This window comes from Apiospora marii, assembly GCF_038362585.1.
Source record: "Apiospora marii strain CBS 49790 chromosome Unknown utg000011l_segment0_segment0, whole genome shotgun sequence".
NCBI classification, from domain to species: domain Eukaryota; kingdom Fungi; phylum Ascomycota; class Sordariomycetes; order Amphisphaeriales; family Apiosporaceae; genus Apiospora; species Apiospora marii.
The window spans coordinates 2,432,620-3,404,443 of record NW_027117382.1 but is presented as its reverse complement, the minus strand read 5'-3'; the positions used below and the strand labels follow the sequence as shown (position 1 = coordinate 3,404,443).

The 971,824-nt window shown below is 52.6% G+C and overlaps 343 protein-coding genes across 343 annotated transcripts; 182 read left to right on the top strand and 161 right to left on the bottom strand.

Annotated features, from left to right (window-relative positions):
* Positions 1-8,831: 8,831 nt before the first annotated feature.
* PG985_014183 (uncharacterized protein) lies at positions 8,832-10,974 on the bottom strand (the record flags this gene model as incomplete). Its single annotated transcript, XM_066833949.1, has 3 exons — positions 8,832-8,838; positions 8,900-10,438; positions 10,550-10,974. 3 exons carry the CDS (start codon positions 10,972-10,974, stop codon positions 8,832-8,834), a joined length of 1,971 nt encoding a protein of 656 aa, XP_066678689.1.
* A 283-nt stretch (positions 10,975-11,257) lies between these two features.
* PG985_014182 (uncharacterized protein) lies at positions 11,258-12,859 on the bottom strand (the record flags this gene model as incomplete). Its single annotated transcript, XM_066833948.1, has 5 exons — positions 11,258-11,711; positions 11,796-11,891; positions 11,953-12,332; positions 12,439-12,566; positions 12,661-12,859. The coding sequence occupies 5 exons, from the start codon at positions 12,857-12,859 to the stop codon at positions 11,258-11,260; spliced, it is 1,257 nt and encodes a 418-aa protein (XP_066678688.1).
* A 1,909-nt stretch (positions 12,860-14,768) lies between these two features.
* Positions 14,769-15,087, top strand: PG985_014181 (uncharacterized protein; the record flags this gene model as incomplete). The annotated part of the gene is made up of 2 exons (XM_066833947.1): positions 14,769-14,858; positions 14,944-15,087. The coding sequence occupies 2 exons, from the start codon at positions 14,769-14,771 to the stop codon at positions 15,085-15,087; spliced, it is 234 nt and encodes a 77-aa protein (XP_066678687.1).
* Positions 15,088-16,829: 1,742 nt separating this feature from the next.
* On the bottom strand, positions 16,830-18,774 carry PG985_014180 (uncharacterized protein; the record flags this gene model as incomplete). Its single annotated transcript, XM_066833946.1, has 4 exons — positions 16,830-17,474; positions 17,525-17,903; positions 17,986-18,404; positions 18,478-18,774. 4 exons carry the CDS (start codon positions 18,772-18,774, stop codon positions 16,830-16,832), a joined length of 1,740 nt encoding a protein of 579 aa, XP_066678686.1.
* Positions 18,775-27,161: 8,387 nt separating this feature from the next.
* PG985_014179 (acetyl-CoA synthetase-like protein) lies at positions 27,162-29,136 on the bottom strand (the record flags this gene model as incomplete). Its single annotated transcript, XM_066833945.1, has 3 exons — positions 27,162-27,615; positions 27,700-28,841; positions 28,909-29,136. The coding sequence occupies 3 exons, from the start codon at positions 29,134-29,136 to the stop codon at positions 27,162-27,164; spliced, it is 1,824 nt and encodes a 607-aa protein (XP_066678685.1).
* A 788-nt stretch (positions 29,137-29,924) lies between these two features.
* On the top strand, positions 29,925-31,115 carry PG985_014178 (uncharacterized protein; the record flags this gene model as incomplete). The annotated part of the gene is made up of 1 exon (XM_066833944.1): positions 29,925-31,115. The coding sequence occupies one exon, from the start codon at positions 29,925-29,927 to the stop codon at positions 31,113-31,115; it is 1,191 nt and encodes a 396-aa protein (XP_066678684.1).
* Positions 31,116-31,826: 711 nt separating this feature from the next.
* PG985_014177 (uncharacterized protein) lies at positions 31,827-32,957 on the top strand (the record flags this gene model as incomplete). The annotated part of the gene is made up of 1 exon (XM_066833943.1): positions 31,827-32,957. One exon carries the CDS (start codon positions 31,827-31,829, stop codon positions 32,955-32,957), a length of 1,131 nt encoding a protein of 376 aa, XP_066678683.1.
* Positions 32,958-33,104: 147 nt separating this feature from the next.
* Positions 33,105-33,944, bottom strand: PG985_014176 (uncharacterized protein; the record flags this gene model as incomplete). The annotated part of the gene is made up of 1 exon (XM_066833942.1): positions 33,105-33,944. One exon carries the CDS (start codon positions 33,942-33,944, stop codon positions 33,105-33,107), a length of 840 nt encoding a protein of 279 aa, XP_066678682.1.
* Positions 33,945-38,196: 4,252 nt separating this feature from the next.
* On the top strand, positions 38,197-40,327 carry PG985_014175 (Hco3- transporter family protein; the record flags this gene model as incomplete). Its single annotated transcript, XM_066833941.1, has 6 exons — positions 38,197-38,441; positions 38,523-38,878; positions 38,935-39,110; positions 39,170-39,373; positions 39,430-39,813; positions 39,899-40,327. 6 exons carry the CDS (start codon positions 38,197-38,199, stop codon positions 40,325-40,327), a joined length of 1,794 nt encoding a protein of 597 aa, XP_066678681.1.
* Positions 40,328-41,305: 978 nt separating this feature from the next.
* PG985_014174 (uncharacterized protein) lies at positions 41,306-43,589 on the top strand (the record flags this gene model as incomplete). The annotated part of the gene is made up of 6 exons (XM_066833940.1): positions 41,306-41,589; positions 41,652-41,737; positions 41,802-41,881; positions 41,943-42,049; positions 42,131-42,480; positions 42,541-43,589. The coding sequence occupies 6 exons, from the start codon at positions 41,306-41,308 to the stop codon at positions 43,587-43,589; spliced, it is 1,956 nt and encodes a 651-aa protein (XP_066678680.1).
* Positions 43,590-43,858: 269 nt separating this feature from the next.
* Positions 43,859-45,388, bottom strand: PG985_014173 (uncharacterized protein; the record flags this gene model as incomplete). The annotated part of the gene is made up of 2 exons (XM_066833939.1): positions 43,859-44,973; positions 45,034-45,388. 2 exons carry the CDS (start codon positions 45,386-45,388, stop codon positions 43,859-43,861), a joined length of 1,470 nt encoding a protein of 489 aa, XP_066678679.1.
* A 1,652-nt stretch (positions 45,389-47,040) lies between these two features.
* On the bottom strand, positions 47,041-49,007 carry PG985_014172 (uncharacterized protein; the record flags this gene model as incomplete). The annotated part of the gene is made up of 4 exons (XM_066833938.1): positions 47,041-47,927; positions 47,988-48,607; positions 48,664-48,691; positions 48,755-49,007. The coding sequence occupies 4 exons, from the start codon at positions 49,005-49,007 to the stop codon at positions 47,041-47,043; spliced, it is 1,788 nt and encodes a 595-aa protein (XP_066678678.1).
* An 845-nt stretch (positions 49,008-49,852) lies between these two features.
* On the top strand, positions 49,853-51,255 carry PG985_014171 (uncharacterized protein; the record flags this gene model as incomplete). Its single annotated transcript, XM_066833937.1, has 5 exons — positions 49,853-49,981; positions 50,040-50,487; positions 50,551-50,668; positions 50,745-50,812; positions 50,909-51,255. 5 exons carry the CDS (start codon positions 49,853-49,855, stop codon positions 51,253-51,255), a joined length of 1,110 nt encoding a protein of 369 aa, XP_066678677.1.
* A 569-nt stretch (positions 51,256-51,824) lies between these two features.
* Positions 51,825-53,350, bottom strand: PG985_014170 (uncharacterized protein; the record flags this gene model as incomplete). The annotated part of the gene is made up of 3 exons (XM_066833936.1): positions 51,825-52,031; positions 52,119-52,424; positions 52,508-53,350. 3 exons carry the CDS (start codon positions 53,348-53,350, stop codon positions 51,825-51,827), a joined length of 1,356 nt encoding a protein of 451 aa, XP_066678676.1.
* A 1,096-nt stretch (positions 53,351-54,446) lies between these two features.
* On the bottom strand, positions 54,447-55,548 carry PG985_014169 (15-hydroxyprostaglandin dehydrogenase; the record flags this gene model as incomplete). The annotated part of the gene is made up of 4 exons (XM_066833935.1): positions 54,447-54,596; positions 54,628-54,756; positions 54,836-55,428; positions 55,494-55,548. The coding sequence occupies 4 exons, from the start codon at positions 55,546-55,548 to the stop codon at positions 54,447-54,449; spliced, it is 927 nt and encodes a 308-aa protein (XP_066678675.1).
* Positions 55,549-56,252: 704 nt separating this feature from the next.
* Positions 56,253-57,926, bottom strand: PG985_014168 (uncharacterized protein; the record flags this gene model as incomplete). The annotated part of the gene is made up of 1 exon (XM_066833934.1): positions 56,253-57,926. One exon carries the CDS (start codon positions 57,924-57,926, stop codon positions 56,253-56,255), a length of 1,674 nt encoding a protein of 557 aa, XP_066678674.1.
* Positions 57,927-58,789: 863 nt separating this feature from the next.
* Positions 58,790-61,023, bottom strand: PG985_014167 (catalase A; the record flags this gene model as incomplete). The annotated part of the gene is made up of 2 exons (XM_066833933.1): positions 58,790-60,784; positions 60,844-61,023. The coding sequence occupies 2 exons, from the start codon at positions 61,021-61,023 to the stop codon at positions 58,790-58,792; spliced, it is 2,175 nt and encodes a 724-aa protein (XP_066678673.1).
* A 1,505-nt stretch (positions 61,024-62,528) lies between these two features.
* Positions 62,529-63,106, bottom strand: PG985_014166 (ubiquitin-conjugating enzyme/RWD-like protein; the record flags this gene model as incomplete). The annotated part of the gene is made up of 2 exons (XM_066833932.1): positions 62,529-62,782; positions 62,863-63,106. The coding sequence occupies 2 exons, from the start codon at positions 63,104-63,106 to the stop codon at positions 62,529-62,531; spliced, it is 498 nt and encodes a 165-aa protein (XP_066678672.1).
* Positions 63,107-63,901: 795 nt separating this feature from the next.
* Positions 63,902-65,947, top strand: PG985_014165 (uncharacterized protein; the record flags this gene model as incomplete). Its single annotated transcript, XM_066833931.1, has 1 exon — positions 63,902-65,947. The coding sequence occupies one exon, from the start codon at positions 63,902-63,904 to the stop codon at positions 65,945-65,947; it is 2,046 nt and encodes a 681-aa protein (XP_066678671.1).
* Positions 65,948-66,666: 719 nt separating this feature from the next.
* On the bottom strand, positions 66,667-71,238 carry PG985_014164 (uncharacterized protein; the record flags this gene model as incomplete). Its single annotated transcript, XM_066833930.1, has 1 exon — positions 66,667-71,238. The coding sequence occupies one exon, from the start codon at positions 71,236-71,238 to the stop codon at positions 66,667-66,669; it is 4,572 nt and encodes a 1,523-aa protein (XP_066678670.1).
* Positions 71,239-71,561: 323 nt separating this feature from the next.
* On the bottom strand, positions 71,562-77,118 carry PG985_014163 (Magnesium transport protein CorA- transmembrane region; the record flags this gene model as incomplete). The annotated part of the gene is made up of 11 exons (XM_066833929.1): positions 71,562-71,855; positions 72,535-73,043; positions 73,120-73,348; positions 73,415-73,885; positions 73,951-74,463; positions 74,548-75,177; positions 75,231-75,277; positions 75,326-75,521; positions 75,577-75,585; positions 75,651-76,585; positions 77,028-77,118. 11 exons carry the CDS (start codon positions 77,116-77,118, stop codon positions 71,562-71,564), a joined length of 3,924 nt encoding a protein of 1,307 aa, XP_066678669.1.
* Positions 77,119-77,674: 556 nt separating this feature from the next.
* On the bottom strand, positions 77,675-80,163 carry PG985_014162 (uncharacterized protein; the record flags this gene model as incomplete). Its single annotated transcript, XM_066833928.1, has 4 exons — positions 77,675-78,641; positions 78,701-79,333; positions 79,379-79,414; positions 79,481-80,163. The coding sequence occupies 4 exons, from the start codon at positions 80,161-80,163 to the stop codon at positions 77,675-77,677; spliced, it is 2,319 nt and encodes a 772-aa protein (XP_066678668.1).
* Positions 80,164-80,965: 802 nt separating this feature from the next.
* Positions 80,966-82,182, top strand: PG985_014161 (uncharacterized protein; the record flags this gene model as incomplete). Its single annotated transcript, XM_066833927.1, has 2 exons — positions 80,966-81,079; positions 81,373-82,182. The coding sequence occupies 2 exons, from the start codon at positions 80,966-80,968 to the stop codon at positions 82,180-82,182; spliced, it is 924 nt and encodes a 307-aa protein (XP_066678667.1).
* Positions 82,183-83,730: 1,548 nt separating this feature from the next.
* Positions 83,731-85,433, top strand: PG985_014160 (aminopeptidase I zinc metalloprotease-domain-containing protein; the record flags this gene model as incomplete). Its single annotated transcript, XM_066833926.1, has 3 exons — positions 83,731-84,009; positions 84,075-84,414; positions 84,472-85,433. 3 exons carry the CDS (start codon positions 83,731-83,733, stop codon positions 85,431-85,433), a joined length of 1,581 nt encoding a protein of 526 aa, XP_066678666.1.
* A 780-nt stretch (positions 85,434-86,213) lies between these two features.
* PG985_014159 (26S protease regulatory subunit 4) lies at positions 86,214-87,781 on the top strand (the record flags this gene model as incomplete). The annotated part of the gene is made up of 3 exons (XM_066833925.1): positions 86,214-86,216; positions 86,282-86,344; positions 86,459-87,781. The coding sequence occupies 3 exons, from the start codon at positions 86,214-86,216 to the stop codon at positions 87,779-87,781; spliced, it is 1,389 nt and encodes a 462-aa protein (XP_066678665.1).
* A 928-nt stretch (positions 87,782-88,709) lies between these two features.
* Positions 88,710-91,685, top strand: PG985_014158 (uncharacterized protein; the record flags this gene model as incomplete). The annotated part of the gene is made up of 1 exon (XM_066833924.1): positions 88,710-91,685. The coding sequence occupies one exon, from the start codon at positions 88,710-88,712 to the stop codon at positions 91,683-91,685; it is 2,976 nt and encodes a 991-aa protein (XP_066678664.1).
* A 247-nt stretch (positions 91,686-91,932) lies between these two features.
* PG985_014157 (uncharacterized protein) lies at positions 91,933-92,814 on the top strand (the record flags this gene model as incomplete). The annotated part of the gene is made up of 2 exons (XM_066833923.1): positions 91,933-91,942; positions 92,480-92,814. 2 exons carry the CDS (start codon positions 91,933-91,935, stop codon positions 92,812-92,814), a joined length of 345 nt encoding a protein of 114 aa, XP_066678663.1.
* A 2,210-nt stretch (positions 92,815-95,024) lies between these two features.
* PG985_014156 (uncharacterized protein) lies at positions 95,025-97,344 on the bottom strand (the record flags this gene model as incomplete). The annotated part of the gene is made up of 3 exons (XM_066833922.1): positions 95,025-96,426; positions 96,488-97,240; positions 97,322-97,344. 3 exons carry the CDS (start codon positions 97,342-97,344, stop codon positions 95,025-95,027), a joined length of 2,178 nt encoding a protein of 725 aa, XP_066678662.1.
* A 5,596-nt stretch (positions 97,345-102,940) lies between these two features.
* On the bottom strand, positions 102,941-104,135 carry PG985_014155 (uncharacterized protein; the record flags this gene model as incomplete). Its single annotated transcript, XM_066833921.1, has 4 exons — positions 102,941-103,373; positions 103,515-103,649; positions 103,766-103,897; positions 103,948-104,135. The coding sequence occupies 4 exons, from the start codon at positions 104,133-104,135 to the stop codon at positions 102,941-102,943; spliced, it is 888 nt and encodes a 295-aa protein (XP_066678661.1).
* Positions 104,136-105,861: 1,726 nt separating this feature from the next.
* On the top strand, positions 105,862-108,367 carry PG985_014154 (metal-nicotianamine transporter YSL2; the record flags this gene model as incomplete). The annotated part of the gene is made up of 4 exons (XM_066833920.1): positions 105,862-106,135; positions 106,227-106,589; positions 106,662-108,194; positions 108,279-108,367. The coding sequence occupies 4 exons, from the start codon at positions 105,862-105,864 to the stop codon at positions 108,365-108,367; spliced, it is 2,259 nt and encodes a 752-aa protein (XP_066678660.1).
* Positions 108,368-109,403: 1,036 nt separating this feature from the next.
* PG985_014153 (uncharacterized protein) lies at positions 109,404-110,526 on the top strand (the record flags this gene model as incomplete). The annotated part of the gene is made up of 3 exons (XM_066833919.1): positions 109,404-109,633; positions 109,738-110,332; positions 110,446-110,526. The coding sequence occupies 3 exons, from the start codon at positions 109,404-109,406 to the stop codon at positions 110,524-110,526; spliced, it is 906 nt and encodes a 301-aa protein (XP_066678659.1).
* A 167-nt stretch (positions 110,527-110,693) lies between these two features.
* On the bottom strand, positions 110,694-112,100 carry PG985_014152 (uncharacterized protein; the record flags this gene model as incomplete). The annotated part of the gene is made up of 1 exon (XM_066833918.1): positions 110,694-112,100. One exon carries the CDS (start codon positions 112,098-112,100, stop codon positions 110,694-110,696), a length of 1,407 nt encoding a protein of 468 aa, XP_066678658.1.
* Positions 112,101-113,566: 1,466 nt separating this feature from the next.
* On the bottom strand, positions 113,567-115,037 carry PG985_014151 (uncharacterized protein; the record flags this gene model as incomplete). Its single annotated transcript, XM_066833917.1, has 2 exons — positions 113,567-113,979; positions 114,329-115,037. The coding sequence occupies 2 exons, from the start codon at positions 115,035-115,037 to the stop codon at positions 113,567-113,569; spliced, it is 1,122 nt and encodes a 373-aa protein (XP_066678657.1).
* A 2,113-nt stretch (positions 115,038-117,150) lies between these two features.
* On the bottom strand, positions 117,151-118,170 carry PG985_014150 (uncharacterized protein; the record flags this gene model as incomplete). Its single annotated transcript, XM_066833916.1, has 1 exon — positions 117,151-118,170. One exon carries the CDS (start codon positions 118,168-118,170, stop codon positions 117,151-117,153), a length of 1,020 nt encoding a protein of 339 aa, XP_066678656.1.
* A 751-nt stretch (positions 118,171-118,921) lies between these two features.
* On the bottom strand, positions 118,922-119,234 carry PG985_014149 (uncharacterized protein; the record flags this gene model as incomplete). The annotated part of the gene is made up of 2 exons (XM_066833915.1): positions 118,922-119,076; positions 119,126-119,234. 2 exons carry the CDS (start codon positions 119,232-119,234, stop codon positions 118,922-118,924), a joined length of 264 nt encoding a protein of 87 aa, XP_066678655.1.
* A 1,660-nt stretch (positions 119,235-120,894) lies between these two features.
* On the top strand, positions 120,895-122,140 carry PG985_014148 (uncharacterized protein; the record flags this gene model as incomplete). The annotated part of the gene is made up of 4 exons (XM_066833914.1): positions 120,895-121,184; positions 121,290-121,376; positions 121,550-121,703; positions 121,778-122,140. The coding sequence occupies 4 exons, from the start codon at positions 120,895-120,897 to the stop codon at positions 122,138-122,140; spliced, it is 894 nt and encodes a 297-aa protein (XP_066678654.1).
* A 328-nt stretch (positions 122,141-122,468) lies between these two features.
* Positions 122,469-122,852, bottom strand: PG985_014147 (uncharacterized protein; the record flags this gene model as incomplete). The annotated part of the gene is made up of 1 exon (XM_066833913.1): positions 122,469-122,852. One exon carries the CDS (start codon positions 122,850-122,852, stop codon positions 122,469-122,471), a length of 384 nt encoding a protein of 127 aa, XP_066678653.1.
* A 1,137-nt stretch (positions 122,853-123,989) lies between these two features.
* On the top strand, positions 123,990-125,207 carry PG985_014146 (uncharacterized protein; the record flags this gene model as incomplete). The annotated part of the gene is made up of 2 exons (XM_066833912.1): positions 123,990-124,206; positions 124,306-125,207. The coding sequence occupies 2 exons, from the start codon at positions 123,990-123,992 to the stop codon at positions 125,205-125,207; spliced, it is 1,119 nt and encodes a 372-aa protein (XP_066678652.1).
* A 1,166-nt stretch (positions 125,208-126,373) lies between these two features.
* PG985_014145 (uncharacterized protein) lies at positions 126,374-127,183 on the top strand (the record flags this gene model as incomplete). Its single annotated transcript, XM_066833911.1, has 5 exons — positions 126,374-126,455; positions 126,530-126,704; positions 126,835-126,940; positions 127,023-127,123; positions 127,162-127,183. The coding sequence occupies 5 exons, from the start codon at positions 126,374-126,376 to the stop codon at positions 127,181-127,183; spliced, it is 486 nt and encodes a 161-aa protein (XP_066678651.1).
* Positions 127,184-127,487: 304 nt separating this feature from the next.
* On the top strand, positions 127,488-128,225 carry PG985_014144 (uncharacterized protein; the record flags this gene model as incomplete). Its single annotated transcript, XM_066833910.1, has 2 exons — positions 127,488-127,765; positions 128,018-128,225. 2 exons carry the CDS (start codon positions 127,488-127,490, stop codon positions 128,223-128,225), a joined length of 486 nt encoding a protein of 161 aa, XP_066678650.1.
* Positions 128,226-129,889: 1,664 nt separating this feature from the next.
* On the top strand, positions 129,890-130,861 carry PG985_014143 (HC-toxin efflux carrier TOXA; the record flags this gene model as incomplete). Its single annotated transcript, XM_066833909.1, has 3 exons — positions 129,890-129,914; positions 130,136-130,287; positions 130,352-130,861. 3 exons carry the CDS (start codon positions 129,890-129,892, stop codon positions 130,859-130,861), a joined length of 687 nt encoding a protein of 228 aa, XP_066678649.1.
* Positions 130,862-131,843: 982 nt separating this feature from the next.
* Positions 131,844-132,312, top strand: PG985_014142 (uncharacterized protein; the record flags this gene model as incomplete). Its single annotated transcript, XM_066833908.1, has 2 exons — positions 131,844-131,862; positions 131,939-132,312. The coding sequence occupies 2 exons, from the start codon at positions 131,844-131,846 to the stop codon at positions 132,310-132,312; spliced, it is 393 nt and encodes a 130-aa protein (XP_066678648.1).
* A 153-nt stretch (positions 132,313-132,465) lies between these two features.
* On the bottom strand, positions 132,466-133,934 carry PG985_014141 (uncharacterized protein; the record flags this gene model as incomplete). Its single annotated transcript, XM_066833907.1, has 3 exons — positions 132,466-133,268; positions 133,367-133,815; positions 133,876-133,934. 3 exons carry the CDS (start codon positions 133,932-133,934, stop codon positions 132,466-132,468), a joined length of 1,311 nt encoding a protein of 436 aa, XP_066678647.1.
* A 744-nt stretch (positions 133,935-134,678) lies between these two features.
* Positions 134,679-135,939, top strand: PG985_014140 (alpha/beta-hydrolase; the record flags this gene model as incomplete). Its single annotated transcript, XM_066833906.1, has 2 exons — positions 134,679-134,957; positions 135,028-135,939. 2 exons carry the CDS (start codon positions 134,679-134,681, stop codon positions 135,937-135,939), a joined length of 1,191 nt encoding a protein of 396 aa, XP_066678646.1.
* Positions 135,940-136,495: 556 nt separating this feature from the next.
* PG985_014139 (uncharacterized protein) lies at positions 136,496-137,092 on the top strand (the record flags this gene model as incomplete). The annotated part of the gene is made up of 1 exon (XM_066833905.1): positions 136,496-137,092. One exon carries the CDS (start codon positions 136,496-136,498, stop codon positions 137,090-137,092), a length of 597 nt encoding a protein of 198 aa, XP_066678645.1.
* Positions 137,093-137,909: 817 nt separating this feature from the next.
* On the top strand, positions 137,910-138,491 carry PG985_014138 (uncharacterized protein; the record flags this gene model as incomplete). Its single annotated transcript, XM_066833904.1, has 1 exon — positions 137,910-138,491. One exon carries the CDS (start codon positions 137,910-137,912, stop codon positions 138,489-138,491), a length of 582 nt encoding a protein of 193 aa, XP_066678644.1.
* Positions 138,492-138,748: 257 nt separating this feature from the next.
* PG985_014137 (uncharacterized protein) lies at positions 138,749-139,732 on the top strand (the record flags this gene model as incomplete). The annotated part of the gene is made up of 2 exons (XM_066833903.1): positions 138,749-138,898; positions 138,947-139,732. The coding sequence occupies 2 exons, from the start codon at positions 138,749-138,751 to the stop codon at positions 139,730-139,732; spliced, it is 936 nt and encodes a 311-aa protein (XP_066678643.1).
* A 385-nt stretch (positions 139,733-140,117) lies between these two features.
* PG985_014136 (uncharacterized protein) lies at positions 140,118-141,394 on the bottom strand (the record flags this gene model as incomplete). The annotated part of the gene is made up of 3 exons (XM_066833902.1): positions 140,118-140,263; positions 140,467-141,205; positions 141,281-141,394. The coding sequence occupies 3 exons, from the start codon at positions 141,392-141,394 to the stop codon at positions 140,118-140,120; spliced, it is 999 nt and encodes a 332-aa protein (XP_066678642.1).
* A 723-nt stretch (positions 141,395-142,117) lies between these two features.
* Positions 142,118-143,210, top strand: PG985_014135 (uncharacterized protein; the record flags this gene model as incomplete). Its single annotated transcript, XM_066833901.1, has 4 exons — positions 142,118-142,231; positions 142,292-142,848; positions 142,902-143,115; positions 143,196-143,210. The coding sequence occupies 4 exons, from the start codon at positions 142,118-142,120 to the stop codon at positions 143,208-143,210; spliced, it is 900 nt and encodes a 299-aa protein (XP_066678641.1).
* A 375-nt stretch (positions 143,211-143,585) lies between these two features.
* On the top strand, positions 143,586-144,685 carry PG985_014134 (uncharacterized protein; the record flags this gene model as incomplete). Its single annotated transcript, XM_066833900.1, has 2 exons — positions 143,586-143,705; positions 143,807-144,685. 2 exons carry the CDS (start codon positions 143,586-143,588, stop codon positions 144,683-144,685), a joined length of 999 nt encoding a protein of 332 aa, XP_066678640.1.
* A 796-nt stretch (positions 144,686-145,481) lies between these two features.
* On the top strand, positions 145,482-146,561 carry PG985_014133 (uncharacterized protein; the record flags this gene model as incomplete). The annotated part of the gene is made up of 2 exons (XM_066833899.1): positions 145,482-145,610; positions 145,758-146,561. 2 exons carry the CDS (start codon positions 145,482-145,484, stop codon positions 146,559-146,561), a joined length of 933 nt encoding a protein of 310 aa, XP_066678639.1.
* A 990-nt stretch (positions 146,562-147,551) lies between these two features.
* PG985_014132 (uncharacterized protein) lies at positions 147,552-147,941 on the top strand (the record flags this gene model as incomplete). Its single annotated transcript, XM_066833898.1, has 2 exons — positions 147,552-147,683; positions 147,816-147,941. The coding sequence occupies 2 exons, from the start codon at positions 147,552-147,554 to the stop codon at positions 147,939-147,941; spliced, it is 258 nt and encodes an 85-aa protein (XP_066678638.1).
* PG985_014131 (uncharacterized protein) lies at positions 147,933-148,496 on the bottom strand (the record flags this gene model as incomplete). Its single annotated transcript, XM_066833897.1, has 2 exons — positions 147,933-148,290; positions 148,405-148,496. 2 exons carry the CDS (start codon positions 148,494-148,496, stop codon positions 147,933-147,935), a joined length of 450 nt encoding a protein of 149 aa, XP_066678637.1.
* Positions 148,497-149,880: 1,384 nt separating this feature from the next.
* Positions 149,881-150,831, top strand: PG985_014130 (uncharacterized protein; the record flags this gene model as incomplete). Its single annotated transcript, XM_066833896.1, has 1 exon — positions 149,881-150,831. The coding sequence occupies one exon, from the start codon at positions 149,881-149,883 to the stop codon at positions 150,829-150,831; it is 951 nt and encodes a 316-aa protein (XP_066678636.1).
* Positions 150,832-151,123: 292 nt separating this feature from the next.
* PG985_014129 (uncharacterized protein) lies at positions 151,124-153,128 on the bottom strand (the record flags this gene model as incomplete). The annotated part of the gene is made up of 3 exons (XM_066833895.1): positions 151,124-151,900; positions 151,969-152,576; positions 152,738-153,128. The coding sequence occupies 3 exons, from the start codon at positions 153,126-153,128 to the stop codon at positions 151,124-151,126; spliced, it is 1,776 nt and encodes a 591-aa protein (XP_066678635.1).
* A 2,376-nt stretch (positions 153,129-155,504) lies between these two features.
* On the top strand, positions 155,505-156,787 carry PG985_014128 (uncharacterized protein; the record flags this gene model as incomplete). Its single annotated transcript, XM_066833894.1, has 6 exons — positions 155,505-155,780; positions 155,838-155,888; positions 155,943-156,047; positions 156,504-156,519; positions 156,588-156,647; positions 156,741-156,787. The coding sequence occupies 6 exons, from the start codon at positions 155,505-155,507 to the stop codon at positions 156,785-156,787; spliced, it is 555 nt and encodes a 184-aa protein (XP_066678634.1).
* A 126-nt stretch (positions 156,788-156,913) lies between these two features.
* On the top strand, positions 156,914-158,750 carry PG985_014127 (uncharacterized protein; the record flags this gene model as incomplete). Its single annotated transcript, XM_066833893.1, has 5 exons — positions 156,914-157,251; positions 157,314-157,863; positions 157,917-158,228; positions 158,299-158,442; positions 158,502-158,750. The coding sequence occupies 5 exons, from the start codon at positions 156,914-156,916 to the stop codon at positions 158,748-158,750; spliced, it is 1,593 nt and encodes a 530-aa protein (XP_066678633.1).
* Positions 158,751-160,058: 1,308 nt separating this feature from the next.
* On the top strand, positions 160,059-163,129 carry PG985_014126 (Protein kinase domain-containing protein; the record flags this gene model as incomplete). Its single annotated transcript, XM_066833892.1, has 5 exons — positions 160,059-161,143; positions 161,197-161,437; positions 161,461-162,309; positions 162,357-162,883; positions 162,949-163,129. 5 exons carry the CDS (start codon positions 160,059-160,061, stop codon positions 163,127-163,129), a joined length of 2,883 nt encoding a protein of 960 aa, XP_066678632.1.
* Positions 163,130-165,794: 2,665 nt separating this feature from the next.
* Positions 165,795-167,015, top strand: PG985_014125 (uncharacterized protein; the record flags this gene model as incomplete). Its single annotated transcript, XM_066833891.1, has 5 exons — positions 165,795-165,838; positions 165,897-165,958; positions 166,056-166,228; positions 166,284-166,315; positions 166,361-167,015. The coding sequence occupies 5 exons, from the start codon at positions 165,795-165,797 to the stop codon at positions 167,013-167,015; spliced, it is 966 nt and encodes a 321-aa protein (XP_066678631.1).
* Positions 167,016-168,545: 1,530 nt separating this feature from the next.
* On the top strand, positions 168,546-170,836 carry PG985_014124 (P-loop containing nucleoside triphosphate hydrolase protein; the record flags this gene model as incomplete). Its single annotated transcript, XM_066833890.1, has 4 exons — positions 168,546-168,743; positions 168,821-170,458; positions 170,516-170,770; positions 170,834-170,836. 4 exons carry the CDS (start codon positions 168,546-168,548, stop codon positions 170,834-170,836), a joined length of 2,094 nt encoding a protein of 697 aa, XP_066678630.1.
* A 955-nt stretch (positions 170,837-171,791) lies between these two features.
* PG985_014123 (uncharacterized protein) lies at positions 171,792-172,964 on the bottom strand (the record flags this gene model as incomplete). Its single annotated transcript, XM_066833889.1, has 2 exons — positions 171,792-172,047; positions 172,801-172,964. 2 exons carry the CDS (start codon positions 172,962-172,964, stop codon positions 171,792-171,794), a joined length of 420 nt encoding a protein of 139 aa, XP_066678629.1.
* A 1,290-nt stretch (positions 172,965-174,254) lies between these two features.
* PG985_014122 (Bccyc3) lies at positions 174,255-175,407 on the bottom strand (the record flags this gene model as incomplete). Its single annotated transcript, XM_066833888.1, has 3 exons — positions 174,255-174,522; positions 174,603-175,246; positions 175,306-175,407. 3 exons carry the CDS (start codon positions 175,405-175,407, stop codon positions 174,255-174,257), a joined length of 1,014 nt encoding a protein of 337 aa, XP_066678628.1.
* A 559-nt stretch (positions 175,408-175,966) lies between these two features.
* PG985_014121 (uncharacterized protein) lies at positions 175,967-178,187 on the top strand (the record flags this gene model as incomplete). The annotated part of the gene is made up of 3 exons (XM_066833887.1): positions 175,967-176,536; positions 176,594-178,066; positions 178,143-178,187. The coding sequence occupies 3 exons, from the start codon at positions 175,967-175,969 to the stop codon at positions 178,185-178,187; spliced, it is 2,088 nt and encodes a 695-aa protein (XP_066678627.1).
* A 413-nt stretch (positions 178,188-178,600) lies between these two features.
* On the bottom strand, positions 178,601-179,332 carry PG985_014120 (uncharacterized protein; the record flags this gene model as incomplete). Its single annotated transcript, XM_066833886.1, has 1 exon — positions 178,601-179,332. One exon carries the CDS (start codon positions 179,330-179,332, stop codon positions 178,601-178,603), a length of 732 nt encoding a protein of 243 aa, XP_066678626.1.
* Positions 179,333-180,746: 1,414 nt separating this feature from the next.
* PG985_014119 (uncharacterized protein) lies at positions 180,747-182,445 on the bottom strand (the record flags this gene model as incomplete). Its single annotated transcript, XM_066833885.1, has 5 exons — positions 180,747-181,441; positions 181,507-181,571; positions 181,646-181,763; positions 181,833-182,199; positions 182,305-182,445. The coding sequence occupies 5 exons, from the start codon at positions 182,443-182,445 to the stop codon at positions 180,747-180,749; spliced, it is 1,386 nt and encodes a 461-aa protein (XP_066678625.1).
* A 2,447-nt stretch (positions 182,446-184,892) lies between these two features.
* Positions 184,893-185,174, top strand: PG985_014118 (uncharacterized protein; the record flags this gene model as incomplete). The annotated part of the gene is made up of 1 exon (XM_066833884.1): positions 184,893-185,174. The coding sequence occupies one exon, from the start codon at positions 184,893-184,895 to the stop codon at positions 185,172-185,174; it is 282 nt and encodes a 93-aa protein (XP_066678624.1).
* Positions 185,175-185,583: 409 nt separating this feature from the next.
* On the top strand, positions 185,584-186,505 carry PG985_014117 (uncharacterized protein; the record flags this gene model as incomplete). Its single annotated transcript, XM_066833883.1, has 2 exons — positions 185,584-185,637; positions 185,711-186,505. 2 exons carry the CDS (start codon positions 185,584-185,586, stop codon positions 186,503-186,505), a joined length of 849 nt encoding a protein of 282 aa, XP_066678623.1.
* A 734-nt stretch (positions 186,506-187,239) lies between these two features.
* Positions 187,240-188,327, top strand: PG985_014116 (uncharacterized protein; the record flags this gene model as incomplete). The annotated part of the gene is made up of 2 exons (XM_066833882.1): positions 187,240-187,290; positions 187,407-188,327. The coding sequence occupies 2 exons, from the start codon at positions 187,240-187,242 to the stop codon at positions 188,325-188,327; spliced, it is 972 nt and encodes a 323-aa protein (XP_066678622.1).
* Positions 188,328-188,988: 661 nt separating this feature from the next.
* Positions 188,989-190,728, top strand: PG985_014115 (fungal-specific transcription factor domain-containing protein; the record flags this gene model as incomplete). The annotated part of the gene is made up of 4 exons (XM_066833881.1): positions 188,989-189,364; positions 189,415-189,740; positions 189,821-189,930; positions 189,993-190,728. The coding sequence occupies 4 exons, from the start codon at positions 188,989-188,991 to the stop codon at positions 190,726-190,728; spliced, it is 1,548 nt and encodes a 515-aa protein (XP_066678621.1).
* Positions 190,729-191,055: 327 nt separating this feature from the next.
* On the bottom strand, positions 191,056-191,610 carry PG985_014114 (uncharacterized protein; the record flags this gene model as incomplete). The annotated part of the gene is made up of 1 exon (XM_066833880.1): positions 191,056-191,610. One exon carries the CDS (start codon positions 191,608-191,610, stop codon positions 191,056-191,058), a length of 555 nt encoding a protein of 184 aa, XP_066678620.1.
* Positions 191,611-193,154: 1,544 nt separating this feature from the next.
* PG985_014113 (uncharacterized protein) lies at positions 193,155-194,736 on the top strand (the record flags this gene model as incomplete). The annotated part of the gene is made up of 4 exons (XM_066833879.1): positions 193,155-193,173; positions 193,230-193,329; positions 193,408-193,581; positions 193,704-194,736. 4 exons carry the CDS (start codon positions 193,155-193,157, stop codon positions 194,734-194,736), a joined length of 1,326 nt encoding a protein of 441 aa, XP_066678619.1.
* An 864-nt stretch (positions 194,737-195,600) lies between these two features.
* Positions 195,601-197,394, top strand: PG985_014112 (uncharacterized protein; the record flags this gene model as incomplete). Its single annotated transcript, XM_066833878.1, has 3 exons — positions 195,601-195,886; positions 195,955-197,137; positions 197,208-197,394. 3 exons carry the CDS (start codon positions 195,601-195,603, stop codon positions 197,392-197,394), a joined length of 1,656 nt encoding a protein of 551 aa, XP_066678618.1.
* A 307-nt stretch (positions 197,395-197,701) lies between these two features.
* On the bottom strand, positions 197,702-199,466 carry PG985_014111 (terpenoid synthase; the record flags this gene model as incomplete). Its single annotated transcript, XM_066833877.1, has 9 exons — positions 197,702-197,973; positions 198,031-198,064; positions 198,235-198,256; positions 198,317-198,473; positions 198,535-198,729; positions 198,812-198,830; positions 198,884-199,016; positions 199,085-199,332; positions 199,458-199,466. The coding sequence occupies 9 exons, from the start codon at positions 199,464-199,466 to the stop codon at positions 197,702-197,704; spliced, it is 1,089 nt and encodes a 362-aa protein (XP_066678617.1).
* A 2,222-nt stretch (positions 199,467-201,688) lies between these two features.
* On the top strand, positions 201,689-202,840 carry PG985_014110 (uncharacterized protein; the record flags this gene model as incomplete). The annotated part of the gene is made up of 2 exons (XM_066833876.1): positions 201,689-201,775; positions 202,268-202,840. The coding sequence occupies 2 exons, from the start codon at positions 201,689-201,691 to the stop codon at positions 202,838-202,840; spliced, it is 660 nt and encodes a 219-aa protein (XP_066678616.1).
* Positions 202,841-204,434: 1,594 nt separating this feature from the next.
* On the top strand, positions 204,435-206,062 carry PG985_014109 (uncharacterized protein; the record flags this gene model as incomplete). Its single annotated transcript, XM_066833875.1, has 6 exons — positions 204,435-204,617; positions 204,679-204,819; positions 204,872-204,995; positions 205,067-205,349; positions 205,424-205,798; positions 205,855-206,062. The coding sequence occupies 6 exons, from the start codon at positions 204,435-204,437 to the stop codon at positions 206,060-206,062; spliced, it is 1,314 nt and encodes a 437-aa protein (XP_066678615.1).
* Positions 206,063-207,717: 1,655 nt separating this feature from the next.
* PG985_014108 (DNA polymerase sigma subunit) lies at positions 207,718-210,328 on the top strand (the record flags this gene model as incomplete). The annotated part of the gene is made up of 3 exons (XM_066833874.1): positions 207,718-209,141; positions 209,200-209,902; positions 209,960-210,328. The coding sequence occupies 3 exons, from the start codon at positions 207,718-207,720 to the stop codon at positions 210,326-210,328; spliced, it is 2,496 nt and encodes an 831-aa protein (XP_066678614.1).
* Positions 210,329-213,133: 2,805 nt separating this feature from the next.
* On the top strand, positions 213,134-215,197 carry PG985_014107 (MFS glucose transporter mfs1; the record flags this gene model as incomplete). The annotated part of the gene is made up of 6 exons (XM_066833873.1): positions 213,134-213,191; positions 213,261-213,402; positions 213,450-213,560; positions 213,651-214,210; positions 214,274-214,471; positions 214,548-215,197. 6 exons carry the CDS (start codon positions 213,134-213,136, stop codon positions 215,195-215,197), a joined length of 1,719 nt encoding a protein of 572 aa, XP_066678613.1.
* A 395-nt stretch (positions 215,198-215,592) lies between these two features.
* PG985_014106 (uncharacterized protein) lies at positions 215,593-216,369 on the bottom strand (the record flags this gene model as incomplete). Its single annotated transcript, XM_066833872.1, has 1 exon — positions 215,593-216,369. The coding sequence occupies one exon, from the start codon at positions 216,367-216,369 to the stop codon at positions 215,593-215,595; it is 777 nt and encodes a 258-aa protein (XP_066678612.1).
* Positions 216,370-216,818: 449 nt separating this feature from the next.
* PG985_014105 (uncharacterized protein) lies at positions 216,819-217,067 on the top strand (the record flags this gene model as incomplete). The annotated part of the gene is made up of 1 exon (XM_066833871.1): positions 216,819-217,067. One exon carries the CDS (start codon positions 216,819-216,821, stop codon positions 217,065-217,067), a length of 249 nt encoding a protein of 82 aa, XP_066678611.1.
* Positions 217,068-217,706: 639 nt separating this feature from the next.
* PG985_014104 (uncharacterized protein) lies at positions 217,707-218,888 on the top strand (the record flags this gene model as incomplete). Its single annotated transcript, XM_066833870.1, has 1 exon — positions 217,707-218,888. The coding sequence occupies one exon, from the start codon at positions 217,707-217,709 to the stop codon at positions 218,886-218,888; it is 1,182 nt and encodes a 393-aa protein (XP_066678610.1).
* Positions 218,889-219,421: 533 nt separating this feature from the next.
* PG985_014103 (uncharacterized protein) lies at positions 219,422-220,240 on the bottom strand (the record flags this gene model as incomplete). The annotated part of the gene is made up of 4 exons (XM_066833869.1): positions 219,422-219,631; positions 219,707-219,914; positions 220,000-220,051; positions 220,114-220,240. 4 exons carry the CDS (start codon positions 220,238-220,240, stop codon positions 219,422-219,424), a joined length of 597 nt encoding a protein of 198 aa, XP_066678609.1.
* Positions 220,241-222,196: 1,956 nt separating this feature from the next.
* PG985_014102 (uncharacterized protein) lies at positions 222,197-223,518 on the bottom strand (the record flags this gene model as incomplete). The annotated part of the gene is made up of 5 exons (XM_066833868.1): positions 222,197-222,579; positions 222,644-222,754; positions 222,779-222,877; positions 222,942-223,308; positions 223,372-223,518. 5 exons carry the CDS (start codon positions 223,516-223,518, stop codon positions 222,197-222,199), a joined length of 1,107 nt encoding a protein of 368 aa, XP_066678608.1.
* A 1,023-nt stretch (positions 223,519-224,541) lies between these two features.
* On the top strand, positions 224,542-226,334 carry PG985_014101 (cytochrome P450; the record flags this gene model as incomplete). The annotated part of the gene is made up of 4 exons (XM_066833867.1): positions 224,542-224,704; positions 224,764-224,936; positions 225,001-225,250; positions 225,298-226,334. 4 exons carry the CDS (start codon positions 224,542-224,544, stop codon positions 226,332-226,334), a joined length of 1,623 nt encoding a protein of 540 aa, XP_066678607.1.
* Positions 226,335-226,599: 265 nt separating this feature from the next.
* PG985_014100 (uncharacterized protein) lies at positions 226,600-226,830 on the top strand (the record flags this gene model as incomplete). The annotated part of the gene is made up of 1 exon (XM_066833866.1): positions 226,600-226,830. The coding sequence occupies one exon, from the start codon at positions 226,600-226,602 to the stop codon at positions 226,828-226,830; it is 231 nt and encodes a 76-aa protein (XP_066678606.1).
* Positions 226,831-227,852: 1,022 nt separating this feature from the next.
* Positions 227,853-229,163, top strand: PG985_014099 (FAD/NAD(P)-binding domain-containing protein; the record flags this gene model as incomplete). The annotated part of the gene is made up of 1 exon (XM_066833865.1): positions 227,853-229,163. One exon carries the CDS (start codon positions 227,853-227,855, stop codon positions 229,161-229,163), a length of 1,311 nt encoding a protein of 436 aa, XP_066678605.1.
* Positions 229,164-229,320: 157 nt separating this feature from the next.
* On the bottom strand, positions 229,321-230,777 carry PG985_014098 (uncharacterized protein; the record flags this gene model as incomplete). The annotated part of the gene is made up of 2 exons (XM_066833864.1): positions 229,321-230,653; positions 230,710-230,777. 2 exons carry the CDS (start codon positions 230,775-230,777, stop codon positions 229,321-229,323), a joined length of 1,401 nt encoding a protein of 466 aa, XP_066678604.1.
* Positions 230,778-231,445: 668 nt separating this feature from the next.
* PG985_014097 (uncharacterized protein) lies at positions 231,446-234,418 on the bottom strand (the record flags this gene model as incomplete). Its single annotated transcript, XM_066833863.1, has 2 exons — positions 231,446-234,172; positions 234,371-234,418. The coding sequence occupies 2 exons, from the start codon at positions 234,416-234,418 to the stop codon at positions 231,446-231,448; spliced, it is 2,775 nt and encodes a 924-aa protein (XP_066678603.1).
* A 251-nt stretch (positions 234,419-234,669) lies between these two features.
* PG985_014096 (uncharacterized protein) lies at positions 234,670-235,542 on the top strand (the record flags this gene model as incomplete). Its single annotated transcript, XM_066833862.1, has 1 exon — positions 234,670-235,542. The coding sequence occupies one exon, from the start codon at positions 234,670-234,672 to the stop codon at positions 235,540-235,542; it is 873 nt and encodes a 290-aa protein (XP_066678602.1).
* Positions 235,543-236,265: 723 nt separating this feature from the next.
* PG985_014095 (uncharacterized protein) lies at positions 236,266-238,235 on the bottom strand (the record flags this gene model as incomplete). The annotated part of the gene is made up of 4 exons (XM_066833861.1): positions 236,266-237,751; positions 237,811-237,912; positions 237,975-238,123; positions 238,194-238,235. 4 exons carry the CDS (start codon positions 238,233-238,235, stop codon positions 236,266-236,268), a joined length of 1,779 nt encoding a protein of 592 aa, XP_066678601.1.
* Positions 238,236-239,191: 956 nt separating this feature from the next.
* PG985_014094 (uncharacterized protein) lies at positions 239,192-242,926 on the bottom strand (the record flags this gene model as incomplete). Its single annotated transcript, XM_066833860.1, has 1 exon — positions 239,192-242,926. One exon carries the CDS (start codon positions 242,924-242,926, stop codon positions 239,192-239,194), a length of 3,735 nt encoding a protein of 1,244 aa, XP_066678600.1.
* Positions 242,927-245,494: 2,568 nt separating this feature from the next.
* On the bottom strand, positions 245,495-249,323 carry PG985_014093 (uncharacterized protein; the record flags this gene model as incomplete). The annotated part of the gene is made up of 2 exons (XM_066833859.1): positions 245,495-246,154; positions 246,219-249,323. The coding sequence occupies 2 exons, from the start codon at positions 249,321-249,323 to the stop codon at positions 245,495-245,497; spliced, it is 3,765 nt and encodes a 1,254-aa protein (XP_066678599.1).
* A 3,057-nt stretch (positions 249,324-252,380) lies between these two features.
* Positions 252,381-253,535, bottom strand: PG985_014092 (uncharacterized protein; the record flags this gene model as incomplete). The annotated part of the gene is made up of 1 exon (XM_066833858.1): positions 252,381-253,535. One exon carries the CDS (start codon positions 253,533-253,535, stop codon positions 252,381-252,383), a length of 1,155 nt encoding a protein of 384 aa, XP_066678598.1.
* A 787-nt stretch (positions 253,536-254,322) lies between these two features.
* On the top strand, positions 254,323-255,034 carry PG985_014091 (uncharacterized protein; the record flags this gene model as incomplete). Its single annotated transcript, XM_066833857.1, has 2 exons — positions 254,323-254,517; positions 254,606-255,034. The coding sequence occupies 2 exons, from the start codon at positions 254,323-254,325 to the stop codon at positions 255,032-255,034; spliced, it is 624 nt and encodes a 207-aa protein (XP_066678597.1).
* A 994-nt stretch (positions 255,035-256,028) lies between these two features.
* Positions 256,029-256,469, top strand: PG985_014090 (uncharacterized protein; the record flags this gene model as incomplete). The annotated part of the gene is made up of 1 exon (XM_066833856.1): positions 256,029-256,469. The coding sequence occupies one exon, from the start codon at positions 256,029-256,031 to the stop codon at positions 256,467-256,469; it is 441 nt and encodes a 146-aa protein (XP_066678596.1).
* Positions 256,470-260,650: 4,181 nt separating this feature from the next.
* Positions 260,651-260,956, top strand: PG985_014089 (uncharacterized protein; the record flags this gene model as incomplete). Its single annotated transcript, XM_066833855.1, has 1 exon — positions 260,651-260,956. The coding sequence occupies one exon, from the start codon at positions 260,651-260,653 to the stop codon at positions 260,954-260,956; it is 306 nt and encodes a 101-aa protein (XP_066678595.1).
* Positions 260,957-261,669: 713 nt separating this feature from the next.
* Positions 261,670-262,176, top strand: PG985_014088 (uncharacterized protein; the record flags this gene model as incomplete). The annotated part of the gene is made up of 2 exons (XM_066833854.1): positions 261,670-261,700; positions 261,836-262,176. 2 exons carry the CDS (start codon positions 261,670-261,672, stop codon positions 262,174-262,176), a joined length of 372 nt encoding a protein of 123 aa, XP_066678594.1.
* Positions 262,177-263,239: 1,063 nt separating this feature from the next.
* PG985_014087 (uncharacterized protein) lies at positions 263,240-263,485 on the top strand (the record flags this gene model as incomplete). Its single annotated transcript, XM_066833853.1, has 1 exon — positions 263,240-263,485. One exon carries the CDS (start codon positions 263,240-263,242, stop codon positions 263,483-263,485), a length of 246 nt encoding a protein of 81 aa, XP_066678593.1.
* A 561-nt stretch (positions 263,486-264,046) lies between these two features.
* Positions 264,047-266,106, bottom strand: PG985_014086 (Cupredoxin; the record flags this gene model as incomplete). Its single annotated transcript, XM_066833852.1, has 5 exons — positions 264,047-264,586; positions 264,653-264,818; positions 264,880-265,114; positions 265,201-265,708; positions 265,780-266,106. The coding sequence occupies 5 exons, from the start codon at positions 266,104-266,106 to the stop codon at positions 264,047-264,049; spliced, it is 1,776 nt and encodes a 591-aa protein (XP_066678592.1).
* An 853-nt stretch (positions 266,107-266,959) lies between these two features.
* PG985_014085 (uncharacterized protein) lies at positions 266,960-268,303 on the bottom strand (the record flags this gene model as incomplete). The annotated part of the gene is made up of 2 exons (XM_066833851.1): positions 266,960-267,150; positions 267,205-268,303. The coding sequence occupies 2 exons, from the start codon at positions 268,301-268,303 to the stop codon at positions 266,960-266,962; spliced, it is 1,290 nt and encodes a 429-aa protein (XP_066678591.1).
* Positions 268,304-270,096: 1,793 nt separating this feature from the next.
* PG985_014084 (uncharacterized protein) lies at positions 270,097-270,627 on the top strand (the record flags this gene model as incomplete). The annotated part of the gene is made up of 1 exon (XM_066833850.1): positions 270,097-270,627. One exon carries the CDS (start codon positions 270,097-270,099, stop codon positions 270,625-270,627), a length of 531 nt encoding a protein of 176 aa, XP_066678590.1.
* An 836-nt stretch (positions 270,628-271,463) lies between these two features.
* PG985_014083 (uncharacterized protein) lies at positions 271,464-272,861 on the top strand (the record flags this gene model as incomplete). Its single annotated transcript, XM_066833849.1, has 1 exon — positions 271,464-272,861. One exon carries the CDS (start codon positions 271,464-271,466, stop codon positions 272,859-272,861), a length of 1,398 nt encoding a protein of 465 aa, XP_066678589.1.
* Positions 272,862-275,251: 2,390 nt separating this feature from the next.
* PG985_014082 (uncharacterized protein) lies at positions 275,252-276,004 on the top strand (the record flags this gene model as incomplete). The annotated part of the gene is made up of 1 exon (XM_066833848.1): positions 275,252-276,004. The coding sequence occupies one exon, from the start codon at positions 275,252-275,254 to the stop codon at positions 276,002-276,004; it is 753 nt and encodes a 250-aa protein (XP_066678588.1).
* A 2,778-nt stretch (positions 276,005-278,782) lies between these two features.
* On the top strand, positions 278,783-280,273 carry PG985_014081 (uncharacterized protein; the record flags this gene model as incomplete). Its single annotated transcript, XM_066833847.1, has 7 exons — positions 278,783-278,889; positions 278,947-278,980; positions 279,052-279,063; positions 279,142-279,381; positions 279,486-279,688; positions 279,781-280,172; positions 280,236-280,273. 7 exons carry the CDS (start codon positions 278,783-278,785, stop codon positions 280,271-280,273), a joined length of 1,026 nt encoding a protein of 341 aa, XP_066678587.1.
* Positions 280,274-280,598: 325 nt separating this feature from the next.
* On the bottom strand, positions 280,599-283,375 carry PG985_014080 (fungal-specific transcription factor domain-containing protein; the record flags this gene model as incomplete). The annotated part of the gene is made up of 3 exons (XM_066833846.1): positions 280,599-281,621; positions 281,685-282,831; positions 283,038-283,375. 3 exons carry the CDS (start codon positions 283,373-283,375, stop codon positions 280,599-280,601), a joined length of 2,508 nt encoding a protein of 835 aa, XP_066678586.1.
* Positions 283,376-285,199: 1,824 nt separating this feature from the next.
* PG985_014079 (uncharacterized protein) lies at positions 285,200-285,766 on the top strand (the record flags this gene model as incomplete). The annotated part of the gene is made up of 1 exon (XM_066833845.1): positions 285,200-285,766. The coding sequence occupies one exon, from the start codon at positions 285,200-285,202 to the stop codon at positions 285,764-285,766; it is 567 nt and encodes a 188-aa protein (XP_066678585.1).
* Positions 285,767-286,036: 270 nt separating this feature from the next.
* On the bottom strand, positions 286,037-287,440 carry PG985_014078 (uncharacterized protein; the record flags this gene model as incomplete). The annotated part of the gene is made up of 3 exons (XM_066833844.1): positions 286,037-286,377; positions 286,485-286,962; positions 287,003-287,440. The coding sequence occupies 3 exons, from the start codon at positions 287,438-287,440 to the stop codon at positions 286,037-286,039; spliced, it is 1,257 nt and encodes a 418-aa protein (XP_066678584.1).
* Positions 287,441-288,355: 915 nt separating this feature from the next.
* PG985_014077 (TPR-like protein) lies at positions 288,356-290,377 on the top strand (the record flags this gene model as incomplete). The annotated part of the gene is made up of 3 exons (XM_066833843.1): positions 288,356-289,728; positions 289,779-289,906; positions 289,965-290,377. The coding sequence occupies 3 exons, from the start codon at positions 288,356-288,358 to the stop codon at positions 290,375-290,377; spliced, it is 1,914 nt and encodes a 637-aa protein (XP_066678583.1).
* A 2,447-nt stretch (positions 290,378-292,824) lies between these two features.
* On the top strand, positions 292,825-293,313 carry PG985_014076 (uncharacterized protein; the record flags this gene model as incomplete). Its single annotated transcript, XM_066833842.1, has 1 exon — positions 292,825-293,313. One exon carries the CDS (start codon positions 292,825-292,827, stop codon positions 293,311-293,313), a length of 489 nt encoding a protein of 162 aa, XP_066678582.1.
* Positions 293,314-293,843: 530 nt separating this feature from the next.
* PG985_014075 (uncharacterized protein) lies at positions 293,844-294,629 on the bottom strand (the record flags this gene model as incomplete). The annotated part of the gene is made up of 1 exon (XM_066833841.1): positions 293,844-294,629. The coding sequence occupies one exon, from the start codon at positions 294,627-294,629 to the stop codon at positions 293,844-293,846; it is 786 nt and encodes a 261-aa protein (XP_066678581.1).
* A 2,536-nt stretch (positions 294,630-297,165) lies between these two features.
* PG985_014074 (uncharacterized protein) lies at positions 297,166-298,512 on the bottom strand (the record flags this gene model as incomplete). The annotated part of the gene is made up of 1 exon (XM_066833840.1): positions 297,166-298,512. The coding sequence occupies one exon, from the start codon at positions 298,510-298,512 to the stop codon at positions 297,166-297,168; it is 1,347 nt and encodes a 448-aa protein (XP_066678580.1).
* Positions 298,513-299,591: 1,079 nt separating this feature from the next.
* On the top strand, positions 299,592-301,218 carry PG985_014073 (heterokaryon incompatibility protein-domain-containing protein; the record flags this gene model as incomplete). The annotated part of the gene is made up of 2 exons (XM_066833839.1): positions 299,592-301,092; positions 301,160-301,218. 2 exons carry the CDS (start codon positions 299,592-299,594, stop codon positions 301,216-301,218), a joined length of 1,560 nt encoding a protein of 519 aa, XP_066678579.1.
* Positions 301,219-301,911: 693 nt separating this feature from the next.
* On the bottom strand, positions 301,912-302,403 carry PG985_014072 (uncharacterized protein; the record flags this gene model as incomplete). Its single annotated transcript, XM_066833838.1, has 1 exon — positions 301,912-302,403. The coding sequence occupies one exon, from the start codon at positions 302,401-302,403 to the stop codon at positions 301,912-301,914; it is 492 nt and encodes a 163-aa protein (XP_066678578.1).
* Positions 302,404-303,328: 925 nt separating this feature from the next.
* Positions 303,329-303,694, top strand: PG985_014071 (uncharacterized protein; the record flags this gene model as incomplete). Its single annotated transcript, XM_066833837.1, has 1 exon — positions 303,329-303,694. The coding sequence occupies one exon, from the start codon at positions 303,329-303,331 to the stop codon at positions 303,692-303,694; it is 366 nt and encodes a 121-aa protein (XP_066678577.1).
* A 1,079-nt stretch (positions 303,695-304,773) lies between these two features.
* On the bottom strand, positions 304,774-306,384 carry PG985_014070 (uncharacterized protein; the record flags this gene model as incomplete). Its single annotated transcript, XM_066833836.1, has 4 exons — positions 304,774-304,857; positions 305,000-306,081; positions 306,154-306,210; positions 306,270-306,384. The coding sequence occupies 4 exons, from the start codon at positions 306,382-306,384 to the stop codon at positions 304,774-304,776; spliced, it is 1,338 nt and encodes a 445-aa protein (XP_066678576.1).
* Positions 306,385-306,832: 448 nt separating this feature from the next.
* Positions 306,833-308,122, top strand: PG985_014069 (Pfs domain-containing protein; the record flags this gene model as incomplete). The annotated part of the gene is made up of 2 exons (XM_066833835.1): positions 306,833-306,957; positions 307,024-308,122. The coding sequence occupies 2 exons, from the start codon at positions 306,833-306,835 to the stop codon at positions 308,120-308,122; spliced, it is 1,224 nt and encodes a 407-aa protein (XP_066678575.1).
* A 391-nt stretch (positions 308,123-308,513) lies between these two features.
* PG985_014068 (uncharacterized protein) lies at positions 308,514-310,120 on the bottom strand (the record flags this gene model as incomplete). The annotated part of the gene is made up of 4 exons (XM_066833834.1): positions 308,514-309,075; positions 309,179-309,474; positions 309,559-310,048; positions 310,104-310,120. The coding sequence occupies 4 exons, from the start codon at positions 310,118-310,120 to the stop codon at positions 308,514-308,516; spliced, it is 1,365 nt and encodes a 454-aa protein (XP_066678574.1).
* A 1,021-nt stretch (positions 310,121-311,141) lies between these two features.
* PG985_014067 (PAF acetylhydrolase family protein) lies at positions 311,142-312,375 on the top strand (the record flags this gene model as incomplete). The annotated part of the gene is made up of 2 exons (XM_066833833.1): positions 311,142-311,732; positions 311,797-312,375. 2 exons carry the CDS (start codon positions 311,142-311,144, stop codon positions 312,373-312,375), a joined length of 1,170 nt encoding a protein of 389 aa, XP_066678573.1.
* Positions 312,376-313,347: 972 nt separating this feature from the next.
* PG985_014066 (uncharacterized protein) lies at positions 313,348-314,289 on the top strand (the record flags this gene model as incomplete). Its single annotated transcript, XM_066833832.1, has 1 exon — positions 313,348-314,289. The coding sequence occupies one exon, from the start codon at positions 313,348-313,350 to the stop codon at positions 314,287-314,289; it is 942 nt and encodes a 313-aa protein (XP_066678572.1).
* Positions 314,290-314,837: 548 nt separating this feature from the next.
* On the bottom strand, positions 314,838-315,448 carry PG985_014065 (uncharacterized protein; the record flags this gene model as incomplete). The annotated part of the gene is made up of 3 exons (XM_066833831.1): positions 314,838-315,005; positions 315,028-315,071; positions 315,124-315,448. 3 exons carry the CDS (start codon positions 315,446-315,448, stop codon positions 314,838-314,840), a joined length of 537 nt encoding a protein of 178 aa, XP_066678571.1.
* Positions 315,449-316,313: 865 nt separating this feature from the next.
* PG985_014064 (uncharacterized protein) lies at positions 316,314-317,978 on the top strand (the record flags this gene model as incomplete). The annotated part of the gene is made up of 2 exons (XM_066833830.1): positions 316,314-317,680; positions 317,753-317,978. The coding sequence occupies 2 exons, from the start codon at positions 316,314-316,316 to the stop codon at positions 317,976-317,978; spliced, it is 1,593 nt and encodes a 530-aa protein (XP_066678570.1).
* Positions 317,979-318,451: 473 nt separating this feature from the next.
* Positions 318,452-319,635, top strand: PG985_014063 (uncharacterized protein; the record flags this gene model as incomplete). Its single annotated transcript, XM_066833829.1, has 2 exons — positions 318,452-319,410; positions 319,527-319,635. The coding sequence occupies 2 exons, from the start codon at positions 318,452-318,454 to the stop codon at positions 319,633-319,635; spliced, it is 1,068 nt and encodes a 355-aa protein (XP_066678569.1).
* A 335-nt stretch (positions 319,636-319,970) lies between these two features.
* PG985_014062 (FAD-binding domain-containing protein) lies at positions 319,971-320,758 on the top strand (the record flags this gene model as incomplete). Its single annotated transcript, XM_066833828.1, has 2 exons — positions 319,971-320,528; positions 320,714-320,758. 2 exons carry the CDS (start codon positions 319,971-319,973, stop codon positions 320,756-320,758), a joined length of 603 nt encoding a protein of 200 aa, XP_066678568.1.
* A 17-nt stretch (positions 320,759-320,775) lies between these two features.
* On the bottom strand, positions 320,776-322,530 carry PG985_014061 (uncharacterized protein; the record flags this gene model as incomplete). The annotated part of the gene is made up of 3 exons (XM_066833827.1): positions 320,776-321,703; positions 321,871-322,377; positions 322,466-322,530. The coding sequence occupies 3 exons, from the start codon at positions 322,528-322,530 to the stop codon at positions 320,776-320,778; spliced, it is 1,500 nt and encodes a 499-aa protein (XP_066678567.1).
* A 1,776-nt stretch (positions 322,531-324,306) lies between these two features.
* PG985_014060 (uncharacterized protein) lies at positions 324,307-327,105 on the bottom strand (the record flags this gene model as incomplete). The annotated part of the gene is made up of 1 exon (XM_066833826.1): positions 324,307-327,105. The coding sequence occupies one exon, from the start codon at positions 327,103-327,105 to the stop codon at positions 324,307-324,309; it is 2,799 nt and encodes a 932-aa protein (XP_066678566.1).
* Positions 327,106-333,616: 6,511 nt separating this feature from the next.
* On the top strand, positions 333,617-335,290 carry PG985_014059 (uncharacterized protein; the record flags this gene model as incomplete). Its single annotated transcript, XM_066833825.1, has 3 exons — positions 333,617-333,811; positions 333,983-334,475; positions 334,641-335,290. 3 exons carry the CDS (start codon positions 333,617-333,619, stop codon positions 335,288-335,290), a joined length of 1,338 nt encoding a protein of 445 aa, XP_066678565.1.
* Positions 335,291-335,469: 179 nt separating this feature from the next.
* Positions 335,470-336,957, bottom strand: PG985_014058 (uncharacterized protein; the record flags this gene model as incomplete). The annotated part of the gene is made up of 1 exon (XM_066833824.1): positions 335,470-336,957. The coding sequence occupies one exon, from the start codon at positions 336,955-336,957 to the stop codon at positions 335,470-335,472; it is 1,488 nt and encodes a 495-aa protein (XP_066678564.1).
* Positions 336,958-337,845: 888 nt separating this feature from the next.
* Positions 337,846-338,256, top strand: PG985_014057 (uncharacterized protein; the record flags this gene model as incomplete). Its single annotated transcript, XM_066833823.1, has 1 exon — positions 337,846-338,256. One exon carries the CDS (start codon positions 337,846-337,848, stop codon positions 338,254-338,256), a length of 411 nt encoding a protein of 136 aa, XP_066678563.1.
* A 150-nt stretch (positions 338,257-338,406) lies between these two features.
* PG985_014056 (glycoside hydrolase family 32 protein) lies at positions 338,407-340,299 on the bottom strand (the record flags this gene model as incomplete). The annotated part of the gene is made up of 2 exons (XM_066833822.1): positions 338,407-340,191; positions 340,243-340,299. 2 exons carry the CDS (start codon positions 340,297-340,299, stop codon positions 338,407-338,409), a joined length of 1,842 nt encoding a protein of 613 aa, XP_066678562.1.
* Positions 340,300-340,940: 641 nt separating this feature from the next.
* PG985_014055 (uncharacterized protein) lies at positions 340,941-343,073 on the bottom strand (the record flags this gene model as incomplete). The annotated part of the gene is made up of 3 exons (XM_066833821.1): positions 340,941-342,486; positions 342,533-342,933; positions 343,065-343,073. The coding sequence occupies 3 exons, from the start codon at positions 343,071-343,073 to the stop codon at positions 340,941-340,943; spliced, it is 1,956 nt and encodes a 651-aa protein (XP_066678561.1).
* Positions 343,074-344,225: 1,152 nt separating this feature from the next.
* Positions 344,226-345,492, bottom strand: PG985_014054 (uncharacterized protein; the record flags this gene model as incomplete). The annotated part of the gene is made up of 3 exons (XM_066833820.1): positions 344,226-344,640; positions 344,729-345,219; positions 345,292-345,492. The coding sequence occupies 3 exons, from the start codon at positions 345,490-345,492 to the stop codon at positions 344,226-344,228; spliced, it is 1,107 nt and encodes a 368-aa protein (XP_066678560.1).
* Positions 345,493-346,699: 1,207 nt separating this feature from the next.
* Positions 346,700-349,049, bottom strand: PG985_014053 (uncharacterized protein; the record flags this gene model as incomplete). The annotated part of the gene is made up of 4 exons (XM_066833819.1): positions 346,700-347,809; positions 347,938-348,077; positions 348,133-348,391; positions 348,465-349,049. 4 exons carry the CDS (start codon positions 349,047-349,049, stop codon positions 346,700-346,702), a joined length of 2,094 nt encoding a protein of 697 aa, XP_066678559.1.
* Positions 349,050-351,865: 2,816 nt separating this feature from the next.
* Positions 351,866-352,703, bottom strand: PG985_014052 (uncharacterized protein; the record flags this gene model as incomplete). The annotated part of the gene is made up of 3 exons (XM_066833818.1): positions 351,866-352,031; positions 352,133-352,316; positions 352,466-352,703. 3 exons carry the CDS (start codon positions 352,701-352,703, stop codon positions 351,866-351,868), a joined length of 588 nt encoding a protein of 195 aa, XP_066678558.1.
* Positions 352,704-353,464: 761 nt separating this feature from the next.
* PG985_014051 (uncharacterized protein) lies at positions 353,465-354,067 on the top strand (the record flags this gene model as incomplete). Its single annotated transcript, XM_066833817.1, has 1 exon — positions 353,465-354,067. One exon carries the CDS (start codon positions 353,465-353,467, stop codon positions 354,065-354,067), a length of 603 nt encoding a protein of 200 aa, XP_066678557.1.
* A 2,167-nt stretch (positions 354,068-356,234) lies between these two features.
* On the bottom strand, positions 356,235-357,767 carry PG985_014050 (Proteasome subunit alpha type-2; the record flags this gene model as incomplete). The annotated part of the gene is made up of 4 exons (XM_066833816.1): positions 356,235-356,261; positions 356,317-357,483; positions 357,561-357,617; positions 357,699-357,767. The coding sequence occupies 4 exons, from the start codon at positions 357,765-357,767 to the stop codon at positions 356,235-356,237; spliced, it is 1,320 nt and encodes a 439-aa protein (XP_066678556.1).
* A 1,646-nt stretch (positions 357,768-359,413) lies between these two features.
* Positions 359,414-360,842, top strand: PG985_014049 (glycoside hydrolase family 6 protein; the record flags this gene model as incomplete). Its single annotated transcript, XM_066833815.1, has 5 exons — positions 359,414-359,661; positions 359,735-359,910; positions 359,967-360,291; positions 360,349-360,489; positions 360,563-360,842. 5 exons carry the CDS (start codon positions 359,414-359,416, stop codon positions 360,840-360,842), a joined length of 1,170 nt encoding a protein of 389 aa, XP_066678555.1.
* Positions 360,843-361,419: 577 nt separating this feature from the next.
* On the bottom strand, positions 361,420-362,651 carry PG985_014048 (uncharacterized protein; the record flags this gene model as incomplete). Its single annotated transcript, XM_066833814.1, has 2 exons — positions 361,420-361,874; positions 361,949-362,651. The coding sequence occupies 2 exons, from the start codon at positions 362,649-362,651 to the stop codon at positions 361,420-361,422; spliced, it is 1,158 nt and encodes a 385-aa protein (XP_066678554.1).
* A 741-nt stretch (positions 362,652-363,392) lies between these two features.
* PG985_014047 (uncharacterized protein) lies at positions 363,393-365,355 on the bottom strand (the record flags this gene model as incomplete). The annotated part of the gene is made up of 3 exons (XM_066833813.1): positions 363,393-364,268; positions 364,321-365,081; positions 365,307-365,355. 3 exons carry the CDS (start codon positions 365,353-365,355, stop codon positions 363,393-363,395), a joined length of 1,686 nt encoding a protein of 561 aa, XP_066678553.1.
* Positions 365,356-366,884: 1,529 nt separating this feature from the next.
* Positions 366,885-367,524, bottom strand: PG985_014046 (uncharacterized protein; the record flags this gene model as incomplete). The annotated part of the gene is made up of 2 exons (XM_066833812.1): positions 366,885-367,063; positions 367,233-367,524. 2 exons carry the CDS (start codon positions 367,522-367,524, stop codon positions 366,885-366,887), a joined length of 471 nt encoding a protein of 156 aa, XP_066678552.1.
* Positions 367,525-368,550: 1,026 nt separating this feature from the next.
* PG985_014045 (uncharacterized protein) lies at positions 368,551-369,906 on the bottom strand (the record flags this gene model as incomplete). The annotated part of the gene is made up of 1 exon (XM_066833811.1): positions 368,551-369,906. The coding sequence occupies one exon, from the start codon at positions 369,904-369,906 to the stop codon at positions 368,551-368,553; it is 1,356 nt and encodes a 451-aa protein (XP_066678551.1).
* Positions 369,907-370,664: 758 nt separating this feature from the next.
* Positions 370,665-370,940, bottom strand: PG985_014044 (uncharacterized protein; the record flags this gene model as incomplete). Its single annotated transcript, XM_066833810.1, has 1 exon — positions 370,665-370,940. The coding sequence occupies one exon, from the start codon at positions 370,938-370,940 to the stop codon at positions 370,665-370,667; it is 276 nt and encodes a 91-aa protein (XP_066678550.1).
* A 1,922-nt stretch (positions 370,941-372,862) lies between these two features.
* PG985_014043 (uncharacterized protein) lies at positions 372,863-373,715 on the bottom strand (the record flags this gene model as incomplete). The annotated part of the gene is made up of 3 exons (XM_066833809.1): positions 372,863-373,252; positions 373,312-373,624; positions 373,681-373,715. The coding sequence occupies 3 exons, from the start codon at positions 373,713-373,715 to the stop codon at positions 372,863-372,865; spliced, it is 738 nt and encodes a 245-aa protein (XP_066678549.1).
* Positions 373,716-374,434: 719 nt separating this feature from the next.
* On the bottom strand, positions 374,435-376,413 carry PG985_014042 (JmjC domain-containing protein; the record flags this gene model as incomplete). Its single annotated transcript, XM_066833808.1, has 3 exons — positions 374,435-374,791; positions 374,851-374,928; positions 375,451-376,413. 3 exons carry the CDS (start codon positions 376,411-376,413, stop codon positions 374,435-374,437), a joined length of 1,398 nt encoding a protein of 465 aa, XP_066678548.1.
* A 777-nt stretch (positions 376,414-377,190) lies between these two features.
* On the top strand, positions 377,191-378,262 carry PG985_014041 (uncharacterized protein; the record flags this gene model as incomplete). Its single annotated transcript, XM_066833807.1, has 2 exons — positions 377,191-377,349; positions 377,411-378,262. The coding sequence occupies 2 exons, from the start codon at positions 377,191-377,193 to the stop codon at positions 378,260-378,262; spliced, it is 1,011 nt and encodes a 336-aa protein (XP_066678547.1).
* Positions 378,263-381,838: 3,576 nt separating this feature from the next.
* On the top strand, positions 381,839-386,863 carry PG985_014040 (bmr1-like protein; the record flags this gene model as incomplete). The annotated part of the gene is made up of 4 exons (XM_066833806.1): positions 381,839-382,865; positions 382,964-383,972; positions 384,494-386,765; positions 386,834-386,863. The coding sequence occupies 4 exons, from the start codon at positions 381,839-381,841 to the stop codon at positions 386,861-386,863; spliced, it is 4,338 nt and encodes a 1,445-aa protein (XP_066678546.1).
* A 447-nt stretch (positions 386,864-387,310) lies between these two features.
* PG985_014039 (dopa -dioxygenase) lies at positions 387,311-388,061 on the bottom strand (the record flags this gene model as incomplete). Its single annotated transcript, XM_066833805.1, has 3 exons — positions 387,311-387,639; positions 387,724-387,806; positions 387,889-388,061. 3 exons carry the CDS (start codon positions 388,059-388,061, stop codon positions 387,311-387,313), a joined length of 585 nt encoding a protein of 194 aa, XP_066678545.1.
* Positions 388,062-388,404: 343 nt separating this feature from the next.
* Positions 388,405-390,138, top strand: PG985_014038 (uncharacterized protein; the record flags this gene model as incomplete). The annotated part of the gene is made up of 1 exon (XM_066833804.1): positions 388,405-390,138. The coding sequence occupies one exon, from the start codon at positions 388,405-388,407 to the stop codon at positions 390,136-390,138; it is 1,734 nt and encodes a 577-aa protein (XP_066678544.1).
* Positions 390,139-390,883: 745 nt separating this feature from the next.
* PG985_014037 (uncharacterized protein) lies at positions 390,884-391,543 on the top strand (the record flags this gene model as incomplete). Its single annotated transcript, XM_066833803.1, has 1 exon — positions 390,884-391,543. The coding sequence occupies one exon, from the start codon at positions 390,884-390,886 to the stop codon at positions 391,541-391,543; it is 660 nt and encodes a 219-aa protein (XP_066678543.1).
* Positions 391,544-391,690: 147 nt separating this feature from the next.
* Positions 391,691-393,157, bottom strand: PG985_014036 (uncharacterized protein; the record flags this gene model as incomplete). The annotated part of the gene is made up of 4 exons (XM_066833802.1): positions 391,691-392,004; positions 392,155-392,373; positions 392,460-393,000; positions 393,083-393,157. The coding sequence occupies 4 exons, from the start codon at positions 393,155-393,157 to the stop codon at positions 391,691-391,693; spliced, it is 1,149 nt and encodes a 382-aa protein (XP_066678542.1).
* A 684-nt stretch (positions 393,158-393,841) lies between these two features.
* PG985_014035 (uncharacterized protein) lies at positions 393,842-395,742 on the top strand (the record flags this gene model as incomplete). Its single annotated transcript, XM_066833801.1, has 4 exons — positions 393,842-393,974; positions 394,016-394,571; positions 394,628-395,542; positions 395,628-395,742. 4 exons carry the CDS (start codon positions 393,842-393,844, stop codon positions 395,740-395,742), a joined length of 1,719 nt encoding a protein of 572 aa, XP_066678541.1.
* Positions 395,743-396,445: 703 nt separating this feature from the next.
* PG985_014034 (dehydrogenase reductase SDR member 13) lies at positions 396,446-397,534 on the top strand (the record flags this gene model as incomplete). Its single annotated transcript, XM_066833800.1, has 2 exons — positions 396,446-397,093; positions 397,154-397,534. 2 exons carry the CDS (start codon positions 396,446-396,448, stop codon positions 397,532-397,534), a joined length of 1,029 nt encoding a protein of 342 aa, XP_066678540.1.
* A 1,334-nt stretch (positions 397,535-398,868) lies between these two features.
* PG985_014033 (uncharacterized protein) lies at positions 398,869-399,487 on the top strand (the record flags this gene model as incomplete). The annotated part of the gene is made up of 4 exons (XM_066833799.1): positions 398,869-399,076; positions 399,176-399,251; positions 399,316-399,401; positions 399,465-399,487. 4 exons carry the CDS (start codon positions 398,869-398,871, stop codon positions 399,485-399,487), a joined length of 393 nt encoding a protein of 130 aa, XP_066678539.1.
* Positions 399,488-406,841: 7,354 nt separating this feature from the next.
* PG985_014032 (uncharacterized protein) lies at positions 406,842-408,517 on the top strand (the record flags this gene model as incomplete). The annotated part of the gene is made up of 4 exons (XM_066833798.1): positions 406,842-407,034; positions 407,128-407,471; positions 407,555-408,263; positions 408,320-408,517. The coding sequence occupies exons 1-4, from the start codon at positions 406,981-406,983 to the stop codon at positions 408,515-408,517; spliced, it is 1,305 nt and encodes a 434-aa protein (XP_066678538.1). The 5' UTR covers positions 406,842-406,980.
* Positions 408,518-409,943: 1,426 nt separating this feature from the next.
* Positions 409,944-411,781, top strand: PG985_014031 (uncharacterized protein; the record flags this gene model as incomplete). The annotated part of the gene is made up of 4 exons (XM_066833797.1): positions 409,944-410,141; positions 410,209-410,245; positions 410,306-410,792; positions 410,845-411,781. The coding sequence occupies 4 exons, from the start codon at positions 409,944-409,946 to the stop codon at positions 411,779-411,781; spliced, it is 1,659 nt and encodes a 552-aa protein (XP_066678537.1).
* Positions 411,782-412,687: 906 nt separating this feature from the next.
* On the top strand, positions 412,688-413,830 carry PG985_014030 (uncharacterized protein; the record flags this gene model as incomplete). Its single annotated transcript, XM_066833796.1, has 1 exon — positions 412,688-413,830. The coding sequence occupies one exon, from the start codon at positions 412,688-412,690 to the stop codon at positions 413,828-413,830; it is 1,143 nt and encodes a 380-aa protein (XP_066678536.1).
* A 492-nt stretch (positions 413,831-414,322) lies between these two features.
* PG985_014029 (uncharacterized protein) lies at positions 414,323-415,500 on the bottom strand (the record flags this gene model as incomplete). The annotated part of the gene is made up of 4 exons (XM_066833795.1): positions 414,323-415,053; positions 415,128-415,212; positions 415,272-415,395; positions 415,463-415,500. 4 exons carry the CDS (start codon positions 415,498-415,500, stop codon positions 414,323-414,325), a joined length of 978 nt encoding a protein of 325 aa, XP_066678535.1.
* Positions 415,501-416,382: 882 nt separating this feature from the next.
* PG985_014028 (gnat family n- protein) lies at positions 416,383-416,997 on the top strand (the record flags this gene model as incomplete). Its single annotated transcript, XM_066833794.1, has 2 exons — positions 416,383-416,596; positions 416,693-416,997. The coding sequence occupies 2 exons, from the start codon at positions 416,383-416,385 to the stop codon at positions 416,995-416,997; spliced, it is 519 nt and encodes a 172-aa protein (XP_066678534.1).
* A 38-nt stretch (positions 416,998-417,035) lies between these two features.
* PG985_014027 (FtsJ-like methyltransferase) lies at positions 417,036-418,293 on the bottom strand (the record flags this gene model as incomplete). The annotated part of the gene is made up of 2 exons (XM_066833793.1): positions 417,036-418,129; positions 418,191-418,293. 2 exons carry the CDS (start codon positions 418,291-418,293, stop codon positions 417,036-417,038), a joined length of 1,197 nt encoding a protein of 398 aa, XP_066678533.1.
* Positions 418,294-418,649: 356 nt separating this feature from the next.
* Positions 418,650-421,108, top strand: PG985_014026 (DEAD-domain-containing protein; the record flags this gene model as incomplete). The annotated part of the gene is made up of 2 exons (XM_066833792.1): positions 418,650-420,242; positions 420,389-421,108. The coding sequence occupies 2 exons, from the start codon at positions 418,650-418,652 to the stop codon at positions 421,106-421,108; spliced, it is 2,313 nt and encodes a 770-aa protein (XP_066678532.1).
* Positions 421,109-422,188: 1,080 nt separating this feature from the next.
* Positions 422,189-423,398, top strand: PG985_014025 (uncharacterized protein; the record flags this gene model as incomplete). The annotated part of the gene is made up of 2 exons (XM_066833791.1): positions 422,189-422,274; positions 422,387-423,398. 2 exons carry the CDS (start codon positions 422,189-422,191, stop codon positions 423,396-423,398), a joined length of 1,098 nt encoding a protein of 365 aa, XP_066678531.1.
* Positions 423,399-425,292: 1,894 nt separating this feature from the next.
* Positions 425,293-425,853, top strand: PG985_014024 (uncharacterized protein; the record flags this gene model as incomplete). The annotated part of the gene is made up of 2 exons (XM_066833790.1): positions 425,293-425,493; positions 425,743-425,853. 2 exons carry the CDS (start codon positions 425,293-425,295, stop codon positions 425,851-425,853), a joined length of 312 nt encoding a protein of 103 aa, XP_066678530.1.
* A 1,113-nt stretch (positions 425,854-426,966) lies between these two features.
* On the bottom strand, positions 426,967-428,690 carry PG985_014023 (uncharacterized protein; the record flags this gene model as incomplete). The annotated part of the gene is made up of 2 exons (XM_066833789.1): positions 426,967-427,040; positions 427,121-428,690. The coding sequence occupies 2 exons, from the start codon at positions 428,688-428,690 to the stop codon at positions 426,967-426,969; spliced, it is 1,644 nt and encodes a 547-aa protein (XP_066678529.1).
* A 3,510-nt stretch (positions 428,691-432,200) lies between these two features.
* On the top strand, positions 432,201-433,719 carry PG985_014022 (chitinase 1; the record flags this gene model as incomplete). The annotated part of the gene is made up of 4 exons (XM_066833788.1): positions 432,201-432,337; positions 432,414-432,512; positions 432,568-432,617; positions 432,728-433,719. The coding sequence occupies 4 exons, from the start codon at positions 432,201-432,203 to the stop codon at positions 433,717-433,719; spliced, it is 1,278 nt and encodes a 425-aa protein (XP_066678528.1).
* Positions 433,720-435,618: 1,899 nt separating this feature from the next.
* PG985_014021 (uncharacterized protein) lies at positions 435,619-436,298 on the top strand (the record flags this gene model as incomplete). Its single annotated transcript, XM_066833787.1, has 2 exons — positions 435,619-435,971; positions 436,124-436,298. 2 exons carry the CDS (start codon positions 435,619-435,621, stop codon positions 436,296-436,298), a joined length of 528 nt encoding a protein of 175 aa, XP_066678527.1.
* A 936-nt stretch (positions 436,299-437,234) lies between these two features.
* On the top strand, positions 437,235-439,087 carry PG985_014020 (glucosidase 2 subunit beta; the record flags this gene model as incomplete). The annotated part of the gene is made up of 3 exons (XM_066833786.1): positions 437,235-437,331; positions 437,442-438,383; positions 438,438-439,087. The coding sequence occupies 3 exons, from the start codon at positions 437,235-437,237 to the stop codon at positions 439,085-439,087; spliced, it is 1,689 nt and encodes a 562-aa protein (XP_066678526.1).
* A 244-nt stretch (positions 439,088-439,331) lies between these two features.
* Positions 439,332-440,231, bottom strand: PG985_014019 (uncharacterized protein; the record flags this gene model as incomplete). The annotated part of the gene is made up of 1 exon (XM_066833785.1): positions 439,332-440,231. The coding sequence occupies one exon, from the start codon at positions 440,229-440,231 to the stop codon at positions 439,332-439,334; it is 900 nt and encodes a 299-aa protein (XP_066678525.1).
* Positions 440,232-442,034: 1,803 nt separating this feature from the next.
* PG985_014018 (FKBP12-rapamycin complex-associated protein) lies at positions 442,035-449,992 on the top strand (the record flags this gene model as incomplete). The annotated part of the gene is made up of 4 exons (XM_066833784.1): positions 442,035-442,056; positions 442,488-443,816; positions 443,884-449,483; positions 449,540-449,992. 4 exons carry the CDS (start codon positions 442,035-442,037, stop codon positions 449,990-449,992), a joined length of 7,404 nt encoding a protein of 2,467 aa, XP_066678524.1.
* A 2,926-nt stretch (positions 449,993-452,918) lies between these two features.
* On the top strand, positions 452,919-453,260 carry PG985_014017 (uncharacterized protein; the record flags this gene model as incomplete). The annotated part of the gene is made up of 1 exon (XM_066833783.1): positions 452,919-453,260. The coding sequence occupies one exon, from the start codon at positions 452,919-452,921 to the stop codon at positions 453,258-453,260; it is 342 nt and encodes a 113-aa protein (XP_066678523.1).
* Positions 453,261-455,117: 1,857 nt separating this feature from the next.
* PG985_014016 (uncharacterized protein) lies at positions 455,118-457,541 on the top strand (the record flags this gene model as incomplete). The annotated part of the gene is made up of 1 exon (XM_066833782.1): positions 455,118-457,541. One exon carries the CDS (start codon positions 455,118-455,120, stop codon positions 457,539-457,541), a length of 2,424 nt encoding a protein of 807 aa, XP_066678522.1.
* A 1,581-nt stretch (positions 457,542-459,122) lies between these two features.
* On the top strand, positions 459,123-461,156 carry PG985_014015 (uncharacterized protein; the record flags this gene model as incomplete). The annotated part of the gene is made up of 1 exon (XM_066833781.1): positions 459,123-461,156. One exon carries the CDS (start codon positions 459,123-459,125, stop codon positions 461,154-461,156), a length of 2,034 nt encoding a protein of 677 aa, XP_066678521.1.
* Positions 461,157-464,746: 3,590 nt separating this feature from the next.
* On the top strand, positions 464,747-467,175 carry PG985_014014 (uncharacterized protein; the record flags this gene model as incomplete). Its single annotated transcript, XM_066833780.1, has 2 exons — positions 464,747-466,618; positions 466,675-467,175. 2 exons carry the CDS (start codon positions 464,747-464,749, stop codon positions 467,173-467,175), a joined length of 2,373 nt encoding a protein of 790 aa, XP_066678520.1.
* Positions 467,176-476,826: 9,651 nt separating this feature from the next.
* On the bottom strand, positions 476,827-481,101 carry PG985_014013 (uncharacterized protein; the record flags this gene model as incomplete). The annotated part of the gene is made up of 7 exons (XM_066833779.1): positions 476,827-476,850; positions 479,332-479,463; positions 479,518-479,676; positions 479,734-480,430; positions 480,485-480,568; positions 480,629-480,952; positions 481,025-481,101. The coding sequence occupies 7 exons, from the start codon at positions 481,099-481,101 to the stop codon at positions 476,827-476,829; spliced, it is 1,497 nt and encodes a 498-aa protein (XP_066678519.1).
* A 768-nt stretch (positions 481,102-481,869) lies between these two features.
* On the top strand, positions 481,870-483,657 carry PG985_014012 (MFS general substrate transporter; the record flags this gene model as incomplete). The annotated part of the gene is made up of 2 exons (XM_066833778.1): positions 481,870-481,879; positions 481,967-483,657. 2 exons carry the CDS (start codon positions 481,870-481,872, stop codon positions 483,655-483,657), a joined length of 1,701 nt encoding a protein of 566 aa, XP_066678518.1.
* A 2,706-nt stretch (positions 483,658-486,363) lies between these two features.
* PG985_014011 (uncharacterized protein) lies at positions 486,364-488,037 on the top strand (the record flags this gene model as incomplete). The annotated part of the gene is made up of 1 exon (XM_066833777.1): positions 486,364-488,037. One exon carries the CDS (start codon positions 486,364-486,366, stop codon positions 488,035-488,037), a length of 1,674 nt encoding a protein of 557 aa, XP_066678517.1.
* A 281-nt stretch (positions 488,038-488,318) lies between these two features.
* Positions 488,319-490,422, bottom strand: PG985_014010 (uncharacterized protein; the record flags this gene model as incomplete). The annotated part of the gene is made up of 6 exons (XM_066833776.1): positions 488,319-489,339; positions 489,400-489,625; positions 489,684-489,871; positions 489,946-489,988; positions 490,044-490,232; positions 490,296-490,422. 6 exons carry the CDS (start codon positions 490,420-490,422, stop codon positions 488,319-488,321), a joined length of 1,794 nt encoding a protein of 597 aa, XP_066678516.1.
* A 2,765-nt stretch (positions 490,423-493,187) lies between these two features.
* Positions 493,188-495,369, bottom strand: PG985_014009 (rhamnogalacturonase; the record flags this gene model as incomplete). Its single annotated transcript, XM_066833775.1, has 4 exons — positions 493,188-493,207; positions 493,272-493,308; positions 493,381-493,578; positions 493,801-495,369. The coding sequence occupies 4 exons, from the start codon at positions 495,367-495,369 to the stop codon at positions 493,188-493,190; spliced, it is 1,824 nt and encodes a 607-aa protein (XP_066678515.1).
* Positions 495,370-496,249: 880 nt separating this feature from the next.
* PG985_014008 (uncharacterized protein) lies at positions 496,250-497,413 on the bottom strand (the record flags this gene model as incomplete). The annotated part of the gene is made up of 1 exon (XM_066833774.1): positions 496,250-497,413. The coding sequence occupies one exon, from the start codon at positions 497,411-497,413 to the stop codon at positions 496,250-496,252; it is 1,164 nt and encodes a 387-aa protein (XP_066678514.1).
* A 1,141-nt stretch (positions 497,414-498,554) lies between these two features.
* PG985_014007 (nuclear pore protein-like protein) lies at positions 498,555-499,745 on the bottom strand (the record flags this gene model as incomplete). Its single annotated transcript, XM_066833773.1, has 2 exons — positions 498,555-499,027; positions 499,130-499,745. 2 exons carry the CDS (start codon positions 499,743-499,745, stop codon positions 498,555-498,557), a joined length of 1,089 nt encoding a protein of 362 aa, XP_066678513.1.
* A 1,665-nt stretch (positions 499,746-501,410) lies between these two features.
* PG985_014006 (uncharacterized protein) lies at positions 501,411-502,984 on the top strand (the record flags this gene model as incomplete). Its single annotated transcript, XM_066833772.1, has 6 exons — positions 501,411-501,433; positions 501,488-501,547; positions 501,682-501,827; positions 501,876-501,929; positions 502,230-502,601; positions 502,668-502,984. The coding sequence occupies 6 exons, from the start codon at positions 501,411-501,413 to the stop codon at positions 502,982-502,984; spliced, it is 972 nt and encodes a 323-aa protein (XP_066678512.1).
* A 300-nt stretch (positions 502,985-503,284) lies between these two features.
* Positions 503,285-503,932, top strand: PG985_014005 (uncharacterized protein; the record flags this gene model as incomplete). The annotated part of the gene is made up of 2 exons (XM_066833771.1): positions 503,285-503,494; positions 503,582-503,932. The coding sequence occupies 2 exons, from the start codon at positions 503,285-503,287 to the stop codon at positions 503,930-503,932; spliced, it is 561 nt and encodes a 186-aa protein (XP_066678511.1).
* Positions 503,933-505,423: 1,491 nt separating this feature from the next.
* On the top strand, positions 505,424-506,593 carry PG985_014004 (uncharacterized protein; the record flags this gene model as incomplete). Its single annotated transcript, XM_066833770.1, has 2 exons — positions 505,424-505,723; positions 505,913-506,593. The coding sequence occupies 2 exons, from the start codon at positions 505,424-505,426 to the stop codon at positions 506,591-506,593; spliced, it is 981 nt and encodes a 326-aa protein (XP_066678510.1).
* An 892-nt stretch (positions 506,594-507,485) lies between these two features.
* Positions 507,486-508,109, top strand: PG985_014003 (uncharacterized protein; the record flags this gene model as incomplete). The annotated part of the gene is made up of 1 exon (XM_066833769.1): positions 507,486-508,109. One exon carries the CDS (start codon positions 507,486-507,488, stop codon positions 508,107-508,109), a length of 624 nt encoding a protein of 207 aa, XP_066678509.1.
* Positions 508,110-508,422: 313 nt separating this feature from the next.
* On the bottom strand, positions 508,423-509,025 carry PG985_014002 (uncharacterized protein; the record flags this gene model as incomplete). Its single annotated transcript, XM_066833768.1, has 1 exon — positions 508,423-509,025. The coding sequence occupies one exon, from the start codon at positions 509,023-509,025 to the stop codon at positions 508,423-508,425; it is 603 nt and encodes a 200-aa protein (XP_066678508.1).
* A 1,113-nt stretch (positions 509,026-510,138) lies between these two features.
* PG985_014001 (Alpha/Beta hydrolase protein) lies at positions 510,139-512,342 on the top strand (the record flags this gene model as incomplete). Its single annotated transcript, XM_066833767.1, has 7 exons — positions 510,139-510,270; positions 510,335-510,852; positions 510,907-511,345; positions 511,420-511,561; positions 511,633-511,749; positions 511,807-511,971; positions 512,035-512,342. The coding sequence occupies 7 exons, from the start codon at positions 510,139-510,141 to the stop codon at positions 512,340-512,342; spliced, it is 1,821 nt and encodes a 606-aa protein (XP_066678507.1).
* Positions 512,343-512,975: 633 nt separating this feature from the next.
* Positions 512,976-513,648, top strand: PG985_014000 (uncharacterized protein; the record flags this gene model as incomplete). The annotated part of the gene is made up of 2 exons (XM_066833766.1): positions 512,976-512,978; positions 513,085-513,648. 2 exons carry the CDS (start codon positions 512,976-512,978, stop codon positions 513,646-513,648), a joined length of 567 nt encoding a protein of 188 aa, XP_066678506.1.
* Positions 513,649-514,186: 538 nt separating this feature from the next.
* PG985_013999 (uncharacterized protein) lies at positions 514,187-514,649 on the bottom strand (the record flags this gene model as incomplete). Its single annotated transcript, XM_066833765.1, has 2 exons — positions 514,187-514,406; positions 514,504-514,649. 2 exons carry the CDS (start codon positions 514,647-514,649, stop codon positions 514,187-514,189), a joined length of 366 nt encoding a protein of 121 aa, XP_066678505.1.
* Positions 514,650-515,762: 1,113 nt separating this feature from the next.
* PG985_013998 (uncharacterized protein) lies at positions 515,763-517,356 on the bottom strand (the record flags this gene model as incomplete). Its single annotated transcript, XM_066833764.1, has 3 exons — positions 515,763-515,814; positions 515,888-517,051; positions 517,148-517,356. The coding sequence occupies 3 exons, from the start codon at positions 517,354-517,356 to the stop codon at positions 515,763-515,765; spliced, it is 1,425 nt and encodes a 474-aa protein (XP_066678504.1).
* Positions 517,357-518,228: 872 nt separating this feature from the next.
* PG985_013997 (uncharacterized protein) lies at positions 518,229-519,163 on the top strand (the record flags this gene model as incomplete). Its single annotated transcript, XM_066833763.1, has 2 exons — positions 518,229-518,352; positions 518,433-519,163. The coding sequence occupies 2 exons, from the start codon at positions 518,229-518,231 to the stop codon at positions 519,161-519,163; spliced, it is 855 nt and encodes a 284-aa protein (XP_066678503.1).
* Positions 519,164-519,746: 583 nt separating this feature from the next.
* On the bottom strand, positions 519,747-520,690 carry PG985_013996 (tagatose 1-6-diphosphate aldolase; the record flags this gene model as incomplete). Its single annotated transcript, XM_066833762.1, has 2 exons — positions 519,747-520,536; positions 520,608-520,690. 2 exons carry the CDS (start codon positions 520,688-520,690, stop codon positions 519,747-519,749), a joined length of 873 nt encoding a protein of 290 aa, XP_066678502.1.
* Positions 520,691-521,309: 619 nt separating this feature from the next.
* On the top strand, positions 521,310-521,863 carry PG985_013995 (uncharacterized protein; the record flags this gene model as incomplete). The annotated part of the gene is made up of 2 exons (XM_066833761.1): positions 521,310-521,710; positions 521,773-521,863. Coding segments are annotated over 2 exons (492 nt in total), but the record flags the coding sequence as incomplete, so codon positions are not given.
* Positions 521,864-521,891: 28 nt separating this feature from the next.
* Positions 521,892-524,193, bottom strand: PG985_013994 (uncharacterized protein; the record flags this gene model as incomplete). The annotated part of the gene is made up of 6 exons (XM_066833760.1): positions 521,892-522,082; positions 522,147-523,131; positions 523,190-523,210; positions 523,278-523,939; positions 523,977-524,017; positions 524,081-524,193. The coding sequence occupies 6 exons, from the start codon at positions 524,191-524,193 to the stop codon at positions 521,892-521,894; spliced, it is 2,013 nt and encodes a 670-aa protein (XP_066678500.1).
* An 872-nt stretch (positions 524,194-525,065) lies between these two features.
* On the top strand, positions 525,066-527,127 carry PG985_013993 (uncharacterized protein; the record flags this gene model as incomplete). The annotated part of the gene is made up of 4 exons (XM_066833759.1): positions 525,066-525,088; positions 525,156-526,351; positions 526,431-526,565; positions 526,634-527,127. 4 exons carry the CDS (start codon positions 525,066-525,068, stop codon positions 527,125-527,127), a joined length of 1,848 nt encoding a protein of 615 aa, XP_066678499.1.
* Positions 527,128-527,361: 234 nt separating this feature from the next.
* On the bottom strand, positions 527,362-528,333 carry PG985_013992 (esterase/lipase; the record flags this gene model as incomplete). The annotated part of the gene is made up of 1 exon (XM_066833758.1): positions 527,362-528,333. One exon carries the CDS (start codon positions 528,331-528,333, stop codon positions 527,362-527,364), a length of 972 nt encoding a protein of 323 aa, XP_066678498.1.
* A 1,590-nt stretch (positions 528,334-529,923) lies between these two features.
* On the top strand, positions 529,924-531,021 carry PG985_013991 (uncharacterized protein; the record flags this gene model as incomplete). Its single annotated transcript, XM_066833757.1, has 3 exons — positions 529,924-530,104; positions 530,158-530,300; positions 530,497-531,021. The coding sequence occupies 3 exons, from the start codon at positions 529,924-529,926 to the stop codon at positions 531,019-531,021; spliced, it is 849 nt and encodes a 282-aa protein (XP_066678497.1).
* Positions 531,022-531,927: 906 nt separating this feature from the next.
* On the top strand, positions 531,928-533,015 carry PG985_013990 (uncharacterized protein; the record flags this gene model as incomplete). The annotated part of the gene is made up of 2 exons (XM_066833756.1): positions 531,928-532,047; positions 532,188-533,015. The coding sequence occupies 2 exons, from the start codon at positions 531,928-531,930 to the stop codon at positions 533,013-533,015; spliced, it is 948 nt and encodes a 315-aa protein (XP_066678496.1).
* A 1,564-nt stretch (positions 533,016-534,579) lies between these two features.
* Positions 534,580-535,700, top strand: PG985_013989 (uncharacterized protein; the record flags this gene model as incomplete). Its single annotated transcript, XM_066833755.1, has 4 exons — positions 534,580-534,626; positions 534,694-534,817; positions 534,879-534,957; positions 535,039-535,700. 4 exons carry the CDS (start codon positions 534,580-534,582, stop codon positions 535,698-535,700), a joined length of 912 nt encoding a protein of 303 aa, XP_066678495.1.
* Positions 535,701-536,795: 1,095 nt separating this feature from the next.
* Positions 536,796-537,968, top strand: PG985_013988 (uncharacterized protein; the record flags this gene model as incomplete). The annotated part of the gene is made up of 1 exon (XM_066833754.1): positions 536,796-537,968. One exon carries the CDS (start codon positions 536,796-536,798, stop codon positions 537,966-537,968), a length of 1,173 nt encoding a protein of 390 aa, XP_066678494.1.
* Positions 537,969-538,542: 574 nt separating this feature from the next.
* Positions 538,543-539,050, bottom strand: PG985_013987 (uncharacterized protein; the record flags this gene model as incomplete). The annotated part of the gene is made up of 2 exons (XM_066833753.1): positions 538,543-538,741; positions 538,974-539,050. The coding sequence occupies 2 exons, from the start codon at positions 539,048-539,050 to the stop codon at positions 538,543-538,545; spliced, it is 276 nt and encodes a 91-aa protein (XP_066678493.1).
* Positions 539,051-539,263: 213 nt separating this feature from the next.
* On the top strand, positions 539,264-539,605 carry PG985_013986 (uncharacterized protein; the record flags this gene model as incomplete). Its single annotated transcript, XM_066833752.1, has 1 exon — positions 539,264-539,605. One exon carries the CDS (start codon positions 539,264-539,266, stop codon positions 539,603-539,605), a length of 342 nt encoding a protein of 113 aa, XP_066678492.1.
* Positions 539,606-540,235: 630 nt separating this feature from the next.
* PG985_013985 (uncharacterized protein) lies at positions 540,236-541,288 on the bottom strand (the record flags this gene model as incomplete). The annotated part of the gene is made up of 1 exon (XM_066833751.1): positions 540,236-541,288. One exon carries the CDS (start codon positions 541,286-541,288, stop codon positions 540,236-540,238), a length of 1,053 nt encoding a protein of 350 aa, XP_066678491.1.
* Positions 541,289-542,216: 928 nt separating this feature from the next.
* On the bottom strand, positions 542,217-544,447 carry PG985_013984 (uncharacterized protein; the record flags this gene model as incomplete). The annotated part of the gene is made up of 4 exons (XM_066833750.1): positions 542,217-542,606; positions 542,663-543,455; positions 543,751-544,227; positions 544,278-544,447. 4 exons carry the CDS (start codon positions 544,445-544,447, stop codon positions 542,217-542,219), a joined length of 1,830 nt encoding a protein of 609 aa, XP_066678490.1.
* A 9,135-nt stretch (positions 544,448-553,582) lies between these two features.
* On the top strand, positions 553,583-554,581 carry PG985_013983 (uncharacterized protein; the record flags this gene model as incomplete). The annotated part of the gene is made up of 4 exons (XM_066833749.1): positions 553,583-553,629; positions 553,684-553,807; positions 553,868-553,946; positions 554,013-554,581. 4 exons carry the CDS (start codon positions 553,583-553,585, stop codon positions 554,579-554,581), a joined length of 819 nt encoding a protein of 272 aa, XP_066678489.1.
* Positions 554,582-555,803: 1,222 nt separating this feature from the next.
* PG985_013982 (uncharacterized protein) lies at positions 555,804-556,628 on the top strand (the record flags this gene model as incomplete). Its single annotated transcript, XM_066833748.1, has 4 exons — positions 555,804-555,850; positions 555,902-556,028; positions 556,089-556,170; positions 556,234-556,628. 4 exons carry the CDS (start codon positions 555,804-555,806, stop codon positions 556,626-556,628), a joined length of 651 nt encoding a protein of 216 aa, XP_066678488.1.
* A 1,340-nt stretch (positions 556,629-557,968) lies between these two features.
* PG985_013981 (uncharacterized protein) lies at positions 557,969-558,926 on the top strand (the record flags this gene model as incomplete). The annotated part of the gene is made up of 3 exons (XM_066833747.1): positions 557,969-558,035; positions 558,133-558,588; positions 558,685-558,926. The coding sequence occupies 3 exons, from the start codon at positions 557,969-557,971 to the stop codon at positions 558,924-558,926; spliced, it is 765 nt and encodes a 254-aa protein (XP_066678487.1).
* A 426-nt stretch (positions 558,927-559,352) lies between these two features.
* On the bottom strand, positions 559,353-560,163 carry PG985_013980 (uncharacterized protein; the record flags this gene model as incomplete). The annotated part of the gene is made up of 2 exons (XM_066833746.1): positions 559,353-559,832; positions 559,954-560,163. The coding sequence occupies 2 exons, from the start codon at positions 560,161-560,163 to the stop codon at positions 559,353-559,355; spliced, it is 690 nt and encodes a 229-aa protein (XP_066678486.1).
* A 1,520-nt stretch (positions 560,164-561,683) lies between these two features.
* Positions 561,684-562,052, top strand: PG985_013979 (uncharacterized protein; the record flags this gene model as incomplete). Its single annotated transcript, XM_066833745.1, has 1 exon — positions 561,684-562,052. One exon carries the CDS (start codon positions 561,684-561,686, stop codon positions 562,050-562,052), a length of 369 nt encoding a protein of 122 aa, XP_066678485.1.
* A 468-nt stretch (positions 562,053-562,520) lies between these two features.
* PG985_013978 (uncharacterized protein) lies at positions 562,521-563,230 on the bottom strand (the record flags this gene model as incomplete). Its single annotated transcript, XM_066833744.1, has 2 exons — positions 562,521-562,982; positions 563,069-563,230. The coding sequence occupies 2 exons, from the start codon at positions 563,228-563,230 to the stop codon at positions 562,521-562,523; spliced, it is 624 nt and encodes a 207-aa protein (XP_066678484.1).
* A 1,950-nt stretch (positions 563,231-565,180) lies between these two features.
* Positions 565,181-565,933, top strand: PG985_013977 (uncharacterized protein; the record flags this gene model as incomplete). The annotated part of the gene is made up of 1 exon (XM_066833743.1): positions 565,181-565,933. One exon carries the CDS (start codon positions 565,181-565,183, stop codon positions 565,931-565,933), a length of 753 nt encoding a protein of 250 aa, XP_066678483.1.
* A 1,462-nt stretch (positions 565,934-567,395) lies between these two features.
* Positions 567,396-568,853, bottom strand: PG985_013976 (family 32 glycosyltransferase; the record flags this gene model as incomplete). The annotated part of the gene is made up of 1 exon (XM_066833742.1): positions 567,396-568,853. The coding sequence occupies one exon, from the start codon at positions 568,851-568,853 to the stop codon at positions 567,396-567,398; it is 1,458 nt and encodes a 485-aa protein (XP_066678482.1).
* A 1,359-nt stretch (positions 568,854-570,212) lies between these two features.
* On the top strand, positions 570,213-571,742 carry PG985_013975 (uncharacterized protein; the record flags this gene model as incomplete). Its single annotated transcript, XM_066833741.1, has 1 exon — positions 570,213-571,742. One exon carries the CDS (start codon positions 570,213-570,215, stop codon positions 571,740-571,742), a length of 1,530 nt encoding a protein of 509 aa, XP_066678481.1.
* Positions 571,743-572,806: 1,064 nt separating this feature from the next.
* PG985_013974 (uncharacterized protein) lies at positions 572,807-574,213 on the top strand (the record flags this gene model as incomplete). Its single annotated transcript, XM_066833740.1, has 1 exon — positions 572,807-574,213. The coding sequence occupies one exon, from the start codon at positions 572,807-572,809 to the stop codon at positions 574,211-574,213; it is 1,407 nt and encodes a 468-aa protein (XP_066678480.1).
* Positions 574,214-574,579: 366 nt separating this feature from the next.
* PG985_013973 (uncharacterized protein) lies at positions 574,580-575,494 on the bottom strand (the record flags this gene model as incomplete). The annotated part of the gene is made up of 1 exon (XM_066833739.1): positions 574,580-575,494. The coding sequence occupies one exon, from the start codon at positions 575,492-575,494 to the stop codon at positions 574,580-574,582; it is 915 nt and encodes a 304-aa protein (XP_066678479.1).
* A 262-nt stretch (positions 575,495-575,756) lies between these two features.
* On the bottom strand, positions 575,757-576,569 carry PG985_013972 (uncharacterized protein; the record flags this gene model as incomplete). The annotated part of the gene is made up of 1 exon (XM_066833738.1): positions 575,757-576,569. One exon carries the CDS (start codon positions 576,567-576,569, stop codon positions 575,757-575,759), a length of 813 nt encoding a protein of 270 aa, XP_066678478.1.
* Positions 576,570-577,278: 709 nt separating this feature from the next.
* PG985_013971 (uncharacterized protein) lies at positions 577,279-578,154 on the bottom strand (the record flags this gene model as incomplete). Its single annotated transcript, XM_066833737.1, has 1 exon — positions 577,279-578,154. One exon carries the CDS (start codon positions 578,152-578,154, stop codon positions 577,279-577,281), a length of 876 nt encoding a protein of 291 aa, XP_066678477.1.
* Positions 578,155-578,719: 565 nt separating this feature from the next.
* On the bottom strand, positions 578,720-579,586 carry PG985_013970 (uncharacterized protein; the record flags this gene model as incomplete). Its single annotated transcript, XM_066833736.1, has 1 exon — positions 578,720-579,586. One exon carries the CDS (start codon positions 579,584-579,586, stop codon positions 578,720-578,722), a length of 867 nt encoding a protein of 288 aa, XP_066678476.1.
* A 478-nt stretch (positions 579,587-580,064) lies between these two features.
* PG985_013969 (uncharacterized protein) lies at positions 580,065-581,101 on the bottom strand (the record flags this gene model as incomplete). The annotated part of the gene is made up of 2 exons (XM_066833735.1): positions 580,065-580,623; positions 580,710-581,101. The coding sequence occupies 2 exons, from the start codon at positions 581,099-581,101 to the stop codon at positions 580,065-580,067; spliced, it is 951 nt and encodes a 316-aa protein (XP_066678475.1).
* Positions 581,102-581,772: 671 nt separating this feature from the next.
* PG985_013968 (uncharacterized protein) lies at positions 581,773-582,624 on the bottom strand (the record flags this gene model as incomplete). Its single annotated transcript, XM_066833734.1, has 1 exon — positions 581,773-582,624. One exon carries the CDS (start codon positions 582,622-582,624, stop codon positions 581,773-581,775), a length of 852 nt encoding a protein of 283 aa, XP_066678474.1.
* Positions 582,625-585,072: 2,448 nt separating this feature from the next.
* PG985_013967 (nucleoside phosphorylase) lies at positions 585,073-589,717 on the bottom strand (the record flags this gene model as incomplete). Its single annotated transcript, XM_066833733.1, has 6 exons — positions 585,073-585,839; positions 586,292-586,704; positions 586,770-587,739; positions 587,789-588,454; positions 588,508-589,124; positions 589,182-589,717. Coding segments are annotated over 6 exons (3,969 nt in total), but the record flags the coding sequence as incomplete, so codon positions are not given.
* A 1,020-nt stretch (positions 589,718-590,737) lies between these two features.
* On the bottom strand, positions 590,738-591,884 carry PG985_013966 (uncharacterized protein; the record flags this gene model as incomplete). The annotated part of the gene is made up of 3 exons (XM_066833732.1): positions 590,738-590,904; positions 591,036-591,218; positions 591,299-591,884. The coding sequence occupies 3 exons, from the start codon at positions 591,882-591,884 to the stop codon at positions 590,738-590,740; spliced, it is 936 nt and encodes a 311-aa protein (XP_066678472.1).
* Positions 591,885-592,582: 698 nt separating this feature from the next.
* On the top strand, positions 592,583-593,688 carry PG985_013965 (bZIP transcription factor domain-containing protein; the record flags this gene model as incomplete). The annotated part of the gene is made up of 2 exons (XM_066833731.1): positions 592,583-592,606; positions 592,675-593,688. The coding sequence occupies 2 exons, from the start codon at positions 592,583-592,585 to the stop codon at positions 593,686-593,688; spliced, it is 1,038 nt and encodes a 345-aa protein (XP_066678471.1).
* A 114-nt stretch (positions 593,689-593,802) lies between these two features.
* On the bottom strand, positions 593,803-595,527 carry PG985_013964 (Elongator subunit ELP3; the record flags this gene model as incomplete). The annotated part of the gene is made up of 1 exon (XM_066833730.1): positions 593,803-595,527. One exon carries the CDS (start codon positions 595,525-595,527, stop codon positions 593,803-593,805), a length of 1,725 nt encoding a protein of 574 aa, XP_066678470.1.
* Positions 595,528-596,581: 1,054 nt separating this feature from the next.
* PG985_013963 (ubiquitin conjugating enzyme (UbcA)) lies at positions 596,582-597,364 on the top strand (the record flags this gene model as incomplete). The annotated part of the gene is made up of 2 exons (XM_066833729.1): positions 596,582-596,842; positions 596,918-597,364. 2 exons carry the CDS (start codon positions 596,582-596,584, stop codon positions 597,362-597,364), a joined length of 708 nt encoding a protein of 235 aa, XP_066678469.1.
* Positions 597,365-600,221: 2,857 nt separating this feature from the next.
* Positions 600,222-601,782, top strand: PG985_013962 (uncharacterized protein; the record flags this gene model as incomplete). Its single annotated transcript, XM_066833728.1, has 3 exons — positions 600,222-600,673; positions 600,778-601,188; positions 601,248-601,782. The coding sequence occupies 3 exons, from the start codon at positions 600,222-600,224 to the stop codon at positions 601,780-601,782; spliced, it is 1,398 nt and encodes a 465-aa protein (XP_066678468.1).
* A 685-nt stretch (positions 601,783-602,467) lies between these two features.
* On the bottom strand, positions 602,468-605,287 carry PG985_013961 (fungal-specific transcription factor domain-containing protein; the record flags this gene model as incomplete). The annotated part of the gene is made up of 3 exons (XM_066833727.1): positions 602,468-604,147; positions 604,234-604,614; positions 604,685-605,287. The coding sequence occupies 3 exons, from the start codon at positions 605,285-605,287 to the stop codon at positions 602,468-602,470; spliced, it is 2,664 nt and encodes an 887-aa protein (XP_066678467.1).
* Positions 605,288-605,975: 688 nt separating this feature from the next.
* Positions 605,976-606,713, top strand: PG985_013960 (uncharacterized protein; the record flags this gene model as incomplete). The annotated part of the gene is made up of 1 exon (XM_066833726.1): positions 605,976-606,713. The coding sequence occupies one exon, from the start codon at positions 605,976-605,978 to the stop codon at positions 606,711-606,713; it is 738 nt and encodes a 245-aa protein (XP_066678466.1).
* A 973-nt stretch (positions 606,714-607,686) lies between these two features.
* PG985_013959 (uncharacterized protein) lies at positions 607,687-611,647 on the top strand (the record flags this gene model as incomplete). The annotated part of the gene is made up of 15 exons (XM_066833725.1): positions 607,687-607,701; positions 607,749-608,562; positions 608,622-608,674; positions 608,731-609,182; positions 609,228-609,283; positions 609,331-609,512; positions 609,579-609,784; positions 609,841-609,867; positions 609,946-610,324; positions 610,564-610,584; positions 610,651-610,660; positions 610,716-610,934; positions 610,990-611,110; positions 611,176-611,267; positions 611,319-611,647. The coding sequence occupies 15 exons, from the start codon at positions 607,687-607,689 to the stop codon at positions 611,645-611,647; spliced, it is 2,976 nt and encodes a 991-aa protein (XP_066678465.1).
* A 962-nt stretch (positions 611,648-612,609) lies between these two features.
* On the top strand, positions 612,610-613,242 carry PG985_013958 (uncharacterized protein; the record flags this gene model as incomplete). The annotated part of the gene is made up of 1 exon (XM_066833724.1): positions 612,610-613,242. One exon carries the CDS (start codon positions 612,610-612,612, stop codon positions 613,240-613,242), a length of 633 nt encoding a protein of 210 aa, XP_066678464.1.
* Positions 613,243-613,871: 629 nt separating this feature from the next.
* Positions 613,872-615,152, bottom strand: PG985_013957 (uncharacterized protein; the record flags this gene model as incomplete). The annotated part of the gene is made up of 1 exon (XM_066833723.1): positions 613,872-615,152. One exon carries the CDS (start codon positions 615,150-615,152, stop codon positions 613,872-613,874), a length of 1,281 nt encoding a protein of 426 aa, XP_066678463.1.
* A 528-nt stretch (positions 615,153-615,680) lies between these two features.
* PG985_013956 (C6 zinc finger domain protein) lies at positions 615,681-617,867 on the top strand (the record flags this gene model as incomplete). Its single annotated transcript, XM_066833722.1, has 3 exons — positions 615,681-616,697; positions 616,793-617,082; positions 617,159-617,867. The coding sequence occupies 3 exons, from the start codon at positions 615,681-615,683 to the stop codon at positions 617,865-617,867; spliced, it is 2,016 nt and encodes a 671-aa protein (XP_066678462.1).
* A 2,011-nt stretch (positions 617,868-619,878) lies between these two features.
* On the top strand, positions 619,879-621,764 carry PG985_013955 (guanine nucleotide-binding protein alpha subunit; the record flags this gene model as incomplete). The annotated part of the gene is made up of 2 exons (XM_066833721.1): positions 619,879-620,315; positions 620,381-621,764. The coding sequence occupies 2 exons, from the start codon at positions 619,879-619,881 to the stop codon at positions 621,762-621,764; spliced, it is 1,821 nt and encodes a 606-aa protein (XP_066678461.1).
* Positions 621,765-623,989: 2,225 nt separating this feature from the next.
* On the top strand, positions 623,990-625,389 carry PG985_013954 (glycoside hydrolase family 71 protein; the record flags this gene model as incomplete). The annotated part of the gene is made up of 2 exons (XM_066833720.1): positions 623,990-624,070; positions 624,136-625,389. The coding sequence occupies 2 exons, from the start codon at positions 623,990-623,992 to the stop codon at positions 625,387-625,389; spliced, it is 1,335 nt and encodes a 444-aa protein (XP_066678460.1).
* A 2,004-nt stretch (positions 625,390-627,393) lies between these two features.
* PG985_013953 (alcohol oxidase) lies at positions 627,394-630,181 on the top strand (the record flags this gene model as incomplete). The annotated part of the gene is made up of 13 exons (XM_066833719.1): positions 627,394-627,467; positions 627,518-627,743; positions 627,797-627,915; positions 627,971-628,018; positions 628,075-628,201; positions 628,263-628,399; positions 628,453-628,571; positions 628,626-628,790; positions 628,849-629,071; positions 629,127-629,148; positions 629,289-629,756; positions 629,823-629,959; positions 630,043-630,181. The coding sequence occupies 13 exons, from the start codon at positions 627,394-627,396 to the stop codon at positions 630,179-630,181; spliced, it is 2,004 nt and encodes a 667-aa protein (XP_066678459.1).
* Positions 630,182-632,537: 2,356 nt separating this feature from the next.
* PG985_013952 (o-methyltransferase domain-containing protein) lies at positions 632,538-634,303 on the top strand (the record flags this gene model as incomplete). Its single annotated transcript, XM_066833718.1, has 3 exons — positions 632,538-632,783; positions 632,896-633,764; positions 633,832-634,303. The coding sequence occupies 3 exons, from the start codon at positions 632,538-632,540 to the stop codon at positions 634,301-634,303; spliced, it is 1,587 nt and encodes a 528-aa protein (XP_066678458.1).
* Positions 634,304-635,443: 1,140 nt separating this feature from the next.
* Positions 635,444-636,403, top strand: PG985_013951 (uncharacterized protein; the record flags this gene model as incomplete). The annotated part of the gene is made up of 1 exon (XM_066833717.1): positions 635,444-636,403. One exon carries the CDS (start codon positions 635,444-635,446, stop codon positions 636,401-636,403), a length of 960 nt encoding a protein of 319 aa, XP_066678457.1.
* A 1,037-nt stretch (positions 636,404-637,440) lies between these two features.
* Positions 637,441-639,027, top strand: PG985_013950 (uncharacterized protein; the record flags this gene model as incomplete). The annotated part of the gene is made up of 4 exons (XM_066833716.1): positions 637,441-637,699; positions 637,806-638,366; positions 638,411-638,451; positions 638,506-639,027. 4 exons carry the CDS (start codon positions 637,441-637,443, stop codon positions 639,025-639,027), a joined length of 1,383 nt encoding a protein of 460 aa, XP_066678456.1.
* Positions 639,028-639,691: 664 nt separating this feature from the next.
* PG985_013949 (uncharacterized protein) lies at positions 639,692-640,899 on the bottom strand (the record flags this gene model as incomplete). The annotated part of the gene is made up of 4 exons (XM_066833715.1): positions 639,692-640,011; positions 640,068-640,280; positions 640,347-640,416; positions 640,477-640,899. The coding sequence occupies 4 exons, from the start codon at positions 640,897-640,899 to the stop codon at positions 639,692-639,694; spliced, it is 1,026 nt and encodes a 341-aa protein (XP_066678455.1).
* Positions 640,900-643,303: 2,404 nt separating this feature from the next.
* On the top strand, positions 643,304-644,229 carry PG985_013948 (cytochrome c oxidase subunit Va; the record flags this gene model as incomplete). The annotated part of the gene is made up of 3 exons (XM_066833714.1): positions 643,304-643,500; positions 643,741-643,786; positions 643,990-644,229. The coding sequence occupies 3 exons, from the start codon at positions 643,304-643,306 to the stop codon at positions 644,227-644,229; spliced, it is 483 nt and encodes a 160-aa protein (XP_066678454.1).
* A 1,886-nt stretch (positions 644,230-646,115) lies between these two features.
* PG985_013947 (uncharacterized protein) lies at positions 646,116-650,643 on the bottom strand (the record flags this gene model as incomplete). Its single annotated transcript, XM_066833713.1, has 4 exons — positions 646,116-647,015; positions 647,077-647,253; positions 647,307-650,309; positions 650,392-650,643. The coding sequence occupies 4 exons, from the start codon at positions 650,641-650,643 to the stop codon at positions 646,116-646,118; spliced, it is 4,332 nt and encodes a 1,443-aa protein (XP_066678453.1).
* A 1,600-nt stretch (positions 650,644-652,243) lies between these two features.
* Positions 652,244-653,206, bottom strand: PG985_013946 (fungal cellulose binding domain protein; the record flags this gene model as incomplete). Its single annotated transcript, XM_066833712.1, has 1 exon — positions 652,244-653,206. The coding sequence occupies one exon, from the start codon at positions 653,204-653,206 to the stop codon at positions 652,244-652,246; it is 963 nt and encodes a 320-aa protein (XP_066678452.1).
* Positions 653,207-657,337: 4,131 nt separating this feature from the next.
* PG985_013945 (glycoside hydrolase family 92 protein) lies at positions 657,338-660,173 on the top strand (the record flags this gene model as incomplete). The annotated part of the gene is made up of 5 exons (XM_066833711.1): positions 657,338-657,473; positions 657,526-658,615; positions 658,722-659,457; positions 659,531-659,601; positions 659,678-660,173. 5 exons carry the CDS (start codon positions 657,338-657,340, stop codon positions 660,171-660,173), a joined length of 2,529 nt encoding a protein of 842 aa, XP_066678451.1.
* Positions 660,174-660,874: 701 nt separating this feature from the next.
* PG985_013944 (uncharacterized protein) lies at positions 660,875-666,335 on the bottom strand (the record flags this gene model as incomplete). Its single annotated transcript, XM_066833710.1, has 2 exons — positions 660,875-662,580; positions 662,648-666,335. 2 exons carry the CDS (start codon positions 666,333-666,335, stop codon positions 660,875-660,877), a joined length of 5,394 nt encoding a protein of 1,797 aa, XP_066678450.1.
* Positions 666,336-668,980: 2,645 nt separating this feature from the next.
* Positions 668,981-669,600, top strand: PG985_013943 (checkpoint protein hus1 protein; the record flags this gene model as incomplete). Its single annotated transcript, XM_066833709.1, has 3 exons — positions 668,981-669,007; positions 669,097-669,464; positions 669,537-669,600. The coding sequence occupies 3 exons, from the start codon at positions 668,981-668,983 to the stop codon at positions 669,598-669,600; spliced, it is 459 nt and encodes a 152-aa protein (XP_066678449.1).
* Positions 669,601-671,822: 2,222 nt separating this feature from the next.
* PG985_013942 (uncharacterized protein) lies at positions 671,823-672,790 on the top strand (the record flags this gene model as incomplete). Its single annotated transcript, XM_066833708.1, has 2 exons — positions 671,823-672,359; positions 672,401-672,790. The coding sequence occupies 2 exons, from the start codon at positions 671,823-671,825 to the stop codon at positions 672,788-672,790; spliced, it is 927 nt and encodes a 308-aa protein (XP_066678448.1).
* Positions 672,791-673,678: 888 nt separating this feature from the next.
* On the top strand, positions 673,679-674,999 carry PG985_013941 (uncharacterized protein; the record flags this gene model as incomplete). The annotated part of the gene is made up of 4 exons (XM_066833707.1): positions 673,679-673,721; positions 673,798-673,903; positions 673,996-674,899; positions 674,973-674,999. The coding sequence occupies 4 exons, from the start codon at positions 673,679-673,681 to the stop codon at positions 674,997-674,999; spliced, it is 1,080 nt and encodes a 359-aa protein (XP_066678447.1).
* A 1,718-nt stretch (positions 675,000-676,717) lies between these two features.
* PG985_013940 (uncharacterized protein) lies at positions 676,718-677,812 on the bottom strand (the record flags this gene model as incomplete). The annotated part of the gene is made up of 2 exons (XM_066833706.1): positions 676,718-677,389; positions 677,471-677,812. 2 exons carry the CDS (start codon positions 677,810-677,812, stop codon positions 676,718-676,720), a joined length of 1,014 nt encoding a protein of 337 aa, XP_066678446.1.
* Positions 677,813-677,878: 66 nt separating this feature from the next.
* On the bottom strand, positions 677,879-679,471 carry PG985_013939 (uncharacterized protein; the record flags this gene model as incomplete). The annotated part of the gene is made up of 4 exons (XM_066833705.1): positions 677,879-678,483; positions 678,535-678,856; positions 678,941-679,242; positions 679,348-679,471. 4 exons carry the CDS (start codon positions 679,469-679,471, stop codon positions 677,879-677,881), a joined length of 1,353 nt encoding a protein of 450 aa, XP_066678445.1.
* A 1,672-nt stretch (positions 679,472-681,143) lies between these two features.
* PG985_013938 (uncharacterized protein) lies at positions 681,144-681,860 on the top strand (the record flags this gene model as incomplete). The annotated part of the gene is made up of 1 exon (XM_066833704.1): positions 681,144-681,860. One exon carries the CDS (start codon positions 681,144-681,146, stop codon positions 681,858-681,860), a length of 717 nt encoding a protein of 238 aa, XP_066678444.1.
* Positions 681,861-682,453: 593 nt separating this feature from the next.
* PG985_013937 (COPII coat assembly protein SEC16) lies at positions 682,454-688,365 on the bottom strand (the record flags this gene model as incomplete). Its single annotated transcript, XM_066833703.1, has 2 exons — positions 682,454-683,061; positions 683,127-688,365. The coding sequence occupies 2 exons, from the start codon at positions 688,363-688,365 to the stop codon at positions 682,454-682,456; spliced, it is 5,847 nt and encodes a 1,948-aa protein (XP_066678443.1).
* Positions 688,366-690,748: 2,383 nt separating this feature from the next.
* Positions 690,749-692,565, top strand: PG985_013936 (uncharacterized protein; the record flags this gene model as incomplete). The annotated part of the gene is made up of 5 exons (XM_066833702.1): positions 690,749-691,515; positions 691,575-691,638; positions 691,707-691,940; positions 692,019-692,348; positions 692,452-692,565. The coding sequence occupies 5 exons, from the start codon at positions 690,749-690,751 to the stop codon at positions 692,563-692,565; spliced, it is 1,509 nt and encodes a 502-aa protein (XP_066678442.1).
* Positions 692,566-694,805: 2,240 nt separating this feature from the next.
* PG985_013935 (uncharacterized protein) lies at positions 694,806-695,165 on the bottom strand (the record flags this gene model as incomplete). Its single annotated transcript, XM_066833701.1, has 1 exon — positions 694,806-695,165. One exon carries the CDS (start codon positions 695,163-695,165, stop codon positions 694,806-694,808), a length of 360 nt encoding a protein of 119 aa, XP_066678441.1.
* A 3,191-nt stretch (positions 695,166-698,356) lies between these two features.
* PG985_013934 (HSP90-domain-containing protein) lies at positions 698,357-700,534 on the bottom strand (the record flags this gene model as incomplete). Its single annotated transcript, XM_066833700.1, has 2 exons — positions 698,357-700,210; positions 700,277-700,534. 2 exons carry the CDS (start codon positions 700,532-700,534, stop codon positions 698,357-698,359), a joined length of 2,112 nt encoding a protein of 703 aa, XP_066678440.1.
* A 3,863-nt stretch (positions 700,535-704,397) lies between these two features.
* On the top strand, positions 704,398-704,865 carry PG985_013933 (uncharacterized protein; the record flags this gene model as incomplete). Its single annotated transcript, XM_066833699.1, has 1 exon — positions 704,398-704,865. One exon carries the CDS (start codon positions 704,398-704,400, stop codon positions 704,863-704,865), a length of 468 nt encoding a protein of 155 aa, XP_066678439.1.
* Positions 704,866-705,626: 761 nt separating this feature from the next.
* Positions 705,627-706,886, bottom strand: PG985_013932 (esterase-like protein; the record flags this gene model as incomplete). Its single annotated transcript, XM_066833698.1, has 1 exon — positions 705,627-706,886. The coding sequence occupies one exon, from the start codon at positions 706,884-706,886 to the stop codon at positions 705,627-705,629; it is 1,260 nt and encodes a 419-aa protein (XP_066678438.1).
* A 545-nt stretch (positions 706,887-707,431) lies between these two features.
* Positions 707,432-708,401, top strand: PG985_013931 (uncharacterized protein; the record flags this gene model as incomplete). The annotated part of the gene is made up of 2 exons (XM_066833697.1): positions 707,432-707,569; positions 707,820-708,401. The coding sequence occupies 2 exons, from the start codon at positions 707,432-707,434 to the stop codon at positions 708,399-708,401; spliced, it is 720 nt and encodes a 239-aa protein (XP_066678437.1).
* A 359-nt stretch (positions 708,402-708,760) lies between these two features.
* PG985_013930 (uncharacterized protein) lies at positions 708,761-710,344 on the bottom strand (the record flags this gene model as incomplete). The annotated part of the gene is made up of 1 exon (XM_066833696.1): positions 708,761-710,344. The coding sequence occupies one exon, from the start codon at positions 710,342-710,344 to the stop codon at positions 708,761-708,763; it is 1,584 nt and encodes a 527-aa protein (XP_066678436.1).
* Positions 710,345-711,709: 1,365 nt separating this feature from the next.
* On the bottom strand, positions 711,710-713,683 carry PG985_013929 (uncharacterized protein; the record flags this gene model as incomplete). The annotated part of the gene is made up of 1 exon (XM_066833695.1): positions 711,710-713,683. The coding sequence occupies one exon, from the start codon at positions 713,681-713,683 to the stop codon at positions 711,710-711,712; it is 1,974 nt and encodes a 657-aa protein (XP_066678435.1).
* Positions 713,684-715,440: 1,757 nt separating this feature from the next.
* Positions 715,441-720,021, top strand: PG985_013928 (uncharacterized protein; the record flags this gene model as incomplete). Its single annotated transcript, XM_066833694.1, has 1 exon — positions 715,441-720,021. The coding sequence occupies one exon, from the start codon at positions 715,441-715,443 to the stop codon at positions 720,019-720,021; it is 4,581 nt and encodes a 1,526-aa protein (XP_066678434.1).
* Positions 720,022-720,161: 140 nt separating this feature from the next.
* On the bottom strand, positions 720,162-722,034 carry PG985_013927 (uncharacterized protein; the record flags this gene model as incomplete). Its single annotated transcript, XM_066833693.1, has 3 exons — positions 720,162-721,740; positions 721,830-721,853; positions 721,955-722,034. The coding sequence occupies 3 exons, from the start codon at positions 722,032-722,034 to the stop codon at positions 720,162-720,164; spliced, it is 1,683 nt and encodes a 560-aa protein (XP_066678433.1).
* A 1,916-nt stretch (positions 722,035-723,950) lies between these two features.
* PG985_013926 (uncharacterized protein) lies at positions 723,951-725,394 on the top strand (the record flags this gene model as incomplete). The annotated part of the gene is made up of 2 exons (XM_066833692.1): positions 723,951-724,234; positions 724,266-725,394. The coding sequence occupies 2 exons, from the start codon at positions 723,951-723,953 to the stop codon at positions 725,392-725,394; spliced, it is 1,413 nt and encodes a 470-aa protein (XP_066678432.1).
* An 892-nt stretch (positions 725,395-726,286) lies between these two features.
* Positions 726,287-727,178, bottom strand: PG985_013925 (succinate dehydrogenase cytochrome b560 subunit; the record flags this gene model as incomplete). Its single annotated transcript, XM_066833691.1, has 3 exons — positions 726,287-726,731; positions 726,839-726,920; positions 727,139-727,178. 3 exons carry the CDS (start codon positions 727,176-727,178, stop codon positions 726,287-726,289), a joined length of 567 nt encoding a protein of 188 aa, XP_066678431.1.
* Positions 727,179-728,513: 1,335 nt separating this feature from the next.
* Positions 728,514-728,940, bottom strand: PG985_013924 (uncharacterized protein; the record flags this gene model as incomplete). Its single annotated transcript, XM_066833690.1, has 2 exons — positions 728,514-728,676; positions 728,771-728,940. The coding sequence occupies 2 exons, from the start codon at positions 728,938-728,940 to the stop codon at positions 728,514-728,516; spliced, it is 333 nt and encodes a 110-aa protein (XP_066678430.1).
* A 1,465-nt stretch (positions 728,941-730,405) lies between these two features.
* PG985_013923 (uncharacterized protein) lies at positions 730,406-731,647 on the bottom strand (the record flags this gene model as incomplete). The annotated part of the gene is made up of 4 exons (XM_066833689.1): positions 730,406-731,006; positions 731,061-731,326; positions 731,410-731,534; positions 731,593-731,647. The coding sequence occupies 4 exons, from the start codon at positions 731,645-731,647 to the stop codon at positions 730,406-730,408; spliced, it is 1,047 nt and encodes a 348-aa protein (XP_066678429.1).
* A 2,983-nt stretch (positions 731,648-734,630) lies between these two features.
* PG985_013922 (uncharacterized protein) lies at positions 734,631-735,981 on the top strand (the record flags this gene model as incomplete). The annotated part of the gene is made up of 4 exons (XM_066833688.1): positions 734,631-734,633; positions 734,676-734,830; positions 735,538-735,793; positions 735,868-735,981. 4 exons carry the CDS (start codon positions 734,631-734,633, stop codon positions 735,979-735,981), a joined length of 528 nt encoding a protein of 175 aa, XP_066678428.1.
* Positions 735,982-736,609: 628 nt separating this feature from the next.
* On the bottom strand, positions 736,610-737,133 carry PG985_013921 (uncharacterized protein; the record flags this gene model as incomplete). The annotated part of the gene is made up of 3 exons (XM_066833687.1): positions 736,610-736,721; positions 736,808-736,922; positions 736,968-737,133. 3 exons carry the CDS (start codon positions 737,131-737,133, stop codon positions 736,610-736,612), a joined length of 393 nt encoding a protein of 130 aa, XP_066678427.1.
* Positions 737,134-739,028: 1,895 nt separating this feature from the next.
* On the bottom strand, positions 739,029-739,979 carry PG985_013920 (uncharacterized protein; the record flags this gene model as incomplete). The annotated part of the gene is made up of 1 exon (XM_066833686.1): positions 739,029-739,979. The coding sequence occupies one exon, from the start codon at positions 739,977-739,979 to the stop codon at positions 739,029-739,031; it is 951 nt and encodes a 316-aa protein (XP_066678426.1).
* A 2,354-nt stretch (positions 739,980-742,333) lies between these two features.
* On the bottom strand, positions 742,334-745,132 carry PG985_013919 (beta-1-3-exoglucanase; the record flags this gene model as incomplete). Its single annotated transcript, XM_066833685.1, has 3 exons — positions 742,334-742,554; positions 742,652-744,658; positions 744,745-745,132. The coding sequence occupies 3 exons, from the start codon at positions 745,130-745,132 to the stop codon at positions 742,334-742,336; spliced, it is 2,616 nt and encodes an 871-aa protein (XP_066678425.1).
* A 3,096-nt stretch (positions 745,133-748,228) lies between these two features.
* Positions 748,229-748,810, top strand: PG985_013918 (uncharacterized protein; the record flags this gene model as incomplete). The annotated part of the gene is made up of 1 exon (XM_066833684.1): positions 748,229-748,810. The coding sequence occupies one exon, from the start codon at positions 748,229-748,231 to the stop codon at positions 748,808-748,810; it is 582 nt and encodes a 193-aa protein (XP_066678424.1).
* Positions 748,811-748,996: 186 nt separating this feature from the next.
* Positions 748,997-751,357, bottom strand: PG985_013917 (Acetoacetate-CoA ligase; the record flags this gene model as incomplete). Its single annotated transcript, XM_066833683.1, has 5 exons — positions 748,997-749,155; positions 749,208-749,807; positions 749,873-750,586; positions 750,666-751,181; positions 751,250-751,357. The coding sequence occupies 5 exons, from the start codon at positions 751,355-751,357 to the stop codon at positions 748,997-748,999; spliced, it is 2,097 nt and encodes a 698-aa protein (XP_066678423.1).
* PG985_013916 (uncharacterized protein) lies at positions 751,356-751,796 on the top strand (the record flags this gene model as incomplete). Its single annotated transcript, XM_066833682.1, has 1 exon — positions 751,356-751,796. The coding sequence occupies one exon, from the start codon at positions 751,356-751,358 to the stop codon at positions 751,794-751,796; it is 441 nt and encodes a 146-aa protein (XP_066678422.1).
* Positions 751,797-754,122: 2,326 nt separating this feature from the next.
* On the bottom strand, positions 754,123-754,377 carry PG985_013915 (uncharacterized protein; the record flags this gene model as incomplete). The annotated part of the gene is made up of 1 exon (XM_066833681.1): positions 754,123-754,377. One exon carries the CDS (start codon positions 754,375-754,377, stop codon positions 754,123-754,125), a length of 255 nt encoding a protein of 84 aa, XP_066678421.1.
* Positions 754,378-755,784: 1,407 nt separating this feature from the next.
* Positions 755,785-758,391, bottom strand: PG985_013914 (uncharacterized protein; the record flags this gene model as incomplete). The annotated part of the gene is made up of 1 exon (XM_066833680.1): positions 755,785-758,391. The coding sequence occupies one exon, from the start codon at positions 758,389-758,391 to the stop codon at positions 755,785-755,787; it is 2,607 nt and encodes an 868-aa protein (XP_066678420.1).
* Positions 758,392-759,055: 664 nt separating this feature from the next.
* PG985_013913 (uncharacterized protein) lies at positions 759,056-759,399 on the top strand (the record flags this gene model as incomplete). The annotated part of the gene is made up of 3 exons (XM_066833679.1): positions 759,056-759,139; positions 759,222-759,282; positions 759,338-759,399. The coding sequence occupies 3 exons, from the start codon at positions 759,056-759,058 to the stop codon at positions 759,397-759,399; spliced, it is 207 nt and encodes a 68-aa protein (XP_066678419.1).
* Positions 759,400-759,781: 382 nt separating this feature from the next.
* On the bottom strand, positions 759,782-760,627 carry PG985_013912 (clathrin light chain; the record flags this gene model as incomplete). The annotated part of the gene is made up of 3 exons (XM_066833678.1): positions 759,782-760,234; positions 760,304-760,518; positions 760,585-760,627. The coding sequence occupies 3 exons, from the start codon at positions 760,625-760,627 to the stop codon at positions 759,782-759,784; spliced, it is 711 nt and encodes a 236-aa protein (XP_066678418.1).
* A 1,176-nt stretch (positions 760,628-761,803) lies between these two features.
* Positions 761,804-763,272, top strand: PG985_013911 (uncharacterized protein; the record flags this gene model as incomplete). The annotated part of the gene is made up of 4 exons (XM_066833677.1): positions 761,804-761,901; positions 761,975-762,066; positions 762,175-762,375; positions 762,440-763,272. The coding sequence occupies 4 exons, from the start codon at positions 761,804-761,806 to the stop codon at positions 763,270-763,272; spliced, it is 1,224 nt and encodes a 407-aa protein (XP_066678417.1).
* Positions 763,273-764,483: 1,211 nt separating this feature from the next.
* Positions 764,484-766,835, bottom strand: PG985_013910 (calcium spray protein; the record flags this gene model as incomplete). Its single annotated transcript, XM_066833676.1, has 3 exons — positions 764,484-764,517; positions 764,578-766,029; positions 766,120-766,835. The coding sequence occupies 3 exons, from the start codon at positions 766,833-766,835 to the stop codon at positions 764,484-764,486; spliced, it is 2,202 nt and encodes a 733-aa protein (XP_066678416.1).
* Positions 766,836-769,938: 3,103 nt separating this feature from the next.
* On the top strand, positions 769,939-772,350 carry PG985_013909 (ATP-dependent permease MDL2- mitochondrial; the record flags this gene model as incomplete). Its single annotated transcript, XM_066833675.1, has 1 exon — positions 769,939-772,350. The coding sequence occupies one exon, from the start codon at positions 769,939-769,941 to the stop codon at positions 772,348-772,350; it is 2,412 nt and encodes an 803-aa protein (XP_066678415.1).
* A 780-nt stretch (positions 772,351-773,130) lies between these two features.
* On the top strand, positions 773,131-774,212 carry PG985_013908 (alpha beta protein; the record flags this gene model as incomplete). Its single annotated transcript, XM_066833674.1, has 2 exons — positions 773,131-773,214; positions 773,298-774,212. The coding sequence occupies 2 exons, from the start codon at positions 773,131-773,133 to the stop codon at positions 774,210-774,212; spliced, it is 999 nt and encodes a 332-aa protein (XP_066678414.1).
* A 596-nt stretch (positions 774,213-774,808) lies between these two features.
* PG985_013907 (uncharacterized protein) lies at positions 774,809-777,584 on the top strand (the record flags this gene model as incomplete). The annotated part of the gene is made up of 4 exons (XM_066833673.1): positions 774,809-774,818; positions 774,918-775,041; positions 775,146-777,420; positions 777,498-777,584. The coding sequence occupies 4 exons, from the start codon at positions 774,809-774,811 to the stop codon at positions 777,582-777,584; spliced, it is 2,496 nt and encodes an 831-aa protein (XP_066678413.1).
* A 752-nt stretch (positions 777,585-778,336) lies between these two features.
* Positions 778,337-780,247, bottom strand: PG985_013906 (uncharacterized protein; the record flags this gene model as incomplete). Its single annotated transcript, XM_066833672.1, has 1 exon — positions 778,337-780,247. One exon carries the CDS (start codon positions 780,245-780,247, stop codon positions 778,337-778,339), a length of 1,911 nt encoding a protein of 636 aa, XP_066678412.1.
* Positions 780,248-781,115: 868 nt separating this feature from the next.
* Positions 781,116-782,364, bottom strand: PG985_013905 (uncharacterized protein; the record flags this gene model as incomplete). Its single annotated transcript, XM_066833671.1, has 3 exons — positions 781,116-782,003; positions 782,144-782,239; positions 782,296-782,364. 3 exons carry the CDS (start codon positions 782,362-782,364, stop codon positions 781,116-781,118), a joined length of 1,053 nt encoding a protein of 350 aa, XP_066678411.1.
* A 546-nt stretch (positions 782,365-782,910) lies between these two features.
* PG985_013904 (uncharacterized protein) lies at positions 782,911-784,929 on the bottom strand (the record flags this gene model as incomplete). The annotated part of the gene is made up of 3 exons (XM_066833670.1): positions 782,911-784,228; positions 784,299-784,689; positions 784,761-784,929. 3 exons carry the CDS (start codon positions 784,927-784,929, stop codon positions 782,911-782,913), a joined length of 1,878 nt encoding a protein of 625 aa, XP_066678410.1.
* Positions 784,930-785,518: 589 nt separating this feature from the next.
* PG985_013903 (uncharacterized protein) lies at positions 785,519-785,961 on the bottom strand (the record flags this gene model as incomplete). The annotated part of the gene is made up of 3 exons (XM_066833669.1): positions 785,519-785,668; positions 785,736-785,875; positions 785,934-785,961. 3 exons carry the CDS (start codon positions 785,959-785,961, stop codon positions 785,519-785,521), a joined length of 318 nt encoding a protein of 105 aa, XP_066678409.1.
* A 401-nt stretch (positions 785,962-786,362) lies between these two features.
* PG985_013902 (uncharacterized protein) lies at positions 786,363-789,237 on the top strand (the record flags this gene model as incomplete). The annotated part of the gene is made up of 3 exons (XM_066833668.1): positions 786,363-787,869; positions 787,922-788,078; positions 788,130-789,237. 3 exons carry the CDS (start codon positions 786,363-786,365, stop codon positions 789,235-789,237), a joined length of 2,772 nt encoding a protein of 923 aa, XP_066678408.1.
* Positions 789,238-789,608: 371 nt separating this feature from the next.
* On the top strand, positions 789,609-789,797 carry PG985_013901 (uncharacterized protein; the record flags this gene model as incomplete). Its single annotated transcript, XM_066833667.1, has 1 exon — positions 789,609-789,797. The coding sequence occupies one exon, from the start codon at positions 789,609-789,611 to the stop codon at positions 789,795-789,797; it is 189 nt and encodes a 62-aa protein (XP_066678407.1).
* Positions 789,798-789,978: 181 nt separating this feature from the next.
* Positions 789,979-792,864, top strand: PG985_013900 (uncharacterized protein; the record flags this gene model as incomplete). Its single annotated transcript, XM_066833666.1, has 3 exons — positions 789,979-790,521; positions 791,611-792,092; positions 792,390-792,864. 3 exons carry the CDS (start codon positions 789,979-789,981, stop codon positions 792,862-792,864), a joined length of 1,500 nt encoding a protein of 499 aa, XP_066678406.1.
* A 93-nt stretch (positions 792,865-792,957) lies between these two features.
* Positions 792,958-793,437, top strand: PG985_013899 (uncharacterized protein; the record flags this gene model as incomplete). The annotated part of the gene is made up of 1 exon (XM_066833665.1): positions 792,958-793,437. One exon carries the CDS (start codon positions 792,958-792,960, stop codon positions 793,435-793,437), a length of 480 nt encoding a protein of 159 aa, XP_066678405.1.
* Positions 793,438-795,508: 2,071 nt separating this feature from the next.
* PG985_013898 (uncharacterized protein) lies at positions 795,509-796,786 on the bottom strand (the record flags this gene model as incomplete). Its single annotated transcript, XM_066833664.1, has 3 exons — positions 795,509-796,424; positions 796,489-796,600; positions 796,735-796,786. 3 exons carry the CDS (start codon positions 796,784-796,786, stop codon positions 795,509-795,511), a joined length of 1,080 nt encoding a protein of 359 aa, XP_066678404.1.
* Positions 796,787-798,488: 1,702 nt separating this feature from the next.
* Positions 798,489-801,072, bottom strand: PG985_013897 (uncharacterized protein; the record flags this gene model as incomplete). Its single annotated transcript, XM_066833663.1, has 3 exons — positions 798,489-798,718; positions 798,858-800,749; positions 800,804-801,072. 3 exons carry the CDS (start codon positions 801,070-801,072, stop codon positions 798,489-798,491), a joined length of 2,391 nt encoding a protein of 796 aa, XP_066678403.1.
* Positions 801,073-801,297: 225 nt separating this feature from the next.
* On the bottom strand, positions 801,298-801,594 carry PG985_013896 (uncharacterized protein; the record flags this gene model as incomplete). The annotated part of the gene is made up of 1 exon (XM_066833662.1): positions 801,298-801,594. The coding sequence occupies one exon, from the start codon at positions 801,592-801,594 to the stop codon at positions 801,298-801,300; it is 297 nt and encodes a 98-aa protein (XP_066678402.1).
* A 1,685-nt stretch (positions 801,595-803,279) lies between these two features.
* PG985_013895 (short-chain dehydrogenase) lies at positions 803,280-804,095 on the top strand (the record flags this gene model as incomplete). The annotated part of the gene is made up of 1 exon (XM_066833661.1): positions 803,280-804,095. The coding sequence occupies one exon, from the start codon at positions 803,280-803,282 to the stop codon at positions 804,093-804,095; it is 816 nt and encodes a 271-aa protein (XP_066678401.1).
* A 98-nt stretch (positions 804,096-804,193) lies between these two features.
* Positions 804,194-804,833, bottom strand: PG985_013894 (N-alpha-acetyltransferase 20; the record flags this gene model as incomplete). Its single annotated transcript, XM_066833660.1, has 2 exons — positions 804,194-804,597; positions 804,665-804,833. 2 exons carry the CDS (start codon positions 804,831-804,833, stop codon positions 804,194-804,196), a joined length of 573 nt encoding a protein of 190 aa, XP_066678400.1.
* A 1,033-nt stretch (positions 804,834-805,866) lies between these two features.
* Positions 805,867-807,081, top strand: PG985_013893 (uncharacterized protein; the record flags this gene model as incomplete). The annotated part of the gene is made up of 1 exon (XM_066833659.1): positions 805,867-807,081. The coding sequence occupies one exon, from the start codon at positions 805,867-805,869 to the stop codon at positions 807,079-807,081; it is 1,215 nt and encodes a 404-aa protein (XP_066678399.1).
* A 719-nt stretch (positions 807,082-807,800) lies between these two features.
* PG985_013892 (uncharacterized protein) lies at positions 807,801-810,749 on the bottom strand (the record flags this gene model as incomplete). Its single annotated transcript, XM_066833658.1, has 4 exons — positions 807,801-808,076; positions 808,142-809,277; positions 809,385-810,340; positions 810,412-810,749. The coding sequence occupies 4 exons, from the start codon at positions 810,747-810,749 to the stop codon at positions 807,801-807,803; spliced, it is 2,706 nt and encodes a 901-aa protein (XP_066678398.1).
* A 2,521-nt stretch (positions 810,750-813,270) lies between these two features.
* Positions 813,271-814,739, bottom strand: PG985_013891 (aspartic-type endopeptidase; the record flags this gene model as incomplete). The annotated part of the gene is made up of 3 exons (XM_066833657.1): positions 813,271-813,747; positions 813,825-814,146; positions 814,216-814,739. Coding segments are annotated over 3 exons (1,323 nt in total), but the record flags the coding sequence as incomplete, so codon positions are not given.
* An 888-nt stretch (positions 814,740-815,627) lies between these two features.
* PG985_013890 (Elongator complex protein 5) lies at positions 815,628-816,902 on the top strand (the record flags this gene model as incomplete). The annotated part of the gene is made up of 3 exons (XM_066833656.1): positions 815,628-815,783; positions 815,836-816,057; positions 816,111-816,902. The coding sequence occupies 3 exons, from the start codon at positions 815,628-815,630 to the stop codon at positions 816,900-816,902; spliced, it is 1,170 nt and encodes a 389-aa protein (XP_066678396.1).
* A 363-nt stretch (positions 816,903-817,265) lies between these two features.
* Positions 817,266-818,247, bottom strand: PG985_013889 (N-terminal nucleophile aminohydrolase; the record flags this gene model as incomplete). The annotated part of the gene is made up of 3 exons (XM_066833655.1): positions 817,266-817,907; positions 818,026-818,137; positions 818,210-818,247. The coding sequence occupies 3 exons, from the start codon at positions 818,245-818,247 to the stop codon at positions 817,266-817,268; spliced, it is 792 nt and encodes a 263-aa protein (XP_066678395.1).
* Positions 818,248-818,863: 616 nt separating this feature from the next.
* On the top strand, positions 818,864-819,327 carry PG985_013888 (VPS55-involved in late endosome to vacuole trafficking; the record flags this gene model as incomplete). Its single annotated transcript, XM_066833654.1, has 2 exons — positions 818,864-819,119; positions 819,194-819,327. The coding sequence occupies 2 exons, from the start codon at positions 818,864-818,866 to the stop codon at positions 819,325-819,327; spliced, it is 390 nt and encodes a 129-aa protein (XP_066678394.1).
* A 277-nt stretch (positions 819,328-819,604) lies between these two features.
* Positions 819,605-820,408, bottom strand: PG985_013887 (uncharacterized protein; the record flags this gene model as incomplete). Its single annotated transcript, XM_066833653.1, has 2 exons — positions 819,605-820,149; positions 820,207-820,408. 2 exons carry the CDS (start codon positions 820,406-820,408, stop codon positions 819,605-819,607), a joined length of 747 nt encoding a protein of 248 aa, XP_066678393.1.
* Positions 820,409-821,518: 1,110 nt separating this feature from the next.
* On the top strand, positions 821,519-823,546 carry PG985_013886 (uncharacterized protein; the record flags this gene model as incomplete). The annotated part of the gene is made up of 2 exons (XM_066833652.1): positions 821,519-821,569; positions 821,633-823,546. 2 exons carry the CDS (start codon positions 821,519-821,521, stop codon positions 823,544-823,546), a joined length of 1,965 nt encoding a protein of 654 aa, XP_066678392.1.
* Positions 823,547-825,561: 2,015 nt separating this feature from the next.
* On the top strand, positions 825,562-826,704 carry PG985_013885 (uncharacterized protein; the record flags this gene model as incomplete). Its single annotated transcript, XM_066833651.1, has 2 exons — positions 825,562-825,778; positions 825,872-826,704. The coding sequence occupies 2 exons, from the start codon at positions 825,562-825,564 to the stop codon at positions 826,702-826,704; spliced, it is 1,050 nt and encodes a 349-aa protein (XP_066678391.1).
* An 874-nt stretch (positions 826,705-827,578) lies between these two features.
* Positions 827,579-828,326, bottom strand: PG985_013884 (uncharacterized protein; the record flags this gene model as incomplete). Its single annotated transcript, XM_066833650.1, has 2 exons — positions 827,579-828,192; positions 828,290-828,326. The coding sequence occupies 2 exons, from the start codon at positions 828,324-828,326 to the stop codon at positions 827,579-827,581; spliced, it is 651 nt and encodes a 216-aa protein (XP_066678390.1).
* A 2,181-nt stretch (positions 828,327-830,507) lies between these two features.
* On the top strand, positions 830,508-831,562 carry PG985_013883 (uncharacterized protein; the record flags this gene model as incomplete). Its single annotated transcript, XM_066833649.1, has 3 exons — positions 830,508-830,630; positions 830,760-830,816; positions 830,870-831,562. The coding sequence occupies 3 exons, from the start codon at positions 830,508-830,510 to the stop codon at positions 831,560-831,562; spliced, it is 873 nt and encodes a 290-aa protein (XP_066678389.1).
* A 406-nt stretch (positions 831,563-831,968) lies between these two features.
* Positions 831,969-833,871, bottom strand: PG985_013882 (uncharacterized protein; the record flags this gene model as incomplete). Its single annotated transcript, XM_066833648.1, has 3 exons — positions 831,969-832,802; positions 832,874-833,260; positions 833,344-833,871. 3 exons carry the CDS (start codon positions 833,869-833,871, stop codon positions 831,969-831,971), a joined length of 1,749 nt encoding a protein of 582 aa, XP_066678388.1.
* Positions 833,872-834,526: 655 nt separating this feature from the next.
* Positions 834,527-838,925, bottom strand: PG985_013881 (uncharacterized protein; the record flags this gene model as incomplete). Its single annotated transcript, XM_066833647.1, has 3 exons — positions 834,527-838,458; positions 838,518-838,691; positions 838,760-838,925. The coding sequence occupies 3 exons, from the start codon at positions 838,923-838,925 to the stop codon at positions 834,527-834,529; spliced, it is 4,272 nt and encodes a 1,423-aa protein (XP_066678387.1).
* A 1,291-nt stretch (positions 838,926-840,216) lies between these two features.
* On the bottom strand, positions 840,217-841,735 carry PG985_013880 (uncharacterized protein; the record flags this gene model as incomplete). Its single annotated transcript, XM_066833646.1, has 3 exons — positions 840,217-840,962; positions 841,030-841,353; positions 841,663-841,735. 3 exons carry the CDS (start codon positions 841,733-841,735, stop codon positions 840,217-840,219), a joined length of 1,143 nt encoding a protein of 380 aa, XP_066678386.1.
* A 2,015-nt stretch (positions 841,736-843,750) lies between these two features.
* Positions 843,751-845,266, top strand: PG985_013879 (uncharacterized protein; the record flags this gene model as incomplete). The annotated part of the gene is made up of 4 exons (XM_066833645.1): positions 843,751-843,850; positions 843,926-844,920; positions 844,980-845,109; positions 845,220-845,266. 4 exons carry the CDS (start codon positions 843,751-843,753, stop codon positions 845,264-845,266), a joined length of 1,272 nt encoding a protein of 423 aa, XP_066678385.1.
* A 154-nt stretch (positions 845,267-845,420) lies between these two features.
* Positions 845,421-846,743, bottom strand: PG985_013878 (uncharacterized protein; the record flags this gene model as incomplete). Its single annotated transcript, XM_066833644.1, has 1 exon — positions 845,421-846,743. The coding sequence occupies one exon, from the start codon at positions 846,741-846,743 to the stop codon at positions 845,421-845,423; it is 1,323 nt and encodes a 440-aa protein (XP_066678384.1).
* A 1,772-nt stretch (positions 846,744-848,515) lies between these two features.
* On the top strand, positions 848,516-848,785 carry PG985_013877 (uncharacterized protein; the record flags this gene model as incomplete). Its single annotated transcript, XM_066833643.1, has 2 exons — positions 848,516-848,569; positions 848,618-848,785. 2 exons carry the CDS (start codon positions 848,516-848,518, stop codon positions 848,783-848,785), a joined length of 222 nt encoding a protein of 73 aa, XP_066678383.1.
* Positions 848,786-849,951: 1,166 nt separating this feature from the next.
* PG985_013876 (uncharacterized protein) lies at positions 849,952-850,529 on the bottom strand (the record flags this gene model as incomplete). The annotated part of the gene is made up of 2 exons (XM_066833642.1): positions 849,952-850,191; positions 850,281-850,529. 2 exons carry the CDS (start codon positions 850,527-850,529, stop codon positions 849,952-849,954), a joined length of 489 nt encoding a protein of 162 aa, XP_066678382.1.
* Positions 850,530-851,950: 1,421 nt separating this feature from the next.
* PG985_013875 (uncharacterized protein) lies at positions 851,951-854,434 on the bottom strand (the record flags this gene model as incomplete). The annotated part of the gene is made up of 9 exons (XM_066833641.1): positions 851,951-852,815; positions 852,879-853,009; positions 853,062-853,094; positions 853,161-853,378; positions 853,437-853,589; positions 853,660-853,835; positions 853,893-853,992; positions 854,058-854,247; positions 854,294-854,434. 9 exons carry the CDS (start codon positions 854,432-854,434, stop codon positions 851,951-851,953), a joined length of 2,007 nt encoding a protein of 668 aa, XP_066678381.1.
* Positions 854,435-855,359: 925 nt separating this feature from the next.
* Positions 855,360-856,438, top strand: PG985_013874 (uncharacterized protein; the record flags this gene model as incomplete). The annotated part of the gene is made up of 2 exons (XM_066833640.1): positions 855,360-855,376; positions 855,457-856,438. 2 exons carry the CDS (start codon positions 855,360-855,362, stop codon positions 856,436-856,438), a joined length of 999 nt encoding a protein of 332 aa, XP_066678380.1.
* Positions 856,439-856,819: 381 nt separating this feature from the next.
* Positions 856,820-858,697, top strand: PG985_013873 (uncharacterized protein; the record flags this gene model as incomplete). The annotated part of the gene is made up of 1 exon (XM_066833639.1): positions 856,820-858,697. One exon carries the CDS (start codon positions 856,820-856,822, stop codon positions 858,695-858,697), a length of 1,878 nt encoding a protein of 625 aa, XP_066678379.1.
* A 650-nt stretch (positions 858,698-859,347) lies between these two features.
* On the bottom strand, positions 859,348-859,931 carry PG985_013872 (Calcineurin subunit B; the record flags this gene model as incomplete). The annotated part of the gene is made up of 3 exons (XM_066833638.1): positions 859,348-859,358; positions 859,426-859,834; positions 859,917-859,931. The coding sequence occupies 3 exons, from the start codon at positions 859,929-859,931 to the stop codon at positions 859,348-859,350; spliced, it is 435 nt and encodes a 144-aa protein (XP_066678378.1).
* Positions 859,932-861,088: 1,157 nt separating this feature from the next.
* On the top strand, positions 861,089-862,941 carry PG985_013871 (Enhancer of polycomb-like protein 1; the record flags this gene model as incomplete). The annotated part of the gene is made up of 2 exons (XM_066833637.1): positions 861,089-861,238; positions 861,331-862,941. The coding sequence occupies 2 exons, from the start codon at positions 861,089-861,091 to the stop codon at positions 862,939-862,941; spliced, it is 1,761 nt and encodes a 586-aa protein (XP_066678377.1).
* Positions 862,942-863,310: 369 nt separating this feature from the next.
* Positions 863,311-863,991, bottom strand: PG985_013870 (uncharacterized protein; the record flags this gene model as incomplete). The annotated part of the gene is made up of 2 exons (XM_066833636.1): positions 863,311-863,631; positions 863,902-863,991. 2 exons carry the CDS (start codon positions 863,989-863,991, stop codon positions 863,311-863,313), a joined length of 411 nt encoding a protein of 136 aa, XP_066678376.1.
* A 1,700-nt stretch (positions 863,992-865,691) lies between these two features.
* Positions 865,692-866,804, top strand: PG985_013869 (uncharacterized protein; the record flags this gene model as incomplete). The annotated part of the gene is made up of 1 exon (XM_066833635.1): positions 865,692-866,804. The coding sequence occupies one exon, from the start codon at positions 865,692-865,694 to the stop codon at positions 866,802-866,804; it is 1,113 nt and encodes a 370-aa protein (XP_066678375.1).
* Positions 866,805-867,193: 389 nt separating this feature from the next.
* On the bottom strand, positions 867,194-868,839 carry PG985_013868 (5'-AMP-activated protein kinase; the record flags this gene model as incomplete). Its single annotated transcript, XM_066833634.1, has 2 exons — positions 867,194-867,845; positions 867,983-868,839. The coding sequence occupies 2 exons, from the start codon at positions 868,837-868,839 to the stop codon at positions 867,194-867,196; spliced, it is 1,509 nt and encodes a 502-aa protein (XP_066678374.1).
* Positions 868,840-870,638: 1,799 nt separating this feature from the next.
* PG985_013867 (uncharacterized protein) lies at positions 870,639-871,684 on the top strand (the record flags this gene model as incomplete). The annotated part of the gene is made up of 3 exons (XM_066833633.1): positions 870,639-870,902; positions 870,970-870,984; positions 871,085-871,684. 3 exons carry the CDS (start codon positions 870,639-870,641, stop codon positions 871,682-871,684), a joined length of 879 nt encoding a protein of 292 aa, XP_066678373.1.
* Positions 871,685-872,570: 886 nt separating this feature from the next.
* Positions 872,571-874,514, bottom strand: PG985_013866 (uncharacterized protein; the record flags this gene model as incomplete). Its single annotated transcript, XM_066833632.1, has 5 exons — positions 872,571-873,528; positions 873,580-873,976; positions 874,036-874,138; positions 874,204-874,285; positions 874,372-874,514. 5 exons carry the CDS (start codon positions 874,512-874,514, stop codon positions 872,571-872,573), a joined length of 1,683 nt encoding a protein of 560 aa, XP_066678372.1.
* An 825-nt stretch (positions 874,515-875,339) lies between these two features.
* Positions 875,340-875,563, top strand: PG985_013865 (uncharacterized protein; the record flags this gene model as incomplete). Its single annotated transcript, XM_066833631.1, has 2 exons — positions 875,340-875,432; positions 875,498-875,563. 2 exons carry the CDS (start codon positions 875,340-875,342, stop codon positions 875,561-875,563), a joined length of 159 nt encoding a protein of 52 aa, XP_066678371.1.
* A 248-nt stretch (positions 875,564-875,811) lies between these two features.
* PG985_013864 ((S)-coclaurine N-methyltransferase) lies at positions 875,812-877,258 on the bottom strand (the record flags this gene model as incomplete). Its single annotated transcript, XM_066833630.1, has 6 exons — positions 875,812-876,006; positions 876,073-876,327; positions 876,392-876,593; positions 876,706-876,751; positions 876,858-877,187; positions 877,255-877,258. The coding sequence occupies 6 exons, from the start codon at positions 877,256-877,258 to the stop codon at positions 875,812-875,814; spliced, it is 1,032 nt and encodes a 343-aa protein (XP_066678370.1).
* A 613-nt stretch (positions 877,259-877,871) lies between these two features.
* On the bottom strand, positions 877,872-879,476 carry PG985_013863 (mRNA splicing protein SAD1; the record flags this gene model as incomplete). Its single annotated transcript, XM_066833629.1, has 1 exon — positions 877,872-879,476. One exon carries the CDS (start codon positions 879,474-879,476, stop codon positions 877,872-877,874), a length of 1,605 nt encoding a protein of 534 aa, XP_066678369.1.
* A 444-nt stretch (positions 879,477-879,920) lies between these two features.
* Positions 879,921-881,300, bottom strand: PG985_013862 (uncharacterized protein; the record flags this gene model as incomplete). The annotated part of the gene is made up of 1 exon (XM_066833628.1): positions 879,921-881,300. One exon carries the CDS (start codon positions 881,298-881,300, stop codon positions 879,921-879,923), a length of 1,380 nt encoding a protein of 459 aa, XP_066678368.1.
* A 575-nt stretch (positions 881,301-881,875) lies between these two features.
* On the bottom strand, positions 881,876-884,581 carry PG985_013861 (uncharacterized protein; the record flags this gene model as incomplete). Its single annotated transcript, XM_066833627.1, has 1 exon — positions 881,876-884,581. One exon carries the CDS (start codon positions 884,579-884,581, stop codon positions 881,876-881,878), a length of 2,706 nt encoding a protein of 901 aa, XP_066678367.1.
* A 461-nt stretch (positions 884,582-885,042) lies between these two features.
* PG985_013860 (uncharacterized protein) lies at positions 885,043-887,178 on the top strand (the record flags this gene model as incomplete). Its single annotated transcript, XM_066833626.1, has 4 exons — positions 885,043-885,078; positions 885,142-885,483; positions 885,544-885,710; positions 885,768-887,178. The coding sequence occupies 4 exons, from the start codon at positions 885,043-885,045 to the stop codon at positions 887,176-887,178; spliced, it is 1,956 nt and encodes a 651-aa protein (XP_066678366.1).
* Positions 887,179-888,277: 1,099 nt separating this feature from the next.
* On the bottom strand, positions 888,278-891,121 carry PG985_013859 (GAS2 domain-containing protein; the record flags this gene model as incomplete). Its single annotated transcript, XM_066833625.1, has 1 exon — positions 888,278-891,121. One exon carries the CDS (start codon positions 891,119-891,121, stop codon positions 888,278-888,280), a length of 2,844 nt encoding a protein of 947 aa, XP_066678365.1.
* Positions 891,122-894,197: 3,076 nt separating this feature from the next.
* PG985_013858 (fungal-specific transcription factor domain-containing protein) lies at positions 894,198-897,477 on the bottom strand (the record flags this gene model as incomplete). The annotated part of the gene is made up of 4 exons (XM_066833624.1): positions 894,198-895,841; positions 895,908-896,419; positions 896,598-896,878; positions 897,101-897,477. The coding sequence occupies 4 exons, from the start codon at positions 897,475-897,477 to the stop codon at positions 894,198-894,200; spliced, it is 2,814 nt and encodes a 937-aa protein (XP_066678364.1).
* Positions 897,478-911,048: 13,571 nt separating this feature from the next.
* Positions 911,049-913,488, top strand: PG985_013857 (malic enzyme; the record flags this gene model as incomplete). The annotated part of the gene is made up of 4 exons (XM_066833623.1): positions 911,049-911,547; positions 911,602-912,032; positions 912,223-912,548; positions 912,612-913,488. Coding segments are annotated over 4 exons (2,133 nt in total), but the record flags the coding sequence as incomplete, so codon positions are not given.
* A 1,264-nt stretch (positions 913,489-914,752) lies between these two features.
* Positions 914,753-916,592, top strand: PG985_013856 (MFS multidrug resistance transporter; the record flags this gene model as incomplete). Its single annotated transcript, XM_066833622.1, has 2 exons — positions 914,753-915,194; positions 915,283-916,592. The coding sequence occupies 2 exons, from the start codon at positions 914,753-914,755 to the stop codon at positions 916,590-916,592; spliced, it is 1,752 nt and encodes a 583-aa protein (XP_066678362.1).
* Positions 916,593-918,056: 1,464 nt separating this feature from the next.
* PG985_013855 (Fusaridione A cluster transcription factor fsdR) lies at positions 918,057-921,065 on the bottom strand (the record flags this gene model as incomplete). Its single annotated transcript, XM_066833621.1, has 5 exons — positions 918,057-918,771; positions 918,826-920,401; positions 920,524-920,588; positions 920,653-920,780; positions 920,865-921,065. The coding sequence occupies 5 exons, from the start codon at positions 921,063-921,065 to the stop codon at positions 918,057-918,059; spliced, it is 2,685 nt and encodes an 894-aa protein (XP_066678361.1).
* A 3,364-nt stretch (positions 921,066-924,429) lies between these two features.
* Positions 924,430-926,270, bottom strand: PG985_013854 (uncharacterized protein; the record flags this gene model as incomplete). Its single annotated transcript, XM_066833620.1, has 2 exons — positions 924,430-925,589; positions 925,667-926,270. The coding sequence occupies 2 exons, from the start codon at positions 926,268-926,270 to the stop codon at positions 924,430-924,432; spliced, it is 1,764 nt and encodes a 587-aa protein (XP_066678360.1).
* Positions 926,271-929,291: 3,021 nt separating this feature from the next.
* PG985_013853 (uncharacterized protein) lies at positions 929,292-929,934 on the bottom strand (the record flags this gene model as incomplete). The annotated part of the gene is made up of 2 exons (XM_066833619.1): positions 929,292-929,582; positions 929,638-929,934. 2 exons carry the CDS (start codon positions 929,932-929,934, stop codon positions 929,292-929,294), a joined length of 588 nt encoding a protein of 195 aa, XP_066678359.1.
* A 413-nt stretch (positions 929,935-930,347) lies between these two features.
* Positions 930,348-931,109, top strand: PG985_013852 (IGPD-domain-containing protein; the record flags this gene model as incomplete). The annotated part of the gene is made up of 2 exons (XM_066833618.1): positions 930,348-930,621; positions 930,697-931,109. 2 exons carry the CDS (start codon positions 930,348-930,350, stop codon positions 931,107-931,109), a joined length of 687 nt encoding a protein of 228 aa, XP_066678358.1.
* A 945-nt stretch (positions 931,110-932,054) lies between these two features.
* PG985_013851 (uncharacterized protein) lies at positions 932,055-933,009 on the bottom strand (the record flags this gene model as incomplete). Its single annotated transcript, XM_066833617.1, has 2 exons — positions 932,055-932,483; positions 932,542-933,009. The coding sequence occupies 2 exons, from the start codon at positions 933,007-933,009 to the stop codon at positions 932,055-932,057; spliced, it is 897 nt and encodes a 298-aa protein (XP_066678357.1).
* Positions 933,010-935,109: 2,100 nt separating this feature from the next.
* On the bottom strand, positions 935,110-935,569 carry PG985_013850 (uncharacterized protein; the record flags this gene model as incomplete). The annotated part of the gene is made up of 3 exons (XM_066833616.1): positions 935,110-935,279; positions 935,355-935,478; positions 935,546-935,569. 3 exons carry the CDS (start codon positions 935,567-935,569, stop codon positions 935,110-935,112), a joined length of 318 nt encoding a protein of 105 aa, XP_066678356.1.
* Positions 935,570-936,061: 492 nt separating this feature from the next.
* PG985_013849 (uncharacterized protein) lies at positions 936,062-936,687 on the top strand (the record flags this gene model as incomplete). Its single annotated transcript, XM_066833615.1, has 2 exons — positions 936,062-936,173; positions 936,320-936,687. 2 exons carry the CDS (start codon positions 936,062-936,064, stop codon positions 936,685-936,687), a joined length of 480 nt encoding a protein of 159 aa, XP_066678355.1.
* A 2,098-nt stretch (positions 936,688-938,785) lies between these two features.
* On the bottom strand, positions 938,786-939,017 carry PG985_013848 (uncharacterized protein; the record flags this gene model as incomplete). The annotated part of the gene is made up of 2 exons (XM_066833614.1): positions 938,786-938,959; positions 939,009-939,017. 2 exons carry the CDS (start codon positions 939,015-939,017, stop codon positions 938,786-938,788), a joined length of 183 nt encoding a protein of 60 aa, XP_066678354.1.
* A 2,308-nt stretch (positions 939,018-941,325) lies between these two features.
* PG985_013847 (uncharacterized protein) lies at positions 941,326-944,309 on the top strand (the record flags this gene model as incomplete). Its single annotated transcript, XM_066833613.1, has 2 exons — positions 941,326-941,408; positions 941,492-944,309. 2 exons carry the CDS (start codon positions 941,326-941,328, stop codon positions 944,307-944,309), a joined length of 2,901 nt encoding a protein of 966 aa, XP_066678353.1.
* Positions 944,310-945,216: 907 nt separating this feature from the next.
* On the top strand, positions 945,217-946,299 carry PG985_013846 (AFG3 family protein; the record flags this gene model as incomplete). Its single annotated transcript, XM_066833612.1, has 1 exon — positions 945,217-946,299. One exon carries the CDS (start codon positions 945,217-945,219, stop codon positions 946,297-946,299), a length of 1,083 nt encoding a protein of 360 aa, XP_066678352.1.
* Positions 946,300-946,333: 34 nt separating this feature from the next.
* On the top strand, positions 946,334-948,032 carry PG985_013845 (ATP-dependent metallopeptidase HflB; the record flags this gene model as incomplete). The annotated part of the gene is made up of 2 exons (XM_066833611.1): positions 946,334-947,171; positions 947,227-948,032. The coding sequence occupies 2 exons, from the start codon at positions 946,334-946,336 to the stop codon at positions 948,030-948,032; spliced, it is 1,644 nt and encodes a 547-aa protein (XP_066678351.1).
* A 2,206-nt stretch (positions 948,033-950,238) lies between these two features.
* On the top strand, positions 950,239-954,480 carry PG985_013844 (uncharacterized protein; the record flags this gene model as incomplete). Its single annotated transcript, XM_066833610.1, has 1 exon — positions 950,239-954,480. One exon carries the CDS (start codon positions 950,239-950,241, stop codon positions 954,478-954,480), a length of 4,242 nt encoding a protein of 1,413 aa, XP_066678350.1.
* Positions 954,481-956,305: 1,825 nt separating this feature from the next.
* PG985_013843 (HCO3 transporter family-domain-containing protein) lies at positions 956,306-958,805 on the top strand (the record flags this gene model as incomplete). Its single annotated transcript, XM_066833609.1, has 4 exons — positions 956,306-956,727; positions 957,058-957,228; positions 957,298-957,851; positions 957,913-958,805. The coding sequence occupies 4 exons, from the start codon at positions 956,306-956,308 to the stop codon at positions 958,803-958,805; spliced, it is 2,040 nt and encodes a 679-aa protein (XP_066678349.1).
* A 3,338-nt stretch (positions 958,806-962,143) lies between these two features.
* On the top strand, positions 962,144-963,164 carry PG985_013842 (Protein rds1; the record flags this gene model as incomplete). Its single annotated transcript, XM_066833608.1, has 2 exons — positions 962,144-962,316; positions 962,375-963,164. 2 exons carry the CDS (start codon positions 962,144-962,146, stop codon positions 963,162-963,164), a joined length of 963 nt encoding a protein of 320 aa, XP_066678348.1.
* A 5,957-nt stretch (positions 963,165-969,121) lies between these two features.
* On the bottom strand, positions 969,122-971,336 carry PG985_013841 (Ctd kinase subunit alpha; the record flags this gene model as incomplete). The annotated part of the gene is made up of 2 exons (XM_066833607.1): positions 969,122-969,335; positions 969,403-971,336. The coding sequence occupies 2 exons, from the start codon at positions 971,334-971,336 to the stop codon at positions 969,122-969,124; spliced, it is 2,148 nt and encodes a 715-aa protein (XP_066678347.1).
* Between the last annotated feature and the right edge of the window lie 488 nt (positions 971,337-971,824).

Genomic DNA, 971,824 nt, shown 5'->3' with positions numbered 1-971,824 from the left:
ATATTAATTATTATATAATATATTTAAAATTAAAAACGAAATATTATTAATTATATAACGAATTAATATCATTATTATAATTATTTCGCTTTAATAAAAAATAGGTTATAAATTTTATTACCGAATTATCGGAAATTGTTTCGAGTTATAATTTAATAAATATTATATTAATAATTATAAATAAATTTTTTAAATTATTATTTTTTTTTCCATTTTTATAAATATTAATATTATAAAATTAATAAAATTATTTTATATAAAAATTAAATATTAATTCGAAGTTTTAAAAAGGATTATTTTTAATAAAAGCTTTATATTTATTAATAAATTTTAATTAAAATTATATTATTATAATTAAATTAAATAGAAATATTTAACAATATTTTATTTTTAAATTAATAAATAAATAAAATAAATAAATTAAATTTTAAAAATATATTTATATTATTATATTATAAAATAATTAAAACTTTAATTTAATTTTTTATATATAGCTTTTTTTATAATTAATTTAATAATTAATATTATTATAAATTTTTTTTTTTAAATAATATATAAATATTAATTAGATTTTTATATATTTATTAAAAATAATTTTTAAGAAAAAAGAATATTAATAATAAAAAATAAACTTTCGAAATTTTAAAAATTATAAAACGATATAAAAAAACGTTAACGAAAAATTATAAAAATATAAACGAAATATTATAATAATTATTATTAATTTATAACGTTTAAAATAAATTAAATAATAAGTTTATTAATAAAAAATTTTAAAATTAAAAATTAAAAATTTACTTTAAAATTTATAAGGTTTTTTAAAGTTTTAAAATATATTAATTTATTAATATATTAAATAATATTATTAAAAAATTATTTTAAATTTTATAACGTTTTTTTTATATAATTTTTAAAGTTATAATAAATAATAATTATAAATTTATTATTTATATCGAAATTAAAATAAAATAAGGAATAAAAAATTAAAGAAATAAAAAATAAAATAATATATAACAAATAAATATATTATTTTATAAAATAAAAGGGTTAATTTATAAAATATAATTAATAAAAATCGATAAATAATTTAATTAATATATTTAAGAAAATTTTATAATTTAAAAAGAAATATTTAAAAAAATTATATATAAAAAAAAAAAAAGGGTAAATTTTAAAAAAAATAACGAAAAAAAAAACGAAAATCGGTTTAATTTTTATATATTTAATAAAATTAAAACCTATATATTTAAATAATAATTATATTTACGTTTATACTTTTTAATTATAAATAAAATATAAATTTATTTAAAATAAAGTAAAAAATAATTAAAAAACTTTAAAAAAATTTAAAAAAATAAAAATAAAAACCGTTTATTTATTATTAATAAAAATTATTTATTAAAATAAATTATTATTATTATTAAATTAATTAATTAACTCATTATTATAATTATATTAAAATAATAATACTTTATTAAAATTTATATAAATAATAAATTCGTTATTAATATCGTATTATATTAAAAAACGATTTTAAATATTATAAATAAACTTAAAGTCCGGCGTAAATAAAAATATAAAAAAAATATATAATTAAAACGATTAATTTTTATTTATATAACTTAAATATAAAAATTTATATTATAAAATATTAAAAACCTTTTAATTTTATTTCGAAAACCCTTTTATTTACTATCGTTAAAATAATAAATTTTAATTATATTAAAAACGATTTTAATTTAATAATAAACGATATTTTAAATAACTTAATTATTATTACTTTAATAAATATAAATTATAATAACTCTTTTATAATTTATATATTATTTTAAAATTTATAAACAAATTAACGAAAACGATTAAAAATAAAAAATAATTTATAAAAATTTTAAAAAAAAAAAACTATTTATTACATTAATAAGAAAATAAATAATATTTATTTTTAAATTAACTTTATAAATTAAAACTTTATTATAATAAATAAAAATATTAATTTATAAAATTAAAGAGATATTAATAAATACCTTTAATAAACTTATAAAAAATATTATAAACCTTAATATTCTTTTTAATATTAAAAAAATTAAATTTTAAACGATAATTTTTTATAAAACGATAATAAAAAATAATTAAATATAAAACAATATTAATAATTTATTTACGGTTTTTAAAAAGTATATTATATTTATTATTAACGTTAACGGTTTAAAAATAAAAATAAATTTATTTAAAAACTTTATTAAAAAAAATATAATTATTTATAAATATAATAGAAACTTAAATTATAACGTTAATAAATTAATATCGAAATTATATTAAATAAATAACGTAAAAAATATATTTTATTTTAATATAAATTTTATTATTATTATAATAATTAAATATAAATATAAAATTATTTTTAAAAATATCGTAACGTAACGAATTAAATAAATATTAAAAATAATTAAAAAATAACTTTTTATTAAAATTAAATTTATATTTATACGTTTAAATATTAATATAAAAATAATAAGTATTTTCGTATTTTATTATAATTATATTCGGATATTTTTTACGTAATTTTTAAATTTATTTTTTAATAATATAAATTATTATAATATAGCGACGAATAAAATTAAATATAATAATAATTTTATTATTATAAAAAAAGGAATTAATAATAATTTAAAGGTAAAAAAAATAAAATCGAAAAAATTATAAAATTTAAAAAAAATAACGATAAAAATAAAGCGTTTTATAAAAATTTATATTATTATATAAAAAATTAAAATAAATTATAAATAAATCGTTTTAATTCTTTTATAAAAAAATTAAAACGAAGTTTTTTAATAAAATATTTTTATAATAATATACTTTACGATTTTTATAAACTTAAAATTAATACTATTTAAAATTATAAAAGTCCGCTATTTATAAAAAAAAAAAAAAATTATTATAATATTAAAATAAGCCTAAATTTAAAAGGTTTTTAAAGCCTTTTTAAAACTATATAATACTTATAACTTACCCTTTTTAATTAAAAAAAAAATAAATATAAGCTTTATTTTATATAATTATTTAATAATAAACTTAATATTTAAATTATATTAAATAACCTTTATATATATATTAAATTTAATAATTAAAGTTTTATTAAACCCTAATTAGTTAATAAATAAAGATATTTATAAATTTAACGATTTTAATATTTTATTAAAAATTAATTATAAAAATTAACGTTATTAAAGGTTAATTAATAAGCTTTATATTATTATAATTATTATTAATTAAAATAATTATATTAATAACCTATTTTTATCGATTTAAAAGATTAATTATATTAATTTTATTCTTTAAAAAAAGCCTTTAAAATTTATTAAAAATAATTAAATACGTTAATTAAATATTTATTATATAATTATATAAACCTTTTAATTATATTAATATATTAAAATAATATATATTAAATACTTTTATAAATAAATTATTTAATATATATTTCTTATTATTAATATCTTTTAACTTTTTATAGAAAATAATACCTTTATTTTCCTTTAAATAGCTAATTAATTAATTAATATCGATTAATTTATTTGTTCTAGAATTATATTAATATTAAAGGATTTTAAGGACTGCTTTATTTAATTAAAGGGTAATAATTAGATAAAGTAACGATTTAATAATTTTAAAAGGTTTTATAATAATATATATTATTATTTATTAAGCTTTAAATTTATATTATAAAGGTTAGAATAATATAAGGAAGATTTTATTAATTATTTAAATCTAGTAAAATATAACATCGATATTAATATCGCTTAAATTAAAGTTAATAATTATTATATTAATATTTATTTAATATTAATATATTATGTTATTTATATATTCTATTTAGCTTATCGATAACTCTTCTTTAAACGCCTTTAAATAATAAACGACGATTAGGTATATAATATTAAATAAATAATTAAAGGTATATAAAAAGCTAAATATTAAGATTTAAATAAATTAAACTTTAAGTTAATAATATTAATAATCCCTTTACCCTTCTTATTTATAAATAACTTTATTTCCTTCTTATAATAATAATGTAATTAATCGATTAGTTAAATTTATAATAATAAATGTAATAATAAATATATATAATAGTATTTAAACGACGTTAAATTTAGAAATATTAATATATAAAACCTTATTAAATATTAATATAATTATTATAATATATACTTTAAATTATTATAAATAGTTTTAGATTTCTTTATTATTTAATCGATATTTATTAAATATAAAAAGTTATTCTTTTTAATTAATTAATTATAAATTTACTTTTATTTTAAATTTAATATTAATATTATAGAAATATTTTTAATATTAAAATCTTAATATAAAGCCGGTATTATTAACGATATTAATCCTTTATTCCTTTTAATTATAAAGGAATTAAAATGATAAGTTATAAAGGATTTTATAATAAATAAAGTTAAAAGGAAAGTTATTAATTAATTATATTTAAGGAATTTAAAGTAATAGTAATAATAATATTAAACTATCGATTAAACTATTAATCGAGTTATTAATCGAGCTATCGATTAAATTATTAATTAAGCTATCGATCGAACCTTTAATTAATTATAATAATATTATATTATATTATATATATAATAATAATATTATTTCTCTATATCCTTTAATTAAAACCTATTAAAAGTTTTATAATATATTAATAATATTCTTTATTTATTTAAAGTAAAGGGGTATAAGTTTAAACCTTATTAAAGCTATTTTTTTATTTATTAACGAACCTTTTTAATATTATTAGCCTTTATTAATAGTAATAAATACCCCCCCCCCCCCTATTAATATTAAAAAGGGCTTATTATTTTATATATAATAATTATATAATAATTTATATATTATCTTTTAAAATATATATAAGAGTTTTATAATATAATAATAATATATTTAATTTATTTAAAGAGGTATAAATTTAAACTTTATTAAAGTTATTTTTTTATTAATAACGAACTTTTTTAATATTATTAACCTTTATTAATAATAGATTTTATTATTTAATTTAAAGTAATTATTTTAATATATAATTAATTTAAATATTTTAATAAAATAAATCCTATTATTATATAATATTGTTTTATTTTTAAATTATATAATATAATAATAATATATTTCTTTTTAATTATTTATTTAAATTTTTTTTTAATATATATTATATATAATTAATATAAATAATAAGGAATAAATAAATAGTAATATAAATTAATAATAACTCTATATTAAAATAAATAAGTATTTTAAATAATAAAATTAAAAAAATTAAGTTTTTAATAATAATAAATAATAAATATTAAGCTTCTTTTTTATTATAATCCTTAATTATAATTATTTATTATTTCTTATAATATAAAATTTAAAATAAACCCAGGGCTCGTAATAATATTATATTTAATTATTAAAAAAAGAATTATTTATTTATATTATATAAACTTAAAATTTATTAAAGATTATTTATATTAAATAATAAAGTTTTTAAAATTAATATATATAAATATTAATTTTATATAAGTTTTCGGAAAAAGTTTTTAAAAATAAATATAAATTTTTACGATATACATTTTTTAAAATTTATAATTTTTTTTTTTTTATTATATATATATATATATATATTATTATTTTTTATTTTAATGTTTTTTTATATTATTATATATTTATAATATTATTTATATTTTAATATTTATTTATATATATTATAATAATTATTAATAATAATAATAACGTTATATTATATATACTTATAAAAAACGCCTTTAATAATTTCAATAAAACCGGCACCGTTATATCGATAATTAAATTTTAATTTTTTAAAAAGCTTTATTTTTATAATTATTATATCACTTTTAATAAATTCGATTTTAAAGTATTTAAAACCGTATTTAATAATATATTTTTTAAATTATTATAATATATAGTTTTTTATATATATAATTTATATATTATATATAAGGTATATAATAACAAAAACCATTATTAAAATTATTAAACGATAGAAAGTATATTTATATATATATAAAACGGGAATAAAATTCCGGAAACCGTAAAGCTTTTAAATAAATTTAACGAAGGCCGATATAATAAAATTATAAATTAACTTAATTAATTAAAAAGAAAAAGTTATTATTAATAAACGGGAAATAAATTAAAATTAATAAATAATTTTTAAATAAATATATTATTATTAATTTATTATTAATCGATTATTATATAATTAATTAACTTATATATTTATTTAATTTAATTTATTATATAAAAAGTAATAAGTTTTATATAAATTTTTTTTTAATATAAATGGTAAATTAATATCCTCCGTAGAACGGTTTTTTTAATTATTAAAAGCTTATTATATTTATTTTAAAGAAATTAAAGGGAAAAAAAGATTTAAATTTAAATTTTAATGTAATTATTTTTTTTTATTTCTTTTTATTATTTATTTAATTATTTAAATTATATTATATATTTTTATTATATAATTTAATTAGAATTAATATATATATTATATTATAATATAATAATATAATAATAAATATAATAATATTTTTTAATATTAAACCTTTTTAACGTTTAAAATATTAAAAAAATATTATAAAATATTAATTAATTATTAATTAATTAATTAAAATGTATTATATTAATTATTTAATTAATTAATTAATATCGAATTTATTATAAGGATAATATTAATTAACTAGCGGTAGCTAGTTTAATTAATTAGTTAATTAATAATATTAATCCTAATTAACCTAGCCTATAAAGTAAAATCGACACCTTCCCTACGTACCACCCTAGCTACGCACCCGTTAACACTATTAAAAATACTCGATTTTAATTATATATATCTTAATAATTTTATATTAAAATTATATACTTAAAAATTTAATAAAATTAAGAAAAATCGGGAAAATATAATAGTAATTTTTAAAAAAATTTAAAAAAATCAGGATCCACTTTAAATATTAATTTTAAATTTATCCCGTAAAATTCGACATCTTCTATTCTATTAAATATAAATATGTTTAGAAATTAAAAATTATATAAAAATAAAGAAAAAATAAAGGAATATTATATTTAAATCCTAAGTTTAAAAAATAAAGGGAATATTTTTATTTTTACGTTTAAAATATTCCCTATAAAAAAATATTTTCTACTTTTCGTTTTCTTAATATAATTTAATAGTAATTTCTTTATAAAAAAATAGATATATAATTTAAATCCATCTTTAAAAAAGGAGTATTACAGATATAAAGTTTATTTAAAACTATTATTATTTCGTATTATTTCTAAAGATTTATTTTTATTAATATTTCCGATATATTTTAAAATTCTCGATTTTAATTTAAAATTTAACCGGAAAAACAATTTTTCTAATTTTTTAAAATAATATTCCTTTAATAAAATTAAAAACCATTTTTAAAACTATTGACTGTTTATTTTTACGATTTTTCCTCGATTTAATATAGAAGGGCTGAAATCGGTGTTTTTAGTGGTGATGGGTGGTGCGTTGCAGGGGTGGTGCGTAGGGGGGGTGCCGATCTTACTCTTAGTAGGTGGATTCTTTTTCCATGCCATGTCAGTGTTTGTGTAAGTCTGGCCTGGTTTATGTATTAGGTGATTGCCGGCGCTACTCCCTATAACATCTTTGTGCATTATCAAAGATCTCAAGAAAGCCCTGTATTTCCACCCAACTAAGCTTGGGATACGGGGCATACTCAATCCCTTCATCTGGCTAGCCTCTAGACGGACACCCATGAACTCAAAAAGATCCGTTGGAGGGACTACACCTCCCTTTTCCTTTGCTGCTATAGCAAGCATGGAGTCTGTCGCCAGAAGAAAGGCTGAAATCGGTCCATGATCCGGGCCGTCATCGACAGTATTCCCAAAACAGGATTCAGAGACCTTCTCAACAGGCCTCGTCCAGAGTTCTGCCACCACATACTGCGTCTTCCCGTCGTCATACGGATAACAATTTTCCCCCAACTCTTGTAGGTGCTCTTTCGCGAGCTCGTGATGGACCTCGAGACAGAACTGAGTGTCAATGCCCGTGATAAGCAGCTTTTCCACGATTGGGTTCCAATCCTTGGTTAAGATGCCATAGCCTTGCCCCAGCAGCCGTTTGCATACGAGAACTTGCCAAAGAGTCCAGCGGTACCCTAGCTCTATCTCGCCTCCGCACCAGCAATCGTATGGCATATGGTCAATCCGGAGGCCGAAGTCTAGTACCATTTGGAACATGTTCGCACGCCTAATGCTGGTTTCCCTGGTGATAGTGCTATGTGGGGGAGGAAACACTATAGATCGAATCAACCCAGCCGGATCAGGAATACCTTTCCGTTGCAACCCAGTGTTAGACAAGAGGGTTTCAAGGAACTCCGGAACTGCCAAACATCCACATAAGTGAAAAAGTGAGATGTGGTTTCCCTTACATGTTTCCCCACAGAGCAAGGTAGGGACTTCATGCTTCCAGGGAATCATGCGAAGATCATGGAGCGAAGCACGGCTAAGATCGAATGGGCCAGTCTGACACCGCAGCCCGAGGCTTTGCTCCTGTGTACTATCTTGTTCCACCAAAGCAAGAATGTCATGAAGAAATTTAAGGACATAAGCCGGTGTGGATCCGGTTGTCTCTTGATCGGACAACATGATCACGGAGGCAACCTCGCCAGCGAACCGCACACCAAAGGTTCTTGTTGCACAGTCGCCTTTGATTTGGCATTTGCGGTGAAATCTCATTAATAGATCATCCTGATTGGGCCAGCCAATAAACAGTTGTCCAGATTCCATTAGAAACTGAAGATGCGCCGTCAAACTTCGACGATTCTCGGCTCGCCATTGACCTCCATCGGTAAACTTCTTCAACAGTGCCATGGCCCTTTCGCCCTCGACGTATCCTATAACCTTCCTGTGGGCGAGATGAACACTCTTGCCAAAGAATGGCGTATACTCGCAGGGCGTCTCCTGGGAATATAATCGCCTGTTAACGATGGGTCGGATTTCCAAAAGGCACTTGGATCGACCAATAATCCGCTTAGAAAGGGTGGAAAGCTTATTTTTCAAATGTTCCTCTGCTTCTGGTCGCGAGAGACCTCGGAACTCTGATGCCAATAGACCAATAGGATCGCTTGGATGGGGTGAGTCGTATAAATGGTCCAGAAACAGCATCCATAGGAGCAGTGGGGGCCAGCCAGCAGCTGTCGATTCAGAGACAAAGTGTAGCATCTTCATGGCATAACCCTGATTTTCCGGACTGATCGACGTGAGCATGTGCTCGAAGAGATTTTCCATATCTCTTGGCAGCACGTCCAGCTTGCTCTGAAGGTGTCGGAACTCGTCGCCATCTGACAGACCGTCCTCTATCAGTCTAAGGGCCAAGCTCGTCCACAAGAAGACACCTTCGGCCTTCTCTGCTAAAGTTTCAACGAAACGTTCCAGGTCATACTCGGGAACATCAAGACGTCTGAAATCGTTGTTCTTGGCTAATGTGTCGCTAGCTGTCCAAACCATATCTTTGTGTGTCAACGTCTGTAACTTGAAGCTCTCGCAATCCGAGAATCCACTGATGAAGACGTTCCACTCTCTGCTGGCGACGCAAATCTTGAGATTATCGCCCCCGGTGATTGACCATGACCTGATGCGCTCCACCATGTATCGATGGTCGCCATCGAGTTCGTCTAAACCGTCGATGAGGAAGACGAGTTGGCGGTTACGATACAGTAGCTCTGAGCACAGCAGCTGCTCAAAGGCATTGCTAATAGTCTTGTTGTCGTGATGGGCTGTCCAGGACTGGCCAGAGAACAGTTCCGTTTCTTTCCATTCTTTTGGGAAAACCGCCGGTATCAGGTCGGGTGCCTGAGATAGAATCGAATGGAGGAGGCCTCGGACGAGGCCTCCAAAAGACTTCTGGTTCTCGCTTCCAGCGTTCCAGAAGAAGAACCTGGCTATAATCAGTTGCGACCCATCCGATGTTCTGCTCAGTAGGCGGTGAAAGTCCTCATGACTGCTGAGCATCTTCATCAGGACCGACTTGCCGGCTCCCGGCTTGCCCATGATGAAGAAGATGCCGCCATTCTTCTGCAGCCAAGCCTGGAACTGCCTGCTTGCTTGAAACTGAGGAGATGACCTAAGAAATCGCCGTGGTCCTCCGGGCTCTCCAGGCTCTAGTATCCACTCGTAGGTTGCCTCGTGTGCTTCGACGATCGCTTCCTCGCGAGCGTCCATCAGGTCAAAACGAAGACTTTCCAGAATCTGGTGCTGTCGCACCACAGACAATGACTGGCTGTGCTTTTCCAGTATCTTGAGGAGCTCGTTGATGACTGCCGTATTGTGCGAAGCCTTGGTGCGGTCTTCCTCTAGCCTGGCATTGATGGATTGAAGCTGAGTTCGCTGCATGCTATGCCATTCAAACGACTTGTCAATATGAGTGACAAGGTCTGATCTGTCCGACGTGGTCAGCTCTCTATTTGAGAAACAAAAGTGGAGAATTAATCATGAAAAGTAGTACCTCGTTAGTAGGTGTAGTTGAGTGTTGAGGCCATTCAGGGCGTGGTCCAGCCTATTGATCAAGTCCTCTTTCTCGTTGCTTTTCGACCAACTGCTGAAAGTAGCCTTGATGGCCTTGTACGTGGAGCGCGGACCTTTTACACGGGTCTTCTCAAGAAGCTGGCATAATTGATCGGCGATATCTGCGCATTCAAAGGCAGTGCTGTATATCGCCACTTCCCGTTCGCTGGTGGACGCGTCTTTGGGCGCCGATAGCTTGCCGAACGAGGCCTTTAGAGCCTTCGCCATCCGCAGTTGACCATCGTCCTCTTTGGTGCTTCCAAAGCTGGATTTGTGGATTTCTTTGGCCGTGCCCACAAGCTTGAATCCAAGCTCGACGAATCCTATGACGTTGCTCGCCAGTCCAATTGCCGCAAGGGCCTCCATGGTGACGGTGGTGGTCAGAAGCGTCCTCAAGGACTTATGGCTGTTAAAACATTTCCTCTCAAGAAGGACAACTTATCACTCCCCACCCCAATGCGGCGCAGTATCATCCACAAATCCACTGAGCATGGCCCACTCAGGGGTACGCTGCCAGTTGTCAGCAGTTGTCATTGAATATCGTTCTCGTTGCCCCAGCCATTGGGATTTAGAATTATTGGCCCCGAGTGAGTCCGATTTGAAGTATCAGAACGAAACAACCACGCTAAATGTACAAGTGCCCCCATATTTAGAGGCGAGTGCTCTCCACCCTAACAGTCCTCGACGTAAGAATATTCTTATCGCTCTCGAAGTCCCCCCGGAACTCGGCGCCGCCGTCCTCGAGCGACTGGGCGTCGTCGTCGGCCCGGCCGCCCCGGATGTCCGTCGTGGCGCCGAAGCGGGCGTCCTGCCGCCAGCCGGCCCCGTCCAGGCTGGGCTTGTCGTGGCTGTGGCCGTCGCCGTCGTCGAGGCGGGTACCCTGCGTGCGCATGAGGGTGTCGAGCTGCGACTTGGAGCGCGGCGTGGTCCGGGCCGGCCCGCTCCCGCCGAACGTCCGCAGCGCGTAGGCCTTGAGCCGGCCCGTGGAGTCCGCCGACGAGGCCCCCTTGCTTTCGCCGATCCAGCTCGGGGCTACGTGTCGGAAGAACTGGCGCAGGGTCGGGAGGCAGCAGCACATGACTAACAGGTTGGACTCGATGCAGCTATATGTGGGAACAAGTATTGCGTTAGTGGGCGAGTGATGGTAACAGGTGACTGGGGAGTTATTTTGAAAGCCTTTTACGTACATCCACAGTGTACCACTCCTCAAGGCAAAGGTCTGATCGACGCTTGTTAGGCTTGGGAGCAGAATGATGAGCCGAACGATCGACGTAATCATGGTTCTGTCTGAGTGTCAGTATCACTGGCCTAAAAGGAACAACAAGGACAAAAGTAACTGCGTACATGGAACCAAGCACGAAGAGACCGACGAGGGCGACCTTTTGTCTCAGCTTAATCTTCAGCCCGAGGATGGTGGGTATGGGGAAGGACAGCAGCATGACGTCGGTGAAGACGCCGATGGCCGCCGTGGCGACGTAGATGGCGGGCCGGTCGAGGCAGGTCGCCGTGCCCGCGAGCAGCGGGTCCCAGCTGGCCGAGATGGGTCGGCACGCGAACAAGAGACTGAAGCAGACGGCGGCCGAGGAGCCGACGCAGACGAACATTAGGAACCACACCCCGATCTGGAAGCTGCGGGCCGGGTTGATGCGGCGGTAGAACAGGCATAGGGTCGCCTTGGCCGCGCCGACGGTGACGGTGTAGATGAGGGGCGCGGAGAAGATGATCTGTGTGGATAAGGGCTCGGTCAGTGTGGGACTCGATACCCAAGAAGGCCTTTTGTTGGATCAGACCCAACTTTGTGATGGCCGCGAGGAGAAGGTGCGTGCATACCTTAGAAAAGACGATGTACCTATCCAGCGGCATCTCGAAAGCGTGCACGCCCACGGCTTTGATGTAGTACAGATGCAGCAGATGGGCCTGTGTCGCCACCGAGGTTAGCCAGGCGATGAGAACGGTTACTAAAAGAAACACGTGTCAGCAGGTTGGACTTTGTCTGCGGCCCCAAAATGTAGTATTCGTCCATTGGCAAGAGAATCGCAGAGCTGTATTTACCATCTTCGGCCTGGAACTTTTGTACAATCACTATCTTGGTGTAGAATCGTTGGGCAAGAAACAGCACCGCCAGGATGTTCTCGACGATGCAGACGGTCCACATCACAGTGACCCCCTCCTGGGGTGGATCGGCGAAGTTGACGACATACCCCGGCGGCGGAGGTATGATGGTGATGGTGCCATTGACGTCGAACGGCATCTTGCCGGAGAGAGCGAGAGATGGCGAAAGGTGTGATATGGCAAAGACAGAATTCCACGAGCAGTTTGCCAGTCTCCGGCGAGACGCCAGGCGCCATCAGGTCTATATATCGCCGCATTTCCAGAAAGCATAATCGGGCAGCGTCGCAGTCTCTAATCTGAGCCTCTATGCAAACCTAAAGTTAATAGCGACATCGATAGCCTGCGCTTTGTCGCATACCACCTGCACCTCGGTGACTGACTAGTCGACCCCCGGCTCGCCGCGTTTGGGAGGGATTTTCTGTTTCCGCCCGTTTGAAGTTTTCCCTACTACGACATATTCAGACGTAGTATGCGCAGGGGGGGACCGGAGGCGGCGAACCTCTCCCCGATATTCCTGCTATGCATTGCTGCCCCCAGGGTGCCGTGCGGCCGACAAGCCGATCAGCTCATCAAACTTCTGAGGCTAGGCGTTTCCCTTTTTTTTTTTTTTTTTTTCCTTCTGCGGCCGGCACAACCTGATCCCCTGGAGTCAGCAGTTCAGCCGACGTTAGACCCCTTTCGACCAACAAGCGGCACTCTGATCGGTCTCTACCTATGATTAGATATTCTGATGCACCCAAAGACCTTCACGAGGGCGTTTATCGATGCGAGTATTCGTAGTGATGATCTATCAGTTGCCGATGATCGCCTTGCGTCAGCACCTTATGTTGTTGTCCGTCTCCCGTCGCATCGAACCAATCTTGTCGAGAGGTTGATCGTTCATACGAGCAGTTACGAATCGGAGTGGCTGTAACGCTAGAACAAGTTTCTCATTGCATTTGCCTCGCATCAAATATAGGGCAGTGGTACTCAGAGTTAACCTCAACAGGGGGGATTAGGTTACATTGGAGGTCAGTAAGCGAGAAGAAGAGGGCGGGAATGCGGAAGAGTCCCTGGCCCTACGGCGCAGCACGGGCAGTACACGGGGCACCGGCGGGCATTCCTATTTTCGACTTAGGGTTGCTAGGGGCTATAATTTGCATTTTCTCTTGGCAGCTGGGGCACGCTAACCATTCAGGGTCCGGGCCGCTCAATGCGGAGATCGCACAGACAGATGCATGAGTCGTAACTCTATACCCCGGCAGGCCCTGATTGTCCGTATCGGGGAATTATGCGTGAACATCGCTGCCGAGACCCTGTCTTCGCGATGGCTGACCCCATGCCGTATTGCTGTCAATCTCGTCCACCACCGATGCACTTTTATTCCAACTCCGCATGTCAGTCACCCATCAGCTTGGCGGGCCGCCTGGGCTGTCTTCCGCTTTCGACTCTTCTCGCCGGTGCAATATTAAGCTGGAAGAACTGCATTCTAGTTGATCGTCGAAATTCAAGGGCCCACTGAGGCGAATAGGTTAAGTAAATAGTTATACGAAGCTGACATAATGTGTCTCGACTTATTGGGTCGGTTATCGCGTGTTACGTATAGTCTACGTCGATAAGCTGACATGGTTGCCTCCAGAGTGGTGTGCAGTAGTGCTGACACGGCAGACGCTGTGCCACACGAGAGTCTTCCCGATTGGTGGCGGGTATGGAGATTGGGCGCACACGTGGAGCTGGATACTACCGGCCGGGGAGATCAACGTGCCAACCCTCGGTATGCGCTGGACTGAGCATAATACCTAGTCCAGATTGCATTTCAATAATGTGGTGGAGTGGGGGCGCAATCTGGGAATCTTGACCGCAGTTTGGCTGCAATGCCTGCAATGCCTGTAGATGGCTCCTGGAAACTGATGAGGAGATTGCCGGGGGTGGCATGCCGAGGCCTGCACGGAAACCAGTAGAAAAGGCAGTCTGCTCCCAGGCAAGAGGCCCAAACTCAGTCTGTTTCACCTCCACGCCCGTCCGTCCTCTTTTCTCGGCATTCCCACTCTCCGCCAAGCCAAGCCAACATGAAGTTTTCGCAAGCCGCCTCCGCCGCGGCCCTCGCGGCGGCTCTCGCCACCCCCGCGTCCGGCTTGCCAAACTGTGCGGGCGACTGCGTAAGTCCCCCAGCTTCGTCGCACTTGTTTGCCGCGAACGCCCTCCTCCTCCTCCCCTACCTGCCCTGCTGACCCCCTCGATCAGTGCGCTGCCCTGCAGAAGGCCGGCCTCACCCACGTCCTCACGCCGGGATCCGAGGCCTACAAGGAACGGACTTTGACCTACTGGTCCATCACGTCACAGCTGGCCCCTTGGTGCATCGTGAGTCCGCCCATAATGCAAATATAGATATTGATATAGTCTAACCACTTGGCTCAAATAATAGGTGCAACCCACGACACCTGAGGAGGTTGCCCTAGCCGCGACTACTCTGGTGCAACAGACCTCGTGCGAGTTTGCTGTCCGCAGTGGTGGGCATTTCATCTGGCCGGCAAACAACAGTATGGCCACTAACCCAAAATCCATGTGAGATCGAGCCTGCTAACAAAGACATGACAGTTCAGGATGGTGTGACCATCGACTTGGGGTTGATGGACGGCACCGTCTACGACGCAGACAACAAGGTGGCCCGCATCTCCCCAGGATCTCGATGGGGTGGAGTCTACGGGGCGCTCGAGCCTCATGGCATGACGGTGCCTGGCGGCCGAGCCTCCACGGTCGGCGTCGCTGGCTTCCTCAACGGCGGCGGTAACTCCTTCTACTCGGCCCGAAAGGGGTTCGCCTGCGACAACGTGGTCAACTTCGAGGTCGTCCTCGCCAACGGGTGAGTGCATCCCTCCAATGAAACAAACGAACCTAGAGTTCCAATATTGGAGAAGACTGACTGACTTGACAAATAATTAGCACCATTGTCAACGCCAATGCCTCCGAGAACTCGGACCTGTACCAGGCTATGAAGGGCGGCCAGTCCAACTTCGGCATCGTCACCCGCTTCGACATGCAAGCCTTTGAATCGCCCCCTCTCTGGGGCGGCGTGGTGCAGTGGAACAAGACGGCCACGCCCGAGGCCATCGACGCCCACGTCGCCTGGGTGGACAGCCACAACGCCAACACCGACGACTCGGCCATCATCTTCTGGACCTACCAGCCCGCGCTCAAGGACACCGTCATCATCACCAGCCTGGTCGACACCGTGGGCCACGCGGCCCCGCCCGCCTTCGACAAGTTCCTCGGCATGGCGGCCGGCGGCCACAACCTGTCCAGCACCCTGCGCACCGCGACCCACAAGGAGCTGACGGACGAGCTGGAGCAGCCGGCCGGCTACCGCGACATCTGGTGGACGGGCACCATCAAGAACGACCGCCGCGTCTACGAGAAGGTGCTGTCGCTGCACGACGAGCTCTGCGCCTCCATGGCCGCGCAGTCGCCCGACGGCGACTTCATCACGCAGGCCATGTTCCAGTCGATCCCCACCGTCTTCAGCCAGCACAGCAAGGAGCGGGGCGGCAACGTGCTGGGCCTGGACCGCGAGTCCGACAACGTCATCATGCTGCTCTTCACGCTGGCCGTCAACGGCGAGGCCCAGGAGCGCGTCGCCCGCGAGCAGATGCGCAAGTGGGGCGACGGCACCATGGAGTTTGCGAGGAGCGTCGGCGCCAACGTCGAGTGGCAGTACATCAACTACGCCTACGACTACCAGGACCCCCTCGGCAGCTACGGCGAGGCCAACGTGGCCAAGATTGCGGAGGCGGCCGCCAAGTACGACCCGGCTGGTGTCTTCCAGATGCGGTCCCCCCGCGGCTTCAAGATCAGCAACCGGAGTGGTTACAGCTGGAGATAAGGCAGGGGTATTCGAATGATGTTATCAGACATTTAGCGGCAAAGATACCCATTTAATAGAAGTCAAATAGACACACTCATTAGTAAACATAATCATTCGAGTGCATGCGGAAGTAGTCATGTGATGCAAATGTCATGCGAGCCCCACTCCGCCCCCCCTTTTTCCACGTTAGTAGCAGCAGCCAAAGCTGGGCGACTTTTCTTCTTCTCTCCATGCTCGTCCCTGACGGCACCCAATCAGACTTTGATCCTCACAAATCCACCACATCTTCCCCGACAGCCTTCCTAAACAGCAACCTCATCCCACCCTCCGCCTTGGCCGTAATGACGCCCGATATCCTCGGCTCCTCCTGATTCTCCCGGAGCTTGACCTCGAACCCGCCCACCAAGCCCGCGACGGCGCACCGCAGCTCCGCCTTGGCAAAGTCCTGGCCGATGCAGGCGCGGGGCCCGTGGAGGAACGTCAAACTGGCAAAGTTGCTCGTGGTGCCCCCGGTCTTGTTGGGCCTAGAGACCCCCGTGTTCGGGTCCATGTCGATCCAGCGCTCGGGGACGATCCGGTCGGCGTCGTCGCCCCAGGCGCGCGGGTTCCGGTTCGTCGCGTAGGGGACGAGCACGAACAGGGTGCCTTTGGGGGCCCGGTGCCCCGCCACCGTGGTCTCGCGCTGCGCTTCCCGGACCGTCACGGGGACCGTCGGGTACAGACGTAGGACTTCCTCGCAGAAGCCGTTTAGGTACGGCATCGACTCGAGCACGTCCCAGCTGATGCCCTCGGGGGGTTGGCCGCCGATGTACTCGAGGCGGGTGTGTATCTCGGCGCGTAGCTTACGCTGGACGACGGGGTTTGTGGCGCAGAGGTAGCAGGCCCAGGTCAGGGCGCCGGCCGTGGTTTCGTGCTGTCCTCAAATCAGCGATCACTGCTACGTAAGTTCCATGGGCTACTTACCCCGGCAGCCAAGAAAGTCAGCATCTGGTCCTTGGTCTCATCGTCCGTCAGCTCGCCCGTCTCGATGATCCGCTTGAGGATGCTGTAGTCCGGAAGGGAGTTTTTTCCCTCGGCGATTTCGCGCTTCTTGTCTTCGAGGATTTCACCGCACGTCTGTTTTAGGAAGCTGCTGATCTCGTCCAAGATCCGGTTAGAGCTGAGCGGCAGCAACTTTACAATCCACTGGGGCAACATGAAGTTTAGGCCGCCAAAAATCATCCGCCCAAACGTGGGTCTGAGGAGCTCCTGGTATGCGTCCGAGATGTTGCTCTCGTTGCTGGTCAGCGACTGGAAGTCTCGTCCCATGGCCGCTGGTCCGATGATGTCGAGTGTGAGGCGGCTAGAGGAAGAACCACAAGATCAGTATTGTGTCTGTGATAAGATTTGGACCACTGCAGCATTTCCTTTAGGGATATTCGTACCTGGCCAATTCAGCTATCTCCACCTCCGCCCATCCATCCTCAGTCTGTTTCGGAGCCTCATGGATGACCTCTTCCAGCTTCTGCCCAAAGATCAAGACCTTGGCCCACATCAACCGATACAGCATCCGGATCTTGCCGACGTGAAAAGCGGGGTTCAAGATCCGGCGCTGGCGGTGGTGCAGCGGGCCCTCGTTGACGATGACGCCCCAGCCCAGCGGCCGGGCCAGGAAGGAGCGGATCGGCCACGGCTTCTCGAAGTCGGAAGCGTGGGTACTGAGGACGTCGCGCAGGGCGTCGTGGCCGGCGCAGAGGACCGCGTACCGGCCCTCGAGGCGGATCAGCGAGGCGCCCGGGTAGTCCTTCATGGCGGCTAGGGCGGACTTGCCGCGGGGGGACTCGACTAGCATAGTGGAGCATCTCTAAAGTAAAGTTGGAGAGGGAGAAGGTAAGCCGATGAGGGATTGGGATAGCAGTTCTGACTCAGGTACTTACCCAGCTATTGGGCAGGGAACGAAGCGGATCTCGCATTCTCGGGTAGATGACCAGGGCATCGAATGCCAGGACGAGGAACACCAGGGTGACCGACCAAAGATAGGGATGAGTGGATAGCTCACGGAGCCATTTGTTTGCATTCGCAGGGAAAGTGATGTGTGAGATGAGCCATCCGGAAAACATGCCGATTATCAACGCCTTGGGAACGACTCTCCCTACATTGACCAAGGTGTCGCCAGCCTTGAAACTGAACCTCATCACTGAGTTCAGCCATCTTCTTTTCTCTTTGTATTGCATTTTGTCGAACTTGAATTCGAAAAGGGAGCCCTGGTACCCATTCCCGTCCAACATTAGTTTGGGCCCTTATTTATGTCAGCAATTCAATCGCAGCACAGATCCCACCCCCATCATGAACCCAACGAACCCAGAGTGTGCCGCGGCGCCACATGTCGCGAAAAAAAAGAAGAGGTCTGATAATTAACTCCAAAAATGCAGGGGTAAACCTTGTTGATACTCGAGTTAGCTGTTTTCCGACATCAGACGGCGTCGTGTCACCCACAACCCCGGACCGTGCCCCGGCGAAGAAGCTCCACGCTGTTGCGACGCGGGGCGTAAATAGTCTAAACCGACATCCATGCACGCCATGCCTCGGTTTCGTTTAGGGGCAACCCCTGCGTCCCATGATTAAGTAAGAAACAGCACGTATTCGGAAAGAGAGAGACCGAGGTCCAGCACAGTCTGGCCTTGAATGCAAGATGAGAATGGTCATGTCAATATGGTCTCAGCATCACCAGTAAGTTGACCAAACAACTTGTGTTACGAATGCCTCTTGCCACTGAGATCTGGCATTGAGTTCTGAAAGCTTCAGAGCCGCTCTGCTTCCCAACACGTAATAACCAAATTATGGCTTTAATAGGTACAGTTGTATTGCAATAAGACTCTTGATTCGTCGACGTATTATATGGGGCAATTCTTTATAAAAAGTATTATACGAAAGAGAACGTGCAATAATATATAAAGTGCTATTTAAAAGAAAAGAATTTATAAAAAAGAATAATAATATTATATTACTTATATATATATAAAGGAAATATCTAGTTAAACGTGCTAACCTATATAAAGCTTATATCTTTATTATTATAATATACCCTTTTAATTACCTTACTTATAAATTAATTAAATTTTATAATAATATATTTATAAAATTATTATAAATTACAACGATTATATTATAAATAATAATTAATAATTAATTAATTATTTATTAATTAAAGGTTTAATTAAATAATTAAATTATTAATTAACCCTATTATAATAATCGCTTTAATAACCGTAAAATTATATCCTATAATTTATTATAAAATCTTCTATATATAATAAATATAATTTTCCTTCTTTTATATTCTTATTATTTTATATATATAATTTTATAATTTACTTTACTTTTAAATATTTATTAATTATAATTTAATATAATAATTACCGCTTTCCTTTATTTGTAAACGTTCTTATTAAATTTATTAACCCTTTTCGTATTTAAAACGCTTTTTTTTATAATTAAATTCCTATATAAATTAACTCTTTAAACGTTTCCTATTATATTACTCGCCTTTATAATAATTATTAATAAATAATATTACGCTTTATTAAATAATTATTATATTAATTATTAACTTTACCTTTAATTTAACCGTTTTTAATTCCTTTAATAATAAAGGCGGCGGTATTAATAAACCCTTTAAATATCTTAATAAACTCTCCTATAATTATAAAAATAACGATAATTCGAATTCCGACTTTATTTATAAACGAACCGTTCGCTATATCGTTTAGGATATTAAATATATTAAATTTAAAAAGGAATATCGTTATTAAATTAAAAAAATTAAAAAAATTAAAGATCGCGCTTTTTTTTTTATATATCGAAATTATTATTATATTTTATCGCGGTATTAACTTTATATCTAATCCGTTTATTATTCCCGTTAAGGAACGTAAATCCCTTATTACGGCTACCTCCCTTATTAAATAAAATAGCGAAAATAATAAACTTACCGTTACCTTTACTTTAATTTACTATATTATTTTTAATAATAAATTTAATATTACTTAACTTATTAATTTCTTTAATATTTTAAATACCTTTAATTATCTTTTTATTATTTTATTTATTATTAACTTTACCGAGTTAAAGGGTATACTTTACCGTACTCTTTATATAAATTACTACCGCTTAGTATTATTGAAAACGGTCGGGGTAAAACTTTATTATAATTCTCGTTATAATAACGATAAATATTATTTATATATTAAAGGTAATTATTTATAAATAATTTAATTTTATTAAATTCTTTATATATTTAATTTATTAATATTTTTTAATTATAATAGAATTCCTTTATTAATTTATTATATTACTTATTATTTAATTAATATTATTATTAAATATAATAAATATAATAATATTAAGAATATAAATAATTTCGTATTTAATTTTTATAACCTATATATTATTTATTATATTATATTTTTAATTAAATAATTTAATTAAAGCTATTATTTTTATAATAATCTTAACGAATTTAACGTTTTATTTATTTTACGCTTTAACGGTATCCTCGTTAAATTAATTAAAAACGGTAACTTTATTATATCTCTTTCGTTCGATAAAAATAAAAGTAAACGTATTCGTTCGAATTTAACCTTATAAAATATTATTAAATAAAAGAACGATTTTAACGACCCTTTTATTATTAAAAACTCCTCGAAATTTAAATAAAAGGAAAATATTAAAAATTAACCTTTAAAATAATAATTAATAATATTAATTATCTTATCCCTTTTAATATATTATTTTTTAATAATTTAATAATATTATTTTTTTATACCGATATATATTTAAAATCGATATATTTTTTATAATTTAATTTTTATAAAGTTTAACTTTTAAATATATAATGTTTTTTCGCGAAATAATTCTTTTACGATATTTTTTTAAATTCGATTCCTATAAATAAATAAATAAATTTTTTTTAATATTATATTTATTTAAATATTTATTATTTATAAAATATCTTACTTTATTAAATAATATAATTATTTAATATTTTATAAATTAAAAAAGTTTTTTTAATATTTAAATTTTATATATAAAAGGTTTTTAATTAAACTATTAATAAATATTTTTAACGTAAATATATAAACTATATTAAATAATTTTTTTTTATATTTTTATTATAATTAAAAATTTTAAATATTTATATATTTTAATTTCGTAAATATCTTTTTTTTTTAACCGATTATTAATTTAATAATTTATTAATTATTATAATATATTAAAAAAAAGATATTAAAAAATAATTTTAAATTCTTAAAGAATTTTTTTAAAGTTATAAATTCCTTAATTATTTATTAAAGCGTTAATAATTTTACCTTTATTATTAATATTATTATAATATCTTATTATATAACTTTTTAAACTATAAAGCTTTTAAATAATATAATAATATACTTATAAAATAATTTCTTTATCTTTAAATTATTAATATATAAAATATCGCTCGTTATTATTAATACTTTAATACCTTTTTTTATTTTTTATAAGATATCTTTATAAACTTAATATTATATATATAATAAATATATTAATTTACCGTTTTTATATATTCCTTATTAAAATTAATAAAAAATTTAAAAAATTAAAAATATATAAAAACGATATTAAAACGAATTATAATAAAATTATATAAGAACGATTTAATATATTTTTAATAAACTTTAATTTATAACTTTAAAATTTTTTTTATAAACTTAAAAAGTTTATTAAAAAATAATAAAATAACCGTTTCCTACGTTTTATTTAAACCGTATTAATATATTACTTTTTTTAAATATATATTATAAAAAAATTAAAGTTATTTATTATTTTAATTTTTAACGATTTATACTTTAAAGTAATAAATAATATCCTTTTAATCTTTAATTTTATAAACTTATTTAATACCTTTAATTAATTTAAAAATTTCTTTTTATATTAATTTTATATAATAAATTAAAAAATTATCGATATAAAAAATTATAAATATAATATATTTCGCGTTAAAAAATAAATAAAATTCTTTTTTTAAATTAATAAACTTAAATTTTTTAAAGATATTTAAAAAATCGTTAAATTAAAAGAAAAGGGATTTTCTTAATTTATAAAAAGCTTTATAAAACTTAATATATATTTTTATTTTTTTATATTTATAAAATAACTTATAATAAATTAAAAATATTCCTTTTATAAAAATAATATATAAAAAGGCGTTAATTATATTAAATTATTTTATTTTTAAATTATATTTTATAATAAATATTATTATAATTTAAAAGAATTTAATAATAAACGTTATAATATATATATTTATAAAAAAATTTATATTTTATTTATTACCTTTTATATAAATTTAAGCTTTATATAATATATAAATATTATTTATATTAAATTTATTAATAAATACTTATTTTAATAATAATAAGATATTATTATAAAAATATTAAATAATTTCCTAAATTTCTATTTTTATTAAATTATTAATCTTTTATTTAATAATAATAATAAATAATTTTCCTTTAAAATAAATAATTAATTCCTTTTAATATATTAAAAGGAGTTTAAAAATAACCTTTAAAACCTATTAACGAACGTTTACTTTTAATAAATATACCTTTAAAATAATAATATATATTATATAATATTCCTTATTTTTTAATAATATAACCTTGTTAATATTTAAAAAATAAATAATAAAAAATATATAAATATTCCTTTTTAAAACTATTTTTATTATTATTTTTTTATAATATAATAATTTATAAAAGCTTTATATTTCTTTTTTATTAAAATCGACGAAAAAAGATTAATTATTATTACCGTTTTTTTATTTATATAATTATAAATTACTTATTTTTTTTAAATTTAACGCTTATTTTATTTTTATTTATTTTTAAAAATATCTTTATAATTTAAATTATAAAATAAATATTTTTAAATCTGTTATTAACCTTATTATAATAATTTTATCCCTTACTTTTTTTTAAAAGTTATTAAAATATTTTAAAAAGTTTTTTATCCTTTTTTTTTATTAAACTATATATCTTTTAACCTTTTAAAAATTTTTAATATTTTAAAAGTTTTTATATTAAACTTTTTTATAAACTTTTAATATTTTTTAAAAAAAAATATCGAAAGCTTTTTTAATATCTCTTACTTTTTTTAAACTTATTTCTCTTTTCTTTATTTTAAAACTCTTTTCCGATTTAAATATATAACTTAACGATAAAAATTCTATACTACTTATATTTATATACTTAACTTTATAACTTTTTAAATATATTTTAAATATTAACTTTACCTTTAAAACTTTATTAATAAACTAATTAAAGATAAAAATACCCCTTATATTTAAAAGAATTAATCCTTTAAATTTTTTAAAATAAAAACTAAATTCGATAATAATATTTAATTCCTTTTAAAACGATAAAGTTTATAATATAAATAATATATTAAAAAAGAAATCGACGTTAAAAAGAAATTTTAATTCCTCTATTAACTCTTTTATTAATTCTTACTCCTTTTCTTTATCCGTTCTATAAAATCGATTTTTATTAAATCTTATATCTTATATAATAATAATTTTACCCTATTTAAATATTTATATTTAATATATATTTATAATTTCGTAACCTATTAAATACTTAATATAACCCCTTAAAATTATTTTATATATCTTATATAACCTGCTTTTAACTTTATTATAATTAAAGATATAAATTTAATATTTAAATATTTAAATTAAATTTTAATTAAACTTTAAATCGGTTTAAAAGGCTTTAATATATATAAAATTATATTATTTAAAATAACTTATAAACTATAAATTTAATACCTTATTAAAACTTCGCTATTTTTAAAATTAAATAAAGTTTATATTAAATAATTTAATAATTATTTATATTACTTTTAATTATAATTCTTTAAATAAATTAATTATTATTTTAATCTTAAAAATAACATTAATAACCATTTATTCTATTTACTCCTATCCTTTTATTAATTCTTTAATATTAACTAGCCTTTATTTAATAATAATATCTTCCTCTTTATATTAAAAACTATATTAAATTTACCTTTAAATTCTAAATATATCGATTTCTTTATTATATTTAAAAAAATAAATAAAACAATTATATCTTCGTTATATATATTTTTTAAACCCCTTTATTATTTTAAATAATTCTATATATAACTTTATTTTTATAAGAAATATTTATACCTTATTATTATAATCGTCTTTAAATAATAATATATATTCTATATTATTATATCTTTTTAAATAATTAAATAAATTTTAAAATATTTAATAAAATAAACGAAATACTTTTTTAATAAACTTTTATAAAATAACTTATTTTATAAATAATATTATATATATTTTATATTTAAATTATATAAATTCTTTAATCGATATACCTTTAATTACTTTTATAAACCTTATTAAAACTTCCGAACTTAAATATCCTATTTTAATATATTATTTCTCTCTTAAATCTTCTCTTTTAATAATCCTTTCTTTTAATTTTTTATTTATTATTAATCGTTTTATTATTATATAAAAACTTATTATATTAATTAAATCAATTTATAAATATTAAAAAACTTAATAAAAAATAAAAAATAATTTATATTTAATAAAAATTAAATTACTTATTTTAATAAAGCTTTATAATATAACGTTATTCTTAAATTTATTATTTTATAATATATAATCTTTATTATAATATTAAATATTTATATTTATTAATAAAAATTCCAAAATAATATTAATATAAAAACCTTCGATTAAAATTATAAATTTAAATTCTAAAATAATTAATAAACCCTTTAAATTATTAAAAGTTCGTTTTATAAATTTTATATTATACCTTTTAATAAAAAATAAATTAATATTAACTTTAACAAATTATTTAATTATAATTAACTTTAAAAACTTTTCAATTAATATCTTTATATTATTAACGATATAATAAAAATTATAATTATTAATTAAAATTAATTATAAAAAGTTATATAAACTAATATTTTATTATATCGATATATTAAATTTCTTTTTAATATTAAAAAAGGTATTATTAATTATTATATAAAAAATTATCGCTTAACCTTTAATTCTTTATTTAATTTAACCTATTTCTATAAATTAATTATAAAGTTTTACCTACTTTAATTTATTATTTAAACGAATTTAAATTTCTTTATATTAATCCTTTAAAAAATTCTTCGGATATAATATAGTATTACCTTTAAATTTTTTAATAAACGCGAATTTTAATTTCTAATATTTAACGGGGGGTTAAAAATATTTTTAAAAATCGGCGTAAAATATATAAAAACAATTTTAATTTATTAAACCTTTAACCTTTAATAATTTATTATTATTAATTAATTTACGCCCTTTAAATTTATTATTAAACGTTATATAAAAGGAATATTTTAAATAATATAATAATTTTTATTTAATTTATTTTTTTAAAAACGAATTTAATATCGTTAAGTTAATAAACTTTTTTCCCTTTAACTCTATTTATTAAAAATCTTTAAATCGACGCTAACCTTATCTTAATATAATTTATTTATTAATTATTTAAAATTATAACTTTATTATTACCCTTTTTATAACCTTAAGGATTTTCTTAATTAATATATTAATATAAATTTCGCTTTATTTTATTAATTAAAGTCAAGGATTTTCGTTTTTTAATTTTACCTTTATTAATACTTTAATATATTAATTATATATTATTATAATATATAAAGATATTAAAGGTCGAAATTATAATCGTAACTTATAAAGGATACTTTAATATAATTCTTTCTTACCTTTTAAAATAATTTTATTATATATTATATTAAAATAGGTTAACGAAACTATAAATTTAAACTATTTTCTAATCATTATATATATATTATATCGAAATATATAACGTATTATTTTATCGTTATAATCGCCTCGTTATTTAATAATTAATATATCGACTTCTTTATTATTTATATTAATAATATTTTAAGAAACGAAGTAATATTTATATATTATAAACGTTAAAGGTTAAGGTTCGTTTCTAATATAAATATTATTAACCCTATTAAAATCGATATATTCTTAAATACTTTAATTATAAACGCTTTTTAAAAGTATATTATATTAATTAATTTGATCTTACTTAATCTTAAACTTAATAATAACGATTTTAATTAAAGGTTTAAATATTATAAAAAATAAAGATAAAAAAATAGATTTAAAAGTACTCTTTTTTATATAGGATTTAATAAATTAAACTTCTTAAATAACTTAATATATTTATAATATTAAAAACGTTAAATTTATAACTATTATATAAAAGAGAATATATAATAATATATAAAATACTATTTAAAAGAAAAGAATTTATAAAAGAAAGTAATAATATTATATTATTTATATATATATAAAGGAGATATCTAATTAAGCGCGCTAACCTGTATAAGGCTCGTACCCTTGTTACTGCAACAAAAAGGGAATATTAGGATAGAATCAACGGCCAGGTTGATCTGAAAACCATTTCATATCTCATCCTTGAGTCAGGATCTCTCTACTACGATCCAATCAAGCAAAAGCCTTCTTCAGCGACGACTTGACCACCGCATAGCACTCCTGAGCCCAAACTACCGGAGCTGACGACGACCTCCCCGCCATTTGGGCGGTTTCTCTGCCTTCCAACTCTTCTACGTGCCCCACCAACTTGAACCGCTGCGTCTTGCCGCTGGCCGTCCGCGGGATGGCGTCGACAAACACCACACCCCCCTCGAGGCGCTTGTAGCTTGCCAACCGGTCGGCCACCAGCCCGTAGACCTCGTACCCCAGCGCGGACTTCTTCTTCCTCCAGTACAGGGAAGAGAAGGAGGCCAGCCAGCCGCCATCTCCTCTCTCCTTTCGCACAATGTAGGCGCGCGGCACTTCGGTCGTGCCGTCGTCGGACCGCACGCCCACGACGGCGCAGTCGCGGACGTCGGGGTGCTGCAGAATCATGGCTTCGATCTCGGCTGGTGCGACCTGCCATCTGGAGGTTTTGGGTAGAACTTGTATTAGTGACGCCGTCATCAGAGTAGACGATGTGGTTCCGCCCCAAGGACTAGGCACTTACCCCTTGGTCTTGATTAGCTCCTTGGTCCGGCCCACCACATACACCTTGCCGTCCACAACCCGTACCAAGTCGCCTGTAGGGAACCACTCCCCACCCGCGTCCTGTGGAGACGCCGTGCCCTTGTACCCCATCATCACGTTAGGCGACCGCACGAACAGCTCCGCGGGCACCTGATCCCCGACCCCCACTTCGATCCCGCTATCGCGACCCACAAGCTTGATCTCGTAATTCTCCAGCATCCGCCCCACGGCAGCCGGATCCGCGTCCGCATCCCCGTACCGAAAGAAGCACGCGGCGCCGACCTCGGTCATGCCCCAGACCTGGGACAGCGTCGCGGCAGGGTGCAGGGCCGCCCCCTGAAACCGGCGCAGCGCGTCGGCGTCAATGGGCGCACCGCCGACCCCGGCCCAGCGCACCGTTTCGAACAGCTCCCGCACGGGCAGCGAGGCGGGGGCCTTGTTCAGCATGTGCACGATGGGCGGGGTCAGGTAGGCCTCGGTGGCGCCGTAGCGGGCGAGGTTGCGGACGTAGGCCTCCAGGCGGAAGCGCGGCATGACGTAGGCGGGCTCGCCGTAGCGCAGCGGGAAGCCGATCAGCCAGGCGGCGCCGAAGACGTGGAAGCAGGGCAGGCAGAGGACGCGGACGACGGGGTGGTAGGGGACCTGCTGGTAGAGGGAGAGGTGCTGCATGATGAGGTTGTGGTGCGACAGGACGGCCAGCTTGGGGAGGCCGCTGGTGCCCGAGGTGGGGTAGTAGATGGCCGGGGTCTCCTTGGGCGCCTGCTCCGAGTCTAGGGTGAGCCAGTCGGACTCGCCATGGCGGAGCAGGTCGGTGAAGCGGCTTGAGGCTTGGGTACTGCCCGATTGGAGGCCACCGTCGACGACATCAACCTGAGAGGGCATGTTGGTGATGAAGTCCAGTGGTGCGTCTAGATCGTCCAGGAGAAAGATACGGTCGGTCGAAATCTCATTCGCGTTGGCCACTCTCAACACCGTGGGCAACGAGTCCGGAGTGGCGACGATCAACGTGGCTTCCGACTGGCGCAAGACGTGGTCCAGCTCTTCGTCCTTCCAGGCGGGATTCACGCCGCATGCTACGCCTCCAGCGCCAATGATTCCGTACAGGAGCGCTGCATACAGATACTACGACCCATCAAAGATATCCTGTCAAGAAGAAATTGAAGAACAACGGAGGAGATGCGAGACGTACGTTATTAGCGACTGAGAGCAAAACCCGGTCGCCTTTTTCCAACCCCGAGGCCTTGAGTCCGCTAGCCAATTTCCGCACCAGCGACCGGGTCTGGGCGTAGTTGAGGGATCGCCCGGGGTCTTGGGCGTCGATGAAGAGGGGCTTGTCTGGTGGGTAGTCCCTCTGAGCCTCAAAGGCAAACGACACGAAGTCGACCGCGCCAAGTCTATCAAACTTGGAGTTCGCCATCTTCACGGCGAAGTCTATGTGTCTTTCGGAAACAAGTGACAAGGTAGCGCATCAAAAAAAGGAATATGAGTTCGTTTCCATGGATCATTACTGTTTACTTCTTTATGTGTGGGCCTCTCTGTCTCACCCATCCCGACAAGCTGTTCTTGCTTGCAATCACTAGATGGCTCAATAGTAGTATTGAAATGCCTTTGCCGAACTTTACGAGTTCCGGTATATGGTATTTGGAATAGATTCTGAATCATGTATGACTTACGGGTCCAATATGATTGCTGGACCCGACAACAACGTTTCGTTCTGGGTGGGCTCATGATCAACGTACAACCCAATACGAAGAGACCGTAGGCCACGAGACTGGCACTGATTTGTTGTCTGCACAAGTAACCGGGCGCGTGGGTGGCATGATGGACACGTCTTAGTGGTGGCCATGAGACTTGGTCGGGATCTGTCTCACTCGTTGTCCTTCAGCCGTGAGCTTAATCTTCGTGCCCCGAGTGCCGACCCCTATTTTCAATCCTGGCAAAATGACAAGGCCTCTTTGTTTCCATCATGGTTTCTTCTTTTCCCCTTCTATCCCATATTTTGACCACAGTTGCGAGTCGGCCCAAATGACAGTTGCTGCCCATGCCGATTCGGCCATGTCTCTGGCTAGACCACCTTCACCAGGCCATGTAAAAGCTTGGACTGTCGAGTCTGTGGGAGACTGCCCAGCCCCAGACTCTACCGGATTCAAAGCACCGCCTTCGTCGTTGGCTTCGAGTTTCTCCTGGAGTTTCATTCGGTACCGAATGCTGAACACCTACCGGCGGCTCTTCTCGCTCGTGTTCATCGCAAATGTCGCCGTTTTCGTCGCCGTGGCCGTGCGCGGCCCCAGCCCCTCGACTCTTATCGATGCTGTGGCAGCCAACCTTCTCGCCTCCGGCCTCGCCCGCCAACCACTCGTGGTCAACCTGCTATTCCGCACGTTGTGCATGATCCCCCAATCAGCACCGCTCCGCCTCCGCCGCCTCGCCTGCAAGATCTTCCACCTGGGCGGGGTCCACAGCGGCTGCGGCGTCGCTGCCTTTGTGTGGTACATCGGCTTCGTCGCCTACTACACCAGGGACGACTTCGTGCCCTCCTCCCCGACGTCCGTCGCCGTCCTGGTCATCGCCTACGCGGTGCTGGTCCTGCTCGCGTGCATGATCGCCGTGGCCTACCCGCAGTTCCGCATCGTGCGGCACGACTGGTTCGAGCTCACGCACCGTTTCTCATCCTGGGCAACGATGCTGCTCGTCTGGGCCCTGGTGCTGACCATGGCCGCGGCGGACGAGGAGACGCAGCCCATGGGCATGTTCCTGGCGATCTCGCCCGCCTTCTGGATGCTGCTGGTAACGACGGCGGCCATCATCCACCCCTGGCTCCTCCTGCGCCGCATCGAAGTGGTCCCGGAACCCCTATCGAAACACGCCATCCGCCTCCACTTCACCCACACCTCCGTCGCCTTCGGCCAGGGCCTGTCCGTCTCGCAGCACCCTTTGCGGGACTGGCACAGCTTCGCCGCCTTCCCCAACCGCCACGACAGCCCGGCCACCCGATTCTCCCTGCTCGTGTCGCGGGCCGGCGACTGGACCGCCGCCGCCATCGCGCAGCCCCCGCGCCGGCTCTGGACGCGCGGCGTGCCCCTCCACGGCTTCGGCTACGTCCTGCGGCTGTTCCCGCGCGTCGTGCTCGTGACGACGGGCTCGGGCATCGGGCCCTGCCTGTCGTTCCTCGCGGACGAGCAGCGGCGGCCCGCCATGCGCGTGCTGTGGCAGACGCGGGACCCGGCCGCCACGTACGGGGCGCGCGTCCTCGGGCTGGTCAGGAGGATGGACCCGGAGCCCGTGGTGATCGATACGTCGGACGGTGGGGGAGGCGGGACTTGCTGCCCATTGCGGTGCGGCTGTATCGCGAGTTCGAGGCCGAGGCGGTGGGGGTTATCAGCAACGGGACGCTGACTAAGAAGTTGGTCTACGAGCTGGAGAGTCAGGGGATACCTGCGTACGGACCCATTTTCGACAGTTGAGCCGTTATTGCCCTTTTGGTCTTGTTTGTTGTCTGTCGCGATGCACGTCGGATACCGGATCATGGATATTATTAGAAGTTATCCACCCTCTTCTCCTTTGTGGGTTTGCTAGGTGCAGTCTCTCTAGGTACTAGCTCGCTTTATTTGGTCCCATGGGGTTCGGCGTTTAGAGGAGGGAGGCAGGAGGCACTGTCTGCATTACACCGTCACTTGCTGAGGCGCATGTATTTTCTGGTCAACAATCCCGCATTCGCTTGATGAATAGCATGTGATAGCCTGCGCCTCGAGGGTTTCGTAATGTCGTCCTGATTGAGTTTCCTCGTCAATAACGCCCGTCAGCCCGTCTGAATTGCTTGGTTATTCTTAGGTGACAATGACGATGACGCGCAGGGGTCCGATCTATGACGGCACCACTAGCCCGGTAGCCAATCAGTGCTACGGGTACGCTGCCATGCCTACCCCCTGGGGCCGATCCGCGCGGCGCTAGCATCGTCACCCAAAGGGTCTTAAAACCGCTGTCGTGGTACAGCAATCCGGAAACCAAGAGCTGGGGGGGTTGCATAACCCATAACCAGCGAGCAACAACTAGATTCATCCGACAAAATAAAAAGAAAAGTCCGACGACAACGCGCCCCTGAATGAAATGCAGCAGTGCGAGTCAACCACCCTGAACGGACCGTCCGGGCGCCTGGAAGTGCTGTACAGCTTGCCCAGCGACGTGTTAGAGTCAAATGCGGCGGGCCTGAAACCGCCCCTGCTGTTCATCCACGGTACCTTCTGCTCGGCGCACGATTTCGCAAACTTCCTCCCCTACCTGGCGCAACACGGCTACCCGGCCTACGCCCTGTCGCTGCGCGGCCATGGCGCGTCGCAAAAGCAGAGGTGGCTGCGCAAGATGTTCTTCACCAACCTGCACAGCTGGGCCGCCGACGTGCGCTGCGTCCTGGCGCACATGACGAGAGAGGCCGCCGCCTCGCGCATGTCGGTTTCCTCGTCGTCTCCAACAGCCTCCTCGGCTTCCTCCGCATCATCAGCATCCATGGACTCGGCGCCCGCATCAATCAACTCCTCCACATCCACGTGCAATCGGTCGCCGCGGCCACCGCCCGTCCTCGTCGGCCACTCCCTCGGCGGCGGCGTCCTGCAATGGATGCTGTCCTCGGGCGCCATCGGCCGCCACCACGACCAAGTGCCGACCGAGATCTCGGGCCTCGTGCTGCTGGGGTCCATGCCCCTGAGCGGCAGCGGGCGCGAGGTCCTGGCCAACTGGGAGCGGGCCGAGGCATCGCGCGGGGCCTTGCGCCGGCCCTTTATGCTCAGCGAGCGGTGCCTCGTCCGGACTCGCACGCAGGCGCGCGCCGCCTTCTTCAGCGACGAGACCGAGGACGCCGTGGTCGAGCACTGGCTCCGGACTTGCAAGACGAAGCACGAGAGCGCGATGGCGGGCATGTCGGTGCTGTGGCCGTTTGGGGAGGCGGCCAAGGTTTTGGGGAGTTTGTCTGGGATCGGCTCGCGCGGGGATGGGAGTGCCGGGTACGGGAGGAAGGTCCTCTGCGTTGCTGGCTCGGCGGATAGGCTGATCCCTCCCGCCATGGTCTTGTCCAATGCCTACGCGTACGCCGCTGCGGTCAAGGAGGCAGGTGAGGGCCTGGAGACGTGTCGCATGTGGACTGTTCGGGGTGCGGGTCATCATCTCATGATGGACGCGCATTGGCAGGAGTGCGCGGATGGCGTTCTGAGGTGGCTCGAAGGGGAGGAACTTCCCATGCCGTGATGATGATGTGGGAAATGGGAAGCATTTATGATGTTGACAATTAAGCGTATGCTTAGCGTGGGTATTGGTGTTTTGGAGTTATTACATTAGGTTTTACACATGGTCATATATCTTGGGTAGACCATAGAGTGTTTAGGTGCCTCAATCTCAACACGATGATACCAGCGGCCGGCTTCCTCCCATCCACCACCCGAGCACCATGAACGCCAACGGTGATGTCATCTTCGCCAGTTTTGTTAACGCCATCCCGATTTTCCTCCGCCTCTCACCCCTTCCCTGTGCAATTATCCAAGCCGTCTCGTTGACATGCGGGAATTGCCCTGCCGGGATGTCCTTGCCCAAAAACTTGGCCAAAGGCTCCCACCCGTCGCCCATGCGGTACTCAAGGAGCCTTTCAGGCGGAACCATCCGTCGCACCAGCTCGTGGTGCTCGTCGTACCGCCTCCTCGCATTCCGCCGCGCATCGCGGTGGTTGTCCGCCTCGAGCCAGCCCTCGAACACGGCCTTCAAGCCGCCCGCCATATGGCCCCCGCAGAGGGGGTCTAAGATGTACCGGCGCAGGGGGTAGTCCCACGCGTAGGTGAATTTGAGCAGCGTGTCCTCGACGCTCTTGATCCAGGGGTCGAAGGGCCGGACGATGAGGATGACCTTGGCGTTGGGGTAGGTGGAGATGAGCTGGGGCGCGAAGACCCCCGCGAAGTCGGTCACGGCCTGGAACTGGCCCATCCAGGCGTCCCACTCGGCCTTGGACCACGGGAGCGCGTCGGCGTCGTGGCCAAAGTGCGCGTCGGCCGCGGCCCGCCAGCGCGCCCACTCCTCGTCGGCCGGGTACTTGAGGCCGTGGTGGACGTGGCGGTAGCCCAGCTGCTCGAGGGCTAGCGCCATGGAGAGGGTGCCCGTCCGGGGCAGCCCGACGCAGAGGAGGCCGTGGCCCGAGGCCAGGCTGCCTTGCAGCAGCTCCGGAGGCGGAACAGGAGCATGTTCCATGGTACGTGTCGGTAGAGAGAGGACGGCGGGCTTGGCATCGGAACCGAAGCGGCCAGGTATTAAAAAGGAAGGATTAAAGAACGGTATAGAAAGAAAGCATCGAAGGAGAGGATAGATAGACTGAGTCGGAGAAGGAGCATAAAGGGGGTTTTCCCCATGGTCTATTATAGCAGGCATCATATTGGTTTACTAATCTTCTTCATCGTTATTAGTTCTCCATATCGCGATGTATCGACTTGTATGGTACCTCCTCCTCTTAGTGTTGTCGTTCGTTGGTCTTTCCCTGCCGTGTCTCATAGACGAACGGATCTCAAAGTACATCCCCTATACAAAGCGTCAGAACTCAAAAGCCCTGGAGACATGTATCTCTTCAACAGATTGCAAAGTCCACTTTCACGTGGCTACATGCAAGTCCAGGATCGTTCTATCGATCAATGTCGTAGATAGACACGAACTAGCAGGCGTTGTCACTCGGACGGGCAATCAGACTGAGATATGGGTGATCACACCGGTTGTGGCGAGGTCCGACCTGTTCGCAATGTGGTACCAGAATGTTTGATACTTGGTCTGCTTGGACCAGTGACAATCTAACTTGTGTTATGTACTGGCGCCATGTTTCTATGTCCTGGTTCAGAGCGGCCGCATCCGCACCAACTGTGCACAATGCGATGATCAAGGGGGGCAGCTAAACAGGTTTTGCTTAGGTCTCACTGGCTCTCATCATACTCTTACGATATCACCGAATCATCATGTATAAATGATTTTCCATAAGAGACCAAACCGAATTTACCCGATTGTGCGTGGGTGGGTGGTTGCTTGGCTTCACGCGTGGGCTGCATATGCACAATGAAGCGTAACCAGGTACGTGGAAGAGCAATCTTGAGCATATCGTACCTTTGCATGCATAACGATAACAAGAACTCGTGATTGGCTGGGTTTGGTACTCCGGACAGAGGTCCGATCTTCCCAACCATGGCATTGTGGAATTGCATGCAATAGGATAGGCATTAGCCATCCACTAATCCACTAATTCACCTGCAGTCCAAAGTCTTCTCCTACATATGAGACAGCCACTACAGGCAGATCGCGAGACATGATGGGGGAGATATTCACGAACGCGTTTATCGAGGTCCGTGATGGAAGCCTCGAAAGCGGACACACAGACTACCGAGACGAGGTACTTCTCAAGCGATAGCCATTAAAACGTGTTGATAGAAGCCTAGGCCGCTGCCAAATGAACATGACGCATCTTCGGCTATCGCAATTAGCCTCCCCCGGACTTTTACCTCCCTGCAACGCATCCACCCGTGATATCTACTCGTCGACATTGTTTCCTACAGGCGGACCGACCCGGATTGATCATCAAATGATGCAATATCATCTGTGCAGTGAAGAATAATGAAGTAGAGCTCCACAGCTACGGATATCGGGAAGTTGCGCTTTGTCCCCTTTTCCAACCCCCTTTCTGCCTCCCACCACATCATCGCGGCACAGCGCCAACCTCACCAACCATCTTCGGCAATTCTGGTTCCGCGCCAACTTTTTAACCTTTTATGATGCTTGAAAAAATCCATGGTTTGCTTAGTATTCAGCAAAGCCACATGGCTTGCCTGGCTTTGCCCCCAGACAGCTTGGATATATATCGGTCTTGGCGCACCCGTTTTTCGCACTCAATTCAAGGCGATTCGCATCTGTCCTACTACGATGATCTTATCGAAAGAAATTGCTTTGTTCCATGGGCGTGTAGCTAATGTTTTCCTCTTCCGGGAAATACCTCTCTCTTCGTCCTACTGCCCCCAAAGCACCCAATCCACAGTAACACGTACCGAAATTCATTTTATTGCCCAACGTATCTGTCGAGACGCGTATATATCAAAGTACAGTCTGTCCTCTTGTCGATCCTAGTGGTCCCGCTATTTTGTACTCTGATGTATTCCCTTTCGTATACATATCTCTCTTCTACTTGTTGATGCCTTATTCAACCACTTTCACTGAACTCCTTTGAGCTCTGACCATATCTTACGAGATGAGGTGGCGCCCTGTGCCGTGTAGATCTAGACCAAACTCTTTTCTTGGACTGGATCGGACTTTTAGTGGCACATGGTTGATGAGCGTCCTCAATATCATCAAACCTGCCAAGGTGCCCTCTACCTTCTGCCCGGATTCGTAGGACAGTTGAAGAGCCCATATCTACATGACTTGGTTGAAGAGATGAGCATAACGGTTTGAGGATATAGACTAGCACCCGAAGAGGCCTTTCTTGCTGCACAGTGGTTCAAGGCAAATATGTTCATGCGACTCTCGAACCTCGTTTGTTTCGCTTCCATGCCCGGATGTTGTACCTTACCTCAGGTATCAGTGGGTTGATTCTCACGATCGAATCTTGCCCGTGCCACCATCCAAGTACCTTCAGTACATGTGTGAGTAGGTAGGGTCCACCTAACCATAGCTGCATCTATCTTGCAACCTCTGGCAACTGGAGAGACGTTGATGCATCCGGGGCCACTCGAAAACCCTCGCATTGGGCGATTTGCTCATCCCCTAACAGGAACGCATGAGTACATTCAGCCGGTCAATTCTCATTATCCTTCAACTAAAACTAAAGTGTATGTCAGTACTACGAATCAGTAAGTGACTCGTCGGTGGATTTGTCTAAATCAGATTTGGACTAACCCAGATTTCCGAACTTTGTGGTTTCGAACCAGCAACGTGGGGCCGCCGAAGTCAGGCAATGGGCCGGGCCCGGTCCAACACTTTCTGTTGACCGAAATCTGATATTGGAAATTGATACATATCCAAAACGATGGTAGGTTACAATGCTGACTTTGGGGTTGGGCAACAGATCGGATACCAGAATACTGTGTGACAATATGGCGTCTTTCTTGTTTCTCGAGATTCTTTTTAATTATCCGCCAGAGAGTTAACAGCGTGCTTCTCAATTGTCTCATAGTGTTTTATTTTTCGCTCTTTTTGTTCGTATTGGGCTTATCATTGAGTCTCTATCAACGTTCATATGATCTGACGTTTTCTTTGCAGTGGAGTTTGGCTCCGCTGGGTAATGAATACCTAGGAACGACCTTTACGGCGCGTCCGTATCTGTTGCTAACCAACGAGAAGCTGGGGACCCTGGTACGGAAACGGGGCTAGGGCTGCAACTACACTTCGCATTTTAGCACCAAGAAAGTCCGTTCTGAAAGTAGGGAAACACATTTCCAGACTTGGCAGGGTTCCGTCGCCCCGATCTGGGCTGGCCTTTTCCCCTTCTGTCATCAGAATACCGGTGAAAGCCTTGGGATGGGGGAGTGGATTCTTCTCGGGGGGAGCTGAGGCGAGGCCCCCCTGTTTTCCGGCGAGAAGACCAATCGGTGTCTACTAGAGGGGCGTCACTTGCTGCGATAGGCCGCAGTGCTTAAGTGGCCATGTAAGAAAACGCACTATCTTCTCGGCATCTTTGGATAGGTTGTAAAATTAGCAAAACCCACTCACGATTGCTGGCATCCACTAATAGCAGCCGGGATGCAAGCCATGATGCAAGCCTAAACCCAACCACCTGTTTGGAACAGTTTGGAGATGTTATGGCTCGCCCTCTAAACGATACCAGACACACCCGAATTGTGCTGTTCGATTAGCGATGTTTTGAGTTGGCGTCCTGCAGCAGATACAGTTCAGCGTACCGGGTCTCTCCGCACCTGGGTAGGTGTGCCGTCGCAGTAGCAGCCTCGCCCTGCGTCTTTGGCAGAGTTTCCGGGGCTAGTGGCAGCGGATATTCGGACGACCTGAGCCGCTGTGCTTGCCTACGACTCGAATCAGAGCATTGAGGTCGGCACCTGTGGTTCATAGAATCTTTCTAGTCATCACCTGGCGTTTGGGGCTGGCGAAGGGCCTCCACGCTCAAAATATGACTAGCGTGCGCCGACTCGCACTAGCCACGCCGACTTTTCGTTTTTTTCTGCCCGAGCAGATTTTCCAACCGGCGCGCACGTCCGAACCGGGACGCAAAGCCGCGACGGGCCCCACCATGCCAAGCGTTCCACACATGTTAGTGGTGACGGCATACGTTGATTGGTGGCGCTATTGAAAAGGGGGGACGAATCAATAGGTCGTGGCCTACATGGATCTTTGCAGCAATGAGTCTTCAATCTGGCAGGTATAAGTACGGCCCGCTGTTGTTCGTTTTGGGATGACTGAATTGCAAGAAGATTCAACGAAGCCAAATCTTTCGAACATGATATTTTCACCTGTCGATTGCAACATGGCAAAACCACCCACCGACCCAAACCTCGCCCCCGAGCCTCCCGAGTGGCCGCTGCAACGCGAGGCCTCGGCAAAGTCGTATACGTACGAAAATGAGCGAGGATGGAGGCGATACCGCATGCTGAGGCCTTGCCGCGGCATGTACCACGATGTCCGCCGACGGCTGCCGTACTACTGGAGTGACATTGTGGATGCCTTCACCTATCGCACCATCGCCAGCACGATCCGCATGTACTTCGTCAAGTAAGTCCCATCCATACAAATGTCCCCAGTGTTGCACCGCTCAAACTAGCCCTTGCCTTGCATGCTGACACCCCAGTGCAGTCTACTCCCAGCTGTCGCGTATACTTTGGATATGTACCGGAGGACAGGCGAGTTCTTTGGCATCACCGAAGCCCTTTTCTCCTCGGCCTTGGCTGCTATGGTCTTCAGCATCCTCGGCGTCCAGCCATTGACCATTGTCGGGATTACGGGGTTAATCTCCCTCTTCAACTACACCATTTATGACATCATCTCACTGTACGACGTGTCTCTCTACCCGAGCTTCATGGCTTGGACCGGCATATGGGCTGCTGTCTTTCATTGGGCCATCGCCGTCTTCAACCTCTGTGATTACATGCGTTATGTTACAGACTTCTCCAGCGAAAGCTTTGGGATGTACGTGGGCATCATCTACATGAGTAAGTGATAGACTGGATCATGTCTCAGACTTGCGACAACTGACAGTGCCTTCCAGTCAAGGGAGTGGAAGAACTCGTCTACGAGTTCGAGCAACATGGAGCCACCGCGGGTTACTTGAGCTGCATCATTGCTATCCTCTATTTCGCTTCCATTTACTCGCTAGAAAAGCTGGGCCAAAGCACTGTTTGGAAACCATGGTTCCGTGGCATTCTGGCAGATTATGCCTACGTGGTAAGTGTCCAAGATGTCATACTGTTCCAGGCTTCGTACTTATATATCTACCTATCTAGTTCGCTACGCTATTTTGGGTCGGATTTTCGCATATTCCCGGAAGACTCAAAGACGCCGACATCTCCAAGGTGCCCGTCACAGAGGCCTTTCGCCCGACCCAACCACGCGGCTGGTTACTCGACTTTTGGACACTTCCGGTTAAGTGGGTGTTTGTGGCGCTGCCTTTTGGATTATTGCTCATGCTTTTATTTTACTACGATCATGTCAGTTCCTCTTGCCCCCTCCCTCTGGAATCCATGGCTGACTTCTCAATATGCAGAACGTCAGCAGCATCACAGCCCAAGCCCGCCAATTCCCGCTCAAGAAGCCCGGCGGCTTCCACTGGGACTTCTTCCTGCTGGGGTGCACGACCTTCGTGGCCGGGATCCTGGGCCTGCCGATGCCCAACGGCCTGGTGCCCCAGGCGCCCGTGCACACTGACTCCCTCACGCAGTACGAGACGGAGCTGAAGATCATCTCCACCGCCGAGGGGGCGGGGACCGAGATACGCCGCCCGGTCGTGAAGGCGACCGCGGTGGTGGAGCAGCGGGTCTCCCACTTCCTGATGGGCCTCGCGCTGATCGGGACCATGACCGGGCCGCTGCTCACGGTGCTGCATACCATGCCGTCCGCATTGTTCGCGGGTGTTTTCTTCGTCGTTGGTGTAAGTGCCATGCTCAATCTCCCAATTCTTCCTATCGGTGGCTTCGTTCAGGGGGTCCACAGAGTGCTGATTGTCAAACACATAGTGGGGCTCCATCGAGTCCAACAGCATCGTCCACCGGCTCGTCTTCCTCATGTCGGAGCACCGCTTCATCCAGCGCGACGAGCCGCTGCTCCGCGTGCGCCCGCGCGCCATCGGGCTCTTCATCGGCCTGCAGGCCGCCGGCGTCGCGGCCACGGTCGCCATCTCGCAGACCATCGCGGCCGTCGGGTTCCCGGTGCTCATCATCCTGCTGATCCCGCTGCGGACGCACGTCATGCCCCGGTGGTTCCTCCTGTCGGAGCTGGAGGTGCTCGACGACTTCACCTGCACCAACAGGCAGGTCCTGGCCAGCCTGGGCGGCGCGCCGGCGCTGCCCGAGCACTCCAAGGAGGAGGATTGGGGTCTCGAGCGCCGGAGGTCGGAACAGAGGTTTGGGTTGCACCGGCAGAGAGCTGGGAGTCTTAAGCGGTAAAGAACTGGGAGGTTAGGGCTACCAGTACGGGGATGGCAATGCCTGTTCATGATCATGGCTTATGTATGCCCGTTATGCCTTATTAGCGAAGCCCAAAACCCGAGGTTACGGGAGGGATTCTAGAGTGGGTCGCGCGCCCACTTCAACCCCAGATCAGGGCGTCTGGCACATACACAGGGGAGGATGGAAATGCTGTGGAAACCAGCGAATAAGTGAAAAGGGGTTGTATCTAATGGAACTCAGAGTAAATCAGGTCATCTAATGATGCGAAAGCAGAAGACATGCGATAATACGTGTAGCGGTCAGACGACTCCTTCAAACTGAGTGACACCCTTCAAGTTCCTCTTCGTGGTCGTGGGGTTGATATGCATGCTTGAATCAGGCACTTGCGATGTTGCATCCCTAACCGTTGGTCTTTTTAGCCGGATGGAGCCGATGGTAGGTCGGTCTTGGCGCTATTCTATTCTGGGCTGCGGGTAAAAGCCCACCTACCGCTCGCTGCCCCTTGGTTTCTGCCTTGGTGTCGGCACCAGCCCGCCTTTTATTACCGTTTCGGAAAAGACCAAAGCTCTCGACTGCGCGCCGGGTTACTCAACTTCAGATCGGCATTGGCGACCCCACTGGAGGATGGGCGGAGGGCAACGTCACCCCGACACCAGAGTTCTGACCAGAGATGGGACGGGTCCCACGATAACGCTGATCGACCTGCTGGCACGTTGTCGGCCGGTCCCAGCGGTCCCTTCCGTAAGCCAATCAAAGGAGGATCGCCCTTGTGTCGAATAAATGAGGAGATCCCACGTGCATTCTGCGTCTTACTACGCCGGCCCGCAACTCTTTTCCTGGAGAGGAGAGAGGGCAGGAGCGGGGCGTTCCGGCCGGCTATAAAGCTGGGCTTCCTCGTCCTGGTCTTGGCATCAATGTTCCTCCTCTGACCCAGCTCCGTCCCGCCCGATCACCACCAACAACAACCTCTAAGACATGCGGTTCTCTCGGTCCATCTGCGGCCTGTCCCTGGCCGGTGCGGTCTCGGCGGCCGCCGGCGATGTCACCAGGCCGAGCATCATCCTGATCATGTCGGATGACCAGGACCGGCGGTTGGGGTCGACCGACTTCCAGTCCGTGCTGCATCGCGAGATCTTCTCCCAGGGCGTCGAGTTTGTCAACCACTTCGCCACCACGGCGCAGTGCTGCCCCAGCCGCGCCTCGTTGCTGAGAGGCCAGGCGGCGCACAACACTAACGTCACCAACGTGCATGCTCCAGGGTAGGACTTCCTTGATTGGCCCCATCTCTCAACTTGAACCGGAAAGCTGACGATGTCGGTAGAGGCAACTACGACAAGTGGCACATGGCCGGCCTCGATGAGGATTACCTGCCGCATTGGCTGAAGAAGGCTGGCTATAAAGCTGAGTGTAAGCGACGAGGTCCCCTCCATTAAGTGAACTTGGTATGACGGCTCACTAACTGCTATTCTAGACGTGGGAAAGTTCTTGAATGGGTACAATGTCGTCAACGCCAATATTGCCCCCAAGGGGTGGGACCATGTAGATGCTTTGGTAAGTACCCCTCGACGTCTTTCTCTCAGATGTTTGACACTCGGCTCACATGCCGGACCAGCTTGACCCCTACACAACGTACTACAACGTACCAGTCATGTCCCAGAACGGGGAACGCCCAGTGTACTACAAGGGCTTCCATTCCACCGACGTTGTCCGCACCAAAGCGTGAGTTTCCCCCTCAAAATGAGAGCCAATGCTACCATAGCTTGATTTTCGGCTCGCTGACACCATCTCCCCTCTTCCCAGGCTGGAACGTCTACAGAATCTCGTGACACAAGACCAGCCGTACTACCTGCAGATCGCGCCGTACGCGCCCCACGTCCAGAACGACGTGCACCACACGGTGCCGCTGGCCCGCCACATGGACCTCTTCCCCGACGCCAAGGCCCCGCGCACGCCCAACTACAACCCGGACGACGCCCACCACGTCGGCAAGGGCGGCTGGCCCGGCACCCTGCCCCGCATGAATGAGTCCACGGAGGCGACGGCGGACGGCGCCTTCCGCTTCCGCGCCCAGGCCTTGCAGGGGCTGGACGAGATCATTGAGGATGTCATCGCCATGTTGGACGCCAATGGGAAGTTGGACAACACCTACGGTTAGTAGCGACGCCCCGTCATTTATGATGCGGAACTAATGCATGTAAACTTGTGTCTAGTGATCTACACGTCGGACAATGGGTACCACATCGGCCAGCACCGACTGCCCGGCGGCAAGGCCCTCTTCTACGGCGAGGACACCAACCTGCCCTTCGGCGTGCGCGGACCGGGCGTGCCCAAGAACATCACATCTAAGATCCCCGGCGTGCACCTTGACCTAGTCCCGACCTTCCTGGACATCGCGGGACTGCCCGAGTCGGAATGGCCGACGTTCCTGGACGGGCGCAGCCTGCTGCCGCAGTGGAAGGACCCCGCGGGCAGCAGCGCCGGCCCGGACGCGGGCGACGGCAACAGCAAGGAGACGCTCAACGTCGAGTTCTGGGGCTCCTGCACCATCGAGGCCCCCAACGGCGCCGAGCTCGGCGCCCCCTTCAAGAACACCACCTACAAGACCCTGCGCATGCTGGGCGACCGCCAGTCCTGGCTGTTTTCGGTCTGGTGCACGGGGCAGATGGAGCTGTACGACACCGCGGCCGACCCCTACGAGCTGACGAACCTCGTTGGGGACCCGCGGCACGAGGCCGCCCTGAACCGGCTCAATGCCCTGCTGCTCGTCACCAAGTCGTGCGCCGAGGGCACGTGCCGCGACCCCTGGGCCGTCTTCACGGTCGACGGCGACGATGGCGGCACCAAGATCGCCACGATGCGGCAGGCCATGGATCCCAAGTACGACGCCTACTTCGCCTCGTTCCCCCGCGTCCACTTCGCCGACTGCATGCAGTACCAGGACATCGCCAACGAGCAGCCCTTCTACCCGGCCGACGCCGGGGGCCCCAAGGGCCTCGGGCTGGCCGCCCGCCGCCCGACCGACAACTTCGTCACTACGGAGGCCGGCGTCGCCATCGCGGACGCCAACTTCTACGGGACGCCGGAGCAGCGGCATGCGACGCTGGAGCAGGTCTACGCTCAGGCGCGCAACTTGACGGATGAGGAGCTGGCGGCGCCGGCGGCGCCGAAGAAGGGGAAGAGGGGTGGTGGGGATGGGGCGGTTGAGAAGAGGTGGGGGGTGCAGGAGGTGCCTGAGTGGATCAGGCTTGGTCATGATTAATATGCGATGACCTTAGTCAAGAGTTCCGCACAAGTGGGTGATTTAAGATTGTTCTGATATTCCCACTTAATCAAGATCGAGATTTCACATCGAGGCTCGCGTACCAATTTCTAAAGTGTCTTGGCTTTCAGGATGCATCATGAAAGGCGGCCGAAGCTGTAGAATTTGGCGCCTTTCCCTTAAGCAAGCAATGGTAAAATGCTTTCGGTCTAGCAACAACAGCAAAAGCGCAATCTAATTGTTCTATAGAATTCGTACGACAAGATGTATCAGCAGCAGCACCTTGGTAGTCCATAGGCCTCAACACAGCTGTGCCCTTCAGTATCATCTTCAATTGGCGTGTCCCTCTTCTGCCACCATTTCTTCGCCTCCTGCTTTGTCTCTTGCCCCAGTATGCACTTCGGTCCGCACATGCGCTGCCTACAACATTCATGGTCTGAAGAAGTAAACATCTCGCGAACCAAGGCCCAAAGGATTGCGTGTGGTTGGCCCTCCCTTCTCACTCGACGGGGTCCTTCGCCCCCGTTTCGCAAAAGGCCCTGCTCCTCGTCTCCATTGCCCAGTTGGGTCTGCTCTATTTGCATCACTGTGCGCTCCAACGCAATTGATGGGCTCTGTTCACCCCTAATAGTGTGTATGAAATCATGTCCGTGCAGCATTCTCCAGTTCCGCATAAGTGCCAAGGTCAACCTCGCGTTCTGTCGGTAGATCGATAATCGTCCCTTGCGGAGAGGATGAAAGCGATCGAGTATGAATATGATGACATTATCAATGATGATCTTCATGAGGGTGAATTTTAGGAAGAGCAGTATAGATGAGCCGATAGTCAACGGATATGACTCTCTGTAAATGTAGAACAACAGCGGAAGACCCCAAAACCACAAGTCCGCTCCAAATCTGTTGGTGTCCTGCGGCCGATAGAAGACATTCTGGGTCGGTCTGACCCTAGACTGGAGCTTGCGGAATTGCCGACAGAGATAAGAAGAACGCTGGTCTATGTCATAGAAGTGAAGAGCTTGTAGGCGTTCTTCACGATCGGTGATGCGAAAGAGGTCTTGGATGAGTATAGTCCTGAACAGAATGAAGTAACACACTAAACAGGTGTAGGAGAGAGCTTTCGTCCACTTTGTTTCCGCAGCAAAGGCAAGTGTGGTAAGCATCAGCCCTATCAGTGACACAATGGGATTTAGGATCTTTCTGACTATGGTCGTCCCACGCCAGACTTCTGCCAACCCATGTTCATCGAACTCGACTTGAAGGCAGAAGCCCAAGTCGAGCACAAAGTGTTGGCAATTTGAGTTGAGGAGGGAGTAGTGTCGAGGCTTGAGAAGGGAATTGTAGTATTTGAGGCATGGGGTAGTAAGGTTCTGCTCGTGCTCTTTAACTAGTGCCGCGGGTTAGTCCTGCGTCCTGGTAAAGTAAGGTCGGCATCATTTTGTCTTACTTCTTTCATCGATCCCATGGCGTGTAAGTATTGTCGCTCCAAGAAGAATGTCATCCTCCGCCCACTTCTGTCGATTTTCGAACTCCCGGTTGCTGTCAGCGGTGGGCAGTTTGAATTGGGCGGTGCCCATGAATGGAGCCGATACGGACACGTCGCGACATAGCTCGTAGTAATCGCCATGAATCTTCAATGCGTGATGCGACATCCATACCATGGGGTTGGTGATGTCTAACTTCTGGAGCCAGCTGACAAAAGGGCCTCCGAGCCACGAGTGATATGAGCCAGCGGACTTGGACAGCATGAGTCGAACCAGATATACCTCCACCTTCTCTCCTGACAGTGCTGGCTCCTCCATGTTCGAAGAACCGAGTATGCAATTGAAGTTACGGGGCTGTGATTTGGAGGTAGGTTGGCTAAAAAGGGGCTTTGTGCTATTACTTTGTCCTCGTACCACAAGAGTAATGGATAAGAACACGCGTTGTAAGGGGAAACGGGAGGGAGGAGTAGACTACATATTTCATAAATGCTTCTTTTTGGAGGCATCCAACGCTGAAGATGCGGGCGTTCTGCACTGCCCACATTACTAACCAGATCCGGCCCGCATGATGGCGCCTCCAGAAAGCCTCTGGTGGCAGGATTGGTCAGTTAGTTTCTGTTGTGTTCCACGCCGTTCGAGGAGGGTATGCCCCCGCCCCTCTTTCAGATGCCTAGGTTGTTGGAGGCTGAGCCTGTTTACATGCCAGCACGGTTTGCTGCCTACCACCTACATCAATACAGCATCCACCATCGCTTCATATCAACGGTGACTCATCAGAAATTAAAGTCGACATTAACTAAATGAAGAACACAATATACCATCATGATTCACTTTGATAGCTATACTAAACAATGGCTTGCCAGTCGATAGTCAAGATAATCTCTTCTTGGACGCACGATATAGCCACGGTTATACTATTTTTACTTCGGCAAACTTTCCCATTTCATGCAGCGGCTTGGTCCGCTTCCTCCGAGCCAATCCGCCGTTTTCTGGAAGAGATCGACGTGAAGTCAAAAGACGAGCTGACAGCAAGATGGAGGGATACAACACTTGCCAAGATGAATGCAATCGGAATCACAGTACGTCCATCACAATCTATTGCTCATCTAGCACTAAAAAGCCGGATCCAGAGTGCCCTTTTTGGTAGCGTGATATCGGCCTCTTTTTCCTGGCCGTTCATTGACAGCGTCACTGCATCAATGAAAACCACTGTTTATGCAATCTGGTTCTCCGCATTAGTGTTGGCGCTCTCATCCATCGCGACCTCAACGCAGCTTTCTCTTGCACTGCATCGGTTGAAAAGCCATGCTGAAGGACTTCAAAAGCTCCGGTGCATCCTGGGAAGACAATTGGATGCAAACAGGTGGCAGCCGAAAAGACTACAGCTATTCATCTGGCAAGCACCGACATCTCTTCTCAACTCCAGCATTGTTATGTATGTGGTCGGCCTAGGGGTTTTGGTCTTCGCATCGGTCTCCTCGTCCTGGGAATGGGACGACCTGAAGGTACTTCAACCTGCCTGCCATTCATCACTCGAAGTTCCGCGAAGACTTAGTAAGAAGACATCTAACAGGATATTCAGGTTGTTATACTGTTTTCGATCACGGTCACCTACGGCGGTGGCCTTTACATCCTTTCAAACTATGGCTTATATGCGTAATCGGGGAATTTATTGAGTAAGATTAACGATGATATTTTGAAGCACATGTTAAGCGTTTGAAAAAACAAAAATACATGGCAAACATTTACACGGTATGAGGGAAGAGACGCTACCCCTATTTTTTACCTCGCAGATATCGAGTTTAGTACGACATGTGATCTATTCAGCAACTGCTTACGTATATTCGTGAACAGACGGCTATACGACGGCCCCATTGCATTCTATATGTTTCTTTTAATTGTCTGATAGGCACCCAAGCAACACAACATCGATACGGTAATACGAGTCATAGATCTTTAGGTTCAAAGAGCTAGACCCGGCACATCCTTCCATCATCCGCGACATCCCAACGATCGCTACCGACTGTCATCCTCGCGTAGAAGACGCCCTCAGGGTCGTACTTGTCCTTGATAGAAAGAAGCTTGCTATAGTTAGGACCGAAATAGGCCTCCTTCCAGTCCTTCTGAAAGGGGTCGGCCTCGTTCATGTACGACCCGCTGTCCGGTGTCACCCTCTCCACCTCGGGCAGCAAGACGTGGGTTAGCCGCTGCTGCATAGCCAGATTATCTTCCCATGCCGACGGCTCGTTGTCCCAGGTCCGCAGCATGGAAAGCAGCACCGTGGCATCGCGCCAGGCCGGGTGCACGGCGTTGTCGACACCAAGCCGATTCTGGGGAGACATGGCCGACACGCCGACGAGGACACCGTCGTCGTACACTGCGCGCAGAACCTTAATCAGGTCGTCGAACGCTTCTGGCGCGGTCTCGTCGTCGCCTGCGAGGACGCGGCGTGGGATCAGGCGCCCGCTCGACTGCCACCAGAGCACGGCGGCCTGCACGTCGCTGTACTCGTGGGAGTGCTCGAGGTAGCTCTGCGAGTCCGTGAACCATATCTTGTGTTGGATCTGCAGCTCGTTGATTACTTCGAGGAAGGGGCCCATGGTTGTCTTGACCGCGGAGGAGGACTGGTTGTATGCCGTTACCCCGGTCATGATGAAGAGGGTGGTATTGTAGGAGAACGTTACGTGCATGTTGTCGTCGGTCACGGCCGGAAGGGTGGAATACAGCTTCTCCAAAGCGGTCCAAAACTTGTCAGGGGTCGTGTCGCTGGGATTGAAGTAGATGCCCATCCCACCCACGGGCAAGTCCTCATAGGCCCGGATGGTCACGGCGGTCAGCACCCCATATATGCCCGGACCTTTGGCGTGTAAGTCAGTCATGGAGCCACGCTTTCGGCAATACAGGCAGATGGGCTTACCTCCTCCACTGAGTGCCCAGTAAAGGTCCGAGTTCTCCGTCTTGGATGCTTTGACAATATTGCCATCAGCTGTGACGACTTCGAATTCGAGAGTTTGGTCTGCCCCGAGACCAAAGTTGGTCGTCAGTGGCGAGTGACCGGCCCCTTGAGTCCAGCCACCGGCTAGGCCGACAGTGGGACAGTACCCAGCCACCACCACGAGGTTTTCCTTTTCGGCGGCAGTGATGATCTCTATGCCCTGAACGCCGGCTCCGAGCTTGAACGCGGGGCCTTCGTAGGAGTCGTCGCTCCATTGCGACTTGGAAATATCCTTGAGGTTGTGTGTCCAGGCTGCAAGAGCGCCAGCACCCGTAGATCGACCGAAGAAACTGGTGATATCAGTGCTTGTGCCGAAAGATGACGATATGAAGTAGACGTACTCGTGGCCAGTATTGCGGACCAGGAATCTGACGTTGCGCTCTTTGGCGAACTTGATAGTGGCAGCCACATCCTCGGCAGACCGGACGTCGACAGCGTAGCTGACATAATTGCCAAGGGAGCAGGGGGTAGACTGAGGAGTCCAGGGGTCGCAGCTTGCATTGGCCCAGTAGGCAACCATGACCGAGGAAGACGAATCATAGCTTTGTTGATCAGCGCATGTAACGCTTGCTTAGGAAGACTGGACAGATGAACTTACTGTGTGGCGGGTTCACTCCACTTGTTCTCTGTATAAACCCGTCAGTCGCAATGAGTGAAGACCACCAGGTCATTCAATGGGTCCAACTTACGGAGCTCTTGGCAGGCAACCTCGTTGTATCCAGGGCTGTGACAGACGGTGCCAATCGGGACCGTTTTGATCAGCTTGCCCCCAATAGTGGTATTCAGCGTGTCCCATGCAGGTGTGGAAGGCCAATCTTGGTCTCCAGGCAAAACATGGCAATGTGAAACATTATCAGAACGAGACTTGACGGGCGCCTTGTAGGCATGGATTGCGACTGCAGCCACTGCAAGGACGACCTTTGAACAAAAAAATAGCATCATCTCGGCTGGAGGGTAAGAGTAGTTAGCGAGTAAGAGAGATAGTTGTCGAGCCTATGAGAGTATGCTGCCCAGCTCTTATCATAAGGTCAAGTCTACGTTGCTTTATGCAAGTATGGCCCGATTGACCTGTGGCAAACGGGCACCAGCATAAATGTTTGCATGAAATATTACATTGCACGTTGCACCAACGAATCGGAGACTTCCCAGGGGTATATGCAAGGAGTTCGGGCCCCTTGCATTTCAAATTATGCTCTCATCGAAAATATTTACCGACGGCTCACCGATCGCTCCAGACCATTAGCCGACTATCAAAACGGCAGCACGGCAGTGGCGAGAAATTTGAGGGCCAACTCAAAATCAACCACAAACGACCCAAGGGGGTTTCGGGAATTCCGATTGTCTCTCATGGTCCTATCACTTACCCTGAGCTAAACCTTCCCAACACGAGCTCTCCGCGATGATGCGACCTCGTGGATGCCCAACTTACCCAGACCTTCCTCCTTGGGCTGGGACATCGTCTTGGGTTGGACCTCCCCGTGCGACCAAGCAAACAACATTGCATTGCGATGTAATTCTCCTTGCATCGAACGAAAGTGACTGAACGGTCTCTCCATCGGCAGATCATGAGGCCCCCTTTAATTGTGTATAAACCGAGATGGAATCTGAAAAATGGAATATTGGGTCCGTCTCTCTCGTAATTCTTTCTCCATTGCAGATCCGTCACGGTGAGTGAAGACGATAGACTTGGAGCGACTGTAGTACTCACTGTCAGGAGTAGCATCCATCTCTACTCAATATCCAATTGTTGGGAACCTCCCAAAACTGACTTCGTCAAGCAGATCATCATGCCGAACTCGACAGAATCTCCACCGATAGACCCAACGGCGAAAGATCCGTCACTTACAGTCAACGGCTCCCTCTGGACAATGACATTTGTTGCGATGATTTTCCTGTTTATCCGTCTCTGGATCAAAGTAACTCGAAGGTGTGCGTTATGGTGGGATGATGCAATTCTGGCTCTCTCATGGGTAGGTTGTCATGATCGGCCCTGTAAAATTCTTTGCGGTCCTTCTCCCTCTGAACAGGCCATGCTCACGATACCACGACGTTCAGGCAACCTTGGCCGCGAACAGCTCCATCTGGGGTGTCCTGCTGAGTATGGGGTTCGGTACCAACCTCACGTTCACCGGCCGCATGACGACGTTGTCGGCCGTCTCCGGGATCACGACCTCCTTCGCGCGCGTGTGGAGCAAGACCTCTTTCGCGTTGACGCTCCTTCGTGTATTTGAGGAGAAGTACCGACTACAGCGCATCATCATTTGGTTCATCGTCGTCTCGATGCACGTCTTTTCCCTGACGCAGGCCGTCATCACCTGGAAACGTCCCTGTGAGCGCGCGAGTACCGACGAGCGAGAGGCGGTGCTTCCTGGTGCCTGCATGTCGATAGTGACCATCGGAGCTCTTCAAGTCAGCGTCGTCGGTACGTTATATTTCCCTCCTATTCAATCCGTCGGATGAATACTGATTATGGGGATCTGCACAGCGTATTCTGGCTTCATGGACTTTGTTCTTGCTTTGTTCCCATGGTGGATTGTCTGGAAACTCCACATGAGACTGCAAGAAAAGATAGGCATGGGAGTTGCGATGAGTCTGGGCATCTTGTGAGTCCATAAATACTACTAAACAACACGCCGGTATACTTGTCATAAGTATGTATTTAACCAAAGTCGACTACAGGGCCGGAGTTTTCGCCATCTTGAATATCACTAGCACATTGGCTTTATCGGGTCCCGAATTCTCCACGTGTAAGTCTTCCTACTGGGCTGCTTCCTCTCATCTTCGTAGCTCAGCGCCAAACCTCGGCTCGTACGCTTTGCTAAGCTTTAGTTCTTGTTCTACAGACAAGCTCGCCATGCTCTCCATTGTAGCGAGCGCCGAGCCCACAGTCACAATCATCGCCGCCTCGATCCCCGTCTTGCGCATCCTGTTGCGTGACATGTACCACAAGCCGACGCTGATTGAGGTGTCGACGAAAGGCACTTCGAGGGCCGAATTGCGGCGAACCTCGACCAAGCTGGACCGAAACACCGTCGCCGACGAATCACACGGGATCGTGCAGAAAACGGAGGTGGAGATTGAGTACACTCGCAAAAGCAGCCATGGCGCGCGGGACGCAAGGGCAGCAGGGTACGAGTTGGAAGATTGGGACTTGGGATTGAGACCGATTCAGTCTGGCAGGGCTAGATGAAGGATATCAGATACATATGTATTTATGCTAGCGATAGGGGCATCTCTGCGAGTTGACTGCATTCCCTTTAATTCTTGAGAGAAGCGCTGCTGTTGAAAACCAATGCTCCAGTCAGATTCAACATAACCATTTTGAAGGCGCAGAGCTACCTGGCTACGTAATGGAGGGGTTCAGGTGGCCTGTGCACCCAGGTGCGAAGAGCACCAAGCAGAATGTCGCGCACTCTTTTCTCTTACTTAAGGTTGTATAAACGCAACAGTCTTCAACAACCAACACCCGACCAGTCGTCTCAACGATTGGATCCAAAGCTCGGTTAGCTCAGTTGGTTAGAGCGTCGTACTAATATTCTTTCACCAGAATACTTAAGTAATGCGAAGGCCATGAGTTCAAGCCTCATACTGAGCATCTTCTTTTTGCTTTTTCGGCATCTGGACCAACACTCTTTTTTTTTTTCTTTTGGGTGCTTCGCATAATGTCGCTCGCTTGTGAAAAGTCAATAGCTGAAATTCTATGAAACCGCTGTCTACTTGTAAAAGGTACTGTTACATCCCGGAAGACTCGATCAGGCTCTATTTCCCCTTGCTGTACAGCATGATCTCCCTCTCAATAATTGCATGACAGTCGAGGTCCCGGTTTTCCTTCATCAGACGCACGGCCTTCTCTTTGTAATTGGGATTAGCGAGCACCCTGTCAACTGCCGCCGCGATTTGCTCGCTGCTTGGTGTTTGCGTCTTGAGATTGACTGCGATCCCAGCATACTCTGCTCGCGCAGTGACCTGTAAACAAAAGTTAATCCCGACTTCTTCGACATCTTCAATTGAATAGATGCTGTTCCGCATGCTTTAAGACGATGATGTACTTACCTCTACTTTATCCTCCGTAATGCCCGCCACCACCATCGGCACCGCATTAATGACGCCGTGGCACATGCTCCCGTACCCGCCATTGGACACGAACAAATCCGCGTGCTCGAGCGCCACGTCATACGGCAGGTAGTCCACGACCCTGGCGCTCGAGGGGATCTCGAAGTCCGCTGGCAGCGACGCGCCCCGGACGCCCAGCACAGCGATCACGATCACATCGTCGCGGCCTGCAAACGCCCGGATGGTCGGCATGATGAGCTCGCCGTAGCCGACGGCAACGGTCCCCTGCGCGACGGGGATGACGGCCTTTTTCCCCGGGCGCCCGCGGGCAGCGCCGCATTGGCGCGGATCTCGGACCACCACTCGGGGTAGACGAAGTCCGGGCTGACGCCCTTCTTGGGCAGCACGCCGGCGTAGCGGATCGAGGGGTGCAGGTCCGACCGCGGGTACTCGAGGCTGGGGCTGCACATCTGGAACGCGGTGTCGAAGCACTCGAGCCAGTCGTCGAACAGCTTGCTCCCGGCCCCGGAGCGGCAGCCCAGTTCCCCCAGGATCTTCTCGTGCAGGTCGACCAGGTGCTTAAAGGGCCCCTGCATGAGCCCCCCGTGGAGGGCCTGGTTGCGCATCCGGCCGGACTCGGTCGCGTCCGGGGGCAGGCCCATGCCGAAGGGCGCCGTGTCGACGCTGGACACGACGAGCGGGACCACGTTGAGGCCGATGGTCTTGGGGAAGGCGGCGTAGCCCTGGGGCAGCGGGGCGCCGTGGTGGAAGGCCACGGTGGCCAGGGACAGGGACTCGGTCACGATCAGGACCTCGCGGGCCGGGTCGCGCTCGCGCAGCATTTCGAGCAGGGCCCGCATGCGCGGGGTGCGGGCCGCGATGGCCGGCAGGAAGCGCTCCTCGATGTCGAACAGGAACCGGACCGCCACGGGGATCTGCTGGCGCCGCTCTTCCCCGCCCGGGGGGAACAGCGGCGGCATCTCGTACCATTCGGCGCCGACGTCCTCCACGTGGGGGCGGAACTCGGCCGAGGTCATGAAGATGACCTCGAAGCCCTTCCGGATCAGCACCCGCGCCACGTGCAGCGTGGGCAGCATGTGGCCGTCCAGCGGGCAGGCCGACATCACCAGAAGGGGAAGCTGGCGCCTGGCTCCTCTGATGGCGACATTGTTGGTCGCCCCGGCCTCCTCCCGGTGGGATCTGCCGCCATGGTTTCCTTCGTCGATGGTCATTTTGGTGATTGAGTGCTACTCGTACACGAGGTAAGGATCAGGATAAGAAATGTTCCAATGTTCGGTTTATGTATCAGAGCACAGAGTTCTCGTACACCAGACCGCTACACGGTAGAAAACTGGAACGAAACAAAAAGCAATCTATTTGACAGGTCAGCTCGTGGCCGTTTAAACGCATTCACTTGGTCTGCCCTGTATACATCAAAAAAGGAATAAGCTAGCGTAAAGCAGCCTATCGGGAAGAAGCGCGCGTTAAAGAGCACTAATTCTAGCCCATCGTATTGGTGATCAGCACTCAACATCGGGTAGCGACAGGGAGACGTGGCCATAGTGCAACGCCAGTCGCATCCTTAGATATCATTACGATGCTTCCCGACACACATCGTCTCTCCAGTGAACGCGGAGGCCCGGGCTAAGGGATGATATCCGATCAGGGCTTGTGTCTCCGGCGAAGTCTAATGCGCATATAGGGACAGACGGCGAACGACCGATGGCCAACGGTGGCAATGGTAGGGCAGAAAAGGGGACCAGGGGGACCATAGGGCTTATCGTCTTCTCCATGAACAGCTAGTCGATGGCGGGTCTGGCGCTGAGCTAGCGGTGCGCCGTCGCGCCCTACCCCTGAATGGGCACAACCGTTCAGGCGGGAATCAGATATGATATGTCGAGATTTATAAGCGAAACTTTTTAGCGGCCAGGTTTCTAGTGACGCAGCTTTCGGTAGTGGCTTCCGGTTGACATATGCCCCTCTATATTTGCTTTTAGTTTTCAGCCCCGTGGAGCATGAGAGCCGTTCTTCCTCAATGCGTGCTTTCTACTTAATATCAGATATTCATCTTACATGCTGGCTGGTCAAGGTGTTGCTCTAGCGTTATGCAGTGTAAATTCGAGGCAAGCATTGTATTAATCCGGCGTAGAACGGGTCTGAATCATTTGTGCCTTGCGTGGAAAACAAAGGTGTATGAACCGAAATCACCTTTACTATCATATGACGTTAGATGTAGACGCAAGCCACGCGGTCAACTCAGCCTTCATGGTAACGCACTTAGGGGGTGAAGGCGTTACCCCTCGACTACCCAACCACTCTTGCGCCTCCCTATCCCAACAGATCCCGCATCCCGGTCTGCTGCAGCTTGCGCCTGAAGTTTGTCTCCGACTCAGCTATGAAGCTGCTGATGTTGCTGCCGTCGAGCACGGGGTACAACATCTCCATCGGCACGTCCCGTGTCCGGATGGACTGTCCCCCCTTGTGCGTTGTATGCCATGAAGCACTCGACTATGTTGCCGTCGCCATACTGTGGCTCTTGCAGGATCCGCATAGCGATCTCGGCGCACTCCTTGGGTGTCATGCCGATGTCGTCGGGGCGGATGTTGATGTGCTTTTGATCTACGTCGATCATGGGAGACTGCATGATTTTCAGTCCTTGAGGTTAGAAGATGGTATACATAGAGTCAGGGGGTATGGTGTAGGTGATAAGAACGTACGTGAACAGTCCCCGGGCAGATGCTCGAGTTCCGAATACCAGTATTCTCACGCAGGGCCCCGAGCGACTTGCACATGCTGACAATGGCAGCCTTGCTCGAGTAGTAGAGCGGCGTGACTATGCCGTGCAGGTACCCCGCGACGCTAGCGAACCAGAGCAGATTACCGCCCACCTCGCGGTGCTCCAGCCAGTACTGCACGGCGATCTGGGCCAACCGGATGGGCCCCGTGGTGTTGATGGCAAAGGTCTTGTACTGGCCCAAGGCGGCGTCGGCGTCGTCCTCTGGGGCGGCGACCCCCGGGCTCAGCGGAGCACCGTGGCCGGGCGGATTCCAGAAGGCGCTCGAGGGCGGCTCGTAGACGCCCGCGCCGTTGACCACGATGTGGACGCGGCCGTAGGTCTGCAGGGCGAAGTCCCAGAGGGCCCGGATCTGGGCCCAGTTGCTCATGTCGGTGGACTTGAAGACGGCCGAGGGCTCTTGGGCGAGCGGGTGCTCGTCGACCGTCTGCTGGGCTGCGGGACGCAGGCGCACGTCGGCCATGACCACGGAGCACCCGGCCTCAAGCAACATCTCGGACAGAGCATGGTTGATGCCTAGAGATGGTTAGTCTGGAGCTGTGACAGAATACGCAGAACAGAAAGAGGAAGAGCCGACGTACCGGATCCTGCTCCCGTCACGATGGCGACTTTGCCCTTCAGATCGTACGCGGACATATTGCGTTTGTTTTTTCGGCCTCTTTATTTAGATATCTAATTCTTAGGTCTGCAGATCTCGGGATCTCGGGATCGACGTGTCCTATAGATGGGATGAACTAAACACTGAGTAGCCAAAGTCTAGCATGAAACTTGAGGTTGGGATGAGCAACTACTAATAATAACTCCGGCCACCATTTCGTACATGCAAACAAACCTACTCCGCATCAAGATGGCGAGACAATGCACAAGGCGACACGGCGTATCATGCAGAGTCGCTATCACCGTCACAATACAAGATAGCTTATAGGGTGGCGTTGCAACAGCCTATCACAAACGAATCGACCCCACCATCTACATGCGTCAAGCAGGTGGACGGGCTGTATGCCCGACGCCCCGTCACAGACAGGAGCTCCAAGACTGGTCGCCGCACTCGGCATAAGTGGACAATGGGGACCGAGTAAGGAATTTCGTCATATTGGCCGAGGCAGGTGATCTAGTCTGACATGGTGTGTAGATAGGACGTTTGTGCTCAAGGCCAAGACGGGAAGCAAACAATCACAACCCCAACTAAGTAGGTATGTAAGTAGCTAACCCCCTCCTAAAAGGAACGAGGGGCCGAAATCTGTCACACAAAAGCAAGTTTCACCCAATAGAAACACCGGCCACGCACCAGCCTTATATAATGGCAGAGGTCCGTTAACAAATGCCATCTCCTCGGTGTTTCACAGCAGCCAGAGTATCAGGAAGACGCCGAGCGAGGAGCAGACGCTGCATGATGTCTCAAGGAGTTGGGGTGGTCCGGTCGCGGGAACAGGAGTCGAAGAAGCCGGCGGAGTTGCTGAAGGGATTGCAGAAGATGCCGAGGCGCTGGATCCTCCCCCTCCACCACCACCCCGCGTTGATGTCGGTCCGGGTGGAGTCGATGAAAACGGCCCATCCCCGACAGGCGTGAACGGCAGCGATTCCGTGCCACCACCCACTGTGGAAGGCGGGGTCGCCTCCAACTCCCCAGCAGAAGAGGGCTGGGCGCTGCTCCCACTCCCAGGCATCGCAACAGCAGTCGCCACCGGCGTCATCGTCGTCCTGGCCCAACAAGCTCCCCCTTTCCTCCCCGCCGCCCCTATCCGTACATACCCATTACTCCCCGCAATCTTGCGCACGAACCCGCGCCCGCCCTCGACGTACTGCCCGTAGTTGGTCGCGCGCCCCGCGTCCTCGACCGCCTCGGTGCCCGAGAAGAGCGCGCACTTGTAGTTGGTCACGCCGCGCGGCCGGTCGCACGAGCAGCGCCACGGGTTCCAGGCGGGGTCGCGCTCGACGTACAGGTTGAAGGCAGCGCAGGCGCCCGAGGGGTCGCTTTCGCAGAGGGCGGCGCAGGCGGCGGGGTCGTAGGCGGGGAGGAGGTGGTAGCCCATGTAGCAAGGCGGCGGTTCTGCCGAGGCCGAGAGGTTTCGGTACTTGGCGTCGTACGCGGGTGGGGCGTTGGCGGCGGCGTAGAGGTCGACGAAGGTTAGGCGATACCCCGGTGGGGTCGCGGTTCGCAGGGCGGCGTCGTGGAAGGGGGCGTGGGCGAGGAAGGCTTCGGGGGTGTCGGGGTCCACTCGGGGACCGTCGCCTGGATTTCCCAAAGAAGAACAGGGGTGAGTTAGTCTGCTCCGAGGATGATAGGATATGTCTAAGCCAAGCATCTTCATCGTCTGGATGAGTTCGGAATGGAACGTACCTCCTGGCTGCTTTGCACAAGGATCCTCCGGGTTGACGAACCCGCAATACGTGCCGTTTTCGTAGGGGGCAGGACAGGCAGCATCGGTCGTGAAGGCGTTGGTGTTCGTCCAGCTAATGGGCGTACAGATCGTGGTAGCCGCTTCAGCAGCAAACAAAGTGATATTGGTGGCATTAACGGTCGCGGGGGTCGCCATCATGATTACCTTGGAAGTCGACGCCGGAGACAGTGAAGGAGATAACCGGAGCATCTGTTGCGTTGCTAAGGGGGTGGTATTGTTGCTGCTGCAAGGCTGCGTGATGGTAGTAACAGGAACAGAATCCCGAGGGTGTATGAGATGGGTGACAGCAACAGCAGCAGCAGCAGCCGTCCCAATGCTTTTGGCATGCACTGAAGCATCATGGAATCCCGCTTTCTTCACTTCGTCTAAGGCAGAAGTGGCATGTTTGAGGGCACCAGTCGTAACATATTTCTCGTCGTGCTCCACGAGGCGCATCACCACTACCTCGTCGACGGCCCCACGGAATGGTGGCTCGTCATGACGGACGGAGCCATCGCCATCCCCGCCATCACCCGTCCCCGAAGAAGAAACGGCGATGTCAGTCCCGATGACGACACGGGTCATAAAGATACTGGCCGAAGCCGCGAAGCTTGTAAATCTCGTAACTCGCATAGTGGGCAGCCGCCAGAGGCATCCTGAACCCACAAACCACAGACAGGAAGATGACGACCAAATGAGTCCATCGAGGTTCTTCCTCTACGAGGCGCCCGGCGGGCTACCTGTTCCTATCTATATCTATACCTATATCTGTCTGCATGCATTGCTCGATGCCTTCGGTCCGCCACCGCGGCACCTGTCTGTCCTATATTTTTGGCTTGGGGAAGCCACTCAGCAGCCTCCCCCTCGGCGACTTTGGCAAAATTAGCATAAATCACACCACGTACACTTTCGATGCCCCAAAGAGCTATAGACCCCATCTGGATCGTAGTCACAGATCGGGCCCGGTTCGCAGCTCCCCAGCCGTTCCCCCAAACTTCCTACCAGCCTCCCTTCATTCGAAGGATGGCCATGGCCCGAAAGGTTCACGAAGTTTCCCGCATTAGATTCCTGAGCTAAAATCAAATGGAAAACCCCGCGCTTCTGGCTCCCTAAGTCAAAGGCCTTTCCCCCGGTCAAACTTGGCTCGTGGCCGGTTCAAGTCAGTCGGCCCGGCAAGTTAACAGCGGCGGCATCATTAGAACCCCATTGAGTTCCCACGTCAGCATCCAGAGCAGCTAGGACGGACGCCTCACTAAACTCAATTGCAGACGACAAGACATCTAACTATAGTGGTTGCAGTAGCACGTCAATCTTATCCAAGAGCTGGCACAAGGATGCATCGCAGTAAGAGGACATGGAGCTGATCGAAAAAGAACTTTGATTTGATATCATGAATAACAGAAGCTAGCTACCTAAGATGTGACATTCCCAACCCGAAAACACCGATGCAAATTGAACAATCAAGTATGCAATGACCTGAAGACATGCAATGCAGTCTAGTAAGCGACTTGGGCATTCAGACCCTCAGTCTCGCGGTCGAAGTTGCGGTGCAGCGAGATCTCGTAGAAGAACTTCTGCACGAAGCTGGCACCCTCCTTGGCGATGGTGGCGGCCTCGCCAAGACCCTCGGGGCTAACCTTGGCCATGGTGACGACACCATACGACGACTGAGTTGTGCTATCCTCCGACAGAGTGAGGGCAGGGAGTGCGAAGGCGAGCTTGAGCAGTGCGGTCGCCTCGCCGGTACCACCAATCGCCTTGAGATGGCCGAAAGCCTCACGAACCCAGTGGATGGCACGGCCACTCTTGGACAAAGTGTTGATGGCCTCGGCGCCACCGGGAACGAAGACGGCGTCGAACATGGTTGAGCGCATGCCCTCGAGATGGTGGTCAGGCACGACGCCGCTACCAGGCTTCTTGTCGGAGCCAGCGGGGTAGATCTCGCTGCGGCGGGGAGCGATGGTGAAAGCCAGAGCGCTAGCGGCGTTAATGGCGGCCTTGACACTATTGTAGGCAGTGGCGTCATAGCCATCGGCAATGATGATGGCGATACGTCGGCTTTCGATGGTAGGCTTCTTGGGCGTGAACTCGGTCTGGCTGAGGCCCTTGGCCTGCTTGCCATGGTTGGGTCTCGACTCCTTCTGCGGAACGGGACCTCCGACCATGGTGGCAACCTGCTGTGCGAGATCGAGGTCGATATCGGCCAGACGGAGGGACATGCGCTCGTACACGACAGGGTCATCGCAATGGTCAAGCTCGAACGAGAAGGCGGCGATCAAATGATTTCGCTCAGGAGGGGTCAGACTGTTGAGGAAAAGCTGGGCTTGGTTGAAGTGCTCCTTGAACTTGGGGCTGCGTGCGCGCTGCTTGACGCCCTCGACCTTTTGAGGATATTCGACGTACCCACCCTCGGAGTGAGAAGCAGGAGGTTGGACGCCGAAACGGTTGGGCCAGTAGTTTACGGTACCTTTGGTAATCTTGTGCCGACCCTGGCCATCCCGGTTGAAGTTCATAACGGGACACACAGGCTTGTTGATGGGAAGCTCCTCCCAGTTGATGCCGAGACGAGAAAGTTGGGTATCCTGGTAAGAGAAACTGCGACCTTGGAGAAGAGGGTCATCCGAGTGTCCGATACCCGGCACCATGTGTGAAGTGCAGAAAGCGACCTGCTCGGTCTGTGTGAAGTACTCGTCAATGTTGCGGTTAAGCTCCAACTCGCCGATGTTTCGGACGGGCACGAGCTCCTCCGGCCAGACCTTTGTGGCATCGAGAATATCGAACTCGAACTTGTGCTCATCGGCCTCGGGAATGACCTGGATGCCGAAGTCCCACTTGGGGAACGCCTTGTTGTCAATCGCCTCCGCCAGGTCCTTGCGATGGAAATCGGGGTCTTGGCCGGCAATCTTGAGCGCTTCGTCCCAGACGAGGGAGTGAACACCAAGATGAGGAGTGAAGTGGAACTTGACGAAGTGGCGCTCGCCAGCCTTGTTGATCAGGGTGAAGGTGTTGACACCAAATCCTTGCATCATGCGGTACGACCGAGGAATGGTTCGGTCCGACATTTGCCACATTTGCATATGTGTGGACTCGGTGTGCAGGTTGGCAAAGTCCCAGAAGTTGTTGTGGGCGCTTTGAGCTTGGGGGACTCCGTTGTGAGGCTCCGGCTTGACGGAGTGGACGAAGTCGGGGAACTTCATGGCCTCCTGGATGAAGAAGACGGGGATGTTGTTTCCGACGATGTCCCAGTTGCCCTCCTCAGTGTAGAACTTGACGGCGAAACCGCGGACATCACGAACGGTATCTGCGGAACCACTGCTGCCGGCAACAGTAGAGAATCGCAGGAAGACGGGAGTCTCACGCGACGTGTCGGTCAGAATGTTGGCGAAGGAGACATCCTCAGCGCTCTCCTTGAGGCGGAAAGTACCGAACGCACCGGCACCACGAGCGTGGACTACACGCTCGGGAATACGCTCATGGTCGAAGCGGTGGATCTGGTGATGGTGGTCAGAAACGAGGTTGATATGAAAATCATCCGGGGGTGGGTACTCACCTTTTCGCGGCCAGCTGAGTCCTCAAGCAAATGGGGGCCGGTGTGGTCGTTGCTCACAACCTTCAGCCATTCATCTGTGTTCTCCTGCTTGACACCGAAGTCGGTTGTGATGCGCGAGTTCTTGGTAGGCTCTTGGATATCGGGCTGCAACTGGGCAGCCTTGGCGTCTTGTACACCCATGGCGGTCTTTGCCTTGTTGTAAGTGTCTGATACGAGACTGGACGCCATATGAACGTGATGACACAAATCTAGTTGACTCGGTTTCTGCACGAAAGTAGGTGTTGAGATCAAATGATTAGAATACCACTTTAGAATAACAACATAAGATCAGGCACAAGTCTGGGACGCGAAATCACGAGGCGGTCGGCTTTTGTATGCACTCGCCGCGGCTGTTTTCCATCACGATCGCCTTTGGCTTTGAGGGAGTTGACTCCATTGTAACGCATCGATGATGTCAGGGAAACGGCATGGACGTTATGGCCGGCATTTGCATGAGGGTCGACGGAGCTATGGGCAAGGTGCTGGAGCAGCCAGCCTGGCATTTACTGGGGGCAATTGGGAACATCATGAATGGTAAGTGGTATGCACCTTCCGTGCCGGGAGGAAACGACTCTGATAGGCAAATCTTTTGTTGAGCGATGATGCGGACATCTTGAGATTGAATGTCTTGATTAGATCTCGCCGGGTTGTGATTGGCCACTGCGGAGCAAAAGTTCCATCGCCCATCTATCGCCCCAGTCTGCCAGGTGCTTGCAGCAAGCCAGGCAGGCACAAGCAGCATGAGTTACCCCACAAGGTGGATTGTTGCCCATCGCTGCCAATGGTGAATGATTGATTGGAAGCTGGCTGACCGATACTGGAGGTACTGTATGTATTGCCGTGGAGGACTAAGTACCTACAAGATTCGATTGCCGACAAATCTTGAGATGGGAATTCGGTATTCGAGGGGTGAAACATCCCTGTTCCAAAACCAGTTGTAGTTTACCATCGCTGGGATCTGGCGGGGTCATCCGACCTACGCCTGAAAGATCCCGAGAGTATTGCGACACGAAAATACACCGCTTTGCTCGTTCGAGTCTCAGAAACGTGTTACTGCAAATCTAAGTACTGGTAGTGTAATATACTGTAATCGAATTACCTGGCAGGGGTTATCTGCATAATACCAAGCACCAAGTCCCTCACTCCATACAACAGGGCAGACTTGGGCCCGGAAAAGTCAACACTGGAAATAAGTAGTACATGTTCCAACCCCGTACCGCTCATTGCCAAGTTTATTAGAAATCGATGATTCCTTCTCCGAGCGGGCAGCCCACTCCGCAGGTAGGCCGCACCCGATGGCCACGGACCTGTTCTTTGCGAAACATCCCGACTCGGCGCGCGCCAATCAGTGTTCATGTCGCCTGGAGACAAATCCCCGGCGGCATAGGATACATAGCTCAACATCACGGAAATCCTAGGCAAGTACCAAAAAGTCAAATACGTAGGAGAGGCAGGCGACGCGGACAGCATGTAGAGTTGTGTAATCATTATTGTGTCGTAAAAACCATAAACACCGTGCTATGCATGCTTTGTATCATCAATACTGCCGAGAAGAGAAGCCCGGCCACAAGCACCACTCCGTCCCGTAGTCAACTATTCTCGTAGACGAAAGACGCCACCCCTTCTCCTTCCGCCTTTTGCAAGACTCAGAGGCCGAGCATCCGCCGGACGCCGTCCCTGACCTTCTGTTCGTACTCGGCCCGGCGATCGCGCCACATCTTGGCAGCTTCCACGTTGGCGGGGCTCTCGTCGTTGGGCTCGGCCAGCATGCTCATAACGCTGATCAAGATCTTCTCGACGGACTGGATGGGACTCCAGCGCTCCGACGCATGCTCGTAGTGGTTCGGGTCGTCACCCGGGGGGTGCAGGATGGAGATGCAGACGAGACCACTGGGGTATACTGCAAGCGGCCGAGATTAGTTAACCGAGGAGGTATAAAGTGAGGCATCGAAGAGGGATGCGCATCATCACGCCACGTACCATTGGGGTGGAATATCTCGCCCAGAAACTTCATCGTCGGGGGTGCCAGCGGGTAGTCCTTGGGGAACTTGAGCTCGGCAGGGAAGATGCCGCCTTCGAAGGGGGTGCCCTCGGGCCCTTGAATCAGCGCCTCCCACTGCAGGAGGTCATCTTCGCTCACGGGGCCGGCGGTGATGCCATCCGGTGGGTTATTCGTCAGGGCACGGTACTCCTGGAGGAGTCGGCGATGTGCTGTAGATGCCATGTTGCTGGCGTGCGTTGCAGATGGTCGGAATCTAGGTCGGCTGGGCAGCTCAGGAGTTCAGTTGCGACGCGATTATGGCCGACCGCCGACCCCGCTGGCCTCTACTGTACGCCCTACATCATACGGCCGATGCGATGCTTATCGATTAGATAGCGGGATCAGATAACGAAATATAATAGTTTGCTCTTGTCACAATCAATTGCTCCATGAAGCAATCCATTTACTCTCTCAAATTGTTGAAATTGTTTACTATAGGTCGCATTGTGAGTTTTTACTGAATTAATTGCGCAGCATTTTGTTTCAGATGTTCTGAAGATCCTGCCAAAGTTGGAAGATTTGGGCAACTTCAAGGTCACGTCACTGCTGGCCGATCACTTACATGATCTAGCGCGTCTCGGTTCAAAGACCTACAGCAATTGTTCTGTTGTTTGCGCGCGCTCTCTTCCCCGTAGCAAATACGTCGCTGTGTCAAATAAAGAAAAAAAGAATAACTTGAAGTAAGATTGGATGGAAAAACATATTTCGCATGATGTGAAACCAGAAAGTAGGCACAAGTGTTTTACTGCGCTCATGACTCTTCAAGGCTTGCTGCCATCTTCCCAGCCCGCCTAACTCTGGCCCAACCCGCTTGTCCAGAAGTGGTAATCCTAGCTTTGCCCCGGTCTTGGCATCCCGTCAAGCTTTGACTCGGATTGGGACAGAGCTGAGCGCTGAGCTCGAACTGGCGACAGAGCTCCCAAAAAGCTCCAACCCGCCCGCCCACACAATCCCTCGTCAATCGCCAAACAAAAAGCCATGCCACCACGTCTGCCATTGCAGCCCGCAAAGGCCGCAAAAGACGGCGCGAGCCTGCTTAGCCGATCCGCAGGCTCCGAAAGCCAGGCTGTCTGTTTCTTTTGTTCCCTGTCCCGTCGTGCCGCCCGACCGGCAACAGGACCATCCCCCGCGCGACAACCGAGGCGGAAACCTCTCAGCAGCACCACTGCGCGCCGGTTCCAGTCCACGGCCACAGCTACTACCGCCGCACCTCCGACCCAGTTCGCCTCTGCCACGAGTTCCGCTCCAGAACTAGACCCTCGGCAGGAGCTGGAGCAGGTCCTGCTTGATCTACAGAAGCATGCGGCCAACTACGTCAACCTCTCGCGGCTGCAGCTGGCCATCTCCGGCTTGCGCCAGCAGCCCGGCCACGAGTCAATACGAGTAGCTATACTGGGCCTGACGAACGGCTCGGACGCCAGCAAGACGGCAAAGGAGCTCCTGAAGCTTCTTCTCGCGGATCCGCTGAAGACAGAGGAAGAATGGGAACAAGAGATTGACCGGCATAACCTGGCCCAGCCGATGATCATTCGGGTGGGAGCCGAAGAACACCAGGAGCTCGGCACCATGTCCCTGACCAGGGGAAGTCTGCTCCACGAGGTCAATGTCTCCTCGATAGCGCTGAACGGCCACAAGCTGGAGCTGCTTCTCATGGAGACGAACCCGTACGCCGCGGCGCAGGACGAGGGCCTGGGCGCCTTCGAGGACGCCGTTCTGGTACCCACCGTGGACATTCCCACGTCCAACACGGGCCGGTATACCCCCATCACCACGCCCGTGCACAAAGCGCTCATGGTCGCCGACGGCATCATGGGCGCGGGATCCGTCACGACGCTCCCACTTCTAGAAAGCGAGAGCATCATCGCGGCCGCCGTCAACCTGCCAAACTACAAGCCGGCGGATGCTGCGGAGCTCCCCTTCACGGTGGTGGATGTGGGGACCGCGGGAGCTGGCCTCCGTCTGATTCGCAACGATATAGGCAACGCCATGCAGTACGAGCATAAGTGGTACGAGAGCAACGTGCCGAAGCTCGTGGAGTGGCTCAAACAGGACGTGATCTCGACCTCGGACGGCAATGCCGCCACCAAGCAGCCGGTGCGCCGGCTCATCGCTTCCCTGCTGCAAAATGCATCGGCTTCCATACAGCGCGAAGAGGCGAAGCAACTCTCCTCTAGGCTGTCGTCGACATCAAAATCTACCGTCTCTCCTTCCAGCACCGCCCACCTCCAGCGAGGTCTTTCGGACTGGGCCGAGACGGCGCACACCGAGCTGCAAGAACAGCTAGACCTCGCTTTCTCCAGCCAGCGCTGGCGGAAACTGGGCTGGTGGAAGCTGTTTTGGCGGGTCGACGATGTGGGCATGCTCACTACCGACATCCTCAGCCAACGGTTCCTCCCCGGCGCCGAGCGAAACGCCATCTTCCTCGCCGGCCGCATCGAAGAGGCCGGCGTCCCAACCACCAACTTCCCTGTCACTTACACCAGCCCTATTGCCTCCCTGTCGTCATCGCCTGAAGTACAACCATTGAAACCGGCTACTCCGGTCAAAACCACCAAGGCAACAAGCCCCAATATCGCCCGCTGGCCGACCAGCATCCCCACCGCGCGGTCCTACCTCCAGAACGAGACCATCCCGGCCCTACAGGCCCTAGCCCAGAAGCTGGTCCTGCAAACCCTGAGCACCTCGGGCCTCACCACGTCAATCGGCGCCCTTGCCTACTTCGGCACCCTGACCACGGGTCTCTACGAGGCGGGTGCCGTCGCGGCCTTGGGCATCGTCTGGAGCATGCGCCGCATGCAGCAGCGGTGGGAGGCGGCCCGCGACTTCTGGGAAGGCGAGGTGCGCGAGGAGGGCCGCAAGGCCGTCCGCGGCGTCGAGGTTTCCGTCGCCCACGTCCTGGATAACGACACGGCGGCCCGCGGCGGAAACGATATCAGCCGTTCCGAACGAGATGCCGAGGCGGAGCTGGGTAGGGCGCGGGAGTTGGTTGACAAGGCTACGTTGGCACTGGAGAAGCTCAAGTGAACAGGAGATAGGACGATTTCTGAAAGAAACCAAACACTTCCCCAGAGTAGGTAATGACTGATTAAGCGGTGCAATCGGCGCTACATTATGGGAAGATACGGAGGCCGTAACCATCCCCTGTACTACAAATGTACGATATCATGTTAGTCTGTCAACGGGGGCGAGTCTCGTGTACAATATATAGTTATGATCTCTACATTAACCTTCAAATCAATCGCATTATTGAAATCGCCAACGTCGACCGCTAATGCGGGCATAGAGTTGCGTCCCCATCAGGTCATACAAAGCCTGCCCGCCGGACGATATAATACAAACAGATCTTACGCTACGTAGCGAGCATTCTAATGCACAACAAGGTAATTCGAATCTTTATGGATTTCCAGTCAATATCAAGGTTACCCACCAATTGAAAAAGGGAAATATGCAGTTCCAAAACTCAACTACGAGAATCAACTCAAACGTGATAAGCGCCCGCTGCCAGCCGACTGAACTATAACCCACCCTCTGAAATCAACCTGAAAGCTCTATCATGACACTCCCTTCCCTGGCTCTGAAAGTGGTCAGGGTTGTAAACTAGGGAAGCGATCGTCAAGAAGCGACTGATGCTGCAGCGTAGGCAGGAGCCGTACTGGTGGTGGCAGCAATTCCCCTTCACCCAAATTGTTGACCGCAATGCAGGCCGGGCAACAGACCGAAATGGCAGCAGTCACTCCATTTGACTACCAATCATCACCCCAATCCCCTCCCGAGTAGTCAACGGTGACCGATGCTGCCGCAGCCCACCCGTCAGTCGCCACGGCTGCACTCGCATCCACACTTTCGGCGATGTACATGGTCGAGACGTCATCTGTTGCCATGTACATAGTTCCCATTTGGCAGTCCACGTTCGTAGCCGCCACGTTGTTATAATCGGCCGCCGCCGCGCTGTACTCTGCTGTTGCAGTCGCGCTGTAGTCCGTCACTGCCGCGCTGTTGATGACACCGAACACATCCGACGTCGCCGTCGTAGTCGCTGTCGCTGTTGAATTGTCATAGTAGGTGGCCGATGAGTCAAGATACGTGTATTGCGTATTGTTCGCATTGGCCTCGATGTTTATGTTGGTGATGTTGATGTCGTTGCTGGCCAGGGGTGTCGCCGCGGGCGGTTGTGCGAAGTATGTGCCAGATGCTGCCGAGTTGTCAACGATGACTTGGTTATTCTGTACCACTGCTGGCTGTTGGGAATACGCTGCCACCGATCCATTGCCTGCGCTGACATTGTTGCTCTCCGTATTCATTGTAAAGGTCTGGTTGATGGTCTGCTGCTGGTTGATGATGGTCTGTTCTGGGGGTGGAGAGTACAATGACGGCTGGCTGGCAATGTACTGTCCTTGTGTCTGTGGTGGTGGCTGGCTGACAGCATACTGCCCTTGCTGCCCCTGAGCAGGTGGGTTCATCATGGGGGCTTGACCTGGCGGGCGCTGTTGCATCTGCATCGGCACACTTTGGATAGTAGGATTCTGAACCGCATATGGCCGACCGGGCATCTGCATACCTCCTGGCTGGACATTCGACACGGGCTGATGGACTTGCTGTATGCTTGGATGGGGACCGGGTGGTCTTTGGATCTGCGGGGGAGCTGTTTGCGCATGTACATGTGGCGGCCGCTGTGGGCGCGGAGGCTGCTGACCCTGTTGCAGACCCTGAGGTTGACCCTGCTGTTGAACCTGCTGCTGGGTTTGTGAGGTATTGTAAATCTGGTTTGCCGCCATTGCACCGGCGACACCGTCACCACCCATCGACTCCGCCAACAGGGCGCCCCCAATAGCAGTTGTCGTCTGCTGAAACGCTGGGCTTTTCCACATCTTCTTTGCCCACTTCTTCACATCTTGTCCCACGTTGCTCAGAGATGCTGCAGGGTTCCCGTTGGATGGAACCTGGGGTTGTTGACTTGGTAGACCATTCACGGGAGAGCTGGCACTCTGAGGTGCTGCCGTTGGAGACTGATGGCCGTAGCCTAGCTGCTGGGGACGCAATGGATGAGTGCTGGTCGGCGATGGCATTGCTTGCCCTTGTGGTGTGTGAGTATGGGCATGACCTTGGCCTTGGATGTTACCCAACTGCTGGACGATTGGTTGAGCAGATTGCTGTTGGGGTGGCTGTTGGTATTGTTGATGCTGCTGCTGCTGCTGCTGAACAGGTTGAGATGTGGGCATTTGGGCGGTTGTCTGTCCTGCAACGCCAGTACCGGGAATCTGTTGGGGCTTTGTAGGCATCGGGTATGAGCCACCGGAAGGCATAAGCGCGGGAGGTGTTTGAATGGCCTGCGGGGGTCTATGCATCATTTGCTGTGTTTGCGAAGGAAGACTCGAATTTCCGCCGGGTCCAGTCGAAACGCCAATACTCTGATTATGCGGTATACCACCCATCTGATGACCGCCAGGAGGGCGATGTGCGGTCGTTGGTTGTTGAGGCGAGAATAAGGGCGCCGGCGGGGCAATCTGGGCGTGAGTGACTGGAGGCCTTGCCGGAGAACTAGTATGCTGGGAATGCATTGGCGTCTGCGCAGGGGTCCCCGGGGACGTATGTCCTGGACTAAATATCGAATGAAAGGAGCTGTAATTTAGGGCAGAAGACAATGGCGGCGGTTGGGAGAGGGATGCGATTGACGCTGCTGGGGATGAGACCTGACTGTGTGCCAGAGATGCCGGCGATGTCATGGGCGACGGGTATTGCGAGTATTCCGAAGTGGGTCGCATTGGTAGGTTGTTTGGGATACCAACAGCTGGCTGCTGTACGGGAGATGGGTGTTGTCCCTGATGTGGCAGACCGTTGAGATTGCCCGCCACATCTGGCTTCTGGGGACTATGAGGTGGTCTCTGTACCTGTTGCGTCGAATAATACTGGGGCGGCTTCCCCTGATTTAATGTTGGTGGCCTTTCCGTGTTCATTGTTGATGATGCTTGCGCGTGTGCATGCTGCGGCTTGGCTGGTAAGGGAGGGATGGGTGGAGGCGTAGTACTATGTAGCCCCTGAATCGTACCATGATCCTGAGGTGCCGAAAGGATCGGCAAAGGGACTTCAAATTGACACCCAGGCCCATCTACTGGTGCAGACAGAGGATGATTCGCAGTATTAGATGGTTGAGAACTTGGCATTGCAGGCTTCTGCTGTGGAGTCGCGAAATCAGGTATCAAACCAGCTGCAGCAAAGCCTGATGGAGCCCCATTGCTGGCCGAGTCTGCGTGACAAGTCGTGGCTATATGATTGCTCTGAGACGATTGGTTTGGCTTGACGACACTCCCACTGGTTGAGTCTGATGAGTACGAATCCTGGTTCGCTGGAACCGTTGTTTGTTCTTGGCTCGTAGTGGCGGCAACTGGTTCGGGAGGGTTCGAAGCGGCAGATTGGGTGGTGAAGTGGTCTGTTTCATTGTTATGGGAAAATGGAGAGGATTGGGGCTGATTTGATGTGGCGTCATTACTGCTCGTTTGACCATGAACATCATGTGCCGTCGTATTCCCTAACGAATTCCCATATTCAGACGTTACTTGGTCTTGCTGATCGTGTCCTGGGGCATTTTGCGCCACGCTGCCGTTGGTCGAAACCACTGGATCCGACGATAACTCGACTGGACGCTCTGTGGCCGATAGCTCTTGGGCCTCCGTAACCTGAGTGGCATCTGACTCTAGCGGATCTTTGCCCGGCTTGATCTCATGGAAGACGTAAAAGCCCGGTCCGAGTCCAGCTATCTTGGGCGAGGGGCCTTGGGACTGAGATGGCAATTGGTCTGGCATGGTGTTGACACGGTGGGGCAGCGGGCGGTCGTCGTAATCCGGAAAGTCTGGCATCCGAAGGGGTGGTTCATCTTTATCATGATGCTCTTGTGTGGGCGTATGATGCAAGTCACCAGACTTCCCCAGCGGGGATGATTGCGCAGCTGGCTTAAGACCAGGTGCGGTAGTAATATTTCCTGAAATGGTCGACGCATGAGGACGACTGTAGCGCGACTTTGCGGGCTTGAGTACCGAAGGGCAGTGAGTGAGATCCGTGTCTCCTAAAGGAGTCGTGTCTGGGTTTGAACTGGGTGGTGTGTTCTCCTGATGACTCTGGCTCAACGGACTTTCAGAGCGAGTCGCAGGTCGAAGAACCGTTGGGATAGGGGAATGAGGTAATTCAGTGGTGGAATAAGGTCTGTCACGAGAAGAACTCCTTGGAGCCGCCGATGGTGTCAAAATTGTTGGGTGTCTGTTGATCGCCGAATTCGGGACTTTTGCTGGGAAGGAGTACCTCCTTTGGTCAAGATGGCTGAGTTCACTATTCTGGAACTCCATCAGGGAGCTTCCTGAAGGCGCCAGTGAAGACCGCTTGGGCTTCGAGGCTTCACCTGTGTCGGGCTTAGTCCCGGGTCTCCACGCTTGAAACGGTGTGCTTTCTTGGGAAGATGGTGTAATGGAGCTGTGCTGCGTATTCCCTACGTTCGTGTCCGACCAGTCGTTCGGCGACTGGTCCGAGGCCTGGTCTTTATCCAATGGCCGAAAGGAGAAAGAGGCATACATTTGCGGATGAGCATCTATCGGCTGCACGGGAGCTGGTGGCGAGGAATGGTTATTGCTAGCGCGTATTGAACTTTTTTCTGTGTGTGAACCACTTGGGCCTTCTGAAGACAGCTCAGCCAAGATAGTCCTGGTAGAAGACTCTGCTGCGTCGAGCTCAATTGGTGCTAACTCATCAGCGCACTTCTGGGTATCGTGAGTCGCCAGCTCTGCGAAGAACTGGTTAGGCGCTACATGTGTCGAGACGGCAGAGCCTGGGGTAGGGACATCGCTGAGTCCGCCCGAGGGTTGGGACACTAAAGGAAGGGGTTCTTGGCCTTTGGCTTGCGTCGCATTCGAATGCCGTTGCTTGTCCACTGATGTATTCTCCATCTCCATCGGCCCATCTCGTTCCTCTTCTTCGTGACTCGTATCGCCATAGCCTCCTGGCCCCAAGTACATAAACCCCTCTGGATCGAAGTAGCCTGTTGCGCCAATCTCGTCGATCTCAGCCGTTTGCTTCTTTTTACGCTGGCTCGAGCTGGACACGGCGCCGTCCTGGGTTCCGCTCTGAGTATCCCGTCGCTTCATTTGCATGTCGCTGGCCAGGCGTTCCTCCGGTTCCAGGTCGAAAGAGCCAATTCCGAAGCCGACATACTCAGGAAACTCGTCACCAGGCTTGGGAAAATGGTACTGTACGAGCCCCGTAGGCTTGTATCGGTATAGCCATCGTGTGCCATCGTAATCCCATTCCCAGCCTTCAGGAAGGGCCGACATCACGTATATCCCGATATCAAAGAGGAGTGAATCAAGGGGGCTGGCCTTCTCTTTCAATTTGCGGGGGGCCGACGGTACGGTCCTCGGTCAAGCGTTGTGGTACGAGAAGCAAGCGCCGCGCTATTCAGGACCCGGCAGAGCGGCCGCGGAGAATGGATATCGCACCAGTATTGTCGCCGTATCTTGAGACTTGGAAATAAATGAGGGAACGATGTATTTGGAATCGCTGAAGAATCTCCAGGTGGCAGCCAGATCAACTAGGTAGGTTCGGGGGTACTCCTTCACGAGCAAACAGCAAATGAGAAGCGCAGGGAATGATGCCGCTAAGAAAGCCACAAGATACCGTCGGGAACCATGGAGCTTGAGCGCATGAGATCAACCATAGCCGACAGTTGGCGAGAAATAACGGTAAAGGAGAAATCCTGAAGCCTAAGGTTTCTTGGTAGCACTTCAAGTCGCTTGACCGAGTCGCCAATTGCGGCTGATGTCTCTCCAGCCATGGGAAGGCACTCAGGCAAGAAAATACCCTGGTTTTCCTTTTCTTTCCATTGAGCAGCAGGCGGGAACGTTCGGGCTAGCCTGTCGCGACTGGCAAGCCCCCGATTTGCGCGAAGCCTCTTTGGATGTGTTCAGCTGCCGGTGGCTTGCAGGAGCTGAACTTTAGGGTCCAAATAGATCTTCCCCCCATCTTGAAGAGCTGCATCCTGCATCTGGCCAGGGCGACCGGGGCAGACGGTTCGGAATGAATGCGCATTCATGTTCCACAATGCTGAACGTGCTCCGTTCAATGATATCGCCAAATGAGAACCATAGAAGTTCGATGGTTTAACGCCAGGTAGGAGGTGAGTGAAGAGAGTTTTGGTCCGTACATAGTGGTTTGTGTGGTCCGTGCACGGACTGAGCCAGCAACCAACAACCCCGAAAGGGGCTGGAGGCAATGGTCGAGCTATGATCTCACTAGGGATTGATACCGCTATCGTTTCTGAAAGTTACGCAAGAAGTATACTGTGCATGTATCAAGGCGATTGGGGTTTTTGCGATTAGTTTAAACGATTGGTTACCGAGGAAAACAGAGAGGAAAACAGAAAATAATTCATCCCTCAAAGCCCGCATCTCTTGCCCGTGTTACCTGATTGCTGATACCGGCCCCTTCTCACATAACCCTGTCTATACTGGCTTTCCTATACTTCCCTATAGATGGACTTCTACAGCGCTAGGGCTGTACTCTCACACTGACGACTGTGACTCTTCTTCTTTCGTTCCCCTAAACCAGTGCCAACCCGTTCTCTGTCGCACGCTCTCGTGACTCTCCGTGACCTGTGTCTCTTTCCCAGCGTCTTCGTTGTGGTATGTCTCGTTTGCCGCAGCAGTCGAGGAGACTGCTCCCCCGTTGTTCGTCGCCGAGCCACTCACGTTGCGTTGCTGCTGGCCGTTGTTGCCCGGAGGGATCGGCGCGGCACTACCACCACTACCTTGGCCATCTGACCCGCCACTGCTGTTCTGCCGCTGTTCTTCGTCGCTCTGCGCACCACCGTTTGCCTGGGAGCTCTTCTCCCGGCGTTCTTTCAAGACTTCGTCCCGGGCCGCCTTCTTCTTCTTGTGCGCGTAGGTGTGGGCTTTGTCGATCTGCTCCTCGCCTCGCCAGCTGTTGTTCGAGTACCAGACTTTGTACATGGAGTGGCCCCATGCTTGCTTCGTCAGAAGCTGGGCGCTGACGCGGTAGTACGCTGCTTTCACGAGAGCTCGCACATACGGGTTGAAGGCGAGGAACAGCACAAGAAGGATAGTGGCAGCAGATACCGGTACTGTCCAAGGTCAACCATTAGCAACTTGCCATGTGATAGTAATACTCAAAAAGGGGGTAGCTTAAGGAGGTCTTACATATGTACTTGAGCTCGTCCAGTATCCTCCAACTGTTCTCGGAGCTAAACTCCATTGCGTTCATGCCGAAAACGCTAGTCATGAAGGACAGAGGCGCGAATACAATAGTCACGACCGTGAACATCATGATGGATCTCCCCTGGGCCACTGTCTCTTCAGTTTGCTGGGCAGCTTGCCAGGCTTGAACGACGCTGGCCTGCTGTTGTTTGAGAGCAAGAAGATCTTTGATCTGTTATATGGTCAGATATTGGCACATTCGTGTATGTCAGCAGAGGCCGGAGGAACGTGATCTTACACTGTCCGAGGTGGATTGGGCACTCCGCCTTAACTCCTCCAACTCTTCAATTCTCGACGTCACCTTGTTCAGGAGCTCATTTGCCTTAGTTTCGAACCGATCGTAGTCTGCTTCGTTTACTATCCCGCTGCCTTTACGGCTTGCCTGGCTGGGTTGGGGGTTCGGCACTGTTGCTTCGGCGTGATCCTTATCGAACTTATGCAGGGAGACCCGGTGTTTCAGTCGTCCGTTTGGATCCATAATATGAATCACCTGATGGATGAAGCCATTGAGGATTGTCCTATGGGTGCGGTTGATATGAATCATGATCTCCAGTTCCTCGATGATATCTTTGATCTCGCGTTGCAGCTTTCCCTCGGGGTTGATGTCCAGTAGGGATACATGCAATTGGGTCGTCCGGGACTTGCTCTTCCTCGAGCTGTTTGCTTTCCACTGCTCTGTCCAAGCCCAGAGTCTGTCGAAAGCAATTGTCTGCTTGTTTGTCTTCGGATCGTCAGCTGACAAGGTAGCCCCCTCTTGGATTCGTTCATACTCACCACATTCCCAATGGCCTCCGAAAAGTCGTCGATTATCTGGGGTTGACGATCAGGCGTTTTGGTACGGTCGAAAAATGTGTTTGTGCACTCATCGAATATGATAAGAGCAAGATCCCACACGGATCCCATCTGCTGCTCCGGGTGTCGGCTTTTGGCAACATTGTCTAATCTCATGCGAATAGACTTGTGTACCCCTGTGACATCATTTTTGTTTGTGCCGTATCGACGAGGAAAGAATGTCAATATGGTATGCTCATCGAGAACCCACAGCCAGAGCTGATCGACCATGATCAACCTCGAAATCTTCCGTATGTTTGCTTGGCATTCCTGACAAGGGCCATCGTCATCGTGTCTGAACATCCACGACGCTTTCTGCTCTTCGTGTCTTGGCCAGATCTGTTTATCAATATCAAATTGGTGTAGATTCTCGACAGCCGCTCTTGTTCCGCGGTAAACGACTTGATCACGATCACGGCTCTGAGTTGTATTGAGACTCCAATAGTAGGCTTGATCCTGTATTCGCTCGTATTAGAATGCCTGAACCTCAGGAGTGGAAAGGTGACAGATTTTGCACGTAAAGATATATATTTGACTTACTAGTGTTCTTCGTGGATGGATAGGGGGGTCGACGTGAAGGTATTTGTGTAGAAGCTTCTTGTCTCGATAATTGGCGATACCTTCGTAGAGTCGTGCCGCGTCTATCAAATACTGTCCGAGTCGGTTCTGGTTGTTTTCCTGGTCGTTCTTAACATCCGCTTTCCGGTATTTGAATCGCGCCGCATTCCACAGGGACTGCCCGAACCCATTCTGGTTCTTCTTCTGGCAATCCTCGTTCCCTGGTACTCGAGCTTTGACTCGGCGGTGCTCATCGATTTCCAACCGGTGCCCCCTGAGGTTCAACGTATCAACGAAAGAGTTCAAACTCGTGACTGGAGGTTTGACCTCTCCTTGCTCACCCTCAGGTAGCTCGAGTTTTTGTCCGTGACCCAAGTTCATCTTCAGTAAACTTAGAATGTCCTCCCAAGGTGACTGGGAAGATTCCATTTGGTCCGTCACCTTTTCCCTGAAACGGGCGGGCTTCTTCAGACCTTCTCTATCGCTAATCGCTTTGGCTCTGCTCTTTCTCTTGAACTCATCAATCTTAGCTTTGTGATTTGTTGTCACTGTGTCAATGAACTTGGCGAAGGTATGTCGCTTTCTGTCAGTCTCCCAATGTAGAAACGGCATCTGAAAGATTGATATCAGTGGCTAAAAAAATGAATTATGTTGCTCATACTTACAAATAAGACAACGTCTTTAGGGCGCAACACTGTGTCATCGTCGGTGGCTTGAAACGACATTAGTAAGCTAACATGATTTTCTGTGTCATACGTACTCAATGATATGGTCTCACACAAAGGCCGCATGTGACGCGCATGTACAGGGGCGCCTCTATCGCCTTGCTGTTGCTCACGCCAATACTCTGGTCGTAGCAAAGTTCGGATCTTGGATTGCCGTGCGGCGTTCAAGTTCGTCTTTTGCCCCGGAGAAGTTGGGATTTCATCATCTTCGAAATACAGTGCAATAGCTCGCTGACTTATGTTCAGCCAATGAACTCCCTGCAACACAACGTGGAAGGAAACTTACCTCGGCCCACTAAAAGCGACGATCAGTTAGCACGACATTTATGTAGTCTTGAATAGTGAACTATATTCACTCACCACCATGTTGTTTGCTGGGAAATGGAAGTACCTGATCTTGTTCGCGGCCGGATCAGGATCTTTGAGGAGGTTACCAGCGGACAAGGTCTGGTCGTTACGACGGCTCACAGTGGCCCGATGGTGATCCTCGTCCGGTTGTTTAATATCGATCTCGCCCAGAAGATGTCTAATGGGCATGCGTTGATCGGGAAAGCTTCCAGTGATCGTGGTATTGGGCTTCAGGGAGGTCACCTGCGATGACACGAACGTATCGCTCGGCTTCTCATATTGAATGAGATATGCATTAAAGTCTTCGTCGGCATCATAATCAATCTCAATTGGGTCTGGTGAGTCTATTGTCTTATTCGCCTCATTCGTTTTGGGTAACCGGGTTGGACTCTTTTGTTGCTGCGAAACTCGGGTCGCTGATGGTCGTCTGCGGTATAGCCCAGGAAGCTCAAGGGAGCGTTCCGGGGAGGCGTGCGTGAAACCAAATTCAGAAGTAGACTCGTTCTGGGTGGTCTTTTGAAGACTGATACGTACTTCCTTCAGGACCGCAAGATCTGGGTTTGTCTCGTGCTTCTCCCTCTCGCTCCATCTGTTCACCAACCCTTCTCGGATCCCTTCGTTGTACTCCGCGGAGTCCTTCCAGGCTTGACGACTTTCCTTCAAACGATTCACCAGATGGCTCTCACTGGGCTCTTTGGCAATCGCTGATCGAATTCGCTGGACTCGCTCGAGTTCTTTGATGATCTTGTTGAGGACTCGAAGCCGGTCATCCGCAGTGGTCTGTTGAGCATGTTGCTTGGGGGTACTCCAGCGTGGGTTAGATTCCTCGAAGTATGAGCTTCTATCATTGAATTCGGTGGCTCCAAGGAAGTGAGCCAACTCGTCTTCCACCTGTGTCGCATTCAAGTCTCCGAGAGTAGCCATGAGGAGGATGAAGTTGGTGTTTACTGTTGCAACGCTTGCAATCGAAGTTACATACTCTCATATAAAGTTAGGGGTCGAGGCTGTAAGGAGAAAATGTCAAGAGCCCTCCTGATCATCCATTTATAATTATTTGCCCAGCAGATCCATCTGACGGTAGTATGGACGCTCAAGCGCCATCGGATTATCAGCCGCATGCCACATGCTGAGCCAACCCCAGGTACGACGTTACAATGCAGTACCCGTCCATTTGGAACTTTTCGGGGGATGACAAATCAGACGATATCCCGCCTTCATGTCCGCAATCCCAGCTGCATCGGAGAAGGTGAGAAATGGCTTACTTCAGCCCTTGCAAGGTGTGGTAGGAGAAATACACACCATGGCAATCTGGCCTATTAGAACAGTGGTATTACAGTGAACCATTGCTTTTCTCAGCCGCATCAATTGATGGGGGTGCCATTGTCTTACATGGTAATTTCCAATCCGGTTGGGGGCCAAGAGCCTCGTTTGACTTTGCCATGAACTGTGGTGGGCGATCGCCAGCCGGGTAATCGAACATCGCTCCCTGTACCATTGGTCCAGTGCGAGATACTTGATTTGCTGGTTCTACGACGGAGGTCCCGGCATGGACAATGATAGAGAAGGAATCTGTGGTGGTGGTGGTGGTCACCCCGTAAGGATTTGAGTCGAGGGTAGACGTCCTAGAATTGGAGGGTCGCTAAAAACATGTACATACTCTGAAGTCGTAATGCTGAAGGGGAAGGTAATACCCAAGATACATGTCTGCATTCGGTTTCTCTAAGTACGCCATCGTAAAACACTTCAGCGTGATTAGGAAAATGTTACAAAAAAAATCGAGATATTGCAAATTTTACACATAGACAACGGGGACTTACAAGTTCATTCATCATTCAATGCTTCACAGTGGCTAAATCCACGCTCCATACGCCAAGAGCCCCTAAGTCCGGCTGCTGTAATCCCCGCTGTTAGGGCTGTATTGTCCACTACCGCCGGCTGCTAGCATTGGCCAAACGTCCAATCTCAACATGGATAGTAGTTTCCAGAGCCAGGTACTCATCGCCTCGGCCATTCAAGCGAACACACAAGAAAACTCCCTACAGTAGAAACTCGGGGATTTCGTCATAAAATGTCTCGTTCTCACCGACCAACATGCTGTAGGCGGTGGCGGCGTACTCGCGAGCCTTGTGCGCCAGGTCCGGGACCGTAGCCTCGTACGCTCGAAACAGTGTGAGGAATGCGGGAACCACGTAATCGACTATCATCCCCCACGATTCGACCACGAGCTGGCCTGCGCCAGAGACAGAGTCCGAGGTGCTGTTGCCAGCCTTCTTCTTGTTTGATTTTCCACCCACACCACCTGACGGCGGGGTCGCCGTGATGACGAACCCCAACGCTTCCAAGCCCTTGCATGTCACTCTGACAGCTTCAGCCTTCTTGCCCATGTTCAGCAGATGGCTCCCAAGCCCGAAATAGGGGTCCCACAGCTCGAGACGCGGGGTAATAATCTGAGCTGGCGGCGTGCCGGCGCTGCCTGGGTCAACAGTGGACGGTGCCATTCTCACGGGTGTCTCGTAGGTTGACTCGATCTTCTCCAAAACTGCCAAGGCGCGCTGGGTGTCGATTGATCTGGGGTCAACCGATCGTCGCACGATATACTTCAGCTGGGACAGTAGCTCTTTACGTCGCTTCAAGGTGCCGTCCGACGTCGCCATCTTCGCGAGGCAGAGCGCACAGTCGCACTGAAAGCCCCAGTTCTTGAATATCCTCTGCGTCTCGGCATGCGAGGTCGAGGCTTCGCCCTGACGATAGTTGAAGAATAGCTCGGTGCCAGGTGGAATGTCCCGCGTTGCACGTATGATGTGCATGTCACCAATAAAGCTGCGGCGACAGTTTCCTACGCAGGAATGGTTCAGGTAAGAGGCCATGATCCAGATGCCACTTGTCCCGTGGCTGATTCGATCCTTTATTTCGCCAATTTGCAGTGCGACGGCTCGAAAATTGGCGCGTGCAGTTCTGGGGGCGCTGAAAGAGTTGACCAAGACGGTCTTGGTCACGAAGAACCTAGAATCGATGTCAGTGTTTCGCTGTTTCATATGACAATTTTTGCAGCCGAGTCTTACGAATCAACGACTGGTCGGCCATCCACCTCATCAGCAGACACAGCTTGATATTCTCCATGGTTCAGCTCCAGAAACTTCTTTGAGGCTTTCGGGTTGTGAAGTAACTCTTGTATGGTCTGCGAAATGAGTTGGGCCTGTCCACCAACGGTCATGGTCTTGGATCCCAAATCCATCAGTATTGTTTCCTTGCGAATGCTTTCCGGGTTATCATCTCCCACATAACAATATGAGAATGCTTTCTCGCAGAGTAGCAGATCGCCTGCTGCAACTGCACTCGTCGTGAACAGCCCGCGGCCCCGACCAGGCGATGTTCGTATCTCCACAGGGCCAATGTAGGTTGCGCAGTCGATGAGAGGGATACCGGCCTCGGCCTCCTTATACATACGGCGGAATGGGAAAACCCCAGTCAGCTGCTCACGTAGTCGGGCTTGAGCGCGATCCAGCTCAGGTTTCACGGCTTGGTTATCTGGAAACTCCTTGGCCAAAACGACAAGTTTTTCCATGCACCCCCGGTAGTTTCCTATGGCGTAAAGCGCTTTTGCTTCCCGGAACAGCGCCTTCTCGGAACTCTGAGATTTATCATCCAGGGACGCCTTCACCGCATCAGCTAATGCATTTTCGAAACGGCCGAGCCTGAAGTTAACTAGAGAGCGGTTGAGGTGGGCCAGCCTGGCTTACTCGAGGGTTGCGGCGGTGTTGATGGCGAGTGAATAACTGTATGAGTACGCAGTCAGTCCACCAAATGATGCCGCATGGAGTTTTGAGGATACAATAGCTTACAGAATATCAGCCTTTGCCCAGTCACCTTTCTGGACAGCGTTGTTTCCTTGCATGCGTGTGTCGAGACTTGCTTTTGGGCCGGACGGTCGTTTCCGTCGCCATTTTGCTGGGATATGCTCGTCATCGGGGGCCAACCAAACGAGATCGTTGACATGGTCTACCCGGAGGCTGTAGCTTCCATAGGTCGTGGTCTTGAAGTAGGGTTCCTTCAAAATACAGACGCGGTCCTCGTACAAGATGTATTCGGTAGGTACTACCGACAGCTCGGGCAAGTGGTACAGTTGGAGCAGCACTGCAGTGCCTTCTTGGTCTTCGACAATAACCATCGCCGCATTCATTCTATCGGGAGGCGTCATGACTCGGAGCAGGGGCTTTGTACCGCGGTGATGTGTCTCGAGTTTCATTGCAGATATCATCGTTGGCTTTAGGTCACGCAGTGAGCGAGTGCAAGGTGGATAGGGTGCCGGAACCTGTGTTGTAGCCATTAGACAATGACTGCTAGGGTCTGAACGCTCCGCCCTGTTCATCTGCAAATTCCACAGGAAAGATGCGACCGTCTCCTGAGCAGGTGGGTGGTCCGTCACAGACTCCCCTTTTCGGTGGGAAGCACGCTCTGCCGCTGCAAGCAGTTGGTTGAAGTGCTCGACATACTGGCTGTCGTCAGGGATGTGAACGGCATCCATCTTGTCAGTCAGTCATTCGAGCTAAAGATCGGACTGAAGATGTTGTCGTATTCCTGATGACGTAAAGTGATAGTAGAAACAGAGCCAGGCTTATCCCGATAGAAGAGAACTGTGCACTGCACGGGGTGATTAAGACTTAAAGGTCGCAGGCATAAATGTTTCCCTAGTTCTCAGGCACCGCGCAAGCAGCCAGTGGTCAGGAAACGGGTTCAGATGTCCGTTTGATCAGACTGGGCAAGGGAATCCTCCCAAAAATCTTGGTCCTTTAGTATCTCAGAAACACGATTACACATGATCAGTGGCTGTTTGATACCCAAGGGCAACAAGAGCCAGAGAGTGTGGCAATGCCTGATGTTCTGCTGAGCAAACGAAATCGGGGGCACAACGTGTCGATGCAGGAGGCCGACCTGACAACTTTCAACCCCCGTTTGATTCGAGAGAATCCAGGTACTTTGCACCTCGCTGCAGCACCTGCATGTCAGGCCACAGCTGTGGTGTCACCCAGGGCATCACTGCCATGGGTAAATTCTAGATTTTGGCAAACGGACTCGGTTTACTTTGTTTGGCGATACTGTCAACCAAGCTTTGAACTCCAAATGGAATGTTCGATCAGCTCGTTAAAGATGCTGTTGGCGGATTGCTACAATTACCCCGCCCGTCAAAAACGACATGGTGACAACCCAAGACAGGAGAGTATGAACTTCTGGTGATTAGGCACTCTTTTGATTACTTTATTTCTGCATCAGTGTCGGAGCTATATTGATTTGTACTCTGCCACGGGCTCGAGACGGAGGTGGCTACCATGCCAGAACCAGAACACACTGTGCCAAGAGGTGGAGTTGAGGTAACCGAAGATGCTCATATTGAAACCTCGATCTGTATCGAACAGCATCAGGGGGCCACCACAAAAACTGTTGTAAGTCGTTTGCCTCGGTCTGTTCTAGAAGGTAATTCGAGCCCCAATTCAAGACTGCGATGGCGTACTTGCGCATTCTGATCATTGACTCCAGCACTCGAGAAGGGGGACGAAGTCATCGGAGTGAATCAATATGGCACCTCACTATGGGCAGATACCAAAAGGATTGATGTTGAAACGGTTGATGGATTAATTCGGTCTTACTTTCTCAAGGCAAGTATCTTAACCTGCTGCATATTGCTTACTGAGCTCGAGATCGATGTCATTCTAATCATGTGGCTCTATTCATCCAGACAATGAATGTCTCGGATGCTACCGCGCGAGTCTATGGGGAATATGAGGCGATGTCAGCCATTCACCAGATCGCGCCCAGCATAGTCCCGAGACCCCGTGGCTACGGGTCGTGTGACAGTGAGAAGGGAACTTCCTTCTTTCTCTGTGATTATCTCGACATCACGCATGAGCTCCCCAACGCTGTCAAGCTTGGAAAGGAGCTTGCCAATTTCCATCTCAAGAGCAAGTCGCCGACTGGCAAGTTCGGGTTCCACTGCACTACCTTCGATGGCAAGAATCCTCTGAACACTTCCTGGGAAAGCAGCTGGACGTCATACTTCAGGCGGCTCATGCACGACATCTACGAGCTCGAGAAAGCAGCAAATGGGTATTCGAAGGGATTCGACGACGTGATCCAACTCACCCTGGACAGACTCATCCCGCGACTCCTGGATGCCCTCGTGGCCGAGGGCCGGACCATCAAGCCGACCCTGATCCACGGCGACCTGTGGGAGTCCAACATCGGCACCGAGCGCGCGACGGGCGAGATCTTCATCTTTGACGCGTGCGCGTACTACGCCCACCACGAGAAGGAGGTCGGCATCTGGCGGTGCGCGCACCACCGGATGACGGACGAGAAGTACCGCCGGGAGTACTTTAGGCACTACCCACCGAGCGAGCCGCGCGAGGAGGCCGACGACCGCAATCGTCTCTACGCAGCGCAGGCCATGATCGTCACCTCGCTGGACTTTCCGGGTCGGGGGATGAGGGAGCTCATCATGGCGGACTTGAACTTTTTGATTGAAAAGTACGGGCTCAGATATTTGTGATGAAATAGGTTAGGTGATGGCCGCGATCTAAGAGCTGCCCCCAAGTTTAGAGCCTCATGAGAAAGGAAATAGGGGTAGCTCGTACATTACCTCGACCTTTCCATACGAACAAGCATGCTTAAGTCATGTGTAATCTTACCTCATTCCATATGATAAGTAGCTTTCTGGCTAGCGATGTTCTACGGTTCGCTATGTCACTGATCTGAAAGTTTCAAATGCGCTTGGATATCCAATGATCTTTATGTTTTCGATAGCTATGTTGCCGTACTTACCGTTGTGGAAATCAACAAGATGTGTCGCCGTCCTGGTACTGGATGCCTCGTAAACCTAAACAATTAACTCTCTCAAGCTATGGCCATCTGGGCAGATACAAATGCAGCACTGTTGGGCGCATTCTGTACTTTTTTCCTTTCTTTCTTTCCTCATCATCTCGAGATGTCTTAAGGAAAAGGTAAGAGGTTGTACCTGCAACACAACCGTCCCCGTGCAAGTTGCAAAGGAGGGTACTTGGGGGAATGAAGACATCAGAAGTTGAAAATTGTATCTGTTACTTTTATCATGATGTCTGTGATGAACCCTACGGGGAAGCTGAGACCTCTCAAGACACTGTTTATATGTAAAATATTCTTCTTTCAGTCGAGCGTGGAGGCCGTTTCTTGATATATCCAAGTGGGCAGCGAGTTCAAATTGTCTAGTTGCATTGACTGAGAAAAGTCCTTTGGTAGCCATATCTATGCAGTTATCAAATTGTATTATATTGTTTGTTGTTTGCCTGGACTTGACTATGAGAACTTAACTTGAAAAGATGGTCATTGTAAATAGCTTTTGGTGGACATATGGAAATGACAAGTCGTCGTTCAGTTCACCAGGCATTACAGCTGTGATAACATGTGCATCTATGCCCATTATACACACCCCGACTGTGCTGAACCGACATCCTGATGGACCAGGCTGTGGGTATTCAACGCTGATTATAACCTGGTTCGCAAATAGGGGAAGCTGTGCTGGGACGCATTTGATTCAATGCTCGAATGGCAAGGCGGGCGGGCAAGCAGGCAGGTTCCGAGTGGAATGTAAGACAGGCAACAGGTGCACTACAGCACCTAAATTACGTAAACCACATGTGTTCCAGGGGATTAATCCCAACTTTATCGGAAGCTCTTCCAACCCAAATGCAACTTATCAATTGCGCCTAATTCCAAAGATCAATCGAATCTTCAAATAACACATTGGAATATGGTAATCCGATTTCTGACATGCACATTGCCGTCCGCGACGTCGCAACCTCACGGAATGAACCGAACTGCCTAAGTCGGTTGGTCCAGAGCGATGGCGGCCATTGCTGGTGGCCGATAAGGCCTTATCTCGCTCGAGCTGACCCGAGGTCATAGCTGTGTCGATAGTAACAGTGAACCACGTGGTGAACCAAACAAGTCATTCATTCCCTCCCTAGCATTACTCGAACCTCTCCTATTCTGTATTTAGCTGCTCTGCCATTCTGTGAATTGATTGATCTGCCAAATACCTGCGATCTTCCCGGTACCTAACATGACGCGACACACTCCCGATTTCTTGCGACAGCGAAGCTCGAACATGTCGCTTCGCATGGCGGCCGCCGAGAACGCAGCGAGCATGTCGCAATCCACCAGCAGCGCGGCAGACCGCGAAACCCGCCGAGAAGTGCCTGCGCCCAAGAATGTTAAGGCAGCAGACATCAAGCCCGAGAACTATACCACACCTTTCTGCGAGTTCCTGCAAGAGAACCCAACCATTTTCCACACAGTCGACCACTTCAAGAGCCAGCTGGGCAAGCGTGGGTTCAAGGAGGTTAGCAGCTTACCCTCTCCTAGACGATTCAATGTGCCGAGCTCGGCTGATACGTAGTATTGTAGCTTCCGGCAAGAGACGACTGGACAAGCAAGGTCGAAGCTGGCGGCAAGTACTACACCACGCGCAACGGAAGCTCCTTGATCGCCTTCACCGTCGGAAAGGCGTACAAGCCTGGCAATGGAGTCGCCATGATCGCCGGTCACATCGATGCCTTGACGGCCAAGCTTAAGCCTGTGAGCAACAAGCCCAACAAAGCAGGCTACCTCCAGCTGGGCGTTGCGCCCTACGCTGGCGGGCTGAACGAGACCTGGTGGGACCGCGACCTGAGCATTGGTGGTCGGGTCATCGTCCGCGATGAGTCGGGCAAGACGACAGCCAAGCTCGTGAAGCTCGGCTGGCCAAGTACGTTTCTCTGTGTTGCAGACCTAACAAAATGTGGATGCTGACCCGATGATGTAGTTGCCAAAATTCCTACCCTTGCTCCTCACTTTGGTGTGGGTATGATGGGCACGAACAACAAGGAGACTCAGGCGGTGCCGATTATTGGACTCGACAACTCCGACCTGTACCCCTCGTCAACCTCTACTACCCAGGAGTCTCTTGGCCCTGCGGGCTCTTTCGTTGCAACGCAGCCCCCTAAGCTGGTGAAGCTGATTGGTTCCGAGCTTGGTATCAAGGACTACTCCCAGATTGTCAACTGGGAGCTGGAGTTATTCGATTTCCAACCCGCCACAGTCGCTGGTATTGACAAGGAGTTCATCACTGCTGGCCGCATCGATGACAAGCTGTGCAGCTGGGCCGCTTTGGAGGGTCTCCTCGCTGCCGAGTCTGGCGAAGATGAAGGCATAATTAAGATGGTGGCACTGTTTGACGACGAGGAGATCGGCTCCCTCCTGCGCCAGGGTGCCAAGGGCAACTTCCTGCCCCTGGTTATCGAGCGCGCGGTCGAGGCCCTCTGCGAGAAGACCTCTACCTCGTATGGCCCCAGCGTCATCGGTCGCACCTACGCGCAGTCGTTCCTGGTGTCGGCCGACGTGACGCACGCCATCAACCCCAACTTCGTCGGCAAGTACCTCGACGACCACGCGCCGCGCCTCAACGTGGGCATCGTGATCTGCGCCGACTCCAACGGCCACATGACGACGGACGCGGTCTCGACGGCCATCCTGACCCGAGTCTGCGAGCTGTCGGCCTGCACGCCGCAGGTCTTCATGATCCGCAACGACTCGCGCTCCGGCGGCACCGTGGGCCCCACGCTCAGCAGCGTCATGGGCGTCAAGGCCGCGGACGCCGGCATGCCGCAGCTGTCGATGCACTCAGTCCGCGCGACGACGGGCAGCTTGGACCCCGGCCTGGGCGTCAAGTTCTTCAAGGGCTTCTTGGACCAATTTGAGAAGGTCGATGGCGAGTGGTCTCATTAAGTTGATTTAGAAGACTACAGGGAGGTGGCAGTACACAATAATCAGTGTCGGTCTATTGGCCTTGTTATAGGCCTCAGATAGAATAATTACACAATTAGAACAATGTCAAATCTTCGATGGTAGACACTTGCCCTTGTACTGGTTGAAATGTAGACAGGATACCATATTCAAGCTGGGGGCGCATTGCAACTACAGCTTCCAGCAAGGTCGAAGCAGCAGTATTCATGATGATCTAAAACAATCTCAGAATCTCAGAAGAGTACACAACCTTGACCACCGTGATATTATCTTGTTACGTGACGAACATCATTGCCAGCATCGTGCATCGGACTCTCGTAATCTCCACGGTTGAGTGCTGCACATGGGTGCTTTCCCTGCCCGTATCTGGAAGCGCAAACCAGCACTGAGTCCAGCCCACACCGGTGGAGACAACATGAACGTCAAGCCATGTATCCTTGTACCCCGCCTAAGCCCGCCAGCTCGAGCTCGGGCCAAGTGCTTAGGTCAGCCAGGTTGCTAGCACCAAAGCACTCGCGCGTCCCTCTGACGCCTGATGACAACGCAGCGCACCTCCGAAAGGGAAGGAAGCTGAGGGTCTGAGGTCGGAACAGAGAGCCCTAGCCTTGCCTCGTCCGCATCCATCAAACAACATCAACATCCACATCACCACCACCAGACATCACCTGGTTTGCGCCAACATCAAGCGCATTTATTCGTCTATTGCTCCAATCGAACACAGCAGTACAGTACATTTCTTGATTGGGACATCGCAAATACAAGATGGTAAGCTCCGAGCCCCGTACCTGCCAGTCGGTTTCGTCATTCATCCACTGACACTCTCATCACAGGGTCAAAACCAGTCGGGCATGGGAGGCGGTGGCCCCGATGGAAATCAAGACAAGGACAAGAAGGTACGTTTCTTACACATTCCCGCTGCGCCATCCACGATACCGTTCTGGTCCGCCGTTCACCAGATTCGTGGTATCCTCTCGTGACATTTACTGATACGCCCTTGCTACCAACAGAAGGATAAGCCCAAGTACGAGCCTCCGCCACGACCCACCACCCGCGTCGGCCGCAAGAAGAGAAAGCAAGCTGGTGCCTCGGCATCTGCGAAACTGCCTGCCATCTACCCGACGAGTCGATGCAAGTTGCGCTTACTACGCATGCAACGTATCCACGATCACCTACTGCTCGAAGAGGAATATGTCGAGAACCAGGAGCGTCTACGCAAGGCAAAGGCCGCCAAGGACAACTCGGGCCCTCCTGTCTCTGATCTCGATGCCGGCACCGACCGCAACGCCGATGAGCGTGGCCGCGTAGACGACATGCGTGGCAGCCCCATGGGCGTCGGCACCCTGGAGGAGATGATTGACGATGACCACGCTATCGTTTCTAGCACCACCGGTCCCGAGTACTACGTCAGCATCATGAGCTTCGTCGACAAAGACCTGCTGGAGCCTGGTGCTTCCGTGCTGCTGCATCACAAGAGCGTCTCTATCGTCGGCGTTCTTACTGATGACACAGACCCGGCCGTCAACGTCATGAAGCTCGACAAGGCGCCGACCGAGTCGTACGCTGATATTGGTGGTTTGGAGAACCAGATCCAGGAGGTTCGAGAGTCGGTGGAGCTGCCATTGATGCATCCCGAGCTGTACGAGGAGATGGGTATCAAGCCTCCCAAGGGTGTCATCCTGTACGGTGCTCCCGGTACCGGAAAGACGCTGCTGGCCAAGGCCGTTGCCAACCAGACATCTGCGACTTTCTTGCGTATCGTCGGTTCCGAGCTGATCCAAAAGTATCTTGGTGATGGTCCGAGACTTGTGCGACAGCTCTTCCAGGTCGCTGGTGAGAACGCGCCCTCCATTGTCTTCATCGATGAGATCGACGCCATCGGTACAAAACGTTACGACTCGACATCAGGTGGTGAGCGCGAGGTACAACGAACCATGTTGGAACTGTTGAACCAGCTGGATGGTTTCGATGACCGTGGTGACGTCAAGGTTATCATGGCCACCAACAAGATCGACACGCTTGACCCGGCCCTGATCCGACCTGGACGTATCGATCGTAAGATTCTCTTTGAGAACCCCGACCAGAACACGAAGCGCAAGATCTTCACCCTACACACGTCGAAGATGAGCTTGAACGACGATGTGGATCTGGACGAGTTCATCTCACAAAAGGATGACTTGTCTGGTGCCGATATCAAGGCGATCTGCTCGGAAGCCGGTCTCTTGGCGCTGAGAGAGCGACGCATGCGGGTGCAGATGGCGGATTTCAGAGCTGCCCGCGAGCGTGTGCTGCGGACCAAGCAGGAGGGAGAGCCCGAAGGCTTGTACTTGTAATCGGCTTTCCACCTGCCCACTCACCTTATGTACCATAGCCTCAAGAGTTGGCGACCAAGTAGCTGTTGTTGCGGGAGTTGGTGAATAGAACAGTGGTTTCTGATGTCACCAAACATGTTTTCTACTTGACTTGCTGAATAGTGACTGTGCGGGTATGTAAAGTGAAATGAGAATAGACTTCATTGGCATCTGGATATGTTTCAAAGCATTGATTGGGAGAACGATCTTGTCCCGGCTATCACGATCATGAGCCGGTAGACCTTAGCGCCATGACTGAATAGGAGTAGCAGAATACTCGTGGGTAGCAGACCACTTAGCTCTTAAACGTGCTACTACCTACCTCCTAGCCTCAAAAGTTTGAGCTGTTGCTGTTGCTGTTGCTGGGTTTTACCACGTGGCAGCAACTTGAAAGTCCAATTTGATATCTTCTGAGTGCATCAGACAAAAGAAAGATCTAGGTTAACTGCTGAAGATCTGGCTATATCGGATGCACTAACACTGGTATACTAACGTTGGCGAAGGCGTTAGTATTTGTGATCTGACAGTGAGCCAATGCAGGGGTTTCGGTGTACCTACAGTACAGTACATGCAACGATGACGCTGGGGCAGAGTGCGGGGACCTGGGCCGGACCCCTGTCTTGATTGGTAGCTCCTGGGAATCGGCCAGCTAAGCTGTTGCGAAGTTGGAGTTAGCTGTTCGCTATTGCTTGCTTGCCAGCTTGCCATTTGGTGTTCCCTCCATCATCAACAAGGACCTGCGATCCCGCATGCCTTTTTACGACGGGATCAATTGGCTGGTGTCCATATAGACGAAACCCAGTCCTGAATTGCATGAGGACTCCCGTTCCCCTTAGCTCAAGAAAGCAAACAACTCAATTGACTGCATCCCCACGTTGGGGTCCAAGTCCAACCGTTCATCCCACCCAGAATGAAGAGCTCCGGTCCGCTGTCCACGAGCTGGACGGCCTACCTCTGTCTCCTTTCCGTTTTCTGCTCCCTCTTTACGCCGGTCGTTTTGGTGAAAGAGCACGATTTCAAAAAATGCTCCCAGTCCGGCTTCTGCAAGCGCAACCGCGCCTACGCCGACCATGTCGTTGCCCAATCTACGTGGCAAGCCCCCTACAAGATTGCTTCCGCCGAAGGCTCCTCCTCTTCTCTGAAAGACGGCCTGTTCGAAGCCACCATCTTCAAGACCATCGACGAGCAGGGCTCCACCGTGAACCTGCCCCTCACTGTCTCCTTCCTCAAGTCGGGCACCGCCCGCGTCACCGTCGACGAGGAGAAGCGCAAGACCCAGAGCATCGACCTCCGACACGACAGCAAGGCCCGCAAGGAGCGGTACAATGAGGCCGATAAGTGGGCTATTGTCGGCGGCCTCACGCTGGACCCCGAGGCCAAGATCACGCACGAGGACAAGACGGGCGTCACCATCAAGTACGGTCCCGACGCTGCCTTCGAGGCCGTTATCAAGTTCGAGCCCTTTGCCATCGACTTCAGGCGCGATGGCGCCACACAAATCAAGTTTAACGACCGCGGTATGATGAACATAGAACACTGGAGACCCAAGGTCGACAAGCCCGTGGTCGAGAAGAAGGGAGAATCCGAAAACAAGGAGGGCGAGGAAGGCGAAGAGACGAAGGAAGAGGAAGAGCAAAAGAAAGAAGAAGTTCCAGCTCACTTGGACGAAAGCACATGGTGGGAGGAAAGCTTTGGCGGCAACACCGACACCAAGCCTCGCGGTCCCGAAAGTGTTGCTCTTGACATCACCTTTTCCGGATACGAACACGTCTATGGTATTCCTGAACACGCTGGCCCCCTGTCACTCAAGGAGACCCGGGGTGGAGAGGGCAACTACGAGGAGCCTTACCGCTTGTACAATGCTGATGTCTTCGAGTACGTCCTGGACAGCCCCATGACGCTGTACGGAGCGATTCCGTTGATGCAGGCTCAGCGAAAGGACTCCACCGTTGGCGTCTTCTGGCTGAACGGTGCCGAGACCTGGGTTGATATCACCAAGTCCAAGCCATCCAAGAACCCTCTGAACAAGTTCGGTGGCGGCTCCAAGGCTGACACAAACACCCACTGGATCTCCGAGTCCGGCATCATGGACATCTTCGTCTTCCTCGGCCCCACTCCCAAGGACATCACCAAGAACTATGGCGAGCTGACTGGTACCACTGCCATGCCGGCCGAGTTCGCGCTTGGCTACCACCAGTGCCGCTGGAACTATGTCTCGGACGACGACGTCAAGGAGGTCGATCGCAAGATGGACAAGTTCAACATCCCCTATGATGTCATCTGGCTGGACATTGAGTACACCCACGAGAAGAAGTATTTCACTTGGGACCCTGACATGTTCAAGGACCCTATTTCCATGGGCCAGCAGTTGGATGACCACGGCCGTAAGCTGGTGACCATCATTGACCCCCACATCAAGAACGTCGACAACTACCCGGTCATCTCCGAGATGAAGTCCAAGGGTTTGGCTGTCAAGAACAAGGATGCAAACGACTTCGACGGATGGTGCTGGCCTGGTTCATCCATGTGGATCGACGCGTTCAACCCCGCCGCCATCAAGTGGTGGACCTCGCTCTTCAAGTACGACTCCTTCAAGGGGACCATGGAGAACACCTACATCTGGAACGACATGAACGAGCCTTCGGTTTTCAACGGCCCTGAAGTCACGATGCCCAAGGACAACCTGCATCACGACAACTGGGAGCATCGCGATGTCCACAACATCAACGGTATGACTTTCCACAACGCCACTTGGGAAGCGCTGGTGACCCGCAAGAAGGGCGAGATGCGACGACCGTTCGTCCTGACCCGTTCCTTCTTTGCTGGTTCTCAGCGACTGGGTGCCATGTGGACAGGAGACAACCAGGCCAACTGGGACCATCTTGGTGCGGCCGTACCCATGATCCTCGCCCAGGGTATTTCCGGCTTCCCCTTCTCTGGTGCTGATGTCGGTGGTTTCTTCGGCAACCCCGAGATCGAGCTGCAGACCAGATGGTACCAGGCCGGTGCCTTCTATCCTTTCTTCCGTGGCCACGCTCACATTGACGCCCGCCGCCGCGAGCCTTACATGGCTGAAGAGCCCTACCGCTCCATCATCACGGCGGCCCTGCGTCTCCGCTACAGCCTTATGCCCTCTTGGTACACGGCCTTCTTCCACGCCAACCAGGACGGCAGCCCCATCATTCGCCCTATGTACTGGACCCACCCCAACGAGGAGGCTGGCTTCGATGTGGATGACCAGTTCTTTGTTGGCACCACCGGTCTGCTCGTTAAGCCCGTTGTCGAGAAGGACAAGGTTGATGCCGAAGTCTACATCCCCGATGACGAGCACTACTACGACTACTTCACCTACAACAAGGTCGCGACCCACAAGGGCAAGTCCGTGTCCGTGTCGGCGCCGCTCGAGACCATCCCCGTCCTCATGCGCGGCGGCCACATCTTCCCCCGCCGCGACATCCCCCGTCGCTCCACGCAGCTGATGAAGTTTGACGACTACACCCTGGTCGTGGTGGTCGGCAAGGACGGCTCCGCCAAGGGCGAGCTGTACGTCGACGACGGCGACAGCTTCGAGCACGAGAAGGGCCAGTTCATCCACCGGGCGTTCGAGTACAAGCAGCTGCTGCTCACCTCGGCGGCGGCCTCCAAGTCTGAAGCGAAGGAGGGCACCTGGATGAAGCAGTTCCGCGACGTCAGCTTCGACAAGATCGTCCTGGTCGGCGCGCCGTCGTCGTGGGAGGGCAAGACGGAGGTACCCGTCACGTCCGAGGGCAAGACGCACAACGTCAAGCTCGACTTTCACAAGGCCGAGGGCGGGCGGGCGGCGTTTGCCGTGCTGGGCCGCCTTGGCGTTCGTGTTGGGGCGGATTGGGAGGTGGACTTTGCTTAGAAGGTTTTGCTTCCATACTTGCTGGCAGATAGGACAGTGAGTTGTGAGCAGGGCAGAGTCGCGATAGAAGGGTGAGAGGATGACAGATACAATAAAAGGAGAGCGAAGAAGGTGAGGATCTCGTATACAGCGTGTTCGGGAGATATGAATATAGATGAATAAACGTTGCTGAGAAAGAAACATCGGTCCGGAACGTCGATATTGTCTCGTTCGAAATGATGGGATGGAATGTGACAAGATTCTCGTCATGGAGATTGGTAAGGCTTTTGCACTTTACATCAAGTACTTGGCTATTTTCGAGTTCAATGCTTGCCTGTGCTTCCTCTAATATGATTCTGTCGTCGCTATCAAACAGGCAGGTGGTCTCGCTGCGATCCCCAATCTCGGACGAGACTGGAAGAAAACAGCTTCCTGGGTTATGTTTCGATCACATCGTGACTTGTCTGTCTCAACGTACTGCACCACAAGTATTTTCGAATACAGTATGCCTTTCTCGTATGACATTTGTTCGTAGGGGATTAGACACATCGCGCGGCATCAATGCATTGTCAGGAGAATGCGCTTGACACGTTATCAGCAAACTGACGGGCAAGATAGTAGAATGGCCGGTAACCATTGGAGTTTCCCGATGGACTGGACTCGAACTGTAATCACCGAACTCTCCAGCTGTTTCTCTATTTCTTCCCCTTTGCCAGTTTGTAGCTTCCTACTTGGTTGCCGTGGGTCCTTCCTCGTGGACTTGGTGGTTTCTTATGTGCTATGCTTCCGCAAGGGCTTCTGCTTGAACACCATAGGCCGCAAGGGCGGCCAAGCCACGGAAAGCCGTGTACATGCGACCACGTTCGATACGGGCGAGGAGTTCGTTGAAGCGTTGGGGGGCAAGCCAGGAAAGGTGGCGGAGCTGCTGGAAGAGTTCAGCCACGAACTGGTCACTGAACCCTCAGCGTGCCGGCTGCCCACGCCGCGCGGCATGGGCTGCCCGGAGCTTATGGACCCGGACGGCGGAGAAGAACCGGCCGAAGGCCCGGAAGATTCACACCGTTTCCGCCCACCCTTCGAGCTTTGGGTGCAGTCACTCAATCAACTTAGGTACATAAGCCCAATTGAGCAGCTTTTCCATCGCCAATAGGTGGCCGGGTGGTAAAACAGACGGTTCTGCACCGAGCTGGACGTCTTTGATACACTTCATTGACCAATCCACCTCGGGTTCGAGCCGCGGTCGTGGCTGAGGTCTTTGATACACTTCGTTGACTTATCACCATCGTTAAATCCGCACCGTGGGGGCGTCCTCGGACTCAAACTCCGTACCGGACTTACCCTCACACCATCGCATGCGTTAATAACTTACAGGCGTTGCAGACCGTCGACAAGCTCACCACCTATCTCGGCGTCTTCTTTTTTTTCTTTTTTGCCTTATCTTTTTGGCCTCTCGACCCAGATGTATGGAAACGGACCCCTTCCCTGCCTCCCATCTCTTCCTGGGTCAGATGACAGGCTGGTCGTGACGGTGCCCATGCCTGGCGGGACTCAACTTCATGGTGGTGATAAGCAGGCCACCGGTTGGGTTCAACACATGGATCGAGCATATTTCCCAAGGAGAAGCGCGTGTCGAAGCACACGGCGGAGGCATCTTGGATCTCCCTCGCGGTCCTCTACATCAGGCGCAAATGCTTGGAGCAGGTAGAGATTTGCTGTTTTTCATGTTCGTGAAAAATACGGCAAAATTAAGAGACCACAGCTATTAAAGAGAAGAGCAGCAAGATGCTGGGACAGTTGCCTTGCCTGCCTTTCGCCGTATGCTGGCTGAACGGCGCTATTCGGGTACCTGGTCAAGTAGGTCTGTTTCTATGATGCCGTTGTTGTGTGGTGGCTCTCGTTCGTACGTAGTGTTAAATATAGCATGTTGCCCTGGCACCTGGAGGTCCAAGATGACCCAAAGGTCATTGCTACTTCCGGGTTCTTCGTTGGAGGTAAACATGCAGCAGTGACGACAGTGTCCATGATATGACAGAGGCACGACGCCGTCCCTTTAATACGTTATGAGAAGAACAGTCACTCTGGAGTATGCATTTTGAATTGTCACAGAGGATGTGTTCAGAGCAAAAACTTCGTCAAAGTCCAAAACCGTAGCGAGTAGAATATTCCTCGAGATTACAGCCGTGTAACTAGCAGCTCGGTCACAGGCTCTGTGGTGACTGACACCCCCAGTGCCGAAGCAGGCGGACCTCACGTATTACATCCCCGATGGCACAGCATCACCCACGTTCTCATCCGGGGCCCCGAAGATGCAACAAACAATACCAGGAAATGCTAAGGGAAGAAGAAACGTGTACATTCATGTACCACTATGTGGCATCAAACCTCTGTAGACTCGATGGGAATAGATTATATCCAAACCGTACATGGAGGTATACCGATAGGGATATTTTACAAATCACGAACGTGCTCGTGTTGATCAACTTGATACCACCAACAATTTTCAACAAACAACTGACAACCCAAGTTAGAAATAAGTAGGGTCTTGTTCATTTGGCGGCCAGAATCTGCTTGAATTGGGAGCGACTCGATCTGAGTCGTCTTCGATGGCCATCTTTTACTGGATTAGGTAAAGCAACCAATATTTTACATTGGCTGGCTTCGGAAAGCAATATGGCCAAGTTACACTTACACGAGGCCGCCTGTAGCACCTTACCATACCTCCGGCCCACCTCACATACACAACATACGAGCTTAGTACACGTTCCAAAAACTGGACAGAAGCAGGCAGAAGAGAATCATGACATAGATTGTGAAGATTGTTCTAATAAGCTATGGTGTTGAGGCATTTCTAGATAGGGCTAAATCATACAACAGAACGCTCTCAAATCCTGCGAGACCCTTTTTCTCGGTCGCCTTTATCCTACTCTTGGTATGTCGTAAAAATGAAAGGGGCGCGAGACTTTGCGGTGTCCGCGGTTAAAAGTCTCTTTCTGATCGCCAAAACACCGCCGCCCAAGAAACTCCATTCGCCACCTGATACCCATAACAAAAATATACTTACCCAGAATACCAGAGACCCCTCTTTAGAGTCCATGCTTTGTATCATTATTCGAGAAAATCCTGTTTTGCTTTGCTGTGCCCCCCAATCTTTTTCCAGCTCTTTTTTGAAGTAAACGTAAAGTGATTTTGGTTTCCGACTGCTTGTCGAAATTAATAGTCTTTTTGGCGTAATATGGTTTCCAATGCAACGAGCCCAGCCAGTAGGACAGAATGGCCATGTCTAATATATATACAAGAGTAAATCGAAGCAAGGTGAGAGTAGATGGCGGAGGGAGATGAACAGTCTGGCTGTTAGGTGCGCTACCTCAAGCCACTGAAATCCATGTCGCCTCCCATTTGGTTCATGCTCATGCCAGTCATCGTGACATTGTCGGAATTGGTTCTTTGTAACGCATGAAAGTCGGCCACGGTCCTGGGCACCTGCGGTGTTTGCGGGTGCATCGAGAAACTGTTCGTCCTCTGCGGCGGCTGTCGGTTGAGGATGCTACTCATCATCATGTGGTTGTATGATGGGTTATGGCTCGAGCCTTGTGGCCGATGACCGATCCCACCAATGCCTTGCGATTGGCTCATGTTCTGATTCATATGAGGCATCTGGCCATGCATGTTGTGATTTGGCGTGATACCCTGCGATTGGTAACCATTATGTTGCTGTTCCGCCTGGGTAGTTGCCGGGGCTGCCTGGTTGATGGAAGCCTGTTGACCCTGCCCCATTGGATTCATCACCATATCCTGCATGGAGTTGAAACCGTTCATGTGAACTTGTTGGTTTTGGTTGTGGGGATATTCCATGCTGGGAGACACGACGGCTGGCGAGTTGGCCATGGGGAAGGGCGAGCTCATCTCAGTGCCAGCAGGTGCGCCAGTCGAGCTTCCCGAGTCGGTGCCGATGTCGTCGATCCTGGGGACCGGGGCAGGCGTGTACGGTTCTGACTTGAACTGCTCGGCCTTGAAGTCGTTCATGACGGGCGGCTGGGCCATGCCGGCATTGCCAAATCCATCGAAGATGTCGATATTGCAGATGTTCTCAGGTACCCGCTGCAACATGGGGTTGGCGAGCCTGGGCAGAATGTCGTGCACTTTGCTGAGAAGCAGAGGCATGAAGTGGTGCTGGCCTCCTCGGAGAATCGAGACGAGCTGCAGCAGGGCCTGGAGGTGCTGCTGGGGCCCGATGCTGAACGGATCTCCAGATGATGGCTGCATGGCCAGCACGTCGGTCAACGCGCAAGCAATCTCCATCAGCTTCGCCACCAACGGAACGCCGAGGACATCGGTGCTCTGGGTAGAGAATTGCGAGGTGATGGACATCAAGTCTCGGGAGACATCCAGGGGATACTGGTACGACATATCCTCGCTGTTCGGCGGCACGCATCCGCTTTGCATGCTGAGATGCCAGTTGACCGTCTTCATCCATTGCTGGTTGGTACGCATGTCGCCAATTTGTGAGTCGCCTCCGTTCATATAAGGCGAGTTCATTTCCGAGGCCTGCTTCTGAAGCGCACCCAGGTAAGACGGTGAGCACTCGTTGCGTGTCTTGTTCCAGAACAGCATAAACGCGTCGTCAAACGGCCGGAAGAGGTTGACCATCATGATAAATCCGTTCAACTGGTGAGCTAAAGGATCTGAGGGATCGTCATTCATAGTCGGTGGATTTATCGTCGTCGGGAGCGACAAAGGTCGGTTGTATTTGAGTGCGTACGCCCTGAAGACGATGGTCAGCCAACGCGATGTATAGTAAGCAAGGCTAGGAACGATCAACAAACCTTTCAGCGACAAAAACGAGCCAGTAGAGGCGCCGCCTCCTGGAAGACTCAATGCCATCAAACTGCATGAACTTCTCTTCTTGGGTCATGCCGCCCATGTGTGCAAGCGTGGCGGCTTCGCGCAGGTGGTACCAAGCCTTCTCGTGCATCTCCAGAGCGTAATAACATCCGAAGATGAAATAGCTTGTGCAGAGGGTGTTGAGCGTCGGGGATTCCGTATAGTCGTATCCTTTGCGAACACGCATCGCTTCTTCCAGGAGCAGGTGACTCGATGTGATGTTGGCGCCTGGGTGTTCGAAAAGTGGATCATTGCCGGGCATGACCATGCCAGGCTGCAGAAGGACGAAGGCGCATAATGAGGTGAGTAGCGTGTAGGTGTCCAGACTTTGGTCCATGTAGAGCGACTGCTGCTCCAACCTTTGGCGGTTCAGGATTGGCATGGTCGGATACATGTGTGCGAAGAAGAATTCGATGCTCTCCTTGATCAGCTCGTTCGACAGTAGCCCAGTGTTGGGCTGCAGCGACGGCGTGCATGGCGGGCTGTTGATGCCGTTGAGGCGGCTCTGGACCTTTGCTGAGAGACTGGTGGCGCGTTGTGTTTCGCGTAACTCGCTGATGACCTTGGCCCTGGATCCCTTGGGCCCCTTCTTCTGAGGAATGGCGTTGTACGTGCAGGTCAATTGGGCTGACGAGCAGTTGCGGCACGGGTTAATGCCGTCACATTTGACTTTGCGACGATGACAAGCATCGCACCTAATCGGGAGTGTCAGGTTAGCCATCCGACCATGCCGCCTACGAGAAGCAACAAGCGCGCGCGGGCCATTCTCTACTTACGCTCTCTTCACAGCGGTCGACATGTTGCCGACAGCTGAGGATGACGCCGGTCTAGATAGTTGAAATCTAGAGACGGCGGGTGTTGGTTCGAAATCGACTCGATTGGCGACGGTGGGAGTTGTTGATGATGTCTTTCGCACGGATGGGTTGCAGGGCACGATAATAGGCTTTGTGGAGGAAACAGCGCCGGGCACACTCCACGACCGGATTTTGCGGAGTGGACGTTGGGAAAATGGATGGATTTGGGAAGGAGAGATTGTCACGCTTCGTTAATCGGCCCGTCGTGGTGAGAAAGGCGGAGGAGCGAGAAATCGATTAGGAAACGCGGGGGATTCGAGTCCGGGGGGTCGGTTGGGTGAGCCGACACCAAATTGGAGAGCAAATAAAACCAAAGGGGTGGTCTTGGTTATCCCTTCTTCAATACTGTCGAGTTTCGTATTACAGGCTCGAAAAAACAGAGCGCTTTTGCAGCAGCCTGTTCTTTTTTTGGGAGGGGAGAAATGAGCGACTATCGTGACAAGGTCAGAATCTGGCACGACAACCACGCAACAAGGCAAGACAAGAAGTGGATGAAGGGGGAGGGAGAGAGAAGGAGGTGGACAGGGGGAGGAGAATGGAGAAGATGAACTACCTCGGGCTGGTCTGGTCCTAGCTGCTAGTGGCAGTCGTGTGGTGTCACTTGCTTAGGGTGGTAGGTTGTATCTGCGGCGTGGTGGTGGTGTGTGTGTTTGTGTGTGTGTGTGCGTGCGAGGACCCAGCTGCCCAGGGCGAAATGAGGAAGGAAAAGGAAAAGCGCGGCGTTCGCATCCACAGCGCCCACACGAACTTCACGCACTGGGGACGCTAGCTCTGACTTCGTCCTAGCACCGGGCAGGGGAGGGACGGTCAGCGAATGGGAGCCCCGAGGTGGCAGTGGGCTGAGAGAGGGTGTGGTGGTGGATTACTCTTGGAGGGAGGCAGGCAATGGCAAATGCAAGAAGTACCTACTAGTATGTAGAAATGCAGGGAGCGAGAAGGAGAGAGAGGAAAAACCGGCAGACAGACGATGAATAACAATAATAAAATGGGCACCCGCTGCAGCAACCTAGACGCCAACTGTTTCCGCGCTACTGTACAGAAGTACAGCAGCCAAGAGAGAGGAGGGCAAGCCACTCTCCCACTGCGACTTCACTACTTTAGACCAAGATGCTAGCCGAGAAACTTGTTTGTGCCCGCCTCAGGATTTCCCTCCTCTCCATACAAAATGCTCGGGGAGAGTTGGGAGTTGGGTGATGAGTGTGAAAGAGGAGGGGCGATCGTACGTTGCAACTTGCGGAACTCCTTGCTCATGCCATCGGGAGCCGTTGGTGAGATAGGCTTTGTACGGAGTATACTGGGGGAGAGACAGGCTTGCGATCCAGTTGCTACTTGTAGTAGGTTGGAATGACTGTGGCTTGGGGGGAGCTGAGATTACCCGTGCCATGGACGTAATACCTCGTTTATTACATGGCTGTATGTGTGTGAGATGTGCCAGCCGCAACGTTGTATGTGGTGGTATTGCATCAAGTTTGACAGGCCAAGGCAGGCAGGTCAGCCAGCCCAATCCAATAGGACCTTGAATTGCGAGCCAGGAGCTATGTGCAGGTATTCGGAATAGGAACGTCTCTGTGCCTCTGTGTTTCCCAGGCTCCGTGCTGGGAGCCGGGCCCGCTACTGTGCTGGCAGGTCTGACTCTGACTGACAGGGGGTTTTAGCAGCCATCATCCAGTCTTCGGCCACATGGATTTGCACACACCTCTTTTATGCGGAGGTCGGAGGTCGGAGTTCTAACGGTGTGACAGGCTGCCGTCGAGGTCAGCAGTCGAGATACAGCAGTTAATCTTGCCTTCAACCGGCTACTGTTTTTGTTTTGGTTGCAACGGCAGTCGGCATGTGGTGAATTCTTGTCGGACATCATGATATCTCTGTCTATGCCTTACTTCGATAGTCCCTCATTTGGCAGGAAGATTGGGGAGACCCTGTGTTTGGATTTCCGTGCCGCTCACCGTATGTAGAGCGGCGGCCTGGCTTGCTGGCGCGCTATAATATGCAGAACATTAGGAGCCAAGCCCGCCATGTCTTGCCAGCGCCAGGGACTGTCTTGTCAGACATTTGCAAGCCTGCCAAAAAGTCCCCTGGAATTGTGTAGTATTGGAGCAGCCACTGTCCACGAGAAACGCTCATCAGGCATGCTCGTTTCCATTCATTGTTACTTTTTTCTACACCGAGCATCCCGGTAAACGGGCATGAAACCAGGCAATCTGCAGGTATCAGAAGGTGAGCTCTGGCGAGGACTTCCTAGCGACAGCCGAAACTGCTCTCTCTGTTCTAGCCACACACACACCACAGGGCTGGGCCACGGTGGGATGCCGTATGCCCGTGCTGGGTCAACGCTCTTCCCCCAAATGATCAAATTATTGACGCTGCTGAGCTAACATTAGATGGCTTGACACTAGTCGCCGACATTTTGATAGTCTGCCGTCTAATAATGGCATGGCAAAGTCGTGGTTTCAGACTCCAGCCAACGAGACCTGGCAGATTGGGATTGAGTATCTGGTAGGTGCACGCCTGTAAGAAGTATACGGTATTGTGCATACTGTATAGACTATGCCTGCCGACGAATGACGAGCGCTGTGCGGCAGGGAGAGGATTCAATTCCGCGCCGCTGGAAAAACAAGCTTAACTAAAAGTGGCAGCTCGGGCGTAGGTATCGATTGGGGAACGATCTCTCATCGCGCCCGTTGGGGGACTGTATGGTACTCAGGCAGAACTCAGGGTATGCAGTTAGACTGTACCGTCTGGCCGTACGCAGCGCTGCAGAGTTTGTGCGACTACGTAGTGCATTACTTAATGTGGCATATAAAGTGACCAACGCGAACGAATAGCGATCGTCCAGAACGGTGTGACGGGAGAAGCGTGGAAAGAAGTCCTGTCCAGATTCCAAGTGTTAATGAATTCCTTCCATTGCATGAAGCTAGCCCGGTTGTGCGTTAGGATGCGTTAGGCTGTGCATCGCCAAATGAACGGAGCGTGTGTTTTGGTGTGCGATGTGCTGGACTGTATTTACTATTGGGAGGGGACTGTGTTCTTGATTGGCTGGCAATTCAGACGACGGATATTTTGCTGTTAGCAGTTAGCCAGGCCGCCAGGCTGGGGAGAGATGGCCGACTAGTCCAAGGCGCGACTCCAGTCATGCCTCCATTTCCGCAGTGGGGTTCTTGCCGTGCCTTCCGAGCACAGCGAGTCCCGATACCTGAGAGCCAAGATGATGCACGCATCGTTCGTTTTTTTCTGGCCGGCCGGTTCCTCTTGTGCCTCTCGCTGGGCTCTGGTTCTGTTCTCTTACACGGCGGCCCACTGTATGGACCATGGAATTGCTGCAATCATGGATCTTGGTTGCAGAATCCCACCTATTCTTCCGAGGGTCAAGCTTTAGCTTTAGCCACCTATCTCATACCACGTTTGCATATCGTACGAATCTAATCGGTATATATCGCAAACTCCGGGCGCTCCCATCCATAGCTGCATCGAGCTGCATCGAGACGTCGCAGCGCGAGTGGCCCTCGCGAAGTCTAGAAGGCAAGGTGGTGAAGCGTGAGTGGTGAGAAGGACAGGATGCGGCATGCCCAAATGCTGATCCAGCGCCCATCGAATTTTAGGGACCTTGGCTATGCTGCTTGGAACGCCGGATTTGTGCGAGCTGAGCTGAACCCGAATCGAATTGAAACTGAACCAGTCGCCAGCCCGTCGTTACACGGACCCCAAGGATAGCAACCCTCTTGCTCTTGGTGTACCTGCTAGTTCGGGTAGGCGATCGACGGCCGGCGAGCCATCATGCGTCCAATTGACTCGCCCGCAGGGCCTATCCTTCGGTCTGCCCGTTTATTTTCTTCACCCCAAAGTCTTAGGATAGCTTAGATCAGCACAGCCTTTCTTCTCCAAACTCCCGTCGCCTACCGAAAGGGGGGCGAGGGGACGACAGGAACAGGCCGAGTCTTCTTCTGCAATGGAGAACTTCCAGTTTTTTGACTTTCGAAACGTTCCGGCAAAGGCTGAGCTACTTGCCTACCTGCAGCCCATTTCGTCATACCAAGCAAAACATTTTGCCTGACTGACAACGTCTACCCCTACTTGGCAAGTATGTAATGGAAATGGTTCGCATCGTCTTTCCAGTCACGGCAGTCGATACTATTCTGTCACAGCCCGACTGGAGCCCTGTGACACGTCGACATAAGTAAGACCTGCCTAGGTGGACACTTGTACCTGCAACCTGCTGGCTCTGCAGCGTGGAAGCGACGAAGAAGGAAAAACGCTCTCGCGTGGCGTGGTAGGTAGAGAAGACAGAAAGAACTGCATTCAATGCAAGCGTGCGTGTCCTCTGCCGAACCGAATGACAAGCGCCAAGGGGATGCCAAGGGAGCCAAGCAACTCCGACTTCTCCTACACTCGTAGATATGTCGGTATACTATCGAGCGTCCTAGACGATGAAGATTTTTTCTTCGGTTTGCCATTGACCCTGGATCGATCGTTCGGTTTGCGTGGGAATGGTTGGAACTTGGAAGCCTGCACCAGGCCATAATCACCAGACATTGCAGCGCTATTCAGCGAAACGAGACCACATAATGCGGAGCCCTCCCCGCGCGCGCGCCTGTTGAAGGGCAGAAACCGTTGAACCCGATTCTCCTCTCTCCTCCTCCTCCTCCCTGAGCCTCCCCCGTAACTTGTAGGGCGCTCGTCGACTCTCTCTGTCCAATTCTCGGCCCGAATGCACTGTTTCCCGTGTTTCTAGTAGTACGCAACTGGAGCAGAGGCGGGCGGGAAGCGGGTTTCTACAATACGGAACTTGCCTTTACCGATTCCCATTGGCGATGCGATCGGTATAGTCATATTACCGCAGCCATCATGACAGCCAAGCCGGCACTCGAGAGCCAGCCTCGGGACAGCACCTTCAAATCCCGGAATGAATAGTCCTTCCTCAATCCATCAACTACTTACGCATGCATGCCAGCAGACAAGATGAAACACAGAACAAACTACGATGGTTCAGGCAATCCTCTCCGACTGCCAGCCAAGCTTCAATTTAAACAAGAAGCCGCCAGCTGCGCGCGCTTTATATAGGTAGATAGGTATCCCTATAGCAAGGGTGCCTAGACCTTTGCCTACTGCGGGCCGTGCGGTAGCACCTGCATTCATCATCAGCCTCACAGCCTTGATCGATGTAGTAAGCACCACAGCACCACAGCTCCACCCGTACTCTCGTGGCACACAAGCACGAGACGGACACGAGACTACATATGCCAGTCATGAGCTGAATCTAAAACATGAGCACACCGAGACTCACAACATTTGTCCCGGCCGGAACGCACCGACGAGTGTCATATGAAGTGAAGGAACCGATTCTGTTACCCAATGCGGGATCGGATCTGGTGTCAATACGTGTATTCCAATCTAGTGCCGCCATATCCGTGATTCACCGCCCTGAACATGCTCCCAATTATTCCCACAAACTCCGTGACGTGCAGGCCACCATTTACAATCTAACTACATAGTTCTCGTACACTCACTCTATATCACTCTCTCCATACTCGGACATGAGAAGCTCTAGTACTTCTTGCGCTTGGGCAGATACTTGACCCGCTTGGCACAGTTGCCCTGGTCGCCCTTGAAGCTGTCGCTGGCGGGGACGAACTCGCCGCTCTGCAGGCTGCCCTTGACGAAATACACATACCAGGCCTCGTGCAGGCGGTCGTGGCGGCGCCCGCCGCACTTGAGGATGACGCGCCCGCCGCTGAACCGCTCGAGGACGGTCTGGATGATTTCGAGATCGAACGTCTTGCTGCTGGAGGGCACGATGCCGGACTGTTCCAGCGCGTAGTACGTGTCGAGCTGCTGGAACAGTCCGAACGCCCGCTGGAAGTAGTCCACCACCTCCAAGCCCGGCTTGTAGTCGTCGCCGTAGCAGGCCGGCGCCAGCGTGTTGATGCAGGTTGCGTGCTTGTTGTACTCGTGGCCCCAGAGGTGCTCGTTCGTGCCGCTGGAAGGGAGAGGAAGAAGACGCGTCAGTTCGCTCGATTGAAATACCCCCGTGATACCAAATGGTATCGGAAAGCCCGGTTGTCACATCTCCTTCTTTGCCTGAAGAGAATCGAGGTTGTGGGGATAGGGGTGAACCTACTATTTGGCAACCCAGTAACGGCTCATGTTGTCGAGCAGCTCATTTTGCTCGTATTGCTTCAGGATGGCAGTGATGTTGTTGAAGCGGGGAGTCATGCCGCAGAACTGGTCGTACGAACCATCGCACAGATCCGGCCTATATCCATTGAAGCAATGAAGCGTTAGATAAGAGAGAAACCGAGGGCGCGAACGAGTATCAACTGAACAACTCCCGTGTGATGTCACTGCTGTTTCCTGACCGGAAGTACGTACCAAAGGCCGTGTGCGGTCCAATCCGTCTCCAACCCTCCTACATGTGTCTGCTCATCCCAGAACTGGGTCAGCAGCAGGCGGCCGCCGGGGTGGACGAAGCAGCACGAGTCGGCCGCGGTCTGGTTGTTGCAGCTCGTCGGTCCGTCGATCGGGCAAGTAGGAGCTCCGCTCAGGGGATGTACGGCGTGTAGGGAGCAGCATTGCCGGTGCCGACGGCGACGGCAGCTGTGGTAGTACTGGTGCTGGTAGGATCGGTGGGGCCGAGGAAGGGGGCCAGTGGGTTCGGCACGTCGGACAGCTGTAGCGGCACCTGCGTGATCAGGTTGCCCGCATAGGCGAGGATGGAACGTAACGATGCAGAAGGCGCCATGATGATGATGATGGCGATGGAAGTAATGCGGCTTCTTCTTGTTGGAAGAAGGTGCTTAGGGTTTATTGGATGATTTAGGGATAAGGAGAAGGTAGGCAGTAGGTTCGGTTGAGGAAGCTGTGACGTTTCCGGACTCACCTGGAGGGGCAGACGTCAGCTGCTGAGCTTAGCTCCCTTCAGGGTCTTTTGAGGCTTAAAAGGGTCAGTTGATCGCCATGTGATTGTGGCTGGTGGGTTCAATAGTCTCTGCAATCGGTTCAAGTTGCTTTTTATCTAAGGCGACCACTTTACGCATGATGATCTTTGAAAAATTCTAGAAGCATGATTATCTACTTCCATCTGTGGTCCTATTTCGATGCCGTGCTGAAGTGGTTGAGTTCACCGAGGGACTTATGGTAGTTCGTCCGCCTGGTCGGTTCTCCGATCCAAATCTAACCCACAAGTTTGTTCCTGGCCTAACACGGAGCTTACAACATGGAGCTTACCTGAAGTTTAGGTCACATATAAGTAGAATGCACCCAAGTACGGACTATATTTGGTCTAATCATTGGATGCCTATGGGTTATTCATGCCGCAACGCTCAATTCAACGTCATAAGGAGGCGCGGTGCAGTTTCTTGCCGAGAACAAGTGGTCTGCAGCGCCAAGAATCAATAGCTGTGTGGTTCGGCAACCTCAGCCACGATTGCTACCCCAGCCTGCAGCCGGCTGTTGTTAGGTCCTTTGCTGCAGGGGACTGGAAGCGAATCTACGAGTCTACCTATCATCGATCGCATCAGTCTTTCTACCGTGCTTCTCTTGCATACAGGCAAATCATACGGAACAGTCTGTTTCGCTGCCTTTTCAAATGAACTGGTTTTCTATCTATCATATCTTGGCCAGTTGGGGGCCAAACGCCCAGAACAAGGTGGATCGCTCAGAACGATCGCTTACGACGACTCAACGTCTTGGCAGTCAGCACGGCTGCCCGAATGACTTATCCTGTTAGAATCAGGTCTCAGCTGCAATGCCGTTTGCAAAACAGCATCTCGTCGCCTCAAGCATTTGACTGCGAGGCTTGACTATTGAAGAGTTATTCACCACCAATGTATGGCAATGGGGAACGCCAGGTGCGGTGGCCTTGGGTCCTGGGCTGTGCAAGGGCAGGCTGTACAAACCGTACCGGCGGGCCAACCAAAGATGCAGAAACTGTATGCAGCCGGTGTCTCGGCGCCCGATAAGCCACACACCCTTTATCACGAGAACTCTGGGAAAGAGACAACCGTGCCGTTTTAGCCGGATCTCTCCCAGACTCCCAGATCTCCGTCGACTGGCAGGGGACTATAATGACAGCAGTGGGGTTTCGGTGGGGAGGCTGGTGTGCCGAGCCGTAGCAGAGACCGCCCTTCACTGCGGTTGTGCGCTGCAGAACGAGAGAACCACTGCAGAACCAGAGCGAAGGGTGTGACTTCCTTGATGTTGAGCCACCTTTCGCGCCTATCAAGACGTATGAATTGGGGGACTAGGAATTCTTGGACGTGGTTGAGGCTTGAAATCTGGAGCCGGGCTCGAAAGATTACCCCGGGTCTTCTTATAAACGACTGGATCCCCCCCGTACCAGCAAACAGCCCAGTGGCTGCTCCGACTCCCGACTCCCTTATAAAGTGCCCGGGCCTGTAGATTGCATATCTTTTTGTTAAGCCGCATCACGGGATCCTGCCACCGACATACGTGAAGAATCTACCTAGATGACGACGAGAATCTCCAACGATACATCGGCCACCACCGTGGTCGCCAACGATGCCCGTGATGCCGAGCTAGGAACGACCCCATCACTACGTGATGAGAAGCTACCGGATCCCCAAGAAGATGAAGACGACGCCGCTCCTATCATTGTCGACCTTTACAAACCGCTTCCGCGACTAGCCGGCGTACCAGACGAAGACAACCCCTTGACTGTGCGAGCTGTCGTCGTTGGAATCATCCTGGGCTCACTCGTGAATGCCTCCAATGTCTACTTGGGTATGTGGCCGGTCGACTCGTCCAATGAAATGCTATCGCTATAGGCGCAGTAGTGAATATGAACTGACATTTTCTTGACTCGAACTTACAGGTCTCAAGACGGGCTTCCTCTTTGGTGCTTCCATGTTTGGAGCCATCTTTGGCTTCGGCATCATCAAGCTGCTCACCAAGCTGTTCCCGAAGGTCCCCTTTCTCGGAGGCCCCTTTGGACCTCAGGAAAACTCGATCGTTCAGGCGACCACGGCCGGTGCTGGCGGGCTCGGAGGGCTCTTCACTGCTGCTCTCCCCGCCATGTACCAACTTGGCCTCATGTCGGAAAACCCGAAAGATGATCTGGGCAGAATATTGACGTTGACTCTCATTTGCTCCTTTTTCGGACTCTGCTTCACGATCCCATTGCGCAAGTTTTTCATTGTGAACATGGCTCGCGACCTGAACCTGATCTTCCCTACGCGTGAGTTTTCTGTTGATCTTTTGTTGGTATTTCAGCGTATTTAGACAATCTGCTAATGCTTCGACCGTATAGCGACCGCAACCGCCCTGACGATCCACTCGATGCACATGGTCGCGGGCACTGAAGCCGTCAACGCCATGAAGCGGATGAAGGTCCTCGCGGTGACCTTCTTCGCCGCCATCTCGCAACGCGTCGCCTCGTACTACGCCATCGGCCTCCTCTACGACTGGCACATCTTCACCTGGTTCTTCATCTGGGGCAACTACCATAACGCGGCCATCCACGTCGAGAGCTGGGGCTGGATGATCGAGTGGACGCCGGCCTTCATCGGCAGCGGCATGCTCGTCGGGCTCAACACGGCCCTGTCCCTCTTCGGCGGCACCCTCTTCGCCTGGGGCATCCTGGGCCCCATCCTCGTCCGGTACGGCATCTGCAACGGCCACGCCCTCGCCCCCGACAGCGAGCGCTGGGGCCAGTACTACACCTACGCCTCCCTCAGCAACGGCACCGGCCCCGACGGCATCACCTCGCCCCGCTACTGGTTTCTCTGGCCCGGCGTCTGCGTCCTGGTCTGCACCTCGCTCGCCGAGCTGCTCGTCCACTGGCGCATCTTCGCCCTCGCGACCCGCTACGCGTGGGAGAACACCAAGACCATGGACTTTATGCGCACGAAGGGCGGCCGCAGCCGCGCCGTGTTCGAGACCCAGTCGCGGCGCTCGCCGAACCGCAGCCAGAGCGTCTTCCGCGAGGAGGACTTCGCGTCCGAGAAGGACCAGGTGCCTCTCTGGGTATGGGGCTCTGGTACCATCGCCATGGTCATTGTAGCTTGCATCATCTCCGAGCTCCAGTTCAACGTCAACGCGGGTCTTGCCATCCTGGCCTCGATCCTGGCCATCTTCTTCGCCTTCCTTGGTATCCACGGAGCGGGTGTCACTGACGTCGCGCCCCTGACCGCCAGTGCCAATGCTAGTCAGCTCGTCTTCGGTGGCATCACGTCGGGCCAGGGATACAGCACGAGCCAGGCGCAGATGATCAACCTTGTCGCCGGTAGCATCGCGTCGGGCGCCGCCGAGATGTCGCAGGAGCTGACGTCGGACCTGCGCACAGGCTTCCTGCTGCGCACGCCCCCGAAGAAGCAGTTCTACGCCCAGGCCATCGGCGCCGTGGCCGCCATGTTCCTGGCCCCCGGCGTCTTCGTGCTGTTCGTGACGGCCTACCCCTGCATCATCCACGCGAACGCGTCCGACACGTGCGCCTTCTCGGCGCCGACGGTGGCGGCCTGGCGCGCCGTGGCCCAGGCCGTGACGGAGCCGGGCATCACGATCCCGCTGTCGTCGGGCATCTTCGCGCTCGTTCTGGGCGGGCTGGCCATCCTCCAGGTCCTCGTCAAGCGCACGATGCTGTTGGGCGAGCGTGAAAAGTACCGCGCCTACTTGCCCAACTGGATGGCCATCGGCGTCGCCTTCGTCCTGCCCCAGACCGTCTACAGCTCCGCTTCCCTGATGGGCGCCACCATCGGCCACTTCTGGATGAAGAAGCGCCGCGCCAACTACGACCTCTACTGCTACGCCGTCGCGGCTGGTTTGATTGCTGGCGAGGGACTTGGTAAGTTTTGTCTTCGCGTGTTTCCCACGACCCCCATATGAATGTCTCTTTGAACGCTCTTGTGCTGACTTTTATTCCCTGTAGGCGGCGTGGTCGGAGCTGCGTTACAGCTTGGTGGTGTAAGCGGCGACTTGTACGGCACCCATGTGGCCTGTCCCCTTGATAGGTGTTAAGTGGGGCGAAGAAGTCTGGTTTTAGCGTTATAGCATAGCCATCATGAATATAATTTTGACGTTTTTATTGCTTGATTCGACTCTCAATGGATTGCAAAGGAGCTCTGTGTAGCCTGGTCTTCTAACCTCGTAGCCATGAGACCTGTAACCTGGTCCTCCCATGTGTTTGACCTGCTGGACAATGCGCCCTCGAGTCTTTGATAATAACGAGAGACGCCATCGTTTGCTAAAGGCCCAGCCGAGGAAGGAAACAGGTGTAGATCATGTATGTGGGGATGGTCCTCTGGAACTATAGGTTGGAACGGCCATAACAAAGTGTTGAAGCCACTAAAATGCAGTCTGCCATATAGGGCGACGAATCAATCACATTACATATATACAATATACCAAAGTATTACGGGGAAACTAGCTGGCTGGCTGGGGCAAGTGTTGCGTGGGCTTATGGACGAGTGGCATCCCAACTTACATAGACAGAAACACGGGGCCCCGGTCTGGGGTAGAAAGGGAGTGTTGCCGATCAACGAAGCGTCCCTGCACCGCGCTTGTATTGCCATGTTGAGCACGCTGAGGGAACTGTATCGGGTTAAACGAACTGACGCCTTACTTGGTTCGGAAGTGGTAACAGTCCCAAGGATTGGATCACGATTCCCCGCATATGTTATTGTCAGTGTGTAGGTGGGTCTAGAGCAGGCGGTTACAGGCGAGTCGGAGATGCACAACCCAAATAAGCAACATTCACGATTTGTCCGCCCCCTACTCCCCCAAAGAACGAGAGGCAAGCAGAGAGAGACTCGCATGAAACAACTAGGATCATATGCTGGATATATTCATATGTCAGATCCTACAGCTGTTCCAGTTTCCTAAATAAGAATTGAGTGGCTACTTGGTAGCAATATCTGCTTATCAAATCTCTCCAGACGAAACGTCAGATCTCCCGCTTTCGGTATTACATGTTGAGACACATTCATACGCCGAGATATTTCTTCCCGCTCTCACTTCTAATCTTTTGCCCGTTTCATCATCGTAAGTCGTTACAATGGCTGCAGCATCTCTTCAAACGCCACCTCGGCCCCAGGCTACCCAGATCGAACTTACACCCAACGAGCTGGCCTCCCAAAGGATGGGGTCACACCATCTCCAAGCCGCTGTCGAGGCACTGCACCGGGACGGCATGGTCGTGCTGAGCAACGCTGTCGACCCAGCGCACCTCGACAAGTTGAACGAGCGCATGGTCCCCGAGGCCAAAGAGTTGTTCTCTCGACCAACGTGAGTGACTGCCCAACATAAAGACTACTTCCCTTTCATCCTTTTGTTCTTTCACATTGTGTATTACTATCTATGGATTAATAAACTTGACTGACTATACACAGCACCCACCGCAACTTCGGCAACGAGACCGGCAACATCCAGCAAGAACCCGTCCTCGAAGCCGGCTACGTCTTCACCGACGTCCTAGCCAACCCCTGGGCGACCGAGGTGATCCAGTGCATGTTCGGCCCCCGACCCTCACTGCGCTTCTACAGCGCCAACACGGCCTTCCGGGCCACGGGCCGCCAACCACCCCACATCGACATCGACTTCGACTTCCCCCAAGTGCCGTTCGGCTACTGCGTCAACATCAACCTCGTGGCGACGTCGCCCGAGAACGGCGCGACCGAGGTCTGGCTCGGCTCGCACACGGACACCACCCGGCACGTGCTCGAGACGGACCCCGCCACGGGGCACGAGCAGATCCGCGCCGACCTGCAAGAGGCAAGACGCAGGATCAGTCCGCCTATCCAGCCGAGCCTGCCCCAGGGCGCGCTCGTCATCCGCGACTTCCGGCTCTGGCACGCGGGCATGCCCAACCGGACCGACGAGCCGCGCGTCATGCTTGTCTCGGTCCAGTTTCCCCGCTGGTATCGAAGTGAGCTCAAGATGAAGCTCCCTGCGTCGATCAAGGACAAGGTGCAATGGGGTGATGTCGTAAGTGTACCCGCCCGCCCGCTCGCTCGTCGGGCTTTCCCGTCGCTTTTCTGCTCTCGGGGAGATTCCGACGAGAGATATCGAGATTGGTCTAACTATTGTTGGCGCGGCAGGTTCCGTGTGCTGAGTGGATGCCCGACGGATACGACTATTTGAAGGGCGCGCACGATCACGACTTCACCTTGCTGCCGTAGGAAACGCGCTGCAAGAGGTCATCAACAGCCTTTGGGCGTACCAGCTGACTGGAGTGCGAAGAGAGCCATAACAATGAAGCTTGCCCAACCATCAACCCGCTAGAACGGCAGTACTGGATCCGGGTAATATGCAGCTATTAACTGGGCATTCGAAAACGAAGGATGGCCTAGGCAAGGTCGGCCTCTCTCTGGCGCTGCTGTAGGATGACCTTGATGCAGTCAACGCTATCGACCCCGCTCAGCTCCCGCTGCGCGTCCTTGGCCAGCCAGACGTCCTGGATATCGCTCTTGGTGCGCACGAGCGACGGGAAATGGCGCGCCTCGTACATCTGGTCGAAGCGCTCGAGCACGAACCGGCGCAGGTGCGGCGCCATGGCCTCGCAGCCCGCCGTCCAGGTCGGCCAGACGTGGACCGAGATGATGGGCGCGCTGCTGGGCACGCAGCCGAGGTGGTGCAGCGTCCGCTCGATGTGCCCCTTGGTCAGTGGGTGCGGCGCGCCGATGTTGCGCCACGCCCGGTACAGGTAGATGTAGGCGGCGTGCTTGTAGGCGAGCGTGGTGTGCGCGACGGCGTCCATGTGCACCTCGTCCTCGGCGGGCGGGTCCACAGCCGAGACCTGGCCGAGGGCCGCCTCGATCTGCCGGCCCCGCGCGTCGAGCGCCTCGGGGTCCAGGCCGACCATGGCGCTGATCTGCGACACGAGCCGGAGCACCTGGGTCAGCTCGAGCATGCAGCTCAGGCCCTCGACGGGCAGGGAGTCATCGAAGTCGAAGAGGGGGCTGGTGCCGCGCGAGATGGAGGACAGCACGTCGTGGTAGTAGCAGAGGCTCAGGAGGAACTGGGCGCGTGAGCCGGTCCAGTCGGCGAACTTGCCCTTTTTGGTGACGACGGCCTTGGCGCCCGCGAGGTGGTCGATACGGGTGTCGGTCGCGAACAGCCTGTCCGACACCTGCAGCATCAGGATCGCGGCCAGCGTCGGCTCCGCGTCGGAGAACTCGATGGTCTGGCGCAGCTTGGAGGCGGCCAGCAGTCGCTGTTGCAGGGCCACGGTTTGGAACGAGTGGTCGTCCCGGAGCACGGCCAAGTGGCTGGCAGCCATCGAGCACACGACGGCGCGCAGGGCCTCGGATTGCATGATCATGGGGGTGAGATGCACCAGGAACGGGTTCTCGCCGCCGGTGCCCATGGATATGACGGAAGCCAGACTAGTCCAGTGATTCAGCAGCTGAACATCTTCGGGCCTTATGTCCGACGGTATGTAAGAGGGGCTCTTGATAACCAGTAAAGACTGGGGGCTCTTGAGCCCAATGGGACTTGACGAAGATCTGGAAGAGCTGCCATCCGTCGTCGTGCTGGCGGCGCCGGGCGACTTGCGGCTCTTTCTCGATGTTGACTTGGTGGTCTTGGCCGTGGCGGGCGTCTCGAGGGTGTGCCACTTGAGGCGGACGCCATAACCCTTGCAGGCCTTGCCCAGACGCAGGCAGCGGCCGCAGTGTGGCTTCTGCTCATCGCACTTGTAGCCGTCCTCCCGGCAGGTAAAACAGCCCGTCCTTGTCCTGGTATATGGCGGCATGGCTCCCGATGGAAATGAGATTTGAGGTAATAGAGTTGAGGTAACACAAGGTCTGTTTTTTATTATTGCATATCCAGTTTTTACGTAGTTGGTTTGGCCAGGACTTGGTGTTCGTATTATTTAATAAATGGTATTGGATGTTAGGAAGTAAGTAAGAGAAGACAAGCGGAGAAGGTTTGGTGGAGAACGGGCTTAACGGCCGAAAGACTAGATGCGGGTAGCGAGCTAGCATCAATCGTCAGTCTAGATCAGCGGGTTCTCACAAGGCTCTCTTTTTCTCCAGAGCGCCTTTTCTGTTGCATTCCCCTCCTCTCGTTTCTGTGCGATAGGCTTCACGGCCTTCTGAAATAATGGATGTAGTTGTCGCCTTTTCAGTGGCTCGCGGCCCAGGGGAACCTGACTCCGCACCACCACCCTGGTCCCCCGAGCCTGGTCTCTTTCGCTGACCCCCAACCAAAAACGCCCGAACCAAGCATTGAAGTCGCGTGATGAGTGAGAGCTAGGAGAGGCACAGGAAAACGCATGAAACAAAACGTACGGCAAACACCAAGGGTCCTCGTCACCCCCTCGGCCAATCTATGCATATCAGCACTCAGATAAACGGAAGAAACTTGCTTCGACTTGCCTAGAACATTGTAATGACCTGACCATGGACATAGAAGCAGATTGGCTTCCAAAAGATACATACTTGGTTACTTGCTTGGACTCACGGCCTTGCCGTTGTGGCTTCAGGGAATGTCATGGATGGATTACGTGAGCTCTGTCTGAATGTTTGTTCCAACCCCCACCTCCAACAACTCCAACAGGTCGCCTAGAATGGCTTACAACTTCTGGTTCAAGTAATGTATGTCACCATCGCCATCGCTATCACCATCGCCACACCCTTCTGTGGGTGATACATCGGGTGACTGATCGGACCAGTAGATGCAAACCTCGGTGATAATCGTGCTGCATCTCGCTTTCCTCTTTGGAGTCATTCGGGCATGGCGATACTCCACACTAGACGGACGACAGATGGACCAGTGCTGTGCCTGTATGCACGTTAGTAGTGCCATTTTCCCCCTGGGATATAGGTGGGGGTCCAACCCAGGCAGTCATCCGCCTTATTGAGCAACGCCACAGTCACAGTGGTTGCCTCTACGTTCAAAGATTAAACACCAGCTTGGTCTGACAGTCTTGGTAGGCACTCTTGGATGTGTCAACAATAGGTATGTTTAAGTAGGTAGTCGGTAGTTGTCCAATAGTCGTTAAGAATCTCCGTACAAATGAAAGTTTCCCAAATTGATAGGCGTGTCATGGAACGGACAATCCGCCTTCCAAGCCGGCTGTCGGCCCCCTAATAAGCAAACAATGGCGCTGCCTCGGCCCAGAGTGCTTATTCCAGGCGGCACCCCCACTAATCTTCAGAGGGAGCCACCACTCCAGAAACTCTCCAGGCTGACCCAGTCTATGTATCCTGCTACCTCTTAGCAGAACAACACGAACGAAAGCGCCACCGTCAACAGCGCCAGGCCCGTCAATGTCGATGTCGCCGACTCCATCGCCACCCCACCCGCGGACTCGGGCACCGTCGTGGGGGTCGCCGTGGGCGTGGGCGCCGGTCTCTTGTTGCCGACGGCCTTGATGCAAGAAAGCTGCGCCAGCGGTTTGGTGGCCGCCATGACGGTGGCGGCGGCGCCCTCGCCATGCTCGACCTCCCCAACAACGTTAATGTCGTTGTTCATGCTGGCGCGGTGGTTCCACCCCCAGACTACGAGGACGGGCCACAATTTGGCCGAGGCGGCGGCGTCGTTCCACGCCGTCAGGTTCCCCGGGGCGGCGTGCGCGTCCGAGGCGGTCACGTAGAGCTCCGTGCCATTGACGGCATCGATGGGGTACTCTGTATAATTTGTGAAGATTCACCTCAAGATCAGCCAGCTGTTCGGGTTCGAGTCTTGGATTTTTGAAAACAACTCTCAAGTTTTAGATCAAACTTTTCGCATGCCCAATACGACGATACAATGAGAAAGACAGGAGGCGAGACCCCATAAAGGCCGGCAGGTAGGTGGGTACATCAGCACGCATCCACTCACACAGCCAAGTGTGTAAGGGGTGGTGGCATGTAAGTGTTTCGCTTGCCCTCTTCTAATCTCCGTATGCGCAGATTGACAATGGCCAAACTGGGAAGCAGACATAGCAAGAAGGACCCAGAGAAAAAATGAGACCGAAAATTTCGAAATAGAACTTACGTATCGTGCGCAGAGACGCCGCATCCAGCGCCCCACCGCAGCTCGCCGGCGTCGGCGGCGGGTGCCCGGCACAGTCCTCGGTCTCAGCAAAGTGCTCAGCGTACGCCTGCTCAAAGTCGGCGACGCACTGCGCGGGGAGGCGGTCGCAGTCGCCGCTGCCGCCGCCGCTACCGGCGCCCTCGTTCCCGCCGTTGTCGGTCGCGATCGTGACGCAGACCTTCCACGTCGTCGAGCGCAGCTCCAGCGCGATGATCTCGTCCACTTCACCCCCCTCTTCGCCGAGGATGCTGTGGATGACGTTCTCGGGCGCCTTGAGCGAGATGCTGGTCCCCATGAACGAAGAGGAGTTGGTCGTAGGAGATGACGGCGGCAACCCCGTCGCTACAGCCACAGCTGCCGTGCCGCTCTGGTTCTTGTTCTGGACCTCGGAGGCGGGGATGCGGCTGCTGACGTTGACGGCGAGCCGCCAGCCGTCGACCTCTTGCACGGCCGGCCACTGCTGCGAGATGTCGTAGCCCCGAACGGGATACTCGCCCTTGGCGTCCGGGTGCCGCAGGTGCTGGCGCCACGTCTGCTGCGAGAAGCGGACGGCCTCGCCGTCGACGAGGGTGTTGCTGCCCGGCCAGCCCTGGTAGGCCTGCGTGTTTCCGAGGAAGAAGGCCGTGGCGAGCAGGGCGGCCTCGCGCCAAGAGTAGGGGGATCGAGTCATTGCCTTGGAAAGGAGCAACACAACCTGTCAATATATGATATTGTATATGTACTGGGTAGGTAAAATGATGCCTGTCGCAATCACATACTGTCTCTATCGGTCCCCTCAGAAAAGATTCATGGCGGACTGGCTTATATTATCATCGCCATATATCTACCACAACCGAAGCCCTCTTTCCCAGATGCACCTGATGAATAGCCGTATAGCGCTGTCGCTCTGGAGGGTTCGTAATCAATATGACGTTGCGCCCGCACGCATGACCGTCCAGCCAGACGAACACGCAATCGCCTGTCTTAGACCCGTGGGTGGAGATCTTCCCGGAGAGGGCAGCAGAGGTCGGTCGGTCGGCACCTTCCGCGCAACAAGGCCAACAATACATACAGGCTAGTATGGGCAAGTGTATATATCCTTTCTACTGCCGTGCAGGTCTTACGAGTCCTATCCGGCCTGGCGGTTGGTGATTGACAGTTGGGGCATCGTCGGCGAACTGCCGAAAACTTTCTGGCTAGTCATGCGGCACATAACGTTGACTCGGGCAAGTGAGCACACAAGCACAAGAGTGTAATCGTTTAAAATCGAGAGCATGTCTCTTTTTGTGAGAGTTGGCTGTGCTGGCTTCCATGGCTTTTTCTATCCGCCTGATTGCTGTATTGCCTTTCTAGGGGACCAAGTGGGTGAAGCTGAAGTTTCATAATCTGGATCAGTCCTCGCGGGGTGGTTGTCCAGTTTACATCCCACCTGATATCGAATTTCACACACTCGATATAACAGCAACTGTTTACGTAAATGTGTATATACCGATTTGCAAGGATCCTTCCTACCTGCTGTTGACAAGTCGAGGGTTAGAACCCGCGCTTCCCGAGGACGGTCGCCACAACCTGTTAGCATTGGACTTGTTGGTGAATGAACCAGTTCATTTGATGCTCTGCCAAAGACACATGACTTCTCCCCTTTAGGGTCAACGGAAGGACCAGGCAAGAAAGGATTCAACAGCGATGGGCCGAGCCCCTGAAAAAGAACACCGTTGGGGAAATTTTGACGTGCTCCCGAGCCCTCGGGGCCTGCAGAAGAAACATCAGCAACGGACATAAAGCCTTTGATTGAATGCTTATTACTATCTCTTCTACACCTATGGGAATGGTCGAAAACGAAGACCATAAAGCGCTAAACTAGCATGCCGCATCCCGCACATGGTCTCGTCTAAGATGAAAAGTGCCCCGTGATCGTAGCACACAACTATCATTGCTTGGAGACCGCCTTCGATGCGAGGCTTTTCATTGAACTCGATCTCAAAGCAATGAAAGAGGTTTGCCACCAACACGGCGCACTGTTCATCTTAGGCGAAGCCATATGCGGAATTGGCTGGATAGGAAGCAGTTTCTGGGTTGCCAAACGGCACCATTAGATTCGGAGCACCGCCCACTAAAATATCTGGTCCCCAAGGACACGGACTAGCCAGTAGGTTTAAGTGTTGACCAGTGTCGGCATGGAATGGGGACCTCAGCATCTCGGATTGGAAATAATGAATATGCATTCCTAAACTACGCACCAGGCAAAGACGCCATTCGTTTGACTGCCAAGTTGCGGTATGCATATGGTAGGTCTCGTATTGCAGTGGCTCCAGGAGGGTACAGGTAAGTGTGCTTGCATGTGACAAAAAAGATCTGATAGCCAGACCTGGGGCTATCAGCCTTTCATAACAAGCTATCTCAGTATCGCACGGCAAGTTCTCCTAGAATATGAAAGAGCAGACTGCACCGTGGTGGCGATGGGTCGAGCAAGATGGGCATTATCATCCCCACAGCGGGAGATCCCTTCCGCCTCATCTTTTTCCCCAAGGGTCGTTTGGGGCCTTGGGAATGAAACAGACCCGTGAGGGTACCATGGCAGCATCGCATCGCCCCAACATGGTCGAGGTCGAGCCTTTTGGCAGTATACTCCGCGATGACTTATCACACGGTGACCTTCGCATATTCAAGGGAGACTGGCTGCTGGGATCCTGCAAGATGCCGAACGCTGTACGAAGCACAGTGGACGAAGAATAGATTGGTAGCGTATTGATATCACTCAGGCCGTATGGTGTTGCGGATTGCGTCGGCCCATGCGGCCTGCATTATTCCTCGGTTTCCGTCTTTCGTCTCTTGGATTCTCGCCCATCGGCGATCGACCCTCCGAACACGGCGCCATCTTCTTTGACAGGAACCTTGGGCTTCTTGACCATGGCCTGTTCTCGTCGTGCTTTCTGAAGCGCCACGAGGTCGACTCGGTCCGGGTCGCGGCACTTTTTCAGCTTGCGGTTCAAGGGCTTGATGATGGCCTTCCGCTCCTCGTTGTCGTTCATCTTCTCCGGGGGCTCCTTCTCGAGCATAGCCCGGCACGCCTGGATCAGGTCCCAGCATTTTTCCTTGGCCGACTCGCCTTCCGCGGCGAACGCTTCCCTCAGCATGCGCTCCACCAGCCCCTCGTCGGCCATGGCCAGGGCGGCCATCATGATCTGACTCGGTGTGTAGTGGAAGTAGGCGTCGGTCACCAAAGGACTGAACTTGAGGATTTCTCTCGCCTTGCCGTGGGCACGATCAATCCTCTTGTTCTCGAAGTCGCCCAGCCTTCTCAGCTCCATGACGGCACCCTCGAGGGCACGGAATGGGTGTCGGACGTCGAAGGCGAACCGTATGCCTTGAGATAGGACGTATTCGGCCGCCAAGACCTCTTCGCCGGTGGTGTTGGGGAACTTGTCGGCGAACTTGGACAGGCGCATGTAGTGGCCCTCGGCTTTGCAACCAAAGAAGAGACATGTCTTAAGCAGCTCGGTCGGCGGGTAGGTCATGATACTGTTTGTGACATAGAAACGGCGCAGGAAGATGGCGGCGGTGGCGCGAATCTCGGTGGGCAGCTCGATGAAGGCAGCGGCGCGAAGGAGTTCGACGGTGTAGTGCGTCACGAGGGAGAGCTCCTCGGCCGGGGTGAGAAACTCGGGCAGAGCGTCATTGGGGTTTGCCGACTGCAAGCGCGCAGATATGGCCTTTTGCGCGAGGGAATTGCATTCGGTGCGGAGTGAGGCGAGATGACTTGGGGTAAAAGACCACAGGCGGAACTGGGAGGACTGTCGGTATCGGGCATCTTCTGTTGCCATTTTGGCTGTAATGGCGTCGCCAAGAGCGTGGGATAAGTACAGGGTCTCGCTTGCAAGAGCAAGTGAAATGGTTGCCAAGTGGACGAGATGACCCGGTGTGGAATAGAAGAACGAGAGAATGACGTTGGCAGTATCACCAAATGAAATCCTCTATTAATAATTAATCTCGTGGTTTGGAAGGGATTAGATTAATGGTCGCGCGCAGACGAGAGAAGGGATCATCGGCGGGTATGGAATGTTGGAAATTGAGGGTCGTTTGTCAGGCGGCGGCTTGAAGCTCCCCAGCCCGCAGCTTGGGTCACTGATAAGATAAGAGAAAGCTCCCCTAAACAATTGGAACTCTCGCAGTTAACCAAAGCCTCGCCATGCCATGCGCAAGTAACCATTTGCGTATAATATGACATAGACATTCGAGTATTACATTCGGACAACAAATGACTTCACTCGTTGGCAAATTGCTCTAAAGCCCTGGAGCAAAAGTCATTACATGACTTTATTTCTTGTTTGCTCCAGGATGACCGATTTTCCATCTGGTATGAAAGGCTGGGGAAGTCCCTCAACTCCCGATATGTCGACAGCCCAACTTCTGCAAGCATTATTCTACAGAGGTCATTTGATTCAGTTGCAAGTGCAGGCGCGGGCCAGCACTCTCCTGGGCCCCTACGGTTCCTGCTCTTCTCCATTCAATGTGTTGCAGCAACATCAAGAGCCACATGATATCTTCCCACAGTCATCCAAATGTGGATAAGTTCTACGCAACCATGAATCCAGCAGCCTGTCTTCCGGTACCTTCGGCTAGGAAGTAGTACTGTAGATCGTCGATCACGCGAACCTCTGGATGGTGAAAGACGATTACTGGGGCGATCTTGCACCACTCACCTTTCCAGTGCGTCGGGTCTGGTGCATCTGCATCCAACAGCATGGTAACTATCTAGCGGCCGGGTCCTGTCCGCACAAAGGACAGGATCAAGGTACCGGAAGCGAGGTATGCCAACATTCCAATCTCCGCCATCCTTGTAGTCTTCTCCGCAGGTACTGTACTTGCCCCTCCGGGCATCGTTCATTAAGGTTGTCCGATTGACTTGGACTCCCGAATACATGTTACCGGCCCGTTCTAGCCCGCCCAAAGGCTACCACTACAGTATTTCGGAACCCATGACGATACTGCAAGTCTTGGTGGGTGGCTAAATGAAGCGCTCTCGGGGCCGAGAGTACTGCAGTACGAGAATCCCAAGTACCAGATCCAGGCCCGCGGTCATGGCAAGTTGTGCCGGGCCGGGGTCAGATAGACAAGCTATGAAACCCGCAAAGGATTGCCCAACAGGCAGCGTCGCTCTTGCATTGCAGGTTTGACACTGACTTCAAGACGCCCTACCTGAAATACATGCTGATCATGACGCGAGTGCTCCTGTCATGATGAACTTGTTCATGATGCCAGGAACAAGTGGATTCGACTTACTATCGTATCATACGCACCCCTCCTGTAGCATTGTGACAGGAGGAGGCCTCCTTTGTTGGCACACCGAGACCAAGCAGTGTTAGTTCTCCCGGGAGATATTCCCAGCTCTGTGGCACGCTACTGCAAATGTCCTCCACTAATATCCCATCGACCTGGACTTGTACCGTAGAAAATCGCTGAGCCAGACTCCCGGCTATGGAGCGTGAAAGCAGGAATTCTGCTCGGGAAAGGCATACTACTACAGCTTGTTTGGCCTCCACAAGAGTCCGCCGTAGAGGCTATATTGTCAAAACCGCCCTGTTAGGGTTGCAGTAGTTGACGGAGAGAAATATGCAGGCCTTCATGAGTGAGAGCGTGTGTGTGGGATTTGGGCAATGTGTTGAGCACTGCATGACTAATACCTTGCCGAATGGATAATTCTGAAGGTGTCACATATTGGATGGGCCCAAGTGACAATCTTCTTAAATGATGCACTGACAGCCTGTCATCTTGATTTGAAGTTTTAATAGATGCCAATTGCAGCGCATTGCTCTTACATAACTCAGCAATAACACATCCGTGGCTTGTACCACTAGTGTGTGGACAAGTCTTCCATAGCAGCAAAGTATCCAAATCATTGATACAAGCAAACCTTGGAAGAATTGGCGGGCGGAGGAGAATTGGTTTCTTGTTGGTAGACGAATGGTGGTGCATGTCTGACGATATCATGATGAAGCAACCCCTACAGACTGTGGTAGATGAAGCATATGTGCTAGCGGGTATGCGGGGCAGCTTAAGCTCGGCAGTTCCGCAGTTCTGGGACGATCTAGCCCCAGAAGCCACTAAGAGCCCAGGCATGTCATTGGTTGGAGTAGATGGTATAGAGTTGAGAGCTCCAGTATACTCTGTGGGACAACCTGTTAGTGTAACCTTAGCATAGCCAAAAGCCAATCCCCGGAACAATGATCCTCGATTGGTCCAGTTCCGTGTCTTTACTCAATACTATAGTAATACCGGGCATATTATCGCGTGATAACTCTATTGCCGTCGGTAACCAATGAGAAAAGGAAGTGACCAAGAGGTGGGATGTCAAATCATACATTTCTTGGGCCCAAACTTAGACGAGACGTCGTGTGATGGGGTGCTCGGGTATCTGGCCAATAACCTCGCTCCCGGATGTAGGGCCGTCTCTACTTAAGCCCACGGGACTTCCGATGCTCGATGTCAGTACCTTCAGGAAGCTCAGGCTGAATCACTTGAACCCTTTACTACAATACATTACTATCATGAAGTGCAACCTGTCACTACTCTTGGCTGCCCTCGCAACCGGCGTCACCAGGGCAGCAGATGCAGCCAAGGCCACAGCTGCGGCTCAGGAGGCAGACGTGGCCCAGGCAACCGACGCAGCTCAGGCGACAGACGCAGCCCAGGCGACCGATGCGGCCTGGCGCCGTTGTAATCAAGACAACTGCCTGCGGCGTATCCGCGGAAACTATGGGGGTTGGCCCCCGCCGAACGTTTGCCAGACGGACTGCTCCAGCTATGTGGTGACGACGGTCACCCCTACACCTCCCGTGTATGTCCTTCTTCTCTCTTCCCCCAATCACCAAACATGTATCCTACACCCCCTGGAATACTTGAAAGACGCTATCTTTTTCGAATTCTGACACCGACGATACAGAACCACCACGGTCACAGTCACCATCACCCCGGGCCCCTACATGAAACGTGACGACGCGGCAGCTCAGACTGCCGATGCCAGGCGCAAGTACGTCCCCGCCTATTGCACCGATCAGTGCGGCAGCGACGGATGGAGGTACCGCAGTGCGTGCTCTTGCATTGGGTGAGTCTACCTACCTATCCCACCAGATCTACACCACCGTCCCTACATCACTGTTCCATCAACACAAACTGACTTTTGCCTAATCTCTCCCCTGACAGTATTACTACGAGCACCGTCTATGCGCCAACCCCAACCTCCACGGTCACGGCCACGGTTACTGCCAGATCCTGCTCGGGCGGCAAGACCTGGTGCGGCGGACAATGCAAGGATTGCAACACCGACCACGACAACTGCGGCAAGTGCGGCAACTCGGTAAGCACCACCCCACTCTTCTTCCTCAACTTCCCTCCCCCTTTTTCCCGCCGTGTCCCTAACCCCTTCTCCAGTGCAAATGGGGCGAAATCTGCAACAAAGGCCGGTGCCACAACTACGGCACCTGCCAGGGCCCCCAAGTGTGCCCGCCGTGGGGCCAGCGGATGCCGTCCTGCGGCGGCGGCTGGGGCAACCCGCGGTCCAACTGCCAGGGGGGCGAGTGCCGGATGTGCGCCGACGGCGTCGGGCGGTGCGCGCCCCGGAGCGCCACCCCGCCCTGCTGGCAGCAGCAGCGGTCCGGCCAGCGCTGCAACCAGAACGGGGACTGCCCCGGCGGCTTCTGCGTGCAGAACTGCTGCGGCAAGTTCTGCTACTACCCCGACAAGGGCGACATCTGCGACCTCAACTCGTCGCCGTACAAGCTGTTCCGGAAATAGGGGGGCTCAGGGGTTGGGGTCAGGGACTTGTGGAGACTGGACTGGGGACATATGGGATATCAAAAGTTTGTTAAAAACAGGAAGGGGAGGCTAAAGAGGGCAACATGAACGGCGTGTTTGAATTTGACAAGGGAGAAATTTGGACCAAAACCAACCATGGACCAAGTCAGTTGTACGGATGAATAACACTCGTTTGTACATAATCAATAACATGTTTCAAATCTATCATTTCCATATATTAGATTGTGCATTTATATACACACAATTACCCACCCTGATTGTCATACGACAGATCCCCATCCACCTACCTCGAACCCCCTATCACACCCTAATACGCCCGCGGAGGCATCTCCAAAACCACCTCCCCGCCCGCATCCCGCCACCGCTCCCCCGTCACCACGGAGCTCCCCTCGGACGCCTGAAACAGCAGCCACCAGACGTGCTCGACCATAGTCCCAAAGCAAAAGACCCGCAGCTGGGACCCGTCCCCCTCGCGCCGCACGCTGACGCCCCAGCCCGCGCTCCCCCCACCCACGAACTCCGTCAGGTGCGCCCACGTCGCAAGCCACTGCGGCGGCGTCCAGTTGGACGTGTGGACGACCCAGTAGCCGCGCTCGTCGACCCGCAGGTTCCGGCTCTGCACGGGCTGGAAGGGGCGGCGGTCGTGGTTGAGGTGGGCTTGCAGGTCGCGGAGGGCGGGCGGGATGAGCATGTTCGGCGCCGACAGGGGGGCGTTGGGGGCGGGGCTGTGGATCTCGAGGTTCGGGTTGTACGGGGGTTGGGAATGGGAGGAGGATGGGGCGGGGAACTGGGACGGGTTGAAGGGGCTCGGCTCGGGAACGAAGAGGCCGGAGGAGTAGGGGAGCGGTGGCGCCGGTTGGTTGCTTCCGCTGGCCTGGCTCGACGTGTTGGGGACGGGGGTTGCGGCAGGATTGGTTTGTTGGCTTGAGGAAGGGAAATCTCCGTCGTATGGCGGAGACGAGGGGAATCCAGGTTGCCAATTGCGCTACTACCGAAAGAGACGGATGAGATTGACGACGGCGCAAACTGGCTAGACTGCGGATTGGGTTGCTGACCCAGCGGCATCTCTGGTATGATGCTGGAGCCGTGTTGCGACTAGGAGATATGCGTGGCCTGGGTTGAGGCTTGGTTATCCCGGTTCCCAGAAGGCGCCGGCGTCACGTTACTGTTACTTGAAGACCCAGGCAGTCGAGTGTATCAAAGGGGGCAACCTGACCACCTTCGACAGAAGGACACCGCAAGTCCCTAGAGCGCGTAAACTGGCCAGTAGGTAATTAATATGAACAGCCTCCTGTAATTGTGACGGAACATCCAACATGCGGTCGGTTGCTTCAGGCAGATCAATTTCCTGCGTTTTGATTCGTCGTGGCGGCTTCCGCGCAGCATCTGAGATTACCAGGACGGCCAAGGGGTGCAGATATGAAACCCCTGCATAACTAAATGGCATAGTAATACGCGCCTGTCCCATTAATATGGTGCAAAGCGAATTCCACGTGGCGGGTGCTCCCGTGCTGGGGGCCGGGCCTCCGCCCCTTTTGGTGGAGATGTCAGGCGGCCCCCGAAACGGCATAAATAGATTTAAGGTAATGCTGGCGCCTTGCTGGCGTATTGATTCCATTCCATTCGTATAACTGTTTTCTTTTCCGTTGGACGCAGTGAATCCTTTCCCCCCAAGGCACCGATTTAGAAGGCGTGTTGGCGCATAGTCCTTCTTCCTAACATATCGGGGCTCAAGCGAAAAGATCCTCCTAGGCTTCTACCAACGAGACGGATACCTGGGATCCCTTCAGGGAGAACTGCAATTCACGATTTGGCGGGCGTCAGCACCATGGGACAACTTGTCCTTGCGTTACTGCTGAAAATAGTTTTCATATTGACGGCCATCCGCGGCGGCAGTTCCGACATCGTTTTGATTCACCCAGGCCTGGGGGAAGTTCTGTGGATTGACACCCAGTACAGAGTGGAGTGGGAAGGAATGGGAGCCGATGATATTCCTGTGTCCATCAAATTGTTTGCGAAGAACGGACAAGTGACGAATGTCGCATGTAAGCCTTGTGTTTTATTTTCTTCGACTATTGCCTTGGATTCTTGCTTGCACCTAAGATGTTACATGTTTGTGACTAATATACTCTCTGCACTCATAGCGAACGTCACCATCCATAACGGGGCATACGAGTGGAACATCAACAATACCATACCGCCACAGGATGGTTATTGCATGTACCTCAAGAACGAAAGGACCGGCCAGAATATGAATGATATGAAGCCATTCCAGATCAATGCATCCAAAGGAGGTAGACAAAACAACATCGCCTTGAACACTACTTCGTCAGCAGCCAGTTCCACTCCTTCTGATTCTTCTACCATAACGCCCAATGATCAACCCTCTTCATCATCACTCGCAAGCCAGATCCCCTCAAGCCAGAATGACCCGACATCAGGCGATTATCTGTCTACAACAAGCGTTATCACGACATCATCATCATCGTCTTCATCATATTCGTCTCTACTGTACTCGTCCACGTTCATGTCCTCCTCCACGTTCGTATCCGCGTCCGCGTTCATATCGTCGTCATCGCCCGCACCGACGCCGCGTACACAGTCTCCATCGTCACCGGAGCCCGCGGCTACCCCAAGTACTCAATACATAGTAGCAATGGTGTTAGGCAGTACCGCGTTAATTGCCATTGCATTGAATGTCGGATGGTTCGTAGTTCTCCATCGTCGCCGGAAACGAGAGGAGGCCGACAAAGAAGACAAGGACAGCGCAGCAGCCCTGAAAGACAGAAGCAGCAATAGCAGAAGAAAGCCAGACGACAGGGGAAAAGCAGTTGCGTTTTATAGTAAGCCGCAGCTGGAAGACACAGGGATTCTCGAGCTAGAAGCGGCCTTGGCGCCGGCTGTGGCTGCCGTCAGGCCAGGGTCGTGTTATGAGCTAGAAGCGCACGAAAAGCCGTTGGAGCTGAGGGCCAGCGTCGCCACGTGGCTTTCGCGAAGGACGGGAGGAAGGTCAAGGTCTTGGGGGCGGCATGCCAGCATGAACTAACTCACGATACCCGCATTTAGAATAATTCTAACCTATCTAGGTCGGTGCTTCCCGGAGGCTCGGGACCGATCTGCCCTCCCAAGTAATGTTGCTTTGCATAGAACCTCACATGTTGACGATGCAGTCGAGTAGATGTTTGATTGATTAGAGCGGTGTGAAAATTGGAGGAGGTTTGCTGTGGGACGTGACACAAAGCGAAAGCAGTACTCTTTGCGATTGGCTGGTACACAGCCAGAAAAAAGGAAGGAAACTAAAATTAGGTAAGCTGAGTTACCGTCAAAATCCGTATGTATAAGTATAGAAACGGCCCCCGCCTGCAATCCCAGAAATCAGCACGACACCCCACCATGTCAGCCGGACCGGAGTATGCACCGCCCTCCATACAATGGATATTGCGGGGATCATTTGCCATGTCAGGAGGATGGATGCTACAAACAGTACCAAGGCGACGGATTCAGCGGCCGTATCCACGTATCTATCCTGGTCGATGGACACTTAACCCTACCCGAAAGTCCCTTGCGCTCCAAGTGCCGTTGTATGGCGGCCAAGGAAGAGGAAGGTGTGGCTTTTCTCAGCTTATCTTGATAGCTTTAGCGTCCCGTGGAATGCCGTTGAGAAGTTCCCTTTTTGGGCGGGCATCCCTGAGCCTTCGTCCTCTGGTTCTCGGTTTCTCGACCCGACATGCAGGTGCAAGCTGATGACATGTTATGAAACACCGTGTCTTGGTCAGACAGAGAATAAGGCTACCTGTTTGTTATTAAGGTTACCTAGCAGTAGCAGCGGCTGTCATCAGCTACCACAAAAAGATATGCGAATCTGGTCTGGACAACAAATGGAACACCCCTGTCATCCCATGCCCCTATTTCGCTCCTAATCTCTCTCCTGCATCCCGTCAGCCTTATTTTGAACGGCTTGCTTGGGGGCTGCTCCCATGAAAATCTCTGCTTGGTTACAGCGTCCCAGTAAGGCCCTATCAGAGGATGCGGATTGGTGTTCCAGGGCGCAGCCAGAATGCCACGTCCGGAGAGCCAGACTATCGGGATTGTCTCAACTCTAGGCAGAGAGATAATACTTAAGGCTTGCGGGTATCCCAGAACCATGTCCAAAATGTAGATCGAAGTCCCATCATCACAGTTCATCAGAGATATGCTCATAGTATCTTCGCCATGGCTTCCTCAGGCCGCAAGTCACCGAAGAGGTGGACCGAGGAGGAAGACGCGCTGCTGTACCACGAGTTCACAAGGCTATGTAAGTCCAAGGCCACTACACATGCCCCTCTATGTTTGTGTCCCCCCATTGCTCACGTCGCACGACGGAATCAGCCGACCCGAACGAGATTACGGATTGGAGTCGTATTGCCGAAGGCGTCCCCGGCAGAAGCAACAAAGACTGCCGGAAACGATGGGTCAACAAAGTATGCGGAGGGCTCAATAAGGGGCCCTGGAGTCGAGAGGAGGACCAACGCTTACGGAAGGCGATGGAGGTTCACGGGTCCAAGTACGTCCATCCGGAAAAGTCCCTAATGGGCTGGGGGAAAATGAGGCATCTGACGTGTGAAACAGGTGGACTAGAGTGTCGGAAGAGGTGGCTTCCCGCTCAGCTGACCGTAAGAACTAAAACAGCATAGCAACTCGGCACGGATCGGAAAGCTGACGGCGAAAGTAGAGTGCGCCAAACGATGGCAGCAAAGTCTTGATCCCAACATAAAACATGGAAACTGGACCGAGGAAGAGGTATGAAAACCACAGTGCGCTGGATTGTCGGACAAGTCACGTTCTGTTGTGATTTAGAAAGACTTTACTTACTAAAAGACAGGACGACCGACTATTACGCGCAGTCGAGAAGCATGGCAGACAGTGGAAGCAAATACAGGAGAACTACTACAAGTCTCGATCGAGAAACGATCTAAAGAATAGGTACAATGGCTCCAGACATTCCCTATACATACCTTAAGGGCTATAGCTCACAAGGACTAGATATACCATTATCACAAGGAGAGCCAGTAACTCGGACAATGGGGGTTCACATTCCAGTACTACTTTCGTGGATACTGGAGAGACAGTGACGCCACGACCGACATCCTCGAACTCAGGGGCGGCTCACTTGGGCCAGGACGAGTACGCAGTCGATTACAGCCATCCGAGATCGTTTTCGATTCGGCCGTCCCAATCAAATACCGGTTCGACCGACTACTGGCAACCTGCCCCCCAAGACGCCTTGACAAGCTGGTCTTCGTCCTACGCGGCGCCGATGACGAGCACGTTCTCCGACCCACCCGCCATGATGCCGTGGAGCCAGCAAGTCCCACCGAACCTCCAAGGGGTTCTGGACGGGCAGTACTACCCTGCCGACGACGCAGCTCCTCCCGTACACGACCCCTACTACCAAAACCCGATGGATAACATCTCAGGGGGCGGCATGGCTGTCAATGGCGGAAACAATGGCTACGGCGGCGGCGTCCCTACCATTCCCGTGGCCAATACCGGAGATCTAGATAACGGAGATACTACAGACTATGATAGAGACATGGTTTACAACCCATTCATGTACAACACCCAGTGAGCAAGGAAATAACGAATAGACGGACGACTACGATTGCATGGGACACGGCTGCTTAAACAACAATTACCCCTATAGAATAACGCATCAATACCAATTTGCTTTTCGCTTTTCCTTATGAAGATATTCGATGTTCCCCTATCTTAGCCACGGGAACCTGGATCATCTTGAACGGTCTGCGTTTCAGCAGGAGCTGTTGATTTGGTGGCCTTGAATATGGTATGATAACGGCTTTACTTCTCAGCGCCCAGCCACGGTTTCCTTGTTTCTACTTGGCGCGCAATGGCGCGTTGGGGTGCTGCTGGCGTTTGTTCTCATGTCCTCGAAACCTACCAAGCTTTGGATTCTGGGACTTGCCTGCCCGAGAAGGCACCCGGTGTATCCGATTCAGGTGTTTCATTGCCTTCGGATATCCAGTCTTCCGATGCTTACACTTGGCGCCCCTATCCCGATAGGTAGATGCTGGCAGTCGAAATGGCAATACCAGAGACCTTCTAGGCTCTATTTGGCTCAGTGGCTCTGTAATCCTGGTGCATGTATAATGCCCTTTGATAAGATATAAGATATCCTGCAACATAACATCTTGCTGATAGGGCTGAGCCGGCAGTGCTTCGTGCCAGTGGCCGCTTTGGGAAAACAAGATTGCTCACCGGATGTGCATTGAAAGTCTACCTGGGTGTGTTCCCTGACCGACTTGGAGGGAAAACTGTTTTACGATAAGTGCATATGACCAAAACGGGAAAATACAGTGCATAATGCGGGTACAGGGGGGACGTTTATCCTTGCGGCCAACGGTTATTTGCATCCTGTGTAACCTCGCGGCAGTTGGTGTAATATACAACCGCGGTAGGGAGATAGCTGTGTAACCCCAACGAAGCGCCAGCCGTATAAATGCAGCAAACATACTCCGGTCTTGCTATGTAGCTCAGATTTTATAGCCTTTTGTTATTGACTCACCATGGAATCATACGTAAGCGACGGGTTCGCGAAAGGACACAACTAAGCCCCAACAGCAGGAACAGGGGAGAGGCTCTGCTATCGAAATGCCATTGCAGATTCCCTGGCTAGCTAAAGTTCACTGAGGCTTGTCGATCGTGTCCTAGTAGAGCCTGGTACAGGTCCTTCACCGCGATACAGGTTTGACGAAACCTACGTACCGGTTTTATTTCGGTATTGGGAACAACTTGCAATTGTAGCAAGGTAATGAAACGGCAATATGAAATGGGATCTGACGGGCTCTGACCGCACTGACACATCCTTAAACGCCAATATCATTCCCATTAGGTTGGTGTCATCTCTTCGAAACCACTGGCAAAGCTCGTGTTACGTCGAGTAAAACTGCCCCTGTTATGTCTCAACGTCCACACATCCTTAACGCCTGTTATTGTTACCTGTAGAATGGTAAAAGAGTCACGTGTAACACGGCTACTTTCATTGGCCGGCTTGTATTTTGTAAACCTGCAAGCGCTACTGGCCAGCCTCGCGAGGGGCATCGCATTCGGATCTTTGGGAGGCTTTGTCTCGTCAGCCTAGGCCAAAATCTGACAGATCCAGCCTGATACGAAGGCTGCATGATCTGATCATAATCCAACTTCATTCCCCGTGTTACAGCCGACATTCACCCGCCTTTGGGTGATATCATTACGACACCATATTTGTTATTCTGCCTGCTTGTCAAAGTGGGATGCCCAAAGTAGGTGACCATGGGGGTCACCAGTCAAGACGAAACGGTTCCCCTCAGCCCTGAATTCGAGCCTGAGATCGACCCAATCAGTGACCGGCCACCAGGACCATCCATCCACGAACTACCTGCTCGAGCTGGCCCAGAGACCATGATCCACACCGCACCAACAAAGGTATCCTACCTTCGTCCCAGATCACTGTCGGATCGTTCGAAGATCGTATTTGATTGGTATAACTGGCTCCTCATGCTTTCGTGGCCCCGAATACAGCCCGGGATTGTAAGAACATCATGGCTCTGCGTCAGTTGACCCCCCTTCCCCTGAGTCTCGCCCCTGTTTGAAGTTGTCCATGTTGCTGAGCGACGTCTGACGATAATCAGAGATGTGGGAAGCCCCTGTACATTGATGTGCCATCTGGCGAAGAGAAGGACGTACTTAGCTATGTACACCAAGTCTCGCGGCCAGGGTCGGTGTCCGTCTCTTCTGCGACATCACCGAGCTCGTCAGTCACGGCAAATACGAGCGGGCGACCTTCACCGGAACAGTCCGACCGCCATAGAGCAAATGATGGAGGGAGCAACAGCCCCTCTAGGGACAACCCAACCAACACAGGGTACAATCGTAGTAACGGCGCGCCACCAATCCAGCCGGGGAATAAACTGTTCCTGCTGCTGTGTGTCAACACAGGCCCGTTCCAGATCAAGCTGGATCAGGTCGAGCTCACCCACGTCGGGCAAGACGAGGTCTTGTTCCGCCACATACGGGAGGCCTATAGGAAAACGAGGGGGTCCCTGACGAGGAACCCGTTCGTGGTGCCGAAGGCGGTTGAGTACGTCAAGGTAGGCTACGAACCTTTGACTTGCATACACAGAGAGGGACGATGCTGACTGCTATCTAATCCAGTTTGATCTAATCCGGCGATACAAGAGTGGCGAGTGTGTCGGTAACTACGAGACCAACTCCATCCCGTCACAGAAGGAAGTGAGGGGAGGAGAGTATGCCTTCTTTCCCTGCCCGCCCCGTATCGGACCTTTGCCGATTCAGTCCCATCTGTTCATGCATTCGTTGCTCAACCCCGGCGACCACAGCGGAAACCTGGCCGTGCAGCAGCTGCCGAAGAAAGTTGGGACCAAACTGGCGTGCACCAGTGGGCATATGAATGGCCACACCGCCTCCACTCCATCGAGCTGCGGTTGGGGCATCTACATCGTAGAAGGACCCAACATAGCCCTGGTGGTTTGGCTACTGGGTGCTGGTCTCCTCTCGGTATTCTTGTTGACGACCGTGTGGGCCGCGGTCTACAAGGATGTCCAGGCGGGTATGGGCATCGGTCAGTTTGGGCTTGCGCTCCTGGCCTTGCTACTTACCACGGCAGTCGTCAAAGAGAGCAACACATTGCCGACGATCGGGTAATAAAGAGTCGCGCTTTCTTGACTTGGCCTCGACTCAGCTTATGGATGGCTGTTGCAACTTCATGCCTCTGTTCAGATTCGCTGTCGCCTGCAACACCCTCAATGATGCGACAGATGATACTCACCCAGAAGAAAGTTGTCGGGACTCTCTACCTCTTCAATTATTCCGTACTCTCCTTTTGGCATCGACGCGGCTGAGTAAGGCGACCGCTGGAGGACGCTGCACCTCGGGCGCTATGGGAAGCAAGGGCGCACAGAGCGAACCTTTGGGATTGCTGCGCGCAATGAGATGACCTGACGCGGCATCAGAGTATGCATCTCCAGCACATGGGAACCACTTTAATCTGCCACTGAGGCAAACCCAGGCCCTGAAGGTTGTCATGTGCATCACATTGCTGTTGGCTGAGGTCGCAACGGTTTTGGTGGACCTCCGCCAATTGGATGGCGGGGTCGAACCACCTGGGCGACGCCTTCAGCTACATCTACAATGTGCTCGACCGCGACTTCACAGATGCCAAAACCGGCGGAATGTAAGCTGTATGGGCCTAATGTGATAAGTCTATGTCCGTAACACCCCCATTGACATTTCAATAGATATTGTTAGTTGGAGTCCGATATATTGCCTAGTCATGATGGTATGAACTCTGCCATGGGCCACCCCTGCAGAGTGCATTGCCTAACATGGCAATGGAAGCAGAATAGAACCCAAAGATTGCCATCCGAGGCATTGATTGGTTGGCCTTTCTGCTGCCAATGTTCTTTGTTTCGACGTCATGCTGAGCGCTACTCACAAAGTCCACCATCCCTATCCATGACATCATGTCTCAGTCCAACCCTAACCTCCAACCTTAATCTCGAATCGAGAGTTCTCAAGACCTTCACCAACAATGTTTCGTCATATATTCACTGCCATAGCCCTACTGCTACTCTCCTCCGTAATAGCCAACTCCCATCATCACGACTCACTTCATCACCGAGACACCATGTCGTCCGCTCTCAACGGTAAGTCGCGCCCCAACCGCCCCTTCTTGAGTGACGAAGAGCGAGAGCGACGCCCAAGCTAACGAACCACCCACAGTCTTCAAGAAGCCCCTGAAGCTCTTCTCCACGCAGCCCATGACAGGCTTCTACCGCGACGGCTACTGCCGCACCGGCCCCGACGACGGGGGCCACCACGGCGTCGCGGGCATCGTGACGGACGAGTTCCTGGACTACTCGGCCCAGAAGGGCAACGACCTGCGCGCGGGCGCGGGGCTCACGGGCGGCTGCCGCTGGTGCCTCTGCACCGCCCGCTGGTTCCAGGCCTTCGAGGCCTACCAGAACAGCGAGCTGGGCCCCAACGGCGTGCCCAAGGTCGACCTGGACGCGACCGAGGACAGCGTGCTCGGCAAGATCCCGCTCGAGACGCTGAAGGGGTTTGCGGTGAGGTCGGACGGCGTGAATGGGAAATAGTATTTATTTTGTCTATTCCGGCATTTGCCTCTGTACAGCTAGCTAGCTCCGAATAAAATACGGTCTTTTGGGATGTAACGATATGTCTTGCAACCGATTACCTCAAGACTTCATCCACATCACCACCGGAATCTAACATCCCAACATGCCGCATCACTTCTTTTCAGGGCACTGGGGGCACTGTTTGAATCCCAGAGACTCGGGTGTGGGGTAAGTCCGGCGCAGACAAGCTTTCTCCGTGTAATATTTTCTTCTCAGCGCTTGACGGTTTTTCATGACCCAATCGATTCTCTTCGTCCATCGAAACGGCTCGTTTCCGGGTGTGATAGGATGACCATTAAACGCAGCAGCGTCCTTCTCGCACCGGTCCTGTAAGGTGTCGACATAGTCCTTGCTCCATTCCCCTCTCAGATTGTGTGCCTTTTCCTCGATGTTGAGGTCTAATTTTACTCGTTCCGCCAGGTCCTTGCGCAACTCATTTCTCATGACGCGTGTGAGCGGGATGACCGAGATGCCAGCTAGAATTCTGGCGGCATAGGCAGCCTGGGCCTGGGCGATGAGGAAAGTTGGGCTGTCCTTGGTGATGCCGATGAAGACCAGGGATGGCTCCTCGATCCAGAACATCTGTTCCCACAGGTCATCCATGCGGAGACCGTTGCTGTAGAGCGGCTCCTTGGCCCTGACACCTCGGCGGAGGTAGGAGTGGCTGTAGTGGTAGCCGGTACAGTAAATGATCTTGTCGACGTCGGTGAGGACTTTACCATCCTGCAGCTCCACCGATCCACACTTATGGTTCAGCTTCTTGATGGGCCCAACGGGCTTGATCCGGGGGTTCCTGATCCTCTTTATATCGCCTCTGGTTGATTGCCAGAGGGTCTTCGCCACTTTTGACAATTTGCCTGCGATATCGCTGCCCGAGGGTCCAACACCAACGACAAGGACGTTCTGTAGGCTTGCTGTCAGCTTCTAGCCATGAACTGTGGATGACGGCTTGAGATACTTGCCTTTGAGCGGTAGCTTTCTACGTTTCTGAACGCCTTTGAATGTAGCACACTGTCTGGGTAGGCCTTTTCCCACTCGGCTAGGCCGTCGTGCTCGGGCATGACCGGCTTGTCGAAGGTTCCGATGCAACTCACAACAGCATCAAAGTCCAAGGAGATCCTCTCCTCGGAGTCCCGTTTCCGGATGGTTACCCTCCATCGTTGCGGCCACTTGGGGGTCCGTTTACAGACATCCACGACCTCCGTACCGTATTCCACTTCGACTCCTTCGCTGTAGTCTCTGATGTAACCCAGCACCTGTTGATGCGACGGGTAGAGCGGGGTATCTTCTGGCCAAGGCTGATCCGCAAACTCCATGAGATCTCGCGGCAAGTTGGTTTCCAATGGGTCGTACATAGGGGTCGCGAAGAGGGCTTTGGCATCGGAGTTATAGGACCAGACACCCCCGGGACCCAGTGCTCGTTCGAAAACGCGGACGGAGAGACCTTCAGCTCTCAAGCGCCTAGCCATATACAGCGATGGATGGTTAATCTAGTGTTCTATATCGGGGTGCTTGACGTACTTGGCCGCAATGATTCCCGAGACCCCTGCACCGATCACGGCTACTGCCTTTCCACCCATTGTCAAGAACGAGGCGGCTGATAACTTGTTGTTCTTCCTTGTTGAGTTTACTGCCTTGTTACTGATTTGGAGGATAAGTCCTTGCAACAAGCGGCGAGAGCATCATCCATTATGTACTAATGACACTGATCGTTGGCATCTAGCCTAGACAAGAGGTTCACGAGTACCAGCATAGTCTCATATGCTCTGTTCTTTTCTACTGATCTCGTCACAAGACGAACATATGATTCAAGTCCCAAAATGTCGAAACATACAAAGATGCTCTACAAAGGAACGGCAGAGGTGAACTCTTGAAGTCGCAAGTAGTCGCTTCGTCAAAGGTCGTCAAACTTCTTATACCCCCCCTGCATAGAATGTCTCGTAACAAAAGACAGTGAACCGAGTCCGCTCCTATTGAGTCAGCTATTGAAAGGAATACGTCTGAAGTAACAATTTGTTTGGGTAGAGAAGCCTGCTCTTGCGGAGTTGTAATTACTGATTTTGCCATCCCTCCTTTCGTGTTGGCAGGGGTTCCCCCTGGTACGTGCCAAGCCACTAGGTCTTGTATACTAGGATCAGGGACACCACCTTCGATCTTACTGCTTACTGTAGAGCATCGTTCGCCAATCTCTCCTGCCCCACCCTTTCATGCGCCCCCGCTGCAGCAGTCTGCCGCGGTTGAGGAATTTGCAGCGTGGCTACAATGCGGTCAGAGACTAGATTTTGACACAAACATCTTCGAAAAAGAGCGGTACCAACGCCAGCATGTCTTCCTTCCTCAAGGCCGTTGGTCTATTCGCCTTGGCAGCAAGTGTTGCCGCCATAGACTGCACTGGAATCAACGCGCTCAGCCCGAAGTGCAAGTCATCGGAGGCGGCCTACACTCGCGACTTCTTCTATGTCGGCGGTGACTATGTGCCTTCCACCATCCCTGGACAGAGCATATTCACCGGGCAGATGTATGTCGAGAAGTTGACGCCTCTCGCTGGAGTCAACCAGACATACCCCCTCGTATTTGTATCTGCCGGCGTGCCTTCTGGGACGGTAAGCAACCACTCGTGGCAAAGCTCTCATTTCCTCCCGCCTGAAAGATACTAAACGTGCGAGTCGACAGGTTTGGCTGAACACGCCCGACAACAGGAAGGGCTGGGCATCGTACTTCGTAGAGGCCGGGTACCAGGTGTACATCGTCGACATCACCGGCAACGGCCGCAGCGGCCAGAACGACGTGGCCGCGTTCCCGCAGCGGTTCGGCTCCACCGACAACGTCACCCAAGACGGCTTCACGGCGCCGGAGCTGGCGGCCCACCCGTACCCCCAAGCCGTCGGGCACGACAAGTGGCCCGGCCGCGGCGTGCGCGGCGACCCGATCTTCGAGGCCTTCCAGGCCTCCATCGTGCCGCTGACCGGCAACAGCACCAACCAGGAGCTGACGATGCGGGCCGCCGGCTGCGCGCTGCTGTCCGTCGTCGGCGAGTCGGTCACGTTCTGCCACTCGGGTTCGTGCCAGTACACGGTGCTCCTGGCGGACGCGTGCCCGGAGCTGATCCGCGCGGGCGTCAACCTCGAGCCGACCTGCCTGCCCTTCCAGTCCATGCTGGGCGACCCCGCGGGGCCCGACAAGGGGCGCCTGCCGTCGCGGCCCTACGGGTTCACCAACACGCCCCTGACGTACGACCCGCCTATTTTGTCCGCCGCGGAGCTGCGGCCCGTCGAGGTCGGCGTCGATACGCCTGAGCTGCGGTCGTGTTTCTTGCAGTCTACCGCGACGAACGGGACGGTGGCGCCGGTCCTGCATACGCTGCCGCAGGTCGCCAAGGTGCCCTTCGTCATGTATACGGCGAGCGCGAGCCCGCACATCACATACGACCACTGCGTCGCGCTGTATCTCAACCAGACGGGCGTGCCGTACTCGTGGACCAAGCTGAGCGATGTTGGCATCACCGGCAACGGGCACTTTTTCTTCCTCGAGACGAACAATCTGGACATTGCTGCAGTAGTGGAAGCTGATCTCCAAAAGCTTTGAGAGACTAGAGTCTAATTTATCAGGTCGACTTCCGTTTGGCTGTTGGAACAGCGCGTTTATATAGATGTAACCCTTGCACCAAACCCTTTGTCCAGACAGGAAGCAATTGCATATCAACGAGCTGTATCTGAACAATTAAAGTTGATGAGGCGTTTTTGCCAAGTATTCTCAGCCCTACATCATCTCATATCTAATATGGATCTGTTGATTTGATTGGTTACCTCATCACGCCATTCGTGGCGCTCCGACAGTTATCTAACTCAGTAGCCCCTGTTTATTTTCTTTTCCCTTTCTTTTCGGCCGCCACCCATCACCCCCTGCATAATCAACTGTGTCAGCTGCCTGCCCGGCAAAGCAGTTTAATCTCACCAAAGTAAGCACTAGGCAAGGAAGGATTTCTTCCCGCTTCTGTGTGCCACCTAAATATACGGGTGTTGCCGGCAGCGGCCAGTCTCGAAAGACTCTCAAACTTCCCAGATTTCTAGCTTGCTCTGTTCCGTTTCCATACATATTGCATAACCCGCCTTTGACATCAGCCTAACTGAGACACGCCTCAATGATGACAAGCCATACCGGCATTTTCACAAGTGCCGTGTCTGTAGAGTCCTCTCTCGTCACAACTACGGACATCAACGGATTCGAGTCGACCATCACAACGAAGAGTGTGGCAGCCGCGATCTTGTCATGGCTACCGGATGGGAACTACACCTACCTGACTTACACGTACTTGCCATTCCGTACCGATTCAGCCGATAGCCCGGCAGCCACTTCGACAGATCATATCCCTCAAGAGACACCTTCTGCATCTGCCGCGCCGAGTACGAGCTCTGGCCTTGGTGGTGGCGCCATCGCCGGCATCGTAGTCGGGGCCCTAGCCGGGGTTGCCCTTGTGGCCGCGTTATGCTGGCTCGTTCTCCGCCACCGCCGTAAGGCGCTGGGTCGTATGTCGATGGCCCCCCAGTCGCAAGGGACCACGAGCCAGCGCAGCCCCGAAGACTTGCCGGGTTCCGAGAGGCATCTGCACGAACAGAACCAGTACGAAAAGGAGAATCGGTATGAGCTGGGGGAACCTGATAGAATACCGCAGCAGACACAGCAGCAATACCAGAAACCAGAGCTGGACGCGTCAACTTCCGAGGTGTCACGGTGGTAAGACAGGGAACTCCTGGGGTACCAGATCTTGTACCGTTTGGTAATGACAATCCGGATGGCTGAGATAGATTTATAAGCGGCAATCACAAGACACCCGCAGGTGTTTTGTCAAGAATATTCCTTAGGGACCAAATCAGAAGGAATATATCCGTTGGGCGCTTTGAGAGTGGTACCATAGGGCTGTGCAGTTGCTATTATATTGACATATTCAAATCAAAGCCATGAAACTTGGCGATTGCAATGCTGTAGTCTACGTGGCTAACATTACGTTGATGATGAACCTGCTTTGATATATGTATTTCGTACTTTTAGGCAACATTGCTTGGCATCTCCAGATGTTACTAATCTTTGCGGGGAGACTATTTTGATCTTGCCGCGCCTGCCGGCCACTCCCTCTCTTCGAAGGTATCATTCTGGGCTTGATTTTGAATTGGATCACACTCCAAACACATTCACCCTCAAAATGGACAGTTTTATTGGGTTACCCTGGGATCTATCAAGGTTCCGAGGAGACGTCAGTCAAGCCGCCGAGTTCACCCCGTTTCCGCGATTCCCAGTCGAGATTCGTTGCAAGATTGTGAGTTGCCCCGGGATCATTTCTCAGTGTCAAGAGCTGATGGTGTTCCCTCCAGTGGAAAGCGGCATACACTCCTCGCATCTTCCCGTCGTCATCATTCGATGCGTCCAGGAAGTGGAACGGCAGGGGCTATAATCGCCTGGTTGCACCCCTCCCAGCCACGGCCCGAGTCAACCGAGAGGCCCGCGCAGAGACACTGCGAGCCTATTCCAAAATATCCACCATGCCGTCATGGCACATCATGGGGTTCATCAACTATGAAGTAGACACTGTGCGCTTCAGTTGTTTCCATTCGGCTTGCAACGCTTCCAAATTCCCCGCAACGCTTCTGCAGAACCTCCAGCGGATCACCATCGTTCCAAGATGCTGGACACGCGGCTGCTATCCTGAATGGGCGGACTTCATGACGATCGACAACTTCCTACAGTACGTCGTCGCGAAGTATATCCCAAGGCTACGCGAGCTTGATATAGAGATTGCGTCCGAGATGGACATCGGACGGCAGTCGTTCTTGTCCGCCCCATGTCGCACCGATCGGGCCATGGGTTGCCCTGTTCGATTCTTCCGGACGGCAGATGGACATGGCTTGCAGTTCTTGCCGACCATCAATGACAGGGGCGGCTGGGATGCGGTCAGGATTCTCATCGTGAAGGAGCACGAGGCCGCGCGGTTTGGCGGCGATGAAGACCATTCCGAGAATCGGGTCTTCTTGGAATTCATGGGCCGATGCATTTGGCATGTGTTCAAGCCCGAGTTCTTTTCGAAAGACGATGTTGATGCCGACCAGTTGATTGGAAGTCATCGGTTTACTGCATCTTGGTGAAAGACAACTAGCCTGTAGAAGCTATTATGTCACTTGACACATTGAACGTTAGGAAAAGAAAATGCGATAGCATTTAAGTAAGGAATAAGTGAGCCGTAAGTGATTGTCTTAATCTTATCGATATGCTATAAAGATTGAATGCAAGGAAGCTACCTCACCACGGCTGTGGCAGATAAACAACTACCAGTCCCTCTGCTGAGCTGCCTGATTCTTTTCTTTCCTTTTCACTCATCCCCGAGCAAATTCCAGTCGTCAAAATGGAGGATCTGTCTGATCCAGACTGGGGTGCGCCATGGGAGGCACTGGATATGATGACTTTGAACCAAGCCGATGAGCCTGTCACTGCAACCGAAAGTCGCACATTCCACCCCTTCCCCAGGCTGCCTGCTGAGCTCCGGTGTCAGATAGTAAGTGTTCCAGCAGCCTCATCTTGGAGCAAAAGTTAACGTTCGAAGTGGCACAACACATGGGTCCCTGATACCATTGGTCTATGGGAATCGGGAAGACCCGTTTACCGCGATTGGAATTATGGCCGAGTACGCCCTCTACCCACCTCGGCCCACGTCAACCAAGAGTCGCGCTCAGAGACGCTGAGGAAGTACTACATCATTCCGAACACGCCCGAATACGAATTCCGAGCCTGCGTCAATTTCGAGCTAGACACGCTGTTTATCTATAGCTACACGGGACGCGCCAGTGAATTTCCGGAAAACATCTTCCAGAAGTTTGAACGGATGGAGATTAGGATGTCCCTCATGCACAAGTTCCACGACTGGCACCACCCGACTCCGACCAGCGTACCCAACCTCTGGATTACCGAGGCGTACTTCCCTACCGACCGGCCTGACCACGAGACATTCGACAACTTCCTACGCTACGTTGTACGGAGATACTTCTCGAACCTCCAGGAGATTGAGTTTCGACTGGATGACAGCCCGCAGGTGCCTCGCCTTGACTTCATGGATCCGGATATCGCTCTTTCCCTGCGCCCTCTCTTCATTCGCACCTCCGACGGACAGGGAGTCGAATTCTTGCCCTCCATCAAGATCAACCGATGGCATTCGACGAAGATTCGATTCGTGGGAAAGCGCGAGGCGGCCGGTCGGGAGGATGCTGAAAGCGCTGAAGATCACCAGGTGTTCCTGAAGTATCTGAGCTTGTGCCTCTGGCACGTTTTCGCGCCCGACGACTTCTTGAAGGGAGACCGGGAGATTGAGCAACTGGTCAATGGACCTGAGTGAATACACACCGACGTCTACTCAGTGTGAGGTCTCTATTACAGTTGTGTCTTGGAACTACGCGCCAACCGAACAGTGCTATAGCTAGACAGCTCCTTTCGGAGCCCCAGATGATTGGACCATCCTTCTCTTCTCTCATCTTCTGACCAAAAAGTCTGACAATTGGCCTGAACGCCTGATTGTCAGCATGATTGAGCGATTGAGCAATTCAACACAAACTTCTCGCGAAGCAGTCTGCTAACACTTTGACATGTGAGTCGCAACCTACGTTTTTCGCACATGATACTGTAACAATAGAGGGCCAAGTTGAACACATGCGGGAATGGAGGGGACTGGGATTGCCTCGAACAGTGCACGTAGCTTGAATTATATATCCTGCTGGTGTCTTCTAAAATAGGTAGCTAGCCCGCGGGTCGGTACGGAAACTGGTGACACCGTCTGCGTCCAACAGGCGTTCCGGTTTGAGCGCGTGCCAGAGGTAGATGCTCACAAAATCTAACCAGACTTGATGATTGGCAGCCGGCTCAGCTTTATCTATGGACTCGCGGTGTCAGTTTTTTACTCTTTTAGAATAAACAAGGTGTCCCAGTGTCAAAATGGAATAATCGCAATATATAGAATATGAGGTACGCCTTTTACCCAAAGGCATAGGGATAGCATGAAATGACCAGTAGGGCTAATGGGAAAATCACTGGAGTAATGAACAAGAAAAAAACCACGGGAAGTCGCAGACTTACCCTGGATGCAAGCAGCCTCGCGCGGTCCCAGAAAGAAGATTTCGAAGCCAGTCAGAATGATCGGGTCGGCTGCCCCGCAGACTTTCTTGAACCATTTTTTTGTATGCGATTTCCCGGTATGCAATCTCTCAATCGTTCTCTCCCTATATGCGATGGGCACGATCTGTATGCCTCCTTTGCCACCTCTGTAGCGGAAGAACAGCGGGCGTATTGAGTTGCGCATGTCCTCGCGAAATTCGTTGGTTTGGAGACCGCGGTTGCCATCAAATTTTAGATGAACAAGACTTGACAGATATCGTGGCTTAACATAATGCAAGAGGGTCCCGATTGTCTGGTACTCGGGCTGTACATGGTCAACGTAAGGTGTATTGAACCAGAAAGCGTCCCATCCTTCCTTGAAATGGTGAGCCCAGTCAAAGTAGTAGAGGCCCGCAGAGATCGTTAGTCTCTGGACCCCAAGAAGGTGTACAGGGTCGAATGAGCGGAAGAGGGACCTCGCGCAAACGTCCAGCTTCAGGGAATCCATCTTCGCGTTGAAGTAGGAGTCAAAGGTATAGTATTCCGAGTCCGGAATCGTGCGGTAGAGTCGCAAAGTTTCCTTCCGGGATTCCTGATTAACCCAAGCGGTGACTGGCAGATTTGCATCTGGCAGAGGGTAGGGATGCTTGAATTCTTCGTCGAAGCATTTGAACAACGCCTTTTTTACCCATATCTCCTTGGGTGTCCAGGTTGAACGCCACTGAGAATTTGCATGTTAGATAGATATGTTTTCATGTGATTGTTAAGGTAGAAATAGCTTCGGCAGTTGACTTACAATCTTCAGGCGAAGCTCGATGGGTAGGCGTGAGAATGGCTTGAATTCGGTGCCATTGTCAGGCGGTTCGAAGTACAACTTCAAAGAGTCCATGAATTCCATGATTTCATCCATTTTGAAATATTACCAAGGCGGTGTCTGGATCTTGTTGGTGAGAGGAATAAGAATGAATGGTGCGGTTCAGGCTGTGACGACCTTAGTTAAATATCATCAATGCTGTGAAAGAGCAGGCCAGTGAATCATTATGATTGTATCTCCTAACAGTAGTCACTTCGCTGCAAGTAGGGAAGGTACCTAGGATTAGACAAAGCTTATTCTTGAGATGTCAATATCTCTTTTTGTTCCAGACTGGGAAAGTGAGAATCTGGAGTCAACAGGGCTTGAGAGTTTCGAAGGTATCGGGTATGATACCTTGTTTTTGAGTTTATCATTTTTGAGGTAACTTACTCTTTGTGAGTCTTTTGTTTCTGCCGGGAAACCTTAGTACGAATCGAAAAAAAAAAAAAAAAAAAAAAAAAAAAAAAAAAGAAAGAAGAGTCAACAGGGCAAGAGTAAAACTCAAGATGGCATAAAAGGTGATTCCTCGGTTATACCAAAGCTTAATGGTCGGTACACCTCATGTATTATTCTAGCTGGCTGTCTGTTGTTGAAATAATTGTTGCATGAAAATAATTTACCGCGACGTATTTCCGAAAACTCAGGCTTCTTCCTCTACTACACGTAGCTATCCGGCTTACCTGTCCAGAACGTATGCACCTAATACCAAGTTTGATAATCGGCCTCCAACGCCACTAGCACGCAAAGAACTTACAATAAGAATACCTATCAAATCTCTCGATGTCATATCTTGCAGATACTCCATGGGATCAGCCACGATCTCTTATGACATCGAGCCAAGATGCAGAATTCCATCAGTTTGCACGACTACCCCCCGAGATTCGATGTCAGATTGTAAGTCATTCCGATTAAACCTACCCTTAGCTAGCAGAAACTGATCCTGAACGTCACAAGTGGCGGTCCTCGTGGACCCCTCGAGAGTTCTCACCATACAACTTCGGAATCTCTCGAATGAGTCACGGCCGGAACGGCGTCCCCAGGCTTCTGAAAGCGCCCCTCCCCGGTACGGCCTGCGTCAACCACGAGTCGCGCCAGGAAACGCTTCGCAAATACAGCAAGGTTCCTACATCATCTCCGTTCTTTTCCTTTATGTCTATCCAGGGCTCGATCTGTGATGTTAGCGACGTCATGAACTATGAGATCGACTCGGTCCGTCTCGACTGCTGCCCTCTCCGGCGCATTACCGTCAGGCAGTTCCCGCCCGTCGTCCTCCAGCGGCTCCGAAGGATAGAAGCGACGTTGCCGTGCCGGAGGGTGACCTACACCGTCGGGGGCGGGGGGCACAAGTCCTTCGACAACTTCCTGCGCTACGTTGTGGCGGCCTTTTTCCCCAGCCTGCGCGAGCTCACGGTCGAGCTGGACTTAGATCTCCACCTGGGAGAAAACGTTTCATTCAAAATCGTCGGTGCCAGCTGCCTGGGAGTGGCTCGGAGCATTGGCGAGAAGCCTCTGTTCCTTCGGACGGTTGGGGGGGGGGTGTCCACATTTCTATGTCGGCCAACAGTGATCGCGGCGGGAACTGGAAGACGATCAATGTTCTCTTCATGAGGGAGAAGGAAGCTGTGCGGTACGCCAATAGAGTGAGCGCCGACCCGAAGATGTACCGCAACTTTCTGGATCGTTTAGGCATCTATCTCTGGCACATTTTTACGATTGAGGGCTTCTTGTGGGGTGATCAGACAGTCCAGGATCTACTGCGGCATCATCGTCGGGATTTCGTATGTCGATAGACGATGGTGTACTCACGCTTGTACGTAGCGCAAGAGTGAGCTTAGACAACATACTGGTATTGAAATAGCTGGCAGAGATGTAGTTGTATCTGGACATATCTAATGGTAACCCCCAAGGTTGAATCGATTCTCAGACTTTGCCCTGGATGCCATAGCCTGCTTGTCGTAGCATGCAACAATGGTGAAATATGCGTGAAACGTGGGTAAAGTGCTAATGGATGTTTTCCGTCTTCCAAACATCAGACCTGATGAGTCATAATTGGCATTGTTGATACGATTTCAAGGCCCTTCGTCTTGAATTTGTATCCCCACAGGTATTTGCCCTTGGTCGTTAAAGCCTGGACCGCTTCATCCTTTCCACCTGCCCAAAAACAAGTTGGCCGAATTACTTAACACCATTCGGGAGTCAATTCTCGAACCAACACAGCTTCTGCAGGACTTGATATCCGATTCGCAAAATGGACCGGTTCATGGATCTCATGGAATCTTTCAAGTTGTTCTTCGATCCCGAGGTGGATGAATACGGCACTGAGTTCCAGCCATTCTCGCGCCTACCTACTGAGCTGCGGCTCAAGATTGTAAGTTGACTGAAATCACGAGATTCAAACCCCAATCCCCACGATCGTGTAGCTGTCCATACCGCCATCGCACAATCAAATGCTGACTTTGGAACGTCCAGTGGCGTGCGAACTGGGAACCCAAGGCCATCTGGCCACAGAATGCTTTATACGCTCCTGGCGATCCTGGCTATCCTCCACCCCAAGCCAATTTGCCCGTCACTGCGCGAATCAACCAAGAGTCTCGTGATGAAACATTACGAATGTACCGAAAGATTTCCCACATGGGTTTACACATCTTCCGGTCCTACTTTAACATAAAGATTGACACTCTCCACCTCGACGCTGAACCCTTTCACTTCGAGGAGCTCGACCCTCACAACCGTTACCTCGAGGCTTGTCCAGCGCCCATCTGTTCTGCCTTGGATTACATAAACCTCCTTAAGATCGAGAGACTGGACCTATCTTCTTCTGACTACATCCCTGAGACAATTTACTTGAACTACGATATTGTTAACCAGGATTTCCACATGGCAGACACTTTCTCCTCTGAGCTCTACAGCAGTTCTGAGATGTCTGAGATCAATGGGTATAAGACCATGGGAAACTTCCTTCATTATGTCAAAAAACAATACCTGCCGAGTATTCGATATCTGAAGATCGTATGGCGTGCCGAACCCATCTTTATGGATGCGGCTCTAGACGATTTGAGAGGCTTAATGCGTCCTATTTTCTTTCGCTACAGTGAAGAGGGCACAGGCGGGTTGCAAATTGTACCCCTGCCAGAGAGTCTGGGCTTTCTCATGGGTTTTGAGATCCTCTTCCTGGGACCACGGGAGGCTACTTGCCTCCTTGGCAAAGAGGAGCCGGCTGCAAAGCATGCGGGCTGGCTCGAATTTGTGGGCCTGGCCCTCTGGAACGCGCTCTCCCCGGAGTGCTTCCTTGGCAGAGACGGTATCAACGGATACATTGAGGAGAAGCAGGCTATATGCTTGCTCTAGATACCCATGGATGATAGACTGAAAGACATTTCGATCCGCACGCACGTTTGACGACACCAAGACAGTCGTATCACTATCGTATTGCCCAAATGTGGGCGGCTCTCTGCCAGCACGGTCTGTTTACCAAACTTCACCGGGCACAGTCGGATCGCCAGTCTTACAAAAACGCATCAGTACAGTACGAGTGCCATAGCAGTAAGGGACGGGCGAGAAACGGTCAGATGTTCAATGGTGTTTTCATTCATTAGATAGGTTGCATTCAATTCTGAGTTCCGTTCATGACCAAATCTCTTCCATTCAATGCTTCCTAAGACCACCTCGTGCACGATCTTTCCTCATTACTTCAGCGCCTTCTGGATCCTCTGGCCTCTAATGGGCAATTACTACATCAGTCATCTTTAGGCCAAGTTGCTTTCCGGTCAGCACTGTTCACGCTCAATTTCTTTTCAGATCTGCTCTGCTAAGATCGACTGTCTTAGGACCGGCTCTCTTCGATTTATTCTCATTGCATTGCACAACTCCGGCTCTACCTATTTCTGACCATTTCCCGTCAGTGAAACTCTTGCTGGACCAACATCCTACACAATTTTACCGTTACTAGAGTATCAGCCTCTCCACGGACACTTGCTTTCTCTCGCTACCAAATCTTCGATAGCTGGTGCCCTGTGGTGGACGACTCGGGTTGGTCAGCGACTCTTGCTTCCGCCACAGCATTTCCTAGCACTGATCGTGCTGCCTCCTGAGCTACTCCCGAAAACATCGAAAGGCGAAATACGAACCCGAAACATACGTCAAGATGTGGAGCATGGAGTATGGCAGGTTCTATCCCACGGACGCATCAAAACGCCTCCGCCTAATCGAAGCAGCGAAGGACGCACAGTTCATGCCGTTCCCTCGGCTCCCGGTTGAGCTTCGCTGCAAAGTCGTAAGTAAACACAACAGGAACTACCCTGACGTTCGGTGACATGTACGCGGGGCTGTTCCTCCTTGCGGATATGTTCCCATGGCCCTCACGGTGGCGCAGCTCGATATTCACTATTTCAGGACCTGTAACTGACATCGAATTGGGTAGTGGCGCGCGACCTGGGAACCTCAGGTGATCTGGCCCAATGGCCTCATTACAAGTCCACGCAGAGATGAGATGGAACTACGTGTCGGGGGAATCACCGCGTTACCTATCTCGGCACGAGTAAACCATGAATCCCGAGAAGAGACGCTGCGACACTACAACCGAGTGCCCAACTCCCCAGTGTTCGTCTTCCGCGCTTACATCAACCCCAAGATCGACGAGATTCACCTGAACTGTAGCTACAAGCCTCTCTGTCCCACCATGAGCCGCGCGCACTTCGATCGGCTCGAGCACCTTACCATGACTACTAGATTCGAGAATGGACCTATCAACGACCTGGCGAACTTCCGCGTGCCCGAATACGCGTTCACCAACCCGAGCCCGGATCCCGAATGGGTCAAACACCGAACTCTTGGTAACTTTCTGTTTTACGTACAGAACCGATACTTCCCCAAGCTGAGAACCCTAACCGTCATCTGGCGAAAGTACCAGCTGTATCTGGAAGAGATCCCCGCCAACTGGGGCGACTCGCTCAACGCCGCCAGGCTATTCCGCAGCAAGGACAACGGACGTGGCCTGTACGTCGTACCGCTCTTTCGGGGCGACACGTTCGGAGGATTCCGAGTTCATTTCCTGAAGAAGAACGAAGTCGCCCGCTATGGTGACTGGGAGCCTGCCGCGAAGCGCAGCGCTTGGCTGGAGGCGGTGGGTGTGGCTCTCTGGGCCATCATGAGACCCGAGAGCTTCTTGGACGAGGATGGGGTGACTGACTACCGCACACAGCAGCAGCATCACCAGTTGCTGTAATCAGGGAGCTCCAGCAACACGTTTCGGGCGAATATGCAGCCAAGTCGTCACACCCGTGTGACATAGATAAGCATCACTAGCTTCGCAATTGCTCTGCAGGGATTGACATGGTTACCGGAGCTGCACTACATGCTGATGGGTTGAATATGCAAGACGCCGGAGTATCCTCCGTCGGAGAATTTCTGTCTGCATAGAATCTGGCTTGGGAGCGAGGAAACCAATTGAGGCTCAGACGGATGGCTTAGGATTCAGATAGTTGCTAATAACCTGCTGGGCTTGATAAGAACTTGCTCCCTCAATGCTAGACAAACTCGTTCTCATTCCCTGTGAATCATACCCAATGCCGTGCTAGAACATACATAGGATCCATTCGAAAATGTTCAGAAACACTGGCTCCGTCGCTCTGATCATATTGGTCGGTTTCGCTGCGGTACTGTTCCAGCTCAGTCGTAAGCTTCCCATAGCCTCGGAACCGGTACAAAGCCGGAACAACACGGCACTCTTCATCGTCAATGTGCTCGGTGGTTTCCACAATGTGCAAATGTCCACCATCTAATCGTTACGGGAGAAGCACCCGCAAATCGAGGTCCACGTGATGTCATGGGCGACCATCGAGCCCTAAGTAAAGCGCCTCCTCGTCCGAGGCGACGAGAACAGCAGCAATAGCGCCGCCACCGCCGTGCGGTTCCCCCGCGCTGGCAGGCCATAATTACCTTGAAGCAATTTTTGGGTCGGCCATAACCGACATCACCGACCTGACCGCCCCTCCGACAGTGGCTGAGTGGTTCAGGATCGGCCACTACTTACAGATCTTGATGAGCCTCTGGTCCGGGCCGGCTTACCTCGACCTGGTGCGCGAGATGGCCGGGGCGATGGGCCGCATGGAGCCGGCCGTCGTCGTTATCGACACATTCAATCAACACATTCATATGGCTTGGGATCGACGCGGCACTCCAGCGGAATCGGCTTCAGGTCTTCATCACGCCCAACATGGTCGCGGACAGCTTCGCCTTTCAGCAGCTACGACTGGACGGCTACTGGAAGTTCGTGACCGCGGGCTCGGGCTTGCCCTTCCATGTGCCATGTTCGGCGGCTCCGCGCAATCTCCTGCACGCTTTGGTGGTGCGGTATATGTATTCGTGGACGTCGGACCTGTGTGTCACCACGGCCTATCTCCGTAAGCACGCCTCGATTGCCCTCTTGATTGATCTCTACGATATCCACCGCCCTGATAGCACAACATGGATCACGTAGACGCTGCCCGGCGCCAGTATCCCCCTCGACTACATCCCGTCTATTGTAACGTGCCCCGGGCCCCTCATCCTGTCGTCCCCGCCCGCGGTCGAGCAGGACCCCGAGCTGGCGGCGTGGCTACAATAAGACAACACCAGTACTGTTCTGGTGAATCTGGTCGCGAGCGTGAGCTACGACGGGCAGCGCGCCGAAGCTTTCACCGAAGGGCTGATCTCGCTCCTGGATGATCGCCCGGACTTTCAGGTGCTCTGGAAGTTTCAGAAGGCGCGCATTGCCGACTATGCGGAAGACGATACATTCTAAAGAATCGGGCAGAGGCGTATCGAGAGCGGCAAGCTCCGTGTAGTGACTTGGCTCAACGTCGATCCCATCGCATTGATGGAGACGGGACGTATCGCGACATTTGTGCACCACGGGGGTATTGCGTCGTTCCTGTTTTCTGCTATGGCCCGCAATTCTCCTTAGGGGGGCTAGCCTGCAGGTCCAGTGCCTAATTCTAACGCTAAGCCCTACAGTGCCGGTGTCCCACATGTTGTGCTCCCCCTGTGGGCAGACCATTACAACATCGCCTCCCTGGTCGGGCACTTACAGGTCGGTGTCTATGGCTGCAAAGCCAGCAATCTGGACTGGAACTCGGGATGACTCGCCGAAGCTATAGGCAAAGTGATTGATGATATTCATGCTTGCTGTAGCTCGTGAATTCCCATGTTAAGCAGTATGCACAACTGACAAGACAGCACGAGCCGTAGCAGAGATGGCAGGCTAATAACAGTTCGTGTCCCTGATACGGGATCTCCATCGATCCCTGCACATAAATGACATATGTACCTCTCTTCTCAACTACAGAACATTATCGTTTACTATTTTTTTTTTAGAATGCTCAATGTTCTCCTTCTGTCCTCCGTACACTCGTGCGGGTCTTTGAACCCAGGCAGCTGGTTTTGACGTGGGGGTTCCAAGTGAACGGCTCGAGCCATATTGCCATACAACCAACCCTATGCGCTGTCCGCTGTAAATCATTGATGCCCCCAAACCAGCGGCTCGGTTCTGCCCAACTCTTTGTTCCTTCTCCGATCTCGATGTTTCGACTGCTTTTTCAACACCACACTCATCGACAGTCGCCTTTGAGAGGACAAACAATGGAATTATCGAAGCTCCACCACCTGCCCCGCGAACTCCGCGATGAAATATACGCAATGTGCCTGGTGTCCCCGAAACCGCTGAACCCTTGGAGCGAAGAGCCACCTGGACTCGCCATCGAGCTCTTGCGTGTGTCCAAGGCGATCCATGCCGAAGCCTGCCTGGTACTTTATGCCCATAACATATTCGGCCTCCATTCTTACCGTCGCCATCCCAAGCAGCCAATGAAGCGGTTCCTCAAGTCAATCGGCCACAATGCGAGCTACATCCGACATATTATCATCCGCTACCCTCAAGAGATTCGTCTTCAGCTTCACTCCTCGAGTACCTTTGATTGCGAGGCGGCCGACGCCGTTAAGATTATTCAACGCCGGTGCCCCAACTTAGTCACGTTGAGTGCGCACTTTTGGTTTAGCGGGGGCGTGTACAAAATCTGTCCCTGGGCGACGCAGAAGTTGTTGCTCGAGGGCTGGACAAATCCGCTTCCCTCTTCCCAACACTCCTCCCAGTACTCCTCCCTCTGGTCCTACTACAGACCGCGTCCCTGCAGTATATCACCATGCAGCTGCTCGTGGCTTTTCCCCGTACAACTTTAGGAAGTAAGTAGGTTGACGAAATAATCAAGTGAGCGCTACAGCGTACTCGACGTGCGGGGTTGAGCGAACGGTTGTTCCAGGCCCCCACGCAGCCTTGGCTGTTAGTGCTTCAAACAGCCGTAGGGCGCTCCAAAATAGTGGTTCGATATTACTCCCTATATGTTTCATATGGACCGCGTACATAAGAGGTAGTCTCGGACTTCTACAAATGCGCTTCCTGCCTACAAAAGACGGTCGCCCCCATGTCCTTGTAATTTCGGCAACCTGCCCAAATTTCAACTCAGCAAAGATATCTCTACCGCAATTGGTCACTACCTCTGCCAACAAACATGAAACGAAAAACACCAAAGTATTTGGAAAGAACACCATTCTTCACCTTGCCCCGCGAAATTCGGGATCACATATATAAGCTATGTCTTTTCCCCACGGAAGCTCTGAAGACCTCGGAGGAGCCCAGGCTAGCGAACAGCGGGTTCGCCGTCGGTCTTCTTCGCGCGAGCAAGACGATGCACGCTGAAGCCTGCGCCGTTTTCTACGGCCAGAACCGCCTCGAGATTCACGAGTACATCCTCTCCGGGAAAGTGGGGAAGTTTCTCCAGAGGATCGGCAGCAGCGCCGCGTACATCAGACACGTTCTCATCCCCTTTCCGCGGTTGGGGCTCCTGAAGCGGGGCGAGATGAGCGTGTACTATGTTCACCTCGACATCGCCCAGAGCCTGCGCCGCTACTGCCCCAACCTGCAGACCATCTCAACGGACTACTCGAGCACGTACGACATTCTAGAGCTGCGAGTCATGCAGAAGAAGCCCTCAATCAGGCGGGAGGCGTTGGCGTTGGCCGATGAGCACTTCCGGTCTTTCCCGTCCCTGAAGCAGATCATTATCCAGTTGCAGCCGGAATCGCCCCTCCTGAGTGCGGAGGGAAGAGAGGAAATAGAGGGTAAGGGGTGGGCCATGTGTACGGATGACTGTAGGAGGGAGCGGGAGGCGCAAGAGGGAATGAGTGAGCCGGATGGAATTGAAATTGAAGACCTTCTCAACGAGAAGGACGGTGGTGGTAGAGCCCATACTGTCGACCCCTTTCCTGAAGATGTCGAGTCCACCGGGGAGACCCCTGCTGAAGACGACGATGATTCTTGGTATGACAGTGTTTCGAATTCGGATTCGGACCTCGATTCTACGGCGAGTGATTCATTTGAAAGCGGTTATTACGGAGATGATTGGGAACATAACTTAATGGCATTTGACCATGGAGCGTTATTTGATTCTCCTCCTGATTAGTTCTGGGAATCGGCTGAGCCACCCAATGTGCTAAGCAAAGCTAGATTACACCGCATTATTCGGTTCTTCGTGGCCCTACACCTACAGCTACGTGTGTTCTACCCACGTCTCCGCCACACCCAGTGTCGCTGCTGCGCATTTTTGACCTTGGAGGGAAGAGCACATATACCCTTTGTATCACATCCTGTTCGATTTGAAGCTAGCCTATTATCCAACCTGATGACCTCGTGTTCTATCATTGCTCTATGCCGTGTATGCTCCGCCGCCTCGTGTGCTTGTACTCGTCCGTTTCTTAATTGCGGCTGAACATCTTCTTGGTCCGCTGCCGGATGGTGCCGGGCATCTTGTAGTTGACGGGCGACTCGGACCCGACGAAGATGAATAGGTCGTAGATGAGGCAGCCCGCGATGGAGCCCACCATGGCGCCGCCCCAGGGCCCGTAGATCCACCAGGCGTTGGTGAAGGCCTTGGGGGTGCGGTAGCCGACGGCCCAGGCGACGAGGCGGGGGCCAAAGTCCGAGGCCGGGTTCAGGGCCGAGCCCGTGTTGTAGCCCAGCGAGAACTTGAGCGTCGTCTGCAGCATGCCCAGGATGAAGGCGTGCATGCCCATGCCCGGCGGGTTGTTCTGGTCGTCGCCCAGCGCGAAGACGGCGATCATCATGACGGCGCCCGCGACCACCTGGCTGCAGAAGGCCGTCTCGTTGGAGACCCACTCCTGCGGGTAGCTGAAGAAGCTCTGCCAGCCCGTCTCCATGGCCGGGTCGACGTAGTGCAGGGCGTCGTAGTAGATGCCGTAGGCGAGGGCGGCGGCGCACAGGCTCGCGGCGAACTGGACGACGATGTAGAGGGCGCACTGGCGCCAGGGGAAGCCGCGGAACAGGGACAGGCTGATGGAGATGGCGGGGCTCATGTGCGCGCCCGACACGCCGCCGCCGATGTAGATGCCGAACATGAAGGCGAAGCCCCACGCCCAACACGACGTCTCGTAGGTGCCGTACTGGCTCTCTTGGTTCTTGGACAGGTTCACCGTCAGGGTAGCACTAATACCCAGGAAGATGGACATGCCCGTCTGGGGTGGCGGTGTTAGCTGCCGGGTCGTAGTCTAGGCCGAAAGAAGGGATGGGGGAAGATACTTACAGCAAGGAATTCAGCGAGTGGCTCGGGGTACTTGGCACGAAAACGCGCCCACCAGTTTCGCAGGTCGTTGGGGTCCTTCTTGCCCTCTCTCGCCAACTTGTCCTCCGTGTCGCCCACCGGTTCCCCGTCGACCTTGTACTTGTCGCCAGGCTCGAGTCCGCCACGGTCCTCTCGGTTCTGATGATTATCCTTTTCATTATTCTGCTGATCATTGGCGTCATCGGCGTCGTGCCCGCTGCTCTGCTGCTGGTTCTTGTTCTGGGGCTGCCGCTGGCCAGCCTGGCCCTCCTCAGCCGCGGACGCATCGTCCATACTCCTCTTACTCTTCTTCTGCTTCTTGTCCCTCTTCTTGCCGGCCGAGCCGCGCATCCGGTGCGGGAGCGGCTTGCCCAGGCTGTAGACGGGCTTGTCGCGCGGCTGCCCGTACCACGGGTTGCCCTCGTAGTAGTCGTCGTCAACCCACCCTTGCTTCTCGTGGCCGGCGGCCTGCCTCTCGGGCTCCTCGGGCCGGTCCATGTCGTCGTTGTGGTAGTCCCGGTACTTGCTTCCCTGCGTGCGGATGCTCTTGCCGCGGCCAGGGGGTGCGTCGTAGGAGGGGGAGAGCAGGGCTATTGACATCGTGTTAGTGTTGGGTTCCAGAAGTGACAATAGAGCTATGAAGCGAAGGGGGGAGAAGGAGTAATGCCTTCAGAGGAACGCTTCGGTTAATTTTGCCTTTATGGGGCGCTTGGTGACATGAGATTGACGGGTAATGCGGTGGTACACGTACGCTGGCTCGGGTTACTCGAGCTCTTGAGCATCTCCTGGGTGGACGAGATATCCGCGGCGGCGCTCTGCACGGCGCTGTAGGCCTCGGTGAGCGCCCGGATCTGCTGCTTGTTGGCCTTCATCTCGTTGCGGAGCTCGGCGAGCCGCGCCGCCGTGTTGGAGTTGGGTGGCAGCGAGTCTATCGAGGGCCGGGACGGGCGCGGGGAGGAGCTGCCGCCGTGGTTGTAGACCGGGCCCTCCAGGGGAATCTCGTGCAGGGTCTCCGGATTGGAGATGTCACCCTCCCGGGACTGGAATGGGAAGGTCACGGATGGTGGTGGTGGGAGGTCGGGGTGCCGGGGTGGGAAGCGGTTCCGATCCCCGCCGCCGTGGGTGAAGGTGTTGGGTGCCATGTTGGGGTGATTTGCCGATTAAGGGGTAATAATTAGAATAGTAAAGGTAAAAAGGGAGGAGATCTGGAACTTTCTGGCATCGAACCAGGGCTAGAAAAGCATAGCTAAGGAAAACAGCTGCTCAACGTATACTAAGCGGGAGGGTATAGACATGTTTTATAACACGGGGACATTGGACCTTCGTGTCCGCACCGCTGGGTAAGGTTCCAGTGACATCTCGCCAGCGTCATTTCTTCCGCCATGCATGCAGTGGCCAAACATAACTGTCGTCACGATCGCAAATTGTCTAGCTTTTCATGTTGCAATAACGGCGAATACAGATCGGGCATTATGATTTGGCCGTCATTCTCGCTAAGGCTGCCCTGGCATTCGGTCAAACTGTCAGGATCAGATCTCGATGTGAACAAAAAGGGGCCAAGATCATCACTTCGCTTCTCAAGACCTGCGCTTAAACTAGGGACATATAGAAGTTTTAGGAGCTTCGCGATTGCATTATAACCAGGGTATAGGGCGTTATATATGATTAATTGGCGTTGAGGTGTTTGGCTACATTCGAAACATCGCTTCTTAGCTCAACGACGCGACTTCGCCAACGTGCTGTCGCCAATGCATCAGCTGTAGTCAGCCAACAGTCAGTGAAGGGCTAACATACGCGATTGGGGGCCTGGCGTCATTGCTATTGAGCATATCTCCATCTCCGGCGAAATGATTGCCACCATGAGCATAGCTTGTTACATTTCATTCTAGAAAGAGCAACTCATTCATCTTGCGGAGCTCAGAAGGGCAACCACAGCATGCACAAAAGGTGGGCATAGAAGAGATTCGCATTTGGATTTAGTCAATGAACCGACATTGCTTCTGGATGACAAGCATGCCGGCACTGCCTAAACCGTGTCGGAGTCTGCTCACTGACACTTGGGCACAGCATCCCGGCCGTCAAATGTTACTGTATTTATAGAAAGATATCCAATTGCATTGAATGTTCGGGGAGACGTCCCACGGAGATTTGAGTCTGGTGGAGCCGCAGCCTTAACGGCATTCAGATCGGCGTCGCTTGCTGGGGGGTCCTCTGTGGGGATATAACCCGCGATTGGTTGCGACCCCTAGTGCTGGTGGGACATGACGTCGATCTGGTTACGTCTGGGGATTTCGAAATGCTACATGGCAGACGTACATGGGTCGATTAGACACATGCAGTCTTAGCGATTCGCTCCCTCGGTAGAGATTGTCATGCAACGCCGGGGCTTATTCTCCGGCGTTCGCGCACTCCCGTTCCAACGTTTTGCACACCCTAAGCTCATCCTGGGACTGCGCATGCATTCGTATCTAAGAGTAACTGCTGATTGATCATTTACGCGGAGCTTTGGTCTGGATGTCACCGCTACCGGTCGCGAAGCTTCGCGTGCCCATACACAGTACCACAGTACCATATTACCAACGGTCAGTAAGGGTTGATGAACTGAATGAGTTCAGACTGTTACGGGGAGGCAATGCCTGGTTATGCGCAATGACAAGTGCCAGAGAGAAGGCATTGGACCGATCATTGATTGCGAAAGTCATGATCGCTTACAGCTTGAGAGCTTCGCTCCCCTTGTCCCAATCTGGGTCACTGAGCCTGTTCTCCATTTTGTGCGGCTGATGCTCTGCCAAGAAGTGGCCTTGGTGGGCAGAGGGTGCTACGTGAAGTCTTCCATGTCAAATACTTAGAAGCTCTCTCAGAGAGCAACCCCTGGGGATTGCCTGGCTCATCGAGTACCCCGCCGGGTCAGTTCGAAAATCTTCATGACGTAGCGTATTGACTGACACATCTCGGTCATTCAGAGAAGACGGAATATGTTTTGCTACATAATCACTGCAATGAACGTTGGTGGGCGGGACAGGAGCCCTTGATGTTTCGCAGTCTTTCGAGTCCTTGACTATCTCGATGATGCTGCAGGGTACTAATCAAAGCATGTTGCTTTCCACATCTCCAGTCTCCCTACGGTCTGATGCAGGTGACAAGAGCGATCGTACGGTAAGTCGTACAGGCTTCTAGCAGGCAGCCATCGAGACGAGCAGCTCGGCCATTGTTTCCTGAGTGATCTCCTCCAATCAGATCGCGCCTCATCGGCACCCCTCCTCTCCGTCATTCAGCTCAATACTTTCCCTCCAGCTTTCCCATAGTCAATCCTTTAATCTTTTGCTCCATCATCGTTCGCATCTCGTTTGTGTTGTTCCTCGAAGATTTCGCCACCGGGCCGTTCGTTGCCTCCTCAACATCATCTATCCAGTGAGACGCCCTTTTCGCCGTCGATCGCCTTCGGCCATTGATTGGCTTTTGAGCAACGTATCGCGAGCAAGCTTTTCCATCTCTTGTTTCGTACACTTCCAAGCGCGATGCAGACGACGCAAACACCCAGCCAACTAACTTCCAGCTTCCGGTGGAGACCCAGCAGAGTGTCGACTATTTCCCATGCACCGCTCGCGGGTACCATTACGCCTCAGGTTCAACGAAGCAAAACTATACAGATTGCCTCGGCATACCGCTCCCCGGACTACGTGGAACAGGCAGTGAGCGCATACAACCTGGAGTGGGCAAAGCTGAGGAAATGGCTCGTCGAAGAGCGCTTCGCTAACGAGCCTGAACTGGCTAAATCTCTTGTGGAGGACCTCGTGAGTAAAGTCCTGGTCGCTGCCACTGCGCTTCAATGCTCATGCTTACTTCCATAGGGTTACGCAGATGACTTCTTTCGTTTCTACATACCGAATAGTTTGACTCCGGTATGAATTGCCCCAGGTTTACATTCGATTCACCGCCTAACACTAGGTCTGCAGTCTGACGGCACAGCGATCAACCGCCTTAGGGACGTCACCTCTAAGGCCAAAGCGCGAACCTCCCGCTCCGTTTCACCTGATCCCGATCCAGATAGTGACGAGGGCGTATGTTAGAGAATGATTATGATCATTGCTCGGGAGCTGCCTGAGAGCGCCATATATACTATAGGGAATATTCCCAATTTTGACGCACAGTTGTGATACGTCTGGGAGATGAAGTACGTGCACATGGGATTGGACAAAAGTTCATTATGAGATCAGCGCCAGGAAAAGTCGGGTTTTATGGAAAGGTTCAGGGGCTACGCGTTATACCACTTGTTTTTCTTTCTTGTTATTCACGACAGTCAAGGCGGCGGCGTTGCGGATGGATTGTACGTTTTGGTTGCGAGGCATACCTACAGTTTTCTGTGGATTCAGTCGCAGACATTGATCTTGAGCCGCATCATGTTCCTGTCACCTTTGTGGGTATTCTAATAGGTCTCTCGCCTAGTATATTCAAAGTATAATTAAGCCAAATCTCTATGACTTCAATTCTTCGTAAGTTAGCCAAACATGTGCTAGGCCTCGCCAGATATTGGTAGGCATACCATTCACGCCCTAGTAATTGCGGCCAGGCTCTTCGGGGTACTTGCTGACAATTACCAGCTGAGTCAAACCGAGGCAAAGCGCTTAGCCTTACCGAGTACTCATGCGCGGCCATTACCTGTAAGTGTAAAATGAATTCTGAAACGGGGAGGGAGCTGCAAGGCAGCAAGGCAGATTGCTGCGGACCATGCATGTAACGTGATACAATGTCAGCAAAGCCACCAGCGCCTAGGGGCGACCAGGCGGTTCAGCGAGGCTGACCCAGAGGCCCCCTTCGGGTGTGATCATACGCTGGCCAGTATCGTCATCGTTGGATGATATAAAACGATGATCCAGAAGCCCATCAATTGTGTTGTTTATCATCGATCACTATCATGTGATCAAACATGGCACACACCATTATCCCCAGCGCATTCGCCGAATCCTATTATGCATTCGAGAAATACCCGTTGAAGCTCGTCCTGAGAGAGAGCTACGGTGCTTTGGAGTCAAGGACAATCCGCAGGCGACTCCTCGAACGGGCTCCCGATCTATTCGTCGCTGACCCGGATACCCTGATACGGGTCAAGGACGTTACGGATGACGGCAAGGCAGCAAAGACCAACTTATGCTCGGATGACGACTTAAAACGATGGCTAGGAGATAATTCATTCCCGGATCCATTGAATCCAGCAGCCCGATGTGGTGAAATCGCGACGAAGAAAGATCCGCGGTGTCGTTTCATGTGAGTGCAAGCAGCCTTTTCCCGCGAAGGTCGTAGATTGAAGTCACTAAATCATGGTTCAGATCCCTCGTCAATGATAGCGTCACGTTTCCGCTGAAAATAACTTTAAAAAGTCTACAGAGGTTACTTTCGTACCATCAAGTGTCACCAGTGTTTCTAGATTTTCTGGACGTTTACGGGTCGCCATCGGCCGTCGACCGCGAGCTTCGCTTCAGCAGCTTCAGGACGGAAACATGCCTGGTCGACGCCGAAGCGGGCAGCATCGTTGACGGACTTAGAAGGAGCGGCCGTAGGTATCAGATGTGTTACAATTTGAAGTCCGTGGTTGAGAAACGTTCGACTGAACAGACGTGGAAGATTCGTCAGTCAGCTTTTCACCATCAGTTCGACGTTGGGACCGGGACGCAGCTTTGGATTTTCGGCGACCCCCATGAGGCTATCAAGGAAAGAATCGCAAACTCGATTTCCGATCAAAGAAACCACCTTTCGAAGTTTGATTCAGTATCAAGCTCGTTCAAGACGAGCCTTGATGTGCATTTGGATATTGGCCGCTGGTCGATGACAGGATGGCGTAAGCATATCGCGTCTCTGGAAGAGAGAGTAGAAAAGCTCGTAAGCTCACGTTCATACCCTTTCCAACCCGCGAAATACTCATCTAGGTACAGAAATCCGATTTTTTCTTCATGGATCAACAGTCGCCAGTCGACACGGATCCTCTTCTCGTGGTGCAGGAGTACGAGGACAAGACGAACGAGACCATCATGGCCCTGGAGTCAAATGCGGACAATCTAGAATCCCTTAGTCGGTTCTATGCAGATCTCGTCCATGACGAAAACTTCCCAACTATCGAGCGGGGAGCATGCACCAAGGCTGTCAAGAAAGCCTGCTCGCAGATACGCGAGCTTGTGTATGAGACACGGATGCAAGTCCGTCGGGCTAACATACTGGTCAAAACCATAGCAGACCGGAAGACTATTGTACGAATAGCCCCTATCTTGTGCATGGCATTGGGTTTTACAGAACGCTGACAAATCGCAGTTTATACAGCTCATACAGTCCAAAGCCGCCTCAAGAGCGGAGGGTCTGTCGGCCTCAATGTGGCGGCAGGCAGAGAGCTCAGCGTACGAGACAATCGCAATGAGAGCCATTACTGTCGTCACGCTGCTATATCTGCCCCCTACCTTCGTGTCGGTAAGCTCAAAACTTGCTATATGAATTGGAGATGCGAGTAATCACTAATGCATCCTCAGACATTATTCAGTACAGATATCGTCAAGTACCAGGGTGACGATGGGCCATTCGGCGCTGAAATGTTCTCGGGAATGGCGCTCCAACGCTGGCTGCAGGTCTCGCTTCCTCTCATGCTTATCACATTCGTGGCTACCTTTGGTTGGGTCTGGTTCGACGGTCTGAAGATCAAAGCGAAGGCCAAAAGTCTGGAAGAAGTGTTTCCGGACGTGTTCCGAAATGTAAAGAGCTCTGGTTTGACCAGACTGTGATATTTAAATAAGGTGGCAATCTCGCACATATGTAGTTACTAGATAAGTACATAGATTGATAAACTGTCGCATTCTGTCTTTGAAGCTGCGTGGCCGCTGAGGCTCTTTGCCGAAAAGTACCAAACTGGGAAGCCGTCGAATGTTTGGCCAGGCGCGCTCCCACTGTCCTGATAAATCGCGGAATGCCAAATGCGAACCAGAACCGAGAAAAGTATGCACCGCCACCAGTAGTTTTACGCCCAGATCACTAGGAATTTTTGGGCTTTTTACATATTTGATGAGGCTGACTCGAGAACGAAGATCCATGAACTGTAAGCAATTGCGTTGGCTTCCTCTGCATGCGAACTCTGCGTGCGAACCATCCATCCAACGCTATGGGATGCATCAATGATGGTTCGGGACGCCTACCTTCTGGCCTACCCGCCTGAACGCCTGCCAGCCTGCCGCTGCCGCCGTAGCTGCTGGCTGCTTCGCCCAAAAATGCGGGGGCAATCGGCTGCGCTCTTGCTTCAACAGTCAATGCACTCTTAGCCAGGTACTTCTCACTACTAGCTGCTAGCTTCATGTTGTGAGCTTGTGTTCCCTTTACTATTTCTTTTCATCCCAGCGCTTGCTTCTTGATCGACGGCCCTATGTGCTGCACCGAGGCGAGTAACCACAAGAATCTCAATTGACCAGATGCGAAACGTTAAACTCGTTTTTCTGATGGGTTGCAGGATGAAGTTCGTTTCAAACTGCCGCTGTATTTTCCCTACCTCCTCTCACCACAAGTCCACCCAACGATGGCGGTCACATCAGCCGCCAGCGCCTCAGTCCCAATCTTGGGCACCGCCCTGGGTTCAATGAAGAGGCCGCAGGAAATTATCTCTGGTGAAGCAGGCTGTCGGCGGAGTGCCGCCATGCAAGTAAGATACGGACGGCTGGAGCCATTGTTGGTGTGACTGCTGACTGCAGCCATTGGTCACACCAGTCTGGTTGCATCTACATCACAGGTGCGCGAATGCACTGCCCCGGCCTCTGCGACTCGAGGCTGAACATGTGTAGAAACACAACATCCATACTGATGATAAAGGGTCTGCCCATACATGGGGCGTCGGCACCCTTCTTGGCTGGCTGAGGAATGGTCTTCTTCATTTCAGTTGCTGTGTCATGCTGCGTGCTGTAGGTATATACTGATATATATTCATAAACGATAACCTCTCCAAAGGCTTTGCGACGATATCAATGATGAATGCGTTGAGATATCAACAACACCCATTGCATGCGGATGCGACGCCCACACTAAACCACCTACAGCCTCGTCCAGCCATGGCATTGCCCCTACACAACGCGCAGTACCCGGAACATGCGAGGCGCTACGAAGCTGCCTCCCAAGAGTTTCGTATCCTCCGCGACCTCTGCACAAGAACAACGCATGACCACCGCAAGTTTGTGCTCGTGGACAACCTGACAAGCCGTCTCCGGGAGAAGCCAGGGAACGGATACGACTCCCACCTCCAATGCTTGTTGCTCCATTCGGCATTATCTTGTGGCACAAAGCCTCCGGTGTTAAACCTGGAACAGCTCGAGAAGTACATCCGGATCTTCTACATCCTCATCGACCTTGGTTATCCGCAATTGATCACCCTCTTCAGCGAGAAAGGACTGAACGATAGCCGGCTGCCCTTGAATCTGGCCAGTATCCGAGAAATAGAACTCGGCGACAATGCCAATATCGAAGGCAACTTCCACAGCCAATTCCTTGAGAAACAGTATTTCTGGTGTCCCATGGTTTTCGATTCGGATGAAGGACAGATTCGTGGCGATCAGATAATACCTATCTGCACCAGAGAGAAGATCGATACACAGCGAGGTCCCAATGCGCTCTCCCACTCAGGCGCGAGTCTTTGGAGAATCGAAGTTCCTGAGGAGTGCGTGGCTTCACGTGTTCAAGAAAACATACAGGAAGCCAAAGTGGAGCGTCGCATCAACCTCGATGATGGCTCAGACATAAACGTCAGAGTATGTGTCCATTTTTTGCCTCTTCTATCCATCGTCGTAATCGGTTCTAATACTCAATTCCAGTATTATCAATTTGCTCTGAAGCAATTCTCCAAGGATGACAGCGACAAGTTCTCCAAAGAGAAGAACATAGCGAATTGCCTCAAGAATGTTGATGGCATCGTTCGGTACTTTACTTGGTACCAGGAAGGCGATGAGGAAACCAGCTCTTCCCGAGTCTCCCTCAATCTTGTCCTCGAGCTTTGCGAGATGGATCTGTATACTGCGATCCGCAAACGGTCACCCCCTGTTCTACCAAGCGAGATCAAAGGGGTTTGGGAGTCAATGCTCGACATTGCTTGCGGTCTAAAATCATTTCATCAGCTGGAGATCATGAACACCCAGTTCAATGCGTAAGCGTCTTCCCTGTCTGCTTCTCCTCACGTCATGACTCTGACAGTGACAGGTGCCATGGGGACATCAAGCCGGAGAATATCCTTTTCGTCAACGACCGCTTCAAGCTAAGTGACTCGGGGGAAGCGAGAATCGATGTTTCCACAGCATCTGACAGGCCATTCACTCGACCAGGGGGGACAAAAACATATGGTACGAGTATTAGTTCATTTGTGTCTGGTTCAAAGCATATTTTGAGCGCTGTCGCTGACTCGACCTTGCAGCTTCTCCCGAGAAGAACCGTCCAAGGCGTGGTTCCAGTCAAGATCCGGCACAGCGAGGACATGCCGAAGAGGACATCTGGTCCCTTGGATGTGTCTTCTCTGTTGTAGCGACCTGGGTCGTTCTGGGCGCAGACGGTGTCACCCAGTACGGCAAAGTCCGCCAGAAAGCCCAAAAGCGGCGAACAGGTATCGCCAACGACAACTTCCATGATGATCAACAGGTCCTCCCCGAGGTCAAAGCATGGCACAGGTATCTCCGGGTAGCCGCGCGGCGGACGGACACAATCACTTCCAAAGTTCTGGACCTGGTCGACAACTATATGCTCGTGGGTGCGGATATACGGCGTACTGCAGCGTTCATTGTCAAGGGCTTCGCTGAACATTTGTCACCCGAGACTGGTTCGGATACTGGGTTTCCAGAAGAAATCAGAACTATTCTATTGGAAATTGAGCAGGAGGAGGTTAACCGAGAGCGACAGGGATCGTTCTCCGAAGATCTCCTTACCGGGTACGACATTGCAGCGAATGGCGGGGCAGTTGGCTACGCCGACAGCGATTCCGCGAGCGCACGCGAACTCCTGTTGCGACACACCATGCCGACTGTCCAACGTCTACCGCAACGGAACCTTCGATCTTTGGAAACAGACTGTGGGTCTGCGAGGAGCGAAGGCGTGGGGCCCGACGAGGAATTATCTATAACACCAATGCCCACGCTGCAATTGGATTATTCGTTTTCTAGCGAATGCGACGCTCCAGTGAGCATTTTCACAATGGAGCAAGAGATCGACAATCTCCAGGGAGGGCTCTGGTCTCGGCTTACGAGAAGAACTAAGTCAATCAGAGAACGAAAACAAGCAGCTAACAACGACGAGCTCAAGAACTTCTTCGACAACAGAGACATCGTAAGCTTCCAGCCTCATCTGCGAAAACAGTCCTAACAGTCGTACAGATATTCCTGGTCGACAATGCCCCTTCCATGGCACAGCACTGGAAGCAAGTCATGTACTGGGCCACGGTCTTACTCAAACGTGTCATGGACTACGACGACGACGGCGTTGAAATGTATTTCAGCCAAGGTGATCGCAAGAATCAAGTCAAGCAAAAACGGCGGCAAAAGATTGCCGAGTTCGAGAAGGCTATGAGATCAGCTACGCCGGACCCCAACTCGAACCCATTAGGGTATTCTCTACCGTTCGCCTTGCAGTATATCTTTATGGAGAGTTCTCAGAAGTCGGATACAAAGCATCAAACGATATTCGTATTCACCGATGGAATCTGGGAAGGCGGCAATGAGGCTGGGGTGGAATCAGTCATCAAGTCCCATATGAAGAAGATGGGTTGGTTCAACTCAGAAGTGGTTGAGCAGGTTCAAGAGCAAAAGCCGCTTTCCATCGAGTTCATCCGCTTCGGCCACGATCCCAACGGAATTGAACGCCTGCGTCGCCTCGACGACGACTTGGTACAAGAGGGCTATCCGTACGTTCCCCCCGTATCCGCTCATGTGCGGACCTGGATGGATCCTTGCTGACCATGGCGACTAGCGATCTGATTGACACTGAGCCCGCAGCAGGCGATGCTAACAAGATGCTGCTGGGAAGCTTAGACAAGAACATTGACGAGAGTTTGAACATAATGAACAGACCCTCGCCTTCGATCACAACGCCAACTTCGCCAATTTCTCCGCGACCTGGTTCATTCGGCCCATACGGTGCGGGGCCCTGACTGTCTATTGTGTAGCAGGGGGGTGTGTAACTGATCAAGGACAGTTGAGTGCGAAGGACATCGACGTTTTCGACAACAATAATCAAAAGGATCAGTTTGGTGAGTCTGGTGGATATCAACAGGTTCTGGTACCATGCTACGATCAGCGACTGCTTCCATGGACAAATGGTATTTTTCTTCGCATTGTAAATTGTGTATGGGCGGGAAATAGGCAGGTATTTAGTAAGCGGCTTGGGTTGGTGTTTGAGCTGCGTTTGATTGAACGCCCTGCAGAGCAGCACTAGGTGCTGAGGAGTTTGGGATGCACCTGCAATCGATTCCAGAAGCGTACAAACATGTATACCACATTTCCTTCGACAACAGCGTTTCCTTATAGCTATTTCCTAGGCATATGGCGATGTCGTACAATTGACGACATGGTTCATTCTCAGCCTGCTAGTGAAATCGACGAGGGATTGAGGATGCAAGCAGCAAGGATCTAGTGTAGTGGTCCTGATGCCTGTGACGTTCCATATTTGCGAAGTCATCAGAGCGTGGGTGTGGGTCCCGGTATGTACAAGGCGCGTTAATACGGCTGCTCCAGTGATTTTGTTGTTCTCGTCACTATTTCGCATCTTACACTTTACATAACATTAACATATGACCTTCCAGTACACAAATTGAACCCGAGCATTGAAATGAAATGCTTACCTCTTGAGATATGGCATCTCATAGCCTCTCTTCTCAGCATCGACGATGCATGCAACGTGCGTCTCGTCAACAAAGCCTGGGCCGCGGTTGCAGGAGCCCACATCCTCCCTGAGGTCACATTCCAATATCACGAAAAAGACCTGGCGCGCCTACGATCTATCGCGGCGCACCCTCTTCTCTCGCGCCATGTGAAAAGCCTCGGTTACATCGCGAAGCGTTATGAGACTACACCCATCTCTTACTCAGAGTTCGTCTCCGATGTCAAGTCTAACAATATGATCAAAAAATTGGACTCCAAAGCCTTCGCGCATTTACCTCCTATTGTCCCGACTAAGGACCTCCCACAACACTATGAGCTGTACAAGCAAACGGTCGCAGCGCAGAAGGTGTTAGAGGAAAGCCAAGCGGATGCCTTGTGTCTTGAATTGGTCTTGCCGAGGCTGACCAACCTCCAGCAAATCACCATGTCCACAGGTTCCCAGTACTACCAAGGATTTACAAAGAACAAGGATATCTGCGATAGTGGTTGCATTCGACAACCCCATTTTGAAGGGGATCCCGTGGGAATTGGTCCGTTAGAGGTCTTGCTCAACGCAGTGGCAGGCCATGACCTGTCTGTACCGGGGCTACGTGCCGGCCTGGTCCACTGGCGATTCTTTGAGAAAAGCCCAGAAGAGCTGTCGAGACTTTTCAAGCCATTCAAGGATGGCGCATATATCGATCTCTCTCTCTGCATCGATACGGATGATAATTTCAACGATGTCACTGGAGATATGGAGAAGTGTCGGGCGAGCCTCCAATCCGGGGCTGTTGCTGATGTGCTACAATCAATGCCTAGGTCGGAGTATCTCTCATTTTCGATCTTCCCATCCGGGCGCGACAAGCGAGCAGTAAGCTTGGGCCAGATCATCACCCCGAATCATCACTGGTCCAGCTTGACTACTGTTGATCTTGACAGCGTGGACTGTGAGCAGTCTGAGCTCTGGGGCTTCTTGCTGCTGCACAAAGACACTTTAAGGAGTCTCTGTCTGAAGGAGATACTTCTTACCAGGGGGTCTTGGAAAACGCTGTTACCTGATATTCGGAAGTTTCTGTTCATTGAAGAACCTTGCATATGCGGCAACATCCAGGATTATACGGAAAACGCTGATGGATCGCCTGGTCCGCTTGAGGAATTCGACTTGACCACACCGGACTGTGCGCCATGCGATATGAGAAGCTCCATCAATTGCTACATCTGCCGGGGCGGAGAGCTTTATCCCGACGAGCTCCCTCTCACCGAAGAGGTTGTAGACAAGTATTTCGAGAGCCATGTGCGTCAACCGGGAATGGAGTCGGAAGAAGAAGATGCGGCCGCGATGAGGGAAATAGCGATCAAGTCGTATCGGCGACGAGAGTTGCTGGACCGCACAGAACCAGGCTGGGACAGGCTTAGCGATAGCAGCGATGATGGCAATTATGCAGACATATATGCAAGGGAAACATGGTTTGGGGGCCACTATGACTGAATGCAATGGAAAACGCGTCGAACGCATCAAGCCATAGCGAGGAAGGGGACGGACAACCTTAGGATGTAGAATAGGAAAGTGATGAAGGACTTCAAGAAATCCTGGAAATCGGAGGAATGCCAGCATAATCCCTTATAAGCATGCAGTACACCTTTACACACCTAATAATCACGGCGTATCTTATATCTCATACTTCAGGCAGCCAACGGACAGTGTGTAGATTTCACGGATATTACCCCGCCGTGATCCCTCTTACTGTAGCTGCCAGGGAACTTGCCGATAGCCCGGGACCCGTGGCGCCCGCAGGGGATGAATTAAAATAACACAGTCGCTATTGTTTTTTCAAGAGATAACATAACCTTGGCCGTGATACGAACAAATCGCTGATGCAGAATCGCGTCTCCGAATTCGAATATCTGAAGAGTATAGTGGCCAATTGCGCAGTTTACCTGCTGCTTTAGAGAAACATGGCAGGACCGAAGCCAGAACAGAAAACGGTGCTGATTACGGGGTAAGTGAAACTAGGCGCACTCAATTGCCTGTTTCGGGGCCTATCAACCAACTAACAGCAATCTCAGCTGCACCCCAGGCGGCATTGGCCATGCGCTGTGTGTGGAATACCATCACAGAGGTAAGGCAAAAGTGATGAAAAATATATATCCAGGGAAATGTCTATCTTTAATTCATGTTAGTAAGATGCCATGATACTGAAGATTTTAGGAATGTAGGCCTCTACGTTATTGCAACTGCGCGAAGGCCCGAAGTCCTGGCCGGCCTGGCAGAGATGGGCATTACTGCACTGCAGCTCGATGTCACCGACCAAGACAGCATTGAAGCATGCGAAAAGGAGGTCGCCGCCATCACCGGCGGAAAGCTGGATATCCTGGTTAACAACGCGCAAGTCTTCCTTTTTCTACTCAATGCCGTCCCCAGAAACATGACAGCACAGAAAGCAGAAGCATCCCAACGCAATGGCATGGCTCTATAAGTAAGACCACCTGGCTAACACAAGACCCTGGGGGCCAAACTACAGCGGCCTCGCGCAAATCATGCCCGCCACGGACATCGCCCTGCCCAACGTGCGCCGCCTCTTCGAAACCAACGTCCTCGGCCTCATGGCCACGGTACAGGCGTTCGCGGGCCAGCTGGTCGCGGCGAGGGGACTCATCGTCAACTTCGCATCGCTGGCAGCCGTGTTGCCCTACGTGTTCGGTTCCGCCTTCAGCGCGTCCAAGGGCGCCGTGGTCAGCTACTCGCGCACGCTGCGCCAGGAGCTCGCGCCCTTCGGGGTACGCGTGACCGTCGTCATGGCGGGCACCGTCCGCACCACGATTGACGACGGGAGGCGATCGCAAACGCTTCCGCCGGGGAGTATTTACTCGGGCCCGGCGCGCGATTTGTTTGAATGGCGGCTGGGGTATAGTCAGGGGTCCAGTGCCATGGATGCGAGGGTGTTCGCGAGGCGTCTGGTGCAGGATACGCTCAAGCCTGAGTACAATGTTGTGCTACGTGGGCTGCTGGGCTGGGGTCGCCCGGATTGGTTCTGGTATGGCGGCAATACGCTCCTGGTGAGGGCGGGCCTCTGGTTCGGGGAGTGGCTGGGCGACATTATTACCAGATACTCGTTCCGCATGAACGAGCTGGAAACTAGGCTGAAGGAAGGTGAGAGACAGAGGAAGCTCAACTGAAGGGAGTCTATTGAGGGACGGCGACATTTTCTTGCCGTTGAGCCAGAAATACTGCCAAAGCACTACAATCCCACATCTTTTCTTCATCGACCATTGCCGCGGAATCGTCAGAGGTTCGCTGCCTCAGCGCTTAAGAGGCTGTTATGTTCTTTAGTACAGGTACGTATGACGCCATGCAATCGCTCAAGCAATTGGCAATTTGATTAAGACACTTTGCGCAAACCAATGCATGCAAGTCATTGGGCCAAACCGCTGTGAGTGCAGAAGCCACCCAAGCAAGCAAGCATGCAATCTGCAAGCACTCCCAGATCCAAGCTGTAGAGTTCATTACATACTATGTACAGAAAACTGAGCATACCAATTGGACAATCTTCATACCTTGCAGATGTGATATCCATACCCACCCTCTATATCACGATTGACTTCTAACAAAACACAACGAAGGATACCGACACAGCTGGTCAATCATTTAAGCCCTAGGTTCTGCCCTGCGAACCCCGCAGACCGGCGCCGAGCGCCTCAACGGCAATAGGTCGGCCTCACACTGATAGGGTATATGGTCTAGGGGTATGATACTTCCTTCGCATCGCTCAAAAGGACATAATATGAAATACCTGGGAGGTCAAGTCAGATGGGTGTGAACTGGTCAACTAGCTGAAATAAAGGGGATCGATTCCCAGTCCCACCTCTAGACCAATGCCATCATTCTCAAGGACTACCGGTAGTTCTACCCCTCGCACTCCGTAAACAGACATGGTTTTGGTGCTTCAAGAGCTTGAACGCGGCTCGTTCCAGCGTCGAGTAGCTCATGTGGAAAGAGCCCCCACCTCCACATGCTACCGTTGCCAACCACACATCAAACGTCGCTTCCGTTTTCACTCTGAAGGCATACCACTTACTGCCTGCTTGTGGTAGCCGTTTTGGGAATGAGAAATTAGACCACCATCTCCCAGATATCTGATATATTCAAATGCAGTGTTCTTATCGCTGTAGGCAATGCGGGTTTTCCGGTATTCAGACAGTGGTTCACTCGATCCATCGGCCTGATTGTTTCAAGCCCGGTATCTGGAGCTGAACTCACCTTGTATTCTCAACCTCCAAAATTCTTTTGCCTGTTTTGATTTGACCAGGGGACAGCGATGACTTCACATTCTATATAGATGCGTGATAGAATATCAGAAACATATTGCATGTAGTTGCTACAAGATCTCTTCGGTGTGACTTCCTCGACCACATCCTTTCCGTGGACGGAGTGTCATGTGGGTGTATATAACGTTCGTTAGAGTCCCTGAGGCAGCTCAATTTGGTATCTGCCTTGTCAGTTATCTCAACCATAATACGTTCCCACAGTCTACAACAGGCGACCCTCAAAATATCAAGTCATTGGGAGTTGTCCAGTAGACAAATTATTGCAATGGAGGCAATCCGCTTCCTGCCTCCCCAATGAACTAAACATCTTCCAACTTTTCTTTCCTCGTTTGGCATCTTCCTGCCGAAACAACTGCCCACAACAACACAACATAGCCCACCATGGACTCTACACCAGCAGCCACTGGTGCTTTGTTGCAGTCCCAAGACCATAGGGACTTGCTGGACGTCATTGACACACTGCGATCCCAGGGCCTCAGTCGCTTCGTGGATTTGCCACAGATCATTGTCTGCGGTGACCAGTCCTCGGGGAAGAGTTCTGTTCTGGAGGCCATCTCTGGAATGTCATTTCCTACCAAGGTGAGTTACCAACAATCACCAGTCTTTATTGTCACGTATGGACGTCTCTTACTGAATTTTCCAATTACCTTTCACAGGATACGCTCTGTACTCGGTTTGCCACAGAACTCATATTGCGACGCAACCCCTCTGTCGGCATCCATGTCAGCATTCACCCTGGTCCTGATCGATCTCCCAAGGACAAGCAGATACTCGAGGCGTTCAAGTACACGCATGATGATCTAGATATTGGCGAAGCCATTGATCAAGCCAAAAATGCGATGGGACTGGACGGAGGTGACGCTGTTTTCAGTGCCGACGTCCTTCGAATTGAAGTCTCTGGGCCAACTCAGCCGCACCTCACCATCGTTGATCTCCCAGGCCTTTTTTTGGCCGGTAATAAGGATCAGTCTGAAGCAGACGCCAAGCTTGTTGAGTCTCTTGTGCTTTCTTACATGAAGAAGCCTCGCAGCATTATTTTGGCGGTTGTTTCTGCAAAGAGCGACTTCGCCCTTCAACAGGTTACTCGCCATGCTCGCGTATTGGATCCTCAAGGTATGCGCACCCTAGGGCTTATTACAAAGCCTGACACGTTGGATCATGGATCCGATAGTGAGCGATTTTATTTGGAACTCGCCCAGAACAAGGACGTCCGATTTCGTTTGGGGTGGCATGTGCTCCGCAACAGAACCTACACAGAGCGCGAGGCGTCCACAGTCAAACGTGCCAGAATTGAGACAGATTTCTTCTCTCAAGGCGTTTGGATTGCGCTCAATACATCACAGCTCGGCGTCGCAGCGTTGAAGACACGACTGAGCCATGTTTTACGGGATCAAATCCTGCAGCAACTTCCCAGTGTCCTTGGTGATGTCAGCGCTGGAATCCAGCAGTGCAAGGATAAAATCGCCAGGCTGGGTACATCAAGGGAAAAGCCACCGGAGCAGCGAAGATACCTCCTGATAGCAAGCACCGAGTTCCTAAACTTGATGAGAGCTGCGGTCGACGGCGTATACACCCACGCCTTCTTTGCCAGTTCCGAAGATCCGACCTCTCGTGCAAGGCGTCTTAGAGCCGTCGTGCAAAACACACTCTACGACTTTGCGCAACAAATGCTCACCAAGGGTCACGCCTGTACGATCCAAGATGGTCAAGTTGGCAAAGATAGTCGTTGTATCTCACGCTCTGACTACATTGGCGAAGTGAAAGTCCTCATGGAGGGCAGCCGTGGACGCGAGTTGCCCGGCACCTACCAACCCCTTATCGTCGCTGAGCTTTTCAGTAAGCAATGCAGACCTTGGAAGGGGCTGGTGGTAGATCTGTCCGACCGTATCCTCAAGTCTAGCCTCGCAACTGTCAGTGCGACTTTTCGCTACATCGTTGATGAGAATACGGCCGAGTCGCTACTGAGAGAGATCGTTGAGCCATCATTGGGAAAGCTACGAGATAGCTTGAGCACGAAAGTTGAAGAGATCTTGGAGCCGCACCTATCAGGACACCCAATCACGTACAACCACTACCTGACCGAAAACGTGCAGAAGGCGCAAGCAGCTAGACACCGCCGTGAGCTTGAGAGCCAGCTGAGGGCCTTCTTCGGCGAGAGTAACTTCCGTAACAGTAACATCAAAATGGACGTCAATCCAATGCTTTTGCTGAGAACTCTCTCGTCGACCTCTGAGCCAGATATGGACACTGTCTCTTGCTCTATGGCGACCGATATGATGGAAGCATACTACAAGGTTCGGGGGAGCTGTCCCAATACTGATTCTCGAGGTCCACCAGCTGACAGGTCACAGGTTGCTTTGAAGAAGATCATTGATGATGTCAGCGTCCTTGCCATTGAGCAGTGCCTCATACAGAAGCTTCCATACCTTCTAACTCCGGAGATCGTCTATGATTTCAAGGATGAGACTGTGAAGCGTCTTGCAGGGGAGAGCCAAGAGAATTCGTCCGAGAGAACTCGCACAATGGACAAGCTGCGAGTATTGGAGAGTGGCATGACTGAGTTGAAACGATTGAAGAGACATGAGCCTGTGACGGTCAAAACCGAGGTATGTACACGGACTGATGGTGGCTGTCCGATCTGAGAGCTAACCATGAGATCGCATTCGAAGTAATGCGCCGTCCTGGTGGATGAGTAGCCGCAACCCCGGATTGGCGATGGCGAACCAGAGGAGAAGGGAAAATAGAGTGCGGCGCACGACCATCAGATGCCCCCTGCTCTAGACTCTCCCACACCGACTACGACTACCCTAAGGCGTGGATCCCAGTCTGTGCATGGAAATGAGTAGGGATTCTCGGATATGGCAAATGCAGAAGAAAGGCGAAAAGCCCATATTTTGATTCAATTGGTAGCTGATGTGGCACCGGGCGGGCGTGCAGTTGCTTGCCAAGCGAAGCTCAGTGTTGTTCGTAGCTGCTTCGTAGCCACTTCCGTACATGCAATTCCTGGTTGTCCGGGATGCGGACAGTAGACATCGCATATTTTCCCATGCGCCTGGCCAGTATTTCTCACCCGCCATATATCCTATTCGTGGGTGATATTCGTGGCCCGTCTGTTTATCATCACAACGAGTAGAAACTACATTTCTAATCAAAGAACCAAAACAATTGTTTGTATTGGAGTAGGAGCTGGCTACTCACACTATCCCAGGATCGTGTGTTCCCCCGCCAGTGGAGTTTGAACGGACCAGGTTGTACGGAGTAGTCGGTCTGTGATCCGTACATTGTAAAATGCCAAAAAAGCACATGCCTCGCTCAAATGCAATGCTGTCTGTTCTCAACAAAAGAGATAAGATGTGATATCGTTCCCTCTCTCTCAAACCTCTCAAAGGCTCCAATTGAATGCCAGATTTCCAATGCCCCCCAAATGACTCCCGAAACTCCATCAAAAGTGCCAAACATTTTTTAATCCAAGATCCCAAGCATGCCCGCTTTCCCGTCATCTTCCCGCGATGTAGTGTCCCCGTCCTATCCAAGGACATCCCGTCATTCCGTAAATCGTAGAGCCGTCAATCCAAAAAGCCCAAAGTGGACATGTTCTTGTTTTTGTTGTTGTATTTTCCCCTTCTCTCAGAGCTCTTTGAGCTTGTAACCCGGCGAAGCCTTGTTGAATAGTTGTGTGACTTGGAGGCCCAGGACGAATACGATCATGAGGGCCTCGAGGCTGAGGAGGCCGATCCAGGCCCCGTCGAGGGCGGCGGCGGCGACTTCGAACCCGCCGATGCTCAGCAGCGGCTGCATAGATTCCATCTTGTAATAGAGTGGTCGGTAGGAGATCTGAACCAGCAGGAAGGCTAGGTAGACGTAGTAGGTATACCAGTAGGGTCTGTGATGTTACCCCTCACCACGAGCGGTGTAAGTTGTTAGTGGTATGGCTAATATGATGTAGTAGTCTCTTTCACAAGTGAGGCGGGATAGATCATGGGTTTTATATATATTGGAAACCGAATTGAAAGAAAGAATTTGCCGTGCTCGACGGCTTCTTCTTGTTCGTCTCCTCTCTCTTGCGTTACCGCTATACCCCAAGGAAAAAAAAAATCAAAACCGGTATGTAGGGGCAAGGGTCGGTTCGCGTTACCGCTGGTATGATGGGGGATGCTATTGTTGCGGTGAAGGGGCGAAGGGGAGCACCAACCACCAATTACTTGTAGTAGCGTAGCTCATGTATTGCTGCCCTATGAGTGGAGGAATGCGGATCTTGGAGCGATAACCATATTCTGGTATGGGTTCAGGTGGGCTTACAACATGCGAACATGAGCATAAAAATGAGTGAAAGAGGAGTTCACACAAAGAAGAGATGAAGAGGCACACTGATTGACAAGATTGAAGGAAAGAGGCAAGCACGCGACAGCGCCCCTCTCAACAATTGGTCTGCTCTTGTATGCACACAGTTTTCATACGCACAAAGGCAGATGGCAGATGGTGGGGGTGGTAAGAGACACAACAAAGTCAGGCGACTCGACAGGACTTAAAATAGCCGCTGTAGGATCAAGGAAAAGAAGAAGAAGGAATGGCAAGGTATATGTATATGCAAGTAGGTATGTATAAAGAAACAGGTTAGCGAGAAAGAAAGACTCACTTAGATCGCTCGTTAATGACAGTCCATCGCGGCCGGGGCTCCATCCACGACTGCGAAACCTGGAAGACGACGACGAAGGCGGAGCCGATGAAAAGCCAGATGAGGAGCATGCGATCCAGCAGGCTCAACTCGTAATGAGGGAGGTAGGCTTCTAATACCTGCATGCTGTATATTTTTTGCCTTTCCTTCGCTTTAATATTACTTGCCTAAGGTTTCGTATATTCAAATTGGCGTTGCGTCTTGCTTTGTTTCCCGAGGGGCCCTGCTTTGATCGTTCTCGTTAATGCTTAAAGCGTTCAAAAACTCGCTGGCTTCCGGCCTTCCGCGCGTAGTGCTGGCGTCCCGCTTGACTTTAGGTGTTCAATCTAAAACGGACGGATCGTCTCTAGATCATGGAGAAGCAGTAAATAGTGTATGAGATGCGGAATGCAACTATGCTTTCGAAATGGCAAAATGCGGACGAGTCAAGCAGGACCGGGTCTGGATCAAAGGAAGGATGCGAGGATTGTGTTGAAGAAAACAAAGACACGCTGTCCTTCGGCAAATGGTGCATACGGAATACTCAAGGATCGATTGGCTTTTTCTATTCTCGGCTTCGGCGTAGCAATGCACTCTGGCACTGTAGATGTGGTGGTGGTGTGTGGTATTCGGCCCGCGGCAACGGCTGAGTCTGGGGGAACAAGTACCAAGGATTCGGAGGATGGCCAGGCCAGGCGCACAGTCACTAGGATGGGTCGAGTTTGATGGAAGTTTTGGTGGAGATTGAAAACCAGAGAGCATCAGCCATGTGCTACTCAATACCACAAAAGACCCGACAGTGGCAGCTTGCAATATAAATGTCCCGGTCCCGATTGACTTGTTCAGATGCTGCTCATATGGCTGTTAATGACAGCTATTCTCTTTTGGAATTTACCCGGCCAAAAGGATCGCTGCAGGGACCTGTTTCCCCCGCATGAAACGCTGTCAGCCATCTTCCAGGGGTGGATGGATTTGTACCAAGACTGCTCGACAGGGTGGATGTGTCAGAAGATGTGTTGGGCTTCAAGAGCGTTCGTTGACAATGAGGAGACCTGGTCTACGATATGGGTCGAGGATCGTGCACAAGCATCCGACCGCAAGGGGTCTACGTGTAAGTAAACACTTGATTGGGTTTGCGTTGGTCATTATGGGTAGTATACAGATGTTTATGTAAGTTGTCTATGTGCGAGTGCCAGTATTGCGCAAGTGCCATTGCGAAGTGGATGAGAGTCGTTGAAACATAAAAACGCCTAGCAGCTCCAGTGGGCTTTCGCGTCCCTTTTATGTACACACCGGGAGGCAGTCCATACCTAGCTTCCTCGCCAAATGCAACCCGAACTCCGTGGAGCAGAAAAGTGGTGATGGTATTGTTGTTGTTGTTGTTGTTGTTGCTGTCGTCGAACGTCCGAACCCCTCTATTTTGGATGGGTGGGGATTTATCGATTCTTCCGCAAATTTTCGAGCCTCTCCTGCTCCCGTACATCACCGCCGGATGCCTTCCACCACACATCACCTCCCCAGCGGACCGCCCGCTCGATTGTGGATGTAGGCGTAACGGCCGGTCGGACGTCGAGGTAGAAGACAGGCTCGCCGTTCTCCTCCTCTCCGCCGGAATAGTAATCGATGACGTAGCGGATCTCCTTCTTGCGACCGTTGGTCTCGCGCGAAACATACCAATCGTGACGGTCGAATGGTGGTTCAGTCCTAGGTTCTTGTGTTAGCACACACTGTCCCTTCATCTCATGGTCATATGGGAAGAGGAATCATGACGAGGCAAGACTTACTGGAACATGGCGGGGTATAGCCATCCCATGACCTGGAACATAGCCGCCTTAGGCGTCATATCCTTGGGGCGCCCCTGGAACCTCACCAGACTGGGCGAGAGCTCCTCCACCTCCTTGTCGTAACCGTACTTCCTGGCCATGCGGTCGAAGTTCTGCTCGCCCTGGCTGCACATCTGAATGCCCTTGAAGAGACCGCCGGCGAAGCGCTTCTCCCACTCCATGATCTCGGCCCACGCGCCCTCGTTCAGGAAGTTGTGTACGCTCACCATACTCTCCACCGCCGTGACGTCGGTATCCGAATAGCCCTTGCGCAGTAGCGCATTGTACATCTGTTGTGGCGAGGGGTACTCCCAGTTGCCGGTGCCGTCACCCCGGGGTATCGTCGATGGCTCGCGCTCGGTGGGCAGGGCCTGGGTCTGGGATGGCGCCTTCTCCTGCGAAAGGTCGGGGAACATGTAGTTTAAGGGGTTGAGCTTCGAGAGTGTCGACTTCGGCTCGGGCGCCGACGACCTGGCGGCGTGGGGGACGGGGCAGGACGAGGGTGGCGTCATCGCGGCAGCGGCCGCATCGTGTTTTACGGGGCAGGCGGCGGGAGGCGTCATGGCATCTGCAGCCTTTTGGTGCTTGTGCATGGGACACTCCGGCTGTGAGACATTAGTACCCCGGAAGTTTGGCCGGATGAACAGCGGCGTCGACGGCTTACCGGTGGTGATCTGCCATCAGTAGGGAATTTGTGAGGGGGCATAGGCTTGGTCGGAGCACCAGCCAGTGTGGTCTGCGGACCGTCTGCCCAGAACCAACCCATGTTTGCGAATGAAGAAGTGAAGAGATGCGAAGAGACCAGAGGGTATAGTGAAATCAAGCAAGTGTTGGTACAGCAATTGAAAATGGCCGTTGATGTTAGGTAGGCAACTCAATCAATGGTTCGAGAAGGGCAATGATAGTCAAGATTGTGATAAGAATGCATGCTATGCTGGCCTGGCATGCGAGCAACTTTTGGCAGTTGCACTTAAAAGTTTTAGCGGGTCGCGGCGAAAGACGGGAAGCAGAAAAAGTCGCTGTTCCTCTCCACTCATAAGCCGCGAAAAGCACATGCGCCAGCCTAAAGGCGCGGGTGATGTACGTCACCGCAAATGTCCATTACGGAATGTGGCCATCGAGGTACCTGCGCGTCCAGTTCTACGATCTGGCGGCATTGTCTACCGATCTGACAGTCCACCATTCTCCAGGGCAGAAAGCTTATATTCTCCTGATCCAAATCTCGACAACTTGTGGGCGACGCCAAATGAACAAGCTGGCAGACATTCTGTTGCCATAATGCCCACGAATACAGCCCGGAAACAACCCCCAGCGACTTGACGAGAATGAGGACCGCCCTCCTCTTCGGCCGCCTGTGCGCACGCCGAGGTACAGCCCAGATAGCCCCCAGACTGCCGAGATGTTTCTCCCCTCCATCGCAACACTCGACATTGTCCGCATTTAAGCGGTTCTCCTCTTCCTCGGGATCACGGTCGCGACCGGCGCAATCTACAGTTCTCCTGGCCGCTGCGCAGGGCACGCTCTTAGGTACGGCCGCCTTCGTCAAGCTATCGGAAAAGGACAATGAGCCCGGCGACGAAGATCAGACCTCCGAGGGGCGCATGCTCGAGGTCTCGAGAGACGAGATTGAGAAAAAGAAAGACGACACCAGCCATGGTTTTACCAAGCTCCGGCATAATATTGTATATTATCTAGATGTATATCTCTGGGAACCCCTTTGTACCGGCGTTCGGTTTCTGCAACTGGTTACCATTTTCGTCCCTGTAATATTAGCCGTCCCTGCCATATGGGTAGGTGCGCGACAACCAGATCACGACAATGAGCGAAGCGGGACGCTCTGGTGGTATGGCTTTTTGGTCCAGTCCATGGAATGGTCTGGCCCAGCATTTATCAAGGTATGTCATCAACTGCTGTCGACCTTTGAGCGGCGAGACGCTTACATGTGAAAATAGCTCGGCCAATGGGCGGCATCTCGAACCGATATCTTCCCCGACGAAATGTGTGAAATCATGTCCAAGCTACACTCCAACGCACCCGCCCACCCCATGCGCGAAACGAGGCGCACTATTGAGGCTGCTTTCAACGGTCGAGCTTTCGAGGACATATTCGAGGAATTCGACGAGAAGCCCCTTGGCGTGGGTGCTATCGCCCAGGTGTACAAGGCGAAGCTGAAGGCCAATTTGGCCGCGCCTGCCGACACCGATGTCGTGGACAAGGAGGCCAAGATACGCCAGAAGGTTCGCAAGAACGTGGACACAGTTTTGAAGAGTACACCACAGCGTGTGCCCTCCAGTTCCGTTGCGATAAAGGTCCTGCATCCTCGGGTGGAAAGGACGGTGCGGCGCGATCTGCGGATCATGGGCTTCTTTGCCAACGCGCTCAACATGATTCCAACCATTGAGTGGTTGTCGCTCCCCGACGAGGTCGTGCAGTTCGGCGAGATGATGAAGCTGCAGCTGGACCTGCGTATTGAGGCAGCCAACCTAGCCAAGTTTCGTAAGAACTTCAAGGACCGAAGCACGGCGTGGTTTCCCTACCCCTATCTTGACTTCACGACTCGCAACGTCCTGATCGAGGAGTTCGCGCAAGGCATCCCCTTGGCGGACTTCTTGGAGAATGGTGGCGGCACCTTCCAGAAGGACATAGCGCAAGAAGGCCTCGATGCCTTCTTGCGTATGCTGCTCCTCGACAACTTTGTCCACGCTGACTTGCACCCGGGCAACATCATGGTGCGCTTCTACAAAGCCCAGCAGCCGGACTTGCCCAAGTTGCAGCGCCACGATGAGGGACATTCCAAGGATCAGCACGACGTCACTGAAGAGGTTTTGGCACGGCTGCGCCCCTACCGCAAGCGCAAGGACACAACCGCATGGAACGCCGAGTTGAAGAAGATCGATGCCGAAGGGTTCCGCCCGCAGCTGATCTTCATCGACACGGGTCTAGTCACAGAACTGAACGCCACGAACCGCCGCAACTTTCTAGACCTTTTCAAGGCCGTGGCTGAGTTCGACGGGTACAAGGCCGGTCATCTGATGTGCGAGCGCTGCCGACAGCCCGACGCCGTTATCAACAAGGAGATCTTCGCTCTGAAGATGCAGCACCTTGTCCTGAACGTCAAGAGCAACACGCTGGCGCTGGGCAATGTCAAGATTGGCGACATTCTTCAAGAAGTGCTGGGCATGGTACGGGGCCATCACGTCCGTCTCGAGGGCGACTTCGTCAACGTCGTCATCAGCATCTTGTTGTTGGAAGGTATTGGTCGCAACTTGGACCCTGACACCGATATCCTCAGCAGCAGTTTGCCCATCTTGCGGCAGCTCGGTGCCCGTGGCGGCGCGGACATGGTGAAGGGAGGCGATTTCTCCATGCTGATGGTTTGGGTTGGCTTGGAGGCGCGCCGCTTCATGCAGGCCAGCATTGAAGATGTACGTTTTTATTTCCCCTATCCCCCCCTTTCGGCTTCGTTGTAGTATGTCCTTCTACTAATCGTCTTCTTTCTAGGTTGAGAAATGTGTCAAGTATGACTTACTGTCGCCAAACATCTAATATGGTAATATTGTAAGGACGGCATTGGCGCTTTGTTTCTGGCAAGCATATTCTGGGCGTTTCAACTCGGGGTGACTGGGGGTTGGTGCATGGCATATAAACGATATTCTAGACTTGAAACGGGAAAACAAAGTCACGCAGCTCACAAATCAACTCTTAATCGTCATGAAGGTATTATTGTGTGTATTACTTGTCCTACAGAGCTCGCTCGCTTTACCTGGAAATGGCCATCACTGTTTTACAATACCACAGGGTCGACAGCCTGCAGGCAATACAAGACGCGGATTGCGAAAGCGACGAACAGCATCACCAGTAACGCCCGCCTGCCTTACCAAATGGGATTCTGCGTCGCCTTGCCTATTGGGCCATCCGCCCGTTCGTCCACATTCTTTTGGTTGGGCATCCTGGTACTACTACTTGGTCTGCGTAGCCAGCTGGACGACCTGGTCGACTAGCGCCTTGCTCTCCTTGGGCGCGTTCTTGGTGACCTTGTCGCGCAGGTGGTCGACCTGCTGCCCGGCGGCCTTGGGCGGGTTCCCCTGCGCCGTCTGGATGCGGCTGACCTGCATGGCCAGGAAGAACTTGGGGATCTTGAGGGCCGCCACGTTGCCGCCCACGCTGCGGATCCCGGCCTCGGTCGCCGTGTAGACGTCCAGCATGGCCTGGAACTGCTTCAGGTCCGTCTTGGCCAGCGACGTCGGGTCCGTGGCGAACTTGTCGAGCGCGAAGGCCAGGGGCGTCTGCGTCTTGGACTGCGAGAAGTCGACGGAGCTGAAGGTCACGCCCGAGGCGGTCGAGACGTCCGGGACGCCGGACAGGGTCTTGACTTTGGCGTTGCAGGTGATGCTGCCCGCCAGCGTGGCGGCGACATCGGAGACTTCTTTGGGGAGCGTCTCGGTTCCGACTATGAAGCAGGCTTTTTGTTGCCGCGCCTGGACGGAGGCGGAGGTGGCGGGGCTGCTGCCGATGACGGTCTTGGTTTTGGAGGACGGGTGCGTGATCGGGACGGGCTCGTTCGCGAGCTCGATCACGGGCTTGCCCGTTACGAAGGGGACCTTGGCCTCCGGCGCAGGGGCGGGCGTGGGGGCTGCTAGGGAAAGCGAGGCGGCCAGGATGGCGGTGCTGAAGATTGTGGTGGTGCGCATTTTCGCGGCGGTTCCGGGTGGCTGCGGGGATGTGTATATACAAAAGTCTCTTGGCTCTCTCTCGTATGGATCGGATCCTTTGGTGGTATATGGGTAATGTCTAGACTGGCGAGTAACTTGTCTACAGACAGAAGACGTATAGCGTAACAGCAACACACTAATACAGCTTCAAACAAATGGGGGAAAAAAGACACAGTCTATGTTGATAAGAATAATTAATTAAACGAAGCGAAAGTAGTAGACCCTAACCAGAGGGGAGGGAGCGAAACAAGTCGAGGGCCCAAACGATCACGAACTAAACATAAAAGCCGTTGTGATGCGGAGGGAAAGGAAAGAAAGGAGCAGGCCAGGGAAACGGGAGGCCCGACGACATCTTATCTCGTTTTTTTCCCGTTTCTCTCTCTCTCTTGTTTCGGCGCCTGGGCAAGCAACATGTTTAAGGTCGGTGCCCACTCACGATGCTTGCCGGTTGGGGTTGCATGGGTGCCAACTGTCGTCGTCTCATGTTTCCTGAACCACGTTTGATGTGCGGCATGGCTTGAACAGAACGATCGGCCAGTCTCTCGCGCAATGGACTTCACACTGAACTATAATTCGGATTGACTTTACTAGACAGGCTTTCTATATAAATTTTGATTCTTTTCCTGTGAATCATTTGATGAAATCCGTATTATATTCAGACTTGCACATGTAGAGTGGACGAGTTGGAGCCGAAGCCTTCAGAGAGCCTCAATGCGGGTTTCCCCGGGCGTCTGAGACAATGCGGGGCCTAAACATTAGTGAGGCTCCTCTAGCCTACCTCCCCACTGAATTGGGTTTCAAGGGGGTTCGAGGCTCGAATCGCCCAGCTGTCTGCACTCATGGTTACCAAGCCATTTTGGGCCAGAAATAGGACGGGAACCAGTTCGCACCTCTTCCCCTCCTTGGTGCAATGAACAAATCCTCTAAGTAGTTGTATATCGGTATCCTGTCGTGGTTTCAAGACTCGGGTAGCAACCTCACGCGGGTTGGCGGGGTACCAAGAGATCTCCCCAGTGATCTTAGCCATTGATCGCTTCCTGATTTTCACCTCGAACTTAACTTTACCCAATTGGCACCGCTTGTCCCGATCATCCGCCCCGGGTTCACTTCAATTGGCATCTCGCGGCGTGTGTATAGTGGTATAATGGGTATAGTAATTAACTAATGGAAATGCTAAAAGACATTGGCGCTGTTTGTAAACCTCGACTTGCGTCGGAAACCCTAGTAATGAGAGTCTAGTTGTTGTCGTTAAAAGGAAAAAGGAAAGGAAAAGTTGTTGGTAGTTAGTTTTGCAGCCGTGTCGTCGTGCCCCTCATCCCGCCTCGTCTTCATTTCAATTCATTTTGTCTTCTTTTTCTCTTCTTTTTCACTTTCTCTTTTCTTCCTCCCTTCATCAGTGCTTCAGCGGCCAGTTGTCCGCATAGCTCCGTTCGATCTGCACGTCGTTCTGAATCCAGATCACGCCTTGCCGTCTGCCCTCCTCCTCGTCGGTGTCCACCACCTCCGGCCATGCTCCCAGCGCAGTCGACCCGGTCCTGCTGTGGTGATATCCCTTCTCCAGATCCGGCCCGTCGGCTTGCTGCAGCTGCGCCTCCTCCTCGATAAACGTAGTGTTTGTGGCGTGCGAGTCGCGCATATATGCCCGCTGCGGCCGCGACACCGGCCTGGGCGTCACCGCCGCCATCTGCATCGGGATCGACACCGACCGCGTCGTCCTCAGCGAGTCCGTCCGCATCGTCGATGAGTTCGACGCCGGCCGCGCCGCGGCGGCGGCGGCATGCTGGAGTAGGCCCTGCCCGCTGTCGCGCACCGACGACGCGAACTTGGAGTCGTCGTCCAGCAGCACCGCCGACTTGTGGTCGCCCCCCTCTGCTATGGGAGGGCCCTCCACCATGTCGAATTGTGGCAGCTGCTGGCTATGCCGCGAAGGGTGGCGTCCGTGCTGCCGGTTGCGCTGCGATCGGGCGTACGCACTCGCGACGTCGCGCTGGGTCTTTAGGTACAGTGGCCGCAGTGTCGGGATGCCGATGCAGATCATGGCGACGGCGATCTCGGCGCCGGCCCAGGCGAAGTAGGGGACGAAGTTTACTACGGGGTAGGGTCAGCGACATGACACAAGTAGGTCTGCGATTGCAAGGTTATTAGGTGCTTACGTGTGTAGTTATATACGTCTAGCCGGGAGAGAACTACGGTTCTGACGATGCCGCAAGCTCCGGCACTGTTCAGGGGTTCTTGTCAGCGTTTTGTTCGTGGGTGGGTGGGGCAATGTCCGGTTCGTAGACTGCGACTTACATAACTCCCAGACTCATGCCGCCAGCCAACATGACTTTCTCGCGCTGCGGCATGCGCAGCTCCTTGATGAATAACCAAGGAAATATCGCGAATAAGAAATCGCAGGCACTAGACCAAACTGGATAACGAAGTCAGCAACATGTTCTACCCCGCTTCCACTCCCCCTTCCTCGTGCTGTTGAACTTACCACCGAGCATAACGCTCATGGGCTGGATCTCAATGTTCCACTTGCCCGGGGTGCGCAAGGGATCCCAGCTGGTGCGAATGGGCGTGGTTTGGTTCCATAGCATGACGACGAGGGCAATGGAGGTGCCGCAGGTGACGATAATGGCGGCCCATAGTGCAATCTGCTGCCAGCGAGCCTGGACTACCCTCAAAAGAAACAGGCCCATGGATAATTTGGCCATGGCGTTGCCCGTGATGGCGAAGCTGTTGGCTACGTACGTCCAGAAGATGGCATCGCTCGACTCGGCGATACTCAGGCCCCAGAAGCTCTTCCCGAGGCCGTGGTGCACGGCGACCTGGATGAAGACGGTGAAGCAAAGTAGGAATATCTGTGGAAAGAGAGGTTAGCATGTTTCTATCGCCTCTGCGACTCGTCCCAGCAGAGTGGATGAGTGTAGCATTTGACTTGAGTCAGTCAATCAAGGTTTACTTACACCAGTCCATGCGTACATGTGGTCCTCGATGCCGACGAACTTGACGATATGCCGCCGCGTGTAAAGGCGAGCCACGACCAATGTGAGCGAGAAGGCCGTCAACGCCCACATGGCTATGGCTAGCTCGAGGCCGGTATTCATCTTGGTATCGCGAGCCCACCCAGGCGGCGTATCAGATGCGCAAGCGCATGAGGGTGAGGCCGCGATGTGATGCTAAGATGGTAGTGTAAACTTGTTCTCACGGTCACATGCGGACGAAACCTTGGAACGGCAACAGACGACGCCTTGGAAACCTTGGCCACAGAGTTTAGAGATGTAACAAGTATAAAAGAAGTAACTTGAAAAGAGGGCGAGGGAAGGTGTCGTGAGCGGCACGGAGGGTTGCACATGGACTAAGTAAGAGCGCACAACCATGCCCGGGCACCCACTTCTCCCGCGAACTAACAGAGCTAACAAGCGAACGCAATATCTCCGCAGCCAGTCAGGTCCCCAGCGGTCAAGATAACTGGCCGCAGGTTGCCTGAATTAGATAAACGGGCCGGAGTGGGAAAGTGGGATGGTAGCGACACTAGATCGCGTGATGGATATAAGGTTGGCTCAGGCCCGGGCGATATGGTCGAACGGATAGAGCATTCGATGGAGTTTTCTCCAACAAATGCCACCCGTGTCGAAGAATCGTTGGTTGCTGGAAAAAGAAAAGAGAAAAGCAGGCCATGGCCCCTCGACCCCTCCTCCGGGGTAGTATTGACTTTTTCTCTTTTCTTTTCCCTCGCCTGCTGCAACGATCAATACATGTCATATAACATGATGGATAACCGCCAACATCCACCGTACGCGTGGAGCTGAACAGAGAGAAGGGTCAGGAAAATAACGCCACCGAACGAATTGCAGTCCGTAGCGACCGCAGGCGACGAAAGACTCATTCATACATAACCCACAGCCTGGATTCGCCCAATGCAAGTGGATATGGATCTACGTTGGCTGGCAGGCTGGCTCATTGACTCGCAGGTAGCGCGCAGCGTGCAGAACTTCAGGGGGGTTATTCGCCTTTGCGGATTGGCTGCCAGGCAATCGTTTTGCGCCAATCACGGCTCGCATTGCCACTAGACGGCCGCCAAGCCTGCGACTCTGCACTCCCATAGGCCGTGCCCAGGGTTGGGGAATAAGCGCCGCCCACCCACTTGGTTTGCCCCGGTAGTGGAGCACACACACACAAGCCAGCCACTACAGAGAGTCCCCTGGCACTAACCTGCTTGTGCTACTACTAATTCGATCTCCGAACGACCAACAGGAAGGGCACATAACCAGGTTACAGCACGAATGGCGTACAGATCAAGGAATGGCGTCTCCTCTTTCCCTTGCGCAACGAGGGCTTTATGCTCTGGACGTCACTCTGTCCTGAGCAACCCCTGTCCATGCCCCTCCGATAGGCCAATGCATCACATTACTCATCTTGCGGCTTCGGTCATGTGATGCTCAGACGGCTTCTGGAATGGGCCTCTCAGACGGCCGGGCTGGGGTCTATGTCTGTCTCGCTCGCCCTGCCGGCGCCGAAGAAGCATGGGCGCGCGCACGGGTTGCCGTTTATGGCCTGGCGCGTATTGCTTCGATGCTGGTTGGGCCTTTCTGTCCATTATTTACATACATACCTACAGTAGGTGCATCCTTAGTGGTGAGGCGACCGGCCATGCTGTGCAGTCGGTTGCGACACCCCGGGGACCTAACGTCATCTGGTGCTGGTCCCGGAGAGAAAAATTGTACTAGGCCTCGACAATGGGTCGGTCTTTGCAGGACCTGCAACTGCTATTTTCGTCGTGGGAATTAGAAGTGGAGGAGAAAGGGACACACCAAGACAAGCTCCGCAGGGTAGGAAAAAGGATCCGATTGCCGAGCCTGCATCAAGTGGGCAGCCTCGATATTGATAAAGGGGTCCTCTCCAGTGTTGTGTCATTTCCGAGAGAACCCTCTTTGTCGTTTTACTTGGCATCGTATACTATGGAATAGCGTAAAAGATATTCCCACGTTGAAATGGTTATCGGAAATTTCGTTTACTTTTTTTCCTCTTTGCTTTGATACTCATGTTATCTGGAATCTAGCAGGCTCGGCTCTAGGGATAACACCAAGGTTATTTCAATGGTTTGGCTACTCAGGGGATACCACTGTGGCCTCGTTCTTCTGATTAAGGCTTTGCTGCATAGATCTATAGGATGTGGTCAGAACAAGTCATCCACAAGTCGGTGACTTTGTATGACAAGACCAATAAGAGATGCCTTAGAATAGGTGTTTTGTCAGATGGGCCCATGATATCTTATTACCACAATGCGGGATACTTGTTTGAAGAACAGAAAATGATGAATCTGCTTTATCATAGACAGTAATCATATCTTTTACATAGTTAGTGACTAGCAGATCACTAAGTTATCGAGTTTGGCAAACTCCTGCGCGACAACCTCAGCTGGGCAGCATGCACTATGCCACAGCACCAGGACGATGGCCTTCCGGTCCCCAACTCCCGCGCCACTCCCGAACCGGCCCATGATATGCTGCTGCCTGTCGGTTGCCTGGTGGGGGACGGCGTGTAAAACGGCATGCAACAGGTGGACTCCATTGTCAGCTGTGGCAAGTGCCGGCGGGCCCTCCGCACGCAGCTCAGGAGCTCCCCACTACGGCGAGCGACCCCTCCCCGTTTTGACGACATGGGCCTTCTTGGGGCCTCCTACGCGCGGGTCCAGACGGCCCTGCACACGCCCGGGGAGAATACGGCCCCGAAGGCGGCTGGCAGATTTACGCAGCTGCCCGGCTTGTTGCAGCTGGACCAGGCGCACTTTGAGTCTACCGCGCAAGTTCAATTCGCAATACATGCCAACTAAACTACCTTCACTTTCTATTCAATTGTACAAAGCAAGAACAATCATCTTATCCAACCACCTCAAGCTCAACCTTCCGACTACAAGGTCCAGGCAGGTCCTTTCCGTTCCTTTCATATCATCCACACCCACTTGACTTGCACAACAATTTTTCAGGTCTAGAGGAGAGCGCCTGTGTCTGCCGATATCCACCTGATTGCGCCTTCAACTGTCATTCATCAAGCCAGTATCGTCCAACAGCCACGGCTCACTGACTGACTACCCAACACCCATTATTCCATTGGCTCTGTCCAATCCGTTATTCCATTTCTCCCGTAACACCCAAACAACCAACCGAATTCCTCGGCAGTACCTACTTCCCCAGTACTTTGGAATAATACAACACCCATCATCGTGTTATTCCCAGGGCATCATGTCGACATTTCCCAAGTTCTCTAGCCTGGCTCCCGAGCTGCGCCACATGATTGTAAGTACTATCTTCATTTTTACACACCTATCATCTCAAAGGTAACTCGAAGTAGGCTAACCTGTGTTTGTAGTGGGATATGGCACTGGAGAACGAAGCCGATAACCGCATCGTCCTTGTGCACCGCCTCACATTGCGCGTTCTGCCCTCCAAAAGCCTAATCAGCCCAATCATGGCGGTCGACAAAGAGTCTCGAGAGCGAGCCCTCACACACTACAACGTCAAACTGAGCATCAGCACTTTCCCTGCGCCTTCGGTAACTCGGCCAGGCCCTGTGGAGAAATGGGATCATATTTATTCACGATCACGCGCCGAACGATTATTGAATGATCTGAGCGACGACGCTTCCAAGGGTTGCATCTACGTGAACTTGGCAAGAGACAAGTTCTTGCTTTCCTTTACATATTCCACGGCAAAACCACCTGGCATTGCCACGGATGATTGCGTTTCGGACCTGTTCAGTTATGCCAAGGTAGTCGAGACCCTGGGCCCAGGTTCTACGCGCGCATACAAAATGCATCAGCCTTGCGTCGGCCCCAAGCTTTCGCCTGAACAGTGCAACAAGATCACCAACGTCGTTCATCGACGTGGCCTTCACGAAGGTTACGTCAAGCCCTGGCCAGGCAAGATTTACTACCCAAGTGGTACAGCTTCGGTCTTATGGATGGCACAACGTTTCACAAAATTGAGTAACCCTACTACAGATGCCAAGTTCTTGGTCTTGGAAAGCCGGGATTACTGTGTGCTCATCCACAAAGTAATCCATGAGGGAGCGAAGTCATTGGAAATCGAGGAGTGGCAGACAGAGGATGATAAAAGACATGGATGGAGGGTTTGGAAGTCCATGAGTCCTCCTAAGTCGGCCTAATGATGAGATGATGGAATAATCATCAGTCCTCCGCCGGGACAATGACGATGGAATAAGCACGCAGACGATGGGAGTGTTCACACGTGGCATCGCAGGGGCGACAACAGGTATCTCTAGACACTGCATGGCACGAGATAGTACAATACAGACGAACGTTAGAGAAATCCCCATAAGCCTTGGTGGTGTGAAGAATGTTTTTGAGTTTATTGTTTTTGAGGTAACCTGCTCTTTGTGAGTCTTTTGTTTCTACCGGGGAGCCTTGGTATGAATCGAAGAAAGAAAATAAAAAAAACAAGTGGTGTGAAGAATTGCGCTCTTGTCGTCACTCACCTTCGAAACGCGTAGACGCGTAAAATCCCCGTGAATAGTTCGTAGATATCTTCAGTGCAGCGCAGCATGACAGTTGACTTGGAAAGCGGTAAGTAGCATTAAATTCTAGGCGCTATAAGAGCCTACAGAGGATTTCAATAGTTCGGCGGCAGTTGCTATAGCGCTGTAACCTACCTATCCACAAACCTCATCCCTCTGGCCTTTTTTAAAAAGCTCTTCGCACCTCACGTTTCTCTTGCAGCTGAAATTTTCAGGCATTTCTCATTCACAATTGCAGACAGGCTTGGGACATTACTGCTCGTCTCGTTCTCAACGAATAATAGATACACCACGCCTGGCCTCTCATTCATCTGCTTCTCGAGTAACCTTGCTGCATCGGCTCAGCCCATGGTCAGTCGCGAATCATGTCGACGTTCCCTCTTGCTCGTCTTATTCCCGAGCTGCAAGACATGGTAGTAAGCAATTGATGCTCTACCAGTGGAAAACTCATCAGCTCCAATGAGATAACCACGCCACTCCACGGCTTTACTATCAATATGCGAGGCGTTCACTAACCTAGATGAATCTACAGTGGAAGGAAGTTTTCAACAACGAAGCTCAAGACCGTATTGCTCTTGTTCACCGAGACAGCCTACGCGTCATTCCCTCCAAGTTCCTGATCAGCCCCCTCAAGGCAGTCAGTCGTGCGGTACGCGAAGTGGCCCTCAAGCACTACAATATTCGACTCGACATCATCGAGCCCACTCTAAGGATGACCATACTGGACTCCGAGACGTGGTACTCGAGAGACGATCATTACTATGTCCGAGCCGGACACATCACATCCATGCCGCGAGATTGGCAGAACTATGTGCGCCAAACTACTCACCAAGCCATGTGGGAGGCATTGCAAGCTGGTCGGGACGACGTTCGTGATACCCCCAAGGGCTGCATTTACTTGAGCTCGAGCAGCGATGAGTTCTTGCTTTCCTTTACGCGTCATGCTGGCGGCAAAGCGTCCTCGTCCTCGACCTTCTCCGACGCAGTAGTAATGTCAGGTCCAGATGACTGCTGCGTCATGGCGCTGGCTAACGCCAGAATTGCCGAGATCCTGGGCCCTGCGGCCTTGAAGAAACCACTGACGTCGCAACGGTACGTGAGTGCCAAGCTTCCGCCTTCGGCCTTGCCCCTCGTTGCCAACGTCGTCTACGCCTCGCCTCCGTACGACAACAACCTCAAGCCTTGGCCTCGCAAGCTGTACTACCCAAGCACGACAGTCGAGATTCTCTGGATGGCGCGTACCTTCCTTCGAATGCGCAGTCCTGCCTCGGCTGTCACATATCGAACCCTTGAAGACTTGAAGCATACTGATTGCGACGATGACAAGGTCGACGCCTTGGTGCATTGGATCTTGAAAGAGGGCCCAAAGTCACTTACCTTCAGGGAGTGGCAGATCGAAGCTCACCCTAGGGACCCGAACGGATGGAGGATCTGGAAGTCAGTTGGTACTTGAGTTGGATTCATGTCGCGGCCTATCGGATGTTAGCCTCCGCTAGCCCATGTTGAATCAACACAGGCGCATTGGGTCGGCAGTTTGACGTGTGCGACAGGATACCAAATGGGCTCTTGCTTTCACGTCAGCTACCTTCTGCTTGGACAACTGGTGTGGGAGAGTTAGGCAATGGAGGTGCAAGCCATATCACTGGCACAAGAGAATAATGTGCTCCTTTGATAGTGCCTTTCGTACTTCGATAAGGCGTCATTGTCGATGGTTGATTAGCTAGTCTCAGATAGAAGCTTATATGTGCTCACTACACTGGAGCAATATTGGCGGATGCTGTAATCAACCACATTGAGATAATCACGAGCTAAAGTCGTCACCCTGCATGAAGACCCCTGTTGTCAGACCCTGCGCCCCCCTAACCAACAGCCCAGGAGCCACTAACCTCTGCTGCCTGCAGCCCTGCATCCTTATGGCTGGGTCGATCAATGCACGGGCCAAATTGGTTCATTTGTAACGGTCGGCGATGTCAAACCCGACCGCAGTTCATGTAAGATCAGGTCCTTTCGCTCTCCTTCGGGCCTCGTTCATTATTAGATCTAAATGCAAGCAATCTCTTGCCAAGTCGTGCCTATGACGCGCACTATATTGCATTGATTTTATTCCCTTCCAGATGGCAGACTCATCGGATTCCTCACCCAAGCGGCACTGCTGGGAATGCCGTAGACGGTACCTGGTCTGCGACTTCACCCAGCCGGCATGCAAGAGGTGCATTGCATCCGGCGTCGACTGCCCCGGCTACAGCAAAGTAAAACCGGTGAGGATCCAGTGGCTCCCGCCGGGTCGAGTCAAGTCGCGGCGACACAAAGCCGATGCTGCCGTGCCTGCCGTGCCTGCCGTGCCTGCCGTGCCTGCCGTGCCTGCCGAAGCCGGCATCAAGAAGGGCGATGCGCGCCTGATTGCTGCGAGGCCGATGGCTTTACCGCCGGAACCACCACGTTTGGCACAGGACTCCAATCTGCGTATCCTGATAGAATGTGTCGAATACTGTGAGTGATCATCCTCTGGTCCATGCTTCATGACAGCATCACCCTGACAGCATTTGACAAAGTCAATGCCTGCATACTACAGGATCTCCTACCATTGCAGCAACTGGGCCCGAATCCGCATCTGTATCGAGTCACAGAGAGGCACATACAGGAGGCCGCATCGAAACCGGACCATATCCGATACGGGATCTTCTGCACGGTACTGAGTCACCGGATAAACAGGTCACGCGGGGCGACCCAGATGCCGGACTTGGAAGAACGCTACTTTCACTACAGGGGCATAGCCATCCGCTCTCTCAGCGAGCATCTCTCCGAGGAGAACAACCCACGAGGCGACGCCACACTTGCCGGAATCATGACGGTTCTGCTCCTTGAAGTAAGTGACTTGCTCTCTTTCGGGGTATTGAGATGACTAAGATAGGAAACGTTTTCAAGCTTCACCATGGCGTATCACAGAACTGGCGGATGCACCTTGAAGTGATGCACCAGCTCGTAGCCCTCCGCGGCGGGTTCGAGAAACTGGCCGCCTCGGAGCATCTGGAACAATTTGCTCATTGTCTCTGGCAGTACGTGGCTATCAGCTAACACCACCACCACCACCATGATGGCAGATGCTGACTTAAGATAGCCTCGCGGCCATGGGCAATACGACTTGTCCTGCAACGAGCATGGATAACACTGAAACCCACCTTGAGACACTCCAATTCGTCATGGAAAGGTACTCTAGCAACATCACGTCCTTTGGCTTTTGTGCGGCTCCTTTGATTGCAGCAATGGTTCGCATCAACCACCTCCGCTGGAGGACGGTTACCTCGGAGACGATATCAAGTCTGGACCTTTGGCGAGATGCACAAGAGATACTCGGCCGTGTATACGACTTCTCCCCCGAGCAGTGGGCCGAGTCCAGGCCCCTATCCCAAGAGAAGTGGACCCTGGTGGGCAACATCTTCTGGGCCTCGGTGGCCCTCTACTGCATCTCGTCCCTGCAGAGCATATGCGTGCCGCCCATCGAGATCGCGACGCCGGCCCAGCGCGCCACCCACGTCCAGTTCCTGCACCTGTGCCTGGCGGAGGCGGCCGAGACCCCGAGCCTGAGGAATTGCATGCTGTGGCCGCTCATCGTGCTCGGCGTCGAAGCCGCCGGCTGCTGCGACAATGGCGCCGAGGTGCGGGCCTTCGTGGCCGAGAAGCTGGAGATGCTGAGCCGGCACGCCGGGACCTTTGTGCCCTTGACGGCCAAGCGGGTGTTGGAGGCGTTCTGGCGGTCGGGGGAGACGGCGTGGGATGCGTGCTTTGATCGGCCGTATGCTTTCACGCTGCTTATTTCGATTGATGTGCATAAGATGATATCGCCTGGTGGCTAGCGAAACCGTTGTAGATGGACTTAGGTGTGGTATTAAGGTAGTGATTATATATACAGTAATGATGAGAGGTCGTACCTCATTCCACTAACCTTCCTTCAGACTAGTAGATCAAGTCGGATTTACAGACATGGCGCATTTGGGATGGTGATGATGTTTATATTGTGCAATAAGTATATATCATAATGATTCATCTCAATAGGTTCATACAGAGGTGACCCCTGAAGCACCCCACGTTCTCAATTTGCATTTTGATATGTCAGTCAACGTGGTGTGGCGAGAGCCACAATAGACATAGGAACAGGTCATCGACATCACTCACACCCTCGTTCATCGATGCCTAAGGTCGCCATACTTGCCCCGCGCCGGCGGTGGGTACCTCCAAGGATCCCCCGAAGTACGGTACGTCCTCACATTGCGACGATGCGACAGCTGCACCTGAGGCCGCGACGGTCCCGCCCCCCTCGCCTCCTCTCGAACCGGCGGCGGTGGGGCAGCAGACCCCATCCGGACGTACTCAGGCACCACGGCGCGGCCACTAAGGGTCCGCTTCGCCTGCTGGATCTGCTCGGCCTGCATCTGTTGGCGGAGGTCGGCGGCCTCCTTGGCCTGCCACGGCTGCTGGCGGAGCGGGTACTTGCCCCGGCCGTTGCGGGCCTGGTGGCTGTACTCGAGCTTCTGCTGGGGGGAAAGCTCGTTGTGGAAGCGCTTGGTCGCGCTGCAGGCCTCGCGCTTGGAGGTGTTGATGGAGGGGCGCCGGCGGTGGGTTTCGAGGGAGCGGTTCCGGGCGTGGTCTTCGCGGCGCTTGGTGCGCTTGGAGGGGCTGCTGGGCTTGGAGGGGCCGCTGGGCTTGAAGCAGGAGAAGAGGGCGCGGAGGCAACCCATTGTGATGATGAGACTTGGTGGGTGTATTGGGGAAAAGAGATAGTTGAGGCTCAGATTGGATATGTTGGAAGATGATATTACAAAAAGGATGCGAAATAAGACTAAGGAATTGGACTGGTAGATATAGTGCATGGGGAACTCTTTCTCCGGTTACTTTCCTGTTGATGTTGTAGGCTATAGGTCAACGAAAACCTTAAAAAGGGAAACGAACCCTAGTAGACAACGGTTCTATCTCCAGAACCAACCACCCGGCAAATGCTTAATTCACAACAAACCAATGAGGTTTGTACAAACTTGTAAACGTGCATTACATCATACTAGATGTGGTAAAGCTTTGGACTATACGCGTCTCGTATATTCAACCTGCTCAGCCAACACTACAGCTCCTGGGATGACTAGAAACACGAGATACGACGCGATCTTTTCCCCTCTCACCTGATTTGAGGACCCGCTGGTTGACGAAGATGAGGTGGTAGTGGTAGAGGTGGTGGTGCTGCTGCCGGAGCTGCTGCTGTCGTCCTTGGAACAGCAGCTTCCTTGGTTCACCGGCGCTGACATATTGATGTTTTGCTTTCGTGGGTGTTTGGTTAAACTCTCAATAGCCTAACAAGCTTTGATTTGTGTGGTGTTTTCTGGATACCTTTGAGTGAGACAAGGGCAGTTTCAACCTGTGGTGCCTTTTATAGGGAAATCTTGGGAAAAGGTGACCCGAACCAATAGACCATGATGCATACTTGTAGCCGCTTAAATCTCAGACACGAATATCTTAATGACACCAAAACGGTCTTTACAGATACACCAACCATGCATGTGACCCGTATCGATTCCCGAAGGCCGGGAAGTTGAAGGCAAAAATCAATATGACAGTGTGCATCATATCGACGTGGCTTGGCTCGCATATCCCCCGTAAAGGGCAAAAAACAAGCCAAGACTCAGAAAGCTTACGTGCACGCAGGCAGTCAGCGCCAATATCCCCTTTCTCTTTTCTGGCCCTTGCCTAGGTTGGGTTACGTAGGCAAAAGGAATAGCTTGGCGGTTTTTATCGACGGAGAGGGTTTAGATGAAGGCGGGCTGTCAAAAATGCCCCAGACAGGGGGGGAAAGCGGCTAGGATCTCGCTAGTGGCTTGGCGAACGCATATTCCTAATCGGGTCAAGCTGTTCTGCAAAAGCTGCAGGGGCTGACCCAACCCGACGCGTGGGCTGAAGCAATACCATAGGAGAGGTTGTTGCCAATGGGTGCAATCAACTGCGTGTATGTTGTCAATAAGCTGAGAAGATGTCCAGTAATAAGACTGGAAGGGCAAGCAGTCCTTGGAACATATTTCGTTCCGTCCATCTCCCCTCTTCGACAAACGACTTGAGAGACGGCAAGACGCCAAACAGTTTCTTCGAAGACGACATTGTTTGCTTTCTTTTCCTTCTACTCCACTTCAGTTTATCTAGCATTGCTCTACTCTTGCGTGTCAAAATAGCATTGCCAGTATCATTTCACATACTTACTCCGTGGCCGCAACACCCCGAAAGATTCATTGCTCAGCTCGACATGGCATACGGCGATCCTGGTAGGACCTCCTGAGTTTGGACTTCCGACCAACAGTTACTGACATGGCGTATACAGTCCCTTGGAGTTTGTATATCTACAAACCCAATGAGATCTTGCCCATTATCTTTGCAGTTCTCTACGCAATCTCAGCCATCTTCCACCTTTGGCAATGCCAGTACGTCCAAATCCGAGAGCGAACTCAGGCATATTAGCCCTTTCAAAGTGCCCCAGACTGACATCTGATGGGTTATAGCCGGTACAAGGCATGGAGAGTGGTGGGGTTACACCCTCTTTGCGGCATAATATTTGTTGTCGGATACGCCACTCGAGCCTGGGCCGCCACCGGTACGAATTTCCTTTACAACAAAGACAACCCTGCGTCTCTGGGCATATTCATCGTTAGCCAAGTCCTCATCTACTGCGCTCCGTAAGTATGATATGCATTTCAAAGGAGAAGAAGGGGCAGACACCACTCACAGACTGGGGGTCGATCTCGGTTAAATCATCGCGGCTGCTGACTTTGGTCTCTTTTCTCCAACCCACCAATAGCCCGCTTCTCGAACTTGCAAACTACCACATCCTGGCCCGTCTGTTCTACTACGTTCCATACCTTGCCATCATCCCCGGCCGCCAGGTCATGGGCATCTTCGGCGGCATTATGCTGGTGGTGGAAGGCCTTAATGGCACCGGCGCGGCGCTGGGCACCAACCCCAAGATCACCAATACGTCGATCGGCACCGGTATCATGCTAGCAGCCAATGCGGTGCAGGTGCTCGTGATCGTGACTTTCCTGATGCTGGCCGGGATGTTCCACTATCGATGCGAGACACGGGGGGCGAAGACGGGCATGGTGCCGCTGCGTGACCGCCGCGGCATCCGCAAGATGCTGCTGACGCTCTACGTCAGTATGGTCGTGATCTTGGTGCGCTGCGTCTACCGCCTCGTCGAGCACACGGGCGACAACCACATCGAGTACGACAACCCCGAGGCCATGAAGAAGGTGCACCCCTTCCTGCGCTACGAGTACTACTTCTACATCTTCGAGGCCGGGCTCATGCTCGTCAACTCGGCCCTCTGGAACGTCTTCCACCCGGGCCGCTTCCTCCCCCGCACCGTCCAGATCTTCCTCGCGCGCGACGGCGGCCGGGTCGAGGTCGCGCAGCCCTACGACTACCGCGAGCCTTGGCAGAAGGTCATCCACGTCCTGACCATGTGCGTTGCCTTCCGCAAGGACGACGGCAGCCCCCACCCTTCGCGCAAGGAGCGGGCCGGAATGGTCGTCTCGCCGTCGGAGGGGGGCTACGACTCGACCCGCCAACCGCCCATGGCGTACGAAACCACCGGCGCCGACCATGACAAGTACTACGGCAACAACAGTAGCGGCGGCGGCAGGAGGGACCCGCCGCCTTCCTCCTCGCCTATCGAGATCGTGCTCAATGTCCTTACTTTTGGACTGTACGGCGCGCTGTCATCGCTGGGGCACAAGAATCGGCGCTCGCGGAGCTTCCAGGAACTCGGTGAGTACCCACTTGCTGACCGCCACGGATCGCATGAGCGGCTGCGTGTGCCTGACCATCACTGAGTATGCGTGGTGTATGATGCTTACACTTGCACTGTACCTGCATAGATTGAACCCTCTTCCTTCTCTGCTCATCTACTCACCGTCTCATGTAATTATAGTTGGTCCTAATCATGTGTGTATTCCAACAGAAAGGAGGGAACCGGAGGGGACGACAAGGCATGGTGTAGAGATTACTTCTTCCGGGGAACAGACAGGATAAATGTTTCTGTGGTCTTTCCTTGTGCTAACTCGTTTCCCCTTTTCTGTATTCTGCGATCACCCGTTTTGCTTGTATTTGATGCTAGCTAGTGGTTGGAAAGTTTAAACACAATAGGGTAGATTTATGTACGAATAATTGATATTAAATTTGGCATAGAGGTATATTAAGAGACTGCATCTGTTATCTGTCCGAGATTTTGTCCGATTCGACGTTGGAGTTAATGAAGCACGAAAATGGGATCTTCTTGCGACATGGAAGGCGAGAGATGAATCAATGTGCGGCTCATCGGCGCCAACTAGCCAGCATGTCATCTCACGGCGCATCGAAGAAACTCGCCTAGACTAGGCGCTCGAAAAGGCTCACGATCAAGATGATCATCAGGAGATAGTCCACATAATATGCGGAGACCAGCCAACGACATATTCCCTCCGCGGGGGAACCCGCCCGGAGCCTTCGGGTCACATCCCTCGTTGCATCCCTTGCTTCAGGCTCCATCGTGTCGGTCTTACCGGAACCAACAACCAACATCAATACTCTTCCTTAACTTCTCTTCAAAACCACCGCAACTACATCTAATTACTTTTTGCAACTTCCATCTTCTATACTTCCTCAATCTCTAACATTTTGAGGCCCATCGTTGTTACATACATCCAATTATTCAAAAAATGGTGGCCTCCGAAGGCTGGGACCACATTGTGGTCGGCGGTGGCTTGGCGGGGTGTGTGGTGGCGAGTCGCCTGAAGGAGTACCAACCATCTGCCCGCATCTTGGTCATCGAGGCCGGGCCAGACGTTAGCCAGGACAAAACGAAGCTACAGTTCCATTCCCTCGAATTCATTGGGGGTGATTATGATTGGGCCTACAAGACCCTGCCGCAGAAGCACTTCGACGGTCGCGAGGTTGACATCCCCGCCGGACGCGCGCTCGGCGGAGGATCGATCATCAACGGATGTAAGCGTTTCCCAAACCTCTCTCCTTCTTCTCAAGCCATTGACCGGGGCAATGTTCGTGTCATGTAGGCGGATGGTTTCGAGGCTCTCGCGTAGACTTCGACAGCTGGGCCGATCTGGTCCACGACCAGCGCTGGAGCTACGACGGCCAGCTGCCTTACTTTAAGAAGACGGAGAAGTGGTACAACGACGAGCTGGCGGACCAACACGGCCATGATGGCAAGTTCCACATCGAGTCGCCACTCTCGACGGGCCGCGTGTACCCGCTAGCCGGCATGACAGAGCAGGCCTGGCGCCAGATGGGCTGCGAGCCCCTTCCTGGGAACGACATGAACGCCGGTACCAACCTAGGCGTTGGCCAGCTGAACGAGAATCGGCACAAAGGCGCCCGTCAGGTCGCGCCACTGGTCTACTCCTTGGAGGGCGTCACCGTCTTGACCGACACCAAGGTTGCGTCTGTCCTGTTGAGTGATGGAGAGAGCGGAGAGCCCAAAGCCATTGGCGTCCGTCTGGAGAACGATGGGACCGAGATCCGCGGCAATCAGGTCATCCTATCCGCTGGGGCATATCGGACCCCGCAGATCCTGATGCTCTCGGGCTTGGGTCCCAAGGAGGTCCTCGAGAAGCACGGTATCAGGACCGTCCTCGATGCCCCCGATGTGGGCAGGAACTTCACCGACCATGTCATGGTGCGCATGAACTGGAAGCTGAAGGATCCCTCCAAGGGCTACGCAATCGGCTCCCCAAACCCGCTCTTCGCCGAGTCCCAGTTCGCCACGGGCACGCCGGTCAGCTACGTCGCGTCCACCGCCGTGCCCCGCGAGGGACTCGAGGCGGCCCTGGCCAGGGACGACGAAGACGGCAGGGCAGACCCGGACCACTACCTGCTGAAGCGGGAGTTCGCCATGATGGAGACCATGGTCATGTACCTGGCCGTGCCTCCCCTGGGCATCGACGGCGTCCACATCAGCAATTTCATGATGGCGATGAAGCCCACGTCCCGGGGAACGGTGAGCATTTCGTCCAACAAAATCTCCGACAAGCCCCTGCTGGACCCGAACTACTACGCCACCGAGGTCGACAAGTACGTGTGGCGGCACTCGCTCCGTAAGGTCGCGGCTTTGATGACGGGCGATACTACGGTTCTGGGTCGGGATATTGTTGAGGCGGAGACGCCTTATCCCGGGATCGAGCCGTTGACTACTGACACGAGTGACGAGGATCTGGACAAGAGGGTCCGGGCTCAGGGCATGTAAGTGAAACTCTCGTTCACACACCTCTGATTGAGATACGATGAAAGAAGCTGACGTTTTGTGTCCTAGATCAACCTATCATGGAGCCGGCAGCTGTTCTATGGGTTCGGTTGTGGACAGCGACTTGAAGTTTAAGGGGGTTCAGGGACTGAGAATTGTCGATGCTTCTGTCATCCCCATCGCTATTGGCGCCCACATCCAAGCTGCTGTCTATGCACTGGCTGAGCAGGCTGCTGTTATCATCGCTCAGGGCTGAGTGTACAAGGGTCAGAGTATATATCCTTTTATAGAAGCACCTATGTATTGTTTGAGGCATGATTCGTCGATATTGCTTTGTAGGGAAGAACGAAAAGCCACTCTTTTACAGGATATTAAAGTCTTCCTAAATCTGAGAAACGGCAACTAGGAGAAAATAAATGGAAAAAAAGATTGGACGATCTTCTTCTAACAACTTGGATCTGATGGTCACTGGTGGAGTGGATCAGAGAATGACCTCTGGCCATGTACTGGCATCAAGCTTGTACCTTCCGGATACTAGGCTGCTTCAGTGGTTAGTCGAACTGTCATCTAAATCGAATACGGGGTACATGTACTTGCCTCCAGTTCAGATTTGCCGTGCATGCGTATTTGCACCCATCGATATAGTCCTTCAGTGCCCGGCCCGAGTTTGGCCTATCCGAGTACCTGGCCAGGAGGTTTTCCTCAGCAGCTTCAAATCGTCCAATCGAAGCTTTCACCATCTCGGCACCGTGGTCGATTGCTGCCTGAATGGACCCCAACTCCAGAAATAGCAGCGGTATCAACGTATCGACCTGGGACTGAGCCTGTTTTCGCTCTGTTGATGATAGAGCGTCATGCAAGACCCAGCTATTTTGGGACACAGATAACTTACTATCTCTTTTTTCAAGGACAATATGTCGTTCACTCTGCGTGTGACGTCAGGTTAGATACACAAAAGGCTAAGCATTGGGTAGTTCTTGGTGTGTACTGACATGGACACTATCATATTCGTTTCATGCCATATAATCTCCATGGATTTGTCGTGGAGTATGTCTTTCGGTAGTGTAGCACCCACTGAGTATCTAGATTGGGTTACCGGCCAGTCATTCCCCAGATCGCTGCAGAGACATAGGAGGGCGAGTAGTATAAAAGAAAGAAAGCATGGGATTTCGACTTACTCCATGATCGCCAAGAAGACTCTGACTGCGCTTGTGCCCATACGCTGTTTCATATAGTCGTCAACGGTGGGCAGGTGTGGCGTGGCCAGCGCTCTTTGCTCCACTTCAACCATCTGAATGAAGAAGACAAGTTCGTCCAGGAACATTTCGACTTGGTCTGTGTCACACATGTTAGTGCAGGATTCGGGATAAAGCTTTGTTGGGGAATTGAGATTTACCCCTATCACCCCAACTGGCTATGCTCCGGCCCACTGGTCCAAAACCGGTGATGATGGGATTGGTGCTTATAGTCGAGCAACCAGGTTCCCCGCCATCCGAGAGGGACTCTTTCAAGTAGGAAAGTGTTTCCTGTCTGAATTCTGCCGCCTGAGAGAAGCTGTTGATCATGTATGAGAACTGCCCCGAGTCGGTTTCTAATCATAGAAGGCACCGGTGTCAGCCCAGACTCGCGGCAAACATGTAGACTTTTCAACTGAAGCCTGTTTATTCACTTACCGTCATCCCATACAAACAGCTAAGAGTTCTATTAGTCCATATCCGCGTTCGCCACAGGAAACGATGTCTCACCCAGATACAAAGAGTCAGGAGTGTTCTCAAAGCTTCATAGGAGCTGTAGGCCCACCATGATGCGGCGAAGAGTCCTAGCTTGGCTGCTTTTGTCCGCTGTAGTCTACCAACATCTTCGGTGTTGGGAAAGATGCTTCGGTGTTTCAGTCAGCGAGTATTGTGGGGAGGATAAAGAAGTTATGCAAGACTACTTGTATTCACCTCTTCAGTATCCCGTGAACGTCTTGCTCAAGTCGGTCTATGTCAGGGTGGACGCCTTGCGGCCAGTGAGCCAGGAAAGTCTGGAAGTCGGGGAATCTGACCCGAGAGCCTTGGACCTGAGTCATTATGTACTCGCGCAAGTCCTTGGGAGGGAGTTCCGATGTGCTAGTTGCTTGTGGCACTGCGGCCTCGTTGGAAAAGTCACCCATGCCTGCTTCGGCCTCGATGAGGAGGTGTGTGGAAGAATACTATGATGAGAATCCGGTAGTCTTTTAGAAATTTAAAAGCAAAGGTACGGAAATTATATGTGACTGCCCTCGAAGATAAACCCTCTTTCGGCGTTCGATATTGTACAGACATGCCAGGGTCTGACCTTGCTCATGACGGTGTGCACCACCCACACGGTAGCTCGATGGCGCTACGAAGCACCACGAGTGCACTAATGCGTGATTCAGAAGATTACTTGCTAGGATTAATAAAGATCTAAACGCAGGGATTGTGATGATTACGTGAGCTCGTAACACAGGCATTATCGCATAGGCGTGGTGATAGCAGTACACGTGCCACCATAATCTCATACTAATGAACAGTCCATGCTGAAAACCGTCCTCCTGGGTTCTAACCAGTGACTGGAAATTGTGGGCCGGTGATTCATGTATCCATTTGAGTCCACAAGAGGCTGAGGTGAGAAACGGGTTTTGAGATTGCACCAATACTACGATGCCCGTAGCCGAGGCTCTAAAGGGGCTGAAAAACAAGCGATGCGTGAGCCTCACCGTGGTCCCTGTTAAAAAGAGCCAGGGTGTTTCTCTCAGCTGGTTGGAAGTTTCCTGTATCTTCTTCTGCTTCGACCCTGGTTTGGGAGACAATGCTGGTGATCACTGTGAAAGTCCGTCGTCATTGAAGAGGTTCCAATAATCATTGTCCGTCTAACCACTAGGCTTCTTTTCGTGTCCCGTCAGCGGGTGCTGAGATATGAAACATGAAACATAGGTAGCTACAAGTCCCATTCTGAAATCAGCAGCCATTGACTATGATATGCGTGTACTAAGCCGCTCCCGAGGCCTGTCAGCTTGGTGATTCGTGGCGACCCCTGAACACATGACATAAACGGAACTTCTCTTCAGTTCCACCCCGTGCGCTCTTTCTCTAGAAATCAGTAGCTCGGCCGTATGTGCCTTGGAATCAGGCAAGTTTGGTTTCGGCCGACGCTGGAACCATCTCTAGGTTACTGTAGCGTTTTTACTTCTTTTATACTTAGGCCCCCGTATGGTAAACGACATACCATCCTTGTATGTAATATCATCAACGTCAGCTGATTCTACACCATGCGTGTCATGACATGGCCTACACCTAGAGTGTTACTCTTCAGAGCATGGTTGGCTGACACCATCCTCTGAATTCTATGACAGGCGTTATGATGTTGTATATAAAAGCAATAGCCCCATTCTTTTCTTGAACCAAGGCCGAGACCCAACTGACGTAACAGGAAGAAGCCGATACTTTCTGTGACCAGGAAGACACTATCGCCGAGCTCATCAACTTCTGACAAGCACGTGTGGATAGGGTGGGTTGTAGAGTGCCTTTTACATGTCTGTTCAGCATTATTCCAGACACATCTTAAGTCTGCTTGCCAGTCTGTTACACATGGATAATGCTCAGGCATGTTAAAGAAGCCTGCCTCAAGAGACAGTTCGAGCCCTAGAAGAACATACTTCTTTTTCCAGCAGGGAAAGAGAGGGGATATGGGTCAATCCAGATATGGATTGTCAAATCAACCATGCAATTAGGTGTTCATCGCATTTTAGAGCCGGTGCTTCTACGTACTCGTATGAGCCAGTGCAAATAGCAGAACACCGTGCCCGATACGATATCAAGGAGCTTGCTTTAGATTGGGGATACGTGCTGGCCATACTTTTCCACTATAACCAAGTAGCTCCTCTCATAGCATGGGATGTTCCAGCGGTAAGTGTACCAGGCCATGGTGTTGTGATATATCGCGAGCTCTCAAAAAATAATGGTGGGAATGGCGATAAGAACGATCAAGACCCTCCCTCCTATTCCTCAGGCGACAGGATCTCAGCACAACAAGTTTGACTCATACAGTGATCTCACGGGTACTTTAAGTCGCGTAGTGGAAGTCACGCGTAGTGGATGTCACGCGGTGAAGTATTCGTGAACAGGCCCATGCAATATCAGATATCTCCCCCATTCCCTGCCCAAAGCTCTCCCAAACTGACCACCTACATATTTTGCCCAACCTGAATTCACCCACCTCAAGACCGTAAACAATCAAATTGTTTACAGTTCTTTCCTTCCTTAGCACACCTTCTATCTTGCACCTGTGTCTGCACTCACAGTCGATTGGCAAGCCGACATCCCACCTTCACACATCCCAACTCGACCTTGCACCCACCATCTCAACAACACCCACGACCTCAGGTCAAGACCCCCGCTCCTTTCACCCAAGACAAGTAAACAGTACCTTGTCCACCTTCTTTAATTCATCCCACCATTGACATCTATCCTTCAATTACCACTACCTCTTCACCCTCGACAGATCAACCAAAATTGCATCTCACACTTGAATCATCAACCGCAACCATGGCTGAGACCAAGACACCCCAGTTCACCCAGCGCGACATGGAGATCAGCGCCAAGGCTTGGGCCTGCCTCACTGGCGATGCCAAGGTACGTATTGGATGGGATACATCACTCCTTTGCTTTAATTTACCCATTTCCTACTGCGTCATCCCATGGGACGTATTTTCTTTGTCAATCTGGTAATGGGCGCGTTAGGGCCTGCCTCTTAGGTCTGACCAAACCACCGTTCTCATGACTCACTCACATTTCATCTTGTCCCTACCATTCTCTTTCATATGCTATCACCTTCAATCCGCTATCCTCCTTCCAATTCCCCGACAAATAGGCATGAACATAACCATGCCTTTTGCTCTAACAAAACCCTCTTCCTGCCTGGATACTGCTTCACGCAGAGTCGACCGTGAAAGCTCCAGAAACATCCTGAGTGAGATGCCGTACTCCAAAGAATGTGCAGTCACTCGTGCTGTGTTTTCATACTATCGCGTCACCCACTCCGCTTTTAGTACTTTCAGAAGATTGGCTTCCTCAATTGATGTCTGGCTACGGAGAGAAGGGAAGAGAAGAAACACAGCTAACCAGGCCTACTTCAACACTCAGATCGATTTCGACAAGCTCGCCACTCTTGGCGGCTACAAGAACTCGGCCAGCGCCCGAGAGTGCTGGCGTACCACCAAAATCCGCCTCATGGCCGCAGCCGGCGTCGATAAGGACGGCAAGAGCAAGGGCCAGCAGGATCAGCCCGAGACGCCCGCCGGCAAGACCGGCAAGGCAGGCAAGGCGGCCGCTTCCAGCAAGCGCAAGCGAACCACCACCAAGAAGGTCGCCCCTGCCCCTGCCCCTACCGCTGCCGCCGACAGCAACGACGACTACGAGGATGAGGATGCTGCCAGCGGCTCGCCCACCCCCGCCCCGCCCAAGAAGGCCCGACGCGGAGCCGCCGCCACCACCCCCGGCGGAGGTCGCAGCAAGAAGACGGTCAAGACCGAGGAGATCGTCATGGAGCCCATCTTCGACGAGGAAGAGGAGCAGCGCATGCAGCAGCTGCAGCTGTCCGACCCCAACGGCGCCGGCTTTGAGGACGACGCTGTCGGCGTGGATGCCATGATCAAGGCCGAGGAGCAGCGTGACGGCATGACTTTCGACGAGATTTGACTACGCTCTGTGTACGCCTACGATCTCCGAGTTAAATGGCATTCGTTGAAAAGGGAGTTAGGGGACACATGAGGAGGGCAAGCATGCACGCGTTTTGATTTACTATTTGGGGGATGGTTATGGTTTACGCTTCGACAATTTGATACCGAAGCATCACGATATGCATGAAGCCCTGGGTAGTAGGCAGATCCAACATGAATACGAAGCTATGAATCAACCTAATGACAAGTCGGCGACAGAAATGTCGAGTGATCGTGGGAGCAAAGGATGATATTGTATTGACTGACAGTGCTGTGGCCAAATGCGTGGGTGGCGCCCGAATCTGGAGTGAGCGAGATGCATGTAGATAAGCGACATGCTGACCAAAAATGCATTTGACAGATTGCAACCCACGCTCCCTCGAAATCTTGGGGCTTCTCAAGTTGAGTAGGTCCTTCGATTTGATGCAAGCTACGCTCGGTCTCGACGCGCCCGATCCGAGTCAAGGGCCCTTCTTGTCCGTCTGCGGCGCCCATCCAACGCTCGGTTTTGACAGCCCGCGAGCGTGAAGTCATCGCTGCGTGATAAGACGGGCTTAGTATCTCTGAGAAGGTTGGGAAACCATGGGGACACTAAGTGCTGTTACCGCTGATCTTCTCACTACTGGCTTGCTCCTTCAAGCGCTCCTGAAAGGACATGGAGAGGCCAAAACATGGATGACACCGATCGGGTCGACGAGATGACACTGAATCTGTATGTGTGTATTTGGGCTCCTCATCTGTAGGCGATATCTGAAAGGTGGGTTACAGTCGCGTGATCATACTGGGAACTGTCTTCTTCGCGACGTTCGAATTCGGCTGGGCTGTTTTAATGGGCCTCGTCCCGATATTGTAGGTACACACATGGCACGAAGAATGGCTGAGCAGCCAAGCACCATTCAAACAGCTATCACGGGGGGGCAACACATTGGAAAAATTGACAGTAGATATATGATGCAATAGTACGAGTGTCCACTCAATGCAAGGAATTGCTAGAGATGTCTCGAGGTATGAACGAAAGCCGGTAGTTGGTAAAGTTATCAATTGAATTCAAGCAATGGTGGTGGGATTTTAAAGGCATGTTCCATCCCACGGGGACTGGCTGTCTGGGGCCACTTGGAGTCCGCTTGCGGCTGTGTTTTGGGGCTTCTCAGCTGAAGCATGGAAGCGGGGTACTGAGCTTGTAGGTTAAGCTTGAATGGGCGAGACCATTCTTCTCAAAACGAGAACTTGAGCTTTTCATAGACTCAGGACGCTACATCTATCGGCAAAAAACGTATTTGAAATTAAGAGTATAGAAAATCAGTTTGTTGTAATAATCGAAGCAAATGGACGAACAAGGGTAACACAAATGCATCTGGCAAAATATTGAGGAATTGTTTTGCTTACACAGATTTGGGCTTGGCTGACCAGGAGGCGGCCCCCTAATACCCCAGGGGGAAGGGGCATCCAGCTAGGCCCACCGGATCTTGAAACCGACTCAGTCGTCGCGTCGCATGCGTTCCTCAGCTCAGATCTGGCCATTTGACGTTGAAGCCAACCAGCAGCATCATCATTCAATACCACCCGTAGAAACAATGCAGCAGCCTGGGAATTGGGTCGGCACTGCGACCCTCTATATCTCATTCGCGCTTGCTTTGTTTTGGACTCTGAGTACTCTCAGCCAGGTGGAAAATCTCGTCCCTGATCACGAAGTCGTATATGCATCGCAGCTATTGGTGCATATCCCGCCCAACAGCACTGACGATGCATATCACGTTGTAAGTTTCCACCACCCACTTCTCCCAACACCTGCGGTGTATACTGACCATACGGATACAGTTGAGCGTCAAGTTGGACGGTCAGTCAGTACCGTTGAACATAGATACGTCGACGGGCGACTCGTTTGTCGCTTCTGGGCAATGCGATGTTTCGGATCCGAAGAGTGGATGCTACGCGCTGGACGCGGAATTCAAGATTGATGTGAATTGAGCCTATACCCTTTTCACAGGCGACTACTTACGTATTCGTTCAGGAAAACACCATGGTCCATCATGACCAAAAGTTTGAGGTAGATCACGGTACTGGTCGTGCGACTGGTCAATTGGCCACCCTGAGAGCCAACATCTCCGGCTTGGAAGTAGGAAATGTTTCAACGGGTATGCAAAGATTGAACCCATGATTGGACTTGTATTGAGTTTCCAAACATCAAGCTTACCGCGTTGCATAGCACTCATCGACAACGCCATGCCAGGCACATTCCATAACGGCTCCTTTGCGGGCATCCTAGGGCTCGGGATGCGAACAGCTTCTTCGCAATGGCTCAAATTCCAGAAGTTGCCGCTCGTGGACATTTTGATTACCCAGGGGAAGCTAGCCAAGCCTCTCTTCTCATTGCGTTTTCCTCGCCTGGGCGATCCGAACGCCATAGCTGGAGTCCTGTCACTAGGCGAAATCGAAGAGGAATTCATGGTGAAACCGATCAAATATAGCGATGTCGTGCAGTTTTCTTCGTGGGTGTCCCTCCTCCATACAGGTTATATCTCCTCAGTTCCTTTTAAAGGCGCATACTGATGACTCGCAAAAGGTCGCCTGATAACGTTGATAGCCTCTCTACGGCATCATGGGCTGTCAGTCTGGAAGGCCTCCGAATGAATGGAGTCGAGGTGCCAGTCAGCCCAGGCCGCCTTCGTCCAGATGCGAAACACGTGTCCGTGATCGACTCGGGGGCATCTCATGTCTATCTACCTACGTCAGACTTTAAAGCAGTCGTCGAGAAGTTTGAAGGCAAGACAGAAGTTCGGCAAAGTACTGGCCAAGGGTCCACCGGCGACGAGGTTTACTTTGAATGTTCAGTACCTCAATCACTTGAGCTGAAGGTGAATGGGCATTGGTATCTCGTCGACCCCCTGGATATGCTTGTCAGCTATTCGAGCTACTTGGCTGAGGATGGCACAATGATGTAAGTTGAATATTTTGTTGAATGACCCTAACGATGTATTGACTAACTGCGAGTAGGTGCCGGGGTGGAATCGGAAGTAGGGAGAGCCCCAGGATCGGCGACAGCGTATTGGGTATGCCCTTCTTGAGATCAGTGTTTACAATCTATGATTACATGTCTACGGACATGTTTTTGAAGCCTCCCCGCTTGGGTCTGCTGAGCTTGGTGGATAAAAGGTTAGCGAAGAGCCGATACGCAGACCTGTACACGAATCGACTCCCATAAGTTTGCCGGCCCCTATGAAATCTTCCAATCCTGTACAAGATCCTCCTCCGACCAAAGCAGCGCCAAGATGGCTCCCACACAAGCTTCAGAAAGGTAGCGGACTGGGTTTTAATCCAGCCTGTTGTGGCCTTGCTGATCTTCGTACAATGACACCGGCGAAGGGAGGGGAAAGTTGACCATGGATCATTCGCGCAATACCTAGAAATGCTGTTTCTCCTCACATCTAACGAACGGAACAAGAACAGCGGCATGATTTAGGGTGCTGACTGAGGCAATATCACCGCCTTCAATTCACTTCCCCTGTGAAGGCAGTCTTGGTATGGCCATGAAGCCAGTCCCTGCCCTTTGCATAAAGTCGGCTGTTGCCCGCTTTCTTCCTTCTGGGTCGGAAGTGCTTAGGAGTTTTAAGATAGCGCAAAGTGCTGGGAACGACAGCAGTAGATCACGTAAGATGAACAGTGTGAGGAGAGAATGCATTAGAGCGGCTAGAGCAACTATAGATAATGATCGAATTACTGCATCTGTCGCATGCATTTATGAACCTGTTGATCGTGGGCACCGTTGCTTGATATGTTCTATCAACTGTTCGTGGTGTCAGAAATGCATTGCAGCACATACGACAAGAGTCCCCGAGCATATACTGCAACGTTGGCGCTGTAATATATACACATCTGCCCGATATGCCGCAGGCAGAACATTGCATCAATGAGATATAGCATGATCGTAGGAATCGCGTGTGCCATGCATCTCATCTCGTATCCCCTGCCTCTAATGGCTTGATAAGATGGACTGTGGAAACCGATCGTCGGTGCCAGATGAGCTATGATAACAACTATGTGTACGGCAAGCACCCCCTTTTGTTCTGTGAAAAGGGAACGTTACTTCACTTTGGTTACTAAGACATTCGACACGAAGTGCGGCTGGTATAGCAGCGAGGTTTAAGTAGACTGCGATCTGTACAATGTATAATTGCCCTTTTGAATTTGAGTGCAATGCAGTCTATACTTGTTTCACCAGTCAGCCAGCAACGAGGCAGTTGGAAGTGTGCGTTGAGGCTTGCGACGACGCTGCACTTATCTACTACTCTCTACAGGAGCTCATGCACAGTCACAAACAGAATCTTGCACCATAATGGTAGGTAGGCTCCAGTGGAGTTTCACTATAAATGTTTGTCTCCAAACATGCAGCATGAACAGGCGGGATTGTGCTCGGTTCGTTGTCTCAGTTCACGCTGCAGGTTCGCGACTTCCCAGACTCGAGAACAGATGGTTCAGATTCCATGGTAGCAGTGACTGCAATGGGTCTGTCTTGCGACACGCTAGACTTAATGTAGCCTAATCGGATCTATCAAGCTTCGCGATAAGGCTTTGCTGCTCCTTATCTTCCGTCATAGGTCCATCGGAGATACCTCGGCCTGCAAGCTGCGCAAAAAAAAAGTAGGCAAGTGCAGTGAGGAAGTCGCGCCTTCGCTTTCGCCAGAACCCCAAACCACATTGGTTTTAATTTCGCGTCATGAATGAGAGTGGCACCCATCCATCAACCCAATCCCCCATCTCTCACAACAATCACACTCCCACCACGCGATACCACAACGACCCCCAGTATGTCTCGTTATAGACCATCGTCAGGTCAACCGCCTCCTCCTCCTGATGGCCATGGCTATGGAGGAGCTGGTGGTTATGGCTCATCGTCGCAGCACTCGTACCGTCAACCTCCCCCTCCCCCTCCCTTCCAACGGAGGCGACCGTTATGCCCCTTCGCACAATTCTGATCCTCGCGTCTTTCGTGGAGGCTTCTCTGATTTGCGACGCGACACACGAAGTCGAGATCCCCGGGATGACTACCGTCGCGATCAGCGCGACGATTATCGTCCCCCGCAGGGAGACTTCGACTTCCGCGTCGACCGTCCTTCAGGCGTCCAGGACACCTTTGAATCCTACAGACCCTCGTACGACTCTGGTCGCAATGGAGGGCGTCCGGACCGCAGCGATCGCCGATACCCATCCGACGGCTACAGATCTCAGCGCAATGGGATCAGCAATGGAGGTAGACCTCCTGCTCCTCGAGGTGGCACCCGGTACGACCGAGGTGGCCGTGGTGGCAATTTTAGAGGTCGCGGCGGCTACCAACCTCGGGCGGTGAAGAAGGCAGCTGACCGGGAGCTATTGAACCAGAGACATGACCAGAATGTGGAAGAAATGCTTGGCGATGCTAGTGGTAGGGCCACTTATCGCGATGTCGATGAGCTGTCGGATAGTGACGAGGCTGCCATGGAGATCTCAGATGATTCGGATGCAGAACCACAAGAACCTGTCGCAAAACGCGCCCGTGTGTCCTCGGGCCCCGCGAGCGCTGCCGAAGACGCCGCACCTCGATGGTCAAACCCAGATCCCTACACGGCACTTCCACCGCCGGACGAGACAACCCGCAAGAAGAAGGATGTTGTTCAGCTCATCCGTAAAGCACGTGTCGAGGCTGATTCCAAGAAGTCAACCGATCCGTCCGAGGCTGCTGATTTCATATCCTGCGATTTCTCTGACGCCGAGGATGAAAAACCAAACACTAGCAAGAACCTCCCCGCACAGCCGCGTCGTCGCGCCGACAACCATGCGAATGCATCCTCCTCCTCCGGCCCCACCAATGTGGCTGAACCTGAAAATATGGCTTCCTCTGCTAACTTGGCTATGTCTTCAATCCCAACGCACTTGCACAGTCATCCTGGAATTGCTCAATTGCCCCAACACTTGCGCAACAACCCCCAGGCAGTAGCCGCTGCCGTCGGCTACGTTGACCACAACGCACCCAAGCACGACGCAATTGCAGCTGCCGCCCAAGTCGGCCAAGCCCTGCCCAGACGCAGCGCACAAGCCAAGCCCGTCGATCTCACTCCTTCCACTGCTTTGGGTAGCCGCAAACGCACATTCGATGACCAAATCAAGCGTCCACATGCACCTTTGAAAAAGGTAACAAAGATGAAGACGACCGGCAATATCATAAGCGAGTATTACCCCGTTCTCGGCCAGGATGCCTGCCCGTGGGCCGGGGTAGATCACTCTCAGACTGCGTCCATGTCTGTCAGGTACGTAACTCCATGCACTCACTGTGCCGTTGGGAAGGCATGTTCTAACTATTTTCAGACTACACAAGGAGCTGGTCGACTTCCATGAATACGTCAAGCCACGTGATTTCGAGCAGCGCGTTCGTGAGGAAGTGGTGAACCGCCTGGACAAGCTTGTGAAGTACAAGTGGGGTGACGCAAGCATCAAAGCCTTTGGTTCCTTCATGTCGGGCCTGTATCTGCCCACAGCCGATATGGATCTCGTCATCTGCTCCCAGAGCTTCCTGAAGAATGGACTCGCCAAGTACAATTCTAAGAACAAGTTGTGGCAGATGTCTCACTTCTTAGAGGGACGCAGAGTGGCTTACATGAACGAGATCGAGGTTATTGCCAGCGCCAAGGTTCCACTCTTGAAGTACTGCGACAGCTGGAGTGGTCTGAAGATTGATGTCTCAATGGAGAAGTATGATGGCATTCGAGCTATCAAGACATTCACAGATTGGAAGGAGAAGTACCCGGCAATGCCCATCTTGGTTGCTGTGCTCAAACAGTTCCTCTGCATGAGAGGTTTGAACGAGCCAGTGAATGGTGGCATTGGTGGATTCTCTGTCATCTGCATGGTCGTTCACCTTCTCAACCAGATGCCGCAGGTGCAAAGCGGTTCCATGATCCCTGAGCATCACTTGGGCGAGTGTCTGATGGAGTTTCTTGATTACTACGGTAACAGATTCAACTACGAGGTCACGGCTATCTGCATGAACCCACCTCGGGAAGTTCCGAAGGTACGATTTTCCTACCTAGTGTCTTGGTCGAAGTTTCAATGCTAACAGGTCTTGCAGAACGAGGTCTCTAATCTTGTGTACCGAAACATGGATCGGCTGTCGATTATTGATCCCAACAACCCAGCGAACGATATCTCTGGTGGTTCCTCCAACTTCGCCGTGATTCGACGTCATTTCAAGGATGCTTATGAGGTTCTCCAAGACCGAATGGATGAACTGTCGGGCTCGAAGGATGATCTCAAGACTGAAGTTCAAGGGTACAGCACCATTCTGGCTCCCATCTTTGCCGGAAACTACTCGTCCTTCAAGAGACAACGCGATTTCCTGCAGCTTCTTGACGAGGAGATGAATGCTCCACCTCCTCCTCCGTCAAACCGACGACCGAACATTGGTCCCCACGGCATCGACTATAACAAGGTTGAATAGTAGAGGCCGTTTGTCACAGTCGCATGCGAATCTCTCTGGAGTTGTTCCCCTCTTCGGACTCGAGGCTTGAAGGGGAACCGGCGTTACGGAACCGAATGCATTTGATACGATAGAAGGAGGGCGGACAGTATGACCTTTACGACTCACGGCGTTTACTGGTTTGCGGCTGTTCTTTGCTTTGCAGATACCCCCAGCATTTCCCGGCCCTGGCCATGACCAAAGGCTTACCTCTCTCGAGCTAAACGTTTCTGTCCAGGTTCCGGCATCACATGTAATATAGGGGCGGACGATCTGAGCTGTGTTTTCATCCTCACGGCCTACCAACGGCATTCTTTCATTGCGTTGAGTTACCATAAAGATGGTCCGCCAAGTGGCAAGAGCGATTAATGAACACGATTACTGAGATACCGTTTCTGGCAAAGGGTTTCCCCAGTGGGGTGACCTTGATGTGAACTTGTTGTTATGCTAACGTGCCCATGCCACAGGATCCATACCTACTCGGCTCAGTGGACCTGACCCGATGGGATGAACGAGCTAATCTGTGGTAGGAAGGCGAACCTTGCTGATATTGTGATATCTGGAGCAAGTTCGGCCCTGGCTTCGAAACCTCGCAACTTCCGGGTTGAATGTTTAATGGCCTCCATTTTCTCACTGCAGTCTAGGACTCGTTCCTGGATGTGGAGAGGAGATCGAACACGAAGTGTGTGAGTGAAGCCTGTGATGCGTTCCATCCTTGCGGGCCCTTGCTTTCCTTTCAGCTGGTACAAAGTTCTGGGTATTGCCACGCGTTACTCCAAATGCGGTGACCCAACTGTCCTACACCAATAAAAAGGGTTCTGCAGCGTTTGATTCTTATGCTCAGGGGCTTTCGTTGGACAGATGTTGAGCTGCCACGATACGCATGTCGATATTCACTAATCATAATTCCTCAGTCCAATTCAAGAACCCATCTTTTGATCACCTACTGTGGTAGAAACAAGCATTCTTACAATGCACCTAGCTGTCCAGCGGCTCGCAGTCCAACTTGGATTGGCACTCTCTCTTGGTCTGCCCCCTTGCAGTTATGATGCTGGGTGCCCCGCTTCCCCGCAAAGCAAGCAGCAAGCTCGTTCCCTCCCTTCCGGTATCCTACCCACCTTCTATCATCCTGGCGGTTCCCAGTCGCCCTTACATAAACCCCTGCAACTACCAACGACTCGGAGTGTCATGTTCAATGATGCCGAGGTCTTACTTGGGTGAACATATTTCTCCAGCATTCGGTGCTTTTCCGGCCATTTTCCCTGTGTAGTGTTCCCCTCTTCTTTTGACCAGCTGCAGCCGTGGCAGGCAGCCTTCATGCAACGAAAATACAACACGGCAACCTTGTGCAACCGACCAGAAAAGTTCCCCTCAGCTTTTGGCCCGGTGGATGGATTGCTCCTCTGCCGAATCCCAAATCAAAGGTCGCGTCTGGTCGCGGGTCGCTTCTGGTTCTTCTTCCACGGCTCTGTTTGCTGTTGCCGGCCACGTGTGGGCCAAGTGACAGTAATACAGCATCTCCAGCATCGGATGGGCCTTCGACGCTTAGTCTCACCCAGACTTCAGCTTATGAAGTGTTTCAGCTGCTGCAGAGTCGACTTGTTTGCGCCAGTGTCTAAGACGTAAGATGTGGTTTGCGATCGAGACACCCTCTTACCATTGCAGACCGGACCTCTGATTTGACTGACTGCACCGACCAAGGCCAGCAGCACACCTATTCATCCATTCGTTCGATGGGATGTAGAAAACGAATAACATTCTTGTTTTTGTGGCATTGCTCTCTTATGGGCACCAGGCTAACTTGACGGTCGCATGATTAAGGAAACGCCATGTTTGCAACTCCCTCCCCCTCAAGCCACTGGCGGTAGTAGACGGAACAGTTGTTGGTTTGAAGTAGTGATCTCAGACTTCCCGATTGGTTGTTTTGGCCAGCCACTCTATAGAATGTGCCCGACCTGGGGGTAAGGTAGCTACCAATGCGCGTGTGTGTTAAGTAATTCAGCCGGGTCTTCCTGCATGTATGTACTTACATACCATATTGTTCTTTGCCTCCACCCGACCGAACTGTCATCAAGGTAGACGAGATGTATCTTGAAAAGCATCTACGGCAGCCCTTACCCATCAAGCCCGGCCAGTCTTCTAACTTGTCCAGGCACATCGGAATCGAACCTCGTCCACATCACTCCGGTGGATCGGTTTGGTTGGGTAAACCGATTTCCCCTCGGGCTAGGTCCGGACAGTTGACAGGGATGGGAGATTTTTCTTCGTTAAACAGTCGTCAGTCTTCCCGTCCATCAATCAATCAATGGGGATCGGCAAACGACAGTGACCGCAAAACAGGCCTGGGCTGCATTAGGAATTCTGCATGCATTCTGCGGCCTCCCTGGAGACGGTGACAGAACCGGCCTGAGTGCTGGCCCGAGAGGGGCTCCTTGTCCCCCTTCCAAGCTCAAGATAGGGCTTTTGATTCTGGCTATATCCTTGCCCTTGCCAGATGAACATCATCCTTGCCCGTTTTCAAGGGGCGAGCCTCGACTCCGACTCCCTGCTATCCCATACCCACCACCCTGACGTTGTGACACCATCCGGAACCATCATGCTAAGTTCAGCTGTCGATGGATAGTATATACTGGTCGCCTCCCACTCACTTGTTGAGTCTAACGGTTTTACCACTTCCCCACACGTTTGAATGTGGCAGGGCCGGATCCATACCATCCTTTGCCGTCTTGGACCTTCGCGACCCCTCAAAACCCCAACTCATGCCATGAGACAGCGCAGTCTAACAAGATGAGCAAGAAAACTTCAGCTGCAAATGTCTACTTCATCTGCTCGTTCGCCGCCATTGGTAGGTGGCCCAGGCGATAGCTAACACCCTCACCAGTGATGTTCGGTCGGTCGCTTACACGAGTATTAGGCGGTGGATTGTTCGGCTTTGATATTAGCTCCATGAGCGGTGTCCTAGGTACCAAGGCCTACACGCGCTACTTCAACTACCCGGTGTCCTATGCTCAGGGCGGGATCACGGCTTCTATGCCAGCTGGCTCGCTTGTCGGTGCGTATGATGCTCTCGTAGTTCACAGCTCCTTTCCTTACCAACATGCAGGCTGACTTCCTACACCATCAAAGGTTCCCTATGCAGCTCGTTCTTGGCCGACAAGCTTTCTCGGAAGATAGCCCTGCAGATTTCGTGCGTGCTGTGGATAATAGGGTCCATGTAGGTCATACCTTTCGACATCCATCCTGGACTCAACCAATCTGTTCAGCGGCGGATATGAAATGCTAACTCACGCATGTTGCTGTTCAGTATCCAATGCGCATCCCAGAATGTCGGCATGCTGTGTGCTGGGCGTGTCATTGCAGGCCTCTGCGTGGGTATCGCCTCGTCGGTCGTTCCCGTGTACCAGGCCGAGATCGCACCCAAGGAGATTCGGGGTCGTGTTGTGTCGCTGCAGCAGTGGGCCATTACCTGGGGCATCCTGATCCAATACTTCATCCAGTACGGCGCGGCTCAGGTGGGCGGCGGGCCCGAGGACCCGGACCAGCCCGAGGCCGCGTTCCGCATCCCCTGGGGCGTCCAGATGGTGCCCGCCTTCGTCCTGCTGATCGGCCTCTTCTTCTTCCCCTACAGCCCCCGCTGGCTCGCCACCAAGGACCGCTGGGAGGAGGCCATCCAGGTCCTGGCCCGCCTGCACGGCGACGGGGCCCCGAACCACCCCAAGGTCCTCGCCGAGTACCAGGAGATCGAGGATGCGCTGCGATTCGAGCGCGAGGAGGCTACCTCGAGTTTCCGGGCGTTGGTCAGGCCGAGGATCTTCAAGCGCGTGTTGCTTGGGATGAGCGTGCAGATGTGGTCGCAGCTCTGCGGTACGATCAGTTGACTTCCTACATACCCAGTCCTTCGCCCTTCCGTTCTGACTTGAATTATAGGAATGAACATCATGATGTACTACATCGTATACATCATGAAAGGTGCACAGATTGCTTCGCCCTTGGCAACTGCTTCCATCCAATACGTCATCAATGTCGCTATGACTCTACCGGCGATCTTGTATCTGGATAAGATCGGTCGCAGGCCGGCGCTCATCGTTGGCGCATTCTTGATGATGACTTTCCTGTTCATTGAAGGTAAGCAGCGGATTTCTGCTGTTATGTAGATGCTTCCGAGAGATTGAATTAGCTAACCAATAATGCGTATTTAAAGGGGCTCTGCAAGCCGTCTACGGCCAAGCGAACACGGACGAGACCCGGACCGACGACAACAAAGACATCACGTGGCTGATCAAGGACAACAAGCCCGTCTCGTCGGGCATCGTCGCCATGTCGTACCTCTTCGTGGCGACGTTTGCGACGACCTGGGGCCCGACGTCGTGGACGTACCCGGCCGAGATCTTCCCGTCCAAGGTGCGGGCCAAGGCCGTGTCGCTCTCGACGGCGGCCAACTGGTTCTGGAACATGATCCTCGCCTTCGCCGTCCCGCCCCTGCTCTGGAACATCAACTGGAAGATGTACATGATCTTCGCCGCCTTCAACGGCGCCGCCTTCGTCCACATGAGCCTCCTGGCGCCCGAGACCAAGGGATTCACGCTCGAGGAGATGGACGAGGTCTTCGATAGTGGGCGCCCGGCTTGGAGGTCGTACAAGAAGGTCTCGCGGCTCGATCAGTTGACCAAGGATATTGAGGCGGGGCATGTCAAGATCACGGCGCCGGTGGGTGGGGATGGCGTTGCTGGCGATACTGGCGCTGGCGCTCACGATCACGCTCACGCTGGCACTGGTGCCGGGGAAGGGAAAGGCGCGGCCTCGATGGCGAGGGCCGAAGAGAATGAGGTTCGGGCCGTGGAAAAGGCTTGAGTCTCTGATTTGCAGGGTGCTTAACTGATCGGGGATTGGGAAGAGTTATCTTGTCGGTGTGTTTGGATACTGGCGATACCGCGAAGTGGCGCGTTGCGATACCATTTGTGGCGACTTTTGATTGGATGATATCTTTGATTATTTATGACTCTATTGCTACTAAGTGAAATTCATGCTATTTTCTTGAATCATGTCTCGTGTATTGACCCCTTGCTAACCCACCGTCAAGTACTTATCATCATCCAGTTCTCCTATTGATGCCCAACTATCCCCGACTGTCCCTCCTTGTAAAACTTCCCTCCTCAAGTGGCTAAATGAGTTCGTCCCTGTACATGAAATTTGGCTTCGCCCCGAACTCCTGAGGCTGGGAGAGTAGAATAGGCCTCCTATTACCCCTAAAGCCGCGCCTCCATCCGCGCCCCCAGCCCGGCCTCCCAAGTTTGGCGGACGACGCGCCAGTAGCGATCCGCATGCTTCCTTGCATGCGCCACATGCCCCGACCCCTCAAAGACCTCGCGCCGCACACGAAAGCCGCGTGCCTCGGCCTCGTCAGCGTGACGCTCCACGGCCGCAGCCGGTGTGATGCGGTCGGCGGGACCGTAGATGTAGACGCGGAGGGCCTCGCTCACGCGGGTCGGGTCGTTGTGCGCACGCGGGCCCAGGTCACCGATGTGATCGGGTACGCGTAAGACTGTTACCACGACCCACACGAGGGCGACGTAGAGATACGCAATGGGCATAACGACGACGCGGGCGGCTGCCGAAGGGACGCCGTCGAGGATGCCCTGTAGGAGGGTCTGGTAGGTGAAGGGTGCGGGCGTAGAGTCGAAGATGGTAGTATGCAAGGGGAGTATGGCATTTCCAGGCGTATCAAAAGAGCTGGTGGCCGCGAAGGCCGTGTAGAGGTGGTACAGCATGGTCGAGCCGGCATTGGAGAAGGCGTGGATTAGCAGGCGCGGGTGCTCGTCGATGTCGTTGTGACGACGTTCCTGGCCCCGATCCTGCTCGAGGATGGCCCGGGCGCTGGTGGCGGCAATACGGGCTTCTCGTAAGCCCAGCCACAGGAGGGTCATACCGGCGAAGGTGCAGCCGACAAGGAGGAGGGCCGCGGTTGGGAAGAGGGCTTGGTACTGGCGGACGTATTTGGCGAGTGGCCCGCCGCCAGCATTCATCCAGCCAAAGATTATGATCAGCGCAGGGTCATCGGTTTTGGGAGCGGTCCTCGCCTTGTCGGGCGTTGATGGGCGCAAGAGGTAGACACGGGGGACAGCTTCTTCATAAAGCTCAATCCGCCACCGGCGCGAGGTTGGCCATCAGTGGTAGCCATAGTTGACGAGTTTGATGATGGAGGATTTCCTGAGAGAAAGGTCAGCCAGTGTTGGGAATAAATATGTAGGTCTGAGTGAGTAAGGACGCAAGGGGGCAACATGCAGTAGAGTTTTGTTCGTGTAACATTTGCATTTGCTGTTGGATCGATCCCCCTCTCGCGCTCTGCTGGTGCTAAAATACCCAAGGCCCAGGACCTCGTTTCCGAACTTCGTGATCAGCGTCTAAGACTTAAACCGCAGTTTGTGATGTCAGCTGTTCCGAAGATGTCGCTTCTCCCTTTGCATATCCCGGCATGCCCGTCATCGAAGGGAGCATTCAAGCGTCCATGGTCTTGCGTGACACCGACTGGCGCGAATCTGTCCGAAGCAATGTGGGCGGGACGTGGAACCTGCACGGAGCGATGCCGCGCGGGACCCTCGGTCAGGCCAACTACGTCGTCGGCAACGCCTTCCGAAATGCAGCCGCCTACCACCGTGTCGTTGCCGGCGCACGCGCCATGGTCCTCACCCTCGGCCTCTCCTTTTCGACATTGGTGTCATAGCTAATGACGACTTCCTGTCAGACCATTGCCACGGGGCCAGCGGAGTGACTGAGGCCGGGCTGTTTGCCTTGCTCGACTACGACTGCAGTCACACGAGAGCAGCCGATCCGGGCGACTGCGAGCCGACGGCAATCCACTTCGCGCCGGGGGTGGAGAGCAGCAAGCTTGCCTGTGTTGTGCGCAAACCCATGTTCCGCGGTATCAAAGCGGCGGTGCTGGGGGGCGATGCATCTGCGACAGCAGACAATGACCAGTCCCCAAACGCCAATAAAGCGGCCAGTCGCTCCACTCCAAATCTTCGGGGTATATTATCTGGTCGTCGTGGAATCCAGAACTGACCCAGCAAGGAGGTTCGATCTGACATGTCGATATAAGTATACAGCAAGTGTTTGCAACTGACGCCCGTCAAGATGAAGTCGAGTGGGGAGGGCATACAGGCGTTAAGCTAGCCTAAACTCCGAAGATGACTTGGCGTCAGATAGTGTACCTAAGGTGAGCAAGTTAGATCTTCCCCACAGGCAGGCAGCCGCCTGAAATCTTTCTTTGTCTGTGGCAATTCAACACCCATGTGATCAAATAAGCTTTTTCAGACCGAGCATTGGAAAATTTCCCCTTTGCGAGTAATTCGCAACAATTGAAATGCCGCATTCACAACCTCGCAGGGCCGAACCGCCTCCATCTGACGGGGAGGCCGAGCTGGAGCCGCTGGAGGACAAGACGGAGGCTCTGACACTCAGGTCCAAGAAGACGGAGCGCGCGCAAAAGAAGCAGCAGCTCCTGGCGGCCAAGCAAAAGGCCAAACCTGCCCCGCGCGGCCTGCTGGATCTCCCGTACGAACTCCTGCTGGAGATTCTGTACCTGTTGCGGCCCAGCGACCTGTTCAACCTGCGGCGCGCGGGCAAAGGGTACAATGCCTTCATTACGTCAGAGGAACTCCGAATTGCCCAGCACGTCGTGTCTTGGCGCTACAGCTGCCTGGCCCAATGTTTCCGGTTGCCCGTGCTCATCAGCGACATGCAGCTGCAGCAGTGGCAACAACGGCAGCAGCGAAAAGACGGTAACATAAATAATGGCGAAAATGAAGAGGCAGAAGCAGACGATATCGACATCCTCCCCATCCTGCAGAGCGCCGAGCGCCAGGACCGGCTGGGCATCCACAAGCGGCCCTACAGCCACGTCCCCCCGCCCGACCCGGCCGAGGTGTGCACGTGCCTGACATGCGTGCTGCGCTGGTCGGCCCTGTGCCTGATCGTGGACTTTGCGCACTGGCAGACGGACCTGGACCAGGGCGAACCCCTCCCCACCTGGTCGCGAAGCGAGCCCGTCCCGGAATGGAACCGGCGGCTGGTCGCGCGCAACGCCGCCGTGGTGCGGAAAGCTCTATCGGTAGACCGCTCCCATCTCGGCGAAAGAGAAGGGGGAGTGAGTGAAGCCGTAGGGGGCCTATGGCACGCCCGCCTCCTCGAGGCGCACCTCGACTCCATCACGCGGGCCAACCGCCGCCAGGCCGCCAACAAGGGCAACAAGCGGCGGCGGTTCCAGATGACGGCGGCCGACGTCGCGACGGGCACCGACGCCTTCCTCGAGCGCAACGGCCCGCCCACCATCGACTTCCCGTACCATCGCGACAACTACTACATGATGGAGGCATTTATGCCGACCCGCACCTGGATCGCCGGCAAGAAGAAGTGGGTGTACGTGGACGCCTCGCAGCACGACAGGGATATCGAGCAGGTCAAGCGGTGGGCGGTTGACATGCATGGGAAGAGAGGCAAGCCAGTTGTGGCATCTTCTACCGAGGCACAGTTGAGTGGCAATTAGGAAAGGCAGTTTGGCCGCAGATGGGCCAGGCAGAACGGTTGAGGCTGAGTTGATAAGAAGAGATATTCCGGATCTCGAGTGTTATCTATTACGCTTACGAAAATACAAGGATTTAACTCAGGTGAACCTCAGCGCCATAATTCCTAAAATTGGCAATCGACCGTGTCAAGGAAATTTGGTTTGTCCTTGCACAGTTTACCCCTTAAGATGATACGAGGCTTGGTCGGAGCCTCTATCAGTGATCTCATCTACTAGGGATTGACCATTTGGATTCGGTTTCGACTCGTCCTCGAACCTGGAGTACAGACGTCACGTATACGGCCGAGTATGAAACACCTGCCAATTCACATGGAATAATGGTCTTTGATCGGACTGAACTGTGAGACTGGCAGTGCAGACACCTGCACAGACAGCGACACGTTATTCACTGCCACACGTTTGAATAATGAACCCTACACACTGACCCAGGTTCCAATATCTTCGAGCCTCACTGATGCGCAGTGATGCGATCGCACCGGATGCAAGTTTGACATCTATGCGTCATCCTTGTTCTTGTTCTTCTTCTTCTTGCCGCCGCCACTGGAGCTGGATGCGGTCGGCGTGGATTGCAGACGGATGTGCAGAACAGTCCACTCGTCATCCTTGTACTTCTCGATGTCTTCTTCCTTGGTCAAGTACGCCGGGGGGTGGTCTGCGGCCCACTCGAAGCCTTCTAGGTAGGGCTTCTCAAGCTCGTCATCGCTCTGTAGAGAAACCAATTAGCTAACCCATGAAACCCAAGACCTCATGCAATCAAAGATGTTATGAGATATGCTTACCCTCTTCTTGTTTGCCTTGTGGATCGCATCCAGGGCGTCCTTGATCGTGACGCCCTTCATGCTCCGTGCGGTGATCTTCATTCCCAGAGACGTCATAAGATCAATTCTCTTGACCGGTGGCTCGGTAAGATGCTTCGTCAGAATCTCCTTCTCCTCCACCGTAGAAGAAGAGGTGTTGATCTTCCTAATGTGTCGATCGCTGTTAGCCCTGTGCGGGGTAATTGAACAGAGTATATGGGAATGGTACGGTGGTGATAAGGAGAGCGGCAATGGCCGGCCAAAACAGAACTTACCATCCTGTCCGCTGGGTTTCAATGGCAACCTCGATAGGAGTACGGCTCGCCTCTGGTTTGGGGGTCAGTCATTTTCAGCTACCTCCCAATTGTTTAGTGACGAAAAGCACTTACTGAGCTCCTCAATGTTCATAACCCCTTCAGCATAGGAGCTCGCTCTACGCTTCTCCTTGGCTGGGGAGGTGATCTTGTTCTCCAGGCCTTGGACGGCGGAGTCGACCTTGGTGAGCGGTTCCGTCATGATGACTGGTTGTTGTCTGGAGAGGAACTGTGGGAGGGGAAGTGGTTTCTTCTACGCGGGGTAGAAGAGGATAGCTGGGGATATATCTGGTTGACACAGAGAGTTTGTATTTGTTGTAAAGAGCTAGGCAATGACCCGTAGCTGTTTACTGGCTGGGGAGCTTGTCTGATTCAACTGATTGGTGTTTGCGACGCAGTACCAACGAGACACTTGGTGTTGGTGATGATGAAAGGTGTTGAACAACAGGGTGGTGATGGGGATTAAGAGGGGAAGATCGAGGAACAAACGGGGAAGGACGGGGTTATCATTATTGCGATGAGGGGAAAAAAGGGACGGAGTGCAAGGGAGGAGAATGGTACCTTTGACACAGATGGGATGACAAAGGGAAGCTACGAAATCCCGCGATGCAGAGCTGCAATACCTCGCGTGCCCATGGTTCGCAGGTATCGACGCTCGCCGGGCGTATGGGGAGGGTACTTGGGCCGGATGTAAGTGGTGGGCTGCGGGATCAACAGCGATGGAGGGCAGCTGACCATCAATCAGCTTTAGCGTTTGGAGCTTCGATTGGCCGTGGTGGTCTCATCAGCACAGTTTCGTCAGGCGGGGTAGGACGAGGAAGGCACAGAAAGTAGAATGCTAACAGAGGGAACGGCGTTGGAATGGGCAATGGCGGTGGTGCGATCGCGTGACATTTGCTAACTTCAGGTACATGCGCGGCCTCTCAGCTGTTGGACATCGTTTGACCTCGTTCGACAACATCCTCACATCATACTTGCCCCATCCGGTTTGGCCCAGTCCTGCACTGCGCCAATGCCCAGCCAGAAAACATGCCGGCCGGGTAGGCTGGCAACTTCCCCAGATTCCCTATTTTCTGGGGTATCCCCACCTTCAGTGCCCGGCTAAAGAGGGGTCCCACCATCCGCTGCGTCAGGACTGGTCCAGTGCCCGCCAGCTACGAGCTAACCAGCTGCCCTCCTGCAGCAGGAGCTTTCTCCCACTCTCCGTCCCGTCCGGTGTAGCCCCTTTCGAGACCGCTGAAGGTTGCAATTGATTGTACCTTATTTTGGATCTGAGATACAGTAATTGACAGGATAGAAGTGGTGCTGAGTGATCGGGATGCTCGTGAAGACGTTTGGAATGGCGCATTACCTGCCTCTTACAGGTGGATCGACGTCGGGCAATCTCGGATGTCAACTTGCTACTGGGCTCGGATGCCGTGGGAATTGATTTTCCCATCCATCAAGGCCCTTCGTCGGGGTCGACAGCAGCACAATTGGACTGCACCTAACCAATTGACCCCTATCTCCAGACTTACTGTACCTACATATGTATGAATCTGCCTAATCTCAATGATGAAAGACCTTACCTGGTTTCGCAGGCCATCATTCCCTGGAATACCCGGGACACACCTGGAGCGCAAACACCTTTAGCTTGCAGCTCGCTCTGGGCAGAACTCTGGGGGATGATAGGTGGATAGCAGCTGCCCCAGGCTCCACTCGAGCTTCAACATTGCCGTTTGAAGACGGTGGCCCGCAAAACACTGCTCAAGCTATCAGGCCGTCGCATCTTGGTCGTGTGGTATTGTCCCGTACACGGATACTCGCACTGAACCTACGTAATCAGGGGCTCGATCAAATAATCATTCCCTGCCAATGATATCTAAATTGGCTCTGAAATCAACCACAATCACACTGGGTGCTCCCAATAGAATCACCCCAGTTGCTGTTTGTCGGCAGATGGGAGCTGCTGCTCACTGTTCTAGCGACCCCGCAGCCCCGCCAAACAAATGGTCACGCGGGCTTTCGCACGTCTGACTGAGCCTTGTCGTAATGTGAGATTACCTGAATCTCCATGCAAGTAACAGCCCATCAACGTAACACACCACAGGCGAGTCAATCTCGGCATATCAGTAACGTATGTGAGGTGGGGACAATAGCTGGTTCTTCATTACGTCTGTCATTCACGTGAGACGGAAACCTCGTCCGTGATTCTGACACTATTTCGATACTCCTCTCCAAGAATCTCCTCCTGACTGCCCTGGGTGCTAACGACCTGCGTGACGGAGAGGGTCCGGAGACCAAGCTTCATATCCCGCTTCAGCAAGTCGCTCGGCGTCAGATATTCACCGCCGTCCACCGAACTGCCGCCAATGGTACGAAGTTGGATCGAGGAACTTCGCTGAGATGAATCACTACCTGTGCCATGCTTCTGGTAGGAAGACAATGACCTGGTGGATTCGCAAATCCTTCTGCATAAAGGTCGGATCACGGGGATGACGATGCAGACCATGGTGACCGCTATCTCGACGGCGGACCAGATGATCAACGGCACCGTCTCGTCTGTTCCGGCATGGTTGTTACTCTCCAAGTCCAGTAATGGTTCAGCGCAACTGGGGCAACTCACAAGTGAAGTTCGAGCCATCAAGTCCGCCGATTTCCACCGTCCTCACTATTCCCGCAACCCCAGCACTGTCGGTGTCAGTGGGGTAATAGATGGAATTGAGTTTGACATGAACTCACAATATCCCAAGACTCATACTCCCAGCGATCGTGATCTTTTCACCCCTTGGCATGTTCAAATTCCAAATGAAGAGCCAGGGGAAGAGGGCCAGGAAGAAGTCGACCACTACGCACCAAGCTATACGGAGTTCAGCTACATGTTGTGTCTGGTGCCATCTCCACGAGGTAAATGTTGAACTCACAACCAAGTGTCGTTGCCACTGGAGTTAAAGGGACGTCGCAAATCCCGTCGACCCTTTCTCTATCCCAGATTTTGTTGACTGGTCGGCATTGTGTCCACAACACCACAGACGCCGAAATTGAGATGGTGGCTAGGGTGATTATCGATGCCCATATGGCTACCTTGTGCCATGTAACCACCACAATGCGCAGGAGGAAGAGGGCAAGAGAGATCTTGGCCAGCGCCATGCTTATTACTGCCGCCGCTTGACACATCATTTCCCAAAAGACAGCCGAGGCCGCGTCGTCTGGACTCAGAATCCATATGTTCTGACCGAACCCATAAAGCGCCGAGATATGTGTGAATACGGTGTACAGTACCAAGAATAGCTTTTTCCGAAAGTCAGCAATTGATGGTTAACCTCCTATCATCGTTGATTCCGTGCAACTTACACCAGCTGTGGCATACACATAGTCGTCAGCACTGACAGATCGAACAATAACAGCACGGGTATAGAGCCGAAGAAGTACCATGATCAGTGAGATGCCAGAAAGCGTCCACATCACAGTCAACGTCTCGCCTCCCCGCCCGCCTATCATCTTGTCGTTAAGTCGATCAACAGCAACACGAGTGGTTCCCATTGATCCGCTTATTGCCGTGTTTAGTCAAGCAGAGAAGAACCACTGAACCACGACGGCAACGTGAAAAGCCGGAGAATTGGACCCCGGTCCTCTGGTATGAGTGTGCTAACTTTAAAAGTCCTTTCAGGTTTGATCTGCCATTCTCCATCGAGTCTACACACCCAATGAGGCTCCAATCCGACTACAGGAAGAGGCTGATGGCTGAAAAGAACCGGGGGTAACCCGAGCGAATTGAAAACTCGTTCATTATCAGGACTGAGCCCTTGTCAAGTGTGGGTGGCATCGAGATTGTATGCATGTTTGCTGTACGGTGGGCCCTCAAGTGTGGCCGAGCCTCGCTAGTTTTTGGCTGATCTTGACCCAACACTAGTCACCATCGACGGCACACATCGTGAACAAGACTGCGCTCGACTCGAACAGTTCCCGACCCGCCGCAGAATACATACCTTGGGACGCTATAGTCGAGCCAAAACCGCAAATCTTTCGAATAGAAACAACTTTTTTTTTTTTTTTCTTATCTTCGAATTCTACGCTCGCTCAATCAACTCAGTTGATGCGACTACCAGCGGTGTGATTGTTTGCTCCCACCTGGCTGGTGGCTTGCAGCGAAACGCATGGTTTATACCAAGGTGGCGAAGAGTCCCCGGTGGTAACTAGAGTACTGTTTCACTAGATGGCACAGCGCATAACCTGGTAACGGCATCATATGCTCCCTTGATATTTCGCTACCAACGCCCTGACAGCGAAGAAACCACCAATGCTAGATGGTGGAAATCAACGAATACGGCCATCTGCATGAGATGTCATGTCACATGCATTAGCCTACGGCCTGGGCTTCTGCGCCGCAGCAGTGGTCTCCGCTGAATACAACCTCATGTTCAGACCTCTGGGATCTACAAGTACACTCATGTTCCATCGCATAGCCATGACGACATCTGGAGTTCTGCTGTATTGAACTTGTTCAATGCGCATCGATTCAGCATGGAATCCGCTACCACACTTATCAATTACTCCGGGAGAGCAACATTAGACCTTGGCTGTGGTCTCCTGTGGATAGTGTTGCCAGTAATTGCCCTCCTGTCATTTGGTGTCTTCCTTCATCAGCGAGATCCATTGAGGCATTATCCGGGTCCGTTTCTTGCGAGTAATTCTGGCTTCCCCTTCTCTAATCCGACTCGCGAACTGACAGCTAGTTCCGCCTAGGATTTACTAATCTGTGGCGCCTGTACATCACCTGGCGAGGCCAATCTCATGTTGTGATCCATGAGCTCCACAAGAAGTTTGGACCTGTCGTTCGGTTGGGGCCGAGCATGTTGGATCTAGACATTCTCGATTTCATCAAGGTAGTATACAGCACGAAAGCACAATGGAAAAAGGTCCGTGTACAGCATCCACCTGTTGTTATGAGCCCTGACCTCATTGATTGAACATCGTGGGCAGACCGAATTTTACCACGGCTCAAGCTCAATCGTGGACGGGAAGATTGTGTATAACATCTTCAGCCAGACAGACCAGGAAACACACGCACAGTGGAGGAAGCCGATATCGAAACACTACTCCACGAACGGTGTCCTGCCTTTCGAGTCTCACATTGACAACGTTCTCTCTGAGTTATGCACAGCGCTAGAATCACGTTACATCAACGGCTCTAATGGCTCAGCATGCTGCTTGGATAAGTGGCTACTTTACTGTAGGTCGTCTACCTCTCATGTCGCAATATAAGCCTGATTCTGCTAGTCGCATGGGATGTCGTGGGGACTGTGACCTTCAGCCAACCGATAGGGTTCCTAGAGAAGGGATGCGACTTCAATGGGGTACTTCACGCCGCTGCGAAATCGACCGACTACTTCGCCGTCGTGGGACAGATGCCTTTCTTGGACCATTGGCTGGATAAGAACCCAATCCATCGGATTGGACCCCCATCGTTTGGAGCGGCTATCAGCATGGCCGTACAACACCTTGTCGACCGCTACCAGGGTACAGATGGTGCCTACTATGACCCAGCTCGGCCAGACTACCTGGACAAGTTCATCGAAGTGAAAGAGTTGAACCCAGAAACCGTTGATAGCTCGATGATTATCTCATACCTGATGATCAATCTGATCGCAGGATCCGACACTACCGCCATTACGCTTCGTTCCGTATTCTACTACACCCTGCGAAACCACGCCGCATGGTCTCGACTGCAGAAGGAACTGGACATCGCCGTCAAAGACAAGAGCAAGCCCGTCAGTTGGGCCGAAACCCGATCATGCCCGTATCTCGAAGCCGTCATGCGCGAAGCAATACGTATGCTGCCGGGTGTGGCAATGAACCTCGAGCGGTATGTGCCCCAAGGTGGGCTAACGGTCCCGCCAACCACGAGCAACAAGAACAATGGCAAGGATCAAAATAACAGGTTCATCCCCGGCGGCACCATCGTGGGCCTGAACCCGTACGTGCTGGCACGTAACCTCTCCGTATACGGCGAAGACGCCGACGAGTTCCGGCCCGCACGTTGGCTGCAGGGAAAGGAAGAGCCGGGAGCGGCGTACAAGGCGCGGCTGGCGGTCATGAACGCGGCAGACCTGTCTTTCGGTGCGGGCTCGCGTGTCTGCATCGGCAAGAACCTGGCACTGCTGGAGGCGTACAAGGCGGTCGCCACGCTGGTCGTCCGCTACGATATCGAGCTGGTGGAGCCGGCGTCGCAGTGGCGCATCACTAACAGCTGGTTTCCTAGGCAGGAGGGCGGGTTGGATGTCCGGCTCAAGATGCGAACAGCAGCTAGCTCGTGATTCGCGGAACCGATCGACATACGTGAAGCCGATGCCAAATGGATCTATATTGCTAGCTCTAGTGCTTATATCCCGTTAACGCGGGGTTACACAACCAGTCTCCTGATTCTTGCTTACTTTCGTCCAGCACATTGCGGTTCTGACCAGTACTCCTGTTAGCAATGCGTCGTCGACGGTCTCTTTCAAGTCCTCGCCCAAGTACTCGCCATGTCTGATGTAGAAGTCGTGGCTGCCGGCTCGAAAGCAAGGCCCCCGAGAACTTAGTATGTGGCAGCTCGTAGTGGCGACAGACCTGCCCCCGGCCCTCTCAGGGCTTGCGCAGCGGCGTGCGTCGCCCGAGATGGACAAGTACCTGGTCAGCGTATGGGCTTCGCAGCTCCCGGACGCCCTGTTGAGGTGTACCTTTGGGCGCCCACCAGCGGACAAGTACCGCGCGTCCTCTATCAGTATTGTGAAAGCACGAGGTATGGTGCCCGAGCGAGCGAGTCGCCGATAGACCGCCAGCACAGAAAGAGGCGCCCCAGACGCGAAGTCCTCGGTGCCGAGTGCCCTCTGGCGGGCGAGGATCCGTATGGCGCGGTTTCTGACGAATACAGCGCGAAAGGCGAGTTTAGACCTCACCTTGATTTAGATGGTCTGCTCTGACGGACCTAGATTTTCAAGGTGCGAGAAACCCGATTTCTAATACTGAAGTGATCACAAAGCAACGACGGGGCGTGGCAGGTGGTCGATCTACCGAAGGGGGACGTCTACGAGGTACGTAATTGACACGACTGTCAGTCGCGACCATCGTTCATGTAATAATTCAACGTCGAACGACTGACCAGTCACATTTTGATATCAAACTGAACGTTGGACAGAAAGAGAGATCGGACTTGTCTGAACAGCGAGCCCCGAGAGTCCACAATCACCATCGGCCGAAGAGAGGGTCGTTGCAATTGCCGAACTGAGCTTGGATTGACCGAGTTGCGAGTGCGATTCACGAGCCCCAGGTCCAATCATTGTGCCCCATCCTGATCAAGGGCCGAGCCGACTAGGCGCAGATGGGTGCAAGCCCCTAGCTTCAGGCTAAGTATGTAGATACCTACTGGAACAGGCGAAGCGCCCCATTATCTCGTCGCCTTTGGGTGAGTGACGTCGTAGATTGTTCACTGCGGACACCCTGACTCGTGCCTCAACCCAGCACATCGGCACCGAGTTCAATATGGAATTCGGGCAACACCGAGTCCGTTACGAAAATTACTGTATCGCTCGGTCATTTGGTAGGACAGGTGACAGAGATCATATATAACTCGATTTACATGGACACGATCTATCATCCTTTTTCCCTTGAACGAATTGAGTCACATGTATGCATGCGCGAACAGATCCACGGACTAGTACTTGAAATCTCGGCAACCACTATCAGACAACGTTCTGCGTAACAAGGTACATCAGCAAGCCCGTCTGTATTTGACCCAACTCATACATAAGAAAGCCATTGTGCACCCCCAACCTCAAGCAACCTCAACGCCCGCCATGCCCCTGGACATCCTCATCGTCGGCGCCGGCATCTGCGGCCCCGCCCTGGCCTTGCTGCTCCTGCGCGCCGAGGGGGGCGCAAAGGCCTACCGCATCACGGTGGTGGAGCGCTGCGAGTCCCTGCGCACGGGCGGGCAGCAGATCGACCTGCGCGCGCAGGGCATCCCCGTGATGCGCAAGCTGGGCCTCATGGGCGCGGTGCGCGACATCGTCGTGCACGAGCGCGGCATGGCCTTTGTCGACAAGCACGGCACGCCCCAGTTCCAGTTCGGCGTCAACGACACGGGCAAGGGCCAGCAGGGCATGACGAGCGAGTACGAGCTGATGCGTGGGGACCTCGTGCGCGTGCTGTACGACGCCAGCCTCGAGGCCTCGGACGCGGCCAAGAAGCAGGGCGGCGCCGGCGTCGTCTACGAGTTCGGGGTGTCGGTCGAGACCATCTCGCAAAAGGACGACGGCGAGGGCGGCGTCGACGTGAAGCTAAGCGACGGCCGCCACCAGCACTTCGACCTGGTCGTCGGCGCCGACGGCCAGGGCTCCCGCACCCGGCGCCAGGCCTGGGGCGAAGAGGCCGGCCGGGCCGCGTTCCACACCCTGCACAGCTACGGCGCCTACTTCACGATTCCGCGCGTCGAGGCCGAGGACAGCGACATCGCCGTCGTGCACCACCTGTCGGGCCGGCGCATGATCGCCTTCCGCTCCAACGGCCGGCCCGAAACCCAATGCTACATGTTCTGCAACGAGCCCTCGCAGGCCCCGCGGCTGCGGGACGCGACGGGCTACAACCCGGACAAGAGCGTGGACGACCAGAAGCAGATCTGGCGCGACTTCTTCGACGACAGCGACGCCTGGTGCCGCGAGCGCGTGTTCGACGGCCTGAAGAACACCAAGGACTTCTACGCCCACGAGGCCGGGCAGGTGAAGCTGGACTCGTGGTCCCGCGGGCGCGTGGCGCTGCTGGGCGACGCGGGCTACTGCCCCAGCCCCCTCACGGGCTGCGGCACGACGGCGTCGCTGGTGGGCGCGTACGTCCTGGCGGGCGAGCTGGCGCGACACCCGGGCGACGTCGCCGCGGCGCTCGAGGGCTACGACCGGGTTCTGCGGCCGTTCATCGACGAGGTCCAGAAATTGCCGCCGGGGGGACCGACCCTGGCCGCGCCGCAGACGGATTGGGGGATCTGGTTCATGCACTCGCTGGGCAAGTTCGTCACGACGCTCAAGATTGACAAAATCGCTCTTAGTTTGATGCCGTCGGACAAGGGCGGCATACCCCTACCCGAATACCCCGAACTCAAGCTGACAGAATGAGATGGCGCTGGATGGTGGTCATGTAATGTAATGTACGAGTTCATGTTGCAACTGCTTAATGATAGATACCCTGCGATTTCCCCTCATACCAATATCAATTTGTTACATGTATGTGTATAAATAACACACTTGCTCGAAACGCACGTTGCGCTCAATATCATTTCAGGAGATGCCCCTCTGTGCTCGCCCCCTCTGGCATCTTCCAGTGAACCTTGACCCCGCCCCAGCTGTGGTCGTTGTAAGCATCCTGCACCTTCTGGCACGTCTTGAGCCCCCACTCCGTGACGCCGACCATCAGACAGCTCTCGAACATGAACGCGCAGCTGCCCTTGCCGAAATGCAGCGGTTTCAGCTCCGCGTTGCGCGCGCCCTCGTAGCTCTCGGCGTCGGGCCCGTGGCCGCTCATGACGTTGTGCAGGCTGGCGCCGCCGGGCATGAAGCCGCCCTGGCCGCCCTTCTTGGCATCGTAGACGCCGGTGATCAGGCCCATGAACTCGGACATGGTGTTGCGGTGGTACCAGGGCGGCCGGAACGTGTCGTCGGCCACCATCCAGCGGGGCGGGAAGATGACAAAGTCGGCGACGGCGGTGCCGGCGTGGTCCGACTGCGCCGTCAGCACCGTGAAGATGGACGGGTCCGGGTGGTCGAAGGAGACGGACCCGATCGTGTTGAACCGGCCCAGGTCGTACTTGTAGGGGTAGTAGTTGCCGTGCCACGCCACCACGTCGAACGGCGTGTGCGCCTGCTGCGTCCGGAAGAGCCCGTTGTTGAACTTGGCCGTGATGGTGTACGTGTTGGGGCCCGAGGCCGCGGTGGCGCCGCTGTCCTCGCTGAAGCACGCGACGGGCGCCTGGAAGTCGCGGGCGTTGGCCAGGCCGTTGGAGCCGATGGGGCCTAGTTCGGGCAGAGTGAAGTGGCCCTGGTATAGTTCGAGGGCGTATCCGCGAACTGGTCCGCTCGGGAGGTGAACCTGGTACTTGATGCCACGAGGAATGACGCAAATTTCCATAGGCCGCACTAGTAGCCAGCCGAGCTCGGTGCGGATGTCCAGCACGCCATCTTGAGTGACGATCAACAAGTCGCCGTCCGCCGAGTAGAATGCAGTCCGCTCATCCATGGACTTTCCAGCCGCATAGATGTACATGCCAATGCCCTGCTTGAGCGTCGGATCCCCGGCCCCAGCGACGAGCCTCAAGCCGGACACGAAGTCCGTCTGGTCGTCGTGGTCGAACGGGTCCCACCGCAATTGGTTGGGGATGTACTGGAGTTTGGAGGCGCTGTAGGGCTTATCTGATGTGAATGGTCCTGTGGTATCCTCCTGGAAAGGAGGGTGTGCGCACGAGGGGAGGATGCGGTACAGCCATGACTGCTTGTTCTCGTGCCGAGGCGCCGTGAAGGCCGTGCCGGACAGCTTCTCGGCGTACAGGCCATGGGGCGGCTTTTGTGGGGAGTTCTGGCCGATGGGCAGGGCACCGTTCACAGATTCCGTCCTGGGATGCGGCAATGAGCATGTAAATATCAATAGCTCAATGGTGGTCACACTTACTCCATATACGAATCAAATCCATTCTGATATCGGTACTTCTCGTTGCAATCAAAGCTGGTGACAGGCATAATTGTCTTTGGGGAGCAGGTATTAGACGGCCAAAATGAGGTGATGGTGATGGTGGTGATGGTTGTCAGGCCAGCAAGAACCTGAGATCAATGGAGTTGAGGCTGTTATTACATTGGATTTCAAAGACATTCGGAGCTTGTCGTTGCTCCATGTGATGAGAGGAATGCCTTGTACGCTGCAGGGGTAGCTCAGACGCGGGGCCGAAGATAGCCAGTATTAGCCGACCAGATGAGTGCGGAATAGGGACGTGGGGTAATTGAAGCTCGGTCTGGGGGTGCCAGCCGTCCGCGGGGAAGGACAGACAGACATCCGACGGCTGGTATTGACTTATATGGACCTTGGTTCACCATTTGTTTCACCTCGACGTAGTACCCAATTTACTGGCAAGTGATCGTAAATAAGTAGCGTATATCCATTATATAACAATGAGGATTAGAAGTCAGTGCGTTAAAATGAGTGTAAAGCATCGTTTCGTACGATAGCAACTGGACATGACGATCAGGCATGATTGTTCCACTAGAAGTCCAAGCAGCAAGATTGAACGCCAACCCCTCCAATCCGACTCAAACTCCTCTAACACCATCCGTCCTGGTTCCCCAGCAAAACAGAGACGACTGCAACCCGCGTAGCCCACTTACTTACTTACCTTACAGGTGCATCAGGCACCTCAGACCATGAGTGAGGAAGAAGACGAAGAAGGCCGGAACATGATGGAAGAAGAAGATGAGGAAGGCCGGAGTGCCGGCGACAGCGCCCGTGGTCTACTCCATCGCTGCTGGCTTCGATCATGCAGCATCCTTGCTACATCACCATAACCATTTGTAGCGGCGATTCTCGCAGCATCACTGCCCATGACATTTTGGGGGTCGGTAGAAGCCCCGCGGTCCAGCAGCAGCTCCACAATCTCGATATGTCCTTCCCCGGCAGCACGCATAAGGGCTGTGCCGAATTTACTCGCGCAGTTGACGTCGGCCCCTAGGTCTAGGAGCAGTCTGGCGATCGCGACATGGCCCTTTTCTGAAGCCATTATCAAGGCAGAGTCGCGAACGAGATTATTTCTGTTCACGTTTGCCCCTCGGTCCAGGAGCAGCCTCACTGTGGGGACGTGTCCTAGTCTCGAGGCCTCCAGTAAAGCCGTGTTGCCTTTATAATCCGGGGCGTTGATACGAGCTCCTCGATCCAAAAGCAGCTTGACCACAGCAATGTGGCCCTTGGATGCAGCAGACACCAAGGCGTTACGCTCTTGAGGTCCCAGAAACTCCGGATCGGATCCTCGATCTAGTAGCAGTCGTGCAGTGGTGTCGTATCCTTCGGCCGAAGCCATGATCAAAGCCGTCTCCCTATTGGTCGTTGTAGCTTCGATTTTAGCACCTCGGTCAAGAAGCTGGATGACTACATTATCGTAGCCAGATACTGCTGCCCATATCAAGGCCGTTGCGCCCAGGTCGCATCGGGCGTCGACCTTAGCGCCTCGATCGAGAAGCATCTTCGTGGCAATTTCATCCCCATGCTTGGCAGCTTCCAACAGAGGAGTGCGGCCGCCGCGGCCCTTCGTCTCCAGATGGCTACCTTTAGAATCATTTTCTGCGCCATGATCAAGCAGAAGCTGCGCAACGCCGCTATGGCCGTGGTAGACCGCCCAAGACAATGGCGTCAATTCGTACACGTCTCGAATGTCAACTTTCGCGCCTTTCTTGAGCAACAGCTGCACAATCTCTTCATATCCACTCGCTGCAGCATACGAAAGTGGCGTTCTTTTGTAACGATCCTCTCGATTGATGCTGGTGCTGACTTTGGACCAGTCTCTGAAGATCACCTTGAAAGACGACACTTGGTCTAGGAGCGGCTCGACTATTGAGATGAATCCCCTCTCGCTGGCCAACGACAAAGCGGTTCGCTCAGTATAGCGTCCGCGCACAGTGAGGCTTGCTTTGTTTTCTCGGAGGACCGGATTGATCAGCTTGTCTAACCCAAAGTATGCTACGATAAGCAAGGACGTGGAGACTTCGCCAGCAAACTCTGGGCCATCCCATCGCTTTCGCCCGTACACTCCCAACCAGTTCAAGCAGGCAGGAGAACGGGCTTCGCAGAGTTGCAAAGCCAACCGTTCCAGTTCAGAGTCAGGCTTATTATGTGCCTGTCGGTAATGATACGTCCAATTGCATGCGGCATACTCCAAAAGGGAAAATTGGCCACGGTTTTCCATCCCACCTGTTGTTTTGAAATCGGGAAGGAGCAAGTACTTGATGCATATGTCCGACAGTATATGGTGTGATTCTGCTGGATCAAGGGAATGTTTCCATTCCAAAGATGACTGAATCCTCGGCGATGACGATGCAGGTCGCGACCGAATCAGAAACTCCCTTGCTGTCTGGTGGATGAGAAATATCTCCGAACCTTGAACGACGACGAAAAGCCCACAGGCATCCCGAATTGCAGCCTGAAGGCGATCTGGAGGCGGCAAGTCTCTTGCAAGTTCCGCATGGTCCTTATGACGATCTGCTTGAAACGCCAATGCTTCAGCCATCTCGGCGAGTCGCAAAGGCCTATCTGCGGCAACAATAATGTGGAGGATCTTCTTGGCCCTTTTGGGGTCGCTACTCCGGCGGAGGATACCGTCGTAGGCCTCCTCAACCGTGTGAGGCAGTTCGTGGATCTTGGCACGCATATCAGCCTTGGAGAAGAAGATGGCGTCTTCCATGGCTGCGAACACTAGGTGGCACCATAGGTATGTACGCTGCTTGACAGAGGTGATTTCACCTTCCAACATCTGTACGTCTTCGGGTTGAAGCTTGTGCCTTTTTCCTAGTTCGCTCACCCGTCGCTTGATGACAATATTGATCTCCCGAGAAATGCTGTTCGCCAATTCTGGGTTCTCTCCACCCAGGTGGATGCCAGGCTGCGATTCTCTGAGGTGTTGAAACTCCCGCCCGATTGTGAGGTATGGTCGACTGGTGGCAATGAATTTGAGAGTGGAGGCCCCTCTTCCCTTGTCATAGAGCTGTGTCAAGGCCGCAGTCAAACGTTTATAGTCCATGCATTCATCCAAGGCATCAAGGATGATGACAATCTCGCCATCGTCGTGCTGAGTAGCTGCCTCGATAAGCATGTGCCACAACTCACTGAACGATGAGAAGAGCTGATCATCGTGGTCAGAAACCTTTTCGAGGAATTTTTCCAGGAGTAGAGCAGGTCTCTGAACGAAAAGCTGATGCAGGATACAGCAGACGGCAGTCTCTAGTGACTTCTGGTCATCGAAGTCGTCCTTGAAGAAGAAATAGCATGTTGTTCTGGTAGCGCTTGAAGCAAGGACTTCGTCTACCAAGTATCTTGCGCGAACCGAGTTACCACATCCGGGGTCTGCAGAGACCCAAAGGATCGTGGAGGTCTCCTTCTGCCAATTCAGAAACAGATCATGGGTTGTAAACCATTCTCAAGTGCCACGTATTCTTGTGGGGTTCCTGTTCTTTCGGCCCTTGTATGGCGAGGATTGAAGTCGTTGGAGGAAATTGGCGCGTGCTCGAGAGGCCAAAAGCTTTGGGTTTGACTCTTGGTGGTTGTGGACGATCGAATAATTGTGTCCAATTTGCACCTTCGCACTACCGTCGGCCCTGACGACGCCCGCCGAGTTGTTCAGCATCTTGTCCATAGGCTGATCTCTCATCATCGTCAATGTCGTGGTCGAGCAGCGTTCTCTCAAGGGGGGGTGCGGGGAAGGGAAGTCTGTTGGTTGTGTCCAGCTGCAGGTCGCTCGGGGGCCAATGATTTCTCATCAATATGCGCCCCCCTGCATATATCTTCAACGTATGCTCCTCTGTATCTTTAGAACTCGTTTTGTTCTCAAACAGTCATATTCATACCCAACTCTATAGATTGTCTTGCTTCGAAACTATGGCGGAAGTCTTCGGTACCGTTGCTGGCGCTTTGAGCGTGGCCGCTCTCTTCGCCGACTGCGTGGACTGCTTTGAGTACGTACAGTTGGGCCGCCATTTCGGTCAAGATTTCGAGCGTTGCCGGCTCAAGGTCGACATTGCCCAGACACGTCTGAGCCGCTGGGGCGAAGCGGTCGCAATCCACGAGGATCCTCGTTTCGCCACGACCAAGCCGGCCGACGCTCCCACACGACAAGTCCAATCTATCCTCGAAGAGATTGACCTACTGTTTCAATCAGTCCAAAAGAAGTCACAGCGATACGAGCTGGGCGCCAAACCCGACGACTTAGTGCTGTGGCAGGACAAAGACATGAGACCCGTCGGACGACAGCTTCATCAACAGCTCGGAAAGACCGTGCTTCAGAGGCAGAAGCGGACAAGCCTGGCCAAGAAAGCGGCGTGGGCGCTGTACGACGGGAAGCAGTTTGACAAAATGATTGAACAGATAGCAGGCTTCGTGGACGACCTCGAGGCGATATGGCCCGTCGAGGCGCCACGGCGTCAATTGGTGCAAGTCGAGATCGAGGAAGTCGATGACGAGCCGGCTCTCGAGGTCATCCAAGATGCTGCCACCAGTGTTGACAGTATCCTTGCCGAGGCGGCGGAACGCAAGGCCGCGGTGATAGCGGCGAAGAACCACGCGGGCCAAGTTGGCACCCAAGACCAGGCGCGCGTGCGGATTGGCAACGAGTTCGCCTTTGCCAAGAACTTCACTGGCCTGGCGGGATTTGCAGACCAGAGCTCAAACACCGCCGACACAGTGGACGCCCGCGGGGTGTCCAGGGTGCATATCGGGACCAGTTATGGAGGGCGTGGCATATTCGATGACTGACTGATTGCCGTGAGGATCAAGTCGCTGATGGGAGAGCGAGGTCCGCCCAAGTCCCAAGCACACAAGATGGCAAGAAATGTCGGAACATCAGTGGTATACTTCTCATAACCCTAGATGCTGATTTCCAATGTCCACACCTTACTTGGACCATAGCACAATCCAAATTGCTTTCCTTTTTGCCGTCTCACCTCATCGGGTGTTCGTTGGTGGTGGCTCGAAGACGCAACAAATAACAAGGATGCCAACAGTCGTCATGCAGAAAATGGTGATTTCAACAGCATCACCACATCGTAGCCATAGGCTACATTAGCAAAGTGCGTAGAACTCGTATATGATACCACCATGGACAGAAGGAACATGGGCTATTGAACTAAAAGAGAGGAAAACGGTAGATTGATCGCCCAGTGGGGTGGTGCGGTAACGTACTACTAACGCCAACCAAAGCGGGGCTTTGGGATCCAATCCTCTTTCACCTCTGTACTTGGGGCAGAATGCCATATGACAGCATCTGGAATCCGTGATGCAACTAACGTCGTTCATAAAGGTATCCGAATTCCTAATTTAGGAGATAATATAAACAGCGAATGTAAGTGACCCGGCCCTGTAGGTATGAACTCATGCCATTGTCCCACCCTTACGTACAAAACCAAACCTCGTGTAACCAACGCAATTCATTAAGTGTCGTCGAGCGCGTTCTTGAGTATCTAACCTGATAATATTCGTTTACTTGGTCGCCTCCGACTCCACCGCAGCAGCAGGAGCAGCAGGAGTAACAGCTGGCGTCTCTTCCGAACCCTCCGTCTCGGCAGCAGTCTCCTGCGACACATCGGCCGACTGCGGCTGCTGCTTCTTGCCCCACACGTTCACCGAGGGCATGCTGGGCATCTGAGTGGGGATGAACGACTTGAAGCTCGGACCGGCTGGCATCTGGGGCATATCCGGCATCTGCCTCGGCACCCGCGGCACGTACGACGCCAGGCCCGTTCCCGCCGACTGCGCGACGCCAAATAGGTAGCGCATGTAGGTCCGCTTCTGCTCGTCCTCATCTCCGCCCTCCGTCTGCAGCGTGTCCGGCGCCGTATCATCGTCATCCGGCAGGGGTACCATAGACGCCGCCGCGGCGATGTCCAAAGGCGACGGCAGGTCGCTGTGGACTTCTTCGTCTTTGTCTTCGCTGGTCTGGTGCTCAGACTCTTCGTCCTGTGCCGCCTCCTTTTCCGCCTTGGCGATCTCCTCCGTCTTGGGGATCTGCGTGCCGTCCGCGTCCGTCTCGACGGGCTGCTCAATGGGCTCCGGCGGCGGCGGGGTCGCGAACTTGGGGTCGTCCTCGATCGGGGAGTCGTCGTTGAACCATCTCACAACGTAATTACTGGCCTCCTCGGTCATCGATTGATACTTCTCGTTTTTCTCGGGGTGGAACATGCTCATGTGCGCCTGGATCTCGTCGTCGACCTCCTTGATGACCTGGCGCGTGAACAGCGGGTTGGCCAAGTGGTCCTTGTCGGGCACCGCGCAGAACGTGCGCTCGGGCACGAAGTAGCCACCCGTCCACACGCCGTTCTCGCCGAGCGAGCAGTAGAAGTTGTGGATGCCGACGCCCTTCAGCTCGCCCATGCGCTCCAGGCGGCGGTTGAGCTCTTGCTGCTTCATGAGCGAGCCCACGAAGGTAAAGTGCTCCGACAGGTACTCAAACGACTTGCCGACATTGCCGCGATTGATGTACGCCAGCCCCTGGCTGAGCGCATCGACGCTGCTCTGGTACCCCTCCTTTACGCCTTCTTTCATCGACGCCTTGTTGAGCTTGCGCATGTTGCGCACACCCTCCATGATCTTCTCGCGGTGAATGTAGGCCGTCACTCCACCGGCCGCGATAGCGCCCACAGTACCGGTACGCAGCGCGATGAGCTGCCAGCCCTTCCATGACGATCGCGTCGTGCGCGCTGCGGGCAATACGGCAGCTGACCGTTTCATGGCCATCTTGCTGAGTCCGGCTGGCGCTGCCGACAGTGCGGTCATGACGTTGAACACACTGCTGACCTTTTGGTAGTTGGAGAAGGCGCCATACACGAACATGGATCTCGCCAGCCCGTTGAATGGTGTGTCAAAGGTCAAGATCCCCTGGATCGGGGGATAGATGTGGTCATCATGTTTCTCGTCGGCAAGACGATCGTTCAATACCGAGAACAGCGCGTCTGCCGCAACGAAACCTCTGAATAATACGGTCAGCAACTATATCGCAATTATCGGTTTTTATGGGAGAGATCTTACCCCATTGAATGGGCAACGAGTATCACACCCACGCTGCGATCGTTCGGCGGCCATGACTTTTCACTGTGTTCTTTTCGCACATCCATCACCCTCTCCTTCAACCTGACGATAATGCTGTCAGCACTCTCACGAGCCATGCATCTTAGACGATCGGGTCTACTCACCAGTCCAGGAACAGCTCGGTAGACTGCTTCAGCTCCCCTCTTGTCTCATACTTGGGGAACACGACATATTCCACATTGTGATCTGGCAGCTTGTTGGACACTTCCTTCTTCAGATCCAACGGGAAGTTCTGGAAGGTATCATCGTCTCCCTGTTCACCCACGTTAGCCGCCATTCGACTTCCATTCATCACGGTATGACACAAAACACAGGCGACATACCTTGAACCCGTGAATGAAGCAAAGCAGCAATGTTCGCGACATGCTGGTGAACCTTGCGGCGGGAAGGCAGGATATTGCGACCGGCTCACACACACACAATCTGATAGCGACTAGAGAGCTTAGGGAATAGTAACACCGATTAAATATGCGTAAGTTATTTGGGGGTCTGTACTAGGATAGCGAGATAATTGATATTATGAAATGTCGCAGATCAGAACTGATCCAGATGCCCTTGGACTCTTGGGGACTTAAGTCTTTCTGCCCAGTACTCTTGTCAATGTGTCAGCGCCACTAGCCACAAGAACGGGGTTTATCAAAACAAGGAAGTTGCGATATTGGGCAACGATGGCTTGGGAGTTGTGGCTTCCGGCAGGTATGATAGTCTTGCATATTCCAAAACGTCGGGCGCAGAGCTTAAGGCCTTCGAGAGCGGACACCCCCCTCTAGAAGCCGCCACCACGTCATTCATCACGTCATGCCCTCGAAGCTACTATCATGCAAGATCGGGAAAGCTTGGTCGTGCCAGCTAAAAGGCTTAGAGCCGGTACGCTAGAAGTAGCAACTACCGGGGAACCAATTAATGGTCTTCCCAGCGTCGCGTGGTCGCTATCAGGCAGCTCGGCGGCTTATTGGCGACTGAAGCTATCCGCAGCCCCCCACTAGACCATCAATCAATCTGTCTGCGATGGAGGAGTCAACTTCAGAAGTTCACCGTGTTCACAGATTCACATTTCGGAGGTACAGAGATGTTGATGTGAGATATCAAAAACTTGTAATTAAACTAGAACACTAATAGTACAGAAAGCCAACTTTTGTGACAAAACGCTCAAAGCAAAAATAGTAAAAAAAAAACGAAGCCCAATATTTCCATCCGTGACAAATTATGAATTCCCCATCATTAGGAAGCCGTAATTGAAGTAGTCATGCAATCATCGCCCGTCGTGACAATAGAAAAGACCAGAGATCATGACTGAAGATAATAGTAAGAAGAAAGCATCTTACAAGATGCCGAGGAAACCACCACCCTTCTTGCCGCCACCCTTCTTCTTGTCCTGGCCAGTGACGGCGCCAACGACACCGCCCAGACCGAGGCCGTCGAGGACCTTGTTGAGACCCAGGCCGCCGAGCAGGTTGTTGACCAGTCCGCCGAGGCCGAGACCGTTCAGCAGCTTGCCGACGAGTCCCAGGACACCGGAGAGCAGCAGACCGACAGCGGCGATGATCTGGAACAGAGGCTCGGCCAGGAGTCCCCAGAGAGGGTTCAGCTCCTTCTTGGCGTAGTTCATGTCCTCGAGCTTCCGCTTGGCGTTTTCAATGGTCTCAGTGACAGTGCCGGTGAGTTCCTTGAGCAGGTCCGCGAGGTGGTACTCCTCGGGGCTGGCCTCGTGGGCAGCAGCGCGGCCCTTGGCGTTGCCGGCGATGCGACCATCGGGGTCGAGGCCGCGGATGACACCGTTGGCCTCGGTGAGGATCTTGCCGCCCTCCTCGATCAGAGGCTTGACGGTCTTGACGAGTTCCTCCTCGTTGCGCTCCTCTTCGGGCTGGCGCTCGGCACGGTCGATGTTCTCGGTGATCATCTTGCAGATGGGGCGGATCTTGTCGAGCGAATGCTCGATGCAGACGCAGATACGCTTGGCGATCTCGCGGTCTTGCTCCATGCGGAGGCGCTTCTGCTTGTCCTCCTCGGACTCCTCCTCGGTCTCGGGCTCAGGCTCGGGCTCGGGGATGTCCTCGAGCAGGGAGACGTGACCCAGGATGCTGCCCTTCTGGTCGACGACATCGCCATCGTCGTCAATCTTCTTGCCGGCGCACTTGGACAGGTCGCCGGAAGTCAGCTTGCCGATGAGGTCGCCGTTCTCGTCAACAACGTTGCCCTCCTTGTTGACCTTGCGGCCAGCCATGGGGCTAACGTCCTTCTGCACCTCCTCGGGGGTCCAGCGCTCGGCGTGGCCCAGGGGGTTGCCGTTCTTGTCGAGAATGTCACCATCGTCATCAACAGCGCGGCCGAAGAGAACCGTCGCATCGCCTGACGTGAGACGGCCGACAATGTCACCGCCGGGGGTGACGACGTGACTCTCCTTGTTGACGGTGCAGCCGGGCAGGTCGCTGAAGGGGCCCTCCTTCATACCGTCACGCTCAGCCTCGGGAATGAGCTCAGCGCGGCCGATAACGTCACCGCCCTCGTTGCGGATGGCACCGGTCTTGTCACACATCTTGCCGATGAGGCGCTTGATGTCACCCTCGACCACGCGACCGTAGATGTCGCCGTGGCTGTCGACAGCGTTGCCGGCCTTGTTGATGCGCTTGCCTGCGAGGGCCGAGTTGTCGACCTCTGGCTCTGGCTCGGGTTCCGCCTCCTCCCAGCGCTCGGCACGGCCAAGCTGGTTGCCGTTCTTGTCGAGGATGTCGCCATCGGCGTCAACGGTCTTGCCCTTGAGCTTCTTCTCGTCACCCTCGACAAGGGTACCGATGCGCTCGCCCTGGTACATGATTGCACCCTTGTCGCCAACAACGGCGTCGGGGAAGTCGGCGAAAGGACCGTCCTCCTTGGCGTCCTCACGCTCCTCATCAGGGATGGGCTCGGCCTTGCCGATGACCTTGCCAGCGTCGTTGAAGATCTCGCCGTTCTCGCTGATCTTCTTGCCGACAAGGTGCTTCAGGATACCCTGGACGACATGGCCCCAGACGGCGCCCTTGTCATCAACCACGTTGCCGAACTTGTTGACCTTCTTGTCCTTCAGGGAAGAGTAGTCAATCTGCTCGGGCTCGGGCTCGGGCTCAGCCTCAGGCTCCTCCTCCTCCTTGCGCTCGGCCTTGCCGATGACATTTCCGTTCTTGTCGACAATGTCACCATCAGCATCGACCTTCTTGCCAATGAGGTCCTGGAAATCGTCGCCGACGACAACACCGACCTGGCGGCCATCGAAGATGACCTTGCCGTTCTTGTCGACGGTGGCATCGGGGAAGTCCTCGAAAGGACCCGAGACGTTCTCGATGGCGTCGGGCAGGACCTCAACCTCACCGAGAACGTTGCCGCGGGAGTCCCAGACCTTGCCCTCGGCGTCGGGCTGCTTGCCGATCATCTTCTTGAGCTCACCAGACTTGACGCGACCCAGAGGGTTGCCCTTCTCGTCGACGACGTTGCCCATCTTGTTGATGGACAGACCCTCGAGGATGGAGATGTTGGGGAGCTTCTGCTGGGCTTCCTCCTCAAGAGCGTCGAGGCGCTCACCGGCCTCGGGAACCTCTTCCCGGATACGGTCGACGACAGTGCCCTCAGGCACAAGGTCGACCTGGCCAAGGACATCATCGTCCTCTCCGAGAAGCTCGCCCTTCTCGTTGATGGCCTTGATCTCCTTGCCTACGAGGTCTTGCAGGTCTTGGTCCTTGGCCAGCTTGCCGAGGATGTTGCCGTTCTGATCCTTGACTTGACCATCGTCAGAAACGGTGAAGGGGCCTTGGAACATGTCGACGACCTTGGCCGCGACGGAGGGAGCAAACTCGGGAATCTCGATGGGTGCCTTCTCGCCAAGCTCTCCGGCCTGTTCCTCGGCACCTTCAACGGCGCCTTCAGCGCCCTCCTTGACATCCTCAGCACCCTCAGGCACCTCGACACCTTCGGCAGTCTCGTCAACCTTGTCAGTGACGTCGCCAGTCTTCTCACCAGCCTCGTTTGTGACACCCTCGGCAGTCTCGCCGACGCCATCGGCAGTCTCGCCGGCCTTCTCGCCGGCCTCGTTTGTGGCACCTTCGGCAGTCTCGCCGACGCCATCGGCAGTCTCGCCGGCCTTCTCGCCGGCCTCGTTTGTGGCACCTTCGGCAGTCTCGCCGGCCTTCTCGCCGGCCTCGTCGACGGTCTCGCCAACCTTACCGGTGGCACCACCAGTGGCGCCATCTACGGTGTCGGTGACGGGCTTGGTAGCATCTTGGGCAGTGTCGGTAACGCCCTCGGTCGTGTCGCCGACAGCGCCAGTCGTGCCCTCGGCAGCATCGCCCGCGGTATCGGTGGCGCCCTTAACGGTGTCACCAACCTTGTCCGTGGCGTCCTTGGTGCCTGTCGCGCTTCCGACAGTGTCTGTGGCACCCTTGGCGGTGTCACCTACGGCGCCGGTAGCGCCCTTGGCTGCCTTGCCGACGCCGCCTGTGACACCTCCGACGGCCTTGCCGACGCCGCCCAGCGCGCCGCCCAGACCGCCGCCCTCTTCTTGCCCAGTGGTCTTGTCCTGGGCAAGCTTCGTGGCCTCCTTGGTTGCCTCCTTGGATTGGGTTGTGTAGTTGCCCAGCTCCGAGGCGACATCCTCGAGAGGCTCAGCCTTGCCGCAGATGCCGCCCTCGTCGTCGAGGACGTCACCTTCTTGCGTGACAATGTAGCCAACGAAGTCCTTGGCGTTACCGTCAGTGACCCGGCCAATGGCGTTGCCGTCGTCGTCAATGACCTCGCCCTTCTCGTTGATGCGGCCAGCGGCCGGCACCATCTCGCCCTCGTCGCCTTCATGGGTTGAGGGGTCTAACTCGTCATCATCGTCGTCGAGCTGCTTAGTCTTGTCGTCCAGTTCGTCCTTGGCATTTGTGTCTGGGACGCTGCGAGGTACGTCGGGCTTTTTGCTGGAGATGTTGTCCTTGGCGTCGCCAGTGGACTTTTGTGTCTGTTTGGAGGCCTTGTCGGCCGTGTCGCCGACTTGGTTCTTGGTCTGGTCCAGCTTGCCGGTAACATCTCCTACTGCTGCAGACATGGTGGCGGTATGGTTGGTGGTGGGGTCGTGGGATGCGTGTGAAGATGCGGTGTTGTGGTGGGGAAGTGGGTATACTTGTACAGGTTGATATCTCGTGGAATCGTCAAAGTTATGTGGCTTCAGGTGGTGTTGTACAGACGGATGAGCTTCGTTACTCATTCGATTGGGGTATGATGGGTATGATGGGGTATAACGGTAATATTATTATCAATAATGGTCATGAGGAAAAGCAGAAGAGGGTGTAACGAAACGGCGGCAATGTGTATTTATGTGATATGGCTTGCTCGCTCCATAAGAACGATGACGACCGTGAAGCCGTCCCAGGAACCCCAACAAGCAGCAGACGGTGCCGGCATCCAGGCAACTTACGTCACAGGAAGCCTCTACCGCGGCTGGGGTACGCGACGGAAACATACTCCATGGATTGCAGAGCTGTAGCTATCCTCGACATCCCTACCTGTCGGGATGTTTCGCAGAGGCCCTACCGGCTTAGGCTGTTATTTCGACGTCATGCCCAAATTGGCATAAACCGTCCGAACGTCATCAATACGGTAAACTCAGGGCAGGACCATAGAAAGGAGTCATGGGCGCAAGACGGCGTGCTTGCGATGATATCAAGCCACACTTGAGGCTACCGGGATGGAGTCTGGATGGGAACCGGATTCCTCGCAGATCCCACTTAGTATCAGGGGGGATATTGCATTGCAGGGGGATGGGTTTGAGGTGTGGCTGCTGCTTGCTTGCTGTCACGACTCTCTTCGAAGAAAACCCCCAATACCCGTTAGTGGATCATCGAACGGGCCAGACACTACTCTTGCTAGTTGGGCGGGCTAACGGTGCAACTCCATTGGCAGACATTGTTCAGAGTCGGGGACAGAAAACAAGATTTCAAGGCCGAGGGCCAAGAGTATGGGGATGGCTTACAAGACGCCATCGAGGACATGGGCTCGTGGATCTCGATCACTCAGCATGTAAGTCGTCAAAAGGAGACAGTTGAGAATGCTCCCATGAAGTAATGTTGGTTGCTTCTGCCAGCTGTGCTGTTCCAGATAGACCAGGGTGTCCCCATGCTCACTGCCTGCTGCCTGCCTGCTTGCCTGCCTGCCCGCGCTGTATGTATGATTCTATCATCGAGTTATGTGATGAGCCTGTAAGCAGCCGGACACATTTCCCCGGGGAGGCCCGATCTTTGGTGTGACTGTCTGGCTTCCACAGCATATTGGGGCGTGCGCGTACGGAAGTCCAGGGCCTGGATCCAACATAAAAACTTGGAAGTAGTGCCCAAAACCTACGAACAAAATTAGCATCTGTTCAGCCACTAGAGAGAGCCACACCCCCTTGGCCCAAGACGATGGTATTGCCCATCTAGGCAACCTAGCACCTAGGGGCATGTTCATGACTGAGTGCGCGGGTACATCGCAGTGGCAGGTACATACTTCCCGTCCGAACTGGATGGTGGGGGGTGTGGGAGGATCAAGCGACCGTTTGATCGACCGGCCGGTCAGACTAGTGCGGATGTAGCGGCGCGCGGAATGGATGGCTGCCCGTTCCCTTCTCTCGATCGTTTCTCATCAGACGGATTTATGTCGTTAGTGATCTCAGAGGGAGTCCACCTAACAACGGGCGCCCCTCTTTTGGGCTACTCCACCCCTGGTCGAGGTGCCGGACCTTGCAAGTTGGCTGGCAAAAGTCGATGCACGATGCAAGAAGCACATGAGGCAGAGCCGCTTGCAATTCGCTGCTGAGGCTGCTCCTTGTCGAGTCTCGAGGTGGCCCCGCAGTTTCCGGGCTCGACTAACGTCACGCCTAAAGTGGCTGACACACGCATTGGTGGTTCTGGACCTCGACAATCCGGTTTTTCGACCCAAGCCTGCGACTCCTGGCTGGCTGTCACATCAAGCCACAGATTCAGGATTGGACAATTGGGTGATCGGCGGGATACCACGTCATATCCGGTTTAGTCATGGCGTAATGGCTGGTGTCGTCGCATTCCGTCGCTCTCTCCAAGATCACTGTCGAGTGCAGTGCGTGCGTGAGTGGGGTTGCCGCGTTCTTGTTTTTCTTCCAACTTCTAGCACAGTCACAAGGTCAGTGCCACCTTCCGCCCGTCTGTGGCTTTTCCCATCCCCAGCGCCCATCCTTCTTTAGCCATTCTGTGGCACTAACTCAGCACTATATTTCGCAATTGACTTTGGCATCTACTGGTACCTAAACCTTAGCTACGTGTAAGCCACGAAGACTGATCTCAGGAATTCACGTATTCGGAATAGCTACAAAAGGTCTCGTATCTCGAGATGAAAATACATTTGAACTACACTAATAATAACATAATGAAGATGTGATTTCATAAATCGTGACACGCAATTGACTTCGTCCTATTTTACAAGCAGCAAATTACCACCCTGAAGATTGCCCGCCCGCCCATCAAACTTGCCAGCCACCGAAAACTATAAGATGCATACCATATACCAAAATCCAAAAATCCAAAAATCCCCGCCATGCTTACAATATGCTTCGCCTAGAAGCCCCGTAGTGCCTGGTTGTCCAGTGTAGCTGCACCTAATCAACTTAGGAGGTTTGCTTCTGCTCCTCCGTGTTCACCTCGAACTTCTTCTCCTGTCTGAAGACCGTAGGAATGCGGATAGTCAGTTGGATACCGTCCGATGTAGACTTGACATCAAGGAAGATGTCGGCAGGGATGCCGTTCTCGTCGACCTTGGGCTTATTCTCATCAGACTGGCCCTGCTCCTTCGACTCCTCGCGAGGACCTTGTTCCTGGCTCTTGCCATTCGAAGGAACGAGCGCGCCGCTGATGCCATTAGGCTGGTTGTTGAGCTTGCCAATGATGTTGCCATTGCTGTCCATGATGTTGCCCTCCATGTCCACCTGCAGGTTTCCAGGCAGCGGCGTAGTGCCAGATGGACGAGGAGGCTCTTGGTGGTGGTCCTCCTTGGGCGCCTGAGGCTTCTCTTGAGGCTTCTCAGGTGCCTCGGCAGTGAAGTTCTCGGTGACGTAGCCAATCAACTCTCCATTGTCCCCGTAGATCTCACCCTTGTCTGATACCTTCTTTCCGACCATGGACGGTAAGTCACCAGTCGCATGGCCGAGGACCTTGCCGGACTCGTCAACGACGTTGGCGACATCGTCGACGGTCATGCCGACGAGTCCCTTGGACAGGTCAGAAAGGTTGGCCGGAGGCTGGCTACCGATGGGAGTAATCTTCTGGATCTTAGGAATAGGGTCAATGTTAGCCGTTGACACCTGAGGAGAGTGAATGAATGGATCCAAGAACTCCTCGGGGCGGGTCTTGCGACCCGTCCCCGTTGTCAGCGCCCGTGTTGGAGCCCTGCCTTGAAGCATTGGGTCTCTCGGGGATAGGCAATGGGAAGTTCACCTGTTTGTTGATCCGTGCTGGCCTGCCATAGTTATCAACCGATTGCGTATGCCCACCATCCTTGTTGCCGTTCTGCTGCTGGTCGCCGTTTTGCTGTTGGCCATTGCTCAAGTTGTACAATTGATCCTGGCCAACTTCCCGGTCCTCTTGTTGGCCATTGGGTCTCTGGGCCTCCTTGGAGGCACCGGAAGCCTGGTCTGTAGCTTTGTTCTGTGTGCCCTTTACAAGGTCGTTGGACTTATCCTTGAGGTTGCCAGCTTCGCTTTCAGCCGACTTCTTGCCGTCCTGCGCCTTTTGCGACGCAGTATCCTGGCCCTGCTTCTGAGCATCTGAAGCCTTCGCCTTGGCTTCCTCAGCCTTGCCATTGGCCTTTTGAGACACATCGCCAGCAGCATCCTGTCCCTGCTTCTGGGCATCGGACTTGGGCTTGGCTTGGTCGGCAGCTTCATCCGCCTTGGCGTTGGTCTCGCCGACGAGCTCATCGTCCTTGGGGAGTGCCTGCATCAGATCACGCGAGATGCCGTCGAAACCATCGACAGAACCAGCACCAGCGCTGCTGGCGGTGTTCTTGCCAGCGTCCTTTGCGTCTTGCATGGTGGATTCGGGCTTCGACTCGACCTTGGACTCAGACTTGGATTCAGGCTTGGACTCGGACTTAGTATCAGACTTTGATCCTTCTTGGTCTTCGGGAGCTTGACCGATAAGTGCCTTGACGAACTCTCCCAGCTCAGGGTGATTGGCAATAGAATCGGACTCGGACTTGGAGTCAAGTTCAGACTGAGGCTGAGTATCAGGCTTTGATTCTTCCTGGTCTTCGGGAGCTTGAGCGATAAGTGCCTTGATGAACTCTCCCATCTCAGGGTGACCCAGATCCGAGAAGTACTTCACGAGATCCTTAGGCTTCTCGATATCGTCGATATCGTCGCCGTCGGCACCCTCGAGCTGCTTCGCAAGATCTTTGGCAGCTTCGGGAATTTCCTCCTGGCCCTTCTCCTCGGAAGCGTCTGTGCCCTCTGACGGCTTGGACTCCTCGGTCAAATTTTTGGCAGAGTCAGTCTTCTTGTTGGCCTTGGGAGCTTGTTTATTCGCCTTATCGGCTACCTCGGAAGCCTTGGACGAAGCGTCTTTGGTTCCGCTGGGGAGACCAGCAGACTTCTGGTCCTTGGACGTCTTGTCTTTGGCAGGCAGATCCTTGGGGTCGGCGTCTTGCGAAGCTTTATCGGCGTCTTTGATGGGAGCCTCGAGAGCCTGCTTGGACTTGGATGCTTCCTTCTTGGGCGCGGAGCTGTCGACGCTGTCAGCAGCAGCCGATTCCTTTTGCGAGAGATCCTTGGAAGCGTCTGTGGCTTTCAGATCCTTCTTGGGGGCGGAGGCGGTGTCCTTGATGTCAGATTTATCGGACTCCTTAGGTGCAGAGTCTTTGGTGCCGTCAACAGCCTTAGAGGCTTTCTTGGGTGCAGAGTCCTTGGTGTCGTCGGCAGTTTTGGAAGCCTTCTTGGATGCGGAGTCCTTGGCGTCGTCGGCAGTCTTTGGTGCAGAGTCCTTGGTGCTCTTGACCTTCTTGGACGCAGAGTCCTTAGTGTCGTCAGCGGTCTTGGAGGCCTTCTTGGGTGTAGGCTCCTTGGCACTGTCCGCAGACTTTGAGGCTTTCTTGGGGACAGAGTCCTGAGCGTCGTCGGCAGTCTTTGATGCAGAGTCCTTGGCGCTGTCGGCCTTCTTGGATGCCTTCTTGGGTGCAGATGCAGCGTCGTCCTTGGGCGCCTTGTCCTTGATATCAGAGGAACCTGACTCCTTGGGTGTAGAGTCTGCGGCCTTGTCAAGAGACTGAGATGCCTTTCTCGAAGCGGGCTTAGATGCCTTCTTGGGCGCCGAGTCCTGGGCAGTCTTTTTCGCGTCGGGAACGTCTTCAGCGGGGGCGGCGTCTTTCGGCTCAGCGTCCTGAGTGTTGTCGGAATGCTTTGAGGACTGCTTGGGAGCAGTGCTCGACTTCCTCTTCTTGGGCAGGGCTTTGGCGTCTTCGGAGTCTTCGTTGGGCTTCTTTGGCGCCGAGTCTTTGGTGGACTTGTCAAGAGTCTCTGAAGCGTCGTCTTTGGAAGGCTTCTTGCTCTTCACGGAGCTAGATTTCTTCTCTGTAGTGTTGGCAGCGCCTGCGTCTTTGGAAGCCGCCTTCTTGGGCTTGGAAGTCTTCTCCAGGGCAATGCCTGAATCGCCAGAGATCGACTGTTCCTCGCTGTCGTCGTCGTCGTCGTCGTCGTCGTCGTCGTCGTCGTCGTCGTCTTGGTTGGGTGTGGATCCCTGCTTCTTGGGCGGCGTGGAATCTTGAGAGACGGTGGATGATGACGACTTCTTCTTGGGCGTGGTCTTTTTGGGCGCAGGATCTTGTGTAGAGTCTGTGCTTGGTGCCTCTTTGGTCTTCTTGGAACCAGTGCTCTTTGGTGCAGATGGTTGATCTGGATCTTTGCTGGTGGAACCTAATGCGGGTTCATCTTGCCCCTCAGCTTCTTCGTCAATTGAATCTTTCTTCTGAGCGGGCGCGCGACGTGGCTTGCGTGTCGGGGTGGCAGGGGGGCCATCTTTTGAGGTGTCCTTGGCGGCGTCTGTGCTGTGGTTGACTGTGTCGTTGGAAGTGGAGACGTCGTCGTCCTTCACCCCAGCGGCATCCGAACCAGCAGCATCACCCAGCTTGCCCGATTCAGCATCAGCCTTATCGGATTGGGCCGAGTCGTCAAGCGCAGACTTCTTGGAAGGTGTCCTGAGAGCTTTGGAAGAGGGTTTGGCCGCGCTCTTGGACGCGCTCTTGGTCGCCGACGGGGATTCGGACCGTGACTTGGGTGCCGAATCCTGCTCCGACTCCTCAGCGGGCTTGCTGGGAGCGTCGGCGCTGGGCTGCTGCGTGTTATGGGGAGCTGACGTTGAGGACTTGTTGGACCTCTTGACAGGCGGAGTCTTGGTCGAAGGTTTGAACAGAGTTCTCCTTGTGGACGGGGTTTGTGGGGTAGACATGGTGTCAGCCATCTTGAGAGCCAACGTACGGAACCCGTTCAAATTAAGGGTAGAAGAATAGGAAGGAGTAAAGCGTAAGGATGAGTTTATACAAGAGTTCGACGTCGGGGATTTCGGGGGGCATTCACGTAGTCTTTAAGGTCGTGAGTCTCCTCACTTCCCAGAATAACAAAATATACCTGCGATATGTATAGGGTGCACGGTTGAAACAGCAGCAGGGTAGGAGATCTCCAGTCGGAGTTTTATTCTTAGCCCATGAATCATGGCTCGAGGCTCTCTGCGTCATTGGACATCGGATGGGGAGGGACAGACAGTCTGCACCCCATACTATCGACTCACCTTCACTGAGCCGTCTCGCTCTAATCGCGATCCCAGCCTCAGCGGATGGGAGCAGGACAAGGGTATGCTAGGCCATGGGCATTTTCCTGCCCCCAAAACCAAGTTAATTGTTGGAGGAATACGATATGGTGGCCCAACTTGGGGGGGGGGTCAGCCACACGTCAGATTGATTCATTGATGGCCTTCATGGGTAGCTCGCTCGAGCTGCGGTACGAGGTACTCGACTTCCCGGTGCAGGCCGGTGCAGACTGGCAGTTGCAGACAGCCATCGTCATTGGTCATTGGAGCTCTGAGGTCGTTTTTTTTTTCTTTCTTTGCAAAGTGGCCAAGACAAATACGCCAACCGTGTCCGTGGTAGTTTTGCTCCGGCCGCTAATTAGATCTTCGGGATTCCTCAGTTCGAGACGGGCCAAGCTGGGATACCCTGTCGCTGCGGAGTCCACACTGTACATAGTAGTCTCGTAGTGTCTCTCTTGATACGCAATTTCTCACAATGACTTCATTGTCTGTATGCCGCTTTGCCGGGTGTTATGCGAGATCCGGGGATGGCTCCTGTCCTGGATGTAAGAGATATAACTGCATATGGCGGTTGGCACTTGACCAGTTGAATCGCCCGACCAGATCGAGAAAAAGAGGATATCAACTAAGCATAGCACAGATGAAGACCACTTCTGTGCATGAACTTGATCGATATGTCGATTTCCCCATGGTACCGATCGTGGCTGAGGAGGGTAACGGGTAACAACAGTGAATGGTTGAAAGCTGTCCTGTCGCGTTCCCCGTCCGAGCTTCTGCGGATGATCGCCATGGGTAAGCTGGGTACATGCGGCGGGGAGCAGTGACGCAGCGGGGCTTGGGTGTGTCGTTAGAAGTAACCTCGATCAATCAAATTGCTCGACTCGAGACTCGATACGGTAAAGTCCATTTCTAACCGAATCTCAACGGTCGGCCCGGAGCCTGAGCATCAATGCCCTCCCACCCAAATCCATGCACCCATCCCAGGTCGGCATCCCTCAAGATCCAAAGAGGCAATGCTCGAAACATTCTTTAACCTTATTCCCAAAATATGGGCAGACTGTTGAACTCAATTCAATCTCTAGATACAAGCCGGTAGCTGTCAGCGGGCAAAAGGAAATCCATCATTGATGTCTGGTGAGACTTGCACCACTCAAGTCATACCAGATCAGGTGCATGGCCGTGCTGTACCTAGCCGTTCCGCAATTTTGTACCACTTCGGCAGTAGCAGTGATGTCGCGAAACAATGGGCACGCCAGCCCATCTAATAAGTGACATGAGGATTCCCGGTGCTGGTCCTACGTTGCATCACATGAGATTTTGAATCGTGTGCCAGTGCGACTGACAGCCCACGAAAACCGATAGGCCCCCTCTATCTTGGACCGTCTCAATCTTTGGTTGAGACGGGCTGCTCAAAATTCTGTGGACAGACAGAAATTTCCTAACAAGGGCCGAAAGCTATGGTATTCCGCGATCCGACCCAATTGAACGGTTCTTATGCTGACTCGTTTACAAGTATCAATCACAAAGGGCAAGTACATGCAGGCATTTTGTGGGATTACCGCATTGGCTAACGACACAACGTCAAAAGAATAAACGGATTCCAATGACAATTGCGCCATTCGCATAACAACTAATATTCTACGCTCGCCGTCACTCCCCCCAAGCAATGATGTCAAGGCACCTCGCTCCTCCCTGTCACCCCTACTGCAATCCCGAAGAAAGAGGGGAATCGTGGGCTGTGGGAGATTAATCAAAATGCGGCGCCAATGAGGTTCAGGCTGGCCAGCCACCGAGAACAATCAAGAAAACCCACCCTGGCACTCCAGTGGCTAGTGACGCCACGCTGCATGCCTCGGGCGCACTATGACAGAGTCTGACTGGTGCCTTTTGTTTGTTGCCCATGCACGTTTTCTCGTCTCGTAGCTCATGCATTTCTCGCTACGAGTATCCACTACGAAGTGTGCTGCGTCGAGGGTAAGCCTAGCCCTCATGTACAACTCTGGCTTGTATTCATCATGTGATATGTTTCTTTGTTCTAAGCGGTTCCTACTCCCTAGTCGTAGCGCGACCGCTGGGAAAACCGTTGCTCGGGATGCCCCTGCTGTATGCCGAAGTGGGCTCACTAAGTGACCAATTCTGGCCTACCTACTAGCGGCCCGTTCTGAAACTTGACAAAGCTTCAACGCAATCCCCTCTGCATGCCATCCCACCAGTCTTGAGCCATGCCGGAGTCGCAAATCTCACAATTACCGTGCTGCTGACAAGCAACACTTGAGCCACTAGCAGCGGTAATGAACGGTATCGTATGCAAGTTTCCGCCGTGTCACACTCGAAAAGTCTCACCTCGGCAGTTGTGGGGTTGGGTATGTGCATTCATTGATACTGGAAGATTTCGAAAATCCACTTCGTAAGTTCAGGTCCATCGTCTCTATCTACACACAAGGGTACAAGATGCCCTTACTCATACATGCGCCGGCGTTGAACTCCAACTCCTTGCTCCTCCCAATAGATTAAAAACTAATATTCCAATAACATCCCGCGAAGAAGTCAAACTAGGAAGAATCACTCAGCCGGCCAGCCCCCCTGCGAGCCATGGCGTCGCTGCTTCCTTGGCCAAGCACGAGCTATTGCCTTGCTAAGTGACCGGCGGCTGGAAACGCTGGCTTACTACAAGCCTTCACTGCAATGACGAGTGCCTGGTTAGTCACCTGCATTCCATTGTCGTCTTCCGGTGGGCTTGTCTATCCCCACCCTGTTGCTGCAACCGCCCCTCCTTGAAAGACGGTGTGGTGTGGTGTGTGCGGAGATTGAAGGTCTTCCAGACGCAACTTCTGGTGCTCCTCTGACTACTCCTCTTGAGTCGCGATCGACGCGGCACCCCCGTCTGCCTCGTGTCGTGTTGGTTGTGGCCAGTTTACTCACTAAAGTTGTTGATGGTGAGAAACGGCCGCAAGTGGTGTGCGCGCCAACCAGTACGGGTTGGAACGCGCGGAGAAAACAGGGCAGAACAAGGACAGGAAGGGGTAGTGGGAAGTATGAGAAGTGTGGGTATACGTACAAGAGCGATAGAGTAAGATCACCGTGGATACGGGCCTTCAGAGTCACCTCGACCTCGAGGTTCAGATCCAAGCGGAGCTGCAGCGGGTTCTTCCCACCTTTGTCGTCTCCGCCCTGTTGTTGCTGTTGCTGCTGTTGCATCTGTTGCTGCATCTGCCACTGTTGCATTTGCTGCTGCATCTGCTGTTGCTTCTTGCTGTTGTCCTTGCGCTTGCGGCGACGTGGGGCCACCTGCTTGTCTTCGGCGTTCTCTCTGTCCGACTCCATGTAGGCAGGCTGGTTGCGACGCCGTCTGGGCTTCTCTTCCGTAGCCACGTCGCGCTTCTTCTCTCGCTTGGCCACCTCCTGTTCTTTCTTGGGTGAAGGGGAGCGGTTGTCGCCAACGGCAGTCTTGGCGTCGTCGTCGGTTTGCGCCGGTGCCTCATCCGGCTTCTGCTTGGGCTTCTGGCTCTTAGATCGTTGCTGCTCAGGCTCAGGTTCAGGCTCGTCTTGCCCTTCCTCTTCGCCCTCGCCGTCGTCTTGAGCCTCGGCTTCTTGATTGTTGCCTTCGTCCTGGTTTTCTACATTGTCGTCGTCGTCTTGCTCCTCTTGGCCTTCGCCGTCATCCTGTTCTTCGTTCTCATCCTGGTCCTGTTCTTGTTGCTGCTCATTGTCGCTGTCTTGTTCCTGGTCTTGTTCTTGTTCTTGATCTTGATCTTGATCTTGCTCCTCGCCATCTGAGTACTGCTGCTGCTGCTGCTGATCCTCAGTCTCCTGACGGGGAGTCTCGGTGTCGGCCTTGTTCTGTTGAGAAGCCATATTAAAGTAGTGGGTGTGATTTACGTGTAAGTCTGAAAGGGTATCAAGTACAGGGAGAAGAAGATTGGATCTGGGAAACTGGTAAACGTGAGAAAAAGACTCGTACCAGTTGTACTAGCGGCGGTGGTGGTTTTGTTTTATTCAAGTCAGACGCCGAATCTCAAGATATGGCATCGATTGCCAACTTCAACGGCCGTGACGCAATGCGCCAGGTCTAGCATTAGATCATCTCCAGAAAGTCGTATGGATTCGGTCGAGGGCCATGCATACGACAGGGGGGTTCTGCGCTGTACACCTACCCCCCCAGAACTGTCAAGCGACTTGAGAGTACATGGTCTCCACCACATCTTGACACACCCCGGGCATTTCCAAATTTGGAGAGTATCCGCCGGGCATCCGCCGGGTATGAGATCATGTCGCATACCCTAGTCTATCACTTTGCGCCCGAGTGCGTGTTGCAGTGCAGCTGCACACACCTTACGCGTCTAATTCTTGACCTGAGGCAGGTTTTGGCCTCCATTAACTCCGTGGGTTTACTCACGGCAAACCGTGATATGTATGTCTAGACGTCTTGACGTATCAAAGGTTCACAGGGTTCATATCCTGTTTTCCCTTCATCACACGTACCCTCCCGGCAGTCATTCGCTTACGGTCCCAGTCCCATACGCAAACACGAAGGGGTGTCTGAGTATCTTCCCTCGTTTGGCTCGTTCATTCGTCCCGCAATTCTTGCCAGCCATCGCTCTCTCCCTCTTTCCCTCACTCTCTTTCTTATTACGTCTACACCATGGCGCTGTCTAGCCTTGGCCTTTTGATTATTGGCTCCATACCTACGGTCATCGGCGTCGCGGAAGCTATCGACGCTCAGAAGAAGCAGAACCAACAGGCCAAGGAGAGGATTAAGTTCCATCTGACAGCCAAGTTCTCAATAGATGGCAAGTCGCCGGTTCAAGAAGCAACAGTGGTGTTTAACAACGACAAGGTAAAGCTACTGCTCCTCCTCCACTACCCAACCCACCCTTTTAGGATCGTCGGCACTGACTAGATTCGTCACCTCTCTGTAACAACAGCTCTATCTGGACCACCCAGCCCACCCTGTCTCGGGCTACAAGTTCAACGGCTTCTATTTCGGGTACCCGTGCCCAGAGAATCACCAAGGCCTGGTGTCCATGGCCTCGGATGATCCTCCGGCGCTGCACTGGATCTATGCCAACAAGGAGACCAAGGCGTTACGTCACGGGCCGCGCAAAGACACGGCGGACCAGATCATAGGCCCCTGGAACTGGTCCGAGGACGAGGAGTGGCTGGTACTCGAGGCCTGCCCGTACTTCCTGGCCGTGGAGGAGGAGGACGGCTCGGGCTGGGCACTCTACTACGACCAGGCTGGGGACCTGAAACAGGCTTTGGCGCCGCGCAGAATGGCGGTCATCAGCTTACATAGAGAGCTCCAGCTAGGAGTGTCCAGTCGCATGGTCGGGGGGAAGGATGGGAAGGAGTGAACGGTGGCATGGCAGGCGGGCATGGGTATTGGATTGTGACAGTTCATCCGGCGCAGGCTGGCAGGTTTTCCAGCTTGCGTCTTTAGCCTGGCGTTTGGGGTTGGGTCGACTAGGGGAGTACCGGGGGGCATTGGATCATGAACAAAAAAAAAATAGAACGATTTGCTCTCACACCTAATCCAAAGAAGTTCTGGCATCTGATAACCCCTGTAGAGTGACTTGACGGTACAAGTGAGCTACACGACTCTTCTCGAGCGCCCCCAGCCCTGTGCGTGGACTTGCGGAAACAGGGGAGTTTAATTGGATTCCTCATAAGTGGAGTCCCCGAGCCAGTCGACTCGCTGAATGGCTAGCTGCGAGCCCCGAACATGTGGCTTATGATGCAAAGTCAAGCCACCCCACATCAACTTACGAGGCCTGTCCAGTGAGCCGGCTTGCCAGCCAGTCTTAGATGGACACTTGGGGTTGCAGCTAGCCTCCATCTCGATTCGTATGGTGTGCCGGGAGCTGCTGGCATGCCCAGGTACTTGCTAATCGTCGCGCCCCGTTTCACTTCAGCATAGCCGACCGTCTGATAGGCTTTGGCATGCAGGAAAAACAAGATTGCTGACCTGGTCCCTCCTTCGCTTTCCTCACCCCCTTCCAGGAAGCCCCAGGCCCAGGCCCAGCGGACGGATCGGTGACGTCGACAGCCATCCAGGGTCACAGAGGCAGATGGCAAGAGGGCATGGAGCCTGTCGTGTATGTGGGGTGGGCTTACTTGCGACCCTTTTTTGCAGATCAACCGTCTTCAACGGCCTCTATGTAAATAGCACCGTCCAACGTCGGTGACTTCCTTCGTCCCTAGTCCCCCCATTCTCTACTAGAATATTCAAACTCCTTTTTATAGTTCCCTCTCCTCAGAGAAACCCGTTCGTGTTCTCATCTCTTGAACGTCAATCCATTATCAAAGTATCCTCCCACACCCAACCCACACCATACACACATCACCATCATGTCTTCTCAGGAGAGAACGCAGAAGCGCCAGCAGAAGAAGCAGCCCCCGCCTGAGCCCGAGGACCAGGACGACTACTCGGATGACTACTCGGACGACTACAGCGAAGAGGAGGAAGACGAGGAGCCCCCGCCGCCTCCCAAGCGCAAGTCCAAGACCAAGCAGAAGGGCAAGCAGGGCGGCGGCGGCGGTGGTCCCCTCGGCGGCCTGGGCGGCATCCAAGACACTCTCCCCGTCGGTGATGTCGGCAAGACTGCTGGTGGCCTCGTAAACGGCGCGACCGGCGCCCTGGGCGGTGTCGCGGGCGCTGCTGGCGGTGGCGGCGGCGGTGACGGCGGCGGCAAGAGCGACACTCTCCGCCTCCGCTTAGATCTCAACCTTGAGGTTGAGGTCACACTCAAGGCGCGAATCCACGGTGATTTGACGCTGGCATTGCTGTAAGTGATAACCCCCTCTCTCCTTGACTCTTTAACTCCACACCTCTCTACGGTGTCCCCTTCCCACCAGTCTAGGTCCTCTTTCCTTGACTTGATTTCCCACGATATACCGCCACGCTGCATCCACACTTGTCTTCCTGACCGTTTTGGATGAAACAGGGATTCCTAAAATGTTTTGCTCCTTCCGTGTATACACATGGAGTCTGGCGCACGCGCATTGCCTTACTGTCATCTGAATGCGCATTTACACACACACACATACCCACTGCTGTTACGCTCCTTTTTTACATGGCGTGGGGCTTTTTACCATTCGCTTTTCGAACGGTCGAGATGAAAGAACAGTGTCTTATGACTGACATGTGCAGGAACTGAAAGAACAATGTGATACCCATCAACCACCTCTCGGTTCTACGCAACCACTTACTACGACCAATACCCATTTACAACAACCACAACATCACCACCCAAAAACCATCCATTTACAAATCACATTGTTTTCTTACAGCAAGGCGGGCGGCAGCGACTACGGATCAAGGCGTTTGGAGGAATTTCGTTGTTTTGTCGTTGGCGCCACCAACTTAAAGATGGGACGTTTCCGGTTACATCCCGCGTACCCGTTTCGCGTCATTTCTGGTGGCCGTACGGGAGGCGGGCACTACTTTGGTGTCGGTTTCACGCTCAATTGACTGGCCTCTTGGGGCTGGGGGAGCTGGCGAAAAGAAGGCCGAAAACTTGGATAGCTTTTCTCGCTTCCAACTTTCCATTGGGATTGCGGGCCACCGGGCAGCAGTGGGGCTACCACGATGTCACCGTCCACGGCCATGGCCTGCCTCACCCCGCAGGCAAGGTCCCGCGTCCTTCCACCAGCCCTCAGTGTCACGGCGGCACGGCATCCCGAAGGCGACCATCCACTGTCTTACGACGTGCGCGTCGCAATATAGCGGCGATCTTATTGCGACGTCTTGTCGTCCGCTGTACTTGCGGTGTGTGTTTGTGCCGTCGATCGCCTTCGAGAGTCTCGATGGCGCTAGGGAATCATGGCGAGTTGTTATGGGCGCTGTTCTTGGTCGCGACGCCTTCACACGGAAGTTTACTACCTTCGTACCTAATATTTCTCACAACTCTTGTACCTATATACAATGTACTTAATAAGCAGGAGACGGCGCAGAGATTATATGAATCTACGATATTAGATGAAGCTTGTTTTGCAAGAAATGCTCCGAGTGACGTTGAAAAACTTGTCATTCACTTTACGCTTGTCGCTTGTTGCTTGTTGCATGATGCCTTACGAGCGAGCACCTCCCAGAATCTCCCGGGATATTATTCCCGTTGCCAGACTGGTCAGATAGCATTGGCAAAAGATTAACAACCAATAATGCTTTGGCGTCGCAATAGAGTCAAAAAGTCAATGGTGTTGTTTCCGCCGCAGACAGATTGGATTACGCACTGCTCCCAGCTCCTCCACCCCATTTTCAGTGGACTTGGCACTTGGTGGGGGAGCTCTGCCACGTTTCACTGGAATCCGCCGCGCTCTACCGCTGAAGACTGAAGCACACGACCCATTTGCCGTACCAAGGTTAAAAAAAAGCCTATTCTTATCACTCAGCCAGTGCATGAAGAAACTCGGCCGACAGATATTGAGATCATCGGCAAGATCGCCATCTCTCCCCATGATATTGCTACTCTGGACGCGTCGTCCGCGTCCGCGTCCACGTCGTCGGCGCCATCGGAACAGTTACACGGCTCCAAACAAAGGCGTTTCAACTTCTCCTGACAAGGACCATCCTGTATCAGAAGCTAAGAAGCCAAGAAGCAAGAGCGAAAAACAGACGTTCCCGTCCCCTCGGGGAGACGGCTGCAACTTTGCGCCAAACTTTGTTCACTGACCGCCCGTTCGACAGGCCTTCCTTGCCCTTGCCTGTCAAAACTTCTTGCGCCCGCCTTCTCGCTCTGTCCGTTTTCGTACGGTTGACGACGACGTGACGGCGAACGAAACGGGATCATCCGTACGCCGCGGTTCGCGCGGGCGAAACTTTTTTACAATCTCATGGCATGGGCATTTCCAAACCATCGGGATACCCTCCGATTTTCTTTTCTCCTACGCAATAAGCGCACCAGCCCCACGTGGGTTTAGGACTCCCCTCAAAGGCAAAAGCGCCCCAAAACAGGTAATATTTCGAAACCGTCTTCTCTCGGGGCCTGCGGAGCATCATCGCGAAACGCGATTACTCCTTCGACCTAGGCTCGGCCTGGAGATTGTGTCTGACTGATGGCCTGGCTGACTGATGATCTGCCTGACTGATGATTGATCACGCAACATGCTTCAAGTTTACTTGTCTACTTACTCACTGGGTACTTACTTGCCCAGATCGCCGGTAGCCAAGACGACGCGCAATGTCGGGCCTCCTTGATACAAGACGATTCCCCATCGTCCATTCATAATCCCACACCCACGGGGCACTTGTCATTCCCTCGCTGCGACCCCATTGCTCGGGTGCGGGTTGCCAAGATGCGCTTCGCTTCAACGGTCCTCCTTGTTCTTGTTTTTCGTCTGCTCGAAAATTTGGCCGGGAGCTCCCTGCAAGCACACCACAGGACAGATGCGCTGATGAGTGGGGGTTTTTAGGCCGAAGGGGGAAAAAAAAAAAGGTAATGAATGTACTGGGGCCTCGAGTCCTGTGTTTCGGGAGCATGCAGTCGAACGCGATGACTCATGGCACGATTTGAAGAAGACGGAGAAGGAAGGAGGTTGGATTAGTCTGGCTTCGCTTGGCTCTGGATGGAAACAGATGGATTCATCCATGATATCATGGGCTCCGGAGCTTTGCACGCAGGCTGCCGCTGCAGAGTTTATCACGGCGGGTTTCTATTCTTTGACGACTAAGGGCGAAACCGGAGGAAGCTCCTGGCTCGCCGTATCATTGGTCAGCATCTGCCGATTCTCGTCCTCTGCGCCAACGGTCGATAGCGTGGGTGATTAGGGGCGATCGTATGTCCCGGAGTATGGAGCTGTATGCGCTGACTTGGTGGTGGTGGCTCTTTCAGGCAGTTGTAAGCAAGACTGGGCTACGAAGGTGCTTTGCGAGAGCCCCCTCAATGTGCGAACCTTGAAGCAGCAACAAGGGCGACAAGTGTCAGGTGCTCAATTCATTGGGGGCAGATCCGCACATGATACTTTCACCAAGAGCGAGGGGGCTGGCAAGGTGCTTTCTGGATGATGCCAGCGGTGATGCGTGGGTGATGCCGCAACTCCCGATGCTATTCGAGTTTGCCTTTCCTGGGCTCTGGGAGGCTGGCTTCAAGTGAACTCAATGTCCCCGACGCCTGCAGTGTGTCCGAAGAAGCCGATATGTCTTGGTCGTATCAGCATGGTCTCGATGGTGACTGCTCGCTCCACCCAGCTACGCATGATGCATCCCGAATGCGAGCAAGTGAAGGCGAGCTGCAAAGCTGCAGGTGCCACGTGCCGGTCTTATCGTTGATGATATGTACATTGATGATAAGTCGGGGTGAGGGTGTAGTCGTCTACATAGTTCGGGAATGCGCGCTCGTCGAGGGCGCAGCTCTGCGTCGCACTTGCCGGCGGTGCTTCAATCAGGTCGATTGGCAACGTCGCACGTCCAAATGCCGCCCAACCTGGCATGCAATGCAATCAATCTACGCAGTTATCGTGGCAGCCACGCCAATCTATCTTTACCCCAGGTTTTCGGCTAAATGCTGGCCGGCCCCCCTCCGTCGTCGTACGGCTGTCATCTGAATCACTTGACTTGGACGTGAGATGCAGCCCCTGGTCCGATATGTGTGACTTGTGATGTACATGAGCTGTAATTCATCGAACGGGGAGTGAGCTGGAGTCGTCGGAAGGTAAGCTCGATGGAAAGAACGAATTAGATGGATGCGAGTCGGCTTCCGACTTGCCGGTAGATACTTGATAGCTTGCCTTCGGGGGAAGGAGCTATTCGTACATTTGATATGTTTAGACGTAGTACTGGCTCAATAGAAGACTCGCGGCCCTTGGCACCAAGAAATCCAGTTAGTGTCAAAGAAACGCCCCCTTCATCATCCCGTGTGACCTTGAAAGTTGCGACCGGTCCGCATTCTCTTCTGTATCACTGTCGTTGGCAGCAAGTTCGAGTCAGCCGAGGACTCTGTTTCTCGGCATCTCGATCACTGGGTTCAGCTACCATGCCCGCATCCGCGCAAGCCATCAGCCCGCCGCCAGCGATTCCCGCGAGCCAAAGCCTCCTCCCAGTCCCGACCCAGGTGCAGATTCTAGCCGCGTTCGTCGCCGCGCTCGGCACCGGCTGGGTCGTGCTGGCGGTCCTCTTCGTCTACCGCTTTCGCCAGCATGTGGCCGCGGATGAGATGGCGCAGCGCATTGCTCACCGCTTGGCTACTACGCCCAAGCCGTCGCAGCAGCCTAAGGAGTTCATCGATGATGATGTCTTCTTGGAGGAGCTCGCGATCTTCAATAGGCCGAAGGAGGGGTGATGATGATTGATACCGCTGGTGGACAGAAGGGCAATTCGGGGAGGGCGGTGGAGATGCCCAAAGTCCTCGTCGCGGACGGAGGCTCGGACTACTTGGAATCCCTACACACATTACATATATCTTCGTGATTCCAGCTGTCGCTGGCGACCGAAAGGGCCACTTGGAAAGGGCGGGTTGAGGCCTAAGGTTTGCATCGCGGAGCGAGACTCGGTTGAATTGGTCGGAACACTGGCATACATCACAGAAGCTCTCGTGACGGCAACATTTGGGACATGGCAGAGACCGCCTGAAATCCTCCGGCGTTGGTTCCGGGTCTTTGGTCTTGTTGGATCCTTTGTACGATGTTATTACATTCCTCCATACCCGCCCCTACCTGCTTCCAAGGCCATCGCTTCTCAAAGGCATACACATCACTTGACCTTTCAATTAACTGATCGACTTCGCGCGCAATCTATTGACGAACGTCCTTGAAGGGACTTGTATGCTCATTTTGTCTCTTTCGTACCGACAAGGTAGACCACGGTACAGAAGAACTAACACTGATCCGCAAAGGTCGCAAACAATGGGTTGACTGCTTCGGGGCTCCTTTGTGGCCATGCCACACGCGCTCTTTCAACTTGTAATCTATCTCAATCCCCCGTTTGCCGGTCTCGTGGTGCGAAAGATTCAATGTGATTATGTCATTTCACGTAACGTCCGCGAAGATACCTACAATGTCGCTCGTATCAGATACTCTAACTACTGGTAAGTGGTTTGGAACCCCATCTCAGCTCTCGTGTATGATTGCATACCAACATCGATGATGTTTATGGACCTCCTTCTTCCTTACGGATTCTTTCACCATTAACACATACGCCTTTGCTCATCCCACACCCACAGTGCTAGCCGTCCGCGACGGCGTCGCCCCAACCAGCATCGCCAGCGCCACGCACACCCCCGTCCCCTCGAACGGGACCAAGACGTCCTTCTTCCACAGGGTCGACCTCGAGCTGCCGCCGCTCTCCTGGTTCGACTCCCAGGCCAGCTGGCCCCTGGCCCTGATCCCTCTAGCATTCGCCATGCTCTTCACCCTCGGCCTCGTCGCCGTCACCGGCTCGCGGCGCGAGCGGATCCTGGGTGTGCAGAATCCGGCGCACGTGAATGCTATTGAGCAGATCAAGGCCGAGCACTTAGCTGAGAAGAGGAGGCGGCAGCAGCAGCAGCAGGGAGATAGGATGTGAAGACTTGCGCTGCATGGGCGAGCCATGCGTCTGCCGGCGCGTATGCGAGAGAGGCACGATGCACCAGGCGGACATACAGGGCCCGGGTCGGCGGCGGAGGATTGCGGCGTCGAGAGGCCGGATGCTGGGGGATTGCCGGTAAGGAAGAGGCCAGCGAGCAGGGTCCCCGTCGCCGGGGCGGCCCGCTGGGACATGCATAGCGGATGGGTCCCAACGGCCGAGCTAGGTCGGGCATTTCACCACGCATGGACGCGGAAAGTCCAGGAAATCGCGAGGTGAGGCGCGCATTTGGCTTTCGAAGATTGCACAGCCCCGTTGCATCGTCAGTTCCCACTTTAATGCAAGATTCTGCGGATTCATCATCGTTTTTTGGTAGCGTATGTAGTATGTACGGTGAACGATCCCCACCGCCAATGGGACCACACAATCGAATGGACGGCGAATCCCCTTTTGGCAGTCCGCGACGCGTCTGTATCTGCCGCCCGTCCATCAATTCGCCGCCTCGTACGAGACTTTGGTCTTGGTAGCATGTCAGCTGCTCGGATCTGATCGCATGAATCGATTGTCTTTGTTACCACCCCTGCAGGTCATGCCATATGGACAGTGCACGGCGGGGCGTCTGCATTGGCGATGAAGAAATATCCCAGTGATGATCCCAATGTATGGTCCACCCGGCACGATCCACATGGGCCTTCTACCTAAATTACCGGCAAGGCCAAGCCCCCTTTTCCCTGCAACGATGGGAAGAAAAGGCCAAACCTGTTTGTTGATTGCCGTTTTGTTTTGGTTGCGTCAGTTCCTCTTGACATGTTCTTTTTCCCATTGCTGTGATACATCACACTCCAAACGTCGAGCGTGCATCAAACAACACCCACCCCATCGTAATACGTCGCCCACCTTCTAAGCGGCACCTTCTACAACACGAGGCTATATTTGGATATTTGGATATATCGGCGAGCGAACACGGCAAAAGTGGGAACCAGGCGCCAAATACGCGAAACCTCGGTTGGGACGCCACAGGACACTAGGACGGGACGACGGACGACGGCCCACGAGGACAGCCATGGCCGAGCACTTCAACATTGACGACGAGGCGTGGAAGGAGCGATACCAGGAGACCTACCTCGAGCAGGTCCAGGCCAACACGTGGTTCTGGAACTGGTTCACCGTCGGCCTGTTCGGCTTCTGGTGCCTCTCGACGACCATCCCGGTGGTCTGGTACTTTGCGAGATCGCATACCGGATGGAGCGCCCCGCTCGTGACGCAGCTGAATCACGAGGCCAAACAGAAAAACAACAATCCCGTCTAGGGGGCAGGCCCGGAAGGCCTTCTCCATGCCGCCACGAGCAGACATGTCTCGCATCGGATCTTGTAGCTGTTAATTCCCACGTCAGATACCTCAAGTCGGATGAAGAAGATATACGAATGCGCCAGGGATCTATCTATACCGTCGCTCAACCCCTGGAGGGCTTCAAGAGCGCATCGTTCCCTATTGCCCCGGGGAACTAATCTGTCGGTCCCTAATAGAGCCATCGTCATACCAGCAAGCAAATACGGGACGATGACGAATACAACCCTAGCCAGTTGGCACATCACATCAAGAAGGGTGGCATCAACACCAGCATCCATGAATGCATCCCACAGCCTCACACCAGCCGGAGTTAATTGCTTTTCATTGCATCGTACGGGAGTTCGGGGTTCTTGTCATTGCGAAAACATACTTCGCCACCTCCATCGATTGCTTCCACTCACCTCTTGCCATGTGGCAGAGCCTTATTGAGTTCCTGCTTCATCTAGCACACATATAGTATGATGATCCGAGAAACCCTCTGCTTAAGAAGTACACAATTGTATATTAAATACGAAAGACTCAAATATAATATCCTCTATAGCCACCCGCCTTGTGGTGGTGCCCCTTCTCCGGCCAATACGGCCAAGCCGGATGCCCCTTGCGCGGCCGGTGCGGGTCCTCGAGCGCCGAGCGGTTGACCAGGGCGCCCATGGGGTGCGGCGGCGGCCGGTCGTTGGCGCCCGCCAGGTCGAGGGGGTCGCGCGTGTTGCCGGCGGCGTTGCCAGCCGTGGGGATGCCCAGGCGGCGGCAGGCCTCGAGCTGGTCGCGGGGCACCTGGAGCCGGCCGCCCTGCAGCTGCGTGGGCGTCTGGATCAGCGTCGCCACCAGGCCCGACACGACGTGCCACTCGATGTGGCAGTGGAACAGGTGCACGCCCGGGTTGTTGGCCCGGAACCGGATCGCCAGGTAGGCCCCCGCGTTGAGCATCACCGTGTCGCGCTGCAGCGGTCGGCGGCGCGGCGGCTTCAGGGGCTCGCCCGCGTAGTCGCCGCTGTTGGTCGGGGTCCGCGCGATGACTTGGAACCAGTAGCCGTGTGTGTGCCAGGGGTGTCCGCCGTCCTGTGGAGGGGTCGGTCCATGAAGTTTAGTTGTTGCGCAACTGGTAAAGAGGGCTTTGCTACTTACGTCATGGTTGTTGATGATCACCTCGACGACGTCTCCGGACTTGATGAGCAAGGGGTTGGAGTGCCGGCCATACACGGCGGCCTGGTCGGCGTACTTGCCCACCGTCAGGGCCGTGTAGAGCGTCGGCACCTTCTGGGGTACGTAGGTGACGTTGTCGATGATGGCACTGTCCAGTTCAGTTAGCGTATCGTGGATGCAACAGAAGCTCTCCTATGGGCTAACAATACCGATTTTGATTATCAATCGTCGTGAAATCCATGGTAAACACGATTTGGTGATCAACGTGGTCGTAGACTTCAGCCTGGCTGATCCACGGGTTGTACGTCGAAGTGATAAAGTCGATGTCATCTTTCACGGTCAGGTCGGTGATGGGATTCTGGGTTGGCAGAGGTTTGTGCTCGTCGCACACGAGATAACCGTAGAAGTTGGGATCGTAGTTGGGCGGAATCGAGTCGAACATGGCTTGGCGTTGACAAAGCAGCATCAGCATAACTGGACCGTACTTTCCCAGAGACTGGGAGTGAGTTGGAAGGCGGGATGACACTTACAAGTGTCCAGTTGCGCCTTCATCAAGACCGCCCCTCGCTTGGCGCTCGGCTTCTTCAGCGTCAGCAGGACGGCATAGCGCTGCGCGACGGTGAGGTACAGCCTGTCTACCGTGACAGGCTTCAGGTAGACGCCATCCGCCTCCACAATGGTCAGCTGGTGGCCCTCGACCTCGAAGTAGGCGCCGACGAAGTTGCCTAAGTTGACGACGCGGAGGAGGTAGGTCTTGCCGTCCTCGACGTGGACCGTCACGTTCTGGCCGCTGTTGATGACGCCCGAATCCGGGATGGGCTCGGGCCCGCCCGCCGCCGCATTCTCGGCCGACTCGTACTGCTCAATCAGGAAGGGGGCTTGGGTGTGGTACCAGTCGCCCAGCGTAATGGTCCGCTCCCCATCGATTTGATGCTCGTAGGGGGCGTGAGGGTCCTTGAAGTTCATCGCACCCCTCAGACCGTCGGCAACCTGGCCCTCGATGTGGGCATGCCACCAGTACGTCCCAGCTTGATTGACCTAAAGTAAACAAAACTCAACTCGAATTAGATGCGCCGGCAACACCTGGAGGCCCAAAATGAGCTCCATACCGGGAAGTTATAGGTAGACCGGGATCCCGGCGGAATGGGGCATTGGGTCACCCCAACCGGGCCGTCCATCGTGTTGGTGCCGACCTGCTGTATGCCGTGCCAGTGGATACCGGAGGACTCGTTTCCCAAGCTGTTGATCACGTGCACTATGACACGGTCGCCTATCACACCCTCGATGGCCGGAGGGGGCCACTCGTCATTGACGCTGACGACCGGCCGGCCGAAGCCATCCGGCGCGACGAACTTCCATGACAACTCCCAGTAGTATTCCAGTGTCTTGGCCGACACGAGGGGCAAAAGGAGGAGAGACGATAATGGAACTCGCATCTTCAGATTCGAGGAAAGAACAGGCCAGTGGGATGTGCTGTCCAGACTACATAATTCTGGAACAGAGCTGTGAAGTCGACTTTAATATACATAAGAGCCTTGGGAATTTCGAAACTTGCCAAGAGCTGTTATCATCCTTCATCAATGCTACTCTCGTGATGCCACAGAGCGCATGGCCAGTGAAACTATAAATCAATCGGCTTGAGCCGAAAGACGCCCCGCGGAAGCTGTTGGCCGAGGCCAGCTAGTGTTGTTCCTGCTCCAATATCGACATCTCAAGCTCCAGTGCCCAGCGGCTGGAATAGCATCACCATCAAATGAGCGGGGTTCTCTGAGAGCACACAGAGTATAAGTGCCGTATCATACGACATGACCCGAGGACCCTGATGAAGTGGAAGGCAGTGGCGTGAATAGAAGCGCCATAGGACCGAACAAAGTTTCATAGCTTCCCGACTGTCTCTCATACCAACATTTCGACTAAGCTAATTGGCAGCCCTGACACCCCGAGAACCGACTCGCGGGACTTAATCTCATCTACGGGCCGTTCTAAATTACCATTAGCCTGCAGATGGACAGGTCGTCGAAAAGACCGTCAAGATCAGTTATCATCCAGGGGCATGTTGACGGCGCTGGCGACTGAGCTAGTGTGACGCCGTGGGACAGACTAGCGTACGGACTGTGCCGGGGTACCGACCGCCGGAAAGCAGACAACACCACCGTGGCAAGGAAGTAAATATTAAGCAAATATGCTATATGTTGGACTAGAGAACAACAGAACAGAACGGCCATTGGCCGTGGAAGCGATTTCCAGGTAAGGGACTGGGGTACAGTCCGATCCTCAAGCAGTAGATGTTCAGTTGTCAACGGCCGGTTGCCAGCCAGGGTTCGTTTCGTAAAATGTGGCGTTGTCGATAAACCTGCCATCCACCCGGCTCGGGTCACACGTGGAAGCCAACCATGTATCCCAGAACACGCAACCTTTGTAGAATGTACCGCCCATCTTCCATGACTTATCTGTGGAGGGCTTCTTCTGTTCCGTATTACCTGGAAACTCTCAGTATGCGGGAATGAGGTTCTCGGACGACAAAAGATACTTACAGTAATCAATGGTCTGCCCCAGGTGGTTGTAGCACTCGGTCTGCTGCTCAGGGGTGTTGAAGGGGAACAGCGGCTTCTTCTTCCCGACGCAGGTCTGCATACGGCTTTCGAAGTCGAAGAAGGCGCGCACGGCTAGGCACCGTTCCTCTCCCGACTCGCCCTTGTCCAGCTTGTAGACCTTGATCGCCTCGTGCTTCACCACAGCGCCGTCCAGCATGGACAGAGTGACCCCCTCCTCGGGCCCCAGCGCGGCGTTCTCGTTGGCCAGGTCCTTGCAGAACTTGCTGACGGTATTCAGGCCCTCGGTCCTCGAAAACATGTTACCGTATTGGTAAAAGTTTCTGTCGCTGAAGTAGGGGTCTCCGGGGCCCCCACAGCTCAGTCTGGCCGTCGCATAGGGAGAGGCCGCGAGCTTTGTGGGGACGGTGGGATCCATGGTGGCGTCGGCCGTTTCCTTGAGCACCGGCATGGGGTTCTTGGTTCTGTCGATGGGCGCTGGGAAATCGATTGTTGTGGTAGGCGGTATGTCCTTGAAATATGTAGTCGCGGGCAGTTGAGAAGCGTGGTCTGCTATCTTGAGAGATGGCAGCAGGCAAGAGACAGGAAGGGTATAGTCCTCATCCTCGGTCGTGGTGGTTCTGGTTCTGGTTGATTTCCGCTCGGTGGTTCTGGTCCTTTTGCGGGTGCTGACTTTCCCTTCCTCGATCGTCAGAGTTGGAAGGCCAGAAGGGGGAGGGATCCAGAGTCCCGCGAGTGCCAAGGGAGGAAGAAGTAGTAGGGCATTGAACCCTTTACTGCAGCTTGCTGTAGGTGAGGCCGTGTGGGTAGGGCAGTTCTTGCAGGCCTCTGCAGATTCGGTGGGTGCGCAGTACCAGATGGGTAGAATTGTTGAAGTTCCGTTGACCACGGTTGTTGTCAGGGTGTTTTCCGTTATTCCAGAAAGGGTTTTGTATTGCGTGGCCAAGTCACCAGTCAGCGGTGCCGTCTCAGGCGCCTGTGTGATGGTTGCGGCTGGAGGGTTCTGCGCAGACACGAGTTTCATGGAATATCCTGCACCGAGAACCCAGCAAAGAGTTTTACTGAGAGTATTTGAAAGCATATTGAAAGGTGGAGTGGGGGTATTGGGTTGTAGGTTGGAGCTTCTGAGGATTTGCAACGGCCTGCATCTCAGGGTATCTTTATAATCTTTGCCGTGTCTACCAAAGTATGGATATTGCCCCCTTGGATGCCTGATATCCGACCAAGGCTCTCAAGATTCGGGTGACGAAATCGTGCATATTTCGTAGTTTCAATCGATCGATGGAAAAGGGGTTCTGCAAGAAACCATCATCAGACGGACTGCCAGGTCAGCCATGGCCATCTTACGAGGAGTCACTAACGCTCTCAGTCACTGCGAGTTCAACGACGTCAGTTTTCTCAATAGTTGAGATAAATATAGTATATTTCATTGATTCCATGAACCAACCGAAATGCACAAATCATTCGAAGTTGCGCCGGCAAGGTGGCTTGCTGTAATGTTTCCAACACCCACTGTGCACGACGACGGGTAGGGACTTCCACAATTGGCAAGACAGTTCCGTACATGCTTCGACAGCCGATGAATCATTCTGCAAGTAATAAAACCAGTGCCAGGCCAACCAACATGGGGTCTATGATGACTTGGAAACCACGATGTGTACGCTGTTTGGAACTCTGCATCGGGAAACCGTTCGGCAGCCAACATGTCTTGCATATAACAAGCGCTCAAGCCCAAAAGCCTGCATTTGTAATTGGACACTTGAGACGTAAGCAATCCCTCCTAAATGCAGCCTTCCTGATATGGTGTAACATATTGCGCCATTGCCAAGGCTCGCCCCCAGGTTGCAACTGACTTCGAACACGAGAGAGGGTATTGATCAGCACCGTGTCGCTATCATTGAACCGAAGCAAAAAGAGAGGACAGACCTCTCGATTCAAGTCCTACAGACACCGGGTATACCGCCGTGTGATTCCGGAGTAGGTTGGCCTCTCATACATCGTCATGGGATGCGAGCGACCTGTATGGTTTCTATCTATGGAATGCATTGTATTTGGTAAGACACGACACAGAAACCAACAATAGATGCCAAGTGGCTATTCGCCTCCATCCACGATGCAGGCCGTTGGTTTTCTTCCAACTATGATGTAGCCAGCTGATTGTTCCTTTGGCAAGGCATCCTGCACTATGATAACATGGTCGAGACTTCTGCATACGCTACAAGCTCCGGAATATCAATGATTCTCCGGCGCATCAGTGACTGCCGTTGTTCGTCTGGCTGGCACGATGGGAGATGCGGCCCCCGAAGCAAGGTGTTGTCCGAATATGAGTGTGTTGAGGTGATCCTATGAACAAATGACTACGGAATGAACAAGTATATATATCGAGACCAAGTCCTCAGCGGTAATGAGATGTGTGTCCCAAATCAGCCCACATCACAAAGTCCCCTTTCATAAACTACAACACTGTGGAAGATTCTCCTTTTATTTGACACCAAGCATACGAACTAGCCCTGTCCATCAAGATGCAACTCATATACTACGTTTGCTTCATCACCCTTGTGGCTGCAGCCGGTCCTCAACCTCCGCTGCTGCCCAGACTTGTACCCTATGTCCTGCCTCCACTAAACATTTTGCCAGAACCTGCTGTGAGCACCGATACAGTCCTATCTGTCCCCCTCAAGCCATGTCACGAAACTCATAGTGCTTCTTTTCCAGGTGTTGAGCCAGAATATAAGCATCCGTGCTGACGATGGAGCCGACCATGGTCTCCCTAACGTTATCTTCCAACCATTGCCTGGCTACCAGTGGGACCAAGATGTAACGGGGGATGAGTATCCGCACAAGACAAGGGTTATTGACGCTTGGCACACAGCGATGGAGCTAGCCAAAGCTGCAAAGGAAAGTATCAAAGATGTGACCCCGGCCCGCTTGGAGGAGCAAGCGAAGGAAGTTCGAGACAAGAAAAAAGGGAAAAAGCCGACCAAGCCTCAAGTACAAGCCAAGGTCCGCACATGGATTGCGCAGCAGTTTCCAGCTTACACACAACTTTTCGGAGCAGCCATGGAACAAGGGCTTGTGCCTGATAACGAGCTTAGTCAATCTTGGGGTGCGCCGCAGTTGATCCACGACAGACTCGAGAAGCTCCTCAAGAACATTGGCGATCCGGACGCCATAGGAAGTCCGATCTGGTCGGATCTAAGCGAAGACAAGCTACACTGGCATCGTAACAAACATCCTTTATACATTACTCGCCACGAGAACCCGGAGAGAGTCAATGGCGACACGCCATGCGAAGGAGGCACACAGGCTTTCACAGACAGGGCATCGGAAATGCGAGATTTCGAGACGGGTCAGTGTCCTTTGACGCATTCCAGAACCCATGAAGAAGAGAAGCATAGGCGCTGATACGTGAAGCAGCTGGTCCAAACAAACCGGATCCTAACGCGTGGGTCATCAACCTCTGCAAACCTTTCTTCGAGTTACCTGTCTTGTCGCAGCTGCTGCAACAGCTCAAAGACGGGAAAAAGACAAAGGAAGAAGTTTGCACCCTGAAACACGACACCACAGCACGGGTACTCTTTCATGAAATGACCCATCTCGGCTTCACACTGAATCTCTTGCCGCCTGTCAAAGGAGACCTCGTAGGCTACGAAAAGGCCGCGCAGAATGCACTGACCGGGGGAGGCACACAGAAGGCGAACTTTTACCGCATGGGGGAGAAAAAGGTCGGTTCGTCTGAGTTGCCTGACAGTTATGCTTGGTTTGGGGTAAGTGTTCCGTTCCATCACTCGAACCGCAGCCTTCTCGTGGACTGACTATCCTGCTGTAGGTGTACGCTTTTCTGAATGCTCTGGACGCTTGTAAGGGAGTCCATTGGAGCAAAGAAAAGAATGCCGAAGCTGATGGCGGCTGCACCGATGTGTGGCCACAGGACAAGAAAAAGGTAACTCTAAGTGCTTGGAATACATATCAAAAAGGGCAGTAGGAAGCCCGGAGAGACCTGTTGCTATTTTTATCGGTTGTAGTGTAACCCCGGGTGAATGCCTTGGATGGGGCAGTGCATGGGTGTTGGTGCTTGTGTCAAAGCAAGTCCCCACTCGGGACCCCCCTCATCCTCCCATCGGCTGTATTACAGGCCTTTCATATATTTCACTTAATTGACAACCTCTTGTCAACAACTTTGGCCCAGGAGACCAAACAATTCTGCCATTCGGGAATCTCGTTGATCCAAAGCTTCCACCATGGATATTCTGGATCGATTACCACCAGAGCTGCAGCTACGAGCCCTTGGCACCTGTGCAAGTGGTGATTTGCTTTCCATCTGCTTACTATCCCGTCGATTCTACCACGTTTGCCTCCCAATATTATACCACAGCGTCGATCTGAGCTCCCACAATCGTGATGCTGTCGCTGGCACGGATGGATTCGGACGAGAGTTTGAGTATCCATCTGACTGGGTGGATCGGGACGAGGGTTTCGGAGACGTTGATAGTCGGCTGTATGAGCGACAGCTGGTGTTTCTGAGAACCTTGCACGCAAAGCCCGACCTAGGAAGCTACGTAAGAGAACTGCACTGGACCACAGCGTGTATATCCTACGTGGCGACCGAGAAAGAACTTGAGCCGCACTTACGACCATGCGCCGTCGAAGACTACGATGGGGCTTGGTTCTGGGTTCGAAATCGACTCTACTATCAGCTGCGGAAAGTGTTTGACTTCCCTGAAAGCAACTCCTACCTTTGGGAAGCATTTGGTTTTATGGATCGCATAAAGGATGTCGACATTGCATTCGTAAATCGCGAAACCCGGGAGGCGGACCCCCCGCCGCCCGGCTTGTTCTCATCCGCCCAGTCGATTCGGTTAACTGGCATAGCATCGCGGAACTTGATCAAGAGTCTGTTGAGCTCCACGGATCCATCGTGCTTGAAAGAACTCCACCTCAACAACATCACCGAGTTTGCTGAGCTCTACGGTATTCGGGAAGGGATAACCGTACGGAAAAAGGGGCAAACACGACCCTTCCCCACCACAATCAGCAGCCGCGCGGGACCCATGTTGACTCATCTCCGCCCCTTCATTGGCAAGTGGACAAACTTGGACACTTTGGCAATTGACACTGTTGGCGAACCCACACCGGGTGCCTGGGGTATTGCGTCCGCGGAGACCGAAGAGAAGCGATATGAGGAGATTGGAGCCTTCATCAGGTCGGTAGCATCGCAGTTACGCGTGCTGCACTTCCAACAAGGCCTGAACGGCTACTACCACGGCTTTCGACGTCCCGGGCGCTGCGGTGCGCCTACAATGCCACATCCCGATGGGATTCGGCCCATGGACTCGCGATTCCACCGACATGTCCTGCCCGCAATCACAGAGAGCACATGGCCCAGGCTCCGGCGATTAGAGTTGTTCGGAGTCGCCTCTTATACCTACCGACTGAGTGGCAAGGCCAGAGTGGCAAATCTCCCTCTGAGCGACGATGATCAAAACAACATTCGGAGAGCTGTAGGCGACGAGGTGGGAATGGACATTCGGCCTGACGCCACGAAGGACTTTTGGGTTGCGGAGAGTGATGAGACAGGCATTCAGGAGATAGAAGAAGGCAATGATACGGAATCTGATGAAGACGCATACGAAGCTTGAAATGTGGCTCACCCGCTACATGACTGCAGGGACTTTCGGGCTTGTAGCTATAACGAAAACATAGCATCGCTCCTAGTTGGACTGGTCAGTCAAGAAATGCTGTTCCAAATCTCAAGGGTTAGTAATTTGCTCCAGGGTTCAACTTCCTGGCTTTGGATGCAAGTAGACCAGTCTTTGTCCAACGTACGGTACCCTTATTCCATCTGACCACACCGTTGGTTTCATTGCGAAGTCTTCTCAGCCCACATTCCTTTATTGAGATCCATGCTAGTTGCCACAAATATGTTTCAGCGTCAAAGGCGAGTGAGGTCCGCCTTCTGTTTGCCAACTTGTATGCTATGAGGGTCATCCCCATTTGCTTCAGTTCACCTTCGCATAAAGGAGGAGGCATCACAGAAGGATCTCTACTGTATATTCGCGGCCATTCCTAAAAGTGCCTATAAATACTGGTTTTGTCATATGCGCCTGCTGGTTTTGCTTTTATCGTTGGTTCCATATCAATTTCACCTCAGTGTTGACTGAACTTACTTCGATTGGTCACCAGTGCCTTTATTCTTTTCGAAAGCCAAGAATATGCTTATAAACAGGAGTTCGCGCACAGATGAAGAATGGGATGCTCTAGAACGTCTGATTGTCGGCTGCGTTGCTGGGGGTTTCCCCTCCATAGGCGCTCTCATCATCATCTATCATCTGACTAGAAAATCACGCAATAAGCGAAAGGAGAGAGTCCCAAAGGCAGGGGAGGTCACTGAGACTCAGAGCCACATCAGCCACACCAACATAGCTGGGCAGCACCCGTGGTTGCCTCACTCAACACACCGGTATGAGATGTCAGATGTGCCACTCAAGGATCAATCTTCATTTCGTACAGCAAGCCACCCGTCTGCTAGTCAACAAGCCATTTATCACCATCGTCCAATGATGGCGGACCACGGTGTAAATACAAGCATAACAACCCCCCAAACAGCTATTCTCTGCAACCCAAATAGTTCTAAAGCCTTTTAGAGTGGTGGTTCCCCAGTTACTAAAATGTCAGCGTCACCTGGCCCTAGTCCCGTAGACAAGAATCAGTTCTTTCTCCCACAACTTTGGCAGCGTTTGGCCTATCACATGGAGTTGAACGGAGATCGCCAGTTTATTTGAACCGAAGGAAATGAGCCCCTAATGTACAGAGTCCCCCGTCTGCAGTGATCAATTTACCCAAGCTGGTTTGGAAGGAGGGATGGTATTTGATCGAGGTCGTAATCACCGGGATGGTAAAATTGGATGCACAGGTTGTGCTAGTGTATTGTATCTGAGAATTAAAAAATAAATGAACAATTAATATCTATCAATACTAAATATTGACAGGGAACGGCCTTTAGAAGCACCCGCAATAAAATCAAAAGGCAGGCATGTAGTTGGCCGGTGTGACCTGGTAGGAGTCAAACAAAAAAGAGGCAAAGGTGGTTAGGCGCTCAAGTGTACATTCCTCGCTCAGATGCATGCGGCCCAACTGCCAGGATGTAGGATACCGACTGGCATGACACATCCTGTATCCAACAACGGAACCTCGGCAAAGTTCGAATGGGGACACACCATATGGCATCGTCGCCGCGTTGTGTCTATTTCCTCCTTTCTCTCTATATGTTCTCAATAGAAAGAAAGAAAATCCCCAATATAATTAGACAGATTATCCTCCACCACATAAATTCACTCCATATCATGGATAAGCCACAAAACTCATGTCCTTCTGTACATGAGGCAATAGGTTGGCCTCCTAAGATCAGCGTCTTGGAGTTATCTAGGCCTCGACTCCGAACATCAGGCCAACACAGTCAATCTAAGAAACTGCACTGCCCTTACAAGATGGGGTATAGAGGGAGAGAATGACCTTAAAGGATATGGTACATGCATATGAATGTATGGTGTAAGATCACCAATGTAGACCCATTTCTATAACCGCATCATATATTTGCTCATGTACTGGTGACCTGCGCATTGTTCGACCTCACAATGCATCGATGCTGCATGATCATCTCAGGAGTTACAGATCATGCATATTCGGCCCAAGGTCTTTGTCTGAATGACTGCTGAGGGTCATGTATATGCTAGAGTGTAAAGACGAATTAGGTTTCCCCATCAGCTCACTGGGAACCAAGTTTCAGGTACATCATGTGGTCTTCGTCAATGAATTGGTGCGCCAGATCTGTGTGGAATAAAGTGTGGCAAACACCTTACAGCGTCTATAATAATACACATAACGGACTTTCGTAGAGGAAATGGCAAAAATGGTACATTGCACATGAGATTATAAATCTAATTATCGAAATATCGCAGAACTCCTGCAGCATCTGTCCAGTCCATCATCATTGAAGTCCAGCAAGAGAACGTGCTTTATTCCCATCTTGATGGCCGAAGAAAGATTGTCAAACGTTGAGGTTGCCGCTCCGGGCCAATCCCCCAATCCGGGTGCTATCGTTGCAGTGATAGTCATTTCCGCCCTAATAGTAGCCATTGGTGGTGCTATTTGGTGCACCGAACGACATAAAAGAAAAGAGAAAGAAAACGTCGCGGCTGATACAGGCCCCATTGACAGGTCAGAGGACATTGTATCAGGCTATGCGTACAACTCGAGTGGGAGGCACAACACAGTGGGGAACCAGCTTCCGGACCAGCCTGTAGGGGGCTCCTCATACGACCACAGCTCTAGTGGCTATAGCGCCGCCATTCAGGCCTGGGCGCATGAGTCTACTCAAGCAGCTTCCTGGGCTGACACTGAGCGACAAATACACCCACCTCCTACTTATGGAGTCACATATAGAAACAGCACTACCGGAGTAGGCGGGATGCCCAATGACGAATACGTATCATCGCCGTATACCAGTGACAGAACAGTGGTCTGTGGTGGGGAGACACGCCCACAGCCTCAAAGCAGTGCCGTGGACCGTGAGTTCAAGGCTTCCAGAATGCAACCGGCTGCGAAATCTTGTTCGGGGTCTCAAGAACAATACGAAATACAACTATGCCACGGTGTGATGGCTCATGAACCTTTCGCTCTGGAGCCAGAAGACGAGGCAGTCCAGAGGGCTCAATTCAGTGAAGCAATATCTGGCCAAAGCATTAAATTTAACGACAACCGACGCGAAGATCCCCATACCTGAGTTAGCGGCGGCCAAGGCACAATGACAGCCTCGGGATCTCCTGTATCACCAACAGTGTCTCGGGAAGCCCAGTAACCTTTGGTTGTTGGTGATCGAAAGGGTGAGATGATTTGGAAAGGACACCTGGATATCATAATTCGATGAGGCACCGGTTGTCCACACGGCTCTGTGGTATTGAGAACATATTAGCTTTATGTGTACACACTGAAATGTAGTTTTTGAAACGACTTCCTCGTCAAATAATCGGGCTGACCTCAATGATTTTGCTCAACACAAATAGCTAAGTAGGTATGAGACGTCATTAACAACACCAGGTCGATGAGAGAAAAACACCTTATGTGGGATGTCAAGCATGTGAGTTGGGTGAAATGGGTCTACACATTCCTTACCAGGAATGCCCCGAAAACATCACCGAGTTCTGCATGCGGTATTACAGGTGCCAGGGTTGCTGCACTGTAAACAGGGGTCCGACTGGCATGACAGCCCCTGTAGCCTACCCCGGCAAAGTCTGGAAGATACCACGTGACAGAACAACAGGGCCGGCTGCCTTCAAGAGAGTCGACGTAAAGGTCCATCACCAGGCGCAAGATACACACAGGGCCCGATTTTGTGTAGTACAGACTCATTGATTGCCATCGGTCTTGGCGGGCAAGCGAGGCATGATACTTATCTGCCCAACAACCAACAGCCCACACTGTAGCTGCCTGGTACTTGGTGCCACTCGTCGCTTTGGACCAGGATCTGCATTCCATGTCGGATTCGTGGGGGCTGAATTCAAAAATCACGCTGTATTTGTCACATTTCTACCTATCCAAGAGAAGCTGTAGCCTCCTTGAATGCACGATCTGGTTTGCTGACCAATCTCGACATGGGAAATCCTCATCCAACGTGCAATCATGCCTGTAGGCGTCAGCGAAAGTGAATGTGCATAATCATTTGTTACTTGCGCCAGCACATGAATGTTCATTACTAACCCACTCATCCTTGTATCCGTATCGTGAGAGGGAGATTCTTATATAAGCGCCATCTCTCTTTGAACACACGAAAGTGCCTCTGGACGCTCCAACATTGTTCACCGAATAGCGTTTACTTCATATCGCTGACGAAAAGAAAAAGCCTGTCGCGCTCAGCTGGGTGCTGATTTGTGGCGGATTCGGGACAGAATGTCGAACAAGCAGTCGAGCTCAACCAATCAAGGTGCAGAGGAGGAGTCGAAAATCAACGAAACACTACTTTTGGTAGAGATCTTCGGAGCCCTTACCGGTTTCGTGGTCCTGGTGGCTATGCTCGTGGCACTTTGGTACCATCTGCGGCAGAAACGGCGGAGACGGCATCCGGAGCTACAGTCCAGGCCAGAGGGTTAACTGGTCAAAACAGTTGACTGGTACAGGGCACCAGGATAGGAGACATAATCCCGTTGGCTGCGGTCATGGGGACGCTCAGTGTCTTTGTCATGATGGATGTGGCCTGTCGAACTTGGGGTTGCTAGAGAACGAAAAGAAAGGTAAATAAAGAGGGGATCCTGGCTCGAGAATCGACTGAGATGGACTGCAGTAGGTCTCGAAATGTGCTTGGAAAGATGGAACTCCTCCTCATTGACTCCATGGTCCCAAAAGAAGTCTTCGAGTGAGGTGAATTGCATAATCACAGGTGTATTCGACACATGACTGACCAATAGAAACGGCAGGTGATCTTGGATACATAAGACGGGTTGTTTTCCAGTATTGGTGTGCAAAATAACCACTTGACACTGAACAAGTTATGTCTTGACAAGCGAAATGCAAATGATTTTTCGTTGCTTGAACCAAATCATCGCAACACATAATGTCAAGGGTGTGTCATCGTGACCAATGCAACCCTTACATTAGTATTTAAATGTCTTCCATATTTGGAACTGGAGTGCTTCTATCTACTTCACGAATACAATTCTCAATCCAGGCTACCGACAGCGAGATCCCCTGAGTTTATTCCCGTCCTATCTCATGGTACATCTGTCGCAGACATCAAACACACGATCGAGTTCAACGAACAAAACCACTGTAAAGGAGGCAGGAACCAAGATGGACGACGTCGCATTTCTGGCTGTCATTGCTGTAGTTTCTATAGTATTTGTTGCCATGGTAGTCATGGCCATATTGTTTTGGGGGCATACAAGGTGCAGAATACAGAACAGGTAGTCAACAAAGGGGCGAGGTTCAAGTCTAGGCAAGTCATCATCCCATATCCGAGTATTAAACGCAGTGTGCTACGTCAAACTCAATTGGTTATATGTTGAGGAAGCAAGCAACTGACCAGAGCCATAGCTCCATTTCCAGGTGCCGAACCACACCGCAAAACCTGCGGAGCAGTTCCCAATTAGGATTTCCGGCTACTGACTCGGTCTCCTGATTGGCCATAGACATCCCCATAGTAATATAAGAGCAATATGTGTTAATGGTGGTAATTTTGCCGTAATCCTGAGATGGGCAAATCACATTCGCGCAAGACTACCCCCTGCCAAGACCCCACGCGGTAGATGGGCACAGCTGATAGCACCAAGTTGCAAGCAACCCCGTTATCTTGAAGATCCAAGATGGGGTTCATGCCAACCGCACTGTAGGTACTGACAGCCCAGTAGATAGATGTGAGGGGTGCTTCTGCACGTGCACCCGGCTGTCAGATCCGGCTCATGGTGGAGAGGAATGCATAAGTATGCATCTATTCACGACCCCTTGGCATGCCACCCTGTCGCCTCTGCAGGAACCCAAGCTAAACTTGCTGCTACCATCGCCAGTAAACATGCTCCTAAGTAAGCTTTCGACCGTCGCCTTGTTGGCGCGAGGCATCCAGGCCGCCGCTGTTCTGAGATTCGGATGCTCGCAGATCATCGTTGAGCGTCTCGACCCGTACGTAACATCGGGCTTGCACCACCAACAAGGATATGTGCTAATGTTCGTAAACAGTCTCGTCAACCCCGGCGACAACCCGTCGCCACATGTGCATCAGGCAAGCACAAGCCCACATAGCCCCTTTCCAGATGCTTGACCTGCATACTAACGCCCTCACAGGTAGTCGGCGGCGTGAGTTAACCACTTCCAACCAGATACGCCAGTAATCCCCGTCCAGTAACTGACAGCAAGCCATCGCTGTACCATTAGAATGCCTTTTCAGCGCTGATTCCCCAGTCCGACGTCTCGGAGCTGGCCAATTGCACTACCTGCACCTTCAGCGAGGACCTGTCCAACTATTGGACAGCCAACATGTACTTCAAGGCGCGCAACGGGACGTACAAGCGCGTCGGCCAGATCCCGAACCGGTTCCTGAACGGCGAGACGGGCGGGATGACGGTCTACTACACGGGCCCCTACGACGGATCCAAGGTCACCGCCTTCAAGCCTGTAAGCATCCTTTGGGGGAAAGGGGAGTGGGTAGACAGATACCCAAATGTGTGTCGTGAAACTCGTGTACTTGGCTAATCACTGGCTTCGACTTCCAAACACAGGGCTTCCGCATGCTGGCCGGCGACCCTCTGCAGCGCGCCATGGGCGGCGTGACCAAGTGGAACGCCATCTGCTTCCGCTGTTATAACGCCAAGAACTTCGGCGGGGACAACTACGCCCCCTGCGCCGACCCCACAGTCGACTCTGTCGCGCTGCCCAACAAGATGTGCCCCGGCGGCATCCGGACGACGATCCGGTTCCCCACGTGAGTTTCCTTACTTCCGACTTATCCCCAAGTTGGGGCGTTGGGGCGTTGGAACACAGAACGTGGATGGAAATGACTGACACTGTATGCAGGTGCTGGGACGGCAAGAACCTCGACAGCCCCGACCACACCTCCCACGTCTCCTACCCGTCCAGCGGCACCTTCGAGTCCAACGGCCCCTGCCCGTCGACGCACCCGGTCAAGCTGCCGCAGCTCATGTTCGAGGTGATCTGGGACACGGCCCCCTTCAACGACAAGGCGCTCTGGCCCGCCGACGGCTCGCAGCCCTTCGTCTTCAGCCAGGGCGACGACACCGGCTACGGCCAGCACGGCGACTACGTCTTCGGCTGGAAGGGCAGCGCGCTGCAGAACGCCATCGACGCCAGCTGCTTCGGCGCCAATTGCCGCGCCCTCAAGTCGCAGACCTTCGCCGCCGCCAACAAGTGCGCCGTGCCCAAGGAGGTCAAGGAGGACGTCGAGGGATGTAAGTAGCAACCCCCCGCCCATGATTCCCTCTGTGGAGATGGACTGACCGTCGGATACCCAGGGCTCACCGAGCTCCCGGGCGGTTCCATGGGCATGTAAGGACGCGGAAGCGATGCCGTGATTGGTAGCTTCAATGGCAAATGTAGGAACCGGCAGTCAAGGAAAGGAGATCGGGTTAGTCAGACTGCATGGGAAGTAAGTGATTATGGTTTCGATTATGTGGTATATATATATAGTGGCTTCGTTGGGTAACATAATTACAATCACCCTGCCAGGACCTGAAAGGGGGGTAGTATCACCTCTGCCCAGTAGCTAAGCATGACGGCATGAAATCGTAGCAAAGCGGTGTCGTTAGGGTACGCCACCCCAAGAGTCTCGTCCCGTCTCATCGTGAAGCACGCCTGTGTAACGCCCAGTTCCGCCCCTAGAACATGTCCCTAAAATGCTGATATACACTTCCCGGTTTATCCACGCCAACACCAAAAGGCGTCGACGGAGGCCCATCATCTTCCGCGTTCGGGCCCGCCGAGGTGGCTCGTTCGTCGAAGCCGTTCATGCCCATGTAGCCCTCGAAGATCTTTGACATCTCGCTGGAGATCTGCCATCCATTGGATGGCACGGCCGGACTCGTCGTCCCCGAGGGCGCCTGCTGCGGCTGTGACGGCGCCGCCGCCCGCGGGTACGGGTGCGGCGCTTGTGCTGCTGCCTTGTGTGGTGACTGCGATGGCGCGGATGCGATGTGCTGCCCCGTCGCTAGGCCGGCCATGGTAAGTGCGGCGCTGGAATGGGGGTCTTCGTCCTGGGCAAGACCCAGACGCGGTGCCACTTCTTTGAGGGAGGCGATCGTACGCCACAACCTCCTGGACACGTCGGATTTCGAGGACAGGTCCTTGACAAGCTCCAGGGCCATGTAGAACTGGTCGCGGCAGCTTGAGCTAAAGTTCAGAGGGGCATGGCACGATGCAAGAAACAGTACGGCAATAGCCGAAGAGAGGAACTGATGGTAAAAGACCTGCGACCTGCGATACATGCTCGTCGTGTTATGCAGATGGGTCAGATATATGACGCAGTTCTTGGCCAGCCTGACAGCGCGCTCGGCAAGCGTCATATTCTCTATGATGCTGCTGTGGGTGTGGAGGACCGGAGTGTATAACCATAGGCGCATCTGGTTCAGTCGAAGATACGTCCAGATTTGTTGCCGTTGCAAGTCGTAGCCTTGTTCAGGCGCTGTCGCCGGTACGAAATGACGAGGCATCGACTCCCAGTCGGGAAGCTCCAACTGCGCGTCGGCTGGAGCGTTGGAGTACCAATGCTTGATCTTTTGGTCTAAGTGTTCCAACTCGTCCGGTCGTAGGTCAACAGGTCGGTCGAAATGACGCACAAATTCCCACACTTTGGCGCCGAGTCGAGAATAGCTGATCATGGCATGCAAGAAGGGATGCTCGTCCTAGAGTCCGTTAGCACCACGGGAAGTTGGGAGAAAACTGAAGGATACCAATCGATTACTTACCGGTCCGGGCAGCTGTGAATCGATATCGCCGTCTTGCAAGACATACGGCAGCCCTGTACCAAAGGCCCACCTGCGATCGAGAATGTAGGCTGTCCAGAAGGTGTGGATCGCATCCCTGCGCTCAGTCTCGTCCTTGATCCGCGAAATGGTTTCGCGTCGATGAAGACCGAGCTCGATGCAATGCCGCGCGACCATACCGATGATGCGCCACGACAGGATCTCGTCGTTGGTCAAGAACCGGTATCCGGCGACGAGGGCTAGTATAGGGAGGTTTGCAACATCGCTTGGGTCGGTAATGACCATTCTCTCGAGCCTCGGCCGCATGCTCTCGAACAGTCTGGTCGCCCGCTCGCTGGTTCCATGTTCCTCTATCACCAGACCAATACAGAGAACAATCTTCAGCAACAGTGATTTGGTATCGGCAATGCCGTCGCCTTGGCCCTGGGTTGGCTGACCAAAATTCTTCTTGACGGCATCCTTCCATGAACAGAGGAATTTGACATGGTTGATAACTGATTCGATTTGGATGACGGGATACATGATCCCTATTTCTTCCTCGTGTACTCTGCACAGCCGAATCATCTCCTCTTTCTCGAATTCCCAGAGCGGGTCGATCGGGCGAGAGGAGCTGGACTGCGACTCCATGGTTCGTGGCGCAACGGCTGCCGGTGAGACTGCTGGGGTATCTTCCTGACCGGTATGACCACCATCTGTCGAGCCGTCCATATTACTGTAACCGAGTTTGTGGAGGGTGGTTCTCGCAATGTCTAGATTGAAGTTGGCACTCGTTGGGCCTCGAAAACCAGCGTCTCGGAGCTGTGAGAGGTCGGCTCTTGTGAGGGAATGCGAAGAAGGGGACGAGGCGGAGGGCGTGCCGGCGCTCAGGGTTGGCGGTACAGGTAGTATGCGGTCGTTAATGGGCGCCAGCCGCAGCGTCTCGGATCGAAGCGTATTCATATTGTTGAAGAGGGTCTCGACTTGCTCCTGTAACCGCGTGACGGTGGTGGCCATGTCCTTATACTCGTCCGAGTCCTTGAAGTTGGTCGAGCAGCAATTGGGCGCGTACAGGCATTGCAGGTTGAGGTTTCCGCACCGCTGACAAGGGGTCTCGCCATTGCATTTGATCTTCCGACGTTTGCATTCGTTACTGGAGAGTCGAAGGCATGGTTAGCTGAGGGCCCGCTGGCGATAACCGAGAGACACATTATGCGCTGCGTCGTCGAGTTGCAGGACGAAGAGACTAAATTGCTGCGGTTTGCGACACAGGCGGAAGGGGGTATAGACGACAAGGTGCAGTGATGCCATGTGGTGGAACATTGAAACAGGTCGCCGGGACGGCGGTATCACACGTACCAAGCAATGGAGATGTAGCGATTGCGCTTGCTACGCTGCTGTTTGCTACTGTTGTTGCCATTGCCGCTGCCGGGCGAGTCCTCGATGCTCTTCCGTTTTGTGCCTCCATGCCCACTATTGCCGGCTACGGCTGAGGATGGTGTCTGGTGGGCGAGATCCGTGTGGCCCATTGAGGTCGAGGCGGCTCGTTGCGAGAGTGCGGAATTGTGGCCGGCGGCGACGGAACTGGGAGAGCCCAGGGCTGAAGGGGAAAAGCTCGCTTGGGTCTCGGCCAAGGGTGTAATGCCATTTTGGGTGAGGTATCGAAGATCGCTGACTTGGTTCTCGAGCTGGTCCATCTTCGTCGTCGTTCTCACTTGGTTCTCTGGCCTTTCATCGCACAGCAATTGGGTTCATGATGTTTGGTCGCGTTCGTCGCCTGTGCGGTTTCATGGCGTCAATCTTTTTGCGCGACGGAGAGAGGACGGGTGCTCTGGGCATTATGAGGGAGTGATTTCCGTCCGTCGCAGGCAAGGGCCAAGAGGGGGCCACTCAGGTATTGCAGCGGTCCCCCTAGCAGCAAGCCTAGCAGTCTTCGGCAATGCGGGCCCAGAAAATAGTGGCGACGCTGAGCCGTCCGTCCCCTCTATTTCTTCCCTCTTTACCGATCTTGACAACTATGTCTTCTGCTTAATGATCTCACGAGTCTCCTAGACTGAAGCAACACCTTGGTTGCATTTTCTGATGGGCTTACTTGCAAACAATCGTCCACAACGGGCCATTCTTCACTGGCGATCTCGAGGCTCGGAACATTCAGTGCGCTGTGGTTCCCTGAAGCCGAGGCTGATGGTGGGGCATTGGGTCAGGAAGCTCTGGCTCCCACCTGGTTGCTGGGTCCAGCGCTGGGTTCCACACAATCCCAGTGACTCGCAGCAGTGATCAACCTCTGATCGCATCACACAATGTTCCTTCAGCTCTCACTTCCGTTGATCCTATCAGCAGTTTGGCTCGCAAACTTGACCTGAAAAGGAACATTTAGACGGCAAAAGACGATATTACCTAAATTGTCGACGGCAGTACCCCCTGCTATAGTCGCATCGGATTTGCAGACAGTATTGTCCATTCCCAGTCCCGATGTCGCGGCTGAACGCTGCCTGCGAGCCTGCTGCTCTTCGGGTCCGACCGTCACCTGGAATACAACCTCGGGTCTCAGAACCGGACTTTATTTATAGACCCCGGGCAGATCTCTACAACCAGATGTCTAGTAATGTGCAGTTGTACGCCTTACTAACGGTCTTTGGTGAGATCCTCCCTTCGCCTAAAAGACTAGTTGCCTACTTCTTTAGTACGCGAGGCGACATCGTCACATCAGCTCCATTCCACGTGGCCAGTGTAGTCGATCCTTGGCATGCTAGCGCCTGGTAGTTAAAGTAGGTAGCACGCGCCATCTCCGGATTTGCCGTGGTGCAGAGCTATCTCCGAATTAAACATGATGGGTGGCAAGCGTCGAACAGCCTCGCACCACGACTCGACTGGACGTGTTATGCCTTTTGCCGGCCTATCGCTTCGCTATACCTCAAGCACCCAAATTTGATGCCAAGCGCTAAGTAGTTACATAGAGAGTTCACATCAGCGGGGCCATGTAGGGTGGTCTACTGGATGCTTGGCCGATCTCTTCGACAGGCATCACAGTCGCAAGTTGCGATGTTGAGGCTGCAACTGATTTGAATCCGGGTCAAAGCTCATGATCTCGTTACCGCAAACTTGCGAAAAGTGATAACATGTCAATTGATAATTTATTCGGCTGACCAGTATTCGCTGCCGCCGTATACCTAACCGCGAATGGATGCACATCAAGTCGAGAAAGGGGGGAGAGTAAACTCAAATGGACCATGGCAGAACAAAAGCTTCGCGAAGCTCTGGTCGATCTCCCACCATGTAACGGAGAAAAACTCGAGGTTATTCAGATCAATCTATATAAGCAGTGATTTTCACAGTTAAGTAATACATTCCATCCTCAATTCTGAACGCGACCAAAGTCCCCCAGAAGAGACGAACCCCTTGAACAAAGCTACCACCACCAGCTTCCTCAGTCTGACTACTTCACAAGTCGCATGAGACCCATCTCAAGTCAAAACCAGCCAGCAACACTTTTATCTCTATTCCAAGATAAACACATCAAAATGTCCACTATGTCTTCCCTCAGCAGACTTGAGTGGCTCGCCATCTGGAAAGAGGACGAACTCCCCTACCACACAGCCCCACCACAACAAGACCAAGAGAAGCCCACATTCACTGTCATTTCGCTGCAAGAGACACTCGATAAGATGCCAGACAGGTCTTCCCTCAGCAAACTGACCAGGGCCATGGGCTTCAAGGGTCCCAGCCTCCCCTACTACATGCCCCAAAAGCCCATGGAACCCTTCTCCGCCAGCCCGTACGACGAGCCCCCAGAGCCCATCTTCACCAGCACCCACGAGAAGGAGAAGTGGGACAAGGAGAACCAAAGACGCCTGTTCGAGGTGCAGCAGATGAGGAACCGCCTTGAGGACTACTGGTGGCGATTCTTCAATACCATAACTTTCTGCTTCAGGCGGGTTGCCGTGGGCAGCGGCGGCTCTTCCATGGCCAGACTGACCAAGGATCCTAGCCATAGAGCCATGCTGGTAACTTTCGCTATATCTTTCTTTATGTGTGAACTCATCTGGATCATTTTTCGCACCGGTATTCTCGAGTGGCTAAGACAATAATTGGCGCGCGTGAAATGGGCCGACAGTCACTCCGGGTCGGTAGCAATAGGTGGTTATGGTTTACCAGCTCTGTCCAGCAGGTATGAGTATGGTGCTGGTTGATATGGACAGACAACACGGGCGACGCATACATAACATTATGAGTATATAGCAATGAGACCATGAATTTCGAACAATATATCAGCCACACTTTCCCTCCAATGCTGACCGCGTTAGCACCAAAGTCGAGCCCCGTGTCAATGTTCGAAGTAGAAAGACGACGTCCAGGGCTCATCGCTGAACCGCTGAGTAGATACGCCCAGTACACTCGCCAAACCCAACCCTCTCCCCACTCCCACCACATACACCCCGGATCGTAATCGAGTCGCCATCTTTCAAGAATCGCCGCATATCCATGCCGTACAGCATCACGTCCTTCTTTCCACCCTCGCTCATCTCCAGCAGGCTGCCCCTTTCGCCCGGCTCGGTGCCGCTGATGGTGCCGGAGCCGAGCATGTCGCCCGTCCGCATGTTGCACCCGCCAAGGGTGTGGTGCGCGATCATCTGGGGGAACGACCACATGAGCTGTTTGGAGCTGGTCCTGGTGATGGTCGTGGTATCTCCCTCCGGTGCTGTTGTCAAAAAAGGGTCAGCGCAGGGAATCGCATCGCATCTCATCTCACATCGAAGCTCAGATAGCCTTGGCATCCAAATTAAGCGGTATATGAGGAACACTTACTGGTGATATCCACTTCCAAGCTGATGTCAATCGCCGTCTCCGCCTTGGATTCCTTCATGTAATCCTGCACCGGCGTCGAATTCTCGATACCCTTCGCCCGAAACGGCTCCAGCGCATCGGCCAGTACGACCCACGGCGAGATGGTCGACGCGAAGTTCTTCGAGTTGAACGGGCCGAGCGGCACGTACTCCCAGCTCTGGATATCGCGCGCGCTCCAGTCGTTCAGCAGCACGTACCCGAAGATGTGGTCCTCGGCCTCGCCGATCGCGACGGGGGTCCCCTGTTCGTTTTCCTTGGAGATGAAGCAGCCCAGCTCCAGCTCAAAGTCCAGCCGCCGGCAGGGCGCCGTCGTCGGCTGCTTGGGCTCGGCGGCGGGGTCCAGCAGGATCTGCCCCCACGGCCGCCGCACCGGCGTGCCCGAGACCACGATGCTCGACGCGCGGCCGTGGTAGCCCACCGGCAGATGGGTGTAGTTGGGCTGCAGGGCGGCGGCGGGCCCCCCGGAACATGGCGCCGACGGCGTAGGCGTGGTGGTAACCGGCGTAGAAGTCCGTGTAGTCGCCGATGGCCATGGGCATGTGCATCTCGACCTGGCTGAGAGGGATCAATGCCTTCTGCTTGAGCTCTTCATTCTCCCGTAGTTTGGCGGCTTGGCTAGAGCCGGCGGTCAGGAGGTCTCGCAGCGCTTTTCGCACCTGCTGGTGGACGGGCCGGCCCAATGCGGCAAAGGCGTTCAGGGTCGTTTGCTGAAAGACATGCTCCTGGCCCTTGAGCTCCGGGACTATCTGGCGGAGGGAGATACCTTCATTCAATGCCTTCAGGTCCAATGCGTGAGTACCAATGGCGACAGCTGGGCGAGGAGTGGGGTCATCTTTGGTGCTGATAACGCCAAAGGGGATATTTGCTAGAGAGAACGGAGTCTCGCGTGTCACATTGGGAACCCACGATGAAGTCATACTGGCGGGTTCGAAGCTGTGTAATTTGGCATGTATCTGTGTAGAACGGTTCGTGAAGCAGGTATCCTCACGACACAATGTCCCGCATCGGTTATTATTATGTGGTGTTTCCTGCCAATACCCACTGTGATGTGTGCTTACGGAATTACGGAGCAAGGCGCAACCTTGCGAGCACCTGCATTTTGCGGGGAGCAACGCACTAGACCGCTGACCGATGATACCCGCCAGCACCCTTTCTCCAGGCCTTTCCGCTCTCCACCTGCACTTGCACTGACACTTTCCTTGCCGGTTCTCAGCAACAACCAGTGACTTATGGCGACAGCGGTGCTGTTGGTGTAATATTTTTCGTGCATGAATGACAAGACATTCTATTCAATCAGATTGGAATAAACGTTAGGCCAATAGCACCAAGTGACCCCTAGTAATCACAGTACATCGTGATCTAGTGGGAGCAGCGCTTTCGCTATCAGTGGGATAACCCATTATCATGAATGGACATCGGATACTTCACTTCGAGCACCTGGATATCCAACGTGGCATAATAAAGTAATATTGTTTACTGCTGGGTCCCAGAGGCCCCGAGACTTGGACGTAAGATACTTGCTACAGCCAGGTCTATTGACGTACTAACCGATCAAACGGCGATGCAATACACAGCCCTTTTGCTATGCAGGATCCCTCCCCCAATGCAGGCAAAATCGCAACGGAGCAGCTCTTTTTGGTAGTCTAGGGGCACAGCAAGCCGTCCCCTGTTATTACTGGTGCATGGGGGGCATAAGCATGCATGAGGTGTGCATGGCTACTCAAGCACCCTCCAGCGACATAAACCCATCAGAGGGGTCAGCAAGTCCACGCAAATGCCCGCGTTCATCTGCAAACCCTCGATTCTTCCAACTATCTCATAATTTAGGAAGCATGAGTACAGAACTCGACAAAGATTTCAATCGGGAAAATGCCTTTACTTACCCAAGAATCAATACCACCCGGGATGTTAGGTTGCTCCACGTCATCCGGACTAGCCCCGAGGAGGCTATCACCTGCCGCTTGCTGACGGTGGAGTTCACAGAACTCCCCCGGATCCAATATCGTGCATTATCTTACATTTGGGGCCACGCAGGTGGCCTGGAGTGTGTCCAGACCATCACTGTAGACGGGCAGCCGTTTTGCGTCCGTCAGAATCTCTACGACTTCCTCCAAACCGCATTATCAAAGGGCGAGCACTGCCTGTACTTTATAGACGCCATTTGCATCAATCAGCTTAATAAGGAGGAGCGATGCTCACAAGTATCTGAGATGGCTCGCATCTATCGCAATGCAAATATGGTAGTGGCATGGCTGGGAGCATTGGATCCAGAACAATACGAGAACATTCGAAGTCTGAGCCTTGACAGGGGCAAGAACTGTAGCTCGTGGTCAGCCAAGCAATGGGCGGGCCTTCGGTATTTAAGCTACCATCAATATTGGAGCCGCATCTGGATCATACAGGAGGTGCTCCTCGCGACAAGCATGGTAGTTTGGTGCGGTTGCTTCGTCTTCCCCCTTTCTCTTCTCCGCTCGTCCATCCCCCGGGACACCACGGCCACCAGGACCATGTATGACTTCAGGGGACGGCCTACATCAGTCAGCCACCAACTATCGCAATCTATCAGCCCGGCCGAGATGGTTATAACGCATCGGCTGCGCGAAGTGACGGAGTTGCGGCGCGATCCACTTGCTCAGGGCACCGAGATTGGGACCCTGGAAGAGATGACCCGGGCCCTGCAAAGACCGCACTCCGTGACGGTGACATATCAGTCTCACATACCAGATCCTTTACACCAGATATTGGGCAAATTCGGAAAACTCAACTGCTCCGACCCAAGGGACAAGCTTTATGGGTTGCTGGGACTACTCAGAGAACGCAGCAGCTCCTTGATCCAGCCGAACTATGAGCAGGGTGTAGACTTTGCTTTAGCCCAAGCACTTGCAACTGGACTTGAGGAGCTCCTCGTTGAGCGATCTTCTGCGGACCAGGCACATGACGAGGTAGCTGCCGACGGCAGTTTCTTCACTTACTACTGCGACGTGCGCGATGCTTTTGGGATCAGCGATGAGGAATGCATTCCCATTCTAAAGAGGGTATTGGAAGAAAGCCAAGATTGGAGGCGGAGAAACAAGACATGGGAAGATGAAAATTGGCGTTTGGTTCAAGACTTGATGCACCGAGATTTCGAGGGGCTCTTGGGAGAGAACCCATCGGCGGCAGGACGTCATGATGGAATGGATGCCGAAAGAAAACTCCATCAAAAGTTACTAGGCATATGGTAAGCCTGTCGAGGCATTCTCCTACTTCCACCAGAGGGACATTATTTCTGACATCATACGTGGCACAGGACCAACTACACCCGACGCTATTCGCAACGGCGTCTACTATCTGGTCTATCGTCACTGAGACACAAGATATGATCGACGGCGTGGGAAGAACAGGTATGATTAATGCCTGCGTGAAATCAAATGACTTCTTTCAGCTTATGCCCTTATTCAGGTATCCGCGCTCCTTCGCCAGCCCAGCGACCTTCGCAGCGGCATCAGTCCCGAGCCCTGGAAGCCATGGACGACACCCGCGCGATTCCATGCGCATATATCCTGGCTCATTCTGAACTTCCCTCCGAGCCGATCGACTTCATTCTCTGCGCCGATAATGTTCTTTTTCGGCAGCCTAACGTGGGTATTGGGGCTATCCGATACCCGCAAAGGCAACGGCCTCGAGACCTCTCCGCCCGTGTAGCCCATAATGGACGTCACGGCGTGGCGAAAAACTTACGAGATCTGCTTGGACTGGAATGGCCGCTGTCACTTCCACCGACTGGAACCTCGTGGGCTTCTCATGCGCTCGGGGCATGGAAACGCTGGTTGGACTTTCCCATCCCGGCGCGGGTGAGGTTCTTGTCTTCTTAGGTCTGAGACATCAGCTGTCTATTTGATATCGCCGGGGTTAGGTTACCGTCCATCACTCAATCCGATGCTACAGATCCGCGACCGTATGCACCCCTGACCCACCGGGTGGTTGTCGCGCACAGGCTGCAGAGCACAGATACGTCTTCGCGGGCGCGGGCGAGTTGCTTGACGCTCGCCACGCCATCTGATGCAGGCCGTGGACGGTCCGCGCTGGGTGTGGCTGCGCGACAACCGGAGCCGCTGGGCGGCTTGCTTCGTGCCAGGGACGGCCCCGCGATCCGAAGTCCTCATTGGCGCGCATTAGCCATAGTAATCCTGGGGGGTAGGGCAATTCCAAACGATTGATTTAGTATTTGTACATAATATGTCAGGGCATCCTCTTTTTTCTTCTTTTTTTTTCTTCTCGATTCATACCAAGGTTTCCCGGCAGAATATGTCAGGGCATGGCCATGATGGCGCCTTTTGGCGCACTGAAGATGAATGGGCCTACTGTGGGCCTACTGTGGGCCTGCTCTTCTCGGAAGACATGACCGGTTAAATCCAGCCAGTACGAAGAAGCACTGATCGGTCCAAAGTGACTGCAGGTGGTATTCTTCGTGTAGCAGAGTTGTTCCCTACCTAGGTATCGAAGATAATACCTCCGGGATCGGCATTAAAAGGCTTCTATTAACAATTGTAGCTAGGTCGTGCCTACATATGAGGTAAGTAGATTAGGTAAAGTTGATCCTTTCATGATATATTGGAAGGAAGGAAGGAAGGAAGGAAGGAGACTCATCAATGCGTCAGAATGCCGGACTCTACCTGCCCACTTATGCAGCTATCTTACTAACATTAGTATGCAAGTAGGTACGTACAACTTAGTTGAACTCGCTCGTCCTAATCTTTGGTCGTTTGACGCATGAACCAATTCCACCTTGTGAACCCTAAGATCAGGCTTGGATTCCGCTAATATCATCATCGATTGCTGTACAGCACCTCGTCACCATCACTCACAAGAACACTTAACATCTCATTGCTCCTTGGCACTCAGTACAGCCAGCGTTCGCAATCACAATACCAGACCGAGCCTCCAGCGCTTTGTTGAACTTCATACATTACAATTCTTCCATGTACTTCCCAAAAACAGAATCCGGTAGTGCCAGGACCAGCGAGTACAGAGAAATCCGTCAAGAAGTAGGTAGACGTGCACCTTGATCCCTTGTTGCTGTTCGAAGACTAACAGCGATATCTAGATGGCTAGCCCTACCTTTGCCTGGCGGTCCGATGCCGAGTCTCTCTGTCAACTGTATTTCACCACCCACACACTACGATGAGCACGAGCAAGAGGCCCTACACATATTTGCCCTACGACTCTCCTTGGTGGTACATACATAGGCTTTAGCCCACGAACTGCGTTTCCAGATCTGGAGCTATTTCACGTTCAGAACCACTTTCAACTATCACCACTGCTCTCTAAACTGCAAGGCTCCCCTTGACACAACAACACTGCCCTGCGCACAACAAAACTCCTCTGCGAACAACAACGCTAGACTACAAGCAACGATGTCTTCCAAGAACCGCTGTCTGTCAGAGCCCCAAGTCTATGCCGTCATCTGCTGCTTCCCAAACAACAATGCCATCTGCGAGACCTAAAACCAATACCGTCGTCCTTCAATAGCACCCTCATACGGCATATTTCGTTTGTGAACCAATCACTCCTCTTTGGTCCATCAACCAACCAACTATCCGCAGTCCGTCGTCCGTCGTCCGTCATCTGCCCAAGAGCACCTTCTGTCAGCACCACTACGCATCAACGCCACTCATGTCAGGTGAAGTCTCTCCTATCCCGCAAGCGTATGTGTGTGTTGTGTTTCTGCCGTTCTTTCAATTATTGTGACTTTGTGCCGTTCTTTTCCAATAAACCTTCTTCTATTTGATCACTTTATCTTGTGTCGAGTTTCACGAAAAGTCCTTTATCAAGCCTACACATACCCATGTGGCAGCGCTGAACCACATATTTCACCCGCGATACAATTCGAATTTCTCGGTAGGATTTCACTTTGTCCCATCCCCATTTCAAGGGTTGTCCTCTCTGGGAGTCAGTTACGCAAATGGGGTGGCTTGGGTACGCCACTCAGATGCAACACCAGAAACTGCCGTCACAGCTGGCCGTTCGACCCTCTACCAAGCTGTCGTCTGCCCTTGGTTACGCCTGAATTCGCTGTTGGACCGGCCTTTGGAATGCCTTTGGGTCGACCCAGGTTCTCTTCTCGGTCCACTTGAGCTTATTGTTGAAACCGCTCTTGACTTCCGGTACACTGGCTGTCCACTATCGGAGATGGGCTAAATCAAGGCTTATTTAAGCGCTCGTTCAGCCATTAGGTTGTTATTGGTCTTAATAATTTCCTCTTTCTTACCGATCACGACACAATTCGAATCCATCATTGCGTTCCTCGGAAGACTACAAAATGCATCTGAGCTGGGTACGAAATCTCCCTCTCGTGAAGCATCTCCGAGGTCGCCCTCGTTCTCGCACCGGTGATCATGCGAAACAATCACCTCCAACAACCTCCGCTTCTGCAGGTAGCCTCGAAGCTCAGGACGATCTGCCCGGATATGAAGAGTCCGAGTTGATCGAATCCGTTAACGTGGCTCTCCAGAGCCAGGGGCTGACATATCAGTTCTTGCTGCAGTCGCTCCAGCAACAAAGTCAATATTTCATCCAGGACATGCAGCAGCATAACCAGTCTCTACTGCAATTACTTCCGCAACAACCGGATGGAGTGGAGTTGCTTGAGGAGCATTTCCGATTCGAACTGCAGTTGCATGAGGAGCAATTTGAGTTACGGATGCAGTTAATTCAGCAGAAACACCAATCTGAACGACGGTCGTGTGAGCAGCTGAGACAGCATTGTCTCGAGATGGAGCGGCAGCAGCATCAGTTCTCGCTGCAGTGAGACCATATTGAGCGCGAGCACTCCCTTCAGATGGAGCAGCTGTCTTACGACTTTGTTCTACAGTTGATACGTTACCAAAGACTTGGCTATCAGTAGGCTAGCGGTGCCTGTGAGGGGCTTCGGACGACTTGGGCTGCCAGCAAATCACCAGATGCGGCTGTGATAACGGCTTGGGCGCGGTCGCGGCAGGATGATTCCCGACGCAGGGTTTTGTTTTCCATGAAGAAAACGAAGAATGCATTGATTCTATGTCCATTGGAGGAATGAAAGGATCTGAGAGAACCAATAACTGAAACCACCCACTATGCTCTTGTGTTTTATTTCCCCTCCGTTGTCCAGATGTAATAATTATCTCATAGAATAGACACGACTGAATACTGCATTGTCATTGTACCTAAAGAATAATCTCTGCGGGTATGAGGGTTGTACACTATCTAAATGATCAATGAACTAGTTCTGGTTGAGATATGAATACGTGTTGGGGCATAGCGACTAAGTGATGAAGTAACATGCTCGAAGTTGTCCTCCTTCTACCACTTATCCGGCGCCGCATCCGCAAAATCAGTGCCGACAGCAACCTGATCGTACCAGACCTGCCGCGTCGCCTGGTTGCCCGAATACCCCTTGTCGTGCCAGCCGTTGGCGTACAGCCCAACACGGAACTGGAACGCGCGACCGTCGGTGACGGTAGTGGGGATGTCGAACGTTTCGCTGACTTTATTGCCGTCGAACCAGAGCTTGAAGTAGCCGGTGTTGTCGCTGCGCCAGCTGGCCTGGATCTCAACGCGGTGCCAGACTCCAGGGGTCACGGTGGCGAGGTTCCGGAACGGCGTGGTCTGCTGCGCGCTCTGGGGGCAGACGTCGCCGTGCTTGACGCGGGCCTGCAGCTGGTCGCCCTCGAGCCAGATCATGGTGCTGGGCATGTATGTCTCGGTGCAGCCCAGGCTGGTGAAGTCGGCGATGAACTGCGCCAGGTTGAAGCTGAGTTTCGGGGTGAACTCCCAGCTGTCTTGGAGTCGGAAGGCGAACCCGTAGAAGCCCGTGTCGCCCTTCTTGTACACGTTGTACTTGACGGCCTCGGAGTGATACCGGCCGTTCCAGTTCGGGTCGTACATCTGCGTCATCTTGAGCGCCGTGCCCTGGTTGGTGATGTCTGGGTACACCACGTTGGTCACCTCCTGCACGGTACCCTTGTTCTCGTGGTTGAAGCTGTCCCAGCCTGAGGTGGTACCACGGTTGGCGAAGCTTTGTGTCGCCGCCGCCGCATCGAAGGCGAGGGTGAAGGCTAACAGGGCCTTGGCTAGTATAAAGGCCATTTTCACGGGCCAGAGGAAAGCGGGCTCAGGGTTGTGATGTGATCGGGATTTTGAATACGAAGAACCAGTCGGGTTATTGCTGATCGAAAGAAATTAGATAACTCGTGGCCCGGGGTCTGTGACTACTTATATGAAAGCTTAGGGAAGATCGACCTTACCGCCCCGATCAGATCCAGTTCCATCTTGGACCCCAAAGAATAAGATAGACTATGTCTCAGCTCCGAGAGGATTTGCTGTACATCGCTGATTGAGACTCCTGCATATACTGACAGCACCGAAGTAAGCAACTGTGGATCACGAAGAATGGGCTGGCACATCGCTTATTGGCGGCCTCAAGCTCAGCTGTCATTACCCACCGCAGTAATTTGCTTCTTCTCGTATTCGCTGACAAGGCCACACCACTGATGTCAGGTAAATGAGTAAGCATCCCTGCCTAACAACTGTTCCCAGCTAGAACAGTGCAGCTTACCACCGCTTTCTTAGGTGTTCCTAGCCTTGTATCAGGGAGCCATGTGCAGCGGTCCATTAGCTGTGACTGAAATAATGACTAGACGCGTAGTTTGCAGTCAATCATCAGGAGCAGAGATAGGGAGGGGAAAAAAAGAGAGAGAAAAAGAAGAGAAACAATTCTGGGGAAAGAATCGAGAATATGGATAGACAAGAACAGAACAGCACCATGGTCAATTGGGAGGGGGGTGGTGAGTGGAGGGGGTGGTACTTACTAAGTTTGATCATTCTGATCTCGGAGACAAGTCTGTTGTCTCCATTTTGTTCGATGAGATTCGTAGGGGAAGACACAATCCGTGTCTATTTCTCTCCCCCTATCTCACCACCTTTCCTGATATTTTCGCAAGGCCTCATCGCCCCGCACTGTTGGTTGGATCCTGTTATGCTGCGCATGCTTTATCGCAGATTCGAACTGCAGGTCCCTAGTAAGTTGTCATGTTAGCATATGTTCAAGTCTCAAGCAATTCCAATTTGACCACGGTGCTGTATCTGTTCGTTGGGATATATTGCGTTTGTTTTGATTTAAGAGCGGCTGCCAGAGTGGGGATCGTTTCAATCAAAACCGATGTGGTGCTGCCTCGTGGGGAGCCACAGTTTGAGGTAAGTACACCGATACCCGAGCATGTATACCTCAAGCTCCTACAAGTTGGCACTTGCCTCTGCTCGGAAGGGGCCTGCATCTCGGGTCACCTTGCTCCTTCCAATTGACGCCAGCCATCTGTACGTTTCATCAAGTCATTCCAAGTTGGAACAATCCCAGATTGGATGCGTCCCCTATGTCTCGCGTGCGTTGCATCCAGATCGCTTGCCAGCGGAATAGTGTCTCCACGTTTAGGCCATACAAGAGGCGTTACCACATGCCCCTTCACGTCAGCGCTGACGGCTTGACAGTATGCGGCCGCAAGTTCCATGCGAGGCATAGTGGTCGCTGCGCTCAAGCTATTATTGCCATTCACCACATTGTCTACCACTGTACTATTAATTGAAAATGTCGAAGCCAGGATTTGCCTATGACATTACATAATTCCAACCACACGTGGTTGCTATAGGATAGGAATCAAAGGGTAGGGGGAAAAAAAGAACAGAACAGTACCATGGTCAATTGGGAAGGAAGGGTGTGGTACTTACTCAAACTGTGGATCGAATCCTCTTTGCCGTGCCAGTGCCATAGGTCTGGACTTTGTTTATGCCAGAACGAATCTGGACTTTTGTCCGTTGTCCTGTCCGTTGTCCTGTCCTGTCCGTTGTCCTGTCCTGTCCGTTGTCCTGTCCTGTCCGTTGTCCATGCCAGGAAGAATCCTGGACTTTTGTGTTGCCATTTGTGTTGCCAGAATGAATTTGCCGGTTGTCCATGCCAGGAAGAATCCTGGACTTTTGCCATTACCACAGCTCGAACCCAAGGCCTCTAGTTAATTGATGTTAGTATGGAATTCAAGTCTCGAGCAATTCCCAAGTGACCACAGTACTGCTTCTGTTGAAAGAATTTGCGTTTGTTTCGCTATAAAGCTCTGGTAGGTGCCCTCTTCTTCTTTCTTTTTTTTCGATTCATTCTAAGGTTTCCCGGCAGAAACAAAAGACTCACAAAGAGCAGGTTACCTTAAAATAATAAACTCAAAAACAATGGAGCTCCTGTCTGGCCTTCTTCACAGTTCAATCAGCAGAAGCTGAGAGCCAGGGGTACTTGGGTACTTTCGAGTATGTGCACAACCTTCTTGGGTTCCCAGCAGGCCCGGTGTGTCCAGTCCAGGCACCGCTTCACTGGTGTTCAACGGCTGGCTTAAACTAGATGATGCTGGCTTGAGGACGACATGAGCCTTTGGTGGACCTGGTCATCCAGACTGGCACCGTCAAACAGAAGTTTTGTCGAAAGGCGCCCGCATCTTCACATACGACAATTGCTAGAATGTTCTTATTCAAGATATTATCATAAGTACTATTGGTAACATGTATTGACCGTCAACCAGTCATGGATCGAGAAGCCTCATCGATTAAAAGAACTAGGACCCTCCTTCAAGCCTATGTTGTCACCCTAGCATTTGGTCTCATCACCAAGACCCAACTCCACCGCCGCCAGGAGAAGCTCCATGAACCCCGCGCCCACAGACCGGACATTCGCATTGTACTGGGCCACGGTGGGATAGAACGGGCAGCTGGCCGCGTTGTTCCCGAAACCGAACTCGATGGTGTAGCTGTGGACCAAGTTCAGGCTCGGGTCAGCAAAGTGCCGCGAGTAGGCGTAGTCGTCGCTCGCGCCGCTGGTGGGGTACAGATCCGAGCTCTGGATGGCCGTGTACCGGGTTCCGCCGCCGGCCGTGAGGCCCGACACCATGCGGTTGGCAGCCGTAGTCTGGGTCGTGAGCTCGGCGGCGGGGATGTACTCGCCGTAGCCGCCGCGGGTGCCGGGCGTGTCGCTGAGGATGCCGCGGACCGAATCGAACGAAGAGTTGCGGAAGTTCATGCTAGGGTACTTGCTCTGGTTGTCGTCGCTGCCCCAGCTGTAGAGGACGTCGCCGGCGTACGAGTGCAGATCGACGAACCAGCGCACCTTGGTGTAGGTGTCGAGCACCCACTTGATGTCCTTGGTCTCGGGCTCGCTGAAGGCGCTGGTGCCGTGGTACGTCTCGGACGACGGGTTGGTCGACGCCACGCTGGATCGCACGCTCGAGGCGAACTTCTTGGTGAAGTCCCACAGGAAGTCGAAGTTGCGGTTCAGGTCGATGCCGCTCGCGGAGCCCGTGCCGGACGCCGGGTTGCGGTTCTTGCGCCAGCAGCTGTTGCTGCTCTGGTCGTAGGCCACACCGTCGGGATTGCTGAGCGGGATGAAGACGATGCCGGCCGAGAACGCCGTCTTGACCTGCGCGGCGGTGTAGGTCTTGGATCCGTAGGTTAGACCCGCATTGGTCTTGTTCGCATAGAGCAGGTCGGAAATGAAGAAAAGGACATTGTCCGCGGATCCGCGCTCGCGGGCGTGGATGTTGCCGTTGAGAAACACGCGGTAGGCGTCTTTGCATTTGCCACCACTTCCACCAACCACAGCACCCTCAATTGATGCACCCTGGTATGTCTTGTAGGGTGTGGTGAAGGTCTCGATGCCATAGGTGCTAGCAAGTCCTTTCAAGCCACTGGCGACTTCATTGACGTTGAGGATGGTGCTGAAGCTCGTGCTAGAACCCTGGGATCCAAGGCCACGAGGCGCGATACTGCCTTCGCTGAACCGGTCTCCGGTGCCAATGGGCGTCCCATTGTTACGGGACTGGCGACCGCGGATAGCCCTCATGTGGCCATCGTTCTCGCGCTCTTCGGGTAAGAGGCAAGCAGATGTGTTGGCGCTGAAAGCCAGAAGGCCCAAAAGTGCCGTGAGAGAGCAAGACTTCATCGTGCAGTTGGGCAGCGACAGCGATGTCCTTGCGCAGCCTAGGAAACAAAAGGAGACAGCAAAAGCCAGACATGGAGGAATCTAGCCTTTTTATGTATCGCAATGCATGATTGGCCAAGTTTGCCAAGAGGCAAATGTTTATTATGGTGATGATACCTTTCAAGTCAGATTTGGCAGTCCGGCGTCCAAATGTCGGCATTCGCCTCCGTTAGGTAGCTGCCATGTTGATTGCGACTGATAAGACCTTGATACGGTAGTCGGAACGGTCGGTGTATGTTACCCTACCAAAATGCTAAGCTTTTATGCTTGCAGAATCCGGGAAGTGATGCATGAATCAGGAAGGAGTGCCCCGTCACCTGCCGTGCTGGGTGTTCTGTGCCGCCTTGGCATTGAAACCCCCAGATTAGTGCGCAACAGGGGACAAGTACAGAAAAAGGAAGGGTTGCAAGCCAAACCCAAAATAAAGCAACGGCATGCGTGTACAGCAAGACTGTCTCAATTCGAACGTCCAAGTAATAAACTAACTCCCAAGCCCTCGAGAATACACCGGGCAAGTCTCCAAAAATAAACACCTCTAGCATTATTACAGTTAGTTTATTCCACCTATGTAATCGGGAGTAATTGGAATAATCAGAATCGATGCTGCCAATGGACAGAGTACGGTTTATTCTCGCGGCTGCATGTTCCGTGGGAGGAAGATCATAAACTGGAGGAGCAAGGTTCTGCCTGCAAGGGATGAATTTGGTTGGTCCAAATGGCAGCCAGCGCTGAGCCACAGCATACCCCTGAATTGCCAGGCTGCGGTTGTACATTAATGACCCCTCACAACTACATGCTGCGTCCTGACCCTTCATCTTCAATTACTTCCCAGTATCACCCCTCATTATGCTTTTTGGCTGACTATCCAACACCAGTCTACAAGATCTGCACCGCTTCTCAGCCCCCGCATGATGTCTGAACTAGGGGATCCGGTGGCCCCTATAGGTCCCCGCGCCTGTCATGAAAATACCGAGAGTTGCAGAAATGGCCAGGGAAGGAATGCGCTGGTACAGTCTGCAAGGAAACGAACTTTCATCGACATGGCCTTTGGTGAGGGGAAGGATGATCTTGAACCCGACTCCTCTATAGGATATCCGAGACGTATTGAGCAGTTTGCGCGAGACGCGGTTCCTACAGAGAACACCGGGAACGCATCTTCAACAGAAGATGCACTATGCGACGAATGCCGAAAGCTTAACCTGTCAGAAATTTTGAAGGAAGCCAATGCATTATCGTACTACACACGCGAAAACGAATACAGGTCACGGCATGCGAATGTGACTACGTGCCCTCTGTGCCGAATGCTTGCTGCTTCATGCTTTATGCCCAAAGAGGCTTTCTGTGGCGAAGAAACCGGAAACCAAGAAGACATGTACCAGATGTTTGGCATACCATATCTGAATTGGGCTGGCCTAGAGCGAGACTCAAAGTTCAGAACCAAGTCTGAGGCTGTAGGCCTGTGTCTGATCCACAGGAGTTACTTGACGGAGGGCGGCGGTGGAGTTGGAGACGAGAATCCCATCAAAACCAACGGTGGTCCGGTCCTGTTGCAGAATACGACCGGCCCGATAGCCTTCTCTCCAAGGGCAATACCTCGACAGTTCGATACCGATAAGGCCAAGTCATGGCTTAGTTACTGCACAGAACACCACAGGCTGCTTTGTGGTTCGGAGCCGGAGCCATTGCGGGACCTCAAAGTGATCGATTGTACAACGCTCTCCATTGAGAACGGCGACCAAAGTCTGGCCTATGTTGCATTGAGCTACGTCTGGGCCAAGTCAGGAGACGTCTGTGGTCCAATGTGGGAGGAGGGTGGAAAAAAGAAGCTTCCTGAGAAGCTTTCTACAGTTATCGGGGATTCTATTGAGGTTACCAAAGCTCTTGGGTATCGGTACTTATGGGTTGACAAGTTCTGCATCGACCAGAGCGACGCAGACCTCAAACACGATCAGATTGACCAGATGGGGACGATATATCAGAACTCGGCACTCACAATCATCGGTGCTGCTGGAATGGACGAGACTTATGGTCTCCCGGGGGTTGGCAGAAGAGCCCGCGCGCAGCAGCTCTTCATCAAATACCAGGACCTGACTGTGATCTGGACCCCCAAGGATCCGCAAATCTCAATTGCCTCCTCTCATTGGTCATCCCGGGGTTGGACTTTCCAAGAAGCCCTGTTGAGTCGCCGCCGCCTAGTTTTCACGGATGACCAGGTGTACTTCGAATGCAAAACTATGAATTGCTTCGAAAGCGTCCACTTCCCGCTTGAGGAGCTGCACGTCAAGAACAAATCCAAGACCTATGAGTTCCTCCGGTCAGGGGTATTTGGTAGAAATCGGGAACAAGAGTTTGGTAAACTCGTTCACGGGAAACGATCCCTGAACGATTCCTTCTGCCGGTATCTTTCCAATGTGGAAGAGTACAGCTCCAGGGATCTTGGATACGATGAGGACTCCCTAAATGCTTTCAAGGGCGTTCTTGGGCAATTCTCGAAAGAGAAGTATTCGTTGAGACACATATGGGGAATTGCGTATCCAAAGAGTACTGCCCATAAAATGGGTTGCTTTGTTCATGCATTGACATGGAGTCATAAGACGGGTGTGAACAGACCGCGGCGTCGACATGAATTTCCCTCGTGGACCTGGGTCGGCTGGCAAGGTTCAGTAGAGTATAAATTCACTTCCGGCAAAAAGTTGTGGTTCGAAAACAGCGTCCGAGACATAGGCTTTGGGAGCCCGGGTGGCGGGCCAGTCCTCGCGCTCGCGGATCTACCCCCAGAGAGCAGATACGCAGTTCTGCACATAACGGCACCAGAGATCCCACTCGAACAGTTCACGTATTGCGCCGCTGAGAGTTTAGAGAAACAGTGGTCTTTCGACACACATCCAGCAGCATTATCCTGGTCCAGGAACACCCAGGCCGATGTTGAAATACCGAAGATGTTGAAAAACAGCTCAAAGTGGAGATGCATCTATCTGGGCAGTCTGATCAAAATGTCCTACGTAATGATCTTGGAGCTGGACCCGAAGGCTGACTGTTGGCAAAGACTAGGAATGTTTCGTGTAGAGGCCTACATCTCCGACATTGATGGTATAGTTAAGTTCGATACGTGTGTAAGTACGTTTGCGATAATGTAGCTTAGCAAGTTTTGGAATCATTACTCAATCGACGGTCCTATAACATTGCTATCTATTGATATAACAACCCTCTTGATGCGACAAATATGGGTTACCTGTCGCCTCCGGCCTAGCGGAAAGACACCTTGCTCTCATTTCGGGGGAGAGTAAGCGCTACCCAGTAATGAGAGATGCAAGGACAACCAGCGCCAACGAAGTGCCTGTTATTGAAACTATCCTCTGCTTACTTCACCTCGACCAGCCGCTGCGCCAGATTCTCGTGGATCAAGATGTAATTCTTGTCCAGGTCCTTCTTCACGATGCCCGACAGCGCCTTGTTGCACTTGCAGTCCAGCTCCTGAACGACCTCGAGGTCGCCACTGCCGTCGCCCTTCTCGCGCACGGTGAAGGTGCTCTCCATGGTGGTGCCCATGGGGCTGCGGACGCGGAGCCAGATGCCGTCGGCCAGGGCGATGAACTCGTAGGTGCTGTTGATGTCGGAGCCCATGATGGGGTTCTCGTACTTGTCCTTGACGGCGTAGATCTTGACCTGCTTTGCCAGCGGCTTGATGTCCTTGGGCACGTCGTACGAGCCCCAGGCCGGGTCGGGGTTGGCTTCGAAGGACACGAGGTGGGGGTCGCAGTGGATGAAGAAGGCGTGGTCGTGCAGCTTCTCGATCGCCGCCTCTCGGGTCAGCCCTCCGCGGGTCGAGATGCTGGGGGAGACTTTGGTCATCTTGAACGATCCTTCGAAGACTTGATGGTTTTAGTGTTTGGTCGGAGACAGGGTGATTGGTGAAGCGAGGGGGGAGGGGGGAGGGGGGATGATGCAGTGGGTGCCTATGAGAAATCACGCCGGGGACGACTCACAGCCCATTTTGGATGCTGAGTAGGCAGATGATGTTCTAGAGTTGTTGTTGTGCAGAGAAATGAAGTAAACAAGATTGTTGTAGATGTAGCCAATTTGTTCAGTAACTTGAGCAAGGAGACCGTGGAGGACTTATAGAATCTCCTGGCCATCTATCTTCCTACCCATGACGCCTCCGGTAGTCGTATGCCCTGAATACGAATACAGCGGATACGAACACGCGTAGACGGCTACCACCGCAGTAGATAAAGGCAAAGTGAACGTCGAAATAAGCTTTGACGGAAGTTTATGCGGGCCGGGGTGGAAGTTGGGCGGACCAAAACTGCGGCGAAACGAGCCAAGTTGCTGAACCGCCATTGGCACAGACAGCTGCGGGAGTCTAATGAGGACCCCAAACTGTTTGACAGCGACCCTGATCGGCACGCCATACGGCGGCGGAGAACGAGAGCTTCGGCACGAATATCCACTTCTCCCAAGCACAATCTCGGATTGACGCTCTTGAACCATCCCTGCACATGAAGCTATCGGAGCTACAGCGCCTCCAAACTTCAACTGCGTACGTGAACTCTAGCCTCTCTGTTTGTAATGTCTCGTTTACCTAGCACGCCACATCTGAGCTTGGCCAGCCACAGCACGCTGCGTCCCGCAATGACGAGTCGTGTCCGTACAGATACGAAGAAGGCTTCTCCAGCTAACAGTCAAGGAACCACCCGTAACCAACCCCACTTTCCCGTATCTATGCTCAGATGGTTCTCGTATGGAGTGTGACATGAAAACCGGGCATCATTTTATCATGAGCGCCACAAAACAAGTTGTCGCCATTGACGAAGCATCCCTTCGAGAGTTTGTTGACGCAGCCAACGAAGCAGGAGCCTGCGACTTCCTCCGCCTTCTGATCCCTCTCCACGCGGGCTCGCCCACCCACGACAAGAACTGTGGTTCCGGGGCCATCACTAAGACCCTCTTTGAGCTACAGCCGCCGCCTCCACAGCTTCACATCAATAGTGACGACTCCAACAGCGAAGGAGTAGAGATACGAGTCTCTGTGGCAGACAAAAAACCCGGCCGCTTCGGCCCAACTACGAACCATGGCCGATTCGGAGGGCTGGCCCAGCGTGACGACGGCCCGGATGAACGTCACGGCCCTCTTGTATCCTGACGAGAGATTCTCACACAGCCTGACGGGTTTTGCATTCCTTTAGGTCGGCGAGGGAGGCGGACTCAAACACCGGTGCGAAATCAGATGATCTATCTGCGGGGACTCGTTGGGAGCGTGGACGAAAAACGGCGAGGGCAGCTAGGACACCCTGAATATTACTGGGGACAGGCGAACTTCCATTCACATAGTAACTTCTCAGCAGATGCAATATTCGCGACGGATGCATATCAATCCAGTTATTCCCTGTCTTTTTTGAGCCTTCAGTCTTCCTCAGCTGTGTCTTGATTATACCAAAAGTTCAGTCCGGGCTCTATTTATCCGACATTGTTTCCCCGGCCGTTCTAATGCCTCCGATAAGTTGCAAACTGCGTTAGTCTAACAGTGTGTTCTCGAGGCCGTTGCTGACAAGGGCGGTTCAATCTCATATTCTCCGTTCCATAAGGCGGACATACATGTATTATCATAATATTGCTTCGTGACCTAAAGAGGAGGTGGGCGGCCTTGTAGGTCCCGATTTGGAAAGTGCAATTCATACCACCGATGTGAAGTTGGCTTCTCATAGTTTTTATTATTCTTCCTAAACTATGTATTATCTATACTAATTTTAAAACCTCGAGGGATATGATATATACATGCCACCAGTTCCACGGACCTCGTTGACCTAATTTCATATACTCTAGAGAAATAACTTCGTAATTATGTAGATGAATATAATGATTACACTTTTAATTCGAGTAGGATATCGCTCCTTATGTGTGACGTATCTAATGATGACTTGCTGTCTTCCACTCTCTCGAAAGATCTGTTCCTTTGCCGGGCGAAAATAATCTAGTCCAAATAGTTCAAAAACCACTCTTGGATTTCTCTGCAAATTTGGGAAGAATATTCCTGGGAACTAGACAACATTAGATCGCGCGCGCGCCAATCAACACTCCCCCCTATCGCTTTATCGGCATGGTACTCAATCTGTCGCAAGAATACGTCATAGTCTTCTGGATAAGGGCCTTCGACTTTCAGACGGAACAAAGTTTGGTTAACGAGCTCTCTTTCTTGCATAGTGTGATACTTGGGCGCCTTTGCTAAAACGATTCGTTGAAAATGGCGGCAGCGAGACCATAACCGGGCATGACTAGCAGGTATTGGCTCCGGCCCCAGCGAGGGGTCTAATGTCTGAAGCCTGTTTTGTCGCATCAAGAAGTCTCTGACCGATGAATGGATGAACTGGACATATTCCACTTCTACGAAAGTCGTGTCTTTCCACCTCGGCGTAAGCATCCTCGGCGTAAGGGTCCTGGCCGTTCGTACCGTTTCAATTCGTGTCGTGTTCTTCCGTATCTCAATTAGGCCCCTTGATAGGAAGGTAATCCGCCGCCTCATCATTTCACTTGTGAGGCTGACTGGCTCGTCGAGCACTGCTAGTAAGAGACTTTCTGGGCGCAGGGGGCTGTCGCTTAGAAGTACCCACTGCAGCATTGAAACAGTCTCGCTCGGCCCCCCATAATCTTTGCATAGGATTAGGGAAAAGACTGTCTCGAGATCACCAGGAATACCCCCAAAAGTCTCCCACAGCACTTTTCCCCGGCCTTCATCGTAGGCCTTATTTAGCAGGTTTATGACGAGGACAACCCATAGGAAGATGCCGTTGGCCTTTTGGAGGATTGCGTTTTCCATGTTGGAATCCCGTAAGTGTGTTCTGACATACTTGCCGATATCTGCTTCATGGGCTTCGCTCGACTCTACCGTCAACTCGAGGACACTTTTCATTCGGATGTTGGGGTAATGGCGGCTTGAGAGGCATATACGCAATGGGACGCCCTTGTGAACGGCGCGGATGCTTAAAGTTTCGAGAAACTTGACGACACCGCGGACTTCCGACTCTTCGCATTCGTCCAATGCGTCGGTGAGAAGCAAGAGTGGCTGAGACCTTGGTAGCTTGCTAACAGTATTTAAAAAGTCTTTGAGCTCTGATTCGTGCCACTGCCATTCTTTGTCCCGGGTTTTCATCCCCTTCTCGCGGAAGGAAGGGGCGATAGTTTCGTAAAGAGTGTCATCAATTTGGATGATCTGGTACACGATCGACCGAAGCATTCCCAGAGCCGACTTTTCAAGTATTTCGCCTCGGGCGTTGAAGAAGTGCGCTACCACAAGGTGATCACGGAAGAGGTCATCCCGACAATGATCAAATGCGTGTTTCATCATTGTCGACTTGCCCGAGCCCGGATTTCCCTTGATCCACAGCACTCCGTTGTGGTTTCGAATATTGGAGGGTCGTCGCCATTCGAGAAACTCGGTAGTAGTGAAGAGCCAATCACAGGTGCCTGGGTGGGCTGCATCAATGTCGGTACGTCGGTTGTGGATTTCTGGGAAGTAAAGGGATCGAAGGCAGTCTAGTCTATGTCAGAAACATGTCAAACAACCTAGTACCTGTGTTGGGGGCTTAGGGAGCTTGCACCACTTACCATCTTTCTCTTCTGCTTCTCGTGTCGCCGTGTTCACCCCTGTATCTTGGGATTGGGCTGTTCGAAATCAGCGACGTTTCTGACTATTTAGTAAACAATGTACGTGATTTAATTACCAAAATAATAGTTGTTGATTTGTTCTCCGCCGCCATTGTTATTGGACTGCGTAGCGTTGGCCGTTGCAACATTCTGGGCACCGGGGCCAGTATTCTTGAAGCGGTCCGGGAGCATGAAGGCAAATGTTCGCTGGCATGACACCAGGGTGGAAGCTGGACGTGTTGACAGAAGGGGTTCTATACCCAAGAGACGAACGTGTTTATGGATGATGTAGATGGGAGGAATTTTGATTTCCTTTCGAAAACGAAGGCCTTCACCTGACGAGCTGAACGCCCAGCTGGCTGGCACTCAGCCTCGTTTTCCCCGCGTCTCACCCTTTATTATTGAGCGAGATGCTGAAAACGGAAAAAAGAAATGACGGGCGTGATGCAGCTATGATGCAGCTATGACTGCGTTGGGCATATTTCATCGCCTGAAGTCGTAATGCCCACCTCCCTCGCTTTTCTCTGTTTACAACGCATCCAGCCTTCATCCACACACAGCACATCTGCTCCATCAAACAAAGTAAACAAGACTCTCTGAATATATTCCTTCCGAATACACCTAGTCGGCACTAAGAACAATGTACTCGAACAAGTACACCAATTCAGGCTCCGGCGCTCAGAACGTCGCAACGGGAAGCGGGGCCCAGAACAACAACACTGGCTCCGGCACGCAGCAAAACAATTTCGGACCCCTTTCTGGCATGTTATAGACCCCAGCTACTTGTGCAAGGCAACATTTATTAATACTTGATTTAGCCCGCGGGAACAGTGTACAAGCCACATCGGTTGGTGAACCCTCGTCGAGAAGAGACCGACCCTCCCGGCGCGAAGATTTCCACATCGGCATCATTTGCGCCTTAACAATCGAGTTCAATGCCGTTTCCCTCGTGTTCGACACAGCCTGGGACGAAGACGGCGACTCTTATGGACGCGCTTCCGGGGACACGAACACATACACTACCGGTCGTATCGGGAAACACGATGTAGTACTTACTTTGCTTCCTAACATGGGCACGGCTTCTGCGGCCGGAGCAGCTGCTAGCTTCCGGTCGAGCTTTCCTGCTTTGAGACTTGTCTTGTTAGTGGGCGTTTGCGGTGGCGTACCAGAGTCAGGCGGGAACGAAGCATTGCTGGGTGATGTCGTCATCAGCAAGCACGTTCAGCACAGTCTGAGCAAGCAATATCCCGACAAGCTCGAGCTCAAAGACACCATCGACGACAACCTCGGCAGGCTGAACAAGGACCTACGATCCTTGGTAGCCAGCTTCGGCACGGATATAGGACAGGACCGCCTTTACAAGAACACCGGCGTCTACTTGCGAGAACTGCAGTCTAAGGCGGCAAAAACGCGGTCTCGAGCAAATTATGGTTATCCTGGCGTGGACGAAGACAAGCTCTTTCAACCTCATTATCGACACGAACACCATGCGCCAGGCTCATGCGGCATCTGCAATGGACAGTCTGGTGGAATTTGCGAGCAGGCTAAGCAGGCGTCCTGTGCCGAACTGAACTGCGACGAGATCCAGTTGATTTGCGAGCGGAAGAGACTGGAAACGAAACGAAGAATGTTAGAGGCCGACAGGCAGCTCCCCAAGATCCACATTGGTCGCATTCGATCCGGAGACATTGTAATGAAGTCTGGGGAACACCGGGACCAGATCGCTCGCAAGCACGAAGTGATCGCGTTCGAGATGGAGGGTGCCGGAACGTGGGATGAAGTCCCTTGTCTCGTCGTCAAGGGAATTTGCGACTACGCTGACAGCCACAAGAATAAGAAGTGGCAGCTTTTCGCTGCAGCGACGGCGGCGTCCGTTTCCAAGGCTATCCTGGGGAGATATGCGCGTACCGACGGGCCCAATGTTAACTAGCGATTGTTTCAGTCATCAAGGTTTTACTTTCCATACCTCCAGGATGTTGGCCGAAGAAGGGAAACTGGACTGATCGCTCATTACTTTTTGTTACGTTGTTTGTTCCCCGTTATCCCAGTATCTCACAACGGATGGTGCAACTATTCCTTTTCTTTTTCTCTTTTTCCGTCTTTCTCTTAGGATATTAGGATATTTTCATCTTTCCTTTTGAATTATATTAGCCTAGGGTAGCATACGACTATTCGGATTTGCTTTCATTCTATAATTAGCTGTTAAATTAAAGGAAGACTAGTTACAAACAGGATATCAATTTAAGCTGCCACAATACGTTTTCCCTAGCTACGTCCTTTCTGGGCAAATCTTTATGTAATGTTTGTTATATCTGAGTAAGTTATATCTGAGTAGTCGTCTTCTCTAGGTTCTTCAATCGCCATATCCCATTTAACTCCGCTCTAAAGAAACCAGCGACGGCATAGTCTCGTGATATACAAGTCAACAGGACCTGAACGCAATTCATTTGCCACTTCTCGCAACACCTTGCCCCCGCTATCCGAAGCGGGAACAGAAACAGCAACGGCGATAAACTGGTCTCATGTAACGCGACACTCGTGAGGGACAATATCAGGCCAAGATGGCCCTGAACTTCAATCTCGGTGATAGTCGGTACTTGAATATCCCATCGTTGCCAGTAAAGCATCTCGTAATCGAATATCCCGGACAGATATATACTGATGGCTGCGAAGAAGACGTTGGATAGTAGACTCTCGAGCGATAGGCCGAGCTTCGCTGGCTTATAAGGGTGAGGTGAGTCTAGAGGTGGAACACAGGGGTATCTTGCCCTCCATAGCTCGAGCAATAGACGAAGGCGGAATCCTTCTGCAGCAAGGTCGGGAGCATCGCTTGGACTTTGGCTGGCGTGTAGTGGTCCATCACGCTCAAGCATCTGCACCACCCTTTTCGTATGTTAGCGTACAGACTGCAGGGAGCCAGATGCTGCTATGCTAAAGCCCCTCGGCCCCTTTCACGACTCAACTGATAGGTTCATATAATACGTACTGTGATCGAAGCTTGGAGCACTGGACTATGATGTCCAGAATATCCTCGAGACATGAATTCTCGAACGACCCATCGTTGGTTTGGGCGCCTCCTGTCAATAATCCCCACTCTGGATTCGACAAGAAAGTGCGCTCGCCGAGTAGCAGTGCTCTGGACGCCTCGAAGATTCGGGCCTGGAGAAAGAATGACAACCCCAAACCAGCTCTGCATACCGATGGTCCAGACGCTTGCAAAGCATTGGCGGTGCCGTGAACCATATGCATGAGCCAACCATCACCGGTTTCACCGTTCATCAGCTAGCATCCGTCAGAGGTGTCATATAACCAAAGTTCTTCAAATCAAATGTTCGGCCACTCGGGAATCCCCATACGTAGACTCACCTCGAAGATCCCAAGAAGCAGCGTGGTCCAGAACACAACTAGGCGTGGTGGCGCTGGAGAATTCGCCATCGTGTACCGTAGGGCCCGCAGGGATGTCGAATAGGCCTCTAATCCCGCAAGTTCATGTTTCTTGCGATCTGCTTGACTGTACGTACCGGCCCGGGACGCTTGGAGTGCACCCAACGCCACAACTGCATGATGCAAGATCTCTTCAGGCCCTGTGCCCAGCAACCTTTGTATATCGACGTTATATGCGGGCGTATTCGGCGCAAACACGTTCTTCCGCACGAACACGTCAAAATAGTAGAAGTATCGAGCCGACGGGCCAGAAGAGAGCGAGGCCTTGAGAAGTGGTTGCTCATTGAACCGATAACGCTGGGGCAGGATAACGTCACGCTTCCTTGGAAAGTCTGCTGAAGTCTTGTGCTTCCCCTGATCGACTTTGATACTGCGTCTCGTCGACGGTGGGTACACACACGGCGAGCCTCGTCTTTCGCAATGGTTGCACGGCTGTCCACTATTGCACTGCCATCATATTAGCATACATTGTTCCCCCCTTCATGATCAGTCAAGGCCTTGATTTACCTTCAGGTGGCTGGTAGAGCAAGCTGAACAGCGAGATCGCTTGACCCTGGAGTCAAAGGGGCCAGGCGCCATACCCTGTTGAGTTGCCAAGATCTTGGCAGTTGCCTAAGCGCTCAAGATTGACGATGTTGATACCTATCGACTCTCGGTGTCAGCATTCACTCATTTTGGGTTGAAAACAATGTCTCGAGAGGGGATAGTGGAAATTTCTGGAATAAGCAGTTATTCCATTCCTCGCTCGTGAGACACTGGACTAACGTGGAATAAACACTAGAACAGGAAGGAATAAACACCGAAAGTCGCTTAGCGCAAATTGGTGCGCAGTTCCCTTCTCTCTGGAAAAGCAGGAGTCAGGCATAGAATAAGCCGTATCTATTCTGTAATGACTGAGATTGGTGTTTGAGTGATGTACCAATGTAGGCCGTTGGGGCCCGAGAATAGGGGATGGCGTGTAAGCACAACACGTAGTGGGGCAGCTGAGTATCTGAGACCAGACAGCACGGCCGAGCTAGACTCTATTGGGTATTGATCGGGCGAGATAGCCTGGGGCTGTGCTCATCTGTCTTTCAACTTGGTATCCTGCCGCCGGCTAAGCATAGTACAGCTAGCAAGTGCTTGGCGGTCCACGCTAGGGCACTTTGGCAGCTTCTAGTGCCAGACCTTGTAAGTAAGACGGAAACCAAGACAACCTGCACAGCGGCAGGTGCATAGGAGTGGATCCTCGCCCGGTTGCTACCAAAAACGGACTAGAGGCATCGCACCCATTACGACTGTGCCATACCATACTTACTCGCCTGGTTATTACTGAAAAGAGGAAGGTTGATAGCTACCCAATGATGATTGGCCGCTTGCAATACAAGTCTTACGGAGTATAGAGAATCACAATACCGAAGAGTTCCTTATATAAGGGACCGTCGACATACCAGATTCTCCTTCGATCATGGAAGATAATTCCGTACCTATAGATCACCTAGCCACATCACGTAACCGTTCTCATCATGCAATTCCACCTCGTCCTGCCATTTATCTCCCTCGCCGGAGCTCTGATGCTGCCAAATCCCACCGGGCCCTACCCAGTCTCCGTGGTAGTCGAATACCTCACTGACAAGAGCCGGCTCGATCCCTATGCCCCCAGCGGCAGCCCACACAAGCGAAGAGTCGTGACTTCCCTCTTTCTGCCCGTCAACTCGACCTCGGTTCGTACCGAAATCCGCACCGTGCCCTACATGACACCTCTCGTTGCCGAAGACTATGGCCTCCTGGCAACAACCATTGGACTGCCCAACAGCACCTTCGCCTCGTTCGAGGTCAATACAACCCAAGTTTTGGGAGGTCGATGCAGCAACAAAAGCCGCATCACTTCCAACATTCGACGGCCCAGATTGCCTCTGATCGTATTCTCACCCGGATTCGGCCAATCACGTCTGTTGTACGGGACCATGGCCCGGTCTATGGCAAGCGAGGGCTACGCCGTGGTCACCATCGATCACCCCTACGACGCATCGATAGTCGAATTCCCCGACGGATCCTTCGTGAAAAACGCGAACATCTCAACCGACGACGATGCGGCTCTTGAGCAAGTAATCAAGGTGGGTAGTTTCGCGATTGCCACCATGCCAAAGCCAATCGCTAATTTCAACTCAATATCCATAGGTCCGTTCCGCCGATGTATCTTTTGTCATCGACCAGCTCAGAGATTCTCCCGCCTTTCACCGTACCTTGAACCAGCACAAACTCGCCATTGACTTTGACCGCATCGTCATGTACGGCCACTCGCTCGGTGGAGCCACGGCGGCAACGGTCATGCATTCAGACGCGCGCATCCTGGGCGGCGTGGACATGGACGGCAGGTTCTTCAATCCTGCGCTGAAGAACGGACTGGATCGCCCCTTTCTGCTTCTCGGTCGACCTGACCACAGCAGCGAGGATCCCACTTGGTCGGCCTTCTATGAACGCCTCCGGGGGCCACGCGTCGACTTGGCTGTGGCAGGAACTATACATGGTTCGTTCACGGACTTCCCTGTCATTGTCGGCGTCTTGGACCTCCCAAAGCCGACGGCGGACCAGGTTGCTGGCAGCGTCTCTGGGGAGAGAATGGACGTGGTGGTCAAGAGCGTGCTTATTGCCTTCTGCGAATTCGTCTTTGGGAAGAATGCATCCCCGGAGCTTCTGCAGCATGGCAAAGAAGGGCTTTCGGAGGTCACAGTGGTGCGAACCGATCTCAAGAGATAAAAAGTCTGATGATGACTATGGTTGTCATGGCATGGCCAATCGAACACCGCTCATGCGCAGGTTACCTACATTAAGATTCCCCTTTCCCGATCTAAGTGTGAACTATATATAGCTTAGACCCATTTGCATTGCATTAGGAATCCCCCTACCCAGTCTATATTCAAAGTATATTTACAGAGGAGTCCCACACATTTCAAAGGTGCTGCTGTTTTTAATCGTTGCCTTTGAAAAAAGCCCAACTCAATTATCTTTCCGATCTCAGAGCTGCTCTAGCAATGTCTTTCCCTTTTTCTTTCCTACCTCTCCCCCAACTTATTGTTGACACCCCATACGCCAACTGCTACACAGCTACTACCAATGGCTTCATCAGTGTCAACTCCCAGCGACGCCATGGCACCACACGACAACTATCGCACATGCCGTCTCTACCAGATACCCGAGGAACTCGCTCTTGAGGTGTGCAAGTTGCTCGAAGGCTCCGATGTGTATATAATGCGCCAGACTTGTCGCATTTTTCGGCGTATCCTTTCCTCGCTGAAATTTATCACGTGGGAAGCTAGGAAGAAGTACAGACTGAAGCGAATATCCATACGGTTTTTCAACCTTCCCAAGCTTCCGACGGACTGGGGAGACGTCTTGTAGCGCCTTCGTCGGGGCCGATGCTGCTCGTCATGCACCGATGTCCGAATCACCAAGTCGCCTGGACGTCAGTCAACCTACGATAAGGTCATGTCGCGGATGGTGAACGACGTCAGATTCTGTGCTTCCTGTCGTGTCCCCCACCCACTGATTATGTTTCCACACTCCCAGAGGAACATATGGGATAAACATGCAAGGTGCATCCTCAGCCAGGGCCGCATTACGGTCTGCCCACACACTACACTCTCTATACCGGACCTTATGGAGCGAATGGGATCTGTTCGGGTCGGGGAAAGCGCTCGTATTCTGAAGTGTGATAAGTGCTTCAGCGGTATGAGCGACTCAATAACACGACCTTCTGCAACTTGGAGGCCGGTGACATGGCCCCGGCACACCTATGGTCGAGTTGAAATTGAGTGGGAAATACCACTCAGGCTGGACAAGAAAGAGCTCTTCTACGTCAAAGGCAGAATGACGCGTGGCTTGTATGGAGTAGACGCTGTCAGAGTTGTCCGAAAGGCTTTGGCAAAAGCAACTAAAAAACACAACGGTTTTCTGTGTCCGCATAGATCCTTCGACGAAGAACGCGTTCTCTGGGCGTTCAAATCGGCTTACCCGTATAAACCGATGAAAATTCCCATTTCTGTTCATCGACTCAGAACAGAAGACCGTATCGAAAGGCTCTCGCTGGCGAAAGACCACCCCGGGGGCTTTCCGACGAATCGAGAAGCTCGCGGTGCGCTTCCGAGGCGACGAGAAGCTCGCGGTGCGCATCGGAGGAGACGAGAAGTTGCTGATGTGGCGTGCCTACAGTGCAATCCATTCTGCTCCGCTTGGGGGAATCACCCCCGTTGGCATTGGGTACTGAGAGACTACGAGGACGGCGGCCTGTGTCTGCAAAGATCGATGCATCTGTTCATACCAAACCTCAAGTGGTATTCTCCCCGTGACTACGACGATTGGACGCAGATGCTGCCGCCTCCATCATACGGGCTCCCTGAAGACAAGGAGCTCCGCCATATCACTTGGTGCCCCGACAAGGCGTGCGCCAACGGAAAGAGCTGGAACAACCACGTCCGGGTCCTACGAAAAGTTTGGCTTTGGAATACAGAACAATACGTGCCACCCCCAAATGCCTACCCTGCCTCTCGTTCGTTCGACGTCGAAGCTCGAAGGGTGGAGGACCCGTGCGAATATTTCAAGGCGTTGCCGAAACCGGACAAAAAGTCACTTGGCAATAGGTTCTTGGCGCGGGGAAGAACACATGTGCCCTAGAATATTGCATTGATAATTGGGAGTACCTGCCTTGGAGTATACCTTCCCAGGACGATGGGCTCGAGGGAACCCACGCCACACCTACAAAGTGAGCATGGAACTTTGGCTGAAAGTGGCCAGCTCCCAACTCCCCAAATTGAATCTAGGGGTTCATTCGGCTGCCCTGATGCCGATTCATTTGCCAAGCCGAGGTAGGCCAAGCCAACTACCACTGCTCGGGAACGGACAGATCTCTTCCACTATTTCGCAGAGATAAAAACTTAGTTAGCAATACTTGGAGGGGTGTGTTGGGGCATTCAGGAAAATATGTTCCAGGGACCTTAAAGCTAGCTGGCATCTGAAATGCCAACAAGCTTTCCTTCTGTCCAGCTTAGTAGCCTCGGATAGGAGGGAGATAGAGGAGTGGCGTTTAGAGGCGTTATCATGAAACGTTCTACACATGCAGCTGTATCGTAGATTATTCTACGTTATGTAATCATACAAGAATCCTACCTAGTCCAGAATGGTCCCAAGGTTCCCAAGCCACGGTCCCGCCGTGCCCGCCCTGCTCATGCCGGCTGGCAGGGACCGGGGTCGGCCGCGTTGTAGAATGCGACACTATCGCTAATGGTGTAGTGATAGCTCCCACGCCACTGCCCGGAGTTGGTGGCATACGCTGCATTCCATCTTTGGGTATACTGCACGACTTTAGTCACGTCATCCTCTCTCGAACGAGACTGCGCGAATTGGAGCACTTACCGCCGAGCAGATCCAGCCCTGCGGGGCACCGTTCTTGGACAGGACTACCCGGGTTAGTAGGTTGGCACATGTATAGCGTCTCCTGACGATACTTACCGAATGCATTCACGAACCGGCATTGCTGCTGTGGCGAGTTGTGTCCGAGGTTGTAGGCCGTCTGCGCCATGCAAGCTGAAATGCAGACGTTGGGATCAAACGGACCAGATAGAAACATGCCATTCATGTAAGTGTTGACCCCGAGGCAGTTGAATGGCGCGTTGATGGCCGCGCTTCCCAGCGCGATGGGACCGGCAAAGCCAGCAGTGTCCAGAACTCCCAGGTTTGGGGGTTCTTGGGGGCTCCTGTCGATCAAGTCCCAGGGGAGGTCCTGTGCAATCACAGGAGCTACCAGGACGGCGGCAGCGATGAGGATCCGGCGCATGGCTATAACTCTACTTACCCCGTTTCGGAGCAAAATAAGAGAGGCTCAGTAGAATCATACAGTGGAAACATATGCTCTAGAGATTGCCTCATCGTAATTCCGTCAGCTGCTGCCGAATGATATATTAGATGCAAATGCATGTTCTTTTTGGGTTGGTGGTCGCGTCCGAAGGGGTTCTGCTGCGAAGGGTGATACATCTACCTTGAGGGCTAGTCTAAAGGCGCCTAGAGCCTCGGTTCAGTTGAACCGGACGGGTTGCCAGGCATATTGCCGAGTCCACGTCCCGCTCTCTCACGCCATCTATTACCTCCTGCAGTTCACTTGCATATAAGCGAGCCTCCGAGGTCTAGCGTGTCAATGAACAGTAGCTCCAAGCGTGTTTATTTTACTTGCTTACCTCGTGGGGCTTTCAATCAAGAGTAAGAAGAGATTCAATATGACTACATTAAATTCCGATGAGGATGTGTGATGACGCGGTATCGTCCTTCCGGGCGATGCATGGATCGATAGATATTTGCCAGTGCATACCCCCTATCACTCCTTAGGTACTGTTCAGCCTCACTTCACCAGAGGTACCTGTACAAATGCGGGGTGTAAGGGGTGCACCCGACTGTCCGGTTCAACCAGCTGGCAAACCCCGAGCTGCAGCGCCCGCCAGCAAGAAACCAGAATCAAGTGCGGCGAAGCAAAGAACGATCATTCCTCCGGTGCACATCATTCATGCTTCTCTCCATCACACCTTTCTCCCCTACTGGCGTGGTAGGTTGAGGGAACGATGTGCTGCGGTAGAGAGCTGAAGGTTTAAGCAGTAAAAGCAAGACCCCTCCACTTTGCTCGACCGACCCGATCAAATTACAACCCAGCCATGTCCACCATTGACGAAACCCTCGCCATTGGCCTACAGACGAGACGTTTCGCTTGCGACCGATGCCATCACCAAAAGTTGAAGTGCGAAAGGGAATCTGTCTTTACATCGGACGGCTTTTCGCTGCCCATAGGCCCCTGCAAGAGATGCCGCCGCATCGGCACAGACTGCACTACGAGGGCCAACAGCGGCGTCACAGTGGCATCCGCATCCACTGGCCAGCCATTGCCAGTACTTCAAGAACAGGAAGTCGCGACAGAACCAGGGGCCGTGGCTGGGACCGAGGCCGAGGCTGAGGCGACTGAGCGACAAGATGAAGACCAAGATACCGTGATACATGTACCGACGACGACGACAGTTCCTCCTACGACCGGATCGACCTCCTCCAACACCGACTTCGCCTTCCAAGACGGTTTCCTGGACCTGACGTCGTATACATTTGACCTAGAATTCGACCCCGGCCGGAACGCTAGCATTCAGGCTGCCGAAATGCAAATCCCCCACAGCTTTCAAGACATGAACATCCCCACACCGCAGGGAGCAGCAAGTGGAGAGCAGGGTCCTGGAAGTGGGATCCACACATCGACCGCAAGCGGCGCACTCGCAGCATCACAATCACAGCCATCTTCAAACTTGACGCCCGTGTCGACTCACAGTCGCCCTATTAGTGGCAACACGACTGTAGACTCCGACAGTGAAGTGCCATCTCATTTGAACAAATTCGAGCAGACATTGGACTCGCTGGCCCGTCTTCACACATACATATTTCAAGAGTTCCGATCATTGGACCCAACGTCTCGGGCGGGAGACGCGACTTCTCTGTCAGGTTCAATCACTGCTTCTGCTCAAGACACTGTCACCGACAAAGTTGTCTGCGCGTCTGAAAAGCTGTTGGAGCTACTCGCGGGGTGCGGCCGTTCCGAGACAACCCCACAGCCTGTGATTTCGACGCTACCGTCGGATGTACCACGTCGAAGCAGTAATTCATTGTCATATTCTGCACGCCTGCAGAATGAGGAATTGGAGAGTCTCTACGTCCCTAGCCCCCACAATCATGGGACGAAAACTCGTAATGCCTCCGTTGATCCTCGCCAGAGGAAGAGGCCGCGACACGAGCCCGAGGAAACGCTACAATACCCTGACCTGGCATCTCCGGCTAGATTATCGCTGCTCGTTTGTTACGTGAGCCTGCTAACAATGTATCGCAATATACTCGGCCGGATGTTAGTGGACTTGACCGAAGGGAACAACCCTCTCCGGGCTTCATCGAGCTCCACGTCGTTTCAAGCCAACGCGAAACCCACGCCACGGTTCACAAAGCCTGACGTACTCAATATTCGCATCCGTCTCGAGGTTTTGATGCACATGTGAGTCGGAGACGATCTGTTGACGTAAGCCGGGGTGTCAATATGCAGAAACACTAATGTAATTTCACGCAGGCTTGAGCAATTCGACGATGCTTGGGCCATAGCGCTGCAGCGAGGACAGCGTAACGCTGGCAACAGGCATTCAAGCGGACCAGAGTTGACTATCTTGACTCTGCAAAGCCTACTTGCTCACGAGGGGTTTGAGTGCGAAAAGGGCGATAGTTTCGGCGTCGGCTCCCTCATACCACTTATCAAGAAGATAAAATGGGCTGTTCGCGCCTACACGTCGGCCGATTAGATGCTTCATATATGAGGGCGAATTTGTCCATCTTTTGAATCCTTATGCTGCTTGTCTTTCATGTATCGTCTGATGCAAGTCGTCGCAGGAAGCCGTAGGAGACTTGTTCGAAGCAGGCTGTGTTACTCAGCGTTTCTGTGCCACGCTTACAAGAGGGATTCGGCGGACTACAAAGGGGCGGTTCGGCAGTCCCGATGTAATCTGATTGGCCCAACTGGGGATGGGCCAATTGAATGTGCGATGGCCCGGAGACGGACAAATCTCGTCGACATTTCTGTCGCGACGCCTTCCCTTTGTTCCCCAGTTACGTAATCACTATATTCCTTGTGTTGCTCATTCATGACAGCATAAACTTGCTGGACCAAAGCTGCAGAAGATCCAACCACCAGCTCCCTTTCCTTTACTAATACCTGCAGTTTCCCGATCATCACGACCAGGTCATTGCAACCTCCGAGCACCTTGACTCGACCATAATGGCATCGTCTCTACCGACTTCCATTGTCGCTCGTGAGAATGACGGCAGCGTCCCTGTCGGACCGCCGACTCCAAAGATTCTCTGGTGGTCTGCACGCCACCCGCCAGCAGATCCCCAAGTCTCCTTTGCTGGCCGGACGGTCCTGGTGACGGGCGCCAACGCCGGTCTCGGTTTCGAAGCAGCTGTCAAGTACGCCAAGCTGGGCGCCTCCCGCCTGCTCCTCGGCGTCCGCTCCAAGGACAAAGGCCTCGCCGCCAAGGCTCGCATCGTGGAGCAGACGGGCATCCGCGGCGACGCCGTGTCCGTCCTGCTCGTCGACCTCCTCCGGTTCAGCAGCGTGCAGAAGTTCGTCGACGAGGTCAACCAGACCGTCGACCACCTCGACGTCGTGCTCCTCAACGCCGGCCTCGCCTCGCCGACCTACAAGACGTCGCCCGAGGGCTACGAGCTGGCCGTCCAGGTCAATGTTTTGTCCACGGCGCTCATGGCCCTGCTGCTGCTGCCGAAGCTGCGCGCGACAGCCGCCGCGGGGCGCACCGTCCACGTCTCCTTCACCAACAGCATCGGGCACGTCAACGCCAAGGCCGCCGAGTGGCAGGGCTCGACGCTGCTGCGCGCCGCCAACGACAAGGCCAGTTGGACCGACCAAAATAGCTACATGCGCGTCAAGCTGCTCGGCATAGTCGTCATGAAGGTTGTCGCCGCTCTCGCGCCCCGCGGCCTACCCGACATTGCTCCGGGCGCCGCCGGGGGGCAGATCATCGTCAACGCTTCCTGCCCGTCCATGTGCAAAACCGAAATCGGGCGCGACTTCGGCTTCGTTGCCAAGGTCATGATGGTACCCTTCCAGGCCATGTTCGCGAGAACGGCCGAAGAGGGCTCGCGTACGCTTGTGGGGGCCACGGCGCTGGGCCCGGAGAGTCAGGGTGGGTTCTGGAGCCACGACTGCTTGTACTTGTAAGTTTCCTCTTTCTCTTTCTTTCTCTTTTTTTTTCTTGTTCTTTTTCTTTTCTTGTTTTTGCTCTCTAGAGCCCTGAACAGGTTGTGTGGTGTTCGCTGACGAATTCAATTAGAGTGAACGAGCTTCTGGAAGATGCTTCCTTCGTCGAGGAGACCTGGAAGGACATTCTGGACGATTTAGATCAACATGTTCCTGGCGCCTCCAAACTGGCAAGCATCTGAGGGGCAATTTGGATGACCTTTCGGGTTTGGCCATTGTCGCGGGCTATACTCTGGGGGTCAGATTACAGAAGCTATTGGAGGTCTGGTCAATCTGATGCATGGGGCTCAACTGTTTCGCGCCGGGTGAGGACATAGCCAACCACGTTAACCTTTTTTATGAATCGGCTACTAGAAGGATCAGGATGGGCCGAATGGGGGGCTCTTCAGGGGTTATCACAAGGAGTATATAAAGGATATTGTCTCTGTGACTCTAAACCCACCCACAGACTTGGAACTATCGTATCTGGTCGTCACGGAGAATCGAGTGGCTTGGCTATGCTTCTTATCCTACCACCATGTATCATACTTCTAGGTGCCATATCGTCCGCATCGCATGCACCCTTGTCGCCCTCGCGTGTGCCCTTCCCAATAGCACAGATTGGACCTCCTTATCGCAGGACCTGGGTCCCAAACTCCGTCCGGGGCGGCCTTTGGCGGCGGCATGCTTTGCCGTCATTGACGGCAAGCCCTGCTCCAAGGCCGCCGCGGCGTGCAAAGAGGTGATGGCCAAATGCTTCAACGATACCTACCGTTCAAGCAAATATACCGGGTTCTTCCACAACTACAACCAGGCCTGCTACGCCAACGCCACGGACCATTGCTTACTGCCCCAAATCGACGGAATCACACTGACTGGCGAATTTACTGGCGCCTGCAACCAAGGTCTCGTGTCCCCTTATTGCGTGGATGTTTGGCCGCCCAAAGGACGTGCAGAAGGGCCTCAGTTTCGCGCTGTTTGGGGGCCACGGCGTGCCGCCCGCGACGCAGGCCGAGTTCGTCGGGCTCCTCGTCGACCACACGGCGGCCTGGTCAGCGCAGGGCTGGAGCGGCGCCAGCACGGCCACGTTCCTCGGGTACGTCAGCCCCTGCTCGTATGTATCGACCCGCGACGCCGAGTTTTGATGTGTTAGCTTTGCTCCCATTTGAGGGGGACTATTGCTTGAGTTCAGGCTTTGCAGGAGTAACAAGATTCATATCATATCAGAACGAAGAAATTGACAATTAATACATTCTAAGACTTGATACAACACCAGAACAGGTCCAAGCCATTTCTCTTGCTTTTAAAAGGCGAAGTGAACTGTAGCATGTATGTATACACGTTTATTCCTCCCTAGCATGAGCCCCGGCTCCCTGGCTTATCTCCATATTGGCTTCCTGTCGGCCCTGTTGCAGCCCGAAATCCGACTCGAGGTTCTGCCGGAGCTTCACTCTCCGCTCGAAAAGCGCCGCCATCAGAGAGACCCCGGCGAACGCGATTCCAACCCACCACGAAAGCCTCAACGAGTCTGCAAAGACGTTGACAATCTGCTCTCTGGTGTCCCCCGAGAACAGGTCCAGGAACGCCGCAGTCCCATGCTCGTAAGCATGCCCGCCCATGAGGGCTTCGCGGGCGAAGTGGCCCTGCACCGTATCCGCCAGCTGGAAGGCGCGGTTGCTGAAGACGGCCGCCGGCACCGTGACGCCCCAGATGGAGCCCAGGCTGCGCACAAAGGCCCACGTGCCCGTGCTCGAGGCCGACTCCTCATCCGACAGCTCCGCCTGCACGGCGGGCAGGAGCGCCGGCATCGCGATGCCCAGCCCGGCTGCCACCAGTAGCTGCAGTCCGACCCACATCCCCGTCGACGAAAGTTGGTCCAGCAAGGAGCAGACGCTAAACCCGATTGCGGTTACGCCGAGGCCGGCGATGTGCAGGATCTTGTACTCGCTCGTCTTGGCCAGGATCCCACCACAGACGGCAGTGAAGAAGGGGAAGATGAAGGCCAAGACCAACAGGTTCAAGCCGGATTGCTCGGGAGAGGCGCCGCGGACCGACTGGAAGTAGAGCGGGAAGAAGTAGGTCGCCCAGTAAATCAACATGCCGTGGTTGAAGGTGATGAAGAAGGCGGCGACGGACGTTTGGTTGGAGAAGAGGATCCTCGGTGCGACCGGGAACACGCACCAGGGCGACCGCTCGTAGAAGAAAAAGACAGTTAACAAGACAAGCCCCGCCACCAGCAAGGCGATGATCTGAGGGTTTGAGCAGGGGTACCTATCGACTCTCGGTGTCAGCATTTACTCTTCTTGGGGTAATAGAATGTCTCGAGAGGGAATAGGGAAAGTTTCTGGAACAAGCGGTTATTCCATGCCGCGTGAGACACTGGACTAACACGTAATAAACACTGAAACAGGAAGGAATAAACACCGAAAGTCGCTTACCGTGATCCGCCATAAGTGAGGGCGTACAGTATCAGGACGGTGGAGGCCACCAGGATGAAATTGCCGACCAGGTCGATACGGCGCACTCTTTGCTTCCAGCCGAGACCGCCCCGATGCGAAACCTTGAGGGAGGCAAAGAGGATGGCCAAAGCGACCGCGCCCAAGGGGAGGTTGAGGTAGAAGATCCAGCGCCATTGACCTGCACTCGTCAAGGCGCCGCCAATCAGCGGCCCGAACGACGAAATCATGGAGATGAGGGCGAACAGCAATCCTATTATACTGCCTCGGTCCACTAGCGGCACGAGGTCGCAGATGATGACATCTACCAGCATGTTTATGCCACCACCGCCCAGCCCTTGGACTGCGCGGCCCACGATGAGGGTCGCCGTATCTTGGGCGGCGCCGCATATAGCACTTGCCGCCATGAATAGCAGGACAGACCCCAGCATGATCCACCGTCTGCCCCAAAGGTCGGCGAGCTGGCCGCAGAGAGGCTGGACAATTGCACTGCGATGGGTGATAAAACCCCAAGCCGTTAGCTTCGAAACTCTCAAGGTTGTCGTCACATGTGCTTCAGAGATCAAGACGAACTTACCATGTCAGGAAGTAAACGTTGATCACCCAGACATAGTTCGCACCACTCTGGAGCTCCGACGACATGGTTGGCAGCGCTGTCGAGACGATGGCGCCTTCCAAAGCGCTTAGAAGCGCAGACAGGCAGAGCCCTGAGAAAATCGCCCAAAAACGCCAGCCACGTTTCGGGGCCTCATCTGCTTGGACGCTGGTCATCTTGTCATGCGCTGGTAGGGACGCGCGACTAAGGTCCGTATCTGCTTGGTGTGGATTTTGATTCCCGGTCTCGGTCCGAAGTGGAAAGAAATGACAAACAAAATCTGCAGGCAACGCCGCCGACAGTTTGATGTTTTTCAAGTCGAAAAGGCAATGGGCAGTATCAGCAAAGATACCAGCTTGCCCTCGTCTTCTGGACCCGCTGTCCGTCGCAATTGCTGAAACAGATCGAGACACCACACTACCCAAGGTGCTACTACCTCCGAACTCCCAACTCCGAATGGCTGCACCTGCCCTCCAAATGTGAATGTGGGGGATTCGGCTCACCCGGTGTGATCGATACATTCGGTTCGGCCCCACCGAACCCGGTCACAGCGTAACAGCTGGAAGCAAACATGCTGCGTGCATCATCCCTTTCGGCAACATTGCAATACCAAAAGTGTCCGTTGTTACCCCGTCCTTCAATGGCAATCTATGCGTTCGCTCATGCTACAGTACGATTCGTGGATTCGAACGAAAATCAATTGGCCTTTGGACTTCTGATGTGTAAGAATCCCTCACTGTTAGAACCAGAATTGCTGCTTCAACCATGGTCCCTAAAAGGGGCTCGGAGGCTTGATAGCCTAAGAGCGCCGCAACACTGTGGCGGTGCACTTCTTACTCTTCCCCAGTAGGTACCCTACCAGTCGACTCTACCTACCTAGGTAGCTATTATGAGAGTAGCACTTTTACAGTCTCTGTTACTTGTGACAATCGCGATAGATGAACTCATCTTGCCATTGCTGGCAATGAATTGTGAATTGGATCCTGAGTATGGCCCAAGACCATTGACGGGTTAATCCGTTGCTACGCGCACTTGTAACTAGTGGCTGTGCATGTCAACAAGCGGGACACGGTCAATTCACTCGGACGAAGAGTTGCGGACTTTGACAAACTGCTTTTCTTTTCTCGACCACAAAATGAAACAATTTCATACAAAGTACCGCCCAAGTCAAGTTCTAAGGTACGATCTACGCTATCTCCAATTGACGATTCCCGTCATTACAAGAAGAACAAAAACTGTTGGTGTGCCGCGGGGCCCCAAGTGCAAATCTCCACGACCATCCTACATGATTTCCAGTTTGTCCCGGTCGCAACATGTCCATTTCCCATGATGTGCCGACCGCCGAGACAGGTTGCCCAAATCCAGTCCATCCGTCCATCTCCCGTTTTCTCGGTTTTTGTTCCCAAATGCCAATCCAAAATCCATATGCCCATCCAAATCCATCCCCGTACATCTTTCGTACATACATGATTAGGTTCGACTTATCTTGACAACTGAAATCCCATCCGTCCTTCCGCTGTGTGTGTAAAATTACCTGAAAATGCATCCCAAGACAGACAAAAGGAAACTTTTCGCCAATGCAAAAACGCCGCAAAAGGAGAAGACGCGCGACAAAAGAAACAACAGGCTGAACGAGCAGTCCCCGGATATCCAATCCATCGAATCCGCCTCCGCATTACAAATCTTCCGTCCAAACCAATCTGATTGAATCAATCAGTCATGACCGTTCGACCTCATTTCATTAGTCGTACAACATGAGTCTGTCCACCTCATTACGTCACACTCTGATATGAGCGTGCTCCCTTCTCTTTGGTGTCTTTCCTTTACAGCTCCTCGCGGCGCATGATGCACACCGTGCCCGCGCGGTCGCCCGTGTTGCGCACGAACACCATGCCCGACGACGACGTGCGTGCGTGCTTCTTGGACGCCGACGACGAGCCCGACGACGAGCCCGAAGACGACTTCTTGTCGCTGTGGCTGCCGTCCTTGCTCGACGACCGCGACGAGCTGCGCGAGCTACTGCCGTTCGACCGGCGCGGCTTGCTCTCGGCCTTGAGCCGGAGCTCGAGCTCGTGCGCCTTCATCGCGACGATGGCGTGGATCGTGCGCGCCTCGTTGAGCTCCTGCATCAGGCCCGCGATCTGGCTCGCGAGCTGGTTGTTCTGGTCCTCCAGGCCGGGGACTCTTCCGGCCTGCTCAGCAAGGCCGGGCACCTTGATGGCCTCGGCCTCCAGCGCGGGGATCTTGGTGTCCAGCTGGGCCTGCAGCACCGAGATGCGGACCTCGAGGCCGGCCTTCTCCATGCTGAGTTCCTTGTTCTTAGCGACAAGGCTGTCCGGGTCCAGACCGTTGATGTCCGCCTCGAGCGCCTTGGCCTTCTCTTCGAGCCCGGTCTGCTTGGCCTTTTCAGCCTCGAGCTCCTTGGCGTGTCCCTCCTTGGCCGCCTCGAGCTCCTTGGTGTGCTCTTCCTTTACGGTCTCGAGTCCCTTGGTGTGCTCCTCGCGGGCGGCTTCAAGGTCCTTGGCGGCCTGCTCCTTGTCGGCCTCGAGGGTCTGGATGTTGGCCTGGAAGGCGGTGATCTCGGTGCGCAGCTTGTCGAGGTTCTCCGTGGCCTCGTTGAAGTGCTCACGGGCCTTCGTCAGCTTCTTGTCGAGGACCAGCTTCTCGTCCGCGAGCGCGATGTTGGCCATCTTGGAGCCGGAGATGTTGGTCTCGAGGGAGTCGATCTGTGCCAGCAAGTCGGCCTTCTCCTCGTCCAGCTGCTTCTGGATGGCGGCCTTCTCCTCTTCAAGTGTGGTCTGGACGGTGGTCTTCTCTTCCTCGAGCTGTGCCTGGATGGCGGCCTTCTCATCTTCGAGCTGCTTGCGGAGGTCTGCCTTCTCGCACTCAAGATAGATCTGGACATCCCTCTTCTCGTCCGTGAGCTGCTTCTCCATGGCATCCTTCTCTGCGAGGAGCCTCGCCTCGACGGCCTGCTTCTCGCCCTCGAGTCTCCTCGCAAGGTCGCCCATCTCTTGTGTCAACTCCCTCTCGAGTTGGTCCATCTCCTTGACGAGGTCCTTCTCAAGGGCCTCCTTCTCGTTGGTCAGGCGCTTGGTGAGCTCCTCCTTCTCCGGGCCAAAGGCGTCGATCTGCGACTGCAGGGTGCCGATCTTCTGCTCCAGGTTCTCAATCTCATTCTGAAGGTCGACGTTCTGGCCCTCGACCTCCTTGATGCGGACCTGGAGCTTCTCCTGCTCCGCCTTCATGGTCTCCCGCTCCTCCTGGGATGCGGCTTGGGCTTCGGCGAAGGTCTTCTTCTCCTCGGCGAGAGCCTTCTTCTCATTGATGAAGGCCTCGGCCTCGGCCTCGTACTTCTGAACGTCGCTCCTGAGGATGTTGCGCTCGCTCGTCAGGTCCTTGACCTCCTGGTCTTGGGACGCGATGCGCTTCTCGAGGGCTTCGGCGGCCTTCTCAAAGGCCGCGATCTGGCGCAGGAGGAGTTCCTCCTGGTCCTTCTGCATCTGGGTGCGCTGCTCGAGGTCCTGGGTCAGCCTGACGAGCTCCATCCGGGTCTCGGCGCCGGCCCGGCGCATGGCGTCGCGCTCGGACTCGGCCGTCTCGAGCATGGCCCGCTGCAGGTCGAAGTTGGAGCGGTACTCGTCGAAGCGCTGACGCTGCTCCTGCAGGTCGCGGGCGGCGAGCTCCCGGGCCATGCGCTCCTGCTTGATGGACCGCTCGGCCTCGCGGTGGTCGTAACCGTGGGTCGACAGCTGCTCCGTGGTGTCGGCCAGCTGTCGGTTCAGGCGGCTGTTGGAGGCCTGGAGGTCCTGCGCCTCGCGCTCGAGCTGCTCGATCTTTTGGAGCAGTTCCTTGTCTTTGTTGCCATTGTTGGCAGAGCCAAGCCGCCTACCTGAGAGCTGGAGGTCCTTGGACGGGGGCGCAGGGGCGGGGGCGGCAGGCGGGGGTAGGATTTGGATGTTCACTGTCCTGCCGCTCTTCTGTGTGGGACGGGAAGCTGCTGTGGTGGTGGAGGGGAGCGCCTTGGTGGGTGATGGGAGGGCCGATGTCCGACGCGATGGCATGCGGACCTTGCTCATGGAAGCCACATGGCGGACTTGCTTGAGTTGCTGGGTGGGGGCCCTGGTCTCCTTGCTCGAGGTGCTGATATCAGATGCAACACTGGTGGCTTGGGTGTTGACTGAGAGCTCAGACGATGCCGAGCCCGACTCCGTGTCGGTATCGAAGTTGTAGAAGTTGTTGTCAATTGGCGAGGAGGCCAGTGGCGGGCCGCCCTGGTGTTGCTGTGATTGTTGGAGCTGTTGTAGGCTCTGGAGGTGCTGGGGCTGCGGCGGCATCTGGAGCTGCTGTTCCGGCCGGGGCACCCGGGAGAAGCGGTCGGCGAGCCTTTGCTGCGTGGCACTCAAAGGCGCTGGGCTTGGTGTTTGCGGGGCATAGTTGCCTGTGCTGCTGGTGGTATATCCACTTGATGATGAACTGATGTCTGTCCCGGACGTTCTCGGGGACGAGGCGTTTGAGTTGCCCCTGCTGGGAAACTTTGGCCGTTGGGGGAGTCTGGAGAAGGATGTGTTTGCCATGTCGTTCCTGATTTCGACCGTTGGTCGAGTCGCCGTGCGTTCCATCTTGCCGGCGAGGGGGTTGTGGCTTTCTTATGTGTCGTGGGCAGTGTCCGCTGGCGGTTGGATGGGGATTAGTCTTGGTCGTTGTTGGTATGGTGCGATGGCCGCGATGAGGCTGAATGGTGAGTAGATGTGGTTGATGTAAATGAGCATATTGCGATTGAAAACGGGATTGGGGGGGATGAGCCGGTGTTAATACTAGCCCGATGATCGCTGGGAGGGTTTGTTTGTTCTGGGTTCTGGGATTCCGAGGCGGGTGATGCAGGTGGATAGGAGAACGGGGAGGGGAGCCAAAAGGTACATCGGGCAGCCTAAAGCAGGAAGTAAGGTGACACGGGCAGTGAAATAAGACGAGACGACGGACGATTGCTGGTGGCCAAGCAAGCATCCCCCGGATTAGAGGGGGGTGTTGCCCTAGATTTTGCTAGCCCAGCCCAGCCGCCGTCGTGGCCCAAACAGCACATTCGGCTGGGCCAAATGCGAATGGACGGGGGGATGCAAATGGCGATGACGCATTTTTCGGTTGTGCGCAGTCAAAATGCCATATTTGGCTGGGCTGGGCACGTCGAGACTTGCTAGGCCTGCGCGAGACTGGTCGTCGCTGTGCCTGACTCACTAGAATCGGGCGCTCAATCAAGACAACCAACGTGGCCCAACGGCCCCCCCTTGGACCCCGTAGTCCCACTCGTCGCGACTGGAAGAGCAGCCAAAAAGCACCTAAAAGTAAAGTGCCCCCTGGTCTGGCGGGCATAGCGGGTTCAACCGCCTTGAAAAATGCCCACTTGGGGCCAATGGTAGCGGGTGGAGCAGGGGTCCAGCGACCAGGGGGCCTCAAGGTAAGCCGTGTTGGCACCAGTTGGGCACCAAATGGTCAACCCAAAAATCGCCACCCACCTTCCTCTCCCCGCGGCCAATCGGCTGCTCGCATGGGAGGCTGGTCGTCCAGCGACAGGGGGGGTATAAACTTAGACGACGACGTGACTTGGGTTTTTGCGACAATCAGCGACGAGCCGTGGAGGCCACATGGTGTCTCTCGTCCTCTGGTTTATGCGGGACTTTTTTGCTATTTGCTCCCTTTGGCCCTTTTGCTGGTCTTTCTTTGTTCGGTCAGTCAGTCAGTTTTCTTGACGGCACTGTATGTATTGTGCCTAATGTAAGTCATCTACATATGTATTTGATTGCGGGTTTGCTGCTACGCTTTTTTGCTGTACCTACGCTTTGGTCTCAGGTGAGGCCACAAAGGGACGAGTGTGAGGCAGCAATTGAGGCGCTGATATCTCCGACAGGTCGTGATTGAGATTGATTGCCAAACTTGCAGCTGCTTGCTTGCATCATATGTCCCATTTTCTCCGATGTAAAGTGTGGCCGAGTGGTGAGGCTGATCAACCACGGCAGTTATCTGTTTGTCACACCCATCACCTGCTTCGCTCTCGGTTCGGCAGAGCAAACCTACTCCAAGACGGAGCTGTCGTGATACCGTGACGGTGACTTGGGGCGACGAAATGCAGGGCTAAATTGCCGGAACGGAATCCGGCTGTCACTTTTCAAACTGTACATACATACATATACATACACACGTAGATTGCTTACCGGTGCCTCGCCTCGCCTCGCCTCGCATGGACGCCCGTCTGCAGCGAGCTGTATTCAGTCTCATCACCTGACATGTACCATGCACGGCGACATCACTGGCTCACCCTCCTGGGGTTCAAATGTAAATCACCTCTGATGTGCTCTCTCTCCGTCTGTTCTCATGCACTGTTGCAGTGACGATCGCCCTGAGGCTGGGAGGGATACCCTTGGCGCGAGGGAGACCCCGCTGACCAAACCGACTTCGATCTGGAATGTTGACCCTCGTCCGTCCAATGAGACCTCACGTGCCCTCCTATTGACCACATCTTGGGCCACGAAACCACCGGGCCCCCCCAAACCCAACCAACGAAACGTCGTGTCAATGCGAAACTGCGCGTCGTCGTCCTTCCTCCTCCCTCGGTCGCGACCGAACGAACGAGAGCAAGAAAACTGCGCATTACGACAATCTGATGTTTCCTCTTTTTCTGGAGCCGGGCCAGTGTTGCGCGAGGATCTAGACGCCGTGAGTGGCCCGCTTGCCACCGCCGACTCCACGGGCTGAGGAGCCGCGAGTATGCTGCCGGGCTCTAGAGGCACGGAAGCCATTCATGCCCTTCATGCCACATCAGGCCTCGACCGAAAGAGGCTGTGTGCACCGTGGTGTGGTAAGCCGGTCAGCCTACGTGGCTTGTGAAGTGGTACAAGTAGAATCCAACAGCACCCTACCTACGCCCAAGCAGCAGCAGAATACGAATAGAATAGGCTCGCTTGTGTCCGTGCTTGACAACGAAGTGTGATTCCTTCCTTCCTTCCTCGCCCTTCCCCCTCATTCTGCATTGACGTTGGTTTGGTTCACATGCGTCATTCCGTCATTATACAGCAAGTATTATTGCTTTCCCGCAACTGCTTTTTCAACCGTCTGACAGAAAACAGGGTTCAAACTACTGTAGAGAGGCAGGAAAAGCAACGCCGTAGAAACCGCGCTCGCTACCTTACCTGAGGGAGAAGGGACGGACGGGACAGAAAAGCAAAATGCCTAGGTAGACTCGTAGGGAATGGGGAATTCTCCATCTTGGATTCCTGCGCCATCCACCGGCCGGCCCGCTGCCAGCGAATAGCAGGAATCCAGCCACGACTTTTCTTCTCCGGCGGCTCCACCCCGGCCAATCGGGATGCAGGGGGTCGCTCCATCTCCATCTCGACGCTCACCAACGTGTTCCCCGGCTGCCCGGTGCTCGGCCTGGCGAGCTTGGCAGCACGGTGCACGGTGTGCGTGGGTGACCGAGGTGTTTTTGCCCTTCTCGACTTACTACGGCGCCTGCCCTCAATAGTCCATCCAGTCTAGACCGAAAGAAAACACTGCAGGTGGGTTTCTAGAAAAGGTCCCCGTCGACTATTGCTAGCTCTGCAGTAAGCCGGTGGGCTGCCGGGTCCACCTTGGCGTCGCTCGTTTCGCTCGAGGTGGGTATGGGGAAGGCCTGCCGGGATGTAGCTTGCAGGGGCTCCAGCCATCTGCCGGGTCCCAGGAGCCAAAGCAGCTGTCTGTTCTGTCGTGTATGTAGGTACGCACAGATTTACCCAAACCCGGCCAAAATTCGTTTTCGGTGTGGGAGACATGTCATGTGTATGCAGCGGCGTTGAGATTGCTGCCCACATTCCCGATTACCAGATTTCGGTCAATATTATGTAGGAATAAGCCCATAAAGCAGCCAAGGAACGCGTAAGACGCGGAGTGAGTGGTCGCTCGTTATCTACCGTACTTTTATCAATGGATGGCGATGGGACTTGTGGGTAATGCCAAATACCCCATCGGAGATAGCGGTCGTAGGAGCAGTTGCGGTGATACGACCTCATTCAGCTAGGCTTGCTCCTGCTGCTCCCCCTTGCGGCTCCTAAAAAGGCTGGTGACCTTCTCCGAGGAACCATATCTCTCTTTAGTTGCTCTGCCAGCAGCCTGGAGAAACGATGCATGAATCACGTTGTTTTTTTACGGTCGGCAGTCTTCTTCCGCGTTATGCGCGGTGATTGAGCAAATCTCTGCCTGCTGCCAGTCTCAGAACGATACGGGGGTCTGGCTTTGGAGAGATTGATTGATCACAATCAGAGTGGGCATGACAGGTGTGTGACTTGGGCAGCCGTGGTTGTGCTGCATGAGACTTTCTCCAGGTACTCTCGAGTCAGATTTGGGCCTCAATTCAAGCAGAGGGTAGCTCATTGGCTCAGATCTCGCGTTGGCCAACTCCAGGCGTTGCCACCTCTTCAAACGTCGATTGGGCCATCGGTGGTTTTCTCCTCAAAAACAAGTTTAGTAAATTTTTCATCAAGACTGCCTGGATTGCTTGCCGTTTGCCGAACTGGGGAATGGAGGTAGGTTTTGGCCGAGTAGAGTTTTCACCTTGAACTCGTACGTTAGTAATCTATGGTTGACCCCAGAGGGCGCCATTATCTCCTGCGATATCATACGCCGACAGAGTTTTCTGCGTACTTTGCTATTTTTATTTCTTACGTACATCTATCCCGGCAGAAGAAAGTCCGCAGTGCGGACTTCTGGTGCGGACTTGTGGTGGTTGAAGGCGCTCATCGGTTCAGTCAGATGGGGATATTCCAGACGATGGCCACACATCATCTAACTCGTCCTCTCACTCTGATGGCCAGCAACTTTGGTTCTCTTCCACATCGGTGCTCACCTTTCACCCCAGACTTGGTTATGTGGAGTGGTAGGAGACGATCCTCCAATCATATCAAGGAAGGGCAGCACTCACACATAATCTTGGTGACTGCAGACTCGACGTAGCAAAGCAATACAACATATTGTGACTCACACTTCAAGCAGATGTCATTGGACCCTTTGAAGAGGCAAGTGTCTAAGCCTTGTAAATTACTGCATCTTTTACCTCCTGGCCAAGGATGCGATCCTTGCATCTGTGACCTCTTTAGAGATATATATCAGCACATCCTTTTTACCAATCCATATGATATAAGACTCTCGCAAGGTATCTCTCGCCTTCCACACCACTAGATAGCTCAAGTGGATAGTAAAATCTTGCTTGCCCGAAGGTGTGGTAGGTGTAGTAGGCGTAGTACAGCAAAAGCAGGAACTAGAACCGCATCCACCTTTAGAGAGCCACTTGAGTATCTGCACGTGGTCAGTCACAAATCCTGACAGAGGAGAACATTCCAGGCCAACTTTTCACCCCGTTGGTTCCTGCAAGCACCGGAGAATAACTTTATTTGCTACCCAAAAGGGCTTTTTTTACACTGTGATCTGCACCATTATAAGGGTGGCTCTCGGCTTGCCGGCTACGCCGTTCAAATGCATGAACATGTTGAGTGGGGATAGCTTGACGATCGGAGGAGGGACCTCATAGAAGTATGCAAGATAGCCCTTGAAATCAGAGCCTCCGGGACAACTCCTTAAGTATGGAGGCTTGGGGCAGAAAAGGCAGCACCTATTAGATTTCTATACCTCGAAGTGGTTAATTATAGTCTGGAGAACTCGTCCTTGTTTCCTGACCTCGTCCAAGTGGAATCGTCGAGAAAGTCTAGTAAGATGGATAATTTTGGTTAAATCTCTTACGAGGCCAACATATAAGTTCACAGCTCGGTTCTTTCCTTATTTACCTGTGGGACTCATAATTCTAGTCCTGTTATCTAAGTTCATAGCAGCTATTAGACTTTCTAATGGTGCAGGTGGTACCCTTTTAAAAGCAAACTATAGTAGAACATATATAGAGTATTAAATTTATTGTATTCTCTAGCACTATACGAGTTATAATAGCATGGGAGCGCTTGGAGATCACAGACACCCGTCTTATCGCACTTGTCCCCGTTGGCCCTAATATATATTCTTTTCCCAACATGGAATCAAAGACCGAGCCAGCCTCCAAGAAACAACATGCTCGTTGGCGAACCTTTTCTTGTACTCATATCCAATCTTGGAATAAATGCTCGGTGTCGCTTTACAAGAGCAAAGCTCTGACAGCCAAGCCTTCTTGAAGCAACTATAACGTAAAATAATCATAAATTTACTTACCACAGTAACATTTCTACATCGTAATTGCCATTGTCGTCGACCTTCTCTCCCCTTTCAACCCACCAACAATCGAAGTGACCTTGATGAAGCCACTGCATTAATTTTGGAGGGTTTTCTTCACAGGATTTCTATTCGGAGTCTTCTTTTACTGTTCATACAGGATCACCCAATTTCTTTGCCGCCTCAGTCTTCATCGCCAGATGTTTTTCTCGCAATAGCCCATAGCTGACGACAAACCCTTCGATCAAGACCTTACATTCAATCTATTTAATTGCAACACTGTGACTGTTGTAACTTGTCCCTCGCTCTTCTTCTACTGCTTGTGCAAGATTACTCGATCTCTGTGCCATCTAGCCGTCATTGACGGCTCTTTTTATTTAACCAGCCTCACCTGACCCTGATATCTTTGATTGAGACCTTGCGTTTAATTTCTGGCATTCTTTCTGTTACGCCTGAGCTTGGTTGCCCTCATTGACTTTCAACAAAACGAAACCAGCTCCGGCTCCAAAAATCGTAACTTGACCCGGCTTAACATTTGTGTCCCTGCCCAACTCGTCTGGCAATCTCGATGCCAAGAACTTGCCGACTCTGGTAATCAGATCTTGCGACTTTTGACCAAGAACTAAACAAGCTGTTCGTCACATCACACAACCTTCTACTGGGAACCAGATATCAAGCAACTGCTGTTCCTTCCGACCTCACAACGGTCATTCCCGTCGACCATTCGATCAATCAATTTGATCAACTTTTCATCGGACCCTGCATTCAACATCCAGTCCGAGCTCATATTCAACAACCCGTCTGATTCTGACTCTAACGTTTGTCTCGACCTCTCAGTCAACTTTCACCCCACCTTCTCCCGTTACGACTACCAACAATTATTTCCTCGCTTCCGATATCTTGCGCGCAACCATGGATCCCGCCATTGAGGAAATCCTCGCGGGTAGTGACCGGGCCTTTCTTCACGATGTCTTGCGAGGCCTCTGCATGGAAAATAAAATGGCCCGCCAGGCTGTGCTTGAGCACTTCAGATCCTTGCCGGAGGGCCTAAGAGGCAACGCTGCAAGTGCCAGAGACGCTGCCGGTGACGGTGTCGGCCACGACCAGGTGAGTTTTGTTTTGTTTTTGTTTTCTTCAAACCCGCCCGATCTACAAAGCATGTTCATTATTCCCACCGTTTCGTGCGGTCTTCACCAGACGAGTTATGTACACTTTCTCTTCCGAACTACAAATTCTTGTCCCTTCTACAATTTTGTTTATTAACTGGTAATGCCAAAGTCTCCCGCGATTCCCAACCTGAAAGTTGAAGTGAAGCCCGACATTCACAACGACGTAAAGACCGAGGCTGCCCAAAAGGCCAAACCCTCCGTCGGCGACATCAAACCTGTCTCTTCGCCTGCTGTAAAGGCCGAAATCTCTCTGTACGACATCCCGCTCGCCCCTTCCGCCCCGCCGGCTGTTCCTGCCAATACCGCGCCTTCTCCCCCCGAGGTCTACGATTTGACCGGCAGCGACGATGATGCCATGGTGATCGATATCGACGATTCTGGCAACAGTGCCAGTGGCCACAGAAGCGAGTTCCACGACGAGGATGCAGACACGGTGTACCATAGTGGCGGTGACTCGGACTCTGACTCGGACTCTGAAGTCTCCTCCCTCGACGACTCTGATCGCGAGATTTCCTCTGCCGGGGTGCAGCCTGCTCGGAAGAGACGCAGACTGTCGCCCAATGTCTCCCACATGCGAGGAATCATCAACCAGGATGACCACGGTAAGCCTGCTTTTCTCTCTGTCCAATTTTCTATCTTGTCGACACTTTTCCTGGTTTCCATTATATTCCTACCCATGATACTACGGTACTTTCTACTCTGGAAGGCCAGATTGGGCCCTACATGACCACTTTGCTGATTCTGTGCGATTCCCTTCATCCGTCTAGCCGAGGACGGGACCCGCCGCGACTTCTACAAAGCCATCTACGACCACATCGACATCTCCGACAAAATCGAGATCCAAACCGAGCGGCTGATGGACTGCAAGGACCCCGCCGGCCGCAAGCGACGCGGCGAGCGCCTGCAGCGCCTGGAGCTGCAGCGGCGCGCGAGCCGCAAGGCCATCGAGCGCGTGCTCGGAGACGAGGACCGCCTGAACGAAGCCGAGCTGGATCAAGCCATGGCCCTTGCGGCCCCGGGGGGCGCGCCCGAGACCCATCCAGAGTACCGCCAACGCCGCGCCCACGAGCGCCGGCAGCAGGTGGACCGCCGCATCGCCGCCGTGCGCGACGCGACCGAACGGGCCCGGCGCAAGGACGCCTATTCCAAATGCGCCAAGCAGGCGGCCAAGGAGGGGACCAAGCGCATGAAGCTCGGGGTCCGCAAGGCGAGGCTCGAGAAGCGGGCGATGAATGCGCAGAAGCAGAAGGACGAGGCCGAGGCCCGGCGGGCGGCGCTGGAGGAGGCGGCGGCGGCGTTGCAGGAGGAGAGAGACAGAAGAAGAGGCAGAGGTCGCCGGAGCCAGCCTGCTGCTGACATCAACGACAACAATGTGCCCAGCGATGCGGAGAGCGTGATGGAGATCGCTTCTGCTTGATAGCTATCTTTATTCTGGTCTGGGCACTTCTTCTGTTCTGGGCACGGTCTACAATGGCGGGTGCCAATCTGAATCTCGTTTGCTGCGTTCCTCCGTTACGTTTTAACGAACTTCTATATCCCGTAGCTAGAGCTAGTGAATTAATAATTCAGGGTAGCTACAAGGCAATGGCCCCCGAATCAATCGACATGCTTTTGTTCATCGCGAATGACCTCAATCCGCGCCCTCAGCCACGCCTGAAACCCGGCAAAGAGCCCGACCTCCTTCCACCGATCGCACACCTGGGCCAGCGCCTCGTACCTGTCGAGCACCCAGGCGGCTCTGGCGGCGTCGGAGCCGCCCTGCAGCTCGACGGCGACCTTGTGACTGAGCTTGGCGAGGCAGACGGGGCAGAGATAAGGCGGCTGCCGCAGGTCCTCGGCCATGCCGGTGGTGCTCTGCATCATGCACGCGTAGTACACGCAGTGGTCCAGAAAAAGGTTGTGCCCCAGCTCGTGGGACACCGTGCGAACCAAGCGCGCCAGCCAGAGGGTCCGGAGCGGCTCCGCACTGTTCGACGAGGGTTGGGGGGACGTGTCGTCGGGCTCCACCCGCCTGGCCGCCTGGATCGCCGCGCGCATCGGCGCCCTGCTGACCGACACTGTACTGCTATTAATAATGCGCGTACCGCGGTGAACGTCGGCCGCGGCAACCTGCGACTCGACGAACGCCCTGCAGTGCGAAGCGGGCCACCAGTGCTGCTGTTCCTGCGCCTGCTGGCACTGGTGTTCGCAGTCGAGGTCCAGCGGCGTGTTTTCTTGGCCTGCGCCCTCATCGAGAATCGGATGGTACCTGGCCGTGGACACGACACAGACCCGATTCAATCCGTACGCCCGCCCGCAGCAGAAGTCGTCCTCCTCGTCCTCGTACAGGTCGTGATCCACCAGCAGGGCCATTGCGTACGCGTCGTGCGGCAGCAGGGAAATCTCTGCGTCAAGCACGTCTTCGAGATTGAGCTGCTTGCTGAACACGCCATCTGGAGAGACCCGCGCTCGGATGCGGGTGCACGTCCCGGCTTCGTTGGCCAGACCGATGTATTGGTACTTTTTCGATCGGTTCTTCTGCTCCCACGCCACGAATCGCAGCTTCTGGGGAAACGGCTTGACCACGAATCCGTGGTAGAAGGCGCTCAGGTACGCGACGTAGTCATCGAGATCTGGCGTTTTCAGCTCAGGAAACGACGACGACGACGACGACGATGATGCACCTGCTTTAGGCTTTGCTCGCAACCACTCCCTCATGAAGCCTACTTCATCGGTGATCTCGGGTACCGCCGCCACGTACAGCGTCTTGCGCGCACGCGTCGGCCGGTTACGCGTCTCGTCGTCGCACCAGGACTGGAAGCTCTGCCTTTCATACTCCGGGTCCCATGCCAGGTCGTCCGTAGGCAGCACCAAGGGGCCCGGGAAGGACGCGAGCAGATCCCGCGCGACCTTGTCGGCGCGTACATCAGCCCTGCGGCGACCACCCCCAGTTGAGCTACCTGATGCATCAGGAAGCACCGGGACGCGTCCCGACCTGGTGGCTGCAGCAAGGCGCTGCGCTGGCGATGCCCACTCGAAGCCCACCTCGCGGGCATACGCGCTGGGCTCGAGCTGCAACGTCTTGTGCTGACATGGCTGCGGCATGGTAGCGGTGGCTTCCAGACAGAGATACGTGGTGAGTTACTTCAATGAGATTAGCAGAATGGCAATCCAATCCGTTAGAGCTGATGCATTCTTGAGCGTCTCAATCGGTAGTGGCAGCCCTAGCTGCTGCTGCTGCCTAGAGTCAGCCGAGCTAGCAGTAATGCGACAGTCATCCTCCATCCAATTAGACCAGCAGTTTAATTGATGCAGTTTTCATGGTAGTTGTTTCAGCCAGCAGCCCAGCAATTTTTGCTGTAATGATCTTGTGTTCTTTTGCTTTTGTTGGCGCTAGGCGACTTCAGGATGAGGCTAATTGATGTTTGTGTGGCGGTGCATCTCAGGTCAGGGGGTAAAGGAGGTGGCGCATATCGTAGGCGCATCAGTGGGATTGGACCGAGCAGCGTGAACTATTCATTTTTCTTCATACAATCTTCACTGCTGGCTCTATTTGGATATGTGAGCCCACCAAGAAGGCCTCAAATAGGGTTCTAAGCCTCATGGTAATAGCGCCCATCTTCATGATCTACCGCGGAGGAACCACACCAATGACTCACCCGGCCAGGTTCACGGCGAGTGACGGCGGACTTCAAGCGGCACAGTTTAGCTCTGACATAATGGCACCTGATTTGGTAGTAGTCGTTCACATCTTGAAATCCGTCCTGTTCTCCGATAACAGCTCTAGTTTTGCACTGTAGAATCCTGTCTTGGCAATAAAGGTATCACTTGAGACGGTAAAGCGGCCTTGAGAGCGTTGGTGTTTTCTTCTATTGAAACGGTTCCAGTAAACTATTGAATATCCCCAGCAAGAGCTGATCACTCGTTCCGAGCAAGAGCCGACCTACCCCTTACGCAGGCGGGTTCGCACCCATCGCCATCCTCATCGCCAAAATGTCTTCCCACATCCTGACCGACGCCGCCCCCCTCCCCACCTCTATGTTGCGCGAGCTGGCCAACTCGAGCGCTGTGGACGAGATCTCCAACTGCCCTAACGGCGTCCGCCACCACATCTTCTCCCACGCCATGCGGAACAAGGAGACGGGCCAGACGCAGCGGTCCATCCTCTTCGCCATCTACCAGACCGGGAGGCACGGGCCTCAGAACGGGTACCGCCTCTGCCTGCTCCACCAGGGTTACTATATTGCGTCGCCCGAGAAGCAGGAGGGGGAGCCTGAGGACGAGATCGACAGGCTCGAAAGGCCCATTCCGCAGGGGCACGAGGAGATGGTGATTCTAGGGAATCCCATTTGGCTGGGAGAGGAGGAAGAGACTATAAAAGCGAATGGGAATGAAGAGGAGTAAGTGAATGGCGATTTTGATGATGACCTGTATAAGGTTGTGACACAGAGGGAACAGTGCAGGATTTGACATAAATTTTAATTTGATCAACCTTATTGAGGTGTCCATCAACAGCAACATATCTGTGCCTTTTGTTTTCAACTCACATACCCATCATTCTTCCATGCGGACATTGGGTGCCATCTCCCAGAAGTCGAACTGCGACATCTCGCACTCGCCCCCTTCCACAAAAGGAGAAATACCACAGCAAGCGCCGGAGTCGGGGTAGATCCGGGTCGAGATGGCCGTCCTCTCGTTAGCGAACAGTTCGAGTGCACTGACGTCGAAGAACACCCTAAGCGTGAGGGGCTCCGTACGTGGTGTCGGCGCTGTCGAAGAAACATCGGTACCAGACGAGGAGTCAGAGGGACCCAGGAACTTGAAAAGGGTATGCGGCGCCGTCTCTTCGCTCGTATTGATGTCGCTGTGGACGGTGGAGTGGCGGCGGGTGATGGTGAGAGTCTCAGTCGAGGGCCGGTACGTGATGATGGTGCGGATAGCCGGGTTATCTTTTGAGTGGTGAAAAACGAGACCGACGGCTTCGGTTTCAGGGGTGAGCCCGAACGACGCCTTCAACTCCCAACAGTTTCCATGAGCCAGATCAAGTCCGTCGGTGCCAGCCTGGGGCAACAGCGTTCGTGGGTCCAAGGCCTGGTGGTTCCGTCGGAGCTGCTGCAACCTGCCGGCAGGTACTGCGCAAAGCGTCGTGAGGTTGTATGTTTGCGGCGCTACCTTCCTGACACCAAACGGCTTGAGACTTTCAATCTTGGATTCAGTCGGCTCGAAGACGTTCTCCAGCCTCTGCAGCTTCAGCATCCTCGGAAAAGACAGCATTCCGCTCCACCCCTGAGCCTGCCGCCTCTGCAACGGCAGATCCTCCTCGACGAGCCAGCCCAAAATGATGTGTCGCTGCGACTTGGGCTCGCAGAAGGAGTTTCCGGCGTAGTAACAACCATGGTCCAGGTAGCCACCGTAGCCGTATGTCATCTCGGCGGACCTATCCTGCCCCGGCTCCAGTTGGCCACAGAGCCACATCTGCTTGTGGTCCCTTCGGAACTCCGTGTGCCCCGACGACACGCCCGTCTCCGCCATTCCTTCGACGCTCATGATCAGAAAATCGAGCTGAGTGTCCTCCGCTGCGACCGAGTCGGGATTGGGGAAGGAGATGAAGTTGGTAACTTCCCAATTCGATCCGAAGTCGTATCGATCACCAGATGTAAAGGAGCTCTTGGGCATCGTGCCCAGAGTGGAGACAAATGTCCAGTCGTACAGCGCCTCGGGGGAGAGTCTGTACAAGAATGACGTGGGGCCACCGTTCCTCGTGCCTCCTGAGATAAGAGCGTACAGTGTTGCCGGCGGATCACCGAGTACTCTTGCCATGGACATCCACGGGGCGATGAAAGGGTCGCGCCATCCCGTCACGTCCAGGTTGGCGGGCGGCCCCGGCAGAACCGGGTTCTTCTCGTACCGAGTCCACGTCTTGCCCGTATCGGGCGACGTAGCGGCGTGCAGCAACTCCTGGCCATACGAGTAAGGCGAGGCGTGATGAATCGGCGACCGCGTGACCGAAGTGTAAAACGACGTGATGGTGCCGGCTTTCGCAGTCACGGGGGACAAGCACCCTGTGAAAACGCCAAGCTTATCGGCGTCTGGGGTAGGCTCCAGCGACGTTTCCCTTCGGACTGTCCACGAGACAAGGTCGGGCGAAACGGCTGAGCCCCAGGAGATGGTGTTGTTCCACTCGACACCGGTCGGGACCCATTGGAAACCGACGTGGTAGAGCTCGTTCACGGGATCATACCCTGGCGCGCATGGGTCATTAACCCAGCCCCTGGGAGCGATCAGGTGATACTTTGGCCGCCAACGATTAAACTCTGCATCGACGACGTTTCGGTCCTCCTAGCGAACATTAATATTCCATTGGAAAAGGGGCACGGGATCAAGACCTACCTGAAGCCCAGTATCAGGTTTAGCTTTGCCGTCAACGGTGGCGGTCGCTGCAGCCATGATGATCTGTCGTAGTTGGGAAGAGGGGGTCTTTGGTGCGGGCGTAAGCCATGGTAAGGATGAGCTCAGATACCCAGGCCACGAGTCATTCAGCTGCTCCACCTTGGCGTCGGATTAAGGTTGTGGCCTTGCGATATTCCAAAACCGGGCTGCCGGGCATTGACTCGTCCGCTAGGGTCGCATGGTGGATCAGCCGGGATCCGCTTTCTAAAGTTCGGTTGGGTTGCCGAGACAATAGGGGTACCGCGTACGACTGCATTTTGTTATCTAGAGACTTTGACTGAAGTGGCTGGGAGAAGCCTCGAGAGGAAAAGAACATTTAGTTATGGTAAACAGAATCGAACTGATCGTATTGCATGATATTGACCCCGTCAGGGTTGCAGTTCGTGTCTCACTGTTACTCGCAGGCCAGTACGTCACATGCATACGAGAGTACAAACTCAAGAGGTTAGAGGTAATCGAACCCTAGGCGGGCTTCATGTTTCAAGGTCGACATGAACACCATAATTCATATACTGGTTCATGTCGATAAAGAGAAAACCCAAGGTCCTAGTGATGAATTCTCCTTCTATCCAGCACACTACACAAATATTTAGAGAGGACTCGCACACAGCTCGACAGTGATTCAGTTGGCCTCCCCGTCAGGCATCTTCCAGAATCACCTCAGATGCCTTCTGCCCCACCATAACCGTCGCCAAGACCGGAAACGCCCCCGGCTGCCTGGGGAACACACTCGCATCCACCACCCGCAGCCCCCTGACCCCACGCACACGGAACCGCGAATCCAGCACCGCGAGCGGATCTTCCCCGTCCTCTTCATCGTCAAAGTCCCCAGCGCCAATCCGACACGTCCCCGTGGCGTGGTGCCCAAACGCCTGGGCCCGCACCCACGCCGCATCCTGCTCCCGCACGCGGCAATACCCATTGGACAACACCCCCGCCGGACAAGGCGGCTCGACGGGGGTCACCGGCCCGAACGGCGCTGGCACGGCCGCGAAGACGCGCCGCACGAAGGCGACGGTGTCCAGCATGGCCCCCACGTCCGCGTCGTCGAGGCCGCCGGGGAAGTGCTCGAAGTTGATCGCCGGCGGCGACGTCGGGTCGCGGCTCGTGATGCGCACGCCCGCCTTGTCCGAAGGCGGCCGGGGCGACATGCGCACCATGCTGCGCGAGACGGCGGTGGGCGGGTCCGTGAACAGGCCCGGGTCGGTCTGGTTCGTGGGCGGCCAGAAGCCGCGGAAGGTGGTCGGGGGCGAGAAGGTCAGGATGTCGCGGCGGCGGCCGCCGTCGGGGCTGTGCTGGGTCCGGAGCAGGGCGCACTCGCTGTTGCCCTGGGGGCCCGCGTAGGGGCCCTCGCCGCGCCGCCAGGCGGCGACGCAGGGGTCGTCGGGGAGGCCGAAGGTGCAGTTCGCTGCGGCGGGGTCCGGGGCCGTGGTGAAGTTGGCGGGGCCGTGGCCGACGACGGGGAGTTCTTGGTTGTCTTGCAGGTTCTGCCCGACGCCGGGGACGTGGGCGACGACGGGGATGCCGAGGGAGCTTAGGTGTTGGCGGTCGCCGATGCCGCTTAGCTGCAGAAGCTGGGGCGAGTTGAAGGCCCCACCGGAGACAATGACTTCTCGGCACGCGTAGGCGCGCTTCAAGGTGGCCGCGGGCGGGTTCTCCGCATCATGGTTCCAAGAAGCGGCATAGACCATGGCGCCCTCAAGAAACTCGACGCCGACCGCTCGCGGTTTGTGGTCCCTTCCATCATCGTCAAAGTGAACACGAGTGGCAAGAGATTCCAGCTGCAGCTTGAGACGGTATCTACTTGAGCCGTCTTCCTTTTTGGCGTTCAAGGTAGACATGATCAAGTCTCGAGGCGTCCAACGCTTTCCATGTTCCGTGGTGTGGATGGGCAGCCCGAAAGAGCCAGTGGAGAAGTCTCTCCTGGGACTTTCGAAGTTCGGATCTTTACCCAAGAGCGGCAGCAATTCTTTCCCGCCGATCGGACTGTCAGAACGTCCGAGCAGAGCACTTGCCAATGATCCTAGAAATGATAGCGCCCCTGGGCTCCTCTTATAGTAGTCTGGCGACCCTAGTCGGGTGTCCATGAAACCATCAAAGCCGTGTCCCCGGGTACCGCGTGGTAGGTAGTGGTTCTTCTCCACTTTCTCAAAGATTGTTCTCATATTTCCTGATCTATCCAGTCTGTCAGATGGAGTGACATACTGGCAGCTGCGTTGGTTTTACTTACGACCACGACTCATCACCAGTGATATCCGCCACGTAGTCCCAGTCCGCATCGTTGGGCAAAAACGTCCCCATGGCGTTGACAATGGCACTGCCGCCCAACGTGGCGCCGCGAGGGTAGTACACCCCATTCAACTTGGCATCTTTGGGCGCCCGGGCCCCGCTACCGACCCAGTACGACCCGTTCGGCAAGGTCCAGGTCAGATGGTTGTTCTGAAGCTCCTGCTCCTGGTCGTCGCCGAAATGCTGGACGAAGAAGTGCCACCTGAGGGCGGCGGTGCTCGGGTACGACAGCGCCGCGATGGTGGTCGAGAGGTCGTCCCTGGCGTCGCGGCCGGCTTCAATCAGCATCACGCTGTGGCCCGCCAGCGCCAGGTTGCTCGCGACCACGCCCCGCCGGGCCCACTGCCGATGACGATGTAGTCGTAGGTGCCAGCGGTTCCAGCGGTATCGTTACCTTTGCGGGTGTGAGGATGACCATCAACGTACCCAAACAGAGTAGACGAAGTTAGCAAAAACAGATTACGGAGACTGACAAGCATCATGTTGATTTGATTCGAATCTGTTGCAGGCTATACATGAGAAGTAGAGCTTAGGCACAATGGGACGCTGTCCTTGCGCGGTCCGGACTCTTAAGTATCCGCATGGTGCATAGGCGAGGCAGTCCCTCGAGCACCCCATGTCTCACTCACCTTGCCTATACAAGTGCCCATATTTAGGAGAACCAAAGTCGAGTGTTCCATGTGCCATTGAGTCTGCGCCACCCACGTGTTGACGTTACCATGCACCAGCGGATAGAAAATTATCCTGCAATGGTCGGCATCTTTACCCCTTAAGCGAATCCCTTGGCTCGGCTGTCAGGCATGGCTGGGGTAACCAAAGGGATATCTGTCCAATTGGCCAATCACCGGTCAGATCTCCGCGCAGGGTACCCATACAGATTGCCATCGCACCATAAATAACCCCATATCAAGATTTCTTAGTCATAGTATACAGCGTGGCCCGATTCAGAATCTCTGCCTCGTCGGGTTTCAAGGGACGCAAGGGAGACTCGAAAACTATCAGAGCGGGAATTGGGGATTCATGCTCCAGACGGTGTAATACGGTACACGGGCCGCTGTAATGAGGAGGTGGTGATTCACCACCCATGTGGTCAGCGCCCCATGCACGAATGTTGCAGTGCAATGCGAATTTGGTCCGGGATGCAACCACTCCGGGAAATATTGCTTCTTGCATTCGCCTAGAGGCTTAATGGGCTTGCATCGAAACGCCACCGCATGCTGACTACATTATGACCTAAATGCTGACCGTGCACAAGATTCGGGCTCAATGACCTCACTAAATGGCTGCATGACATAAAGGGGTATTAATGATTCTCATTGGTAAAGACCAGCTCCTTGCTCACCACGGCTCAAAACCAGGAGCCATCAATCCAGTAAACGATCCAACCTCATGATACTCTGCTGCAACCAGAGCTGTGTTTCCCATCCTTAGTACCGAGAGGCTGACACTGACCATGCTCACGCAGTCAAACTGCTTACTGACTTGAGAATGCCCGCATGCTCTGCTGATAACGGAACTTTGAAGCCGACCTTGCCAGATCCCCCGATCTGACAGACCCAGCATCATTGTAGCTCACGTCCACCTTTGTCGTCTTCCATATATTGTAACCCTCAAACAATGCCCCTTCGTCGTCACTATCGCCACCGCCCCCACCCCCTCCCTTGGGATACAGGGGGAGAGCACGGATAGCTCGCCTGGGGACTGGCCGGCAGGTCCTTGAGGATGATCGTGCCGCCGCCAAATGTCCGGATGACGTGCGACGAAGTCGGTTTACTGCTAGCCAGGCTTTTGACGTCCCCGCGCCGGAAGAAAAGGGGGCTTTGGCCCTTTCGATCACGGCTGCTGCTCGTGAGCTTCGCGAAGAAGTTCGGGAACCATTTCTTCAGCAGCGACGACAGCGCGGGGATGGAGGCGCAGATGATGGCCAGGTTGCACTCGACGGTCGAGTAGACGAAGCGGATGTCGTACGAGAAGTCGGGCTTCTGGAACAGGCCGCCGTAGTGGTACTCGATGAGCCAGAACAGGCGCAAGCTGCTGACTATGCTGACACTGATACAAAGCGGAGGATTCATGTCAGCGTTATCTTCAGCAACAGGGGTTGCTTCTCATTTTTGGGTTGGGTATGAGTAGAGCTTACATGATGCCGAGGGTAAGCACCAACATCAGACCCATCTTCAGTCGCCTGGGCATCTGCAGACCGACGACGATCTTGATCGGCAACATCACCACAAGGATGTCTGTCAGCACGGTGATGGACGAGGTGATGATGTACTGCAGGCCTTCGTTGTTGCAGTGACCCGGAGCATCGCGATGCCAGTATTTGCGCACCGGCACGCACGTCAACACCGAGACCATGAACACGGATATCATGAGTAGAATGTTGGAGATATTCAGCAGGTGGATGGACCATCGGATGCCGGGCTTGTGTCCCCCAAGTCGCAGCAGGAAGAACAACACGGAGGATTTGACGAGGCCGAGCTGCGGATTGTACAGCATGATGACCACGTAGGCCCAGACCTGGCTCCAGGGGCGGTCCATGGGCTGGAGAGGCATCTGCCAGGTGTGGACTCCGATGTAGTTCATTTTCATCATTACATAGTTGCAGCCGGCTTCGGCCAAAGCCGTTAGCTGAGTGGGGAGTTAGCTATACTTTCAATGCTGTGTTCAAGCAACTAATAGGCTTGTCGTGGAAACACGTACCATGGCCGCCACGATAAACCCATCATCCCATCCAAATGTCCTAGCAGAGAAACGACTGTATACTCGAAGAGAGACCACTGCGAGTGAGAGTGCTGGAAAGAAGAATACCACAAAGAACCCAATTTGTTGCAATGCGGTCGTGGGGTAGGTCGACAGGCCCGTAGACTCGGTCGGGAGAGGGCCGTTAGGTATCAAAGCCATGGTTCGCTGAGAATTAGGAGATCTCCATTGAAGCCCACAGAAACCGCTTGTTGAACATGAAGCCCAAAATCTTGCCAATGGAAATCACACTTCGAGGTTGGCACTCAGCATGTTGGAAACTTCAAATGGGAGAGCGCAATCAGTTATATTGGTCTATCTAGGCTGTGAGGCCACCCATCAACCGTGGCCAAAAGTGGGAGCAAACACCAGGTTTCCATGATCTGGCGTTACTCAAGTAATCATGTTGTGGCTTCAACTGCAATTTCAATCCGGGCGCATCTGCGGTTCATATTGTCTTCGGCATCGGCTCGGTGCATCAGAGTGTGAGAGAAACCCGGTCCCAATTCGCAGTGGAAATGAAACAGGCAATGAAAAACACCGAACCCGTCGGGAGCGTAAAGTGTGGGAGTTTCTAGTTGCATATTTCCCCCGCCATCTCATAGGGCCGCGGGTGGGTGGAAGATGCGCTGTCAGATATCACCTCAAGCCACTGCGCTTCCAGGTGATGCACAATTGGACACTCCTCCACATCTTCCCCGGATATCTGCATGGGCGACAGGGGTAGCGGTTGGAGAATGGACAGGTAATCTTGGCTAAAGGTCCGGTTGTAACATCCGACCTGCATGCGACCAGATGCTGTGTAACCCTGGCGCATCTGTTGGTGAAAACGACTTTGGAAGCTCGAATTGTCTTCCAGCTGCCCGGGTACTTGTGGTCGGCAGAGGTAAATGGCAAAAGGTCGAGTACATCGGGTAATGTTACCAACTGTGAAGGGTTTCGCGTAAAGCTCCCCACCATTTTCTCGGCACCTATTTCCCAGCACCTTCATGGTGAAGCAAACGCCGAATTTGTGGTTTCTGGACCCATTCCTTGGCCACATAAGTACACGACACTGGGTGGGCCACAGTTAGCAGAATTCCCGTGCCACGAAGTATGGAATAAAACCAAGTTCGTTCAGTATGTTCGCTTATTCTCGGTCTCAGAGATTTGCTAAGATCAGTGGACGCCACTGCTTAATGAAGACAAGCCACGATTGCCGTATGATAAAGGGACACCTAGCAAACGGATGACAAAGCATGACATCTGCTACTGACTAGTAAATTTATTATCTCAAGATGCTATATACGGAGTCCTGTCGTTTTGTATACCAATTACAGGAGTGAAAATGGTGTCGTACAATACCATAGGATCACTCCTACTGAGTAGGTTAATCTGTACGATACAATCCATCTTTCAGGAAGACCGGATGGTTACTATCCAACGTGACTTGGCCCTTCATAGCCTTTGACCTCTGATGCAAGTCATGCGGGCTCTGGAATCCGTGAGTATGCTCGTTGGTCCAGCCCTCCAGACCGTAGAACAGGAGCGGCAAACTGGAAGATTTCCAGACTATGGGGGTTATACGGTCAGCAACGGAGATTCCATCAATAGGGAGAAGCGGGTAAGACTCACCTTGCACACCGTGGGACTTGGAGTTGATCATGACGGTGATCAGCAGCACCAGGGAAAGGACCGAGACCGCGATGGGCAGCGCCAGCCACTTCCACTCGATATGGATATACGTCTCGTTGACGAACGTGGTCCCGTCGAGGGTGGTGATGTTGTTCTGGTCGTTCCGCATCGAGTTGGTCATGCTGTCCGCGATCTGCCCGACCATGGTCGTCAGGTTGTCCGCGTTGTACATGGCCAGGCCAAAAGAAGGCGCCATCTTCCCGCCGTAGCCCGGCTGGTAGGTCCCGACGTTGAGGACCACGGTGCTGTTGAGGATGTCCCTCATGTACATCCCGAGGTTCAGGTGGTCGAACCAGTTCATCGTGTAGTTTGGCCCGAAGGTCTGGCCGTCGGCGTACGCCTGCATGGTGAAGAGGTAGTTGCCGGTTTGAGGGGGGTCGAGGAAGAACTGGTGGCTGGAGATGTGCATGATTGCTTCATCCACGGCCCCGATGTCTGTCCTGCTGTTGTTCACTGTGATGTTGTTGTATGTTTTCATACAGTAGGCCAGCATGCACTGGTTGACATGGGACGGTTTCGTGGGCCTGGCATTATTACCTTTGAAGAGGCTCTTGTCCAGCTTGAGTGCCGTGAAGGCCGCGAGGACTGCAGGTTCGCCATAACCTGTCAACATTGTAACCATGCTGGGTGTGGCGGGCCCGCTCGAAGAGTTCCATACGTCGGCGTACGACCCAGCCGCATCGCTGGAAACGCTCCAAGTGAAGTTGCTCGGCGGCAGGAGTTGACGCGGAACAGTCGTATTGCAGACGGTGGCGCCCGATTTCTTGTCCTGGTGGCAGGTTGTGTTGGTTCTGTCTACCACGTCCTGGGATCCATTTTCAGTCAATGTCTTGTTCCAGGAATGTCCACATGTAAGGTGCTCAGAGGTAGCTTTAGGCGTCTCGGCCTATAGACATCCCTCCTACTTCCACCATAGTTGAACAAGTCGCTTACCTCACACGTGCTGCATATGCCAAGTGTACTGACGGGTGGGAAAGTACAGTTCGAAGTAGGACAAGTGAGGTCAAATCTGGGGGCGACACCGAATGCGGCAGAGATGACAGCACTCTGCAATTGAAACGGCGCGTTCTGGGCTACGGCTCGATGGTCATTCCATGAATCAAGTTATAAGCCAGCCTTCAGACCTACCGACGGGGTATGGGGGACCATGGTTTTGGGTGACCGACGTGCCAGCGTCATAGACATGTGCCAGATTGATCGAAGCAGCCGGGCCTTGTAATGACGGCGTCGCCTGGGTAGGGAAGGTGAAGACCAACTGTGCGAACGGGTCGATCACGAGCGCGGCTATGGTCAACAGCGAAGCCGACGAAGCCAGGAGCGCAGCGGTCTTCATCCGGAACATCAGCTGCAGCGCACCCCACGGGCCCCTGGAACCGGCGTCAAACAACTGTGGGCGAGGTTAGTGATGCTGCTAAGCGGTGCTAGCTCTCGACGGGTGCGGTGGAGCCCAAGCCACTTACCTGGATATCGCTCAAGGTCCGGGGCGCCGTGGCGAAATGCACCCATCGAAGCTGCCCAATGACCTCGGCGAGCACCAGGAGGCACGACGACTTGGCCAGTGTCGTGATGAAGGAGATGACGGCGTTGGGAGAGATCATGAGAGCCCACCCGTCCAGGCGCTTGCCGTCCTCGTTAAGCAGCACTATCACGATGACGACTAGGCATATAAGGCTAAAAGCCGAGGCCATGAGCTCCCACATCCAGAGACGCGGGATCCTCGTGCCTTTGGGTGCCCGCAGCTTCCTGCCATCTCCCGGGTTCTCACCACTGGGAACTGGGTTGGACCTCGTATCTCCATATTGGTCATAACCAGGTAGATCATGTAGTGGGAGATTGTCGGTATAAACTCCATTCTTCGGCTGATTGGTGTCGTGAGGATACTGATATGCTGATCCCTGGCCGTCGATCGGCCAGTAGCTGGCCGACATGGACGGTTTCTGTGCTGCATCATTGTCCGTCATGTGTGACTCGTGGAAGTGCTCGTCGCCTTGCGCATGATTGCGATGCGACGAATAGTCGTCGACTGGCTGGTAGTTAGTCGACATGTCGTCAAAGAGTTGACGACCGCTTGTCGCAAGTATAATGATAATTAGATAGGAAGTTTGGAATTTGTACCACCCCCCTCGGTTCTGCAAACTTGGCGAGACAGCACCAGTAAAAAGCAATCCAGGGACCAAATCAGCTTCTATTAGCGGATGCTATTTTGGTACAGTCTGGCCACAATTGTATGCGCTGCTCGTATGTAATAGGCTGCGGTGCGCCCAGGTCCGCATCAGCACTAATATCGAGGGGCCTATCGTGATCCAGGATCTCTTTCAGCTAAGTATTACACCAGACGGTAGTAGGTTAGGTAGGTGGCGCCAGCCAGCCGTCGGTTCCACCAAGCCACGAGCTTCACATGAACCTCCGCCACGCGCCATTTGCCGACAGCGACAGAGGATTATATTTGAGTAAACAACTGTCTATATCTTGTAAAGTTCCAAGGTCAGTCTTATGGCCTCGGCGGCTCTGAAATATCGAATGTATGCAGTAAATTGCATACATCTAGCACTCAGTGGAACCTACGGGATGTGTGGTTGCAAGGCGCTGGGGCCTAGAGTCTAGAGCCGACAGGAGGGCCCCTCACCTACCTAATTTCAGGTGTTCTCCATTAATAGTGATATATCCATGCTCTTGCGTGCTGCATGGCATGATAGACCTCACAGCATTGGATCTTATCTTTTTCGTCTTATTTTTTCCTCTTGCATTTTTTCCAAAAAGCAGCCAGGCGCAGCAGACACCATATTGGCATCGTAGATATGAATGGTTTGCACGGATGTTTAACTTGGCTCAATTGCTTGTTTGTCTAAGAGGCAACGGAGCAGTAAGCACTGAATCCACTCTTCGATCCGTTCCCACTACGCCCTTCCATCTCATCACGCCAAAAACATCTTGGATGAGCCAGATCGTCCAGGCGGGGTGCGACCGGCTTCAGTCCAACCGTTGCCGCCTCTCCGTCCGGCACCATGGCTTATGCGGCGCAGGGCTCGCTAGGCAAATGTAGGGGTTGGGCTGCACAAAGGCGAAATGCTCTGTCCCTCTACGGCGGGACAAATCCCCCCCCCCCCCTCCTCCTAACACATTGCGAGCCATGAGTACTCAAGTATGAATAGCAATCCAAAAGTCTAATAAGAATCATTCGATCGTCTCTAGGATCCATCAGGTATTGTCTCGCATTTGAGCTGGCGATGCACGTCAGATTCTGAATGTAATTTGCAGGGTGCGGCGCAGCAACTAAGAAACCCGCGGGTTCATTTCCCCGCTAATGAGCCATGTCAGCATTGTACTTTTTCTACCACCCGCTGTACGCTATCTGGTGGTCGGGCCCTAACTCTGTCTAGCTGTACAAAGACAGACAGCATCATTGCGGTTGCCCCAAATGCAGCAAGTCGAACGCGACCGGCCAGTTCTGCATATGCGGAAAGCATCAACGACCAGTCCCAAATCAAAATACCCACTTATTTGGTTCGGCTTTTGGCGACGGATTGATGTCTTGGTTTTGACTTGCAAGGTTCCCAATACTTGGGTAAAGATTCAACAGGATCCCGACAACTCGGCTGTCTTTCTCCAAGCCGGGTAGATGTGGGTATCCCGTATAAGGCGACGACAAACTGTGGCTTGCTCTACCGAGACCTGCTCCTTGGGATGTTGATGGTGTCGATTCAAGCCTTGTGGGGTTGTGGGACAAGTTATCAATTAACAGGAGATTGGTGCACTTGAAAACGATGTTTCCATTCACAACTTCTGCGAACGTCTCTCAGGGGCTCGTGAAGCTTGCCAAGTCTATGACCCATGGCGGCTGCTGCTACGTGGAATAAAAATTCAAACCGATGGTAGCTCCTTCACGAAATTGAAACGTGGTCCGCAAGAATGGTGATATGCTTAAGCCTCAGCGCATATTTGAATATATATGCTGGTAGAGTAAGTAATGCAAGAGGAGGTCGTCTCGTTTGGTTTGAATTGTTGGGGGACTGTACCGTCGAAGCGGTGAAATGGCCATAGTGGGGTGACGAACCCAAACTTCAAGCCTGTAGCTCCTTTGTAGGTGCAAGGTTAGCTGCTAAGTCTCGCTGATTCATAGCTGCTGTCCTGTGCAACTGCATCACCAGCTTGTCACAAACTTCAGCCCGTACTTACATGCCCCAGGAAGCAGTAGGTACTGTGTAAACTCTTTCAGTCGTAAGAATTAAATAATCAATTATAACGTGTATTCGCTTCCAATTGACTGGTTCGCTTGTAAACCCGCGCGCAAGATTCTCGAGAATCATGGCCGAAGGTCGTGCGAGCTTGCCAGCCCAAACCCCCAGTCCTGCCGATGCATTTATGCCACAAGCAAATATTCGCCACATATCGATATCGCTTGGCTTATCATTGCTTCGTATTGGATGATAATATGAGCATGATGTCTATACGAATTTCAATGCCCACAGGGTGTTAACATAGCGAACATCAATTTGTGTTGAGTTAGGTATGAAGCATTATACCAGCGCACCGGGTCAACCGGTTGCTTCGTCAATTAATTGATTGGTGATCTCATCGCTCAGCGCTGAGTCTCTCTAGCTTACTTCCCTCCAAACGCCTAACACCGCCTAACTTACAGTGCACCTAGGTCTGGATAGAAAACAAGATTGTGTTACATTATCTTCCTCCTAAAATTATGCATTTACACTGAAAAATGAATTATAAAAGAAAACAACGCATGAGAGCTACAGATCTGGTATTATGGGGTGTTTAGCGCGCAATCGGGACAAGTATCAACTCAACTTGCCCGACATGGCCGCATTGCCTAGCTAAACTGAAGAAGTTTGGAACCCCCCTCATTCTACATGTCCTTCGAGCCCTTGCCGCTATCCTGGATCGACCAGTCGAGCGTGGTAGCGCCGTTAGGCTGGTTGCAGTTGAACTGGCCGGCACCCGCGACGAGACCGTCATGGCCGTATTTCGAGATGACCAGACTGGTTGCGTCTGCAATGTCCTGGTTTCCAATCCTGCGAGAAAGCAAAAGGTCAGTTTCTTTTGACTTATGACTTATAATTGTGATGAAGAAGGGTACGATGAGAAGGGGGACGAATGGGGACAGACAACTCACCAGACGTGTCCGTTGAAGGTGTCGACGCCAGAGATGTAGACGGCGCAAGTGCCGGCAGTGATGATAGCCAGAGCGGCGCTTTCATAGTCCCACGTATCCCAGTAGCCGAGCCACTCGGTGTCGAGAAATCTGACGAGCTCTTGGCAATCGTCGCTACGGGCGAAGTGGCCGGTCATGGCACCCGCTATAATCAGACATGTTAGCAACGGCCGTAAGAGGCTCAGCGAGAACGTTTGATTGCGTATCTTGACATCTCACTAGAACCCCAAGATTCTTCGAGCGCTGGGCAAGGGAGAGCAAGTTCGACACTGATAGGACATGAAGTTCACTTACTCTGATCGCCGCGAATGCAAATGCTCTGGGTGGTGGACGTGCGGACGAAGTTGGACTGAGTAGAATCGGCACCGGGCTTGGCATCGATCATGGTACCATTGGCGGTCATGAGCTTGACAGTGACATCGGGGGAGGCAGGCGTGTTGTCGTCGTCACGAACGGACTTTCTGGGGATAACGACAGCCTGAGCTTGGAGTGCTGTAAACAGCAGAGCCACGAGGAACGTAAGGAAATGCATACTGGCGGCGTTGTTCTTTCGTTTGAGTCGGTTTATGTCTATGATGACGATGCGATGGTGTAGTTTGCTTTTGGGTGGAAAGTAATGTGTTGCTGAGAGGTTTGGGTTGGTGTGAAGCAAAAGCCGAGAGAAGGAGGAAGCTGGTGGCTATATAGATGCTGTAGCCGGAGTGAATGTAAGGACTACTGTCTACACAATAATAAACATTCACTGTTTTTGCTGTTCAAATAAGCATTGAATTTGCCGTCCTGGTGTCAGTATAGATTTAAGGGGCGCCTGATGATTCACTTCTTGCAGCCTACACATGTCGATGCTAGGGGGAGGACTGATTCAAAAACAGGCTTGGAGATAATAGACCATATGCGACTTCGATGTTCCCCCATACTGTATTCCAGGGCCGGACATTGTGATGAAGCTCTAGTAGCATTGCAAGACACACGAGGTTTAGGCTCTGTCAACATCGACTATCCGAAACTATACACACACCAAGGGGAATTCAATAAATGGCCCCACCCTCACTACTTTACATTACCAGTCACCTATTTCCTTTCTCCGAGTTCATGACATGGTTAATAAAAACTCAGAACCCAGAGTATCCATGGAGCTTACGGAGTTACCTGAATTAGGTATAAAGAAATCTATAAAGATGTACGTCAATAATACTGCAGAATTATTACACAAGACTATATCATATTCAATTCCAAAATCATTACGTACTCTATTGCAGACTCGCTTGGCGAAGTTTCACCGCCCCTGTCAAAATGGCTGCCAGCACGTCCGCTTCCCCCATCATCCATCCCAGAGATGCAAAGTATTTGCGCGACAGAGGAAGGCTTTTAGGGCCTGATGAGAATGGGTTTCTTCGAATCCATAAGAGGCCTCTCGACGAAGCATTTGGCCTGCACTTCGACGATTCCGAATATTTTGATCCGACCACCGCCTTCGATATGATCCCGGCATCGCTGGTATCCCGTGCTACGTTGGTCTTTATCGGCTTCTCCGAGCCGACCGCAGAACTGCTTTGGGCCCGGTGGCTTCTCCATGACCACCAACAACACCCCCTGGTCCAGCCTGGTGATGACGACACCTTCTATTTTAATTCGTTCCTCGTCTTCGCCCTCGGAGCAATCTCATCCAGTACCGTCTTCTCCTACCCCAGCACAGTTTACCGGGTCGCGAACCCCAACGACTCCGAGGAGCACTGGCGCCAAACGCTCAACTGGTATGGTCTACGAACAGTATTCATTGAGGCTGTTCTTGACCCCAATTATGGGGAGCGACCAGCGAGTGATATCTTGGTCATGAGGGTACTGCACAGGAGATATGAGCATCTGGTCAAACTCCGGAATTTCTCTCATTCGTGAGAATTCAGCAAATCCAGAAGTAGTCTGGATGGGGTAACACTGCTACAGACCTAGGAAAATCTATTCTACTAGGTTTGGAAAGATGGTGTATGGCAATAATTAACGATAATGGCACAAGTGGCAGTGGGATGGGATCACATCGTTCCAGGGGCGGGGATAAAGTAATCACGATTTTGCTGCTAGAATCAAGTATACAGGTGGCGCCAAATAAGTTCTGCTGTTGTGACCTGAAATGAACTGAGGGTGGGGGGAAACCCCCAGTATACAATAATCTCTTCCAACAAACCTCACATATCACCAGCTTTTGCATCCCTCGTGAATATTTTGCCATCAACATATGTTTCAACATATGTTTCAACATATGTTTCATCTATGTTCCAGATAATGTGCCTCGCCGGTCCTGTAGAGTCTCTCTCGAAACGAAGAAGTGTCATAGTGGTAGGGTGAAAGCACATGCTCCTGCTCTGAAAAGCAAGCAATATTGAACCGTAACACACCGTCAGCCTCGTATACTTTGAGATACAGTGCCCTACTTGCATGCCAGTACGTCCTAACCAGGTTCTGATACAGAGGCTCGCGAGTACCCTGCTTGAAGTAATCCTCGGGGGTTTTCTTGATCTTGCAATAAGCGCCCCTCCATTCTTTGGCAGCCTGCTACGCATACAGCACCATGTCGACTGGAGTGTCCACATTCAAGACCTCTTGGAGGTGTATGAGCGACCCAGTCGGCAGTATCTCCCTGAGCGATAGTGACAATAAACCAAGTTCACCCCCCTATGGGCGCACGACCAGGCCAAGATTCCCTTCAACTCAGAACAGAGTATCGAGGGCCAGATTAAGGCGTCAATACAAATAGGAATGATACAGCTCCGGTAGCATGTGCTTATTGAGCCACCTCAATAATACGTTGAGTGCAATAGGGCCAACTGCTCTGGGCACGCCGTAGACGCGCACGTGAACTCGTTAAAACAACATCGTGGCGATTCCATGATTGAAAAACTTGAAAAGTAGGGGTATCGACCGAGTTACCTTGGGTTATAATCGCATTCCGTAACAGGGGCTTATATCCTAGGACTAGGAAATTACAGAATCGGTTTGCGCGAAGAGGAAAAAGAAAAGCTTGCACAGAACTCGAAGTTGGGACCTCAAAAAGCGAAGGGAGTGACTCACCACATCCATAGTTCAGTCAATAGAAGTCAATCAGCTACTTCGCTGTCAAAATCAGCCATTATTTGGCTCCTTAACCTTACCCAGGCACATCTGAGCTAATTTGGGGGAAGGACTTGACTCACCCACGAAAGAAGAGAGGGCGAGGAGAAAGGAAAAAAAGAGAGAAAAGAGAAAAAGAAAAGACTCTCAAGACCAAAACTGCTCCTCACAAGACTCGAACAGCCGGTCTTGGACTTAAGGTGCGCAACCTTATTTAATATCGGTGACGGAAAAGGACAAAAAATAGATTTGAAGCAGCCGCTCGGTCGCCAAGTGTTTTACCACTTGACCATCTAGTGGCATGACATTCAATCTGGGTGGTTCCGGTTACTGATCCTCTAAGCTAACAGGGCATATATTGGCAAGGTTTGAACTCGGAGACAAAAGGACAAAAAGTATAATGAAGTGGTTGTGGGAACGGGCATCCACAACGTCCCAAGCACTTTGTCTTTCCATTAGGCTAACTACCGCATGTTATACTCTAATGATGCTACCTGTTGGGGGGGGGGGGGCTTTGGAACTATTGGGTTTAAATACTGAGGTCGACGGCCGTGGCTGCTCAAAAGTTGCGTTCGATTTCGGGTGGAAGGTTTGTACGTCCCTGGCTCACCCAAGCTTACCTACCCCCTTTTCCTCTCAAGTGTGGGCCTCGCTGCCCTGGAAAGACTAGAGGAAGGGGGCGCAGGGACAGTAATACAGTTTGAAAGATCACACATGCACCACAAAGAGCCGCGAGGGAATTTGATTCCATGTAGGTCATACTGTGATGAACTAACTGGTCACTCCAGTTGTCGTCAACCTCGTAACACTTGGTATATTAGTCTAGCGCCTACGCCGGCTACACCTTTTTGGGGGAAATCCTCCCGGCTTTATTACGAAACCAAAGGAAGATCATGTCGCCAAATCACATACGTCTCCCTAGACACCAACGCTGATGCTTTTGATTATCCTGGGTCCTCTACATGATAACTTCGTTCGAGACATCCTGTGAACGTGTTAGTATCAAGCGCGTACGTATAGGATGGGAGAGTGCTTCTTACCCTCTTGAGCTCCTTGAAGGGCAGGCAGACACAGTTCTGCACGCGGACCTCGTCGTTGACCTTGGTCTCCTTGCCCAGGATGGTGATGCTCTGCACCTTGACGCCGTTCTTGATAATACTGGTGGTGTGGGACGTGACCGGGGTTGGGGTGCCTTCAACACGGGCCCAAGCACCTACGGTGCTGTTCCAGCCGACAATGCTGTAGAGCACGCAGGCATCGTGCTTGATGTGGCTGTCCTCGAGGACAATGGTCTCCTTGACACGGGCACCGGCGCCAATGACAGCGCGGGGACCGATAGAGACGTTGGGGCCAAGCTTGGCGGTGGGGTCAACCGTGGCAGTGGGGTGGATGAAAACGGGAGCAATCAGGTTCGGCGAGGGCTTGGCCAGCTCCTCGGAACCGTTCTGCCCGGCCTTCTGGAGGTAGAGTGCATTGGCAGGGACAGCTGATCCTGCAGTCTTGATCTGGCGCCAGAAGTCCCTGGTCTCGTAAACGAAGAACTGCTTGCTGTCGGCCAGGTCACTGAGAATGTCCTGTTCCAGGCGCAGCACCTCCTTCTTCTCATCGTCATCGTCCGCCATGAAGCTGGACTCGAGGTTCTCGGAGGAGGGGTACGACACGAGACGGGGTCGGTCGGTGCGGCGCTTGATGGCGGTCTTGATGCTGGGGAAGATGGCATCGACACTGAACAGGTAGACACCACAGTTGATCAGGTTGGAGATGTGGCCCTCGGGCTTCTCGACGTAATGGAGGACGCGGCGGGAGTGCGAGTCGCTGACAATGCAACCGAAGTTGGTGGCGGCGTCGTCGCTGACCCGGGTACCCAGAATGACGGCCTCGGCGTCCTTGTTGTCGAAGAGCTCGGCCATCTCGTTCAGAGGGAAGGAGCAGCAGACATCGGAGTTGAGGACGAAGATGCGCTCGGGGCGGCCCTTGAGGATGGCATCTCGGAAGTGGTAGAGACCGCCAGCGGTGCCGAGGGCCTCGTACTCTCGAAGGTACTTGATGGGCAGGTTGGGGAACTCGTGGCTAGCATCCTTGATGAAGTCGCGGAAGACAGATTCGTCGTAGTAGCCGATCATGACAACCTCCTGGATGGAGGGAACCTTGGCGATCGCCGTAAGGCAGTGCCAGATGATGGGGTGGCCCGCGACATCGAAGAGGGGCTATTTATGTTCGGATATTTAGTTGGAGTGCAATGTCATGGTAGGCTAGACAGGTATCGTCAATTCGCAGTACTAACCTTCGGGACGTCGAGGGACAGAGGTCGAAATCGGGTGCCTCTGGAAGGACCGCCGACCTAAGCGTTGAGCGAAATGCGGTCAGTATCTCTCTGTTGCCAGGTGGGGCAGAACCAGTAACAATAGGATCGCAGACTCACCAGGATGACGGCCTTGGTGTCCTTACCGGCACCGCCGGCCTTTTCGCGCATGGGGACTTGAAGACTCATGCTGTTTGTGGGTAGGTGATTCACTCGAGGGATGGGACTGGTGATGCTGTGAACTCGACGTTCCCCTGTTGTCGCCGAAAATGCAATGTTGACTTCCAATACGGGCGCCCCTCGAAATTCACAAGTGTTCACACCGTTGTGACTTGATTGGACTGAATTGAATTGGGGGGATCCGTAACAGGGATCGTGCATCTGCAGGGTTCTGGGAGTTCCTGGTTCGCGCCATCTTTTGGTGGGATGACCATCGTAAATCGGAAAATCTTTCGGCCCACCGAGAAACCGACCAGCAACCAGCCAAGTTACTCGGTTGCCAGCCACCACTTTTCCAAGGAACGTACCTCTCAGGGGGCGGCTAGTGCGGGGTACTCAAGCCACACCCACAGCTCCCAACTGGCTGGACTTCAAGCTTCTTGCAGAGCTCCATCCAGCGTGCCCCTCCACGTCCCAGCCGCTACGAGGCATCGTATCTGCTACAATCTTTGACGACTCTGTTCGTTGAGGATCATCATGCATGGAATTCTTTCAATACCTAGGAGCTATAAGACCCGAATATTCAACATATCTCATTCGATACTGTAATACGAACAAGAGGACTTCATGACCACTACCTTGGAAGGAAGCTTGTCTGTCCCTGGACCCAGGGAGTGCAGCTGTCTGGCTTTCGTCACGCCAGAGTCATTAATCCCCGCGCTCATCCCCCCTAAGCCGGCTGCCGGGACCATCCAGACACGATCGGCTTGGCCACCCCAGAATCGCCGGAGATTTAATTAGTGGAGGCCGCAGGGCGTGCTCGAGTCTACTCATGACATCGCCGAGACATTGATTGACGGCTTGGCCACTTTACCGATATTGCTTGAGAGGAGCTTTTACCCGTGCCGCCGCGTCGCCATGCGGTTAAATGTGCATTGACATCGCTTGCCCGTTCAGGACGCGGAAGCTTGATTCGCCTTGCAACGGGTCAAGATCACCACATCTTTGACTGAAACGGCCGCCAAGAACACCGATCAGGCGCGCGACCACGGTCTGCTGTGGAAAAGATCACCAGGCCTGTACATAATGAACCACCACCAACTTTGGTTCACCACCGGCCCCGGCGCCCGACCTGGGGCTTGGCTACTACATTGCAATCAACCAGCCGCCCATGGCATTCCATGGCATTGAAGGCCTTATTATTATCACCGCCCTGATATGCCCCTTCTCCTAGATAATACAGTCTACAACAGCCCGCGACGTAGAAACGGCCCGCCAGCCGTGATATACATGTGACCCAAGATCTACAGCACCCCGCCATCTTACGGGATCCTGGAAGATTACCCGCCAGGGACAAGGCTTAGAAGGTCGATTACCCCATAGTCCCAAGGGATATGCACCGGGATTCGGCACGAATGGGTTGCTAGTTAGACCATGTGTAGACCCAGGACCGAAAGGACGGAAGGACATGCCCCTTGCCGATGTGAATACGATGGCGTGGCAACTGAAGATCGGAAAGATCCTTTTCGTCCAGGGCTCGGAAAGAGCCTCAGTTTGGTGTCCTTGACTGGTTATATAAGACAGCCAAGTCTCCCCATGTTTCACCACCCAGGCAGTTCACCACCGTCATACCCAGGTTCCTGTCTACGTATAGAAATAGCATCCGCCCTCTCAATATGAAGACAACCACACCTTCGCTCTTGGCCCTGGCCACAGCAGCCGCCGCACTGCCATCGCCCGTCCACAAGCGTGCCTGCGACGCCGCTGTCAAACTGGATGCGGGCAGCAACGTCTTCCAGGAGTACAACCTGCACGCCAACTCCTTCTACCGAGGCGAGGTCGATGCTGCGATTGCGAACCTCAAAGACAGCAGCTTGGCCGATGCGGCCAAGAAGGTCGGCGATGTGGGCTCGTTCCTCTGGCTGTACGTTCAAACTAGACTAAGAACCCTTGAAAGGTTTTGAAATCTCCTTCCGTTTACTGACATTGGGATCCAGCGACACCATCGCGAACATCGAGAAGCTGACCACGGAGCTCGCCACCGATATCCCGTGCGACAACATCTTCGGTCTCGTCATCTACGATCTTCCCGGTCGTGACTGCGCAGCCAAGGCCTCCAACGGAGAACTGGCCGTCGGCGAGCTCGACAGGTACAAGACCGAATACATCGACGGTATGTCTCTATTCAAATGTGCAAGTCCGTCTCCCATAGCTAACGAAATATGCCAGTCATCGTTGGGATCCTCAAGGAGCACCCCAACCAAGCCTTTGCCCTCATCATCGAGCCCGACTCGCTGCCCAACCTGGTGACCAACAGTGATCTGAAGGCCTGCCAGGACTCCGAGGCCGGGTACGAAGAGGGCGTCGCGTACGCCTTGAAGGAGCTCAACTTGGACAACGTCGTCATGTACATCGACGCCGGCCACGGCGGCTGGCTGGGCTGGAACGACAACCTCAAGCCTGGCGCCGAGGGGCTTGCCAAGGTCTACAAGGCCGCCGGCTCCCCAAGCCAGGTCCGTGGTATTTCTACCAACATTGCTGGGTGGAACGCTTGGTGAGTTTACTGACAAACATTGGTCCTGCCACTCGGACGTAGCTAACAAAGCACCAGGGACGAGACACCCGGCGAGTTCTCTGATGCTTCCGATGCCCAGTGGAACAAGGCCCAGAACGAGAAGCTGTACACCGAGATGTTCGGTGCCGAACTGGAGAGCGCTGGCATGCCCAACCATGCCATTGTCGACACTGGTCGGTAAGTCTCACACAGTATTTCCTGTTGCTCGCGCACTCTCAAGAGATGCAGAGTCTAACTCGCTCCATCACAGCAACGCCGTCACCGGCCTCCGCGAGGAATGGGGCAACTGGTGCAACGTCAACGGCGCCGGCTTCGGCGTCCGCCCGACCGCCGACACCGGGTCCGAGCTCGTCGACGCCTTCGTCTGGGGCAAGCCCGGCGGCGAGTCCGACGGCACCAGCGACTCCTCGGCCACGCGCTACGACTCCTTCTGCGGCAAGCCCGATGCCTTCAAGCCTTCTCCTGAGGCTGGCCAGTGGAACCAGGAGTACTTTGAGATGCTCCTCAAGAACGCCGACCCCAAGTTCTAAATCGGGCGGAAACGGTGGCTCGAGACAGGTATCGCGGCTGTCATCATGGAATTAGTTCTCTTCGATCTGTATATAGATATTTGAATGGGGGTAGGGGGTGGAGTGGGCTTTGGTTCACAGCTGGTTGAACGTGTTGGGGTGTCTTTCGCTATATTTATATTGTATAATACAATATGCCTGTCTGTAGCATGCAATTCTGGCAATGTCAGTTTGCCCAGACAATCTGTGTCGTATAAACCTTGGAGTCTCGCGGGAAAATGGATTATTTGGCACTTACCGAAACTTACCAGTAAGTACCCCTTGTCAGTACCAGTGTAACACCCACATAGTGTGCTTCTTTGAGGGGATTACTAGTATAACTTCAAGGCCATATCAACATGATGTGGTGCAGGTTATTTCAATAGTCAAAGCTTGCATGTGAATTGATATGTACGTGGTCCCTTCCTCTCAGAAGAAGGGATAACCATAAAAAACCACCTTCTCTATGTTCTAGCATCAAGCCTATATACAATTCTCCGTCCTCGCCCGTATCCCCCTCCCTCCTCGCTCTCTCTCTCTCTCTCTCTTCTACCCAAACCTAGACCGACGGGTCCGCATTCTCCACCAACATCTGCACATACTCATCAAACCAAACCCCCGCGCGCGGCGCCCCGGCGTAGCCACACTCCCCATCGCTCTCGCCCCCGGGCTTGATCCACACGATGCTGTCGACGTGCGCGTTGTCGACGGCGGTGCCCGGCCGGATCCCGAACCCGGCGGGCGACACGTTGCACCAGTCGCCCCACTCCTCGCGGGCGCCCGGCAGCGCGACGCGGCCCTGGTCGATAATGAAGCGAGAGGGCAGGCCCTCGGCCTCGAGGAAGGGCGCCAAAGAGTCGGCGTAGTGCGACTCGTCCCACGAGTTGCTCCACTCGGTGAAGTTCTCGCGCACGCTGGCGACGAAGGGGTTGTAGTTGGACACGTTGGTCGAGAAGCCGCGGATCTTGGTGCCGTTGCCGGCGAGGCGGAGGACTTCGCCGAAGACCTTGGCGGCTGTTTTTGCGTGTTAGTTTTGGGTGTTCACGGTGAGGTATGGGGTGAGAAGAAGCGGTTGAGGGGTTACGTACTGGGCTCCAAGTTGTCGTCCCAGCCGAGCCAGCCACCGTGGGCGGCGTCAATGTAGAGGTTCACGTTGGGGAACTGCAGGCTGCGGATCGCCGTCGCGATACCCTGCTTGTAGACATCCTGCGCCTTGTTGCACAGCTCGATCTCCAAGTTGGTGACGAGGTTGGCGAGGGAGTCGGGCTCCAGCACCACGGCGAAGGTGAGGTCGGTGGCGCTGCTGAGCTTGTCGGCCCAGGGGGCGAGGTACTCCTTCTCGTAGCGCTCGAGCCCGCCGTCCTCGCTGTCGAGCTCGCCCGCGCTCTCCCCCGCGCTGCAGTCGCGGTCGGGCAAGTTGTAGAGGACCAGCCCCACGATCTGGGGCGTGCCCGTCTCCTCCTGCACGGCGCGCGCCGACGCGATGGCCGCGTCGATGTTGGGCAGGCTCGCGATGTTGGACACCCAGACGAAGGTGCCGATGTCCTGGATCGCGCGCACCTTGTCGGCGTTGACCGTGTCGCCCCGGCTCGCGAAGGCGTCGTAGGTCTCGTCTAGCTTCGCGGCCCACTCCGGGTTCGCGAACAGCTTCTTGCCCTCGAATGGGTTCACGTCCTGGCGCTTCGCGTAGTGGGGGCGAGAGGCGGAGGTGGACGGCTGGCTGAAGCGGAGGGGCTTTGCAGTGACCGATGCCGCGGCTGTCAGTGCCAAGAGTACGTCGGCTGCGCGCATTTTGGCGGGTGTATGTGCAAGACTGACAAGACAAGAATGAAGAGTAATTCAGATGAAACTACACAGAGCTGAAGTAGACGGCAGATGGTTGGTTAGACGAACGCGACGAGTAAACCAGCAAGCGATTCAGGGAAGTCATCGCTGAGCCCATCTTATATCCATCAGCTAATGTGCACACCATCTCCAGGCCCCCAATCAATCGCGCAATGCACCACGGAATCGCCAACAACGTCGCGACCTCGGGAGGCCAACCGAAAGCCTGACCCGCTGCCCAGTGCTTGTCGCGGCCTTGGACGCGGTATCCCGCGCACCTATATAGGTAAATGGTGGTGACCTGACGAAATGCCACGGTCTGAGGTTGAGATCCGGAGGGTGCTTTCCCGATCGGATTAGGCTATGATCGGCCATTTTGCGCCAGATAGACTGCTCGTGGGGACGGACAAATTGCGTACATAAGGGGCAAAGCCCCATGCCAAGGACGGAGCCGAGATCCAGATTGAGTGACGGCAGGAACACGCCCAAACATTCTGGCGGCATACTCGATCCGGGGGCCCGCCTTAACGTCATGGTGTACTTCCCTGGTCCTCTTAGACTCGTTCAGGACGAAGTGGACTTTATGTTTAATGTATATACAATTTTTTTTATTTAGACCTCAAATACTATGTGCTGCTCAAGTACATGCATCGGTAAAGACAGGGTCTAATTGTTATATTTGGCTTTCCCTTGGCACTCACACTTCCGCTACCCCAGCTTCTGCAGACTCGCCTGCCGCATTTTCGCCTGGAGCTTCTCCTCGTCCATGTCCACCGAGTCCGCGTCGCTGCTCTCCTCGCTACTGCTAATGGTGCTGAGGGAGCGGGCGTCGTCCTCGCGGACCAGGGGCAGTCGTCCGACGACCTGCCCGTTGAACAGGACGGTGCGGCGGTGGTTGGGGACGGGCCGGCTGAAGCGATTGTAGGCGACGAAGTAGTCCTCGTCGGCCGAATCAGGGCGCGCGTTGGCGGGTGGCGGCACGTAGACGGTCTTGCGCTGCACCTGCACCGCGTCTTCGACGATCGGGGGCACCTTGTAGAACCGGTACAGCGCGTCCAGCGCCGGGATGCTGAGCCCGTGCACCACGACGCTGAAAATGACTAGGAAGTACACGCACGGCTCCAGCGCCTTGAGCAGGTTGGCCTCGCCCTCGTCGGCCGACTTGAGCTTCGGGAACAGGTGCTTGGTATGTTCGCAGTAGAAGATGGCGCCGACCCCGATAGGGCCAAAGTACCCCATGAAGAAGGCCTCCTTCCAGTTCTTGATGCACGACGGCATAGTCTTGTACGTCATCAACATAGCCGGGATGCGGCGGAAGACCAGGACCAGGAAGCCCAGTCCGAACAGGCGAGGCACGGTGATGCCGGTGCCGTCGGGGTCGTGGAACTTGCCCCACGGCATGATGATGCCGACGTACATGAAACCGAAAAAGTTGAGCAGCACGTCGATGCTGCCGTTGACCTCGTCGTGCCGCTCGAGGGTTTCCTGGAGGTACACGCCGTCCCAGTTGAGGGCGACGCCCGCCGCGAAGCAGGCCAGGAGGTCATTGGTGCCGATGCAGCCGCAGGTGCCGATGATGAAGAGCTGAGTTGGATGTCAGTTGCTGACCGTCAATTGCCGGCAGGGTGGTACTTACAGCAAGCGCAACGGGGAACAAGAGATAGCTCTCCGAGTCAATCCAGCGGCGCTTCAGGAAGAAGTTGATGGCCTTGCCCGCGCTGAAGCCCACCAGTGCACCGTACGGTATGGCCATGAGCACGACGTACAGCCACGTCTCCACGAGCCACTCGACCATGGCCTTGCCAATCCCGCCGTCGAGGCGACCGACCTCGCCCGCCCTCGCGACCAGCTCACCTGCCGCGTCCACCAGGGTACGCTTGTGGTCGGCGCCGTGACTTGTGACCACGCCGGGCAGCTCGGTATGCCGCATGAGGGTGATGGCGAGCATGAGGAAGGGGAAGCCGAAGCCGTCGTTGGCGCCGGCCTCGGCCGAGATGATCTCGCGCAGGGGGCGGGCGACGTACATGTCGGCGAAGGGCCCCTTGGCGATGGACTGGCTGAGGACGGGGTCGATGGAGGTGACACAGGCGCTGATGGTCAGCGACGCCAGCAGCGTGATCTTGGGGATCGTGGCCAGCAGGCAGCCCATGGTGAAGAGCCACCGGATGGCCGTGATGGGCACCAGCAGCAGCGCCATGTTGTACCAGTTGGACACGATGTACTTGGCCGGCAGCTGGTAGCCCGCGATGAGCAGCTGCACGCCCATCATGACGCGCATGAAGCCGAGCGTGATGTACGACTTCTGGTCCTCCGTCAGGTCGCCGGTCGCCCAGCGCGTGGCGTTGAGGAAGTTGGCCACGAGGGGGCCGAAGACGATGCCGATGCACACGGCGGGTACTATTATGCGTTAGTGTGTGTCGTCTGTCAAAATAGCTAGGGTGGATCGAAGTGGATGCGCTTCCCCGCGAAGTAGGACGGGTTGTGGGGAAGACCTACAAGCTTCGCCAAGGAGGGCCCTGTTCTTAATAATAACTGAGAAAAGTCCATATAAAGTGATATAGCCGCCTGCACTGTCAAGTCAGTGGACACGAAGGCTTTCGTATAAGATACAAGGGAGCTCACCAAGCACGCTTAAGACAATATTCAACTCGCTCACATCAAGAATCGGCATCTTTGCGTCGGTTCAGGAGCTCCTAGGCTCCAGGGAAGAAAAGAATGACAGAAAAAAAAAAAAAAAAAAAAGGAAAAGACCGGCTTTTAGGATAGAATTAAATGTATCCACGCAACGAGAACAACAAGCAGGCTGATCCATAGGAAATTGTTGGAAGGAGTAGGGTCCTCCCGACTCCTGATAAAGAGCTCCCGGGACATGATGTAAGGATCGGATCAGCGGCGATCTCCAAGGATTTCATTTCTTGTGTCTCCTTTTGCTTCTATATATCTTGGCGTGGAGATCGGATCAATGGCGATCTGGTGATCCCCAAGGATTTCAATTCTTGAGTCTCCTAATGCTTCTATACATCTTGGCGGGGAGACCCACCTTTTTCTTTTACTGCGTTGGACTTTGGTTCTAGAAAGGTGTGGGAGCTGCACCAATAGGCTACGTGCCGAATTGGTGATGGGAATTCGCTGGGCGTCCCAACTTCGAGACAATATGGTGTCAGCCTCTCAATCGACCACCGCATGAGATGACGCTCTAGAACAGCTCAGTGCACACAACCCAAGCATAATTGTCATATTATAGGCGCGTATTCCATTACCGGGACACCGGTAATTACGTGGTAGGCCATCTAACAACTGACAGTTTCATCCGTCCGATCCCGGCCAGGTGATCCCTGTCAACATGATTGTCGACTCAGTTCAGCGCCAACGTCGTACGTCGGTCGTTGAAATTCCCGTTGTTGCCGCCTCATGAAAGCAGAGACTAAACGACAGCATGTTAACATAAGGGCAAAATTGAAATAATCAAACGCATTACTGACTGGATAGATAGGCTAACAGACACTAGTAAACATCCGAGGTTTGGCTTCCACTTGGTATTCGCCATCGGGTAAGCCACGAACGACACGGAGTCGGCCAAGGCTTGTCGTCGGCGCCAACGCATAGTCGCAAGCACCCCAGTACTCGCCTCGATGACGCGTAGCCGAGAGACTTTTGGTGTTATCAGCCTTCTTCCCGACGTCACCCAAGCCGGTCAAGTCCTGCGATCGCTTGGGTTGGGGTTCGTCTGTCATTCTCTCTTCCTGACATGTATCATCGCCAAGCGATCAATTTCAAAGCGAATAGTTGATCAGACGGGTGCACGCTTCATCCTAACGGATAATCATATAACGAAATATTTGAATCCTCCTCGGGCTTTGGATCTGTTTATCCGACGCCTATATCGAATTCTCAGGTGTCGGCTTCGCCAATGCCCAGTTAACTAGTCGAATCACTATTTGCTGGTGAATATCAAACTAAATAATATGTCACTGAGCAACACCCTATAAAGTCGGACTACTCAGTCACCGAGTAACGATTATAACGGCATAATCACAGCAGGGAACAATGCATGGTGTGGCTTGGTTTCAGATTCATCAACACCCCTAGCTGAGAGAAGATATCTATCGACCATAGTATCCTGAAGTAGTAATATGGAAACTATGATAAGAGTAGGGGTAGAGATCTATCCATCGCCTTCCGTTGCCACTGGGAAAGCCATCAAGGTCCCATTTCCGGTTCCATATTACTGCTCAGTTGCAGATCGCCAGAAACATCATCATCATAATTATCGACAACAGCTAGGGCATATCCGGAGCTGCATGGTTGGCGCTGAGATTTGACAGTCCCACGCTCCACTGTGCTGCATGCCGAGGTCTCGGCAGCCGGGTCCGGGGGCACTGGTGTCCTCGGTAGATCATGGTGTCCAGCATCTGTGGCCACCAGGTCATCTCTCTAACCAAACCAACCTTATGTGCCGAAGCTCACTCACCCAGAGACAAGGGATCTTTCATTTCGATGTCTGACTCTCTCCCACGTCGTCACCAACAGACTGGCAGCGCTTCTTACTTGCATTGACCTCCTCGGTGGGGTCCCTCTTTCTCTTCTTCTTACCGGTGGTTGTTTTCTCGCTGTCGTGGATCTCTTCTACACTGGAAGTATAATAGCCTGGGGGGTTCTTTCCGATTCTGAGCACCGGTAGCTCAAGACCTACCGTGGCAATACTGTTCTCCTTTCCACGGTAGGTGCCGAAGCCATGGTCACTGGCCAGGACCTCCTTGATGGATGGCAGGTCTTGGCCTCCGCCTCCGCCCGAGGTCAGCTTCTTCAGCTGTTTCGGGGTAGGCTTTCTCTTGGCCATGATCTTACGTGTCGTCAATGCAGTGGCCGAAGTGGCGTGCTGTTGAGTTGGGATCTATGGCGGTCGGGTGAATAGTCTTTGAGGCTGTGATGAGACTTTGGAAAAAGCCAGGAAGTGTTATCTGGGTGCTTGGTTCTTCCGTTTTCTGGTTTTCTCTTGTTATCTGCTTGATGGAGTGGGAAGGGTAAGACAGGACGACTTGAGTTTCCGAATAGGGATATATGCCTACTACTCCGTCTCTGTCTGTCCTTATATAACTGCTTGCAATCGGCCGTGGCGTCTTTGCTGCATATCCCATTTGCGGGTAGCCGATCGCTGTTCGTCGAGGTCAAAGGGCGAGTTATCCCCCTAATAATATATCTAGAGAAACGCCAGTAATGTTTACCTAGACTCTTTGAACTGTTACGTTGAAGCAGTCGACCATGCTCTATCTAAGAAGCCAACAGCTCCGCCTCCACTACGCCGTTTATGCGGAAGAATAGGCTAACACGGCTCCTCTAAACTCAGCTGGACCTCAATGAACAGTGTCTTATGGCTTACTTCGATACGCAAAACAGAAAACGGCCATGTTACACTGCGTGCTTCAGGGATGCCCACTGGCCAATCGCGAGCACATGCTTCGTTTGGGAGGGGATATGTGTTCTTGGGTGTGGTATCATGAGCCTGGTGGCTGCAAACAGCGGTTTTAAGCACAGCAAACAGAGTGTGTTGAACGTTATTGGGTCAAATCGGCCTTTCCTCTAACCCCATGCCGGTGATGCACCATGGGCCTCCGCATGCCTTCTAACATGCATATCCATACATATCCTAGCTATGTTCACATTATAGCATCGTTTCTTTGGGGACTGAATTTCTCGCTGTGGCTATCGCGGTTTGACGGGCGAGTGATTTGGGATAGAGGCCGTCGCGAGCCGCGTCGATGCAACGTGAGCTGTGGGATCTATCGATTATGCCTCTATCTTTTGAATAATAGTACAACACTCCAAGCGGGGCTGGAAACCATTTTCCTTACTCTTCCCTATTCTATCATTTCCGATTCCTCGTTTGGTCGAGTTTGCCCGAGGCCTTGTCCTCCATCGTGACCCAAGCCCATTGGATAGATTCCAGTAACTCCCGTTCGGTCTCATAGTATTGGGTGCCAGGGGCGACTTCGGGTACCCAGCAGCCCGTCTGCTGCATTTCTAACGGGCCATGGGGGCCGTTACGCCATATGCACCACACATACTTTTCCTGCCAGGAGAAGACGACGGGGAGGTTTTCGTTATGCCGGTCCTTCCCCCACAACTTCCAGGCCTTATGGCCACCCGGACCATAGGTCTTCATGAATAGAGGCATGACATGCATGAAGATGACCTTGTCGGCCACTTGCATGCCGCTGGGGAGACCGGGCTTCTTTTCGGTCCAGACTTCGTAGGCTCCTGAGGCTGGGCCTGTGGTAGGGACCTTGAGGGTGCCGTTCGGGGCTGTTTCCAAGACGTTCTTGAGGGTGTTCCAGGGGAGATTGTCCCAGTCACTCGCCCATCTAAAGTGCGTGGAAGGAGTCTCCGTCGCCGCGCGGTCAGCGTGCGAGCAACGCTGAGGGACAATGTTTACCCAGAGGAGGCCCGCCCGGCCGTCGGGCAGTGTCTCCAAGGTGGCATCGGTGTTGTCCCTCTCGAAAGGCTGGGAGCGTATCACATTGCTGACCATACGCCATTCGTCCAACGCCCAGTCTCTCGCCAAGCCCAGAGCTCCATGGAGTTCGGAGATGGCCTTGTTTATCGAAAACATGCGATGCTGGCCGGACTGGAGGGCGCCTCGGAAGCGTCTCTGGAAAACGCTCAGAGTCTTCACGAGGGCGGAGCGGAGCTGGTGGTAGAGCTTGATCTTGTACTTATGGTTGGGGTCAGGGTTAATCGTCTTGCGGTACTCAAAACACTCGCCCGTGGGCTTGTCCTGAGGGCGAACAAAAGCCTTCTCGTCAGGAAGGAAGGAGATGAGTGGCGACCTCTTCATGTCGACAAGGTTGAGTAACCTGGCTATTTGGCCAGGGAGAGGTTTTAATGCGGGTGATGCCGATGCCGGTGCCGTGGCCTTGCCCGCCGCATCAGGCGCATGTTTCGGGCGCTCGCTTTCATCAGCGTGGCCGTCGCGTGCGCCAAGAGACCTCGGAGGTCTTCGTGATTTGGATTGGCGACGCCCAGTAGTAAGGGGCTTTCCCGGGTCGCTAGCGCTGGCAGGATGCGCCGCGGTGGGGCCAGCAGCGGCCGAGGAGGATTTGCGAAGCTGCTGCTGCACCAAAATTTGCCTGCAAAACGGCGGCGGCGGCGGCGTCTGAGCTCGAAATGTCGCTCGCACCGCTATTGAGCCAAGCTTCCGATGTCGGAGCCACGGGGACGCCATGGGGCGACTGTGTGATGGAGGACGACTTACAAATGCGTTATGAACGACTGCATGATTGATGCATGGATGGATTTGAAGAAATGTTCCTTGCACCAGATCTTCCAGCTGGTGCCAGCTGCCAAAGTTCCCGACCAGCCCCTGACGGACGTTTATCTCCGTACCTACTTCGATTAAGTACTTATTGAAGACATTAACGACAGCTTATTGTTTTGAACTAACCAATTCATGGAAGCAATTATCAGGCATATTTACAATCTGACACTACTGACTTTTTGGTCGTGTCCGTATTCCGCCCTCCTGCCCCCACAACACATGTGAGAGCTTGGGCATGATGACTCTTCCCCATTATCCGCTTCAAGCCCATGCTTCTAGTAACTCACCCTGTTATACAAGTTGTTCGATGCATCCTCGGATATAACAGGAGATTTGGAAGTCAGCAGGTGCACTCTTTTTGATACACCCCGCACTAGTTAATACTAATGCTGCAGATTACGAGGAGGCTTGTGAACAGAAGGTGGGCAATAAAATTGGTAATTATGGCGATAATGTAAAGTGGTTATGACGGTAGACTTGGCCATCTACTAAAAGCCAGGTCAGACCCGTGAGATTTGAATACCACCAAACAAAAGGCAAGTGTGGGGAATACGAGGTGAGCCACGAACCATCTCATTGAACCACATGCCCCAGATTTTGCTATTGCGAGGCCACGACTAAGGGATAACCTCCAGACCTGGTACTAAAACAATGACGGCAAGCTCCTATGCCTTGCCACCACGCTTGCGCCGCTTGACGTTGACTCCCTCGCCCCGACCGTTGGCCTCCGAAATACTGATCTGGTTTGAAAGCCTATCCTGGCCGCTAGTGGCTCTCTTCCCCTTAACGGACCGCTCAGGTGTGCCAGGCCTACTGGGCGAGTCCGAGATCTCGCCGCCAGTGTCACCGTTGGACGGTATGTCGCGGCTGGGGGTTGTGCTGGGTGAATTCTGCATCAAGGCTGAGTTCTGCTCCGGGGCCTCGCCCTGGGGAGGCGACATGTTGGGTGGGTATACTAGCGGCAACCGAGAGAAGGTCCCGGCGGCGTAAGTGAATTTTTGGCGAAAAAAGGCGTCGCGCTCGGATGGAGTCTCTGGTAACTTCATTGTAGATTGACCACAACGCAAGCAAAGCTTACCAGGATGGTTCTGATCCTGTTTCTTCCGAGACCAACAATAGAGACCACGCATTCCACAAACTCGACAGATATGTGTCTTATCAACATATACCGCGGTGAGGAAAAGTTTGTATGCGTCTGGCGTCTGCTTAGCTGCTCTTGCAGCGAGAAACTCTGACCACTCGAGCTCCGTGGGTTCCCCGTGAGGCTTGGGGTTTGGATTTCTTTGGGTTGGTTTGCGAGGCAAGACCATGTCTTGTTGGTAACAGTAACACTCCCAACAAAGAACTGCGTTGGTGGCTTCATCGACATGCCAATTCCGGTACCCAGTCAAGCGACACTTGGCACAAGGCGGGGTGTGGGGAGAAATAAAGCTCCAGTGAACGTAGCGATAGCTGGAGTATTCTTTCAACAAGGGAAGCCAGCAGCGCGAGCAGATCATGCGATCTTCACGCCAAGCCGTATCAACATGGCTCCATTTATCGGACCCTCCCAAACCACAGTGGAGGCAAATCCGCTCGGCCTCAGGAACCTTGACACGATCATTTTGCTGCTGCGCTTCCTGTCGTTCGGCAAGTCGATCCAAGGTTGCTTGAGGTGGGAGTTGGCCATTAGATGTAAGAAAGAATCTGGAGCAGGATCTGCAAAGGGAGCGTGCGTATTTGGTTGGATCGGGATGAGGGTGCAACAGGTTCTCATTCCAACCACAGTGATCACAAGGACCGTTTCGTGTAGCAATACGGGCCTGGTGTATTGGCCAAACACGGTTCAGCCCTTGGGTACTGAAGTCAGGAAGGTTTAACCACTCCGCAATCGATCCATTAACTCAATAGTTTGTTGACTGTTCATCTGCGAAGATGGGCGAAATATGCCACACAAATTGAGGTAAAGAATTATAACCCCCTCGACGACGACGGCAAAGGATTTCTCATCGGGGAGGGCGCCCTGAGCGGCAGGGCCTGGATGATGGGCCGGGTTGGGAATGATGTTTATAAGGCGAAAATTGTAGATAGCGCCTGGACCGGAAGCCACGCGTTTATGATCAGATGTTTTATTTGATCCTGGGTTGTGGATCATGGCAGTGTGACTTTGGATGCGAGCCGGGCCGCCTACTTTCTCCGTACTGGAACCGCCATAGAGGGAGATGCTAGTTGCATCAAGAATGCTAAACCCATCTGCGCAGACAGTTTTCCTGCCGCCTTGTGACTTGGGGATGCGGATGCGGCGTGTCTTGTGCTCGGGCAAGACAGTGACGACGTCAAGGTAGTTGAACCAGAGGCGACTCTTCATTGGGGGAGTTGGTAGGTCGAGTAAATCGATATCCCGAAGGCCCTCCTTGCCAAGGACTTGCTGTGTCTTGTGGGGGATCGATGCGAGCAGACGGATGATGAACTGCTCGGGATCCTGAACTGCGAACTTGAAGTACCACAAGACAGAGAAGCTGATCGTGTGAGGCTTTGAACCATCCAGTAACTGAATGTGATATTCCTCTTCGGACATATCGTGGACATATGCTATCAGACGAGACACAAGTACGGAAATCTGGCGACGGCAACGGGCCATGTCCTCGTCATTAGCGGGGACAGGATACATGATATTAATTTGTGCCAAGCACTGCTGCGCGGTCTACCGGCGCTGGGAAGGGAACTTCTCATTGTAATGAATGTTGGGACGGGATTCGGGTGGGATGGAAGGGTCTGCCAAATGGGTGGAGGTTAACTCCAGGCCGGAGTCCACGTCGGGACCTTCGCCGACATTGGACTGAGTATCTGAATCTGACTCCGGGTCCGACTTCTAGTCCGACTCCTAGTCCGACTCTGAGTCCGACGCTGGGTCCGACGGCAGGCGGTGGTCAGGCTGAGATGGGCCTGGTATGAGGAGGTCGCCAGAGGGTAGGCTGGGTGGGCCAATGGGGGAATCGATATGGTAAGGGGAATCTGAGAAGTCCGGCGGGCCCGCGTGGTCCGAGTCTTGCATCTCGATAGATGGACAAAACAAGGGACTTGAAGGAGGGCCCTGGTTGACTGGAGGGCGCTGATGATTGGCGTCGTGGTCGCTATCAGAGGAAATATCAATCACCTCACGCGAGTTTGTCGACTGGCCCGGGCCACCGACGCCATGGGTACCGCTTTGGGCACTGTATGTCGAATCGGAACCTCGGGAGACAGGCGCGAATGAAAGCGTGCTTTGCTGCATCTTATGGATAGTATGTAAGTAGAATATTCAATGGATTGGATTATAGAGTTCAAACTTACGCGATGAGGCAAATGAGACGGCGTAGAAGCCTGGCGTGAAAGGTGACGTAGACTGGACTGAGGTGTTGGGAGCATGAATATGGCCGTGGTCTGACTGCTGTTGGCGGACGACGAAGGTGGGACCGGTGCGGTTGCAGGAGCAGCGGGGAAATTCATTGGGGCGTCAACATGATGACCGGCGACGGGAGGAGTTGCCGAGGGTTGAATTGCAGGTACAGATTGACTGTTATGGGCCAACGACGGGGCTTTAGGTGGTGCAGGAATGGGAGCGAAGTGGCCATCTAATGTTTGTTGTCTACCGGAACCTGATATGCTGCGGCAAATCCATTAGCAAACGGGATATGATATATATGGACAATCGTGGCTTACATCTTTCGCTTTCGTTGCCCACCACGAGGCGCCATGTCGCCAACGGAGAGCGAGCAGGACAGTGACAGTATTGTAGGCCAGCAAGCAGGTTGGACTTCATTTGATGGGCTGTAGAGGGCACGGGTAACAAGGTGATACACCAAAGACAAGAGGTCGATATCAAGGAGGCAAGGCGAAAACGAAGCGAAGACGAATCGGAGTAGCAAAGAGTGACGGCAAAATGGGTATGTTGCGGATGGTTGCAGAACATACGAGGGAAGAGGTTCAAAGGTTCGTGGAAAGACGAAAATCAGTGACGCAAAGCAGAACTGGAGCGTTGAACTGACGCGACCTAGTATCTACCCTTAATCCGTTACTAGATATGTACCTGCGTTTGACAGTAAGGTTGGCGATGCAATAGCTCTGCTTTATATTAATAAGTCTCACCTGGCCCCTAAGCTATGTCTGTCGTCTACCATAATCTCTAATTTGATGCGTTGCTCGTCCCTCGGGTACGCTGTAGCAAAATCCCTTCACACGTTGGTATCCGTTTTCGTATCCTTATGATGCTTTCTGCCGGGAAACCTTGGTACGAATCGAAAAAGAAAGAAAGAAGAAGTATCCTTATGATGCACTCTTATAACGCATCCTAGTCAAACTTAACCGACCGAAATCCTCCTCACAGACACGATATCGCATCATATTTAATCGTCGACATCCATTGGCTAGATATTGTCCTCCTCTGGCTTGGTATAGCAAGGGCGGTTTGCAACCACTAGGCCAAATTGTCGTATGGCTGGCACTTCGATCTTGTGCGGTGACCCACAGGGCGGCAGTCCCAGTCTGAAGATTGACCGTCGGCAAACCGTGACTTCTGCGCCATCTCCGGGCCGCTTCGATCTAGCTTGCTGTTGAAGTGGGCTTCAGCCAGTCGCTTATCCGGTACACTGAAATATACTGGCTCCTCGGTGACCCGGTCGTGTCTCTTCCGTAGTTCGCTGCTGGATAGGTTCAGCATCGCCTTTTGGACATCGGGGTCCTGCAGAGTCGCTGCGCCAAATCCAGCAGGCGGGGGGTTTTTGTCGCGCAGGCTGAAATGTGCAAGGCCGCCGGTATCAACCACAACATTATTCTTCGGTAGGTTGACCCAGAGGCGGTCTGTGGCAGGCGTGTCGATGATGTATCGCTTACGTTTCCCGCGTGTTCGTTGAGTGTCTCGATGGTGTCATCTTTGGTGATAAGAAAATCAGTGTCGCTGTAAGCGACTAACTAGTCGATCATGACTGCAAAGCGCAAGTCCGGGTCATTAGGCGGCCAATACAGAAGTGGTACCCAGTACTTAATCTTCGACGACGACGATAAGTAATATGCGATAGGCTAGTATTGACAATACTAACGACACAGACAGCGTGTTGAGTCCATCCGTTATGCCTCTCCCGCGTATCATGCGACGTCTGATATCAATGAAGCAATCGTGAGTTTATATCGATGACGACGGTCAGGATATTTATACTCCTTATTACTTCGATAGTGATAACATAACATCCAAGGGCTTGATGATGTTACCGAAAAGGAAACACCGCAGCCAGCAGAGGCATAGCTAAGTGCCGGAAGCATATGTGCGGCGGCGCTTGTAGGGGCTCAATAAATTCGATCGATAATTTTCTTATACAAAGTCATTAAGAGGATAAATTCGCTAACATTTGATCATTTTCCAGTAGAAGCACCTTTGTCTCGTCTATATCTGAACCACCAGTTCACAGAGGCATTCAGGTGACCGTCCCCACGCACACTCTTGACACTATGCCACCACCCCTTCGGGATAAACAGACAATCACGAGGTCCTAGCGTAGTCTCTACAACCTCTTGAGGGGCATCAGAACCCCATACAGCATCGTGAAGAGCACCCCGCTCAGGCCCTTCCATCATCTCGGCTCCCCGGATTTTCGAGTTGCTGGCAGACCCGATAGCGTTCTGGACCTGCGTGAACACTTGCCCACCCTGACCAGGAGGGAGCAACCGCAGGGTCTTTTGGCCGACCACTTGCATGAAAAAGTTCGGGTTCGGATCCCTGTGGAACGGTGTGTAGATTGGCTCCAATCCCAACCAGATACTGGTATTGTAAACATCGCAAGGTCTGTCAGAACACTGAAGGAGCTTGGGGGCCTCGAGATCGAGTTGAAGTTCAGAGGAGAGCTCGTTGATCGGCATTTGAGCGATGTATAAGCGTTTGTAGCGCATCCTGCTGTTTCCCTGTTGAGCATTGAACTCCATGGCCTTCGATAGCAGGCCAATGGGCGCAGTAAACTGGCTGAAGCGAGTCTGGTTGTCGGCACTTCGAGGATCCGGGGGAGAGCTGGATGCCTTGTCCCCTCGAAGCCACTCCGTGAAGTTGGTAAGTGCCACATCGTCGTCGGTGTTTGTTCTTACATACTCATATGGCATCTCAGGGGTATTTGGGTCTTGAGTGAGTTTCGAGTCAAGAGTGAAATCGCCATGCTCATTCTGATGAAACCATGTCGATACGGGGAGCTTTACATAGTCACGAATGACTAAGGGCTCTTGAACGATATAGGCTTGGTCATAGAAGGCAGCTTCGTCGATTGTGTTGTCGACTGACCGAATAGTGCCAATCGGCCTCGCATGGGGGGCTCTTGCCGAGGCTGTTATGAAGCGTGGGGCGCGTAAAGAGCGACCGACGTGATTATATGAACGCCATGCTTGGAACGGCCTCGGTGTCACCATATACCTCATACCGTTGTTGCAGATACCAGTTACTGCCAATTGACACCTGTGAGAGGGGAGGGGGTGTCTGAGATTCAGCTGCGGATGGAATATCGAGACAACCAAACAGCAACGTGCGATATGATGGCAACGCAGAATTCACACCTGGTTTTTGAATATAATTGGTCCAATTGCATGTAACACGTCGTTTGACGCGAACCACAGGTGATGTCAGTGAATGCAAGAAGCCATTGGAATGATCATTGCACGCTTCAGGGAGCCCCGATAAGCTACAATTGGCCGATAAGAGAGCCGTGGCAGGTGCTAGCTTCAATGCCAGCTGGCAGAGCTGGGATGAGACGACCTTGGCATTGGGTCTGAACATTCGAAGTCTGCAAGCACCGGCCACGCGAAAACCACAGCAGCAGCTGGGGCGGCTGGACGCAACCTGATTCGCAGCCCAACGGCGAAAATTACTGGGACAGTCCGCCAAGCAATTACATCCACCACAACATCACATCTGCTTAATACCCATCCATATCTTCATCTGCGAGCCCAGGCATCAATAGACGCCATTGTCGCTACCAGGTCAATAGTCCCAGACCAGCCCGACGTTCTTCTGCGTCATGCGCACATCATAGCTCCCCAACTCCAATTCCCTCCCTCTCCCCAACACCCTTATCGCAGCCTACCGACGCGGGGTTGCCCATCCTATCGCAACGACACGACCCTTCGAGAAGACCCCTCCAAGAAACCACACTGGCATTCCCGGGAAGGCTGAGCCCTGCTTGGTCCACCTCGACCATCATGTCGACCTCTTCAGGAACCCCCGAGTCCTGGATCTCCTCCTTCTGCTCTCTTCTGGGCCACGAATATTTCGCTGAAGTTTCTGAAGAGTTCATCGAGGATGACTTCAACCTGACTGGGTTGCAAACCCAAGTGGCCATGTACAAGGAGGCCCTGGAGGTATTTTACTATTTCCCGACCCGAGAACCCGTTGTCGCATGCTGACCGCCGCTGTGCGTAGATGATTCTCGATGTCGAACCCGAAGACGACGAGGATGAAGAGGAAGAAGAGGAGGAAGAAGAAGACGAATCGATAGAAGGAGGCGACAACCGAATGAGGCAAGGCGAGCGGAGGAACCATAGTCGCATCGCCAGTGATCTCTCCGTCATCGAATCCTCCGCCGAGATGCTCTACGGTTTGATCCACCAACGATTCATCTGCTCCCGCGCTGGCATTCAACAGATGTCAGAGAAGTACGAGCTGGGTCATTTTGGCATATGCCCGCGCAGCAACTGCGAACAGGCCCGCACTCTACCCGTTGGCTTGTCGGACATTCCGGGCGAGGATACCGTCAAGCTCTTCTGTCCTTCCTGCCTGGATGTTTATGTTCCGCCTAACAGCCGATTCCAAACCGTCGATGGCGCCTTCTTCGGCCGCACCTTTGGCGCGCTCTTCCTGCTTACGTTCCCCGAATACGATCTCACCAAGCGCGGCGCAGACGTACTTGCCGGTACCCGCGTCACCGAGGACGATAAGGATATGCTCAACGGCATGTACATCTGCAACATAGCCCCTGGTCTCGGCGCCAGCAAGATTTACCAGCCCCGCATCTACGGCTTCCGTGTTTCCGAGGTTGCGCGCTCAGGCCCACGTATGCAATGGCTGCGAGACAAGCCTGACGATATGTCCGAATTGGACGAGGCCCGCCGTTATGTGGAAGATAACCCCGACAGCGAGGACGAAGACGATGCCAGTATGAACCTAAATGGGAGGCCCATACGGCGGCGACGAGCACGCAGACGACAAGGCCAAGGTGGCCAGAATGGAAGCCCCATGATGGTTGAGCAAAACGGGGTAGAGTCAGAACTGTGATAAGATCGCTGGGGCAGTTTTTGACTCAAACCACGAACTACATATATCCCTAATCGCTCTATGCTGGTTCCCAGCCAGCAGACTTTCCCGAGTCCTCCATGCCAGGAGCTACAACGACGAAGTACGAATGCCGACTCTACTTGATCACAGCACTTTCTCCTCGCATCCCGATCAGCTCTGGTGCCAATGGGCACAATGATCCGGGCCCCGGGGCTTTGACAATGGATCGGCACAAAACGCCCACATACACAAATACACAAGCACAAGCACACACAGCGCATTCTCCCCGCCATGCCAAGGCGATCTAGACTTCTCCCGCATCAGTGGTGTTATAAGGGTTTGAGAAATGTCTTTTGGCGAGGTCGGCGTCCACCTCGAGAGTCTGGTTAGAATTCTGTTGATGGTGCCGGAACGGGGTCAAGGCGTAAAACACCGTTGAATAACAAACGCAGTTGAGAGCACGAGATGGCAGTTGCTTTTCGCAGAAACCGCTCAAAGGCAAACCGTAATCATAGATAGCGTTTGTTCACTATAATCTATCTCTTCTTCTCGCATCGTTAGTTAAGAGCCCTGCCGATGTATGGCGGCAATGCTGTGTGTATCTCGTCTCATGCGTGCCACCTGCGCAAACGCATTTTTACTTGGATCTTCCCCTGAATTGATACATATGGTTTGATGTTTGCTGCAAGACAGGCGTGGCGGGTTTGTACAGGGGAAGGAGAGGTGCCCAGAAAGGTGCCATACAGAGCTTGCGACGTACGTGCTGTGTGCATGTACGAGCTGACTACGTAGTGACTTGTAGGATACCTCGCGGGCAGAATTCCTCATCCGGGGGAGAATCAGACTTGTCGCCTTGCAAGAAGGAAGCCCATTTTAAGAATCAATAATTTCCCACAAAGATAAGGCGCGTCCCAGATGGGGTCCATTGAGCAGCGGTGATACGGAACTATGCCCGGTTCATGACACGGTAATCTGGGTTTGGTAAGGCGACATGACTCGTGTCTTTCAAGTCAAGGTGGAGCCGCGTCCCGGCAACCCGTCAGCACAGAATGCACATTCAGGACAGGATACTGTAACCAATGGTGCGAGCGTGCAACGTAGAAAATCGTCCATGTGTCAATGCCCAACTCTGGTCGCGAACGTTTCTAGATGCGCAGACATGCCTGCCGCGGTGGTGAATACTACCTTAAGCAGGCTACATTTCCTAGCGAATGCACGTATGGCTCGGTACCTACTGGAACGACTAAATTACCTAGTTGAGTCTGGCCGCCGGCTCTTTCGAGTCACCCGGTGTGGATTTGAGCTAGGCATCCTGGCAATACCCCAAGCCGTTCGACATCAACAATATCCCGTAGGCGGCATCGCAGGACGTTACCGGCAGTCACCAGCACGTATTACACTGCATCTGTCTCGGTTGATCAACGGGTGTTTTCGATCCCAGATGGATGTTCCAGACTCGGGGATCGGGGCCTTGAAACTATCCGTGACTCCGCCAAAGCTGAATAATCCCAAAGTACTTACATATTTGGAAGCTGGGCGCGCGCTCCAGCGCTGCTTCCAATACTTCTCCACCATTTATTTTTCGCTCTCGCCAGTCAACAGTGATCACTGGACAATCTGCCTTCCACTTGTTTGCCTTCTCCCCACCTCGGGAGGCACCTAACGCTTATCTGATCGTCTAATCTGAGGAAGCATCCATCTGAACCACATGCTAGATTGTGCCCGCGGCTCCGCGGCTCCGTCCGACGCGTATGCATGCGGCTTGGCTTCCCGAAACGTCTTGCGTGCTTTTCCCTTGGATTGGTCGCGCACTTTGCCTCCCGTCCGGGCATCACTTTTGAGTCCAGCAGCAAGCAGCAAGCAGGTGTGCAGTGAGGTGGAGATAAACACTCAATCGTTACTGCCGTTTGCTTCCTTTCTCTCGCTCTCTCACAATTCATCGTACGCATATTCGCGGTGTCGCAACTGACCAACAGGACAGTGTCACGACAGCCACGTATATTAACATTTCTTTTTCTCCACCGATCAATGGCTCCTCGGGCTCTGTGTCCGTTCTTGGCAGCCAGCGTCAAAACGAAACATGCATGGGGAGAGACAACCGTTGACGTTCGGAATCATGTTGTACGCACTGCATGCAGGGTGATGTGCTTTGAACGCTTATGTGTGTGATTTGATGCACTGCAGCCACATACGGTGCATACTACTACGCCCATAACATGTATGGCATGTATGCAGGCATCACACTCCCATCGCTTGGGGCAAGCCAGAGCCGGACCGGACGTTGACCATGTTGATCGGTTGCTCGATTTCTAATCCATTGAGCTGGTAACGGAATGAATCACTCTTACTCATTCGCCGGCCCAGGCCCAAGGGTCCAAGGCGGCCGCATCCAGCTTCCCCTCCACAACCCGGAACACCCCTGTCTGGACCAAATTGTTCCGCAGGCTTCTGAGCTTCTGTGGTGCCGATCCCACGATACGAGACTATGCCCCATCTGACAGCAATGTTGCATACATGCGACGACTCGACGACTGGCCATCCAAAAGTCGGTAAACGGCAGTCATGAAGTCATGACATTCCCGCCTCTAGTTGTTCACGTCGTCCCTTCTCCATGCCATGTACAGCATGCCAGATGCACCTACCCTACTGCCTACCGGCATAGTCTTACAAGCACGGCGCCAGTTTGCTGTGGGACCCCATCGGAGACGGAGAAAAGGATTGCCAAGCTGGGCAAACCGGTCTAGGTAGTCGCCATCGACAGCGCTGGGTTGTCAGATGCCATTCTCCCCAGACACCAAAGGCAAAGCGGTGCGCGGCACAGAAGCATTGGAATCATTGGAATCAATGGAATTCGCCCGGTGGGAGGAGACTGCTCCACCGAGATGCCTACGCTCACTCTCGCTAATGCCGGGTGGTTAGCGGTGTTAGGCTCATAGCTCCGTATTCGGTGGGGTAGTGTGGGCTACCGTCCCAGCAGTTCCCAGTCCCCTACCCAGAAAACCCACGTTTCGATGGGTGGCCAAAGGAAACAGAGCGAAAAAAATGCGAGCAAGGGTTCTTCATTTTTCCCCATCAGATTGCAGGGCCAATATTACCTGCCGTTGCCGTTACGATCCAAACAGCACTAGGGCGGCAGCCAGTGATTGGTAATCCCGCTTTCGGTTTGCGAGTCCGTCCGACCAAATGCATGATAACTCGGAAGCTCCTCCCACTTTACGGTACAACCAAGTCGTTGCTTCCCTTAAGACCTGGACCGTCCCGCATGTAACTGTGTGAGTGAGCGCGCCTGGTCTTGGACTTTTATCCGTCATTCCTTCCGTAATTGTGCCAAATTTACCTCCCGCCTTTGAACTCTACCTACCTACTCTCCTTACTACCACTTCAACATCCAGCACTGCCTTGTCAAATTGTCCCAGAGAGCGCCGCAAAGAGGGAAGCTCCGTAGTTGCCGCATTCCACGTGCCATACCAGCGGTATCCTTGCCAACCAGTTAGGAATTTGAACAAATACGGCATCACGGCAGACACTTCGACACCGTAGTCTGGAGCGCATCGCAGGCGCGACACCACTCCTGAGATGGAGGGGAACGCAACTGAGAAGGATCAGCGCGCTGGTGTCACTGGCGATGCCAATACCGCCGCTGCCACGCAGTCACATGAGAAGGAAACGAGGCCATCGACTGGAGCAACCGCAACGACAGGTCTCGAGGAACAGCGCGAACGAGCCCGCCAAAACAACCCCCACGGAACGTCGGATGCCCACAATGGCGTCTCGGTCGAGCAGGCCCAGGCCGACTTCGCCGAGCTGCAGCGCTCGCTGTCTGGCCTGTCCCGGGCCAGTCGCACGCACAGCCACCAGAGCCATGCCAGCCGACGAGGAACAGTTACCGATATCGAGAAGGGCGGACCCGAGACGGCGGTAGGCTCTTTGACGGACTCGCCGGTCTCCAACTCCACCGAGGACATGTTCGACCTGGAGACAGTTCTGCACGGCGGACTGGAGGCCGAGCGCGAGGCCGGCATCAAGCCCAAGCACATCGGCGTCCTCTGGGATGGCCTGACGGTCAAGGGCATGGGTGGCTTCGAGAACTTTGTGCAGACTTTCCCGGATGCATTCAAGAACTTCGTCGACTACTGGCATCCCTTGAAGTCACTCCTCGGCCTTGGCCCGAAAGGAAACGAGGTTACCATCCTCGACGACTTCCGCGGTCTCGTCAAGCCCGGTGAGATGGTGCTCGTGCTCGGTAAGCCCGGTTCCGGTTGCACCACCTTCCTCAAGTCCATTACGAACCAGCGCTATGGCTACACGGCTGTCGACGGCGAGGTTCTCTATGGCCCTTTCACCGCTGAGGAGTTCGACAAGTACCGTGGCGAGTCCGTCTACTGCCAGGAAGACGAGGTCCACCACGCGACTTTGACCGTGGAGCAAACCCTGGGATTCGCTATTGACGTCAAGACCCCGAAGAAGCTGCCGGCTGGTTTGGACAAGGCCAAGTTCAAGGAGGATGTCATCACCATGTTGCTGAAGATGTTCAACATTGAACATACTCGGCACACCGTTGTGGGCAATGCTCTCATCCGTGGTGTTTCTGGTGGTGAACGCAGTAAGTACCCGATCCCCGTTCTCCCTGCTCCTTTGCGCTGCCGACATCATTGGCCAATTTGTAAGAAAAGCATTGGCTGACCCCGCTTTTCTTCGCAGAGCGTGTGAGTATCGCGGAGATGATGATCACCAAAGCCTGTGTCCTTTCGTGGGATAACAGTACCCGAGGTCTGGATGCATCCACCGCTCTCGACTTCGCCAAGTCGCTGCGCATTCAGACCAACCTGTACAAGACCTCGACCTTCGTCTCGCTCTACCAAGCCTCCGAAAACATCTACCGAGAGTTCGACAAGGTTCTCGTCATCGACCAGGGCAAACAGGTCTACTTCGGCCCTGCCAACGAGGCCCGTGCCTACTTCGAAAGCCTCGGCTTCAAGCCCAAGCCCCGACAGACGTCGCCCGATTATGTGACCGGCTGCACCGACGAGTGGGAAAGGGATTACGCCGAGGGGTACTCTCCCGCCAATGCGCCTCACAATGCCGAGACGCTTCGCGACGCGTTCAACAAGTCCGCCCATGCCGCCCGGCTCAAGGAGGAGATGGAGGCCTACAAGGCCAGCCTCCAGCACGAGACGGACAAGCACAACGACTTCAAGGTCGCGGTCGTCGAGAGCAAGCGCAGCGGCGCCAAGCACTCCGTCTACAGCGTCGGCTTCCACCTCCAGGTCTGGGCTCTGATGAAGCGCCAGTTCGCGCTCAAGCTGCAGGACAGGACCGCCATGATCATCGGGTGGATCCGCACGACTATCATCGCCATTGTACTCGGAACTTTGTATTACCAACTCGGCCAGACCTCCGCCAGCGCTTTCTCCAAAGGAGGTTTACTCTTCGTCGCCTTGCTTTTTAATGCGTTCGAGGCTTTCAGTGAGCTAGCATCGGTCATGCTCGGCCGCGCTATTGTCAACAAACACAAGGCGTACGCTTTTCATCGCCCCTCTTCGCTCTGGATCGCTCAGATATTCGTCGACACGGCCTTCTCGGCGGCGCGAGTCATGCTGTTCGCTATCATCACCTATTGGATGACAGGTCTACAACCGTCGGCGGGAGCCTTCTTTACGTACTACCTGCTCATCATGGTAGGAAATATTTGCATGACCTTGTTCTTCCGGTAAGTTCTGAGTACATTATTCCTTTCGCTCTGATCGTCAACTAACATTTCGCAGAATCGTGGGATGTGTATCTCCAGATTTCGACTACGCCATCAAATTTGCCGTTATCATCATAACGCTGTTCATTCTCACGTCCGGTAAGCGACTTTCAGGGTTCAATACTTCTTATTCCAGTGGTTATTCCAATTTATTTTCGTTGCTCCGGTACCTCGGGAGTTATGGATGCACTTGTTACTCCAGAGTTGCCCACATTCCGTCCACGGATTTCCTGTTTATTCATTTGGACATAATTACTGACGCCGAGAGTGAACAGGTTATCTCATTCAATACCAGTCGCAGCCTGTTTGGATAAGGTGGATATACTACATCAATCCTTTGGGTAAGTGGAATTCCTCCTTTTCTCCCCTAGAGGAACGAGTGCAAAGGTTACCCTCGAGTTACACATATTCTCTCGCAAGCCATACATGTCATTTCCTATAATACTAATACTAACCCTGAACTCAATAGGACTTGCCTTCAGTAGTATGATGGCAAACGAGTTCAAGGATAGCCAGTTGACATGCAGTGGCACCCAACTGATTCCCTCTGGCCCTGGGTACGACAATATCGAGAACCAGGTCTGTACGTTGGCTGGTTCCCAGGCCGGTACTGATCAGGTCAGCGGCGCTGCCTATATCACCCAGGGATTTTCGTATGCGCCTGCTGACTTGTGGCGCAACTTCGGTATCATTATGGCGCTCATCGTCTTTTTCCTAATCATGAATGTCGTTCTCGGCGAGTTCATCAAGTACGGAATGGGTGGCAACACCGCCAAGATCTTCCAGAAACCCAACGATGAGCGGAAGCGTCTCAATGAAACACTAGCGAACAAACGCTCTGGACGCCAGAAGGGTCAAGACGAAGAAGAGAACACCTTGAACATCGAATCGAAGAGTGTGCTTACCTGGGAGGATCTGAACTATGACGTACCCGTCCCTGGCGGCCAGCGCCGGCTTCTCAACAGCGTCTATGGATATTGTAAGCCCGGTCAGCTCACGGCATTGATGGGTGCGTCAGGCGCTGGTAAAACCACACTGCTCGACGTGCTGGCCGCTCGCAAGAACATCGGTGTCATTTCCGGCGATATCTTGGTCGATGGAGCTAAACCCGGAAAGGAATTCCAGCGTTGCACCTCCTACGCCGAACAGCTCGATATGCACGATCCCTCCCAGACTGTCAGAGAAGCTCTGCGATTCTCTGCCGATCTCCGTCAGCCGATTGAAACCCCCCAGGAGGAGAAATACGCCTATGTCGAGGAAATCATCGCATTACTGGAAATGGAGGATATGGCCGATGCTATCATTGGAACCCCCGAATTCGGTCTCACCGTAGAGGCGGCAAAGCGTGTCACCATCGGTGTCGAGCTGGCTGCCAAGCCTCAGCTTCTCCTGTTCTTGGACGAGCCTACCAGTGGTCTTGACAGTCAAAGCGCCTTCAACATCGTGCGATTCTTGAAGAAGCTCGCCCGGGCTGGCCAGGCTATTCTCTGCACTATCCACCAGCCGAATGCGGCGCTGTTCGAAAACTTCGACAGACTTCTTTTGCTGCAGAGAGGTGGCCAAACTGTGTACTTCGGCGACATTGGCAAGGATGCTATTGTTCTGCGTGACTACCTGAAGCGCCATGGAGCCATCGCCAAGGATACTGACAATGTCGCCGAGTTCATGCTCGAAGCTGTTGGTGCTGGAAGCGCTCCTCGTATTGGCGACCGTGACTGGGCCGATATCTGGCGAGATAGCCCTGAACTTGCCAATGTCAAGGACACTATCTCGCAGTTGAAGGAAGAGCGCAAGGGCCAGGAAATTGACCCTGCCATGCAGCGCGAGTACGCCTCGCCTCTGTCTCACCAGCTGAAGGTCGTCATCCGCCGCACCAACCTCTCCTACTGGCGCTCTCCCAACTACCTGTTTACTCGCCTGTTCAACCATGTCGCTATTGCTGTCTTGACCGGTCTCGTCTTCCTGAACCTCGACGACTCCCGTTCTTCTCTGCAGTACAAGGTCTTCGTCATCTTCCAGGTCACCGTCCTGCCCGCGCTGGTCATGTCGCAAGTTGAGGTCATGTACCACATCAAGCGGGCCATCTTCTTCCGCGAGCAGTCTTCCAAACTGTACAGCGCCTTCACCTTTACTGTGGGCATGATCCTAGCCGAAGTACCGTACTCGATCCTCTGCGCCGTCTGCTTCTTCCTGCCCATCTACTACATGCCTGGTTTCCCCATGGAATCGAGCCGCGCTGGCTACCAGTTCTTCATGGTTCTGATCACCGAGTTCTTTGCCGTGACTTTGGGCCAGCTTCTTGCCGCGCTCACCCCGTCGGCTTTCATCTCGAGTCAGTTCGATCCCTTCGTCATCATCACATTCGCGCTCTTCTGCGGTGTCACCATCCCCGCGCCTCAGATGCCCTACGGTTGGCGCGTCTGGCTGTACCAACTCGACCCCTTCACCCGTCTCATCGGCGGCATGGCCACGACCGCGCTCGAGGGTCTGCCCGTCAAGTGCGCCCCCTCAGAGCTGAACATGTTCAATGCGCCCGAGGGAATGAGCTGCGGCGAATACATGAAGAACTACTTCGACAGCCCGACCGGCGTTGGCTACATTGTCGACAATGCCACCAGCGCCTGCGAGTACTGCGCCTACAAGATTGGCAACGAGTTTTACGAGCCGCTCGGCTTCAGCTTCTCCAACCACTGGAGAGACCTGGGCATCTTCATCGCTTTCGTGGCATCTAACGTCATCATCATTCTCCTCGGAGTAAGTCCCCCTTTTACACGTATGCTAAAATGCGACGAGCCTTTTGCTAACAATGACCACCTACGCAGACTCGATTCCTTAACTACAACCGCCGATAAGCGATGATCCATCATTTCACTCCATGATTTGGACTCTGTCGCATGCCTTAGCTCCATTGTGAACGGCTCAGACTTCAGCCATCTCAATCTACCGTTTTCTGTTCGAAAAGTATCTTTATATTACTACCAATCTAGGCATTTTATTACATGTGGTAACGCTTGCACGTATCTGCCTGCTGGGCTGGCTACACGCGACATTGATTTAGACATAGACGGGACGAGTACAGTACATATTAGACGGTTAGCCCGCCTCTCATGAGACTCCGAAGGGATTGGCAGGCATCAATCATATCATACATACACACTATCATAAACAATAAAGTAAAAGTAATGATGAATCAAACTATACTGCTTTGTTCCGCGTGATCGATGGGCTCCATGTCTGTAACCACGAGGGACCAATCACCAAGACGCCTGATTACTTTCACTTGTCTGATATCGCTAACGTTACTCCTGCTGCTGCTGCTGGCTCCGGCGATTACTCGCGATGGCGTTGTCGAAGAGGGCGAAGTCGAGCGGGATGCGCTCGCCCATCCAGATGGCCCGTTCCGCGTGGTCGCGCCGCTCCACCTCCATCTGGTCGACGCCGGCGGCCTGCTCGTCGGCGGTGAGGACCGTGTTGGGGTGGATCAGCGCCGAGAGGGGCCCCCGCCAGACGGCCAGCCAGGCGACGAAGGCGCCGAACTGCGCGGGGGTGAAGAGGTTGACCTCGAACATGGCGACGGGGTGGGGGCCGATGGGGCGGTCCCAGAAGGTGTAGATGCGGAGTTCGGGGACTGGGGGTTGTGGTCAGGGGGTTTGAGAATAAAAGAAATGATTGGTAGCGGAGTTAAGGGTGAAAAAAAGGGGGATGGTCTTACATTCTCGGCGGATGCGCTCCCAGAGTTGGTGGGCGTATGTGGTTTGATCTTTGTTGTGTTGGAAGTAGTAGATGTGGACGTCGCTGATATTAAGCGTGTTGGGTTAGACATGACATCATTGGAAAGAACATTAAGAAGCAAAGACAAGACAGCTTGTGTACTTACAATCCTCCCCGTCGCCCGTTGTCCAGTGGCTCTACGAAGCGGTCGTAGGCTTCGCTCAGGCCCCCGCGCGGCGGGTTCTTGTAGCTTTTGCCGTCCTCGTTTCGCTCGTCGGGCAGGGGCGGTGCGTCGGCGTAGCCTGATAATGGGCTGGGGTAGGTGGGGATCATGGACATGGTGTAAGGTGTGTACGGCAGTATTAAATGGTATTCAAAGGGTGATATGAGAAGATATTTGTTTCGGGTAAGAGTTGGATATTGATATGGCTTTGTACAGTACTTATTCTTGTTACGTGCTGAGGTTTGAGCTACCGGTGGGATAGCGTAGCGCTTGGTCGAGCTTCCCCGGCGTTCGTCTACAGGCGACTGCCGACAGTGGGGTAGTCGGTTTTGAAAGGTGCAACAGCCGTCGAAGCTCTGTCCGACTTTGGATTCCTGATTTGTCATCTATACATTACCAATTAGCCACGGATATCGGTTGTCGTATCACCAATATCATAGCTTTGCTTACAAAGTTCCTATGGCGGCATATCAGATAGCTCTTCATTACAGATCGCGTACTACTGAAGATGACGAACCCGCCTTTGGGGGTGCGGGGATCGCCGACGCCCCTCCAGTGCCCCAACCACCACTGACGCAAGCGGGAGAGCCAGTCGTGGGCCTTCCACAACTCCCCGACGTGGACGGGCTGCTGGTCACGGCGCAGAATCCGGCGCGCGAGGACCTGCCGGGGATGGACCACGCACGATGCGCGGCTCTCCATAATTATTTGATGCACTATGCCTGGGTTGCCGAAGGTCGCCCGCCCGCCCAATTGTACGACGCCGGCAAGACCTTCTTCATCAACGCCCGCGGGTGGCGAGCCGGGGCCCTGCGCCCACGGATCCGCCCCTCGCTCGCCGCCTTTCTCGACACGGCTCTTCTCCGTCCCGTCAACGAGAATTGGTCCAAAGACCACGAAGGGGTGGGGCCCGAGTCCATCTTCTTCTGGGCCTCGGGGATCAACGAGGACCCGGAGCAGTTCTTCGCCAAGGAGGACGCCGATCTGCACGACGAGGAACCCGATAGTCTCGTGTGCCTGTACGGGTTCAACGAGGGCGGCGGGCCCGGCGGCGGCGTGTATTACCACCAGGGCTGCCACCGCGCCGCCGTGTTTCTGGATATGTGGGATCACGACAACGCGATGCCCGTCGCCGCGCATCCCGAGCTCTGGCACCCCCTCGAGACCATTCTCTCCCATTGGATCGAGCTCATCCGCATCGGCAAGGTCGCCGCCGTGCCGGATCGCGCGCCCGACCCCCTGCTTGGCAAGGGTGATGGGCTCTGGAGATGGCGATCGTATGGGGAGGGCCAGGTCGCAACTTGCGTCGATGCGTGGGATCGGCTGTGTGATGCCATCGAGACACGTATGCTGTCATCAGCAACAGCGTTCGAAGCCGCTGTTTGGCCGTCGTCGGCAGCGACACCCAGCAGCACTGTCTCCACGGCCAGCAGTCGCACGGTCGCGCAAGAGCCGCTGCTCACGCCATCAGGCCTGGACGTGGCTTTGGTGCCCGAACGGTGCTTCGCGCGCGAGTTTCTGACACGCGCCCGCCGTCCCAAATTCCAGTACATTGCTCCGGGCCTCCTTCTGCCTCCGGCAGATGAGCGCGACTTCGTGGCATCGCAGCCCCTTACCAGACTGGCTCGGGAGTCCGCGGATGCTGTTCCGCCCGTGTGCCTCTTCCCCGGCGCCCCGAGAAGAGCCGGCGATGGTGATGACGAGCCCCGTGTGGTCGAGGTGACGATGGAAACTGCGAATGGGTTCTACTACGGCTGTCGCGACGTCCTCGCCGAGGACCCGCTGTCATGGATCATTCCCGCCGGGATCTACAGCGAGGCGGTCAAGAGAACCGAGGCCGTTGAAGACCTCGCCGAAGAAGGGTTTTGGCTATTGCTGCCGTACCGCTTGGAGGGCGGCGAGAATCTGAGCCCGGGCGAACAAGCAGAAGTAGACGGCGCCGGCGCGCGAAAGAGCGACGGGTCGCCGGTTGGCCAGGGCACGGTGGACGAGTTGTTCCAACATGGGTTCAAGCCCTTCGGTGGCAGGTGCGGACGGCCCCAGCGGCTGGAGCGTCTGTTCGAGCACTGGCGCACGTTGGTCGAACGTGGGGTTTGGTCCGTGGGAGCCCAGGGGGTGGAGGGTACCATGGATACGTTCCGGGATGCGGATACGGAAAGATGGAGGGACTACCAGATCCCGCCGACATGGTGAGGCAAACAGCAAACCTAGGCCCAATTACTCAGCTCATTGGAATCTTCGGGCTCCGTATCTGACTTCGGGGGTGTGGCCATGGCCGGGATCCACTTGGAACCGCTGAACCACGATTCAGGTTTCATGCATTAGATTGCGTGAATTGTGACAACGTTCCGAATGCAGGCGAAGATGATCGACATATCCGCATATTATCCAATTTTGGTAATATCTCAGTTGATCCCCTAAGAGGAGCCATGATGTGACATGACAAGTCTAGCATGGTTGGGATCATTTAGAACCCCCAAACGTACAGGCCGACATTTAACAAAGCCATATCCGACCGTGGCAGCAGTTCAATGGTCAATATAACAACAAACCCGAAATATAGTGCTTACACTTGATCAATTGTCTGATTTTGGCATTCTTCCGGGTTGAATGTGCTGTTCAGCTTGCTGCGCATTTCGTCTAATTCTGTGCGGCTGAGCAAACAGTAAGGAATGGCTGAGCAGCAGCAAAAGCCATGGGCTCGCCCAGTAAGCCGAGACGACGCCGGCCCACTTTAGGCTTGGAACTCCAACAGGTCCCCTAACAGCCGACCGTTCCAAGTTCGGCTGCGTTTCCTGCCCGCCCGTCTAAAAGCACGAGGGCTTTCTTTTCTTTTAGCCAACCTGCATTTCTTTACCGATATATAATCTCGCTCACAAGCCTCTCCCAATCCGGTCAATCAATCCCAGATCAATCAAGTCACCCAACCCAATCAACCATGCTGTCCTTCCTCCGCGGCAGCAACCCGCCCCGCCGCGACACGGCGTCGCAGGCCCGCATCTACTACGAGGACGGCAAGTCCTGGCAGGAGTTCTCGCCCCCCGGCTCCGAGTACTTCGTGCGGCACAGCTTCCACCCGGGCTCCATGTTCAGCCCGCCGCTGCACCTGCACCTGTTCCAGACGGAGCGGTTCCGGTGCGTGTCGGGGACGGGCGTCTGGTACCAGCCGACGCACCCGGACCCGGCCAAGCGCCGCGTCGTCATGCGCGGCGGCGACCCCCACATCACCCTGCAGGCGGGGCTGTTCCACCGCTTCGAAAACGCCAGCGCCGACGAGGACCTGGTGGTGGATATCGGGCTCGATCCCGAGTCGCAGGACGCCGAGATGGAGCATCGGTTCTTTCGCAACTTTTTCGGGTACCTCGAGGACTGCCGCGTGCAGGGGACGGAGCCTAGTCTGTTTCAGCTCGAGTTGTTTCTTTGGAGTGTGGATGGGCCGCTCGCTATTCCCGTGCCTGGGATCCCCAATTGGCTGAATTGGTGGATTAGTCGGGGGTTCATGGTCGTCACGGGCAGGTGGATTGGGGAATTCTTGCTGGGTTACCGGGCGTCGTACCCGGAGTACTATTCAGGGCCGATGGGGAAGCGTGTTGATTAAGCAAATCAAATTTTGGGATACACCAATTATATTTCCCGGCACATTGAAGCAAACAGTTACCATCCGTACAAATTGTGCAGACCACGATCCCATCTGATTTGCGCTTACCCGTGCTCACCCTTCACCACTACCAGACTCATTGACTAATCACAAGGACGAGCTGTTCGCCGTGTGCGAGCTGTGCAGGGTTTCGTAGTGTGAAAAAGATCTCTTATACGTGTCTGTGGCGGACCAGCTCGAGAACTCGGCCGTTAATTTTCCGGACGGCGTTCCGGACGGCGGCTGGTGCTCGAGTAGTTGGCTGCAATCCTGGTCTATGTCTGTGGCTTCCAGGTCCGCCAACGTCTGCAGCACGCTGCCATGCAATCTAAACCACCGGTTTCGGCACTGCCTGCTGACCGCCGCCGCGGGGCTTCCCTGGGCGGCGCGCTGACGCCTCGCGAGTTCGTCCCGCTTCCTGTCTGTATTCTCTCGCTTCCTTACCCAAAGTGAATGAAAAGAGATGATGCAAGCAATGACGACAGCTGTTGGCGTTTCTCGTCAGCATTCTTGGACATCCTCCCACTCTCCACTGCTAGCGAGAAAAGAGAGCCTTGGTTTGGATGACCTACATACAAAGTATTGGATCATGAACCAGAACAGCATCCAGGCCATGTTGATCACCTTGCGGTCAAAATCGTTGACGGACTTGTATGCATCTTCGAAGATAAAGCCCCGAGTGATTGTGACGGCAATAGTCAAGCCCATAAGCAAGAAAATCCCTGTGAGGAAAATCTTCTGGCGCATGGTGATCTTGGTCCGCCAGGCGATCAGAGTTGGGAAACAGACGACTAGGATATGCCCATTCCGATATCAGTCAAGGCTCGATTCCTCTTGTGGGAGACTTTTGAACGCGTCATGACAAGAGAGAACTTACTGACGACATCCGATATCACATCCAAAGCAATACTGGCCTTATAGGAGTCATAGATGAGCGTAAGACTTGCATCCGTCTCGCACCTCGTGAGGAGACTGGTCCAGCTGGTGAACAGACAGCTGTAGGGGATAATGCCGATCTGCGCCACCGCGGTAGCCACAACCAGAAAGCAAGCGATCCACCAGGCGGCCATGTAGGCCCGGATCTGGGCCCCGAAGCGGCGGAAGAAGGTCAGAAAGCTGAGCTCGATGGCCCAGATGCCCACCGTGCTGAGGACCAAGGCGATGCCGGTGCCCCGCATCGCTGACTCCGTTCGCGTCGGGAAGTCGGGGCCCGGCAGCGCCCGCCGGTTCATGATGGCGAGGACCAGATAGAAGTCCCCCAGGTAGTGTTGTAGGACGGCGGCGAGGGCGATGAGGATGATGAGGGAGGCCAGCATCAGGTAGTCTTCGGGGAAGAGGCGTCGGAAGGTGAGGTTACGGATGCCGAAACGCAGGGCGCAGACGGCGATGCAGATGCTGGTGCCGGTCCAGAGTACGATCTGGTGAGAAAGGAGCAGAGGCGTCAGTACGAGCCAGACCCTAGAGGCAATTTTCGTCAGATATCACAAGAAAATGACACACCCTGAATGCATGCTCCGAGATAAATAGATCGGTCGACTTATCAATGGGCTTGGTAACAGTATCTGGAGAAGACATTGGAACTGCAGTTTGTTTGTCCAAGCAGATCCTGGTCATGGAGGATATAGTACGAGTACAGCAAGGCTTCAGAATATCTTGTGTGATAACATATTCTGGTGGATGTTGGCCTCACTTCGTGTCTAGGACGGCACTACTCAGGGGCTTATATCTATGGAGAATGGACTATCTCCTTAGTTTGCTGTTCGGCTCCTTGCCTTGACCTCCTGGCTTTACAACCATGGATTTGAGGGACCAGACCTCGAGGGACGGAACGGAACTCTGCTCATGTAAGGAACTACAAGCGATGAGGTTTGGATTCCCGTTTGGTATACCATATTTAGCTGAAAGGCCAGTCAGTCGATTAGTGCTGCTGAATTTGATCACACCCGTCAACTGGGAAGACTATCTCTTATTGAAGACGGCCGCCCCAGTCAGTATAACGCCAAGATCGATACACTCTGCGACGGCATGGATGCCAACCGCATTTGTGAGCGGCCGTGGTGATCCCTGTCTGGCGGAGGGACTGGGCCGGAGGGATTATGCTGTGTCACAATCCCATACCGGCCCAATAGTAATTCGACGTGGCGGCAAACTGACCCCCCACACTCTCTTCATTTCGATCGTGCCAAAATTTGCATACACGCGCTTTTCTCACTTCTGCACACGCCAGACAGTCAACAGGAGATTTGCAAGCAAGCAAACATGGCGACTACCGCAATGCTCCCTCTTTTTCCTCAAGGGCGTTGCGGTCGTCCTAGCGACTATGTTGGCGAGGTTTCTGGACCGAGGCTATCTACATCGAAGGGCAGTGAGGTCACTGACAGCCCGAGGACTGGTAAGTAAAATCCGAAACTCTCGTTAATACACAAGTGGCAGCTGGAGTTAACATAACCCACGCACAGCCATTGTTACCCCATTCGTTCCTCTTCGGACACTTGCCCATCTTCGCCAAGTTCAGCCAGTCGCATCCCCCCGACATCAACATCGACACCTTCCATACTTGGCTCGTGGAGAACCTCGAGACCTATTTTCCGGGCCATGAATTCCCCCCGCCCGTCGTCTACCTGGATATCTGGCCGGCCAGCGAGCCCCTGGCCATGGTGACAGACCCGGTGGCGGTCTCGCAGTTCACCATCGCCAAGAGCGAGCCCAAGGTGGACATCGTCACGACCTTCTTCGGTCCCTTGACTTCGGGCCTCGACATACTCACGAACGAGGACTGCCTGTGGAAGACCTGGCACTCCCGGTTCAACCCGGGCTTCAGCCAGCGGAACCTGACAACGCTCGTGCCCGAGATTGTCGAGGAGGTCTCAGTTTTCGTGGAACGGCTGAAACAAGGAGCTTCTCGAGGCGAGGATGGCTGGGGCCCTGTCTTTCAGTTGCAGGAAAGGGCCATAGATCTGACGTTTGATGTCATCGGCCGAGCCGCCTTGTGAGTTGCCAATCGCAGATTTTTATCCTCACCTGCCACACGCTCACCTCTCCCAGGGACATGCGACTCCAATCGCAGTCTGAAAAGTCTGATAAGGATCTGAGGAGCATTTTGGTTGATCAAATCCGCCTGATGGACATGTTCCAGAATGTCGGGCAAGGTAGGTTGATAGGCCGTTGGCCATGGCACGATAGGGCGATAGCCTGCAACAACAAGGCGATGCGCGACATCCTCTACCCACAGATACAGAGGAAGCTGCTCTCCGACTCCAAGGCCAGTCTGCTAAAAGCCACCGTTCTAGACCTCGCCCTCAAGCATGTCGACGCGGACGGCGCTGCGGCCGGGACAACGAAAGAGGAGCCCACTAAGGAGTTTATAGAGCAGCTCATTTCCAACCTAAAGGTCTTCCTCTTGGCCGGCCATGACACTACGGCTGCCACCATGTGCTTCATGACCAAGCTGTTGCAGGACCACCCCGACTGTCTTGACAAACTTCGAGCCGAGCACGACACGGTGCTGGGTCCGGATCCGGCCCAGGCGGCTCCCGTCTTGATCGCCTCGCCCCACCTCCTCCACTCGCTCCAGTACACGCTAGGTGTCATCAAGGAGACGCTGCGGCTCTACCCCCTGGCCGCCACCGTACGCAAATCGTATCTTGGGTATCACCTGACCGGCGCGGACTCGACGGTCCAGTACCCTATGGAAGGCTTCGGGCTGTGGGCGTCGGCTCCTCTGATCCAACGCCACCCAAAGTACTGGCCGAGACCGAACGACTTCCTCCCCGAACGCTGGACGGTGGCCGAGGGCGATCCGCTCTATCCCTCCACCCCGAACACGTGGCTCCCCTTCTCCCAGGGGCCCCGGAACTGCATCGGGATGGAGCTCGCGTCCGTGGAGCTCCGGCTCGTTTTGGTGCTGACGGCGCGCACGCTGGAGATTGGGGAGGCGTGGAGGGAGTGGGACGTCTTGAGGTAAGTATTAGTTTCGCCGTGCTCAAGTGAGATGGAAAGATTACTACTGTGGCTGTATTACGAGGATCAACTAACATGACTTCAGGGGGGACCAGGCAACGCCTTCGCATACTGTGGATGGGCAACGGTTGTATCGGGTTGGAACCGGACTGGTCCACCCCAAGGATGGTATGCCAGTACACGTAAGGCTTCGGAAGTAGCTCGTAACGGGATCTATGGCAGAGATGGCGAGCAATACTCGAGATGCATGGGCACAATAACAGTTCGTATTATATAACGATTCTCATTAGCAGCTTATTCGAATGGCATGCATGTCAAAATTTGGGGCCAGATGGGTTCCAAGACGGCGGCTTTAAGTGGAGAAAGCAAGTCCCTGAGCCAGACCCCTGTCTTAAGTTCAGCACCAAACACCTGCCTGCACAGCACGCTTTTGGTACCCGTATCTTCATGTTTGCTCATGAAACCATCAAGTCTATGGGTATTATCTGCTTGTTGTGTTTGCTAGTGCTACTTGTTACCCCTGGTCACAGGGCAGCAAAAGCTCCCGTGTTCAACCCCCTTGCATGAAAATCCATTTAGCATAAATATTATTTCCTCTCATTCAGCGATAACGTGGACACGGACAATCAGCCATTTCTAGGTGCTTACTACATCACCTAGTCTGCACTGCCTCGAGTCTAGCGTGATTCTCTTTTTAGCGTCCACTCGCGTCCAGACCACTTGGCTCCGCCCATAGCTCGGAACCCTCCATGGCGCTTGGGGGCGAAGCCGACGGTTCTCTTACCTGTGGTTATTCCCAATCCAATCCGTCTTGGGAAAACTTGGCTCCTAGATAGGTCCTAGGCATCCCTTCATTGTTCCAGCTCCAGCGTCGGCAACACTATCGTCATCGTCACTATCACGATGGCCCAGCTGGTGGAGATGATGCGCGTCACCCTCTTCGGGTCGCGCAATGACGCCCCGGGCAACAAGGGAGCGACGACGTTCGATCCTGCGCGGGACATCCCGTCGCTGGCCGGGAAGGTCATCCTGGTCACCGGCGCCGCCGGCGATCTCGGCAGGACCACCGCCGTCCAGCTCGCCCGCTACGGGAAGCCTGCCCGCATCTACGTGGCGGACCTCCCCCATTACGACGCCGCCAAGCGGAAAGAGCTGCTCCGCGGGATGGAGCGCGAGGCGGGCGACGCAGCGGCGGCCGCGACGACGCGCACCGAGTTCCGGTTCCTCGACCTGGACCTCGGTTCCTTCACGAGCGTGGAGGCGTGCGCCGCCGACTTCCTGGCCCGCGAGGAGAGGTTGGACATCTTGATCCTCAACGCCGGCATCATCCGGGTCGCCCCCGGGACCACGCCCGAGGGCTACGAGAACCACTTTGGCATCAACTACCTCGGCCACGCGCTGCTGGCGCGCCTGTTGGTCCCGACGCTGGTCCGCACCGCGGAGGAGCCTCGGTCGGACGTGCGGGTCGTGGTGGTGTCGAGCGAGGGGCATGCCATGGCTCCCAAGGGCGGGATCCAGTTTGAGGCGGTGAAGGGCACATGCGCCCAAATGGTAGGTGATTAGATGCGTCCACTTTCTTTTCAAGGTTTTGCTCACACGCACTGAAATCAGTCCTACACCCAACGGTACGGCCAGAGCAAGGTCGCCCTCATCGGGCTCGCCAAGCAGCTCGGGCGTCGGTATCCTCAGCTGAGAGTCGCGGCCGTGCACCCAGGCAGAGTCCTCACGGGCATGGCCGAGTCGCTCAGGCAAGAGAGCCTCTTGGTGCGTGTGACGGCCCCGCTGGCGCCGCTTATCTGCGTCCCGGTGGCGGCGGGGGTTAAGAATCACTTGTGGGCGGCTACTAGCCCCGATGTGGTCTCGGGGAACTACTATGAGCCCGTGGGGGTCCCGGACAAAGAGGCGGCCGTGGCCAAGGATGAGAGTCTTGCGGAGAAGCTCTGGGAGTGGACTGAGAAGGAGCTTACGGGTGCGGGTGCGTTGCCCAAATAATTAGATCAGTTAGAGAGGGAACATCCCTTAAATCTGCGTAGCTGAGTTCCCCGTATTAGAGGGGGGACCAGCTTGGGACAACCAATATTGTAGATAGCCTATGCATAACTATTACGCATATAAATCATGTCTTCCTAGGGGTCATTTAGACCGGCTCGGGCAGGCTCATAACAATGCTCACAGGGGATGTGTGCGAGGCTACAGGATTGTCTTACCTCGAGACTGTCTGTAAACAACATCTCTTACACCCGTGGGAAAAGAGATCCTTCATACGTGACTACATTCGGGATAGCCCAGCCCGTGCCGCTCCGTCATGGCAGTGGGTGCTCCGGCATGATCGAATTTTGATGGCGCGTCGTGCCGGGCCCCTGTACGTCTATCTCTATTTACATTCCTATTGTCTAAGTCTGGCCTGGTCATAGCCTCTTACTAGGTTTATCATTTCAGCCAGTGGAACTCACAGCACAATGTGTAATCATTTCCCACTTTCTCCTTGGAAATCAATACTCCCACGCCAAATGACAGGCTTACTATTGTGCCATCATCCCTTGAAAAGAAAAGCGTTCCTTCCTGGCTCTCAAAACATTGCGGGCATCGAGTCGGTCAGAGCCTTGGCCAAAGAGAACTGGTCTGAATCCCCACACCGATGCGAATGTGTGTTGGTACAGCCGGAGAGAAATTACTACTAATCATGACTCTGACAGATGTGGCTGACAGGTGTGTATGACAAGCTCGTATGGCGTCTGACAGGTGTGTGGGACAGGAGTTTCTGACAGCGGCCAGAACGATCGATTCATATATGCGGCGTGAGACGGCGAATTGACGGTGCATACTAAAACTTACAACGGTCTCGATGATTGGCTGAGTTCTGTCACCAGATACATAGCCTATTGCCAAGGCCTGACTGTATAGGGGATACTATCATGAGATGCCTGCGGGGTTGCTGGGTGCATCCAATAGGCAGTTGTCGAATGTTGCAATATTGGTTTTTCGAATGCCAACGTGCAGAAATGAGTGAATAAGCAGAATGCAGAGTTATACACCAGCTTCGAAACTTGTGGAGGTCATCCCTCTATAGTGTTGAAATACATGGGCTCGGTGAAAGAGAGACGACGTCTTTTGTTCCTGCCGGGGAGCCTTGCTACGAATCGAAAAGAAAGAAAAGTGAGAGAGACGACCCGGTAAGCACATTAATGATACAGGATATAAAGGCCTCTACGATCTCCGTCTGGATTTTCTTTTTTGGCTGCCTGCTCTCAAGCAACACAATCGACCAGCTCCTTTACGACTACCCTGCCTACTTCACCCGCCTCGCTTTCTGTCTCAATATCAAGATGCAGTTCTCGCTTGCCATCCTCGCTCTAGCTGGCGCCGCCGTCGCGAAGGCCATCCCCCGCGACGACGAGCCCGCCATCGTGGCCGTGCCCAACGCCCCAGGCACCCCGGACGTGGGGACAGGGGCCATCACCCACCTCTACATCTGCATCAATAGCGACTTCAAGGGCGCCTGTACCAACCTAGAAGTGAACACTGGTGGTTGCTGTGAGCATTTTCAAATTCTAAACCTCTGCCGAGAAGCCGATTTGAAAGACGGATGGAGAGTGGCAATGGGATACTGACCCCTTTTCCTTTTTTCAACAGACAACCTTCTGGGCAACTGGAACGACGCGGTCACCTCCTTGGGCCCCGACAAAGGAACTACGTGCACCATCTGGCAGTAAGTTGCTCACAACGCGTATTGCATCGTGAAGACTGCTAATGCGCTGCTAACCTCCCTACAGAGATGCAGGCTGCTCGGGCCGTTCTTTGGGCAACATCGTCAATCCCGGCATCTACAATCTGGCCGACTGGAACTTCAACGATATCAGTACGTATGACCAAAGGACCACTTCAGCTCACAGAAAACTAACTGCTGTGTCTCTCCCAACAGTGAGCTCCCTCCGTTGCAACTAAGCAACCCTCCTATCCAATTCAACCCTGATCGCTAGGGACAGGAAGGAGGTGCTTGAGTTGGAGACAAGGGACCGTGGTGGACAAGGGGACATAGGGGGCTGCAAGCGAGCACCCCTGGTAATGGGTGCTGAATACTTCACGTCTACTCTCTGAATGACCAAAAGGCAATGTCGATCTTTTAGAACCCTACCTAGATTAAGCTATCTAGCAATAATTTGCCATCACACAAGCATATGTTGGATGCAGACTTCTGTGGCCGATGATATTGAAACAACACCAAGATCAGCTACAAATCTTTCAGGCCTGAATATCGATAGTTTGGATACAGGGGCAACAACCCTTGGGGCTCCAATGAGGTCTAACAGCGTGTTCAAGGCTTGATTTTCCCTTGGAAAGGCTTATTTGGCTGGAGGTTACTGGTCAATTATCGTAGTGAGTGTCCCCTCCCAACAGATTCATTGAAATCAGAACCCATAGAGACAACAACAGGCACAATACTAATATCACACGACTTGTACTGGTAGTGCTTGCATTTTCAGTCTTGATTTCAGGCCGCTGATCTGTCTGGTCTATCTTGACTGTGGTAGAGTCTCGCTGTGGCGCCTCAAACCCACATTTCGGCTGGCTCGACCCCTAGCCCCTCGACCCCTGGCGCAAGTCCTTTCGAAGCCAAGGAAGGACTTCCCAGGCACAGCGTTGAAACATTCCTGTGAGAAACCTCCATTCGCACACCACATCCCCCTTCTTTAATGTTTATACTCGGTTGCCGCGTATGGCGCGCAAATTGCACCCCGGTATGTATCCAGGTCTCGGTCACGGCGCCTAACAGCCCTGCGGATTCTCGACATTGTAGCACTCTGGCACCTTTGCTTGATATAATATTGATATCGAGATCTGATATACCCATAATCATCGTGATACTAAGACATGATTGCTTCTCCCCTGGCGGCGGCCTATGGTGACAATTACGCCGCCACTATAGGGGATACTAGATCACACACGCCCATGATGAGATGAAAAAGCCGCTCGATCCAATTTTGGTATTTTTGGGTCTCGACATGAGGTTCAGGGACAATTCGGGAAAGCCTTCTCGCACCTTAACCTATCCCCGGGCTGCATCGGAGTAGTCAACGAATTGGGTAAGTACATCCGGGCGAACGGCTGATTTTCAGCAACAAGCTTAGCTATAGATAGATAGCCTTGCCGAGGGGTCTCCTGCACGAATCAGCTAATCACTGCAGGCTGCCCATGCTTGGCGCAAACCTCCTGCGGAAGGGGTTGCTTCTTTCCTAACTACTAGCTACTTGTCGCTGCCGCATAGGATATTGCTGCCCTTTTGAGACATGTGGCGTCATACGCGGCATTCGCTGATTAGATCTGGGGGGGTAGGTAGGTAGCCCTTAGCAGGCGAGATAATCGTGGATATCTCGCTAGTGTCCCCGAGTACCGCCGTCAGTTGAGCCGAGGCAGGACAGGTGGGGGCGAAGCCCGCATCCGGGGGATATCACTTGGAATATTGATTACTTCATCCGCATCTTTCAAGCGAGAGCAAGTCAGCCGGAGCCGAAGGTATTGGGTCATATCTGAAAGTCGTGTGTTTAGCGGGATGTCGCATCCGCGAGTCCGCTGAGGTAACATCACCGGCGCCTCATTCCCCCGGCCGCGAACTTGGAGATCTGTGATGTGTGAAAGCGCACGCAGATGGGATCTTGGCCTAAGCGGTCGATTTCCAATATTGCAACCTATGTGCGGAGACTGTGATGGCTGGATCTGGGAGACCAGTCCAGCCCCTTCTGCAGGACACATATCTAACTAACAGTACGTGCCGTACGTGCCGTACCGGCGTTACACTACATGCAAGACATGCCGGGTCTATAGGAGGACTATACTACGTTCGTAGATGGGGTAGATGTTTTATGGCCAGATATCTCTTGGCAAGAGCGGCTTCATGGCGCCGCTTAGATTTCCCTCCTTCCGCGTACTGCGCGAAATGGAGAGTATCCAAGATGCTACATGGTAGCAAGCAGGTATGGGTGCTGACTGGCATAATCTGCTATCATCATCAGAGTAACGTCAGCAAGGTTCGTCCCGTCCTTAATGCATCCAATGTGACCCGACTATTACTATTGCGTAGTAATAGAGCCGAGTGCTTACACACGGCTTCCAACGTCAGACCTATATCCGCAGCGGTGGGCAAAACGAAGGGTGTGATTGGTTCGCTGGTCGCCGGCCTTACGAGAGCATAGCATGAAGGGGAGACCAGATGGAAAAGGGGTGGATTACGCCGTCTAAAGTCTCCGAAAGATGGAGAAGCGGCATCTCGGATGGATGGACGCAGCATAGCTTGATATGAAAGTCTTCTATATAACAATTGAGATATTCTCAAGATGAAGTGGGCTTTGTATAGGTAAATCTTATGTAATAACCCCGTGCCGCAGGCAGTGAGGCCAGATGGCCGACTGCAAGTGCACCGGAAGCAGAGCCATCACGCTTAAGCACCATGATATAGTTAGGAAGGGCAGCATGATGCAGAAGAGCAGTTTATTGTCGAGCATTGCGTCAGTAGCTGCAGTAATAACAGTCCCCTAGGCAAAGACAGCCAGAAAAGGACCCACCGTAGGCCGAGGAACGAAACGGCCAAAACTTGGAAATACTTGACGATGTGACAATGCAGACGCAAACAACATGCTGGCCAAGCAAGGACATCAAAAGCAGCCGAAAAGCCGTCAAGAGGCCAATGACAGTAACCTGTACGTAGGTAGGTAGGAATAGTATGCAGGGCAAACAGTGAGGCCCACCAATCGGCCAATTTGATCCCAACGAGATCGCTGTATGGAGGCTCTCTGCATGCACCTGATTCATGTTTGCGTGCGGTGGGTATGATCTGCCCGCAGTACCGCAGTTCGCATTCTGGTCGGAGGATAGAGAAGGCGAGACTACGGAGTACTGTACTAAGCATCGACGCCAACACCTACCACTCTGAGTCCCGCGCGCCTGCAGCCAGATGGGGCTCGGATGGCTGTTCATCTCCACCCTTTGCCGTGGCTAGTAGAGTCTCGAGCGCGGTCTAGACGTCCGCATATGCAGGAGAGGGGATACGATTGCTGGCAGGAGAGCGAGATGGCCTCACACGTCCCCTTTTCGAGACCAATATTCATGGCAAGGGAGGAACACTGAACTTTCAGCAACATCGCAGCAACGTTCTGGTAGTGGGAACGACAAAAAGAGAAAGGGCCGGGCCCGTGAAGGGGTAGTAATAGTTGTAAGTAGCAAATGTATGAAGTGGGGATATCACACCCAGAGGCTAAGGACCATTGGGTATCCTGCGTTGGTCAATATTCACAGCTCGTCACACGGCGAGACGAAATTGCCATACAGCATGGAGGAAATCGGAGTCCAATGGCTATCGATGGCGACTCGCCCAGAACGAAAAATCCGAGGAGGATAAGCGCCTGTTCCGACATGGCGGTAGACTGGTAGGTTTCCAGGTTTCCATCCAGTCCAGGTAGGCCTGGGCCAGAATCTCTGGCCAAGGGATCATCGTGCTTTTTGCCACCAAATATCCCCACCCCCTGGCCAACTGGCCAAGGTTCCAAGATTTGGCTGGTGGGCAATCTTATCTAACGGCATCAAGGGAGGATCAAACCCTTAAGGGTCCAGACAGAACAAGGAGAGGAGAGCTTACCGCTGGGCTGCATGATACGCTTGAGACTTATCTCGAGACCCTGCGTCAACGAGAAGCAGAAGCAACGTTCGAGTACCGAAAGTACTTCGCAAGTGATCGTCGCGGGCAAACTGTTTGGTTCGTCGACCGCCGAGGTGGCGATGAGACATGTGAAAAAGCACGTTACTGCCCCGAGCCCCTGGAAATCCTTCGTGCAGCCGACTTACCAGTCTTACCAGTGACCAGGCCTGCTGGCGTTGTATGTGAGACAGAAGGAGCGTAAGGTGAGAGGGATCGAGTGGTGATGCAGATTTAGATTAGTCAAGAACAGCTTACGTGGACCCGACAACGGCCAGAGGCTGTTCGTCAACCATCCACCAGTTCGTGCAGCCTCGGGTTGCGGGATGAAGTGTTGGGAAGGGAATACGAATTCGAGCTGAGTCACTGGATCCCACCCACCACCGGTGGACTCTGCCGAGGGCGAGCCCTCCCGGACGGCCGCGGAAGGCCGGGGGCAAGGCCATCTGATAAGATCTTGGCAAATTGCCCATTATGTACGTACCGAGATTGGGTTCGTGTTCCGATTTGATGAAGATGTGATTCAGCAGAGCAGAAGGCGTCTAGAAGGGATCATGTGCCCTGAACGATACCGACTATCCGGGGCGGTATTTGCCGGATCAGAATGAGAAGGACGGTGAGAAGTCGGGCCTTTGCATAGTCTCGTACAGATCGCTATGCAATGGTCGCCTGTCGTTTGGTTTCCTGGTGGTTGTTGGTGTCTCGTCTCGAAGCTAGTAGTTAGTAGGAAGCTATTCCTACATCCAGGGTGCAACTACTTGATTTTGCTTAAAGGCGGCAGCGGCCGAAAGGGGGCACCTGCCACGCGGTAGGCGGGCGGGATGCCACTTACATTGGCCTGCGGCTATTTTACTTGGGTGGAGGAGAAGGTTACGGCAGGGAGGGGCCCTCAAGCAAGCCTCAATTAGGGAATTACTGCTACGACAGGCAAGCTGCAAGTGTCCGAGTTAGAGTGCTAGAGTTGTACAGTACCGTACACGTACTCGGGTGCAGCAGGGTCACGTTACGGAAGGAATTGGAGGAGGGCCCCAGCTCGTGGAGGGCGATTGTCCGCAGGAGATCGCAGGAGTCCGGGGAAAGTAGGGCGCATACGGAGTGGTGTAAGCGCATGGGGAGAAAACAAGAAGTGTTTCCGACCAGCGAAAGAAATGCTGGGGAGTTGCGTGCGACGAAGCGGTAGATATGTGTTGCAGACCAAATGTAAACATCAGGTCAGAAGTGGTACGATGAGCTGATTACAATCAGAATTGGCCGCCCCGTGATTGGCTGCGCCGTCCCAAGAGCCCCAAGAGCGAGAGACCGCGGCACTCGGGACTGGCCAAAGTGGATGCAGGCTACAGCATTCAGCATTTTTCTTCCCTGCGACTTGCTCTTTCGCCCGTTGCCCGTCGGCCGTGACGGCCAACCATTCGCCAGCCGCCGCCCGCGTGCGCCTTACTACGACTACATACGAACCAATGCCATTGCCAATAGGCGGCAATAGTCCAAAACTCCGGTCTTGAGGCTACTGCCGTACTGCATTCGTATGGCAATGGCAATCATTGAGGTAATATCAGGGTCCCCAAAGTGAGCAAGTTTCCAATGGCGAAATGCCCGATGCCCTCTTTTGACTCCAGCGTGGACATGCCCGTTGTGGACACCGGGCGCAATGCAAAAATGCAATTGTCCGTCTGACTGCTCAAAGAATGGGTTAAACTGGAAGCCGTAGATGATGCAAGCGCATGACTCTTCCGAGACGACGGATGGCTTGGGCTTGGGATTGGAGTTGGGATTTGGGAGTTGGGGATTGGGATGGGCATTATCGTCGATAGTCTTATCTCTGCAGTCTGGATATCTGGTGCTTTTTGGGGAATTGCCAAAACCGAAATCTGACAGGACATTCGACGATCTAGCAATCTGGAACCTCACTTTTTGGAAAACCCCATGCTGCCCATGTTGGTAGATCACATCCTCGACCGCGGAAACTCCAAATTTGCCATGACCTCCAAAAGCGCAATCCTCCTCTGCTCCGTGCTGAATGCAGTATGTGATAAGTGACGGATAACGTTCCCACGGTAATTGAGAGCAGGGGGGGCAGGGGCGGGCAGGGGTCGAGGGGGGTCGAGAACGCACGCAGACGCATTTCGAAGGTGTGAATGATTGCCACACCCCCGACCCGACTGTAACTGCAAACGCTGCGACCAGACCAGGGTAAAGCCGGGCTCGCTGCAAGGCTGAGTCGAGCTTGACGCAGAGTTTAAGCGCATGCCGACGGCGGCCAACGGACTGAGGGCTGGCCCGGCCAATAAATCCCTAGAAGAGACGCTTGGGAGCCCTGCCGCCGGCCCCACTTCTCATACGATTTTCCTGCCCTCAGCCTTGTGAATGGGCTGATTTCCACCCCCACTTTGCCAGACAAGCCTAAAGTTCTGGGCCCTCCTACTGTCTCTCCCGCGTCTTTCTTTTGCACGAGGGTTCGCATACTCTGTCCCTCTCGCTCGTTGAAACCCTTGCCCCCCCAGCTCCCAAAAAGGTAGGAAGACAACGGGGAAAAGTCAGGCCATTCTGTGCCAAGCTCACGTGTCTCTGACGCCTGGATTTTATCCAAGGCTCCGCTTATCCCGGATCTACATGGCCTGCATGTCGCTCGCCTGCCAACTCTGGCCTGCGATCCTGCGCGAGCAAAGTACCCCGTCGGTCCTGACGGCGACCTGACCAAGAGATTTGTGCACAGCTTTGGGCATTATTTTCCCCGACACCCTACATAATGGACCATAAATGGGAAAAAGGGGAGACTGCAGCAATGGACCATTACGCCCCACACCCGGTAACACGTACCGACCGTACCCTGCGTACCTCCGCCAGACCAGCTCCAGGCAAGCAGTGCGTGCAGTAGCAGTTGCAGTCGTAGGGGTACACCAACGAACCTGGCTCTGGAGGAATTACGCGAGAAGTACTGTACTGTACGCTCGGCCACGTACAGGCTTCCCACAATCTGGCCGCCCGAAACCGTTGCATTTTCGTAGCGCCTGAAAGTCAGACCATTTGCCCAGAGCCCTTCAGCATGTGGCAGTTCTCGGGGCCGGTCTCCGCCTGTACCGCTGCCGTTGTTGAGCACCCCTCGACTCCTGGGACCGGCCGTCATTACCACCCAAACCTGATCTGGCTCTGTGTGTGACTGCTCTTGGCCATCTGTCTCGTTCTGACTCTCATCTTGGCGCCTTTTTTTTTTCTCTTGATCCACCGCCAGACACCCTGATTCCCATTCCCCACTATCCCATGTTCGCGGCTTATTATTAGAATTGGCATATCGCCGCCCTCCATCTCATGTTCGTTTCGTCGTTTCCCATCATCAAGCAAATACAATCAACAGTTACAAGTAGTAACCACATCTTTCTTCCATCCGCTCCACGGTTTCCAATTCTAGACCGTCTTGCCAACAAACCCAAACAAACCACACTCCCACAACCACCATACCCATCGCAACACCAACCCCATACATCACCGAGACCCGAGTCAGCCCACTCCACGACTAGTCCAGCGCCGACTCGACCGATACTGTGTATTAGTTGGTCTACTATCACGACATTCATCGTCCCCTCAGCAAGGCATCGAAAGATTTCGACTCTGCCTCGCGCGTATCCAACCTCGCCATTCTGATTTCTCCGTCTCGCGACTTGATACTCCACTCGCCCGGGGTACCTATCATCTAGAGGTAGAGAGCAGATTGTACGTAGCATCCGAGCTACATTAAATTTCCAATTCCGTCGTCATGGACAGTGAAGTTCTACAGAACATTGACCTGTTCCCGGCGGCCAACAGCAAGGTAATTTCGGAGCCCCTGCTGACTGAGTACAAGTGTACTCTTTTCTGTGCCATTCGTCGTCTTGAGAACAAGGCTAACCGGTTGGTCAAATAGTCCTTCATTGACAACTCCTCAAACTGCCTTCGTCAACTGTCCTCGATATCGTTTTGGGACAACTTTGACAACGGCCTGCCCCAACAACAAAACGTCAACCACCCCCTATCACCTCCCGTCACAGAGCCCAAGACGAGAAACGGTTCATTAAGCCCGCCTCTCGCCAAGAAGGAGATCCTATCCAAGTCTTCCAGAATCTCCAAGTCAGGATCCAAGGGTCAACAGAAGAAGTCGTTGAAGCGCAAGCAAGACTACTCAGCGCTCGACTGCACAGACTACTGGCTTCGTTTCGATAGCGACGACGAGAGCCTCGACAAGTCAGAATTCGACAACCAAACCCGCCGGTGAGTTCCCAGAACACCCCAGTTGGCTATGCATTCTATGTCGTAGTCAAATCAGCTGAATACCCTACTGAACTGTAGATCAGACCCTTCGACTTCATCCACCCGTCAGCACGGTCATCACGGGTCACATCGTTCGACAGCGTGAAACCTGATTTCCCGTCAATGATCAACGACCTGGTCGATTCGGACAGCGCGCTTGATCACGCACTTTCGTCGGAGGAGGAAGCTTTCGCAATGGCTCTGGATGATGATTACACACGGAGGGGCGACGAGACGCCCCTCGATGTCATTCCCGAGCGACTCTACTCTACCCCTCTCAGCTGGGAACCCCCGCAACCAGGCCTGCGCATGGAGTCGTCATACAACAGCCCCGTATTCAATGACCCCGAGCGCCAACGACTCCTTGCCATCGCCATGGGAACTGGCCTCCCCCCGATCAACACCACCACCCGGGCTGGTGCGCCCGTCGACTACTTCAACTTTGAGAAGCAACGAAGCCCCAGCACCACGTCTGAGACCACCAGTGACCCGCCTCCGGAGATGAAGCGGAGGACATCCTCGGTGGCAAGACCGATGCGCTCTGGCCAGACTACTCCCGCCGAGATTGGCGATCGCAAGGACAAGCCCAGGAACAGTGATCGGGCAGCCCACAACGACATTGAGCGCAAGTACCGCACAAACCTGAAGGACAGGATTGCCGATCTGCGCGAAGCCATCCCCTCTCTCCGGTCGATACCTGAGGATGACGATGATTCCCCAGTTCCCGCGTCGAAGGCGCCGAAGGTCAGCAAGGTCAGTTCAAACCCCGCAATCCGTCTTCCTGTCCTCGTACTAACATGTCGCAATAGGGTACCATTCTGACCAAGGCGACGGAATACATCCACCAATTGGAGCGACGCAATCGCAACATGGCTCACAAGAATGACGAGCTGACGCGACGCCTGCAAGCTTTCGAGCAACTTCTGGGCGCTGGCCACCCCACACCCAGCTGGCAGCCTCAGGGCTACGGCGCACCCGTGTTCCAGCCCAGGGGCTACGGGCAATAAACATCTGACGACTTATGACTACAATTAATCTCGACAACCACACCCCTCTCTACTCCATATGGAGGACACACGACACAAGGAATGCTTTCCGGCGCAAGGATGGTTGGGAATACGGCAGGGGCTTTCAAAAAAAGAGAGTTTTGGGAATGCTGCAAGGACGTTTTGAGCCTTGGAGGGAGCAGCCGGGGGAGTGCGGATCATTTGCACAAGTCACCAATTTTATGACGGGGTTAACTGATGTTCGCGCATTTCGCAGCTTAGATTCACTGGGCGTCACTGATTTTCAGCCTGAATGATACCCCGAGCCGCGATGCCCCCCATTGGCATCGAGCCTTGGGGGCATTGGTCATTTCATGCTTCTATACATATATATATACCCTAGAGGGATTTGTTCATGTATTAGCCACGGCATCGCATGCTTTTTTAGCGATTGAGCCCGTCATGATTTTACATGGCGCACACAGCATTCAAGATACCACAATTTTAATACTTCACAACGCACCTACTCTCCTCTCTCCAGTGACCATTCATTCCCCGGGAAACCGGGGATTCTTAGTGCGACCAGCAACCGGTCGCACTTCCGACATACACCATCTTCCACCTATAACCCCTTCGTATGACGGCGATAACCCTGGAACAGTGGCTTTGACGATTCGGCAAACTGGTGTGGTGAGTTGGGTGGGTTTGAGCAATGACCGCCGGCTCGGCTGATGTGGAGATGGAGAGGTTCGTGCTTGGCATCAAAAAGGCACAGGCACATTATGCCCTTCTCGTTCACCAAAAGCATAGGCATTTGTCGCTTACCGAAGACGGTAGAAGGGGATATGTTCCGCACAGACTACCACGATATGGCGGCACGTTTACACGATGACGTTTACTGATGGCAATTGGGGAATGAGTGAGCGACCGAGGACACCACCACCTTGTCATGCAGGCCGGTCCGTGCAGCAATCGAGAGCGCCAGCCAGCCAGCCATGTGCCACGCTCCCCAACGGTTATCAGATGGCAGGCCGTTCCTGTGACACCTCCTCAATACCCCCGATCGATAGACCAATACCTATCCTCGCTGCTGATTGGCCACGCGCACCCCGGAGCGCACGTTTTCGCGGGACAGATTACCACCATCCACAAGTTGTGAATGGTGATCTATTCTGCGCATACGCACCCCAGATTTCAGCCGGCATGCGAATTGAGGGCTCTCAGATCCTGAGTCTGGTCGGCATTTCATTGCACCTTCGAGCTGCTGGGTGGCGTGAACGGAGACAGGAAGGGTCATGCATTTAAATCCCATGGAAGGATCGCTCTCCTACCGACCCCATGAGGTCGCGATGCGAAGTCGCCCATGACAACTTATTCTCACCGTGCTGGGGTTTAAGTCAAAACGGCCGATCATTTCTACTCGGGCTGCGAATCCTTATATTCAACGATGGAATTGAGTGACGACGTGGCTGGTGATCCCAGGCTGCCGCTAGCAACAGCTTCCGAGTCGCGAGCCCCTGTGGCCTTGGACGTCAACATCGGACTCATGGTGCTGGCGACCGCCTTCATTCTTTTGAGGTTTTATACGCGCTACGTCGTCTTGAACCGATTGGGATATGACGACTGGCTAGCCCTCGTGGCATTCGTGAGGCCCCTTTTCTGTGTGACTTATCAGGTGACGCATTGGAGACTGACCTTCGGTCATCTACCAGATGTTTGTTCTAGCTACCGGCGTGACTCAGTGCTGGAGTAAGGCGGTCTGCCACCAGAGTAATCAAGAATGTGCATGCTGACTCGAGGTCTCTGCAGTGACGGAACATGGCCTGGGACGCCATGTCGACACCCTCCAGCAGCCCGAAGAACTCGAGACCTACACCCAGCACCTCTGGTTCTCGATCCTGTGGTACAACACGGCAATCACGTCGACCAAGCTGGCGCTTCTCGCGCAGTACTACCGCGTGCTTCCCATACGGAGCGTGCGCCGGGCTTGCGTCACGCTCATGGTCGTCATCGGCATCTGGGGATTGTGCCAAGTCATGCTCAGCATCTTCACCTGCTTCCCCATACAGGCGTACTGGGACAAGAGTCTGAGCCTGGCCTACCCCGGCAAGGATGCGGATTTGACGGCAACGAGGGTTAGGTGCATCTCCGCACTCCCGCTAGCCTACCAGAACGCCGCAGGTAACATCGCCACCTACGTCGCCGTCCTGGTCCTGCCGCTCCCCGCCCTCGGTAATCTGCGCTTGCCGCGCGCACAAAAATATCTGCTGATTGCCATCTTCTGCCTCGGGTTCCTGTGAGTCCGCCCATGTCTCAATGGATGTCAGAGGGCTAACCCCTATCTGTAGTACCTGCGCTGTAGCCGCCATCCGCATCAAGTACTTTCGCGAATACACCGACCCGACCTGGGAACATGTGGACCCGTCTATCCTGTCGCTGACGGAGCTGTGTTCCGGAAGCATTTGCCTTTGCCTCCCGACGCTGCGGCCGCTGGTCGCGCGCTGGCTGCCCGCGTCGCTTACCAGCACCGCCGCATCCCTCGCGTCTAACGCCAAGGGCGGCAACCGATCCACGACCAACCGATCGCCCACCGACAACAACAAGAATAACAGCAGCCCCGATGACGACCCCGAGAAGGCCGTATCAGACCCCAGGCGGCCCCCGCCTTGCGCTCGGTCCAGGGGCCGAGGCGGTGGACGACGCATAGGCACCTCTTATTACTACAACAGCAGCACCACTGCTACTTCGGCTTCGTCGTCGCGGAGGCCGTCGGCGTCGCTTCCGCGGTCCTCGGCCAGCGGCTCCGACTCAGATTTCATCTACGGGCTCGAGACAGCGCGGAACGCTGTGCCCATGCCCGTGCCGACGACCTCGCCGACGCCTTCCCCGCCGCCAATGTGCATGTCCATCATGCGGCCGCTGACGCTAGGCGGCCGAGGCGGCGGTGGTGGTAGCAGCAGCGGCAGCCGGCGCTCCTCGACGGCTGAGACCAGCTCCGTGGTGCGGTTTGCGGCCATGCCCGCGCCTTTCTCCTCTTCGGCCTCCTCCCAGGCGGCGCCACATCAGCAACAAGGAGGCAACTACTACGTACACAGGAACAACAACCAGGGAAGCTACTTCCGCGGCGATAGTAATGGCAACTGGCTGCTGGAGTCCCGCGTCAGCACGGAGATCGGTGTCAGTAACAGTCCTGTCCCCTCGGAGGAGCGCAGGACCTTGGGGTCGGCGGCGATTCGGGTCAAGCGCATGGTTACGAGGAGGGAGTCGATGGTGGCGGGTTGGTGAGACGTGTTCAAAACTGGGACGTTGGTAAGGTGCTGGAAAGGGCGCGGTGATTGACATTGTGTATGACGGCTTTGTTGACCAGGTTTCACTACGGATGTCCTTCGGTCCTCGGTACTTGGTCATTGTAACTCTAGCATCGGTATCCAAGTCAAAGGACGTCTCATTACGACTTACACCAGAACATTCGACAATGATCAAGACATACCGTAGACTCTTGTTCCTCAAGGACTCAGCTGGGTCTTGTTTCACTTGTTGTGAGATTCTCGTGGGCCTCGATCTAGAATCAAGAAGGATCTTCGTCAAGGCGCTCCTGACTATGCCTCAGTCTCCTATATTTCACGATCTGGAGATATATATACACATCTTCATATCAATCTTTCTGGATGAGAAGCAGAGCTGGAACTATCATTATTACACCGTTTCTTAATATCATCAACAGGCAATCTGTGTCAAACCCCAACACACTCGACTCTTCACGACATGGCGCCCAAAGAGTTTCTTGCCTTTAACAAGCTGTCACCAGAGCTTCGACGCCAAATCGTAAGTGGGATCCTTATGATGTCCTTGCCACAGAACTCGAGATACTTAAGCTAACATCGCTCGTTTTAGTGGGAGGAAGCTTTTGGTGATGCACCATGCCTACATGCTTTCTGTTCGAAGGTTGTGGCAACGCGCCCAGGAACTCGCCCGGCTGCCATCAAATATTACTCTGACCACAGATATTGTCAACCAGAACTGAAATATATATCACCGGAGCCTTGGTTCAAATCGGAGATGAAATTGCGCCTCGTAAACCGAGAAGCCCGAAGGATCGTGGACCGCCATCAAAAAGACTTTCAAAAGATCTCTATTGCTCATCAGGGGCTTGATGAGCCAGTAGTCGTGGGAGTGGACACCCATAAAGACATGTTCTATTTCATGAACCTGCACCATTCAATCAAGGCTCTAGAGATGCCCCTAGAAGAGAACATTCAGCTTGGCCAGAGCCTCCGGCACCTCGCCCTGCCGCTTTTCGACATTGCCCATTGGCCGGACGAGGACAAACGGCGGCTTCACGACCCGTCTCTTCACCACGCAAACAGCCCGTGGCTCTTGGAAGGCCTTTCTCTCACGCTGAGTAAACTTCCCCGTCTGGAAACGATCCGCCTCGTCGTTGGCCGCCTCTTCAGTGTCCCCTTTGGAGTCCCATACAGCCGGATCAAGCGCCGGGAAATCTCCGCCTCGACGGCCCTGATTACCACTCGCACCCAATTGCGCGATCTAGCCAAGTCGCAGCCCCGAGACGCCTATGGCTTCAGCGACTACACGGCCTTCGTGGCCTCGGGCGGCTACCAGTGGCCCATCGACTTTCCCTTCAGGGTATTTCATCCCTGGCACCAACAGAACCCCACCCCGTTGCCCAGACCGTCGAGAACGACCGAAATTCCCTTCGACACGTACGACCCGTTCTTCCACAAGGTCCTGGGCGAGCTGCGCCGCCTCGGCAGCCCCCCGCTCTACCCGCCTCGCCGCGTCGACGTCCGGCTCGTGGTTGACCTCGACTCCAACGCCAACCGGGCCGGGCCCCTGATGCGGCCCCGCGACTACGAGGAGGACATCCCGGCCGCGGGCCGCCCTGAGCATAACGCGGCTGTGCCGTACGGCGAGTACCGGGACGAGCTCGTCCCCGGGTACGACCGCTACTTCGCGGTCTCCAGCAGGAACGTCCTGGACTGGTACGAGGACGTGTCGGGGCACGCGCGCAGCATCAAGGGGCGCGAGGACATGACCCAGGCCGAGCGCGACGCCGATGATCCCGACTTCGCGCCCACCAAGTCGGAGCTTGCTGATTTGAGTGACGGGTCGGGGCCGGGCTCGGCGTACGGGGCGCCGAAGAAGAAGAAGCGAAAGTCTAAGGCTCCGAGGAAAACGGCTATGGAGATGAAGACTGGTAATAGGAAGACTGCTAAATCTACCAAGGCGAAACAGGTCGAGGCCGATGAGGAGAGTGATGAGGGTTCCGAGTACTTGCCACCCGATTACTCGGAGGATGATTCGCCTTCGGATTAAGGGGGCTTGGCTACAGAACGTGTGGTTTTGCTATGTTGCGGGGAGGATATTGTACAGGTTGGTTGAGATGCTTAGATGCTCCAATCTGGCTAGAGACACTTTGGGATGTAGTACTCGGTGATATCTGACATCTCTAGCATCTCATAGAGATCTAAGCGCAAAGAAGGCACCTAGCACCGTATGAGATTACACTGAGTTTAAGCCATAACTTTACCTACAGAGGCTTTCATATTCTATCTCTAGTGTCTAATTCCGATTTGTTCTCTAGAGTCAACGAGTTCCACAACTCCGGCGGCAAATCTGAACCATCCTATCCTACATTCAATCGCATCCCTGGGCTGCTTGCCTCATCTCATCAACTTTTCCCCACAGTGCCTTCCGCGTCTCAGATGGGATTGCTGCTCCACCTACTTTCAACAGCCATTCCAGCTTCTTCCTATCCTTCTCTTGCGCCTCATCGTAAATTTTTCGAGCACTCGTGAGTCTGCCATCCTAAGCACTCCCACTAGCGCTGGAACTGGAAGCTTCTTCATCTTTCTCCTCCTTCACGGGAGGTAGTTTTCGTTCCTCCTCATCCTCCTCGCTCAACTCAGTCCACGCCTTTCTGGCTGCTTCCCCGTTTGCACAGTGGCTAACTTCGTCTTCGCTTACATGGTGGTCAACTCCTTCCTCGCTGGCACAGTGGTTGCAAGTGGCCTGGCATTTGCCCTTGACGAGCTTCAGGGTGGCCCAGTGAGTCGAGCGCGGGCGATCTTTGCATGTCCATGGACTGTGCTCGCATATGTGGCACTTCTCGGGCTTGATGTAGGGCCAGTAGGCTCCGTTTGTGATAGCCTCCTGCTGCAGCGACATGACGTCTATCCAGAAGGCCTGCTGGGCTTCGGCCTTGTTCTTGAAGTTGGTGTCCAGGAGGGGCCAGAAGTGAGCGCCTTTGACAACGCCGGTGAAATAACCTCTGTCGTTCTTCAGGTGCTCGTCTTCGTAAACCATCTTGACGCCGTCAAAGAAACCATCCAAATCTGACATTTCGAATTGCTCGTCACTGTCATCGGCCACGTAGAAGGCGGTCTGCGCCTCAATGATCATGTTCTGCGAGATGCGGTAGAGGTGGTACTGGGCATCGGCAGTCAACTCGGGTAGCAGGAACACCCGCGAACATCGAAGCAGTCGCAAGCATGCAGTGAAGGTGCTGCTGTCTTGCGGGGAGAGCTCTTGGGGGAGGCCTTTGAACGATCCTGGTTAGCTAGGGAAGCTCTCCACGAATATCACCAATATGACCAAATTGCGCCGTACATACATGCTGAGTAGATCCAGTGGATGATCCAATGAACCGCCTGGACATCTTGCTCGTCAATGCAGTAGTACAACGGGTTGCCGAGCACCTGCGAATGTGTTTCAGTCAATGCAAGTTCGGGCACCAATGTTAGATTTAGAATCTTACCCAGCTGGCCTTGAGACCGGATCGGAAATACAAGCATCGTGAGGAGAGTATCACCTTGTGAAGTGGCCAGCTTTGGTCACCGCATCTGACCAGCACATCGGAGTCCTCGCCTGTGCGGAAAAGTCTAGATGGATGCGAAAAAGAAGACACACATCAGCACCAGAAAATATGTAAATATTTCAATCACATACCTCTCATCATGATAGACGTTGGGCGAAAGTCCGGCCATGATTGTGCCCTGTTGTGGTCGTCGTCCCTGATAGTGAAGGGATGGTATCGTTTGCCCAGATATGGCAGCTGCAAAAGTGTTCAGAGATGGACAACCCAGAACGGCCCAACAAATGGTAGGTACCCAGATTCTTGTGGGCAGACGCGACTTGACCGTGTATATTTGTAAAATGTGGTAAAGGTGTGGGCTTCCCAATGTTGGAGGAAGGAAAACCAGGGCTCTTACAAGAAAAGAACATAAACGAAATTGAGAATGGTTTTCAAGGTAGAATAAATGAAGAAAGCTCGAAGCCCAGGGCCGTTGCTTTGATATTGGCGAGTGTGATTTCACATAGACTTCACCTGTGGGGGATCCGGCAACGAGTTGCCGTGCAGTCGCTACCTGCCATCTTTCTTTCCGGCAAAGAAACTCGAATCGATTCGAGGTTCAGATGTCCCGCCAAAACTGATTGAGAGACAGTGCATTGATGTGGCATATATCCCTTTGATGTTTTGCTCACCGGATTTAACGATGCTGGGATATATCGTAGTTCTGGTGGTACCATCTGCACCAAGCTGGATTGCACATGCTGTCTGGAAGTCAACAGAAGACCGCCATGTGAGACGTATAGAAGCAGATTTATTCGTATCTGCCATGTACACCTTGTCACTTGTTTTCGGCGTTAAGAATGAGGTGTCTCGTGCAAGTTATTGCCTTCAGAGGCAAGATGTACGTTGCGGAGGTCACGTGAGTCATGACGAATGAGGTAGGCGCAGCTGAAAGTCAATCCTGCAGTGAATGAGGGGCCGATAGTTAACAGAGGTCAACGATCAAATTGATTGAAATCTATGCTTGTGTGGGTGGTAATATCTATGTTTCATTTGCACTTATTCCGCCACAATTATGTTGAACACCGAAGCCAAGAACTGGTATCGAGATGACTACATGATTTCGACCGAACCACTGCTCATCCAGGTCGACGAGGTCAATGCAGTACTTGGGTCTGACCTAATGTGGTGGGCGCAAGGTCTCCCTAGAGATCAGATGAAGAAGGCCCTACACAATTCGCTCTGCTTCGGCCTTTACGCTCTTCCGCAGTCTACGGCGGAAATTGCAGGTAGGTTTGTAGAAGTTTTGGGACCGTTGTCTCTCCTCCTTCCCTGAGTTATACGAGCGAAACCGTCCAACTAACCCATGAGTTGATTGAGTGTAGGCCTTAGCAATCCAAAACAAGTCGGGCTCTTGAGAGTCATCACGGATGATGTAACTTTTGCCTACTTGACAGATGTTTACGTTTTGCCAGAACATCAAGGGAAAGGAAATGGCCGGTGGATGCTCGAGTGCCTCGGCGAGGTTATCAAGGGGTGGCCACATCTCAGGCGATTCATGTTCCTGACCAGTGATGCGATGGACATGTATCGCAAGACGCTTGGTGCCAAGACATGGGAGGAGTGCGGTATGAAGGACATCATGGTCGGTCTGGTAGAAGGTCCAGCAGCGCAGCACCCCGGGCAGTAATTGTCATTAGCAAATGGACAGCCATGAGAGCGCCTCCCTCAGCTCTTGGTCCCAGTCTTTCCATATGCGCCGCCGGCCAACTTCCTCATCTCAAGTGCGCGCTTGTAAGGGGGTGCGGTTGGTGGCTGTACGGGGTCGAGAGATACGTGGCCGGGAGGAAGTCGGTATGAAGCGTCAGAGTCGAATGCGGAGAGATCACCGCAAGCGATAAAGGGCGCAATCCATCTCACGTCGTCCTTCTCGGGGGCGCGCAGATCTTCAAACTCCACTTCCGTGACTCCGTCAGCATCGGTCCTGCGCGTGTACTCCGGGGCACAGTCCCAAGCGCTGGTTTCTGGATTCTGAAGAATTGTCGGCGCCTCAAGTGAAATCGCGTTTTGTCTCTCTTCCATCATGTCTGTTAAACGGTATCCGACGCCAAGCGGCTCCTCCAGACTAGCCGAGAATCCCTTGGGCGGTTGGAAATTGAGGCAGACGATGAAGGCTTCGACGCTGCTGGCACGCGATGATCTGGGCTTGGCAACGTGGACTTCCTCAAAGAAAATCTTCAGCTGAGCATATAGCACATCCACGTTCTTTCCTCGGAAGATCTTGGCGACGAACTTGCCGCCCGGCTTCAACACACAAAGAGCCAGGTTCAGCGCGGCGAACAGCAGTTGCGACTGCACGTAGATGTCCAGATCATGCAAGCCTGTGACATCGGGGGCACCATCGCTGATGACCAAGTCGACAGGGTGGGCCGCCTTCTGGTCTTTTGACGTGGCATCGTAATCCGGATCCAAGGCATTAAGTAGAAGAGGGACGGTGGCGGGGTGCGTGATGTCTGCCCGTAGAGTGATGATACCCGGCAGGGGGCTGATAGGCTGCAAGTCGATTGAGACGATCTTCACATCCTTCCTGGGCTTCAAATCATCCTCGGAGGGGTCTACCTCGACAACCTGCTCCTCAGGGGCCTCCTTTACCGGGCCAAAGACGCCGAGCATCTGCTGGCGGAACTTGGCCTCGCGATTCTGCCATGCTGCACGTCCGAATTTCTCACCCTTGATGAGTACGCGTGAGAGGACTTGCGACCAACTACCGGGCGCGGCGCACAAGTCTACGACTCTGGTGACATCGGCGAAGAGATCGAATTCTAGGGGTTGAATGAGTTCAAGGATTTCATCGGATGGCGGGGTTCTACATCGGAAACGGACCTTCATCCAACTGCAGCAACTTGAAAGCACTTCTTGCGCGCCAACCCTGCTCCTTGGCTAGGCGATAGTACGCGTCGCGCTTGTCCTTGGAAGATTTGCCCATTTCGTATATAAGTACTTGACTTCTTCTTAGCAAGTGCTCAAAATGACGGCATATAGAAAACGACTGTCTATTGTCCTTGCTCTTTTTCCCTTGATCGTTTTGGCGGGGTGGTTGATTCTGGAGATTTCCAATTATTTTTTCCCAGCGAATCAGGTGCTGCGAAACGATGCGGATTTAAGGTATGGTCAGTGCTAGGATGGTGCTGGTGGGTAGTTTTAGTGGGCAATGTCGGTGCCAAAAGATGCCGATCTTTTCAAAAAATTTAAGAAATCTCAAAGTCTTGAAGCTTCAGCATCATTCCGCCCATTGGAAGCCCCACCATATCGCAACCTTTTTGCGACATACTCAACCTCATCATGGTCGACTACAAGAAGAGGAAGCTGCAAATAGCAGCGGCTGCCGCTGCTGGTGGCGCCCAGCCAGCGTCCAAGAAGCAAAAAACCCAACCCAAACCTAAGTCTAAAAAGCCCGTCAAGAGGCCCAGCCGGTTGGCTGCCGCCGACGCGCTCAAATGGAAGACCGCCGAACTCCCCGACATGCTGAACGACGCCGAGGGTTTCTTCGGGCTTGAGGAGATTGACGATGTGGAAGTCATCAAAAGGCCCGACAACTCGGTCGAGTTCCGGACTACCGCCGCGAACGTCGACGACGACGAGCAGACCGAGGACAATGGCGAGGGCGACGACGACGAATTCGAGGGCTTTGGTGATGATCCGATGGAAGCTGAAGCTACCGAGACCCAAGACAAAGCCGAAGAAGAAGTAGCGGCTCCTGCTGAAGCTCCTGCTGAGAACGCCAAGGAACCGAAAGAGAAGGCGAAGAAGGAGAAGAAGACCAAGGCTGAAAAGAAAAAAGAGAAGAAGGAACAGCAATCAGCGAAGAAAGCCGAGAAAGCTCAAGAAGACCCCGAGTTAATGGGCAATGCCTTCAACGCGCTGGATAAGATGGAGGCGGCAGAAGACGAAGTCGACGTTTCGGCCTGGGTTCGCTTGGATCTGTCACCACAGCTGGTGTCGGGTCTGGCCAAGCTGAAGTTCAGCAAACCTACCAAGATCCAGAAGGCCGCGATACCGCACATCCTAGCCGGTCACGATGTCATCGGAAAGGCCTCCACGGGTTCCGGAAAGACGTTGGCCTTTGGCATTCCCATTGTCGAGCGATGGCTGGAGATATCCGAGTCGGTCGAAGAAGCCTTTGAGCCCGAATCGAGGGATCCCATCGCTCTTATACTATCGCCCACCCGAGAGCTGGCCCACCAACTTACAGAACACATCAAGAATCTTTGCAGCGGGATGCCTAGCTCTCCCTTTATCTGCTCGGTCACCGGAGGTCTCTCCGTGCAAAAGCAGCAGCGCCAGTTGGCCAAAGCTGATATCGTCATCGGCACGCCTGGTCGCTTGTGGGAAGTCTTGAGCTCGAGTTCCGACCTTATGAACAAGTTCAAGAACATCAAGTACCTCGTCGTGGACGAAGCCGATCGCCTCCTCAGTGAGGGCTCCTTCAAGGAAGCCGAGAATATTCTCAATGCTCTCGATCGGTACACCGCCAACGAAGACGAAGAGGCACACAAGCCTTCTCCGCGCCAGACCCTGGTCTTCTCGGCCACCTTCCACAAGGGACTGCAGCAGAAACTGGCGGGCAAGGGCAAGTCTGGCTTGATGAACCAGGCAGACTCGATGGAGTACCTCCTGAAGAAACTCAACTTCCGCGAGGAGCAGCCAAAATATGTCGATGTCAACCCGATTGCGCAAATGGCCGAGGGTCTCAAGGAGGGTCTTGTGGAGTGCGGAGCAATGGAGAAGGATCTCTACCTCTACATGCTGCTGGTATTATACCCCAACGCTCGTACATTGGTTTTCACAAACTCCATCAGTTCCGCACGTCGGATAACGCCAATGCTGCAACTGTTAAATATTGCCGCAAACCCGCTTCACTCCCAGATGGCACAGGTACGTCTTTCAATCTCCATTCTTTCCTATTTCAGCGGGTCTTGGGACGGTTGGTCGTGCGTTTCATTGTCGCGCTACCTCATTTTCAACTTGAGCCACGATATTCAAATTTCGTATCAGATATACTAATGCCGATGGTCTTGTAGAAAGCTCGTCTCCGCAGCGTCGAGAGGTTCACGAGCGCTCCTAAAGGGCAGCAATCGGTCCTGGTAGCTACCGACGTCGCCGCTCGAGGTCTCGATATCCCGGGAGTCGAGATGGTGATTCATTATCACGTGCCACGTGCAGCTGATGGTTATGTCCATCGATCTGGACGAACAGCTCGTGCCCAGCAGACTGGTGTCAGTATCCTGCTCTGCGCGCCGGAAGAAGTCACTTCTACACGACGTCTTATTGCCAAGGTCCACGCCGAAGGAAGAGGTCCAGGGGCGGGTAAGAACGCCTTCGTCCAGACTCTAGATGTGGACCGGAAGCTCGCCAGCCGTCTCAAGCCGCGTCTAACGCTCGCCAAGAAGATTGCCGACGCCTCGCAAGCCAAGGAGAAGGGAAACAAGGATGAAGATTGGATGCGCAAGGCCGCGGAGGAGTTGGGGGTCGAATACGACAGCGAAGAGCTGGAGAAGGCGGGCAAGTGGGGAGGACGTGGTAGCCAGCGCAAGGAGAAGCAAAAGGAAGGCAGGAACATGAGCAAGCAGGAAATGGGCGCCCTCAAGGCCGAGCTGAGGGAGCTCATGGCCGAGCGGATCAACACCGGCGTCAGCACCAAGTACCTCGCCACGGGCCTGGTCGATATGGACGAGCTGCTGAAGGGGGCCAAGGGCGACTTCCTGGGCAAGGTTGACGGCTTGGACATCGCCAACCTTTAATGAGCGGCATATGAAAGTCGTGTAGTATTACATCATTTCTCGGTCGCCCTTCGGCTCCTCCTTTTAATCTGATACCCAGAGAGCGGCATTCGATAGAATAAGCAATGACAAATGTACCAAAGTGTGGTACACCAAATTTTGAGACTAAGAATGTTGAAGTCGGTGGTGAACAACGCTTATGCTCCTAATGGCCGCTTTCATGGTATTATCGCGCGTAAGCAAGACTCAACTCCAGCATCCCACAGCTCTTGCCGCACGATCTTATTGAAGAGCGTCCCGAACATTGGAAACTTGGGGTACATGTAGCTATGTATGACTTTTATGGAGCTCAACGAGACTTTTACCACTTCAGGGTTTCATTCTGAGACCAAGTTGCATCAATCTTCCCAAGCACCTGGGACTTGGGATGGTCGTATTTACACCCGATGCGGTAATCCCCGATCGATTTTTAACAACTCCTTGCCGCGCCGCATTTTGGCTGCGTACAACTGTGTCTCTGGCTGGTCTTGTCGAGTCCGAATGGCGAGCAGTGACAAAGAAAAGGGGTAGCAGAATCGCGTCAGTGCTACGCGTTTCACAGGTGAAGACGGAGAAACAAGGACATGGCGTTTATCTTGGATTTGGCTTTTTCCATCGGCGGGACATCGTGATTGCCGCGGACTATGCCATTGGACGCTGTATGAATCAACGAGGTAGGTAGGATGTGCCACCGCGGCACAGCTAGGCAGCTATCTTATGTATTGCTGTCCAAGTCATCTCATCGGCAGCATGGCGCCGGGAACCCAACTTCGGGTGGATATGCACCTTTGAAACTGAACGTCGGCGGAATGGCTTGCATTAGCGTCAAGCACTTTATCCCCTTACGCACACGCACACAGGTACAAGAGCAGTTATCGGTGAAGTGAGACAGACAGTCATCATGCTTATAAACCATCATCTGACTCTCACCGTATGAAGCAACCAAGCCAGCAGTCGACTCTGATTTTCAAAAACCCCCGAAACATGAATCAATGCTTGGTAGTGTGTATGTGTCCATACGACACTGAATGACTGCGCTGCTGTTCCCACACGTTAGCAAAGATGTCGAAATATATTGCTGGCATATCGCAGTCGACTCCTGCTTCGCTGACCAAGGCTTTCAACCACGACAAAGTGGTGCCTTCCCGGTCCGCATGAGACCAAGAAGTTTGCTGGCCGTTGTCACTGTGGCGCCGTCCAGTTCAGTGTCTGCCTGCCCGTTGCGAGCCTGCCACTGCGAAGCTATTTCTGCCATTGCAGCATCTGCCGATACACCCAAGGGACATACGCCCGGAACGGCGTCATCTTACCACCCGGTATCGAGCCGGACTGGAGGAGCGGTTCCATGAGCAAGGAGGTAGCAGAATACAATATACCAGGTCGCCCTTCGCCCCGCCTGTTCTGCTCTACGTGCGGGTCCACAATTGGTGGTGTTGGGCAGGACGGGACAACAACGCGCGGTATCGAGGTCAAGGGCCAATGGTGTATGATGGTTTCGCTGTTTGACGGCAAATTCTGGCATCATTGCGCCCACGCCTTTCCCAAGTCCGTCCCCGGCGGCGGGTTGCTGGACTGGCTGCTACATCCGGGCGCCGCTGCTGCTGACGGCGCACACGAAGAGGAGATCCTTTGGTATAGCCCGGACGAGAGCGACTTTTTCATCGACGCGGAGCCAGAACGCGCGGCAGACGGGACAGAGCGCCTCCGGGCCGAGTGCCACTGCGGAGGCGTGTCGTTCACGATCTCCCGGCCGACCCAGGACATTCTCAACGACGAGTACCTGGGCCGCTACGTCTCGCCCCTAGACCCGAAAAAGTGGAAGGCTCTACTCGACCTCTGCCGCGACTGCGGCCGCCACTCGGGCGCCATCGTTATGCCGTGGATGCTGGTGCCGCGGGCGGCCATCGAGCCCCCCGTACCGGCCGACCTTGTCGTCGGACCACAACGACAACCGTACGGCACCTTGAAGACGTACAAGTCCTCCGAGGCCACCACGCGCGGGTTCTGCGGTGTCTGCGGCGCGACCGTCTTCGGCGCGACGAAGCATCGCGCGCCCACTGCGGGCCAGGCCGTCCTCAACGTCGCCATGGGCCTGCTGCGCGCGCCCGAGGGGGTCCGGGCCGAGGACTGGGTGACGTGGCGCGCGGGGAAGCCTTCGTGGGCGGAGGATGCGAAGAGGTATGACGAAGAGTTCGCGGTCCGCTTGGTCGAGGGGCATAGGATATGGGGGCTCGAGATGTACGGCGAGGCGCCCGCGTTTGACGTGGTCTAGGCGCGTCAGGGGAGTAGCGCGACCTGGGATGGAAAAACTTGGATGCACTCTTCACAGATATGGACATACTTGATGCGTCGGTATTTCACAATACCGCTCTTAATCTGTGAGTAGAGGATTGAAAAATCCAAGAAAATCCTTGTCTGAGCATTCTGAGATAGAGAAGGAAAAAGGGGACCAACCTGCGACAAGATGCGCGTCGCAAACCAGGTTTGACTACATATTCCACATGCCCGAATTCAACCGGGTGTTAGCATCAATATCATGGCTTTCTACGAACATGAAAACCCCGAAATGTCCGTGAAAAGCAGAATTGCGACGACATCGATGCGGATGCCTTCATTGTGGACAGGGAAAGCGCAATGGGAATTGACCCAATAAGTCCAATGCGGGGGAAACTGGGCGGGAGGGGCGGCAGCTGATGCGCAAGGGGTGGTGGCTTCCCCTAAATTGCCCCTCTCCAACTCTCCTTCTTGCTCCCCTCTTTCCGCAGCCATCTCTAACTCAATCAACTGATGAAACACCAATGCGAACATCCCAGCTTGCCGTTGATCGTGGGCATGATTGATACAAACAGGCCATGCACGATTGGGCCAATCATTGGGCCGTGGACGTGGGACTGGCCAACGCATCGCGTGTCCGTTGCAGCAGCTCTCTGCTGCTGTATTCCTTCGTTTCGAGTCCATCCCTCCTCCTTGGGCTATGTTCCTGGATGTTTCTCAAGTGAGAAATCGGGAAGAGGCCGGGAAAGTTCTCGACCAATGACCGAATTGTTCTCTCGTCTAGATGAGAACTATCATCATAAATGAGAAATGACAAAAACCGAAGGCGAGGCGCGCGGCAGCCAACGGTGGGAAGCAAGAAAAACATTAAACGTTAGGCTTGATCCGACATGCAGAAATGGGCTCCTATTCATCGAATGAGATGAACCATGTGTCCACCACCCTCCTCTTTCTCTATCGATGTTGGAGGGGGGCAGGCAACACGTCCATGGGCTACGGAAGGAAACACCGTGATTTCTCGACCAACACGCCCGTCACCTCTCTACATAATTTGACATGGTCCCCATTTCCGATCCCGCCTCAGCACGGAGAGGATTCGAAGACAGAAGAGGGGAAGGCACTGCCTACTATCCGCGTGTCATTTGCCTGGTCCAAGTGATATTATTGCCTGCCCATTCATCAACTGGCTATCAATGGATGGATGGGTTTCTCCCCCATGCCGGCCCAGCCTCTCTGGTGTTCAGTCCAGGTGACCAGGTAGGTTAGGCATTAGGTACAGTAAGAAGTAGGTTAGTTCGTCTAGCTCCCCGTCTTTTCGCTCGCTCTCGTGGCATTATTGCTCCTGCTGCGGCTGCTTGGTGCTGCTGCGACGTGCTACTCGCTTGTCTCCTCTTGATCTGGGCCCTGGATCTGAGCTGGGGTGTGTGTTGGGATTAGAGCGCGACGGCAACACACACGCACACACACACACACACACACACGCTCGCAGCCGGACCACACAACAGCTCCCCATCCCCATCCCATCTCTTTTCTGCCTCTGCCCTCCTCCTTTCTCTCTTCTCTTCCCTCACCACACTCTTCTGTCCTCAAACTATCACCTGAAGCTGTACGAGATTGTAATTGAAATATATTTCTACTTTTTATCAATCCCTTGCCAAGTCCTTAACTCCCAGCCGCACTCTTTGCGACAAGCTGATCGCCCGTTTCGTAAGTCGACCCATCCGCCACCGCCCATCCAACTTTGCGCAGTTGTCGCATTCACGCGCGCATCTTCGCACAACGTCGCGGGATGCGATGCGATGCGTCGCGTCTTTTATTACGTCGCATGCTAACTGTACATATAGAATACTCTTTACCAATCTTATAAACTTGCCCCAATATCACACGTCGAAATGGCTCGCGAAGGAACACGCTCTGCGACCGGCAACTCCAAGCCGCGCGTCTTCGAGACCGTTGACACCGCGCCTGCCATCAAGCGCACTGCCAAGTCCAAGGTCACTAAGAAGCCCGCGACTGAGTCTACTGCTGTCGCCAGCAAGCCCGCCGGCGTCACTAAGAAGGCGCCCGCGAAGAAGAACGGTGTCGCCGCCAAGGTTAGTCAGGACTCAGCTTTCCCATGCACACATGCCCTTCCACATTCACCAGTTTGCTTCTCGAAATCGGTTTGACTACTGTACTCTCCGAGGCTGCGGATTGCTCGCGACATTACACGTTGTGATGGCGAATGCAGACCTGCACGCAATGCCTGACAACACACCGCACCCCGCCCCACTCCTTCATCCTATCCTCCCCATGGTTCTTCGACTCTTCTCGCAACAATTAGATGGCTAACTCGCACACAGGTCAAGGCAGCAGTAAGCAAGGCCGCTGGCAAGGCCAAGGGCGAAGCCAAGACCGATGAGGTCAAGGCAAAGAAGGCAACTACTTCCAAGCCTAAGACGGCAGCCAAGTAGATTTTAGGCTGCTGTAAGAGGATGCATAAGCAAGCCAAAACGAAAGCTTCCCGCTGGGCCGCGATTGGAAAACCAAGCGCGCGCCAGCAGCTGGGCAAGGCCAAGACGCTCCGTTTGAGGCTACGCAATAGGCGACGGTGAATGGCTATGCCAATGCTGTGTGTGAAGCATTGGGGCAAAGCAAGCCTTGGAGAGGATTTAGAGGGCGCATCGCCCCAATCTTGGAGGAATCCCCGTTAGACCAGGCCCTCCTGTCTGCTCTTTGTTTTTTCGGATACCTATTTCGCGAACTTTTGGGATAGCCTGGTTTCTTCTCTCTTGGGGCGGTGCGGGCGGTGAGATACCTGGATGGGCATTGGCTTGATGGGTCTGGTGGGTTAGACATCTGGATCCCTCTCAGGGAGCGGTGCAGCGGTCTGCCTACCCGATATGGGGTAAATGTTGGTTTTTTGTGTCGATATCAAACCTAGCCGGCGTAGGAGGAGTTCTCAGGGACAAATATACCTTACTTGCGTGTTACACATACGGCATTTGTCTGAACTTCATTCTGACATATACGCTTCAGTGTCCGTAGCAACCTATGTTCGTCTCAATCTCATGGGAAGACACTTGACACTTTTGTCGAGAACTCGCTCTGCGCTCGACCCTAACCCATCTGCTTTCAATGCAACCTTATGGCCTCCAGCAAACAACACCTGACGGCCACAGATCCAATTCACCCATGAAAGTAAAAGAATATCAAGAATTGGAAACTGGTTGATATGAGATGCCGTGTGTCTCTCGAGTGTATCCAATTCATAACGATCGATATATGCTGATATAGGCAACGTAAATATGTACCTGTGAATAAGTCCGTATATCCAAACCCCAGGTCATAGATCCCCTCTGATGATGGGATGTGTAGATGCCACTGGCCTCTTTTCTCTGCCAGCGGTCCAAAATAATGTCATGATATCCAAAGTCATGTGCCAAAAAACATATACAAGCCAATGTGCGGGTGCCTTCCCTGGCGTAAAGTGTACATCTTGCCCTGTATGACAACACCAATATACACAAAAGTAGCAAGTTTTTTCTTCGTTAGATCATAACCGCCATTTCAGAGAGCGTCGTGGATCAAGTTGGGAAGTGTAGAGTCTGTCCCGGGGGCATCTTGGTGTTCTGCCAATTGACATCGTTTGTGCGTTCCCCTACAAGTAACCTATTAGCTCATCGTATCAAAAAGTCACGGAAGAGATTAACTGGACAACAGCAAGAAGATGATATATACCTTGCTGTACGAGCTGCATCTCCCGCACGCCGCACTGCAGCCCGTTGCGCGCCGCGCGCTGGACGAGCTCCCATCGGCCGCCAGGGGCGCCGTCCTCGCGGTTACGCCAGACCTCCTCCATGAACCCCTCGCCCTCGTGGACGGCGCGGTGGGGGTTGTGGGTGGGGAGGCGGAGGATCGGGGTCAGGATCCGCTGGGGCACGCTCAGGAGGCGCTCCCAGCGGCGGACCCAGGGGATCCACGCGAGCGTCTCGCGCGAGTACGCGACGCGGACGTAGGGGTTCACATAGGTGCCCAGGGGCTCCTTGTCGCCGCCGGCGGCCTTGCGCGCCACTTGGGTCACGTCGGCCAGGAACAGGCAGCACTCGCAGGCGTCGTAGAACACCTCGGGCTCGTAGCGGAAGCGCACGGGCGCCGTCACGTTGGTCGGCTTGGCCGGGTTGATGACGTGGTGGCCGATGTCCTGGAAGTGGGGGTCCGGGAGGGATGCGTTCAGGTTCTGGACGTAGCGGGCCTGCATGGCGACGATGCCGCCCCAGCAGGCGGTGACGGGGACGGCATCGGCCTGGCGCAGGACGGCGGCGCGGGAGATCCCCGCGCCGGCGTTGCTGAAGAAGGGGAAGATGGGTAGGCCGTTGCTGAAGCCCTCGGCGTCGCGCTGGGCGTATAGGTCGTAGAACAGCAGGGGGTTGTCGAAGTCCATGCCGCAGGTGGACAGGTAGCGGGTGCGCCCGTCGGGGCCCATGTTGGTGCTGAAGAGCAGCTGCGCCGCGTCGATCGGATGGAAGGCGACGTCGTTGAGGAACAGGATCTTATCGTATTCCACCACGCCGCCCTCCTTCTCGTCGAACTGGTCCAGCGGCCGCAGCGGGCGGTTGCGCATCTCGGACAGGTAGGCCAGCCGCTTGGTGTGGTCCGTCCCGTCCGGCATGCGGATCGTCGGGAAGTCGGCCAGGGAGACGTGCGGGTCGTACACGACCTTGTGCCGGCAGCGCAGCTGGCTCTTCAGCGCGTTGAGCGCCTTCTCGCCCGCCTCCCCGCTGTCGTTCTCGTAGATGCTGACGAAGACATTATCCTCGCCAATCAGGTGAACGAGCTCAAGCAGCGTCTTGCCCCAGCTCCCAGCGGCCAGGTGACCATCCTTGTCGTACAGACTGACACTTATGAAGACCTTCTCTTTGAACGGGTTGGCGCAGCCCGGTTCGGCCGAGGGGCCATCGCATCGCGCGGCCAAGTCGCGGTAGTGCTTGGGCTGCCGGGAATACGAGGGCGCGAAGATCGGGGTTCCGACAAGAAGTATGCATAACAATAAAACAACGTATTTCAACACGGTGAAGAGGGGATGTCCAGGATGCCTCCTGAGTATGCGCCGGAAGCCCCGCTGTCTTGATCTAATCCAGCTGTTCCAAGACTGGCCGCCACTGTTCGATAGCCGGTCCGCCCACGAGTCCTTTTCTACATCGTCGGCATAGTCAAAATCGCCGAGGGTCGTGGACGAGGCGGGCGAGAGGGCCTCTTCGGCTGGGTCGACGAAGGGTTGTCGTTCGCTCCGAGAGCTGGATTGTCGCATCGTTCGTAGCGCAAGGGGGGGTTGTCTGAGTATCGGGCCGACGCCCTAGGGTCATGTGCAAGTACGCTGTCTCGTCCGCATCGGTCAAGGCGACACAGAGATCTATGTCGCGTCCTCGTATATTCGGTAGGGTGTCTCAATTGTGAGGTGGCGGGTAAAGTCGCGAAATAGGAGGTTTGTTACCCCCAAGTTTCTCGTTTCGTCTGATGATTCTGTGAAACCCAAAGGGAATGAACACGAGATTGACACGAAGAGGCAATCGATCCAACGATCATGCAACGAAGGGCCAAGGCTCGTTAGTGGGAGAGTAATCCTCCCAAGGCTTCCACTACAGCACTTCCACCACCCCGGAGCTGAGGAAGTAGGTTGTTCGGCGGCGAATCGTAGGGTGGCCGAGCGTGAGCAGTCGTGGTAGATCCGGGACCTGAACTGCCGCACTTAACGATGCGACTCCAAAGTTGTCTCGTCCGGCGTAGCTGAGCAGCAAATAGCGAATTGGCCGAAGTCCTCCAGGCAGGAAAGTTCGAATTGAAGAGAGAAAAAAAGGCCCCCAGAGTAAGACCCCTAAGATTTGGAAGTAAGGACGTAATCATCATCAAAAAGAGGTAGTGGATCCCAGCTTGCCAGCCATGTTCAACCGGGTTCTGCGGGCTGGGGGGGTTGAACCGCCAAATTTAGCATTTGGCACCCTGGTGGACTCGCGGGCTAGGCCATTTCGGGGCCATGTCACTCTGTCGGCGCGGTCCTCCAGGCTAGCTTAGGCGGGGTCTCCCCGCTGAAGAATGACTGAATGAACCTGTCTTAGTTTCGACAAGACGGCATTTTCAACTTCCATAATGCCTCAAAGCATCTCTAATATCCTCACTCCCAACACTTTTTGTGTTGGCAAGTAATTCTAGTCTGAAGAACGTGAAGTAGTACCAAGCAATTTTGCTTATGTCAGAAGCTTTTTGATGATATGGACGCTAAGTGCTTGCATACGGCGTCAGTAGCCTCACGCTTCTCCATCATGCAAACAGTCGATCACCTTGTCGTCCTCGTACCACACACATTATTGTGTAAACCATCATGACTCCCCCTGCTATATGATATATATTATATATACTTTATTTCTGGTAATTACATATGTCGCCAGTCGCTCTTGCCCTTGTCATGATATCAGCTGGGTCCTTATTGTGACATGATTGATGTCACCTGTCTGCCTGACATTGTCTCACAAGCTATCCTCTACGTTGGGACTAAGGGGGAGGCATATGCAAGTCATCACTGGTTTAGTACCGGAGATAAAGCTATGTGGCTTTCTTCTGTACGCGCCTTTCATCCCTTAGAATGATCGGGTGTTTCGTTTCACACTCCTTTATCAGTTTATCTGCCCGGAATTGATTATCTTCAAGTTTGTACCACAACCCCGACGTACGGCGGCCATGCCGACATGGGCGTTCGGTACACTTCGGCAAGTTCCTCGGATGAAATGGTTCTCAGCCAGCTCTCCATGCGCAATGTCTTAGATTGCACTCTAATCACCACGTGTCTGGCCCGTCACCCTCTCATCCGCCATGCGAGCCTCGCGTTAAATTGCTCTACACAACGCGCTCTCCTTTTTACGCCTGCTTCCGCTCCTGCTCGGGCATGGGAACGGCCGGCCGAGACGGCCAAGGATAGACCCAGGTAGTCAATACCCCTACGATGGTTCTGGCCGTCAACTTGGTAACGTTACAAAGTAAATCGCTAGCGGTCAAAATGCAACCCATCATGCCAGCATTTGCCCGGGCGGTGGGCTAGATAAACGTGGACTCGGAGGCAGTGTGATGAATTTGGCGGGGTGCAGCGTCGTGGTGGTGAAATGGCCTGGGCGAAGCTGACTGGTCAAAACCACCGCACGCGATAACCACATCCTTTCGCACATGCTTCCGAAAGCAGATGCAGGGCCCGACCCGCCAATCTCCCCCGGCACTCTATCTGATCCTCTGATGGCTCTTCTCCCCGCCGCAACCTCCAAATCCCATAGCTGCTTTCAGGTGGTCCCTGATCCCCATGAACCCATTTTCCTTGGCTCCGTCCCTCCCATGTACGGTAGGTTGTATGAGTCCGGGATGCTACCGAACTTTTGCGCCGATCATCTCTAAATTAAATACGTGCGACCCTGACGAGTGACCAGAAACATGTTTGATATCATTGCAAACGTGCAGCTCGTTGCTATTTATACGCAAGCTGAGCTGTGGGTAGCCCTAACTTGAACGATACACCGTAATGATGAACGAGGCAAACCTGTACTCCGGGTGTTCGTTCTCCTGGCATCTGCCATCCAATGCATGTCTTAAACTTGCCGTCACGTAGTCTGCCCATGCGAACCGTGACGAGCCCAACCTGACGTGCAGCCTGGGGTCCTCATTCGTTGGAATACTTCAGAGATCGGGTTTCCTAATCGCGCAATTGAGATGAGGATGTGACCCTGCGATAAGACGACCATCCTCTCATCTCCTCGAGAGCAGTATTCCCCGAATCACAGAGACAGGATTAGGCACCTTTATGATAGACGCGCATTAGTTCCCATGTCCATGTGTATGTACATACAGAAGGACAAGACCAGGACGACCTCTGGTCAAGAGCATACCGAGACAACCCAGATCAGATCCGTCGGCTAATCAGAAACATCCTGGCCGCTCCACCTTCCTGTTGCGGCGTAGAACTTAGACCTCCTGTCACTCTTCCTGGGCCCCCGAATGCCATGTTACCCCTGATTGACGACACCCATCATTTGACTATGGCCTCCCACACCTTCTGACAGCTGCACACGACTTGGTCGTCTCTCGAGCTGTGAGGCTGCTGTTTCGACCCACATGGCAACGTTGCCGCCCATTCGGGAGAGGATTAGCTATCTGTCTTGCAGGTGTGCTGTGCTGTAGTATGTGGTGGTCACAGACGGCCTTCGCTTCGTCGACTCCCATCCGGAGATTGCTAATCCCGGATAAGGACCCCCTCAAGGAGTGTTGGACACTTGGACAGCTGTGGCCTTCTCATGGTGTCGTTACATCTGGCACACCCGGTCTTCCTCTCCCACTTCCTCGATCATGGAGGAGCTGGCCAAGAACAGCTCATGTTACCCGGCGCTGAGGAACGATGATCTAGACAGTAGAAGGTGTGGTGGGTCAAGTCAGCTCTTTCAACGGCGCCCTTCCTGTTCACGCACCGGCTAGCTGACCTGGGGTACCAACCAAGAGACACTGCGGCTGCAGCACGATGGCAACTTGTCTCTCGACGCGTGTTGACCACCTACCGGGGAACGGGCAAACGGGGGGTATTGCGTGTCTCTGGTCCTCTTGCAGTATAAAGGTGTCCTACCCAGCGTTCGTTCCTTTGAAATCCTCACCTTAACACGCCAACTTAAGCTTCCAAAGTCAGACATTTGACGTCGACTTCTTGCTTGATTCGTTATTGCCTTCTGTTGCCTTTCTTGCATACATACCACGATCACTCCTTTCGTGCTCGACACTTACGGATATAGTCAACATGTTGTCCAAAACATTCCAGTTGGTGGCAACTACATGCCTCTCCCTCTACGCATCGGTTAGTCAGGCTTCTCCTATCGCCAACAGCGTCGAAAAACGCGCTGGCGGGTACGAGAACTCGGCCTACTTTGTGAACTGGTAAGTTGTATGATCATATTCCTGTTTCCTGGAAATACTACGGGATAAGCACGCTGACTCTTGCGCCGCTATATAGGGGCATATATGCCCGAAACTACAAGCCCCAGGACTTGCCGGCCGACCAAATTACAAACGTTCTTTATGCATTCGCTAATTTCCAGGACGACGGGACAGTGTAAGTACATAACCTGGAACAAAATCACCAGATGATAACTGACGGCTGCTGGCAGTGTTCCTTCTGATTCGTGGTCTGACGTTGAGATACACTGGGAAGGTGATTGTAAGTCAAGATATTCTTCTATTTTGATTACCCAGCTAGCTCTGCTAGCCCACATACAACCATTGAAATTTCCCGCTCACACGAGACAATTACTGACCTTTGCCATCCAGCCTGGAATGACCCCTCCGGTTATGCTTATGGCTGCGTGAAGCAGCTCTTCAAGCTGAAGAAGGCCAACCGCAACATGAAGGTCCTGCTGTCGATCGGCGGCTGGACCTACAGTCTGAATGGGCGGTTTGCGCGGGCCGTGAACTCGGACGCCAAGCGCCAGCAGTTCGCCAAGTCGTCGGTGGCGCTGATGAAGGACTGGGGCTTCGACGGCGTCGACATCGACTGGGAGTACCCGGCCAACGACCAGGAGGCGCAGGACCTGGTCTCGCTGCTGGCTGCGATCCGGGCCGAGCTGGACGACTACTCGGCGCGCAACGACCTCGGCGGCTACCACTTCCTGCTGACGGCGGCGGTCCCCGCGGGGCCCCAGAACTACAACAACATGCGCCTCGCCGACATGGACAAGTACCTCGACACCTTCAACCTCATGGCCTACGACTACGCCGGCAGCTTCAGCAACGCCACCGGCCACCAGGCCAACCTCTACCCCGACCCCGCCAACGAGAACGCCACGCCCTTTAGCACCGACCGCGCCGTGACCGACTACATCGCCGCGGGCGTGCCGGCCGCCAAGATCGTCATGGGCATGCCGCTGTACGGGCGCGCGTTCGAGGCGACCGAGGGCGCCGGGCAGCCCTACAGCGGCATCGGCGAGGGCTCCTGGGAGCAGGGCATCTGGGACTACAAGGTGCTGCCCAAGGCCGGGGCCGAGGTGGTCCAGGACGACAAGGTGGGCGCCAGCTACTCGTACGACGCCGGCAAGAAGGAGTTCATCTCGTACGACACCCCCGGCATGGTCCGCGCCAAGATCGCCTACGCCGCCGCCAAGGGGCTCGGCGGCTCCATGTTCTGGGAGGCGTCGGGCGACAAGACGGGGGCCGACTCGTTGATCGGCGTCAGTGCCGCGGCGTTGGGGGAGCTCAAGGGGGTGCAGAATAACCTCAAGTACCCGGACAGCAAGTATGCCAACATTGCCCAGGACTTGATCTGAGCCAGGGGCTTCTTTCTTATGTTTCTTTCTCTACTATTTATGTTTGGCGTGGGCGGTGGCTTGTCTGATATACAAGATATACACACTTCATGGGAATTCTGCTTCTTGTACCTCTTCGGGGGAATCAACCCATAGAATTTGGGGGTTTTTATAGTATTTTACGTTTTTCGGGACAACTGGTTGTACGACAAGGGGGACAACGAACATGGATAGGAAGGGCAACCGAAAGTATATGGGATACAATTTCACAGATGAAGGGAGCTTTTGTCAATTATTTTCACGGTGTACCTTGATGCGTGCCTTGGGCACCCTGGCATATTAGGAAGTTATATAACTTGGCGAAGAAATTAAACTTCATATCTTTACTTATGAGTTCACAACATTGAGAAGCATTTGCAGACGTAAGTTGCATACACCTGATAATCCGACCAAAAATATACTACAGTCATACGTATGTTGTATTTTGATCGAACAAACATGTCAATTTTCAGGCGCCCCGTTGATTTTCAAGCCCCGTAGCAGGTGTTGATGTTAGCCCAAGCTCACTGACTTAGGAGGCGGTTGGGCTTTCGGCCGTATGATCTCTGGAAATTGGATGGTTGCTAATTCGGGAGTGTTGATCTGTGATATGCGAGCAGTACAGCTACAGTCGATACCACAATTGATATGGCTGTTGAGTCAAGGAGACACAGTCACTGATTGGGTATCTTGGGAAACAAATGTTGCCAACCAAGCTGAAGTGGGACCAGTCCTGATCTGCTGCTGATCTGGGTATATGTGTATGTAGCTCCATAATCTAGAAGCTCTGATCCGGATCCTGTGGACAGAGGAACATAAAACACGTTGCGGGTGCAGTGAGTTTTAAGTGCTGGCAGGAGTCTTGAGGGATCTTCTCGGACACGGGAAAGCCGTTGGTCTAAATCTCACGCTATGACATCCGAGCGGCGATGGGCAGACCCTGAATTCACCAAGCTTTAGCCACGTTGTATTAATATTACTGTCTTAGCACGGGATCACTGCCAATCTGAGGATGCTTCTATTTGTTCTTTACCACTTGCGTTGGCTGCACTTGGTGCTTCAAAATAAATATTAAATTAAGATATTGATATTTTACTGCCAGCCTACAGCAGTGGGAATCTCTCCCGTCATAAGAACATAGCATCATATCTAGTGAAATCGAAAGACATATCCTGCTTTTCCAAGGAGCCAGAATATCATCATACAAGGTTCTTCCCGCAGGTGACTACGTCAGATCTAGAACGGTCTCGCTCCTTTTTCGATCGGAATTTGGTTACGGGCCCTGTGCGCTGCAAGATCACGGATGTGGCGTTTAAGGCTCGGCTCCGGATTCCTAGACTTGCACATAATAACTCGCTTGGATCTTGAAGCTAATTTGCACAATCCGGGGGACCTTTCTAGATCCAGACCCAGATAATTTCACTACTCTACGCCATTCACACCATGATATTGCTTACTTGAGGGAAAGAGTCCATCCCCAGAGTCTTTACGAACTGCACGATCAAGACAGGAGTTCTAAAACCCGACTCTGATCCGGCCAACAGCTACTAGAGCCTTCCTGCAGGCTGAACATGTGCGCCAACGTCAATGCTACCGAAAGTCTATTGCTCACCCAAACGACACTTACACGAGAGACAAAGATCCAGCGGCAAGGATATCCGAGATTGAGGCTCAGTGGTGGTTACCGGAAATTGGGGGTTTTTATGTTGGAAGCTGTCGAAATGCTCCTACCATCATGCAAGCTGGCTCTCTTGGTGAAGTAGTATAGGTATACTTGGTATCGGCAGCCCATCGAATACATCAAGAAGCTCCAGACAACAATTCTCCCTTCCAAATCTGCCTTAATCAACAGCCAACAACATAACCCTCTCTCACAACACAATGCAGTTCACCGCCGCCTTCCTTGCTGCCGCCGCCGTCCCGCTGTCGCTGGCGGCCGCGGCAGCCGGTTCCGGCACGGCGCCGGGCCTCTACGAGGCCATCCACCAGCGCGAGAGCATCCTTGCCTACACCCTGGACATCAAGGATTACGCCAAGCTTGGCGAGTCCATGACCCAGGATGTCGTCTACGACAGCCGGCCGCTGGGTGCCGACTACGGTGGCCTTTCCACTGGGCTGGAGCAGGTCATGGACAACATTCGCGCGGCCTTTGGGGACGCCAAGGTCGCCCACCACGTCTCCAACGCCATCATTGTACCGAACAAGGCCGGGAACGCGGCGAACGTGACTACCTAGTAAGTTGATCTTGTTTTCTTCTTCTTGTATTTTATCATTCCCGGTGCCGATTATCCCCTTACTCTCTGCCTACCATGCGTGTCTCCGTGAAAAAGAAGATGCCCGTGGTGTGGAAACCAACAGAGTTGACCAAAGGCATCGCCACGCGCAGCATCGTCTACTCCCGCTGGGACGAGGCAGCACTCAATGACGTGAAGAAGACGTTCCGCATCTACGAGAGGTGCGACGACTACTTCGTCATCGACAGTGCCGACGGCAACTGGAAGCTGCAGTACAGCCTGGTCTCGCCCTTGGCACCTAAGCCCGAGCTGCCATATTTTGGATGAGAGGATGATGGATATGTCACTGGCGGGAGATCTTTATTTGGTTATGGCTGGTATGTAGTCGGATGGGAAATAATTGGGGGGTCCTGGGCGGTTGTTATATGTAGTTTAATATTAATGATGTACGGAGATTTGAGTTCCCAACACATGTCGTACACGCTTCGAATGTAATGATGTATGCAGTCAGTGATGGCGTTGGGTTAAGCTATGTTGGTGTGGGTTGGCAATGGTCGAGAACATCCGAAATTCCAACCCACCTACATCCAATGTGGCATAAATGACAGCATTGGGAACTAGGCGATTGCGCGAGTCAACTGTGCTATTCGACACATCAGCAAATGTAATTGAACTACATTAAAGGAAGCCCATAAGACACCTTAGGATAAAATCTATTACGGACCTGCGTATAACAAATGATCCTATGCATTCCATTCTGTGGGAGGGCCATCAAACCAATGGTTTGCATCTTGACAGAGGAACATTCAATCATACGTAGTGTCAGGCCAAAGTTTTAACGCTCCGCAACGTGTGGAAGAAATGGTATTCACGATACGACTATACCCAATTCGGATTCGCTTTATAACAATTATTATGTCCAAGCTTACCTAAACGCGATGAGCTTTAGGACATGCACTGACCGGGAACCGTGAGGAGCGCCTTAACTTACCCATCATACTTAGTACCCCTGGATCTTGTCGTCAATTTGGGAGCTGGGGACGGGAGTTGGTCAATTGATCGAGGGGTCCATCCCTGAATTGAATCCCCCGCACGCCACATCCACCCCACACAGAGTGGCTAAAGCCAGCTGGCCAGCGCAGGGGAGCTGCGGCGTTAGCTGTTCGGGAGCTCCTCCTCTGATGTGTTTCGTGTTCAGTTCACTTACCACCAGTTTACTCTTCTGTTCAAGGAAAGGGTTCTGTCCCAACAACACCAGAAAACATGCGGCAATCACGGGCCTTTGTGCTACTGGGCACAGCTGTTGCCCACAGTGGCATCGTGGCTGCTGGCTCATTACCACGAGGTGTCGGTCCTGAATGTACGTCATCCTCCAATTCCTGCCTGTCCTAGTACTCCTTGAAGATTGCGACTGGCCACGTTTTTTCCTTCTGCAGTATGGCAAACATTGACTAACCACTGGTGCTACAGTTGTCAAGTTCTACGAGCTCAAGGACACATTCACTTGTATCGGCCACCCTACCGTTTCCATTCCTGCGTCCAAAGTAAACGACAACAGCTGCGACTGCCCCGATGGCTCTGACGAGCCCGGCACTGCAGCATGTGCCTACCTGGACCCTCGCTCGCCCCCTCAGCCATTGCCTGCCTCCTTCTCCGGCAACACCAATACCAGCAATGCCCTGCCCGGTTTCTGGTGTGCCAACGAAGGCCACATTGGCGCCTACGTCCCATTCATGTACGTGAATGATGGCGTTTGCGATTACCAACTCTGCTGTGACGGCAGCGAAGAGTACCGTGGCATCGGCGGAGTCAAGTGCGAGAACCGATGTGCCTCTATCGGAAAGGAGTGGCGTAGGGTCGAGAAGGAGCGCAAGGACAACCTGGAACGGGCCAACAAGAAGCGCCGCACCATGGCCAAGGAATCTAGAGAGCTCCGACGCCGGGTCGAAGCTAAGATCACGACCCTGCAAGCCGATATCAAGGGCCTCGAGCTCAAGCGTGACGAGCTGAAGCAAAAGTACGACGAGGTTGAACGATCCGAACGTGGCAAGGTTGTCAAGACCGAAGGGACCGGCAAGTTGGGCGTTCTGGTTGGTCTGGCCCGCAACCGCGTCAATGAGCTCCGAGACGCTCTGCGAGTTGTCGTCGGGCAGCGAGACGATCTCAAGAGCAAGGTTGAAGAGCTGCAAACCATCTTGTCCGCATTCAAGGAAGAATACAACCCCAACTTCAACGATGAGGGTGTCAAGAAGGCTGTGCGTGCATATGAGGACTACGTTGGCAAGCTTGGCGAGACCGCGGCCGAGACCCTGCATGAAGACGACATCCAGGAAGTGCTGAAGGAAGATACCGACTCCAATGGCATCAACTGGAAGGAGTATGAGGAGGGTGAGATGACCGATACCGATATTAGTAAGTTGCGAGATCTCATCTGTGCCTTTATTTCGAAATTCTAACAATTTGCAGTCTACAGTCTGGAGGCTTATCTGCCCGACTTTGCCCGTGACTTCGTCCACGACAAGTTGAACCTCGTTCGCGTCTGGATGATTGAGAACGGCATTCTTGCCGACAACCCGACAAGCTCTGGAGAGTCTCGCCTTGTGATTGCCGCTCGTGAGGCCTACCAGTCTGTTGAGGGTGACATCAGTACCAAGGAACGCGATCTGTCCAGCCAGCAGGAGGATCTCCGGAAGGATTACGGCGCCGACGATATCTTCCGTACCCTCAAAGATACGTGCATCTCTACCGACGCCGGAGAGTACACCTACGAGCTTTGCTGGCTGTCGCGCACCTCCCAGAAGTCCAAGAAGGGCCATGGCCACACCACTATGGGCAACTTCGACCGCATTGACTGGGAAGAAAGCGACGAGGAAGAACGCCACGACGGTAAGGGTCTGGGCCGGGGCAAGCGCATGGTGCTGCGGTACGAGAACGGGCAGGGCTGCTGGAACGGCCCGAACCGCCGAACCGATGTTTGGCTGGCTTGTGCCGAGACCGAAGAGCTTTGGCGGATTGCCGAGCAGGAAAAGTGCGTTTACCGCATGGAGGTCGGTACCCCTGCCGCCTGCGAGGAGGTTGTGGAACCTGGCAACGTAAGGGAGAAGGATGAGTTGTAAGCGTACAGACAAAGAAGCTACACAAATCTTACATACACTGGTTAGACAGTGGCTAGACGATGGCTGATGACTTTTTTGCAAGCGGGGGGTAACAACATTTGTTTTTAGCCAATTGAATCACACAAGATCTAAAATCTTGATCAAAGGATTTCAAATCATGAATCGTGGTATCATTGAGCATCATCTTATATACAAGTAATTGGTGGAGCAACGTCTTGAAATCCAATCTCGTTGTTTCATCGAGTTACCGCACCTTTTCGCTTCGCCTGCCGCTTTCTGCAATCTTCCGCCGCTTGTTGTTTTCTTCTTGTTCTGCCAACACCCTTGCGGTAAGCGAGGCGGTCATGGAGTTGTTGATGCGACTTTCGATGCCCGTCTCCTTCTCCTTCTTTCCTTTCTTGGTGCCATTCTCCTTTTCGCCGTTTGCGGCTTCCTCGGCCTTGCGCTTCTTCTTGCCACCGCTCTTGTCCTTCTTTAGGCTGTGCGATAGACCTTTCGACTTGAGGTCCTCTATTCTCGTCTTCAGCTTCTCCATCTCGGCGTCCGAAGTAGGTAGGATCGGAATGACGTTGCTTGTTTCGAACGGCTCACTGCACTCTGGGCAATGCTGTTGCTGCTGTTCTTGCTCCTTCTTTGCCTCCTCGCTGCCATTGCTGCTGCTCTTGCCGTTGCCCTCCGTCGCCTGCAGCTCCTTCATGGCGGCCTCGGCGAACACATGACCGCAGGGGACGATGTAGATGGCCTTGGTGGCGGCACCGCCCAGCTCCTTGAGGCTGACGGGGCAGGCGCGGAACTCGCGGCCCTTCTCGTCCTTGCGCACGGTGAAGCGCAGCTTGACGACGTCCTTGACGCCCTTGATGTCGGTGCCGCGGAAGGCCTCCTGCTGCGCCTCGGGCACGGCGGCGTCGTCCGAGGGCAGGAGGCACTGCAGGATCGACTCGTAGTTGTACAGGATGCCGCGCCAGTCGGACACGACCATGTCTTTGCTGTTGAGGTCCAGCGGGTTCGAAGACAGGGGGCACGTCGTCCAGGCGTGGGTCAGGGACTCGTGCAGCGTCTCTTTGAGCTCAGTCGCGGTCGGGAGGCGGGCGGCGTTCTTGACCAGTTCGCGGCGCTTGGGAATGGAGCCGCCGTCGTTACCCATCGTGCTGGTTGGTTGGGACGGATGGTTGGGTCTGGTTCTTGGTGAGAATATAGGGGTTCGGAAGCGACGATGCTGGTGCCTTCCGTGGTTGCTCAGGAAGTCCGCGACGGCGTGATTCCTATCCCGATGCGGGATGTACCGCGGTGAGAAACTCTTGAACTCTGATAGCCTTGGCGGATTGGATGTGAGAAAGGAGGCAGGTAGATTCACAGGCTAAAAGTAGGAACTATGATGGCAGTGAGGTTTGGGGACGAATTCACTTGTCAGCCGTCCTTTTGGCTGGGTTTAGGATGTAGGTATGCACAAGGTTGTCTTGGCCACAGGACATGACCGGGATAGATGCGAAGTCGCACTTCTAGTCGCACGAATGTTACCATTCATGAGGCAACTACGCCCACCAGGAAGTCGTATCGATAACGATAAGCACTAGCGTTATCGCGCTAGCGCGTCACTAGCGTGGTTTTCTCGATAGGCGTTTGGCAGCTTCCCATTGCTTGAACTGGTTCCCAAAATACAGTTCCAACAATAACAGGCTTTCTCCGAATGGTATTTTGCAGTTTCCAGGACTGAGCTCCTCATGTCCTCCAAGTTATATATCCTTCAACCTCAACGTATAGCCCCTTGTTTCCCCTTTCCATCACTTCGAAGTGATCATCCTCATTACAGGTTCCAACGACGTGGGCAGCTTGCCAGCTCGCTTCCTCGGTTCGTGCCCCAAAGTCGTTAGCGCGCGGGAGGTGGGATTAGCGCAGGACTGCCCCAGCTAGTCTGTACCTCTGACAGCCCATTCTCCCTCAACTCGAGCTTTCACACTGTCCTCACCCACTCCACTCGCGCCCGCTTGACAGTCTCAAGTGGGCTTTGCACACATCCTTGAGTACTTCAGCATCGTTGAAGTACTCGACTGGAGTCAGCAGCACCTGCCCGCCCAATCAGACAGAGGCAGTTGCGTCTGTCGGTCGGGCCGTGTGCAGCGTGCACCTCTGAGCAGCTTAATCCAGTTGCAGTTCCATCATCAAGGTGGGAGCTGTACACAGTTCAACACCTCAAACCATCCCATTTCGACCAGCGAAACCTCCCGTTAATACCGATTTCGACATCGCACCCTCGACTTGTCGGAAAACGATCGACTGCTTCTCTCCCCCGTCATCGGCCTTGTCGACATAACAGCGCGTGTCGCATGAAGCAGCGCAACCTCCATGGTGTCTGTCGCCCTCTGCTGAAGTTGTAGCAGACACGGCCGAGGGCGCAGACGGCTCAGTGGTTTATCATCCAGGGACAGGTCCAACGAACCACCCACGCTTGATTACCAACCGTCCACGCTGTCGTCTAAAACTTCGACTGTTGATACGACTGAGTCGATCTCCTTGCTGGCACCTCGTACCAGCGACGATAATTGATGATCGCTTTGTCCGCGACTATACGACTTACGAGAGCCAGTCTCTCATCTAATTCCGACTTTCTTGTCTTCAGTATTCCCACGCACACGCTTCGCAACAATCTGTCGGCGACATGTCGGTTCCGGTCAATAACCCCACTGCTGCTGCCCAGCAAGCACTGAATAATACGTTGGACGACATCGTGAAGGACCTCAAAGCGAAGTCAGAATACCCGAGCCCATTCTTGTATCGATCAGTCCGGCGTAGCACGTCTCTCCGCTGTAGTTCGGCGCGCTATAGTGTAGCACTTGAGAGCCACTACTCGTACCACTCTCATAAGACCTTGCTCAATACTGACAGACATCCGGCTTCGGACAGGGCGAGCGACGAAACACGCAAACATGCGGCATTGCGTTTGCGAGAAATGGTGGTGTCCAAGTCCAAAGGTAAGTTCCTTGGAGGGGAAGCTCGGCGAAGTTGATGCAAAAAGTGTGCTTGGTGAGCATGAGCCGGAGCTGTGAAAGAGCCATGGAAACAAGCACCCTGTTTCGGCTTGCTTGCGGCCATTTTGTTTGGTGCAAGATTGTTGCCTGGGCAGATTTCTGGAAGCCCTATCTCCAGGGCGGCCATGCTGAAGGTCGCGGCAATGTGCAAACTTGCTCTTGGTTCAGCTGTTTGGTCTTGCAGCACGGAAAAGCTTGACCCAAGTTCCTAAGAGCTCTGCATCTGGAAAAAGCCCAACATCAAAGCTTCCCCAAGCTACGCTCATGCTCACCTACCATTGACAGCACCTCTCATTGGCAATATTGGCCATCACAGGAAATCCTACCGACTCTTGAGCACCCCAGTTGATTTGCTAACCCAAATGTAATAACAGACTTGGGAACCGATTCATTCGGCTACTTCTACAACAACGTCAACCAGAAGATTACACAACTGATTCACAGCAGCGTTCCGGCAGATCGCTTGGGTGGTGTTTACGCAATGGATGCCCTCGCAGATTTCGACGCAGTGGATGCCACTATAAAATACACGCGTTTCATGAACAACTTGAAAACGATTCTCCGTGGTCAAGACACAGTGCCTATGCAGCCTGCTGCCATTGCCCTTGGCAAGCTTTGCCGTCCCGGTGGCTCTCTTATTTCCGAACTTGTCGAATCCGAAGTAAAGACCTCATTGGAATGGCTTCAATCAGACCGTGTCGAGGAGAAGCGGTATAGCGCTGTCCTGGTGTTGCGAGAACTCGCCCGCAACTCGCCCACCCTCATGTACCAATATGTCGGCTTGATCTTCGAGCTCGTCTGGGTAGGCCTGCGTGATCCCCGACAACTCATTCGGGTGGCCTCTGGCGAGACAGTATGCGCTTGCTTCCGAATCATCCGTGAGCGAGACCAAGAGATGAAGAGCGGCTGGATGTACAAGATGTACAATGAGATGATCTCTGGCCTCAAGATTAACACGATTGAGTCTGTCCATGGATCACTATTGGTTCTCAAGGAGCTACTCGAGCAGGGCGGCATGTTCATGCAGGACCATTACATGGATGCTTGCGAAATTGTCTATCGGCATCGCGACCATCGTGATCCCATCATCCGAAAGACGGTGGTAGTGCTCACGCCGGATCTGGCTAACTACGCTCCCTCTGAGTTCTCACACCAATATCTCCACAAGTTTATGGTTTACCTTTCCGGCATGTTGAAGAAAGACAAGGAGCGTAACGACGCCTTCCTGGCCATCGGCAACATCGCCAACTCCGTTAAGAGCGCGATTGCCCCCTACCTAGACGGAGTATTGATCTACGTCAGAGAAGGCCTCAGTATCCAATCACGGAAGCGGGGCTCGGTCGACCCAGTCTTCGACTGTATTAGCAGACTTGCTGTTGCTGTTGGTCAGACCCTGAGCAAGTACATGGAGGCCTTGCTGGATCCCATCTTCGCCTGTGAGCTGACACCAAAGCTGACTCAAGCTCTTGTGGACATGGCATTCTACATCCCACCTGTCAAGGCAACCATCCAAGAACGTCTGCTGGACATGCTGAGCAAGGTCCTCTGCGGAGAGCCTTTCAAACCCCTGGGTGCCCCCACACCTAATACACTGGCGTCCGTACCGGTGATACCAAAGGACCCCAAGGATCCTCATGCATATGAGCACAGGAAGGCGGAAGTAAAGCTTGCCCTCAATACATTGGGCAGCTTTGATTTCTCAGGTGAGTACTCCTTACGATCTCGCAATACGGGACGCGTGGTGGGCCATGACATGGTTGCTGGTGGTAGTGGAAGTGACGATGGTGCTAACCCAAGTGCTAGGACATGTCCTCAACGAATTCGTCCGGGATGTGGCTATCAAGTATGTCGAAGATGACGATGCACAAATCCGTGAAGCGGCTGCCCTTACTTGCTGCCAGCTCTACGTTCGCGACCCCATCGTCAATCAGACTAGTTACCACGCTCTCCAGGTAGTCGGCGATGTTATAGAGAAACTACTGACTGTAGGAGTGGCCGACCCCGAAGCCGGCATCCGACGTACAGTCCTCGCCGCACTTGACGAGCGCTTCGACCCTCACTTGGCCAAAGCCGAGAATATCCGTACCCTCTTCTACGCCCTGAATGACGAGGATTTCTCCATCAGAGAAGTGTCTATTTCCATCATAGGCCGCTTGGCCCGCTACAATCCCGCCTATGTCATTCCATCCTTACGAAAGACCCTTATCCAGATGCTCACAGAACTGGAATACACTGATGTGGCGCGCAACAAGGAGGAGAGTGCCAAACTACTCAGCCTTCTCGTCCAGAATGCGCAAGGCCTTGTCAAGCCCTATGTTGAGCCCATGATGGCCGTTCTTCTCCCCAAAGCCCGAGACACAAGCCCAGCTGTGGCGGCTACTATCCTCAAAGCTATTGGAGAGCTCTGCACAGTTGGCGGAGAAGACATGCTCGTTCACAAGGAGAAGCTTATGCCCATCATTATTGACGCACTACAGGACCAAAGCTCGACTGCAAAGCGCGAGGCGGCCCTGCACACACTTGGCCAGCTTGCTAGCAACAGTGGCTACGTGATTGACCCCTACCTCGAATACCCCGAACTCCTCGAGATCCTCCAAGCGATCATTCGGTCCGAACCACAGCGTGGTCCTCTTCGACAGGAAACGATCAAATTGATGGGTATTCTGGGTGCATTGGATCCATATCGCCATCAGGTATTTACCCGCTTCTTTGACGAACTCAACAGCGTTTGTACTATCGACAAGTGGAGATATGAGTACAAGCCTAAAAGACCGAATGATTACATATATGCATTCGAGAAAGACCCCGAGAAAGATTGGGAGTTGGCTAACAAAAAGATACAGCAAGTCGAAGAGCGCATCCCCGACGCCAAACAAAACGTCGAAGCCACACGCATGACGGATATTTCGCTCATGATGACAGGGTTGACGCCGTCGGCTAAAGAGTATTACCCTACGGTGGTCATCAACGCTCTACTTAACATTCTGAAGGACCAGTCCCTCCAGACACACCATGCTGCAGTCGTCGAGGCCATCATGAACATCTTCCGCACTCTTGGTCTCGAATGTGTCCCGTTCCTTGATCGCATCGTCCCTGCTTTCATCTCCACGATCAGGACCTGTCCAGACACGAAGAAGGAGCCCTACTTTAGTCAACTAGCTGGCTTGGTCAACATCGTGAGACAGCACATTCGCAACTTTCTACCGGAGATCGTAGATACGCTGCAAGACTTCTGGCCCAAGTCCTCTGGTCCCCTTCAATCAACGATATTATCTTTGATCGAGGCGATATCCCGATCTCTTGAAGGGGAGTTCAAGATCTACCTGGCGCGCCTGCTACCGATGATGCTTAGTGTGCTTGATAAGGACTCGTCGCCAAAGCGCATCCCTTCTGAGAAAGTCTTGCATGCCTTCCTCGTCTTCGGAGCGAGCGCTGAAGAGTACATGCATCTTATCATCCCGGTGGTCGTTCAGACTTTCGAGAAGCTCGGTCAGCCTACATTCTTGCGCAAGTCGGCTGTCGAAACTATTGGCAAAATCTCTCGCCAAGTCAACCTCAATGATTACGCAGCCAAGATCATTCACCCGCTAGCTCGCCTCCTGGGTACCCCGGCGGACATGTCTCTGAGGCATGCTGCTCTCGATACTCTATGTGCCCTCATCCAGCAACTTGGCAAGGACTACTTGCACTTCATGGGTACCGTGAATAAGGTTCTGCAGGCATATCCCATTCAGCATCAGAACTACGAACTTCTTGTTAGCAAGTTACAGAAGGGCGAAGTGTTGCCCCAAGATCTGAGTTCCGAGACGCAGTTTGTCGACCAACAGGACGAGCCCATCTTTGCCGAGCTCGGGTCCAAGAAGCTCGAGATGAATGCCATCCATCTCAAAACCGCCTGGGATACCAAGGGAAAGTCGACCAAAGAGGATTGGCAGGAGTGGCTGCGGAGATTCAGCACCACACTCCTCACCGAATCCCCCAACCATGCTCTGCGGGCCTGTGCAGTTTTGGCTAGTATGCACCTGCCACTCGCACGCGAGCTGTTCAACTCTGCCTTCGTTTCCTGCTGGAGCGAGCTTTATGAGAACTACCAGGACGAGCTGATTGTGAACATTGAACAAGCCATTAAGTGTGAGCATGTTCCACCGGATCTGCTGGGTCTTCTGCTCAACCTGGCCGAATTCATGGAGCACGACGACAAGGCTCTTCCGATCGATATTAGGATTCTTGGAAGAGAAGCAGCCCGCTGCCATGCTTACGCCAAGGCACTTCACTATAAGGAACTCGAGTTCTTGCAAGATCAGAGCGGCCCGGCTGTCGAGGCATTGATCGACATCAACAACCAGCTACAACAGTACGATGCAGCAATCGGCATTCTCCGCAAGGCCCAGCTCTATAAAGATGGTATCCGCCTGAGAGAGACATGGTTCGAGAAGCTGGAGCGATGGGACGAGGCTCTAGAATCGTATAACAAACGCGAGGCGAATGTTCCTGCCGACCAAGCAATTCCTATCGATATTGTTATGGGCAAGATGCGATGCTTCCATGCCTTGGGCGAGTGGGATGCCCTGGCAGGCTTAGCGGGCAATACTTGGTCCAACTCAGCTCCCGAGATCCAACGACTGATAGCCCCTCTCGCCACTGCCGCCGCATGGGGCTTGGGCAAATGGGATGCCATGGATAACTACCTGCAGTCTCTTAAGCGCCATTCTCCAGACAGGTCCTTCTTCGGCGCCATCCTTGCTCTCCACCGCAACCAATTCCGAGAGGCAGCCGCCTGCATCCAACAGACCCGTGAGGGCCTTGATACGGAGCTTAGTGCGCTTGTTAGTGAATCGTACAACCGAGCGTACCAAGTCGTGGTTAGAGTCCAAATGCTTGCGGAGCTTGAGGAGTTGATCGTGTACAAGCAAGCCGACGACAAGAAGAAGGCAACATTGCGTCGAACATGGGAAGTGCGTCTTCAAGGTTGTCAGCGGAACGTCGAGACTTGGTCGAGGATGCTGCGTCTCCGTGGACTGGTTCTCGCACCCCATGAGAACATGCACATGTGGATCAAGTTCTGCAACCTGTGCAGAAAGTCGCAGCGCATGGGTCTTGCCGAGAAGTGGCTCAAGCAGCTCATTGGTACCGAGGCTCCCTTGGAGTCGGTTATTCCGTACTGGAACAACGAAGGAGTCCTGTCGCAAAACTCCACTAGGAGAAATATGACGTCTCCGCCGCCCATCATGTACGCGATCTTGAAGTATCAGTGGGAATACGGCCAAACGACCGAACTGCGCAAGAAAGAATATCCCGAGAAGACATTGGCCTGCCTACGTGCTTTCACAGCCGACATCAGCCGCCAGTTTGATGTTGTTCGGAGCAACATGCAGCCCCAGATACCTAATGACCTTGGAGTAATGGGACCTACTAATGACTTCGGATACCCCGTCTCTAACCCGCAGACGCAAGCTCAGCGCATCAACATGCGATCCATTGATGAGTTGAACGAGTACACCCATCTCTTAGCCAAGTGCTACCTCCGACAAGGTGAATGGCAAGTTGCTCTCAACAAGGATGATTGGCAATACCACAACGTGCAGGACATCCTCACATCGTATTCCAAGGCGACTCAATACAATCCCAAGTGGTACAAGGCTTGGCATGCCTGGGCACTGGCGAACTTCGAGATCGTTCAGGCCATCGGCTTACCATCCGTCAATGGAGCAATCTCACGGATGGACCCAGCCGTCGTCGTCGGTCATGTTGTTCAAGCCGTACAGGGATTTTTCAAGTCTATTGCCCTTTCGTCCGGCAGTTCGCTCCAAGACACTCTTCGGCTCCTCACGCTCTGGTTCGCCCATGGCGGTAGTAGCGAAGTCAATACCGCTGTCGTGCAAGGCTTTGGCACTGTCAGTGTAGACACATGGCTCGAAGTGATCCCGCAGCTCATTGCCCGCATCAATCAGCCAAACAGCCGGGTGCGACAGTCCATCCATAACCTGCTGTCGGACGTCGGTCGAACCCATCCTCAAGCCCTTGTTTACCCCCTCACGGTGGCAATGAAGTCGTCGCAGAGCACGCGCAGGTCACGATCGGCCGCCCAAATCATGGACAGCATGCGTGCGCACAGCCCCAATCTGGTCGAGCAAGCCGATTCTGTTAGTCACGAGCTGATCCGTGTTGCTGTTCTTTGGCATGAGCAATGGTATGAGGCACTTGAGGAGGCGTCACGACTGTACTTTGGCGACCAGAACGTCGAGGGCATGTTCAGCACTCTGGGTCCGCTACACGATCAGCTCGAAAGGGGTCCGCAAACTCTTCGCGAAATAAGCTTTGCGCAGACCTTCGGCCGCGACCTATCCGAAGCGCGAGAATGGTGCCGCCATTACGAGTCGAGTCAAGACGTTAACGACATCAACCAAGCCTGGGAGCTGTACTACCACGTCTTCCGTCGTATCGGACGTCAGCTGCCACAGATGACATCTCTGGAGTTGGCTTATTGTTCCCCTCAGTTATTGGCATCCAAGGACCTCGATCTAGCGGTGCCTGGTACCTACAAGAGTGGGCAGCCTATCGTCCGAATCATCTCATTCGAACCGACCGTTAGCGTCATCAATTCGAAGCAGCGACCTAGGAAGTTGATCATGAACGGGAGCGATGGTAGCGCCTACGCCTTTGTCCTCAAGGGACACGAAGATATCCGTCAAGATGAGCGTTGTATGCAGCTCTTCGGCTTGTGCAACACCCTACTAGCCCACGATTCCGAATGCTATAAGAGACATCTCGGCATCCAGCGTTACCCAGCTATCCCTCTCAGCCAGAACTCGGGTCTACTGGGTTGGGTCCCTAACAGCGACACTTTGCACGTTCTCATCCGCGAGTACCGCGATACACGCAAGATCTTGACCAACATCGAGCACCGCATCATGGTGCAAATGGCTCCCGACTACGAGACTCTCACCCTCATGCAGAAAGTGGAAGTGTTCGGCTACGCGCTGGACAACACTACTGGCCAGGACTTGTACCGTGTCCTCTGGCTGAAGAGCAAGTCATCTGAGGCTTGGCTGGAGCGACGAACCAACTACACACGATCGCTGGGTGTGATGAGCATAGTGGGCTACATTCTCGGCCTCGGCGATCGTCATCCTAGCAACTTCATGCTTGATCGTGTCACCGGCAAAATCATCCATATCGATTTTGGCGACTGCTTCGAGGTGGCCTGCAAGCGAGACAAGTACCCCGAGCAGGTACCGTTCCGATTGACGCGCATGCTCACATATGCCATGGAAGTTAGCAACATCGAGGGCAGTTTCCGCATTACGTGCGAACAGGTGATGCGGGTATTGAGAGATAACAAGGAGAGCGTCATGGCTGTTCTCGAGGCTGTGAGTATTGTGCCGCCACCGTTCGTATGTGCTATGCTAATCTGTATTGCGACCAGTTCATTCACGATCCCCTCCTTAGTTGGGGTCTCACTAATGTTGCGTCTCCCACGGGTCCCGACTTCCGCAACGCAGACCGCGAGCATGCCATGGAGGCCAACCCTGGCGCCCCCAGAGCCAGGCGTCCGTCGATCCTGGCAGCCAACCAGCCACCGTCCGAGTTCCTTGCCGGGCAGATTGATGGATCTGTCACGGGTGGTCCGCCGGGTGTTCGACCTCGTGCTAGAACCAATTCGAGCGTAGTCAACGGCCATACCGAGAACATCGAGACGGAAGCCCGCAATGCCAGGGCCGTGGAGGTGCTGGGTCGTGTAAGCCAGAAACTGAACGGTCGCGATTTCAAGCCCGAAGAGGAGCTCGAACCGGTCACGCAGGTCAACAAGCTCATCATCCAGGCCACCAGACTGGAGAACCTCTGCCAGCACTACATTGGATGGTGTCCTTTCTGGTAAAGAAAGGGGGAGGAATGTGTGTTCTTGCTTTCTCGCTCCATTGCATAGCGCTACTGGCGTACCCTTCCGAAATCGGCGTACCCCACGGCTTGGGGCCATGATGACGTTGTGGCGTTGGGGAGGATCACATCACAATATTTCGTCGCGATAGCATTCCGGAGTTTGGCAAGAAGGGGGTGGGGCGGAATTTCTGCAACTTGTGTGTGTATATGTTCTGTTTTTCTATACTAGGGGAGGAGTTCTTTTTCTTGATTCCTGTAACGAAAGGCGATCTGCTTTTTACGAAGAAGGGTTGGGACCGACCGCATCTATGGCTCCTACTGTTTCTGCGTGCTTTTTCTTTTCCCACGAGATGATGGTCGATCGGTTCGTGGCGATCTTTGTATGTATGAGTATAAAGCACCTCACATAGTGGACACTTCTTGATTGCGTTGACCCTACCTTGCGTTTTATTGCTTGTGTTTTTTACTTGTAGTCACCTTTGCATCTTTAACATTGTGTAATGTGTTTTCGCTCTCGTAAAGGGGTTTCAACACGAGGTAAAATCTCAATACTTTTCTCCAGGGCACGTAGGGGATAGGAGTCAGTGGCTGTATCACCTCTATGCCCCTATATCAAGGGTTTTTATCAGGCAACCAACAAGGATCCTCCATCCTCAGAAATGAATGCAGTTCACTTCAAAAATAGCCATTGGGGAGGTCAAAGCTCACGCTTCGTGGCGTTCGGTAGGAGAAAAGTCTGGACTCGCTGGAAAGTAAAGACTTGCTCACCCAAGGGCCTGTCTATATGTACACGAAGACACAGGCATTCACATTCAGCTGGGGCGCACCAGTAAGCTCAGATCTGATGGTACACACCGACTCCGTTCCATCAGTTCAAGTTGCCTTATGCATTGTGAAATCGTGTTCCCTGGTGACCCGTGGGCAATTATGTCAGCCATCACGCGGGAGTTGGTCCTGGGTGATATTGAGGAGCTACCATGGATTTCGTTTGCTCGAATATCCGTGAAATCTCCGGCCGGTTACTGCGACAGGGCGGCGATCTAATCACGATCTAGCCCCTTTCTTATCGCTCTCCAAGGGCTGACTAGGGTTGCATTGGTTCGGCACTGCTGAAAGTTGCTTGGTCCTGCGTTGTTGTGTGATTCATGTCGTTTCTGTCGTGTTATGTTGGCACCTGGAGACCAGATTCCGGCGGCCCATGTTCTGGGACGGTCTGGGAGAGGCTCAATGCTCCAAAGGTGACTGAGAATCACAATGGCGTACTTCGATCGCCAAGAATCTCGTACGAAAAGTCGATCTGGGCCACACCAAGGTTCCATCATGGCCACTAGACAAACGATGACTCCTTGCCTTGTGCGGTAATGAAGTTTTGTCTTGTAAACCTCCATTTTCGAATCTGCTTGCCATCTGTAATCTTTTCAGGCCCATTGTCATCTTCTACTTGCATATCAACAATTCCTTATCTGAATGGAATCAGAGAAGCGGGAACTCGCCTACCTGCATGAAAACGGCAAGTGCCGCCTCGGACCACGATCGGACCGCACACAGCCATGGAACATTTTGCCAGTGTTCGCTGGCAAGTCACATTTCCCTTTTCTTCCCACCTCACACGGTAGGTGTTGCAGAAGTAACATACGTCTATGGCCGTTCCAGTCGCGCAAGCTGCCCGGAATGCCCAGTGCAGCACGTCGCCCTTGCTGGTGCCTGGCTTTTGGCCTTGACTTCATATCGTGAGGAATCCAGATCAGCCCTCATCGTGCACCTGTCCGACTGCCTGGTTCTCGATTGATGACTTGAGCATTCGAAAGAATCATTCCTTTTGGAGCAATCTGGCGAGCTGCGTTGCTGTGACACCAGGCGGGAGAGATTTTGTGCAATGATTGCCCGAACGAGCATAATGCAGTAATCGACTTGCTGCGAGTTTCCAAATGAAACCATGCCCGAACTCGTATCTCCGCAACAATCCCGACCCGAAGCGAACAAACAAATGCTGAAGGGAATCATAAGTTCCGTTTCTCTGAGGCAATGTTCTGCCAACAAAAGTGGACAGCAAAGCTGTATCGTGATGCAGGTCACCAACTGACAAGTTAGTCAACTGCCGGCTTCTCTTCCAACCCGACACGCATCGCCGGTGCTTCCACAGGGGAGCGCTGTGAGGGACTCGAGCCTATGACGAAGGTGTGTTCTGCGGTGTAACTATCCATTATGGGTTGAGGTTGCACAGTTCATGTAGGCCTGGCCGGTTCTCTGGACGAAAACCAGCACAAGGATGGATCGTAACCGTGACCCAGATGCACAGTTGATCGAAAGAGGACATGTTAGGAGACGAAAGATGATGAGTTGGGGCTACAAGTCGTATATATAATGGTCAACCCATCGGGGCCTCCACAACGGGAGGTCTGGGGGGACGCGACGCCTTTATCCTAAATCTTTGACAAGCGGGAGCAACCTCGGCTCACCCCGATCTCCTCCAGGCCTTGCTGCCCGACACACCGCTGACGCACGCAAACACGCGACGCCCAATATACGTACGTAGTCACTGCCTTGTTTTCCTTGTCTCAAACACGCGCTGTGTCCAGGTAACTCAATGCACTCAGCCACGACTGCGGTCCCTGGAACTGACTGACCGGCTCTCCAGGACACGATCTCGTGGGGTTCTCACGCCATTCTTCTTTGCCCCCATCCAGCGTCCCGCCTGTGTTCAGGTAGAACAACTTCAGGTTCGCGATGCATTTCTTCAACTCCGATCCCCTCTTTCCCTCCTGTCCGGATGTTTTACCTCAGCCAAAAGCAACCTGCCCCCTTACGCCCCCTTCCCCAACGAATCCCTTTCCCAATAAAACGTGTACACCCTTATTAACATAGATGTCTCGGGTACCATTAGACTATTACAGAAAAGAAAGAAAAGGGAACCAATCATCAACATGTGTCGCAAGGTCAAAACCAAGTCGGTCTGTGCCACTTGCAACGACCGCATCGGGGAGAATACCAACACCCAGTGGTGCCGAGACGCGCGGCGCCGGGGCACCCTGGGGCGTTGCACCTCGGGCCTCCGCCGCGCCGAGGAGGAGTTCCGGGGCGAGGAGTGCCGGAAGTGCTGCTTGGCCCGTGAGTCCTTCATGAGCCAGCTCGAGATGAGCGACTTTGCGGCCAAGGGGCTCGGCTGGCGGCGGACCACGGGCGGCGGTGGGGGCAATGGTGGTCGGGGTCGGGCTCTCGATGACAGCTGTGATAGCGATGATTTTGGTTCTCCTTACACGTGGTAGTGCAGTAGCGGGTTTACCTTTTCTTTTCTGGGTTCTCTCCGAAGTGATAGTAGGAGGTACGACTGGCTGGTGATAGAGATGTGGCTGACCTCCCTGCATGTATTGTAGTTTCTTTTGATGCTATTTATATCTCGTGTCAACGTCATCGGGGCGTGTTTTTGTGATGCAGTGCGACTCGGCCAGTGGTTAGCAGCCTATTAGTGAGCTGCGCAAGAGCTGGCAAATGCATGTCCGTTGGTCTCGCCCCGCCCAGGCGAGATGAAAACATTCTGATCCTGTATCGTGCATATTCATTCACATTTCACCTGGTGTATTCAAGACACTAATATTCGCCTGTTGTCCAGTCAAGCCACTTGAGTACCTGATTTTAGAGACGATATTGCCTGTGCTCCTCCATACACGTAGCTCAGGCTTTCTTGGCTGTGTCAATGCAACTACATCGCAGCTGGGGCTGCTACCTTACCGGGATACTCCTTGCTTTCTTTCTCTGTCCTGAAACAGACCCGAATACTGAACGGTATGTGCAACAACGACTCGTATCTCATGGCAGTTTGAGTACATCTCACAAAAATAGGCAGACACTATTGCATATTATAACCAGCTCCTCCCATAAGGTTGTTTGTAGATCGGGAGGGGGGTAGCTCTTTGCGTTGCATTCGGGCCCTAAGTTGCTACAGCTCCGGGATGAGATATAATGACAACTAACCTGTGGCTTGTTCCCATGGCGATGTAAAACATATGATCGTCAAGCCGGGTAATACGAGCTAGGAAATACTCACGGACAGGTAAATTCCGTAGTGCGTTTCTACTTGCAAGGGTTAAACGCCCTAAGGAGTTATAAATCCAAATGAGGGAAAGCGCATAGGTTAGTCGGTTTCTTTGTTTTTTTAATGCCGCCTACCTCGAGTCTTAACGATCTGGACCCCCCAGTCAGCGTGGAATGGTATTTCCGACTTGGCTGGCTGGACCGAATTCTATTCGCCCTCTGACTGCCTGGCAGGCACCTGGCTCTCTCCTTCCCTGCCTAACTTCCACTTTACTTCTCGCCTAAACACTGCGCACGAGCCAACTCAGCCCCGCCCCCCTTTTGTTTATGAGATTGATTGGTGGGCCGCCGTCTTCTGTCATCAACTGCGTCCTTCTTTCCTCGTCTGGTGGCACTTTTCGGTTTGAAGCTGAATCGCTACGCTTGTGCTTGCTTCATGAGGTGGAATGAAGCCTTCCTACCCTTTGTCCGCATAGACACGTTGAGGGAGCTGCTTTTGCATCAATTGGTGGATGAAGCATCATCAGCACGTGTTGCTGTGCCAGGCGATTCGTGGCACGCTTTCTGGTTCGTTTCCCTATCACATCTCCCCGCCACACTACAGCTTCACATCCACGCAACGCGGCCGCCTACTCGACCGCCAAGCCAAACAAAATCACTGTCTCATACGAGCCCAAACAGAGCACTCACATACTCACCGCTGGATTTTCCACGGTCGGTCGTGACAACCCTGTAAGATGATGCTTGTTTCAATACCTCTTTTCTTTAATCCTCTTATCATCCACAGCCTCATCACACAGCATCTCGCAACATTTCTAACATCAGGCAGATATTGTGGCATGCACCAATTCCCTCTTCACATATCACATCATTGACTGCGCCCTCCAACGCCATACTATGGTTCTCATTGACGCGTTACGTCGCTTCAATCGCACAGGGTCATAATACTGAGTTCTCACCGTACCTGCCCATTTGTAAGCCTGTCACCTTGATCCTTTCTTTCCTGTACCAATAGAATGCCGCTGCAGCCAGGGCCACAGAGGCTGACATTGGTTAGCGCTCGCCAGGAATGGAAGGAACACCGTGTGGCCATGGAGGAACAATATCGTAAAGAGCGTGCCATACTGGACTCCAGGAAGAACAGCGAACTTTCAGCCCTGTCTGGAGCGTCGCTTCGGCTGTCAGATGACCAGCGCCGACTCGAGATGGAAAGAGTAACGGTCAACCACAAAAGGTCTGTAGACGACCTCGAAGCTCGTCATCGCCAAGAGGCCCAGGACTATCTTCGCACATTAGCCCGCCCCGAGCCTCAAAACGGCCAACAGCAACCGCCCGTTGCAGACCCGCCGGTCCCGGATGGGTTAAGAGAGGGGAGCGAGGCCAAATCGATGGTCAGTCAGCGCTTCGGCGCAGTGAGCGCCGAGAAGGGGTCCAAGGCTACCGAGGGCCCCCGCCGTTGGGAGCTTGACGGCACCACTGTTCGCTCCTCACCCCTTCATACTCCGATCTCGAAGTTCTCGGCGGGTGACTCCGAGACCTTAAACTCTAAGCGGAAGGCCGATGGAGATAACATCCCTTATCCAGATCCAAAAAGGCAACGGACTACAGAATCGGCGTTCATAACACCGGGATCGGACAAGCCGGACCCAATAAAAACGCTCATGTTCGCGGACGTCCGTAAGAACGCTGTCGATGGTAACGACTGGGACACAATCATCGAGTGGCCGGAACAGTCCAAGCAGTTCTGGGTCCTGTTTTGCGAGGAACACGGACACCACTTCAAACAGATGGCAGACAATGCTGCAGCAAAGCACCTCGTCGGAAGTTTGCATGGGCTTCCCACTAGAGATAGGAGGCCGGCCATTGTTCATCTGGGCTATTACATCCCGGATTGCACCGAAAAACTTCGCGATTTGCACAATGCAGAAGTCAACGCTAAGTATACATCAGGGTATATTCCACGCAATGATTACAAACGCGCGGCCAAAGCCAAGGGTCCGCTCACCCCAGCCGCTGGACGATCCCAACAGAAGTCTTATCAGCCGCCGGCCAGCCAAGGGTCAAGCATGATTACCCATCCGGAGGCATCCGAGATATACTATGCAAAATACGAAGGCCAGTACTGGGCTGTCGTGATCCTAGGTTGGGACAAACTCCCGGAGGGATGTCGACACCCAACATTAGCGGCATCAGAACTCATCAAGCACGACCCCCCGCGTTGTTATGTCTTCGATGGGTTCAAAAAGATCGTTGGGTGGAAACCAAACTACGTGGACGGCGGGAAGTCTGTCGAGAAAAGAGAGTTTCCGGTCATGTACTTCGATGAAGAGAAGAATTATGGCTGGGTACCGGCTAAGGACCTGTCTCACTTTGATCTAAATCGGGCTAACGCCCCAAAGAAAAAGGGCTACCCGGAAGGATCCTACAACGACGCGCGGGACTGGGTAGCTCAAAGATGGGGAAGCAAGAATTGGGAGGAGCTCAGCGCCAACCGGAAAGGCCTGCGTGTTAAAGACTCGGCGGGCCCCCAACCAAAGTCCCCAGATACGATACGGTCTGGTGGTCCCCAGTACAGAGCGCCACAGTCTCGTGATAACAGTGAAAGCTCTATTTCGAATCCCAGCGAGATGATATCAGCGCTGGAGCGTGACACGGACTCTACAGAAAAGGAAAACCAGTCCAAGAACACCAGCAACTCCAAGCACATCTTTTCATTCGAGGAGACCCTCGAGAAACTGGCAGCGAATCCGGCCGCGTTTCAGACCTCGTGGACGTCAGACATCAAAGACCGGGAGAAGCCGGAAGCAAAACCCATACTAAAAGGTCGTATTCCTGACGGTGGTCGATCTGCGAATTCTACGCCCGGTCTGGCCCCGAATCGAAACCCGGAGCGCTCGATATCTACGATTCACAGTTCAGCGCCTCCGGTAGCAGTGCCTCCGGTATTATCAACACCGGTATCGGAAGCGCCGGCCCTAGCAGCGCCGGTAGCTCCGCCGGTCCTAGCCCCGCCGGTGATAGTGCCTTCGGCATCAACTGCGTCGCCCCAAATGCCAACCCCCCAGACTCCAACTCCACAGGCGCAAATTGCAACTATTGGCGGCACCCAAGCCTTTTCCGCTGATATCTACGAGATCGCTTCATTTGAGCGGCTGATCACTGAAGGTAACGAGGTTCGAAGTCAGATTATATGGCAAAGGGGCAGTCGAAGCGAGCCCTGCGTTCAACTCGTTATCAGCTCCGACGGACGAACGGCACAGGCTCAAGGAGGACCGTTCAACCTCACGATAAGCCCACAGGAGTGCCGGCAAGTGAGGCTCAAGACACCCGTTGGCGAAGATGGCCTGATCAACGAGCACGGGATAGGCTATGTGACTCTGCATCTAGTTTCGGGCGAGGCATCCATCAAGATGACTTTCGATCGGAGCGATGATGAGGACGGAGAAATGGGCAGCAAGCGAGCACGTTATTTCGCTCGATGGCTCTGGGCACAAAACCCGAACATGAGGTCTTAAGAGCAAGCAAGGGTCATGTTTCTCTGGGAGCGCACTTGCCTCGGCGGCCATTGCCGTTCTGTTTGACCATTGTTGCGATATATATGATAAGGGAGGTTCAGTGATTTGAGAGGGGTGAATGGTTGCTTTACTTCACGTATGCGAATGATACCCTAGCTAAGCGTGCAGCGGTTTGATGGAGAGGCAAGGGGGTTTAGCGAGTTTTGCCAGCCAGTAAGGTACTGGACGGATGACATCACCCCGATGATGTCCAATCAAGGGATTGCAGAGTTATGTACATTTTTGACAGGGGGGACTGGTACAGCGAGTCCAAGTGTTGCAATACATACAAATCAAAAGATTCCCCAGCAATGCAGTGTGACTAGTAACTAATGTTGCCAAGTGCTGGATATGCAGTGAAGCTGGAGGTGGGAGAGACGAATGGTTTGGTTTGCCTGGCTTGGCGTTTGGCATGTGAAAGCTGAACCGAAAGCCGGGCGCCCGCCCCGCGTTGGCGCTGACAGCGCCCTGTCGGCTGACTCGTCTGTCTGCCAGGAACGCAAAGAGTTGGGTTGAATTTCCGTGTGCAACTACGACAGCAGCCAACCTACCGTTCATTCTTATTATTCATTCCATCTCTGTTGGCCCTGACCTGAAAAGTCGTCCCTTTCCCCACGACCATTGCGCTCGCTGCTGGCCCGGCAGGTCAAATATCCTCGGCATCGTTGAGACCGGACGTCTCATCATCGAACCTTGAGCGCTGCATTCTGTCTGGCACACGGCATTTCCCACACCCTTGCCAGCAAGAAGAGGCTCGCGTCGATGCCGAATTAATTGACTCCAAGGTGCCCTCTAGCTTACGACGGAGACGAACACGAGCGATTGTGGGACATAAAGGTGTTTTTTCCCCCTCTGCAGTTGTCTGGTTCTGACATTCGCTTTGGAGAGGAAGAAGCCAGAGAGAGCGGGGAGCATGCACGCCGTGCATCAGGGTGGGTTGCTTGTGAGAGGTTGCAGGGAGCGCACCCACTGTTGCTGCTACTAACTCCCGCCGTGTCTCCATCGCATCGCATCGCATCGCATATCGCCAACGTGGGCCACCAACCGAGTGTGCCGCGTCGCATTTCTTCTTCATGGCTGCCCTGGTAAGTCGGCTTGATGCCATTATTATTGTTATTATTTTTAATTGATTTCTGCACTTGCCGCAACATTCGCTTCAAGACCACTCTGCTGTTTCCCTCCAATAGGCTCGCTGCCTGTGTTTCTCCCCGGACCCCCAAGCGGCCGGAGCTTAGGCACCCTCTTAGCCTAGGTACTTGTAGTGCCTGCCTGGTTGGGGGTGACGACATCGTTTTTATCGCGGGCACTGTCTCTCCCTCTCTCCCATTCCGGGTTTGCATCTCACCACAATCAATCCGATTCCCCAGTTATGCACGCCGAGGAACCCGACCACGACACATCTCCTCATCCGACGCGTCTCTCCTCATCTTTCATTTTAGCGGCCTCGCGTTTGCGCACCTGATCTGTCCCGCGAAGTGATTATGGTGGCTGATTTCTAACCACCCTTTTCCGTCCCAGGACACTCCTTGGCTCCTCACCCAAATGTCGACCCCATCCAAACCCCGCGGCGACGGCGACGTCGACGGCTCCGTCTCGTCGCCCATCATCGAGAACCCCTACGGCGCAGTTCCTCCCACGTACGCCGCCTTTAGTTCTTCGAACCTCTCCTCTACGACTGCCACGGCCGCCGCGCGACGATCGACCATTCTCGTGCATCAAAAGTCGCCTTTACTGCTCGCCACCCCGCCGCAAGTCACCCGAGCCCTTGCCTACAGCCACCCGTTTCTGCTGCCCCTCAATAAGCTCGCAGGCCTGCTGAGTTGGACGACGGGCGACGCCTGGGAGAGCTTCCTGCTACTGGTCGTATTTTGGGCGACAGTGCAGTATGGCGACTTCTTGGTTCGCTTTGCGGGTCCCATCGTGGTCGTCGTGGGCATCATCGCAGGCATGTACGGTCGCCGGTATAGCCCGTTAAGCAGTAGCGGCTGGGGAGAACATCCTTCGTGGGCGTCGTCGTCTTCGAGCAAGTCCAGCAAGAAGAGCAACGCGGCTGAGAGTTCCACTGCTGGCGGGGCGAGCAGCAAGAAGAGCGAACATCAACGCAATACGAGCGAGTCTACAAACACACGCCACCAGAAGACACTTGACGAGATCGTGGATACCTTAAAGGTCTTCACGACACGGTGCAACATCCTCTTGGAGCCTCTGCTCCTTATGACGGATTTCCTGAGCACGCAGCGTACAGCCACCAGTGCTACCACGAGACCGGCGCTCACGGCCATGTTCGTAAGGATCCTGGCTGTGACGCCTGTATGGGTCATTTTGACCCTACCCCCTCTACGCATAATTACGACCAAGAGAGTTATCATGCTTTTCGGCACGCTGGTGCTCAGCTGGCATAGCAGAATCTGCAAGGTGTCGAGGACACTGTTGTGGCGGAGCGCCACGGTCCGTCGAATTGCCAGATGGGTCACCGGGCTCGAGTTCGAGGGACCCAAGAAGCCTACCAAGGAGAAGGACGTCGTCGACGGGAAGCTGTCCGCGAAGTCGAATGGGACGAAGAAGTCGCAGTCCACCTCGGCGCTGACTACCCTACTGCAGCGATCGAGATCAGGATTTTCTGCCAAGGAGACGGGCGTACGCTTCACCTTTATACTTTACGAGAATCAGCGGAGATGGGTTGGGCTAGGCTGGACGAATAACCTGTTCGCCTACGAGAGGTCGGCTTGGACCGATGAGCACAACAATGCGGTTCCGCCAAAGGACGAGTTCGAGTTGCCCGAGGTCGAGGATGGGCATGCCAAATGGCGGTGGGTGAAGGGGAGCAAGTGGCGTGTGGACGGAGCGCCCGACATTCAAGACGAGCACGACTATGATTCGGAAGCTGGCAAGAATGGCTGGATTTACTACGACAACAAGGTAAGCGCATATCCTCGTGCGGGAACATGGGATGAGAGTGAGATTGCTAACGTATTGCCGTATCAGTGGAACAATGGACGCCGAGGTGCGGATGGCTGGGGGCGCTGGACCCGGCGTCGAAAGTGGTTTCGTGATGCCGAGCTCGTCGAAGTAAACCCCGAAGTAGAGGAGCTGTCCGGTTCATCAACACCAGCAGAACCTACAGTATCGCCCCCGCCACCAGAACTTCCAGCACGCCCAGCTCCACCCCGCCACGACGTAACCATAAACGAGCCCAAGACCCTGCTCTCATCATCGGTACAGAGTGCGAGCTCGGACCCCGGCCACTCGCAAACTAGCAACGAGCACGAGAAAGACAACGACGAGACCGACACCGCTTCCGTACTCTCCACCTCGTCCAAGTCCGCCCGCGGCTTCAAGTGGCCGGGGTTCGGCATAAATCCCTACGCCCACAGTCACAGCAACCCCCCGTCGATCCGTAGTAGTAGGAAGAAGGACGGCTCGAAGCGGAGCAGACGAACCAGCGACTCGGTGAACAGTTCTCACGAGAACGATGCGGGCTCCCTGACACCGGCCCTGGAATTGGAGATCCAAGGGTCCCGTAAAGAGCAAGCCAGCTGGGGGTTTGGGGATGAAGTGTCCATGGGGCTCGAATGATGGTAAGGGGTACACCCGGCCACCAACTTGGAAAGGGGGTTTCGAATTGGGAACACTAAAGCCAAAGTCAGACTGTAAGAAGAAGGATTAAAGGGGCGTTACGAGATTCAGGGTTTACAACGGTTCCGCGAGGCTAGCGGTACTGGCTCGCCGTATAATGCCTGGATGGCCAATCATATGTAATTACGGAATTATGAGATTGTGCAGCTGGGGATGGGTCGGGTCGGTTAGGTTAGGTCAGGCCAGGCCAGGCAGGTCTGGATGCATAGGCAGGCGTTCTTAGGAAGATACCACTCGGGGTCGTCCTTCTAACTTTGCTTCTCTTAATGAGAAATTATTTATGGACTTGTAGTATTTATTTAACTATAATATTTCCGCTTCTATTTTATAATAAAGACTACCGAGGATACTTTTTCCTTAATTTATAGTTTTAATTTATAAAATAAACCTTATATGTTAAAGGGGTAGCCTTTTTTTAAAGCTATTTAAATAATAGTGGATTAAACTTTACTAATAATAAAACTTATTTTATAAATAGTTATCTAGTTATATATAACTAAATAGAGGACGTTTTAACTTTAATATTTATATTGTTAAAAGAGAAAAGAGATGCTTTAATATATAAATAAGTCGATATAAAATTAATTACTAAGCTATTACTATTTTTAATAATTACTAATATTTAAAATAACTTTATTTTATTAGTAACGATTAACTTTTAATTAAACCTATTAATAATTATATATATATATTATTTATAATTATATATATAAATTTAAATTAAGCCTTTTTTATTAGTATAAGTATTTTAATTAATTTATACCCCCTCGTTAGCCCTTATCGCTAGCCTTTTTTATCGCTTCTTTTACCTTTTATTAATAACTTCCTTTTAAACCTCCCTAACCTTTTTTAGATATATAAATTAATTATTAAAATTCTTATTAACCTTTCTCTTTTTTTAAACCTTTATTTTCTTTAAATTTACTTTTAAATTAACATTTTCCTACTCTAATTAATTAATTTAAGTTGTTAAATTGTTAACCCTTTTACTAACCTTTGAAAACAAAAGCTTTTTTATTGTATCGCGTTAGATATCTCCCCTTTCGAGTAATGTATTCCTTAAATCTTTCACTTGCCGGCTATTTTTAGGTATTTTGATCCTACCTCGAATATTTTTTTCCTCCTGCTGGCCCGCCTTTACCGCTTTCGCCGTTTCGATGGCTTGTATCGTTGCCGACTTCTTAAACTTATTATTTATCGGCTTGGTAATGTCCTTCGAGAAGATATCCGTAGCCGCCTACCCCCTTCGAACTACCTTCTCTTTAAAAGTATTGTTGCGAGCCGCCGCCTAGGTTTATAAGAAGTCCCCTTTCTTTATATAACTATTATTCGTTACTATATATATCTTATCGAGCTCCCTTTTAAACCTCTTCTTTAACACTTCAAAGGGGCTTATATTAAATAGTTAAAAAATATAAGAGTTATGTAGTAACTTATATATAAAGAAGACTTTATTCTTTAAATATAATATTATAAACTTCTATTAGATATAATTCCTATAGCCGTTTAAGATAAGGACCCTCCACTGCTTTACATTAGCTAGCCTCATACGAGGGATAAAAAGGTCCTAGAGCTATGCCAAGCCGATGGGATCCGACGTCCAGCCCTTGGGGGAGGCCTTAAACGCCTAGCCCTAGTAGGGGGTGTTAACCTCGTCGTCGTCGGCCGGGAACTACTATTACTGGATCGAAAGGCCCTTAAATATGACCAAAGGAGGGATGACGCGGCCCGTTACACTAATCGCTTTAACCACTGTCGTTCATTCCCGATTAGCGCTGTCATTCCGCATTAAAGTCTTGTATACGGCCGGTCCGATTACTATGGTGCCCTCACCTAGAGTTATGGAGGTCCCTACCTCATCGGCGTTCTACTAATAGCGAGGGGGTATAGTTCGGATAAGAGGGTAGTCGAACCGGTCAAAGAACGTACGCACGGCCTCGTCCGAAGTGCATTGGAGACGCCGGAAGTCTATCGCTTTGGCCCGACAGCTTTTAATAGAGGAATGGCGCTTTAGAAATCGGCTCACCCAACGTTTACCGATGTAGTGATCGACCCTTTTTGCTGCGAGGATACGTTGCGCGTACATCCGAAATACACCATAGGTCGGTGCGAAGCCCAAACTGGCTTAGCAGAGGGCCCATTCGACGAGAAACTTCTCCTCGTTATCGAAGAAGAGCTGCATCTCTTAATTAGCGATAGATCGAGGTCGAACCCCTAAGATCCGGTTGCGTAGGGTCCCTCGGTTGACGTGGTGGTCGCGGGTAGCTCCGGCCTAGGACTTCCCGCCTAGAACGTTACGAATCGCGAGTTGGAAACGTTTTTCTTAGTTCGATATAATAGTAGTAAAAAAAAGGATAAAAAGAGGAAAAGAATGGTCTATTCCAATTAAAAAACGGATAGGAGTTAACCCCCCTTATATACACCAGAAGGGTGTTAATAAAGGGTGTATTCGTTTGAAAAGGGGCTGGTAACGGCTGGGGGTGGCAGTGGCCTGGTGGTTGATCTTAGTGGTTGGTTGGTAAACACAGATTTGGGAAAAGAATAAACTCGGGATTGTAGTTGACACTGCATGATTTACTAATTCGGTTTGCATCGGATTACCGTACCCCTGACGCTAGAATGTAACATCCGGCCGTCCGCATGGGAGAGCGAATGCCACGTGCATGCTAGTGTGCGACGTAACATGGGCGATTCTTCTGGTATATTTATCCATAGGCGTGCAGAAATGGCTGGAGGCGGCCCAGGGCATGCTGTACAACCTTCTGATGAATATTCAACACTGAGACTTATCAAGGATACGACCAAGATGCCATGGTTGCTTAGTGCTCCCTCAGGGTATTACTCAAGGAAAAGCATGAGACCAAACATCCTTTACCTTCCCAATCTATACATGAAATCACCCTAGCAGCTCCGGTGACCAGTTTACGGACCGGGTCGGGTTTCTAACCAAGACGCCCCAGTGGGAGCGGTGGACAGAGCTGGTGGAGATAGCCAGAGCACAGCGAAGGAGCCGAGAACCATGACAGCAATGTCGGAAACCGAAAGGGGCAGGTGACGTCGGGGATGCAGGATCGGGACGCGGGAGAAGCCCGCCACAGGGCAGGAAACCGTGCATCGCGTTAAGGTTCGCAATGACCTTGGCCCTTTGTTTCGTTATGTTCCAAGGTACAGCCTGTAGAGTGTAATGACTATAGACAAAGGCGTTTCTCGACATCTTTGAAGAACCTTGAACGCCAGTCTCATTGTACAAGGTATACTCAGGTAAACAATACTATTCACGTCCAAGACGATAAAGCTGCTTATGCAAACGTGGCTTTGTATCTTCCCTATGTGCTGGTCAGCGGCCATTCACTGAAACCACGTGGTTAGTCTAGTATATAGCTTGAGGTTCATCCCATGAAAGTATTTCCAAGCTGAAACCCCGAGTTGACCACACTCCAGTCGTCACACACCAGACACAAATCAGATTTCCATAGCTTATCTCTGCCATCATAAGTCTCTTGGGAGCCATTGGTTCATATAACGCCGGCATGCCGAGCCTGATGGATCTTCCCCTGGAGCTGCTGCGCAGTATCCACGGGATGTTGCTAACACGGCAGGACATTTTCACCATGACTTACACGTGCAAGACCCTGTATAAAGACCTTGGCGGTATACAAAATATGCTCCAACACGATGCGCTCCAGCAGCGAGCGGAGGCCGCAATGGTGGTGATGGGGGAGGGAGAGCGCCACGAGCAAATGCCAGCCCCGCTGCTGCTTGTTGTGATCCGAAATGGGTCCAGCCTACCGATCGTCGAGTTAGCTTGCACGGTCTTCCATGACTCGTTCCCCGATTGCATGGATGGGCGCTGGGGCAGCGAAGACGAGGAACTGGTTGCGCCGGCTTTCGTGGCGGCGCAGCACGGCCGCCTCGACATCATCCAGAACATGGCCCAGAACGGAATCCGTCTTGACACGACCATGACGAACCGGCAACGGTGGCATGACCTGATTATCTGTGGAGAAGGCCTCTGGGAGCCGTCCCGGAACTCGGTGGGAGACTTAGTGCTTCTGCCCTCGATCAACGAAATGATCCAATATGTTCCGGGCGTGCTCATGCATGCATTCTATGGGGCGTCGGAGCAGACGGCGAGCTTGCTGATCCAGCATTTCGACTTGTACACAAAGTTCATTACCCAAGGCGATAATGTGAACATGGGCGTCTTTGGGGGGCTATGTTTCATGGCCGCCCGGCTCAACATGCCGCAGCTGCTGGGCCACCTCCTCGGCTGGGGCGTCAATACCTGGGCCCAGCGGGCCGGGCTCGCCACGCCCGAGGAGTGGTTGAATGTGCTGTACGGGGTGGCCGCCGAAGGGACCCGGCACCTGCCCATGCCCCAGCGCTTGAGTGGCCAGAGGCGGCGGACCGAAGATGACCACTCCGAGGTATTGGAGCTCATCAATGACGAGCGCGAGAGAGTGCTTGGCCAGCAGAACTTCGTCATCGGCCGCCGGAACCTCCTCGCGGCCATCAGGCACAACTCTCCACGCAATGCCTTCCATATCCTGCGCAAGATGGTTACCTATGGCATCTCGGGCCTCACCCAAAATAGTATCCTACAAATCCTACAGGAATCCCTGTCGCGATGCGGGCAAGATGCCGCCTGGCTGGACTTCATCCGACAGCTGCATCCACGGCAAACCTCCTGGATGCAGGCGGTATACGACGCAGACAAGGCCAATAACCGGCCAGCACCGGGCGCCACCGGCCCACATGTCGAGGATCATGTGCCAGATATCCCGAGCCGGATGCTGAGTCTCGCCATAGCCGCCGGCACTGCCGTGCGCGACATCGAGGTCCCCTACCCGCACAACGCGTCCTTCGAGAAGGCAACCTTCTACCTGGACTGCGCCAAGTACCTCCTTGAGAGCGGCGCGGTCCCAGACGAGGACCATGTCCGACACGTGCTCTCGCTCGCGATATACTACCAGGACTTCTTGATCGGCGCCGAGGAGCTGAGCGGCCTGATTGATTCGTTGGTGTATAACGGGCTCTACCTGATTCCACGACAGACTCGCCGGGCGGCGTATCGTCCGTGGTGGGATGGCCAGAATCCACGCGTAGTTACTAACACATTGCTCGTGATGCCCCAGTATCACGTCACGCAGCCCCGATCCATCCTAGAGCTCGCCATGACGCAGTGCCTCGAGCCGCACGACCACTACATGCCCCTGAATTTCGAGCGCCGGCCGCTCCACCTGGAGCAGCGGCTGCTGCGGCGCGCGCTCCCGTTTTGCCGCCTCGTCTACCAATTCCTCGCGCAGGGCGGCCGGCTGGACATCGACGCCGACCACAACAACAACACGTACCGCCTCGTCCGGCTGGGCCTGGCCTTCTTCCGGCCCGGGCGGGAGTACCAGGTGCGACAATCGGAGGACGTCGACGGGTTCGACTGGTTTCAGCCCTACCGGCCCAGGCCAAGAGCTGGGAGGTCAAGTGGGACCCCCAGCTGGAGGAGGACTTCGGCATGGCGAACCCCGGGACCCAGTTCGTGCGCGCGGCCCGCGCCGGCCTCTGGCAGCCCGACCCCGCCGTGCTCACCGGCCGCGGCGCCAACGTGCACGAGCAGGTCCTGACGGCCGTCTGCCTCCTCCTCGGCACCGAGAACTTCTTCCTGCTCGCCGAGGAGTGGTGCACCCTCGTCCGCGAGGACTGGCACCAGTCCATCCCCGAGGCCTGGATGGCGCGGTACCGCCGCAGCTACCCGCACGCGCCGTTCGACGGCCTCTTCGCCTGGAGCCGGGGCCAGCGGGCCGCGTACTACACCCTCAGCGACGTGGAGAAGTCGAACCGGAGCGAGGTGGCGGATATCAAGTTTTACATGCAGTGTTTGCACACGATTGGGGGGTCGGGCGCCGGGTCGGATGCGGGTGGGGCGCCTTCGGAGGGTTCGGCCGATGATCCGCCCTCGCCCTAGGCTGTGGCCTCCAGGGCCTGGGAAGGGAGATGAAGGGTGCGTACACGGTAGGAAAGGTGAGTACATGAGAGGTCACTAACCAATCTGGGTAAGTAGCCATAAGCAATTAACACAAGATCAGGGTGAAATTTAACTTTCAGGAGTGACGATTTGGGACATGGCTTGAAGTTGAGCCTGATTTGTTTCTACTAATCGTGCAGCTTGTACGAAATTTACCCAGTGCGGACGACGATATTATCGGCTCGTTAGCTTTAGCCTTTTACGAAGCTCAGAAGATGGTAACATGGTCCATTTGAACTTATAGCTTTTGCCATAATTGAATGACATCGAAACGAGGTAAAATTGATATAGAAACAGAGAAAAAGAAGAAAGTGGCCTATCAAACATGACATTGTCCGGATTGTATTTGTGCCCTTGTTCTCCACTGTATAATATCCTCTATTATGTCACTGTTTCCTCACTGTGTTATCATGCGCCTGTCGCAGATGGATGTCTTTAGGTAGTATAAGAAAATAAGCACATTAAATGCGGTGAGCCTTGACTAATTGCACAAGGTGCAGCGGGCAGAACGCCAGGTGGTTGCCACTGGTCTTTCACAGGCGATACTAGCAGACCAGAAAACGCCACGTACGAAATTGGCCTCTGGAATTTCCTACGGCAAGGCAGACTGTTACCCAGCGGTCAGCATCAACACCACTTGGGACAGTACTGCTTGGGAAACTGATCCAATAGTTCTGACTGGGTAGCTTAAGGGCTGAGACAGTCTAGCAAGAGAATTGGCTGCACGGCTCGGCCTTTACAGGGGTCAATCCCGACACATGAGGCCCCGTGAGGCCATTGATGAAGTACGCCTAACTTCTCCTAGGTAAGAGGCTAAACTGTACTGGTTTAAGAGTTTATATTTATATATAATATATTAATATTAATATTATCGATTAATAAAGTTTAAAATTACTTAATTAATTTTATATAACGCTTTTTTTTTTTCCTTTCCTTTTTTAACGCTTTAATAAGTATTATTATGTATAGCCTCGGTTTAATTCGTTATTACCTCGATTTACTTATTATCCTTTTTATTAAACCTTTTAATTAACGCCTAGAATTAAGGGTCTTTTTAAATATCGCGATTAAAAAATAAGGTTTAGATAATATTTTTTTTATTTATTTCTCGTTTATAGAAATTTTTAAATTATTTAATTTATTTAATAAAGAAAGTTTCGTTATTATTAAAATTTTATTTTTTTAAAAAAAATTTATAATTAATAATATACGTTTTATAAAAAGCCGGCTTAAATAAAATATTTTTTTTAACTTTATATTTAATAATTTTTAAAAATTTCTATAATCGTTATAAAGGTTATTTAATATAATTTAAATATTAAATCTATCGTTAAATAATTATATAAAATAAAGTTTACGTTTATCTTTTTTTAATTAAAAAGGGTAAGCTATAAGTATTATATAACTTTAAAAGGGCTTTAAAAACTTTTAAACTTAAATTTATTTTAATATTATAATAATTATTTTTTTTTCCTATAAATAGCGAGCTTTTATAATTTTAAATAATATTAATTTTAAATTTATAGAAATTATAAAGTATATTATTATAAAAATATTTTATTAAAAAACCCCGCTTTAATTTTTTTATAAAAGAATTAAAGTAATTTATTCGTAATTTATTTTAATTTTTTACGTAATAATATAAATTTTTATAAAACGTTTTATTTTCGTTATTATTTTTTTTAAATTTTATAACTTTTTCGATTTCGTTTCTTTTACTTTTAAATTATTATTAATTCTTTTCTTTATAATAATAAAATTATTATTATACTTAACTTTATTTATTATTATATTATAATAATTTATATCGTTAAGAAATAAATTTAAAAATTATATAAAAAATACTTAAATATAATTATAATAAAGTATAAAAACGCTTATTATTTTTATATTAATATTTAAATATATAAATATAAACTTAATTTTAATAGAAAACTATTTTTTAATTATTTTTAATACTTATTTAATTCGTTATATTACGGCGTTTTTAAAAATAATTTTATATTTATATTTAATTATTATAATAATAATAAAATTTATATTAAAATAAAATATATTTTTTATATTATTTATTCGGTATAATTTTAATATTAATTCGTTAACGTTATAATTTAAATTTCTATTATATTTACGGGTAATTATATTTTTTTTAATAAAATTTTTAAATAAGTTTATTTTTATTTTTAATCTATCGACGTTAATAATAAATATAATATACCCTTTAAAGGTTATAAATAAACCGTTAATATTTTTTTATATTTAATTATTTCTTATTATTATTTTATAAAAAATTATTATTTAAAATTCGATTTCTTTAATATTAAGAAAAATATTAAAGTTTATAATATTTTTTACAAATTTATTAAAGGTATTTATTAATATTTCTTTAATTTCGTAAATTAACGTTTTTATTTATTATAATAAAGTTTTAATTTATAAAATTAATTTAAAAATAAATATTATTCGTTTTCCTATTAATATAATAAATAACTTTTTTTTTTTAAATTTTTATAAATTACTTTTTATTTTTAACCGTTTTTATTAATTTTTTTATAAACTTTAAAATAACGTATAAATTATAAAAGAATTATTATAATTTATATTTATTAAAGTAATAATAATTAAATTATTTAAAATATTATTTATTATTAAATTAAAATTATTTTTAATATAATTAGAATTTATTATTTTAATAATAATAAATAAAAGAATTTTTAAAACGAAATTAAAGGGTTTTTAATACTTTATAATATAAACTTTTATATTTAAATTATATAAATAGAAATTAATCGTTTTAACCGTATTTTTTCCTTTATATTTTTATTTATATCGGACCCTGAATTTATTTATAATATTTAAAATCGTTTTTTAACGTAATATAATATCGATAATAAATTTATTACCTATATAAATTTTAACGGGGTATTATTATTTTAATATAATTATAATAATAAATAAATTAATTAATTTAATAATAATAATAATTTATTTTAATAAAAAATTTTTATTAATAATAAATAAATAGTTTTTATTTTTATTTTTTTAAAGTTTTTTAAAAATTTTTAATTATTTTTTATTTTATCTTAAGTAAATTTATATTTTATTCGTAATTAAAAGGTATAAATATAAACGTAATTATTATTTAAATATATAAATTTAAATTTTATCGAATATATAAAAGTTAAATTAATTTTTAATTTTTTTTTATTATTTTTTTTAAAATTTTTTATAAAATTTTATAACTTTTTTTATTATATTTAATAAATAGATATTATTAATTTTATAATTTTTAAAACTTACCTTTTTTTTTTTTTTTTTATATAACTTTTTTAAATATTTTTTTTTAAAATTATAAGATTTTTTTAAATACGTTAATTAAATTATTTATCGATTTTTATTAATTATATTTCGCGAGTTAACTTTTTTATTTTACGAAATAATATATTTATTTATTATATATTATTTTATTTTTTATTTTTTTAATTTTTTATTCTTTATTTTATTTTAATTTCGATATAAATAACGGGTTTATAATCGTTATTTATTATAGCTTTAAAAATTATATAGGGAAAACGTTATAAAGTTTAAAATAATTTTTTAATAATATTATTCGATATATTAATAAATCGATATATTTTAAAACTTTAAAAAGCTTTATAAACTTTAAAATAAATTTTTAATTTTAAATTTTAAAGTTTTTTATTAATAAGTTTATTATTTAATCTATTTTAAACATTATAAATTAATAGTAATTATTATAATATTTTATTTATATTTTTATAATTTTTCGTTAATATTTTTTTATATCGTTTTATAATTTTTAAAATTTCGAAAGTTTATTTTTTATTATCGATATCTTTCTTTTTTAAAAATTATTTTTAATAAATATATAAAAATTTAATTAATATTTATATATTATTTTAAAAAGAGAAATTCTTATAATAATATTAATTATTAAATTAATTATAAAAAAAGTTATATATAAAAAGTTAAATTAAAGCTTTAATTATTTTATAATATAATAATATAAGTATATTTTTAAAATTTAATTTATCCGTTTTATTTATTTATTAATTTAAAAATAAAATATTATCGAATACTTTTATTTAATTTAATTATAATAATATAATTTTAATTAAAATTTATTAATAAATATAAAGTTTTTATTAAAAACGATCCTTTTAAAGTTCCGAATTAATATTTAATTTTTATATAAAATAATTTTATTAATTTTATAATATTAATATTTATAAAAACGAGGAAAAAGAATAATAATTTAAAAAATTTATTTATAATTATTAATATAATATTTATTAAATTACGATTTAAAAAAGTTTCTAATAATTTAATAATAAAATTTATAATTTATTTTTTATTAAAACGAAATAATTATAATAATAATATTAATTTATTATATAATCGATAATATTTCGTTTTTAATTTTAAATATATTATATAATAATTAATATATTTTTTAACGTTTTACTTTAAATTTTATTAATAAAATTTCTTTTTTAAAAAATTAATAATTTAATTTATATCAAAATAACTATTATAAAAATTATTATAATATATTTTTAATAATAAAAACTTTAATATCGTTTAATTTAATACGTAAAGTTTCTTTTAATAAAGAAATATTTTTATTTTAAAAAAAGTTTAACCCCTTTTCGAAAAATTTTTATTTAAAATACCCTTTTATATTTTTTAAATATATTTATTTATTTATTATACCTTTTTTATTAAAGTTTAAATATTTTTCGAAGCTTTTTTTATATAAATTTCTTTTAATATAATTAATTTTTTAATTTTTTAACGAATAATTTATTAAATTAATATTAATTATTTCGTTATTAGTTTTATTTTATATAATATTTATATTAATATATAAAGTTTATTTTTTAAAAATATTATAATAATAATTAATTTTTTTTATAATATAAATAATAATATTAAATTACTTTCTTTTTTAAAGGTATAATTTAAACATTTTAAAAACTTATTAACGAAGTTTTTTTTTCCCGGTTAATATTTTATAACGAAATTAAATAAAATAAAATATATATATTATTACGTTTAATAATTATTTAATTAATTAATTTTTATAAAGTTTTATAAATTTTAATAATTAATAAATATTTTAATAAAATATTTAAACCTTTTAAAGTAATATCTTTAATATTTAAATAATAATATAATTATAAATATTTCTTAATTAAATATATTATAATTTAATTCCATTTTAAAAAATTTTTTTAAAAAAAAAAGTAATAAAATATTAATAACCTTTCGAATTTTTTTATAATAAAATTTTATTTATAATAAATTAAAAAGCGTTTATTTTTAATTATATATATTTTTTAAAGTTAAAATATAATAAAAATAGTATTTTTTTAAACGTTTATTTTAATTATATAAATATATATTTTAAAATAATATCGAAAATTAATTATTTTAATTTCTATTTAATTTCGTTACTTTTTAAAAGTTATATTAATAAAATAACGATATAAGAATACCTTTTTATAAAACATTAATAAAAATTATAAAACTTTAAAAATATTTAAATATTATAAATAGATTTTAATTTTAATTATTTTTATATTATATTTATTTAAATTATATTTATAAATATACTTTTTATAAATATATAATACTTTAAAAAGTTTAAACTTTTTTAAAAAAATAAATACTTAAAAGTTTTAATATATAAATTTATTTATAAAAGTTTTTTTATTATTATTTAGAAATATTTTATATATATTTTTTTATTCGATAAATATATTAATATATTATCGAAATATATTATATATATTATATTTATTAAATTTTTTAAAACTTTAATAATATAATATTAAAAAATAATAAAAATATTAATTAACTTTATAATTATTATAAAGAATTTATAATAATTATATTAAATATAGAAAATTATTTTCTATTTATTTTTTTTTTTAATCTAAATATAATAATATATATTTTTAAAATTAATTTTTAAAAAGATTTTTAATTTAAAAACTTTATTTAATAACTTTAAAATAAAGGGGAAAATATATCGATTTTTTATAATAACTTTATTAAAACTTTTATAATTTATTATTATCCGTATTAAATTATTTTTTTTAAATATAAAAAATATTAACGTTTTCGTAAAGTTTTAAAATTTTCGAATTTTTTTTTTTCTAACTTTATCGTTTTAATAAATTTTTTTAATATTTATAATTTTTTATAAAAAAAAGGGTATATTAATTAATATAATAATTAAATATTAAAGACGAAATTAATAATATAATTTATAATATTAAATAATAAAATAAAATAATTTTTAATATTAAAAAACGCTTAAAAATTATATAAATAAAATAATATAGAACTTCTTTTTATTTCGAACTTTTTTTTTAAAAAGTTCGAAATTATTTTAAATATAAAAATTATCGCGAAATATAATATACCCTTTTAAAATATATATTTAAATAAATAAAGTTTAATTATTTAAATTTAAATAGAATTTAATATAAATTATTATTAATTTATTCTTAAATATAATATAATATTTATTTCTTTAATTATTTTAAAAAATAATAATAAAAAAACTTTATTTTTTTTAAAATCCTAATTTATTATAATATAAAGTTTATAAAAATAACGGATAATATTTTATAAATCGATAATATTAAAATTAATTTAATATATATTATATATAAAAACTTTTAATTTATTAATAAAAATAATAAAAATTAATTTAAAAGAAATAAATTAAAATTTTATTTTTAATATAAAAATATAATTAATAAAATTAATATTTAAATAAATATTTAAATTAATATAAATAGAAATAAAAATAAATATAAAAAAATAAATAAATAGAAATTAATATATAAAAAGTTTTAAAAACTTTAACGAAAGGTAATAATAATAATAAAGTTATTTTATTAATTTAAACTTTTTAACTTTTTTTATAATATATTATATAAATATCGATTTTATATAATTAATTATATAATATCTTTTTTTTTAATATTTATAATAAATAATATTAAAAAGGTTTAATAAAATTTTTAAAAATTTATATCTTTTTTTTATTCGTTTATTATTAAACTTTTTTCTTTCTTTATTTTTTTAATATTTATAATATTAAAAATTTTTATCTTTTTTCCGTTTATATTATTATTTCGGTTTATTTATATTAAGGTTATTATATTATTATTTAATTAAATATTTATAAAGTTTTAAAGGTTATTTTTTTTTTATTAAAATTTAAATAAAATTTTTTAATATTAAATCGTTAAATCGATTATATTATTACAATATTTCGATAATTAATTATAATAATTTATAATTTCTTTATATAAAAGTTTTAATAACTTTTTATAAAAGAATATAATTTATTATTTATTAATTCGTTAATTTATTTAAATTTTTAAAAAAATTAAATATTAATAAAAATATATAAAGTTTTACTTTAATTATTATTAAATATATTTTAATTAAACGATAATTATAACCTTTTTATTTATAATTTTATAAATAACGAACTTTATTTATTTTTAATAAATTTTTTAATTTTTTTAAAAGAAATTCGCCTTCTTTTTTATATTAAAGTTTTTTTTTAAATAATATTATTATTTAATATTATAATTTATTTAATTATATATATATAATATTTTTATATATATATTTCGGAAATATTTTTTAAAATTATTAAAAATTATTTTTAATTTTTTTATTTAATTATTTTATTTAATACAGGTAAAACGTATATTAAATTTCTTATAATTAAATTTAATAAATTTAATTAAATTTAAATTTTTATTTATAAATCTTAATTAATTATTAAAAAAAATTAAATTTAATTATAAATTAAATATAAATAGAGTTATATTTTTTTTAAAATTTAATAAATCCTTTTTAAAGTTTTATAAAACTTTTTATATTATATATTTATCGTTTTTTTTACGTTTTATATATTAAAAGGTCGATTATAATACTTTCGCGGTTAACGCGAAATTAAATATTTTTAATTATTTAATTTATTTAAATAACGCTTCTATTCCTTTTAATTAATTATTAATTATTTAAATAATATTATAATTTTATATTACTATTTTATTTTTATTAAATTTTAAAGCGGTTAATTTAATAAATTCTTTTTTAAAATAATTTTAAAGGGATTTAATAAAATTTCGCTATCTTTTCCTTATAAATTTAATACCGATTCCGAAACTATCTCGCGTTCTATTACGGGTTATTTTTTTTTTCTTTATTAATAGTTTAGTTTAAAACGATATTTTTAATAAATAAATTATTAATAAAAATATAAAAATTATAAAAATTATTTAATATAATTTAAATATCAAGTCTATCGTTAAGTAATTATATAAGATAAATTTTACATTTATTTTTCTTTAATTAAAAAGGGCAAGTTACGGGTACTATATAACCCTAAAAAGGCCCTAAAAACCCCTCGAGCCTAGGCTTATTCTAACACTATAACAATCGTTTATACTTTTTTAAAAATTTTATAATATTAAAATAAATAATTTTATATTAATTATTTATTATTAACTTTTTTTTTTATAATATATTAAATATTAATTAATTTCGAAAATTTTCGCTATTATAATAAACAAATGTAATAATAAATAATATATATAATTATATTAAATAAAAAATTTAATTTAAATAATTAATAAAAGAAATAAAAATAACCTTTTATATATAATTTATTAAGTTATTATAACCGGAAATAAAACCGAAATTAGAAAAGGAATTTTATAATTACCGACTATTATTAAGCTTTTATTAATCTATAAAAATTATAATTATTAAAATATTTTTAAAAATTTTAAAGGTATTAAATATAATACCTTATTTTTAAATTTATTATTTTTAAAATAACTTATTTTTTATACATCTTTTATTTCTATTAAAAAACCTTAATACAAATCGAAAAAAAAAAGAAAGAAAAAGAAAAAAGAAATACGCCTAACCGCCTGTAACTATATAAGTAATAGCCTCACCGCTCTTGGTAAACTCATATTCCCTGTATTAATTGCCCTCACTGCTTGATTGGCAGAAGTAACTCCGAGTGAACAAAGTGCTATTAATTTAAATATGTAGATGCGAGCACTGTGATTCTGTTTCTTGATTTTCCACTGCTCTACCACCATCACATTTGAAATCTGCGCTTGCGAGTGCAAACATCAAAAGTTGTACTAGCTAGAGCGCTTTATGCTGGGAGGTTCCTTGGAATTTTATAGTGGTCTCCATCAACGCCAGCCCTTTTGCCCTTGTCCACGTCGATTCCCTTCCCCTCGTCCATGTCGGGTGCAAGCAGCTTGCCAACCGCTACTCATCGACGCCACCCCCTCCGCAAAGGATAAAATTGGAGAGTCACCATCAGCCACGCTGGTCATAGCCGGATATTTTCGGCTGCGTTTAGCTTTGGCATCGAAACCAATTACTTGCAAGTTTGCTTAGTCCCTTCGATCTGGTTTTCTCAGTAAGGCTTCTTTATTCTTTTTTTTTTCCAATTCATACCAAGGCTCCCTGGTAGAAACAAAAGCCTTATAAAGTGATCCTGCTGAACCTTTAGATGCCCTCGTCTACATAGATCTTGTGGTGCCGTCGACATAAAGCGGATGAAGTGCAGAACAAGCCTTGTGTAACAACCCAAAGCTCACATGACAGGGCGTATGGTACTATCCAGAAGAAGATACAGTTGCATAACTAACTTATATTAGCAGATACCGCCTTAATTATATGCCACTATCTGCCGGTTCACGGCTCCGATTCTCTTTTAACCCAGCGAGGCATACGGCTACGACCAAACCCATCCGCTACCTCCTACCCGTCAACGTATTCGCTACTCAGGTCAATACCTTTGACAAAAGTTATCTCGGTTAGAAACTACCACCGAGATATAATCACACGGGAATTTGTGTACAGAACTGTTTGTTTTTCCTTTTTCTCTCTTTTTTCTCCCTTGTTTATCTCTTCTTTTCTCTCTTTTTTTCCCCTCCTTCCCCCCCCCCACCCCCCCTTTTTTTTTTTCCCCTTTTTCGCTGTTAAGTCGCTAAAAGTAGTTACGCAGGCACTTTGTTTCCAGGAAACGGGAAACATGAGTGGTGAAGTTGGCCGATCCCAAACCCTTCCGTATAACCAGATCCACGGGAAATGGCCGAGAGGCGCTGTTCCAAAAGAACCTGAAGCCACTGGATTTGGTTATGTTGGCCAAAGTTCCTTGGTGATCAGCCAAGGGCATCCCCATTCTCACCTTCAGGTACCCTGGTTTGTTTACCTGACAGTTTGTCAACTTCGTCATTAGGCGGGCTGCCTGGAAATTCCCATCATGACTATCTTGAATGGGATAGCATGCAAATTTCTGGCACAAACCAGGGCCTGAGGCGAGATGACCAGGAGCCACATCTTTCAGGGGTAACCTAGCCTTGGTGAGACTTTCCTACCTACCCGGCGACGGACTTCCTATTGAAACATATGAAATAAACAAAACACTCTGGAATCATCCAACTTGATGCCAACACCTTTTAGAATACAGTAGGTGCTCGCCTACTTCGATTCTAACAGTCCCAGATGAGACATTGAACTTAATGTCAACACATTCCAGGACCCAGTAAGTGCCACATCATCTTCAAGCTGGACTGTACACAGGCCATATCTCTAATCTCACGTTTCAAGAACTTGTACGATGGATCTTTGTGGGATCCTCTACCGCCTCTTGTTATGTGCAATCTCCCGCAAACTAGCGGTCACTTCTATAAAGTCAAGGAAACTGTGCCATTGGGCTTTGAGACAGGTAGGCAGTTGGTCAGAACGAGTGAGCCCATGTTACTAATCCTACCAGGGCTTATGAGCTGGGTGGAGAACAACTCGCCACCAATGACCGCCCACTTTGAACCAGGGAATTGGGGGCAACAAACAGCCCACAGCCCGATGAAGAGCTCTTATACCACCATGCATTCAGATTGGAGCAAGATGGTATATGGAAGATGTTCGGAAAGTGACAATCAGACCGTATGTATGGTGCAATCTTCACACATTTATCTCTATTGATATGCGACCCCCGATTCGCTCACTGCCTCTTTCTAAACGTCATTCCAACTTTCATTCGATTCTAAGTCAGCCCCAACAGAAACTAAAAGCTGATAACAATCAGACTATACCTGGATATCTATCAGCCGCCTGGCCAATATTTCCAGAGCCTACGGCGATGGAGGCCCAGCATGCGTCAAAAATCCCCAGTGGAAGTTCGGAACCCGGGCAAGACAAGACACTGGGTCACATCCACTGTTCCGCATTGTTTCTCTCTGACGGAAAGAAAACAGAAGGCCAAGTGTTTGGCCCCTCAATTCCCATCCAAAGCAGGTAAGTTACATTACGTAGGTGCCATCGCTTGTAAGTGTGAACTGACAGACCTTTCAGGGCCTCCGCACAAGTCAAGTTTGCTTGTTTGCACAAGACTTGCGATTATACTGCTAGTAGTCGAAGAGACATGATGCGCCACCTGCGTACCAACAAGCATGCCAATAGATCCGTAATCGACTTGGACCTATCCGTGGCGCAGGCAACCTATGAATGCAAGCAGATTGCGTGTGACTACACCTCTACGCGACGGGACAATTGGAAACGACATATGCGGGTTTTGCACGGAATTGTGGTGGAGAGGAAGCAGCCGGGCAGAAAGACTTCTGGTTTGATTTTCGTCTAACCCTCTTCGCTCCTTTATATGTTGCATAAGCCGTGAAATCGAGGAAAGTGGGAATAGAGGGGTATCTGGACTGCAAGATAGGGGCCAACGTAACTTCATTCTTATGTTATTTTCTATTATGGGTCATTCTGTTTAGGTGGAGGGGTTGGACTAGTAAACCAGGGTGGTAATTTATTCAAATGGGCTGCCACAACACCCCATGATGTATTTCCTTTATCTAGTTTTCAAGTGTGTCAATCTCATTGCACTCAGTTACCCTGTATTCTTGCATGTCGTCTTTAGCATCCCTTGTAGGGATCGTTATTTATCCAACGCGAGATACGTAGCCCTTAGATATGATTCCAAGACTGACGGGCTAGCTAGGGTACGTTCTTCGGCAGCACCGTGTCTGTGTCCCCGTCGACGGGCTCTACGTGCCTTCGGACAAGGCTTGCGTGGAACAGCTCATCCATTTCCTCCAAAGTACGGCCTTTGGTCTCCGGATAAAACACGTATATGATCTTGAACCAGTGTTAGCTTGAACCAGTATATAATTTGCCTGCGTTCAGATTTACCGGGATGCAGACGACAGTAACCGCAAAGAAAAAGAAGTAGATGTTGGATCCAATCGTGTCGATGCCTACAGGCCACACTTGAGCCACCACGATGGATCCGATGGAACCTCCCGAGGCCGAGAAGTTCAGTCCGCGAGCACGTATAGCCGTTGGGAAGATCTACGCCCGTGTCAGTAACTCTGTATACCCAACCGCCTGCGACCCACTTGTGCTTACCTCGGATCCGTAGACCCACGCAGTCGGCCCAAATCCGAGACTGTATCCAATGGCGTAGACGAAGATGAAGACAACGCAAACGATATCGGATGCTCTGTTTTGGTTATTGGGATAGACTTGGCCCAGCACACCATTGATGAGCAAGCCCGAGCTCATAGCCACACACCCCGCAACCAACGTCGTCCGGCGGCCCAGCCTGTCAATCAGCAGCATCTCGATGACCGTCATGACGATCTTCAGGGTCGACTCAATGCCACCGGCGAGTAGCGACACTCGTGTCCCGAGCCCCAACTTGAGGAACAAAGTGGGCAGGTAGTACTTCATAGCGGTCGCACCGCACATCTGCGCCATGAACTGGAGCAGCGACGCCCGCCAGAGGCGATCGAAGAGATGGCGTTCCCGGAACAGCGAGAGCCAATTCAGGCCCGACATTCGATAGGACTCTACCGAGTCCTGTATCTCGGTGAGCTCGTGGTCAATCTCGGCGTTGGTGAAGCTGCCCTCGCGCAGCCAGTGCAGCGACCGTTGGGCTTCGTTGAAGCGGCCGTGCTCGATGAGCCACCGGGGCGTCTCGGGGAGGAAGGGGAGCCCCGCAGCGAAGATCAGGGCGGGGATGAGGACGACGGCAGAGGAGAATCTCCAGGAGACGTAGACCTGGTGGGGCGTCGACTCCCAGAATGTGACGGCGTAACCGACCCTGATGGTCACTCATCAGCACACGAAGTTCAAGCAAGGGCAAGACTATACTTACCAAAAGCCGCTGGCAAGACCCGCGACAAACCCGACGTGGTTCAGCACAACGTACTTGCCACGTTGCCCAGCCGGTGCTATTTCACTATGCTTGGTTTAGCATGAACCCAATACACCTCTCAACACTTGCACAGGCTTGACTCACGCCTGATAAAGGGGCACCGAAGTCGACACCATCGCGACGCCGAGCCCGCAGATGATGCGTCCGACAATCATCATGGCGTAGGCCCTGGGCGCCGTCGCGCCCGCCTCGAACCCCGTGCCGACGGCCAGGACGGTGGTGCCAATGAGCGCCGCGTAGCGCCGGCCCAGGTAGTCGCTGACCGGGTGGGAGATGAAGATGTAGCTGAGCCAGGTGCCGAGGTAGTAAATGGCGGTGATGACGCCCTTGCGCGCCGCCGTCAGCTGGCCCATGGCCGCGACGAAGCCCGGGTGCACTAGGATGGAGGACAAGATGCCGATATTGTAGCTGGGGTAGGGTCAGCATATGTAAGGATCTCGTTGCTTGGACGTGATCGCCAATTGTGGTGGGTTTACTTACCCCCATACGAAAGAGCCTATGGCGAAGAAGATGCACAGCAAATGTAGTCTTATGACCGCTTGGGTGAATAAAGCCATCGTTCTGGTATATTTGAGTTGATTTGCTCGGCTTTGCTTCAGCTGCTACCGCGGGGATGGTTCAGTCGAGGAAGGCATTTGAAAAGGGTCATCGGCTACCACCCTTTATCAAAAGACTGAAGGGTCCAGTTATCCATATTGATGGGGAATCTGCACCAGCTCCCATGCACATAATTCCAACGAAACATCCTTTCTTCTGCATCACTGGCAGCTTGGGGGGCAAGCCATGGTGCGGGACTGCCCAGAACAGCAAATCGCTTGATGGGCGTTCCGGGGCCCCGAAACCCCGCTATTTGCTGCCCAGATATGCCGTCCCCTCCTTCTGAGATGCGCGGACAGGGGTGGTTGTTGCAGGGTCGCTTCAGAGGGTGGGAAGCGGGGTTACTTCCCAAGGCAGCTCACCCGTCGGACGGAGCCAAGCCAAGCGAGTCAGGGGGAGGCTGTTGATATTAAAGCACGCATTTGGCAAAATCCCCATTTTCACGTCATGCCCAGAGAAAGGAGGCGATCAGAGTGAATTGCACGCGACATATTGGGACGCGTACCTTTCAGGGATGGAAATGCATATATCCAGGTGGCCATCCCCGAGATTGGGTGCTGGAGGGTTGGTTACCTCCAAATGTTTAGCTCAACTCTCACCAAGTTTCACTTAGCTGCGACTCGCTAGAGCTGGTAAAGTCGTTACACATGTCGACAGCAAAATATAACTCCAGCAGCCCATTCTCAGCTGGCGCAAGCACGGCAAGATCCAATCGTCGATAAAGCGCCATGCTCATTGGTAAGTATCATGCCGAACAGGATGCCATTTTCAATTGCCGGGTGCCAAGACCCTGAGTTGTCCTTGCTGACCACACTTCAGATCCAGTAGCAAAGCCCGCGGCAAGCAGCAGCAGCCAATGCGGGGGCGCGCGACAGCGCCCGCATACAGCGGCCAGCGCTGAAATCGATGCTGTGCCACCACCACCCTCTTCGTCGTTGACACCACCACCATCAAAAGAAGTACGCTGGAGAGACCTACCCAATAAAGACCAGTTATTCATCCTAGCTTTATGTCGATTATCGGAACCCCTTTCGAATGTCTGTCTACTGCCGTACATCTTTTACCTCGTGCGCTCGGTCCTGCCGCCGGCGAATGACGACGAGCCAGGCTCGGATGCCGACGCAGAAGCGGCGCGCGTCTCCACTTATTCGGGCATCCTGGTCGCCGCGTTCCCACTGGCCCAGTTCTTCGTGAGCCTGCCCTGGGGCTGGCTCTCGGACCGGCGCGGGCGTCGCGTCTCGATCTTGACGGGGCTTGCGGTCTCCGTGCTGGCGAATATCGGGTTCGGGCTGTCGCGGTCGCTGGGCGCGCTGCTGTTCTGGCGCATCCTGGCCGGGTTGGGCAACGGCAATGTGGGCATCATGCGCACCGTCACCGCGGAGATTGTGCGCGAGCGCCGTTTCCAGACCAAGGCCTTCTTGTTGCTGCCGCTGGTCTTTAACTCGGGCATGGTGGCCAGTCTTGCCCTGGGCGGCTGGCTGGCAGAGCCGGTCAGCAGCCTACCTTGGTTGTTTGGCCCCCACGGCGCATTCAATATCCATAACAACCCGGAAGGCGTCCGATGGGCCCTCGACTATCCTTATGCGCTACCCGCCTTGATGAATGCCATGGCTCTGGCTGGGACCTTGGCTCTCGCAGTTTTGGGACTTCGCGAAACTCTGCCTGGCAAAGAGGCAGCCGAGGACTACGGGCTACGGGCGGGACGCGCGTTGACTATGTGGTTTCGGGCCTACATCTACCCCAGGCGGGGCAGGGGGTACGCGACGGTTGGCAGCCAAGATAGCGAGCTCTTGGTTGAAGGAGGGGAACCTGACGAGAAACCAGCAGCTGCAGGCATAGGACCAGCCAGAAAAGCAGAGCCAAGACTTTTCCGACAGATATGGACCCGCGAGGTACTAGCCTCCCTAGTCTCCTTCGGACTCCTCCCCCTGCACAACTCGGCCTTCATGCACATCTTCCCCGTCTACCTCAGCAGCCCGCCGGCCGACAACACCGAAGCCACCATCTTCGCCTTCACGGGCGGCCTCGGCCTGCGGTCCGCGTCGATCGGCCTCTGGCTGTCCAGCTTCGGGGTCTGCGGGATCCTGCTGCAGCTCTTCATCTACCCGCGGGTCCAGACCCGGCTCGGCACCCGCGGCGTCTTCCGCATCGCGCTCGTCCTCTTTCCCGCCACCTACGCCGCGGCGCCGTACCTCTCGCTCGTGGCCGGCGACGGGGCGGTGCGTTATGGGTTGCTCGGGCTGGTGGTCTGCGCCCAGATCATGGCGCGGACGATGGCGATTCCCAGCACCGTCATCCTGCTGACGGAGTCGGCGCCTGATAAGTCGGTCTTGGGTACCATACACGGGGCGGGCAACATGCTGGCCAGTTTTGCGCGGGCTGTCGGGCCGGCGGTTGGGGGTTGGGTCTTTGCGTTAGGCGTCGAGGAGGGGGTTGTTGGTCTCGTGTGGTGGCTGTATCTTGTCATCATAGCAGTGTGCGCACTAGCATGGTCGCTTTTCGTAGATAGGGGCTAAATATGGGTCCGACTACTAGGTCATAGCAGGCCATTACACATCACAGTGATGTCGAACAATCGATTTGATCAACTCAGAGGAGGATGCGTGATATTTACCCTGAAGGCGACAGTTCCATCATTATCCCTTCGGGTAGTTGTAAAATTCATGTGCTACAGCTCACATATCATAACAATGCAGGTCGGCGATACCAGCTTTGGCGCACGCGGCATGTTTTAAGGCCTATAGAAAATGTACTAAGTGTTGAGTAAATTTTGTCAGATTTTTAATTAATATTATTTCGAATAGATGACGTTCGTGCTTCGTTGGGAGAGGAAAAAGGTAAAAAAAGAGAGCGATCCCAGAGTTGGTGGTGTGGTAGGAGGGTGGTACTTACTTGCTTCCTGTATGTGGTGTTTTTTTGTGATTTTCTGGGGTTTTCACATTTTTTTCTGCTTTTCTGGTCAGTGGGAGAGAGCCAGAGCACCTGAGCAAGAGCACACATCGTAGTGAGCGAGGAGCACTAAGCTAGGGGCAAGGTAGCTAGGAGCCAGGGCAAGCGCCGGGAGCGAGCGGAAGGTGGGTCTTGTCGGTTCGGTGATGCTCGGGGCCGGGTTCGAACACCTGACCGGTATGTTAGCATTCTGATTCAGTGTGGTGCGTTAGACCACTGAACCACCAACTCTTGGGATCGCTGTTGAAGTATCGGCGACGTGTTGTGCATTATAAGGTCGGCGTCAAGGCATTGACCACTGATGTTGAAGTGTCGGCGATGTACCGCGCACTATAAGGTTGGGGACAAGGGATTAGCCACTGAACACTAAAGTACCAGTGACGTACAGGGCATTCTAAGGTCGGTGACAAGGCATTGACGGCTGAACATTGAAGTATCAGCGACTTACCGTGCACTACAAGGTCGGGGATAAGGGACTGGCCACTGAACAGTAAAGTATCAGTGACTTACAGGGTGTCACAAGGTCGGCGACAAGGGATTGGCCACTGAATAGTGAGGTCCTGGGATGCCTAGCGAGCTATAGGGCCGGGTACAAGGGATTCGCCGCTGCACTATCAACTCGTGGGATCCCGACCACGGTACCAGCGATCTGGTTTAAGCAATCAGGTTGTGAACAAGGGACTGCTGTTGCTACATCAGTATAGACAATCACCTTTCGGCACTCAGTGTCTAGGGACATTAATAGCAACGCGTTCAGTGTGGTGATCTCAACTTCTAAATCACCAACTCGTGGGATAGCTGTTGAGACACCTACCTGCCTCGTATTTCGAGCTCTAGAGTTGGGGCAAGGGATCATGATACTCCGGTGATGTATGCAAACTCTTCTGGCGTTATAACGTTGGGGACAGGAATATCATCTTCTTCAAGATGGTAGGACTGAGTATTGAACCACTGCGTCGTGGGATCACCATTGAAACATCGGCGATGCACTTCGGGTTACATGATGAGGGAGAATGGATTAACTACTGAGATGCCACAAGATTCGTCACAGATATTCCGCCATGTTGAGCTGGGAAAGGATACCTTGACAAGTTGTTCAGCGTTGAGATGCCCTTATTTCGCGCTTAGCAGCACAGCGACGGCACCCACCAACGCAATTACACCCTCCAAAAGCCTCAGAATTCATGATATGAAAATTACTTCCCTGGGACCATTTTTCGACAGTTATCTTCATGAGCAATCTCTCTTCATTTGGATCTGGTATTGCCTTAATTTTTTGGAGTTGAGCGGATGCGACCAGCAAACATCCAGGCTCAGCCGGTATCCAGCGATGCCTCAGCAACCCATATTCACACACAACAAGACGTGGAAATTGAGTGTTCAGATGACAGTCACGGGCCAGATGCTGCGGAAACTTGAGCCAACTACTCCTTGTCACCCTGAAGGCGCACATACGTACTTTTGATTCAATTTTTGATATGCAGGATTGGGAATGGACAGGGAACAGCCACTACTGCGTTGATATGGACAACCACCCTTGGCATTATGAGGTTAGATACGAGGTATCTCTACTCCTTTGTACTTGCTCACTGGTGCCAGATGTGATGTTCCCCTTCGCACAAGACTGCCTGGTCCTATGGCTGGGCTGTCGAGATGCAACGGGTCAAGAGACTGACATGGGACACGGCTGATGGCCAGTTGGTTTTTGATGAGTACTAGGACATGGTGGAAGAGGGACGACTTGATGATCACGATATTGATATTGCGTAGAGAAACACTCAATACCAAGGCTTTCTTTCCCGCAAGTTTCACTACGAATGGCAGCAAATCTGGCTTTGCTTCTAGCGACCTTGCAATCCGTGAACTGTAATGTCAAGTAGCGCGCGGCCACTGACGGATGATGCCTCCCGCTAGTTTTTTAAGAGTCTCTTCTAACATGCGCCACCTACCACTAGGTAGACGGGTGGCTTGGCTTGCGTACAGTACCTAGTGACCCTAAGAGGACCGGTCCAACTCCCCAAAACCCGAACCCCGGGTCTAGGCCTTTTGTTTCGGCTCCGGGCTTGGCACTGACCCACTAGAACAGCCAGCTCCTCAACGCCCGAAGGCCGGGGACAATAAACAACGCCGGGGAGGATTGCGTATAAATAAGTGCATGCTATCTCGTTGTTATTATCACTCCTGGCCTAAAACACCATCCTTATCCGGTTTCAAGCTTGTATAGTGTGCTACTGCATCCCTGGTCTAAATACTTACCCCTAGAAATCACCACGATGGTAAAATCGCTAAACACATCAGTCATCATACTGGGAGGCAGCATAGTCGGCCTATCCAATGCCCTGTTCCTTGCCCAACGCGGCGTCTCCTGCATCCTGATCGAGCGGCATCCCGGCAGCTCCCCTCATCCGCGGGCCATGGGCTGGACACATCGCACCATGGAGCTGTTCCGCACAGTGGACGGTCTCGAGGCGGAGCTGAAGGCCTTTCCTAGTCGAGCCGGCGGCAAGCCCCGCCGGGTTATGACGAGGACCTTGAACGGCAAGTGGGACGAAGAGTCCCACTGGACCACTACAAACAACGAGCAGGGCGCCGGATCGAAAGGCGGCCCCGCTGGTAAAGGGCCCACGCCTACCGACTTCAGCTCGGCCACGCCCGTTGAAGCGCTGGGAATCGCGCAAGACAAGCTCGAGCCCATACTACGCGCCAAAGCCATCTCGCTCGGCGCTGATCTCCGTCTCGGTTACACCATGACCGACTGGAGCCTCAACGACGACGACAGCAACCACAGCGTGTCCCTGACCGCAACAAACTCCACCACCGGCGAGACGCTGCGAGTCATGAGCTCTTACCTCATCGCCTGCGACGGCGCCAACAGCCGCATCCGCGCCGACCTCGGCATCGGCACGAGCGGCGTGGGCCACCTGCGCACCATGTACAGCACCCTGTTCCGCTGTCCGAGCATTGAGCACCAACTCGCGAGCGGCGTCTCGCAATGGAGCATCAAGAATGACGACCTCGAGGCCTTCCTCGTGACCTACCAAGAAGGCCGCTGGGCCCTCATGGCATCCAACCCAGCCCACGACTCGCCCAATGACGACGAACGAAAGACGCTGATTCGGCAAGCCATCGGCGACGGTGAAATCGACATCGAAATCCTCGCGCACGGGACCTGGGCTCTCCGCGGTGCCATCGCGGACGCCTTCGCCGACAAGACCAACCGAGTCTTCCTCGCCGGCGACGCGGCCCACGCCCTCCCGCCCAACCGCGGCGGCTACGGCGCCAACACGGGCGTGGCCGACGCGCACAACCTGGCCTGGAAGCTGGCGGCGGTGCTGGCGGGGCGCTCGGACGCGACACTACTAAGGACGTACGAGGCGGAGCGGCGGCCCGTGGCGCTCGTGCGGCACGACCAGATCTTTGCGCGGGCGGATTACCGGGAGTACGTGGCGGGCTCGGCGTGGCTGGAGGAGAGGCGGCGGAGTGGAAAAGGGGATATCGAGGTGTTGGGGGATGTGGCGATGGAGTTGGGGCAGATTTATAGATCTGGGGCGGTGATGGCGGGGGAGGACGAGGGGGGTGAGCTGGCTTTGGCGAAGACGCCGGCAGAGTGGAGGGGGCAGTCGGGGACTAGAGCACCGCATATCTGGCTCAAAAAGGAGGGTGAGGTTGTCTCCAGCTTGGATCTCTTATGTGGTGGGTGGGTCCTGTTGTCGAAAGATGGGAGTTGGAAGGAACGACTTGGGGGTGTGAAAGGTGTCAAGTATGTGCATGTTGGCCACGATGTGGAGGAGGCTGACCAAGGGGCTTTCGAAGGGGCTTTCGGAATTGGTAAAACTGGTGCCGTTTTGATACGGCCGGATGGCTATATCGGCGCCAGGTGGAAAGAAAGCACTTCTCTGGGAGATGTGAAGCAAGTGCACAAGTTAGTCAGATATGCCTTTAGTTGATTAGGGGGTAAGGTGTTTCAAGGCACATGGGATGAGTAATCGAGCCGTTTTATGTAAGAAAGGTGGTTTAGATGTTGGAAATCTTGTTCATTGCATCAAGGGGTATCTAGGTTGTAAATAAAAGCAACTCGGGTCGTTCGCTTGGAAGTTTGAGTCAAACAAGGAACAAGCCCCCCAAGCGCGAAGAAGAATAAGAAGAAAAAAGAATTCGAGTACGCTCCGCGCTATCTCACAAACTCTTATCGAGCTTCACACACATTTTCGTTTACTGTCGTGATTCATCAGATAAGCCCCCCAGAAGACCCAGAATCTATCTGGACGCCGTGCCGCTGCTCGATCCGCCGAATGATGAACGCGGCACTGTCTTCGTGCCACTCCGTCTCGACGCCGGGTCCCATGGCCAGACCTTCGATCGGATTCGACATGGGGTACGCCGCCGGTGACGGCCGCTCGGGCAGCGTCTTCATGAGGTCGGGCTTCGGTGTCGGCGTCAGTCGGCCGTGGTTGTGCGAGGACATGGCCGTGTTGGACCGGAACCGAGTAACGGGCGGGGGATGTGCTCGCCTGGGGAGGCTGGCGGATTGGGACCGCTGTAAGCAGTTAGTGGGCGAGTGCATGGGCGATTCCATGGGCGATTCCATGGGCGAGTGCAGGGGCGAGTGCATGGGCGATGATGGTGGGGCGGTGTCGGATCGGAATGACACCGATTTTGCTCTGAGCGGTGGCGTTGGGGCAGTCCGGCGCATGCATGGCTTGGTGCTGCTAGATCGCATGAGCGGCGTCGGCGAGAGTATAGACATAGGCGAATGAATAGTTGTAGGCGAATGTATAGATGTGGGCGAATCTATCGACGACATGGCTGAATCTGACCGGAAAGATACCTGCTTGAGCAGCGCCTTCTTGGGACACGATGGTTCCGGCGTCGCCATGTTGTTGCGCGGTACCGGCTTCTTTATCGCCGCAAAGTAAGCAGTGTCAGTTTCCAGCGGGTACTCTGGCTGGTTGTTCATCGCGTCGCCGGCGTGCCACGGCAGTTGTGATGATCCACAGCCCTTTTGGAACCGCTTGGGTACGAACGCCTTGTACATGTGATGGCGGAAGGTCACCGTGGTGCCAAAGATGAGCATGAGGGCAACGCCCGGGGTGTTGCCCGGAATGAAGAGATACATGGCCCTCCTGGCGTGCTCGACGCTCAGGTCTGGGGCGTCGGCGGGAGTCCACGCCGCCGCCAATTTGTTGCTAATTCCTTTGGTTCCGCTTGTGGCGAACTGTTGGAAGACGGTGACGGTCACCTGGAAGATACTACAAGTTGCCGCGTCGTTAGTGTAAGGTTAACATGTGTCAGTTCAGGGGCTTACTCACGCGAGTCTGACAAAGGCGATGAAGAAGCGCGTCATGAGCCAACGGTCGTAAATGTATTTGCACCACAAGCGCGAGAATATCCGCGTTCGCCCGCTTCTTGGCGTCGAGTAGGGATCCGCCGAAGCGGACCGTCCGGGATCGAAGCGCAGCAGTACACGTTGGGTGTAGATATAGCGACCCAAGATGGCGAGCATGATGATACCTCCGAGTCCAATACATAGCCACACTTTGTCCCGCATTAGATATATTCAAACCGCATATGTATGAGAGGTGGGAATACTTACATGGAAGGTTGGCCAGGGCAATGAAGGCAGACGTGTTATTCTGGACAGCTGGCGCTCTCAGTAGCGACACGAACAACAGCGGCAATAGGACTGAGATCGCCTTGGCCACGTAGTTGAAGTATCTCAGCTTGTTCACCCAGTGATATTTCTGAGTCAAACCATAAACGGACTGTCCCAGTTCAGCCGCCCTGGAAGGAAAGAAAAGTCAGTGACCTGGACTAGGAACTGCAAGGGATAATTGCCACTAAGGGGGAGTGCATACCAGAACAGGACGAACATGGACTCGACATTGTAGCAGTAAAACTCTAAGTTTATGGTGAGCTTGAGAGCCAAAAAGACAAAGCAGGGGTGGATACATACGGATGTAAAAGAACACCAAGTCCATGCCAGTTGAGCCATTGGCAATGGCGTTATCTGGGCTTGTGGGGTTCGCCTGCTTGGCCTCGAACTGTTGTATGGTGACATCCCGGTACCAGCCTACCACGTGGATTTGCTGGATGATGGAGAATACCGTGCTGATGAGGGTGCATATCGCGAGGCAAGCGATGTCTATAATGGTAAGTCAGTTGTCAGTTGAAAGGATGAGTGCACAATAAAACGTAACACACTGACATGGGAACCGGGCGTTATGAGAAGAGGCAAGCCATATCAAGGTGGCCGAGCAAGCCAGGCTGGCGAAAGCAAAAATCAAGGACAAGGCTGCCGGGCCCTCTGCTCCATGTGGCAATTGGCCAGTCATAACCGTCAATTGCAGGAGAGGGTCTGGATGCCGTCTAGTTCGCTTGCCGGCAAAGAGGAGGGGAAACCAGCCACTCTTTCGCAATATATGGAAAGAAGAAGAAAAGTGAAAAAGGCTCCAGATCAGGCCAGCAACAAACCTCCAATTCCATCATTGCAGCTGCTGATATGCTGCGATTGGAATGGTAATATAGGCATGGGAGAGATAGCCTGGGGGAGGAGGATCATCGATGGCCGCCATGCGAGTTCCATGCAGGTTTGATGCCGCTTTGATCCCGTCTAGGCCCTGTCGAGATTGTCAGACCCCCCACCGGGACCACCAAAAAAGAATATTGCAGATGGATCTGCACTAGTCCCAGCACAGATATGTCGGCCGACATTACAGAGGCCTGCCGCGGGAGGCAACCGCGCTCCAACGACTGCCTAGAGCAGACATCGCGGAGTCTCTCGAGGGGCAAATGACAAGATATTTCTCCGACAGTGACGAGGATTCATGGGGTTCATGGGACGGAGGAGAAATTGTCTGAGGGGACCCGGAGATGGAAAGATTCGCGTCCGCCAAGGTCAGCGGTGAAAGAAGATGGTTGTTGGTGTGTCACGAGGCTGCCGATGCCGATGACGATGGCGGCGGCGGCGGCGACGAGTTGTTGAGTTGCAGCCGCTATCAAGTGTGAAGTTGAAGGCTGGCGCGCAGATCGATGCGACGTCGAAGTTGATGCAATGTGACGGCCGGTTGCATCCGCGGGCGATTTGCGTTGCCTCTCGGGCATATAATGATACATCCCGAGATAAAAAGGCGATGAACCGAACCGTTGAAATGCTTGGCTTGCGCATCACTAGCACACACACTATTGGCTTGTTGGCAGACTGCCTTGGAGGGATTTGGGTGGTGGAGACGGCAGATGGCTGAAGAATGCCGTCCAAGTTTGGTTGAGGCCCGAGCTGCTTCGGCAATCTTCCCTATTGCAGATAAGCGTGGAGCGTTGCAGCCTATCAAGGCTGCAAGCTAAGCAATTGCAACTCCTCCGAGACGTCCTGTTTTGAAACAAGTGCAGTACGCCTTGCAGTGCTCCCCATCCATAATCACATCCGTTTCCCTCTCTCAAGCCTGTTTTTGCACTAAAAGATACCGTTAGAGGCAACCATGAAAGCTCTATCAGTGGTTCAAATTCGAAAAGTACGCTGCGGGGGATGCTGATGCATCGTGCATAAAGCTGTGGGTGCTCGTCACATAGGGCTATGGCGCAGCTCCGCTCCCGGAGAGGTTGCTCGGTCATGGAGGACGCCCATCAGCGATTGCCGTCTAGGTTTTCACATATGATCGAATCCATGACGCAGCTAGGTGGAAGTGCTGAGGTGAAAAAAAAACAAAAAAAAAAAGATAGAGAGAAATAAAATGAAGGGAACATATGTTATAGAAGCTGTCGTAATCATCAATGCACACTACAGCAGAGACTGCGGCTTTGAAGCAGGCAAGACGGTGGCAGACAGGCAGGAGGATATCGCCCGGGAACGCGGAATGACAACGGGTTACTGGCGAACCCACAAAAAAGACCTCACCGACCCCACCGGCCTTCCCCATCAAGCGCGAACGCTGCAAAACTTGCCGAATAAGTCAGGATGATGCCTGCTGAAGACGCTGTTTCAGCAAGGTGTAAGGGTCACCAAGCCACGTGCCGCGGCCGAGTTGCTCGCCTCAAACAGGCAATTGAGCTACTGATTCAGCGTCCCCCTTGCCAGCCTTCCATGAACGGGCGGGGGTCGACGGGGCCTTCTCATCAAATATGAGATGAGATCTGCCCACCCGTTTGTCCAAATTGGAAAAAAAGAGGCAGCAGGCAAAGCTGGCTTTTCACACACACACGCACAAATAAACTTCTTCTCGATCCAAGGCTGAGCGCAGGTTGGTCGGAACTAGGCCAATTCTAGCTACAACACTCGGCCAATATTGCTGTCAATCATCCCTTCTTGAGTCTTATCACCAGGTTTCTGGACGATTGCGGGAAGTCAAAACCTTGAAGTAAGCGCCCGCTTCTAGCCTGACGTCTGTCAAGCTGTTCTCGCACCGGGTTAGTGCCGGGGTTTGCTCGGAATAGCAACGAGCGAGATAATCAATTCATATACTTGCCACAACCCCCCAATAGCTGCATGAGACTCATCTGGGCGACTTCGAAATGCATTATGCCAAGCATAAACCGTATCACTCATCTGCAATCACCGGGTTCTGGCATGCAGCAATTGCATACTACAGGGGCCACAGCTGGTATATCCAAAGCACACATCAATGTGAACAGGTGATTAGCTGTACCCCCACATCCCAAGTTGGTATGGACTACCTAGTCACAGCTTGGGGTCTAGACCAAGAACTTGACGTGATCTCCTCTGTTGGATCAAGGGGCCTGGAAGAGAACTCATCATGCTGAGTGTCTCTTAGAGTAGGCCGCTTTGACCTCTCACCCTGGAAACAAGCACTACTATTCTCCCCACCGCCCACTGCCGAACAAGGTAGTCGGACTTGGGGGGCAAGGTATCCCTCGTTTGAGCGGCACTCTGTATATTATCAAACGGGCATCAATCGGCGTATAAACCCACTTGTCTGGACCCTTTTCACTGCCGGAATCTCAATGGAGGAACTTTGCAACTTTCGGAACAAATGATACTATTGATTAAGAATGTATGTAGGTCCATGGGGGATCGACGCCGTGCATGATTTGACAGCATCTTGCATTAGAAACTCGGTATCATGCCGAGAGCCGACTCTGTCCCTCATAGGCATTGTGAGTACCCTAAACCTCGGTCAGCTTCGGTCCTACACGATCCACAGACTCCTTGGGTTGGGGTAGAGCTTACAGTCGTTAGAGACGGTGCACTTGAACGGGCTGACGCACTACCGGCAGGAACCTCAGGTCAGCATACAACACTCACAATTGCCGCGGCTTCCCGAGCGATCAAAACTTACCACAGTTGGTCCAGTGTACCCAATACCTCCGCATTGACCAAACTGTGTCTGCTGCGAGCCCGGAGCTGTCACAGTGGTTGTCGCAGGCGGGGCCTGGGCCGTCGTCGTCGTGTGCGGGGGCGAGTTATCACCCCCTCCATTCCCGTCACCGTCACCGTTGCCCGAACCGGCCGTGAAGAGCTCGACGCTATCGAAGATCTACAGAGGCACGGCAGTGTCAATTCTCCACATCACCTAGTCTAGTTTGTGAAGAGCTCGACGGCATCAAAGATCTGTTGACGCAACCCCAACGTATTAATCGAAACATGTCAAAGAAAAGGGAACCGAGCGGCTCCACTCGGAAGAGGAGGGGGAACGGAAGGGGGAACATAGCGTGAAGAGAAGGAGAAGAGAGGGCAAGATGACCGAGGATGAACTTACAAAGTTGGGCGAGAGGAAGGTAGCCCCACTGCTCCCAGACACAGCATTGATAACAATGGTGTTGGCCCCTGCCACAAGGGTGCCAGTGGGGATGCTGAAGTCGTAGACCTCATTGTTTCCGTGGTAGGCACCGCGAGTGACACCACGGCTGTCGATCTTGGGCGGCGCTGCAGGCGTGGTGGCGCTCCAGTTGTTGACCTTGGCACCCGGGCGCGCGCCGGCGAACGAGAGAGTCGTGGCGATGCGCAGCGTGGCGGCGCCGGCAGGCGCGGCGTCGAGGTTGAACTTGATGGTGGCCGGGTCGTTGACGCTCTTGAACAGCGCCATGGGGAACTGGCCGACGCTCGAGGTGCCGACGGTGTAGGTCACGGGCTTCCAGGCGGCCATGCGCGAGTCCGAGGGGTGCATGCGCTGCTGTTTGTCGGCGTTGAGGAAGCCGGTGGGCTGGCCGTCAAGGTCGCCGATGCTCCAAAGCGTCTTGCGGGCGGGGAGCGTGCTGGCGATGTTCTGGTTCTTGGTCTGCCCGGCGGCCACGACGACGCTGGCCGAAGCGACCTTGTACTCCGTCTGGTACAGGACCATGGTGTAGGTGCCGGGCTTCATGGCCGGCGAAGTGAAGGCGCCATTCGAAGAAGCCTTGGTCCAGTACTGAGCGGCGCCATTGTACCAATGGATGACAGTTTCAAAGTTGCTGGCGACGCCGGAGGCAGTGCCCGAGACGTAACCTCGAGAAGCCTTCGGAACATAGCCCTGGACGCTAAGCTGGCCCCAGAACGAGTCGTCGAATCCTTTGCCGGAGGGGATGCCCGAGCGGGAAAAGGTCATCATGTAAGGTCCGTGCAGGACGTTGGTGCGCCAGGCCTCGGTCTGAACATGGCCGCTGTTCATGTAGTTGTAGAGGTTGGTCGCAGCTCCGGCGTTGTTCGACTCGATATCTCGGAAGAACGGGCCGCCAGACGATGACTCCGGTTGCGGGGTGAGCATGCACACGTGCATCAGGTCCGAGCCGCCAAAGACACATTGGGCGTCCTTGTCGATGAAACGAGTGCTGGAGTAGAACTTGGACCGGGTTTGGCCATTGACGATAAAGACATCGGAGCCTTCCACGGTGGACGAACTGCCGGAGGTGGTAGATACAGCGCCATAGGGATGCTCGTTGGGCAACTGGGCCGAGTTGAGTCGTGCGATGAATCGAAGCTCGCCGATCGAGGGCTCAGCAGAGATGTAAGTGGCCATGTGGATCGTGCTGTCTCCGGCCCTCGCCACCAGGTAATGCGTCAAGGTCGACGTCTGGCAGGTGATCTTGACATACTGGTTGTTGATGGTGGTGGCACTGACGGTGGCAGATCCCAGGCCCGAAGAGATATGACTGCCTTGACGATCCTGCAGTTCAACCCCGCGGTACTTGATGGAGGTGATGTCGCAGCTTCCGCCGCTGACCGTGAAGACGAGGGGATTGTCCGAGCCTGCATCCACAACATAGTTGTTGCCGGATTTCGTGAAGCCAAAGGCGGCGAAGGCAGTTGAGGCAAAGCCAAGAGCCGCCAAGAAGGGCACCTGGAGAAGCATGGTCACAACAAGTCTGCGACAAGGATTCCCGAAAATGAGCGAAGGGTAGCGAGCCAGAACGAGGTCATCGTGTTACTGCTCTGCGCGCGTTCCTGTCGACTTATAAAAGGCCAAATACCGACGACCTGCATCTTGTCCCACTTGCTGAGAATTGCAGGCACATGGCCCCAGCATCGGCCGTGATGCAGGAGGCCAGGTGCCGATGTGTGCTAATTAGAGGATGCTGCACTGATTGGCGGAATCATTGCACGTTGGTGGAGAGCGCATGGGCTGTGCTGGCCCCCCTGGGCTGGTAGGCATATGGGCAATTTGCCAAAAAAGGAAACGGAAGGCCAATGCGAGTCGGTCGAATCGCCAGGTCAAGGAGGTCAAGCTACGAGATCATCTAGTGTGAGTTGCATTGCAGATAAACCAGACAAACCTGGCCTTGGCTAGATTTAATGACGATATGATTGATGGGAATTGACGAAGAGGCTGTCGAGTTCTGGTCGAGTTATCGGGTGAGGGAATGAGAACGGCTAGCTGAGCTGTGAAGCCAGCAGCACATCCCCCGCGCCATTGCCAGTTGTGGAAGATCTCGCGACGGGGTGGGGTGGTATGATTTAACCATGCCACCGTTGTTTCGCCCGGAGCACCTTCCACCGGGGCTAACGGTGGCCAAACCGCGACCGAACCACACAAATGACCACCGCGGGTATGAGGCTCTCATGCGTCCATCGTCCGCCAGCATGAGTGTTCTCAGACAATATCAACCACACTGGTGGAGCGAACCGTCCGCCTTCATCGAGCGGGTTTACGGGTTTTCGGGTTGTGTGAGGACGTTCAGATTCGTGGGACAAGTAGGGGTCAATTGTGAATGCTAGGTAGTGCTGCAACCGGTTTATCCTTCAGTCTCGTCCGGCTTCTTGATGCTGACCTGGTACTTCTCGGCCCATTCCGTGAACTCGTCCTTTTGACCAGCCCAAGACTTCATCAACATCTCAGATGCGGCAAAGGCATCAAAGAAACAGGCATCCATGGCATCGTCAATCGGGCCGGGCTCCAACTCGTAAAATGTGCAGGCCAGCTCGTTGAAGCGGTTGGGAAGTCCTCTGAGAAGCGGGAAAACCTCGTCCAGCCGGCGCACGACTGCGCTGCCGGGATCCGCGGGCAGAGACGGCAAAGTCTTGAGCCTTCGCTTGACCACCGCAGAATACAACAAAGTCGTAAGTCGGAGCCTCTTGAGGCATGAATCTAGGCGTTCGCCCAATTTGTCCGGATCATCCCGTGGGATATGCCTTGTGTTCATGAGGTCGTCTAGGGCATCTTGGGTATCCTGCACAGATAGGCTTGTCGCATCGAGTTGGTGAGCGACGTACTCGACCTCGTCTTCTTCCTCGTCCTCGGCTTCTTCGCCCTCCTCTTTCCATTCTTTGAGCTCATCAAGCACGTCTTTCAGTGTGTCCCTGTACTGCTCCACTTTCTTCACCAGCAGGCCTGCAATACCAAGCTTTTTCAAAAGTATCACGTCGTCACATGCTGCCCAAATGACACCAGTGACTGTCATGCTGCCCAAACCACCGGTGATGCCATTCTTCTTCTCTGGCGGTATAACCTTTCCGTTCAGCGGTATCGCTTCAATCAGAGTCTTCAGTTCTTTCAATACCCGGTAGCACCTCCAAGCCAGATCCTGCCGCGCAACTGCCGTATACCTGTCGACGTCGCATGCCTGGACCGCCGATGCGATACCCGGGATGGGACCGGCGACCAGTTCCTTGAGGACCTTGACAATGGCCGAGGGCGTGAAGGGTTCGTTGATGATCAGCAGGGAGATCTTGGTGCTGTGGGCTCTGATGAGGCTGGCCGAGTCGTGGGCAAGAGACAGGGCGTCGATTGTCTGCGACTGCGGGGTGGATGACGATGACGGCGGGGTAGTTGCTAAAGAAGTTTTGTCGGTCGCGGCGGCGTGCAAGACGGGTTCGAATTGAGAGATGAGCGCACTTGTCGTCTGCACAATCTTGTTGAGGGCGTCATTTGAGCCCGCAGGCGCCTGTGCTGTCGCCATTCTCCGGGAGGATAGGTCGCAGAGGTAGGATGTCAAAATTGCTGGCCCGGTGCTGTGTTCGTGTGTCGCAAATTTGGAAGACTGCCTGAAGTGCTGTATTTTTTTTATTTTCGGCCCCACGTACCCCACCTAACTCTTGGGCTACCTAAGTCAGATACCCTGAAACTGATCTTGGATCATCTTCCTATTGCCTATTCCCTGCGGAGTAGTCAGACCTAACATGGTGAAGATGTTCATTTATTTTGTTCCTACCCTTGTCGTATGATGTGAACGCGCTCATGAATGAGTTCCGATCATGTTATCCTTGCATCCTAGCGGTAATGGTACCTAGAGCAGCCTTGACCAATCCAGTGTGGCAGCAGCGCAGCGCAGTTCTAGCAATTGGAGCTCCTACCTGTGACAAATTGTAAGGGGCATCACCCATCATTTCACCGTTGAAGGCTTAAAGCTCTGAAGGACCCGGTCTGGTGGTCGAGATGTCAGATCCACTTCAACCAAACTCCCAACTTCAGCGGCCCGAGGTCTATTTCGACTGCGACTACAACTCTTCACTGGAAGCGGCTACGGTATTTGAAACCTTTCGCGGTTCAACCCAGAAAGGGTGCATTGTTAGCAGCAATTAACAGTCATTGGCTTGGTTATTAAGACGTCGCTTTCTTCTATCAATATCAATATGTGAATCTCTGAAGACCCCTGTTAGCCCGGGCAACAACATCATGCCTGTTATCCACGCCATACTGCGTTCAGATGCATGATCTTGGTTCCTATGGCTAATTGGTACTGACGTAACGTGCTCCGACTGAGCCGGTTCTGTGCCTTGTGTTGGAGGTTCGCGTCAGTGCTCTTGGTGGCCATTATTCTCCCTTGTCTTATCCAGTCCACGGCAAGACGATGACTGATATCGCGAGGGACCAAGGTGAATGGGAATGAATGGGTATTATTAGCTAGTGTACCATGATGCTTTGCGCTGCCAAGTAACCATTACTTGGAGTCGCTGTCTATTTTTCATATCTTCCTATACCTTCACTTCATCGGGCGCTTGCCAGTGACCATGATGTCGAACATGCTGCCAAGTCTTCTTGATAAGTATGCAGCGGCGCACACTGTCTAAGTCGTACCATGCGTTTGGGTGGCAAATTGTTCACTGCCGGGAGAGTCCGGACTTGATCGCCTGTGCCTGCAAATGCTCAATGTGAAGCTTTGTTGGGGTGAACACCGCTTCTTCCACAATCGAATCGATCTTTGCAGTGACAGCTCTGACAGGAAAGCACTTCCTATGGCCTTTAAGATGTGGAACATTTGCGATGACATCTTTTAGATCCATCACAATCGACGACACCGAACACATACCGAGATCCCGCCCCCTGAGATTGTAGCAGAGACGGACCGTTGGGAGAGCGTGCGTGAAGTATTCCAGCATGACCAAGTTGCATTGCTTACTGCTGCCGCCGCTGTCGTTCTGGTGGACGGGAAGGGGGTGTCGAGCGCGGCAATGGTATACAGTCTCTCCATACAGCGCGATCCCAGATGGCTCGTCGGGCAGAAGACGCAGGAGCCGCTCAAACGGGCGGAGAAGGCTCTCAACGGTATCGTAATGCAGTTTCAGAATGATCTCTGTTGGGTCGGGCGTCAGTGTAAAAGCCTTTAGCCAAGACAAGGAGTTCATTTCCCTTCTTCACTCCGCCGTACATGATTTGGGTGTTGTTTGAAACTTACCAGGGACTTCGGGGGGCGTTAGGGAGCTCTTCACGGTTGCTTCCATCTTGATATGCTGTGCCAGAAAGCTTGCTGTTGACGCGAAACGTGCCTGATCGCCCAGTTCCCAGGTGATCCATAACAGCTCCAAGTTGGACAGGAAGTTGTAGCTGGCATCGTCCCACACGCAGTCGAGCCAGTATCTCGACCACGGTCTCAAGATGTGGGTCAAATCATATTTGTCTGTTAGGACAGTGACTTCGAAGAGGTGCTGTGTGGTGATGATATGATTAAGCATTGGCACACCGTCGAACTTGGCATGAATTATACCAAGCAATGTCGACATGGCCTCGGGAGAGTCCTCAGGTAGGCTGACTATCCAGTCGCCGTCTTTCGGCTTGGATTCAGCGAAACAGCTGAATAGCATCTTCTTCCAAACCAAAGAAGCGCGGGCCATAGTTCGAGAGCACACGCGAAAGGTGTGGGCGACATCGTGGTCGTGGGTGCCATCTGAGCAGACTTGCAAAGAAGTACACATCGTAGTACCAACTCTCAGTAGAAGATCCCCATCGTCATCGAGCGCCTTTACAGGAGGCTCATCGGGCGTTGCGGGGCATGTCATCAAGGCAGAGGCCATGGTGCAAGTCGCGTTGTGTTGTGGTGTGAGTGCTTGATTGCAGTGTGAAGTTTTGGGGCACTTGGAAAGACCTCGTAAGGAAAGTGATCAAGTTGCTTGACGAGACCTGAAGCGTTGATGTGTCAGCGACATCAAAGAGAGAAAAAGAGAGAACAAGCGGCAAGCCACTCTGTGTAAGAGGGCATCTGAATGCATGTACATCAACAACAGGGAACCAGCTTACGAAGTACGAACTGCTCAGCCTAGCGTCACGTAAAAGGCACAAGCATCATCACTAGCGCGTTAAAGGTGCTGACTTTTGCAACATGAGCTTTACAATCGAATTTCCTACCTATGGAATAGAAATTTCAGGTAAACAATATGTTTGATTATTTCTGCTCTTGCTTGTGAGAAGATTGGGTCGCCATGTAATAACTAGTCTCAACTAATCTACCAGGCCCTGACTTGTAGGTCCGAGTCTTCCCGCTCGCGTTGGATATCCAGTTCATCGAACCGATATGCGACAGCGTCATACTGCAAGAGTCTACAGACGTACCCGACGAGCTGGGCATACATGTTAGAGGAGCCCCTACGATAGAAAAATATCTCTAATTTCCTCCCTCCTCGAGAGTGGCTTCAGTCAACTGTCTAAGGGGAGTCTCGGATATGTGGCGTAGTTGGTGAGTCGGATGAAACAAAACATGAACTCGAAACTCATCGTATCTGGACGGCTTTCCCCAACCCGTTGAGGTGGTATTTACTCCGTGAGTCGGATCCGTATGGGGCTTCTCTTTCGCCCATCATTTTCCATCTTCTACAATCCAGCATTTACCTGTAGCTCTGAGTCCCGGATTATTCACATCGTGGCATTTTCAGCTTCTTTTCTATCCAGAAAAACGAGTCTACCAATTCGATGTTCAAGTGGTACAGCAACGCCAAGCTGTGCACCTCGTATCTCCACGGCCCGAGAAATGAGGGCAAAGCATTGCCGGCTGCGGAAGGTGACAATAACACTCCGGAAGTGTCCAGATGCATATTTTGTAACAACAAGCCCTCGGTATGGTTTCTCGAGGATCGACGCTGCAAAATTTGGCCGGAATAGGGGTTTTGCGCCCTCATGACGGGTGGCGACTGAAAAAAAAAAAAAAAAAAAAAAAAAAAAATTGGAGCGAGATCAACGGTGTTGAAGCCTGAGACAAACGGCTTGCTAGTTTGTTAGTTACCCTAGAATCGGGAAGGGTGATAATCAAGTCCGTGTTTAGCATCGTTCTTAGACGTTCAAAAAGTATATGCTATCAGACCATGGATACGCTGTACGTACTTTACGCAAAGACTAAAGCATAAGAACTAGTTTAGGGCCAGTTATGTAGTCTATTCTCTCAACTGTGCTGCATGTGAATATCTCAAGCCAACGTTGTCATCTAGCTACTGGAGAAGGGTGGCTGCTGGTGGTTGCGGCGCTGTTTGAAGTACGTGTCATTGAGGTCGATGACGTGCTTCACCTCGAATTCATGCAGCTTGTCCCTCTTACGGCATGCCTTGACGACGGGGTCGATCAGCTGTATGAGCTTGTCGTCTCGAAGGCACTTCGTATCTAGCGTGAACTTGAGCGGGCTCTCCGAGGTATCCTCCAACTTGCCCACGAGCGCGCGAAGGATTCTGTCGGTACCCTTGTATAGCGACGCAATGTCCTTGCAACTGATGCCCTGGTAGGTCCAGGTATCGTCCGGCTCGTTGGGGTCCGCACAGCCACAGGCTACCAGCAAGCTCTGCCCGAGGATGCTCGCAAAGAAGCTCGAACGTGCCATGGCCAATGAAATGTGGTAGATGCAACCCCAAGCAACGGCCATTGAAAACCGAGCATCCTCTGGCTGTAGACCTTCCACCCTGCCTTTCAATAAAGAGACAAGCCATTGTTTGGCGGGGGTTTTGTAGTGGTTCTGGATCCCCGTGACAGCTTGCACCTTCTCGTATACAACCTCTACGCCGCAGGCGAATTCGAAGCATTCAACCACGAACTTTGCATCTCGGTTGCCCGTCTGGAAGCTGTCGGTGTTGGACCAGTCCTCGAGCTTGGCGCAGATGTTGTGCAACAGGGCTTTGGTATCTGTGTATAGCCTCCCTGCGCTGTTTATGAACTTGTAGATGTAGGTTCCAAGGTCCAAATTGGTCGTCTTCCCGGCGCCGGCGTCCAGTGGCCACTCGGTTGGGGTTAGGTGTCGGAAGTATTTCAAGGCCGGATCGCTCAGCGTCTCCATGTACCGTTGTGCCATGACTACAGCATCGCGGGCGTCGCCGGCCCCTGCGAACAACCTTTCCGACTTGCAGGGGGATTCATCGTCGATGCCGGCAATCGACAGCTTGTGAGGTCCCTCCACGCGGATATTGAGGTCGAAATACCGATCGATCTTGGTGACTAACCCCCTCAGTAAGCCCAACTCATGGACATCAGTAGCGTTCTGATCCAGAGCGAGTCGGCGTAGCCGTTTTGGGGCAGGCTCCCAGTTCGACTCCGAGGCTACGCCCCTGTGCCGCTTGGGCTTGGCGATCGAGGCCATACCAGCCGAGCCAAGTTGTTGATTCTCCATCTTTTCCGCCTCTCTCATCTTCGCCTGCAATACCCTGATACTCGCCTTGATTTCATCGATTTTGAGTTGAATAGAAAGCTTTTTGATCTCAATCTGATTCAAGGTTTGCTCGAGTATCAGTCCCTGATCGATCTCGTCCTTCTCAAAGAGGGTTTCTGCGGTATAGCTCTCTTCATGGAGATGCTTGTCGGTGGCGTCTTCCCCCTCTTTGTTCAGCTCCCTTATCTGATCGGAATGGGCTTTCCACTCCTTCTTCAGGGTGGAAATTCGGGCCCTCAATTCATGGGAAGTATGACTCGGGGCGGCCGGGGCACAGCTGCCGTCGCTGCGGACCTTGTATTGACCCACTAGCCAGAACTCTCCGACGCGGAAAGGGAAGCCAACCTTATAGGCAGGGGGTTCGCCTTTGATGTCTGCCTTGATCTCCGCATGATCTGTCAGGTCACCGTATCCGCCTTGCATGAGCACCGCACCCGGACCAATACCACTGAGCTCCCGGTGTACCAAGGTTCTGCATCGTGCTTCTGCTTGCTCCCACTTCTCCTGGATAGCGTCGTCGACAAGGTAATCCGAGAAAACCAATCCTCGAACGTCGCCAATGAGGTCCCGTGTGAGCTTCAGGGCGTCCTCGTGCTCCTCCGTAAACTCCTCATCGAGCACCAATGTCCGTAGTTGACCCGAGCCGTCGAGGTGGCAGGGTAGCAGGTACCCGGCAGGCTTGGCATCGAGGTCATCAAGAGCAGTCTTGACCTCGTCTTCAAGGGTGGGCTTGGCCTCTGCTGAGCCGGCCTCTTCGGGTTCATCCTCGCAGAATGGAATCAGGCCTTCCTCTATGCCCCATAGCGAATAGTCGAGCGAGGCGCAGGCGTTTCCGAACCTGTCCGTGTCAAAGAATGCCGCTTTGCCGTCGACGGATGTGCGTAAGATGTTGGCAACGAAGTACACGAGGTATTCTACCAGGCACAGGCGTCGATGCTCATCCTCATCCACGTCATCAGCCTTGCCCTGCGAGTCTCTGCCGCGCTTCCACCAGTTCAGCACCCCGAGCTTCAACAGGGACATTGGCAATATGTCTGTCTTGGAGCAAAGGTCTCGGACACGCTGCAGCACTTCCATCACCCCATCTGGGAGGGTGTAATCGCCGAAGTAATACACCGTCTTGAAGACGGATGTATCCAGATTGTGCGTCTGGACGATGTTCGAATCCGGAACGGCGACTGTAGTGCCGCCTGCGACGTTGACGATTGAGCCTGGAATTGGGCCGGGCAGTCTTCTCCCATCCAGAGCGGCCTCGACGAAGTCTCTTTGCTCTTGGTCATAGTTCTTGTTGACCTTCCTCCACGGGGTTCCCGCGAGGGCGGTCTTTCGGCTCAGCCAGTTGTTGGTGTATTTGAAGGTATCTCCAATGAGGTAGCGGTGGTCAACTATGACCTGATGGGGTCCGTCTCCTTCTACACCCGGGTACCAGACGGTGATGTTGCCCTCCTCGTCGCCGACGAGGAAGGCCAAGTCAGCATTGTGGTACCCCAGATGGGCGATGCGGTGCGTCTTGGCTCTGGCCGCAATATATTCGTATTTATCCTCGTAGTCGTAGTTCGGGTCTCTGGCGCCAATACCTAAGCCGCGGTGTAACAAGCTCTCACACACCACAAATGGCAACTTGCCGTTGGTGGTAGCCATCTTGCTCGGGCTGTAAGTCGTGGTTAGCGGGACTGTGTGCCACCCATGTGGGGTGTGGTGGGCGCCAGCAGAAGCCGTACTTACATGGTCTGGGGTGGATGGAGTAGTGGCTACTGCTTGTGAGTGATGCGAGTGATGCTATGAGCTTGAGGTACCCAGGGCCAGAAGGTAGCCGTTGCCAAGGATCCTAGTCGTGGAGGGGGGGAGGGGGCAATAGAGTGCTAGTGGAGTGCTAGTGTGAGTATGGCGTGTAAGGTTGGATGGGAGGAGGATTTCCTGTAAATGCCTCCGAAACACAACCAGAAGGAGAAAGGTAGGGATGCTGCAGGGCAGAAAGAAAACAACAGGTGAAGGCTAAGTAACAAGTGAAGGAAAAGTAATGTTCGTATTGAATGTATAATATTAGGCGAAATCAACCAAGGTACTTACTTATATGGAAGGCAATAGCTGCCCCGTAACTATCTAACGAATCAATATAGTATAACTTATTAACGGCCGCCCTAATAGTTAGCGCCACTCTGTTGCCGGTTGCAGTGCCCAGGCCGCCGTAGTAAAAAACTGGCCCGCAAACCACTCGATATACCAAATTATAGGAACAGCCTCAGAAGAGAATAAATAAGAAGAGTCGATTCTCCCACTGTAGTACTTCATGCCATTCGCATTCGAAGTTTTGCCGCAGCTCCCCGACCATATACCTTTGCGAACTAATAATTACTCTTTCATTTACCTCCCACTCTCGCCATCTCTTTCTGGCTTGCGACTTCTGCTACCTCGATAGACTAGGTCCGACTTCTCGGTTGGGCGTACTGACCAGCGATTTCACCTCTATCATCTGCAAACACCAGTCTTCTCTCGGATTGAGCCTCTGCAACCTCAACCAACAAGGTCGCAGATCCCGGCTGGGTATTGGAACCTTGAAGTTCGCCAAACATCACAATCACCACTAGTCCTCACCCATCCACACCTTCTACCACCTCGCTCAACAGGGTTCCACTTTCCGGCTGGGCCTTTCAACCATTGATCTCGCCGACCATCTCACTCGCTACTCGCTCTATGTGCTGGGTCATGCTCCGGTACCTAGGTCACATACAGCTTCCCAGTCTTGCCCAGAATAAGAGGGTACTCAAGGAGACCAAGGCAGCTCACCTGTTTTTGCCCGAGAAAAATAGAACAGTGTAGATACAATAATCGACCCTTCAAGCTTTCTCTCCGCAGCCGCATTCTAACTTGGTACAGCACTACACAGAATGGAAGCCCCCAGTGGTGGGCAGCAGTCTGGGGTCCCTCTAAGTGGCCCTTCCAGCCATGCCCTTTCGGCCAATTATTACTTGAAGGCCACCATTCCCGGAGGAGTGAATGCAGTCGATGGTCGCATCTCCCATTGGCGGCTGGAACCACTTTCCAACTGTCAAGAGTTATGCCTATGCGAAAATGGCATCACCGTTTGTACCCGTTCCTATTGAGGACGCTGACGGAGAAGAGTTCCTTGCCTTGGAGTACTGCGACCATCAGGACAGGAAGAGCCTCTTGGAGAGTTCCAGTTTGCTCGAGACTAGGATGCCCATCCAATTACATGCTGGGCCAGAAGAACAGACCCGGAGCAAGATGATACAGGAATTTGTGAAGTCGATCATTCGTACCTGGCCACAGGAGATACGACGCCGATGTCTGGGTCTGCAGCGTTTCATCTTGGAGAGCCTCAAGACTATTAAAACGTTCATCATTGACGATGTTAGTTCGACAGTTGGCGTTCATCTCGCGGCAAACTCGGCAATCAGAGCCTTGTACATGACGAGGTTTATACTATTCAATCGTATACTATGCAATAGTGTCTATCTCATTATCTTCCTGACCTTAGTGGCGGGCAAGGATGAAGAGACACCACAGAGAGCCGCTCAAGTGTTCGATGCCATTGACTAGTATTTTCCACCATCAGTTCGGAAGTGGGCCTGCGACAAGCTGGAGATGAAGAAAACCAAGCAACACAAGCAGATGCACGACAGCCAGCCGATGCAAACATCAAGGGACCAGGAGTTTCTTGACGAGGCGATTCGGTCCGTTGAGCACCAAGCGGAGTGCAACTCGTCAGGGGAAGAACCAGATTCGTCAGATGTGGAAGGCCTTGACCTCTTTAGGGAGGCGAGAGTCAATCATCTCGATGCAATTTACTACATAGTAGCGGAAGCTCTAGGCTTCCGCCCTGGAGACCTGGGCTTCAACTATAACCAGTCGTTTGATGAGAAAGGCAGGGCTCATGCAAATGCCAAGCCATTGCTGGTCGTCTCGGACAGCGCCGGGCCTCCAATGCTAGGACTGATGTCCAGGTCTTGCTACACCCAAAACCCAATAGATTTGGAAATTTGGAATGGCAAATTCATGACGGTAGGTCTCAGAGATGAGGCCATGGAAGGGGCACCGACCCAGGGCAACGAAACGTGCCTGTATGAGGTGGAGCTGATAAATGATAAGGAGGGCTATGAGCCGGCGACGTGGCGCATCGTGGGAGTCTGGGTGCCTGTCAACCTAGACGAGGCCAAGGTGAAGGATGTAGTTGGGGGGTGGTTCGGACCGGGTGCTAAGATGCATGGAAAGTTGATCTAATATGTTATTCGGGTTCTACTGGTACCCCTGGTGCTTATTCAGACAGGGAATTTGACAGTGAGCAGGGTATAAATTGTTTGAAATGCTGGATAAAGTGGAATGGTTACTTAGGCGGTTAGAATAAGCTTATTTCGAACAAGTCTTGCTGGGCTATGGTTATATCGTCGCATCTTGCACAGGCGCTTCAACAGAACCTTAACTCAACTTTAGATCTTAAGTCGATCATCAAGTCTTTCAGAACTGTGGGACCGAGAAAATTTGACGAAAAAGCTTTCAAAGATTGGCGTAATAATCGAGCCATGTTTTTTGTTTTGGGCGGCTGAGTGAACATGACATATGCCAGATGATGAATATCTTCAGCTCCGCCGCCTTTTATTTGTCATTGCTGGTTTACAAGGCACAGTCTAGCGCTGAGGTAGTGGATGCGCACTAGAAGTTCGCGCAGGGATCTAACGTCCCGGCGGGGTGACCGACCAATCAGCTTTCGCTGGGATTGGCTGTCTTGGTATTAGCGTACTCCGTACTGTACGTGCAGAAGCATGTCAGCTAACCAAAGCGTACTTTTGCCTTATTTGAAATTCTTTGACTAGACAGAGGTAGTCTCTCTGAAGCTGACCGGCTCACAGCCTCAACACATATTGAGATCGAAAGATCTATTTGGAATAAGATAACGGGAGAGGACTGAACAGGTAGACAACGAGTATGGTTACGAGAGTATATAACCATCTGATGTCCGACATGCAGAAACAAATTCTCGTAACCACCAACATCAAGCAACACCACCTCTCACCATACCCATACCATTGACACACTTAAATTAATTCCTTGACAAGTTCTCTCATTTGTTTCGAATATCGATACCCCTATTACAACAACCCATTTCCTACTTAAGATGGACAAAGAAATCGCCAAAGCCCAAAAGATCCTCAAGTCCTTCACCAAAGAGGGAGTCGACCTGGGCTCCGACGCCAGCAAGAAGAGCAAAGGCCGCGCCAAGATCCCCGCCGAAGTCATCCAGCAGGCCAAGGGCATCGCCATCTTCACCACGGTGCGCGCTGGCATGTGGGTGTCCGGCTCCGCCGGCTCAGGGGTAGTCATGGCGCGGCTGCCCGACGGCGACTGGAGCCCGCCCTCGGCCTTCAGCGCCTACACCGTCGGCGCGGGCGTGATCCTGGGCGCCGACCACACCGAGTCGGTCTGCGTGCTGAACACGGACGAGGCCGTGCGGGCCTTTACCCAGGAAAAGTTTGGCTTCGGCGCGGGGCTTTCCGTGACCGCGGGCCCCGTCGGCGCGGGGACTGCCTCGTTGCACGACGCCAAGGACCCCGTTTGGATCTACTCCAAGTCCCGCGGCATCTTCATCGGTGCGCAGGTGGATGGAACTCGGTTCAACGCCCGGGACGACATCAATGAGGGGTTCTACGGGGAGGTGGGCATTACGCCGGAGAAGGTCTTGCGAGGGGAAGTAAAAACGGAGTTCAAGGGAGCGTCACAGGGGATCTTTGAGAGAGCATGAGGGTAGAGCTTAATATCTCGGTGTGGTATGTGTTAAATAGTGTCTCTCTCTTTTGTCTTCTCCTTTTCCATAGAGCCGTGAAAGGCTTGGAACGTGTGTGAATAAATGGTTTAGTTGACCACATACATATTTGAGGAGATGAAAATCGTACCGAAAACCCGTCGCCCATCAAGTAAAAGAACCTCGTTCCAAATCTGACTATGGTAGGGTGCGAGATCCAAATGCTTCTTCGACCAAACTTGGAAGCTCGCTGATAAGGCATGCCCATAGTGATGGTGGGCACCTATAGCAAGCGGAATCCGTCGAGACAAGCTCACACCGGCTTTGGCGTGGAGGAATTCCGTAATGATAGGCCGGCGGCTATCCAGGCCTTCTCAAATACCTCCCTGCTCTGGCCTTTTCGATCGACCGTCGTGAGCGGCACTGCTTTGGCACTTGGGCTTCCGGACTGCGATTGCCCATCGACCATATCCCCTCGTGGGTCTGTCTCGGGCAGAGCACGCTCAGCGCACCAGTTGATGGAGCGGTATATGCTACCGATGAGGTATTCCATGGTGAAACTGACCCAGAATGAGAAGAACAGGACCAAGGGTACGATCGCCGCGAATGGGATGGGTTCTCTGATGAAGACGATAACATCTCCCATCACAACAATTGAGCCGGCCGCCATGCAGTAAGGAAATCGATCGGGTATTCTGAATGACAAGGCGAGGAGTATAACAAAGCACCAAGCCCACAGGAAGCCGGAGGCGAACACTGTCACGAGGAGTCTATTGACATCGAGATCTGCCTCAGGGGACGCGTTGGAGCCGATGACGAAGAGCAAAAGGGCCAGGGTTAGAGCGCCGTAAACTGCCCAAAGGATAGTCTTTCGCAGGGCATCCCTCTGGGATTGCAGATGCGTAGGTTGAGTCATTTTGTTGGGTGCAGGGGGATCTTCTGTTGTAAGAGGTTGAACAATGTTCCAGATGGGGGTTGGCTTTGAAAGGGAATAGAAAAGGGCGGCGAAATTGGGAATAAATATATCTTCGCTCAGGTGCTGAATCTCCGGTGCCTCTACTAAGAACAACATTTTACACGGCTCCTGAGCACTTTATCCAGACATAGAGTCAATCAAGCTATTGGTCAGCCTGTTCAACCTTCCAGAATGCAAAGGTTATGGAGATCAAAAATCCCATTCTACTTATTGAACGATATTTCTTGAGTTCAATATTTCCGAGGGTGGTCTGCTCGTTTTTGATCCTTTCTACCTCCTAAGGCTGCGAATAACGTCAGATCCATTATGAGCATTCTGCTCCAGCAGACTATACGTACTTAAGATGGTTATAAACCAGAATAGTGAATCCCAGTTAATTATGCGACTAGCCAAAGACGGGACTGCAATACTGACAATGCATCAATGATACAAGAACTCAAGACATTCTAGCTTCAGTGCAATTGTCATGGTTACTCGGGACAAAAAAGCCGAACCAACTTTAGCCCTGTTGGTCAGCTAGCTTAAAGATTGCTAGTATGGACTATCAAAACCCCAGGATGTGATACACATGAGTTGGAACAGGCGGCTTGGTGATGCCAAGACACCAACGCGGGACTCGTCCATCCACTCCACCGCGGCTGAGCCGTTGCTCGGATGTTTTCCCCAGGCGGCCAATCAGACGAGACTGACACGGATCAACGCGACTAGCTTTTGGCTAGCCTGCTCGTTTAATCCTTCATGCCAACGAGGCGCCGCTTAGCCCTCATTAGCTTACTAGGCGCAGCAGATTACAGATCTGAAGATATCTGGAAGCCTGGACTAGCTCGCTGTTGCACACGCACCGAAGCCGAGCCCCCCAGAATTGCGCAGAGACTTGCGTGGTTATAGGCGTTGTCATCATGTCACTGCAATCTCGTTGCTGACATGCTTAGCAAGTATCATATCATGCATGATTCGGGTGCAACAGAGCATATAAGTAGGCATGTCTCGACTTCTCCCAGAAGCCTGTTCTGATCCATCGCCTTCCACGCATAATCTAATACAGCTAATATAATGGCTTTCACTACACTTGTGGCTGCAGCGCTCGCTGCAGCAAGTTTCTGCAACGCCACGCCAGTTGGTAGCCCTGGACACGTGCGTGTCAGATCGCCTTCAGATCCCAAGGTCACGATTGATTTCAAGGAGGCAAGTCTATCCATCCATTCCTTCTTCATGTTAGTCCTTACTGCCCAACTAACGATTTTGAAAGACGCACATCTGCGAAACCACCCCTGGCGTCAAGTCGTACTCCGGCTACGTGAATATTCCAGCGTCCGCTCCCGAAGGCCGGGCGTACGACATCCGCACCTTCTTCTGGTTCTTTGAGTCCCGCAAGGATCCCGCCAATGCGCCGCTTTCGATGTGGCTGCAAGGCGGGCCCGGTTCACCCTCCGTCGCCGCCGCCCTGGGCGAGAATGGACCTTGCCGGATCGCCCCCAACTCGCGGGACACCGTTCTGAACCCATGGTCGTGGAACAACGAGGTCAACATGCTGTACATTGACCAGCCGGTTCAGACCGGGTTCTCCTACGACAGGCTGATCAATGGCACCATCAACGAGCTGGGACTGCCGTACGCAGTCACGCCGCACAAGTCGATGGAGGGTGTGGAGGTTAACGCTACCAATCTAGCCGGAGTCTTCCCCTCCCAGGACAAACTGTCGACAGCCAACACCACGACTACGGCTGCCCATGCAGCATGGCAATTCATGCAGACGTGGATGACTGAGTAAGTTGCCCATGTATCTTTGACGCAAAGCTTTTGACTGACCTGACCGGAAAGGTTCCCGCACTACAAGCCCAAGTCCAACAAATTCTCCATCTGGTCCGAGTCCTACGGTGGCCACTACGGCCCGACCTTCGCCAGCTACTTCGACAAGCAGAACGCCCTTGTCGCCTCCAAGAACATCAGCAACGCCATCCCCCTCAACGTCGAAACGGTGGGCATCGTCAACGGCTGCCTCGACGCCGAGGTCCAAATCCCCTTCTACCCGGAGATGGCGTACAACAACACGTACGGCCTCCAGATCATCAACGAGACCGTCTACCAGAAGGCCGTCGAGAGCTGGCCCCAGTGCCAGCAGCTTATCCACCAATGCCGGGCCTTGGCGGCGCAGAAGGATCCGCAAAACACCGGCACCGACAACGAGACCAACACGGCTTGTTCCACTGCGTTCGGTACTTGCTTCAAGACCGTGCATGACCCCTACAACCAACTTCTTGTAAGTGTATACGATGGTTGATGGTCTCAATACAGATAAAGGAACGAGCATTGGTCGCTAACTCAACGACACAGCATAATGTGTTTGACCTTACGTCTGCCTTCATCAGCCCTTTCCCTCCCAAGTATGCCGCCGGCTACCTGAACTCCAAGGAAGTTCAGGAGGCTCTTGGTGTGCCTTTGAACTTCACCGGACTTGGAACCGCCCCCAGCGAAGGTAAGTCATGCTTTCCACTCTCTTAGCACCTTTGACGGGGCGTTTGGCTGACAGATGATCCTCCCATGCAGTATTGACCAAGACCGGCGATTTCATCTTGGGCCACAGCGTTGCCGACCTAGGCCGTCTCCTCGACAGGGGCGTCAAGGTCGCCTTCATGTACGGTGACCGAGATTACCAATGCAACTGTGAGTAGACCCGACAAAGTCCAATGGCACTGTCCTGCATACTGAACAGCACAACAGGGCGCGGCGGCGAGGCCATCAGTCTGAACATCACTTCCAAGTACTCCGACGACTTCCGCAAGGCGGGGTACACCGACCTCAAGACCAACAAGGACGAAGTCGGCGGCATGACCCGCCAGTTCGGCAACCTCTCTTTCTCGCGTGTCTACAACGCCGGCCACGAAGGTATGTTCTCATGTCCTATTCCCATCTCATCTCACATGGACAAATGCGCTAACCCATCCGCAGTCCCCTGGTACCAACCCGAGACCGCCTACGAAATCTTCCGCCGCGTCATGTTCGACAAGGACGTCGCGACCGGCCGCCGCTCGACCAAGGGCTGCAAGACGCCCCACGGCACCACGGGACCCAGCGACATCTCCGGGGTCAAGAACGAGCTGCCCGCGCCGCACAAGCCCGAGTGCTACTTCTGGGACATCCTGGAGACGTGCATGCCGGAGCAGGACAAGATCATCGCGAGCGGCAGGGCCATCTTCAAGGATTTCGTCATGGTTGGGTACGTGGCGGCTAATGGCACGTCGGTGTACTATCCTTGAATGGGGGACGTTTGATGGCTGGGGGTTTGGTAGCAGTGGTAGAGCCTGTTTGGATTGCAGATTGGATTAGTCCTTGGATTGCTTAAATACACGTCATCTGGGTTTGGTCACGTTTGTCATATTTGAAGCAGTATAAAATTATTTAATATGTTGTATATTCTGGAAATCATGGAAGTAGTACACACTACTTATACCGAGCAGAGTACCATAAAGAGACGAGTAATATAAATTGCGGATCAGACGTACGTATCAGATTAGCATGAACACAAGTGTCGCCATACAACTGTTTTGGTGACTTCATTTTCATGTGATAAGAGGGTGGGAGTCATGAACAAGCCAGTCAAAAGGCATACCGTGAAGAACTGACCACCTTGAAATCTGCCTTTCCCTCAACACCAATGTTTTTTCCAGTCCTGGCACTGTATAAATAGGGCCACGTCCACACGTGCTTCAACCAGCCCCTCATCATCCAGACCTAAATTTCCATCTTCATCCATCAGACGGCTCACCGCATCGTCAAGGGAACTCTCAACAACCACTCCGCTTGACCTGAAAGGTTCCCAGTCACCATTCACAGCCACCCAGCACATCGCATCTCGTACTCTTGAATACAACGAGTCAACACGCCTCAAGATGGTACGTTACAGAAAAACATCGCATTCTTCAAGTAACGTTCTTTACAACGACTAGAACAAAGCCATTTTCTGTTGAAACTGAAACACGTTGCTGACATTTTTTCCAGGCTCTTGTCGCATCGAACGACCAGTCGACCAAAGACAACAATGGTTCGCACCGCAGCCCGGGTCACCATCACGCCGATAGAAGCAAAGGCCGAAAGAACTCGGTTGCATACAACCAGAACTGCTCCTTGTTCATCACTGGTCTTCCTGCCGACCTTGATGTAACTCGCTTCATGGCGCAAGGCGCCAACGTCCAGATCGGCAAAGTCGCCGCAATCCATCTCCATGATCACAGTCCCGAACACCGAAACAAGGCCGCCACGGTAACAATGTGGACGCGTGCCAGCGCCGAGCGGTTTCTCCGGCTGATACACACGGGCCGATTCAGCATTGGGAGCCGTCCCATTCGCGCCGTCTGGAACCGCAAGGGAGTCGGCCCGCAGACTAAGGAAGGTTCCAGGGTCGTCGAGGCCATCGGACGAAGCGAGCAGGTCGATCCCGATGTACTCATCCCGCGCTTCCGAGAACGGTTCCAGTTCGAGTTGGACCAGGTCGAAGTCAAGCTACGCGGTCCCAACTGGACGGTGGTGGAGTACAGGTTCGGCAGCTTCACTGACCAGGCCTAGAACGCCTGGAAGATGCTTGAGCATGACTCCGAGGAGAGCACCGTCTACTATCGATACCTTCAGGACCCTTGCGAAAAGGGATATCCATCTGGGCCTATTCTTTCTCTCTGATCTTCCCTACTCTGTAAGTGGTCCCATGTCCTAGGAGTTAAAATGTATCGATTTTGCTAACCAAAGGCAGACAGACGGTAGCTGCGCAGGATCATGACGCAGCGTAAGACCACTACCTCCTGCGAAACACATAATCAAGGGACTTGCAGCATATCTGCCGACGCTCTGTCAATAGTTTTGTTGCGGCACGATATGAGATATGAAGGAATAGCCAATCTCGGATGCTTGTTTTGTCTCATTATTCCAGAGGCATCTAGGATGCAACCGCAGGGCAATCATTGTAGAGTAATAGTCATGGAAAAGGAAAATAGTAAACAACTGTCTACAGACAAAGCTCTGTCTTATCTATTGAAGTGAATTGGCAGTGAGATCCGCGTCCCTATCAACATCGGACCCTCGGTAGACATCTAATTGGCCCACTCCTCTCTTAGCCGACGACCCCGGACACCCCTGAGGGTAGTCTGGAGAAGCACGCGAACGACTTGATCATGCCTTGGAGATGGTAGGGCTGGAGATCCCAGCTTCGGTAGTCTGTGCTCGGGAAGAAGTGCGCCTGGCCGATGATGGTGTCACCGACCTTCAGATCGCAGTCCATGGCGGGTTGGCAGCCGGCTTCGGTGGCCGTGGTAACGTCGGAGCACGGTGTGCTATGAAACGAGCAAACCCAAGTTAGCAAACTATGATGACACGCTCCTCACGGATACCTTGATTGCAGGATGTGAAACTTCGATGGAAGTCACTCACGTGTAGGCGTAGCAGTCGTACCAAGTCTGGTGCGGTGTCAGGGTACGCGCCTGGGTCCACTCCCCCGCCAGGTCGTAGCATTTCTGGAACTTGAAAGGCTTTGGGTAGCAGTCGCCGGTACCGTTACCACCGGAGCATAGTTTCATCTGATGGTTGGACTACTGTTAGACTACTTCCTGAGCAAAGCGACTTAACTTGGGTATGGCCTGACGATCGGAGAGATGGGTAAATCGAGAATTGGCGGAGCTTTTTGGCTTACATCAGCTTGGACCGTACAAGCCTTGTCATCACGGGCGTGTAGGTGGCCGTGTCCATTGCCGTAAGTGACCTGAGAGCACGTGGCCAGCAGGAGACCGAGGGAACTTGAGAATGTCTTCATGGTATATTATTGCAGCTCGGAATAATTAGTGTGGGCTGATTCGGTGGGTTTCCAACTTTAGATACTGGAGCCAAGATTGTGCGATAAAAGCTTATATACACAAATATTCAAGTGATGTATCCTTGATGCTGTTGGTTGTCCATCAATTCAGGGGCTTGGGGGCGTAGGCCGGGATGGTGTGCGGCCCTGGCTTCACAAGCGACCTTGCTTGCCATTAATCTTGTTGCTACCTTTAGCTGCCAGGCTGAGGACAAGCCGGCCTTTAGAATCACTTCCATTCCACCTGGTACGGAATTATTAGTGATCCTCGCAGGTCTCTGAGACTTGTCCTTCGAACGTGGCGGTTCCTTGAGGACTCACCGTCAATCGCTCTGGACCCCTGCATATAATCCCTGTAGTTCATCGAGCTAGCACGGCCCTTACTTAGGTACGAACGGTGATTCTTCCAGCCTACTTGATTGGCCAGCTTCTAATCACACCGCGTCAGCGAGGACTAGCACGCCAACCCCAGCCAGAATTATTTTGTTTGTTTTGGCGATATGCGGTTGGTCACTCGTCATTCCTGCGTGCCTGCCCCTGACTACACCAACAGGCAAGTCCTCTCACCCTTGCATCATAGGTGTTATCCCAGTGTTGTTGGTTCCGAAAGTCTTCTCATCTCGTTTAACCGATCGCCGGTAAATCACCTTTATCCTTGCCTCCGGTCGCTTAAATGAACCAACAAAGTATTTGCTGTGAATTCCAAGTACGAGTCAATCCGCATCAATTGGTTTGATATATGAAAACGGAAGCTGAATAAAAATGATATCATTATTTCGTATGAACGTATGGAACTTTCTACCATCTCTTGGCCAATCGCCAAAAGGCCACGATGGTAAATTTACCGCCTAGCGGCCGGTTTCTTTATGAGAATGTATAGTGCAAGGTAAGACCTGTTAAAGCATTAGCAGTTGTTCGTGTTGGAGTATTACTCTAGTGATAAAAGTGGAATGGCTTGGGACATACACTACACCGGTGAAGCAAAGACCAGAGATGACTCCGAAGCCCATCAGGTACTTCGGCGAGTCCTTGGACGGGAACAGGTATGATCCGTAGATTTGAGCCAAGTTGCCCATAGCGTTGACGAAGGCGAGACTGATGCCGCGAACTTCGGCGGTCATTGTCGTGAAGGTAGAGCTCGCATATGCCAGCGAGAGACCGTTAGAAGCCCAGAGACCAGAGGCCATGATGACGAGCAGAGCATATCGGGCCTTGAAATCGTAGACTGCGCAGGTGATGATGGAGCAGAGACAAGCCACGCCCATGCAGCAACCCAGAACCAAGCCTCTCCAGCGAGGGTACTTGTCCATATAGAATACAACGACTATCGTCACGACAAATGCGGCGACGTAAATTGGGATAGTCATGTACTGCGCGTTGACAGTCGAGTAACCGAGACCAGCCACCAGAGTCGGGTAGAAGTAGGACAGCGTAGATGATCCGACAACCGCCATGTAGCCGACGACAAACAGCCAGACCTTCCAGTCGGTGAGGGCCACCTTGAGAGCCTGGAAGTGCGAAAGCTTGGGGCCGTCCTGGCCGCCGTCGAAGCGCGAGGGGTCGACCATGAGCCGGCGGATGGCCAGCTCGCGCTCGGCCTCCGAGAGGCGCTTGGTGTTGGCCGGGAAGTCCATGAGGATGAAGGAGGCGACGATGGACCAGCCGGCGGTGGCGGCGCCCTCGACGATGAAGAGCCAGCGCCAGCCCGCGAGGCCGTGGGCGCCGTCCAGGCCGTTGGTGATGGAGCCGGCGATGAGGCCGCCGAAGGCGCCCGACAGGATGGCGGCCGAGATGTAGACGCCGAAGCGGCGGGCCTGCTCGTCGGGCTTGTACCAGCTGGACAGGAGGAGCAGCATGCCGGGGGCGAAGCCGGACTCGAGCAGGCCGACGACGACGCGCAGGCCGATGAGGGACTCGTAGGTCTGGATGAAGGCCATGCCGATGGTGGCGCAGCCCCAGAGGAACATGATGGCGGGCAGGAAGATGGAGGGCTTGGTGCGGGCGAGGATCATGTTGGAGGGGACTTCCCAGAGCACGTAGCCGATGAAGAAGACGACGAGGACGATCGAGTAGCGGTCCGAGGTCAGGTCGAGCTCTTTGTCCATGCCGGCGATCTTGGCGTTGCCGATGCTGTAGCGAGAGAGGGTGGTTATCAGTCATGCGTTCTTCATTCGCGTACTATCATATTGAAATTCACGAGGCAGTCGAGGTCATCGGCCTACTTACTTCGTCCTGTCCATGTAACTCAGCAGATACATCACCCACATCGTCGGGAGGATATAGAGATCAATCTTGCGGACCAGCTTTCGCTCCTCCTCGGTGTCGGCCACATAGGCCTCGGCGTATTCATGTTGGGACTTGGGGTTTGTCATGTTCTCGGAATCGACGAACTCCTCGTGCTCTCCCGAAGCCTTGTCGGAGTGTTTGACATCCATATTAAGGGCTTGGCGGCTCATTTATATAGGAGAGTTGATGTCGATGACTTGACTGCCCTCAAGAAAACTTTGAGGTATTTGAGTCGGTGTGGAGTGAAGAGGCGAGGTTCCTGTGATCCGAATTGGAACAGATGCAGCCAAGTCTTTATAATCAATTCAGCCTTCAATCTCGATATATGACCACACGAGCTTACAAGGCAGGCTAATGATCGGTGTAGTTCCCAGCCTTGGATGTCCGGACAGTCGGGAGCCAGCAAATCTGGCATTCCAAGATTTGGGACTTCCCCATACTATCTCCCCCGGTTCCCATCATGACCCACCATGGCGTGGTAATAATTCTCCCACACGGGGTACAGGGAACCACCCTTGCCCCCCGCATGAGGGTGCTGACTCGAGCTAGATAGATTCTGAGCTAGATGGCACCTTGGCGCGCAGCTGGGGCTGGGTGGATACTAGACTCGGCACGGGGTCTCGACCCCAGTAGATGGATCCTCTTGCCGCGTCTCGAGGTCAAGGTCGGACATCATGCGACTATACGTGCCCCGATGCGAGAACGAGCCTCGATGGTTATCCACTTTCCCCAACTATCTATTACGCTATTTCCAACTCGGTCGCATAGAGGCGCAAATCCCCCACACGACGTTGGGTATGAGCTAGCAGATAGACGCGGGCGACGAAAGATCGTAGATATATTTTATCGCAGTATCTCGCCTCGTTGTCGGATATCTTCATGATAACCACTTCAACTTGATACCCTCGACTCCCATCACAGCTTCTCAGACCACCAAGCAACTTCATCATTCGCCTTCATTGAACCCCAGAAACCGCACATCGACTTTCTCACCTCCCCCTCCAAACCACACACATACATCATGTCTCCCTCTGCGTTAGAATCGGCGGCGAGCGGCGAAGCTCCTGTTGTTGACAACTACCCCTCCACACTGCCCCAAGCTGGCCACAACTGGCAAATCACTCTCCAAGATAAGGTCATCGCAAGTAAGTTTTCACCTTCTCACTTCCCACTCCGACGCGATCAAAGCCCTTGATCCCAAGCTAATCGTTATCCCAATCGTCAGTCACTGGCGCAAACCAAGGAATCGGTCTGGGCCTCGCCGAGGTGTGTCTGGCTAACGGAGCAGGCAAGGTCTTCTCCATGGACATCAGCCAACCCGGCGACGACTTCGCCGCCCTGCTCAAGAAGAACCCCGGCCGCCTCGAGTACGTACAGACCGACGTGACCGACGAAGCCTCGGTAAAGGCGGCCATCGACGAGGTGGCGACGCGGGGCGGCCGCTTCGACGGCATGATCGCCAACGCGGGCGCGACCAAGCACCAGCCCGCGCTGGACTTCACGCTGGAGCAGTTCGAGCGCCTGTACAAGCTCAACGTGACGGGCGCGTGGCTGTGCGCCACGTACGCGGCGCGCAAGTTAATCGAGCTCAAGACCAAGGGCTCCATCGTCTTCACCGCGTCCATGACGTCGTACCGGCCCAACCGCGCCGCGCCCTCGGCGCCCTACGGCGGCACCAAGGCCGCCGTCCGCAACATGACGCACACCCTCGCCATGGAGTGGTCGCAGTACGGGATCCGCGTCAACAGCATCAGCCCCGGCTTCGTCAAGACGGCTTTGACCTACTACGTCGAGACCAGCCCCGACTGGGACCTCAAGATGAAGTACTACGGCGGCATGCCCCGCTTGGCTCTGCCCCAGGAGCTGGGTGGTGCGTACGTCTACCTGCTCTCCGACACGGCGACGTATACTACGGGTATCGATATCCCTATCGCCGGTATTGTTGGTGCTTGGTAGAGGGAAAAAGCATACGAACTGCATGATGGAGTTTTGGGGTTTCACATATTGTACATAGCATGGTTCCAATGGAACGGTTTCAATAGACTATACATGTTCAACACTACATCACTCGGTGTCATATTCTCGTTATCATCCGTACTATGTGCCCGTCATGTGAGGACATTCCAGTGGCGAACGCTAGAATATCTGAATGAGCAACTATGGGTAACATATCTTTTTACCAATGTGGCGATATGCGAGTGAGATCTACTAAAGATGGCAGCATCAGAAAGTCTGCTAAAGCTTTGCAATCTTTGCAAACTAAAAACTGAAGAAATGGACTATCATCCTGAAGCACTTACTTCATCAGACAACAGATGCGCATGGGCTGGAAAAGAGAACCGACCGGGATGTTTGAAAGTATCATATATCAAGGCCCGGCCCCTAAAGCCTGTTGAGAGAATAGTATTTTGCCTTCTAGGTACGATCAACACTACAACATACACATCAACGACAAAACTCGAGACTGAAGTAATAAACTACGATTGGGAATGGATATGATGAGATGTTCAATTGGTATCTAACATTGGGGGTGTCCACACTACGCCTTCCCTGCCGACCCAGTGACGTCCATCTGCCACTCCATCAACTTCTGTATCGCCTTGGTCCCGTCCTCCATCAGCGTCGTCAGGTTCGCCGTCGCCGCCTGCGTCTTGATGTACACGAGGTAGTCATCCAGCACCAGCTTGTTAACGTTGATCTTGCTGCAGCCGCCCAGGATGCAGCGCTTCATCACGTCCTCGGGGAAGTCGTTGGTCCCGTGCAGCACCACGCGCACGTCGGTGTCCTTGGAAGCGGACAGCTTCTCCCGGACCTTGGCCAGCCGGTCGTACTCGAGCACGGGGCCCCGCGCCCCGTACTCGCCGTGCACGTTGCCGAAGGCGGGCGCCAGGAAGTCGATGCCCGTCGCCACGAAGTCGTCGACCTGCTCGGGCGTCGTCAGGGCGCCCTCGAGGTCCGCGGTGTCGGCGATGCCGTCCTCGCCGCCCTCGATGCGGCCCGGCTCGGCCTCGGTGCAGATCCGGTGCTCGTTGCAGAAGGCGACGAGCTCCTTGGTCTTGGCCAGGTTCTCCGCCATCTCGTAGTGGCTCATGTCGACCATGATGGAGTCGAAGGGCAGCTTCGCGGCGGCGTGCCGGATCAGGTCCGCGTCCTGCGCGTGGTCCAGGTGGATGGCCACGGGCACCGAGGCGTCGCGCGCCGCCTTGGCCGCGGCGTGCACCAGCAGGCCGTCGCTGTAAGTGATAGCCCAGGGGAAGACTTGGATGATGAGCGGTGCCCGCTTGGCTTCGGCGGCGCGGATGAAGGCGAGGATACACTCGATGTTGTATCTGCGCACAATGTTCGTTAGAGAAGGAAAATGAAGGTAAAAAGCGAGAGGCGTGTGTTTGGATCAACTTACGCTATCGGCGCCACGACGCCATATCCGCCCTTCTCAGCATCTGAAAGGATCTTGTAAGTCCTGTTGTCCTTTTTCCACTCCATTTTGTCAGATGTGCTTTTTCCTTTCTTCGTTCAAGGAGGCTTGCTTGTTCAATCAGTTCGACGGGTGGTTCACGAGACTCGAATCGTCAATGCTTATCGAAACAACTTCCGAGCCTCAAAAACAAGTCGGACATGTCGCATCATTAAGCTGTTCGTCATAACGCATTTGCAGACTCGGACGAAGCCCGACATGGTTGTCGTTGCCCCACCCCAAAGGTTGCATGGCCCCTTGCCGCACCCCTCTTGACCCCAAATATCGCCAGGGGTAAGCTGGATCTCGACCAGATTTCCCCGCATGTGGAGCATCTCCATCATCCATCGCGTCTCGAGGCACACAGCGCGGCTAACGTCCACCGCCCCAATGCAACCCCTAACGGCAAAGGCCTCCCTGCCGCGGTCTCATGACGTGCGAAAGACTTCAGCAAAAGGCGGATTAGCATAATAGCATCAACACCACCCCCGCATCGTAGCTTAGCGAACTACTTATGTATCCTTAAGTAATTAATCCTACCTTACTATCGAATCTTGGTCCTGCCAATCATCAATCAGCCAATAAGTTATCATATATCACATTAGTATCTCTTCTCTACTGCTACGTACCCCCAATATCGAATCCAGAATGGCGTCAGTGAACAGCAAACTCCGCATCGCCATCGGCGGTGACGATGCCGGTTTCGACTACAAGGCCAAGCTGGCCGCAGACCTGGCAGCGGACCCGCGCGTGGCCGAGGTGATCGATGTCGGTCCCAACTCGCCGAGCGACAAGACACCATATCCCCAATACGCCATTGAGGCGGCTGAGCTGGTGGCTTCCGGAAAGGCCGACCGCGCCCTGCTCATCTGCGGCACGGGGCTGGGCGTCGCCATCAGCGCTAATAAGGTGGCCGGTGTGCGAGCGGTGACGGCCCACGACAGCTTCAGCGTCGAGCGCGCGGTATTGTCGAATGATGCGCAGATCTTGTGCTTAGGGCAGAGGGTCATCGGACTGGAGCTGGCGAGGCGGTTGACCAAGGAGTGGCTGTAAGTTCTCCTCAAAACTTCACAATGGTTATCGTCTCTCATATGCTTACTCTAAACGGCAGTGGTTACACGTTTGATCCAACCTCAGCGTCAGCGGCGAAGGTGCAAGCAATCAACAAGTACGACATGCAACGCTCACATACGGTGGCTGCTGTATGATGTTGGAACAGAATTGGCTTCACTACGACACACGAGCCCACTCGGCTATCAGATCATCGCGAAGTGCCGCCATCGGCCAGCCTGTCCGGGTTTCGCAGGCGTCAATGAGGGATAAGACGGCCTTGCGTTTTTCTTCATCTTGCACACATAGTCCAGCTGTGGTTTCACCGAGCATTAGCACAGAATCGCGCAAGCCGGTGGTATGGCTTCTTTCTGGGGAACGGTATTGGGCAGCCAGGAGTTTTAGCACTTGAAATTGCAATTTTCGGATACGCACCTCCAAACAAACACTGAGCCGACATGATCTGACTGCCTTCATCTCGTAGCTCCATCGCTATCCCACAGATGGTGTTCACCGCATCATGCAGGATCTTCTGTGTCTTGAGATACCCGTCGAACCCAGATGAAACGACAGGGCGATGTAGTGTGATGAGGATGCGGATAAAGTTATAGATCTGTATCGAGACGGCATATCGCGGAGGGTGAATCCATATCGGCATAAAAACACTCTGAGGGTCCGCTAATGGCGTCGGCAACGCCTGAAACCCAGGTCCAAGGAACATCCTCCAGCGCTCGAGCTCTGACAAGAGGGCCTCACCCAAATGTGCACGCCTCTGCGCCGTGTTGTCGCCGCTGTCGCTCTTGGCGCAGTAGTTGACCGTTTGCGAAAGAAGATAGACGATGCGGTTGGCCAGCTCATCCTGGCTCAGGTCTGGGTAGTCCACCAGCGGCCGCCAGAACGAGAAGCAGCGCCGCCGCTCCCGGAAGGCGGCCCAGATGTCCTGACGCAGCCACGCCCACCACACCGACTGCCGCAGGCCGCCCGAGACGCCGTTGACGTTCTGCGAGCGCTGGATCCAGAAGACGCCCTTGAGGTGGCGCTTCCAGTTGCTTTTGGAAGAGTCGAGCATCTCATAGGTGGAGATTACCACTGCGACAAGGTCACCGCTTGATGTCAGTATGATGAATAGTCTTGAAATAGAAACTTCGCGACGGGGTGCTGTCTTACGAGCAGTGGCCAGGAGCTCTTCCGAGTGTGTGTATGATTCGTATTGAAGGGCTATCTGCAGATAGTGTAGCGTCTCGTAGTAGTATTGCACCGCCATACTGGATGGATCTGATTCTGTCGACGACAGAGGTGTGACCGCGTGAGCGCCAGCTTGGATGGACGTGGCGCGATGTCGGGCGCACAGCGCCAAGATCGCCTTACACAAGCCCGTATTCCGTAGAGCAAGCCTGATGGCATGTGTAGAGAAGTGTTTCTGTGCAAGACCATAAGTATCAAACAAGTCACAAGCTAAGTGCCGACGGGTCACGTACATGTGGATCAAAGAGGTCCAGCTGGCAACATCCCAGAGTTAGCAAGTAAATTGAATGTGCTGGGATCGCCACCATGAATCTCACGTACCCATTGGCTGGCTCGCTCGGCAAAGACCCGGAACAGATTGGCCTCCTCCGACGTCAGTTTGACATCCTGGTCGAGCGACCACGCGTGTTTCTCAAATGTGCCCACCAAGGCCGGTGCACCCGTCGTATCCTCTCCGGCGATGGGCTGGTTCTCGGTGCCGATCGGCCGGGACTCAGCATGGGGGTGGCTGGCGGACGACGAGGAGTCGTCTTCAAAGGGGGCCGGGCTTGGAGCGAGCGAGAAGTTAGCGTCGGCCTGGGCCGCGTCGGTCGCCAAGAGGTCGAGCCAGCGGTTCGAGGCCATGTCGGCCGTGAGCTGCTCCGACGCTACCGTGTCCGGCGAGTGCGCATAGTGGTACGTCTCGGCTATTGCCATCAACGAAGGCGCGGGTGGACCTGCATGTGGAGCTGCTGACGGTGCCGAGGCCGGGGCGGCTGGTGGATGGGGTGAGGAAGTCTCCGTCATGATGTGGAACAGGTTCGTCGACTCCCGTCTCTCAGGTAGAGCAGTAGTCACAGCCCCTGCCGAAAGGGATGGGTCGATATTGCTTTGGCTATATTGCCGCGGCGCGGCGGGGTTCCTACTTGCTTCCTCACTGTAGACACAGTCGCGTTGAGCGATCGAGCAGGGCCCGCATATCGGGACTGCCGTGTCGTCATCAGCTCCAGTTCAGGCAACGCGACTCCATGGAAAACATACGATTCTCGTCACATTTCTTGTGTCTAGACCGACAAGTCAAGCTATTACGGATAGATTCAGCTATGATTTCTCTGTTGGACTACTATGGAAGAATGGTGGCCTACCATCCAGTCCTAGTGCGAAGCCCTCGAGACCTCGACTTGCGCATGCGCTTAGGCTTCGAGGGCTGTGATCCATCCGTGTCCAGACTCCGGGCCGGAGTATCGCGGCTGTCCATGGTACACTTTCGATAAAGTAAGCATTAGGCTGGGTTAAGAGCGCGCCAATTGGCGTTTCAGGAATTGGAATGAAACAACGAATGGGTAACTGGATTCCAATTGCGTGTGCGTGATTGTCAAGCGTGACGGTGAAAAAAAAAGTAGGGAAAGAGAAGTTCTCGTCTCGGGGCACTTTTCTTGGATGGCGCCAGGGAAAAAGAAAAGCCCAAAGGGGGCCTGAGGCTGGCCATTGGAGAAACGAATCTGCAGCATGCAGGGGAGACCGGCGGCACGAACCCCAACGCTATTCCCCGCAAACCCCAACCCACCCCAGCTTTTGCTACCGTCGTATCGACCCCGCACCATAATGGCAACTGACTCGCGTAATATTCAGCGCACCCGTCACCATTACCCGCACCCCATTCGGAGATTCCTAACTTGGCAATGCGAGATGGGGCTAGTCTGCATCATGCGTAGTACGTCGCATTATCTCACCCGGCCACTATGCGAGGCCCCCCTTAGTCAATAGTAGATGGTCACTTGCCGCCAATTGACTCGGAACGCGGGTAGGCGTCCGACACTAGCCGAGAATCGTGGTCGTGTGGGATGGGACTCGAGTCGCGGCCGCCTGCCCTTGACTAGCAGAAACAAAGGGTCTGTCTACCTTGGAAACCACTCAGACACCCGTGATCACCGTGCAATTCGTATGCAATGTCGCTGATCCACGATAGAACCATGTATCTCAAATAGGGCCTCCAGCGCTTTCATCCTGTGAAGGCCAAACTTCAGTCCATTTCCAATATTGCTCAGGTGTCATTTGAAGGGCCATTCTGAAGTTGCTTCTTTTGCCAAGGACGTGTGATTGAAACAAGACGAAATAACCCACCCTGAAATGTCGGACAAGCACTTCTTTCCGTAAGTAACCGAGTATTGAAACGAAGCGATATAGGGGCCAAGTACTGACACTTCCTAATCTCACTAGCGAGACGGCGGCCAATACGCTGGTACCCAAGTACCTCAGGGCCTTCACAGCGGCCAACCCCCATCTAGGACTCATCGAGTCGGAACGGGTGGTCTATGAGAAGGGCCACGACCGGGGCGCAGTCTCGGTCATCTCGGGCGGCGGCAGTGGCCACGAGCCCGGATGGTCGGGCTACGTCGGTGCGGGCGCCCTGGCAGCGGCGGCCTGCGGCGACATCTTCGCCTCGCCCAGTACTAAGCAGATCCTTGCGGCGATCCGTGCCACCCCCTCTGACGAGGGCCACATCCTCATGATCACCAACTACACCGGCGACAAGCTGCACTTTGGTCTCGCGGCAGAGCGGGCCAAGGCCGATGGCACGTGCAAGAACATTGCCGTCGTTCCCTTGACAGACGATGTCTCTTTGGGCCGGAGTAAATCTGCCGTGGTAGGCAGGAGAGGCATGCCGGGTCACATCATCCGTGAGTTCTGCCCCCATCGATATCACAGGATTCCACTGGGCTTTGCTAATGAACGAAAAGCCGCCAAGATTGCCTCAGCAGCAGCACACAAGAAATACCCCTTTGATCGATGCGTCAAGCTGGCACAAGCAGTCAATGCCGAAGTCGTCTCCATAGGCTCTGCACTCGACCACTGTCACGTCCCGGGACGGGCCAAGCATGAGACCCTTCCCTCTGATGTGGTAGTCGTCGGTGCTGGTATCCACAACGAGCCCGGTGCGCAGCGGTTAAGCCCCTTCCCTCCGGTAGAGGACCTGGTTAGTCACTGCCTCAAGCTCCTCTGCGACCCGAACGACCCCGAGAGGTCATTCGTCGACTTCCACGACAACGACTCGGTTGTGCTACTGATCAACAACTACGGCGGTGTCAGCAATCTGGAGCTGGGGGCCCTGACAGACGAGGCCATGGTTCAGCTGAGCCGGACGTGGAACATCAAGCCTGCGAGAGTGTTATCGGGGTCGTTCGAGACATCGCTGAACGGTCCAGGGTTCTCCATCTCTCTCTGCAACCTCACTAACGCCGCAAATGCCGTCTCCGCACCCGTCAAGGAGCTGTTAGAGCTCTTCGACATGAAGACAGACGCGGTCCACTGGCCTAACGTCTCCTCACCCGAAGCGTACGAGGCGAAAGATGTTGCTACTACGAGCCACATCGAAGATCGGAGTCCCGAGTTGACGCATGATAACGACATCAAGGGTGAGTTCATCTCCCAGACACGATCAATCCGTCGGCTGCAAGTGTGAATTTGTAAACTAACATGATGTCAACAAACCAGTCGCGCCCAGCTTGCTCGATTCGGTGATCCGGACGGCCTGCCTAGCAGCCATTGCTGCAGAGCCAAACCTAACGAAGTGGGACATGATCATGGGCGACGGTGACTGTGGCGAGGCAGTACAAGGTGTTTCAGAAGGTAAGTCAGCGGCCTCTTGATGCCCCCGACTTGTGGTTACAGCGTTCTCTGACCTTGTCGTTTGATAGACATCATCGCGATCCTGGACCGCGGCGAGAACAAAGAAGGCTCCATCATGAAGTTCCTCCTCGCCACCACCGACGCCGTCGACAACATGGGCGGCAGCCTAGGCGCGATTCTCGGCATCCTACTCTCCGCCTTCACATCCGCCCTTCAAGACGCCGTCAAGAGCAACAATGGCCAATGCACATCTTCCACGTACGCCCAAGCGCTGGCCCAGGCCGTCGAGACCCTGAAGAAGTACACGGGCGCGCGCGAGGGCGACCGCACCGTCATGGACGTCATGATCCCCTTCGCCGCCTCCTTTGCGCAGACGGGCGGGGACTTCGCGGCGGCGGTGCGCGTCGCCCACGACAAGGCCGAGGGGACGCGGCACCTCAAGGCCAAGTTCGGCCGGGCTTCGTACGTGGCTGAGGCACAGGGGCAGGCGATCCCCGACCCGGGGGCTTGGGCGTTTTACGAGTGGGTGGCGGGCATGCAGCGGGCGATCGAGCAGCAGTAAGGGGGCACATCGGATGGGTAGCGTTGGTGAATCATTTGTATACTTGACGGCGAATGTACCATCATATATCTTGGAGAGTTTCGAAGCATTGGATTCAATAAACAAGTATGAGTGATCTTTACCTACTACTTCCAGTGTTTGAGTTCCATGTTCAAATTAGGTCTCATACCCACATCAATGTCATGACCATACTCATCATGATCCCATGATCAGGTCGGCACCCTGCGTTGCGCCCTACTGGATCCGCAGCGCCTCCTTGAGCTCCTTGACGATGAGCGCGTTCATCTTGTCCTTCTGTTCCCACTCCGGCGTGCCAGGCTGGCACGTCTTGTCAAACGCATGCGGCATCTCCTCCATGACCTCGTTCACCACCTTGCGCTTGTCGTCCTTGAGCTTACCAGCCAGCTCGTTCGCCTCGGGCGCGCAGTTGTCACCGCCGCAGGTGATGATGACCACGTTCTCAGGGAACAGAGACGGGTCGGTGCGACCTGGCGAGCAGCGGGGATCCTTGCGCAGCTCCGGGTCCGGCGTGTAGCATTCGTCGAAGAGCGCGGCCATCTGAGGCGGGATGGGCCGGACCGGCTTCTCGACCTGCTTGCGCTCCGCGGCGGGGACGGACAGGTCCACGGGCGGGTAGACGGCGACGACGACGGGGATCTGCACGTTTCTCAGCACGTCGTCGCTGGCGGCGAAGGTCTGGCGGAAACTGGAAGAGGCGACGAGGGCCAGCAGGCCGCCGGCGCTGAAGCCCGAGACGGCGACGCGGCTCACGTCGTAGACGTCGGGCTGGGACGCGACCCAGCGCAGGGCGTCCTCGACGTCGTGCACGGCGGCGGGGAAGGGGTCCTCGGGCGCCTTGCGGTAGTCGGCGTCGAGGACGGCGAGGCCGGGGACCTCGCGGGCCAGCTGGGCGCAGAAGGGGCGGTCTTGGCCGAACATGTGGAAGACCATGCCGCTGCCGTGCCAGTTGACGAGGATGGGCGTGGGGCCCGACGCAGCGGCCGCATCCTTGGGAGAGCGGTAAAGGCGGCCCTCAATAGTGCGGCCTCCATCACGCGAGGGAATCTGGACGGATTTTTCCTCGATGCCTTCCAGGACTTCGGCGGCGTTATCGGGCTGGGCCGCCTTGACGGCGTCGAATTGGAGGCGCGCCGCGGTGACGGCGGCTTTGAGCTCCTCGTAGCGTGCGGGGGAATGGCCAGCCATGGTAGCGAGATTTCGGCGAACAAGAAAGAAAAAACAGCGATAAAGTCAATAAAGCAGAGCAAAAATCTCTGAATCTATTTTTCGAGCAAATTGATAGAAGATGACTCGTAGTATTCGTTTTATAGAGCTGAAGAACAGATATCCGTCGCGTGCTGGATTGAAGAGGCGGTCGTCGAATTTAAGACTGCTTGGCCCACACTGCACACTCGGTTTCCACCGCGGCGGAACCGCTGCTCGCTTTCGTATGATGGACATAACTCCGTAAACGCCGGTTTCAAGCAGGTTTCGTATATGCAAACAACCGAAAACCAAAGTCAATGATATGGTAGACTGCTTCCATGAACTAATGCATCATTCATATGGAAAGTCTGGGTGAGAAGATTGTTCAAAAAATCAACAGGCACGCTTTGGAGCTGAACCCCGCTGGGGCTAGCAGAGCTAGCCCCTAAAAATGGGGAAATGGGCAACCGCCAGCCAATGTCAGCTTCGCGCGGTTGTCGCTGTCTTGTCTTGTTAGCAAGTGTCCTCCCATAACATACTTACGAAGTCCCTTGCTCGAATACGATTGAACGATGCGCTTCGGGAAAACGCAGAGTGCAAGGTTTCCATATGTTGAACGGAAGAATTATGCATTCATGCCAAGGCGCTAGCGATCTTCCAGCCCCTTTTCACTCTGAGCTTTGTGAAAGACACCCATAGTGCTGATATTCAGGAAACTTCTCATATGGCCAACAAGATGACAACCATGAGCCTTGGTATTGGTCATACCGTAGCCTTTGGATATGAATTACACGTCGATATCCCACCAATTACCAATTACCGCCCTGTCGCTCGACTAACAAGCAGATTGTCAAACCCAATGACTGACTGCGTGATGGTTTTTTCACATCCGAAGCTGACTTGAAATTATTCTCTCACATCGGTGCCAGGTATATCAGAACAAACATAGATATGATGATGTTTGCTTCGGTGGTTTGGCCACTCCTCTGTGTCCAAACTGCTTCCAAACCAATCACACAACCCGCAGTTCATCAGTTTCCACGTGAAATCGAAGAGCTAGGAGGGGCTGTGAAGTCCAATTTAACCAAATCACACCCAGTCAAAGGCACTGCCTTGCATTATTTAGGATATCCCCACGATGCGACTAATTGGCATAAGGGGAATTAGTCTGTAAGGTGTGCAAGCCTTTTTCATGGCGGCTGGTAATAATATATATCGATATGTCAATAGCCTGGATTGGATTGATTGCCAACTTACTGCTGATATTCAGTTATAGTACTCAGGCTAGTACCTATTGTTCCTTATCCGTTATCTCACTGTAGATGTTGTTATAAAAACTGTCACTCAACTTGAGATCACCCTACCTGGCCCCACTTCTGTAATCTCATCATCGACTCACCAAAATATGGCAACAAATTCAGGGCAACTCAGCTCAACTTACAAAGCACTTCAGTAACCTTGACAGGATTACACTTCATCATTTCACTTCTGGTCACTTTGCTCAGTCACTTCTTCCTTTGATCCAGTTCATTTCCGACCTTGGCTGAGAATCATTCAATTCGACGGAACCATCTTCCATGCATCTCTACCATGGATCAACAGCGCGTTCCTCTCGCGCTGATACGCGGAGACCTCACATCAACAAGCCGTGAGACTGTTTCATGCATACTCGACGGTGTTATTACAGCGTCAGAAGGTCTGAGGACACACAACCATGCGAAAGCCCCCTTGGCTTTCGAGCATGTAAACCGTCCAAACATCAACACCCCTGGTGAGCTGTCTCGGAGATCGACTCACTGGGTGTTGAACTGACCCAGTACCTAGTATCCATACGCAGACCAACCTCCTCGTTCAACATCGCCCTAACTGCCCAATCGGCCCAACAACTCAAAGACGTCTACCGGCATGCCACGGAGTGTGCTCGTGAGGCACAGCAGTATCTGTTAGGCCTTCTGAACTGGGAGCCAGTGCCGGCCTCTCTTCCTGCGTACCTGCCAAGACCCAAGTAAACCCTAGGATGGCAAAAGCCGAGCCGGGCCCAGTTCGTAAGTCGACCTAGGAAAGTTTGAACTTCTTTATTCAAGACCTTCCTGAGTTGATCTCAAACTCTCCATTGATCAAATGAGCTCTTGCTAACATTGAGTTGCTTTAAAGGTCTTCCAGACTCCCAACAAAGCCCTTTTTTGCAAAGTCATTTTGGCCCGACCCGTCAACGCCACACTCCAACCGATATTGCCATTAAATCGTGGTGATTACACACCACCATCTGCGGTTTCTGAGTCTGAGCCAGTTGCAAAGCCTACAGCTGCCAGCTCGGAAGCATCATCTTCTGAGGCATCATCTCCTCCAACGAGCGGATCGGATCAGCCTGCCACAACGCAGGCCAGAGAGAATCACGACGCCATGTTCAGCAGGTATCAAACAAGGAAGGTCTTGCGACCCAAGGCACTTGATCCCGCGTCTTTCCAACCTCTCCCCGGTGGACAAGATATCGCCGACGACGAAAATTGCAACATCTATGCAATCGGGTTCCCACGAACTTTGTTAACGCATGAGTTTGTGAACCAGCTAGAAGACCATCGAATCGGGAAGATTGCATCGGTCCAGATTAGCCCCCCCCCACGGACGACCACCCCACATGTGCCGTCAGAGCGGCCATGTGGACAAGAGCCGGTGCTGAGCGACTAATGGAAGCCATCCGGTCCGGCCAGATCTACTTCCCGGGCCACGAATTACAGGCAGTGTGGAATCCTTGCAAAGTGGCTGCTCAAAACGGCAACGGGTCACGCGTTGTGGGCATTGTTGGTCCGCCTCATCTCGTGGGCCCCTCCCCAATGATAACAATGTTCGGGAGTCACTTTACCATCGAGATAGAACAGATAATAGGCCATCTACGCACAGAGACGTTGATGGTGGTGGAGTACCGCTTCGTGTCTTATAAAGACCAGGCAGCGATTGCCTACGGGATGGTCAGAGGTGCGTTTGGAGGGGCGGGATCTGGGGTCTCGATTCATTATTTTAATGATCCTTGCGATCCAGAATTACCAGACGAAGATCCTAAATGGCTGGATCGCCTGTTGCTTTCCAGGCAAAGGGCGATGCCTTGATAAGCTCGGGTATGATCGTGAGGAATACTGCGCAACACCTTTCTTTATATAGTCAATTCATAGTGAGATGCTGCCAATCGTCTGTTGTTTTAATTGAAATGGATAATTTAATGGCCCTCTCTTAATTGTACAGTTGTGTTTCCAGGCTAGATGAGCATTTTCTTGCCTAAAGGTACTATAACATGCACCCATTCAGTTGACTTCTCTAAATCATTTCCTTCACTCACAACAATTTAGAGGTTGCTCTTCTGAACCCCCACTTCCATTCACATCACATAGCCGCACTTTCTATCGTCAGCTCCCATCCGCACGCCGGTCTTCACCGTGTTTGCTACCTGGCTCGAGTTCATTACTACCGAGCCTGGAACAGCCAGCCACCCTGTCTTTTGAAGCACCAGTCTCGGCTTTTTGTTCTATTCAGCTGACTCGATTCTGCTTCGTCTCCTTCACTTGGCGAAACCCAAAGGACATCCCACCTTTCAACAAGATGGACCAGCGAACTCTCCTCCAAGAGCTTCGCGAAGGCAGCACACCTCTGCCACCTATCTGCTCTACAAGGCCTGAACTCGCGCCAGGTTGGGGCCGGTCCGTATCCCAAGTTCGCGAGGTAAGTCAATTCTAGCAGGAATTCATTTGATGGCTCTTTTTTCTCTTGCTTTTTACATGACCGGCAGAGGACCAACACAACTCCTCAAGCAATTGAGATGCAATTTTATTAGACTGAACTAACTCGTTTTCGTACTTCAGGCCTTCCGCAACTCAACACCTAACGGTACTGGAACACAGCTCAATGCAGAGGTGGCACCATTCGAGCCCAGAGATCAAATCGACGCAAGCCTCACCAAAGAGAACGACGAGTCCGCAACTCCCTTGCCTGGATCCTCCATGAAGGCAGAACGATACCTGCGCCCTGATTGGACAGTGAAGGACCCCAAGCGTATAAACTGTTGCCTACTTGTGACTGGACTTCCCAGCGCCGTAACTGTCACCGAGTTCATCCACGAAATGCAGATTCGACGACTCGGCAAGATCGCAGCCGTCTGCATAGTCCCTTCAAACCCCTTCATCTTCACCGCCGCAGCAAAGGTGACGATGTGGAATCGGGCAGGGGCAGAGAGTCTCAGGGACGCCATCCGATCTCGCAACTTTGGCTTTGACGGGCACAAGGTGAAGGTATGGTGGAACCGACTCAGGGCGACACCGCAGGAGGAGGGACACCAGTCGCGCGTCATCCAGGTAACAGGGCACCCCAAATTGGTTGCTCCGAGCGAGTTGCTGCCGCGGTTCGCGCCGTACTTCCGTTTTGTCATGGATGACATCGTCGTGAAACAGCCTAGCCCCGAGGAGATGACGGTCGAATATAGATTCAGCTCCTTCCTGGACCAGGCATGCGACGCCTACCTTTTCATCCGCACGGCACATGCATGGAACGAAGTTTCCTGCTTTTACAGGAAGGACCCATGTGAGCCCTTCGAAGACGACCCGCCCCTGCACCAACCCCAGCGGGAAACAGGACCGAGAGAGGCTGTTGAACAACAGGAACCTGTCCTACCGCCTTCGGCTGGTGAGCCCTAGGATGGATAAGGGCGTTGCTTTCTTAAGGTGACAGTGGCTCAGGTCGGGTCAAACTTGGGCGGGATCGCTAGGCGACTGATCGATATACCACTCACAGGAAACGGATGGATTGCAAGCACATTTTCACGATGAAGAGATTTTATTGAGAACCTTCGGGCCAGACTGGAGGTTGATAGGAAATGCTCTTGTGGGTATATGGCATGTGGGATTACTGTTGACGGCCTATGCCGACGCTAGAGGATAATACTTTAATTTAAGTTAATATTACTTTAAACCAACCACGCGGCACGCAGAGAAACAGTAAAGCGGCACTTTAAGCTCCTCGTGATTAATGAAAATGATTCCTGTTGTAAATCACTCCGCAATCCATGATGCAATTCCTCCGATCTCCTTCAGAAAAAAACTTACATTGGCCAGTGCAACGCTTTGAAATCGAGGACACTTATGTGAGCCTAGCAATACCAAGGTGCGTGCCAATCTCTGGGTTCAGTGAATATGAGACCGACGCTGCGTGTCATGTTACTGACTTCGGCCCGGAAGCAAAGATGTGAAACACAGAGATATCATTTCAATTCGCAAGTAAGCCCGGCTCGGTATCTCTGTCAGTGACCAGTTGAGGGCATTGTTCCTGGGCGATAGGGAACAGGCTGGTCAGCGCGATGGCAAACGTTTCAGGCACTTTTTATTCCTTCCAGTGCTTCCCATTCATATCATCACGCAATACAATGGCGTTGATTTCCTACAATTCTCACAAACAACTCACATATTGTTTCAGAGCACAAGCTCCTTGATTCCGGTGTTGCGTGCAAGGTTGTGTGCAGCGTCAAGATTAGCTGAAGTGAATAATAACTATAGCTACCAGACTCATTCCATGTTGGCGGGTCTCAGGTGTCTAGTACCTATCATGCAGCTTTAGGTTCTACCTTTTGGATGGTAGTATTCAATCTTTACAATTGGATTGGTGAATGGTTCTGTGTGGTGGCAACCCCTTAGGTATTGAAACAGAACCTTCAGGCGCTTGGCCAATCATTCCGTCTGCTGAGCCTACAATTCTATGAGCAAATCGGTACAGAGTGATTCTTCAATAGATCAAGCAAACATGTCTGGCCAATGAATGATCAAGGTTATTTTGAATACATTGAAATAAATTTACAGGTGGGGACCTGACTGAGGTCGGATCAGCTTTTACTGATCTGCTCAGGTCACCTCGTTCTCGAACAGGTCTATAAATCCTCCTCTTACAGCCAACTTCGTTCCGACCTCTTCTTCCTGCAACATTTCTCGAGACGGTGATTGTAGTCCATTTTCATCACCGCATCTAAATAAACCTCCCCACCATCACCATCTTTCTGTCCCAGTACACCAAGTCGTGTGCCAATTTCATTGCACCATCAGCACCTCCTCCCTCTTCTTGCCATTGCTTCCACATCAAAGCCAAGTTATTCACAAGCTTGACGTATTTCACAGACAAAATCAGTTTTCGCGCACTGCCACCCTTGTCTTAACCATCAGATCATACTTCACCTTTGCTTCAATTTCGCTTGGCATTTCATCAACCGACACAATGCCTGCAGCCAAGGACCAAAGCCTCGGCGATAAAGGCAATGAACTGTATGTGAAGCTGAGATTAAGCAACCTAAACCTACTCATGTTCTACACTAACGTTATTACCTCGCAGTCTCCGGCAAACAAAGAACTACTCCGACGTTAAAGTCCGCTGCCGCGGCTGCTGGTGGAACCTGCATCGCGCCATCCTGTCTCGATGCGCCTGGTTTGAGAACCAATTTGATATGCTCGGCAAGGTAAGTAATACAGGCCAGCCATTCAAGAGATAGCTTACTGACATGTATGTATTACTTCTAGGGCAACGAGATGGAGATTCATCTCGAAGACTTCCCGGTAACATCGGTCCGAACGTTCCTTTGCTTTATCTACAACAAGGGTCAGTACTGCCACTCCTGCCTATCATTCCTTTTCCATGCCACGACAACCACTTCTGACAATCTTGCTGACCCATCTAAAGAGATTCGCCACGCCAGCCTCAAGCCCAAGGACAAGAAGTTCGACTACGAGGTGCACGCCGAACTGTACAACATGGGCACGTACTTCAACTTCCCTTCTTTCAAGGTCGCCGTCCTCGACATGGGCGAGGAGTACTTTGACAAATGGATCCGCCGTCAAAAGAGCGACCCTACCATGTTCGCCGACGCCGAGATCGACGACCTGCTGTCGGCTGTCGGCATCGCCTACTCTGGCAGCAAAGACGACCAGTCCGCCCTCCGTGAGATGTATGTACACTTTTTCACGGAGTGCTTCATCTGCGTGAAGAAGGACCAGTACTTCCACGATGCGCTTCGCTTGGTGATGCCGTTTGCCATCGACTTGATGAAGAGCGTTAATCGCAAAGCGGGCTCGAAAGTCATGTCTCTGCCCACCGCTAGAACTCCCGCTAAGCCCTCGACTACGGCACCGTCTTCGACCGATTCGGACACCTCAACTGATTCCGACTCCGACAGCGAGTCCGACTGCGAGCCTGTTGTCACCTACAAGGTCACCGCCACAGCTTCCGGCACCAAAGCCACTGCCAGTGCTACCCGTGTCGGTGCCACTGCCAGTGCCACAGGCCCCAAAGCAACTGCCAAAGCGAGCGGGACCAAGACGGTTGATCGGCAACACCGGCGTTAAGGGGGAAGGCTTGCGTTGCTCTTGTTTTCTTCATGAACCACTGCTTGGTTATGGAGAATTGGTTTATTGTATAATACTTTGGCTTCATGAATTATGAACTATTGCATTGGCAACTGGACAGGACGCGGTTTGGGTTTTTTGGCAATGGATTTGGCAGATGTCTGCTTGTACACTAGATGACTACGAGCCCAGAGTTACTTGCATTGAATGAAGAAGGGTTTCACCACAGGCATGTTTTACTCTTTTGCAATCCAGTCGCTTTGGATCTCGCACGATTCCCGTTTCCCACCAAAGCAGGGTTGGATTTGGAGAGCCGGGGCGAGGCCGTACATATGATGCCGTATATGATCGGCGTCAGCCCGGCTTAGCTGCAACCGACAAGTGCTCCCCAGTGCAATGAGAAAATATCTGTCAATCATTTTTGCTAAAGGATTACGTTTTGGGTTTCTTCCCATTACATAAGGCAACACTGAAGGCGTCGTTGGGCGTCGCCAGCATATGAGTGCGCCGAGATCGCCGAATGGTAGGAACACATGTTTCTCAGGCTGAATCTGGCAGCTACTTGTGAGTTCCGCTCTTTTTACACAGACCTTCACCTGTCTTGTTGTCACATTCATTAATATACGACAGGGCACTGATTTCCGCCGCCACCTCGAGAGGCGAGGGCCCGTGAATGTTATCTCAAACATGAAATGACATTGATTACTGCAGGGACTTGACAGTAGGTACCTACCCACTTACCTACAGACCGCTTAAACTCTTTCCATTATGTGAGTACATAAGGTACTTACCCAGTCGTGCCTTCCCTGAATTGAGGCAGGCGCATGGTGCAATTTACGTTGTGTGCTGAAAGGGAAGGAGCGCCTCGACTAAGCGGAAGGAGCAGGAAGCGGCGTTGCAGCCAGCCTGCGGCAAGTGCAGAGACGCGATCTGAGGAAACCAATATCCTTCATACTTTCTTCAATCTTCTCTCTCGACCATCAATCAAACTATCGATTCTTTCGGGATATCAAATTCTTTCCGACCATCGGTCACTACCCCGCCCATTTTTCCAAATACTTGGTCGATACAAACCTGCAACCCTCTGCTAGCATCATGGACGTCAAAGAACAGGCCATCCGCATTCTGCAGCAGCTGGAGCCACTGACGCACCTCGACGTCGACGCCGACGATCTACCGCGCATGGCCAAGGATATGAGCCAGCTCTTGGGGTGCTTTGTGGAGTGCCTAGACAAGGAGAAGGACGCAGTTAGACTCCACGACGAGCGTCAGGCCTGTCTCGACATTGAGATACAGTCATACAAATCTAAGCAAGCCGAGGTCGAGAAGATCCGCCAACAGTACCAGGAGGATAGAGTGCATCTACAAAAGGCCAAGCAGGGATCCGATGAGGCCAAGCAGGAATCCAATTTGGAACGTGGCCGGTGGGCCGCCGCCACTAAGAATCTCGAGAAGCTGGTCGGATTGCTCGATTCGCAGAAGGATTCCATCGAGTCGCAGAAGGATTCCATCAAATCGCAGAAGGACTCCATCGACCGGTGTACGCAGGCCGTACAGTCGTATCAAGACAAGCAGGCTGAGTCTGCCGGCCAACTACGGCAATTGCTCGACAAGGCAGTCTCCTCGCAGAACGAGGATGTATATCCCGTCAACATCAGTGCCAGCCAATACGAAGCCTACGAGAAAGGAACCAAGGAGGCCATGGAAAAGATTGCCTGCCACCGCCAGACCTTCGAGCAGGGTGTGAAGGAAGCCTTTGCCGGGGTCCCCAAGCTGCACCAGGCGACTAGATCTCAAAGCCCCTACCGGCCAGCGGGGAAGCGCGCGCGACACATGGATTCCTCTGCCCTCTCGATGCAGCCATCCGAAACGGAGGAGGAGCAGGCGGCGGCTTCGCAGTTGACGCAGTCAGAGCTCGACAGGAAACACGACTTCAAGTACGCCTGCGAGGCCATCATCGAAGAGATCACGGCTGCGGTCGGCATGCTCCGGCCGGCCGATCCCATCGCCGCGTACCGCCGCCGCGGCGTCGGTCTGGTCATCATCCAGGCGCTCGCCAGCTACCGTGGACAGTCCATTCCGCGCTGGTTTCGGGACAGCTACAGGGCCAGGGCACAGAACAAGAACGCCAGCCACGAGAAGGAGGCATGGGGCTGCCTGGCGCAGTTTTGTGAAAGCGGCACCTTTCACCCCCTTCCACGGGGGAACCGCTGCAACACGTGTACCAACTTGCGTAATGGTTCGTTGGGCGCCGGGTGGGGCATATGAATACAGGCTCAAGCAGGTCATATAGGGCATGCAGTAGGAGGGAATCTTTTCTGAGAGGGGGGTTGTATTTGGCATGCATCAGTCGTATGGTCAGAGATCAGTCGTATGGTCAGAGCCTACTTAGGCCATAAGTACTTCATGTCGCAGGATGTCAGTCGCGTGCTAACGTAGCAATTTGATCGCCATGTCTCGATCAGCCGTGCTTTAGTTCCTCTCCTTATGTGTGTCGAGCATCCACACGATCACTGCTAGAACTGTCGACGTCATGTCAACTGCCCCTATTACCTCTTGCGGGAGCTCTGGGCCTCCGAGACTCATGATTGACCTCTCCCGTGCAGGTATTACATACACGAATCACGTTACGGTAGTATAAGTGGGCCGGGCTAAGCAGTGTTCATTGCGCGTGTATTAGGTACGCCTACGGCGTCCAAAGGGGCTGCGGCTGTCTACGGATGCGCCTGGCCAGGCCGCGCCCCAGGCCTAGTGCCTCCATGATAGGTATAATACAGATCCGCTCGGTGTATGCAGCCCTCCCCCCCGTTCCGCTATTCTCAATCCTGATCCCGTTAGGAGACTAAGCCTGTCCATAGCCGACGGCACCGAGCTGGGCTAGGTCGTCCTTGATGCCCGGCAGGTTGCGGCGGAGCGCCTTCCAGCGCCTCTTGATGAGGGGGATCTCCAGGACGTCGCCGATCTTGTTGTGCTTGTTGTAGTGGAGCGAGGAGACTTGGGTGGAAGGACTCGTCTCTCCTTGGCAGGACCAAACTTGGGCGCTGGTTAGCGAGGTTGGTGTACTTGGTCAGCACCACGACCGAGTGAAGGAGTCGCAATGCCAAGTTCGACTGTGCTTTGGCGTCCCCGCTGTCGAGATCGGTCAGGGTTTGGTAGATGTGGCCCTAATCATTGCCGTCTATGGCGTAAATCTCCTTGGGCATCTCGGCATGGTAAGTTCGCTGGAGCGCGCCCTCGAGCTGGGTAAGCATATCGACGGTTGCTGTGCCACACAGTATAGCCAGGGCGCTGTGCCCCACGGTCCCGGGGTCGCCCTGGAGATGGCGCAGAGATGTGCCAAGCACATCCATGACGTGGGGGGGGGGGGGGTTGTCGTTCCCGGCCGCCCTGCACCCCGGGAGGAGGGAGGGGGGATTTCATTTCCCGGGGCACATCGCGATGGATTAGGCCCCCTGGCTGGTGACGAGGACGAGGACACTGCTTACAGCTAATCTGGCGAAGGGGGCCACGGAAGGCAGAGTTGCCGCGGTCTCCTCCATGGCCTGGGCGACATCTTCGTCGAGATGGCAGAGACCACCCTCCTAGGTGGGGATGACACGGCCAAGACTAATCTTCTTGGAATTGGCCAAGAGCGTGGCCTAGTCTACGGGGGCGGTGCGCCCCGTGTCAGCGACGGCGACAACGGCGGCATCCTTGGGGTTTTCATTGGCGCCATCGACGTTGGCGCGCTAAGACGCGGGGACCACTCCTTCGTCTCTATTCTGGCGTACCAAGTATCTCTACGACCATCACTTCCAAATGCTCCCCTCCTCTGCCGGCGTCCTTCTTCTGCCACCCACCCACCAGACGTGCTATACACTCGCTGGTTCTCGTCGATATTGCTGCGGGCCACTCACAACTTGTGACTAATAACATTCAGCTCCATGCCGATCTTCCTGCGCTGGACCCCGGTGTCTTGGGTGGCCAAGCCTCCCTCCGCCGCAGGGGTAGTGCTAGCGGCGGCCATTCAGATTGTTGAGCCAGCCGCCTGAGCCACATACCTCTTTTATCTCCTTCACCTTATCACCCCTCCCAGACTGGCCGTCTCGTATGACCACCTACCCTCGTCAGCACGGCCGGCCAAACAACTGCTCTTCCCCGGGAACACTTCACTGGCTCTATCTTATGTATTAACGTCCTGTGGTTCCGTGCTCAAAAGGACCTCAAGTTTGGCGAACCCTTCTACTAGAGCACGTTCAGCACCGGCATTGATCCTTCGGCAGAATTTGTCATGTTTGTGGCACATTGATATGGATGGCACTGGGCAGCAACATATATGGAGGCGGCACACTGACTTTATGCACGCAATCTGTCTCTTTGAGCGGAACCTAGACAGCTTCCTATTCGCGAATCGAGACACAGGCTGCAGAGTCTCCGAGCTGCTTGCTCCAATTTCACCTAGTCGCCCTCCCATCATCCGGAACTCCTTGCATACTACTAGCCCACTCTGATCTACTCCAGGGCGGGGTTGTAGGGGCCCTCCTAGTCCGATCCCTTCATTTGCCTGTAGCTGATCGTGAAAGGTCCGTATTATATCGGGGCCAATGCTCGCCGTGTAGCCAGGCTGCGTTGTGCCATATTATTGGTCTCGGTCGCGTGCCATTTCGGCCTAGGTCCAGCTTCCATACGTCCACGGACCGCCAGCCATGCACGACGATGGCCTCCCTCATGTCGCTAACCCCGCCGGAGAACTTATACGCGGACAAGGCGTGGCCTAGCTCGCCTTGGGTGAGGCCGTGGAAAGTGGGGCGAAACAAACGATTCCAGGCCTCGGGGATGTTGGCTTCCTGGCGGATCTTCTCGATGCGTTTGTCCAGATGCCTGTATTCATCCCAAAGCTCGACGTGGAGGGGCAGCGTGGCAGACTTTTGGAGGGCGGGTTCGCCTTGGAAGGATGGCGAGCACAGAAGCGCATCCACGATGTGAGTTACCGTCAAGGTGTACTGCGAGATGTCTAATAACCAACGGAACACCTGGAGCGTCAAGGTAGTATAATCTTTGCCGCCGGCGGCGCCGGCTGTTTTCCACTTTCGGGGTAGGTCGGAGCCGTAGAATCCGAGCCCCATGCGCCGCATCTCCTCGTCTTGGTAGGTGGCGGCCAGCGCTCTAACGAAGCAAGCTGAAGGGTACCCTTTAGCCGGCGTGGCCAGGATTTCCTGGATCATGGTCAACACGTCTTCGTGTAGATACATCGTAGCTTGGAGGACGTCCACGAGGGCCTGACGCGGGGTTTGTGCATCGGACAGGTCGAGCCACCGTACTTGGCGAGGTACAATCCCGAGACCGTGGTAGAACACCTTGAGGGCGGACTGCATGAGCTTGCCACCGGGGAGCTCTGGGATGGGGGTTGTTCTGGCAAGAGGAGGCCGGGCGGCTATGCCGGAGGGACCTGGGAGCTTCGACTGGGAAACAGAACCTGGTGATGCGTCTCCATTCTTGGTCAGAAGACGAATGACGGTGCCCATCTTGGTCTTCTTGTTGCAAGGGGGGTCTTCAGGGACGTCCCCGGCCTTGCGCTTTTTCTGAGCCGACGGAGGGTAGTGAGGCATGTCGGGAGAGGGGGGGAAGCGCCAAGTTTGAGCGCTGTAAATTGCGGGTTGTCAAGAGGATGAAAAAAGTGAAAAGGAAAAAAATGAATATTGTTTCGGGCTCGATACGGACGAATTGACCGGGCCAAGATGGAGAGAATTGGGGGTGATGGTGAGTAAACAGGAATCTACCTAGAGTAGGTGCGAATGTGATGTTGGTTGTGAGGGAGTTGTGTGGTGCATGTGGGCTTGATTATGCCTACCTAAGTAGATAGGTAACAATCGATTAATTAATTTGGATGAAATGAAGGAACACAGCGCAGTCAGAGAAATGGGTACTGATGTTTGCCAGTTTAAACGATGGCACAAAGAAGAATGCGGATCCAGTTTATTATCAGGATTTACTGTGCTGCTCGTACTAGAAAAGCTGGTGGGAGATATCAACATGAGGACCTGGATCAACAGGCTGAGAGCAGCTATCAGGTGGTCAGCCAGGCCATTCTGGCAAGTTCAGTATCACAACTTGTATAACAGGAAAGCGTGGCTTTGCACATAACATTATGCCAACATATATGTACCTAGTGTTCAAAATGGGGGATCCCCTCCTAAGCAGGTAAGCAGGAAGTCATGGCACATTATGATCAGTTGTATGTTTTCTTTTTTTAATTTTTCCCATTTTGGTTGCATGTCTGCATTTCTGTTTATCTATATCTCAATGATGCAAGTGTGCTCTCCTTGTAACAAAAGGTGAATCACTCATCGATCAATGGTCGCCTGGCCCAAATCATTGCCCTGTCTAAGTAGGTCACCCATTGCGAACCCATGAGTCCTAACCCGCTAGGTTACGCCTCCTCGGAGAGCCACACCCGCATGCTGTGGGTGGTATAGTCTCGAGGACTGATGGGAGAATCGATGTGCTCTCTGGCATCTGGCTCGTCACCTTGACGGTTCAGGTCTGTGGTACTGCTTTGACGGCGACGGTATCTTTGCCTAAAAGGTCGGCTTTTGGGACTTTCGATCCGGCGGCAGCGGCGGGGGGTTCAATGCCTTGCATGACATCTGGTAGAGGTACGCCGACTTCTGGTGCGCGGGCTTCTTGTTGTACGCCATCGTTACCTTGTCGGTTCGGGTCTGGGTTGACATCGACAGTATCTTTGGCCTCGGGGGCGAGCTTGGGGGAATCAGACCTGGCGGCGGCCAGGTCCTTGTCTGGGGGAGGGGGGACGGGAGTCTTGAGTAGGGAGGGGGTTTTGATGCCTTCTGTGACATCCGCCATCGTGATATCGGAGTTTGCCGCGTCGTCACCCTTGCCTCCAAGGTCGCTGCCAGGGAATTCTTGCTTTGTTGGTCGCCATGCGTGGTCTCGTCTTGAACAGCCGAGCCATGTGCATGCACGACAGGGTCTTTTCTGCTGCCATCGAGCTTCGTGGCATCGGCGTCTGACGCAACGGTATCATCTCCCGGGAGGTCGAAAACTGGAGCACCGGGCTTCTGCGCGGTGGCATCCTTCTCTTGGTGCGTTTGGGTAAGGGGATCGGCAGTTGGCTTAACGGTATCATCGCCTTGGTCACCATGGTTCGTGGTGCTGTGGTCCGGCACGACGGCAGGAGGCTCCTCTTTGTTAAGGGGGGTTGCTGGTATGCCTGCCCGAGGTTCTGGATGGGCTGCCTTTGTGACCTCGATGACCGGCGACTCTGGTGCCTTATCCTCTGCTCCAGCGGCTTTCACTGGGGGCTTTGGGGCTGAATTTTTGGCATCGGGACTTGGCCCCTCTTTGATGGGGTTCGCTGTCTTCTGGTCTTGGACGGTCTCGCCCTCGGCGGGTGTCTTGTCCTCCCTGAGCACGCTTGGGACTTGGTTTGTGTCTCCGCCCAGGTCCAGGTACGCATCCCTGACTTTACGACCATTGGCCATTTGCGTCTTCAACCCTTTTTCCAGCCTTTCGAGTGCGGCCTTTACCCCTGGGACCCTCATTTCGCGAAACTTGTCTACTTTGCCCTTCACCTGGATGACGAGGCCTGCGCAATTCCGTAGCTTCGCCAGCGCCTCTTGGAGTCGTGGTGCATCGCTGGGCTCCTCTACGATGCTGGGCGGGATTTCTGGGATACGTTTGGAGACATTTGGCCGTCTTGCCCCTGCAGCCCCTCTGCTCGGATCAGCAGGCCGCGACTGCCCGGCGGCAGGGGTTCTGGCGGAACATGAGGCCCGTACTGTGTCGGTACGCTCGGGTGACTGCCTCGGTTCGCGGGGGGGGGGGTGGGCTGGCTGTGACGCCAGCTGGTGAAGTCGTAGATTATACAGTTATGTTTCTTTGCCAACTCATCCAACTCCTGGACACTGGGGGTGCCGCCAGAGAACGTCTCCAACGGGACGTCGCCGTCTCCAGCCCGCATGGACATGGGTACCACTACTGCGTGTCTTTCCTCGTTCCACTGTACCAGCTGACCGGCCGCAATGAGCCCGACATTCCCGATGAGCTCTACCGTGGACTGAATTGCCTCTCCCGGGGCGGCGGGTCTGCGCCCTCGACCCCGATGTATTCCTTCATGATGCAGCACTTTGGGTCGGCGTGGATATTGCCGGCACCTTGAAGATCGGCCGTCAACAGGTAACGGAGGCGCTGGGGGTGCTTCTGGTCAAGTAGCTTCATGCACAGCTCGCTGTCGATGCTGGTATCCTTGACCTTATAGGGCAGGGCGCACGATCCACTGAGCGATGCCTCGTCCGAGCGGTAGGCCTCCCTGGAGAATTCCACCGGGTCGTTGGGGAATACCGTCCCAATGTACACGGCACGGCCCAGGCAAATCCCAAAGTAGACAAGGTACCTCGCCAGAGACGGAAAGTGTTCCGGTTCGTCTTGTTCTTTACGGGCCCACCAGTAGTTCAGCAAGCCGACTTTCAGAATGCCGAGGGGAGTACGTCGTGGGGGTTCTTCTCCTGGAAGCTCCGAAGCGCATCCTCTAGCTCCGAGGTCCACACGTACTCTTCAAACGCGCTAATCGTGTTATACGAGATTTTCTCTTCGTTGCCGTTGTCGAGAAAGGTCAATAGGATGGCTCCGTTGACGCCACGGGCCGGTACCTGCTCCGCAAGGCTGGTTGGGAATGCGGGGAGGGCCAGACCGTCATTCTCGGCCGATAGCTGCTCGTGGGTCTCGCGGGTCGTTTTTTCGTACTCCATGTCATGGGGTAGTTCATATGGAAACATTTAAATGTCCTACCAAAGCTTTATCAAGAGAAAGAAGAAGTTACTTGTAGCTTAAAAAAAGGAAGAGCTGCTCTGGTATATCGGGATATCGGGCCTACAAAAGGTACCCTTCTAAAAAATACTCTATCATTAATTGCTCTGACCCACGTATGGGAATGAAGGAGCCAATATCAACGACCGCCATCGCTGTAATATGGGTACCAAGAGGAAGACAATATGCTGAAAGCTCGTGGCGTGATGGGCAACTGGAGGGCGAGAAAGCTGAACGACTGTGTCTGAATTTATGTTATTAAGATCCCCACGTGACATTATTAAGATCGGTACCCCCCCTACGTACCACCTTAACTACGCACCCGTTAACACTATAAAAATACCCGATTTTAATTACGTATATTTTAATAATTTTATATTAAAATTTTATACTTAAAAATTTTATAAAATTAAAAAAAATCGGGAAAATATAATAATAATTTTTAAAATTTTTTAAAAAATCGAGATTTATTTTAAATATTAGTTTTAAATTTATTTTATAAAATTCGATATTTTTTATTTTATTAAATATATAAGGGTTATTTAATATAATTTAGGTATTAAATCTATTATTAAGTAATTATATAAAATAAAGTTTACGCTTATCTTTTTTTAATTAAAAGGAATAAGTTACGAGTATTATATAACTTTAAAAAGGCTTTAAAAACCCTTTAAATTTAAACTTATTCTAATATTATAATAATTATTCTCTTTCTTATAAATAACGATCCTCTATAATTTTAAATAATATTAATTTTAAACTTATAAAAATCGTAAAATATATTATTATAAAAATACTTTATTAAAAAACCCCGCTTTAGTTTTCTTATAAAAAAATTAAAGCAACTTATTCGTAATTTATTTTAATTTTTTATATAATAATATAAATTTTTACGAAACGTTTTATTTTCGCCGTTATTTTTTTTAAGTTTCGTAACTTTTTCGATTCTGTTTTTTTTAACTTTTAAATTATTATTAATTTCTTTTTTTATAATAATAAAATTATTATTATACTTAATTTTATTCGTTACTATACTATAACGGTTTATATTATTAAAAAATAAATTTAAAAACTTTATAAAAAATATTTAAATATAATTATAATAAAGTATAAAAACGTTTATTATTTTTATATTAATATTTAAATATATAAATATAAGTTTAATTTTAACGAGAAATTATTTTTTAATTATTTTTAATATTCGTTTAACTCGTTATGTTACGGCGTTTTTAAAAATAATCTTATATTCACGTTTAATTATTATAATAATAATAAAATTTACGTTAAAATAAAATATATTTTTTATATTATTTATTTAGTATAGTTTCGATATTAATTTATTAATGTTATAATTTAAATTCTTATTATATTTATAAGTAATTATATTTTTTTTAATAAAGTTTTTAAATAGGTTTATTTTTATTTTTAATCCGTCAACGTTAATAATAAATATAATATACCTTTTAAAAGCTATAAATAAATTAATAATATTTTTTTATATTTAATTATTTCTTATTATTATTTTATAAAAAGTTACCGTTTAAAATTCGGTTTTTTTAATATTAAAAAGAATATTAAAATTTATAATATTCTTTATAAGTTTATTAAAAATATTTATTAATATCTTTTTAATTTTATAAACTAACGTTTTTATTTATTATAATAAAGTTTTAATTTATAAAGTTAATTTAAAAATAAATATTATTCGTTTTCTTATTAATACAGTAAATAACTTTTCTTTTTTAAATTTCTATAAATTACTTTTTATTTTTAACTATTTTTATTAACTTTTTTATAAACTTTAAAATAACATAAAAATTATAAAAAAACTATTATAATTTATACCCGTCGAAGTAATAATAATTAAATTATTTAAAATATCGCTTATTATTAAATTAAAACCGCTTTCGATATAATTAAAGTTTACTATTTTAATAATAATAAATAAAAAAATTTTCGAAACGAAATTAAAAAGTTTTTAATATTTTATAATATAAGTTTTTATATTTAAATTATATAAATAAAAACTAATTATTTTAACTATACTCTTTCCCTTACGTCTTCGTTTATATCGAACTTCGAACCTATTTATAATATTTAAAGTTATTTTTTAATATAATATAACGTTAATAACGAGTTTATTATTTATATAAATTTTAATAATATATTATTATTTTAATATAATTATAATAACGAATTAATTAATTAATTTAATAATAATAATAATTTATTTTAATAAATAATTTATATTAATAATAAATAAATAGTTTTTATTTTTATTTTTTTAAAGTTTTTTAAAGTTTTTTAATTATTTTTTACCTTATTTTAAATAAATTTATATTTTATTTATAATTAAAAAGTATAAATATAAATATAATTATTATTTAAATATATAAGTTTAAATTTTACTAAATATATAAAGGTTAAACCGATTTTCGGTTTTTTTTTTATTATTTTTTTTAAAATTTTTTATAAAGTTTTATAATTTTTTTTACCGTATTTAATAAATAAATATTATTAATTTTATAATTTTTAAAGTTTATTTTTTTTTTTTTTTTTATATAACTTTTTTAAATATTTCTTTTTAAATTATAAATTTTTTTTAAATATATTAATTAAATTATTTATCGATTTTTATTAATTATATTTTATAAATTAACTTTTTTATTTTATAAAATAATATATTTATTCGTTATATATTATTTTATTTCTTATTTTTTTAATTTTTTATTCTTTATTTTATTTTAATTTCGATATAAATAATAAATTTATAATTATTATTTATTATAATTTTAAAAATTATATAAAAAAAACGTTATAAAATTTAAAATAATTTTTTAATAATATTATTTAATACGTTAATAAATCGATATATTTTAAAACTTTAAAAAGTTTTATAAATTTTAAAATAAGTTTTTAGTTTTAAATTTTAAAGTTTTTTATTAATAAACTTATTATTTAATTTATTTTAAATATTATAAATTAATAACAATTATTATAATATTTTATTTATATTTTTATAGCTTTTTATTAACGTTTTTTTATATCGTTTCGTAATTTTTAAAGTTTTAAAAGTTTATTTTTTATTATTAATACTTTTTTTTTTTAAAAATTATTTTTAATAAATATATAAAAATTTAATTAATATTTATATATTATTTCGAAAAAAAAAAATTTTATAATAACGTTAATTATTAAATTAATTATAAAAAAAGTTATATATAAAAAGTTAAGTTAAAACTTTAATTATTTTATAATATAATAATATAAATATATTTTTAAAGTTTAATTTATTTATTTCGTTTATTTATTAATTTAAAAATAAAACGTTATTAAATATTTTTATTTAACTTAATTATAATAATATAGTTTTAATTAAAATTTATTAATAAATATAAAGTTTTTATTAAAAATAATTCTTTTTAAAGTTTTAAATTAATATTTAATTTTTATATAAAATAACTTTATTAATTTTATAATATTAATATTTATAAAAATAGGAAAAAAAAAACGATAATTTAAAAAACTTATTTATAATTATTAATATAATATTTATTAAATTACGACTTAAAAAAGTTTTTAATAATTCGGTAATAAAGTTTATAATTTATTTTTTATTAAAGCGAAATAATTATAATAATAATATTAATTCGTTATATAATTAATAATATTTCGCTTTCGATTTTAAATATATTATATAATAATTAATATATTTTTTAATATTTTATTTTAAATTTTATTAATAGAATTTTTTTTTTAAAAAATTAATAATTCGGTTTATATCGAAATAATTATTATAAAAGTTATTATAGTATATTTTTAATAGTAAAAATTTTAATATTATTTAGTTTAATATATAAAGTTTTTTTTAGCGGAAAAGTATTTTCGTTTCGAAAAAAGTTTAGCTTTTTTTCGAAAAGGTTTTATTTAAAATATTTTTTTATATTTTTTAAGTATATTTATTTATTTATTATACTTTTTTTATTAAAGTTTAAATATTTTTTAAAACTTTTTTTATATAAATTTTTTTTAATATAGTTAATTTTTTAATTTTCCGGCGAATAATTTATTAAATTAATATCGATTATTTTATTATTAGTTTTATTTTATATAATATTTATATTAATATATAAAATTTATTTTTTAAAAGTATTATAATAATAATTAATTTCTTTTATAATATAAGTAATATTATTAAATTATTTTTTTTTTTAAAGGTATAATTTAAGTATTTTAAAAATTTATTAATAAGGTTTTTTTTTCCCGGTTAATATTTTATAATAAAGTTAAATAAAATAAAATATATATATTATTATACTTAATAATTATTTAATCGGTTAATTTTTATAAAATTTTATAAGTTTTAATAATTAATAAATATTTTAATAAAATATTTAAACTTTTTAAAATAATATTTTTAATATTTAAATAATAATATAATTATAAATATTTTTTAATTAAGCGTATTATAATTTAATTTTATTTTAAAAAATTTCTTCGAAAAAAAAATAATAAAGTATTAATAACTTTTTAAACTTTTTTATAATAAAGTTTTATTTATAATAAATTAAAAAGTATTTATTTTTAATTATATATATTTTTTAAAATCGAAATATAATAAAAATAATACTTTTTTAAATATTTATTTTAATTATATAAATATATATTTTAAAATAATATTAAAGATTAATTATTTTAGTTTTTATTTAATTTCGTTATTTTTTAAAAATTATATTAATAAAGTAACGATATAAAAATATTTTTTTATAAAATATCGATAAAAATTATAAAACTTTAAAAATATTTAAATATTATAAATAAATTTTAGTTTTAATTATTTTTATATTATATTTATTTAGGTTATATTTATAAATATATTTTTCGTAAAAATATAATACCTTAAAAAATTTAAACTTTTTTAAAAAAATAAATATTTAAAAGTTTTAACGTATAAGTTTATTTATAAAAGTTTTTTTATTATTATTTAAAAGTATTTTACGTATTTTTTTTTATTCGGTAAATATATTAATATATTATCGAAATATATTATATATATTATATTTATTAAATTTCTTAAAATTTTAATAATATAATATTAAAAAATAATAAAAATATTAATTAATTTTATAATTATTATAAAGAATTTATAATAATTATATCGAGTATAAAAAGTTATTTTTTATTCGTTTTTTTTTTTTAATTTAAATATAATAATATATATTTTTAAAATTAATTTTTAAAAAGATTTTTAATTTAAAGATTTTATTTAATAATTTCGAAATAAAAAGGAAAATATATTAATTTTTTATAATAACTTTATTAAAACTTTTATAATTTATTATTATTTATATTAAGTTATTTTTTTTAAATATAAAAAATATTAATATTTTTATAAAGCTTTAAAATTTTTAAATTTTCTTTTTTAATTTTATTATTTCGATAAACTTTTTTAATATTTATAATTTTTTATAAAAAAAAAATATATTAATTAATATAATAATTAAATATTAAAAACGAAATTAATAGTATAATTTATAATATTAAATAATAAAATAAAATAATTTTTAATATTAAAAAACGTTTAGAAATCGTGTAAATAAAATAATATAAAGTTTTTTTTTATTTTAAACTTTTTTTTTAAAAAGTTCGAAACTATTTTAAATATAAAAATTATCGCGAAATATAGCGTACCTTTTTAAAATATATATTTAAATAAATAAAGTTTAATTATTTAAATTTAAATAAAATTTAATATAAATTATTATTAATTTATTTTTAAATATAATATAATATTTATTTCTTTAATTATTTTAAAAAATAATAATAAAAAGGTTTTATTTTTTTTAAAATTTCGATTTATTATAATATAAAGTTTATAAAAATAGTAAATAATATTTTATAAATTAATAATATTAAAATTAATTTAATATATATTATATATAAAAACTTTTAATTTATTAACGAAAATAATAAAAATTAATTTAAAAGAAATAAATTAAAATTTTATTTTTAATATAAAAATATAATTAATAAAATTAATATTTAAATAAATATTTAAATTAATATAAATAAGAATAAAAATAAATATAAAAAAAAAAAATAAATAAAAATTAATATATAAAAAGTTTTAAAAAATTTTAATAAAAAATAATAGCGATAATAAAATCGTTTTATTAATTAAAACTTTTTAGTTTTTTTTATAATATATTATATAAGCGTTAACTTTATATAATTAATTATATAATATCTTTTCTTTTAATATTTATAATAAATAATATTAAAAAAATTTAATAAAATTTTTAAAAATTTACGCCTTTTTTTTATTTATTTATTATTAAATTTTTTTTTTTTTTTTTTTTTAATATTTATAATATTAAAAATTTTTATTTTTTTTTCATTTATATTATCGCTTTAATTTATTTATATCGAAATTATTACGTTATTATTTAATTAAATATTTATAAGGTTTTAAAGGTTATTTTTTTTTTTATTAAAATTTAAATAAAATTTTTTAATATTAAATTATTAAATCGATTATATTATTACAACGTTTCGGTAATTAATTATAATAATTTATAATTTTTTTATATAAAAGTTTTAATAATTTTTTATAAAAAAATATAATTTATTATTTATTAATTTATTAATTTATTTAAGTTTTTAAAAAAATTAAATATTAATAAAAATACGCAAAATTCTACCCTAGTTATTATTAAATACGTTTTAATTAAATAGTAATTATAATCTCTTTATTTATAATTTTATAAATAATAAACCTCGTTTATTTTTAATAAATTTCTTAATCCTTTTAAAAAAAATTCGCTTCTTTTTTTATATTAAAATTTTTTTTAAACGATATTATTATTTAATATTATAATTTATTTAATTATATATATATAATATTTTTATATATACGTTTTAAAAATATTTTTTAAAGTTATTAAAAATTATTCTTAATTTTTTTATTTAATTATTTTATTTAATATAAATAAAATATATACTAAATTTTTATAATTAAATTTAATAAATTTAATTAAGTTTAAGTTTTTATTTATAAATTTTAATTAATTATTAAAAAAAATCGGGTTTAATTATAAATTAAATATAAATAAAATTATATTTTTTTTAAAATTCAACGGGTCTTTTTTAAAGTTTTATAAAGTTTTCCGTATTATATATTTATCGTTTTTTTTATATTTTATATATTAAAAAATTAATCGTAATATTTTCGCAATTAATACAAAATTAAATACTTTTAATTATTTAATTTATTTAAATAACGTTTATATTCTTTTTAATTAATCGTTAATTATTTAAATAATATTACGGTTTTATATCGCCGTTTTATTTTTATTAAATTTTAAAATAGTTAATTTAATAGATTTTTTTTTAAAATAGTTTTTAAAAAGATTCGATAAAGCTTTATTATTTTTTCTTTATAAATTTAATATCAGTTTTAAAATTACCTTACGTTTTATTATAAATTATTTTCTTTTTTTCTTTATTAATAATTTAACTTAAAATAATATTTTCAATAAATAAATTATTAATAAAAACATAAAAATTATAAAAGTTATTTAACATAATTTAAATATCAAATTTATCATTAAATAATTATATAAAATAAAGTTTATATTTATCCTTTTTTAATTAAAAAAGGTAGGCTACGGGTACTATATAACCCTAAAAAGGCCTTAAAACCCCTCGAGCCTAAGCCTATTTTAATACTATAATAAAATATAAATATTTTTAAGAATTAAAAATTATATAAAAATAAAAAAAAATAAAGAAATATTATATTTAAATCCCGGGTTTAAAAAATAAAGGAAATATTTTTATTTTTACGTTTAAAATATTCTTTATAAAAAAATATTCTCTACTTTTCATTTTTTTAATATAGTTTAACGAATAATTTTTTTATAAAAAATAGATATAAAATTTAAATCCGTCTTTAAAAAAAAAAATTAAAAATATAAAATTTATTTAAAATTATTATTATTTTATATTATTTTTAAAAATTTATTTTTATTAATATTTTTAATATATTTTAAAATTCTTAATTTTAATTTAAAATTTAACCGAAAAAATAATTTTTCTAATTTTATAAAATAATATACTTTCGATAAAATTAAAAACCATTTTTAAAACTATTTACGGTTTATTTTTACGATTTTTCCTCGATTTAATATAAAAGGGCTGAAATCGGTGTTTTTGGTGGTAATAGGTGGTGCGTTGCAGGGGTGGTGCGTTGGGGGGGTGCCGATCTTATTGACGGCTTATGCCGGCGCTAGAGGCTCCGTAATACCTTAAAATAACATCGGCGGCAACATCGCTGAGCATGATGAGATGGTTCACTCCATCATTTGAGTCATAATCAATCAATGATGGAACATGATTCCCTACGCGTGGTAGGATACTTTGAACCGCGTTTGATAATTTCCTTCCGGTACATCATTACGATACTGGGAATCCCCAATTGTGTGTATGACACAGCGCCTAACCCGTTTGGCTCTGATGGTCAGCTCTTATCTTTAGAATATTGCGAACGTCTGACTGTTCGTCGCATTTGTTTGATTTTCTGATTTTGAATCGGATGTTTAGATGCCATCCAGCCGTACAACATGCTTGCTTCTCGTCAGTTTCAAGTCAATCCGTTGTTTTTCGCTGTATCCAGAGAAACAGGCGCATACTTCTGTGATTACAAACTGGATGTCCATGTTTGAGGTTATGCTACTCTGGGTTCAGATCAGCGCAATTGTGTTGGGAGCGTCAGGAAACATGGTGATTGAGAAAGCAGAAAGCACCTCAATTTCACACTGCGTTTTCTTTTTACCACACCTAGGATTTCACTACACTCACTTAGATAAACCCACTACCTCCCGATCTGAAATGCCAGCTATGTCGCTCTTTGATGTACCATCATTCCCATCCATCTTGCTTGATGCGTAGGCCAAGGCAAAGTCGTTACGCTCATCAACCAGACATTACCCAAAGTAGAGAAACATCCACGGGCTTCTGCTCTCGCAACGAGTCTCCCTTCTCAGCATCTAAGCCCTCTCCAAAAAGCTTTCAGGGGGATGTCTGGTCGAAAGTACCCCGCTCTCCGGGAAGAAGGCGATCTCTTGTAAGTTGTTCGCTACGTAATCCTGGCCAATTTTCTAACATGCCTCAATGACAGCCTCTGGAGAACTGGCAAGTTCTCTGACGTTACAGTCATATGCCAGGGCGAGGAAATGTTGCTGCATCGATCGATCCTCTGTAGATGCCTCTGGTTTCGAGATCAATTTGACATTTTGGTTAGGGTAAGCACTTCTTGCTAAATTCATCCAAGACGGTTACTGACGTGAATATCGCCTTTGTAGACGGATGGCCGATACAAATTGAAACTTGACCGACCCCCAGCCCTGATCCGAACTCTCGTCTTGTTCATCTACACCACAGGTCAGTATTCGCCCTTCTCAGCCAAGATCATCGTGAACGCCTAAATTCTGACAAAATTGTCTCCAGAGATTCAAGATCAAAGTCTCCAGCTATCTGGCTTCAGTCCCCGCTTCGACCATGGAACCCTTGCCGAGCTCTACGACCTCGGTGACTACCTCAAGTTTACCAAATTCAAGAACGCTCTTGTAGACCTGGGCACCGCGTCCCTCAACAAAATCCCTACCAAACAGCCTAGGGAAAAGTTCGAGAAGAGCGAGATTGACGAGATACTCGCGGGTGTCAAGAAGGCATACGCCGGCGACATGTACGAGCAGGCAGAGTTGCGTAGCCTCTACGTTGCGTTCTTTGCCCAGTGTTACAGTAAGGTACAAGAGGACCCGTACTTTCACCAGGCGGTCCAGCCTATCCCGAAGTTCTCTGACGACCTGTTGGGGAGTCTCGAACCCCGCGACTGGGACTCGGATAGTGCCAAGGATGACACCAAGGATGACACCAAGGGTGATACCAAGGGTGATACCAAGGATGGCGCAAAAGATGGTGCAGGCAGTGCAAAAGGTAGTGCAAAAGGCAGTGCCAAGGGTGATACCCAGGGTGGTACCAAGGGTGGTTCCAAGGGTGGTTCCAAGGGTCTATGAGACCTGTAGGACAGGATATTCATGAATCATATCATCGTCCAAAATTTGAACCGACACCGACGCGTACACCAGCGTCTACTAGAAGCCTGCACCAAGATGGCTGCCCGAGCCAATGGTTCAACATTCAAGCCAAATCGAGGGGCAAGAAAGTGACTGCCAGCGCCACAGGTCGTGATGTGAAGAATTGCGCGACGGGCCCCAGGGACAGGGCGAAGGGGATGAGCTACGAGTACGAGGAACCGTCTCGAAAGCACAGTTAGACCTTGCGTCCTTCGTGGCCGGGAGATTGGCATCAGGGATAGGTATGAGGCGAAAGAACCCTTCCCTACGAATTTGGCGATTGGGCAGGCAATAGTGGTATTTTGTTTCCCGGCATGACCTTTGGTCGGTGGCTGCTTGCACCGTTGGAGAGGACCAGTCGAGGGAGATGGGCAGTAAAGTGATAAGCCTCTACCTATCAAAGTGAAATGAAAGTGAGCGAGCAGTGAATTGTTTGTGTAGAGTACCTGTAGCTACTGATAGGACTTGAGCCCGCTATCTACAGTCCTGACTTTGCATTCAATGCACCTGCCTAGACATAAATACAACACCTGTTCTCCATCACAGCTACCGAAACCGGTTCACCATCCTCTTTTCCACTTCAAGCGACCTGGAACCCAACTTCTCTCTCAATCACTACAGACAACACCTGCTTGTCTTTTTCACACACTTTACGCATTCAGAAACCCCTTGACCCAGTGTCATCACTAGTCCCACAGCAATTGCTTCCATCATCGCCACCGAAACGAGACTCACCTTCATCGTCTCCATCTTGAGCAGTCTCCAAAACAACTACCGCTGCATCACTTTGCGCAACCCATAACCTCGTTGCCTTTTCCATGCACCTCTCGCATCAGAGAGGTCATCCATCCAGTTTCACTACCTTCCTCACAGCAATTGCTTCCACCATCGCTGCTTTTGCTACTCCTTCATCCACGGTTCTCCGCCACAACTACTGAAACGCGATTCGCCATCCACCCTCTTCACTGGAATCGTCCTGGAATTCAACCGTTGTATCCATCTTTCTGGTCCTGGTCAACACAACCTTGCCTTGCCCATACGCCTTACACATTCCACAGACCATTTGGTCCAGTGTTTTCACAATTCTCACGGCAACTGCTTCGACCATCGCTACTATTGCTACGCAATTGCCGACTGTTCTAACAGAAAAACCATCAACACAATGTCTTCAGCACAGAACACCAATCTGAGCCGCAAGGGAGACGTTGCGTAAGCGAGACATTCTCTACCTCTGTCTTCCGTGCTAATCCACCTTCACAGCCTCTTCAAGTCCGGCAAGTACGCCGACATCCTGATCATTTGCCAAGGCCAGAAGATTCTTCTCCATCGAAGCATCCTCGGATCCAGATGCGCATGGTTCAGTGACATCATGACCGGACTCCGCAAGGTCAGTACCCAACGTGAAACGTATGGTACGAAGGCACACACTGACACTTTTCCTGTGCAGAAGGGCAAGCACTACGAGCTCAAGATGGATGCTTACAAGCCTGCTCTGCTTCGCACAGTCCTGTACTTCATCTACAGCGGAGGTGAGTAATCACACCTATCTTAGATCCCTTGCACATCATGCGCATTTACTAATCATTTCCCAGAGATCGATCATCCGGACCTCAAAGGCCGGCATCCCGACTACGAGGTCTATTCCCGATTGCATCAGCTGGGCGGCTACTTCGAGTTCGAGGAGTTCCAGAAGGCCCTGCTCGCCAAGTTGTCCAAGAACCTCGATATGAGGGGCTCGTGGTACAAGCAGAACCCCGAGACGGAGCTCCCCAACAGGAAGATGGACTGGATCTTCCGTGGCGTTCGAGTTGCCTATAGCGGCGAGGAGGCCGACCAAGCAGACCTTCGCAAGATCTACGTCGACTTTTTCACCCAATGCGCTAAGAATCGGGCGGGGAACCAGCACTTTTACGGGCAGCTTGAGGGCATGCACCCGTTCGGTCACGACTTGCTGGTGGCCTACGGTCGCTCGCGCTCGCAGCGCTAGAGCACTACCAGAAATGCCAAGCACTCGCGGTGACGACGACCACCATGGACCTCTTCCTCGATGCCAAACATGTTTTCCTGGGGACTCTGGGAAGAAGACAACGAGTCCAACCAAGACACATCGGCAACCGGTTCACGAATCAATCTTGGCACTTCTGTTTCCATGGCCCCGATAAGAGGATTGGGGTGAGATGGCTTTGTTCGACTTTTGTATTGGCTAGGAGATGATTACAGCCTATGGCATACTTGCAGTTTTGGATGGATTAGTAGTTAGTTTGGTATGAAAAAGAAACCTGAACGTAATCTGTTCGGTTTTGATAAATGGCTCCCCGTTCCTGAAGTGAATTATACAGTTTTGGTGCACACGAAGGGACGCGTCGTTCCGTAGCTGTCCTGAAGTCATGACAGGCTCACATCATGAACAGTATGTGGAGTTCCGTTCAGATACAAGACCGCGGCGGCCTATGTAGTGCCACTCAAAGTGACATATTGGATGCTGATTATATTGAAGATCGACAGCATATGACGGCCCGGCTGAATGACGACGTCGTTATTCGCATCCGGAACTCGCAATTATGCCCGAAGCTAACGCCCCGTTCAGCTGCAAGGTAGATGTGCAGAACCAAGTTTTGCAGCCAATCATCTGCATAACCCCCACATGGGAGTCCAACTCTGTGTGAACCAAGGAGGAGCATGGCTGAGTAGGTACAGTGTTGTAGACACAGTACGGGAAGACAGTTGCATGGGTGTAAGTCGCCTTAATTGATGTCACAACACATTAGGATAACAGACAGGAACCAAGTAGCAAACCCCGTCAGATGCCAAGTTTATTACACTGCATGTCGTGGGGGAGCCCAGCCAATTGGATAAGAAGAACATTCGCATACTTATTGGGAGGAATGGAAGACTTTAGTGCAAAGGGTAATTAGCGCTACGGGCATTGAATTTACAATAATCAACATGACAGTCGCGCCGGTCCGCAAGCTTGTCCTGACAGGTGTCAGGTACATCACATTGATCGGCTGCCGCAAGGGATGATGTTATGCGGAAGGATTTGAGTTCACTATAAGCACCCAGGCTCGAAAGGGACTGGCGGTCACCATTGAAGGTTAGGTAGCTGCGGCGCTTGTACATCGATGTATTCACCCCGCCCCCCAACCCAGCCTCCTGGACGACGAGAGCCGGCCATGCAGAGAAAAAGCAAATAAAATATGACAAAGTTCAAGGAACTGAGACAAACACCTGTCCCAATTACCTAAATGCTCGCGGACTGAGTGATCTCATACCTTCTCACGAATTGGAGATCCAATTACCAGACAATTCGCACAAGGAGGCCTAACCATGGCAGACTTCAGCATACACGACGAGGACTTGAGAAGCCTCAGGGGGAAGGTCATTATTGTAACAGGTATGCATTTTTCTTCTTACATGAGCCGCCCCGCCCATGACCACCGCGTTCTCCGAAACTTGAACGAGACTGACGCGATCCTCTGCCACGCTACCAGGCGGCTCATCGGGTACAGGCCTAGCAACCGTCGAGCTCCTCCTCGGCCTAGGCGCCGCCGTCGTCAGCGGCGACGCGCAGCCCCCGCCGGCGCCGCAAGTCATTTACCCGTCCGAGGGCTCCGCGGCCTTCTTCACCTATGTCCCCACGGACATCAGCGTGTGGGCTGATCTCGTGCGGCTGTTCAAGCGCGCCATGAAGATCCACGGCCGCGTCGACCACGTCTTCGCCAACGCAGGCGTCTCCACCCTCGACGACGACTTCTCTTCTTTGAGCCTTGACGCCGACGGTGAGCTCCAGGAGCCCAGTCACGCGGTGCTCGACGTCTTCCTCAAAGGCACCATCAACACGACTTCATTGGCCATCCACCACATGCAGACGCAAGATCCCCCGGGCGGCAGCGTCGTGCTCAACGGCTCGATGACGAGCCCCCAGAGATCCGGTGGAGTCGCTCATGGTGAGTTCCGTCATTTACGTCACCCAACGCTTTCTATTCCAACATTCTTCCATGCACTGATAGCTTTATCCAAACTGACTTGTCATCACCACACAGCCGTATCCGAACACGGCATCCTTGGCTTCGTTCGCGGACTCAAGAGCAGCTTGGGCGCATCAGCCCTTCCCATTCGGGTTAACGTGCTGATGCCAGGCAAGAACGAGAACGGCGTCGACGAGGCGGCGGCGGCGCGTAGTTCGGCCTATCTCATGGCCGACATCACGAAGCAAGGACATATTGTGTATGTGGGTGATGGTCGATGCTGCGAGATCGAGGAAGCCGCGATGTTTCCCGCATGACGGTTGAATATCGGCGAAGGCAAGACGGACGACGACGACGAGGCGCTGTAGAGGACCTCGGAGTTCACAGCTGCCGTTGATATGAAGCCTGGCTGCCTTAGTAGACGAGTAGCAGCATATATCGAGGTGCCAAAGGCAAGCATACGCTTGCACATAGAGAAATACAGCTGCGTTGGCGGCATCCTCATCACACCCACATGGTGATCCCTAAAGTAAGAATAGAAGCGTGCAATGAGTTACAACATCATCATCGTCAACTCACTAGGACGCTGGCTCAAGAGGCGGACTCTGAAGATACAACTGCTCTGTAATATGTCCTGCAACGCTTGATGTTATGGGTATTTTGCATAGCTCCCCAAGCAAGTCGAACGCAAAAGTACTGAACAATACCCTCTTCTTATAACCAAACTCCCAATACCCCAATTGTCATTGCCGCGCCTCAGCCTGCGATGGTTCAGTCTGGCACACCGCCAAGATCGTCATGGCATCCGTCGCAGACCGCGTAAGCGATGGCGACGACGACGAGTTGCGGCTATGCGGCGTTATCGTCGGGCTGCCGTCTTCCAGCATGGCCTGAATTGAAGGCCGCCTCCGCGCATCCGCCGCGGCCGCGGCAGCAGGATGTTGGCGATGGGCGCCGTGCAGCGCCTGGAGCAGGAGGTCGCCGTCCCGTATATGATCCAAGATGGCGTAGACGTCGTGGCCGCGCCGGATCCGCCGCACGATCTCGAAGCCCTCCTCCTCCGACTTGTTCTGGATCATGTCGTACAGCTCCTGGTGGGACCGCAGCAGGAGCTCGACCTCTTGGTACTTCCGCCGCAGCGCCTGGGGGTTCTCCACCCCGGGGTAGATGCACTCGGTGCCGCGCTTGACGCACGTGGCACACTGAGGGCTCGCGCCATCACACTGCGAAAATGAAGGAGAGAGATATGTGAGCCTGCTAAAAACGACGCATGGGCGTACATGATGTGCTGCAGTTCGTGGGGGTTGGAGGGGATGGAGGAACTCAGTCTGTGGTTGCCCTTACCTTGGATTTGCGGGTGCGGCAGCCTTGGCAGGCTACCTCGGTAACTTTCCGCTTCGCGGGTGGCTCTTCAGGCTGTGTCAGTTGCGGTGTCGTATGGCGTGAGGCGCTTGGCGGGGCGGGTCGTAAGGGTCGATAGTTGCGGGCCGCCGCCGCCGCTGCTGCTGCTGCTGAGGTTGCGGGTGGTGTGGTTGGGTTATTTGGGGAGTCCATGAAGACTCCAAGCTCGCTGTGCTGTGCCCAGGGGCGCACCAAATGGGAAAAAATTAGAGGGGCCTGTAAAGATCCCGAGCTGCAAACTGACCGGGCCCCTCCATAAAGATAGGACTTTGGTAAAGGGAGTGGCCAATATAACTAGGCCAATAATTTCAAAGGGAGATAGCAAAATTCAATAGGGAAAAGCTGATATTAAGGATAGGCATCACAAGTGCTGAACCCCGGTCGGTGTTTGGTGTTGTCTCGTAGTTGATTTTTTTTCTTGCGACAGTGCAATCGTCTGCTTATTACCTCATTCGCGATGTGAACCCCTTGCCACCCCGTTTGGTGTGTAACCAGTGGAGGGCCCAATGAGAACGAGGTTTGTAGTAGCGTCAGGCTGCTTGGGCTGATGGGAGGCAGGCAACCAGACGGCCCAGCCAGATACCGCAACGGGGTCGGATAGGACTTCCGAGGCAGAGCCCAAAGTTGGTCGGTGCTGAACTTGGTTGCCGAGATGCACATCGACATACCGTCACAAGCCTCCCTCCTCACCTCCCGCGCCAGGGTTCGCGGTAAACTGCCCTTGATTTTGCAATGTGCGTGTGTGGGGGGCTCAGGAGTGGAGGGGAATTTAGCGAGGAGTCTACCCAGGGGGGGTCAACTGCCAACTAACACCTTAGCGAGGAATTGCTAAACTTTTTCCACTGCCCACTGCCCACTGCCTACTACCCCATGACATGAACAATGCTGATCTGAAATGCCGGTCAACGGTAGAGATTAAGTGTATCCATACCGACTGATGTCTCGATTTTCTCCATCTCCACCAGATATTGGTGGCCAAGAAGCAATGTTAGGGCGTCGGGGGTTTCTCCGACATAGGGTCTATGCGAGCCCACGCAAGCAGCCCGGCCTGACAGGGGTTCAGAAAAGACACAAGGGCGAAGCAGTATTTGGGTTGCAAGCCAATATGCAATCCCCGATGCATGCAACCTGCTTTCTTGTGCTGCCGCGCCACTCGTGACACAATGTGTGTATGTTTCCGCTCTTCGCTCCGCCCAACGTGATTGGCAGCTGGCTTTTCTTCCCATTCCCCGTCGGCACCCGGGCAGGTCTGGTCTGAACTCTGATGGGATGGCGTAGCTTTGTTGGGATGCGTCGCGGAAGCGCGATTCGTTGTCTTTCCTCCATGGTGGTTGAATCAGTTAATTGATGATCCGGACCCGCAATGAAATCGAAAGGCAGCGGCCCCTCCCGCCCCTCCTTGCCTTCTAGCAACAAAACTGCTTCCGCTAAGCTTGCCCCTCCCCGCTTGCCTACTACGCTATCCGCGCTGACGACAGAGCGCTCTCCAGGTACTCTACTCTGCTCACTCGTGAACTGACAATACAACCATTGCACAGAAAAGAGAACATCATATTCCCCGACCTCGCCCCTACACATTAACAGGGTCTCCCTCACTCTCTCCACACCCGCCGTCGGACCTTCTCTTCTTACCAAACCCTTGACGACCAGCCCCACCAAGCCCGCAACTAGCCATGGCCGCCGCGCAGCAGCAGCAGCAACCCACCAAAGTCTTCAAGATCCTCGGCGCCCCCGAGTGGCAAGCCTGGCAGGACGCCAGCATCTTCCGTGGCGCCTCGATCGACATGACGGACGGCTACATCCATCTGTCGACCGCCGCGCAGTCCAAGGAGACCTTCGAGAAGTACTTTGCGGGCCAGACGGGCCTCGTCGTCGCCGAGGTGGACCTTACTCAGGTCGCCGACCCGGTCCGCTGGGAGGCGTCGCGCGGCGGCGCGCTGTTCCCCCACGTCTACGGCGGCATCCCGCGCAGCGCCGTCTCCCGGGTGTTCGAGGAGGTCAACGGGGAGCTGTTTGACAAGCTCTTGGCCGAGCAGTCATGAAGATGCTGGCCGGTCCTTTTTGGTGGAGACAAAAGAGAGAGGACTTTTGGCTGAGTCGTCAATGCATTGGCGCAGAATACATCAGTCAAGAACACTGGATATCGTGGTGTTTAGACGGTAGAACGATGAAATATCAGTATTCGTGGCTGTAGGTTGGTATGAACAAACACAAATAATTAGCCGGTCATCAAACCATTCCCAAAACCCCGTACGCCCCGTGAACGAGAACAACCGAAACAAGAACGCCCCGAGCCTGCATCAATCTGACGCTGGCTTCGGATAGTGTAGTGGGCCACCTCTTCCTGAAGGGTGTAAGTATCCCCCATTCGAACGAGCGCAACCACGTGTGGACTTTTACCATAGCTTCCAACTCCACCCGCCAAACCAGTACTTGCCCGTCTCGCGAACCACTTCTCCCAATAACAACGTCGCCGCCTTGGCCAGCACCAGCAAAACCTCGCCAAGGACCTACTGCTTGACCTCGGCAGCCTCGGACTTCACATCGATGTCGTCGAAGCTGAAGCCTTGGTCTTCTCGCACCTCTTCCACGCTGCCTCCGTTGGTGTCTCTGCTGTAGCTCTTGTTGCCATTCGCGCCGGCCGGTGCCGGTGCCGCACTCCCATTCTTCTGGAAGATGACCTCCTGGCCCGTACCCGGCATGCGGATCGCCATGTCGCCCCGAATCGAGGCGGGGATCATGTGGTAGACGCGGCGCGCAAAGAGGAACGTGGCGACGGCCCAGACCCAGACGAGGACCGCGACGGTGCAGGTGACGAAGAGCGTGGGGACGAGCAGCAGCGTCGCGATGCCGATCCAGAACAGCGAGAAGACGAGGCCGCATACGAGCGCGAAGACGACGGTCGACAGCGCAAAAGATACGAAGAGCATCAATGGCAGGAGGGAGAAGACAGACTGCGACACGAGGAAGGCCTAGAATGCAAGATGGGCGTACAGTCAGCGAGCAATGCACCCTCCGTTTGCAGCACATAAGCGGGTCAATCGGAAAGCGCACGTACAAAGGTCAATGGCCGTTCCTGCGCGAAGCTTGTGGTCACGTCGTAGGCCTTTTGTCGTGTCGGTTGGCTCACGACGCGGTCGACCTGGCGTTGCCCGTAGGCGAAGATGCCATTGGCGTCTGAGTTGGGGCCGGGCTGGATATGAATGCCGTTGATTCCCATGGTGGCGGCTAATTGGACAGGGATACCGTATTGGCTGCTGTTGCTATGTCCTAGCGATGACTCTGAAGACTGCAAGGCGAAGAAAATGGAATCAATGTGCGTTGCAGAAGGTTATCAATTGACCAAGGAAATGCTGGCGTTGCTCGGCTCTGCTAGCGACGACGGACACCAATGATGGATGACGACGCTGTAACACTTGAAGGGGTCAATCAAGAGGGGCCGCGTAACGTGAAGAATGAATTCAATTGGTGAATAACTAGCATTAAGGAAAGGTTTGGGATAGGAGAAGTGCAATCAAAATAGCATTTTGGGGATTGATGATGACTGCGCCGGGCTGTTCAGCCAGGCGCAACGCCTTCTTCAACTCCGTCAGGCGCCTGCGCGATTGCCAATGTTGGATTGGAATCTAAGACAGCGTGACAAGGCGATGATGACATGACCGCGCGACTGGCAGCTGCGATTTGACCTAGGTGCTTGGGGAGGAGCTCTGATGGGAGGGGCACTAATCATTAGACGGGTCCTGTGGCTTGGTCCAGTCCGCTGGGAGGTTTCAATCCCAGCCACTCGGGTTCGCCACTAATTGGACCCCTGAGAATGGATGGTTGGGGTTTCATTCCACATCCAACGCCCTCGTTCGCCTTGAGGAGGTGGATTGGTCAACATTCAGGCTGACAGCTCTTGTCAGGTTCAGAGCTTAGTGTTCTGGCTTGATCGTATGTGCATCCGCATGTTCTAATCTACCCGAGGTAGCATCGGTGTTACTGGGCTGCACAGTGATGTGGGGGAGAGCAGTTCGATGCAGGTGACAAGACTGCATCATCCTGCACTACAGGCATACAAGTCAGCCTATGCTGTACAAAAGAAAATACGTATCCACTCAATATGACCCCTGACTATGATTCCTATGGTAGTCCACCCGCCATGCTACCAACTTAGACAAAGTGAGTTGTCGGTGATAGATCCACACACATTTAACGGCGCTGCTCCGAAAGTTAGCATAGTTCGATTCCGTTCTCAAGCTCATGTAGATCTAGATTGGATATGTTTTCGTTCGTATTACTTAGTTCCACTGGTATGTTCGAGGTGATCGTTGTCCCGTCACTTACTAGCGTGGACCGAGACTGCTTCTCGCAACAACAAGTCGGCAGTAGGCCGGACGAGATTTCAATACATGGCTTTCGTAATGCTCGTTGACGGCCAGCCGCCGGCCCAGCAATGCAATGAATGACTGCTACTCCAAAAAAGAATTACCACTTTAAGGCTGATGCTACGTTAGCCAGTGGAGTCGTGAATGGATACACATTTGTCGGCCAATTTATAGGTTATCCAAAAATAGCTCACCGCATATGGACCTTTGTGATGATAGCCTCCCCAACGACAACTATACATGCTCAACTCAAAGTCCTCACGTGGTAAGCACAGGAGGAAAAAGTACGAGCTATCATCGGGTCCTCTCAATCCACTTTAGCCGGGTCCAAAGCAGAGACAAATCCTCGGGTTGCTGGCCAGTCGCGTTGGTGCGTTCCTGGCATCCTACGTCACATTGGTCAGTTAATATTCTTTCTCGTCCGTTTTGTTGGTACGCCAAGCTCTTGGCTATAGTAATGATGTCAGCCCTCAAATCCTTCGTTGGTACCGATGGGCCGCTCCTGCAAATAGGCAGAGCTGTGCCACGCAGGGGCATAAAACAACATGTCACGATACCAATGATTGGCTGTCGCGTCTCGGGAGAAGGAGATTACAACGGGCCTCGTGGTCGGTCACGGCATCATCAGCCGACCGAGTCGGACAGATGTTGCTCGGACAATCGTATGTATATCGTTCCGGCGCCCCCGTCTTTTCTCTGTCTCGGGAAAGGCAGAATCACACTTTGGACCAAAGCAATACCCTCAACCAAAAAGAACAACCTCCCTCAGAGCAAACGCAGTTGCGAGGATAGATCCACCAATCATGAAACTTCAAGTCCCCATCGCCATCGTGGCATCTGCCACCCAGGCCCTCGCCGTCTGCACCAAATGGGAAGCCAAACGACACACCCTCACGAACGCCTACGACATACTCTCGGACGACCCGCACGCCGTGGAGCGCATAGAGTGCCCGGCCGGCGGCGAACCCTGCCGCATCCCGGGGCCCAAGGAGTACAACATCACGGTGCGACCCTACATCGAGCTCACCAGCGGCACCGTGCACGGCGGCGAGTACGACGCCCGCGAGATCGCGGACGAGGAGGCCGACGCCATCTACAGCCTCGTGGAGCAGGACTACAACGACTACGAGGAGAGCGGGAAGGGCAGCAACGGCACCAACAGCGTCACCCCCGGCCGGCGCATCAGGTTCGCCCCGCTGTCGGGACTCGTCAGCAGCGCTGAGCTCGTGGAGCCGGGGAACGACACCAGTTATTTCGAGGTTGAGCCGGGCAAGTGGGCGGAGCTGGAGTGGGCCGCGTTTCATGTGTATGCCTATGGCGTCCTCGGCGGCTGCGACAACGCGACGCTCAACGGCAAGAACGTCAATGTGGCCGCGCCGTACTCGGGCCCGGGGCAGAATGCGACGCAGACCCGGCTCCTGGACGGCAGGTGGAATAAGTTCTGGGACAATTTGACGAGCGAGTCGGAGGAGCCTGAAAGCGGTGCGGCCACTTTCGGAGTGGGCTTGGGCGGCTTGTTTGGGGGAGTGTGTGGGAGGTGCTGCGGTCTTGGGTAATGGTGGGGTCTGGTGCTCTTGTTATGGGCCTCGTGCTGTAAGTCAGCCCTGGCCCTAAGTACTGTTGACTACGAGAGCAGGGCGCGTATGGCGTATCTTTCTTGGATTTGCATCATTTACTACCATGGGAATTCGAACGTGGCAGAACAGCATGAGACGTCATCCAGCACTGCTCAATGTGACTCCATGTGACTTGTGGGAAATTCATATCGATCAGTTGATCTACCTTACTACGTAGATAAGACCACCAAGAACTTTCTCAACTGTCCAAACCCTGTGACCTTCAATGTCATGACCCGTTGACGGAACTAGAGGTTGCCATTTCGTTGAAGATAGAATCGCAATACTTTCCAGGAAGCAGAACTCAGCCCGTACACTGCGCGACCATGCTTGGAGGCAAACCTGAGGAAGATATATCTCCTATTCCGCCCAACCCCGATGTAGAGTTGATCCGCATAGAAGAAAAGACCGCGCCATCCAACGGCAACGGGTGCGCCCTCTCTGGGTAGGTATCACCATCTGAGGGCTGTATAAACTGCCATGTCTGAACAACGTCTAACGATCATGGGTGCTTCGCCTTGCACTGCAAATAGGCCTCGGAGTGCTGCCCGCATTGTGGTGCGCCCCCGGGATACTGTGTGCCAGGGTGTCCAACATAGAGCAGCCATGCATTCCCCGAATCGGCGTGCAGTTCGGCACATGTAAGGTATGACTTTTTGTGAGTGGGTGTATTACCATGTCACTTCGTGGTTGGTTTTGGTTCTGTGGTTACTTTAAGGAGGCTGGTAAACAACTGCCTAGATAGACAACCTATCCCAGTACATTAGCGCCTCTCGTATTCTGTTTCAAATGCATCATTTCTTTATTGACGTTATCATACTTCGTGCCGAATCCAAGCAACTCTCTTGACATCAACCATGAATCAGGGGGATTTCCATGGTCAGAAGTTGCATAATTCTATAAAAAGTCACGACAGGTGCGGTTTGGTCAATTCTGAACCTGTATGGTTAAGCGTAGACATGGCTTTCAATGCTTCTTGTCTCTTCATATAAGGGTATATCAATAAGAATGCAAAGCTACTTCGTCGTGTCAGCAAATGTATATAGCGAGTACCCGACCCGCGCCCCCTAGTTAATCATGCTTTCTTTGGCATCCGCCTCCGCCCTCGCTAATGCCCGGAAGCCGAAACCGATAAGTCAATCGCCATATGAACTCAATGCATAGTCATGGGTCGCCGCGACCCGAAAACGGTGCGAAATCTTATGTATGGTTCCTCAGATATAAGATGCAGCCACAGTAGTATCCTGCAGTTGTGAAAGGGACAAATCGCCCATTTGCGCATCATGCCCGCGAGGCACTGCTTTCGGGTAAGAGTAGGTAATATCAAGAATCGTTTCTCAGAGCAAGACAAAAGACGAGTCGGAAAGTTCAACATGATCAACTAATCCTGCACAGTCGATACTCAAAGCCCAAACCCTCCGAACGCGTTGCCCTCTGGCGCCGGCACCACTGGTTGCTGCTGCTGTTGTTCGACTGGCTGTTGCGGCTGGGGTGGCTGCCCAAAGCCGAGTGCTTGTGCTTGTGCTGCCGCTTTAGGATCTTGCGGTGAGAAGAAGGCCGGTGCCGGTGCCGGTGCCTGCGCGGTTCCTTCGTGAGGGACCGTCAGCAGGCCTGGCACGCTAGGGAACTCCAGCGCCTTGTGAGACTCGTCGATCTTCTTCTTCTGCTCCTCGGGCGAGAGCATGTTGAAGGCGGCGATGTCCTCGTCCCACCGACGCACGCAGTCGGCGTTCCAGTTGCAGCGCTCGACCTCGCCGTAGACGGGGTGCGCGAACCGGGCGTGGCGGCTCGGCCAGTTGGAGGCGTGGTAGTGGTGCTTCACCATGGCACCACGGCTGTCGTGGTTGCCCGAGTCGGAGTGGCCCTGCCCCGCGGCGAAGACCTCGACGTTCTGCACGAGGATGCGGCTGACGACCTTGGACTCGTCGAGGTCGTGGAAGTCGTGCCAGGTGATGGGGCCCGGCTTGGATCGTCCGGCGGCTTTCGCCGACGCCTTCTCCTGCTCGTTCATGTAGTCCAGGATGGCCAGGGTGAAGGCGGAGGGGCCGGTGCCGCTGATGACCTGGTCGAAGTTGAGCACGATCTCGCTGACGGGCACGTGCTGGCTCTCGGCGATGTCGTTGAGCCAGTTCATGATGTTCTCCACCAGCTTGAGCATGACGGGCAGCTGCGGCTTCGCCATGAAGGTCCACTGGCAGAAGGACTGCGACTTCTTGCCCAGGATGGCGTGGCCCTGGAACTCGGGCTGGTCGATCTCCACCCCGATCACCATGTCGATGTCCTGCTCCCTGTACCGTTCCGGGATGAACTTGTGCACGGGCCGCAGGTCCTCGACGTCGATGTCGGCGTAGACGCCCCCCTCGGCGTACATGATGAGATACCGCAGCAGATCCGCCTTGATGATGGTGGCGTTGACGGTGCGATACATGTCCACAATGTCCGTGCGGTCGAAGCCGTTGGGCCCAAACTTGTCCTCCACGTAGCCTAGGTCATTGTTGTCTGTGAGCACCTCGTACCGGTACTCGGGGTTCTTGACGGTCCACGTCTTGGCCGTGCTGAGATCCCGCTCGTCGAACGAGTACGGATCCGTCTTCCACGTCTGCCAGATCTTCCGGGGAAACTTGGTCCCTTCCAAAGTCTCCGCCAGCTGCTTCGGGTTTGTTTTGGTATGCCTCTTGCTAAAAACATTGGGCCGCTTGGGCGAGGACGGCAGAACATCGGCGTTGAGGAACAGAAAGACGAGGCAAATACAGATAGTGTAGATTGGTATCAGTCTCCGCATCTGCGTCGGCACCCGATTCCGCAACACGGCGGCGGACGATGCCAGACGCGGAGACAGAGGAGACATTGGCGAATTCATGGTCAAGAGAGCGTGTGTTTGGTAAGCGAACGACAGAATAATTAGGTAAAGCACAGAAAGTAGGGTTGGAAAAAAGAATTGTATCGAAATATCAGACGAATGCCAGACTCACCATGACTTAAGCAAGTCGTTCAGATTGCTCAGGGCCAATCAGGGCGAGACGCTGCCGAGCCAGCAAAGCAGGTACTGGTGTTTCCTCACCCCGCCCCGTGGCCAGACCAATGAAACCGGGTTTTGGGCGTCATCCTGGGGTGGAACAGAATTAAACTCAACAGCCTACGGGTTCACGGCCTCGTCCCATGGCTTAGCCGCATCATGCAGGAGTTTTCGTCGCGGTGAGATGGGCTTTTCCCCAGGTCGCCGATGGCGACGGCCGCTACAGAAGAAAAAGCAAATACGGGGCTGAGGATAGATAATAGATGTGTGATCTAGATTGGCCGGCATATTACACCATGCCCGTTGCAATGCATGCGGAGGCTTGATGTGCAGATACATGCACGGCATCTGTGGTTGACAGTGAAACGTGAGAAAAAAGGAGGTATTCTTGCTCGGTATGTGTTGGTTCGGACCATGGCGTGGCACTAATGCGCGGCGTTATACCGCTGCCGAGCCAATCAGCGCCGCTAAGTGAATTTGTCGATGACGATGGCTGTAGCGTCAGCAAGCCAGAGGGCCGGCTGCCTGCCTATTGCAGCCATTCATTCCGGATTGTCCATCTTCACATGCTGCCCAATGACTTCATGGTGCCTCGCAGTCTCGCAGAGTAGTACCACTGCAATTTCTACTCAACTCGTTTGGAAGAGGCACCGAGGTAGGCTGTGGCATCACTGACGCGTTACCTATCGATACGCGTTAGTCACGGAACACAAGAAACCAAAAAAAGAACAGAAAAGGGGAGGGAGGTTCTACCTCGTAAGTTTGGTAGGTAATCTCCTAGCGGGGTTCCCTCCACCATGGGATAGTGCGGCTGACTCGATTCTATCTCCAATGAAGCAGCTGTGCGATAACACCTATTCGACGCGACCCTACATACAATCCCACAATCTTGTGCGAAACTCACCAGTCTAACACCCGGCGGGCGCCCAACTGTGTCGGCATATTCATGCCGGTCATCACATTCCGGGGTTCCTCCTGACTTTGGTAATTTCCCGACATATCTATCGTGTCAGTCATCAAAGCTATCCAACGTGAATGGATGCATCGGGCCCCACCCCTTTACAGACCCAATCCTCGGCTCCAATCCTCTTTTCAACTTCCTATTTACATGTCGTCGACCAAAACACTGCTGCCGACCAAAACACCACTACCAGACCACACAGAAAGGTGCCTGCACCGTTGAGAGTACCATCCTCCTTCCCCATGGCGAAGACAGAGCCCCCTTTCCAGAGCAACGGTCTTCTGGACGACATGGATATGGCAGAGGTAGAGGCCAACAAAGTCACGTGGGAATCGGACTGGAAGCCAGCAACGCAGCTGCGGCTCCGCGTGAAGCGAGCCCTCTGGGGCTGGGCCACGGTAGCCCGGCGCCTCATCGCCCCCTTCCGACCCAAAGGCGCCCGGCTCAACGCCTCGCCCAGCAAAGAACTGCGACCGACGGCCTGGCTCGACGGCCTGCGCGGCTTCGCGGCCCTGCTCGTCTACTGGCACCACCACGAGCTCTGGGCGCACGACGGCGCGCAGCAGAGCCACTTCCTGGAGTACGGCTTCGCCTACGAGGGCAATTACCACTTCGCGGCCCTACCCTTCGTCCGCAACTTCTTCACGGGCGGCCACTACGCCGTGTCCGTCTTCTTCGTCATCTCGGGCTACGTGCTCTCGGCCAAGCCCCTGTCGCTCGTCCACGAGCGCGACTACGTGAAGCTGGGCGACAACCTCGCCTCGGCGCTGTTCCGCCGCTGGCTGCGCCTCTACCTGCCCTTCATCGCCACCACGTTCGCCTACATGAGCTGCTGGCACGTCCTCGGGCTCTGGATCATCGACGTGAACCGGCAGAAGACGTGGCCCAACGAGGTCTGGAACTGGTACGCCGAGTTCAAGAACTTCAGCTTCGTCTTCAACACGGGCGGCAAACCCTGGTTCTCCTACAACTTCCACCTCTGGTCCATCCCCGTCGAGTTCAAGGGCTCCATCGTCATCTACACGTCCGTTCTGGCGTTCTCGCGATGCTCCAAGAGCGCACGCCTGTGGTGCCAGACGGCTCTCATCTTCTACTTCATGTACATTAGCGATGCATGGTACTGCGCCATGTTCGTCTCTGGTATGCTGATCTGCGACTTGGACTTGCTGGCCAAGAAGCAAAAGCTGCCACCGGTCCTGTCGCGACTGTCGTCCCGCAAGAAGTTCATCTTCTATCACCTTCTCGCCATCAGCCTCTACCTAGGCGGCGTACCCGAGGCGAACCGAGACGTGCTGGCCTTGCGCAAAATGCGCGGCTGGTACTACCTGTCGTTTCTCAAGCCGCAGGCTTTCTTCGACGGCAAGTGGTTCTACCTCTTTTGGGCGGCCAGCCTGCTCGTCGCCTCCACCCCGCGCGTCCCCTGGCTCAAGTCCTTCTTCGAGGGCGGGTTCTGCCAGTACCTTGGGCGCATCTCGTACTCACTCTACCTCGTTCACGGCCCGGTCCTCTGGACGCTCGGTGATCGTTTCTACACAGCCGCCGGGTGGCACCAAGAGGCACAGCTATTCCACCTCAAGCACTGGGCCGACAAGTTCGGTCTACCTAGGGCCGGCCCGCTCGGCCTGGAGGTTCCGTTTCTCGTCCCTAACATCATCCTACTTCCCCTTACGATATGGTTGGCGGAGATAGTCACGAGAGTGGTGGATGAGCCTAGTGTCAAGTTTGCTCAATGGTTGTATTCTAAGATGCTGCCTCGGGCAGTCAAGCAATGAATTGGGATTGCATGGGAGGCACACTACACTCAGTAGACGATGAAAATACGTAGATGCGATTCATACCAGCAGCCTGTGATGTGACCCTTGCTTTGTTGGTATCCCGGGTTGGTGCAGTAAAGTCAACAAGACCTTTGCTTTTCCCCGACATATTCCAGCCAATTGAATTTTTGGCCAACACAGTTGAGAGGTGCGGAGTGCATGATGACGGACAGCTCCCATCTGATTAGCCCGGGTTCTGATACACGCCACGCCCTGACCGCACCAAAGTCAAAATGGGCAGGCCCTCGGTGTTTGGGCAATATTAACCTCGCTAGTCTGGTCAAACATCAGACCAGCCACGGCCCCCTGCATAACTTCCCCAAAGTCGCGGGGCTGATTGACTGGAGGAGGCGCTACCTGCTGCATCGGGCAAGTGGTCGGGTAGAGAGAGCATGGAAGTTCCCGGCATAAAAGTGCTGCAATGTCAATCTTGATGTGGCTTGCGTGGAGAACCCTATTCACAGTCTTTGACACCTTCAGGACTCATGCACATCAACATCGCGGGGTTCTGTCATTGGCACCGCGCACCCGAGCCCACCCCTTCGACTGCGGCTGATGCAGATCCAATTCACCGAACTGCTGTCGATGCCGCGCAAATTTCATCATATACGCAACCCCCTGCGATCTCTCCGTCTCACAAGCTCCTGCAACCCGCGCGAGCTGTCGCCCAACGACGCCAAACCCGAGGCATGAGAAACCCATGCATACCGTACCCTCCCTGGAAGGTCAAATCAAGGAACATTTCAAGTCCCTCGTTTGGTGGAACCATCACCTTACGAGTGTAGCTTCTTATCTCGGCAGCTTGTTTTCGTCGAGGTGCACCCGACCAAGCCATGATAGGTAACCACATATGCGTGTGACATGACATGACAGCGGAGGAAAAAGCTTGTACCACGTCCGAAACCAGGTCACACTGCCTTATCAACAGGAGGTCAACCGGATAGAGGAAGAAGGGTTCGGGTAATCGTCGAGGAAAATTCCATCGTGCCTTGGAGGCCATATTCCAAATCAAGGAAAAGAAAATGCTCATTCGGGAGACGAGGCGGCTGGTGGGCATTGTGTGCATTGCTTTGACGGTGGTCTACCTCGGCATTCGGCTGTGCTTCGACAGCAAGAGGATCGATGGCTGGGTAGGCAATGCCCTGACCAGCTTCCATGGCGATGTGAGCCCAGCACCTCTTTCCCAGCCCACCAGTTCCGCATCGACACCGCAAGACACCTCCGCAAACCCAGGTTCGCCTGCCGCTGCGATTGCTGTCATCGAAGATGTCGACCCCCTCGCTACCCACAACGAAGTCTTCTCCGTCTCGACAACAGACAAGAAGTTCTTCTACATCAAGTTCGGGGACCAGAAGGCAATGAACCCCAACATCATCCCCCACCCGCTGCGGGAGAACACTTGGATCATCGTGGCCCAGAAGTACAAGAGCCCCTTGGACCAACAGATCTGGTTCTCCGAGCTCGTGTGCAGCGCCACCTTCCGCGACGACGGCACGCTGACCTGCGACGAGACCAAGGACGGCCCGCCGTCGACGCTGCCCATCGCGGCCACCTTTGGCGACAAGTGCGAGGGCGACCTGTCCTACTTCGGCCTCAACGTGGGCCCCCACGACGCGCGCGTCTTCTTCGGGCCCCGCGCCCCCTACGCCCTCTACGGCTCCCAGTCGGCCTTCACCTGCTTCGGGCAGTGGGTGCAGGACTTCCGCATGCTCTTCCCCTGGGGCCTCGACATGTCGCAGGAGAACCGGTTTCGGCTCGGCACCGAGCTACAGCGGCCGCCGCCCGACAAGCCGCTGCAGCAGCAGTACCTCCGCGTCGAGAAGAACTGGTTCCTCTTCTGGGACCGCGACGACCGCGTCTACGCCCACTACGACATCGCCCCCCGCCGCGTCTTCGCCGCGCTCCAAGAGAACGGCGCCGCCGGCCCGGACCTAGCGCCGCTGGCAAAGGCTATAGATGAGAAGTGCCTGGCGCAGCACCTGCCTAAAGTGGCCCCATCCCTCGAATCCCTGCACCAGTCGACCAACTCGCTGGCCATTACTCTCTGCCGGCGCGCGGACCCGTCCTGCGAGCCCAACGCTAATAATACCTTTATCTTCACCCTGTTCCAGCACAAGTCCTTCTACGACTTCCACGGCGTCTACGAGCCGTACGCCCTGCTGTTCCGGCAGCGTGCGCCCTTCGAGGTGTACGGCGTCTCGAAGAAGCCGATCTGGATCCACGGCCGGGAGCAACGACCTGGGGAGCCGCACCAGTCGCAGATGTTCTACGTCGTGTCGATGAGCTGGAAGGCGCGGGGGCAGAAGTACCACGGCTACCTGGACGACGTGCTGTTCCTGGCCTTTGGCATCGAGGACGAGAACACGGCGGGGATTGACGTGGTGGCGGGGGATGTGTTGAGAGGTCTTGGGCTGTGTTCGGAAGGTTGATGGGAAGGGACAATATGTAGGCGTGGCCGATGCTGATTTTGATTGATGATTAGTTTGATACTCTCTAGCAGCAATTGACTTGCCTATTATTTCAATTATTGGACGGATCAAGGTGTGTTCGTTATCATTCAGCTTTCGCGAATACTCACTACTAAATACCCAGTTGACCTATCTATCGCCCGCGCACATCTTCATTCCCTATGTTCGCTTGGGATCAAGTCGGAGTAAGAATGTCGGATTACGTTACTGTTTATTCCATCGCTACCTAGTACACTGATGCCGAAACGTACTTGCCAATGCCGTCGCAAAGCGGCATCTACCTTCAAATACCAGGAACAACGCACCCCCAGGTCCCTCCCTCAATGTCTACCAACTACTCACCCCGTTCGGCGGCGGTGCATAATGGGCCCGCCAAGCCTCCTCGTCCGCCTCCAACTCGACGTAGAAGTAGGGCGCCACCATATAAGGCCGCATCTTCATCCAGTCCTCTGCGTCCTCAACGTCGCCGTACTCATTGACCTCTTCTCCGGGCGGGATGCCATCCACCCAGCCCGCCACGAGCTTGACGTGGTCCCCGGGCAGGAACCCGCCGAACCGCGCCGTCGGGCTGTCCGGGTCGCCCGGCTCGCTAATCATGCTCCGCAGCGCCTCCTCGTCGACCTGGACGAAGTACGTGTGCCGCGACCCGAGGTCGTCGTCCTCGTTCTCGTCCCCCGGCTTCTCTTCCCGCGCCCACTCCCTCCACCGGCGCTTCAGCTCCTCGCGCGACGCGCCCTCGAGCGCCCGGTCCTCGACGAAGCGCCAGTCCAGCCGCTCGGCGATCCCAGGCGCGTCGGACGCGGCGACGCGGGTCCGCGCGCCCTCCGAGACGAGCCGCTTGTAGGCCTGCCAGAACCGGTCCAGTTCGGGCTTGTAGGTGCACCGGTAGATGACCCAGCCCCACTTGGCGTCGCCGGTCCGCCGCAGGTGCTCCTGGATCTGACGCTCGGGGGAGAAGTCGTACCAGGCCATCCCGAGCGGTTCCGCGGTGGCGTTGACGATCTTATACCCGATCTCCCTGGACGACGACGAGTAGCAGCGATAGTGCGGAGTCAACAGCGACGGGGCTCGGGCGAGGAGCTTGTTGGGACAACGTCGGTGGGCGACGGTTCTTGTGGCCCATTGTTTATTCGCTTGTTGATACGACGACTGCTTGCTTAGGCATAGTGTTGATGTCGACGGGTTGGCCTTCGGGCGAAGACACTCCAGAATCTTGCTTGCTACTGGCTTGATGACCGTCATATCTGTGATGGATCGAGGGAAAGAAGAATAATCGATAACATTGAAAAGCTCATCAAGACGAGATACGAGTTCTAGGTGATCTATATTTGGGAAAGACGTGGAATGAATAGGTGTATTTGGTGGGGTCGACTATTCCTTCCTGCGGGTCTGCCAGGCAGCAACTGGGGTCAAACATTCGATTCAGGGGCCACCATGGGCTACAAGAAAACGCGAAAGAAAACGCTTGATCGGAGCTAACATAGATCCTAGAGTCTAGATCCGGTTATCCAGTACCCTCGTCCTCGAAATTGTATTGCATGCCGGGGATCTGCTGTTGGATCTGATCCATCCTTCTCAACACCGAGGCGCCGGCATAGGCACCCGGGTTCGCGAGGTACTCGCGGCGAACGAGCCCCACCTGCGTCATGACCCAATCGCGCGCAAATTGCGATACTTGACGGAAGTAGTACGGGTAAATTTCCTCCCACAGCGCCGGCAGCGCCTCGTCGCCCCGTAGATGCTCGGCCAGGATCTGGAGCTGGGCGTAGACCAGGTCGGCGGTCGCCTGGCGGTGCGGTGCCACCTTTTCGTGCCGGATGAAACTGAACGCCGTCAAGACCTCACTCAGCGGCGCCATGAAGGCGTTAATGCCGGCCCCCGCATTCTCGCCACGCTGCAAGGCCGCCATGCGGACCAGGAACAGAAACGTCACGGGCGACATGGGCTCGATGAACTGCTCGAGGCGCGCCTTGGCCAGCTTGATCCGGTCTTGCAGGATCATGAAATGGGCCTGGTTCGTGTACGACCCAAACGCTTCGGCGAGGCGCTCGGCGGGCCGGCGCAGCTCGGGGGACTCGGGCGTTACCGGTGGCAGCCCTGCCGGGAGGCCGTGAGGGTCTCCCCACTGCATCCAGAAGCGCATGTCCCGGATGGGGGAGGTCTTGAGAGGGGGACCCAGGGGCGTGCTTTGCCCCAACGCTGGTTTCCTTGGGCGTGGCGCCCAATGTCGCCCGTTCCCCGCCGCCGCGAGAAATCTCGGGAGGAAGATGATCTGGTAACATGGTTTAGTTGAGTGACGATATTGGGACTCGCTCATATGGTTTGGGAGGCAGCATGGGATAGCTTGTGCATGCTTTCCCGTACTAGATATAGGGTGAACTAACAGGGAGGCCATGTTCAACTACGCTTCCTTTCGGGGGCGGATTTGCAGAGTCAACCGGTGCAAATTCAATGGCATAGCTCAGTGACCTCGCTTGACTCCATGGTGTTGTGGCACGCACGAGTTTACTCTGGATAGTCGCCATGAAATCTCTTGTGTTTTGGTGGTGCTGGTGGCGGCAGTCCAAGACAACCAGAGACGTGAAGGTGGGCGAGAGTAAGCGAGGCCGAGTGCCGAGGGATGTTGTTAGCGAGATGTTACTACGTGAACCCAGGCTTATACAAAAGAACGGCACATGAATGATGTTTTTATACGGACATCCAATACGACAGATTGAATTTCTCTTTTCTAAGAATCAATTGCTACGTAGCTTCCCACTGCCACGGCCAATGCCAGGATGGATGTTCTGGTCGTACGGTGACCGCCTGAGACCAAGTACGCCAGGCACCAGGTAAAAAGGTACTTGCTCCGCAAACCAACGGAATTCCAGTGGGGCTCCAGGCAACAGGCCTGAAAATGTCCAGTACGCAGTGAGACCCGTTATAACAGAATGGTCTCCCCGTCTGGTTCCCACACATCATTCGAATAGCGTAACAGAATTCCAGGCGCCTCCCCATACTGGTCCCCCATTCTCGGACGACCGACTTTATGGATCTAGCCCAAGTCCGGACCGATCAAGATCGAATATGGGCCTTCCCACCAGTTTCTTCTTCTTTTCGAGGGCGCGGGGATCGTGCCAAGTGCATGGCCTTTCCCGCGTGCAGGGTGCTGAGTGTTCTCGGTGTTCATACAATGAGCCCTTGATCGGGTCGACATTCTGCAGCACTTGAGTGGCCACTGTGATCCGCAGTCCACGATAGGGCGGAAGCCAGACGACGTCTTTGTCCCGCATCTGGCGGCCGTCGGCCGCCTGCTGGTCCAGCGAGTCGATCCAGTCGGCGTAGACCTCCCAGGTGCGCAGGCTCGGGAAGTACTTGGCCATCCGCCAATCGAAATCCGAAATCCCATTCGTAGCCTCACCGGTCCTATGATCGGGCATGAACGCGGCGCCGAAAGCGGCATGGTAAGGGACCGCCAAGTGCCGAATCTCGCGGGCCCGGGGAATTCGCCGCAGGGCGGTCCAGTCGCGCAGCCAGGCCCCGGCCTCCTCGTCCAGCACTAAGAGGTCGAGCCCGAGACGGCACTCAAGGCGGCGGCCGAGCGGTTCCTCATTGTCCTTCGGGGCGGAGCTTAAGCCGTGGCGCGTCCGGACAGGCTCGGGGAACTGGAGGAAGGCTGTCCTGGACGCGGTGCACGCGGCCAAGAGACCGGACTCGGAGTGAAGCACGTAGTCTTTGTCTATCAGAAGGATCTGGGGCGCAGCCGCAGCGTGTTCCCAGATCTGGAGCTGGAGCTCGGACGGCAACCGGGCGAAGAGCGGAAATTGTGGCGAGAGGTCTGCGCTTGGGCTATTCCTGCGATTCCTGTACTCTTTGTTGTGGGTATACACAGGTGGACGGTATGGTCGGAGTTTGGAAGGCATTTTGGTTGATGTAGTAGGGATATTGGCTGTCATTTAGGATGATGTAGCTGATTGTGTTTAGCGAAAGTACTCTCCTGGAGGAAGGGTCTTTGGACTTCTCTTTATAGATGATTGAAGCCAGGTCTGACATATCGGAGATTGACACACAGAGATATTTCAGGGCCAAGTTTCATTGACAGTGAGCCAGGCTTGGGATATGCTTTCAGTGGTTACTGTCTGGCCCAAACCTGGAACAATCCGAGTCTGATATGTGGAGCTCCACTACGTAATTATTGAGGATCGCAAAGTAATCGAGACTACAAGTTCCTGCCTTCCATCGTGCCTGTTAACAAAAGTGAAGAGAGGTGGCCGACCAGTTGCCATTGCGGATCAACGTTCATCAAGACTGAATACTTGCCAAAACGGTCATCGTATATTGGGAGATACTAATATTAGATGATAAATAAAATATGAGACTTTTACACTTTCTTTCTAAGTTTATGTTCATGGCGGTAACTTGCTCAATCCCACGACAGGACCTTTCTTGTGGCCCCGATTCTAATGACTCTGGGTCTGGCCATAAACACTAGACACCAAAGATCGGTCTGCCCAGCAGCTGCTCCGGCCCTCCCCTCACCCTTTCGAACAACCCAAACAGCTTCTTGTACGCACAGCTCTGGTCCTGCCGTGGCGGCACCCACACAATATGGGGCCCGTTTCTCCGTAGACCATTAACAGCCTGCAGGGCGTCCAGCCTATCGATCCAACCGGCGAAAAAGTGATGCGTGCCACCCAGTATCCCCATGAAGTCTCGGGTGGCTTTGGAGGCATTGGCCAACGGACCCGACGACACGATCCACGGCGCGTAGATCTCCCACGTCCGCAGGTTGCGGAACCCCAGCCGCCGCCACCACTGCCGCCGTCCCTTCTCCGTTTGGAACGGCGAGCTGGACTCACTGAACAGTTCGCGCGCGAGGTCGTAGTGAACCGCGAGGTGTCGGATCACTTCGGATCCCATGATGAGGTCCAAGTCGCCCCGGGTGAAGCTGCGGTCCAGCACCACGAGATCCATGTTGGGACGCCACAGCACGCCTCGCCCGCCCTTGAGAGGGGCGCCCAGCCCAAACGCAGATTGTACTGTGCCGGGGACGCGGAGGAAGGCACACCTCGAGGCACGGCAGGCGGTCAGAAGGGGGGATTGCTGGTTATATATGCACTTCATCTCCAGAGACTCGGTAACAAACCCGCCAAGTTCAGTTTGGCGGCCGTGTCGCTTCGCCAGGTTCAGCTGGAGAATATGGGGCTCCGAGGCAGCATGCTCCCAGATCATTAGTTGGAGTTCGGGAGGCAGCTTTGGAAATAGCGTGAACTGAGGAGGCTTCGCTGCTAGACCATTCTCAATACAGTGAAGTTTCTTGTAAGGGGAAAAGAGAGGTGGCTGGGACGGCGCCATTGTTCGTGATAATCAGACGAGAATGGGTTATAGTTTATCGATAAGCTTGCTTTTTGAGGGACGCACACATACTGGTGCTTGAGAGTCTGGAAGAATATATATGACACCATGCAAGGTTAGGTTGCACAATTCGGAGATACGTCCCACGACCAAATGGTATGTTGAGTTAAATCGTTCTCCTTTTCAAGTGCTATCTCCGACTTTAAGAATTGATTCTTTGACGTTGTAGACTGAGTGCTTATACTGTGAATATACTGTATTGGGATGTCACAATGAAACAAGGAACAATTAATACTGCCAATAAGATAAGCATCAGTATACTAATATCACGACCAACCGAGATGATGTCAATCATCATCGTAGCTTCTACACACCTCGAGACTAAGTACTAAGAGCCGTTTGGTGTTCTTGTAACGACGTAACCAAGTAGAAACCATCGTACAAATACCGCCAAACATAATCGCTCTTTCTCCATGACTTACAAAGAGAACCCAGCCAGATGTCTCGCAACCCCAACCCCAGCACAAGACCCCGCGCTCATGCCCGTGAGAACGGACCGCAAAGGCGAACAGCAATCCCCCGCCGCGAACACACCCGGGGCAGTGGTGGAGTACCAGATCGGCGATACCTTGATGCCAGCCTTGGGGTCCATCTCGCAGCCCAGCTGCTTAGGCAGGGTCGGGTCGACGGGCGAGTCGGGCGCGTGGCCCATGAACGCCACCACGTCGTCGGTCCCCGCGTCGAACTCGAGGCGGAGCTTTTCATCGTTATCGTTCTCCGCGGCCTTGGAGATTCGCACCAGCTTTCGGTTGTCGACCTCGATGGCATTCGACAACTGCTTCTCGGCGAGAACTTTGGACACTTCCTCGGCCAGCTTCCCGTCTCCCTGGGTGTAGAGCTTGACGCGCTTGGCGAACCGGAGCGCGTCGGCGGCGAAGATCGGGGCGTGGGAAGGGTTGCCCAGCGGTCCCGTGGCCAGAACGCCGGCTACTTCGGACCCCCGCTTTTCGTAGCCGAAGCAGAACAGGCAATGGTAGCTTGAGCAGAAACATGTTACGTTAGCACTCGTCCAGCGACAGAGGACCAAAGTATAAGATGAGAGAAGGAGCCTACATGAGTTTACCGTAGTTCTCCCGAATACCCCGGGATATCCGGGTGCTTCTCCTCGACGCCGAAGGCCAGCACGATCTTGCGACCCTTCCAACGCTCCCCCTTGTCGTCGACGACCTCGAAGGTCCCGTCTTCAAGCTTGGCGGCCGACACCAGTCGCCGGTCGACGAACCGGACCAGGCCGGTCTCCTTGAGCTCGGCGCGCGATTTCTCACGGAGGGCGTTGGGGCTCTTGTCGCCCCAGGCGGGCACCATGTGGACATGCTCCGCCTGGGCGTTGCGCGGAGTACCGTCGTCGAAGATCAAACTGGTGTGGTTCGCGCGATACAAGGTCAGGGCGGCGGAGAGGCCGGCGTGGCTTCCACCGACGATGATGGCGTCGCTGATTTCCTGTGATGGTGCCATTGTCGATAAGATAGGATTCAGTAGAAAATGTGTCGTGAAGTGTAATGTAGGGGTGTTGGAGATTGAGGACCAAGAATCAAGGATTGAGTTAGTTAGGAAGATACGTCAAATATTTAACCTCGCGTAGAGGAGGGGAAGAAGCCAAGCAGTGTTGGATACTGACTTCTGGTGCGCAGACCCAACGGCACGGGATATCCCTTGCATAGAGTACCCACCTATTGAGTAACCCCTGAATTGACATATCCCACCCACCATCCAAGCTCGGGCACCGGTTGCAATGGATGCGATGTAAGGGCTATGTCGTGTATTTTCCTGTACTTGCTAGGTAGCCATCTACTCTTCTTTTCTGGTAGTGCATGTACAGCGCAACTTCCATTTGCTCTGGCCAATTCCAGTCACGGCAAGAAAGACCCGGGTACAGGACCGAGTGCAATGCAACAGACGCATACCCGTAACCACCCCGCCTCAAATTACTGTTTGTCACGAGCCGTAAAGCTAGAAATAACATCGATAGTCTATTTACCACTGCATGGCATGGATATACGCAGTCCGCAAAATAATGTATTCAAGCAAGATGGTATACCACCAACTCCTAACCGCAACCCACCAACGCCATCGCGATGTCAAAATGATAAACTAAGTAAACGCCCAAGTCATCCGTACTGCTTTGGCTACAGAGTGAACATAACGGCCAGTACGCCAAACAAGGCAACCGACACCAGGCCCGACGCACTAAACTCCCCCACGCCAGACGCCGGCGGCGCGGACTGAGCGGGAGGAGGCGGGGACCCGGGAGGCGAAACCGTAGGGCTGACGGGCGTAGGCGACGAGGCGGGAGGAATTGTGACAAAAGTAGCGTTCGCAGACCCACCCCCGTTGGCGCCCCCGGTGGGTCCCACGGCACCTGTCGCTCCTGGCACCCCTTGACCACCCGGCGGCTTGCCACCGCCCATGCCGGGAATGCCCCCCGCCGGAATCGGCACCATACAAAAGATGCTGCCGATGTGGTTGGGAGTGCCGACGGTGGGCGCGATACTTAGAGGGGTGCCGAACGTGAAGGCGCTGCCCGCGGGGGTGCCCGTGCCGTTCTCCTTGAGGTAGGGAATGCATGTGATGTCTGCTAGCGGCGGCGGCGGGTGGCCGCCCGTCACCTCCGTCAGATATAGGGCCGCGATCTTGCCCGACAGGACGGTGCGGTTGGCGTAGACGCCGCCGATGGGGACCAGGACGGTGGTGTTGGTGCCCTTGCCACAGGCGTCGTCGGCGGCGGGCGACTCGACGATGACGTGGACTTGGGGGCGACCGCCGGCTTGCTGGGGACCGCTACTACCTCCGGAGGGTGCGCCGGTCCCTTGGGGCTTTGGATCGGCTTGTGTAGCGGTCTCGGAGTGGGATGCTGAAGGAGCTTGAGAAGAGGGAACCGAGACGGAGGATGCAGTGGTGGTAGTGACCGGAGGCGCACCGGCTGCCAGGACAGCTGTCGCGGCGGTTGTCGCGATAAGGGCGAGAGCTGTAAATTGCATTGTGTAAACCAGCGGTGGCGGGTGCAAGATCTACCTAGCAAAAACAGAGAAAGGGACAGGATACAGAGAGCAGTGGCTGCGGCCCTTTTGGTTACCCAGGTGGACGATTATCTAAAATAAATCTGTCTAGTAGGGTCCTGTAAGAAAGCAAAAGATATATGGGAGTGGAATACGCTAAATGCTTCATCTGTCGAGAAAATGATGGGCGCCATATCTACTTATACGTAGACGAAGCTCGGCGTGAGCTTACTGCTCAAATGTGACCAGTTTTGCTAATATGGGCGGGCCGTTAGTGCTACGGCAGCCTGCAGGAACCTTACAGCATTGGCGGATGTAAGACGCAGATAGAACCTGGGGGCTGACTGGAAGAGTTGGAAAAACGACAAGGTCAATCAACCAGATTCAGTAAGATTGGGATGATCGCAGGTGGCTTAGATGAAGGCTGAGGATGGATTCAATCGACGCCGCAAACGCCTGCTCACCCCCCACAATCCTTCAGTCCCGCAGTGGAGCTGTGTTTCTAAATTTGGACCACCCGCTAATGTTTGTTAGCCCAGGCTAAGTTGCCATCTATCCCCATGCGATTCGATCCACGGCACCGAAGATGCAGTGCGACTTCAACCGGATTCTTTTCTCTCATAGAATGGTCTTTTGAGATTTAAGACAAATGTCTGATCTGGTTCTTGGTCGAACGCCGAACGGGCAATTATTCAATGAGGTGAGATCCACATTTTCACTCATCGCATCGCACAACAAGCTATTTCCACGGCCGTAAATGCCACCTCCGATCTACTCCAGTGCTGCTCATCACTGCACCCAGTACTGCTAGATACGTCATTGGATTGATCGGAACAATTCACTTAATCAGCTGAAGATTGCCAACGACACCAGCCTGGCTGGTTCTGATGGTCCAACCGCATCGAATCCTTCCGGGTCAATTGCCCCGCATTCCCTGATCCCCGTCAGATTCTCTCAGCTGTCCTCGAATCCAACCCCAGATGTGAAGGATCACACAAATGGAGTATTTATGAGCCATGCCTTCTTGATAAGCCACGTGTATCACTTCAACTGACAATCCGTCCTAAATCACGTGGGCGCCATCTGGTTAGCCGCAATGCCATGTGGCTGAACAGCAACCAGCACTCTTGTCTGAGGTATATAAGAGAAGTTGAATGGCAAAGACTGCAACAAGTCCCAGGACTCATTTTTATGTCCAGATTGCCACTATAGTAGATATCAAATTCAGGTAAGTTTCGTTACAGCTGGCCCATCTCCTGGGTTGGAATCATAAAGTGTAGACGGGTTTTGACATTCGATTTTAATTGTTTCCTGGTGGTGCTTGTGTCTTGAGAGTGGTGAAATGTGATCGGTGAAAAGCCGAGACACATTGGGGGAAAAGGCGACATATAGGTGATTAGATGCTTGGACCTTCCTAAAGTGTTTCTATCCCAAAGTGTTCTTGGACTGAAAGGACTGCCTGCCGCAGAAGGCGGGAGAAGGGGATGCCAATGAGCCTCTCATCGTGCTAGTCGAACATATTTCACCGCACAAAACGTCAACTTGTAATTCAAAAGTCGTGAAATCAATGTGGCTACGAGGTGTTTTAATTATTCAGGTTATTCAGGTAGAGGCGAGCAGGGTACTGTTACAAGGGCCTAAGGGCCTATCAGCTTAGGATACCGCTGTGAGCAAAGCAACAGTACGCGATCTGGAGCTCGCATCTTCACAGACCTAGCTGTCTGGATAAGTCCGGACCTACCTCTTCAGTCCATCTACTCCTCCGACAAACTCCCTGGCTTCATCATCGCACTTTTCATCGCCTCTGTGATCCGCCATTTTGCTCTCGACGGTTGGCTATCATGTGCACCTACACCATTCACCGATGTGCCTGCTCGGCTCGACAGATCATGGCCACTACTATCGCACGGTGTAGCAAACGCCAGGAGCCAGAGAAGCCCCACAAAGGAACCGAGGACAACACTACCCAGGAGACAACTTACATCCTGAAGTGTAAACACTGCCCGGTTTACTTATCGCCATCTGACAGCTCGAGCTCGGGCTCTGACCCTGCTTCGAGTGACTCGGACACATAGTCGAGGAATCATGTAAGTAATGCTATGTTTTACCTTGAAATAGCCTCATAACTTACGCTCATAATCCCAGGTTCAGTACTGGGACTGTTCACGAAGATACGATACAATCACGGAATGCAGGTCACGAAGAATGAGATTGGTGCTCTTGGTGGGGGGAATGGCACCTAGAAGGCGACTTTGCTGTTATTTCTTAGTGCTTTCGAGGGGACAAGAAGCTGCATCTACCTATAGCTAAGATAGATGGTGTGCAAGGCTCTCTTTATGGCATTATGGCGACCCTTCCCTTGAGCAATAGCAGCGGCATCTAAAGACGTGAAGCGCTATCTTGCAGTGGAATCTTCATTCGCCCAGGAATTTATATCGAGTCGGCACTATCGGGAGAAGTGTCCGCAGCAGTTGACTTCTCATCGGCATCCTTGTCTTCAGAATCAAGATCTTCCGTTCCCTCTTCTCCTCCCTCTTCCAAGTCGTCATCTTCTTGCAGGATGCCGTCGATGTAGACTGCAGGCTTCAGTGTATCCATGAAGTAAGGAAGGCCACCCTTGTCGAAGACCTGGATCTGGGAGTAGTGAGCCGCACAGATTTTGTCGAAATTCTTATTGCGCCGCAGTCTAAACCCCTCCGTCTCTCTGTAAAGGTAGTAGATGGGCTGGTCGGTCTTGAAGTGGTCGTGTTGGCAGTCCTCAGACTGGAGCTGCGTAGTAGCACTGGTGTCGCCGGGGTTTTCGTCGACCTCTTGGTCCTTTGGTGCGGCAGCGGGCGGTAAGAAGACGTCGAAGCAAAGGTAAACGTGTTTGCGGCGAAGGTAAATCACCAGGAGCTGCTTGGTCAAGACGGGAGCGGGATCCCCGTCCAGACCCTGAACCAGTCCCTTGCAAGCCTTTTCGGCACGCTTCTCGGCCCAAGCCTTGACATGTGTCGGTCGGCGACACTCTTGCCGGTATTTCTGCCTAGTGAGGCACCGAACGGTACGACCGGCTTCCAGAGCCGCACGCGATTCCCTATCCCATTGAATTGCGGTCATGACGCCAAGTTCAAATTGAGCTGTCTTGAAGTTGTTGTGCTGGTGTGGGCAAGGAGACGATGGGGGCTCTGCCTGACCACTGCGATGACGGGGACGACCTAGGCAAGCATTTATAGTCACTTTCAGGCTGGAGGGGTAGTTATTTTTCTGATGCGATTTGTGTAAGGTGAAATGGGTGGCAAAGCGTGCGCTTCAGGAAAGTAAAGGTGATTGTTAAGGTCCAAGCATGAATAGCCTGTCTGAACTTGTTTGGCAAGTTACTCAGGGCTAAAAGGTCGCTAAATAACACCGTCTGGTTACTTGTGCTTCACCACTCTGTTTACAAACCTCTGAGAGTCGATGTTGAGATATCTTGAAATTATTTCAACGTTTACCTTCTTAAAGTACTTTGTTGAGCCTCATGTCGTTCACGGTGGCTTGGTATGACTTGGGAAATAAATAAAAGCTTGTTTGGCATTTCTGTGAAATGGCAACTGGACTTGAATCTACGTGCGACCTGAAAACATCCCAATCAACTTCTGCCTTCTGCGACTAGGCTCTTCCACCGTACTGCTGCTGGTATCCAATAATGCTGTTTGTGGACGTTTATTCGACTGGTGCGCCTCTGAAGCAACCTCGGGTCCTTCCGACGACCGTGGTGAGTTGCCTGGGGCAGCACTGCCGTCGCTTGACGCGCCCATACTGCTTCCAATGCCGCTGTCGTGGAACGTCGCTTCCAGGTCATCTATCGACAGCTCGGGCTGTCCTACGTCTGGATCTCCCTTGTCCCCCCAGCGAAGTGGAAAACCTCGGCTGTGACCGAACAACAGTGCACCTCGGGGTGATGCAGCCAATGAAGGGCTTCTCAAGTTGCGCGCCCACAGTTTCGAAAACGTTCCTGGAAGTAGTACCTGTACTCTGTCCGGGCGGTTGTTGGTTTCCCCTGTACACCGACAGATCTCAAACGGTTGAGTAGGCGCGTGCCTGAAAGTTACACGCATTGGTATGTCACAAATGGAAATGAAGATGAACAAACAGGTTCGACTTACCAATAAATGTCATCAACAAGCCTCAATGGCGTTGTGCGCTGGCTTCCTCTCTTCTGTATGATTTCCTGTATATCTGAGACACAGACAGCCAAGTAATCACAAAGAGGAGGGACATTGGTGTTATAATTGCAGCCACTGCATGCTCGCACCGGTGGGGTGTGATCGGACTGGGGAGCCGGTCGAATGAGATCCCCAAACCCAGAACCAAAGAGCGTTATTGCCTGGATCGCCCTGATGAAGTCGACCCAACCCTTTCCTCCCGACTGTAGCGTGGTTATTCGAGGCCAGAAAGGGTCCTCGTCCGTGGCGATGTCCATGAAGTCGAACCCTTCCAGTTGGCGATGCGTGGTGCATTTCACCCGAAACCCGACACCATCTTGAGACGTAACGTCGGCTTGGTGCGCCATTATCTGCTCCAAGATATCGCATATGCTCTCGATTCTATCCTTGAGGCAGTAGTCCGTCTTCGTTCTCATGATGACGGTAGATTGCACGCCAGCAGTCGAACTGCTTGTCTCTTCTCGCAGGCTATCCGGCTTGGAATAGAGGGGAAGGGCAGTGTTGTTCCGGTTCGTGAGTATGTGGATTGCGGCGCTCTTCCCGTCAATGTCCGGTGGAGCCTCCTGGAAGCCCGACTCTTGGAACAGGAAATGTGACTTGAAGGCGTCCGTCGCGTCCCGCTTCAAGGAGGCACGGACGAGATGCAGCAAGGCACTAACGCCATCGACCAGCCACGCTCTCCGCTCGACCACGTCGTAAAGAACCACAAACTTCTTCGATATCCACTTCAGTCGCATGGTGTAGTCGTCTCGAGATCGTACGTGCACCGCCTTGTCCTTTTTGCCAATGATGCAGGACACACCACCTGTGATAAACTGGCCACCGACAATGGAGACTTTCTCAAAAGCACAACCTGGACGTGGCTTCGGCAATCCGGACCAGTCAATCTGGTAGTTCGCCATGCGAGAACCTGTTGATATGTCAGTCAGGATCTCCAAAGGTATGGGGTAACCACATACCAGTATAGACGATGGTTTCGGGACACCAGCCAACGATATGCCGTGAGGTCACAAGATCACTGATTGTTAGCCCACTTGGATAGGAGCAGATATGATCTTTGATGCGGCTATCGGAGAAAGACAAGTAGTCACCGTCTGGGGATGTGACCGCATGCCAGAAGATGCATCCATCGCTCATAGCAGTTGGTATAAGGGCGGTGGAAAAGCCTTTGATCATCAGTCTCCCACCGAAGTTGGAAATCTTGCGCGATCTTGCCAGATCAGCCATCATTTCTAGCGGAATCTCGCATCCTGGGACTGGGTCTTGCCGACAAGGGGTCATGAACCCAGTAACTACCACCGGGTTTCCGAAGAGGCCCATCCAGCATGCCCCAGTCCCCAATGGTGGATTCATTTCAGACCCATAATTGATCTGAAAAGCAAGCTCGTGCTCTACAGTACGTCTTGAGCTATCATCTTTGAAACCTGGGCTTCGTGGGACACATGATGTCAAACCATATGTGGTGCAATCTTCCCGGGTCGAAGCCCTAAGAGCCCCGGATAGCCATGTCAATATCGTGGCCACTTCTGCAACTATATGAGGAATGCCATGTATGCGAATAGTCAGTACATCCTCCACAGACCCTTGAATGCGAGCCGATAGTTCTGTGTTGCCGAAAATAGTACCTGCCGAATATGAGTGAAGAAACAATTATATGGGAATACAATGTACAACTCACAATCATGCTCCATACTCACGTCATCCAGAAGTTTCTGGAGTAACTCGAGGACCTGCAGACCCGTCCTTTTCCAGATGGAACCTAGATACTGCCGTACTGTCGAGGCCCAAACTCGTCCAGTAGACCCAGTCAAGACAATGATTTGGGGCAGCACCTCGGACCAAGGAGTTGGATACCCCTGGGACTCGAAGAATCGCAACATCCAAGGTACTTCAATTTGTACAGTCTGGGTCGTTGGCCGTTTTCTGGGACTGACATGAAGCTGAGCCTCTCTGTGCATTGCTGTCAGAACCACTTCGCGAACTTGCTTGTGCATATCAGCAACTCCTTCTGTGACCATATCAAGGGCTCGGTGAATCGCGTCCTGCAGCCACGCATATGCCGGGGAGTGAAGAAGGATGTTGCTGTACTCCTGTAGCTCGGGAGCGTCCTCAAACTCCTCTGGCGGGCCCGAATAATGAACCCATTGGTATTTAACACCTGACTGCATCTCCTTCACGTCATTCTTGCTCTTCCAAGGTGAAATTTTCTCATCCACAGGCATGGAGCCGGCCTCTTCAACTTTAGAATCATCCCCCTCATCGGTGAAGGACTCTATGATCGCATCCACAATATGACTGTGGCAAGTTAGACAAGCGTCCCAAGGAATCTTGGAGATAAATATCCAAACTCACGGATTATACCGATGGACGAGATACATGAGGCGACAACATTTCGTTTCAGGGTCTTCCCGGCCTATCCTGAAAGCAAAATCTTCTAGGATGTGTGGAAGAGCCTTGGGCAGTCCTTGCAGTTGGTTTCGTTCGATTGAAGGAGGGAAAAGAGTGTCAATCTCCTGAGCAATTTCAAAAATTGCTTTGTCCAGCCTGGTAGTGCGAAGGCTGCTTGTATCCGGATATACTTTCCAGTCCTTCTTCCTCATTTTTCCTTTTGACTTGGCCGATTCGTACACGTCCGTTACGAGCTCTTTGCGTACGGTCACACCAGAGGACCCATAGCCCGAATCTACCGCACCTCCCGGCCAAATACTTACGTCGAAATGTAAGCCAGGCGGTTTATCAAAGCCAGGATGCTGGGAAGTACTCGGGAGGCCATCAGTGACAATGTGTATAGGAGTTCGAGGCGTGGCAAATTCAGTGTAAGGCGACTCAGAGCTCGAAGTGCCGTGGTCAAATAAATAAGAGCGATTGTCGTTTGACAATGGGTCCGAGGTGCGAGGATAGCTATGCTGAAAGGACCCCTGGTCGATATCTGAGTTGGGTTGGTAGCCTCTTCCATAACCACCAGTCGAGGTACTGACTCTGTCGCCTTCCTGCTCGCTATCTTGACTATTAACATCGCTCGTACCAGGAATAAAAACAACTCACTGTCGCGTTTGGTGCCGTGCAAGCAGATCCGCTCTGTGGAACGCTCTATCGCATCCGGGGTATTGGCAAAAATACCCGGGATTCTGGTGACTTAGCTGATGGCGCCTGTGATTGTCAGAACGTAGTATTCATCATTTCGTATTTGATTCCTTTTCGGTACCTCAGATGCTCCGGGCGAGTGAATGCCTTTGGAAGAAAAGTTTAGTATCACGCCCAATGTGTCAACTCGCGGATTTCATGCTCACCTTAGGCGGCTTGCATATTTCGCAAACGTGAACCGGCACGCCTTTTTTCGCTCTTGAGACACGGCCCGTGATGGGCGTTAGCTTGACAGGAGGTTCAGGATGTTCGGACGCCGTTTGAAGAAGCCCATCATTGCCGTGATCGTGACCACTCTTCTGTGTGCTCATAGCTTTTATATCGAACTGGAGTAGTTATTAGACTACGCAGGAAGTTTTTTATTGTTTTTGATGCGACATGTGCAGCTCGTCGAGGAATCCGCTGTATTGGTGTTTACACAAACAGGACAATTGGTTCAGTAGTAATGGTAATCAAGATTGACCAGTATTAGCAAGACTAGGGGTATCGATAATGCGATCAAGGTACGCCGTAGGATGAAAAAGCTATATGTTTTGGATATATTGGGAAAATGACAGACTTTGATGTGGAAGAAAAACGTCGGTAACATCAATAACCTCCCAAGTTCACTGACAGCCTTATCTGAATTGATGACGGGATCAAATCACTTATATTACGTATCAATGCAACCCGATGATGGCTGTTCAAGAGGCACATTGTGGCTGAGTCCTCTGCACTGCTTACTCTCTGCATGAGGAATGCGGCGGGGCAAGTACACCTGACAGCTAAGCCCAGCCCTTAAGGCTGACCATGAAAAGGAAAGGGTCCTTCTCCACATCCTCCTTCCTCTGCATGAGCTCCTCAACGTCCCAGTTGGCGTGAACGAACCGGTCCTTGAGGAACGCCGCCTCGGAGCTGGTGGCCCAGTTGACAAAGTCGCCCGAGAGCTCAACTGTGAGTACCAACCAGTAACGTTAGCATATGCATATGAGGCTTTCCAGAATGCTCGAGCTCATCCATTGAAGAAACCCCAAGGGTAGTTATTCAGAGGGGTGAAGTGAAGAAAGGCAGAAAGAGACATACCGTCATCCCATGGCAATCCCTCGGCCTCCTCGAACGAAGAGACAAGTTTCTTAGTCAGGGGCGTGCGGATCAATCCCGGATGGATCTGCACAACACGCAGCTCAGGGTGCTCGTTGCCGAAGTACTCGAACATCTTAGTGGCCGCGGAATTACTGGCGCGGTAAGAAGAATAACCCGGCATGTCTGTTTTCCATGCACGCGCCAAGCCAAGTCAGTCATCTACAGATATGGTGTGAGAAGCAAACAAGGACTGCCGCGCTTACAAGCCATGTGGAGAGCCGCCGTCGAGACGTGGACCACGACCCCGCCGTCGGCCGCGACGGGCGCAAAGGCGCGCAGCAGATTGAACCGGCCGCGGACGTTGACCTCGAAGCCCCGCCACCATTCGTCGGCTTCGGCGTCCTCGATCGAGACGAGGTCGGGCAAGCTCCCCGCGCTCGCGACGAAGATGTCGACCTTCTTTTCGTCGTTGTCGCTGCTGCTGCTGGCACCAGCGAAGTCCGCGAAAGCTTGCTTCAGCGCTGCGGCGTCTCCCGTATCCACGGTGTAGACGAACACGCGGGTCCCCAGGCCCAGGGCCTCGATGGTGGTCTTTGTCTGGTTGAGCGTGGACCCCGTACGGGCTAAGAGCGCGATGGCGTCGACCCCAGACTTGGCGAGAGACAGGGCGCAGGCGGCACCGATGCCCGAGCTGGCGCCGGCCACCACGGCCGTCTTGCCGCGGTTTGACAGCGCTGGACGCGAGGGGTCGATGGCCGCGTAGGTCTTGGTCCGGTAGGTCTTGGTCACCGGTCGGTATAACTGCTGGAAGAGGGCGTCGCCATCGGTGGACAAATTAGATGCTGACATGGTTGATGGTGATGGTTGCGATTGGCAATGTAGATAAAAGTAGCAAACGCAGTCGAGCAATGTATCTCGGAGAAGTAGGCAAGCGAAAGCTTGCTCTGAAGATCCGAAGAGACGAGTCAAGTTGGAGAATGGCTGATAGTTCGGATGGTGAGTCCAAACTGGAGATGGAAATACTCTTTGTTCGATTCTAGAATTGACATATACTGCTCTGTTGGAAGGACCTCCAGTAATACCATCGCATCAGGAGAATGCTGCCTTTTATATCCAGTTGAAGCCATCTCGCACAAAAGGGTCAACGAAGGTCTCATTCCAGCCAGCAAGCCAGTTAGCCCATGTTTTGACTCCTGACAAATCCAATGACGCATTAGTAAACTCATTTTAAACAGTTTAATGTGATGATGGTGATAACTGAGCGCCCTGGACGGGATCTAGCATTCAATTCTTTCACTTCGGTGGGGAGGAGTTTGGGTGTTCTTACTTTCGGAAGTGATGTTACGTGATCGGAGCAATTCATCACCCATCAACATTGGCCCGCTAAAATTCCCAGCTAGGGGTCCCGACGTTTAGTAATAGGCCCGGAGCCCATCAAAACCACGCCGAGACCCCCAGGGGGGATTGTGTAATCACGTAACTTCACACCCAACATCACCCCGAACAGATAAAAAAACACCGGCAACGTAACAAGTCTGCATGAGAATATGGAGGCAGAACAGGAGTTGAAGGTGAGCAACCTGCCGTGTTACGTGGTTTACCTCGAAGCCGGGACATTTCCCAAGCTGACAAATTCCAGCGGAGGCGGGAGCGCGGCCGCCAAGCACAGGCTGCCTTCCGAAAAAGACAAGCCAAAGCAGCGCTGTCGATCCAGGAAGAGAACAAGAGATTGGAGGAAGCCATTGAGTCTATTGTCCGAGCCACGAGCAGCGATGACAGTCCTAAGCTACTCGATGCGATCCGCCACGCTGCGGATACTGCAGGCATAGAAGCCAAGCATCTGGAACCCTCACCTGCTCACGATGTTGCACTATTTCCTGATGCAAGAGCAGGTCATCCGAATCCTTCTTCCTCCACCAATACACAGGACACGGCATCCGCCTCAGAGCTGATCGAGGCCGGGGCTTCCAAGACTTGGGCAGTTTCGCCGGGCACATGGAGCAGAAGTTACCGGCCACCCATGACCATCGGCAATTTCTGGTTTGATCCGTTGAGGTCTACAAACATCACCACAACATCTGAGGACGTGGTACCCTATGTTGGCCGAGGCCGTTATACGCTTGGTGGACTGCTATTCTGGGGCGTCCTTGATCATGTCGTCAACGCGTGTACGCACACGCATCATCCAAGATCTTGCAAAGACCTGCAGGCAATTTTGGGTCGTTCAACAGCCCATTCCAAGTCACTCAACAGACTCAGGCCAGAGTTCATCCACAACATGGCAAAAGCCGGTTATCAATACCTGCAGGACGGCCGCATTGATGGCACATATACAAGTTCCACTGAGCTGAGCTCGCTTGCGGTGATGAGAAACATGGTCGAGGATGACTATGCATCGGAGGGTCAAGATATCAGTGCCTGGCTGTTACCAAGAGATGTCGAAAGGCGAGTGCGACAAAGGCTTGGGCATCAAATCTTCGGCCGCCTTGAGCAAGCCGCCTTGGCCCCGGAGAGTTCTCCAGCGCATATCGCACTGAAAGAAACCATCCGTAAGATGGTCGATGCCTTCATGTGTTTTGGCAATGGCCCAGCTTGGAAGGGCAACTTCGTGGACATGGTTTTCGGGGAATGGGCTGCACTGAAACCCCGCTAATGCCAACATGTTGTTTGTAAGAATCCTTCCAAAGGTCGTGAACGCCGGCTCGGCCTTTTGATGAAGCATGCAACCCTCCTTGGGATTGAAGTCCTAAAGATGCGAGCCGGAACTTCAAGACTCGGGCTGAGGTCGACCATCCAGCCATTTGCTCATGTAAGGTCCATCGAGCCAGTAACCCAGTTTCTTGTAATAGCTTCGCACGCCGACGCCGCTAATGACACTGATCTTGGCGCTTCCATGCTCCTCTATCGCAATGCGTTCGGCCTCTTCCATCAGCAGGGTACCGAAACCTTGATGCTGGAACTTCTTGGGGTCTCGGGCATGCACCGGTACGGCAGTACCATAAACGTGGAGCTCTCTGACCATGCTCGTTTGCTGGCCTGTAAGCTCCTCGCGATACGTGTACTTCTCTGTGCACTTGCGCAACCGCAAAAGCGCTACCAAGATGTCTTGCTTGGGATCTTCGTAAGCCAAGAAAGTCTCCCAGCCTCCGTTGGCGGTGTAGTCACGACGAATCAGCTCGATCTGGTTAGGTCGGATCTTGTGCTTGACCTCGTTGATTCCAACCTCTCGTGTCCGTACATCTCGGCATGTGGTACCAAAATCCTTCATACGCGCCAAGGCAAGCTCTCGAAGGTTGCCATTCTCGACACCCGAAGTCACAAGCGGCATGGGGATATCTCGCTGGACACGGTAGATACGCGTCCACGGCGGAACCAATGCCAAGATCCTGGCCACCAAGTCCACCAGGGCGTTGGGAGTGTAGTTCTGGTATCGACCGGTGCGCCAAAGCTCATACAAGCCCGTGCCCCGAATGACCAGGGTGGGGTAGATCTTCAGACCGTCTGTCCTGAAGGCAGGGTTCTCGAAATATTCACGGAACTGGTCCATATCACGCTCCATACCGACGTTGGGAAGGTCGGGCATCATGTGAGAGACGACCTTGAAACCGGCATCCTTGGAGTAACAGAAAGTCTCGGCAACCGCGGCAACGGTGTGTCCTCTGTTGGAATCGCGCGCAACATCTTCGTAAAGGGACTGAACACCGATTTCCAGACGTGTACACCCATACCGCAACATATCCGTCAAGTGGGAAGGAAGGCAGTAATCCGGCCTTGTCTCAATGGTGATTCCTACGCACTTGGAATTGCTCATCTCGCCGGCCTCGACAGCCTCGTCGACGTTATTCGTTTGGTAGCCGCTCAGGGCATTGTGTAGTTGCGAGATGAACTCTTCTCTGTAGGAGGTTGCTAGAGACATGAAGGTGCCGCCCATTATGATGTATTCAACCTTATCAACCGAGTGACCGAGGGACTTGAGCTGGTCGACTCGGCCGCGAGCCTGCTCAAAAGGGTCGTATCTCGCCCGGATGGCGCGCATCGAGGTGGGCTCATATCCGGTGTACGATTGTGTACTGTATTCGAAATCCGAGTCGGGGCCGCCGGGGCAGTATACACAGATGTTTCCAGTGTATGCGATATGCGGGCAGCGATGGGGCTTGCACATGACAGCCACCACGGCGATACCAGACGACGAACGAATCGGCTTCGCCACCAGCTTGGGCAAGATATACTTCTTGTAGTGTTCTGGCACGGCGGCGATAATCGCCGTCAGGGGTGGCAGGTTCGGGAGCTTGTGCTTCCTCGAAAGCTTGGCTCGCAGACTGTTAAGGTTGATGTCCTTCTTGGGGGCCTTGGGGTCCTTGGAGGATTCGTAGTCTTCGATCAATGCGTTGGCGACGTCGGCGCAACAGCGCAAGAAGCGCTCGTTCTCGGGCGGGAGATTGGCATCCTTCTTGCGGATGGTCGCGGTGGTCGTGACGGTTGTCGTCGCCATCTTGATCACGTCGGCTCGTGCGATGATGTCGGACGGAGATGGTGTACGACCAAATTCGAATGGAGTGTGGATTGCCAATTATGGGAATTTGGCGGGGGAGTAAGGAAAAAGTTACAGTGATTGTAGCGGTAGACCTCTTATCGATAACCCTCCACCCCTCATTAACCCCACATTATATTACAGCTATCCGATCTTTGATCTTGCCAGGTCATGACGGCTACGTCTTACGCCTGCCCATTTGAAATTGTTCTGTATTCCGGAAGGAACTAAAAGACAGGCTGATCGGCACAAAGTGAAGTAGCCGGCCTACGGCGGGATGATTGGAAACTGGTGAACTTATGATGGAACAGCCAACGACTGAACGGCTGGCTTAAAACGGTGTCATCTGCAATGGCCCAGGTATGGCACCCATCTTGGGCATGAAGCAGCCGTACGAACCAGCAGTTTAGTTCAATGTCACATAGTACCTTACCTACGCCATGCATGCAAGTCGAGACATGACATCAGATATGTGGCATCAATGCTCCCTGATTATTTTATACCCAGCATCTGATTTCTGACCTGTAGTAGGTTGAGACTGAAGAAGTTGTTCAGTCTGATACCTGATTTTGTGACTATCATCTCTGTGGCCTCCTTTCTGCACTCCAAGAACTGATAGGTGCTTGCTTAAACCTAAACAGCCAAACATTCAGGTGCAAATGTCTCTGTTTGGGGCTGAACCGCCACTGCTACTTTTCCAGTCGTTGCATGCCACCTATTCTGAAGCTGGAGGCAGGGGCCAGGCCAACGGACAGACTTTACATCCACCCAAGACATCCTGCTGCATTTTTCCCCACTACCTAATCCATCTCCAGTGGGAAGGAACAACCCCTCCATCGCCCAGTCCCCAATATTGCCCAGGGCAGCTGTGAGATACAAAAAAGCAACATTCAGCTCAACAAGCCTCGGCACCCATCCCTTCAACTGACGGCGACATTCTTGGTTTCGTCTCTTCTTTTTCCAACATCTGTTCTTTTCCATTACTGCCACTCGAGAACAGCAGCAGCACAACAGCATGGCTACTTCGAGTAGAACCCGGCGTATCGCCAAAGAGCTGGCCGACATCAAAGCCGACACCACCAGCAAGATCACAGCCGAGTCCGCCGACTCCAGCGACCTGACGCACCTCAAGGCCACCATCCCCGGCCCCCCTGGCACCCCATACGAAGGCGGCAGCTTCGTCGTCGACGTCCGCATCCCGACCGAGTACCCTTTCCGCCCGCCTGTGATGAAGTTCGACACCAAAGTTTGGCATCCCAACATCAGCAGTCAGACCGTACGCCAGTTCTCACGCATGCCCCTCTCTGCAAGAAGCAGCACTTGGCTAACCATCTGATTCTGCGTATTATAGGGAGCTATCTGCCTCGACACGCTCAGTACTGCCTGGTCGCCCGTCCTGACCATCAAGTCGTCCCTCCTCTCCCTCCAGTCGCTGCTCGAGAGCCCCGAACCTAAGGATCCTCAGGATGCCGAGGTCGCTCGCATGATGATGTCCGACCCCGATGGCTTCAATTGGAAGGCTCACGAGTGGGCTGTATCACACGCCGGCGCCCCGCGGAATACCAAGTTCCAGGGCGTCCGACCGCGAACCAACCTGGCCACACAAGAGATCGACGAGGCCCAATACCACGGCTATAACAGAGAGCTGGTGAACCGCTTCGTCAGCATGGGCTTCGATGTCCCGCGTGTGATCGAGGCTTTCACGTTCGTCGGCATTGATAAGAACAATGGCGACGACTACATCCTCGAGGAGGCATATATGGGTGACGTTACAGCGCGACTGCTGGGTGAGCCGTAGATCGACCTGGTTTGGCAAGAGAAGACATGAACGATGTCAAATATCGGCGTTTACGGCGTTCCCCCGGGCATTATATTAGGTGGGAGGACAGTTATACTATGCAGGACTGTTACAATCCAGAAATGGAGTTTTTATTTTTCGCATTACGCTTCCTTGGATAATTCCATATTCCAGTGATTCACCTTCGGTATATGCATGATTCGTTACGTCCGCGGGCGGATCAAACAGGCAGAGGCTGTCGACGAGCGGGCGACATCGTACCTTTTATCTTCGAAATTATAAAAGATTGGCCGAGGCTCCGTTGAACTCATCCAAGAAGATATGTTGCCTATTGCATAAACGAGGTAAGTCTATGTTGTTCTTGGAGCGCGAGCTGATCATCAGCATAGCGAAATCAGCCAAGGTATTACTTGCAAATGGTGGATGCGTTCATGACTCCTCCCTGGACGAGCCATGTTGCTGGGGTATCTCCCCTCGGGCAGTATGGCACATGGCTGTGAGAGAATGGCAATGATTTTATTCCGAAAAATTCGCTCTGCGAGCGAGGTGATAATTGCCCAGAAAGAGACGCCATGAGAGAGCATGTACATATTTACTCAACTTGGAACTGAGAAAACCGTTCGCAACTGTGCGCTGTCGGGTACATAATGCTACAGCTTTCAATGATACAGCAATGTACGCCCTCGGATTTGCTGTCGTTGGAATATCATACGAGCATCCACACATAGTCGATCAAGGAGAACAGGAGAAGTATGGCATATCCTCCCTCCTGTGGGATGCAGGCCTGGCGACACAAGAGAGACATGCCGACAGAAGGGAAGCTGGTTTGGGGTGAGCTACAACCTGGCCAGCATGCTGCCACACACGCAAGACATTTGAGAAGTACGCCAACTACATGGTAGAAAGCAAGGTGACATGTCATAGTGTACCTACAAGTCTTCCAGTTCTGGAGATGTTGGATCAACGAAACGCACCCAGCGGGTTCACCATGCATACCCTCCAGATCTGACCTGATGAAGGTAATAAGCACATATGCATATCCCACGGCCCAGGGTTCGAACACAGCCCGCCATGATGCAGAGGACCACGAGACTGTTGCTTGTCAGTCCGTTGCTTTGCTTAGGTTCCCACAACAATATGTATTGGATGGGTCAGGTATAAATAGAGACGAACAACTGGGGAAAGTGCAGCTCTTCATATCACATCAGGTATGTTTTCTTTGCAGACTAGTTGTTGTAGGATATTATCGCCTGCATCCGCGGAGTGACGTAGTGGAGCATGGCGCGTGGGGGGCTACGGTAGCGGCGGACACCATTTCAGGCAGGCCGTGCTACTTCAGGGAATCACTGAGATCGCAGCGGTGACCCGGCGTCAAGACTTGCATGTTCCTGAGCGATCGCAGGTGGCCCCATGGAGCCTGTGTGGGCGAAGATAGAGAAGCATCATGCCCAATGTACTGCTGCTGCTGAGGACACAAGTCAAACCCCAGCAGGACTTCATTCACGGAATTCACCCGGTAGACTCAGACTCTCCGGGCCCGCATCAGTGAAGGCCAATTCCCTCGGGCCGATGTCGAGCTGGGGCTGCGAGGGCAAGCGACACGATGAACATATTTCGCCATGGCTAGCAAAGGGGGTAGGTATGATAAGTAGAACGCGCCGACGGGTCTGCCCTATCTCCGGCCCGTAGGTGTGCGGGCCCTATCAATGTCGCTCTCTTCTTGGCAGGCTGAAAAGGGTCACGATTCAAACAACGGTTCACCGCGCGGTGGGTTGTCGTCGTATTTTGAGCGGAACGGACCGTGGGGATTCGAAAAAGGGTCGACGATGACGATATCGCGCGTCCCAAGGACGGTGTGGTTCTTGCATCATCAGAAGCAGAAAACGAAAGTTTGAAATAGACTACATGTACGATAGGTTTCGTCGACACTGATCACATCCAAATTGAAACGTGACACCGTGCCTGGAGGGGGGTTTTGAGCCTCTTCTTTCGCATTTGAGTTGGGCCAAAACTGCGACGAACCATGGCGATTAGGTTCCGTTCCTACCTGTGCTACTGTGCGCTATTCTGGACCTCGATGCCATGTGGGATTTAAGAAGTCGGCCGTCCAACGTGCCAAACCAATCGGGGAATTGCACTGGGAATTAGAAAGTCCGACATCAGCCAAGCGGAAGCCAAGTAGGGCCAAGTAAGGCCAAGCCTGGAAACCAGGAGGGTTTAGTCCGAGCAAGACGCGACGGCGAAATGAGAGAAAAGTGCAGGGCCAGGCAATTAAGTCATCGCGATCGTCTTGTCGTTTCGCAGGTTCCGGACCGTGGGACCCCTGGCCCGGCAGAGTCTGGGGGCGTGTTTGGAGTGGGTGCGCACACAGTGGGCTGACACGGGGCTTGGCGCGCACACGGGCAGGCTTCAAGCTTGAGGGCGATGACATCACTGTCCAAATATTTTCCCAAAAGGATCGCAAGTGGATGCATCATTCATGGGCCCCGAGTCGATCGCCCTCTACTCGTCAACATCACGTCGTCCATCCAACACTCAATTACTTTTTCCTACTTGTACGGATAATACCGTTTTCTGCAGCCCTTGATACCTCCTCCATACTTTCTTTTTTTCCTCTCCTGTCCATGTCCAATCGCTATCGCGATTTACACGTTGATTCACCCATTGAAATTTAGCGTGGCGTAATTCCGGCCAGGTTTTCGGTGTTAATCCCCGAGGGTCTTATTTCCCATTTTGCATCGGAAACAGCGACCGCAATCCATCAAAGGGATTTCCCGTTCTTGCAGCCCATTGGACTAAGCAGCGATACGAATTGGCAAAGGAATGAGCCGTGGTTTCCTGGCCAAACGCGACAACAATGGCTCATGACGACGAGAAACCGATGGTGGCGCCATCTACCAGTAACACCACTACAGAGGCCGCACAGGAGAGTCACCAGATGACGGATCGCACGAATCCGCATATGTCCTCCCACGCTGCCGACACAGCTTCCGGGACACAAGCTGCCGGTAGCAACCAACGAACCCGCAGCCTGCCGAATGCTGCCGCGGCAGATGCCGCCGGCCGCGACGACAAGGGCCGCCCAGCTGTACCGCCCATGACCCATCATAATTCCGACCGACAGCAGCGACCCAGCGCGTACAATGCTGCCAACCCGTCCGACATGTCTGGTGGAAGTGGATACGGAAGCAGGAGAAAGGTCCGCCAGAGTGAGGAATTCGACCGGCGATACGACGGGCCTTTCGCCAGGCAGAGTCTGCACTATGCACGAAGGCAGTCGACGCAGATGGCACGAGACGGACGGCAGTCGTCGCAACTGCCAAGAGATGAGAGCGGTCGCACCACATCTTTGCCCAGTGTTGCTAGGCCAGCAGCAACAGCTGATCCGGATCCCAACGCCGCGGCCGCTGCAGGGCTGGTCCAGGACCCCGAGGCGGCAAGAGCAGGCGTGCCTCCCCCATCGAGCTCGAGCCCCCGCGCCTGGGGTACACGATCCGAACGACGAAGCGCATCATTTTCATCGCCATTTTCTGGACCATCATCGTCTTTGACAGCGTCGTCATGCCAATTGGTCTTTACTTCGGTCTTTGGTATGGCGTTGGGCCTGGTAATCCGGATGACCAGCGTCTCAGCGCCAACGCCGTTTTCTCTATTGTGACGGCGGCCATTGGCGGTGCTAGTATCCTCGAGTACTTTGTTCGCTTCTGGCGGCTATACCGCAAGGACAGTACTTGCGCTGTCCTGGGTGCGCGTCGCTGGTACCTGGATTGGTTCCATTGGTGGTTCAGTTTCGCCTGGATCGTTGTCATGATCGAACTCATCATGTAAGTCACTCCATCATCATCACTTCCTGTCCTATCATCTTACTAACATATATGACCAGTGGTTCCATTGCAGACGATTCTCGTTATATTCGCCTCTTGTCCATGCCGCCGGCGACCATGTTATTTGTCTTCGGCACCGTCCTCATCATCATGGACGTGATGCATTACTTCGCCATTCCCGCCCCCGTGCGCATCTCCTCGATCCCCAAGGGGTCGCAGCTGCGCCCGGGTATCTACCCGTTGATTGAGGATATCTGCGCTGTCGATGGCTCGGGAGGCACCGAGTTCCGCGCGGCCCTGGCCAAGCGCTACGCCGCGTCGCACGTCTTCCGCGCCATGCTGCGTCGGCTGGGGGCTTTCTGGGCTTTTGGCGCTGAGGGCTGCGCCGTGCTCACCACGGCTCTCGTGTTCGGTCTGTACAACCACGACATCGGTTACGCCATCGGCTGGTCCATGCCCTTCGTCTGGGCTGGTATCTGGGCTGCCTGTACCATCTTCTACGTCCAGCACGAGCTCAAGAAGGAAGAGCGACTGTGGGCTGAGGAGGTCGGCAAGGCGAGAACCGAGGGCAGCCTTGATCCCAGTGCCCCTTAATTTTTACTTTGTATGATTGGATGTCGACACAAAATATAGAATATTATGGAGGAGACGAGACGACAGACACATTGAGATAGGGAGAGCAGCTTCTGGATATTTTGGATGTAAGAATTGCAGTACCAAGGGTTTGTACAGGAATTTCTGGAGAGAAGCATATATGCATGGGATATACCACGGGTGCCAGTACGTTAAAGGCGTTCATATTGAAACTACAAGTAAATTTCCGCATTCTGATCTGACATATTATGCCTGTTACTCCGAATGGTTCGTGATTACAACCCTTTTATCTCTAGGTCGACTTGCGATAGTTTAGAGGCAAGGTCACCTAACGAGCAACCGCCCAACTTGTAACAGGGATTAATGGTTAGCTCTTTTTTCTAAGGCGCCCATCAGCGCGTTATCTTGTCCAGATAGAACGCACATTCCGCATGATTATAAGGCTTCACATGAGGCAATGGACGCTGAAGATTTCGATGAGGGTAACAACAGAGTCTAGCTAGATGGGCATCAGCTACCGGTATGTATAACAGCGAGGTGACTTATGTGTTGGTCATATTTGTCACAGTGTAGCTACATATATACTATATACCGTTCTTATACAAGCTAGATGTTAGTAGCTAGGGTGGCATTAGCCTGGGGGTTAATCTTGTCGTTAACCCCTACGTCTTCTGTGGTAACCAGTTTAGCCCCCCGGCCCAGCATTCCGTTCCATATGTTTGGCCGACTGGACCCAGTCAGACCAGTTCATATCGTGATCCAAGTCCATCCCGGTATCCCCGGGACTCCCGTCCAGGTTGGCAAACACGTCGGTGTAGGGGTCCATATCCGCCCACAGCCACGACGGACTAAACGCATGGGGGTCATGACCCTGAACCGGGTTCATGGCAAAATCTGAAGTCTGCCCGCCTGCCAGCGACGATGGTACTGCGAACGCGGCATGGTCGGGGTTGGGCATGGACTGTGAAGTCATATTGGCTTGGTTGGGGTCAAGGTAGCCGGCTTGTGTTGTGACGCTGCGATTGGGATCTGTAAATCCCGTGCCACCGCCCAGGCTCGAGAACAAGTCTTTCGACGTCAAGTTTCCTGCAAGCACTCCTGCTATATCGCCAGCATGAGCATCGCTCCCTTGTGTGGGGTATCTGGAGCTTGCCGCCTGCCGCTGAGTCCCGGCATCGGCTGGCGTAGCCAGAGTCTGGCGCCAAAGCTGGCGGAAGGCGTCAACAGCATCGACGCCAGATGGGCAAGACCCGGAACTTGCGGGCACATGCGACCCCTTCATGTATTCCTCCTCGAGAGCCATAACTGCCGACGGGTGCCCCCGAAGCCGCTCCAGCTCAACCGCACGGTGCTTCCGCGCCTTGGCCAGTAGTTTCTTCAGAGGCAGACTGATCTCCTTATTCTTGTCCATCTTGAACGCATTGGTCGGGATGAGCCATTTACTGTGCAGAGCCACCCAGGCGCGCTCCACCAGGGGCGACCACGCACGCCGCGATATCTCCAGTAGCAAGTAGACGACGGATTGCCAGTGGGTATAGGTCTGGAATATCCAACGATAGGGAACAAAGGCGGTGTTTTCGTTCATCGAGTGATTGTACTCGGCCACCTCGATCGCCGCCACAAAGAGCGAGGTGCGAATATCATCCGAGAAGGTGTCGGTCGAAGAGGAGAGCAGCGTTGGTACGAAGACAACAAGCTTCAGCTTTGCCATGACAAGCCGCGTGATGTTGATGCCGACTTCGCTAACGACCTCGCCGACCTGGGCGACATGTTGAAAGCACTCTCGATAAAGCTTCTCGTACATTTCATCCAACAGGCGGCTGAGGTGATCATAATCCGGCGTCCCGTCTTTCATCTCGAGAAACATCAACTTTCTCGTTGTGATGCAGTACTCGATGGATACAAACGCACCCGTGGTATCAGTGACGCCCACACGGGCTCTTGGTGGCTCTTTCATGCTTGGGTCGATATCGGTATCGTTGATGTTCAGGGGTATCTTCGTATCAAAGCTGTCAGTCCCGATAGTGAGGTCTGTCCCTTGATCCTCCGAGGACCTCATGTCGAGCATGTAGAGCGCCCACCAGGCCCTGCGCCGTATCTCGATCTCATAGGGGCTTAGAGTCGGGAAGTGGGACCCATCGCGGTGTAGACCGATCGATTGGGCCATTCGGATGACAATGCCGACCATCATCCAGATGTAGCGCGGGCTATCATGCCGGCGGGCGAGGCAGAGGAAGGCTATGAAAGCTTGTACTAGAGTTACGTTGGGTGCGTTCAGAAAGTCGGCTCTTGCAACGGCACTTTCAAAGCCCAATCGGAACCGGCGATTGAGGTCGGATCTGGAGGCACCGAAATTCGCTTTGACCTGATGAAAAAATCAGCAACCTGCACTGCTTCAAGTGAACGTACATGAGGTAGGCACCATAATGATGCGTTAGGAGATTTACATACGTCATCCTCCTCCATGGACGTGATTGCGGCATAGTATACGGCAAATAGTAAAGCTTCGTTAGAGGGCGTTAGGCTGGCGGTGCCTTTAGAACGCATCTCTCGAGACAACTTAACGACAGTGGGCATATGGACGGCTTGTGCCATATAATTGACATTGTTCGCGTATATATCAAGCAGGTATGAGACCTGCGATGGAAGAGGGTGAAGGTCGGAGCTGGAATAAGGAGAGGCACCAATGTTATGGCCGAAAATGAACGCGTTGCGATCTGATGGCGTCCTCTGAAGTTCATCAGTTGATTGGCTATTTTCGGGGGACATTTCGTCCTCGGAGCTTGACTCCTCGTCTGGAGGATGGGCAGTGTCCATCCTCAGCGCGGTGAGCTGCAATAGGCCGTCAGAATCCAACAACAACAACTACTACTAAAAAGGGGTAAACAAGGGATGGTTTAACTTCATCATTGATTTTGGACCAGAAGTCACTGCTGATGTAGCGACTGCCAGCGTCCTGGATCACCAGTCTCCCAGATTGCCTTGTGGCATTTGGGCCCGATTGAGCCGAAGGCGAGTCTCCCCAGTTCTCTGCTTCCCTACGCGCCGCGCTCCCCGTAGAGTTGGCCGATGGGGAGTCTGAGCTGGCAGCAGGAAGAGCCGCCTGTGCCTGCTCCAGCTGGCTGCTGAGGTCCTTTACCAGGCTTTCCAGCTTCTGTAGCCGCTCTGCAACCTGGACAGTAGCAGTCTCACCGGCATCATGAGTATGTGATGACGACTGCTGCTGCTGCCGCTGTGTCTCATTAGAAGATGACAAAGCAGCGAGATTGGCGCGGTCCAGGCGGCGGGCCCACCTCGGCGGGCGATCGGCCGAGGGAAGGACGCAAGGAATATTGGCGCGGCGGCAATTGGAGCACGGGGAAAGCTTGTCGCACCGTACTTTGCGGGAGCGGCAGACGACGCAGCTGCGTGGCTTGGTGGTGGCCGCTGCGTGCTGCGGTGCGTCCCTCGCGCTTTTCTCGGGCCCGGGGCCCGACGAATCGGCGGCGGGGGGCACTTGCGACATGCTGCGATCGAATCAAAGGTGGCTGACGCCCCGGAGGATCTGGGGGTCGTCCCACACTGTGCCGCTCTGGTGGGACCCTAGTATAACCAATGGGAATCCGGCATATACAGCTCGTCAAGGCATGATGGTGTTAGGCGAATATATGCCGAAGCTGCTTTTGCCGCTGCTATCTTGGCAAGGACGTGGTGTAGAAGAAGGTAGTCAGCATAGCGCACTTAATGGGGTGCTGCCTGACGCCGGGAAAGAACGCCATACCAGTTCCAGCTAGTGGCTGGTATGAGGGAATGCTGTGGCTTACCCCAGCTAGCCCAGCTGAGGTCATGTGGCGGCGACAGAAGCGAGTCCACCCCGAAAAGGGACGCGAGAAATGGCCGAGACTCCAGGCAAGTCGATTGCGACAAAGAACATGACGCGAATTTCTGACCCGAAGCTTACGTCGACGCTTAAAGAAGACAACATATATATTGGGAAGTGTATCAAGCTCATGATGATAAAAATGCAGCACACTCATCATTACACACGAGCTAAAAACAACCTGCTTCGTTCGACTTGCAACTGAACGAGACTGCTTACACGTCGTGCGCCTATATAAAAGATCCACACGGCAACTTCCGTCTATTCCATTACCCGCCATCTTGCCTACAGTCATATGAGTGTGTATACACAGCAGTCTTTGCCTATATCAATCATGAGCAGCGAAACGAAGACCGTCGCCTTCTTCGGCGCCAGCGGCGGAACAGGCCTCTCAGCGCTGAAGTACACCCTGAAAGCAGGCCACCAGTGCATCGCCCTTTGCCGCTACCCGGCCAAGCTCACCTCCATCTTCCCGCCCGCGACCACGCCGAACCTGCGCGTGGTGGAGGGCAACGCCAAGAACGCCTCCGATGTCGCCAACTGCCTGCTCAAAGCCGACGGGTCATCGCTGGTGGACGAGATTGTCTTCACTGTCGGCGGCAAGCCGATCTTGCACAAGTTGACCATCGACGACCCCTCGGTGTGCCGGACCGCCATGGCCTGCGTGCTCGAGGCGATCGCGGACCTGCGCGCGAGCAAGAACGCGACGGGCCGCCCGCACATTGTCGTGTGCAGCACCACGGGGGTGTCCAAGCACGGCCGCGACTACCCGCTGGCGCTGTATCCCGTCTACGGGTGGATGCTGAAGGTGCCGCACATCGACAAGGAGGCTATGGAGGAGTCCTTGAGGAACAGCGGCGAGGCCTACACCATCGTGCGGCCCAGTCTGCTGTCGGACGGCGAGACCGACAAGCCCATCCGGGTCGGCGTCGAGGATTACAAAGAGGGGCGCTTGTCCGAGGCCATCGGGTACTTCATCTCGAGGGAGGACACGGGGAAATGGATTGCGCAGAATCTTTTGCTGCAGAGGAATGCCGACTATGTGAACAAGGCCGTTATGATTACCTACTGAGATGGGGGTTCTGGGTGGACAGGGGAATATGATTGGCATGGCGTTTTGGTTTGAAGAGATCGGTTGCGCAAGCTGTTGGTTGGGTTAGCGCAAATTTGGGGCGGGGGTCGCCGCTGAGGGGCTGGCACTGAGCTGCTAAACCCCCCTATTCTTGGTTTCAGCGTCCGCTCATCCAGCTTTTGTTATATTGGCCAGCAATACTCATGATTTAAATAGAATGTACAACTACTCATTTTTCATCACTCAACTTCGTCTTGGTCTTTTCTGAAATGGTCAATTCCATGCTAGCATCGAACCACGCTTGCATATTCAGGCATGGTGACCGTTGAAGATTCAGCCACGCAATTGGGCTTGTCGGGCCAATTGGAGTCAGACCTTGTTTTCTACACTTCTGCAACCGCGCGCATGGATGCTGCTGACGGCCACATGAACCTGTCTCGGATGCGCATGTCGCAACATCAACAGCTGTCAAATGCAGCCTCATTCCATGGGCAAGCCGATTTTGTCCTGGTATGGAACATCGTGTTTGGTTAGCAACTTGGATCCGTGAAGTCGCATATGTTTTACTCTAGGTAGGAACTGACCAGCCAGTACCCCTACCGCCTCCCATGCAGCATCCCCTGAAGCATGCATGAGACACCTTCATGCAGGTCAGGCACACGACCCCAGATTGGTAACGAAACGGCCATCACTGCGGCCAACGCTGGCGGCTGAGACTATGTTGGTTCGGTTGCCATTGCGCCACAACTCTTGGGGATGAGGGGAAGTAGAAACCAGTTCACTCACAAAGGGTGCCTCTCTTCAGCATTATCAAGAGCTCGCTCTCCTAGATAGTTATAGTAAATCCTCAGTTCGCCAGTCTGCATGCCAGTACAAGTGGTCTATTACCCTCCCTACGTACAACACCACAGTTGACTCTAACGCCCATTCTGCGTTTTCTTGGCCACATTATCATTGATCACAGTCGCACGCAATGACTCAGCTTGACGTAAGTGATACGAAAGCCTCTGCACTCCCAAGGCTAACTCTACCTAGACTTCCAGCTACCGTTTCACTTTCACTGCACCCCAACAGGGAGCGTCCGAGTCCTCAGACGGCATTCTCACCCCCAGAAGCGGGAGTACGCCAACGACAAGTGTCGAAGGCGGAGACGTCCGGGAATATCAAGAGAGACCAAGTATCTTCTCGGCCAATGTCATCCCCTCTATTGAGCCCAGAACCTCGAACCCAGCCAGAAACCGGTCTTGGACCAATACTACAAGCACACATGCACGTACGCCCTCAGTGTCGCTCACTCCACCGGCATCGTCCGGCAGCTCACATGATGATGTCCATGCTTCGCCCCGATTGCGCGGTGGGCGCAATTCTAACGATGATGATGGCCTCAGTAGCATCGACGCGCGGCTACAGGATTTGGACATTTCCAGACCTGCTGCTAAACCCATGGGCATGTCGGAGCTAGCTGATGCGTTGAACAATATAAGCAGTGATGCGAGCGGCAGCCGGTCCGCGGGGCTGCTCACACCTGATGGCCAACAGTCGACACCGGCAACACCGTTGCCTCGAAGAAGTGGTCGGCGGCGGCGGTCCAGCTCCCGGCTCAACGTGGAGATCTATGAGGTCCAAGATGAGAAGGCCCCGAACGATCGGTTCAACGAGCCTACCTTCCAGTCCGCCTTTCGCGATGCTCGGAAAGTCATGTCCGACCTGACGGACACGTTGGCGAGTGGCTCACTTCATACCGACCCAGACTCGACCATGAAGCGCTTGCATCAGGAAGCCAAGATGTTGTCAACATTTCACTGCCCGCCCAGTCGTACTGTCGGCTTCGTGGGCGACTCCGGCGTGGGTAAGGTCAAACAGTCCTGGTAGACATAGGATTTAGAAACTGACCACTTGCAACCCCAGGAAAAAGCAGTCTTTTAAACTCCCTGCTGGACTGCAGTGGCCTCGCGCGTGCCGTAAGTGAGCCCCCACATGCAGTGTTTGTGAGGTCACGCTAAAAGTCGAGGGAAAGAGCAACGGCGGAGCAGCATGTACTTGCGTCGCCACCGAGTACCATTTCCACGCCCGAGATGACTTCGTCGTCCAAGTCCACCGCTTCACCCAGGAGGAAGTCCAAGACCAGCTGGCGCGCTTGGTGCAAGCATACCGGAACTTCCATCTGAACGAACTGACGCTGGCGGGAGAAGAGCGGGACCACTACGAGGAGATGGCCAAGGTAGCCCAGCACACCTTCGAGGTCATGTTCCGCGATCGCTTTCGAGACGGCTCTCGCCTCATGAGGCTGACAGAGGCAGAAGGCCTGGAGATGCTCTATGGTTGGCTGAGCGAGGTCTCACCGTCATTTGAAGATGTGTCGCACACCACACTCAACATAGAATATTGCTCCAACCTTCTGGCGCGACTCACCTCGGAACAAGTTCAAGCTGATGGTCCCGCTGAGTGGCCTTTCATCAAGAAGATCAAGTAGGTAGCACCCCAAGACTGCATGATGGTGGCTGACTTCATCAGTGTGTATCTGAAGGCTCAGATCCTGAGTAAGGGGTTGATTTTGGTGGATCTGCCAGGTAAGCGATCTCGCCATTCGTATCAGGCTGACTTCTCACCATCGCAGGCCTTCGTGACCTCAACGCCGCACGACGCCATATTACCGAGAGATATCTACTCGAATGCGACGAGATTTTTGCGGTTTGCATCGAGGGTCGTGCCATCACCGACGAAGGCGTCATGAACGTGATTGAGCTGGCCAAGAAGGCAAAGCTCAGTAATGTCGGAATCATATGCACCAGATCCGATGTGAGTATTTCGTTCTCTGGTCATGCCCTATATCGTTAAGCGATCAAACGTCTGACAGTGACTCAGGACATCAAGGCAGAAGAAGCTAAAAAGGACTGGAAAGGGGAAAAGGCACGGATGATCCAACAAAAATCGACCGATGCGGAACATGCTCGTCTTCACATTAGAGACATCGAAAGGGAGCTGGAAGAGTACGATCTATCTGATGATGGCATGAATGAAGAAGACAAGAATGAGCAGATCTGCCTCATTCGGAATTTGAAGAAAGCCAAGTAAGCAAAACTTCCATTTACTGCTGATAGGCTGGGTGCTAACTTGAAGACTTCAGGACCAAGTATACCGATCGGCTCTTCGAGTAAGTGAACATCTAACAGAACATTCCTGATGAACGAAGGAAAGGGCTGTTACAAACTTGACTAACCTACCTTCTCAGACTGAAACGCTACCTGATGACCTGCCGTAACGACATCACCAAGAGCAAGCTGCGGAACAACTATAAAGAAAAAGTCCCCAGCCACACGCTCGCGGTGTTCTGTATCAGCAACACGGAGTACTGGGACAACCGGAACGAGCCAAAGGCCGACGCCATTCGCCACCTGCAGCTGAGCGGCGTCCCCGCAGTACGTGCGCACTGCATGCAGATGGTCTCCGAGAGCCAGCGCCGGATGGCTGAGCATTACATGAAGCACCGCGTCCCGGCGCTGGTGCGCGACGTCGATCTGTGGGTGCAGTCCGGGCTCGGGACCATGACGGCGGAGAGGAAGCAGAATGTCCGAGAGGCTTTGAACACATTGGAGGGGAGACTGAAACGGGTATGGCCCTGAACGGTTGTTACAAGTTTCGAGAACAGATCCTGACACGCAAACCGAAAGGAGCTATGGGGAAGTTCGAGTGAGATAAGTTCCATCTCTTCGTCGACAAGAAATCGTTTCAAGAGGTGTATTTACAACCCCAGCCGTAAGTTTCATCTCTGGTTCATCAAGAGTTTAGTCTTGTTGATTTGTCTCTTACAGGGGATCGAGTCCCTCTATGGTGTGAACACGCGACAGAGGCTAGCTGGGAATGGACTGGTGTAAGTAAATCACCCGAGATGTCCTTCCGGCGGATATATCGACTAAATGAGAATTGAATCTCATAGTGGCACCATGGTGAGTCTGCGCCGAGCCATGTCGAAACGTACCGGGATATACTGACAGAATAAAGCAACCTACTCCGCTTTTTGCCGGAACTATGGCGACTACTCCACTCCGAAAGTCGGCTACCACGATTGGAACGGGGAGGCCATCACGGCCATGGTCAATGAATTGACACCGCTGTGGTCACAGCTTTGCGCGTCGGTCGAGCAAAGTCATGAGCATCTTATATCCCAGGTCCAGGAACTCATGACCTGGGCAACACAATATTTGGGTACAGAGAAGCACGGTGTTGCATTTCTATCCTTTTCCAATGCAATTATGGACTGACAAAACTCACCAAGATACCGAAATGGATGACTCTTCGCCCTCGACCTTGGCTCTCATCCAAGCTATCGAAAGTCGTCAATGTCTCCTGGAAAGAGACATGGAAACTGTGTGCGAGGAATCCACAAAAGCTATGGAGTAAGGCTTCACTTTCTCAAGAAAATGTAAACTTTGGGGTCAGATTCGTCTATTAACTCCAGTAGTGCTTTGAGGATCGATGCCCTTTCCGGTATCAGATCCTCCTTCATGGGCCAAGCAATGGAAACTGCATACCGGAATTGCATTGCAGAATGCGGTAAGCAGGCTAAACCTTTACGCTATTGCCCACATGACGAAAGTTGACCAGTGGATTCGGGAACCTTGATGGCAGGCACGGGCAGCGACGCCCGCCGAAAGGGCATAATCAACCGCGTCGTGAGACGTGACACCCTATTCAAGGATCTACTAAGCCAGTTCAAGGGCGGGTACGCCACGATCGCCGATAAGCTCCAGGAGGATTTACAGAGTAAGGTCGAGCTGCATCTCGAGAACGTCCGCGTCACACTTGACATGGTCCGCAGCGAGAACGTGGCCTTGGAGAGCGAGAGGGACCCTAGGTTCAGAGCTCGGGTACAGAGGAAAGTTGAACTGGCGGCCGAGGAGATCAAGCGGGTGCACGAGTCAGCTGGCATTTGAGGTTTCTCTCCCTTCGTTTGGGTGGTAATACTGCAAAGCTGGATCTTTGCATTGTCGCCTCTTCTCCTTTTCCCCTCCTCGGCAATTGGCACTATGACGGTTTCGTGGTCAGCCATTTTCAACTACTTGTAGGACGTATCGCCAAATCATCTGAGACGATGTTTACTGGGCGGTTGAGATGTAAGCTAAGAACTGCCAGGCATCTCAAATAATAGGGGGTTCTAGCCCAACGAGCATGAAACGTAGACTCGCACAATCACGATGCCATTGAAACGCCCCAAGGCCTAACTGACAGAGATCTCCTTTGGAAGAAGCGGCATCGTATAGTCCGTATTCATGCAGCAAGAAGTAATCCTTGGTCTTCCCAGTCTAGAATGTTGGTGTCCCACGAACCCCGTGGTACGAACCGCCGCCATATGTCTCAACATTCAGCTTTCGACCCCTTTTGTTCTGAGCGATTTCATTTAGCGCCATCATCGGCGAAACAGAGCAAATTGCAACATTCTGATCCCGCCCTGGACTGCTGTCCCCCAACAGCTCTGCGGGAATGAGATATGTGGCCGAAATTCGTTGAACCCGAGGCTTCCGGAGCCGGCGGAGAGGACGGGCGAGATGCCACCGGCAACATGGCGAGGGCCAAGAATCCATACCTTCGATGGAGAAGGCAGCAAAAGACAAGTGACGATCGTGCCACAGGCTTCGTTTGTTCCCAAGTAGTAGGCATCACCGCATGAAAATCTCGGTGCCCCCGAATCAACACAATCGCAAATATCCCTAGCAGCAAAATCACAAGCTTCCAGAGAGATACTACGACATGGCAATGCCAGTGAGTGCCAAATCGTCTATATAAAGGCTCGGAACTCCCTCCTCTCGGCCACGACAAATCTCGCTCAGCAGCCACTCCCATTAGCAACTCATCCAGCCCAAGCAACTCTATTGCACACCCCAAAACAACAGCCACCATGATCTTCCACACCAACCTCCTGACCTGCCTCGCCGCCCTCGGCAGCCTCTCCTCCGTCCTCGCCGCCCCCGCGTCCCCCGATCTCGACGAGCTGGACCCGCGCCAACTCTCCCTCGACGAGAAGTACCTCTTCGACAGCGCCTTCAAGGGCGACGGCAGCGCCTCCGCCAACGAGTCCCTCCGCTTCCGCGTCTACGCCGACGAGGGCCCCGCGCCCACGGCCGTCCCCATCACCATCCCCACCCCGACCGTCACCCCCCTGCCCCCGCCGCGCATCTGCACCATGGCCGAGCAGGACGAGTGCCTGCGGGGCAACGCGCCGTCCCCCATCTTATGCGGGTACCTGGCGCAGGCGCTCGCGCAGTCGTCCATGGTCCGGATCCCGGGCAACGGGAACTCGGTCTGCATCGCCGAGGTGGTGCGCGGGACGGCCGTCTCGTACTGCTGCGCGCACACGAGCCAGAAGGTGGCCGGGCTCACGTACGGCGACCTCTTGACGCCGACGATCCGTTTGACCAACCAGTGCGGCGCGCCCCGCGCCGAGCAGGGCCATATCAAGCGGCTTACCCTGGTCCAGCGCAACGCCTGCGTCAACTTCTGCTTGGACAACAAGCCGACGGGATGCTCCTGAGTGGGTGCGTATGAGCAAGGCGGGGAGACATAGGGGAGGGAGGAGCGGAGATGGGGTAGATATTAATGGCGGAGGAAAGTCAACCCGGGGTACTATCGCTCATTCGTTTAGTAGATGGTACGTCTGACCAGGGGATGGGCTTTTAGCATTGCAGTTTTCCCAGACCTGGTGGTCAGATGGGTTGGACCGCATCAATCAAAACACTTTCGATTTCTTGACCCTCACTCAGCCATCCCACTTTTGCCTCTAGTGCTTCAACATCATTGGCGATGATAATTTCGAATAACTGGTCGTAGCCATACACGGCATCAATATTCCCAGGATTGGGGCCCGGGACGTATGACGAAAGACTAGGTATGCCCGATAAAAGAGGGCTAGATGTTGACGACAGTGAAAGGGGATAGATCAACAGCTTCTTATCATCTGGTGACAATTCGGGATACTTAAATACTGAGAAGAAAGGGGGTGCCCCCGCTAGGCCAATAACTTCACGCTTTTGATAATTACATGTACGAAATAGCGGTACCAGGGAAGAGGAGATTGATCCGCCATGACACTAGGCAGCCAGCTGGTACCATGGTAACCCACCAATAAGTAACATCTCTCATCAAGATACCTAACAATTCAACTCAGCACCCCAGACCCGCCGGCACCACCGTCCGGTTCACCGGATCCCCCGCCGCCAACGCCCCCGCCAGATCGTCGGCCGGGGGCGGGTAGATCAACGTCTCGTTGATCCAGCGTTTGAGGGGCTTCGCCGCCGCGCCCTCCAGCGCCACCACGGCCTCATCCCCGGCGCCAGCCGCGAAGATGGCGTCGTCGCGCCCCAGGTCCAGGATGGTCCCCAGCATGACCTGGCTGTACCGCAGCGCCGGCAAGCCCAGCAGGTCCGCGGCAGCGTTGTGGCCCGCGTACCGGCCCATGGGCATGGCATGCTGGCACGACATCTTGGTGTATTGGGCCGTCGACTTCACGGCGTCAGGAGAATCGCCTTCGTCGGTGCGCGCACACGCCGTGTCGCCAGCGGCGTATATCGCCTGGGCTCCGGGGCAGCGCAGGTGGGCGTCCACCAATAGGCGGCCGAACCAGTCCTTGGTTCCAGGGATCTGCTGCGTCAGGGGCGCGGCAACGGTTCCTGCTGTCCAAATGGGGGTCATCGTCTTGATGCGCTCACCGGCGTTGGTGGTGATGCCGGTCGCGTCGATGCTGGTGACGGCGGTGCCCAGCTTGACTTCGACGCCGAGCCTCTCTAGGGTTTCTAGCACGATGGGCCGCATGCTAGCGGGCAGATCGGGCCCGACGGTATCAGCGCGCTCGATGACGATGACCCGAGTTTCCTTTCCGAAGCCAGGGATTTTGGCCAGGCGGCCAGGCAGCTCGGCAGCTAGCTCGAGGCCGGTGTAGCCGCCGCCGCAGACTACAACGGTATTGCGACCTGGACTCGCGGGGACCGAAGGCAGGTTCTTCAAGTGCTCCTCTAACCGCACAGCGTTCTGGATATGGTCAATCGCGAATGTGTGCTCGCTCAGCCCAGGTACATTGGCAGGACACAAGTTGTCGCTGCCCGCGGCGAGCACGAGGCGGTCGTAGGAGAGGGTGGAGCGCAGTCCAGCGACATCCGCGCTGATTACCAGCTGGTTCTCGACGTCAATGCACTCAACGCTGCCTTGCACGAACCTAATCCCAGTGACTTTGAACAGCTCGGCCAGGGGTGCGCTCATGTCGGCGACATTCTCCTCGTAGAGTCGCGGGCGTACCACCAACATTGCCTCGGGCGCAATGACGGCCACTTCAATTTCTTCTGCTGGCTCCGGGCTGTCCTCAAGAGACATGCTGATGAGGCGCTTGGCGGCCAGAGCGCTCATGAGGCCGGCGAAGCCAGCCCCGACGACGATGATCCGCTTGGTCATATTGATGGGTTGAGAATTCAGTTATTTCTAGATTGTCGTCGTAATTGTCGTCCAGGTTGTGTTGACTCGCTTGATTGGCCATGAAGACTTCGTCTCTCGGCCTCTTTTAATATCCTGCGCCATGATGCGATGATTGCTCAAGGGCATCGAAAGGATGTTCAAAATGGCTTGCAACGTCTGCCGTGCGGGTGGAACCCGGGGACTCGTCTACTCGAAGATACTGTTAAGCATCGTGGGACTCGAACGGGTCGGATGGGTACAGCAGGGCAGGTGTCAATTAGAGCAGGAGAATTGCCTAGTGCTGACACGGGCTTTGCTGCATGAGCCTGTGAGCCGCCGCAGAATTATGCGGCTACCCGCTAAACGGTTCCCCGAGTACCCGAGCGGCGGGCTGACTCACCCGCCGCTGCACCAATGCTCCCCGCTTAAAAAGGGCGTTCCTCAGGGGTTTAGCGGCTAACACGAATTCCCGAATCAGTTCGTCATTCCGTAAACCAATTCTGGCACGACAATCACAGGTTTCCCATAATGAGCACCACACCAGATTCCTCAACTTCGCGGAAAGCCGCCGGGCCGAGGGTGGTATTGGCCTGCATACCCTGTCGCGAGCGACATGTGCGCTGCAGCGCCGAACAGCCCCAATGCCGCCGGTGCATTGCCGACGACAAATCGTGCCGGTACGCCAAGTCGCGGCGAGGCGGGCTCGACCGGGCTGCACTGGAAGCCCGACGTAGGCGCCTCGAGGCGGAGTCCGCCAAAGAGTCGACGACAACCTCGTCACCATCGGTTGCCGGCTCTGATCAGTCGCGGGACAGGGCTGCTGCTGCTGCTGCTTCCGGTGCGCATCGCCAAGACCGGAGCGAAGAACCCGACTGGCTGAGGATGTTTGTGGAGACCCCGTCCAGCCAGCACCCGCAATCCGAGGACAGCTACAACGCTATGTCCGGCGTATCCACGAGCGGCTCTTCAGGGTCCGTTTATCATGCGGAAACAGCAAGGACAAGCGTTTTTCCAGACTCAAATCTCGACTGTTACTATCTTCACTTCCACAAATTCCACCCATGTGTGGTCCCCAAGCCCGCCTTACAGCGTCTGGTCAAAGACCCGGGGTTGCTAGAAAAACTACATCCCCTAATCTATGTGATGAAGTATATTGGTTCCCTTTTCCAAACACGTTCACGGTCAAAAGAAATTGTACTGTCTCAGCCTAGCATACCCAAAAGCCCAACACCCTCTCCCTTTATGGTGCAGTGCCACCTGCTCTACTCCATAACACTGTACTGGTCCGACGAGAGACCCAGGGCTTATGAGCAGCTCAACGCTGCTACAGACATGGCAGTGGAACTGGGAATGAATCATCGGTCTTTCGCTGCCGAGCACGGTGCTGGGGATGCGGTGCTGGACGAAAGTTTCCGGCGAACCTGGTGGCAGTTGCTCAGCGTCGAGGCTTCGACAGCGGCGACGGACAGAAGCTTTTCTTTCCGCGTCTGCGAGATTGAGACGACAGTGGATCTCCCTTGCGAGGAAGACGAGTATGAAAATGAGGTCAGTGCATCGCCCCCTTTTCGGCGCCTGCCTCTTGCCCGGAATCTCATCTGCTGTCCCACATGTTCTCGCACACTTTTCTTACCCTAAAACAGGCGATACCAACCCCACGGACGTGGGACGACTATTGCGTCCGTGAACTCGAGACGGAAGGCCCGGGCTACTCTTCCTTTGCACACCTCGTTGGTGCCTACCGCAGTATTACCTCGGCACTGAAATCCATTCCGCCGTTAACAAAGCCACACGGATCGGCACTGGTGATACAAGAGATAGACACCGTCATAGACGGATGGCTTCACCTCCTCCCTGAATCAAAAAGGGAGGTGATGTCGGAGAGCGGGGAGATAGACGAGCTGATGTTCCAGGCCCATATGCTCGTCCACACGTACGTCTTTCATTCTATTCTCAAGGCTACCCCCAAAAGTTTTCCATTCCTGACATATACTCATGATATTTATCAGCGCCACCCTCACCGTCCACCGCCCCTTCTCCAAACTCCTCTTCCACCCCCTCGAGACCATGTCCAGCTGCACCACCTACCCGTCAGACGAGCACATTGCCAAGGAGTCCCTGATAGTCCACACGACGCGGTGCCTGCGCGCCATCGAGGCGCAGGTGCGGCTCTTGGCTCTGCCCGCCGAGCGCTTCAGCCACACGCCGTTCATCGTCTGCATGGTGACGACGGGGGCGATCCCGCTCCTGTCGGCGTGTCGCACCATCTTCTCGGACGAGAAGCTCGCCGTGGGCCGTAACCAGCTGCGGCTTATCATCGGCTGCCTCAAGGCGCTCGCCGAGACGTGGCCTAGGGCGGCGAGGTATGTGCGGGAGATCCAGGAGTTGGCGCGGATCTTGTTGGCGGTGCCGCCGACACAGCAGTCGAAGTCAGCACCGACATCAACACCAACATCTACACCGACATCAGGTATTGCAGGTTCAGCGGGACAGGGCGCAGCCGTGGGCGTCGGGGCGGTACCCTCGGACCAAGAGGGTGGATTGCCTCTCGGACACGCCCTAGGATCTTCTGCTGTTGATGGTGACTTGCCTGACGTTAATAACGAGTGGTCTTCCGCCGACATATTAGCTGCAATTTCATCTATGTCTACGATCGGCGCCGGTTGGAATATGAGCGATCTGTCGCCCGGGATAAATCCATGGTGGCCTAGCTGTTGATGTAGCAGGCGGTCTGTCACAACTGTCAGCAGCCAAAACCTAATGCGAACATGATATCACCAAAATACTGTAGCTTGTCTAACGAACCCTACAAGCTTAGTCTGTCGATCCCGCTGCCCTTACGATGACCACGGCTTAGATTGGCTTCATTGTATTACGTATTTAGCTAACCCAGCTCAACAAAATCCGTAACAACGCTCCATTCCGGATGACCCTTGAATGCCTCCTTGTCATTTGCCTCAAGCACAAGAGGTCCATGACATTCCCATTCTCCAGAGGCATGAATCCAACGCTCGCTATCACGGCCTTGGGGTTCTACTGTCGCGAAACGAATATGGTCCGGGAAAATTGCTTGTGTACTGTCTGGCATTGTAGTTCTTCTGCTAACTCCTATTCACAACAGCCCCTAGTCGTCCTTGATGCGATCTATTTCGGCCGTCAGCGAGAAGGCGAAGCTTACTGGAGCCATTTGCGAAACTATGATCAATCGACACCACGATACAGATGGTACCAAAAAGTATCTGTTCCCGCCCATCAGGGGTCATTTGACCCCGGTCAACACATCAAGGTGTACATCATGGCGACCAAGAGGACGGACCCGAGGGCATTGGAGGCAGCGTATGCAGATATGCTCCGCATGTGGCAGAGCCACGAAGGGTGCCAAGGTCATCTGCTTATTCAGCGATGCCCAAACTAAGCTGTTGTCAAGGTACCTAGTCATGAGACGGCTTATCCCGGGCGGGACGCGATTACAAACATGTGAGTTCTCGCCGACCTATGTGCCCCAGAACCCACGCTCCATTCTTGGCAATCTTTTACTGACCCATAGGGTCCATTGTAGAAACATAGAAGGCTTTATGGCCGACACTGCTATATTTGATGGTGTGGACGAGTTCCAGTCCTCCCTCAAGACTCGTTTGCACGCGACTACTGGATACCACCAGCTTGCAACTTAAGCGGGCTACGCCAAAAGTACAGAGGATCCGTCAGCGTGGTAGGATCAAGCCTGCCTATGTTATCGGCCCTGGAGGGAAAGTGGGACCCCAAAGCACAATGTAGCAACAGTAAGTCCATTCCCTAATGAGATTGATAAACTGCTGTTAAATTTACATCTTCTGCAGAGGGATAATAATGGAGAAAATCAGACGCCAAATGCTAAAGAAGTATGTATAGTATTTCTTTGTTGAGTCCCACTCGAATTGTTCAGCCCGACCCAAAACACTACCTTCAGGGCTGCCAGGACACCAAGTTCTTACGTATGGGGAGCCAGCCCGATAACGAAATATCTATCCTCTCAGTATGGCTGTGCTAAGCAGGTATGTGGAAAAACATGCACAAAGCCTGAAGGGGGGGGATGGTGGCTGGCATCAGCACTAATGGGCCACCAACCAGCTTTGTAAGGCTCTTCCACACCATGATTTTCTGGCCCCTTCAACGTTACAACCTATATGCGTTATTGTTCTTGGCATAATCCGCGATTACGCAGCCTTGAGTTTTTCCTCAGATAACGCTCGAGAGTCCCAGTCTTTAAGCGTGCCCCTACTTCACTCTCGTATCCACCAAGGCTGTATTGGGTAATATGCATTGGGTGTTCGTCGCTGAAACGAGCCTCGAGTGTTTTAACGAACACTGGACTTGATGACCAAGACTATTTAAAACCCCCTCTGACATTTCAAAGCCCCCTAAAGTATTCGAGCCCAACTCCTATCAAGCTTGCTAACCACGCTAAGGAGACCTGATTGCAGGCTGACAACTTCGATTTGTTAGGCGATAGCTTATGCCGTGCAACAAGCGCCCGAGGCAGATTGGGCCCTTGGCCAACCCTCCTTTCTGAGATGGTGGTCTGATGAGAAGTGGCTGAGTATCGATGCATGCAGCCTGCATCGGTGAATTGTATTACAGTGCAAAACCTGGGTTCCCTCTGCAGTATCCCTAACCTAGCTTCTTTGCCTGCAAACACTCAAGGGCGACATTTTTGGCCTTCGCTTTGGGTCCCTCCTCTGTGTTTGTTATGGATCCATTTACGATCGTCCAGGTTGTTGGCACGGTTGTGTCTTTAACTGATGTTGTGATCAAGAGTATCACGAAGCTCAACTCAATCAAGGCGAAATACCACAATTGTCCCTTGCTTGTTGTGACCATGATCGGCCAACTATGCACAGTTCAGTCGGCTCTTGGTAGACTAGCGGATTGGAACAGCCCGGAGCGGACACGAGATCCACGGTATCAACAGCTCGGCCTGCAAATCGGCAATTCGCTGAACAACTTCAGTCCGCTTATTTTGGCGCTCCAACAACAGCTCGACCGCTTCGAGGGAACAGCACCAATGCAGATGGGGGCTAAGCAAAAGCTCAAGTTTCTATGGAGTGAAAAGGACATGTCTGGATACTCGATTCTACTTGACCGCCAGGTCAATGCGCTCAATCTATTGCTACACGCGTTAGAATGGTATATTGGATCATCATCTCCACTCTCCTCCTTAAAGGTGGCATCACAGCTGACTTCGAATCTAGTTCTTCTTGGTCTCAACAAGATGCGTTTGTATCTCAGGCTGAAAACCAGGAGATACTGAGTGTCGCTCGAGACTGCTCATCCTCCATTGTTGGCATTGGAGACGGCTCGTTAAGCCTGGCCTCCGAGGAAACTGACCGCATAAGCCTGCGGTTCGATTTCGATACTCTTATTCTCGGTTCGATGGTTTATCAGCAGGCTGAAAGGTCTCATCTAAGGCAAGCCATCAGGGGTGTGAGGTCAAGGGCAACTAAAATTACCATCAAGGGACCTGCAACCCCTCGTTCCGATTCTTCTTCGAGCATCCTACTCGAGAGGGCCAACAGAAAAGAACAGCAACTTTCTCGCAAGTCCGGCTTGAAAAAGGTAACCTTTCAGCTTCGAGAAACTCGCTTGGGTCAGTGGTGGAATGCACCTCGGGTTTCAAGGACGACTGGCCAGGGACTTACTACCTTCCCACCATTTTCCGATTCCCAACGAGTATTAATTCTTGGAACCTCTGAGAGTGGAAAGTCCACCCTCCACAAGTCCATGGTTCTTGATCGTGAGGGATTTTCCGACAAATTTCGGGAATCGTTCGCTGAAACTATCTGGGATAATTTCATAGACGGCACCCGGAAGGTCATCCAATGTATGCGGCAGCTGAAGATACCCTTTGACGACAGGAATCTCGAATCTCAAGCAAATTCGGTCATCAAGCGGAAAGCTGCCTGGCTTGTCGAAGCGCTATGGAACGACTCTGGATTTCAGAGGGCCTACGCCAAAAGACACAAATATCATCTCAATGAAGGGTACGCCTATTTTGTTCGCCACGCGGAGCGAATCATGTCTTCCGATTACATGCCCTCCGACCAGGACATCATCAATACCAGAATAAAAACAGTCGGCCTTCAAGAGTCCAAGTTCGAGTACGAGGGCATCACGTACATTGTGCATGATGTCGGCGGAGCCCAAGTTGAACGCAGAAAATGGGGCATAGTTTTTCCCAACACCGATACACTAGTATACACAGTGGACGTGACAAGTTACGCTAGGGTATCCTGGGAGGATGAGAATATCAATCGGATGCAAGACCAACTAACCATTTTTGGTGGTCTTATCAACAGCCCCTTATTAAAGGAGTCCGATTTCATCCTTGTTTTTACCAAGGTGGATTTATTGAGAGAGTGGTTTCGCATGGCTCCTGCGAAAAGATACTTCCGAGATCTAGAGGAGGGCACAGAAGACACTTGCGAGGAGTTGTATATGAATATCTTGAGCGCCGGTTCATGGATCTTGCGTTATCAGAGGACATACGTAGTCGCGTGCGCGTGGTCCGCAGCAGCTTCCGCGACGTGGCCACTGACAATCCGGCCCAAGGGTTATTTAAGGTGCTTGATGGACTGACTTATGACAGAGGCCGTCCCAGGCCAGCAGCGGCTACAACAGGTGGCGATGGCCGCACTGACAGCAAGAACTTTGGCGCTTCTGAAGTTCTTGATGGAGGTCGGACCTTATCGCCAGGGTTATCATTGCCAACAGGAGCGACCACTTCCGCCGATGAGCAACTCGGTGGTCCCTTAACCCGCAAGGGGGATGCAAATGATGACGAACGTAGTATCATCCCAATCGACAACCATAGCTTTCCATATGGGGGTGATCATACACAGAATCCTTTGTTAACGGATTTCTATCCAGGAGGAGAGCCCATGTACTGGATTTGACTGTAACCTAGATTTCTTAGTTTATGCAAGCATTCACTCCTTCACTGTTTTGCATCCTGTTTGCTGATTGCACCCGCACTTTTCTCCCTATCAATCCTGGCGTTGAAGTCTTTTATAGTAACAGCTGGAGGTTATGCCTGTGGTTTTGGAAAGGCTTGGTATTATATTACGTTCAGCTATGGTACATGAGGCTGTTCTGGGAGCACAACTTCCAGGGCTTTCGTCCAGCACGCCAATGGTTTGATCACCAGTACTGGCAGTAAGAATGCGCATGACGTCGCTGGTAACGTGCGAGTATATATGCCCGTTGGCCACAAGAGCGCGGATGGCTGTGTTGATCAAGCATGATGAAGATGCCCATGCCTAATGCTACAGGCTGGAGGGGGCCATCGGCCGCATCTGAATAGAATGATATACCGCTAATCATGTCACGCGGCACGATGGGTCTATGCTTTCCTCCGCCAGTCTGAAGGTTCCTATCCACGCCCGGCAACCTGTCTTAGCCAACTTACTTGGTAATTGTTCAAATCTTTGTTAACGGCACCAAATAGAACATCTTATCGCTGTGGGTCGCCGGCCATACGGACCCCGTTTGCGTACTTGGCGTTGAAATAAGGAATAACGTTCCGGGAGGTCAAGCATACGGTTTGAGCGCGCATGGGCGGACCGAGCCCGAGCAATGCCACACCTTGTTGCACCACCAATCAGGCAACATCATTTTCGTCCATAGATTTGATACTTCGCAGAGCGAATTTGCTGCATGATAGTTTAAATCATCAAAGTACTGGGCATATCACATCCAAGTACACCTCGCATACTGCCTATGGTAGTTTTGAGCAAATACCTGTATGACTGGTTGTATGGGCAAAAGTGGCTGGGCGAGCCTGGGCGAGTCTGGACGAGAGTATCTGAAAAAATACGGCCAGGCTTGCACAAACTACTACTACCAAATTGTCATCAGCCCTGAATGGATATTGTGCAAGGGTAGCGGGGCACCCGCCGCAAGTTGCTTTTTTTATTAGCCTGGCTATCTTTCTTTGGCGTCGGTCACCATCTTCTCGCAGCCTTTCTCATTGTACTTTGGCTTCTGCAGCCACTGGTTTCACATGACGTAATGGGGCGGCCACCGAGGCAGAATACGAAGTGACCATATGAGGCTAAAGGAAAGAAGTGACACCATCATATCATGGACTCGAGCAGAAATCCGTGATATGTGATCAAGCCAGAGGCTCATTCCAAGAAAGGAACCGAATGCGTAATCGTGGACCATGGGCAAAAAGCCAATATTTGGTTTAATACCGTAGTAAGCATCATAAGTTGCATCTTCCGCGTATCCGTGATATACATGTGATTGACACCGTTGGTGAAGGCACGATCCAGCTCAATCATCTCATTGAAGCCACGTGATTACTATTGTATCGATTCTACCTTCCTATTTCTCTTTTCCATTCGGAGCTGATACTCCAGAAAAAGCCGGTCCAGCCCTCGAAAGCCGCAGGGGGCGGCCGCCAAAGCAGGTGAGCGGGCCGTTCGAGCTAGCAAGGCTAGGCTCCGGGGGGCTTACTGGTTCATTTCAATTTGACCCCTGAAACTAATGCACTTCTAGGCTGGCCTTCGCGCCACTCCTGGCTCATGTTACATTCTAGTAGCAAGGCTAGGCGTCTTTGGCACCCATTCCTACAATCGCCAACCAGATGGTCACCGAGTCCCACCCGGGCCGACGCGCTGCAAGATGATACTGAGCTTACTATGCTATATATTAGCCCCATAATTCCTTTGACAGCAGTCTCATCTTCTACGCCGGTATATATTGGTGGCTAAATGTCCAGTCTGAGATCTAATTCAGCTTTCCCATTGCATTATTCGTGCAACTGCAACCCACTCGAATTCATTCTTTAAAGCCTCGACATGCTGAAGAGAGCCCTCGTAGCTGCGGTGGCCGCATTGGCTCACCTAGCTTCTGCCAAAGACGTCTTTGCCCACTACATGGTCCGTCACTGATCTGATTTCCCGCTCCTCCACGAAGGCAAACACCGAACTGACGGGATCAACAGGTCCAAGGACTGGATGGGAGAACCAACCATGCCGTTCAAGATGTTATCGATGCAAGGAACATGGGCCTTACGGCCTTCGCTCTGAACATTGGAGCGCCCCATGATGGCTGGGCGCTCGACGTCGTTAACCAGCTCTTCACGGCCGCCAAAGCCAACAACTTCCAAATCTTCTTCAGCCTGGATCTCGCGCAGAACAAGGACGCCTACGCCTACAGCGACCTGCTCAAGAAGTACGCGGGGCATGATGCCTACTTCAAGGCCGGGCCCAACAATCTCCCGTTCCTCAGCACCTTCAGCGCGCAGAAGACCGACGCCAACTACTGGACCAAGTTCCTGGGCTCGTTCGGCCAGACCAAGTTCTACTTTGTGCCCAACTTCGACGACACGCCCAACTACTTCGACAACCCCGGCCAGTGGATGAACGACTGGGGCAAGGCCATCGACGGCGCCTTCAGCTGGGAGACGGCGTGGCCGCGCAACAGCGACACCCCCTCTAACGTGTCCTCGGCGCAGGACGAGGAGGTGCTCAAGGCGGCGCACGCCAAGAAGAAGGCGTACATGATGCCGCTCTCGACGCTGCAGTACAAGCACTGGGACAAGCAGCACTGGTACCGCCCGGGCGAGGTCAACATGCCGCAGCGCATGACCGAGATCCTGGGCATGGGCGACCGCGCCGACTACGTCGAGATCCTTACCTGGAACGACGCGGGCGAGTCGCACTACATCGGCACGCTGCGCATGGAGGGCATCGACCAGAGCATGGTCGAGTACGCCAACAACGACGACTACAACCACGTGGCGTGGCAGCCCGTCTTCGCCTCCTTCGTCTCCGCCTTCAACAACAACCTGAAGGCCACCGGCATGCGCCCGCCCAACGACAAGCAGCTCGTCGGCTCCATGTGGTACCGCGCCATCCAGAAGGACGCCTCGTGCCAGTCCGACGCCCTGGGTCGGCCCAGCGGCGCCGGCGCGGCCAGGGACGCCGTCAACTGGGCCGTCGTCGCGGCCGACGACGGCCTCGAGAACCTGCGCCTGCAGATCTGGAGCGGCGGCAACCTGATCCGCAGGGTGGCCCTGCAGCCCGGCCTGAACTACGGCAGCGAGCCGGGCCTTGCCACGGGGCCCCAGTACTTCGAGGTCGTCGACACCGCCAACAACAACAAGATTGTCATGAAGGGCCAGGGCCGCGTCGACGTCAAGGCGCAGTCGACCGGCTACTGCAACTTCAACTACGTCGTGGCTGGTCTCAACTAAAAAGCGGAGAGCGTGGGTTGTGTAACACGGTTCGCATATTCTTTGCTTCCTTGGCACGCGCATGCTCCAAGTCGTCCTGGCCTGCAGTGTAGGATCCAATGGGGTTTCACTGCAGCGGACACGCCCCCGACGAACCCTTCGCAACATGCCTAAATGCCTAGGCAAGCTACATCTATCTTTATCTTTCTATCGCCAAGGGCAGTCCTGGATTTTCATGACTGCCCAGTCTTCATGTACATAAGAATGATATCACTGTAAATACATCAGATATCCCGTTTGCATCGTCTCTCTTTCCCTCTCGGCATTTGACTTTCCCCACTCCCATTCGGTGATTTTTCTATGTCCCGGCCAAAGGACGAAGAGGGGCGGCTGCGAGCACCATAGGCTCTGGAATATGCAGTGTAAGTCCCCTGATTGCAGACGCCATACATAACAACCGTTATAGCCTGGCGAATGTCGGGACCGCCAGACCGTTACACAAACATCTGTTGCACATATCCGGGCGATTTGGTCTCCAACTTTCCGAGGGAGTGGGTGTGGGAAGTCTGGGCATTGGCTCGGACTTGCTTCGGGCTTAACAGCTTACTCTTGGCTTGGTTTGCTTCATGATATCCCCGCAACTGTCTGGGTAACCCCAACATGACCATGGCCGGCATGTAATATGACGAACACCGGTTCATCCCAAGCTGCTGCTGGACCAACGACGCGTAGCTATTTCGGCAATTGGCATCCGGGGATGACCCCAACCAAGGGATCGCTGGCAGCTGGTAGCTTTGCCCCAGCTTTCCCCAACTTTTCCGTAAGCGGCCCAGATATACTCCCAGGCCGGTGGATATGATTTCTGGGGCATCATCCGCGGGGAACCTGCCTTGAAGCAACGGCAAACTCGCTGTTACTCATCGACGATTGTTTTCTGGAGAACCCTGCCTGTTGGATCGCCAACTGAGAGGATGCTTTCCATCATAATGCATCATTCCCAATCCACTCTCTTTGGTGCCAACCAACACATTGCACTGATATCCGCCCCCTTGCCGTACTCTCACCGGCCTGCATGCCGACTCCACCCCCGCAATACACTAGTCTAAGCGGAGGTGGTGTGGACCGCGGCCAACACCCCTTTGTCCCGTCCAGTCGTATAACACAACCAATGCAGGATAGCGGAGACGGGAGACGACATCCCCATATTCCTGCCAGCAGATGTCTTGGGCTACTGATGATCGGATACGATGCTCCTTCACAGGGAAGTATGTTCTTCTCTGCCTTCGTTTGGTCGAGTAATCGGATGCCAGGTAAGCATCATGCTTGCTCTCCTCAGGGGCACCGGCTCAACGTAACTCCCAAATACAGTCGCGGTAACGAGACGGTAAACAGTAAACGGGCGCTTGTTTCGAGACAAAAGATGGTTCGTCTTAAAATCGCTTAATTTTGGGATGGCGTCCGTGTCCGTCCCATAGCGTCGTCGTACCAACCATGATAGGTCGGGAACGGTACACACCACCCGCTTGCGTTGGCATCTCGAATGGTCTGTTCATTATTACCCCTCCCTCATTTGGCACCGGTTAGCCTGACATTCCTTCCAAGTGAGGAGGCCCTGCATGTCTTCTTCCACGGTTCTGGTTCTGGGCGGTTACCCTATTGGTGCCCTCTCTCCTCAGGGAGAGGATTACCCCCATGCGCAAACCGGCTTCGTTACGCCTGTCAGATCACCGGGTGTCCGACGGTAGCTGTGACTGGGCGAAGCCTTAATATGCGGAGAAGGGTAACGTGGGTTGCGCATGATGCTGGATGTGTTGATCCCTGTGCGCTTTGGCGGGGCGCGTAGTCTCCGCATCATACATAGGTATTGGGTCATGTAGGGCTGCTCACCTATATAGACCATGCCGGGCACCCTCACCACGGAACAATATTTTGACTTGATAACAATAAACCGATGCTTCATCGTACTGTAGCACATACACCTCCCATCACATTTTCCCCGTAGCATCAGCCCAGTTGGTCGCAAAGATGGGTTCGCTCCCAGAGGAGTTCGATATCATCGTGTGCGGTGGCGGTAGTTGTGGCTGTGTGGTGGCCGGAAGGTATTCACCCCTTTGAGCAGCACAATTTGCTTGAGATGCTGACCAGCTAGGTTGGCCAACCTGGACCACAATCTCAAGGTTCTCCTGATCGAGGCAGGAGAGAGCAACCTGAACAACCCATGGGTGTACCGACCGGGTATCTACCCCAGGAACATGAAGCTGGACTCGAAAACCGCTTCGTTCTACGAATCCCGCCCATCGCCGTGGCTTGCTGGACGGAAGGCTGTCGTCCCTTGCGCGCATATCCTCGGGGGTGGATCGTCCATCAACTTCTTGGTAAGATATCTCCTACCAACGTATCTTTTTGACTTGTGGCTTACCTCTGGTAGATGTACACGCGCGCTTCGGCCTCCGACTATGATGATTTCCAAGCAGAGGGCTGGAAGACGAAGGATCTGCTGCCGCTCATGAAGAAGCACGAGACTTACCAGCGGGCATCGCACAACAAGTCAGCATCACGCCCACCTGTTGACTTTATATACAAAGCTGACCGACAGGCACAGGGATGTCCACGGCTTTGAGGGGCCGATCAAGGTTTCGTTCGGCAACTAGTAAGTGAACAAATCCTCCACCACGCCACATTGGAACCCCAGCCAACTATCAGTAGCACCTACCCAATCAAGGACGACTTCCTGCGAGCGGCTGAGTCCCAAGACATCCCGACCGTGGATGACCTTCAAGACCTGTCCACCGGGCATGGCGCCGAACACTGGCTCAAGTGGATCAACCGCGATGTAAGTCTCAGATGACGGATGAAAAGGGGGAGAAGACAGTATTCGTCTAACGGGCATGTAGACTGGTCGACGAAGCGACAGCGCACACGCCTATATCCACTCGACCAGGGCGGTCCACTCAAACCTCTACTTAGCCTGCAACACCAAGGTCGACAAGATTATCATGGAGAACGGCCGTGCAGTTGCTGTACAGACAGTGTAAGTGGACACTTATGGCCATCCTCCGAGTCCGTAACTGACCAAACTGCAAGGCCAACCAAGCCCCTGGCGCCGAACCAGTTGAAGACCCGGACCTTCAGGGCGCGCAAGCAGATCGTAGTATCCGGCGGTACTCTGTCATCTCCCCTGATCCTTCAGCGGTCCGGTATTGGTGAGTATGAAATGATGCAGGAAGCCAACGGGAGTGGCTAACAGTGACGACTAGGTGACCCCGAGAAGCTCAAAGCCGCCGGTGTCGAGCCCAAGGTCAATCTGCCAGGAGTCGGCCTCAACTTCCAAGACCATTACCTCACCTTCTCCGTCTTCCGAGCCAAGCCCGAGGTAGAGAGCTTCGACGACTTCGTCCGAGGTGTGCCCGAGGTACAGAAGAGTAGGTTTCTGCAGTACCCAGTCTAGCCCAGCCCCCATCGTACTAATGCCCATTGCAGGAGTTTTCGACGAGTGGGCGCTCAAGGGCACCGGCCCCCTAGCCACCAACGGCATCGACGCCGGGGTCAAGATCCGACCAACTGAGAAGGAACTCAAGGAGATGGCGTCGTGGCCGACCCCTCACTTCAAAGACGGATGGGAGTCTTACTTCAAGAACAAGCCTGACAAGCCGGTCATGCACTACTCAGTGATTTCCGGTTGGTTCGGTGACCATATGCTCATGTAAGTCTGATTGAGTCACATACGGTCGAAGATATGATACTAATCAATGACACAGGCCCCCCGGCAACTTCTTCACGGTAAGGAATTCCCGGCATATACCGTCTCCCTAACATTATCCCCATCCCTGCTCCCTTTGCTCCCTTCTCTATACTTCTTCATACCCCCTATCCCTCAAATCACACCGTTACTAATCACAAAACCGTTGCGCACCCGACAGATGTTCCACTTCCTCGAGTACCCCTTCTCGCGCGGCTCGACGCACATCAAGTCAGCGGACCCGTACGCCGCGCCCGACTTCGACACGGGCTTCATGAACGACGAGCGCGACATGGCGCCCATGGTGTGGGGCTACATCAAGTCGCGGGAGACGGCACGGCGGATGGACGCGTACGCGGGCGAGGTGCAGGCCATGCACCCGTGGTTCGGCTACGACAGTCCCGCGCGCACGCACGACATGGACCTCGAGACCACGAAGCGCTACGCTCTGCCCGGCAACCTGAGCACGGGGCTCCAGCACGGCAGCTGGAGCAAGTACCTGCCCGAGGCCGACAAGCGGCCCGCCGCCGACGTCCTCAACAGCAACAAGGCCCACGTCCGCGACGAGCTCCGGTACAGCGCCGACGACATCAAGGCCGTCGAGGAGTGGACCAAGCGCCACGTCGAGTCGACTTGGCACAGTCTGGGGGTGAGTTACCATTGCAATATTATTTCAACTTCAGGGGTAAATGCAATTGCTAACACTGGATCACAGACCTGCTCCATGGCCCCGAAGGAAGGAAACAGCATCGTCAAGCACGGTGTCCTGGACGAACGCCTGAACGTCCACGACGTCAAGGGACTCAAGGTGGCGGATCTCAGTATCTGCCCCGACAATGTCGGATGCAACACGTACGCAGTCCTTCCTTCCTTACCCCTCACCATTGTATCCTTGTCATATATAACTGTATATCTTGCTGACTCTTGTGATGCAGGTACTCGACCGCTCTTCTCATTGGCGAGAAGTGCGCCGTGCTTGTAGCTGAGGACCTCGGCTACTCGGGCGCGGCATTGGAGATGAAGGTGCCCGACTATCACGCGCCGGGCGAGCAACGCCTTTCTGCCCGACTTTGATTTCCCTTGCTGCGGAAAACGTTTTCACGACTAATGATCAATCATGGCTATGGGGCAGGGCGGGGGACAATAATTGTGTATTTACTTGGTTTACTACCAGAATGCGAATTCAACTTTTTTTTCTTGATTTCCTGTCGGGGGTGAGATCAGGGCGTGTGTGTGTGTGTCTGCGTGCGTTTCTGTAGGGGCCCGAAACAAACATGCATGCGATTACCCGTGATCACAGGGGTAGCGCGGAAAGGCACAGCGATCTCAGATTCTCATCCGATGCTGCACTGCTCGAGACAAACTCATGCGATGCGCAGGCTTCTATTGAATAGTTCGTCCAGTCGGAACCAACCCAAGGGCATTCTGGGACGCAATATAATATATGAGCGGTGTGAGAGAAGGCATCATGATGCAACGCTAGGTGGTATTCAATATGCTCACCTTGTCCATAATATATCCCCCCGCTCTTCCGCACCTACGGAAGACAAAAATGAAGTCGCACAACGATTCAGCCCTGAAAGGGGCTTGGGGCTATCGTCATCGTGCAACGCCGCCGCAAAAGTCGATCTGAAGTCTAGACCAGCGCATTCGACAAAAGGTCCTGGCAGGTCTTCCCAGGAATGATGATTAATAGGCACTCGTATTTTTCTCGCTTTTCCCTGCCACCCATTTTGTGGCCCGATCTTTTGTGACGAAGTATGGTCGTGTTTCCAACTTCATGCAATAGATTCCCATGCATAATCGGGCTGCATGTTGGTTGGGTATCTGTTCCAGTCAGGGGTTCGAAGGAGGGGCTTGAGCTATAATAGCACTGTTAGGATCCCAACAACCTCCCATTACTACGTGGATTTCCAACCTTCGACACTCAGGGCACGACTGTGCTGCCCAAGTGAGATCCTATGCCCAGTCGCCATATCTCTGCATTCATCATACAGTCCCCGAAATGTCTTACCGAAGAAATTCTCAATGATTAGCTACCAACCTGTACAATAGCAGGAGATGCTGCAATTCTTGAAAGTAAACAACACATGCCATAGTTGTGCATAGAATATCGCATCCTGGGTCGAATCGTGTGCGGTAGGTAGCCGCGAAAATCGGTGCTGTATCGAGAGTCACACAAGATCCCCTCGCTTATCGATCGTCGTATCCCAGGCCACGCATATCTGTGCCCCGGAACTTCTCTTCCAGAAGGTGACATGAATGTCCCCGGCCACATTCCGGTGTGGCGCAGGTGAGTCTTCCGGGGCAGGGGTGATGGCATGGCCGAGATTTGGTGAAAGAAGTTGGAAAGCCACTTCGGGGAGGTCTGCTCCCTTCCGAGACATTTGGTATTTATTATTACCATTGAGCCTAACCTATTTATTCCTAATCCTACTTACTAACTCGCAATAGGGTCTGATTGTCGGCGAGGCCCGCTCTCAGACGCACCCACACCCACGTGTGTGCCTGACCAATTGCTGACGAGGTAAGCCTTAAGAGAGAGAGGGAACTCGGCCCCTAGTTTCTAGTTTCAGCTGACACTAGAGGGAAAAGCTGGGATTCCCTAATATATACGTGATTACGATAGCGCGGAACGCCACCAAACCCGCTAGCGGCCAATGAGAGGACGCGGGAGGGGAGAGCGAAAGGGCCAGTGGCGTAGCAAACCCGCAGTTGGAAGGATCGCTGACACCCACACCTGCGAACCGGTGTATTACATACTTGGAGAACAGCCCCCAAGAGGCGTCCTCTCTGCCCTATATAGATAGTAACAAACGCGGCCCCGGCTCGTGCGCCAAGGAGGTAGCCAGGCAGCTGCATATCCCGCTGCCGCTGCTGGATCAAATGTGTCGTGTCGTGTGCGTGCGTGAGTTAATGCGTGACAGCCCTGTGTGTGATGTAGCTTGCATGGTGGTTGAGCGGAGCACCCAGCGGGGCCTGCCTCCCTTCTTGCCCATCCCAACACACGCTGATGCAGCCTTCTGGGGTTATATCTGCAGGCCCTATCGTCGGGAACACGAGTTGGGGCGTCCAAGTGAGGAGGCAGAGCCAATCTGGGAGGAATCAGCTGACAAGTTTCAGCTTCACCGACCCAACTGGCTGGGCTTTGCTCCAGTCGGGCCTCCCTGCCCATCCATCACGAAGGCCATGGTTCTACATCAGGGGCGGGAGGGATCCAGTACCACATGGCGTACAAACTCGTAGGACTTTGACAGTACTTAGCTGGAACGCCTCCCTAATCCATCGCCTGCCGCTCCCTGTATGGTTTCTTCTTGTCCTCCTTACCCTCCCTTTTGCTCCTAATACTTAGACGCCACCTTGCCCTACGCCGAAGACGCCTTATACACTAGATCCTGCCTTCGCATCTCGGCTTGATAGCATCTCAGCCATGGCGTTGAGTCGTTCGCTCCCCGAGCTCGCACATGTCATCTCGTCTTGCACGAACCGCATCTATGACGCATACGATGATGAGGGCATCCCTCAGCCATCCTTCAAAGCAGGAGCGGACCACTTCAGCGGCCCCTTCACGCCCGCCGTCGAGACCAGCCGTGTCAAGCTCCTAGAGGCCCTTGACGAACTCCGGTCTCTAATCGTCGGTCCCGCCGGACATGTCTTCTTCTTGTCCTTCCTCATTGTAAGCATCCGACCGCTGCCGGGTGTTTTTATATCGCTTGTGGCCCCTGGCTGGCTATCCCTTACCTCACCTTGGCCCCTTGGGTTTGCCTGAGCTAAATCGTGGTCTTTAGCCTGCACACACGGCCACTCTACACACCTTGTACAAATTCGAGATTGCAAAGCATGTACCCCTGGACGGGCCCATCTCATATACCGACCTCGCAGCTCGCTGCGGGCTCAGTGAGTCGTCCACACGACGGCGGGTACGTGCCGCGATATCTCTCCGCATCTTCGACGAGACGCCCGCCGGCCTCGTCCAGCACAACGCCGCGTCTTTGGCGCTGGGGACCACAACGCTCCACGACTGGCTGGGCATGGCCACAGAAGAGCTGGCGCCTGCCGCCCTGAAGATTGCCGAGAGCACGGAGAAGTACCCGGCCTGCGACGACCCCACCAAGAGCCCCTTTTCCCTCGCCAACGGCGGACAGGGCGACAAGGACCTCTTCGGCATCGTGAGCGACCAGCCCGCGCGCATGGAGCGTTTCGCCAAGGCCATGGCGTGGAGCATGAAGGTGCCCGGCATGGAGCCCCGATACACCGTCGACAACCTCGGGTGGGAGCGCAACTGCCCCAAGGTCGTCGTGGACGTCGGGGGCGGCATGGGCGACCTGTGCAAGGCCATGCTCGACAAGTACCCCAGCATCGAGACCGCCATCGTCGAGGACCTGCCCGAGGTGGCGGCCCAGGGCGAGAAGGCCGTCCTGCCCCGGCACAAAGGCCGCCTACGGTTCCAGCCCTACAGCTTCTTCACCGAGCAGGCCGTCAAGGACGCCGACGTCTACGTCTGGCGGTGCGTGTTGCACGATTGGCCCGACAGCTACGCCGAGACGATCCTGCGGAACCAGATCCCGGCCCTCAAGGCGGGCGCCCGTCTCATCTTCAACGAGCGCTGCCTCGCGGCGCCAAAGGCACGTGACCACGTCCAGGAGCAGTTTGCTCGGTATGTTTTACGGATCCCCCACTTGCTTCAAAGGGGTTTGTACGCGATAGCTAATCACCTAGAACAGGGCATGCGATACCCACATGCAGTCGTGTGCAAACGCCAAGGAGCGCACCTACGATGACTGGGCCTCGCTATTTGCCAAGGTCGATCCACGGTTCAAGCTGCGATCAGTGACCACGCCACTGCACTCGGCCCTCTCCATCATCGAGGTCGTGTGGATGGGAGGTTCGTCGCAGACGGGAGACCTCGATGTCCACTCCCCAGACCCCACAGGCAAGGAGGCGGCGCTGAGCGAGAGCATCCCCGTCGACCAGGCCTCGGTTAGCGGGGCCAGCGTCGATGTCCCCAGGGATTATCTCCTGGCGCCCGACGAGTACGAGACCAGCTTGGACGGGAGCGAGCTGTCGTACATGCCCGAAAAGGCCAGCCCTATGATCGGCGTCGCCTCGAAACACGACGGCGAGTGGCGCGAGGTGCGCATCGTCGACTCTTCACGGGTCAGCAGGCATTGGCTGTTTGATGATGAGTGTGATTGACTGCGCCCGGGCCGAGCCGTCGATTTGAGTGCGTGTGCGGAGACGCGTCCCCGGTTTGTTTGTTAAGCGAGCGTTGCTTTCCTATCATGTAACAATATTATGTTGGCGACCAGAGGGTGCGTTCCGAATTCTCATCTAGGTAGACTGTGAGTGGGCCACGTCTGACGGGTCGGATAGCTCCATAGATTAGCTGAGTCTGCATCTTCTGTCGATTTCATTACCTACCTGCCTAGGAACTCATCACATTCAGTGGATGCTCATTTCAAGGTTTGTGATAGTGATCTGGGACCGTGACCGAGGCCCTGCTTGGCCAGCGACAGGGATGCCATCGTAAGCCCTAGTACGTCATGGTTGTTGCTGGTCGTCAGCTGGACACGGCACGTATCAGTCCTCATCTTGCCCGGAATAGAAGCAAGCGAATCAGACCCGAATCCGTAAGCTGCTTGGGCACGTCAATTGAGTAAAATGACTGGAGTTGGGCAATGCCTCTTCATTCGAGCGGCTGACCGACCAGCTTTGGCTAGCGCATCCCTGCAGGCCGGGTTGGGCGTGATACCTGAATAAGCCTGTCGATCCTTGTGCCGGCCGTACCGAAACGTGCACCAAGGTGCCGATCGGATCTTGGCGAGGTAGCGTCGAACCAGGGTGCGAGCCGGAGAAATGTGTAAACATGATACGGAATTGAGTCGGTGTCCTGGTCGGTGCATAGTAGCCAAGGCGAATGCACTATATGTGCGATGGCCCCCCATGTTGCCAACCTGGTTTTCATCAATCCAGCTAGGATCGCCGCGGAGAGATCGATTGATAAAGGCAACTTGTGGGGTGTTCAGGTCCGGGGTCAGGGGTTACCCCCGCATCTATGGAGAATATGCGCACGGTGGTATGAAGTCCGGCTGGGGAACAATTTTCCGTCCTCTAGTTCAGTGCATCGTGGGTTGGAAAACCATGGATTCGAGAGACTGCCGAGTGACCTGCTCGGCCGGAATACCTGCTATTGTCGATACGTCCGGGGTAGTGGCGACGCCCTCGAGGCATATGTAAACTCAACGATCCGTTGGGCTCGTAGTTCCATCTCGGTCTCAAGGAGTCAAGATTCGCCCATTACATCTTTAGCCTAACGGGATATCCATCCTTTTCATCATGAGACTTCAAGCAACGACCGTCCTCCTCACTTCGGTGACAGGCGCCCTAGGACAGCAGTGCTCCTTGCCGTCGTCCTACAGATGGACCGACAGCGGGGCGCTGGCCCAGCCCAAGTCGGGCTGGGTGGCGCTCAAGGACTTCACCATTGCGCCGTACAACGGGCAGCACCTCGTGTACGCCACCACGCACGACGCGGGGACGGCGTGGGGCTCCATGAACTTCGGGCTCTTCTCCGACTTCAGCCAGATGGGCTCGGCGCCGCAGAACGCCATGAGCAAGAGCACGGTGGCGCCGACGCTGTTCCACTTCGCGCCCAAGGACGTCTGGATCATGGCGTACCAGTGGGGGCCGACGGCCTTCTCGTACCTGACGTCGTCGGACCCGACCGACGCCAACAGCTGGCAGGGGCCCAACCCGCTGTTTGAGGGCCAGATCCAGTCCGACACGGGCGCCATCGACCAGACCGTCATCGGCGACGACACCAACATGTATCTCTTCTTCTGCGGCGACAACGGCAACATCTACCGCGCCAGCATGCCCATCGGCAACTTCCCCGGCAGCTTCGGCTCCCAGTACGAGACCATCCTGACCGACACGCGCAACAACCTGTTCGAGGCCGTGCAGGTCTACAGCGTGCCCGGCCAGGGCTACCTCATGATCGTCGAGGCCATCGGGGCCCAGGGCCGCTTCTTCCGCTCCTTCACCGCCAGCAGCCTGGGCGGCACCTGGACCGTCCAGGCCGGCGCCGAGAGCAGCCCCTTCGCCGGCAAGGCCAACAGCGGCGCCACCTGGACCAACGACATCAGCCACGGCGAGCTCGTCCGCACCAGCGCCGACCAGACCTTCCCCATCGACCCTTGCAACATCCAGCTCCTCTACCAGGGCCGCGACCCCAGCTCCGACAACGGCGACTACAACCTGCTGCCCTACCGCCCTGGTCTGTTGACCCTCCAGTGATGGCGACGCGGTAGTTTGACCAGCGGTACACGGCTTTTCTCAATTTAGTTTGCATAGTAGGGAAAGTGGCTTGATGTTCGAAATTTGGATGTAGGTCGGCGAAAGAAAACGTTGCTCCGGGTCCCGAAAATGATCCCAGTTTCTGATGACATAGCTGCGAAGCAATCAGACGGATGGTTACTCTTGTGTACTGATCTATAGCTGAGTATTATGCCATGCTGCAAACACAGAATGCGTTGTGCATATCTTTTGCCCGGTGTCCGAAACCATCCCCTCCCCATCATGCGTGTATCCTATTCACAGTTCAAACATGGCTCTCACGTCCCGACCCTAAGCTGCCAAAGTCGTAGTTTCGATACTTTCCCTGTCCCGACGGAAGAAACAATGCTTATTTGAGGCTTGTTGGCCTTCGTCAAAAAAATGAGCCGGAGCGGAATAGGGGTAGAAGAGCTACTTTAATTCGGAGGACTTACACATATCCTAGATCCAGGCACACTCTGCTGATTAGGTACATAGTTATTTTTTCTTTACCAAGACAATTTTGTTGGTTCAGGCGCAAAACTCATGGAACAGCTCACTCTGATACAATATGGCACCTTTGATGTTGAAGGGAGGTTTTAAGGGGAAGCTTTGCTTCGCTGTAAGGTGGCGTCAACGAAATAGGAGCACGCACTGAAACGAAGAGGACTATACTCTGGCAGCAGAAGGTATCAGTTTAGTGGACAAGTCAGGTCCACGTTTTTCCCGTTGGCCTTTATTGTCCCATGTCAGCAGTATTTTCTTTCAGAGACTGTGGGAGGTTGTTTCACTACCTTGAGCCTCATCTTGGTGCTAGAATTCGTCGAACCTATCATTCCAGTGATCTGTCTGTCCTACGTATCTACTCTCATAAATACCCGCAGCCGACATGCTTCTCAGAAAAAGCTATCACCCGAAATACACACACACACATTGTACACATCTTATTTGTTTACTTCTAACCTATCATCTAATACTCCCACAACAAACAGTCACGAATACACACAGGTCTATCCACTATGGCGTCTGCCAAATCCCAGTTTGCCTGCAGCATCGAGAACGACGCGATCAAGATCCTGAGAACCAGCCCCGCCACGCATGGCGACCCTTCGTTGAAAATCCAGTTCATGCGCACCATTCGAGCTCCGGACGTTGCAGAAACCACGACACTGCCGCCCGGTCTCGGCAAATATCCACTCTCCAAAGTCAGCGACCATAAACGCAAGTTGCGGTCCGCTGGGGTGAAAGTCGATCGCGGCGTTTTCTTTCCCATGCATCGTGAGTACAGCCCGCCAAACAGTACCATGTTCCCCTTACCTGTCTCTTTCTCTCTCCACAGGTTCCAATTCTGGGGCCTGGTGCTGACTAAAAGTATTCTGAACAGACGAGGAATCCATGTGGATTTCCTTCAGAGCCAAAGACCCATTCCTGGTCAAGATCTATGCGGGCGGCGTCAACGCGGTCTCCGGCGAATTCAGAATCGAGGACGCGAACACCAAAGCCCGTCGCCAGCAGGAACACCCCAAGCACTATGCGCTTGTCCAGGACTATATCGTAGTGCCCCGCCAACTGTTCCTGGATGGCATTGCGGTCTCGCCAGAAGTATTCCGGCAGTTTGAGGCCTCGCCTTCCGGTCAGGAGTACGGTGCAGATGTGCTTATGACCAAGGAGTCGTTTGTGAGCGATCTGCAATTGGAAATAACACCGCATACGCCCTTCCTGCGGGCTCCTCCTCCCTCTCCTGGTAAGACTCGTCAAGAGGTGTTCACTAGGAGGGCCGGGAAGCACGAGGTTGTCATTTTCTTGGTAAACGGAACCGAGTTTTCCATATATTGCAACAGCATACGGGATACCGTGATGGATCTCAAACTTGCTACGAAAGCTATGGTGGGGACTAAATGCCATAACATAACCCTCATCTATGAAGGCATACGGCTGGAGGACGGTATGTTTGGTATAACCCAGTATGCAGTTGACTTTGCTAACCAGGACATCCAGAGAAAACGTTGTTTGACTACCAACATCGAAGCGTAGGTATTGTGGCAACGGAAAATTCCAATACGCGGGCTAACAAGTGATTTTAGGGCGATACCATCATATTGACCCATGATGGAGGCGACAGAGGCAGATGGTTCATAGAGAAGGAACGTTCCGTCGAGGTTGCAGCAGGGGGAACCGTCGTGCAATGGACCGTGAGGGACTGGCACAACCCGGCCGGATGGGAGTCTGACCATACAATCACCATCCCAGTCCATATCCTGAACCCTGATGCTTACCACCGTGTGACCGGCCGCCCTGCACCTCCATCGGCCGTCAGCAACATATGTGCTGGACTGTCTTGCCTCAATCTAGACGAAGCACAGAGCGACTCTGGCAGCCTTCAGAGCATCATCGAGTCTAAGCAGCATCGCGGTCGTATCAACGATCCTGGCGCCACTGCCGGCTCTTCTTCCGTCAAGCTCAAGAATGTGGTTGCCGACCCGGACGATCTGGTGAGCCGTGATGGGCCATTTCGGCGCTGCCGAACCTTGGTGGACATCGAAAGTGAATTGCAAGCATCCGAAACGGAGGAATCAAAGGAATTGACAGAATCGAAGGAGGCGTAGACGGGAATACCTATACCGCGACTGTCAGAGCGAAGGCCATGTCAGAGGAGTTGTAGCATAACGTGGGGGACAAGACATATCAATGGAACATTATGCATCCTTCATATCTTCTATTACCACCGAATCTTCTATAAGTTCTAATAGCCAATTTCGACTGGTCGCGAAAAGGGCTCATTACAACAGTTTTATATAACAAATAAGGAAGATGTCCATATAACAGGTGGTCAAGAACCGGGACAGATGTAATCCCATACCGTATGATTGATTACACCCCTGTTCTCAACCACGACCCCCCTCCAGTTTTCCGCGACCACGCTGGATAAACTACTGCTCCTTTTCTCGTAGCCTTCCAGATTAAGATCGTCTTGTCATACATATATCTTTTCTACACATACAAAGCCCCCCTCCACCGCATGCCGGATTGTTGACGTGTATCATCATGGGCACATAAAGTAAGTGCCTGTTCATCGCAATGCGAAAAATCAGTAATACATTGATGGGAAAGTCGGGATCGCCTCAGCAGGGTACGAGGGATCCCCAAACGCCGACCTGGCGGCCGGACGTACACTGCGTCCAGAAATTTTTGTGCATGCAGTCGCTATGGTTGCCGTGGCTCAAGCCGAGCAACCAAGGCAGCTGCAGCCTGTCGCACTCGGACGGGCATTTAGGCCTTGCGGGACCGGGTCGAGCCGCCGTTGGCCTTGACACCAGTAGCCTTAATGCTTCCCTGCGACGCAGTGGCCACGGTGTGGGCATCCGGAACCGGGGCTTGCGACATACGTCGGACAGCCTTGCGCGCACTAGGGGCCTTGCCGTCCTTGGAGTACGTGGCGAAGTAGAAGGAGATGAAGAGGACCAGGTAAGAGCTGAGCACGATAAGACCAGAGAAGGCAGCGAACTCCTCTCCGGCGCACTTTCCGTGGTTGGGCATCCAGGTGAAGTAGGTCGAGGTGAAGTAGGTGTAGGACGCGTAGTAAACGAAGCCTGAGTCAGTCGTTAGCAGAGCGAAACAGTGAGCAGAAAGGGGGCGGGGGCCGTACCAAGATCAATGAAGAACTGGATGATTTGGAAGCGAGTGACCCACTCCTTCCACCAGATGCGGACGCCTCGGGCGCTCTGGAAGTAGTACCAGTACATGACAACGTGGACAGTAAGGTTGAGCGTGATGACAACCCACGAGACCGAGGTGTGACCGAGGAGCTGGGTGTAGCAGAGGACAGCGGTGGCGCCATGGTGGTAGGTGTGCAGGAAGGCTGTACAAACAATTAGCATCGTGATCCCAGGAGGTCGGGGGCAATTGGTTGGGCGAAGAAACTTACTCAATGGCTTCTTCTTGAGGAACAGGAAGACGGTGTCCAAAAGCTCGAGGTACTTGGTCAGGTAGTTGAGCTGTCGCGCGGGTTAGTCGGGCTACACACAGGGGCGCAATTGCGTTTCGTCGCAACTTACGTAGTACAGCACAACCAAGGGCTGGGTCCAACCGCCCTCGTGGTCGCAGATGGCGAAGAAGATGCCCTTGCGAACAACGGTGGGGAGAAGCTGCTCAATGAAGAGAGCCAAGAGGATTGCGCTGATAGCGGTCAAGTAGAAGTTGTGGATGATGAAGAGAGTCTTCAGCTTAAGAGGATCTCTCTTGCGCATCAACTCGCGTCCACCAAAGATTATTATGTAGTAGATGACGACGAAGATGGAGGTCTCCTTCAGCGTCGACATGGGCGTGCGGCCGGCCTCGAAGCGGAAGTCTTCGGCGGGATAGCCCACGACGAGCTCGAAGGCCTTGTTGAAGATAGGCCACAGGTGAATGCCGAAGGGCCTGTCGAGGGTAGGCACAGGCCAGGACTCGTAAAGAGCCGCCTGCGAAGAACTCGCCATTGTTTAGGCGGTTGTGATCGGACGGATGGCGGTGTCAAAGTTCAGAACCAAAACTGCCAGAAGGGTTGGCGCGAACGGTCGGGTTCTCGAGGCACGCGATGGCGCAAGGAGGTAGACTTTTTGGGCGGGTGGTGGTGGTGTTGTTTGGAAGTGGTTTTAGCACTTTGGAAGGAGAAGAAGAAAAACAACAAACGTGGTCTGAAGGAGCGACAGGAAAAAATAAGCTAGAAGGAGAAAAGGGGAGCACTCATGAACAATTCAATCAAGAATTGCTCTTCTCTCTAGACAATTATATGTATCTGGTGCAGGCGTTGCGATCGACAGGAAGAAGAAACAACAAGTTTGACTTTGCGTTGTCAATAAAGAAGGATGGGTGTAGATAGATGTCTCTATCTTAGATAGTGGTGGCTTGTTGTTTTTTCCTAATGTTCCTTTCTCGCAGCTGTCTCAACAAAAGGGATGGAACCTCGGGAAACTCTATTTTTCTCGATAGCGGCGGTACCTGATGTATTTCGCTGACAGCTGGCTCCTCAGGCCCTGGAGCTGGGCTGGAGTAGTGATCTGTTAGCCAAGGTACCAATCGGCTAGCCGGACAGGGCGCCAGGCCAGCGCGGGCCTGCCAGGAAGCACAGGCGCTGGGCACTTTGCTTGGAGTGATCTAAGGAGCATCTCTACCGACTTGTTCTCCACGATGGACGGTCCCTGCCTGTTGTCGCAAGAGACCGCATTCGCCAGAAAAAAAAGTTGAATGCCGGGATCCGTACGCCCCGCGCCGATACGTACCGCTTGGCCTGTACCGACTTTTCGCTGTTATGCATTCTACGGGTGGTCGGTAGGCCTCTGCTTAACAGTCGATAGCCTTCATATGATAGCGGTGTCGCGCGTCAGCTCCCGCCATGTACGAGATCCCTGTCCGAGTAGAATTGATCTAATTTGCTGGCGGGTGGGTTGTCGCTAGGAACCTCTGCTGAACCAATAGCATCCAAGACTTTACATGCCCAATTTCCGTGTGCACGTGAAATGCCGTCTTGTGCATTGCGCTGACAGGATCGACTTCCGAGCTCTCCGTTCTTCAAGACCCTCAATGGCCCCGGCTCCAATAGGAAAAGTCTTGGATATGCATCTCTAGGGGGGAGAGAGAGACCATTTGAAGTATTTCATCCACTCCATATGTCGTACGCTATGCCCGCCATTCGGCGCAGACACATTTGATAGCAGCAAGCATGTGCAATGCGGCTCTGCCAGCTGACGCGCAAGATGCCTGGTAGCATTCGGCGTTGCTACCTGCCTCCATTTAGTTGGATTGGGACATGACTTAGGCCATATTGGTAGTCCCTAGTGCGGCCTTTCGAAATACCTACTCCCCCCCCCTGAACGGGCAGCAGAGACAATCACACAGCGGTGTCGGACAAGCTGATTGGCCAATGGCCGCCAAAGCAGCTGTTGCGACCATTTGTGTGCCTCGGGCCAGCATCCGTATCGGAAGATGCGTGAACCTGCATACAAGAGTGGGTGGGCTTTGAGGGGCATCCGGAGATTGAGGGTTCGAGATTTTGACAACTGTCTTGAACTTTGCAAGAAAAAGCGAAATAACAGATCAACGAGAATCATCAAGAAAAGGAGAGAGATACCTATTTCAGACATCTGCTGTGTACACCTCCTTACTCGTATCACGATCGTGCAAAGAACAGATATACTGCGCGGTAGCACTTTGCGATACAATTCATAAACCACCGCAGGGTCTAGGAATTCTAAATGCTATAACGGTATACGAATGACTATGGAAGGTATGCGAGTAGGATTGAGGCGGGAGTATGCGCGCCTATCCAGGTTCTGTCAATGTTCCGTGCTAATGCAAATGCATCGCATCGCATCTGCTTCTTTCCCGCCATGACGTTTTCGTTTGGACTCGTGGAATAAAACCACCTGTCACTTAGAAAAGAAAGGGTCAGCCACATTGACGTACGAGCGCCACTATCGGTACTCTTCAGCCACATAAGCCACATCTTATCTCAAGCCACCAAAGTGGGCAGCCTCAATTCAAGCTCAGCTGCTTGACCTTGGGAAGCTCCATTGCAACATTGAGAGCAAGCTCCGCTGAAAAGCTGGGGCTTCACCAATCAGAAGGGAGCGATTGAAGTTTTCCTCCCTCTGAGGCCTAGTGGGCTTCCTTCCGGGCGCTGGAACGGCTATGGTTTACTGCTGGGCCAGCCTTGGTGGTGTGAGTTTCGGTTCTTTCCAGCCAAAGCAAAGGCCTAAGGTTAACTCTCGGGCTCTGCCACGATAATTCTTTGCTTCGATCCCAATTCCCCCCCCAATTCGTGCTAACCACCACCATCCCACGTCAACCACCCTCTCTCAGCCATTTCACCACCACTCTCCGCTCTACCATACCTCCGTCGCCATGTCGGCCTCTCTTCTGCGCACAATCGCCCGCGGGCCCGCCAACAACTTCTTCCGCGCATACCGACCTGTCGCTGCCCCTAGCCGAGCCGGTGCCTTCGTGCCGGGTTTGATGGCCGGTTCCAGCCTCAACTTCAGCACATCCGTCGCCCGCCGCAGCGATGCCCACGAGGAGACCTTCGAGGAGTTCACTTCCCGGTGAGTCGAGAAACTTTTTTTTACTTGCTTCAAATTGTCCAATTGCGACAAGAAGTAATGCCGGCGTATGGCCGGCTGGAGGGACCGCAACGAAACACTCTGACTCTCGCGGGCGGAGTGAAATATGACGCGCCATATACATAATCGAACCACCCGACCGACAAAAGCTTCAACCCACTCAATTGGGATGCAACACTACTCCCAGGGACCTCAATGGCTAATGCTTAAGCTTTCCCATAGTTACGAGAAGGAATTCGATGGTGTGCAAGACGTTTTCGAGCTCCAGGTCAGTCCTACTTTTCCTCCAGACTTTGCATCCTCGGCATCGTACGACACATCACAGGGATCGCCCAACCTATCACCAAATGCGTCATGTCAGACCGAGCTCGTCTCTCTTACACACAACGCACGACGACGACCGCATTCTCAATGCCATATATCCTATGACAAGCGTTCTTTTCGACTGACACATAGTTTTCTCCACTGCAGCGTAACCTGAACAACGCTTTCGCCTACGATCTCGTCCCCTCTCCCTCCGTCATCGTCGCTGCCCTCAAGGCCGCCCGCCGCGTGAACGACTACCCTACCGCCGTCCGCATCTTCGAGGGCATCAAGGCCAAGGTTGAGAACAAGGGCCAGTACGAGCAGTACCTTGACGAGCTCAAGCCCCTCCGTGAGGAGCTCGGCGTCCTGCTGAAGGAGGACCTCTTCCCCGAGGAGGCCAAATAGAGTGCGAGCGAACGACCTTTAGAATTTGCATGAGCCCGAGTCAGCATTCCCCCCGGCAGGATACCTCGAAGAAAAAGAAGATAAAAAGGGGAGACTAATGGCATGGGGGAGTCAAAACTTGGGTAAAAGCAAGGGGGATAAGCCCACCACCAGACGGCCGAGTTGAAAGACTGCTTGTTTCGTCCACCTCCCCCTCTCCGGATGAAACGGCAGCTTGTGTATATGTCTACTATTTGGTACCTTTAGAGCAGCAAAAAGTTCCCTCAAGATGGACTTTTGGTGGCAGAGCAATTGTTTTTTTTTGAGAAATGTGGGTGGGCGCGAAGACTTCCTAGAGGCGTGGAATATCATCTCTTTTGTTCTCCCGTGTAAAGCATCAATGAGAGAGATCCTTTTTTATGTTTCTGCACCCCTATTAACTACTGACACGAAATACATGGCTCCTCTCTCAGCATCCGGGTTGAGAGTTTCCTTCTGGTACAAGCAAGGCCGAGGGACGAACCGACAGTATTGCAGCCTCGATCAAACGCTTCGGAATCGCTCGACTTGAGAACTTCCTTCAGCTTCGAGTTACACGGGTTCGGACAGACTTTGGTTCGGCCGCCCACAATACGTCTATTGTAATCCTAGCGCATGATGACATACGAGGCCGGTAGTCGGGTCGGACTGACCGCCTGCTGGCCCCGGTCCCTGATCGATTTGTTGGGAAAACCCAACATCCATTCGGCCCCCGGACCCTCTCCTGCTTCTCGTCAACCCGTTGACGAGTATCGTCTGGTTGCGTCCTGTCTACAGCTGAGGGCGGGTTCCGCGATGGGGCAAGGAAACGATCTACGTACTACCGAAAGAAGAGGGGAAGGGGGTGGTATAGCCCCGGTCGTAGACGACATAACCAGATATATCGTAGGTATGGATGGGACATGTCAAACTCGGTAAAGAACATGGAAAAAGCATAGGAACAGTTGAGGAGGGGGGAGGGGAGGGGAAAAACCGAGAGGAGGGAGACAAGTCGACCATCGTGTTTGGCCGCCCCTTTTCTTCCTCGTCCCAACTCTTCCCCTTAAACCCAACAACCAACAACCAACAACCCTCACGTGTTTTCTTTCTTTTTCGCCTGCTACACAACAACAACAACCCGCAACGTGCCGCCCTCGCACCCTGTGTTCTCATCTGTGAACTGTGTCCCACCGGATTACTGTGATATGCCTTCGATCACGTTCCTTTCCAGGGGCTCGTTTAGAACTCGGCTGTGTCTCCAAGCTTGTTTGGGGTGATCTTACTGACATAATCGCTCCAAATGTCGCAACCGATTACAACGTCACGATACTTATCCCATCAGCACTGATACGGTCATATCGGACTCAATCTTCCAGTGACACAGGCAATCCGCCAATACTAGGGGACTTGTATGCTACTCACCCTACTACGTCGCATCGCACACACTCAATTATTGGCAAATGTGTAAAATGTGATTGTCATCACTAAAACGACACGCGGTATATTTACGCAAAACGATTGCTTGAGTGTACAAAGACGCAAGTCTATCGATGAGTTCGCTCTCGTAGACGTTGAACTCCGTGTCAACTTCCTTGTCAAATCGTCCCCCGGAAACAACCCCCGGGAACCTGCTGGCAAGAAACCAGATAGGTCAATCGGTATGGGGAAAAGGGAGAGAAAACAACATCCCGCTGGGTATATCAGACGTTTGCCTCTGCCCGCCTGTCTTCCTCTCTCTCTCTCTCTCTCTCTCTCTCTCTCTCTCTGTATGCCCCTGTCTTGTATGCATGCCTGCAAGGATATTAGGAAAAGGAAAAATCAACGCTCTCTCGAAAACCATCAACCAACGGGCCGGGTTATCCGAGTCAAGGTAGCTAGCTTCATGCTGCTCACTCTCTCAGGTGCGAGTAGCGGCCGTTTCCACCATTCTGGCCGAAAAAGGGTGGGCCATTACCACCACCACCTTCATATGCGCCGGAAGGGGCTGCCGGACTCGTGCCGCGACTACCGGCACCCGTGACGACACTGTGGCTGTGCGCCCGGCTTCCTCCCACGTTTCTAGGACTCAAAACACCGAGCCTAGGGCTACGAGGCACGGGGCTCTGTCGAGTCTCGCGGCGTGAGTTCTTATACGCCGCCAACTGCTCTCGGACGCGACCCAGCTCCGTTTCCCGTTCGCCCACAATGGTTTTCTGTTCCTTAATCTGGCGCATCAGCTCCTTGATCTCGTTACGCGATTGGGTCTGATTGATGAGCACGATATTGTCATCGGCCTTGCGCGCGAGCTCTTCGTTCCGTCGTTCCAGGGCCACCTTTTCATTAGCGAGGCCGGCCGCGGATTCCGAGGCTTCCTGGTATCGATCCTGTAAGTAGCAGTAGTCGTTATCGCGCAGCGCGAGTCGTTTCTCTTGGGAAGCAAGCTTGTCGGTCGCTTCTTGGAGGTCCTTCTCCAGCCTAGCGATCTTGGCGGTTTCGGGATTGTCAGAGTTAATAAGGGATGTTGTAGCTTCGCTGAGCTTCTCCTTGAGCTCGGTATTTTCCGTCGTAAGTGTCGTGATCTCCTTCGTTGCCTGGGAGAGCTTAAAAGAGAGTGTCTTAGCCTCGTTCCGCGCGTCGTCCCGGTCTTTCTTCATGATGCCACGATCCCTCATAGCCGCCATGTACCTGGGTTGCATCTTCTTGACCCATGCATCCCAACTATCGACTTCCTTTTTGGAACGATCGCTCAGATCTCGGAATTGGTCTCTCTGGGTGCGCATTCCTACCAGGTCTGCCTCTAATTTGGCCACCTAAAATAAAAGTGTTAGCACAGAGCTTCCAATAAATGCCGTTTCACAGGGTCCCTCTTACCTTGGCAGCTATGGCTTCCATTCTCTCCACCGATATCGTGATTGTGGGCTTCTCGGAATGGACTAGGCTGTCATCTCCTATCATACTTCTGAGAGGGTCGCTGATGTGGGCAAGACCAGTTGCTAGCGGCGGCTGGGACGTCCTTTGACGCTTAGGTAATGGCTCGTCCGCATTGTCCTGGTTTGGGTTTTAGTAGTGTATTTGAGGGGTCTGAAGAGAAGGTATCTTACGTGGGGCCGTTTACGGAACGTGAGTTGTCCTTGGCTATTGACCTCGTGACTGCTCTGCGTGAAGTCACTCTGTGAATTCGAGGGTATGTCTTCGAAGACGGTCTCGGGTAGCTCCTGGGGTGTCCAGTAGAAGTCGTCATCCGGTGCCTCAATGTACGTAGCAAATGATTTGGCAATCGCATGAGGCTCCGAGAATCCATGGTCGGGACTCTCGATCAACTGCCTGGCACGCAACAGGGCCAGGAGGAGCATGTAGGTACGCTCGTTGGCCGGCGGCTTATCAGAGATGCGCAGGTCGATATGCTGTGCGCTCGCGCTAATAACGAGAGCCATCGTAATCGGAACCACGCCATCATCTCTCTGCCGGAGTTGACTAGCACGGAAAGTGTGGTCGAAGGCAATCACCGCATCAAAGTCATTGGGAAGCGACGACAGATCCGCAATCGTCGACTTCACCATGATCGTTGGCCCCGGCCCGTCCATCTCGACCGGATTTCCATCATCGTCCTTGAGCGGTCTCTCGAGCTCGACCCGAACAAGGGTGTTCAAAAGCTCAATGGGCTTTCCCGTCTGTGCCAGAATAAGGACCTTTTTCTCGGATTGCAATCGTCTCAGCTCGTCCACAAATTCTCCAACAAATGCAAACTTGCTGTTTGAGCCGCGTGCATGTTTCGAGATTTGCTCGGCGCTGACACTATCGTGGCCGACCGTTTCCATAAACGGGGGAAGGTCACAAATGTCCTTCATGTTGGCCAGCATGCGTTCGATCTTGTAAACCAACGCAGGTGACATGGGCGTGCTAGAAGCAGAGGTAAACGTTTTGATAAATGTATCAATCTCCTGCATGTGCTTGCGCATCTCGTCATAATACGGATTCCGCATATTATTCGCCAGAGGCAGGGTAATGAGATGCTCGTTTGGCCCTGTTCGCACATAGGGGAGAAGATTCCTGGGGTACTCTTGCGATTCAGCCTGGCCAATTGGTTTGGAAGTCTCATCAGGAGCCATAGCCGGCACCTCATCCAAGTGGCTGGGAACGAAGCCGTCGTCGGTAGGGATGGAAGGACTCTGAGCTGCCTCATGCTCTATCGACAAAGTCAAAGCGGATGGGTCAAGGGTCGCAGGTTGTTCATGTACAGGCTCATGGTAGCCCATAGGAGCAGATGTAGCATTGAATGCAGGCGCTGCTGATACCGGGAACTCGGCATGTCTATGCTCAAAGACAGGAGATGAGTGCAGGTGTGCCGCCTCCATCTCGACTGACGGGACCGGCAGCGAAGGAGAAGCAAGGGGCATGGGGAACTCGGCTGACTGGTCCTTCAGGAGGTCATGCTCAGCATGTTCAGCATGTTCAGCCGAGTGGTGGGCAGCTGGGGAAGATTCTTGAGGCGCATCGAAATCGTCCAGCTGGAATGCACTAAAGGCCTGTTCCTGGATCTGGCGGAACGACTCCAGGGCCGACAGCGGCTTGTCTGAGCCCGGTGTACCATCCATGGTAACTGACGGACTCGGCCGGCTCAGGTGGGATGAAGAAGGACTTGACTGTAAGTTAGCAGGAGCCTGCGCAGATAAATCCCGAACAGACTGGGAAGGCAGTGGGTGGTGATGTAAATTCGCCGAGTTATTTCCGCCAGAAGACTTCTCTGGTAGAGGCAGCAGCGATTGAGAGATTCCAGCAGCAAGATTGGAAGAAAGTCTAGTATTACCATCCAATTCACTCAAAGCTTGGCTGGAGTCCTGTGAATTATGCAGATTAGAGTCGGGGATGACTTGGACCCGGTATTGGTCGCTGTAGACGTCAAAGGCGCGTCGAGTTTCAGCTTGCGACTGGGACTGGCTGGAAATGTCCTCAACCGAGTTGACGGAGGAATTGGGCACAATCTGGGCGTTCTGCGAGGAAACGTTGGAGGCAGTCGCGTCTCTTGCAGAATAGGACGTCGGGTGGTGTGACTGTGCTCCCTGCGATGATTGATACTGCAATGATTGGTGTAGGTGTTGATGGTGTTGTGAGTGGCCTGACGCCGCCTGCGAAACTGCCAGTTGCTCGAGGCTGGTCCGCTTTGCCCCACTTTCCTTCGCGGGTGGCTCGTACTCGAGCTGGGTCAGGAACACGGGCTCCCCTCCGGACGAATTTGCGCCTTGGGAAACTTGGGATGAATTTCGACCCAATATCTCGAGTTCCGAATGGGAAGATAGGTCGTTGGTAGACGCAGCCTGAGATGATTGCGCTGTTCTGTGGTCGCCGTTCGTGGACCCAAACTCGGCACGCCCCTGTTCACTTTGGCTGGGCTGTGGCACGTGAGGCTCAACCTGATGCGAAGGAATTGATATTGTAGACTGCTGCTTTGCTCGACCAGAAGAATACTGAGTGGCGAGTTGTGACTGAGACTGACCAGCACGTGGGCCACTATTGGTTGCGCCTGAAAGTGAATAGCCCGAGAGTTCTTGGGAATCTGGAATAACCGCGGACCGATGAATCAACGATCGCGCTCCCTCAGGATGTCCCTCAGAAGTTGACTGGCTAGCCTGTTGACTAGCCTGAGTGCTTTGCGACTGCAGCTGCGACTGCGAAATCCTTTGGTATTCAGAGGTATCAAAAGGGAGCTGCGCAGGCAACAGGATGGCAATGCTCGTACTGTTCGCAGCGATGCCTGCCTGCTCAACAACAGAACTCTGAGCAGCGCTCGATGTCAAGGTCTCCTGATCAGAATCGAGATATGCGCTCTGCCGTAATCTGCTGGCAGTGCCGCCTGTGCGCCTAGTACCAGGAGTCCCCCTGCTCCTATTTCCGGTTACGCCACCAAAGAAGTCTGGGTTGTCCGGCTGTACTCCCTGGCGCATACGATTGTCCTCACGAGTCGACGGACTACTGCTGCGCAACGAGGCGTCTGACGATAGAGCCGAGGACTGTCTCCGATGCGAGGTGACTGTCGCAACGCCGGCGCGCGGCTTCTCTCTCTCCCACTCGTCTATAGCCTGCTGGTTTACGTTCTCAGAGGGCTCCTAATGCAATCCGTCAGTAAAATCCAGCTTTTCGACAACGCCCAGTGCGCGCGCATCTCGTAAGGAAGGGGGCCATTAGTACCCAAGTTGGCGTATATGGTCGCTTGGTTTTGGGGTCCTGGCCTTTCCAAGCTACCCGGTACCAAAGTATGCCGTCTTTCTTGCGCTCTTTCAATATCCCTCGGATCTCATAATAACCTGGTTCCAAGACCACGTCGGGCTCGCGCTTGATCTTTGCTGTCTTGTTGCTGACAGGCGCTTCCGACGCTCTGTTCGACGGCCGCTTTCGGTTGGGGTTGGGCGACTGCAGGGGGGTCGAGCTTCGAGTACTCATTGACGGCCACCTCTATTGCTTTCGGACAACGCGCGCTGCAGAGCCGAGCGATATCATGGTCAGACTCCGAGCTTCGTGGTTGATTCGAATTTCAGGGGGGGTTTTAGGGGGAAGGGGGGTCGCGACCCAGATGAGGCTCGTCGCGCACTCGTGTTTCGCGGGACGCGATCGTGTCGTGCAAATGGGGCACTTACCGTCGTCCGAAAATAGCTAATGAGCAAGTGGTTTCCGTGAGACAGGGATCTGCAGCGGGTGGTGGGTGGCTGACGCGCTATGTTCTCTTCCACTGAAGCACACTAGCCACAGCGCTGGTTAGTTAGCCTAGGGCAAATGATAAAAGTAAAAAGGCAGAACGTGATTCGCTTCCAAATGGAAAATTAAATCTGAAAATAGGAAGGCAGTAGTAGCCGGTCATAGAAAATTAGTAAATATCCAATACCGGATCTTCGTGAAAAGAGTTGGTGGTGAAAGGAACTCCCAGGCGAAATGGAATGATGTTGTTTCAAGTCCAGCAATACTGGAAAACAATCCAACGGTGAGGCAACTGGCAACAACAATCATTGGAAAGCTCGGCCAACACGACGAGTTATCAGTGTTGCCTTTTTGGGTAACCGAATAGGGTTTATCTCACTGGAGGCGTCAATCAATGCCATTGTTCTTGTGATAGCTCAGGTACTCCCGCAGATAGCCAGTCGTCGCAGTGCAAGCAGCTATCGTAAAAGCCGCCGATTCCAGCTGGACAGCGCGAATGAGCTTCTTCACTTACCCTACTTGAACCGTAAATCATTTAACCACCTCGACCAAGATCGAGAATAAGAAAGAAAGTAGAGTTGAAAAGGTGATGAATGGCGACAAGCTGACCAAATATAACCAACAAACAACGCCTATGGTTGGCGGTTGAATGTAGCAAGAAATCACATTAATGGCTTCACGTTTGTTATATTCACCAGCAAGCAAACAGTGTATCATTCATCTTTTACTCATAGAAATACACGTGTGTCAGTATGGGTTAAGGTGTCTCATTGTCCACTTTTGGGATAAAGCTAGTTTCGAGAATCTGCTCCAACAATCGTGGTAGATATGGGTAGCGAACGGCGGCAGCGTTGTCACACGCGTGATTCGAAGTTCGACAGAGAAGAATCTTTCTGGGAATTCGAAAGCTGCCTGATTCCACCATATGTTGCAGACGCAGTCATTTCAGTTAGATACTAGTTGTCTGGTTCCCCCTAACCGCGCCACCTCTCAGCCGCTGAGGCCAGCTGCTTCTGGTAAATTGATACCAAAACCTGCAGCAAACTGATTGATACACGACCAATACCGAATGGAAAGCTACATTATATTCTGAAAAATGACAGCATCGTACATTGTTCTGGGTCAAGTTTGATTTCATCACCGTACATTCTGGTGGAAAATAAGAGACTACGGGTCATCACAGCAATGGGAACAAGAAGGTATATCAGATCGATCATATGTATTCGCACCTAAAGGCGGCGCTCTGACTTAAAGTATATACACAGGAAGAACAACATGTGTCTAGTATCGGACAAGGCAGTTGAGTAAGGTTACGAGCTGACCAGAGAAGTATCTGCTAACAGACACTCTAAGACTCGAAGCGCTTGACGCGGCGGCTCTTGCAAGAGGAAGCAGGGGCGTCGGAAGAGGCAACAGCCTTGGAGTTACCACCGAAGCCCTTGTTGCCGAAGGGGTTGGCTCCGCCGTTGTTGTTGTTGTTGCCAGCAGGAGGAGCAGCAGCGTTGCTGTTGGTGGCGGGAGCAGAAGAAGAGCCGGAGGCGCCAGCAGCAGCGACGCGCTTGTCGCCAGACTTGCCGTCGGCGCTACCGCGGATCTCACCACCGGCGATGACGGGGATACCGGGGGTCTCGGGGTAGGAGGTAGAGCTGCCCCAGAGGGAGAAGTTGATGGCCTTGTCCTTGACGGCGTAGACGCCGGGAATCTTGGTGGTGGGGCCGGGCGCGGCGGTGGCCTTGGAACCCTCGACCTTGATCTGGGCACAGGCGTAGTAGAACTCGGCGGCGCCGGCGTGGGCGCCGTGCAGGGCGATGTGCTCAGCGCGGACGAGGTACTCGCCATCGGGGACGGACTCGGGCATAACGAAGTTGACGTTGTTCTCCTTCCAGGAGCACCAGGCGTCGGAGCGCAGGGACTCGGCGTTGCCGGCCTTGCAGATCAGGCTCTGGGCGACCTTGAACCAGTCACCGGTGCCGTCCTCGGACTTGGCGCCGTTCTTGGCGGCGGTCATGTAGACCTGGGTAGGTCCGGGGTGCTCGATGCCGTTGGCACCGAAGGCTTGCTGGAAGCCGATCTTGTCACCGGGCTTGACGGTCATGACCTGAGGGGCAGCCTGGGCGTTGGTGTTGCAAGTGAAGTCCTTGCCGAGGATCTCCTCGCCCTTGGTGGGCATGTAGCCTCGGGTGTGCTTGCGGATGTAGCTGTTGTCACCGCCCTGCTTGACATCGTTGACAAGCAGCTTGTCGAAGGTGTAGTGGGCGCTGGTCAAGCTGGCCAGGCCGATGAGAGCAGAGAGAGTAGCAGTGGTCTTCATGTTGTCGGTTGGTTGGGTTTGTGTGTAAGTGTGTCTGTGTGTGTAAGTGAACTGTGGAAGAGTTGGAAGATAGCAGAAGTTGAGCTGAAGAGGATAACTGGTATGCCTAGAAAGAATGTAAAAGACCACAGGTCTGGAGTGTTTGAAAGAACGAATGGAAAGTAGATCGAAGCTTAGATGCGATGATCGTGATGGTGAGGGATCTCCAAGACAAGAGAGCGGCGAACGACAGACATCTTATATCGGCGTCCTGACGCTCTCGTGAGGCTCCTTTTGGTCACTCTCGGTCAGTGCGGGTGTGCAGCTCCCCTCCTTCCCGCCCAATCCCCCTGGCCGGGTTACCCTGCAGGGGTTTGCATGGCAAGCACAAGCGTGCCGCCGTTGGGAATTCGTATTTTCCTCAAATGGCACGGGGCAAAACATGCCAACTGCATGTCCGCCAAGCCCTACGGCCATGGGCACTACCATGGGCGACGGGTGGGCTCTGTCGGCTCGACCCCCGGGATACCATGCAGAAAATCAGCGGCAAACCCCACCCTGGCCCAACGTCCTGGGTAGAAGTGCAGAAATGCCGCGAGTTCAGACGATGGACCAGAATGGAGGAAGCGCTTAGATGAGATAGGCCTTGGCGCGCATGGTGTGGGTGTTGGGTCAGCGAAATTGGAGGAAGATGAGGCTCTGTTATTCCTTGGTGGACCTGGACTGTTCGTGTAAGTCCTGGACCTCCCATTGGCCAGCGGGGGGGTTTTGTGGCCCGCTTACCCGCTGTCAGTCGTGCCAAGGCCCTTTACAGGTTAGACTGCCTAGACCTTCGAGACGTCTCGAATTTATTGTGGCCTCACTGCAGTGCAAAGCAAGCCCACTTAAATCTCGACAGCCTGTCAAAGCTAGTGGATGTTTGTGGGGGGGAGTGACATGCAAAACAACGTCGCCAGGGGTATGGTCTATTTTTTCTTTTCATCAACCGACGAACGAACGATGCCCAAGTCCAGGACGCATCTTTTACCCCTGCCAAGCCGCCTTGCGTCATGATTGAAGGGGGCTTCGGCTTGCCTTGCAGTATGCAGGTGGTGTCCGCCCTGGACCAGCAAATCGCAGGCAGGAGGGCAGTTCTTGATACGGGCAATTCCGAGCCCTGCATCTTCGCCTGAAACTTATCAGATCAACACAAGCTGGCCGTCGATCCCAAATCCAAGCAGCTCGAAGCGACCTGCCGAATTGATTGACCTTGGCGCGGTCCATGATCGACTTCTATAGGCAGGCATCGCCCATCATATCACATTCATCTTACAAAAACATCGTCGCGATGGCTCTGCTGGAGCTGTATCTGTGAGGGCGCGCCTACGAGATGCAGTTGCAGTAGCGGCTATCTGTTCCCCGGTCCCCGGTCCCCACTGGCTGGCCACTCGTGATCTCGTGATGAGGAGTAACGATCATCTAGATGAAAAGCAAAGATACACTTCAAATTCGCCTTAGCCACCCCGCCGGCACTTATGTACATACCATCTAATCTAAACTACCGTGAGAAGAGGAAATCCGGCCGTCTCCGCCGCAACCCGTAAACGCTAGCTTCATTGGCCCCTGTTGCTGACTAGGATCCTCAACCATACGCAGAGTCATGACGGGTGTGCACAGGCTTCCCCTACGGTGATCGAAGGCCCCAATTCCCACATCCAAACATTGTCTTGCTTAGTGATTCGTTTCTACACATAAAAAATTTCGAAAGAGTTGAAAGCGAGCGGAAACCAGACGCGATATCTCTAAACAAGCACTTAGCGCGCGGTCTAGAAGGAAATCTATGGCGAAGGAATAGTGTAACTCCTCTCCCGGCGACAAGGTCGTTCGTAAAACCAAATGAAACATAAAGCCACTAAAACATTTGTGCACATGGGCAGCCTACTACCAATGACGATCTCCCAGATCATGTCACGGGTGGGCACGCTAGGCAGGGCCTTGACCGTATGTTTCCAGGTTTTGGACACACTTCTGGGCATAAGATGAAACTGGATACGAAGTATTCGCTGTGATGGGCGAATCCGATCTATCATGATTTTACACGTATGCGTGTATCATAATGTGATCCAGCCACTCTACATTATACCTCTCAGGCGTCAAGACGTGTAGGGGGCAAGCGGCTACGGGGAAAAGCACTTCTTTGCTAATCAGCAGCACCAATATTGATTTTTGCGCTTATTCCCGATGGTTGAAGGGGAATCAACGGACCATCATAATATCAGAACTCGTTTGATTTTGGGAATAGACTTGACCGGTTTATTCTCGTAAAGATAGGGCTCGGTGGCTCTGCGAACTCCTGATTCCAAGTCGGGATCATTCCGACTCCTGCTTGGATACTGGGGTCAGTCCTGCACCTCCTGAGAACGAAGTGGGTATGACTGCAGAACTATAGTAGACGACAACCCCCTTTTTCCAGCTCTACCTGACTGCATGTGGTGTGTTATAATTGTCAACGAATGCCTCTTAGGAAAACAAAAGTCCCAACCTCTTATCCCTTTTGAAGTGCTTGCTACATCTCTAATCTCCCCCTGGTTGGAATGGTTCGAATTCTGTTTTTCATTTGCATGCTTGTGAAAAAGGTGCGCCAAACATACGTTCCATAACTAGTCCACAGTCACGACCTCTTTGAAACCTTGGACACAAACATACTCGTTTGTAAAATGCAAGCTGCTCCTTGAGAGACTCGAACTGGGAGACCCACCAGCGGGAAAAGACAAAAAAGTATGAGATGGTTGTGGGAACGGGCATCCACAACCGAGCACTTTGCTTTTCCATTAGGCTAACTACCACATGTTATACTCTAATTATGCTACTACCTCTTGGGGAATCTGGGGTTATTAGGCTTAAGTATGAGACGTCGAAGGCCCGATGCGTGGTTAAAGTTGCGTTCGGGTGGTAGGTGGATGGGAGGAAGGTTTTATGCGTTTCTGGTTCACCTCTCGTCTCGGGGCTGGAATGCCACCAGAAGCGCCCTTGTGCTTCTGATCTGTGCCTTGAGCGTCTTTGCTACTTTGGCTGCGAGATTCGTTCCAGTAATGGCACAATGTGCAGAAATGTCGGTATTTGCTTACGTTCCCCAATTTAGGAGACTATGATCTCACCCCTAACCGCGATGCTGTCTCATCCCTGCTGAGCACTGCTTCGAATTTTTCGGACAAAAAGGCATATACGCAGCAGAATCGACTCTCGAAAGTCCCAGGCTTGGGGGGACGCTGCTTAGCAGTGTATTTGCCTATGCCTGTCGCCAGTGGAACAGACTTCAAGGATTAGGCATGCCGAAGAGAACAGAGGGTGAACCCGTTGAGAACCTGAAACGGAGAAGACTGGTTAATCTTGGACTCTTTCTTTCTAGGCAATCATCCATGAATCATTTGTCCACGTTTTTGCTCTACTGCTATAGGCTCGCAATCGACTATACAGATATTTTGTTTCTGGAATACAGCAAGCGTATGAACGCACGGCAAAGTATGGCCAACTCGGCATTATGTAGTATTTGCACAAGTAGTACATGTCGTAGCCATCGATGCCATCTCGTTGCCGTGGCCCAGGAGGCAGCTCAGGGGCTCCATTAAGTTGTGAGAGCTGAGCTGTTGATTGGGTGCTGCGCCATGTTATCCAATCAACCAATCAACGGCAATGTAGGCATGTATAGTATTAGCTTTGGTTCTTTTTTTTTTCGGGTGCCAAGGAGAACTACATGAACGGCAGTGCTTCCTGAACAGCCAGGAAGCCCAGTGCGACGTCATCGTACGTGCAAATTTTATGAATGAAATGGGACTGCCGAAATCTTGCCCCCGCAATGCTTGAGAAAAAAACATAGTCTACTGCAGCTTCTTCCCTGCGGGGAACGAATGGTTCAATGAGGATGGCAATATGCTAGTGTTCTCCGCATCTGCTCGAGTAAGACAAACGGTATGCGGGGAGGGGGGCCACTCACATCGGGGGTCGATATGCAAGATCGGGATCCTCATCATCCGGGGTGGAAGATGAGGTATGAATCTCTATTTCGGAACCATCCGTTAATATTGCCCCAGCTTTACCCTCCTGAGCCGTTGCACCTCGCGAGAGTACACCCCGTGTCTTGAAAAACGATCCTGAAAGGACATCAACATCACAATGACCCTCAAGTTGTTATTGATCCCGGCGTTCCTGCTTCTTGTCGCCTCTCTGACGTCCTCGGCCGAAGTTGTAGACTACTCACAATATGTAAACCCCTTTATCGGAGGCTCCGGCCCCTTCGATGGCCTCGCTTGTAAGTGAGAGACACTATCCACTCAATTCAACGACTGACGGCACACATGCAGTCGGCGGCGGGGACATCTTCGTCGGCGGCGCCCTCCCCTTCGGCGTCGCCAAGGTCGGCCTCGACACGTACGAGCTGAACGTGTCGTACTCGACCATCAACGGGGGGTGGACGCCCAAGGGACTGGTGACGGGCGTCAGCATGATGCACGAGAGCGGGACGGGCGGCGCGCCCAAGTACGGCGTCGTCTCGCAGATGCCGCTCGTCGGAGGCCTATCCGCGGAGGGAGGCGGTGGCGGTGGCGCTATCAACATCCTCGACAACCGCACGTACTGGCAGCCGCGCGTCGGCGACGACGTGGCGCGGGTCGGGTACTTCAGGACGCAGCTCGAGAGCGGCGTCGTGGTCGAGCTTTCGGGGGCGCGCCACGCGGGGATAATGCGGTACGCCTTTCCTACCGGTGACGAGGAGAGGCACGTCCTCGTGGACCTTTCGCACTACCTCCCCCAGGAGACGGGAGGTCATGGTAGCCAGGCCTATCTAGGCGGCGAGATAAACCTTGATGGCATGACGTATCATGGTTATGCAACCTATGATGGAGGATGGAACGACGGGGCGCCATTTACAATTCACTTCTGCGGAGAATTCGACACGGCGCCTGACGAGGCCAGGACTTTCCGGGGCAGGAATACAGATCCCATAGCGAGGCACCACGTGTTCAGCGGAGCCGTCGGACAGGCCGTGTCCAGTTCCAATGTGTTTGGTTCTAACGACACCGCTGCCAGGACTGCTTCTTCGGGACCCATGAACGACCGTGTCGGGGCCGTGTTCAGTTGGAGAGCGGGAACTCGAGTGGTAAGCTCGCGTGTCGGCATCTCCTTCATCTCTGCAAGCAAAGCATGTAAGTTTAAGGACGAAGAGGTCCCGACGTGGGACTTGAACGATACTGTCAATGCCGCAGTCGCGGAGTGGAATCGGGATGTCTTCAGCAAGATCCGGGTGGTCACGGACGGCGATTCCGTCAATAGAACGAACCTGGTGCTGCTGTACTCCTCGCTTTACTTTATGCATCTCATGCCCTCGGATCGGACGGGCGAGAACCCACTGTGGGATTCCGGTGAGCCGTCCTGGGACGACTTTTACACGCTCTGGTAAGCAACCGAACATTCTATACCGCAAGAAGGTCAAATTTGGAAAAAGATGGATTTCTGTTCGTGGCACTTAACATCATGCTAAACCCCTGAACCCATTTGGTAGGGACACCTTCCGCTGCACCGTAAGCCTATACCACCTCATCCAACCCGAAGCCTACGAAAGCCAGATCCGGTCCCTGATCGACATCTGGCGGCACGAGGGCTACATGCCGGACGGCCGGGCGGGTAACTTCAACGGCCTGACGCAGGGCGGCAGCAACGCCGATAACGTGCTGGCCGACGCGTACGTTAAAGGCCTGCGGGGCGGCATTAACTGGACGGCGGGGTACGCGGCCATGCTTAAGAACGCCGAGACGACCCCCTACAATACCTTCAGCCCGACGGACCCGACGGCGAGCGTCAAGGAGGGCCGCGGCGCCCTCGACGACTGGCTCCGGCTCGGCTACGTCTCGGCCGACGGCAACACGCGCTGCCTCTCGCGGTCCGTCGAGTACTCCCTCAACGACTACGCCCTCAGCGTCGTGGCGCAGGGGGGCGACGCCGTGGGCGCCGCGCCCGGCGACGTGGAAAAGTACCTGAACCGATCGGCGGGCTGGCAGCGGACGTGGAACCACGACGTCACGAGCCGGGGGTTCAGCGGGTTCCTGACGCCGCGACTGGCCGACGGTAGCTGGAACATGACGGGTTACAACCCGGCTCTGTGCGGCAATTGCGAATGGAGCTCCATAACGTACGAGGCGACGCCGTGGGAGTACTCGTTCACCGTCCCCCACGATATGCAGAGCCTGATCCAGCACATGGGCGGAGAGATCGAGTTCGAGAGGAGGCTGGACTACATTGTCAGTAATCCCCAAGCATGCAAGAACGTACGCACGGAAAAAGCAAAACTGACTGGAAGGGCTATCAACACAGTTTCAACCAAACACAAGCGAACAAAACCTCGCGGAAAACGGCGCCGGCATCACCACCATCATGAACATCGGGTATGCCCCCCTGTTTACCCCATTAGCCCCTTAGCCCACTCCTCGTGAACGTTCATTCACTGATTCAAACCCGCAGCAACGAGCCCGACTTCGCCACCCCCTACCTCTACAACTACCTCAACAAGCAGTCCAAATCCGTCCACCAGTCGCGCCAGCTCGCGAACCAGTACTTCCACGACGCCCTGTACGGCGTCCCCGGCAACAGCGATGCCGGCGCCCTGAACTCGTGGCTGGTCTGGCAGATGCTGGGCCTGTACCCCGTCGTGACGCAACCCGTGTACCTGCTGGCGTCGCCCTGGTTCGCCGACATCAACGTCACCGTCAACGGGAACCGCACGCTACGCATCACCAGCCAGGCCCACAATGGTGGTGGTGGCAGCTCGACCAAGCTGGGGCAAAGCGGCTTCTACGTCCGGTCGGTCAAGGTCAACGGCGAGAGCTGGGACCGCAACTGGCTCCCCCACGACAGCGCCATGACCGAGGGCGGCACCATTGAATTCCAAGTAGGCGACGAGCCGGTCCAGTGGGAGCAGGGCGACGTGCCGCCCAGCCCCGGACACTATGTCATCTGAAGTCTACAAAGGGGATACCCCGAGGATGCCTGGCAGTTGTGAAGGTGAAATAGAGCTGTGTTCTTTGATACAACTGCATATATACTAAAGGTCTATAAGACATATATCGATTCCAGAGTCTTCTCATGTCCATGTTCATCATCCCACACTCCGTCCTGGCGCCCCAGAGAATTTCCAACTCGACGTGTAGCTTCTTGTCTTGGCCCGATTTACTTGCTTGCACCCGCATATGCGCCATCCTCGAAGCTATTTTCGCATGGGGCAGGGCTATCGCCCCAGCCCCAGATTGTCCCATTTCAAAACCACATAGGTTGGAATGATAGGCTACGTGCCCGCACTGTAGGGGGTTCAGCCTTGCCGTACGTATAGTATGGACAATAGCTAATGGCGACACGAGAGCTGATATAACCAGTCCTCTCTAGATCGGCATGGAGACTGTCTTGGAAAGGTCGCAGCTCGCTACAAGGCGTACTTGGGAGGTAAGCAAGGCCCACGAGATGCGCCAGGCTCTTCGGGGAGCTGTAGTATCTAACCATGTTCGAAATGCGTCGGCTGAACGCCCCTGCCTTGTCGCAGTGATTGATATATAAGTTTGAAGTGTGTAGACATTACGTTACGGTATAACCCGTCATAATTCTGATATAAAGTGTGACATGTACCCCGACAGGACTTGTCCACCAAGCCCCTTAGCCCCTTGCCGCTCAATGGGGCGAACTTGGCTGTGGCTCGGCAGCTGGCTCAGCAGGTGCTTCAGGAGGGGACGACGGGGTCTTGGTCTCCTCCGTTTCGGATGCCTTGGGTGATGACGGAGGCAAAGCCGGGACTGGAGGAACAGACTCGTCCGTCACAGGGCTCTTCATGCCCTCGCCATCTTCTCCTTCGGCGATGGCAGCAGCAGCGCTTGTCGTGCTTGCCACACTTCCTCCCTTAAGCCTTCTTCTACGCGAGCGCCTCTCTTCGGCAGCGCTCCTCCGTATACTGGCATCTCTGGGTTCGCCCTCACCCTCTTCAGCACCATCGCCGCCCCTCATGTCTCGGAGCAGCATCTCGGCTCGGCTAGCTAGACTGTCTTCGCCGCCTTCACTGGCGACGCTGGGGGACAGCAGCGAGGGACTCATTGCCCCCTCGCCGTTCGTGTCGGCTACACTTGTACCATCGGAACGGAGACCATTCTCGATGTCGGGGTTCTCCTCCGAGGCATCGGGTATCTTTTGGCCACTGGCAACTCGGACTTGGTGTCGATCTCGGAGTCTCGCCCTCCGTCTGCGATCGCGCTGGTCTCTTGCCTGAGGAGCCGCGGCACGCAGTTTCTCGAGCAGACTGTCCATTGCGCCGGCACTCGCAGGCGATGCCGGCGACGCGTGACCGGCTGCTTCGGCAACTGCGTTGATCTTGAGCTGGTTGGCATGCTTGCGCTTCATGGAAGCCTCGTTGCGACGACGTTGCTCCTCGGCCTGGATGTTCTTGTCACGTGACTTCTTCCACTCCTGCAAGAAGAAGGCAAGCTTGGCGAAGAAATCACGGCGGGCGTTCTCGTCGGCAGGGTCTTCACCGTAGAAGACCATGATGTCGTTGTAGGTACGAATCATCTCTTCGAGGTACAGCGACATCTGCTCCGCCTTGCGACGGGCATCCTTCATACACCGCTGAACAATGGGACTAACACGGTCTTGCGGGTGGAACTTCTTGGGGTCAGACAGACTGCCGCTGTCGAGGGTCATCTGCACATTCTTGATGTTATCGATGTACTTCTTGGCGTCGAGTTGCAGTTGCTCGATGTTGATCTTTTGCACCGCAATGACTGGTGCGATGTCGGTGGCAAAAATCTCCCATTCTGGGTACTGGTTGCGCACAATACGTTCGACCAAGTCGGCCAAAGTAGACTCGTTCTTGTCGTCCTTGACCATGCCGAGACGAGCAAGCGAGCTCAGCTTGAAACCTCGTGCTTGCTTGTTGGCATCGTTCATGTAATTACCAATGTCGAGAATCAAGCCCAGGACGTTCATCAGTGACACCGAGTCTCGGAGCGACTCGGACACATCGACCACTTGCCGAATCTTTTCGTTGATCTCATCGTAATCCGACTCGAATGTCCTCGTAAGCGAGAGAGCCCGCATCCTGCTCTTCCAGTAGTGATGCAATTCGTATGCCGTGAACAAGAAGAGCTGATCTTCTCGGGTAAGTTCGTTCGGGTCCATGTCGCGTTTGTCGTCGGCCGCTCCAGAGCTTGTCCAATCCTTGCTGTAGGGTGCCAGCTGCTTTGATAGATTGTCCGGGATGTTGCAGAGGTCTTCCTTTTGAAGGAAATCCATGACGACAGGGTTATCTAGTACCGCCGTGTCACAGTGGATGATCATCTGTACAATCTTCTCAACAGGATGTTGGGAGAATTTGGCAAGAGCAATGTCTAGAGAGAGAGAGAAACGTGAGTCAGTATACAATCATTGTCTGCAAGTCGATAGGGATGTACTTACGATAAGCTTTCCGCAGATCACCCGAAATAAGCTGCTTCTTGTCATCTTTCTTGGAGGTACCCGCACCCAGCTTCTTGATCTCTCTGGCCATGAACAGCTTCTCGACCTCATCGAGAATACCCTTTTTACTAAGCTCGAGATACTTCTCTTCCCTTTCTTGGGCAGAAGGATCATGCGCTGCCCAATGACTTGCTTCAGGGGTATCAACCTTCTCCCAATGGAAAGCCTTGAGCTTCTTCTTGGGACGGACAACAGGCAGGCCGATAGTGGGAGCAGGCGCGAAGTCATTTTGCGCAGAAAGGAATCGGCCGGACATAGCGCCGGGCATGGGTGGAGGCGGCGGAGCGCCAGGAGCACCAGGGGGTGGCGGCGGTGGCGGCGGCGGTGGTGGACCGCCTTGACCCGGCATAGGCGGCGGCGGCGGCGGAGGAGGTGGTGGCGGAGGACCTCCAGGCAATTGACCTGGCATAGGAGGAGGGGGAGGAGGTGGCGGCGGCGGCGGCATTGCACCTTGACCGGGCATGGGAGGAGGCGGGGGTGGAGGAGGGGGAGGGGGGCCACCACCGGGAACACCACCGGGGATACCACCTATTTCCCCAGGAACGCCTCCAGGGAAACCGCCGGCCTCTCCAGGAACGCCTCCGGGAATACCGCCGGTCTCTCCAGGGACGCCTCCGGGGATACCGCCAGGGGCATCGGTGATTTGGATCTTGGGTGTGGTGCCAGATACATCATCGCCGTCCTCCGAATCACTGTCGCCGTATCTCTTGCCCTTGGCTTGAATCTCACTCATCAAGTTGCTTGCCTGTCGTGGATCCATAACAGGTCTCTTCATCATAACAAGTCGTGGTTTCTCGTAGATGATATCGCCGTCCTCATCTTCCTCGCCATCTTCAGCAATAGGCTCACCCTGGGCGTTGACAGGCTTTCTTGGTATCTTGGTGTGGCGGGTGACTGTGCCCAGCATAGAGTTGGTGATGCCGTCTGGCGGTAGGCCGGAGCCTTCAGGGGCAGAATAACCATCCATTTCTTCACGCAGGGCTCGCAGACGATCTGAGGGACCAACGGTCTCGCCCCAGACTCTTCCTTCGAGCTTGTACTGCGTCTTTTGCCGCTCGATTTGCATTTGCAGCCGCTCCATGAGTCTTTCACGGTCCATGATACCTTGCATACGGACTGGGTCCTCGTCGGCGAGTTTGGAACCGCCACCTTGAGCGCTCTGCTTAATAGCTTGAGAAGCGGCAACATCTTGTGCGTCTCGCAGCATAAGATACAGCTCACGAGTCTCCAGTTCGTAGCGCTGTGCCTCCTTGGCGCGCACAGTCTGCATACTCTCGATCTCGGCTTTCAGACCATCGGCATGGCGTTTCTGGGCCTCGATGAACCTCGCCTGCTCTTCTAACTGTCTCTGAAGCTTAGCTACGAGACCATCAGCACCCAGCTCCAGCTTTTCTCTCATCTCATCGCGCTCGGCCATAGCCGCATCGGCGATTTGCCGGCTTTCCAGAGCTTCATCGAGGGCCTGTCGAGCTTCCGAGTCCGTGTGTAGCTTGTCGAGGAGACTCTGGACGGTGAAGTTGAGGCTTTGCTTGAGGTCCATGTTAGGTAACCTCCTATCCATAGCCACGTAGCTGAGCATAGAGTCCACAAGCTGGAACATGCGTAGGCGCTCTTCGCCATCGTTATCCCGGATGAGCAGCAGGTGCTGCAGGGCCGAGACGAAGTAGTCCTGGGTCTTGGTACCTTCCAGTCGTTGTTGGATGGCGTCGACAATCTGGGCCGGATCGTTGAGATCTTTGACTTCGCCCTCAAAGTTATCCTTGATGCTACTGTTCTCCCGCTCGAGCATGTCCTCGTAGTCAATAGCTTCATTGGTGCGGTAATGCTCGATCTGCTTGTCGATCAGATCGTATTGGAACGCCTCCATCTTGGTGAGAACCCGCTTGATCCCACAGGCGCCGAACTGCGCCCGCAGGTGCATTCGGAGCTGAAGATCTCGCTCCGGAGCGTCGATAATCATGTTGATGAGAATCAGGGTTGCCACCGCGTATTCCATAAGGAGGTTCTCCATGCCGATACCGCCACTTCGCAGCTCATCGCTTGCGCCGACGAGACTGCCCATCTTGCCTCGGCCGTCGATGGTGACCTCGACGAGGCGCATCCAGGCGTCGAAGCGACCATTCTCATTTTGCTGTGTTTTCACCACATCCATAGCCTGGATGACCTTCATGTGGCCGTCCCCCTCCTCCCAATGGCAGAGGAAAGTGAGAACATCGCTGACCAACTTCCTGGTTGTAAGCCTTGGCGAAATAAGAGACGTCGCAAGCGCCACGACAACCTGTTGGTGCGCGAGCGCATCGTCGGCACCGTATTTGTTGTTGAGGAGGGCCTTCAGGCACTTCACGATGTCGTACTCCTTGTCGAGGTTCTTGTCGCTGCCTTTTGCGTCTTGCGGTTGCGCGGGGCCTGTGGCAGTCTTGCGGTTGATCTTCAGGAGCACGTTGGTCAAAGCCACCTGGCCTTGACACTCAATGAACCGCTTCACCCAGCCGATTTGCTGAGTTCTGAGGTTGACCTCCAAGCTTCCGAGACCCTTCGTATCCAGGGTGTTATCCATGACTTTCCGTACGTACCATTCCGGCGAGCCCTCTTCGTCGGCGAGGGGAGTGCTGCTGCTGCCGGAACTGAAGTCGACATTCGAATACTGCCCGATCTTTGCGGTCTGCCTCCTCCTCTGTTCGCCCTGCCACTCTGCTAAGCGATCCTGATAAATAAGTGTCCACTTCTTCGAGGACGGGTATGCCGTCATCTGCCGCCGTGCCTGTTCAGGTAAGTTGTGCCAGCCTCGTTTCTGCATAAGCTCGTAGAACATCTGCTCGGTGACTCTGTCGTCATCGGGTCTCTGGAGGGCAAATCCATCCGGCCCCACGGTGTTTGGCGAGTACGAACCGCCGGGGAATTTGGTGACACGCTGGGATTCGCGGTTGGAGTTGTGCGAGGCGAAGGAGCTTTGGGATGTGGCACTCGGCAGTGCTGGAACTCTGGATAAGCGCGGTGTCGATGGTAAATCAGGGTCTCTGGCATTACCTGAAAATATACTGGACTGGTCGCTTTCTCGTGAAGCCCTTCCATTTGATGGCGCATACGGGTCGTATCTGCCCGAGTGCGTAGATGTAGCGTAGCTTCCCCGCGGGTAGCCGGCCGGAGGCCCCCCCCGGCCCCATTGCTGCAATTGGGCGGCCCGGCCGGTGCTGGCCATCGTGATGTTGTGCGTGCCCTGCGGCGGGCGCGCCGACAAGTGAGACCCGGCAGCATTTGCAGGGGGGTTAGCGTCGAAGGAGGGGTACTGGTGAAAATCACTGGTAGACTTATTAAGCTGATGTGGCAGCGGCTCTCTTCGCTGCGACATTTGATCAGGGCGTGGGAGATACTCGACGGGTATAGGACTTCGCCGATCGGGGTGGGTATCGTTGTAGGGGATGGCTGTGATGGGACCGGCCATGTGGTTTATGCCCTGCTCCGGTGTACTGGGACGATCGATGGACACGACGGAGGATTCTCTGGCATGCCGCGACTGGTGTGATGATCGAGATAGGTGCGAGGCAGCGTCGTCCTCGATGCGCTTGTCGCCCGTGTTTTTGTGCTTGCTTCGGGAGAAGAAGCCTCTGGACTTGTCGGCGGCGGACATGTTGACGGTGGTAGCGAGGGTGGGAAACCCAGGCGCGGTGAAACGCCGATGCTCCAAGCAATCCTCCCCCCGTCCAATTGCCGTATGATTGCAGTCGTTTCAATAGTATTCAATGCGGAGGGTGCCCGCGGCACACGACGCTATGCGGGATCGAGGGGGTGGGTTCGAAAAGACGCAGCGTGGGGAGGGGTTTTGCAAGATCGTGGTTTCGTCCAAGGTGGGAGGGGATCAATCAATGTGCAGAGTATGCAGTCGCCAATAAGTTCCCAAGCAAGTTGAACTGTGGCAGGTATACAGAACGGGGTACCAGATCGAGAGAGGGACGGCGCCAAGAACCCACAGTCCTCCCAAATCTTGACAAGTCGCACGGATGGACGTTGCTTTGTGAGCTTCTAGGCTTTAAGTTTCCAGGTACAGATCGGGTTTTGGTGCGCTGCTCGCTGGTGGACTACCGAGCGACGTGGAGTGGCTGGAGCCGGCTAGTGTAGGTAGTAGGCCTTCCAGTCTGTAGCGAATTGATGGGATGTTTCGGTGGGATGGCAAGAGTGTTGTAGGACGGTGGCAGGTATCTTGTTTCCTTGTCCTTTGTGTGTCGCGACGAGATCGAGCTATCTCGGTTTCAAGTTGGATCGCATCATGCACCACACGAATGGTCGTCTCTGTTCTTCGACGGGACCCGTTGTCGTTTCGTGATGTCAAAGGAGGGGATTACGGTTATCCTGGATCAGGTCCAACACGCAGCGCCTGCATGAAACAACCATAAACCACTTCTACGCCTGTGTTAGCATTGAGTTTCCGACTAGGAGGGCAAAAAAGGTCGGGTTCCCAAGAAAACAGAGTCGCCGTTGGAAAGGAAACCTTGGAGAAGCAAGATCGTGACCACCAAGCCAGGGCACCGCGAGAGGAGAATTGATTGAATGGGACCTGACTTACTGGGGGGATGTATGCTAACCTAGCACCAGAGACCCTCTCTCCGCGCAAATCAGGGAGGAGACGAGAGGAGTGCGCAAAAGATCAACCCTTCCGTTCTGTTCTGTGCCGCACCGCACGTCAATTACCATCCACCATGCAGGGGGGCAGGGGTGGCCAATTTCTCCTTCAGGCCAGCGCCGGACTATTAAAGTTCAATTCCACGTTGCTTTCTCGGGCCTCAGGCTGTCTCGATACGTGATGCTCTAGCAGTATGTAGCGCTCTTCTTCCCATACGGGCCAGGCGATGAATCAATAATTACATGTCGTGAATGAAGGGCATGTCATGTCGCATGCCGCCGCCGCCGCCTGTCCCAATAACGACGGCTCCCAGCCTTTGTTCTCGGGTGCTTTGGGGTGGTGGCAGTCTGGCTACATCTGATAGAGCGAACTCTCCTTTGCTCAAACCGGCAGGCCGATGGTCCCTTTTTTATTGTCGGTGCTGCGATCAAATACCACTTCCCTCTGCATCCCAGCGTCCCAGCGCTGACTGGTCAATTTATGGACATCCGTCCTCCCACGAACCGCCCACACCCGCCGCCCATGCCAACAAATGGCCAATTCACGTTTAATTGCCATGTTATATCAGCGTCCAGATCCATCCTGAATATGAGATGCAATTTTGCGATGTTACATGCGCGACGAGCTGCCTATGAATTCCACAGTCTCTTGCATTTGATAATGCATAAACCAGTTACGAATCGTATGGTGGTGTGCCATGTTTGAAACTTGTCACGGCTAGCCCCTGGTATGCGCTTGACTTTTGACATGATCAAGGAACCATGCATTAGGAGCGCAACCCATACCATCGGATTCCGGCGTAATAACCATTCTCATACGGGACTCGTGGAACGCTAACCTTGAGGATACGTCAGGTGAAAAGGCACGTTCTCGAAGTGTATAAGCTTAGCAGTACTCTTTCCTCTTAAGAGGCACACACTTCGGGCGCGCGAGAAAGCACGAAATATCAAGATTGCACACGCAGCAATATCTAAGAGAACAGCGCTTCGGAAAGGCTAACACGCTGCTACCCAGCATACCAAAGGCATACGTACGGGTCGTTCTAGGCAATCCATATCCCTCGCCCGCGAAAGGATAAGGGGGCAATAGGCAGGTTTAAATAGGTGGTAGGTACGCAAGCTGCGATGGGAGCGAGCGCAGTTAGGACAACTTCACTAATTGCAGAGTGTGGGGGCCCGAGCCAATAGAGCCAATAGTTGGTCGCCCGCAGTCCCAGAAGCTCAGGGGTGGGCCCATGCCGTTGATTGCTTTTGGGGCCGCCCCGAACCAGCATCGCAACCGACGCTTGGAAATGACGAACTCCATCTTTTTTTACCTGGGGGGTCTTACGTAGCCTTCGTAGCCTCATATGCTTCGCTGTACCGCAGCAAGCAGCGCATTGCCATCTCGATAATACACGGCGACGGCATCTCGCATTCACGCATTCAGCCTCGTTACCGGGTGATGAGACGTTCAGCCTGACGCTGAAACCTTCTGCTGAGCCACCCGTCTGTCTGTTTGTCTGACAGAGATCTGACCATATATTGCTTCGCGAACCTATCGTCCGCCGGGCAGACGATGCCTTGATCACACCTACCGCAGACCTGTATACCTAAATTTCTACATTTACCGTCTTTGGAAAACACGCCGAGTGTTGCTTGGGAGAAGTAGACAAGATGGGCGAGAAAGTAGCTGCCGCGAAGGTAACGAACAGCTTCCTCCGTCCAACGAGACGATCCCTCGTGCGCATGCGCGCGCGCGCCGTTCGGTGCTGTACTAACCAGCGAGGCAGACCCTGGTTATTCCAGCCGTCATTTCGCTCCTCCTCTTCGTCGTCATGAGCTATGTCCTTATTCCTCTCTGGCGCCAATACCGCAGCCGCTACAGTCACTACCTGCCCCTCGACACGATCTCGAACCACACGTCGTCCTTCCGAAGCAGACTACAGGATGCGATAGCGAGATGGCTCGTGCCGTCACAATGGCGCTTAGGAATGCGCGACCGGCTGGTCCAAGCGGACGAAGAATCGGACGCCGGGTTCGAATCGGATGGGGAGGAGCTGGAGGACGTGTTGGACAATTTGGGCGCCGATAGAAGGCACGCGCTGTCGTTGGATGCAAACGTGGACCATACAGACAGCATCAGGAGGCTGAGTAGAGAGTAAGTCTGAGAAAGAGCAACTCGAGCACAGGATCACCATTTTGGAACAGCCCAAGCTGACATTGCATTTAGCCTTGAGGAAGGTTTCAGAGACGACAGCGACGACGAAGCGGACACACGGAACCGAAGTCGGTAGTATTGGGAGGAGAGCATCGTTTCTAGCGTATATCCATTCTACAGGAGTGACCAATATCACTCCCCCATTCAAAAACAAATGATGAACATTTATTGGCCTTACCCGGCTCGGGTTGCATGTTGCACCTCTCTGGTCAAAAAGACTATTTTGGAAACGGGATACTGTGTTACATTTCCAGTTACCTACTAACACTGCTCGTGGGATTCTCACATGCGAACTCCCTCATAATAGCCCCTTGCCCATTACGGTCCCCACAACCATGGTACGGAAGTGTATCCGGGTTGACCAACACGGATCATTGCGTGCATGTGAGCATGTTATGGCTGGAAGTGAGGCGAATATATCGGTAGGTGCATGTAGGTAGTTGGAGTTCTAATGCAGTTGATACGAAGCGGTCACCCCCTCTCTTAGATAAGGGTCTTATTATAGGAAGCGTGCATATGGGGCGACTATAGATGCCCCTTATCGGTCTGTACATTTGGATTGGCACGGGATGTGTCTCATCGCTGTATGCAATTGTTCGCATGATGCACACCGACCATGCACATGATGCCATGTATTGCCCGGGGGGCTGAATAACATGTTACCGGGTAAGGCTGAGAAGGGCAAGCAGAAGAGAAGCTCTCCCCCATCATCAATTCACCCGAGCGAGCCCCCCTTCCCCTCGTTTTAGCTAGTAGATTAGACGTTCGCGGTAACATCCCACATTCCACGAGCTAACCAGCCTGCTCTTATCCACATGCCTAGCCCGAGAAGGCTTGCACATGTGTTGCCCAGTGCGGTTGTGCCCAGGAGGGTGTGTGAGTGATATGGGTTGACCAACTATCGTACTGCCCCTCTCAACTCGTCCGGTCGGAGGATAGAGGGAACGCCACGCGGAACCACCTTCCTTCTATTTGCAACGCCCACGTTAAGGCATGAGGCCAATAGCTGATGGGATTGGGGAGGGGCCGCTGCCCTCTCTACTGTACTGTAGGTTGATAGGACTCGTACTGGGAGGTACCTTTTACCCCGCAGGATTCTTTTGACATCCATCATCATTCCTCTGTCCATGAGTCGTATTGGTTCTCTCACGTTTTTGCTGTTCTCGGCGGTTTACGAAACCAGGGGCAAGCAAGCTTTCTCACTTTGGTCCTCTAACTTTAGTACCTAAAAAACATGTTGAAGCTGGAAACCCTCTCTCGTTCGTTGGTTCGCTCGCTGGCTTGCTCGCTCAGTCCCTCCGTCTCCCTGCCGTAACCTGGAGCCATCAATTCTTTGGTTGCTTGGCAAAGACCCCGGCACTAGTCGAATTAAGCACCGCCAAGTTCAACTTGCAAAGTAGAGTGAGAGAGGGATGGATGTCTAGGCGGCCAGTGGTTGGCCGCTCCGCTCGGGAGTTTTTGCTTTAGTCCAAGGTTTCGACTGCATGAGCTTCCTGAGAGGTTTTGGTTCCCTAAGGTACCTAGATGGCCTCAACTCAACCCAATCCCTCTGTGAGGTCATGTTCATTCGTGCGTCTGGACCTGTGTCCCCGAGTCAGTTTTTGTTACGGCCTTCTGCGTTCATTCTTCGGTTTTTCCATTTTCTGACACCTTTCCTCATACTTTCTTGTCGGTGTTCCATTTCATCGTCATCGATCGGGTCGGTTACTGCACGCACTTGCTGGAATTTCGTTCTCAACCATGCTGCTGCAATACGTGATCATTGGCCGGCAACGGATCTAGGCATGTTGTTACTTGAGGCCTTTCAATTCATCTTTCAGCCCGGCGACATAACCAGAGAGCTACAGCAGCAGCAGTCCTGCCTACCTACCTACATACCTGCCTGCCTACCTGCCCGCTCATTGATCCAACCCACACATGTACCCTTGTTGCATGCCAACACAACCTGAACGCAACCACCGGCCACTCACATTGGCCTAGATCTTCACATTCATACTGCAACACCCATATCCGCTCTCCCCGCCCGCCTAGCTGCAGACTTCCGACCTAGGCGTTGTTGCACGTCTGACCTAGTAGCGGGTTTTGTGGGTTACCTGACGACTGGAGGAAGAAGCACCGTACCTACCCTAACATCCCAGCATTGGCCGAGCCTGACCAGAGAGGGAGAAAGAGAGGTCTTGTATCCCAACTGAGCAGCTGCAGTGGTCGTTCATTCCTTCCGTTTTGGTTCGGATTTCGTTTTTCTTAATATCTATACTGTCAAACATCCCATCACCTGCGCATGCCCAAGACCCAAACATGTCACGGCTTGACAAGGTGAGGGCTCTGACTTTCAAGAGCCCCATGCAATTAATCAAGAAAGTGTTACCCAAGTCACGCCGCCATACCCAATCACGGGATGAAGGAGCGCTGGAGACCTCGTCTGTTGAATATGTTGCGCCCGACTCAAATCCCACACCACATCGCAGCAAAGGCGACATTATTTCCTTCAAGTCGGCCAAGTCGAGAGCTTCTATGACCAAGACGAAACCTGCCCCACCTCCACCCGAGGAGTGCCCCATCTGCCAGGATCCCGTCGGTATTCCCAATCCAGAGGGAACAGTAGAAGCGTGGACCTCATTAAACTGCAATCACAAGTTCGGCACCGTTTGCATCCAGACCTGGCTCCAGGACTCGATAGACCGAGACCCCAACGGCACTCCGTCATGCCCCATCTGTCGGGCGGCAGCTAAGCACCCAGGCTGCGGCCACGCCATCTGCCCCCCAGCCTGGACGCCCAAATATGGACGCAATACCAGATGCGGCTGCAGCTCGCACAGCATCAGGAGAGGGAGCGTCAGCTGCTGAGCGGGCGGCGACCACGAAATCGACTGCAGCGCCGATCAGGCCAGCCTCGAGCCCCTGAGCCTCCGAAACGAACGGCCGAGAAAGTGGGCGAGTGCGGCGTCTGCAAGCTGAACGAGGCCCGCCTGAAGAGAATCACAGATGCGCGCGCGGCCGTCCAGAGGGAGCGAGAGGCCCCGAGCGAGGCCGTAGGAGGGGCGTCGCGGCGCGTCAAGTCTTACTTGCCCGCCCAGATTCGTAGTATGCGATCGGGTGGCAGTAATGGGGAATTGTCTATCAGCCCCCCAGCGATGAGCCGCGAAGAACGACAGAGCCGCGTCCGAAGCGTGATCTGCAACATGCAGGAACTGGCTCGACCGAGTCGAAGCCCAACACCGGCCCCCGAAACCGCCTTCCCCCTTACAAGACGGGATAGCATCTGAGCAGGTACGGCACGGTCATGTTACCTTGATTTCGGCGTTACACAGAGGAGGAATGGGACACGGACGGTATTATGGCAGGGCCTGGGAGTTCTGAGGGTATATTGCCCGATAAGGGCCATGTTTTGAGTTTTAGAGAATCTCGCTGGGCAAACGAATATCACGCTGATGGATGGACTCTTGCCGGCTCTAGCCATGGCGGCCAGGCTAAGCAAGGTATATTACAAGAATCTTGTCGAAGTGCTGTCGGAGGATGGGCGATATTCCGGACATAGTTGGCGGGCACGTGTGCTATGGCTATACCAATGTTCTTCTTTGTTCCAGGCTGAGGGATGGTTTCTTTGATACACTAGGCGTTTTGGTGTCTCTATCTATAATTCTTGTGTTGTGGTGAGGTTCTCACCATCTCGCCACCATCATTATCATTATGACTTACACGGCCGAATCGATCTCCATGGCGGGGTATGCGTTCGTTATCAGACCAGCAGGGTAGTAAACACGAGAGAACATGTACTTACTGCAAGCTACTGTAAGCTGGGGAGGAGGGGCTAGCTAAGTAGGCCTGGGCTACCCCAATTGTGAACCCCACTTGCCTAGGAAGTGCCCCGAAACCTTAAGCCAAGCGATCGCTACAGGGAACAGGTCACAGGCAGGCACGTATCGATCTACACGACTGCGGGTAGCCTACCAGATAATTGGACTGATCAATGTGACGCTATCTTCCACTTTGATCATCGCGTCGCTGGACCGCAGGACGCGTCTGGGAAGATCGTGAACCACCAGTACCATTACTGCTAACCGGCCATTCAATCAGCACTTTGTGTCAATAATTCCACGCCCGACATCTTAGACCCGGAGGCTTCGAGTCCTCTATCCAACATATGACCCAAAATGAGGTTCAAGACCAATTTGAAAAATATTCGCACGTTCTCAAGTACAGTCGCCGCATCCGTGCATTGGTGCCAGTTTCTGGCCTGTGATTGAAAACGAGTCTAATGCAACCATTCCAGAACTTGTGGCAGCTCTTTCATCCCTCGAGAAGATCGCCTGGCTTCGCCTCGATGATGAGCATGTACGATTCACCGTGATACCAGATACCGGATCCCAAGTATGGGCGTATGTTATCCCCCTCCCCTTTCTTGCGAAGCATCTGCGCCCACCTCCCATGATGCATGCATTGCTGACCACTTTTGCCCCTTTTCGTACAGTCTCCTACCCATGGAATTCATCTTCGACAATGTCCAATTGCAATCCGCCGAGGCCCAGAATACGATCAACCTTGAGCTTCCTCTCGTCCCACTGCAACGGGCCCTCAAATCCGCACTCAATGCGACTTCGGCCAGTTTGCGCCTGACGAAGAAGGACGGCATTCCCATACTTTCCATGACCATCCAAACATCGACCGTCGCTCAGGGCAATCAAGCCGGAGGGCAGGGCTCATACTCTCGCTTTTCGCGAGGAGACAACAACGGCCCTGGGCATGTCGCTGGCGGGTTTGGCGACGACGACGATGGCATTTTCAACATCGAACCCCTGGAGACGCATCTGCACCGCGAGAGGGAGAAGATCATCACGCAAGACATACCGGTGCGCGTTCTACATCCAGATAATGTCGAAATGATTATGCAACCCAAAGTCCGCGAGCCGGATGTGCATATCCAGTTGCCCCCTCTCCTGCAGCTCAAGGCCATCTCAGACCGTTTCACGAAACTCGCCGCGGCATCAACGCGAGCATCCAACTCGGCGGTTGCTACGGCGGCGACGTCTAATCCCAAACTGGAGCTGTCGGCCAACATGCACGGGTCCCTGCGTCTGTCTCTGACCACCGACACTCTTGATGTGACCTCGCAGTGGGATTCTCTCGAGAACCCGGAACTTGACCCATCACAGTTGCATTGCCCTCTGGAAGAACATCCTTCGACCATATTTCGGGAGGCCGGGCCCGATAAGTGGGCCTCGGTGAGAGTAGACGGCAAGGACTGGAGTAAAGTCCTCAGCGTCGGCCGGCTCGAGGGACGGGTTATTGCATGCTTTGCAGATGAGCATGCCCTGATTCTGTACGTCTATGTACCGCAGTATGATGACGTACAAGGAGAGGACTGTGTTGTAACAGTAAGTGCTTTTCATTACCTTCTTTTCTACTAGATAAACAGCTTGTTGTACTCGAGGCTGACCGAACGTGCAGTACTATGTATCATCATACAGCGCATGAGCGTAATTGCAGATCCGCTTCTTGCGATATCTTTGCAGGCAGAGAACATGTAGATGGGCATGGGGCGGATAGAAATACTGTGGCTACGACATTAGAAATGAATGAGATGGACCTATTGATAACGAGCACATGATGAAACGATACAGCATAGAGGCGTCAGTTCATACAAGGCAGATACCTGATTCTCATAAAGAGGGATGAGCAGCTGGATAAAATGTTATATACCCATGATAGAACGAACAGAGACAACAGGCCATGTGTCTTTATTTGCTTGAAAAGAAATTGGCACCCTAGCCACTGCTGATATGTCCACCAAGGTGCCATGCTTCTAGTGTAAATTCCGACGATGGCCTCCTAAAGTCTCGCACTTAGGCAGGTCACAACTGGCCTGTATTCACTACCTCTTCACCCTTCCTTCCCGTACGCAGAGAAATCTGTTGATTGTTCCCACCCTTGCATTCAATTTGGGATTCACTTGCAGCCAGGCTTCTGCTTAAGGGAAGCCCTCTGAGTTTCCTCCTCGATCTGACCATTTTCCTCTTCTCCATCCTCCAGTTCCGACCTGCCTTGCATTTATTGCGAATCAAGGCAACTTTCCCTCTCCTTCGTTTACGCCTCGAGATAAATTCTCTCGTCACCAACATAAACAAACATATCCCATCCAGCTTGGGATTATTTGTTAATTCATTTAAGGGCTTCTGGTTATTGAAGGTCACCCACCACACCACCCTCTCCCTTCTATCTCTCAACCACTCGCTTGGTTCCATCCTTCGTCACCCATTGCACGTCGCGAAGCATTGGTTTTTCTCTTCTTCTTCTTCTTTGCATAGGATTTTCTTCCGTCTTGCAGTCATCTGTCATTACGTCCCTTTTTAAAGTAAAGGTAAGTTGCCAGTCCATATGTAGGAAACTCCCTCACCTCATCCCACCCTCTCATCTTGCCTTCTCATTTTGCCTTGACATCTTGCCTTTTAAGTGAGAAGGGTCTTCACACGAACTTCAAGCACCTAGTGAAGTTACTGCAGACGACCAGCAGAACGACTCGTTGCAGGTCACAGCTGTTTGGCCTTTCACTGTCCATCCCACCGTCACGGACTATCCCAGCGCCAGCTACCTCAGATCTTGAGAACCAACTATGGTTGCTCAATTGGATCAATTGTCTAACAATCCATGATAGGCATCGTTGCGCATGAATGTCAACACACCCCACCCAGAGGTCCAGAGTTCCTGCACTCTCACCTGATTTACAATTTTTTTCTGTTGCCAGGTAAGTCAATAGCAGTATCAAACCTCCCCTCTTGACGCTGTCCAAGCAACCATTGTACATGCTCATGTACCTCGCCAACGGCCAGCGGTTCAGGCTTGATCATCCTCACCTCACCAACACCAACACCGCCGTCAGCCCAGCTACCTCTTGCAGACACAAAATTCCATTCCTTTCCTCCAAACTGTATCCCTCCCATTTCAACATTTCTTTTGGCCTTCGGGAATGATAAGAACCTTACTGACTTACGCCACATCAGGAAGGAACAGTAAACATTCGACTGCCACACAACAGCCCTCAATAAACAACACACATCTTCTATCTGTCACTGCCAAACATCACCATGGCCGACGAATTTGGTGACACTAGAGATGGTGTCAAAAAACACTCATTCGAGGGTCCGGCCCTCGAGCTTGCTGCCATGATTGTTCATGGTTTCAGTGCCGCCAAGGAGTCAAGCCCGGTCCAGCGCAAGGCATTCGAGGTCATCAATCTCATCATGAATTCGCCCATCGATGCCGCTCATTCTTCTTCTGCCGAGCACGCTGACGCCGCCAACCAAGCCGGCGAAAAGCAAAGCACCAAGAGTGTTGATGCTCGTCACGACTTCGGCTCCTTCGAGGAGCTCCCAGCTGCTACTTACGCCAACCGCGACTTCAACGATCTGACCGAGCACCTGATCAATAGCTACAAGGAGCAGATCAAGGACCAGCGCGCTCTTATCGAGCATCTGTGCCAGGAGCAGATCACACGCGGCGACCTCAAGGAGCAGATTTACAAGTTGCACGAGCTTATTCAGACCGAGCAGGTGGCTATTGAGAAGCTCAATTCGGATCTTCGCGTCTGCCGCGCTCATGCAGGCTTCCATATTGACAAGATCATCGACCTGCGCACGCGAATCCGCGAGGAGATCGCATCCGAGCGCAATGGTATGTATCTGGAGCAGGCCGCGATCCTCGAGAAGAATGCCATGGCCCGCATGGCCCAGAACGACGCCTGGGAGGATGAGCTGCAGGACAAGCTTGACCGAGGCATCGAAGCCTCCCAGAGAGCCGTCACTTTCCTGGAAAAGATCCAGCAGCTGAACGACGGTATCCGAAAGTACGAGAAGAGCAAGGGAAATGGTCTGTGGTCTGACAGTAATGATGAGAGTTCGGAGGCCAGTGATGGCTCATTTGGCCCGCCATCCTCGGAGGCTGCCACGCACAGCGTCAACAACGACGATCGCTCCCCCTACCAGGCCTACGTCGAGGATGAGATGAGTAACAGCGACAACTCGCTGGACCAGCGCGACAGCAATGCCATGGGATGGGGTGACACTAAAGAAGTCCATCGGGGCCTCCGTAGCGATTGTTGGGGTTGCGGAATCAACCAACAGTGTGATCGGCATAGACCTGGCTGGGGTAATGCGTCTGTTACGAGCAGCGAGCCTGTTCCTCATCGTACCCTCCACGACAACAACGAGCTCTACAAAGAGCACGGTGACCAAGGTTTGTACAGCGAAGAGGACCCCCAAGAAAGAACTGAGCGGGAACAGCGCTGCAAGCATTGCGGCGAATGCATTGCTTGGTGCTCTAGTTGGGGCAACCAATGTGCTTTGAACATAGGCTGGGGCCTAGCCTCCGATGCTAATGAGAGCTTCGCTTGCAGCGCTCCCCCTTCCGAGGCCAGTCAGGACAGCGTCAAGCCCAACTACAAGCCCGGCGAGTATATCGATGGAAGAAAGGTGGTCTGCATTGATGCCATGGGCAACGCGGTCATGGCGTGTGATTCCGAGACGGATGAAGACCAGGAGGATGAGCCGAAGTTCTTCGAGGGTGCGGAGCTGGCTACAAATGGCCTTCCCAAGGCTTTTATGCAGTACATCGAAGACTACATGGTCTCTTTCGATTCGGACACGCCCAAGGATTGCGACCAGTCGTTCACGTACGTCTGCGATGGTCCCTGGGAAGGTCTCATCATCTTGGGCCCGCATGTCGGTAAATACGCCCACGGATGCAAGCCTCCCACAGAGGCTCAAATCGTCGAGAGGATAGTCTGGTCGACGCCCCGAAAGCCCGAGGACCCATTCGTAGGCCCGATCGGCAAGATGACGTCGAATTGCAATTCCCACGATGGCGTCGAGAAGCAGGATTGCCCCAAGAACAGCAACGCCCTTGAGCCATATTTCTATGGGGGTTGGGGGGAGGAATTGGACGGTTGCGGGCTGCCCAAGGCCTTCTGGGAGTACGAGCGGCAACATCCGACCGAATACAAAGTGAACCGCTCAACCTGGGGCGACGAATCTGGCGATGACCATTTCGTATATGTCGCCAATGGGCCTTGGGAAGGTCTGGTAATCAACGGCCCGCATATGGGAAAGTACCGCGCCGGGTACAGGCCTCCTATCGAAGAGGAGGTAAAGGACGCTTGGGGCAATCACTGCTCTAAACACTTCGTCGACTCTCAAGATGGCCCCAAGGGTGATAACCAATCTGACCATTCCATCCCTGATGGCCATTTTTGGGGTGGAAAGCCCAGTCAGGTCCTGCAGCCACGGAATCCCACCAACGAGCCTCGTCGATTTTCGAGAGAGGATGTAGACGAATCCGGACTGCCCACAGAGTTCAAAATGTTCGCACAGGTCTATAAAACGGGATTCCGCACTGGCGATGAATCTGGCGATGTCTTCACGTACGTCAAAAACGGGCCTTGGCTGGGTCTCATCGTCAGCGGCAAGCACCGCGGCAAGTACGCCTTCGGACATGAGCCTCCTACAGAAGAGGAGATCATGGAGTATAGCACATTGGCTCACGAGCGCCCTTGGGGCCTCGATTGGGAGACCCAGGATATTTGGTATGCTCAATGGTCTGCCGACTTCTTGGGCAAGGACTCCGATCAAGCCAACACAACTCTCCATGACAACTACGACGACAATCAACACAAGCTCCAGGTCCAAGACCGAGAAGCCGAGATCGATGAGCTGAAGCACCGACTTCACTGTGAGAAGGTCGAGGCCGTATCACAGGCTAAGACCCTGGCTGCCAAAGAGGCTGAGATCCAGGCTCTGACCGACGAGCTCCAGCAGGCCCGTACAGCCCTTACCACCACGGCTGCCGACCGCAAGCCCAGCCAAAGCTCTGACTTCTCTATCCTCGGCCGTACGCCCACTTCTTCGCAGCAATCCGACAGTTCCACGCCAGGCTGGTTCGTTATGAATGAGACTCATCGAGAGGACGCCCCTACTGAGAAGGAGGTGATGGATAGTTCCTGTCGTGCTTCATATTCGATGTCGCCACCTCCTCTTCTGAAACCCGAGGCGAGTTGGTGGTAGTCTCCTGGCCTTGCTTGGCCAGCAATGGAGTCATCACGAAGCCTATAGTTATGGGGAGGTAGTGCGGTTGAGCTTGAAGAGTTCACGGATCTCAGGATGTCTCTGAGATGATGTTTGTTGTGCGAGGAGGGCTGCGATTTGCGAAACGCGGACAAAGAGCACGCATCATCTGAAGAGTAGACTCACCAGCAGAGAGGACAATGAACAGGTGACGTTACACAGCGATTATTTCACGCTCATCTGGCTTGGAGCTAGATACGCAATCCATGTTTGTACACTAGATAGGTGCTTGACCCATAGATCAATAAACCCTGGAAACCCAACTTACTATTGTATTCTGCTCTTGTGATAGGATCGATCACTAAAATGGCACTACCGTCAAGCGACCGCTGGAACAAACCGTACTTTGCCTATAGACGTACCATTTATCACTCCACTTACTCCCGGCTACGCTGAAGAATTAGTGATGTTAAGCCTCTTTATAAATAGGTAGGACTTTTCTGTTTCCTTCTCTTCCTTTTTTGCAATAGTTGTTCGATTGAATTAGTAGCTTCTTGAGGTATTAAAGACTGGCCGATTTATTCTCTTAGGCACTTTGGCCGTGTCTACGATCTGGGAGCTTCTCTATTGCTAAACCTTCCAGGAATATTAAATAGAGTGTAAAGCACCATCTCTGTCAGTCTATTGCAGATGCTAGCCATCTATCTGGCAAGATAGAATATTGCCTGACCATGGGATAGCTAGATTAACGTTAGATGGCTAACTGATAATACAGGTTTAACTGGTAATATTTAATTCATTGGACGTAAACAAAAGTCACCAGGTGAAGCAAGACTGGTTGGGTAACCATCACAGTAAGGCTCCTAGATTCATGTACAAGGTAACAAGAACATTTATAATGCCATCCTATCCCGGGCACTCTCTAGTTGTGGTTATCACAGAGACAGGGTAGGCGTGATAATGCCCAGGCAAAAAGCGACAACAGTAGTAGCCCTAAAGTGAGGTACCTAAACAGTGAACATAGTTAGTGCATGTATTATCATGGTCGGCCTCTTTCACTGAGAATATCACCACGCCGCGTCGTGGGCGGGCAACTACGTAGACCGAGCAGCCGGCAACAATCGTTGTATCCCCTTCTCCCTCTCTCATTCAGTCTGACCTCAGCTTGGGACGCGTTATTTTCTTCATAATGCCCAAGCTTCTTTCTCTATCTGTGAACGAATGGTCTATCACACAAAGCCCGATTCTTGATAATATAATAATCGGCACGCGTAAGGCAAGGCAACAACAACAATCGCGCCCAAAGTAAGAAAACACCGCCTTCGGTCTGCCAATAGATCTGTCAGTACTAGCGTGAGTCCTCTTCCATCTCGTCTTTCACGCTCTCGTCACGGGCAAAGCATATGTTTTGTTCGTTTCTCTTGCCAGCAGACTCAACCCAAACACCCTCAACTCGACCCCATCACAATACGTCGACCACTCGCGTCAAGCCGTTTACACCCACTCTCCAACCTCACTTACAAGACCACACACATTCACATCCCAAGCCAGAAGAATTCTAGTTACCATGGCGGGCTTCAACAAGAAGAAGAACAACAAGAAGGGCGCCAAGGGCCAGAAGAAGAATGGCAACAAGAAGGACGAGATCAAGGACGACGTCCCTGTCTCTGCCGCCACTAACACCACCACCCTCGCCGACGCCCCCGCCCCTGCTGCCGAGCAACACAAGCAGCGACAGTACCTCACCGCCGCCGAGTTCGCCGCCGACCGCGAGGAACTCACCCAAGAGCTCCAGAAGATCCTCAACAGCCTGGCGGAGCAAAAGGCCTGGCCCGACTCCGTCCTCGCCGCCCTCCACTCGCCCGAGCTGCACGAGCTGTTCGCCCAGCACGTCGCCCTGCTGCGCGACGAGGCCAAGGTGTTCGAGGGCATGGAGGAGTGCGGTGACGGCGGCGATGCCTCCTACCTCAACGCCGTCCTCCTGACCTCGTTGGCCGAGCGCGCCCTGATGGAGCACGCCGCCCTCAAACGCCGGGTCCGCCGCTACAACTACGTCCACCCCCCTCCTCCTCCTCCTCCCAAGGAAGGCGAGCAGCACGGCGAAGGACGCGAGCTGTCCGAGGAGGCCACCGCGTTTCTTTCCAAGCACCGCAGCACCCAGGCGGAATTGCAAGTCCAGCTCGCCGCCAAGCTCGAGAGCGCCCAACTGAACCTGGATGCCACCAAGCGCCACGTCTCCGGCTATCGTGCCCAGAAGGAGTTGGAGAAGGCACAGAGTAAGTAGTATTCATCCATCTTACCCAAAACAAATCTCAACAGAAAAAACTTTGGTTTGCTAACTAATATCCAATCGCAGAGTTGAAGAAATAGGCTGCTGCGAATGCCTCTGGGTTAAGAACCTGCTTTTGGGGAAGGAGCAAAGGCCTGGATAGCACACACAACTGCGGATGCCATGACTTTGGGGCTTGAGAGAAACAGAGCAAGCATTGGGATCTGTAGATACAGACAGAAGAAATATGATCAATAGAAAGAAACATGGCCCACGGAGGCGCCCAGGTTATTACAAGACTCGCTAAATTCTAATCTACAAGTTTCGGAACCGAAAGCAATCAATATACACGTAACACCGTTGGGGTCCAGATATCCTTTCCATCAGTCAATGAGGGGCAGGTCTCAACAACGTCTGATCGTTGCTGTTCGTTCGTAAGGTTGTTTCCATCTTCTCCGTCTTGTCCTTCTTCTGGCACACGCCATATATCATGTCGCGTGTTGTAATAAGTGTCATCGTCGTTACCCCTCATTCCCCGAAAAGTCATCTGTCGTATCTCTTCCTCTCCTGCCTCATATCATATCAAATCAGATCAATAATAAACTTCGTTATTTGGCCATGACATCCACGTAACGACCCTTACGAGCCTTCTTCGCACCGGCCTTACGCGGGCCCGCGGCACCCAGGAGATCGTCGATGCTGCTAGCGTTGCTAAGCGAAGTGGCCGGCCGACTTGGGGGTGCCATAGTGAGGCCCTCGCCGCTGGTGTTACTCATGGCGCTCATGTTGCTCATGTTGCTGACACTGCGACCCATGGGCGGCGCACCACCCATTGCGGGACCAGGAATGTGCAGACTGTCGCTCGACATCTGTTGTTTGAGCCCGCTCACGCTTCTCATGGGAGGACCACCGGGAGGCGGCGGCGTACCACTTCCCATAGGAGGGGCAAGGCCGCCACCAGGGGGAGGTGGCGTGCCATTGCGGGATGCCGAACGCGGCGGGGGAGGTGTTGCGCTCTTAGCGGGCGTGTTTTCAGCACCGGCCTTTTTGTTCACCCAGCGCTTGGCATCGGGGTCGTAGACAAAGGAGCTGGCTTCTCCCAGGTTGGCCCTCACAGCCTTCGGAGCTTCGGCCTGCTCCTTCTTGGCACCGCCGCCACCAAACAATCCGCCAAACCAGCCCTTCTTCTGGGACTTGGCTGCCTCAGCACGTTTGGCTGTGATGTATGTCAGTAAACCGCTGGAACGTAACAATATTGGAGTTTATCAATCAGTGACTTACCATCTTCCTCGGCCGCCTTTCGGAACAGCTCCTGGTTCTCTCGGTCCTTCTCGGCCTTGCTCTTCTCGGCCGGTTTCTTCAGAGCAGGGATGTCGTCCTCGTCATCGTCCATGAAACTCTTCTTTTTGGGCTTCTCGGCAGCTTCTTCAGCATCGTCCTGACCCGGCTCATATGATGGGGGTTCGAAGCCGTACGAAGGTGGCTCGTATCCACCACCGTTGGTGGCGGGTTCCTCTGCCGACGCATCAAACGTGTTGAGCGTGGGAGGTTCGTAGCCGTATGAGGGAGGCTCGTAACCCGAGTTTCCGGTAGTTTCTGCGCTGGGTGCCTCTGCTTTGACTTCGGTAACTGGGGTTTCTGGCACCGCAGAAGCACTCTGGGAACTGTATGGCTCAAATGATGCATACGGGTTGCTGGTAGGCGCTACAGATGCAGGTGCAGACGCAGCTACAGGTGCAGAGGCAGGAGTTTGAGGAGCATAAGGAGAGCTTGAGGCAGGCGCGGCAGGGACCGGCTGGTAACCATACGTGGCAGCCGAGCTGGCCTCCGGAGTGTATCCACCATGCATAAGACTTGGTCCAAGTTGCGAGGGAAGGTCGAGAGAAGTACGACTGTGTTCGCCGGAAGTGCGCTCCATTGAAGAACGGGGCACAGGGTGGTAGCCAGCATTGGGTTCATACGATGATGATGGTCGGCCTGCGGCAGGGGCATAGCGAGACCCAGCCCGGTTTGTAGGAACAGGAGCAGGAGTTCCGTAGGAAGCGGCTTGTGTTGCGTTTCCATAAACGTCTCCAAAGTTGGAAAGCGATGGAGAGCGGCTCACTGCAGGTGTAATCCGAGAGAAAGGACCAGCTTCGCCCTCAACAGGTGCGCCATCTGCGTTGCCATCATTCTCGTCTCCGGCAACGAATTTGTTGAACTTACTCCACATAGAGTTGGACACCTGGTTCATGCTGGGCTTGGGAATCCATGAAGACGACGACTCATCCTTTGGCGCCAGCTTCAGTCTCTTCGACAAGTCGTCGACAGCGCTTTCAAGCATAGGATGATAGTAGGGCGATCGCCTTGTCTGGGACGAAATGGAAGCAATGATGTTGTCGCAATACTGCAGAGCCTTGTCCCTGATGCCGTATTCAGCCAGAGTCATGGCATGTTGATACTTGTATGCAGCCAGATGCGGGCAGCCGTTGACGAGGTTGGGGCCACCTGTTAGAGAGAGCCCGTACTCGTAAACCTCGCTCAACAGCAAAGCCTCGGTCTCTTTTGTGAACTGGTCAGCTTGGCGTTTGTGGTCTGCGCCGACAAGCACAAAGTTGGCCTTGGGATCGTCCAACCCGCCAAACACCGCGTGCTGACGGGCAAACATGAAGCAGATGTGGGCTGCTTCGGCTCGCCCATAGCTCCCAAGCAAGTTTCCAAGCGATGTGATGGCAGCAACATCGGCGTTACTCCGGTTGCCCAGGATAAGTCCCAATGTTTCTCGCCACTTGTCCAAGCCATCCAGCTCATCCTTGGAAGGTTCGATGGTGGCGGATGTCGACATCAACTTCAAACCGGCCCGAGCATGGCTAGGAACCAGTTCATCAACAGACTCCTCGTGATTGCCGGATAAGACGCCGTAGAGGGCGGCAAGGGACTCGTTGCTGTGTCCAGGCTGGTTGACCTCTTTCTTGACAAATTCCTGAGCAACTTGCTTGTAAAGGTCTCCAGTTACCGTGTTCGCAATAAGCATCGCATGCCCCCAAAGTCTCTTGTCAGCGGCAGCCCAGACTGCCTTTTCGCGTTCGCCCATCAACAAAGACCGCTTGATCTGCTCCACGGCCGAGGAATCGACAGAATCCGACTGCAAAGCAGTAGCAGCCGACATCGCACCTTGCGAGGTGGCTCCAGCCAATGCTGATACAGGTTCAATCTCGCCTTCGAGGTCAGGAAGCAAGATTTGCCGGACGGCCTTCTCAACAGCTGGGTTGCCGTCGAGCATACCGTCGTGTTCAACAAGAACTCGCAATACCTTGAGTAACAGAACCCTCTCTACCGCTCTCTTGTCTTCGTGTGATAGATGGTGATGATATGTCACATGGGGCAGGGCTGCGTCCATTAAATCGATACCGGTTGTCAACCAAGCGACAGTCTCCTTCTTCTTCGATTTGCCCTTCAATGGCCCGGGGAACTTCGCCAGGAGGTCCTCAAGCGGCTGAATGTCCTTTACATGCTTGATCGTCACCTCTCCAGGGCTGCGAATGACCATGGGGGCATTACCCGCCATGCCATAGCGAGGAACATCCTTGGGGAAGGATGTGACGATAGTTCCACCCACACCCCAAGAAATGAGAGGAGCGCCTCTCCATCTGCGGAGTGGGTCCTTCTCCCGCCCATCGGTAGGGGCGACAAGGTTCACAGACTGAGACATGCCCCGGACTCGCGTTGTTGGTGGTGACTTCTGTGTGGCGGATATCGAGCGAGGCGAAGTGACTCCGTGTACAGAAGAAGGCCTTGGGATGGCTGCAGTCCTATTGCCGCTCATCGCCCCCGGAGATTGAGTCTGAGAGCGAGGCGGGGGGCCGACACTCGAGTCTCTAGGCATAAGCCCCGCAGGATGAGCCTGAGGAGCATAATTCGACATCTGGCGTTTAGGGGGAGATAGAGTACTGGACATTGAGGGGCTCATCGGCGGAGGCGGTGTCCTTCGGACCTCCTGGGGACTGTAACGTGCAGAAGCAGGCGGTACCCCCGAGACTGATCGAGCTATGGGGGGTTGTTGCGACGCAGTCACGTCTTCATCAACTTCCTGGGTAGTAGGGAGAGATGACAACCTGTGCAGACGAGGGTCAAACTGAGACGAGGCGCTTCGTGCCATTTGGAAACTGTCACTGCCAGCAGGGCTGGGCATTTTACCTCCCTGCCGATCATGCGATACTTCAAAATGCGCAAGTGGGCTTGAGGTTCGCGGCTGGTGGGCGAGAGATGGTGGCGCTACATAGGAGCCGCTTGTGGAGCGAGCTGGGGGAGCTGGAGGAGCTGGGGAGTATCGGCTAGCTGCCGCAGGCGCGGGCACAGGCGCAGGCCCATTTGTGGGGGGCGCTGGCGAGTATCGACTGGTTGCAGGAGCGCTCGGCTTTGGAACAGTATTCGATTGCAACGAAAGATACGGGCTAACACGTTCAGGGGCAACCAAGCCGCCAACACCTGGAGAGGCTTGAGGTGGACCATTCTGGCCAGGTGGCGACAGTAAAGGAGATGACATTGGCGGCGGCGACATGAGTTGTTGCGTTGGTGGAGCTGTGCCAGACGGAGGGCCGGCTGGCGGGCCAGGTGGCTGAGCGTAGGGGTTCTGGCCAGGTGATGTGACAGCACTGTGACGGGAGCCCGGCCGAGGCCGCGATACCATAGGTAGGTCTTCGAAGAAGCTTGGTTTGGGTTTGAGTTGGGGTGTGGTCTTTGTTGACGGCGGGGATTGGCTGGCAACTGAGGTCGCCGGAGGAGGGGCCAAAGGGGGGGCTTGATTATACATGCTCGTGGATCTAGGGGGGGCAACTGGAGGTGCAGATGGAGCCTGGGTGTTTCGTGGGGCCTGTTGCATGCTGGTGCGTTTCTGTACAGGCTTCACTACGTCCATCGGCAAGTCGTACGGAGAAGAGTAGCCGCCTTTGGCCTTGTCCGCGAAGCTCTGCGCCTTGGGCAATTCGGGCTTGGGGGGAGGGGCTCCATACCCGAGTCCAGTCGGTGGTGCCGTGCTCGGATGTATAAAGCCAGGCGCATAGTTCTGTTGGAGCTGTGGTACAGCAGGCGATGAGTTGAAGGTATTGAGGGTCTGGGGAACCGGCGGTTGAGGGTTGCTAGGCATATACCGCCCGTTGGTACCTGAAGGTGTGGGGGCAACTCCTTGTGAAGCTGCTGGTTGCGGCTCTGGTTCGTCAATATCCTCCAAGAAACCTTCGTCGTCACTCCCGAAGAAGTCGGCAGGATCCAACTCCTTCGACTCGGCACCGGGCTCTTCCAGGAGAAAATCCTCGTCCTCGTCTTCAGCAAATGCCTCGGCCCACTTCGCATCCAAATTGACAGGCTCGTCTTGCTTCGTCTCGCTTGTTTCAGTTGCCTCTCCATTGTGGCCTTCTTGGGTCTCGCCTGCTGTTGTGGTGTCTAAAATAGGGTCGTCCGCCTCGGCGATAGTAGGTGTTTCTGGTTCGAACTTGGTTAAAGTTTCTTGCTGGCCCGGAGAGATGCCGGTGAACAAGCTCGTATCCTTCCGCTGCAAAGAAAGGTTGCCAATACCCAAATCATCAACCTCCTGACGCGAGGCATCTTGGATATTGCTGAAGAAATCATCTCCGTCATCAGCGAAGGTGCTGTCGAAGCCAGGCACTTCCTCCGCTTGTCCATTGGAGGTCTCGTCATGCTGACTTTGAGGGATCAACGGCAAACCCTCTTCGAATCGAGTTTCAGACGCTTCCTCCCCTGCGCTTGGCAACTCCCCGCCCATTGTTTGTTGAAAGGTATCATCGGAGGGCTCTTCAACCCCAGCGTCATGATCAAATGAGCTTGGAAAGTCGGAGAGCTCGGCATTCTCAACCTGGTCGTTTCCTTGCTCGACTTCGTGCATAATATCTTCTGCTTGCGTCGCCGGAGGTGGCTCTTCCAACCGCGCCTCATGCGCATTTTCAATTGGCGGCACCGGCGGGAACGAATTTGTCCTGTCGCTCGGGGACATGAACCTAAAAGGGTCGGTCTCGGTGCGTTGAAGGCTAAATTCCGATTCGCCGTCGTCGTCGCTCCAGATAACCTCATGTGCAGTGCGGGTAAATGACATGGTACTCGAGTGCTTGGTTGATTTGATAGCCACGGGCGAACCCAACTCGGGATTGGACTCGAACGTGACTTCTTGATCGTGGCTAGTCGCCTGTTCGGGATCTGATGTGTGCTGAGATGGCGGGACTTCCTGGTCTGGCGCGTCGCCTCCAATGTCCCAAGCCGCAGCAGCTTCGGGATCGTCGTCATCGAAGTAATTCGAGGCCGACGTCTCGTTGATGTTTGCTTGGTCCGCGGCGGGCTCGGGTATCGTTTCGGAGGCGGCTGTTTCTTCTTGGTGCTGCATTGGCGCGGTTTCCGAGCTCGGCTCTGGAGAATGTGTTGAGTCTTCGCGCGGCACCTCTGGCTGTGAAGACCACGCGACGTGTTCTTGGGTGTGGTAGTTTGGCATCATGGCAGGGTGCCATGACGCTGAAGAGGTATCTGACTCCATGATTATCGCAAATTAAACAGATATCGAAGCCGAGAAGCCCGGGGCACCGTTGAAATAGGTTACTAGATGAAGAAAAGCATGGTGGTTAACAACCGAGGGTGAGAGGGTTGGTGTGAGGTTGGAAGGACGGAATCAGCAATGGTGTCATCAACGTCCATGCATATCTCGGAACTAGGTCGAACCAGCTCAAAGTAATACTCCGGACACCGACCTCCCACGTACTGGATTGGGTTGGCTGGGGCTCCCGGCAACTTACTTATAATACAAGAAAAACAACCGAGGAAAAGTAGAGATGCGACTATTCAATACACAGCATTCACCATCGCCTCCAATCGATAGACACACGACGTCCTGCTTCAAGTTGTCGCAAAGGAAATTGGGAACAAGAAAATTGTTGGTGTTGGTTGGTAGCAGCTCTCAAGGTCCCGTTGCCTAGGGGGGTTACGCCGGATGCTGGCAGGGACCTAACCAGGTCAGCCAAGGCGTCTCCTTTTTTAGGTAAGTCACTGCGTTACCACTTGCCACTAGCGACAGCCTGAAGCGAACTTGACAGATTTAGCCTTGGTCTGGTGCAAGTGCCCGCCTGTGCGCCTGTGACAGAACCCATTCTTCTGCCCATTCCACCCGCCTCCACCCGCCTCAACTGCCTGGCACTGGCCTCCAAGTCCATAGCCACAGCCCGGATTTTGCAATCCACTTGATGTTGGGCAGTGTTCATTGGGCAGTGTCCAACAATGTCAAATCGTGTACATGGCATAGAATAGTAGTTCGAAAGTGGCTGGATCAATACGGTCTTCGAAGACAACGCCTTTGCTGGTTGTCGGGCCTGCACATTTTCGTTTTACCGGGCTGTTTCACGTGCCTGAAATGCGCGGTACGTACGTTGAGCACGGCCACCTACCGACACCGTGAATGTCAAGATGATGTTCTTGTTGGCACACTAGCATCGCAGACGCCGACTTGCTAGTGGTAAGGCGGTTCTGGCATCCCCTTCTGCAATTTTAACCCTATCCAACACCACATCAATTGTGTATGTACCCGATCTATCCACTTGCTCTTTGCAAAGAGTCATAGTTAACTTGAACTTGGCTTCTTCTATTCTTAGAACATGATCGGTGATCCACTCTGCCTCCGGTTGAAGTCACATGATCAATAAGTAGGCATCGAGGCAGTTGGGACATTGACGAGACAACAGACTGACCAAAACAGCCACACCAGCCTTTGCCTTTCGGATTCAATCGTTTGTTCGATTGCTCATCAGCAATCAGTGTCGTGGCCCGAATATCATACGCTTTGGAGCCGCACCTGGCTGTTCCGGAGCCCTGTTTAAGGCATTTCGGCTCGGGAGAGCTCTTCGCTATGCAGGCCAGATCGGCGGCCACGGACAGCTGCGTGAATGGCACCTAGCCTAGGAACATACTTCTATACGGGTTGTGCATACGACTATCCCATCTTGTCCTCGGCCGCTGGCCGACGCAAAAACCGTTGCCGATGCCGAGCGCCACTATTCTTGGTGATGGATTGGCAATCATGCCCAATCGAGAGATTGATATGCGCAGCCAAAGTCGCACGTCAAACTTATTCCGCATCCTGCACTCAACCCCACCCGGTCGATGGAGATGGATACTCACTAGAGCACGGCGAACACGCCGTTTGCAGTATCAACCCTCAGCCTCGAGGGCGCGCCAGCACGTATTGGCCATGATTGCCGATGATTACTAGTGGGGGCTGCCATTGCGCGCATGGCAATTCGCTGCAGGACGCTCCTAGAACTCAAAACGTGGCCCCCCCTTGAAATCTAGACTGCACAGTAAGCAACCACATATGCAAAACTTTCATGTGGACCTTTAACAACACACAAGACATACACAAGGTAGCTGGTATCATTGCTGGCCATCTGCTTGTGTCGAGACGAGCGGTGCTGGAGCTTTTCAGCGTATCGTTCAGAATGAATGTGTGTCTGATGGGCGTGGGAGACTAGTATGCGACATGTTGACATTCCTTGCTGGATGTTGGATGCTTCTGAATGGCATGGCAATTGTGGTAAACCTCATTGGCTGTCTGGTGAGGGATGCATGCCCCCATGAACATGCTATCGGTCGTGTACCCTTGCCACTGAAAGGACCATAGATACTACCCGGTAGCGTCAAATACCATGCAGGAAGTGGGAACATTGGCTGGATGGATACACGAACAATGCCTCGGGTCAAGATAAACCCCCAAGGGTCCATTGCAGATCCAAGACAAGGTATATAGGTCGGCACGTATATATAAGTCGGACTATAACCCTGCGCGGGGTGATCTCTCTCCCCTAAGGTTGTGTCGCAGCAAGAGGCGCATACCCAGCTCCTTCCCTCTCTTTCCCTCAGTCCAGCAACCAACCATGGAGCAGCTGGCACTCCCATTCGACCTCTCGCTGCCTGTCCTCGGACTGGCAGCAGTGGTCGTGGCCTATGTCCTCTCCACCATCCTCAGTTATCGCCGCCTCTCCCACATCCCCGGGCCATGGCTCGACTCCCTTTCCCATCTCCCGATGCTGTTTCGCCAGAAGTCGGGCCAGATGAACCTGCAGTACACGGCCATCAGTGAGCGGTACGGCTTCGGCAACTTGGCCCGCATCGGCCCCAACGACGTCCTGACGGCGGACCCGGACCGGATCCGCCACATGTCTGGAACCCGCAGCCCCTACGTTAAGAGCGGTTGGTACAACATCATGAACCTGGACCCGGACCGCGAGAACGGCATCGGAACCCTGGACACGGCGGTGCACGACCGCTTCAAGGCGCTCACGGCCAAGGCGTACGCGGGCAAGGACAACTCCCTCCTCCACCCGGACCTGGACGGGCAAGTCGCCAACGTCGTGGCCTCGCTCCGCGCCAAGTGCCGCGCCGGCGAGAACGTCGACATGGGCAAGCTGGCGCAGTACTTCACCCTCGACAGCATCGCGAAGCTGGCGTTCGGCGAGGAGTTCGGGTGCGTCAAGGAGGACCGCGACGTCTTGGACTACGGCCCCGTCACGAGCGAGAACATCCCGTTCCTCGCCATGTGCGGCGACGTTCCCTGGTTGAGAAACGTTGTGCTCGCGCCCTGGCCGCGAAAGCTGATGGGACCCAAGGAGACTGACGGGAGTGGAATTGGAAAGCTTCTAAGGTCAGTTCTACGCCCAAATAGGACATGCGACAGCTTCTCACCCAACAACTCTGATTTAGTATCACAAAGAAAGTCGTAGCAACGCGCTTCGGTCCTAAGGCAATCGATCGCCAGGACATGCTGGTACGAATATCCCTGTCTCAAGGCCTGGAATTACAACATGGTTCGGCATTCTAACAATACTTTCCTAGGGTTCTTTTGTTCGAAACGGCCTGGATCAGGAAGATTGCAATGCGGAAGTCGTGTTTCAAATCATCGCGGGTGCTGACACCACTGCCACGGCTGTTCGAGCGACTTTGCTACACATTATCGGGATCCCACGAGTCTATAACCGCCTCCAAGCAGAAATCGACGCCGGTATCAGAGAAGGTAGAATCTCCGAAGAAATTACCATCCACGAGGCCAAGGCCCTACCCTATCTACAGGTAAGATTCTGACTAATTCCGATCCACCTTATCTGCCATTGCCCTGATTACTGACTGATCTCTTTTCTTTCCGTACAGGCCGTTATCCAAGAGGGTCTGCGCATCTGGCCCCCTTTCACGGGCCTGGTCATGAAACAGGTCCCCAAGGGCGGCGACACGTTCAAAGGAGTCTTCCTGCCAGGCGGAACACGCGTAGCCCACAGCACCTGGGCCGTGACGCGGAACCAAGAGATCTTCGGCGCCGATGCCGACATGTTCCGGCCCGAGCGCTGGCTGGAAGAGGAGCAGCCCGACCCCGAAAAGAGAGCGCAAATGGTGAGGGCGGCCGAGCTCGTCTTCGGCTACGGGCGCTGGCAGTGCTCCGGCAAGACCGTGGCAATGCTCGAGCTGAACAAGATATTTGTTCAGGTATGTTGATCCCCTTTCTTCTTCTCACCCTGGTACCGATGGATGGCGACTGTTGGCAATAATATACGTACGTGGATTCGGCTAACCATGTGTACCTTTTTAGATATTGAGGAACTTCGACCTGGAATCCGTCAACCCTTCCAAACCCTGGGTAGTTGCGAACCACAATGTTTGGGTCCAGAAAGACATGTGGGTGAAGCTTACTGAGAGGGCATAGGCACAAGATGTGGTAGGGCGTGTTCGCCTTGGAAGAGAAGTTGGAGATTGGACTTTCCTGCATAGCTATGCGCGGCGTCATCGGTGGTCTGGCAAAACCTGTAAAATTGTATCTATACAGGGCTGTAGTTAGAGATACAAGCTTGTACATTGCACACTAGAGTTGGTTAGTACTCTGACCCTTGACGAAGAAGAATAAGCAAATAAAGTGGATGAAAGTAAGGAACAGGAGGAAAAGTAACAAGGGGGCCCCTTGCCTTATTGAATACAAAAACGTCAAAGTGCTAGGGAATACGGCCAATCGATATGAAAAATAATAGCCTGGTCTGTATGTTGGTAGGATATGGTATACGAATAGTATCTTCCTATATAAAGTTGGCCTCGGCTAATAACATACCAGCGAGGCAAATTCCAAATCTAAGGGGTACAACACGACTTGCAGGGCCTGGTATATAAACAGGGGCGCATTTAAGGGGCTTATGCAGTTGTTTCCCGAGCGTTGGTAAATTTGAATTACATCAGGTAAGCAGCCAACGGTCACATATTACTCGCATCTCCTCCTTTCTTCACAGGAAAGGGGTAAAAAATAGACGATGAGAGATCGCCAGCCACACCCAGACACGTTACCTTACCCAACTTCCGCGTGTAGCGTCCTTCTTTGAGTCCGAGTTTTTCCATGCTCGTATAAGAGCTGGCCACGCAGTGCTCTGGTAGAGAGATATTGGACCCAGGTCATTTCTTTAGATAATAGTGCAGTAACGCCACCCAGGGTTACCCAGCAATGATTTTCTATTCGTGACACATATTCTAGGAACAAATCTCTAAAGTGATACTTGCTCATACAAAGCCCCCCCTGCATCAAAAAGATTGTGTTATACCAGGACCATACGACCATCAAGCCCATAAACCCATTACCCCATTATCACTGACTTTCTACTATCTCCCTGTGATCGCGGATCGTCATCAGCAGCGGCCCATTGTAATGATCTGAAGACTCTACAAGCAAGCACACGTAGCCGAAGAAAGTAAAGGCAAGTCTCCAGACGGAGGTTAGAATAAATATTCTGTTCATTGCGGGGAGGCTTATCGCCTCACCTATTACTAGTCGGCCTGTACCAGCCAATAACCTATCGAATCCGTTGCCCCTGTGTCGTCCGTGCGGCGAGCCGCCTGGATAACCAGATGACGGCTGCCAGGTGCTCCATGACCCAATGGACATTTAAAGGTGGACATGGGCCATTACTCGAGGACTTGAAACTACAGAGATGCAGCGTTCGTCAGGAGATGCAGAGGGGGCAGTGTGGCAGTGTTATAGCTTTCACCAATCGGTTCTCACAGGATCCCAGAAGAAGATCATCGTCACGGGAAAGCAGGGCGGAGAGAAGACTCGGGCTAATAATGTGGACCGACAGGAAAGATTTATTGAACAGGCTGTGGCCCAAAAGGTATAGGTTAGAATTTCGGAAAAGTACGATATTCGTACAAGTCCGTGAGGGCATGTGCCTGCCTATCTGTAGAAGATACACCAACCGTGCTTGATGCCGTCTCGATCCCGAAGGAGATAAATATCCAGAAAGTAAGTACACCCGCCGCATTGCCATCTTGCGTAACCCAATGGCAATCTCCGCTCTCCCATACCTTTGCTTGTCTTGTCTTGTCGTATTTTTTGTCTTTTTTTGTTGGTTGCTTTTGTTGTGATGCTGGTAGTTGCTTCTAAGAATGTTGGTATCATTGTGATTTGAAGCACTCTCCATCTACCGTACGCCTCCCCCTGAATCACCCATCGTACAATTGTCGTAAGTCCCAGTCGAACTGGTATCGTAAATCGCAAGATTTATCGAAATCTTGCCAAAAGAAAAGAAGAAAGAAAGCACCAGTGTATATCGTTCTCAGTCGTTCCAGATGCCAGTCTGGCGGGGTGATGAGCACAGCGGGCCTCATGCGACGCCAGGTCTTGAGTTGTCCGAATGCGCTCAAAGCCCAGTAGGTCCCGGCCCGGAGGAGATGGTAAAAATAGCATAACATTTCGAGTCTAGCTCATAATAAGAATAGAAGTTGCCGCACAGAGCTTCAATGGTGAGCCCGGCAGCCGTACAACCACCACCAAAACCGCGAGAGTGAAAGTCGGTTTATAGCTCTTGAATCATGTCGTTGCCGTCGACTGCCGGAGTCGCCATATCCACCGGGGGTGCCTTGGGTTGCCTGCCGACTCAGCGGACCAGACAGACGTATGCCCGCCACTTAAGGGCAGAAGGTGCGGATGCAATCACCGGCGTCCCGCCATTCCACGATTGTGCATTGGAACAGGTTCTGATCGGTACATTGGATGTTGACGGCTGCTCGCTTGGTGGTTCCATTGTGAGGCGGGATGTCCATGCCGGCGCAGACCTTGGCGAAGCACTGCACGGGGGTCATCTGGCCGTGAGCTGCGCAGGTGTAGACGGTGGACTTGACCCGGTTCGGGCTGCACTTGTTGCGAGGGTCGGCCTGGGCGTCGCTCATGGGCACGGGCGAGGAGGTGGTGCTGTTGCTGTTGGTGGGAAAGGCAGCGACAACGGACAGGGCCAAGGCGAAGGCCGCAGCAAAGGTAGGAGTATACATCTTGAGAGGAGCGGCGACCAGTCCGTCGAGTTGACTGTAGGCTGGTGGTTGATGTTGAGTTCCTGGAGGTTGGTCTTCTTTGACTCGCTGGGCCAGAGGAATCGACGTCGAGGTGCAGTGCGAGAGAAGAGGACGACTTGAAGGAGCGGCGGCAACAAGTGAAATAGCAGTCAAGCAAAAGCAAGCAAAGAAAGAGAGTCGGGCCAAAAAGAACGAGAGTGATTGGTCGCAAGAGAGGGAGATGCGATTTGCGGGAACTGAACAGGATGATCTGCAATATGGGCAGCCCGATCTGCTTTTAATAGATACGAAGACAAGACGGGGGGAGGGAGTAGGGATTGCGGAGACCAGCCGGGCCTGAGGGAACAGAAGGAACACGCACGCAGTGCAACGACACGCAAACGACACGACCAGCGCGAGCTAGGCTCCTTCAGAAACTCACTCACCGGATTAAACCTGGAGACTTGGGACGAAATGTGCCATCGTGAGGCAGCGCGGTAGACTGGGAGTCTCACATTGACAGTCGAGGGAGCTGGCCTCTGGACCCCCATCGCCAAGAATGGACATGGGTGGTGCGTGTTGGTGGTGGAGCGGGCCTTTCAGCTGAAACCCGTCCCATCGTCACCTTGCGCGCCAGTGCTTGGCCCAATCCAGCAACTCGCCCAGCAGCCGAGACGAACTACCATCATGATCCCGGCGAACTCGACCCCGTCCCAGAAGACGCCCGTTCGTCCAGAAGGTCTTGGTGCTTCAGCTTAAGCCCGGCGCCCAAGTACCATCCCAGCACGCCGAACTCTCTTTTGACTTTGCTTCAATCTGGACTTCGGATGACGGCCCGGCACGACTTCATTGCGCCAGCCGGTCTGATCGTCCCAACGCCAAAAAAGCCAATCGAGACTGGACAGGGACTGGACAGGAGCCATTGACCGTCGGACGAGCGAGCCACTGGACGATCGATAAAAAAAGCCCGACATTGACTTCGATTATCGTGTTTGATGGTCAAGATGGGTTGCAATTAAGAAATTGAGGGAAACGAGACTGCCAACTTGCTGCTACGGCTGCTACTCCTACCCACCCCAGCGTACCGACACCCACTAATCGGCCCCCCACTACCCATGCCATGAAACACCAAACCAGTGTATTGCACGCCACTCTCTGCCGACGCAGGCGGCATCACGACATGATTGGAGCCATCCAGCGGCACCTTGTCAATTCGAGAAGATCGTGGAACACGCTCAGGATGCTACATCGGACAAAAAAATGATAACAGAACCAGTAAAACCAATCCACCCTCTCCCCTCCAACCATGTGGTTCGACGGACAACCGTCCTTCTTGTCCACCGCCCCCCCTGGACCCCCCCCCCCTATTGCCTACCCCAGGGCCGCTCCATGGTCCCAGCCGCATGTCAAACCCGGCAGAAGATCATGGTTCCTGGGAAATCGCAGCCAACGGGGGGAGGCGGGAGATGTGCCGCACAGATAACAACGGACACAACGTTCAAAAGGTGGGAAAGTCCTTCCCATTCCATCCAAGTACGATGTATCAAAACGACCTGAGGGGCCGTGGCTCCCAGGTTTCAGTTCATGCACCTCGTTCCTTAAACACGATATCCCGGCCATCTGCTGCTGCTGTCTGCTGTCCGTCACTCCTCTCTCCCAACCCAATCACCGCATGCAGCCAACCACATCACCACCCTCGCCTCGCAAACGCCCGTATTCTATTGTTGCTGATTCCTTTTACCTGCTTCTCCTGGATCACTCCTCCGCCTCCACTTGTGATCACCGAGCCGCCCGCTACGGTGCAGCGGCGTGGCATTCCATCGAGCAACCCACAGGCATCGGCGTGCCACATCAAACAGATCCCACTTCGACACCCACCGTAGATGGCTCGATCCTCAATTTATTTGAGGCCAGATTGGAGACCGATGACTCGATGGCTCGTGAAAAGAGGAGAGGAATAGGCAGGCGCTTCGTATCTCCTCGGCTCCGTCATCGCTTCTTCTTGTTCTTCCAAACTTCTAGCTGGGCCCTGGGGTATGTATGCACCTGGGTTCACGGGGATGGGGCCAGACGTAGACATCGCGATTGGTATCTCGCTGTCCTGCTCTTCTCGCCCAGCCACGCACCAAGCCAGCACAGCCGACCCGCTCGGTGACTTCATCTCTTAGCTTCTTTTCATCCCATCCCCATCTCAGCCTCCCTCCCTCCCCCCTATCGTGAATGTTGGAGGGATAACCCTGCTACGGCACTTGCCTACTACTGCTTCAACATCAAATGCCGCATCGCAGGCTGCCTTGACCACCTTTGCGAATCTATGGGCACACAAACGAATGAGGCGAGCAGCCTCATACACCAGAATGAGAAGATCAGTCCAAACAATCTCAAGTCCTGTGGAAGAAGAGCCACACTGGGAAACATCGATTTATTTCTCCGATGGTCGCCAAACAGTAATATCAGAGACGTTGATATAAGTCCAAATCTCGCGTCCTCTAAAAAACGTCGCTTTCCCACGCGCCATGCGACCCGCCAGATCGTGCGCACCTCTAATTAGACCCGCCTTGAGCATGTCCCTTCAAACAATGGAATGTCCGAGCACTCAACATTTCAAGCAGTTCGTGTTGGTTAAGATGCTTCCATATATAGCAAGGAAGTGAGCGCTCTGTCCCTAGTGTTGGTAAGCGAGGCAGACCATGCCGATATATCCGCCAAATAAATACCACACGCAATTATCAGGGTTATGCTACAAGCTGTGGATGAAGACTTTGGCTTAACAGGCAACCGACCCGGCCGCGGCTAGCAATGTTACCCAAAGCCATACTGACAAGACACTAACACTGACACTGACATTGACATGAACACTGGTAGCAGTTCGGGTACCACCTTGAGCCGTTATTGTGGTGACAGCATTAGTGGATTTATTAAGCTTGGGATACCACATATAATCACACTATCACGCTGGCATAAAGACATTGATGTTAACATCTAGAACACATTTCAATTCGTCTACGGATTCTTTATCCGGCCTGTAGCATCATGACGGCATCATACTAGAATACATCTCGTGAGGGTATGAAGTAGGTATTATGGGGGAAGAGAGATGCATGAACGGAAAATGAGTCAACAAAAGCAAGCCCAAAACCAGCCAACTCCGATAGAACTTTTCAATCCCAGTTGTCCAGGTTCCAAGGCACTTAGTCGACCTCCTCCATGGCACTGTCACCAGTCTCAGCGGCAACGGTGTCAGCGGTGGCAGGGGCCTCGGTGGCCTCAGCCTCGGGCTCCTCCTCCAGGTTCAGGCCCAGAGAGACGAGCTTGTGGATGCGCTCGGCGAAGCCAGCAGGCTCGTCGATGGTGAAGCCGGAGACCAGCAGGGAAGTCTCGAACAGAAGCTGGACGATGGACTTGACGGTGCGGTCGTTCTCACCGTCGGCCTCAACCTTCTTCTTGAGCTCCTTGATGATCGAAGACTTGGGAGAGATCTCGAAAGTCTTCTTGGAGCTCATGTAGGAGCTCATGGAGGTGTCACGGAGGGCCTGGGCCTTCATGATACGCTCCATGTTGGCAGACCAACCGAACTGGCCAGTGCGGATAGCGCAGGGAGCGCCGACGAGCTTCTGGCTGACAACAACCTTCTCGACCTTGTCGCCGAGGACGTTCTTGAGGGCCTTGGCAAGCTCCTCGTACTCCTTCTCCTCAGCCTCACGGGCCGTCTTCTCCTCCTCAGTCTCCTCGAGCTCGAAGTCCTTGGTGATGTCAACGAGCTTCTTGCCCTCGAACTCCTTGAGCTGAGTCATGGCGTACTCATCAATGGGGTCGACCAGGAACAGGACCTCGAAGTTCTTCTCCTTGAGGGCGTCAAGGAAGGGAGACTTCTGGACGGCCTTGATGGACTCGCCAGTGATGTAGTACATGTTCTTCTGGTGCTCGGCCATGCGGGTGACGTAGTCGGTCAGCGAGGTCAGCTCATCACCAGACTTGGTGGAGTTGAAGCGCAGGAGCTTGGCCAGAATAGAGCGGTTCTGGGAGTCCTCGTGGATGCCGAGCTTCAGGTTCTTGGCGAAAGCGCTGTAGAACTTGTCGAACTGCTCCTTGTCCTCGGCGATCTCCTGGAACAACTCGAGGGCCTTCTTGACAATGTTCTTCTTGATCACCTTCATGATCTTGTTCTGCTGCAGGGTCTCACGAGACAGGTTGAGGGGCAGGTCCTCAGAGTCGACAACACCCTTGACGAAGCTGAGCCACTCGGGGATGAGATCGGTGGCATCGTCAGTGATGAAGACACGGCGGACGTAGAGCTTGATGTTGTTCTTGGTCTTCTTGGTCTCGAAGAGATCGAAGGGAGCGCGCTTGGGAACGAAGAGGATAGCACGGAACTCGAGCTGACCCTCAACGGAGAAGTGCTTGACGGCAAGGTGGTCCTCCCAGTCGTTGGAGAGGGACTTGTAGAAAGCAGCGTACTCCTCAGTGGTGATGTCCTGGGGGTTACGAGTCCAGATGGGCTTCTGCTTGTTGAGCTCCTCCTCCTCGATGGTAGTCTCCTTGACCTTCTTGGTCTTCTTCTTCTTTTCCTTCTCCTCTTCCTCATCATCGACCTCCTCAACCTTGGGCTTCTTGTCATCACCCTCCTCGGTGGTCTCCTCAGCATCCTCATCGGGGACCTCAGTCTCGGTCTCCTTCTGGACGTGGAGGTAGATGGGGTACGAGATGAACTCGGAGTGCTTCTTGATGACCTCCTTGATCTTGCTCTCGTTAAGGTAGTCGCTCTGCTCATCCTTGAGGTGCAGGATCATCTTGGAGCCACGGCCGATCTGCTCACCCTCGGTGTCGTTGCGAATGCTGAAGGTGCCTCCAGCGGAGGACTCCCAGACGTACTGCTCGTCATCGTTGTGCTTGGAAACGACCGTGACACGGTCGGCGACCAGGTAGGCGGAGTAGAAACCGACACCGAACTGACCAATCATGGAGATATCGGCACCAGCGGTGAGGGCCTCCATGAACTGCTTGGTACCAGAGCGGGCAATGGTACCCAGGTTGTTGACCAAGTCCTATGAATGCATGTCAGTCTATCTGCTCGCGATAGGATTGGGTTACATGTGAGGTTGGTAACTTACGGCCTTGGTCATACCGATACCGGTATCGCGGATTGTGAGGGTCTTATTCTCCTTATCGGGAATGATATCGATGCGCAGATCCTTGCCCGAGTCGAGCTTGCTGGGGTCGGAAAGGGCCTCATATCGGATCTTGTCGAGGGCATCAGAGGCGTTGGACACCAGCTCTCGCAGGAAAATCTCCTTGTTGGAGTAGACAGTGTTGATGATGAGAGACAACAGCTGAGAAATCTCAGCCTGGAACTCGAAAGTCTCAGACATGATTGCGGAATGAATCGACTTCTGCAAGAGAGCGGAATTGTGTTAGTGGGGTGCAGTCAAAGTGAAGAGTTGGGCTTGATTGATTGATTTGCAGTGACGGTGGGTAGTGGGGGAATTGGTTGCCCTGGAAGAGAAATTTTGTATTCAATTCGGGTCAACAATCTCTTCCAGTTTCGCAGTGGCACAGACGCAGCAGGCAAAATTTGGAGAATGAATGCCAATTGCTTGCAACTGCTTCTTCTCGTTGAAGGTGCGCAGTGATGGCCCGAATGATTGCAAAAACCCTCGAGGCGCTGAGTAGGCAAGGCTGAGGAGCGGGGAGGGGGGCTTGTGGTGAAGAGGCGGTGGTGGAGGATGGAGGGGAAGGTGGTGACTGGGACCGGGACTTACCAAGTGGGAAATGGGCTTTGAAGACGAGGAAGGAGGGGTATCACAAAATGTTACTCTGCGATGAGAGTCTTCTTTCTACGGCACGCAGGAAGGAATAGAAGAGAGGATGGGTTTGGATGAATGGAGGAATGAGTAGAAAAGATCGAAGAGCAGACTTCGGTGCGGTGGAGGTGGGAGGAGTAGAAGTTATAATGGCACGAATTGTTTCTATCGCCTTCAGTCAAGGGAAGAAAAAAAAGGAACCTTCTTAGGCGCTGGAACTTGCAGCACTAGCACGGTCCCTGCTTTTGCTGTGCTAGGCACACTCTCAGACTCTGTTTTTTTCCCTCTCAGGCTCTGAAAGACCAAAGAATTCGATGCGATTCCATTTCCATGAGCCTCTGTTAGTGGGGCAACTGGGGAGCAACCGCATCGCAGCCTCGGCCAGCCTGAGGACCTGATTGGCTGGAGAGGAGGCCAAGCGGCAAGCACGGGCCCAGGCTACAAGGCAGACCTTCTCCAAAGTTCCAGAACTGACGGCGAGCTAAGCAAACTGCCATGATGGAAACGGCATTGCCTGGAATGCAGCCCCAGCCTCAAGGCATTCTCAAGACTTCCATCAGGGCCACCTACCTGGATCTGGCTCCCAGCTGTGCTCTGAATAGCTGGCCTAATCTGTCTCGGTAACCAATCATCCATTCCCAGATCCTAGGCCCCGTTGGCTCTCGTAGATATTTGGCTGCCTGTTTGCATCCTCGTTCCCATGAGGCTGAAGTGAGCTCCAAGTGGGTCCCGTCTTTTGCCTCCTCTGCGGAGAACCCATGAAGCTTTTCTCGCCCACTCCACGTACAGATAAGATAAGAAACTAGTGCGTATTGTCCGCTTCAGCCAGTCCCGCCGCCTGCAGTGTAAGTCTACGACTCGATCCGACTTCTCATTGATCTGTGTGACGTGACTGGACTGATCAATACCCACTGCGCACTTCATCTTTACTACTGAAATCTGCTTCTGCATTAGTTGTGTTGCTTCTGAGCATTCGCTGGCCCAACGATGGTGGAAAGCCCCGCCATCGTTCAGCACGTTATTGATAGCGGGGTTGGCGGGGTTGTGGTGTTGAGTCAATTCAACACCGTTCTCTCGTCCCGCATCATGTCGCCAAGCATGTATTCCATACCACTCATGATGGACTGCGGCTTATCAACATTGATTCGTTTCAATTCAATTCAATGTACATTTCCCAGTATTCCTCAACCAGTACTTCGCAATTGGGAAAATGCTCGGATAAACACGTAGAAGGTAAAATCTGGCTCTTGACTTCCAAGCATATTAGGCCCGCCGTTCTCGCTAATGTTGTGAAATATGAGCTCAAGCTGGTTGGACTCTCATATGATTCTGATAGTAAGCCAGCACCAAATATCATGAGCAAACTTTTGTGTCGCCTATTGATCTCAGGACTCCTCAACAGTCAAGTCGTTGGGCGTCTGTGACTTCGTCGTTGGCATCTTGGCGCAATTTCAGTTCCATACGGCCTCATTCTCCCACTCCTGCCTTAATATAAATAGGCCTACACAGAGTGGCATTTACATCTTCCTGGATTATAAGCATAGAAAACGGATTCGAATCCAGACTGGGGCCGGATCTGTCAATGCCGATTACGATCGAGTTTGGCGCCATCGAGTGGCTCTTCGACACAATTGTATAGTTCCTGTTAGCGAGAGAGACGCTGGCTCAAGGGCTGACCATGAGGCTTCAGAAAGGCAGTTGGTAGGAAGTTACAGCTTGGCACCCTTCCCTAATTTGAACGATACATGGTGATGATTATGAAGCGATCTCGTTGCTTGATACGTTAGGAGAGAACATGATGACAGACCAAGCAAATGTCCAAGTAAGCAACTGTTAGGTCGGTGCCCAAGAGTGGTTGTTTATCGCGACTAGGCATCGGTGTATCCAAATCCTAGGGCTGGCCGTGGGAATACGGCATGGGAGCCGGCAGTGTCACGCACGCAGCTATGGAGCTGCTATAATAGGTCCTATGGGGCCCGGTGTCAACTTTCCTGAGAGAACTGTTTGCTAGGCTAGGATTGGCCCAGCGCTTGTTCCTCAGTTATGGATGATGGTAGAATCCGGAGAGGCTCCGCTCTAGGTGAAACTTGCAATTCGAGTGAACCTTCAATGTTCAGATATAGAGAAAGAAAGTCACGATATTTGCTGCATGCTCTCGATCCAGAGCAACAGACTCCAAAACATCATCTTCTGGAGCTTCTGAGATATAGTTGAGTGACTGTCAATATGACCTTTCACGCAGGTCTAGAGGATCTACGGCAATCAATTCGAGGGTAACAGAAGTGGCCTCTGACCTACTTTTGTAAGCAGGCCTCCGGTTTACATATTTCAGCAAGGATGGGTCGTACAATGGGACCCGTCATTCACCAAATACCGACTCAACATACTCCGTGCACGCCTCGGTTCAGGCCCTGGCCCCTTTTTGCCATGATGCCAACCTAGTTGTTAAGCTTAAGCTGACGAGAGGGGCCGGGCCACCTGAACTTCAGGCTCGGGCATTTTGCCCAATTATCGTCTTCTCCGTGTCTATCGTGCATGCCGAGCAAAGGTTTGCACATAACTCAATGCACACCGACCAGATAGTAATGCAATATGGTCCACGCCGGTTTCATCGTTTCAAGAAGTCATCCATCAGAGGCCGCCGGGCCACCCGACGAGTTGGTCGGACATCCCAAAAGAACAGAAATCAAGCTGGTTAAACGACGAGGGTGGCAGTTTTGATGGAGACCAGGCTAGGGGGGTTACAGGGTTGGCCTTGGCGTCTCCGTTTGATCGAGTGCGATCTGGTGCAAGAATACGCGAAGCCGTTGGCGGCTGGCCCAATCAGCGGGCGTTCCGTTGCCCAGGATCTCTAATTCCGGCCAAGTCCCCCGTCCCCAAAGAAAACAAGCGCAGACGGCATGAGCATTGGCACGCGAGTCTTGGGGGGTCTGCTGCCGCATCCTATGTTTCAGCGACGACTCCTGGTTCATATGGTTCTCATGCCTTGAAGCATTCGGGAAACATTTCCAAGAAAATGGCACACGGCAAGAGGGCAAGATGCGCGAAAAGAGGCCAACAATCAAGGTTGGCAGCCTGGTTGCCGTCATCCATTGCTTGACAATCGGCATTGGCAGCAGCACTCGTAACCAGTGATAGGCAGAAGTACATATAGATCCCAAGGGGATGCAATACCATCCCGATTTGCCTCCATTCTACCTTTTACACTTTTGCACACACTCAGCGAACATCCCTCCCCATATTATTACACAAGACTTTCTGGCCCCCTTGTTCCAAGTTACATTCGTGTACCGTCCGGCTGGGCTCACAGCAAAAACACATCGTCCCAACCTATCCCTGCTGCAGCTATCACATCCACATCCAAGCCTTCCTCTTGTTCTTCCCTTCTGTTCGACTCGAGTCAACACATCTCGGCATCCCAAGCCCCCAACATGCTGTCCAACCGCAAGTCCATGCTCGCCGTCCCGGCGCCCAACCGCGCCTCGACCTTCAGCAACGCCGCACCGCCGCCGCAGTACCAGCAGACGCACCCCTTCAGCGTGGCACACCCGGAGTCGGAGCCGCACAGCGGGACGCCCTCGGTGCCGACATCCACCACGCCGACCCTGCCGGGGTACCGCGTGGTGCGGACGCTGGGCGCCGTGTACGGCAGCACGACGTGCGCCCGCAAGGACACCAAGTCGCTCCTCAAGTCCGTCACGGGCTTCGGGTCCGAGGCCAAGAGCCTCACCCACCTCCTCTACAACGCGCGCGAGCAAGCTACGGCCCGCCTCATCGTCGACTGCCTCGCCCGCGGCGGCAACGCCATCGTCGGCATGGGCTACGGCGAGAGCGAGATCTTGGGCTTCGCCCAGGTCTCCGTGTATGGCACGGCCGTCTACGTGGAGAAGGAAGTCTAGTTTCCCTCTTCGACAAAAACGATGAACGAGGTAAGTTCCGCCGAAGAAGTGCGAGTGCCCCTTGAAAACGTCCCCCAGCTGACGAGATGTCAGGTTCGCTTGGTTATTGCCACGAAAAAACAAAACGAAAAGGGGGCTCGTCCTTCGAGTCGGATCATTCTTTCTTTTTTCATGATCTTTCTTCGATATTTGCATTTGGGTAGCGTCATAGAAAAACCTCTGTCACGGGTTCGGGCGTATGGAGTTTTTGGAGGTTCGAATTCGTACATGACGACAACATACACAAGATAGGGCAAACGATTGGCTTCAAATATCTTATGCTTCACAGTCAGGCGTTGTGTGCCACATACACGAACTCTCATGTGAAGAAAGAAGTCGTCGCGCTTAAGTAAGCATAGACGCTGTATGTCCAAGATGTGACATTCGGATCTACAGTACAGCAACGTTGCTCGGATGCTGCAATGCATGAATTATGGGGGCGTCCATCTACAGATGCATGCGCAGGAGTATCGGGATAGTGTTCCACACTCCTGGAAGTCGGTTGCTCCGTGCAGCCTACACTTTGGCCATTTGTTCTTTGGCATGAGAGTGGGTAATAGTAATAAATATTATCAGAATTACAAATATCATCGCTTGGGGAGTTATGCCAATGCACACACCGATCGAGTAAAATTGCTACATCTGTTCATCGCGACGTGGGCGGTAATAGGATGGATTTTTCTTATAAGTTTTTTGTGTTGTTATTTTTTCCCTGAAGGGTATCATCTATAATCTGACAAGTAGCCCTGGAGCTTCCAAAGCTTCAACTGTAGATCTGTAGTCCGCCTTCCGGCCAACATGAATATCGCCCCATCTTGGAGAGCCCCGGCCTCTTTCCGAACCCGAGCGGCAGTCTCCTCGCCCAGGAGCATGGGCATATTGTGAACAGCAACCGCCGTCTTGACCCCCTCCTTATCGGCGAACTCGAATGTGGCAAATGGGCCAGGCGAGCTCCCCTTTTCCTCTGTCTTTGTCGTCCTGCCCTCTCCGTCGGCGGGTTGTTGCGAGCCATCCTCATCGCCAAACCACAAGACGGCGCCCTTGTGCTTGTACTGGACGTCGCCCCAGCCGAAGCACTTGGCGAGGAAGTAGCGGCCCTGCTCCACGCACAGCCGCGAGAGGTACAGCAGGTCCCGCTCGACGTGCTGGCGCATCAGGCCCAGCACGAACTCGTCCATGTCCTGCCGCCACACAGACTTCTGGCCAAACGTCTTGTACTGCGAACTTGAGGGCCCGAACAGGAAGCGCCACTGCTGATAGAATCCGGACCTGTCTGTGCACATAGCGGCCAGAACATCTTTGCGCGCCGGAGCGTACGCGTTCGGTCCGCGGAGCTTTTCCCTCGAGGACGCCGGCTTTTTCTGTACACCACCGGGTTCTCCGGCCATAGACGAGGCCGCACCCTCTTCCTTTGCGTCTTTCTTGTTCTGGTTCTTTTCCTGCTTGCTCTCATCCAGCGCCAAGCTCCGCGGCACCCACCACGGCTGCCCCGTCTCGGGGTGCGTGAGCAGGTGGAAGTCCTGGAGGAAGAAGCTCGGGACCCGCTCCCGGGTCATGGACTCGTAGCGCACGGGCGTCGCGAGGGCCTGCGCGAAGGCGTTGGCGGCGAACTGGCGCTCGAACAGGCTCTGGGGCTTGGAGGCGGTAGGCGGCGGCTTCTTGGGCTTGCGCTTCGTGTACTGCTCGCGCCGCGCCCAGAAGGACGGGTCCATGACGGGCGACAGCGGCAGGCTGCCCGCCGCCGTCTCTATCGTCTTCGCATCGGAGTCGATCTGGAAGGCTTGTTCCCAGTCGTTGAAGAGACTATCGCTGTCGTCGTCTTCACTTTTTGTGGACGGCGCCGGTGGTCGTTGGGCATTACTGATATTGGCTTGATCGCTGTTGCTGGGCGCTTTGGAGGCGTATGGGCGGCATTGCTGTTGGGCCTGGAAAATGCGATTTGAGATGGCACTGCTACCTCGCAACGCCGGGCATCGTCTCATAGCCGCATGTGTGCTGAAGTCTGTCGGGTGTGACTTTCAAAATGATGTAGAGGGCGACCAATTATGTCAATTGGGCTTGAGCCAGCGGTTAGCCGCAATGACGCTAATCGGGCAATGCTTTACCGTAAGAGAAAAGCCTGGCAGCCTGGATCTTTCCAACGCACGTACTAATTACAGGTTGACTGTACGCTGGAACAAACACTTTCTTAACCCTTAACAATTGGCATAATTCGGAATAAATGAAAATCGGACGTCTCTCGAACGTTCACTTGGTGTGTAAATATTCCTAGATATTAGTACTGCAAGCAGTTCAACGCTCGGTTTTATCCAGTCTACCTACTCTGCTACGGAAGTAGCGAACGAGGTCCCATGTTTTCCTTAAGTACCTACATGTAGCTATCGGCCAGAGCTCCACCGCCCGCCGACGTCAGAGCTGTCTAGGGCGCCCGCGTCGGGAAGCTCAATATAGCTGCACGTTTAGAACCAACACCACTTCGACATCCCACCAAGTAATAAGCAACGCAAAGTCGTGCTCTGCTGCCGACATGAACGTTCAAAGACCGCTATGGCGGGCGTTAAGGACATTGCCTTCGAGGCAAGTCCGTTCTTTTGGAGGGTTCCCAGGTAGCGGCTTTCAATCGCCCACGGGAGCCATCCCGTTGCCATACATCACAGAAGTCACAGTAAGCTGAGAGGGAACCAACAAAGAAATCGTGTGTTTAGATTTGCTGATTGGATAGACCGGAGGCTGGAGAACCTGTTAGTTACCCTGGACGAACTACGCGATCATCTTAAGGCCAGCCATGTTGACGAGTTTCCAATTGCAGATGACATCTTCTCGAAGCTCCTTCAGGTACGAACAGCCCCCTCCTCCCTTTTCTAGCCGAGAGCCTTGGGACTTTGATCAATTGACCCCGAGGGCGGTACATATAGGAACGGATCATCTGCCTTAACGGCGCCATCGACGACACCGTATCCGCCTCCATCGTCGCGCAGCTCCTGTGGCTCGAGTCGGACAACCCGGACAAGCCCATCACGATGTACATCCAGTCCCCCGGCGGCTCGGTGGTGGCGGGCCTGTCCATCTACGACACGATGACGTACATCCGGTCGCCCGTGTCGACGGTGTGCCTGGGGCAGGCGGCGTCGATGGGGTCGCTGCTGCTGGCGGGCGGCGAGAAGGGCAAGCGGTACGCGCTGCCGCACAGCAGCATCATGGTGCACCAGCCGCTGGGCGGCACGCAGGGCCAGACCAGCGACATCCTCATCTACGCGAACCAGATCCAGCGCACGCGCGAGCAGCTCAACGAGATCTACCGCAAGCACCTCAACCAGGCCCACGGCCACGAGAAGTACGGCCTCAAGGACGTCGAGGACATGATGGACCGCGACAGGTACCTGAGCTCCCAGGAGGCCAAGGAAATCGGCATTATCGACGAGATCCTCACGCGCAGAGAGGAGAAGGTTAAGCGGGAGGATAGCACCGAGGAGAAGAAAGACGAGGGGCCGAAATAGATGAGAGGATGCAGTATATTATAGGAAGCTATATCTTGCGGCTATGCTGCGAGACTGGGTATCGCTTTGGTCGTACTTGGCCCGCGCGTGCGTAGGTCTTGATACCATGGTAATCAGAGCCCAAGCCATTAGTCGGATGTATGGGACGTATGTGGTTATATACAGGGCGTGTACTCACGCGTCTTTCGTGTATCGCTATAAAGGCGGATTGTGGATAAAGGAATAGTATGGCTGAAACATCAAGTTAAATGCCCATAGTTTAGATGCTCTTCGTACTACGAGATCTTGCGATGAGTATATACGTAGCATGTATATACCTCAAAGACTATGTACATGTGGATGACGCCTCATCTCTACGTCTAGACACACTGCGAGTACCACTCATTGGAGACCTTGCAGGTACCCTGCGAGCAGCACGTGGCGCCAGTCCATCCCGACCCGCCGCACTGCGCATAGAGGCCCTGGCAGTTCGGCGAGGGCGCCGGGCTGTTTGCAGTCGTAGTGGGCGCGGGCGCCTGGGTCGGCGCGCTCCCTCCCCCTCCTCCAGCCGTGGTAGTCGGCTGCGGCGACGCCCCGCTGCCGTTGCTGAACTGCCACCAGTTGAAGTTGAACAGGTTGTCGGACCCACCCGTGAAGCGCAGGAATAGGTCCTTGGTGCCCGTCGCGCCGCTCACGGGGCACGTCACCGTCGTCCACGTGCTCCAGCCGCCCGTGCCGGCCACCGTGCAGGTGCCGACGAGGGTGCCCGTCGCGCTGCCGAGGCGCAGCTCGATTTTGCCGCCGCTCGTGGCCGAGGAGACGCGGGCGCTGAACGAGGCGGCGCCGCTGCCGCTGCCGAAGTTGACGCCCTTGACTTTAATGTAGTCGCCGTTGTTGATGTAGGACACGGCCATGCCGCCCTCGCTGGCGGTTTCGGTCTTGACGCCCTGCGACCACGCCATGGTCTCGGCCTCGACCCGCACGTAGGGGTCGAGGGTGCCGACCTGCGCGGGGCCGGTCGTCGACATCTTGATGGTCGGGATGGTGCCGTCGGCGTTGTAGGTGAACTCCTCCACGGCCACGGACCGTTGGTAGCCGCTGCCGCCGGGTAGGGCGCCGTTGTGGTAGAAGAAGTACGACTTGCCCTTGTAGTCGATCATGCCCGGGTGGTTGGTGAAGCTGGCGCCGGCCGACGCCATGATGAGCCCCTTGTACGTCCAGGGCCCGGTGGCGCTGGGGCCGGTCGAGTACCGGATGTCCTCGGAGCAGCAGTTGGCCGCGTAGATCATGTAGTAGGTGCTGTTGCGCTTGTAGAGCCAGGGGCCCTCCTCGAAGGTGGTCGGGCGCTGGGCGTTGCCGTTGCGCTGGCCGAAGCCGGCGGTGGTCAGCTGCACCTTGTTGACGCCGCCGCTGTACGAGATCATGTCGGCGTTGAGCTTGACGTACGACAGGTTCGGGTTGCCCCAGTAGAGGTAGGCCTGGCCGTCGGTGTCGATGAAGACGGTCGGGTCGATCTCGTTGTTCGAGACCAGCGGCTTGCCCAGCGCGTCCTTGTAGGGGCCCTCGATCTTGTCGCTCACGCCGACGCCGATGGACATGGCGCCGCTGTTCTCGCGGATCGGCACGTAGAAGTAGAACTTGCCGTTGCGCTGCACCGTCTGGCCGGCCCAGGCGTTGGCGTTGGCCCAGCTGAAGGTGGCCAGGCTCGCGGGCACGCCGTGGTCTTGCCAGTTCTGCATGTCGGCCGACGAGTACAGGTGCCACTCGCGCATGTCGTAGCCCGTCGCGCCGTCCTGGTCGCGGCCGGTGAAGACGTACACCCGGTCATTGTAGATCATGGGCGCCGGGTCGGTGCTGTAAATGGTCTGCACAATCGGATTGTCGGCCCGGGTGATGCCCACGCCGCTCAGCACGGCGCCGAGCAGAAGCAGAGCGCGGGACGCCCAGGGTGTCGCGGATCTCATGATGGTGGCAGCGGCAGCAGTATATTGTCGCAAGCTCTCATCGATGCCTTAGCGATTGGTGCTACCGGTAACCACCCCAAGCTGGGTCGGGATTAGCCATGACTTATGTAGTTGATTCGATCCATGGCGGATGCCGCGGTTGCCGCCCATACGATGTTCTGCATGGCCGAGATGGGGAAGTAGCTCGTATCCGCGTTGCCCAAGATATTTCGCATCAATGGGAGTCGTTGCGGGGCCATGGTTCGATCTATGTGCCATCACACGGCATAGTCCGTGGTTTCAATCGGCAGGGCGAATGCACCATTGCTTTCGGTTATCTTTCGACCGTCTTTTTTCCGTCGCCTGGGTCGTCGTGGTCTACTATCTCCTCCTCGGCAACCTGGCTCCGAGCCTACCAAAACAGGCCCAGTGCCGATGGTCCCCGGAGAAAATACCCCAGTCGTACCAGACTACGGACCCTGACCCCGGTGGCAACCCGCACCTATCAGAGCCCAATATTGATTTTAGGTTACCTTATACCATGGCTTATATGGTACCATGACATAAACAGATGCACTGGGGAACTTGTCATACGACTGACATCCCCCAAATGCAACTGGGACCTGCGTCATGGTGCGTTTAGGAAATGTGAAAATACTCGTATTTAGACTTCGTGTTGATATAGTGTTCTCACATGCCATCCTTCACCATTCTACGAAAAAAGCTTTGATAGATATTTTTTACCGTCCTGATAACATTGACAGCAACATGGCTTTGGCCAAAAATATAGCGTATGGCCCAAATTTATCACCATAGAGAGAATCCGCTATAGACAGAGAATTCTTTGGTGAGCTACAAGAGGCATCCAAAGGCGTCTACAAATCCACTGGCGTTGCCCCATAGGGTACCTAAGACGTTAAGTTCTCCAATACAATATGAACTCAAGCATATCATGACTGTAGAAAGAATGTTCTGCTTTTGTTATGAGATGCTAACTCGACTCAGGCGGGCAGTCAAGATTCGTACCTCGGCCGAAGTAGTTAGCAACTAAGTGCCTGAGTTATTACGCCTCGGCTTTCTCGTGTGGGTGGCGTGTGCTTGGCTCCGTTAGACGACAGCAAAGTCAGTCGAGTATAGTCTGGGCCAGTAGAACTTTGCATATCTCAACACCCTTTTGGCCATATGACCAATACATAAAGCCAAGAACCCTGCCTAACTAGGATCAGACTGGGTAGTTTACTGGCCTCACTTTGGATTGTGGTATACCGCGTTGCTGGGGAGAGCAGCTAACAAGGGACTGGAAGGATCCACTTCCATGAAGGGGCAAATGGACGACAACGCTTACATCTCTCTAAATAACCAGACAAGCCATAACTAGACAACCTATCATGCCGCATCTAGGATCGCCTTCGTCGCCTTCTCCGCCAACAAATAAGTCGGAAGCTGAATAAAGAACCCAGGAACCACAGGAAACGCGCTAGCATCCACCACCCGCAACCCCTTAGTCCCCCTAACCGAGAAATTCGAATCGAGCACCGCCCCTTCCTCACCATCCCCGCCAATAGCCGCCGTGCAACAAGCGTGGTGCCCGAAGCTATTGGTGCGAGCCCAGTCTTTGATCTCAGCCTCGGTCGAGACATTGTCCCGCCCGGGCGTCTCCTCGACAAACGACCCGTCGAGCGGTATTAGCTTGTCCATGGCGTCGCGCGCGTACCGGATCCCCTCGTACGCGGCCTGCAGGTCCTGGTTCCTGGACAGGTCGTCCTGGAACGTGTTGAAGGCGATGCTGGGCACGTCGCGCGGGTCCGCCGAGGTCAGCTTGACGGTGCCGGCCCGGTTCTGCGTGCTGGCCTTGAGCGTGACCCAGACCCAGTGGCTGTGGTCGGCGACGGCGTCGGCGGCCCAGCCCGGGTAGAAGCCGGGGAACTTGGCGGGGCCGCCGTAGACCCACAGGTCCGGGTCGTCTTGGATGGCGGCCGAGGACTGCAGGGCCACGCCGATGGCGAGGCCGTTGGTGGCGTAGACGCCCTTGCCCGTCTGGGTGAGGCCGCTGAGGTACTGCTCCAGGCACGGGTCCGGGACTTCGGGGTATCCTTGCATAAAGGTGCAGCCGCTCAGAAGGGAGAAGTCCTTGTTGGACTTGCTGATGGTGGAGATCTCGATGTGGTCGCGGAGGTTGGCGCCGACGCCGGGCAGATCCACCTTGACCGGGATACCTAACCTGGATAGTTCATCCCGAGGACCGATTCCGCTCAGCTTGAGGGTCTGGGGGGTGTTGAACGCACCACCAGCGACAATGACCTCTTTGGTAGCGTTGACCGTGCCCTCCCCTGAAACGGTGGCTGATCCCGAACGAGGATCCGCACGATACAAACTCTTGCCTTCCAAATAGTTTACGCCAGTGGCTCGGAGATCGTCATCCAAATTCACCTTGGTGACCAGCGTCTCAAGCTTGATATCGAGATGGTATCTCCTGTTGCCGAGGATGTCGACGGCGTTGGCCACCTCCATAATCCTGTCCCGGGCTCCGCCGCGTTTCGAATTCTTCATGGACAGCGGCACCTGGTAGGGTCCCTTGCTGATGGTCCTCCCGGGGGCATTGACATCCTTCAATAGGATCTCCGCTAGGCCGGCCACCGTGCCAATCAGCGAAGTGGTGATACCCACGCCGAGTGCCGAGCCGGCCGAGACAATAATGCTGACGACCTTGAGGTCCTGCACCGCGGTCAGGAGCGAAGTCAGGGCCGTGTGGAACCAGCCAGTGAAGCCGTGGCCGATGATGCTGTTGGGGAGGTAGTCGCAGTTCTCGATCTTCTGGTAGAGGTCCTGGAACGTCTTGCCGTTCCACGAGGCGTCGCCCGTCTTGTCGGCCACGACGTCCCAGTCGCTGTCGAAGGCGCGGACGGCGATGAGCGCGTTGTGCTGCGAGCAGCCGCCCAGCGTGCCCGCCCGCGGGTAGAGGGTGCCGATGGGCACGGCGCCCGGGGGCGGGTCGAGGCCCGTGTAGACGGTGCCGTCGGGGAGGCGGTACGAGGTGATGCGGTTCTGCGCCTCGACGGCCGGGTCCGGGCTCCGCGTCGCGAAGAAGTCCCACTTGGTCTCGGCGTACTCGGTCGAGAAGGGGAACATGGCCGGCACGGACTCGACGAGCTCGTCGCCGGTGTCGCCGCCCGCGTCGATGAGCAGGACTTTGTGGCCGGCAGCCGCTAGGTTGGCGGCAAGGGGGCCACCGCCGGGCCCGGAGCCTACTACGACATATTCGTAGTCGGAGGCAAGCTCGGCCTGTTTTGGTAGTATTGGGTTGTGTCGGCAGTAGCCGAAGGCCAGAAAGAAGCAAATCACGACTTGCAGCACGTACATCCTGCTTCGGACCAAAGTGGGAGCGTGTTGAGGAACCGATGTCTCAACATCTTGTGGATTTTTGCAGCGTCTCTGTCTACCTATATATAGCGTTTCTTTCCCGCCCCTCGAGCTTATTTCTTTTTCCATTGCGTGCAGCCTTACAGAAACAGCAGCTGAACGAGACAAGCCCGCTCGGGCGTGTACCAGGATGGGGAAGGGATCGGCAATGCAACTTCGTTATAGCTTTATAGACTATCGATATCACTAGCACAATCTCACCCGGCAGAGGGACAAGGGTGGGTACCCCGCACCGCATCTCGTCGTGCCTAGGCACTCTCAGCAGTTCAAAAATCTTGGAAGTGCCACAACGTCGGGTCCCTACCGCTTTGGGACTGTCTCGGCATGCACGTAATCTTAGACAGCTCAACCGAAATTGTCATCACCTGCAATGGCAGCATGACCACCCTCAATTTTCACAAGATGGACTACGCAACAGAAATCAGTGCACTTACCGTCCTGCCGCATGATGGCCCCGACCAGTATTGAGAATAGTTTATCAGTATGCGACTGAAACCCCTATTTCCCCTAAACTCCAGGAGACGCTGACCTTGAATAGGAACTCTTGACAAAACCATCCGTCTAACTTTTTAGATATGGGTAACATGTGGCTGCGGACACTGGATCTTAAATTTAATACTGTCCCATGGAGCCTTCGTGTTTCACTCCGCCCGTGTGTCGAGTATCGACATGCAAAGCCCTTTATTATAGTAATATTCGACAGTAAAGGTAATTGTACTTACGAAGTTTACATTGGGCCCTTTTTGTCCCGTCTGTCAACCCCAGGGTGTAAGCATCACGAGCTGCTTTAGCCCCTATCTCCCCTTGGAGACCACTTGCCATATGGGCTACATCAAACGTATAACTGGGCCTACAAGTTGACCACCGGTAACGTTCAACCTTCTAACAAATTACGAGAGTCTTTGTTGATTTTGAGCATATCGTTTTACTGCGTAGCCTTCGAGACTGCCTAGAGTACCTAGTCACTTTCAGGGGTATGAACACAACTACCTAGCAACGAGTCGGGACCGTGGAAGCTTCAAGGCTGATCTGCATATAATCTACTGCGAGTAGGAATCCTATCATGTGTGTGCATGCATGAGCCGGCCAGTTGGTAAGTGGCTGCCTTCTCCAGGCGATACCTCCTTACTCTACTTTCAGGCTGCAGTCATTCATTATCCTGAAGCCTTGGAAAGCACGAGTTTGGATTGGAAGAAGCACAATCATACACTGCAACTTTACCATACAGGGCGTTGTTGAAATAAGGACTATATCTTCACTTACTGTTGCCTAATGCGATGAGAACTAGTGGGCCATGCTGATGCGCAAGCCAGTCTGTCGGATCATTGCGCGTTTTGTTGTCTGGGGATCCTCCGTCACCCCTGCGCCCGGCACGGTGCCTAACCAACGAGCTTCCTCGTTGGGTATGCCAGGGTGCCAGATGTGTGGGAGCTTCTGCCTGCGCCGTAGAAACTGGGACTGCCATGACCCGCCCACATCCTACCGCCGCGATGGACCTTTCAACAAGTAATTATATATATTTCTCGGCTTTAACGCCAATGTTTGCCAGACGGACCCAACTAGAGCAATGAAGACGACATCCAAGCATGGATATCTCCTTGTGTTCAGGGCCGCAGTGGCCGGAGTGGCCGGGTGACCAATACAACGCCTCTAAGTGCGTCACGAAGAGATTGCTAGACCTTCTGGTTCCAGCCGCAATGTGTCTTCTGTCGTTCATGACTATTGCCATCAGATACTGCCACGATGCGCGCCGCCGCCGCCATATCACCTTGGGGTCGGAGCCGGAGCCGACCAGCCGCACACCCCTCCTGCCTGGCAGGGTGTCCTACGTTTCAGGCCAACGACTCCCGAGCTGCGTCAAGATCTCGCGACTTATGAAATCGCTAGAGATCGTCGTACTCGCTACCATCGTTTCCACAGACGTGGCTCGCCTCGTCTATCACGCACACTACGGTTCCGCTATATCACTGACGGCCTCCGTCTATCTGCTGACTCTTGCATTAGCCCAGTGTGTTGGCCATGGGGCAGCAATCACTCGCCTGCAGCCCCATTCCATGGCCTTATACGCTGTGCAGATAGTATGCACCGCTGCGCTGCTGCCTTTGGCTTTTCCAAGTCATCCGGATCAGGAGATTATGTACGCCTACTACTTCATCCGGATCTGGTTGTTTATAGGTCTTTTCGCGATCCATGGATTCGCCCCCAGAACCCGGCAGCCTGACCTCCAGGGCGATGGCTCTGCTCCAGCCGGACCTCAGGCAAGGGCCAGCTTGTTCTCGCTGCTCGGCTTCTCCTGGATGACGGGGCTGCTCCTGGAAGCTTTCAGGGCGGGATCGCTCGATGCGGCACGTCTCGACCCACTGGGGCTGGCCCAGGCATCAGCCGCTGTCGTCCCGGCCTACTACGAGTCAAGCCAAAAGGTGTGCGGTGCAGGCCTCTTGTGGAAGATTTTCCGCTTTCTGCGCCGGGATATCCTCCAGCAGGGGTTGTGGGCCGTCGTGGCCAGCATGGCCGTCTTCATGCCGCCGCTGCTCATCAAGCTCGTCCTCGAGCATCTCGAGTCCGACAAGTATGCCAGCGTCAAGACCCTTTTCGTCGCTGGGCTGTTCCTCTCGGTTGCGGTGACGGGGTTGGCGGAGTCGCAGTGCGGGTGGAAGGGCAACAGGATCAACGCTAAACTCCGCGCCGTACTGCTCAGCCAAATCTACCGGAAGATATGCAAGAGGGCGTCGGTCAAGCCGCGACAACGGTCGTGGGACTTGGCTTCGGATGCAGAAAGGCAGGACTCGAAGCATACTACCACTGACGGGACTATCCTCAATATGGTCTCGGGGGACGTCGACCACATCAGCGTCATGAGCGGCAGCCTGTTTCTGGTTTGGGTCACGTTCCCGGTGCAAATCACCATCGGGACTGGTCTTTTATATCGCATCTTGGGGTGGAGTGGCATACTGGGAGTTGTACTCATGGTAGCATTGCTCCCTGTCAACGTACAGATCTCCAAACGCCTCGCAGCCGTACAGGGAAAGCTGCTCTCGGCCACCGACGCGCGGATCCAAGCGACCGACGAGGTCCTCCGCGCCATCCGGCCCATCAAGTACTACGCCTGGGAGGTACCGTTCCGCAAACGCGTGCGAGAGAAACGCGCCGCCGAGTTGAGCAAGTTGCGGAGTCGATTCGTCTGGTGGTCCGTCTCGATGACCGTGTTCTACTCGCTCCCCTTCCTCTCCACCCTGATCACCTTCTTCCTCTACACCGTGGTCGGGCACAACCGGCTCGAGACCTCGGTGGCGTTCCCGGCGCTCGCGACGTTTGCCGTGCTGCGCCTGCCGCTGAACCGGTTGGCAGACTCGATCACGTTTCTGATCCAAGCCTACAAGTCGCTTGTGCGGGTCGAGCAGTTTTTGCAGGAGCCCGAGGTCGTCCAGTCCGGAAGGAACCCAGGCGGTGCTTCCCTGATGACTTTTGGGTTTGACGAGGCCACTTTGACTTGGCCATCCAGGCATACGAGCAGTTCTATCATGACAGCCCCAAACACTTATACCGTAAGTCTAGAGTCTGACCATGGTAATTTCGCATTGCGCCGTTTGACAATCGAGTTTCGACAAGGCGGCCTGAATGTTGTCTATGGTCCCAGTGGCTCAGGCAAGTCATCCCTCTTACTCGCGCTGCTTGGAGAGATGCACCTCGAACAGGGCCAAGTATCCATGCCGCTCACCGGAAGCTCGAATGGCTGGGGCGACATGGACAGGTTAACTGAGCCCGTTAACCCGACGGCTTACTGCCCGCACGAAGCTTGGATCATGAACCGGAGCATACGAGCCAACATCCTGCTCGGTATGCCATTCAACAGCCAGCGCTACCACGAAGTACTGGAGGCCGTCGCATTGACACCTGACCTGGCAGCTTTCGCCGGGGGAGACCAAACACTCGCTGGCGATGGCGGGAGTCGGCTCTCAGGGGGACAGAAACAACGAGTGGCGCTAGCTCGTGCCCTGTACGGTCCAGCTAGGCTGGTTCTTCTCGATGACTGCCTCAGTGCTGTCGATTCGCGGACTGCGCACCACATCTTCTTCCACGCCATTAAGAGCCCCCTTATGGCAGGCCGGACTTGCATCTTGGCTACCCACCATGTCCAGCTGGCAGTCCCGCGTTGCGACTACGCAGTCGACCTCAACAATGGCCAAATCAAGACCCAGGGGACTGCTGATCATGTTCTCAAGACTGCGTTTCTTGACAAACCCCCTTTTGCGGAAGTACTGGCGGCAGACTCATCTGATAAGGGAAACAATGCCACTGTCTCGATGGATGAAGTACGCGCGTCTCCATTTCCAGACATAGGAGCGCAGGCTACGAATGGCAAAGCGGCGGACAATGAGCTCAAAGAAGGTAAGCTCCAGGGTGCAGTGTCATGGTCCGTTGTGGGATATTACCTGAACGCCATGGGCTCCGTGTGGTTCTGGATCTTAGTGCTATGCGGCTTTGCTCTGCAACAGCTCGCAGCACTTGGCACCAACCTCTGGATCAACGAGTGGGCATTCCAGGACGACCGCACCGCCGCTGCCGTGAACCCTTGGTATTACCTCGCAGTCTACGCTACCATCTGTGTCGCGTACGCCGTGGTCACCTTCTTGCGCGACATGACCACGCTATGGGGCTCCCTCCGGGCCTCTTCCAAGATCTACGAGCACCTCCTCGACTCCGTCCTCTTCGCCAAGTTCGCCTTCTTCCGCCGCCACCCCCTGGGCCAAATCACGAACCGGTTCTCGCGGGACGTGGGCGTCGTCGACCAGCAGCTCGCCGCCTTCTCCGTCAGCGCCCTGCAGATCGCCGCCTCGGTCGCCACCGTCGTCGGCCTGATCCTGTGGGCCGTGCCCCCTCCTTCTCTCCCGGCCGCCGTCTTGACCCTGCTCGCCGTCTCGGCCGCCTACGGCGCCGTCGTGCGCCTGTACCTCGGCGCCGCCCGCGACCTCAAGCGCATCGAGGCCGCCGCCCGCTCGCCGCTGTACCAGCTCGTCCGCGAGACCCTGGCCGGCCGTGTCAGCGTCCGCGGGTACGGGCTCTACGAGTCCCTGCTGGCGGCCGAGCACGCCGCCGCCGTCGACGGGCTGAACGGGCCCTTCCTGCTGCTTGCGGCGGCCAAGCAGTGGCTGACGCTGCGCGTCAACGTGCTGAGCGGCGTCGTCCTGGCCGCGACGGGCGCCTTCGTTTTGTCCGCGGGCTCGGGCCCGGCTGGCTACGGCGGCGCCGTCCTGAACCCGGGCGTGGCGGGGCTCGCGCTCATGTATGCCATGTCGTTTACGGAGAACATGCTCTGGTTCGCGCAGATCTACGCCATCATCCAGGAGAACTTGACGTCGCTCGAGCGCATCGTCGAGTACACGGAGACGGAGACGGAGCCAATCGAGAACCAGGATCCGCCTGCCGGTGGTAACATAACGGCGACGAGGAGTGGCAGTATGCACCAGGGAATCCCACCTGACTGGCCACAGCGTGGCGACGTCCGCTTCAAGAACCTGACCGCCCGCTATGGACCGCACCTCGAGCCGGCGCTCAAGGACGTCTCGTTCCAGGTCAAGGTCGGCGAGCGGGTCGCAATCGTCGGGCGTACGGGCGCCGGCAAGAGCTCCCTAGCCCTCGCGCTCCTCCGAGGCCTGGACCTCGACGCCGGCTCCACCATCGAGATCGACGGAATCGACCTCTCAGCCGTCCCCTTATCCCGGCTGCGCGGCGATTCCATCACCGTCGTCCCCCAAGACGACTCCCAACTCTTCTTCGGCAAGGACACAACCGTGCGCCAAAACCTCGACCCCCTAAACCAAAACAGCGACGCCGAGATCGACGCCGCGCTGCGATCCATGAACTACCCTCTAGACTTGAACGCCCCCGCCCCCGATCTCTCGCGCGGCCAGCTCCAAGTCGCCTCCGTAGCGCGCGGCCTGCTCCGCCGCTCCAAAGTTTTGATACTGGACGAAGCGACGGCGTCCGTGGACCACGCGGCCGACGCCGCCATCCAGGCCGGACTGCGCGCCCACGCGGCGGCGGCGGGCACCACCGTCCTCACCATCGCCCACCGGCTGCGGACCATTGCCGACTACGACCGCGTCGTGGTGCTGGACGGCGGGCGCGTGGCGGAGCAAGGTCGGGTCCGGGAGTTGTTACTGGCGGACAAGAGGGACGGCGAGAGGTGTGACGGGTGTGGGAAGGCGAATGCGCTGTTTCGTCGTTTGTGTGAGGAGTCGGGTGACTTTGAAGCCATCTTGAATGCTGCACAGTGAAATGGGCTGTACTTCTCTGTTTCAAGGTTGGATCGTGAGGAATATGGAACATGTATGTTGGGGAAAACAATGTTATTTAGATACACTGCTTATTAGAAATGATGATTATGATTATCAGACCTCCACTGTTATTGGGTGCTTTACTGCAGTATCACGAGACTGGTAGCGTAAGAAGGAAGACCGCCTTTCGCCCTCAACGTATTTCCATCGAGCGTCCAACCAATTCCACCCCAGGGGCTAGATACGACCCGCGTCACTTGAACATCAGGGGGCAAAGGTATCCCCACATTGGTTATCGAGTCGCCAGGCGCCACAACGCTGACAAGGACCTGGCCGTCGTTCTTCCAGTACGCGACGTCGAGCCCCCGGTCTTTCCCATCCTGCAACAGCACGGGGTTCGCGCCCGTCAGGAAGTCCATGACGGGCGAGGTCGTGACCACCTTGGCGATGCGCGAGAGCGCGTTTCCCAGCTCATCGGATGTCGGGTAGATCCACGCAAGCCGCGCCTTGGCGCCGTGGTTGAACGCCAGCATGTCCATGACGAAGGCCTCGTCCGAGGTCGGGTCGCGGCTCCAGTAGTCCTCGGGGATGCTGAACGACTGCGGCACCGCCCAGACCGGTTTCCGCGACGCGGTGCCGCCGAGCCAGGCCTGGTAGTCGTGGAAGTCGTCGAGGCGGCTCGCCACGTCCAACACCGACCCCTCGCAGTTGTCGCACCCGCAGTCGCCGAACGTCTCGTTGCACGGCGTCTTCCACTTCTCCGAGTAGGTCGCGTTGATCCCGATCGGGTAGGCGTCCTCCATGATGATGTCGGCACCCGCCGAGTACTCCTCGAAGTGGTAGTTCTGGCAGTTGAGCACCAGCGCCGTCGGGTGGTACCGGTCAAGCGAGGCGATCAGGTCGTACGCCTGCTTCGGCGTGTCCAGCGGGTCTTGCCAGCCGTCGGGCTCGTCGGCCGTATACCAGGTCAGCAGCGCCGGGTGGTCCTTGACGAGCGGCACCTGCCACGCGATCGAGCTCAGGTTCTTGTACGAGCCTCGCATGTCGTACTGGAAGAGCAGGTTGAGACGGTCCATGGTCCTGATCGTGGCCGACATATCGTCCTCCACGAAAGAGGAGACGACATTCACAGCGTTGAAGCCCAGCGAGGCATATTTCTCGATATTTGACGCACTCTTGTTCAAATAGCCAGAGTAGTCGCCGTAGAAGCCGTAAGGGAAGACGGGTACGAAGATACCGTTGGTGGTGGGGTTACGATACAGAAGAGAACCAAATAGGTTGTCAATCTTGACCACACTGCCTGTGCTCTTCTCGGGGAGAAGAAACAGCTCGGTAGTCACGGAGTACTTGGAGTTGCTATTGCGCGAGGTCGCCGTCAGGGTGATTGGGTACCCCTCCATACGCGGCTCCAGGGTTTTCAGATCAACCGGGAATAGGTTGTCCGTCGTGTTGGGCGTAACGGTGCCCATCGCCAAGGTCTGGTTCTGCCATGTTATCGCCACCTTCAGCCTGTCTGGCTGCTGCTGTCCTGTTGTGCTATTGGCGGAAGAGCTCCACGGCGAACCGTAAATGTAAGAAATGGCGGCGTCGACGATGAACTCTCCACCCTCCTCGCTGGCAACGTAGATACTGTGCCTTGGGGTGATCTTGAGATCCAGGAGAGGCGTAGAAGACCGACTAGGCGGCTCCAACCGGCCTCCAGGAATGACCAAGGGCGAACTGCACAGAGCTGTCAGTCTCATGAGGCCTGGCGTGCTGTAAAGTCCCATGGATGCGCAGATGGGAGTACTGGTATCCGCGTTGCTTACCTAGCCTGGTACGCCTTACCACACCTGAGCGTTCGTTAGCAATATGATCAAATTAAGTACTCAGCCACCGTATGCTGGTCAATACAGGTAGCAGCGTTGAACTTGGGTTCAAGGCAGTGACTTACCATCGGTCTTGAGCGGCGACACTCGGGACGAGTAGAGCTATTAAAGCGCTCGCCAGACCTTGAACCACAGAACCTCGCATCGTGTATGGCCTTTCGAAGGTGTTTGGCAGTCAAAAAGATGCTTGCTACCGAGGGACGCTTTGGGATGGTCAAGGCAAGGCAGGACAAGACGTGTAAGAAGAACGCGTCCTCCTTAGAGTAAATCTGAGTGATTGAGAATCACAACATTGCCTCATGACACTGGACCCCAAACAGGAATGTTCCGTGACAGCAAACTGGGCAGTCGACGTTAATATGCCGTTTCGGTAGTCATTGTATGCAGCCCCCGCAACTCAATCTCCGGGGGGTTAGCCAAGCCCTGGGCAAGGATTGGAGGGGTAAAGGTTAAGGGATGGAATGGCTAATTGCAGGTACATGCCGCATCAACAGGCATCTTTTACCTGCCCCCCTGGCCACTGCCAGATAGGTAGCACGACACATGCATACGATGACACCATGCGAGATGACAATATCTAGCTACAATTAGACTTTGAAAGTCTTATGGTAAGCAGCATTACCATCTTCGTAGATTCGATCCGGCGTTGTGGCGCTGCTCGATTCGTTGCCCGCGATTCAGACTTTGATGAGAAACAATACGCCATTGGGAGAAAACAGTTTAACCTAATATTGCGCTGCCGCAAAGGGGGATAGGTTTCAGGGACATTCAAGCCTCCGAAAGCACTAATAAATAAACAGAGTTGCCTGGACAATCAACGGTTTTGTCTAAACAAGGTTCTAGACTCCCGTGCCTGCTATTTGAAGCGAAATGAGACTTTGCTGTGTACTTAAGTAGGCAGGCAGAGTCGTGTCACTCAAATGGACATGGGCGGTTCCGTCCAGGATTGAATAGAAGAAAGGGGTTCCTTGCATCGTACGTGTCTGTCGGTCCCTCGCATACGTCGCAGCAGATATGTCTGAACGACATGCAGACTCGTACATACGTGTTGCTGAGACCTGCCGTCAATTTTGGCGGGAGACAAGGACCGACATGTCGCTTGCATTTTCCTTGTTGCAGAACCGTCAATTCCGTCAAGCCGCATACGGACTGAATACTCGATTTCTTGTGCGGGAGTTGATCAAGAAGATAGCAATGTGACAGGCTGGGTACAAACTGTATCTACTGAATTGATGGAGGTTAGAGTTCTAGACGAAAATTTTGGCAACTGATTGATTCTTCAATGCAGGTTCAACCTCTTTTTCTCCTTCTTTTCTTTCCCTGCCACGTTCAAGCTCATGCACATTTCAAGGGAGGATACAGGCCTTGTACAAGGCTCGCAATAACGTGATTATTGACGTAACATCTTGAATAATTGGGAGAGCTCAGCTACAGCTTGTAAGTGGCATAGCTTCCTTCCATCCCGGAGCTCTTGTTTTACGAAGGATCCGGATTGTTCGGTTTGCTTGCCGACGAAAAGAACAATCACTCCGGAACGGACCAGCCACATAACTAGCCACAATTGCGCCGGCCGACCCCACCATCTTTCTACCGGCCATCGTCAAATAAGGCTGTACTTCTTTCCAGCATCATTGAGCCATCGATCAGCCTTGTTGCTCGAGATCAACTTTCCCTCCGTCAACTGTCGTCCCTGGACAGTTCAGGCGCATCGTCATCATCCTCAACGAGCATCCATCCTTGCTTCTTTCCTTCATCGGAGAATTTTCCGGTGGAGGTTCTCGTCTACATCAGACTCGTTGTTTCCGATTTGGGAAATCGCAAACCATCCTCGAGGATGTGCGCCGTGCGACCTGTTTGCACCTCCAAAACACATTAACCGATTGTCCTTCGCTTCGAACATCAAGGCATTCAAACCAACCTCTCACCCACCTTTCGTACCACATAGAGAAACCCGCAACCGAATCGCTTGCACACGAAAACAAATAATCTGTACCATCCAATAGCATCCTCAACGCAACTTGATCAATCGCGAAGCTCCTCGAGGGAGTCCGAAGCTTCACGATGGCGTCAAACACTGCGGCGCGCGCGACGGCCCCCCAAGATGCAGCACACAAGCCGAACGAGCCGCGTCTGCTGTGGAACCCCGAGAACGTGAAGGATGTGGCCGAGTCGGTGGGCATTGGCGCACTGGGGGACGAGGCTCTTCGCGTCCTTTCGCAAGACGTCGAGTACCGAATCGGCCAAGTCATCGTCGAGGCCCTTCGCTTCATGCGGGCGGCCAAGCGCACCAACATGACGGTCCAGGACATGTCCCAAGCGCTACGCGTCTTGGACGTCGAGCCCTTGTACGGATACGACTCTACACGGCCGCTCAAGTACGGCGAAGCCAGCCTCGGCCCCGGCCCAACCGCTGTTCTACATCGAGGACGAAGAGGTGGACTTCGAGAAGCTCATCAACGCGCCGCTGCCCAAGGTCCCCAGAGATATGACCTTCACCGCCCATTGGCTCGCCATCGAAGGCGTCCAACCTTCCATCGCACAGAACCCCAGCACTTCGGAGGCGCGTTCGCAAGACATGCTGCCCAAGGGTCCTGGCGCCAACCCTGCGCTTCCTGCCCTTGCCGGAGCTCAGTCGGCTAACTTCCGTCCGGCTGTCAAACACCATCTCAGCCAAGAGCTGATCCTCTACTTCGAAAAGGTGCAAAATGCCATCTTGAATGACGACCCAGACCCAGAAGTCGAGCGTCTTCGCGAAGCTGCGCTTGGCTCCATATCCTCGTCACCTGGTATCCACCAGCTGATTCCATACTTCGTGACATTCTTCTCCAACGAGGTTACCAACCACCTCGACGATGTGTTCATCCTCCGCCAAGTGCTCGCGGCGACTGGTGCTCTCGTAAATAACCCGGAGCTCCACCTCGACCCTTATGCAAACTCTCTCATCATCCCGGTTCTCACCTGCCTAATGGGACGCAGACTGGGATCTGAGAACGGCACCGACGCGCTGAAGGAGCAATACCAGCTGCGCGAGCTGGCGGCGAGTCTGGCGGGGACGATCGTGCGCAAGTTCGCGCGGTCCAACAAGATGCTGCGGCCTAAGACGACGCGTACCTGCCTGAAGCAGTTCTTGGACCCTAACGTGCCGTCGGCTGTCTGGTACGGTAGCATTCTGGGAGTGTCGGCAGTGAGCGGTCCCGAGGGCGTGCGCATCTTGCTGCTGCCCAACATGAAGGACTTCGACACCAACATGTTGCAGAAGCTCAAGGAGGGCAACGAGAACAGCCGTCTCGAGTACGAGGCCATCATTGGTGCTGTCATCAAGGCCATCCGCACTCTTGTCCCAGACAGCGACCTCGTCATGACTAACGGCGTCAACGGCGCTGGCAACGAGCGCGAGATCCAAAGCGTCAAGGACTTCCTGGGCGATGCGGTCGGCGGTCGGTTGGCCGTGTTGGGTGATCATAGACTCATCCAGGCGGTGCTGGAAGCCAAGTCGTTCAATTGAAGAAGCAATTGCTTCGTTACATCGATACCCAACATCAGTACGCGTAAGATGAGGGGTCGGAGGAGAAGAGAGAGGGAAAGGGGAGCGGAGAGGGGCGAGAAGAATACCTCAGCTTGTAATTATGTATGGCATTGGCGCATCAGGGGAGACAAGGCGTTTTGGCGTACACACCCACCACCACATAAACTGAATGAATGGGTTGCTTTCAGTTGGAAACGATATGCATGAGGGGAAGTTGGTTTGGTTGCCAACAACCAAAAAGATGCGAAGTAAAGCCTGGACAACGCAGTCTGTCGAGAGTCGACGCGTGATGAAAACTCAGGAAGGGCTCGGGGTTTGCCCAGTAGTTTCCCTCGGCATCTGCCCAAAGGGCCAGAAATTGAAATAAAATAATATTAAGTAATGGGCTTGTCTCTCGTGAGAATTGTAACGTGTTTGTAGACGTGGGGGGTCCGCCGGGCGACCAAAAATTCTTGGTTAGCTAGCTGCGTGCGGTCAGTGCTGTATACTCGACGATGCTTAGCTGCTCGGTGGGGGAGTTGCTTTACTGATTTTCACGACACCTGGGAAAAGACTTGTTGACTTGTAAGAAAATGGAAGTGTACATTGGGCACAATGATTTATCTAATCATGCGGGAACACCTATCGTCTCACTCAAACCCTTCTACGCCTTCCTAAGTAATGTTTCCTCCTTTAGTCCACCCGTCTCCAGATCGCCCTATCAACCTGAGCTTTCTCTCATCTCATGGATAACGGCCGCCTGGTGGCAGGCTAAATCTACACGTCCCAGAACTAAGTAATCCCCGGCTGGCTTCAGCAAATACCGAGTTTAAACTGCTGCCTCCTAATCGACTTGCTGCCTCCTATTTCAATACGCCCTTCGTTTCCTTTTTTACAGGAAGAGCACCATACCCAGAGCGGAAACCACGCTGGCACCCAGAATGGCGTAGCCGCCCGACATGACGGACTTCTTGGAGAAGCCCTTGGCGGTGTCCCAGGTAAGGTGGCGCATGCTGTTGATGCCGTGGAAGGCGAAGGGCCAGGCCATGAGGAACTTGAGGGAGCCCTTGACAGCCAGGGGCAGGGAGCCGAAGGCGGCGGCCATCGAGGCCGACTCGATGTGCCAGCCGAACAGGGGGGCGGCCAGGTAGGCCGCGCCGAAGACGTACAGGCCGCCGCTGAAGGCGCCGCCCGTGATGCGGTTCCAGATGGAGCCGCCAAACCACGTCTGCGTCGGGTCGTACACCTGCAGGTGCGGGGAGATGGGGCGCTGCCGGCGCTGGGCGGCGAGGAGGGAGTGGCCGTCGGTCTCGCTTATCTTGTTCGTCGAGGCGGGGCTAGATGTCGGGGGTGCAAGCGCGATTAGCTTGTGATCGATCATGGACAGGAGGGCCGAGAAAGCCTTCCTGCGCGAACGAACGGGTGATGAGATCGTCGGGCTTACCGAGTCTGCATAGTGGTGGTTGCCTTGGCTGCCATGGCGGCGCGAGGGAGGTTCTGGGAGAAGAAGACATTGGGCTTGGCTCCTGTTTACACGGATCGATCAGCGCTGGTTCTCGGGCCATTCGGTCTTGTATGCAAGCAGTTATCTCGGTGGCTCAGCAGGCGACAAAACATCGCGAGATGCAATCTTTCTGCATTTCCACTGAGCCCCTAGACCTCCGCCACTCATTGCATCGTCCAATAAATCGTTCATCTCCAGAAAACCCCGAAGAGAGGTCCGCGACAAGTGCCATTCACTTACCCTGTTGCAGGGCCCGCACGCCGACTCGTGATACGTTCATGGTGTTGTGATGTGTGTCCGACTGCTGCTATAGCTCCTGGTCGTATCGGTCCTCCGTTGTCTGGCGCAAGTCAAGTCGAAGTCGTGAATTGGCGCAGCTGTCTTCAAATGAACATTCAATCGCGAGCAACAACAGCCTGCATCATCGGGACGATCAATCAAACGACGACCTCAAACTAAAGGTGGCCCCACATACTTCCCATCCTCGGCTTTTGGCTGGCCAATGGGACCTATTCAATTTCTCAGAGCACTCTTGCATGCGGCTCGTGGCCCAACACCCACCTTCCGCCCTCACGTGACTGACTGGCTTATGGCGGCTCCAGCCGACGGTTTATCAAAAGCAGACTCTGAGCCTCGAGCTTTATTCCTTTCCTCTCTTTTCCTCTCCAGATAGAACTGAGTGTCCAGATCGTGCAACGCCTCATGGTGTTGCTACTCGGTCAACTGGCGGCCTTCTTGGCCGTATGGACGCTCGGAGAGCAAACATACTTGGGAAAGTAGGATCCTTCGTTAATCTCGGCCTCGCGTTACACCATCACGAGCTCGTTTCATTCTGTGATCTACATATCAAAATCGAAATATCATGCTTTGTATCCGTGATTTTTTGGCTAGATTCACTGCGCACACCAAGAAAAAGGTGATCTCGTCAATCTGATAATCAAGTCGCCTATATGCCAATCGTATCATAATGACTTGCAGCAACGATTGACAATGCTGTTCAGAATGTTCTTTCGCTGTCCATGGTCTAAACTGAAAATGCTTTGTCAAAGGATGTCAATCAGTCTTGTTAGAAACATAACGAATGGCTTGATCTTCACACTGCGGCTCTGGCCGACATACGTCAAAAATGCAAGTTGCCAGTCAGTGTCTGGAATTTGATAGGTGCGACCAACGAGATTGCTATATATACCTTCAAATGTGCAACATCTAACACATACGACCATATCCTGCTGAACACTAGGGATCCCGTCCGCTCTGCCGTATATAAGCAGCAGAGAACCGAATTAGTACTAGGGTCGGTGACGACCTGGGAATCCTCGGTGTTGTATGTTTTTGCATCTTTGCTGCCCTTGGCTACTTTGGTCTGTGAAGACGCACGATGGAAAGAACGAGCAATAAAACATACAGGATTTTGCCAGTTATCCCCAGGTGTGTCATTTTTTCTACACAAATGATCTCTGCGTATTGTGCGGCATATGTCCTGAGAATATTGGACGCGGCAGTATTCTGGTGAGGATCAGTCTATGGCCCTGGAGTTGCCGAGACGGGACCCTCAGGGACCTGCGCCTTGTATTTACTGTATTATCTCTGCGGTGTCGTGACTGGACCACCCTTTTCACTCATCGTACTGAAGTGTGTGCTCGACTCCTTTCACTGCTGGTGGTTTCACATGGCCGGGTGTCAGCGTAGCGATGTCGCGGTTCGCCTTGGTAGACATGATCCTGCCGGCATTCTTTGACCAGGAGAATGCGCCCTTGGTCAGCTCGCTATCTAAGCAACTGATAGTGTTAATTCGATTTTACGCAATGAGAGTAAGTATTGGAGTGAAAAGGAGTGCGTATTCGTGAGCTACTTCTGCGGATCCCATTTTACTGTAGGTGGGGTGGTTGGCCGATCAAGTCGACCGCCCACGCGGCGACCGCATAGACAGTGGCCATGGGGTTCGGCCTGGTGATGAGCGGGAACACACTCGCGTCAACCAGCCTCAAGTTCCTGGTCCCATGAGCCACGAGCCGGCCGCCAGCCTCAGGCAATGGCAGCATGGTGCGCGTAGATTTCGGGTGCCAGCCGCTCAACACCGACGCGTGGACATATTCCCTTATGCTATGAAGATCGGTCGGCTCGGCCTGCGGGTTTGAGTAACGACCCGAGCGGTCCGGTACCGATTATGGCAGAGATGTACGTCAGGTGTCGGATTAAATACATGTCCCGCCAAAACTATCTGTATTGCTAGTTTCATCGGGCCTACTATGTCACTCGACCACACTGGGTATTAAAACGTTCGCCAATCGAGCTACCAAACATACCCTTCTCCCTGTAGTACATAGTCGCACCCAACCCTGGGACCAAGTTCTGATCACCTCCGCTTTCTACGACTTGCAAAGGTAGCCGTAAGCAGCAGCTGCAAACTTAAGTAGCCCCACCAAGAGTGTAATAATCTCTGCAGAAAGTATGATAATATCAACAAGGCTTGGCTGCTCTTTGTTGTTTTGATGATCCTGGTCCGGGGATGGCATCTGGTCATCCTCTCGTGGATGATTCATCTTGCAAGTCTCGACTGAAATGTGTACCGGGCTTTCCCTCTTACGGAGGTTCTCGATGATAGACAAGGCAGACTCCTTAGTCCCATCGTATCGCTCGATAGCAGACCCACATTGCATGGGACCGTACCAGTATTTATGCTGGAGTTGCTGGTGGCGATGCTCCTCGCTTTGGAGAGTCTGGGCCGAGGGGTCGGGTGTCCATCTGGTAGTGACCAGAGTAACTTTGGCGATGCCGTTTTTGCCAGTCAGGTGTTCAATAAAGTCGATCGTCTGGTTGAGAGCCTGTGGTATTGACTTATGTCAGTCTTCCTGCGAGGCTATGAAAGCGGGTGAAGATTGCCCACATTTAGGGTTGTGCCGTATACGCGCGGCTGTCGAATATCGTAGAGATACAAAATCCCTCTTGTTTGATCGCGCCTGTTGAATCTTTTACGAAGCATGCGGATCTCGTTGAGAATCTCTGTGTCCGATCGCGTGCCGTTGCTCTCATCTATACCGGGTGTGTCTATCAAATAAGCGTTCCCTGACCAAGAGCTGAATAAGTAGAATACACAGTGTTGGGTGTCTAGTCAGTCATGTCAATCAAATATCACAGCAAAATCGACTAGAGAGGGACGTACGGGATTCAAGATCATGACCGATCGATGGCGGTTGACCGTCTTCCACGTCCTGACCATTGAGTGAAGCAATGAAGGAGCTTTTGCCCACTCCAGTGGCACCCATGATGGCGAAGATGTCAAGGTTTCCATCAATAAGTTTCTCTTGCTTCGCAAGCCAGGGGGCGTACTTGATCGTGAAAGAGTCTGCAATGAGGGCATGATACATCGCAGCCACAAAGAGTAGAAATGATATTAAGCGTGCGAACAATAGTGTGTTCCAACCCAGACAATGTCGTGTCTGATACCAAATCCAATCCAGAGTACCTGTAGCAATCAATCAACCCAGTGCCTCTTGTCTTTCCATATCAAGTAGACCTACCCTCCTGGTCGGTCAGAGACCGCACACAGCTTGCAAACGGCCTCTTCTGCTTTCGCAGGTACTCTCTCGTGACTGCCGTGACATGCGGGGTCTTGTTCCACTCCTCGAGTCCAACAGCCTCTAGGCCGTGGGTGACGTTGAATCGAAAATACCGGCCACCATCCATTAGGCTCTCATGGCGGAGACTGAACTTCTCGGCAGTGCCTTCGGTCTCGGTAACGATGGCCACGAGGGATTTCTGTAGCACTTTGAAGGGGTCACCTGAGATCTCTAGCAGGCCCGGGTGACCAGTGCCAATGGATACCACGCATTTCACGCATGATTCGACGGCAGCATCGGTCATGGATAGCTTCAGAATCGCCTGGATCTCGTCGAGAGTCTCCTGGACAGGATTGTTTGCCCTCATGGCGCCGTCGATGAATGTCTCCTGCTGGATGGTGACAGGGTCGAAATATCCTGTCGCTGCAGAGGTGGCGAGCGCTGCTTGGACAATCGTCGAGGTTGTGATCTGTCCGGGACTGCGGGTCTTGTAAGATCGCAGTAGAGTAGCAGATTGAGCGCTTGTTGCAGACGTTGTACAAACGGCCCTTGAAAATTCAGTCAATAGGGCTGATGAGACTTGCGGTTTCGACGTTACTTACACTTTACATTTGACGTTGCCGTCGCTGTTCTCCAGGGGTATATCCTGGGGGTCCTCACCCGGGAACCTCTGACTGATGATGTCAAGTATCTCGGTTTTCAACTGCTCAGAGTCGAACTTGGCCTTGATCTCGCGTTTCGCAACGGCATCAGACAGCTGTCTCCAAGCACTAATCTGCTTGCCAAAAACCTGCTTTGCAAGCTTCTCATAGACTTCAATGCATTCACTAACGTCCATTTGAAGCCTACCAAGCATAATGGCGATGATCTAACGGAAATAAGATGTCAGTAATCAATAATACGATGCGATGGGGACCGGCATGTAATACCCCCCCCGGTGCTGGTTCCGACAATAAGGTCGAATATGTCACATGGCTTGACTGGCTGGAGCCCCATATCGTCACGCTCATAATTGACTTGTTCCATCAACTGCTTCAGGATTTGCAGTGACGATAACCCGCGGATTCCGCCACCATCTATGGAAATTGGTTATGCTTGGAGAGATAGTGAACTCGGGGACCTGAGGAACTTTACCTAGCGAAAGAATGGATTGGTCGCGCGGGTGCGCCGAAGGGGCGTTGGAACTCATCATGTATAATGAGTGTATCGAAATGAGTTTGGGAAAACAACGAGTTTGCTGCACTCAGAATGATGACGATTGATAGATGTAGTTGGTCCAGTTTCACAAGGAGAAACCTGCCTTATATGGAGCAACAGTCAACAGGAAACCCCAGTCGCCCGAGCATGATAAGGGAAGGGAGATTTCAGCCAGACGCGGAGAAGAAAGAACAGGATAGCCTCAACCTCAGCCTGAAGGATTGGCGCTTGTAGTGTGATATTGTGAAATATAATATGATATGCATATTGTTCATCTAACTTGTCGGTCGAGGTGGCTCAGCCTGATATTGCTCATTGGTCATACATGTATATCGCCAAGGCGCCTAATGTCGAGCTAAAGTACCGAGCAACCTCAGCTGAAAGCCTCAGCGCTTAAAATAGACGCATGTCCGTCGATGGCACCGGCAAATATAGCGGCTGGGCCGTGTGAAGTTGCACCGTTGTGGCAGGGTCGGTGTGGCAGGGCCGACTAATAGTTGTATAGGCCAGGGTGCCCGGATCAGTTTTGCTGGATCAGGAAGGTAGGTACCGGATCACGGGTTTTCGCCTCCTAATCACTAGCCCAACCCTGCCAGGTGCGACAGCATATTCCCGATCATAGTTTAAGCGATACTTGTCACTACTGCGATACTCGCCTTCGCCGTAGCCGTTCCCGTTTCTGCCTTTTCTTCACGCTGTTGCTTTTCCATTCTCTCCCATCCACTCTTCCGTAGAGCCAGCACCTTATCAAGACGATGGGACTCAGGAAGCCTGCTTATTAAGCAAGCATTAGAGATAATTTGACCATTAACGTTGGTTGCGTGTCTTGAGCCAGGAAACAATGGCGGTGGTAGTTGTTTCTGGCGCACCAAATCTCGGTTGTCGGAGATCTAGAACCAACCTAGTTCAGCCCGGTAGTCCACAAGCATGTCATCTTCTAATTTACGCGGCGACTAGGTATTATACATATCCCAGTAAGGTCATGTATTAACCTAGACGAGGCTATATAAGCTGTTTCGGGTTAAACGAAAATATAATCCATGTTTCGTAGGCTTCGACAAATTTCTTTAAGCGCGCCTGATTCTGGTAAAGGAGCTCCTCGTCATCCAAGGCGCCAAGAGGGATCATGGCTTGCTCGTCGAACAATGCAAACCACTGCTAGTTCTGGTTGGGATACCGCCTGGCCCATACTGGACACCCAGTGTAGCTGGAACTGTGTCCCCTGCGAAACGAGACGCCTGTTCGGATTCCGATCCTGTGCTTGTTTTTTTGAGAATCGATAAGATCACGTGCTTCCCAGGCTCGTGCTCGCCAAGGGTTTACTCTCTCTCCCACTAAGACGAAGAGACGGGCCCCATACGCTCTTGATTTGGTGAGCCTGTGGCAGTATAATTTCACGGCGTCCGACGCGTCCCACTCGGCTATAGCACTGGACGTGGGCGTCGGGACCAAGTGGTAGCTGTTTCCACGATGAACTTCTCTGCGTCACCATCGCTCTGGAGCAAGGCTGACAAGAGGCTTGGTCCATAACAGACACAAATAGTTAATTAGTGGTCTACTCGCATGTCACAATCTTAAATGGACGCCATTATCGGGGTTAGATGGAGAAAGGAAGACTATGGAAGTAATCAGTCAACAGGGTAGTAGTAGAAGCTATGTCAAACAGAGCATGCATCAAAAGGAGTCAGACGACTTTTGTGTGTCTGTTCTCATCTCATAGCCTTCCTTTTAGCTATCGAATCTGATATATCAGTCTACTGGTAGCATTGTGACCTCGGCTGCACTAGCCGACCCTTGGTTTTAAGGCAACTACTTTGTATCCGTACGACGCGCTTATACGAAAGGGGTGGGGCGAACTTGCAGGTGATATACCTAACATGCCAATATTCGACCGGGTCATGCTTCCGAGTTCGGGGCGCCCAGGCCTCATCCTCCATTGGCTCTTTCTCAAGCCGTGTAAGAGCGGGGTCACACAACCAGCCCATAGCGCCAATAATGAATCGCAACCGAACATTGCATACGCATAGGTCGATCTGCAGGACTTTCCCGCTCAAATTTACACTGTAATCTTACGTGAGATTCAAACATGGAGAACTAGAAGCATGAGAAACACAATGGATCGTGGGGGAGGATTAGAGCGGAGGTTGAGGAGCTAAAAAAAAAAAAAAAAAAAAAAAAAAAAAAAAAAAAAAAGAAATCATTCTGTTAGTACTTACTATATAAGCAGCTCCTAGATTTAAGATTTATTAAAGGACTAGTCGTTTATATATATAAATAAAAGAATATCCTTTTAATTAAGTAATAAATTATAATAAACTTATTAAATAATTAAATTAAATTTATTTATTACTTCTTTTAAACCTTTAAAATAACTTAATTAATAAAACATTACTTATTACTTTATACTTTAAAACTTAATAAAATTAATATTATTAAATAATTAACTAATTAATTTATATTTTATAATATTATTTAATATTATAGTTTATATAAAGATATTATTTTTAATAGTAATATTAATAAAGTTTTTTTTTTTAAAAGAGATATTAATAAGGCTTTATTTTTAAAGGTAATAAATAAAGTTAAATTTAATTATAGTATATAATAATATATAATAAAAAATAATTATAATAAAGGATAATAATATAATATAATAATAATAAATTAAAGAATAATTTAAAAAATAACTTAAAGGATAAAGTTTAAAACTCTAAAGTTAAGTTTAAAAAGGTTAAATAAACTTATATTATAAAGTTATTAATAATCTTATTAATAAAAACTTTAGAATAATAATATCCTATTAGACCAGCCTTTAGCTTTATAGGACCGGCCCTTAATATTATAAGAATATTATAAGATTAAAGATATTTTAACTTTAATTTAATTATATAAATTAATTAATAATATTTTCTAATAAATCGATATTAATTTATTAATATAGTAGTATTAATTAATTAATTAAAATATTAATTAAAATGGTTAGTTGTTTAACACTATTGGGTAAAATAAAGAGTACCCAGCTCACTCTCCTGGCACTTTTCGTCTGCATTGGCGCCAGCCCTGTGCCCAAACTCCAAGGCGGGGCACTGGAGCGAGCCCTGGCGAAGTTCAACGCCCCTGAGCCGTGGGAGAAGCGCAGCCCTCAATTCATGATTGACGGATACGAAGAAACCATGTCTGCGGATAAACGTAGTCCTCAATTCATAATCGACGGCTATGGGGAGACTGCTGCTGACGCTTGAAATGGTTATCAACTCATCGCTCGCAGCGTTTGCTGTTCAGTGAGCTGGGAGTGCTTCCTTTGTGGGGTGGCGTGGCGTTGAATCCATCGTCGCCGTGGTGGTCCAATCGTTTAGAGCTCAAGCTGTGTTGCAGATCTCGGTGGCTGGGCTATCTCTGTTTGGTGCTTCGCTTGGTGCTTCTTTTGCCAAGTGCGGAGAAGGAGGTTACGCCTCTTGATACAGTAGGCATGGGAATCTACATAATATGTACTTAGGTATGCAGGAGACACAGTACATCTTACATCATAGGTCCCAGGACTCGGGCCGTCAGAACCTGGTTTGTGTGCATCTCATATCATCAACGTAACTGTCATGTACCTGCAGCACTTAATTAAAATCACCCTTGCACAGGTATCGTATGACAATGTATGAGTAGATGATCAGTAAATGCCTTCTTGCTCCCACACACTCTTTTCCTCTTTCCTCTCCTTTATCACTCCCACATTGAGTATCACCGCACACCTCTCCCATTTCTTTGAACGGTGAATAGGTCGACAAATCCCCGGTACCATCAGTCTAATTCCACTTAAACCATGTCGTCGGTTCCGCCCACCCCTCCTCTTTAGAAATACAATGCCAATTGCCACTGCGGCACGGTCAGGTTTTCCGTATCGATTCCGGATTTGACCTCGACCAAGATTGTCCAGTGCAAATGCTCCATTCGCACCAAGAACGGTTACCTTTTCGTGTACTCCAAGCGCCAAGACGTCGTTTTCCACTCGGGTGAACAGCACTTGTCCTACCGCTTCGGCGACAGGAAAAAGCCATACAAGTTCTGTCCCTCTTGTGGAACAAGCGTTCTTATCGACTTCTCGGAGAGCGCTCGAGATGTAGACCGGGCGGTCACTGCGATCAATGTGAGTGTCAGAAAAGGCGGAAGATAAATCTACCTACCTATTAGGAACCCCTGACCTGTCTAACACACACCAAGATTAGGACATTTGTTGATATCGAGGATATTCTGGGTGGATTGGACTTCAAGTCAGTTGATGGAAAGAACAAGCTTGGTCCGGCATATTCTATTCCTGCTCTTCCCAACGAATAAATCTGGGTTGGGGGAAGGTGGGCGGCTACTCCAGTGCCACCTTCGAAGACCGTAGCAGGGCTGAGTCCCAGACTTTGGCGATACCATCACCGCATCCGAGCGGCTGTTCAGCATAAACTAGGTCCCAGGCTCACGTGGTGCCTTGCTGTCAATGAAAGCATTAATTGTGTAATTCGTTGTGAAGTATCGTTCAGTCCCTCTAATTGGTTTCTTCCCTGGTCCAGTTTTAGAGTATTACCTCTATTTCTAGATCTGTGTCTTATAATGAAATGCGACTAACGAAGAATTTCAACGCGTCACGGCAGATAGAGTACTAATGCACTAGCTACGCAAGAGACCGATCAGGCGCGATATATTGTCCAGGGTACCATTCAGGCATTGGGACTCCGATTCGTGTATATTGATTACTGCGGATTCGATACCCCCGTCCACCTGGGAAAGTACGGAATTAGAAACATCCCCCACCAGCAAAGGCGCCTTATGTTCTAACTACATGAATCTCGAATTTGCTTGATAAAGAAGGGAATAGGGGGGAAGCCCCCAAATGGGATGGGAAAGGAAGCTCTCTCGGGAGAGGTGTAAACGAATGTGTAACACCAACAAGACGTCCCTGATTCGACCTCGAACACTAGTTCTGGTAGCACTTGAATGAGGTGGCTTTGTTCCTCATGTTGCCGGGAACGTTGGAGTTGCCCGGGCCGTAGAGATCGGGTGTACTGTCGCCATTGCAATGGTTGGAGCTATTATTAGAGAGAAGAAAGCTGGGTTAGTTTCTATTTGGTACGGAACCAATAGTTAACACCGAAAGACTGGGGAGACTGCTCACTCCCAGAACCGACATCGAAAATGGTCGGGAATGTTGATGGACCGCATGTTGTTGTCAAATTCGGTTTTGGAGTAGCCCCCTAGGGTTCGATGGATGCCATGGTAAGTTATGGTTTCTACCCGCCCCTTTCAGAGCAACTCAGAACATTTACAGGACTTACGACACTGCGTCTGGGTGTCAATGCTCGGGGTCATGCATATACCCTTGAGGTCCTGATCTGTGCAGATCTTGACCATGACGGAGACACGGGTTTCGAGTGTGTTGGGGGCGGCACCGGCCGTGGCGGCAAGGCCGACGATGGCGATGATGTTTACCAGAGAAAGCATGGCTGGAGAGGTGAGAGCGAATAGGGAGCGATAATACTCAAGGACTGTGTTTACGGAGATTCTCGATGTTACGGGCTTCGAAACATGGGCAAGCAACTGGACTCCAGGTGGTCTTTATATACCTAACCTTACCCTCCATTCAGGGGGAGTAGTTATTCTTCTTTCTTTGCTTTTCACTGGCTATATCACGTCAGCCCAACAGAAACAACCCATATAATCATTGGATAGGGCTTACTCCAGACTAAATCACATCAACGCCTCACGCTTACAGGAGAGGGACGCATGTTTCACTCTGGCGCCTCCCCAATCGTCAACCTTTCCTCCCTTCCGCCGGGTCCGACTACCTCGCCCTTGTTTATTATCATGTCGAAAAGGTCATTCAATGTAACGGTAGGCTGGTTTGAACGCCGATCTGTAAGGCGTATGCGCGAATAGTGTTTCGGTCGAGAGCGAGAATGCATCGCCTCTCCCAATCGGCTGATACGGAAATGCCTGTAAAGGGGTGATATGTGCTGTGGTCAGAGCTGGAAGCAGAAACGCCTCATGGTATATGTATGCGGTCATCATAGCCCAGTTCGTGAGGCTGAGAGAAGAAAGGTCTTTGCTCCGAACTTCCCCAGCCGTCTGCTGTACATCACGTTTTCCATATTTACCTTTTGAGGTGTCTTCGCTTTGGTTAGTTGTACATGATCTCTCGAGGTATGGAGAGCATACTCGCTTAACAGAACATACCATGCTGGACATAGAAGATATGACCAAGAAGGCCAGATTACGACGACGTTGGCCCCTTTCCACGTAAAGATGGAAACTCCTAGCATCGTGGTGACACACGAGGTAATCTTGACTGAAAACGAGACAGCTTTACGGCGTATTACATTCCATACAGTAGCCTCGATATGAACAGTTGCCCCGGCTCCCGGATGGCCCGGATCACAGCGTAGCACAAACTGCAGTTGTCATTAAAGGATCTCAGAAAGTAAAAATACCGCTGATCATGTGGCGAGGCCGGCGCCCGACCGCCGCTGATGGCGGACAAGCCTTTTTCGTTTGCCATTGCCCGACATAATGGTTCCTATCAAAGTCGTCTTCTTAGTACGAGTGTGATATCGAATTTCTACTTTTTTTCATCTTTTGTTTCGGGGACCGCTTCGCTCCACCATCTGTACCACGGGAAGGGGTCCGTTCCGAACGTGAAACGGCAAACCTCCGGCCGTGCCATCCAAAGCTTGACCTCACCTGTCACAATTTGGCAGACGCATTGTTCCTGTCGCTTTGACGATCATCTAAGCAAACTTATTAAGCATAACAGCCTCATCATCTTGAATGGTGGGATGAAATGCCATCCGATAGTTTCGGGGAGATGTTGTTGGATGATCAACTAGGTGACTGAATGGCAAGCAGATTGGCCGAAATTGCATTTCAAATAGGGAGTGTTAATACCAGAAAGCCCGGTTGAGGAAAAGATCAGAAAAGGAGATCGCAGTCAAGAGCACGCATGGAAGACGGGAGTGTTTCGTCGACGGGTATATATAACTGTGTATCTACAAAGATCAAAAAGGAATGTCCCACACCCCTCCTATTCCATCCCAGGCGGCAGCTAAGTCGCCTGCTGGTAACCAGAGGAGGGGCCAAATGCTGATCCGTCGTACATGTACATACATCATCCATCCATCCATCCATCAAAGCAGTGTACAAAAACAAATCGATCGGTTGCCAAAATCCAAATCCTCCGCTCTTTCCATCCCCCCACCGTCGGAGTGAAGTGTGATAAGAAATAATAAGTACTCCCAGCGCCGGTGCCGCCGCCTTCCCATCATAGGTATATTCCATTCATATCCCGTCTATAGTCCAACGACTAAAAGGAAATCCGAACCAATGAGCACACAAGGAGCCGCTTATTCGAGGCTCTGGCGGGCCTCCTCAGCTCGCTTCTTGATGCGGTAGGCGATGGCTCGCTTGCGGGCCGCAGTGGACTGGGTGAAGGCGGCGGAGCCACCGAACGGGCCGGCGGGGGTGTTGTTACGGACACGGACAACACAGACGTTGTCGGCACCGCCAACGCTGGCGTCGCAGGTCATACCCTGAGGCATGGCGACCTTGACGTCGAAGTCGGTCATGGTAGCGGTGGAGAGACCGGCAATAAAGCCAGGGACATCCTGGGTCACCTCGGCCGTCTTGAAGGCAGCCATGTCAGTACCACCGGAAGTGCCGTCGACCATGGCCTCAAGGGGACCAGCGCCGTCCTGGTTGATCTGGCGGAATTGGAGAGTGACCTCGCCGTTCTCGTCGGCGGTGGGGAGGCCCTTCGAGGCACCCTGGCCAGCAGTCGATGCGACGTTGGTCTCGGCAGCGGTCTTGGTCTGGACTCCCTTGGCCTTGGTAGCGCCATTAGCGCCGCCGGCACCGCCGCCCAGAAGACCGCTCAGGAAACCTCCTTGGCGGCGGAACTTGGCGCTGTTGACACCGCGGGTGTTCTTGGAGCTCTTGGAGGAGCTCTGGCCGACGTTGGCGGGGATGTTGTCCTCAACACCGACACCGGTGCCGTTGTTGGTAGGGGCGGCACCGCCACCCATGAAGCTGGCGATCATGGTAGCAGCCTCGACCTTGCCGTTTCCTTGGGTGCGGCCAAGGGGACCGGCCTTGCCGGACTGGATCTCGCGGTCTCGGATGATGGCAGTGTCAGCCTGGGAGCCGCAGCCGTTGCTAGAGCAGTCTCGGGGAGTGCCATCGGCGACTGTGAGACCGGGCATCTCGACTCCGTTGGCACCGACCACCTTGGTGACCAGGCCGTGACCAGAAACGGAGGCAACGAGGCCGGCAGCAGCGAGGACGAATGAGTAACGCATCTTTATGGTTTGGTATGTGGGTTATTGGGTGGGTTGGAAAGGCGAGAAAGGGGAATAAAAAGGTGGAAAGGGTGTAAGCTTAAAATGCCACCGGGGCTTGTGTTGAAGTAAATAAGAAGGGGGGAAGGAAGAAGAAGATCGAAAGACACTGCTTTGATGGTGATGATGTTTGATGATGATGAGGAGGAAATAGAACCCTTACTCTCGAGAGGAATAGGGCCCCTTTATACAACCAGTGCCCGATGTCGACTTCGTCTGATACTTCGACGCAACTTACAGGAATGCCATCACCATGTTCACCGGACGAGCTGACCTCCGGACCATGGTCTCAACCGATGGGATGGAAGGAGGTTGGCTAGTGTTGTTTTCGGCGCAAGGCAAGGGTTGTTGTTTGGAGTTTCTCCTCTGCGTCCATGCTCGCAGCTCCACCAGACGGGAGAGGCGCCACGATACGGACACATACAGTCAAGATACAGCCTACCTGGGACGTCAAGGCGAGGAGGCTTAAGGTATGGTGATGATGGTGGAATGATGGGGAAGTGGAAGCCCGGCGCAGTAGCAACGGAAGGCAGTCTCAGACGGGGCCAAGCTAGACCCAGGGAGCGAATCGCAAGTCCGAACGGGTAGAAACAGCGGGTGACAGCCAGCTCCTGGCCGCAGGTGGAGGCTGGAGTTACTGTAGCAGTCCATCTTTGACAGGCTGGTGGACGAATCGCATCACAGGAAGACGAACCCCAGTTTGGGAACGGAGACAGTGTTCTGCAGTGGAAACGGAACGCATTACCGTCTTGGCAGAGATCACAAACATTTCGAGAGTCTCAGGTCTCAGGTGGGCCCAATTGGGTTGGTGTGTGCCGCCGGGTTGGTCAATGAACTTTTAGAGGGTGTTCCCTGGGTGGAGTTTCCTCTTCGGCCCCTGCATCACTAAAAAAGGCTCAAGCTTTTTTCGTGGGGGTGGTCTCTATAGTGGAACAGTAGCGGCCGAGATAGACCCCCTGCGCGAAGCCACAATTGTATGACAAGTATGAGAGCACTCCGACGGCTATAGAAAGGGCTCACTATAATAAAAAAATAAGATTATTATTTTTTATTTAAATTACCCTTAATTCGATTATTTTTAATACCCCTTAAAGCCTTTTATAAACGTATATATATACTTTTTTTAGCTTTAATTAAATATTAATTCGAAAGTTTAGTTAACGATGAATATTAACTTAAATATTAGCTTAATTAAAAAGGTTCGATTTAATTCCGTACTTCCATTACCCTTATCGCTAACCGGGTTATATACTTTCGAGCCAGCATTCGAACCAGCCAATATTCAAGCCAGCTAATATTCGAACCAGCTAGCATTCGAACTAGCCAACATTTAAGCCAGCCAGTATTCGAAAAGCCGGCATTTAAACTAACATTTGAATAATCGGTATTCGAGGAATTAGTATTCGAGCAGCCGGCGTTTAAACTAATATTCGAAAAGCTAACATTTAAGCTAACCTTTAAACCAGCTCTTGTTTTTAACCGATAACTACTAATTAATTACGATTAATATCGATTTTCTCCCATTAACATTAATACCGACGGCTAAAAAGTATATTAAATGTATTAATAATAATAAAATTAATTAAAATTAAGCGTTAAAGGGGTTAATATATCGAAATTTTAGCGTAAAAATAACTATTTTATTTTTTTATTATAATAAACCTTTTTTACAGCCGTCACTCCGAAGCTTCCAGCTGTACTGCAACTTCCATACACCCATTGGATTTCACCACTGTCCAAGGAAGGAGCCACGGGGTAGTGCGATGAGGCAACCGGGGCATTTGTGTTTGCCGATCTTCCATTACCCCCCATCAAAAAGCACCGACGGCACATCTGTGCTCAGAACAACTTGGTTTGGGATCTGCTTCTTTTTTGCTACACTGCCACCTGCCAACCCGGCAAACGTGACATGCCCCACTCGAATGATGAGCCTCCGGATCGCGTACTCATGCTGGATGCGTTTTGTGGACGATCGCCCCTGGATTCCGGGTGTTTTGCTGCTTCACCAAACCACCTGGTTATGTAAGAAGATCCTTTTGTCGCGCTGCTCGACTCTTTTGGGCAATGAATGCGAAAAGAGGAGCTAAACAGAGGCCTCACAAGCCGACATGGCATTCACGATCTACCGATGGCCCCCTCCGAGGCTAGTTGTTCTTATGGATCGTGGCCGGCCGGCAGTGACGGCAACATCTCATTATCATTACTTAGTTTCTTATTTTCAATTAACCTTAGGTCCCCCTTTTTCGTCACATCATGGAGCCCATAGCGGCGTCATCCCACCTATGCCCACCTTCCTCGAGCCTTCCTCGCCCTAACTAGCTTCTGAATAGCGCCACGTTTGAGATGAAGCCAGCCTGGTTATCCTCCCAACTGGCGAGGTCGCTACCGTCCTGAGTGATCATGTGCGTCGTCCCAACCGTGTTGAGATTGTACACAGATACGCCACTCGACTCGATGCTGAAGATACGCGACTGGCACTTGGTGCTGTTGCCTTGGTCGGAGCAGTGCACATTATTGTTGTTGAAGAAGGAGTACACTGCAAGACCTCATTAGTATCATGTTCCAAGATACGGCGACGGGATGGATGTCTGATCATATCATATCAGGCCACCACAGGGCAGATAGCAACTTACTTCCGGCGCCGTAGACCAAAATGTCTTTGCTGTTCACGATACGCAGGCCCCAGCCGTCCTCGCCTTGCTTGAACTCGGGGTCGTTGTACTTGGAGACTCGCGGGAATGGGACCAGGGCATCTGGGTTGGGCTGGTAATAAGCCGTTTCGGTCTGGATCTGGCCCATGAACACATCTCTGGTGCTCACGAGATTGTACTCATAGAGCGCATGATGCTCGACCCCAGACCCCACGACCCAAACGCCACCCAGAACGCTCTCGATCAGCATGCCTCTCCCGGCATACACGGTGATCTGGGTTTTGTTGGCATCATCAACATCGTGGTCGGCAATCCAAATCCAGCAGTTCTCCATGTACAAGCCTGAGGCGACCGGAGTCACATGGACGGACATGAAAGCGCCGACACACTCTTCCTTCACGGCGGAGGTGACGAGGACTTCGGGTGTTTTGATGCACTGCTCAACTTGGAGTTGGGATCCGGCGAAGCCTCCCACACGCACATGGACATTCCACATACCCGAGGCGTCACTGGGCTTAGACAAGATGTTCCACTCGATGAGTATGGCACCGGCTTGAGCACCCTGAGTGCTGACAAACATTTCGGACCACTCGACTTGACCAACTTCACCTCCCGCAGCACCAACTTGCACGACAGGTTTCGGGTCTTTCATGTTGTTGAAGAAGGCCCCAGACGACATGATGACAGGCAGAGCCTCTCCAATGATCTTGGAACCCGGGGGAACGTACAAGGTCTTGGTTACCTTGTAATAACCGGCGTTTACCAGTAGGACCTTGCCGCTCTTCGCTGCTTTGAGTATAGCAGCCTGCAGAGCCTCTGTATCGTCAGTGTGGCCATCACCAGTGGCGCCCTCGGCACGAGCGACGACGAAATCCGAGATCGGCAGGTTCTCATACTTGGGCATGGAGCGCTGGTAGAACCCAGTCCCGGTTGTTAGGCTGCCCGGTCGGCTGTGAGGGCTGATCTCTCCCTGGAACACGTCGCGTTGGCCCTTGGAGGTGTATTGGCTTCCTTGGCCCCATGCGGCGATGTTTCTGGTTCCAGATGTACCCTCAAGAAGCGTTGTGCCCGAGGGGCCCTCGACGACTACACGGACATTGGCGAGAGACACGTTCTCAAGGATGAGGGCACCGCCCGCCGACTTGCTCTGGGTGGTTCGAGCGGTGATGACCGCCTTGTCCGTGTTGGAAAACTCACTATCGAAGAGGACGACGGAAGCAACGTTGGGTTCGCCCTTGTCGGTGACGGCGGTGAGGTTCAGGCCTACGGTGCAGTTGTTGATCTTGAGCCCGTAGTACGTCCAGCCCCAGTCCCACAATTGGTCGATGGCGGTGGCGACGTTATTGAAGGTCAGGTTTCGCATGGTGAACTGCTGGTTGCCAATGGCCATGCCCTGGGCGCCTCCGGTAAAGGAGAGGTCGCTCATGAAGCCACCGGAACCCTCGGCGATGAAGACACCTTGGTGCTGGGTGCCAGAAGCCTGCGACAGTTTGAAGATGATGTTCTGGAGCAGTGTGGCTTGCGAGACCGTCCAGTGGATGCCGGCCACCTGCAACGATGGCCGGACCTCGGTCGTGTCGATGATGACGTTGCGGACTTGGGTCCAAAAGACGTCGGTGGCGCCCCAGCCGAGCTGGCCGTTAGATCCGTACTGGTTCCCGTCAATGACCCAGCGAGCTTTGAATCCGGAGCTCCCCTTGATGACGGGCATGCAATTGGGATTTCCCACGATCTGGGTGTAGTAGTAATTGACGATGGAGTCCGAAACGATGTAAGTGCCGTCAGGGAAGTAGACCAGGGCGGGACTGGTAGTCGTGGAAGCACACTTTCCAGGGGCGCACCTGTTCCCGTCGCTGATGGCGCGGTTGATGGCCTCGGTGTCGTCGGTCACACCGTCGCCCTTGGCGCCGTAGTCCATGACATTGCGGAAGACCTTGTAGTCTGCCGGGTTCGCGTTGAAGGCTGCGATTCCCTGGGCCTTCAAATCCTCTATGGAAAGATAAGGTCAGTTTGCTCTTTGCGATACATATTGCTCAGAAGGCGTATTTGCAACCTGTGAGCACTTGAAAACGTACCTAGCCAGTAGGCGCAGGCCGAAGGCGCGGCTGACGCCGAGCTTGTTGCAGACGAGCTGCTGGCGGTGCTGGAAATTGTAGACGATGCAGTTGACCAGGTGGCAGACGGAGAATTAGAGGTGCTTTCGCTATACGAAGAGTTCGAAAAGTGGCTGGGCAGGCTATTGCTGTAACTGGTAGTGGCCGAGGCACTCTTGGGGGTCGTGGCCGGAGCTGTGTCCGAGGCAGTGCTCACGGATACATCTTGTGAGGAGCTGGCGGTGGAATACGCACTGGCGCTGGATATCCCGGCTGGGACAGACGACGAGAGGTGCACCGGGATACACTTGGCCAAAGTGGTAGGTGCCGAAGCAATGAAAGATATTGAAATGACGGACTGGACGCGCATTGTTGCAATGAAAGTCACGGGACAGAATATCCCAATTATAGTATAAGTTTAATAACGAGTGATGGGACTGTCGTCGACGACCTCGAAGGCGACGAACGACGGGAATTATTACGGAGGAGGAAACCACGTTGATCCTGCCCTCCCTGACAGGAAATCTCGTGAGCCAACATCAGCGGCATTGGGCCTGCATATGTATTGATTGTATTGTTGAAAATCCCCTAGAAGTTCTTCCCCCGGCACGGTACGGCACGATCAACATACTTTCCTTCTGTCGCGGGTTGTAGGCGATGCATGGGAAATGAGTGGCGGCCTCGGCGCTCCCAAAGCGGCGGGTGGGCAGCTGGGGAAGAGGGAGACTAGCGATGGGCCCTGGCCGTGATGACTTGCGGGCGCATGCACACACTCACCAAATACGATCAGGTATCACAAAGAGCGCCTCCTCCGCATTTTGGGTTTCTGGCCGTTGCGATCGGGTGGAAGTTACGAGATGAATTAACGTTGACGGTAACTATAGATAGGTCTTTGGGAATTCGTATAGAGAGAAGAGGTTTCTCGCCGTCTATCTCGTAGGGGCAAGCCTGCAAAGCCCTCTTTTACCACTAAAGTGATAGGTGTTATTTCGCTCTCGATGTCGTGTCGCTTGCCCTGTTCAGCTGGGCATAGATGCGTACGCGACGGCATTTGATCCCTCCGCATGCCTCGGCAATCAAGTGGCAGTCGTTGTTCTGTTAGGTTGTCGAAAGGGAGAGAAACTCGCACCAATTGGATCGGTCGGGTGCCTGGTTTGTTCTCCCCCACGTGTTAGGCAAGCACCCAACTCAGCCAATATATTGTGCTTGCAATTTCCAACATGCATGGAGCCGATATCCGTGCTGACAGCTTGCCACACACCCCTCGTTTGCTATTGCTCTTCCTTCAACCTCATTATCGATATGTTGGCATATTGACTGTCGATCACTTTTACAGACCCTGGCCAAGAACAGGCAAACATTGCATGCCGTCCGGACCCTTGCTGCATGCCAGGTCGATTTTCCATAGTCCTTTCTTTGAGAGTTGTTATAACCACAGCCAGGGCAATCAATCGCGATTCACTTGGAGGAGGCGTTGGGCTGGATCCCAGCGATCAATGTCGAGCTTCCAATTGACTGATATGGCTACCTGTGCCAAGAAACCGCCAGAGACTATGGGAACTTTGTTACGAGAAAGGCCGAAAACACGCCTGGCAGCTGAAAGCATATTTGCTGCTGACGAAGTGAGAGGCGCTTTCCAGTTTCTTCTGGACAGCTTGAGTGGGAATTGGGACACTCACGCCTCCAAAGCTATCCAGCCAAAGCTGCAGTTAGCATGTGGCGGTTCTGGCGATGGCTTGCGATCCAGATCTCTCTCGTCTTTTAGACAAACATAATACGATTGGGAATTACGCTCAGCTTCTCTTGGCTCTCTAATTACATACAGTCACGAGATTGGAATGTTTCCTTCGTGAATTGACCTCTTGGCACTTCGCCGCGAATGTCTTACATTGCGTGTTTGCGTGCTTGGTTCATCTTTCTCCCTCTGCTTCTCTTCTACTACCACGTGGGGACTTCAACTGACATGGGAGGAATTGGATAATCATGGCTTCTTCAAATCGAAAAGTATGCGGGATTGCTACGAAAATCCCGGGCCTCGCTTCGCCATGGAAAATCGCATTATACGGATTCTGCATACAACCCGCTGTTGTTGAGTCAAGCTTGTCCCTTCGATATGACAATAGACAGCGACGCCGGATATGGTATACCTACTTACTTGGTAAGTGTCTTGTGTTCTTGCAACAGCAGGTACGATTGAACTGCTGGTAGCGAGCCTGGCAATGGGGATGGCTAGCCGCCTGGTTTTCTCATACCTCTTTTCTTTCTTCGTCTGTCTGGGTTTGTTAACCCGACACGGTGTCATGCTGCTCGAGGCTACGTTGAAGTGAGCCATAGCCTCGTCTAGTACATCATCCACACTTCAACCCATCGTTCTCGTGGTCGGCTACCATCATCGATAGTCTCCAGAGCGCAAACATGCTCTTCGTCGAGGCACACTGACCAATTGAGACCGACTTCTCTGATAGGCGCGACAGTTGGGCGGGATCTGTGTCCGAATTGACAGGTATAGCGGACCAAAAAGCGGATAGGGAGTTCATGTTGAGAGGATCCCATTGTCACAATGGCCGATGAGAGTTACCAGAAATCCCTATATGTATAACATCTCCCCGTGACCCCGGTATATCGCACAAATTTTAAGACTACCTTAATCATAGTCGCATCCGAAGCTGCTACTTATACTTGGAGTTGAAACAAGAGGTCCGTAACGGTTCGAAGAGCAGTCCAACAATCAACTCAAGCTGAACAGCCCATGGGTCAGGGTCAGCACTACCGGTAATAGACGATAAAGCACCTAAGCTAGACATGACTTAGCGTACATTCTCAGCCGAGAGTGCTGATGGGGATCTGTCTATATTCTCACATTTGATATGTTGTCGCTCGCTTGTCTCGGGCGAATGCAGGCTAGGCGGAAGTTGCCTGTGTGTCTACTCATCTAAGAAATTGAAGTATCGCTGTTAAGGGGGGAACCACACGATTTCGCATGAATATGGCCGTATGTGATGAGTAGTGGGCTTTTGTGAATAACCCCGGGCCCGAAGAACTACTGGGGCGCCGGGGCGCCCCAGCTCGCATTCGCATTCTCCACTCACCCACACCCTTGCTCCTCGGGAAGATGTGACAAGCATTTCTCCCGCGTGTCCCCGCTATCGTACGCTGTCAGCATATATATAAGAGAAGCAACGGAATCTTGGCTTGGTATCTCACTTAGTCATTCGCTTCGAACAGTAAATTGCCAGATTTCATCCACCACGGCAGACATACAGACAACTCGCCATACCAAGCTCGAGAAGGCGCGTGAGCCAGTCGCCTTATTTCCCTTGTTCTCTGAGGCCTTACGCATAGTCAAGAGTTGGGGCTTCATCAGGTAACTCGCCTTCATGTCCAACGGGCCCCTTTCACTCCAAAGCACACCTACGAAGGAATCCATTTTCAAAAAAGGGCAAGCAAGCGACCAACCCCAACAAAAATGTCCCGCTACTTCCCCCACACAGCCTACGCCGAAGACCAACCCCTCTCCCACACCATCCTAACCGTCCACATCCTGACCCGGGCCGTAACGACGGGCGCTGTGCTCGGCGCGGGCATGTACGGCGTACGGCAAGGCCTGCTCCCGCTTATCCTCCCCTCCTCCTCATCCTCCTCCAAACCGAAACCAGCAACAATCGCGACAGCCTCCCCGTTCCAGCAGCGCTTCTTCCGCTCGACGGGCGTCACCACCCTCTGGACCCTGGGCATCGTCGGTCTCGGGACCGCGGCGCGCATGTGGGGCCGCGACGAGATCGAGTGGCAGGACCGCAGCTGGCGGCTCCTGGAGCACCGGGGCCAGCTCGAGACGGACGACTGGACGTACGGGGGCATGGCCGCGGGGGCGGCCGCGGTGGCGGCGCGGGCCGTGCGGCCGGGGCCCTCCTGGGTCGGCGTCCTGGGCGCCGTCAGCGTGGGGAGCCTGGTGGGCGTCGCGGCGCGGATGGGGTATCGGTTTGGCTTGAAGGGGGGCAGATTCGAGGGGGAAGAGGGGAAAGGGGTCGCCATGAAGGTTCCCACATGATATGGTTGAGCTTTGTGAGATTGAAGCAGGGATGCTGGACTGTAAATCAATATTTCTATCACTTAAGCGCCCAGTACATTTGATGCTAAATTCAACCTTTTCGCTACCATCCGACGATGTAGTTCAGCATTCACCTACACTAAACCAACAAGCGGTATCTATATTGCAACATTTACGCCCGACTCGCTACAGCTTCTCCCTTCCAGCCTTCAGAACCTCGTCCTTGGCGAATTGGTAGTAAAAGTCCAAGCTCTGGGGGTTCAAGAGCGTACCGCTTGGCTTGATGATCTGACCCGAGACTATCTGTTTGACCGGCAACTCGACCTTCTTCATATTTATCGTCGTCTATCACGATATTAGTACCCATAGCCGACACAAGTGTTCAAACCAGACTTACGGGAATCTCGGGCGTCTCAAAGATGTACTTGGGCACATGCCGCTTCGACAAGTCTCGCTTGATGGCCTCTTTCACATCGTAGACGAGCTTCTTGTCGAACTTCTGACCGGGCCGCATGAGCAAGAAGAGCATGACGCTCTCGTCAGCGTCCTGAGGCCGCCGCTGCCCGACGCAGACCGAGTCGGCGATGCGGTCGGCAAAGTGCTTCTCGAGGACCGAGTAGACTTCGGCGGAGCCGAAGCGGACACCGCTGGGGTTGAGGACTCCGTCGGCGCGGCCCATAAAGGTCAGGTTCTTGGTGGTCGGGTGGATCACGACGAAATCGCCGTGCGCCCACACGTGGTCGAAGCGGCCAAAATAGGCCGCATGGTACCGGGATCCCTTGACACCTACCGGGGTCTTGTCACCCCAGAGGCAGACGGGCACGTTTGGGAACGAAGAGATGGCCACGAGCTCGCCCGGTGTTCCGTCAGGTACTTTCTTGCCGGGACCGTTGGGCAGCATGGAGTCGTAGATAGCGATTTCTGTCCCCAGACTTGGCCCCTGCGTTCCACCTACATAGACGGGTGTTAAAGGGTTGCAGATGCCGAAACAGCCAGCCTATTAATTTCATTAGTGGACTCTCGAGTTTTCTCGTAGGTAAGAAGCATGTAGGTGGTACGTACAATATCGGTACCCCCGGATATGTTGCCAAGCTGCGTGTGTGCGGGGAACCCCTTTTCGTAAAACCATTGAAAGAGCTGGTCCGACAAGACCATACCAGTGGAGGTGACGATGCGCAAATTCGACAGGTCGGTAAGCTCCCGGGGCGATATGCCTGCCTTGGCAAGCTCGTGCATCCATCTCGGGCTGATGCCCAGCTTGGTGACCTTCTGGTCGCCGACCAGCTTGACGAAGGTCTGCAGGTCGGGCTGGAATGGGGACCCATCGTAGAGCACCACCCTGGCTCCGGCGATGAGGTACCCGATACTCGAGAGGTACATGATCCAGCCGGTGGTGGTGTACTGGAGCCCAACCGAATCCGCGGTCACGCCCTCGTGCAGCATGCCCTCCTTGAAGAAGTTAAGCACTACGCCGCCCACCGAGTGCGTGATGGCCTTTGGGATGCCCGTGGTGCCCGAGGAGTAGCAGATGAGGAACGGATCATGAAAGGCGACTCTCTCGATGGGCGGCGGCTGAGGGCCGCGTTTCTGGAGGAAGTCATCCAGGGTCTGGGCCCGTGGGACCTTGCTGATGTCCAGCGGATCCTGGAACCGGCGGATAGAGACGATTCCCTTAAAGAGATCGCATCCCTTCATCCCTGCTTCGATTTTCGTCATTTTCTCGCGAAGGTCGACTCGCTTGCCGTTGTAAAGCGCGGCATCGTCCATGAAAATGTACTGCCAACGTTTGCTTGATTAGCTTCCACATACATACCTAACACAGAAAGCAGCTATTATCAAGAACAGCAGCACTTACATGAGGGTTAATCTGGACTGTGCGTTGCAAGATACCCTCGACGCCCATGTCGGTGGAGGAGCTGCTGAAGATGGCGCCGAGCCAGGCGGTTGCAGCAAACACAACGAGCGTCTCGATGCTGTTTGCGGCGACGATGACGACGCGGTCCCCCTTGCGGACGCCGCCGGCGTGCAGGGCGGCGGCGTAGGTGGCCGTCAGCTTGCGGAACATGCGCCAGGTCATCTGGCGGGTCTCCGAGTTGCCCTCGCGGACCTCGGTGGCGGCGATCTTGGCGTCCTCCTTGCCGACGGTGCCATGGTGGTCGGTGGGGTCGGCCCGGCTGCTGCGCGACCACAGCAGGTTCTCGGCGAAGTTGAGTTGGACCCCCTCGAACCAGTGCGGGACGGTGTCGATGGGCCGGCTCTCGTCGACGGCGCGCCGGTACGAGCCCGTGTAGATGACGGACGAGTAGCTCAGCACGTCGGACCAGAAATCGGACCGCTTGTGGATGGAGAACTGATACAAGTCCCAGAATGTCTAGCGGAAAGGAGGTCAGCAGCTGCGCCTAAGTAGAGCTGGAGCAGTATATGTATCTGAAGAATTACCTGGAGGTTGAGGTTGTGCTTCCGGTTAACCTCCTGCATGAACTTGTACATTTCCGTGTCCCGAGGGTTTGGATGCTCCCAGAGCTTCCGCGGTACAACTTCCGCCATGGTGTCGTCGTCGTCGGATATATCCCGTGATCCCAGTGATCTGATGGGAATACAATACGATCCTTGGTTATGGTTCAAGGATATGAACGTGTACACTTATCGCCAAAAGAAGTCCGGATCCGACGGTTCCGCGAATAGAGGACGAGATCACACACTTATGGTGGTCAGCAATGCGATGCGTGGTACTGTGTTGCTATCGTCTATTGATAGAGATGATGCTAGGACAACGCCCAGCCACCTTGACTTTGAAATGACAGCGAATGAGAGACGCGGGAACGAGAAGAAGAAAACACAAGACGGGAAAGGAACCAAGCACACTGCGCATCTTTTACTGCCATCAATTGATATTGGCATCGACACGGAACTGAACGAAACCCACACCCACCCTCTCCGACCACGCTTACTGTTGGGTGTTATCTGTCTGGGTGGGCCTGAGTGAGAACCTCCCCGCGAATGCTCCCCCGCAGCTTCCCCAACCGGTCTCCGCACACAGACACTAATGTCCGCTGGGGTTGCGGTTGCGCGGAATGATGGCGGAAACCAAAGGTGCCATACACTTGCGCACTTGAAGTCGGTATTCATTTCAAGTCCATGCCGTTGATTGTTTCACGAACCTCGAAGAATTCCGTGCAGCTCTTGCAAATATGTATGTAGAGCAGACAGGGAGGGTCCCGGATGAATGCATCGGATCGGCACGGGTAAATGACGCTCGCTCCAATTGATTATGCCAGGCCATGTCATTGTCGTGACAGCTACTGCAGCATGTCGCCTCGGCATACCACCTCGGCAACCCGATCGCTTGCCCGAACCCACCCCACAAGCCGACGATCCTACAACAAAGATTCTTCACTGCTGCTTCCAAGTTCCCCTCTTGTCGTGGTTGCACTGCACTTTCGTGCCTGTTTTCAAGTGCACCCATCTTCGTGGGAGTTTGACCTCCTCTGGGCTGTTACTGATGCTGCAGTCAAGCTGGGAAGCCACTTGCCAGAACTTCGGGTGGCCTCGGTGAGCCCCTTGTACAATCCATCCCTACTAGGCCCTTCCGCGTAATCAGGACACTGGCTGGGAGGCAGATACCGGTGAGGATCCGACCAACTGGGTCGTCTCCGTCGCTGACCGGGTCGCCGACGATGCACGTGTTCGGTTTGGGCATCACGAGATAGCTTCGGTAGTCCTAGCTTGTACTTTGTAGGTCGACTTCAAATCATTGTCAAAGAAGCCTGATCGCCAGCAGGTGAGTCGCGGTGTATGGGAGCTCGATGTGACAATTGTACATGTGTCTCACCTGGGAGGTAAGTCATTAAGTGAGGTAGTATATCGTGGTTGACTGCAAGATAGGTCGTCGCATCCTGAGGCTTGGGCGATCTTCAGCCACCTGCTAGCCATCTAGGGTATCGTCGTTTCGTCATGGTTCTTCATAGGCAACCTCAGCGGTCGTGCTGGCTTATAAGTCGGATCAGGGATGTTTGGGGGGTTTAAATCATCGTGGAGGTTTCAGGACTACTTCACCGACTGTTGGATGGGCACTATATCGACAGCTATCCGAGCAGCTCGATGCGCCTACCCCCCGCGGTGATATTGATTGGAGCGGGAACTTCCCCGGGTACGAGGGGAGTGGGCAGAAGCACCACCGTCAGGGCGGCGCTCGTATTACTTCCCGCCGGCTCACGATGCAAGCACGCGCATATTCAACCCGATACCTGGACTTCGCACAACACTGAGTCCTGGTAGCTTCTTCTTGGCACAGAGGGCGCCCAGCGAGTAGACTGGTTACTTGGACAGGTGTGCCAATGCCTCTGGGTGTCCTACAGGGGTGGGAGGGATCAGATATATCCCGTCAGAGTCTGGTGGCACTTTCCACTAATGACTTTCCGCTGCGTCCGCCGCCCGCTTATTCGGCAACGAAGGTTTGAGGATTCGCACGCGTGACTTGCTGAGGGCTGGCGTGGGCATAGCGCCGCGCAGCGAGGATGGGGCTGCTCTTGGTATGAGTGGAAGGGTTCATGTGTCAACGGCTTTTCTTTGGAGCCAAGGTGAGGGCGAGGAGGGGGAAGAGACGAAAAAGAAAGAAAGAAAGAAAAGGGTCAGCCTAATTTAGACAGATGCATACTGTCGAATCAGCTGGGCATACGCAATGGCTCGGCTCTTCTCCAGGAGGGAAGTGGTAGGTCTGCAGAGACTGGTGGCGCTCCTTGTGTAACGCGAGTTCGCGCTATTGGCCCAGACTGCCAGGGTCTTTGCCAATGCATATGCGCATGTTGGATATCGGCCTGAGACATGTCATCTGTATGTACTTGGCTGGGCCCATCAGTCTGCGCTTGCTGAGAAAAGCGTGGGGGTTATCTGATCTAGACGCCGACAGCTGACGGCAACTCCTTATGCCACGCATTTGTCGACTCCTGTCATCAAGCATCTGTCTCGATAAGTATTGTGTACCTACTTTCTAATGACATGGTATGCGATGGGATCAACATTCCTTCCTGGAAAAGAAACAATAGCGAATACATCCCCAATCATGGGTCTGGTCGGAAGATGTCTGATATGAATTCATCGGGCAGGGGCAAGAGTTTGCTACATCCGTCGAGCCCTATGACCGGGTATGCTGGCTATGTACCTGATAAATCCATACCACCGTCTTGGTGCAGCAGTAAACAGGATCTAATATAGCTGAAGTGCTAGTTCGGTTGCCTTCCCCGTCGCCTTTTGACGCATGTCGACTGCATTGGCGAGCCCCTGCACACGCCCGTCCACCAACCCCTGTATCCTCATTTCTCAAAAGGCGCCATGATCTTCTCGATATTCATGCTCATCTTCTCCACTGAAGATTTGGAGCTCACAGCAGACGCCTTCTCCGCTGCAGACACTGCATCTGACTTGGCAATGAGCCTGTTTTCCTTGGTAGGCGATTGTTGAAGATATGCACGGAGGCAGGGGCTCTTGGTCGAATCACGTTTCGGCTTGTTCTTGCTCTTGCTGCTAATCTTGTTCTTCATTACAGAGCTGGAGGAAGAGGAGGTCATTCTGGATATCTTGTGAGAGCGCTTTCGTGGGAATTGCCTAGAAGGATCACGATATATATAACATTAGTACACCAGCATCGAGATATGCCCTTCCCGACAGATCGAATATTGACCTACCCGTCCTTCTGACACATTGTTGAAGACATTGTCACACGCCCGTATTCACACACAAGGGGAATAAGAAAGGGAGGGGGAGAAAGGAAACACTGTGAACATCAAGTTATGTCTTCAATTCTTGTTACTTCCAGCTATCTGACGGAATCTCTGTAATCCACCACACCGAGGACATGGTGACTTTATACATCACCGCCCTCATCCCTTTCCGCCCTGCTCTCCTTGGCCATCTCGAGGGACCGAAGCTGGACGCGGATTGCGAGAAGGACACGGCAGAGTCTCAGATTGCTTTTGAGAAGCAAGCGATGATGCCGTGTCATCGGGGAAACAACCGCGACGAGGGGGACGGGAGAGCAGAATGCGGCTCTGCAGGTAGCAGGAATGCACTTGGCCACGGTCTGATCGAGCTTTCCCCCCCCTCTAAATGGCCCAAACCAACACCATACGAACGCCCATTACAGAAGCATGATGGGAGTATGATGACACGGATCAAACCTGGTCGGTCGCTAAGACTGATGGGAAGGAAATGCCCTTGGCAGAAAACCGGAACACGCGCGCTCCTGCTTATAGTGGAAACACCAGGGGAGGGATGTGTCCCTTCCCCCCGAGACACAGCGTTGCCGGATCCGAGGAAGGCGTCGCGAGATCCGGCAGGCACTGTGCCGCTCTGCAGCCAGCCCTTATAGCTAAACACCCCCCAACCAGTCAGTCGGTGGCGTGAGTAAGCGCGATCTCTTGACCCCCAGGTGATTCAGCCGCCCAACAGCCAATAGGATCGCTTCCAGGGCAGATGACAACGGAAAACAGACCCCCACGTAGTACTTTTTGAGCCTTGTGGGACTCGAGATTCTTGCTGCAGGAAACTTTTGCCCGAGAGGAGCGGAGTGAACCCCAAGAAATGATATTTGCTTTGCTTAAGCGGAACCTCCCCCTGTATGTGTCGAAGAGCAGCCAGGCTCCACGACATCTTCATCTTCATCGTTTGAACACCACCACCACCTACCAATTCCTCCTAGTCACCATCCTGACAAATCCCATATGAGCCAAGGTACGCAGCCGCGCGGTCATGTCAATCCATGGGACCCAAAACTATTAATAATGGAGGCGGTGGCCGCAAAAGATCTCGATGTGAAGCACAGTAGCCAGAGGGACCTCTTTTCGTCACATAGGCATTTGCCTTAAGCCTTTCAGCTTTTCTTCGCAAGGGGGCAAGGGGGTAAGGTGGAGGTGGGGTACTTGGCAGAGCAATATACATACATACTGGTTCAGAAGCATAAAGTAGGGGTATATTTTCTAAAATGGTACATTATTATGATGGACTGGCCTGCTGCGTCGGAGCACCTGTCTTCTTCTTATGCGATGTTCGACATTTGCCCACAGCTCATCGTTCCGGTTCTCATTATACACATCCAGCTTCCGGATTCTCCGTTGCACTTCCTCGAGACTGGGAAGTAGCGGCTGCTCCTCATCCCCCCAGGCCTGGTCGCATAGCTCCTTGACCTGAGCCAAGCTCAGTTGATTCCGATGCCGCACCGACTTCGTCGACTTCTTCATGGGCTCCACCCTGCCGTACAACTCAGCGAGTCGAAGGATGATGGCCTTTTGAACGTTTTCCTCCTCGATCTTGACGCCGACGTCCTTCAACGTGCGCACGACGGAGAGGACACGGACAAACTCGAAACCGCGGGATAGGCGCTTCTGTTGCAGCTGTAGCAAAGGGGCTGTGGCATCGCCATCCGGAATCTTGCGGAATGACCACCGGATCAACGACGATATAATCCAGGGAGTAAAGATCTGCGTGAGTGGGTGATTAGGCCTCGAAGCCGGTGTGTCTATTGGTATGTAGACACCCAAGAGTTTCGGTACACCATGAAGCGGCCGAGTCATGGCCTGGGGCAAATCACGAACAGAGACGGGTATAAAACCAGGCCGAGCACCGCGCCACTTCGTATAGTAGTTAATGACATCGCGCATCATCGGAAGAAGTAGCTGCATCTTGCCCTGGCGACCAAGGGAAATAATGAGTTGCTTGTTGACACTGGCAGGAATTGGAACATCCATCCGGCGCAGTGTCCATAGCAAGGCCTGGCAGAATCTCGCATCGTCAGGTGACGGCAGGCTATTTGAGCGACGATGTGGGATATGTTGCTTATCCTCATCGAAGGGATGCAAAGGCGCATTGTCTTTCATCATATTAATCAGCTTCCTCACATGGCTTGGTTTCAAGCTAATTCTCCAGTAATACATATCGCTGAGGACACGTATAATGTTCCTGTGATCCTCTATAACAAGAGAAATCTCCAACATTTTGTTCGCGAAGGCATGACTTGAACTGGCAAAAGTGGCAAGCCTGGTGGCAAGCAACAAGTTATAGGTTCGTATATCGCCAGACGCTCTACTAGAGTCCATCAACTTGGAATGCAGCTCTATGTCGTCGAAGACTTCCGGATGCAGATCGCATTGGAGGAGGTCCAGGAGAAGCTCAGTGTCGTGAATCTTGGCAAGATATTGTATCGACTTCACATAATTTGTGTCAGGGAGTAAAATGCCCAGATCTCGGAGATGGCCAATCCTCTTCAAAACGACTTCCGGGGTTGGATCCCTCAGAGCAATCGATTGTAGTGAGAGGGGCCCAATTTTCTGAATGCCCAAAGCCGAAATGACAGAGATGGCGGTATCGAGGCTAACCCAGGAGCTGGCAAACCACCGAGCACCGAGCCTGTCATTGTATGATTTGGAAGTAAACCCAAACGTGCTCCCATGGACGCGGTTCATGAACTCTCGGGAAACTTCGAGCTGCTCAGATTCGCCGTCCTCAGCATCGTCCGCTTTCTGCTGGGAGCTGTGCTGGTCCAATGTACTCATGGCAGCCAGTTCCGTTTCGGACCACAGTTCCAGGTTCTCGGGAAAGTAGCCCGCAAAATATCTCAGGAATGGTCTAGCCGGTGCATAGAGTGTTGGCCCATCCCCAACGCGCAAGCACGTTTTGTGCCACAGCCGTGCCAACCGAGAACAACCATGGGCATACAAATAAGGCACCACCGAGTCGTATAACCGTCGCTCATGACTTGTGGTATATAAGCGTGGAAGTGTCCCCGACTCACTGAGAACCTCGTCGGTGCAGTATTGCTTTATCAGGCTAATAAACTCGCTCGAGGGAGGCCGGAAACTGGTGATGAGGCGCAAATGCCATTGAATGGCCTTGTTATGTTGGTGTGAGCGTAGGTAGTGTGACACAATGCCCATGTAGAGGTTCGGCCATTCGCTATTGTGGACTTTCTTCATCCACTCCGCATAGACAAAGATATTATCGAGGAATTGCTCATTGTCGTACCGGAGGGCCGTCTCAAGGATAGTCTGCCAGAACACTACTGCCGACGCCTTGTCGGTCTTGTAGAGTGTTTTGCGACCCCACATGCCATTCCACAATCTGTAGACACCCTCATCGCCGTGACGCCTCTGAAGATAGTCCAGGAGGCAGTACCATAGTCCGAAGTCGTTCTGGTTCTCGAGGTTGTCTACCTGCAATGGCCAGCTGTATTTCTTGGCCGGCCCAGTCCGGGAAAAGTCCGACTCTATGGCCAGCCGATCAGGCTTTAGTGAAAGCCACTGCCATTTCCCAAACGATGCGCTTTGCTGCAATGAGCTGCTGATGTCGTTGGGGTTTATACTTCGGGAAGCAAGTCTGTCGCTGGGCGAGGGAGACGGTCCGAGCACGGTCAGATCCAGCGTCGCCGGTGCTGTCGCAAGATTCCGCTTCCATGGTGTCGAGAGTGCATCATGGTGGCGGTAAACTGGTCGCACCAGACGTGGAAGTGGTGTATGGTGGCGGGTTGGCTGCAAGCTGTGAACTGGACGTCGAAGCTTCACATCTCGAAGGGTTTGGTTCACCGATCGCATTACTGCGTCCCATTACGTGTGCCACCGGGCGTGGAACCAGATCTTGATCACGCAGCTATCATCACATACTCCGTGGAATAAACAAAGGAAGGAAAGCGGTGCGTTGTCGTGTCTCTGCAAGTCAAATCGCTTGCAGGGCCAGGTTGGAGCTCTAACCAAAAATTTGGATTTACAGCGAACTGCAATTGGCGCTAGCTGCTATCCTTAGCACACACCCCTGTCGCTTCTTTTTGGAATACGCCAAGCCTTGCCTGCCGTCATTTTGGTCCCTTCCTTAAGTAATCAGCTGGATGGCCTCGCCGGTAACAACTCGGCTATTCTCTCAGCTTAGTCATTCAGCGGAAGTGGGCCCATCGAACCACTTCGAGTTCAGTGATTCAAGCTCTCTCGATAGCAGCTCATAGCAACAACCACCTTCAATCGCCGAATTAAACCCCCCTCCAGTCACACACCACCGCAACAACCGTCAAGATGGGGTGAGTAGCAAGAATCCCCTACGCTCAATTGGTCCATCGAAGATTTAAAGCCCAATGGCCCAACCCGGTCTCGCCGTCGCCGACTCTGCGAAATCGTAGCCGCCCGACCGTGGTCCTCACCCTCGGCTACCTCGAAGACCTTCTTCAACATTGTCACGTTCCCAGGCTGACCCAAGTCGCTTCATAGTATGGTCGACGCTCCCAACCGTGTGCCCGAGCACCAGAAGTTCTATCAGTCTGCCTACAAGCAGCACACCCGTCTCTGGAGGATTGTACGTTATATATACGCGCGCATTCAGATGCCGCGAACCGCCAATGTGCGAAAAAGAACACGCAGGTTGACACAATAATTAGGGCTCCCGAAGCAGCATCATGTTCCTTCCCTACCAGGCCGCCCTTTGGGGTACCTTCGGCGGTATGTCCCAACGCTCCGAAACAAGATTGGCATTTGGTACTAATTGCGAACATAGCCACCTTGTACATGATGGGCCGCAAGGCTGCCGGTTACAACACCTGGTTCGGCAAGAACTAGAGCAGGTTCGCATAGAATATGTGCATAGAGGGTTCTGGGTTGCAGAAGAAGCGACAAGAGGCGACTGTTCTGTGTCGATAGGAGGACCAAATAGACTACAATCACACGAACGAATCATATGTCTTAAGTCATACCTTGTATCAAACGTAGCATCGACCTCGCGACCAACTTGTGCATGTAACATCCGAGCCATATCTCATTACGCCTGCACTACTAAATGAATTCTCCACCAACTGTAGGTGTATCTAAAATACAGGGTGATGACTTGGTCAAGTCAAGAAAGATGATCCGCATGATCCAGGCCAAATGCCAACAAGATCATTCCTCGGACTGGTGAAGTCGAATACGTGCAGCATCAGCATCAGCATTGATCTCAGGGGCGTTAGTAGCCCTCGGCGCCAGGTGCCTTTTCGTCCTTTCGCAAGCTCATCAGCATCTCGCGGAAGCGCTCCTTGCCCGAACCAGAAGCACCTCCCTTCTGGCCCTTCCCGCTTACATCAACCAGTTTGGAGATGCGCTCCCAGCTGGTGCCGCCCGAGGTGGTGTCGTCCCTGCTGGCCATGAATTGCTCGGCGTCCTTGCGCGTCTGGGAAACAGTCTTCTCCTTCTTGTTGTTGTAGTTCTCATAGAAGTCGTCGATGTTCTGCTGGGCCTCCTTGACGGTCTCAGCCTTCTGGGCGGCGAACTGCTCGGCCCGCTTGGCATTACCAGCGTCGCGCTTCTCGCGCCATTGCTTGATGACCTCAGGCTCTTCCTCCTCCTCGGCAGTGGCGGCGGCGTATCCTGAACTGTAGTTTACCGAAGGGGCAGTGATCGCACCACCAGGGGCAACTTGCTATTCGAAGGATGACCCGGTCAGTTGGTATTCGCGATGCTATTCGTGGTCCATTACGTCTAGGCTTACCTCGTTGCTGGCGCTGAGATCGGGAAATTGGCTCTCGAATTGGGCACCCTCGCCATCGTCACCTCCGCCCAGCAGGTCGTCGGATGCGTCTTGGAAAGCGGCCGAGTCGCCGCTGGTCGCGAACTGCGTCGCATCGTCACCGAGAAGGGCACGTTCGCGGGCTAAGAAGTCGTCGGCTGATGGGGATTCGGCGTCTCCCTTGACGTCGGTCTGGGCTGTAGTATGGAAGTTTAGTACTGCATCGAATTGGACTCAAGAGGTAGGTAGTGGTGGTGTCTTACCACCCGAGTCGAAGTCGTCCAGCGACGGGAATCTGTCGGCCATGGTTGCTGTGGTGGAAAAGTGGAAGGGGGAATGACAAAGTAGTTGTAATGAGCGTTGCACGTAAAGTGTAGGTAATAGAATTTGCCTGCTTTCTTTCTTATGGAGATCGGGGCAGTTGATGGTAGGAAGGAACAATCTTGAATTGAATATGAAGGTCGACTATTCCGGGTGCTGCTACCTCAAGGCATTGAATGACAAGGTACCTACAGGTGCACGAATGCGCTGTCGTCGCAAGGCCAGTTTACCGCTGCGACTGGTTGCTTGGCCTAAGCTGCTTGGGTCCATGTACCTACTAACAAACTCCAGGTACCTACCTCCTTAGCTCCTATTGTTGATTGCCATTGCGCATGAGCAAGGGGGCCCTGTAATTGGCGATGAGCTGTCGGTCGAATAATTCTCCTTATCCCGGGTCACAGAGTTGCATAAGTCGTAATAATGCAACGGTACATGTAGGCAGATAAACTGATTGGGTGATAAGATAGACCAAACTGGGCCCTAGCACAAGCTATCTGTTTGCTAAGGTTGGATGGGAGCTCCTGCGGCGCGTGTGTCGTGTGTCCGTCCATTCAATCGACGTAGCCAGCCAGCTTCAGCACATTTGACATTTGTTGGTGCAACTTCCCAACCTCATTCCAGTATCAAGAAGGCCTTTCCCCATTCAACCAATCCCTCCCTTCAGAATCAGAATAATCGGTCATCTAAATATCTGCAAATCTGTGAAGTTGGGGTGATTGATAGCATCAGGATCCTACATCATCAATCTTCTTACTACACACTCAAACCCAGGTCAGGTGTTTGTGTGTGTCTGTTTTGGACTTGGACGTGGACGCCTCTAGCTGGCTCACATCAACATCACAAATATCTTGCCAGCCAGTCTACCTAGCTCAGACCCGGCACTCAGCGCAGATTGTTGCAGCTAGCTCCGCACGTAGATGATTGATCTTGATCTGTCTGAACTGAAGTCCACACCAAAAAACAACCAACAATATCAGGCCCGGGCACACAAGTAGAAACCAGCAACAGCACACGACCCACGACTGCACTTGCTGGATTGCTCTTTACTTTCCACTGCTGTCTGACTGCGCCACTCCCTACCTCTGATATCGCCCATACTCCCAATCTGGACACAAACCACTTGACAACGGGTCTACGTAACATCTCCATAACACCACCATCATGTCCTACACCGACGACGCCGTTCTTGCCAAGCTCTCGACGCTGTGCGAGACTCAGGACAGTATAGTCACTGTAGCCCAATGGATCATGTTCCATAGGTAAGCACCAAACCACTGTTTGATATCGCTTAGTCTCGATATGCGGCCAAATAACTGACCTCACCCTACCTAGGCGACATGCTGAGCGCACTGTGCAGATATGGTTGCAGCGCCTCAAGGACTCGACCAGTCATAAGAGACTCAACCTGATCTATCTGGCTAATGGTAAGTCCACATTCAATTGATGTGTTTCCCAGCGTTGGTTTCCTTCGTTTGGCCACGTCTATATGCCATGCGGTTGCGAAGGTGGGTACTGACATATGTGGTTTGCAGAGGTCTGCCAGCAATCAAAAGTGCGCCACAAGGAAGATTTCCTTGTCGCCTTTGCACCTGTCCTCGCTGAAGCTGCCTCTACGGCTTACAAGGGAGCTCCTTCCGAGGTCCAGCAACGGATCCAGAGGGTAGTGGCAGTCTGGAGAGACCGTGGTGTCTTTGAAGAGCCAATCCAAGCCGCGGTAGAAGCTCGCATACAAGGTAAGACTCAACATTATACTCTCAGGGCTCAAGTAACTCTCAACTGACTATACATTGAATACAGAGCTTGAGAAGGCCCGCGGTAGTGGACGACCCGCTCTTGGAGGCTCCATCTTTGGCGGTTCTACCTCTTTACCGTCAGAGCTGGCGTCACTTGCGAAACCACAGGCAGATGTTTCCAAGCTGCTTTTATCAACTAAAACATCTATTACCACCGCCAACTCCGAGTACAGCAAGTTGATGGAGCCTGGCGCCAATGTCCCATCTGCACCTGTCTACGCCGCCAGACTGAATGGCCTGGTCAGGACTCTCGCTAACGCCGAGGGTGCAGTGGGACAATGCGTCGAGGCCCGCCAGTCGCTGGTTGACGAGCTCCAGAAGATACTGGACTCCAATAGGGCTGCTCTGTCCGCCGAAGAAGATCAACTGCAGACATTCCAAAGACGCAAGGTCGAGGTGGAGACGAAGAAAACCGATGTCGAGTTCGCCATCATGCAGGGACTTTCTTCTAACGAGGAGATCGCCCCGTCGAATGGAAATCACGACCACTTGATGCCGGAGCCGGACCGCCCCGAGATCGAAGAGCTTACTCCCGAGCCCGAGGCGGCGGCACTGCAGCAGGCTCCGGCGGCCCCTATTCCAGAATGGTCGCCCGAGTTCCCCTCCCAAGAACCCGCGTTTCAGGAACATCAGCCACAGCCAACGCCGCCACCCGCTGCCCCGGGAATCGAGATGTTGTCGAGCCTCGCGTCTCAGTTTAAGTCAGTCCCTACAGGTCCCGATGGGTCTAAGAAACGAAGGCTTGATACGAGCGATGACTTTCCGGACTTGGGTGAGGACGACGGTCTCGATGCCGATGTCTCGGAAATGCTCCGCAAGGAGAGCAACAGTTCGTGACGGGCGAGAGAAGGGATCTGAGACGAGTTTATGGCTTCCGCCCAATGGCGCGTGGGAAGGTTGCCTACATACTTATGTTGGCACATGGGTGGGCACAGTTTGTCATAGGTGCTTTGGGGTGTGCCCTCGAGCTACCCAGGAAGAATAGCAGCATAATTTGTGAGATCAGCGGCAAGCAAATTTGGGTTGTATGCTGCAAGCATTAAGAACCGAATTTGAACAGTCTGTCCAGCGGCCTTGCAGCATCATTTTTCTATATCTTAGTAATAGTAACCGCTTGACTGATAACAGCCATATGTCGTTTCCCTCTCGTAATCCCAATTTGTTTGTCGCGCCTGCCAGCAATTCATGTGTCTTTTGCTACCAAGATAAACTCCTGCGAATGCATGGTCATTGGTATAGCAGGGATCACTGGTATAGCAGGGACCGAAAGACGCCGAGGAGGAATGTCATGAACCAGTAAAGTTAGTGGCATACACGATGTGTCGATGTGGGAATAGGCAGGGTTCCGGAAGTTGGCCAGTCCCTGCCTCAGGCAATGACATTATGTGATCGGATGACTAGGACTGTGTTGATACATGCGAAGTCTTCGTGGACGGCGGCAGTCTCTGAATTTTGCAGTGACATGCATACATACGTACCCGGTTTCGGCACGCGCAGGCAATCAATAACCATCATCAGTGGTCTTGCTCATAATAACACATGTTGTTTATAAGATGTACTACCGATCAACAATCATCCTATTATTGTCTAGGAATATTGACAAGCGAACTCCTTTCTCCAAAATCTATGATGATAATCCTCCTACTCCGTCGCCACGGGTAACGCCATCCATGAGTATGATGAATTTTGCTGGCTGCCTGCTTGCTAATATGCCCAGTCACTACGATCATAAAGCTTAATGAACAATTTGATATCCTACTACCGTGACTACCAATACGCCTAAGCAGCCATTTACTGTAGACTGTGGCTGAACGTCAATAGTCAAACGCCCAGCTTAGTCTTTCCTCTGCCGTGCCTAATCCCTTAGGACATTACAGATACCCCTAATCCTCATGGCGTATCAAGATCCATGCAGGACATGCCCATCAACAAGAAGGCAGTGCCTGCTAGCATACGACACAGGCTGATGTAAACGAATATGGACAGGTGCGAGGATTTCTTCTTGTTTTTTTCTTCTCGTTTTGTTTCCTTTTTACATTGATTTCGTTTTAATGTTCATAGCCAGCTCCACGCTGCCAAGGGCTGCATTGTCAACGTTAATAGGATATCCCTATCAATGTTTCCACACTGGGTTATACTCACGAGGAGGTTTTTGCAACTCCTGGGCCACCCGGGCTAACATTGTGTGCGCCACGGTCTTCTTCGTGTTGTAGAAGACCGTGTTGCTGGTGCGCCCTTGCATCCATAGACGGGCGTCCACCCTCGCTCGGACTGTTTGCGTTGTGGCGGAGTCTGTCGGGCTGCGTGTGCTCGTACGAATCATCGTCCAGGTCCAAACCAGACCCCGGCTTCGGTTTCTCTCCACCGCGGGCGCTGGCGGCCAGAGCATCGAGCTCATTGTAAGTGTGCAGGTTGGTACCAGACTTCATAAACGAAGTGCGGTCGTCGGCCATAAATTGATATCGAGCATCGGGGTTGTTCTTGAACAGAAGTATACCGGTCGTAATGATGATCATTAGAAGCAGTATGAGAGTGAAAGCCGCGTTGAAGATCCAGAACATGATGCCGACGATTCCAGTCATCAGAGGCGGCTGGTCGAAGACAGATGTGAAAATAAGCAGGAAAACGGCGTTCAAGAAGTTGAAGAATGATATGGCAATGTTGAACGAATTTGTCGTCTTGTCCATCCAAGGTCGCAGGACGGAGTTGGCGATGAGAGCACCCGCCTCGATCAGAAGCAGACCAATTGCCTGAGCTACGCCGTTCTTCTGGCCAAAAGCGACAAAGCAGGCCTTCAGGAAGATGTATCCCATGGTCGGGAAGGTGAAGTAATAGGCTGATGCTCGATATTGGATGTACAGGAATCCCCACTTGTTGAGTGTTGTGAGGTCAGAAAAGAGGGTGTAGGCCGGGTTCTTGAAGAGCGCCACTGAGCGCTTCGCGATGCGCATGACGGTCCAAGTGGCCCATATAAGACTGGCAGTGATGAGCAGGAAGAATGCCACTGCAAGCACCATCTCTGCGGGCGAGTCGTTCTGGGTCAGCTCCCACAGGCAAAAGACGGCAATCAAAGGATATCCTAGTAGGGTGATGCGGAAAAGGATTCCCTTCAACACAACACGCCAGCCGTTTCTGAAATCACTGAACTTGTTGCTCTTCTTGAAGAGGACTTCGCAGAGACCTTTCCAGGCAAGAACAGCAATGATTGTCAATGCCATGATGACGCAGAACATGATCAGAGCGGTCATGAAAATGTTGGTCGACTCGATCTTGGCCTGGAAACCGGCTCTCTGAATACCATAGACAACGTAACTACCCGAGGCGGTAGCAACATTGGCGCGCTTGGCTATCTTGTGGGCGGCATTTCCTGCGGCACGAGGCATCATAGCAGCAGCGCGGGTCATGACCTTTGCAGCAGGTTCCGAAAACTCATCCAAAGATCGCTTCTTCTTTTGAACGGCCACTGACACTGAGCGAAGCGTGTCGAGTAGTCGCGATGCTTCCCCACCGGTGGATCGCTGGTACCATGTGAAGATGTCTTGCATGAAGCCAAGCTTGACAAGGCCCATACTCCATTGGAAGTCCTGGGTCCATCTAAAGGGATTGTTAGCCTGTGCTCAAGCGTATCGCCTATAGACCAAAGCATTATCTTTGTCGCAGCAGGTAGGTTACAAGTGCACTTACGCCTGTACGATAGGTGGAAGCGGCATGCCACAAAGGCCAGCCATGGCTTGGGCCTGGAAGTATCCAAAAAGAGACACGGCGTTGGCAGCAACGTGAGATGCGGCATTGGTGTAGCCCAGGCCAGAAATCACAGCAGACGAGATAAGCGCAAGGAAGGCGACGACGGCCGATGCCCACTTGACGCCGATCAAATCAACTGTCTTGCCGTTGGAGATACGAGCGTCGAGGCACGCAACGGTTTGGCCATTGCGATCACCACTAGTCATGTTAACCAAGATTCTGACCTTAGCGTCCAGATCCGGGAATGTGTATGCAATTCCGGGAATCTTGCCGAGGGCATCCCCGGGAACGTCTACGCTAAAAGGGTTGTCTCCAAATCTGCCCGACACCATAGGGCAGAGACCACGGAAGCCAACATCGCAAGGGTTGACGACCATGTTCTGGATGGGATATCCGTAAGCGGAGACCTGCACATCGAAGACGGCATTTCCTTCGATGGACGACGTTGCGATCAGATCCACATTGATCTTGCCGGACTCGGGGTTGAAGATGACGTGAAACTTGGACGCTTGGAAACCGGAATTCTCCTGGCAAGTGACGAGCGACGTCGACTCCAGGACGCGAGACGGCAACTTGGTGGGCTGAGGGTTGGCCTGGGCGGTGGTAAGCCCAACCAGGGCGGAGAGAAGAACGAGTGCCGAGCCGAATGACACCATGCTGGTGAATCAAGGTAGTGAGCGGCCACCTGCAAAAAACCCCTCCTTCGATGATTATTTCGTGTAGTAAAGTCGTCGGCCTCGATTGATCGACGTAATGTGTAAATGGTGAGTATTCCAATCTTAGATGGCGAAACCGGCGAATGGAGCGGGCCCGAACATGTCCGAACAGACAGACTGGGGAATTAGGATTAAGAGCGAAAGGGGAAAAAAAAGTAAAACGACCGAGGAGATCAAGGCGCAAATTCTCCCCGAGAAATCAGATGGTGTATAGAATGCAAACACCTGACTCGGATCGGGTTGTTGTTGTTGTTGTGAGGTGAACGAGTGTCGGGGATGGAGGAAAGGCGATGATGTCTTGATTTGTGTCAGAGACGCCAGCCATCAAGGAAACAACAGGCCAGGGAGGGATGGGAATCATGCTTCGGACGGAGAGGGGAGCGTCATAATAAGGCGCGCGTGTTTTGGACGCTTGGCCAACTGGCTGCAGATCCTGGTTACGAGGTGGTAGGGTCCTGGGCAGTACTGAGCTCAGTGCTAGGCTCTCCGGGTGTGGGTTTGGGTCAGCCTGTCCCTCCAGTCTGGATCCTCTTGCAGCACAAGTCTCCTCTGGCCTGAGCCAAGCATGGAAAACTCGGGTCTCGGGAGGAATGTGGTTGACCAGGGACTAAATAAGCGAACCACTGAAAGCTCTAACTGATGGGGCCGGGCCTGACGATATTAGAAGGTGATGACACAGCCACCCTCTTTCTCATTTCGTACCGGCCTTGTTATACGAACTGCCAGCCGTGCGATGCATGTAAGACACGCCTTAGCTTTTCGGACCATGCACGTACGATACGATACGGAGGACCCCATTGCCATGGAGTCGCCGCGCAGATTCCATGGCATCTGTTCGCAGCAGTACTTGTCCGTAACCTACCTGGAAGAGAGGTGGAAGGATGCGATGCATGATCAATCGCGCTATCGTTCAATCGGTGGACCCGTTCGATATTTCCCCATGGAGACCTACCTCTGCGGTGGCATGTCCGGTTGCTGGTACGGATATACCGCACAAAGAAAGGCAGGTAACCAACCAAAATGGGCCTGTGGGCAGAACATACAACATGACAACATTGAACCATAACAACTCGATATGCATACAGTTGATCTTCTTGATCTTCTCCACACTCGGCCATGATCAACTCGTCAGACACGACTCGTCCATATTGCAGTAAGCTCAAGCTGTCAGGTTGCGAATCCTGCAAACGACCTGAGGTTGAAGAGATTGGGATGCACACGCGCTCGGCTCGTACATTATACTACTGATAATGTCGGCTGTCCCACGACGTTTGCACTGCCCGCCATCCACTAGGTAAACTTAAGCTTACAAAGCCGTCTCGGCGTCATTCAGGCGCCAGTCAAAACCTCTCAAGTGCCTATTACGGGTGGCGGCACGCCCGTGGGCTCCGCGACCCGTACCGCACGAAATTCGCATTAGGATTCAGCTTGACAGCTCGAAGGGCTGAAGAGATGCAAACTCAATTGATGCGGGCAACCAGAAATACGCAAAGTTTAGATTGCCCGCGTCAACGCGACGCTTTGTTCTGGTCTTTGCATCGCGATATCGAAGATCCAACTGGAACATGGCCGTGCCAGAGTCACATTGCAAGATTGGTGTCCATGTACATATTTTCAGCGCCCAGCTGGTCGGGTAGGCTCCGTTTTCAGCTGCATAACTCGTTGATCGCAGTTTTCTAGAAGGGAATTATCGGTCCACAAAATCACTATCGACCCGCTAAGGCATTCTGCGCAGCCAGAAGCTTCATTTCTTCTTGGTCGTCAGATCGATACACCTTGCCATTGCGACGTTCTGGTGTCATGTTTCAAAATTCAGGCGGCCCCCCATAAACATTTGACAAAGGTTCCAAATACAGATCTGTAAAAACACTCATTTGCCCAATAGTACTTAAATACGGCCTCCATGAGCACAACAGGGGGCCGTAAGCTGATGAACAAGCTGTCCCAATGAGCGTACATTCACGACCCACACAATACGGGCGTCCACATTCAACGAGCCGATTATGATGGGGTCTCACAGTTTCGCATCGAGACACCATCCTCGTCAGGCTCCATGTGCCAGCGAACGGTTCATATCCAACTCCAGTCGGCATTTGTTAACGATTTATGCGCCTTGAAGTTTGGGAGGCTCCGCTGCCTCGGTGACAGGCTGCGCAGTCATCTGGACAGACGAAGCCTAACAAGTACCCCTCGCACTTGGTTGACGTTCGCCATAGCGACCACGTTTTCCGGAGTACCTCAGATCGCCCAAATGCGCACTGCCCAATACTGGCATACCTCTATTCAGGTACAATTCTTGAAGGGCTTGATGTAAGTCACCATTCCATTTCGGTCAGACGCTCGAGTATAAATTGGACTCTACTTATTATCCCAATAAGTCGCATTTTCTACAGATAGAGGATGCCCGAGTGACTAAAATGTGATTTGGGGCATCTAAAAGGGGTACATTATTATATGCCTTCAGGATCTCAACCATAACTTTTGTGTCCATGTGTTCAACGGGTATTTCCATGAATCAGCCAGGCCCTTGGCACCCGGCCCCCCTCCCGGGGGCTGTCGAGGAGGGAAACCGAGGCTTGTCAAGAGAGCAGAGGCAGGCCCCAGCCCGTTGATAGCTTCAAGTCCCAAACTTCATTAATTGCCAGGGGCGGGTTTTGTGGTTTGGGATATCTTGCCCGTTTGAAATACTTCATCAGTATCCCTCCCTAACCAGGTAGGCAATTTTTGAAAATAGAAGCAGGTGGCACGTGGGGCAGTCTCGGCTCTAAGCTGGATTACCTGCGAAGTCCAGCCTGCCAGCTCGGGGCTAAGTTGTGCAGCGGTTTTGCACTAGCGTATTTTGAGCCAATCTGATGGATGACGACGGGAAGGCTTTCCTGAGATCTTTGGTAGTATTATCCGGGACCAAAAAAACATAACAGCTTCATGTGGTGTTTATGAGAGCAGTTTGCGCCAATGTCACCGTAGAAAATGCGACCGCATAGTACAACAAGATCGACGAATCCCATGACGATATCTCCACCCCTCCGATAAATCCTCCATCATGGTTTCGGGAGTGGTGCGACGCGTTGCCCTGCTCCCGCAGCGCAGCGCAAGCTTGGCTCACCAGTGCGGCGCGCCCTATCAACTTCCGTTGCCTTCTTCCAATATCGCCGCCAACGTCTTCCGATATTCCGGCCAGAGAGGAGTCTCCTCCTCATCTTCTTCCGTACCAGCTCCCAAATATGTCCCCTCACCGTTGTGCTCGCCTCTCGGCAGGTCGTTCGCACCTCGCGAATACATCTCCCATAGCCAGACGCAGAGGTATACAACGACATTCGGATCTCCCATAGCGCTGTTGCGCCGGTTCTCTTCTAGCGATGCCTCCCAAAAAGACAACGCAGGTACGGTCAAAGCAGCAGGCGACCCGGTTCCCGCGCAAGGCAAGGAAAACGAAAGTTTACCTGAGCATGAAGGGTTTGCAAGAAGTGAGAAGGCGTCGAAGGCTGCTCAGGTCAACTTGAGAGCCCGCCTCTCCAAGGAGCATAAGGATTCAAAAGGCACAGGCTTCGGGGGCATGGGCGAGATCTGGCGACTCTTGAAGATTGCTCGACCTGAGCTCAAGTTCCTTGGGTTTGCTGTCATCTTGCTCCTCATTTCGTCATCAGTCACCATGTCTATCCCTCTTTCTGTCGGCAAGATCATGGATCAAGCCACTAAGGATTCGTTCGCGGAAACCAGGCTCTTCGGTCTGACATTGTATCAATTCTTTGCGGCATTTGGCCTTGTCCTCACAATCGGCGCAATGGCCAACTTTGGTCGTATCATCCTACTTCGCATTGCCGGCGAGCGCGTAGTGTCCCGACTACGTTCGCAGCTGTACAAGAAGACATATGTGCAAGACGCGGAGTTCTTCGATGCCAACAGGGTCGGCGATCTGATTTCCCGGCTGAGTTCCGACACGATCATTGTGGGCAAAAGTATCACGCAGAATGTGTCAGATGGTCTTAGGTCTCTGGTCTCTGGTGTTGCTGGCCTAACCGCCATGGCCTGGATTAGCCCTGGTTTGACGACCGTGATCTTCGTGACTGGTCCGTTTGTCGCTGCTGCTGCCTTCTTCTACGCCCGAGCAATCCGAAGGGTCAGCCGAGATATCCAAAAGAACCTCGGAACATTAACAAAGATCGCTGAGGAGCGGCTCGGCAATGTCAAGACGAGCCAAGCCTTCACTGGTGAAATCCAAGAGGTTCATCGGTACAACGGACAGATCAGGCGAATCTTCAACCTCGGTCTGAAAGAGTCGAGATATAGTGCCACGTTCTTCGCATCGACTGGTTGGATGGGTAACATGACTATCCTTGCTCTCCTGTGGTTTGGTGGAGGCTATGTTCGAGAAGGTCTCCTGAGTCTAGGTGACTTGACATCTTTCATGATGTACACCGCGTTCACAGGCTCTAGTCTGTTCGGCGTATCTGGCTTCTTCTCTGAGTTGATGAAGGGTGTCGGTGCCGCCAGCCGACTGTTTGAGCTGCAGGACAGGGAAGCGACTATTGCGCCTACAAAGGGTGTCAAGGTCGTATCGGCCCAGGGCCCTATTACCTTCTCCAACGTCTCTTTCGCATATCCTACACGACCAGCCGTCAACATTTTCAACAACCTCGACTTCACTATCAACGCTGGTGACAATGTTTGCATTGTTGGGCCTTCGGGTGGTGGCAAGAGTACTGTTGCCGGCTTACTACTCCGGTTCTACAATCCCACTACGGGAACTCTCACGATTAACGGAGTCGATATTACGAAAATGAATGTACGGTCTCTCCGCCGCCGCATTGGCATGGTGTCTCAAGAGCCTGTCCTATTCTCTGGCACCGTTGCAGAGAACATTGCCTACGGTAGACCGAACGCTTCCCGATACGAGATCATCTCGGCTGCGCAGAAAGCCAACTGTCAGTTTATCAGCGACTTTCCTCATGGTTTGGACACTCAGGTTGGCGCAAGAGGCGCTCAGTTATCCGGAGGCCAAAAGCAGCGAATTGCCATCGCCAGGGCACTGCTCAAGGACCCCGATATTCTGATTCTTGACGAGGCTACCTCGGCACTTGATGCCGAGTCTGAGACTCTGGTCAACGCCGCTCTCGCGCAGCTGCTGAAGGGACGCAACACCACCATCTCCATCGCTCACCGACTGTCCACCATCAAGAGATCGGACAAGATCATTGTGCTCTCCAACGAGGGTACCGTCGCAGAAATTGGGTCCTACCCAGAGCTCAGCGCCAACAGCTCGAGTGCATTCAGCAAACTCATGGAATGGCAAATGAGCGGGGGCAGTGAGGCGCCCGAAGCTCGCCCCCGGAGGCCCCCTGGTGAGCTTTTCGAAGATGAAGTGATCCAGGAGGAGCTTGAGGAGGACGAGGTAGAGGGCGGTGAAGTGGAATCCGTCGAGGAGACCAAGGAGGAGCCCAAGACTCGAAACTAGTGTTTGCATATATTTTGGGGGCACGGAAGTAACGATTTGGGTTTCCCTCTAATAGGAAGCACAGGAACGCCTTAGATGGCTTTTCATCAGGGGGTGATTAGGCATAGACAAGACCAGCAAGGGTTGCAGAGCCTTTGTTGGATGTATACTACTACACACAAAAAGTGTCCCCGGATCTCCACTCGATGTAGTGTTTCGAATCAAGAGTTCTGGGTGGTATCACGTAATAATGAAAAAGGAACCTCAATCTGTAAATGGCCAATACCCAATTGTGCTGGGTTAGGTTCGATTGAATATGTGACCAAAATTGGAGATGGCTGTTTGAGAATCTCTGAGCCCGGCTATTCTGACTCGTGGAAATAGCAGCGAACTTTCTTCACATGTAGCCTCCTTTTTTGTGAACGCCATTTGCGGCGGTGACCTCGCGATGCGCCTAATCAACGAGGCGCAGGTGGTGTGACCAAGTAAGCTGCGGTAGAGCCTCCTTGCTGGAAGCCTTACCTCATCCAGGTCCAATTTCCTGTCATTCTCACCCAGTAGGCTGAACTCACGGGCATTCGCAGTGATTCTATTTGTTATTTCCTTACGAGCTCAGAGCCAAGTACACATGCCTGGCTGGTTCCACAGAAACTGGACCTCGAACCTCATAAGCAAATATTGTTTGCCTACCTCGACCTAGTCAGCAATTCTGATCAATCCTCCCTCTTACACATTCCATCAATTAACCCAACCATTATTAATATATAGTATCGAAGACTGATACGCAAAACGCCCTGGAACATGGTGCAGGAAACAGAAGGCACGTTCAAGGTGCCCGCCGTCGGGAAGATCGGGGAAGCTGATTTGTATACCAAGACATGGCTGGTTCGTCCTAAACCCAATTAACCTATCCAAAACTCTTGACCATGATCATCAACCACTAACATGATCCCTTGCCCTACCCACAGCCAGATGGGCCGCCCAAGGCCAAGCTGATCATGGTGCATGGCTTCAGCGACCACATGGGCCGGTATTATGATTTCTTCCCGTCGCTGGCGCGCGCCGGCATTGCAGTCTACGGCTTCGACCAGCGAGGCTGGGGTCGCTCGGTCAAAACGCCGGCGCAGCGGGGGCTAACGGGCCCGACGTCCACGGTGCTGGCCGACATCGCGGCCTTCATCCGCGCACAGCTGCCTTCCGAGGTGCCCGTCTTCGTACTGGGCCACTCAATGGGCGGCGGCGAGGTCGCGACCCTCGCCAGCGACTGCGCCTACGACGACCTTATCGGGCAGGTCTCCGGGTGGCTTCTCGAGTCGCCCTTCATCGGCTTCACGCCCGTCGAGGAGCCCAGCTGGCTGCTGGTCTTCAGCGGACGGCTCGCGGGCCGGTTCCTGCCGCACATGCACCTCACCCGGCCCATTCCGCCGGAGCACGTCGTGCGCGACCCCGTGGTCCAGCAGAGCATCCGCGAGGACACGCTCATGCACGACACGGGCACGCTTGAGGGGCTCGCGAGCATGCTGGACCGCACGGAGGCGCTGTCGTCGGGCAAGACGAAGCTGAGCCCCAAGGTCCGAAGCCTGCTGCACATGCACGGCGACGGCGACCTGGTCTGCAGCTTCGATAAGGCCAAGGCCTGGTTCGACCGCCAGAAGCCCGGCGTCGAGGACGCTACGTTCAAGAACTACGAGGGCTTCTACCACCAACTGCACGCGGACCCCGGCAAGGAGATGTTCTTCAAGGACGTCGCGGACTGGATACTGGCTAGATGTTCTAAGGGGGGTGCTGATAAGGGTGTAGAGGCAGCCCCTGTTGCGGCCGAGGCACCTGCTGTTGCTGCTGCTGCTCCTGTTGAACACGGCGTGCCGGAGTCCAAGTTGTAGATAGAGACACAACGGGACTTGTTAGGCAGCCTGCGGGTATTTATCTATGTTTGTTTGTTCGGATTATTTGTACAGTTGCTCGCAAGCGCTCAATACCATGGTCGAATTCCTTCCTATATATAGTCTCGTGCGACACCATACTCTAGTCTTTCAATGCCAGTGACGGTGAATATCCAGGGAATACACCCAACGCTCAACTTCAGCGTCCTTCTACCTAGCTATTGCACTGAGGGATAAGGGATAAGCTTCCCAGGTGGGGCGCGGGGCTCTGAGCTTGTGGGCTACGTAAGACATCTGGGCCAACCAGGCTGCAGCATTGGCAGGCTTAATATGGAACCCTGGATTCGGGCTGAGCTGGAGCCATCATTCAATCCATCAGTCAGTCAGTAGTCAATCAGCTGTACATTCCGCCAAAGGGGAAGGCCAGCGAATCGAAGCTTGAGTCCAAAGTACACGCTTTGGTAAACCCCCTAAGTTGAAACAACAGACTTGTTCCCCCAGGCACCTATCGTGCTGGCACTTCTGACCTCTTCATCTGCTCCATTGAGGCTATTTGAAGAAGTCGGCCCTTGAAGGGCCCTTATGCTTTGGTCACGATGAGTTCCCGTACGTCGAATCTGGCCTCATGCTATGCTATGCTATGCCATGCCGTAGCTTCTTCGTCCCGATAGAGAGTCGCAACACTGACACGCGTCACAACCACAGTCAAGCAATTCATCCGCAACGTGCGAGCGGCCAAGACCATCGCCGACGAACGTGCCGTTATTCAAAAAGAGAGCGCTTCCATTCGTGCCAGTTTCCGAGAAGAGAGCGGTGATCACAACATTCGGTACGCACCTTCTACATCCCACATCTACGCCTGCGCCCTCTCGCCGCAATTGATGAGCTGGGGCTGGCTGGGAGGGACCAATTCGTATTAACAGAACTATGCAGGCGCAACAATGTAGCCAAGCTGCTCTACCTCTTCACCCTCGGCGAACGAACCCATTTCGGCCAGATCGAATGCATCAAGCTCCTCGCCTCGCAGCGCTTCGCAGACAAGCGCTTAGGACACCTGGCAACCAGTCTGCTACTCGACGAGAACCAAGAGGTCTTGACCTTGGTGACGAACTCGCTGCAAAACGATTTGGGCCACTCCAACCAGTATGTCGTCGGTCTTGCTCTTGCGACTCTCGGCAACATCGCCTCTATCGAGATGTCCCGAGACCTTTTCGCCGATATCGAAAAGCTCGTGTCGACAGCGAACCCCTACATCAGACGGAAAGCGGCTCTGTGCGCCATGAGAATATGTCACAAGGTTCCCGACCTGCAAGAGCACTTCGTCGAGAAGGCCGCCGCCCTTCTGTCCGACCGCAACCACGGCGTCTTGCTGTGTGGCCTTACCCTTGTCACTAGCTTCTGTGAAGCTGATGAGGAGGACGGCGGTGAAGAGGGTATCGTGGAAAAGTACAAGCAATTCGTGCCAAACCTGGTGAGGACGCTGAAGGGGCTTGCGACTTCCGGTTATGCCCCTGAACACGATGTCACTGGTATTACCGATCCGTTTATTCAGGTCAAGATCCTCAGACTCCTTCGAGTGCTCGTCCGCGGCGACCCTGAAGGAACTGAGCAGATCAACGATATCCTGGCACAGGTCGCTACGAACACGGATTCTACTAAGAATGTCGGAAACTCGATTCTGTACGAAGCTGTACGGACAATCTTGGATATCGATGCCGACTCTGGTCTGCGTGTGCTGGGCGTCAACATCCTCGGAAAGTTCCTCTCCAATCGCGACAACAACATTCGTTATGTTGCTCTTAATACCCTGACACAGGTCGTCGCCATTGAGCCCAACGCTGTACAGCGACATCGCAGTACAATCCTCGACTGTTTGAGGGACCCCGATATCAGCATCCGGAGAAGAGCTCTCGAGCTCAGTTTTACCCTGGTTAATGAAAGCAATGTCCGAATTCTCATCCGGGAACTTTTGGCATTCCTCGAGGTTGCCGACAACGAGTTTAAGCCGACCATGACGACCCAGATCGGTCTTGCTGCAGATCGATATGCCCCCAACAAGAGGTGGCATGTTGATACCATGCTACGCGTGCTGACACTTGCAGGCAACTTCGTAAAGGAGCCTATCATGTCGTCGTTTATCCGCCTCGTGGCAACTACTCCCGAGCTGCAGACTTACGCCGTGCAAAAGCTTTACGTCAACCTGAAGAAGGATATTACACAGGAAAGCTTGACTCAAGCCGGAGCATGGTGCATCGGCGAATTCGGAGACCTGTTGCTGCGGGGTGGCCAGTATGAAGAGGAAGAGTTGGTCTCTGAGGTTAAAGAACACGAAATCATTGACCTGTTCTCTACGATTCTTAACAGCAGCTACGCCACCCAGGTAGCCACCGAGTATATCGTCACAGCCTTGGTCAAGCTCAGCACACGACTGAACGATGCCCCTCAAATCGAGAGAGTACGAAGACTTATACAACTCCACTCAACCAGCTTGGATGTTGAGGTCCAACAAAGATCGGTGGAGTACAACAACCTTTTCGCCTATGACGAGATTCGCCGGGGTGTACTGGAGAAGATGCCGCCTCCTCAGATTCGGGAAGCCTCGCGGGTTCTTGGCGAGGCTAGCACCAAGACAAAGAAAGCCGCGAACCGAAGGTCCAAGCTGGTCGCCAAGCCCACCACGGACCAGGATCTCCTGGATCTTATGGGTGATACCACCAGCGCTCCTCTGGCCTCTCCCACCACTGGGCCGAGCAACACGGATCTTCTAGCCGATATCCTGGGCGGTACTGCTTCGCCCCCGACCTCTGGATCTCCGGCGCCGCAATCTAATGTGTCTTCCATCATGGACCTCTTCTCACAAGGCCCAACAGGCTCGCCTGCCCCTACCCAGCCTACCGCGTCAGCAAGTTCGGATCTGGACGTCCTCGGTGGCATGGGGACACCTCCCCCGCAACAGCAAGGGCCACCTGCGCATCCTTGCTACGATGCGAATGGCGTGAATGTCACTTTGGCACTGCAACGCAACGCTGAAGGCGCTATCCAAGTCACCGGCCGTTTCCGCAACTCGTCGGGTGCCCAGATCTCGGGCGCGGGCTTGCAGGCTGCGGTCCCCAAATCCCAGAAGCTGCAGCTCCTTAACATATCGAACACCGATATTCCTTCCGGTGGTGAGGCAACGCAACTCATGAGGATTGTGGGCGCTAAGGGGGTAAGTTCTAACTATTTCTCCCATCATCATTTCTGCCGTTTGAAAAGAGTATTCTGCTAACATGTTATTCTCTGCAGCCTCTGAGGTTGCGATTAAGAATAGGTTACACACATCCCTCGGCGGGACAGGTCATGGACCAGGTCAACTGGACTGAGCCATCGTAGATTATTAGCAAGAGCGTGAACATGTGAATAAAAGGAGCTTGAACTGTCTTGAGATTATATTGTCTTGGAACCAGATCAAACCTTTGAGTGAATCGCCAGTGTATTGAACATCCCAGCTGGTGAAGGGGCATCATGACGACAGCCTAGATACGCCTCTGTCTCCCACCTTACGGGATGCATTGGTTTCATCCACTTACTTGGTCGTCAGTCACATCACTGAAATAACAGTATTGTTATGCAAGCATCTCAATTAGCTATGAACCCCTCCGCCAAGGTCCTCACAGTAGAGAGGACCCGCCAACATGAAGGTTGGTACCAAGTTCGGTCATCTCTTTAATAGAGCTTCAGACCAACAGATGGGGTGCTGAGGATGTTCTCCAGATCATCCAAGATCTCTCTCAATGCTTGTTATGCGGATCCCCCGCTGCTCATGACTATCTGCTAATCCAACACATACCAATTACACCATTCTCCTTTTCACGCCCCGGAGGTGTATTTCTCAAATCGGCGAGTGTCAAATCCGAGAATCTCACAACAAGAAAATTGCTCCGTATTTCATTCCTTCCTTTCCAGCTTTGTGATGACCACCTGGGGGAACATATCTCCTGTACCGCTTCTTCCTCGCCTTCTTGTCATTTGCAGCAACAGCAAAAGCTCTGTGGTTTGTTGGTGCGGATCTCACATTCATTCCCGTCGGCGGCCGTTGTGGTTTCCGCATGTCCATCATTTGCCGCGTGGCGACGCCGTTTCGTCTAGTCATAGATATTCTCGTCATCCTCCTCTTCCTTCTTCATCATGTTTCGCTTGCCGTGAGCATGAGGCCAGTCCGGCAGATCTTTGACCCAGGGTCGCAGGACCTCGTTGACGTACCACAGCGGGGTCTCGTGGTCGAAGAGCATGTCGTAGAACACATCGCGCAGTTCCTTCAAGTAGGGATCGGGGTCGACCTGGGGCAGGTAGTCGTTCGACAAGGGGCGAGGGATCTCGTGGCGGCGCTCCAAGGCAAACTGGGGCAGCGGGTATGGAGTGTTGCTGGGCGGGATGTCCTGGTTGTAGGCCCGCATGTAGGGCAGCATCGCGGGGCGCTCGTGGTCCCGCAGCCGGCCGACTTCCATGTGGCCGCCGCAGTTGATGTCCGGCTGGCGCCAGGGCAGGTGCCAGCCCGTACCGTCGACGAGGTAGGTGCATGCAAGAACGGTGGTGAGGGTACCGTCGTCGCCAGGTATCTCGCGCAGGATCAACGGCATCGAGCCTGCGAGCTCCGGCTCCATGCTTCCGCGGTCTTTCTCCAGCGGGAAGACGGTGACCATGGTGGGTCTGTACTTCCATTTCATCGTTTCTGCCATGATGCCCCCCGACACCTTGACGCTGACTTCATACAAGGAGCCGTAGACGCAGGAGCCCTCCAGGTCGAGCTCGTTGCTCTGTTGCACGATCGTGTTGGTTCTATCATACACCCTGTTTGTGTAAACCGGCGCGATAGTGGCATAGCCCTCGGGGTCTTGGTCACCAGGGAAGGGGTCGTAGCCAGTGGCAAGATAATTCAAATCATACCGCCGAGGACCACATCTCAGCCAGCGGTAACCCTTCAGCTTGGCACGACATACGTAGATGGCGTCGGGGAAGGCCTTCTCCATCTTCTCCTTGCTCATGTACAGGCCCGTGGCGAAGTAATAGTACTTCTTCACCTCTTTCTGCTTGGGAGGTTGCTTCTTTGCGTTGGTCGGGGCGGGAGACTCATCTTCCGACTGATGGTCATCTTCTCGAACCTCCTCGGTCTCCTCGCCAGAAGAATGGCTGGGAAGGTACTCATTCTCTGATGAAGGCGGAGGGGCGGCGGCCCGGCCACGGCGTCCGTTGTTGCCCCGGCGGCCTTGCTGATCTTCTGGCTGGGGCTCCGGACTGCTCGACAAGACCACGGTGGTGTCGCCTGACGAAGTGCCAGCCGTTGCGTCTTTGGCGTGAACAGGGCCGTTCTGACCCGGAGCTTGAGCACTCTTACCGGATGACACCATGATAACATCATCAATGGTCTCCTCCTTGTCCATGTCCACATCGCTGTCCGTATCGTTTACGCTGAAGTCGTCTTCGGTCTTGATGCTGGTAGAAGCAGAACGGGCAGCGAGATATCGCTTGCCATAAACCAGATTTCCTCCCATGTCCTTATCGCTGTTGGGTTCGACGTCCTCCAGGCCGTCAAGGAAAGCCACAATGTCTTTCTCGGTGGCGGCAGGTCTGGCGTGTGACTTGATGTCGGCGATGTTGAGGTTGGTGTTGCTCATGTCACCAACAGGCATGGCAGTGCCACGCACCTTGGATTCCGGGCAGTCTTTATGCCAGAGCAAGTCGGGGTTGGCTGGGAAGCCATCGTGTGCGTCACTACGCCAATGAGCCATGTTGCCTATCTGTGGCGGGGGGAGACACCAACGACAAGATACCGGGAGCCTGGCAGTCTTGTTGTTACCTTGCGGAACTGGGAGATCATTGGTGACAGCGGCAGCGGTGTCCCGTGAGAGCAACTCGTCAAAGCTCAGCAACTCGACAGGACGGCTGCGCACTCGGGTTGGTGACGTTATCTCAGGGAAGTTGTCCAGGCGGGACATCCGCGAGAGGTAACCAGCAAAGCTATACATTTCGACCTTGGGGCGGTTGGTGCTAGCCATTGTGCAATGTTTGAACTCCTCCAAGTTCGATCGGCGAGTGATGGATCCGATTTCTTGGATCGCAACTTGGGAGTGGCGTGTTCCTTACTTTGTTATTACCTTACAACTCAATGACAGCTGTCGGGAAGGAGATTGACCAATGAGTACAACGAAAAAGAGGTGAGAATGTGTTCAAGTGAAAGAGTGGCTGTGTGCGATGACTTCTACGTCGGCGATGGATGAGGTGAGGTGAGGAAGGGGGTCGGTGATCAGGTTCAAGAAACGTCTCGATGCCAGCAGTGGTGAGGGAAATGTTTATCATGTCACTGATCACAAGTTGACAGGAGTTCAAGGGCATGCAAAAGAGGAACGCCCACAACCATGTGAAAAGGTGACAAAGTCTGGCCTGGACGTGCTGGAAACGTGACGCTGAGCTCGAGACTGACCATCCACGCTAGCTGATACAAAGTGACTTGAGCTTCGATTATTCCTTATAGGGGACTTGGATCGGATGGCGGGGTACTCAGTTACTGCTGCACCTTTTCGATTGTTCCCTTTGGATGAAGATTCACTTACACACCGCCTTGCCTTTGCCAGGCAGTAAGGCCTGACATTGTTGGTGGTGATGCATTCTGTCACCCGCTAGGTCATGGGACAGTCAAGGTACTCTTGCATGGCAATGTGATGGAAACATGGCATATCTTCAACATTGTAGTAGATGAATGCTCCATATGAGGTCAGTTCCAGGCCTTCAGTAGCAATTCTTTGGCTCGCCAGCTACAGGCGACGCGGCAAGGGGCTGGAATTTGCAAAATTTAACTGCCAGGAATAGTACAGATGCCATAGGTTGGACCCAGACAGCAAGAACAAGAAATTGCAACCACTGTCTTTACCACCACTTCTCGCATAGCACCCGATGAGGCTCCATGCCCAAGCCGTCCTTACTCCTGAGTTTATCCACAAACGAATCCGTCATATCTGGCACGCCGCAGACATACACCACCGCAAACCTCCTCTCCTCTGGGCTTCCGACCGCCTCCTCGATATCACCGATCTCCATACGTCTGCCCAGGAGTGAAACATTGGACGACTCTCCGACCTTGATGGCGCCCTTCTCTTCCTCCTGACCAGCGCCACCTGTCAAGAACAACTTGAGCTCGCCCTTGACATTATCCTCCCCCTCTCCAAAGATCTTGACCAGCCTGTTGAGGAACAATATCTTGCTCACGTCCCGCTTCTTGCTCTCTCCTGATGGCCCCGAGTCGGAACCCAGGGTCGGGGTCAGGGGGTCTTTCACCGAGTAAAGGAACTTGACCTCGAACGGGAGCGGAGGCACGAGCGAGCTCGCCATGGAAATAAGGGGGTTAATTCCCACTTCGCCGGCGACAAAGACAACACGCCGCAGGGAACGGACGTTGATGCCCGGCGGGGGCCAGACGAAGGAACCCCCGACGCGGACTTGGAGCTCGCGGCCGAGGATGGGTTCTTTGGCCTCGGTGGTGGTGGTGGTGGTGGCGGATATCGCCGACGGGTCCCCCTTGTCCTTTCCTTCTTGCCAGAGCCAGGCCGCGGGTGGGTTCGAAGGCGATTTCTGGACGGCCAACTCCAAGTAGCCCGGCGTCGCCGTTGGTGCCTCTCCACCATCCCCCCTTGCCTCATTTGCTGCATTTATGGCCGCAGAAGAAGGCCGGGCCTTAGATGGAGGCGACGTTATGGTAAAGCCACCCGCCTTGGAAACGCCGGGGCAGTAGACATCGAGCCATTGGCCAGGGAGGAACTAAAGCAACGCACGACACGTGTGAGAGATGACCCCAAAAGAAAAGTCTGCATACTGAAGTTTGTATGTTTGCTATAAGGAGAGTGAAACAAGAAGAAGGAAGCTCAGAATAAGGAATTATTATGGGTGTATATAATTACCCGCAGCGGTGGGCCATCAACCGGTATCTCCAATCGAAAGAGCCGGATCTGGTCATTGACTTCATCGATCTTGCGCAGCACCACCGTAAACAGCGACTGTCGCAGGTGTCAGCCAAAAGCAATTCGTGGATAATATCCCTCAGACTGCTTACTTTATCCCTTGGCTCTGCAGCCGTTCGTTCAATATGCCCGGGTTTATTGACGGCGGCAGTTGAAGCCATTCTTGAAGCCTTCCTAGCCAAGCCGGGGACGAAGGATGTTGAGGTTGCTTTTAATAGCAAACGCATCTAGTCCCCTGGATACCTCGAAATAGTAGTTACGACACTGTATCACAGTAACTCGGCGCACATAGCAAATGTGTAAAATTGTTGGAATGGTGAGATTGCCAAGAGCCGGTACTGATGTTATGGAGTTTCGAGCGGGGCACCACTATCAGCGAGGTTGAGATCCTAGAAGCTTAAACGGGGATGGAAATATCACGACCCTTACCAGGCGAGTCCAAAATTTCACAACAATAACATTCAAATCGTTTGTCAGATGGAGGACCAGTGCCGTGTAATAAAATTTCTCATTCTCCCTGAATTACTCTACCTTGATTATGTTGACCGTCCCGGCATCAAGCCTGCCTTGTCCCTAGCCATTCTTAAACGCCTCTAGCTGTAACGTCTGATCTCAATAAAGCAACATACTCATACATCATGAATCGTTGATATCATATATGCGCCCCCGTGATATGCCATATAGGCTCGCTACTTGTGTTCCGGGACTCAGATCCAGTTACCCGTTGGTGGCTCTTTGCACGACTCCCAGGTGTTGCGTTTATCGAAGAACTCAGTCATAGGCGAGACCTCGTTCTCAATGCTTCCGGCAAACCCACCATGGAATGTCGGACTTGGTAAGACGATACCAGCTCTTCGACTATTGTTTCCACCAAGGGAACCGCCTGCCTGCAGCATTATTGGGTTTTCGTCAAAGGTCCATGCCTTGAGCTCGCGTGAAAACCGACGGTCTGAATCGCTGTGTCTTTTTCGCTCACCATGCCCGTCCAACTCTTGCTTGGTTGACGTCTTGTGCAAACGTGGGCTCCAAAATCGACCGATCGATCTCTTCGGGACGGGCGACGGCGTGCGCCTTACCCACAAGGAGTCGGCTAGCCCCAACGCTTCACGGTCAAGGGGAGTGGGACGTCTGGGGATGGCTTCTTCCGAGATCGAAATGGGGATTCGACGGTGACCAGGTTGCTTTTTCACTCCAGTAGTGAAGGGTGACGACAACTGAGCTATGTGGCGTTCAAGAACACTCCCTGTGGTCGTCATGTATGCTCCCGGCTCTGGATGCCCGGGCGAATCTGAAGCTATTGAGGATGGTGGGGAATGGTCGTAATCCGAAAGGGAGCCACTCTCACCCCCCTTCGTGCCTTTCATAGCAAGCGTCACCATGGATGGTGCAGACGAGACTACTGTGCGTGCCATGCCAATCGCAATGTTATCGTCACCAAACTCCCCATCATCCACGTATTGGGCAAGTGAAGGGGTGAGGGAAGGGCAGTTGGACTTGAGAGAAGAGTAAGATGAGTGCCTTGAGGCAACCTTGGGGGGCTCAGGTAGTGGACGGCGGGATAATTGCGTAGGCAAGCTGTCCTGCGTATCAATGGTTGCCTGTTGTGCAGAAACGCTGAAATCCGCAACAGGTAGTCCCTGGGGCGGATCTTTCAAGCAGTACTGGGCGGACGTGGCGTTTCCTTGGTGGTTCTCGATGGGAACATGAGCAGGGCCGTCGAAGACGAATATGTCGGATGGCTCGACTCCAAAGGCGAAGCCCGACTTACAAGGATCGTCGTCTTCCATGGTGGGAGAGTTGGATGGTGATTTCTCCTGGGTTGACTCGGTGACGGACACGCCCGAACCGATCCGCGGCAATGATCGTTGGCTTTCCGACTGTGGGATGAGACTCAGTTGAACGAGATTCTTCATCGACCGATAATGGAAGCAAAAGGTTGCATAGGGGGAGTCCTTTGGGTCGACCAATAGCCAGTCGTAGAACGTGGCGTCCTGCGGGTTCTCAACAAGGCCGCCACTTGGAGACCTGCAGCTATGTCAGCAATCAATCTTTTTTATATCACAGTTAGAAATTGAGTGCCTGCATGTGTACCTACATAATGCCATATCGATCCTGGTCGCGGAATTCGGGTAGTTTCGGGGCGCGTCGCTTTCTCCCCTTTGAGCGGAATATTTGCACCTCGATCAGGCCGCCATCTTCGGCAGCCGACTTCTTGTCAAGGCCTGCCATGAAGTGGAAGTATCTGGTTTCAATCCCAATTTCACGTGCTCCGGTGCCGAGATCTTTGTCTCGAGATTGGGTTCCGGGCTCATACAGTGCCCTCACGACGGTGCCTCTGATGGGTCGCTCCGGATTGCCGTTCTTGTCAGGCTTCATCGAGATGCCCCAAGATGTGATTGGCCGACCATTCATGAGCATCTTGAAGTAGAGATGTGAAGCCTGAGAGGGAATGCGAAGAATTGAGTACTTGAGCCAGAACTGCTCCCCTGTTCAATTGTCAATCTCATGTAGGCTTGTGGGTTGGTGGGCTGGAGGGGGGACGATCGCTCTCACTTACCAGGCATTGAGGGGATGTAGACCGAGATTCGGGGCTTGACCTTTTTCTGGCATGTTGGGTCTCCGTCTGTAAGTATCACCGAAGCCGAGTCGGGATGGGGGTACTCTGGCAGCTTCTTTGCCTCAGCACTGGCGACGATCGAGACGTCAATGCCTCGAAAAATCGGCATCGTGGCGGATGTCAGAGCAATGGTCCAAGTGTGTCCATGAGTTCACGTCCAGACAAGAGGTCGTCGAGTTGAGACTTGAAATCAAAGTTCACTGACACAGTCGGAGCTCTGGGCTGGGTTATTAATCGCCGCCCTAGCTGATGTTTCGTCCAGGCTGCGCCTTCTCCAAAAAGTCATTCAACTGGGTCTCGTTCCTGTCGTTGCTTCTTATTTTTAGTTTTTATGCAGCAGCTAATGTCCGAATGAAACGAGTCAGAGAGAATCTAGAAGGGCCATCCGAGCTCTCCCATTTCTTAGGTAAAGTTCAGTAAGCAAACTGAAGAAGCAGGTAAGTGGCATCTCGTGCAGCTTGCTGTCCCTAAGCCAATGGATGTCCTGGTACATTGTGCCAGCCTTGGCTCGAGCCTGATATTGATGGAAGGTATGCACACGCAAATTACGCCGACACGCACACCACCACCATTTTAGCTATCCGTATACAAGGTAGAGTTCAATTGGTGAGCATCGGTGTGATCAACGCCTCTATTCCTTACACTGCGGGACCCCCGGTATGTACAGATGCAGCTCGCTCGCTCGTGTGTCGCGCCCCTTATGACTTCTCCAAGACCTTCTTGGTGTCCTCCTCCTTGTTCAAGAGCCCCAGGTTCCTTATTTGGCCTGATGTCGGGGCGCTCTCTCCTCCTGATGCCTTGGCCTCTGCCTTGCGGTACGCGACTTGAAGCTGTCGCACTCGGGCAGCCTGTAGTTTACCTGCGTTAGCCTGGGTTCTCGATGGCTGGCAATCAATTGGACCGCGCCTAGCTGACCTCTTTCTTGTGGTGCAAGCACTCGTAGTAGTCCTCCAGCACGGGGGCGCACTTTGTCTTGCCCGAGTTATCGTCGGCGTTGGTGTTGACGACGTAGCAAGCCAGAACCTCTTGCCAGAAGGGGAAGCAACGGCTGGGGCCTGTGCGAAATCAATTGGGTCAGCGACTAGATCAATTGGGCAGCGCGTGTAGACTCACCGCCGGTAAGACCGTATCCGGACGCCATTGTGCAGTGAGGGAGGGCGTGAGGACTTTCGTGGAGCGTTTCTTGGAGATTCAATTGAGCCTCACAAGCTTCTGGGTTGACGTTGAGGTCTCAGGAGCTCCAAGCCACCCCAGCAAGCCGAAAGCCCGAGTGCGGAATCGTGGCTGGTGGATCGATGCGAGACATTCATCTGGCACTAGCCACAATTACCGCATAATCCTGGACTTGTCGCATCCCTGCAAGGCGCATCCGTCAATTAATCGATACAAGCTCCAAGGTACTTGCTTGGCAACAAGTGACGAACGTGGTGCTTTCGCTATTGCGCCCGCATTGATACCCAGAAGTGCATCTAATGTGGTTCCGTGGTATACGACTATTACTCTGATGCTGCACAGTTGGAAGATGTATAGAACCAATACAACATGACGACAATGATTTCCCCCGCCAAGATCATCCTGCTTGCGGCCCATCTCGCTACTAAATCCGACATCGACAGCCTAACATCGCTGGCCCTGCGTCACGACAAGGTACTCCAGAAGGAGTTGGTTCTGCGCATCCTCTTAACCTGCCTTCCCGAGACGGTCGATTCCAACAATTATGTGTCGCTTATCGAGTGCCTAAGGTCGGAAGTGGCCGAAGACATCGAGGAAGACCAATGTCCAGAGGTCGACTGGTCTTCTGTAGAACACTTCACGGATGCCGAAGCCGCCAAGAAGGTCCGGAAACTGCGACTGCTTCCGCTCAAGTCGCCCAATGCGCCCGAAGACGCCGCCGACGACCCCATCAGTCTTTTCCTAATCCACCGCGCCCACCGAGTAGACGAAGAAGCCGGATTACTTACACAGCTCCCTGACTTGATTGTGCCCTTCCTGGACCATGCGCCCTGCATTCGTGCATGGATGATCTCGGCACTCTTGCCTCTCCTTCGCCGCAACTACGAATACTACCCAGATGCGCCGATACCACATACCTTGTCAGCATTTGAGAAACTTGACGACCGTGCCGCTGTTAGCGTACTGCTCGACCATACCGGTGCTCGTGAAGAGGACCTATCCCACGTCGGGCGGGACTTGCGCGGCTTGCTAGGACCATGGATATACCACGAGAAGAGATGGAAGACGCAGACCCCCGAAGATGGGGAGTCTTCCGCGCCGAAATCGTCATGCCCGGGCTGGGAAGAGATGCTTGAATGGCTCACTCTGCAAGCATCGAGGTCATGGAGAGTCGCAGTGAAAGCCATCGAAGATTGGGATGGTCCTGAAGATATCGACATAGGGGGTTATGGCACAATGTGGCTCGGGGATGATGAGCAGGGTTATCTCGAGCAGAGATACGCGAGAGCTGCGCTGGCCTCGGCGTACTTGATCACAGAGGCCTCAGTCGAGGCTCTGTCAGGGGTGAACTCGGTCATCACCAAGGTCATGAACATGATGGGCGAAGACCCATGTCCCACTCTACAAGTAGCCTCGTCCCTGCTGTCGCCCCTGCCAGACCTTACCAGCGAGCTTATCGTCTCCGCGCGAAATGCAACATACATGCGTAACGACCTGCTCGAAGAATCCAATGTCCTGACGTCTCCCAAAAAGCTGTCCGCGCAGCTACTGCATGCACTGACACTGAGTGCGTTCATCCTGACCAAGTCCGGCACGCTTTGCAACGTTCGAAGAGCCGGAGAGCTCGCATTTCTGCAAGACGAACGCGAACAAAAGGCAGAAGCCAGCAAGTTCCTGCGCAACCTTCGCAACCATGCCCCGAAAACCGAGGATAAGTATTGGATGCGAGCTCGCAATGAGTTGTTGTGGCTACGGGACTGGGGCGCTGAAGAAGTCTCGGATGCTGCCTCCGATCTCCGCATCCAGGGTGTGTTTGGGCAACTAAACCGAGAGTTCCTCGAGACGGAGTGTCTCAAGGCAATCCTTACGAGCGGTCGTGAGTACCCCACGGGCAGGCAGTATGGGAATTGGTTGCTAACTGGTACTAGGTTACGCTCTCGCCCGATCCATATACGAAGACTCTCCTGAAAGGCCACTGCCAGATGAATTACTGGCAGAAACCATTATTGGCTCGGCCATGACAGCTTACGACAATGCCTCAAACCCGAATAGGACCCGTGGTGGTCTTCTGAAAGCCGACGACATGTAAGTTTCTAACCGTAAACATGAACCAAACTCAGCACTGACATCTTCTAGCATTCATGCGTTCCCCCAAACCATCCCTGAAGACGGCCCAGATGCCAGAAAGATTGAGGCTTTGTTGAAGGCGACACACGGGCTCGGCGAGTATCGCCTTGTCCTGAAGCAAGGCGAACCTTTTACTCCGGTAGTGCTACGTGTGCACTCGGATCCGATCTCTATTATTGGCAAGCTTCTCGAACAAAACCCAAAAAGCTATACACGCCTTCATGCGTTATTAGAGATTGGCGAGAACATGGCCAAGGCTGGACTGCCGAACCAGGAGAAGGCCACAAAATTCTCTCCGTCTTCCGAGTCTGGACCCGATCAGCAATTCATGGTCGAGAAACGTATCACGGCAATGTGTGTAGATGCGGCACTGACCGAGGATGACTTTGAAACCGCGTATTCTTACGTCGTCAATCGCTTGGCTTCAACAGGTGGCCCCGCGCAGGTGAAAGCGGCGAATGGAACTTCTTCATCCACTGTTTTTGATGAATTCTCCTGGAAAGCAGCGCTACAGGCGGGCAAATACCGCCGTACTACCCGAACGGTACGACCTACACATATCGGAACATCGAATGGAAACCTCGAGATTCGCCATTTGGAGCAGCGCATGGAGTGTTTGTCGACCGCCTTGCGCATCGCTCCCCCCGCGACTCTGCAGGAGATATTGAACGTCTTCCGCCGCTGCGAGGAGGAGCTGGACGCGGCGATCAAGGCCGAGGAGCAGCAGGAGACGGCGTGGGACAACCAGGGCGACAACGTCCAGGCCATGCCGGGCGGGTTTAATAGCACCGTGCCCGCGGGCGTGGTCAAGTACTCGAACCCGAAGCCGTCGCGGCAGCAGGAGGAGGCGCCCATGTCGCTGTTCGACCTGTCGCGGGCCAGCATGGCGCGGGCGCAGCGCAACTTCTCCGGGCTCGCCAGCTTGCAGCAGAGCAGCGGCCAGACCACGACCGCCAGGGGCATCGACCAGCCGCAGCACCACGACGATGGCGAGGAGGCCGCGAGGGTTCGGAAGCGGGATCAGCTTCGCGAGGCCGCGGTGGGAACCCTGGCGTCGGGGGTGGGTTGGCTTATCGGGGCAACGCCGGCTGTCGATCGGTCACAGGAGAGGGAATGAGGTGGGGGCGACGATGTACAAATGGGCAAATGAGCAAATGAAATATACTACTATTCTACAGTTACTACAACATACATTTAATCAGTATCGTCACTTCGATCAGGCCAGTTTTCTCCGGCTTTAGTACCCACGGCGGACACAGAAGACTTCTATGAGTTGCTACCGAGGAATATCAAGTCGCGTTTTAGGAAATAACAAAATCAATATTATCAGTCAACAATTACATGGTAAATGTATTAAGAAAAACCCCAAGTGGACACATCCGCTCCCCCAATTCCCAAATAAATCATTGCGCGCACCCCTTGATGATAGGGGTGGCAACTCTGCTAAGTAGTAGCAGCTCTCTTTCCCCCTTTCTCAACCAATGCGACATGGCCGGCCGACCCCGGCTCAGGAAAGACGGTTTCCTCTTTGCGTCCGCGATGGCCTTCTTCGCCACCCTGCAGCCCGTCGGGGTCGTGGGCAGGACCGGCAGGCCATCGGGGCGAAAATTCGTCAGTGTTATCTTCGATGTCGGCTTCGTGGTGGCAGTGGTTATGTTTATGCTGCGTGGTGGTTAGCAACGAGCCCAGTATACGCCACTGTTGCTGGTAAAAGTCTTCCGGGGGGTGGTTTGGAGTGTTTTTACAACGATAATCATCAAGATGATGTATCCACGTACTGACCTGATGATGGTTGATCGGCATCCTGCATGACCTCATCGTCCTGCTGCGTCACCTTCGGGCCGGCATGCCGGATAGCATGGCGCGCCTTCTCAATAGCCACCTCCGACTTCAAGGACATCCCAGCGACAGCCGCCTCGTCCCTGTAAAGCGGCGAGACGCTGCCCTCGTCGCCACTGCTGGTGTCGCTTGCGCTGCTGCCCGCGCTACCACCGCCTCGGAGACTGAAGTTGCTGTTGTTGTTCTTTCTGTAGGGCACCGGGTTGGCGAACCCATCGTTGCTCTTCCTCTTCGCAGGCCTTTCGCCGGCCGCCCCCTCCGGAGCCGGGGAGGAAGGATAGAAGCGCTGGGCCACGGCCCGCCCGGCGTCCCGGTGCTGGCCTTGCTGCTGCTCGCGGGTCGGCATGGCGGCGCCCTGGAAGGTGGTTCCCTTGGTGAAGTGCCGCTGCGTGGCGGCGAAGGTGGCGGCCATGACGTCGTTGCTGCTCCTCTGGTACGGTGGCTGCGTCATGTCCTGCTGCTGCTGCTCGAAGCTGCGCTGACGGGCCGACTCGAACTGCGCGCCGCCCAGGCTGGGGCTTTGGGAGGTGGCTTTTTTGTTGCCAAAGCCCAGGAAAGCGTTGTATGTCATCCTTTCGGCCTCGTCCCTGGCTGATCCGCCGGGGCGGTGCTGCTCGTAAAAGGCTATGTTCATTTCGGGGTCCAGATCGCCTAACCCAAACAGGCGGCGTTTGGTTGCAGAGCCGGGTTGTGGGGGAGCAGAAGGAACAGGAGCAGCAGCAGCTGTGGGTTTGTACGTCCGCTGCTTGTCGTTGCTTGCTTGCGAAGAAATCGAAGGGCGGGAATAGCCAGTAGGCGGTTGTCTCATCGCCGGAGATGCAGGGGCAGGGGCATCAGTAGTAGCAGTATGTGGCCGCTTGTTGTTATTGCCTCCCTGTGAAGAAACCGAAGGGCGGGAATAGCCAGTAGGCGGCTGTCTTGTAATAGGAGACGAAGCAGCAGCACTTGTACTGGTAGTTGCCTTGCCGTTGGTGGCGGTGGCGGCGGCGGCGGCGGCTGCTGTGGAGGAGGAGGAATAGGGGCCCGCGGCCTCCGCCTGAGCATCTTCCAGCGCGATGGTCTTCTCTAGCTCTGCTACATGCTGCTCAAACTCTCTGGGAGTCATATTCAGCGGACTGCTCATATCAAAGCGTCGCGGGCGGCCTTCGATCGCGGAATTATAGCGCTCCATCTCGAACTCCTGACCGCGCCGGACCAACTCTTCCATCATCTCCGGGTGGTCGCGGTACCGCGCCCCATCGGGGGGACCGCCGCCCTTCAGGCCAGCCATCATCGGGCCGCTGCCGGGACCCCATATCTTCTCCATTTCCGCATCGGTTAACGGCTTCTGCGGCCTGGACCATGCCCGGTCCTGGTCGAGGTTGACGAAGCCGCCGATGGAGTTGCCGTCAGCGGGCACCGGCGGCGGATCGGGCTTGTTCAGGTCGTCGTCGAGGAATGAGGTGTCCATTGGAATTTTCTGCGATGGCTCTAGCCAACCCTTGTCCGCGGACGGGCTCTTGAGACTGGGTTTGGGCGATGCCTGTGGCTTTGTCTGCAGTGGCTGGTGCGTCTGCGTGTGCGTCTGCGGTTGCGACTGCGGGTGCGACGTTGGCCGCGGTGGTTGATACAGTGGCGATTGTTGCTGCGGTATTTCCTTAGGAGTGAATAGGCCGCCGTTGCTGCTGCCGCCGCCGGTCAGATCCTGTTGCCAGGTGACGCCCTTCTTCTTCACCTCGTTCAGGACGGTAGGGGAGGCGGGGGCGAAGGGGTTGCGAATGCTGGACTTGGCGGCGGTGCCCTTGATAGGAGCGGGCATGCGGCTGAACTCCCAAGCGGGCTTCTTAAACCCCTTGGTTCCGAATGTCTCGCCCTCGTTGAGCGGCGGGGCATCGGGCATCTCTTCCTCTCTGCTGAAGAAGCCGCCGTCGTCGTCCGCGTCCAGGTTCTCCTTGCAAGAGCCGTCAAACGAGCACGACCGCTTGTCGCGATCCTCACAGAAGCGCTCGGCCCACTTCCTTATGTTGACTTGGGCGTAGTCGCAGTCGTTTCGCCACTGGTTGCCGCTGGCGTCGTTGGACGTGGCCCACGAGTCGGTGCCGTAGAACTTGGCCCACAGGTTGGGGTCCACGAGTGTCTGGTCGGGCTTATTGGGTTGGTGCATGCTCTGGATGCAGGCGCGGTTTCGTGCAGTGCGACATGAGAGGAAAGGGTGTGATGCGGTGCCGGGGAAACTAGTACCAAAGGCGTGTTCGCGGTTGTTGACGTCGTAAAAGCGGAAGCCTCGAATGAGGTCCGCAAGGTCTTTCGCGGGCCGGCCGCTGCCCTGAGGCACGCGGCGCCATGGGGGAAAAGCCTGGGAGTAACCTTGGGCTCCTCCTTTCGATGTGGTTGGTCCCGCGCCGCCCAAGATGAAGTCGAGGGACTTTCTGCGCAATAAACCACCCCCAGCTCCGCCGTAGACGAAGCTGTCGTAGCCCTTTATAGACTCCTTCGCGACCTCCCTCTCCGCGGCCGACATCTTGGAACCGTTGCGACGCAGATGCTTGATCTCGGCCGAACGCGAGCGCTCGTTGATCTCGAGCCAACCGCGCATCAGCTTCTTGGCTTCGAGCAGACTACGCCGGTCCTCGTCGCTCTTGCACTCGGCCGTGGCGAGATAGGCATCGAGGCACTCGTCGATGTCTGCGGCTACCTCGTCCTCATCATCACTGCCGTCTTCCATGTCATCGTCGTAGAAAGTTTCGCCGAGAAAATCGTCAACCTCATCATCTGTGCTGAAAAGGGGAGACTCGCCGCCGCCAGCATTATGCCCGTGAACGTGGGCCATCTTCGCACTCACGATAAACCCGGACTTATCATGGGCCGCCCCCTGCTCTCCCTCGTCAACGGTGACCATCACGTCGCCCTCCGAAAGGTCCGTTAAAGCCTCTAGCTGGGCTTCAGCGGCATCGTCTCCCCCATCTTCGTACCCTTCTACCTCCTGTTTACCTTCCCATTCATTATCAGTATCAGAGCCATGGGCCCGCATCCTCTGCACACACATATAGGCGTGGTCGTTAAGCGTGCGCGTAATCTCCTTAATCTTCGCCGCCTCGCGGTCGACGCTGCCTCCGTCGGTACCAGATCCATTGCCCAGCTCGGCCAGAAGTCCATCCGTGAAGTGCTCGGCGGCGGCGTCGTTCCGCGTGGCCCGCACCGCATCGATGAGCGACGCGATGGTGTTGTTGATGCGCACCCGGCGGCGGTCGCGCTTCCGGCCCTGGGCCTCCTTCTGCTGCTGCGCCTCCGCATGCTCTTGCAGCTTGGCCGCCTTGGCCGGCGACACTCCCGCATTCGCTTTGCCTGTAGCCTTCTTGCGGAGCCGCTCCTGGAGGGCCTCGATCTCGCGCTTCTCGCGAAGCCGCTGCCGGACACGCTGGCGACGTTCCCGCCGGCGCTGGGCCACAAGCATCTTGCGCCTGGCCTGCTGCTCTTCGGCGAGCCGCTCTTCTTGTGACTCATGAGGAACCCATGTTACTTCCTCTTGCAGTACGAAGCCGGGGTAAGGTGCGTTATGCGTATTTTCCCGTTGTAGCTCAGCATCTTTTGCGCCAGGGTGTGTTAACGAACAGCTACTTTGAATGGTCTGGGAGAGGAGACAACGGATCTCAAAAGACAAACAAGGAACAGAAATGGGTGGCATAACACTTACCGGGGACGATCTCATCCTCCCCCACCTGTTTTGCCCAGCTTTTCTGTGTTGCCATGATGGCGATGACTCTTTACCCGATAGCAGCCAATTCTTCCCGATTTGAGAAAGAGCGATGGATAGATAGACGGGTGTCTTGAATAAAAAGGGCTGTTTTATATCAGTAGATAACGGGCCTGCCTCCTGGGGCCTCGAGTCGGCTTATTGTTTCTCTTCGATTTATGAACAAGCTGAAGAGAGAGCAAGAGAACTGATAGCTATGGAAAAGCAGAATGTCTTCCATATTCAGGTCAAAGAGAAGCAGATAGTATTGGAGCTGAGGCTTTGTGCCCCTAGACTTCCTCTTTCGGTATCATCATACGCTTTCTGGGAGATGCTTCCGGCTTGGGCCTTTGTTGTCTCACTTGAGAACAGCAGACTCACTGCACGGCTACCGCTGCGAAGACACAAAGGAGCCTATCCAAATGGATGTCCACGCTACTAGAGACATCTGGTTCGAATCATATGCTATCTGCCATGGGCTTTCAAATTGGAAGGCGATGTGTATTGTGTATACACCCTCATGTTTCTAGAAATGTACGTGACTAGAAAAGTAGCTTCCTCATTAAGCCGGATCAGTTCTTGACAACTAGAGCGGCACCTGGACTTTGAGAAGATATGCAACCAGTTCAATCATTTCATTCAACTACATACCTATAAACCTATGCTTACACTCTGACTTGTCCTGAATAACGCCCTTTCGGACGAAATAGCAACTCATCTCGTCCCCCCTACCTGAGTCAGGCAGCATCTGAAAGCATTGGCCAGGGGACCGAATCCAGGAATCTAACAGGTGTCGGGTTCAGGCCTTACCATGTTGTGCAATTCCAAAACACGTGCATTCCAATGTTTTCATGCTAGAATGGTGCCATTGAGGCCCGCACTGTCAGTTGTTTTTCTTTGTTCGGGGACATTTACCTTGAGGTGCAGAGTCCAGGGTATGGAATGAGGCGCGCTCGCACAAAGGAAGGCGTGCAGTCGAAAACGAATTGCTGGACAATGCTGACTGCGACATGTATATGCTTCTCCGACAAGGCTGGCGAGAGCTGCCCTTTTTCATGCTGGCTCTTTACGGCGATTGCTGAAAGTCCCATCATGCTGAAAAGGTCAGGGATTCTGGCGAGGACGATTGGTTTATGGGCGAGTTCATTGTGTTTACGGAAAGTCGTGTCAAGTGTTGCACCATTGGTGGAATTTGCGATCAATTACGAGTTGCACTTTGCTGTTTGCTGGCCATATCATGCTGAGAGGTCTCTTGACCTATGCCGGCAAAATGCTGCTGAAAACTCTGCAGTCGTTATGCTTCGTCAAGTCTCGAAACCCTCGGAACTGAAAATAATGATACAAGTGTGGCTGGAAAGGGTGAATTAGGCGATCTTGGTGGTGTCCACGGCAGAAACGAGATGTGGGGTGTGGTGAGATCCAGCGAAGGTGGCAAGGTATTGGGGGAATAGTCGCGAGAAACCTCGGGGTGCCGCATTAACTCAAACCCACGTCCGCAGAGTCCTTCCAAACACAGACGTCACCTGGTCAATACCGTCGAAAACATCCGGGCACCACCACTGTCGGTCTCCCCTTCCAAGATTAGGATAGAAATAGGAAAACAAGTGGGGAAATGCCTTTTTCCTTCCTGCCTGCCGTATGAAACTCCTCGTGGCAAATTTTCTGGTATCCGCCGCATTCGTATGCCTAGACACAACAAGAGATAATGAGATCAAGCTAGAGAGGACTTATCTTGAACCGCCTGTCCAAGACAAAATCACCGGAGACACTCGGAGAGGGCCCGAAAGACATCAAGTCAGGACTGGCCAGAAACTCGCCGAGATTACCTTGCTGACCACTAAGCAGCACCACCTCCGTAAGCATCGCGCTCAGGGCGGGAGCCCGACTCAGCGTAGCCAGAAGGGGCCGCATCGCGGGATCGAGCCTCGCGCTCAGGGCGTTCGTAGCCACGATCTCTGTCGCCGCCGCCGCCACGACCGCCGTAGCGTCCACTGTCGCGGTCATCGCGACCACCGCTGGCGTAGCGGTCAGTACGGCCGGCGCTGCCGGTGTAGGTGTCGTCGCGGTCGCGTCTCTCGTAGCCGCCGCCACCGCCACCGCGCTCCTCTCTGTATCCACCTCTTTCCTCGCGGTAAGTACGGTCGTATCCACGGTCGTCGCGGTAGTTTCGATCATAGCCGCGGTCATAGCCGCGATCATCACGGCGATCATAGCCACCTCCGCCGCCACCTCCTCGGTAACGGTAAGGATCATCACGGCCGCCATAGCCACCGCCGTAGCCACCACCACCGCCACCGTAACCGCCGCCACCGCGGCGACCACGGTCATCGAAGCGACGGCCACCCTCTGATTCTGGATTGTGAGAATTGGATCTAGTAACATATGGGGCTGCTGGGGTAAACTCACCTCGCTTGGGAGGACCGAAGTACTTGCCGGGGGTGGGAGTGCGAGGACGGGCGCGGCGGGCCTTCTCAATGCTCAAGGTACGACCATCGATGACCTCGCCTTGCAGGCCATCCTTGGCAGCATCGGCCTGATCTGAGGTAACCATCTTGACGAAGCCGAAACCTCGGGACTCCTTGGTGTGGGGATCCTTCATGATCTGGCACTTCTCAACCTCGCCGTACTTCTCGAAGAGGCGCGTAACCTCGCCTTCAGTCAGTCTGGGATGGATGCCAGTCACGAACAGGTTGGAGCCGGGGTTGATGGCGCCGTCTTCATCGTTCTTGTGACCACCGTCATCCTTCATGTTGCTGTACCGACTTCGCGTTAGGATTAGGGTCGTGTGACTTTGTAAAATACGATTGAGTTGCTTACGTGTCATTGTTGCCGTTGGGCGAGGCTGAGCGGCGACGGGTATCGTGACCATCATCGCGAGAGGCGCGAGGGGAAGCGCTTCGCTGGTCGCGCTCGTATCGAGGACCATCGTCTATTAGCAGCGAGAAGAATTAGCAAGATGAAAACGCGACGTGGAGCGCAGAGTTAATTAGATGCGGCACAACACCAACGAAAGCATTGAGGCGCCACAGTGGTGAGAATAGATTGGTGCTGGGGTGTACTTACCTTCGAAGCGATCGCCGTCAGCAGTCTCATAGTCCATAGCAGCGGTAGCCATGATGCGATGGTTTAACTGAGTCTTCTCAGTTGGTTATGTCTGTGGGAAGAAAGGTGAGCGTGCTGTCACTAGCGCAGTTCGGCTGTTGAGCAGCGCGGTTGGCACGTGTAGTGGGTATGGGAAATTGGCCTAGTGCTATGGCCGAGGTGCGAAAGTGCTAAAGAAGTGAGAATTGAACTCGGGTTTGCCTGCGAACAAAAGACGAGGTTCGAAAATATTAAGGCAATCGCACCGATTCAATCAGGTGCAGTGGATGGTGGCGAGGTGGTTGTTGTTGTTGTTGTGAGAAAGAGGGAATGATGATGAGAATTGCGAAATGAGAAATCGATGCAGGCAGCAGGTGTGGCTGCACTATCAGATCCCGGTGGGTGGCAGTTGACTGGCCAAGGAAAAAAAATTGTACGTGCCACCCGGGCGAAGGCAGACAGGGAGATATGACAGAAGGCAGAAAAAAAAAAAAAGGAAAAATATTAAGCGAGGTTGACCTACCTAGCAGCACAGTGTCGAAACAAGTCACTAGATGGGTTAGTTGTTTGGGTTGAGATGTGTTCTGTCAACACAACTTGATGCCGGGTTCTCTGAATATGGCCAAAACAATGAATGAGGTTGACAAACTGCCGTAGATCCAGATCTAAAAAGTAGGATGGAGTCTTGGTTGAGAGATGCAGGATGGACGAGGCTGCCAGAATTCTAAGGTTCTAGGTTCCAAGGTTGAGCAGCAACAACAGCGAAAAGGTGGGGCTCTCAAAAAGTTCCCGTCAGTTCGCAGATTCGCCAAGTGGGGAGCATCAGTCATTCGGTGTCGGGGAGCTGGCCCGCTGTGAGCCGCACTACACTGACTCAATGCTACGTGTATGCCACTGCTTTCCACACCTTTCCGCGCGGCGGGTGCATCTAGTTTCTAAAAAATAAAATAATAGCAGCATTCAGCTCGCCTCAAGCTTTTTCAAAGCTTTAATCTACCCGTATATCAACGCATCTGAAATCAGTGTTTACAACCCGCGAGCGCCTATGGAGTCAGTCGGTGTGCGCATGTGATCTTGAGGAGCAGAGGGTTGCTGAAGTTCATGTAGATGTTAGATGCTGTACACGCTGTAGGTAGGCTACCGACATAAGTGTGGCCTGTGCTGTCTTGAAATGCTGCAAACAGCCAGATTAAAGCTGAAGTCAGGAATGCAGCCCGACAAGCTCTTATGGCAATTGCAGTGCCATATTCAGAATCTGCAAGCATCCTTGATCTGCGTTAGTGACTAAGGCAACAAGTACCTATTGCCTTAAATTTGCCTTTTCTTTCCTGCTGTCTTGTTGCATTGCCTTGGTGTCGAAATATGCAGATGCAATTTAATTGAACGACTTTACCGAAATGATACTCAGGATACCTAACTCATACATAGTAAACAAACATCGCCACAAGAGCATGTATATAACATCAATTCTCAATAGTTTAGCTGGTAGGCAATGGAATAAATGGTTGAATATAAACATGTTGCAGTGGGATAGCTAAACAGATTTGAATTGCCAATTGAATAATGGAATAACTGATAGGTCGTGTAATAGTTGGTATTTGGGCATGACGGATGCCCAAAACAGGACGACACCGACTGCCCTCTAACTCCGAGTCAAGCGTGGATTCATGCAAGCTATGACCATCAAGAACCAAGAACAACACTATTCCCAACCAGTATCATATCCATCCATCACACTACAACTCCGATGGACCATTGTCGTCGGGGTTCAGGGCGGCTTCCACATCGATCTTGGCCGGCTCGACCAGATCCAGGTAGCCCAGAGCTTCGGCAGCTTTACCTCCACAAGCTCTCTCGAGCGCCAGGAACGCAAAGTGGCCCCCTACTACTGGCCGGGCCTTGAACTCAATTCCTGAGGGGAACCCGCCGTCTCCCTCGGTATCGTACAGATCTGTAAGCGGCAAATCTAAAGACAGAAGCCAGGTTAGTAAAGCAGTTCCAGGGTGTATGAACATTTTGATAAAAAAGAAAAATAAAGCAAAAACAAGATTAAAAATGGGTAAGGGGAAAAGCGAGAACAAAATCGAGGTTTGGAGGAAACTTACGGGTAGATGTCTCATTGACCCATTTCGCCACAGACTGTAGAATCTCAGTGCGCACTTTCTTACTGGCAACAGCAGCAGCGAAAAATTCCCAATCGCTCTTCGTCTGCAGGCTACGTTGGTCCAGGGGTAACCCGTATCTTTGCAACACGTTGTGGTACCAGTCACTCTGCATCTGATAAACCTTCTCCGGGATGAAGGGAGAGGACTTGTTGCCGGGGAGATGGAAGCACAGCAGAGAATCTGCGTATAGGTTGTAGATCGTCGTCCATGAACCCTCCCACGTGTAAGAGAGCTTGGCGTGCGTGCCGTCGCGTGAGATGCCCATCTCCTGCCACTTATCGATATACTTTTCGGCGATACGGCTGTATTCATGAGCTTCGCTTGAGCTTCCAACGAGCTCCGATAGCTCAGCCATCGCTTTGATACCGACAATGCCTTTCAGTGCCAGATTGGTCTGATTGGCGAGCCAGCCAGCGAAATCGTCGGTGCAGAGCTGGTTTGCTGGGATCAAGGACTCGCGCACAAGGTAACCTGTCCATTTCTTCCAGAGGGAGTAGGAGTGAGAAACCCACTTCTGAGCAGCTTCCACTCCGGTGGTGCCCATGGCTTCCCAAGTCCGATCCATACCGTACTCATCAACTGAGGAAGTGAACTTCTTCGGTCCAGCTCGTAGAGCCACAGCGGTAGTGGAAGCATCCTGAGCGAACGCTGGTTGAGAACCATCTTTCATGGCGTTGGCCAAGGCCAGCCCCATAATCAGCATGTTTCCACATTCTTCCACAGGCATGTACTCATCATTGCCATCCGAGTGACCAGTGGCGTTGGGGAAGTGTGTTCCTAGATCGTGCATGCTGTAGTCGTTGGGGTATTGTCCGCTCAACTGGTGCTCCAGGAGTGGCTCCAAGAGGTAGGCCAGCCATCGCGGGTTTGTGTATAGGAAGAATGGGAATGCTGGGAAGATGACATCGACCGTCTGGAAGTTCCCGTTCGACGAGATCTCTTTCAAGAAGAGGATCGGATTATCAGGAGTACCAGCCCATTGCGTAGCTCCAAATACCTGGCGCGCCGATAGAGCCGCAATATCTCTATAATCAGCGGACCCTGACGCAAATGCGTCTTTGGCCAGGGTCTCGGAGTAATCATGTGCGAGAGAAGATGCGGCCTTGAAGTCGTGGTAGTGGTAATGGATCATATCCTCTGCCGTGAAGAAGTATGAGGCCCATAGGGGACGCATTTGAGTCAATCCCCTCGCTGAAGCGTACTGCACAACTGGATCTTGGATAAGGGAGAAGGTGAGAAGCATGCTATCGGTAGCGACTGTCTTTCTAGAGCTGTTGTGACTGAGCTTGAACTGTTTGGAAAAAGCAAATAGCGGCTCGTCGTCAAACATCTTCCGGAACGAGGAGTCGACTTTGTTGGTGAGTTCTCCATGCTTTGAGAATTGGCGCCGGAGTGCATTCGCCTCTCCAGACTGATGCTGCGCATCAGCAGGCGCAGTGAAGTAAAGAGTTCCCCATTCCGCATGGTCCCAGTTTTCAGTAAGAAGTTCTGGGTACTTGCGCTCGACCTTCCAGGTCTTGAGATGGCTGGCCGATGCCGTGTTGGACTTGGACTCCGAGAGCTCCCACTTAATGTGGTTGTCTCGGTTCCCACTGACCCATTCTCCGTTGATGTCGCAGAAGATACTGATATCCAGGTTTCCCTCGACATAGACCGTCATGTACGAGGCCGGAAGGGATTGTCGGAACGTCGAAGTTGGCGTGATGGGTGACATGAACGACAGGATGACCTTGACCTCGCCATCGCCAGTAGAATTGGTGATGGTGTACGTCAGGTTTGTCGTGGACGCATCGAAGGTTGGGCCATTGTAGTGCGGGAAAGCAGTCTTGTAACTACAGGGGCAATCAGTATCAAGTCATGTGAGGGGTCTTTCCTATGTCACTAACCGGCCGCTCTTGTCGCCCAAGAAGTCGTGTGGGCGGCCGAGAAGAGGGTATACGCTGTTTGTCTCAGGCACGGCGGCCATAACAGCGAACCCGAAGGTGCTGCCGGTATAGAAGATGGGCCATTGTTTCCAAGGCTCGTCTCTGGCGGAGGGCAACCAGGTGCTCAGGTACGGATTACGAACAACCAAAGGCAAGACCTTCGGCGTCAAGGTCGAGGCACTAGCCAGGGCGGCCAGTGCCCCTAGGGCAGACACAATATTGAATCTCATGACGCGATGCGCTGTCGGATTCTACCCAGACAAGCAAGCAGTGGGGGAGTAAGACACCAATGGCAGGCGTCCCGCGACTACATAGATTTCCGGTGTGACCAATGAAGGTAGAGATCTCCGAGGATTCTAGCTAATGAAGGGAGCGTATTCAAACGATTGAGAGAGAAGGATTGCGGTCTAGGTAGGCTGACCAGAGCTTAATTAGAACCAGAAAAGGCAGGGAAATCAAGTGAAGCTGGCGAACCTGTTGTACGGAGGAGGATGAAGAGAGAAGAAGGGGTGGCCAGCATGGGCGCAAAAGAAGACAGTCCACGTAAGACTGGTGGTGCTGGTGACCAGGGATTCGAGCTCACGACGAGCCAGTGACGTCTCCGGCTCCTCTGTCTGTAACAAGCTGAAGCCTCCGCCGACAGCCGCGGCGTGGGCCCCACTCCCCACAGGGATGTGCAGTACCTGGGTCACCAACTTGGGCAAGAGGTCATACGGCGTGGGTTCCGAATAGGAGTGCAGTTTGGCGGTCATAAGGGATCATCAAACGAGGTCATGGGATGCAAGGGTTTTTTCTATTTCCTGGTGGGGGGTAGCACGGCATGCCAACTTTAAAGTGCATTCCGACAGCTGTGCAGCGCAGCGCAGTGCAGTGCTGTCAGGCCTTGTCGTCTCCTACATGTACATTGCATACAGCTGCATTAGGATATAGGTACCAGCAGGCCTTACGGCCCAGTTTTGGGCAGCTGCCGGCAGGAAACAGTAAGGCCAGGCGGGCGCATTTCGATTGCGTAAACCCAAGTCTGGGGTTGACCAGGGTGAATGCATTAGTGCGGGAAACAACTTCAAACCAAGGGTGCGGAGGTGGTGGCAGCAGTGGGAGGTGGTGTGGTCATGCGGAACACCTGAATCGTTCCAGAACTAACTTAATCTTTGGGGACCTTTCACAATACTATATTGCTGCACTCGTATAATCCAGGTGTCCAGTCAGTATGAGGTGTACTTGAACACGGAGAGGAAGTATGGTTCACACGTAGCCGTGGTACGGATCCACGTTCGTTCAGAGTCCAACCGTCTGAATTTATTGATTTGATCCTCTTCCGAGCCACTGTGGCAGCCGGGCCGTTGGATCCTGTGGACATGCACTGATTCAGGAGACCTTCGATCGCCCCTCCTTCCGCGGCCAAGATTGGCTGAAGCACAGAGGATACATAGCACGACTCGAGTAATTGGTCTGCCAAGCGACTGTGTGATGATGGCATTAGATACATGCCTACATAACATCACATCACCTTACAACACCTATCATCCGTACTTACTTATGTTTATTGCAGCCCCTCCACTGCTACTGTAAGACGTCGTGACATGCGCATTAAGCTTTTCAACCGAGATCTACTATACCAGTGGAGTATAACCCAACAATGTTCGTTCATATGGCCTCATTTGTCGGGTCGGAGGTGGGAGTAGGATTGGGATAAGCAACAAATCGACAATAGGACAGCTGAATGGCAATGAAACAAAGAATGGGGTACACGCACGTAGCAGTTGGATATCTATGCAAAAGCTCTTCAGTGGCTCTCATGATTAGTAACACTCATGGTGCATTTTCGACCGTCCCAAGATGATCTCCGACTTCAGATTGACTCCGAGTTTAATATGAGACAAGAACGGTTGCGGCTTTTTAAGCTTTTGGGCCATCTGCCCCCGACTATAAACACACTGCACCACCACCCATACCCCGCCATGGTTGACAGGTATCACCCCAACTCGGGTATTTGGAGACTCTACTGAGGTAATCTCCCCATTGCCCCTCATACTTGCAGAGACGGCCTTGCTTCTATTGAGAGATAGTCCGTTTTCTCTTCTCCATCACTCAAGCTCGCAGCTCTATAAGCGACCCAATCAACATGACTTCCGGAATGGATATCGGGGCTCGCGATAGTCCTCGCCGTGATACCATGGCCTTCCTCCACCGGGCAGCAATCGATCAAGCTGCTCAGATGAGAGATCATCATCACATCAATACTATTGTCAAGTAACACTCATTGCATAACGTTCTAAGCTTCGGCACAATAATTAAGGCTTCACGCAGAATCGCATCGCCCCACGTGGTCCATACTTACTATTCGTCTTCTCATATAAGATAAGGACCCCCCGCTTGCCTTACCTCCGTCTCTTGAGCACGCACACAGTAGTGTCGGGTTCGTATCATCAGCAGGATGTCACTCGAGGGAATGGTCTTTGCCCTCAGTGGCGCGGCCAGAGGCATTGGGCTGGCCACGGCTCAGATCCTGTCGCAGAAAGGCGCCACTGTCTGTGTGGCAGATGTGAACCCGGACCAGCTGAAGAAGACCGAGGAGTACTTCAGCGCGCTCAACGTACCTTTCTCGGTGACCAAGGTGGACGTCACCAAACGCGATGAAGTGGACTCCTGGATTCAGGGCGTCGTCGAGAAGTATGGCAAACTTGACGGGGCCGCGAATTGTGCTGGTATTATCGGAAAGCATCACGGCCTGCGTGCCGTTGCAGAATTGGAAGACAGCGAGTGGCACCAGATCATGGCGGTCAACCTGACGGGAATGATGTATTGTCTACGAGCAGAGCTGCAAAGCGTCGTAGATGGAGGCTCTATTGTGAACGTCTCCTCCATCCAAGGGATTCAGGGTTGGTTTTGCCTGTCTATCTGTATAATTCCTATCAAACCAAAGCTAACCAGCATCATCAAAGGATTCGCTCTCCACGGAGCCTACTCAGCGAGCAAACATGGTGTGATAGGCCTGACAAAGGCAGCCGCGAAGGAGGTTGGCCCTCGTCAGATCCGAGTCAATTCCGTGGCACCGGGAGCGATATATACCCCTTTGATGCAGGAGAACTGGGAGCTCATCAACCGTCCAGCTGATGCGCCTTTCGACGACGGTGCTACCTTCGGTCGGCAGGGCACGGCTGTAGAGGCTGCCAACGTCATCGTATTCCTCCTCAGCCCGGAGAGCAAATACGTCAGCGGCAGCGTGTATTCTGTTGATGGTGCCTGGTGAGGAGACGGGGGGTTCCGTTAGCAGGAGGAACAGGACAAACTGAACCATCTCTGGTGATCAATAGGATCGAGATTCGTGTACCATGCTCTTCCTTACCTTCAGAAGACATCTTCGGGGTCAACCTCAAAGTCTCTGCCATTTTCACGAATGTGCTCGTGCTTGACGTCACGTTTCATCGGTTTGCGCATATCGTAGGCATCTTCGCCACCAGCCGACGGGTCCTCGACGTTCTCGCCGTAGTAGTCCTTGACAACTCGGAATACGCTATAACCCATACTCTCATAGAATCTGATAGCACGGTGGTTGCTCTTGCGCACGAACAAATCCATAAACCAGGCATTACCGTTGTCCGCCGCAATCTCTAGCTTTTCCGATAGAATCTTGCCGATGCCCATACGGCGAGCCTCGGGTGCGACGGTGAGGGCGGTAATGTGAGCATGCCATGGCAGATAGTGTTCATAATTTCTGAAGTAATCCGGGGAGCTCTCAAGCTTGCCCATGACTGCATGGCCGAGTCAATATCGCCTACATGATTCTTTATGCCTTGGATTAGGACCATCAATGCTTACTGTAGCCGATTATGTTGCCTCGATCATCCTCGGCGACTTGGAACATGGATGGCCATTTTGCGTAGTATTGCAGGTAGAAGTCCAGTCCATAGGTTTCGGTTAAGGGATCCAAGTTGCACTTGGATATTTTGTCCAGATCACTGGGGTCAAAACGTCGAAATGTGGCCATTTTGAAACTGGAACGGATTCAGCAACCCGATCCTCTCAGTTTCTGTATGCGTTGGCTGTATTATTGGGAGGCTGCTCTCTCTCTCTCTCATAAAAACCAAAAACTTCTGAACTGGACGTCGAGAAAGTTCAGGAAACCGATAACGACCCCTCCCCCACATTCACGACCGTGTTGCTTGATCGGAGCTCAGGGTCTCAATTATGCCGATGTCGAATGCTACCTACCCGTTTTTCAGAACCCAATTCCAGCTGATGGGACGGTACCTGACCACATCTGGGCTAACTACAGGGGAACTAGGGGGGACCTTGGCACGAAATCTAGTGGTGTAAACAGCCACACAACACCCTTCATCTCGAATGTCATTCCCGCCCGCACGCGCAAGTAATAGTCAGTGATTATTCCAAACTTTGCAGACACAACGGCGACACGGCGGTGTCTAGTGGTGATTACGGTGGAAGGTCATACAGGTTCTCCATTCGTACATCCAAGGTTACTTGAGCGACCGGCTGTCATCGACTCATTCCTGCCCCTGCGATTTATGCGTTCCCAGGGATCTATCATTCTTTTTCCCCCCTTCGTCTCCTCCGTCTCAGGAGTCTAGCTAGGGGCTCTGATATAGATTTAGGGGGGGGGTGATATACACACAACCATCACCACAGCATCCTGCCCCTGTCACTTCTGCAAGTCACTCCACTTGACAACTAGCAACCATATCACGGACTGCCGGGTGCCACCACGAACAAAGCAAACAATCGGCCTTTTAGCCAAGTGATTCGGCCTACAATCAACAACAAGGTCAACCTTTCTGGTGGCTTTTCATACTTTGTGGAGGGGAGACAACAATAAGAGCTTATGCACTTACGACAAAAAAAAACAGCAACCGCTAATTTTTCCCCGTCTCGCTGCCCAAAGGGCCAAAATCGACGATCCTTATAATACATACAAGACGATACCCCCCTTCCGCCCTCACCCTCGCTTGGCTCCCGTCAAAAGAAACCACACCGAACCCTCTCGGATACCTACATAATCAATCATGCCTTCCTCGCCGCGAACGCCACGGCATTCGCGACAGTCCTCCGCCGTGGACAACAACTCGTACCAGCACTCGTACCAGCCCTCCAGCCGCGGCGGTTCGCCCATCGCCCGGCGAGCTTCCAAATCCTCTCAGGACCCCATGACGCCCCTGCGCAGCAGCGTCAACAGCATGAACGAACAAGATATGAGCATGTTTGGCGGCGCCCCGGGAGGAGACAACGGGCTGGGCAACCTTGCCGACGAGCTGGCCGATGCTCTCTCCGGATCCGGCGACGACGATGAGGACGGGTACTACGAAGAGGGGGACGGTGAGCGCGCCCCAGAGACCGACGCCAACTCGGAGCACGGAGACAACAACAACAGCCGGCGGCATGCCAACGACGGCATCAGAGATAGCGGTGTCGATGTAGCGAGCCAGAGCGAACCCCCTCTGCCCCACCACAAAAAGAACCACATGAGCCTGACTCTGCCCAACAATTCACGGGGCCACCGCCGAAATCAGGGCAGCATTTACGACGGCAGCGAATACGGCTCGGACTCGGACCTAGATTCACCCGGCATGCCGCCGAGCCTTGTCGCCAGGATTGACGCGGTCGACTCGCTTGCCCGACGAGGCACGGAAAGCAGCCCCGCCGACAGCGTTTTCCAGCGGGTGACGGAAGGCCTGCGCGACCTGGGTTCGCAATCAGGCGTCGAGGGGAGCACAACTAGACTGATCACGGCGCACTCGGCGCTGGCCACACACCTGGCGCACCAGACCCGCCAACTGCACAACCTGACCTTCCCGCTGCTCTCACCGCTCGTGCTGCCGCCCGACGCCGAGACCATTGACGAGCTGCTGCCCGTGCTCTCCTCGCTCTCGGACGACATGCCGCGGCCCACGACGTCGGCCTACAACTCGCTCACGGCACTGCACTCGGTCACGTCGGACCTGGTGCAGACGCTCAACTACCTCTCGGACACCTTGCAGATGTCGCGGCAGACCACCACCACAGCCACTCGGAGATTAAGGAGCGCCAAGGAGATGGTGGCCGAGATGAAGCGCGAGGAGGAGCTCAAGGAAGAAGGGGAGCGGTGGCTGGCGCGCGGCAACTGGAGCGACCGGCTCCAGAAGCGCGAGTGTGCCAGTGTCTGCCGAGACGTGGTGGGCGGGTTCGAGGAGGTCTGCAACAGCTGGAGGGCGAGGCTTCTTGCCCAGGCCGAGTCGGCGTGAAAGGGAAGCTTGTAGAAGAGACAGGCGGATGCGATACCGATAATAGAAAGAGATGAGAAGGATGCCGGGGGAAAGGAAGGCATCACTTGATAAAGACATACCCCCATGGTTGCGGTGACGAACCTCGCGCATACACGCACCCACACATTTCTACTGCATTTCTTACTTTGTTGTCTACTGGACGGTGGTGGTGTGACTTTGGAGGCCAGCATGATATGATATAGCCATTATAAAGCCGACGGCGTTGGGTACACTGGGGAACTCAACTGATGACTTCTCTTCCATTATAGACAGACCACACAGAACGGTGGGTATGAGGGACTATATATACTGCCTACACTTAAGTTGTGGCTTACAAAGTTACATTTTGCCAATGAAGCCATCTTTCGGTTGAGGTGACATGTTACTGACGTAAACTATTCGCATACGAGAGTAGCCGCCGACAACACGGGTCAGCCAATAATAGTATAAAACATCAACTTTATAAAGTATTTATACTTGACTTATGCCGTTATTATTGTTTTTATATACATATCACTATCGGTCTGATACTATCAACAAAGAAAACATGAGGGGTATACAAGCAATGAAAAGCAAGCAAGCCCGTACCTCCAGCCGTACGTACATACACTTCAACATAAATCGACTTTGCCCGCATAACGCCTTGCAGCACAAAACAGCACAAATCTTACAGTAGACTTCTTCTACCTCCCACCCCCTCAAAACGAGTCCATCCTCGTGACCTCTGGCGACCGCGCCCGATTCGGATTCCGCATCGGCGGCTCCGCGTAGTCCGCCGGCACTCTCCGCGCACCGACATTATCGCCTCTCCGCTGCTGCTGATTCTGTTCCTCGGCGAACCCCCCGAGACTCATGCCGTCCTCAGACGGCGCGTAGTCCCCACCGCGGCCGCCGTCGAAGCCGCCCCGATGGCGACCATTGACGTAGCGCTCGACGGGCGGCGCCTCGCGCGGGAGGCGGCGCGAGGCTTCGGCCTCGTCGTCGACCAGGACCACCATCCAGACGCCCACGGCGCCGTTGGAGCCCAAAAGGGGGTGGCGTGGATCCAGCGGCCGCGGCCGGGGGCGGCGCCGTCGTCGATGTTGCGCGAGGCGGCCGAGGCCGAGACGGACGAGAGCCAGCGGACCTTGGCGGTGACGCCCTGACCGTCGGCGAGGGCCTGCTCGATGGCGTCGAGCAGGCGCGGGGACCCGCCCACCCGCGACAGGAACGAGGACTGCAGCATGCCCGGCACCCGCAGCGAGGGCGACGCGAACAGGATCTTGAGCGACGGGTACGGGCGCACCAGCAGGTAGTGCTCGTAGACGCCGCTGAGCCGGCCGCCGCCGATGTTGGCCGAGGACGGCGAGGACGGGTCCGGGCCCATGTAGATGCGCTCGCTGCTGTGGACGCTGGGCGCCTTGCCGCCGCCGTTGCTGCCGAGGCGGCGGTGCGAGGAGGTGCCGTTGCCGTTGGCCGCAGCGCTGGGCGGCTCCTGGACGGCGTACATGGCTGCCGTGTCGTGCAGGACGGGGTCCGAGTCCCGCCGGTCCAGCGTCATGTCGTCGCGGATCAGGACGCGGGGCTTGCGCCAGTTGGCTATGTTTTCGGTGGACGAGATGTCCTCCTGTTGGACGCGGTGCAGGGAGCCGCCCGACTCGCGGACGGTGCGAAGCTCTTGCATCGTGAACATGGCCGCGAGCTCGCGGAACTCGTCCCGGGGCTCGCCAGTCTGTTGGTGGTCACCATTGCTACCATTCGTCTTCTCCACGCCGTTGGTCCGAACAGAGGCCCCGTCGCTGAACTTCGCGTGGCGGCCGCGCTTGTGGTCCGGCTTCGTCGGCGATTGCGGCTGCTGGTAGTGCTGGGGCAGAAGCTCCGGGTTCTCGCGTGCGACCAGGCGCTCGAGCGAGTCGAGGCCGGCCGCCTCCTTAACTAAGCCGGAGACGTCGACTTGGGCGCCGATGTGGTAGCGGACCTTGCCGCGGCTGTCGAACAGGGGCGCCACCATCAGCAGGTTCATGAAGGGCGAGCCGTCGCGGCGGTAGTTGAGGAATGTCTCGACGTGCTCCTTGCCGGCCTCGAGCTTCTCCTTGATGCGCTTCACGCTGAAGGGGTTCGTCTTGGGTCCCTGGAGGAAACGGCAGTTGCGCCCGAGCACGTAGTCCATGCCGTACTGGGTTGTCTTGTGGAATTCTGTCAAGCGGATTTATTAGCACACCAGATCTTTTTGATTTCTTTTCTTTCTTCTTTCCCATTTCAAGGGGTTAAAGGGGCTGGAGTCAGGGGTGGTGGCAGCGTACCTTCACTAGCAAACACGATCGGATTGTCCGGGCGTGACGGATCTGTCAAACAAAAGACCTCTGCCAGACCTTCGGACATGTCGCGCAGATGGACCGGAAGCGTATCCGCTATACGTCGCTTGATCGTCAAGCTCACCGTTTGCACGTAGGTGTGCGTGATGTAGGCCGGCAGATCGTGGTTCGCAATCGTCTCGAAGGCCTGCCTCATCTTCTCCTTGAGCCCGCAGTTCATCGTCTTGGCGGGCGTCGCTTTGGTGTAGTCCAGTCCTTCGATAGAGGTGAGGGCTTCGGTGACGGCATTGGCGTACTGGATGGCCTTGAGCGCCTTCAGCGCGTCGAGGTAGTAGACCAAGACGCGCACCGACTGTGGCCGGTAGGCGCAGAGGTAGGTCGTAAAGCGCTGGAGCAGCACGGGGTCGTCGAAGATGATGCTGAGATGCTTGACCGAGAAGAGCAGCTCGGACTGGGTCTCGAGCGAGTACTGCTTGCCGAGGGAGTGCGCAGGCACCACGAGGTCAAACGACGCCGGGTCCACCTCCTCCTCGGCCAGGGGCTCGAGGTTGTCCACGTCACCGCCCTTGGTCTGCAACGGCGGTAGCGAGGTGGGCGAGAACAGCGAGGAAGAAGACGAGTTCATCTGCGACCTCGAGGAGAACATGCTCCGTTGCGTTGTGGACTGGGCCACGCTGATTTGGTCGTCGGGCCCAACCGAGCGCCGGCGGTTCTGCGGCGTGTGGTAGTCGCGCGTACTTGGCAACCGCTCCGCCGACGCAGAATGTCGTATAGCCTGTCCTCGTTCTGTCGCTTCTTGGCCCTGCATATTCGACATCCTATCTGCCGGGCCTTGGTCTCGTGGACTTTGCGGAGAGCGTGGACTGGCTGCTCTCTCTGCCGGCGGGTGCTCTCGCAGGTTTGACAACCGCCCCGAAGAGGGTTGGTCTCGATTACTTGACGAGCTGGTAGAGTTATCATGTCAGCATTTGTTCCCAAATCGATATCTAGGTCGACCAAACTGAAGAGAACTTACCTGCTGGGCCTGGAAACCTGGGGCACCCCCAAGGTTTGGACGTGGGGATTTTGAGTCATGTCCTCTTTGAACTTGGTCTTGCGGACGTTCTTGAAGGCCTCTGGGGATGTGATAAAATCGACCAGGTTTTGTGCCCGGCTCGACTTCCGCGTGGGGATGTCTGGTATGGCGGCGCCTTCCTCGTCGTACTCTTCCTCTTCTGGCTGTTGGTGAGGGTGGTGGTCGAAGGCAGAGATAGACCGTACGCTCAGGGAGCTTTGGCGCCCTTCATCCTGATAGCCCTGGGCCTTATCCCGCGGGCGCAGGGGGCTGATGATTCGTCTGTGGGCCGACGACATATTAAGTTGTGGACTGACTTTTCCTCTTCTTCTCTCTTCTTCAAGTCTGTTCGTCTTGGAACCAAACCTGGCACCCTTCTATAAGCGTTCTACCAACGTCAGATTTCTGGAAAATTTGGCTCGATAGTGCAAACAGGGATCACCAGTGTAAGTTTGAGTTCACTTTGTCGTATACGGCGTGAGGGGGCCAAGCCTTTTACTGGATAGGTACGACACCAACGTGACGGTCCTTAAGCAGAAACAACAGAAAGCAAGGCGAGTGGTGAAGAATCGGGATAGCAAGAGCTTCTGGTCTCAAATCGCCCTCTGCAGAACAGAACCGGGAGCACCGCGATACATATTGCACGCAGATCGTGCCATGCTTACCATGCGGCGTAGAGGGGTGTGTGTCAAAGCACCCGTAGCGTCCTCTTAGAGACTGGGGGAATTTCGTCACTGATGTTCTTGATGCTGGAGTAGCAGCCCAAAAAGCGACATGTCAAAGACTAGTGTCGAGGCTAGGCTAGTGTCAAGCTCCAGCCTGTCATGAGGAGCGTTGTTTCCTTGGACCGGGATGCATGGGTGAGAGCCGAGAGAGTGTTTCCCATTTCCCAGCAGGGGAGCCAGTTACCACCAAGCAACGGTCCGCCGTCGGTAGAGTTAAGTCTGAACTTTGATTTCAACTCCGTGCTAGCATCTACAATACATTAGACGATCTCCTGCTTATTCTGGCGAATGCTCGGTAGACGGCATGCAATCTGAACTTTAGGATCGAACATCGTTGCCGATCGGCTATCCTACAATACCTGCAGAGCTCAATCAACGGCAAGAGTCCGCATACGGTGCGCAGTCTGTAAGCAGATCTGCGTAGAACGTCCCATTGCGGGATGATTTGAGGGTCGTATTACACGTACAAACATTTGCGACCTTGTCGACCAGGCATGATAGTGTGTCAAAATCTGTCAAAGCCCGTCTCCTCCAGCAAATATCAGACCACATATAGGTTGTTAGCTCTGGATTAGGATGGGGAACGCGAGAGCCCCCCTGACAGCCCCATATCCAGCATGGCATGCAAGGGCATGATATATCGGAGAAAAAGTACGATCGTGACGAGATATGCAGGAGTTTGGCGATCGAGGTCCCAACTTCTTCCTTATCACTGTCGGTTGGCTGAAAAGAGCCAGGCTGCCAGGGGGGCCTGGGTCCACGGAACAGGTAGGCGGGGCCTCCGTTGCAGACTTGTTGCTTGGGTGCACCTGAGTAAGCGGCGTATGTGGAGAAGGTTGGAAGGAACCGGCTTTACGGATAGCCTCCTGTTAGTATACCAGCATGATGACTGTCTATCCCCAATGCAGTGTAGAGTAGGCCAAATCAACGTAGCCAATCCCCCCAAAGCGTTCCCGAACTGGAAGATAGACCGAACGTTACAATGGCAGCTTAATTTGCTGCCAGCCCTCGTACGACAAGTGGATGGCACACACGATTAGACTCAAGTCTATTGTCTACCCAAATCCTATTTGGGCGTCCAGACACGGGCTTGACTGAGAATTGACAACTGATTGGTAGCGTTTCTCTCCCTAGCTGGGCTCCTGTGTCTTGCTAACCTGAGACTGGAAGAATACCACGTTTGTTCACTTCGAAACTTGCCAGTGACGCGGTATGACTTGACTGTCGGTACCATGGGCACTATCTTTAGTATGGTGACCAACCACACAACTGCCGGCCGACAGGAACCAAAATTGAATCACGGAGCTGAAAGTCGGAATCCTGTTGCACTGCTGCTTCAGGTAGACAGTTACCCGGAAACGGTGGCTTCCGGCATTGCAGATTACGATCGGTCATTTTTCTCTATCGCAAGCGGCCATGCAAGCACACAAGATTCCAAGCGAGGCTACTCTGTTCTTTCTATTTCACTGGATGTAACCACACAATCTCTCGGCACTCCCAAATCAACCATCTCGATGCTACAAGCGTACTTATAGTCATATACGCACCGTGCATAAGTGTAAGAGACTATTCAGCGTGCTAGGGGCTAGCTTTCTCGGGATCTGCAAGACGGCGACATTGCGCAACTCGTCGGATGGAGTAGTGGTAACCGCTAACAGAAATTGCCATTCGACAGCGGAACGGGCTCCTTGTCACTGCAAGCCACCCGGGAGGATTGCCGGCCACCTACGCGACTACGACTTTTGTTGCCGTCCTCGGCTTGTCATTTTAACTGCTTGCATCGCTAGCACGTGCGAAATGGGCAAACGGGTGGGTACGGATTGGGTATACGAATAACGTCACTAGTCACGATCCCTGTCGGTGATCGACAAATCCATGCAGGAACACATGGGCAGGCTGTCGAGCTGTAAGATGAGTCCCTCGCTGCTGGACCCAGCCAAATGCAAAGCGTATGTCACAAATACTACGATTGGGCGACGAGCATTTCCAACAAACAGAACCCCGAGGAATGGGCGTGTTTGGACATGACGCGTAAGGAATATGCCGTTTTGAGCTGCATTGTTGGCTGTAATTGGGTGCCTATGCAATTTTGCAATCATTGCGACGTCTTGTCGGTCCGCTGCGCAAATTTCATCTGCTTCTTGTCCGAGACGTCAAAGACAACCAGCAACTCCTCCAGGAAGGCATCGCCTAGTATGGATAGACCAACATTGGCAGCCACGCCTGATATGCAATAGTCTCCATCGGCGGTAGTCTGCTTGGTTTCGGGCAGGATGAGGTTACTAGGGTGGATGGGTATGGCCTTGCCCCCTATACCGATTTCGACCTTGGGGGGCACTGCATCGCACCGCACGGCATAGGTCCCGGACCCGGCGTATTCTGCCGGGGGCACGAAGAGATCGTTGATCGTCCGGGCCACGTCTTCAGGGAAGTAGTTGAGGGTGGTGCCGGTGTCATCCACCATGCCAGCCGGCTTGGGCCATGTCTGGTTCGTCTCTGCGTTGCTGACCCTCATGTTGTCGGGCATGATGCCGTAGTACATGTAGCGCTTCGGGCCACCGTTCACGCTCATCTACGTAAGCATGTTAGCAAGGCAAGCATATTCTCGTGTCACGGATGGGCGCAAAGAAAACGGAGTCGCGTTCTCACTTGACGAATTGGCGTTGTAGCAAACTCTCCGGTCGTGACATTGGGAGGCACTCCCCCGAATGAAATGAACGAGCGGCCTTCATCGCGGGACATGGCCACGCTGAACAACGGAGCGATCTTCTTCGACATCGTCTCCACGAGCGGGGCGTATTCTTTGGCCGTGGCAGGACTGTCGGTGGACGGATCCGAGCCCGTGTACGAGGTAGTCAGCCCGCGCATACCCAAACCCAGTATCCCACTGAAGATACCATTGCCGCGGATGTCCGCTGATGTCACGAGGGACATTTGCTGCTTTTGGACTGCGATGCCGGCCACAGTGATGCTATCCAGAGAGCTTAGCCCTCGCCTTCCTGTGTATGCGTGCTGGTTCTAGCGAATTTGGATAACTCACTCCGCGTATCCCATATCGCCGTTGAGGGAGTCCCCGCCGCCATACGATATGTTCATATGCTCGTCAATCCTACCGCCGGAGAAATTTCCTGGGTAGGAGGGCCCAAAGTTGCAGGCGATTTGGTCTTGTTGCTGGTGCGACCGATCGAGACATTTGAAGGTTGAGGACATGAGCCAAGTGTCGGCGCTTCCGGTGTCGGGGATCATAGACCAGTTTTTGCCCCCAATGCCTACCGACATGAGATACTGCGTCTGCTTCGGTATGGGTCTTAGGGGGGCAGTGCCGGGACTGGATTGCCTGAGCTGGAGCCCATCTTGGAGTTGAGATGTCTGGAGAGATTCACGGTCTAGGGGGATCCTCGAGAGGGGGTAATAAGTATCTGTGACGACCAAGCTCTCCTCGGCAAGAAAGTCCCGGGCCTCGAGGGGATTCTTCAGGGGGATTGGCCTTCCCCCTTGGATCATGAGCCAGCAGAGCAGCCCCTGGAGCGCGTGTCTGACCATGGCCGAGGATGCCCAGGCTTGGACTATGGATTATGAGATATCAGCTTGGTGAAAGTCTGCAGAAAGAGATAATTAGAAAGAGAGACAAAGTCGGGTGGAAGGAAACGGGTTGAGGAGACATATGATAATAGTATAGCAGAGTTGACGCAGGTGTATGCAGCTAAGCTTCGCAAGGACTTGCACGGGCGTGACAAAAGACGGCTTGGCTATGTGAGCAAATGAAAAGGGCATACAAGCGCAATATAGTTGCATTGGGTGTCTGGCTACTTAACCATATTGCCAACAATCTACGATCCGTCCTCGAATCATAATGCCAGGCTGATTCGTCAAGGCGAGCCGGAGATGTACACACCCTTGGCAGTGTTTCTGGGAAGATGCAGTCGTCGCTTTCTGCATGTATATGTCATTCTTGCTCCCTGCAACTGTCACTCATGCCGAACCAGGGCAATGCTTTGAACTCTACATGCAAGTTCTAGACCGGATTCAGCGTGGAGGATACGGATGAGGCAATTACATATAAATGACTATAATAAAAACAGAAACTGTATCTGCAATGTAATACAACAGAAACACCAATTGCTGGAGTAGGAGTCTGACAGGAGCTGTTGCTCGCTATAAGTTGGGGCCCCACTAGAATTTTGATATCCAAAAATGTCTTTGCCTGCGGGGACCGTCTTGGGCATACCCAAACCTCCTACTTTGAACCGGCTAACACATCGCTGCGTCTATTCAATTTACCTGTGATATAGAGTCCTGATCTGTATAAAGAGACTCTCATCTGGACAGTCGCGATTTGACACCAATCCGGCCAAAAGTGAGAGCGCAAGGTTGAAAAAACGCCCCGCAGCACTGGCAGTATCTCGCTGGGGGTCAACAGCATTTGACGGGAACTCCATAACCAGGATCAAGATGGCGCCCACAACCCAGCACTCGCGATCTCATGCCCTGCTTCTGTTCCAGAAGCTCCTGAACCTGCGCGATGGAGCCAGTCCGCTGACTCTCGTACTCGACACGCTGGAGCAGAGCGCCAAACCAGTAATCCGGGAATTTGTGGCCAGAGCCAGGGTATGTCATGTCGGTAGTTGAGTTGTGGTCCCATGTCGCATACAGCACGCAGTCTATTAGGCTGATCACGACTACGGCACCCTTTTTATATAAACCAAGCGAGACTGACAGCCCTCGGCAGATCTCTAGAAGCAAGATCGTCTTTGTCTCATTTGCAACCCTCAAGAAGCCAGCAGATATAGACATCTTTGTCAAGGCACGGGCAAGACCCCCGAGGCGCTGCGTTCCGAGATCGTCTCGCATTATCCCACTGGAGCCCCGGGGCAAACTCACAGTGCGTCACCCTTTCCTTGAACATGATCAGGCCTCCTTCCCCGGATATTCTAGTTGTTGCCATCATACATACACGGGAGTGAGTATGTCGTCACTAACACTGATGTTTTCGCGCGATATGTAGAAGTCCTGCTGATCTTCGACGCCCTCAACCCCCTCTGCACCGCGATCCCCTCGCAGATGCCCCAAGTGCTGTCAAGTCTGATCACGGGCCCCGCGGTCAGCCTGGTGGCCACGTACCACACCGACGTGCCGCTGGTCCTGTCCCCGGGCTCCCTCGGCGAGTACGAGCCGCACCCGCTGACGGTGCTCTCGCACCTCGCGACGGCGATCCTGCGGACCTCGAACCTGGGCCAGGCCGTGGAGCGCAAGCTGGCGCGGGACCGCAGCCTTGTCGAGCCCGAGTTTGGGCTGCGCGAAGGCCGCGAAGGTGTCCTGGTCGGGCTGCAGAAGCGACAAAGGGATGTGGAGGGGCTGGTGGTGGACATGGAGATCCGCAGGCGGAGCGGGCGGTCCGTCGCGGAGAAGTTCGTCCTGGTCTCGCCGCCACCTGGCGCGCCCCCGCTCTCCGCAGCCAAGAGCAAGGTGGACACGGGGGCCAGGATATCGCTGCTGTCCGACCACCCTCTGCTCCGCGATGTTCATGAGCCGGCGGCCGGGGAAGGCGGCGAGGATGCCGAGACGACATTCAGCCTGGGGCTGACGGAGAAGCAGAGGAAGGACCGTGAGGGAATCGTATTGCCGTACTTTGATGCGCAGACGGACATAGGAGCTGGCGAGGGCGGTCGGATCTTGTACGAGATGGGCCGCGAAGATGACTTCGACGACGAAGAGGATGAAATATAGATGCCAAGACAAGACAAGTAAAACCAATAAATACAGAATACCCCTTCCTCAACTCACAATGTTGGCTATTCTACAAACCTCATATACTGTAAGGTAATGGTGATTAACCTGCGCTTTACATCCTTCAGTGCAAGCAGGGGTATCATAATCATGAGCACAGATATCAGTGACGCTTGACGTGATCTCAGCATGTTCATTATAGTACATCGTAGATAGCAGCTGTTCACGGACTCTTCCTGTCTGCTTGTCCAGCTGAACCATATCTATTTTGGGAATGCCAAACCCATGCCCGCTACGCCTGCAGCTATCGTCATGTCCGTCGTCTGTAGTGTTTCGAGTTCATTTCATGTGCTGCAGCCCTCTTTACTCATCGACCTGCATGCCCTCGCCTTCGGCAGCGTCCCCACCCGCCTCCGCATCATCGGCCACGCTGTTGATCCACTCCTTGACCTCGGGGCCGTCGTGGACCTTGAAGTACTCCAAGTTCTTCTTGCCGGCCTCCTTCACGCCCACGACGCCCACGCTGGTGTTCTCGAGCGTCAGCTCCTTGTCCTGGACGAGGGTCTCCTTGAGGGCGCGCAGGCCGTGCTTGACGAGCTCGTCGCGGCCGCAGTCGGGGAAGTGCTCGGCGTTCTTCTCGAGGTATGTCCGGGCCATCTGGGAGCGGGCGCCGATGGCGCAGGCCACCATCTCCTGGGTCATACCACTGGGCTGGAACTCGAACAGATGGGGGCCCGTCTCGTCGATGCCGGCGATCAGCAGGCCGACGCCGTACGGCCGCTTGCCGTACTGCTGTGTGTTGATCTGCGCCTTGTCGCCGATGGACTGCACCAGCGACTCCACCGGCATCGCGCGGTCGTACGTCAGCCGTTGCGACAGGCACTGGTTCTTCATGAAGTTGGACAGGACACGGGCGTCGGATGTGAGGCCGGCAATGGCCAGACCGACGTGCTCGTCGACGGCGAACAGCTTCTTCTGGTACGAGGAGAGTTCTTCGGCATTACGCTACGTAGAAAAAGTCATGTTAGTCTACTTCAGCAATTCGATTGGAGCTTCGGGTCGATTTGTAGACAAGCTACATGTATGACGGCGGTGATGGTGGGGAGAAGTCGGGTCGTCGTACCTTGATAGCAACTAGCACTGCGTGTGTCTTGCTTGTCAGACCAACCACAACCGAACCTTGCTTCACGGCCTCGGCGGCATATTCGACCTGGAATATTCTTCCTTGCGGAGAGCTGGGGGAGAGAAGTCGTGTTAGCGGAGAGGCCCCATTCACTGGTACAAACGTGCGGGTGCCCAAAGCTTACAATGTGACGGAATCGTTATCATAGTTGTTCCGGAACATTGTGGCAATTCGTCAGTAATTTGGCGAGGAAGATGATATGTTGTTGCGAGACTCGAGGCGTGGTGGAAGGTAAGTGGGTGTGGTGGTGGGTTGGTGTTCTGGGAATACTGGTATCACAAGGCTGATGATCTGGAGGGACGTCGGTTGGCGAGGCAGACGAACTTACGCAGCTGCTACCTACACTACAAGGTCGAGCTGAGAGAGTGGGAGCTCTCCCCTTGTGGTTTAGCGGAGAGCGCAGCCAGCAGCGGTTGGGGAGGGAGCTACAGCGCTTGTGAGTGGATAGCCCGTGCCACAAAGGCTTTCTCAGGCACTCAGCTTCTTACACCGATCACTTCCAAACAACTGTGGCTCAAGCTTCCACTCCGACCCGACAGGCTGACGCAACTCGCTACTTTATGCCTGCTCCTGGACTTTATTTGGGTACCTGATGCTGGTCGATTGATTGACTGAGCTGCATCCAAGATCCCGACTGCCCGACCCAACTACTACTACGCGCAGCCTCACAACATCACCTTTCCGACGACGCCTACCCATCCCTCCCGGTCCTACAAACGAAATCGAAACACCCGGCACCAGCTTCGATTAAAACATTTCAAAACATCAAACCGCCACGATGCCGACCGCGGGCCTCAAGACGATTATCGCGCTTTCCTTCGTGCTGGCCGTCGGCTTCCTGCTCGTCATCCTGTCATGCGCCCTCTTCAAAGTCTACTACCCGCTGCTCGTTGTCGGCACCTACGTGCTCGCGCCCGTACCCAACTGGATCGCCAGCCACTGCGCCAACCCGGATGACTTCGTCGAGAGCTCGGGCAATGCCGTCTTGGACCTCGGCCGCTTCTGCACGGGTTTCATGGTGTTGATGGGCATCGGTAAGTCCCAGACTTGCAGAGTGTTGCTGCCTCCGGAATTATACTTTTACTAACGACATGGACCACTCGTCTAGCTCTGCCTGTTGTCCTGACGCATGCCGCCTTGATCAGTATTCCCGCGATGTTCATGAGTATCCTTGGTGGACTGTTGATTTACGGAACTATCGTCAGCTTCGGCATGTTCTTCACGGAAGAGCAGGAGTTTTAATCAAGGAGCGCAATCGAAACGAAACGAAACGAAACGAAACGAAACGCAGGTTGTTTGTTTCCGGGGTACTCAGTCTGTATGATATAATATCGGCCAACAGCATGGTGTATAGGGGGCATTGGGAAAGAGCCTGGTCAGCATTTGAATAAGTCTTGGTTTTCATGTGTTTTCCATTGGTATCGATGGACCATAGGTCTAGATGCCTCTAATGCACGTCAAATATAGAAGAACATTGTCAACCTGTGGTCTTTAATCTAAAGGGGGAACACCGCCCCTATCATTGGTTGTCCCACGACAAGCCGTACCGGGCCTCTGAGACCTTGTAGTTGCGAAGAGCCTCAATCGCACCTTTCGCGTCCGTCGCCGTAACCAAGATGTCAGCGTTTGCATCTTTGACGAATCCTTCCACGACCGACTTCTTCAGCCATTGCAATAAACCGTCGTAGAAGCCGTTGATGTTGAGTACGCAGACGCCCTTGTCATGGATCCCCAACTGGTTCCAAGTGGCGGTCTCGAGCAATTCCTCCATGGTGCCGAAGCCCCCTGACAGCGCAATGAAGCCGCTACCTGGGGCGGACTCGAGCACTTCTTGCGCCATCATCTTCTTGCGCGTGTGCATATCCTTGACGACCGTTGTCTTGCCGTACACGTTCTCTTCGGGGAGATGGTAGCCGTTGGAATCCGTCTGGTTGGAGTACGTATCGTCGCGCTCCCACTTCACAAGTGCCTCCGGGATAATGCCGTGGACCGCGGCAGGCCCGGAAATCGAGACGATCGTCTTGGCCACCTCGCCCATCAGGCCGACGGTACCGCCTCCGTACACTGGCGCAATGTTAGCTGACGCAGTGATTTAGCGGGTTCCAAGTAAGCATGACTCACCTAGGGAGATGTTGTTCTCGGCCATCAACTTGCCCAGCTCGCGCGCCGCTTGCAGATGCGCCGGGTCGTTGCCCTTAGCAGAACCGCAGTAAACGCATATCTTGACCTTTCGCGAAGGCGCGTTAGGGTTGAGGCTCGAGGACGGCGTCGAAGTCCGCGACGCCTGGAACGACGGCAATGGGGAAGCGCCACCTGATTCCATGTTGCTTGGGAGGTTTTTGTGACGAATGCGATAGAAGGAGATCCACGAACAATCGCAGGTAGCTTGGGGAAATACGTAGGTAGCTTTGGGTTTGCAGGATCGTCGCACAAGGATCCTGCGAGTTTACTTTCGGGTAGCAATGGGGAAGTGAGAGAGAAATGAGTGAGAAGCGAGGGCGGGTGCTAGAAAGAAGCCAATCCAACAGCTACGATTCTGAGCTTAGGATACCAAGCCACAATGATAAGTCGTTTTGCTTCTTAGAACACAGCAAGTCAATGCGTTAATGGCTTGGGATTATTACACAAAACCTGTTTGGTAGAACACGGAGATCGCGATGGAATACGGGACTATAAATACTCTTGGTGACAGGCGGATAAGTGCTGCCTGTGCCAGTCATCGTTGCGACAGTCGGTGGATCGAATCCGGAATGAAGCCGTGAGCATGGATCAAGCTGTTGAGCCATCGCCAATGACGTCCCCTGGCTTGCCTGGGGACATGTAGGCGGTATGCTAGGCTTGCCAGGACCCAAAGTAAGGGTACACGAGGTCGAAGAGACGGTAAGCATCGGCCTGATTCTCTCTGGATACCAAGACTCTACCGAGACATATTGTTAGAGTAGACCAAGTGACAATCGCCCAGCTGAAAGATCTTGGTCAGCGGACAGATGCCAGGGCCGAGTCCAAGCTGGCTGGAGTGAGGTAAGGGTCGATCAAGGGTTGTATCGATCAATGGGTACCTTAGGTACGCCTAATAGAGGGGTTAACCAGTTCGTCCTAAATCCCATAACGAATTAATCGATTCGGCGTGCAGTCATATCGGCTTTTGATTCGCCGATTAGCCGGTATCGCAAAAAACGACCCGCCTAGATTCAATCCCAATTCGAAATCTGGGGCTAGGCTCGCCGGGGATCCTTCGCTTCCTCAGTGCTGGAACTAGGTAGGTTAGCATTCGCACATACGCACCTCTAGCAGCGCGTCTTTTCCGACTCGAGGCCAACTCGCATCAAAGACGTTGTGCCGACCAAAATATCTCGGACCGCAACTACAGTTGCTGAACATCAATTCGAAAGGTCCCTGAAATCGCTTGTCTCCACGAGACCTCAACATCAAGATGCCTGAGGGAAACGTGGCCGAGAGGCCTGCTCAAGAGGAGCAGGGCGGCGTAAGTTATCTACGTCGCGAACTGCTGCAGCGCCCCATCACTAACCAACCTGTTTGATGTTAGAAATCCATGGCGTACAAGATACTCCAAGGTGTGGCCATCTACTACGGTATGAACATGGTGATGAAGCAATTCATGCCCAAACCGCAAACCACCGAAGTCAAGGACTCCGAGGGGCATGTTGTCAAGGTCGCCTCAAATACAGCGGATATCCCCCCCTTCCAGATGCGACCTAACCAACTCGACGAGGGTGCTGTCAACAGCCCACTTCCCGAGCGAGTGGCTCCGATCTGGTCCACCGACAGTTCGCTTGATGTGGTCGTTGCGCTCTCCGATTCCTACGTACCAATTCCCATGCCGAAGATCCCTGAGCAGTATCTTGTGCTTTCGGAAAAGGAGTTCAAGCTGGGAAACTACAGCGACAAGCGAGTGGTTGAGACTACGTTCGATGTCCCCGTGGCGGTGCAGAACAATGGCACTCTCTGGGGCCATTTCTACTTTGGTCTCACTGGGTCGATCTTGGATCCTCACCAGCAGGGTTTTGACCCAGCGACGGCAATCCACTTCGCGTATCCTCTGACGCAGTATGTGCCCAAGAAGAAGGCTGCGAAGACTCGGAATTTGCTCGAAGCCAAGGAAGAACCTGAAGAGGAAGTGGAAGAGGATATCGCGACAGGCCCTATCATCGCGAGCTATTACCACCCCAACGCAAGCCTTTCCTTCATCCCTGACTCGGGCATCATAAATTTCCCACAATCGAGTGTAGCTGTACGACAGTTCTTGAACCTCGAGGCGACTGGTGCTCGCGATGGAACTGGCAAGAACGGGTGGTACTACCCCATCCTGTTCCTGAACTCGTTTTGGCAGTTGAAGAGTCACATGACGGTTCTCAACGAAACTGTTAAGACACTTCCCATCAGGATTGATTTGGACAACATGCGAAACTGGAAGTTCAACCTCATGGCGTCCGTTGAACTCAACGCAAGAGAACAGGCTCGACAGGCCGCTTTCGGCACCCCCTTACCTGGAGGCGCCGACGGCAGTGAGATTGAGATGATCAAGGAAATCTTCCTGGATACGAACCCCTGGCTGCTCGGTGTCACTGGTGTGGTCAGCATTTTCCACATGGTACTCGAGATGCTGGCTTTTGGATCCGATATTGCCCATTACCGAAAGAAGAAGGACAATGTAGGTATTTCAGTGCGCTCGATCTTGGCCAATGTCTTCATGCAGGCGGTCATTTTCCTATACCTGGTAGACAACTCCCAGAACACGAGTTGGATGATTCTAGGTTCCCAGGGTATTGGGATTCTCATCGAGTTCTGGAAGATCACCACTGTGGTCAATGTTCGTGTGCGCCCTGCGGCCCCGGGTTCATGGTTCCCATACGCCATCAACTTCGAAGACAAGCACAAGCTGAGCGAGACTGAGGAGAAGACCAAAGAGTACGACGAAATCGCCTTCAAGTACATGTACATGGCGGGTGTACCGCTGCTTATTGCGTACGCGATATACTCACTGTACTACGATACACACAAGTCGTGGTATTCCTACATCATCACCAGTTTGGTGGGCTCCGTCTACGCCTATGGTTTCTTGATGATGATTCCGTCGTTGTACATCAATTACCGACTGAAGAGTGTAGCGCACATGCCGGGTAAGGCGATGATGTACAAGTTTCTCAACACTTTCATCGACGACTTGTTTGCTTTCACCATCAAGATGCCCTTCCTGCATCGCATGGCGACCTTCCGTGACGACATCATCTTTTTCATCTACATATACCAGCGATGGGCCTATAAGATTGACTACACCCGTGTCAACGAGTTTGGCCAGGGCGGTGATGACGAGGAAGAGGAGGAGGTGAAGAAGGCAGAGCCCAAGTCCCTCCCCAATCTGGATGCGGCAGCTGAGTTGGTTGGCGGAGACGCGAAAGCTACTGGTGCCAATGTGGGCAAGGCAACCAAGAGAAAGTGATCATGTCATTTCTTTCCTGAAAAGTTACAGCGCGAGCTTGTTTAGATATTGCATACGCTGGAGCATGCATTTGGCAGATGTTCTCTACCATGAGCTGTCGGATTAGTTCCACTGAGTTGAAAATACGACCCTCGGTCAGGTCTTTGCCTATATAGGTACTCCCCAGTTGGCCATAGTTGAAAGTATTGGAGCTGAGCAGCGCCGTTTTAGCATAAAACCATATGCCAATATCATAAATTACTTGTTGTCGTCAACGTTTGACCCTGCTAATAAGAACCGCGTATTCACTTAGAGACGGTATTTCATTAGGTAGTGTCAGCTGAGAGCGAGTTCAATAAGAGCAGCCGACTTCGACCAGCTAAAGAATGGGCGATGTTTACTGTCTTATCTCGCAATATTGCATACAATGGCCAGGACTCATGTATGCCTCGATACAAGTGAGGTCCTCCTCTCAAGGCAACGGGAAGGGCGTGTGATCCGTACCTATGCAGGTAATCGAATGGTGTTCCTTTAGGGGCATGCCAATGACAACTCGTGCTTTCTCGCCGGATTGCCATTAGTATAAGATGCTGGATTCCGCCCCTGTGCAAGCACATTCTGATGTGGGTAAAGGCAGTTGACATAAGTTGGATCTTCAATCCGTTTATGCGGTACAGCGGAAGGAATCGGGGGGCTGATCACGTACAAATCGTACACCGACCTGGCCTTCGTGGAGACGGTAGACCCTCCGAATCACGGTGGTGGGTGGCTTCCAGCTTCATGGTGGCATGGGGGTTACCGTGGAGCCGGGCTCACATCCAAGGAGCATACAGGTATTTCACAGACAGCCTGCACTTACGCAACTCGATGGGTGAGTAGCTAGGTAGGTAGTGCTCACATACTTGGAGCATGTGGGTTGTTTGCTTCTACATATCAATGATGATGTTTAATAGGGATGTTTGCTTTTGAAAGTACCGAGACGGTCGCTTCCAGGTTTTTGAGCTTGGCCGTTAATGCATAAATGTATCTTCGATAGAATTATCAAATTAGATGAGCCGTATGATGGACAGGGGCGTCAGTTTTTACTGTATTTCCCCCTTTTTGTTTCTCAAAATAGAGACGATGCTAGTACTTGTATGTATTGGTCATAATGGGGTGGTCTGTAAGCTGCATGTATGTAGGTATTGATCAGGTGCATTGCACTGTAGCTTTCCGTTTAGTACCTGGCACCTGGCACCTGGCGCGCTGTTGCTTCGCGAGTTCGCCCGGAGAGCCGTGTGGCGCACGGAAGCTGCTAATTTAGTCATCAGGAACCCGCAAGCTATCCCATCCATCCGTAGCAGTTGGGGCATGGCCTGGACCTCTGCAGGCCTCCCGACAGGCGGGAGTAACCCGATAAATAAGATCCCGTCTCGTCTGAAGCTCCTGTAGGCGGGCTGCAATTCTCAGCTCAGATCTGTGCAAGTTAGGCCTCTGTTTCGTCTCTTCCCCCCGATACCCATCCATGTTCACGTGAAGAGCCGACGACGTTAGCATTAGATGCTGCAAGGAGTCGCTCCCGCCCTGAAGCACCGCGCATGCCAACCCGTTGCCGAAACTCCGCATGAAGGAAGGCGTATTCCCTCCCCTCTTCCCCTCCCCGCAACGGTGGAATCCTTTGTTTCGCAGAGCTTCAGGGCCCCTTCACGACCCCGTCAAGGACCCGGCTTCACCTTGGACTTTCCGATTAAATGCGAGCCAATCTAGAATTGACTAGAGCACCAACTGCCGAGTCCGGCTTGGCTACGTCGACGTACTAACGAGTTCGGCCTCCCCGAGCCAGTACTTAACATACCCTAACTTAACCAAAGGCCGCCTTTCCTCGACCGATCGATCGACATAATTGTCCTAATAATTACAACCCGCGAACACCAGACCAGACGACTGATCTCGAACTCGATATTGGATACTACCCCCGCAAAACAAATACTGACCACGCATTGCGAGAAAGCGGAGTCGTCCACAGACTTCGCTGGGCGTTGGTCTCACTGCGAGACATGAGCAACGAGACGGTCGGCTCCCTCCTGGCCGTCATTGCCAATTCGATAAACGATTCCCTCCGCATCTTCATGCTCGCCGACAAGCGGGCATGGGGCGCTGACGAGTTTGAGCAGCTCCGTCTGCTGGAGGAGACCCTGGACGAGGCCAAACGCGACTTCCAGGAGCTCCCCATATTAGTTAAGGGGAGAGTTTACTACGAGCACGACAGGAAACGTAAGTCAAGCCAAAACAACGTCGGCGATAAGGCCACCACCACCACCACCGCCTCCCACCGCGCAACCAGCTAACTCGTCGGTTCTACTGTAGCCGAATCCCTCGACGACCTCCGCGAATTATGCTCCCAGTTCGAACTCCACACGACGTGCTTCAAGGACTGGGCCAAGATGGGCGGACCGATCAACCCCGTCTGGGCGACCGAGACGATTAGCCTGCGCCGCGAGCTGCACCGGGCGCAGTGCCGGGCCGCTCGCCGCATCTTTAATTCGGAGCAGGAGACGAGTGTGCGCTGCCTTGGGGCGTTCCAGGTGTACCGGGTGCAGCGGACGCCGGAACACCCGCAGCAGCGCCAACTTGAGGAGCTCATGATGTGCAACCAAGTCGGCAAGTTTGAGCGCTACGGCGACCTGGACGTCGCCTTCATTTGCGACTTCTGCGACGGGTACCTGGTGTGGGAGGACCTGCGGGAGATGCCGACGCGGAGGACGAAGCAAGATACAGTCACCGGCAGTGGCAGCAGGAATAACGACAACAGCAATAATAATGACGACAGCGGGAGTGGTAGTATCAGTGGCAGTATCAGCGCCGTCGAAGCCACCAGCAGCACGGCGATGGCGCCGGGGGCCCAGGACAGCTGGCACGCCCAGGGGTTCAAGAAGACGGATGGCGAGGAGAAGGCGGTCGTTTTCGCGCCCGTGGCCATCGCGAACCACCTCCCGACCGAGCCGGGCGATTTCCAGGCGCGGATCCTGTGCCCTTACTGCGAGGACTACGTGGGATACGAGCAAGGCGACGGCGAGATGGAGGCGGTCAAGTGGAACCAGGACGAACGCGGGTTCGACGATGTGATATCCTTCCAGGAGCACCTCGAATGGAGCCATGCCGACAAGGCTCCCGCTTCGAGTACTTGCGCTGTCATGTGAAAGGGTCAGTCAGACAGGGGTGGTGGGCGGACATTTTTGAGAGATTTAAAAGTCGCGTTGCGGTGGTGCACAGGCGTTTACTGAAATCAGAAGCTAGATGGCATCAACATCGAGCAAGCCATGAAAGGGCTGCTGCATAATGCCAATCGGGTAGCGAAGGCGTTCCGGGTTAGGGTCACAGGTTGCTCAGTGGTAACAGTACTGGCCGACTTGACGATACACGAATACTGCAAAGGCGAAGTAGAAAACGGCTTTGGCAGGGAGCAGGTCCATCACTTACTTGGTGTGGACAGGCCAAAAAATCCTAGTATATCCCGTTGTGGTTTATTTTGAGACTGCTGGTCTCTGCTAGCTGGCATTTACAGCTAATGGTACAAATGAATAATCGAGCCCACTGCTGCGTCAAGAGCAAGTGTGGTATCTCATGGATGCTTCCTTAAGTGCCCCCTCTGCTGAAGAGGCTGCTCGTTGTTCGTGTGTTCCCTATTTCCTCTCCATCCCGCGCTATGTACGTCCATGAATGCTGCTTGCTACAGAAGCATTGCTCTCAGATGCCACACAAGTACTGAGAAAAAGGCCGTCCCGTTGGCCGTCTCTCCATTGTGCAAGCATCATGCATGACCTTCTAACCCAGCGTAGTCGTTTTGCGCAAACAATAGCGCCTCCTGGACCCCGGTTATCCTCGTCACTTTGCTTCGCCCCTTGTACTGCTTGCTTGCTCTACCTCTCCCGGGTATGTAGCGCTCATCTTACCCCCTTATAGAGCTAGTTAAGTATGCACATCCCCATCAATGGCATCACTTCTTTCTTTGTCAACCGTAGTCTTCTCGGTCCTCGGTCCCTTTGACACCGAGACATTCAAAATCGAGAGAGATTAGAAGAAGTGCATGTATATGAAGACGAGGATGATGAGCCCGAGAACGGCGAAGGGCCCGTACTGCTTGAGCAGGAGGTCCCAGTTGATCTTGACGGCGGCCTTGCGGTAGCTGCGGGCGTCGTCGCGGAGCCGGCTGGAGATCTCGCCCATGCGCTCGAGCGAGTCGCCGCGGTAGAGCAGGTCCTCGATGTTCTTGGTCATGACTTTCGTGACGTCGCGCAGCTCGTCGTTGACCTTGTCGAGGTTCTGGGCGGCGCGGGAGTCGGCGTAGGTGGCCTTGGTGCGGCTGATGAAGGTGTCGAACTCCATGAAGGCGTAGGGCCGCAGCTGCGGGCTGTGCAGCTGCTGCTGGCTGTACGAGGTCGCGAACTCGGCCGACAGGTCCGACAGGTAGGTGAAGGCCAGCTTGCGCGGGTACGACCGCTCGCAGATGCACAGGTACACGATGTCGGCCGACAGCAGGTAGTGCAGGGTGAAGGGCCCCGACTCGATCGACGCCTGCGGCTCCGAGTTGCGGTTCAGCCGGCGCAGGACCAGCTTCACTTGCGACTTGATCTCGGCGAGGGAGCTCTCGGTCGCTTCGTCGTCTACCGAGGCGCAGAGCATTAGGCCTAGCGAGAAGGGGAGGTTTCTAGTCAGCAGTTTGTTCTCCTTTAGTAGGAAGGAATTGAAGGAGCATCGCGAGCCCTCCAAGCAAGTATGACGTACCATCGCCCACACGGGCTATTTGCGTTGACCTGATCATCTTGGAAGGTTGTGTGTGGATGTTTCAGTAGTAGTATGTAGGTGGTGATGGTAAGGGCGCTTTTGTCGAGGTAGCGTGGAATTGAAACCTCGTGGATGGTGACAAAGAGTTACTTGCTGGCGTCGCCCTTGTTCCTCAAGGCAAACGGAGAATGGAGTACGTGGCTTTATCGACAGGCAACAGCAATTCAAGGCCGTGTGCTCCTGCTTTGCATTGGGGATCAGCTGGAAAACGGAATAGAAAAGTCAATTGATTTTGGCCAGACTGATGCGAATTACACCGATGCCTGCGCCTGGCTAATTATTGGGTTTATGAGGTGTCCAGTTCACATGGCACCTGGGCTGAGCCAGGGAAGTCATCATCTGCATTCCCAGGCCCTGTCTTTTACCCCCTGGAAAGATCAACGCCAGCGCTAATGCCATCATTCATCATCGAGGCCTGCAGAAAGGTCTGGGTACAAACGGGTCTACGGGTCTTGGGCTGGGCCGCTAGCCGTGACGCCAAACCCAGGCAATGTTAGCTTCAGCTGTCGTTAGTAAGTACATGAGTGCGAAGCAGCAAAAGATATAAACCATGCAATCCTCCTCATTCTTCTCCCATGCTACTCATATTGCCCGAAAAGATACGTGATTCATTGAGGGGTGCTAATGAACATGGAAATGTATAAAGACAGTCCCTCTTCTGTCTTAGAAGGGTGCCATGGGTTTGGTGTTTGGACGGTGGACACATGCCTGGATCAACGTCAAATACCCTTTAACAACCATTCTTGGTCTGGTTCACGACAGACCCCGAATTTTGCTGTGTCAAGGGTCCAAAACCACAGGCGGGGAATCCTATGAATTCTTGTTTATGTACAGTGAAGATGCCCTTTGCCCATCTCCGTTCGGCATATTAAGGGGACAGCTCTTGTATCTCTAGGTGCTATACGCAGGGCGCTAACGAGCCACGCTAGAGTTACCACAACCAATGAGCGCTCTGCAACGCTCTTCAAAACTACGCTGCGCCACTCCGTATACTTGGATGGAGCTGGGCAACTGTGGACGTCCATTTGTATGTGTATAAGTGTGTTTCGATCGAATTGCAATTATAACCCAGCCGGACTGTAGAACAACATTCTCGATATTGTAGCTCTGCCCTCGTAGATTGTTGGGGAGCTCCGTAGGGCGTTGGCAGCTGCGTTAGGCCGATGACATCGTCTGTTTCTGCTTAGTCGTCATCCAATTCAGTGTAGATAGAACCTTAGGCTACGATAGGCTTTGAATGGAGTCCTTTGTGAGTCTTGATGCTTGTTCCCACGAAGTGAGCAGCAGAAACAACACAACCACCAACAAGATCGCCGACGACAACACCACCACCACCACCACCATCGCCACCATCACCATCACAATGTCCACCCAGTACGGGGGACCTGAGTTCTTTGGCCAAGTAAGTGGCTTATTTCATGATCCGTGTCCTCTCCTCCTTCCTCCTCGTCACTGGCTTCTTGCCTCTCTCTTTGGCCACCCCAGAACAGGCCGGCGAGGATGGTGATGGTGCATGTACTATTACAGGTTATCCTATGGGAAATAAACAGACAGATTTCTTATAGAAGAACTCTGATTTTCTTTCCAAGTTTCGAGGTTGTTTCACGCCCATCTTAGGCATTCTTACCTGCCCGGCACCGCTTCTTTTTCTATCTTCCCAATTTGAGGCCGAGAATCTTGTCTCCTCAGTAGCCCTGGGGGCATATGCTTTATTCATCTGGTAGCAAACAGGTGGCGTCTTCCAAGTGGCATTGATGCACTGTCTCGGTCCTGCTGGATCAGCCTTTGTCAGAAGGCATAGAAAAGGGGACTGCCTGTTCCTGGGGTTAACTCCATCACCACGGTATTGTCCATCGATGGTTGCCATGTGCCCAGAAAACGGTTCATATTCCTGATATTCCTGACTGCCAACTCTGCCATACAAGTCTGGTTGCTGGCGAGCTGGTTTCCGAATTCCATGATGAGATGAGATATCAGACCCCTTGTTACTAAGTACCTGCATACATACTTCATGCACCTGCATCATTAGTGGCCTGGCCTGACTAACACTCGGCGCTAATACTAGGCCCCCCACCCTCCCCCCACCGGGGTAGCTGCCACCACCAAGCGCATCTTCCGTAGCTTCGGCACCTTCACCATCAACCTCTTCAGCTGCATCATGCCCTCCCGCCGCGCCGCCCCGGCTTCGGCCGCCGCAGACCCAGAGAGAGGCGAGCTCAGCGAGCAGCTCAAGGACATCCTCGACAGCAAGTCTGGTATCGGCAACGGGGACGCTGTTCACGTGAGTATTCTGCTCTTTCTCCAATTCCACCAATCCACTTTGCGCCATTGGATGGTGCCGAACCCTCGCTTCAATCTTACCTATGGTGTATCATTCTTCTCTATACTAATATCTGTTTGTACTTGATAGCGCGCCTTTGCCAACCCAAAGGTCTGGGCCAAGCTCTCTGACGAGGCACGCGCCGAGGTCCTGCAGAAGTTCCCCGACAAGAAGGCCATTATCAACGAGGGCACCCCCAGGCCCGGCTGGACTTCGACTGCATCAAGGTCAACTCCGACCTGCGTGTCAACTGCCGTCAGTACGCGGAGGACCATCGTGCCGGACGCCATGAAACCGAGTGGCTGACTTCCTCCGAACACGCTCACGTCAACCGCGCCGATGGCCTCTACGACGATATGCGCGCCGACCATGCCCTCCAGCAGTTTGGAGTCCCAATGCCGGGCAGAGATAAGGGCAAGGAAAAGGCCAAAGCTGATGACAAGTCTTCCTCGTCCGAGGAGCAACATCAGCAACAGAATAGCGACCAGCAAGAGGTTTCCGCTCCCGAGATCGTCGTAGCCCAGCACGAAGGCAAAGATAACCAGAACCTCGCCGAGGAGCAGTCCAACTCTGAGCATGTGGAGGATAAGGTCGCCGTGCAGACGAAGGCAGCCGAGCAGGAAACTGCAGAGCAGCAGGGAGCACCCGCCGAGCAAGACCCCACCGTCCAGCAGGAAGCTGCAGCACAGGAAGACAGCGGCGCAGAGAAGGCTACAGTCGAATCTGAGCAGACCGCCGGCACAGCCCAGGCAGCCGACACCCAGAGTGAAAAGGGAAAGGACGCCGAGGATGTCACTCCAGAGGCCAGCCCCACGACTCGATCCGGCGTACTGAGACGCAGCAAGCGCCAGACCAGCCGCTCCAACCCGATCTCGCGTGCATCGTCTAGCTAGACACCCACTACCACAGCCACGCATCTCGTTTGCTTGATTTTACGGTTTTGATTTCTCTTGCGTTCAGGCTTTTCTCTCTCTGTGCACAATACGTGACACAGACTTTGAGAGATATGGCTACGGCGATACGACATGATGATGATGATACCCAAAACGGAAAAGGGATGGTTTCAGGAGAAATCTGAAAGGCGTTACAAGGATATTCGATTCGACATCTGCATATTGATGGCAGATTTTCATGGCACACATTGACGCGTGGGCGAATAAAGAGCATGGGCCATGGTTTGATAGAGGATTGGTTGATAAATGACAACCATGCCAATGAGGGTTATGATTCTGACCTAATTAGTTCAAGAGGAATTCAAAGCTTCTTTTAATTGCTGCAATATTGTCCTCTGTAAGTACCCTAACCAGTTGGCGACGTAGCCGCTGGGGTGATGTGGATAATGGACTTTTCTGCCGAGAACCACATCTTCATCGTGTTCCCTTGCAAGCTCGAGCATTTCCATCCATAGTTGTTGCTGTCGTGATAATGATGCCCCATCGCATCCTCGTAAAAGTCCTCATCGTCACCGCCGCCGCCACCACAACAATCGCGATGCCTGTGCGCGGAATTTGCCGGCTCCGGACCGCTATCCACCTGCATCATCGTGCGTCCCGTCACGAAGAGGTGCTCCGTCCCCGTGAATGATCGCGCAATGGTGAAGATGGAGGGGCCGCGCGCGGCGGCCGTCTCGGCGGCGGTGGGGGTGACGGGCGTCACGGGGCGGCAGCATATCCGCGCCGGCTCGAGGTACGTCCCGATGACGGGGTCGACGCCCAGCCGGCAGTTGCCCAGGGCCCGCCGGGACCCGTTGGCGTAGTCGAGCAGCACGGCGTGGCAGTGGCCGGATCCGGGGTCGCCGAGGACCTGCAGGCGTGTGACGTTGTCCAGCGGAGCCGAGAAGAACAGGGCTTGGCTGTCTGTCAAGATAGACCTGCTTTCAGGGGGTGGGAAGGGATCGGGTACGGCTGGACTGCTGTTTCCGTCGTTGTCGCGGCTGTTGTCGTCGTCGTTGCGTTCGGTATCGTTTTCTTGACCACGGACGCGTCGAGGGTATGCCCCGAAAAGGGTGGCTGGGCCGGCGCTGAGGGTGTTGTAGATGAGTAGTTCGGGGCTTGCCTGGCTGAGATTAACGTCTTCATAGTCCCCCGAGTAGTTGGGACCAAGCGCCACGTCTCCGGTGAGTTTCATGCGAAACTATAGGGCCATGTCAGTGAGAATCGGCTCTCTTCCTTTCTCTCTCCCCCGGTATTGGGGGCCAGCATTACCAAAAAGCAGGGCTTTTGCGTGCTCAGCTCGTGGTGGCTTCCATGCGTCATGCGCACGGCAATGGCCAGGATCTCTTCGCCCTTGGGTATAGGGAGATGCACCCAGGCCCTACGGTATGTCACGTGCGGCACGCCGTGGTGCTGCTGAGAGGTAGCTCTCCTCGCATATGGCGCCGCCCGGGTGTGGGCGAAGATCTCGTAGACCTTGTTGTGGTTAAAGTGGAAGGTGAGACCGGTGGCGCGGCGCAGATCGATGGCCCGGAACTGGGTGGCCTGGGGTATGACGGCCCCGGAGAACCGGCAGTCGGCCAGGGGAGGAGGGTCGGGCATGTCCCAGATATGGGATCCCCCAAAGCTGTCGGGCATTACGAGGCGCAGGATGCCATACTGTGTGTAGTGTTAGTCAAAACCTTGGCTCCTACACACGGAGGGGAATAAAGGGGGAAGGGGGATGATAGAGTCAGTTTAACCTTGTATTGCACCATAATATTCTCGAGTTGGTCGACCACGCCCTCGGTGAGGATAATAAATCTCGCATTCTCAGATACCCAACGTCGACAGGGAGGCATGCCCGACAGCCTCTCGATCTGCTTGACCCCGTGCCAATCGACGGTCAGACGTATGCTAGAAAGCCGTTCAGGTGGCGGCGACGGGAGCAGGGCCGGTCGTTCCCACCCCCGCGACCACGCCGACACGTCGCGGAGCGGAAGTGAGCCCGACCTTGTGGGCGCCGCCCCGAGTTTCCTAGCTAAGCTTACGATGGCGATGTAGCGCCAAAACGTCGCCAGCGAGGAATGCGTATAGACGATGCGGACGAGCTCCGACGGGAGCCGCTTGAAGCACGGGAAACCGTACTCCTCTGCCTTGGCGCAAACCAACTCCATGTCAAAGCCCGCATCGCGACCCAGACGGAGATCCGGAGCCCCCCGCCAAGGTCTTCGCGACACTACGGCGGCCCACAGCCGGTCGAGCGCATCTTCGGCCCGGCATTCCTTCATGAATAGGCCGAAGCAGTCAGTGTGGATGGCTACCCCCTCACTGGACTGCCTGCATCGCCAACAGTTAAAGCGCCAGCATAGGTGCTTGTTGCCATGGTGAAGGTCTTTCATGGAATGCTCCGGCCAAACTGCCCTGTCTAGGCAAATCACAGATCCGCTGTATATCACTGTAGAAACCCCCCAAATGTTAAAGCCTGAATCCACCTATGCAGGGGAACCGGGGCGCTCGAGAGCTGGGCCTTACAGGGTATGAAACCAGCACCAATGACCCGTGACAAGCCGCAAATTCCACAATGATATTGAAGGAAGATATGCTCGGGTTTCTCGCTGCCGTCCATGATAAGACTATGGAAGATTATAGGAGAACAGAATGGTTGATGCGAATAAGGCACGCACGCACAAGAGGGGAAGTTAAGACGATTGATGGCACAGCAAACAGCATTGGTTCGGGAGATGAAAACGCCGATGTTCCTGCAGAGCTACTGATGCGACAGGGAGACCAATCAACCCCTCGCTGTCAATTCGTGCTACATGATTATTGTATACTCCCATCCAAGTTTTATAGCGCCAACCAGCCATATAGCGCTCTCTAATCTATCTGCTTATAATACTCCCTTTACTCCCTTTGCTCACCCACAGATCATCATCTTCGTTATTAATCACGCACCCGCACCAGGCACTTGTGCCTCGAGTGCCACACTCTCCTTTCCTTGGCGCCGAGCAGCGCATCCATCATGGCATGCGTGTCGGATCTCTGCCTGCCTCCTCCTTCCGAGTTCTTGGCCTCTTTCTCGTTGACCCAGAGCCTGGTCTCCTCGACGCTCGCCATAAGCTCGAAGTCGCCGCGGCACAGCGCTGTGGCGCCAATGCAGACCTCGGTCGTGGCATGCGAGTCCAACAGCGGTAGCGTCTGCTGCAGCGTACCGTTCCATGCGAACTTGCGTGTGAAGTCGAGCGCAACGTTTAGGGGGCGGTGGGCGAGCGCTGGCATCAGGCGAAGGGTTGGGTATATCGGCTTCAATGTACGGTTGGTCAACCGAATCCGGATCCGGACGAAGTCGTCTACACTGATAAAACTCTCACAGGCCGCAAAGTCGATGTTTGCCGAGTCAGGTGATGAGGGTGACTCGGAGGGTATACGCTCGACAGCGATTTCTATGCCGACTTCATCGATCTTGACTGCTTCTATTTGACGTGGGGTCAGGCGCATGCCGCGGAGCTCAACAGTCCCGGCTCTTGGTGAACCAGACAGCGTCTTCCAGCTTGCTTTGAGGGAATCGATGACCTTTTCGCGGAACCAGAAAGCCTCGCGATTTGCACGCTCCGTCTCGGGTGTGATTTTACTCGTGCTCACGACGAACTGGCGCTGTCGCGAAGGGTTGATGGCAGGAATGAAGGCGTGAGGGTCCTCCAGATATACACGCGGTACTGGGAAGACCAGTCGGTTAGTGTTTCCGGGCAGTATGTGCTCCTCAATGGCGAAGCAATTGGCAGCTTCGAGGCGGATTTCCATATTGCTCGGCCAAGCGTTTCGTAAGTCCATCATGAGGAGACAGTACTTGTCTGAATCTATTGGGGTGTCTGTTTCCGTTTGCTGAACACCAATGTTCTTCCAAAGAGGCTGGGGTACGTCTCCCTGGATCGGCAGAATGTCTATCCTCGCGAGGTCGACACTGGCATTGACAGTCACCGCCAAGTCAAGGCAAACTTGACGCGTGTGGAACTGATCTTCGATCTTGTCCTGCGGCACACCAAGGTAGGCGTAGTCGATCTGGATCGTGCCACTAGTGAGGCCGGGCTTGCCTAGTATTTCGAACTCGAATGTTCTCGTCTCTCCGGGTGGGATGTACCTCTGCCCTTCGTCAACCTTTCTACGCCGCAATGCTTGTCTCTTAGCTAACACAAGCTCATATTCATAAAGCTCGGCAGGGGTAGCATCCCGATTAAGGATGGCCGTTTGCAATGGGCCTTGAGTTGAGTCCTGGAAGGAAAATAGGAGCAGATCCACCGGCGTCTCAAGTGATTGGTTTTGCAAGGTAATGGAGAATACCTGTCGTTCCCCTTCCAATATCATCACAGCAGACTGGGCTAGCGTGGTCGATTTGACCACGACCACCGGTTGTGCAGTAATGGCTGTCAAGCTCATGCTTGCCGGGGTTAAAGGAGGCCCAGGGCTAGGTAAATCCCTGTTGTTCTCGAGAGCAGTCACGCCAAAGCCCTTGACCTTGACTTGCGTGTCTGCGGCCCACGGCTGTGTAAAGATAGGGAACCTTCTCTCGCGGCAACCGCGAACACGCACGACAGCCCCTGTAACTTTGAAGTCGCCTGCTTTTCTCGGAGTTCCCGTAACCTTGAGAATCTGCGTTCGATACGGTCCGATGATGGTGCTTTCGGCAGTAGGCTCAAAAGCAGCCCCCTCTGTGTCGAGTTTGATGCTTTCGATGTCAAGATCCATCTCGTACGGGTTTTGTATTGTGACCCGGAACACAGCTGCTTCTCCAACCACAAGAGTCCGTTCCAGGAGCGATGTGTTTGGCGGTCGTAGGAAAGGATTATAGATGAACGGATTGACGTCTTGTGAAGTTAGCACAGTGTTCGCTCCCGGCAATACACTTTTGGCATGCGGCACGGGCGCCCGTGAAGGGTGCAAGGGGTCGAGCGTTACATCGCGTATTAGGAACTCGTCCCAGTACTCTGCAGAGAGATTTCCCAGACCCAGGCGTGTCGACAAAATCGACGTTTTTGTGATGTTTGTGGCCAGCCGGAGCTGCTCTTCTCGGGTGATGATTGGAGCTGCATCTTCCCGTCTCGGGCCCGGTGCAACACCACTCCCTGCAGTTCGTAGGAGATCACTAGAAAACCTTAGGACCCCATTGAAATCTGGGAGTGCCTCGGAGAAGTTGATGCAGGCCCGAAGTATGTTGAGCTTGACCATGGGCATTCCAAAATGTCTTGCCGCAGATTGATTTTGAATTCTGGAGATGACAGCGTCGTTGCTATCATCATTAGAGAGGCTACTAATGGGTTTGGGTGTGCACGCGCCATCGTAGCCTACCACGCCGTATGTTCTGCACAGCAGACCCAAGAACGAATCAACACCTTGTTCGATGTCTCCTTCGCCAAGCTCGAGAGCGCCAGAACCATTGCCTTGGCCATGAGCCGCATCCAGAGCTACCAAGCCTGCTGCTGGATGAATACCAACTTCAGCGGCGCCACGGGTGCGAGCTTCAATCAGGCCGCTAATCAAGACAGAAACGAGCTCTCTGACCACCATGGCTTTCTTTCTCTGAAAACCGAGTGTCCCGAGCACGGACGCTATACCACTCAATATGATAGCGCGATCGACCGTGGTCAACAGTTCTGCGAGAGATGAGGGGAACGCCTTGAAAAGAACATTCACAATGTAACTCCTCGACGGGTTGACCGAAAGCCTTGGCGAGGTGGTCAACGGCTTTGCAGGGAATTTGCCGGAGACTATCATCTCGAGAAAGACCTTGTCCACTTTGCCTTCGCAAATGTGTAGAGCCGTCATACAACTAGACAGCCTAATAACGGTTTCCGAAAGAGATACGAGAGGCAGCTGTTCGCCGGATACACGACAATAGAGCCCGATGATCTTCTCCAGCAAATCGGGCAGAGCTGTTTGAAGCTGCCGTAGCCAGGCTGGTTGATCCGGGATCACATTCTCAGGCTCCGCAAATTTGTTGGATGACTTGTCATTCGCAAGACATATCGTCGGCACCACAAACTCTATCCCAGCCCAGCCGAGAAGCAAGAGGCAAACCGTAATCAGCTCCAATCCTTTCCCGTGCCATATGTGATCATTAAGGGATTTGGCAACTGTGGTACCCTCGACCAGGTCTTTCAGAGCATCGGTCCAACGACCGGCTTGAAGATACATGGACCCTATCAGAATGGACACGCGCCCCTTCCCCTTGTTTCGCCACCTTTCATTGAGTCCGCCAGGCCCAAACCCTTGGACAGCCACCTTGTCCTGCCCCTTGGGGGACTTGACATCTTCGGGTGTACCCGGGCGCGAAGATGACTTGTGCTCTGGGCTTGCCGGGCCCTCCCCGTTCATATCATCAAAGGTCGTAGGGGGGTTGGAAAGACCGCTTCGTGATGGCGTCGTTGGGCGTCCAGTTGGCGTAGAGCTGTTAGACCCAAAGGGCAAGCCTTTGAAAACAGGCATCGACATGCGAGACTGGCTCTTATCAACAGCCCCGCTGGAAGAGGTCGATCTCGCCACTGTAGGTGCCGCAAATTGCGAATTTCGACGCGTCGCGGGGTTTGCTTCGTCCACGGTCCATGAGGATGCGTTCATCTGAGGCCGAGTTGAATGCCCAGGTGTGTCGATAACTGTCATTGCCTCGAACGATCTTGCCAGAGTTGTCATCTCCGCCACTAACAGTGATGAGATGTCACACATTATGGTCTTCATTGTTGTAGTTTTCGACTTCTCGACTGGGGGAACTGTCTTGACGCCTTCGGGTATAGGCACCTCGGCATCTTCTGGTGGCACGTAGTCGAATATAAGAACATGGTGTGATAGCGCCTTGCCATGCGCATCCCTCAAGTTTTCCAGCTCTTGATACAGGAATCGAATGTTTTGCTCTCTTGTCGTCGGGGCATGGCCGTTGACCGACTGTCTTTGCTCAGAGGCTCCTTCTCAAGCTCGGTACCGTCTGCTATGGCGATAATAACTAGCGGCTCTCGATACAGGTCGAAGGGGGATAGGGCGAGGTGGGAGGGCGGCGGTACCCAGGTCACGAGGTCGTAGAAGATAGCTCCGTCAGGGAAGGCCAGGGGCGAGAACTTGTCTATAGGTGAGAGAGTAGTCAGTACGCTGACCAGCTGGCATGGCTTTCAAAGAAACAGCGCAACTGACTTCGATTGGGCCGGCCATCGGCGCTGATATCGCGAAGGTGTACGACATGCTCCCGGCTGAGTCGCTGGACGAAAGTAGCGAATCGGTCTCGTTTGATCTGGCCGACGGGCAAAAGTAAAGCTCGCACCCGCGCTGGGGCGATAGGTACCAAAGAATCCAAGCTCATGGTGACATCGACGTTGGTTTGATTAGGCCCTCATGAAGCGACTGCATGCCTGGCACACGCGGACAACATAGCAAAGGGTGCAGGGGCGGTCAATTAGGAGCTGGCGAAACGAGGCCTGTTCGCGCGTCTAAGCTTGGTCGCAGTCGTTGCGCGATGCCCCAACCCTTTCGAGATTGGTTCAATTGCCGGGTGGTAGGCGCCCGGGGGTTCGTTCTTGTGGTGAAGGAAAGAGCAAAGTGACCGAACGACTTGAGCCGCTTGTGATCGAATACTTCCAGAGTACGTCAAGTAGGCAACCGGGGGTTGTTTGGCGAATAGGTGTTCTAAAGTTCGATGTCATGGATGGAGGGTCGAGCCTTCCGTTACTGACCCGCCTAGCCCGCCCCACTCAGCCCGCCGTTAAAGACAAGGTGGACTTGTTATATATCGAGCTACATTCTCCGTGATTTGTATTAATAGCAGCGAAGTCAGTGATGAAATCCAGTCTATCTGTATCATAGCACACAAATTCTACCTTCAATTAGTCATGGTTGATCGAGAAGAACAGGCACAGCGCTTCCACTTCACCAGCTCCCAAAGAACTGCCAATGCACACTCATTAGAGGCATACACAAGCGCCTGAGACAAGTCTAAGAGCAACTTCAACTTAGATGTAAACAACCTACACTATGGCGTAGCTGCCATCATTTCAATTTCTGGTTAATCTGAGCTTCCGTGTGCTGGACTGTCTGGCTCAGCATCTCCAGAACATGACTTTTTGAACATGTATGAGCTCGGGTCCTGAACCTCTATGTCAGCGAATGAGTATACTCCGTAGTAGCTGCCATACGGGTGGACCGCATGCCCCTTTATCATGCCAGGCAGCCAAAGCACACAGTCTTCCACCATGGGACAACCTTTTGGCTCATAGTCGCAGTGCTTCGCAAGTTCGATACCGTTACTACGTCTTCCTTTCATTGAAAGCTTGTTCGCTATCTCGGCAGCGATGTGAATGGCTGTGTTTTTCAAAACCCAGAACCACTCAAGACCGCCACTGCATACTAGATATCAAGAGATAGCTCATTACAGTAATCATACGGTCTTTCGGCCTGCTCATTCCTTGAGACGAAGCAGAATTTGGCTATATAATTGTAGAATCATAAGCAGAAGCCCGTAAGTCCATAACTAAGTCCAACTGGGTATATGCGCTGCATTGGCTTTTGCCTCTACGCCGCAAATTTGTCTTTTCGGTTTTGCGCTCCAGAACTCCGAATCCGTTCTACATGACAAGAAATTCCTCAAGACGGCAATATCATCCTGACAAACTTGGACCAGGTGCTTCGGAGGTTGCTATGCCCTTGCCCTTGCCCTCCCTTGCTTCGACTTTCAATTCACTGTCAAAGATATCCACCGACACACTGGCCTCCACAAAGTCCTCAAGCTCCTCGGTGACTGTCTTGAGTTTCTCTTTAACCGCCTCCGCTCCCTCAAAGCCGACAATGTGGCGTGCTGGGGGGTTTTCATGCCCGCCGATGGCAGTCAGTGCCACCACAGTTTCATTAACAAGGCGATCCACCGAGGAAGCCGACAGCTTTGGGTAGCGGTGGATGATTTCCGTGTCAGAAGGCTCCACCGCCGTCTCGGGATTCATGTTGAGAACGTTGCTTAGCATATCGCGGACGCTGGGGGCCGGGTTGATCTCGCTGTCGTAGTAGGGCAACTGGGGCGAGAAGGTGATCTTGTTGGTCAGGGACTGGATCTCCATGTGGGGCTGCACCACCGTGACCTTGATGTTGAAGGGCGCGATCTCGTACGCCAGCGAGTCGCAGAACCCCTCGAGCGCCCACGTCGCCGCCGTGTAGATGGGCATACCGGGCGTCCCGATGTGGCCGCCGATGCTCGTGAGGATCATGATGTGGCCCGTGTGCTGGGCGCGCAGCAGGGGCAGCGCCGCCTTGATGAAATTGACCTGCGAGAAGAAAACGGCCTCGAACTGATCACGCACCAGATTCTGCGTGACGGGCGAAGTTGAGAGTTCTTCGACAGTCCCAACAACAGCTAGAGTAACAGTAGAGGTGAGCAGATGGTACTCATGACGGACATGTACCTAGCGGTGATAGCATACCTTCAGAGGTACAGCACAACAGAATGTCAATGCGGCCGAAATGCTCTTTGGCTTCCGCGATGGCCGCGCCGCATTGGCCCATGATGCGACCATCGCAGCGAATGCTGCGGATGCGATCCTTCCAGCCCTCCCGGTCTTTGCGGTTGCTCTTGCACTCGTAAATCAATTCGCGAAACTCAGCACTCCGCTCGTCGTTCTCAATCTCATGAGGCGGCAGGCAGGCGACCACGTAGTCGCCATGGTTCAAGAGTTGCCGAATGAGCCTGATAGCGAGGGGCGTGAGCGAAGATGTGAGAAACCATGTCCGCGGCGAGTTGTGCGTGGCTGCAGATGCACTATGCATTAGTCGCGTGGAATCAGAAGTATTTGGAATGGAGATCCCATCAGGTCCCGAATTCGTCGTTGCTTTTTATCCCACTCTTCCGTTGGTTGCCTGTGTGTGATTTGTTCGCGCCCGGAGCCAATGCAGATCTTGCTCTTAGTGGCCGTTGACAGCTTTAATTCTCTCTAGGTTCCCTTCCAATCTGTCCGGGCATTGGTTTCCGTCTCTTCTCGTTTTCGCTGGTGGAAGAAAAGGATGCAGAAGACGAGAGTAGATGGGGCAATGCCTTTTAGGGAAAGGGAATGACGTACGGAAAGAAGCAGCTGCCGCCGGCGCGGAATGCACATGTCGAGCTGGGCCGGCCTCGTTCTTCCTCTCGGACATTTCCTGCTGCAATTGGCACGGCGTCGGCAGATCTTCTGCATACTAAGTCAGCACCACAACAACAACGACCAAAAAACACTGCCAGCACTCGTCTTAAGGGCGGCTATCTCGGTGGACAACAAGATGGCAACCACAGGACCGGAACAAAAAGCCTTGCGAAGACATCTAGAAATAACAAGTAAACCAAAGTCCTGGGTAAACAGGCTATTGAGAGGAACCGTAGATATATGAAGACCGGTAGGCTGGCAACCAAAGAAGGACAGGAAGCCGGAGGAGAAGTGGTCGGAGAGATTAACAATGAAACGAATAAGAATAGTATTATGATTATAGCAGCTTCGTGTTTGAAGCGGCCAGTCCAGTGCTACTCAGGCCATCCTTATTCGCTCTATGCACTTACTGTACCAGTTCGGGCCTTCCTGAGTAACCTCCATGTCGCAACGCCGTCTCTGTGCAAGTGCCTGGTAGAGTATCGTACTGGTACAAGTGCTGCCATCTCAGCCGGCAGTTGCTGAGTTGGGTAAGTTGTTCATCATAAACCCTCGACTACAACCCACCATTGGGCACACGCCAGCGAAATTCTAGAACAGAAGATGGCAAGGCCGTGAAACCGACTACGAGCGATCCTGTGGACCGGAAGAGAGCCGTGACCAAGAAACTTTGAGCGTGGCTCCCCTGCGAGAATCATGCACCAGGATCCAAGGATGTGACGAGTTCGGCGGCGGTGGACTTTGCATTGCTTCCTTCTGTTAGCCCTGGTTGATATATTCCCGAGGGATGGAACCTGGTTAGCCTGCTTCAGGCCCGGATCTTCATTAACCGCCGACTTTGACATCTGCGGTACAGGGTCTGTGGTGGAACGGCGGTGCAGGGTTGCGACAAGAGACCTACTCCTTCATATTGATGATATGCGTACATAGGCTGGAGGTAACTTGGTGCAGTGACAGGATCTGGGGGTGTCCGATAGATGCTACTAAACAACTCCGCCATTGCCCCGTCCACCTCCAGACTGTGCTGTTTATCTACCTACTCACATATTTGGCCCGATTAGAAACACGTGGGTTTCGAAGCCAAAAGGCAAGGACTAAGGCATGTTTCGAGGCCATAGAACAACCCCAAGGTCACACCTTCTGAATGCGAGCTGCATGCATTGCATAACAAGCACATGTAAAACTCGTTTGTGCTGCGCAATCGTCCTCGCTTAGCTCTATGTGGCAGGAGGCAGGAGGATATGTGTGCTCGTTCGAGGGGCGGAGGGCATTGAAACAAATATCAATCCCCCACGCTGTAACTCTGAGAGTGCATGTAACGAAGACCGGTGACAAATACCCGCTGCCGAAGCTATCTATGGCTGGGTCCGGGGAAGCTTGAGTGAAGCCAACGTCAATGTTGCAACATCAGGTACAGAGGTACAGCCTGTTTGCGGTAATGATCCGAAATCGGGGAGGGAAAGAGAGGGGCAATTCTTCGCTATGTTGCATCTTCTTCAGTGCGTGCCAGGCGTGCATCGCAAGGCTTAGGTACTGTGATGTTTCCCTGCAGTCGGGTCATATGTACTATGGCCGAAATGAAAAACCATGTGACAGAACATTGAATTCGATACAAAGAAGAAAACGAATTGCTTTTTGATATATTTCGCATGATGTTGTGCTATTGGTCCAAGGTGGCTTGGTTCTGAAGCAAGCCCGTCGAATGATACCATCAATTGATTAGCTCAAGCAAGCTCCATCTACGTCAAAAAAAGAGTCATCAAGAGCCAAGTGCAACGCAAAGGTACCTGGCAAAAAAAAGTTTAAGTCAAGACTGTTAAACCCAACCATCTTGTTTATCGCCAACGCTTAGCACCTCAGGTATAGAGCATCTAACCCTCTAAATATCATCTCGAACATCCATATTGTACTACTACCTATTTGCCTCGCCCCGCTTCCTGCAAGACAGTCTGACAGACAGCCAGCTTGACCTCCTAGCTTCGTTACTGATTGCAAATCCACCCAGCCCAAAACTCACCATACGACACTATGCCTTCAAGAAGTGATATCACTTACTTTGGCGCCGGCCCGGCCGCCCTGCCGACCGAGGTTCTCCAGACGGCTAGCCAAGCGTTGGTCGATTTCCAAGGTATACGCACAGCTCAAAGACCAGAATGGTCCCACCAACCGGTTTGAGATGCAATCCTTACTGACGCTCATCAAGGCACTGGCTTGGGCATCGCCGAGCATTCCCACCGATCTGCCATAGCCACCAAGATTCTCGAGGAGGCCAAAGCTGACCTAGCAAGCTACCTGGATGTCCCCGAGGATTATGAGATCCTCTTCATGCAGGCCGGTGGCACTGGCGAGTTCTCGGCCACCATCTACAACCTCGTCGGAGCATGGGTGACCCGGAAACAGCAAGAGGCCGAGAAGGCCGGAGCCGATGAGACCAAGGTCCAGGAGGAGCTCAAGAAGCAAGTGGACGAGCAGCTCAAGCTCGACTACGTTGTAACGGGTGGCTGGTCCCTGAAAGCCTACCAGGAAGCTTGTCGCCTGCTTGGTCCGGAGCATGTGAACCTCGTTGCGGACTCACGAACCATCAACGATGGGAAGTTTGGCAAGATCCCCGAGGAGAGCACGTGGAAACTGTCAAAAGACCCGGCCATGGTCTACTACTGCGACAACGAAACTGTTGACGGTGTCGAATTCCCCAAGTTTCCCGAGGCTCTTGCACCCAAGGCTGATGGTACCGGGCCCATCGTTGTGGCGGATATGTCATCCAATATCTTGTCAAGGAGGATCCCGATTAAGAACTTCTCTCTCATCTTCTTTGGTGCCCAGAAGAACCTCGGTTCGACTGGTATCACAGTCGTCATCGTCAAAAAGAACCTGCTGCCCCCAGTATGCCCTCAACCATCGCCCACTCTGCTGAGGAAGCTTGGTTTGCCCATTGGCCCCATCGTGCTCTCATACGAGATTATTGCGAAGAACAACAGCCTCTACAACACTCTGAGCATATTCGACGTGTACATTGCCGGTTTGGTACTCAAGAAGCTCTTGGCCGCGTTCCCGGACAAAGTAGACGGCCAGGAAGCCATTGCCAACAAGAAGGCAAAACTCATATACGAAGCTCTGGAAAGCCAACCCGAGGCCTTCCGCATCGTCCCTGCGCCAGCCAACCGATCCAGGATGAACATCTGCTTCCGTGTTATCAAGGCAAGTCTAACCTTTCTGGGCGATCGGTCGGGTCATTACAAGTCTAACCTGCGAAACAGGGAGGCGATATGGATGCAGCCGAGAAGGCATTCTTGGAAAAGGCAAAGCAGCAAGGCCTTGAAGGGCTTAAGGGCCATCGAAGTGTCGGAGGAATCCGTGCCAGCAACTACAATGCCATACCGCTTGAAGGTAAATTTCACTTCTTTCCTAAACTGTCACATACTTCCTCGGGTCTCCCCAGCAGTGAAGAGAATACATACATACTCATCTAACATGTATACTAATACGATTCTGTGTAGGTGCTGAGAAACTCGCAAAGTTTATCGGACAATTCGCCAAGGAGTAGAAATTTCAATTGATGTGGCGTGTATTGCCATGCAAAATTGGGAGGATTGGGAGAAAAAGGCGTCTGGGCTCTTCAACATCGTTTAGGGACAATTCCCTGAGTACCTGTAAAAAGGGCTTCATGCTTCAACAAGCTTAGGGTGACGGTTTTCCTACTAGTTATAAAATACACCGGCTACTCTTCTCCTCAGAGGTCCTAACGGTAAAGGGTAAATTGAGTGCAGTTTACTCTTGTCAAACAACAATGGGTATTTGGCCTTCAACTCCTCCGCCTCGTGCTGGCAGCCCTGTTCGGAATACACACGATAGAGAAGGTCCGCTATCGAGATGACGCGCGGGTTATCAGGCTCGAAAACCTTTGTAGTTTCGATATGGGCGAGCAGTTCAGTGCAGCACATCTTGCAACCTTCTTTCTGGCCCTCGAGGAAAAGGATGTATGCGTGCCCCCATTTGGCGTGGACCCAGTCGGGATGCTCTGGCGTGGTGATTTCAAGCAAATCGCGCGACATCTCCCCAGCCTCCCTGAGCCTGTCGCAGAGGATATACGAGCGACAGAGGTTGGACTTGGTTAGGATCATGCCCACGTGGCGGGACCCCAGCGTGCGGTCCACGACCGGCACGATCTCCTCCAGGACCGCGACGGCCTGCTCGGGCTGCTTGAGCTCGCAGTAGATCTTGGACAGGTCGTTGATGGACCAGAGGGTATAGGCGTGCTCTTCGCCGAGGATCCGCCGGCGCGCCGCGACGACTTCCAGAATCATGTTCTGGGCCTCAAAGAGCCGGTGCTTCTGCGCGCACAGGTTCATGCCCAGCTCGTTCTTGGCCATCAGCGTGTCCGGGTGGTCCGGGCCGAAGAAATGGAGGCGCCGGCGCAGGACGTGGCTCAGCAGTCGGTAGGATTCCTCGTGCCGCCCCGTGTGGAGATAGGTACGAGCCAGATTGAACATGGCGCTGAGTGTGATGGGGTCGTCTTGTCCGAGGAAGTGGCGCAGACGGTCCACCGCTCGTGAGCCTGCCATCTCGGACAATGGCCGCATGCCCGCGAGCCAGAGGGCGCGCGTCAGGTCGTCAAGGTTGATCAGGTAGTGCAAGTGGACGGGCATCCACGGCGGCCAACTCAGCCAATGTTTGATCGAGGGACGCGACCACCAGAGAGCCTGCCGTATCTGCGCATGCACCTCCAGACACAGGCGCATCTCGAAAAGGTTCCAGTGAGTAGTAGCCAGGGCACGCTGGGCAAAGATGGTGTCGGCATGGGCCGCGCCCAGACGAGACTTCCTATATGTGACAACTTTGAGCTGCAGAGCCCTGGCCCGTTTCCAGAACCCGTTCTCGGCGTAGATGAGGCCGAACTTCTCCATGTTGGAGGCCTGCTCGAGAGACACGGGCAGCTGGGTGTACGCGCTCTCCATGAACGAGAGGCACGCTTCGATATGGGGCAGCAGCTGGCGACGGAACGGGGCGCCCGATGTCTCCATGTCTACCGAGAAGGATGATGCGATGATGAAGCCCGCGCGATCAAGCCAGTGCCGCTGATCTTCACGACTCAGGCGATCTCTTGCCCACTGGTGTATTGCCGGATGCAACGAGAGGTATAAGACTGGTTTGTGCGTGCCGGGGTAGCTGATAGGACTGTCTTCGGTATTGGTAAAAGAAATGATAGAATGTTCGTAGAGGACTCTAGCTGCCTGCCTGACCCGGTCCTCGACCTCTTGAGCTGACACTGGCTCAGTCATCATAGGTAAGCTACTTGCTACTAGTTGCTTGGACATCATGGCATGATCTGCTGATCGTGAGAACAACACATGAGGGATCGAGGTAAAATGCATAAATGCAAATATACGGATCAAGTCAACGGCATCCAAATTTCGAGCTGTTCTTTGGCTTGTTATGTCAGCGAAAGGGAGCTCCCATGTAGCGATGATATTGGCCTCCGCCGCAGACGTTATTGTAGGACGGCTCAGTAAAGTTTTGCGGCACGTCAACAGAGATTGCAAGTACTTTTCAAGCGGCAGAAGATTCTGGCGAATAGTAGTGGCAGCTTGCTTCAGGGCGAGAGCAAGATATCCCAGCTCCAAAGCAATGGTCTGCGCCGGCTCACGGTACTTTGGGCTGGACAAATAGCCTTCCATTTCTGGGTATGCCAACCGGAGCAACAGATCAACGGCCTCTCCTGGGTCCATTCCTTTAAAGACAAGTGTTCCGACCGTGCTGTACATCTTAGTATCCGGATTTCGAGTAGTTATCAGGATATGGCCATTGCCTGAAGACGGAAGAAAAGATGACAAGTCCATCTCAGGGGCATTGGCATTGTCAAGTACCAAAAGCCATGGCTGCAACGTCTGAGAAAGCCACTGTACGCCAGCGGTAGGCTCACCACCTCTACCGGCATGGCGTGATACGTTTGCATAGCTGCTTTCCGCATTCGCCTCGCTCGAGCAATCAATCCAAAAGACACCCCAGTACCTGCTCACTGAGTTAGCCTGGTGGCACCCACTGCCACTGAATGGAATAAATACCTTGCACAGTTGTCTTCAATATATTTCAGACAGAACTGAGTCTTTCCAGACCCCGGGAGCCCATATATGACGAACACTTTTGGCTTCTTACATGGCTCGTCGTCAAATATCTTCCGCAAGCCCCGGCCAGCTTCCTTCCGACCAACAAAGAAATCAGACCGCCGGGGTACGAGGTAATGAGCGTTGATAGATGATGGCAATGGCTCGGTGGTGGCAACGCAGTCTGCTGAGTTTTTCTCGTTGCGGGCAGATTCACCGAACCCCACGGTGTTTATATGTTTTGTCGAGTCTTGCAGATCTGCCTGAAGATATGATATTTCCGATTTCATTTGTTGCAATTGCGTATCTGTTTCTTGCCGCCACCTTCGTGATATTGAGTCAGCTGCTACTGAGATGTAGCGATCGAGGGCCGCAAGGATCAGCCGGTACCCAGGGCTTTTTATACTAGTATACTTGACGATACTTGAATGCGTGCCGTAGATACCGCATTTCTCGGTATCGGCCCAACCAGGCGGTGCAGCCGAGTCCCTGTGGACGATAACAGCCTGGCCCTTGTCAAATCGGGAAGCTATCGTTTCCCAGAACGTCGAGGTCAGAAACTTGTTCACGTGCGGCGCGAACTGGTCGGTGATTTCTTGCAACATGTCAGAGCCTTCCAGCAAGCCCAGCATGAAGTGACTTGGGCCCGAATGCTTGGTCCTTGCCAGAACCAGCGATTCTTTCGTCACGCCATGGTGCGGCGTCGCCAAAAACAGCAGCGCCGTCGTGCAGAGAGCAACTGCTCGGTAATGGTCTGACCTGCTATAGCAATATGCCAACGCCCTTTTTACCAGAAGCCCTCCGAAGCCATGACAGACGAAGATGATCGGACGGCGGCCGACTTTGTTGATTGTCCTCTCGGCTGCAATCTGGGCTACGAGACCCACGGCTTCATCGTAAATGCTGGACGCAACCGATGCGCCAGGGACCGAGAAGATTTCGGCATCGTAGCTGTAAAGTAATATACGTGCGCGATAGTTCTGGTAGGGGAATATATCGCGAAGCCATAAGATGGAACTCTCTGTCCAAGTTTGTAGCCAACTCTCGTATAAGCCATGGACGGCAATGACGCTGGAGTAACACCCATTAGTCTCGGCTCCAGGTGAATTCCATCCACCATCTTCACAGGGGACAAACATACTCCACTGCGGGCGCTATGAGCTGCTCTGCGGGGCCGCTACTATGGCTTGTGAGATCGACCAACGACATCGAGGTATTTCGCGGTAATTGTTTCCTTGTTATTTGAAAAACATCTCGAGGAGGTAGGACAGCCAGGTGTCCGCAGAACGGGTTGAAAGTTTGCGATTTGTAGAGACGCGAGCTTCAGGACCGGATCTGATCGATCTCGAGAGCGAAGAATCAACCGCGTTGGTCTACATGTACCTAGCTGTCAGGTTACAGTGATGACCCGCTACGACCTGGGGATGCATGGGTTTCGGCGCCTACATGTACGTTGGTGATTTGAAGTTAACACTCACGTTGCATCTCGAGTGTCCCTACCAATCAACGAGTAGGTATATATTGCCGGCTCCTCTTATGGCAGGAGAAGCTGGCAGAAATGCCGCAGCCTGACCATGCTTGTCACTGTAGCAAGGAGAGTCCAAGATCATATATCTGCAGCGTTATACCTGTATTGTACCAACTTGAGATTGAAGCTTGGCATCCCACACCTACAGTTACCCAACCTACATATGAAGATGCAGGTGTCTATCCCAGCAACGACATGACCAGAGTCACTGAAGCATGTGGCTCTTCGGTGTCCCACATACTAAGCGCCCATCATGGACAGATTGCAAGGGAATCCAGACAACTTGGTAGCACTCTGCATCTTTCGATGGATACCCATCAACATCCAGAGTGCCGGACCGAAAACCGCCAGTCTCCACCTAGCGACAAACACCATGTCCCAGCAACTTGCCATCATCAGGACAGACACACCCGGTAGGATACAAAAATGTGGGTGTGAGCTTGTACACCGTCTGTGGGCGGTCACTAATGTTGTCTTCTCGGGCGCAAGGCGCCTGACTGAGCCAGCACCTTCAGTTAACAAATCTATGTTGGTTTCCTGCCCGAGGAGTTCAAGCAGATCAAAACGTCTTACGCATTAAATGCTCTCGTACCTATGTTCCTAGAGAATAAGATCATCCACCTCCCCCTTCCGCATAATCCTAATGGATTCTGCTGCCTCACTCCACCGTCGGGCGATGGCCTTCGGTGCGTCTTCCGAATATCTTATAAGCGTGGCTGCAACAAGTGGGTATCCAGGTGAGTGTCGCGAGGCGAATTTGCACATGTGTCGATGCTCGGCACGGATCCCTGCACGCTCTGTATCATCAAGAATGGGCGCCGCAGATGTTTCCGTCACGACCTAGTCGGTCAGCCACTTGCTCGCATATCTTCTCGCCTCGAAACGAAATAGAGGGGGGAGAGGAGAGGGAGGTCAAACGGCCCGCTTACATAGTCATACTTTGCTCCGAGGTCAGTCTTGACCTGCTCCCAGAAGAAGAATATGTTGAACCTCTTCATCTTGGGCTGGAAGTTGTCCGTGATCTCCTGGAGGATCTCCGACCCGTCTTTGAGCGCGTTGATGAGTCGAGAATCGGTATCGATGATCTTGGACGGCAGCAGCGAAGAGACCATCCGCTGGGCGTACGAGGCAAGGTTGGCCCGGCGGCTGCCATTGTGCGGCGTGCCGAAGAACAGCATGGCGTGTGTCGAGACAAAAAGAGCGTGGATGTGCTCCATCTTTTTCCCCTTCCTGCTTTCGGCATAAATGAGAGCCTATGACAAGAACGACCGACAGGTTAGACATCGCCTATCAGTGCAGTGGCAGTTTCCCGTACCCGTTTGGCAATTATTCCCCCTAGCTAGTGGCAAATGAAGATCAGTGGCCTGTGAGTTGCACCGTTAATCTATTGAGTTATCAGTATTTGTTATATAGTAATGGCGAGATCGTGAACGGACTGATCTATCAGCAGCCAATTCTTGTGCCAGGGTGGTCGCGTGCTGCAGAAACGTATCAGATGAAGTTCTGCCGAACACGGCAGCTACGCTGGCAGGGTAACTGAAGGTCATGATGCGACTGTTGCGGAGGTCTCGAGGGAGCATGTGGCTATCACCGAGCCAGAAGTTTTGGGTCTTCTCGGCAGTGAAAGACTTTATTGCGTGGCCATTGAGCCCGTGGATAGCCACAATACTATAGCGTACTGTTAGCATGCGAATGCACAAGACCTTAAGAAAAGGTAGACTTGCTCGACCGTGGGTTTCTCGCCGCAATAGACGGTTGTCAGTGCAGCTATGTCTTCCACATCCATATCAAGCCCGTCAGCCCATTTTGGCTCCTTGAAACAACATAGAGTCAAAATCTTCTTCAATGCCATGCTGATATGGTTGGCAAAAAGGGAGATAAAGAAGGAAAGAGAGGGTCCAGGTAGAGTTGTTGTTGTTGTCCTTCAGCTGATGTACTTATAGTTTTGGCAGGCGTGGCACACTGAGTTCGATGAAGCGAAGAACTAGTTGTGTGCAGTACTCGTAAGTCTCTACGTTGACTATATATAAGGGCGTTGTCGTTTATCAAGCTCTGAACGCGAGTTGGGGGTCACATGGTGACTTACATGCACGCACTCAAGCTCCACAGTAAGTCAATGAAACGGTGGTCGAAAGTGACCCGGCCGACATCTGTGATTGACGTCGACCAACCGGATGCCCTGAGCCCATCGTCTTCAGCGGCTGCGGATGCCAGGCTCAGCACGATCGAATCTCCATGAGGCGAGGCCAATCAACGTCAAAGGACATGTCCCGCTTACCGTTTCTATGTATGCCCACCCTCTTCTGTTCTGTCTTCTGCGCGAAATCATCGAGCCAAGTGCCTACCTGCATACGCGCTTTGCAGCTTGGCATAGACAACAACAGGCCGTGGACATTACGATACAGAACTCTCATGGTCTGTCCAAGAATCAGAGACAGAACAATATACTGGTCAATAGACATACTACAATATGAGAGCCAATCGTTTTGTATTGAGACTCCGGACCTAAAAGAAAAACAAACTGAATAGATAGCACAAATCACACTTTCTCGACCAAACGGTGCAATCTAAGCTACATGCCAAAAGAAAACCCGTGACCCTAGGCCTTCATCTCATCCTTGAGCCACTCAGGAATCTGCGGCACCTTCTCCCAGCCATCGAGGTAACTCTCCTTCGGGACGCCGTCGCCGGACGGCTTGGCATAGATAGCCGAGACGTACCAGGCGGTCTCCCCCTGCTTGATGGTGTGCTGCAGCGTGGGGATGACGGTGCGGCTCTCGAGGAGGTTGGAGTTGGGGTCGGCGTTGACGAGCATGGCGCTGCGCCCGACCCGCTTCTCGTCCTCGAGCGCCTTGATGCCCACCGCACCCGCCCTCAAAGACACGGCGAAGGCGCCCTTCTCGCCCGCGGCCCAGCCCTCGGGCGTGTTGAGATCGTAGTTGCCGATGATCTTGGGGAAGGTCCCCTCGCCGCCCTTTTTCTCGGCGTCGTACAGATCGAGGTAGCGCCCGTCCGGCTCCCGCTGGTTGCGGATGGCGAAGGACCCGTCCGCCGTCATGACCTCGCGGCCCGCCGCCTCGATGCGGTGCGCCCGCAGGTGCCAGTTGGGCGTCGCCTCGGCGGGCGGGACGAGCGTGGTGCGCACCGTGACGTCGCGGAACGGCTTCCAGACCGAGACCAGCACGGGCGTGATCTCGTTGTTGGCGCCGTCGTCGTCGTCGGTCCCGCGGGTCTCGAGCCCCGCGTACTCGGATGCCCGCCGCGTCTTCCAGTACTCGCCCCCGTCGTCCGACAGGCCCAGCTGCGACGCCAGGGCGTACTGCTCCAGCGTCAGGAGTCCCGGGGGCACCGAGTAGCCGTAGGCGCTGCTGTAGGCGAAGGAGCCGTACTTGGCGTGCGTGCCCTTCATCGGGTACCCGCAGGCCTGGCCCGACGAGAGGAGCATGTGATGTCCTCCGAGGGAACTGTGGTTGGCCGTAAACTCATGGTTAGAAAGGCTCTACGTTTGTTTCTAAAGCAGTACATACCTCACGATGTGCCCGGGATGTTTCAGCCCTTTTACCTTGGGAATGGCATCTCGAGGAAGCTCTTCCTCTGAAGTCCAAAACGGGTGCTCTGGTGGCACTGCTAAGCAGATGAACCCAAGGCATGCCCAGTACTATTATCTGTTAGCTGAGATCTCTCGTTTCTTTTGGTAAACTGGGCCTTACAGGGCTCCCGGGGCTGTTGTAGTTTTCGGCCATCTATGAAATTGTTAGCACTGGTTTTCAATACGAGGTTGCAATTCAGGGGGTGGCGATTTTACTTACATACATGTTCGGGTACGAATACCCAATCGTGAGAGTACCACTCGGACTCCAAATGTCTGGCTGCGTCTGCCACCACCTCAGGTGTCGAAGCACTAGCCCCTTTACCATTCCCCACGTTAAGGGGGCAGGCAGCTCGACTCCCGCGTAGGCCAACGCGCCCCAGAACGAGACCATGGCAAATCGGTAGCCAACACTCCGCCCGAAGGGGATTGCTCTCCCTGCCCAAAGTGTCAATGTCCGCCTAAGCAAGGATAAGTACACCGCGGTATGACATACCTTCGTCATCGAAGTAGTGAATCAAGTCCAGAGCTGCCATCTGCGCCCGCTTCTTGAACTCTTCCGCCCGTTCCGGCTCCTCGTCCCCGGCTAATTTGGCGTACAGTAGCTGCAAGAAGTGAATTGCGAAGCTGGATGAGTAGTAGTCCATCTCTAAGAGGATGTGAGCGTTCGTATATTCTACACCCATCTCCTTATATCTCTGCCCTAACGGACAACTCACGATGAATGCCTTCGGGACCATCATTCGACCACCCATCGCCTCGGTAGAACGTGTTGAGATGTTCAATATCGCTGTCCAACCTGTCCTGAGAGAACTTGCCGCCGTTCTTCTTCAGGCCAAGATTGGCGAAAACACGAAACCATAGCCAGTTGGTATTCGGCATGCTGTCACACGACCTTGCTTAGCAACAGCAACATGACAAGTCCAATTCACAAAAAGAGGGGGCATCTTACTTCTTCTCATTAATCGAGTTGCCCAACCATGCCTCCACGTTCCCCCGCTCCTTCTCATTCAATGACTGCCAGAACACGGGAGCGACAGCCAATGCGTATCCTGGTGGAGAGGTCAGACAGATACCACAATCATCCCGGACAGGCAGCCCCTTTTCCCACGCTTACCGAATGGGCACATTTCCACCATCCTCTGGTCATTGTCCCGTGGATAGCCCCAGAACTCGGGACTCTCGGGGTCTGTCCCGGCCTTGATACCCTGTACCCACCATTCGGTGCCGTGGTACTCGCCGCCGCCGGCCAGGAGACACGCCAAGCCCCAGAGGGGCCGGCAGATGCCTTCGATCTCGGACGCGGTCTGGTCGAACCGGACGGCGGTGGCCCCCGGACACCGCACGCGGGACTTCAGGGGGAGAAAAGAAGGGCTCGAGGGGGTCGAGGAGGGTCCTCAGCAGTTCCTGCACCGAGGCGCGGTCGGTGATGTTGACCTTGGCGAAGGGGTGCACTGCATCGTAACCGAGTACCAGGCCGGTTGTTGGCTCCATTGTCTCGACTTTTGGCTAGACACCTTTATTCATATAGCTGACAGTAAATAAAGGAACCGCAAAACAACCCAACATTTCTTGCCTGGGTAGGTGGTTGTTATACTTGGGACCTCGATGCCAAGCATCAGCCCACTTCCTCCAGGTGTGGATATTACCCCAAACTCCAATGGGGTATCTTTCCCCCCATGGCCCATAGTGCAGTTGCAGTGAGGGGGTGAAATGGAGATATCGCGTGGGGTTTGGGCGAAGTGGTGTTCGCGGCTAATGTCAGTTGCAGAATGCCAGGCTCCCCAATCCGCCAATGGATGCCATACTTCCCGTATATGGGCCCACTCGCTCGGCGGATTTCGATGCGAAGCTGCGGATATGCAGGCCAAACTATAGCCGACCACGTGCATGGGCAGGCCTAAGCAGACAGGTAGCTGATGGGCCATTATACTAACTGCCAACAACCAATCAGACCAACCAACGTCAATAATATCACATATTAAAAAGAACGGTATTCGTGCCATCAAGACACAGGTCTGTGCCAAAGCTGCGCCTGCTGCTATGACGTAGTAGTAGCTCAACTTCAAGCCCCTAGAATATTTACCTGCATATACAGACACATGGTTCTGTATGGCTCCTGCGTCCAATCATGCTCGAGCATCCTTTCAGCAGTCAAGACCATAGCCAGAATGCAGTCAATCTAGTCTGAGGGAGGATCCTTGCATGACCGGTGGTGGAGGAGAAGACCCCAGTTTGAAACGCCCGAACACGAACTAAAACGAAGCATCCCGAGATCCATAACTTTGTTTCAACAACGACGACGACGACGATATAAACCGTGTCGCGCCTACGTTTCTTTGTTCGTCTTGTCCACTGCGTCCCAAAATCAATATCATTTCTTTGAATTGCTCTGTCCGTCTAATTCCCAGCAATCACGATGCCACTCTTTGAGCTGTAAGTATTTGCTTTTCTCCCCTTTGCCACGACTCAAGTCAACCATTGTATAAGTTAAGTTGTAGCTAACTTGGGCCTAGTTCACCTTTCCAGTTCTTTGTTTCCCAGTGGACGCCCCTGCCGTACCCTACCACAGACTGCACAGACAAAGTCGTCATCGTCACCGGCGGCAATGTCGGCCTCGGCCTGGAGGCCGCGAGGCATTTTGTGCGCCTAAACGCGGCCAAGGTTATCATCGCCTGCCGGAGCCTCGAGAAGGGCAACGCAGCCAAGGCCGACATCGAGTCGACGAACCCGACCCGCAAGGGCGTCGTCGAAGTCTGGCAGCTGGACCTGGCCTCGTTCGAGAGCGTCAAGGACTTCTGCCGCCGCGCCGACCAGCAGCTCGACCGCCTGGACGTTCTGCTCGAGAACGCGAGCGTGCTGCACACCAAGTTCTTCGAGCGCGAGGGCTACGAGGAGCAGATCACCGTCAACGTCCTCTCGACCTTCCTAATGGCGCTGCTGCTGCTGCCGGCGCTGCGGCGGACCGCGACCCGGTTCAACGCGACACCGCACCTGACCATCGTGTCGTCCGACGCGCACGTCGTCACCAACTTCCGCTGCCGCCACGCGCCGGCCGTCCTGCAGGCGATGCGCGGCGACGACGACATCCTCTCGCGCTACGGCGACACGAAGCTGCTGCAGATCCTGCTCGCGCGCGAGCTCGCCGAGAAGCTGGACGGGTCCAGCAGCAAGAAGCAGCCCCGCGTCATCCTAAACACCCTGAACCCGGGCCTCTGCCGCACGGAGCTGTTCCGGCACGCCCCCTGGCCCTTCACCTGGATCCTGTACGTCAGCATGCGCGTGTTCGCGCGCACGACGGAGATGGGCTCGCGCAATCTGCTGGCGGCCGCCACCGCGCCGGAGGATACCCACGGAAAGTACCTGTCGGACTGCAAGATCTGGGATCCCAGTCGCTTCGTCCGCAGCCAGGACGGCGCGAATGTGCAGAGGAGGGTCTATGCGGAGCTGCTGGAGGAGCTGGAGAAGATAGAGCCTGGAGTGACATCCAACATATGATAGCATTCTTATCTATTGCCTCCCCTATTGCTGACTTTCTTTCGTGGCAAAGGGGGTTCACTCGCCGCTCTTCTTCGACCACAACAAGACTGATTGTTAATAGCAAACCCTTTTTCTCACCTTGGCACAATGAGTCTGAACAGAAAGAGTAGCGGGACCTCTTAGCCGAAATTTCAACAAAGAAGGCAGACAATTAGTATATCCGCTTACTTAAGTATCGCCGAAAGCCTTGGTGATTGATTCATAAATATGAGTGTGTAAACTGCGGATTTCAACCCAACGAGACAATCTTGCTGTGAACGGACAACAAGAGAGAGAGAAAACAGAAGAAGAAAGTAACCCCTGGTTTGATATCTACCAAGCGAGAGCTGCTTCTCCATGATGGCGTCGTCGTCCTCCTCCTCCCAGTCCACAGACGGGCGTAGCTCCCTGCTCACATTTGGTATCGAAATAGAGGTCGTTGTCGCATACCTAGACGAGGGCAAAGAGGATCCACACCCGGAAGACGGGCGCAACATCTACATTGGTGAAAAACTGGCAGATTGTGTGCCCCCGATGACCGAAGAATACATCCAAGCCATGGCCAGGAGATTTGTCGAAGACGCCGATGGGCTCGCGAACATGGCCGGGGACGAGCTCGGGATGTCCGTGGAAGAGATCCGAAATTCTCAACAAAAATTCGAAGATGTGTTTCGCCAGACAAACGTTTTCCCACGGTATGGCAAAGACCCAGACCAACGGGAGGAATGCCAGTTCATTCGGCACCGTATAGCTAAGTTCTTGAGGGCGCATGGCATACCGGCAATAAGCGACTCCAATGACGTCGAAACCTTGGAAACGGTGCAGAGGACTGTTACGGAAACAAATGAGCGTCTCGGCAGAGGGGACGGCGCCGGGCCATTACCGGGGATAAGCTACAGCGGCTACTGGGACGTGAACACGGACGACAGCGTGGGTGAAGAATTCACCAAGGAGTACCATTGGGCCTCCGTCGAGATTACCTCGCCCGTGCTCTACTTCTGCCCAGAATCGCTCGAGCTTGTCCGATATGTCGTCAATCTCCTACAATCCGAGTATAGGATCCTCGTCAACAGCACCATGATGCTCCACGTCCATGTCGGGCGCGGTGGGAAGGGATTCTCCTTTACAGAACTGCAAGCAGTCACCGCATTGCTCTACGCAGCTTCGCCGCGGATCGACCAATTGCACCCAATCTGGTGCGGACCTCTGGTTGCGTGGGCACCGGGCGCGAGACCGCAATCCCTCATGGCCAATCTTGACAAAAAAGGGATAAAGAGAGCAAGGCGTCGGAAGAGGGCAGCAGGACCGGGCAACTCTCAGTTGACCACGGAAGTACACATAGACGACAACGAAGGAGAAAAAAGTGTCAGCCGCGTATTGGTACCATATTATCAACCCCTTACCAACACAATGGCACACGTACTGCTTCAGCAGTGGTTAGGCCACCAGCGAGCCAATGCCTTCGGCGTCGCCCGCATCTGGGAAACCAGGTCGCTTGACGAACTGTACAGCTGCTTGAGCACGGTTTATTTGAACCCCGATGAACACTCGCACTTTTACAGACCCGCCTACAATTTTCGCAATTTGGTGGATAAACCAGTGGTCAAGAAAACGATCGAGTTCCGCCAGCACGCCGGTACAATGTCGCCTGACGCTATAGTTAATTGGATTAGTGTGGCGGCAGGCCTGTGCAGCTTCGCCGTGAATACGCCTTTCCACGAGGTCCTTGAACCGGTTATGCAGAAACTGGAACATCTTGACCCAAACTCGGCCACGTCGTGGGAAATGGTTGCTGCCTTTCACCATCAAGGACGAGCACTCAAGATGATCAATGCCGCATCGCTTTTATACGGCCAGCCTGGAGATCCATACTCTGTTTACGACTTGCTGCGGGATGTTGGTCTCGCCCCTCAAGCCGAGTTCTACCACCGACGAGGCCTCCACCCATTTCCACCTGACTTTTTCCCCATAAAAAATTATCATGTAGATTATGGTATAGAGTTTGCGAGTGACGAGGACAGGGATGAGGACGAGGATGAGGAAGAGGACGAGGATGAGGAAGAGGACGAGGATGAGGAAGAGGACGAGGATGAGGAAGAGGACGAGGATGAGGATGAGGAAGAGGAAGAGGAAGAGGAAGAGGATGAGGATGAGGATGAGGAAGAGGAAGAGGAAGAGGATGAGGAAGGGGAAGGGGAAGGGGAAGGGGACGGGGACGGGGACGAAGGCGAGGAGTAAGAAAAGGAGTAAGGAAAGGAAGGAAGCAGGTGAGGAGGCCGGAGATCGATGATGCTCCAAGCCTGACGACAACGGCAACACTAACCTTGGTGGTGGTAGCGACAATCCCAGGCCGGATTCGGCTGACCCATCTGCCAAAAAGTAAGTTGGTCAACTTCGAATGGATTTTGTCTGGTAAGACCCAAACATCAAGCCCTTATTACTAAAGGTCTGACCAGGCAATATTGCGGCCGCATGTCTGGACCTGCAGTACATAGTTGCCCTGCTTAGAACCAATTTTGACAAATTTGGGAGTCAAATATGCCTGTGGCAGAAGTTATCAAGGTGCAGTATTTGTAGAAAACGAAGTATAGATAGAGCAAGGCTAGTCATCAGCTCACGTGCTGACGAATATTGCCTTTGTGCCTGGTTTCAATTCTGTAACGCATTCCAAAAGAGCAAAACTAAGGGGCTTCCCACCATGTATTAAACGAAGACCGGAGCCTTTACGCAAATAGGTATTTATCGAGATACGTAGTCACAATCAGATCAAGGCATCAGCAAAAGAGAAGGAAGAGGAGAACAAGTGAGGCATGCTGCCCAGAGTCGAGGAAATTCGTGAATCATTAAAACGGATCTCTTGCTCCGTGTATGTGTATTCAGGCCGATATCTAGAACTGATCTGCTCCCACCCATTATTAGCAAACGGGCACCACCGCCGAGGCAAGAGGGGGAGGCACTGGACTTACCCAAAGTCATGCTCATGCTCACGTCCGTGTTCTCCACCATCTTGGTGAACTCCTCGAAGCTGATCTTGCCGTCCTTGTCGAGGTCGGCCTCCATGATGGTCTTGTCGACAATCTGCTGCAGCTGCTGGTCCTTGAGGTTGGAGCCGACCATCATCTTCAAGACGATGAAGAGCTCGCCGTTGCTGATGTAGCCGTCGCGGTCAATGTCGTAGACCTTGAAGGCGAACCGCAGCTTCTGCTCCTTGTTGGCGTTGCTCGTGAAGGCGCTCAGCCCGGACACGAACTCCTGGAAGTCGACGTCGCCGCCGCCGTCCTCGTCGAAAATGGCGATCATGCGCGTAGCAAGCGGGTTCGACGAGATCTGGGGCAGCGACAGGAACTCGTCGCGCTCGATGGTACCAGAGTTGTCCTACAGCAGCGGAAGAAAGCAAAACGTCAGCATTTGCGCGCCGGCGTCTGCGAGGGCGGGTGGGGCCCAGTATCTCTCGTACCTTGTCCAACTTCATGAATCTTTTCCGGAGTCTGTCCACTTCCTCTCGGTCGACTGTGTGTTATTGCGATTAGCGCAATTGCTTTCATCCTCGAATCATCCATGCCCTCGTACAGTTTGACCCTTGGACAATGTTGTCCATGACTGCACTCGTAGTGTTGCCCATCTTCGTCGATCCTGCCCCTCAGGGGGTGCCGCTCGTTATGATATTAGACGCCGACCCGAAAGTCTTCGGTATGCAATGCCTTGGCAATAAGCTGCTTCTTGCTCGGATATTGGGCGGGGGAATATATGTTGGATTGTTGGGGGAGAGGGCGCCGTAATCTTTGGGTTCTCGTGGTCAGGCTCGCAAGTTGAACCTCTTTTTATGTTAAGGAGAGAAAGCGAGGTCCGATGTAGCGGTACCGTACTTGCATCTGCTATTGAAGTAAGGCTGAGAGAAGTCGGAGGGAGCGCCACTCACACACCCACTTCGATACTAATTGAGCGGTCGCGGGGCTTCCAAAGGGGCTTCCAAAGCTCCCAGCGACCCAGCTCCCTCCCTCCTTCCCGTCTTTTTGGTCCCTGGATTTGGGTCGGGGGTCATTGAAACAAAGCGCCGATACTCCAGATTACTGCAATTCAATGCTTTAATGCATACGGCATGGTGAGTGGCAACACTACGGATAAGTACATATATATACAAAGCAAAGCCCCTTGAGTTTGCCTGTCGCTTTCAATCATTTGTGAATACACGTAGGCCAACTTATTAAAGCTTCTCTTCCAGCGCCTGTCACCGGCAATGACGAAATGTGCTGGCTAACCTGCTGTTTGAACTGCCAATCATCAGACAATCATAAGCAAATTCCAGGGACGACTGGATGACCCGATAGTGATTGCGGCTTATCGGTGCTATCTGACTACCGAACTAGGACTACGACATTCGGTTAGCGCGGTTTCCCGCTTTGCGACTGCTTATTGCAGTAGCCAAGGTGAAAATTTGCCAGCAGCAATTCCGGCCAACGTCAATGGAAGAGGCAGCGCAATAATCATCAACAAAGCATCGCCAAACACGCTCATCCATCAATCAAAGCGGCATTTTCATCATTAAATGACTTGAATTTTAATTTCTCGAGCTTTTTAGGGCTCTTTCGGCCAACTTTTGGGCTTGTTCCCGCCTCTCCTACCGCCACCATGTCGTCCTCCAGAGCCATGCGCATCAAAAAGCTCTCGCCCAAGACCATTTTAACAGTCTTGCTCGAGGGCCAAATAGATGCAAGCGAATATGACTCTCTTACCACGGAAGCAAAGATCGCGACGGGCGTGGACGCCGGTGAAGAAGACGTAAGTTGCAGTCACACACCCAGCAAGTTCTGATTGACGCACGGGCCACTTTGATATTGGACATCTCATGGCTAACTTGCTCAACTCAATAGGAAATCCACTTACAAGCCGCATTGAAAGGTGCCGGCCAGAGCACCGACAATGAGATTCCCGTACCACCCCCTCAGGTCAGTGAGGAGGTCAAGTACGAGGATTTATATTCTCGTCCTTTTGTAGAGCCTCGGGGCTACATCAAGTCCTCAGATACCGTCGAGGAGACATTAAGTTGTCTCTACGACATGACCACTGAGGACGATGAGTTCCTGAAGAATTACAATCAAAAGAGATCGTCCAAATTATCTGAAGATGATTTTGAACGTATCATGGAGCAGTTTGAGGCCACAACCGCGGAACAAGCTCCATTTGCTGCGGTAGACAACACAACAGTTTCATACGAAGTCATGGTGTCACGTATGACAAACTCACCTCTTAGCAAGCTTAAGACTCATGCTCAAGCTGTGTATGACCACTGGAAGGCCCGGCGCCAAAGTGATGGCAACAAGTCCCTTCATCCTTCCCTCAAATTCGAGACTCCGGGCCAGCAAGACCACGACGACATGGACCCCTACGTCTGTTTCCGTCGCCGCGAAGTTCGCCAGACTAGGAAGACGAGGCAACGTGACGCCATGGTCGCCGATAAACTGAAGAAGCTGCGTAGAGAGCTTGAGGATGGTCGGCAACTCATTCTCATGGCGCATCAACGTGAATTGATGAAGAGAGAGATGCTCAGTACTGAGCGACTTCTCTTTGAGCATCGTGAGAAACTCAAAGAGAAGAAAGTTCGCCTCGGCATCAAGGAAGGCGATGAGGACTTGTACAACACTAAGCCTGTCAAGCGCAAGGCTCCTGTTGAGTCCCAGCCGACCACCAAGGCAGCACCTACTCAACTTCGGGTTGCTGTGCGTCCTGAAGGCCGCCCAGCCGAACAAGAGCTGGTCCAGCTTGAGGATAAGGAGAAGGAGAGATTCGAGGAGTTCTTGCGCGATATTGCCACTAAGGCTGACACTCATCGCTTATGGAACATGAAGTATGTCGACCTCACTGAGAAGCCGCTCTCACCCCCCGGAGAGGTCGAAGAAAGCAGCTTCCGGCCTGCGAAAGCCCAGTTCCTCCCAACACCACCAGCTAGTGCCTCTGAATCAATGGAGTTGGATGAGGAACCAAACGAGGCTGCTCTTGCTGTCAAGGCCCCATCCACTCCGTTCTACTTCCGTGGCTTGTCGCCTGGAGCAGAACAGCCTATGCCCGGATATCGCCGCCGCATAGGTAGGAATGGTCGTCTTTGGATAGATCGTCGGAACGTCGGCCGCCTTGCTAGCCCCCCAAGCGACTCGGACATTCCTCAGAATGACCGCTTTGCGTATGATGAAGATGATAGTGACGATGAACAACCGGTGTATCACATCGACCCATACGACACGCGGCCCATGAAGTTTCGTGCGGGCATCCCCCTGAACATCATGCGGAATTACCGGCCTGGCCAAGACGGGAGCGCAGCTGCACAGACGACACCTAACGCTCGTCCGGCACTGCCGCCGCCGCACCAAGGGTCGACTCCGGGAGCCGGCCATGGCCAGCTGCAGGCGCAACAATCGCCATCGCAACAGGCGTCGAAACAGCAGGCCCAGCTGCCGCCGACACCGCAACCGCAGCTCACGTCTTGACGAGGTCATGCTGCGAAGAAGCCGCTGCCAACTCAAGGCGGTTCTTTTCCATGACCTCTTTGAGGTCCCTTGATACCCATCCCCTCTTATTTTTCTGTCGTCATCCGCGGATGCCTCGGGAGGGTCCTTTAGACAACTGTACATAAAGAAAAAAGATTTTAATGCGTCGTTACCATCGCTGGACAGGAAGGTTCGGCGTTGCTCAGCGATGGAACGGTGGTCGGCGTTGGAGCTGGATAGCAGATTTGCTGTATGAACAAACTGACGACGAGGCCTGCATGCATAGCAAAGGAGTTGGAAGGCCTGTTGATATTGTTGATTTGGTGGGTTGAGGCCCCGACGGATGATGAATAAAATTCTTGATAAGCCTCATGAACTCGTCTTTTCGTAATCCTGTGTGATGGCGATGTAAACAGCCTGGTGATCTCGGCTTGCCGACGTAGCAAGCGTAAGCGAGAAGACACAACTTGGCAGAGCCAGGAGTGTCGGCGCGATCGACTTGCTTCGAGGGGTTCGGTCGGCGGTACGCTTCGAGGGAGGAATGTCGAGTGCGTTGTAGCGATCTCCTGGATCTAGCATGAAAGCCGTTTCCGGCTCGAGCAGACACCCGTACCAGCCCAGTAGCAGCAGGCTGCAGCCGTAGAAGTGGTGGGTGCTACCACTCGTTGCGTACAGCGATGAAGATGCGATCTGGGCAAAGGAGTTGGCGGCAGCAACAAGTTGACAGGGTGCTCATGTTGGCCAAATGTAAGCAAAGGCGCAGAAGTGATGAGGTTCTGCGCCACGCCCTAAATTAAGAAGAAACGGCATTGGGAGTTTAGTATCGAGTTCGTCAAGGCCGAACTAAATAAAAGTCCAGGGGAGAGGGTTTCTGGAACAAGGTTTCCGAGGAGCTCCGCTTTTGCTCAGGCGGTCCGTGGACAGGCCAGCCCTTTCTTTTGTGCGAATTCCCGAACGTACGGAAGACGGAGAGAAGAGGCAACGCTTGGATTCCGAGGTAGAGTTGTAGAAAACAAGGTTGGTGGAGGGGGGAAGTTGAGTGGGCAGCATGATGTTGGAGTTGTGAAAGTGAGGCGTGGGCCGGGGGAAATGCACGGCAGACGGGGGCGGCCCAGAGGCGGCCCTCGTCTCTGCTGTCAAGTGACTAAGCTGATGGCATGTAAGCGGCGGCCGTGTAGGAAAAAAAAAAAGACTCCCCGGCCGCCGGTCCTCGGAATTTATGATATACGGTTCATGGAAAGATGTCGAAAGGCAAAGCCATCCGTAATTTCAGGACGTAGCAAGCTTATCTGGCGAAGTTGTGCTGTTCCGGTCGTTGGTAGAGGTGGTGGTGATATCCGTCAGGTACGGGCGGGTAATCTACGATCTGCGACGAGTCAAGCTGAGACGTCCGCCAATGTTCGAGAACGCCGACCGGACAGAGGGAAACGTGTTGAAAAGGGAAGAAGGCATCGCATCTGAAGGTCAGGAGACTCGGGGGGTATATCTGTTTTGCTGGAGATGGTCAGTAGGAGACTTCGGGAAGAAGGACCGTCGGTTGGAGCAGAGAAAGAGAGGTCGGCTTACTTGCACGCTTTTGCAGCTGGGGGTAGCTTGGCCTGGGAAATTTCCAGGAGGGTTGGAGTACGAAAAAGGGCTACCCTGGGGAAAGAGAAAAGGGGACGATCTCGACGACAACATAGCAGGATGAAAAACTCGGAGCAGCAGAAGTGAGGAGACCGGAGAAACGCAGTGCGACACACACACACGCACATAGAGCGAGAGAGAGAATCTGGTCGGCGGGTATAATTCCTACATCCATTGTAGTTTAAAGCAGTTCTCTCTCGGACAAGGGAAAGAGTGGGGTGGGACTAGCGGCGCTTGCGACGGACTTCAACTGCTCTCTGTGTCTGAGAGAGAGGGTCGTCTGGTGTTGGTGCTGGTGCCCGTCAACCGTCACCAGGTCCCCAGCCAGGTGGGCCCCCACATAAAGCAGGCAAAAACTGCAGATGCTGGGAAAAAAGGGTCTCTGGAGTAAAAATGAAGTACAGCCAAGGTCTCCTTTGGCTGCGATTCGGGCTCTGCAGAGACTTCACCGAGACATGGCCCCCTCTTATCGCCAGATAGAGTAGCACCTTATGTCAGCCAGCCATCATCTGGTCTTTGCGCAAGTCTTTATCGGGGATTCGACCCCACCAATGACTGCATCCCATCGGGGGCAAACTTCAGAGGGCCATTTGCTTGATGAGATTGACGCCGGGTTCGTACACGCAAAGTGTTGCGGTGATATTGCAAGTGATAATAGACTGAATTATACTTGGCAGTACTGTCTCTCATTTGATCTTTTTTTTCCCAGGCGGAACTACCCCCTATGCGTGCTTAGGAAAAGCGCATCGAGCATCCAGTGCGGGGTGAAGATCCTGGAATATCTGCCTTCAAACTCACTTACAAGCAAGCACCCAGCAACGATATATGTGACCAGGGGATTTACCACGTATCTCAGAACTTAGCCAGAAGATAAAAGGAGAAGATAAGCAAGGCGGACAATATATTCCAAAGTCAAAGACTTAGCGAATAGCTGTTCCTAAGAGCCCTCCCGAGTCATTCGGTCACATCGGGCGGTCAACAACTTCTTCTCGACACAACCCGGCGATACGCAAGACCCCTGCCCCACCTCAAGACCGCATACCTGCCCATATCGACAACATCCCGAGCCATCCAAGACCGAACAACCGACCCCTTCCCTACACCGCCCTCCCAGCACATCGCCAATGGCGCCCCTCTACGCCCTCGGCTGCGAAGGCAGCGCCAACAAGCTGGGCATCGGCGTCATCTCGCACGACCCCGAGACCAACAAGACCAAGATCCTGTCCAACGTCCGGCACACCTTCGTCTCCCCGCCGGGGACGGGCTTCCTGCCCAAGGACACGGCGGCGCACCACCGCGCGCACTTCGTCTCGGTCGCGCGCGAGGCCCTGCGCGCCGCGAACCTGGCCTCCCCCAAGGACCTGTCCTGCATCTGCTACACCCGGGGGCCGGGCATGGGCGCCCCCCTCACGAGCGTCGCCGTCGCGGCGCGCACCCTCAGCCTGCTCTGGGGCCTGGACCTCGTGGGCGTGAACCACTGCGTCGGCCACATCGAGATGGGTCGCGTCATCACGGGCGCCGACAACCCCGTCGTCCTGTACGTGAGCGGCGGCAACACCCAGGTCATCGCCTACGCCGAGCAGCGCTACCGTATCTTCGGCGAGACGCTCGACATCGCCGTCGGCAACTGCATCGACCGCTTCGCCCGCACCCTCGCCATCCCCAACGACCCCTTCCCCGGCTACAACGTCGAGCAGCTGGCCAAGAAGGCCTTCTTCGAGGCGGACGGCACGACCAAGCGGGAGCCCGTCCTGCTGGACCTTCCCTACGCCGTCAAGGGCATGGACTGCAGCTTCAGCGGCATCCTGGGTGCCGCCGACTTGCTGGCGGCGCAGATGCGGAAGCAGGACGCCATTCTTGCCAGCGGCGGCGCAATCAAGGAGGGCGAGGAGCGCATCACCCCTCAAGACCTCTGCTTCACGCTACAGGAGACCGTCTTCGCTATGCTTGTTGAGATTACCGAGCGCGCCATGGCCCACGTCGGCAGTAAACAGGTCCTCGTGGTTGGCGGCGTCGGCTGCAACGAGCGCCTACAGGAGATGATGGGTCTGATGGCCCGCGACCGCGGCGGTAGCGTCTATGCGACGGACGAACGCTTCTGCATCGATAACGGCATCATGATCGGTCTGGCCGGCTTGCTGGCGTGGGAAACGGGTTTCCGGACGCCGTTTGAGGATAGCACGTGCACACAGCGCTTTAGAACCGACGAAGTCCATATCAAGTGGAGGAGCGACTAAGCATAGAAAAGAAATACAAACAAGTAAAATGCCGCATTGCATCTAGAGAAACATGTTCTGGTCGCCTTTTACAGGCAGGACCAATAATTGGATTGAGCAGTGTCCTGGGCCACGGTCGACCTGTGGGGATTATTATTTGCTATGTCTCTTAGATTCTGCCTGCCAAACATCATCCATTCACACTCCGAGAGGGCTGTACCTGTCATTTCTGCCTACCAAGATGTAAGTATCGTAGACATTTCTGCCAATCACCCCTATCATGTATGGCCATTCATTAGTTACTAGGGGATCCGCTCCCGCCCATTACATGCTTCTCGTTTGATCCGCCGCGACGAACAACGCGACTTGCAACTAGCTATCATCCGACGTCGGCTTGTAAACTATTGTCGTCACATACTTCCCCGGGTGTTAGTGAAGCCGTTCTCAGCACAACATAGATGTATTAGACTCACCTTGCTCCTATATCTCGTCGTTGCCGACACAGCAAGAACATTATTCTTGATACTGCTAGTGGCAAGATGGTTTAGGACAGTATGATTGGGCATGTTCAAGACGCTATTATCGTCCTTGATCAGAGTGTGGTTGTTCATAATGGGCTTTGTTAGGAAGCTGGGCAGAGAAAGGGGCGTGGGAAGTTTGTCGAGAGCAGCAATGGACAGCTGATACGGTCTCGAGTCCTCGGGCTGGTCAAAGTCGGCGAGGTACTTGGGCAAACGTTCTGAGAACACCTCGGGTGGTGGGATGCTGAGAGTGCGTTTATGATGCACATTCTCCGCGTCTGTGAGCTTGTCCTGGGACCCGGGTCTTGATGGTAAAGCCGCGGCTTCCTCGGCGTCTCTGGGAGGAGAAGCACCACCATCAAATTCACGGGTCACGGCGGTCTCCCCACTTACTTCGATGTAGTTCACCAGGTTGTTGCCAAAATCGACAGTTGTTGGTAAATGAATCGAGGTTTCCATAGAGCCGTCCACTAAGAACTTGATATGGTGAGTTCCAGGGAACACTGGGATTACAGCCTCCAGGACACCCTCGCGGCCCTTGCTGTTGAAATATCAGTGACATGTACCTCATCTCAGGGGTGTGGTTCAAAGCAAGTCTTGTGATTTCATCGCCAAGGACTGACTTGGGATATATCGCACTTTAGAGGGGGCCGCTTCTTCGCAACAGGATATACTTACGCAGGAAATAGCCTTTGCTTCCGGCTCCATTGGAAGGGCGTGCCGGTCACATAAACCTTCTGCCCGCCCTGCAGCCATTCCACCCGAGTGGGCACCGTCGGCCGCGTCTTGTCGACCCTCAACTCCTCGGTGTCCTCCTCATCCGTAGCATTGCTTACGGCAGAGCTCTTGCGCTGCAAATCAGCCTCCTTGGCGTCCTTATCTAATTCAGTCACACTGTCGTCAATGGGTTCTCCTATATCCGTGGGAGCAATAATGGGCGACCCAGGCGTATGCACCTCCTCCTCAATAGGGAGAGGCAAGCGCGGGGGGCGATTCATTTGATAAGACATCTCCTGGACACTACTGGACCCTGGCCCGGTCAAGATGGAATCCTCATACAAGGAAGTGGAGCGGATTGAAGAAGACTCGTTGTGAGTTGGTATGGCTGTAGGGACGGCAACCGGTTTGGACGGCTCATTCTTGATGGCGCTATCTTCCGTTTCGGCCTGCTTCGACTTGGTGGCAGCAGACCGAGTGCTGGGAGCAATAGAAGTCTGTGGGCTGGGAGTTGGGGAGGATTGACTGAAAGTAGACAGCGGCCTGGAGTGTGCGCCTCTGGGGGGTCCAATCGTGGAACCTTGTGCCTGGACTACGCTGGCCTCGGGTGACGAGGCGGCCGATCTGTGCTGGTGCTGGTAGCTAGATATCAGGTGCTTGGGTTCCTGGTGCTTAGGTTCCTTTTGCCTTGGCCGTGGGGGATCAAGGGGAGCAGAAGCAACACCATGACCCTGTGGTTGTCCGTCCCGGGAAGGTATGTGGTGGTGGTGATGTGTGGGGGTATCAGGCTTCGACGAGGTCGAAGGTGTGTTGCCCATTGTATAGGCGTGGGGGAGGTAGAGGCGGGATAGACCCTGCCCCAACCGGACCTACGAGGGAACGGGGTCGAAGCTGAGCTCAGCTGAGCTTGTACCGTGCCAGACAAAGATTGTTGGGGGGCGAAAAAAAAACCAGATGGCCAGATCCAGATGGGCAGTACGGAGAAGGAGGTTCAGCCCTGGTCGAAAAAAGAAGAACAAATGGGCGGGGACTGTCGCGAAAACGTGGCCGTAGGCTGATGTTGCTTTCTTTTTTCCCCTTGTTGCGCTTCGCTTTTGCTTGTGCTTTCAACGTTGATTCATGGCGTGTGCATCAAGTGACCAGGTGGAGCTTAGCAGGATGGGAAGACGGCGGGCGGTTTGGGGTCATGAGACCAAAAAGCCCAGGCGGGATTCGAGGATAAACCAAACGGTGTAACCGGTCAGGGCAACGTTGATCCTCTTTCTACCCAAGCTCCAGACCGACAGGTTCCAGATGCGCGGCAGTGATTGGGTGTCGACAGGTTCGGCGGCCGCTGCTGTGTCTTTCCCGTTAGGTAATTGTAATTGTCTGGCGGTAATGTATGATGCGGGTTTGGATCGCAATGAGAGAATGAGTGGCAGAAGTGGAAGGAGATCCGGGAAGGAATAGACGGAACGGATTTCAGGCGACGGAAGTTCAAAGAAGGTAAACTTTAACCCCCCAGTTCCCAGCTCTCAATGCCTGCTGCAGCTGCCCACTGTTGCTACGTATGTAGGTTGAATGATCGCGCGCGCCTTTGACCCGGAGAGCCCAGTCCAGGTGGTGGCCCAGTGTGGCCCAGTGTGGAGGGGTTATTACTGATGCATGGTCTGAGCTCGACCGCCCCGGTCGCTCCAGTTTATCGAGTTATTCCAGCCTCTAACAGGGGGGGGGGGGGCTGAGAAGAGCAAGAAGAAAACCAAGCAGCGGGTTGATGGGTTCAATTCCAGTGACGTCGGGGTTAACAAAGCGCTCGATTTATGTAATGACGGAATATCATCTCACTCTTGCTGATGGATTTGATTGAGGGCATTCAACAAGACAATTCGGACCATTCCCTCGAAAACTTTTGAGATACGGGAGTAGAGACTTTGTATCTTTTGGCTTTGTGTCTCGCCATTGATGCTATTTGACGTCTACCTCCATGCCTCTGCCAGGGCCCCCCATATCCAGCATGCATGCAATGCAGAAAGACATCATCATTGATGGACACAACCCGAGCACTCCATCAGCCTCTGATTATTCCACCTGCACCACGTACTGTGATTTGGTGTCCGACTGCCCCACCGCCGAAAATAAAGTAAAGTGGGACGGGCCATCGTTCCAATTTGTCCTTTCCCTTTGAAGCTTAAAGTAAATAACGACCCTTGCAATGTACGGGAGGTAGGGGGGCTGCAACTCCGACGGCCACTGGCAAATCACCTGCAGGCAAGCGGCTTGAGGCAAGGGCGTACCCATATGTTACATTGAGCAGGGACGGACGGGTACAACCACCAATTGATGAAGTTGTCACTTGTTTGAGGGTTGGAAGCATATCGATGCAGCCTCATCCCGTCCATTGATATCAAGCAACGCCCATATCACATCGCTCACTTGGTATATCCATCCATTCGTTTGTTAACTCGATCCCCAAGGAACTGGCTCCAATTGTCTCAAATCCCCTAGCTCTTCGTTTGATGGGCAGAGAGGAACTCTCATTTTCCCTCACATGACGCCCATATAGACTCTTTACTACTCACAAGCGCCGCCGCCCATGACCCGCCGCCTGTAGGAAGGAGAGGGACGACTGAGAGCCATCATGATGGAGTATTTAAAGATTCTCCAGTCCGCCGCGCAGGAGCTACCTCCGGTGGTCGCCCGCCTCTATAGAGCATCGGTGACTATGTACGGCTACCTCAGCGCCGCATTCTACTGGGCTACGGTCCCGCTGCGCTATCCGGCCTACTATGCCTACGCGCTGGCCTCGCGGGTCATATCGATACTCCTGTCGCCGCTGTGGTTTACCTGGAGGTGTTTCTCGGGCGCGGCGCTGATGGTGGTGAACTTCCTTTCTGCGCTTAGGGTATGCCTCCATTTCACTGCCCCCATCCTCGAGATTTGGAGCCGATTGCTAACATGATGATTGATAGCTTCTCTTCAACTTTGTAAGTATCCCTGGCACAGGCGGCGCGATTCTGGCCCCTACGTTACTGCCTTACAGCCCCTTGGTATAGTCACGTGAGATTAACCATGCCCGGACATTAGTTTACTTGCGCCATCATCGTCGGCCTGGTCGCCGCGCTCATGATTCATGGCATATCACGCCTCATCACCATGGTGCTTAGTGTGCACCCGTCGCAACAGCAGAAGACAATGGTGAAACAAGAAGCAGCAGAGCCACAATCGCAAACACGGCGCTTCCCACCAACGCCAAGCGGCAACAGGACACCGCAACAGCAGCAGCAGACTCCACCGCCGTTATATGATGACGACGACCTGGACGGCGATGACTTCTACCACGTCGAAGGCAACGACGGCGACGGCGAGAGCCTAGCCGGAAGCGCTACCGGGGCAGCCGGTGGCCGCCGCGTCCTGTCGGAGCTGGGTGGTACTACCACCACCTCCAGCGAGAGTGCCTTCAACAACCCAAACGCCTCGTCGTCGCGGAGGAGAGGAGGGGGACGGGCTCAGAGCTCGTCTTCTTCTCCCGCCCTCAGCTTCGGGGGCAACGACATGTACACGCGCGACTGGCGTTCGCTGAGCAGCAACATGAAGTCCAACGCCGGGTCGCGCCGGGGCGGCTCTATTAGAAGCCTGCTGGCCCAGACGATCCATGAAGAGAGCAGCGAGAGCGATTCACTGTAGAACAGGAAGCGGGCGGAGCCATAAAGCGAGCGTAACAACAACAAGCACACAACTAGTATAGACTTGAGGGTGGCGCAGGCCAAGGCTGGTTTTTTATTTTATTTGTCTGGGTAATTAGATAGGTTTAGGGGGGCATTGCTTTTTGCACCACTTCCAACGTAGCATGCACGGAGTTCACGGGAGGGTTGGGGTAATGTCTGGACCAAGAGCGTGATAGGAAGGCTTAATGAAATTTCATCTTGCCCTGGAACTGGCATATGGGCTTCCATGATTCTAAGTTCATTATTTTGCGTCTCTCGGTACCTATAAACAATGCATGGCTCGCTGGCTATCTCCTGATTCATCGCTGCTGGCCTGAACAACATCGTCGCCCAGCGTTGAAGCAGGTCCTTTTTCAAACGGAGTCAGATATCTCAGTAGACTATTATAAAGGATCTTCATCTCCCTGCTCGGTCGGGGTACTTTCCGCTTCCTTCAGCTCGGCTAAGGCTAAGGTAAGGTGGCGTTGTAATGGACCTATGAGGTCTTCCTGATCCTCTACGCCCGGCCGATGACTGACTTGTGGGTGAGGGATATCAGTCTCCTGCTCCTGTTCCCGAATCCGAGGACTTTGCTGTTGAGAATGCGAATCATCACGCTGTAGGTTAGACGGACCACCGTCCTCTTGATCATCCGAATCATCATACTGTAGGGAAGACGGACCACTGTCCTTTTGATCATCCAGATCATCATACTGTCGATGACACGGATCATCTGTCGGTGGGTTATACGGCGAACTACCACCCTATCGGTATTGATGCGTACCACCATTTGGCGGGTAATACGGATCATCATCCCGTGGGTGAGACGGCGGACCACCCACCCGTGGGGTCTGTCGATCACGATACTATCGGCGATACATATCCCGATCACGGGGAGATCGACTCCTACTACGAGTCCTGCTCGCCCGGCTCCGGTCATCGTAGTCTCTCATGCGGTCACGCTCACGGTCCCACTCTGGAGGCCGGCGATCGTCAAAATCGTCCCGTCTCCGGCGGTCGTCTCGTGGAGGACGGTAGTCTCGACCGTCTCTAGGTGGCCTCTCGTCTCTTCCTCCCATTCTGTGGCTGGGAATATACGTATCGACGTCTGGTCTGCTAGGTGGTGCACCTCGTCGGTGAGGTACAGGCGGTCGGTCACGATGGTCCCTATCGTTATGATCCCAACCATTCTCAGGCGGCGGGGGCCTCGGTGGTAGTCGAGTATCAGGGGGTGGATGATCTCGGTCTCGGTCTCTAGCCCACGCAGGTCTTCTGTTCTCCGGGGGGCCATTGCGGTGTCCGCCGTTTTGGTTCGGTGGGTGGCGGCCACCGTTTGCACGACCACCTGGCGGCCCATACCCATCACCACTGCTGAAACCTTGGTGATTACCATGAAATCCTCCGTCGCCCACAGCACCGCCCTTAGGAGCAGGTGGCAGAGCCGCCTTACGGTCTGGGTACTTCCTACGATCCAGTTCGTGGCTATCCTCGTATGTGGGTATGTCGCCAGGCTGAGCGGGAAGAGGCGCAGTGGTGAAATACGGATGTTGCAGAGCGTCAACGGCGTTTATTCGGCTCCGCCAATCCAGCTTGAGCAGCTCCTTGAGTAGTGAAACGGCCAAAACCCCATGTTGGCTGAATTTGTGCGTGAGGTTGCCCCGACTAGGGGGAGGCTGCAGGTTCTGTCCTCCCGGCAACTGTTTCCAGCCTGGCATCGTCTGCTCTGTAGGAGATCCCACCAGGTCGAATATTATCACAAGTTGATGGGTGTCGCTTTCTCCGGCTAAAATTGGCTTACCAACTAGCATCTCCCCGAAAACGCAGCTGTACTGGTGATTAGAATGCGACGTTGACAAACGTTGAGGAAAGACTTACCCAACACCCCAAAGGTCGATAGCGGTGGTGTACTTCCGAAGGTGCATGAGCAACTCGGGAGGCCGATACCATCTGGTGACAACCAAGGCAGTATATTCTCGCTTCGACTCTCCTCCTCCCCCACCCGGCTGAGGCGTGGTGCCGTCGTAGTGTCTGGCCAGACCGAAATCGGCAATCTGGAGGATACCTCTGTTGTTGATCAAGAGATTGGCAGCCTTCATATCTCGGTGTAGAATATGGGCCTCGTGGAGGTATTGCAAGCCCTGGAGCAGCTGCTTCAGATAGCACTTGATCTGTGGAACGGTAAAGGTGACTGAGGGGTTGTCAAGCAAGCCGGAGAGATCGTGGTCCATATAAGGCGTCACCATGTACATGATGGGTCGTTTTCTCTTGTCCGCTGAAGAATGTGTCAGCTCATGCTTGACGCGCCGCAGGGCACAGATGCATTCAACTTACTAGCCTTGCTGTGATGCTCGACCGCCATGTCCTCGAGGCTCAGGACGTTTCGATGTGACAGCAACTTGAGAAGCTTAATTTCGCGGAGGGCAGTGATTGGGAACTGAGCAGATAGTTAGCGATCAGCCATTGGCAAACCCTCTTCTCGTCGCAAATGTGATCACTCACGCCATCTTTCTCGTTATGCATAATGATCTTCTTAAGTGCAACCAGACTGCCTGACTTCTTCGATCTCGCCTTGTGGACCTCGCTGCGTAGAGAGATTCGCATTAGTATCAAAGCCATTGGCATGCGTCGTGAACGTGTTGAACTCGACATGAGAACATGCAAACTCACCCGAAGGTACCCTCGCCGAGCTTGCCCAGCAGCTCGTAGTCTGTTATCCTAGAACATCCTACATAGCTGTCCCTGGACCGCTGGTGTTGTTTGGCGAAGGACACTGGCGAGAACGGCGGCGCGCCATTACCGCTGGAAGACATTTCTTCCCCGGATGCTCGCGTAGGTATGAACGTTTGCTTCGGAGCGCTTTGAAGAAGGTTGCGACGCGACAATGGCAGGCGACACGGTCGTGGTAGAGGGCGGCTGGGGGACAATGGGAGGTAGATGGATCGGTGGGAAACGTAGTCCGTCTGATCACGATGTTTGCGACTGGATAAATGATGAAGCTGTCATCTCAACTGATGAGGAAATGGCCAACATTTAAGAGGATCCTGGCACGTTGACCGTGGAGGAAAAGAAAGAAAAGAGGAGGCAGGTGCAAATTTCAAGCGACGAATGGGTAAGTGAGTAGGTTATTGTTCAAGCTGCAAAGGTAAGTAGAGATGGTGATTCCATTGTTGAAATAACTTTGGAAATGTAAGGCAGGTCGGTTCAATAACAGGGCTGGCCAGTGGACTCTGCACTGCGACTGCAGCGGCTGCTCCAGTTGCTCCAGCGCGAGTAGCTTGTCGATAGGCGGCTTGAACTTCCCTTATCGATCAAATCCTACCTAAACTTGCAGTGGCTCAAGCTGCGCGGCTTGGCACACCTGCGTCCTGGCGCGCGACCTCAATTTCTTAACCCCGACTGCCCGACGCCCGTCCAGTTGCCGTCCAACGTCCGTGCGCCTTCAATCAGCCCAGTGCATCACCAACCATCAAAGCTCCGTCGAATTGAAGGTCGTCGGCGACAAAACATCTCCCATTCTCTACCACACGAACCCTCTGACACCGCAACAACGACCACCCCGTACGGCCAGCCCCCACGTCTCTCTGTAAACCCGATTTAAAGCTGACCAGAGTGGGCGCACGCAGAATACAGTCACAATGGCAGGCGGTCCCGGCGGTCCTATTAAGCCTCATGTTCCGGGCATCTACCGGTTCGCAGCCACTGGCCTCGGCGCCAGCATGTGGTTCTTCGTAAGGCGCCCAATTGAGCGTCATATTTGCCATGAGGCCTTTTGCTAATGCTCTCTATCCTGTAGCTGATGTACCGGGCGAAGAAGGATGGCCCCGTCTTGATGGGCTGGAAGCACCCTTGGGATCACTAGAGCACCAATTGGAAGGGACATTTGGACGACGAGGGGGACCATAGAACCATGGAAATACCCGAATACAAAACAATCGATTGAAGAATCGGCAACAAGCATACGCGAGCGACATGGCAAATATATGAAATGCGGCCCGGGAGGTGCCCATCCATCGATTGAGAGACTACCTAGATCGGCCCAGACGGTTACTATTGCGCCTCTATGAATACATGTGCTACACGCTATCTACGGCGTTACCCCCTTTAAGATCATGCCTTGGGCTTCTCGAATAGGTAGTGGTTCACACCCCAGGTATCGCCGTCCTCGTACGCGAACAACTCCGAGCATGCCATGTAGAAGATCTGCCATCTGTTCCACCAAGTGGTGGCCTTGTCCTCGCCATACGTCTCAATCAGGTGCGGCCACAGCTTCTGCTTGTTGGCCCACATATTGGCCAGCCAGTGCTAAAGGGGTGATACCATCAGATTAGTACAGATACAAAGGGTGATATGAAGTGGGTAGTAGCTTACCTCGCAGGTCTTCGAGTAATGCATCCCGTTCACCCACCACTGCTTCTCAATATTCAGGTCCCTCTGGAAGTAGAGTAGCAGATCGGCGGACGGCATTGTGCCGCCAGTGAAGAAGTGTGTCGTCATCCAGCCGCTCTCAAAGTCGTAGGGTGTATCCTTGTGGGCAAAGATGTGCACAAAGAGCTTACCACCCTTCTTCAGTGCTCTTGCGCACTTCGCCATCAACTGTTCGTAGTTCTTCATGTGCTCGAACATCTAAGTAGTAGTCTTGTGTTAGCCAGGCTGTCTTGTATACTTTTGTGTGTATCAAAGATCATACCTCGATGGAGACGATTCTGTCGAAGCTTTCCTTAAACTCGTAGTCGGCGACATCGCCCGTGATGACGGTCAGGTTCTTGAGGCCCTTCTCCTTAGCCTGGGCGTCAATGTACTCCTTCTGCGTCTTGGAGTTCGAAAAGGCCGTAACCTTGCTCTTGGGCAACATCTCGGCGTAGTAGAGTGCACCAGAGCCCCAACCGCATCTACGATATATTATCAGCGTATGTTCATGTCATTAAGCACAGCTATCTTGTTCATAAGAAGCTCATATTCAAGTTTTAGAATTTGTACGGGCGAATTCATGTGCAAACTTACCCCAAGTCCAGAATACTCATGCCGTCCTCAAGCTGAGCCTTGTCCACTGAGCACAGATATATCGAGTTAGCCAACTATCCTCTGCCTATCCCAACGGACAAAGTAGACATGTAATCGAAAAACCCAGAAGTGGACGAGAACGTAATACTCACAATAACTCCGCAACATCGCCACCTCCGCCATCCCCAGCGACTCCGACCCCTTCTCGTACAGGCAAGCGCTGTACTTCATGCGCGGCCCCAGCATGCACTCGAGCACCCCCGTGCCGACCTCGTAGTGCTGCTCGTTGGCGGTGGCGGTCTCGACGGCGATGGGCCGCGTGCGTAGCAGCTCCAGGTACGCCATCTTGCGCTCGCAGGCCGCGGCCTGCGACTCCGTCGCGATCTCGGCAATCCGCTGCGCCAGCTGCATCCGGATGCCCCGCCGGATCACAAAGTGCGGCAACACGCCGCGGTCGAGGATGGCGTCGAGCGGTAGGTAATCTATTACGACGGGATGTGAGTTGATAGGGTACGTCAATGGTCTACCTATTATGTTGATGCGGCTTACCCATTGTCTGTGGTCGTAGTTGTGGTGACGTAGTAGTTCTTGTAGGACTTTCTGTGAATCAGGCAAGAGATCAAGTATTAAAGATAGCTTTGATTCCCTCGGTAACACGGCCGGATTAAATGTGACCCAGACTTATACAGAGGTTCGCTTGGCTTTATGTATCACGAAAAAAAGAGCAGGGCGGCTCGTCGTGGCGTACGTTGATCAAAGAACGTAGCTTCCTAAGGTATGGTGCGTTTCATTTGAGTGGGTGAGGCCATGTACATCAGTGTCATAGCGTGAAGCATGCATACTACTAGCCAAATGTGTAACATACATGCTACCCCCTTCCCCTAGGTAGGCGATAAAAAAGCGAACCCGTCATTTCTTAGGCAGCGCTCGCGATGTTTGTATATGCCAAGCATTGCTATAGAGCTATAACTTGATTATGAATGACTCGATTGGGGGCCAGAGACGCTATAGTCTTCCTACTCTACCCAATGACTGGAAATCATCAAGGGCCATGCACCTCGCCATAATTATACTCCTACAAGCAATCTGGTCTTTAGAAAATACAAAATGCCTATGCATTCTATGAAGGAGTTTCCCTCCCTTTTTTTCGGTAGTGCGCATGCAAATTACGCCTTGCCTTTGCCCTTGGGCGTCCGCCTCCTCTCCCAGACCTGTAGATACGTCTCTCCCAAATAAAGCAGCTCCCGCTGCGTGTCCTCGACGAAAAGGTCCTGGCAAGTAACCCACTGGTCCCGGCCCTTGTCGCGCAGCTGCACCTTCCACGTCTTCTTCTCCTCGGCCGTGTCGGCCACGTCCTCCTTGGCGCGAATCGCCTCGTGCACCACGTTAGCCACCAGGTCGTACCAGATCGGCTCGCCCGGCGGGTGCTCGGCCGGGTTGGGCTCGACGTAGGGGGACACGTCGAGGTTCCTGGCGTCGAACGTGACAATGGTCGGGTTACGCTCCGACACAAACTTGTTCGTCGAGAAGCGTTTCACGTGGAACACCAGGTACGGCGGCAGCGGGTGCATCAGCCGGTACCGTTTCCGTTGCGCGTGCTGTTCTTGCGCCGTCCTGCCGTCGTACTTGGACAAGATCCGGGTGAGCGGCACTTGGGGAATGATATTGCGGTCCATCTCGTCTTGGAACAGAGGTGCAGCCGGCAAGTCCAGCGTCAGCAGGAGGAAGCGGTTGATGTCGACCTTGACCTCCGCCGAGTCCTCGAACCGCAAGCGATCGCCCGCGTCTGCCTTTGCCGTAATCGCCTGCGACTCGACCTTGAGCTTGCCCTGGAAAATGCGTTGGACAATGCTGCTCCCCGGTTTCGTCTTGCTTCCGCCCAGGCCCAGATGAAGGTTGTTTAGGAACCACGACAGGAACTCGACGGGGTCGGACTGGACTGTCAAGGTAAAGCGTTTGCTCGACCGCAGCGAGATCTCCTGGAGCAGCTCGTGCGGCGAGACGTGGTTCTTGAACGCGCGGGGGTTCCAAATCTTCCGGAAGAGGATGGCGCATCGCTTGACCAGCTCGGACCGCGCCGAGACGTCCTCGAGCAGCAGGAAATTGCGTAGTGGCGTTATATGCGACAGGGCCTGCACCACGACATTGAGGTAGTCGTTCTCCTTGATGTTGTTCATTCCCACGTAGCCGGGCGTGTATTCCTTCCCACCAAGGGTCCGCGCGGACTTGGGCTTGCGGTCCAGCTCCATCACCTCTTGTTTCGTGTATCGGGGATCCGAGACGTATTTTATGTCGTCGAGCGATTTGCTCTTGACCTCGTAGCCCTCCGGCAGGACGTACACCTTTTGTGATTCCATGTTAATGAAGACGTGATGGCCCTCGTCCAGCGCATGGAAGTACGCATGCGACTTGGGCCCACGGCCCTGGAAGTAGCGGCCGCATACTAGGCAGGCGTAGATGTTGATATTCGACAGGCTGATGGAGCACAGCTTCTCGAAGTCGAAGTCGAGGACGTTTCGGTCTATCGTGTCGAGGTATAAGTCGTCGTATCCTTCTGTCGGTGCCGCCTGCCTGATCGGGGCTTTTATAGGGGTATCATCCTCGTCCTCGAACTCATCGTCTCCTGCTGTGTTGTCGTGTTCGGTAGGCGTTGCGCCATTGCCGTTCATGTCCCAATCGGCAGGTCCATCGTCTATGCGGGACTTCTTCGAAGCAGGCGATGCAACGCCTGATGTGTCCTCCAAGGCCTCGGAAGCGAAACGTTTTGACATTTTTGATGGCGGTGGTCGCAAAGTTGGGAGGTCTAACAATTCCGCAAGGCTGCAGCAACCAGAAGTTCACGGTTCAGTCAATAAATCCAAGCTTCGCTATCCCAACACCCCACTTAACTATTCGCACCACCGTAGCAACAGAACCCCTCCAAGAGTGAAGTACCTACTTCAGATTGAGGATATGAATGAGTTTGCAGTAGGTGTTGAAAACAAAGGACATCAATCCATTACTTTTGATGTTTTCAGTTGGCTTCTTTTTACAGTGATGGGCTTATTTTACCACCACAGCTACCTCTATACATCTTGCTCCTTCTTGTACACAAGGGAAATGGAATTTGGACGTGAAATTCATATGGTTTGAAAGGGTCTTTCCTTCTCATCTATTAATCTGTCTCGAGACTTATTCTATTATAGTGTTGGGTATCATAGGTGGTGTTTGTTCCGTCATAAAATCGTGTTATCTCTCTCTTCCTCCCTCAGCGTTTCGCCACTTGCCTCAACCTGGAGCTCTTGGCAGGCGTCGCCGCACTCTGTCCAAAGGGAGTCTTCGGCGTGCGGCCTCCGCTGCCCCCTATCTTGCCCCCATAGACGCTGGGCGGCCGGCGTCAGACCCCCGCCGACTCTAGGACTGCTCGGGAATTTGGGTACGGGCGTCCGGTCTACCTTGCCCGTCATGCCGTGCATGGCCGAGGATCGCTTCGATGCCGAGATCCTGTCGACCATGCGGTGGTGAAGCGCTTCCCGGCTGCTCTTTTCTGCGATTGTAAAGGGATTGGGCGTGGCATCTCCGGGCCCCAGATCGATGATGGGTGCAGATGGGGGTGCGTATGCCGGCTCCTCGTCGTCCACGAATGCGTATCCATTGACCCGCGGAGTTTCGTTTCCTGCTGTTGTCGACCCTGCCTGGCTTCCGGAGCGTTTGCCGGCTATGGCGTCCCGGATGGCTGATATTGATGGTTCGTCTGATACCACAGAGGCATCGTCGCTGATCTCGGCTGGAGGTGGCAGCCTTGTGTTCAAGTAGTTCACGGCCTTGGGTTCCGCTTTTGATGTCGCTTCTGCCCTCTGTGCCACCGTTTCCAGCGAGTCTTCTATGCCTTCCGGGGTGAACATCATGTTGTTCTTGGGGACGAATTTCCAAGTCTCCGCCTGTGCCGGCCTCTCGTCTCGGTCTTTAATCGCCAGTCTGCCCTCCTTGCTGTGACCGTCGTCTACCAGGCCTCTGGTCTCAGCCAGCTTCATTTCAACCTGCTTCTGTGCTATCTGCATCTTGGACGGCAGCTTGTTTCCCGTCCACATCCAGGCGTACTTCTCGACTCGCTTCGCGTTCTGCCTGTCCAGCAGCTTGTAAAAGCTCTCGTTATCCTCGCTCGTGTATTTGGATTGAAAGGTCCCCAGGCTCATATTCGTATCCACTTCAGGCTTTTCTTCGACGGTGGTCGTAACTGTTGATGCCGAAATGGAGGACGGTGTATCACCAGCGTAGCTTTGGGGTGTTGCGGCGCCTTGGGCGAGTGGTGCGAGCGATGTGCCCCTTCGCGCCTTGTGTCGCCCGGGAGTCATGACCTTCTGCAAACGGCGGCCAGCACTGGAGATCCATTCTTTGTCCTTGGACTCTAGGGCGTCGAGGTATTCCTGTTGTGTTTCGCTCTCGAGCAAGCCGGGGAAGAAATCTCGGGCGATGATCTGCGAGAGGGCATCGGTATAGGTATCTTCGTCGAGGATCTTTTTCGGTCTCTTGATGCGTTTGGGCGCTGGAGGTGGAGGCATCAACTCCATTTCTGCCCTCTTGCGGACAAGCGCAGTCGTCTTGTGGGATTCCATGATGTCTGTTGTTGGATGTTGTAGAGATCGTGCATGAAAATGAGGCTCAATCAGCTTACATGGATGAACAAGCGCTTGGTAATGGAGGTGGACTCTTAGTAGTAGGTAGTTGATTGATGCCTGTCGGGGGGCTACTTATGGGGTCGAATTTTAGAGGTGCCGGAGGTACCCATGTACTTGCCTTAAATCCGCAAACATCAATCCCCCTGACAGAGGTTTGGAACCGTAAATTCCTATCAATATCAATACAAACCGACACCAGGTGCCCCCTAAACTCTAATAACATACCCGAAAAGCCTGCCGCTGTACTACTAGAATTTGTTCCGTATTATATAGAGCTGGGAGCCGAATTAGATTGTTCTACTCGGCCCGGTCGCATACATTACCTGATGATTTCAAATCAAGGACCAAGTCAGACAAGTAGATGCCTAGGACCGACCCAGCTTAGGCACATGGCTTTGAAAAGGACATGAGCACAGGTCCAGTATTCTAGCAGGACGACGTTCAAAACAATGAATCAAAGTAGGCAGATAAATTCTTCTATTTTCACCTAAATCGCCATGTACTCGCGCTCTCTATGTCATGATTACATCCACCTCGGCCCCCTCGACGGGCCCCAAGCTCGGTGCAAGAGTGTCCATCTCCTGCAGGGTATACTCCACCAAGTAGCTCTCGTCCACCAGCTCCTCCATGCGCTTGTAGTGCCTCTCGGTATACACTTTCAGCGCGTTGAGCACCTCCTTCAGGCTCTTTTGGCCCCTGGCTCCCTTCACCGACAGGCTCGAGAAGCGGGCGGCGGGGTAGCTCCGGACGAGCGCCCAGAGTATGCGTTGGGCCACCGGTGCTGTTCGCGCGTTGGTGTTCCAGTCTCGCAACCTCAGCAGCAGCAGGAAGATCTGCTCGTCTGAAAGGTTGGCGATGACATGATCGACGGCCTTGAGACCCGTCAGGCTGCCCTCGTCTGGCGTGTTGGTCTTCACAACAGCGGTGAAGAGCGACAGCAGACGGCCGGGGTGGTTGAGCTGAAGTGCCAATGTGATGGCTTCTCGGTAAGAACCGTGGCGAATATGGTTCTGCAGCTCCTGCTCCTGCTCGACCATCTTCAGCTGCTCTTCATTTGCAGCTTCCTGGGTCTCGGCAGAGGTGTCGTTCCAGAATGTGACAGTTGAGTCACCACTACCAGACACAAGCGTGTTGGTTTCCGGCTGGACCGCAAGCGCCCACACACGGTCCTCGTGGTTGTCCAGCGTGCATTCAGTCTCACCACTGTTGGCATCCCAGACCTTCACTAGACCGTCTCCTCCTGCACTGGCGAACGTAAGAGGCTTCTTGCCACGCTCTTCTCCCTCAGGTATTTTAAGCCACACGACCTTCAACACGCTGTTTGTGTGACCTTCGAAAGTGCGTATGCAGGTATAATCGGTCAGACTCCACAACTTGATAGTCTTGTCACCGGCACCAGTGAGGACAACACCCTTGCCGGAGACCGACCCCTGCTCGCCCTGAATAGAGGGTGTGCTGGCAGGGGCAAAACTAACTGACCAAACACCACGCTTATGTCCACGTAGAATTCCTTGAACCTCACCCTCGTGTGTCGCCCAGATCTTGACTGTACGGTCTTGGGATGCCGAGGCAAACAGTTGCGATGTCGGGTTGACGTCGATGGCGTTGATGTCTTTGTCGTGGGATTTACGAGTGTAAGCAGCACGCAGGTTCTTCTGCTCCGACTGTGCCTCTCTGGGGATTTCCCATTTCTTGATCGTTTGATCTTGAGAACCGGTAATCAGGAAAGCCGGCGGGTTGTTCAGGGGATCGGCGTAGGCCTTGGAGCCCTCTGCTGGCTTTGCTCGAGGCAATGCGACGGCACCAATCGACTCGGCGTGCCCAGAGAATACAGCATGGCATGTGTAAGAGTTGTTTGCCGGGTCGATACGCCAGAGGCGCGCAGTGTTATCCTTGGCTCCAGTGGCGACCCAATGACCAGACCAATCGACATCCAGAGAGATGATGATCTCCTCGTGGCCTTTCAGTAGAGCAATGTCCTGGCCAAAGTACTCGGAAGAGACCAAAGCCTTGCTTCCAGCTTGCGCTTCTGTCACAGACACCAGGCGGATATCCTCCGAGTTTGTAGCCAATGCCAGCATAGAGTGGTCAGGCAGGAGGTAGCGGAGATCGATGATCTCATCGTGTGTGCCGGATATCCTGCGATACGCCGCAGGGATAGTAGAGGCTGTTTCTTTTGTGGGCAGCTCGAACAGAGCCAGTGTATGGTCCGCCTGTACGCAGAGTAGGAAGGGTAATTCGGGCCAATATATCGCACCCACGAACGACTCTGTCTCAGCCTTGGCAGTCTGCTCCTTTGTGAGCTCTCTGCCAGTATCTGTATCCCAATATCGTACGCAGCCGTTAGAGCCAGCGGTGTAGGTCACACTTCCGTCGCCAATGAAGCCGGCCGCCTCGACCAGCTCAAAAGAAGGCACGACTTTGCGAGCCTTCCACGACTTCGCATCCCACCACGTTATCGTCTTATCTCTTCCAGCTGTGACCAGAGCTTCCTGCTCTGGGGAATAATCGATCCCTTGTACATCTGACACATGGGAATCCAGGTTTGCGACGACGTTTCGTTTGTGTAGGTCCCAGACGCGGACTTTTCCATCCTGGCTTCCCGATGCGAGTCGGAACCTCGCAGTTGGTGAATCCTCTTCGTCCTCCGCTGCTTGCGATTTCCGGCGCTTCTTCTTGTCATCTTTCTTGCCATTCACCTCGGCTCCCTTCTTGGACCCAGCCGCGACCTCGAAGAAGTGTAGCGCCGACACCAGGACGCTGGGGCCGCGGAACGTATGCGTGACATAGCCTCCGACAATGTCCCACACCTTGATCGAGCCGTCCGTACCACCTGTTGCCAGCAAGGTGCTGGTTCGATCGACGGCGAGGACGAGGACTGGGGTGCCGTGGGGCTTGACCGACCGGAGCAGTTGCGCTGCGAATTCTTCGTCTGCGGTCGAGCGTTTGAGGGAGTATATGCGCATTGAGAGCGAGCGCGAGCACACAATCAAGTGGGATCCGGAAGGTGTCAACGTCAAAGTCGAGATGAACTCGCCGTCGCCCTCTACAGTGGCAAGGTGCTTGCCGGTCTTCAAATCGGTGAGTACAACATCTTCACCGAGGGTGGTAGCCAGCAAACGAGCGCTGTTGTCGAGCGCAAAGGCGCCACCGGTGAAAATTGGCCTTATGACCTCTGCGGCCTCGAAGGTCGTTTTAAAGGGCGATTTCCCGGACATTGTGCTGTTTTAGAGGCACGTCCTGCTGCTCTATTGCGAAGGGTGGTTGGTCTAAGCAAGTAGGCAATAGGCAGTTGATGCTACGGGCTGTTCTGCTGCTTGCTCTCAATAAATTTTTGGTTATCGATAAGAGCAGACATGCCGCCAGCCGCATCTTACAGGGGTCCGTCCTAGCTATCGAGCGCTAAGGATGCACTGTTACTCCACTGTAGTTGAGTATCCGCTCCATTGGTTCGCCCAATACTTTGAACACACCACATGCAAGCCTCCAAGTATATACCGATCCCCATCGCTACTGAACCATGCGAAAGGAATTGAAAAGGATGCGGTTCTATCAAAATTAGTCATAGGATTGCATACCAACATATTGAATCAGTCGGGATTGACTGCCCCCCAGCTTGGCGCCCTGATGGTCGAGAGTTGCTGATGCGAATGCCCCTGTTCCTCAACTTTGACTCAACATGGGCCGGCTGGGGCCACTGACTTCCCAGGCGCTGGTATATACACTCTGCCCCCTTACCAGCCGATTAAACTCTTCCATAGACTAACCAACATCGCAGGGCCGCTCGCCGTATGATGATGTCGTCATGGGAACTGGCGAGGCAGATCCTCGTGAGCCGTCACGGCAGTATGATGAAAAGGGCCGTGTAGTCAACCCGGAGACCAAGTCCGTCATCAAGAGCATGATCCGCGCCCACAACGAGGTCATGCATGTCATCGGCGTCGCGGAACCCGACGACCCCTCCGCCTCCGGATTTGCCGAGACGCGGGACACGGCGTCATCGCTGGTGCAGGACCAGCTGGAGTACGAGAATACTGTAGCGCATGCGCTGATTCCCGCTGGCCGCCTGTTGGCTGACATAGGCGTCTGGGCCATCGAAGGTGTGCGGCAAAGGTCTCTGGTAAGTATACTACGTCGGTGCTATATGGCACCATGAATCTTAGCTGAACCAATCGTCTAGGTATACAAACCGTACTGCCACATCGAGTTCACTCGGCTATGGCAATTCGAGTTGAGCCGCCGGTCCAACTCACAAATGGCGTTGACCGGTCTGCAAGCTTACCTACCTGCCAGAGCCTTGGAGTACTACTTCAAGTACGAGGCTGCGTTCGTACGTGGCAAGCCATGGTCAGTTGCGCCCTCTTCGGGTGTCTCCTATAGGCCTAAACGCTGACCCCCTCTTAGGCTCGTCAGCTGTCTCGTGTGGTGTAACTTCCATCTCGAAATATTTACTATACTTCAAAGGCTCGATCTTATTTCATCATCTACGTGGCTGCCCAGCCCCATGTTCTTCGTCCCCTTCAGCAGCGCATCCCCCTTTGCTGCCCCGCCCCGGTTGGAGACTGTCAACGCCTCCTCTGTCGCAGCCTGGACCGGCCAGCTTGCGGTCAACCTAGCCCCCTATGGCGCTTACTACCTAATGAAACGACTTATTTCCAGACTTGACCTGGGCACCACCATCTTCCGGCTCCTCCCCCGTCCGCACAACAATGGGTTCTTGCTCCGGGCTTCTGACTTGCGTGCGCCGCCACCACGACCGCCTCCGGAGAGCCACAACCCCGCAGTACCCGAATCGCCCACACTAGGGGCGGCCGACCGCGAGATCCGCCACGTGCGGAACCCGGATCAAGATGCTGCCACCCTCCAAGCCCTCGAAGGAGGAAACAACGCCGCCACCGCTGCCGCTGCTGCCACCGAGCAGGGCATAGCGCTCGGCGCGCTGCGGCGGCATAGCACTTTCTCGAACCGTGGAGCCAATACAAACTCTGGCAGTGCCGGCGCCGGCGGTTCTGGCGGTGCCGGTGACCAAGACTACGGCACGGACGAGGAGGACACCGACATGATCAACCCGACCCTCATCAGCTTCGACGTCGACACGAGTGAGACCACGGAGCCGCCCGCGGGCGTCTGGTCCGCCGAGCTGCGGCCCAGTTACAGCAACGGCCAGCCGAGCGGCGGAGGCGGCGGCGGCGGCGGCAATCCCGACAACCGCTCGTCCTGGGCCTCGTCGTCGGGCGGAAATGGCCTGGACAAAAAGCTATACATGGTCACCCCGTTAACCTTGCTGCCCACCACCCTGGCGGCCGACAACCTGTGCCGCTTCCTCGTCAACGTGGCCTGCTCCCCCATCGAGGCGCTAACCCTGCGCGCCATGGCGCGGGGCTTCATACAGAACGGCCGCGCCCTCGCCCAGCTCGACCTAATCTCATCCTCCGCGGCGGCGGCCGCGGCGACGGCGGGCGTAGACCTGCTGCTGCCCCTGAACCTCCGCGACTTCCTGTCTTGGCGCCGCCTCGGCAGCGCCCTCGCCCTCAACATGCTGCAGCTGCTCGTCAGCGCCGAGATCTGGACCTTCATGACGGTCGCGTCGCAGTCCTTCCACGTCAGCGAGGAGGTGTGGCGCGAGATGCGCGAGGAGGAAGAGGCCGAGGAGGCCGAGCAGGCCGAGGCGGAGCGCGAACGGGAGCGGGCGCTCGAGCGCGAGGTCCGTGATACGCGCGAGGCCCTGGCCCGGCGCCTGGCGGAGGAGGCGGAAGAGGAGGCGCGGCTGTCGAGGGGTCACGGTGGGGAGCAGGAAGAGCCGCCGGCAATATGAGAGGGTTTCCTTGGTGTGGTAAGAGCAGTGGGTAGTAAGTATTCGGGGCGCGGAGACTTTATGGGGAGGATCTATTCGTCGGTGGCCATTAGTGAGAGTGAAATGATAAGCCTTCAACCATAGGTAGTGGTTCGCTATATACATACCCCTTTCCAGATAGTCTCTTCAAATATATCCAATTTGTTATAAACTATCATTGTTCAATGCAGTTGAACAGTTAATCACAGAGAGCAGAACAGTCTCAATTGAACATGGTTAATTATAACATGCCTCACGCGCCAACATTAGAATGCCACTGAAGAAGAAGGGGTTGGAAAGGAGGTTAGGAGACTGAGGCGGGAAAAAAAAGAAGTGACCGCAGAGGGAATTGAACCCCCTTGCCTTTAAGTATAATATGAATAACAATACTACCGCTAGGCTACACCAGCCCGGTCAAGGGATCTCTGTGCCTTTACGGTATATAGACCCGTTGGTAAAGCAAGGCAGTGAGCGGATTTGTCTGCTTTTGAGTTCTATTGCTGGTGCTGGAGGTTTCCTGTCCTGGGCGAGGGAAAACTCAAAACAGGGGCTGACACGCTCTCACACGCCAACGTCCAAATTCCCCTCTTGAAGGCATGATCACTCTGCAGACATGGTTTCGATGCTATTGGCATAGTTGGTATTGATTTATTGTTTCTGTTGTTCAAGTTGAATCTGCTAAGATGGGGTATTGTGATAGACCAGACACAAGGGAAAAGGAGAAGAAAAAAGAAGTCGATCCTCTACAACAGCAGTAGAAAAGAACAACGAATCTTCGCACGCGAAAAAACGAGGATGGACTGACAAAAAGGCGAATAAAGGCCAGAACAGAAAAGACAAAAAAAAGGTAAAAGATGATCGCAGGTTATACTGCCGTAACCTCGTTTCAACACCAGCCCAATGCCTGTTTCCATGGACCAAAAACAAGAGCCAACCAGTCCCTTTCGCTTTCCCTTTTGCTACAATCAATTCCTCCATGATCATGATACTAAAAAGCAGGGGGTATACTTCGTTTCCGCATGCCAATAATGTTCCTCCGACAGCGAGTCCAGTTACTCCAAACGATACCGTTGCCTGCCCTTTATTGCGCCGGCTTCCTGAACAGCCGTTTTGTCCCTCCGACTCTGCCCAATTCGCCGAATTTTCCCTTCTTTTCCAGAGGTTCCTTCGAGGCCAGTAGCTCGCCACTAACTGAGCGGACTTTGCTCGTCACCTCCTCAACCCACGCCCGGCTCTCGTCGGTCAGCCTATCATCGGCTTTCTTGGGCTTAGGCCCGGACAGACCCAGCACGCTGTTATCCGCCTCTGTCGAGGACATGGAACGGCCCGACGCGCCTGACTCCGGCGTCGCGGCATCCTTGGTCACGGCTGACGCCGGTGTTTGGGGCTGCAACGACTTCCCAGACGGCCTGGTCTCACCGGCCATACTCCTTCTAGTCTTACGGATGGCGAGGGGCGTCATGGGTGTGTCGTGGGGGGTGGCTGTGGCCGTGCCTGGTCTACTAGCCGTGGCCGTTACCGGCCTACTAGGCGGGCTTGATCCAGCGTTCCGGCCAGACGACGTGGGCAAGTCCTTGACCTCAACCTTGCCTTCGCCCTGGGATCGTCGGCCGTGGTGGATGGCGTATTCCTTCAGGTACTCGCCCAGATCGGCCCAACCGCCGCCAACACGAACCATGACGCGCTCGCCGCTCTCGCCGACGCTGCGGATGAGGAGCTTCATGGGCGCTTCGCCAGAGGAGCGCGAGAGGAAGTAGGTCTGCGCATCCCGGCTGTTTCTGGATCGATGCCGAGACTCCTTGGCGGGCGCCAACAAGAACGAGGGGGTGCCCGCGCGAGATGACATGGACACGGTGGACATGGCCGAGCCGCTGCGGCCTCGGGACGGTTCCGAAAGCTTCAGCTTGGCACGGCCGCCCGGCAGATTAAGATCAGGTGGGTTGAGCTCAACCGTGGCCTCCCTTCTAGTGAACCGAATCTTATTCGGCAGCGACTTGAGGACTCCACGGATCTGGCGGTGCAAGTCAGACTCGTTGCTGGGTATCGAGTACCCGGGCGTAGAGTATCCAGGCGTATACATCTGACTGTGGTCGAAAGAGGACTCCATATCATAAACCCCAGACTCCAGAGGGCTTTTAGGGGGGGTGAAATTCTCAGGTGAGAGATCGCTCTGCTCTGGGTAGCTCATCGAATTCGAGCGGGGATTGTACCGCAGAGGGGGCGAGCCAGGGGGGCTCAGTGCGTCGCTCAATGGCTCATCCGGGTCGGGAAGACGCCCGAATTCACCGTAGGAACGGTTAGAGTTCATAGATTCCTGGCTTATCTTCCTAGGTGCGAATCTTGGCAGCTCGAGTTCCTGCTCTTCGTCTTCTTCAATGACTGATTCTAAATAAGAAAATTCGTTTTCGGGGTCCAGGGCTGCCATACGCGCAATGTGCGCTGGCGGCGCAAGCTGCTGCGATTGGTTGTTAGAAGCGAATGATTCCTCCCCCTCGACCATCTGGGAAGAGTCCAGGGGGTCCGAGGCTTCCGTCTTCGAGATGATAGGCAGCGATCTCGTTGCGATTCCGTAACCACCATCCGCCCCATCGTAGTCAAGACTGGCTTCTTCCGTCAAGTCGCGAAGCTCCTGTTGCCCATCAGTTGAAGCAATTCGTTTGCTCGGGGTATCATCGGGGCTGCTTCTTTCGCTGGCGAATAACGAGTGGTCGAACGGTGTAGGGGGTGACGAGTCGTCGATGCGGCGCATAGCTTCGTCGCGGTCTAGCACTGGGCTCGCTAATTGGATTTGAATCTCCGGCTGTGGCGTTTCTGGGGTTTGGAGCTGGAGCTGCTCAGCAGCTAGCCTGGTGGGGAAATCCCATTCGCCTTCGTGTACACGCCTTTCCGCCGTGATCGCCCATTCGGCATATTCTTTCTCAACAGCCTCCAAACGATCAAGCCATTCGTCGGGTAGTGTATCTTCGCTTCCTTCTAAGGCGTCCAGCATGAAGTCCATATCACGGCCCGGGTTCGCGACTTTCTTTTGAAGCACCTGATTCATCACTTCGTAATCTTTTCGCGGCAAGGGCAATCGCTTTCTTGCGGCCGGAGTACCCCTCGTTTCAGGGGCCGGTGACCCTCCAACGTCGATTGCGTTCCAACCTGCTTCTATCGCAACCTCGGCTTCCGATATTAGCGAGAGAACGATTGGCACTTTGCGCAAGACTATAAGGCGAATGCCCCAGATGTTCAGTAGTCTTGATAGCCTTGCGAGGTTGGGCAGGGCTTGTACAGTGATGGCGGTTATCACGGCTGACAAGTCCTCCATCTTGGTGAAAGACATGGCAGATGTGACGGAGAGGCCGGCATCCGAAAAGGGCGTGCCGGGTCGCGACATTGGCAGAACGTGATTGTGCAGGACATGCATCTTGATTTCCTCGATGTCCAAGGCCACCAATTCGCGTTGTATAATTTCAGTCCTGCTCTCATACGCAGCCACGTCGTCGGCTGGTAAGCTTCCCAGATATTCCGGTTCCGGGCTGTCCGAGGACTCTTTCGATTGTTCGTCGCCGGAGGATTCGAAGGGGTCTGATACCTTCCTTCTCTTAGAAGGCGGCATTTCAAAGCCGGCCGAAGGCGAGTCGGCTGGCCAGGGCCATGCGGTAAGTTCGTCCACCCAGTCATGGATTTTCCTCGAGGCTACGGCGGTCCTCATCGTAAAGGACTGCTCTGAGGCGGTGGCATTGTCGAGGCAGGTCTTCAAGGCGCCCTCGGGGGCCCGTAATGCCTCGACTGCGGACATTGGCGTTAGGCGTGCGAGTAGGTTGTCGCTTATGCGGTGTCGGGTTGGAGATCGCGACGTGGAACGAAGAGGGCGGCGCATGGCACCGCGCCCACCAGGGGGCGGAGTAGCCATGGAAGTGATCGCCCGGTGGTCGGACATAGTGGTATCTGTGTGTTAGTCGCGTTATGTGTTTGTTGGTTGTCGCACGTGGGAATGAGACATGGCCAGTCCCAGGTCGGTCCGCCGGAGATGATGGTGGGGGTGAAAGTTGAAAATGGGAGAAAAAGATCAACTGCATTCGCCCATCATGATCTGATTTGGGAGAGTTGGTCGTAGAAACATGCGCCGAGGGGGTTTTGGCTCAACGTCGTTTGCGCTTTCTCGTTCTCCCCCAGTTTTACGTGCGACCCGCCTGTCGCTTCCCCAAGCATGGAGTCCCTTTCGCGCGTGGGATGCCAGTGCTCGATTTGATGGATGCCGTGACACACAGGCTTTAGTCAGGTACTTTTGGCTGCAGCAATTACAAGGTGCGTCATCGGGTCCCCGAACAGCTGCAATAAATAAAATCGGTGGCAGGGAGGATGTCGCGCAACGCGGCAGACCGCAGCTCCAGTTGAAGTAGCTTTCAGGTGAAGCTAGAAGCTAGGGGGGCAATTGCGTTACGTCAGGCGTGCAGTCTTGTAATATCGTCGACCCCCGTTTGGTTTGAGGATTTGCGACTGGTGTCAGGTCGCGGGGAACTTCTGGTGGATGATGGCCCAAGCAGCACAGCCCGGGCAAAGACCAGTTTTTTCGTCTTTTATCAAAGCTCAAGAGAAGGACTGGAATAAAAAAAAAGAGGATTAAGGAAAGTAATGAATGATTGGGACTATGCAGGGCGGACGCGTCGACGGTTCAGCCAAGGCAAGAAGGGCGGAAATAATGAGCGAATAGGCGCAGTACGTTGGGAAGGATTGGTCAGTTGGGTTGTCTCAAAGATGGAGGACACACGTCAACTCGGTGCTGTTCAGCGGTGTATGCAAGGTAATGCAAGATTATGACTGGTATAATGTACTGCTGCCCAGTTACATCGAAGGAGAGTCAAAGAGAGAGAGGGAGGTTGGTTGACAAGAGCTGCAGAGCTGTCGTGCTGGCGCGAGTAACGATCGGAATCGTGCAATGAGAGCCGGGGAATTAGATGGAACTTCCTCCACTGTGCTGCTGCGTATGCTGGCGTGTTGAGCATGAATTGGCAAGATCGTGGGCGGCGACGATCCGGTTGGTAGCTCTTCTTTTTGCTCGCTCCTTTGGAGCTGCGCGTTCTCGCCTAACCCTAACGCCGAATAGAAATGATGCAAAATACAGGTAGAAACAAAGACGGGAAACAACAGGAGTAGAATCAGATTGGATTGGACCGGCTGACCATTACCACATGTTTGGAGCCTCCTTATGTCGCAAATTGGCAAGAGGGTTTGTCTGTCGAATACCGACCCAGCAGGGGTAGCCGGGGCCAGCATTCGTCAATATCAAGCGTCCTCAGCAACGGTGGACCCTTCCAAATTACTTGCGCGAACAAAAATCGGTCCAACCCGGCCTCTGGCGGGGCTCTACGCCCTCCTCGCCGCGCCCTGCCTGACCTCGCATTGGGCTGGATGCCAAGTCCTGTTTCTCGTATTGTTTCATCTGACAAGTGCTGCTCGTATATAGTATCGAGGCCTCTTTAGTCAGCGACAAAACTCGATATATACATAGGCATATCTCGAAACGGCAGCTCTCACGGCGCTGACGATGTTGACATTCTGTCCCTCCCCGACGGAGCGCTGGCTTGCAGTCCTAAGCTCCGGTTGCCCTGCACACGGCTCCAGGGATCCCCGCCAGGAGCCAGTCCAGATGGAGCTCTCAATCTCGGGTCACTCAGATGGAAATATAAACCCGAGCGACACCATTGAAGGGTGGCTGTCCATAAGCTGAAGACCCTCAATTTTTCTGGAGTCCGTCACGCAAACTCGGAACGGTAGATCTAAGAAAAACGAGGCGTTCGCTAGATCTGGGTTAGATACCTCTTAGTCTTGGGAAAAAAAAAGAAAAGATTGCGACTTAGATAAACTTAGGTATCCCACACTCTGGATCAAAAGAAGAACCTCGATATGAAAAATTGTGTGGGGAGCCCATTTATGAAGTAACGCGCATGGCAACAAAATCTCGAGGCAGATTTCATACTGTACGTTGACTTAAGGATGAAACTGGTCTGATCTCTGCCTCGTCTATACGCGCATGCAACGTCATTCTAGTATTGAGCTTGGGAAGCAACTAACCAGCAAGACGATTTGCTAGCTAGAAATAGCATAGTCAGCTTGGCCCAGCGATATATCCCCCTTGATGGCGATAGCACTGCTATTAGTATAATAACACTTCCAATGAATAATCACCGGGTCAGGTTATCCAATTAAGTGCTATAATCAACGGAATAAAAACATTATGCTAGAAGCAACAAGTGATCCCTGGTATGTACAGTACAGCATAATCTGGTGGGAGCAGCGCTTTCGCCATCAAAGGGATAGCTTTATCGAACTAAGGTAACTATTGACAGATAAGATACACGACAAAACGCGTGACACTACTTACGGCAGGGGGGCAACCAGCAACTATAATAGTCCCAAATATATCCGTTCGTTCAAGTAACCTTATTTCGGAGTCGTCAAGTTGGAGCTGGGATGCCCGGCAATCACATCACTGGGTATGCATGTAGTCAAGAAGTCAGACAGAATAGGACATCCTCATGTAATTCATATATCTATCTACCAACAGCCCTGCCAAGCCTCTCGCCCGACCATCCGTACACACACTTGAAATGCGCAACTTTGCAACTGTGTATACACGCAGTATACTATAGGAGCTGGCTTATATCCTCATAAATCCCAACAGGGTATATATAAAAACAGGTCCTCATGAGTCATAAAAGAAACCTCAGATACGCCCCCATGGCCCCAAAAGACGGACTTGTGTCAGATGGCTTGGAAAAAACTTCGAAAGAAAAAAAACCCCAAGAAAGAAACCCACAACCTGGAACGCCCAATACCACCCTGGACCGAGATGACGCCCTGAAAAGATTCATCTCTTGGTCCCCCCCCCAAAAAGCACAATGCCCCGTATAGACGCCAAGTTTCATCCGACCCTATACCCTATTGATGCTGAAATGTAAAACATGCATTCGAAATGAAGCCTTGGGGGACTCATCACCCCTCTGTTGATTACTTTACCCCTTTACCATACCCCCGTCCCCCAAAACATTGAGAAACGGGTCCGTCGCGCCATTATCGACAGCACCCGTGCCATTAGGAACCTTGGCGCCGCTGCCCACGTTCTCACCGGGGAAGTGCAGCCACTGGTCGAAGTCAATGTTGGTGCCCGTGAGCGCGTTCCAGTCAAACTCGTCCTGGTCGTTGTCGACAAAGTCCATCTCCACGTCCAGCATCTGCGGCTGGCTCCCGTCGCTGCCGTTAGACGAACCGCTGGACCCGCTGGGCGTGAGGCCGTCCTTGTTGGTATCGGGCGGCGAGTTGCCTGCGATGCCGGCCGCCGCCGCGCCCATCAGCTCGGCCGGCGGCACGTAGACGGTGCTGGGGTTCATGAGCGCCGCCTCGGGCTGCGTCATGTACGGCAGGTTCTCCGGCGGCGGCGTGGCCATCTCCTCGGCCACCACCACGGCGGTCGGCGCCCGGAAGAAGGCCGCGTTGTTCTTGCTGCTACTGCTGTTGGCGGCGGCGTTAGCGGCATTGGCGGTGGTGGCAGCCGCGGCGGCCTGTTGCGAAGCCTGCAAGTCAATGGCAGCCTTGCGCAGGGCCGCGTCGAGGAAGGCAACGGCATAGTCGGCAGCGGCATAGCTGTCGCGCAGCTTTACCATCACTTTCATGCACTGGAGGAAGCCCTGGACAGCCTTGTCACGGGCCTGGGCCACATTGTTCTTCATCTCCAACAGGTGGATGATCATCGCCGGGAGGATGACAGTAACGCCTGTAGTAGGAAGGTACTTCTCGAGTTTGAGTTGGTGGAGCTCGTTCACCATTCGCGTGATATGCGATGCCGAGTCCCGAACCTTCATCCTCGACATCTCCTGCGCCTGTCTCGATGTTGTCGGCACATGCAGGGGTGAAGAGTGCAGGAACTGGGGGCGGTGGAGAGCCGAGATCGTGGTGTAGTATACCATATGTAGCAAGTTACGCTGAACGGCAATGGTCCTGTGCCCGTCCCTGAGATCCAACTGCGTCAACGGTCTGTATTGACAGCACGCGGGAAGCGCCTGGACCCAGGCCATGAGCGAGATATCGACGTCGTTGACAAGCTCGATGTTGTCCAACTGTTTCTTTGGGTGCAGCATCATGGTGCTGTTCGTTGTGTTCTCCGGCCTCGACTTGTCCCGCACAAGCACCGAGTATTGGGCCTTGAGCATCTGGCTGATGCACAGGCACAACTTTGCCTTGGCCACACACATTGATGCCAGCTCTTGCTGCATCAGAACATCGCGAACCAGGGTGCAGTCATGGTTCACGACTTGAATCTCGTCCGCCAGGGGCCCGATCTCGAAGTCGCCCTCATCCAACATGGGCACATCATAGTCTTCGTCCTTTATCCTGGTCGGCCTGCGCATGCCCAGGGCGATTAAGCGATCGCGCATGAAGCATGACCACCAGATGCGCTTCCACAGCTTCTGCTTGCGGGGCGACATATTCGTATTGGCCGGGTTGCGGTGAAGCCCGATGGTATGCGCGAGCGATATAGCCACACCCATCCAATGCCAGGTATCCTTCTGGTCGTCGGGCGTCTCGTACCAGTACGTCATGAGAAGCAAGGCCTGTACGAGTATAAGGCGATCACTCTCGTAGTCAAAGTCGTACAGAAGCTAATGCATGTCGGTCAGCTTATGTATATCTCCCTCGCATACGAAGTGGCACATGTGATGACTTACCCTTGTCTTCTGGAAGAAGGCCTTACGGGCAGCCTTTCGACTGCTGTAGCCGGCCTCCTTCAGATACTTGACGTCCACGTACGCCGTACTGGCGAACATGACGGCGTGGTACAGGAACAAGCTGATCTGTCCATATAGCCCGTCTGTCGAGTTGATGGCAGCGAGGAAGTCATGCAGTTCCATAAGCGGCATGTACGGATGTACATACTCAACGTAGGCCCGAAGAAGCGCATTCTGGAGGGAGGGCGAGGGCAACGTCAGAGCCCCCTTCAAGTGTAGGTAGTTCACATCCTCAGGGGCGATCTTGGAGGGCAGTGGCCGGATAAAGCCAGGTAGCTGAGAAGATGCATCAGGTTCCTCGAGCGTATTCAAGAACTGGGCCGTCTTCGCATTGCTGAAGCCAGCAGTAGCATCGGGCCAGAGATTCGGAAATCCCGGTCCGTTGTTAGTAGACTGCTGAAGTTGGGCTAGCAACAGGACCGGATCTGTCCTCGCATCCGGCTGCTGTTGATCTGTTGCACATGAAAGTCCGGTGGTCAGCGCTGTATGAGATGAGGTATCATATCATGGAGCGGGACGAATAGAAGGAAAAAGGCCCGTAGGACTTTTCAGAGGGCAAGATGACAAGCGGCGCCGACTTGCGAGCATGTGAAAGTCCGCGGGGTGACACGAAAGGGATCAGCAACTTACAGATTAAATTGGGAACGTGACCGTCCAAGCCGCTGCCGTCCGGGAAGCTAGTTGCGCATGTGGACTGAGCCACCTGCTGACTGATGGCTGCATTGGCCGCCGCCGCCTCCGCAGGGGTGACGTTGACAGAGGCGGCGAGCGACACCTCGCTCTGCCGACGAACGTCAGGGGCTGGACTGATGTTGACTGGGCTCGTCGTGGTCGGCCTCTGTGCCTCGGCAATTTTCTGCTGGCCAGGGGCGTGCCCCGCGGCTGAAGTGCTTGCATCGAACAAATTCTTTCTGTAACACCAGAAACGACCAGGGGTTAGCAGCTATACGCAATTAAGTCTCCAATCGAGGAGATTTGGATGGACAATTTGGAGATCATTTGACAAGCACCACGACACGATCGCGGCCAATTGAAATGACGCAATTTGTGAACAATGTCGATCGCATGGGATCAAGCGCATACGCGGGATGTGGTAAAAACCGAATATACAGCAGAATAGGAAATCCACTCACTTTCGCCGGCGGCTTTCCTGGACAACGCATTCCACGTTGTCCCATCTGCAATTGCCGCAGGGTGCGCCTTCGACCACGTCACAACGGACCTTGCGAGCTCGGCAAGACACACAGGCGCGGGCAGCCCGTCGTTTCGTGACTTTGGTCGACCCGCTGGGCTCCGATTGCGAGGCCGAGCGCTTCTTGGAGGGCGTCAGGCCTGCCGAATCCTTCTCTTCCGGGTTTTGCGTCGCTGTTGCCGTCGGGCTCGTGGGTTCCTGGGTCTGCGGCTCTGGCGAATGGGTAGTCGTAGTAGCCGCGGCAACGGCAGCAGCAATACCTGCTTCAGCTTCCGCCTCAGCGCCAGTCAGGGCAACAGCTTCGTTGTCTGCGGCCATTGTCGTGTTTGAGCAAGAAATGCAAACAGGGTTATTCGTTCTTGTATTTGCCAATTATCTTTCGCATCTGACAAAGCAAATGCAGCAAATAGGGGAATCCGAATCCAAGCGGTGAGGTGATTCCCACTTATTCCAATGGCATCCGGCGTAGATTGAGTTGCCAGGCAGTTCGAGGACGCATTAGTCGAGGCCGTGATTTGGCACTACTGTAACGAGTTGGGCGGCGATAAAGGTTGACGGAGAGAATGTAAGTCGTAAGCGGCGAGGGACCGGTCGTAGGGAAACCTGCTCTAGTTTGCACCTTGGACTGTTCTGGTGTTCTGTTGTCCAAAAGTATCCTCAAGTAAGGCCTGGCCAGCGTGGTTGGTGGTTGTTGGGAAAGGAAGCGGTGTTCGGCTTCGACGACGTCAGGACTGCCACTCAGGAATTCTTTGGGTTGGGATTTAGAAGTCGAGACGGAGCACCCGGAGCGCGCACTGGTGGGGAGTGCCTTGAATAATATAATCCAAAGGGGCCATCCCCATATTCATCCCCACGCGACAGACAGCAAGAGCAGACAGTAAAGTACATGGCCAATGTAGCAGCGACGGATCTCATCGATGCTTGCCTTCCATGTCGGATTCTGATTCAATGTACAGTAATGGCTACGTACTGGAACCGCACCGCTGCAAAGCCCGGGTGTGGGCGGATCCATAGCTATTCGTTCGCGTATGTATCGTGGTAGGTATTTGAAGTATTGCTGTACGTACATTACATACCTGCCCGAGTACGGGCCACTCACCCCCCCCCTTCGCGGCGGAGCCCGCTTATTTACGGAGCCCATACAGCATGGAGGCTCCTAGTTCAGACGTCCTGGGCTCTCACATGCTCACAATCCTTGGGGGGGAAAGGGCACATAAGATCTATCCCTTGTGACCCTGTGGGCGTAATCAATGACAAGCCAGCAGCCAGTAATGCCCTGCGCAACACTTGTTCACAGGTATATTGTTGCAGGGGCGTTCTTTTTGTTGTTGTCGTTCAATGTGTGTGACAGCAACCCGCAACTCAACTGAGCCTCTCCCTTTCCCCTCTGGGTCAATTCCTATCCATCCATGCTCCGTGAAGGTGGAAACTTTGGCCAATTCAATGGGACTCTACCTGCAGGCATGCAGTAATAATTGGAAAAGCAGTCCCGCCTTCTGTTTCCGGGAGTTTCTGTCCTCTGTCCTTGCTCGAGAAAGCCAAGAATGCAGAGATAAGTCCGCTGGGGCCTCCGCAATAGGTTCTGCGGAGTGGCCAATCACGACTCTACGCTAGTTCTGACGCTGTCGAACACCATGCGACTTCGCTCAAGGCGGCTAAGCGGATGCCTGAATCGAGTCAGGAACTGCTGCATCCAAGTGGGAGAATAGGTTTCCCTAGTGCACACACAGGGCGCTGCCTTGGCCTATATTAGGCCATCAATGTTCACATTTTTTTCGGCGTTTACAAGTAGGGGGTTCTCTGGGGAGGGGACAGCCATGACAACAACCAACAAGACAGAAGCATACTACTAAGGCGGCGGCGGTCAATGAATGGACCTGCCACCTGCATTGTATCATCCACCTGACGATCTCCCAACATGTCAAGAAGTTAAACGGAGGGGCGAAGGGAAGTAACCCGAATGCTGTAACAATTGTTTTTTCATGCACGAGGATACTTTTCTTGGTTGGCGCAAAGCCCAAAACCAGCAACCAGGTGCCAGGGTACTCCGTACATCTAGTTCTATAGAAAGCTGGTGTCAAGCGTAGGTAGTATGTAGGCTCGTGTGCGTATGTGACTAATTGTGCGAGCTGAGACGGTTGGGGCCAAGACTGGAGGTGAAGGCGAAGACGAATCAGACGGCGGCTGACTAGGATGCAGCAGGCCCAGATTCAAGGTGAGAGGGCCTAAGGTCGGCCTGCTGCTGCTAATCCGCTTAAGGCAGATCCCCGGTGTGCCGAACGCTGCTGTGAGACTGCTGGCCAACCTAAAGGGCGAGATGCGAGACAAGGCAAAGCAAGGACGGGCGGGGCCCATCAAACCAAACAAGAGGCAGGCAGAGGCACACTCGCACACCCCCAAGAAATGCCAGGATGCCGAATGTCGTCAAGTCAAGGGCTATGTTGAGTAAAAGACCCCGAGACCCCTGCCAGGATTAAAAAAAAACGGCGAATCTCGGAGTCTGAGCTGTTCCAAGCAACCCAGCAAGCTCCCAAACCCGCTCCACTTCGGGGGCACGCTGTCGTCAACGGGTGGGGGATCACGATCCTATGGGTGTCCGCCAGTTGGAAATAAACACACGAAACACACAATTATTGTGGAAGGAGGAGAAAATAAAATATATCCCAGGCGCCTACAACGGAGCCAGCTACATACAGTAGTACAGCTAGCAACTAGACAGCCTCATCGATATTCGGTAGTTTTCTCAGCGGAAATTAAACATGGGTCACGCGTCTATCCCGCTACTGCTCGCCCTTCGGACTAATGAAGCACGAGCTGTACCTTATATTTAAAATATTCGAAAATTGGTCCAACTGGGTTCCATCCCACCGATGCGGTAGAAGTAGAAGTATGTAGAAGCAAGACAGCCGCATGCAGACGGTGCTTTCTGGCTGCTGGCCTCTACAGCTACAGGGGTGGCGATGAAAGCAAGATCATGATACGAAGGCTATGCGGCAATAGAAGAACCTGCGAGTCGGGCAGAAAAGACGGGTTCCATCGCACATGCCAAAATCATCAATCGGTTGTGCAACATGCTGTTTGAGCGATCGCCCTCACATCGTGGACAACCCCTGTCTGGTGTTCATGTACAGAGCTCGAAGGAGCAAGGATAAGAGTAACCCTCGTGACCCGCTGACGAAATTACCATCTCCTCCCCCACCCATTGGGCATGTTTTTCCCTACTCGCGAATGGCCAATAGTCAAGCAGGAAAAAGAATGTGTGCTTTGCCCCAGAATACTCTCTCTGCCCCTCCTGCCTAGCGGTGCTGGGTGCAGCTGAGTGGGTGTGGGCGCGCGCGAAAGGCCAAGAGCGAAGCCTCTCTCCTGGATCCCACTTTAATCCCAATGATGTCCCCTCCTTTTTCTCCCTAGTTTCCACCGTTGTGGTCGGGGTGACATCGATCGTAAAAGTCGAAAGGTTTTGCCCATGGGGATCCCGCTCGTCGCCCGCATTTTCACTCTGGCGGATTCACTTGGCGTCGCGTGGCTGGCCATACAAAGCGCGAGCCCAGATGTCGGGGGAGGTATGGGGACTCTGGGGAGGAAGGGACTAGGGGGTGTGTCGCTTGCTGTCCTTTGGAGTATTGTATTCCCGGTCTGGGGAAAAGAACTTGTTATTGCCTGCTTGTGTGTGGATTTGATGCATATCCATGCCATACCATGCCTCATTTATCCAATGCTGCGATGCAACCGAGCCGAGACAAGCCAGAGTGATCAGGGAGTGCATGTTCCCATCGTGTCATCGACGGGTCATGATTAAAAAGACACCTGTGCCTGTGTCTCTGTGCCTCTGCGCCTCCATCGTCGTTCGCTTTTTACGGCCTGCCGCTTCTACACGAACCTGCATATGTGTAATGTGTACATAATAGGTCGCTTTAAGGCATGATCTCCCGTCGACCGGTGACTAAGTCTTGCAGCCCTTCCTGCCTTTCTCGGTCCAGCGGCCGGCCTCCGGGGCCCCGTTTAATGTCACGAATATAGGGTTGCGCAAGCAAACAAGCTGTTGTTTCGCTCTCGGCCAAGATCCGAAAGATTTCTCCCACACCCTTTTCCAATGCGCCTACGACAACTCTCAAACCTGCGATCTGTCTTGGCGATGCTGTTGTCGTCTGCGAGCCTACTGACAGTACCTCCAGAATATTGTCCGCACCAATACAAAATCACCGCAAGAGTTCAAAGGGTCTAGAACGAGCTTCCATTACGCGCATCGTCCTGCATACTAGGTTCTTTAGTATTAGAACTCCCCGGTGTTTTCCGATATATCGTTGCAGGTGCTCAATTCCGCGTCGTCTAGACGCATGCTCGAACAGCACAGCCGGTAGTCTCTCGAGATCGCTCTCCAGCCATGTCGCCGGTCACATTGCATGATCGAACCACTGTGTCAAACATTGGCATGTCAAAAGCTCCCTTATGTACAGCATGCGTATTGTAAACAATAGTGTCGTTCTCATGGAATATGCCCGTCTACCCGTCCATCCAGCTCTTTTTTCAGGAACGATCCCGAATAGGCAAGGCCTGCCGCCGTGTCACCATCCGTCCCGAGTAATGCAAGAGTCTCACCATGGCTTTCTCTAGAACGCAGCCACCTTCAGCCTTGCATGGCGTCTAGGTTTCCCCGTCCATGTCACTAGTAGACTACATACTTGCCTGAATAATCAGTCAACCCAACATAGAAACTGGTATACACGTGATTCCCAGAACAGTCGAGCCCTCGCCGTGACGGGGTAGCTAGCAGGGGAAAGACAACAGTAATCGCGGGCGCCTCAACAGACTGTAATTAGCATCCGGCGGCGACGCTGCGGCCTATGGCTAGCCAGACGCCAGAAAAAGCAAAGCTGCTGCCATCCATCCGGGTAGTGTCGTCTTTGCTGTTCTAGCGCCCGGAGGAACATGCAAGTGATCTGATCCTTCCGCGTTACGTAAACTCTATCATCCCGTACTTACTCGGTGCGTCTCCTGACTTTGCTGCGTCTGACTAACGGTTGAAACATGGCGGTCAAGCGAAATCAGTTACGGTGAGCAGGATCTACAATACGGCCACTCTTCGAGGGCAGCATGAGTACGTATGTGTTCTCTGGTGGTCTTTATTCAGTATCAGAACTTAGCTCTGCACGATGTCGCCGTTATTCATCTGATTCCCAGCAGCGGCTCCCCCTAAGTCTCGTTCCCCATCTTGTCTTCATTTTCCTGTGGTGACGAGAAAACGTGGGGCTGGTTAGCGGGAGGGAACGTTGTCGCCGTCATCTTCAACCTTCTCCTCGGCCTCGGCGAGGGGCTTCGTGATTCTCTCACTGGCACGGGCTCGCAACGATGAGATTAATGCTACCGTTGCGACAGTATGGTATAGCCAAGCAAACACCGGTCACTCTGGTCGCAACATAATGTAATAACCACGATCCAGGAGGCCATGACGGGCATGAGAACATGGCGATAGTGCTCGAACTCCCTTGCCGTATAGAATAGGCATGAAGGATGATGGCTTTGACGACGACCTCGTCTCTGATAGTATCGACGTGATCCAGGGGTCATGACGGGGCAAAGCTGATTGTGATGGCGTCAACAATTCTACCTGGCCTGCATTTGGGTACTCCAGGACAAAATTCTGTAGAAGGATCTCATCTAGCCCAAACCATCTTAATCATCCCATCAACTGCTCTCTCACCAGTCACCTTCGCAACCCACTGCACACCATCTTCACCACAATCATCACGATCTTCACGATGCCTCGCGGTATCGAGTACACTGCTAAGGAAGGCGACGGCATGATAACACATAGAAGGGATGTAAGGGTGAGCAACACGGGTCGGGACCTACAGGGCTCGTACTGACATTATTAGGAGAAGAAATGGGTCTCATGAGTTTGATTCTCATTTGAAAGGAATTAGAGATTTACCTTACCAATCTAGTTTTTCATATTATTTTTTCCGATTCGGAAAGTGGGCAATATACTATCTTCGGTCTTGGACTGTTCCGCTGCCAGGCCTTTAACCCATAGCTTCCGGGTTGACCCGCCACTGACTGATTGTGAGATACTGGCTTGCTTCAGGTGCCACGGTTGCTTGGCAGACATCTTTCGTACGGCAGCTGATAAGCTTTTTCAGGACGGTACGGAGGAAGGCGGGAGTTCACTCGATATGATAATTGGTAGACAAAGGGCGTTACGTCTAGATCTGGAGGGAACTCGGTTTCGGATGCGCCGACGTGGGAAGAGCTTGTTGAGGACGGATATGTATTATTATGAAAAGGATGTACACTCAGCGGCGGCAGCGACGACGACGGCCTAGTCATTCGGCATTGAAGGACCTCAGGAGACACTTCGTAAGTCGACTAAGATACGAGACTGGGGGAGAAGGGAACTTCGACGGCTCGAAAGGGCTAGACGGACAACCTAGAAGAGACCATAATTAGCAATCAAAGAACAGACGAGGATTAGAGAGCTGCTATTTGTTGGATGAGGGACATAAGCCCGGCAGTGGTTAGCAGGAGACTTGAGAACCTCATGAATCGAGCCGGCGATGATGGCCAGATCAACACCGTGAGCAAAGACAACGCCACTGACATACTCCTACTTATGAGAGTTCTTCTTCATAATGGGCATACGAGGCAGGCCGGGGTTGGATAACAACGTATGGCTCTTCGGTGTGGTGTATCCGGGAGAGGCAGATCGTCTGGAAGTCGGAAATCTTGAGGGCAGAATGGTTTTGGAGTCGGGGAGGGCCCCGGAGGCGGGACGAGCTGTGATCGGACATATCTATCTCAAGTTTGTAGCCGCTGCGTATTGATTGATTTGCTTATTGTGTGAGTTGTTGAGCCAGCAAGTGAAGGAGAAGGGGGGGACCGTATCAAAAGGGGCGAGTGCAACTGATGAGAGAATCGACTCTTCTACGAGGCGAGCGCAACCAATAAGAATATCGGGCTGCGCATGGGGCGCGTGCAACCAATATAATGAATATAGACCTGTGAGTTTACTGCTGTGCTTGGTTTGTTGAACTAGCGAGTGAAGGAAAGAAAAGCGAACGTACCGACAAGGGCGAGCGCGACCGGTGAGAGACCCATCGGCACTATAAGGTAACCGCAACTCTCTAAGCTCCCTGTTGCGCATAGGGCGAGTGCTACCGGCATGAGAAGAACAGACCGGTGAATGTTGTGGGAAGTGGTTGTTTTATTTCATTGTTTGGAGAGTCGTAAGTGTCACGATACCTATACTTAGAGCACTGGAGGGGCAGGACTCGAAAAGAACTGAAAAGCTAAACTGCTCGAAACTGCGGAAGGATCAAAGCAGTCACTCCTATGAAATTCGTCTCCCAATTGTAGAAACCAGGCTATTCACCAGTGTGCTGCCGCTGGAAACTGGAGGTGTGATGGACGAGGGGTGCGCAGCGGAAACGTTTCGTCTTTTTGCATCCAGGCATTGTGTAGTTACTCTCGGAGGCGGAAGTCTCCTACGATACTGGAAAAGTGACCGCCAGGGCGCCGGCACTGTCGATGTGCTGCTGGGCTGCTATTCACGGGGCACGAAGCATGCCACGATGGCCGGCGTCCAGTTCTTGCACGCATCATAAACAACCCCTCCGCCGGCTTGTATGCCCTGAAAATGCATATCCAGCCGTCAAGTCTACAATGTAACGCGCACATACTCGATCTACTTCACGTGCATCGATGCATTTGTGAAGGGACACACTGACCTCGTCAGATCAAACGGCTGGTCTCGGCGAGCCCCTTTTTGGCACTGCGGTGAATATTTCGCTCTCGGGCGGTTTCGTCTGGGCTATGGCAAGTGAAGGAACGCCAACGAGGTATCACCAGTTCCCCCAATAGCCTCCGTGGGGAGATCAGGTCAGACAGGAAGGTCTCATTGTTCATCACAGCAACCTAACTTGGGTCAGCAGCGGCCGGCATGGTCAAGCTACCCTTCAGCGTAGCACAGCTACAACCCATCTAGGAGTCTCCGGACCCGACGGCTTGGTAGGATCCCGGACGGACAGTACGCCATCAAGGTTGGCATATCCATATCTGCCAATGGTAGGGGAGCCCATAGCCCTTCGCTCACCTTGGTGGTAGCCCCGTGCTATCCTTGGCCATCGCTGGAACCCCCCTTTTCAGTTCTGGATACCCCGTGACTATCACTAAGTTCCTGCTCGGAATCTTCCTCTCCCACGACACCACCGATAAGCTCGTTGGTCGAGAAAGGGGTCCAGCCCTTCTCTTGATACGCTCTCCAGTAATCCGGGGCCGTGGCAGATGTTGTTGCTCAAAGCTGATAAATGTTGTATAAGGAGGGGATCCCGAGAGCTTTCGAATACGACAACCGGGGAGTGCACCGATCACAGTCCCCGAAAGACCAAAAGGATCCACCACCCACGAAGTCGAAAGGAATCGAAGCCCCGTATACATTGACCCCCGAGGCCCTCCACGAGACGGCTGACCCCAAGCCAACAGGACACGATGCCGGAAATGCGTACCGACCAATGAGAAAACCACGTACTCGGCACTTCAGAAGAAGAAAGCAAGGGGTTGCTGGCAGTGAGCAGGTGGCTGTGGCAAAGGGGCGGTGCTGTTAGGCGAGACTGTGGAACTGTCAACTGTTCATGGAAGCATGGGAACTCGCGTTTTGGAATCAAAACGCCACAAGTTGAACACAAATACCAAGGGCTAACTAGCTGTGCACAACTTCTTACGACCCGTATCGGAGTACAAGAGCATGAAGCAGAGATACCGAAAGTAAATAAATAAACCGAAAACATACACACGATTGCTCCGACTCAAAACAGTCCCAAGGGTTTCACTCTCTGGGCAATGCCATGAAGACTGGTGGCGACAGAAGCCCGTGAGGCCTCCAGGCAGCATGGCGGCTGTTGGCTATCATCTGGGATTGATGCTCGGCCCCAGGAGAATGAAGATCGAAACCCAGACTGAAGCCGGCGCCATTGGCGACGATGAGAGTTTTCAATGCTTGCAAGGCGTTGCTTGATCGAGATACTCTCAGAGCGTCCAAGCTGCGTGACAGGCTTTGCCGTATTGTCTCTTGTTGGCAAAAAATTGACTCAGGTTTCGGTTCGGGTTAGGGTTATCGGAGGTCAGACGTCGAAGTTATGGCGTTTCAGAACCGATGGTAGTGATTCTGCCACAATCACCTGGTATCTAGCTGATGACCAGTCACTTCCTATCAGCTCTTGGGCGATACCTACCTTGGCGGCGCATCGTTCGGGCATTTCCTTATGTGGAGATATTGTTCTGGCATAATGAATGCGATACACACAGGGTTATCACGGGCACCAAATTAGGATGGATAGATGAGCGCTTCCAGAATTGGTTCAGAACGCACCTTCGGAGATCAGGTCGGGCTGTTCTCGACATTCGGGGGTATGGGGCCGAGAAAGCTGGGGCATACTTTCGATACAATACCTTGGGGCATCGCTTGGGCTGGCCAATCTGGCCCAACCTTGCGCTTACCTGGCACCTGGTGTATCGAGCGTGCACAGTCATCCCAACGGCGCTCTTGCAGTGTCTTGGGGCAATGCAGCATAATGCCCTCCTGTTTGTTGCTCCTTCGTAAGCCCAGTCAGCACTTGTCAAAACTGGAGCGTAATCAAAGGGATATCAATCATATTAGCTCGGTCAGCTCGGAAGGCATACAGCCACAAACGATCAGCTTGCGAGTGCGAGGTTGATAACCATGGGTAAGCCTTCCATTCCTGTTTCTTCGCTGGAGAGAGTGCAATTTCTCTTCTCTCGATGGCCTCCGGGCACACGAGGTTATGTACCCCTTTCTTTGACGATCGGGAACTTACGGAATGTTTTGCAGTCAGGCCATTTTTTCTCACGACGATTCCGACCTCACCCGATGGCATGACCATTACTGGGCTCCGGCGGCGATAGCTGCCACAATCTGATGTTTATCAGACGACCGTGGTGGACATCCTGGCGGGAACGGGATCCAGAATATTCGGACCGGGCTACTGGGGCTTCGGGACCTCGAATGGCGACCTCCCGGTCGGACGCCCGCCCCGCACGCATACCGACGCTAGAGAGAACAGGCCCGACCCGTCATGCAGTCAGCAGTGGCCAGGTCCTTCGACCACTCTGGACTGGGACTGGACTGGGACCCGGACTGAAACAAACGAAACGCTCGGTCTGCTCGGTCTGTTCGGTCTGCTCGGTACTACATGCTTACACACACGTACCATACATGTACGCCGCATAGGGCGGCAAAGCGAACAGAAGCTGAGAGAGGGCGAGCGAGCGGGTTACAAGGGGAAATTGCAGCGCATGAGCCACAAGAGAAGCCAAGGCCAGAATTCGAGAAAGTGACACATGGCGGATGGAATAAACCAAATAAAGCGGCATGAACGGCATGAAGTCTGACACGATCCTGTGTCTCCACGACTGTCGCCACGGCACAGAAGCCCGAGCCACAAGAAGGGGGGCCTGGAAGCCAAGATTAAGGGTCAGCAACACGACGTTTCCTTGTTTTAGCGATTAGCGAAAGAGGAGAGCAGCCCCCCGTAGCTTAACGCCTGGGTAGTATTACCCGTGGCGTGGGATGGATGGGATGACAATTCTTCTTCTGTGCTGATGTGATGGGTGAGCCGATGGTCGGGAGGGCCAGGCCGCATGCGACTTGGACAGATACCGGCGCACACTCACCACAAATCATGAAGATCAACAGGGCCTTGATCACGATAGGCAAATTGATCGTAGCCGGGGAGTTACAAGCACAGCAAGAAGGACCGAAGGAATCACGACGCTGCAGACGGCGGCACAGCGGAGACGTCCAAGGGCAAATCGTAGTCGGCGCTTCGAGAAAAAGCCCTGTGCGGGACAGCGGTTTTGTAGAATACCCAGTAGTTTATCGAGAGGCTGAATGGATGTTTGAGATTTGAGGCTGGGTGGAGCCTCGAGAGCCCCCTCCTGATCTGATCGACGGGAGGAGGTTTTTTCTTCAGACGACGAACCTTGAGTTTGTTCTTGTTTGATTTCTCCAGCGCGCCTTACATATCCGGCTCTGTATCAGAAGAGTTCGGGGACATGTTTCAAAAGGGGGATGTCCGTGAATGCGCGATGAGTGAAATCCTGGACTGGGATTTTCGGTCTTCTGCGCGGGCTACCACCCTTGGCCTTTTTTTTTTTCTTTTAGTCCGGCGGGGGGTTCGTGGGACGGTACCTAGCGAGAGACTGGACCCGGTGAACTGGTCAGAACTCGTTGCCGTCTAGCCCACCTCCCTGTACACGCTAACTTTAAAGTGGTGGAGGCCACGGGTGAAATCGGGAATGAAGAAAAAATGCAAGCATGTACCAGCACCCCTGCCTTGCTGGGCATCAAGCACGTCTGCTCTGCTTGCGATCCCGGGACCTTGGCGATATGTCGCGTGCTTCTTTCGGGGCCAGAAACTCGGGGCTCTGCCATGTAAGCCGTAAGCTGGAAAAGCCTGGACCGACCACGCCCATGGGTCAGCTCCCCTTGCAGCAAGCCTCATTGGCTGCCTACCCTCTTGCCTACATGCACCTAGTATTTTTGTAAGCCCGATGGCCAGCGGCCAGCTCAGCTAGCTACTCGGGTTTCCCGTGTCGTACACAACGGACGCCGTGTAAGTGTGAGTGCAGTCAAGCATTTTTGATGGAAAGGCTTAGCTACAGCAGTGCCTCACTCCAGAAGGTTCGAATCATTCGTTTGTGCATCATGAATATGTGCATCACAACGTCTTGTAAAACATTATTGCGGCAATATACCACAAAGTGAACGATCATCCCGAAATCTTTCCCATCAGGGCCGTTCTCGCTGTCCACCTCCGTGTGTTGCCCTGGACGGTGAGACGGTATGGAGGAACCGGTCATAGCCCCCATCGGCACCACTTACACTGGAGCTTTGCATCAGGATTTCGTACGTAGCAGGTCAGGTCCGGCTGCAAGGAGCTTTGGAGTAGGAGTCGGGTCCAATGAGCTTGGGGCCAATTTGGGGGGTAATACAGGCCCTACAGTATATCCCCAAATTTTATTTACCCATTTGTTCTGGTCGGGGAGAAGCCCGCTCACACCTGCGGCGAGGTACCTACCTATCAGCGAGTTGTAAGTCCGGAGCCGCCACGACGTCTTCGCCCTCCCATTTGACTGATTCTCTCTCACTTTCTTTCACCTGCTGCCGGTAAATCAAATCAGATCAGTCCGTAGCAAAAGTGGCAAGCGAGAAATGAAAGACAAGAACCCCGAGTCATTCTCTGGTATTCAATGACACATAGAGCCAAGGAAGGCAGTTGCCGTGTCCACCCTAGTAAGGTCGGCGCTGGTTCTTTTAGTAGTCGATCCGTCGGGGAAGTGCTCCTCCATCCCCAGAAACCATTTGAATGACGGCTTGGCGACCAGGCGCACTTCTACACGTACCCCGATTGGGCGCCTCTTACCCCAACTCAAACTACCTGTACCTGGAGTCTTGGCCTGCGTGCGACTGCTGCCGCTGTCGGTGAACGGTGCTGATGGATGTCTCACTGGCGAGACAGTAGGGCACTGGGGGCTTTCTATCAACAGAAAGCCAAGACTCTGACTACATGCTCTATCCTGCATACTGCTCGCGCCTCCTGGAAGGTTGATAGGGCATGCACCCGAGCTGGCTTGTTGGCGATTCAACAGGTATGCAAGTCCGTTCATCGGTCATATTCGATCCATTGATCGGTCTATCTAACCCATGCAATGCACACTTATCTCTTGGGGATGCGTGAGGTGTGTACATGCCTACATGTAAGTCGCATGTACTGTAATCCACTGGACTGGACTGGCCAGTCCGTTTACCGGTCAGGTCGTTAAACCTGCCCTGCGGCGCATACTTGCACAGTCACAGCGACCGGATTCAACAATTTTCGCTTTGCTTTCTTTTAATCAAAGACACCAACAACAGCAGCAGCAATATAAGAAAACTTTCGGGAATTGTCCAAGTTGAGAGAACTCTCTGACCCGTCTCGCAAAATAGCTTCTTCCTTCCTCTTTTGATTTCCTCAGGGATATACCATTACCCGAAAACTCATCCGGGATCTGATCTGTGAGATTAATTTTTATTTTTTTCTACCATTGACGGTACAACGCCCACGCCCCTCCCCATTCTTTTTTTCCGGACAGGAAGGCGGAAGTCCCGCTCAGGCTCAGCGTCTGGGCTGGGCTTGCAGGAAGCAGAGAGACCTGACAGGCAAGCAAGCAAGTGCTGCGACCATCTCCAATTTCTTCTTTTTCCTTCCTAGCTTCCAGAAGTGGTGGCGCGCGCGCACGTCGTCTCCAAGTTTTTTTTTTTTTTTTTTTTTTTTTTTTTTTTTCATTATTAATTATTTTTGCCCCTACCCCGTAGCGGTTCCGTATCTTCTTCGTGCAATTGCTTTAGGCAGGAAAGAGACTGCCGTCTTTACCCAAAGCCGCAGTAGTTTCCGATATACAGGGTTGCAACAGGGCCATATACTTACTGGATGTGGTAGGAGGAGCCCGCAGTTCCTGCTTGCGCACAGTCATTAAGGGAGCGGCTGTCTTGTCGTGTCTTGCCCTTTCCTCCAATTCTCTTGGTGCCCTACTGCATGAAACCCCAACGAAACTGAAGGCACTCGGAGCACCCTCCTCTGTACCCCCTGACGACCCCTGCAACACGAATTCGCAAACTCGGGATGGCACCCATGGCACCCTGCCTTCGTGCAAGGGTATGCAGCGCCGGGGCTGTCGGCTCACCTGGTGGAATCTTATTAAGTCCCCATCGTCTCACTGCCGGACCTCAGTCTGCCACTCAATGTCGCCGGACTATTTTGATTAGCAGCAACCGCAGTGCGAGTTTACATACCCAATCTGGTGATCAGTGGTGTCATTCGAATAAGCAATCTAGCCATTCCTTCCCTAGTCCTCCCGAAGCTTTGTTGAGCAAGCTGGATTGGAAAGCTTCGTCGGCACCCCCTCCTCCTTTTCTGCACCACCCCCATCCCATCCGTCCAATGGCGCTGAACAACAACGCCGCAACCTACAGCACCATTAGCTCGCCGTTGTCAACACCACGCTCCCAATCCCCGGCATCCATTTTTTCTGGTCGGGCTTCCCACACATCTACTATATCCACCAACAAACGCATGTCTATATCTTCCCGGAGATCCCTCTCCCAATTCAACCCAATGTCTTCAGTCAACACTCAAGCTATACAAGAACGCATGAAGATGGCATCCCTAGACGGTCTCAGAGGTTACGCACAGAACCACTACGGCGAAGTTCACCAATACGTCAAGACGGAATACGTCCCCAAGTCACAAGCCACTGGCTTCCAGATCCTCCGCGAACCCTCGTGGAACAAAGGTAGCCAACAAACCCTATTCCGAACTCTCGCCTTCCTGCCGAGTGAGGGCGCTGGCCTATAACATGCTGACCCAACCTGCCTTCTCCAATCTCCAGGCACTTCTTTTACACCAGACGAACGTGTATCCAAGAACCTCACCGGCCTCATTCCCCACGCCATGGAAGACGTAGAGACCCAAGTTGCACGATGCATGCACATGATCAACACTAGGTCGACTCCCATCGACAAGTACTTGTATCTGTCGTCGCTCAAGGACACCAACACCGACCTGTTCTACCGTGTCCTGATCGACAATGTTAGGGACCTCATGCCTCTGGTCTACACGCCCACCATTGGCGATGTCTGCTTGCAGTACTCTTCCTTGTACACCCGCCCAGAGGCTCTGTACATCTCCATCAAGCAGCGAAAGTCCATTCGCACGATCCTGAAGAACTGGCGCTACTCCAGTCCCAAGATTTGCGTCGTGACTGACGGTTCCCGTATCCTGGGTCTTGGTGATCTTGGTATCAACGGCGTTGGCATCTCTGTAAGTACAAAAAGCCCTTACCCGACAAAGCGACTGCCAATCCGTTGCACTGCATGTGCACCAATATGCGAGGTTCACTTAGCACGCGAGCCAAGTATAGCGTGCATATGCACTTCGCCAATGAATGGCGCGGTTTTCGCATTGATTCGCTCCAAATCGTAGGGCTGCATCACTAACTAGCCATCCCCAGATTGGCAAGCTGGCCTTGTACACTGGAGCTGCGGGTATCCACCCTGAGGAGACCCTGCCTATTGTGCTCGACTGCGGTACTGCCAACGAGACCAACCTCAAGGACCCGTTCTATCTTGGTCTCCGTGCCCAGCGCCCCTCTGTCGCAGAGCAGCAGGCGTTCATGGACGAATTCATGGAGGCTGTGAACGATGTCTTCCCCGAGATGGTTGTTCAGTTCGAGGACTTCGAGACCGAGAAGGCCTTCAACTACCTGACCCGCTACCGCAACAAGTACAAGTGCTTCAACGACGACATCCAGGGAACTGGTGCCGTCGTCCTGGAAGGGTAAGCCATTTCCACCCCGCCAAACGGCTCTATTGTACCCATTTCTAACCCCTTTCCGTGTAGATACATTGGAGCTGTCAACCTGTCTGGTGTTCCCATTGAGGAGCAGCGTCTGGTCTTTATGGGCGCTGGATCCGCTGGTGTTGGTGTCGCCAAGCAGCTGGTCGAGTTCTACACCCGCCAAGGCCTCACCGAAAAGGAGGCCAAGGAGAAGTTCTGGCTGGTCGACACCAAGGGTCTCGTGACTGCCGACCGCGGTGACCGTCTCGCTGAGCACAAGAAGTACTTCGCCCGCGTCGACAACAATGGCCACCAGTTCCGCACTCTGGAGGAGGTCATTGAGTACGTCCGACCTTCGGCCCTGGTTGGTTTGACTGCCACCTTCGGCGTCTTCACCGAGTCTGTCGTCCGTGCCCTCAAGGCCTCGGTCGACTCTGGCGGTGTTGGCCGCCGCCCCATCTTGTTCCCCCTGAGCAACCCCCTTACTAAGGCCGAGTGCACATTTGAGCAAGCCATTCAATGGACGGAAGGCACCGCAATCTTCGCCTCGGGTTCTCCTTTCCAGCCCCTGTCTCTTAAGTCAAGCGAGGGATCGGTGACGTACCATCCCAACCAGGGTAACAACGTCTACGTCTTCCCCGGTCTGGGTCTGGGTGCCATCCTGGCCAAGGCCACTAGAATCACGGACGACATGGTGTACACGTCTGCGGCTTCGCTGTCGGAGACTCTGGATGCTGAGGAGATTGCCAGCGGCCTGATCTACCCCAAGATCGAGAGAGTCCGCGAAGCCAGTGTCGTCGTCTGCCGCGAGGTGATGAAGGCGGCTCGTCGTGAGGGCGTCAGTGCCCTGCCCGAAGAGCAGTGGGTTGAGTGGGAGGAGTGGGGTGATGTCGCCCTGACTAAGTGGATTAAGAGCCACGTCTACGATCCCCTCAAGTAGAAGTCGTGATTGGTTGATCATGCATGGCGTTAATGGTGTGTGTATTCTTTTCGTCGGACCAATCTTTTGGCTGGTCACTGCCTCTAGGAAGAGAAGAGGCTTTACACGATATCCCGGTTACGATTACGGTCTTGGAGACGCTTGGTTCATCGCCCAGCAATGAATCCTGAACACAGCTTGGAGAAGCAGGTTAAGGCATAATTAGAGCCTCGGTAGAGAAGGTTTTTAAAATAGAGCACCGTCAGATGAAGAATAATCAGTCGTTTTTTATTGCATTGCATTGCCTGTTTCATTACTGAGTATCACCGTTTGTGCAATATTTCTGTCATGTGATGATTCTCTTTATGTAATCTTGTTGAAGATGGCTAGATAAGGTTGTTGAACAAACTCCCTCAGGTAGCTGTCGAGTGTATTGGTCTGTATTGCTCCGTAGCGGCGGCCGGATTACATAAGAGTCGCATCGCAACTTCCTTCCCTTATGGCTTCCGACCTTCTGTTCCGACCAGCACGTCACCACTGTGTTATCCTTCCGGTCTCGGGCACTAATCCCCCATCCTCCCCCGGCTTGGCGAACGCCCTACAGACTGCAGGCTGCAGACAATACCGCATACCTACTCCCCCACCCGGGGTTCTGTGGGTCCGTCTTCGTAGGTAGCTTGCACCGCGAGGGAGAGGGGCAAATGGGGGACAGGAGAGAGATGACCGGAATATGTTCTCGTAAGACGTTGATATATTCGCCCAGATTGCGATGCCCTCCTCTGCAACCCATTGGCCTGGATACTGGAACCGGCTCCCCTCTCTATATTTCTTCAACGGCTGCTGCAGGCATTCTCGTTGGGGTGGTTCAATCGGTACGAAATAATACCCTGCGCGTGTACATATACTCGGCTCGCGACTCGGCTTTATTCGCTCCACCACGCGGAGATCTCATCCCACGCAGTAACCAGGGTCCGTTAGCTCACGCTTTTCTTTCTCCAGATGCTGGGCAACGCCAACTAACTCATCCTACAGTACATACCCGCGCGGGTTCATTCCCCGGATTTTTTCACTCCTCCCATCTGCCCACCGGTGGCCAATCTCACTCTTGGCTTGCTTTTATTTTCTTTCTCCGTCTCATGTTAAATCTTCCGTTCTCTTTTTCGAGGTACTTGGTTCTCTTGGCTCTTTGCCCAGGTCTTGCCTCCTGGACCGTATTAGTGCGCGCATCGGGTGCTGGCTTCCGTCACCGGGCCGGTCCGCTCCGATACATACTGTCCATGGGACCATGGCGGTGAACGATAACTCAGAGAAGCCAGCGAGGGCTACGGGTTCCGTCTCATTGTCGCTGGGTCGCGGGTCTAGCGACGACGACGTTGGAGTGACGGCGGCGGCGGCGGCGGCAAATATGGAACATGATGTCGAGAAAAAGTCTATCGAGGTGGCCCCTGAGCTGCCGCCACCTACCGGCAACATCGGGGGCGCGCTTGGCCCGGACGCAAGGGAGACTGGGGCCGCCGCATCCCGGACTCGATCCAGGGGTTCGTCGACGCGATCAAGAGCCCTGAGTGTTGTGCCGCGCTCGCATAGAAGGGGATTGTTCGCGCAGCTGGCCTTGGTTCCCGAGGTGAACCGCCCCTTTGATTATTCCAACAAAGTCAAGTGGACCATCACAATCTTCGTGGCGATTGCCGCCGCCGCCGCTCCCCTGGGATCGGCCATCTTCTTCCGTAAGTACTATCCATACTCGAGCTCGTGTCGCGGACTGTGAACGGACACATCCATGGTGACATGTGCTAATAACCCGTTTCGTCTCAGCTGCGCTGCCCGCCATAACGAGAGATTTCGGAGTATCTTCGACCATAGTCAACTTATCGGTAGCATTCTACATGTTGAGCATGTCCATATTCCCCCTGTGGTGGTCGTCTTTCTCCGAGACGCTGGGGCGCCGGACCATCTACCTTGTCTCCTTTGCACTGAACGTGGTGTTCTGCCTCATTGGCGGGTTCAGCGTCAATATCGCCATGCTCATCGTCTTCCGGATCCTCGCCGGCGGGGCGTCGGCAAGCGTGCAGGCGGTGGGCGCGGGCACCATCTCCGACATCTGGGAGCCGAGGGAGCGAGGGCGGGCTATGGGCATGTTCTACCTGGGTCCCCTGATGGGTCCGCTCCTGGCACCCATCATCGGGGGCATGCTGGCCGAGGCGTTTGGTTGGCGCAGTACGCTGTGGTTTCTCACTGCGTTCGGTGCTGTGGTCTTCGTCTTGATCCTGTTCGCCCTGCCCGAGACTCTCCCAATCAAGAAGCCGGCAGCTGTGGACAGCAGCCCTCATGCTGCGGAGGGAGCAGAGCTGTCCCGCGTGTCGACGACTCGGTCCGTCCAAGTGCGGACCAAAAAGATCGCCAAATCCCTCAAGCGCTTCTTCATCGACCCCCTTCAGGTGGTCACGTACCTGCGATTTCCGGCCGTGGCCATCACCGTCTACTACGCGTCCATCACGTTCGGGGCGCTGTACGTGCTCAACGTCTCGGTCCAGTCGGCCTTCTCCGAGCCTCCGTACGGCTATTCGTCCATCATCGTCGGCCTCTTGTACCTGCCCAGCTCCCTCGGCTACTTCGTGGCCTCCCTGCTGGGCGGCCGGTGGATCGACCGCATCATGATCCGCGCGGCGGAGAAGGCCGGCCGCTACGACGACGCGGGCCGGCTGGTCTACCTGCCCGAGGACCGCATGCGCGAGAACGCCTGGATCTCGGCGACGCTGTTCCCCGGCGCGCTGGTCTGGTACGGCTGGTCGGTCCAGAACGGCGTCCACTGGATCGTCCCCGGCATCGCCAACTTCTTCTTCGGCCTCGGCAGCATGCTCGTCTTCAGCGCCGCCACCACGATGCTGACCGAGTTCATGCCGCGCCGCAGCAGCAGCGGCGTCGCCCTCAACAACTTCGTCCGCAACATCTTCAGCTGCACCGGCGGCGTCATCGGCCAGCCCCTCATCAATGCCATGGGCCACGGCTGGCTCATGACCATGCTCGGCCTCGTCGCCTGGCTGAGCGGCAACGTCTGTATCTGGCTGCTCCGGAGGAACAGCCGGGAGTGGCGGGCGCAGATGGATAAGGCGCTGAACCAATGACGAACATCCCCCCGGCTCAGCCGAAACCAAATATGGACGAAGATTTTACCGTGCGGGAGAACTAAACGTTCCTGGCGCAGCGTCGTTGGGAAAATAACGACGCAAGAGGGACGATGGATCATGGACGAATGACGAATGGCATACTATACGCATCCTATGAATTGCATAATGCACCCATATACTGGGGAGGAAAGACGCCCCCTTTTCCTCTGCGACTATATCTGGAAGGAAAAGATGGGTTCTAGATGATAACTATATATCGAAACTGACCTGACTCGATATGTGTCCTGCTCATACGAGATAAGGACTACAGATTAGCTTTGCATGTACTCCCAGTTGACTTTTATCAGTCTCAAAATACATATACATCAGCCCCAGTGCATGTCGAACAGACTCTAGGCGTACGAAGCAGACGTAGGGGGCCAGCGAGTTGAAAATACCATAACATGGGAGGTATGCGAATAGCAGTTGCCGGCCAGAACACACCAGTAGGACGAAAGAAAGCCATAGTTGCACAAGTGTACATTTTGGACACTTAACGAACCATATCCGGATTTTGTTATTTAGCTGACACATTACACACTAACACACATTGCTTTCTTTCTCGTCTCCTTCATCAAATGGCTTAAGCTTCCTCATTTCGCCCCCTTTCTCCCGGGCCACCCGCGCTCCCTGGCCCCATGCACACACAAATCCAATCATCCCACCTTGTCCCCATCCATGCCTCTATATACTTTCGCTGCGAATACGCCAGCAAGACAAACGAACACGCCCGTGATCAATGTCTCATCGTTAACAAACGACACGATCCACACCACACGCACAAACACACACATGATAATTATCAGACCAAAGGCTCAACGCTATTGACCATGATGCCAAACCTCGGTAAGAGACGAGAAGCTCAGCATATACCTGTCATAGAAGCAGAGAAGAACAGGAAAGAGGAAATGGAAACAGAAAGTTGCACATGTATTTGCAACCCAGAGAAACGATGCTTCTAGTGTTGCCAATGCTCAAGTCCCAGAACAGGATGTAGAAAAAAGAAAAGGAGGCATGGAGGGGAGTAGCCGATGCGCCACCTTCCAACAGTGCTTCCGCGCCTGGCAAAGCACACACTCATCGGAAACATGAAAACGCCCTTCGTGTCCTGATCTTGCCCTCGGGGTGGTATATCTAAATAGGAAATCGGCCGTAATAATCTTTCAAAGATTTTGTGAATGCTGAGGGTTTGTTGGTAGATCGGACATCCCCCATAGCATCTCATGAATTCCAGTCAAATATGCTCGTAAATACTTCGTTTCGTGACTCATTGCGTTGATAGTAATGCACAGCTGGCATTTTCAGGGAGCAAGACGCGTTTCGCAAGGCAGGCCACATGTAAATAGGCCATACCTAGGGAAACCCTTGGGTTGGCAAGGTTACACAGCCACGGCTTTTGTGATGCCGCAACTATTACTCTCCTTACTGCCCGGGATGATGGCCCACGGCACCATTCTCGAATCCGGGCAGGACGCCGCCGCTGATCTCGGCCCATTCCCAATCCAGAGCCGTTGGTAGTTGCCATAGGTCTTGCGGCAGCAATGGTTGGAAGCCGCCAGCGGGATTTTGCATAGGCGGCGAAGGGAGTGCCTGCCCAAACCCTGTCAACTCGGCAAAGTTGTTGAAGTCGGGTGTGTCGTAGGTCGGGCCTGTGCTGGGATAGTCCTGAGGCCAGCCATCCTGCCCGTCCCGTGGTGCCTGGCCGTTCGAAGACGCGGCGGTGTTCATGGGGCTGTACTGGTTGCTGGTCGAGAAAGTGCCGGGGGACGACTGTGCATAGCCCTGGTTAAAGTGCGACTTCGGGGTGGCGACAGACGACGGTGGCCGCGGCGTAGTAGTGGCTTGGGCGTTGCTGCTGGGATTAGGCCGAGCCGGGTCATGGCTCTTTCTCTTCCGCCGCGCTGGCCCCTCCTTCTCCATCTTGTCGATCACCACCTTGGCTATGCGCTCAAATTCCGAGCAGACGCCGAGCATACGGTGGACACCGCCAGTCTCTGCTTCGTGGCCCAGGGTGGATAAGAATGTCACCACCATGTTCATAAGCTTCGCGTCCGACCTGGCACGAGGATCGACAGGGTTCTGCAGGATATTCCCGAACAGGGTGACTAGAGCTGTTACCGGGAAGTATAGAACGAGCCTGGTATAGTTAGCGGATAAGGTCAATGACATGGACAAGAGCAACTTGACTCACCATACGACTTGGTAATCGCCCTGCGGGACATATTTGAGAAGCGAAATGGTGGCTCTTGCAGCGGACGCGCAAAGCGCAGCCGACGAAAAGACCCGAGGATTTAGCGGTTTTGTGTTGAGTCCCTGAATCGCGTAGTTCGACAGGCGGTTTGTCCAATAACCTCGGTGGACCGACATGCGGTGAATCGTCGTCATACAGTTGTAGTAGGAGAAATGCAGCATCACCACATGGAGTATGAGCGGTGTGTGCGAAGCCTTGATGTCATGCTCGGGGCGGAAGTCGATGGGGATGTTGTCTTTCCAGTCCTCTAGTTCCTTGTCGAGCTCACCGATAGTCTGCAACAACTCGCCCTCGGACAGCTTCTGGGCCTTTACCGAGTACAACCGCTTGTATACGCGACTCTCGACTGTCGTTAATTCGCACATGACTCGGAACAGGTTCATCTTGCCCTTCCCATCAGCCAGGGGAATGTTGCCAATGTTGTCCTCTGGGTCTGCGTCTGGGAGTTCGACGTTCATGTCATCGTCGTCCTGAGCTGGCGGCCGTCCCGAGCGCAAACAGAGGTCCTTGTCCAGCATGTAGGCAATCCAGAACACTCGTTTCCTCTGCTCGATTTCGACTGGGTTCAAATTGAAGCCACTCCCACGTTTGTGTAAGCCAATGGTGTGAGCCAGCCTGATTGCCGCAGCAATGAGGAGGAAAGAAGGCTGCGGGTTCGGCGTTCCCTGCATAAAAGAAGCCATTCCACACAAGGCTTGGACGCTCAGTAGATCCGTATTGCGCATGGTAAGCTCTGGGAAGACAGCCATGGCGTTCTTCATGTACGCCCATGCTTTGCTATCCTCCTCTTCCGGTACCAGCTTGCTCATGACGCGGAGGCGATGGGCCGTTGCCAGAGCGACATTCAGACTAGCCCACCACCCGGAGCCTTCGTAAGGGTCATTCGAGTATTGCCGTTCGACCAGATGCATGAAGGTCGGCTGGTGGAATAGCGGAAACATGCAGTTGAAGTTCTCGAAATAATCCTTGAGCAGGGATAGGGCCTCGGGCTTGGGTGGCAGGGGCCGGAAGACTCTCCGGTGGAACAGGTCGCTAAAAATCTCCGGCTTCCAATGATTCCACTTGTGATCGTCAATGGAAACTTCCGATATCATCTCCGAAAAGGAGTTGTCTCCCGTCTTCTCGTTGACCCACTGAATACCCTTGGGCGAAAAGATTGAGAAACCAGATGACGAGCCAATGTATCTCGTCTCGCCTGACTGGTTAGTGACAAGAGAGCACATCAGCTCCGACAGATGTTCAACATCGTCGCCCTTCTTCTCCGGCTCCTTTTCCTTCTGCTTTTCCGAGGGCGCAATAGAAGGTCTCCTTCTATCATCATCTCTCATAGGTTCAGGCGAGGTCAGTGAGCTTTGAGGGGTGGATGCAGCATCGTTTTGGCCGGAAGTTGCTTGCGACGGCGAAGTAGGATTCGACTGCGCAGCCTGTGAAGCTCGTCGCGACTGCTCCGTCTTTTCCGCCAATCGTTTCTCCAGAGTTCCCAAATCCGTAGCCTCGTCATCATCGCCAAGCAGGCCTTGAAAGATAGTATTTGTCAGCTCTGACCAAAATATATGTATGACGTGTGTGTGACACCACGCGGTGAGAGGCCCGGTCGCACAAGGCGAGGTAGCTGAAGACCGGAAACAGGAAACTTACCCGATAGTCTCAGCAGGCTTTCCATACGACCCAGGCGGTTCTCCAGGCCTTCGATATATTTGGCGCTGCGAGGCAATCAGCGTGAGCGCAAATCCAGACGGGCGACAGGCCGAGGGAGGCAGCACTTACCCTTTTGGAGGATTTCGCTTCTTCTCGACCTGGGTGAAGACGCAGTCCGTCTTGTAATTGATGCAGTGTGTGCAGGCTGGCAGCTTTCCATCGCACTTGATCTTCTTTTTCCGGCACATGTCACAAGCCTACGTGTGTACAATCAGTGTCAGCTGCTCGGCATACGAGATTGCGCCCCGGAAGGCTCAAGTAGAGGGACGGTGCCTGCTCACTCTTGCGATCCTCCTCCTCTTGGCCTCGTTCTCGTCGCCCATCAGCGAGCTCGGGTCGAAGCCCATCTGCAGGTCTGGCGGCATCACCGGCATGCCGTCGTGGATATAAGTTCCGAATATCTGGGGCGGCTGGTTGGCCAACTGGGGAGGGGGCATTCCATGGACGTGGAAACCCCCCGGATCGACTCGAAGGTGATCCATCATAGCCAAGATATAGCTGCGGGACAGAGCAGAGCTGCGGGGTTGGGCGTTCGCGATATGTCCTTTTTTGTCGTCTTTTGCGTGGTGAATAATAAGGGCGCCGACGGTTGCAAAAAGTAGGGTGCCGTCCGGACTAAGCTACGAAAGTGGCGGCACGGCAGATGGTAGGTAGGTTAACAATGCTTAGGAAGTAAACTGGGTTCCTGTCATGGTGGGAAAAAGGCGCGGATGGGGAATCTGGAACACTTGAAACTAGTCCAATAGATCGGGTATATACTAGGTTACTTAGGTTGGGATAATCAAACGAAGCAAGAAAAGGCAAAGAGAGAGAGAGAGAGAAAAAGACGGTCGGTTTAGTCAGTCCAAGGTGTCCAGGTCCAGGTCTAGGTCCAGGTTCGGGTCCAGCAAAGGCGCAGCGGCGGATGTGCAGGGAAAGTCAGCGAGATGTATGCAGAGCAGTTGTGTGGTTTGGCGCAGGAAGGGTCCCCGGGGTTCGGAGGCACGGATAGCAAATTGACACCAGATACCTCCCCCGTCTGCTCCCAACGTGAGCGAGTGCAGACAAAGATAGGTGGGGGGTGGGCTGACGCTCGAGATTCAATGGGCGAGGAACCGACAGCTAAAACAAGCTGCAACGCGCTATTCGCCGTACTTGGGTCTTGGTAGGGGCAGGCAGGGGGTGGAGGAGAAGGGGAGGGGCTAAGCTCTAGTCTCAAGATGCAGCAGCAAGCAGTCTCGCAGTTGTGCGCTTGCTCCTTAACGCCGTTTAAGAGTGTACATCGGCCTTTGTCCCAGGCTCCAGCCAGTCTCCAGTTCCGTCTCCCTCCTGCAGCGAGTACCTTTTTTTAAGTTATCCCCGCTGGCGAGTCGCGTGTTCGCGTGGGGTCCTCTCCCGGTCAGGCTTGTTCATTCCTCAAGTCCTGCACGGCGCCGCTAGCAGCAGAAATCACCTAGATTGCACTAAACGGCAATGCGAGACAGCAACGGCTATCAGAGAGTCAGACTTTTGTTCTTCCCACGTTTCTGACCCCGTGCTGGAGGGATGCGAGACCCCTACATGGATACACACACACACACATGTATTCACACTTGTTGTCTTGGTGAAGCGCCTAATCTAGAAAGCGAGAAATCTGAGGGATATGCAAGGTAACCTGCAGGACCTGGACAAGTAGGTACATGCGGCATGTAGTGGTCTGGTTGGGCTGACTGGCTGCCTCAGAAAGAGAGATAGAGGGAGAGAGAGACGTTTTGTTCGGTTGCAGATTCGTAAGCCAAACCAGGCCTCGCTCGGCCTTAGGACCCTCCTTTGACCCCAATCAAAATGTAATGCCACCACCAGAACCCACGATGGACACAAGATGAACCGTCTGCCCTTATTTGGCCCCTAAACCTGACAAGCTGGTATAAATATATATCTATAGTCTCTCGATGTAGAATTCTACAATGTGGGCGCGGGAGTATTAGTAACGATGAAGATCACACAGCGAGTTTTGTCCATTTCAACAGCACGCATCCGGATCTATCTGATACGACGTTGGGCGATTCGTGTATCGTTGGAGATGCAACGCCAATGCCTCGCTTCTCAGCGCATCCGACAAGCTGTCTCGGGATCCCGTTCCTATACCCCGGCGTCGCTCCTAAGGATAACGAGGTCTGCTATGAACCATACCCTGCGTATTGCGTCACGGCACATATTTCCCCTCTACTCTGCCATGTTTCCATCTGTTTGTCTGTCTGACTGTCTCTCCCTTTCCCTCTCCCCCCGCCCTTTCCTTCAGTGTGCATGCATGCTTGTGTTCTCAAGCCCCGCGTCATGCCGGCATATACTTGTAAGGGAGGTCTTTGGGACTTTGTCATGCACGTTCGTAATAAGTCAAGTCAATACCGGAGGTTTGCATAGGTCGTTCGTTGCACGGCAAGTCGGCATTTTGGTGCCAAGTCCGGATTCCGGTTGTCTCAGGCAGCAGTCAATCCGGCACTGCCTTGCTTCTCTATCCAGGGTCCTTTTGTTGCTACTGCTACATAATTACCGTCTCCCGTGCCGCGCGAATGCGAATGCTACTGTAAACTAATAGAGGACCACCATACCCGCTCCTCCTGCCTTATGGAATAGGGGAATGCTATTCGGGGGAGAGACAACCAGAGATTCCGATCATCTGAACATTTGGTATATCTCTCTCCGCCTTTTTCTGCTTAGCTGTGTATTATTCACTAGCATCTGTCAACGATGACCGATTTCTGATGAGAGTCTCGTCATTCTCCAGGTAGGACTTGGGATGAAGGTGCATACATACTTGACGACTCGTATTGGCCCCTCGCGTGATCTACAGCTACATACCATGTTAATCACATACCCCCCCGGCACTTGGGATTTCACACCAAAATGCTCACAAATCCTTCGCCAACATCCCAGTTCTGTGTTTTGGAATCAATATAAGGTTAAAGCTTGCCCCAGTCTCGTGCGACTGCCTCCACTAGCCGGCTTCATCCGACCTTGTTTGTGTATTACTTTGTACGACAATTCCAAGGGGTGCCACAGGAAGAGCAAGGCATACATACACACACATACTTACACAGCCAGCTCGTGCTCTGTATTGTGCAATGTGTGCTCCCCAGTGGGGTAGTTCGATGGCTTTACGGAGTATAGCGACAAGCTATTGCCTTTTATTCCCCCATACAGTGAAGAAACGAAGGCGTATTTGCCCGGCCACATAGCAGCTGTGAAGCTATATCGTCGGCGATTTGTCAGCTCTGCATCCGGGAGGAGGGGTGTGGTGCGGGTTGTGGGACGGGTTCGCGATACCCCATGCACGTTTCATAGTCGTCTCGAAATCTATCGAATCTGAGCGTCGAAGGTTGACAGCCCTGGGCTGCATCACGAACCATTAACATGCACTATGCGAATCGAAACCAGACGGTTCCGGTTGGGCTCCGGAGCGAGAGCACAAGAGGGTATGTCAATCTCGCGCAAATTGATAGGATAGTGCATAGGTCACATCAAGGATTTCAATATAGCTGGTTTGTTCGCCTCCCGTAGATGAGGGATTCACATTATGCTTTAGATTATGGAGATCGCAGTGCCTGCGAAACACATCTGGTCTTCCATCTACCGCGGATGGCTATGTACAAAAAGATTTCCTGCCCGCAGCAGGGGCTATGCGCAACAGCGCCAAACAGCAGCGGATCGCTAATTCTCTCATGATTCTTCACTAAATATTCAAACATTAAGAACGCCGAACCCGATGCTGTTGCGCATATCGATCGACACCATGGTCAGTAAGCCAAGTGGTATCAGCTAAAAGTCGAAAAAGGTATAAAACATGGTAAGTCAAGAAGGGGTTGGTTTGGGCCAGAAGAAAGCTCCTCAGATTTCTTCTGTAAATCTCGAGGCCGAGCCATGGGTTCGATTGGAGCCGTCTTGTGACGGGTGCGAACGACCCAGTGGATCTCGACCCGGCGGCTCCAAGTTCGAGCCAGAGCCACTGAAATGTCCCGTCTCCGTCTGTGCCTTCCGGGCTGGTCCCTCATGGAAAACGGGAACGCCGCTTTCGGGCCGCATAGGAGAGCCCAGGGCCAACCGAGGCATACCAGGTCCACTGAAGACACCTATCGAGTCTCTGTAGTAGGACGACTGGTCGCTCATTACAGTGTCACGGTTGCCCGGTTCCGAATACCCATCGCCGCCGTAGTGCAAAACGGAGGGGAGCTTCCGGCCTGAAACCTTCTGGAATCCCCTTTCGCCGCCCTCGACGGAGGCCGCATCGGTACGGTCGGAGTACCGCCTTTGGCTCCCCGTTAGGTTGGCAAGAGCAGCAGGGATGGCAAACGGAGTGGACCGCCGCTGACTCATAGCAGTCACGGCAGTACTGGCAGTTGCCGGACGCCGAGGATCAGCAAACGGGTTGTCCTTTCCGCTGGCCGAGGCTGCGCTAGTCGAGGCCGCACCCGTGATCAACCCACCGGGGCCAGCGCCGCTATCCCTCAGTTTGAGGGCATTCTGGCGCTTCTTCCACCTCAAAAGCATCAGAGCAAGGACCAGCAAGAAGGCAACACCGGCGACACTGCCGATGACGCTTCCTGCGACAGTCCCAGGCGACGTCGGCTTTCCACCTTCGTCGGAGCCGGAGCCGGATGATCCCGAACCAGCGTCATCTGATGAAGGCAAAGTTGCCGAAGGCGACGGTGCGGACCCGATAGTCGAGTCACCGCCGCCACTTCCGTCTCCGTCAAAGATGCCGACGGAGCCACCATCGTCACTGTTGGTTGATGTCGCATGAAATGATGACGATGCATCAGTTGCGACGGGGGCAACCGTTGATGAGGCAATCGTACTTGTCACATAATCGGAAGATTGAAGAGTTGTTGTAAATGAAGCATTGAACAAAACAGTACCAGACGAATTGGGAAGAGTAGATGTGGTAAGGTTTGTTTCCAGAATTGGCTTCAGGGTGACGATGGTGCCATTAGTGGTAGCCGTGCCATTGCTAAGGAGTGGTGTCGGCGACGGCGTGGAAGAAATTATAGCTGCGGGGAGTCAGATACACGCAATTGAGTCACGAACTGGGACCAAGAAGAAGAAGAGGCGGCGGGCATGCACTCACGTTGTGTTGTCGGGGTGGTGGTGGTGGCTATGGAGGTGGTGTTTCTTGTCGCGCCGGAAAACGAGGGGAAGGTGCCCGATGCAGAGCCCGAAGGTAAAGGAGTGGACGTGATCTTGGCATAAGATTCAACAGTGGGAAACGAAGGTGACATGGAGAGCGACGCCGAGGTGGTTGGCTCTAGCGACGGTGTTGGCGTCGGGACGGGGGTGTACGACTGATCAGCTGCTGCAGCATCGTCGTCGGTGGATGAAGCGACGGCTACCTTGTGGTCGGGAAGCGCTGAGAGTGCGTTCGGAGTCGCAGAAGTAGTAGTTGGTGGTGGTGGTGGAGGATGTGGAGCGGCGGCAGTCTTGAGGCTGATGGTCGCACCACTGGCATCAACGACCTGGATCACGTCGACGGTTTGGACGATGCGGACGACCGACGAATCCGAATCCTCGGCTGGGTGGTCTTCCTTCTTTGCCAGGTGTGTTTGCTGGTGTTGGTGATGTAGTCTCTGGTGGTGGGAACGAATGTGGTGGTTGTGCGAGTGTTCGTGTGAAGTAGAATGAGTGGTGTCGCCCCGGGCCTGAAGGAGTGAAGACCCCGAGACTGATTCGGTCATCGCGCTCTGTGGCGGTGAAATATGGGAATACGAGACACCAGTGAATGAGTGTTCTGGATTTTCTAGCGGGTGCGCAGTCTGAGCTGGCTGACTCGCTGGGTCCTCCTTTGGAAAGTATGTGTTTGCCTGAACGATGCGCTAAGAAGGTGTCGATCGGACTTCGCGGACTTCCATAATGGTATCAAACCCTCCTTTCTTTTGGATTCCTCGGGATCGTGATTCAGATTGACTTCCCAGACCTTTCTCTCTTTTCTCTCTTTCTCATACACACTCGGCTCAGGGTCCTTCCTGCTGGGGACGGCTGGGGGTGTAGTAAAAGGGCGGGCGCGCGGAGGCTCTGTCACCACTTGGAAAACGAATGGACGGCGGACAACAACCGGAACGAAGGGAAGAAGAGGAAAAAGAGAGCTTCAACGGCAGCGATGCAACTTGGGGCTCCGGCCTCTTTGATAATATGTGTGAGAATGATTCCGGCCTACCCTGCCTGCTCTACTACCCTCTGCCTGTAATTAAAATGAGCGAGGCTTTTCTCCACGAGAGCGCCGGCCATGGGTCAGTCAAGGTGGGCATCGCAACCGTCTTCCCAATTTCGCTTGAGATTTCGGACAGGGAATCGGGCTCCAGACTGGCCAATCACCGCCGACGTGCAGGCACTTGACCAAGACTTCTGGCCAAGAGAACAACATTAAACGGAGACAGAGACAGGCTCATTCCATTGGTCACTAAAAACGAGGGATCTGAGCAAACAACTGGGTTCCCACCCTATCCTGTGTTTTGTTTGGACACTGGTCCACGACACAACTTATGCTCTGCGTGCACTGCTGAGCACTGAGGGGTGCCCACATGTCATATTTCATCGCCTCGACACTGGTCCACGACAGGAGTCCCGCTACGTACGACACAGCCGCAGTGCAGTAGTGTGGCAGGCAGGCAGGCAGTAAAAGAAAATGGCCGACGGGTTCTGGATGGCGTGCCTGTACCGTGTTGGGTGCATGCACACGTACCGTATGTTATGTCAGTACTTATGTGGCCTGTGGAGCTGGCCTGGTCACGTCGGAAGTGGACGTAAGGCAAGAGGAGGCTCGCACACGCTCGTAGCCGGGATCGTATAGGAGATAGCTCAAGGACTAGGGGTCCTTGGTAGTGTAGCACCAATCGGTGGATTACTTTAAAAAGGCAAGGAACGAAAACAGAAGACGCAGCCTGATTTAGCTTGCCAGGCACGAGGAGGAGGAGGAGTTGTGCAATTTGGTTCGACGCCAGTCTATTAGTAGATGGCTGCTGCACCGGCGGCTCGTACTGTATGTATCATGTAAAGAATTGCGCAGAATAGCCTGCATTTCTCCTCGTGTTTGGCCGCGCCAATGCAGGAACCGCCGCGGGCGCGTCCGCTGAGTCTGGACTCTGGCCTGGCTGGAGGATTTGGGGGGTTGCTGACGCAGAGATCGAATGAATTCTGTAGCATTACCCTGGAGGAGAATCATCGTAATGCAACAATACTGTCCTGTCCGCCGTTGCCCAGTAGCCAACCATGGAGCCATGGCATGGTTCGTTTGCGACAGGCAATGCCCTACCATATTTTGATCTCGATTTGGCACGCGATTGCTGGTCCTCATTTCCGTGAGAAAAATGCCGGCCTTCGAATTGAATTCCGTTCGAGGTATATCTCCTTGGATTCGGCGTACGTCATGATCGGCATGCGAACTGGCAAGATCGTATAATTGTCTGAAAGGCCGTCGTCCCTGCGCCAGAAATCTACAGCGCATGGCTCATAGAAGCCATTTAGAAATTAGGAGTTGCCAGGCACTGGAGCAACCCCCGTGCCCCGCCCTCGAATCTAGGGGGTTAACCCATCTTCTGGCCCATCCTATTTTCAGCAACAGCAGGAAACAACATTTTATTCAGACCCCGTGCACCATGCTCATGCAGCGCCGACTCCAAGAAATGATTGATCAATCACAGCCGGGCGCATAATTGTGACCCGATGATCAGTCTATTAACACACATCAGATAAAAGGTCAATTAATTTCAAACTGGGCTGTCCGGCCCCCAATGGCAAGCCAGCAACCTCCAAATCTGCAAGCGCGGTCGAGTTTGGTCATTGTGGTAGCATACCACGCATCGCAAAACCTAGTATCTATCTGTACTCCGTATTGACGACCGGTCCTCTAAAACGCATCCGACAACCCCAATCCACGGCTGGCCCGCAAGGCACGAGGTGCTTAAGTATGTACATATGTACCCGCATTTGAAGACGGCTTAGGAGGGACGTTGGGAAGCGAGCAAGACTCCATCCCAAAAACAATACAAAACAATACACACTACCAATTTATTCATCGGGATATTTTGGACGTGAGTGCTATCCTCCGTACAAACGCTGGTGATATATCGGGACAATTATGTTTCATTTCGTACTATGCCTACTTAGACTGGAGCCTTTTCAAAAAGTCCTTCTGGGCGGCTGTCTAAGTTGAGATAACCGAGCCCAATGCCTGTCAGTCCACATTGGTTGTTCTCCAAGATACCTCCAAAGCTTTAAGGGCGGAAGCGATACATCATGTGGCTAACTTATCTCCTTATCCAGCTAGCTTGGTCGGTCCGTGACAACTATGTTCTCAGGCTTCTCACATTTGCCCTTTGACACCTCGTAGTGGTGTCATCTTTGCGGGTCATCGTGTTGAGGCTGTTCCTTGGGTACTGACAAGAGCACAATAGCATCCACGGCGTTCCATTGACCTTAACTCGAGAAGGTACCCTCGCCAAGTCTAACCATGGCGTCCATTGCCACGATCTCGTCAGCTTCGCGAACTGTGGAGTTTCGATCAGGTGTACATTATAGTCATGCTTGGATAAAAAGCGGACTACCACTCGGAAAAGATGCTCTTGTGGCACGCCTCAGCAGGGTATCTTGATTGGTTGGTGAACATTAGTAGAATATGGCACTCCTTTTGTGCCTTCATGTTTGGGATTTCGAGAAGAACAACGCCAATACGCCTCCCATGCAGCAACAACAGCAGCTTTTTAAGCAAATGAAACACGCTTCTTCTTCGCTTTGACCGCATTGCTGCCGGTCAACAAGGTATCCTTCACGTCGAGATCTTCGTCGGCAGTGGGCTTGCCGCCTCGCTTCCTCTTCTTGCGTAGGCCTTCCTTGGTCTCGTCCAGCGCGGCCTTCTTCTCGCCCTCCTTCTTTTCGGCCTCGACCCGTCTGGCCTCGCGGATCTCCTCCATCTGGCGGGCCTTCATCATCTTGGACTCAATCTCGCCCTCCTTGTCGGCTTGCACCATAGCGAGAATCGTGTTCATACTCTCCTGAAAAGCTCGCCGTTAGCAATCGGTATTGCGTACAGCAAATGGGTGGGCTTACTCGGTCGTCGACAAACACCTTGCCCTTCTTCTTGCCCTTCGGCTTCTCCACGCCAACGGGTGTGATCATGTTCAGTTTGGGGATATCCAGCTCCTTTTCTGAATAGGTCTTCTTCCTTCTCTTCTTCAGTATCGCCGCAATCGCCTTGGAGTTCGACGGTTTCGACGCTGGCGGGGGGCCCTTCTTGTTCTTGACTATTCCATCCGTCGGCCCAGCCCTTTGGGCTTTGCTACCGCTGATACCGGACCCGTTGGCGGCATGCTTGTTCTTGACGGTTTTCGTCCGTGAAGGCGGCATTTTGGCGGATGTGATGCGATCTCGAGAATTGACACTCGTTGATTGACGATGACGGTCACAATTCCAAAGTCCGGGACAAGGTAGCTGGAAAATTATTCTAACTTGTCGTTATCGCTCAACGTCCGATAAGACTTTTTCTTTTCCTTTTTAGCGGGGCATGAACTGAGCTCTTTCCCTTACCAGCTAAACCGCCTACATTCAATGGCGGGCGGGCAGGGGTCTGCATCCATGCATAACTTTAGGCGGGGAATGGGAATCGAGAAACAGCCAACCGAATTCGCCCTCAAGAAATTTGAGTTCACAAGCGTCATACCCCCATTCATCCCATGTCACTCATCCGTACATGATATTCACATTGATCGTATCACTTCCACATTGGTTTATAAGAATCGTTCGGCCTACAACTTCTAAATATGGAATCCGAAACCGTGAAGCCGCGCTGGGCGGCGCTGGCTCGTGACACCAACGAGACCAAGATCCAGATGGCCATCAACCTCGATGGTGGGGACTTCCCTCCGGAGACAGACAAGCGGTTGACGTCCGCCCTCGAGGGACATGCGAGCCAGGCCAGCAAATCGCAGACCATCAGTGTCGACACCGGCATTGGCTTCCTTGATCACATGCTTCACGCCCTCGCCAAGCATGCTGGCTGGAGTTTAGCGCTGTCCTGCAAAGGCGACCTTCACAGTATGCCGTTTCCTCCCCTGGCCTGTTCTACCAACCGCTCCGTACTGGCTGGCTGACCGTGTGCGCTTGAAACAGTCGACGACCACCACACGGCCGAAGACGTCTGCATAGCCCTGGGCTACGCCTTTGCGCAGGCGCTGGGCTCCGCCACGGGCCTCGCGCGCTTCGGCTCGGCCTACGCACCCCTGGACGAGGCCCTCAGCCGCGCCGTGGTCGACCTGTCGAACCGCCCCTACAGCGTCATCGAGCTGGGCCTCAAGCGCGAGATGATCGGCAACCTCAGCTGCGAGATGATCCCCCACTGCCTGCAGTCCTTCGCCCAGGGCGCCCGCATCACTCTGCACGTCGACTGCCTCCGCGGCTTCAACGACCACCACCGCGCTGAGAGCGCCTTCAAGGCTCTGGCTGTCGCCGTCCGCATGGCCACCAGCAGGGTTGCCGGCAAGGAGGGCGAGGTACCCAGTACTAAGGGGACCTTGAGCGCTTAGGAGGGCTCCGCGAATCGCGGGATATCGGGGCCCAGCAAGGAGGACCCGGCCGCCAGAGTTGTAGATTTAGCAGTTTTACACTACTCAATGTTGCAGAACGCCGTGAAAACATGGGTATGATGGTTTTCTGGAAAGGGAATAGAGCGAGGGGACTGAGCTGACCTCGTGCCAACAGGACAAAAAGTGATCGGTTTGAATCATTCAGAACCTGTCCTCGGGACTACTATTCTGGCAAGTGGTACTCGAAACCACGCGGGTTACTGGGCGTACCGGCGGGGCTTCTCCTTGTATGCCATAAGTTCATAGAGAAAAGGGGCCTATCCTTACGCAGACACGACTGAATACGTCAATGAAAATGAATTGAATGTTATTGAGACTTGTGCAACTCCATGCCGCTGAACTGAAATATCACTATTCAGTTCAAGTTTGAGTCCTTTGTGAATTCCTTTACTCGGTAGTTCACTAAGATGTGTTTGTAGCCAGTAGTGGTGGCCATAACCCTTAGCAAACGAACAAACTCGACAAAATAGCCATAAGCAATCTACGTAATGTCTTCCATTCGAAACTTACACGTCGCTCATATAAAAATCCAGGGACGGGGCACCCTTAAACATGAGGATAAACTATGCTGATTACGTGCAACAATATCGTTGGCAACGAGCGCTGCAATAGAAATTTGGAATCAACTAGTTGCGAATGGTGACAAGCATGATGATTCACGAAATAGGATGGACGTTGTATGTCATGAATTAGGTATTAAGTACTGGGTAATGACATTGCTATGTACAGTAGACGATATTTCGTTTTCGCTGTTATGATACCATCAACAACCTCCATTCCACATCGTGCCATTTGTGATTGGGTATCAATTCTCTTTTCGCTATTTCCGGCCGTTACTCATTCAATTGGTTTCATTTTGTTGTTACACGTTTGAGAAACTATCCCTTAGCGAGCGTACCCAGTGCTGAAGTTGCTGTTGTGCTGAGGTGTGTTGTGGGCATAACCGGGGTTGGTGTGAGGGTTGAGGTGGGGGGTATTGCCGGCCACCCCAGACTCGGGATACGCGGTGTGGCCCTCATGCTGACCGCCGTAACCGGCTTCGGTGTGCTTGGGGTATCCGGCGGGCTCGTGGCCGACAGCAGTCGACTCGGTGTTGTAGCTCTGGCGCACCTGGTTGGGAGTGGTGTGCATAGGAAGAGCGTTGGGGTCGTCCTGAGTCGCAGCCGTTCCGCGGCGCTTAAACAGACCCATGAACTTGCCGCGCTTGCCGTAACCAGACGTGTAGTTATTGGCCGGGCTAGGACCGAAACGAGCCTCCTTACGTCGGTGGCGCACCAGCACAATCTCGACCAGGATTGAAAAGATGAAGAAGACCTGGGATACCAATCAGCAACCAGAGCAAAGTTTTACTTCAGGTGATCAGTTAACTTACAATCGCAACGATGGCGACGGCTAAGCAAGCAGTCTCCATTCGGCACGCAGTTCCAAATGTTGGCAGCTTGGTGAAGCCATCCCTCATACTGTTCGGGTAGTTGCCGGAGGGGCCGGTGCCGAAAGGCGTGTTCGGTGTGTTGTTGCACGAGCTGGCTCCACCGCGGTTGGCGACGGCAACGTAGATGAAAGCTCCGATAAAGGCGACATCGAGCAAGATGGCGATAAACGAGGTGACTGGGTGTCCAGCGAGGCAGCACAGAAGCAGCAGGCCGGCGAGTGTGTATAACACACCAGCGCCCGAGATACCCTCAACTGCACGGACCCATGTCGGGATGGGGATGCTGTGGTTGTGGAGAGCCGCCAGGAAGTAACTGAACAGCGACAGAATCAATGCCGTGCAGCAGAACTGGATACCGCGGATAAACCACTGCAGTGATTTAAGCGCGATGCCACTTTTTGCTCCCATGATGGTGGGTGGCTTCGGCACGTAGGTATGACAGCTGTCTGTGTGATGGTGATAATGGAGCGGGCGCGAGGTTGCAGACAGAATAGCACAGTAGGGTATGGACAAACTTTAGATAATTTTGGAACTAGAATCGTGGGAGTATCACGGGGGGAAGGGGAAGCCTTAATAGATGCGAGAGTAATACCCAAACATCGATCTTTTCCAAGTTTGCGGGTAGACGGATGCGTATCAGTGAGGCTTGGCCAGTATTGACGTAGCTTTAGTGCGCTGCTAAGCTTCCAAAGCCTTACAGATCAACCCTGTTAGTCTTCAATAGTGGAGGATGATGAAGAGGGAATGACGAATCGTCGGGGTGTAATGGCTGGGCACTGCCGAGACCTAACACCTGACCAGCTTGCTGTGAGAGAGCAGTTTGAGGTAGCCAACCTCCCAACCGCCACCATTGACGTAGACCCTCTCCACCCGTTTCAACGATCGCCTGGGCGCCAAGCAAAAGGGTCCTTCTTTGAATCTTTCTTCAGCAGTATCACCCGCAAACCCAATCGCTCCAACTCCTGCACAAATGGGACAAGTGCCGGCATAAGAATGCTGAATACCCGCTAGGTACCCGCAAGCAGCTCTGGAAATCCCATGCAGGCTCAGCCGCATGAGCCACGCAAGGCACTTAAGCCACTCAGCTCACACGCTTTCACTCACACTTTGGGGGCTGTGGACCTTGGTGGTGTCATCACCATGAAACCCCAGTTCAACAACCTTCGCTTCTTCCCGGTTGGCATGTCTAATTCTGGTTGCGTCGACGCGGAGAAAAGATAAGTGATGGGTTGGGTTGGTCTGGGTTGAGCCGGAATGCGTGCCGCACTCCATCACGCACAATCGGCTCTTCCAGACCGTTTACATGCAGTGTCGACTGCCGCCCGCATCCCGCACTCACCTATGGGGAAATCGGATCTGGTACACTTGTAGGTAGTATCAAGCTCCTGCGGGAATAAACTGGTCAAGTCTCCTAGGTTCGGACAAGCTATTCTACGGAGTATTATAATTATTACTGCAGTGCTCGTTTATTCCATTGTTATAACCTGGAGTAAGTGCAATAATCAAGACGGTTTATTCCTGCGACCGCTTGGTATCTTGCCTACCCGCCCCTTCCGCGCTCAGATCTACTGCCATTATTGTATAATTGTATAAAATAGTTACGTGGGCATCATTCAATCGCTTTCAACAGGAACGTCCTTATCGAGCTAATGTCTAGTAACACTGGAAGCAACGTAGCGTTGACAGCTATTGAAGCTAGAATTCCTGTTTCTTCCGAAAGCATACCAAATCCACAAAGCATTCAACCATGCATAGGCGGCATAGAATTGCATCACGGGCAGTGGTATCATTCACGGTTTACGTAGTTACTAATACAGGATAGTCGTCATCCAAGCCGCACCAGCGCGCATCTAGATCTTCCCGGCGCGTCGGTGCCTGGTGAATCTTGACTATAATCGTGCTAAGCCAGACTAACGTAACGGCTTTTATCGTCTCTATGTGTGACGATATGATCGTGTCGATGGGGGTGAGAGCGTTGTTGTGTAGTTATGTCACGTCTCAAAACTTGCGTCATGATCCTGTTAAGCTGATGAGCCCGTTTAACACATGGTCTAAGTGACGAATAATGCACAATCAAAAGGCCAGCTTTACCAGGAGTGACTCGTTATATATAATGATAAGGCATGATTTTCTACTCTACATTTTTCTAGGGGATGAGCTTCATATATAGTACTGCACTAAAGCTCAAACGTGTTAAGTCGTGGTTTTGCCTCGAGCTCTGTTCTATACGAGTGACATACTGAGCCGGGCCACCGATATATCGTTTAAGTGAGACAAGAAACACGCAAATTGCTGGTATATGAAGCGCTTACGCTTACGCCTGCTTTGCTGAGAAACCCCCGGAAACTGCAGGTTCGTGAAGTTAGGAGTTTGTCCCCAGTAACTCAAATTATTCATTCTTTGGAGCTCCCATGGGCATTGCCTGAACGCCAACCAATTCCCAACAACTCCAATAAAGGTCTCAATGCGCTCTTCTTCTTACAAGGAATTCTCCCTCGTAGCGAATTCTCATCGTCTCGCCTTGGACTTGGCCTTGGCAGCTTTCTCCTTATCGATTGAGTCCTTGATGATACCATGCAAGTCCTCATTCCGACGCGCGAGCAGCAATACGTCATCAGTTGTGATGGTTGATCGCCCAGCATGACGACTGAAGCTCTCCAGGTCCTGAGCTACGGCCTCTAAAGAAATTGTCAGTGATATGTTTGGTGCGTATGAATATGAGTATGAGTGTTATTCCGGGAAGATAATCATACCGATTTGCGTCCATACCAGATCCATCAGGGCGCCGATAAATTGAGGAGTTACATTTCGATTTCTGCGGAGAGACTCCTCGTCGGCTATCTTGCCTACAGCGAACCACAGGGCCTGCTTGAGACGCTGTTGAAAGACTGGTTAGCAAATGATAACCAATCTTGATGGCTACCCGTGCGCTCTCTAGACGAACCTCCTCTTGATTTGCATCAGCCATGTCGAGGGACACAGCGCACCTGGATACCTAACTGTGTAGGTTGCAGTTGAATTGGCGATGCTGGATTGTCACGGTTGGCGTCGCGTTATCGCAGCGCAGTGTTCTAGGCTCGGGGTGCGTGAAGTGGGGGCATCTCCAGGGCCCCTAAATCTGGTGTTCCAATGAGCAGTCAATGAGTGTTAACGCGCAAAAATCGCGGACACTCCGGCAGTCGCTGTCGAGTCGCAGCTGCTGTCTCCGTGCGCCATAAAAGTTTGTATTTGTTTTTGTCCCTCATTGGGTCGAGGTTTGTTCATTACGTTCTTCCGAGGCCATCGTAGAACTCATTTCTGCACCAGCAATTGCTGCCATTGATAATTCTACCCGGTAGCACTTTTCGTGCTCTATTCTTCTATCCTCCCGTATATATTCCATTCACGACATCGCATCACATCTGGCAGGCCGTTCGGGCGACCTTACAACACTCTTAACGTATACGCAACATAAATCATCATGGCTGAACTCCAGGAGCTCATCGCCCACCTTGGCGACTCGGTACAGAAGCTTTTCGGCATCTTCGGGATAGCCGGCCAGCGATTGGTTAACAACACAAAAGCTTCGTTTGGTACGTGAACCAAGAACCACTTCCGTATCTCGGGACACGGCTTGAACATTTCTGCCCACCTGATGCATTCACCATATGGCAATACCCGCTGCCCTGGGTATATTGGGAGAGAAAACGGTGTGCTAACGCATACTTTGCACATACAGATGGCATGGACACAATTATGTGGCTTAGAGTAGTCATAATTGTCTGTGGTTACCTCCTCATCCGGCCGTACCTGATGCAGCTCGGCGCCAAGGCCCAGGAGAAGCAGTTCGGGAAGGGAATCGAGCAGAGCGACGAACACGGCAAGATCAGCCCGAACGAGCTCCGAGGCGTCAAGGAGGAGATACCCGACGCCAGCGACGACGAAGAGGCCACGGGCACCCAAGCATCCGCAACGGAGTGGGGCAAGAAGGCCCGCAAGCGACAGCGAACCATGCTGAAGAAGATGATCGATGCGGAGGAGAAGAGACTGCAGGATCTCCAGGATGACGATGAAGACAAGGATATCGAACAGTACCTCGTTGGCTAGTTACGGCTACGGCTTCAGGTGACGCCCAACCAAGTCCGGTTAAGGATCGGGTTGAGGATCAACCGCAGAGAAAAATTAATATATAAATGCAGTCCGCAGATGTGCAAGGTGGCTCTATCATCACCAATATCTTAAGATACTCGCGAAGTGCGTGCCCTCTCCTGGGGATCTGCTGTGTTATCTCTGGGATCATTTTGGCTCGCAACCTGGGCGTGAGGCAGGCGAACAGGCTGCTACTTTGGAGTCATGGCAACATAGCAATCTACTAGTAGGGGCCAGAACCTGCTACATGATGTCCGGAGCCGGCATCGCTGCATGCTACCTGCATAGGCAGGTTCGCCTGTACCCACGAGATAGTCTAGCATACGTACATGCAGGCAAATCCGTATGCATAGTACCCGACGACCTTGAAACTGCAGTAGTAGACTGGCGCTGCTGGCACCCTTATGCGCGCCTAAGTGTGTCTTCCATTAGCTGCAGACCGACCTCTCTCCTTGGAGACGGCCTGACAATGGGTATGCTGTACACTACGTGCAAGCTAAACGACAATCTTGCCCTGGATCATAATATTGCAGACCGGATTAGAAGCCCTTCATTACTTGAAGCGGCAGAAGCTAGCCAAAACCGGCCTACTATCCCCAATGGCTGGCCCTTACTGGCGTGGGTGTGGTGGGCGAACTGTTGGCCTGGACAGGCGCCGCAGAGTCCTTCGTCGAGCTGTGCTTGCGCGTCCCTGTCGACGAATATGACACATTGCGAGATTTGGAACGGGCAGGCCTGTTTTGGACGTGTCATGGGCCAGCTTGCTGCTACCCACACACTCGAGGCGATGAAGCCAAAGTGGCCACCGCGGTTATCGGTACGGACATGCCCCGAGCAACTGGGGATATCTTTGAGTCTCCAGGCGGCCTTGAGTTTGTTTAGGACCCATCGAAGACGATTCCACAACCGTTTGCTGTGTCATCACCCTCAGGGTTGGTCAGCTGGGTGGGTACGTCGCCTTGCGCCCAAGTTTGGTGCTGTACTCTGGATAGTAGGTATTACCAAACTTTTTTCCGCTGTCAGCTACCGACAGAGGAGGAGCTCCTGTCTGGAGAACGGCAAACTGGTAAGGCGGCCTCGACCGCTCGCAACCGAACCGAGTATGGCTAATTCCTGTAAGGCTCGTTAAGGAGCCCCTAAGCTGTCTTGCCGGCAGTCAGCAGTGCTGAATGATCATCGTCGTTGTGCTCACTAATCTCCCGTTTGCCTTTGGCTGCCAAGTGAGCACAACCACGCCGCCGTCAATTGGTGGCGGTGAGATGTTCGCCTGCCAAATATGTTACAGGAACACCAGCTGAGTGCCAAGAATAGGCATGTGCCAGCCAGCAGAATAAGACGGCTTGTGGGAGGACCGGGATGTGAGATGGTATGGACTGGTCCTTCTCGCCTCGGTCATGGCCATCTCCGATATTGGAAGCTCTGGAAGAAGCAAACATTTCCTGACCGTTTCAAAACTGTGCGTCTGCGGAATCCCGCAGGCACTACCACTTTCCCACCTGTTCATCTTGCCAATACTCGCTGCAGCACGGTCAGCACGCGACGAGGTAGCCTACTTTCCGGGCGAAACTTGCCTTTCTGCCTCCTCCGATTCTCTAGCAACGCTCTTCGTGAGTGCGACCCGGGACTCATGACCAACACGGCGGTCTTCTCTCTTCTGAAGATGGCGGAGACCGGTGACATTAACTGTGAAACACACACCCCGAGTTGACGTGGTTGCCTCTCCGGGTATATCTCAAGCGAGAAGAAGTTGCCTCTCCTTTCCCCAAGTTGTCTGTGCATCACTACAGAAGTCCACGGAAGAAGCACCGGTCAGTGACGCTGGTGTATCATACAACATGTATTGACAGTCCGCCAATTCTTCGCAGTGGCCAGCGGTCTGGTAATACTATTGGGGGCTTGTCGCCGCCGAGGTTCGGCATGACCGTTTTACTACTCGAGGTCTGGGTTACGCGGCTTTTAGATGGCCTGACACCGAGTGTATGAAATGAGCCTTTCAGCCTCGCATCACTATCCGATGGATGGTGGTATCTGATGCACTTTTCGATTTTGCGTGTGCTCAAGGGCGTCGGATCCCGTCCTGGTGGATGGACGAGTCGGCTTGTTGGGGGGAGAGGAACCGTCCTCCTGTACGTGCGCGGCGAACCATGCGGGAGATCAGTTCTCCCGTGTGGCGTGGCTCGGAGCGCTCCGCGATGGACAACAAGTATGCAACACGGTATCCGATGCAGAACTGTCGCGGCGCGAGATCTTCGAAATCTCATGATATCGTCCATACTTACATGTGCCATGTCGGTCTGTCATTCGATGCTATCAGAATCGGCATGATTCAACTCTTTCCGTGCGACTTCATTTGGGTAGCAACACAGCACACACATCAGCCATCGCACATGCTTGACACACTCCGGTATGCAGAAGGGTCGCACAGGTGCCATGTTGCACACTCTCCCAGCTCCATCAGCGACCATTGATATACAGGGGTGGTTAGACGACAGAAACGGACATATCAGTTTAGATGAGCTGTGAAAAGCTTTGCCCAGCCTAGGCATACACACATCATCACATACATACGCGATACGTACTGGATGGCATCCGGAGCTATGTAAGCCAATCACAGGTTATCGTTGCATTGCAGAGATGACTTCATAGCCTCCTTGACAAGGCGCTCTCTATGGCAGTTGTTATCGAAACAGTGGAGAGAGTCTCTGAACTTTGCTTGTGCTCATGCACGCTGAAATTCTCCGACCTTCATGGCCTACCGGCAGCAACTAGGGCGGATGTGATTCTTTCGTATGCGGCGTTTGTAATGCAGTTGAACGGTCTTGTCTCCCGTGATAACGGCCGACCGCTTTTTCAAAGTCGTTGATCACCTCTGTAAGCGGGATGGGGTGATCGTCCCCCCACGATTTGCTCTTACATTAAGGTAGCAAAGACAAAAAGAAAAGCATGGTCTGTCGGGATGGGACCTCCTTTGCACATTGTATGCTGTGCCTTTCCGCGTAGTTCTGATCCTGCTCGCAATTTAATAAAGAAGTATCCGAATTGGGTTTCCCCCCCCCCAATGCCGGGCGGGCGTTGGAGGCGCCGTTGGGTTGTACAACCTTCGTCAAGCACCCGGCTGACGTCCCCTCCACTCCCGCCTTGACGCCCCGTTCATGCCTGGGTGTCAGACCTGAGGTGGGACACCAGACAGACCTTGGGAATGTTGCGCTTGTTGGCTGGCGCCAAGAGGGAATCAAGTCGCGAGGCTAGCGGGCTGTCGCGCTTCCCTTGCTGCGCGTTGCTGTCAGCTTCGTCCGAATATGACGACTGGGCTGGTGCCGCGGATCCCCCCCCCCTAGATTCTTCGATCGAAGATGGGAGTAGTCATCCATAATAAAATTGGTTGTGGAGGGGGGAATTCCATACGCGGCCATATGCAGCCACATGGGGACAGGAGAGACACCGAGGGGTAAATTCGAGATATCCCATGTCATAGCACAGCTTGGGGGGGGTTATCGCGGTACTTGCATCTGGATTCTAGCCCACGCCTTGCGTTCCATGCATACATGGCCTACACCTACTAACTGCATGCAGGCAGGTAGCTTAGGTAGCTTAAGAGGTAGGTATATGACCCGTCTGCTGGAATGTATGCGCCAGCACTGCCAGTGCATACATACGAGGTTATTGGGACGGGCGTGGGATTATGTGGGAAGAGAGAGGCTTAGGCCGCCCGCCAAAAACCGCTACGATCCAATCCCGTACAGTAGTGTCGGCATCAGCGTGCGGCGGTGTCCGTTGTCACCTTCTCCACCCTGGGCAGCGTTTTTTCTTTCTTTTTCTGATCTCGACCAATTTGAAGCAGAAGGTACCTAGCAAGTCTGCATTTAGCGCCACGTACGCTGTGCTTCCAAGCAGCTGCATCTGATGCGCAGTGCCACAATGGGCCATCTCGTGCGGCCCGTATGTTTCTGATTCGAGGTAGGCTAGGTACCCAACTCCATTGGAAGAGAATAGCCGACCAGACATAGAGTCTCCAAGTCTCCTCTCTCTCGCCAACAGTAAGTCGTAGGTGGTGTATCACAATTCATTACGTGACCGAGGAAGCCAAGTGAGACTAGCTTATATGTAGGCCGACCCAATGAGCGGGAGGCGAAGAGAGGGCATTGCCTCTTATGAACCCCCCCCGTTCACGACTTCTGGAAGCCGAAGTCAACAATCGAGGCCCCATACACCCTCTTGCCTCTCCCGTGTAGGATCCCGACTCCACCGAGACATCGCTGATCCAGGCATATCCTGTTTCCTTCTTCAAAGGCCGAGCTCGCTGTTGTTCTCGTTAAACCGTCACTTTTGTTTTTCTGTCGATTGTCCGGGTCATTTTTGCTTCCACTTGCCTGTTTGCCTGCCTGCCTTATACAGCAATAACAACTACAATCAAGCCAGCGAGAGGAAGCGAGTGGTGAAGGGGCAGCTGAAAGGATTCGCCCAGAGCTAAACGCAGAGCGTCAGCAAGGCTGCGAAGCCGGGCGCCCGAAGCTGCATCGTTGACGCCTGGTTATAATGTCCTGAGAGACCGCCGGTCTCCCTCCCTTCTTTTATCTCTTGCCTCATTAGACGAACATGGTTGGCGGCGTCAATATCAACTCTTTGCTGCGAGACGGGTATTGGCCGAATACTCGATCTAAAAACCCAGACCCTAGGTTGTAAGTCGCCCTTCCCAAAAGTGTTGCACTTGGCTCCAGAGCTTCTGCGGGGCAGGCTGACTTTGTATGTCACGACACGACAGTGCCGCTGCAGCGCAGACCCCTTCCTACACGTACGACGACTACAGAGCGATTCCGCGCACGAAATACGACACGCCTTCTCTTGGCAGGTATAGTTCCGCCAATTTGGTTCGTGAACACCCCCCTGCACCCATCGTCGAGGACGAGGCGGACTCGTTGGCCAAAGAGCATGGCTCTGTTGTTACCGCCAGCCCGGCAGAGGAGCCCCCACACCGCGGGGATGTAGAGCAGCACCCGATTCTTCAAGTCGTTCACGAGCACAACCCGGAACGTCGTTTCGTGATTGTGCCCGAGTCGGCCACAACTTCGGACGACGTCCCGTTGCCGCCCGCGGGGACCAAATCGGACCAGAAGTCACCAACAAAGAAGGAAGCTGCGCCAAAGTCACCCCAGGCGGATGAGAAGCCGTCATACGAGGCAAACACGCGGCGCAAGTATGACTCGCTCTCGCCGGAAGTCACAGAAGCTAGTCACAAGTCCGACCGTGACGGACGTGACGAACGTGACGAGCGGGACAGACGCCCAACCCGGGAGCGGCGACGGAGTCGGCTCGAGAACCTACCGTCAATAGTGACAGACTTCGACCATGACGGACGGCCCGAAGAGCGGTCTCGAGGCGTAAGCCGAGCTCGATCTGCTACTGGCAGCAGTCAGCGGGAGGAAGACTACTTCTCTCCTCGGCGCAGTTCTCGAAACCTCGCCACTGCCGATTCCATGTTGTCACCAGACATCATTAAGCATTCTACCAAGGGTAGAGATAGAGCCTATTATGACTACAGCGGGTCGGCCGCCCCGAGCTCACACCACAGGCGTAACAAGTCCATGCAGCCCGAAGACTCGCAATATGGGAAAGTCCTACCCAACCAGAGAAAGCCTGTCGATGACGGTGGAAGGTTGAGCGCAACGAGCCCATCGATGACAAAGCGGCATTCTGCAATTGACGTGCCCAGAGCCACGCGGAGGACGTCCCATGATCATTACGGCCAGGGCCGCAACTACTCAGAAGCACCTCCGTCCCGGTCTGACCGGAAGAGCCCATCACCCCCGCAGCCTCAACCTGAGAGAGAATCCCTTAAGCCACGTGCCCCGAGTTTTCGGAGTACGCGAGAACCATCGGCGTACGGTGACGACCGGCGCCCGAAAGAGGACCGGTACTCTTCTTCTTTACACCCTGAAGATCGCGGCTTCGCTGGAGAAGACGAGAGACGGCGTGACGAACGCCGGCGCCGCCGCAAGTCGGTAATTCACGATGATCGCAACGGTTACTTGGCTACCCCGACAGAGTCACGTTCTGCTGTTGGGCGGATTTCTAAACCGAGCTCCCCACTTGCATCGCCCAGAGCCTCGCAGAGTGATCTCTTTCGTGACCGGAACGGGGGCCCACCGTCGCCAAACTCCCGCAGTGCAACATTTCCAGCCACCAGGGATGGCAGGACGTCAGACAGGAGCTATACCCTTACCAACGACTCTCCTGAACGACCCTTATCTCGGGCTTCGACGGCCCGTTCGGCCGCCAGCACTGCCGCTTTTCCGGCATTTCCAGTTATCACCGGTATTACGGGATCGGCATTAGACTCTCCAACCAAGAGAGGTTCAAACCCGGGCTCGAAGGCTCCTAGCATCCACTCTGTCGCAGACACCCGATCTATATCGCCTTCTTCTCCGGTTGCAGTTTCGTTCCCGTCGAAGCAGGCGTGGCAGCCGGCCAAGTTTGATCCTGCCCAGGAAGCTGCACATCTGGCCGCGTCGGCAACTTCTTACCGCCGGTTCTCTGAAGATATCAGTCGTGGCGAACTGCCAGATCTTCCAGATTGCCCCAGAATGAGAGAGGAAGCTGGCCATCTTGACTGGCTTACTCTGCCACGATGTAACAACTTCAACATATGTCCATCCTGCTATCAGTCTGCATTCGAGAATACCAGATTCAGACATCTCTTCGTCCCAGCACCCTTCCGCTCACTTGAGCGTCCTCTCAAATGTGACTTTGGGACATCGGAGTGGTACCATATCGCCTGGCTGTTGACGCACAAATACAATAAGCCGGATCTGAGGCTATTCCATGGCATAGCGACTGTCGCAGCCAACAACCAGCCTTGTACAGGACCTGTGGAAGATTATCGATTCTGGCACACCATCAAGGATCCTGCCACTCAGAGACCAGTTCGGAAGTTCAACATTTGCCTCAGCTGTGCCAAGACGGTTGAGGCCCTGTTGCCCAATCTTTTTGGCGTCTTTATTCCGATGGACTCACCGGCCGAGTCTACCCGAGGAGTTTGTGACATGCACAATGTCGGTTACAATGGAGCCCGAAAGCGTTTCATGCTCTACTTTGACGCAATGGAGACGGTCTCCGACCAGGCCTTGGCGGCCAACAGGGCGCCTGACATGCGGATATTGGCGGACAAAGTCCGCGAGATATCCTACACGGACGAATGCACGTACGGCCGGCCCGTGTCGAATCGCAAGTGGTACACCATGCGGTCCATCCCTGAGGTGACGGTATGCCAGGAGTGCTTCAACGAGGTGGTCATGCCGGAGCTGGAGCGCGACGACTCGGGCGTGCAGGGCAACTTTTTGCACAAGCCGCAGGCGCTGGCGAGCGCCGCGTGCCAGCTCTACTCGCCGCGGATGCGCAGCGCGTTCCAGAAGGCGGTGCGCAAGCGGGACCTGTGGTACTTCGAGGCCAAGGTCCGCGAGCGCCGAGCCAAGGAGCAGGATATCTACACCAAGATGGCGGGGCTGGACCGGAACGTCCTGGGGCCCGAGTGGTGCGATGGGGAGATGTACAGATTGCAGCGGGAGTGGCAGAGGTGGGAGTAAAGCACGTGTACAAGCAAGTTTGGCAGGACAGTTTTATTATTAACAGGCACCTACACCATCACCTACCTAGCCTAGCAATTGTTACCTACAGGTAGTTGTGTACATAGATTGATGTGGGAAACGGCTTTTCTTGGGAGGGTCATGACTTAATGAAATAATGATATGAATAACGATACGAATTATATGATAAACAACTGAGATCATATGTTATTTTACCCCCCTCGGTGCCTACTTATCTGTCATGTGCACGTTTTTGGGACAGCAACTAGTATCTGGGGACATAGTACGAAGTGAAGCTGTATTTGTAGAGCGGTGAAGATGCCTTGCTCAGAGGCCCGGCCGCCTGTCGGCGTAGGCCATCCATCCCACTGTTGGACCCCAGCCCGACGCTATTTATCCCACCTTGACTTGACCCGCCGTGAGCACCCGGCACTGAGCATTGAGCCCATAGAAACGGACTCGTATGATGACCTTGCATCATCAACCAAGTTCTCAAGATAGGAAACAACTTAATAATTATTAAAACTAAAACCGAAGAGAACGTTAATTCCGTGCAATCTTGAACGACCTCGAGTCAATTCGAGAGGAAATAGTGGGGTCACGTGGATAGGTTAGCCGCATCCCGGAGGCTAAGCCACAGTTGGTTAGCAGCAAGTATGATGATGGCTTGATCTAGCTTGAGCCACCAAAGGATGAGTCGATAATCCGGGCGAGTGCTTATGCTTGGTAAGTTTTCGTCACTGCTGTACACACCCATAAGGCCCTGACGGTTATTTCCCAGTATGGTATTTTCTGCCTTTTCGTAAGGTATCACAAACCTCACTGTTCGACATTACCTCCGATCCAAACTTTCTAGCCGCCAACACACCCGGTCGAAGCGAAGCGCTCGCTATCGACTTTGCCCGTCATGTCAAGCTTCCTACGGCGGTCGACTAGCCTCGCGCACCTTTCAAGATCCTCGCTGAGCGCGTATACGCGGTCGACCACGTCGAGGATAGCTCGGGTCTCCCCCATTGTGCCCTCGCTCTGGGCGTCGCAGCACTTGCGCCTCCAGCAGCACCCCCGATACTACTCCGGAGATAAGAACAACCAGCCGAAGCAGACTCCGGAGCCCGAAAACGACAGCTCCAAGAAGGAGCAGCCCGAGGTCAAGAGTTCGTCGTCACCCGGTCCCGCCGAGGCAGAGACCGAAGCATCCAAAACCGAGGATGGCGCCACCAAGTACGAACTGCCCGCCGGATGGGTTCACCTCACCCAAGCCGAGTTCGCCGAGCTCAGCAGGTTGAGCGACGATGGCGGCAAATGGTGGAGCATTACCTACAACGGCAAGAGCTCCAAGGACGTGGTCGACATGCTCCAGAAGACCGGCGTTCCCATCGAGCTTCGTGACCTGGTCCAGAAGAAGCTCCAGGGCGAATTCTCGCTGCAAGATAGCTACAAGCTCCTCACGTCGTTGAACACCGTTGCGTCGCAGCTGGCCGATCGCATCATCGAGGTCGAGAAGGCCGAAAAGGAGGGCAGGAAGCCCGCGGATGGCATGTTCAACGCCAAAACCCCCGACAGCGCGCCGAAGGAGGAATCAAAATCGGAAGACGGCAAGACCTCTGAATCATCACAGCAAAAGAAGGAATCATCGCCTCCGCCAGGACCCGATAGCAACCCCCTGAGGAGCAACGACTGGCTTACCACTATTATCGCCACCGTTGTTGCCTACTGGTTATACAATTCCATGTTTGACGAAAGCTCGCGCGAGATCACCTGGCAAGAGCTTCGCAAGAACTTCCTCGAGAAGGGTCTGGTGGACAAGCTGGTGGTTGTCGGTCGGCGTGTCCGCGTGGAGCTAAACAAGGAGGCGACTGCTTCAATGTACCCTGACTCGGTGGCTACGCGGCCAGGCTTCAGCTACTACTTCTCTATTGGCTCTGCCGACGTCTTCGAGAGGCATCTGGACGAGGCGCAGGAAGAGCTGGGCATCCTCTCCATCCGATAGGATCCCCGTTAGCTACGTCGGAGATAGCACCTTCATGAGCCTTTTCGGAGCCTTCGGACCTACGCTATTATTTGTCGGTCTGCTTTACTGGATGTCGCGGCGCGGTGCCGGTGGTGGAGCAGGCGGCGGCATGTTTGGGTTCGGTAAGAGCAAGGCCAAGCGTTTTAACGTCGAGTCAGCAGTCAAGGTCAAATTTGCCGATGTGGCAGGTATGAACGAGGCAAAGGCAGAGATTATGGAGTTTGTGAGCTTCCTTCAGAAGCCCGAGAAGTTCCAAAGATTGGGCGCCAAGATCCCGCGCGGTGCCATTCTCTCTGGACCTCCCGGTACCGGTAAGACTCTGCTGGCCAAGGCGACGGCTGGCGAGTCTGGCGTGCCCTTCTTCAGCGTCAGTGGTTCCGAGTTTGTGGAGATGTTCGTCGGTGTTGGTGCGTCTCGAGTCCGAGACTTGTTTGCAACCGCCCGGAAACAGACACCGTGTATCATCTTCATCGATGAAATTGACGCTATTGGTCGGTCTCGATCTGAAGGAAACGGCAAATTCGGCGGTGGCAATGACGAACGTGAGGCTACGCTCAACCAGATCCTGACGGAGATGGACGGTTTCAACACGACGGATCAGATTGTGGTCCTGGCTGGTACCAACAGAGCCGATGTTTTGGACAAGGCTCTGATGAGACCCGGCCGATTCGATCGACACATCTACATCGACAGACCCACCATGACCGGTCGACAAGATATCTTCAAGGTGTACCTCAAGAAGGTCGTGACCAACGAGGAGCAGGAGTATCTCAGCGGTAGACTCGCAGCTTTAACACCCGGTTTCGCCGGTGCTGACATCGCAAACTGTGTCAACGAAGCTGCTCTCGTTGGTAAGTCAAAGGTGTTCCTTGATAACAGTAGTGCATACGTTAACCTATCTCTCAGCTGCCCGAGTCAACGCCCCCACCATTACTATGCAGCACTTCGAGCAGGCCATTGAGCGTGTCATTGGTGGTTTGGAACGCAAGTCACTCGTTCTTAACCCCGAGGAGAAGCGAACTGTGGCCTACCATGAAGCCGGCCACGCTATCTGCGGGTGGTATTTCAAGTATGCCGACCCGCTCTTGAAGGTTTCTATCATCCCTCGTGGCCAAGGTGCCCTCGGCTATGCCCAGTATCTACCAGGAGACGCTTATCTTATGAGCGAAAAGCAACTCCTAGATCGCATGGCCATGACTCTCGGTGGCCGCATTTCGGAGGAGCTGCACTTCACTACCGTCACTACAGGAGCTAGCGATGATTTCAAGAAGGTCACCGGGATGGCGACTGCTATGGTGACGCAATGGGGCATGTCGGAGAAGGTCGGGCCTATGCATTTCCAGAAGGACCAGAATGAACTGGTGAAGCCTTTTGCTGATACGACCGCCCAATTGATCGATTCTGAAGTCAGGCGTATTGTCGACCAGGCCTATAAGCAATGCAAGGATCTCCTGGTCGAGAAGAAGAAGGAAGTCGGCATCGTAGCCGAGGAGCTGCTGTCGAAAGAGGTCCTGACCCGAGACGACATGGTGCGCCTCTTGGGCCCCCGGCCGTTTGACGACCGGGACGACTTCACCAAGTACTTCGGTGGAAAGGTCGAGAACACGGACGAGAAGAAGCCTCCACCACCACCACCCACAGAGGGATTGGGACAGCCTCCTATCCCGCCACAGCCGGCCATTTTCAAGCGGTTAGGAAATGAGATGAACTAAGCTGGGATGAATTATTAATTTAGGCATTCAGATGCCCTGGTTGTGCAGAATATGCAGAGCGTCAGGCGTCTCGAGGTGGCATGGAAAAAGCTCCCAACTTATCATGTGTATGTTTATTTGTCTTTTGAAACCCCCCGCGACGTGTACAGATAGTAAATAGACATTTTGTCGCAAGAAGCAGTTCTTGGATTAACGGTTTGCATTTGCATTTGCATCAGCCCAGCCGCGGAGTTGACTTGGATGAATTGCCAGCGCAGTCTGATGTTGTATGGCCATTATCGTTCATGACGCCTGGTGTAAGTGTTTGATGTGTCAATATTGAGTATTACTCCGTACTTCCACTGGAACCAACGCCTGTGACCGGGTTATGTCAATGTATGACACCCGACGTTATCCACCGAATAACAATGATTGCCGGGATTACGCTGTGCTACCCTACCACATGGCATCCCTATGCAGTCATCCGTTTGTTCTTATCCCCTTGTAGAAACGCGTCTGACATGATGACATTTGCTGGGTGTAGGCAGATGTCGTATTGCATTTTATGTACGGTCTAGGAAAATAAAACAGATAGGCTGGTACCGGTACCGTATGGACCATGGTTCTCGTGTCTAAGGCAGCTGTCAAACTAGGCTGGCTCATTGCTCGCTGGGGGTGGGGGTTCGCCTTTAGGCATGAGTTCGTCCCAATTGTCTCATTTATATCGAATGTCGTGCAGAACTTGCGAACGACGTGTCCGCTGCCGATGTAACTGCTCGACAAACCGCTTCGACCTCTCATGCTTTCTTCTTCCTATTAACTGCGTGTCTTGTTGATGTTGTCGCCAGTTTCCTTCTCGGCCTGTCTCCCAACCGGGAAGCAGTTCCCAGCAATAAACCTCGGGTTATTTCCCAATCCCAGGGATGTATCCTGTCTTTGGGCCGAGAGGAGTCCCCGTAAATCTTTCTTTTTTGTGATTGCACACTGCTTAGCCCCTGCATCGACCTGTCGATCCTTACTCGCTGCCCCTGTCGCTACCCTGTCGACTAGGCCGTGTACGGCATGGCGGGACGAGCTAATTACCTCGTAGCAGCTGCATCGTAAATTGAGGGAAAGAACAATTGCTGCGAGCTGCAGCCTCGATTCGATTCTATTGCCCGTTTGGGTGACAGGCACAAGTGGCTCAGAGGCTCGTCGCCCAATGTGATGCTTCCAATCCAGCTCTCTGACTCTCGTCCTTTCCCCCGCGTGCGCCATCCTTGACTCGCCGGGGTTCTTCAAGAGATAAAAAGGAAAAAAAGAGGAAGGGACAGGACGGCCCAGCACGACGCGGCTGGTTCAGCTACGCAGCGTGATGCGCCGTCTTACTGGCCTATGTGGGCAACAGGCCATGCTATTATCCGACCCGGGCGAAATCACAACATTACCTATCGTGATGACTGACAGTTGGTTGAGCTTTGTCCAGCTAAGGAACGTCACTATTCCCACCAGGGTATCTGGATAGCTTTTGCTTATTTGTTAGGCGATCGAGTAGGGCTCCCTAGTAGTTGATCGTAGCCGTGCCGCCGAGGGAGGCTGGCCGTCCTCTCTGCTCGTTGCTGTATTGATCGATTCATGTTTCTTTTCTCGCTTCGTCCACCTACCGTGCCACTTCCACTCCCCCAGGCGCGCCTGCAATACTACACAAAACCTCCTCCGTTTGCTGCCCCTTCTATAGTTGTTTGCCGACACCTTTGTCTTTACTTGGGTCTGGTGGCAAAGTTGTCTGTCTATCAACATCGTCGTTTGCTTGACTGGGCGCAATTTTTTTTTTCCCTTCCCTTCCCCAGCCTATCTTCCTCTGCGAATTGGCAGTCAACTCGCATACATACCAATTGTCCTAACCCCCACGTTTTACAACTACCAACCGCCGTCAACCATCCTCTTTTGAACTGTCAATCGAGATATACATCTATATATCTCTCTCCAGGTCTGGCTACTTACCGGCTGTAGCTCGGTCTTGTGGGCTGATTCAGGGTACCACAACCGAGAAGAGGATCTGCTCATATATCACGAACCATTATACCCCGGGCCAAATAAAATCACCAAAAAGTTGGATTTATGCTACACTCAACGGGCACTTACTTGCTTGGGTGGATCGACACACAGGAACAGGACCAGTTGCAGAGATACCCAGCGCCCGCGTAACTTGGACCAGCAGCACCGGTTTTGAAATGTCATGAGCACCATGACGGGAAGAGCAGGACCGCGACGTGTCGGCTTGCCTCGCGCCAAGTCGACGTCCAACATGGCCGACTCTGGCTTCTCCCGAGAGGCATTTCGTGATATTGCCCGCGACGCTGTGGTCGAGAGAGACAATCTTCGCGCTTTGGCCGATTTCTTCCGTACGACGCTGCCACCCTCCGAAACTCGAAACAGCCTATCCGCAGATGAGGAGTGCACGGTATTCTGTGGAGCGGATGGGAGGAAGCTGCTCTGGTCCGGGCAATCGCTGCGCGGAAGGGCCAAGAGGTCGAGGTCACAGCAGTTCCAGCCAGCCTCGACACACCTGCCGAGCGGTGTTACTTTGGAGACGACGGCTGACGGAAACCCCTATGCTCTGATCTCGCTGCCCATATCCATAGAGGGAAGTGGCCCTTGGTTCCAGGCCCCAGAAACAATCTTCAAGGCCCCCACCCAGCTCATAACCCGGAACTCGACCCCTCCAGCAGCGGGCCACGATGGCAATGGGGGGTGGCCAGGAAGGACATCGTCACGAGGCACCATGAGTCCCACGACCCCTTTACCTGCCATCCCCTCTCGAAGCTCATCTGTAGGAGTGGCAGCGGGACGGAAGACGCCGAGGAATGCCTGGAAGCCGGAGCGGGGCCTGCAGCAGCAGCGTAACCACGAGGCCTATGCACTAGAAAGTATCACGTCCATCATCAAGCGCCATGGATCTGTACCTGCGTCGTTGAGATCGACCCCGGCCTCGGAACCTTTTGAACAAATCACACGAGCAGCCAAGGCACTGGAGTCTTCGGCGGCAGCACAAGCAGGACAAGCTTTGATGCCAGGATCCGAAGTCTCCGGCGCCGATCCAATAAGTCCTCCTTCTGGTAGACCACCAACGCCACATTCTAATGGCACGAAGGAATGCGACAGCACAGATGGTGGTGGTGGTGGCAGTTGCAGTCCCACGCGGCAGTGGCCCATGCCATCCCCGACATCACCATTGCCGCCAACACCCTCTTTACACCACCGAAGGCAGATGTCTAAAGGGTTTAGCCTTAGCGGAGCGGGAAGTGCAACATCAACGACTAACTCGCCCTGCAAATCTCCCAGGGCGTTGGCGAGTCTCGCAGTCCAATCAGGGCTGCAAGTGCCTCAGACTAAGATGCTTCCTGAGTCGCCCGGTTTTGCTAAGATGCTAGCCTCAACAACGTTTCCCTCGCCTCCCAGTAGCTCAAGACCGTCCACTGCCCGCTCCAATAGCACCGGCACTATAACCTCGTCTCCGTCCCCACCAGGATCCCCACCTACGATCAGACCTCGCACCTCATCTAAGTCGTCTGCTGCTAGCACTAACGGCCACCATGCGACAAGTGATAAACAAGTTGCGTCGTCGTCGTCGTCGGCTCGGTCGTCTGCTGCTTTACTCCCAACCGCATCACTCAATGAAATCGTGATGCGGCCGGATTGTCACGACGGCCTGCAGCATGCGCCAGCATCCAATTCCTCTGCACGACCTGATCAGCACAATGCTGTCATTGCGGACCAGGGGCAGCCCCAGATGCCCCCTACCACTAATCAAACCAACTCGCTGCTTTCCTCGGCCGCTGCCCAATTAGCGCGTCGCGAATCCATGGGTTCGACCTCAATCCTCGTGGATGCCTTCGGGCGGCCCGAGTCTGCTGCTTCATTTGCAACAGCGCGCGAGAGGCCAGACTCCGTTTATTCCATTTACGATGTCGCTGCTGCTGCTGCTGCTGGCGACTCGCAAAGGGTCTCCAAAGCTAGCGACCTCACCATCACCACGGACTCCTACCAACAATCCTTGGCAACCAGCAGAGCTTCCCAGCAATCGGCCAGAAGCGACACCACCACAACCACTATTGATTCCACCAATGCCAACGACGACAGTGGGAGACACATTGCCAGCAGCCGCACATCACTTGATATCGACGATTTGTCGGACGAGACCAGGTTAAGTCCAGCCAAGGTTTTACCTCAGATCCAACAAGTAAACTCTGCGCAAGGTGCGGCGGCTTCCGAAGGTTCAGCGCCTGTGAGACAAGCTGCAGCAGATGTTCCGCGCCCCGACTCAAGAAATGCGGTTGAGGAGTCAAATGCGCAGCAATCGCTCCTAGAGCGCCGGATGGCACGCAGAACAGCACGCAAGGTTTGGGCTCTGGACACGAACCATGGCGAAGACAAAGGAGGATTGGCTCAAGCTCCATCTGGAGAACAGGCTTTTAGGCGGCGCATATCCCAATCCGTGGATTCGCCTGTCCTTGGCTGGTTCCCCGGTGGTAACGGGAGTGGTGGTGGTGGTGCATTACGCTCTCACCTAAGGTCGTCCGTTTCGGGCCCGTCGCCTCTCGCAAACGAAACTTTGACGTCTGTTCCGAGCCCGCCAACAGAGTCCGATGAGAAACGATGCTCTACATATTCCACTGCATCTGCACCCTCCACGCAGGGGGGTTCCTCCCCCGCATCCCTAGCATCAGCGAACCCGTCGAGACCACTCCGTCACCAGTTGTCGATATCTTCCACTATGGTGATGGAAACAATCCCAGACGAGATCCCAGAAAGCCCGACCTCCACAGTTTCGTCCGAGCATCTCACAATATCGCCCATCTTTATTGTCGCCAACCTGGAACCCGGAACTGGGGGCACAACGCCATCACGACCACGTCCGCTATCCCACATGTTCTTGGGCCAGGCCAACTTGGATCCGAACCATCGATCACCACTTGCCAAAGTCAAGGCTAAACCCCGCCAAAGGCCGTTGTCGGTCAGAATCGCGAGAAACTCGCTCACAGGTCTCCTCGAGCGCACAGAGTCCCCCGCTGTGCAAGTCGATCATACCATGTCTCGGATGCCTACACCTCCAGAAACGCCCGAGCCATTCATGAACAGAAGGTTAAGCGCAATGCGGCCCCTCCCAGTCCGATTACCCACGCCGGAGCCCACTCCACTTTCGAAACACTCGGATGCAGATGATATGTCGTCATCAAGCGAGGAGGAAGAAGAGAGACCAAATCCGACCCAGCGCCTTGCCAACATCAAGGAACGTCTTCGGAAGGAGAAGCAGCAAAAGGAAGAGGAGATTGCCAGCATGATCGCCAGGACGGTCGTCACCGTTCCAAGGACCCAGGAAGAACATGATACCTCCTACGACGACGAGCCTTCTCCCAATACCACAACTGAGGATGGGCCTACCAATACCCCCAGCCAAGACGATCCTACCAGCGCCTCACGCGAAGACGAAACTGCTGATGAATCACGTGATATCGCAACCCCGTCCACGCCCGAGCTCGAGCAACGTATCGAAACGCTGTCTCGGAAGGGAGATGCCTGGACCGGGGTAATGGGGCCATTGATGAAGAACATGTCGAGGATGCTGTTGGAAATGCAAGGAGATGGCATGTGCGTTGGCTTGTCGATGCGCGAGTTTAGTGTTGAAAAGGAGGCAGAAGCCAAGAGAATATCGACCTATGGACAGGCTGCTGCCTCGACGCGAGTTGGGGAAACAACCAACACCAATACTAATACCGAGAACGCCACCAAAATCAACACCAACGCCAACACCAACAACAATTCCAGCACAGATCCCACATTCGATGGTTTTGACGGGGTCCAGCCAGCTGCGGAAAAGATAGCAGCCACGCCTGCCGCCAACGACAAGCAACCTCGCAAAGGCCGAAGTGCATCCAACTTGGCAAGACTCCGGCTCGACCTCGACGGGTCTGTAAAAACGTCCAACGACTCGCAGATTCCAGAGGATGCCGAGAAGGATGCCAAGTCGAAGATGGATAAACCATCAGTTTCGGATGTTTCGATGCCTTCAACGCCACGTTCTCCGACGTCAACTTTGGGAGAAGATGCCCTGATGTCCATCAGCCGGCGGATGCAAGCTCAAGAAGCATTAATGGACAAACTGATGAATCGCTGGGGAACGCCAAACAGTCGCTACAAGTCGAGGAATGAGTCGAGCCTGAGTGATTACGACAGCAGTCGACCATCAATGACTTCGGAGCGGAAAAATAGTGGCGATTCGAGTGAGAGTGGGCTGGGCGAATCCCTCGAGCGAGCCTTCCCTCGAGCGTCCACAACCGACTTGACGAGAACCAAGACCATAACCACTACGCAAGACGAATCTAGCGTACCGAAGGGCAAGCACCACACGAGGAACAAACAGTCCGGGATGGACCTTGTGGATTCGTTGATGGGCGAGCTCCGAAGCCACGAAGCTCCTCCGCTATGAGCAACAACTGATCATCACGAAGAGGAGACGGAATGGGAAGTGATGGCCCTGAGTCACATCACTTATCTCTACTTAACTGCCTGCCTCATACTGCACAATTGCGATGTGGGATGATGGAGGAGGGAGGGGGCAGAGACAGAGGGATGGGAAGACAACTATATTACCATCAACATGTCGGCCTGCCATTTTTCTTCTATACTTTAATCACGATACACGGCCGTCTGTCATGACCTCGGTCGGTTTTTACGGACATGATACGATACACTATTATTACCTGGTGCTACTTCACAGTACTATATATAGCATGCCCAAAACAATGGGATGCTGATTTTACATATTTTCTACTTTGTCTATACTGCTTTTACGAAGGGGAGGGAATACAAGGGACGAGGAAAGATGGGTGGATGGGTGGGGATAGGGACGCCAATATTCATTGGCTCCTAAGCACACACTGCTGGCGTGTTTGTACATAGCTCATATTTAGTTGATGATACCCTTCCAATTACGTTGGTCAATAGTATTAGGATCAAACGCATGTCGCTTCCTACACACGGCTTGTGTCAAACCCATTTTCCTAGCGACTGCTCGAGCCATGTGACGACTCATGGTAGGGCCAGGAACCACCCAAGGATGCTGCCCGGGCAGAACAAGTCCACATGGACGATGACCGATGGGGATCCGACTCCACATACCGGGAAGAGGTTCCAGGGCTCTTCCCGCTTCTTGGGTGTCACATGTACTCCAGGACCAGCAAAACCACTCGGAGATATAGCAGAAATCGTATTGAATCCCATCATGTATTCTATTCATACATAAACCCATATAGTTATACAATAAATGTTCCACTGTTTTTGCTGTCTATTCTGTTAAGGCTTGAGCTGCAAAGAAGGAATGTTACGAGGCTGGAGCAAGGCCCGGTTTGCTACGAGAGTGTGCTGCCGGAGGTGGCCTCCGCGATCAAGGGACATGACATGCACGCAAGCCTCTGACCACCGCTGTTGTCAAGTTCGATCCATACCAGCCACCAATGGAATGTGTCCCCGAGCTCCAAGAGAAAGAAAGACGGGTCAGATGCTAGCTTACATCACAGCCCGAACTCGATCCAAATCGAAAGATTGACGTAAGAACAAGGCAACTTGATACGGCGAACAAACGGTGGTGAATGGGGGTTGACACCCTTTACGGGAATGATCCGAGAACGATCGGTTGGTATTTTTTCTTTCCGGTCCGCCCAATGAGGGATAGTGCTTGCATGTCGTTGCGCCTCCCCACACCGGGCCTGCAGCTACTTAACTGGGGGGACGCCATTGGGCGGTATACATATAGGGAGACCTATTCGGCTTGCTGCTTCTGGAAGCTATTTTGTTGGCTGACGGACTTGATTTTCAGTGCTCTCGTTGGCTTGGATAGATTGTTTCGATTACTCATTACTCATTCACTTCATCTTTTTCTTTTTTGATCTTGCTCACGGGTCCGGAAGTAACATTAATCACCTTCAGACGAAAAGACTACTTCCGCTCAGCCCATCCCCCGACTGTAGACAGCAGCCACGACAAGGCCATCTGCTAAAATCGATCTTCAAAGATCAGGCTGGGTTTGACCATATACTAATATATTTTATACGTCAGTATATACATATACATATACTCACATTCACGCAGATCTGCCCTTGTTTTCCCTTATCGTCAAAGCACGCACTCTCTTTTTCACAGGCACATGGCCTCGAAACCTTCTTTTGAACACAGGCCTCAGAGTTTGTCTAGCGCAGCCTCGTAGGAATAGGAACGCCACACATACGCCCACGGCTAATTGATACGCGCACGCCATGACTCTATCATCCTCGTCGTCATCGCGGCATGACGGTACGGTAGAGGACCCCCTTACGATGCCTCCCACCACCACCACCACAACGATGCGCTCGGGTGGCCGCCTTGGCCACTCCGCGACGGCCACGGCCACGGCCGACAATGAGGAGAACACATCGTCATCGTGGGCGAGTCGAATGAACCGTCGCCGCCGCGAGAGCCGTCTTGGTCGGCCTAACGCAGACCGCGACGGGGACGATGAGAACGGCGGCGGCGGCCACGGCAATGCCACCCCTAAGCCCACGGACAAGTGGTGGAAGATTCACCTGTTCCGCGGCATGGTCAACGATATCCGCCGTCGGGCGCCCTACTACTGGAACGACTGGCGCGATGCCTGGGATTATCGGGTTGTGCCCGCTACGGTGTATATGTATTTCGCCAAGTAAGTTCCGGCTCCCTCTCCCTTTTCTCCGTTCTGCCTTCCGGCGTGGGTTTTTATCGTATTTCCCCTTTCCCGCTGTCGTTCACCTGTATGTCTCATAGGGCTCCCGCCGGTATGGCCTCGAGTTCCTGCATGTGCTAGCGAGAGGTGCAGCAGCTGGCGGTAGTAGCATGTTCTCCCGCCCTTCCTTCTGCGTGTCTCAGTTCTCGTTCTCTAATATGCCACGTTTCACTGGCCGGGCGGGCCGCTGGTCTCACCCTCCTTTTCCTTTCATTGGTCATGAAGTATATATAGTTTTTCTACTATACTGACTGATGCTGCACCATTTAGTATAATGCCCGCCTTGGCCTTCTCGCTTGATATGTTCACGAAGACGGGGATGCAATACGGGGTCAACGAGGTTCTCCTCGCCTCTGTGCTCGGTGCCGTCGTTTTCGCCATATTGGCCTGCCAGCCTCTGGTCATCGTCGGGGTGACGGGGCCCATCACAGTTTTCAACTAGTTAGTTCAAATAAGCCCCCCCTGGCTGGCTGTAGGAAACGGATTGGTGGGTGGCTAACATAGCTTTAGCACCGTGTACGACATCATGGTACCGACTGGTACGAACTACCTAGCATTCATGTGCTGGATCGGCCTGTGGTCGCTCCTCTTCCACTGGATCCTTGCCGTCACCAACTCGTGCAACTGGCTAAAGTATGTAACGCGGTTCCCCTGCGACATCTTCGGCTTCTACGTCGCCTTCATCTACCTACAAAAGGGCGTCCAGGTCCTCGAGCGCTTCGGCAACGAGGCGCCCTTCTACCTCTCCGTCATGGTGGCCCTGCTGGTATTCATGATCGCGTACGCTTGCGGCGAGTTTGGCGGTAGCCCCTTGTTCCGTCACCCGGTCCGTGTCTTTCTGAAGGACTATGGCACGCCCCTTACCGTCATCTTCTTCACCGGCTTCGTGCATCTGGGCCGCATGAAGACCATCGACTTGGAAAAGCTCCCAACCAGTCGGCCGTTCTTCCCTACAGCTGATAGGGGCTGGTTCGTGCACTTCTGGGATATCCCCGTGGGACACATCTTCATCGCCATTCCCTTTGCCGTGCTACTGACCATCCTGTTTTGGTTCGACCACAATGGTAAGTTCTTTGCGCGTCGAATTGGTGGGATTTGAGCCAATGGCTGACAAGCTTGATCCAGTATCGTCCCTGATCGCCCAGGGTACCGAGTTTCCGCTGCGGAAGCCGGCTGGCTTTCACTGGGACCTCTTCCTGTTGGGCCTCACCACCGGTGTCGCGGGGCTTCTCGGTCTCCCGTTTCCGAACGGTCTGATCCCGCAGGCGCCCTTCCACACCGAATCGCTATGCGTGACCAAGGTCGAGGTAGACACTGACGAGAACGGTGAGGAGAAGGGCCATTACACGCACAAGCGGACGCACGTGGTGGAGCAGCGAGTGTCCAACCTGACTCAGGGCCTCCTCACCTTGGGAACCATGTCAGGCCCGTTGCTGATCGTGCTGCACCTCATTCCGCAGGCCGTCCTCGCGGGCCTGTTTTTCATCATGGGCTACCAGGCGCTCGAGGGCAACGGCATCACAGTCAAGCTCCTATTCCTATGCCGCGACCAGTCCCTGACTCCTAGAGGCCACCCGCTGAAACAGATCCCCCGCCGTGCGGCCGTGTGGGCCTTCGTCGCGCTCGAGCTGGTCGGCTTCGGCGCTACCTTTGCCATCACGCAGACCGTGGCCGCGGTGGGGTTCCCAGTCGTCATCCTGGCTCTGATACCCGTGCGGGCCCTGCTGCTGCCGCGGCTCTTCACGCCGCACGAGCTCAGCATCCTGGATGAGCCTACTGCGAGCCCGTTCATCATGGAAAATGTGGGCGGGAGTTATGGCGGGGTAGGCGCCATCGACGGCGAAGGAGGACGCGACGGTACAGCGACGAACAGTGAGAGCGCGAGTGCCACTTTGCAGATGGACCCATCGCCGCTAGAACGGAGGAGTGAGGAGGACTTTGCGGGGTTGGAAGAAGGGAAGGGCGCGGGGATGGGACGACGAAGGGGCCAGTCGAGTCAACATGCTGGAGCGGAATAATGTTTATTGATTGATTGTAATAGTGGCGCGCGTCAGAGTCGGGCTGGTAGAAAAGTCGATTGGATGCCTGCCGAATGTTATATATACATATACCAGTATAGAGCATGATAGAACAAGGGTTCGCGATATACTGGTTGTTATCAAAGACCGAGGAGAGACTCCAAAGGGTCGTCTGGGGACCGGATGCTTCCTGAGCACATAGTGTATGTCGCGGCTTTCAGAGACCGCAAGCCGTTGCATATCAGGAGACGAGCTTAGGTCTAGCCTGCGCGTCAAGACGCTTGTGTTCATCCGATTTGTTTGACTCAGTCTAAAGACCGCGGGACAGTACCTAAGTTGGCATCACCCATTCCAGAGCTGCTGATCATCAAGTCGTGTTGTGTTGTTGGCGGAGGCAGTTTTCTTCGCAGACGGACTCTCGCATGGTTTCGTTCGCATCCTCGTGCTTAGTAAGGTGCCAAGGTCACCACTACCGACTCAGCCCTCGCCGAGTACCGTATGACCCTCGTCCAGCCGTCGGCGGCAAGTAAGAAAAAGATCAGATCCGACTCTAAATCATATCAGCAAATCAGTCGGAGAGCCTCGCCATCTTTGGTCATGAAGGTTTCAGCTTCGCAGTACGATAATGAGGAGGCGGCAGCAGCGGCGCGCAACGCCCTCAACGATGCCACACATCCCAGTCCCTCTCGACCTCATTTCGGCCTTATGATAGGTACATCGATATGACACAAAGCCTGTTATGTCGGGAATGGTATATATCTTCGAGAGAAACGCCCGTTAGGTGGAGGGACTGGCAGCATCGGCTGGGGTGGAGAAGAAGCGAGAGAGACGTGATGAAGAAGGTCATGTGTACATCGCGACCCCCCGGAAGGGCGGGGAGGAATATTTAAGACAAAAGTCGAGGTTCTGACGCAGTCATCCGGGAGACATGGGCGTACCTTTGGTCCGGGACTTGGCCCGGATCCGACTTGTATATATGTATATACGTAGACGGAGTAGCAGAACGTTTCCATGCCTTTTCAGCTCTTGGAGAGATTCGAATCGCCTTCTAGATGCCAATATAAGCTTTGCCATGACTTGCCAACAGGAAAGGAGGGGAGAAACTGGTTCTTTAGCCCCATCGTAAGAAACAGACAGTACTGAAGCAAGTTTGGGTTCCCGTCCGGGCGATGTTAGTCATCGAGTAAGACAGCTCAGACAGACTGAAGCGGGTAGGAGAGTCCCCGGCCAACCGGGACAACCGGCCAGCCAGCCAAGGTGTCAACTAGACGAGGCCTGACCGGATGGCAGCGATGAACGTTTCCCGAGACGGGCCCAGAGGGGAGGGCCACCGCTGGGCAGTGAAACACCCGAGGCATAAGGCGGAGCACATCACTCCCATCTGGCTGTGGAAGATTTTCTGAGATCGATGGGCCAGGGAGCCTGCGGAAACACGGGTTCCGCGTGGGCGCCCACCGCGGCACGGATAGATGGCAGACGAGGCAAGTCCGATAGCTGGGCGCCTTAGCTATGTACTTGAAGGCATGGTCGGGGATGCGAGGTAATATGCAGGCACAGCAGCGCCTTGCATGATATGATGCCCGTCGATCTCCCTCATGCGAGTGGCTCGTTACCTAGCTGTTCATCAAGTACCACAGAGATCCAACGGCGGGAAGATCTTCCCGGCCCGGGTAGAAGGGGAAGAGCAGTTGCTGTAGGGGCGCGGGCAAGAGTCCCCAATGACGCCAGAGTCACGGAAGTTGTTGAACCCATGCTTTCAAACAGTAGGGTCTCCAAGAGGGGGTTGTGAGTTGCCTTGTTGCCGTCTGCTACATAAGCCGAGCCGAGCAAGGGGTACGCAGAATGGATCCCTCTGCACTCTTGGGCGCTTTGTAGGTGTTATTCATTTTAAGTTAGTGGGTATTGGGGAGCTCGGGGCCACCAACGTAACCACCCATACCATCCCCACTCGTGTTTTGAGCCTCCTCCATATCTTGCTCCATTCCTCCTGCCCCCTCCCTCTCAAGAATCGTCCTTTTGGGCCTACGAGGTAGGTTAAATGTTTGCTCTATTCGGTGGAGAAGCATTTATGCTGCTATTTTGCACCTCGACACAACGGACGGAAAGTTCGGGTAATTCTCTAGCGCAAACACGATGAGCCATCTGAGCCCGAGAATGCATAGCATTGCATTGCATCGCATCTGATCTCTCATCTCCGGACGTGATCTCGCACTGCTGCCAAGCTTGTAGGCGACTTCCAAGCCATTGACCCGCCGTTGCGCCGACAACAAGTGGTCTGCAGAGATTGAGGGCTGTCAGATTCTCTCGGCACGCGCTGGAATCGGGAAACAAAGCCCGTTCCATTGTCCAGTGGCAGTGTGGAAACACTTCCGTCCGGCTGAGCATGCTCTCGGGTACCGGCAACAGCATCACAAAAGACCCAAGCCAAGCGCCTGGAAATGCGCACTTGGTGGGCGACCACCGCCTGTATTTGCTGCAAAACTCACTTCAACGGCATAGGCAATTGCAGGTTTCAGGGCTCGGCTGCCAGTCTGTCCGCTTTCTTGGTGTGCGCTTAGAAAGGCCGCTGAAACGGCATCTGAAGCAGATCACCCCCCTCAACCCCCTCGGGCCCTGAGCTCCCCTGCTGGACGAACCCTGCCCACTTTGGTCCTGACAAGCAAATTCATCCCAACTTTTTTCTTTTTTTCGCCCATGAGTTTGTCCAGATGCTGGGCGCTGATTGGCCCCGTTGCGCCTCTGCTCTCGTCTTGCTGAGCGTGTTTCGTTTGATCTCTGCGACCCTGGCGTGGCGGTCGAAGGCCATTGGCCAGCGCTGCTGCTACCTCCCCGACTGGGCAACTTTGGATGGAAGCTTGTCTCTCTGTGCCATCTCGACTCCACCGGCACCCCCATGGCAGCACGGCACCGGAATCTCGACTTGCGACGAGCGATGCTCGCATGCTCGCCTCCTCTGTCCCTCCCCCCTCCATGGCTTGTACCAGGGGTAGCTCTGGAAGACGACATGCCGTCCACCGGGCAGCCCTCCTTCCGTGACCCGCCCTGCTGAATTAGATCTCTTGGCCGACAAGCTTGGCCATCTACTTTAATAGCACATTCTCCCACGCTTCTTGGTAACATTCCATTCTCTTCATCCCATCCCGTGTCTTCATCCAACTTCGAATTAAAAGCACTGGTCTGCTTCTTGGGATCTTTTAGCTTTGTCTCTCTTTTACTTCTAATTCTTCTAATCACCCAGGTGGGCCTTTAAACAAACAGCCAAGCTAGTCTTGCTCTTTCGTTCTATCACGACCGTCCTTCTTCCACCCGATCCAGAAATCCATAATCAGACAGACAACATGCCTTCAATTATGAGAACCGCCGGTCTTTTGGCCGGCTTGGCCGCCGTCGCCTCCGCTCTCCCGGCTCAACCCAAGTTCACCCCCCGCCAGGAGGCCATCTACGAGCTCACAAAGCGCCAGACTGCTGCCGAGGCGGCTCTGGGTCTTCAGGATGTTGATATTCTTCAATTGTGAGCATCTCTTCTGTTTCCTGGCGCATTGTCCACTCAACTGACTTTGATATCCCAGTGCTCTTACTCTGGAGTGGCTCGAGGGTACCTTCTACCAACAAGGATTCGCCAAGTTCAAGGATTCCGAGTTCGCTGCTCTGGGCCTGAACACCGCTCAGCTCGCCGATCTCAAGCAGGTTGGCAAGACCGAGCTGGAGCACGTTGGTCTGCTGCAAAGTGCCATTGCCCAGGCTGGTGTCAAGCCCGTACAGCCCTGCGAGTACGACTTCGGATTCACCGATGCCAAGGGCATGGTTGGCACCGCCGCCGTTCTCGAGAACGTCGGTGTGTCGGCCTACTTGGGCGCTGCTCCCCTCCTCTCCGACCCCAAGATCCTGTCCACCGCCGGCTCCATCCTCACCATCGAGGCTCGCCACCAGTCCTTCATCCGTGGTGCCGCTGGTGTCACGGCCATTCCCCAGGCCCTGGATACCCCTCTCGGCCCCAAGGCCGTCTTCTCTCTGGCTGCGCCATTCATCAAGTCTTGCCCTGAAGGCTCCAACCTGATCCTCACTGCCTTCCCCACCCTGAAGATGACTTCGGCGGCTCCTGCTGCCGGCAGTGTCCTTGCTGCCGGCACCCAGGTCAAGCTTGAGAGCGAGGCCTCTGCCGCTGCCAAGTTCTGTGGCTTCACCAACGCCAACGCACCCGGTGGCACTGCATTCGTCGAGTTCAAGGATGGCAACTGCGCCACTCCTAGCAACCTTGCTGGCGTCACATATGTGACCCTGACCAGCGAAGCTCCGGCGACTGGTGTCCTGTCTGACGCGATCACCTTGGCCGGCCCCATGGTGCTCATGGCCTCATAGATGCCCAGCACGACGAATCACTCAACCAACCGCCGAGGCAGACAAGGCAGAGAGGGCGCGCGCCTTGACGGGCCTAATGAACGTGCAACGTACAGCACGGGGACTATCACAATGAGTCAAGTCAAGTCAAGACGCCTACGATGAGAAGAGCGCCGCGGAACCAGCCAGAGACGAGCAACCCAAGTGGAAGAAGTTCTTGGTCGGTAGCTCGCATAGTACCACCAGTATAGAACTAATACAAATCTGGATTGCTCCTTTTTACTTCCGCGGCCGCTTCTTCTTCTTCCTCATCTGTCTCTATGTGCATTAGCCCGGCTGCTACATCATACTTCACTTCTTTGGCAAAACGGCATTACGAGGGGGGATGGGCAACCATTTCTCAGTCTAGTAGCCAACAATGCCTGTATTGTTCTTTATATATTTTGTTGCGCATCTACCTCATGTAATTCACGAGGACTGGAGAAAAGGGCAGGTGCACAGATAGAGAGACAGAGAGAGGGCCACATTGTTGTGCGATTAGATACCCCATGGGCAGCCAGAGATGATGCGCTCTCTCTGAAGACGGCCTGAAATGTGTGTTTGGATTTTTTATGTCACCAGTTATTGTTAGCAAAAACTTTATCTACTTACTACTACTACTACTACTACCAAAAAATTTCAAAAACATTATATAAATCATCGTCGATCTTCTTGACTCCATTCAGAATGTAAATCAAACCACTCGTGTGACTTGGCAACAAACATGACAGCAACAGCCAAGTGGTGAGAATAGGTAATGGCCCGTGCCGGCATTGGTTTGGTTTGTGACAGTGGTTGATTGATAGACCGACTGGCAAGATCCGAGAGAGCTGAGACGTGCTAGCGAGTATCTGATTTTAGGGGCAGATTGATGCCGTGGCTTGGGGGTGTTTGAGATGCTGAGATCTGCGGGTATGCTAAATCTGTCGCCACGTCATGTCAATGGATGGGATGGATTGATGTCTTCTCGAGCCGCCGGTACGAAGGTACCTGCGTTACGCAGCCGCGTTTCGTTTCTGGCTGACTCCCGGTTTGGACTATGGTGAGGATTCATTCATCAAATACGAGAGAAAGCTGATCACTTTGCCCTTTGCCTCTTTTCTCGGTCTTACTCTTCCTCTCCTCTCTTCACTTTTTTCCAAAAGGGGGAACCACCTCGGCGACTCTTTGGCCAGACGGTTGAGCGGCTTGTGCGAAGTCGCATTGACGCAGGAGCTGGAGGCTTGGCAGGTTTTTGTTCAGTGGGTACCTCCACTTGATGTTGCGGCCGGCATGGGTTCGAGTAAGGTTAAGTGCATGTGTATAGGGTGGGTACGTGTGCTCTTGATTGGCACGATGGGACTCCAAGCTGGCAGGCAATTTCTTTGATTGGTGGTTAGCCTTGGCTGCAGTTGGATGTTGGTAACGAGCAGGGGACCTGTCTGTCTTTCTTTCTCTTTTCATGTTTGATTTGGTGGTTTGTTGGTTGCTGCGTGATAGGGCAACTGGTCTGACTAACAAGCACGTGCGCCAGTTGGAATGCAGTAGATGGGTAGTAAAGTATGCCTATGCAAGAAGAAGAAAAACTTGAGTCCCGGGCGAAGAAGAGAGTCAGAGTTGGTTTAGTTCATGAGAAGAATTATCGATGGTCATTGAGGTAGACAGCGAGCTAGAAGCCCCAAAGGAGCTAATCATGTACAGGTAGGTGGTGGTTGTCTTAGCTTATGAATGGTGATAGGATGGGATGCCCCATCTGAAAGGCTTATAGGCGATGACACTGGATGGTGCATAAGTACTTAGTTAGGTATGTTCTTATTACTGCAGCAAGAGCCGTTATGGGTTGGTGGGATATAAACGGATCGGAGCTGGGTCGAGTATGGTAGAAAAAGGCATTGTTGGGAAGCAGGGCATTCACAACCTCGGGCGGGATTCGAATGCAGGACCGGCTTCCAAGAGAATATCAAAAATGGAACTGGTCCCTAGCCATTCGGCTATAATGCCCAATGGCTATGAACCAATTCTAACAGTCGCCGACCATGTTGGGACTTAAGAGGTCTCGCCCTGTAGGTAGGTGACTACCTATTCAGGGAGGGGGACGGGCAACGGGTGGTGGTGTTTGTGGCATTCTCCATGAGCTACCATGTATCTCCTGTGCGCTCTCAACGGCTGTGAGAAGAAGGAAAGGAAGAGACTGGCCATATTGATTTGAATGGGTATGCCTGGTAGCAAGCTTCATCGTGATCAGTACCACACACCTGGAGTAAATAGGAGAAGCAGCCATCGCCCGTCAACAGTCGCCGATGATACTGGGGCATATGAGGCTTTCTCGCAATGGTTATGACAAGGGTGAATTAGGTAGGAGGCTCCTGGGTACCTGGAAACCTACCGATCCTAGAGAAATTGCACAAAACACTGTCACCAGCTTGGGGCCGCAGCCTTCTTCGTGATGGATGCGATGTTGAACATGGTATAAGCCCCTATCCAGTGGGCCGCCACACATTCCTACATACCTACCTACATGCATACATACCCCAAGCCGTTGGAAATAATCCAAGGGCATATCCTGCCCGATTCGATATAGCCCTTGGATGCGTCACTAGGTCTGCACCACAACGCACACGTGAAGGGATAGCATAGCAGTTGGCTTCCTGTCTATCGATCCAAAATCATGACTACGTGTAGTTATCACCACCAAGATTGATCTCCCATGGTCGTGGCCTACTACCATCTTCCCTTTATCAATCACCCATGTCAAAATGCAGACCTATATAAATCACCCTTCGTATTCATCTGACTAGGATTCATTAGTGAAGCCCGTATGGCTATGGCGGGGTCTGTCTGGTTCAGCATTGTGGTGCTTCGTTCCAATGAAACGACCATGTAAGTATCCAGCAGTGCCCAGCCTACTATGAATGAAGACGACAGGAAAAAATCTTGAACTAAGTCCAATTATAACGGCACCTGCGTTGTCTCTCGCATACGCAGTCCAATTTTCGTTGTGGGTATGCGCATCTAGAGGTGCATAACAAAGCGCGTGGCTTGAACAAGCTGCCCAACACACATTGGCAGACAAAAAGTCCTACACAGTCTGATATTCTGTTTATCAATAAAGAAGGGGCTATTTGTAAAATAAATAGCCAATTCGGAAAAGAAAGTCACCACTGAGAGAAGCAAAAAGTGACCGCAGAGGGAGTTGAACCCTCTTGCCTTTAAGTATAATATGAATAAGAATACTAACCGCTAGGCTACACCGGCCCGGTCAAGGGAGGAAGGGTCTGTTTGGGAACATATTTACTGGGCTGGATGTAGAAAGTGCAGTGTGCTGTGGTCGAGTGGTGATTCAGAGTTTGACCCAGCCATGGATAGCAGGATAGCAGGGGGTTGCTGTTGGGGTGAAAGAGGAAGAAGCAAAAGACAGTTGGCAATCGAAGGGTCAAATCGAGAAAGATTGTAGAAAGATGCATGGGAGAGCAACATGAGGAAGGCAATCGAGGTTGCTGCGGGCAGGTTAATGGGATGGAGCACGGTGCAGAAGAAACCTGGCTGTAAGCCATTGCTTTGGTGGAGGCTGTCATTGAGCTGACGGGTCTTTGTGATCCTCTTACATATTGGCCTTGGGATAGAATCGCCCACGAAGAGATACCAATCCAGTGGCCATGTCAAGTTCCTATTTAACTAGTTGCCTTCCCCTACCTGGCAATCCATGTACCAGACTACAGCATCGGCTCGACAACATGCCCGTCAGGCAGCAATGGCAGCTACGAGCCAGACCCCAGAAACCAATGGAGCATCTGGAGCATCTGACACATTTGAACTTCCTCCGCTTTCGTAATTAACACTTGCATCCCATATCGCCTTTTTGCTGTACACCTGGATCGGAATATCGAAGAATATGGCATCAACCGAGGACAGTTGCTCACCCGGCAGCCAGCAGGAATGAGCGAAGGCCACATCACTCGCTCAATTCACCATCAGGTCAGTTTATCATCATTGCTCGCTTCCCTGCCTTCCTGCTCTTGCCCTTGGATATAATGATTAGTGGGAATCTCTCTGAAGCTACGCTGAAGCCAATTACTTGTTCGTAAACTGACCCAAGGCCAAACCTCGCTCATATTGCGTACACTATCCCGTCACTTGGACTACAGAACAGGCCTGCCGGTTCTATTAACTCCCCAATGTATGCAGAATCATGGCCTACAGACATGAAGTCAACTTGTCGCAGTTGCATCGTTTCACATTAGAGCAGAAAGAATGACCACAACCTGACCATGAGCACGTCTTTGCTGCTCATGGTATTTATTCTACGCGCATTCGCCAGCTGTTATGCTTGGCCGCCGCCCTTTGCGTCGGAGCAATTTTTTTTTCGAGTGCAAACGGGGTATCCTGACAGAATATCCGTTTGTAGGACGTATTGAACCAACCGGGTTACACAGCCAACTAACTCATGTCCTCTGGATGTACCGCGGGTTTCGACGGGAGGCACATACAACTTCCACACACAGGCTGAATTGCTTATACTGACCGCCAATGAAAACCCACAAATAATGCGGATGCTAGTCAGTTCAGCTCATTCAAACACTCCCTTCCGCCTTGCTCGCAGCTTGATTGAGCAACGAAATGACGAGAAAATTTTGTTTCCATGAGCTTCACAGCAATGATCTCTTTCCTCACAATATCTGACTTACGATTGCACCTATCATTGGTCTCCCATTTGCCGCTCCTACCCTCTTAGCTCAACATGCTAACCTGCTACAACACCTATTATTAGCGTCCAGCAACGGAAGGAAGGTCATTGGGAACGGTCTTCCACCTTCCCTGCTCGCTCTTGTCTCTCATCGCCCAATCTACAGTGCACAAATCTGATAAGAAGCTCAGCAATCGCTTGGCCAAAAGGTTTGAGACATGACGACAACCCAACTAAGCCACATGTACCGGCTGCACCTCTTTTGACGGGTGACGCTAGCTGGTCCCCCAAAAACCTGACTCGGCTCCATATCAACTCATTTCATTTTTTTTTTCTCTTCAACATCCATTTTCTTCTTCTTCTTCATTCCCGATGAACAAGCTCTGCTTCTTTTCCGTCCATGATACGGCTTGGAAACGGGGCATATTCTGCTGCGAGAAGTCTGGGCATCTTTGCTAATATTCAGCTACACATGCGTGCGTTTTGTGCATGACGGTGTAGTTCGCCCCGTCGCTCGAATATCATGGTATGTACCACCAAAAACCTTCTCCTTCAAGCCTTTTAAAGACCTACACACGACAAACAAAAACCGCCATAGGGCCTAGTTGGCCTTGTTTTTGCATGATGAAAAGACCATTATCACAACTGAACCTCTAAACAATCTACATAACTAGAGTGTTATGTTGAAGTTAGATTGGAGACCTGATCTGAGCAAAAAACACAACCAAAATTTTGGTTGCGAACCCCCGAAATTCCTCAAATCGCTGTATGAAAGCTTTTGCTGACTGTATTGCGTTTGCAGACTAGCCATGTGCTGAAAATTCTAACTTAGGAAACAAAGTGACTGTTTGTTACGGGCTGAGATGACGCCACGCCAGTCCGTTGTATGCATATATTATATTACAATATAGTATGGCTGGGTTGACAGCGGCGCCTCGATAGTAGCCAGTTGACCAGTAGACATAGATAAATACATAATCGCTCATTCATCAAATATCGCTTTAGTATACATCAAACTACACACCCGTCCACACTTGAAGGCAAGTAACGCTCCCGTCTAGTCATTGACTGCCGTCCCATGCACGGTGATGTGTGAATATCTGAGTCTCGTATCGTCTCCCTGCCCAATGCCCAAAACACCGCGACGCCCGAGTACTGTGATCCAGACGAGGGCCACCATTTTCAAGTAGCCTCGGGGCAATCATGACTTTGAACCCATTTGCGTTAACATCCCTGGCATATTTGACTGCGGCACCTCTGCTCCAAATATCGGCCGTTACTGAACCATCGCCTCGCCTGCAGCCACATCGCCCATTGGCGGCTGTCCCTCTAGGTGCGGCCGCTTCGTCTCTCGAGCATCTTGCACCTCGATTGATCTCTTCTTGTCTTTCTCCCTGGCCGCCTGTCGTGCTTCACGCTCCTGCTTTTCCTTTGCACGCCGGAGCGCCTTCGATTCGAACTCGTGCCAGTCTCCTTGGATATCGGCCAGCCTGGAAGAATGTGTTAGTAAACCTGTGTCCATTTCCCATCATCCATCCAAACATGAATTAAACTTACGCGGTAGCTTGTTTCGGCGGTGGCTGCTCCGTCGTGAAGTAGGCGTGCTCCAGAACTTCGGCAGCGGTGGGCCGTCTGGCCGGATCATAGTGAAACATGGAGGTGAGTAGGTCGAATGCTGCGGCGGGCACGCGCTCCTTGTACTTCTCGGCAAACACGTTCGCTTTGCGATAGTTGGGCCTCAGCAGTTCAAACCATTCCATCTTGACCAAATCGGGCCACTCCACCTTGTTGGGCGTGCCGAGGATAGCGTATATTTTGTCCAGTTGGTTGATCTCGGTGCCATCACCCGGGAAAATGGCATGGCGAGTGAATATTTCGACCATGACGCATGCTGCGCTCCATACATCTACTGCAGCTGTGTACCGGGTTTCACCAAGTAGCAGCTCAGGCGATCGGTACCAAATGGTGATGACGCGATTCGTGTAATCCAGTCGGTGATGCTTCGCATAAAAGCGAGCGAGGCCGAAGTCGGCAAGCTTCAAGATGCCGTCGCTGCTTACCAAAATATTGGCTGCCTTGATATCTCGATGGAGAACTCCCCGGCCATGCAAATAGTCTAATCCCTCAAAGAGCTGCTTTGCCATGTGCTTCTTCTCAGCTGGGTCAAGTTTGTATGAAGGGTGGTTCAGCAACCCCGTCAAGTCGTGCGAGAGGTACTCGAACACCATGTAGCAGTTGTTGTCTTCGACCATAACTTCCATGAGGTTGACAATGTTCTCGTGCTTGAGCGATTGTAGCAATTTGATCTCGCGGACAGCCGTGACAGGGAACCCATCCCGTTCGCCCTCCATACGGATCTTCTTCAAAGCCACAAGCTTCTTGGTGTACACGTTTGTGCCCTTGAAAACCTTGCCATACGTGCCGGAACCCACGACAGATTCATTACCCGGCTTTCGGAAGTACACGGACTCGGCGCGGACATGCTCGGCAGGCAGTTGGGGACGCGGTTTAGGGCGCCGGACTATCTTTCTCACCCTTCGTATACGGGGAGGCTCAGGTGCGCGTTGTGGCTGTGGCGGCGGCTGCTGTCGGCTGCGCTGGTAGTCGGATCGTACTCTTGAAGAAGCAGGCTCGGTAGGGGTGCCACGAGGAAGATCCCGATCCTCCCGATCCCGATGGTCACGCTCGTCAACAGGTTGATCTCTTTGAGCAGGCGTTGCACTAAATTTCTGCGAGATCTCAGGTTTGGGGGCAGTGGCCGGAGCCTTGGAAGTGGGCTTGAATGCAAAGCTGAACTTGGGACCGGAAGGAGGTGCCGCAGCTGCCGGCCCCGTGGGAGGAGCGCGAGCCGGTGGTGGCATTTGCTCGTTGTCTTCCTTCCTATCGGGGACCGCTTCTTCATGGCGAGCATCGTGAAGTGGCCGTGTAGGGCTGGGTTCATCTAAGTGCTCATCGTAAGTGGGAGCTGTCTCGGAGTTTGCGGATCCTGCATAAGGTGGACTCGTGTGTTGCGGAGTGTTTTCGCCGGAGTGGCCGGGAATATTCCTAGTAGCAGCCGGACCCGTTGGAGCGTTGAGGGGCGCAGATGTGAGACCGCCACCGCGAGAACCTCCACGGGATGAGCTGAAGCTACTCCCGCGAAAGCCGCCACGTGAGAAACCACGGCCGGCAGCTGGTCCTGTGGGTGGTTGTGGTGACGGCTGCCTCTTGTTAAATTGAGCTTGTGGTCCAGTAGGTGCCTGAGGGCGTTGGTCATTTGGCGAGTACTGCTGCTGCGGATTCCCACTGCCACGGGCCGTCCCGGCGTGTGGTGACTGCGGTGCTGATGAGCCATGGTGGGAAGAGCCAGAAGTCACATGGGGCGGGGACTGATTATGGCGTGTCTCATTGGGACGCCTGTGAGGGAAAGCCGGTGGCATATGTGAGTTGTGGTTGCCTCGAACCTCGCCTTTCCGCGAGAAATTCACTTCGATACTATTGGCACCGGACATTGGAGGCCCTGCACGCCTGCCGAAGCGTGGCTCGTCGCGACGTTTCCCTTTCTTGCGAGAAGCAGAGGGGCCTGTGGGGACGCGCGGGCCATTGTCATCGCGAGGTGAAAAAGGCGGGTGGCCAGCTCTCGGATGATCGTAACCTGGCGAGGTCTGCCGGACATAGGATCCGGCCTCGGATGGGTCCCTACGCGGCCTTTCTACAGGAAGTGGAGAGATCGCGTGAGCAAGTGAAGAACGCCGAGAATCTGCCCTGGGGGATAGGCTACGATCCATTGCAAGGTCGTCTCTGTTGGACGTCGAGGGTCGATGGGATGCTGATGAAGATGGCCTGCCTCGATCAAATTCACCGTCCTGTACCGAGAAAGGTGACCGGCTCCGGGGCCTTGAATGATGTGAATCTAGTTGGTCGGGCTCTGGTAGGTAATGCTGGCCTTGTCTTTTGGAGCGTTTCCTGTCTCGGCGGCGGCTGCGATCACGTCTTGACC